This window comes from Camelus dromedarius, chromosome 6, assembly GCF_036321535.1.
Source record: "Camelus dromedarius isolate mCamDro1 chromosome 6, mCamDro1.pat, whole genome shotgun sequence".
Classification (NCBI taxonomy): Eukaryota; Metazoa; Chordata; class Mammalia; order Artiodactyla; family Camelidae; genus Camelus; species Camelus dromedarius.
The window spans coordinates 30,502,673-31,635,314 of record NC_087441.1 but is presented as its reverse complement, the minus strand read 5'-3'; the positions used below and the strand labels follow the sequence as shown (position 1 = coordinate 31,635,314).

At 35.9% G+C, this 1,132,642-nt stretch overlaps 9 protein-coding genes and 1 pseudogene across 22 annotated transcripts; 4 read left to right on the top strand and 6 right to left on the bottom strand.

The window, feature by feature from the left end:
- The first annotated feature begins 46,584 nt into the window (after nt 1–46,584).
- RNF146 (ring finger protein 146) lies at nt 46,585–65,631 on the top strand. Of its 2 annotated transcripts, none has more exons than XM_031456283.2 (3): nt 46,585–46,720; nt 55,110–55,214; nt 63,868–65,631. In XM_031456283.2, coding segments are annotated over exons 2-3 (1,080 nt in total). In that variant the 5' UTR covers nt 46,585–46,720; nt 55,110–55,212; the 3' UTR covers nt 64,946–65,631. The 2 variants fall into 2 exon arrangements, with proteins under 2 accessions (XP_031312143.1, XP_010986917.1); XM_010988615.3 differs by lacking the exon at nt 46,585–46,720 and adding an exon at nt 46,981–47,273.
- Nucleotides 65,632–66,290: 659 nt separating this feature from the next.
- On the bottom strand, nt 66,291–114,970 carry ECHDC1 (ethylmalonyl-CoA decarboxylase 1). 2 transcript variants are annotated; one of them, XM_010988618.3, is made up of 6 exons: nt 114,707–114,970; nt 97,450–97,671; nt 94,548–94,690; nt 88,053–88,105; nt 85,597–85,677; nt 66,291–67,463 (listed from the first exon to the last, which is right to left on the bottom strand). In XM_010988618.3, the coding sequence occupies exons 2-6, from the start codon at nt 97,667–97,669 to the stop codon at nt 67,055–67,057; spliced, it is 906 nt and encodes a 301-aa protein (XP_010986920.1). In that variant the 5' UTR covers nt 97,670–97,671; nt 114,707–114,970; the 3' UTR covers nt 66,291–67,054. The 2 variants fall into 2 exon arrangements, with proteins under 2 accessions (XP_010986920.1, XP_010986919.1); XM_010988617.3 differs by lacking the exon at nt 114,707–114,970 and adding an exon at nt 104,645–104,780.
- Nucleotides 80,203–109,750, top strand: LOC105096325 (sex comb on midleg-like protein 1). 2 transcript variants are annotated; one of them, XM_031456280.2, is made up of 3 exons: nt 80,203–80,252; nt 102,561–102,668; nt 108,190–109,747. In XM_031456280.2, the coding sequence occupies exon 3, from the start codon at nt 108,324–108,326 to the stop codon at nt 109,134–109,136; it is 813 nt and encodes a 270-aa protein (XP_031312140.1). In that variant the 5' UTR covers nt 80,203–80,252; nt 102,561–102,668; nt 108,190–108,323; the 3' UTR covers nt 109,137–109,747. The 2 variants fall into 2 exon arrangements, with proteins under 2 accessions (XP_031312140.1, XP_010986918.2); XM_010988616.3 differs by lacking the exons at nt 80,203–80,252; nt 102,561–102,668 and having other exon boundaries at nt 106,204–109,750.
- A 47,142-nt stretch (nt 114,971–162,112) lies between the features above and the next one.
- LOC105096368 (iron-sulfur cluster assembly enzyme ISCU-like) lies at nt 162,113–177,566 on the bottom strand. Its single transcript, XM_064486426.1, has 2 exons — nt 177,476–177,566; nt 162,113–162,671 (listed from the first exon to the last, which is right to left on the bottom strand). Exons 1-2 carry the CDS (start codon nt 177,564–177,566, stop codon nt 162,160–162,162), a joined length of 603 nt encoding a protein of 200 aa, XP_064342496.1. The 3' UTR covers nt 162,113–162,159.
- KIAA0408 (KIAA0408 ortholog) lies at nt 172,052–189,016 on the bottom strand. Its single transcript, XM_031456285.2, has 5 exons — nt 188,881–189,016; nt 184,567–184,929; nt 184,400–184,479; nt 181,626–182,958; nt 172,052–179,270 (listed from the first exon to the last, which is right to left on the bottom strand). The coding sequence occupies exons 1-5, from the start codon at nt 189,013–189,015 to the stop codon at nt 179,097–179,099; spliced, it is 2,085 nt and encodes a 694-aa protein (XP_031312145.1). The 5' UTR covers nt 189,016; the 3' UTR covers nt 172,052–179,096.
- Nucleotides 189,017–189,050: 34 nt separating this feature from the next.
- MTCL3 (MTCL family member 3) lies at nt 189,051–244,186 on the bottom strand. Of its 3 annotated transcripts, XM_031456284.2 has the most exons (8): nt 244,113–244,186; nt 240,999–242,188; nt 240,315–240,539; nt 238,373–238,531; nt 214,729–214,800; nt 207,542–208,717; nt 205,829–206,133; nt 189,052–189,135 (listed from the first exon to the last, which is right to left on the bottom strand). In XM_031456284.2, exons 2-7 carry the CDS (start codon nt 242,091–242,093, stop codon nt 206,023–206,025), a joined length of 2,838 nt encoding a protein of 945 aa, XP_031312144.1. In that variant the 5' UTR covers nt 242,094–242,188; nt 244,113–244,186; the 3' UTR covers nt 189,052–189,135; nt 205,829–206,022. The 3 variants fall into 3 exon arrangements, with proteins under 3 accessions (XP_064342783.1, XP_031312144.1, XP_064342782.1); XM_064486713.1 differs by lacking the exon at nt 244,113–244,186 and having other exon boundaries at nt 189,051–189,135; nt 205,821–206,133; nt 240,999–243,815; XM_064486712.1 differs by lacking the exons at nt 189,052–189,135; nt 244,113–244,186 and adding an exon at nt 197,092–197,917 and having other exon boundaries at nt 240,999–243,815.
- Nucleotides 244,187–293,274: 49,088 nt separating this feature from the next.
- C6H6orf58 (chromosome 6 C6orf58 homolog) lies at nt 293,275–313,488 on the top strand. Its single transcript, XM_031456287.2, has 6 exons — nt 293,275–293,763; nt 296,352–296,438; nt 297,903–298,087; nt 299,013–299,113; nt 302,749–302,987; nt 313,313–313,488. Exons 1-6 carry the CDS (start codon nt 293,463–293,465, stop codon nt 313,486–313,488), a joined length of 1,089 nt encoding a protein of 362 aa, XP_031312147.1. The 5' UTR covers nt 293,275–293,462.
- A 14,662-nt stretch (nt 313,489–328,150) lies between these two features.
- On the bottom strand, nt 328,151–492,883 carry THEMIS (thymocyte selection associated). 4 transcript variants are annotated; one of them, XM_064486710.1, is made up of 6 exons: nt 446,691–446,751; nt 442,633–442,812; nt 434,835–435,293; nt 419,561–420,609; nt 352,539–352,692; nt 328,154–340,373 (listed from the first exon to the last, which is right to left on the bottom strand). In XM_064486710.1, the coding sequence occupies exons 3-6, from the start codon at nt 435,250–435,252 to the stop codon at nt 340,357–340,359; spliced, it is 1,638 nt and encodes a 545-aa protein (XP_064342780.1). In that variant the 5' UTR covers nt 435,253–435,293; nt 442,633–442,812; nt 446,691–446,751; the 3' UTR covers nt 328,154–340,356. The 4 variants fall into 4 exon arrangements, with proteins under 4 accessions (XP_064342781.1, XP_064342780.1, XP_010986925.1 ...); XM_010988623.3 differs by lacking the exons at nt 442,633–442,812; nt 446,691–446,751 and adding exons at nt 456,790–456,948; nt 492,585–492,883 and having other exon boundaries at nt 328,223–340,373; XM_064486711.1 differs by lacking the exons at nt 434,835–435,293; nt 442,633–442,812; nt 446,691–446,751 and adding exons at nt 456,790–456,948; nt 492,585–492,883 and having other exon boundaries at nt 328,151–340,373.
- LOC135321565 (T-complex protein 1 subunit alpha-like) lies at nt 475,185–476,245 on the top strand (annotated as a pseudogene).
- Nucleotides 492,884–553,489: 60,606 nt separating the features above from the next.
- PTPRK (protein tyrosine phosphatase receptor type K) lies at nt 553,490–1,063,867 on the bottom strand. Of its 6 annotated transcripts, XM_064486707.1 has the most exons (34): nt 1,063,531–1,063,867; nt 946,173–946,295; nt 877,872–878,143; nt 809,385–809,466; nt 806,748–806,863; nt 788,138–788,312; nt 759,843–760,136; nt 669,116–669,418; nt 661,814–661,923; nt 660,570–660,771; nt 656,370–656,475; nt 646,487–646,760; nt 643,746–643,782; nt 595,621–595,759; nt 594,537–594,578; nt 592,498–592,527; nt 587,510–587,670; nt 585,645–585,680; nt 581,233–581,417; nt 579,466–579,553; nt 578,292–578,368; nt 578,079–578,096; nt 575,680–575,716; nt 574,287–574,384; nt 573,755–573,871; nt 568,703–568,857; nt 566,415–566,550; nt 566,033–566,182; nt 564,971–565,144; nt 561,958–562,089; nt 561,693–561,818; nt 558,963–559,126; nt 557,919–558,054; nt 553,490–554,982 (listed from the first exon to the last, which is right to left on the bottom strand). In XM_064486707.1, the coding sequence occupies exons 1-34, from the start codon at nt 1,063,625–1,063,627 to the stop codon at nt 554,929–554,931; spliced, it is 4,446 nt and encodes a 1,481-aa protein (XP_064342777.1). In that variant the 5' UTR covers nt 1,063,628–1,063,867; the 3' UTR covers nt 553,490–554,928. The 6 variants fall into 6 exon arrangements, with proteins under 6 accessions (XP_064342777.1, XP_010986935.1, XP_031312155.1 ...); XM_010988633.3 differs by lacking the exons at nt 592,498–592,527; nt 594,537–594,578; XM_031456295.2 differs by lacking the exons at nt 592,498–592,527; nt 594,537–594,578 and having other exon boundaries at nt 595,621–595,756.
- Between the last annotated feature and the right edge of the window lie 68,775 nt (nt 1,063,868–1,132,642).

Sequence of the window (1,132,642 nt, the reverse complement as noted above, 5' to 3'; positions counted from 1 at the left end):
GAATAATCTATGATTCCAAAAAGACATGGACAGCTAGAGCCAGTTTAGGAAAGTGAGTCATTTTCATGCAAATGAATTCTGGCTTTCTTGATTGCCATCCTCCTTTTAAATGTTGAAGTTTTTAGGATGGGAGGGGAAGAAAATGAATTATTGTGGTAAACCAATATTTCTGCTTGTTGACTGTGGAAGATTTAAAGCATAGCTTAAAATACAACATGTGAAAGAAAGGGTCAAGAGAATAGAGCTTAATTTGTATCCATATGATTCAATCAAATTCAAAATGCTACTATTTATAGAAAGGAAGAGATCATTAGAATGTGTTGTTCCAGGTCTCCAGATTTTCCAAATTTATTATGAAAAATCTCCTTTCTGCAATCATCAAAATAGATTGTTTGGTCACCGACAGTCCTGCAGACGGAAGTAATTTGAAATTCAGGGCCAGTATCAATTTCCTTGCCTCCACCCTTTCCACCCCCAAAAAACCACCAGTCACTTAAATAATAAATAAAGGCTAAATTAACAAAGAGTAATTAAAAATTAATAAATTTAAAGAGAAATTCCTATAGAAGAGCATCACTTGTAGCAGGTTTAATATAGTTACTGTGGGACAGTAACATAAAACTAATCAGTGGGTGTATTTCCTGTCTGTCTTAGGCCATTTGGATTGCTATCATGAAACAGCAGAGACCAGGTAGCTTACAGATAACAGTCTGGAGGCTGGAAGTCCAAGATGAAGGCACTGGCAGATTTGGTGTCTACTGAGGGCCACTTTCTAGTTAAAAGATGGTGCCTCCTTGTTGAGTCCTCACATGGTGGAATGGGCTAGGGGATCTCTCTGCAGCCTTTTCTGCAAGGGCACTAGTCCCAACCATGAGGGTTCCATCCACTTGAGCCAATGGCTCTGTCTCCTAATACCATTAGAACAGGCATCAGGATTTCAAGATATGGATTTGGAGGTGGGACATATTCAGATCATAGCTCCATCCATGAATGAGCTATCATTTAAATGAATAAATAATCAAATTACAGATTCTTCCATTCTTATTGTATAGCTAATTAGCACCAGTGCTCTGAAGGGCCAATAGAGCTACCCAATTAGATTAAGTATCTCCATGTTTAGGCTATATATTCTCTAAAAATTTTCTGTCTCAGGGTAGAGGTTAAAGGCCTTTTATTACTTTGTAATAATTGCTCTACCAGCCCTGGCGTTCACAGTCAATATGAATGTTTTCCAGTCTGTAAACATGATAAGAAAACATGTTATTGCTTTTGTACTTATATACCTTTATAAGTTTTAATACCAAAAACCCCCAGAAGATTTGAAAATACAGAAGTTTAACGTTACAAAGAGTTAGAGTGATTTAACTACCAGTTTGAAGGAAAAGTCTGTATAAAAATAATCATGACAAGTACTGAACTAGCTAGCAACACTAAGCACTACCCAAGCAATGCTTCAAAGGATTGAAATATATATACCTTTGAGTAGCATTTCAATTGGAGAAGTAGCTGTGTAGAAGACTATGTTAGACACTCAAAGAAAAGTAGCATATGTCCTGCTTTTCCTTGTGTCACCTGAAACACTGTACAAAACTCAAATGTTAAGTTAAAAGTGAACTGAGAAGACAAATCCATTTCCAAATCACTTCTTAAAGCATGAAAAGAAAAATAATGCTAACATAGAGGAAAATAATTAAATGTGGAATCCCCTCAACATTCTAACATGCATGTGAAGCTTCAGTCTCACTACAAAGTGCTGCCTTATGGTTCTAAAGACATGATACCAGCCGTCATCCATAACTGTCCCCAGCCTTCATTCGGTACCACGTTCCCAGCTTCTATTTTACAATGCCCTCAGACTTCACTCCCACAAACTCAGTGCTGGATTTCCCAATAGAAAATCTAGGGACTCGGCAAAGCAGAAGTAAGGAAAAACAATTTTTTGAAGAAAAAATGCTATTCAGTATTACCAAAGTGGCCTTGAAGTAGTCACAATGAGAAAAATGAGAACTTGGTTGAACTTTCTTACACTAGTTTTACAGTTTAATATTGTTTTATTTTGCAACACATAAAGAAAAGGGATGACAGAATCTTTCAGCTCTCGGAGACTTGATAACCTTGATCCAGTCCTAGGCCACAGTCATAACCACTTACTGCCCACTAGCCAGTCCTAAGCGCGATTTGAGAAGCCCCAGTGATGCTATCCAAACACAACGAACTACTCTCTATCCTGGGTGCCTTGGGAAAATCTCCAGCTCTTCCAGTCTCACCCTGGACACAAGCCAGATTTGTAAGCAGATGTGCTGGAGCCCAGTCACCCCTTCTGGTTTGTGTTTCTTTCATTTCCTGTGTGGGGTAACAGCTCCAGGAGCTCCGCTTTTCCTCACAGGGTAAATCATGTAAAATCTTACAGGACTGGAAAAAAAAAGGAAAAGAAAGAAAAAGGGAAAAGAAAAAACTGAAGTCCCCATAATGAAAGGAAATGAAAGGAATGATAGAGAACACACTGGAGGAAACCAGCAGTCCCCAGTCTTTCTAGTACTGGGTAGCTTTCACCCACACAGCCGTCAATTGTCTTCACTTCAAGAAGCTGTCTCTCTATAAATAAACTGACCAATATATCTTTAAAACAAACGGCTTGGACTGTCATAATAAACATTGCAAAATAAATACGAAATAACATCTGGAGGCAAAGCTTTGGATGGAATGGGGTGAGAGAGAGTGCTAACTTTTCTTAGTTCTATTAATAAAGCATGGACTTTATTTTTTTTAATTTAGGCCATGCTTTCCATTATTAACCAAACACAAACCAAAGATGCACTGACTTTACTTTAAAGTTCCCAAGAATGTAATAGTATCTGTACGTTATGTCTTTGAGCTATCTCAACAATATTTTAACTCAAAAAAAAAAAAAAAAAGGAAAAAAAAACAGTATTTTAACTCTCTCGTTTTCTACTATTTGAAACTAGGATAATAAGCATTTACTTACTAAGCTAGTTCAATTAGATATGAAGATGGTACGTATTTAGCTCTAGTTATTATTGGTACTGGTAGACAAGAAAACTACCCCTTTTGCCTTGAGAAACCAAAATCTCTGACATAATGTACCAGGAAAATGCAACATTTCCATCGTAAGAGAATACAATAGTTATTATTACATTTAATTGTTCTTTCTCCTTACAATGACAAACAAAAAGACCATGTTTCATGCGCTTCTCACATGCATCCAACTTGGGGGTAGTGATCCCATTCAGTTAATATTTATGGAGAGCCTACAGCCACTGCTCAGACACTGTTCCTATGCAAATAATTACGTGGAACACTTGAGCCTCTCCTAGTGAATTTAAAGATCGTTGTGTAGGTACTTGACTCACAGTCACCTTGCTTATTTTGTGTGATGCTCTCACAAATTCCTGTGGGTAATTTAGTAAGCATTTTATGTCCAATGTCAAAGAAAGAAAAGCATTAGAAACTTACGTAATTTGTAAGTAAATTGTAATACCTCATAAAAATCTTTATGCCTAATTTATAGTAAATAATAATAATCAGCACAATTATTCCACACTTATATACCCTCAGTTATTTCTTCTTCCTAGTTCATAAATCTTGATTTTTTTAAAATAATGAAACCTGTTAATTACTAGTGGGAAAATTCATTGATGAAATAAATATGTAAAAATATTTTATCTCATATAATCATGTTTTAAAAGTGCACTTGTTTCTTGCTATAAGCAGTAGAACTTGGCAGAGGATACTGTGAGATACAGTCTGAGACATCATGTCATCTGCTAACCGTCTGCTTCTGATGACACATATTTATTCTATTTTTCACATATGGCCTAAACTATACCAGCAAAATGGGGAACTGAGTTTTCCTATTTAAAAAAAGGACCCCATTTGACTGCATCACGGAACAATCCAAATGCACTGGGGAAGAAACAGCCAAGATGAATAGTTAGATGGAATTGCTGGAGAACACTGGGAAATAAGTCATCAGACTTTTCATTACTTTTTATCCTTTCTTTTTCTGATTGACCAATATGTCAGTTTTAGCTAGGTTGCATAAAGAATGTTTTACTTCCAGTCTCTTCTATCAGATATTCTAAATATTGGCAGTAGGTCAAATTACCCAGGCTACAAGTTGTAATAAATAAAAGACTCTTCTTCAGCTTTGATGATTACCCATTTCCTCTCTTTCAACAAACAAAAATTCAGCAAACAAAAACAAAAATGCATTCATATTGCAAGTTTCAAAAAGAGCATTCTCTTCTCATTCTTCAAGCTTCTGGATGTCACAAAATAAAACACATTCAGGCAAAAACAAATATCCCATAACTCAACAGAAAGAAAGAGGAAGTACAAACATGGTGGGCACAGCACTGGCCATTTTTACATCTCTTTTCCTCCAGTCCCCTTGACTGCCCTCTTCAGTGACTCCTGGCTCTGGTTTCTCTCCCAATCAGTAGACCTCCATCTGAGGGCACCACAAAACAATCCAAATGTGCTTCAGGAAAAAAAGCCAAGACAAATAGTTAGATGGAATTATTGGAGAACACTGGGAAATAAGTCTGGGCTTACCTTACAGAGCGAAAGTTAGTGGAAAGGGCACAGTCTTTGGAGATTGGAAGACATGCAGTTAAATCCTTCCACCTCAGATGAACTGTGCAATCTTGGAAAAAAATAATTTAAGTTCTTTGATTCTCAGTTTCCTCTTGTATAAAATGAGTTTATTATTCCAGGCTATACAGAGATGTTGTGGGGATTAAGGAAACAAAATATACGGCTTGCAAAATAAATTAATTAATTTAAATAATTTTTTTAAAAAGTATATGACTGTCAGGCACATAGTGGTTACAGAGTAAATTGTAGCTGTCACCATCAGATCGTATATGTGCTTTGTTTAAAGTGTTTAGAATTTCCAAATCACTCTGAAACAGTAGTCCTTATGTATACAGGCATATTTGATTGCACTTTGCTTCACTGCACTTAGCAGATATTGAATTTCAACCAATTGAAGGTTTGTGACAGCCCTGCTTTGTCAGATGGTGGTTAGTGTTGTTTAGTAATAAAGTATTTTTTAATTAAGATATGTACATTTTTAGGCATAATGCTATTTTATTCTTAATATACTATAGTACAGGTATAGTATATATACTTTATATACTTTATAGTATATAAAGGTTACAGTAAACATAACCTTTGTATGTACTGGGAAACCAGAAGCGTCATGTGACTCACTTTATTGTGATATTCACTTTATTGTGGTAGTCTGGAACTGAACCCACAATATCTCCAAGATATGCCTGTGTATACATATACTTGTGTGTATACACACACATATATAAAGCACATATTTCCTTCAATAATTAAACTTCATGTAGTATTTAATTTAATCCATGAGTATTTATTGTTTAATCAATTTCCCAGTTCATCTGTGAGTACTCACTGTTTGCGGGGCAACATGCTTGTCACTGCTGCTACAAATACACAAGGCAAAATCTTTATCTTTGAATCTCTTAGTGGAAGAAACACATAAGGTAACCAAACACTGTTAATGTGTTTTACCAAAGTATGTGCCTGGTGGTGTGGGGGATCCAGAGGAAGGAGACCCTAACTCAGCCTGAGGAGCAGAGTCAGAAGAGCTTAAGTGGCCAGAAATCTGAGCTAATCCTTCAAGGATGAGTAAGATAGTCTCCCCTTATCCACCAGTTTGCTTTCTGTGGTTTCAGTTATTCCGTCAACTGTGGTCAAAAATATTAAATGGGAAATTCCAGAAATAAACAATTCATAAGTTTTAAATTGCACGCCGTTCTGAGTAGCGTGGTGAAATCTCCTGCAGTCTTGCCCCAGCCAGCCGGGGCGTGAATCATCCCTTTGTCCCAAGTATTCTGCCCAGTAGCCACTTGGTAGTCCTCTCAGCTGTCATGGTGTCTCAGAGCTTGTGTTCGAGTAACTTTATTTTACTTAATAATGGCCCCAAAGCACAAGAGCAGTGGTGCTAACAATTCAGGTATGCTGACAAGAGACCATAAAGTACTTCCTTTAAGTGAAAAGGTGAAACCTCAACTGAATAAGGAAAAAAAAAAATTTGTATGCTGAGGTTGCTAAATTCTATGGTAAGAACAAATCTTTTATCCGTGAAATTGTGAAGAAGGAAAAACAAATCCGTGATAGTTTTGCTGTCGCACCTCAAACTGCAAAAGTTACAGGCACAGTGAGTGATAAGTGCATAGTTAGAATAAAAAAGGCTTTAAATTTGTATAATAAGACATTCAGAGACAAAGAGAGATCACATTTACATAGCTTTTATTATAGCATATTTTATAATAATTTGATTTTATTATAAGTTATTTCTGTTAATCTCTTACTGTGCCTAATTTATAAATTAAACTTTATCATAAGTATGTATGCATGGGAAAAAACATAGTATATGCAGGATTTGGTACTATCTACGGTTTCAGGCATCCACTGGGGGTCTTGGAAAGCATCCCACAGGCATAAGGGGAGACTACTTTAGTTTTTTTTGTTGTTTTTGTTTTTGTTTTTGGTTTTGTTTTTGGCTTTGTTTTTGGTTTTGGTTTTTTTGCCAGTGAAACAAGGTAGGAGAGGAGCGATGGCATCATAAGCCAGAAGAGTCTGGCATAAAAGAACATAACGTGCTGTTTGGGGAACTCCAAGTAGCTTTTGTGTTCTCTGGCAAGAGCTTTGGTGGGTATGTGGGCAGGGAACAGATGACAAATGGCCTTATATGCTATGCGAAAGATTGTGGACTTTATCTTGAAACAGTGACGAGTCTGGGAAGGGTTTTAAGAAGGGCAATGAAATGATTCTATTTACCTTACAAAGATGCCTTTGGTGACAAAGAAAGGATGGAATTTTTAAAAGGATAAACAAAACAAGACTCAGATAAGTGGCAGTTTTAAGTGTAGGTATGCAATTATATTACTGAACTTGAAAACAAATAGAGACTGGATGAATGCAGAGAGAAAGGTGAAGGAGAGGAGGGGATAGATACCCAAAGGCATTTGAAGGCAGCAGCCACAAAATGTGGCGACCATTAAGAGGAAGCTGGTGAGTGAAGTGGATCCTGTGTTTCTCTCCGTGTGTCTGAGGAGAACGGTGTCACTATCCAGAAAACTGATCACAGGCAAAAGTGAGACTGCTTGTTTGCTTTATTGATTTTGAGATGTACGAAGCATTCAATGGGGATGAACTTACAGGAGTCTGAAATACAGGTCTGTCCCAATTAAAATGTATAAAATGTGGAAATGTCGATTTAGGAGTAATCATCTAAAAAATAAACCAGAAGTCACGGGCAAGTGGATCTGAGCAGAACACAGTAAAAGAAAAAAGATTGACTGCTTTCAATACACAATTAGTAAGCAACTGTTTTGTGTATTTGTTTTCAGTTTTCATTTCAATAAATAAGCACTGTAATCACACTATTAGAATAAAACCTCAACTATTTAAAAAGAAAGATTGAAAATAAAGAACAAAGAAAGTGACAACACAGAAAAGTTGGGAGTAGAATTTTTTTAAGGATGATTATATCAAGCATCACAACAAAATCGTCTAAAGTCCCCGAGATCCCAGGATTTGCCAATCTGGTAATCTTTCAGAATTTGTTTCATCAAAGTTGTGCAGATAGAATTTAGATCTCAGAGTGCTGAGAACACAAGGGGAGGAGTGAACGACAGACGTGGAATAGAGGTGAGGCCAAGGAGCAGAAAAAGGAATTTCCTGGTCGGACAAAGAGTAGAATTATGCTATGATACTAAAAATACTGTATTAAGCATGTATTTCCATTCTAACGTGCTTTCCCCAATGCGACTCTCTCTCAAATCCCCATATCACTTCATAATTCTCAGCAGGATTTTTTTGCCTTCTCTATTTATCTCTTTTTCAATAAAAAAATGCATCTGGTGATGCTATTTCACCTTATCTGATTTTTCTACCCAAAATCAATCTCTATTTCTGCCCTCCTTAACACCCAGATCAAGTTTCTCAACTTTTAGGTGATACTACCTACTTAACTTTTTGCCCAAAACTTACATATACTATATTCATTTCTATTTTTTGTATGTTACTTTATAAAGGAATTACAAGTAAAATCAAAAATGAATATGAGTTTTTTAAAAAATGTAAAATACTGTAAAATATAAAGTATAATAATAAGATCTATAAAATATAAAAATATAAAGTATAACAATATTATTAAATCCATTTAAAAATGCCTTAACTCCTCCTATCAAGTTGTCAGTGTTTGAATCATGAATACAAGTCACTGACAAGAAGAAAAACTGTTCAAGTCAACTCATCACTACCTATTAGAAAATTTTCACTATGAAAAATTTAGACTTATTAAATATATTTTATATGAAGCATATATTATTGGCTCCATATTTGCTTTCCTATTTTTCAAATACATGCAGCAGCAGTCCACTGTATGCAATCCTGTTTGATGAAAACTTATATTGTGTTGCAGTTTGTAACTCCGTCGTTCACATTTTGTAACTCCGTCGTTCACATATTGGCATCCTTTCAGCTGTTCGATTAAAACTTAGATGTTTTATTAATGTGTTTATTTGCTGATAAGAAGCATCTAGTGTTCAGCCTGTTCAGCAAAAATAAGGCTAAACTGTCTCTATTAACTTATTTGATGTCTAAAAATAGAAACCTAATGTAATGTTTATACTATAGATCAAAGGATAAATATAGAATTCTAGTCTTCTTCCTGATGGAAACTCAGATAGCCAGTAAAAATCATGTATCTTTACAGTTCCTCCTAAATAAAAAAGAGAAAAATTACTTTATTTTCAAAATGTATTTTCTTTGGCCTAAATAACAGGGCCTGCCTGGAGGGAAAAAAATGTAGATTCTGAAGACTAAAATCATGCATTTCTATCTGACAAAAGTCTAAAACTGATATTAAGCTACTGATGTAGAAGCAAGAAGACCAGACATTACCCTCAGGAGACGCTACAGGCCATGTGCAGTCACCACGGTCCTGTTTGTTTTCTGTTTTTTGTTTGGTTTTTTGTTTTTTGCAGGGGTTGGGAGGATTTTTGTTTTGAGGAAAATTTTTTTTTTAGAGTTTTTAAAGTAATTAGGGAAATTTCATGTATTCTATCTTGAATTTAATACAGGATTTGACAGAGTTTCTGAGGCTATTTTCAGGAATAAGATTTACAAAAATGGCTACCATCAGATGGATCTATACCCAGCTGAGCAACCCTATATAAGGAACATTGATGAAATTCTCTCCATCAACCTGCAGGTTCTGTCACGGTGCTTCAAAACCTTTGTCCTTCATCCTTTACTGCTACTTCATCTTAATAGCTTGGATGAAGCTAAAGAAAGCATGCTTATAGAAATTTGGAAAAAAAAAAAAAAAGACAATGCTGAGAGAAGTAATGATACTTTGGATGAGAAAATAAAAATTGTAAAACAGCCAAATAGGCTGGAATGACAGGCTGGGGCCAAAATGAAAAAAAAAGAAGAAGAAAAGAAAGCATAGGCCCACCTTAAAGTACAACAAACTAAGTACACAGGAGCAAGGGAATTAACAGCCATTGGTGGGGAAAAAAATCAACCCTTAGAGGTTCCAGTTGACCACACGCTTCATAGGAGCTGAGAGACTGATCTGGGGCACAAAGGAACCAATGAAGGGCAGTGCTGAGGAGCAGCCATGACGGGGCTGCTGCTGTTCCCACCTTGAGGGCAGGTCCTGGGAACGAGATGTCCTGGGTGTCTGCACACCTGGGCTACAATGTCTTCAGAGACCCACTTGTGTTCTTAAGCCACTGCCTGCTCAAGTTCACCTCTCAGCAATATGGGGAAGTTGGAGGTGGAGGGGGTGAATCCCAGAACATGTGGTGGGATTTTCCCAGGAGGGGAGAGGATTCAGTTTTGCCTGATTGAACGTCAGCTCCCTTTCTCCAGTCTGTCCCATGCCTTTGAGAAAAATCAGTCAAATTTCAGCTAAGGCAAAGAAATGGAGAGCTCAGTTTATGAAGAATTTGACATGCTGGATTCTAAGTGTGGGGTTGTGAGAGATGAAAGTAAGGGTGGATAATTCAGACTTGAAGCAATGCAGAGTAAACAGGGAATGGATCCAGTTTTGGGGTAGGAGGTGACCAAAGATAAGAGGGATGTGTGTGGAGGAAAACAGCCAGGAGAATGAAATGTCCTGTCACTGCTTTTAAGGCTTAACTTCTTAAAACTCAGGACCTCTAACATAATGATGTTGCATAAAGATCGGCCCCCATCCCTGATGAGCTGAATAACTCAGAGACAAGGTCTTGGAGCTTAGAAGAAAAGAGGCAATTTTACTGCTTTGCTAGGCAGAGGGGACTCACAGCTGGCAAGTGCCTGCAAAACTGTGAACCCACCTTGGGGATGGGGTGGGGTGGATATACAGACATAGATCAAAGAATAAAGCATTGATAACAATCAACAGAATCATTTTTCTCATCAGAAGACTCAGAATGGCGTCATGATGCCTCCAGGTGACCAGTTCGATAGAGGCTGTTAGATCTCTATCTCATAAGCACTCAAGGCATGGTCTTCTTGGTAATTCAGGCTATTTTGTAAGGTTACGGTCCTGTGACCTTCTTGAAGAAGGACTCAGAGACCAAGCATGATTATTACTTTCAATTACTGGAATAAAGTAGAAACAGTAAGATCAATAGCTTTAGTTTTAACAATGGGCCTGGAACTGTGAGTAGCAATGGGTCAGGTTTGTTGACCATTCTAAGGGCAAGTATAAGAATAAGCAATCTGTTAGCCTAAGTGTGGCCATTTTATTAATGCTCCTTCAATCATGCTTTGCACTTACAAGCAATTGCCATTTTCTGATTTCCTACTCACACCCTACATGCTTATCAAAGACTTGAGCATATCAATAATAAGGTCAAATTTTCACCCTTATTTCTACCACATCTTGGATAATTGCCACTTCTGTGCAGACAGTACATCCAACACTCCAGCCTCACTGTCTATTTATCTCTACGTGGATACCCTGGACTACTCAACATCCAGAATTCTTCTAGCTCTGAATTTAATTTCTAGATCTCCACACTCTTATATTTTCTACTCCCTCAACCTGTTGGTCCACAAAAAATATTCTTCAGTCTCATTAAAGACTCTAACCCTTGGTCCTTCAATTTAGCTTAATCTCTCATCCACTTCCTGGCTTAAGTAAATTATTCAGCTGAGCTTCATTTTCCTCATTTGTCAATGAGAGTAGTAATACCCACATCACATATTTGATATGTAGATTCCATATAAATCATGTAAAACACATAACATTGCTCCTTGCTAAGTGTAGGCATTAAATGATCATTATCAACTTCCATCCATCTAAACTTCATAATTTATTACTTAAAAAACTCTTTTTTCCCATAACCATCCCTGCCCTCTCCTTTTATCCTTCTTCTGCACCAGTTAGCAAAGCTGTAGCCCTGGATCAACTAGTCACTCCTTTTCTAGTCTCATGTATGGCTGCTGAGCCCTGCTAGAAACAAATGCCACAACACGTGGACTGATGCCACTACAAATGCATGGTCTCCCACATCAGTCAAGCTATTAACACTATACAGTAAAAACTTCTATTCCTAGTCCACTTCCTCTCTCATTCCCCACAACAATATTTTCAAACCTTTACCACTTTGATTTTTCCATCACTCTTAGTAGGTAAACTCTCTTTAAAAGAGAAAAATAGAAACCATCGTGCAAGACTGCTCTCTACTTCCTGTCTCTCCCCACAACACAATCAAATGTAAACATATAGAGCCACCCCTTCCCTTTTCTTTGTATTTTGGCTGAGTGGTCATCATCCTGCATTTCAAATGGTAATTCTCCCATCTGTTCTTTGAATCACATCTTTCCATTTCTTTGGGAACCCTACTTAAATCAAGTGTATTTCCTCTCTTCTGTATCTCTGACTTCTCTTCTTCTCCCCACATCTCCCATCTTGTCTCTGTATCTCCATTTAGCAATCACTCTGCTTTTCCTTTTCCTCTTAGAGCCACATTTCTCCAAAGAGCAATATGTACTTACCTCCACTTCCCCATTTCCTGGGACTGTCTCAACCATGGTATAGATGCTTCTATCCAATCTTACAAATGTCTTTCTAGGTGCTAAAATAATATACATTTCAGACCCTACTTTATAGGACCTCTCTACTACTCATGGTGCTATTTATCATCTTTTTTCTTGAAATTCTTTCCACATGTGATTGTTATGACATTACCTACTCTTGATTTTCCTCCTTTGTCTCTCATAGAGAAAATCTCATTCATTCATAGTGTTGACTGAAATAAAATCACACAACGTGAGAATTGTGGGTTAAGTTTTATTTGAGGCAAAATGAGGACTATAGCTTGGGAGACAGCATTCCAGAACACTCTGAGAAACTGTTCCAAAGAGACAGGGGGAAAACTCAGTGTTATATATGATTTCAGAGAAGAGGGGTACGTGCAGCCAAGCACACGTTTAGGCAGAGGCTGCTGTCAGTCATGAGGAGTAGACGTCAGCGTTAATGATTTTAGTGCTTTTCTAGATACGAGGAGACGTAAGAACTGGGGTCATAAAATCTTCTCCTGAAAATATCTAACTATCTGAAGGCCTGTTCCGCCAGTTTTCCCAGATCACAGAGTGCCTCATTCCTGACTTCCATCCTGAATGCCTTTCAGGGTGAGCTGGAGGTCAGCAGCTGCAGTGGCTTGTGATTTAATCCAAGCAGAGTTAGATGGCAAGTGCCAACGTGATCCAATCCTTATAGAAGTAGATGGCAAGTGCCAATTTTTAGTTAGCAATAGGATTTAAACTACCATTTAACATTAGTACTCCAACATCTAAATCTTCAACACTGGTCCACTCCAAATCCAAGAAGCTAATGGATAATTCAAGAAAAACAAGCAACCATACAAACAAACCAAATGTCTTGACTGGGATGTCCCATAGCATCTCAAATTTAGTATGTTCCAAATTGAATCTACTCTCTTCTTCCTACCTTAAAATATTCTCACCACTTTTTTTTTCTATATTGGCAAACTATCAATTTCCATCCATTTTCTCAAGTCAGAAACTGCATTCAGTCTCCACATTTATCTGATTAAGCTTGTCAACTTTTTCCAGAATATTTCTAGATCCACAACTTTATTATTATTATTATTATTATTATTCCATGATCACTGTCGAACACTTGGCCTCCCATGTGTTTTTCTACAAGATATACCTCATTGTCTGCCAAAAGTCACAGGAGCCATACTCAAATAAATATTGCTGTTTATTCTTTCTTCTTACGTAAGTAAGTACTTACAGGCCCCTTTGCCCAGAAGCCTCTGAAGAGTCTCATGGTGTGAGGGACTTCCCCTCTCATGCAGCTCTGTCCAAGCACTGCCCAACAAAGCTGCCTCTGTGTTACTCTCTCTTATGGGCATATGTTTTTCCTTGATAATCCCTAAATCCCTTTAACTTGGACAAAGACCATACTGTACTTCTTTCAGGGTAAAATCTAGTCTTTTCAGGAGAACATTTCAGAGAATTTACCATCTTGTCTATTTCTCCAGCCCCATTTCTTGCAGATATTTTTCTTAGTACCTGCTACAATCCAACAGTAACTTAATGTGTTTCCTCAAATGGCCATATTCTATCTCACACTTTTGTGCTATGATAAATTGTTTTTAGGATAATAAAATAATACTGAAATATCAGTAGTAAAATTTAAATCAAAGGAGGTTAATAAAAGATTATATAACTGATTATGCTGTATTCCTCAGAGGCTCAACAATCATTCATTTATTCTGTGATCTAAAAATACTGCAAATTATATCAGTAAACAAAGAATGCTGAAGCCAAGTCATCAGTGGCTGCTGCCACCCCCCAGTGAAGACAAGCCTGCAGCCCAGCCTCCGCAGCCACTCACAATGGTGCACCCTGAGGGGACTCAGAATAAGAAAGGACAAGTTACTGGCTCTGGATAGCTAGGTACTTGTCAAAGTAATGAATCCAATGAGCCCAAATGTTTGCTCCCTCCCATACATAGAAAAGCACTAAATTCTTTAACTTGAGATGCCCAGTTTTCTTTAGATAACAGGTAATCTTTTATTGTTCCAACTACCTGGTCTTTGTTATAAAGCTCCTGTATATCCTAGCTCTTCCCCTACCTCTTCGGAGCAGTCCCTCAGAGGGATCTGAGGCTGTCATCCTGTCTCGGGTCCTCCCACCAAATAAAACATAACTCTCAACTTTTAGGCTATGCATTTATTTCAGTAAACAATTCCTTTAACAAATATTTAGCACATATGTATTCTGTGCTTTGCAATATTCTAGGTACTTGTGGTAGATCAGTGAATAAAACAGACACACACACATACACAAAATCCCTGTACTTGTGAAACTTCATTCCAGAGATAGATAAGGTGGCCTCTGGCAATTTTAAATAGATTTCAAAGAAGATTTCAAGGAGAAGACACTTGAGTGAGTTTGAGATTTTATTCTGGGATGAGTAGGGAGCCACTGGAGGGTTTGAGCAGAGAAATGCTGTGATCTGACTAATATTTCAGCAACCACTCTAGCTTCTCGATTGAGAATATATTTTACAGGACAAAGAACAAAGGAAGCAGCTGAGGAAACATGATGCTTTAGAATAGGGTGATAGCAGCATAGCTGGTGACAGAAAGACAGATCAGAGGGTATTTTGAAAACAGAGCTGTAAGATTTGCTCATAGGTTGTAAGTGGGGTGTGAAAGAAATAAAAGAGTTTTAGAATGACTGCAGTACATTTTGGTCTGAGCAACTAGAAAGACAGATTGGGCATAAACTGTGATGGGGAAGGCTGTGGACATTTATTCTTTCCCTTCAAGCCTAACCTTTCTCCTCAATGAGCAGTAATCGTTATTGTATACCAAAACTTGGGGAGGTGGGGGGAGAACCTTGATTCCTGGAGAAAAAAAATCCAAACCAAGCACTCTCATCTCAAATTGTACAGTGCAATACTGACAGGTTGGGAGGATCAGTGTGTTCTAGATACACTGATGTTCCATATGGTCTAAAGCACAGTACAATCCCAACTGCATCTGTAATAAATGAGTCACACACAGGAACTGTGTAAGGCTGGCAAAAATACAATATAAATTCCAGAGTGAAGATAAGATTTATTGTGAAAAATCCATTTTTCTTTAGTTTTGTTTTATAGCCTTCTTTTTCCACTTCATCCTCTCTTCTGTTACCTTCTAGCTTGTTATTTTTTTCTCCTTTCTAAACTTGCATTTTTTCTTGGTTTCTCTTTGACCTATTAAGTTTTCAAGGCATTGGTTTTATCGTCAAGTTAAAATGTGATTTCTGGAGCATGTGTGGAATAAAGCCCATCCAAATTCATCATGTTTTATCTTTATCAGTGTCTTTCTATTAGCAATGCAAAAAGACCTGAATCTGCTACAAACCCTAACTGGTAATGGAGGGGCACTGATGAGTCTTTTCATTGAGAGTAGGTGGAATAGGTACTTGCCTTATTATTTGCTCGAGCAAAATACACACACTGCTTTAAAAATAGAAAGTCCCAGGATGAGGATAATCAAATATTTATGTCAGCCTCAAAAAGAATGCATAAATTTTAAAGCCAAAAGACTTGGGAACTACGCATTACATCCTGTAAACTGACTTTGGGCAAGTCATTTAACCTGAGTCATAGCTTCCTCAGTTGCAAAGCATCATTCTGTCTTTGTCTTTCTTTTCTTCCTATCTTATTTTGTCTTCCTTCCATCTTTATTGTCTTCCACTCTCTTTCCACCTCTTCTTCTTTCTTTTCCTTCCTTCTTCCTTCCTTCCTTCTTTCCTTTCTTTCTTCTTTCTTTTCCTCCTACCTTTCCTCCTATAATACTTCATTCCATATAGAATTTGAGAGTGATTTCAGTAAAAATATGTCTATTAAAAAGGAGAAAAATGAAAATAGGAGCAGAAAGCCAGGAGCGCAAATAAGTATTCCAAAAAGCACCAACAAAGCTGCAATGGTTGATCTCTAAAGCAATTAAAAGTTGAAAAGACTTAACTTAGTTTACTATGCTTTGATTAGAATAAAGATACTCAATCAACACTGTCAGTTGAATAGAAGAAATCACACCACTTGTGGAAGCGTTTGCAGCCTCAGCTCTCAGTCTACTATTTCCTCACTTGCACATACGGTGTAGATATTTCCACCTCTGACATGGTCTCTCTAAACCCTCCCTACTCTATGCACTTACTAGGTGGGTATACATTGGCAGATTGTTTAACTTCTCTGAAATCCAACTTATTATCTAAAACCCTGAGACAAAAGCATAAATCTGTGCATTGCTTTAAGAATGAAATAATATATGTGAAAGTGTTTGTAATAGTTCTCTGTTAGTATATTAACAATATTGCCACAAGCCTAGAAACAGAAGCAACACAAATGTATTATCTCGAGTTCTCGATGGGTGAAGAGTCTGGGCATGGCTGAATAACTAAGGACACTCTGCTCTGCTTCTCGTAAAACTGCAATCAAGGTGCTGCTCATGATGCTGTTCTCATTTGGAGCTCAGGGTTCTCTTCCAGGCTTATTCATTGTTCAGAGAATTCAGCTCCTCGCAGTTGTAGGACAGAGGTACCCGTTTCCTTTCTGGATATTGACTGGTGATCAAAATTCACCTGAAGTTCCTTGCCATGTAGCTCCCACACTCAGTTCTCAGCATAGAGGTTTGCTTTCTTCTAGGCCGGTCAGAGTGTATTTGCTGAAGCTTCTTATCTCTTTTAAGAGCTCACCTGATTATGCTGAGCTCACTGAGGATAATCTCCATTTTGAGATTGATCAGGCAACTGGTTAGTAACCTAATCACAAGAGTGGTACTCTACCATATTTAGAGTTTCACCCATGCTCTTGGCCGTGGGTCACTGGGGGTTATCTTAGAACTCTACCTGGTGTATGTAGCCTACCACAACACCCACTCCCCACATACAAAACAATCAAAACAAGATTTTATAAGAAGTGTGACTTGGTTTAATCTTTTTGACACACTAGTACCTCAGCAATAATAGTTTAGCCTACATACCATACCACTCTAGAACAGTATTACCTTAAGGATTTCTCAGATTCACAAATGTTTGCTTCATTCATTCATCTCTGTCATTCATTAATAAATATTTGTTGACTGTCCACTACATGGTAGGCATAGTGCTAGGCCCTGGTGGCGTAATAAGATAGGAATAATCTCAGCCTTCATAGAGCTTATAGTTAGTTCTGACAGGATAAAACAAAAACAAACAAACAAAAACTCTAACCAAATAAGGAAACAAGTGGACGTAATCTTTGCTAATTATGTTAAGAGCATTTAGTCACTAAGGGGCTTTTAGCAGGGTAGTGACATTACTTAAATGGCATTTTTAGAAGAGCACACTGAACAGTATTAAGGGGTTAATGTCTGTTGAGATTGACTAGATGCATTTATGAAGTGAGAATCAGGGACTTTTTACCACACATAAAGATAAATATGTTGGCTTTAGGGAGAACTCAAGCCTCTCTTCAAGAAGAACCTTAAATTCTACTCACAACGAAGAATAACTTACGTCTAATTTAATTCAAGCCTCAGAGCACTGTATTGGGCCACAGTCCTGGTGGGGGAAATTAAGATGTGTCTGCCCCCATTTAGTCACCCAAGTCCCTTCTTTAGTCTCTGAATCTTCTTGCCAGTAGATGTGATCTCAATTGGAATTTTCTCCAACTGAAATGTCTCATTATTTAGGATTAGTTTGGCTATATAACAAAATAATGTTGACTTAAACAAAAAATAAGTTTATTTCTATCTCATGTGAAAAAAAAAAAAGCCTGAAGATATGTGTTCCAGGACTGGTATGGAGCACCATGATGTCATAGACCCAGGTTCCATCAACCTCAGCTCGTGCCTTCCACCTCGTGGCCCGGGAATGGGTCAAGTTCCCAGGGAACTGGTACAAGGGAACAGCCAATTGAAAAGAAGATGACTTAAAGAAGAAAAGGAGCAAAAAGCATATGCCAGCTGATCATTAAGGAAAGTTTTTGAGAAGCTATAAAAATAAAAACAAAAACAAAACTCAAAAACCTTCTGTCTACGTATCATTCACCTCAATCGCGTGCCATACCTAGCTGCAAGGAAGATTAGAAAATGGAGCTCTTTATCCAGACAGTCATATTTCCAATTAAAGTCAAAGGTTACCATTACAAGGAAGGAAAAAAGGATGGAAACTGGCATAGGCAATTTCTCTGCCCTGTGGTCTAAGCCAAGAAATGAATTTGAGTGGAGTAAACCAAGTCCTCAACTTTTGGTCAGTTTTGTTTTAGGCCACTCAGGTTAACCCAGTCTAAACAAAAAGGGTGCTCTACCTAGGCCAACTTCATCAAGTAGGGTTTCCAATATAGAATTTGAAGTTGCATCCCCAATTAGGACTGGTAGAGCAATTTTTAATGTAAAAAATAAAAAATTAAGCAACTGAAAGTCTTGATGTATTAATCAGGACTGTACCACAGATAAGTGGCAGAAATCCACCTTCAACTAGCTTAAGCAAAAGGGGAAGTTTTATTGGGAAGATAATTGTCTAATGTTCAGAAGTTAGAAGAATACCCAACAAATGAGACTTTGAAAGAACAGGTGTTGAAATAGCCTCAGAATAAACTAGATACAGAAGGGATATTGTGAATATGGTAATATTCTCAGAACATTCTCCCTACTTCTCACCTGTTTCAGGGGACAGGTGGGGGTCAGATTTATTTTCCTGGATTTCTCCTTATATTCAATATGTAAAATGCCTACTGACTACTCATCAGAAACACTCTACAGTTTCAGACCAGGAGGAGATAGATTAAATGACTGGAAAGGGACTCTGATTTGCCTAGTTTGGGCAAATCAGTCTATCAATCTATCAGCCTCCAAGTGAGCCAGGTAGATGAAAACAGGAATGAGTGAGGCCTGTACGAGAAGGAGGAGGAAAGCTACTGAACAAATAAACCCAACAGACGTCTGCTAGACTCGGAGAGATATCCTAAAGCATTGAAAGTCCTGAATATCACTTCCAACAGCAGAGTGAGAAACAAAAAGAGAATAGATGTTTCTGTACATATTTTAAATTTTAAGATTTTTTTTCAGGAATAGTTTGAGAGTAAGATCTATTTAAGAGACTTTTCATTTCTCTGTGGGAACAAAGATTAAGAGAAGAGGTTAATTTTGCTTAGTTTTATCGAAAGAAAACAGTTTTCAGATACTTTGTATTTCTGGCCTCATATTACTAAAGTAGGCTTTTATCTGGTGTGTGTTGCATAACCCTGGCTAGTTCTTCCACCCAGCTGCAGAAGAAAAGCCAAGGGATTTCCCTTGAGTACCTCTCCCAGCCAACCCAAAAAAACATAGAGGAAGGTTAATCTAACCAGCTCTGTCCTATGCCTTGGGCCAAACACTTTCTTGGTTTTCTGTGCTTTCTTCCAGTTTATTTCTAGATGGTGTGCTTTCCTTGACTTCGAGAGTGCTGACATTCAGAATTCAGAATTAAACTCTGGAGTAGAAGCAAAAAAAAGGCAAGTAGATCTTCCATTGCACTTGGTCCTAGGCCACTTTAGGACCAGTTAGCCAAGTCAAAAGAATTAGTATGTGGTCAAGGCTGGCCCAGCCACTGAAGCTCTCCATGGGAGTCTGAAGCCAACCCTAGATAGCAAGAAAGTGTTCCTTTGTGTTTTGTTTGTTTTTCTGTGCTTGGTTGTTTGTTGTTGTTGTTGCTTAATTTGTGAGTATGGGCACCTGTTAAGAATAGAATTAAGGGGTTCAAGATGCTCTTCCTGGCTAGCCATAATTCTTTCCACAAAACTCTCTTGCAGTTCACACTACACGTACACACACATGTATACGTATATGGTTCTGATATACTAATAGAATGAAGTTCTAAAATAAGACATTTTGTTCCTTTTTACCAAGGAGCTTATGAGACCCTCTTAGCCAATGTGGATGAAGATACGAAGTCTTTAGGTGCTGCTTCAGCCTGGAGTCCTCTTATATTCTCTTCTATGGCTGTGATTGTTTTTACCAGGCCACCTACATTGGGATTTGTGTCTTTCTTATTTAAAAGCCCTCATTACTATTTTCAGACTGTCTTCCTTTTTTCATATCTACATGCTCAAATTTATTATCAGTTAATTTCTATTGAGAGTTGACTCCTCTAATTTGTTCCATAAAATGCTTTCAGCCTGCTTTACTTCTTAACCTTGAAATTCTTTCTTTTCTCTCCCTCTCTCTCTCCACCCCCTGTCTATTTCTTTCTTGGGTGAATGGACAGATGGTTGGCTGGCTGGTGGATGGAGAGGGAGGGAGGGAGGAAAGAAGGAAGGAGGGAAGGAAGGAGGGAAGGAAGGGAGGAAGGAAGGAAGGAAGGAAGGAAGAGAAAGTTCTCAAAGAGCACTGGTATTATATTCCATAAACAAAGACAAGAAGAGTTACCTCTGGACAGGTTGATAACATCTTTCACATTGACTAAAGCATGAATATCCTGTGTGCCGTGTCCTGCGTCAACACTGACCACAGCAGCTGAGGATATATCTATTTACCAGCTTCACAAACAACCCCACAGAGGTTAAAACACAGCTAAAACTCAGTATTAGTTTCCTTCTCTTTAGGTGCAGAATAATAACAAAGGCAGTAGATTCACAGGAGCCCCAGAGGGGAAAAAAGAGTCTCAGAAAAGACAAATGGAGGTCACCAAGTACAAACTTCACTGTCGCACTGTTTGGCCTTTTCTGTGACTTAGGTATGAGTCAAGGAAAGTTTTGTACAGCCTAGGAGTGAACTGAATGGTCCAACTGGCATCTGAAATCAGAGAATCAGAAAGAGATGGCACCTCTCTTAACTCCTATTGATTCATGGTGGCCTGGGTCGCGTCAGAGAGTCCAGCACAGTGAGAGGAAGTTAGTTACTGCCACGTCATTTAGCAGTCTTGTCGGCCTGTAAGCCTGTGATATATGTGTTAACCCTGCAATGACTCCTCTTCTTTTTCTTACGTCATTACTACTTGGGCCAATTTGTAAGTATAATTAAGATATAAGGAAAATGAGTTTGAATGAAGATGCAGATAGATTTCAGTTACTATCCTTTAAAAGCATGGAACTAGCGTCTGATCTGGATAGATATAAACTGTGTTGTCGGGACACAAGAGGTGTAGCAACCAGAGGTGGAGAATGCCACCTGTGAACACACCAGTGCTGATGGGTGATGAAAATTTAAAAGTAAATTTGAATTGGTTCCTAAAGTGTTGTCCCTCCCATTTCCCGCATCTTGATACATGCAGGGCTGGGGACATTCTTAGCGTTCGGCCTAGACCTCCTTGGATCCCTTTTACCGTCCCTGAGTGGCCCTCTGCCAGCTTCTGGCCTGGACCGGAGGATATTTTTGAATCCTGAGGTCTGCTGAAGCTATTTTGCCCACAGACGTGGAGCAAAGGAGCTGAAGGTGCCTGAGAGCTTGGGCTCCTCCCAGGGCCCTAGCCCTTGTCCAGTTACTAACACAGAAATATGAAGGCCCAGCCCTTTTCCCCTCCAATCAGGACAAATATTGAGGTGAATTTTACATTCCAGAGAAGCTGACATTTCTCCCACATCCGGCTTCTCCCTGGCTTCTTTGCTCTCCCTGTCTGCTAACCTCACTCCCTTTCCAGTGTCTCCTGAGCACTTCCTTTACAAATCACATGTCTAAGGGCTGGTATGCTTCTGAGAAACCTGGCCTAAGACAACATGCTGTCCTGAATAGGAGAAAAAAATGACAAACTTGGAGATGGTCTCCCAGAAATTGCAGAGGGCTCCAAGTTCACCAACAGAACTGTCCTTCATAGGAATGCCACCTGTCACTCCTAAAAAAAAAGGGTTGAAATTCCTCCACTAACTAAGCCTGGATGAGGAATCTTTTGATATATTCAGTCTTTGTGCCTCAGAAGAGAGGAAAATAGCCAATGTTAATATGAGTTTTAAAAGTTCATATATCGATAATGGAATTTTTAAGAGAGATGCGTAACACAATCTACTCATCTTTTAAAATTCTTAATGAAACTGTTGAATTCTATTGATTTATTCTGAAAATAATAAATTTTTCACTTCAGTTACCTTCCAGAGAAAGGTGAAAAACAGAAGAAGAAAGGAGCAGGGGACAGAGAACAGAGTCAAGGAGACACAGTGAGAATCAAAACATGCTTAGAGAGTGCGTATAGTGGGCCAAGTACCATTGGAACACACACACGTATGTATGTGCACATAGATACACGTATATGTATAGATACACACACATGTGTGTGTATGTATATATTTATCCACCCAACAACTCTGAGACACTATTATTAACATCATACCTCAGATGGGAAGACTACAACTCTGAGAGGTTAAGGTATTTGTCCAAGGCCACCCCACAGTCCATGGCAGAGTTGAAGTCTCATCCCAGGCAGTCTGGCTTCAGTGCCTGCCCTCTGATCCACTATGCTGTACTGTCTGTGCTAGGAGAGAGTGCAAGAAATAAGTAGAAAGCAGCAGAGACAGAAAAGGAAAAATGGGAAGTTAAACATGTAAAAAAGGACCCATACATAAAGGATTGGGCAGAAAGGTATCAACAGAGAGAAACACACACACATCCCACAGAGGCAATGGGAAACTGATAGAAAAAGACTCATGATGTAATGTAGTCACAGAGGGAGAATCACACAGAAAAGTATGCACACTTTATAAAGACAGACCAATATACAAACCAAGGCAGGAAAGGATATACTTATAAAGGACTCAGGAAGAATGGAATGGGTCAGCAAAAGGAGACGGGGAACTGGAATTCAGGCAGACAGGCCTTTACCTGTTGCAGGAATGGCTTTGTTGGTGTGATCTGAAGGGAATCGTCCATCTTCTGGGATAGAGAGAGGAGGAGAACTGACATTAACTATCCTAAAAGGAAAAATTAAGTCCAAGATTCAGAATATCCATTAGTTTTCATTATCTACTGCTGTGTCAAAATGACTCCAAAACTTAATGGCTTAAACAATAACCACATTATTATATGTCATCATTTTGTGAGTCAGGAATGTGCGCATACTCAGCTGAGCAACCGTTTTGCTCCACGGGAGGCTGACTCACTGGCTTTCACCTGGTGGCTGGGAGGGGCTGGAAGAGCTAAAGTAGCTTCACTCTCACCCATGACATCTTTCCACAGTCAACCCAAGGGCTGGGTTCAGCTAGACTCCTCTGTCTCTCTCCATGCATTCGCGGGCTTCCCCTAGGTCCAGCAGTGTAGCCTGACTTATTTTGTGGTTTGGGGCTTCAGGAGACAAAAGCAGAAGCTGCTAGTTTCATAAAAACAGGGCTAGAACTGCCATAATCTCTTTCACTGCACTCTGTTAGTCAAAATAACCTCATACCAGCCCAGATTCAAGGAGAGGGCAAGTAGACCCTACCTCTTGACAGAAGTTGTGTCAAAGAATTTGTGGCTGTCCTTCATCTGCCATACCATTGAAGCAGGAACAGGCTTGTAATGCACAGATGTCTGGGAAACCAGCAAAGGCTCAAGCCTTGGGTGTTTTCCAGAAGGAAATGTCATGGGAAACTAGAGTTTAAGATCAGAAAATGTCTCTGAGGCAGCTAGTGAACCTGAGGGTTGGATAATTACAGCAAGGGAAAGAAATGGAATGAGAGACTGTGTGGTTATAGTCACACACTTTATTTAGAACTAACCAAACACGCTGTGTTACTTGGTTATCTTCATGTTCTAGCTCACATGTTTACATTGTACGTATTGCCTTGACCTCCCACATGGCTTTCTGGTTCAGATTTTACAGCTATGTTTTTAAGACTGTCAGTTCTGGTATGTTTCATTGTCCCTTGTGTTCCTGGTGTGGCTTCACTCTGTAAATGTGCACCACGCATGATTTGTTTTTAGTACATAGCACCAGTCAGGATAACTCTCCTCATCAATTTGCTAATCAGAAGACACACACAAAGGAAGGAGTGGGTACATGCCTGGTAACAGGACTTGACTGGTAAGTAAGTGAATCATCAGGGTTTTCTTTTTCCAAGGGAAAAATAGAATAGTTTGTAACAAAGTAAGTGGTGTGGGCAAAGCATTCACTCTGGGGTCAAGCAGAAATCTACCATATCATTTGAAAGGCAACTTATTTAAACCATATTTATATGAAGCTAGTGTTAACTTATTTTCTAGTACGGTTGGGATTATTCAAGAAAATGTATATTATGTGGATAGCATATAATAGTCATTGAACAAATTGTGGCAGTCATTATGAATATCATAACACCTCTAATATCATAAAGCAAGTAGGAAACAAGAATAAAGCCCATAAGTGTAGCCCTTTGATCTGCCCTTTGATCTGGTTAAATCTCTTTGCTGCTAGAACTTTAATTTCCAAATATTTTATTTATGTGCATATGTAACTCATAATATACATATAGTATGCAAATAGTTTATGTGTGTAATTCATATGATTATTACTGTCATTAAATCAGAAAATACATGTTACATCATGGTTTTTACCAAAACTTATTTTTAGAAGTATTGTTCATTCTATTGTAAATTTGATTTGACCCGTGTCTGATTTGACTAATTACCTATTTGCTAATCTGTTCATCAACATGAAAATTTAGAAGATATTATTGTTAATGGGAAATAAAAGATTTAAAAGTGACCTTTTTATGGCTGTAATAACTGCTTTGTGTTATTTCTTAACTATTCTTAGTATACTTAAAAGTAATACACTTGAAAAATGCACATAGTACCACAAAATAAAGTTCCCAATAGGTTAGTTGTCTTCTAGCATAGAAGAGAATTTATTTATTCACTTATTTATTTTATTTATTTATTTTTATTGAAGTATAAGTTACAATGTGTTAATTTCTGGTGTACAGCATAATACTTCAGTCATACATAGACATACAAATATTTCTTTTCATATTCTTTTTATTATAGGTTACTACAAGATACTGAGTATAGTTCCCTGTACTATATAGAAGACTTTTTTTTTTAATCTATTTTATATATAGAAGTTAATATTTGCAAGTCTCAAATTCCTACCCCTTTCCGCCCGGTAACCATAAGTTTGTTTACTATGTCTGTGAGTCTATTTTGTAGATGAGTTCATTAGTGTCTTCCTTTTTCTTTTAGATTCCACACATGAGTGATATCATACGGTATTTTTCTTTCTCTTTCTGGCTTACTAGAAGAGAATTTAAAATAGGTCCCCACATATATTTTATAGGTTCCCTTAGTCTAGCATTCTCCATTTTTAAATTTCCAGAATCTGATCACCAGGTCATAACATGTTATTTGTTTCCTCTCCTCTGTACACTCCAGTTAGACTTAATGTCTCCCTCACCCTCCCTTGTTTTTAAGGGGGTATGCTGTGGGGCTTTTTTAGGAACTATTTTAACATCTTTATTTGATGCTTTATTTAAAGTTGTTTGTGTTTATGCCAGCTTTCCCCACTTGACTATGAACACACGAAAGAGAGAAGACTCTGAATCTATGTTCAAAATACAAACTGAAATACAAGACTTCATACATAAAAGTTACTTAATAAAAGGATTAAATTTGTTAATGCACACACATAAACCAATCATGTACTTCATTAACCAACCAAAACCAGATAATATAAAAATTAAAACTACCTTTTATAGCAACAGAAATATTTTTTGTGAGCTATTTAAACACATTTCCTAACAACAGGTTTATACCGTATAGCACAGGGAACTATATTCAATATCTTATAGTAACTTATGGTTAAAAGAATATGAAAATGAATATATGTATGTTCCTATATAGCTGAAGTATTGTTCTGTACACCAAAAACTGACACAACATTGTAAACTGACTGTACTTCAATAAAAATATATTTAAAAATAAAAATAAAAATAAAATAAAAGCCTTTGCAGAAGTAAATAAAGAAACAAACACATTTCTTTTTGGAATATTTCTGACTAGTTTTAATCCAAAAATATATCACCTAGTGTCTTGAAACAGAATTGCAATGAGCATAATCTCTAGAGTTCAGACTACCTCTACTCCAAGTGCAGTCTAAGGACCAACAATAGCATGATCACCCCAGAACTCGTCAGAAATGCAGCTTACCTGGATTCTGAATCTCTGGATCCAGGAATTAGGAATCTGTGTTTTTACAAGCTCACTGGGTGATTCTGATGCGTGCTAAAGTTGAGAGATACTGTTCTAAATATTTACTTGAAAACTCTAAACTAGAAAATAATGTGTCTTTTAGTCTAGCCCTTTACTTCTTTATTGGATGAGAAACTGAGGCCAAGAAGTGGCCTTACCTAAATGGCAGAACGAAGATGACAATCAGAACTTTTTATTCCAGATCAGTGTTTTGTTTTGTTTTTTTCACTTAAACTCCCCTAAAAATCATTTTCCCTTAAAATAAAATGAAACAAAATGGCTTCAGACTAATACTGGGTGGAATTTGATTAAGGGTAGGTAGAACTGGGGATCCAAAATACAGTTATCACTTGTTACAATTTGTCAAGCTAACCAAAAGTTATTAAATAAAAAGAAGTATGGAAAGGCAGTATTCTTTGGCAGCTGAGAAGGAGTTGTGTGGTGTATGACCTTTCTGTTCATTCTATCACTGAGCAATAAACACTTCAGCACTTGTATGTACACACACTCACTCCAGGTATGCAGTTCCGTCGTGATGCAGCTCTTCCTCCCAATGATGGGTTTAGGAAGGACTGATGTTTATGTCTTGTTTCTGACCTTAGAGGGAAAACATTTTTTTTTTTCACCATTGAGTATTATGTCAGCTGTAGGTTTTTACAGGTTTCCTTTTTTCAGGTTGTGGGAGTACGTTCGTATTCTTTCTTTGCTGAGTATTTTTATCAGAAATAAATGTAGAATTTTATCAAGTTCTTTTTCTGTTTGTTGTGATGTTTTCAATGTGATTTTCCTTTCTTAGCTTGTAATTTAGTGAGTACATTGATTTATTCTTTGTTAAACCAGCCTTATATTCCTGGGATAAAGCCCACTTGGTTATGCTGTATTATCCATTTAATATATTTGAAGGCTCAATTTGCTAAAATTTTATTTGGAATTTTTGTGTAGATGCTTATGCAACATATTGATCAGTAGTTTTTCATATTTGTTTTGTTTTGTTTCTTGGAATGCCTTTGCCTGCTTTTGGTATTGCTTTAATGGTAGCTCTCTGGTTTTCTGTAACTTGATTATGCTTGCTTCCTGTGATTTTTATTGAGCTTCTTGGATTAGTGGGTTTATTGTTTTCATCAAATTTGGAAAATGTTTACTCATTATTTCTTCATATTTTTTGACACCCCCTCAACCTCATCCCTTTCCTCTGTAATTTCGATTACACATGTATTAGACTACTAGATATTGTCCTACTGGACCATGATTCTTTGTTTTTTTTAATCAATTTTTTTCCTCTCTGCTTCATTGTGGATAGTTTATGTTGCTATGTCTTCAACTTCACTGATCTTTTCTTCTGCTGTGTCTAGTCTGTTCTTCATTCCATACAGTGCATTTTTCATCTCTGATATTGTATTTTTCATCTCTAGAAGTTCCATGTGGGATGCTTTTATATCTTCTACATATAAGAATATTTTCTTTTCATCATTTCATGTTTTGCTCTACCTTCTTCAACATGAGGGTTGTACTTATAAGAGACATTTATACCTCATTGCTGATTTCATCACCTCTGTTATTTCTGGCTTAATTTTTATGATTGAGTTTTCTAGCAGTTATGGGTCATATTTTTCTACTCATTTGCTGAAAAATTTTAATTTTAATATTGTTAATGGACATTGTGAATTTTGTGGTATCAGTTGCTATATTTTGTTATATTCCTTTAAATTGTGTTGAATTTTGTTCTGGTATATTAGTTGTAACATGTAAGTTACATAACAGTTAAGTTATTTATAATTAGATTACTTTGGGCCTTCTTTTAAACTTTATTATGATGTGTCTATAGTGTAAAAACTAAAATTTCAAGTGTTGCCTTAATATCTTTGAGCCTCTCAGGGCCTCAAAATCATAACTCTGGGTTCCCTGGCTCTCATCAGGTTCATCCTCCACCCACTGGGAAAGGCCACACATCTGGTTAGTTTTCTTATCATCTGGACCAGATACACTATTCAACCTAACATGCTTTACCTCATAAGATCATTCAGACAAGCCAATTACAACAGCTCATAAAAAGCAACGGATACCTCTTGTTACTACAAAGCCTGCTTCTCCTGGCCTTTTGGGGTTATTTTGCCCCCAAGTACAGCCCCCATGTGGCTTTGCATGGCATATGGCATCCACTCCCAAACTGTGAGTATATGTAGCAAATAGACCTCTGCTGTCTCCTCTGTCCATTATTGAGTGCCATATGTTTGGTCATCTCATACTATTTAGGGATGGGGACACCTTCCTTCATCAACAGGTTGAATAGGAGGTCATCAGAACAGTGTTGTGTCTGAAGCATCCTTCAGTCTAGGGCTAATGTGGTCCCACTAAGGTGATACTCTTCTGAGCATTCTATCTGATGAACTTTGTATTGTATGGTCTTTACACATTTGCTGGTAAGAACATGAACAATTCCCATCCCTGTGTGATTTTGAAGAATTATTCTGCCTACTCCTTCATGGTGGTTCTTTCTATGACCCTCAGGTAGTTTTTCTCTTATTTATATGTAGTTTACTCCTAAGCTAAAGACTCAAAAGAAAGATCCCTTAAAAAAATCTCTGGAACTTTCTGTGCAGTTTCTTTTTTCTTTTCTTTTTTTTTCCCTTTCTCTCTAGTAATCTCACCAGCAAATTCTAGCCAGCTCAGCCTCCCCAAACAATGACTTTTTTTCTCTTCAATTTTGCAAGATTCTTGGTCTGTTGGGGTTCCTATAACTGTACTGCAGCATGCAAACTGTCTCTAGGCAGTAAACTGGTAAAATCATATGTCTTGCACTGTTTATTTCCTTCTCTCAGGGGTCATAGTCCTGTGTTGTCTGCTATCCAGTATCTGAAAACTTTTATTTCCCAAGTGTCTCTTTTTGTAGTTTTTTAAGACATTGGGTGTGGGTAAAATCTGGTCCCTATTAGTTCATCTTGACTGGAAGAGAAAGTTCTAGTTAAAAATTTTAAAGTATATTTAAAAAAAATTATGTGCTTATAAATTTTTTAAAATATAAATAAAAGCTAATTTTCCCTTTTAAATTTCTGAGAATTTATAGATATGTGAAGGACTTAATTTTTAAAGATTTAATTTGAAACTCTGTAAACTGCTGATTTTCATATTTTCACCAAGATGTATGTGTTATTCCTTGGCAGTGTTCCCCATTTTTTCCTCAATTCTGCCTTGCAGATCTGTTGTCATACAACTCTAGATTAAAATAAACTCAGATCTCTTGCCCATCAGCGCCAAATAGATTGTTCTCTACCACTATCTTTGCCATATTATCTTGCTCAAAACTGAAAGGTATCCTTCTAATGCTTATATAATTAAATTAAAACTTTTGAAATTTGAACTGCCTTATAAACTATACTACAAAACAAATGTTATTAATAGAACTATGTTCTGCCTAAATTTTAAAACCCTAACTTATTTCCACTAATAGTATGAATCACAGACTCAAAGGTATTAAACTGGAGTATATTTAGTTTCCTTTTTTTTTTTTAATTTGTCAGTATTTGCTCTAGGAATAATTTTTCTCATTTTTTGATCTAACAGTTATTGCATGTTCACTATTTTCCAAGTGCTGTATTATATATTTTGATACATACATAGATAAAAGACAAGTAATATAAGGTTATATAATACAGTGGCTAAACACTTTACATATAATGTAGTGTTTAAATTTAATATAACTCTATAAAGTAGGTTCTACAAGTATCTTCATTTTACAGTGAGGAAAAAGACAAAGAGACACACAGTGAGTGTACCACAGATCTGAGATGTATATATGGTCTCTGTTTTCAGAACTGATTAACCTATATAAATACATATCATCTTATACAAACCACATATATAAATAAACAATGTAGAAAATATAAAGAACGAAAATTTTATTTATTTATGAAATTTTGAATGAACAAATTACAATTCGAACAAAAAATTATAAATAGGAAGTGATATATAGAGATAAAAAGTAAGTCACAATGGCTATTTAATAGCCACTGCAACTTTATATACTACTGCATCTTTTACATATCACACCACTTTTTAAACTAATTTATTTAACTACCATTTGAATAAATACCAATTTTCTAGTTACCATTAAAAATATAACACAAAATAGTTAAATAAAAAATTTTTAGAAGCACAAAAGGAGCAAATAAATGCGCCATGTCATCCTCAGTCATGAATGGTCAAATAAATTAAAAAATTATAAATACATGGTATAACTGAATAATCTCATGAATAAGAATTTATAATGGCTATGTATCAACTCAATTCTGCAGAAATTAAGCAGGAAAAACAGAAAAAAAATTTTGATCAAAAAGTTTTGCACATGTAAACCTCAATAAATTTTTAAAATCAGATACAGAAGAACAAAGAACAATGCTACAAATACAAACTAAGAAAATGATATTCAATACATATTACCTCTCCTTAAAGAATTCTTCATAGAGAAATCAATAGTCTTGAGTGCTTTTACAAAATTAGTATAAAATAATGAAAAGAAAATAAAGGGTCAAATCCAAGAGATTAGAAAAAAGAATATAGTAGACAAAAATAACAAAGACATAGATAAAAGGAATTAATAAACCTGAAAGTTGGAGTTTTTATCTTAGTTAAAATAAATTAATGGCAGAATTGGAAAATGGCAGAAGAGCATGAGAAACATGGCAAATTGAGCTGGTATACATGGCTCCCCTCTGACTGTAAAGAAGATTCTGAATGAAATATTTTTCAAATGGCTTAGTACAACTATCAGCTTGAGAGGAAGGCAGGAAAACTCCAGCATAAACATAGAAATAAAGAAATAATAGAGAGGGAAGGTGAAACTGCATCTTGGCCCACAGTTTTCAACCAGCTATATCAGCAGGGGCTGGGATTCAAAGGCAAAGAGGAAGACTGAAGTGTGACAAAGTAGCTACACAGTGGAAAATTTTAACCCACTTCTCTCAGAAACTGACAGTTAATGCATAGTTACTGATAGTTAAGGTTAAAAAAAATTTTTTTTAATGGGAGCAACAAAATTAATAATTTAGAGAACAGTTAGGGAAAGCACATTCTTTTCAAGCTCAAATGAGACAGTTTCAAAAGTTGATTAGGTTCTGGACAACGAAGTGTTCTCAACAAATGCCCAAAAATGAATAACATGTACCACATTCAGTAACTTCGCTGCTACAAAATGAAAAACCAATAATGTATAGCCTAAAAAATAAACAAATAAATCAAAATCATAGTAACAAATGTCTGGACACTTAAAGAGCACAGTTCTGGATAAGTCATAAGTGAAAGATGATATCACAATGGGTAGTGTTTATTATTATATATTAAGTTATAAATTACAAGCAGACTCCCAGATAGCAAAACTTGTGGATTGCAATCGACACAGTTTTCAGAGGAAAAAGTATAGGCTTAAAATACATATATTACAAAACAAGAAAAACTAAGAATTTATGAGTCAGTCATCCATCCAAGAACTTAGAAAAATAGTAACAGGGTAAATCCTAGAAATAGACAAGGAGAATCATAATACTAAGATCAAATATTTGTTAATATAAGAAACAAAGATACAAGCCAGAGAATCAAATAAACCAAAAAAGTGTTTTTTTGAAAAAAAACTAATAAAGTAGGAAAACATATAACAAGATAGATGGAAGAGAGAGAAGATGAGAGGGAAAAAGGGGGAGAAGTGGGAAGGGAAAGAGAGAGAGAGAGAGGGAGTTAGGCTGGCAAATAGCTCTCTCTAGGGTGGAGGTAAGTCCCAGTTTGTAAGATTTCTGATTTCCGTAGTGTAAACATTCCCACTATTGCTGATTTTAATCTACCAACATGATGCTCTGCACACATATTGGGAAGAGATGCAGAGTTGGCTCTGGGCAGCTGGAACAAGCCAGCTCCAGCACATCACTAGAGAGAAGTCACAAACAATAATGTTAGAATTGAAAAACAGAGCACAATCACTAAAGATTTAAAACATTATAAGAGAATATCCTGAATAATTTGTCAACACAAGTGAAAACGTGGACTATTTCTTAGAGAGCTTTAACTTACCAAATCTACCCAACAGGAAGGTAGACTAGAACTAGGTCATTAAGGTAGTGAATTAATAGTTTCAAATTCACCCATTAAACAAACAACTCGACCCATCAGATCTTACAAAGGAATTTTACAAAGTGTTTAAAATAGTAGTTCTTAAGGTTGAGCCCTTCAAACAAAAGCATCAGCATCACCTGGAAACTTGGAACTGCACATTCTCAAGTTCCACTTCATATTTACTAAATTAGAAATTCGGGGTGTGGGGCCAATGAATCTGTATATGATGCATGCTGGAGTTTGAGAATTTCCTTTCAAGGAAAAGATCAACCTAAAATTATACAAATTATTTTAGAGGATAGTGAAAACAGAAATTCCTTTCCAGTGATTTCATTTTATAAAGCCAATAAAGCCTTCACTCCAAAATCAGACATAAATACTACAGGAAAGAAAAATTATGAGCTAATGTCACATGAGACAAAAACCTTCTAAACAAAACATGAAAAAATGGAATTCACCAAGGCTTGTGTGTGTTTGTCTCTGGGTGTGCCATGACTTAAGCTGGGACTACCAGGAAATCTGTTACTGTATTTACCACATTAACAAATTAAAAGGGAAAAGCCATATGATGATCTCTATAGGTACAAAAAGTATTTTTGAAAAGTGTAAATACCCATTCATGAAAATAATAATTAACCCTCAGTGAACTATAAATAGAAAAATTTTAATTTGATCAGAATTATCTATTGAAAACCTTCAATAAACATAACAGTTTGATAAAATTATTGTTTTTTGACTTAGGAAAAGACTAAGATACCTGTTATTACCACTTCTGTTCAGCGTTGTATTGGAGAGCCTATCTGTGCAGTAAAATAAGAAAAGAAATAAAAGGATATGGATTAGAAGGAGAGAACACTCATTCTTTTTAGTGATGTTATTCTATATACAAAAATTCAAGCTGCTTTGTAGACAAAGTATTTAATAAAATTTAACAAGGCTGCTAAATATGAGATCACTATACAAAAATTGATAGGATTCCTCTGCAATAACAAGTTTTCTCATTTACTTAAAAATTTTTAAGTCGCTTAGGAATAAATCTAACAAAATCAGCAAGATATGCAACCTAATGATTTTATGATATAAATACTAAATGTCTGGAGAGGATAGAGTGTTTGTGAATAGAATGACAATATTTTAAATATGTCATTCCTTCCAAATTAGATTGCCAGAATTATTGAATAAAAACAGAAAATACTCAGTTAAACTTCAATTTTAAATAAATAATAAAACAACTTTTTTGTGTAACTATGTCCCAAATATTGTATGAGATACATTTATACTAAAAAATTATTGCATATATATGTGTATATATATATGTTGTTTATTTCAAATTCAAATTTAACTTGGATTTTATTGGGTAACCCTATGCTAAATTTATCTATCGATCCAGCAGAATCCAAAATAATCCCAACAGGAATTACGGAATTTAGAAATAATCCTAAAAATCATGTGTAAGAGTAAAGCATGCAATATCTAAATATGAAAATGGCTTTTCCAAAAATGGGCAGTGTAAGGAAAACCTATACTAGTCCTATGTTTCTCCTTTCCTCTCTCACTACTGCCTCTCAATACTTCTGACACCAGATATGTGGGGGGTTTCCACACACCAAGCAATTCTGTGACACCAGCTGGATGTACTACAATTTTAACTCAATTCGGACACTATCGACTAGGAGATAGCATCATATCCCATGGGTTAAGGGCTGAGTCTCACAAGACTGCCCCTCATCCTCGAATGCCAGTAGCAAATCCAGGGTCAAGGTTGTTAACTATCAGCTACAAATCAGAGTTTCTATAACCTCCTCCTGGTTTCAGTTAATTTTCTAGAGCAGCTCATGGAACTTAGGAAAACAATTTACTTACTGTTTACCAGTTTATTATAAAAGAATATGGCAAAGAATACAGATGAACAACCAGATGGAGGAGATGCATAAGGAGAGTTATGTGGGCAGGAGAGTGGAGCCTCCAAGCTCTCTCCAGGCACACGACTTTCCCAGCACCTCCACTTTGTCCAGCAACCCAGAAGCTCCCTGAAACTGGTACAGTTGGGATTTTACAGAAGCTTCCGTGTAGGCATGATCATCACTGACTCGATTCCAGCACCTCTCCCCTTCCTGGAAGATAGGGGACGGGACTGAAAGTTCCAAGCTGCTAGTCATTTCTTAATCTTTCCAGTGACCAGCCCCTTCCCAGGAGCCCACCAAGAGTCACCTCATTAGAATAAAAGACACTGCTATCACCTAGGAAATTCCAAAGGATTTAGGAACTCTGTGTCAGGAACAGGGGTCAAACACCAAATATCAGAACAAAAGATGCTCCCAGTGCTCTTATCACTTAGGACATTTCAAGGATTTTAGGAGCTTTGTGCCAGGAACCCACGGCAGAGACAAGTTTTTTTTTTTTTCTTTTTTCTATTATCTGATTTTTGCTTTAGACCTGTGTTTAAAGAGATTTTAAAAATACATAAAGATACACTTTTTAAGAAGTCTGACACAAAACAAGAGAGTGTCTTTCCCAAAGATAAACTCAGTTTTTCATCCAGAACTCATAAAGCTTAGCCCTTATTATACCTGCATTAGCCTATTCATTTCTGCCAGGTGGCAATGACAACGAAAAGGAGATCCTCCACATCACTGGTCATTACTTTTATTCATTTTCTTCCCTTTCCATCAGAGACTCAAAAAGTTATTTTGATTTGAGGCAATAAAAAGCAAATATCAAAGTTCTGAGACAGGACAGAAGGGGGCAGGGCACAGCCACTCAAGGAATGAAAGCAATTTAACACCAAAATGGTAGAAGATTCAACTCCCATTTGGCCTTGAGGATTAAGTTGGTGGGAGGTTTGACTTCTAGTAGACCTTGAGCTTCATTATATGCTCATTGTAACAGCGTGATAAATAACATGCCCGCAGGCACCATGACAGCCCCAAGGCTAACAGCAAAAGGCCAAAGAATGGGCGGTGGGGAATCCCAGCCCCTTCCCCAGGGCAGTTGGAATGGTCCCACTTGTAGGCATGGGAAGCTACTGAGCCCACAAAAAATGGCAACACCACACCTAGCAGCCTTTTTTGTTCCCTCCTCTTTGGAGACGGCCAGCACTGTCTATGGAGTGTGCACCTACTTTTACTTTAACCTGAGCAACCAATTCCCACACCTCGTTCCTTGTCTTTCTCTTGCCTTACCTTCTATGCAGTGTGTATCTCTCTAAATTAAACTACCTTTACTCAACTGTGGCTTTCACTTGAATTTTTTCCTGCACAAAGCCAAGGACCCACATTTGGCAGGGCACATCCCAGGGGCTCAGCAGAGACCTGGGACACAGCCCTCCTCATGCCCCACATCTGTTCTCCTGCATCAGTACTATAATTTGAGTCATGACAGTCGTTTTACCTTAATAACCACATTCCAGTAGTGATCTGATCTTAGCCTCAGCCTGTGGATACATTCAGCATCTCAACAGAAAAGTAGACCAGATGGGCAAAGGGTATTGATAAGATCAATGTAGAATTCTATCCTGGTAGATAAATGCAACTAAGTAACAGGAAACTTAAAGGGGAAAAAAAAAAAAAAAGCGTACTTACATAAAAACATAACCATGAGTAGAATTTGTATCACTTACAATTCTTTGGGTACAAGAAACAAAAATCAACCCAGCCTAACAAGCAAAGAGGAGCATATTGGAGGATTGAAGAATATGGGACATCTTTATACAATCTCAGAATCAGTCTTGGAAAAGTCAAAAGCCAGAGTTTCTATGGGGAAAATAAAAAGGAATGGATAGTCACAGCCAGATGGAAATGATCCACTCCAACTGCTTTTTCCACCTTTTACCACATTCCACATGAGTTTCAAATTCCAAGGAGAGGAAAGGATCAGATTGGTATAGCTTGGGTCACATGTCCATCTCTTGGCCAGGGGAAATGGGGACATCTTCACTGATAGTTCCATGATTGCATCCAATAGTGAAGGAGTAGTTTTCCCAATGTAAATTCAGGGCACCATTTCAAAGGAAGGGGAAATGGATTTTTGGCAGCCTTAAATAACAGATGTCCAGTGCATGACTGAATAACCCAGATTTTGGGAATTGTACCAATGTAAAACAACATTGTGATTGCAAGTTGAACCTTGGTGCAAAACCATGATTTTTTTTTTTTTTTTAATAACAGAAAGGATATTCTCAAGATCAGACATTCTGGGAAGTGGTTAATACTAGAGTAGGAAATGAGATAAGCCTCCCTAGGAGAGGAAGGGTGTTTCTTCACTGCTTGGAGCTGGAGGCATTATGCTGACACCAAGATGTCATCCTAGAAAGATTCCTGCTTGTGGTGGGGTGGCTGCTAGAAATTTCTGTTTGCTGTGTGACGTGCAACAGAAACAACAATGAGGAAAGATAAGCTCCTTTCTGGAGCTTCTTGTGTCCATGACAGAGGTTGTGGAATCCTTCCGTGCCATGGAAAGTACCTCTCAGTGAGTAGTGGGAAATCCGGTGCATGGCGAAAAAACCAAAACAAACCAAACACAGGACAACCCCAGCCCCTAACAGCCCCCTCCAACAACAAAACAAAATAAAACAAAACACACCAGTCATCTGAACTGTAGGAGTTTTTTATTTGCTTAAGATCACAATAAGGTTTCCTCAGTGGTGACCAGTAGACAGTCTGTGGCCAGCAGAGTAACACTCAAGAGAATCAGCAGCAGTGAAGTAGCATAGAAGCCAGATGAGAATGCTGGAGTGAAAGAAATTGCTTAGTCCAAAGCAAGCATTTAGTGGAAAATCCATGTAACCATTCTTGTAAATGAGATACATTTAAAAAGACAAAGGGGAAAATAGAAACACACACACATATATAGATACAATCCATAAATGTGTACATTTATGTATATGTATATATAATAAACAGAACACATATTTCACTTAGGAAGTAATTGCTACTAATATTTTTAACAGTTTTTCACTCCCTTTTTAATTTAAGGTATTTTTGATATACAGAAGTTTGCCATTTTTATGCCACCAAACATTGTCCTTCTCTTCTTCTTTTTTTTTTTTTTTTGTCCTTCTCTTCTGTAATTTCTTCCATTTCTTTTATGCTTGGAAAGTGCTTTCCTGCAAAAGACCAGGGTTGTGGTGTCTATAACTCACTGTAAAGAACCTGAGTATAGACAGTATACTATTATGTATGTGTTACTTGGCTAGAGCTACTAGTTATGTGTAGCTATTTGCCCTAGTTAGAATTTCCCATCCAAATACTGACCAGATAACACTCAGAAAGGCCACGCTCCAAAGACTCAGAGTGCTTCAGCTAGCTTGTCTCTGATCACCACCAGAACCTTTGCTGATTACTGTATGAATGGTAGAAAAGGATTCTGTTGGTAAGATGGGTTCTTATTAGTGAAATTAATGGCATTTGAGATATGCACATTGTATAAAAAGTTTCAGAGACATTCCTTCCCTTGCTTAAACAGTATATAGGAATTTAGGGAGCCCTATATCCTGTCCACTTAGGGATGACACCAAGACTTAATCCCTAATGAGATGTTTGCCTGCTTTCTGATAAAAACCGGATAAATGGTTGCTTATAGGGAAGAATCTGGTCTGAGAACTGCTTTCTCTATAATCTGATAGAGAGTTTGTGAGGAAGTAGTTAATCTTCAACCACCTCTAACCCTTGGAGGCTACAATTCATTAACAAAAATAACCTAAGAGCTGGATCAATTCACAAGAACCAGTTAAATATCCACCTGTGTTTTCTTCTAATTTATTTCGTGGTTTTATCTTTCATGTCAAACTCTTGGTCCATCTGGAGTTTTCAATCTTAAATGGCTACAGGACTGGAGCCACTCATAAATGCGTGAAGCAAGCTGGCATAAAACAGGAGGCAGGTAGAACTGTGCCAAACTACAGAGCACCAGGGGGCCGCCACTCCTCTGTTCATGCCAATTGCCACCATCTGCGAACGTGGGTCCAGTATTGCTGTATCTTCCGATTTACTTTTTCTTCCCAAGCTTTTTTTTTTTTTTGGACATTTCTATTTTGATGAGAAATTTTCTGATTTTTAAAAATACAATGCAACAAACAGTATATACGTGTGGCCCATTTATGGCACAAGTGTGGTCAGTTTGCTTTACAGAATAAGAGGTAGATATAAGATTTTTTTTCTCCTGGTAGGCAATTTTCCCTGAAACTGTTGGAAATACAGCCTTTCTTGTTAAATCTTATTCTTTGTTAATCAAACATTACCCTCATTCACTAGTAGCTACCTATTATTTCCTGCAGCTTTGGGTCGATTTAAAAATAACTTGTCCATCTCCAACAACATCCTTTCAGATTTTAATTTGAAATTTTAATTTCAAAGTAAATCCTTATTAATTCAAAAATTTAAAAATCACTAAAATATTTAATAAACAATACTTACTTTACTATTTTAATGAAAATATTAAGGTTTTAAAATATTTCTTTTGTATCTAAATATTTGACTTGAGTTTTTTCTAGTTCTAAGAAGTTTACAACTTATTCTTTTGGGTTTTCTAAATGTATACCTGAATGAGTGATCATCATTTTCTGGGCTGGCAGACATTTTATATAACATGGAGAGGTTCTATTTGTTGAAAGCCTTAAAGGGCTCAACAGTAAAACTGTCATTCCTTGGAACTATTTTTTGAACTAATTCCATGATTATGGGGTATATGTTTGTGATTTTAGTCATTTTTATTTTCCTAAAAAATTATATTATTTATTTAAGACTTTTATTGATACCGACTATATGCCTTTGGTCTGTAAGCTTTGAACAGTAAAGACATACATGGCTTCAAGTAACTTACATTCTCAGAAGCAAAATTAGATAATAAACCAAGAAATATATATTTTTTTAAAATATCAAATAATGCAAAATGCTTTGGTGTAATTAAGGATGTGATATGACAGGGAATGACAGGCTGAGGGATGCTGGAGAATTATGAGTAGTCAGAAAAAAACTTCCCTGAAGAAGTGACATTTCAGGCTGAAACATCACTGACAAGAAGGAACCACCAAAGATCCAGGGAAAGAAATTTGTCTTAGTGTATTTGGGCTGCTGTACCAAAATGCCACAAACTGTGCGGCTTACAAACAATGGAAACTTATTACTCACAGTTCTAGAGGCTGTTAAGTCCAAGGTCAAGGCCAACATGGTTGGGTGAGAGCCCTCTTCCAGGTTGTAGCCTTGTGATATGGAAGGGCTAGGGAGCTCTGAGGATATCTTTTATAAGAGCACTAATCCCATTCATAAGGACTTCACCCTCATAATCTAATCTCCTCCCAAAAACCCCACCTACTAATATTATCACCTTTGTGAATTTAGGATTTCAACAAGAATTTTGGGGGGATATAAACATTCAGAGCACAGCAAGATTTTATGCAACAGGCACAATTAACACAAGAAGAAGGGAAAATTTCTGTGTGTACAAATAAGATAGGTACATTCCAAGTTACTCATGTCACTAGAATTTTCAAATTTATTAGTATAGTGTTATCCAGTAATGTTAACTTCCTCCATTATATATAGCCTTTTTTCTTGCTTATTCTTAGTAACAATGCTTATTTGTATTTTACATCTTAGTAAAATTTGCCCAAGATTTATCTATTATATTGTGCATTTATTTTTAAATCAAACAAAACTTTTAGATTACTGATTCTACTTTGATTTTTATATTTAGGATTTTGTTCCTGTATTCTTATGTCCTTTTAAAAATTATTGCCTTTGTTCTCTGTTTTTAGTAATAAAAAATTATATGACTCTAGAATTTTCTGAGGCTAGTCTTGCCCGTGTCCAAAAAAATGCTAATACATGTGTTCTTGTTATTCTTGTTTTAAAACTGTCTCAAATTATATTTATTTTATTGTTGGTCCAAGATTTAGAGGCTTCACCTCAAACTTTGAAATGATACAGAATTTTTTCTCATTTAATACTTTATTATTAATAGCCAGGTCAATTACCTTGTCATCAGAAAAATATGACCTGATGAATTTTTGATTTGAGAAATTCATTGAAATATTCTTTGTAGTCTAAGGATGTGAGTTTCCTTTTTTTCCCCTCCTCTTTCCCTGTTTGGTAATTATTACATGGACATTTAAATGTAAGTTATATATTCTCTTGTAGATACAAAGTGTATTGTGCATCCATAGATTCAGCCTTAAAATCTCATTCAATTTCTCCTTGTCGTTATCATTTTTTAATCTATGTACTCTACGGAAGGTTGAGAGATGTATCAGTTGCGCAGAACAGTTTTTTTTTTCACATTTGCCTTATACTTCTTACAGTTTAGAAGGACTGTAAAAGTGTGAAAGCAAAAAAGAAGAAAGTTTGTAGCTAGAGTATGAGAATCATATAATGTATCTGGTTGTTTCTTGTTGCAAATACTACAGGAAAAGCAAACTCAAACTGACAAACAACATAGGGGCTATATATGAGCTCATACAGTTGTGAAGTTCAGAGAAAAGACAGCCTTTCAACGCGCTTCAATGAGGCGAGGCCCCTGCCATCCTCTCAGTCGGGCTGTCCTTCATCTATCAGTGTCATCTTCAGGCTGGATTTCCTCATGGTAATGATATGGAGGAGGCAGTTCGAGGGGTGACATCTGCAGTTGGTGCCATCCAAAGGGGGAGAGGATCTGTCTGGATCCCTCACTTTCTGTAAAAATCCCAGAATTTCACATGATAGCACTGTCTGGCGTCAAGTGACCACATCTTACAGTCATTAGGTTGGGGTTGGTATGTACTCATTAACTTCATCCAGTTTCCATGCTCTGCTTACAGGCTAGAGTAGCATCTCCCCGAACCTCATGGAGCCCCTCTGGATATCAGGGACTGTGGGGAAGGACAAAAGGGGAAACTCATCTCTAGTCAGCAGCAAATTCCTTGTCTGCTGATGCTCGGCCTCACACTGGCACTTTTATACTCTGCTTTATATCTAAGGGAGCTGGAAAGGCCATTTTCCAGAATCCACTGACTACCAGTTTCCTGTGTTGTTCTACCAACGGAAGGCACTTATATGCAAATAGAAAGAGGGAGGGAGAACGTGATTCTTTTCCTGTTCCTGCCTTTGGCAGCTGTGGAGTATGTGACTGCTGGTGGCCATGAGTTTCTTGGTTCCTGCAGACTCAGGGAGCGTACGGGGTCCTGCCTTCCTACTGTAGTCCATACAGAAGTGCTCCAGCAGCCTTGCGGAGCTGGTGAATATGCTCCTGAGAACATCAATAAACCCTCTGCTCCTCCATCCTTAGGAGAATTAGGGAGTTTCTGCAGTTACTGATTTCAGGGTATCCTGATCTTTTTTTGGGTCCTCCAGTTTTATAATACCTTTGCAGCCAATTCACTGCATTAAATTCCCTTTGTTTGAAATGCCTAAGCTGGTTTTTATTTTCCAAACTCGACCCTAACTGATACACCACTGTGAAAAATATCTCGTTTTTAGGATATAATTGTATTAAACTGATCATTGATATGCACATAAGTCCATAAATAAATAAATAAAGATTGAAATATGCATGATTATAAAACCATTTAATGTTGATTTCCTAAACCCTAACCATTTTGAGGAAAATGTGGCATTGCAAAACATATTTGCTGCCCGTATAACTGTAAGCTACTTCCTTTCCATAATAGGGTGCACTGCGTGTCAGTTTTACTAAAACAATAATCTAGCTTTAAAATAATAAACGATTCTGTCAATAAATAAAATAGAACATTTCTTCTTATCTTTTAATACTATGCTCAATGAGGTCATGTCTAATGAAACAAGCATGGTCTTTGGACATACTATAATAGCTAATATTGTCAATTGAAGACATCTAAAAATCAATACTCACATCATATACATGCACAATCAGGGTTAGGAAAGGCATGCTTGCCTTTATAGTCCAACTATAAAATCCTACTCAGTGACTATTTTGTATTGGGCCATTTCCCAGGCATACAACTTTCATAATTCAGTTGCAACTTCTGGGGCTGCAGGAGAAATACTAAGAACCAGTCACAGAGAACATTGATTATCACATTAGGTAAAGAAAAAACTTAAACAAAACTGTCTACTCTACTATTATTTACAACGGAATCCTGCTAGAAAAGTATATATTATTTGATTACTGTAAGTAGAACAACAGCAAATGGTAGGACAAAGACCAAGCTATGTATCAGCAACTGGAGCAAAATCTTCAACTGAAATGGAAAAGTTGAAGTTCTAAAACTTTCCCTTGGCTTTGTTTCTATTCATCTGCTAGCTATAATGTCGGGTGCATTCCTGAATCTGGTTTGTTCTGCTTCCAGACACATGAGAAAGTTGTGTGCACAGTTATCAGATGATTGCTGGCATGTGGGAAGAAATCTAGCTTAGGGCTGGTGCACGAAATACTCCCAGACTATTCTAGACTAAGCTGGAAATAATGTTCTCAAACTTTTTGGCCTCGGGATCCCTCTATACTCTTAAAAACTATAGCAGGCTCAAAAGAACTGTTGTTTATATATGTTAATCTATCAATACTTACCAAACTAAAACTGAGAACTGTTTAAAATATTTATTAATTCATTAAATTCACTAAAACAAATTCAATAATTAAAATCAATTTATTAAAAACAATAAGCCCATTAATGTTAACATAAGTACATAATTATTTTCTAAAAAATAACTATATACCCCAAAACAAAGTTAACTTAGTGTGAAGAGCAGTATTATTTTATGTTTCGCAAGTCTAATGCTTGGCCTAATTAATACAGCCAAATTCTAATATCCACTTCTACATTCAATCTGTTGGTACATTATACATCATATAGCCTCTGGAAAACTCCACTGTACAAAAGAGAAAAAGGGAGAAAAAAGTGATAGAGAACGAGAAAGAGAGAGAAACAAGGCAGCTAGATTCTTTGTATGTATTATTGTCCAAGTAACTTTCATCTCTGGGACCCTCTGAAAGGATGTCAAGGACCCCCAGAGAACCCTAGAAAACACTTTGAAAACCACTGCCCTAGACTGGCTACATCCATGGTTTTCAACACATTTTTCACTATAACACGTGATTTTTCTCAAGCAGGTTTTCGTGGACATCTTCAGATACTAACTAAACAGAACGAATATTTTGACCAGCAAATAACACCAAACATTTTTATGTGTTGGGAGGGCAGTATGGGGAGGAGGGGGTGCCTGGAGGAGATGTGGGGTATTCATGAACACATTTTATATACTGTGGGAAATAGAAGGATACGAAGAATGAGCAACCGCTAGCAGTCTTTTGCAACTCTCTTATCTTTGATTCAATGAAGCAAAATAGAATACCAATGATAATAACATTATTATAGAGATACCTTGAATCTGTTACGCTCTGGTTTATTTCTTTAAATAAACCACTGGAAAGTTTAGGCATTTTTACAATGACTGGAAACCAATTATGTTTCAAACAATTCTGACAATATTGAGAGGTGCTGTCCTGTATTACTTAGAGATAGAAACTCATATTATCTTTTAGGTGGCTGGTGGAGGTGACTGCATACTATTCCATACATTCAATTTTCTTCTCTATATACTATCGCTGACAAATAACAACAAGTTTTTATTCATTTCTATTTTATTTAGTATATAAATGTGTGCACACATATTCGCTCAATCATTCAACATATATTTACAGAGAGCCTCTCTGAATGTGTCAGGTACTATTCTTGGAAGTTGGAATATAAAATAGAACACCAATTCTTGACCTTGAGAGACACATGTTCCAGTGTGGAGAAACACAATAAATATAAATAAGCAAACTAAGTCGTCCCTTACATTGTGGGAAGTATCAGAGAGAAACGGGGAGAGGAATAATAAATATTGGGAGTGGGAGAATGTCACAATTTAAAATGGGGTGGCAAGCAGAGGCCTGACTGAAAAGACAACATCTGAGCCCAGACAGAGGGAGGACGCCACTCGGGGGAAGAGCATTCCAAGGAGAGGAGACAGCAACTGCAGAGACTGAGGCTGAGAGATTGCATAGAGTGTTTTTGGACCACAAAGCTAAGCAAGCAGTTTGTGAGGTCAGGGAGTTAATGAGGGGAGAGTCTTAGTGCCATTGTTAAGGACTTTGGTTTTTACTTTGTTTTGGGAAGCCATGGGAGACTCTGAACGGAGATGTGGTATGATCTGACTTCCTTTTTAATAAGTTTACTTTTGTCTCTGTGTTGAAAATAGACTCAAAGGAAAGCAAGGACAGAAGCAAGAAAATCAGTTCCTGGGCTACTGCAATAATCCAAACAGGAGACAGTAGGAGCAGTCAGTAGTTGGATTCTGAATGTGCTTCCTAGGAAGAGCCAACAGATTATTTGCAAATGGATATGGGACATAAGAGAAAGAGAGAAATCAAAGTTAGGTTTGGCCAAGGAAAGATGGAACTATTCACTGAATGACTAACATTATGGGTGTGGGTGAGAGACAGAGTCTGAGGCCTGGAAGGGCATTTAAGTGGGATTCCTGTTAACTGACTCTTGTTTTGCAGACAGATGTATAGATAGACAGATATAAATTCTAATATTCATTAGAAAACTTGTTCTAAGTATATGCCTAGAACAACTGAAGAGCTGTAAATTACTTTTCCTAAATTAAAAACATTGATGGATCAGGAAACACCTGTGTTCCGATTCCTGGCTTTATCTGGAACAAGAAAGTCTCTTAGCAAGTCATTTAACCATGTTACGTCTATTTCTTAATTGATAAAATGAAGAACTGTACTAGGTGAACTCTTACAGTCCCTGCCTGTTTCTGTAAAATGGGAATAACAATAGTACCTACCTCATAGTTTATTATAAGCTAATAAACGCACAGCACTTAGAACAATGTCTTGCAAAATGTAGTTAATGTTAGTATATCTTCAAGTTGGAATGAAGTATATACACATTTTTGCTATTATCTGTTCTTAGACTGTATAGGATTGAGGGGTAAAACTGGAAGGCTATGAGAGCATAAAGATAGGGGATTAAATTTAAATCTGTAGAACATACATCTCAGTATCACTACTTTTACAAAAGTTAGAAACAATTATATTGTTTTTGCTTATAGGAGTAAGCATCGTTGAGCTAGATGGCACTGTTCAAGATTGGTTACATATCCATATCTATGAATAAGGACATTAAAATAAATTGTCTACAGAGGAATAAAAGAAAATGCACATATTTCTATACATATAAAAACACTTAAAAATTTCCCACCTTGAATAAACAGTTTATGAGAGCTCAAAATGCCAGAGCATCGCAAGTAAGGTAATACTGGCAAGACAGAAACAGACTCAGACATAGGATACAAACTTGTGGCCAAGGCAAGGGGGGTTGGGGGGGGTGGGAAGGGACAGACTGGGAGTTCAAAATTTGTAGATATTGACAGGCATATGTAGAATAGATAAACAAGATTATACGGTATAGCAAAGGGAAATATATACAAAATCCTGTGGTAACTCACGGAGGAAAAAAAGTGTGACAATGAATATATGTATGTTCATGTGTAACTGAAAAATTGTGCTCTACACTGGAATTTGACACAACATTGTAAAATGACTATAACTCAATAAAAGATGTTTAAAAAAAAGAAAATACTGGCAAGGAATGTTAAAATATAAACTCTTTTAAAGACAAAAAGCATGCTCTTCCACTTCTTTATTTTACTACAAAATATGAAAATATAATCAGTTCCAAAAGTACAATGCAAGCACTGAAATGAAATGGAGGATATTGCCAGAATTTTGATGTTTAAAACCACACGCATTTAACCAAATCAAGCTATATCTTTAGTTTCAGATTGTTATGCTGATTAATCTCTTCCACTAGCTTCCTACGCCCTAAAGTCTAAGAAAAATGGGCCCAAAAGGGAAGTAAGCAGCATTTTTTCCCGATTAAATTGCTCAATCATTCAGAAAGTGAATAAACTGGAACTGCCTAGTGGACTTTCTTTTCTTTTCTCTTCTTTTTGAAAAAGAACAAGCAGTTTTGCCAAGGGCTCTTCTCTCCAAAATCCAGCTAGGCACCCAAGGGCTTCCTCTGGGTCTCGAAGCTGGATTTCTGAGCAGCACCACCTACTGGTCATACAAGCGTCTTACTTCTTCGGCCCCAAAACTCTCTCTGATGGACCTGCATTCTTTCAGAATTCTTCGGCACATAATTATAAGTAAGGCAAAATGTAAAGCAGTTAGAAGCACCCAAACAGCGAAACTGCACGTCCGCAAAGGTAGGAGAAGGCGGGTATCCAGCGGCCGGCTTCAAGGGCGGGGCCTGAGGAAGGAGGGCGGGCCAGCGCTGGACCAAGCTCCTGAGTGCGCGGCGCTGCTTCCGCCCCGCGCGGCCCCGCCCCCTGCGACGCGACCGGCGGTCACGTGACGGCCGCGCGCGTCCTCGGCCGCTGCGGGCTCCGAGGCCGAAGAGAAAAGACTGCGAGGCGGCCGAGACTGTGGCCGGAGAGGTGGGAGTCGGGGCGAAGCCCTGGCGGGGGGGGCAGGGTGAAAGGCAGCCACTCTGGGGGCTCTAACTCGGGGAGACGAGTGATGGCCCGCGGTGTCACCTCCAGCCGCGACGCGCCCCGGGTCGGCCCTGGGCTCCGGGCCTGAGAGGGGCGGCGGCAGCGGCGGCGGCGGCGGGGTCAGGGGCCGGTACGTAGGTGGACGCCCTTGGGCCGGCGCTGCAGCGGCTGTCGCGCCCGGGCGGGATGGGATGGCTCAGCCCTTCCCGCCACCCCCAGCTTGGCTGCTGTCACGGGCAAGGAGACTGTGACTGTGACGGGCTCTGCGTTGCCCGCGGCCGCCGCAGCCCCTGCCCTGGGCGACGGCCTGGAGCTGGTCACGGTCGGGGTGCGAGAGGCGGAGCAGCGGCCATTACTGCGCAGCCTCTTCCGCCGGGGTCCTCGTCGCTGCTTTTGGTGGCAATCAGGTCCCTCTTTTCTCCTCTCAGCAGTGATGCCAGATCTCTACCCGGAGACTTTATGGCCCCAAGATTTAGGGGCGGCGATGGCTTGAGAGGTATACCACTCCCCATTTCCCGTGTGGAGGCCTCTAGGCGGACCTTGGGCCAGGGCGTACAGCTGCTGCATTTTGTCTTTTTCCGGAGTGTCTTTGGTTTCTTTCTCTTCCCTCTTTCCCTCTTCCTACTCCTGCTTAGTGTTTGGGTCTTGCCTGATAACGACGAGGAGCCCCTCGCCTTGTCCTCGTTAAGCCCAGCACTGTTATTAAAGCATCAGAACAATTAAGAGGTCTCTCCATACCCATTGAGCCTCCAAAACCTCAGTGCATCTTAGAAGCCGAGGCTGTTGCTTTGTTCTTCTGGGTGCGGAGTTCTCTCCCTAGCCCTCCATCCCGTCTGAAAGAGTACAGGTCTTCCATTGTCGCTGTTTTATTTACCGTGGTCGTCTAGAAGAAGACTGAAAAATTGTTTCAAGTTTACATACACATTTGTCAACTGGATCTTTTTTTCCTTGATATCTCTTTTAGTATATTTTTATTTCTTTTCCCTAAGTGCCATTTTAGTGAGCACTTATTTCTCAAGTTCTAAAGTATGTACATTTTGTTTGTTAAGTAGTATTTTTGTAATTTTTAAACTGTGGGGCTAAAGAGAGAAGAAAGCTAAGAAATGATAAAAAAAAAAAAACAACTCTTTATCTTTGTATGATTGACATTTCAGGTTCTGGGGAGCACTCCTCCCCTCCAAAGTGTGTATTTTAAAAATAGGATGTGAAAGTATGACCTTAGCATTGAAAGCAATGTATATCCACAGAAACTGGAAGACTTACACTTTTTTTAGTAACTGAATCTATATTTAGAGTTTTAGAAGACTGTTATATAGGATATAGGAAGAAAATGACCGGCACAAATAACAGGATTTATGATACTGACTTTGCTGTTTTTGTGACCAGCAAATACTGTTTGCGTTGAGTGTCTGGGTGCTCTAAAGACACATGAAAATAGGTCAAGTAAATCTAATTTTAAAGAGAAAACTGGAAGAGTGAAATCCACTTTAGAAGTAGATTTTGGATGTGTTTGCTTTAGCTTGTACATCTCAAATTGGAGCATTTTGTTAAGCCTGATATTTGATTTGGAACTTAAGTTTCAAATGGGCCAGTGGAAGTTGTGGGCAAAATGAAAATAATGGTTAACATTTGTAGGATTTTGTTATTTATTGATTCTTAAAAACCTGGTAGAATTATAGTCATCAGGAAAACTATTTTTCCAAATAGCTGGTCATTAGACAAGAGGAAGAAAAAAAATGATGTTTTTTCTTTTAGAAGACATGTGTCAACTGGTAAAGTATTTTGTTTCATTTTCCATCAACTCTAAATGTCAGAAGGACGGGGCAGATTTTTTTTAAGAATCTAAAAATGATTTGCTGATTTAGTAGAAGAAAAAGATAGTATATTAAATCTTCTTTTCACAATATTGATATGGTTAGAGAATATTATTTTATATATTAGCAGTTTACTAGTATGAAACGCCTGGCACACTGTTAGTTGGGTGTTTGAATCCTTTTTTCGCCGCAGTGTTAGTAATAGAAGCTGCTGAAACTTTTCCATTCTCTTACCTGGTGCCTGTGCCTAAGGAACCTGAATGTGTGCAACTAGCTGGATTAGGAACAATCTTTGTGGGTATGGAATACATCTTATTTACATTCTCCTACAACCACCTTTGCTTATTTATGGACTGCTTAGTGTTCATGGCTTATTACCTTTTGGGTTAATTAAAACAAAACCTGTTGTTAAATGCCTGTTAAAAACTATTTGGAATTATGAAAGTGTAAGGGTGAAATAACTAAGACATGGGAGTTATGACTTGACCAAGGTCACACATAATTAGCAGTAGAGCCTTATTTACAAAATGGTTGCAGGATATGCAGTTCTTCTGTTTCATACAATTAAAAGACAGTATTTGTTCACATTCACATTTAATGTTTTGTTAAAATAAAATGCAAAGCCCTCATTTTAAGGAGGAAAATATAAAGGTTTAATGCTTGAGTATGAAGATTATGAAGCCCAGAGATTACCATACAGTTAAGTGTTTTATGGAAAGTATTAGGCAGTGGTGGAAATAAGCCTTTAAAATAGAGTAGTGTCAAGTATTGGACCCCATTTAGTTGAAATGAGTTCTGACTAAAGACTTGTTTCCCAGTATGGCCTGTGCTTTTTGTAAGCTGAGTTTTAACAGGAGATGAGAGAGAAAGCTAAAAATGGAAACATTAGGGCATTCAGTTAATCTCTCAGTTTAGGACTCTTTCTTAAGAAATATTAAGATCTGGCTGCTAAATTACACCCGATCTCTCTTTCCCTTCTTTTACTGGTCCTTTTTTTTTTTTTTTTTTTCTCCCCTTTTTTGACTTTGTATACCAAAGTTATAAAGTTTGTAGTATTTTTCCTTTCTGTCACTGGTATCTTTCATATAGAACATTTCCTGTTTTGTGTATCTTGAATAAAGGGTAAGAACTATTTTATTAAACATTTGATATTGGTAATTGGAAAAATACAGGAGATCTTTGAATCTTTATAATTTGATACTTTAACTGTGACATGCTTTATCTTTTTATTTAATTAGTTCTTTTAAAATGGTAATCATTTATTTGAATCTATTATCTGAGAAAAAGAACTTTTTTTTGACCCTGTGACTGACTTGAGAAGTGGAATTATAGTTAATCCTAGATATTTTCAGAGAAAATAACAGTAAAAGCAAATAATAGGGGTGTGAATTTGTTGAGTGGTCACAAGTTATAAATAGTACAATATTCATTTTCAGTTATACTTGCTGGTTGAATGGGTAAATGATTTAAATTCACTGATAATCTCTAAATTCTTTTATATATTTTTAAATTTATTCTGCCACTTTTTTTTGTTTGTTTAGAATTGTTAAGGTACAGAAATATCTAATTTAGTTTCAAATCTTTTCTCTTTTTATGTTACTTTCTTAATAGTTCATTTCTGTATAAATTCGTACCCTAAGAAGGAACCTTATTTAACCCATTAACTAATTGCTATTTCCATGTCAAAATACTGTAAATTTTACTGTAATAATTCATAAATTGTATTGAATTTGGTGTATAATTTACAAATTTGTATAACTTACAAATCATTCATTGCAGCAAGAATTATGTATGTTTTAATTATTTATGTTTGCCAAATTAATTCTGGCCTGTAGTTAGAATTAACACTAGTGTGTCTTTTATCTTTGTTTGAAAGTAAAAGTCTCCCCCTCCCTCCATTAAAAAAAAAAAAATCTTTGGTTTCAAGTATAGAAGTTTTCTGAGGGCTACTTCACATGACTCTTCTGCCCAATTGTTGTTATAATTCTCAGAGGCTATGGTTGATGGATCTGTTTGGTAGAATTAGGACTACCTAAACCAGTCAGTTTTGATCACAGTAGAATATGCAATTTTCTTGTTCACCTGTGCCAGCAAAGGTGTGAGTAAAGTAACATGGAGTTCATTTTCTTTATTTGATGATTCTTATAGTAAATTGCTGGGTTTGTGTTGAAAAAAAAAACTGTTGGTATGCTAGACATTCTAAACCTGCATTGCCCAATATAGTAGCCACTAGCCACATGGAGCTATTGAGCAAGCTTATGTGGCTAGTCTGAATTGAGTTGTACTATAAATAAAATACACCAAATTTCAAGAAGTGTACACACGAGTGTAAAATATCACATTAGTTACATTAAATATGTGTGGAAGTAGTAATGTTTTGAATATACTGGGTTAAGTAAAATATATTCTTTAAATTTACCTATTTCTTTTTATTGTCATTAATGTGGCTAATAGAAAATTTGACATTACATATGTGGCTTGCATCATATTTCTCTTAGATAATGCTATTCTAGACTTTTTTTTTTGAGATACAGCATATTGAGGAAAATACTATTTTAAAGATATACTTGAGTTTGAATTTCATCTCCCAATATTGATAGCTTTGTTAAATTCTTGAATTTCTTCACTTATAAAATGGGTATAGATGTATTTTGTAGGGTTCTTTTGAGGAGTCAGGGATATAATGGGTCTGCTAGTGCTATCTGAACTTTAATATGCATACCTGGAGAAATACCTGGAGATATGATTCTGTTGGTAGGGAGTGGGACTTCAGATATTTTGTTTGTAAGGAACTCCCAGGTAATGGTGATACAGCTCCTATGTAACTCCCATATAACAGTGGTTTGGTACCACAGTTATCATAGATAGGATCTAGATTACTACATAGATTTTAGTTCATTTTCCTTTCCCCAACTGTTATTATCCATTTAGAGTTAGCTTTGACATTTTCCATGGGATATAGGAATTGGAAAAGTTACCATAGCTTGCAAGGTTTACTGAAATTGGTTTTATTCTTGGATTTTTATCTGCATTGTGGAAACTCATTGCCAGTGACTAATAGCTGGCTAAATGATGTGCTTGTCAAAAGATACAAAGATGGCATGAATCTTACGTTTGTGAATGTAGTAACTCCCTCTGTTAGATTTTAAGTTATATAAAGAAAGGATTATAACTTAGATATCTTTATATCTTTTGTGGCTGGGTGCCTCTTCATAATTAGAAGTCAAATGTTTTGTTATGTGAGTAAATAAATTTAGTATTTCAGTATTTTATTTCTCTCTACAGTTATTTTAGGTTAGTTTTTCATTCATCCAAGAAATATCAGTTCAAGTCAGCAACAACAGAATGGCAGTTTACTAGCCACTTAAAGATACAAAGAGTCCTTATCTTCAGAGGTCTCATGGTTTACCAGAAGAGTCAGAAGCAAATAAATAATTGCAGTGCATATGATATATTCAGTATTAGAAGAATTACAAAATATAGCGAAGGGAACAATGTTTTGGAGGTAATCAGAGAAAGGTGGTAGCATTCATATGCTTTAAAAGAGAGAGACTGTACCAGGCAGGAGGAAATACAGAACTACAAAGAGAAGTTTGGAAAACTGAGTAATTTGATGTAACTAGAGTATTAATCTGTGAGAGTGGTTGTGGGAGATAAGCAAGGCTAGAGAATTACTTAGGTTTCAGGTTGTTAAGGCTTTTGAGTGTTGTCCTAAGGAGCTTTGCCTTTATTGTATAGGCTGGAGAGCTTTGTTTATGGAAGGTTCATTTTGCTTTTTAAGTATATCACTCAGAGACTTAGTGAATAAATTTAAGGGGTGATACTGAAGCAAGATAATGAGACTGTGAACAGTAATCCAGGAGAGAGAGGATATAAATCTAAACTAGGGCACTAGCAATGGCGGGAGAGTGGAGGATAGATTTCATAGGTGTTAGGGATAAAAGTTGACAGAATTTGGTATTGTGGGTTGGGAGGGGAGTAAGAAAAATAATTTTGTTTTTCTCTGTAAGCACTCATTGTTTAAGGCATGGAAGCTGAGATGTCGCATTGTGAGATACATGCCGAGGTGAGGGTGTGTAGAGTGTATGTAGATGAGGGACAGAGAGATGAAAGAGCCAAGCATTCTGTTAAGAAGTTAAAATGGTTGGGCTCCAGATTGGGCAGGAAAGGAAATGAGATCAGTAATGGGAATAAAGGAAAGGAGACGATCAGGAGACTGAAGTGCCCTGTGAAATTAAAAGAGTGGGTATGGGAATGAATGAGGAAGTGAGCTGGAAGGACCAGAGCTTGTGATCTGAGACTGAGATTAAGATTTTAGAGGGCAGCAGTTTTAGGTGGCATCTAGTTCCAAATGTGACCATCATATTTTGTTGGGGGAGTGGTGATGTTCATTGAATTTAGGATTTTAGGAATTGAAAAATGAGGACAGTGTTTCTCAGATTGTATTTGATGGACTACCTGCATCAGCATCACTTGAGGTGAGATTCCTGGGCTGAAACCTGTGTCTACTGCCGTACAGTATCTCACGTTATGGCCTGAGAATGTGAATTTTTAACAAGCAACCTCTGTGGAGCAAGTTTGAGAACCTCTGAGTTAGGTATTGGATGGTTTATTCTCAAGGATTTTTAAACAGATTTATAGTGATGTGTTGAGAGTTAAGATGAATAGGATGACCAGTAGTGAGTAGATTAAGTCAATATCTTAAGGGTTCAGAGAACAGCTATAGGGGATTATAGCCAATGGTAGAGACTTAAAAGAGTAAGGGGGGGCAGTTTGTTTGTTCTTAAGAGTAATGATGTTAGAATAGTAAGAGTATTTCCTACTGTCATGTGTGTGGAAAGGGACAGTTTCTGTTTTGAGTAGGCTGCAGGAGGGAGGTGAATGATGGAGTCTTCTTTCGTGTTACTGAAGTTGTAGGCACTTAGACGGTAAAGTGAAAGAGTTGTGGCGGAAAGTCAGGACAGTGGAGTCCTTACCATGCAAAGACTAAGTTCTAAAGTCAGAGTAAAGCAGTCAAGCTATGTAGAAACCCTTTCTAGTCAGTTATTTTTGAAAATTCTCCAGTTTTGAAACAGATTTTTATTGTTTGGTCTATTAAACATTTGGTAGGATAGGCTGGTTTATATTTAAAGACCATATATCATCTTAAAAACCTTTAAACACTAAAATTCCAAATTTTTTAGGGAGATAGATTCCCACACTATGAGAGGCACATTAAACTGAAAAAATATTCAAGTCTATTATCTTGTGGTTACTGTGAAGCCTGTCATCTCTTTAGTTTTCAAGTATGCTTTATTCTAAGTTCTGTATAGTAGTATGTGCCTTGTGCAGTGGGCCTCGTGAAGTGGAAGGAGGAAATACTAAATGAGAAGAGAGGATTAATGGTTGAGATGATGTTTTGGTTGGTGGCTCTGGATTTCCTGGACAGTGGGCGTCTTGAGAGAAAGTTGGCTTAATGGTTATAAAATTGGACATAACGTATAAAACAGCAGTAGGTCCTAGTTAACGTGATGACATTGCCTTCCGACACACTACCTCCTTGTGTGACTGCTATGTTCTGTATGGGCTATTTTATCCATTTAGAACTTGTTTTACTTAAAAAAAATTATTTTATTGTGGTAAAATATAATTAATTGGCCATAGATGTATGAGTTTATTTCTAGACTCACTTCTTTTGATCTATTTGTCTATCCTTATGCCAGTACCACATTGTCTTGATTACTGTAACTTTGTAGTAAGTTTTGAAATTGAGAATTTTGAGTTCACCAACTTTGTTCTTCTTTTTCAGGATTATCTGGGGCCTCTCACAATTCCTTATGAATTTAAGGATTGATTTCATTATTTCTGCAAAAAAGGCTGTTTGGGATTTTGATAAGAATTATGTTGAATCTGTAGATTAGTTTAGAGAGTACTGTCATCTTCATAGTCTTCCAGTCCATGAACACCAGTTGTCTTTCCATTATTTAGTTCTTTAATTTTTTTCAGCAGTGTTTTATAATTTTCAATGTACAAATTTTTCACCTCCTTGGTTAAATAGATTTTCAGGTATTTTATTTTTGTAGACGCTATTATTATAAATGGTATTGCTTCCTTGGTTTCCTGTTTGGGTTGTTGACTGCTAGATATAGAAAGAAAACTGACTTTTTTTTTTGGTATATTGAACTTGTAACCTCCAACTTTGCTGAATTTATTAGCTTTAGTAGCTTTCTTGGGGATTCTTTGGTATTTTCTATATAAAGAATAGAGATATTTTTACTATCTCTGCAAATAGATCTGTTTTTACTTCTTTACCAATTTGAATGCCTTTCATATCTTTTTCTAGACTAATTGCTTTGGCTAGAACTTTCAGTAAAGTGTTGAATAGCGGTGATGAAAGCAGGCATTTTTGTCTTGAAAATTTTTTCCCATTTAAAATAAAATTTGCTACTGAGTTTTGTTAAATGAAAGAATCATACATAGTTTCCTAATTCTGTTAGTTAGTCTGTAGAGAAGTTAATGTTGAATTTTTTCTTTTGCAGCACAAGATGATCCAGCAATGGAAAAGAGAATACTGCAAACTGGCTGATTGCTGGTGAAGATGTTTTACTTTTGTGACAGACATCTGTAGGATCTGTAACAGAAATGTAAGTATGGCATCATGGTTTTTCCAAAGCTTTAGTAAATTAAGTAGACTGATATAAATGTAATAAATCAAGTATCTGTCATACTTAGTTCTAATTGTATTGACTTTTAGCTCTAATTGAGTTAGCAGTTTTATTCACATTAAATTATTGTTAATGTAGATTTCCAAAAATCTCTTCATGGGGAGAGTCTCTATTAAAAGTGAAACTGAAGATAGAGGAAATTTGCTCATAGAAGTCTGAAAAACTGGAAGTCTCCTGGTCTTCTAGGCTCTACTTTGTCTTTACATAGTAACTTACTTAAATAATTAAGCTAAGCAGACAGTATCAGCTTTTATAAATAAGAGAGACTTATGGGTTATAAAACACTAGTTATTAAAAAGTTGTTTCACTAAATTAAATTGATTTTTTTAATTACTTGATTTTTTAAAATTTAGTACATTATTGAATTTTAATTCATACTGAATTCACTCTAGTCCCTATGTTTAACTAGTACTGTTTTCCTGTCAGTTAGTCTTTGTGAAATAGGCTTTAAAATGTTAACAGTTCCTTGACTTGCCCATATTGGATTTCCTTCTGTGATTGATGAAACTTTTTTACATTATAGACATCATATTTCCATCTTCCAAATTGATATGAACACTGCCCAGCTTGACATCATTCATGAAAAATGCAGTGAACATTTATTTTACGTTTACAGTCTTGGTGATACAGTGTTTAAAATACTTGACCAAAGATGACCCTTGTAGATACTATTTCACATATTCTCCCATTTTGACACATGACTATTTGTTACCTACTGTTGCAATATGATGCTTTGATTATATACTCCCATTAAAAGTGTGACTGTATCATTCTTAGTCAATGTTGAGAATTTGATAGAAGAGTGAAACTGGTAAGCACTTTTCTTTCAAATCAGGGCAAATATGTATTTAACTTAATCCTATTCATATGTTACCAGTCTGTCTATATTTATATTTTATCTATCTATATACACATATATTTATTTTTTAATCCCAAAGGTCAGATAATCTAGGTGTTGGCCATCAAGGAACTAGACTATGATCTAGTAAGTAAGACACATATGTAATTAATAATTATATAGTGGAAGAAATACTATATGGAGGTAACAATAAAATGCTTTTGGAACTGAGAAGGTTTATTCTATCTGAAGGGTTCAGAGTGAACAGGAGAACTTTTGGTTTAGTCTTAAAGAATGAATAGACTTTTAACCATCTGAGAAAATTAGTAATTATTTTTCAAGCCAAGAGAATGGGGAGGGGCACAGCTTCCTCAATATCAAAGCATCTTAGAGGAATCAGGGAGCAGTCCTTCGTGGGAAAGCAGGTGGGATAAGGAGACTTCCAAGTTAGTAAAGAGAAAGAGTGTTTGTTTAGTGCCTGCTATGTTGCCATGTGCTTACTGGGTATTTCACTTGGATTAATGAATTTAATCACTATAAAATTTATTCACAAGATAATAGTAGCCTTATTCACTGATGAAGAAACAAAATTAAAGAAATGAAGTCACTTCTCCTGGGTCAGTGTTAACCAAATTTCTTTGAGAATAATCTACTAGGGCACTTGTTAAAAACAGATTTTTAGACTCTAACTCAGATGTGTCCAGATTTCCAGGGGAAAGCACACCAGCTAATTCTTGTCTTTAGAGAAGTCTGGGAAACACTGTTCTAGGTCAACATAGAATAAATGTTGGAGCCAAGAGTTTAACTAAGTTTGTTTTACTCTAAAGGCTATGTCAGTGTACTTGAAAGCCAATGCTTAGGAATTTGGATGAGATTGTGTAGGCAATAGAAAGCTTTTGAGTGGAGAGAAGACTAAATTAGACATGATTGAACTGAGAAAAGATGAGAAGAAGAAACTGCTCAAGTCAGAAGGGCCACTTGGGAGGTCAGTATTTTGTATAAGAATGTGTCCAAGAGACCAGAATTAAGGTCCCAGGCTTTTGGAACCAAGGGTGCACATTCTAAAGAAGTTTCTGTTGCAGAAAAGCAAAGTGACCAAGAAATAGGGGAGCACTGAGGAAGTCTCCAAATTTTAGCCAAGATAGAGACCAGAGGAAGAGGTTGCAGGTTTAGGGGAGGAGATAATTTTGGTTTTAGTCATGTTTGATGTCAGGTGACTGGAGAATATTGAGGTAGACTTTTTGAATACAGAATTGGAAACACAGGTCTTACATATCCAGAACGGTCCTGGATATTAGATTTGGGAGTCATGGAGGGTGTGTGTGTGTGTGTGTGTGTGTGTGTATGTGTGTATTTGGAATATTTAGTAGGTTTTCTAGGCATAGAATATAGTATGAAAATAGCCCTTATGAGGAATTCTGGTATTTAAGGGAAGCTAGAGAAGATAGAAAAAGTGAAACAGAAAGGAGAATTGGGAGAGAGTACTCATGGAAATGAAGAACATAAAGGTGTAGAAAAAGAGTCAGTGGTTAATAATATCATTCAGTGCAATGGGATCGAATAATTAGACTGAAAGAGGTCATTAGGCTTCACATGTTAGTTGATCTTGAAATGTAGGGATAGAGAATGTTGATCAAAATCTTGGAGGAATTGGGATGGTACTGGCACCAGAAATTGAGGGGTTAGCTTTGAAAAAACTAGCAGTACCCCATCCTGAGCCAAGAGGAATGATGAAAGGGTACAGATAAATTTTGAGTCATCATATGTTAATTTTTAATGATAAAGGAGTCTAGGATATCTCTTAACTAAGAGGTTGGAGAAGTTCTGTAATAGTCTTTGGGGGAATAGGGAAAGAAAGATGTCTTGGCTGAGTAAAAAGTAGTTGATAGTGGGCTTGATGGGTTGTGGGAAATCAAAACAGCTAATCAGTGTATGGTGCTCACAACTTTTGTACCTTGTATTTCACTACAAATGTGGAAATTTTCATGAGTTGAAAAGTAACTATTATAAGTTTTCTCCTTACTGGATTCTTCTTTTTTGCAAGTATCTCTCCTTGTGGCTTTTTGAGAGGGTAGTCTAACTTTACTTCCCATTCCTCTCTGACCATTCCTCCCATCCTTTGCAGGCTGTTTTGCCTCACTTAGAAATGTTGGAGTAATCCAGGGTTCTGTGGTAGGCCGTTTTGTATGCTCTCGCCACAGGTTTAATTTGAGCATTCATCCATTTCATGTCCCCAAGAACCGTGTATGTGTTGGTGACTCATCAGACTTCTTTCTGCTTTAATTTTTTTTTCAGAGTACTAATGTAGTAAACTCAACTGTCACATACCTATCTTCATCTGAAGACCTTATAAATATCTCAAAGTCATGATGTCAGAACTCGCCTCAGATTCTGAATCATGATGAATATGCCATCATCCATCAGTAACCAAATGTTTTCATTTCTGTTTCCTTAGTCTTTCTTATAATCACTGTTGGAACCTTACATCTGCCGCCTCCCTCCTATTATCATATCTGGATTACTATGAATTCTTTGTTCCTTTAGGCTCATGTCAGCAAATCTTCCTCCAGACTACTGTCCAAATGATCTTGAAAAACTATTAAACTGACTGTCACTTCCTAACATAAAACCTTTCAGTGAATTCCTGTTGCCTTGTTATGGGTTCATATATGAGATCCTTGAACCCCTTGAAGTATATGTAAGATTTAATTAAGTTCTTAATAAGGCTGTGACCTAAAAATGTTTAAGAACCATTTGCATTTTAAATTAGTGTTTAAACTTAGTAAGATAGTACAGTGTACAAGATCTTTGCAGAACTTCTTGCAAAGTACATTTCATCCATTCAGAATGTATCTGTCCCCTCCCTGCTGGTTACCCTTCCTTCCTTTATGATCCCTGGTATCTGTGGTATCTGTTACACTTATCATAAAACCAGTAAGTAATGCAGTGTATATTAACTTAACTTCAATGGCGAGTGTTATTATGTATTTCCCTCCTAGTGCCATGGGCATGGTAGATGCTCAGATACTTTCCCTCTTCAAAACTGAATGGGAATAAAGTGAAATACTGAAAATGACAGACAGCCCTTGAGGCAGGTGATACAAATTCCATTCCTTTTATCCATTTGTGAAATTTCTTAGTAACTTATTGAAGTCTTAATCTTTCCTAGAATTATTGATGGTGGTTCTGTATCTGGATAGCCATAGGTATTTTAGAGGCAGTCTGCAGCAGATAAGAGTACAGACTCTGAAGTTAGATCACCTGGATCTGAAACCTAGATTTGAGGCTGACTCAGTCACTTACGAATGTCTGTGGCTTTGGGCATATCACCTGAGCTTTCTGTACCTCAGTTTCCTCATCTGTAAAATAAGGAAAGCAATAGACTTACTTGAAGGGGTGATATGGGGATTAGATATAAAGTACTTCACAAAATGTCTGGCACATATTATGTGATGAATAAATGTTAGTTCTTATATTTTAATGTGATAAAAATTTATATCAAGACACCCAGCAGAGATTATAAACATCCACCAGTTACAAGACACTGTACAATATGAAAAGTTAAGAATTTTGTCTTAAAGACTTAGGAATTGTGTTAAAATTTAAATTTTAAAGTTAAATTTTTAACTTATATTAAACTTCAAACTTTATATATTCCAGCAGAACTAAAGTTTTGAAGAATTTTTTTCTTTTAAAATACAGTTTTGAGAAGGAAGATGACATTCTTTTTTGATAGGTCTGTACTTATTAAAAGGTGATATGGTACCTTATTCTTTGTTCCCTTTTCTATGTTTGTAATTATATTCCAGACTCTTAAAAATCTGATTTTTAATATTTGTAATTTTTGTTGCTGGCAAAAAAGTTCTTCAGTACTGTGTAAGCTAAAGATCTTTTTGATTTTTGGTAATTTCACCTTTCTTTTGACTAGATGTCTTTAAGAAGATTAAGCAAAGCCTCAATACTTGGAAATTTCCGTTAAATCTGCCCATATCCTTCTATACTTTGTTTCTTGAAGAGAAGGCTTACTAGCATTAATAGGCATTTATTTGTCTTCCAGAAGTATTTTACATAGTTTATCTATGAGTAGAAGAATGGGATTTATGCTTAAAAGTTATAATATCACATTAAGAATTCAGTTAGTGAAAAAGTCTTTGAAAATGAGTGATATATTTATTACTTTCTTTTTATACAGTATTTTATAAAAAAAATTGGGGGGTATAATTAGGTTTATTCATTTATTTACTTTTAGAGGAGGTACTGGGAATTGAACTTAGGACCTTGTGTATGCTAAGCATGTACTCTACCACATGAGCTATACCCTCCCCCCATTATGTTCTTCAGCAGAGTTGGACTAACTTCACTTCAAATTTCTACATACTAAATTATTCTTGATTTAGCAACCAGGAAATAAATTCTCAGTTTCATAACGATCTCTGGAGTTTCCTAAGACATTTATTAGGGAATACTTCTCCTTGATTAGCGTTGTCTTTATCCAATCTTTGCTCTACAAAAAGGGAAGAAAAAAAAACATTTCTGATTTACATACTGACATGATCCTCTGCACACATTTAAGTCTCCAGCCTAGTTGAAGATCACTGAAACTATGGAAAAAGAACCTATTTTGTAGGGTAGATTAAAATGGTAATAAAAATAACTGAAGTGTGTCTTATAGGCAGGCTAGTGGTTTGGGTTGCTTTGTCTTTATCTTGTTATATATCTTAGTGGTATCTATTCACTGTATGTGCCTCATCCAGAATTATGTAAGAAGTATTTACTAAGTTTTTCTCCCCATATCTTAGTTGGTGATAGACTAAGAGTATACATGGTGGACTAAACAGAATCAGAATTTGAAATTTGCTATGGCAAGTTGATGGTTGAAAGTGCTTCAGGTAAAATAACCAAGCTTTAACTATCTAGTGTCTTTTTTTGATGAAGTTTATTCAACTTTACTTCATTCTAATGAGTGATTAAATTCTAAATATTCTACATTTAAAATGGTAGAGTCAGCTAGTACAGAGGCTGCTACTCATTTTAAGCAGCAGTTAATTAATGGTTTCCAATCTCTGAGATCTTCACCTACATTTTTTAGTCTTTACTTATCACTGGTCTACTTCCTCTATCATTTTCTCCTCCTTTAAAATATCTGTGGTTTCATATTACTATGGGGTACAACCAAATCAGAATTTTCTTTAGCAGGGCACAAGGCTTTCATGATTTGGCATTTGGTTACCGTTTTCAGCTTTATCTCCTGCTGTTCCATTACTTATATGATTCAGCACTTTGCACATATCTCTGCCTTGAATTTCCTCTACTCCCCAGCCTCCTCTGCACTGCAGATTTTCTAACTTTATATCCAGATTCTCATCTCTTTTCTCATTGTTACTTTTAATAAGTATCCTAACACGTTTCAATTATTGCAGGAATCAGGTCACATTGTGCTTATCTGCTTGCTTGTGTGTATGTTTCCTTATTTAATAAAGTAGGTACATATCTTATTCATCCTTACATCCATAAATACTCAGCATTGTATATGTAGTAGTAAGTTTAATGTTTATCTGAATCATAAGGCAGAAGATCCAAATTTATGCCAGGGTTTAAGCTCCATACATCCAGTTTGACAAGTCTTGTCTTTTTTCCCTCTCTCCTTCCTCTTCAGGGCATCTTCAGCCAGTATTCATGTCATTTTCTCCCTTCTTCTTATGTGATTGTAACATTTTTTGAGCTTTAGTGATTACAAAACTTTTTTGAGGAGGTGAGGGGAGAGGTTGGCTATTCCCACCTTAGTTTTATTAACTCTGATTTGCAGGTAAGGTAATTTAGACTAAAGGTTTAACTGAGTGCCTAAGACTACATAAGTAAAAAGTGAGACTAAGACTCAGGTTTTTGGATCTCTTGTCTAGGACTGATTTCATTGTTTAACAGCTGTCTTAGTTCAGTTTGCTCTCCCTTGGCCATCTGCAGTTTGTCGTCAAGTAGTCTTCAGTATATGCTTCAGGGCTGATCGTTAGGTACACTGACAGAATTCTTAGGTACTCCCAAGGTATGTACAAGTAATTGCTCAAAAAAGTATTTATCAGGCTAGTTTAACTTGATATTACTTAAAATAAAGCCCAAAAAGTCTATTTTATAATGTGATGTATTCATATTCTCCTTTGAAAAATCATATTCATTTTCTTAGCAAACACGTGAGTGTTCTCTATTTGCCAGGTCCTGTATAGGAATATAGAGATGAGCCAAAAGTAACCTATTCCTGCCCTTATAAAGCCTGTTTATGAGGAAGACTGATACTAACAAAATAATCACACAAATAAGTATAACTACAATTCTGATAAGTGCTTGGAATGAGAAGTGCATGGTAGTAAGAAGATGGGGAGAAGAAAGGGATGATTTAACCTAGTCATGGAGGCTTTCTCAAGAGCTTTGAGATGGGTAGGAGTTTGCCCATGGGGTGCGTGGGAAGCAGCAAGTGAAGAAATGTTCCGTGTAGAGAAAGCCTGTTATTGGAGGGAGTAGTCAGTGTGGCTGGAAGCCTGATCAATGGGAAGTTTGGTGTGAGATGAGGCTGGCATGGGAGGTGAGGTCCAGACTATGCAGGGCATATAGATCCTGGTCTTTAACCTAAAATCAACTTTTTAAGCAAGGGGTAAGACTGGACCAATTAAAAGGTATGTACAGTAATTTAATAAACAGTGTTTAGCTGGTAACTAGGGAAGGGTAGAGATGGAGAGTAGATGGATTCAAGGGATATTTAGAAGATAAATTTTTAGGACTTACTTATGTTTTGGTTGGGGAGGGTTTAGAAGAAGTTTCAGTAATGGATTTCTGGCTTGAAAAAGATGAATGGTGGTGTCTCCAGGGGGGCATTTAGGGAGTAAATAAGGAGGAAACAGATCATGAATTCAGTTTTGTGCCTGCAAGACATTCAAGAAGAGATCTAAAATATGCAGTTAGATGTATAGGTCTAGGGCTGAGAGGAGAGACCTGAGCTGGTCTGTAGGTAACAACTGAAGCCGTAAGTATAGATGAAGTCGTCTTGAAGAGTACAGCAAGAAGAGCATACATATGGCTTAGGAAAAGGCAGCAATAGCAACAAAAGAGGCTATTAGAAGAGAGTGTTTCAAAGAGGGGGAATGAAATGAGTAGTTTAACCAGTGTTTTTAGATTATACAGAAGGGAAAGGGAACTTCTACGATTTCAACTTGAGTCTTGATTTTATATGGTCTACTTGTCAAGTAATGTATCAAAAGAACATTCATACATGGCAGTATTTACAGAATTGCTCTTAGTAATATCCTAAAAGGCTACAAAATTTGTCACTTTCTGCAGTTGTAATCTGAATTACTTTTAGCCAGTTTCTGTTTCTCTACTTTCCAAACTGATTGTAAAAGTCAGTCTAGATAGATTGTACGTTTAAAAATTTTTGCATTTAGTTCAGTAAGTTCTGTGAATGAATAGAAATGGTATATTTATTTCAAATCAACACTTTGGTTGTATCTTTTTATTTTTGGATTAACATTTGTGTGCCTCACTGCCCCCCCCGAGTAAAAATTAATACAAATCATTTTTCTACACAGGTTAGTTTTTTCTCTACTTTCAGTTTTGTATCCCCATTGTCTTGGATGTGGCTTGCATAGAATAGGTGCTTAGTAGGTGTTTTTTGAATTGTTGAATTAAAATAAGGAAAGAGTTAAAGTCAGATTTTAATATTATGTGTATTTTCTCTCATTTTCTCAGGATGGCTGGCTGTGGTGAAATTGATCACTCAATAAACATGCTTCCTACGAACAGGAAAGCAAATGAGTCCTGTTCTAATACTGCACCTTCTCTAACTGTCCCTGAATGTGCCATTTGTCTGCAAACGTGTGTTCACCCAGTCAGTCTGCCTTGTAAGCATGTTTTCTGCTATCTGTGTGTGAAGGGAGCGTCGTGGCTTGGAAAGCGATGTGCCCTCTGTCGACAAGAAATTCCCGAGGATTTCCTTGATAAGCCAACCTTATTGTCACCAGAAGAACTCAAGGCAGCAAGTAGAGGAAATGGTGAATATGCGTGGTATTATGAAGGAAGAAATGGGTGGTGGCAGTATGATGAGCGCACTAGTAGAGAGTTGGAAGATGCTTTTTCCAAAGGTAAAAAGAGCACTGAAATGTTAATTGCTGGGTTTCTGTATGTTGCCGATCTTGAAAATATGGTTCAATATAGGAGAAATGAACATGGACGTCGCAGGAAGATTAAGCGGGATATAATAGATATACCAAAGAAGGGAGTGGCCGGACTTAGGCTGGACTGTGATGCTAATACCGTAAACCTAGCAAGAGAGAGCTCTGCTGACGGAGCGGACAGTGTATCAGCACAGAGTGGAGCTTCTGTTCAGCCTCTAGTGTCTTCTGTAAGGCCCCTGACGTCAGTAGATGGTCAGTTAACAAGCCCTGCAACACCATCCCCTGATGCAAGCACTTCTCTGGAAGACTCTTTTGCTCATTTACAACTCAGTGGAGACAGCATAGCTGAAAGGAGTCATAGAGGGGAAGGAGAAGAAGATCATGAATCACCATCTTCAGGCAGGGTACCAGCACCAGACACTTCCATTGAGGAAACCGAGTCAGATGCGAGTAGTGATAGTGAGGATGTATCTGCGCTTGTTGCACAACACTCCTTGACTCAGCAGAGACTTTTGGTTCCTAATGCAAACCAGACAGTATCTGATCGATCTGATCGATCAGCTCCTGATCGATCAGTGGCAGGGGGTGGGACAGTGAGTGTCAGTGTCAGATCTAGAAGGCCTGATGGACAGTGCACAGTAACTGAAGTTTAAATAAAACAGTCTTCAGATCCATGCTCAAGGTTAAAATGGTTATCTGTAAATTTCTGCCCACGTAACATTATACTCATCCCTAGTAGTGCATTTTGGGAGTTGGGGTGGGAAGGGGTTTGGGAAGAATAGACCTGTAATTAAAATGTCTAACATGTCTCTGTTGAGAAATTTATTTAATATAAGGAACTTGGGTGTTAATAGTTGAGAGCTGTTCAGTAATAACCCAGTTTTCTTGAGATCTGTTTATTTTATAGTTTTTTTAAAACATCTTCAGTTCTTTTGGCCAGCCTGTGTGTATTATCTGTGCATTAACAGTCCTCATCCAACTCTTCTTTCATTGTGTCATATTTTTCTGCATGGATTGACATAAAACCATTACTAAAAATTGGCACCGATGAGATGTCCAGTATCAGTATGAACAGGAAGCTTAATGTGAGAATAGATGTGAATTTGGGATTTTTAAATAGATGAATAACAACTATTTAATAGTAAAGTTACTGAAATGGAAATGTAAAAAAAGAAAAACAGCTTATAACTTATGTTTGAGAATCTTGTCTGTAACACACTTCATGGCATTCCCATAGGCTTTGCTGTCTAGTCCTTGTAGTTTGAGATTTCTCTTGATCCACATTTTTCTTTTTGATTACAGACTTTATAATTTAATAAATACTAGAGTTTATCAAAAATAGTCTGTCTCTTGTTTGAGTCTGGAATGGGATGGAAACATTTTGACGTCTGTGGCCAAAAGGTCACTAAATAGGTGATTGTTTGAATTGGTATATTCAGCTTAAGTAGTTACCTGCTTAGAAAACTTTGATTTCTTCATAGAGAATATTTAAACAAGAGTCTGCAGGCAATGTGCATGGAATAAATATGTATAGAAATAAGCCTAAAGCCAGTGAGACTTAAATTTCTTAAATAACTGATGGTAGAGACCATATATGTTTTAGATTTTCCTTGCCAGTCTTCATTAATGGCCTAACACTAATCTGAATTAAATGTTAGGCTTATTTCTAAACAGCATTAGTAGGCACAAATTGACTTGACACAAAATGGTGTAGAATCTATGACAAGGTAGGAAGTGTTGGGTTAACTTGGTAATACAGAATTTGGTTCTGAAGAAAAGTAATATGAGTCTGTCTTACTATATTTTCCCAAGTCAGGACAGGATCATGTTGATGAAGCATATGCAAATTATTTTTAATATGATTTTCAAATCTGAATTGTTACAATAGCAAAAGCTTTCTACTTTAAAAATTAATTTTTTACTTCTTGTGATACATTAGAAGTAGGACTTAATTCTTTGACTTACTTTTATAAAGCCTGTATTACTGAGGTGATCATAAAAGTTTCAGTTGTGTATTTTTATTAAATTTACTTTTAAAAGATGGCTAGTTACAAAAGAAGAAAAGTTAGCTAGTTTTCCAGAAACAAAAGTAGAAATTTGGTATAAAATGCAAAAGTATATTAGTTTGGGAATTCTGGAGTACACAAAGGGACTGGCCAATTTTGTAGAGTTAGTAGACTTTCCATATGGCGGCTTTCATTGTTTAGTAGATAATTTAAAGTAAGGTTGAAATTTGTCGGGGAGTGAGGTCAAGAGCATCTTTATTTAAAAGAAGAGCCAATTCCCCATGACTTCTTTACTCCAAGTGTTTGGAGCAGAAGAAAAGGATTGCTGATACCTTTGCATATCTTCCTGTCCCCTGACCTCTCCACTTGTGTTCTGTAAGTTTCATTAAGTTATTTTTGTAAATTATCTCCTAAGACAAAAACAGAGACTTTATGATAAGTAACACCAGAAATAGTAGTTTTTCCTTTCAAAAATCGGTCTTTGGTTAGAGCCTAAGAGCTATTTTGGGAATCTGGGAATTGATTATAATTTTCAAGCCAAAAGTGGTGTATATTTTAGCCACATGTTCCAGATTACTTGATAAATACCCAGATATACTGAAAACTAGACCAGTGAGTGCAGGTACTCACTTATTAAAATACAAACCCAAATACAAACAGCCTTCAAAGTACTTCTGACATTGATATTTAGTATCATTTAACTTTTGTACATATTAATCTGGGAGTTTTACTTGTAGTACATCATTTTTTAAAAAGCTATTTATTAAATTTTTCTTTCCTAGCAATAGCCTCTAAATTTGCAGGTCCACCCCAAACTGTTCCTAAGAGATCTCTTTCAGTCTGTAATGCCTCCTCGAAACAAAGCTCTTTGACTGAAGAAACAGATTTTTTCAAAGCTCTGATTACTTCTGGTGGCCCTTTGGTAAACTGCTGTAGCCATTCTCGTGCCTCTTTGAGACATTCAGTTTCATCTGAAGACTGCAAGATCTCTTCAACCATTCCTATGTGTAAAGCTTTTTTTGAATCCAGTTTAAGGGCCCCACTTAACACTCTGAGAGCCTGTCTACTGCCGATTATTTCAACCAGCCGGGTTGCACCGCCCCAGCTTGGTATTATACCCATCTCCTTGTGGACAAATCTGATCTCACTCTGTGCAGTCATTAACCTGCAAAAGAGAAAAGAAACTTCTGAAACAACATATGCTTTAGTCATAAAGTACTACCTATTCATAATCTGATCTGACATCTCTATTATAGATAGGTATATGTTCTATTAAAAACTGAACGTTCAAAAAATCTAAGTGTAGAATTCAGTTTACCACACAGTACTTAGCACCTCCCTTTGAAAACAAGGTTAACATTTTTGTTGTGCTTGCTTATCTTTTACTTTGCATATAAGAGTCTAGTCTGTATTTTATGTTTTTGTTTACTTCTAAAAGCCCAAAGTATATCTTTCTAAAATGAGTTGTAGCCTAATGAGAAAATCTGGATTAAAGTGAAATGTGAGAGTAGGAAATGTTGGGCGCATACCATGAAAAAAAATGCATAGTAAGTTAAGGTCAGTAGTCCTTAGCCAGGGGGGGAGTGGCAGTTTTTTTTAACTCAGGATAGATTGGTCCAGTCTTCCAACAGACAGTTATTAAGCACTACCAATGCCAGGTGGTCTAGGTGTGGGACTACAGGAACGACCAAAATAAAATCCCTCCCTCAGTTTACATGCCGGTTAGGACAGAAAGACATTGAACAATATAATGTCAGTGGTGATAAATGCTATAAAGAAAATGGGGCAAGGGACTAGAGAATGAGGGTATGTGTGTTGGGGGTGTGCTATTTTAGATGCAGAAGGCTTCTGTGTATTTGAGCAGCTACCCAAGTGAATGATGCAAAAAACTGAAGGAATTCCAGGAAGAGGGAATTACAAGTGCAAAAGCCTTGAAGTAGAACTGCTTAGTATCTCTGGGGAACAGGCTAATGTAGCTGGAATAGAGTCAGCAGAGAGTGATGGGAGATGAAATCAGAGGTCAGCTAACAGGTCCTTAGGAGGTGGATTTCATTTTTTAAGTGTGAAGCTTTTCAGGAGGAGTTTGATCAAAGCCCATGTTGCTGTGTTAAGACTTTAGCATTTAATAGCACACCAACTGTTCAACTGTGAACTTTATGTTAAATAATCATCAGAACAACTATATGAGGTGCAGTAACACGCTCATTTCACAGAGGGGGAATCCGAGGCAAAAGAGATTAAATAGCTCACCCAAAGGCCGTGCAGCTATAGCAGGGCCAGAATTTTAAACCCAGGCAAGTTAGCTTCATTATGTGTGCTCTTCACCTTACGGTAAACGTCAGCAGTCAGCTAGACACAGGGATACCATTAAGAAAGTCGATAATGGCTTGGGTTGGACTTGAAAGGATTAATTTCCTATAGCAGGGATTCATTTCCCCAAATCTTAGGACTTTTATGAGTAGGGTGATTAATAAGCAAAGGGGAACAATAAAAGGGAATAAACACAGATTAGTGGGCACCGCAATCACATCTGCCAATTAAATACGTGTATACTATTAACACACTGCATAAAGCTATACTGTTTAGGAAACACAACCTGAATTGTGTTTTGACTGCATGCTTCAAATGAAAAGCATTCACTATGTTAAAACCTCTCATTTAGACCAAAGTTCGTATCTGAATTTTAATTTTTAAGAGATGTTATTGCTTTGAAACTTATTACAAAAATGAAGACATTACGTTCAGTATTCCAAAGTGTTCAATGCTCAGCTGCAGGTGGTTTGGTTGCTTTAGAACCAAGAACAACAGACTCTCAGTCTTTGACCCTTAAATCAAGAGAAGTATTCCAATAGAGAATTCTCACAAAAGCCTATTTATTAACCCACTGGGAAAGAGAACTTTCTCTTCACAGCTGTGAATTTTTGTAAGGGAAAAAATCTGCCTCAATTATGGACAACTGCTTTTAAAAGCAAATAGCCATGAAAATAGTAGTTTTCAATAAATAATTTTTAAATGGTAGGGAAGAAAGAACAAGTGTTTAAGAATCTGAATCTAGCCTCAAATTGGAGGAGTATTGCCTTGTTATAATAAACAGGGTCAGAAATTAGGAACATAACAGAGATTACAGTAAACTCTAATAGATTAGAAATAGGAATATTTATATTGAACACAATCCTTTTCACAGAATAAATTAAATGTGTCACCGTTCCTACTTATATCCTGGAATTGACACTGATGTTGGCTATGCCTACAATACAGAAAAGAATTATGTCAGGAAAAAACTCATTTAAAATAAGCTGAACATAAAAACTGGTTAAAGTCCTAGATGCTGGGATAATGTAGATGAGCTTATGACACAAAAGTCATCTATGTAATAAGCACATTTTATTTGGAATTATTTTCTTCTAAAGAAGAATGTTTAATACCATCTTTATACCGTGTGTTTTTTTCCCCTTTGCCATATTTTATAAGGTGAGGTATGACTTCTTGAATCATATTTTACAACTCTTAACAAAATCCTGAGGTAATCTTTGTAAAAATATCTGTTGTGATCAAACTCTAACATCCAATCTTTATATGTCATATGCCCCGGGTGTCTTGTGTACTCACATACATATTACATCAGTAAATATGACCCCAAAAGTTAATAGTGACAAAAGAACACCAGGTAGTTTAAAATGAGAGAAATATGAAACATTCAGATGGTACCCTTTCACAGGATTCTTTGTTAATCTAAAGGCTAAAGTTTAAATATAAAATTTTCAGTAGTGATAGCCAGAATTTATGAAGAAAATAACGTATCAGTAAGATATATCCAAAAATAGAAACTGCTTCCTGATAAGCCTTACAGGATTACACACTAATTACTGAGAGTTTAGATACAGTTAACTGTGATGTAATTTATTGCGAGGTATAATCTATTAATCTATGTAGAAAACAAGATTCTTAATCCTTATATGCAGACTCATTTATAAAACCATATTAAATTCTCTTATTTTAACAAGTAAAAGAATTATAAGTATATTCTGACTGTTAATTAGTGTAATTATTATTGGCAAGGTTTAAAATTTCCTGTGACACCTTGGGAGAGGGGAGATGAGGAAATTAATCAGATGTGGATACACTTATCATCATAGTACACATGCATCAATGTTACAGGAAAAACTACCCATACCTTGGGGAAGAGGATCACCTTTGAAGGTGATGCAAAGTCAATGCTGATACCTGAGAGGATTGTTCACTGTGCTACTGCTCTTTGGTGAGTTAGCTATAAGTTGCAGGACTTTGAACAAATGTACTCAAGAAAATTAATTTTAAGACAATTACAAAATTTCACTAAAATAGGAAGTTTAGTAAAAGGTATGAAAGAAAAAGGTTTTTTTAAACATTTATTATTAGAAGTACTTTTAATGGACTCTGGTAAAGATAGAAACAAATAATTGCATTGGGAAGAGTGCAGCTTTGATGTCAAGTACACAGTCATATACCAGACTGCCTAGCTTGGCCATCAGACTGGTTGCATGTAGCACCTTGTAAAATATAGCAAAGAAAAAAAGACACATGGTATAAAGAGGATGAAGAGTAAATTATTTAACATCTCTGGGCCTCAGCATGCTTGTTTATAAAATAGATACAACAGTAGTACTTATGCCATAGAGTTATCACGAGTATTGAATGAGTTAATATATGAAACTCACTTGGAACACACACACACACACACACACACACATATATATATATATACATGCACTATAATTCTTTTAAACAGAATCTTAGAGGAATTGTGTTTATGGAAAAAATCAGTGTGAAATCTGCCTCAGCCACATCTACAGAGCACAGTATTATTTATACTTCTCTTTGGCATATAAAAGTTGTATGTATTTTGTAGCCTCACACTGCCTGACACATATTAAACTCTGTGTGTACTGGCATCTATTATTACCAAGTTGGCTGCATTAGCAGGTAAGTCACTACAAATAACAGTAGTGTTTCTCCTAGAAAGGCATTATAAAGTTGTTCCCTGGGCTAAAGTCACTCAGTCCCTAAAACTGAATGTAAAAGAGCTACGCTCACACTGAAAATCCAGCAAATAATAGTATACCATCCTTCCTCAATATCTGTTAATGGTGACTACAAAATATATACAATTTTAGGTTTCCACATAAAGGTAGAAATAATACTGTGTTCTGTTATTGACACGGCTGAAGAAGATTCCAAATTGATTGAAAAAAAAAAAAGACCACATATATCTAAGACTAACTTAAGAAATATTGTGCAATATAAGTAAAAGCATAAATATTTAAAAAAATTTTAAAGCAAGCATTCCTGTTACAAAATTAAATAACATGATGTGATAAATTTTAAGTCTAGCCATTGGTTAAGTAAACTTTAGGGCCAGAAATTGCTGGTCCTTTTGCATGGCATATTAAGAGCAAACCAAACACAGTAACTCAAACTATGGTGACATAGGGAAGCACATTACATAAAATTATATAATAGCAACAGCCATCTCTGACCACAAACAGTACTTTAAAATCATGCCTTCAACATAAGCACTTATTTGTTTGCACATGCGCCTTCCTGCTGCTATCTGCCGCCATCACAAGATGATTATGGAAAATGGAAGGAAAGAACCCAAAGATTCTCCCCATATTTCACCTTTCTCATTTCCTACTCTAAGATGATTACCCTCATGAGACTCCATGTATTTTATGCAAAGAAACTGCCTGAGTAAGAGAGTATGCGGCTGAATGAGTGTGTGTGTGTGTGTGTGTGTGTGTGTGGTAGTGGTGGTACAGTGAGGGAGAAACAGACAGGAAAACGTTTGGGGAATATCAAGTCTGATTATAACATTCAGTTAGTAATCCTAGCATGCTCAGAGGTGGATTTTCTTGATATCAAAGTAAGAATTTCCAGATAATACAGTGATTACTACAAAACAGAGCAACATGGGCAACGTGACTGCTTCCTGAGGTGGACATATATTCAGAGTACAGGCACTGACACAGCAAAAATGGAATTTGTTTTTTAATGACTCTGGGATTTGTCGGTTGGGGGTGTGTGTGTGTGTGTGCACGCGCGCACATGAGCACATATGTCTATTATGTCTATATATTTTGTGTTTTATTCATTAAGTTAGTATTTTAGAAAAGGGCTCCCCTCCGTGCTCCCTTGGGACAGCATGTCTCCAGCTCCCTTTCTTTGTAATATACTTTGCACTAACGGGTAGCAGCTGGAAATGCTAATACCTTTGGCTGGGGTTATTTATATTCATGAAAACAATGTTAGAGATTGGAGACAAATTAGATGGGCAGGCTCTAAATTGCATAGTTGAGAATTTTATTTCTCTAGAGAGAGGGGAATAAAATGTGTTTTTCATTCAGTGTATAAACAGCTAAAATCTTGATACTCCAAAGAAAAACAAAAAGAAAATGTAGACAATTCACACACACACACATCAATGAATGTACGAAAATTTATGCCTCACTAAAAACCTTTAAAAATGCAAATTAAAATTTAATTTTTGATTATCAAAATTAGAAAAGATCTTTTTAAGAGTATAATCATTATAAGAAAGGATGCTCTCAAACAGACACTCAAATGCTGCTAGTGGTAGTATAAATTGGCAGAATCTTTCCTGGAGGGTAACTTGGCACTATATATCAAAAACCTTGAAAATTTTCATATCCTTTGATTAAGTACTGAATTATATAATTAGTACTAGGATTTATTCTAAGCTAATAATCCAAAAGGACAAAGCCTATGTATAAGGTAGTTATCACAGCATTAATCATAATAGAGAAAAATTAGAAACAAAGGATATTTTAGTACATCCATACTGATAGAATATTTTAAGCTTACTAAATTCGTGTTTTCCAAGTACACTTAAGGATATGGAAACACTGTCATTATAAACTATATGATATATAATCCTAATTTTTTTAAAATAAAAAGTTATATATATGTCTTTTTATAAAGACATGAAGAAAGCACACCATAATGCTAATGCTAGCTATCTTTTGATGGTAGCAACTTTTTTACTCTATACCTAACTGTATATTTTTTTATTCTTTTTTTAATTGAAGTATAGTCAGTTTACAATGTTGTGTCAATTTCTGGTGTACAGTGTTACGTCTGAGTCACACATATACATACATACATTCCTTTTCATATTCTTTTCCATTATAGGTTACTAAAAGATATTGAATATAGTTCTCTGTGCTATACAGTAGAAACTTGTTGTTTATCTATTTTATATACAGTCTAACTGTATATTTTAAAATTTTTGTTAATAAAAACAGATACCTAGACATAATTTATTATTCTTGGATCACCCAATAAGGGATTTAAAAATTTTTTTTAATATGCAGTAAGGTATATTGTACTTCCAAAATACTTAAAATATTTTTAAAATCAGTATTTTCAAAATAATCATTATTCAGTGTGTGGTCTGTGGACTAGCAACCTTGGCATTACCTCAGTCCTCACCCCAGATCTATGAAATTAGAACTGTATTTTAATAAAATCCCCAGGTGATTCATATTCACCAGAATGAGCACATAGCCTTTTATAATCAGAAAGCACAATAAACATTTAAAAAATATTATGACCTGTACTATTTGCTATTAATTCTATAACCCAAATTTAGTGGCTTAGAAAACATTCTCTCACTCTGAACGTCAGAAGTCTGGGTACACCCTGGCTCAGCCAGGCCCTCTGCTTAGTCTCCCTAGGCTGAATCAGGGTGGTGGCAGCACTGCCTTCCTCTCTGGAGTCCCTGGAATGAATGCATTTCCACTCATTCAGGTTGTCAGCAGACCTGAGTTTCACGCAACTTGAGGACTGAGGTCCCTGTCTGTTTGCTGGCTTTCGGCTAGGGATTGTTTTTCTCTAGAGGCCAGCTGCGGTCCTGGCTCGTGGTCCCCTTCTCCATCTTCAAGCCTTCCCATGCTTCTCATCTCTCAGACTTCCCATTCTGCCTCATGTCTTTATTTTTAAAGGTTCATGTGAATTGGCTCCATCTGGATAATCCAGGATAATCTCCGTTTTAAAATCCAGAACCTTAATTGCACTGGCAATGTCCCTTCTGCCAAATGTTAATAACAAGTTCTGGGGAGTAACAGAGTGTGGGCAGGCATCTTTGGGGGCCACTACTCTGTCTGGGTGGTGGAAGCACTTAAGCCTGATTTCCCTTCCATTCTGTTGTGCTGTTAACTTTCCTGCCCTCACACATTCCTCCCACGGCACCACCACAACTAGCGCCCACCACCACCATCACCCCTTCTCATCTTTCACCTTCTGGAAAACTTAACTATTCAAGGATTCTTTTTGTTCCATTCCTTTAGTTGTTAGTGTAAAGACTCAGTGGGGAAAACAATCTCCATTAAAAAGAAAAAAAAAACAAGGATTTGCTGGACCTATAACATGTTACTTTTAGGTGAATGTTAAAAGCGCTGTAACACTCGTTGAGGAATGCAGATTTCCTAAGTGCGGACACCAGACCTGCGCAATTTCCGAAGCCCAAACAAGATTCTTTTTTTCCTCCAATATTAACTTAGTAAAATCAGAATATAAAAGCATGATTGGTCCCCTGCTGGCACTTTAAAGAACACTGAGGGCTAGAAATCTAATTAAGGTCTGACTGAAGGTGGAAAACCGGGTATGTATCACACATAGTTAGTAGAATTAATGTATGCTATTAAGAACTTTTTCTAATTACAAAATATTTCAAAAATACAAAAATAATAACATATTCATGTACTCATCACTCAGATGTTACAGATACGAACTTTTTGCCACATTTATTTCTGAGCTCTATTCTCATCTCTCTCCCTTCTTTTTCCCACTTCCTTCTCTCTCCACTGGCAACGAATATCCTGAAGTTGGTGAGAGTCATTTCCATGCATGTTTTAACTTTTACCAAATATTCTACTTACTAACCAAATGGTAAACGTCTGCATGAATTCTAGAAAAGAGATCGCTAAGTAATAGTATTTCAGTGTTATGCCCAGCATCTCAAAAGACAGTGTACCCTGACCAGCCAGCATTGGTCCTAAGTTGGTCAATAGTAAGTTAGCAGGTTATTTCTACATTGGAAGTGAATGCATCAGACTATCATCGTTTGATGACATGAGCCATTAAAATCATTCAACTAACTTTGTCTACTCTGATTTATCCCTCCCACTGTTGATGGACATTTAGGGTTGTTTCCAGTCTTTAGCTAATATGAATGGTGCTGCTATGAATATTGTAGGACATATCTTTAGGTGACCATTTGTATGCATTTCTCCTGGATTTATACTGTCTTACTTTTCTACTGCTGCTGTAACAAATTACTGTAACTTTGGTGGCTTGAAACAACACAACTTTATTATCTTATAGATCTATAGGTTAAAAGTCCAACATGAGTCTCACTGGTTTAAAAATCAAGATTTTGGTAGGGATGCATTCTTTTCTACAGGCTCCAAGGGAGAGTCCATTTCTTTGCCTTTTCTAGCTTCTAGAGGCTGTCCACATTTCTAACCGCATTCCTCCATCTTCAAAGCCTGCAGAGGTGGGTTGAGTCCTCACACTGCATTCCTCTTACCTTGCACCTGTTACTGTACTTCCTTTTCTGACCCTAAACTCTTCAGCCTCCCTCCTCCACTTCAACAACACTTGTAATCACACTAGGCCCACCCACCAGGAGAATCTCTACTTTAAATTCAGCAGATAAGCAACCTTCTTTCCAACTGCAACCTAATTGCCCTTTCCTATATGTCATAACATAGTCATTGGCTCCAGGGTTAAGCTAAAGACATTTTTGGAAGACCATTATTCTACCCACTGCATATACCTAGGAGTAAAATGACTGTGTCACGGGGCATATGGCATTATTCAACTTTAGTAGATACTGGCCTTTTCCAGAATTTTGTACCAATTTACACTCCCATCAGTAGTTTGTGAGAGTTGCACTTGCTCCACACCCTACTAACACTCGATCTATTCCATCTTTTCATCTCAGTTAGTTCTTCTGGTGGGTACAGAGTAGAAAGGAACTGTCATTTTAATTGGCATTTCCTTAATAACTAATGAGTACTTTTTAACCTACCTTTTGGCCATTCAGATATCCTCTGTGGAAAGTCAGTTCAAGTTGTCTGCCCACTTGTTTTAATTGGGTTGCCTATCTTATAGCTTTGAAGGAGTTCTTTATATATTCTAGATATGTCTTTTATGGATTCAAAATACTGAGATAACCGTCTCTTACTCTGTGGGTTGCATTTTTATTCTTCTAGTTTTGTTTCTGATAGAAATGATTAATCTTAACAATCTAATTTATCAATGTTTTTCTTTATGGTTAGTGATTATTGTGTCCTATTTAAGAAATCTTTGACCACTTCAAGATCACGGAGATATTGTCCTGCTTTCTTTCAAAAAGTTTACTGTTTTACCTTTCACTTTTAGATTTGCAATTCATCTGGAATTGATTTTTACACATACACATGCATTTACTAAAGAGACCATCCTTTCCCCACTGCACTACAGTGTCATGTCTGTCTTAAATGACCATACCATTTGGATCTGTTTCTGGATCTCTACTGGCCAGATTTTCTATCTTTGTGCAAAGAGCACACTGTTCTAAATTACTACAGTTTTATAATAGGCTTCCTATATGTAATACAGACCTTCCAATTCTGTTCTTCATAATTACCTTATTTTTTCTTGGTACCCTGCATTTTCATATGAATTTTAGAGACTCAGTTCACACACACACACACACACACACACACACACACACACACACACACAGAAACTTGCTGGATTGTTACTGCGATTACATGAAATCTGGAGATTATTTTGGAGGAGAAGTGAATTTTTGTAATATTGAGTCTTTTATTCCTCAGATGTGGTATATTTCATTATTTATTTAGGTCTTCCTTAATTTCTTTTAGTAATGTTTTCTAGTTTTCAGTGTAGAAGTCAGATGCTTCTTGTAGATTTGTTTCTAGGTTTTTTTTTTTTAATGCTACTGTAAATGTTATTGTTTTTAAAATTTTTGTTGTCTGCTGCTGGCATACAGAATGCTACTGATTTTATTGGCCTCACAGCCAACAAACTTATAAAATTAACTTATTCTAGTAGATTAGTTATATATTCTCTTGGGTATATATTCTTTTGGGTAATATATAGTTACATATTCTTTCTATATACACAATCATATCATTTGTGAATAATAAGGTTTTATTTCTTATAATCCAATCCTTATAACTTCTTTAATCTTGCCTCACTGAACTGTTTGGGATTTCTAGCACAATGATGACCAGAAGTGGTGACAGTACCCACTTTGTTCCTGATGTCAGAGGGAAAGCTTTCAATATTTTTATCATTATGAGATGTCTGCTGTAAGATTTTTATAAATGTTCTTTATTAGACTAAGAAAGTTCTTTCCTAGTTTGCTAAGAGTTTTTATCATGAATAGATGTTGAATTTTGTCAAATGCTTTTTCTGCATCTATCAAGATTGTAATATGATTTTTTTTGTTAATGTGGTATATTATACCAATTCATTTTGTAATGTTAAACCAACCTTGCATTTCTGGAATAAGACACTCTTGGTCATGATGTATTATCCTTTTTATCATTAGATTTAATTTATTAATATCTTGTTAAGGATATTTACATTTATGTTCATGAGAGTGACTGGTCTATAGTTTTCTTTCTTATAATGTCATTTTTAGGTTTGGGAATAAATATTATACTCATTAAAAGAGCTGGAAGTATGACTTCTTTTTCTATTCAATGAAAGGGTGTTACTGTAAGATTGCAATGAATGTGAGGATGTAATGTAAGATTGGTGTTACTTCTTCTTAAATGTTTGGAAAATTTCACTGATAAATCTACTGTATTTGTAAAAAGTAAAATTTCAGGGGTTGGTCTCAAAATAATGACTCCTGATTAATTCCTAACATCCCCACACAACCTCCCCAAAGTTAAAAAATTAGCAATGAGCAAAAGAAAGCCAGACATGATCCATACCCACAGGACTATGCAGAGGCAGAGAATACTACATCTTTAAAATGATCTGTAAGTAGAGGAATGAACACCAAATTAAAAAAAAAAAGATTTCACTTTTGAAAATGAGTAAGGCTGAAAGTTACAGTTTTAAGTAAGCACCATTTCTGAAGCAGACCCAGGTAAGTAGAAAAGGGGTGGTTTCCTTGGAGAAATACAAGAGAAAAAACGTAAGAGGGGGGAAAAATAAGGATTCTGTAAAAACAAGAGATACAAAAGTCATGCCAGCTCCTCTCCCATTTCCACTGTTATCACCATTACCAATGTCATCCATCCAAAAACTAAACTGTTAGATGATGGCATTCTCAACCAAGGAATCCTAGCCACAAAATACTTAGGAATAGAAAACATCAAGCCAGTTCTATAAAAAAAAAAACTACTGTAAGAATAAAGCAAAACATGTAAAATTCAAACATTTCATTTGATGAAAAGTGCCTCCCTTCCCAAGCAGAAAAATGTGAAATTAAAGAAAAAAACTGTAATGATCACTCCAAACTGAAAAATATCTTCAAATAGCATAGTTATATGGAAAAAGAAAATTCCTGAATCAGAATTTTTTAAATCAGGGATAGAAATGTACAAAAAAAAAAAAGTGTAGTGGGTGGAGACATAAAATGAGTAAGAGCTGACTGACTCAAGAAATAGAAGAAAAAAGACAAGAACAGGTTTGAATAAAAATTGAGGAAGGGTCACTGAAGACAAAGAGGGAAACAACCAAGAGACTAAGAACTGGCTAAAAAAAGAAAACAGAAACAGACAAAGAACATGTAATATATGTAAATATATGTACAACTAAAACAACTGAAACAACAGTGACAAGCTGGGCAAACACATAAAAATATATCATTGAGAATAACAAATGTCCCTAATATTTAAAGAATTTATAAAAACTAAGGGAAATAAGCCAAATATCCTATAGAGAAATAACCAAAACATGAATAGATAATTCACAAAAAAGGTACAAAAATTGTTCTTAACCATATGAAAATGTGATCAATTTCACTTACTTAAAGGAAAATGCACATTAAAACTATGCTGAAATACTATTTCTCACTTATCAGATTGGCAAAAAAAAAAGTTTAAGTTAAGTAGCCTTTTTTGGCAAAGGAAAGTGAAACAGACTAGAGAAAATGGAAGAATGGTCTATTCCCTAGAGAATTTAGCAAAATCTAATAAAACTAAACATCCATTTAACCTGTGATTCAGCAATCTTATTTGTAGAATTTAACCTTACGAGATAGCATTAATACTATCAAAAAAGTCCACACACACACAGTTACTCACTGGAACAGTGTACATATTCAAAACATAAAATTCAATTAACAAGAATGGGAGGAAAGAAAAATTAAAACTGAATACAAAAACTAACTGAACCAAAGTATTTCAAATAAATAATACACTGAAGACAGAAAAATTACCTTTGACTATTTACCCTTGGTCTGGGAGAAAAACCTGCAAAACTTGAACTCTTTTTAATAGTTTCACTTTTCATAATGATATAGGGACAATAATTTTAAAATTACCTTATATGCTTTGTAAGATTAAGTAAATGAATAAATATGCTGGTGTTATTGGGAGCTGGGGTCATGGCTGTTGCAGGAGATACAATAAGAAATGGGAAAAGACAAGAACAAACTTTGTAGGAACAGACTGGGCTTGGAGATATCAATATAAACTCATGACCTCTAATTAATTAATGCATGATCTAGCTTTGTTTGCTCAGAGTCTAGAAACAAAGATGCCAGGAGCAATGAGAACACCCAGCATCTAGATCTTGGTTTTTAAATATTACCCACCTCCCCTCTGCCTTAAAGGAACTAGTGCTCCCATGAGAAATGCCAGAGACCAGGGCCAAGAAGAGGAAGACATAAGATGAGTCTGGACTATCTTATTATACTCAGAAAGTAAGTAAGTGCTCAAATGAATGAATGGATGAATGAATGGTGGAGCATTTCAAAAAAGACACAGGAGCCAGATTGAAAGGCTTCCCATTGGCCAAATCTGGGACAATTTATGCATCAAAATAATCAAGGATAGTAATGAACCATAAACCACTAAAAAATAAGAATCCATTAGTTCACACTGATGATAAATACACACATGCACACATACACACAGACACATACACACACAAGAAACAGGTAAAGGAGGGCTTGTCGTCAGAGCAGAATGACAACTGATATACATGCAGGAAATGGTGAAGTTAGAGAAATAAAAATTTGCGATCATCTTAGCAAAGATGGTTTGGGCAATAATAATCAGGAATGCTCAACACAGTGGAGAAAGTTCGGCAAAAAGAAGAATATTACTAGTTGCAAGGAGGAAAAAAGCAACCACAGTGGAGAAACCAAACACTTCGACAGGGTGATCAAATTTAGCATCACCAATGACAGGCGGAAAGACATTGTGTGTGTTCAGATGTGATACTCTTTGACAATACAATATCCCTTTTGTAGGGGTATTATCCAGAGATACATAACCTGAATGAAATCATCAGAAGACACCAAAGAGATGAACAATCTATTGAAAAACAAAAAACAAAACATGGCCTGTTTTCTTTAAAAATGTCAAGTCATGAAAGACAAGGGTTGGCCGAAGAATCCTTCCAGACTAACAGAGAGAAAAGGGCTCTGACAACTAAGTGCAGTACGCAGCCCGGCAGTGGAGGGAAACACTGCTATCCTGGGAGTTAGTGCCGAGCTGACTCACCTGGAATACGGACGGTGTATTAGATAAAAGCACTGCATTAATGTAAAGCTTCCTACATTCAACAATTGTGCTGGGACTATGTAAGAGAATATTCTAGTTCTTAAAAAAGAATATACATATTTGTGTGTATGTGTGTGTATTTAAAGGAGTAAAAGAGCAAGATGTTTGCAACCTACTCCTAAATTTCTCAGGAAAAATTATTATATGTATTATACATAAAAAAATACACACACACACACACACAAAGTGAAAAACAAAACCAAAACAGCAAAATGTTAAAAACTAGTGAGTCTAAGTGAGTAGGGAAACTCTTTGTCCATTCCAAGATTGGTTCCAGACCCTCTGCAGATACCAAATCCTCGGATGCTCAATTCCCTTATGTAAAATGGTGCAGTATTTGTATATAACTCACGTACATCCTCCCATATACTTTAAATCATCTCTGGATCACTTATAATACCTAATACAATGTAAATGCTATGTACATAGTTGCCAGCACCTAGCAAATTCAAGTTCTGAATATTTAAATATTTTGAAACTTTCTGGAAAATTTTTTCCCAACTATTTTCCATCCTTGGTTGGTTGAATCCTCAGATGTGGAATCCACAGATACAGAGGGCCTATATTTCCAAACAAAAAATACAATTCCAATTTCTCTCTTATACCAAATTCAGTGGCAAAAAATATTCAGACATGTAATTAAACTGTTTTTGTGCTTTTGATTGCCAAAAATTGATGCTGAAAAGTCAAGCAGGCTGAGTTTGTCATTTTCTATTTTCATGGGTAGTTTTGAGATATTTTTATCAGTGAACCTTTATAAATTTGGTGTATACAGGAACTTTGACTAATGTTTTCTAAAAGGTATCTAAACAAAAATTTAAAAAGATACAGTTTATGAGGGTAACAGAATAACAAAGTCACCAGTTTTCACTGGTGATCAGAAAGGAATATAAAAGTTACCAAAAAAATCTGGCAACTGTATTCTCTATGCCAAGCCCATATGTTGTAGGTAGAACGGCCCCACAAAGATGTCCATGCCCTAATTCCTGGAGTTGTGCGTATGTTACTTCACACAGCAAAAGGGACTGCACAGATGTAATTAAGGTTACATATAGCAAAATAGGGGGATTATCCTGGATTACCTGAGTGGGCCCACATGAGCTCTTAAAAGCAGGAAACTTTCTCCAGCTACAGTCAGAGCTGCAGCAGAAGGGTAAATGAGAAAGGTTCAGTATGTGAAAGGAACTTAACTGACCATTGCTGAAGGAGGCCCACATGGAAAACAGGAGCAGGAATGCAGGCATCCTTTAGGGGCAAAACTGGCCTCTGGCAGATAGTCAGCAAGAAAAATAGGGACCTCAGTCCTACTTGTGCATGGGGCTCAATTCTGCCAGCTGTAACCTGGGTGAGCCTGGAAGCAGATGCTCCCTCAGAGTCCTCAGAACCCAATCCAGCCAACATGCAGATGTGCCCTTATGTGGCCAAGTCTGCAGAAACCAGCTGGGTCCCATCAGACTTCAGTACCTACCTATCTGTGAGATAATTAAACTGATGCTGTTTTAAGTCACCAAATTTGTGGTAATCTGTTATGGCTGCAGCAAGAAACTAATACTCAAATAAATATTTTCTTAATTTATATTTCATTCTAGATATTTTAATTAATCAAGACAAATTTTAAAAATTAGAGGCAAATTTATTTTATCACAGTTCTAGATTTTTATTTTCTCATCCATTTGTCACTAAAGGGAAACATAATGTTGGAGTGACTAGATTCTGAGCACTATGGAATGCCACTTTTCAATTCATAGGTTAATGTTTCGTTTTAGAAAATGTTTTTAAAAAGCCATTTTCTATAAGAATGTTTCACATGAAATTTATGACTCAGTTGAAAGCAGTTTAGTATGAAAGTCTGTATTTGCCAAGTAGTCCTGAGTGTTTCTAACATATTCATTCATTACATGTATAATCAGCTGGTGCTTAAAGGGTTTGGGAACAGGGAGAGGGGCAATGCCAGAATGTTGTATGAATTCACTTCTTTGGAATATTTGTATTAAGAATATCTCTCATCTTCTGAAATAGTTTCCATTTGTAATAAAAGAACAGCAGGAATGAAAGTGTCAGTTGAGTGGATTCCAGGCATTCTCTAAGTTAGAAAGTCAAACAAGCTAAAAAGAACCAAAATATATGCCTAAGGAAAGAACTTACCTTTTTAGCAGAATGCTATGAAATCTTTTGGTTTTTTTTTTTTTTTTTTTGGAACAAGCAGATCTTTTTAGAATACAGCTAAAGCAGTTTGTCGCAGAAGATAACTGACACGGTGTTGATAAAGTTGGGAGGGGGTGGAATCAGCTAGAGAACTTGTATTGATTTATTGCTTCCTTGCAGCTGTGACTAGGAATATAGTTTGGTATATAATCTTCTCTGTTAGCCTTTAAGTTTTAAGAACTTTTGCATTTAGTGTGTCAATTTAAAAGGGCCAAACAATTCTAGGACTGTGCTTTTCACACTTTTGTTATGAAGGATCAGTTTCTATTTTTTTAGTTTCATGTCAGTGGACCAATAATTTTATAAGATGTAATAAAACTATATTACAAGAATAATTAAACAAAAACCAAGACATAAAAGTTTCTTGAATGGCAGTTCCTAGCATAAATGGGTGCTAAACACATGTTTAATGAATCTACTGAACTCAATTTAATATGAGTGTCCTGTATATGCCAAATAGTTGGCCCACAAATGAATATGTCTTCATTGGAAAAATGAATGTATCTGGTATGTTACTGAATATGCCTGATGAGGGCAGTACCCTCAGACACCTCCTGACCAAAAAAATAAATATTTCATGAGGTTCTAGGACACATGATACTTCCTTCATTTAGAGGAGAACAACACAGCAAGGTAAATTAGCAGTGGCAAAGGAGTAAACAATCTCTGATTATTTTTCCCTGTGATTTTGCCTTTTGCCTTAAACCCTAACTACACCCAAACATAGATCAGGAATAAATATAAAGGTTGATGCAAAAGTCTAATAAATACTTAAAGATGAACACCAGACTCTATTTTAGAGGGTATACTTTCTCCAAAGTACACCTGTAAAGTTTTAATTTGCACTTACTTTTATGTAGGTGATTTTTAAGTGTAGTAATGTACTTTCACACATGGCTTAGAATTCTTTAAATATATTAAATTATGTATTTAACTATATACTTTATATGTTATATGTTATATAATTATACATTTATATTATATATTCTATAAGTATCTGTATTTCAGGGTGAAGTGAGAAAAGCATTTAATCCTTTTTCACACAGAGCATTTTATGTTTAGCCCCACATTGTCTCACAGAACGAAATGTAGCATCCTGATGCACTCTACGTTGATGACAGCAGAGGGCACTGTCATGAAATGGCCATTTTCATCATGTACAAGAATCCTTTCCAATTAGGAAGTATTAGTTTTCAAAGAGGCTGAGATCTTTGTAAATTGTCTTACATACCAAAACTATTTTAAAGTCTCTATTTATGTGAATACAAAGTGATATATTTCAACTTATAAATTGAAAACCGAGTCATAGATTTAAAAAAGAAGAAAAATTAATATAAAATGTTACTACTCTGCATGAATTAGCTTACTGAATCTTTCCTCATAGTCTTTCTATTAGTATATGTTGCCATTTATATAACGTTAAAAAAGAAAAAATAGACTCTATTGGTTACAGAATAGTTAGCATACAAAACTATAAAAGAAAGTAAGAAAGTAACTATCATGAAACTCAAGGTAAGTTTCCTGTAGATAGAAATGAGGGGGATAAGACTTAGGAGGGGCATGTGGGGGTGGGGGGGTTGGAGTGCTGGTAATGTTCCAATTCTTGACCTACAACATGGTTACATAGGTTCCCACTTTGTAGCAAGTCATTAAAGTCTACATTTATGTTTTATACACACAAAACCAAAACAAAAAAGACCTTACCAAAATTGCATCATTCCTATAAAGTACTGCAATTTAATACTGCAGTAAAATTGAAGGTTTGTTGGTCCCAAATAACCTTCTCTAAGTTTATTCCCTAATCAGCCCAAAATCACAAAGTTACTACAAATCACAGTAAAGATAGCAAATGGATTTCAGAAAACTTTTTATTAATAAGGAGACAACTACAGCAGACTTTTTCTCCATTCTCTTTTTTTCCTTTAGATTTTTTTTTGGGGGGGGGAAGGGTTCTTTTCTTTGTATAATTCTTTTAAATCTTAAAGTTTCATATATTTCCTTGGTTTCCCTCTCCAGGGACTTTGCTAATACGGATTTGATTAATTCAGAATCATTTTGTTTTGTTAACTGCTTGAAATGCATAGTAACAAAGTAATGATGGAGTTATATTAGACTGACCAAAATTATCTCCTCTAACGACTGGCAAAAAGGAAATATCTGCTAATTGATTATCCTGTGTAAGAATATATACACTATTTATATTCAGGCAAAAAAATAAATTTGAGCATGTGTTAGTTACATTTATGCCAAGAGTAATACAATTTTTAATCCTACCTGAAATCACATGCTGTAGTAAGTTCTGCTCCTCCGCCCAATGCCCGACCTTGAACAAGTGCAACACTTATTAAAGGAAGTCTGTATATTGGAGGAAAAAGGAAAAATGGATGTTACTATTTTAAATTTCAATATTAATTTATAAATGTTATTAAAAATTTTAAGATGCAGTAGAAACAAAATTACTGAACTACATTTATAATAACAAACACACCTCAAAGGACAGTAGAACCACATGCTTGTATATCATAAGCAGCAAATCCAGTGTAATACTGAAGATACAACAATTCATACTACAGTGGTGCCTGCAAATGTAACTGACTTGCTACAATCTCATTATAAAACTTCAACAGATGAGGAGCTGTTTCTTATGGATGAACAAAGAAAATGGTTTCTTGAAATGGAATTTACTCCTGGTAAAGATGCTGTGAATATTGTTAAAATAACAACAAAGGATTTAAAATATTCCATAAAACTTATTTGATAAATCAGGCAAGGTTTGAGAGGATTGACTCCAATTTTGAATGACCTTCTACCATGGGTAAAATGCTACTGCAGACAAATTGTTTGTGAAAGAAAGTCAGTCAATGCAGCAAACTTCATAGTCTTATTTTAAGAAATAGCCACAGCCACCCCAATGTTCAGCAATGACCACCCTGATCAGTCAGCAGCCTTCAGCTTCGAGGTAAGATTCTCCACCAGCAAAAGATTACAATTCGCTGATGGCTCTGATGATGGTTAGCATTTTTAAGCAACAAAGTAGTATTTAATTAAGGTATATACATTGCTTTTTTTAGATATAATGTTATTGCATACTTAATAGACTAAAGTATAGTGTAAACATAACTTTTATATGCACCGGGAAGCCAAAAAATTTGTGTGACTTGCTCTATTTTGATACTGCTTTATGGGGGCAATCTGGAAGCCAACCCACAATATCTGCCCTGTATACAGCTCCTGGAACCTCTCTGCAACTGCAAATCAGAATATTTCAATGTAATATTGCCTTAGTCCATTTTACTGATATCAGGTAATAAATGGGAAATTTGAGGCTGTATCCAAAGGGAAGAAATGTGATATAGAAGACTGAGCTCCAAAACCGTGTTATTATGAAGGTTCCTATTAAAAATTTGTTCATTACTCAACTGAAGTGATCCAGAGACTGATCCTGTATAAATCTGGTTCTGTAGTCAAGGTTCTGAAGTAAAAACATACCTTCACCTTTCTTGTTTGTAAAGACCCACTTTGCAGAGGAGGTGCGTGAATATTAAAAGATAAATCTGAAATGTTTCAAAGTATAGAATTTTTTGTAGGTTCTCACCAAAATGAAAAGGTGCAGGTCTAAAGTAATTAAAAATTTCTTAACACACACTGCTTCCAAATAAAAGGGATTTTTTAAATCAAAAACTTAAGATTTATTTAGGAAAAAGTCAAATGTAATAGGGAGAGGTAGGTGAACAGGAGCTAAGACAATGAAAAAGTATTTTAGAATAGTAATGTTGATTCCATTTTTCTTTCTAGACTCTTACATACAGAGAATACCAAAAAAAAAAAAAGAAAGAAAGAAAGAAAGAAAAGAAAAAGAAAAAAAAAACAGTGATGTATAATTAACAAGTATATTAAATAAATATGAATTTCTTTATTTTTCACAATGTTTAAATTGTTTACATTCAGAATATGGAAGTAGAAAGCTAATCGGCCCTGTAACCTCAAATGCATCATGACAGGCCAAGAAGAATATCCTCCTTTTCTTCCTCATCTAGGTGCAAGGTGAATTCATCTTCCTTGGAAATCTGTAAAAGGCTTTCCAATTGGTAATTCTTTTCCTCTCTCCTTGAGATAGAGACCACTTCACTACATATTCCACTAAATTTGAATGTAGGTCATCTTTAGATGTCATCTCTTGACCAGTGTCTATTCTGCTCTAATACCAGTATTTAACTTTCCCATGTCTATAAATATAGCTGGTAATATAAAGCTCTTTAGAGGAAAGTACTATGTCTTAAATTCTTTTTATCTCTCATGTCTCTTACTTTCTAAATACTTGTGTGTACTTCACTAACATTTAATTAAATGACTACCCTTGATGGCACAAATAGATATTTTATCACTAGAATAAATATAATTAGAAAATCAATGACTATTTTTTAACTATTGCAAAACACAGAATAATAAACAGCTATTTCTGGATTTTTGGAAATTGTTTTTATTTTTATTTGTGTGTGTGTTTTTCTTTCTTCTTTTTTTTAACTTTTTTATTGAGGTATAGCTGACTTACAATGTTGTATAAGTTTCAGATATACAGCGAAGTGATTCAGTTATACATATATATACATTATTTTTCAGGTTCTTTTCCATTATAGGTTATTACAAGATGTTGAGTATAGTTTCCTGTGCTATATGGTAGGTCCTTGTTGGTTAGAAATTGTATTTAAAAAAAAAAAAAGATACATTACCTCACAAATCTTGTTAAGGTGTTTTGCATGAACATGCATAAGGCCATTCCATCCTTTAAATAAGAATAAACACAAAGGTATAACACAAACGTATTATAGAAGAAAATTTTTAAAAACATTTTCACATTTTCAGTATTTAGAAAGTAATAAAAACAAAAATATACCAAACTTTTTAAAATGAGATTTTCATTTAAAACTCTTTGATGCTATCTGACATGCAAATGATGCAGTGTTCGACTGTGTTGATCTTCTAGGGTTCCTTGGTCTCAGCCTTGCATGCTACTGCAAAGACTTAGCAAAGACTTAGCTGTGACGGTCAGATCACACACTCCAGAAAAGTGTAGAGATCTACTCAGGGAAATTAGGGGGGAAGAGGTATAAGACATACCCACCTATTATCCCAAACTCTGATCCCTTAAGAATATAAATATGTAAAAAACAATTTTCTTAACTGTAGTGTAACTTCACTGCCTCTTTTTTTTTTCCTCATATACTTTCTTCAACCTGGTATAATCTGGGCTTCAGCCTTCTCTCAAAAGACTCTCCTCAAAAGTTTCTAATAATCTCCTATTTGTTAAATTAGGCTTTAAATTAAATAAAGACTTTTCCTTATTATCATCTTCCTCTGTCTCTCCAGAGACCAAACATATATATCTTGCCTTGACCAGTTTCTTCACTTTGATATTCTGAGTTTCCAGCCACATTTTCCACTCCTGATCCTCTTCCTATGTCTTTGATTGCTCTTTTCTAGTTTTCCTCTTTGTCTCTCCTTATTCAGCTAACTGCTGTATTACCAAAAATCCAATCCATGATTCTCTTTCTCTCCTTTACCTACAATTTCTTCCTTCGAAGTCTCAGCCATTCCCATTGCTTCAACTGTTGTTTTCATGTAGAATCCCCAAACCTGCTAGAAATTTCACATTCTGCCAATACTTAAAGTTCAGCATAGCAAAACCAATTGGGAGTGAAAAAGCTGTTTTAATCCTAATGTTACCTCTTAATAAGAAAATAAACTTGAGCAAGTCACAACTATACTTCAGTTTCCTCATCCACAAGGAAGGAATGAAGAATAAAAAATACCTGTTATATCTGACTTAAAGCATAGCTGAGAAGATGAAAATGTACCTAAACATTCTGTAAAAGACCACAGAGAGAGTTTTGAGTTAGCAGAAAAAAGTTTTGTGGTCAAACAAGGCTCAGAATTTTGGTATTATCTCTGACTCTTCCATTTCACAGTTTTCCCACACTCAGTTGGTTACCAAGCACATCCCCTCAGTTCTTCCTTTGAATATTTCCAATGTAAATCCCTTTTCTATTCTCACTGCCTCTACACCAGTTCAGACTTGTGTTACTCATCCTTAGATTATTACAACAGCCTTGATTCCGAACAGGTCTCTCTGCATTTAATTTCTTATTCCTTTGTAATATATCTTGAATACAGCCATCTGATAAACCTTCCTAAAGGATGATAACTTCATATTACCAATAGAAAAAAGTCTAAATTCCTTGGGAAAGACTGATCCCAAACCATTTTACCAACTGTATTGACCCCCTCATCCAAGAACCCTAACTTCTGCCACATCAAACTGTGTGCCATTCCTTTCATGCTTTACACTTATTGTTGTTCCTGTGTCTCTGCTCATACCATTCCCACTATTTGGAACAGGCTGTCCTTTTCTCTACCTGTTTCAAGGAATGCTCAGATGAAATATTTTTTTATCAAGATTTACTAAATCCCACACTAACAGCTTTCTCCTTTGTGTTTCTGCAGTATTTTTATGTTTGTAATTTAATTACAGAATTTATAGATTGTCTTGTATGCATTGTGTTTGGATTTATTATCAGACACATCACCTACACAAGATAAGGTAAGGGCACAGAATCAGTAGAATGTGGTCCCAGCTCCCAGTCCTCAAAAATCTTATGAGGCATAGAGAAATGCAACATGCGTCAAGGCATAGGATGATAAGTAATTTAAGAAACGCCTTAACAAGCCGATAACAGTAGCCAGCAAGAAATTCATTTCAACTGGGTTGCAGTAGTTGAAAAGGCTTTACAGAGGAGAAAGGCAGAAGGCATTTGCTAGGCCTAGACAATAAGGTCTTTGAGGCTGACAAAATGCCTTCTTTACCCTCAAAAGCTAGTATAATGTTTTGCATACAGTACGTGCTTGTTGAAGTTAACTGAATCAGATGAATTTTAGATGGAGAATTATGTTGAATAATAAAACAAAGGCAGTTAAAGTTGTAAAGACCAAAATAATACAAATTTCCTAATTGAAAGCCTTTATCAGGAAGGTCAGTCTATACTATAAACTGATGAGAAAATTAATACAAGAACAAAAAGTGAGAAGGTTTAAAACTAGACCGATTTATATTATTTTAAAAACTTGTCCTGTAAAGTCTGTTAAATTATCTCAGTAAATCATTTCAATAGGCCTATTTTCTATTCCTAGATTTTAGAGTACTTAAAATACTGATGGAAATATCTAGAATTTGCAAAAATGAAAGTGAAGCGGGTATTAAGCTATATACTGTAATTTGCATTCAAAAGATAAAAAGCCACATTAAAATATATGAAAGCAGTATGGAATGATGATTAACAACACAGACTCAAGCTAAACTGCCTAGGTTTGACTCTGGGTTCTACCACCTACTAGCTGGTTTGAATTTGGGCAAGATACTTAACCTCTCTGTGCCTCAGTCCCCTTACCTGTAAAATGGTGCTAGTAATAGTACCTGTATCTCATTAGGGGAGTTAGTAATAAATAAGTTATAGCATGGAAGAGGTTAGAACAGTGCCTGATGTATAGTAATAGAACAATGTTATCTATCATTGCTATCACTAGTATGTGTTAATTGCACTGGCAATCAGATAATAAGTATGTTTTGGCTTTAAATGTATCATAAAGCGGAGATTACTTTGTACCAACCAACATGATCTAGGAAGAAGAAAGATTTAATTTATTAAATTTGTTTTCCAAAGCCACTTAGCCAACAATGGTTAACTGCTCAGGTCTCTTCCTGGGCTACAGGGCGAAAATGAGTCAGTGACAGAGAAACCTTCACTTGTGATAGAATGACCTGAGGGAAGGGAACCAGTGAAAAGCTAGACCTACTCTGATGAATGAAAGCTGGGAGCTGGGAAGTCCTTTAAAAGGGTTTGCGAGTTGCTGCAGATGGGGATACCTCCACCCTATGTGGTGCTACCCTGACACCCATGCTGCCTCCTCCAGATCCCCCTAGTGCAGCAGAGATGAGATGCCCAGTGCCCAGCCCCAGCACCAAAGGGAGCTGTCAATATCACATTTACTCTAAGCCACATTTATCCTGAGTGGGAAAACGCCCAGCCTGTGACAGTCTCTTATCCTAGAATCACAAATGGGCCTCTTTTTTTTTTTTTTTTAGCTAAGTGCTTGTTGTATGGATTTATTAATTTCCTCAAAATACATAGAAAGGTTTAGAGAAAATTATAATCGCTTGTCTATAAATTCATACAGTTAAAATGGAACTACACAATAGTAGTAGAAAAAGGCAAAGAAGTTAAACAAGAACTTTGAGGTTACCGTGGAAATTCAGGCGACAGAGAAACTGGGGGCAAGAGATTCGCAGAAAAGTTACAGGGGAGGCCACGGGACAAAGAAGGAGGTTATCTTCAAGCTAGATTAAGAATATAAAGGTTTCTAAAATGCCAGACTTTTCCTTGAGGCATTAAACACATTCAATACAGAACAGGCGGGTTTTTATTTCCCCGTATCTTGAAGCTTATAAGCGGATTTTTATCATTTCTGCCCTCCGAGAAAAGACTTCTTGTCTACAGAACATCTGTGGCATCCAGCCTGAATCTTACAAATCTTACAAAAAAAAAAAAAAAACAAAACTAGATTTGTTTCCCTATTTTATTCTTTCTTCTGTCCTATAACTTCTCAGGGTTAATGCTTGTGTTACGCTAATTCATCTCCCTCCCTGGACCTTCTCAGCCAAAGATTAACTGCCTAATAGGAACAGTTGGAGCTCTTTTCCTGCTCATTAAACAAACGACACCAAAATCAAACCAACCTCTTAAGAGACCAGATGCAGAAAGAAAAAAAAACAGTGGAATGATGGATAACCAAATATGATGTTGATGTTTGTTGATACTATGAGTACCTGAAGTTTACCGTATTAGTCTCTCTACTTTTGATTATATTTGGTCATTTTCATTAGTAAAATATTTTTTAAAACTTTGAAAAAATAGTGGCAAAAACATCAACATAATTATCTTTTTTTTTTTTAAAAAGCACCATTTGATAGTCACTTTCAAGTATCTTATTATTATCAGAAAGGAATGTAATCCGATTAGTAAAAACACCGACTATTCTAGTTATCTCATCATCCTCAGAAAAGCAAATTCACCAAATAAGCAGGTGCTATGAGGTATCTGCAACAACGAACAGTGAGTATATTAGATAAAGAAGAGCCTCATTGAGAGAAAGGCTGTTTATAACTTAAAGTCATGATAAGTGTCTCCAAATAGCTCAGCTGTGAGGGACAGATGTGCTTTTCGTGCAGCTATGACTCATACACATGTATGAGCCTCCGAAGTCCTGAGGCCATTTTAAATTTCAGTTTTAGGCACACGTATAGCTATTTCTCAGGCATACAGGAATATGCTCTATATGCGAAATGGAAATAGTTTTCAGGAGCTTTCTGTTAACTATTTCTAGTTCTTGTTAATTTTAAAATCATCATATGACAAATATACCCCATACTTTATACATATTACTGTGTTTCTTACTAGTATCCATGAAGAGAATTTACTCAAATTGTTTATTGCTATGCTATATGTTTCCTATACTATGTCTAGGGAGGTTTCTTAAAAGTACAATAAAGAATTCATCTACCCAGGAAAGCGTTTTAAATAAAATAAGGTATTTTAAGTACCAGTCTGGGTTCTAAACACACACTCCGTAAGCAGAATCACAACTTCTGATTTTTTTTAATGAGACTGGCAGATGTGCATAACTACAAGTGATGGACGCCTGCAGTGCTGTTTAAGCATTGGGACCACACCATCTGAGTTATCAGGTGGTGATCAAAAGTCAGTCTTACTCTCCTGCAGTCATTCAACACAGCAGATTACTTTGTGAATGTCCATTCTGGAAAGAATAAACTTAATTAAGTGACCCCTTATCTGAAGTCTGAATAAAAATGACATGTATTTTCCTACATGATTTGCGTCAGACCCATAATATACATAAGAAACAATGAACATGTTTCCACTTCTAGCTTCTACTTATATAGGGGGAAAAGTCATGGGCACATAATCTAAAGAGACAGAAACAACCTTCTAACTAGAAGAAAGTAAAATAACCTTTCACATTTTTAGGGATGGTTTCCTACCTGACTTCTGGCAGACCCACAATAATCTATTATCTCATACTATCTTTACAGTGTCTTTTGTGAACAAAGTAAGATACCAAGCAATACATCATTTTAGAGACGAAAAAAAATTATCATCAAATGACTTGCAGGTCATGCAATTAATAGTAAAGCTTGGGCAAGAATTTGTATGTTCTAATCTCCGACTTACTACTCGAACCATTCAGATTCATTACAAACTCAAGTCCAGTGGTGCCACAAATTATGATCATCATAGACAATGTTTATTAATATCAAGATCTTTGAAAGAAAAATAACAGCTACCTTTTTCAGACACCATGCTAGTACGAACTTTATGTCATCTTGAATCCTCACAACAGCTCTGTGAAATGTACAATTCTTATTTATAAATTAGGAAAATAAGACTTAAAAAGAATAAGTGATTTGTCCAATCCCTTAGCCAGAAGATGTTGAAACTAGAATTCAAATACAAATCTATCAAAATTACCAAAAAAAGAGGTCTTTCCTCATATATTCTACAAATAGAGATCAAATTATTTTATAGAGTGGTAAAACATTAAAACATGACTCCCTACCTACAGCCCACATCTATAATTAAATGGCAACAAATACTTTTTTTTTTTTTTCACTTTTTTTCTTTCTCTTCCCCTCTTCCCAGAGGCTGTTGGTGGAGGGCTGAGTTCAAGAAAAACAGGTTCCTTGGAGGAATGATAATAATGGAAGATGATTAGGATTTCTTTTCTATCATCAAAATCCAGAGGCAAAGTCTTTGACTGTTACCATTTATTGAAGTCTGCTATGTGCCTAAGCTCTGCCGGGCACGTTACACATGTACCGCATTTTTTCCTTATCATGAGATTCTTAGGGACTTCCACTTAGAAAATTCAGATTCTTGCTGACTTTGGTCATTGCTATTCTTCTCCCTGTCCTTCATTTTTCTCCCAATTACTTCACACTATTGCAAACTAATCTTAGCAAAACAAAAACTCTGGTCCTTGTAAAGCTATTAAAGAATAGCTGTCCTCATAATAACCATGTAAGTAGAATGTAAGTATCTCAGTCACAGATGTCTGATAAACATGTAGAGTCTATTGATTACTCATGCAGTACTTGCCTCTGGAGTTCCCAGTGCTTTCACAGCATTTAGATCAGATCCTGAGGAGAAAGTATTTTTTGCCCCGCGGACAATGAGACCTTTCCCCTCTGTCCAATTTTCCAATTCAATCACTTTTTCCAAAAGTTGTAGCATCATAACACCTGCCAGAGACAGGAGGGGAAAATTACAAACACAGAAAATACCAGAAAAATAGAAATAATTTAGAAACCATAAGGTATCAAACAGGACTCTTAAATCATAAATTTTACAAATATGTTCTGAATGTCTATCAAACGCCTATCATGTTCGGACTGAGGAGTACATACAAGAGAGGTACCCATGACAACCTCTGCTTTAAAAACTTACAATTTGTTAGTGATCTCTCTCTCTCTTTCTCTCTCTTAATTAAGAAATCACATAAATAGATGGCTAGGTAGAAAAAATGAGAATATATCATGAGTATCCTAGGACTAGGAAACTTGGAATGAATAATACGGGATATGATGGTAAGAAAAAATTATCCCCTAGGGTAAAAATGAAATGTAGACCTGACCTCATAGCCATACACTTTAAGTGTCTTAGTCAACAAGCTCAGAATAAGAGTTATGCCTGTATTCCTAACTCAAATACAGCACTGTCTCCCAGAATACTATGAGATCTTATGATACATTGGGCACATGGCATACAAAACAAAGGTGAAATTCCTACCCTACTCACTTCAGACCTATTGTAACAGGATGTTAGTTCAAGAAAGTACCAGTAAATATCATTTTGTTCCATGGTTAATAAACTGTGTTCTAGGAAGCCCAAGGCATACTATGGGACAGCTTCACAGGCTGCCACTTAGATGTCTACCAACCACCAATTCTGTGATTTATAGATTAGACTGTTACCTTAATATCATAACAAAATTCTACTGGGGCTTCTCTATAATGGGCTAATTTAACATGGAAACAGCAAAGACTATCATTCTTTCAGATGCATTTATCTGAGTGACCTTCCAAGTTCATAATGCTCTCAGTATGATTAACTGTACTCTTTCTTCTGCTTAAGAAAATGCTTTAGAAGCCAACATAAAGATCATAACAGAAGATTAAAACTGGCAAAGAATCTGTACCATGAGGTTCCAAAATGTACTATTTAGGCCCTATGAAACTATGTACACTTATTTGGAATATAAACTCCATGATGCCAAGAACTATTCTTTTCTTTGCCATCGTCTGAGCTAATTAGTAGTGAAGTGGTTCCACAATAAAAGTTAAAATTAATGTTATTAATTCACAAATGACTAATGCAGCTATTCTTTCTAATTGCTAATTATGACTTTGTTAAAACAGCAGCCCTTCCCAAGGACATCCTAGATGCTTTAGAAATCTGGTTCTTGCTCTCAAAAGATTCACAGTCTAGTAGTTTTTGACCAAAAACCCCACTCATTTAGGGTAAGAATACATCTATGTAGATAAATATGAACCTTCAATCATCCCTAATATTTAAGCTACTAAAAAAATAATGCTGGCCTTGAGTATGAGAAATCTATACCAATAGTTAATCTTAAACTAATCTTTTTGTAAAATAAATGCAAGAGTTGAAATGGACCTTAAAGAGTATCTGGTGGGGCCTTGGGGGCTGTGTGGTGTGGGGCTCACTCATCTCCTCTGAACCCAACCAAACACCATTACCCAAATCAAGCAGCTCTGCTTGTATTAGCTTCAAAAATTAGGCATCAGAATTAATATTTGTTCCCACTTGAATAAAAAGTTTTACTAATAAATTATAAATTATAGCTCTTCAGTAGCAAGTTAAAACCAGTATTAACCTAGTCAAAGCCTCTAGAGCAGTCTTACCTTTCTAATTTTATTTTTCCTAGGCTAACATAAAAACTGGCTTTTACTCTCTGAACCAACTGCAAGTATGGGGCTGCTCTGACAGAGCAGCCACCACCCACGTGTCGCTACTGAGCACTTGAGACACGGCCAGTCCAAATCGCGACGCGTGTTAGTGCAAAATACACACCAGGTTTCAAAGACGTGGCCAATACCTCAGTAATTCTGTATGTGCCACATGTTGAAATATTTTGAATATATTGGGTTAAATAAAAATTTATTTAAAAATTTATTTTACGTTTCTTTTTAAAAAAAATATGTCTACTAGAAAATTTTAAATATGTATGGCTGACACACTTGTGTCTTGCTTTTTTTTTTTTACTGACAAACAGAATGCCAAAATCACCTCAAAACACAAGTGCTGGGTAGTCAGCAAGGTTACTCATTAACTCTTGTCTAAAATCATGGTAGCATAATTCAAATTTGAGCTTTGGTAAAAAATTACAAATTATCACATGTCCTAGACCTTGAGATCTCTTAAATATAAAATTCTTATATGCCAATGTGCTGTCTAGCAAATAGAAGGTATTTACCTGTATCTAAGAATTAGAAAAGGAGCAAATAGGCAAATGAGTGTCTTCACTGATTATTGGAACTGCATGGTTAAAATGACAGTCTTAGCTCAGTTCATAAAAAAAACATTTAAGCTGAATAAATTTTTTTTTCATTTTAGGCTTTTGTCTTTAGTTTTTAAAATCTCTGAAACATCCAATTGTCTCCCAATGACATTAGCTGAACACAAAGTTATTAAGCAGTTAAAATTTCAGTAGAAAAAATAATCAAGATTAATCTGATGGTTTCCTTTTTATCAACATCTAAATTCATGGATTAAAAAAAAACATTAAAATATTCATAATTAGGAAAGAAAAATGTTCCTGGTGCACGTGATAGTTGGTTGTTTAGTTTTGTTTTTTTCATGTTCTACAGAGAGTACCATGACTTTCAAGAATTCTGTCAACAGACTAAGGATAAAAATCAAGTGATAGCAGGTTAGATTCAGTGCCATTCTTCAACTAGCAAAAGGAGGATCTCTATACCTGAGAAGGCATTCATTTTACTTGGGTTGTTCAGAGTAAGAATGCCAATGCCATTGTCTTCCTTCTGAAGGTCAACGGATCCACCACTAAACTGCTGAAGTTTTTTTTTCACCTCTTCCTCATTGAAGCCATGAGAGGTATTATAAAGTGACAATCCTACGTGATGTAGCAATTTTGTCCTTACAGGCATAGGTGGTGTCTTCAAGAGACTTTGTGCCATTTCTGGAAAAGAGAGACAAGTATTCAGTAGTCCAGATGAACAGACGTTTTTCTAATATTATACATGAATACACTGTAGTGAGAGACCTTTCTGTTTAACTGCGAGTACCTCCCTCCCCACTTTCAAATGCACTCTTGAGAAGATGCTCAGTATGGAATTCCTTCCCTTTCCCCTCTTCTCAAACCACGTAATTCACAAATTATATCATTTCAGTATATCATTGTGAGATGATGATGTGGTTACAGTGCACTTACTGAGAGATCCAACACACTAGGAGGGTTTAGAAAAATGTTGCTGTTCTGCAGTTAGCACCATCTCCTGCCTTCAGGTAGTCTCCTCATGACAGTAGTTCTTCCTCCAGCTCTAAATCTAAGAATAAATTCAGTCCAAAGGTCCCCTTGGAAACAGTCTCTAAGCAGAAATGCTACAGAGCGGTCCTACTCTCTAAAAGAAAGTTCTTAGCATTATCCTTACCTTATGCAATGCTTTCATAGAAAAAGCAGGAAGGGGCCAGAAGAAAACAGTGAAAGAAATAGGAACAAAGTCTGTGTTCCCCAAAGTTCTGTCACTCTTCTCTTTTCACTTTATTTTTTTTAAATTTTTTTGGGAGGGGAGAGATAATTCAGTTTGTATATTTGTTTGTTTTTAATGGAAGTACTAGGGATTGAACCCAAGACCTTGTGCATGCTAAGCATGAACTCTACTACTGAGCTACACCCTCCCCCATCTTCTCACTTTATATATCTCATCTCTGGGTAATCTCCTCTCTGCCCATATGCTTTTTTGCCCTATGTAAATATTTTTGTTGACATAAAACCTACATTCAGACAAATATACAAATCATAAGTTACAGTTTATATAAATCATAAGTTACAGTTCAATGAATTTTCAAAAGGTAAATCATTTAAAATAGTACCTAGATCAAGAAACACAACACGAACCCTAGAAGGCCCACCTTTCACTGTGTTACTTTTCAGTCATGATTCCAAATAAGGATAACAATTATCTTGACTTCTAACACACAAGATTAGTTTGCCTGCAATTGAACTTTATATAAATTGAAAAATATACATTCTTTTTTGTCTGGTTTCAACTATGTTTGTAGCACCCATTACTATTAATGTATAATTGGATTCTAAATAGTCCATTCCTTATTGTTGTATTTTATTATCTGACTATATTACAATTCTTATTCTAATATAAATAGATATTTGGGTTGTTTCTGGTTTTTACCATCCATTACAAGTAGAGTTGCTGTGAACATTTTAGTATGTGTCTTATGCACCGACATGTATGCATTTCTGTTGGCTATGTCTAGAAATGGAATTACTAGGTTGGGCAGCAGCTGTCTAGTTACTGACAAACATTGAAGGATTTTGCAAGTTGGTTTTTTAAACCATTTGTAGCTTGAAATTAACCATGGTGAAAGGATTAGCAAACTACATATCAATCTCTCTCCTTCTTTCCTCTCTCTTCTCTCTCTTTCTCGCACACACACACACACATAGCCATTTTCCAAGTATACTGCTGGTGATAATGATCCCATCTGTTCATTTGTTCAACTTTAAAAGATACTGTCAAAGAGTTTTCTAGAATGGTTGTACCAATATAAACTAGTACTTCTACAGCTAGTGAATGTTCCAGTTGCCACCACCCTTGTTATCACTTGTTAGTGTCTTTTTTCCTTTCTTTCCATTTTAGGCATTCTAGAAAGTCCTATTACTTTGCATTTCTGTCAGGTCTAATGAAGTCAAGCTACATTTTCATATGCTTAGTTGTCATTTGCATACCATCTTTTATAAAGTTCCTATTCAAGTTTTTTGCCCATTTTTTTCTATTTATTTGCTTTTTTAGTTGGAGTTCTTTTATTCGTTTGCATGTAGTTTTAATTAAAATCTGTAAGACAACAAATCCTACATTTCCATCTTCAGCTGAGACCTTATGCCTGTGTACTTGTAACTCAAAACAAAAATCTACTTCCTTATTCTAAAAATTAAAGAAGAAAACATATGGGCAAAATGGAAAGGATGCCAAGTTCTCCCAGATGCACAGTGCAAGTGGACAAGTGTTTGTTTATAACAGAACATGTCCATCCTTCTCTCTCCTTTCCTCCCCATAAAAGAGTCACCAATGGCCTATAGCAATGGTCACTGAGCTTATCCATCAGTAAAGAATATAAGCACCAGGGACCAACCTATGGGCTGTAATTAATACTGGCTGGGTCGGAGTGATAAACAGAACTAATGAGCAACCAAGGAAATGAGTCAAATGTTAAAAGCTGCAAAATAAAATATCTTTGTAATTTGTTACCTTTAATATCTTCATCCAATGCCAATTCCATACCCCTTTTCTAAAACTCATGGAGTGTCCTTACTTGTATACCATAATCCAATTAGAAGATAGAGATGTATAATGACACAGTAAAGGCAGAACAAATTTACATTACAGGTGTTCCCATCCCTTAAATTAGTGCAATGAAAGGTACCTTATAAAATTATTGGGCAGATGGGAGAATTATAAGATACTGTGAAACTGAACAATAAGAGGGAATCTCTAAATGTCAATAATTATTACCACCTACATGAGTAATAAACTATTTAATTTAAAACAAATGAATCATTTGAAGTAAATAATTTTCCTGCAAATTCTACTGCATATTATTTCCCATATTTATCTTATTTCTTTCCCTTGCATAGCCCCAGTTCTCAAAATATCACCCTGGTTCAAAGATGTAGTTCCCTGCTTTCCCAGAGGAGAGTCAAAGGTCTGTCTATGGGAAGGAAGCATTTCTGAGATTATGATCATATGATATCTAGCATCACTAGAAAATGAGCTATTCTCATCAAATAAACTACCTCTAACTGAAACCAAATTGTCCTGGACAAGGACAAATCCTTTGGTTGAAAGTTTTCTTGCTCTCAAGCACACAGAACTATAAAGTTAAATATTTCAATTAAATTTAAGATATTTCAATTAATTTTTAGATATGGCACATTCCTAACCATACATCTCAAATATATGCCCCTAGAAGTACAAATCTGCATACACATTTTCAAAGTTGAAAAGACTTAAAATAAGGTGGCTTCTCAGGACTTAAGCATGAACCTAAAAAATGGACCTGAAGAAGAAATAAAGTGATAAAGGTAGAAAATTTAGGTCTATGGGAAATGGAAGGGGGAGAAATCTTCAATATAAAACGTTTTTACTACTTAAGAAGTATGAAATGGTTATAGAAAAAAACACAAGGATTTTGGAGGTTTCCTCAATTATCAATCAAATGTAAACATCAAGTTGCCTCAAGATTCTCTTAGCTAGCAGGGGAAACCTACACTAATTTCAGCAGTTACTGAGAAATGGTAAGAAATGGGGCTAGAAACAAATTAAATCAGCAAACAAAACCTATAGTCTCATGACAAGATGTATATATGTTCATAAGCTCCAGCCATGTGCATAAGAAACCCTCTAATCCTCAGCCACTGTTCTGTTCCACCTCCCCTTTCACTATCCCTAGACCCAGGTTCAGTGATCAAAGTCTGTGGGGAAAATAAAGAAATATATCAAAATATGTCATTGAAAATGAGTGCAGAGCCTTCTTTTCTTTTTTAAAGACAAGTTTTGAGAAATATAATGACTAGATTAGCAATGAAGATAAAAATTTTAAAACAGGACAGTATTCTTCATTGGATTATTTAAAGTAAATAAGAGCTGCACTCTCAAAATAAAAAATGGTTGAATAGTTCCTTTGCATCAGGGTCATTAAGGAAATTACACTGCATGTAGGTTTTTATGGCTAAGAAATTCATACATTGGGATCTTAGTATATAAACACATATGTATATGATAAGAGCCTTAGGTAAGATGTGATGGGTAACATTCAGTGGGTATTTATTGAGTTCCTGTCAGTGATTTCCCCTTTGCCAACTAGCTTTTTCAGAGAGAACAAAAGCATTTTTGCCTTCAATAAATTTTCTGTTTTATCAAGGAAACACGTACAAGTTAAGCAAAAATAATTCAACTCTCTAATTGAAAATAGAACAAAGTCCCTCTTGTATTAAGCTCTATTAGATATTTGCATCGAATTTAAAATATAGTCTTAACTTCATAAAGGGCTTTTTTTTTCTTCACCAGTAAACTTCCATCAATAAGTCTAAAGATTTTCTATAGGCAGAAATGGACCCAAAGACATTAAATCAGTGCATAGGATTATGATACTTTATTTCCCTTCATTCTTTCCAAGTTTTAAAATTCTACGCCGAAGTAGAACAAAAATCAAGCAATAGCCTCGTTCTGCGGGAGAGTAACAAAAGCAAGAAGTAAACTCAGATCAGCTTTTCTTTAGTTTCTTGTGGCCAGAATATTGGCTGAGAGAGCTACCCTTAAAATACTCTCATCTTACATATTTTCACTGTATCAGTTCTTCACATGATTCTGTTAGCACTAGGCTATGAGCATGAAAATTATACACTCCCACTACCCTCCCAAAACAAAAACAGAATTAAAAAAAAGCAGAAAGTAGGGTCCACACTTCCATTTCACAAGTAATGAGAGCTAACCTTTGTGTGAAGCTTTCCTCTAGAGAGTGACCTACTTATGGCCAAATTTTGAAACAGGAAAGCTCTCAAAGTTCTCAGTCTGCTTTTTCTTCAAATAAATACATACATTTTGTAAAACTAATTGTCAATTTATTAAAATATTTAAAACTTGAGACACTATTTCAGGTAACTGAATAGCTGCCTAGAATCACAAGCCTTTTGAACAGAAAAGAACATACTCTATATAGACTATCTGATTTAATCAAAATATATTTATGAGATGGTTACAAAATTCAGCAATACTATTATTCAAATATTACTTCTATAAAAGATTGTTTTTTTACTTATTTTGAAATTAGGTTATATTACAGTTGGCCAGAATGAAAATAAATGCAGACTTGAAGAATGAAGAAAGCTAACCGAACACAAACTTCTGAAAAAGTTAGACCAAGATAATGGATACACAGGTATTTACTTTTATTGCTGTTGTTCTTTAAACTCTTCTTATGCTTTTTTCACTAAATGCATGTATAGTACATCTCTCATTAAACTTTTTTTTAATTGCAGGATATCACCACAAATTTCGGTCGGGTGGGGAGGTGGGAGGTTCTCTGCCTTTACCAGTAATCCCTTCCAACCTTCTAAATTGCCAATTTCAAAACTAGTTTCCCAAGGAGTACTCTACTTCTTTATATAGAAGATATTTAATAAAGAACATAGTTATTGCCATTGGTGACCACATAGGTGTCTGGAGCTTCTGTCAGGTCTGACAGCTAAGCAAGTGTCCTTACTAAAGGTAATGATACTTCTTAAAAATTGGTCTGCCATAAAGAATTAGAGAGGAATTCTCTCCTCTCCCTCAGCTTATGTGGAACCTGGGGCGGCCTTGGCCTTGGGATGTGTCCCGTTTGAAGAAGGTCAAAGAGAGCAGGGCTCAGGGTTCCTAAGGCCTGCGTCTAGTCTAGGGAAAACAAGCTGCACTTATCAGATCAGCTCACAAAACTGGGAGGCCTACAAAGAGAGTCAGAGCCAAAAGCAATGTGTCCAAGCTTGCTTTTGCCTACAGTATGCTCTGAGTGTGTTCTGTCCCCACGGATAAGTCATATATAGAAGAGAGAGGAGCTCAATGGAAAATTCTGTTGTGGCAGAGTTCTTTCCCACATCGACTATGACTTCAGTATAAAAGAAATGTGCCAGAGAAACTTGATAATGACTTAGATGGCTATTTAAAAAAACTAAATTTACCTGTGTTTTCTGCTTAGGGAAAAGAACAAAGAGTTAAACTAGAAAAGAAGAAGGGGTAAGGCTTATAAAATCACTGGCATTTCAAATTATTATTGAGAGAGATCAGAATCAATAAACAACATATCTGCTTTCATTGTAAGGAGTCTGTCGGTTCTGTCTTCACACATTTCCCTTCCTTTCAATATCCAAAACAAGGAAATTAGTAGAGATATCATCAGATCTATATCTCCTCATACTTAAATCATTATAAATTTATCTATTTTTGTAATTAATATTTTGCCTTATTAGACATCCTTGATATGCTGATTTTTCCACGGAAACCTTATAATAATAACTTCATATTTCCTTTTCTATATCAATTTCATTTTTTTTCTTTTCCCCCTCACTCCTGGCCCCACTTCACTGACTCTCTTTTCACCTCATATTCCTTTGTTTGTGCCACAAAATTGTCCCAGAGAAACTCAAGGGCACTGCTTAAGCCTACTAAGTTTGCTGACTTCAAGTTTAGGAATCTAATTCTTGAAATCTGATAATAGCCTATTATGTATACTTTCACCTCAATTCTAAATTCAGAGATTAAATTAGACAGTAGTTCAGTGCTTAGCGATGACAAGATTTAAGTCACCCTGAAACTACAATATTATCTGAAAGTACAAGTGAACGAACAAGGCTGGAGATTCAGGGATTTTTAAGCTTGTAGTTAAGCAATCGGCATTTTGGATTTGTTCCTGAGTCACAGACAATAAAAAAGTTCCTGGGCATTTACAATTTTATAAATTTTCTCCAGAGCAAAACAATAATATGGTTAAAACCTGTCCTGCAGGATGCCTTGCTGTCCAGCCACAAGCAGCTTCAGCCCAGCTGCACAAGTTCACAACGATGCCAGGGGAAAATGAGTAGAGGTGTCAAGGTTTCACTTTCTCCATTTTTTTTAAGTTCTTCAAAGGTGATCAGATAGTTCCCTTCCCTGCACGAGGACTAAGCTAGCTGTTCTCTTAGAAGCCATAAGCTGTTTTACCGGATGCTGGAAATAAATGCTAAATCCAGAAAATTAACACAAACGCATACTTAGGAAGACAATAATTAGCTTAACACCGATAGCAAACAACAAAAAATCAGAACTATTCTTTTAGACTGTCAGTATATGACCTGTTTTTCATATTTTAATTTGGTATTAGGTTGTCATTAATTGACCTACTGTTCAAGTTTCGTTTCGTGCCACACACACCCCCCTCTTCCTGCCAGCAGAAATGAACTTCTTTCAGGTTTTCAAATCCTTCAGGTTTTCTCTTCATTCCAGGACTTTACACACGAGATCACCCACCCACGATGCTCTTCTCTTCCTCGGAGTAGCTCCAAGACATTGCCCTTTATACTCTAGACTTTACAAAATGCTCACTGTCTGTTCTCACATTTCTATCCTTTATTAACCCTTACTCACACTTTCCTGTAATTACTTCTTTAATCAATCTGCCCACTAGATTTAGCTGCAAGAGGGCATCTGCAGCACCCAGAACATTACTTGACAAATAACATTTGCCAATAATAATTAAGGCCATACGAGGCTTAAGAATCTATCCACAAACTCAACCTACTCTGTTAATTATTCCCACTACTCACTCTGTTTCAATTCAATTCCTGTTTGCAAGCTGGTCTCTTACTGGAATGGTGACCACTGTCTGTGCCCTGACCAATTTATATCTGCTCACCCTGCAGGTCAGGCCAATAAAATACCAGAAAGGATCAGCCGTTTTATTACCATGCTCCACCCCAACCCACCCACCAGGAGATTTCACAATTATATCTTCCTGGAATCTTATTTTTCTCAAGAGAGTACTGGGTCTTCACAGAAGGAATCTTCTCTTATTCCTGCCCACATCCTGTTTATCTCTAGACCTCCAGCACCTACAGCAAGAGGTGGTAAACAGTAGACTCTCAGATGTGGAAGTGAAGAAAGAAGTGGGGAACTGATGTAGATTTTTTCCTGTTAGGGAAGGAAAAAGCTTTCCTCTACCTTTCTGTGTTCTCCTGGCAGGTCAAAGAATTAAATTGGTCTAAGTCAGATTAACAGTTGGAAATAAGTTTAAGTACATATTTATGGAGGCCTCATAAGGAAAACGAGACCCAAGGACAACTTAGGCAATTGTTTGTTAAGCAAACGCTTCCCTTGCCATGCAGACATTGGGTCACAGAGGAGACTTTGGTCTCTGGGTCATGCTGAGAACGCCTCACCACACTTAGCCCAGATTCTTGTAGGTATCTCCGTTGATAGTGCTCTCCCGGACCAGGCCCTTTATCTAAATTTTCTCAGGCAGGTAACGTAAATTTTCTCAGGGAGAGGGTAAAAAGAAAGTCGTCCTGAAGTGGGGAGGGTCTAGCTCAGTGGTAGAGTGCAGCATGCAGGAGGTCCTGGGTTCAATCACCAGTCCCTCCATTTAAAAAAAAATTAAAAATAAATAAATAAGATTGCTTACTATGTCTGTGAGTCTTTCTGTTTTGTAGATGCATTCATTAGTGTTCTCTTTTTTCTTTTCTTTTTTTTTTAGATTCCACATATGAGTGATATCATACGGTATTTTTCTTTCTCTTTCTGGCTTACTTCACTTAGAATGATGATCTCTAGGTCCATCCATGTTGCTACAAATGGCATTATTTTATTCTTTTTCATCACTGAGTAGTATTCCACTATATATACATGTGTGTGTGTGTGTGTGTGTATATATATATATATATATATATATATATATACACCACAACTTCTTTATCCAGTCATCTGTCAATGAACATTTAGGTTGCAATTTTATGGTTACCAGGGGAAAGGAAGTGAGAAGGGATAAATTTGGGAGTTTGAGATATGCAAATATTAACCACTATATATAAAAATAGATAAAAAACAAATTTCTTCTGTCTAGCACAGTGAACTATGTTCAATATCTTGTAATAACCTTTAATGAAAAAGAATAAGAAAACAAGTATATGTATATATATGCATGACTGGGACATTATGCTGTATACCAGAAATTGACACATTATAATTGACTATACTTCAATAACAAACAAATAAATAAACAAACTTAATTACCTACCCCCCCAAAGAAAAACAAAGGAGGAAAAAAAAAAAAAGGAAGCTTTTCTGAATCTTCTGTTTCTTATAAATAATCAGACTAAAATAATCCTCATGCCAAAGAGACACATTTTGGGGTAGCAAATGTTGCTCCCCCACTCTCAAGATCCTTAAAGTCTTTTTTCAACATGAATGTAATTTAAGTAATCTGTGATTTTAATCCCCTACATCTGTAACCCTTATATGTATGTGTAGCATAAAAAGAATTATTGAGGCTCAGAAAAATTCTAGAATGAAAGAACACACACCAAAAATGAATTGGTCATTTCTGTTGTTGTTCAAAACTTGCCCATGTGAAACAAATGATGTAAATTTTATTCAGGCAAGATAATTTAATACAGGTAGTGAGAAGAACAATTATAGAGTTCCCAGGGAACATTACCTACTGCTCAAAAAAATTTCTAGACCCAAAATGGAGTTGCTCCTGCCAGGGGTGCCACATCAGCAAACCAAAACTTAGATAAGCTCCATTAGATAACTTTCTGTATAAAGGTTTTGTCCCTTCTGTGAGTACTCGGGGTTTGGCCAAACTCCATTGGTTTCAGTTTTGGTTTTGTTTTGGGGGAGGAGGTAATTAGGTTTATTCATTTATTTATTATTTAATGGAGGTACTGGGGGTTGAACCCAGGACCTTGTGCATGCTAAGCACTCACTCTACCGCTGAGCTGTACCCTCCCACCTCCTTCACTCCCCCCAGCTCCTCCCAGCTCCTTTGGAATCCAGCTGTTCCTATTGGAACTGCACTAGCACTTGTCCCAACTCCTTTGAAATCGAGCTATTCTTCTTGCATGTGTGCTGGTATTTGACTTGCAGACTGTTCAGAAATGTTTTTCCTTTGCTCAAAGAAAAAAGACCTCAGAGAAATAAGATCCTAGTAATCTAAATGTTGGTGCCCCACCTCCCCCTTCAGGGACCCTGAACAGTGTTAAACTTAAAAACTGCGTCCCTCCTCAAGCTCATTTCAAGCAAACAATTAAAGAACGACAGAATGTCTCCTGAGGTCTCTCTTTCCAGCCGTTTTCTTGGTCTCAGGCCCTGCCTCCAGTGCCACCTTCCTCCTTCCCTTCTCCAAGACGGGTACGAACATGTTTCTCATAGAGCGAGCCTCTGCCATGGGTTCTGCCTCTGAACCTATTCTTTTTTAGGCCCTTGGGAGATACCTACCCTTGTCTCTTTAGTTTCCTCTGCCTCTATTCATTTATTAAGCCAAGACCTCTTAGAAGTGCTGGAATTTCTTTCTTCCGGTGCGAGGACTCGAGCAGCCCTAACGGTTTTACCGGTCGCCGCTCCGGGAGGCAGGCCACCGCTAGCCGGTTCCCGCGCCCTCCGGAGGTCGGTGTGGCAGGCTCTGGCGCCGGAAAAGGAATAAAAGGTTTACCAGTCCTAGGTGACCAAGAGCTTTCACAGATAAACCCTCCAGCAAGTTTATAACTAATTAGGCCCAACTCAGAGGAAGCGGAGCTGCTCCTGTTGCATAAAAAAGATGTCAAGCGGCTCCAGTGAAATTAATGTGATAAGAACACAAATCTCTGCTTATGATGATGATAACACTGTTCTTTACGCATATGAACCAAATACGGCATTTTTCAATAATCAGGAAAATATTGTGTCTGACACAGCCTACAACGAAGAGCAACAAAAAACAGTTCTGGATGTCCTTACTCACTGCCAGGTCATCTATGATGCTATTCAAAACCTGGATAAGAAGTTTGATGTTATTCATGGAAAGGTTACAAAAATCCACCGTTTTCGTATGAAGTCATTGTGGCAAACTCGTAAGCCACTTGGATACGCATATAAAAATTATAATTACCTGCTTTCTAAAAAGGTCAGATCCCAGAAACTGCGGAAAAAGGAACCTCCCGCTACATTCTCCTACCCTGAAAGTTATAGCCCAACTACACCAGTAGGAAGGCGGGACATTGATTCCTATAGCAACCTCGGAGGCAGGTCTTTTCACTCGGACCAGTCCCTGGATCAGGAGCCAGAGTCCCACGACCAGGAGCAGGAGCTGGGCCTCTGCCAGAGCCCGCCACTTTCCCCAGACGCCTACCAGCCGTGCTACACGCCCGATGAGCCCACGCAGGGCTCCTCTGTGCCCGGCAGCCCGGGGGCCCGCAGTACCAGCAGTCTCTACTCCTTGGCCCTACCCACCTCGGCCATGGCCCGGCGCGAGACCAGTCCGGGACACAACCTGGAGATGACGGCCTACCCACCTCTCATGGAAAACAGGAGCCTTGGTCAGACCACCTCATCTCTTGGCATGCCGGGCGGCTTCGCTCCCCCTTCACCAGTTGGAAATGACCCGGGTATCCTAAAACAGACCTTCTCTGATGACCCTTCAACCTGGTCCGTGGATGAAGTGATCCTGTTTTTGAAACATGTAGATCCTCAGACACTCACCCCCCTCGCTGACCTCTTTAGGCAACATGACATTGATGGGAAGGCTCTGCTGCTTCTCAAGAGCGACATGATGATGAAGTGTATGGGGCTTAAGCTGGGGGCAACCGTGAAACTGTGCCACTACATTGAAAGGCTTAAAGAGAAAAAGAAATTTGTCAATTGAAAAAATGCTTGTAGGTTAGATTGAACTTAATTCTGGGGAGACCAATGCTGTCTTTTTTTCTGCCCTTAGACGTTTTGTTCTGGAGAAGGTTCCTCTAAAATATGTTTTATACCCAGAAGTGCAGAACCACATTACAGTCCTGTCTGCTTCCTGAGAAGCCATTTAACATGTTAGGATGAGCAGTGTCACACTGGTGGTCTTTCTATCTTTGCATTATTTTCATTGCATAGTTGACAGATATATTTCATGCAGGAAACAGAGAAATACTTTGTTTTTGGCTAATGTTTATATGTAAAACCAAAACTGCTCAATCCCAGGGGAAAGTATCAGGGACTGACAGGTTCTCTAATGAAACCCATGAGAAGTTTTCTTTAGCAGAGAATTTAAAGATGTAGATAGCTCTTTCTCACATATTTTATGTCTGTTACTGCAATGTTCTGCTCACGTTCTAACAGTTTTTGGAATGGGAATAGCCATATAAAGTATCTTCCTTTCTGTTATTATTTCTCCCTATGTTGTATCTGTTCCTATTCAAAGAAAAATAAAAGCAATCCTACAAGCTTTCAAGAAGTGTTATTATCAGTTTTTTTAATTATAAGGTAGATAAAATAGTCACTTTATGCAGAAGATATTAAACTACTGGGGTGGTTTGGCTAGAGTGATTATATTCTTTTTAATCAAATACCTATTATTTTAAAGCTTCCATATTTTGCCTAAGTTTGGACATTTAACTAGGCATTCATTGCTCACATCTCTCCATGAAGATGCCTATGTCCAAATTTTTAAAAGAAAGAATTTTTAACAGACTTTATTGTCTGTTTATTCCTCATGGATACATTAAGTAGGCCATTTCTTATCCAGCCTGGATATGTGACATTCCTCACAGCTTGTTTATCAGTTCAACCCATGGCTTATTCTCTTGAGCCTTCAGATGGGGGCCTACACAGGAGCCTAAAGTAAATATTTAATAATTCTAGAATTTGACAGTAAACAAGCCTTCAAAGCAATAGACCCATTCTCTGTAATATCCTATTTTACCTGTGAGAAAACCCAGGAATGGAAGTGTGTCCAGAAACTCTGAGCAAGAATTAACAGTTATCCCTCCACACCCCACTGATCCTGACCCCTACACACTACTGACATCCTCTCCTACCCAGAGCAAATCTTTCTGTAAAGTTTTCTGTTTTCTACTTTGTTAAAATATGCAGATAATCTGTTTCTCTGCTCCCCTTCTCAAACCTCTTCACAGGAAGACAGCATCCATCCACCTATTAAAACGTTTGGTCCTAAGGGGATATAAAGTCTCCAAAGAAAGTGTAATTTGCTCAAACTCAGGTTCACTATTTAGGGCACCTGATCTCAAAGACAATGGAATGCATCCTTCGGTACGCAGAAATTTCTAAAAAAGGCAAAATGACCCTGAAAAGACGGCTCTAAAAGGATCCTTACAGCATGCAACTAAACAGGTAGCCTTAACTTAGTCCATCTGCCAGAAATACAATTTGGATCCAATTATTTTTGAGTTTTGTACCAGGCTATCAGCATCTCTGTGTCTGTCTGTATGTTATATGCACGTATGTATGTTCTACATATGTGTTATTTTTCTCCCTCCAAGTGGTATTGTCAAAATTAACTTATAAAAAGAACTCTATTGAATTGGCCTAAAGAAAATTAAGCAACTTATATAAATTAAATTACAGGAAATATAAAAGAAACTCATCCAAAGGCTTTCAAGATCACGTGATCTGGGAAAACATTTGGAATTAAAGCTAATCTAAATTTGTTAGTTTAATTGAAACAGGCATGTCTTTAGAGTTACTAGCATTAAATATAATACTTTTATTTTACTTGGGTTTTATTAGTCAAATAAGTTCATGTTACCTCTGCTGCAAATTTGTCAGAAAGAAAAATTTGCTTGAGATTGATGGCTGACTTTGTCTAATGTTTCATGAAGTTTCTGTGAATAATCTAAACATAAATGTTGGAAACAAAAAATTTAGACAGATGAAAATGGGATAAGAGTTTTCAGGTGAACAATTATGTCTTATGATATATGTGCTTAAAAAAATAGCATACCCAAGTCTTTTGGGGTAATTTAAAACTTTAGAGTTTTTGCTAAGATAAATTAAATGACAGAATTCCACTGAATATTTGGATCATTTCCCAAACATGATAAACTACTAAGACATTAATTACCAAATATAGGTCTATCTACTTTTGGCTTTATATTGTTGAGAGACCGAAGACAAACCTTGGTCTTCTAGTAACCATGTCTTGTGTCATACTGAAAGACTGTACTATTTAAAAGGGCATATTTCTTTTGGAAACTAGACAATATATTTATAAATTTGCTAGTCTAAAATTGCTTACCTCTTAGTTTACACTAGAAATCAAGGATTCTAAGGGCTGTGTATTCTCGTTAATATATGTGATTAAAGCTATTAGAAATGATAAGGGAAACATCTCCATATTCAAAGAAAGTAGTTTCGTCCTAAAGCAAAATAGCTGCCAGATAAGAAGGAAAGGATAGGATAAAATCTGAATGTAAAAAGAAAGTTATAGAAGGATTTATGAAACAGGAATCTTTTCAAAGAAGTTTTATATGATAAACTGGATGATTAAATACAGTTGCTATAAGGATTTTAAAATAAGCTTTAGTATCAATAGTGTACTCATGTAAAACTAGAACTTAATTTTCCTTCATCTGCTCTAAGGACAAAGTTTGCTTGGGCGACTGGTCTGCTCCTGATAAGAGACTGTGAAAGGTTACCTTTGTGTGTTTTATCAAAACTGTTTCTCTGCTTTATGTTAAAAGCTGAGTCTTTTTTACTAAGAGGAATTAAGAGGGGTTTTTTTCTCCAGCTATGTGAACTTCTCTATTTGTCTTTTGAAATCTTGTCATTTTGACTAAATAGATATGTTTCATAATCTCCTGTAATCCTATTTGTTGAAATGCCCAAAACCTTTTGATACTTTTGACACACTTCCCCCAAATCAAACTCTAAATAAAGCCTTTCTGACCTGATAATAACTTGGGGAATCTCCTGAGGGCCCCTGAGGCTTCTCAAAGGACTTGTTCTCTCTTCTTATAAAAAGAGAGATATTAAGCTAATTACGTTTATTTGATATGTCAAATTATATGGGAAGCATTGTGAAATAAATGACGATAGACTTTCTTAGGTTATGTTGTATATGTGAATGTTACTAAAATAAATGTTTGAGATTGTATGAAAATTTCTACATTTCTAATGTGTCCTTATAATGTTATCAGTAATGATTTTAAAAATGTAGTAACAGAAATGACCAAATTGACTTATCAATTGATAACTTTCTTTTTACAATAAACCTCCATCAGATCTTTAATTATTATTATTTTTAAATCTTTTGTCATTTACAGACAGTTATGTTTTTACTCTGGCACTTTGTAAATATGTTTTACCTTCAAAGAAATTCATGGAAAAGATTCTGACAAATACTCTAGAATGCAGCTAAAGAAGGCTCCAGCTGACATCTGGTCCTGTACAAATACAGGAAACCTCCAAATTAAATTGACTAGGAAGAGAAGCAGCTGACATCTGAGAGAGACAGCTTTCCCAAGATGGCGTGATCAGGCCTGCTTACCCTTTTTTCTCATTGTTGCTTTCTGTCTCTCTCTTTCATAGAAAAATAATGCCCATGTCTGCATTTCCCAAACCCCTGCAAAAGGGGGAAAACTCTTCTTCTGATATGGCCTTTCAGAAACAGGCTCATCATGATCCCATGACAAATTAATCCTTTCACTTGCTTTTTTTTTTTTTTTTTCAAGAGTTAGGAGGTTCAGAATTCACTGAAGTCTTTCATTTGGACTATAAACTGTCTCTGGAATCTTACCTAAATTCATGGTCTTTGAATGTGCAGCCTTACAGGCTACATGTACTATTGGATAACACATTTGGATTTCATTCTAAACAGTTCTTTTGGGATGACAATACTATTTTACTGTGTCTTTGAAGTTTTGCTGTTTAGCTCAAGGGCTATTTTTACACTGTCTTCCCAACATGCTCAGTTAGTTCTTTCAGTTTGAGAGTGCTGTTTCTGTATTCACTGTTGTTTTCTCTTCAACACAAAATGGAAGCCTCCCATTAATCCACTTTACTAAACCTGCTTGGCCACCTTGAGTGGGAACTTCCGGGAGGCAAAATGAATCCACGTTTGTCTCCACAGGGAGAGCCTTTTTCCCTTGGCTTCGAGTAATGCCAATGAAAACATGATTAGAAAACCAGAAACTCAATTGCATAGAACTTGGGGGCAGGAGCACTGATTGCAACAAGTCTCAGCTGACTCTCCAGGATTTGTTCAGTTGGCTAACCTCAGGCTTAAGGTCCTAATTTAGAACCATCATACAATTTAGAATTATTACATTACCTTTAATTCTGTTTTGTATAACTATTCTAAGTTCTGCATTTTGTTGGGTGTGAAGCCTTTGTAAAAATGATGTATCTAACAAGATGATGCTGGCTCAACACTTCAGAATGATCAAAATCGTCTCCAATGCATGTGACCTTAAGATACAGACTTTAAATGGTAAGTGCCTGAGATTTCTCCCTCCTACCCCTCCTTGTTACTTGAATGTGACCCCAATAGGTTTCCAATCTGTGCACTTTCCCTCCAAAATGGGACATAACACCCAGGAAAGGTCATTCCCAGCACGACGAGACAAAGGCCACTGAAACTGTAAAACCTGACTCTTGATCAGCAATGCTTTCAGAGAAAGATCCTGATCAAAAGCAGAAAATGTGAAGCCAAATAAAGGAAACCTCATTTAAAATAGAACTGGGAGGTCAGGAGGAGGGACCCTCACACACTACCACAGGAAGCATCGGTTACTCCATGTCAGTTACAGGCCCTAACAGGAAAGATTTCTTGTTTGCCCAGCAACTTAACCAATGAGAAACCATCACCACCTGAACTATCACTTTCCACCAATGGACTTTCTTCAAAACAACCCCTACTAATTTCTTCTTCCTTTTTCCTCTATTATATAATGGTCTTCTCCTTTGTTGGACTTACCTATGGCTTTTGCTATGCTCGCCTATCTAGAATTGCAAATTCCTCTGCTTTTCCCACATAAGCCCACTTTGCTGGTAAAATGACTGGCCGTTTTGAATTTAAGGTGGACAATTCTTTACCCTAAAAGCTTCCTGCCTCCCACCCCATTTTACAGTTTTCCAAAAGGAGATTTCCCACTTCATGACAGCCTGAAAATAAATTTGTATCATCTAAATTATTTTCCTTAGTCATTTTTAACACTACGGGCACAAGGCCTGGAAAGTATGCATAACTTAAATTCGTGCATTGAAATCATGCCTCTCTGTTCTTTTGAAAATGTTACTGTCAGCTACTTGTCTGCTTTCACAGGAAAGCTGGACTCCTCTTTTCCTACCACCCTTCCTCGCTGGCGAAGGCCTCCGCGCCCGCCCTGCACCGCGTCCCCACGCCCAGCAGAGGGCAGTGGGCCTGCGCGCGGCGCGGGGCCTCCGCGGGTCGCCGTTTGGAATACGTGTGGAGAAGCACTAAGATGCGTTACTTACCGACACGCTTGGGTTCTCTCCCAGATTATACTCTAAGAGCAGCTCCTACGGTCACTCTGTCCCGGAGGCCGCAGTGGCGCCGACTTCCCCTTCCGCTCCCCCGGATCCTCTTCCGCTTCCCGCCCTGGCCGCCCAGCTGCCCTCTGCTGTCGGGTGTGCCCCTTTCCCCCTTCCGCGTCCACTTTCTCTCCTCGGCGCCCTTATTTCGCCGCCAGGCAGGCACCCCCGGCCCAGAAACCCCGCCCCGCCGTCTAGCATCCTCTCTCTCCAGACGGCGGCCCTCCAGTCCTGAGCGAGCCCGGAGGGCCGGCTCCTATTGCAGGATTCTTCCGGTTTCTGTTCTGCCACGCAGGGACAGGGCTGGTACCCGGAAGCCCTGAAATCCTGCTTATTTTCGTCTCCCATGGAAACGTGGAAATAGTGGAGGAGAATGAAGCCCGTTTAGGAAAATTTCAAAAGGGGAAAGGACAGAAGGTTACTTGATTGGCAGCAGGCAGCCTGTTTCCGTGCTGAGTTCCCTCAGGGCTTACCTTTGGGGACTGCTGCAATGTGATGGCTTGATGGTTGCAACATCCTTGGTTTACTGATATGGCAGGCAATATTTTTCATCCACTTATTTAATTACTATTTAATATGAAATGAGTGACTTAAGCCATTAGACTCTGTTGAGTAAGATATTCACTTGATTAAATAGTGATTTAGGAGAGCGAGTGAGAGTAACTGGCTGTTTTAATTGTGCCATAAACTTGTATATGAACATGTGGTTCTGCACAAGCTCTGGTTATGGAGTGGGATACGATACTACAGCCTTCCGAGGCTGGCAGCTGGGCAGCTTGTGTGGGTCCCCGAGAGTACCTTTCTTAAAGTATGCCATTCAGGGATGAGTCTATCAGGCCTTTTCTCCGAGTATTTGGTTACTTGCCAGTTCTCAGAGACTTAGCAACAGATTTGGGAAATAAAATGTGTTAAGCTATATATACACATATACATGTATTATAAAATTATATACATAATGAAATGAGGTCCAAAGCACTCAGGAGTTTGGAGGAAGGGGGAAAACTTTGGCAACTAGTGAAGATTCATGAAAGGTAGCACAAAAGATGACAGTCATGCATTTCAGTACTGTGACTGTAAGATGCCAATAGATAAAACAGCGTTTCTCTTCTCCCACAGAAGTGCCTCTTCATCCACAGCTGTGGGCATTCAGTTGGAGATGGAAATCTGCACTGATACGTTCAGCAGTGTTAGGCAGTGGGCTTAAATGACAAATTTTATTAGTGTTTACTTGAATCTCATATTAAAATTCCCTCATGTACTCTCCCCCGCCCCCAACACACACACACACACACACACACACACACACACACACACACACACACACACACACACACACGTGTACATTTGTCATTAGCCCTGATCAATTGGAATCTACTCTGAGGCTAAACCGTGAAAAAAATTTATTCAGTGTCCTGAGAAGACAGGAAGGCAGGAGCGGGGAGGGCTGAGACCAAGATATCTCATACTTGCTTCCCATATCCTGCAAAAGGAGGAAAACTTTTCTATCCCAAGACGTAGACTTTCTCACTTTTTCCTTTCCAGTAGTGTTCTGGTTGCTCATCTGTATGGATAGCATGTCAGTGTGCATTCACATACAACTTAGTGTAAAAATAGCTTTTACTATTAAAGTTAATGCACTGTAATATTAGCATGTCAGGGCCTAGTCCACCTTTAACTGCTGACTCAATCAATGAATATTGGACAACCATTTCTTTAATCATTTGAGTTTTCATAAAATATATATTCAGTTATTCTTCCCCTTCTTCACTCACTGTCAAACTGCTTTTCCTTCTTTTACTCCATATCATGTTCTGCAGTCAACGTTTCTGTAAGTACTCTTCGAGAGAGATTGACTCAAAATACCTTTCAATCTTGAGGCACATAAAATTTTCTTTTCTATATCATACTTAATGATTTTTTTTCGGATTTTTCTAACAATTCCAAAAGACTTTTTGGACCTTAAAGAGTATTTTGACCCAACTTTATATCTGGTTAGGTCACTATTCATCCCTTCCTAAAGAGCTGAATGTCCAAGGAAAACCCAATTATAAAAATGGATATTTTTATTAAATACCAAAGGCAACACGTGACTGTACTTCTGTCCCTTTGTGATTTTCTGCACTCCTCTGTCTCTTCTGTGCCTTTCCCTTCTCCCTCTCTCTCTTTCTGACACTTTCTCACTTTCTCACTAGTAAGAGATTTTCCCTGGTAGCCTCCCATCTATTTCTAAAAGAAGGTGTAATTCTCTGTTGGCATTAGAAAAAAATAATTTTTTTCTGTTTAGGAATATAACGTTCCTGTGCAAATAAGAAAATTTAAAAAAAACAACAAACCATCCCTATTCCTATCCTACAGAGATAACTTCTAATATTTGAGTATATTTTAAAAATATAAACTGACATATTCTATCTATAGCAACATCTATATCCGATGGCCTGATAGATATCATTCATCCCTAAGAAAGAAGCTCTGCCATTTGCTAACATGTGGATGGACCTTGGGGGCATTATCCTAAGTAAATAAGTCAGACAGAGAAAGATAAATGCTGTATGATATCACTTATTTGTGGAATCTAAAAAAGCCAAACTCACAGAAATCAAGACTAGAAAGGTGGTTACTAGGGGATGGGGGATGGAAAAAATAGGGAGATGTTGGTCTAAAGGTACAAAATTTCAGTTACATAGGATAAATAAATCCTGAAGACCTAATGTACAGCGTGATGACTGTAGTTAATAATTCTGTAGTATATACTTGAGTAGATTGTAAGTGTTCTCACCACACACACAAAAGGTAACTGTGAGGTGATGGATATGTTAATTAGCTCCGTTGTGGAGTCATTTCACAACATATATGTATACCAAAGCATCACATTGTATACCTTAAATGTATGCAATTTTATTTGTCAGTAATATCTCCGTGACGCTGGGGTTAAAAAAGAGGGTGGGATAATAATGTCTTCAACTTTTACAGTTGAATTTGTGTTTCTCTAAATCTATTTCTCCCTTCAATTTTGTTAAATTTTTCTTCCTGTATTTTGTTGCTCTAATTTTAGGTGAATATGTGATACAAATGTTTTATCTTCCTAAAGATAACACCATTTTTAAAAGTTCTTCTTTGTCTCTTGTAACATTATTTAAAAGTCCCATTTGCCTTATATTAGCATAGGCGTTCCAGCTTTCTTATTGTTACTGTTTCCATGATATATCTTTTCCATCTTTTTACCTTCAACCTATTTCTATCTATAAATCTAAAGTTTGTCCACTCTAGACACCATATAGTTGGTTCTTGTTTTTTTAATCCAATGTGACAATCTCTGCCTTTTTATTGGATTGTTTAATTCATTCAGATTTAATGTTATTATTGATATAGTTGATTTACATCTGCCATTTTACCTTTTATTTTCTGTCTCATGTCTTTTTTTCCTTTATTTTCCCTTCACTTATTAGTTTTGCATTAATGAATGTTTTCTCCTGTTATGTTTTTATTCCTTTTACATTTTTTCATTATTTGGGGGTTATTTTCTTAGTGTTTGTCCTGGAGTTTGCCATATACATCTTACCTGATCAGAGTCTACTTCAGATTTATACTAATTTAATTCCAGTAACATAAAGAAATGTTACTCCTAAATAGTTCTTTTTTGTGCCTTTTGGGGCCAATATTAGTATACATATTGCTTCTATAAATGTTACAAACCCAATACATTGTTATAAGTGTTAATTTATATAATGTATGTCTTTTAAAGAAGCTGAGAGAAGAAAAGAGAGCAAATATATATATATATAGCATTTATTATATTAACCTTCTTACTTATCATTACGGTTCTCTTCATTTCTGTAGATTTGAGTTACCATCTAGTGTCGTATCCTTACTCCAATACAGCTTTGCTCCCACCAATCTCCTCTCCCAGCATATGTATTACATTTCACCTGTTATAGGCCTACCAATGCACTTATGTACACATTGCTTTGTGTAATTGCTTTTTAAATCAACTGAGAGAAGACAGAAGTAATACACATTCAATATTTTATAATTACATAATTATCTTTATTCATATCTTTTCTTTTTTTCATTTGGTTTCCAATTACTATCTGAGGTCACTTGCTTTCAGCCTGATGAAGTTCTCTTGGTATTTCTTGTTAGTTGGGTTCACTTACTATGAATTTTTTTCAGTTTTTGTTTATCTGATATTGTCTTTATTTTAGCTTCATTGTGCTGTTTTCACGCTTTTCCTCTTTAGATAAAGATATCTCTAGACAAAAATATCTTTGAACATCTGACTGTCATGTTTCTTGGTGGCTCTCTTCGCGTTTTTCCTACGTGTAGTTTGTTGAGCCTCTTGGATGTGTAGATTAATGTTTTTCATCAAATATGGTAAATTTTCATTATTTCTTTGAATAAGTTTTTGCTGTTTTGATTGGTTTTTGTTTTTGTTTTTGTTTTTGTTTTGCTTCTTTCTCTCCTTTCTCTGCTCTGGTAACCCTGTTACATGAATTTTGGTGAACTTAATGATGTTATACATTTCTCTGAGGTGCTGTTCATTTTTTCTTCATTCTTTTTCTCCTTTCTGTTTTTTGGTTTGTATAATCTCTATCTACCTTTTTTTATATTTGCTGATTCATTCTTCTGTCAGTTCTAATTCTGTGGTTGAACTCTGTAGTGATTTTTTGTTGTTGTTGTTATTGTATTTTCAACTTTAGAATTTCCATTTGTTTCTTTTTTATAATTTCTCCTTTTTGATATTCTCTCTTTGTTGAGACATTATCAATCATTATACTTTCCTTTAATTCTTAAAGCATACTTCCTTTGGATTCACTGAAGATATCTGTGATAGCTGCTTTGAAGTCTTTACTATGGTCAACACCTGGGGTCCCTCAAATAAAGTTTCTATTGCCTGTTTTTTTTTTTCTAACTTTTTTTTATTGAGTTATAGTCATTTTACAATGTTGTGTCAAATTCCAGTGTAGAGCACAGTTTTTCAGTTATATGAACATACATATATTCATTGTCACATCTTTTTTCGCTGTGAGCTACTGTAAGATCTCGTATATATTTCCCTGTGCTATACAGTATAATCTTGTTTATCTATTCTACAGTTTTGAAATCCCAGTCTGTCCCTTCCCACCCCCGGCCCCCTTGGCAACCACAAGTTTGTATTCTATGTCTATGAGTCTGTTTCTGTTTTGTATTTATGTTTTGTTCATTTGGTTTTTTTTTTTTTTTTTTTTTTTTTTAGATTTCACATATAAGCGATCTCATATGGTATTTTTCTTTCTCTTTCTGGCTTACTTCACTTAGAATGACATTCTCCAGGAATATCTATGTTGCTGCAAATGGGGTTATGTTGTCGGTCTTTATGGCTGAATAGTATTCCATTGTATAAATATACCACTTCTTCTTTATCCAGTCATCCATTGATGGACATTTAGTCTGTTTCTATGTCTTGGCTATTGTAAATAGTGCTGCTATGAACATTGGGGTGCAGGTGTCATTTTGAAGTAGGGTTCCTTCCGGATATATGTCCAGGAGCAGGATTTCTGGATCATATGGTAAGTCTATTCCTAGTCTTTTGAGGATTGTCCATATTGTTTTCCACAGTGGCTGCATGCCTTTTTTTTTTTTTTTTAACTGTTTATGCCTCACACTTTCCAATTCTTTGCATATCTCATTTTTTTTAACTTTGCATTATAGATAAGACATTGTAGCAAATCTGGATGTGATGATCCCCACCATTTGTTGCTTATTATTGTTTGCCTGTTTATTTGTTTAGCTACTAGTGCTGCTATTTTAGTTTGAAGCCTCTGGTGTCACACCTGAGAGGGTACTTTCTTCTGCAAACAGTCACCTGGAATTAATGCAGGAAAAACTGATGTGGGGCATGAGGAGGGCCATGCCTCAGGCTTCGGCTGAGCCCCTGGGATGTGACCTGCCAAGTGTGGGTCCTTGGCTTCACACAGGGAAGAATTCAAGAGCGAGCCACAGTTGAATAAAGGTAGATTTGTTCAGAGAGATACATTGAAAGGCAAGAGAAAGGCCATGAGGTGTGGAGGTTGGGTGCTCAGATTAAAAGTAGGTACACATTTGATAGACAGAGTGTGGGCCATCTCTGAAGAGGGAGAGAGAGAGGGCAGTGGCCACGAGGCACCGTGTTGTGTTTTTATGGGCTCAGTGGCTTCATACGCTAATAAGTGGAAGGGCCAGTCTAACTAGCCTGGGGAAGGGGCTGGAATTCCCAGGAAGTTGGCCATTTCCCCCTCTGACCTTTTGTGGCTAGCCTTGGAACTGTCATGGCATCTGTGGGCATGTTACTCACCATGTTAATATATTACAATGGGCGTATAATGAAGCTCAAGATCTGCTAGAAGTCAAATCTCCCACCATTTTGAAACTCAAGGCCTATTGGGGGTTGAATCTTTCACCATTTTGATGTTAATTGATGTCATTCCTTGAATGACTGTGCCCTGCCCCGTTTCTATCTCAGAATGATGGTGCTTTTAGCAAGGCTCTCTTTGACTGTCTCTTTCCTTGATCATACCCAAATGTTAGACTCCTTTCATTGCTGGCTGATCTGCTCTATTGTTTTACAGTGCCCTTGGGCATAAACTCCTCCACAATTTAACCCAATTAAATTTGGGTCTCATTTTAGGGGTAGTTTCTGAAGTCAGCATATGAAGATTTCTCTGATCCCAGGAGTGATTTTCTTAGGTATCCTTTCCCCTGTTTCTCTCTGGCAAACTTGCTGGCCAGCCTTCTGCCTTGTTACTCTCACCCATGACTAACACCTCCATTGTTGCTAAGATCGCCTTAGGATTTGGCCTTTCCCACACTCTGTTTCATAGAAAGTCCATTCATTTGGTAGAGCTTCAGAACTCTGTGCTAAAGACTTACCTTTCCCCCTGAGAAGAAATCTCTGAGCCATGGAACTGGGAGTAGGGTTGTCTCTATGTATGGTACCCTTCCTTTAGAAGGAGGGTCCTGGGTGTAGACTGTAGCCTCTGTTCCTCTCAGTTTGCCTCTCCCACAGTGAAAACTTCATCTCCAAATGAGCTAGGGTGAGAGAAGGCACGATCCCAGTCTTCTCAGCCTACCACACTTGTGGTATGAGGGAAGTCTCGGTGAAAACAGGGAGACTTTGACCTCTCACATCACCTGGAATTTGGCCTCTGTAAAACGTAGCTGGGGTATTTAATAAGAACTGGCATCCTGTCTTTTGCATAGCACTTAAGAGGAAGGAAGCCATGTTCTTGGTTGTACCTGCCTGGAATGAAGTTTCTTTCATGCTAGGCTGGAACAAGGTAGGACAGCAACAGAGTGTGATTCAGATGGCTCAGATTCTCACTGTTTTTCCTGAAATTTAGTAGATTTTATTAAGCAAATGTTACTTTATTTATCATATGCACTTATGCCAATTTCCAAATACATAAATGCTTGTGTGTTTTTTTTTTTAATAATTTTTACCAGTTATGCTTATTTGGCTGGGGAACGGGTCCATGGAACTGCCCATGCTGTGGTTCCAGAAGTGACTCCCGAAATGGGTTACTTTTGAGAGAGCAGCTTTAATTAAGGTGAGAATAAACAATACAAATAATTAAAAACTCAAAGGATGGTAATGAAGTGGAAACAAAGACTATCCACTATTCTTGTAGATGTTTTGATGCAAGGTAGGGTAGTTATAAAATCATGGACAAGATATACAAGGATGGAGAGATTGTTTTTTAAATAAAGGCAATCTCTTAATAGTCAATGGATTTTAGTGTTGAAAGTAGGTAAGAAAGTAACAAGGCTTGACAAGGAGAAGAGATAGCTTTCCTCCCAAGTAAACAAGTATAGAAGAATTAATTGGGGAGAACATTGAATGTTTTTTGATTAGGAGGAAGGTATGGCAATGTGTCTTGAGATGAAAAACAGGAAAAATAAAATAAATTATGAGAGCTGGCTTTGATTTTCCTGCTAAAGCATTGATTCTCAAAAATGTATACACATTAGAAATTCCCAGTGCCTTTTTTTGCCTCCTCTAGAAGCAGACCTTAACCCAAGGGTTCATGTACAAGCAGTTTGTTGAAAGTAGCTGGGAACACAAGTGAGGTGATAACAGAGACTTAAAGGAGGTATACTTAAGCTTGATACCACAGTAGGGAAATGGAGTCTAATTCCTCAAGAAGCTCTGGAAGACAGTGTAAAACACATGAGCAAGAATCGTCCCCTCCAGGGAATGATGAGAGCTGGAGTATATATACTCCTGCACCAGTGAGTCAGTTTCATGGCATTTCTGGCCTGCTCTCATCTCCAGCAAAGTGAGTTCAGGCAGCCCGATGGTAGCTCTCTGACAAAGAAGGGAAAACTAGGTATTGGAAGCCATCGTGGTATGTGTGGAAATTATGGATAGTGACAGGGCCTCCTACACTGAAGAGCCGTTCAAAGCCAGCCAGCCTGTGCCCTTCTTTTCCCTTCACTCACTACCTTGAATTCTGGTTACTTTTGTATATGGCACAATTGGAATAGGTGCATATAGACATGTCTCCAGAAAGATGCTCCAGTGATTAATAGCCTCAATGTATTGGTTAAATATCACAGACGTTAAATCAGAAAAAGTTTCCATTTGGACTGAACAAGGCCATGGTGAGACTGAGAGACTAGGGAGGGAAAGAAAAATACTCTTTTAAGATCTTCTTGGGAAATATGATTCTGAGTCCACAAGAAATGAATGAAAAGTTGCCTGGAAATAAGGTGAAATATTCCAGATTTTAAATGCAAATCAAAACTACAATGAGGTATCACCTAACACCAGTCAGAATGGCCATCATTCAAAAATCCACAAATGACAAATGCTGGAGAGGCTGTGGAGAAAGGGGAACCCTCCTACCCTGCTGGTGGGAATGCAGTTTGGTGCAGCCACTGTGGAAAACAGTATGGAGATTCCTCAAAAGACTAGGAATAGACTTACCATATGACCCAGGAATCCTGCTCCTGGGCATATATCTGGAAGGAATCCTACTTCAAAAAGACACCTGCACCCCAATGTTCAAAGCAGCACTATTTACAATAGCCAAGACATGGAAACAGCCTAAATGTCCATCAACAGATGACTTGATAAAGGAGAAGTGGTATAGTTATACAATGGAATACTATTCAGCCATAAAAACCGACAACATAACCCCATTTGCAGTAACATGGATGCCCCTAGAGAATGTCACTCCAAGTGAAGTAAGCCAGAAAGAGAAAGGAAAGTACCATATGAGATCGCTCATATGTGTAATCTAAAAAAAATGAAGAAGAAGAAGAACATAAATACAAAACAGAAACAGACTCATAGACATAGAATACAAACTTGTTGTTGCCAAGGGGGCAGGTGGTGGGAAGGGACAGAATGGGATTTCAAAATCTGTAGATACTGACAGGCATATGTAGAACAGATAAACAAGATTATATTGTATAACACAGGGAAATATATACAAGATCTTGTGGTAGCTGACAGTGAAAAAAAATATGACAATGAATATATGTATGTTCACGTATAACTGAAAAATTGTGCTCTACACTGGGATTTGACACAACATTGTAAAATGACTATAACTCAATAAAAATATTAAATAAAATAAAATAAAAAGCTTTTGTTAAAAAATACAGATTCGGAAAATGATGCATCATGTATCAAAATTATTTTGATATTTGACACAAAGATACAATCTGTCTTATTTAGTATTACCCACAATTTTAGTCTGTCTGCTTCACACAGAAGAAATTCAACCAAGAATAAATTCTTCTTTAGTACCAACTATTATTTTCCGATTTGCTTATGGGAATAATAACTTTTTGAATTTTAGAGTAGGCTCCCACAAAGCATTTGCTCCAATGTGGAAATAGTAGGTTTAATCTTTCAACTCTGAAGGTACATTGGGAAGCAATCTTTAAATTCCAAACTATGGCTGTCAACAGCTTAATAATTTCAGAATTACCAGTTAAGCAATCAGTCACTAAAGTGGAACCTGCATATCATCATGATTTCAGGAGCTTTTATGTCCTAAGAGGCCCTGCTCTGGGCACTGATGATCAAAGACAGATGTGGTTGCAGATGTATAGGAGGAGGAGGCGATGACAAACATTGAACAAATAGTCAAAAATGTGATTTCTGTTGAGAAAGAAGAAACAGAGATGATTTGTTCCTATGTAAACTTTTTAGTTTATTCAAAATGGCTGTAAACAGATGAACGTAAAGATTGGGATGACCAAACACAAGTTTTCCTTTCAACACCTGCCAGAATTCCAAATAAGTAAACTACATACAAAGTTTTAACTTAACGATTTGTAAACATAATGAAAGTAATTTTTTATTGAGCACCTACTGTGTATCCAAGTGGTTAACATGCATTAACTCCAGTTGGTGGCGGTGCCAAAGTGGGTGATTGCTGTTTTCTGTCCAAACGTGAGTTTAAGTCCTCACTTTCCCACCCCAATCAGCTTGCCACCCCTAAGTCTCTGATAAGTAGACATCCTCGTAGCATCAAGATAGGTATGATTAACCTCATTCTGTAAGTGGATAAACTGAGGTCAGTTTGATTAAATAAACTGCCAACAGTCTCATAGCTCATAATTGCACAATATATAATTTGAACCCAAATCTTGTGGGCGTTTTTCTTTATTGTGCTTCAACAATGACTACGTTTCTCCTTTGTATATCCACTGAGCTATATAAAAGATGTTCACCCTCCATTTGGTTTCTTACACCATTTTTAGAGCTTCCTCCACCCCATTTTTCTTCTTTACTCAGATACATGTCTGACTATAAAGAAGGAAGAGTATTTTAACACTGGCAGCTAACATTTCTGACTCTGTGGCTACATAGCTGGGCTGATGTAGAGGTAGGAAGCGGGTAGAAGGTTCAAAGCTATTGTTCTGTACTGGCTGGCACTTCCTAATGTCATTCAAGCACCAAGAAAAGTCAACTCACACACAAAAATCAAGTCACATCTACCCAAATAATTAAAATAAGGGTGGAATATTTAAGGAAAAGGAAAAAGAAAAACTTTATAAAACTCACTTGAGTTGCTGATAGGAAACTTAACGTGATTGTAGGACCAGAGGAAAACCAAGTGAACACTGAACTAATTACATTTTAACATGAAACTTGTTCTTCCCTGTCATTTTTATCTGTTAAATGATTTGAATTTGAATGAGTCATACCAGTAACTTAAACAGTTTGTAATGGCATTACTATTTACCAAATTCAGTAGGTAAGAGGGGAGAATTTATTTTGAAACTTCAGAAGTTCTAAAAGATGTATTACTTAGTCAGAGTGCCTAGACATGTGCGCTCTCTCCAGAAGTCACAATTTGGGCAGTGTTTGGAGATTTTTCCAGACCGGTTTTCATCACGGTAGAGCTCACTATGTATCCCCCTGTTGTCTTTGGAGGACTTTCTACCCTTCCTTCTTTCCCTTCTTTATGGGGGCAGAAGGAACGGAGTTGCCAGTCAGTCTTCTGCTTGCCATGATTTTTAGAACGTAGCCCAGTAACTGCAAAAATTAAGTGGAAGAAAGTGAAGCAATACTCAAAGTAGACAAGAATCCTTTAGTCAGCATCAAAAAGCAATGAGCTGAAAATGATCTGTGTGTGTAAAGAAATTGCACAACATTAAGTATTCCTAGGGGATCCAAATTCTCTTATGTCAGTAATATATCTGAAATGCTAATCTGGGGGGTTCTTATGCACAGTTTGTATAAGGGAAAAAGAACTTCCAGTTGTTGTCTAAATGTTAAGTACAGGCATACCTCTGAGATGAAAAACTGTTGCCTGCCACATCAGTAAACACAGGATGCTACTGCCATCTGGCCACTACAGCTGCCTCCGAGATGAGCCCTGAGGGAACTCAGGATGGAGATAAACAAGCTGCCCACTGCCAAGCCCTCAGCCACTGCACCACCCACAATGGTGTACCCACAAGGGACTCAGGATGGGAAAGAGCAGGATACTGGCCCTAGACAGCTAAGGTGTATTTCGAAGGAATGATTTCAGTGAGCCCAGACCCTTGCATCTTCCCCTGTGCTAAATTCCTTAACTTGAGATATCTGGTTTCCTTTAATTAACAGTAATCTTTTGATGTTCTGACTACCTGGTCTTTGTTGCAAAAACTCTTGTCTTTCGGGGCCCCTTCTTTACCTCTTGAGAGGGACACTCAGAGCTATTCTGAGAGGCTGCCTCCTGGACTCGAAGTCCTTAGATAGTCTGCCAAATAAAACACAATTCTCAACTTTTAGGTCATGCATTCTTATTCAGTCAACACCTTGCTTTATTGATCTTCATTTTGTTGCACTTCAAAAATACTATCTTTTTTACAAATTGAAAGGTTGTGGCATCCCTGTGTCAAGCAAGTTTATTGGTGACATTTTTCCAACAGCATTTGCTCACTTGGTGTCTCTGTGTCACATGTTAGTAATTCTTACAACATCTCAAACTTTTTCATTATTATTCTATTTTTATGGTGATCTGTAATAAGGGATCTTATCTAGTGTACAGCTACACTGGATCCACTTAGAAAAGGGGAGAGGAGGCAATTGAAGGGCTGTCAAAAATAAATTATTTAATATTATATTTTATCATTTAAGTTGCAATTTTTAAACAGTGTCCACTACATATTTATCATAATATAACTCAAGCAGACAAACATGCACAGATTTAAAGAACGTTTCAAAGTAAAGTAATAACTGCTGGCTCTGTAAGCAGCTCCTTGCAGGAAACCACTCTCAGTAGGAAACCCCTTTTGCTTTGTCACTTTAGCAAAAACTACATAGTAACTAAGTTTTAAATCAGGCGCCCCCACGCTCTACCCATCTCTGGCCCTAGACACCTTTCAAGTCTTCTGATTACACAGTAACTTGCTAACCTATTTCCATAAATCAAAGAAGTAGAAGCAGAGAATAAGTAATTAACAGCTGACTAGACCTCTTCCCTAGCTTCTCCTTCAGTAACCTTGCGAGCAAATTGTGTGAACAAGATAGCATCTAAAGAAAAATCACAGAGTCAGCGAGCCTGCACAATAAGCCTGCATGCAGTGGGGGATGGCGACGACTCTGATCCCCTATCTCAATGATAAACTGAGACTACGTCTCTTTTTCCCTTTAAAACTTTCATGGCTGAGTAGAATCTTCCGAGATGGTTTTTGGGGGACGCTGGGTCCACTGTCTCCCCAGATTGCTGGTATTCTGATTAAAAGCAACTTTTTTTTTCTACCAACATTGGCCTCTCTCTTAGGTGTTGTTTTTCATGCAGTGAGCAGTTGTGACACAGGAAAATGGAGCCCGAGTGAATGGCCACGTCCCAGGTCCCAGGCAAGTCTCTGGGGCCTGCCCCATCAAGTGAAGGTCTTGGCTTCCTGCAGGAAAGAATTCAGGAGCAAGCCACAGTGGAGTAAAAGTAGACTTATTCAGAGAGATACATACGCCATAGACCCTGAGTATAGGCCATCTCAGAAAGCCAGAGGCCACGGGATGTGGGGTTGGGTATTTAGTTTAAAGTAAAAGTAGATATGCACTCTATAGACAGAATGCAGTCCATCTTACTCAGAAGAGAGAGCAGCCACAAGGTGTGGGGGCGGTTGAAGCAAAAGTAGATTTACACACTCCCTAGACAGTATGGGCTGTCTCCAAAGGCGAGGGAGAGTAGCCGCAAGGTGTCAGGTTGTTAGCTTTTATGGGCTCAGTAACTTCATATGCTAACAGGTGGGATGATTATTACTACTTTGGGGGAAGAGGTGGGGATTCCCAGGAACTGGGCCACTACTTAATTTTTGGAAGCACCATGGTGCCTGTAGGAGTGCCACTTACCATGCTAACATATTACAGTGAGTGTATAATGAAGCTGGAGGTCTACTAGAAGTCAAATCTCCCACCATCTTGGGCCTCAAGGTCTACTGGGAGTTGAATCTTTCACTAACTTGGTGTTAATTACTATGTCATTCCTTTAATGACTGTGCCCTGCCTCCTGCCTACCTATCTAGTCAGATCTTAGTTTTGTAACAGCTCTGCTTTGACGTCCAAAGTAATCAAATGACTTTCAAATACCTAGAGTATAGTAGGTGATGGCAATTTAGGTTTTTAGCATATGTATACACATATCACAGGGGAAAGGTTTAAAAGATGAGTATCTTATAGATGAGGGCAAGTAGTTAAGTTACAGGATAAATTCAAATGACAGCAGAATCAAAGATGTTGGGGTCTTTGCCATCCTTTTCACCTTCAAGACTTTCCCACTAAGTGGTTGTGGGGATCAAATAAAATCATGTCTGTTAAAAATACCTTGTGAACTGGAGTTTCCTTCCAGGTGTTACAAGGCCTGAGAGATAAAGGGAGGCCAGGCCCCATACTGTCCTTCAGAATGGGTGTCCTTTGTGCTCTAGGATTTGGACTTGTTTGAATAGTTTAACCTCTTCGTTCCTGAATCTGAGTGGGTGCAGCATATTTCTGCTCCTTGGCCCATGAATAGCTCTGGAAAGAGAGGAGGAAGGATGTGATGTGTGTGGTGAGTGATAGTAGAAGGGTAGAGTAGAAAAGAGGGAGGAGGAATAAGATTTTACTTTTAAATGGTGACTTAACATTTCTCCTCAACCCGTGATGCAGTGGGATGGTCCCTTCTCTGAGTTCATGCAGCATTTGGTCCATGCCTTTCTTCAAGTCCACATAGTATCCTAACGTATGTTTCTCCCATCAGATCTCGGTATCTTGAGGGTTCAATAAATATTTGTCACATAAATTAAGAGGCTGTTTCAAATTCAATAGTTTTAGGACCAAACTTTGATACCCAGGGCCAAAATGAATAGCAGAATATAATGCACAGTAATTTTAATTACTTCAAAAACTCTGATTAAACATTTTGTTCTCTTTAGAAACGGCACTATGTTAGATACAAGCCACAACATGATTTATTTGTATAGTCCTTGGCCTTGAGGAACTACAAAGGTAGAAAAGGAAACTGATTTATAATGACAAATTATACCAAGATAGAAAATTATGGAAAACTTAAAATTGAAGGTGTCGTGTGAACTGAGTCTTGAAAAATTAGTAGTATTTTACTGGGCTAAAGCATGGAGGGAAAGGCTTTTTTGATAGGGAACAGCATTTACGAAGATACAGAAGTATGCAACAGTATAGTTCGTGCACAGAACTGGAAACAAAGCTCTATAGCTAAAGTGGGGATATTAACAGACACCGCAGTGCCTACTAAGCTGCCTCCATTTCTCTATTTCTCTTGAGTACAATTGTTGAGGTTTTAGACTGTGGTAGATTGAATTACTGACCGTATTCTCCATATCTCCTTGGACCCAACCCTTTGTCATTTCCTCTTTCTAAAGCAGAGTATCTTTCCCAGCTGCTTTGCTTTGGCTGATGGGATGTGAGTAAATATAAGGCCGGCAGGAATTTGAAATGCACTTGAGGAGGAGAGTTTGATCTCTTGCATTTCTGCTCTTCTGCTTTTATTATTCAGAGAGCCTCCCTTGGTGAGCTGCTGCCTCTTTTGCCTGCACCCCAGAATGGACACACAAGGAACAGAACCACACCATCTGACCAGTGGCTCTAGGAGCAAAGTAAATGTTTACTGCAATATGTCACTGAGATTTTTTTGTTTCTTTTTTATGCAGTATTGTTACAATGGTTACCCGACACATAGGATCTCAACCTATAACAGTGCTTTTTGCAGCCTAATTTCAGAATCAATTGAGGGAGAGAGAGAGAGAAGGGAGGAAATCAGGCAAATAGACCCTCTTTAGAAGATGAGGCTTGGGTGTATTTGAACCCTGTCTCCATAAAACTGACTCCTAAAACACACAGTGCTCCTGACTGACCTATAGCAGATTTGGCACGCAGAGGCTGAGCCTGTTCCCTTGAAACTGCCAGGAGGAGGAGCCCAGAATGGCTACATTTGGAGGCAGATCCCAAAGACAGAGGGCTAGGATGGAGTGAGATACACATCTCTAAATCCCACTCTCAGGTTTACCCAGAAGACAATTTCCATCTTTAAAAGAGACCAATTAATGTCTAGTTTTCAGAATTCTATAAGGATTAAAATAAAATATAAATAAAGCATCAGTACAGTGCTTGGTATAGACTGTGCTCAACAAACATCCTTGCCCTCTTTCTTTCCCTCCCCAACCCTGCCTCTGTTTTGTGTCTTTGTCTGTTATTCGCTTCTTCTCTCCTCATCCTTTGGATTTTCTTCCTGTCCCTCCAACTTCCTAATTCAACTCCGAATTAATGATAATAAATACTGCATTGTATTTTACCAACTTTATGCTCCTTTTCTTAATTTACAAAGCCAATGTATGGGACATTGACTCCCTTCTATAAACATAAATCAAAATAACTTAAATTCCTTTCAAAAAATTGATTGGCTGTTCAATTGATTTTTCACCTTTTGGGTCATTGGCTCTTACCTGTAAAACCTTCCATCCCCTTAGAATGTTACTGTCAAATTTTTCATAGGTTTTCTATTTCCACTGGTGATTTTCTGTAGAGGACATAACCCATCCTAATTTAATATGTTTTTGAGCTTATCATAATTTTGGTTTCAAATCATTTTAGATACTTATATATCAGAGCAATATGTAGCTCACTAAACAATACAGTTGTGTCTCCATTTTCAATGTTTATCTTTTCTGGTGGAATTTAAAAATCAGTGTTAAGGAGGGGGAGGGTATAGCTCAATGGTAGAGGGTGTGATTAGCATGCATGAGGTTCTAGGTTCAATCCCCAGTATCTCCATTAAATAAATAAGTAAACTTAATTTCCTGCCTCCCCCCACCCCCTCTTCTGCCAAAACAAACACAAAAAAAAAATGCTAAGGGACTAAGAAAAGAGAGAAAAATATACAAAAATTCCTTACAGGGCTTAGGTGAAGTAGTTAATGGATGGAAGGAAGGAAGGGAGGGAGGGAGGGAAGGAAGAGAGAAGGGGAGAAAGGGAGGGAGGAAGGAAGGTGAGGAGCGGGAGCGGGAGAGGAACAGAGAAAGAAAGAAAAGGAATAAATTCAGGAGCTGTTACTTGTCGGGGTGATATAAACATGAAAGGAGTGAATAAAGACTACCTGTTATGAGAAAGCAAAGAAGCCATCAGTGCCATTTGGCTTCGAACCCTGTGAAACTTGCACAGAGACAAGGGCGGCCTGCAACGTGACGGGGGGTGGGCACCCAAAGAGCATTTGGGTCCACCGACTAGACAGAGAATTGGTGAATATGATAAATATAAAACTTCTGAATCCATCTACCCTCGTCATTTACAGCTTATGTATGGCTTTTGAACATGAAAGACAATGATGAAAAGAAAAACCTAAATAACTTAAAATTTTTAAACACCAAAATGGTTTAGGAAGACAAAATAATTTTCATAGTTGAACAGTATGAAAATTTCAGCCCACCATCAACACATACTCTGAAAGCCCTTTATTGGGGTAAAATGTTTTCTAAGACTTTGGGAAAGTATATTTTTGTTCTATAGATCATTTTTTTGAGCATTCAATTGACCGCTCGCTCTCTCTCTTTAATTTTTTTCTCCCAAGTCTTCTATGGGAGGCCTGCTGTGCATTAGGAAAGGGAAAGGCAGAACTGTTCATCCCTCAACAGCAATAACATTTGCTTCTTTTAAGGACCTGCTTCTCTGATCTTCCCATATTTAGTAAAGCAAAGAATAACAGAGTGAGATACATTAATAACACTGGCAGGTTTATGAAGCAAAGCCTGAAGGTGTAAAGGAAGAAAAACTTGGATATAGTGTGCATTTTAAAGGAAACTTTTGAAACTGTTTATCTGAAATATTGTGACAGTTTTAGGGAAACATACTCCTGGAAGAAGCAAATATTAATTTCCATTGTATGGGGCTTGTACTTGATCTCCGGTCTTTGTGGCAGGCTTGGGTTTAATCTGGTATCCTCAACTGGCCTAGGATTATGGAGTAAACATCTTCCTTGCCCCTCCTTTGAGCACAGTAGATGGAGGGAGCTGTGCTCTGCTTTATTTCAGTGAAGTACAAGCCTTGCATTTCCTCTTGTCTGAGTAAGAAACTGTGTGGCCATCATGCAGTGTATCCACGCGGGTGGCATAGAGAAGCAAACTCAAATGAGTTTACCGTACAGCCCGGAGCCAACTCACTCAGCAATATCGTAGTGCATGTCTGAGCATTTTATATTTTTATCCAGCTTTTCTAGTCACTCTTGATAAGAGAGCTAGTCTACAATATAGTACCTTGTTAATACCAGAAGTGAGAACACTATACAAATATTCACGTGTGGAGAAAATATCTTTTTTTATTCTTTCAGAAGGTGTTTTGAACTTTACTGAATTTTGTTGTGGCTTCTAATGAGATAATGATACAAATTTGGCTTTGATTTATTGATTGAATTAATTACATGTATAAACTCTAATATTAAACCATTCTAGTATTTCTTGATTAGAGTGTATTACTTTTAGCATATGACAATTCATTTTGCTTAATTTTTATTTAGAGGTTTAAGAATGTATGTTTATAAGGAAATTGCTGCTATAATTTTTAGGTAAAATTACAGTTTAAATAAAATACAGGTTTAATTTCTTCTTGTAGTGATGAAACCTTTGAGTTTTAAATTTTTAAGTGATTGGTTTTTTTTTGTTTATGCAGTCGAACTGTAATAATTCTACCTAATAAAACTGAAAAAAGAAAAAAAAAAAAAGAGCAAAGCAGCTTCAGCCAGTCACACACACACAAAAAGACTTCCTTTGTGGCCCAACAAATACTCAATTTTTAGAAATTTTCCATGGTTATTAAGAAATAAGTTGTATTGTTTGTAGGGTATAAGTTTGAAAAAAATAATAAATCTTATTAATTATATTACCAGATTACCTTCATTATAATTTCTGTGCACTTTATCAAGGACTGAGAGGTATGTTTATATTTTCTATTACAATTACATTTTGGGTCATTTTTTCCTTTTAATTAAAATAGTTTTGATATTATATATTTTGATGTAACGTTTTTAGTACACATAAATTTCTCCATAAACACACACAGTTTATTGTGAATTTTATCAATATAAAATGACTGTCTTAATCTCATTAAATGCAATTTCCTTAAATTCCTTTCTCCTTGCTAATTGTTATATCACTTCTGTTTTAAAAATTATATTCATCTATTATATTGTTTATGAAAAACACATCTGTTGGGGGTGTTTATAAGTTTAAATTCATAGCACATTTTCTGCTGGGGAAAAGCTTAATGTATTGACACTTACGATTATTGCTGGGGTTTGATTTTATTTATTTTATTTTATAATTTCTTATCAGTTTTATGTTCTTCACTTTCTTTTACTTGGTGCTCATTCCTTTATATTTTTTCCCTAGAATATATTTTCAAAAAATATTCATTCTTTCATAGGATTTCATTAATATTGCTACTGAAAGAATCAAAACTCCATGTAAGTGAATAACTTTTTTGCCATAATTATCCACACATTATGAAGGATTCAGAATCTGAAAATAACATCATTCACAAATGATCAGATGAATCTTTAAATCACTATATCAACCTATTACCTGGCACTTTAAGCTGAATATTTTACCAGTATCTCATTTCTATAATACTGAGGCAAATGGGAGCTGATAAGAATAATCCCAGTTTTGCTATTTCCAAATATCATGCCTCTATTTCATCAACCAAAATTTGTGATAATTAGGGGGTATGTAAATATATTTAAGTAGTATTGAAATATAGCATATTTTTATTTAAACATTATTTTAACATTCTATATATGCTTAAGTATAAAAATAGTATTAGGACTCTTTAATTTCTCAGAGAGATATACTGAAATGTTTATATATGAAATCATACATGTGGAATTTATTTTGAAATATGAAGGAAAGTTAAGTGGCTGAGAGTACACAGTATTATGAAATAGCAGTGGAAAAACTAAACTTTGCTGTTTATTTAGTTGTCTTAAATTTTTAAGCAATCTCTATTTCAAAAGAGTAGATGAGCGTATAATGAAGCTCAAGGTCTACTGGGAGTCAAATCTTCTACTGCTGTGTCATTCTTTTAAAGGTTGTGCCTTGCCCCCTTCTCTCCTGTCTCAGTAGGAAAACATTTTATATTTTAAGTATTAACCATTTTCAATTATGTAGTGTCAGGAGCTCAGCAGAGCTGGGAGAGAGGGTAAGCTGAGCTGTCACGGGTCTGAGTAGCCCATTAGAGCAACAAACCAAAAATGGAAGTCAGGCCATGGTGTAAGGGAAAGGCTAAAACTGGGGAAAGTGCCACCTCCCTGCCTCCCTTCCATTTTTCCCAGTGGAGGTGCACTGGGGGAGGATCAGGTAGATCGTCCTGGACGTGGGGGTTGTCTTATTGTAGAAGAAGCCTCCAACAAAAGGCTCTGGCAGTTTCATGAACCTTGGGATGAGGAGCAGGCAAGGGGGAAGGACTGCAAGTGCAAAAGTACAAGGACTGAGGCAGGCTGGGGAAAAGTGTTCAAGGGTACCCCTTCTTCTCCCTGATAAGGAGGTCCCAGCAGAAGTGCCAAAGACCTCCCAAAGCTTCAGAGAAAGAGATGTAGGAATGAAGGCAAAAATGCAGAAAGCACAAGTCCTGGGCTGCAGCTCCCTTCAGAAGCTGCAAAGGGAGGGCTGGGCACTGAATCTGGTGTGCAGAGGGCAGTTGCTATTCTCCATGAGGCCTGTCAGGTAGAGCCTTTGTAATTACAGGCCTAAACAAGCACACCTAGGGTTTTAACCAGGAGCCAGACTCCTCTCATGCTGCAAGTCTTCCTCTTGTATTAGATTTATGTTTTAACTGCTTAAATAAGTTACACTGCTTTATTATTCTTGTCTGTCTGTTCCAAAGGCATAAAGTACTCTCTTATCATTCCTAAAAGTCTTATGCTTTTGCTTTTCAGATTTAGAACTTTGATATAGATTTCTGTGCATGGTGTGATGCATAGATATAATTTTTACCCATGTTTATAACCAATTATTAAGCACCAATTATTGAATTGTCTATATTTTCACTACTGATTAGTGATGCCATTTGTCATCTATGAAGTTTGGTCTTTTATTTACTTCTGAGCCAGCATAATATTGTCCCAGTTATCACTGCTTTGTAGTAAGCATTGGTGTGTAACTGGGCAAATCCTTCTATCTTGTTCTTCTTCTTCAAAATCGTCTTGGCTGTTCTTGACAATTAGCTCATATATATGCATTAAGTTTGTCAAATTGTATAAAAAACTTGGGCAGGATCTTGAAAGGAATTCACATAAGTTTATAGGTTAGAATAGGATAATAAACATCTTTAGTATACAGGGGTCTTTCCTGCATGTATTTGATTTACCTCTTTAATATCTTCCAGTAAAATCTTCATATTTTCTCCACTAAGGTTATACATTCATTTTATGAGGTTTATTCTTCCTTGCTATTTTTCATTTTTTGCTGCTATTATGAGTACTACCTTTAAAAGTATCTTTTCTAATTGTCTTTTTTTTTGAAAAAATATATCTTTACATTCTTATATCCAGTTACTGGCTTTTTTTTTTTTTATCTTATTAAATCAAACAATTTTCTATACTTTTTTTATACAAACACATTTTAAAATAATGATTCTTTGGTTAGTTTGTCTTTATTTTTTTTACTTGTCTCACTGCACTGCTACAGCTTTCTTTATCATATTCAATATGCTGATGATAGTGAGCATTGTTGTATCCATTTTTATGTGCATTAACCTGACATTTCACCATCAGGTGTGGTAAGTTTCTGTGAGTGTATGATAGGTTTTGTTTATCAGTAAAAAAAGTTTTGTTCTATTCCTAATTTGCTATGAATTGCCATGATAGAAATTCTGAATTTTATTAATGCTTTTTCTCCATTTAATGAGATAATCAGATCATTTTTTTGCTTCCAAATATTAATGTAGTGAACTCTAAACTTTCTGATGTTAAAATATCCTTTCACTCTTGCTTGGGATTAATTCAAATTGATCATAATATATTATTTTTAAATATACTGTTAGTTGCTTGACTTTTGAGCTTCTGAAAATCCAAAGTTTAATGCATAAATTTGCATTAAATGTATGCCCTCTGAGGAGAATGTTCTGCCAGACTCCCGGGGCTCCGCCAACGAGAACAGTGCAGGTATATTTCTCAGCTTGAGGCTTAACCACCAAAGTGGTTTAAGGTAAATCCCCAAGACTGCCTGAAGCATGCCTGTGATTACAGATTCTCAAGGGAGTTTTTCCCTCCCATTCATAGCTCAAATTAAGACAGACACATTCTCTGGCTGTAAAGATTTTACCCCATTTATCACTTTTCAGAAGGCTTAGACCTTCAAAGATAACAACTTTGCACAGAGGTAGGAGGGCAGGGCTCAGTTTAACTCTCCACCTTGAATGGTCTCAAGGTCTTATTTCTTTTTTCTCTTTTGTCCTCAGAACACAAACCTCTAGAAAACCCAGATCAGCAAACATTCTGAACGCTACTTCAGCTCACCATTGTAAAGCACCTGGAACAGTATCCAGCAGATAGAAAGCACTGTATGTAAATTCAATTAAATGAATAAACAGAAAAATGTCACATAGAAAGTGATTGATGTTTCAGGAATGTTTACCTTGGAGAAGTTGTGACATTTTGTTACGACTGGGAATGAGTAGACAGATCATCTGATAGCTCTTTCTACCCAGTTTGAAATATGTGAAAGGTGAAGAAGTTGATAGAGATTTGCCTGATGTAACCTAAATGAGCAAGATTAAGATTAATCTACTAACAATAAGTTTTGCAGCTGTTGTTGTCTGCCAGTGGAAACTATAAAGAACTGAAATAGCATCGTTTGGTTTATTTTCTTTTTTAAAAACTTTGATGATCACATATGTAAAATTTTACTCACATTGCAAAAGTTTAACATTAAATCGTAAACTCTTAAAACGAATACTACATTTTCGAAACATGGTTATAGCGTCCACAGTATTTCCTAATGTGGAAATGGTAGGATTTATTTAACCCCTCCTTTGTCATAGAGTTAATTTTTGGTCTTAAGAAGAGTACTGTGAAAAACATCCATATTCGTTTTAAAATATCTCTGATTAAATTCCTTAGGTAGATTGCTAGAAGTGTTAAAAAATTATGAATACGTTTGAAACGCATTTGATATTTGTTTCCATTTTTTTTTTTTCTTGAAAGTTTAGACCAAATTTACACTTTCATCAGCAGGACATGATCACGTTTGTCTCATTTTTGTAATTTCCTTTCTGGGTATATTTAGTTTTGAAAACAGAAACTCATGTTTGCAGTCTGTAATACTTAAAGTACAGGTGTTGCTCACAAAATATACACCAGATATGTCTTATAACATTGATACTTAGATAGTTACCAAATTGATGAAGTGTGACTGTTATAAAAATTTGTTATGTCCTCCTTCTGCTGCTTCTGTTTACTTGTCCCTGTATTTGTTTTGGCTAGAGGAGACTACTCACAGTTTCATTTGGAATCTGTTTGAAATCTGGTTTTAGATGCTGACTGCAACTGCCTTTTGCATCAATAGACATAGCATCTAAAAGTAAATCCATTTTAGACTCCTTCTTATATAACATTTTCTCCTCCTACAATAGCATGAAGTATTTGATATCTAAGAAATGGTGCTTATTAAAGATTAGAGACAATACTCTTTGGAACTTGGAATTTTTTTATATTTGAAGGCATTGGGGTTACAATTTAAATTTTCCTAGAAGCATAAATTATGTTGTTAAGGGTGATGGGAAAAACTGAAGTTGCATTTGCTAATATATTTCAAGAGGTTATTTAAATAAGAAGTCAGTGATCCAAAGTACTTATTGACATTCCACACTGAGATATATTATGCAGACTTACCCTGGGCAAGCAGACTTGTGATAAAGGATCAAGTTATCTCATTAGATCAAGAGTATTCTACTGGCATGAATGAATCAAACTTATTCATTTGTATCTTGAAGTAAATTTAAACCAACTCCTTATGTCCCACAGAGTATCTTCACTTAAAAGTTCTCTTTTTAGAGAAAATGTAAAAACATCAGAAGTAAATCTTCAGGGGAGTTATTTTGTGTGACAGACACCCTTCTTGTTATCCCTACAGGAACACAGGCAGCCACTGATTCTTCAGATAAGTAAGGCTGGCTTTGACCTCATGGCCTCTTGACCATATGGCCCTGTCATATTTGGACACACAAGCCATAACCAGCTAGAGCTCATTTGCTCTTACTGTTGAACTCAGTCATCAATATGCTTTTTTTTTTCTCTGCTGCAGTCATCATTTATATTTCAGAAGTAATTCCTTTGAGATCGTTAAAAATTGAATACCAGGAAAGAAGACATCATAACTGGAAAAAAGCCATGTGTAGGGGAAAATATGCCTGTGCTGTCTGTCTTTAAATTAATCATCAACTGTTTTTGTCCAGGTGAATGTTGCAACTTATATTTTAAAAGACAGTGGGACACAACAGAAGATATAACTATCAGCTACTTTGAAAATTAAGTGAAACATTATCCATTATGATCCTTCAGAAGCGTCAGCATTACGTTTAAAGTCCTCTGTTCATCCGGCTCTGGGACTTTGTCTCAAGTTACATGGTTATAGAGCTGGGGCTCCTGACCACCGCGCGGTGTTGCTGTCCACTCTCCCTCCTGCCTGCCTGGGTTACAGTGGCTCATGAGTCCTCGTTCCCTGATGTACTTCTCAGAGACCACGCTCCTTCTTCTCTCTCCACTGCACATTCTCTGTTCATCCTGTTCTCCCACCCAGAGAAGTCTGCCGTCTTTTCACTGTCAATTGAAATGCTACACTGACTAACGTCAAGTTACATATCAATATTTTACTTACTATGTGTATGGAAATGTACCTCTCTATCTTGCCTGTATCACATAGCTTCACCTTTAGAATTATATTCAGGTTATTTATCTTTGTATATTTCTTATCTTTGTAGTTTTAAACCTGTTTATTAATTGCTTTATTAAATTTCATAATCTCTAGTACTAATTTGGACATAATAGACCTTTAACATACTTTTGTTTTAGAAACTAATAATTTTAGTTCATTCTAAACTATGTACATTTTGCAATGATGAAAAAGTTGAAGTGTTATCAAGATAAAAGATTACAAATGGGATACTAATAACAATAACAAAAAACATAATTTTCTCTCTTGGCTGTTGGCAACCTTTGATAATAGATTTTCAAGAAAGACTAAATAAAAGATGGTAATGCACACCCTTTGGGCTAATTTTCCAAGGGTGGAAACATGTGGAAATACAAGTGGGGGTGGTAGGCAGTGAAAAGAAAGTCTCTTGCTACCTATAGTGTTTTAATAGATGAGCCTAAGAAAAACAAAACAAACCACACCTCTATTGGAAAGTAAGTTGACCATATAAGGTGTCTGCAAACTCCTCAGAGACTGAAACAATAAAATAATTAATTTTCATTGAACTGAACTGAACTCACCATTAGTGTTGAGGCAACAACTATTTTTTATATCTAGCACATTAATTTGAGTTTTTAAGACATAACTTGTCAACTTTATAAAAATGTTTGAAACTCTTTAAATATAAAATATAAAAGTAAAAGAATTAAAGCAGTGTAGAAATACTTGACAAAAGCAAATCAATATTTATTACCAGGCATCTGATTATAGTTAATTATTGCAGATGGATATTCTATTTTACTTTAAGTTTTCTGACAAACGAGGTACAGAGGAAATCACATGAGGTGTTATATACTCCTCATGATCTTACCACAGAAAGCGTGTAATTTGGGTTACGGTGGCAATCTTTTTCTGACACTGCATTTAAGGAGGAATTTTTCACCTCAGTTCTTATGTAAGGGAAATTAGGTACTATGGTGGTAAATAATTTCATGCATTGTTCAAGCGCTTTTGGAATTGGAGTTGAACAGTCCTGAATTTGAATCCTGGGTCTTGCTAGTTGTATAATTGTTACACACATTGTTTGAGTTTTCTCACATGTAAAATGAGGATAATACAATGCCTAGGTTGTAAAATTGTTTTGAATCAACAATGGGATGTAGAAGTGGTCTATAAATGACAGTTGACAGTGTCAAGCCCATTAACCCTTTCACTCGGTAATACTGGCACAACTATGAAATGTCAGGCCCTGTGTTAAGTTCATGGGAGTCACTGGTGTACAGATCACTAATATTCCCCTCCTCCATGAAGTTTAGAGTCTAGTGGGGGATCTGACAATGAAACAGACAATCAAAATATAGTGTGTAGTTAGGTGCTCCAGTTTTAAGAGCGTTCATTAAATTCTTTTGACTGGGAGCAGTAGGAACCAATTCAGACTAGCATAAGCAAAACCAGAAAATCTGTTGGAAGACTATGGACATAGCTCACAAAATCATAACAAAAAAATGAGGATGCAAGAAAGAAAGGAAGAAGGCCAATTCAGAAACCCAGTAACAGGGAGACTGAACTCAGCTCAATGTACTCCCAGGACCCCTATTCTTTGCTCTGATTGGCCAGTTGTTTTGTGCCAGTCCCAGCCTATCAATAACCAAAGTTGTGGCTGGACCAGCCCTGTGGTTCTTGCTATGATTGCAAGATTCAAGCACAGGGCACACCTGGGGCATGCAGTGAGGTCATGGTGGGGGTTGGAGGGAAACAGGCCTGGAGCTCTGATTTTCCTGGGGTCAAGGATAGGGGCTTAGGGTTTCAGGGGTGCACTCTTTATTCGTGAATTTAAACACAGGAGCAGGGATTTAAAGTTTGGAAAGAGAAAAAGTAAATGGTCCAATTGGTCAGTTATTGAACTCAACCAAGATCTCTAAAACAAGGGGGTCTCAGTGGGAGGAGGTGGCCTGGCTTCTTCCCAGTCCTGAGGCTGGCAATGTGTTGACTCTAGATAGCCAGCTTTGAAGTAGATGTCTCTTTGAAGTGGGTGTCTCAGCAATCAGAGCTCAAGTCAAGCACTTCCACTAAAAACGAAAAAATAAAAGCTGTCAGGGTTTACAGGATATTAGTTTGGCCCTAGGATTCACCCTTGGGTCAAATAGCTATGGCTATGTTGACAGTGACATTTTCTACAGATATGGCCTTTAGGAACCCTTTCTTCCTGGTGTTAGAGTAGAAGGGTGGGTCTGGTAATAACCACAGAAGGTGCCCAAAGTACCAAAGCTATCAAATATGCAGGTACCGAAGAGGCAGATGAGCGGATGAGCTAGTAAGGGCTGAAGCAGTCCGTGTGAGTGCAAAGGACTCCATGATTACCACTCTCACTCCTGATCCACCCAGAAGGGTCTGTGAATTAGCCACACGCAAGGACTTTGCCATTCGGGCCTTACTTACCTTGTGTAAAACACAGAGTATTAGACTGAGTGGACCCTGGGTTGTGAATGTTTTGAATCTGCTGGGAAGGTCTTTGCAAGCGCTGTCGCAGTGCAGTGGGCCAGCTGGTGACCACTCAGCTAATAGCGAATATGACTTTCCTCTGCATTGTGTGTAGGGTCAGGAATTTCACAATCAGGGGTAAATCTTTATCAGGTAAATCTTTATCAGGTAAAACTTTATCTCTCCTTCCTTTCAGACCTCCTTACCTCCGAATATTCCCTACATTCTTCCAGTGGAAGTTGGGTTCCATTCTCTCCATTGTGAAACTGTCCTTGCTCATTGCTTAATTTCTTTTGGGTGCAACTCTGCTGCAAGTCTCCATTATCAGTTTCCATCCCCACCCCCCTCCACCACCTTCACCCTGCTCCCTTTTTTTTTAAATACCAACCATTTCTAGGAAGTTTTGTCTGTAACAATTTATTTTCAACATTTATGGATTATTTATAAATATTCTCACATCTATACCTGTAGTTTAGACATCTCACCTTGAGACAGGAAGGAAGCGGGCAGGCACAACCATTTAAAAAGAATGACACAGCAATTGAGGATAGGTTAACTGGTTGAAGCCCAACGAGGCCCAAGATGGCAAGAGAGTCAACCCCCAGTAGACCTTGAACTTGAACTTCATTGTAATATATTAACTTGCAAAATGGCACCCCCACGGGTGCCATGACAGTTCCAAAGCTGGCCATGAAAGAGCAAAAAAAAGGTGTTGGCCCAATTCCTCCCTGCTCCTTACCCAAAGTAGTTGGAACAATCCTCCCACTTGTTAGCACATGGAGTTACCAAGCCCATAAAAACTAATTACCCCCACACCTCATGGCTACCTCACTTTTCTAGACAACCCCATGCTCAGAGGCCCCCACTCACCTGCTGTCTCTATCTCTTGCCTTTTGAGATGGTCGGCACTCTGTCTATGGAGTGTGTATCTCCCTGAATAAACCTGCTTTCCCTTTACAATGGCTCAATCTTAAATTCTTTCCGGCATGAAGCCAAAGACCCCCACCTGATGGGGCTTGTCCCAGGGACTCGCCCAAGACTTGGGACACGGCCATCCTCTCATGTCCCATTTTCCTGCAACAATCTTAGCTCCAAAAAGCCTATTCAATATGTCTTCCTGTGTATTTTCCCTAACATTTACATTCAATATTTCCAGATCAAATTTAATCTTCCCTTTAAAACCCACTTCACCTATTTTCTTCTCCAAATCTGCTATTGAGTGGAAGTTCATCATCTGTGGTTGTCCAACTCCTTTAAATACCTCTCTTTATATTTGTAATTGTTCGCACTATGAGTCCTGCCTCCCGAAGGTAGAAGCCAGAAAATTCACACCCACAAACTTCTTTGCATCTACAGTATAAGCATAAGAACTAGGTTTGACCAATCAGATTTTATGTGCTATTTATAATAATAACAGAAACTTTAGGGATGTCTACAGCACTGATTGTTCTTTGTTGAAATGGTCAGACATCAGATCTGAAGATGGTGTCAGATCTACACTGTGACATTTAGTTGGGTCTCCAAAGGCTCCCTGTTTCCCTCAGGATACTGTAGTGTCACTAACATGGTCCTACTAGCTTATATACTGGTCCCTACTAGCCTATATAACTCAGTTCCCTTACCTAAGAGCAAGGAACTATTACCTTGCATATAATGCTCACATTTTAAACAACATCTCAAGATACATCACTCAAAGGCAAGAAACCTTTCCAACCTTTTACCTTCATTAAATTAAATATAAATAATTACCTTGATTTGTTAGCATGTCCTACCCCTTGAGTACAGGTTAGTCATGATTTGACAGAAAACTGGAACTACTTATTTCTATATATGTTTTATATCACATATGCATATTTTGATTTACAGGATTTTACTTTCTATGCTCATTCAATGGATATAGATATAGTCTAAAGAGAATTTAGTTAAGAGTCAAGTTAGAGCTCCCTCTGTTGCTTAGGAGACAATCAGAATGTTTGGGAGTTTCATAGTTGTGACGTCCAGTGAGAGCTCTTGCCTCCTGGACTGACTTGAATTGCCACGTAAGCTGGGCCTGCCTTGCTCTCTGCTTGCATTAAGAATAGTGGTAACAGCAGAAGAAGTAGTAATAGTCTCTACCTACTGCTTCCTACACACAGTGGTTGAATGGTCACTAACTAGTCTTTCCCTGTAGAGCTGAGTGTACTGTTTGGACAAATAATATACCCTTCATATCCTATCTTCCCTAGGTTAAAACTGGATGGAGGGCAAACTTGTAGAAAGAACACATTGCATGGAAGGCTGAATGAACAGCTTCTGAAACAGATTCTCGCTTAATAAGATAAGTAAGTAATAAGAAACTGGGTTCACAGAGCCCTTGGCCAGAAACCATAACAACAATTTTTTAGGGAAGCCTCTGAGAACTTTCCAGTAGAGAGATCCTAACTCATTCTCATTCCTCTTATTGTACAGCTGCACCTCAGGACTGTGCCAGTGTAACAACCGCCAGCTTCATTTCCATTTGTGAACTGGTACAGGGCAAGTCCTCCACAGAATGGCGACCCAGTGTTCTCCGGGCTCGACTGCTTGGCAACTGCTCCAAACCAGTTTCTTTTGTGAAGCACTTTGGATCTGAATAAAATAATGGCTAAAGCCTGGAAACAAGTATTATTCTACCAGATGTGGAAATTAAAAGGGACAGAGAGATTTTTTTCAACAAAATCTAAGGTTCCTAAGAAGGGAGGAGGAGTAGATGGGGAACGAATCTTTACTGATGCCTAGTGTGGGGCTCACTGCACTAGGACTAGGACAGTTTATCACCTTAAATTTTTAAAAATAAATTTCCCCTACATAGTATTTTCCTATTTCAAAGATGATGAAACAAAGATTCACAGAAGTCGAGTCATTCTTCTCATCGCACAGAGCTAGTAAGGAGCAAACTTAGAGTTCAAAGCCAGAGATGTCTGGTTGTAAAACTCATGCTCTTTTGTGGGGAGGGTATAGCTCAGTGGTAGCGTGTGTACCTAGCATGCATGAGGTCCTGGGGTCAATCCCCAGTACCTCCATCAAATAAATAAATAGATAAGCCTAATCACCACCTCCACCTCCAAAAATCATACTTTCTACCATGTGCTTTTTCTTACAAGATTTCTGTCTTAGTTTGGGTTTTAATTTCTTTCAAAAGCTGAAAAACACTTAAAATGAATCCCCAGGGTTCACCTGATCACTAGTAATTCCCTATATGAGTCAAATGCAAATTAATAAAACAATATTTTTAAGAGCTGCATTCAGATGTCCTCAGTGGCATAAATTATTAAAATGAAGAGAAAAACTTAAAGATGCTAGTTTTTTTTAATGGTGAAGAAAGAGATATATGGCAGAACATCTTCCTGACTTATTTCCAATGTATAAAAATGGACTAGTAACCCTTCCCTTAGAATTTAATTCAGCATATCAGACAGACTTTGATATCCTATTCTCTGTTAGAACTAATAAAATAAATGAACTCATAATGCCATTTGTGAAAAGAGGACAGAGACAAGCCAGAAATTGTCTTTGAATGCGAACACACACTTTATAGGGCCAAGAAATCTCCAGACACTTCATCGTGACTGAATAAGGTGCAGAAGGCACTAACTATAATGTGGGGTAGAGAGCAGCATGCATTTTGCAATGCTGTCGCTATTTCCATGGCTAAGAATATAATGCCTTGGAGTCATCGTGCAGCCAGGAGCTCCTCACGCACAGACACGCTGGCAGGACAAGTGTGTGCTGCGTTGCGGTGACTGCCTGCCAGTACGCTAAGTGGAAACTTCACAGCAGTAGAGTATACATGGACATTGCAACCCAGCTTCCAGCCAACCCATTCACCACCCTGTCTCCAAAGCTCATAATTTTGTATGAGAGGTTCACCTCTGACAAAGCGTCAGGTCACATCTGTGTAATGTCAGGAGTGATCTATGTGGGTGTGTAACATTCCATCAGATTACAAGCTATTTTGCCTGCATAACATCAAGTCGGTCAGGCATTCATTCATGTTCCCATTCATTTATTACATAAAGATTTCTTTTCTCATTTGGATGCTTGATATTGTTTAAATATGATCCAGAACTTACTCAAAAATTAAAAACACTCCTTACTTATGCAGCTCAAATTACCAGTGTGATATCACCGCCTGGCTATAAATAACAGGCATATCAATTACCTTGCTGCCTCCCTCGCACAAGACGGATGACAAACTCCTACTCCTTCTCCCCGGGGGAAGCTTGTGTTTTGGTATTTCCAGTTTAAAGTTTATAAAAGACCTAATCCACAATGTTCTTCTATTTTTACATCTGCCAAAACAGAGCCTAGGAGACCTAGGAGCTATTTAAGATGTTTTAGCTCTGTTGGCCACATGGGCTCAAGGACATCTGAGAGGTCAGTCTGCTGCAGTAATGCTCAACATGCTGATTGTTTGTGCCATGGCTGCTTACCTAGGCCAGGTAGATCCCTAGGAGGGTGGCTTCTTGCAGCTCAACCACCACTTGATAATAACTCAGTCACCTTGAGTTATGATGTCACGAGACTTTCACCCATGGTATGGACTAACAATTTTTAGCTGACAACCCACCAGCTAACAGGATAACCTATTACCATTATTAGTATTAGAATCACAGAATGTCAGAGCTGGAAGGAAGCTTCTGGATTATTTAGAATTCCTCTCCCTTACTTTGGAGAGGAGGAAGCTAAGGCCAGCCTAGGTGTTGGTGAGCTACAAGACTCTTCTGTGTACCCAAGTGAAGTAGGATTTTATACAGAACAAGGCTACATAATACTTAGGTACACGACTCAGAGTAGTAGACAAGGAATGATAAAGACAGAGAGATGGTCTGCATCGTAAAAGTGCCCGAAGACTAAGAATTGTCACTGGCCAAAGGACACCTCACAGTGAGTTGCTGTGCAAGAGGAGTGGCATCTTTGAGAGGAAGCCCTTTCCTGCCAGGACCTGACTGGTGGATTTCACCTGGTAAACCAAGACTCTCAGGACTTCTTTCTGCCGTTGATTTGAGTTATTCCCAGGTTTGATCTAAGAATTCTTCCTCTTGACCTCAGAGAACTTCCATTTAAAAAAACTGACGGTACACATATGTATACTGATTTTCTGTAAATCCCAAATGGCTAAAAATTCCTAGCTCTTATTTCTGAAAAAGTCTTACCTCCTTTCATCTCCCCCCCCATAGATGTTAGCTCCTTAATTTTATCCCGTTTTGATTCATCTATTTGTTTTTTCTTCATTCTTACATTCATTCGTTACACATTTATTGAACACTTGCCTTATATGATGCACATTCAACATCCTGGATGAGATATAAAGCTGTGTAAGAGATGTCCCCTATTCCGGAGGATTTCCCAGTCTCCTGTGTTAGTCAGGCATGCAAACACATCAATCAAATACCAGAAATACCACAACAATGTTAGAATTGCTGTTGGAGCACAGGAGAGGGTGTTGGGGACATTTAAGACAGAGCTTGGAGGATGAGAGAAGTTGGCAGACAGAAAGAACAGTCCTCCCTTGCAATTAACGACAGGTACAAAAGCACAAAGTTGTAACAGGAACCTGTGATGTTTGGGAAGTGATGAGCAATTTCACGTGGGCAGAATAAAGACATACTTTTGATGTAGCGTCACTAAGATGTTTGACTGGATGGGTGTTGGAAAAAGAAGCTCCAAGCTTTCTAGCTCAAAAAACAGAATAAATACTGCATATAGTAGAAATGTCTTTAAGGAAGTCTAAGAATATAGCATAGAGCCCAGCTTGGGACATCTGAGCATGTATAAAACCCTGAGGTCATTTGTACAACAATTTTTATTCTACCTTTTCAGTAGTTAAAAAACAGTTTCACCAGTGTAGATGGTTTTGTTCTCAATAATCAGGAAATAAAAGAACAAGTCAATATAGTGGCAGATACTAGCTTTAAAAAAGAAAAGGCTTTACTTCCTATTATTGATAATAATGCTGGAAACCTGGACCATATTTCTACTACACTTATTTAATTAACCCAGGAGACTTAATTAGAAGTGTGGTCCAGTTTTCCAGTATTATCCATTTTTTAATTAACTGAAACAGTTGCACACATAATTTGCAATGCTAATTATAAAAAAAATTGAAATTAGAATGGATGCAGATGGATAGGGCCAGAACAAAGTTGGAACAAGTATATTAAAAATAAATTAGATCATGATAGGGGGAAATTAAGCCATCATACATATAAAAAATTTAACTGATTTACATCATTAACTTGGTTTTCTGCTAATAATTTGGTGTAAATATCTGTTGTTCTATGTATGTATTTGTGCGAAATAATTTATTATAAAGTACTATGAACTATTGGAATAGAATAATATAACAAATTTCTTACATGTTTTCTTTTTTCTAAATTTTTTATTTTAAAATAGTTTCAAATTATAGAAAAGTTATAAGAAAAATTTGAGTAACTTACATTACCACAGTATAGTCATTAAACTCAGTAAATTTAGCATTGATACAATAGTTTTATCAAATATACAATTTATTACAATTTGGACAATTTCCTCATAACGTTTATATAGTATTTTTCCCTTCGGTACGAGACTAGTCTTACAGGAAGTTGCCATGTTTCTGTACTCTGTCATCTGGAATAGTTTGCCAGCCAGTGAGGGTGATATTTTGGAGACCATGGACAAGTTATTTCATAGAATATTTCTGAATATTTGTTTGTCTGATTTTTTTTCATAGTTAGATTCAGGCAATGTCTTCCTGGACCGATGCTACAAAAATGGTATTGAGTCCTCTTTAGGGTGTCGCATCTAGAGTCACAGGATGTCCACCTTCCCCTCTTTCATGATGTTAATTTTGATCGCTGGTCAATGTGTTGTCTGGTTTCTCTGCTGTATACTTACGAATTTCCCCCTTGAAACTAATAAGCAATCTATGGGATCTGAAACAAACTCATCAGTCTCACCCTCTAGCCCCGGCCTTCATATCCATCTATTGATTATTCTTGCTAAACCAGTATTTACTGTAATGGAGGCAAAATGACGACTTCACAACTCCAGCACTCGTTCCACGTTGTCATTCTGCTCTAGGGAAGGACTCTTTCCTCTATTTATCTGTCTCTACTGTGGACCCATGGATTCCTATGTTATTTGATGATATTACTGTCTTTATTTACGTGGATAATTAAAATATCTCAGATTGCCAAAATGGAGACACTTCAGGCTGGCTTCTGTATTCTTTATCTGTACCCCCACTGTGTGTGCGTGTGCGTGTATTTCTTTTTCATGAGCACTTCCTTAATTTCTGGTACAACAATGGGTTCCAGGCTCATTTTGTACCTTCTTTGCCCCATACCTTCTTTGCCCCAACCGTGGAATCACTCATCTCATTTTATCAGCTTTATGGAGAGCCATTTAAAACATTTCACTTTTTAACATTCAAAACACAATCCAAAGATTTAGTCTGGCATTCTGGATATATTCCTCTTTATTGCTTGCTGTGCTACTGAGGAAAAATATTAATGCAGTGCATTTTAAAATATAATCACATTTCTGCAGATTAAAAAAAAATTAACACTAAGAAATCTCTGCTCAAATTTGTAAATCAAAGAATATTATGCTGGATTAGAATATTTTCCTTGGCACCTAGGGCATATTAACAAGGACTGAGGTGCTAATCACACAATTAAGAATTGCTGAAATGATGGGAGCAACTGTAAGATCTATGTTTGCCCGACATCTGCTGCCCATCAGCCCGGTACACCTATCTATTCTGGTGATACAGCTTTTTGCCTTCTGTTGCAGCTATCAGCAGTAAACATTTACTTTCATCACTGAAGCAATTTTTAAGCAATTTGAAGCACCACCAGTTATTTTTCTTAAAATGATCTTTTTATCACATTATCCAACAATGACTTTTATTTGCTTATAATTAGGTTTATTTATTTATTTATTTAATTTTTTAAATGGAGGGACTGGGGATTGATCCCAGGACCTCATATGTGTTAAGCAAGTGCTCTACCACTGAGCTATACCCTCTCCCTCCCCCTGTATACTTTAAATCATCTCTAAACTACTTGTAGGACCTCATTCAGTGTAAGTGCTATTTAAATATTGGCCAGCATGTGGCAATTTCAAGTTTTGCTTTCTGGAATTTTCTGAAAATCTTTTTCTGAATATTTTTGATCTGTGGTTGGTTGAATCTGAGGATGTGGAGCCTGCGGATTTGGAGGGTTGACTGTGTGTTGGACATCTGTTATTCATTGCAGAGTTTCCCTTGTCAGCTATTTCGATGGCTGTTAATGGCACCTCATTCTTCCTTTTGGAAGTCATCCCTCCCTCATCCCAAACTCGAAGGGGTGGGTGGCAAGCAATACATGTATTCCAAACTGTGCTAATCACCATCTCCTAAAAATCTGTATCTAAAGTGAAGTCACACAAACACAGAAAGCAAGACCCTAAAAAGACCATCCAAGAGTTTCTGTGGCTGAGATTCCCCAGAGATATCCTGGTTTCTTTATTTCTTGGAATCTGATTGTTCAGCATTTCCTTCAATTCTATAACTTTGTATCTTTAAAAATGTTATGCTTTGCAAAAATACATATATATATATAACATACATGTGTAGTTTACTATATTATATATAAATTACATGTGAAGCAGGACACTGATGAAGATATAAACATATATATTAAACAAATATGTATATCTGTTATATTTTGCCAGAATTCTTTTTTTTTTTTTTCAGCCAAAGTATGCTTCAATATAACTCATTTCAAAAATGGATATTACAAGTCCTGAATCCCAAAACCTCACTGAGGACAGTACATTCTTTCTTTCCACAGATATTTCCTGAGCACTAACTCTGGCCAGGCTCTGTTTTATGTGACACGATAGATCAGTAAAGGCAGCAGATAGGAATCCCACGTTCAGCCTGATGTTGTAGCTGCAATGGCTCTAAGAATTCCCAAAGCTGTAAATCACTGAGCCCTGAAATGCTCAAAGAAGGCTTCATGGAGGAGTAATGGTGAGCTGTGCAATGCAGCTGAGTGGGATTTAGACAAACAGAAAGAAAACACAACAGTAAATGTATTCTTGGAATTTGGCATGCATTTTTATGCATTAAAATAGTAGTGTTTTAGTTGGTATGGGTAACAAAAAATCTGAAATCTACATTTAAAAACAATGCAAGTAACACCAGTCCTGATTTACATTCTTCAATTGCTTTCCATTTTTCATAGAATAAGATCTTAGGATAAGACCAGACTCCACCAGCGTACCTATGACGCGTCTTCTTTAGCCTTTCACCTCCTTGGTCAATAAACTCTAGCCACATTGGCCTACTTTCAGTTTTCATAGCTTTTAAGTTCTATGCCAGGCTTTATGATCTCTTTGCCTAAAAGACCTCTCCCCATCAATTTGCTTAACTAACTCCTACTCATCCTCCACCTCTCAATTAACTGACATTTTCTCAGAGGCCTTTTTAATGCCAATGCTTAGACAAGGTCCCCTGTTACATATTCTCTACATTCCATAGCTTTCCTTCAGAGCGTTTAATAGAATATAATTAAATAATGATCTGTGTAATTACTGGTTTAATATATGCTCCTTCTTGACTGTAAACATTTCTGAGGGCATTCAGTATTTATTAAGTAAATTAATGAGTAACATGAAGGTGTCGTACCTACCGAGACACTTTCCTGCCCCCGTGAGTGCTCCTTGCAGGCACTGCTCCTGTCTGGGAAGAGATGATCCTGGATATCTTCATGGTCAGATTTGCCAACAAAGGACTTTCCAACAGAGAGTGTGACCTCTTCAGTCCCCATTGTCTAGAACAGGTAGAGATGGGAAGAGACATTGTTTTTAGGGTACCAGTGAAAATCCTCCTTTCCTCTGTCCCTCCTCCTGGGAAGGCTAGCATAGCCCCCACCTCCCCTCGCCCACCCAGTTGGATGCCTGTGGAACTGCAGGACCTGCCGTTCCATTCTGTGCCCCTGGTGTGCAGAGAAATAGCTTTAGGGTAAAGTGGAATGGTAGATAGATAGCAAGCAATCAAAAATTTTAAAAACTGGAGTAATGATATTAAGCAAATCCCTAGTGGTGAGTGGGTGTTCCTGAGAAAAATACAGAAAGCGTGAAAAGAGGAGAACTGAAAACTGTGGGCCGTCTACATTTAAGGGACAATCAGAAGGAAAGAAAAAGCCCCCTGAATGGCAGAAGCCGGAGGTCTAGAAAGAAAACAGAAAAGCTACATCTCGTGGGGGCCAAGGGAAGAAAATCTTTCAAGATGAAGGGCAAAGTCAGTGCTTTAAATGTTGCAGAGAGGTTGAGTATAATGTGATAACTTTTAAAATTATTTCCAACAAGGAGACCATTGATGATCCTGGGGAAAAATAATTTCATAGGGTTAATGTAGGTGCACTCCAGAATGCTGTGAATTAAGGAATGGCTGTAAGGCAAATGACTCTCACAAGAAACAGGACTGTGAAAAGAGAAAAAAGAGAGGGCTTGGGGAATGGGGCATGTTGAGTTGGGGACCTGATTTAAAGAGGGCATATGTATTTAAAGGCTGTTGGGAAAGAGACTGTAGAGCGGGAGAGATTTAGGATACCGAAACAAGAGAGGGGATGTTGGATGGAGGGGAAGTCCTTCAGAGAGGAGGAGGAGACAACATTTAGGGCACAGGAGAAAGAGTCAACCTTTTAGAGGAGGAGAGTGTCAAGGCTGGATGGCTTGATATGAGTAGGAGGAGAAAGATGATCTTGTTCCTGCAGAATTACTTTTTTTTCTTTTCTTTTGATTAAAAATGAAGTAAGGTAAACTGTTGAAAGCAAGGAGGGGATATGAAGTAGGCAGTTTGGGGAAAATGTACGACTGAAATGTCCATAAGGCAGTAGAAGAGAGATGACTTAGGAAAACCAAAAGAGTGGCAGGCGCTGAGGCCCCCGTTAACCTGACGGTTGCCCCTTGTGGCAACACACTACCTTTCAGAGGTGCAGGATTTCCTCGAGCTTGCTCAGCCAACAAGAGAAAAGAAACCAAAGGACTGATATAAATCTGAGATTTTTCCAGGTGAATGACATGGCTGGGTGCAAGTACCAACTTCGCCTTCTAATATTTATTATTTAAATCATAGAAGAAAGTCTAAAATTTAGAAAACAGAGGAATGAGAGAAGAACACACCTCATCACCTAAGCAAACATACCAGTAGTACTTCAGTATAATTATTTATGCCTTTTTAATACATGTTTTTATTGTTTAGATAATGTTAATCAGTGAATATGTAACAAGGTATATTTTTCAAATTTAAAAATAATCTTTTACAAAGATAAAAATATGTTTCAGGCACGCAGAAAATTCAGAGTCGAAATACTTTATTAAAAATGATTGGCAGGTGCCCCTGATCCTTGATCTCATATGATAATAGGCAGAATGGTCTATCTTCTTAATCTCAATCCTCTCTGGTAGCCAGTTTGATAATTATCAAGTACCTCTTTCCCAAATATGATCTTGTAAGTAAATGCTTTTAACATAATTTTCCATACTGTTCTGTTTTACTGGAAGAAAAAAACAAAATAAATATTCTTCATATTCAAAGGCTACAAAATGCTCATTCAAATATCACCTCTGAGAAATGTTTAATTAGAAGAATTATTTTTACTTTACATGGTAAAAAGAGATGGGTCAAAAGATTCGAAATTTTCCTATTTTTGTTTTTCATTGTGATCTAACTAGAAGAAAAAGACCCATGGACATTTGTTGAATAAATAATGAAAAAGAGCAAATATCAACATATATCTGCATATTTGCCCTCCAGAAAGAACAGGCTACCTTTGATTGCTACAGACAGTATAACACAAATTTAAAGATAAAAAAAATTTTAGGGAAGAGGTTTGCCCTGCCTTTTCTTTAAGTTAACATCCATTTGAGCACTGATATCAATATTAATGTTTTTGTTATATTTAATCCCAGTCAGGATGTGATTTTTCAGTACTTCCTGTTCTGATCCTTTTCCTTTCCATGTCTCTCTACCTGCCTAGAGCTAGCTACACATCAGGTTTAACAGCTCAGGGAGAGGAGACTTGTGCCCCACCTGTTGGAAGACGAGTTGTGTGGTTTCTTTGTCTCCCACTTGGACAAACAATATGCTCTTAAAACAGTTGGTCAGCTACCCAATGTCAACAGGTTCTTTTTCTCTCTCTGTCTATTGGCCACATCTTTGGCTGCTTATCCTCCTGGCCTGTTGCTCTGCTCCAAGCCATGCTGAGAAGTAGGCATTGGTCCTTCCTCTCCCTGCTTCCCAGGCTGCGCTCTGGGAAGTGGCAACGTCACAGATACCTCAACACAATCCCCCTGTCCTATGCCCACACATCCTGAATGTTCTAAATCCCTGGGTTACTTCCACAGTCTAAATAGCCCAGATTAAAAGGGAAAGATTTAAATTTTTTTAAGCTGGATTTATCTAAATCTGCTACCTTTACTTGCATTAGCCAGGTAATAATTCATGCCCGTGCTATGCTTAAAGATACAGAACTCAGCTTGTTGCCAAAACTCAGCCTCTGCACCCTGCTTACCAAATTGACACTCGAGGACAGAGTTATGGATGAAGTAGAAAAGGCAGCTTTATTTCTGCCAGGCAAAGGAGGTCACCGTGAGCCAATGCCTTCAAGACCGTGAGCCTGCTGGGGAGAGAAGGCAGCGGGTTTTATAGTAGGAGTTCAAAGGGCGGCACTGGTTTCCATAGAGATCATATACAGGGTAACAGCTTGTTGCAAAGTTGTCCTTGTTTTTGCAGATGAAACAGTCCCCTTTCTCCTGCTGGGTACGATGTTCACTGTTGGGGGACACACTGCAGGCTGGTGTTGTGGGTGGTAAAAGAATTTACCAAAGGCAAGGAGAAGTTTAAGAACAAAGGAAAAGTTTAATAGGTTCGCTGCTACAGGCAACAGCAGGCCACACAGATGAGAGGTGCCTGTGTGAGCAGGGTGAATGTGCAGGGTCTTTTATTGAGGAAGGGGCCGTGAACACAAGGGGATAGAGGAACAGATTTCTGATTGGCCATAAGTTGGTGTACGGGAGGATAGTGGATTTACGACTCTAGTAAGGTGGAGACGTGGACTGACACAAGCAGGGAAGTGGGATTTATGACTCTGATAATGGGAAAACTTGGGCTATGACAAGTCAGCCTGAACTACGGTGAGACTAGCCATTTCTCAGGGCTGTTAATTCTGCTAAGGCAAACACATGTCAGGCCTTTGTTTTCTGAAGAAGAGCAGGTCGATGCCTAAGGGCTGGAAGTTTGGGGGCCACAGGGCCTTGACAGGCACCTAATGGCATTGCATTCACCTCTGGTTTTGGAACTCTTCTAATATTCTTGTGCCTAGAACAAAGGTGCTTAGGAAAAGAGTCTGCGGAAAAGTGCTCTAGAGAAAAACTTCTGCAGTTTAAAGTCAGGTTGATACATACTTCTGCCATTTTAGGCAGGCTGAGGCCTGAGACCTCTTGCTTGCTGTGTTTGCATAGGCTGGGACAACAGAATACAAAAGAACCATAAGGGGCTAAAAATAATTGTAGACATGTGCAGTCAGGGTGAAGCTATGAGCAACAAGATGCACAAAACACCCAACTGCTGTCTCTGAGGTGTTGGAAGCAAAACGAGAGGGATGGGCAGATCACCCGAGATACCCCCCTCCTTGGTCAGCACAAGCAGGAGAAAAACCCTTTAAATTACTATACAGCTAAGTAGTTACAAAAACCATATGGTCATTGATGACAATAGGATCCTGTTCAGTAACAATCTGACAGACTGTAAGCCACCTATAATTACTTTTCAATTTCAGGTTTACGTCTGGGAACTCTGAAGTCCTTGATTTCACAAGATAACCTTTAGCTTACACAAAACATAAACTATAGTTTTAGGGAAGGTAGTTTGGATGCTGTCCCTTTCCTCTTGTGACTTGAGAAAGAAATTCTTCCCAGGATTTCAAGTTTCCGTGAGGAAGGAGGTCTTCCTGGGCGTGGTTTTCCGGGAGCCCTGAGATCACGCTAGCTTCCCGGTGCTGCACCTTCCTGTTCACGGAGCCAAAGTTGTTGAATCCTCCTGCCTTCGCCCTGTGTTAATAATCAGGCTTATCGTGCCTCTGCAGGTAGGGAGCCAGCAGGGCACCGCAGAGCCAAAGGTGGACTTGGACCGAGCCAGGTTCTTGACCTCCAGCCCTCACTCCTGATTGGTTCTTCTTATGTCTGTTCAAGGAAAGGACTGAAGGAGCAACAATCACTAAAAATATTCTGTCATCTTCCCTGCCTCAAGAAATAAAATGGAAAGAGGGACTTATCCCAAATTAGCTTTAGACTGCTCAGCGCCTAGTTTTATCTAAAACATGTGAAGGTCAATGTGTGTTTACGTATGCTTTTTAAAATTTCAATAGTGTTTTATTTAATCCAATATGCATCAAATATTATATCAATATATAATCAATATAAAAATTAATGATATATTTAACTTTTTTTTTAGTAGCAAGTCATCAAATTCTGCATGTATTTTATACTTATGGCACATCAGTAGTGGTTTGGTCAAAATGAAGACAAGAAACATAAATTTAATAGAATGTATGATTATTGATTAATTATGTTTGTCTTATCTCTCATCACATCACTCATCTATAAACAGAACACTGGATATGGGGAACAGTAATTGAATTCAGCCACCTTTGGTATTTTTCAGACTTTCAAGTTCTATGGAAACCATAGTTGTACATGTATTCTGCAATTTTGTTGTTATGAAGGTATGTGACATATAGAATAAGGGCTTCCACTTGGACTCTTGCCCCCAGGCTCCACCACTCTTAGGGGTGGGGCTGATGACTTTCTCTCCACCATATGAGCAGGTGCAGTGGAGGGGAGTGTCCTTAGGCAGCCGTAGACACCCTCCTCCCTGTGAGAGCACTTATCACTGAGCCGTCTTCTTCCTAAATATCTTTCTACCTTCCCTCTATTCTCTTCAATCTTTCCCTTTCAGTGAAGTAAATATTCCTTGACTAAATAAATTAATATGATGTTTTTATTTTTGCAATCTATAAGAACTTTCACATATATCATCTAGTTGGTGTAAAACACACTCTGTAAGGCAGATAAGGAAACAGGCTGAGAAAGGTTAAGTGACGGGGCCAAAGTCTAACAATCAGTTGCCCAGGGCTCCTCATTTTAAGTTCTTGCTTTTTCAACTTCGCCTTGTAGCCTCATTTTGGACCAGAAGAAGTGAGAGTTAGGGAGGCATTTTAGGCAGAGCAAAGAGCATGAGGACAGAAAATGAAACTAGCTGTTTGGTTTGGCTCAAGTTCACTGTCTGTGTGCAGGAAAAAAAGAAAGGAAGGAAGAGAAAGGAAGGCACCATCGTGTTGATGAGGGCTTCGATGTCAGGTTTAGGATTTTGCATTTAAATCTGACGATTACGTGTTATATTTTTTTTAGAGAAAGTAATTGAAGTAAAGAAACCTATTTTTATTAATAAAAATACTGTTTATTTGCTCTTGAGAGTTAGCTGATTTTCATCCTAGTAGGAGCAGGAGAAGAGATAAATCGTTCAGCTTGCATCTGCTGCTGATAAGCTCCTGAACCTACACTTTCCTTCATTCCCCAGTGTGGGAAGGAAGCACCTCATCCTGGCCAGCTGGCTCCTCAGTGTGCGCAGCTGGATGTGAGAGGGGCAAGGTTTGAGGGGGTGGATGGCTCAGCTCCAACTTTACCACCATTTTTCAGCCAAATACCCAGAGGATGATGAAGGAACCACTTCTTCGTACAAAGGACAAGGTAATTCTTTTGTGGGGTTGCTGATAGATAATACCCTTTCAAAGCAAAGGAGAATGATTTGTTTAGCATTTCCTTTAAAATTCTCAACACAGCATCAGAGCCATCCCTTCAAAACATGTGTAGGATCATGTCATTCCTTGGCTTAAAGCCCTGCAATGGCTTTCTATTTACTTGCAGTGAAAGTGCAAGTCTTTAAAGCTGAGACGCTTTACTGTAGCCTTACACCACCTGCTCCCCATGACCCTTCCAGTCTCTTCTATTTTTCTCTATCTTGCTCACTCCTCTCCAGCCACAATGGCTTCTTTGCTGCGCCCCTTCTCACCAGACACACTGCAACCTGAGGACAATTGCCCATGTTATTCCCTGCCCCTAGAACAGTTTTCCTATAGAATTCACCACCTCACCTTCTTATGATCTTTGTTCAAATGGTCTCTTCTCAATGAGACTTGATGATCACGCTAGTTAAATGAAGCCCACCCCGGCACACTCTGTCTCCTTTCCATCTCACTTGCCAGCATCCTACTTCCTACCTGGCAACCAAAATCTTTTATTTATATGTTTTTCTTTGACCTTTCTTCTTTCATTAGACTGTAAGCCCCAAGGGAAGGGATTTGATCAACTTGTACTCACCAGGACCAAAAACAATACCTAATATGTAAGGTACTGGGTAAATAACACGTTGAATGAAATAAATAAGATCTTCTCTGATGACTGTGCATGGAATTTTTTTGGAGGGGATTATATGGGTTTGTTAAAGTAATTGTTAACCTTCTTATAGATGTCTATGAATCTAGAGAAATTTCATTACCCTGAGTATTTTGGCTTACTGGGTTAAAATCATTTTTTATTTTTTCAGGACTGGCAATGTCATCAGAGTTTTAATTAGACTGAACAAAAATGACCTTTTTCTTGTAGGTCATAGAATGAGGCTTGGCAAAGCCTGGGACCTTGGAAAAATCTCCATCTGTTGGGTGGGACATGGGCACCATCTGTGGTCAGAAACATTATTAATCTGTCTAGTCTGTCATTTCCACTCTGATTCTATTTTACATATATGCATTAAGTTTGTGCTATTACAATGTTTTATGCTTACTGACTACTAACTCTGGAAATGCTTCAAAGCATTTATGTTTTTCTCTATAATCACGTTTTAAAACTTGAGGGCGAAGAGTAAGGTTTCTACAATGTCGAAAATGGTGGTATGCACAGAGGCTCAGTAACTATAGATTGACTCATATTTATGGTGAGAACATGACTTTTAATTCTGAGTCAAATAATGCCATAGAAATTAAAATCATAATCCATGAGTATCAGTTATATGAACTATCCAAGATCTACATAAGAACAAATAATCTTGCACGTTCTTAAAACATTGAGGTATGTGGAATCAGAAAATGCAAGAAAATAAATAAATAAAAGGATAATTTTATCTCCAATTATTTAAGCATTGAAAACATTTTCAGAATGCCAGTTAACCTTATTCATCCTGATGTGTTTTGCTTCCATATATTGTTATAAAATTAAGTGGTATAGTATTCATAAGGACAATTTTAGTGAATCCTGTAAACTCATAGATTCTTCCCATGCTTCACTGACAAAGAGTTTTAGAGGAGGGGCAAAGTTCTGATGGAGAAAGTGCCAGGGGTATATGAATGCCTTTATTCTGCTGCAAGATAGAAGCTAACTATTTCAGCTCTGACTTAGGATAGAAACACAAAGAAGCAATGGTCTCTAACCCTAGAGCTGAATCTATTGGCTCGCCTAAAGCCTCATCCCACAGACTCCAAACCAGTGTCACTGTTGTGCCATTCACTTCCTCTCTGCCATGCCTCTTCCCAGTTTTCTGTAATCTCAAGGCTTTTGAGAAACAATTCTGTGCCTGAGAAAATGCTCAAAGTCCTTGAAAACAAAGCCTATTTATTAGCGATAATAATGACCCAACTTTGTTATCCAAAAATAGGTCTCAGAGTTTTGGGATACTGTTACAAAGAAATAGTTGACATGAGTGGATGTCCTTTAGATATTATCAATCCAAGCCTCCATGAAGGGATTTTGACATTGTTGATACCTACAGTATTTTTGCCAAGATTAGTGATCTGAAAAAGTATTCTGTTATAACATGGCAGTCCTGAGTTCCTAGGAATAATTTCTTACAAAAAAAATAAATAAAGAACACTTCTGACTTATGTACCTTATTGAATCCTACTGTCATTTTCTTCAAGGATAAAATGTCACTCCTTTGTTCTAAAATTTTCATTAGTACCTATTGGTTTACTTAGTAAAGGATAAATATTTTAGCCTTACCATCCCATTGTTGCCTGAAACCTCCCCGCCAGGCAAGCTGGTCCACTCACTGTTCTTCAAATTCCAACGGAGCTCTTGGGAATTCCCATTGCCATGTCCTTGCCAACAAATCTGTCTTGCACTTAATGTGACCTATGTGCCCAGGCCCAGTGAAATCCAGCATCTGTCATGAAGTGCTCCTCTGGTAAGGCTATGCTCTAGTTTTGATTTTCTAGACATTTAACTGCCTGGACTACTCAGAATCATAAATTTGATGTCAGACTTTATCTCTTATTAAAAGTGAAATCTTGGGCAAGTGCCTATCTCCCTAAATCCTAATTTCTTCATCCATTGAACGGTGGCAGTGATACCAAATCTGGAGTTGTTGTGAAGGCTAAACTTTGCAAACTCTAACAAGTTATAGAAATATTGACACATCATAATTTCTGTTCAATATGATATATTATTAATAGATTAGTTACCATTTTATGTGTAAATATCTTATTTCTCCATCTTCATTCTGAAATCCTCGAGAATGTTGTATAGTTCCTATACTTTTTCTCTTCAATATGCCTGGCCAAGTCCTTTTCTATTTGATGAGAAAAAAAAATTGATAATTGGTGGACTGGATTTTATACAGTGATAAAATGCTGCCAGAGTATCTCATGTTTGTATCTTACTCATCGGTTAGCAATATATGAAATAGTGCTTAATTCTTTGTTGTTGTTAATTACAGGAATAACATAAAACAGAATTGTGACAAAGAGGAGGTAAGTTCTGTATCTTAATAAAAAATTATATACCCTTCCTTTTCATCTTTCTGCCAGAAAATCAATGCTGAATTTGATCAAATGTCACCTATTTACTGTTTTAGCTTTAAAAGCTAGGACCCTCCTTTGAGTCTCTGACAGCAAGATGACTGTAATTCAACCTATTGAGGGCTGGCTGTGTTTCAAAACATGGTGGCTTTAATTAGAGCTTTCAAACAACTGCCAAAAGTGGGAAAGCTGGGGGTGGTGTAGAGAACGAGAAAAGAAACTTTGTTTTAAGCATCTATTTTTTCATCCATGGATCAAAGGACCTCAGTGATTGCTTCAGAGACTCAAGTCAGTGGCGTCTCCAGGGTGCACTTGAGTTGGTCTCTAGGGTAAACATGACAGTCCGGAGCAGAGCAAGAAAAACATGTAATGCAGCTGAATAGATTATTTAAAAAGCCATCGTTTAGTTATTAATATGAGGTTGAGCAAATTGTTTTCTATATGAGTATAACATTATCACAAGTGTTCATTAAGGCTTCAAAGCATGGTTGAAGGCAACGTGAGATTTGCCTAGTATTCCTTCTCCTCTTAGCTTTGAAACCTGCTATTCTTTCGTCAGTGATGGCTCATTGTGCCTCCAATGAGGGCAAAAAGGGTTGGGCTCTCCCTTAAAAGAGGGTAAAAAATGACAAGAATATTCTTTTTTGTGATTCCCAGTAGTTCTGAATGCACTAGGTATTTAATTGGATTAAGAAGAAGAAATTATTTTTTTTGTTCATCTTCCATTCTTTTATTTATTATATATGCAAATCTGTTTTATGTACAATACTTGGTTCTAGCAAATAATCTTACCAAGGCATTCTATCGGTAATCTTCCCCAAAATAGATTCAGGTAAAATCAGATATTTGTGCACTTCATGCCTCCCCAAATGCGAGACTTCACTATGGATTTCAGTTTTGAGGCCATACACACAACTCAAACAGACATGAACTGGGTTAAGGCGATAAAAGTGAACTGAAAGAAACCACAGGATTCAGAACAACTAGACTTGTGTATTTTGCTTGCATTGGAGTCACAACGTGGAGAGCAAATGTTGTGCAGATTTCATAGCTCTTTTATTGTAGTGCGAGGGCTTCTACTTGACTGCACGGCGGGTGGGCAAGCAGCTGGTGTGACCTGTGGGCAGGTTCGCCGAGGGCTCATTTCTTCTCGGCCTCTTCTTTCTTGGGTTCTTGTTTCAGTCTGTAATCAGCCAGGGCAGCCTTGATGGCATGTTTGGCCAGCATGGAGCAGTGCAGTTTCACAGGCGGCAGGCAGAGCTCCTTGGCGATGTCCGTGTTTTTGATGGTCCAGGCTTCCTCCACCGTTTTCCCTTTTACCCATTTCGTGGCCAACGAGCTGGAGGCAATCGCAGAACCACAGCCAAACGTTTTAAACCTGGCGTCCACGATCTTGCCCTCTTCGTCCACTTGAATCTGTAATTTCATCACATCGCCACATGCTGGAGCCCCCACCAGTCCGGTTCCAACATTTTTAGATGTCTTGTCAAGGGACCCCACATTTCGAGGATTTTCATAATGATCAACAACCTTCTTGTGATAGAGCCGAGCCGGAGCTGACAGCTCCTGGGCGGGCAGACGGGGCGCCCGGAGCAGCAGGGCCGACGCCGCGCACCTCAGACGGCCAACTGCAGCCGCTGCCACCTTGCGGGCTTCAAGAAGGAATTATTAAAGTCACTTTAAACATCATAGGAACGGCGTGCAATTGCTTGAAAAACAAGAGAGAGAAAAACCTTTGGATAAAACATATTGTCTTATTTAGAAAAGTAACTTTTAGAAATTCAGCAACATCAAAAGCTTTAAATGTTCATTCTTAATTACTTAGAAATCCTATTCCTGACACTCTTTCAAAAGGAATAATGGTAAGTATGAAAGAATAAAAGCTTTATTCACCAAGATATTAACTATTGTATAAAGTGAAATATAATGCCAACAATTAAAGTACTGTCAGTAAAAGTGATACTTCTAATAACATGGGATAATGTTAAAAATAAAAAGTCAGACACAAAATTATGTTTGTATTATTTGATTAAAGCTATAAAAACCAAACAAAATGATATATAAAATATCATAAGAAAATATACTAAAATGCTAATTGGGTTATATCCAGGTATAGGTAGTTTCAAGATAACTTAAAACTTAACTTCTCTGTATATTATTTAAGGGCAAATACAACTTAAAAATAAGGGGCTATTTCTTTCTGTTGAAAATAATGGAAGAGATCCCCCTCTCCGCCTTTTTCTCAGAACATTTCCCTTAGAAACCTTGTAACTATAAGGACTGTCTCCTCTTTTTAAAATATTTGTAAATCCCTCTGGAGACTAGATAGGCCTTTGCCAGCTTTATGAACGAGGAATACTTCTCTCAAAGATCTGGGACCCATCTTTTTGAAATGTAAACATCAAACTTTCCTGCCCTGTGAGGACACTGAGAATAAACCTGGAAGTCTATGAACCGGGAAGGGTCTTCACAAGACACTTAATCTGTTGACTCTGTCGGGAGTCTTGATCTTGGACTTCCCAGCTTCCAGAAATGTGAGAAATAAATGTTTGTTGTTTAAGCTCCCTACACCCCCAAAAAGGAAATGTGAACACTAAAGGAGACAGTACCCTCTCTCCCAGTCTCTGTGGGAGGGCAGGAGCCTAACTTCAGTGGGCACTTGGCTTCCATTTGCAAAATTATGTTCTGTCACAAAAATATGAGAAGTTTGTTTTGCCTCTGGGTAGGTCAGTTAGCTAACACAGATGGCCACCCCAACTACCAGGTGAATTTAGGACGATCTATGTGTGACAAATGGTGCAGTCCAATCCTCCCACTTGAAGACTAGTTATTATTATCTTGAAAACAAATATATAATAGATTGTATCAGCATGGCTCTATAAGAGGGTGAGACTCCCTTCTGTTTTTGCAACCTCTTAGCAGATTACCTCTGATGTGCATTATATTCTGGTTTAGTGCTTATTCAAAAATTAAAAAAAATGCTTTATTTCTCTATTATCTATTTGGGTTGGGAAAACATTGTGTTTTTAATTATATTTCTCTAACAATTTTAAATTTTATATAATGAGCCTTATTACAATGGAAAATATTTTATCATCAGCTTCTATCTTCTTAATTGATTTCTTTATCTTTTTTGTTAACAGTCAGTTTATAACTACTTTATCAGTTTATCCTACTCTAAGCTGTAACTCCTCTTTTGACTTGGCAAAGTCAAAAGAATTCTTTCGACTGTTGTGTTTTCTTCTGAGCTGCATGTTGCAGGGGATCAAGATTGGCAAATACCTATTGGTGCTATCTTGCTGCTACTAGGAGCTCCACCAGCCTCCCAGGTAGATCAACTTAAAACCTCTTCTGCTTTTCAAAGCAACCAATTTATCATTAGCAACCTTTCCCTTGGTCTCTGCTTTCTGGTTTTAAAACACTCCCTTTTTCTTTCCTCTATTTTCTGATGCTCCTTGAGGAGCATCAAAGAACAGCAGCAAATGTTTTAGTGTAAGTATGTGCCGACCATTGTATCTATACAGCCAGCTGTCCACCTGCCATCATCACCTGTCTATACTCTGTTTCTGTGTTAACAACTGGTTCAGAGTAGACTAAACCAATAAGGTGATTATGAACCGATTGTTGTTTCTCTGAAGTTCAAATTCAACTGGTCATTTTGTATTTATAATTGTTAAATATAACAATCCCGTACCCATGGTCATCATAAATATGCTGGTTGGAACCATTTTCTCATGGATAGTAGTTTCTTAATCCAAGTCAAGGTGAGTAACTTAGTGTTTTGTAGTCTATTACTTAAAATTAATTAATAGATTAAATACAGTGAAGTTAACAAATAGTGTGTATGTAATTAAAATGAAAGAAAGATTTATTTATAAGATAAAAAGATATTTTCTTATTCTTTAGGGGAAAATTAAGTTAATCTCCCAATTTGGACACAAAGTCATATTTTGTTTATGTCTTTTAAGATTTATTTTCTCCTTCCACGTATCTGTTTCTATAACATTTTGAGTAGAAAATACAGAAGTATTTTGCTATACATAAGTGCTCCCATTACTTTTTTTCCATTCTACAGTATAGCAATGCCTTTTTTTTCCCCCTATAGTCAAAAGAGTGTCTATTTGCTACTAAGTCCTCTAAAGTTCTCTAAATTCTTTCTCCTCCCCCGGTTGCTATAGTTTACAAATATCATGAGAGACACCTTGGGATGGTTGGTGTTGGCAGCTCATTTCCTCCCCTTCCTGGTAACTATCTAGACACGGGTCTGAGCCAGCCTGATAAAAGAACAAGCTAATGGCAGAGCCTGAGCTGTGGGGCTCCCCTTTCCAACAAGGCTTTTTTTCAACAGTGTTTCCATGACACTGTTAAAAGAAGCTCCCCTTGGTACACTATCAAAATCAAGTGGCCATTTCCTATTCCTCTTTTTCTGTCAATACGTAGAATAAGAGTATGTGGTAAAGCCTTCTCCTATAGCCCTTTCCCTGACGTGTCCTCAGCGTGCCGCTGTGAGACGTGCAGGACGTGCAGGGCAGTGGCGTGGCATGTGCCTTGCTGTTTTCCCTGACTACGTGTTTCCCCAGGACACTGGCTTTACTTTTCTGTCTCTGGTTGCTAGTGTTCTTTGTGTTTGGGTCCCCTGTCTGGGTCCCCCGTTGCATGACATGTACTGTGTGAATTTGGGGACATTAACAGTGGTTGTGTTTTAGAACCAGATCCGGCTTTTCATTGTGTTTTATGGGACCAAGAGGCCTTGGACCCCAATCCCAGACTGAAACCAGAAAATCCAATCACTTCACTTCTTGAAAGTGAGTCTTCTTTCCACTCTAAACATTTCCTTTTGCTCTTTGTAGGTACTGAGTTGGTGGTACAGTGGTGAGCAGAGCTGCCTTCCTTTGCTCTTTACAAAATTTCAGAAATGAGAACTGTTAAGGAAAAGAAATATTTTTAAAGGTCAAGATTTCAATTAGATTTTTCCCCTAATGTATTTTTTCTCTCTGGAAATGGGCTTGGATTTAAATAATTATGAAAGCTTTGGTTAATAAGCCATGACCATTTTAGAGTATAAACCACAGAGTTGGAAAACAGATATTACGTGAAAGAATGTATTTTCAGGCTTTGTAAATTAATTTTGGATGACTTGGGTAAGAGGTGCTTACTTCAGGCACAAATGTGAAATGGAGTTTAAAGAATAATCCTCAACAGTTTATTAATCATTTTTTTGAAATGGATTGAATACTTTCATGGTGAAAGACTTATTCCTGGTTTTTCTCATTTACACAAATGAGTTAATATCCTGAGCATAATTTGGGGAAAAAAAAAAACCCACAAAACCAAATTTCTTTGTTCTCTTCTCTAGCAGTTTGAAATTTCTATGTAATGCTCTCTGCCAGTTTAAGCTTGGAAATCTTCTTTGTTGATTTTACTGAGAGATATAAATAAATGGTCCTGCTTTCCCCCTAAGATTAGAATAAGGCAAGGTTGTCCACTCTTGCTGCTTCCATTTAACATGGTACTGGATGCTCTTTCCCAGTCTATTAGTGAAGGAGAAGAAGTGAAACACTTCCAGATGAGAAAGGGGAGAGTACAACTAAGTCTATTTGCAGTTGCTGTGGCCTGGTATGTAGAAAGTCCTGAAGAACCTCCTATCACCCACCCGCCACAAAAATAATAGCACTAACAAATGCATTCAGCAAGACCGCTAATACAAGATCAATATGTAAAAATAAATTGCACTTCTACACACTAGTAACGAGCAATCTGAAAATAAAAAGAAAACAATTCCATGTACAAATGCATCGGAAAGAATAAGATACTTAAAACTGATTTTAACAAAAGTGCAAAACTTGTACACTGGAAACTACAAAACAATATTGAAAGAAATTCAAGGCTATGTAAGTAAATGGAAAGACATCACACGTTTGTGGATCAGAGGATATAATACTGATAAGGTGGCAATATTCTCTATATTGACCTACAGATTTAATACAATCCCTACCAAAAACATGGTTGCACTCTTCTTTTGCAGAAATTGATAAGCTGATCCTAAAATTTATATGGGAATGAAGGGAGCCCAGAAACTTACCATAAAACTACAGTAATCAAGAGAGTGTCAGACCAGGATAAGGACAGACATACAGACTAGTGGAATAGAACTGAGAGTCCAGAAATAAATCATTACGTATATGGTAATTAATTTTTATCAGTGATGCAGGTGAAACTGGGTATCCACATACAATACCATGTAGTCAGACCCCTACCTTACACCATACACAAAAATTAACTAAAAATGCATCGTAAAACTAACTGTAAACTAAACAACAAGATGACTATAAAAATATAGAAGTAAACCTTTATGACCTTGCATTAGGCAGTGGTTTGTTTTTTTTTTAGATATGACACCAAAATCAAAGTGACAAAAGAAAAAAAAATAGATAAATTGGACTTCATCATAAGAACTTTTGTGTTTCAAAGGAAACCATTAAGAAAATAAAAGAACGACATACAGAATAAGAGAAAATATTTGCATCTCATGTATCTGATAAGGAATTTGTATTCAGAAGATGTAAAGAGTTCTTACTAGTCAATAATAAAAGACAACACAATCAAAAATTGGGAAAGGATTTGAATAGACATGCAAATAGCCAAGAAGCATACAAAAGATGTGTAACATCTTTAGTCACTAGAGAGGTGCAGATCAAAATCACAATGAGATTATCACTTCACACCCAGGAGGATGGCTAAAATTAAAAAGTCTCAATAAAAAGTTTTACCAAAGATGTGAAGAATTTGGAACACTTGTTTATTGCTAGTGTGTTTGTAAAACGGTGAAGCCACTTTGGAAAAATATTTGGTAGCTCCTCAAATGTTAGACATATGGCTTACTATATGACCCAGAAATTTCTCACCCAGGTATCTATTCAAGAGAAATAAAGCATATATTCTCACAAAAACCTGTTACCTGAGTGTTCTTAGCAGCATTATTCATAATAACTCATAAATGGAAACAACCCAAAAGTCTATCAACTAATGAATGGAAAAAATGTGGTGTATTCATACAGTGGAATATTATTTGGAAATACAAGAAATGAAGTACTGATAATTGTTGCAGTGTGAATGAACCCTGAAAATATTATGCTAAGTGAAAGAAGCCAGTTATAAAAAAGCCATATATCGTATGATTCCATTTATGTGAAATTTCCAGAATAGCCAAATCCGTAAAGACAGAAAGTAGTTTAGTAGTTGCCAAGGTCTTGTTGGGGTGGAGGAAGGGGTAGTGAGGGGAATGGAGAGTAACTACTATTAGCATAGGATTTCCTTTTGGGGTGATGAAAATGTTCTAAAATTAAACAGTGGTATGGTTGTGTAGCTCCTATAATAAATTTAAACCCACCGAATTATACACTTCAAAATGATGAATTTTATGGTTTATAAATTACGTCTCAATACAGCTGTTATAAAAAGAAATTGTTTGGGAGGACTTCTTGTTCTGGCCAACATGAAATAGCCCAGTTCTTAACAGGTCCTCTTTCTTTAAACACCCAGGATGTAACAAAACTAACAAATATCAAAAGTCTCAGATAAAGATGCAAGAGTGACCAGTTAACCGAGGGTGTGAGGCATGACACAGGGTTGAGTTTCCTGGTTTTTCTTTTTGCCGTCTGTATATCTCAGACAGGGCACCGGGGAAGCCTGCAACCCGGACCACCAATAGGCACAGACGATAGTAACTCCCAGAAAAACTGATTTGCTCTGGCTAAAGGACCAGGAAAAAGGCAGCCTAACAGAACAGAAAAGCTTCATGACCATAATCACTGTACTCCAGAAAAATACCAATACAACACAATACACTGTCCACCCCACAAACGGCACATCCTCTGTGGTTTTGGCTAAGATGAGTGGAGAGCCAATTCTACCTCTTAAGTGGAGGAAGGTAACAATGCTCTGATATTCCTTACAAAGTAGAATTAGTGGGGTCCAGTTGGAACCTGAGCTTCCATCTCAATGTGGCACCAATGAAGTTGAATGAGGAGGCGCAAGCTGGACTAGTCTTTAGTCTGTAAACCCACCCACCCTGTTGTCATCCGGGCCCAGTGGAGAGCCAAGCCTCCACCCTTGCTTGGCATCAAAGCGGACAAGTGCTATGTAATGGGCTCAGTGGCATTCTGCTTTTCTCCATTTTGGTGCCTTGGGGAGATGCAAAAAAAAAAAAACCGCAGTGAGATATCACAACCTATTAGAACATCTAAAAATTTTTTTAAATGCAATAATAACAAATATTGGTGATGATAAGGAGAAACTGGATTTTGAATACATTGTTGCTGGGAAGGTAAAATGGAAAACAGTCCTCCAGATTTTACAAAACTAAAAAATACTCTCACCATATGACCCAGTAGTTGTCTTCTTCTTGGGCATTTACCCCAGTGGAATGAAAACTTATTTCACACAAAAACCTGTATATGAATGTTCAGAGCAGTGTATATAGTAAATTACTGGAAGCTGCTCAAATGTCTTTAAGTTGGTGTATGGTTGAACAAAGTCTGGTACATGCATGCAATGGAATACTACTCAGCAATAAAAAGGAATGAACTAATGATATATGTGCAAAAAAACCAGGTGGACCCCAAGGACATTATGTTCAGTGAAAATGTTAATTTCACAGTATTACATAGTGTATGATTCTATTTATATAACATCCTTGAAATGATAAAACTAGAGAGGCGGAGAGCAGATTTGTGGTTGCCCGGGCACACGGCCAGGTGTAGTGGTGGAGGGAGACACAGGTACAGAGAGGTAGCACAAAGGATTTCTTTTGTGATGATAGAACAAATCTGTACTTTGTGGTGGTGATTATACAAATTGTACAGGGGAAAGGTGCATAACACTATACAACACACACACAAATAAATGCAGGTTTTAAAACAGTAATGTACTAATGTCAATTTCCTGGTTTTGACTTTAGGATTGAACTCTATAAAATGTCATTATCAGGGGAGGCTGGGCAAAGGGTGCATGGTATTCTTTGTTCTACTTTTCCAACTTCCCATGAGTCTGTTATTACTTCAAAATAAAAAGTGTAAAAAACTGTGTTTGGTATATGCTGACTCAACAAAAATAAGATAATCTGATTTTCTTTGTTGGTGAATATTTTGTTGCTTTTATGTGAGCCCAGAAAGCATACCGTTTTTATGCATGCTTGTTGACTGGAAAATTTAGTACTGCTGTCCTTGGGGAATTAAGTGCTGTCAGCATTGCAGTCCCAAGAAATTGATCTGGACAGCTAATAGGGGAAGAACGGAGTGTGCTAAGGCTGCTCATGGCACTGGCTGCTAGAGTGGAAAAGCTGAGAAGTGTGATTTAGTCATGTGTCCTCAGAGACCTGCATAGCCAGTCTTTAGAGAAATCGTTTAGTTACTGCACGAATCAATGTTTCCAAACTTTAGATTACACCCCATGGAAAGTCACTGATTCCAAAATGGAGTTAAAGAATTTCTAACAATTACTGCAATGCATTCGTTTACAAGTGCTTGATTCCTTCTAGTTCTACTTCCTGCCAATAGCAAATACGTACTAAAAAAAAAAAAATCTGTACTGTGTGTGTAATGTTATTTTCTTCACTTATACACTTAAAGTGTAATAATTTTAAAATGATATTTCCTATAGGAAATACATTCTGTGATTTAATACAGGAAGTTTGGATCACAAGCTGAATATTGGATAAAATAAAACAGATGACTTAAAATTTTTAGTGCATCCAAAAAATCAGCAAAGGTCGGAGAGATGAGTTTTGCCATTGAAACTGATGGTGAAAAGGTCTTAGACTATCCTCTTTACTACTAGGTAGCTGGCATCTAAAAATAGTAGGATATATTTAGAGGCATATTTAAAATATGAGCTAGAATATTGTGGAAATGCTAAAGGTCTAATCCTTTATTTCTTTTAGTGGATAAAACCCTGAAAATAATTGTATAAACCAGCACTGTTCTTGTGGTTAACATTACAATGAACTGTTCAAACAACCAGAAAATGTTGCACCAACAGGAAAAAAAATATTAGCTAGAAGTGAAAAACACAACTGAAAAGACAATACTGCCTGATGATTCATTTAAAGAAAACCCCCCAACCTTGGTGAAGCTCTGTGCTGTAATTATGGTCATACCTGTTTGGGGGCCTAAAAAGAAACTGACAAGATGAAAAAGAGACACTTCTTGAATGATGTTCAATAATTCTAACACACTGGAAGGATATCCTGGAGACTGGCTGAGAGATAAATGCTAACCTTGCTTGTTATTTTTAAATTGGGAAGCACGGACACTAATAATTTAGCAGTGTAATGAGTTGATCTTTGCCCCATTAATTTTATATGGATGATTTAGGGTAAAGTAACCAGGAAAATAATTTTTAAACTATATTAGTTTTCATGAATGAAAACACATATCGACGAATGCACGCAGAGAAGCAAATCTATGACGCTGACATTGGTGGGGGAAGGTCACCCTTTACAGCCTGCATGAATTAGCAGGCCTGGAGCAGTGCATCAATGGTAGCTTCCCTCAAAGAGTTTGTCTTTTGATTTTCTTTGTGTATTAATGGGCTGGAGAGAAACACTGGATTTTGTTGACAGTTAACAGGAACAACTATATAGATGCTTATCTTTTTAGATCAACTTGTAAAGAAATGAGAAATGATTTTGAAAACTTACTCTTTGACATGGATATGTGCTAGTTTAGGCAGAGAAATATGCTGATCAGATTTTCAATTCAGTAGAATTATTCTTTTTTAAATGGAGAATTAAAAACTTGTAAAAATAGCTAATGATCAATCACTACTTTGTCTAATGATAAACAGTAGTTCTTCTCAAAGTTGGCTTATTCAGCAAAAACACTTTGAGGGTGAATTCTTTGTGAAGGTGAAATTGTTTAAGCTTTCACTGGATGTGACAAGATTGCAGCACAATTAAAGTGTGAGAGCTGTGAAGAGTTGGCTTCATCAACAATGAAATTTTGGAAGTTTTAATGAAATGACACATGATAAAGGTTAGTTCATATAATGTTACTTTTCTTTCCTTCAGAAAGGCCCTTCAACTATTTTTCTCCTAAGATAGTAAAAGAGACAACCTTACAACATTTCATATAACATGTCACTTGACTTTTCAGCAAAAAGATACTTAACAAAATTTCTAACAGCAATTGATTCAAACATTCCAGTGTACTATCTCTTTGGTAGTGTTCTTGCCATCTTAGTGATTATAAAGTTTACAAAACAGTGAAAAAAGCTATCTCAATTCATATGCATTTTTAAGTTCTCAAAATATGGTGACACTACGACAAGAAATTACTCTATGATGTAAATTCAGGTGGCTCAATTTTATGAAATAAAAGTAAATTCAGTTCAGTTGTGACTAAACAAGGAGGCAGAGAGGAAAACCTATTTTGATGTTTCTGATAGCAAGTGACTAAAACATTTCATTCTGTTAATTTTTTAAATTGTAACAAAATTTTTTGTTTATTTATTCAACACTTATTGAGCTTACTCTCTGCTGTCACTTTCTTAAGTGTTTGGTGCAGTCAGTGAACAAAGCAGACAAAATTCCTGTTTGTTTAAGGACTGTAAAATTTTTTGAGTTTCAAGCCCCCAAATCTAAAGAATTTTAGACACCATCAGAGACCTTTGGAGAGCGACTTCTTTTTTCTGCTATCAGAGAAAACCTTCTGGAAATATTCAAGGAACCCCTGTCTAGATGTTCTCCTACTCCTCTAAACATTTAGGTAGTTAATTTGAGAATCAGAAGGGTGCTCCACTGAGTGTGGAAAAATGAGTTGATAGAACTTGGGCAACCCTGTGTGGCACAGATCAGTCTGGGGGAACCTCCTCTTCCTAAGACAGAATGGAACAGTCCTGTGGCCAGAAATACCATGTTTTCAGACCCTGGCCTTTTCTACTGAACTGCAGTGTATCAACCCTACATATTCTTGTTCTCAGGTACCTTTTCCTCTGCTCCATGCAGCCCACCTGCTTTCCATTCAGGCAGAGCTCAGAGCAGCTAATGAAGTTTCCCCTTCTTTAGATATAACATTGCATTTCTTTTTCTCTGAGACTATATTCTATTCTTGGATACAGTTTGGCCTATGTTTGTCTACTCCATATATACAGTGATTTTTTAAGTTCTCCTAAAAATGGTCTACTCTTTAATGATGGGGCTATTTTTATTTTTTATTGAAGAAAAATGTCACGTTCAATTTCTTGGGTGTCTATTTTTGCTCTTAGAGTCTACTACATGAAGATGTAGATGGCTTATTTTATTTATTAGGTTATCTAGATAAAATCTTAGATTCTGACGGCAGTCACAATAAAAGGAAGGTGGAGATAAGAGGATGTCAGCCCATACCTCGTCATCTTTGCCTGTCTTTTTAAATCCCTCACTGGGAGGTCCTCTGATGGCCGCCTGTCATTTCTAGTTCCCAAAAGTGTCTCAGGCTGCACAGACCCTCCATTTGTTTCAGTTTCCTGGTGGTTACTCTCCTCGCTGCCTACAAATGGGTCCTTCACTCGCTAGCCAAGGCTTCTTGGCTCCCAACTTCGGTAAAGATCGGGTATGCCGATGAAAACCTCTCTGTTCCTATTTCCAGTGGAAGTTTCCCTCCCAACCTCTAGTTTTCTCTCTTTAGTATCCTGCATGCTTGTCCCCAGGACTGGCCTCTTGATCTAGTATCTTGCTGCTGTTAACTTCCTCCTCTGGACATTTCATTCCCACCCCAGCTCTGGACGCAGTGTCAGGTCTCTGATGTTTTATGAGGAATCTCCTTGAAGATGACGCCTGAGCAGGTCCGCCTTGGAGTCCTTAGTGTTGTGCTTTTCCCAGGCCCTCAGTTCACCTGGAAATACCTAGCGTTTGTTTCTGTTGAGTTGGAAGTGTCATGAACTCACTTAGCTTTGGCTCATTGGGCTGCACCACTACCAGTTTCCTTTTTAATGAGGTGGCAGATGACATGCCTGGTCTCAGCTCTTCTCTTCTTGCCTGGGATTTCAGAGGAAGAATCTTTATTACCGATGTTTTACCTCCTAAATTTTAACATATAGAGACTATTGCCCCCTTTTATTCCTTCATGTAACTTCCTTTTAAAAATAAAATTTTCTTGTTTCATTGCAAACTTACTTTTTCACTCTAGATAGCATTAATTCAGAGAATCTTTTCCTGGCTTAATTATTTTTTAACATTCTATTTTATTTATTTTACTTTTTTTCCTGGCTTAATTTTAACACAAAAATTTCTTGCAAAGACTGAAATAGAAAAATTTTATAGTTTAAATTTGGTGTGATTTTAAGGCTGAACAGCATTATGAAAAAAAAAAAAGTCTTCAGATCCCAAATAGCTGGATTAGATTTGTTTAATGATTTTTATAAAATTACATGGTAAATAATTTAATTGGAGAATAAAGCCTCAAAAAGAGAGTGGCAGGACACAATTAACTTAAAATTGGAAATAACTGCATGCTCCAAGGGAAATGCTTGTAGTGATCCTGGAGTACACTGAAGTCATATAGAGTGAACATTTTCTGTGATTCTTTTGAAAATTGAGGAGGTCCAGATTCAATTGATGCTATAGATGAGGATTGCTTTGGCTACTTGCTGGAATACTTATTGTTTTTACCATCAACATATTGGCTTCTATACAAAATCTATACAATATTGGAGCACAGGCATCAAAAATTAAATTACTTTGATAAAGTGTGACTTCTTCATGACTGCTTGAATAATATCTCTTGAAACAATTGAAACCATGTAAATCATGAATGACGAATTTTGGTTTAGATCATTAAAAGACAAAATAAAGAGAAATTCTCAATGAAAGCAAAATAAACAATTTCATTGTCATGCATAAAACAGAAGTGAAAAGGAACTGTTCACTCTTTGCCTTCCTCTTTGCTTCTTTGGGCAAAGAACTTGAATTAAGTCTGAAGAGCCACATATTTATTGCTAAGTATTGTCTTGGGAAATATTTATTCTATTATCTTGGCTATTTAATTTTTCCTTCTGTAATTAGAAATCATGATGGCTGCCTTGAAATTTGTTGTAAGAAGTAAATAAGGAATACATATGTGCTTTGCAAGCTCTCAGATGCCCACGGGTATACAGGGAGGCAGAACACTGATGCTGGAATCCAGCTGGGTTCCTGTCCCTGTAACCCTAGCAGCCAGGCAGGCCTCTCTAAGTAGCAGGTTTCTCTCCTCCATATGAGATTGTTTTGGGTGACTTCTAAGGTCCTTCCTATTCTAGACTCGTCTCTCATTTCTAGACTCGTTTCTCATTTCTAGACTCTATCATGGCTTCATATTAAGCAGAATTTTTTTCCAGAATTTTCCATTCTTACCTGTTGGATTCATTAGATCATTATAGCATGTATCAGATTTTAAGTCTTATGATTTTTTTCCCATTGAGACAAAGATTATTTCCTATGATAAGAAAAATTCCCACAGTAAAAAATGTTGAGTAGACACTTGCCTTAAAGCTCCTCCCCCAGTCTTTTTTTTTCTTTGTTTTGAATTTTTTTTTACTTTATGAAGCTCATTTTTTGAAGAAGCATATTTTTTGAGCTATAGTAAAATGAGTAAATCATAATTCTAGATTCTGATAAAGGTACTTGCTACTCAAGGAATTTGAAGCAAAATCGTACTATGCTTGAAATCTACATCTGCCTAAAAATAATTTAACTAAATTTCACCATGTAAAAGTAAATTTCAGAGGAGTACTCCTTTTTCAAACAAAACTTAATCAGACTCAATAAGTAGTTAAATGGGCACAAAATGGTGTCAGCATACGAGAAACTAGATGGGGTTGTGTGTGTGGCCAGGTGCAGGGATTCAGGCAGGCTTGGCCTTTAGACCCTACTATCTAGAGATATTTTGGGAGAAGCTAGGTTGAACTACGTACATACTTGAGTTTAGACTTTAAAAAACTCTCAGCTGGATTTTCACTGTAGAAAAGGAGGAAAATAAAAATGCTCCAGATGTACACAGATGCTAGAGCAAGTGTTTCCACCCCTATTTTATTTGATAGTTTCCAACGACTGAAGGAGATTTCATTATCAGGTAGTTGTTTGTCAGAAAGTGTGCCTAAAAATAAATTGAAAAATCTTTGTAGGGAAGCAGATTCTCTTTTTTAGGTCCAGATGTTTGCTTGGGGTGACATAGAGTCTGGCTAAATCCTCTACAGAGAAGTAAATCATGTTTTGTGCATGATAATATCTGGTCACCTTCACTTTCTATGTAAAAATAAGGTTACGGATAATTTTTGATAAAGTGAATTATGCAACATCATTTATACTTGGCTTCAGGCATAGGGCTATACAGAGAACCCGGGCAAGGGTCATGGGCATACACACACATGCACAGAAACTCAAACACTCTTTCTGCCTCACTCTTACTCCTTTCTGAGATCAGCCTATAACATCAATAACCCTCTATTGAAATAATAGAAGATTATTTTCCCCAAAAAGTCTGCCAGGGAAAACTTCTACTCAAGTACTCCTGATATGTTTACAAATCCCTTAAATCTAGCAGTGATGATGTAATAAAGGGTATGCTGTTGGGAAGAAAATGCCCATCCAAAGTAGAAAAACTACTGGTTAAAAATCACAATACATCAAAAATATTTTTTAAGGATCACTTCCATTTACCTGATAGGTTTTTCCATAAAAAATTGTAAAATATTTAAAAAGAGAAAACAAAATACTCAAATAATCTTTTTTTTTTTTTAGTTTCGTCTTTACAATTGAGTTGGACTAGATGCTTTTTTTCCAGCTCTAATAGTCTATGATTATTGTCAACATAAGATGTTAAAATGTGTTCCACTGGTTCATTAAAATGGTAATAGAAAAAGTGGCATAAAATTGTGACGCCTGACAATATTACCCTTTTAATTTACAGATAACAAAGGCAAGTCCCAGAGAAGAAACATGACTACCCAATGGTACCCATCCATTAGGTATCAGTTAATGTCACTGCTTCCACATGTCCCTAATCGTCAAATGTTTTTCTTTTTTTACTAAGGATTCAAGATTCCCACTCCCTACCCCTGGAAATTCTGCTTTAGTAATCCTGTGATAAGGTCAGAAATCTAATTTAAAAAACAATTCTCAATATTCTGACTTGTAACTCAAGTTAGGCACCACAGATCCACATTGGACTACCTGGTATACAGTGAAGGAGAGGAGCAGCTACGTCACACAGTTCTTGGGCTGCTCTCCAGCATTACACAGTACCATCTTCCTAACAGGTCTATCATTTTATGCCACAGGCTACCGCCTCCCCAGTGTTTTTCTCCCTTCTAGATAGGAAGCATATTATATGAGCAACATCACTTGGTGTCTAGGTTACTTTTCTCTGATAGGCTTTCTATGGAAAAGGAGATTCCTGAAAGAAACAAGAATTAAAAGAGTCGATCTATAGCCCTTACTTACCGTCTGCTCCAGCCTCACCTTCTAGAAGCTTAATTCCGCTCATCTCCTGGGAACTCTCTTTACTGGAAAGAATGAATCTGTCCTTCACCATGCAACAGTCTTGAGCCTTTAAGGCAGTCTGGGATTTAAAAATTAATTACTTTACCTCAATTTATGGTGTAATGAAGAAAATTTCTCTAAATTGTTAGAATGTATCACAAGGAGAAGGCTCTGAATATTTTTGTCATAAGAATTACATAACCTTTTTTGGTAATTAAAAAAAAAAGCTTAAATAGAATTAATATCTAATACCACAGTTGGTTTTATATAGAGACAATGGAGAACAAATTTGCTTCTAAGATCTTCCATGTAAAATTCCAAGCACCTCAACATTCATATTTTTATCAGTTCTCAGTATAGAGTTTACGTGTTCACTTTTTGGAAATTGTGGCCAAAAAAAAAGTTTGTATTCCTTATGCTACTCATGGATGTCAAAGGTTAGTTTAAGGCTTTTTTTTTTTTTATGTAGCACACTATAAGAAATATAATTCAGCTCTCAATGAAACACCATTCCTGATTTTCCTTTTTAATAAAAAATTGAATTAGTCTATTATCTACTAATTTTAGGGAAAAGATTAGAAAAAGGAGAAAGTGAATGACTTACCTTTCAATATGTATGACTCCAAATAAAGTAGCTGAACAAAAAGCTTACTATAGTTTTAACAAAAAGTAGAATTCAGCATAATTGAAGTTCTTTTCATATCCCGTGTAAGGAATGCTTGTTACTGAAGTTGCCAGAATAAATTCATTGTTTAGTCATGTCCTTTACAAGGCAGTCTTAGGATACCGGCTCTAAGGATTAAGTACACAGTTAAATGTCGGAGTAGACTGCCAAATGATATATAAATGCTTTTGTGAACATTTTGTGTTTGCTTTAGAAGGCTTATCGGTTAAGCCTGTGACAATTTTACTTATTTAAAAGAGATAAACAAGGTGAATGGTATTAGTCTATCCCTATATGGGTTAAGTAACTATGAACTGTATATAGAAAGCTACCAATGTTAGATACATGTAGAACTATTTTTCAATGTGGTTGAAGCCAAGGAAGTGGTTAGTTAACATAAGTACCTCAAAAGCCTTAAGTGGATACCTATTAAAAGGTATACAAAATATAAATAATACCGTGTATTTTTAAAAATTTTAAATAAACACAAAGAATATATAGGTATACATGTTATAATTTCAAAGTCAACACTAGCACATAAGTTTTTCTTATCTAAATACATACTAAGATATTTCCTATATCAACACATGCACCTACAAACACATGGCCATGCACATAACCTTGCTTTCTGCCACTTGCAAGAAAGTTAGAATATACAATATAGTACATTGTTTCAACTTAAATCATATTGGCAAATTAATGAGGATGGCATTAAAAAATTCTGATCTAAGAAATCAAAATACAGGAAGATAATTATTCCATAGATTAAAAACACTGAAGACTGATGGGAAGTTAAGATTTAAATTGTTTGTCCCAATAATCTTGAAAGATACAGAAGAGACAGGATTGGTTGTAAACTCTCGGAATACTCTGTTTGGCAGTTGGGACTTTTGTAGTCTCGCAATCCAGGCCAGAGACTCAGACCACCGATGCCTCAGATCGCAGAGAGACGGTGATGCTCTGGGCAGTTCTCCGCAAGGCAGGGGGAGCGGATGGAGATCTGGATGCCCATCTGGATGGGAGACGGCGATTTGCTGGTCTAGCAGGTCGGGAAAATCCTTTTCCATGTGAGGATTTCACTGCCAGGGATTCCTGTGACACAAATGAAGACATTCATCTCACGATTCAGGCACCAACAATGGGCTTAATAAATTGTGGACACCGACTGTGGGATGAATGTATTACCATATCTATGAGCAAGAAAAAGCACTGAAAATGAAAGAAGGTATTTGTCTGATGTTTGTGGTCTTGAGTGTTTTAATCAAAGCAATTCACTTTTAATATGAAAATAGCGTTTGATAATATTGTAGATCTCTTCACATTGACGAGTTTTGATACGACTGCTTTCTTTTTAGAACTATGAGTTCAGGATCCGAAAGTTCATGTAGGATAGCTTTGATATGACGAAACTAAAGATTTTTCTTAATGTTAGGTGTTAGGATATTTTAGTGCTGTTTAAAAACAAAAAGACAGTAATTTAAAGAAGAATTCATTTACGTCCAGTTATTTTATATCAAGTTATTGACACTTCTAGAGGTCCTAAACAAAAGGCACACAAACCACGAAATGATTTGCCTGATGTTATCTTTTTTTTCCCCCTTAAGAACCACTGTTACTATTTCTCAAGTTTCAAAATTACCATTACTTTTTTTTTTCCAGGAGCCATGGCCTTTGGTAGAAACCTTTAAAATACTTTTAAATATAACTTCATTTTAATTGCTAATGAAGAATTGTGATCTATATTGGGTATCATCTGATGACTGAAAACAATTTCCTTCTCTTCCCTTCTCTTTCTTTCCTTTCTTCCTATTTTGCTTCCTTTTTATTTTAATGGAAGAAAAGCCATTGCCATTAAAAAGCAATTAAAAAGCTTTCATGACACATTTTACACCTTTGGTTCTTATCGACCTTCTCAACAAAGCCTGTGGTCTTTGACTTGAGCTGGGCAGTAAGGATGGCCTTTCTTTTTTTTACCTGTTTTTTTCATTTTGTTTTGTTTTGTTTTTTGTCTTTTATTTCTATGACCGTAACCTGCATCTACTTTTTCTCTCCTTGGAGTCTTATTTTTTCACACTTGTCCCCGGGGAGGGGGAATGGAGAACTCCTAAGGATCTACAGTAGAGGACTCCTCCCAAACCCACGATCAATGCAAAAATGGTAACTATTTAGTAACATTTGTTAGTTAATGAGAATTTTGGCTGTTTCTTGTATATATGCTTCCATTTCCCATCTGAAACCACAGGATCATACAGGTATTTTGGGGATCAACTGAAAAATGAAATACAAAAGCAGGATAATTATTTGTACCTTGGGCAAACAGGCAAAGTTTCTGATAAAACGGATGTAAACTGATACTTTTGTAGGATTTGAAAGAATGATACAATTTTTTTCTTTTTACACAAGAAGGAGGCAACCTGCATGATCTAAAACTATGCTGCATACACATGTGCTGTGTAAAACTAGCACTGGCTAATTGTAACAATACAGCACCCTGTAAATTTTTGTATATTGTGCATAAAAGGGACTAATGGATAATTCTTCACTGTAAATACCAATCTTTTCAACCTATTTTTCTCCTCTAACTAGCAAAGATTATACTCTTTTGCAGGATTAACAGTTTACTTAAATCCCCATTTTCAGTGGCGGGGGGAACGGCAATTTCCATGCAAAGAACTTATACAAATAATAATGACCTTAAACCTTTTTACACTACAACATCATTTTTCTATTTCCATGTACTGCCTTTTAGCTCCACAATAAAAGAACTTCATAAGGCACTATTTTAGATGATGTTTTTTAAATCATGTGACTGATCCCATGAGGAAGAGCACGAATCAAATTCTGGGAATGACAGACCCAATCATAGCTAATAACTGAAAAGAGCAAGTTATTTTTAAAACATTTCCCATGTACTTTAAGAAATATAAACACTTCAATAGAATAAAATTCTACAGATTAACAAATGCACATTCAGAATATTTTTTTCAAAAAGGAAGCTCACAACAAATATTTGATCTTTTTGAGGTTCTTAAGCCTAATTATATTACCTTGTGCCATTTCAGAATTTTTAAAAAAATTATAATGTGCTATTCTCAGACTTAAAAACTATACTTTAAACCTATAACGAAAAAGAATATGAAAAGGAATATATGTATATATATGTATGACTGAAACATTACGCTGTACACCAGAAATTGACACAACACTGTAAATTGACTATACTTCAATAAAACAAACAAACAAACAAACAAAATTATACTTTTAAAAGTTCATATTGAGCTGTAATCCTAAGGTTTCTATTTGTTCACAAACAAAGAGCCAAGGAACTAAGAAAATGTTAAAATGTGTGCCAATGTTCTATTTATATGGACGGGCAACTGACTGAATTTGGGGCCACTGCTGAATACGGATTCAGTTCTACCAAAATATGTTAAATTGCTTTCTCACCTCTATTACCTTTTTCCGATCTACTCCTTGCTTCACTTGCTGTGCCCCACACATAGCTGTCTTTTGCTGAAGCTCTTGTTCTATCTGGAGCTTTTCTAAAGGCTGATTTAATGTGGCTCCACCAGTGACATCAGAATTACATTTGGTCCAATTATCCTGGAAGCATTTAGAATTTTGCAATACAGACCCCGCTGACGTTTCGTAGGTTTTCAGCAGCTTTTCCACCACACCATAATTTGACCTGGGATCAGCCGATCTTGGTCGGCCAGACAAATTACTTGGTCTCCAGTCATGCTCCTGGAACATATTCCGGTAACTGCTCGGGCTTACGTGCTCCTGTGTTTGTTTGAAGAGGCCTGTTGTGGATTTTTTGGTGGAATTATCAGGCACAGTTTCCCTGGGCACAGGCACGTGGGCGCTAGTTTTCAGAATGTCAGAAACAGTGTCACTTTCTGAAGCATTACCTGCACAAGTAATTAAGGTATCACAGGGCTGAAGATCTTCAGATGATCCTGAGAAGCTTTGATTTTGCTGAACTGCATGACAATTTCTATCTGTTCTAAATACGATCCTGTTAAATTCATCAGTCTTTTCTGCCAGCTTTTCATTTCTAGTAGTCTTTTCAAAGCCACAACCGAAACTTCTCAGTGGGCTAGTGCTCTGTGTCACTGAGGAACCGTAGTCATTGCCTACATGAAGACCAGGATGAGATTTAGCAGGCTGATCTGGGATCGCCTTTTCATATTTTGGTTTATTGGGAATAGAGCAGGTTTTCTGAGACCAGAGTGTAGAGGGACTATTTTTTGCACCTGTCCCAATGTCAGATGACCACATGCTAAGTCCAACATTCTCATTACATGAAGGCTTGTTATCTATTTTGGTTTCTGGTGCCAAAGAAGAAAACATGATACCATCTTTCAAAGTCTTCCCTTCATTTAGACACAACGTAGGCGTCGCATCATGCGGCCACAGGAAATGAGGACTGCAGTTCCGTTCACCGTGACCTTCTTGGGCCACCCTGCTGCTGTGGTCTAAACTTCCCTTCAGACTTCCATGGGCTTGCTCAGAATAGGAGCTGGGAAAATTTCGAGATGTGCTTCTTGGAGGAGGAACTGGTGGAGTTTCATTTCTTTGCAGATCAATTGTATTGGTTCCACTTTTGTTCTTAGAATTGTTTAGGAAAACACTGGTACAGCACAGATTCTTTCTATTTTTCTGTTTTTCTTTTTCTAAATTGGTTGAAGGAAGGCACTGCCCATTGTTGATCATGTGATCTCCATGAGGCATGTTAATTACATTTGGCATTTCCTGGAGAAAAGAATCTGACTTCATCCTAAACAGTTATAAAACATGGTATATTAGTGATAACTTTATTTATGACAAGCCCTTAAAGACACTGAGACTAAAGCAATGGATTCTGTTACAGGAAAAGGAGTCACAACTTCCTCAAACATTATTTTTTTATAAATCCCTTAGTCCAAAACTTCAAGTTCCTTTTACAGTAAAATAAGGCCTACCTCCCAGTGTTGTATGCGAGACTCAACATACATAGTCTGACCCAAAACATCTTTTCAACTGTGTCTCTCATTTTTTCTATTACCTGAAACTTCACCTACGCTCAGACTAGACTGTGTGTGGTCTCTGGGGTGTCTGCTATTGGGGTTCCCATTTCTATAGGTTTCTCTCTTGCCATTTCCTTATATCCTCTTTGCCTACTGAATCCCTATTCATTACGTCTTCTGAGCCCAAGTTCCTCTCCTTGAATTTGAAATAACATTCTAAGTAGTAGGATGGAAATCTGAATCAAAGCGCAAAGAGACATGAGCAATACCAAACGGAAGGTGTTATTTGGACATGAAAGAAAAGTGACAATTTTGTTGATGGGTAAAGGGCATATAAGCAAAGTGAGCTTCAGAAACAATAGTAAGGCTATTCAGAGGACAGTGAGTACTTTGGTGTGGATGGAACATAAAGCAAGAATGGGAAGGATGATGGAAAGTAAGACAGGTGCATTCGGTTAACTTGTAATGACTTTCAATTACATATTAAGGATTTTGAGCTTTTTTCTAAAGACCACGAAGTGACAGTGAAAACTTTATATATGATGTGGTTTGTAGAAGAAAATAGACAAGTAATAATTTTCTGAGTTATCAAAATAAAAACCTAAATATAGCAATAATGTGGATTCATAAATTAAAGTTAATCATATTGATAAATATAAATCATACTTATATCCCTTCAACTTATGAGATCACTTACAATAAAGGGCAGACAAATGCTCATTAACAGAGAACAGTAGGCAATAAAGAGAATGAGAACTAAATGACTCAAAATATTTCAGTAGAACATCACTATATAATTAAAACACCACACTGTTAAATCTGACATAGTTTAAAGATGTATTTAACTAGATTAACCCAGTATACTCTTCCACTGGCCAAATACTCAACATGAAAAAACTTAAAACAAAAACTACATTACAGGATACTTGCTAATTTATTATGGTGGGCACAGCTTAACTAAACACCAAAAGAGTAAAGTGTGCCTCAGAGTCAAATTACAGAGTTAGAAGATCTGCTTTAAGAATTAGTGAACAGAGAAATATTCAATTTACATTTTTATCTCCTATCTAAGATGACAGCTTTTAATCACATTACTAATTCTCCCTAAGAAAGTGTGAATGAGATGCCAGAGGCAATTTGGGTTCATTAACTGAAAACAATATTCTTTTTTTTATTTTCCAACATAAAATCATCAGAGATGTACCAGCCTACCTTCTGTGGTTAGACCGCTTTCGAATTTCCTCTTGAAAGCTGCATAATTCTTCACTAACTTTGGCAAGTTCTTCAAGAGCCTTTATACATATAAGCAATAGCATGTTAGCCTTTTGAAATGTAAATGTTTCTTTAGAAGCAGTCCCAGGCCAACCCCTCCTACTTACCGTGTTGAGGGCGCTGGAGCAGCTCCCACTGTCTCCCCCAGAAGTCCTCAGGTCAGGCCAGGCCTCACCCTCCCTTTGTTTATCTGTGGTCAAAGAATCCATGAACTCTACTTTGGATTTTTTGGTAGCTTTTTGCTCCTTACACATTTGATTTCTTTCATGAAATAAGTTTTGCTCTGTGTTATCTTTTTTTCCCAGATCATCCCTGTGATTCAACCCTGTAAATTCACATTGTCCTGAATTGGGGTAATTTGGAGAAGATTCCACCATTTTATCTTGAATGGCCTTCTCACAACCAAGATCAATGATCTTAGCGCGTTCACGCGTGTTGACTTTCCTCCGAAGCTTTACTTCGTGGCAGAGCTGGAAGGAAAACAAAGATAAAAATGTCTCCCTAATCCACTTTGTCAGTACTTTTGACACTAAGTACATTGTTTTGTGTCCTCTATGCCATATTACTGTCTACTACCCCAGAGTATTAATGTTTATGCTGCCAAATCGTGCTTCTAAAATCTAGATTAGCCAGAACAACAATGTGATAAACTATAAAGATTACTTTAGTAGGCCAGAGCATGGGTGGTAATTTCTATCTTTCTGAGTAGAAATCAACTCATTCAAAAATAAAATAAACCTGTACTTCTATATGGATGTCATGACACAGAAGCACTGTAAACAAAACTGCAATGACCAGAATCAATTACTGGCAATGATCTCTCACTGCTTGCAGAGAGAAGAGTTTAATATTAAGGTTCTACTTTTAAAATATATGATCCTACTTGTGTGCCAACACGTAATTGTCCAAATAGTTGACCATCTCACAAAGTGATTCCGCTCATTCCGTTCCCTAAGTACACATTTTGCAACCAAAATATACTTCCTTTGGAAGCTATGTTGGTGAGGGCCAGGTATTACTGAGATTTTTTTTAATGCCAAAGCTATACACACTCAAAAGAAATTTCTTGGTGGTAGGGGAGGTATAGCTTAGTGGTAGAGCTCATGTTTAGCATGCACAGGGTCCTGGGTTCAATCCCCAGTACCTCCGTTAACAACAACATAAAGTTTCTTGTGCTGATTAAAACAAATGTGACCCTGTCCTATATAATACAGTATCATCTAATAGTCTTTGATCATCTATTAGTCTATGTTAAAGTGCGCCCCCAATTATTTCTTTGAGAACTTAATTTAACTTGCAGATACTTAGCTCATCCCTGAAGAGTGAAAGTAAGTGGCTTTTTCTTCAGGCCAGAGTTCTGGGAACTCTTGCCAAATTCCAGCGACTGTCAGATAACCACTAAAGCAAATGACTCTACATTTTACAGCCACAACCGATATCTGCACTACATTTACAGCCACTACATATCTGCACTATTATTCAAGGAATATGAGAACAGATTTATTGCTGCTCAGTATTTACCCAAGTCTCAGATGAGGGAAACACTATAAATAGTTAATGCCTAACGGATATGCATTTATTTCCCTAGATACTTATAAATCTGTCATTGGATGAAGTCAGAATAGCATCAAATTGCAGCCATGAATCCACTGTTTGGTCCCTGTAAAATTATCTGTACTGAACTGTTGTAGGTATTATAATTTTGGCTGACCTTGAGGGACATTATAAGAGACAGCCCTCAAAAGTACCATGCTAAATCCAAGGATACTGTTGGTGGCATCGTCCTCTATTTGAGGAGCCATAGATGAAAACAAAATTGCTTTAGTTGCAAAGTCAGGGAAGAAAGTGCTATTTGGGGGGAATAGGTTTGCTTTTGTTTTCTGAATACTGAGAAAGATGCATCTGATCATTTTTTGTTAGTTACTAGAAAGACAGACTTGCTGCATGCAGTTCACATATGAGCCTCCCTCTTGTCTTCCTTTCATCTTTTTCTTCTAGTTTTGACATTCTTTACCTTATATAGAATTTCATTTGACATCTTAAATTCTCTCGGGGATTTCAGTGAAGTATGAATAAACAATGTAATATTATTGATGGAAAACCATTTATTTGGTATCCTTAATCGGTGTTATTTGGTACCCTGCCCTGTTTTCAGTGGTTATCGGATCATTCGAACAAAGGAGACAAACAGGAAAGCTTGCAATGTGATAAAAAAAAAATTTCCCAAGCATTATTAACTCTATTCAGGATTTCTATCTGAATTATTCTAGGTTTCAAATGATCCACATGTGTACTTCTTGGTTTTGCAATAGCAAATGCAATGACTGTGGATAGTGGCTGAATAAAGGATCATTAGCATCTTAATACCCAGCACTGATTTCACTAGATGATATGATTATTTGGAATCACTGAAGTTATGAGTGTACCTGGAAATCTATAATTTTCTAATTTATGGCTTAATAAGTGTATCTGATTTAATACACAGAACTTAATGATAAATACAAGACAAATATCATCTGTTATGCTTGTGGCAGGTTATATTTTTTCCAGCTGTTGATTTTTCATTTTAGCTAAAAAGATTGTCTGGATTTTCTGTGACATGTGAAGATAATTTCCTCCTGTTGTCCTCAATCTTTTCTACTCTCAGCTTTCTAGCCCGTAAGAAGGAATGTATAAATTCTTACAGGTATAAACCTGCGAGTAGAAAAAAATGCATACCATGCCATTTTATATAAGGAACTTGAGCACATCCATGAATTTTGGTCTCCATGGGAGCTCCTGGAACCAACTCCCCGTGCTTACTGAGGGAGGACTATATATACTAGTGTGATAAGGGGGGCACAATGCTAGTTTTCATGTATTGAAGAGCATCATCCATGGGCATTCTGTGTAAGCACATTATCTAAACATATTTCCAGGTGTGGTGCTGTAAACTGCGGGCAGCGTGCCGTAAGGAGCACCACAGCTACTACCCAAGATAAGGAAAAAAATATTCCAATCCTTCTGTCTTCTTGATGCAGAATGAGACAGTATTTTTATGGACTGTCATCCTATGTTTAAAGCATGTTTAATGCCTGCTTATTGATAAGGCTAATATTTTCCATAGATGGAATCTACACGGCTGTCAGAATAATTATTTGGCAATAACAAATTTAACCAGACAGCAGACTGTCTTAGCTACGTGGCTCAAACAATTGGCTAGACTGATCCTCTCTTAACTATTTTGCTTGGATGCTAGAATTATCTGAGACTGTTACTAACTGGACCTTCCAGATCTTTGCGAGCCAGTGACCTATGACTCCAGGCTCTGGACTGGAGTTGTGGATTCTGATTTGACCTAGCCATCTCCAGTCTGAGCCTCTGGGTGGAGGAGTTAAGAAAGTAAGCAAAAGGCATTTTCCAAACTCTAGAAGGATAAGAAGCAAATTTTCCTTTCCACCTTTAGTTATCCTCAACATGCTTGCTTTCTCAGCTCTATTTTAGAAGAATAGTTTAATAGCTACTCTTTTTTTTTTTATTTTTCCTTTAAGCATGCCAATTTGTATTTTATTCACAACCAATTACATGTCTGTTAATAAGAAAAATATTTGCACTATAAACACAGAAAGCACCAGCTTTGTCTGTGAATAAAGGCCAAGGAGTCTGTTAAAATAACTGCCTTGGCAATGTGCACAAAACCATATAAGTCAATAGCATGAATGTTATAAGAAAACAAAGTAAGTATAAATAATTTTCAGTTGGGATAAGCTTGACTATACATCAATGCAAATACTTAAAGGAATTATTCCAGCTCCAACAGGCTGAAGGGATAAAATGACCATTTGTATCAGAGTCAGAGTCATAGTATATCATTTTCCACACACTCTTCCCTAATAAATGTGACAATAAATGTGGCACACCTTGCCAGAGTAAATACCACGTCCACTGCCATTTTCCTTTTGATAAATGACACTCTTTTTGAGTCTACTGGATTATCTAATATGTAATTTCCTTTAGTAGACTTAGTCATACATCATGTCAGGAAAGATCTGTATTTTAATGCCCAATTATAATTTTGTTAATATATATTCCACCATTATGCTTTTCTTATGTTTTCCTCCTGGGCCCAGTATTTGAAAACTTACACAACATACATATCTCACTTTTGATACCAAGGCACTGTAGTCAGAAAATTAAAAATTGATACATTTCAGAGCAACATTTCAAGTTCTAATTTTCATGCAAGATTATAAAATAAGCCATAGTCTTTACAATACCATTGAGTTAGGTTATGCTATTTTGGGTCTAGTCAGTATCACTGAGACATGCATCTTTTAGGTGGAAAAGGAAAAGAAAAAATAGTTTTCAATAAAAAGCCAAGCAACAGAATTTTCATTCTGAGTTTTAAGTTTCCAATGTATTCAAAACAGATCAACTCATACCTCTTCTATCTTCTTCTGCATGATCTTCCATTGACTTTCCCATTCCTTTCTTTCATTGTCAAATTGGTCCAGGAGTTCCATCTTTTCCTTGTGCCAGTCAGTCTCTGTGTTCTCCCACTGCTTATGTAGGTCCATGGCAACCGTGTGAGTGTTAGTGAAGGGGTGTTTCTGCTCGTCTCTGCCTTCTCTTAACTGTTTCTTGGAAGCTTAGAGTTGTTTTATTTGAAGCAGTCTCACTTGCCTTTAAAATAAAGCCTAATATAAACATAAGAAGAGAGAGTTCCAAATCCGTGTGCTTTCTGGAAACATTTTATCAGTTTGTCAAGAGCCACTGACACAAACAAACTATAGGAAACTTGGACTCAAAAGACGAGAAGAGATGACAGAAAAATCTGCTTAAGGAAAAACTAACACAGTGGAAAAAACAAGTATTGTCCACACTTTTTTTCTTCCCCTTTCTGAGACCAGACAGCAAAATTATAGTGGACAAGATGGCTAAATGCATGTGTGAGACAGAAGTATTCCTTTAACTAACCACCTAATCTAAAGATAGAACTTTTCATGAGTGGGAGTATGAAATTCAACTGTATAGTCACATTTACACGACTGTGGTATATTCTGCTGCAACAGAATTACTCCTTCTGGATACAGATATATACACACCAAGATGAATGTCAAATGCATTTTCATGGTACATTCAAATAGGCTGTTTATAGGTTATTTTTTTAATTCTCTATGTGCATAATAATATCATCTATAAATAATGACAGGTTCGTTTCTCCTTCTCCACTTATTATGCTTAAAATTTTTCTATATTAATTTACTGCTACAATAAACATTGAAGAGAAAAAAAAAAAAAGAATTACTCTTTCTGTTTCCAGATCATATAGTTCTGTGACTTAAACTCCTGAGACAGTGCTGGACTACAGTCTCAATTTTATATTGAGTTCAAGCCCATGACAAATGTGTACTGTATTAATAAGACCCCAGCATTGGTAGTCAATCTGGGACTAATGTATCAGCAAGAAACTAAACTAAAGCATAAAAAAATGTCATTATTTTACTTCATCAAGTAAAACGTAAGAGCAGAAAAACTATCCTGGAAGCCATATGTTAAAACGTATCCATGCTCTTTTTTTCCTGATGTATATCATCTGAATACAGAATACAGAGAATCAATACTGAATACAGAGAATTAAGGAAAATGTTTTGATCCATTTTCAGGGAAATCCTTGATCATATTAAGCAGTGACTGAAAGAATTTGGTTTCTAGCATTTAGGATATGTGTATTTAGGATTTGAAGATGTACTTTAAGATACCTGACTGGTAGCTCTAAGTCATCTAAAATTTCTGAGGTTTAGTTTATTTAACATTAAAATGGGGGCTATCCACAGGTTATTATAAAGATTAAATGACATATGGAATGCAAAGTGGTTTCCGAAATTCAAAATTTTCCCTATTTTTGCTTTTAAAAATTTCCACTGAAAACGATTTTTATTAATAAAGTCAGATACTTTTTTGAGGGGTAGAAAACATGTTTAAAATGTTTGACTCTCCATCTAAGATAATCAGGACTATAAGAAGTCTAACTCTTCAGCATTTTAGGCCATGACCAAAATGCCTTAACTTACCAGGTGGCAGCTGATGTTAATTATGAGCAAAGTTCTCAAAAGTTGATAGCTACCTGGGTGCTGGCATTGTGGAATGAAGCCCACAACCCAGGTGGCAAGCCCCATTCTGCGATCACAGAAGACAGCTGCATAGTTCATATCCCAAATATAAGATAAACATTGAAGACATTTCATTTTTTTCAGACTTTCTGAATGTGCACATCTGACTGATAAACTGTTCTGAACACATATTTTTTGAGCTGCAACCTATTAATGAATTATAATAGACTAATAAGGAATAACAATGTCACTGCTATCTGTATGCAGGGCTCCACCTTCAAAAACACCCTGATAATATGAGGATCTATATGGTTACTCTTCTCTCAAAAAATCTGCCACAGATACTCCTTGATCATTCTTACCAATTTCTTTGGTACTCACAAAACTATGACGAGTTCAGTCAAGAAAAAAAAAAAGTAGTTTCAGATTTAGCCCTTAAAAATGCTATCATGTCTCAATTTACGCCCTTAGCCATGCTAGTTTTCTGACTCATTTTCCATCCTCTCTGTCATCCTTCGTCCCTTTTGCTACCCTCCAATCCTATGAGACAGTGACCACAAACACCTGCCACAGCAAATGCATGTTGCCCCCAAATAAATGTGTCAGTGAAGACCTAACAAAATGAAGAGTAAAGAATATAAAGAATTTTCTGTTTTGTTTGTTTTGGTGAATCAGTCATTGATCTCAATTGCCTGTTAATCTCCTAGGTTCATCAAGTAACTATTCACAGGAAATGCAGGCAGTGCTAATTTTCAGAGACTGCAGACTCCTTTAAAACCAGATGTAATTAACTGTGAGCTGAAACTACCTTGCTGACTAGCAGGTATTTAAGATTGACACTTCTCAGGAAGAATGGAGTGGTTTAAGACATTAAGAGACAGTTGCAGATTTTACCAAGGGAGTTATGGAAAGAGAACAGACTAATGTCAAGCTACCAGGAAGAGTTGCTATGATAGTCCATATTTCATCCTATTTTTAAACACTGTAACTGTTCACAAATCATCAGAAAGTCTCTTCTACAATTATGTAGCAAATGGTTCCAACTTTTCTTTTTATTCCTAACTGTTCTTGGACCATTTCCAGACCAGGGTTAAAAGGCACCAGGTTCTTTTCTCTTTCACCTATCTGAAGATCATTCAGGAAAACCCTCAGTCGGATTTGTTCCTGGTAACAGGATTATACTTGAACCCAGGGAATGTTCTCAAAGCAGATTGAATCCCACACTTAATTGCAAAGAGCCAATCTCATCACTTAATACAGAGAAAGGCCAATTCCCTTTCCAGGGTTGGAGCAATATCTAGTGCCAGAAAGTGTAATGATTATGGATCAAAAACAAGCCTTTGATAGAAAATTCCTATAGAGCAGTATCTCTGCCGATTTCTGCAGGAGAGTTTATTTCACCTCCCTAGTATCCATGTCTTCTCAGAAATGTCAGATATAATATGGCTGAATATATTGCTTTCTCTATTAAAAATAAAATGGGGTCCATAGAGTTTTCTGAGGATTAAATGTGAAGAAAGAGAATGATTAATCAAAGTGAATAACACTGTTTTAGATCACAACGGGTGAATAATATATGCCTGTTTCTTGGTTTCTTCCTTCTGTCCCTGTCTCCCTCCCTCTTTTTTCTTGTCTCCCCACCCCCAACCCTCCTTCTTTTTACCTATCTTTCTCTGGAATAAAACTGATGATTTTGATTTTCATTTAACTAGAAAATTGACAGAAGCAAGTCTAATCGTGTGAACTCATGTTTTTAATGATTTTCCTTTGCCCTCAGTAGTTTTCAAGTGTTTTAAGATTACACGGCAAGGTAAATATTTAGGAAAACTTTTTTATTGTTAGTAAAAAGTTGGATAGCCAACTCTTAGATAAAACTGCTTGTATTATAGTTCTCCTTAAATGTTAAAAAAAAAATCCAACTAATAGGGCAATTTTGTAGGGACATAATGTTCTATAATGAGAAGTTACGGGGTAAAGTGGCTAAGCCAGTTCAAAAACTCAATTTCAGTGCTTTCTGTTGAGGCAAATACAAAAGTTCTCTTTGTTCCTAGTCGGCACTCTTTTTCGCCCACAGATATTGGTATCTCTGTGGGAGAGAAGGAAGAATTTCTGCTGTCGGCCCCACTCCCTGTGTCTCTCTGATTTTCCATTTCATTTTACTTCCTCCAGAATTTCATTCAGAATAAAAATTTATTAGAGCAAATGTACAAGGGTAGAGTGAGCTGCATTCCTCAGTCATGCTCTGTTCACCCCCACAACCGCTCTAAGCTAGCCTTGCATAATCCACTCTCACCTGCTTCCCCTTTCCCACTGCCGGAAGCCAGAGTCGTAGAGTTGGGAGTGGGTTGCGTAAGTAAGGTGATGGGAGGAAAACAGTCCGCTGACCTTAGGCCCTACTAGTAAGCAAAATTCAAGAGCAACTTAGGAGTTTCACAGCAAATCACTGTCATTTCCCAGGTTAGCCTCAAGTTGGCCATGGTAACACTTCTTCGTCTGAAGGGTGCTCCATTCTTACTACACCTTGGTGGTTCCCATTTCAACCTTCATCTCCCCCACTGAAAAGTGGACTGCAGCCAAACAAATGAAAGAGTTTTAGGGGAGTTGACTCAGTTGCAACTTCTCTCTTCTGAGATCTTTATTCAGAGTATTTGTTTCTTGTCCTCTGACTTCCTTTATCTAAACATACTACTTTTCATATCATTAAACATTTTTCATTTGTAGGCGGTTACATATTCCAATACAAATGCCACACACAGTAGGTACTGTCAATCTCACAAGCCCTAGAACAATCCTTTGCCTTGGAGATACTTTGTCCCCTCTTAACTTTGAAGGAATTAGGAATTCCCATGTCTATACCTATCAAAGCTATGCACCATTTGCCTCCAAGATTCTCCAGGCCCCTGTGAATCACCTGCATCACTTCCACTGATTAATAGATATTATTCCTCCCCTACTCTTCACTGCAAATGCCTATTTCCAAAGCCAGCCATGATATGATTTTGTTACAAGGCAAAAAATGTGCAATCAAATTTTTTATTTCTCTTTCTTGCTATTTCAGCATGTTACTTATGTTTCAATTGGGTCAAGGGGATACTACCATATGCAATTCTGAAGAAATCAATTTTGCCTTCTCATTTTATTATCTTCTCCTTCCTTGTTTTCTCTCCAGTTATATACTCCAACTAGAAAACATCCAACATACAGGCGCACTGATTTTACATCTCTTACTTTCAAAAACTTTGAAAGGCACACTCGGCCTGGGTAAAGAGATATCTAAAATTAATCAGCTTAAACAGTGGAAGATGTAGAGGTAAGGATCCCTCCAAACTGAAGATTAAACCATTATGAATAGCAAGCATTTCAACTCAAATTGCAGAAACACTGATGCAGTGAGCAAACCATTATCTTGGATGCAATTACACTGATTCATTTTTCACTGCAATTTTCAAATACCAGCAATTTCAAGGGTCATGAACTCTACTTTGCAACTGTTAAAAATTCTTCTCTTAATGAAAACAGCATTTTAATAAATAAATTTAGTGAAATCCTATGGTAGGCAAAGTGGTGTTCAAAGTACTGAGAAGCAGCGTTGGAAAAACACCGTCTCAGAGAGCGGATGGCACTGTCAGTCCAGAGCAGGAAATCCACACACAGCAGCTGAGCCCTCTCTTGCCTGGGAGTCAGTAAAATCCGTTACGCACCCCGCCCCACTGTGTTTAAGCCCAAACACACACAATGAATCAGGCAGATGTTGAAATCACCCTCCACTTCAACAGTCTCCGTAGTTGAAAATATGTCAGCAGCAGCATCTCTATATTTTGCCGCAATTAGTCACTTGCTTTCAAATTGCCAGAAAGAAACATACCTTTTTACCCTGGGGAGAAATCCTATGCTCATGGTCAACCACTGGTCAATCTAGCAAAGGGAAGATAGCTGGTTGTCTCAAAGAGAAAAGTCTCAGCGTGGTGAATCTTGCTTCTTTGCAGGAGATACGAATGCAAAGTAAGTCCAACCACTCAACCGAGCAGGACTGACAAGTCCCTTTGAAACCTTTACCACTTTCACAAATCAAAAAGCTGCTCAGCTCAGCATCACAGCGCAGCCGAGGCCACTGTGACGTCAGTTTCTCGGAGGCGGCCTTCAAGCCACCCCTTCCAACCAGAGCCCTGAAACTTTAGAGCAGCTCACACTCTGGGTAAACAACTCCAGGTCCAGGACATTTTTAACTTTTATAAGGGAGCCCAGTATTTCCAAACTTGCCAAAAGGGCTGGCGTTAAGATCACATGATGACAATTGCCAAGTTTAGATTTCGTTCATTTGGAAAAGTTAACTCCTTTTTCACAGGAAAGAATCACCTCCTGCCATACCTTTCTCTTTCCCCTTTTCAGCTTGTGTCAGAATGCAACTTTTGGTGCCTTTGGAAGTTGGTGTCTGGATGTGGTAGAACAAAAGTCCAGAAATTTTATATATATAAAACTCAAAAAGATTTGTGAAAATGTATCAAACGTCTGTCTTGAAATAAAACAGAAATGGAATATATAAAGACCAGCCTCCTAGCTCTTTTTGATTCTATGAGAGCTGGCTGCTTATATTTACAGTGATAGTGATATCTTTCTGCTAGAGAAAGGATGATAACTGTTGTGGGAAGGAAAAAAAAAAACAAATGAGATGCCCACGTGCTTGTTGCAGTTAGGGTGTGCTGCATCCCACGTGCATGAAGAGGCTTCTTAAGCCGTGACCAAATCGATGTACCCTGGAAATGCTAGGAAGCCTTGCCTCCCGAGCAACATGTCCAGGTTGTGTGTGAATTTCTACACACACAGACCTGCTCACCTTTGGTGTGAATGAGCTCAAAAAGGCATCAAGAGCAACGTTGTGTCTAATTCAGCAAATAAGCTCGACAAAAGTTTACCTCATGAGGTCTTATCCTCGTCTGAAGCAGCTCTTCTGCGTGATCATTAAAGCATTTCGTATACACTGTAATATTATTTTTGGCTGCTTCCAGATAAATATTTCATGGGGAGCTAAAAAGTTTACTAAGAGTAACTTGCTCAGAGTAGGACTTTAGTACGTGTAGGACAATCAAATGAAATCATACTCTGTGTTTTGAAAGCTTGGCATCGTAACCTGAAAGCAATAACAACAACAGTAATTCTAGTAATAATTGATGACTCATGGAGACAGGTCTCTGCAAGGCCCTGTGCTAAGTGCTTCTAATATCTAATGTAGCTTTATCTTAGTTCACTCTCACAGAAACGGTCTGTAGATATTTAACCAATTTTACTGATAAAACCAAGGCTCTAAAAGGTAAGGTATCTTCCCGAAATTCATAGAAACTTGACCATGAAGAGGAGTAGATCTTGGAACTGGTTTCTCCACCTGAAGATCCTGGAATTTTGTCACAGAGATATTAGTTTTAATTCTGCTGCCACCACTTATCTGTGTGAACTTTGAGTAAAGAAATTATTATATTTACTTCATGAGGCTATTGTAAGACAGTGAGGAGATACTTATAGAGTCAGGCACTTAAGAAATGTTAGCTCATTCTGCCTCCATCCCTATCAGGAGAGGAGAGAAATCCTGGTGTGGTGGTTGGAGGTGGGAGGTGGCGGGGGTTTGGGGGAGTAAGTCCCCCAAAGCATCTATACAGAATTATCTAATAAAATTGTTCCCCCTTCCCTCTCTTCCGCTCCAGACCTCTTAATTTCCTTGTGTCCTTTGTAAATCAAATTAAGACTGCTTTCTAAATCCTGTCAGAACTTCTGATAATATGTAGCTAATTACAGAAGAAATCATGTTGCTCTATTCTCTATGCTGCCGCACAATAGTACCTATATGAACGCCCCTTTTCACGCATGTCCCAGCAATTATTTATTGCAGGAGCTTCATCTGCTTCTTGTCACGGTAAAGTTGACCTTAAATTATATACAGGATCAAAAACTAGGGACACAACTTTGACAGAATTTCACTCCAAGTCTACCAATTACTCTCGTATTTACCAACCCTTTCATTTGAATCATTTAAAAATGTATATTAGCTAAAATTCCATATTTCATACCCCAAAGAAATAAAGTAACACAATCAGATGACGGCCTACAAAGGCAATAAGCATTCCGTACAGGTACTTCTGAACCTTTCCACGAAAAAAATTTTTTAAGAAAGCTTTGTTTTAAGAAAAGTTCCTACTGTTATATACATAAAACGAATAGATTTTAAAGACTACTTTTGGTATACTCAGCCCTACAGTGATATTTCGACATCTTGAAGTGCCTGATATTTTCAAGCAGGTGTCACAATGGCTGAAAACCTTATGGAGAAAATGCAAGTTGGTGCATAATCCAGGTTACTTTTAGCCCATTGAAATATTTAAACCTTCAAATATGAAACTGACTCAAACTATTGCTTTATACATTGGAGAGAATTTGGAAGAATCATTGGTATCATGTCATACCAATCCTATTTCAATGTATAACACATCCATAAAAATGCATGTAAGAATATTTAACGTAAAGTAAATGTAGAAACATGAGCTGCTGTCAAGAAACAAAAAGGAAAATCCTGGAAAGGGTTGGAAAAGGTCTTTATAAATGATGATATTAAGCCACAGACTAAAACATCTTGGAAAGGGAGAAAGAGGAATATTGGGTGCAAAACATCACTAGCAGGTGCTTCCAGACTCATAGAATTTTGTAGCCAGGAAGAACCCCTGACATCGTCCTGCCAAGCTTCTCATTTTACAGCTGAGGAAAGAGGCCCTGATGTTAAGTCATTTGCTCAAGGTCACAAAGCCAGTTACTAGCAACGCCAGGAATAGAATCCAGGTCTTCTCATTCCTGGGGGAGGACCTTGAAATTTAAAATTCCAAGGAGTTCAAGGGAGGGAATAGAACCCAGGGATAAGAGTTTAGGGTGTGAGACATTGATTCCTGGCTTTGTCAGATCTTAAATTGAATTTTCCTTTAAGTCCAAATGAGGGAGATAATACTTCATCTTCCAAGTATAACACAGGAGTCCTATGACACAGTATTTATCTTGATGCTGCTTATCTGAAGAAGCTTGTATCCCTAAATAATGTAATTCCTGGGTCAGAATATGAAGACAGAAGAAATTTAACTTGGCAATGGAAAAAATCTGGGGCTAAATGCACCAACTTTGCCTTCAGTATACCATTGCACATTTAATTTACCATAAATGTCTGAAGGATGATCTTGAAGCGCCGCAAAGCAGTTATTGATTTAATCACATTACGCTCTGCCAACCCTGGCTATAGATGAGACGGGGTGGCTTCTGACTTCTTGCTTGTATAATCTTTCAGCCCCTTCTTCCTTTACTCTTTAAACACATTTACCAGGTGCAGTGTTAGATCCTGAAGATTGGAAGAAGAATAAGACAAATCTGTGTCCTCAACAAGCTCCATCAACTCTAAAGATCCCTGAAATGTGACCTGCAGCATGACTGTCCACTATCCGACTAGTCTGCCACTTTGGAACTAACTTACAAACATGGAGAACCTCTCTTCTTAGTCCCCGCAGCACCCCACACCCCACCCAGGGGGCCACAGTTCAGTGTTAACTCTCCAGCCTTGCTGCACACTGCAGTCACTCAAAGAATTTTTTTACAAAATGACCAAAGCTGGAACCTTCCCCCAGACTTTCTGAATTAGACCATCCAGTGGTGAGGCCCAGGTTTGCTAATTTTTATAAAGCTCCACAGCTGCTTCTATCAAATTTGGTCCTGTGTTAATTTGAGTTCTAGAACGACAGAACTTGGACTCTGTGTTAGTAAAAGAGAGATAATATTGATACTTATTAGAATCTGTTTTGGGTTATAAAATTAAGAGAGTCACACACAGAGCCTTTCTTATCCATGGAAGCCACATATGTGCATCACTGTGTTCCAGCTCGTGTGTGATTCTCCTGGTGCTGGATGCTTTCCTTCTAGAATCATGGGCTGCTGGCCCTCTCTCTTCTATTCTGAGGGCTGGTGACATGTCAACAGATTTTTCAGCCGAGCAGATCTGTCATGGGGCTTATGTACAGGCATTTCCAGATGACAGAAATATTCGAAAAGAATAGTTTCAAACTATCTGTTCTATTTTTTTAAGTACTGTTCTATATTCTGAAGAAACAGAACAATAAAACATTTTAGAAACGTGGGCTATTCCAGACTAGAGACAGGTCCTGCTTACAGTTTTCAAATTTGTTTTTAGCATCTCACTATATTATTTCCAGATTCATGACTTGGCAGGTGTTGATAAAGATGAGAACAAAAGCTAAAAGCTAAGTCACACAGGGACTGCTGTAGGGCTCCCTCTCGTTTCATTCCAGAAAAGGGCCGTGGGAATGCCTGTCCACCACAAGAGGGCACCCTGAGCCATGTCTTTGGGATAAGAAGTCCCAGCAGTAAAGCAGGGCTAAGAGAGGCCATTTAGCAAGTATAATTTGAAGCACACAGGAATTAATTCCTACTCTCCCCGCCCTGCCCCATCCCAAGGCATTGCTAGTCCACCTATATCTTCTACCAGAAATGTGAGATTTATCACCAATAGGTGAAAGCATTATATTTTTAGTCATTGTCTAAGAAAATGCCATTGACAGAGGAAGCAATTACTGGCTAGTCAGAACTTTGCACAGAAAAGAAGAACAGTTAGTATCCAAAAAGGGCTGGAAGGAACAGTCAATACAGGAGTCCAGGGGAAGGAGTCTCTCTCATTCGTGGGCCATGGAGCAGGGGAGAGGGAAGATCAGAAAAAGGAACTGTATGAGTGGGTGCTAGATTTTGAGGGGTTAATGTGAGAAATCTTGGTGCCCAGGTGCAAAGAAATGTGGCATCGTGATGTGAGAAGTTTACAGTAAAGGATCTGGAGATAAGGGTAGAGAAAGGGAGGCCCACAGTCACACCTCACCATAGCCTTGGATCGCCTCGGATCAGAGGACTTCTGCAGAGCCACCTGGACCCACCTTCCACACCAAGGTCTCTCAGTAAGTCCACAGTAAGTCCTCTAAACACAATACCTTGACTGCTATGCTTGGCCCTTACAATATATTCTTCTGTTGTTGTTGCCATCAAAATATTTTGCACAGTAAGATTCCTACATCTTCCTTCTCTTTTCCAACTGTTTTGCCTCCACCCTGCTATTTTTTAATCCATTTACTTTCTACAAATATCAGTACTTCAAACCAATAGCTCCTTAGGAAGAAATCACATTCCTTTGAAAGTGAGGAGTGTGACCAGAGGCATGAGTTTCTCTTCCTGGACAGCTTCTTCATGCCAAAATTTGAAGGCCCAATGCTGGGGGAACCTCATTTTCCTTCAACTGTCTCTTCCTTTGGCTGCTTTACTGTGGTTTTTTCCACTGTATGGAGTCTTAGCAGTTAGAATAATGCTAAGACCCTCCATACAGTGGTCCTGGTGCTTCAGGAGATGCACATTTCCTTTCAGGTAAAGGAGCTCAGATTCTAAAAATCTAGAATCAATTCATTTTGCTGAAACCCCCACCTCCAAAGTTCTCAATGGCTGATCTAGGTTCACACTTAGGATGTCTATTTAAATAGTTTAAATCTGCTTTATCTGGCCAGGACTTAATGATAGGGAGGGAATAGATTGTGCAAAAACTGCACATGTTCATGAAAAAGAAAGGGAATTATAAACTAGACCCTAAATTGAGTTTTCTGACTTTAAGGAATAAAAGATGCTCTAAGGTCTTTTTTTTTTTTTTTTTTTTTTTTTAAGCTCTTCAACTCTCTGCCCTCACTAAGTCATCTGAAGCAAGTGGACAAACTGATGAGCTTCTCTTTGTCTCTCACACTCTTTAAATTTTCAAACACACAGGTTAAGGCAAAAACTTTCAACATGAACTCACAGAGCTGACTGGTTGACTTCAAAGGTACACTACATTGGACAATCTCAGGAAAGAAATGTTTGTCAGCCTTTGAGGATCACTTATGCTCCTTGCTTGTTAACACAGATTATGTAAGCCGCTCAACTCAAAACACTCAGAAGAGACCACAGAAAATAAATAGTAAAGCACACTTTTTCAGAATTGGTAATTCCCAGAGCACCATCTCCGGAGTAGGCAGTATAATGAAGCTCCTGAAACAGCTGCATCCTTCCTGAAGACTTCAGAGCCATTTGCCATTTTGTGTAATGAGTGAGTCTTCCAAACTTTTCTGAAAGGCTCTAGTTTGTAAATTAGTGCGATCCCCCAGCATCCTGTTTATTTAGTATTTATTCTGGTACAATATAAAACTTTATTTACTACATCTAAAAATGTGCTGATAATTTAAAAGAAAAAGAATTAAAACAAAATCAAAATATTATGAACTACGTTTGAAACACCCTAAATAGGAATTTTGGTTTGGACAACATCCAAAGAAGCATTCTAATCCATTAAGTCAAAAAGTTATGTGAATATTTTCTGAAAGGCTGAAGAACTGCTAAACACCACTGACAATGTGCTCTTATATCACAGTAAATTCTATGAATTTATAAAATCTTATCATTTTATTTCCAGGTGTTGGGTTTTGATGGTATCTTATTTTGAAAAACAACTATGGGAAAACTCATACAACTGTGAACTAACAAACCCTCTCTAATTGTAACAATGAAATGGAATAATCAAGAAATGTCAGTACATTTAAGCTTATTAAACATAAACATCTTAAGGATAAAATTAAGATGAAGTTCTTAAGGGCAACACAGCCTGACTTACCAGCGGGCAGTGAAAGGTGGAAACTTCCCAAGTGGAATGTTTAAGAGGTGAGTGGTGCCCTTCCTGCTCCTGCTCCCTGATCAAGTGAGGTTACAACAGCATCTACTTGAAAGTGGTTCCGAAAAGTGTTGCCAACTTTTCGCACTTTCTGATACTCTCCTCTGCCACCTTCTCTCCAATCCTTACATCCAATGAAGGCATCTGATCCAGAGCATGCCTCCACCAGAGGGAAGTGGGCTGTGGTTCTGTAAGAGTACAGCTTCAACCACCGCGTGAATATTTAGAGTTAAAGCTTAGCTACCAAACTGATATTCCAAACCTCCCTGGCAGTGGATGACCTACCATATCCCATTCCACCACACAAACCCAAGGGAAGGCTCGAGAGTGCAGGCCAACACACATTCCAGGCTCCACACTGAGTTTTCCTTGGTTTCAGGAGTTTAAGCCCGTTTTGCTTACAAATAGCCAATTGAATTTTTTTTTTCTTAAATCTAGGCCAAATTACCAAAGACACTCCTTCCTATGCCCAGGAATGTGCACGCAAAGGAATTTTTCTTCAATAAATTTCGTTTGTTTGAATTTATTTTCAGCATGATGTTTAAATAGCACAGCTTCAAAGGTGCAAACAGGACAAGATTCCTGGTCTCAATAATTGGAGGAATCTGTTCTTTTGATGCACAAAGAAGCCTGAGTGTTCCTCTTTTGGAACTAGCTTTATGCAACAAAGATGATGCAAGTAAGAAGACCAAGGGGTGGAGAAGGAGATACCGAGGGCTCTCTTTCTAAGGTACTGGGCACCATCTTTGTTAACTTTTCTCCCACATATATGTCCTGTGGTGTAAGGGAGAGATCCTAGGTACCCACAGAAAAGCTTTAACTTCCAGGGAGAAGCAGCTGGCTGTTTGCTGAGACCAACCTCCATCTACTGGCCCCCAGCAGTCCCCTGAGACAGAGGCAGGTCTGAATTCCCTGACACTGGATAAACTTCTCACTGTACACCACAGTGTGTAGAACTGGGTGCCTACACACAGGCACAAAACTGGGATGCAGTGGGTAGGGCAGAGTTGGAAAGAGCCTCCCTGGAATTGGCCCATAGAGTAAAGTTGCTTCACAAACCTCAGAGAAGCTGTCAGAGTGACCCCAAATCCCCCAGAATCTGTGAGCAATAGCCAGGTCAGTCCTTTTCCTGCTCACCAATGGGGACCCTTATATGGAGAGTCTGGATGGAGTTCAGAATTTTCACAAAATTCTTCTATAAAATCAACACCTTAGGAGTCCATAGTGTCAACTGAAATAAAATCATGCAACATGAGAGTTGTGGGTTAAGTTTTATTTGGGGCAAAGTGAGGACTACAGCCTGGAAGGCAGCATCTCAGAGAGCTCTGAGGAGCAGCTCCGAAGAGGCAGGGGAGAACTCAGTATGACAGATTTTAGTGACGGGGGTACGTGCAGTGAAGCACACATTTCAGGCAGAGGCTTGCTTTAGTCACGAGGAGCAGATGTCATCGTTAATGAATTTAGTGCTTTTCTAGAGAGGAGGAAACGCAAGAATCTGGGCCCATAAAATCTTCTCCTGAAAATATCTAACTATCTGAAGTCCTGTTCCGCCAGTTTTCCCAGAGCACAGAGCACCTCATTCCTGAACTCCTTTCGGGGTGTGTTGGACGTCAGCGGCTGCAGAGGCTCATAGCCTAATTCAAGCAGAGGAGATGGCAAGTGCTAATTTTCAGCTGGCCATAGGTAAGATTAATGCCCCTGTTGCCAGGACAACAGTAATTCCTCACAGGAGATCTGTGTTTCGGTTAGCCCAAAGCTTGGTCAGCCTCTCCCTTCTTGCTCAGGTCACAAGCTACCACTGAGCTATAGGGACTAGCCCTGCACTATCAGGTATCTAACAAACAATAAATTGCAACCCCAAACCTTTTTTGCACTTCAATAAGAGTACATGTTAGAGTTAGCTATTTACTTGTCTGTGCTGGTCAATCAACCAATGGAAAGCTGTAAAAAAGTAGAAACTGAACTTCAGTTTCCTCTATCAGCCAACAATTCAAAATGTTTGTTCAATAGAGGAGCCACGCTCTCTTTGCTCCATTCTCACATCTCTTATGTATGCTTTCTCATCTGGGTTGGAGGGTAGAGTCAGTTGGCATCCATCATTCCTGGTAGATGTGTGGGACACCATATCCTCTCTACAGATTGCATGGGGAAGCTCTGTGGCAGAGGTAACTGTATAATGACCAAGTGGTGGTTTGTTAGGGTGTGTGAGGGGACCATCCTGTGGCTTTAACTCAGCGCTCACTTGTGCCTGTGTCTCCAGGTGTGTGTGTGACCCTGCACATGCACACTATTCATCGTGGGTCTCCTTCCTGTCATGTATTATTCCTATTCGTCTTTGATTTTGTTTGTTTCAAAAATCTATATTAATGAAAGGGGAGTTTTTTTTAACACTACCACCAGTGTGGAAACAACTGCTTTGTCATTAGAGGTCTTCTGGCAAAGGCCGTATGACAAAGGTAGACATGCTCTAGAGAGGATATGGATATCCACTGAATGCTTGGAAATTCAAGGTCTGCTAAAGCCTAGACAGCTGATAATTCTACACAGCTAGTGTCACATAGTTTACTGTGACCTTGGTATAGGCTAAGTATATATATATATATATATTCAAACATCTAAATAAATGGTTCTTGGGAGTTTAAAAAGATATATACATGCTTGGGTTCATACATTTGATTTCAATTAGTGTGAAGTAGGGTCTCAATTCTACAAACATGCCAAGAATTCTGATGTGCAGCTCGGGTTGAGAACCACTGATCTAGTTATTTAGTTTTTTACACTTCTCATGGTAAAGAAAGTTTCAATTCTAAAGCCAGTTAAAGCCACAGAGGGGAGTGAAGATCCGTGATACTTCTGAAGAGGATAAGTGCACTGCACACCACACTCCCCCACAGGGACAACACAGGCAATTTGGGTAGGACGATTATATGAGATTCTGACTCCTTTCCTCAAAATGCCAATAGAGCTTCCCAGTCATTGTGACAACCCACAGCAGCTATAAACTACCAAATGCTCATACATAGCTGAGAATCATTGCTTAGCTGGGTGTATCTGGCTCCAAAGGCAATACTTATTTCAGATAAATTTCAGCCCTGAAACATTTACTTCCAGTTCCAAGTCCACTGCCAAGATGGTTTCTCTGAGATGGCAGTCTAGAGGCTTAGCAAAGGACAAATTTTGATTTTTAAAGTGGCTGTTCCCCTTGAGACGAAAATTTTTTAAAATTAACACGAATAGTTGATTAAATATAGCATTTCTGTTATTAGCTTTTTCTCTGTCATGAAGGTCAATAAAGCCTTTTGAATCTCCAATGTGAAAAGTACATAGTGACAGATTCAAGCTGTTGGTTAGCCACTCCTCACGCCAGGTCTCTCCTCCCCGCAAATCAAAACAAAATCAAAACCACAAATAAATTACGAGTAGTTATTATAAACTGAATTTTCAACATTGTGTAGTTTTTTTTAAATTAATACTCAAAGGGAAATCGATGAGGATTCAAAAGACTGTTACCAGTACCAACTTTCATATTAGAGCAAAGATTTTACGTATATTATTCTTTATGCCGAGGGCAAGAGACTTTACCCCAGATTTTCATATCTGCCAACCAATATGCAAGAATTTCCAAGTACGTGACTTCAATGAGTGCAAGATTTCTGAGTCTTGGTGGCAGTGGTGCAATCCAGCTTTCCACTCAGTAAGTTGCCAATGAAAGGGACAGAACTGGGCCTTCTGGGTACATGACACCTACCAGGCCACTTTAGGTAGGAGGAGAAAATGCAATGGTCAGGTTCACCAGAGTAAGTTTACGTCTACAGATCAGCTCCCACTGGAACGATGCTCTTGGCTTTAGACTGATTTAATGAAATTCTAGAGAATGACTATTTTTTTCTCCTACTCAAAATATCTCACATACCGTATTTCTAGCATATTTCTTGCTCCAAAAGCAGTTCTGTGTGGTGACCTGTTATAGCAGACAGGACTCTGGGCAACAAACTTGCTTAGTAACATACGGCTCCAAGTATAATAGGCAAATTCAGAAATGGCTGGTTTGGTTGGAATGCATAGAAGCTGGTCAAATGCAATAGGGTGAGGATAATTCCTTTCTCAACGAACTAAAACCTAATCCACTTTCTTGCTTCCAAACACATCTTTTTAGACATAACAGCATCAGCATCACGATAAATTGTTTAGTTTCCATGATGACCACATTTCATTTGTTCACCATAATTTTCATTGATGTTTACTGCATATCAAAATTATCTTGTTAGTCTGATGCAACCTAGCAAAGGTACTTTATAAATCTATATATTTTCTAAAATGTGACCAACTTGTGAATGTACAGCTTTTGAATTATCATAACAGTCAACTACTGAGACATAATTGAGAGACTTAGGCAATTTTTACAGTCATTCATAGTTATTTATCAAGAAAAGTACAAATCAAGGAGTAGAGGAAAGAAGCAAAAATTAAGATGATTTATAAAAAGAGAAGTCATACTTACTCTCTTACCTGAAATTTTTAATGCTTGGGCTTCTTATTGAAATTGGTGGTAGTAAGATGTGTCTTTTTAAAGAAATAAGCAGTCTTCAGTGTTTTTATAGCATTGGTTACTACAGAAATTATACTTCTTTTACTTCTTGTCTTGAAGGGTGAACAAAATAAACAAACTGAAACACTACAATGAATGGTAAATGATGAAAGATTTACAGTACAAAAAACAGTGTAAAAAGGAAGACAAGTTTAAATATTGTTGTGTAAGAAAGTGATGAAAATAATACAAGAATGAGAATAAGTAAAATGATAGGCTGGAACATCTGGGAAGGTAAATGCAAAGACAAAGAGAAGAGTTAATTAATAATAATTTTTAAAACTTACACTTATATCAACTAATCTAAGCATTCGTTTAACTTAACGTAAAGAACCTTCTTTATGTATTTACAAAATCTGAAAGCCTTTTATAATATACAGTGCTTTCTTTCACTCTGATTTCTATTTCTTCCCCTGAGAGTATCGTTGCAAAACCACATGCTCAAAGTGTTTAAAAAAAAAACCTGCAACGAGGAAACTAAAACCCAATTATTTGATATAATAGACAGAGAAAGAAATCTTTAACATTTCAAAATTCAGCTCATTTCATCTTAAAACTTTTTTTTTTTTAATAGCAAAGCAAAGCAGCATGCCAGGTAAATAAGCAATAGGGTTGCAATTTTTCTAGTTGTGACTAACAGGCAGTTAATCTACTGTCATGCTTTTGGGTATCAAGTGATTTTTAAATGTAAATCTCTTGCGTGTCTTAAAAGCCATGCATGCTGTTGTACTTCCGTGGGTTCTCCAATGGACACAAGATACCAGGCTCGCCAGACGGGGTAGCACTACCTGTTTGTTGTATAAGCTCTCTCTTAGGTGATTAACTCTGACAAAATGCATCGATCTTTGGCCACCATACCTGGCTAGAGCAGATCAGTCCAATTCATCGGCTGTGCCTCTACCAATTAGGATGAAGGAAAAATGCTGGTTTTCCCTGTTTGGGAATAGTTATTACTCTTTCTCTGAATTAGAGTTGCCTTAAAGCTAAAGTATAACACTCCTTCCCAGTCCTGAGATTCTCCGCTATCGGGCTGACAGTGATTTTCTCTAGAAATAAAGATCATGTTACTTCGATTTATGGTACAGCAGCGTCTCCTACCTGCTCCTCTCGGTAGGGCTCCAGACATAGTCTCACCTCTCTTTACTGCTGGTTTCTACGTTTTTACCAGCAGTTATGCATCAATCCTGATCATTTAGTGATGGACAAAATATTTTAAGCTTAATTTGAATCCTGGCTTGAAAACAACAGATCAACAATTGAAGATTTCTATTCGGGATCTTTCTGCAGCTCAATCTATTAGAATTTGCAGCGTAATATTGGAAATGTTGGCCTTCGATAATAATACATCTTAGAAATCCTTTAATCTTTACACAAAAACTGGGGAGGGTAAATTTCCCTTTTAAACAAAACAGAGGGGGAGTAGTTACTAAGTGACTGGATTATGAAAACCTCAGGCCTGAAGAAGGACAGTGTGAAAGAAGTGCGCCGTGGGGCTTCCAAGCCCAGAGAGGCTCTGAGCTGGGACTTCCCTAAAGCGGGGCGTGGAGGTCGGTGCGCGGAGTCGCCCCACAGGGGACCGCGGCTCCGCGGACCAGCCTCGCCATCGCCGTGGCTCGCAATAGGCAGAACTGTACCTGACTCACGGATATGGGCTCCTCGGTGCCCTGGTCGTCCGCGGACTTGGGCACCTCGAGGCGGTCGATGAACGTCTGCAGCTCCTTGCGGAAGGCCTTCATCTGCGCGTTGATGCGGTAGAGCAGCTCGTGCTCGCGGATGCGGCTGCCATCATCCTCCTCGTCCATCAGTCCGAACAGGTCCCCGTTGGCCACGTAGATGCGCGCCTCGGTGATGATAGTGCTCGTGTCGGCGATGAGCCGGTCGATGGTCTTGCCCAGGCGCTCGGCCTCGGAGCGGATGTCCTTCATCTGCTGCCGGTCGGAGAAGCTCTTGGGCCAGGGGCCGGGCGCCGGGTAGAAGGAGCGGGTGGGCGTGAGGCAGCGGATGTTGCGCACCTCCTCCGAGTCGCTCTCGCCGCCGATGGGCCCTTCGCGCTTGCGGTGCGGCGGCCGCGAGTCGTCGTCGCTCTCCTTCTTGCCCGCGTCGCTCTCGGCGTCGCTGTCGCGGGGGCTGCCGCGGATGCCCAGGTGCGAGGCCAGGTCGTAGCGCTGCATGTTGGACATAAGCACGCGGTTCTCGTACTGCAGCTGCATGACCTTGCCGCTGAGCTCGTTGATCTGCAGGCGCGCCGTCTTCAGCTCCTCCTGCAGGGCCTCGGTCTTGGCGCTGTCGTGGTGCCGCGCGCTGTCGTGGCCGCCCGACTTGTACTTGTACTTGTTGAGCTCCGCGGTGATGCGCTTGTTCTGCTCCTCCAGGTCGGCCACGTTCCTCCGCAGCAGCTCCGTCTCGTCTTCCACCAGCTGCAGGTGCTGCCGCAGCTCCGACAGGGATTCGCTCTGCTCCCTCATGAGGGGGTTGGCCGAGCCGTTGAAGTCATCGCCCCTCAGGTCGTCCAGTTCCGCCTTCAGGCCTCTGTTCTCCACCTCCAGTTCGACGATTTTCCTGCCCAGGATGTTGGCTTCTTCCTCCACCAGCCTCAGCCGTAGCTTGAGCTCAGCCTCCCTGGTGCTGGGGGGACCCCCAGCTTCGCCTTTGGGCAAAGGGCTATCTAGATCCCCGTAAAACGATCTGTACTTCTGGAGCTCGTGTTCGAATCTGTCCTTTTCTTTATCAATCTTGGCCATTTTCTTTCTCATCAAAGCCGCTTCTTCCTTCACGAACTGCAGCTGGCATTTCAGATCTTCGTTGTCCTCCTCATTTGGGAAAAAAAAGGGAAGGGGATAGGATATCATTTTTTACGTAAATCAAGAAAACAACCCAAAGAACGACACCTGCAAAAATAATTTCTCTTTTCTCATAATTAAGATTTAATGAGAGAGAGAGAGGCAGAGAGAAGTAGATGCTGTACATTTTCTCCAAATCATTTAAATTCTTTGGCAAATAAAAGAATAGGACAATATTACATCCTGGAAAAAAGAGGAAGCAATATAAAAAGAGAAAAACTGTGGTCATCACTATTCAGAGATTATTATATGTTCTAACTGCACACAACTGTTTGGCTGTCATTTTCAACAATGGTCATTTTGTTTTGTTTTTCACATGGTTTGAATTCCCCTGACTGTAGTAGATATGAAACCTATTCCCTGGAAGGAACACATGGTTAATATGTACTCACTGCCATTTATAGAGCTCTGACTGTCAGCCAGATTCTGTAAAATTCTTTACATATGACCTAATTTAATGTGCAGAGTAAACTTATGAGTAGGTATTAAAAGACTTGGTTTGGGGGGAGGGTATAGTTCAAGTGTTAGAGCACATGCTTAGCATGTGTGAGGTCCTGGGTTCAATCCCCAGTACCTCCTCTAAAAATAAATAAATAAGTAAACTTAATTACCTCCTCCCACAAAACAACAACAACAACAACCAAAACAACCAAAAATACCTGGTTTAAAGATGTTCAATAACTTGTTTAAGTTTATACAGCTAATGAGTGGTACAGGACAAAGTGAAATTTGAATTTAGTTCTGACATAAAAGCTTAATTAGGCTCATGACCACTCTGCCATACAGAAAGTAATCTGTCCTCCACCTTTATTCAAGGAAGAATTGTTTTTGAAGGCCTTCAAAGTAGGGAAAATTTAACACTGGTATAGCCCCTCCAAGAAGAAACCAGTAGGTGTTTCATCTAGATCACTTCTTAAATTGGATGTACTTCCATCAGTCTGAAATGGATAGAGTTGGCTCTGCCTGGTAAAAGGATAATGCAGCAGACCCTATAGACACTTTTCTCACACATTTTTAGGACAACCTTCAAACCCTAATTATTAACTGAATGGAAAAGTACAAACAGGAAAATGGAAATCAACCATTTCTTTGAGAGCTAATATAAAAACACATTATTATGTCCAAGGACATAACTCCCAAGGATAATTTTGGATAATTCCCAAATTCTCTTTTAAGTTTGCACTTTGAACATATCATGTAACTTCTGTGGACTTTGGTTTCCTCATTTTAAAAAAAATGAGAATAAAAATGCTTTTCTTTCCCATCACTGGGTCAGCTGTGTTTGAGATGAATTCTGGCCAAGAAGTAGCAACCACTGATGGTGAAGGTGAGGAGGATAAGGAGCTTCTGCCAGAGATGCTCAATAAAGATGGCCCAGAGTTTTTGAAATGGACGAGATGGAAAGCAGGGCACAGGGCTCCCATCCTCCCATCTACTAAGGAGAGTTCGCATGAAGGGTGTGAGAGCTGCCAAGCATGCAGAGCCTGAATCTCACATCCCTTATATCCTTCTATCCTTACATCAGCCCCACAAGGGAAGTGATACTACGTCTACTTTACAGACAAGGCAGCTGAGCTTCAGAGAGGTTTAGTAACATGGGAGAGCACAAGTTAATAAGTGGCAGAGCACATCTGTATTCAGACTGATTTCAAAAATCATATTTTCCCCCACTGCACGTGTTGCCTCTAGAAAAGAAACATAAGAAAAAAATAGGATGGGCGTTTGAGATTTGCAGATACTAACTACTCTATATAAAATAGATAAACAACAAGTTTCTTCTGTACTGCCCAGGGAACTATTTTCAATGTCTTGTGGTAACCTATAATGAGAAAGAATATGAAAATGAATTTATGTATTATATGTATGACTGAAACATTATGTTGTACACCAGAAATTGACACAACAATGAAAACTGACTATACTTCAATAAAAAATGAAATTTAAAAAATTACACATCTAAAAATAAAGAAAAAATAGGGCAAGGAGATAAAATAACACAATCAGATAGATGCATTGGCTCATATACATTCCTCTAGAAGGGGTTTAGAAGAAAGGAAAGAAGTGCAGAGAGATGAGAGACCCCAGAGTATAGTGAGAAGAAGGATAAGAATGTATGTCGCAGAAAGATCTGATGTGAGAATCCATTTCTCAAGGGGAGAAAGAAGCTGCCCCAAAAGAGACTGTGTTGGGGCCCCCACACTAATTCAGGGAGGATGAACCCAAGGCTGATTCACAATGTCTAATATCACATCTGTAGAAGAGTCAAAGTTAACCTTGGTGTTTTGAGCTAAGGTGTCTTGATGGTTGCATGGTCAATAACAGGGATAGAGACTGAACAAAGAGGATCAAGTCTTATGGGAAGAATATGGATTTAAGTATATTAAAACGCTTTCTCTGAGGTATGTCCATGGAAGGATACCCAGTGGAAACACCTATAACAAGCATGTGGAACCCCAGGCTCAAGATTACAAAGATCACCCTCCCTGGACCTGTAGACAGCTCAGGCTCAGAGGGAGGACATGAGACTGAGATGCATAGAGGTGATGGTTGAAGCTATTGCAGTGGTTTCAGAGGCAATCAAAGAGGAGAAGAAAAAACTGGGAGACAGATAAGAAATGGATAAAGGCTTGAGCAGGAGACTCAAAGGTCAAGTAAGCCAATAATTAGAAATAATGTTTGTTAGAAAGGTGAGCAGCAATATACATATCAAATAAGCTGTTACACAGGCTGGGCTCTGCTGAGAAGTAAGAGTAGGTAAAATTGGGAAGCCAGGCTGGGCTGCATGTACTGTTGAGTCTTTGATTGCAAGGCAAGGCCTTTATTTGCTAGCAAAAAAAAAAAAAAAAATTAGCATAATACTACAGTTTTAATCTAACCAAAACAGCAGTAGATGTGATATAAGTCATAGATTGGAGCAGAATAACATTATACTGAGTTATGTCTAGCAAATACAAAAGAAGAGGCTATCTGATTTGTATATATGTAAGCTCTCCTGCTCAAAGGAAGGAAAATATAAAAAGTATTTCTAAAGTTGCACATTATTGTGCAATATATTGTATATATGTACTTACATACAATATAATGTATATGTGCAGTCAAACTGTAATAATTCTACCTAATAAAACTGGAAAAGAAAAAAAAAGAGTTGCACATTAATGCATGTAACAAAGTCATTATGAGGGATGGAGGATGAAAGGCATGATAATTATTTATTTTAAAAGAAATCTCTTCAAGATACTAAGTGAGATAGTTTCTGCAATGCCAAGAGTTTAAGAATCCTGTATGCCAATGTGCCTTGCAACCTCATCCTGTAACCTAACTATTGTAGGTGGCATTTGGACCCAGGCATGGAAATCCCATAGTAAATGTGAAATCATTAAATCAGAGATTGTATGGAAAGTGTCTGGTCGGTATGTAACAGAGCAGAAATGCCTGCTCCTATTTTCCACAGTGAATGCCAGGCAAGAAACATTACAACGAAGCAAGTTGTCTCTTATTTTTGTGTCTGTTAAAGACTCACTCTTAAGACGATACAAATGACATAAGAGGAAGGGGAACATAAAGATGAAGGGTCAAAAGAAGTGAGCTGAGCCTGGCTTTGACTTAGCTACTGCTGAAAGCTAAATTGCACTCTGATAAATTATATATATTAACCCATTTAATCTGTATAACAATTCTCTATTGTGATCCCCAATTTATAGTGGGAAACAGAGGCATTAGAAAGAATAAGTAACCTGTCTCAGGCTGGGCAGCTGGTTTGCAGCAGAGATTTCCATGTAGGCAACCTGGCCCTAAAGTTAGTTTGTAACTGCTATGCAATACCATTTCTCAGTATATGAACTCACTGTGCCGCTGGAGGAACATGTAAGGGATACGTGCAAGCAGCTGAAGCAAATGAACAAAATGAAATACAAGCAATACAGGTGATAGCAGGTTGAACCATATGAAATTGCCATTTGCATAGGTCTGAATCAGCAGCATGCTGGCAATTTCACATGGCTCACTTAGAAAAGGGGGACATGAGAGTATTCAAAAATGCACATTGATCCTGCTGCAGAATGCCAGACACTAGACACTGAGGAGCCAAAGCTGAATAAGATGGCCCCTGCCAACAACATACCCTGGCTAAGTACGGGGAGATGAATATGTAAACTGGAATTAAGACAGAATGGGATGCTCACCCTAATATAAGAATGTGAGTTAACTTACGTCCTCAACCTTGACTGAGCAATAGAATCATCTATGGACTATTTCATAATTGAGCTCTCCCATCCAAGACAGTCCTGATCAATCTTCTGAGGTGGGTTTTTGAAAAAATGATAGGTATAACCTCTAAAAATAAACAAATTGAAGTGATAGCAGGGACTTCAAAGGCCACAACAGTAAACTAGTAAATTTCCCAGGACGTTTGTGCCCATGAAATAAAAGCTGGTGGATTGCAACATATTCTGACTGTTGTAAGGTCCCTGGTCCCACTGAGAAACTGAGGAAAGCTAAGTATGTCTTTTGCAGAAAAATCCCCATGTACACATGAAGTAGGGGTCAGGAACAAACAGTTAAGAATTCTTGGATTAGAGAATGTTTTTGAAAAGAATAAATAAATTTAACATGGGGAATATAAGAATAGGGAAAATAGTGGTTAAAAAATAATAATAAACTGCTGATTAAAGCTGCCATAAGATTTTAGAACAGGGAGCATACAGCATCTTCTCCCTCAAAGAGGTGGAGAAGAGAATTGATGGTAACATCTGATACATGCACAGCACAATATGTACAGTGAGGTGGATAAAGTTATGGCAAAGATAGAGCAGGGAAGATGTGGTGACAGAGCATCTATCAACTTTTATCAGAGAAAAGTACACATAGGAGATGATTCTGGTAGGAGACTCTGGGATTCTAGAGCTGCTGAGGCCTGTAAATGTTCATGCCAAGTACCAGGGGAAAAATAAGCCAAGGACAGAGCAGGGAGAGAGAGGAAGAGGAAAAATAAACATTTAATATGTCATGCCTTTAAAAAAATGAATGAGATCAACTTTTAAAATTTTTGAATACTTAAATATTGCTTTAGTTAAAATTATTATCTAATGAGAAAACATCTTGTAAGAATAAAAAAAAAAGTACATATGCTATAGGACTATAGATTCCAACTCACACATTTCAAAATCAATATTTAGCCAGTGTTTTTAGTGAGCCATGTCATATTTGTCCCTAAATATTTCCTCTTCTGTTGTAAAATCTTTGCTACGTCCATGAGCACTTCTGCTCACCCTAAGAGCAGAGCCAGTCTTTACTGTAGCTGTGTTTCTAAGGTTATTAAGAAGCTCATGTTGGGTTTTTTTGTTTTTTTTTTTTAATCAATTAATTAATTTTTAAATTGAAGTATAGTCAGTTAAAATGTGTCAATTTCTGGTGTACAACACAATGTCCATATATGTATATATATGCATGACTGAGACATTAACAGCCCACATTGTGGACATCTTTGAGTTTTATTTTTAGTCGTTTATTTCCTGTCTTTTGCTTCCCCAATCCCCCTTAGAGAGAGTTATTTCATTTCAGGACTGTCCAAAGCCACCAGGAGCTGCTCTCTCCCCTCTGCCATCCCTTCCTACAACATTCCTTTCTTTACTCTCTCCCGATACTATAGGAACAGCCATTGTATTGACCTTATTAATCATGTGTGAACAAGATTAGCACCATGGGTACAGTTCTCAAATACAGCAACACATAAAGTACTAATGACATTCTGCTGTGTGATCACAACGCAAAAGCAATAATAAGAGGGATTTAAGTGCTAGCTTTGTAAGCAAGGATACTGAATGCTTTATACAGCCTGCATCTACATTTATATAATTATATGCATAATTTAACTCTGTTTTACATGAGTGTAACTGGCCATTATGTCTATTTATAGTTGCACCTTATCATTATATACACTTAAAGGTGTGGGGTGTACCAGTTGAAATTTCATTTCCACATACCTCTGTGGGAGTCTGTTGAGCCTTTTTTTCAGATTTTGGCAAATCTTTGCTTCCTCTTCTTTTCAAGGATAGCTGAAACAAAGCGTGAATAGAGAAATTAAAATTTAATTAAATTTTATGATTTTTAAGTGTCCTGATTTCCTATGATAAAACCAAGCCAATGAAAAGTGTTGGTTTAATAATCATAATGGAGGAAAAAACCCAAACCAGATGGATTTAGACATATTTTACTTTGGGTGGGGATATACATCACAGTAGAAGAGTAACCGGCAATTAATTATCTAGCTGATTTGAGAAATTCAGGAAACCTACTGTAAAAATGCAGAAAACCAACTTGGAGAAAATTTAGATTGATAACTCAATATTCTATATATTTCAAATGAAAGCAAATTCTTGTTAGCTTCATCATTAAAAAAAAAATCCACATCATTAAAGGAAAACAAAAGAATAAGGTATTATTTCCAGTTGGAGTTAGGTTGTTATAAGCTTATAAAGACAAACTTCCAGTGGATTGATGTAGAATTTGAAGAATTTCATTCTTTCCTTACCACACATCCATGTAAACAAGTATGATTCATAGACACACATACACACACGTGTCACACAGTTGGCAATGGTAGGGGTTATAGTGAAAAGGAGGTGGCACGCTTCAGCTAAAGGAGCAGGCTGAGTGAGAATTAGGAATGCGGGCTTTTTAAAAATAAGCTGGAGATCTGGATTGTTATGTAAAATCTCCAACATTTTATTGATTGGCCCTAATTGAAATTCAAACCAACAACACTTGATAGGTCAAAGAATACACATCTAACGCCAAATCCCTCATGGACCAGCAGTATTCCATCTCCAGTGCTCAATTCCATTTCTCAGCACCAATAAAATAAAGGTCCCTCTGTATGAATAATAATCCATACGTATGAATATCTACCATGTACCAAATACTGAGCTGGATACACAAAGATCAATTAAATAATGTACCTACCATTGGTCAGCTCACAATTTAACATGGGAGACAGGGATGCAAACAATTACAGTACAAGTTGGTAAACGCCATGCTTTAGGGACTTCATCTTAACATGGTATCACCACCATGAGAATGGTAGTTGCCACATGGCTGATGTTGAAAAAAAAATATTTGCTGAGTGACTAAGAAATATGAGGTTCTGAGGTCAAAGAGGAGGTTGGGGGTACAGACTGATAGGAAAAGCTGACAACATTTCTCAAAAGAGGAGGCTTCATGAATTTGCCAGGAACTGCAAATTAAATTCCTCACATGTTAATTTCTAACCCATATCTAGTGTTAAATGCAGGCATATGTTCAGGCTGCAACTACTCTCATTCAGTATAAAATGGAAACTACAGAACCAAATGAATAGTCTGTGTGGTTATTTATTTCTAGTTCACAGAAAGATGTTCTTCATGTTACTTGTATAATTTTCTTAGAAATAGAAGGTGTGGGGACTGATTCACCACAACCAGAAGTGATGTAAGAACCAAGCAGCAAAAACAGTGTCAAAAAAACCAAGACTATAGTGAGCTGAACTAGGGAATCCTGGAACATTCTGTGTAGGGGCTATCTACAAAGAAGCACCTAAATTCACTTTATTAAATATTTATGGAATGCTTTTACTTTGAGTGTATTCTACCATATGTTTACTTAGTGCTTACTAATGCACTTCAAAAGGTACAATAATAAAACCAACATAGTCCCTGCTTATTTTGAAGTTCCTGATTTACTTGACAAATGGTCTGTTTGGTCTGCAATTTAATACAGTGTGATGAAAGAAACAATATTAACTGGCACTGATTAAGTATTAATTCACGTCAAACACTTCACATACATTATCTCAACTAATTCTTAAAACACCCCTCTTAGCCTTACTTGCAGATAGGAAGACTAAAGCTTAGAGAGGTTAAATTATTTAAAGCAGTGGTTCTCAAAGTAGGATCCCCAGAGCAACACCATTAGTGTCACTTGGTAACTTGTCATAAATGCGAATTCTCAGGACCCACCCCAGAATTAATGAGTCAGAAACTCTGGAGATGCGGCCCAGTGAGCTATGATTTAATCAGCTCTCCAGGTAATTCTGATGCACGGTGAAGTCTGAGAAGCACTGCTGTCAGTAGGTAAGTAGCAAAACCAGGCCTTGACCTAAGTCTTTCTGATCTTTATTATTTACTAGATTGCAAAGAAGAAAGACTTCATTCAATCTGGGGCTGGAGATGGTGTGGGAAGCTAGTAATGATTTCCAGAACGAAGTAACATCTTATCTTGAATCTGGTAGAGGAGGAGTAACGCAGTGGAAGATAGAGAGGAGAGGGAAGGGAAGAACAAAGCATTCCATGTAGAAAGACCATTTCTGGGACATAAAGAAATTTGGGATGGCTGTAACAAAGTGTTAGGAGAGAGTGACATGGAATTTGCCACCACACCTTGAAGGACATTGAACAAAATTTAATTTTTATCTCACCAAGGTCAAATGATTGTTCTAAGGTCAATTAGGAGTATTAAAATGTTTAATTATTAAATTAAATTATTAGATAAATAAATAAAATTATCAATTTATCAAATTATTAAACAAATAAAATTATTAAATTAAAATAGTTTAATTAGATAATTAAATAATTTATTACAGTGTCCATAATCAGACTGTCACAGAAGAAATACAAGACACAAGGGTGGTAGTCCAAATGACCAGGAGGGAAGGAGATGGCCTGCAAGGGAAATGAGGGAACGTACACTCTCATTCTGAGAACATTTTGGAAGGTCTTTGCTTTTCATTCATTCATAGATATTTGTTGGTTTCTGGCACATATACAGTACTTCATGGTTATACAGATCTGACTGAGAACTATTTTCGTCTCCCCTCAAAGAGTTAACTGTTTATGATGGTAAAAAGAATGCAGATAATTAGCTAAAACAGTATATAGAATTAACTCATGTATTAATAAAGAACAAATCAAAGACTGAGAGAGCAAAGAAACAGCCATGATTCCAGATCCGGGGAAAGCAGAGAAAATCACTCAGGAGGGTTAATCTTTGAAGGATGCACAATATTTCAACAGAAAGAAAACCAAGTAAACAACAGGAGCAAAGACGGAGGAATAAGCGTGCCTTAGCGATTCACTGGCTTCTGAAAGAAGCAATGGAGGTAGAGACACTATAGCGATGAGATTGAAGAAGACGCTTCAAGGACAGAGGTCAGCTTGTGGAGCTGAGAAATGCAGACTTTATCCGGTGGGTAATGTTAAAATGAGCCCTCTAAATTAACATAGGAGAAAATAGGCCATCCTTTCCTAAGAGACATTTTCTATTTCACTTTTATTTAAATATCACTCAAGTGGGGTGTCAAACCCAAATAAAGCTCTGAGCAAAGGTTTCCCTTGAATAAAAATATATTGCCTTTAAGGCACCTCTAGGACTACACATACCTTTAGGTATCACATAAATTTTCAATAAATATTTAATCATCTTTTCATATTCCAGTAAGTTTTTATTAACTTTCTGAATCCAATGAAACAAAGATGAGAAATTCATTTGGGTAGAGAAAGCTGGAGAAATAAGGAAAGCTCAAATAGTCGTATCTTTCCCGTGAGGATAAAATTTCATCACCTCTACCTCCCCTTCCAATCATCCTGCCCCACCTTCAAGCACTAAATCCAGGAACCTCTATAAAGGGACCAGTTTGAGAGGCCAGGACTAAATCTCACATTTTCATCTTTGTTCTTAAAGTAGGCACTTCAGATGGTTCTGTTGATAAATACGCTGAAGACATGTCTTGTCCACATCTTAAAATTTCTATCCTCAATTAGTCCAAAAGAGGCTGCTGTTCTTTTCATCCATGTGAAAGCCATGAATTAGAGTTTTGCCAAAAATTATGCTTGCACAGCAATTATATAAATTGGATTTGTGTTCTAAAATATTTTGAGACTAACTCTTCCTCAATTAAAATTTGCTCCACTTCTGAATATCTTGCATCTTTGTGTCTTCAGAAATTAAATAACAGAGAGGAATTTGTAAAAAATGCTATTTTATATAAATTATTTGTATAAAAATCTCCTATGTGTTTTATAAGATTAAAGGGAGATCCATTTGTATGGTGATTAAATCAAGAGGGAAACTACAACTGTATTAATACAGGATTTACTGAGCACTAAATGTGTGCCAGGTACTTCTTTTTTAAATTGACATATAGTCGGTTTACAATGTTGTGTTAGTTTCTGGTATACAGCATAGTGATTCAGTTATACATACACACACACACACACACACACACACACATATATACATACACACACACACATATATATACATACACACACACACACATATATATATACCTACACACACACATGTATATATATGTGTGTGTATATATATTCTTTTTCATTATAGGCTACTACAAGGTATTGAATATAGTTCCCTGTGTGCCATGGACTTCTCTGAGCACTTAATTTGTACTCACTCATTTAATCTTATCACATCCTTAGGAGTTTGCCACCATTCCCTGATGCACACAAAGGATAAACCACTCAGCTAGTAAGTGTTAGAACCAGAATTAAGTTACCCAGCTTCACAGCTCTTGCTCTGAACAACATCCCCCGGTTACTCCAAAGGAAGCAACGTACAAGGTTATATTATTTCTGAGCATATCCTTCCTATGCTGTTATACCACAGCTGCGTGGGTTTGGGGCACTAGTTTACATGTATTGCACATGAGCAATGTATTTTTCTATTTTCAACACAGCAAACATGACATACACACGCATTGGTTCTCACAGCTATCCTATAAATACTTGGGACTTCAGGGCAACATTGAAACTGAGGCATGAGGATGTCTGACTGAAGGTTGAAGGAAAACTGAAAGAAGCAGGAACTGTGGCTGTGCTATGGTCTGAATGATCGTATCTGCCCCAAAATGTATGCTGAAGTCCTTAGGCTCTAACAACTTTGAGCCAACACCAAATTGACATAGCTGGGATCACATTCTCTGTTATTTTAAGTTTTGTTTTTTTAATAAAAGAATCCAATGCATTTTCCTTTTCTTGATTCCTTCTTCCTTTTTTTCTTTTGTGCTGATGTACACTGACTATAGAGTTGTATAAATTCTTTATAGCTAAGGAATATTAATACGTGACGCTTGTAGAGCGTGCTGTCAAACCAGAGAGAAAATATCTGAACCTTTGCTTCTGTGGGAATCAGGACTATCTCCTCAGGACCTCATGGCTTTGAATGGCTCTAGAGTCACATAGGGTCTTTCCTTTTTAAAAGTCACTATTTGGTGCCAATCATTACTTTAGATCTATTTCTTCTGCTCTTTTCCAAACATATTGCTTGTTACTAGTGCTTAAATGTTCTTAGATTGGAACTCACTTTCCATGATTAATACAGTGAAATTTAGGTAAGCCCCAAAATTGAAAAGCAAAATATTGCACTTAACTCCAGAAAATCCAAAAGGTCTGAAGGAATATGTGATAGCAGAAGGACAAAAAAATGAAGACTTCTCTCGTTAATGGGATGTGGTTGATACAGAACTAGAGGAAATGAAATTGGGAGGAAACAGGAGATAATACTGTCATACTTGGGGCTTATGAAATCTTTGTGAAAAACATCCCTTTTAAAAGCTAGGTTTGGACCCAGTAATTCCTGCCTTTCATTGTGTGCTTTATACCTATGGTCAAAACGTCTCCTAGATCTTTAGGGAGAATTGGTCTCTGCATTCTCTAAGCTACTCTAGTATATTTGGGGGTTCAAGGCTCCTGGTGAGAGTTTCTAATACAAGAATCTCTACAGTCATTGTAGAAATCTTCTTTTGGAGCAGGATATAGGTTTGTAGAAGGTCTTCCAAATTATCAATAATAAACTGATCCCAACGCAAGACCACTTTGCTTTAAGAAAGCAAAGGCAATGTGAAAATAGTGCTTCTCTGATATTTACATCATATATTATGCTTGGATAAGTATCTTGAAAAGGCCTTAGAAAGCCCTGCAGAAGCAAAAAGATACAGAACTGGAAGCTTTCTCAGTTGAGACTATTTTTTTAAACTTGAGAGCCCGGTTAATGACTTTTGAAATAATAATCATTTAAAAATTAGATACTTGATAGAACACTCCCTTACACCATACACAAAAATAAACTCAAAATGGATCAAAGACTTAAACATAAGACAAGATACAATAAACCTCCTAGAAGAAAATATAGGCAAAACATTATCTGACATACATCTCAAAAATGTTCTCCTAGGGCAGTCTACCCAAGCAATAGAAATAAAAGCAAGAATAAACAAATGGGACCTAATTAAACTTACAAGCTTCTGCACAGCAAAGGAAACCATAAGTAGAACAAAACGACAACCTACGGAGTGGGAGAAAATTTTTGCAAATGAAACCAACAAAGACTTGATCTCTAGAATATATAAGCAGCTTATATAACTTATCATCAAAAAAACAAACAACTCAATCAGAAAATGGGCATAAGATCTGAATAGAAATTTCTCCAAAGAAGACATACAGATGACAAACAGGCCATGAAAAGATGCTCAATATTGCTAATTATCAGAGAAATGCAAATCAAAACCACAATGAGGTATCACCTCACGCCAGTCAGAAAGTCTATCAGTCAAAAGTCCACAAATGGCAAATGCTGGAGAGGTTATGGAGAAAAGGGAATGCAGTTTGGTGCAGCCACTGTGGAAAACAGTGTGGAGATTCCTCAAAAAAACTAAAAATAGACTTACCATATGATCAGGCAATCCCACTCCTGGGCATATATCCAGAAGGAACCCTACCTCAGGATAACACCTGCACCCCAATGTTCATAGCAGCATTATTTACAATAGCCGAGACATGGAAACAGCCTAAATGTCCATCAACAGATGACTGGATAAAGAAGATGTGGTATATTTATACAATGGAACACCATTCAGCCATAAAAAACAACAATGTAACACCATTTGCAGCAACATGGATGTTCCTGGAGAATGTCATTCTAAGTGAAGTAAGCCAGAAAGAGAAAGAAAAATACCATATGAGATCACTCATATGTGGAATCTAAAAAAAAAAAAAAAAAAACATAAATACAAAACAGAAACAGACTCATAGACATAGAATACAAACTTGTGGTTGCCAAGGGGGGTGGCGGGGTGGGAAGGGGCAGACTGGGATTTTAAAATGTAGAATAGATAAACAAGATTATACTATATAGCACAGGGAAATATATACAAGATCTTGTCATAGCTCACAGCGAAAAAAATGTGACAATGAATATATGTATGTTCATGTATGGCTGAAAAATTGTGCTCTACACTGGAATTTGACACAACATTGTAAAATGACTATAACTCAATAAAAAATGTTAAAAAAATAAAAATTTTTTTTTAATTTTTAAAAATAAATTTTAAAAAATTAGATACTCAATCTACAATAAATGTATGCTTACTAAGCTATGAATGTCATCAGCAAATGCAGATGTATAGTCCCTTCTCATTTGCTCTAGTTAATGAATTGAGTTCTAAGCACCATTGCATTTAGCAATTAAAATACATTTAGAAAATTATGGCTGGGCAGTGAAAGCAGTTCCTTATGGCTTTTCTCTAAAATGAGTCAAATGGAAAAAAAAAAACCATGGCCAGCATTTATAAGTTAAAATGATATGCCCAGTCTTTTTTATATTGGATCTTGACCAACTTCTATCTAATTAAGGCAGTGATATTAATATCATTTTTGTATCAGCTTTAGAATCTTGTAAGAAATATGCTTGAAGCACCATTACAAGATGACAGGAAGCTAAGGGGTGGGTATTACATAGGTGCTTTAACATTATTCTTTACACAATCACACATTAAAGATATTTTGTGATAAAATTTTAAAGGTCATAGTATTCAGCATTTCCTGAAATGCACTTCAAGGGAGTAGAAGCAAGTTTCTGGGGCAATTTCTAGTCTAGGTGGAAAAGTACCACAATGGTACTCTAACCATACACCATTAACCTAACCTCTATCCATATACCAATACATAATTTGAAATCTACTTACTGATAATAGAACAAATGCTCATTGAAATAAATTATAATCTGATTTTACTTTATATTAAGGGGTATCTTCATATCCTTTGAAAGTGTATTGTGATCAAGTTAGCTCATTTCAAAGTTATTTGGGAATAAATAATCACTAATTTCAGAAATTTCACTTTGAACAAAAACAAGTACCATATTCTCAGCTGAGTCAATTTACTTAGTCACTTGATGTAAGGCTAAAGAAGGCACACACATCTTCAGACATGAGAGCAACTTAACTGCTACACATACAGTAGTGCCTTAATAAATAATAAGTAAGTACTTGGGGGACACATCCATGAACAGAGAGCATGAGATGTCACTGGAATAGGAAGAAAATATTCCATATATCAAGGAAGTTATGGAAAGATGAACCAGATTCATTTCCTATGGTATTATTTACCCTGTTCACATCATTGCTCAAATTAAAAGAATTCAGGGGTAATATAACTTGAAGCTAACACTTTTTTCTTATTCTTGAAGGCAAAGATTAAAATGTACATGCAGTAAGACTGGAAACTAAGATTAATAGTAAGTATTTGCCAGAATCTGGGGAAATTTTCCTTCAACAATAGCATCAGTGGAATTCAACAAAGAAATAATGTATCTTGTACGTAGCCTTACTGTCTGAAATAGAAGAATTGGAGATGCAAACCAATCAAGATTAGACAACCCTGTTTCTTAAAGGGTTAAACACAAATTCCCCATGACTCAGCAATTCCACTCATATATACCCAAGAGAAATGAAAACCTATACTCATACAGGGACTTGCACAAGAATATTCTTAGCATTATTCACAGTAACTCACATAGGAACAATCCAAATGTCCATCTACAGATGAATGGATACATAGAATTTGGTGTCCATGTAACAGAATAGTATTCAGCAACAAAAATGTGAACTATTGATAAGTGAAATGACACAGATGAGCCTCAAAAACATTATGTTAAGTGAAGGAAGCCAGGAAAATAGACTATACATTGTATGATTCAATTTATATGAAATGTCTAGAAAAGGCAAGTCAGTAGACAGAGGAAGTATACTGGCAGTTGGAGACGAAGAGTAAATGGGCATAAGGGATCTTACTGAGGTGATGCAGATGTTCTAACACCGACTTATTGTCATAATTGCACAACTTGGATTAATTAACTGGGTTAATTGATATGTAAAGCATGCCTCAATAAAGTTATCAAAAAAAAAAAAAAAAACAAACAAACTAGGCAGCCAACATATCTACATCCCTACTTTCTCCCACACGTAAATATTGCACAAGCCCTTTTTGTCTTATCACATATCTGGAGAACCGGCCTGGCCTATTTGCAGTCAGCAGCTCTCTTGTTAAAACTGCAATACAAGGAGGAAACAGGCAGGGAAGGAGCTAGACAATTAACTGTGCAATGGATCAAGAGACATATTCTTTTCTTATCCGGGGCTTCATGGGTAGAAGTACAGACAGAAAAGCCTTGGAAGCACCCATGTTGGCGTTTACTGTTTTTCATATAATAAAGGCAGGCAAAGAACAAGTACAAGCGGCTTCAAATTTTTCTGAGATTCAAGTTTTCCTCATAGTCAGTGTGCCTGAGTGCTGCAACAGCAGACTCTCCTGTATTCTTCCAGAATAGGCCAGAAAGATGAACGTCTACTAGCATCAGAAATTGGGCTGGAGTCGTACATATCAAATTGCACCACAGCTTTGGATCTGAGAGTGGGCAGTGAGGGGGACTAAGAAAGTAGTTACACAGTATCTGACCGAGATTGAATTCAGAAAGAAAGCCTGACATTCAATGATAACATTTTCTAAAAAGAAATAGAAATTAGAAAAAGAGATGAAAGTGTATCAGACAAAGTCATTTCAAAAGGGAAAAGATAGTCTTTTCCACAAATGGTGCTGGGGCAACTGGAACTCCATATGCAAAAGATGAATTTAGACACCTAACTCACACCACACACAAATGTTAACTCAAAACTGGTCGTAGACCTGAATGTAATTTCTAAAACTAGGAAACTCTGAAGAAAAAAAACAGTAGGACAGTTTTCCTGTACATTAAGTAAAGATGTTTCAGATGTGAAACCAAAAACACAAGTGATAAAGGAAAAACAAACCAGACTTCATCCAAATTTAAAAGTTTTACACTTCAAAAAACACCATCTGATAAAAGACTTGTATCCAGAATATACAAAGAGCTTAAATTCGAACTCAAGAATATGCAGATTAATAATCCAATTCAGAATAAAAAGTTGAATTGACATTGCACAAAAGAAGATATGTGAAAAGAAAATAAGCACGTGAAAAAAGGTTCCACATCACTAGGGAAGCACACATTTAAACCACAATGGTATACTGCTTAATACTTAATAGAATAGTTATAATGAAAAAAATAGTAAGCATTGGTGAGGATGTTGATAAATTGGGACCCTCCTCCACTGCCAGTGAGAATGTAAAGTGATGTAAACCCTTTGAAAAGAAGTTTGGCAGTTTCATTAAAAAGTTAAACATAAATGCATCATATGACTCATAAATTCTTAGATATCTATCCAAAGAAATCAGAACATAGGCCCACACAAAAACTTACATGTGAAGGTTCAAAGCAGCATTATTCATAAAAATAGAAAAAAAATCCTATGTCCATCAACTGATGAATGGACAAATAAAATGTGGTTTATATATACATATATATGTGTGTGTGTGTGTGTGTGTGTGTGTGTGTGTGTATATATACATATAAAATTGAGTATTATTTGGAAATAAAAAGGAGTGAAGTGTTGATACACACTACAACAAGGATCAACCTCAAAATCATTAGGCTAAGTGAAAGGAGCCAGATGCAAAAGGCCGCATATTGTATGAAATATTTAGACAATACAAAGCTATAGATCAGAAAAACTTGTTTGGGGGTAGGACTGATAACAGGGAGTAACTGCCAGTGGCACTCAGAATCTTCCTGAGGTGAGAGAAATGTTCTAAAATTGTATTATGGAGATGGTTGCACAACTCTGTACATTTACTAAAAAACATTACACTGTACACTGAAAACAAATGAATTTATGTTATGTAAATTATGCGTCAATAAAGTTGCTAAAAGTGTGTTGGGTCAATTTTTTCAAAGTATTCATCTAATATATATATGCATGACTGGGACATTGTGCTGTACACCAGAGATTGACACATTGTAATTTGACTGTACTTCAGTTAAAAAAGAAGTATTCAGCTAAAGAGAAAAGAAAAAACAAAAATTATATGTCTGAATATTACTTTGAAATAATTTTCAGAGCTACAGAAAGCAGCTTTAGAAAACATTAAGTTTTTAATAAGACAATGAATATGACCTCTATGAACTAAAAATAGAAAGTCATAGAGGAGATTAAACTCTGAAGAATAGGGAGCCTTTGGGAATAAGAAAACTCACAAAGAATACTAAAATTCAATTCAAAAATTAAATTTTGCACTGGAGTATTTAAAGAAGACAACTGACATGGCAGAAAATTAAGAAAAAAATAGAGTGTATGTGATTATCAAGCCTATACTACAATTTCCTTGGAGATAATAAATAAATGTTAATTTTCAAAGTAAAGGGTCTATGCATTATGGATGTATTAGAAACAAAGACCACCACCTAGATATGCCCTGGTAATGTTTTTGAACTGGTTATTCCCTTTCAGTTCTCCGGATTCATTCTTTCCCCTTCTCTGTCCTGTTTTGTACTTCCGGAAGCTGAGCTCAGCAGGCAGTTGCTTTCTGTTTGGGTTTGTACAATAGAAGGCCCTGGCAGAAATGCTGAGGGATGGAGGGTAGGAGCAGAGAGAGTTCAGAATATTTCTCTTTGCTCCTTCACTTTTCCACCACATTTCAGTAGGAGCTAAGACCCTCCAGAAGACAGCTCCCACTGGGTGGACCCTGTCCACAGTTCCAGCGCTCACTGGCCCCTTTAACACTATTTCCTCAGCAATGTCCTCATCTCTAGAGGTGATGATGGTTTCCAAGTGTTGCTAGCCTTCTCTGAATGCCTCACCAGACCCAATTAAGAATATATCCCCTTAATCCTACCCACTCCACTGTGAGTAATCCGATTCATTTGACCCATCTAGGGTGAATTTTATTTCCTACTGAGGGACACTAATTGATACAAAAAGGCTAAAGAAAAATATCCATAAACATGCAGAGGGCAAGTAATTTGATGTATAAAGGAATCAAAGTCAGACCGATCTCACACTCTCCCCTGAAAAACAAAGGCCAGAAGCTAGTGGAACAAAATACATAATGTGAAAGAAAAAACTTTTGACTAATAATTCTATTCTACCATTCCTGTGTGAAGTCAACCAAATGCTATTTTTAAAAGTGCAAGAGCTTAGAAAATATAACATCCGCAGACGTTTCTTGAAAAAAAGAGCATTATCTAATCAACGAAAGATTATTCAAAATTGAGTTCTCAGAAATCTAAAAGTTATGGTTTAAAATCATTGACAATAAGTATTGAAATTGCTTATATGACTATGTAATTATATATGAAGCAAAGATGCTCTTTTAATTGAAAGTATATACTATAACAATGAATAATTTAATAGTAACGAACTTAGTCTATAACCCCATATTAAATTAACAAATACAGACAGTAATCCAAGGGATTGTACTAACTAAAAGAATTAATCTTGGGTTTCATTCTTGATTTTGGTAATTGGGAAAACTGAGAATTGTGCATGTATTACCAAAAAAAAAAAACTTTAAAGTTTTATCTCAAAGTAGAATTAGAACTATCTTAAATAAAAAAGTTATCATCTGAATCATTGTAGAATAATTATTCTAATTTAAATCTATTCATACCTCTATATAAATGAATCCAATAATTGTATTTTATCCTTGAAGGACAATACTTTCCATGTAACAGATTATCCTAACTATAAACAGATAGCTACCATTTCACAAAACTCTATGAAAACCCTTTCTTCCATGTGCAAGAAGGCAGTGAATATAACCACATACCAACATATTAGTCGCTCATTATGCACTTGAATGCAATAATCAATTGGGCTGTCTAATTATTTCTACTATTATTCAAGGTTCTTGGCCAATTCAAGAATGCCTACTTTGTGAAGGAAAGAAAAAATAATGCAGTTAATTTTATTTACCACTATGATTAGTTGGCTAGACAAATTGGAAATAACTAAGCTAGCTGGAAGATGAATATAGACCACTTTGAATTTTTAATTTTAAGCACTTCTGAGTTGAATCATGCTGAGTATTAATGACCCCATCAAGTGAAATATATAAGTATAAAATGGAAAATGTCAAGAAAGAAGCTAAATGTCATCTTCAAATGTCATTTACCATCTGGATAAAGATCAGTTTAACTGACCCTGAAATATAAAAATGGAATTGGAACAGACATCAAACAAGTGATTGTGTTCCCATTAAAATGCAATGAAGTCTAAAATATTTGAGATATGACTGAATTTTCAATTTGGAAAATACTTTCTAATATACAGTGAAATTACATGCTATATTTACTCAAATGTAACACAAGTACTGGAAAACAAAGGAACCGAGTAAATTCTAATTTTAGGAGCTAAAGCTGGGCTCCTCTGACAGCAATCATATCTTCTGAAACACTTGTCTTGCCTGCACATTTATTAATAGTTTTTGTATGTATAATAGTCTTTGCGTGTGAGTTCAACAGAAATGATTCTTAAATTCAGAGAGCGTAGAATTTAGCTATGGAGTCAATAAAAGCTACAAAACAATCTAAAGAGTCTTGTGCTTGAACACAATAGCCTCTTCTCCCTGCTAAAATGTTTCTCTCTAAAAAGAATATTTATAGAGCAGCAAAGGTAGAGGAGAAACACTAATCCAGACAAATTACCACTGTCATCCCTGCTGATGGATGCAGGGAAGACAGTGCAGCCTCTCTGTCAGCAGACTGCCCCCCTACACCTTTGCAAATGTGAGCTAATGGATGTGAGCAGCATGGGCTAAGGACATCATAGAAGAGGGAACAGGACAGGTGGAAGAAGTTGGAATGACTTTATAGTAAAGTTAGATGTAAAGGGCAGCTTCAGAGAGTAGTAGACACTCATGAGAAAAGAGAAAGCAAGTGTTTCAAAGGCCCATATAAAAGAATTGGAGTCCTAGATCGATCTAAAATTTTAATCTCATGGAGGGGAAGGTATAGCTCAAGTGGTAGAGCACAAGCTTAGCATGCTTAAGGTCCTGGGTTCAATCCCCAGTACCTCCTCTTAAAAAAAATAAATAAATACAACCTAATTACCTCCCTCTGCCAATTAAAAGTTTTAAAAAATAAAATAAAATAAAATTTTAATCTCATGGACTTAAAAATTCTTTTTAGGAGTTAAATTTTAATCAGTTAACCTAGAGTTATGTAATAATAGTAATAATATATTATTATATAATATATTATTATACACTATTATTATACACTATTCTTAATAATATAATAATAATAATAATATATTGTTATGCTAACAAAAAAACCCTGATGTCTGTATCAGCTCTTACAGTTTTCCAAACACATTCACATATATTAATATCTCCTGTTAGCCTTGTGAATAGACTGGATTGGAAAAGTATTTATTTTCCTTTAAGAGGTGATTAAATAGAGTCAGGTATTAACTGACCTATCTGAAATAATACAGGTATTAAGTCTGTAAAAAGAAGAGATAAGATCAACAGATGGGAAAACATTTTTCCAGCTTTATGTTCTTAAGGTTGTTTTTTTTTTCCTGCAAAGATTCCTTTTTTGGTGTGATAAAATAGATATTTCCTATAGGTACTTTGGAAGTATTCTCCCAATGCCTGCCCAGAGCATTCCTCAAATGTGTGCTAGAGGTGCAGAACTTGGAGATTCTGGAAGGACTGAGGTCCCAACAGAGGGCAGGTCACCTGTGGGTCAGGAAGATGGAAGTGGCTGTGGAAGGGGCAGCCTGAGTCTCAGGGGTGAGGCCGACCTGGCCAGTGGAGACACTGGGCTTGGAGGCAGATGGACTGGAGCGGACCAGGTCTGCTTTCTGAGCCTTGAGTGTTCATCTCTAAAATGAAACTATTAACAATATACTGATACGTACAGTATCTTGTACAGTGACTGCCCTATAATTAGCACTCAACACTATTGAGCAACTGCAGCCCTGCGGTCATTTTCCACATCTCCCCAGCCAAATTCAATGAATTGACTGTTCTAGACATTGAAACTTGAAAGCAAATTTAGATAGTATTTAGGAGTGGCAGGATCTGAAGTCTTCTCTCATTTTCTAAATCTGAAGTTCCCATTTTCTCACCAAAGAACACAGAGGTTAAACTGCAGGGCTGACTCCCAGGGTGTCAGTGCTGTCCTCTTGTTTTCGAGCTCTTGTCCTCATTCTCCCGCCAAGAAGCCTAGGAGACCCTGTTTCAGGGAAGACTTACTGCTTCTGAGAAGCAGCTAGGGTTTGAGAGATGCAAAGAAGAGGCCTGGCAATTTCCAGCAAAGCCTCAAGAGACCTTTAGTTCTGGAAGTGGGGTGAGGCTGGAGTCACTTGTCTGCTTCCTTCCCATCTTGTCTGCACTGCCCTCAGGACCACGGAAGGAGCCCTGGTTCCAGTCAGGCTGCTTGTTCTCTCTGCAAAACAAGGCCTGAAACACCTCTCCTAATTTCCACTCATCCTCTCACCCAAAATTGTTTGTCAATTTTTGGTCCACAATTGCTGGCTACTGTGGACACCATGATGAATGAGACAGACTTACTCCTTACTCTCGGGGAGTTTACACTCTAGTGCAGTAAAAAGATATAGATAAATTAAATATGAAATAGCCATTGTTATACTATGATGGAATATGGTCTAACTGACTACTTGCCAGGCACTGAACTGGATGCTGAAGATGCGACAGTGGTCAAAGTAGGTGTGGGCCTTGTCCTCATAGAGGTCACCACACTGGGATAAATGAACAACAAAGAATTCAGGACAGTGATGCAAATGTGTGGTTACTGTCGAAATACAACCTTTATAAGGCTGTCTTTTTAACTTGAGGTCACGGATTACTCTCATGGTGACATTAACTGGTATTCCCTTTATACACACTATATACATATTCAATAAATGTTTGTTTAAAAATGTTTCCTAAACTAATGTCTGATCAAAGTTTTTGGGTTTTAGCCTCAAGGAAAAGGCTGAGACAGCAGAGCTGTCCTCAGGCAGCCAAGGGTGGCCATGGTAGAGGGGAGGGGTAGAGAGTAGTGTTGATAATTACTGCTCCAAAGCCTAAAGGCACCCAGGGACTAGTTAGGTGACAGCCACACCCCTGAGTAAGGAAGGGACTAGGTTGTTTAATGGGGTCTGTTCTACATGAGGTTTTTGTCTGTCACACACACATACAAAAGCCAAGTTACCTCAGAGAGATTCTTATTATGCTCTTGGAAACATAAAGAATTTTCATCTTCAAAAAAATCAGAGAAGTCTCGTATTATTTAAAAAATACAGATAAACAACAAGTTCATACTGCATATCACAGGGAACTATATTCAACATCTTATAGTAACCTATAATGAAGATGAAAAAGACTATGGGAAGGAAAATAGGTATGTATGTGTGTCTGAAACATGATGCTGTACACCAGAAATTGACACATTATAAACTGACTATACTTCAGCTAAAAAACAAATAAATAACTCTGAAATAAAAATAAAATAAAAAAAAAAACAGCAAAAGATAAATGTTTGGAAGTTTAACCAATGACCACTGCTTATTAACTCATATGCCACACAGCCTAGGGTGAGAACCTGCAGCCTTCTGGGGGCAGATTTCACTCCATAGAATTATATGGTTAAAGACCTCAGCTCAGAGACTTTTCGTGCAATTTAGAATGTCTCAGTACCACCATTCAATACTCTGGTATATTTCTTATTGGAAAAGATGGTGAATTCTTTGGTTATGATGGTGTCTCAGTGGCCTCTTGGGGTGGAGAACTAAGGCTACATACATAGTGGGGCTCAGATTATTCGGAAAGTTTCACTTGTCCTCAGGGTTTTCGCACATCAGGTGTTCAGTTCTGATTTCTACCCTAAGCCAGGCCCTAAATGCTGAAGAGTAGCAACAGCCAGAGAGAACCTTGTGGGTCTTAGTCTCTGTGGTTAAAAACTTTTTAGTGGAGCATTCAGTGAGTGCAAACTTGAGTTTAATGCAACATTCTGACATCTGTATCTTTGTGTCCTCCATGGTATTCATACAGCCATACTACAACAGGTAGTAAAATTACTGTTCAAGAAATGTCTGTTGGCTGACTAAATGAAAAAAATAATTACAGCAATAAAATAATAGTAGTGAAATGGGATGGCATCCTGACCATGAACAGACTTTCAAGAAGCACATAAGTGGATAACTGACAAAACAGAAAATAACATTTTTATAGAGACCTTTGAAAGCATTCAGTTTAATTTCTGCATTTAAAATAAAAAAAAAACTGAGGCCTACAAATTTCAAATTATTTGCTCAACATTACAGGGAATGAAAGGTGAGGTCTCAAAGCCAGTTTCTTGACTCCATGACGTATGTGCTGTTTAATAAACCATACACAACATAATGACAAAATGTCCTAATTTTATTTTCTGAAAAACTTAAACTCCTAATTTACTGATTATATAGAAAAGAACTGACAATTACTACAAAGGCTCATCCACCCGTTGGTTGCCCTCCATCATCATATAAAGGCTGTTTATGATTGTCCACATTCTGCTGTGCTATAACTGATTTTCTTAATGGTTGCTCTGGCGACCTCATGTGAAACCTGGTGTTGCCTCCATATCTGGTCACAGTTCATTGAGAATTTCTCTGCCTTGATTTGCTACTAAACTTAGACAACAGTGTACATTCCTTGGATTAAGTTTTCCTTCATGTTCCCAGAATTCTTACTTAACCAAATGTTTAAACCCTTATTTCAATGGTTATGATTTACTGAGAACCATTTCAAACCCCTCTTTAAGGCAGGTTGGATAGAGAAGTCGGGGAAGCAAACAACTCTTCAATAACTACATAGGTAACATGCTTCCATGAAGATACTGAAACACAGGTAAGCTCAGCTTTCAGGGACAGATCACTCCAAGTTCAGCCTAGAGCCCCAGGTCCTGTGTTAAACTGGTAGAGTCCAGAGTTAGAGACTTAGCTCCCTTGGGTATGGTTTATCAGCAAATGCAACAAACATTTCAACATACATTTATTGAACAATTTTTATGAAGCCACGACACTGGAAACATCAAAATCAATAGATGTTTTATATGGGAACTGTATGTGTCCTCAACAGGAGGTCCTTAGTCCATTGTTGTAAGAATCTATTATTTGTACAATGTCTTACTGTTTCAAGAACATAGTTTGAAATTCCAGCCAAGAAAGGAACTGGAATCTCACCCACACTGTACAGGGTGTGTAATACTGATATGTACTTTAATGTAAAAAATACAGAAATTTGAAGTTTATAATAAAAGTTCAATATGTTTCACAAAATAATCCACCAACAGGGATTTTCTGATCTGCTTACTACTTTGATTTCATTGGGAACTTGGCATCTGAGTCAAAGAAAAGTGCCACCTGCCCAAGACTTTGTCTTGGGAATCTTTTCAGACTGCATACAACTACATAATGTAATTTCATTTAAAGAAATCCAATCAAGTTTATAATTCCTAAATCAATACATCTTTTAAAATGCATTTCCAACAATTGGTAACTTGGAAGGCAAGTTTCCTATGTTAACTTGGCACATTATTCTTTGCTTTTAACTTATTCTCTTTTATTCCTGCCTATGTTATTCAACAAACTACTGCCTCTGAGAAGATAGGACTAAAATCATACTGTTTAATTGATGCACTTCAAAATATTTATGGTAATTTCATTAAAAAAGATCAATGACTACCATTCCATTTTTCAAATTATAAGTTAACTACCAGAACCAGGGGGAAATACTTGAATGCCAAAGAAAGTCCCCATTTAAACTGTCTCTTGAGCTGCTTCTTTGCTGATTTGTCATTCAGGATTTCTTTTTCACATTTTATAACTTAAACATGCCCTATCAAACCAAGTATAGTTACGATCAGTTCTTTATTTTATAAAAGAAAATAAATAATTGTAAACATGCAGAATAAGCATTGTTTATTAAAGTGGTCTGTCTGCAAAAAGAGTCTGAGTAAACAGATACATTCTCTACATACTTGAAAACATTTTTTAAAAGAACAGAGACACTATTGTTGAAATTTATAGTTCTAAGTATTTTGTGTTCTAGAAAGAAAGCTCACTGTAATAGATAGGATGTATTAACCAAGCGCACAGAAAATAAAAGTCCCAAGATAGATGGTACTATTGCAGTAGGCCAGTTAAGAGCCCTCTAGAGTAAAGACCAGGAAAAGTTAAGAGAATTTTCTTTTAAGATTCTTATGTCAGAGTGAGGGGTGAGACAACACAAAGAGTAACAGATTCTGAAACGAAAAAGATCTAACACAGTTCCCATCATCATCATCTTGTTACTTTTTTTCTTTTCCATTTTCAAAGGTGGAGGATTAACTCTGTTGGTTAATTCTTTCCTCAATTTTCTGTCATCAATGCTTCTCCAAGCACCAGACCCTAGTGGTGACATACCTCTTCCTCCCAAATAGCATAGGGATTTCAAAGCTTTGAAAATAAATATTGTTCCAATGGCAGCAGGACTTCATGAAGGGCAGCGGACTCTCAGTTAACTGGAGCAGAGACCCCTCACAGAGCCTCCTCCATATTGTATACAGTCCCCTCCGTAAGCTCACTTTATGTTGTGTGTGCATGAACCTGTCCTGGCATTCAGAGCTAGTTGTCGTTTCCACAAAATGACTTACAAAAACCTCTGTCTCACTGATAGTTTGTGATGCCTGAGAGACAGAAAATCATCCTTCCCAGGTTACATAAAGGTAAAGGCATTTTTCTACTGCAAGAAAGCATACTGCCAGTAGCAATCAATGTTGTATAATTGGGATGAGAATGCCATTAGGATTCTAAGGCAGTATCCTAAGAGGTCCCTCTTGTTTGCTGTTGGCAGAACATCAGCTATTTCAATACAGGCAACGAGTTGCAGTAGAGTCAACTAATTACCTCCATCCTGCCTCTACTTAACTCTTCTTACCCCCGGGTGACTACTCCCTACTCTCAGGAGGAGAAGAGAAGTAGCCAGATGTGAGCAGGTGCACAGAACCTTGTGCAGTCACCAGCCCTGAGAGCAATTGGTCAACACCCTTGAAGCCCGTTAAACTCTTAGTAGATGGCTTCCAAACTCCAGCAGATGGCCTATAGGTCCCAGCTGTGCTGTTCAACACCTATATGGCTCCATATAAGAAACTAAAATCTGGGAGTTGGAGGATTGCTTCCCTCTAGGATCTTCTATTTGACATTTTAGGGTTTTACTCCATATCTAATGCATTTTCTTCATAATGGAAAGACTGGCCTGGTTCTATCTTCTCCACTGGTAGAACGCCACCAAAGTGGGACAGTTGTGCAGTTAACACTCAGTAGGGGCTCGAATATGTTTTCATTTTACAACCAAGAAAGCAGATGATTAACTGAAGTTGTTGCAGTCAAAAGGGGCCAATTCAGGCTTCAAACTCACAGCCTCTACCCCACAAAGTAAGCCGGATATGACTGCACCTCAGTTTTCATATTTATCTTTTTGGAGGATAACAAAATTACCATTACAAAAATCTTATTTTAACAGAACATTTCTGATTTCTAAACATAGTTTAGAAGTACTTTTTCTGACACTTTTCTGAACACTATGAAGGTCTATTTCAAATGAATAATTACAGAAGCTTTTTCACCAGAATAGTTTTCATTTTCTCTTTATTACATTTAGAACCCTTCAGATGTCTTAACTTCTACTTTCTCCCCCTTCCTCTCTGATTCCACTTCTTTTCCCTGCTACCACTCACCATCTCAAATTGTGAATGCTATTTTAGAGCTCATTTTAAAAATAAAAGGTTACTTTAAAATGTCCTGCATACCTGTTCCAAAATTCCTTATACTTTTATTGTTGTAACCTCTAATTAGAGTTTGACTTTTATAACTCCAAGGAGAATGGGAATTTCCTGTTTGGCATGAGCATACACCCACACTGACTAAGCCAGCAAGAACACATCCCCAGTTCAGAGCTAGAGCCCTGAAGGAGGAAATAGTCATAAGAAAAGGTGCAGGATACAGAATCAAGGAACTTCATTTTTACAATGATTCTCCTGAGTTCATCCCCAGATTCCAATCATTTTTTTTGGTAGCCAGATTATTTTGGCATTTATTTGAAGATGGAAGAGGTCTCATCTGTCTGGCTAATGGACAGCCAGTCTTTAGGAATTTTCCCCTTTCCTAGACACAGGATGAAAATCAGAAAGCTCTTATGATTTCTTAACCACTCTTAAATCGAATATTTCAGATATCCACTTGAAAAACACTCACATAATACCAAACCTGTACAGGCATTTCTTTTTTATCCCTTGTAATCAAGCGAAGTTTGTTTTGACTTGAATATTTTAAATTGCATAAATAAAGAACATGGAAGAAAGCAAATGAGGTCTGATTATGGACTGGAGCCTTATGGAGCTGACAATGAACTTTCTTTTTGCTGGTCCATAAGAAGGTATTCAATAGCTACTGTTATGGGTTGAATTGTGTCCCTGCCCCAATTTACATGTTAAAGTTCTAACCCCAAGTACCTCAGAATGTGACCTTATTTGGAGATAAGGTCTTCACCAAGGCAATCAAGCTACAATGAGGTCGTTATGGTGGGACCTAATCTAACAGGACTGGTGTCCTTATAAGAAGGGGAAAAGGCACAGACAGCTACAGGGAGAATGCCATGTGAATGTGAAGATGACTGTACACCAGCCAAGGAGAGAGGCCTAGAACAGACCCTTCCCTCACAGCCCTCAGAAGAAACTAACCCTGCCAACGCCTTAATTTTAGACCTTCAGGCTCCAGAACTGTGAGAAAGTGACGTTCTACTGTTTAAGCCACCCAGCTTGTGCTGCTTTGTTAGGGCAGCCCCAGAAAATGACAGCTATTTATTTAATGTTTTTCCTGGAAATTAAACTTTTAGTTTTTGACAAACTTCAACTGTACATTATTATTGAAGAAACATATATCTATATTAATTTAATATTTGATTTATTTATATTATATTTAACTTCAGAAAATACTTTATGCTGCTCTTTAATGGCAATGTCCTGGATTTCATGATAAAAGTCAGGGTAGCTTCAGGAGATGCTGATAATCATTGAAAGTAATATTTCACAACTGAATAAAGTGAGGCAAGTAAAAGTTAGAAGGCCTACAAGTCACCCAGTTTGTTACTGGTGAAGAGAGTCACGTGGTTCCCAGTTTCCATGTTTCTCTACTGTAGCACACAGTCACCCTTAAGTATTAGCTAAGAATCACACACCATCAAGATGATTTTGCCCTAATTTGTCACACTAAACATATTTAAAATCAGGATAATATAGGTAGACACTTAGATCATAAAACAGTTTATCTGACAAACAGTTTTCTATAAATTCCTGACATTTATTTATTCTTAACCAACTACTGATATTTTCACTGTTACACGGTTGATATATTTTTTGAGATAAGCATAGCAATGGAAGGTGCAATATCTCACTTAGTTCATGGAAAAAATAGGATCTTCATTTAAATTCTGCAAATTTAAGAAGAGGAAATGTACAGAGGACCACTTGTGTATTTGCTAATTCTCATTAATGGTTTTTACAAGTTGCACTGCACAATTTCAGGCAGTTTTCAAGGAAGAATATTATTTTAATTCAGATTGTTACTTATCACAAAGCTAACTGTTTCTTGACACATCTTTTCTGTTTCTTTTTTTTTCATTTATTTTCATTGATACTGAGTTTGTTCTTTGAGAAGGTTCAGGGGAAACGTGGTAGGAATCTTTAAATAGCTGATGTGAAAGAGAACTCTGACTCTTCTACTCAAAAGAGGAGGATTAAGATGAATTTCTTAAAGTTACAATTAAATAAATTTCAACTCAAAACAAAGAAAACCTTTAAGCAGAGCTACACTGTGATAGAATTGGCTACTGCAGAAAATCTTAAAGATAGTCACTGGCAATGTTCTAAGTATTAGACCATTTGGGGGGCTTTGTTATAAGGAGGATTCAAGTAATGATGAAATTAGATTACATGGCCATTATAGCCTTTTTCATTCTAAAAGTCTGGTTCTGTGAGCTCAGTAGTAATCTCATAGGACTAGCTCTTTACCTCAACCAACAGAAGGCTTATTCCTTCCAACTCTTGATACTCTTAGTGTTTGATATAGCTGCATAGTTTATTTAATTAACATGCACTTAGATGACACATATGAAACATCAGTCACGGTTCATATACGTCAAGTCAGAGTCAAAGTCAGGGCTGAGGTCAGAATTTCTTCTTTGCTACTTATTCATTAGTATGAAACTATGTGTCTGTTACTACATTGGGTGAGAACAACAAACTGTCCTATAATCATTAAAAAATAAAATTATTTTAACAGTCATATTAGTCTTTAATACATGTCTATAAAGAGCTAAGTATATATGGCACACCATGAGATCATCGAACACTAACCTCCTTCATTTTTTCCAGTTCATTCTGTAAAGCCTGTTTTGCAATCTCAACTTCTATAAGCTGTTGCCTCAGTTTCTCATTTTCATCTTCTGTTGTTGTTCGCTTTTCTTCCACATTTTCCAATTCATGGTGAAGTCTCACAGATACATCCTTTGCAACCTAAATTAAAATGTTTTTAAAAACAAAATGTAATTAAAGACAATAAAACAAGTGGGATAACGTTATATTAAAAGTATTAAGAACCAATATGTACATAGAGTTTACCATACACCAGGCATCATTCCAGATGCTTTATTTATAAGCCATTCACATACATAAACCATTGAACCTTCACGACAGTCCCATGAAATAAGTACTATTATTATTCCTATTTTATAGATGAGGAAAACTGAGTCTTATAGAGATAAAGTAATATGCTCAAGGTCACACAACTAGCAAGTGGCCAGGTAGTCTGGCTCTCCATTCTGTTCTCTTGACCTCTACACTATATCATGGCTATAAATGTTCAATTGTGTTTTATTGTGTGTAGAGAAATTTCTCTAATTCCACAACAAAACTATGAGATAGATCCATTATCACTTATTTTAAAGATTGGAAAACAAAGTTTTCCCAAGTAGTGTATGGAGCTTGAATTTTGATTCTATCATTCCAGGTGCTTAGTTTTAAGAAATATTTTAACCTTTGAGATTAAGTTTTGTTTTTTTGTTGTTGTTGTCGTTGTTTTTATTTAAGGTGTGCGTTTTTGCCTCCTGCTTTGAGATTACCTTGAAAATTTTAGGGTTTGTAAGAAAAGTGGAGCAGTCTGATGCAATGGTTCAGGACACAGACTGTAGGGAGCCAGTCTGGCCAACCACTAGCCAAGTCCCAGGGCTGAGGGCTAGGTACTTAACTTCTATAAAAGTTTCTGCTTAGGCACCTGTAAAATGATGTTATTAATAATCCCTACCTTACAGGTTTTTTTTTTTTTCTCTCTTGAGAACTAAATGAAATAATTAAATAAGTAACAATGCTTGCCACAGTGCCTGGTGCATAGTGAGCACTGGACAAATGTCAGAAAAAGGAATAAAAATAAATAATACAATGGCTTTCATAAAATGTTTTCTATAGTTTTCTTTAAAACAAATATAACTACAGTTGGTTTTAATATCTTGATGAAATTAATACAATTAAAATCATATTTCTTTTGGTGTCCAAGACAATGAAGATAACATTTGATTTGCACTGTCAGTGAATCTGCCTGCAGTCAAACCAAATGAACAAACCACACCTGCCTAAAAATCACATCTCAAGGTTGAAATTTCTCCACTGGGGGAGATTCTGAAGGAGTAACTTCACAATAAGAACAAGGTTCTTTCATTTAGTTCATTCTCCCTTTACTTTTCCGAACGGGACCACAAGCTGGCCAGTTTCCCCTTCTGGGAGTTAAGTGGTAAGTGCAGAAAGGAAGGCATTCTGGAAGAAGGCGATGGGGGCGGGGGCGAATTTCAGGGAGAAATCTTTAATTTCTCCCCAGTACTGTTCCTATTCTGGGCTTCAACTCCACTGAAAAGGTCCTCATCCTGCTGCTCTTGAATGCCTGAATCTACCTGGCCTACACTTCGAGGACAGTCTCTGGAAACCAGATTCAGGCCAGAGCCTGCGCTCTGCCACGCCCCGGTTTCCGAGGAGAAATGAGGCGCCCTCCTCCCGCCACCTCTGTAAGAGTCACTATTCCTCCCAGGAGAGCTCATTCTCCGCAAGACCTTCCACACTGGACTCTTTAGACCCACCTGTCTGTTCTACCTCTTCCCCTTCCGAGACCTTGATATTTTGTCGTCCGCGCTGCGAAACTCCGTGCCCCTAAAGCTCTTTGCCAATCACTGCTGAAGGCCTTTCAGCGCAAAAAGCCCTTGACCAGAGTCCCCAACGCCGCCCCTGCCGCGCGCCCCCCGGCGTCGCAGACCTTGAGGTCCTGTTCCAGGCTGCGCAACAGCTCCCCGTCGATTTCCCCCGTCTGCGCGTAGCGGAGCCTTTTGCGCTCCGCTTTGCGGAGGCGGTACTGCAGGATCCGGCAGTTTTTGTTGGCTCTTTCCAACTCGTGGCGCATTTCCTGCAGTTGACAGGCATCCTCCTCGAAGAAAGTATCCCTCATCTCGTCCATCTCGGTCCTCAGTTCATCGATCTCGTTCTGAGGCGGTGACAGGCCGCGGGTCAAAATTAGCCTCGCCTCCCACCCCTCGGACATACACCGTGTACACCCCATCCTAATTCCAAATTCTCAGCTTTACTGCCCCCTCTCCATGAGACAGGAATGACATGGAGCTGAATGAAGAAGAAACTAGAAAAACGGGCCCTCTTTAGGCCTTTCCTCGCTCTCCCACTGTAGCTCTCTCCATGAAAAAATGGGACAAACCATAATGGAGAAATGAAGGCCCAGCTCTGGATTTAAATAAAAACCTAATGCTACTAATATCAAGTCCTTTTAAATCCGGAAAGGGCCGAGGAATCCCCTCCCCTCGTTTCCCGTTGCCCTCTCTCTTTAAGGCTCCCTAACAGGTTAGTAGCCTCTCACTCCCTCCAGGACACGCCCTAATCCTCGGAGGCCCACATCTTCCCTCCCCCAACCGGCTCCCCCCACCCTCCTCACCTTGAGAGTCTCGTTTTCCTCTCTCAGCTTCTCCATTTCCTCCTGCATTTCTTCCTGCTCCTGAAGCTGCTGCGAGTGAGGCTGCGACGAAGGGGGCGCCGCTGCCTGCATGCACCCTCCGCTCGCGCTGCCCTCTGCGCTCTGTTGGGGGCCCTCTGCTGCTGCCGCCATTGGGGAGGCAGAAGGGACTGCGAGGGACTCACAAATGGTAGGGGCGCCAGCGACCGGAGAGCTGCGGTTACTGCTGCCGCCGCCGTTCTTAGTGTGCATCTGAGCCGCGGCCGCCGCCGCTGCCGCCCGCTCTTTCTTGAGATGGAACTGGATGAGCTCAGACTGCAGACATCCTTCCTTCCAGTAGCTCCCTCCGCCACCGCCTCCACCCCCTACAACGCCAATCCCAGAGTTTCTGCTGCCGGGGCCTGTGGTTTTGCCCGCAGAGGAGGAGGATGGCGAAGGGGAGGCCCCCTCCCCGCCACTGCCGCCTCTCTGCTGAGCGCGTACGCTTTTCCCTCGCCAGCCCCTGGGCGGCGGCGGCGGCTGAGGAGCGGCCCCCTCCCTTTCCCCGGAGCTGCTGCCGGCTCCTCCTCCTTCCCCAACCCCTCCCCCTCCTTCTCCGTGCGGAAGGGGTTCCCCGAGTTTAGAGGACACGGGCTCTAGCTCTCGGGGCGACTCCTCGGACGGACCAGGCCTCCTGACACCCACCGCGGCCAGGGTTGCCGCGGGGGCCGCTTCAGCACCTGCCGCGGTCTGGACAGCTCCCGGCGCTGCCCCCTTGGGCGCCAGGGGCGCGGCCTTCTCTGCCCCGCCTCCGCCTCCTCGAGAGGTGGCAGGAGGCGCCGTGCGGCTACCGGTCTTGTTGCCCTGCTGTTGCAGCTGCTGCTGTCGAACAGAATTGAGTTTAGTGCCGGTCCCTACCGGGGACCGGGTGGCCGCGGTTATCTGTCGGACCGAATTGTCCCTCAGTCTAGCAGGTGACTGAGCACGCTGCTGCTTTCTGCTGCTGCCCTCTGGGTGCAGGCGAGCCTCAGTGGCAGCGGTGGCGGCAGAAGCTGCGGCTGTGGCAGGGGCAGCGCCCCCCGTCGGTGGCTGACTCATGGCGGTCTAGAAAGAATCTATAGGATGCGTTTTGCAATGGTACATCACCAGATCATTCTCTTTCCTCCTCACCGCCACCAAACTTCCTTTCTAATCTGGGACAGAAACAAAAGAAGGAAAGCACATAGCATGTCTGCATTGTTACAGAGCAAAGGGTGATTTTCCTTTACAAGAGAAGACCTAGAAAATGAGATTTGGAAGGCGCTTAATTGAAACCTTGACTTTAGGAATAGGATGCAGAATTATCAATTCTCATTTTGCCCAGCGAGGCGCTATCGCCATCTCACTCCACCTCAGTAAAATGACGATCTGAAAGCTCCTGAACCTAACATTCTCACGGTAGCAGGTTTGGCAAGGATGCGATCAATATGGAGTCAGAAAGGAACTGATGGGAAGAGAGTTTTTGTTTCTTTGTTTTTAAAGAGGATAAGGTCAAGAAGCTTCGGAAGGAAAAGATGTCCATATGCTAGAGTTGTTAATACCCTGATTGTTCAACTTTGGTTTTCCTCACTATCAAATCTGAATTTTAAAGCCTAGCTTAGTGAAGAAATATTTAATTAATATTCCCAAGTGTCAATTAGATGAAAAGGGTTATGATATCGGTTCCTAGAGAAATTTTGTTATGGATAAATGACACTTTTCTCAAACAGCTCTAACATTTAATATTGCTCTTGGTTAGAGAAATGCACCCAATTTCCTTTGGACTAGAACTGAAAGAAAATATAAATAATGAATGACTTTAAATAAATTTCAGTTTCAAAAAAAGATGGCATTATAAATCTTCTATATGGTTTAATCGTTAGCAACACTAAAGGAATTTTTCTTTACTTATGGCTTTCAGAAATAATTTTAAAATACTTTTGGAAAAGTTTATTAGTGGCTCTGCACGATTTCTTAAATTACAGTTGTAACTTGTTCTACATGTATCCAAATTTCATTGTTCTTGTGAATCATTTTAGTTTTAAGTGCAATTGCTAGATAGAATCTATTTTCATTCTTAAGCATCTTCTTAGATGGCACACCATCAGCACAGTTGTACTTTTAAAGCACCCAGTCCCTCCCATGGAACCAAATTCTAAGACAGAAGAATGACCCTGCACTAAATAAGGCTGCTGCATCCTCACTCATGGTGGTACATTCACTTCTATTGTGTGCTTTTTCTAAGAAATCCATCACTGGCTTTTAAAATCTGCAAAATAGCAACTCACAACCCATTGCCTCCTGGCTTCTTCTTCCTAGTGATCCAGCTACTTAGTCAGCTAGTCAATTAGGTGCTTTTTCCTTAGAAAAGTAAATTCTCTCTAAAGCATTCAAAAGAGCATGACAAGGCAGAAAGTTCAGCTTAAAAATAAATTCCTCCTGTTAGGAGAGGAGATGATTGCTATCACTTTACTAGCATTGTTCCTGTTATTGTCTAAGTATCATAACTTAGTCAATGAGTAGTAATTACTCATTTTAGAAAGAAATATTACTGGAAGGCTCATTTTCCATGTCCCTTTCTCTTTCTGGGAATCTCCTTCCGACACTGGAAAATAAAAGTGAACAAAGAAGACATTGGGGGTGGGGAGAGTCGTCCATCAACTTATCTTCTACATGTTCTTCTGAAGTAGCATGCTCCTAGAATGTCTGGTCTAGTTCACTGTCGTGAGTCTCACTAACGAGGATCACCCAAATAAGTTATATTGCCAATGCAACCTTATTTTTGTTTTGAATTAGGCAGAAGCACTCTGAAGCTGAGAGCCACAAAAGAACGCTTGAACTCGGCCCCCATATAGTTTAAACCCAGCAGAAAGCGCGAGTTCCAGGAACTCGGCTCCCACAATCAAAGGTACCTGGCCGCTGTCACGTGGTTCTCACAAAGTGACAAGACGCTGTGTCTTTTCAAGGCTTCCCCCGTGGAAATCGCCAACCAAACAACCCCGGCAAGGCCCACACCAACACTTTTAATCTCAAGTTTTATCTGCCCACTGGCCATCCCATCTTTCACCCCCTCCCTTTAGAAAATCCAGAACTGCTCACTTCTTAGCAGAGGCGATGTTTTGAAGTTGAAGCAAATCAACAGCGCTTCCCTTCTGATCTTCCGGGGACCTCGGGGTTTATTATTGTGTCTTTCAGAGACGAGGAAAGTTTAACTTCGTAGCACTATATGCGACTTTCTGGCTGAGCACTTCGACTTTGGGCCTATTCGCCCCAGTTCCACACCCACTCGGTTTCTCCAAACAAAGGCGTTAACGTGGAGGATCAGCGGCGGAGAAAGTGCATTACTCTTCCGCAGTCCGCGGCTGAGCTGCAGCTGAGGCTCGGAGCAGCCGAACACGCGAGGTACCAAGCCGTGCCAGACGCTCCCCAGGAAGTGCGCTGATATTCATGAGCTGACCTCACCGGACTGGGCAGGGGAGGGGGCGGGGTTGCACGGGAGGACAGGGTAAAGTAACCAGAGGGAGGCTACTTTCAAAAGGGAAGAGAAGAAGGAGGGGAAGGAGGGTGGCAGGGTGTGTGGCAAGAAGACAAGAAGGCCAGAGCCACGCCCGAGATGGAAGATCAGTAGCCGCGCTCAAAGTCCTTGCTGCACTCCCATACCCCTTACTTGGCAGAAGATTCCGAAACCGCTCGTAGTCGGATGCACTGGTTTTCCGCAAAGCTTCGTCCTGGAAGGGATCAATCGCCATCAATTATTCACTTGAGCTCTTTTCTCAGGGAGGCGGATTCCAACAGCCTTCTGGGCGTGACTGACGTCTCCTGATGCAGCTGCGAGGGGCTGGCGGGCGGCTGCTGGGAGTTCTCTTTGTTCGTTCGCTTTAATTCTCAGCCAAGCTCGCCACGCGGTGCACCCTCCCCACCCCCAGCCCGGGCGGAGTCAACGAACGTCGTTTCCATGAGTAGATAATGGTTGCCAGACCCATCGTCTCACAGACAAAGGGTTCTTATGATGCCACGACTAATTTACCGCAAACCGAATAAATACTGATTTACAGCGACTATTTACAGGAGGGTGTGCCTTTGGTACATTTTCTTCTCTCCTTTATTAAGTTCCAGTTTCCACTGTGAATACAAGAAGCAATTGCCAAGATCCAAAATTTTCATAGTAGTGCATGTGGGGTAACAGGAATCATTAAGATTCATGAGATTCATGATTTATAAGAACCATTAAAAATCGTGTATTTATTATAAGATATGAATTCAAAGGAAATTTAGGGGGAAAAAGAGAATTCAGAAAATATTCCTTTACGATATACAATAATCCACACTGCTTCACAGTAATAGTATTTAAAAATCTGACTGGAAAATTCTCCTTTTCCTCCCAGTTTTTTTTTTTGGGGGGGGGGAGCATGAAGTTCTCTCTCTTACTTTTGAGAATTCTTTGTTGAACCTGAAGATGAAAATAAACCCAGCATTTGGAAGGATATTTTTTGTTTTAAATTTTTCTTACATTAATATTGTAGTTTTGTATGTAAAATGAGGTCAAGATCTTGAAATAATAAGTTTTTATGCTAACATAAATTTCAGAGTAAGAGATTTTATTTTCCAAGTGTAACATCTTGCATTAAAAATGAAATAAAAACAACGTAGGAGTGGTTTGCATACAAGCAGTATCATTACAGCAAAATAAAAAGATGTTCGAGCCCTGATGATTAGTATCTCCAGCAGTGTATAAGACAAATATAGCAAAAGGACAAAATAATCCATGTACTCATCTCCTTCCAAATAGATAAATGCCTATTTTAATACCCGGCACTGTCCAAGGTGCTGGGTATGCAAAGATAAATTAAGAAATAGTTCCCGTCCGGGGAGGCTCAAGCGTATTAATGAGAATTGGAATAATTTCCATGTAATCCTTTAAATACTTTTGGAAGGTAGAAATGTGATGTTTATGACATCTATAATGAATACCTCAGACCTTGACAAGCATACCAAAAATAAAAAGGGAAAAAAGCAAACTGTAACCACAATTTACTTGGAATTTATGCTAGGTAATAAACTGTCGTTATGTACCCGAACTTGAGTTGTGATTTCCTTAAGAAATACAGAGATTCATTTAATGAAAATGGATAAAAATAATTTGCAGATTAATATTTGCAAATCAAATAATGATATTATAAACACAGTCTATGGGCACAAAACATACCTGGTCCTGTTTCTCTAAGGACTTGTGCTGTTCAGGCATCTATGTTTCAATTTTTCCTGAGGCAGTATTATTTATTTCAATGAAGTTAGTAACTTTTAAAAAGTCTAATAAAAATCAAGAATTGATTATCACACATCTGAAATCAAGCAGTCAATATGCTCAAATGTGTCATTTTACAGTATAATACAATGTAATTTCAAAGTTGAAAACTAATAATAAAAATTAAGTGTAAGCAATACTTATGATTCTTTAATCATGTAAAAATGCCATGAGAAGAACTTTTGAATTGGAAATTTATCTGGCTTATTCTTTAATTTGCTAGTTAAAATTATATTTCTCCAGTTAAGCAAACACTAAAAGTGATTACTCAGAGATTTTGTGGGCATTTAGAAAGTCTTAGGTATTATTTTACTGTGTTTCAGAAGCAGACTGGTCAACTGATTTGTTAATATGTGTAATAATAAATCATCCACTCTATAGCACAGTAAGATATGGCTCTTCCATCAAGGGAAGAAGGCTAAAGTAACAAATTCAAAGCCCTTAAGAAATACATAGCTTAAAATACCTACCCTTTGATTCTCATGACTTTGACTATATAAAAGTTCTTTATCTATTATTTTCATCATCTAAAACATGGAGTAACTGAGTTTCAGAGACTTTAAGTGACTCACTCAAGTTCAATTTCACAATCAGAACTTGAACTTGGGTCCTTTTTTCCATCAAGTCTGCTTTTTATGTTCTTCCCACAAGTCTGTTTTTCATTCCATGACTTAAAAACCTTTATCTCTAAGCCTGATTTTTCACCTGTATCCTAGTCTGATCTTTTCACACATGCACAGACTCTCTACATGGGGAGATAACACTATCACCTCAAACTTCATGCAAAATTTTTTTCTCTCCTCTAAGTGGCATTGATTTCTATTCTATTTTTCTTTAAAACTATATTCTATATCTTTTTTTCTTTTAGTGAAAATATCATTTGACATATTTTCTCACTAAACTCTGTTTTCTTCATTGTTTAATCATTTTCCTTTTCTTCTATACCCATTTTTTTCTTTCAAAATATTTCTTAGACCTTTTTATTTCCTGTACAATCACTATCAAAATCCAGACCCACATAACTTTATGTTCAGACTACTGCAGATTCTTCCTATATTAGATAGATTCTTTCTGCCAAATACACACTGTCCAATGCTTCCAGTTTACACCTTTATTAAAGAATATTTTTCTCATGTCACTCTGCTTATGGTCACCACATCATATTCAAATGATGTGGTGACCACTCTTCTTCCTAGACCTTAAGGAACTGCACTGTCCCCATCCTACCCCAAAAGGTACTCCCTAATACTTCACCACATATACTTTCTGTCTATTTACACTTATTGTTTCTTTTCCCCATAGGTATGTGGTCTTGTTTTGTGCTTTTCCTCTTGCCATTTTTCATACTTGGCATGTCTGTCTTCCTTTCTTGCCCAAAAGCTACCCATATTTTAAGGTTCATTTGAAGTTTCAAATCTCTCTGTCATATGAATTTAGGCAAGTTACTTAAAATTTCTGAGCCCCAGTTTCTTCCACTCATTCATTATTTATACATTTAACATATATTATTAAATTTATGTTATTAATAGTACCTAATTTATGTGATTATTATTATAAAATGATGAAAGGAATTTATATCACAGTGCATCTAACATACACTGATCATAACTAATAATAAATAATAATTACCTGGCACTGTAAGCTGTCAATAAATGTTAGCTATTATTGTCTGTTAATATTTTAGGAAAATTCTTATATTAGTTTACACCAAATTCTACCATTCTTGAATTTCTATAGAACTAATAAAAAATGTCACTCTGTTAGAAACACTTGGTTAGTCTTGGATAATTTTATGATTATCCATTCAGATGGTAAATATCTTAAAACAACATTCTTGTTTCCCTCATTATCTCCAGCAGAGAGTTGGGTACACAGAGGTAGGACTGATTGGTAGATTTCTAGTGAGAGAGAAAAGTTGTTTTCAGAGCCATCCTCTGTTTTTGGAGAGTAATTTAGCTTGGATATATGCCATTGTTTTGACCTTTACTGACATATGTATGCAGTCACAAAGCACATTTGTTCTCTGGATTACATTTTAGATAATAATTGATGAATCATAGAATCTTTGGGTTGTAAATACCATGATTCATCTTTTTATCTCTAAGAAGGCTTCCTAAACCATATTTTACTTTGAGTTTAGCTTAATCTCAGGCATCTCAATAAAGTTTATTCTATAATCTATTGGAGTAAATGTACACATGTTATAATTTAACATTAGCACCAAAAATCTATGGTTTGTGGGAGGGAGGGTGTATCTCAATAGCAGAGTGCATGCTTAGCATGCGCGAGGTCCTGGGTTCACTCCCCAGCACCTCTGTTAAAATAAAACAAATAAATAAAATATACCTAATTACCTCCTCCCCCAAAATCTATGGTTTAATTCATATACGGGATTAAGACTGCTTCGTGAATAGCAGAAATTGCTACTCTACCATAGATGCTTTATTTACCCATGCTTTTGCTGTTGTGTAAGTTTGCAGTTGTGTACTGCATAGCCAAACTTCTGTTGCATTATTTCTATAAATGCTCGTGAATATCCATCTTTGATAATCCAGCTTAATGTCTAGCCATTCATTATGGCTATAATACTATCAGACATCTGATTCCAACTCCCCTCCCTACCATTTTCAACCCTATCTTAATCTTAGTAAAGATTTTTAACAGGTCTAGTAGTTATTATGTAAATACTATACACATTTAAGGTTGGAATTAAATTTCCCCTAATTCTACTAGTTTAATAACTCAGAACTGTCAAATTTTCTATAGCAGTGCTTTAATAATCTTTTATCTTACCTACTCTAAAACCTCTTTCATCAATAATTAACTGCCCTAATTTGAATACAGCAGGCATCCTAAGTTACTCTATAATTCACTGGAAACTATTAGTACAATTTTTTCATTTCTACTTTCTAGGTTCTCCCATGCTGTCTGAAAAAAAGAAGTCCAAGGGTCCCCTGCATAGGCATAATATAGAAAAGATTTACTAACTGTAAATTAACCTGACAGACTCTTACATTATTATATACTGAGTGTTTTTAAAGTAAACTACAAAGGTAATATTTTAATATTCAATTTTTTGATACAGTTATAGAAAAATAAGCAAAGTGCCATCTGTATTTTATATTTCAATATCTTGTTTTCTTGTTGTTATTATTAAAAATTAATGTGGTTTTAATCCAATGTCTAGACTACAGTTCTGGATATTATAATGTGCTGGAAAAAGGTCAAGGTACTCTTTTATCTGATAGGATGCTAGATTTCTTTGAAGTGATTAATTTTTCACTCTGTGATATTTATTGTATATAAGTGTTCATCCAGAGACACTCAGTTTAAGATAATTTGAGGAGGATTTATTTATGATGGAATTGTTTATGAGATGTGGGTCAGATGTAGGAGAAACCACAGTGGATACCTCAGTAACCTGGGGTTAATTAACTGGTAGGCCCTAGCACCATATTTGGTTAAAAAAAGAAAAGAGAAAAAAATGATATCAATAGGCAATAGTATTAGAAAGATAAAGGGACCAAGTGGTCACTGGAACCCAGAAAAAGAGACGAGTGTAGAGCATGCCAGCTTGAGAAGAACAGTGATTTTCCACTGGATGATAGTCAGCCCAAGTAGATCTCACTCTCCTCCCTGCCCCTGGTCTCTTGCTGAGGCTCTCCATTGGTTGATCCAATTAAATCCAGAGGACTCTGGAGCCACTTGATGTGATCCATCTAGGCCAGACTCCTGGTTGGAGAGCAGGTCTGAATGAATCAAGTGAAAGATATTCAGTATAATAAGCAACGATATTGTCAATAACTCAAAGACTTTAAAATTACCACACCCCTTACAAACTTATATCTTTCATGTATGGTGGTGAATTTAATGTTTTTACTTTCAGAAAAAAAAAAACATATATTTTGATTTCCTTCTTCCAATACTACTTGTGAGTTTTTTCTGTGGGTATTTTTATTGGAATTGCATATTAATCAATTGAAGGGATTATTATTTTTACTTATTAATTTTACCTCCACATTAACATGGTATATCTTTTTATTTAATTAGATTGTCTTTCTGAATCTCAATGATATTTTTTGTTCTCCCAGACGCCTTACACATCTTTTGTTATATTTGTCTGTAAGTATTTAATATTTTATGCTATTATTAAAAGTGTCTTCTTTTTAAGCACATTTTTATATTGTTTGTTGTTAGTGTATAAATGGCACTGGCTTTCTATAAAATGATTTTATATGCACAGACCTTGCTGTATTCTTCTAAAATTTTAATAATTTTTCTGTAGAATAATTTTTAAGTAGGTAATTATATCATGTGGAGACAGTTATATTAAATTCTTCATTTCCAATGCTTTTGCTTAAAAAATTTTTTTTTATCTTATGGTATTAGCTAGAACCTCTGGTACAATATTAAGAAATAGTGATAATAATTATTACTAAATTGGGAATAAATAAGAACTTTCTTATCTTGATATAGTTTATCCACAAAAGTTATTCATGGCAAGCAGCATACTTAATGGTGATTAATTAAAAATATTTCATTGAAAATCACAACCAAGACATCGAGGATCACATCACTACTTCTATTTAACATTGTAGTGGATGTTATACAGCAACACAATAAAAGAAAAAATAAATTTAAGTACTGCAATGAAAGCAAAAATGCTCACCATTTTAGATGATATGATTATAGATATGATTATCTACCCCCCAAAGCCTAAAGAATATATATGGATAAATGATCAGACCTAGTGTTAAGAAAGATTGTTTTATAATAAAAGGATCAACTTAGAATGCATGTCATTACACCTGTAACAAATAAACAATATGATTTAAAGAGATACAAGTTAAACAATGAGATATATTCAATATCTTGTAATAACCTAAAATGGAAAAGAATCTGAAAAATAATATATATCATACTGAATCACTTAGCTGTGCATCTGAAACTAATACAATATTGTAAATCAACTGTACTTCAATAAAAAGAGATACATATTATTATAACTACAAAATATATAACATATATATCAATAAATCTAATAAGAAATGAACAAGTTTTTGAAGAAAATGATAAGCTTTTATTCAGAACACTTATATAAGGCCTAAGTCAATTAAGAGAGTGATGTTAATAAATGTTGATAAGAAGACTCAGTATCCTTAACCTATCAATTTTCCCTATTGATTAATTAATAAGTTCAAAGGATATCAGTCAAAGTCCCATAAGCCTATTCTTTGAACTTCAGCAATTTGATTTCTGTTTTCACATGTTAAGCGTCAGAGTCAAGAATAACCATGACATGAAGTGAGTTAACACACACTATGATATATTGACCTTTAAACTATAATATTTAGTATGCTATTGGGTAGGTATGGATCAACCAAAGGAACAAACTTGATGAGTAACAGAGGTGGCATTAAAATCAGCAGGGAAATGACAGATTATTCAATAAATAGAATTAAGACAAATAGTTAATCCTATTGAAACAAAAGAAATTAGATCACTCTTCTGCATCATAAACAAAAACTACTTGACAATGGATTTATAATGCAAATGTGAAAGGCAAAACACTTCTAAAAGAAAGATTAGGATACTACATTTTTTTTCAGTCTGGGATAAGGAAGCACTTTTTAAAAATTATATTCAAAGATTGTATAACACTAATGGGAAGATTAGTACATTAGACTTTATGAAACATAAAGACTTCAGTTCACCAAAAAAAATAAAAATAAGAGTGAAAAGACAAATCACAAACTGGCAGGAGCAACTTCAAATGTATAACAACAGGAGATTAGTTTCCAGACTGTTCCAAAGTGTTCCTACAAAGCTTAATTTAAAAATGGACAAAAGATACAATCACAGAAGAGCAAATATGAATGGCTCATAAATACAGGAAATATATTCAACTTTATTAGTAAAATAGGAACCATAAACAAACATAGACTACCATATCATACCCACTATACTTTCAAAATTTTTAAAAAGTCTGATAAAGCTAAATATTGGATATGGGGCAATATGAAGTCTTAGGTATGGGTGGTAAGATTACAAATTGGTGCAATAACTTTGAGAAACAGTGTAATGTCATGTAGAAATGTTGAAGGCATGCAGTTTCTACAATCTGGCACCTCCAGTCATAGGGATAGAATTTCTTACATATTTCCCAGGATGTGTGTTTATAGAGATATTTGTACTACCAAAAACCTAGAAGCTACATGATTTAAATTGTGATATATTTATTCAATGGATTGCTGTAGAGCAGTGAAAATTCATGAACTGTATCCACAAGTAAAAACAGGTGGTTCTCAAGAATATAGTGGTAAGCAAAAGAAGTAAATCACAAAATACATACACAAAAAATTTACACATGTTAAGTTTAAAATGGGAAACTAAAGCAATGTTTTATTTAGGGATGTCTGTATGGAAATGATACTAGAAAGAAAGCAAGGAAATGAAAACAAAATTCAGAATAGTGGTTAACTCTGAGTTCAAGAAAAAAAGCAGTTTAGGAGTAGAACTGGATTCAGGAACAGTTGATTTACCTGGAGTCTAGTGCTCAAAGCATATCTCCTATTTTTCTTCTCCTGTCTCTCTGCTTTCCTTTGTGTTGGTTTCAAACTCAGTAGGCTTTCCATTTACAGGGACTACCAGCACCTCTAGACTTAGCAACCTCTGGAGAATAAAGACATCTGTTTTCTAGTTCAGGTGACATTCCAAGCATCACTCTCATTGTTCTACATTGGGTCTTGAGTCTACCCTTGCAGTGGTTGTGAAGATGGGCAATACCACTAGCAAGTCTGGGCCATGTGTCACCTGCTCAAGCTTAAGTGACAGGATCAATTCTACCAGTCCACATGGACAGGATGGGAGATTCATGGTCTTCCAAAAGAAAGTCAATGCTCCATTACCAAAGGAATGGGTTACTGATGCTAAGATACCGAAACAACAGATGTATAATTCAGTCTGAAGGTAAACAATGACTCTGTTTCTGAATCAAATACCTAACAATGGCAGTTGATAATGTGGAGAGTCTAAGATGCTTTGATGCTTAGTTGGATTCTGAATGGAAATTAGCAGATGGAGGGAAAGACTACTATCTGTGTATTACAGGAATCACAGCCCCATGTGATACACGTAAGAAAATGTAACTCAGTTAGAGCAAGTGATGGGAACAATTGACACCAAATCATTACTAGGGAAGTTTAGATTTCATGAAAGATCCAAAGGACCTGCAGAGTTCTTGTTATGCATGAAACTTTTACTGCGGAAAGAAAGGAGTCATAATTGGATGCTCACAGGTAATAGAACTGAATTCTAGGGATGAACTTCAGATATCAATTCAGAATTGAAGCACTGGAGTTGGCACCACCACTACAAGTCAAATTTCTGATAAGCATGAGTCTGAGAGTGGATGAAACATGCTGCTAGTCAGAAGGGTCCTGAGTGGAGACTTTCAGAATGACGGGGCTGGGACTACCCAAGATAGCTGAGTCACACTTCAAGCTTTCTCGCACTCTCTAGTCCATAAATGGCAGGAATAAGACAAAATAACAATAAATACTTGAAACTTTAACATATAAAGCCCAGAAGTTTGATCAATGGAAATACCACTCACCTATCTAGTTTGGTTGTGGTGATCCATGTATTAGATATAATACTTTTCTCTGCAGATTTCAGAAGTCAGGCAGAACTAGAAATGGCTAATTTCATAGCTAACAGTGTGAAGGCTTTGGTTTGCCTCCTCTAATACTCCCCTGGCTTTAACTCTGATGGCAGCAGGATAGTTGTCTTGGCTTAAAGCACCACGGGGACCAAATACAGTGACTAAAAGGAAAGAAAGTGGTTTGAAGGATCTGAAGAGGGTAGATTAGTCCATTATAAGCTTGTCATCATTTTAATGGTACCAAGACACTTTCAGAGGAGATATGAGACATCGCAACTATATGCTTTAAACAAAGGGCTTATATTACAGCTCTGTTCATATTTCTACATATTGGATTTGAGGTACAAAATGGGGCAGAGTTGAATTGATCTGCATTGTGGTTGGGGGAAGGGTTGAAGTTCCTTGGGTAGTGGAAAATCTTAGGTGGAGAGACAGAAATCAGTGACACTGAGCATTCTGTAGGGCAGCAAAAATATCATATACATGGCTGAAAAGGAGGCTTGAGAATAGCAAGGTCTACTACGGATTATTTATGTATTTTATTTACATGATCGATGCCTAAGTATATTATTATAAAGCATTTCTTAAATATACAAATATATAAGCTAGAGAGTGAAAGTTTACCTTCACATTTTCCCTTCATTCCATTTTTCAACACGAAGGTGATCATTGCTGGCAGTTTAGTGTGTATACTTGTTGGACTTTCTTATGAATTTGTATTACAAATATATGGATTAAGAAAATAAAGTATAATGATACTATATGTATAGCCCTGCAAAATGCTTCATTTTAACTTAAAAATATGAGTTGGCTGGCTTTCCTTACAAGCCATATGTATTTATCTTATTCTCTGTTGCTGCTTAGTATACTGTACTGTGAATATTACAATGTATTTAGCACATTTATTTTGTGTCTAACTTTTCTTATGAACAGTAATGTAAAAACTTTGTACAAAAAAACAAAAACAAAAACACTTTGTACATGTTCCCTTTCATACCTTCGTTTTCTGTGGAATAAATATCCAGAAGTGGACTATTGATTGTAGTGCATGTTCCTTTATTTTTTTTTTTCAAACTTTTTTTTATTGAGTTATAGTCATTTTACAATGTTGTGTCAAATTCCAGTGTAGAGCACAATTTTTCAGTTGTGTATGTTCCTTTAATCTTTTCACTATTTGCCCTTTTACTTTCTAAAATGTCATTATTAATGCATATTCCTACTAACAGTGCATGAGATGACTTGTTTTTCCTTTTTGTCAAAACTAGGTATCTTTTTAATTATTGCCAGTATATTATAAAATAACTATATATCATTTTATTTAATATATATATATTTTCCTGATTATTACATTGAACATCTTTTTATGTATCACTTGTACTTGAATTGCCTCTTTATCTCCTTTGCTTTATTTTTCTATTGGATTCAATTTTTTCTACTGAGAATTAAGAGTTTCTTTTTTTAATAATCTGGATAGTAAATTTTTCTAGATTCTATTCATAAATATTTTCTCCAGACTGTCTTTTGTCTTTTGACTTTATGATGTTTTGCACACAATTTTTAATTAGTATGCAGACACATTTTTCAGTCATTGTATTTATAGCTGTTAGGCTTTGGATCTAGCTGAGAAAGGTCTTCCCATTACAAAATTGTAATTATATTCTCATGCATAATTTTAATTCAAATATAATTTGGTTTTTATTTTAAACAATTCATTATTTTAAATAAATCTGGAAATTATTTTTGTGAATGACATGATATAGTAATTTAAGTATGTTTTAAGTAAATGAATAACCAGTTACCCTTCTGGACCAGCCTGATAATAGCATTTGTTATTCTCTGTCTTATGATGATGACGACGATGATTATAACATCTGCTGCTGCTGATGAGAAAAGTCTGACCTTTCAGAGGTTTTATATGAATTAAATAATTTAACCCTAAAAGTAGGTACTGTTACTATCCTCATTTTACACATTAGGAAATCAAGGTTCAGTGAGATTAAATCATTTTCTTGAGGTGAGGTGACAGTTTAGAGTCAGACTCAGATTTGAACACAGCTGTGCTGGCTCAGGCACGTGCTCTTAACTATCACGCTGTTTTTTATAAATATTCTAAATGTCAATAATAATAGGTATTTTCTGCATTATCCGCTCTGTTCATTGATCTATTCCTATGCTAATGTATGCTATTTGAATTACAATAAATTTGTCGACTATGTTGATAGGGCATGTCCTCCCTTATTTGTCTAAATCCTTTCTTGTTTACTTAGTTCCATTTTCTCTCTTATGTAAACTTTAGAATTAGCTTATCAAGTTTTACAGAAATCCTGCAGTGATTATCTGAGTTTACATATTTACTTCGGAAAATTCGTGTCTTTATAATATTAGAGTACTTTTGCATGGGAAGGAACATAATCCATTTGTTGATTCTTATATTTTTAAATGGTCCTTAACAATTTGTTGTTGTTGTTGTTATAGAATAGCAATTGTGTTTTGGCTTTATTTTCTGGTATTCCAAAATATTTGTTTCTATTGTAAACAGCATACTTTTGAACTGTATTTTCTGATTATTTATTGCTATGTATGAAAACTATAATTAGTTGATTTTCGTCTCTGCCATGTAGTTGAATGACGTAAGTTTTAATTGTTTTTCATTTACTGTTTTAAATTTCTTGTAGAGATAAAGAATATGAAGGCCTTTTGAGTTTCCTTTAGAAATGAAGAATATAAAATTGCTACATAAGTGAATAAACATTCCCTGATTCTACCCTTTAAAGTAACTGAATTTTGCGGATTTTGAGCTAGTCGATGTGGGTGTGAACCAATTATCTTCAGTTGAATGATTTTTTTCTTTGCTGTCTTTTTTTTTCTTTTTTGGCTTTTTCTTTTCCTTTTGCATAAAAAGGTCTAAGAAAAAATGATATGCCTTTTGACATTATTATGATAATTTTGAATCTTGCTTAAGCAACTACAGAGTACCTGACTCAAAGTGAAAAAAATCAGCATTGTGCAGTGATTTCTTTCATTATGTTTTATCAACCTCAGCACCTTCAAAGGCAAAACAAACAAAAAAAACTTTCCTACTGTGAATGTCATTGCTGGCCTGAGGCAACTTCAAGAACATTTTGTTTAAAATACACACACACACACACACACACACACACACACATATATCCCTCTAGAGTGAGAACAAATCAGCAAAGCAATAAACTAGTGTCAGCCATTCTAGATGAAATGCCCTAGTTTGGCCAAAAGCGTCTTGCCAAGAAAGCACATAATTAGCATAACCAGCTTTTAGTGGTTTAGAAAAATAGGCTACCTTTGCAGAATGTTTCAAACTCGATAGTGTTTCCTTACATTGTTTTTTAAATCTTTATCACAGAGTGACAGTACTTTAGATCAGAAATGTTTGAGGAAATTAAAGTAACATGCAATACCTGATAAAAGGAATCTTAACATCACACATTCATGATTGACAGCACTTGCACAGAATATGTGAAAATAGTCCAATCACTTGATTTAAAGTCTAAGAACTTAACGTAGGGAACAAGCGTTTGACTAATTCCATAAACATTTAGTGGATTCCTATTTTAGGATGAGATATATATATATATATAAATTATATTATATATATAAATTATATATATATATATATTTCTAAAGGAGGAAGCTTTCTGAACTTTGGCAAACCTCTTTTACCCTTCCACACTCCTTTTCTAAAAACATTTTAAAGTAATAAAGGACATTTTACAGTATTCAGGTATATTTTGTAATGTTTTCACAATACTCGGTGTTTATAAAGTTCAAAGGAAACTCAGTAAGATGAAGCTTCTGCTTTCATGTTTTTGTTCTGGAGCATAGCTCATGGATACTTCTAAGAAAACATAAACAGAAGCGAAAATCAAGCTAATGCTGATTTTATGTAGGAGTTAAGGAAACTTTCTGGAGAGGCATTTAGTTAGGGAAAATCTCATGGAAGAGTAAAACTCAAGCTGGCCTTGAAAGAACTGCAGGTTTGACCCATTTATTGAATTCCCCTGGCCGACAGTGATCTATTTCTGCCTTAATCCTGTTTCATTCTTTCCATTTCTCATTGAACTTTTATTAAACTTTTAGCATATGTTATAAACTTCTTGGGAGCCGGGGCCATACCTTGCTCATAGTTACATTCCTATTGCCTCTGTACCTATTCACAATTCTTTGCTCACAAAAGTTTCCATAAAATTTTGCACCTTTGAATTCTATTGCTATATTATCACAAATGCATGTACTATTCTCCTCACAGAGATTGTTTGGAATGTGTGGGGTCAGAGATTCCTTATTTTTACACATTTCCCAGTGTTTAGAACAGGGTTTTGCAAACTATGAGTGCTCCGTAAATATTCTGAATTGAATGTGGATGTTGTGAATGGGAAGAGGAGTCTAAGCAAAAGAAATGAAAGGTACAGACTAAGGCAAAGGAGGGGGCCAAAGTAAAAACCGTGGATAATGAGTACTTGGGTGTCTGGCAGTTTTCCAATATCAGTTAGTATTAACTCCATCGTTCCAGTTATTTAATTCAAAATTCTCAACTCTTCTCTTTCTCTTTGCTCACCCGCTTAAGCAATCAGGTAGTCTTGTCAGCGGTAAATACAAAATAATTTATGACTAGACACATTTCTCACCATTCACGTTGTTATTGCCTCAATCCAGAAGAAGATGATCATTTCCCCAAAAGGATCTCCCTGCTTCTACTCTGGTTCTCTTTCCTATGTGAGTAATGTCCACATGGTGCCCAGGTAAGTCAGAGCATGTTGCTCCTCTGTTCGACCCTTAAGAGGGCTTGGCATCTCCCCCAAGAGCAAACCCAAGGTACCCGTGCAGCTCACAGAACCGTCCACGATCTCACTCCTTGCTCTCTCTGCGCTGCTCTTGCCCGCTCTCCCCTTTCGTACTGGCCTCCTCGCTCTTCCTCAAACACTCCACGCACACTCATGACTAAGGGTTTTTGAAGCATTGTTTCCCTTCCATCAAGAATGCTCTTCCCTGAAAGACTCACTTGCCTCCTCTCCGCACCTCTTGTGGTCTTTCTTCAAATGTCACCTCTGACTGTCCCAATATTCTGACTTCTTGATACAAACCTGTGCCCAATCAACAGGCTCTATCTCCCTTACTGTGCTTTTATTTCTTCATAGAACTTATCTCCATTTAACATATTTTGTATTAATTGATTTTTTTCCTGTCTGCATCCCTGCTCTAGAATGGGAGCTCCAAGATGGTAGAGCTTTGGTTTTTTCCACCCAGGACAGAACCCCTTAGTAAGCACTCAAAAATGTCTTTTACTTATTTGAATAAATGAGTAAATAAATAAATAATAAATGCATAGGTAAATAAGAATTCATGGAGGTTTCGAATGTCAAGACACATTTGCTTTGATACACAAAGCAGCAGAGATACAGGATGTGCACCTGAGGAAGGGAGAAGAGGATACCTGCTGTCAGACAGGATAAATCTGAGGAAGACAAAGAGAGTAAGGAAGAGATTGCTGTAATCCCGTCTGAGGTCTTCGGAATCTGGTTTAGGAACATAGAGAAATGAAGAAAAAGTAATGAATTCAAATGCGACAAAAGTGAATAAGCTGACTTAATTATAGTGGAGGGAAGTGGCATTTCATGGACATTCTTAATAATACTGAGATCTTAGCTGGAAGCCGTTGGGCCACTTCTAACAAGAAAGAAGATGGGAAATTAAGCTGGAAGAGATGACACTGTTGTTATGGGGAAGGGTGATAGTTTATAGATAGTGTTTTTTTTTTCTCAATCATTTTGAACCCACAGTACTCCTAATTGCAATGATGTTAATTGTAGAGGATGAATGAAAACAAAATTTTTACAGTCATAAAGGACTTTTTCATGCATGTTTTACTTTCATATTTTGTATTGCTTCTCCACACATTAGACAGCTGCATTTGACCCTCACACTAATCAGCAGAGGAGTGCGTCTGAACTGCTCCAAGTTGACTTAGGGTTTGTTCCTGCTGGGTCTAAAAAGTCAGGAAACGAATAAAGATAAGTCCCCAGGTTCTCTCTGACCCTATCCCCCTAGTAGTGTCCCCACTGTAGGATTCTTAGGCAGTGCACTGGAATAATAGATCTCAAGATTCCACATTTTTCTACTGAGACAGACAGAGTGTGAGAAAAAAGGAGAGGAAGAGGGTGAGAGAGAGAGAGAGATTAGAATCTACATTGGTTTAGTATTTTGAAGTTCTGCACTGGAACCATAGTATCTTCTACTATTCCTTTAGTTTTGAATTTCTGAGATGTAAGTGCCTAGGAAATATATATTTATCCCATTAGGTTGATTCTTAAGGGTGGAATCAGGACCACTATAGTTAACAGAATAAAGTTATACCACTCACCTTCTCTCCAAAATCACCGAAGCCCCCGAGGCAGAATGTCTGGGACAGCTGAGCCACCCAGACTTCAGGGCTGAAGTGACGGTCGTAAGAGGGACCATCTATTTGCAAAGTGGTGGGCATTACTGGGAAGCTCATCCTTTCAAGATTCTTGAATGGGTCACAAATTTGAACATGTCCTCCTTAATTTTGCCTTTTGCCATCTTTGCACTTTCTGGGTATTATCAAATACTGTGGGAGTTAGACTGGAACGGTTTATGGGGTAAGGACTTAAACTGCTCAGCTATGCTTCTGAATGAACAGAATGAATGACCACCTGGATTAGTAAGAATTCCTTTGGTTAAAGTGATGATCACCCAAATCAAATTAGCTGGGGCAAGAACAGGTTGTCAAATGTGATTAAGTAAGTATGCCTAATCATCCCCTGGGGCAGGAACACTGCCAGGACTTTCTATCTCAGCCCCTTGTCTCTGTGTTTCTGCCTTTCAGTTTCATGTTTTCCTACTCAGAGCCAGTTCCTGCCCTGTTTTCCCAGCCCCTGAATCCCACATCTTAGTGCTCTCACTACTACGGACGGGGTTACTGGCTGGCTTTTCCTCATTCTAGTTTGAAAAAGTCCAGGGAAGGATTCTCAGTTACTCTTTTTAGGTCGTAGGCTTATCCTGGTGTATTCTGCCGAGGTCAAGAGGCCACACATTGGGGCCCTGCATGAAGTAGAGTCTTCTGCTTATTTCACAGATGAGAAAACTGAGGCACAGGGAGGCTAACTGATATGTTACTGAACTAGTACAATACTATTTGATCATTATCTATAGAAGTCACTAAATAAACATCAGTTAAAATTGGACTTGCAATCATGAAAAGTCGTCTGGAAGGAGCCTGAAACAGAAAACAGTAAAAACAAAGCCGATAGACAATATTTAATACGTTATATAGCACCATCTAGTGATCATATGGAGAATTGCATTACTATTCACATTTCACTGCAGTAACTGAGGAAGTTTTATTTTGTTAAATGCAATCTTCAAAAGGTATCATAAATTAGAAATATATTCACATTCACAAAAGTATATATTTTAGGGACCCAGTAAGAAGATTGCCCACGTTTAAAAGCTCATTCCAATTGATATTCAAGAATCCAGCTTTGTAGTGCTCATACTAACTGAAATTTTTTAAAAACTTGGAATAAATTCTCTTTCAGAAAACAGTCATTTGTTCTCAAATGCAGTATAAAATGAGCCAGATTTCAAGGTTTGTAACAGACAGTCTGGTAAGGGAGACAATCTTCTTTCTGGGAAAAAATAGTTGCTACTGTGAATGAAGTAAAAAGGTAAATGCTAAGGGCCTTTCTTGAGATGTGTTTGCTTGTCTCAGAGGCTGGCACTGGTGCTGCTCTGCAGTTTGTTGCTAGGATAGCAGAGAGGGAGCCACAGGGCGCAGAGCTGGCCATTGAGCTTGGTTCTGAATCCACATGCCCCATCAACCATTTTGATACCATGCAGCCAATCTGTTCCCTTTTATAAATGTGTGGTTTGAAACAATATGATTCTAGCGTTTATTATTTCTACCTACTATCATACAAATTTTAGGTAAGGGAAAGCTGATAGCCTTATACAAACGTATTGACCACTTGACTTTTTAAGATTATATTTAGTTCAACATCATTTGATGATTTTTTTGGTATAAACTTATGTTTCTATTGCAGAAATGATATTTCATAGTGCATGTGATCAATAAATTTGTCCCTAAAGCACTAGATGTATAACAAGAGATTTACATATCTTCAGAGAATTTGCCATGCTATGCTCTGTAAGACTGAAATCAGGTAAATATTTATAACTCTCCAGTTATTTGATGAGGTCATTCAAATCCAGATATGACCCACGAGGGGAAAAGAAAATTATGAGAAAGTAAGTAGCTTGACATGATAGTTTCTTCTCTTGAAGCAACAAGATTTCACAATGTGTGGAAATATCATTCTATTGTTCCCTCAGGTTAAAAAAAAAAAAAGAGCTGATAGTTCAGCTTGTTCGTTAGTCTAATTTTTTCTATTCCTGTACCTATTGTCGTTTCTAGGGCTCTAGTAAACTAAGGGTTGATGAAGGCAAGAGATGACTGAGTAAAATTTAAACTCAGACTCACTTTTAATATAAATCTCTTTTGCGTGGAAGCAAAAGTTGTCTTTCTTTTTAATGGAGTCTTAAAATATAAAATGTCTATCTGCAGACATTACAGTGTTTTATTTGGTGTGAATGTGTGGGTAATATGTTTTACTAAGTATATCTGGGATATTTATTGAAAACATCTGGCTTCCTGGTAGTTATTTTAAATGTATCACATTAACCACAATTTCTAAAATGTTTCACAAAGGCTATAGAGAAAGCAGGATGTCCTGCAGAATCTCCCTTTTGACCACATTCCTTCCTTGCAGAGAAATTTGGAGGTGACACAGAAATTGCCTGGGATTCCTTGGGAATCAACACCATATACACACTCAGGGCTCAAAATCTTAGGGAGCCTGAAAAGAGCGGCATTTGGTCACACTCTCCTGACAGGGAAAAGTCTACAAAGAGCACTTCTGTATCCCAACAGGATGCAGGATTCCTGGCCATCTTATAAACATGTTCTATAGCCTTGCACAATAAGGAGTGAACACTACTATTCACCAGTTCTTCATGATAAGACATCACTTAGCCTACTCTTCTTGGTGGTGTCCCGAAACAGTTTTGCAAGTTATTCAGTGACACCTATAAATAAGTCAGCTCAGATGTGGCTAGAACAGGATCCAAGCAGTGTGTTTAAGGATGAGAGGGTGGCTGCTCATCTCCGCCACAGTCGGGGGTCTTCCTCTAAGGTCTGCCTAGTGCAGTGCAATTGTCCTTGCCTGGGTCAGCTCATCCCGGCCCCGCCTCTTATCTGAGCTGAAGGTTTAGAAGCAGAGCAGCCTCCATGACTGTCCCCGAGGCCAGTCTGTAAAAGGAGAGTTTGGTTGGGCCCATCACTACTGCTGACAGGACCCCAGCCTTCAGTGAGCTGGTTTCTGTCTGATGGAAACCAGGTGAAACAAGACGTGTTAAGTGTCTTTCCCCAGAGCTCATGCAGGATAATTCGAAGAGGGGAAATGGGGCCCCAGAGGAGGTGTGCTTTAATCCGTTTTGTGAACCAAGTCTCTGGTTCCATGTGGTCGTTTTATCCTCTCCATGTAGGACCATCTCAAGTGAGCTGATTCTCTAAATGGGTCCCTTCTAATGGAGGTCGTCGTATTGATAAACTTCTCCCCTTCCCTCAGTGGGCCTTGTATAGAATCAACTCCAAATTGCTATGTTCTCTAGATATATTTCCCACATTTTCGTCAGTCCTTGGTTTCCTCCTGGAAACCCACAGGTCCAAAACCTCTAGGAGAAATTGCATATATGTTTGCATATCCCTGCCGTGCTTCCTGCAGGTCCACACTTTTCTACCCCACCTCACTACTCTTTCCCCTCTCCCCCACATCAGGCACCTGGACACCTCTCTAAGTGCCATTTACCAAGGGGTAGGAGGCTTCCTCACCCAGGGAGTGTGCAATGGAGGGCCCAGCTTCTCTGCTAACCTGTTGACCTCACTCTCTAAGCCTGAGGTGACCATGTTTCCTATACCTACTTTTCCTTCCAGGACCACATATAAGGCAAATCTTAGATACAAAGTCAGCTTTGGAAATGCAGTGTAAAACAGGGGAAGAGGCAGAGAGAAATTAAGCGAAATAACCCCAAGGAGACGTGCAAGGAAGAGGTCCTTCTTGGTTCCACTGGGAATTCCAGGTCCTTAGAAATGGATGAAATGAAACACCTGACAGCCTGAACCCGGGCAGGCTGAGAAGAGGTGTGACTCTGGGAAGTAGCAGAGGACACACAGAGTTGAGAGTAGAGGAGAGAAGAGACAGCGGGCCCAGAAAGGACATGTTCTTATTCCCTGCTGACAATAAGGATGGTGGCCATATTGCATAGCCCTGAGACCCCAGGTGGAAGACCCCAGGCTCTTTGATGATTTGGGTATAGTTTGATTATGGCAGATAAAACTGCTTCTGATATTTTACCATTGGTGAAATATGTATAGGTTGGAACGTATGGTATAAACGTGAATCAAAGGATTGATATTTGTGTACATCTGTACAACAATGTGTCAATTGTGTGCCATTTTCTAACGTGTTTCTAACATGTTTTCATCAGCCTTAATTCTTTACCGTGAGAGATTACTACTAACTCTCACCAGTCCTCTTTTAGACCAACTCTTGCATGCTCTGATTGTCACAAAGCCAGACCACAGGGGATCTCATAGTAATGTCCAAGAGGTAAATGAATGAAAACATACTTCTAAAAGTTCTTGAGCAAAAGAAGTTCCCAGTGACACCTTCATGCTCTGATTTCTCCTGACAGCTGACATACTGGATTCTGTGTGACCTTCTGAATCATCATTTCTCTACATCATAAATTCTACTAGGCTGCTTCACGTGGCCCCCTGGACCAAATGTTTTGGGACAGATTAGAACAGTATCATATTTGAGGAGAAGCTGAGAAATGTGTACCTGAAGATTCATAGAGGAACCTCCTAGAATTGCTCAATTGCTCAGTCTCCAACCGAAACCCAAAGTCATCACTCACTTGGAATGAGAAGGACCCCACCTTGAGGGATACTCAATACATTCGGCGTATCAGTGAATTTCCATACCCCATTTTGAACTTTATTTCCATGTTTAACAATTTCTTTTAATAAAAAAGAATCTTCTTTAGAAGTTCATTATTGGTTTCTGCTTTTGGTGACATACTATGATAGGTTTCTCTCAACCTGGGGTTAATCACCAATATTTTATCCCAGTGGTTCTATAATTATATGTTTTCATAAATTCTTTAATTTTTTAGTGTAGAACTTATTTTCCTGAGGTAGTGGTCTACTTTCGTTCTTAGTCACTTAGACCAATATATTATTCAAAAATAAAACTGGTTTGAAATCCCTTTTTATCATATACCAAATTGTTTCTAATATTAGGGCCAATTTCTCATCTTCCTTTTCTGTTCCATTTATCTCTTTGTTCTTTAACTAATATCAAATATCTTGTTTACCTTTTTCTTCTCTTTCTTTGGTTTTATCTTTTCTTTCTTTCTTTCTCAAATGTAGGAAAGCCTTGAATTTCCTGTTTTTATTCCAGAAGAACATTGCCTTTCTAAACTCTCACCTACACTGACAGTTCTATTTGATTCTCTTAGATTTTCTAGGTAAATGATCTTATTGCCTATAAATAACCATAACCTTGGCTCTTCTTTTTTTATGCTTTTTTTTTTAAATAGAGGTACTGGGGATTGAACCCAGGACTTTGTGCATACTAAGCACATGCTCTATCACTGAGCTATACCCCCTTCTTTTTCCACATGTATACCCTATTGATTTCCTTCCTTCTTCCCTCCCTCCCTTCTCCCCCTGCTTCTTCCTTCCTTCTTTCCTTTCTACCTTTCTTTCTTCCTTTCTCTTTCTCTCTTTCTCTCTCTCTCTCAGTTAAAACTTTCTAAACAATGCTGAACAATAGTAAGCAATGGTGCAGTCTCCTTTTGTTACATTATTCATGCTTTTAATGTGAATACCTGGATTTGCTTTTGCTTTGTTTTTCAATCAAGTATAATATTCGCTGTTGGATACACTTACTGGTACACCATCTGTGCCAAGTGCTAGACAGGAGTGACTGTGTGTGAACGAGCTTCCGTAAGATGAGTGTAGGGTAAGGCTGAGAACTTTCCCCCTCTCTCACTCATCTCAGCCCTGCTTCAGGTAGACTTACCTAAACTCCCTACTTCTTGGAGCTTGACTGTGTTTTCAGCTCTTTCTGTCAACTGTCCATCGACTCTCTAGGTGGGCTACTGAACCGCTGGGTGATTTGTCTTTACCAACTATCATGTCTTCTAGAAATTGCTTGAGGTTAATCTTCTCTGATTTCTAGTAATTAAAAAAATTTTTTTCTTTGGAATGATAATGAGTATTAAGTAAACAAATCATCTCAGCCAACCAACTTGAGGTGGTAAATGGATCTTAAAAAATAAAATCTACTGTTTTCAGTTCTCAAGTGTCAAAACATAAGAGAATCTTCCCTCAACTCTTAAACACAGATGGAAATAATACATTAAAGCTCAGCTCCAACCACACATCAGTGATGGCAGCTTGATTAAAAATGTTATCCTGGTCAATTAACACTGGATTAAGAGTGGTTCCAAAGTGAAACTATGAATATGAATAGGTGTCTCTTTCCAAAAGAAATGAAAACAAAGCAATGTGTTGAAAGGACTTTTTTTTTTTTTTTTTTTTGCCTTTTTTTGGTGGGGAGTAGGTAATTAGGTTTATTTCTTAATTTATTTGTTGGTAGAGGTACTGGGGATTGAACCCAGGACCTCATGCATGCTTAGCACGCGCTTTACCACTGAGCTATGCCCACCTCCCCTGAAAGGATGTTTTAATTGAAATTATTCTATATATTATTTTCCTTTTTTTATATTGGCAAAGAATCTTCCTAAGAAACAACACTGAATTTTAGATCAACACTTCACACTAGTTTGGAAAAACAAAACAAAAAAAACTCCCTTATTATGCTCTCTGAATAGCAAGTGTTTTTCCAGTGGGGCCACTGTAGGTTGGTGCATATCAATGTCTGATTTTTCAAAACTTACTACTCCGGTCTATGTTGCACTAGGTCTCATTGTTCCTTTCACAGTGAAATGTTGTTATTGTTTGAATCACACTCTTTGGCAGCATGGTATTCTGATACAATCTACGGGAATCATGGGAAGGGAGGGAAACAACTCTTATTTGTAGAGCTTATGCTTGAATTTTTTTTTAGGTTTGCAGGAAATTTGCCCCTAAAAAGCTTCTGTAATGCTTGGTTTAAAAATTACATTCTTGCAACAAAGGGATACCATGTGACACCAAGAAGCTCTTATGTCAGTTCTTTATATGCTTTAAAAAAAATTATTCTTGGGAGGTAATTAGGTTTATTTATTTATTTTAACGGAGGTAGTGGGGATTGAACCCAGGAACTCGTGCATGCTAAGCATGCGCTCTACCACTGAGCTATTCCCTCCCCTCTCTATGCTTTTAAACTTAGTTCAGAATTCAAAATGAATTGTAATGCTGCCTCCAATCTATACCACTGCACCTCACCTTCATTCTCATGCCCAGACATCTCCAGACACTGATTTCTTCAATGGAAAACAGTACTTTGGTCCCTAATTCAAACCAGTTCTCTCTGCCAGCTCGTCGTGCTCAGAATCTCTCCTGTTTTTCCTTTCTTTCACTCAACTAGATCTCTGATATCTGTGATCCACTTCCCTGGCTGATCTGTCAAACTAATTCCAAATCCAGCCATAGTTGTCTCCTTTTTCTCTATGCTGTAATCTCACATTAACTCATTATTGTGACTCTATTAAAGATGCCATGGGATCAAGGGCTTGTGTTATTTTTCAGGGACTAAATACTTGGTCAGACAACTCTTTGCCCTGAACAGTCTGGATATTTACACTAATTTCTGTGCTTTCAATCATAGTGAAGCTGATACACAACTAAGGTGTCCTCAAAAAAAAAAAAAGTTTGCAAATGTTATCTCCCTCTTCTACAGCTGTCAAGTTGAAGTAAATTAACATCTTAAAATTTCACGAAGTCCCAAAACAATGTCTTTAATGATACAAACGGTGGACGGTAAGACTTAGTACTTTCTTAGGCTCACTGAAATTTTTTTCAAGAAGTTAGCTGTGCGCCCCCTGTTGGCAGCCTGCCTCACGGTATAGCCACTCTGCTGATGGAAAGGCTCACAGGTATCCTAGAACTGTTCTTCTTTCGTGAGGCCAGAACCATCTCCAGCTTACTCTCTTGACTGGTCCATCGCTACAGCCTTTTAAACACAGGGCACATCTCCTGCAAATAAATGTGTCAGATGGAAGAACTGTAACATTTGGGTTCTAGGTCTGGTTCTATTCCTGACCCAGTATGTAATTTGGGGCAAATCAGTGTCTCTGGATTGCACCTTAGATCCTTAGGATATAAAATTAGTGTTTTGATTATATAATTTTTCATGGTTCTTCCTATTCCAAAGTTTAAAACTTCATTCATCTCAAGGTGCTGTCCCTATAACTTACTATCATGGTCCACTAGCTCCTGGGAGGGGGAATGAGACAGGTGTGGTAACTGTCAACTCAAGATTACTAGGAAATTAAATCTTAGCTCAGATATGTGGGTTTTTTCCTCTTCTGTAGACCTTATAATTTATTGACCTCCCTGTGGTTAAAAGTTAAAATAGATATCATTCTTCCTTCTGCTGGGTTTTATTAGTAAAACCTAAATGATGAATTTCCTTAGGGGTAGTGGAAATGATACACAGTCTAGGCCATGTTTCATCACATCACATTCTGGATGGTGGTTGGCATGTTTGAATCATAGGACAATCCTCCTCCCACTGACCCTGCATGGGAACAACAAGGCCTGGAGTCACCAATGAATCTGTTAACTTGCTTTCCTCCATCTGGATCAGGGTTTCTCAACCTTGGCACTAATGGACATTTCCGGCCACATAATTCTTTATTTTGGAGGACTGTCATGTGCATTGTAGGATTTGTAGCAGCATCCTTGGCTCTGCCTGCTAGATGTCAAAGGTTCTTGATCTTACTAAAAAAAAAATTAAAAAATAAAACAATTAAAATTTTATCAGTTAAATTGACAAAAATTATAGCAACTTATAATAGCATTGCTGAGAGTTGTTGAGGTGTGCACATTTACTTAATAAGACTAGTAGTGTAAATTCATGTATCCTTCCTGAAGTTGTAAAACATCTTTCAAAATTTAAATTTATACATATTTTAACCTAAAGGAAGAGGTTTCCTACAGCAGATATACATTTTTTATTTAGTAAATATTCACTGTCAACTATTTTGTGCCAAATATGTGAAATACTGGGAATAAAATGGTAAATAATATAGAAATTCAGAACAAGTTAAAATTTCCATGCTTAGCGAGGCTGGTTATACATACTTATAATGCAGTATTATGTCAATCTCAGAAAGAATAAAATAAGTATGTAAGTAATGTTATTTTAAAAAATCAATATTTCTGGATAAACATATAACATTAAATTACATGTTTCAAAAATAAATTGAAAAACTGTATCATATAATTCCATTTCGGTAAAAGAAACTTAAAGATATATCTGAAAGAATATGAAGGATAGCTACCAGAATTTTTCCCCTAAATTGTTAAATAGTTGGTTTTATTTTTATTATCATTAGGTCCACTGGTCTAAATGAATAAATAATCACAGAAAGAAATTAATCAGGGTTCGATTACCAAACATTTAACTGTCTACTTTCTAAATAGCAAAATATTTATTTATTTATTGCCAATAGTGTGATCAGAAAACTATGTTAAGGCAAACAATTAATAGAAAAACCTCTGCATATAAAAATTATTATTCGTTTTAATAGTCCATAAACATAGAAAGCCTAAAATGTTAGTAGTTATTTAACAAGTAGCTGGCTTCTTGGCGAGGGAGGGTGTGGTAGAGAGCACTTCCTCAAAACCTGCAATTAAGTTGGCCTCCCACGTTAACGCTCTTCTGGGATCCAGTGCCTGTTCACTTTCACCACACGGTGGCAGCATCTGAGCCTCATTTCCTCCGGGGCCCGCATACTGGTTTAGGCAAAACTTGACCTGTGCAGTAGGATTATAGGGGCGTGGCTAAGTGAGACCCCCGCTCCAGGACTACTATTGTGCTGTGTCATGCCTTCCAATAAAAATACTCTCTGTCACTGAAAAAATAATATCTAACATTTGATCGCCATGTATAAAATTACACATACTTTAGAGCAAGATTTTAACTTTTAGAGACTTTACCATTAATTTAATAATATTCAGAATGTATTTCAGTAATAGTAATACTTTTTATAGTTAATCGTGCTTTTTTTCCTTATTGTCTTAAAAGAAAGGTTTAGTAACCCTAATTCTTAATTTATTCCTGCTGTCTCTTATTATAATTAAAGGTAAAATATCATATATGTCCTTTTAGGGGGTGAGTGGGTGAGAGGGGGTGAGTGGGTGAGAGAAGGTGAAGGGGAGGGAGAGAGGCAGCATATTTTAGTTTTAGGAAATTAGATTGTCACCAGGTAGGCGTGCCCATAGGCAGGATAGTATGTAATGTTCACGTTCACCATTCCCTCCCTGGTACCTAGCACCCATTCAGAAATGAAGAAATAAATTAATAACGGTTTCTTATTCACCATCTGATGATTTACCCTTCCTGGAACTGATGTTTTGACTAATCCTTAATATCATCATAGAATGATGGTAAAAATTATACATAAAAATACTTCCAAAATGTACTTGCGTTTTAAAAGTATCTGTGGCACGTGCATTTAATTAAAAAATTTGAAAGACTTTACATTGTTTTGTTTTGTTTTGTTTGCAGTATGAGAATATGCTATGGTAAACAGTTTTTGTATCACCTGTTAAATTTCATAGTGAGAGCACTGTGTGAGATGACTGTATGTTTACATAAGATCAATTTTAAAAAAACATTGGATCAATTAAGAATAAGAAAATATGTCTTCTGGTCAGATATTCTAAATATCAATTTTACTCACCTGAGACGATCTTGTCCAAGCTACTTAACTTCTCTAAAACTTAGTTGCCTGATGCACAAAATAAAGATAAAATATATGTCCTATAGAGTCTGGAAGATACAGTGTGATCATTTTTATGTAAAGCATAAAAGTGAGTGCACAGTCAGGCACAGTGGGTGTTTTAAAATATACTCTGGTTGTTAGTACTTTGATCAGTCTAGAGGGTATACTTCTGGAAGTGGGAAAACTCAGGTTTCTGCACCATAGGAAGATAGTTTTATAAGGATGGAGAACCATGATGAATGGGTCATGATAAAAAGACTCTCCCCTTGGCCAAACTTCAGTCAGGCTCCTCTGAGTCCTCTTGCCCACCAAGCCTCCACCTTGGCCTTGGTATCTGTTTTTGCCAAGTCCAATTTTAGCAGGAGTCCTACTAAGTCAGTTTAGAGAGAATCCTCTACCCTTGATATCTGATAAAGTTCTTCGTCCCTCACATTTGATATCTGAGTCCCTGGCCTATTTTTAACAAGAATTCTGTTAAGCCAGTTTGGCAAGAATCCTTCTACCCTTGGCCTCCGTTTAGTAATTTCCATTCATTGACATCACTCAGCAATTTGGCTATAAATCCTCAGCTGACTTTGCTATATTCAAACTAAGCTCCATGTCTCTCCCCAACTGCAAATCCTCTGCTGCAATAGTCTTGAACGAAGTCTTCCTTACCATTTCAACAAGTATTAGAATAATTTTTCTTTAACAGGCAGACCATGGATAGAGATTCATCACCAATAATACATGTGGATCACAGGATGAATGTATTTGTGTGTGTGTGTGTGTGTGTGAATTAACCTTCATCCAATAGATGGAATCAATCATTGCCATTACTCAGCCTCATTCTGGACTCTGTGAGAAAAGGTGAAACAAACAATCTTTTATTGCCATTTTAGAGAAATATTCTCTACTTTGTGCTGTGTAAATATACCTTAAATTCTTTACCAGTGCAGACTGAAAAGCAATGTCTTTCTGCTAGCACTCTTATATTTCAGAAATTTCTGGCTATTTTCATGTGTTTTTTCTTTTTTTTTTTCTTTTTTTTTTATCATTTTTTATTGATTTATAATCATTTTACAATGTTGTGTCAAATTCCAGTGTTCAGCACAATTTTTCAGTTATTCATGGACATATACACACTCATTGTCACATTTTTTTCTCTGTGAGTTATCATAACATTTTGTGTATATTTCCCTGTGCTATACAGTGTAGTCTATTCTACAATTTTGAAATCCCAGTCTATCCCTTCCCACCCTCCACCCCCCTGGTAACCACAAGTCTGTATTCTCTGTCTGTGAGTCTATTTCTGTCCTTTATTTACGCTTTGTTTTTGTTTGTTTGTTTGTTTTTGTTTTTGTTTTTTAGATTCCACGTATGAGCGATCTCATATGGTATTTTTTTCTTTAACACGAATTTTATAATAATTGGCCAAGTTCCTAAATCATCATTTTTGGATTGATTTGGATTGCATTAAGTTTATGTCATAAAATATTTCTTCTACAGCAAAACTTGACCAGGTGAATCATGATTAAAATGCCGAAATTATTTCCCATTACTTAGAGGATTAAGATCTAAATATTAAAAAATGTGTAATTTCTTAAGTTTCCACTGACTGTCCTATAAAAATTATAATAATACCTCAACAGTCACCATTGATAGATGTTTGTAATAACATCATGTGAATCAGAGTATTTACTATTTAAATAAAGAAGCTCATTGTTTTGGTTGATAAGATGTTATTCCAGATAAACCTGTACACTTGTGAAATTAATAAAACATTCATATTTTGTTAAGTAAAAATTTTAAACTCCTTTTTTTTTTTGCAGGCTACTGAAGTGTTCTTTAACTGACTTTTGTAGCTTTACAATCCCATTTCATAGTTACTTATATTTCCTTCATCCCATCTCAGCCTGTTTGCCAGAGGGAAATTAAATATTGTTACAAAGACAGAAGTTAAACTGGAATGCTAAACCAGAATATTTTTCTTTTCTGTGACATCTTCTGTTTTACATTTTGTATTGCATTTTTTCCTAGCTTATAAATCTTTTTAAATGAAATTTTCTGTTTTAAAATCAGTTTTCTTGATGCCCTGCCTAAAAATATCATCATTTTTTTTATTAGAAGCAATCTTACTAATGGTATTTGTTCATAAATTTACTCGTAACTTCTGAAAATATTCTTATGATAAAATGAGGCCACTTTTAAAAGCTGTAGTTAATCTCAGATGTTTAAAGTTGCTTAATATTAGAAAATATATTAATTTAATTCTCTGTTTGTAGATTAAAGAGCAAAATATCTTAATAGATGTAAATCATTGGATAATATTCAGCCTCAATGAATAATACAAGCATTCTTAGTCATCATTGAATAGACATGAATTTCCTTTTCATGACAAAAGGTTGTTTCCAGAGGCCTATAGTAAACATAATTCTTAATAGTGGAAATACTCTATTTAAATTCAGCATTATACTGGAGGTCCTAGTCTGTAATTAAAAATTAAAATAAAATAAAAGAAGATTGGAAAGACAGATAAAAATTGCCCTGCCAAGGGCAAACTAATTAATCTAGTAAATTCAAGGTTTTGTGTCAGCCCAATTTATTCATTTCTTGTCAGTTTGATAATATCCAGATAAAAAAATTCTTCCCAGGTTTTCTCTTCTTCCTTGTCATCTCAGGGTTGAATGTATATTCTTGAAAGCTTTCAAGTCCACATCCTTCCAAGCGCAGCTGGGAAACTAGTGGAAGTCATTAGCTTCTTTGATCTATACAAACAGCTGTACCAGTCGACTATCACTTCTAGTCTTGATGCAAGTTGGAATCAAATGTGTGGCTCACCCCACTTTCCTGTAGTGAAGATACTGAGTCTCCTCTGGGGATTGACCAACATTACAAGTAGCACCACTTTTTAAATTGACACTCTCCTCACCGAGCAAGTGACAGTGCAGGCACAAGGAGTCATCCTCAGAACAATGTAACCGTCTAACTGAAGCTAAGAAAATGTTCAAATTGTCCTTGACGCCATGCCATAGAGAAGTCCTGGTAACAGTACAGGATGGGATGTTCCTCAATCATCTTATACCTCAACTTCGCACTTATCCAAGGCTTCGTGGCTAAGCCCTTTCACACCCAGCTGGCTTAGAGTATTTCTACAGGTGAGAAGCACCTAGAAACAACTTTGAGTTTCCAGCCTTCCCCCATAGGAAAGGTTGGGCTATGGAAGGACTGGTTGCTGTCTCACACTGTCTAATTTTCTATCCACCTACCTCCAGTATGGTTCATCTTTTCCCCATTTTGGAGCTCATTTTATATAGTCTATGGTAATAGAGTGATTGGTCTTGTCCTTTTAGACCTTTAGAGTATCTCTTTTGTTTCACAGCAGACCAGTGGCTTTTGAAAGAAGAGCTGACATTTTAATTTTGTGTATCTGCATGACCTCCAGAGAAAAGAACAAACCTAATGTCTCAAACTACTAGTTTTCACAAATTAAAAATTCACTATTTATCCACCACTATCATCATGAAAACAATTGCTTGAAAATAGCTAATGTTAACCAAAGATTGTGTTTTTTCTTTGGATTTCAACATGCTGGGTTTGTTTTTCTTTGTATTTACTCTACTTGGTGATCTCTGATTTTTCCTGAATCTGTGGTTTGATATCCCCAATTTTAGAAAATTCTCAGCTATTATCACTTCAAATCTTCCTTCTTCCTTTTTATCTCTCTCTCTCCTTCTTAGACTCCAATTAGGCAAATGGAGAAGCATTTGAAATTGTCTCCTTAGAAGGACTTAACTTCTAAAATTCCATTCACCTAATTGCCTGTGGGCTGTGATGCTCTGAGCTCTCTGGTGCTCCCTTAGATGCTCTATGGTTTTATTTTTATTCATTTTCCCCTCATTTTCTGTTCAATTTGAAAAAAATTCTATTGGTCTATCTTTGAGTTCAATTATTATCTTCTCTTATGCTGTGTTCATCCTGCTGATAATTCCATCTCAGGATCTCTTCATCTCTGATAGTGTTTTTCATTTTTTGGCATTTCCATTTAATCTTTCTAAATTTCCCTCCTTTTGATAAAATTCTTCATCTATTCATACACGTTCTCCATCTTATTCACTAGATGCTTTAATATATTAATCAAATATATTTATAGTCCCTGTAGGAAGCGCTCATGCCTGTGCCATCTCTGGATCTGTTTGTACTGATTACTTTATCTTTTAAAAACCATTCTCTCTCTTTGTTTCCCCTTGATTATTTTGTGTGTCTAATAATATTTGAGAAAATGCCAGACGAGTGTGTAAAAGACCAGTAACAACTGACCACAATAGTATTTATATTCCCTAATTGGTATGTATGCCTCTGTTGTCTTCAGACTTTTCGATCTAATTAAATTAATTTGGTTTTGTTACTGCTACAGCTATGTTCAGGGTAATGAAGAATCCAAATCCATCTAGCAGTGGACAGTTTCTCCCTGGTGATCAATATACGGTCTAGGATGTTGGCATGTTTTTGTAGAACTCCTGCTCCATTGTCAGCTTTCAGAAAACCCCACAGACACACTATTTTTCTATCAGCCAGAGGCTGCCCTTGCATTTTGCTAGGTACACGGAGCCTGGTGGGGAGTGGGCACGGTTTTCCTTTCTTCCACAACAGTTTCAGTTTGAAACAGGACCCTCGGTGCCTGAGCTTTGGGAGGTGGAGTGGGGAACTTTCTCATCATTCTTGTCACTTCCCCTCCCCTCGTGGCAGCTGAACTCTGCCTTTTAATGGTGGGGGGGTCTTTTCACCCCCAGCTCTATTGAGCTATAGTTGACATATTGCTTTGTAAGCTTAAGGTGTACAACTTGATGATTTGATACACATATATTGCAAAATGAGTACCACAATAAGGTTAATTAACAGATCCATCATCTCATATAATTACCCTTTTTTTTTGTGGTGAGAACATTTAAGATAGTTTCTCTTAGCAACTTTCAAGTATATAATTCAGTATTGTTAACTATAGTTACCATGCTGTACATTAGATTCCCAGAACTTATCCCTTTTGTATCTGGAAGTTTGTACCCTTTGACTAATAACTGTCTGTTTTCCCCAACCTCCAGCCCCTGGCAATCACATTCTACTCTTTGTTTTTATGCGCTCAGCTTTTTTAGATTTCCTATATAAGTGAGATCATACAGTATTTGCCTTTCATTGTCTGGCTTATTGCACTTAGCATAATAGCTTCAAAGTCCATCCATGTTGTCATGAATGGCAGAATTTCCTTCTTTTTTATGGCTTAATTATATATATATATATACACACCACATTTTCTTTATCCATTCATATGTTGATGGCTGTTTAGGTTGTTTCCATGTGTTGGCTATTGTGAACAACACTTAAATGAACCTGAGGGTTCACTGTCTTCAGATATATACCCTAAAGTGGAATCATATAGTCATTCTGTTTTTAACTTTTTGAAGAACCCCGTACCGTTTTCCATAGTGGCTGCACCGCTTTACATTCTGGTGAGTGTCTCATATGGGAGTGAGTTTACTGCTTCTCTCCAGCAGCAGCAGGTCTTCCCTTTGTGTCAGTACAGCCTCTTGGGTATGAGGAGGCGTCTGCTCCTTACAGTAGCAGATGTCTTTTACTTCTATTTCTCCCTCAGCAGCAAGCAATCTTTTCCTGGGACCAGGAAACAAGAGGGTTTTCTGTCCTCCTGAAGCATCAGAGGACTTTTGCTTCATATGGTCCAAATTCTGCGCCTCTCAGCATCAGTCACCATCTGTGCATCTTAACTCTGGAGGGAAGTCCTGCAGGTGTTCTGACCTGTAGCAAATCATTCTCATGAGCCACATGATGGAGCTCAAAGAAAAGAGCTACTGAGTAAATCTGTACTCCTATTATGTCAGGGGAGCCCAGGGATTCTAAACTGTCATGTTAGCCCCCACACAGCTTTTAAGAATTTGTTAGAATTTCATTCGTTTTCCTCTTACCCACATTATGGCTGCCACCTCTTTCCCTGTGCTCTGCCAAAGAGAAAACTTCATATGTTTCATCTCTCCTTGGAAGAGCTTGATGTTTTCCAGAATTCAGCTCACCTTTGCATTTCTCAAATGGACTGAAATAAAGTCATGATATTGAGTATTACATGCCTTTTTTTCTTAGTGTGAGAGTGATACTCTTACATGGCTTCTACTTAAGTAGAACTCCTGCATTTTTATATGTGAAGTATCTTGATCACCTCCAATCACAGAGTTATTAAGTAGCATAAAAAAGTCACTTCTTTTCATTTGTCTATTTTTTTTAAGATTCCACATATAAGTAATATCATATGATATTTTTCTTTCTTTTTCTGGCTTACTTCACTTAGAATGACATTCTCCAGGTCCATACACATTGCTACAAATGGCATTATTTTATTCTTTTTATGGCTGAGTAGTATTCCATTGTATAAATATAGCACAGCTTCTTTATCCAGTCACCTGTTGAACATTTAGTTTGTTTCCATGTCTTGGCCAGAAGCAGACTCACAAACATAAAAAAAACAAACTTATGACTACCGGAGGGGGAAGGGGGTAAGAAGGGATAAATTGGGAGTTTGAGATTTGCAGATACTAACTAATAGATATAAAATACATAAACAACAAGTTTATACTGTATAGCATATGGAACTATATTCAGTATCTTGTAGTAACTTATGGTGAAAAGAATATGAAAATGAATATATGTATGTTCCTATATGACTGAAGCATTGTGCTGCACACTGGAAATTGACACAACATTGTAAACTGACTATACTTCAGTTAAAACAAAGTCACCTCTTTTGCTGTGTTATCTAAGATATAACAGCACACAATAGAGAAAAAGTGAAAATACTGAAGCCCTTTTTTTCTTACCCCAATGTATGTTTGAAAAGAGTAGCAATAGGAAGTAATTTGCCATAAGTTTTTCCCCTAACTTTTTTGTTTTTAAGATCTAAAGGTCTGGGAAACCAAAGAACATCAGAGGGACAGCACACTTGGAAAACTGACTGCAGGTGCTGAAGGAAATCTCATAAAGGGTCTTTCCAGCACGGTGTGGTGTGAACAAGGCCAGAAGATGTGTCTGAGGTCGACATTGTTACTTCCCACCGGGAACAGAAAGAACAATTTCTGTATGAGGAGACTCAGAAATGAAACATCCGCAGTGTGGAATTATACAACTCCTAGAGGTCAGACAATCTCTCAGCGTTCAATCATATAGAAAGGATGGTCTGCTAGCTGCTCTGTGGCAGGACCAATGACTCTCTCTAGGCAAGCAAAGGATGAGGAACCTTTGCTATCTTACTTCGTCCAAGAAAGAAAAGTTTAATTTCAAATAGAGGGTTGCAGCTTATTTCTCTACAAAATAATTTATTTCTGACCCATACAGGTAGGTGAAACAAGGTCCAAAAAATGTTTCACAATTGTAATATTTTTGAAATAAATACATTATTTTTTATTTTTTTATTTTTTGAAATATAATTGAAATATCATCAGTTTACAATGTTGTGTCAATTTCTGGTGTACAGCATAACTCTTATTTAGCTCTCACTGACTGCAAAGGAAATCTGGGCAGGATTTAGCTGAAGTAAGTACTATGCAGATGGAGTGATTTGAAACTATTTTGAGATCTTGGATAATTCAAAACAAATAGCATGCTCTTTTATTGATGCCTAAACTTAAAAATAATCACTTCTAAAATAATCTTATGCACATACTCAGACCTCTACCAAAAATCAACAATGCTGAGCTATCAATATTATTTATGACCCACAATATCATTCTCCGCATTTGAGCAGTAACGACACTAGTGAAAATGAGAAAATCAACCAAAGATTACAGAGGAGTCACTGAACCAGAAACAAGATGGCTCTTTTTTGCAGATTTTATACATAAAACTAAGCCCCACTGAAGCTGAAGGACAGGTAGGATGAATTTTGAAAAGGAAACCATCAATCTAACAAAGAGACACACATAGAAAGTAGATTTTAAAATGAGAGTTTAGGTGTAGGGCCAGCTTGTAGTAGGAGTGCCAAACACTCATTAAAAGTGACAAAGACATATAGCTGTAGAGGACAACTGACAGCAGAAGTGATGGAATGTGGAGGTCTTAGTATGCACAAAGGATGGGGACCCCCAAGTAACACAGCAGCCTGGGTGTAATCAATGAAAGATCTGGAAAGTTTGTCATAACATTTAAATTATCCTGGGCTGAAAATGTGCCATCCACTACTTCATGCTTGAGGCATCAGTAAAAGGGCAGAATACATTGTTCTCCATATAATAGTTCCTCATATCAACAAAACATGTCCAGTAGTGAAGGTTATGAAAACATGAACAGTACAGCAGACCGTGGAGGCGTTTCCTGTGACACAATGACAGGCTAGGACACAATACAATGAAGTACTGTTGCCTGGACAGCAGGGTGTGTAAAAAATGATAGAACATAATAATGTAAGGTAGAGTTACAATAAATTCAAGCACGAGAAAAAAAAAATCTATGTTCAACTTAAAAGTCAAGCAGAGACTATTTCCAATAGGTCAGTTCATACATATTTTATAAATAGGACTTAATAGGATAATTGGTTAAGTCTATTTATAGAACATAAACAAATGCTTCAAAAAATGAAAATGTTAAAACAAACATTAAAAATATGTTTGTGGTTAAGATGAAAGACATTTCAAAGTATTAGACTTTCTCAGTGTTACCATGTGTATTTTGTTGATAGAGAGTTGTAGAGATAAATCTGAAGAAGCAGAGAAATTATCATTAAGTAATATTACTACTTTCTAATTTATAAAATTCAATAAGAAAAAGGCTAAATTCAACCATAGAAAAAGTGGTCAAAAGATGGGATGGGAAAATGCAATAGCAAAGAAATACAAATGGCTAATAAACCTCACAAAGAAGTTTATCATCATAAGAATAAAAAATGAAAAGTAAAACTATGACTTAGCAAATCAGAAAAAAAAATTTAGAAACTATCAGTCTAGTGTTGGCCCTAGAGTGGGAAAATAGAAACCTTCATTAGCAGCTATGTTGTAAATTATTGTAAATTTTTTCATTTGACAGTGTGTATCAAACACCTCAAAAGTGTACATATACTTGGATCCAGAAATCCCAATTATAGGATTATATTTAAGAAACACAATTGAGGAAGGGCCGTAATATAGAATGGCATGTAGGAAAATTGGAGAAAGTTCTAACTGGATTTCAGTTTTGTTCCCTCTTTTGACCAAAATGCTGAATTAGGATAATTCTTGACTCTCTCCTCCAAGACTAGCCCATAGGAAAAACACCAAGAAAAACTAGAAAATTGGAGCAATCCCTGCGCGACTGTGTGAAGGGGAGCCTTTGACCTAGAACAGGACGCTGCCAGGCAGTGAGAAAAACAAAGCCCAAAAAACTGCCTCAATTCCTGCTGCTTACCAAGGAAGAAAATCAGGGCATAAAAGCCCCCTACTTAGGAGTAGTTAAGGAAATCAGGAGGAGATGAATCTGGAAGTCCCATCCTCACCTTTCTTCTTCTAAACTACCAGGATTGATGAGCACAATCGCCCAACTGAAAGATTGGCAGTCCCAGCTGGTCTTAACCAACTCAAGCTTGAACTGGACACAGCTAGACACAGCTGACTTCAAGTTCCTGAAAAACAGCTTCAGCAAACATCTTATTGTTTAGGCTACATGACGCTTGGGAGGACATGAAAGTTTTTGTAAAATCAGATAAAGTGAGCTTGATCGGTGAGAGAAGTTTCCAGTTCATTATTTGTTAAGCAAGTTACAGTTAATGGATCTAACTGATGACCACCCTTGTTTTAAAAATTTAAGGAGAATATCTTCTGTATTCTCCTTCTCTTTGGGAACAAAGGATAAAATCTTCAACTGAAGAGTTGTTTTATTGGATAGGAAGTAATTGACTGGGATTTTCTGTTGGTTGGGGCTTTTCTACTTAAGGCTTATCTGCTCCTCACCTACTGATCTTACTGGGACTAGTAAGACCCTAGCTAACGAAGAAGTCAAACTTCCAGGGGAAGTAAGCTTACAGAACAAAATACAAGATATTTCAAAGGAAAATGGATGTTTTGGAACATAGATTCCATTAGAAGGGCAATCATTAGAATAAATGCTAAAATAATTTAGAATTAGTTTATAAACATATTAAACAAGATAAGACATGGCTAGCATGACAAAAAATACAAAAAAAGGATCAACAGGATATTGGTTATGAGAATTATAATGGCTGAAATAAAAATATTCAATAAATAAGATGAGAAATAGAACAAACAATCCTGAGAAGCAATTTTTATGAAATTGGAAACCAGATGATAGAAATCTTCCAGTGATTTAAAAGAAAAAAAGACAAAGAAAAAAAAAGATTAAAAAACAGAAAACATAGGAAAAAAGTTTAAAAATGAACTTTCTCTTGAAGGGGGATCCACATTAAAAATCGGAACATAGGAAATATTTGAAGATACTTTGATAAAAGTATACATTTCCCACATTTTTTTAAAATGCTGTGGAAAACAATGTAGAGTGGAAAAGAGGAGGGGGAAATGAGGAAATTCACATCTAGATATATACTAGTCAATTTAAGAACATAAAAAATCATGATACATTCTAAAAACTTACAAAGAAAAATTAAATCACACATAATAATCAAATGACTTAGATATTTCACCAGTAACTGCAAAAAGACAATGCAGTAGTGTTTTCAAAATGTTGATGGAAAAGACCTTAGATCCTAGGATTTACATTCCTTCAAACTGTCATTTACATTTTAGGACATAAGAAAATATTTTTCTCTGATATCTAAGGCCTCCAAAACTTTTCACAAAGGCCAACATTGAATAAATTTTGGATGTAGCTTTTTAAACAAGAAAAAAGATTGGTCTCGGAGATATTGCAAGGGATCTGTGAAGTTTATGTGGTCAAATGAATAAAGTTAAACACTTTGGTAAGGTTTCTTTTCTTCTAAGAAAAATACCAAAGATACTTTACAAATACATAAACATATATATGTGCACATATTTTATATACATATATTTAAATATAAATATAACTTTAAAAATATATCCAAAACTAAAATGATAGATAGTATCAACATGTGAGGAACAACTTAACATATTACTGGGAGAGGCTATTTATTTTTTAACATTTTTTATTGATTTATAATCATTTTACAATGTTGTCTCAAATTCCAGTGTAGAGCACAATTTTTCAGTTATACACGAACATATATATATTCATTGTCACATTTTTTTCTCCGTGGGCTACTATAAGATCTTGTATATATTTCCCTGTGCTATACAGTATAATCTTATTTATCTATCCTACAATTTTGAAATCCCAGTCTATCCCTTCCCACCCTCCACCCCCTTGGCAACCACAAGTTTCTATTCTATGTCTATGAGTCTATTTCTGTTTTGTATTTATGCTTTGTGGTTTTTTTTTTTTTTTTTTTAGATTCCACATATGAGCGATCTCATATGGTATCTTTCTTTCTCTTTCTGGCTTACTTCACTTAGAATGACATTCTCCAGGAACATCCATGTTGTTAAAAATGGCGTTATGTTGTTGGTTTTTATGGCTGAGTAGTATTCCATTGTATAAATATACCAATTCTTCTTTATCCAGTCATCTGTTGATGGACATTTAGTCTGTTTCCATGTCTTGGCTATTGTAAATAGTGCTGCTATGAACATTGAGGTGCAGGTGTCATCCTGAAGTAGGGTTCCTTCTGGATATATGCCCAGGAGTGGGATTCCTGGGTCATATGGTAAGTCTATTCCTAGTCTTTTGAGGAATCTCCATACTGTTTTCCACAGTGGCTGCACCAAACTGCATTCCTACCAGCAGTGTAGGAGGGTCCCCTTTTCTCCACAGGGGAGAGGCTATTTTTCAAAGTAGAAGGAAGTCTAAAATTTTGTTAAAGTGTGAAAAAAATTAAAAATTAAGATGGTAGAGATGGATCAACAAGAGAGCTGCTGTATCTGTAGTAACATCAGATAAAATAATCTCTACAACATCAATTATCATTAGGATAGGAGACAGTCATTACATAATGATAAAGATTCATCATGTTTCAACATGTCTACAACTTACAGATGATAGTAAAAGGTTCAGTTTACAATTTATCTTTATTAAACATATATTTATCTCATAAGACAGCCTAAAATTATATGAAGCAAAATTGAAAACACTATCATTGTACCGCATTTTAATCCAACTGTCTTGATTATTGGTAGTTTGAGCAATCTAACAAAAGAAGGGAAAAATACAGAAAATCTGAAAAATACAGTTAAAATGCTAGTGCATGTGGCCTAATATAGACCTAATTATTTGTTGCATCCAACAAGTAATATACACTTTTATAAGCACACAAGGAAAATTTTAAAAAATTGATGACAACCTCAGCCAAGAGGAACCCTCAATGAATTTCAAAAAATAGGTATCACACAGATCATAGTCTTAACCAAACTGTAATTAAATTAGAAGTCAATTACAAAAAAGCCATATAAAATTTCAACTTATTTAGAAATTTCAAATGTCAAATAACTCATGGACTAAATTAGAAATAATTATAAATGCTCAAAAAAAAAAGAAAAAAGAACTGAACTGAATGATAATGAAAACACAATATATTAAGATCTGTGGCAAGAAACACCAACAATGCTTTAAAGGAAATTTATGGTTATAAACACTATTATCAAGAAAGCAGAAAGAATAAAAATTTCAACTACTTCTAACTTATGTAGTAAAAAAAAATAAAAAGCTCAAAGAAACTGGAAAAATATGATAATAAAAATAAAAGTGAGACTAAATAAAAGAAAGTGAAGATACACTAGAGAAAATCAACAAAGAACATTAAGTCAAAAGTTGATTCTTTCAAAAATCATTTTAACAGAATAGGCGAAACAGAGAAGACATACCCATAAAAAGAAGATGCGAAAAGTACTATGAATGATAATGATATTATGAATGAAAAGGGGATATAACTACAAAAGAAATTTAAAATAATAATGTATTTTCAAGAGCTCTATTCAGTCAAACTGGAAAACTTGATGAAATAGATAAGTTCACAAAAAAAAACTCTTAGAACTTACTTATGATGAAGTTACAGGCTTCGATCATCCTTTTACTGATTTGTAATTTCAAAATTAGCTAGAAATATTTACAGATAGTTAACAGTGTAAAAGTAGGTTTTACAAAAATTTCAAGAAGCATATAATCCTGAGTTTATTCAGACTTTGTAGTGGAATAAGTGGGAATATGCAGAGTGTATTTTAAAGTGATACTGTCCAATACAGTAGCCACTAACAATATGTGATTATTTATAATCAAATAGAATTCAAATTAATTTCCCCCATTACATCAGTCACATTTCAGTCACAGTCACAACAGCTGTATGTGATTACTGACTACCATATTGAATATCACAGACAACAGAACTTTTCCATCACTACAGAAACTTCTATCAGGCAATACTGTTCTAAAGATCAGCACAACCTTAAAACAAAATCAGACAAGACAATTATGAGAAAGTAAAATAAAAGGCCCATTTTATTTATGAATATAGTTCCAATATCCTAAACAAAACATTATCATTGAGTCAAACAGGAGTTAAAAGGAGATAATAACACCACAACTCAGGTGTATCTCACGAATGCAAGAATTATCTTGTAGTAACCTCGAAAAAGAATATGAAAGCGAATTATGTGTATGTTCATGTATGATTGAGGCCTTGTGCTGTATACTAGTAATTGACACAACATTGTAAGCTAATTATACTTCAATAAAAAAAAAATACATACAAGAATGCAAGAATTATTTAATATTAGAAAAATTCATACTTTCAATTTATCATACTAACAGATTAAATAAAACATAATTATCCAAAGAGAGGCACAAATGGCATATGGTAAAATTCAACATCTATATATGATTTAAAAAAAAAACCAAACTTAGTGACTGGGAGTATTAAAAAACTACCTTAAAAACTGACACTGTACTTCCAAAAATTAAACACTATATCATCTTCTAACCGTGTCAGATAAATTAGTATTGGACTTATGCACTCTTTGCAAACAACTGGAAAACCAACAAACAAAAAATCCCCAGTAATGTTGCTTTTGGACATAGTACACTAGAGAACACAAGACTGCTAACCCCAAGAAAAGCAAAACAGACAGGGTGAGCTCTCAAGGTGCCCAAGCTTCCTGCCATGAAGAGTTTTCCTGTCCATAGTATACAGAAGTGAGACAAAGCAAAGCAGACAATCTAGCTGAGTGGAGAAGCAGAGAGCAGAGTTTGGGGAGGCTGACACAGCTGGAACTCACACAGCTAAGGATTCAGAGAGAGCGCTCCAGAAATCTGCATGAGTCTGTGCCTTAATACAACCTAGGCAAGCATAAGGTGAAACACCAAAAGGCTGGGCAAAAACAACTCCGGGTAGCTGAAGCTTAATGATTCCCAAAGAAAAGGGCATTGGACATGCCATTCATGCAGAAAATATGACATGTTTTGTCACTAAAAAAAATTCTTTAAAGTGTTAGCGACTAAAGCAAAAATAATAATAGTTGGAGGGTTATAACATGTGTCGAAATAAACTGTATGACAAGAGTAGCACAAAGGCTTGGAGAGGGTGGACCTCTCCCACCCAACTTGGGCAGCCTCACCAAGGCTGGATGAGAAAGAAGTACAGACCCAACTTGTGACCTGAAGCTTGGGGCATGCTGGGACATGAAGTCCGGTTCCTTTACCTCACTCCTTACATGGCCCTGAAGTCTTTGCTGGTCAGCATGTCACATATGGCTCAGGTGCAGAGGGAGAGGAGGGACAACAATGTGGTGGCACTAGGGAGATTAGTGCTTCCTTGCAGGTGATGGTGGCAAGCCATAGACAGTCGTCTGATTGTGTCCAACAGGGAGAGTTCTGGTTACTGTGCACATGTGGATGCTGCTAGCCAAACTGTCCTGCCTGCTAAGTCAGGACATTCTTGCTTTAAAAGTTAAGGAAAATTATTTACTTCTGTGTGCTACAAACTGGTCTTCAACTTCTTTTGTACCTTGAATGACAACCCACTATATTGTTTATCTTCGGAATAAGGATAAGCAATGGAGGGCGAACATGGAGAGGTTTGCAGAAGAAGTGCATGTAGTAATCTTTGGTGCAGGCTTTCTGCAGCTGCTCATTTAAGCAGTTGACTACTCAACATGAAAAGGACATCTGCATGTGTCTAGTGGTGAAAGCTGCTCAAAGAGAAGCTCATACTCTCTCAGGACCTTGCCTGGATTCATGTGCTTTTGAAGAACTGTCCCCAGATGGGAAAAAGACGGGGACTCCGTTTAACACTTCTGTAACAGGAGGCCAACTTGGGATTTTAACAGAGCGATATGGAATTCCTATATCATACCTTCCAGGTCTTTCAGTTGATGACCATGGAAATTACACTGTACACTTGGGACATTTAGGGAGCTGGATGGAAGAACAAACAGAAGCCGTTGGGGTTGAAGTTGACCCCGGTTATGATGCTGCAGAGGTCCTGGATCAGTACACACAACATTGTCAGAATACACACCCTTTTCAAGTGCACTGAAATATTCTCTAAGATAGACCATATGGTCAATTAAAAAAAAATCAAGTCAATATATATAACAGGATTTAAAATATGCAGTATGTATTCCTTAAGATAGCCTATTGAAGGGACTACAGAATTAAACTAAAAATCAATAAAAAAGGGTATCTTTTTAGATATGCAAAAAATTAAAAACACATTTTTAAATATCCCATGAGTCAAAGGAGAAAACAGAATGTAAATTAGAAAGAATTTTGTATCCAATGAAAATGAAAATAAAATATATCAAAATTTGTGGGGTGCAGCTAAAACAATTCTTAGGAGAAAATATATGTATATATAATTTTTTTAAAGGTCCAAAATTAATGATTTAAGTTGTCTTCTGAAACTATAAAATGGACAAATTAAATACAAAGTAAGTTTAAAAAAAACACTAGAGTGTAAATCAATTAAATATAAAATAAACTGACAACAGAGAAAATGAATCAATGATTTTTGAAAAAAACCAATATAATTGATAAATATGCAGTTTGATGAAGAAAAAAGAGTAAGATACAAATGATCAGTATCAGCAATGGGGCAGAGAATATCACTAAATATTTTACCAACATTTAAATGATAATATGAAAAAGTTTATACCAACAAGTTTGGAAACAGATAAAACTGATGAATTTCTTGAAAGAGTAACACATAAAACTGGCACAAAAATAAATAGAAAATTCAAGTGGTCATATAGTAAATAAAGAATTAAAAAAAATCTTTTCCTACACACAATAAAAAGTTTCCAGACTCAGATGTTTTCATTAGTGAATTTTATCACACATCCAAGGGAAAAATAATACAATCTTACAAACTCTCTCTGAAAATAAAAGAAGAGACAGTAATTCTAGAGTCATTATGAAGCCTACGTTACCTATTACCACCACCAAAATTAAGGGGATGAAGTTGCAGACCAACGTGAATCATGAGCAGGAACAAAACCACTAATTGTAATATTAGTAAATTGAATCCAGCAGTATATTAAAAAGGATCCTACATTATGAACAAATACGGCTCATCCCAGCATAGAAGCTTAATTTAACCTTTGAAAGTTAATCAATATAATTCATTATTTTAACAGAATTTGGGAGAAAAAAAGTAAGATTGTTTCCATAGATTTAGAAATATCACTTGACAAAATTCAGCACACTTTTTTGATAAAAAAAAAAAAACTTTATTAGGAGCAGAAGGGCACTTCCGTAAAATGAAAAAGTTCCTCTGCGAAAACTATAGGTAACTTGTTTAATGGTAAAGACTGCATTTCACTTACAACCAGAATCAAAACACTATTAACACTTTTATATTTTATTGGAGATTGTAGGAAGTACACTAAAATAAGAAAAATAAAACTGTGCCAATTGGAAAACAAAAAATAAATTGGCTTTCTTCTCAGACAACATGATTTTGTACATAATATATATTGTATGTGGAATGGAAATTTTTGACATAATTAAATCGAATTAAGGCCTGACAAGTCATGGGATGCAGTAAATACAATAGGTTTTCAATGTCAGTACTTTGTGAACTGTACTTGATAATATGCTTGGGATTGTATATGAACATGGATTTATTCATTTATGATGACTATACATCAAATCGATACTATGAAAGACAGATGGTATAAAAATATAGACAATGGATATTCAAAGTGCTCAACTGGTGGTAAAATTACCTGAACTTAGAAGAAGAGAAGTTCCCTATGTAGATACAGAAAACTTCAGAGAGCAGAAGGGATTGTGCTGTGGTGTGTGTGCAGAAGGTGGTTTGACATTTTTAAAATGGTGAACAGAAAGGAAGAAAATCCCACACGGAGCAAGTATCCTAATCAAGAGGAAAGAATTCTTTCAGCATCTACAGAAAACCTAATGAATCCTTTGATGGTGAGAGGTAGATTTCAAAAGTTTTAATGTTCGGATGATGGTATTCCTGAATGTGAACCTAAAACACTGGGAGTTATAGTTGATTAAAAGTCTCGAAGTCCTAAGGAAAATGACTTTGATATCATAGTCCTGCGGGATGGTTCCAAAGTGACTCACTAGTAAATCTTTTCACTCTTTTCCAAATAGTTTATGGTTATTTTAATGGTAAAAGAAAACAATAAATCACAGCAGTATTCAGTCTTTAATATCCTAGAGTTTTGCAATTTCTGTTTAGAATGTTCTTCCCTAGTTTGTCTGGTTAATGCCTGCTTATCCTTGAATATTCTTCAAAGATTAGGTCTAGATTAGGTCTAGATTAGGTCCTCTTCCTATTAATTGAATGATCTCAGTAACATAATATGTATGAGAAGACTGATTAGAGTTCACCCAGATAGCTTTGTTATTATGTGACCTTGATTCAACTGCTTAATATAAATATTGACAACTAAAGATAATCTTATGAGTAACTGTGAGAAAAGTCGTATTTGTTTTTATTAGTGCATAAAATGGTTTATTTCCAGAAGGCTCCCATACATTACTGTGAAGTTTGTTACCACCAGTAGAAAGTGGGACAACCATTACATAAGATTGCAATCATACCTCTGTTGTGAATTACGTAACTGAGAGGAAAAGTCCTTAAGTGATGTTAATGTTAATACAGGTAATTACGAAGCTACTTTTGATGATGAGGACTGTGATTGTTCTTTAACGAAAAGTGGAAAAAACTGAGTAGATTCCATTATGAATGTGTATAAAGTTTTAATTGCCGGCCCTGAAAAATACGCTTTTATTAGTGAGAAAATGGTAATAGAACTTTATTTGAAGAAAGACTGCTTGGACATAAACCTGTGCTGATGAACAGATAGAGGGCACTGAAAAAAATTTTGAAAAACACTGCTTATCAAGTGCTGCTCCAAAGTCCTGTCCCTGATGCATCATCAGATGTCTGATATCAGTCTGATGATAATAATCATGTCAACACTGGTGAATTCTATTTCTCAATGTCTTCAAGCATTCAGGTTTAATGAGTATTTAATGCATACATATATTTGTGTATATATGTGTGTGTCGATCTTAGATTAAACCTGAATTGTGTTTTTTATTAAAGAAATGAAAAATACTGTAATATTTATAGTCAACAGTTACCCTGCCATTTCATTTAATGGTTTGGGATTACATAAATAAACACTATTTATAATCCTTGTTTATCTTCTTAGAGTTTGAATGTTCACATATTTCTTTACGTAAACCTTAATATGTGTGATAACAGATTTTGGCTTAGACTCTACTTGAGGTTATGCATGCATATATTACCTTTCCAAAACCTAAATAACTTTTGCATTCTAAATTGCTAGTCTGATTGTATCAGTTGTAAATTGCTGTGCTACAAAACATCCCCAAAATTTGTAGCTTAACAAAATTCATCCATGAACTCACAATACGTGGGTCAGCAATTTGGGTTAGGCTCAACTGGGCAGAATTTCTGTTGGTCTTGCCTTAACTCACTAATGCGATTTTATAATCTGGTGGCTGCAATGAGGCTGGATGACATAGAATGACCTACATTTTGGTGACTGGCTGTCTTTCATTTGATTCTCCACCATATGCATCTTCAGCAAGCTCCATGAAGCTTGTTCACATGGTGTGTGCTTTCTAAAAAGGCAAGAGTAGAAACTGCAAGGTATCTTAAGGTCAAGGCTGGGAGGTTGCTCAGCATCATTTTCATTACATTCTACAGTCAAAGCAAATCACAAGACATCCAGTTGAAGAAGTGGAGAAATAGACTCTGTCCCTTCATGAGTGGAGCTGCAAAGATTTTGCAGCATTTTATAGCTACCACAGTGATATTATTCATACAGGATTATGAACCTGCTTTTTCACAAGAGGGCAAATGTCAAAACTATCAAGGAAAAAAAAGTCCTGTTTCTACTGGAGTGTCTAATTCTGAGAATGAGTTTTGATTCTCTAGATGATAGAAGATAAGGGAAAACACCTGGAGTGAGGTATTAAATAAGTGATTTAAACAAGGAAGAACATTGTTAAAAATCTATAGCAATCACCAAGAGAATGGAGAAATGGAAGTGAAAGTAAATAGAAAGGATGGTGTTATAGGGCCATGTGAATAGGGTGTTTAGTGGGGTAGTTTCCACCTTGGTAAGACTGCTTTGTGGTTTTTGAGCTTTAAGTGAATATGGACGCCCAGGAGCTATTCTCCTGGGAAAAACAAGTGTCAGAGAAAAAAGACAAAGCAATGGAAATGGAGGGAATGTTTATGAAGGGGGTGAAAATTATATTCATCAATTATTTAAAGTGGAGCAGAAGACACAGTGGAAAAAGCTCAAAGAGGGTTCGATGTAACAAAAGAAAGGTGAGTCTATGTTCAGGTATTTTGAAGGAAACTATCTGAGCTTGAGAATATTTGATACAATTATTTTTTTTTTAAAAACCTCATTTTTGCTGACAGAGTGACATGTCTCTAGCTGTTGATCGTGATCAACAAAGGATATGAAGACCTTGGGGAAAATTTTTGTTTGGTTAATAAAGAAAGGGCAATTAAGACATCATGGTACAAAAATAAATCAACTCAATGACCTGGCATCTTAGACCTGGCAACATATCAAAAAGGAATAATAAATATTAATCTACTTTTGTACAAGGACGAGTTGCATTTAATTCTGAGCTACTATAGTTTCGGAGATCCCAGGGTAAGAACACACTGATGCTGGAAAAAGACTTAAGTTGAAGAGGAAAAGGGGAGGTGGCTGCCATTCTAAGGATGTCTGGAAAGAGTTACACCTTTTCCCCTGTGACCGGATTATTGTACCCCTGTGTGTCTCAGGCTGAGCCAAATACCTGAAAGTCACCTTTCAGTTTCCTCTTTCCTTCCACCTCACATGCACTTCATCAGTTAAAAAAAAATTGTTTCTTACAGAGAAGACCAGAGAGAATCTTGAGAAAGATTCTTCCCTCAAACAAGCAGGGAAAGGGGAGTAGCTACTCCTGGAGGAGGGACTTAAAACTCCTCCTGGACCCTTCTCTCTTATTCCTTTATGGAAAAAAAGCCCTAAACTCTGTATTTGGGAATAATATGGCAACCAGCTCTCACTCTTAGGACACTGTAGAAAGCCCAGTGCAGCTGGACGAAGGTGTGGGTTTTGGCCAGCAAAGCCCATGGCAGAAGAAAGAATTACTTGAGACTTAAGTCAAGAGAGATGAGAGAGAGCCAGAGACCAGCTCCCTGAGACCCCCTTAGACTCTCAAATTTATTGAGCACAATCTTCAAACAATCAGAGTGACATATATCATGGGAATTTGAACAAAGTAAGGCGTCAGTCATAAATCTTAAGCAATTTAAATAAAAGGTTAAACTGTTCTAGGTTACGACATGCTAAGAGATAACGAAAGGGCAGGGAAGCGTAGGAATCTCATGAATCAGAGACAGCCTGTTCTAGACGAGCAAAGCATGCCCAGCTGTTTTCAGCAATGTGGTCCTACAACTTGTTAACCCAAGATTGTGCTCCCACACAAAGGTAAGATAAAAACTCTGTAAACATGGATAAAGGGCAAGAATACCTGGCAGGAAGCCCTAGACTAGAACAAGAGGAAGGTAAACAGGACTTGTGCTGGCCCATCCCTGACTGGCACCTCCCTAACTTGGAAGCTTAATCAGAGAAGGACTCCTCCTCCCCTAACCTCCACCAGACCAACAAGTGGCAAGGAAAACAAGCATGAGATACTCTGGGAAAGATAAAGAGATAGACTCAACTTGAAGCGTAATCTAAAATCTAAAGATAAAGGCAGGGAAGATTTTTTTTTAAATCTTCTGGCAAAGCAGGCCCCAGTATAAAATGCAAGGCATCATTAGTGTAATTTGAAGTCTCTAGTTCACTTATTGTGATCATAGCAACCAAACAAATACCACAATGTGCTCAACCAGATTTACAGTCCCCTACACTACAGGCTTAACACAAGGAAATGTATGCCCAGATCCAAGCAAAAACTATTAACTATTCAATAGTTTTAGCTATTCATCTCAAGGACTACTTGTCATTTTCTAGCTTCGGTGTTTTTTTGCCCTGAGTTAATCACCCTTGTCATTTAACTGTAGATTGGGAACTTTGAGAGCCAAGTACACAGATGACAGCCAAGTGCCAACCTTTCAAGCAGATTTTTCTAATGATACCAATCTCAGGCTTGCTATAAATTCTTTTCTGCAAAGATCAGTAAATGCTCATATCTTTCTATTTCTAGATGAATAAGGTCAAGATAGATGTGTAGGACTGTACTTTAATAGGCATAAAAACACAATGTGAATATAATAGCAGTTTCTGAAAGTGTTTAAAATATTGACTCATTCAACATTAAAATTTTCAACAGCTGTTTTTCAATTATCATGTGAATAGCAAACTATATTGATGATGTTATTAAACAAGGGAAGTACCCTATTTTATTTCATCATTTTCTTTATTTTTTGAATTGAAATATAGTTAATTTACAATATTATATTAGTTTCAGGTGTATGACATTGTGATTCAACATTTTATTAGATTATACTCCATTTAAAGTTATTACAAAATAATAGATTTATTTTATGTATGTGTTTATATGTACTGTGCTGTACAATACATCCTTGTTCATTATTTATTTTACATGTAGTATTTTGTAGCTCTTAATCCCTTACCCCTAACTCCCCCCTCTTCCCTCCCTCTCCCTCTGGTAACCACCAGTTTCTTCTCAATTCTTGAGAAAGCAGCCTGTTTTCATTGGTAAGGCTGTCCCTAGGGGCAAGAACAGTGTTGCTATGCTAGTGTAGAAGCAAATACCGTGACTTCTTCCTCCATTTCCCAATAAAAGCGCTGTCACAACCTCAACCCTTAGCTCTGGCGTGATGGCTTTCCTTCACCCTTGGGCCTGTGTGCTAGTCAGCTGCATTTCTGTTTCTTTAGTAGGAGAGTTCAGTCTCTCAGATCTCTATCCTCCACTGTGGAATGAGAGTCCTGGTCAGTTCAGTGACTACAGGGTGGAAAATGGAAAGCACATTATCGATCCCTGGGTGTACCCTGAGAGGATGGGGATGTATAAAATCCTCGTGAACAAGACAGCCAGTTATTTTGAAAAATTTGCACCAGATAATGAACAAAATATTTTATGGGGATTGCCTTTGCAGCATGGCTGGCAATATACTACAGGTAAGAACGACTCTTGTTTTCATTCCAGTATAGCCAAGCTGTAACTGGGACTGGGACTCTGTACATATCAGACTATGTTTCTGAAAATTGATTAGTTTATTTTTCCTCTTTTCCCCCATTACCATTATTTTCTACTTCTCTTTTTCTTCCATAAATCTCTTTTGTGTGTTGCCTGTTTTGACTAGAAACTGCAATGGGACATATGGCATAGATGTTGAACAAAAGAGACTTCATATCTAACCTACTGGGCATCCTGCAAATATTTATTGAACTCCTACCAGGTGCCAGTCTTCATTCTAAGCACTGGGAAGAATAAAACTGTCAAGAAGATAAGCATTAAAAAACAGAAGGTGATGTCAAATTAGTTGGAATGTCTTAAAGTTCTATTTGTGTTTACCTATACATGGAAATGGAGACAGGCAAGGAGTGGCACCTTGTTCATGAGGTTGTTTCTCTGCAAATGATTGCTTCCTTTGGAAAATTAAGTGCACTCTAGGGTTTAGTTAGAAGATATGTTTAGGCAAAAGATTCATGAGTTACAAGATATTTAGGCTGACAGAGAAGCTCATGAAAGAGAGTAGTGCCTCCTTCATTCCACACTGATAACACCACCAATAAGTAAGTTTGTTCTGTTCTGATGGAAAACACATAGGGAGAAGATTAAGATTTATCTGAGATCTGAGTAGGGGTCACATACAGGAGCTACTGGAGATGGCAACTCATCCACGTTTGTCAGGGGATGTCTTGAGACTCAGACTGACTCCTATTTATCCGACTTTCCTCAGAATTGAAAAGATCGAGGTCCAGGAGACAGCATTAATATATAGTCCACTGTGGAGACATGCCAGTCTCAGGGAGCCTGGAGGCCAGCAGTAGATGGAGGCTGAGTGGGCTGATAGATTAATACCCTTCTTACTCTTTCATTACACTCACATATCATGATTAAGCCTGACTAAACTCATCTAATAATGGGCTTAGATGTTTCCAGCATTTTCTAAAAGTAGCTATGGGGTTGGGGTAGATAAGTATTTCAGACAGTTTTCTTGTCATCAAAGGTGTTACAACACAATTGAAACAGAAAACAATAAATAACAACTCAAGTAAAAGTTAGAAGTGCAAAACAGGGGACACAGTAGAGTCAGCTGGAGTAATCAGATAAAAAAATGGATTTAAACTGAGACTTGAAATGTGGGCAGAATTTCACTGGGGAAAAAAGAAATGAAATCTATTAGAGAATAAAAGAATGAACGGAAACAGTGTTTCTCAGGCGTGGCTGCATCTTGAAAATAATTACCTAGCATTTAAAAAACATCAGTGCAGAGGTCCACCACCAGAAATTCTATTCTAATAATGTGGAAAATTAAGCTAAAGACTTGAGCTTGGAAATAGCATGGCATAGGTATACGTGATTGAGTATAGGGTATCGTTCTTTGTGTGTGTGTGTGTGTGTGTGTTTGTGTGTGTGTGCAGTCTGAGAAATACTCGGTTAGGAAAATTCACACTCCTAATATTCATGCAGGTTAACAGATTCAACATTCTTTATCAGTTATTGCTTTGAGAATGATCAGATTAGGAAAGCTGAGTGATGGAGAATAATGAGATGAAAAAGAAAAGAACTGAAGATATGAACGGAAAAGAGATGACCAGAACTAGCAAAAGAAAGAAGGAAGGTGATGAAATTATAGAGAAATGGAAGGAAAAGAAGGGGAGTGCACAAGAGAAGGGGTAGAAACAAAAGTAGAAGATGCAACAGATGGGTCAGTAGAGGTGTGACAGCCAGGGAGCAATTGAAGAATCAAGGGAGAATGAATCTGATTTCTTCAGGCAGAAGTCAGGGAAAAGAGGACGTTAGCAGGAGTGGAGATAAAAAATTGTAGATGAGTCCAGTAAAACACTGAAAAAGTGCAACAAAACAGAACAACTCTTCTGGGAGCATCAGCTGACAAGAGGAAGGAAATCAGAATCAGAAGGATGAACAAAAGATCAGAAAGAGGGATGGCAAAATGACATAAAATGAACATGAACAATCAGAGAGAGATTGAGAAAATATCAATTGTCATTTGTGAGGAAACGACTATACTCATTGGAAGAAACACTTTTCATGTTTTCTTTTATCACTTAACACAACCACCTTATGATGGTTAGTTATGATTAGTTAACATTAATATCCTCATTGTATAGATAAGGAAATTCAGGCATAAGTGATTATTTATTTAGCCAAAGTGAAGTTAGTAAATTACAGAGCAAGGATTTGATTTGGACTCCAGGTTTCTTTCAATCTGTATGCATATTGCTTCTCTAAGTTTGAAGGGAAGTAGAAAAAGGAGTTGAAGAGAAAATGGTTACAAAAGCAAATAATATTCAAAACAGATCATTCAAAAGTAGAATATTGCGGTGATGTTAGATAGAAGAAGAGAAATTGGTTCTGTGATGGGAAATGAAGAGTAAAGAGTGATAGGAAGAGAAACGAGTCATCAGAAGATAAATGTGTGTGCAACTTTGCAAACAAAATGCACCTAGGTAAGCAACGATTATAATCAGTTTCAAAATGTGCATAATAAATAATCTATGCATACTCTCTTTTCCAGGCAGATTAGTTGATCCCAGCGGAAGGACAGACTGTGGCTATGAAACTGGAGATCATTTGTGCATCTCTGTGGACAGTTGGTGGGCTGGTAGGTTCCTTTAAATAGCAAAATAAGTAATAACCTCCCTCCACCAAATTATTCAACCTGACATCTTAGGGACAGAGAAAAACAAAAGCAGCACTATTCCTTTGTGAAAAGGAACCTACTTCATCCTATACCTTGTGGGCTTTATGTCACATTCTAGGATTTAATGGCCACCATCTCAATAATGATTCCTTCCGACACGTTTCACACAGGGACTGAAAAAACGACCTGCAAAGGACAATGGCCTCTAAACAACTAGAACTGGCAGTCAGGTGGGAGGTCCCACTGGTCAGAAGAGAAGAGTCTCCAGGATGGGGAAGGATGAGAAACGAGAGAACAAGAAAATACTACTTTTTCTCATTTTGCTCAGACTAAATGTGTTTCATTTTGTAACTCGTAAACATGTCAGAGATTAATCTACCACAAATCATTCTATCCATCAGTAATCTAAGGCCTCAGACAGACATTCAATACCAAAACAGTCAGAAAGTATTTTCTAATTCCTTAATTTTATTTTGTGTTTTAGTAGCAAAACTAATTTACACACAATTTCTTAGAGCTATTTCTCAATAATTAGAGACAAAAGCATATTAAGTTTTACTTTCTTGAAGTGACACATATGACATCCACCTTTGCATATTTTTCTCATGTGATACCAATTGATTTTTTTCAAAGACTCACAAGTAGTCATGGCCGCAAATCCAGAATTCAGGGTTCTCCTTTCTCAGATTGACTTTGTAGTTTGCAGTATCAGCCTGCTACACTGGGGGCGCAGGACTGTGTTCACAAATGCATGTGTTCACAAATAACAAATGTGTTTCACCAATGGGAATCAGTACAATAAGCTTTACAGCCTACTAAACCACAATGTCTCAATCTGCTAGAATAGGTTATATTTAGAAAGAAATTTTAAAAATCTTAAATTATTTTCAGTTTAATTATCCAAAGATCTATTATCAACATTTATCTAACATTTTTGCTTTAAAGACCTAATATAAGACAATGACTTTGTGACATCATGGTTGCACATTAAACTTGGTTAAAGAAAATACAAAATATTAACACTATAACTGCATTAAGATAATTTAGGAAAAAATGTCACATTTCATGGTAAAACCTCAGTGGTGGTGTAGCATTCTGTGCATAAGTAGATACCTTTCTTCCATTTTTACATCATTCTCTGAAAGAATGAGTTATTACCAAATTCATTAAAACTACTTTTTGTTTTAAAATATTGTCATCAACTACTTTAACCCATATTCTTTTATGATTGTAGGGTTATTGACAGAAGCATGTTACAGTTTTCTGTATGATCCTTAGGGAGATTTTCGAATTTTTTGCAGTTACTTTTTTTTCATATGTTTCTGAATCTTTGAGTTTTTGCTTAATGGTTTACAGATTCCTTAAAAACATCCTCTATCACATTATTTAGCGCTCATGACAATAGTAAGTATTTTGCTTTTACAGATATGAATTACTTTCTATCTGCATTACCCTTCCTTGGTGCAGTTGATTCTGGCATAATGGGGATATCATCAGATCAAGTAATGCTTTCGTCACCACCCAAGGATCAGACGAAGTTTTGTCTTGATGTTTCTAGTTGTCAGTCATCCTTTCCTCAGACAATGAGCAAGTGGAATACCTTTTACAAGGTGCTTTTGTTAAGTTTTATAACTTATTCTCTTAGGAGGTGGTAAGAGTTTGGGTTTTTTGTATAATACTTTTTGTTTAGTTTTTAATGTGTATTATACAGTATAAAAAATCTAAATTTTTATGGAAGTTATAGTAATACCATTACATTACAGCAGGGCGTTGCATGTCATTAACACCCTCTGAACCAACATAACATTAACACAAAATCTATCCACTCACCTCACCCTAAATAAACCATATGTAAATATGAGAGCAGACAGGTTATCTCACTGGATGAAAAGATGATTCTGGTAAATTGAACCTTCAGGTCAACTGAAGTATAACACTTGGGAGAACTATAATTATGCAGTTGGTTTTAGAACAGTCAATTAACTTATTTCAACTGAATTGATCAGTGGTCATAAACTGGTAGAATTAAACAATTATATGGCAATCAAAACTAAATATTCAATGACCAAAATAAAATACAATGTTTAAGCATAGACATGGGCCAAAATCAATGCAAAAAGATAGAGTTGCTAGTTCTATAAATTATTAGCTCATTATTTTAAGTATGATTAAATTAAATATTCTAGTAGTTTTCATCTTTTCTTAATCTTAAACTTTTGTGGTAAGTTCAACTAAGGTAACAGAAGAACAACTGATAAACAAAAAATAACATTCTCTTGGCCAGTATAAAATATGGACTTACGGGAAAACATATGAAGTTCATCTGTTTCATAAATGCATTTAATGTTACTACTAACAATAGATCATTATTATAGTCTTTACAGGGTGCTAGTCACTGATAGCTTAAATTAATCCATAGAAAAAATTTCTCATCTTGTGTAGAATGTTGCTAAATTGTAAATGTGAACAAAATTAAACTGTAGGGAGAGGAATTGTTATAGCTGGTCAAACATTAATTTCTTCTCTTTGCTGTAGCATTTGCAGTTAACGTCTAGTAGCTTTGATGACTTATTGAAGTACTTATGGGATGCACATACCTCAAGCTTGAAAGATGTCTACAAAGTTTTTGAAGATAGGTAATTTTTTGTCTTATTTATTGTTTTTTATCCTTTTAAAGTGACTATCAATCTTCCTATTAAATATTATATTTAATCATCGGGGATTTTTATGATAAGGTATAAATGTTTTAGTATGATCAGGCTTAAAATGTGTTTTATGAAGAATGGGCAAAAATTTGAGGGAAAAAACCCTGTAACAACCAACCAGCTAACCAACCAACAAACAAAACATGCAACCAATTTGTCTCTAATAAAAAAAAATTATCTATGTTAATTTTATCATAGGCACATAATCTGATAGGCACATACTTGGGGCAAAAAGTCAACTAGCATCAGGATTACCACACAAAATAGCCTAGAAGATTATCAGGCCACTCCACAGGCACACCTAGATGTGAAGCTGTAAAAATGATTTGTGCTAAGATGTGAATAGCACTGTATAAGTCAGTGTTCTCCAGAAATACAGGCCCATAGGCAATGATAGGTAGATACATAGATAGGTAGGTAGACAGATAGATATGCATTGTAAGGAATTGGCTCCTATGACTATGGAGGATGACAAATCCATAATTTGCAAAGCCAATGTCAAGTTTAAGCAAAAAGCCTGTAACTGCTGTAGTACCAGGAAGAGCCTATGTCCCAGTTTGAGAGCCATCAGGAAGGAGAATTCTCTCTTATTCACAGGAAGATTAACTTTTTGTCCTCTTCAGCCTTTCAACTGATTGAATGAGGCCCATCCACATAATGGAGGGCAAGCTGCTTTACTCAGTCTATTGCTTTAAATGTTAATATCTTCCAATAACACCCTCACTGAAGCACCCCAAATAATGTTTGACCAAATATCTGGGCACCCTGTGGCCCAGTCAAGTTCGTGCATGAAATCAACAATCATGGGCTCTGTCTAGGGGGTGGAGTCAACCAGCAAGAGTGACATATGGGATAGAAATCTGTGTATAGTTTAAAACATGGACAGCAACAACAAAAAAATCAGGGCTCATTGGTATTGTAAAAGTAAATTTCTAAATCCAGCAAGAATGTCGGGTACCTCTTAGACCATTGGTTATTGTCTTGCTCACAGATGCCGTCATCCATCCAGTAAGGTAAATAAATAACCTGTTCACAGATTCACAGCATGTTTCCTCCCCTACTTATGGCTTCAACAACTTACTGGTATTAAGTTGGGCAATTCAAACAGCGATAAACTCAGTTTTCTCATCTTTGAATCTGTAATAATAACAGTACATGCTACATCGGATAATTTGGGGGATTAAATGATACATCAATTCATCGTGCTTAACATGCCACTGGCACATAAGCAGCATTCCATATAAAGTAACTATTATCGTCAAAACAAGAGTCAGTAGAGGGCAGTTGTGGAGAACATGAGCTTTTTAGAAGCCAAATTGCTAGTTTAAATCCTGACTCTGCAATAAGGAACGTGGCCCTGTATTGCATCCAGCTCTTCGCACAGTCAACAGCCATTGAATGTCAGCGTCACATGGCAGTAAGCATTTATTGCTCACTGTCTGAGGCTTGGCTGGGCAGCTCTGCTGATCCTTCCTGAGCTCACAGAGTGTTGGCTGATTTTGTCTGGCCCCACGGGGTGGGTAGGGAAGCTTGGCTCTGCTCCACTATGTCTCCCTCTCCGTCAGGCAAGCCTGGGTGTTTTCCACTGTGATGACAGAATGGCAGGAGACTTGAGAAACCAAATGTGAGAATGCATGTTAAACTTATGGTGTGTCAAGTGGGCTAATATTGGCCAAATCAAATCTTATGGCTGAGCCAGGGGTGGGAAATTATACATCCTCTCTTCCCCTGCCTTTTTTCCACTGTAGGAGGGAAGGGGCACTGGAAAATGACATGCCAAAAAAATAGAGAGGAGTGCTGAATTCGTGACTAAGAAGAGCCAGGTGCTTGTAAGGAACTCTGCTGGGGAGACGCCAAGCCTGTACTTAACTAGGATTCGGGGTGATGAGTGTTCTAATGGTACCATGTAGGGGAGCAAAGGACAGGGAATTGATTCTGGGGGATATAGAGAGTACTGAAGAATCGAGGCCCTATTTGCAGTCTGCTTCAGCCTGGGGACCTTCCTTGGAATCTCATGCGTTAGTTACTTTAGGTAAAAAATATACTAGGAGTTGTTTATTTACACGAGACAAAACTGAGCTCTGTGTAGTCTACATATACTTAAGTCAAACTCTGTGGTCCTGGATGGTCAGATTGGCTGGTACATGTCCATGGTTTATGTTTTTAAATGTTTTAAATTAAAATGAGCCTTTAAGGGTGTATTTTTCTTTCTCTTTGACCACATCTTAACTGACTTATTGGTTGAATTGTTCAGTAACCCATTCAACTGAACAATGTGAAAGGCTTCCATTAAATTCCACTTGTGCTCATATGCCCTCTGTGTCTTGACCTGGTGCCCTCATCCCTTTCCTCGTTTCCTCATGTTGCTGACTCCCTTGCAATTTGTTTAATCCACTGTTACTAGGGTTAGGTGGCCATTGGTCAAAATCCTTATGAATTCACACTGCTGTTACTCCTTACTTCATTGTCAGCTGTGATGTGACTAAAGGCAATCAGCTGTGAATCCGAACCAGACTCTTCTCTCATCAAGCGTTCATTGCACCCAGTCTTCTACTTCTGGGTGTGGGAGGCAGTGAGAAGCCCATGTGTATGGGAGCCAAACACAGCAAGTTTTCTCCTCCGGCTTATGTTATGGATTGCTTAGAAACATAATGCAAGCATTTTCTACTTATTAGACCCTCCATATGCACTGTACTGTGGAAACAGAGAAATTATAACATAACCTAATTAATAAAAATTTCAATATAATCTAGTGAGAAAACAAAATTTTTAATGTATGAGTGATATAGTGCTTTGGGAATATAGAGAAAGAGGAAATAGTTGATTCCACCTCAGCTGGGCTGGAGAAGTCTGTGAAGGAGGTGACATCTATGAGGAGACTTAAAAGAGAACATAGCTGGTGAGGAAAGCGTGGAGCAGACAACGTTTCAAGGGGAATAACTGTCAAAACCTGCAAGTTGTTTTGCATGCTTAGACCAGAGGGGGACAGGAGCTGTGAATTATATAGTTATAAAACTATTTATTACACTCTTAACCTTTCCAATGTAATAATTTGTTCTCTAAATAGGTGAGAGGGTTTGGCTACCGAGGAGGCTCCACTAGGAAAAAAGCACTTATTTGGAAAATCAGACAAGAACATCAGACATCTTTCTCTCTAGGATACTCAGTGTTTTGGGGCTTTCTGACTTCAAGAATCAATAGTTTACAAAGGATGTCTGAGTTTAGGAAGAATTTTGTCTTGGAACATTTGATCTTTATCTGCATATTTCTAGTCCTCAGTTATGGTCTAACATCTGGTTATTATATGATTTCCAACTGTAAGGTATCTGATTAAAAGAGATACACACTCAAAGCAAAATATAAACAATTGATGGGATGATCCTTTCCAAATTTAAAACTTTTAATTACCTACATATCTTCAAAGGTAGGTCCTCAAACCATCACATCCTAAAACTAAAAACTACATTCTTAGTTTGTCAGCAGAAAGTGATCTTTCCCAGAAAACAATGAAGCTGAAATTCCGAGTGGACTAATTATAATGGTACATGTTTCCACTCGTCTTTTAGGTTGGAATATTATTCTGAACCAGAAGCAGATTTTGGAAGAGATTGGTGTGTGGCTTTGGACTATCTAGCTACATCCCGCTTTCCTACAACGTTTATTAGAGTGTCTGAGTTCCAGAAGGCCCTGCCACCACGAGTGCTTGTCAGTGGGGATAAAGCCCCCTTCATCAGCAACTTTACCGCCCTTCAGAACACAGTCCTGCTTGGTCTAAATCTTCTTCACAAAGTGGATAGCGCTACAGGTAAGAGCCTTATAAACAATACCTTAAAGAAAATCAGTATTTCTTTGAACGAAGGAGGGAATAATGATTATATCAGAGGTATGTATTGCTATAACACATACTCTCAAAGAAAGTCATGATTTCTTGCAGATATCCACCCCACACATTTTGGTCATGGGTTGTCCTCTCTGATGGGTTCCATTGGGCAGCATCCCACAGTCCTGCAATCCTTGTAACTAACCCTATTTTCTTGAGACCAAAGAAAGAATCCAGAGGCAGCAATGGAGACATCAGCAATTTATTGGACAGGGAATCTTACAAGTCAGAGGCAAAGGTCCTAGAGTGATACCCCACCGTGGATAGCCAATGGCAATCTTAGCTACACAGGGGAGGAGGGGGCTGTCAGTTATAGGGGGCATGGTGTCCAAAGGGCTCTTTGGTTGCCAGGGGGACTGCTGGAACACTCCCTGCCCTCCTTCCCCCTCCCCTCTAGATCTTTGGGTTAGCAACCATTGTGAGGGCTGCTGTTTCCTGTTGATAACAAACATACATGAGCCATCCTGGTCCGAGGGCTAGAACAATCCTCAGCTAGGAGTAGGGCTGATCATGTAGGCAGTTACTGATTAAAGTTTCAGCCCTTGATGGGGAGACAGTTATGCACATAAGGTAAGGGTAAGGCCGAGTCAGGTCAGGCAGAGGATGTACAGATAGCAAGAGAGCAGCCATATAGGTCCTTGTTGACCCACAAAGCTACCAGATTGCTTCAGGTCTACTTTTTTCATCTCCAAACCCAGATACATGCTTTTTGTAGTTCTTTTCTTTCACTTTAGTATCACTCTTAAATTTAGAAAAAAATAAAGGAATCTCAAAAGAAAACCTGCCACAGTTAATGAAAAAACTAGCAAACTGACATATGTGAGTTCCCTCTATTCAGCCTTTGTAGTCTGGCAGAAGTATTCTGCTCCAGCCCCTCAATTGTAGGGTTTCCTAGCAGCGTGAAAAACAGAAGGAATCTTTAATTGCAAGTTTGCAGTACCATATCATACTAATTTTCCAGACATGCTCTAAATGCAGTGAATCAAAGTTAAAACATAATTAAAATATTAGTATTTTTGTACTAATTTAAATAAAATAGAAACAGACTCACAGACATAGAAAATAAACTTGTGGTTACCAGAAGAGGAAAGGGAAAGATGGAGGGATAAATTGGGAGTTAGGATTTGCAGATACTAACCACTATATATAAAATAGGTAAATAGCAAGGTCCTACAGTATAGCATGGGGAACTATACTCAATACCTTTTAATAGCCTATAATGAAAAAGAATATGAAAAGGATTTATTTATATGTGTATAACTGAACACTATGCTGTATACCAGAAATTAACACAACATTGTAAACTGACTGTACTTCAACTTTTAAAAATTAACATTTTTAAAACAAAAAAGAATCTGAAAGATTTAAAAGACATAAAACAAAGTAATCGACAGATGACTGGATAATGAAGATGTGGTATATTTATACAATGGAATACTATTCAGCCATAAAAACCAACAACCTAATGCTATTTGCAGCAACATGAATATTCCTGGAGAATGTCATTCTAAGTGAAGTAAGCCAGAAAGAGAAAGGAAAATACCATATGAGATCACTCATATGTGGAATCTAAAAAAAAAAAAAAAACCAAAACAAAACAGAAACAGACTCATAGACATAGAATACAAACTTGTGGTTGCCAAGGGGGCAGGGGGTGGGAAGGGACAGACTGGGATTTCAAAATGTAGAACAGATAAACAAGATTATACTGTATAGAACAGGGAAATATATACAAGATCTTATGGTAGCTCACAGAGAAAAAAATGTGACAATGAATATATATATGTTCATGTATAACTGAAAAATTGTGCTGTACACTGAAATTTGACACAACATGATAAAATGATTATAACTCAATAAAAAATGTTAAAGAAAAAAACAAAAAAAAAACCCAAAGTAAATGTCAAATATATGTTTTTGAAATCTTATTTGCATTAGGTTTAGTTACAAATAAACCCAAACACCTCAGGGCTTCCTGCAATTGCAGTTTCTTCCTGCTGTAGTAATGGTTCCAGGGCAGTGTATTCAGTCAGTGGCATCTTTCCTTCACTCAAGGAGGAGCAGACTGAAGATCCTTCCATCTGTGGTCCTTCCAGCCCCTGGCCTTTATATTACCTACATCTCACCAGCAGAAAAATACTATAGTGTTGGAGACAGCCTGGACATTCCTCTCACTTCCTCCTATACTCTATTGGTATGAGACAGTTGTATTGTCCCAAATCTGGGTGCAAGGGGTTAAGGAATTAAATGGCTGCCGACGAACCACCTTGGGTGACAAATCTACACCATGAAAGGAGATGTCTGAGTTTTGGGAGTCACCTAGCCATCTCTGACAAATTATTACACAGCATGATTGTTTTCTAGACCTGGATCCTATAAGCTGGCTCTTTCCTGTTCGGATGTAAAGGGTAAAGAACTGAGTCAAGAGTTGGAAGGTCTTGAAAGCTTGGAAGCCCCATACTACAAGATTTTATTACTGAGATTTAGCTTTGGATTTAATATGTGGTTTTGAGTTGCTTTCACAAGAAAAAAATTGGAGATTAAATGTTGGAAACTACTGATTAAAAGAAAGTGACCTTGATAGCATAATTGTGTAGATATCACATAACGAGGCATTTACTATTATCTAGTCACTATTCCCATGGCCAACCATTCCTCATGCTCCCAGTGACACACAGAATTCAGTCGTAGTGACAAAGGCCATAGGATTTTCAAATAAGTAGAGAACAGAGAAAAAAGATATATGAGAAGCAAACAATTGGTAAAATACAAACATTGATATTTAAAAATGAGCATTTTAAATTAATTCAATAGAAATACACATTTACATTCTCAAAAATCCTTTCAAGATATCATTTAACTGGAGGCAGGGGTATAGCTCAGTAGTAGAGCATGTGCTTAGCATGCACAGGGTCCTGGGTTCAATCCCCAGTAACTCTATTTAAAAAAAAAAAAAAACTATCATTTAACTACTTTGTAGTCTCCTGAAATGTTTTATAATGCTTTTCACAAGGAACCTGAGTTAAATTCATTGAATAAATAAATAAAATCAAGTGTTTCGGGCTTCAGGTAAGCTCTTTAACATTTTTATGGATGATAAGAAGTGACATGGAGTTTTTATTTCCTTTATTTGGTTTTGTTTATAAAAATATTTATTTATTTATTTATTTATTTATGTTTGTTTGTTTGTTTTAGTTTTGTTTTGTGGGGAGATAATTAGGTTTATTGACCCAGGACCTCATGCATGCTAAGCATGTACTCTACCGCTGAGTTGTGTCCTCCCCCGGAGTTGTTTTTGTTTTGTTTTGTTTTTATTTTTTTTTAAATAGTTTTTATTGAGTCATAGACATTTTACAATGTTGTGTCAAATTCCAGTGTAGAGCACAATTTTTCAGTTATACATGAACATGCATATATTCATTGTCACATTTTTTTCGCTGTGAGCTACCATAAGATCTTGTATATATTTCCCTATGCTATACGGTATAATCTTATTTATGTATTCTACATATGCCTGTCAGTATCTACAAATTTTGAACTCCCAGTCTATCCCTTCCCACCCCCTCCCCTTGGCAACCACAAGTTTGTATTCTATGTCTATGAGTCTGTTTCTGCTTTGTATTTATGTTCTTTTTTTTTTTAGATTCCACATATGAGTGATCTCATATGGTATTTTCCTTTCTCTTTCTGGCTTACTTCACTTAGAATGACATTCTCCAGGAGCATCCATGTTGCTGCAAATGGCGTTAGGTTGTTGGTTTTTATGGCTGACTAGTGTTCCATTGTATAAATATACCACATCTTCTTTATCCAGTCATCTGTTTATGGACATTTAGTCTGTTTCCATGTCTTGGCTATTGTAAATAGTGCTGCTATGAACAGTGGGGTCCCCTGGAGTGTTTAATTTCTAATTAAGTAAATACTCAACAGCCTCTCCATCTACAGTGTTATCAGCTTTTAAATCTTTATTCCACACATTCTAACAATAGAGAGCTCATATTAAAGTTGAAAAATAATATTAGGTAATAAATAAGTAGAAAACAGAAAACTTGCATAGGTTTTATGCTTTTTTCCACGGGTGATATTTAAAATGAAGACCAAGTGAAGTTTCAAAACTGTCAGAAGCTGGATTCATGGTAATATAATTCAAAGTGCTTTGAAAATTTCTTGAATTTGATGATTCAAGGCTAAGGCCAGCTAACTCCTTTCCTGCTCCCATCCTAACCAAGAAGATCATTGCCTCATCCTCTCCCATTGCAGTTACTGCCACCTGTTCTTTCTTGAATGGGGACCATTGTTCGCTGAAGTGCGATGTGTGAAGAGGTGGGTGAAAATGAGCCTGGGCGTCTCAAAAGCTTCAGTTCCGGTGGAAACATTAGGGGCTCCTGAACTCACCTGCTTCCATGGACACACCAAATCTAGAGCTATATACGAAATAATTCTCTCTGGAAGAAATCCGGAAACTAGCTGAGTGACTCCTACACATCAGATGAATGAGGGGGAAAACAAACAAAACAAAGATACACACCTAAACAAGACAGAGGAGCTGCAGCACAGTCTTGCCACAAACCCCACCCCTGGCACAATGACACACACTTGGAAGGGATCTCAGGACTCCCACTTTTTCCATGAGTAGTGAAGGGTCGGGTTCCTACATCTGACATCACAACTTTTAAGACTTCCACCTGAGAGACAGGGCCCTGAAACATCTATCTTTGAAAAGCAACAGGGCTTGCATCCATGGGACCCACAAGACTAAAGTGAACTAAGAGACACTTCTTACTCAGCTTGTGCAAACTCACTGTGGCAAACACATCAGAGACAAGGGCAGAGGCAGCAGACTGAAACGTGCCCAGTCTTTCCATGAAAGAGACCTCTTTCCTTATCATAAAGCTGCAAACTGAGGGGCAGGCTTCTAATTTAACACACATCAAGGGGCTGGCTACAATATTCTTCAGAGACTGGGGACCCAGTGGGTGCCATCTTCACACTCTTCCCCAGCCTCACTCAAGTTGCTGATATCTCCTGGAAAAGAGCTTGTGCCCCCATCTGGTGCCCCCCTTTTTTTTTTAACAGCTCCTGCGGGGGATACCTCTTGAATGCCTGGCTTTGTTTTCCAGGAGAGCTTAAGTTCATGGGTCCCACAGGACTGTAACAACAAAAAGCTGCTGCCCGACAGTCCAGCTTACAATCAGCCTACATCTTGGTACTAACTGAGATCCTCCCCTTTGGCACACTGACAGGTCTTGGCACACCCTCAATTATGGGGAGCCTCTAAGAATAAAAACCTGCTTGGACTATCACAAAGGACTGAGAAACAACCAATAGTTGAGGCAGGATTGAATGATGAATTTCATCTCCTATATGAGGCTACTCCTTTAAGACAGGGAACAGTGACTGTTTTATATAATGCATAGAAATCAACACAGAAAGTCCAGAAAACTGAAGAAAAAAGGAATAATTTTCAAGTGAAAGAATAAGATAATGCCTCAGAAAAAAGTCCCTAATGAAACAAAGATAAGTGATTACCTGATGAAGAGTTCAAAGTAATTGTCCTGAAGATGCTCACTGAGAGCAGAACAATGCATGAACAAAGTAAAAATTTCAACGCAGAGATAGAAAATATGACAAAGTATCAGACAGAAATCACAGAGCTGAAGAACAATGATTGAACTGAAAAATTCAATAGAGGGTTTCAACAACAGACTGTTGAAGTGGAAGAAAAGATAAATGAACTAAAAGACAGGGTGGTGAAATTCATCCAATTAAAGAAGCAAAAAGAAAAAAAGAGTGAAAGTAGCTTAAAGGACTTATGGAACAACATCAAGTAGTCCAATATTTGCATTATATGAGTCCCAGAAAGAGAAGAGAGAGAGAAAAGGGCATAAACTTTATTTGAAGAAATAACAGCTGAAAACTTGTTTAACCTGGGAAAAAAAACAGACATTCAGATCTAGGAAGCCCAGAGAGTTCCGAATAATAAGAGCCTAAAGAGACCCACATCAAGACACATTATAATTAAATTTGCAAAAGTTAAAGACAAGAAGAGAATCTTAAAAGCAACAGAAGAAAAACAACTTGTTATGTTCAAGGGAACCTTCATAAGACTGTCAGCCGATTTTTCAGCAGGAGCTTTGCAGTCCAGAGGAAGTGGCAAAACATATTCAAAGTATTGAGAGGAAAAAGTTGTTCTCTACCTGGCAAAGGTGTTCGCCAGCATTGAAGGAGAGAAAGAGTTTTGTGCACAAGCAAAAGGTGGAGTTCAGCACCAGTAAAGCAGTCTTACAAGAAATGGTAAAGGACTTTTTAAGCTGAAATAAAGGGTGCTAATTAGTAATAGAAAAACATAAAATATAAATCTCATTGATAAAGGTGAAATACAGTTAAATTCAGAATAATTTAATTTTGTAATGGTGGTTATTCATATATAAATCTAGTATGAACGTTAAAAGACTAAACTAGTAAAAATAACTATAATAACAATTATTTGTTAACAGGTACACAAGACAAAAGATGTCAATTGTGACAATGAAAGCATTAAATTTGGGGGTGTGTGAGAATAAAAATGTAGAACTTTATGATGTGTTCAAACTAAGTTGTAGACTGAGAGTAGACTGTTATAAATACGACTGTGGGATCGTCACCAGTTGTGGGTTCTGGCCAGCAGAAGTCCCGCCGAGATGGAATGAATTACTCAAGACTCTGTGGAAAAGTCAAGAGAGCGAGAGGGAGTCAGGAGCCAATTCCAGGAGCCTCTCAAATCTCCCATATTCATTGAGTACAGTCAAAGGAGGAATGCAGGAATTTAGGGCAGGACAGGGTAGGATCAGAATGAGTACAAAGGCTTTGTTTATTGTTGGTGTTTGGCTCAAGGTCAGAAGACCCTTTTGGTGAATCATGTTCATGTAGAGCCTTTCAGCTTATCAGGGCGGAACGTATGAGAATCAGCTGCTTAACAACTTGGACTCAGTAGGCTGTGCCTGTCTTAGGTTGCCCCCCTCAGGGGATCTTACCCGTCATTGGCCTTCTCACCTCTGAGTCTGCAGCTTTTTATAAGTTGTTTACCATTCCAGCCCAAGGCTGTTTTGGGGATAGAAGACTAACAGCTGGCACGGAGTGTTTATAGCCGGGGGCCTGGGTCATTGCTAAAACCTCAAGGCGGTTACTAAGCACATCTTCTTTAAGGAGATAAGCGGCTGGGATCTGTTACAATTTGTTAACCCAATCATGGGTTCCCACATATAACATATTTTATGTAAGACTCATGGTAACCACAAGCAAAAATCTATAGTAGATACAAAAATGGTAGAGACAGGAATCTAAGCATACCACTACAGAAAATCATCAAATCACAAAGAAAGAGAGCAAGAGAAGAAAGGCACAAAGGTATCATAAAACAACCAGGAAACAATGGAAAAAATGGCAGTAGTCCAAGCCTATCAATAATTACTTTAACTGCCAATGGACTAAATTCTCCAATCAAAAGACAGAGTGGCTGAATGGATTAAAAAATAAGACCCAGCTCTATACTGCCTACAATATACTGACTTCAGCTTTAAGGGCACTCAGACTTAAAGTGAAAGGATGGAAAAAGATATTCCACGCAAATGGAAATCAAAAGAAAGCTAAGTTAACTATACTTATATCAGGCAAAATAGACTTTAAGACAAACATTGTAATAAGAAACAAAGAAGATCATTATATAATGATAAAGGGTCAATCCCACAGGACGATATAATATTTATAAGTATTTATGCACCAAACCTAAGAGTACCTAAATATATAAAGCACATATCAACAGATCTAAAGGGAGAAATAAACAGCAAAACAATAATACTAGGGGACTTCAACACGCAACTTTTATCAATTGATGGATCATCCAGAGAGAAAATCCGTAAGGAAACATCTAGGATCAAAGAGTATTTTGGAGATTATCAGAGTTGGCAAACCACTGACCCAAGAATGGATCATGGCATTTTTGTTTGGTCTGCAAATATCAATATTTAAAATATAAAATTATTTGTGAAAATTTAGTAATGATAAATTTCATGAAAAAAATCTAAATTTCTGAGATTCTTCTAAAAAGCTTTATAATACAGGGTATGGTGGGTCTACATTTCTGCACATCACCAAACTCCTGAAGTTGAGTAGCATTTGCCTCTTTTTGAAATAGTTTTATAGCTATCATCACTACTAATTTATCTGATTTCCAACATTTATGTTACCATCCTGTCCTCTGTAGGCATTAGATTTTGCAGTCTCTAATATAAGTAATGATTAACATCATATATATGAGTTAAATCCCTCAAGGAAAGAGTACTGGTATTTGAGAGGGATCAGTAGAGCATTCTTTTTGGCCTCACCTAAAATCAAAACCAGTTGAGACAGGCAAAGGAGAGAGTGAATGGAGGTGGAACCTCAGCTTCAATACTGGAAAACAGTTGGAGAATATGATTTAGATATGCAGCACCAATGTTCTTCCTACTGCATACCTCTTCTCTAGCCCTCGGAAAGGCCACCCAAGGGAAAGTCTGCAGAGTAGGTTAGCATCCTAGTGTCACTTCCTCACTAGTCTAGATAGAAGAGAAGAAGAGCTTTGCTTGGGTCTTAGGACTTTAGTAGGTTAGCTCTAGCCAGTTAAGAAGCATGAACCAAATGCTGTCACCCACCAATCGGGGAACATGCTGTATCTCCATGAAAAGGAGTAAAGGATATTTATGAAGATAGCTCTTCATGGAAATTAAGCATTATCCTCCCATCCCCAAAGGGCCTAGGGGAAAAAAAGAAGTATACCTGGGACCAAAGATTCTGGACACTTCTAAACGGTTACCTCTTGTACATTAACAGATCTAACCTAAAATATTTCTTCTTTTCAAAAATTGTTTTTAAAACTTTAACTTATTTTCTCTTTATTCAAAATGCACTTTAATTGTAGCTTTTACTGATTTATTTAAAAATATATTTAATATATTAAAACTTAAAAAGTCAGTGACACTTTTTTGAAATATTTTACTTTTATTATATAAATCACATAATATTCTTTTAGGAAAATTAGGAATTGCAAAAAGAAAATTTAAGAAACTTATCCACCAATCTTATCTCTTAGAGAAAATTTTTTAATTTTTTATTTCTATTTTTTATTGAAGTATAGTTGATTTACAATATTTCAGGTGTATAGCAAAGTGATTCAGTTATAATACATATAAATTATATATATATATAATATATATAAATAATAAATATAAATATGTATTCATTTTCAGATTTTTTCCGTTATAAGTTATTACAAGATATTGAATATAGTTCCCTGTGCTATACTGTAGGTCCTTGTTGTTTATGTATATTGTATATAGTAGTGTGTATCTGTTAATCCCAAATTTAAAATTTATCCCACCCCTCCCTTTCCCCTAAATGACACTTATTAAATGAAAATATGTCTTATTCGTTACCATCTTTCTTCATCTATATCTCTTGGTTCTTCACCCAATTTTTAAAGTCACTCTTTGGTGCAAATTTATATAATTTTTTAAAATACATAAAACAGTGAACATAAATGAATAAATAAAAACTTACATTGTACAAATGAAATCATACTCACTGCTTTGCACTATAGTTTTTACTAGGAAATTTTCATGGAGCTTTTCCCATATTAGGACATACTGATCCAACTCCTTCTGTTTAAATGACACATAGTGTTTAATAAGCATACCGTAACTGGGGATATTATTTTCTGTTATAAGCTATTAGCAATAATGTAACAATGGCATTTTATGTATACTTTCCTTGCCATTATTTATTATTTTACAAATAAATTTGTCAAAAGGAAATGAATTAAATTCGGTGGGTCATATACTGCCAAATGGTATTCAAAAAAATTATCAGGAGTTTACATTTTTGTCATAAAACTATTAGTTAAGGTTCCTGTTTTCTGCAACATATTATCATATAGCAATTTCTATAATTTGTGTTAGTGTATTATGCAGAAAATGGTACTTCACTCTTATATGAATTTAAAATTCTTTGAATGAGTTCATGTGCTCTTCCCAGTTTTCTGGGTAATTACTTATATATCTTATTGATTTTTATATGAAAAGCTGGTCAATTAATTTTAAATTCAAAAACTTTATGTGCATAATTATCATGTAATGTATATATATATTTGTATCCAAAATACTTGGAATTTTGTTTAAAATAAATATTTTAGCAAATGGGCATTAAATTTACATGTAATAATTTTATATCTTTTCCAGATTCATTATCTTTGACTGTATGGAAAATTTTAATGAAGACACATGTTGCAAGGATGGTAGTTCTAGAGCTTTTTGAAACAATCCTTGCTATTTTTAATCCAACGTTCTTGGAAATGGTTAATGAATTAGAAATGAACAATTCTAATTTGTTGAGAAACAGTAATTTCAAAGTTTAACACTATCCCCACCATATAATTTTCTTGTTTCTGCTGTTTTTGATTTATGCTTATTTGTTAGGATTTTGTCCAAGCATTCCTAATTTATATTCAAATTAACACTATGATTATTTTGCTCAATTAATAATTCTTGATTTTTGCATTCATCAGCATTTAAAGTTTTATGGGATCTAAAGAAGATTGTACTAAAGTATCATAAATCACTAAGAAATTAATCAGCAGACAATAAACTTGTATGGCTCTTCTCTTGTTATCCTATGTAAACTGATTTCATGAAATTTAAAGCAATATATCTTGCTGAATTATAACCAAAGTTCGGATCATTTTAAAATAAAGTACTGACAGTCAATTAAAATTTTAGAACTCATAAAACTGAGCTGGCAAATCGACTATACAACTGATTTGTCAGTTTTTTGGTGTATGTTTTCACTGACGACAAGTTTATAGCAATTAGGTAAATTTCCCCTCCTTTGGTCCACACTTAATGAGTGCAAGGATCAAAGTTGTCAAGGTTTCTCTTTTTTAGGAGAAAATGCACTGGCCAGGAGGTGGTGACTTTCAGAGTTGAGATAAAGTGTTTATTTGAAGGTTTCCCTGAGTTCACCCATAGACCAAATCTACCCACTAACTGTTGGAAAAAGAAATTAGGTAAGTTGGTTTGAACAGTATGCACATCAGAATAGAAAAATAATGGCTTAAATCTCAATTCTATTGCTTTCCAGGATGAACATGGGCAATTTTCTTAACCCTCTCCATGCCTCAGTTTAGTAATTGTTAAAATGAGATTGTAAAACCTACTTGCAGAATTACTTTGAAGTCAATAAAAACATAAAGTGACTAGGACTCTTCCCAATGCACAGTAGGCATCCAGAAAAATTAGCAATTGTTACAATAATTGTGCTCAGAAATTGATAACATGTGCTATATTGTTGGGGCAGTAAAAATATCTTTGATGGATGACCGAGGACTATGAATATGTTTTTATTGAATCCAAAAGCACACAGAGGATTTCCTGGTTGTTGTGGACAACAGAGACAGTGTTGTAAAATCCCAAAATCTTCTACCACATATGATGTGAAATAACTATACATTTATGAAATGTCCACACAAAACCAAACCCTCAATGTTACTTGAAGACAGACAATGCTAAAAAGACAAAATAGCTACCAGTAAATAGAGAAAAATCAACAGATACTAGTGCCCCAGGAACACAGGCTTTGACCTAATCCCAGCAAGCAGAGGCAGACCAAGAAAAACTGTCTGGTAGATGAGGAGGGTAGATTCCAAACAACAGCAGAAAGAGGGAATAGACTATATTTAATAGGCTGTATACTACCATCTAGTGATAATCTAAAAAATATCATCATTATTCATAGTCCATTTTTCAATGGTTCATTCTAGACTTCCCCTGACCCTACCACACCCTTGTAATTACTTGTATCTTCTTTCTCTGATGGTGATAATCCTGGCATTTATTTGCAAGCGATTACACTCTGGAAGATAGTTTGACAGTTTCTTATAAAACTAAATGTACACTTATCATGGAACCCAGGAACTTGGGCATTTATCCCAAGGAAATGAAAATTTATGTTCACATAAAAGTCTGTAATTGAGTTCATGGAAATTTATTTCTAATAACAAAAGAAACCAGAAACAACTTAAATGTCTGTTAATGAATGAATGGTTTAACAAATTCTGGTACATCCATAAAATGGAATACTACCAGCAATGAAAAGGAGCAAACTATTGATACATGCAACAACTTCCATGGGTTTACACTTAGAGGAAATGCCAATATTAAAAAAAAAAAGACTACAAAAAAAAAAGACTACATAGTACAATTCCATTTATGGTATCTTCTTTGACCCTGGATAAAAAATTTCTGCAAGCCTCAATTTTCTAAACTACATGAGAGAAATACTAGCTAATTTACCTCATAGAGGTTTGGGGAGTGTTAAACACAGATGGAAATACACAGTGCTCAATGCAGTGAATATGTGCTCCATAAATATTAGCTGTTACTCTGTTTTGTTTTTGTTTTTTGGTCATTCTCTATTATTGCTTATTTTCAAAACTTTATAAAAATTTAATTCTACTTACTTAAAGATGTATGTTAGGGTTCTTGTTCGAGGTGGGGTAGGGGGGTTTTAAGCAAGGTTCTGGTGGCAACTCTGGTAACAAAATTAGTCAGAGAAAGACAAATATCTTATGAGATCCCTTATATGTGGAATATAGAAAAAATAGATACAGAGAACAAACAGATGATTTTGGAGGCTGGGGTGGGCAAAGTAGGGGAAGGAAACAGTCACCCAAGTCCAGGAAGTGCAGAGAGTCCCATACAAGATTATTAACCCAAAGAGGAGCAAACCAAAATATATTATAATTAAAATGTCAAAAATTAAAGATAAAGTGATAATATTAAAAGCATCAAAGGAAAATCAACAAATAACATATAAAGGAACTCCCATAAGATTATCAGCTGATTTTTCAACAGAAACTCTACAGGCCAGAATGGAAGTGGCATGATATATTTAAAATAATGAAAGGGAAATTACCAAAATATACAAACAGCTCATACGGCTTAATATCAAAAAAACCAACAACCTAATCAAAAAATGGGCAGAAGACCTAAATAGACATTTCTCCAAGGAAGACATCCAGATGGCCAAAAGGCACATGAAAAGATGCTCGATGTTGTTAATTATTAGAGAAATGCAAATCAAAACTACAATGAGATGTCACCTCACACTAGTCAGAATGGCCATCATTAAAAAGTCTACAAATAAAAATAGATCAAAAACAAACTTCTTCTGTATAGCACAGGAAAACATATTCAATATCTTGTAATAACCTTTAATGGAAAAGAATATGAAAACAAACATATGTATCTATATATGCATGACAGAGACATTATGCTGTACCCAAGAAACTGACACATTGTAACTGACTATACCTCAATTTTTAAAAAGTCTATAAATAAGAAATGCTAGAGAGGGGTGGAGAAAAAGGAACTCTCCTACACTGTTGGTGGGAATATAAATCACTGCAGCCACTATGGAGTTCAGTATGGAGATTCCTTAAAAAACTAAAAATAGACTTACCACGTGATCCAGCAATCCTGGGCATATATTTGGAGAAAATTATAATTCAAAAAGACACATGCACCCCAATGTTCATAACAGCACTATTTACAATAGCCAAGGCATGGAAACAGCCTAAATGTCCATCAACAGATGACTGGATAAAGATGTGGTAGATATATATATACCATACACACACACACACACACACACACACACACACACACACACGCACACACGTCTAAATTTGTTTAATTCTTTAAAATCAGATTTTTGAAAAGCTTAAATGAGATAATGCTTGCAAAGCAGTACTTGGTTCATAGAAGTACTCAACAAAAGTAAGCAAGTTACCATAAAAGACAGCAGAGGCTAATTTATTGTCACTGTGAAGATACTTTTAAGGGAAGTTTGGAGCTGTTGATTAAAGAAAATGTTGAGGCAATGGGCATGACACACTAAGACTAAAAAATTACACTATGCCCACCTTTATGAGTGGACAACCTTAATACTGAAAGACAATGGAAAAGGCATATAGTGACGGGAGATGGAGAAAAAGGAGTCTGCAATGACAAAGAGGAAAACAGCAAAAGGGTATTTTGTGAATAGGTGAGGAGATTTTGCCAAGACCTTTCACCTTTGAGTATATACTTTTACCTATCTAAATAAAAAATACATTTCCCTCTCAAAGTCAATATAAAATACTTCACAAAAGGTAGTGGCCAGTGAGGAATTTAAAAGATTTATCATCCAGGGTTTTCTGAGATTCTAATATCTATGTATTGTTTTATAGGAACAGCAACACCAAAAAGTTTGTTGAAGGCTGTTTTGAGACAAAAATCTCATGCTTAATGACTGAACTTACATAATTTAAATCACTGCAACTCACATACCTATTGAAAAATAACTCTTGAATCATTTTTGTTTTTTGAGGATGAGAGGTGGTGCTGCTAACTGAAATTCGACATAGAATCTTTTACCACACTATTTGCATAGCTACCTTATATAAGCATCCAGAATCTAAGAATAGAAATTAATTTCATACTGCATCTATAAAAAATTTGATTGGACATAAAGAACTACTTTACTATGAGCTGTCAAAGAATGTATGAAACTTTCTCCTGGAAGAAGCGTAAATAACCAGCTATCTTTTCATGTGTAATCTTCATTGAGGGACCAGATGACTCTTAGATGAATGAATTGCAAATAGAAATGGAAAAAGTATTTCCTATACATTCTGTAAAATATGAATAATGAATATTTGAGGCAAAAGCAAAAGTTTACACATTATATTTTACAGTGCTAGAAAGAAACCAAGAGTGTAATGGTATCACAAAAAGCAATTATCTTACACATCACCAAGTTTCAGTTTTCCAACATCAACCCCCCATGTGATTGCTGTGTCTTCATCTGTGTTGTACCTAGGAACATCACTGACAGTGGAAACCATCCTTCTGGACAGCAAATACTACAGAATAAATAATATGATCTATGTCAATAAAAGACTGTAAAATAAAATTAAAATAAATTTCATTAGTGATTTCATGAATTCCTAAAATAGAATACTGTGAAATACTCATCTAGTTAATTGATTAAAAATAAAATTTATTTTTAAACTAGATTTTAACACTTAAAGATGTCATTTAATTTTACTTGTTTGCTATACAAGCAGATTTATGCTAATCTATATGCATAGACAAACATAATTTGGTAATTACTAAATCAATTCCACTGAAAAAAATTTTTATGAACAAAATTATACCAATTTGCTCCTAACTAATTATTTAGTATCATTTCAGGATACTAATAGGAACAATTCGAGTGGGTAGGGACAAAACTCTAAACTTACAATTTCATATGCATAAAAATGTGAAGTGTAGTCTATATTTAAATCATAAATCCAACAGAAGACCTTCAGTGACTTCATTCATTCCACTCATACAAATATCATCACACTCTTTTACCTTATAAAACCTGTTGGCTGAATCCATTATTTGTGGATAGGATGACAGCATTCCTCAGTTGAATAACAGAAGTTGTATCTGTATTCCTCTTGAGAAACTAACTCTACTTCCTATGGTAAATCCCTCAAAAACTCAGATTCAATTGCCGCAAGGAAGGACACCACAATCACATAGAAGCCAACGCCTGTAATGTAATAGAAGAAAGGTATCATTAACTGTCTAAACAAAGCAGGAATTAGCAAAATTACAGAGGCTTAGCCTGTATAATTTAGCCACTTTATCCTCCACATCATGATGTTGAATTTGTTGGCCCTAGGAAACACTTAGGACTATGAGAGCTTAGGGTTAATCATAGTCAGGAAACGTTCCGCACCAGGGGCGTGATGAATCCACCTAACATATCCCAGTTCCAAACTACCCATGTCCTACATTGATTCACCCCTCAAGGAGGAAGTGAAAAATAAGATTTGACTGAGGAAAACATTTACTTCAGTTTTGGTATATATGGAGGTGATGCTCAATATATATACTTGTGGAGATTCTTTGCCAAAATTGAGGAAGAGGTTTCGAATTAAATATCTGGTTCTATCCCTTCAGCTCTCTCAGGGATGGTTCTGAATCCCAACCAACTCTGTTTCCAATCAACCTCACATACATTTTCCTAATTTTCAGTTTGGTATTGGTTCTTGATGCTAAGTCATTTCAACCAAGTACTCACTCTAGTATTGGTGCATATTCTATCTTTGGACAATTTTACCTACTTCTTGATTCCTGTGTTCATCTTGTCTACTAGGATTCTGGCCACTCCCAGGCCCGGGTTATTCCTAGGCCTACTCCTCAGCCTGGCTTTTCTCACAGGTATGAATTCATAACTTCTGTTAATGAAACACATTCTCCCTCATTCCTGCTTGATAACCAGAGAACTATTTTGATTGTTAATCTAGCTGTCAAGGAGAAGCCAGTGTAACTAGTGATACAAAACAAGTCACAAATGATAGATAGATGTTTCAAAGATTATTTTCAAGCCTTTAGATAACATCATTTTCTCACTATTTGAAACTTGGTGTACTAGGTGACCTCATTCCACTTATTTCTACTTTTAATCTTAATCTTCAAATTGAAGTGGATGATTGTCAATATAAACATTACCTTGAGCTCTCCATACCGGGCCTAAAAGAATTTTGTTCATTATCAAATACAACATTTATTTTGATGAATTTTGATAGATGTATACACCAATAAAACCACTACCACATGCCTTCAATTTTGAAGCAGGTTTTCCATAGGGGAATTCCCAGAGTCTGAGGCAGGCCTCATCTGCAACCTACCCAAGTATTTGCCCTCATCTGTCAAAGAAGAATGAGGGTATTCTTCTTCTCTTCCACACCACAGATCCTGCATGAGTACCTCTTTTTGAGGTTATTGAATCCAGAACTTCATCAAGGAAATGTACTCCCATGCCAGACCTGAGGGCTAAAAGATGATGATGACCTCACTGTAGGCAAGTTGGCACAGTCCACACCTCTGTTAACTCAACATACATAAACATCCTTCATTCCTTATTTAATTTTCAAATTCAACAATAAAATCAACATCATGGTCCATCAAACATGGCGGCACCGTCCAGTAAGTGGGGAACCCAAGTTTTGTCATTAACTCTGTACTCAACTCTGGGAGATGATCATTCCCCTTCTAGGTTCAATCAAAATGCCCTTTAACATTCTACAACTAAACAACAAAATTTTAGGGTAATATTTATACGAAATAATAGGGAACAGAAAATAAGCCACTTAAGGATATAAAATATAAATATTCAAGCAAAGAAGAAAATAAACCTATTTAAATGGTAGCCATTATTGAAACTCATTAGGGAAAAATTATCTTTCCTCTTCTAAATCCATTCAAAGTTCTTGTCTCTGTAGAATGACCCAAGACTTTATTCCTAAAGTGTCTAAGCCATTAATAGCCCTGCATGTACTAAGCTGCTGCAGACTTCCAATATTTTTTTTTCCCAACGTGTTTAGGAACTGGCCAGAGAATTCCCTTGATACCACACATATTTCTCTTAACTTCTTCTTATATAGCAGGAATCATAATTCACTTGGATAAATAAGGTTAATAACCCTAAACCTTCAGTAACCTAAGGAGTGATTCAGTAACATAAGGAGCCCAAGATAGCTGGGTGAGGGTGCCTCTTCTGATTCAATAGAAATGTTTTTGTGTTTCCTGGAAACTATGGTATTTAAATCAGCAAAGCACAACATTAAGGAGATAAGAAAAGAAAAATTGTGAGTGGGCCATTAGAGGAAACAATTAGAGGAACCACTCCCATTTTCCCTCCCCTTGATTCACAAGATATTTGCTCTAGCAATGTGAGAAAAGTCAGCACATATTAGTCTCTGCTTATGAGCATATGCTGTATCTTATAAGATAGCCCACAATCTCACTAGGTGGTATTTATTGAGACTTCCATACACCTTTCCACTAAAAGTACACGGCAAGACCAGAATCCCTTTGAAATTTTTTCTGCTACACAAATAATATCTTAGTAAAAAAACAATGTTGTCTGTTATACCTTGACAGCAATTCAGACATTGAGACAGTCCATAAAAGCAGGCAGAAGTTTTATAAATGGGTAATGCAAATCCTAATCCAAAGTGAGTGTTGATTTCAATGAGTACAAATCCCAGCTCCTTTCATGGTGGAAGGAATACACTACAATCCACTTGCTACCAGTAAACTGGTTTATGCTCCCAGATTTTACCCAGTTGAGGGCTCAGAGAAGTTACCTGTCGTCTGTGGGTTGAACACTCAGCTATGATGATAGCCAGTCTTGAAGGGGGAAACTTAAGTCTTCTAGCCTCATGCATAATTTTCCTCATGTTACAATCACTATTTGAGCTCTTCCAAGTCTCTGTTCACTGAAAATGAAACTGTGAAGAACAATACCCCGGGTCACATCTTCTTCCAAGGAAAGTGCATGGCCAGATGCCCTGCTCAAGCTTCTCCGATTCCTATTGTCCTTTGGGGCCCCATCTCAGTGGGGCAATCATACTGCAGGAGCCCACTTCTGAGTGTTATCAGCATGTCATGTAGAAAGGTCACTTAACAAGTATGAAATAGGAAACCTCCTTGAGGCCGTAGATGATGGTGGATGGAGAACTAGCAGGGCAGCATGATTAGGTGTTTCTAATGACTACTTTCCAAGAGTTCTTACCAATATGATTAAACAGCTTTAGGAGGAAAAAACCAAAACTACCTACAAACAAAAGTTATTGCAAGGGTTTTTACCCTTGCAATATTTGTCAAAAAGATATCCACATTGCATAAGATTTTGAACACAAGGATAAGAAAGATTTGCCTATTTATTGCCCATCTCATAATTAGCCACCTCCACCAATTCATACTTGACAGCACAGTGTTGTGGCTCACATAGATGTATCTGAGTTATTTGTTCCAACCAAGGATGGGTTGAAAAGAAGTACTAATATGACCTCATTGTGAGCATTATTAAATTATTAAATAGAATTTGTATTTTGTCAAGTGCTTACTTTGCATTGATAAAATCTTATAGATTTTATTTTTTAGATTGTTAAAAATGTGGATTACATCCACTGATTTTTAAATCAGTTTTGTATGGTTAGGATAAACTCTATTTTGTAGTGGTGTATTACTCATTTTATATATTGCTGAATTTGATTTGCCAATATTTTATTGAGGATTTTTGTATCAAAATTCATGAGGAATATTAGTCTTTGGGTCTGTTTGTTTGCTTCACTTTTTTGGTCTGGTTTTAGTATCAGGGTAATGATGGACTTATAAAATGGTTTGGCAAGTGTTTACCTCATTTCTGTTTTCTGGAAGAGATATATAGAATTTTCAGTCTTTTTTCTTTGTTGTTCATAAGGATAATTTCTATTGCTCTGTCTTTCCTCTGTCAATTCCATTCTGCTATTGAATTCATGTACCAAGTGTTTTATTTTTATTATTATATATTTATGTTCTGAAATTTCTATTTATACATATCTTCTGTTTCTTTAAGACTTTTTTACTTTTCCATTTGTTTCTAGAATGTTCACGATTATGTGTCTGAGCAATTTTATGACAGCTGCTTTAAAGTCTCTGTCAGGCAATTCCAACATCTGTGTCATCTCATTATAAGCTTCTGTTGATTGTCTTTTCCCATGAATGTTGACATTTTCATCTGTCTTCCTATCCTGAGTAATTTTGGATTGTATCTTAGACATCTTGACTATTACATTATGAATGGGAATTGTTTAAATCCCATGGAGAATGTTGACATTTTTGTTTTAGCAGAGAATCTACCCAGTAAATTTCATACTGTCAATTTCTACCCATCTTCTGTAGGCTGTGGTTTCAATGTCAGTTCAGGTTTGGCTTTTTTTTAATTGAGGTACAGTCAGTTACAGTATGTCAGTTTCTGGTGTACAGCACAATGTCCAGTCTGTTTTTAAAGCCTTTGCAGTGTCACAGTGCTACTGAATTTGTCCCATGTGTGCCCTACTTGGATGTCAGTTTGGGACCTGGGGAAGCCAAGTTATTAGCTAAGTTCTCAAAATCTTATGCTAATTGGAACAAGATCTATGCCTATGCAGGTTGACGTATGCCCAGAAGTTCTTAAACAAATTTGTGAATGGCCTTTCTGAACTTTTCCTTCTCCATGAATCTGGAGATAGCTTGTGCTTACCAGCTGACAGTTGATGAATCCTTAGATTCAATTAAATAATAAAAGATCCAACTAAAACCTTATTACAAAGAATCTATTCAACTGAGAATACTGTTACAAAAACAAAAGGAAACAAACACTTTTTAAAAACCTAACTGCCATAGTTTATTCCTATGTGGTCTTTATATCCTAGGCCTTAATAATATCACAAATCAAGTTTTCCTTTAGGATATTTCCTAGTTTTCCTTTAAAGAAGTGGTCTCTGAAACTGCACAGGATAACAGGCCTCTGCAGGCCAGAACTGCTGGAAAGGTGCTTTGAACCACAAGCTATGTGGAACCTCTTAGATAAAGAATAATGTGGAATGAGGTGATACTTATTACTTAGCCCATGTCTAGAATCGAGACTCCATTTTCAGATTAGCTTGATTTTTATGAGCTATTTCAGATCCCTCACTTCCTGTCTTTAGTCATGGAAATATACTCTGAAGTGATGAAATCAGCCATATTTATCTGTAATAAAAATATTCTGAAATTCCCATGAAAATCAATAGAAGCATAAAATCTAACTAACCCCCAAATAATGGATGTTCTAAACTGGGTTATCTTCAAGTGGGTTTTAAAAATTAAATTTTGTGAATGTCAAGTTCAATTATTCATACATTATCGACAGTAATTGTGTAATATAAAATTAAGCATAAAATATGAGGAAGCTGTTCTACCATGTTGATAGATTAGATTTAACTAAACAAAACACCATACTTCAAAAATCATCAGTTTTACATAAAAAAGTATGAATTGCAATAACAGCTGTCATTGCTTTTACAATCGTGAATTCTTACCTATCTGAATTACCCTTCCTTGATTCAGTTGATCCTGACATAATGAGATATTTTCAGACCAACTGACAGTTTTGATCAAGGGATCAGATGAATTCTAGCATGTATAACAAAACAAAATTATATATACACAACAAAACTATAACAAAAATCAGCTGCCATTCATCTTCCTAACAGCAATAAAAAATCAAAGTGCATTTTAACTATTTTGTGATATAAAAGGACAATTTTTTCTGTTTAAAAATAGGTAAGGTATTTTGTGTATTGCATTTCACATTTTTCTAAGAATCAAGATCCCTAATATGAAAATGTAAATTATTACTGTCATAATAATGTTCACAGAGTGTAGACGTATAGAATATGCATGAATGCATATATTATATATGTATCATTATTAATTCTCTTCAACAAAGTAATGACACATACTCATCTGTTTCTTTCTTCACAAATTAAGTTAAGGATACAGTCACATCTTGAAGGATGGAAAAGGAGGTGTTTAGGTTAATTGATAATTCGATCTACCAAAACCAACTCTTTGTATAGATATAGTTGTGGAATTGTGTTTTGTAGAGTTGATCAGAAGCAATTCGATGGTACTTAAAACAGCATTTGTTGGCCAAAAGTAAGGCTTATTGTAGAAAGTAAACATGGTCTAAGCTTGATTATGGAAAATATAGTTTATTACATTGTTATAAAACCAGTTTAGTTTTTAGATATTATTAGAGTAAATGCTATATTTTTTCCTCAGTTCTTACAATTGTTATCAATCTAACAAACAAACAAACAAAAAAACACATAAGCATATACCCAAAATCTGATTCTAGGCATTATAATACACTTTGAAAGCATTTTGGCTCATTTCAGATGCATATCTAATATTATCTAAGCTTTTTTTCCTGTGTTTTAAGCATAAAAGGCTTTACATATATATAATAACCACAAATGGTGTTCCTCCCTCATTTATAACACTATAAAATTATATGTATAAATAAAATTGATTTTCAGTCAGAGCAATTTTACTGTTGCCTAAATATTAATGACCCTCCCCCTTAGCATTCATAGGCATCTTCTAGTTACTTTGATGTCCTACTAAAGAACTGATGGATGGCCATATAGCTTTTTCCTGGAAGTTGCTGGCAACATTTTAAATGATGAATAATGTGAGATTCTTATTACTTTTATTCTACTTGATGTAAAAACACACTTTCAGTCTTACCTTTTTCCTCCAGAAATATCACTAAATGTAGTATTTGTTGAGGAGGCAAAACCCAGAAAATATTATATTGTATTTAAAAACTAAAATAGCCAGAAAATAATGTGTGAAAAAGCAGGCATATACCCTCCTGCCCAAAGAAAAAAATTACAAGGACATTTTCTAAAAGTTCATTTATCCCCAATTTCTCCCCATAACTCTTGAAAATGTAATGGAAAGTAAATATCTTCATACCTGAACAGTGGATCACAGAACCATATATTATCAGAGCACTGACTGAAAACAACTAACAGTGTGATACGACAAATGAGACAATGCACAGGAGCCAAACAGGGTTAACTAGAAGATCACTCCCTAACATGCATGTATAAGCACAAGACAAAACTGCTTGTTAACGACAGCACTGGAAGTACATGTGCTGTCAAAACTGGGTGTTGATAAGAGACATAATCTAAAGCACACCATCAACTATCCGACTGAGATTGATGTGTGTTAGAAATGGTGTGTTCCTTCCATTCTTGCTTGATAGGAAGTTTGCCTGCACTTGGTTCATTATGAGATAATATCTAATCATCTCCCTTGAAAATTAGGGAAGGTGAGACTCAGAAAAAACTCAGTTTGCATTTATTCCTAGTCTTTTTTTTTTTTTAAGATTTGAATATTATGAAGCAGAATCTGCAAAAAGCTGGGAATCCTTTGTGGATTGCATCTCTCAATCCTACAATCTTGCTGCAAAATCTTCTAAAGGATCTATCACAGTGGACACCTATTACTGGAGATTAAGACCCCTTCATAGTGACTTTGCTAACTTATTGAACACAGTTGCCTGATTTAAATTTTCTCCACAAAGCACTTAATTCTATGGGTTCTACAGATTTTTTGATACATTTTACACTGCATGGCATGGATAGGTAAATAATTACAAGTTCAATCACAGATAAAAGTCTTTACAAGACATGATCCAAAAAAAGAAGTGTGACTTCTAAAAATTTCGTCCAGCGTTTTTGCAACAACAATTACTGGACATCTTTGTCTCTTACACAGTTGGCCTGCGCTCTCCATGTGGTCTTCAGGAAACAGATCCTTTGTTACATGTCCTTTGACCTGGAGACAGTATGAAGCCTCTCTGTTCCTGGGTCTCATTACTTTTGCTTTCTTTATTGTTCATGAACAGAAAAAACAAAAACCAAAAAACAAAACATTAAACACAAAAACCTGCCTGACTAATGGAAGCAATAATTAAAACTGCCTTACCGGAATTTTGCCTATCCAGTTCTGTAGATTTCAAGCATAGCCAAAAAATCTTTCCCCAAATCCTAGTGTTCTGCTCCAGCCCTTCCCCAACTCCTAGGTTATACAGCAAAAGAAGAAGCAATCTATAATTGAAAATATGACACTTACTCTTTTAGCCTAGCTCCAGAATAAATGTGCCCGGTTGAAACAAGTCATACTGTAATTCAATCATTTGTAGTCCTTACAGTAAAAATATCTAAATTAATATGGACATGCGAGGAAGCAGGTTATTTATGCATTTTAAATTATATTGAGAATAACTTTTTAGATATTATAACTAAATTCTAGATTTGGAAATTATAAACTATCTCTTATCTTTTAGGATGTAAAGAAAAGAGACTGGAGAGTTAGAAGTATTTTTTTAAAAACTTGAATGTTACAAATGTTTGCTTTTTATAAGTTCCAATTTTACTGACAGTTATATCATTGAATTACATATGATGTTTAAAAAGCATTAGTGAAGAAAAGGGAGAAGCAAACTTTTGAGAAAAATGCCTGCTTAGATTTATAAACTAGATCACTAGCAACATCTAGTGGTCATTCCTATGATCAACCCCTCTCTTCATTCCATTGCTGCTTAGAAGTCAGTCACATGCCGAAAGGTATTTTGAATGAGGTAAAGAGAAAATAAAGTAAATGCAGTAAACAATATAAACTGAAATCTAAGCATCAGTGTTAATGTATTTATAATATAACAATAAAAAACACATACTGTTATTCACAACTGTTTGGCTTATGAGCAATAGAATTTAATACATTGAGCATTAAGCAGTGTTCAGCTGCTTTATTTGTCGTAAGAAGGGATGTGACCTTGCTAGACACAGGAGACAGGACTTAATTTTACCAACTTTAACCCTAAAAATTAAATTAATGTTTAAAAACCCCTTTTATAGATAGCTCTCTATTATTTTAACCGATAGAATTGGTGTGGATTTGGAACCATTATTTATTTTACTCAACTGTTTGAAATCAGGCCATAAGAACAACAGGTTTTAATCCTTAAACACATGCCACCTGGCAGTGACAGCTCTCATGCATGTAAAGAAATAATAGCTAATAATTACTTGGGACAAAAGAAAGTTTGCCTGGGGTTTTTTTTTTTTTCTTTTTTCTCATGACCAGTCTACAAATAAATAATCAAGAGTTAAATACAGATTGAAAACTGTCAGAAAATAGATGATTCCTAGTAACATAATTCAAATGCTCTAAAAGAGTATTTTAAATGTTGATAATCTAATATATAGTACTAATACCAATAACATAAACAGGATTACAATCTAAAAACAGAGAGAAGAAACGGAGGAAAGAGATTCATATGTATTTGTGCACATTTCAAGTGCTGGACACTGGGTGGTGCTTCACGTGTATCTGTCATCACACTTCATCTCCATGACAATCCTGGAAACAGATGTCATTTGCTCCCTGCCTCCACTCTATTTTATAAATAAAGAAATGGAGTCCCACCTCTGTGACCAGGTGACTAGTAAGTGACAAAGCTAGATTTTTTTTTCTTTTTTTTTTTTTTACAAAGCTAGGTTTGAATTCAGGTCAGTCTGACTCCAAAATCAATGCTCTCAGTGCTTATCAAGTCATCATGTGCATACACTGAATTTATGCCTTAGGCAAAAAGTTTTACATACAGTATTGATTTTTTTTCTCACTGTTTTGCAAACCTTGGGGGAGAAAAACGGCTCCAGGATCACATGCTGTCTTGAAAGATACACCACTGGTCAAGTCTTACTTTTATTCATTCATGAGTGAACAAAGTCTTTCATTTCACACTTTTATTCAACTATTATGTTAGGCACGTATGAGACTAGAAACAGCTTAAAATAAAAATCTATGTTAAAAGCGGCAAAGTAAATTAAATTTATACAGCATTAGAGATTCCTTCATTTAAAAACCATGTATTACATACCTACAGTGTATCATTGCAAATATAAAGACCAAGGAACTCAGTGAATATATTTGCAATAGGCATTCACAGCACTGAAGATGCGTTGCTATTGCACTCTATGTACTAGAGGCATAGAGGAGAGGTGGCAGAGATGGCGTCTGCTCGAATCAATCTTGCAGAATTCACAGAGATGTCTGGACTCTGCAGTTCACTAGCTTGATTGAGGTGGGTGGAAAGATCATGCCAGTTAGACAAAGGAGTCTGTGTAAAGGCAAGAAAGAGGTACAGAGAAGTAGATGGATTTGAGACATGTTTAGAGAGTAATAACACATCAAGGGTAATGACTCCCCATGGCCTTAGGATATTGGGAAATATGCATCATCACTAGGATGCAGGAGAGTCCGGTGTGAAGAGAAGCTGCTGACTCTTGCACATTAACTGCTCGAACCTAAATACTCTCTATCCCTGACACCATTTCCAGTCACTAAGTATTCATGTCCTATTTTGGTAACACTAACTATTTAATACAGTTGTAACATTTTCTCTTAGTTATTTTTAAAACTATAATATATTTATTGCCAAAAAGTCAAACTGTCCTCACTCCTTGCTTTACATGATAGCAAAGGACCATAAAAATGGACTGTGCGAGCTGAAATTGTGCAGTGACCTGATAGTCAATGGGAACTAGTAAAATTGTCCCATGGGCTTCAAGAATTTTATCTGAACATTAAAAGAGCTTTCTGTAATTTATAAATGTGCAAGCAAATAAAAAAGAATAGTAAAACTAAGATTCACCCAGTACACTGTAATTTGAAACGATGGCAACATTGAGAATTAAAAGGTCATATTTCTTTGTAACACACATGAAAAATAGCATGAACAGTCCCTGTCTTCTTCTCATGGTGTATCTTACAATACTGAGCAAGCGTACCTTGGTGAGTTGTCACACTCTCTTCTAAATTTGGATCAGCATCCAACATTGTATCCTTTCAACATTGTCAACAGGGTTCCTGTAAGATGAAAATTGGCGCTGTTGCCACCTCCTCTGAGACCTCTGCGTCCTTTTTATCACACCCACTTTCCTCATTTATGCCTTTACCAAGTTTCTCTGTCTGCACACTTCCAGTCTCTCGAATGGCCACAGAGTCAACATGCTCAGTCAGCTGTTCTTCCACTGCACCATTGATGTCTGATTCAAATTTCACTGCCAGGGTTATCATATTTCATTTCTTTGCTACACTTTCACTTTGGTTGGTCTCTTTATACCCCCTTTCGATTATCCAATGCTGTAAAATGTCAGGTGAGCCTCTCACTGGGAGACGCAACTACATCTTCTGTTGTTCTTATGTGAACTGAGTAACAGATGTACAGTGAGTAACCAATCACCAATACACTTTAAAATGAGTGATGTGATTAGTCACTGATCAATATGTACATGTGTTATTTACACAGGGATTTGTGGACAGAAGAGCTGGAGGCTATGTTTTGCACCCTGTACACCTACTTAATTTACTGTGAAACTGAAATTTGAACTGTATTGCTGGGGGATGGGTGTTATTTGGTGCTTTTTAACTAAAGCACAGAAACTGAAAATATGCATGTTGGAACTGTGCAAGGCAAGAACTCCCTGTACAGGCACACACACAAACATAAATACTCACATTGGACGTACCACACCAAGGATGTGGAACAACTGGAAAACTCATACACTGCTGATTAAAATGAAAAATAGGACAACTACGGGAAACATTTTGGTAGTTTCTTAAAAAGTCAAACATATACCTACTATATGACCACAATATCTCACTCCTAGATATTTACCTAAGGAATACTGAAGCATCTCTCCACAGAAGAATCAGTACAGAATTGTTCATAGTAGCTTTATGTGTAATAGCCAAAATGTGGAAACAATCTAAATGTCCCTCAGCAGATGAATGGATAAACAACTTGGGGTCTATCCATACAAAGGAACACTACTCAGCCAAATGGAGGATAAACAGTGTTCATATGCAATATAGCATGTATGACACTCAAAATAATTACATTAAGTACAAGAAGACAGACAAAACTATATACTCCATGATTCCACTTATTAAAAAGTCTAGAAAATGCAAACTAAATTTACAGTGATAGAAAGAAGATGGAAAGTAGTCACATGAAGGGCAGGGAGGAGGGACAAAGAGAAGTAAGATGACCGTCATGTTGTTCATTATGTCAATTGAGGTGATGGTTTTATGGATACAAATATATGTCCAATACATCAAGAAATATACATGAGATACTATTATCTGGGTACTTCAGAGAGGAGCTACAGCAGAGGATATGGGGGAGGGGTCTGTCCTGGGAAGGCCCCACAGGGTCCTGCTCAGTTACAGGAGCATGTGAGAGAAAAGCATCATCTAATCTAATCATTCTTTTTTTTCTTATTGCTGTTGCCATGTTGCAACTGGGTGTTTGTGGCTCTGGCTGCTGTTAATGGTGAGGTATTCTTGCAAATAAAATCAAAATTAACAAGTTTACATGGATTTTTTACACATATTGATGCATAGTGTTTCCCAAAATATCAAGTGTCAGAAGCAAAAGAACTCTGAGTCTGGTGACTTTGATCCGTAACTCTGTGAAGTACTGTTAACTGGCTCAGAGGTTGGAATGTCACAGATTCCTAGTAACCTTGCCTGGCATCTCCAGTGATGACGGATTTGCTCTAAGCTGTAGCTCTTTGTAACTATTGTAACAGAACAAATGCAAAGAGAAAACAGGAATGCTGTTGTTAAATACTCTGACTTAAAATCAGAAACTGATCTAAAATTGAATACAGCCTAAGTGATACCAACCTCAATGGCAAAACTAAAATCAAGCAGACAAAATATTGTCATTGTTAAATGGAAATGAGTCTGTGGGAAACCACATGTACACTAATACCCAATCTTAACAATTCAGCCAACATCAAAGCAACATGTTCTAAGTCTGGAATATTTGTCTCAGAACAAAGACCAAGGTTATGGATTAGGACAATTACTGCTTCAAATGTTACAAAACTTCATTTTAACAAAAATAATTCTTAAATAATCATTGTTATTTAACATTTAATTTTTAATGATTTTTACTTGACATTTATTTTGTTAACATTCCCTTCTTTAAATGTTTTCTAATATCAAATACCTACTTCAGGTAAACAACATTTTCACCTGTTATCCCAATATACTAGCTGTTAAGGAAAAAAAAAGATTTTTTTGATCATATTTTATTTTTTAACTGAAAACCTCTGAAACTAAAGTTCTGCCACACAAAATGATTCACTGTTTATTATTATGGGCACTCATTATTACTTTAAAACACATAAATAGATGATTATTTTTAAATGTAGGAAATCTTATGATTTGGAGAATTCTCCAGATTCCCTACAAATTTTCTATTCAAAAAGCCCCAGGATTAGTATCTACAGGGAATTTTTAAAATCCTGTTAGCAGTTTTATTTATTTCCCACTCTAACAATCCCTGATTTACACATTTATTTAAAATCTACCTTTATTTCTAATTTCCATAGCTTGAGATATCAGCCCTGGATTTAGATTTGACCTGCCAAACCAACTTGTCCAGAATTTTGCAAATCCATGTCCAAAATTTCTCCTCTCCACAACTTTGTTGTGAGAATGGGAAGTAGCAGTATATTGATCACATCATTCTACACACAAACCAAAATGAAATCATGAACTCAAACATATACCACAAGGACAAAAGTTACCAGAAGTAACATGAAACAAAAAGCATGGTCTAATTCCTACTCTCATAAGGGAAACCTATTTGTAACAAATTCTAAGGTGAATTTGTCAGACTTTTAGTATCTAAATGAGAACTATATGTGGATACCTTTTATCATTTAACACTTTTAATATATAAAACAGTAATCCAGATGAGGTTATTATCAGACAATTATTTTCATGTAATGAGAGGAGAGAAATGATATAGCCCTTCTCCAATAGCATACTGTTAGTCTTATTGAGGATATGAGCACTTATAAACATTTTTACTACTATTTCACTACTAATCTCTAACTTAGAATTAAGAACTCTTCATGTATCTTTGCATGCATTGGAAGTAAGCTTGAGATTTCTTCAGAATGCACAAAAGAAAAAAATAATAATTAAAAATAACTATATGTCAGGGCTATGTCTAAAAGAGTGTAAGTACTACATGCATTAAGTACTTTGATAACACTGATTAAAATGTTTAGCTTTTACTTCTGAGTATTGCAAAAGATAAGAATTTGACATGCAATGTAGAAAGCATTTATTGTTAACAAAAGGATTTGGAGGCACTTTAAGGAACATGCTGGAGAAAATGTATTTCTTGTACTTTGTTAGTATGTGGGATAAATATGAGAAAATATTAAAGAGACATAGGAAAACAATCCCATTTACAATTACAACAAAAAGAATACAATACCTAGGAGTAAACTTAACCAAGGAGATGAAAGATCTGTACACTGAAAACTGCACGATGTTCATGAAAGAAATCAAAGAATACACAAATAAATGGAAAGGTACTACCTGCTTATGAATTGTAAGTATTAATATTGTTAAAATGTCCATATTACCAGAAGCAATCTACAGATTCAATATAATCCCTACCAAAATTGGAATAGCAATTTTCACAGAAATATAACAATCCTAAAATTTGTAGGGAACCACGAAAGATCCCAAATAGCCAAAGCAATCTTGAAAAAGAAGAAAGCTAAAGACATCACGTGCCATGATTTCAAATTATACTACAAAGATAGTAAACAAACCAGTATGGTAGTGACATAAAAACAGACACATAGATCAGTGGAACAGAACAGAGAGCCCCCAAAAAAGCCCACTCATATATGGTTGATTAATTTACAACAAAGGAGGCAAGAATATACAATGCAGAAAGGACAATCTTTTCAACAAATGGTGCTGGGAAAACTAAACAGCCACATACAAAAGAATAAAATTAGACTACTGTCTTACACCACGCACAAAAACTCACTCAAAATAGATTAAGTACTTGATGTAAAACCGGAAATCATAAAATTCCGAGAAGAAAACATAGGCAGTAACCTCATTGACTTTTGTCTTGGCAATGTTTCTTTGAGTCCGACTCCAAAGACAAGGGCAACAAAAGCAAAAATAAAGTAGGACTATGTTAAACTAAAAATCTTCTTCACAGTGTAGGAAAATATCAACAAAGTATAAAGGCAGCCTACTGAATGGGAGAAGATATTTGCAAATCATATATCCAATAGGGGGTTAATATCCAAAATATAGGAAGAACTCATGCAACTCAATAGCAAAAACAGACCAATCTGATTTAAAAATGGGCAGAGGATCTGAATAGACATTTTTTCCAAAGAAGACATGTAGATGGTCAAACAGACATATGAAAAGATGCTCAACATCATGAATCATCAGGGAAACAAGAAATATGAGGTATCACTTCACACTTGTTTAGAAAGGTTATTATCAGAAGACAAGAGATAACGGTGTTGGCAAGGTTGCAGAGAAAAGGGAACTGTTGGGCACTGGTGATGGGAATGTAAATTGGTGAGGCCCCTGTGGAAAGCAGTACGGATGCTCCTGAACAAGTTAAAATAGAAATACCATATCACCCAGCAATTCTACTTCTGGGTATTCATCTGAAGAAAATGAAATCAGTAATTAGAAAAGATATATACACCTGTATGTTCATTGCAGCATTATTAACAATAGCCAAGATATGGAAGCAATCTAACTGTCCACGGATGGATGATAGGATAAAGAAGATGTAGTATACAATACATATTCAGTGGAAAGTTATTCAGTCATAAAGAATGAGGTCTTGACTGTACTTCAATAAAAAAAGAAGAAGAAAGAAAGAAAGAAATACAATAAGCCATTTGGGGTTGGGGGAAGAGAATGAGGTCTTGTCACTAAGGATCATATGGATAGGACTTTGAGGGTATTATTCTAAGTGAAATAAGCCAGACAGAGAAAGACAAATACTATGTGATTTCACTTATACATGGAATCTAGAGAACAAAACAAAAGAACAAACAAAAGAAAACTAATAAACATAGAGAACAGATTGATGGTTGCCAGAGGGAGGATGGTTGGGGGTGGGGGTAGGTAAATGGGTGAACAGGATCAAGAGGCACATAGTGCCAGTTATAAAATAAACAAGTCACTGGGATATAATCTACAGCTTGGTGACTGTAGTCAGTAGCATTGTATTGTATATTTGGAAGTTGCTAAGAGAATAAACCTCAAAAGTGCTCATGAGAAGAAAAAAGATTGTTGAACTTTGTATGGTGACAGATGATAACTCGACTTATTGTGGTCTTCATTTCTCAGTGAATACATGTAGCAAATTGTTATGCTGTATACCTGAAACTAATACAATGTTATGTTATTTATACCTCAGTTTTTTAAAAAAGAAAATATGAGATTATCTGAATGGAAAAGTGCATCCCAACAAGAAAGTAGAGCTAAAGTATATGTATAATAACGTTACATATGATAATATTCAGACAGGGGATTATAATGTGTGTTTTGAATATCTACCTCCTCTATCGGCCAAATCAAATAGCAATATTTTCCTTATGTCATTTTTCTTTTATTTTTTATGAATTATTTCATATATATAAACATATATCTGTATAAAACACACAATCACATACTCACCAACAAGCATAAAAAATAGAACACTAGCAATACACTTGAAGCCCCTCAGTTTCCCGTTCCAGTTTCTCCTCAACCTTTACACCTGGGGCAAGTATTGTGCTGAAATTTGTGCTTGTCTTTCCTTTGCTTTATCATCACATACATGCAGTGAAGTGCACAACTCTTGCATGGAAAGTTCAATGTTTTTATATCTATGTGTTACTCCATGTAACCACAGCGCAGATTAAGATGTGGAGCGTTGCCAGCACACCAGGGAGCTGTATTGCACCCTCTCCTGGTCATTACCAACCCACGTGCAAACAACGTACTTCCTTCTATTAACACAAAATAGTGTTGCCAGTTCTTAAAATTAAGATAAAGGGAATCATGTAGCATATACCATTTTGTGTCTGAATTCTATCATTCAACATTATCATTTTGAAATACACTCGCATTGCTGCATGTATCACTGTACTCGTGTTGCTGTATTGTTTTCCATGATTTAGTTATCTATTCGATGGCTCATGGGCATGGATTATTTCCAGTTTGAAGCTACTATGATCAAGGCTGCTACAAACATCTTTGTACATGTCTTACTGGTTGGCGAATGCACTCAGTTTTGTTTCACTTTCACTTAAGAGTGGAAATAGAGTAGGTATTTGTTTCGCTTTGGTAGATACTGTAGTTTCTTCCAAAGTAGATGTATCAGTTTAAATTCCCACCAGCAATATGTGTGAGTTCTGATTGCTCCACACTTTATTCAAAACTTGTTCTTGTTATTTTTTTTTCTTAATTTTAGCCATCTGGTGGATTGTAATGGTATATGTTATTGTGGCTCTAATTTGCATTTGCCTAAAGACTGCTGTGATTTTGAGCTCATTTACATATGCTCATTATCCACTTGGATATCCCTGTTTATGAAATGTCTTTCTTAAAATTAGGTTGTCTGCATTTTACTTAATGACTTGAAGGAGCATTTATATATTCTGGATACAGTCCTTTTGTTGAATGTGTATATGGCAAATATCTTCTCCCATTCTGTAGGTTCTCTTTTAACACACTATTCCTTCTTGGTTCTCACATCTTTATTTCTGGATTTATTTTCTTTCTTAGAGTACATCCTTTATGTAGTCTTGCACTGAGAATTCAGTTGGTTATAAATCCTCTCTGTTTCTGTTTATCTGTAAAAGTCTTTTATTCCTATATTTAAATGTTATTTTGATTCATAGCCCTTGAGAGTGTTTCCCTCAGCACCCTAGCTTCCAACTTCTGTTTTGGACTTGGAAAAGTTTACTGTTTGCTCAGTTGATGTCCCAGCCTTATCTCTGTATCTATCTTCTCTAATTTCACTATTATATGATATATTGGGAAATTAAATTTTTATCCTTCTTGAGATACTCAGTATTTTCTAAATCTGAGAATCAGTATCATTGATTAATTCTAGAAAGTCTCAGATATCAACTCTAAATTTTGCCTCGCCTCAGCCCTACACAATCTCCCAATTTCTCCTGCTCTAACTCTAAATAAATATCATGCCTTCTTAAACTTATCTCAATGTCTTTTTACATCTCTTTTACACTTTATATTGTCTTGTCTTTTTTTTGCTATATTCTGGGTGATGACTTAAGATGTACTACCCCCACAACTTTCTCTTCTGTTGTGCCTAACCAGTTTTTTTTTAGTATTATTATTTTCTAACATTTTTACGTTTCTTCTGTACTCTTACTAGGACAAGACCATTAGAATAAGTTTCAGTTTCAGACTGTCAATCAAAACTACAGGCCACAATAGGCTTACCCAGTACTATTTCCTTAGCTTTAGTAAAGGGTAAAAAACAGATAGGAAGCACTATGCAGAGCAAGAGAATTCCGGAAGCTTCAGACACCCAGATGTAGCATCTCATGTGCCAAATCACTGCACTATTATCAAGGAATGATAGGAAAATGTTAAGAGTGTGAGTCACACCAGCATAGGGAAGCTACAGGGAGCAAGGCCCCTCAGCTTGGTCTCACCTAAAGGCCATTCTTTAGTATTGCTTCAGTACATTAATGACAGAATAGATATTATAAACAATTATGACAGTCATGGGCATTGTGCTTAGATTTGCTTTTCATAAATCATACAACCCTTCTTGGAGTAGGTCAAATAATAAAGTCTTCCAGGCCCAGCCCATCTCACAGTGGGTGCACGGTTCCACTGACCCTCCTAGCAGTCATTTCCTCATTTCCTGAGTTATAATCAAAACAGACATACATAGTGGCTCTGGGGACCATAGTGATGTCTCTTGGTCTGTGGAGAAGAGCTCTTATCGTGGAAAAGGCTGAATTGAATCCCTTAAAACTACCTTCACTCAATCCTGGCCAATATTATGATTATAACAATACTGCATCCCAGTGTATTGACAGAAATCAACACCACTCTTAAAGATTTCAAGATGATCTACGTCAGATAGAATCAATTCTTAGAAAAATAAAATAAAATGGGAAGGAGACAGGAAGAACCAGGTGAGGCTGAGGTTGTAGTTTGAGATAGTGTGGTCAGGGCAGGCATTGGAATGAAACCTGAGGGGAGTGAGGGAGTGAACAGTGTGGCTATCTGAGCAAAATTCATTTCCTGGTGGGGAGAAAGCAAAGGCTGGGGCCTGGAGGCAAGACTGTCCCGCCCTGTCTGATGAACGGTGAGCAGGCCGGCACGACTTGAGCAGTGAGTGAGAGGACAAGAGGTAAAAAGAAAAAAAAAAAAAGATAATGCAGGGCTTCACAGATCATTTTAGGAATTTTGGCTTTTATCTGAGTGAGGTAGGAAGTAACTGTGGTGTGAAATAATATATATTTTAATGAGATCGTTCTGGCTACTGTGTTAAGAGTAGGTTGATTGGTAGCAAGAGCCAGAATGGGGAGAATGGTTCCAGGGTTACAGCAGAAATCCAAGAAGAGATGATTGAACTTGGGCCACACTGGCAGCAGTAGAAGCAGTAAAAAGTGGTAAAATTGTGGGAATATTTTGATGGTAATATCAAAAGAATATTTTCATTCCTAGATTCAGTTTTCAGTATTCCAGTCCATCAGGATATGTTTGGATCCTAATTCTCACTCTTCTTTCCCACAAATTTTACATATCCTCTTCCCTTAGAAGTAACTTGCGTCTTAAGCCTTTAGATAAACAGCCAGAAGGCTCATTAATGTTGACTTTGATCTCAAAACAAACAATTTTTTATATTAAAGTCTTGGTTATAAGAGCCAAATACATCTCAAAGAACACTTTCCTTTCTCCACTTCTCGCTCCCTTTCCATTTCTTTTCCCAGAAATGTTAGATTTATTCAGTCAGGAAGAGGGCAGCATGAACAATTGGTCATCTTGGCATCTGTTATGGAGTCCAATCATATTGTGAAATTTGGTCACTGTGCTCAGTACTGTAGGTCCCTGCTTACAGGGAGCAGGGTGAGGGGTGAATATCTCTCTCTTGGCTTCTTTAACACAGGGAGCCTCTTCCTTAATAGTAAAGAATTGATTTCAACCCCAGTTAAAGAATATTTCAACTTAGTTGCTACAGGAAGATAGTTATTCCGTAATTAAACATGACAGAGAACACACACACACAAAAGAAAACTTATTTTCAACCTCCCAAAATCTTTCATGAAGTTTACTACACCTTTCAAATTCAAGAGAGCTGGAAGCACAGTACATAAAAGGATTGACATTGTGAGAAATGTGATATATGATTTCCACTAGAAAGCCCTTGATGATTTACAACCAAACTAAGACATGCATTCTCCTGATTTCCTAAAATCTGCACTTAATAAAAGTACAGATTTAATTATTTTCATATACCAAATAAAAATACTAATTGTTCATTATTATTTGAAAAATAACAAATTGGCCTGTGAGTTCTATGAATTTGCCAAGGTTGTTGAGAAAGGATTCTCAGTGGACTTCAACAATCAAATGTGGGGACAAAATGTTTTAAAAGTTCTTGCTCTTACAGGCACAAACAAGCAAAATAAAATAAAAATGAAACCATTTCAGAAATTGTAAACAACAAACTATATTACCACATCAAATCACTAAACAATCCTTAGGGTATTGGAAATCAGGATTCATTTCCACTTAAAAAGGAGGAAAAGAAAGATAAGAGGAAGCAAGCTAAATCAGAATATAAACATCATATGAAAGATTTACAACTAATTTTTTCTGTTGAAAAGCTGTTTCATAATTTGTTGCCTTCAGAAACTCTTTAGTACGAAACCAATGAATAATTTCTATACATAATGCAAAGTAATTATGAGACAGGAGATTAGCTAACAGCTTTTGTATAGAATATGACCTATGAACCAAGTGCAAAGCTTGCCATTAAATTCCTGTATAATTTTAACGAGATAACTTCTCTGTCTCTTCATTTTGTTAGAGGCAACGTAATATTGTCCCAGTATACTTAATATACAGTGATACATAAATGAAATAGCTTTCTTAAAATCCTAATAAACATTCATCTAAAGGGTTATCTAGTGTACAGTACGTAAAATAATAAGGCATATTATGAGATCGCTGGTGATATTGCAGTAATGAACTCTGGTTATTAGGTGGCAGGGGAGAGAGTTATGGAGAATTCCTGTAACTCACAATGGCTTTGGCTGTTAAGCCACAAACACACTTATTTACAGTGTATTTCTCAAACAAACTGAAAATGTGAAGTCAAACTCATTTCCACAGCTCCAAGGGAATCAGGTACGAAACCTGGGTATTTTAGATCACTCTCTGATACAATTACTTTTTGTTATTTTTAACGGGAATGATGATAACACTAGAAAAATGTCAAAACAAAAGCTGAGAAAAATGAAAATATTTGGTGAGATTTTATCCTATTTTCAATTGGTTTTACTCAGAAACTGAAATACAAAATTAATTTTCAATTGCTTAATTGTTGGTAGTGGAAATCAGAACCACAAAAAGTGTGCACGTTAAATAAATATGTCCTAAGTAACAATAAAACAGAATATATAGCTTTTGGCACCACAAAATAGACTATGTGAATTCCACATCATAGGTTGCTCTTTAAGTTTTATCTGTTAAAACTTTTAAGTTTGTTTTCTCCTTTGCAATAATAGCCAGTCAAGTTTCTTCTAGGGTCCACTGGGGAATATGTGTTTCCAGCTAGAAGACTAGACTTGCTTTTCCACTGAAACGTTTATGTTCACTGCCCAAGTGCATTTAGTCACATCTTGTTATTTTTGATGTTTTTAATTTTTGAAGATTTCTGTAAGAGAAAGAAATTAAGAGGGTTCCATCAGAAATATGTATTAGAAATAGTCAGGAAAGAAACTATTTGTTTTCAAACACAGTTATAGGACACTTACCTGCATATATATATATATAAAATTTTTTTGAGAAATAACTAGGAACAAAATAAGAAGAGCCCCAAACAAAACAAGGAACTAATGTAAACTCTTCAGAAACAAGGTAGATATTTCTATGAGATAACACTTTAAATGTGCAAAGTGTTTCTCAGTTTACAAAGTGCTTTTCTTTGCATTTTAATTCATCCTTATAAAAACTATTATCTAGGTAATGTAAGGTAAAAAACTGAATCCACAGTGAAGTTAAGAGACTTGCGCAGCAATCACACAGCTAGTAAGAGACTGGAGCTTGATTGTGTTTTTAAAAAATGTTTGCAGACTCATCACCTTGGCTGGGACACAATGCCTACAGATGGAAGCTCAAACCTAGTGGAGTTCTAAAGACAGCAGAGCAGAAAAGGGTACCTGTAATGTTATACTGAAGAAAAGCAACAGGTCTCAAGCATAAGCTGTACAATCTATAGTTTCTAATGAACATATACACAGACTTGACATTAACACATCGTGTCACACTCTCAAGGAAAGCAAGTTATATTGCAGATAGGAATTCTGTCAGTGTTCAGGGAAGATATGGCTTTGTGGAGCATGGGGCATGGGTGGTTTAAAAAAGCATGTACTATTACAGTCAAGAAGTACAGAAAACTGTCATCTCTTTCATTTTCCCACACCTCACTAGTACTATGATCTGTTAAGTGTTAGTCCCCATGGACCTGGAAAGGAACATTCTGAGGTTCTCCTCCCGAGTGCACATCAGTCTATGACTTCCTCCCTGCCTCCCTTCTTCCTTCTTTTCTTTCTCCCTTCCTCTCTCTTCCCTCTCTTCTTCTTTCCTTCCCCCCTTCCTTTTCTCCTACATCCTGGCTCTACATATAACCTTAAGGAAGTTACCTAACCCTTAGGTGCCTTATTTCCTCATCTTTAAAAGCAAGAAGGGGGATAATAATGTCTATTTTATAAGGTTTCGACAACGATTAGATGAGTTAATAATGTAGAGAGTTTACATTTGACAGTAAGGAGGTCTACTGTCTCACCGACTGTTAGCTGTTTTTGTTATATATGTGAAATACAAAGACAAAATACACAGATTCGTGACTCTGAGGAGCTCACAGGCTAACTAGGAAAGAAGAAAGGGGATGTTAAAGTAGAAAGAAGTGGAATTTCTCCGTACACCACATCCATTCCCCTAACAGCCTGAATTTATTTTCTTCTGTCCACTTGCCCCTTAATGCTAAGTAGGGCTGGGGGCTGGGGGCTGGGGGGTGGGGTCTGATGAGAGGCAGATGGCCTGGATCCCAGGCTTTCTCTCATTTCACTTGCTCTCCTCGTTATACACCACCCCCAGTGGCTGCCGTTAGATTTTTAGGTCTTCCTTTTATCCCAAACAGCTGTAAAACTACACATTGTAGAATATACATTATAGATGAAAGAACACAGGATTTTTGGGCAGTACGCCCAGATTTAATTCCCACTTCTACCACCTACTATCTTTGTGATTTTTTCTGTAAAAAGGGATAACAACCACATTTCTCCCTCACAGCGCCGCTTTTCCTAGGGGGAGAGTAGGGTGAGGGCAAATGAAATAGATATAATGTAGTACAGAGAAACAATCTGAAGACCTCGGTCTGATTCCTGATTCTAAGACTTACTGGCTGTATGTCTTGAGGAATCTCTGAATTCCATTTTCTTACCAGTGAATGAATTTTGGTAGTAATAACTGAATCACAGAGTTGAGGAAACATCAAATGAAATAATGGACCTGCAAGTGCTTTGTAAAACATAAAGTGCTATGGAAATACTACTTGCAATTACTATCTCATATTCACATAAAACTGTTATAAGCCTGTGGCTTGTAATTTCAATCTGTCATCTTGACAGTTATTAGTCTCACTCTCCCTTGTCAATAAACTGATTTGGGATAGTATAGAGTTAAGCAGAAAAATGGGAGGTGAGGGAATTAGAATAATTAGATGATCTCAATATAAAATAATAGGATTTAAACAATCTCAGTTTTGGAAGGGAGCTTAAGTTGCCTTTCTCTGCCTGACCTATCCCCATCTTCCACCCAGGTTAGGCATGCCCTAAATAACACCTGTGCTCCAGTAGCCAGCTCAAGTTGACAGAGCTGATTTTACACTGAATAGGAACTGTGTTCTTTATTGCATTAACTTTCAAGAAATCTCGAAGTGTGAAAGAACTATTTTTTCTGACAATTATTTAGGTTTTAACATTCAAGTTGATTTAAAGCCCTCAACTCTTTTGGTATTTATCAAACATTCCTTTGGAAAATGTCACAAACTTAATATGGAGGGGATGTTTCTTACTTTGAATTGATACTGACTGATTACTTTTGAATATTCATAACTACTTAGATGATCATATTAACTAAGGGGTGTGGAATCATGTTCCTTGGAGATCAAGTTGAACACTTCAGCCATAGAAGAACAGATACAGGATGTAGCCTTGTTTTGGTTTGCTTTGTTTTGTTTTTCTCCCTTAAATGTTTTTTTCAAGAGTCAAAATGTCCTTCAATAGTCAAAATCTATATCTTTGAAGAATAACCTACTGTTGAGTCCACAAAATGAAGCTTTAAAAATACATAAAATTAGATGAGTAATTTTTTTGAATGAGAGGATTAAAGTCAAAGAAAATCTCCATTTCTTCACAGTATGAAGATTCCTCAAAAAACTAAAAATAGACTTACCATATGATCCAGCAATCCCACTCCTGGGCATATGCCTGGAGGGAACTTTAATTCAAAAAATATATGCACCCCAATGTTCATAGCAGCACTATATACAATATCCAAGATATGGAAGCAACCTAAATGTCCATACAGATGACTGGATAAAGAAGTTGTGGTATAGTTATATAGCAGACTACTACTCAGCCATAAAAAAAAAATGTCATTTGCAGCAACATGGGTGGATCTGAAGATCACCATTCTAAGTGAAGTAAGCCAGAAAGAGAAAGAAAAATACCATATGATATCACTCATATGTGGAATCTAAAAAAAAGAAAGAAAAGAAAAAAGAGGACACTAATAAATTCATCTACAAAACAGAAACAGACTCGCAGACACAGTAAACAATTTTTTGGTTACCAGGTGAAAGGGGACGGGAAAGGATAAACTTGGGAGTTTGAGATTTGAAAATGTTAACTACTATGTATAAAAATAGATAAAAAACAAATTTCTTCTGTATCACACAGGGAACTATATACTATATCTTGTAATAACCTTTAATGAAGAAGAATATGAAAACAAATACATGTACATATATGCATGACTAGGACATTATGCTGTACACCAGAAATTGACACAAATTGTAACTGACTATACTTCAATTAAAAAAAAAGAAAATCTCTATTTTCTCTTATTTTTGAGGAATCCAGTTCAGATATATCTAAAAATGCTTTACATTCTCTTGTAAAACTGATGTTTTCTAAAGAGTTAACTGAACTGAAGTTAGTCACACCCTGCATTTTCCCTTCTGGAAACTTTGAGAGCCAGTTGCTTTAAACTGCTCAACCTGATGGTGAACAGTAAAACCTGCAGTAAGCATATCTGCCTCCCCTGGGAAGCAGCTTGCTTGTGAAATGAAGCTTCCTAGAATCTCTTCCAAATATTTTCAACTGAATTTTCATTCATGTACCCATTTTAATATCCATACCATCCTCTAGTTTCCTTAGCATCTTTTGTAATTAAGTTATTGGTTGAGATTGAAAAAACACATGATATAAGTTAATAGCTGCTTTATTCCTCTTCTCATCTGTGGTGGTTACCATATTACATCATTTTTCAAAGATGAGTCTTATATTTATACTCCTGGCAACTGTTTTTTGCATACAGAATATGTTTGATAGGTGTCATACATTATCTGTCAAGTATAGAATGGGAGTCTGGGGTTCGTTTCTCTCTTCAAGAAATATTTATGAGAAACCTACAGTAAGCCAGGCACTCTTAGAATCTAAGGATAGAGCAAACTGATAGAAATCCCTGTCCTCATGGTGCTCTCATGTGGGGAAGGTGACCCATTATCAAAATGAAGAAGCAAAGTGTGTAGCATGTTACTTGGTATAATGGGGAGAAGCAGTCCCAGATAAAAAGATTACTATTTCAAATAACATGTTTATAGAAGGAATCACCAAAAAGGTAGTGGCTAAGGAAAGACTTAAATGAGACAAAGCCGAAAGCCATGCAGATCTCTGGGGAAGACTGTGCCACTAAGAGAAAAATAGCCTGGGTTGGCATTGAAGATGGAGCACCCCTAGAATTTCTGAGTAACAACTGGGAGGCCAATATAGCTAGGATAGAGAGAAAAGAGAATTAGAGAAGACCACTTTTGTTCAAGATTCTGAACAAAAGAGTCACCTGATCTGACTAAGATTTAACATATTCACTCTGGCTGTTGTGTTGTGAATGGATAACATTAGGCAAAGGCAGAAGCAGACTGACTAGCTAGGAAGCCAATAAAAGAATCCAGGTAAAAAGGGGAAAGGGCAGGGGAAGGATAAATTAGAAGCTGCGGAGTAACAGATACACATTACTATATATAAAATAGATAAACGAGGACCTACTGTATAGCACAGGGAACTATATTCATTATCTTGTAATAACATAATAATGGAAAAGAATCTGAAAAACTGAATCACTTTCCTGTACACCTGAAACTGACATTGTAAATCAACTATACTTCAATCAAAAAATTTTTTAAAAAGGAATCCACATGAGAAATGATGATGGCTTGGACTAGGTTGATAGCAGTGAACACGGTGAAAAATGAACATATTCTAGATATTGTTTGAGGATAAAGCCAATAGGATTTGCCGATGGAGTGCGTGTGATGAAGAGAAGGGAAGAAGAGAAATGTGTTCATAATTCCTCTAATGCATTATCTTTCAAAGTGTGGCCCAAAGATTTCCTGTATCACAATCCAAAAACCATGTTGAAATCGATTCTATTCCCAGTTCCTTCCTGAGAACTTCTGAAACAGACTCTTTAGAGCAAACTTTTCCTCTAAAGGGCCAGACAGTAAAAATTTTAGGTTTTCCATTTTGTCTCTGTCAATACTACTCAATTCTGCTGATACAGCATAAAAGCAGCCACACACAATGTGTAAATGAGTAAGTGTGGTTGTGTTCCAGTAAAACTTTATATAGACACTGAAATTTGAATTTCATATAATATTCATGTGTCAGAAAATATTTCTTTATTTTCAACCATTTAAAAATTTAAAAACAACTATTAGAAGCTTGTGAGCAGTACAAGAAGCAATGAGACACATCTGACCCACCACCAGAATTTGCTAATCTCTCTCTAGAGATCAGACCCCAAGAATATGTATTTTTAACATGCTTAACAAGTGACTTTTTTATGCACTATAACTTAGAGACTCCCTGAGATAACTTTTGAAAGTTATTGTCATCTGTTCCTTTTTGTTTTGCTTAATGCACTGATCAGAATAAAGATGGGCTTCCTGAATGAAATAAGAGAGAACTGGTGTGAAATAATGAATAAAAGAAAGATCGTCACCTGCCAACAAGAAAAGAGGTTAGAAAAAGGGGGAAACATTTAAAATAAGATTAAAAGTTATTCACGAGGAAAATTATTCAATTGGGGAGAGACTCTAAAGCTTATTATTTAGAAGAAAACTCTATAGTTAAAAAAAATCCATTTAACATTAAAAAAGATCAATCAGTGGTTTGCACATGACTCCATAAAGTTAAAGGCAGAGATTACTATATAGATCAAGTCCTCTGTTCTACCCACGTTAGGAAACTGCCAATGGTCTTAAGAAAAATACTATTTTGTCATATGAAAGACTATTACCTATCATAATTTGCACACCATGCACACAGCTCTTGTCTGCTGGAGCAGCCCTGTGTCAGGTCTCAGTCATAAAGGGTTTGCACCATGACATCTCCTCTTTTTCTAGTTTATCATCTAATGCTTCAGTTGCTTTTCTTCCTAGTGTTACACTCAAATCATAAAATCATATGGGGGGAAAGAATAAAAAAGTGAATTTACTTAGACTTTCTAATCATAATAGTATTATTGCAAGAGTAATCATTCTGAGTTTAAAATAATTGACATTGTATTCTGTAAGTATTTCTCAACTTTATCTCTACTTTGATGCCGTGTTATTGTCTTTGTTGTTTCAAGATTTAATTCACCAGTTTTATTTCTGAGACTGAACCAAATAGAAATGGATAACTTATAGAGAAAATAATTTTTAAATAAGCTCAAATGCAGTTTCAAGTCTGAATAGATGGATCTAAAACTATTAGCGAATAGGTTTTGTATTTTTTTTTTTTGCTTTTGTATTTTTTAAAGAACTTATTGGTGAAAAAAATAATACATCAATAAGTCTCTAGCAACCACTATGAAAAGTATGAGTTGTAATGAGACAAGAAAGGAAGTGAAGAGTAAGACATGACTTCAAACAGCCTATCTCAATAACCTGTCTTGCCTAACTCCTAAGAGCTGAAAGATACTTCTCCAAATATCTAACAGATTGCTTTATAAACCAACATGAGACATGATTAATATTATGCCTTCATAATCAATATGTAGTAAGTGCTAAATAAAAGCTAACTAATGATGATAATAATCTTCTAGTGTCTACTCTGTTCCAGTCTCATTATACAATTTCATGTGAAGCAGATATTTTTATCTTTATTTTACAGCTAAAGGAACAAAATCCTAATACTGAATTAGAGATCAGTCTTGGGTCTGTCTGGTGGCAAAGTTTGCACATTTCCTCTGTATCCCACCATCTCACAGAATGTTCCCCCAGTGGATAATTTTCCTGTCCAGTCACAGATTCAGGAGAGAGTGGAGTGGAGAGAAAAGAAAAGAAAAAGGTTGCTTTGCTTGGAGAACTGCTTTTCCCTTTCAATATGGTAGATAGTTTTGCTTTTATAATTAACATTCTGCTGATGAGATCTCCCATTGGTGAAGGCTGATGAGTCAGATTTTCCATGAAGAGCAAGCACTGCAGGAAATAAATTAATCTCTAGGGAAGAAGAGTGGCAAGGCTGTCAGTATTCACACAACTGCCTAATAGGAAATGATATTTCAGAATTGTTCAAAGAATGAAATGATTGCGGTTCTCCTTCCAGCATATTCTTAAATATTTAAACCTTCCCAAAACAAGGGAAATAGGCTGCTATAAAGGGAAGAGCAATCTTATAACATTTTACTTTAGGCTGTCAGTATTTCTCAACTGAAAGCAGTATTCCCTGGGTATGTAAGGGAAATTCCACTGGTGTCATTATTCTGTTTATATTATGAAAAATCTGCATTGCTGTTAAATAGAAGGATAAAAGACACACCAGATTTTTGGATTACCCATTGGAAATTATCCAGTATCTTAAATAACAGGTTTTCTAGTCTTTGGGAGTAAAAGTAATTATTATGCTTAGAATTACTCACTATCTAGAATAACACTGAATTATTGAAGTGTGCCTGTGTGCCTTTATTAAAATTGAGAAGCAAGAATATGTTTTATGATTTCTAAAGTACTTACCTCTTGAGAGCATGTATTCAGTCATTCAGAATCAAGTTTTAATACAGAACCCCCACCTTGTCTAATTCTCAAAATAATTTTGATAGAGAAATGCCTTATGTTTTGTCTCCCATCATACAAGTAAAATTGGAAGTTTAGAGTAAACATTAAGTTAAAGTTCAGTACAAATCTTTTTATCTTCCTATAAATCCATCCATTCTTTCTGGCTTCCACCTTGACTATGGGGAAGAGCTTTTCATTGAGCTTATTACTCTTATTTGTTTAGCTTATATATTAAGTATGTTCTGAGATGTGGTGAATCATTTCTCCATGAGACATACTTAAAGATGAACACAGTGTCATGACTATGACATTGGAATAGGCCATAGAATCACAGGCTTTCAGAACAGACGTCATAAAGATTACCTGGTGCACCTCCTATTTTGATGAGGAAAACAGAACTAGGTAAGTGAAATGGCCTGTGAAAGGCTGCACATCTAGGGTGTACTGACCTGGGATCAGACCTTATGGTACCTGCATTTTGTTTTCTGGCCGAGAGTCTTCTCACTACCTGACAGGTCTGATTTATAGAGGATGAGTCATGGCATGGGTTTAGTTTAAAGATGTAGGAGTAATTAGAATATAGTTGAAGCTTCAAAAGCAAGGAAATTCCATTAGAGAAGGTTGATCAGGAGAGTTATTAAATTTGTTCAGTAGAGAACATTTATATTGGGCAAAACCAAATAGACATATATTTTTAAATTTGATTGATTTATTTATTTTTTATTAAAGTATAGTTGGTTTACAATGTTGTGTTAATTTCTGGTGTATGGCATAGTGATTTTGTGTATATATATAATATATATATATATATATATTCATATATATGAAAAGGAATATATAATATAATATATATATTCCTTTTCATATTCTTTTTCATTATAAGCTTTTTCAAGGTATTGAATACAGTTCCCTATGCTATATAGCAGGACCTATTTTATATATAGTAGTTAGTATCTGCAAATCTTGAACTCCCAAATTAGCCCTCCAACTGCCCCCTTCAGTAACTATAAAAAGGTTTGTTTTCTATGTTGGTGAGACTGTATCTGTTTTGTAAATAAGTTCATTTGTGCAACTAGGCATATTTTAAAAGTCTTTCCTTTCTGGCAGAGATGGTAGCTTCTAGAGAGACACATGAAGAGGAAAAAAGAAAACGGCCCCCTGTTTAGCCAGTCAGGTCACCAGAAGCAATCTCTGCAATTAATGTGTGACCTACATAGTAGCCAGCTCCTCCTCACAACCAAATGACAATCCTCTGATACCACGTGACTTTGCCCTGGGCTGAAGGGAGCCTGCCCACAGTCACGCTACCTTTTAGGGAGGCTCAAAGGCAGCTGCATCCAATGATTGATTGACTGAGGCAGGGGCTATAAAAATCTGGCCTCCTCGTCCCAATCCAGGACAACTCTAAAGAGCCAGGCCAGCTCCAGAGCTCCCTGTGGGTCAGCTGAGGTCTTTCTTGTGACTGCATTATGATTCAACTTCTCCCTCTGTCCAGACCTGCTTTTGTTCCTCTGCTCTATGTGTTGTTCCTGAGAGCACTTCTCAATAAACTTTCTACACGCAAGTCCACCCTGGGAACTGGACATGAAACAAACAGCTTAAAACAAACATTTGCACTTAACACATATCACCTACCAAAACTAGCACTATACCTGATTACACAGTGGAGCTCTGGGCTCTTTCTGAGCTCCTGCAGCTGAGTTAAAACAGGGAAGGGGTCCGTTAGGGAGGCTCAGGGCTTTCATGTCCTGCACAATTGTAGTGTTTCTCGGACTCTGAGGATTCAGTGACATCTCCAAAAGATTTCTAATCACTTCCCATATCCATAGGATTCATAGAGGCCATGAAATTCTCAAGAGGATACACTCCTCGAAGAAAAAAAGTGCAGACAGAAACTCAGTGACTCCAAGAGCCACATCAGGAGGTCTCAGCCAGCACTTTGCAAAATAAACTGGCAGGAAGCAACGTTTTCCTTAGCCATCAATTCAAAAAGATGCAGAAGCTAATTATCATAGCTATGATTCAACTGGAGTTTATTATGTACCATACCAACTCTAACCTATCTTATCTAATGTAGTCATCAAAATAGTCCATGGGGTAGCACTATTATTAACCCAATTTTCTGAATAAAGAGAGGCATTAATAAATTGCTTGTGGTATACAGCTAGGGAGTGGGGGAGCCAAGGTTTAAACCCAGCAGTCTTAAGTTCTGACTCCAAAGGTTAACCACTTAACCATCCTACTTTCAGAGAACTGTTCTTTTAGTAATTTATAGACAAAACAACATGCAGACTTAGTAACAATGCTCCCAAAATAAGCAACTGGAGTGAATCAAGGACCCAGAGACGAAGGTCACCCACGAGATTTGGTGAAACATTTTCATCAGTTTCTTAAGTAAAGGGGAGCTGGGACTCACAACACTGATCCTGAAGTAGAGTTTACTGTGCTCCTGGCTGCAGCGGAATAAACTCTTCATTACACAACATGTGTTCAGCCACTGACAGCGAATCTTATAGCTGTCAACAGTGAATTTCAAAATAAAGAATTCCCTTCAGTATAATTATTAGATACATATCTGAAATGGTTCCACTTCATCTAGCTGAAAGAACAAGACTTGAGTGTCCAAAAGGAGCAAAACTAGAGAAGCAGTTCCCTTGTCTGTTTTGTTTTGTTTTCTCTGTGGTATGCTACAAAGACTCTACAACTGCCATTCTCATCCAAAGAGAATTTAGGCAATGATTGACTTGTGTCTAAGCATTAAAAAGAGGTGAAAGCTCAGAAAGGGTATCATTTGCCCATCCTGAACTCCAAGGCAGTTGGTGAATATTCACAGATGAGCTATTCATTCCAAGTACAGTAAATGTTAAGTATAGATCCAAGGAGTCTTTTTTTAATGATGAAAAAACATACTATATTTCACAAGACAAAAATTAAGTTTGAAGAATTATATTTCTGCTTTAGTTTACTTTTGTATTTTTATATATGTTATTGTTATATAATTATAATTCATAATGAAGACAGACTCTGTGATTCATTGTAAATATGAATGGGAAAGCAAGTGAAACTATGGTCCAGATGTGCATAGTAGGTAATTTTTAAATAAACGCATATTGAAATTAACATAATAAAGGAGATTTCATTTTACTCTCTTGAGTAAAGTTAGTCTCACTTGCTTAGAACTATTACTTTAATTCCAGGTCCTCTTTTTCCTTAAACTACCACTAATGTGAAATATGTTCAAAGCAGGTCCTGCTCCTGGGTTGAAACAAACCGCACAGTTTATTCAGGACACAAAGCTGGGGCTGCCACATACCACCCCAAGAAGATGCACACACAGGGAAAGATCAGATAACAAGTTTTCCTATGATTGAAACAAAAAGTCTGATCTCAGCAATTGTGCTATCTGATACTTTTTAGGATCCATAGTTTTAAGGAAAAAAAAGAGTTTCCAATGAATTAATAATAGCTTGAGACTCAACACGCTGCACCAATTTTCACTGCAGTAGTTGTTTCTTTTATAGTCACACTTGGTTAGTATTTGAAATTTGGAGGAATTGCAATATGCATGGTTTTCAAAGCCCTTTATAGAATTTCATTTTTATCACTCAGAAAGAGTCAATGAAAAGGTAATAAGAAAAGCTCTACGGGATATTTTTATAGGAGTGTCAGAAGCCAGTAAGTTAACTACATGAAAGAACCCAGATTGTACAGACAGAGTTTCAGCAGAAACACTTCAGAGACTTTATTTCTAGTATTTTGACTTTTACATGCCCTTGGAGGAAAAAAGAGTGCTGGCTACAAGACCAAATAAGGAGGGGAAAGGAACAAACCATATGCTTAAGAATAATTACAGTTTCAATTTTTCTACAAACGAACTGTGAAGTTTCAAAGATAAAGTGTAATAGAAATTGAGCTGCTTTGGTGTGTTAAAATATTGCCAAGAAAGAAAATTCTCATTTCCCTTGCTAACTCATCCCAGATTCCCACAATATGGAAGTTAATCTGGGTAGCTTAATTGAATGCTATCAACTTCTCCACAAGCCCATTTGCTCTTGTTTTGCTTTTAGTAGAGATGAAAAATATCAGATCACCATCTCTATAAACCAAAATATTCCAATTCAAGTCTAAGTTAGGTTACTTATCTGACACTTCTTTAAATTAAAAGTACCTCATTATTTTTACCTCTTCTCAAGTCATTAATCCTTATTATTAATTCTAGAGAATGTTAAAGAATATTGTCACGATAATACAATCTTAAAATAAAACACTTCCTTGGCCCTCAAAACCATAAATGAGAAGAAAAATCTAATAACAGAGAACAATGAACAGACCTATCGTCATTTTAAGTGTTTAACATTATGCTGCACTTACAACTACATTTCAGTGAGATCTGCACTTTGACTGAGTCATATACCCTGAACAAAATGGCAGTAAGAATCCATATATTGTTCATTGTCATGGAGGCAGTTAAAACCAGTATCATGAGGCATCACTGACCTGTGGTTACTTTGGTGCCTGCTACTGCAGTTGTCCCAGTCTTTCTCTTGCCTTTCTCCAGATCAGCCAAATCATTTTGACAACCAACTGGTACTTTTGAATCCAGGCCAGCTTGATTTGAGTGCAGTTTCTTGGGTCTGTCTACATGGAGACTCTGAAACGACACAGGCCAGAGTGATTGATTTCACAAGTAAATTATCAGTCCAAAATAAATGCTTCCCAGAAATATGACAAGGATAAACATTTATCACATGGCAAGTTATTTCTATACATATGAGACAGAACAGTCTATATGTCAAAGTGAGTTACAAATTTTATTTTCATCAACATATTTTGGTAATCCAGATGTTGAATTTTTGAGGCAATCTAAGTGACTAGAATAAGAAGTCATCTCAGGCACAGAATATCGTTTTCAAAGACCACTTGTGTGTATTACTTTCTTCTTGTAAACTTTTTAAAATATTTTTCACTTAGAACATTTTCCCTTGGTTTTATTCTTATAGTTTAATAATCCAGCATTTCATTGTATATTACATAATTACGTGTTATATAATGAAGTACAGGATTCATTTCTGTATTATTTGTACTTTCTATATTAAAAAACTAATCATAACATTTACTTTAAAATAACCCACATTTTTATCGTTATGCAAATTTGACAAATCTCCTCTAGTCAATTTAAGAATAATAATTCATCATAACAATGAATTATTAAGGCACAACATCAATGGACCCTAAAACACATCTCACACACACGAGATGTCATAACGTTTGATGCTGTGCTGACATATTGCATGCTTCAAAAGATTGTCAGATATGAGCAAACACAAAAGACCCAAATAGGAAACTGAACTTTCAGCACGCTGCTTCATACCCAAATTCAGATCAGAAGTTTTTAAGTTTGAATATGATTACAAAATATTCAAAGATTAATGGAGTCAAAAGTAGCCAATCAATTTTGGCCATCAACACTAGTCATTTTGGTTCCTAAAGGATAGGGTAATGAGTAATTTTCCTTTAAGTTCCTCTTACAGACTGTGTACAGCATTCAATTCATTAAAAACTTAATTAAAAGCTTGAATCAAAGGCTTTTAAAGTTGGAAAGAGCCAAAAAGGAAATGAGGGTCCAGAATGATTAAATAACTTACCCTAAATAATTTACCCAAATTAACAGAATAAACAATGCCAACCAAGTCTCAGGTATATGTTTCCCAACCCTTAGTCCAGTGCTCTTTCCATCACTCTGTGATCAATTTGCTCATTTATTCTTTCAATGTGGTGGGCCAGATGCACCGATGGCCCCACTTCTTTACTCCTCTCTGTATCCATGTCTTTTCTGTGCAATTTTGCAGTGCTTTCCTACTCTGACTTCTGACTTGTCCATGTGACTTCTTCTGGACCAACAGGATATTGACACATGTGACACAGAGACTTGAAAGATGTTTGTACAACTGGTTTTGTCCATTCTTGTCCTTCCACTTTGCCATGAGAACATGCCTAGACTAGCTTTCTGGAGGTTGAACAGGACAGAAAGTAGAGCCAGTTCACCCAGTCTTCCAAGATAAGACAACCAACAGCCAGAGGAGTCCCAAACATTTGGGCAAATTCAGCCTAGATGAACAGAAACTAACTCAGGTCAGCTGAACTCCACAGCCTCATGAGCTAAATAAATGTATTTTGGACTGGATACCACTAAGTTTTTTCTTGTGACTATGCAGCATTGTGTGGTAATAGATAACTAGCATGTCCAAAAACCATTTATTTATAGTATCCCTGATACTCGGAATATTGTAAGAATACAAACAAATATAATGTAGTCTCAGACTCTAAATTGTTTAAATATAATTTCTTAAATTGCTTAAACAGAGAATTAAAATAGTGTGGTAAGTCATTTAGAGATAATTCTCAAATTCCTTCTTTCATGACAGAAGATGGGATCCTGGTGGTACTACCAGGAATAACTCAAAAGACCAGAGTTTGAATGTTGGTAATAATTAGAACTAAACCATTATACTTACTTACATTTGACTCATCCACAGTCCACAAAACAGTAAGTCCATTACTTGGTATGAATTTTTAAATTTATTGTCAAGCCTGTACTACCACATAGCTTCATTTGTTTTTAATTTTTTTCTTTTTTTTACATATTTATTTTTATTTTATTTATCATTATTTTTTATCTTTCCCCCTTAATAGAGGCACTGGGGATTGAACATAGGACCTTGTGCACACCAAGCATATGCTCTACGACTGAGCTATACTCCTCACCTCCCAAAGCTTTAAAAAGAAGCAGATTTAACCCAGTATCTAAACACTTTCCTGACTTTGAATTAGATACTTTGGAAAATATATTATATCAAGTTATTAGATGAGTACTGAATCACAGTTTTTCAGTACTGAGCAATAAACTAGATTAAAGAAGGAATGTAGCTTCTTGCTTTTTCATACCGAATTCAATGGATAATCTTAAAACATTTAGATATGAAAATACTAGAAAATGTAAATTTTTTGTATTATAGTATATCCCAGACTTCAGAGAAGAAATGTAGAATTTAAATAAAATCCTTAAACCTGAAAGCTTAACATGAAAGGCTGAGGAGAGAAAATGATCTCTTCATCAGACTGGGTCCAGTATTGTGCAGGCTCGGTGCTTCTTGCTGCAAACCTCTGGCAGATTCGACATTTTATAAGCACATTAGCATTTCAACAATTAAGAACCCCACTTTGCTAGAGGTAGTCCCCACATTGTGACCTCCTCTAGTGAAGCTCTGTCAAGATTTCCAGCCTCTCCTTTGCTTTAGTTATTACAGCCAAGCTCCTGTTCCCTAACGAAAAGGCAGGTAGGTAGTCATCTCTTAGGCTACTAACTCTGCCATGTTCTCTGAAACTTGTTTACCTAGCCCCTTCCTCGAGGAACCTGAGTCTTCAAACCATCCCCTGGTATTTTCTGCTACAATAAAATTCACACAGTGCTCCAGTTTTCAATGCCAATTGCTCTCCATTAAGCACCATCCCCCCGACCTCCCCAGTCTCTCTCACCCTCTCTTCTTTTCTATCTCTCAAATTCTTCCACTGTGCCTTCAGAACTTTGCTCCATTGTTTGCAAATTTCACCACATACTTAACTTTTTTCCCAAACATTGTCTTTATCTTCCTACCTTGACTAAATTTCCATTCTCCATTAAGGACAGCATTTTCCTTGCAAATGAAGATGGCAGCTTAATCCTCCACACCCTGCATACCCTCAGGCTGATGATACTCTGGCCCCTAGTGGTGTCCACTGCAAAAACTCCTGCTGCTGTGACATTGCTGCCATCTAGCGATGCACTATCTCCCTTGTTGGTATCATCTACCTACTAGTCTCTAGTCACAATTCAACCTTCATAAAAAGACTGGATTATTGTTTCCCCTTCTAGCCCCACGATCCTGGGTGATGTTCACATCTACACAATCATCCCACTCAACACCCTGACTGGATCTCCTTATTACACATGAACTGTTCATTCTATACCTTAGCCTTTCACTCCCAGAGGCACATCTGAACCCTGGCATAACCCAAACATTTTCCACTTTCAAAATCACTGAATACCTTCCTCTCTCACTTAAATCTCTTATCCTCAAGTTTAGTGTCTCCACTCCAGCCGACACTCCCACCTCCAAGAGTGCTTTTTCCACCAGGATTATTCTTGGATCTCATTGGAAACTCAGATCCATTGATCCCTTTACTTTCTCTACATCCACTAGCCCTCTAGAATCCTTTCCTTTTTTTTTTTCTCTACACAGCATCCATTATAGCCAGCCAGTAACCTGTCAGACTGTATCTCTTCTTCCCTCAGCAGCAGTCGCTGTGTCTAGTCTCCTCCCTTTCCTTGGCTTCTGGTGTCCCTCCTACCACTCTGACCACTCAATCTTAGTCCCCTTTGCAGGTTCAACTTCCTTTACTTATACATTGACAGTTAAACATTTCTCAAGGTTTTGTTACTGACCCAGCTTTCTTGCTATCATCCCTATGTAATCCCAACAATCATGTGGTTTAATTTTACTATGTATATGTTTATGACTCCAGGGGTCGGGGAGATTTATGAAATGAGATGAGGCAGGGGTTTATATGCCATGACAAGCACTCTGGACCTCAATTCTAAAGTCCTTTAACCCTACAATCCTACCCCTCTTTTCTTCCTGTCTTAAGGCTCGGCTCTTTTGTTTACGCAGAACATTCTTCACACGCTTCCTCTTTGATTTTGCTATTCGGAGTTTCTGCAAGTTCTCCCTCACCAGGTAGTACTGCTGCAACACAATTTCTACAAATACAATGAAATAATACCTGGTTTAGTGTTTAATGTCTATCTCTTGATTCAAATAGAAATTCACTGAGAATAAAGACTAAATGTCATCCTACTCACTGTTCTCAATACTTATTTCAGCATTTAAATATAGTAAGTATTAAATAACTATATATTACTTATATGTTAAGTAAATGGAGAAATGTGTGAATAAAATATAGACTTAATTTTTATGAGGTTTAAAGAAGTAGAGGCCAGCTCATCACTAACCAATACACAGTCACACGTTCACATGTCCTAACAGCAGTTCTCTGATTCAAGTTAGGTTCGTCGCTGTCTATGGAAACTATAAATCAAATAGCGCTGATGTCAGGGAAAGTGAGCACTTGAGAAACGAGTGTGTAAAAACAGTGGCCCTGTATTCCCGAGGCATGAGATTGTGGCCTGACAACAATAGAATAAATAAAACCCTCTGTCAGGCACTGCTGCAGTGATGTTAAACCTTCAACCTGAAGATCAAGCCCAGACAAAAATGAGAAAAATAAGATGCGTGCAAAGAATAGAGAGGAACACATACATTTGAACCGGTAGGCACTGGGGCTTAGTGACCACTCTGCAGTACTTCGAGAACAAATCCTGTTTATTTTGTGTAATTTCCACTTAATTTCTCATTAGAAATGAGTCATTAGCATCCTATCTGCTAATATAAAATGACTACTAAATTATGTTTAATGTTACTCTTGGCTTGTAGTTTGCATACTGCTTTTAGTGTTCCTGCTGAAAGCAATGATCCAATTACAAGGTACTGAATATTTTTCTTGTGGACAAAGAAAGAAACAAATAAACACTGCCCCCCAAAATTAACCCAGATGTCCATTGAAAAAAAATTGACTTTTTCAAATCTGTCTTTTATCTCATACCTCAGGCAATGTTGTTGGGTAAAAATTACCCTTTTCCAAACCATTCATTGAGATTCCCAGTCTACGATTATACTCACTTGTGTCTTTTCTCCCCAGGGGACTGTCTTGGCCCAGGGACTAACCACCATTCACATTTAAAACAACATGAAGTATCCCAGATAATGTACTTTGCTTTTCACTTTGTAGAAAATCAATCACTCTCCTCACAGACTAAAAAAAGCAACCTCCTTCTCCATTTATATAAACAACTGCTCCTTTCCACTGCCTGTACTTTTTCACTTCGGAGTAGTGAAGTCTAGGGATATGGGGAAAGAAGAAACTTCAAGTGATATTTAGGAAGAAATTTCTATGAACTTTCTTCCTCAGAATTAAATTCTACTTAAAACAAAAACAACAGTAACAAGAATTCAGAGCCTATACATTAAAATAAAAAAACTAAGGATCAAAATCCGATCACGAGAAATACAGGTTTGCTACGCACATTCAAATTATCATTCCAGGAGAACACGCAATCCTCTGTGTAGCCTGTCTTCTGTGTGTGTGTATGTGCGTGTGTGCTTTCTCTTTTGTTTGTCATATGGTTGATCACCACAAATAATTTAGAAGGTTATCAAGTGGTTTAGAAAAAGTAATAAATTTCTCATTGTGCACAACAAAGATCCAATTAAATGGAAGGAAATGTTTGGTTTTTTTTTTTCCTAAGGAAAATATTTAAACAAGAAAAAATATAAACTGAAAAATAATCTTAAAGTTGATCATCCGTATAAACAGTCTTCTCCTTCAGACAATAACCTGAGGTTTCGTATAATTGTCCATTTATACAAATTAAATGCCTTTTCTGCAAAGAATATGTTCTTTATACCAATTGAAAGAGAATGTTTTTGAGCTGGTCCCGCCCAATTTCAAAGACAAGCTATCTCTGACACCTTTCCTGTCCCCTCCAGCCTGAGGTTGTTCGTAGGGAGTTTGCCTAGGCCTGTGGCAGGCAGGCTTCACTTCATCAGCCCTCCAGAAACCCATCTCCACCGCTCCCATTCCCAGAGCTTTAGGCTGTGGCCTTCTTGGGTGAAACCTTTAGCCAGGGTGTCTCCCCCTGCCCCAGCCATGCACACCTTCTTCAATTGGAATCATGCTGGCTGGGCTCTGAGCTGGCAGCTGACCGGGGGCCTCAGCAGTGGTTCCAGGTGGATGCATGTGGCTTGACATTTAGATGCTCTTGGGTCTAATTGTGGGACAGTGCCTCTTTTCCCAGCCTGCTCCAAGTGCCACCAGAACTCAGACATTTTAAAGTGTTAGGATGTTCTATTTGCCTTGCCCTTTCCCTTGGGTCAGAGAAGAGGCAACTGGCCCATGGAAAAGAAAGATGCCTCTATCTGCCTCCTTAATTGCCCTGATAAGAGAAGAGAACCTTCCGTCTCAACCCTTCAAGGAACCTCCTCTTCTTCCTGGACTTCCTGGGACTGGATCCAAGGAAGACTATCCTTGCTGGAACTGTTGATTAGAGATCTTAACCTGCATCATAAATCAAAGATCATACCAGGTTCTCTGGCAAAGAAACTCTTCATTTACTATTAAGCCTACTTTAAACCCTTAAGCCTACTTTCAAAGATATGTTTCCAGAACATATTGTGTATTAAAGGAAGACATTGTAAGTACTCATATATTTCAGTTGCATTGTTCTCTCTTTCCTCTGCTGAAAACTGGAAACTAGACAATTTGATATTTGGAAATCCCGCCATCCTGATTTGATGTTGATTTGGCCACTGTCTGGGTGAAAATCAAATCTTAGCTCACAGATGCAAGAAGAACTCAGTATAATCATATACTTCGTCTGACTGAAAGAAATTTAAGAATTTTCCTCCGGAGTCTCAGGGCAGAGAACTGCTTCACACTCACTGTCTGTCAAGCTCAATTCAATCTACTTCTTGCCACTCTAACCTTCTATGAATTTAGCCAAGGATGAAATGGACACTTGAGGCATTGCTTAACCAACATACCTTTATTTTAAAATGCAGCCAGAAGGGACAGCTAATCTATATATTTGTTATTGTTAAGGAGATAAATGAGAAGTCTCTCTGCCCTCAGAGATGTTAGCATCATTAGATAATGAACAAGCAAGCAAAAGCATTTGCTGTTTTAGAGCTGCTGTGACAAGTGCACCCCCTACAAAATACCAAGGTTTTCTTACTTACAATATTGATATTATAAACCCTGGGATAGTTCTTTGTGTAGCAATACATTTTCTTTTTTCTCTTTATTTTGCCTTCCTGCAAATTTTAAAATTATTAATTCACACAGTTATTGTTATATCTTTCATGGTTCTTTTTAAATTGGAAAACCAAAATTCAGACTCTGTAAGGGTAATCTGTAGCCAAAGGGCAGGAAAATTCATCTTAATTTGAATTATAGAAACAGAAATTACAGCAGCAGAAAGTATGTGACACATTTTTTGTTTAGTTGAGTTTTTGGTGAAATTAGTTTTGAATCAGTGGACATATGAATAGCATTTGAAAAGTGTCCAGCAGAGCAATGCTTGCTGCAGATGGCAGATGGGAACTGCGGTGCACTGCACCATAGTTCTGCAACTAGGAAGAGAATTCTAAATTCATTTCTTAAAAATTACATTTGACATCATTTTAACCTTCTGTATATTAAAACACAGCCTTTCACATAAGTCTTTGAAAAGTATCCATCCTGGCAACCTGATTTAAAACACTGCTATACTATTATTAGAGCTAGAAACAATTTCGATGAGGATGAGTCATTTTGCTATTTCTTCAAGTATTCACATTATATGAGATGTTAAATGGCATTTGTGCCACTAAAGTATTGCTAAAATGTAAAAATTTCATGCTACTGTCAATAAGTGCCCAACATACAATGTAGTCCTTGAAGGCTGCGTCCCACCTCCTCAGCTGAAGCCTGGCAACATTTCTTTGAAATCCTTTCCCAGGAAGGCTGCCCTTCTGACCTCTTCCTACTCATATACCCTATTCCCCAGGCCCTTTAGAAGGCATTGTCTGGACCACCATCTACAGAATCCTGGCATGACTCATCCATCCATCATCTTCTGGATCCTCTCCCACTTTGCTCATAGTGCCTTCTTTGGCTCCTGTCCTGCTCTTTGCCATCCCTCTACCAACGCAACATCACAGGACTTTCATGTTCACACCTCTGTGGAACTTTATTTTCTGCTCTTTTTCAGTCTCTTGTAAGTACAGTCAGAACTTGGACCTCATTGTCCCTCAGAATTTCTCCATCATCAAGATCTTAGGTTGGAGCTCTCTCCTCTGTGCTCACACTTACTTAGCTCTGTTCTTCCTTCTCAGTCTTCAATTCATTTCTTATCAGCCTCCTCCTTGCCTCACTTGTTTTCCTACCCCAGGCGTCCTTAGAACCCACACGTTAACAGTTTTCTCACTGTGGTTGTAAGATTCTCACTTTCCGTTCTACTCTCTTTGCCAATCCCTAAAAGTCATGTTCTGTTCTCTCGTCCTTATTAAAGAAGTAGTTCATTGCTGGGCTTAAAAAAAATAGTCTTGTAATTTTCCTATTTGTCTCTGACATAAGTTCACATTGCCTGATGACATCTGGGTCCTCAGTGTTGTTCAGCAATCTGAAGATCTCTGCTTTAGTTCCTTGAGAGGCATCCATATACAATATTTCTAATCTCTTCCTCCTTTATCAAGCTCACAGTTTCATCCTGGCATTCCTCAATCTTAGGAAGTTATTTCATTATTTAATTCTTTGCGATCATGGCCATCTGAAATCAATTTCCACAGCTTTCCTTGTCTTTTCTTAAAAAGGCACTTAATTTCTCTTCTTTCTTACTGACTTAGAAAGTGTCCTGTCCTCTTTCTAAAGTAAGTCCCTCTTCTTCTGACTGTGACCCTTTTGCTCCTTCTTCTCCCCTGACGTAATTACTCAGCCCACTTCCACTGTATTTTCTGACTCTGCTTCTCCATTGCCTCATTCATTTTCTGCCAAATTTTGTACAGTCATCTATTCTTACTGCTCCGTTTCCCTCCCTCCCACTCATGTATTATCTAGTATTTATTGCATAGAACCTGGTTTCTGTTCCTACCACTTGACTAAAAATATTTTCACCAATAACTTTCTAATCATCAGTCATAAATCCCATGGCCTTTTCGCAGACCTTGTGGTTCCTGAGCTTTAAGCTGCACATAACTCTGTTAACCACTTCATCATTTTTTTAAAAAATGTTTTCCCCTCAGCCTCTAGTAATACTGCACTATCGTCCTTCTTCTCTCTCTTGGATCCTCAATCACTCATCTCTTTCACCGTCTTTTCTCTTTCCTACTAACCTCTAAATCAGTGATCACTAAACCATTCTTAACAATAAAAAATTTAAGCATAAAACACTAATGTGATGCATTAAAACATAAAATTATATGTATGCACTCTACTGACATATATGTAGTCATATGTATTTACCCTACAAATATATGATATGCATAGAAATTTTATAATAATAAATTAATGTTGAAGTAAAAATACTTTAAGCAAAATTTATTTCATTTATAAATAATACTGAGAAAGACGGTTGAATAGCTTTCATCATTTTTAAAATCTTGATTTAACACTTTGTGATACAGCAGTTCAACTGTTTCCTTCACAACTGAGTTAATCTGTATACTGAGTTTAAATTACTGTCACCACTAAAAATGATGCTTCACAAAGATAGATCGATCCAAATGGAAAAAGTACGCTGTTAATTGCTCTCACTAAATCATGATGCACATTTTTCAACAATGTCTACTTGTTTTCAATGATAAAGTCAAAATTGGCTAGTAATGCCCTATCTTCCCTAATATACAACAGTTTTTAAAAACTAAATAAATTTGACTTGATAATTAATATTTTAACTATTGAGTTCAAAACCCACTGAAATCTTTGGAAAAATTTATAAATGTTTAAAAATTTTATTTCTAAGTTTTTAAAGTTTGCAAGATGAGAGGTTTATAGGTTGCACAGTATTTTCAGGAAAGAAAGCACACAGCATCAGAAATATTTTGAAACAATCCATTTTTTAAATGTTTCTTATAGATGATTCTCTTATTACAATTTTTTTTTGCCCTTGTAATTGAAGGGCCAGCTCAAGTGTGTGTGTGTGTGTGTGTGTGTTCCTCTAGGTTACAGACTGATAACTGACAGGCAGTTGGAATCATGGATTAGAGAGGCAAATTTGAATACTCAACTTTTTGTAAAATAAATCTTAATAGTAATACATCTTTAACTTTGAAAAAAATGATTTGCCATAATTTGTAAATAAATCTTCATATGGGACAAAAGAATGCCATAATCATTCCCCACTCACCAAGTGTAATGAGGATCCTACTCTATTTTTTACTTTTGCTTTTATAAATCAATTATATTCAAAATGTTCTGCAGAACTTTGTAAACTTCTGGCTACAATTTCTTTGCTGCAGTAACTGGCCTATAATGACACTGGGGATGCATTCATATGTGGATTCATCTCCCTAACCCTCCTATAGGATCAATCTTAAAAATTCTAGACAATGTTGCTACTCTACCAGTAGTTGTACTTACTCAGTTCACCCATAAAGCAATGTTTTCACTAAAGAAATCATTTAGGGATAGGACAATGGCCTCTCCAATGCATTAAAAATACTTCATGAATTTCATTATTGAAATACAATCTAGCAAGTATAATAAACCCATATGTCAGGAAAAAAACTGAACTTTACAGACAATCTCCCTCACTGAGTCATTTGTTTGTACAAATCATAATAATAGCTAACATTTATTTTGAGCTTACTAAGTGCCAGGCACTATTCTATGCCTGTTAACATGTATTAGCATATTGAAATCTTCAGCATTTTTTCTATACATGTTCCAAGAGTATTTTCAGAAGATGAAATGGATTTAATTTGTCATGACATTGCGTCTTTGTATTACTTTACTCATTTTTAGGAAGAGCTAGTTTACTCAATAATATGCATTTTTTTCTTTACCACTATTGAAGCAATTCCAAAGATTTAATGTTAATTTTAGTGAATTTTAAATATGACAAAGTATTGTATTAGAATAACATAATTATAGACAGCACTGAAAAACTATAAACAATTGTCTTCATATTCTTACAGCTTAGTTTTAACATATATTGTTAATCACTATGGTTTCATAGTCTCAGTTGCTAATGTCATATAACACAGTACAAAATATGGTGAAGTTTGTTGTCACTTAGAGTATTTGTAAATCTTTATTTCAATCTTTTTGATAATTTCAACTTTTTGGCTGACATCTTGATGGGCATGATTAGTTCAGCTTTTTTTTTCTCTCAATGTGGCTGATGTAGAAATATCAGAAGTATGAAGACTGTCAGTTCTATTTTTTTGTTTTGTTTATATTAAAAGTACAGTATTTTAATAAATGTATATATTGAAGTTTATAAAACTCTCTGAAAAATGCAGGAATAATAAGGACAGCTCAGTGGCTTTATGCAGATTGGATGCACCCAAGTAACTTCTGCCCAGATCTGGAAGCAGACTATTCATAGGACTTGAGCAGCTCCCTCATGCCCCAACCCACTCACATGTCTAATCCCTCTCCCTGAAAGGTAACCATTATCCTCACTTCTAATATCACAGATTAGCTTTCTTCCTTGCTTAGAAACTTTATATACTTTGAATAATAGCATATATTCTCTCTGGGGTCTGGCTTCTTTCTTTTATCCATAGCTTCATAGAGTAGTCTATTGTATGAATATACCAAAATTTACTTTTATACTCCACTATTGAAGAACATTTGAGTTGGTTCCAATTTCTAGCTGTCACAAATAATGCTGCTATAAATATTCTGATGTGTGTCTTTTATGCACACATATAAACATTTCCTTTGGATGCACATATGCATACATTTCCTTGGGTCATAGGGTGTGCTCAGCTTTAGTAGAGCTCGTAAGACGATTCCCAGAGTAGACTCTAATAAGGAGTGTACAAGTTTCACTTTCTCCGTATTCTTGCTAAGCTTTGGTACTGTGTCTTTTTATTTAACCATTCTGTGATTCTATAGCATTATCTCACTGTGGTTTTAATGTGTACTTCCCAGATGATTAATGAGATTAAAAAGCTTTTCAATGTGATATTGGTCATTGTGAAGTACCTATGCTGTGAAGTAATCATTCGAGTGTTTTGCCCATTTTCTCTATTGTGCTGTCTGTATTTTTGTCATTGATTGGTAAAAAGTTCTTCATACATTCTGAATATAAGTTTTTTTAGTATCCTTTATTTATTTTGTAAATAACCTTTCTCACTCTGTAGCTTATCTTTTCACTTGTTTAATAGCGTCCTTGGTAGTATAATCTTTAATCAACAGAGGTTTTTCCCTTAATTAAAAAAAAAATTGTCCAATTTGTTAGGTTTGGCTTTCTTTAAACTAGAAAATATAATTTTTAAACACCTTGACCAGGCTTATCAAATCTGCGGAGTAGTGCAATTCCCTTAAATCGAGGGTGCCACTGTGTAGCTTGGCAAGGTACAGTAAGGGTCCCATCTTAGAGATACTCAGAAACAAGATGCAGTGGCCAGAATTTCTCTACAATTTGAGTTAACAATAATCATCAACAGCTGCTAACTTTATAAAAACAAAACAAAACAAAGAAAACAAACAACAATCAGATGTTATCTATCTCCTGAGAGAAATATACAGCACCCTTTACAGAGTCGTCTTCCCAAGTAATCAAATCTGAATCTTTCAAACGTCAAGATTTAACTATCAATTCACAAGAAAACAAGTCAAAAGAACATCTTGAAAGGAAGCTCACTCACAGGCAAAGACATCCTAGAATGTATGACCATCTAGAACACATTCTTTCAAGAATACGTGGTAGACCAGGAAAGAAACTGACATACAGAGAGCCTTTGTGAAGTGTAAGAAACTAAAAGCAGAAGGTGTTGGGAAAACAACAAAGGACACTTAAACATCACAGCTAATTCCAGTTTCTGCACAAGTTGCTTTATACAACTGGCAAAATGCAAACCATCTCCACTCCTGTTCACTGACAACCACAGGGATACAAGTGACAAAACTCTACAGAATGAATCCAGTTTCTCCAACAAACTGAGAAAAAATAGGAAGAAATGTGTTGATTAGAAGAGACTTTAAAACATGTCATTCAGTTGCAATATATTCACCTTATTTAGATCCTAATTAAAATTGTAAGAAAACGTTGATGAGACAACCAAACTTGAACTCTAACTTGATATTTTATACATTGAGGAATTATTGCTAATAATAGTAACAATTATATTGTTTATTTAAATAATCCCTACCTTGTAGAGATATCCAATGAAGCATTTGCTGATGGAATTAAATAAAATTACGTCTGCTTCTTTTTCTCTCCAAAATATCTAATGAAGCTGAAGAGTGAAGGACATAGGTGAACAAAATTGGTCTTGAGCTGGTAGTTGATGGAGTTGGTGATGGGTACTGGGAAGTTCATTATGCTATTCTATTTTTCTGTGTACTTGGAATTTTCCAGAATAAAAAGTTAAAAAGTAGTTTAGCCTAACTTGGGATCAGGACAGTAAGAGACATGTACAGTGAAAAAATATCCTGGATTTCATAAAATAGGCTCTAGTTTCTTAAATCATCTTACCTGCCTAAAGCTGAGGTTGGCAGTTAGAACTCAGCTAGGATGATATAGTTAGATCTACAGTCTCAGAGGAGGAGAATTCCAGAGACTTGACTTGACATCTCTAGAAGCTACACAAGAAGCTGCAGTTTGACAGTGTTCCATGGAGTGGGAGAAAGGGTCAGGGAGCAAGGTTGCAATCTAACAACAAGCAAATGAGCAAATGAATAGATACAGGCTGCATGGTATGTTCAAAGTCAACATAGGGGATCATGAGGGGCAACTCAAAGAACAAGCCAGATCACTTCTGAATCAGGTGACACTGCAATCAAGGGGCCCTGTGATGTAGACCAAGGACAAAGGGCCTTGCATACTGAAAGCCTTGGAAAACCCTCAATGACAGTGGCCAAGGCAGCTCCTCTGAAGTGCAGGCGTTAATAGGTAATGAAGCTGCTTCTCACATGGGCAACTCTGTGTTGCCTGCTCTAGGATGCGGGGCATGGAGACCTATTCATGCAATGCTCAACGATTCTCCCAAGGAATGGCAAGAAAATCAGCTAGTATGCATCCTTCTTGAAGATTTTTGGGGCACTAATCCTCTAGGCAGTCATCAGACTACATACATTTATGGTTAATGAAATCATCAGTAAGTCCAATCATAAAGCTGTGGACCTCCCTGTAAAGATGTGTTGGTGGACAGTAACGCAGACCAGATCCTCCAATGTGGCCAAGCTCCCCAACTATCATGGCATGCGTTTTTGGCTAAGTAGAGTGAATAAAAGAGAGTAGAGAAGGATGTTTGGATCTGGATGTCTTTTCCAACTATATCCGAAATTCTCACTTTAAAAAAATCCCAAATTTAGACATGTTGTATCTTTTTTGGTATTTCAGTAGTTCGTGCCTAAAGTAGTACATTGACAGGAAATTAATTTCATAGTATATAATTTGTACATTAAGTGGAGGGATCTTAATTTCATACTGAGAAAATATTGAATATGAAGTATAGTTAACATACACACACACATACATACCATTTGAAATTCTACAGAAAACGTTCAACTCACTTTCACATTACTTTGAAGAGAGAAATTCAGTAGAGAGTAAAACTGATGATAAGGGATATTTAAGAGCTGAGTATTTATTGATTAGGGTTTTATAAAATCAAAATCTAGACCCAGGATCATATAAGCACTTTAAATACATTAAAATCTTTACACAGGTACATAATTCGTCATTATCATCTACCAAATTGAAACTCAACCGACAAGAGAAACTGTGAACCAAAGCTGAAAAATGAAACTCAAGTGAAAAAGGATTAAACAATAGCCTCAGAAGCAAACAAGGCGAGAGAGTCTGGCTAAAGGCTCACCATTTTCAGACCTATGTTCAGATTACTTTTATCACTTTTATTTACCCTTCCATATGCTTCTTGATCTCCTAATGCAGCTTTAGTTGTGCATTACATCCCCTTATTGTAATTAGAAGGTTTATCTCAGTTTCTAAAAGCTAGAAAATGATGAGTAGGGAAAACTGAAGGATCAAATAGAATAAAAGAAGAATATCTGCCAGTGCCTTTTTTTCACATGTCAGAGAAAAGGTAAAACAGGAGAACAACAACAAAAAAAAAAAACAGAAAGGGAATTGCAAAACAATAACAGTTTTATGCTTATTAACTAAAACACTGCTAAAAGGATGTTTGATTGAAAACATCGTTTCATTCTTGCTTTAAAAAAGTTAGGCTGTAAACAAATACTTGATGAAGCAACAGGGAGGTTGTGACTGTATTTTAGCAGTAATTTTATATTCCCACCAGATGGCAGTCTTCCCTGACTCTTTGCAGCTACTTTCCAGAGTTTAGCTATTCGTTGCTGACAAAGCAATGACATTACATCTATGTACTCGGATGGAATATGGGAAATCTGCCAGAACTCCGTGGCTCCAGGATTAAATATCTCTTGTTTGAAAAGAGACTGCCACAGGCAGAGGTTTTTAGTTTTTCAAGTGATACGTATATCTTCAGGACAAAGGCTATTTACATAAACTCCAGACTTACACTGAACTTCCCAGGATCACAGTTGGCACCTTTCCTTGATGCTTAGGACTCGAAGAGGCTGGTAAATACACTAGTGGAGGTTTCAGAGTATTGTATTTCCTAAAGCAGAGCCAAGTAAGAAGTATTCAAATGCCACCCGTATCTCAAGAATTCTCATCTAATCTCAGCTCCTAGAGTGTTTACTTAAAACATTTTCATTTTCTTGGCAAGGAGCTATGTAAATACATTCAATTTTACCTCCTTTATACATATGTCCTTGAGACATTTTGACTAATGTGTTAGGTTTGAGAGTTTCACCCTCTAACTACATGTGCACAAATATATCACAAACGAAGGCTTATCTCAATGACCAGTGACATTTGCATTCAGAAATTATAGGCAACTGAGATTTTATCTAATCTTTCTATTGCTAGCAAGAACCTTAATGCATTTTCCAACTTAAAATTATCTTTAATTTGTACCTATAACAAATTCATATTCCAGATAGGGATCAGTATTAGTGAACTATTATTTTTTTCAATATGGGTGTTGATACAATCCTGGACGCTGCCTTTACTTTGTATAAATAATAGGCTAGGAACACTGTCACAGGGGCCTGAAGGAAAGAAACTTCTCAGTCAAGAGCATGATGGTGACTAAGGGAGCCAATCTGAGGTAGAGTTCTTTCCTTATCACCTTGGCTCTTTCCTACTGAGGGGTAGCAGAACACGTAATTTCAAAATATGACAGTGGGTCAAAAATGTCAAAAGTTCCATGTGAATGAGTTTACAGTCAGTAAAATACATGTCAACTGGAAAAATACAAATAGGGTTGCCTTGGCACTGCATTTACATGGGCTAGAATTTGCTTATAGGTAACATGTCTATTTGGGAAAAGTGTTGGCACGGAGTTATTGAACTTTATGCGTGCCCACAGCTTCACAACACCCTTCACAGCCTCGACTCTACAATGCACACCCACTGCTCCACAGGAGCTCAGGACCTAACACCCCAAAATATGTTGCTGTAGTATATTGATTGTTTGAGCTCTAGGAACTTGAAAACAGCAAATGCGGGGAGAAACTGTCTCTGAACTCTCTTCTTTGCCTAAAAGACAGATCCTCCAAAAGGAATTTAATTGTCATAGATTCCCCTACCCAGGAGTTTCATCAACCAGATGGAGATTGGTTCTTATCAAAGAAGAGATCAGAAGTTGACACCACATTCAGACTTACTTTGTCATAAACCATCTATTCTTATAAGGGCTTCTTCAATTTTCCTAAAAATCATTTACTCTTCCCTAAGAGGCCTATGTCACCCCCCACTTTCTTGATTAAGGTGCTATTTAAACCTAAATTCTAAAGCTACCTCTTTGGAATACCCAGTTTCCCTGAGTATGTCCCATGTGCACATGAGGTCTACAGGCTAATAAACTTCTGTTTGCTTTCCTCTTGTTAATCTGCCTTTTATTACAAGAGTCTCAACCAAGAACCCAGAAAGGTAGAGAAAAATTATTCCTCTTCTATACTATTCATACATAACAGGGAAAAAGCTCAGCTGTGGAACAAAGCTATGGGTAAGTCCTACCCTGCCCCAGATTCTCATTCTCTTCCCGTCACCCCACTTCATCACACAACACAGTCTACTGCACATCTAGAGAATTTAAACTATTTTTCATATGTATAATATGAAGCAAGTGTTAGAATTCAGTATAAACTTAAGTAAAAAAATTCTCATTATCCAGAACTAAATTCACAGTCATCCACAGAGAATGGGACTGCAATTCAGTTGCCAAACAACATAGCATATGTGGATATAATCATGCAAAGAAAAGGAAAATGTTCTATGGATGGGGAGTTGGGGACCAAATTATATAGGGAAACAATGTAACAAGGAGGGGCTATGGTGTTGTTCATGAGAGTTGAAAACAGAGAAATTTCTACTTTATTTCAATAGCAAAGAGTCACAGGTTTATCATATAAAATTAGAGTTTTCAATTTAACTTCTCTGGTATTTAAAATTCCTCTATAACTGCCACTCTACAGCCCAGAGGATAAATTCCAGACTACTTTCTGTGACCTTTAAGATTATTTCCCAGCCCCATTTCATGCCTCCTCTTCCATGCTTTGCTTTGTAATTGCCTGAGCAGGCCCTGACTGCTTATTTTCAAGTCCACTCTTGCTACACAGTGTGCTCCTGGCAGTCTGTCTGCTTGTTCTCCTTTGAAATTTCCAGTGAGTTCTCAATACATATGTGATGGATTAATTAATCAATTAGTTAACTCATGGTTGGTTTTCTGACTAGGCTATTTCTGCAAAATTCTAAAATGCCTAGGAGGAGGGTAGGTATAACTCAGTGGTAGAGTGCATGCTTAGTTAGCATGCATCAGGTCCTGGGTTCAATCTCCAGTACCTCCATTAAAAGAATAAAATAAAATGTCTGGGAAATACATGCCTATTCCTATTCATTGTTCCTTGGGAAGCCCTGGGGTACCTGGGTGTGATACTCATTTCCGTAGTGCTGCTACAGTAAATTTTCACAGACTGGTTGGCTTCAAACAGCAGAAATCTATTCTCTAAAAGTTCTGGAGGTCAGAAATTTGAAATCAAGGTGTCAGTGGGGCCATGCTCTCTTCAGCGGCTCTAGAGGAGAAGCTTTTTGGCCTCTTCCAGCTTCTGGTAGCTGTCGACATTCGTTGGTGGTCCTCAGCTCATGGTTGTCTCATTCCAGTATTGCCTTTTCCATTATGCTTTTGTGTGTCTAGAGTCCCTCACTTCCTCTCTTATAAAATATGTAAGATATCATTTATGGTTTACCAATTAAGCCAGGATAACCTCCTCCTCATGATATCCTTAACTTAATCACATCATTGCCATATAAGGAAATACTCATTCTTTTGCCATATAAAATCATGGTTAAAATTTCATGTAACTTATATGTAGACATTTTAGGGGCCACATGTAGCTCACCACAACCAGAGGGCAAATAATTAACCATATTAGAACATGAAGTCCAAGCTGGGTTCAGACTATCTATCACAAGCACTGTATTTTCTTGCTTTGATGTAAGTCTAGACGTTTGTATAGCTCTGAAATGGACAATATTTGTGACTGACTCCAGGGTTGAAGTTACAAGTTTGTGACCTCTGTTTAATGAAAGTATCTTGTCAGACAAAATAGTACAGAAGTTTGGAAGCCTCTAGTGGATTTGAACATTGCTAAAAATCTTTACTGGATGTAAAGTTCAAATTGTTCAAAGCCATAGCCTAGTGGTTACAAAATAGAACAAAAGTGATTAATAAGGTGATTTTAGTAAAACTCAGTTGCATAGCCAATCCAATTGATTCTCACCAAAGTGCCTCTTGTTTGGCCTAAAAACCTCCCAATGGAATTAAAAAATGGTGACCATATGTAAGGCCAGCTTTATTTTGCTGCGATGCTGTATGAAGACTTGAGGGCATTAACAACCTGACCAGCTTTTTTCTTTTGCTATGGAAAAATAAAGCTAGTATGTGTTTACAAATGGCTGTGGAGACGAGGAATAATTATTCATTGAAGCAATCCGTGATGGACACAGCATTAGACTGCCAGAGAGCATTTATGAGTTACTAAAATTCCAAGATACAAACTATAAACCATTACCTACAACATTTTTTAAGAAAGAAGAATTTAGGAGGCATTTTATGATATATATGCACATGTACATACATAGATGTTCTTTTATTACCAGCAAGTGCTCTAACTAAAAATCAAAAGCTTTGAAAAATTTTTGCATTTGTCATCATGTCTGAAAATATTTTCACCTTCTTCTTCCCCTCATTGTATATATAGACATTTGTACATATTTGCTTGCCCACACCTAAAAAGTAGTTAAATTTTATAGATACCATCTATGAGAACCAATAAAACCCTACAGATACTGTGGCTCTGTAGGAAAGTCAGCTTTAAATCTGCAAACATACTATCCAACTTGACTATTTCTCAACAATCGTGTAGTTAATATACACAGAAGCAGCAAAAGATAACAGTCCACAATACATAAATTATAAACGTGGATAAGCTTACCATTTCCTTTAAACTTTGCTATTAAGTTTTCTGTCATGTTTTCAGTACTTTTAAGGGTCAAATCATCTACACCTCATTTAAGCATAAAATTATGTTTATTTCTTTTGGTGTTACTTCTGATGTTGAAAACAGCTCCAGAATACTGCTGTTTGCTGTTGCTTATCTAATTTTATCTGTAATATTATGGTCTTAAAATAATAGATGGAGGAACAATCTCCCAGACATATGATGCAATCTTTTCCATAACAAAATAAAAATGCAAAATGGAGTGAATGAGGAGGATAAGCCGACTAAGGATTTATGACAGTTCTAGAATAAATTGTTAAGGCTTAAAGCATATGAAAATCTAGGGACACAGCATAAAGTATTCACCTAGCAATTTAGAAACTGATTTTATAACCAGCTTCTCTAATTGCCTAAGTGACCTGTGGAAGTCATTTATGGTTACTCTGCTTTTCAGTTAATTCTTTGTTATACCAACTCATTCTCATAACAGACCTGCTCATCTAATCAATTTCTTAATCAGCAAAATGGGAATAACTGTTACCGGCTGGCCAAGATAAAGGTCAAGGTTACATGAGGCTGCTCATGCTCAGGCTAGACAAACACAGAAGACATCATTGGAACACAGATACGTTCCCATCAGGTGACAGCTGATCCCCATGCAAACAATAATAAAGTAACACCAGTGAAAAATGACCAAAAAAAAAAAAAAAGTTGCTGCAGAACAAGTAAATGAAAACAATTTAAACAAGTTTTTTTGCAGAGCGGTCAAAAGAATTACATGAAGTATGCGGGGGAGGGGGTGGTGGAGAATGAGGATTATGTAAAACAGTATGGTGGTTCTTAAATTAAACATATAATTACCATATGATCCAGCAATGCAGCTTCTGGATATATATCCAAAGCAGGGACTCAAATAAATGATTGTACATCCATGTCCACAGCAGTATTATTCACGATAACCATGTGTGATGATGAAAAGGATGGTGGTTAAATCAAACCTTTCATAAATCTTAACTCAAACTTCTCAGGTACACAATGTATCATAAAAGCAACTCTTGTATTTAGAATGAGTTAAAAATATGAATAAATAGTGAAAAGCTACTCTACTTTCTTCAGTATTATTCTAGTCATTTTTGTATTATGCCTACAGTTGTTTCCTTAGGTAAAAGTACAACTGCTCACTAGGTCTTACTTTCAACAATTTAATATGTTACCTTTTGAAAATCGTGTTTGGCCTAGATTTTTTAAAAACTAGATAGTAAAGACAAATAACTGAGATCTGGAAATAAAACTTTTATTGAATCAATGAAATTGACCAACTTTCTGAAATCTGATATCAGATATGATACTCAGGGTTGCCCCCAGAACAGACTTTTCATTGCCTGCTCCAGGCAAATATTCTCCAATAAGTTCCAGAAGCTAAAAATATCTTTATTGGGTTTGCCAGAATCACCTGGTCACCTTCTTCAGGAAGTTAAAGAGCAGTTGATCCTTTGGAAATTTTCAGCAGAAACAAAATTTGTCTTTAGTGTTCTCTTTTTTCTCATTCTCCCTCCTTCAATTTTCCAACTCCCTTTAATATCCTTATATTACCCGAGATCCTTCATGCTGTATTAAAGGTACAGCTGAAAAGTATGAGAGAGAAAAGTCTAACATAAGGAAATAAAACACAGTGGAACTTATGCCAAGATGGCTTCTGAGCTTTAGAGATATTTAAATATAATCCTCACTTAAATTTCACAAAGCAATCAGACAAGGTGACCAAAAAAGGACCCTCACAAATATTTAACTTGAGAGACCTTAAATTATTCCGACTCTATGGAGAGTGATTTGGATATACATATTAAGGCTTTTAAATATTACTATACCCCTAAGCAACAATTTTCCTTGTGGGAAATACACCTAATGACTAATCTTAACTATAAAATATTTTATAGAGAAAAATAAGAAACAATCATTCCAATGACAAATCTCAAATAATGCAAAATAAGTAGTGAAACTGTGGTGAATACATAAGGTAGACATTAAAATATTATCTGTAATACTTATAAATGTCTTTATGCTATCATTTCATAGGAAAAGAAATAATAGTGCAAGTATGTTATACAATGTGTTTACAGTACTGTGTCAAACTACAAGTCCTGGTCTGTCTGTATGAACATAATTTTATACTGTGGGTGAACTTTGGATCCCAACTCTAATTCAACATATTCATCTATGTTACTTAAAGGGAAATTTTTTTTTAACATTTTTTATTGATTTATAATCATTTTACAATGTTGTGTCAAATTCCAGTGTTCAGCACAATTTTTCAGTTATTCATGGACATATACACCCTCATTGTCACATTTTTTTCTCTGTGAGTTATCATAACATTTTGTGTATATTTCCCTGTGCTATACAGTGTAGTCTATTCTACAATTTTGAAATCCCAGTCTATCCCTTCCCACCCTCCACCGCCCTGGTAACCACAAGTCTGTATTCTCTGTCTGTGAGTCTATTTCTGTCCTTTATTTACGCTTTGTTTTTGTTTGTTTGTTTGTTTTTGTTTTTGTTTTTTAGATTCCACGTATGAGCGATCTCATATGGTATTTTTCTCTCTTTCTGGCTTACTTCACTTAGAATGACATTCTCCAGGAGCATCCATGTTGCTGCAACTGGCATTATGTTGTCGGTTTTTATGGCTGAGTAGTATTCCATTGTATAAATATACCACTTCTTCTTTATCCAGTCATCTGTTGGTGGACATTTAGGCTGTTTCCATGTTTTGGCTATTGTAAATAGTGCTGCTATGAACATTGGGGTGCAGGTATCATCCTGAAGTAGATTTCCTTCTGGATACAAGCCCAGGAGTGGGATTCCTGGGTCATATGGTAAGTCTATTCCTAGTCTTTTGAGGAATCTCCACACTGTTTTCCATAGTGGCTGCACCAAACTGCATTCCCACCAGCAGTGTAGGAGGGTTCCCCTTTCTCCACAGCCTCTCCAGCATTTGTCATTTGTGGATTTTTGAATGACGGCCATTCTGACTGGTGTGAGGTGATACCTCATTGTAGTTTTGATTTGCATTTCTCTGATAATTAGTGATATTGAGCATTTTTTCATGTGCTTTTTGATCATTTGTATGTCTTCCTTGGAGAATTGCTTGTTTAGGTCTTCTGCCCATTTTTGGATCGGGTTGTTTATTTTTTTCTTATTGAGTCGTATGAGCTGCTTATATATTCTGGAGATCAAGCCTTTGTCGGTTTCACTTGCAAAAATTTTCTCCCATTCTGTAGGTTTTCTTCTTGTTTTACTTCTGGTTTCCTTTGCTGTGCAGAAGCTTGTAAGTTTCATTAGGTTCCATTTGTTTATTCTTGCTTTTATTTCTTCTAGGAGAAAATTTTTGAGATGTATGTCAGATAATGTTTTGCCTATGTTTTCCTCTAGGAGGTTTATTGTATCTTGTCTTATGTTTAAGTCTTTAATCCATTTTGAGTTGATTTTTGTATATGGTGTAAGGGAGTGTTCTACCTTCATTGTTTTACATGCTGCTGTCCAGTTTTCCCAACACCATTTGCTGAAGAGACTGTCTTTATTCCAATGTATATTCTTGCCTTCTTTGTCAAAGATGAGTTGACCAAAAGTTTGTGGGTTCATTTCTGGGCTCTCTATTCTGTTCCATTGGTCTATATGTCTGTTTTGGTACCAATACCATGCTGTCTTGATGACTGTAGCTCTATAGTATTGTCTGAAGTCTGGGAGAGTTATTCCTCCAGCCTCTTTCTTTCTCTTCAGTAATGCTTTGGCAATTCTAGGTCTTTGATGGTTCCATATGAATTTTATTATGATTTGTTCTAGTTCTGTGAAATATGTCCTGGGTAATTGGTTAGGGATTGCATTAAATCTGTAGATTGCCTTGGGCAGTGTGACCATTTTAACAATATTGATTCTTCCAATCCAAGAGCATGGAATATCTTTCCATTTTTTAAAATCTTCTTTAATTTCCTTCATCCATGGTTTATAGTTTTCTGTGTATAATTCTTTCACCTCCTTGGTTAGATTTATTCCCAGATATTTTATTACTTTGGGTGCTATTTTAAAGGGGATTGTTTCTTTACTTTCTTCTTCTGTTGATTTATTGTTAGTGTAAAGAAATGCAACTGATTTTTGAACGTTAATTTTGTAACCTGCTACCTTGCTGAATTCTTCAATCAGCTCTAGTAGCTTTTGTGTGGACCTTTTAGGGTTTTCTATATATAGTAGCATGTCATCAGCATATAATGACACTTTTACCTCTTCTTTTCCAATTTGGATCCCTTTTATTTCTTTCTCTTGCCTGACTGCTGTGGCTAGGACTTCCAGGACTATGTTGAATAGGAGTGGTGATAGTGGGCATCCTTGTCTTGTCCCAGATTTTAGTGGGAAGCTTTTGAGTTTTTCACCGTTGAGTACTATGCTGGCTGTAGGTTTGTCATATATAGCTTTTATTATGTTGAGATATGTTCCCTCTATACCCACTTTGGCGAGAGTTTTTATCATAAATGGGTGTTGAATTTTATCAAATGCTTTTTCTGCATCGATTGAGATGATCATGTGGTTTTTGTCCTTTCTCTTGTTGATGTGATGTACTGCACTGATTGATTTGCGTATGTTGAACCAGCCTTGTGTCCCTGGGATGAACCCCACTTGGTCATGATGTATAATCTTTTTTATGTGTTGTTGGATTCTATTTGCTAAAATTTTGGTGAGGATTTTGGCGTCTATGTTCATCAGTGATATTGGCCTATAATTCTCTTTTTTTGTAGTGTCTTTGCCTGGTTTTGGTATCAGGGTGATGGTGGCTTCATAGAATGAGTTTGGGAGTATTCCCTCCTTTTCAATCGTCTGGAAGAGTTTGAGAAGGACTGGTATGAGTTCTTCTTTGTATGTTTGGTAGAATTCCCCGGTGAAGCCGTCCAGTCCTGGACTTTTATTTGTAGGGAGGTTTTTAATTGCTATTTCTATTTCCTTTCTAGTGATCGGATTGTTCAAGTGTTCAGATTCTTCTTGATTCAGTTTTGGTGGACAGTATGTTTCCAGAAACTTGTCCATCTCCTCTAGGTTATCCAGTTTGGTCCCATATAGTTTTTCATAATATTCTCGTATGATATTCTGTATTTCTATTTTGTTTGTTGTAATTTCTCCATTTTCCTTTCTTATTTTGCTAATTTGTGCTCTCTCTTTTTTCTTCTTTGTGAGTTTGGCCAGAGGTTTGTCGATTTTATTTACTTTTTCAAAAAACCAGCTTTTGGTTTGGTTGATTTTTTCTATGGTCTTGTTAATCTCTATTGTATTTAATTCCTCTCTGATCTTTATTATTTCCTTCCTTCTGCTGCTTTTTGGGGCTTTTTGTTCTTCTTTTTCTAATTCATTCAGGTGGTGGGTTAAATTGTTTATTTGAGATTGTTCTTCTTTTTTGAGGAAGGCCTGTATCGCTATAAACTTCCCTCTTAGCACTGCCTTTGCTGTGTCCCATAGGTTTTGAGTGGTTGTGCTTTCATTATCATTTGTCTCAAGGTATTTTTTAATTTCAGCTTTGATTTCCTCATTGATCCATTGTTTTTCCAATAACATATTGTTTAATCTCCATGCTTTCCTTTTTTTCTCCTTTGTTTCTCTGTTGTTGATTTCCAGTTTCATGGCATTGTGGTCAGTAAAGATGCTTGAGATAATTTCTATCTTCTTAAAATTGTTGAGGTTTCTTTTGAGCCCAAGTACATGATCGATCCTGGAAAATGTTCCATATGCACTTGAAAAGAATGTATATCCTATTTTTTGGGGGTGTAATGCTCTGAAAATATCCACCAAATCTAGTTTTTCTATTGTAGTATTTAATTTCTCTGTTGCCTTGTTTATTTTCTGTCTGGAAGATCTGTCTAGTGATGTTAATGCAGTGTTAAAATCTCCAACTATGATTGTATTCCCATCAATATCCCCCTTTATCTCTGTTAGTAATTCTTGTATGTACTTAGGTGCTCCTATATTGGGTGCATATATATTAACGAGTGTAATATCCTCATCTTGTATCACTCCTTTAATCATTATAAAATGTCCTTCTTTATCTTTCTTTATGGCCTTTGTTTTAAAGTCTATTTTGTCTGAAATCAGTACTGCAACACCTGCTTTTTTGGCTTTTCCATTTGCATGGAATATCCTTTTCCATCCTTTCACTCTCAATCTATATGTGTCCTTCTCCCTAAAGTGGGTCTCTTGTATGCAGCATATTGAAGGTTCTTGCTTTATTATCCAGTCTGCCACTCTGTGTCTTTTGACTGGAGCATTTAGTCCATTAACATTTACAGTAATTAATGATAGATGTGTGTTTATTGCCATTTTGAACTTATCTTTGCAGTTGAATTGGTATATCCTCTTTGTTCCTTTCTTCTTCCTTTTGTGGTTTGGTAATTTTCCTTCGTATTATCATGGATTTTATTTAATTTTTGTGACTCCTTTGTAAATTTTTGGCTTGTGGTTACCCTTTTTTGTAAATCTATCAACCCATTACTATAACTGTTTTTATTAAACTGATAGTAACATGATCTCAAACCCATCCTACTGTTAAAAAAATTTAAAAAAAGAAAGAAAAAAATATTCTATATTTCCCTGCCTCCCTCTCCCACTCTCAGTGATTTGTATGTCTTCTTTTATAATTTCATGTTTACTTTATTTGTAATTCATGAGTTATCACCTTTCCAGTTGTGTGTTTCTCATTTCTGTAGCATCCTGCTGCTTTTCTATTTAGAATAGCCCTTTCAATATTTCTTTTAGCGTGGGTTTAGTGTTGCTAAACTCCTGCAGCTTTTCTTTGTCTGTGAAACTCTTTATTTCTCCTTCTATCCTCAAGGATAGCCTTGCTGGATAAAGGATCCTAGGCTGCATCTTTTTTTCATTCAGGGCTTTGAATATATCTTGCCACTCCCTTCTGGCCTGTAGTGTTTGTGTAGAGAAATCAGCTGAGAGCCTTATGGGGGTTCCCTTGCAACTTACTCTTTGCTTTTCTCTTGCTGCCTTTAGAATCATTTCTTTATTCTTAACTCTGGCCATCTTGATTATGATATGTCTTGGTGTGGGTCTATTTGGGTTCTTCCTGTTTGGGACCCTCTGAGCTTCCTGTACTTGGATATCTGATTCCTTCTTTAAGTTTGGGAAGTTTTCAGTCATGATTTCTTCAAAAACCTTTTCAATCCCCTTTGATCTTTCTTCTCCTTCTGGGACTCCTATTATGCGAAGATTGGGACGCTTTATATTATCCCATAGGTCCCTTATGCTATTTTCATTATTTTTTATTTGCTTCTCTTGTAGTTCTTCTGAATGGGTGCTTTCTATTGCCCTGTCTTCTAGATCACTAATTCGTTCCTCTGCATTATCTAGTCGGCTTTGCACAGCTATTAGATCATTCCTCATCTCTGTCAATGAGTTTACCCACTCTACTTGGCTCTTCTTTATAGCTTCAATTTCATTTTTGACATATTTTATATCTCTAAACACTATCTCTTTTAATTCCTTCAGCAATTCGATCACTCCTTTTTTGAAATCTTGATCTAGTAGGCTATCGATGTCTATTTCGTTGATCTTTCTTTTGGGGGATTTCTCTTGTTCTTTTAATTGGGAAAGGTTTTTCTGCTTCTTCATCTTGCTCATACCTCTTTGGCACTGTGGTTTATGGAGTATCAGTTGTTTATTTTGGTCCTTAAGGATTTTATCTATCTGATGCCTATTTAGGAATAGAACTTAGGAAAAAAAGAAAAAAAAAAAGAGAGAGAGAGAGAGAAAGAATTTTAAAAGAAGGGAGAAAGAGGGTTTGAAAACAGTGTATAATGAATAATAGAAGAGTGAGTTGAAGCAGAGTATTAATCGGGTTGAGACGTCCTTTTGAAACCTTTACAAAAAAAGGGGGGGGGAGATGAATAGATGTATTTGAAACCTGTGTCTAATCAGTAGCAGGACATCAAAACCCAAGAGAAATAGAAATGAATTAAGAAGTAAAGATTAAGAGAGTAATAGAAAATAGAACAGGTAAAAACAGATTTAAAAAAAAAAGGGGGGGGGAGCTTGTCGGTGTTCTCCTGGAGTCTGTGTGCTTTTAATGTGAAGTCTTTCTGTCTTCATCCTGTTTTGGAAGCTCAGCTTGCTGTTTTCAGAGGTCCTCCATTGGCGCCCTCTTCTGTGCTGCTCCCAGCACCTGTCGGCAAGCAGATCGCGCCTCTTCCTAATGCTGGGTCAGGTGCAGCTCTCTGCTGTGGGCGGGCGGGTCGCTGCCCCTCCGGATGCCGCAGTCAGATGTTGCAGAATGGCCGGGTAGGAGGGCGGGTCGTGCCCCCTCCCAGCACCTCGGTCAGGGGCTGTGTTCCTACCCGAAAGGTGGGGGGCCGCTCTCGCTCTACCTGCGCCACCGCCGGTAGCTCCGCTGCTCTGTGCAGCTGCGTGCTCTGCCCTGGCCGGCGCTCCGCGGATGGGCTCGGGGAAGACCAAGGGACAGCCCTGTCCCTGCTCCGAGCCAAAACCCAGCTCCTTGTTTGTCTTTGTGGAGCAAGTTCTCTGAGGGACCAGGATGGAAGGATCCTATCTGCCCAGGGCTGCAGGCCAGTCTCAGTCTGGCCTTTGAGGCTGCTAAGCCCTTAGGTTCGGATGCAGGTTTCGCCCCCGCCCACGCCTGAGTGCTCAGCGTGGAGGATATGGCGGCTGTGCCTGAGCCCCGCCTCTCTTCCCCCGAAAACTTTCCGTGGGTTTTCAGAGATGGGGGTGTGCACCCTTCCCCCGAGAGCACATCAACCTTGCTGTTTTATGGAGGGCCCAGGTTGTTCTGCCCTGTGCACCCACAGCCACGGCGCGCAGCCCTTTGCGTTCCCCCGGGGCTGCCTCCTTGCAGCCACTTCCGTCCTCCGCCCGGCTTGTGCAGCCTGGCCCTGCCCGCGGCTGCCGGCCCGCGTCTCAGGCTGGGTGTCGGGGGGACGTTCTGTGCCCGTTTAACTTAGTTCTGTCAGTCAAGGGCTGCTCTGTAGAGATCCGAGCCTCGGAGGATCCCCCTCCGTCCCGCTGGCCTCTCAGTTGGAGAGGGGAGACCCAGCGAGCGAGCGCCAGTCCTCCTTTGCCGCTCCCTCCCCACGGGACCGTCCCGCGCTGCTTTGCCTTTTGTTCTTTCTTTTTTCCTTTTCTCCTACCAGATTTTTGGCGTCTTTATCTTTTGAAGAGGGCGATGTTCTGTCAGAGTTCCACAGGTGCTCTGGTTGGCTGAGTGGGTCTGTAGTTGTGGGTCTTGGTGTATTTGTGGGAGAGGGTGACCTGCGAGCGTCCTTCTACTCCGCCATCTTCTCCGTCTTCCGAAAATTTTTTAATATATTGTATAGACCTATTATTCTGTAGTTATAAATGTAAGTAGAATTGTCAAAGATTGTCCAAACTAATAGGTGATTGTTTCGATCTGACACCAAAAGCAAAGGCAACAAAAGCAAAAATAAACAACTGGGACTACATCAAACTAAAAGGCTTCTGTGCAGCAAAGGAAACCATCAGCAAAATGAAAAGACAACCTCCTGAATAGGAGAAAATAATTGCAAATCATATATCTGATAAAGGGTTAATATTCAAAATATGTAAAGAACTCATATAACTCAATAGCAAAAAACCAAAACTAAATGGGGAAAAAAAAAAACTGTAGTATAATCTGATTTAAAATAGAGCAGATCTGAACAGACATTTCTCCAAAGAAGACACACAGATGTTCAACAGTACATGAAGATATGTTCAACATCACTAATCATCAAGGAAATGCACATCAAAGCCACAATGAGATATCACCTCACACCTGATAGAATGACTATTACCAAAAAGAGAAGAAATTATAAGTGTTGTCAAAGACGTGGAGAAAAGGGAACCCTTGTGAACTGTTGGTGGTAATGTAAATTGGTGCAGCCACTGTGAAAAACAGTATGGAAGTTCCATAAAACATTGAAAATAGAACTACCATGTGATGCACCAATTCTATTTCTGGGTATTTATCTGAAGAAAATGAAAACACTAACTCAAAAAGATGTATGCACCCCCAAGTTCATTGCAGAATTCCTTACAGTAGCCAAGATAAGGAAACAACCTAAGTGCCCGTCAAAGGATGAATGGATAAAGAAATTATGATATACATATACAATGGAATATTATTCAATCATAAGAAAGAATGGAATCTTGCCACTTGGAACAACATTGGTGACTCTTAAGGGCATTATTTTAAGTGAAATAAGTCAGATAGAGAAAGACAAATATTGTATGATCTCACTTTTACATAAAATCTAAAAAACAAAGAAAAAGAAACTAAAAACAACACCACGCTCAAAGATACAGCTGGTGGTTGCCAGAGGTTTACAACTGGGCAAAATAAATGAAGGGGATCAAAAGGTACAAACTTTCAGTTATAAAATAAATAACACATGAGGATGTAATATACAGCTTGATAACTACAGTTAATAATACTGTGTTGCACATTGGAAAGTTTCTAAGGGACTAAATCTTAAAAATTCTCATGACAAGACAAAAAATTGAATGTACTGTAGCAGATGTTAACTAGACTTTTTGTGTTGACCATTTCATGACATATACAAACACTGAATTATTATGTTGTACCCCTGAAACTAATATGTTATATGTTAATTACACCTCAATTTAAAAATTAAGAAACTAAGATATTAATCTCAGTTCTGTTACTACTACTACATAACCTTGAGAAAGTCACAACTTCTCAGAAACTCAGTTTCCCATTACTCTATGATAATACAATTATTAGATGCTTTACTAAATTAAAATTTGATATTCATACCTCAAGTTGTTTCATAGTGAAAGCAGCCTGGATTGAAAGCCAGGAGATTAAATGTCCATTCTTGGTTCAACTCCTAACTTTTTACTGATTCTAGGCTGGACAATGTATTAGGAGCTAATAGTATATCTGGTAAGAGCAGGGAGATATGGGAACCCTCCTACACTGTTGGTAGGAATGTAATTTGGTGCAGCCACTATGGAAAACAGTATGTAGATTCCTTAAAAAACTAAAAATTGAGATACTATATGATCCAGCAATCCCAATCCTGAGCATGCATCTGGAGAAAATTCTAATTTGAAAAGATATGCACACCCCAATGTTCACAGAAGCACCATTTACAAAAGCCAGGACATAGCAGCAACATAAGTGTCCATCGACAGATGATCAGATAAAGAAGATATGGTGTACATGTACAATGGAATACCACTCAGCAATGAAAAAGGATGAAATAATGCCATTTGCAGCAAAGGATAGACCTAGAGATTATCATACTAAGTGAATTAAGTCAGAAAGAGAAAGATAAATATCATATGATATCACTTATATGTGGAATCTAAAATATAACAAATGAACTTATTCACAAAATAGAAACAGACTCATGGATACAGAAAACAAAATTATGGTTACCAAAAGGAGAAAGGGGATGGAGGAGAGATAAATTAGGATTTGGGGATTAGCAGATGCAAACTACTATATATAAAATAGATAAACTACAAGGTCCTACTGTATACCACAGGAAACTATATTTAATATCCTGTAATAAATCATAATGGAAAATAATATGAAAAAATATATATGTATAACTGAATCACTTTGCCATACACCAGAAACTAACACAACACTGTATGTAAATCAACCATACTTCAATAAAAAAAGAAGTTTTTAAAAATAACATTCTATATAACATTCTGTAGTCCAATAAAAGGAGCTAATAGCATATCTGTATATGAAAGAGTAGGGTAAGATGAACTTGAAGGTCTCACTCAGTTTAACATTCCATGATTTTTGAGTACGGCCTCTATAATAGTTTCATATGTCAGAATATTGCCAGTGGCAAAAATTTCCTCATATGTAAAACCTGTCCAGCCCTGAGGATATTATGCCTCATTGAATCTAGAGCTCACTGCAGGGGGAAAGTTATTTTTCCTTTATCTGGAAAAGCACGTAATTATTCAGTCTATGCCCCTCACAGTGTGAGCAACTTCTTTAGTCTCCATTGTTCAAATATGACAAGAGCATAAAGATGTGTGGTGATTATAAACTGACTGTAAGCAAAGCAACGGAACTCGATATTTATTCAAACCCCAGGATTGATGCTCTCAGTGTCAAGTTAATGGGGAAGAAAAGTCTTCATGAAACTAGATATGAAGCACTGCACATCAGCAGCATATTTTGAAAGAATGTTTGAAACAGAAAAGAATGATTTATATTCATAAAAAGACCCTATCATATTTTTAATTCTCCCTCAGGATTTTTGCTGCATGTTTCATATGCCTTCACTGGAAGTGGCATCTCTAATGTAGCAGTAAACTTAAAGGTGAGTCTGAAATAGAGGCTATGATAGGACCAGAGATTTTTTTTTTTAAGAGAGTTTTTGAAAGGAGGTTAAGACTCCAATTAAGTAATCTTATTCCATAAGACCCCGACAAAACATTACCGGGCCATTGGGTTAAATGTTCCTGGACCTTACTAGATTGAAGATGAAGTTTAAGCTGTAAAATAGGTCTTATCCCCTGGACTTACAGCTGAACTGGAAGTTTATTAGAGCATAATACATCATGGAGAATTGCAGCCAGCTCCACTGACCATAATAACACCATGCACTGAGTATTACAGAATGTAAGAATAGATTTGGAATTTTGAGTAGATCAAGGCATTAATAAAAAAGCACTTTTCTTGATCTTTTCTGGGACACTAATAAAAAGCCATTCCTAACCCCTGCTCATTTCTTCATAAAATGGATGCACTGTCTCCCAGAGCACTTGGAAATGCTTGTCAAAAATGTCCTACACAAATAAAATGTCATTGGCCTCATTTTAATCATTATTATTAAGGGGTATTACCACACTTCCATCCAGGTCTCATTCAACTAACTATTGAATCTGGGTTATAATGAGAAAGCTGTCCTTGCAGGGGAGAGAAAAAAATTACTGGTATCATTTTCCAAGTAATAGCATGTTCTGATCACTTGCAGTGGAAAAAGTTTTTTTTCTTAAATGGGGGAAAAAACAAGGACATATTATGGTTTTGAGTCAAGCATCCTTTTGGTCAAGCATAGTTTTTTTGTCATAGCCTTGGCATACATGGAAACTATCACTTCATATATACTTCAAGTACTGATTTTGTTTATTTACTTTTATATATACCTAATATAGTATTTTGTATGGTCAATCTGGAAAAGAAAACCCAAAACAACCCATTAAATTATAGGCACAATTTTATTTATGCCTAATCACAAAATCTAAATCAGGATGTCAATATATCATTAATATTAAAGCTATTCTCTTAGTAATGTCTGGATTTAGATTCTCAAACAGTAGCACAAAACATGGTCACATGGTCTACCTTGATCTTTTTATCTGATTTGAGGCAGGAAAAATCTGTTTGTTCCAAGACTGGATAATTACTGACACAATTTTAAATTAATGGTTGAAATTCATGGAAAAGTTAAAACATAATAAAGAAGTGGCTTAATATTCATTGCACATTATTTAATTATTTAAATGCTTTACAATGCATAGATTATACAAGCAATCCTCAACCTACAAAGGGTTGTATTCCTATACTTGCGTAAAATGATTCAGAGAATTTTTCTGTAACAGTATTCTTAACCATATGTCTAGGCTTCCAGATTTTCTCACAACAGTTGTTTCAATGTAGTTGAACTTTAATGGAAATAGTATTTTAAAATTGATATTTAATACATAATTATTATGGTAAAATGTGTATGATGTTGCAACTCAGGATGCTGTGGCCTAACGATGCTGTCATGGATCCAGATTTTTGCTCTCTCCACTCTACCAATCTTAGCATGTCAATTCTGTCCACTGTCCAACTGTGGTCACAGTCACAAGATAGCTACTAGCAATAGTAACCTAACAAAATGCTTCTCTGTTTACATCCACTCTAAGACAGGGAAACCTCTCCCTCAACTAAGGAATATAATTTCCTCTCTTCAGTCTCACTGGGCAAACTTGGATACATCTCCAGATCAATAATAGTTGACAGTAAAATTGTGTTAAATGAATCATAAAATAACCTTGGAGCTTGGGACAGAGGTTTTAAAAAAGGGGGTAATACTAGAAAGGAGGAAGACAGCAATGCATTCTGGGCATTCAGAATGCTGCTTTAGGGATTTGGGAAAGACAGCCCGGGAGACAATAAAAACAGATGAGGAAAGAATGATGAATTGTGACAACTATTCAAATTAGTGAATTGTTTATAAATTATCTACTGATAATTTGTGGAATGTTCATAATGAAATATATATGTAGGGTTATGCTTCTAAAAATTATTACAACGAATTGGAGAATTTTCCCAATAAATCAGTTTAGGGATTATCTTGAAATTTCATCACATTGATTCTTTTCAAGACCTCCTTAAAAAAACTGTATGACAGTTGCTATTTTGGTAATAAATTCTTTAAAGAAAAGTCTTGGTCTGCTGATATACAAAGCATCTTTCCTCTAAAACTGCCAGCAACCACAGAACACATATTTGCCAGGAAATCATAATGCCATTATCTGGCATTAGCATCATCATCATCATCACCAGTTAGACTCAGACAATACAATCTGAGGTGATAGCATGTGAGAGGTATTGACAACTTAAATTTTAGAAAGACCTAAATATTCTTCAGGTTAAATGTTATACTAAGGGACTGGTTAGTTTGGCTTCCCAGTCTAAGCAAATTTTGGATTTATACTGAAACAGCAACAGAGATGTCAATTAACAAGAATTGTGAGGTTTCCAATAAAATGTTTAACACTTCATGTTTTGATCCAAAATAAAGATCTTTTTCCATCACCCTACAGAATGCTGGAAGAAACCATCTGGCATATCAAGATACAATTTTTTGAAGTTTTTTTTAAACTTTGATATCAACTTATTATAACTTATAATTGTGCATTGTACAAACATTGTCCACAAAGCAGAAAATCAGCAACATTCACATCCTATATGTCATGCTTTAGCATTCAATATTCAGCACTGACTCAGCCAAGTATGAAAAAGGATGTATGGTATCTAACCAATGTACGTCATTAAATAATCTTTTTCTTAAAAAAAGAAAAACATTATCATCATTGTCTTTAAAAAATTAGAAATTTCATTTCAACCCCGTTCAGTGTAACTTCCTAAAAATCTACATGTGAAACTATCAATGTTGCAAGCAGGTACTCATTTGTATGACTTCACAAGAATAACTGTACAAAGCAGCTGTCAGTTTAAAAAGGTAGTACACAAAAATCTCATTAACTTGTAGATCAAGGCCACAAATGCAACTATAAAATCACGGACATATTTTACTATACCTAAGATTATTACCAATCAATTTCATTTTTGCAGAAGCACAAAACTATTGTATGACATTCTTAAGCAGAATGCTTCTATGACCAAATTCAATTTTATTCAACATGGCTGAGTACCGATTGCCTCTAATGGCTACTTTTGACAAGATGAAAATAAAAATAATAAGATGAAAATGATCAGTATACAAAACATTTCAGAAAGCATTCTGGCACTTACAAATGAAGCTTTTGGCTTTTTCCTCTCATTCCTTTAACTGTCACTCAACTGCAACATCTAGTATTTTTAAATAATTATCAACTATTTACTAAAATGACAGTTACTTTATTTAGCTGAAGAAATGAAGTCTAGAGTGATAGTGTATTTTTTAATATTTTAATATGCCAGTCAAATTAGTTCCAAAAGAGAATTTCATCAGAGTAGCTCATTGCTTAGCTCTTATGAGGGAGTGGTAATGTCACTTTGAACTCCAAAATGTGCCTGCTCTGCAGTCCAATTATTTATAACCTAATAGAAAATGCCACAACAATTCATCTTGGGTTTTTTCCTATTAAGTGGACAACATACAATGACTTTTCAATTCAGGCATTTCCTCATTAGAATGTTTCTGCCAATTTGTGATTTTTGTGGCAAAAATAATAATAAAATAGTACTGTAATAAAAAAATGGTTACCAACTTATTTAGAAAGAAAAGTAGGAAATCAAAAATAACTGTACTGCAAGTCAAAAGAACATTCTTTTATTCTGTAACTGAACTTTCCAACAGAACTTTCTGGTATGATAGAAATGTTCTATATATGTGCTATTCATTACACCAGCCAGTGGCCACATGTGGCTGTTTGAGCACTTGAAATGTGACTAACTGAACTAAGAAACTATACTTTTAATATGAGCTAATTAAAATTAAAATTTAAATAGCCACACATGGCTAGTAGCCGTATGAGCCATGATGTATGGTGTAATATCTTACTAGTTTCTACAATTACAATTGGAGTTACTGATGATGTATCTAAAATATATATATAATACTAGAATTATATATGTTAATAGAAAATATATATAAATTTGTTCTCAAACAAAAACGTACTTAAAATGTAATAATCTCTAAAGGCACTAATATGTTTAGGTACTTTATATGTAGAGAGACATCAATTCACTTATCACATAGACAGATACACAGATAGATGGATAGATAAATAGATAAGAGATAGAGATTTACATACATGCATACATATATATGTATGAAGTATATTAGTTTAAATTAGTTAGTTGTGGTATCAACAATCACCAGCTCTTAGTGGGTTATACAATACAAGTTTATTTCTTATTCCTATTATAAGCTTTTTAGGGTTCAGCTGTGGCTAAGCTCTGGGACTAAGATGAAGGAGTGGCTACTATCTAGGACTTATCAATTTCTTGACAGAGGGAAGAGAATAATGGTGGAACCAAGTACAAGCTCTAAAAGCTTTTGCTTAGAAGTGGCTTATGTCACATGTAACACATTTCATCAGCCAAGTCAAGACACATGGACCAATTAGTTGTGTTGAGAATATCACCTTCTTTCATCTTCTGGTAGAGAACAATAAGATAGAGAAGGGCAGCAAATACTTTGACAATAATACAACTTATTCTCTACAGATACATAATAGACATAGATATAGATACAGATGTAGCTACATCCACAAATATGTACATGTATACACACACATATATACTTAGCTCCATTACAAAAGAGATTTGATTTGATACAATTATACATAAAACCAATAGAATACAAAAAATTAAAAATTGAGAATATGACAAAATTAAGACAGAGTCAAAAAAGACAGTATACAAAATCAAATAATAGGTCCTTTATAATTGATAGAGTTGGATTGTAAAGAGGGTTCTGAGCTTCCTAGTATACCAGAAGAGGGCTACATTATCAATTCTAACACTTACATTAATCTTAAGATAAAAATAAATCAAGTTTAGAGAAACATAGCTTTTATTGGTACAATCTATGAAACTCTGCATGGTAATGAGAAATCCAATTCCTTAACAATTACCTTGAAATAAATATATATTATAAATATATATCACTACAATAAATAAAAAGCTCAATGCCTAGCAGGCTTTCAGTAGATATTTATTGAATTTTTTAAAAAATGACAGGAATGTTGAGTTTCCTGTTGCAGCAATGTAAGTAGTCACTTAATGTGTAACAGCAAAGCTCTATAAAGTAGGATATCTTTTACAAGAAGGCAAATATATAAATAATTGTGTGACATGATACAAAGAAAAAGTTTAGAGTATACAGAAGAATGAATGGACAGTAGATCCATTAGAGTATTTATTCTTGAAAGAAAGTATTATTGGATAATTTCATGGAAAGTGAAACTGGTTCTTTATTGGGTAAGTAACATGATCAGAATTACAATAAAAGTTTATGAGACTTTTTAATCTAAATATTATACTTTAAAGCAGATACTTAGGTGGCTGGTGTAGTTCCATGCACAGCTTAAGGATTCACAAAATACTTAACTAACAAAGGAACTCAATGCTAGAGATGTCAAGAAGTCTAGAAAGATACATATTAAAGGACTGAAGTCATATTGGTTATTCTCTTTTTAAATGACTATGTGTTATGTACAGAAATTGGTTATATTTTTAGAATTTAGGAAGAGTGTCTTTATTTTAATTAGTAAAGAAAAGGAGTTTAATATGTAAGTATAAATTTATACAGGGAAATTAACACTTTAAAATAAAGGGATTTGATTTAAGGACATTTCTGTTTATCGTTACCAGATTTTTACAACATAATGCAGTGCTCTCATAAATGTTGATCAAATTAATCAATGAATAATATTTGTAAATAAATTTTGAGATTTTCTCAGTCCTCAGTCACACATATGTAGGCTAAAGACACCCAAAATGGCAAATTCTGTCTTCTAACCGCTCAGGTTTACAACCTTGGAGTCATCCTTGGTTGCCATCCTCTCATATATATCCATCATTGAATTATGATGGCTCTATCTTCAAATATATCCAGCATCTAATTACATTTCATCACACTCATCCTCATATCCTTGCTCTAAGCCACCACCAACTCTTCTTGGGACTATTTAAAAGGCTTCTTGCATAATGGTTTTTAATTTTGTCTTTACCCTTTTACAATCTCGTTTTCATAGAGCAGCTAAAGGGATCATTTAAAAATGTAAATTAGATCACTTCCCTACTCAAAACCCCTCTGCTAGCATCCTGTCTTACTCAGAATAGAAATTGAAAGTTCTTATCATTGCCTGCTTGATCTGGCTCCCTGCAAACCCTCATATCTAATATTCTACCTCTTATCTCCACTCCAGCCATAACAAGACCTTTATCATCCCAAAGCCTTTGCACTGCCTGTTCCCTCTGCCACTGACCTCCCAGAAATAGGCATGACTGGCTTCTCACTTCATTCCCTGACCATTCTAATTAATTAAAATAGCTATCCTCCCCCTCATTGCATTATTTTCTCAACTCTTATCGAAACAATTTTCAATACTCATCAAGCACTGAAAATTATATTCAGCATTGATTGACTATGGTTTTGACCTCTCTCAAATATATCATTTCTGTGACTTCCCTACGTTATCTCTTCTTGCTGCTATTGCTCTCTCTAAGCATTTCTAGGCTAAATAATAAATTTTAAAGTAAGACATTCAGTGTCATCCACCAAACTTACTAAAATTATAAAAATCACGGAGAAACCTAATAGGCTCTTTATTGCACACACAAAAAAAAAGGTATGGATAACTTCTAATGACTAGACAATCATGGAATCTTACAGAAGTTTGAAATACCTAGATTGGAGGAGGTGGATGGAAATGCAAGGGGGATGCTTGGTTTGTTCTTTGACTTTTTGATCCCTAAGAGTTTGAGAAAGAAAAAAATTTACCTGATTTTCATGAATAACATAAAGACAGAATCCACTTAGAAAGAAAAGAAAGACCATTATTAATTTAAATACACTCACCAATCAATTCTCCAGGTGATTAAAATACTCCTGACCCTCAATATGCACTATATAGTGCTTTACAGTTTACAGAATGCTTTCATATACATGGTCTTATTGGTCATCAAAATCAAGATTCGTATTATGGCTGTGACTTGATTAACTAATTAACATGACCTCAAACAAAATCTAATTCTGAATACCCAAAAGAACTGATGGAATTGATGGCTGTGTGAGGCAGGTGTTTCTGAGCAACACTAGGCTTTTATATAATAAAGTAGGTTATTATTAGAAGTGATTTAAAAACAAAAACAAACAATGGCCCTTGTCCTAGTTTTGCCACTCTCCCTAACCATGTCATGACTCATGAAAAAAATTACCTCATTCACTTGCAAATGATTGAAGACATATAATTAGAGATGACTTTCTTTAGCTTTATTTATTCTTTTTACATACATCTGCATTATGCAATATGTAACTACTGGTAGCATGTGACTGTTGAATGCTTGAAATGCAGCTAATGTGAACCAAGATGTGTGTAAATGTAATATATACACTATATATAGTTTTTTTTAACTCAAAAAAGAATGTAAGTGATCTCCTTAATCATTTTATGTGATTACATATAAATCAATGAAGTTAATAATATTTTTAAAATACTGGACTAAAATATATAAATCAAATTAATTTCACTTTTTTATTCTTATTCTCTTTTTGGTATGGTTACTAGGAAATTTTAAACTACATATATGAGTCATATTTGTGGCTCACATTATATCATTATTGGACAGATATTCTAAGAGAGAACATAATAGACAAATCTTATACATTCTTAAAAATTGGTTCAATTAGATTCAAGAAAGAGATAATGAGAGCACAAAGGTACCTATTACCAGTAGTTAGGAAGACTGGCTGATAAAGTCCTTTGTGACTGGGAACACTGAGTGCTTAGTAGGTACCTGGGACTGTGCATGCTTTATCTCATTTAATATTCATAAAACCACTCAGGACCAAAGCCATTTGCAGTATACTTTTCCATAGTCATTTGCCAAAAAAAAAATTAGCTTGTCTTTCTCTTTCATTTGGCTGAACTCTGCAAACTTGGGGCTTTTTTCACTCTAGTAGCCTCCCTTTAATTCTGAGATAGAATTAATACTAAATAAATGTTAAAACATTAAAAAAGTAAAAATGGTTATAAAATGTATGTGTACAGGGGAATCCTGTGATCAACAAGATTAAAATATAAAATAAACTGCTTATTAAGTGTGTATAGAGATATTGTAGCATCAGAGAGGGACTGAATGGGACACTAGTTCATTAAGACCTTCCCTTGACTCCACCTTGACTACTTAACCCCTTATTTCCTAAAATAATGCACTTGGTAGGGATCCAGGACAGGTCCCAAGGCGGGGTGCTGAAGGCTAGCTTTACCTGAAGGCAATGGCGATCACTGGTAATCACACTGTGATTCTCAGTAACAGCCTGCATATTGTCTCACTCTTCCCATTCTCTCGTTTGATTTCCGAGTATCTGTATTTTCTTACTTCTCACTTAAAATCTCCAGAAGTTGTTCCAACTCTGCTTTTCCTGAAGAGATTAATATAAATGTTATTGTTTGTTTTGGCCCCACTCTCTTTTCTTCCACATTATAATAAAATTAAAGCCCGCAACTGCAGTAGGCGTTTATGCTTCATTTTGTTCTGACATCTCCATTTGTATGGGCCATCACCGGGGAAACCTCATTAACTTTGAATTTCAAAGCTTCATGTAAACTACAAATGTCCCATAAATCTAATCCTGATACAGGAGACCCTAGCATTCTCAAGGGATACCCCCTGAGACTTTCAAGAATTTTCAAAGTCAAGAATACTATTATAGTACATAATTTCTTCCTTAAAAATCTGGTAATGCAGGATGGAAAAAAAAAAAGGTAAGTGGTTTCTTCATACTCTTACCACCTACACAAACACAAGGCCAAAAATCATGTATAAAGCTATTTGAGGGATAAGAATTGATACTTTCTTAGTTCTCTTTACTGCCCACCAACATTACCAGTTGGCTATTTTCCGCGAAATATTTCACAAAGCAACAAAGTTTTCATCATGTCATGAGGGTAGCTGTGTAGAAGATGATGAAGAGAGAACAATAAAAGCCCAAGTTGAGATGGATGGCCAACTATGAAAAACAGATGCAGAAGCTAACTCTAGCTCACTAGCTTCAAAGCATGAGAGATTCAATTTCAGCCGTGGTAAAATGCAAATTATTACATATTATTGTGCCTAAAGATTGTCAGCAAAACAATCAAGAGACTTTCATAATGTCAAAATAAAGAATTACTCAAGCAATTGAATCAAAATTGTATTGAGTATATTTGAATGCTATCTGACCATTTCAGTATTCCTTGAAAAAATTTGTAATTATTCTTAAATAAATCCTTATTGATACACAATCTAGAGCAAAGTTTTATCGAGTGGCTAATGTAAAAACAAACAGATTAAAATGTAGCCCCCAAAATTCAGAGCATCTGCCCTCATGACTCTCAATTTGTAGTACATATCTGAAATTACTGTTTAATTTTCTCTGTCCATGGAACCTTAATATGAGAATTCTAATAAACTCTGAATCATCATCCAATGGGCCCATTACATGGCAGTCTTAGTCCTTTTTAAGAGCTTGTATCTTTGTGATGCCCACCCAAATTCCCCAAAGTGAATTTCACACATTCTGTGTAGCTTTTTTTGTTTGATGTAGTAACCAACAGTTTTATTGAATGTAGCATGAACCACGAACTTAGTAACATTTGGAAATCTTTGTTTCTTAAAAAAAATTAATTTATACTATTGGTACAAATAGTTGTTATTAGATACATAGCCTTTTCTATTCTACTTCCAGAAATAAGAGAATTTCCTTCTACAGGTGAGTAAAAAATGTAAGATATGTTCAACAGGTCCAATAAATAGATGAGTTATTTATTAATGGTTTATAATAGAACCTCCAAATGTCCATAAATACATGTTCCTCTTTCTTCTTACAATCTCCTCTGAGCTGTAGCACATACATGCACACAAACACCCAATGGTCTATTTAGTTCTGAGCTTAGCTATTTAATGATTTTTCCGTTCATATAGATTATAAATTGGTGGTGGAATATGATGTTTCTTTCATTTAATTAAAGATGTGTACTTTCAAAGCAAAATAAATGTTAACTAACATTATTTGTATTCCAGGGATTCATTTTCCATTCCTTCTAACTAACTTAAATGCCATGCTGTGTTTCTGGATTTGTTAACAACTCCAGGCACATTTCCCTCCACTTGCCTCTGTCAACCCAGCAAGCTGTTCCTTCTGACTTCAAAGTGTGAATATTTTTGCTTCATCATCAGTTTTGTAGTCTGAAGGGAGAGTTGGCTTACCTAAAAAGAAACCACACTTCCCAGTGAAAACAATAGAATAGGGATGCTAATGACCACTTCCTTTTAAAATATGCATGCGTTCTTCCTCCAAAAAGAAAAAGACAACGGAGATTTCTCTTTTGAAAGAATAAAGGCAAAGTGTAAAAGAGATCTTCAAACAGTATTAATTATATTTTAAAAATTCAGAATATTAAATTATACAACATAATTATCAGTTGAATTATTTATATATTCAGATAATTCTTCAGATCAGAAATTTAACAGTCCCAATAATATTAAAATGTTTCTAAACAAAAGTTCCCAAGTTACTCATCATTTCTACAAAGTTATCTGGATAAAGCTCAGTGTTGAACATAAAATATCACTTTGTGTTCATCTTATTGGCTTTCCTCTGTACTAACAGGTTCTAATCATTTTGGCAGTCCTGGTCCGAGCTCCTGTGGCATACAATCAATCTTTCTTGTTTATCATATGGCTAAACATGAAGAATGTTTTAACCTTAAACCATACAAAGTTGAGTTCAATCTAAAATGCAAATATTACAGTGTTTCAAACAGCATCATACAACAACGTTCCCTTCCAATTCACTTTGCAGACCTTCCTTTACCAGGTGGCACTCTGAATTCTGGTCAACTTAAGGCTCTTCAGGGAGATGGAAACATTAATTTTATTTGGAAGAATTATTTGATTTTCTAAAGCTATACTTCAAATGAAAAGTTTAATGAGGAAATGAATAGACTGGAATAAAATTAATGTTTTAAAGGATTCCATTAAATTGAGTAAATCATTTGAGTTAGTGCTCCCTGGCTTTCTTCACTTTGTTCTAAACAGCAATTGAAGATGTTTTAAACTTCTAAGTATATTTTATTTATTATAAATAAAATAGGTACCAATTTTTGAGGACTTACATGCTTGGTAGCATATAAAATATTTTCCTACAGTATCTTCTTTGATGTCCCCCAGAGACTAACTAGGTAGATATCATCTCCTCATTTTACAAGTGAAAAAAGAGAGGTACAGAGGGGAAGCAACATGTTCAATGTCACTAAGTCCATACCCTCAGGCTTTCCCGTCTACTGCCTATCATGGTTATTGCTCTGGATTACAAAGACTTTATTTCTACCCCATTAAGTAATGAACTTTAAAAATTATCTTTATATTCCATAGCAATCACTAACCTCACTCTGAAAGTTGGAACTATGAAAGTATTGGATTATTTATGGTTCACTTAAGCATAGTTCAAAATCAAAGATGGAATTCTTTCACGTTGCACCTTAATTTTTTCCCATTCTTTTTATCTCTGCATAATTACAAATTAATATATGGACAGCCCTTATTTCACTATTTCTCCCTCCTCCCTCCTCAGGGTCATTGTACTCAGCATGGTATACATGTATCACATCACATATATGTATCAGAATTCATATATGAACATATGGAAATCTGCAGTCTTGTTTTGTGATCTTTTTTAATAAACAGAAAAATACTGTGTAGTTTTGTTTTACAATTTGCTTTCTTCACTTAATATCTTAAATACATCTACATCTGTCTCATTCTTTTAAAATGCATTATGGATATTCTTAGATTATATAATCATCTCCTGTTAATAGACATTTATATTGCTTCCCTATGTTCATTACCTGAAACAATGAAATACTAGTTATGCTTATAAATGCACATCTGGGAGGATTTCCTAAGCCAGATAATGATAAGTGGAATTGGCAGGTATTCATACAGGATATAAGAGAAACTATTTCTTCACATTTTTTGATTAACTTTTTATCTTTCTTTTTCTTTCCCCATTTTTGCCCCTGATGAATTAAAATATCTTATTTTAAAATTTGCGTATTTGTTATTTTTAGTGAGGTTAAAAAGTGTTTCAACATATTGTTTGGTCATTTGTAGTTCTGTAAATTTTCTATTCATCATTTGCCCATTTTTCAGAAAGAGTTGTTTACCTGTTGACTAGGGATTTTTAAGAAAGATCCTCATATCTGAGCTAATAAAATGTTTCTTTATAATTTAATTGCCAAAGGAGTAAGCTCTTGCGTTTATACTCTGGAAGAAACTTGGATGTGATAGTTCATTTCTGTACAGCCAGAATCACTCAAATATTTTCCCGTTTCTGTCATTCCATAAATGACACTCTTCTCTTTAATAAGTACACTTTCAAACAGATTCTAATTCCTATGACTTTTTCCTGAAAACAATGGCAATAACTTTTAAACTAACATCATTATGATGTTTCCAGTCTCAGAGAAATCTAAAAATCTAAGAAGTTCTAGTGAATAATTTAGAAGTCCAAATTTTTCACTGAGGTAACTCACTAAAAGGTGAGAGGCAGGAGAACTGTCTTCAAGGAATTCTTACTCCATAAAAAGTGAAATTTGTTTACTAGATTTCTCTGGCTCTGTCAGTCATGAGCTACTTAGCATAAAAATGAAGTTATGCTAAACCAAGTTGATAGTACTGGATAAGTTCCAGAATTCAATGTCCATGTGTGTGTAAAGATATGCTGATTCAAACTAAATACCAAAAGCCTCTAAATTGCTTTTTGCATGACTTAAAGAATGAAAAATAACTAAGAAGCTAGGGGGAAATCCCAAGATTTTGCTGATTTTCACAGTTAATTATTATTGTAAAATACTCTAAATTAATCATTTTGATTGTATTTTAAACCCATTCATGTAATTTCCATTTACTTTCTCTGACAGGCTCAAGCTTCCTGACATTTAAGGCACTGCAAGAGCCACATCGTCTAATATCCACTTACCCTAGGAAGGAGCTCTCTTAAAGAAGCATTTTTGTTTGTTATTAAAATTTAAAATATTTCATAAAAACATGAACAACTTTGATAACTCTATGTATCTCATAAAATGTTATACATTTTATTTTTTCATCCTGAGATAATCCTCTCAAAAAGTACAACTTTATAAACCACATTGAAAAAAGCACATAAATAAATACAACAGGCTTATTTTTCTAAAGTAACAAAAGGCAAAATTACCTTGTTTTAGTGTGAATTTTCAGCCTACATATTTGAACATAAGTATAATCATAATATCTACAACAGATTGGCCATCTGCTATTGTTTCAAAAAGGTTTAGGGAATATTCAATGTAATGGATTATAAAACATTGTCAACTACTGTGGTCTGAAACTTTGTATAATATAATCTATAAATCTATCTACTGAGATAAACTAATTCAGAAAAAATAAAATGTGGCTTATATTGTGAATATAATATCACATTTTTTGAAAAAAGATAAGTTTGTTAATATCTGAACTTATGCATTTAAAATGAATTTAACAGATCTTGTTGGCTGGTGTCTATTGGGTGTTTGCTATGTGCCAGATACCATTCTCAGTACTCTTCCTAAATGGACTTGCCTAATATTCACAACAACTTTTCTGACGCATGTTATTACCTTTGTTTTACAAAGGTAAACATTGGGGGGGAAGGGATATATGGATTTTAACTGATTTGCCCAAGATCAACAGTTAGGAATTGTGGTCTATGAACCGCCAAACTGCATTCATCCATAAAAGCAATGAACACTGGCAAAAATCATCAGAATCAATTTTTTAAAAACTCTAGAGATTAACTAAATATTTGCAACAATCCAAGAAGCTTTTATTCAAGAAAAATGACTGAATCTGGATGAGAACAGTGATCTTTTTAGGGTCTTGACTTTCTTTAGCCCCTTCTCCCTCCCTAGCTCTGTAGTAGCCTTGAACCCCAGCAGCCTTCTAATCACAGTAGCTGTGAAAATCAGCAACCTTATCACCACCAGAGGGGCACACAGGGTTTTGAGTGCCTCAAAATTAAAAATAGAACTACCATATGATCCAGCAATACCACTTTCAGGCATTTATCCAAAATAATTGAAATCAGGATCTCAAAGAGGTATAAGCACTTTCATATCCACTGTAACACCATTCATAATAGCTAAGATGTGAAAACCAGCTAAATGTCCATTGACAGATGAATGAACAAAGAAAACATGGCATACACATACAGTGGAATACTATCCAGCCTTAAAAAAGAAGGGAAATTCTATGAAATTGTGACAATGTGGATGGACCTGAAAAACATTATGCTAAGTGAAATGTCAGTCATAGAAGGACATATACTGCATTATTCTACTTTTATGAAGTATCTGAAGTAATCAAATTCATAGAATCAGAGTGGAATGGTAGTTGCTAGTAGAAAGAAGGGAAAGTGGGAATTACTAATCAGTGGGCATAAAGCTTCAGTTAAGCAAGATGAGTCAGTTCTAGAGATTAGCTGTACAATAATGCACCTATATTCAACAATATTGTATTATTCACTTAAAAAGTTGTTAAGAGGGTAGTAGCTCTCTTATTAAGTGTTCTTACCACAATAAAACAATTTTTTTAAAGGTTCATTCTTAGAGCATTATCACTATTACATCAATGCGGCAGCTCCCTGGAAAAGCTCCTTCTGTAGGACTTGCCATTCTTTGCTCTGACTTCACACACTCTCTGGGAATAGCCCTATCACTAAGACATTTATTGAAAACAACCAGCAGCAACTCTTCAACACTGCATAACAGTTGTGGCAATTAAGACATAAAATATCTTGATTGGATCCTTGATGTGGCAAATCAAGATATATCAAGTCATCCCTTTCATATTCTAAATCCCCCAACTTTCTGGCTCTCTGTAGCACCCTTGCATACACACAAAATGAATACGACACATACCTCATCACCTTCTTCCTCCAGCCAGAAAGCAAAAACCTTGCATATCTACTCATGCAGGTAAAAAAAAACTCCAGAGATCACCAATCAGTCCTCTGAGTATGCCAGCATGACACTCTCCTACATTCACATCATCATGTTCTTTAGATGACATCATCCTTAAACTTACTGTGTTTCAGTGAAACTCAAATCCATCACCACAGCCATGGAAATGCTTTCACCTATCCTGCAAATATGTGTGTGAGAAGAACTCAATGTTTATACACATATTGTTTCTGGGATTTTTTTTTTTTTGAATGTATCGTGGAGAACAAATTACACAGAATATCTTGACAACTAATATCATATAATGAGTCCCATTCCTCAACAATACAAACATCAATATGGCATGAGCCTCAAGAAGGGAACACATCAGTGTTCAATCTGAAATTGTGAAGGATCTGAGACATTATTCTACTTATACAGTGAGAAGTCAGACTGCCAAACTGATGGATAGGTAGGTAAGTAGATGGTAGGGAAACAGACAGGTAGGTAGACAGGTAGATCAATAGACTGATAGAAGATAGATAGATAGATAGATGGATATCCTGACAGGAAACACAAAGTCTACAGGTCAGAACGCAGTTTATTATTCACAGAGCATCTTAGCACTGGTGAAGCTATGGCAGCATGACATTACTCCACCTACAGAAGGGTTGTACCACAAACTCACAAAAGCATGACACTCAGAGCTTTGGCTGGCACAGTGGCCCACCTGCCGCTCTGAATAGGTGGAGACTTTTACTCTGGGGTGCAAGATATCTACAGGAGAGAGAAGTCTCCAAATCCCTCTGAAGCAATATACTGTCTCTGTATTATTCCAGGACATGGTTGTTCTTCAACCATCCTTTAACCAAGCTTACCAGTGGTCTTTCCTTAGAAAGTTTGGACCCCGTGGTGACACAAAAAAAGCATTCACAGAGAACTGCCTTCCAACAATTAGATCTAGGGGTTGAGGCTAAACAGTCTTGTGACCTTTCCTAACTTATCCTACAGCTCTCTCTATTATTGAATAATGAAAGGTTAGGAGACTAATGTAAAGGGGGAAAAAGAATAATGCTTTCTTTATCATTATTGACATTTTCATTAAAGAAATCAATGTTATTCATAATTATCGTCTTAGTCTGAACTACCTGAACTTTTGAGAGTAATCATTTACTGGCAATAACATGGTACTAAAGTATATTTTTAGAGTGTAGTATCCTATCTGAAAATAAGTTCTTTTAACATTTTATTTCCATGTCTTTTCTTGAAAAGACACAACAAAAATAATCATACCAGCAGAGATTCTCCTGTTTTATCACTGAATAGGCAATACACTTTTATATCTTATAAATTCTGCTCAGACAAGCGTACCTCACTTAATTCTCATTACCCTCTGCCCAACTGCTCAGAATATGACAAAATATTAGAGAAATGAAGTTGACTTTATTTGCTTTCATATAGTAAAAAATATTTTCAGATAAATTTCAAAATCATAATAATAAAATGGTCATAATATCTCAGGTTACATTTTATAAACAAAGCTTCAGTGTCATGAGCATTGCTGTTATTAATAATCTGGGACCCACTTACAGCCACAGTGATTCTTTGAAAGCATAAGTCATATCACACTACATCTCTGCTCCAAATTCTGTGATGGTTCCCTTTCTCAGTCATAGAAAAAAAAAATGAGTCCTTTCAATAGTCTGTAATAACCTACAAGGCCTGCACATCCTGGGTAATGGTTGTTTTTGTTTGTTCTGCTTTGTGTTGTTTTGCTATATCTACATATTCCAACCAATTGATAGACGGTTTGATAAACAATTGAGCATGATTAGCATATAGCTTAGAAATAAGTCTTTATTTAGCTTTGCACTAAAACTACATGAGATCTGTATATAATTCAAATGTTTTTCTCTGGGAGATATTTTAAGAGTTGTGAAAATTTATTCTCTTTTTCAACCCTAGACAAAGACTTAATAAGCATCTTTTGAGACTAGTCATATACTCATTTAAAACATGGTATTTGGTGTATGCTGGTCTAACAAAGGAGATAAGACAGATACATCAATATTAATTTTATCAGGTAGTAAAGAAAAAAATACTAAGGAATTTCAAAGAAATTGTGGTCAAGATAGCTTCGTAGTTGATTCAAACTGGAAAATTCTCCTAAGTGAGGAATATCCAGAAACTTATATCTGCTCTATGGGAGAGGAAGACAGAATACAAGTAGAGAGACATTAATTTTATAAAGTTCAAAGCAAAACTGGTAGCAACGCCTGTATACAATCCAAGTGTATTGGCTTAACACAGTCTTTGTTCATCTGGTTAACACACAGAACTTCAGAATCAGTGCAGATCGAAAGAGGAAGATGGTTTACAACACCCCTCTCTCTAACAATGTGTCAACAACACCGTTTTTTATATAAAAAGACAAATGTACTTGTTTCAAAACTTATGTTACTGATGTACCTAATCATAATGCCTTTTACCTAAAGGAAATAACTTTATTTCAAATTATGAAATTTGCATGTAAAGCAGCTGAAATTGAGCTTTTAGATGGGCCATATTAATTCCCTTTTGACATGTTAATTTTTAGACAGGTTATTTCTTGGGATTTTGTCTTTATAACCACCCTGTGATGAAGGTGCTGTTGCTCTGTTTTGCCAATGATGGAAACAATAAACATGGATTCCATGCAAGCAACAATAGAGCAGAAAATTGATAGAGATATTAATACACCACCTTTCCAGGAGGCATCATGGGACCATAAGAAATGCCTGGGCTCTGCTGGCAGGGGAGCAGGGAGAAAGGCTCACCCTGACACTGACCACAAACCTGGGAACCTTGGGTAAGTCTCCTTAACTACAAAATAGTGATAATGATACCTATATCACAAGGCTGTGTTTTAGGGGTCAAATGAGATCATGTACACAAAACCACTGTGTATTATTATTACAGTTGCTAGGAAGGACAGAACTTGAAAAATTGGTAATATATTTATCAACAACCCAATGTTAGGAAAATTCTGAGAATCATCACTTTGAATTGTGTTTCTGGCTCTCTCAAAACACTTCTCATTTTGAACTATTCCCTGAACAGCCTATGTTGCCAATCAAATCTGAATTACTGCTTACCTCTACAGACCACTCTCTTGAACACTGATTACATTTTAACCATGACTCAAGATTTAGTTCTAATAATAGGAAATAACAGTTGTACAGAGTGGTCTGGCAGGACTTTATAGAACAGCTTCAGTCAGGCTGACATGTGCTTTTATTAACCATATTTCCTGTAGCTGCACAGACAATGAGAAATCCACTTCTGTGAGCTGAACCAATTATAACTGAACAAGTACACTTTTTCCCTGGCCAGGTCATGATGTTAAATGTTTGATTAGAAAGGTCTTGTGCTTTTAGCTAAATGGGAATAGATTTCGTTCCATTTTCAAGAACAAGCTATTTCTGCCTTTCATTGCACTGCCTCTTAAGTGTCTTAATTCCGCTCTCTCAATACCAAATAGAGTCACAAATGTAACACCTTTGAGATGGTGAAAACAATATTGTTATGTTCCTTTGAAAACAAATTGAGTTAGCTTCTGGAAGGACTAGCATGCACTACCGCACAGACTCAGATGCCCTGTGTTATCTAGGTGAGAACAGAGACAAATTACACACGAAGAATGGGTTCCAATGGGCAACATGGAGATGGAATTGGTAGCCCTAGAAAGGAATCTCAAGGGTGTAAAATACAAGGAAACTTTAAGGTGAAGTAGATAAAAAGATGACTGGGGTATTACCATGTGCATATCTAATGGAGTGACACAACCACAGTAAAACAGGTTTTGGAAAGGCGGGACTGATGAGGGAATGGTGATTCTGAAAAGAGGCAGTTCCTGGGAAAATCTTCCCAGAGAAGTATGAAAGGAAAAAACGGAGGCCAAATCCTACTAAACACAGAATTAAGAAGATGAAACAGACTCCATTAAATCAAGCATGACAAATAAGGGCTCCTCTCACAGGCAATGTCACCAGGAAGACCACCATCCTTCCAAAATGCCATAAGCTTATTTTTGGATACTTCTGTTTCTTCTCTTTAAAATTCTTCAGCTATAACAAAGCAACCTGTTGATGATATTTCATGGAACTCAATGAAGATTTTCAGTTACTTTTAAATCTTTACTGACCAGTGTATAAATACAGAATCATAGATTGGTAGTATATTTAAGCTCAAAGAAATAGTACTGATTATTTACTCCAATCTCATTATATAGTCAAGGATGCTAAGATTATCCCAGGTCACATGACAAACTAGTAACAGAGCCAGGACAAGAATCATATTCTCCTAATTTCCAGATTTTTCCCCATGTTTTAAAAAAATGAGATAATGCTGGATGGAAAAGCATCGATTTTATGAGATGAAAAAATTTGAACAGGGTTAAGGGTCAAGGCTTAATCATTAGGCATTAGCATTTAGAACTTTCACATCTTGTTCCTAGCTATTATCACTAGACCCTCAGTAAATTCCTGTTTACTCAAAAGAGCATTGTTAGTGGTTCCTTGAAAAGTCGAAGAGAACAATTTGAATTCATAGTTTGGGGCGGGGCACTAAAGACCAGAGCAATCTGATGCAGCTGGAATACCTGTATTGAGATGACCCACGGTGACTGAAAAATAAACATGATGTAAGAGTGAAGAATAATAATAAATAAGAAAGGAGGAAACTTTTGGAAGTGATAAATAAGGATCACGACATAGATTGTGTTGATGGTTTCACAGATGGATACTTATCACCAAACTCAACAAGTTACATATCTGTGTGTGTGTGTGTGTGTGTGTGTGTGTGTGTGTGTGTGTGTGTGTGTGTGTGTGTGTGTATAGAGAGAGGAGAGAGAGTATAGCTTTTTGTACATCAAAAAATATAAAACAAAAAATTCATGAATAAAAGAGTGATGACCGAGAAAGCAAAGGAAACAAAAAGAGAAAATATAAAGATCCCACATAAATTTTAGGAAATAAAGAAAAGGCCATTGGAATGACAAAAATTACATGAAATTGAGGGCTTATTTGATTTTTAGACATTAAGAAAACTTGATATCCAAAAGGAGAAGATAATTTCATTATATATACTCATACATACATATTCATACACAGAGATACCCACACATGGCAGCAAACACAAACACATACTTGAACACACACTTATAAGAAATTTATTGAACTAGTTGGATTTGATAGAATATAAGCAAAACCAACTTTCATTCTTGCTCTTTTATATCCCTTCAAATCTCTGTGAACTAGTAGTTGTTCTAATCCCGCATAAAACCTTGGGGAAATACCATAACTTTTACTGATCAAATAGTTCATAAAAACCCACATCTGTGTAAAAGCCACTTAACTCCAGTCCAGTTTAGCATAACAACCAAATCTCAGAGTCCTTCCCTAATTTAAGGCTTCTTTCTGTAGTTGCTTAAGCCCTTACAAGGCTTCCAAATCTACAACAGAGAAAAAAATATGGTCAACTTCTAAATTATTACCTTTCGCTGTCTCCTTCCTTTACTCACTAACCTCTTTTTTAATTCTCCAGCACAGGGAGAAATGGAATAAGGAGAAGGATACACAGTCTTGTGTTGCTGATAATCTCTGTAATTTGGACATGGCAAGAGTTAAAAACCAACCCATTCATTCATGGGATACTTCTGCAGATTACTTGGAAATCATCCTAATTGGGAGCCACAGAATAGCTTCCTTGACAAAGGCTAGCCACTTACACCTAGTACCCTCAGCTCCTGGGTTTCAGGAAATACGTCCATTGGTCAAGGTCCCTACCCCTCCCTCAAGTTCACATCTTGTCTCCAGAGAACATATGCTCAGCCACTGATGAAAGTGTAGTTTATTCCCAGTATCACTTACCCCAAGAGAGATTCTGAAATCATATCCTCTGACCTTTAGACTTTGTAGATACCTGTCAAATGCTAGTTCTTATTTTCCTCAAACTCTCATAGCCCAATGACAAGATCTCCAAGTGAATTACTCGAAGACTTCATCGCACAACTTGAGTTGAGACAGAAGAACCCAACTTCCTTTACCTATAATGTTGGATATAGAAAATTCAGAGAATATGGTCAACTCCCTGAAAAATAAACCTCCTCTCTTCACTTCATTAACTTCTCAACTTTTCTCCTTCTTCACCTGAGGTGAGGAGAAATGCCCTAGCACTTAAAGAACATTTGCTTCTGACTTCCAAGATATGACAAATGGCTGTTGTCACTGACTGTAGGAACTTCATCTTCCAAGTCCTGCATAGACAGTCTAGCAGCTCACTCTAAAGTATGTGGGGCTTCATGAGTCACATTTAGTTCTCAGGTTTTGGGCCTCTGGTATAATTCCAGTACAATGAGTCACTTTTTTTCTCTTTAGAAGTCCAAATTCCTTAAAAAATGGAGCAGTTTAGGAAGGACCAGTCTTTTTTTTTTTTAATATGGAATAACTGATTTTGCTTTCCTTCATTCTTTGCTGTACTAGAAGAATGAAGTGCAGTATTTCTTTTATCAGTTAGGAGGATAAGGAGAAAATGGGAACTAGTTTGTATCAGGTACGAAGCTAAAAATTAAAGCTGTGGATTAAATGGGGCACCAAAATTACTATCAAAGAAGGGACGAAGTAACAAAAAAATTTACCTCTTGGAAAAACAAAAAATAAATGACTAAAGGGAGGAAAGATAAGGAATGGTAGGTGGGGTCCCCAAGAACATAGTAACAATCCTTAGGAAATTAGCAAAGCAGAGAGGGGTCCAGAATTATGTAATCACCTGATGGTGGAAGGATAGGTCAAGTAACATGAAAACTGAGCTCTGACCACGGAAAAGTGTGGTGTGACAGGAAACCTAATAAGTTAGTATTGAGAAAGTCTCATTCCCCATCTGTAACAGAGTGATTAAGAAGTGAACTGAACAACTTGTGAACCCTGAGCTAAGACACTTGATAATGATTTACCTTTTATATCTGACCCTCTCTGCTCTTCCAACCTGATATTACCACTTTGTGCTACAGCCTTTTTAAACTGCTCCTAGATCTTGATAGAGTTATGCCTTCACACTACCACCAACAGGAGATGCTCCTGAAGGAGAATAAAATGGCCACATTTAGGCTAACAGATTGCTTATTCTTATGCTTGCCTTTAAAACAGTCAACCAACCTGACTGACAAGTTGCTACTTACAGTTCCAGGACCGTTGTTAAAATAAAGCTATCAATTTTACTGTTTCTGTTTTATTCCAGTAATCAAAAGTAATAATCATACTTGGTTTCTGAGTTGTTCTCCAGGGAGAAGGTCACAGAACTGTAACCTTACAAAATAGCTTGAATTACCAAGGAGACCACGCCTTGGGCACCTATGAGATAAAGAGATTGAAAAACAACAGATAGCCTCTATAGAATTGGTCACCTGGAGGCATCATGAGCCACTCTAAGTCTTATGACGAGAAAATGATTCTGTTCGTTGTTATCGATTTATTGCTTGAGCTATGGCTATATAATCACCCTACCCCATCCCCAAGGTGGATTCACAGTTTTGAAGGCTCTAGCCTGCTGTGAGTCCCCTTTGCCTGGCAAAGGAATAAAACTGTCTCTTTTCTTCTAAGCTCTAAGACCTTGTCTCTGAGTTTCAATTTGGCTCATCAGGGATGGGGGCCATTCTTTGGGCAACACTCCTTCTGGCTAAATCACCCTAAACATTACTCTACATCTTATTACTTCTACTTTTCTAAATGTACATATTTCAACCTGAACATTAAATATCCTTTTCTGAGCTCAACCCCACACTTTAATAAGCGATCTTAATAAGTTGTCTTCCAAATCCCTGTACTCGCCACCAAATAGGACTCTCCTTTCCAGTTTCCATACTCTAATTGTCTGTTTTCCTGTGTCTAATCCATTAGACAGAGAGTCTCCTGAGCATAGATACTGTATTTCATTCACTAAATGTGTCTCCAGTGCTTACCACAGTAAATGGCACACAATTAAGGCATTAAAATAAATGTAAAAAATTAAAATAATTATTTTCAACATTTAAAAATAATTATAGATATAAATAATTTAAATGCACTGTACATACAATGTACAATTACAGTAACATTTAAAGAAATGCAAACCAATAGATTTTTAAGTCTTTCTCCTCAATCTTTTATTGCAATTATATAGTTCTAGTTTTTCTCTATATAGCAGTAATACGCTCTGGTTTTTCTTGGCTTATTAAGAATGTGTCCATTATTCTGAGCTCCTTAACCTGTTCATCTTTATTAGCCTTTTTCCTTTTATAGGTCTTAATGAAGAAACGGCTTCTTATCCTCTCTGGATCTGTTTTATCACTTACTTCAAGGGAAATTCCAAAATTACGAGTTCTAGTCTAGTCTTAGTTTTAGTTTCTGAAGTTTACTTCAGCTAAACCTGAATTGTTATTAAAGATCTTTCTGCTGATGCCAGGAATGGCCTTAGACCCTCTCTAAAATTCTAACGTCTCAGTTCAAGGAGAGCTCCGGCTTTTTCTCACTTACTGGATCAGGAAAGAAAAATCCTGAGCATTATACACCCACATTTGTAAGAATAACATGCTAGAAGGAAATGTCTTTTCTCACGTGATTACTTCCCTGACCTTTGCTATCTTCCAGAGATACAGATGAAAACCGTGTAACTGCCATAGACCAGACTTAGTGTTAAAGGCTGGCATCTATCAAAGACTGAACTTCCCTTAAAAGATGACATCCAAGGACAATCAAACAGATTTCTAAAAAAAACAATATGAGATCACTTCCAGTTGCTTTCCTTAATAAATCCATATGCATGACTAATTCTACTGAGAGCCATTTAATACATACACAATAAGAAATTTGTGAGTATAGATAGGAATTTAAAAAGTGAGCATGGAGAGAGAAGAGGTTAAGGATTGAGCTTTAAGGTATTTGAACATGCAGAGGTAAGGAAGGCCAGAGGAAGAACCTGCAAAAGTTCAAAAGAAAATTCAACCACTGCAGCATAAGGAAACCAGGAAGGCATGATGTTCCAGAAGACAAAGATTTTCTAAAAGCAAGGGGTGTTCAACTGTGCCATTCACCACTTAGTATCTAAATAAAATGAGGACTGAGGACTGACCATAAAATTTGGCAACCCAAGTGTCACTTGTAACCATGACCACTGCATACCTCTCTGCCTCAATCACCTCCCCTGTAAAAAATAATAGCACCCATTTCATAAAGCACCCATTTCATGAAGGATTAAATAAGATAATAATACATGGAAGCACCTAGCATAATGCCAGCAACAGAGGAAAAGCACAGTAATGGGCAGGAGGTTTTTTAATTACTGATCCCAGTCTCTATCGTAGACCTTAAGAAATTTTATTGAATACAGGATACCTGACAACTCTGTGAGAGAGAATTTGGCTGGGGAAGAATCTAGGATGAATGGAAAGAACAAAAATGATTACAGCTCAGGGGAGAAACTGGAACCAGAGACAATGAGGAGAAAAATAGCTTAGGTAGGGCAAATCCTATCCTTGGATAACAATTGAAGGAACACCCTTCACATAACTTTATGTTTTGTCCTATCTCACAACTGATAATTGTGCAGTTTTTAATTAAAAAACAATAGCAAACATCTATTAAGGACAAACGGTATGTAAAGTTTAGTGATCTAAATAAGCATAATGTCATCAGTTAAAATTTCATTCTTTCTCATACTAGGATAACGAATATTTCTTGCTTTTTATACACTGCCTAACTCCATAATTTTACAATCAGCCCTTTTTAATTTTGTGTCTGTATAAATGGTAATAGACTTCTTATACAGTTCTTGTGGTCTCTGATACATAAAATTATTCTGTTTGGCTAAATTTTTAGTCAATGGCCTTCTGATTTTATAGGATTTCCTTAATTTTCTCTCATCTGATTTAAAACTAGCTATGTAATTGGTTCATGGTAAAAGTCTTAAATAATGGCATATCTTATAAAATAGCTAAAAGCAATTTGTTTTATTAGAAGTGTTTTTCAGCATGATCATCATGATCATGACATATGATCATACTGAAGTTAGAGTCTGGATGAAGTGTAATGAAAAAGAGCTTAATGCTGTAAAAGCCTGGCTGAAAGTTTGTCCTTAAATAAAGCATTTATATGAATCATTTCTTTCTCTATGAATTTCTTAAAAAAATACTAATTTTTTGGAAGCCTAAAGAGTCATTCTTTCAGAGCCATCTTATGCTCATTTTCTATCTTAACATTTACACAGGAAATTTGGTTTGCGAAGCAAAGCATATGTTCTCATTTATGTAGGTCTGACATCACAGATTAAAAGTAACGGTTGACTTGCAAGAAACTGGGGAGTTGTACCAAAACGTATTTGCTCAAATATATAGCTTATGTCTTATCAATTTATTTCTAGGCAGGGTTTTTATTCTGAAATAAATTCAGAACTGATAAATACAGTAATGGAAATCTCAGATAAATCAGTTTTGGAAATGGCAAAGCCAGCTGGAACTTACCTTCTCCAGATTTCTCCAACCACTCCTTGGATTTTTAAAATTGAAAAAAAAAAAAAAACCCTGAAGGTACTGAGCTCAAAAAAACATAAGTTAAATACCTAGTGAGCCCATACTCAGCTCAATGATTCTGGGCACTGAAATTGCTATAGGGAATTCTAAGAAGTTGGCAATTCAAATGCCCTCCCTTCAGACATACTATGCATTAACCACTCTAAACTGTTGATTCTTCTCTGTTAGCTGCTTATTTCTAAACGGGATTTCCAGGTTATGGCCATTTGAGAAAATAAAAACCATTCTAACCTTTGTAAAATCCAGAAATCGAATGTGAAATAATTTACTCTAAATTTTATTCAATTTTTTTTTTTTGCAAATCCACTGGGAAAATAAATATTTTTTTAATTTACTTTTTTGGGGGGCAGTTAAAAGTAATATTGATACTGAAAATAAAATAATCACATATTTGGTGATATTTCAGTTCTTGACTCCACAGATGGGAGAGAGAAGCAAGGAACAGTATTAACTAATGTTTTTCATCATTCCTTCCTCACAAACCCCAGTGAGAAAATTCTCAGTTGGTTGAAAGCTCAAAAGGGCCAAATTTCCCCACAAACTTTTGGTCAACTAATCTTCAACAAAGGAGGCGAGAATATACAATGGAATAAAGACAGTCTCTTCAGCAAATGGTGTTGGGAAAACCGGACAGCAGCATGTAAATCAATGAAGTTAGAACACTCCCTTACACCATACATAAAAATCAACTCAAAATGGATCAAGGACTTAAACATAAGACAAGATACAATAAACCTCCTAGAAGAAAATATAGGCAAAACATTATCTCACATACATCTCAAAAATGTTCTCCTAGAACAGTCTACTCAAGCAATAGAAATAAAAGCAATAAACAAATGGGACCTAATGAAGCTTACAAGCTTCTGCACAGCAAAGGAAACCATAAGTAAAACAAAACGACAACCTATGGAATGGGAGAAAATTTTTGCAAATGAAACCAACAAAGGCTTGATCTCCAGAATATATAAGCAGCTCATACAACTTAATAAGAAAAAAAGAAACAACCCAATCCAAAAATGGGCAGAAGACCTAAACAAGCAATTCTCCAAGGAAGAAATACAAATGATCAATAGGCACCTGAAAAAATGCTCAGTATCACTAATCATCACAGAAATGCAAATCAAAGCTACAATGAGGTATCACCTCACACCAGTCAGAATGGCCATCATTCAAAAGTTCACAAATGACAAATGCTGGAGAGGCTGTGGAGAAAAGGGAACCCTCCTACACTGCTGGTGGGAATGCAGTTTGGTGCAGCCACTGTGGAAAACAGTATGGAGATGCCTCAAAAGACTAGGAATAGACTTACCATATGACCCAGGAATCCTGCTCCTGGGCATACGTCCAGAAGGAACCCTACTTCAAAATGACACCTGCACCTCAATGTTCATAGCAGCACTATTTACAATAGCCAAGACATGGAAACAGCCTAAATGTCCACCAACAGATGACTGGATAAAGAAGAAGTGGTATATTTATACAATGGAATACTATTCAGCCATAAAACCCGACAACATAACGCCATTTGCAGCAACATGGATGCTCCTAGAGAATGTCATTCTAAGTGAAGTAAGCCAGAAAGAGAAAGAAAAATACTATATGAGATTGCTCATATGTGGAATCTAAAAAAACAAAACAAAACAAAACATAAATACAAAACAGAAATAGACTCATAGACATAGAATACAAACTTGTGGTTGCCAAGGGGGCAGGGGGTGGGAAGGGACAGACTGGGATTTCAAAATGTAGAATAGATAAACAAGATTATACTGTACAGCACAGATAAATATATACAAGATCTTGTGGCAGCTCACAGCAAAAAAAAAAAATGTGACAATGAATATATGTTTGTTCACGTATAATTGAAAAATTGTGCTCTACACTGGAATTTGACACAACATTGTAAAATGACTATTATTCAATAAAAAAAAGTTTAAAATTGTGAACAAGAAAAAAAGGGCCAAATTTTTGGTTCATTCAAGTATTTCCAAGCAGGAGTGCACTTCAACCATCCCAGAATGAAAACAATGTTCTCTGGATATAAATTCTGTAGAGAAAATGAGTATTTTATTATTAGTTTGATAACTTGTTCATTATTTTGGCTTGTAATTCCCTTAAAATCAGGCAATGTTTTCTAATGCCTTACTCTAATCAATTATTTTTCATTCAAAACTCACTTAAACCATTCTTCAACTATTCAGCTAGAAGTACTAATGTAGTCCATGTCACAACTAGAGTAAAATTTGAAAAGTTCTGGTTACTCTCCCACTTTCAGAAGCACAAAAGAATTATAAATACACTGTACTGGACACAGATTTCTAACTGTGAGGTTTCAGCTGGAACTCAAGTTTGGCTTATTTTCAACTCAGCACTTCCTTTATTCATCCTTTACCCTTTTCTCCCATCTTTTTCACTTCCTCCTACTATAGTCAACTATTAACAGGCAAATGTCATTTACCAGACTACAAACCTCAAGCAACTCAAAAACCACAGTGTGGGTTAATCTGAATGTATCTTGCCCTAAGAATATCTCAAATATCTGCTAAAAAATATGCTAAAATTGCATTTCATAGCTTAAATTTGTCAACTTTTTAAAGGAAGATCATAGGTTCCCTTTATTTTTCTCATTATTCAGGTTTAAAACTCCAATTTTTAAAGTATGTCTGTATTCTGCATTCTTTGCCTTTGGTCTTTGAAAACAGCTGAAACATTAATTTTCCTTATTCACAGGGCAACAGACTTATTTACAGCTTCTGTGTTAGACCAAGAGGACATACCAAGAATGGACAAGCATCAATCTCCAAGGATGGAGAGTTGATTACAAATCCAAACACTCTTAATGTCTTTACAATGTATCAGGTTAACAAAAACAAATCACACCGTTTGTGACTACATCCTATAGACAACAAATGAGTGGATGCAATATTATTCTCTAACGATCTAGATTTAACCTAGGAGTGTGGATTTCTTTAACACTTTTCAGCCATTCTGTTATGCTAGATTAGAAATGAGTCTTAGCACCCAGCAGCAGCTGTTGAAGTGTTCTCTCTCTGCACCTCCCAGAAACTATTGCTTTCCTTCTGCCTTTTTCAGCCCTCACTCTAATTCTGGTACAGGGTTTGTTTTCTGCTCAATTCACAGTACCTTGCCATTACTGCCTCCCTTGCTCTTTGCCTTAATGTCTCCTATGGGTGTTCTTGTCTGACAGAAATCTAGAAATTCTGGCAGCAAAGTGGACACTTGGGCATTAAATGGCCAAACAGAGTTCGTGAAATGCAAGATTTCTGGTCCCAGTTGCAGTCTCCAAAGGAGTGGAATATCTCATCTTTCAACCAAAGGTTTGTTTTTCTATCTGGTTATAGGCTCTTTCATCAGAATACAGAAGTTACATTTCTCCTATGTGGCACTCAGAAGTCATAGCCATATATATCCACGACAGGCGAAAACCCCAGTGAGTATATGCTCTTTCAGACTATCTGAAACTACTTCTGACATAGAAACTAACCACTGGGGAAGGAGAGTTTACCTGACAGCATTCTTATTCAGAACAGAATTTCAGGCCCAGTCTCATTTATTTAGTCACTTTATAATAGACTGTTTTCATCTGATTAAGAATCAGAATGCACAAATCTTAGAGATACTATTTCTACATTGTCATAAGCCTAAAAGGAATTTTGAGGGGTCACTGGGTACATTCTCATTCCCTTTTTTAGATCTCATACATTATTCTCCCAAATGGTTAACTATCATATTTTTAAAACAACAATAAAACCCTTCAATGTAAAACTTCATGAGCTTTGAGAGATGTGGTCATCTGTGTTGAAATCTATCCCCTAACTCACCTGCCCCTGCTTATATCTAAACCACAATTCTGAAATTTATGCTACAATTGATTTTTCCTTCTTATTTATGTATTAGAGAACAGTTGACAATCTTACCTTGGAAAACAATGCTATTTATCCTGGTTCCTATAACCTGTCCTTAGGCAGTCTTCATTTCTGAACTTCTCAGGTGAGTATGTAGAGTTCATAACTGACAATAGATACCTACTATGGGTGAATTTGGCTAATACTGAGTATATTTAGTTTCTTATTATTAGACAGCTCATACAACTATCCTGTATTTAACAGTGCAAGAAATGATCTAGGAAAGTTACTGATACTGAGAAGGCAAAAGCAAACATATAATGAAGCATCTGATACTCTTCTCTATATATGTAATAAGATATTTTAATGAGTTAAGTGAATTTGAATATTTAAACTCTGAATAACCCTGATGTGGGGCCAACTGATGTCCTTCAAAGTCCAAGGACCCCCAATCCTGGGCTATCAGATATTTGCCTGTGATCTCTCAACAGATAAAGTACATACTTTACTGGCCATGTTTGCCCTAAGAAACTAATAGCCTTAGGGAATGCCTAATCTCACAATAGCTCATGATGGCTTGTTTCAGCCCACCTTACCAGAGTCATAAACCCCACCACCCTTCACAGACCCTAAACTTATTACCTCACTTACAACCAATCAGAGACTTGTGCACAAGCCGATCAGGCACCTTGTGATCCTACCTTATAAAAGACCGCAACAACTGACCCTCGGTGTTCACACAGGCACCTCTCTTCTGTGTGGCCCACTGCTGTCTACGGCAGTGTAACCTAATAAACTCCTTTTCTATTCTCACCCTTTGTCTTTGGTAAATTCTTTTACTGCCCTCAACATCGGCCCCACTTTGTCCCTCAACACCTGACAAATTGTTCTCTGAATTTAAAGCCATATTCCACATACAATCCAAAATCTTACAGGCTTGTTTTCAATGGCTGCTTCCTGCCTGCAGAGTATAAGAAAAAATGTTCTATCCAATCACTTCAAAAGCATACACAGAGAGAAGAGCTTTAATGTAGATATCAGAAGACACATAAAAGAAATATATGAAAGGATGACATTGTGAAAATAAGAAATGGTTGGTTGCAAGACTTTTTGAATTCATTATGCAGAAACTGACAGAGCTTCCCTTTAAATTCCAAAATCAGTCTACTAAGTGGAGTTCTATCTTCATGCTGAGAAAAATTGTTGAAAATGAAGAGTTCAGTAGGTCTGAACACAGGTAAATTATAGCATCCTCTGACATGTTAAAGTGATTTCAGGGAAAATACAGTTCTTTATCTACCACACCAGAAATGATAAAACTAATCATAAAGAATCATAGACGCTTCTAAACTGACTGATAAACTTCCAACCAAGCAAGAATCTCCTAACAACATCACTGACCTAGGGTTTCCTAGCCTCTGCTGAACCCTTTTCATGGACAAGAAACCTGTTCCAACATATTAGACCAAAATTGTCATCTTTTTCACTCTTAACCAATGTTGTAATAGAAAATAAGAATGCACTCTTTGCCACAAAATGGCTCTTTAAATGTTTAAAATAATTAATACTATCTAGTGCCAAGTCACTCAAGTTTAGACTATCACTTTCCTCAACCACTCACAGAAGAAAATGGCCCAGCCTGTTAACCCTTTAACAAGCAACTGTTAACATTTTAACAAAGTTTAGTTACCATTCTTTTTTTTTTTTAACATTTTTTATTGATTTATAATCATTTTACAATGTTGTGTCAATTTTACTTACCATTCTTTAGAAGAGGGACACAAGAATCCATGTGGGGTCTGACTGGTAAATAAGCAGCGAGGAATTATTAAGTTGATCTAGAATTCTATATACATATGAATTTAGTCAAAAATTGCATTCGTTTTATTTTAGTCTGGTCAACCCATTCTGCTTTTAATTATGTCTTATTGTCTTATGGTCTTTAAATTTTTTGGACATTCAGAAATTGGGTGTTTACTTTATTTATTTATTTATTTATTTATTTATTTATTTATTTATTTATTTATTTATTTATTTTTTAGTCAGTTTAAAATGTTGTGTCAATTTCTGGTGTACAGCACAGTTTTTCAGTCATACATTAATATACATATATTCGTTTTCATATTCTTTTTCACTGTGAGCTACTACAAGATCTTGACTATTCATTTCCCTGGGCTGTTTTAGTAGCTGGAGGTAATAGAGAAAATATATGTATTGGTCTCTTCTCCTGGTTCCTGGCACAGAGTTCCTGAAGTCTTTGTAAATTCCTAAGTGATGAACATTAGGGGGATCTTTTGTTCTAATATTTGGCCTTTGATCCCAGTTTCTGACTGAGTTCCTAAATCCTTTAGAATTTCCTGGATGATTGAAGTGTCTTTCGTTCTAATGAGGTGACTTTGGGTGAGCTTGTGGATGGCTCTCTGGATGGGGGCTGGTCACTAGAAACGCCAAACCATAATTAGAAGCTTGGATTTAGCCCCAACCCCTATCCTCTGGAGAGGGGAGAGGGACTGAAAAAGGAGTTAATAGTTGATCATGCGTAAGTGAGGAGGCCTCCATAAAAATCCCAAAAGTACAGAGTTCAGAGAATTTGGAGGTTGGTGAACACATCCATGTACCCAGGAGGATGTTGCACCTCAACTCTATGGGACCGAAATTCCTGAGCTCTCAGGATCCTCCCAGACCTCACCCTATGTATGGTATCTCTTCATCTGACTGTTCATCTGTGTTCTTTATCATATCCTTTAATAACTGGTAAATGTAAGTGTTTCCGTGAGCCACTCTAGCAAATTAATTGAACCCAAGAATGGGGTCATGGGAACCTCTGATTTGCAGCCAAGTCAGACAGAAATTGTAGGTAACCCAGGGACCTACTATGAAATCAGCATCATAGGTGGGGGGCCCTTAACCCGTGGGAGCTGACGCTATCTCCAGGTAGATAGTGTCAGAATTGGGTTTAGTTGTGGACACCCAAGTGCTATCAAAGAATTGCTTGCTGAGGGAACATTTACACACATCTGGTGTCAGAGGTGTTGTGAGTGTGGTAGTAGTGTAAGAGTAAAGGAGAAACAGGGGGAGGACTGGAGGTTTTTCCAAGCAGTAACCTAGACATAACTTTGTCTTGTGAGCTCCTCTCCTAATAAAACACTTAGATTGTTTTCACCTGAAATTCTGTCAAAGGGCATTTAAAAAATTTGTAAGCATTTTTTTTCTATGAACGCCTTCTTAGTACTATCGGATTTTTGATCTCTTCCTCTCTGACTATAACAGACACTATGGCCGTGTTCTAGATCCTGCTTCTAATTGTCCCTGAAGCTTAGCTGTACCCTTGGGATTGCCAAAGGTACATGAGCTAATAAATTCATTGAAAGGAAAAAGAAAAAAAAAGCCACTTTTCCAACAAAACAAGTGCTAACATAAATACAGATTTTTCTATCTCAAGTTTTATTTATTCTTTCCTCCCAATTTTATGATAATAAATATGAATTTATTATCTTGGAGCTCTATAAGTCAGAAATCCAATATGAGTCTCATTGGCTAAAATCAAAGTGTTGCCAGAGCTGTGCTCCTTTCTGGAGGTTCTAGGGAAGACAGTTTCCTTGTTTTTCCAGGTTCTACAGACCATTTGCTTTCCTTGGCTCAATGATCCCTTCCTCCATCTTTAAAGGCAGCAACCCTGCATCTCTCTAACATTCTCCTGTAGTCACATCTCTTTGACCCTGACCTCAACTGAGGAAGGAGGGTCTTTTAAGGACTCTTGTGATTAACTTGTATCTACCTGGATAATCTCAAGGTCCTTAATTTCAAGCACATGTTGAAAGTCTCTTTTGCCATCCCATATAAAATATTCATAGTTCTGGAGGTTTAAGCATAGACAACTTGGGTGGTGGTGAAAGGGTGGGGGTAGTGGGCTGAGACATTATCCTGCCTCCCACTGAAAATGAGAACAGCATTCCATCTCCCACAACATTCAATTCAGTAATAAAAATATATTAAACAGGAGAAGCCAGACACTCTCCACATTAATAGCAGCCTGTTAATCAACATTATTTGGAAACAGTTGTTTAATTCAAAACGATTCCTTCAAAATTGTTTTTCTAGAAAGGAAATTTCTGCTGGTTTTATGTTTTCCTGAGAATGAAGATCTTTACTGGACTTTCCCAGCATACAATCAGAATGCAATCTTTGAAAAGTAGAATTTCCATACTCACATCCTTGAAGCCCGAGGCTGCTATCATTCTTGAGTACAGAGAGTAAACACAGCATCTCTCTTTGTTTTACTAATTGCTTTGTTTCCCCAAGCTGCTGGCACAACATCTGCCCGGCCAGAATGCACTCTTTCCACACACCATAGAACCACTGCCGGCCAGATAAACGACCCGTGCTCCGTGGTGTAGGGCAAGTGCTCTCCAGGCACTCAGCAGGCAATTTTCAAGAGGCAAAGATTCCAAGCAGATATGAAGCTGTAGCCCCTCCCCTCCCCAAATCTTTAGAGTGGTTATGGAGTTGTTGATTGTTTAATGATCTCATACTGTCTGCAATTTTATTGATTTTGTTTTTCAATAGAACCGTTAAAGATGACAATTCTCAAATAGGCAGCACGTGGGCAGACGCGCGTATTCTCACACACCCAGCTCTGCCAAGTTATTTTTATATCCGTCTGCACATGAAACAAAATGAAGACATGTGTTATAGATGCATGCTACTGGTAACCCCCCACAAGAAAGAAGTTTATTGTGCGCTCATTTCCTGGATGAAGTATTAAAACAACTCCACCTAGAAATAAATGAACAGTCCTTCCAAAATAAAAAGAGATTTTGCTTCTGAGGCAGCTTATAAATCATTCCTAATTACCAAAACCCACTGAAACAGCATTTTGGGTCATCATAATCAAATGTCATCCCTACTATTTCTAATTTCATACAAATTTCTTGTCACAGTTACTGGTTAAGCGTCAAAATACAAAATGCTGTAACAGCTTATGCTCTGTTGATGTTCAATCATCTACTGTGCATCAGAAAGGCTCATTTCAAATATGGCATGAAAGGAAGAAAAGTAAGCAAAAACCAAACTCAGAAGAGACTTGAAATAAACTGCCTCCAGAAAAACACTTGAGAGGAAAAATTGCAAAATCATAGCCTTACCTTGGGAGACTTGGGCAGAGCCACTGTCCTTTCCTCTGCTAAGTTTAGCAGGGTTAACTTTGTTTCCTCCACTGAGGGACGTTTGGGAGGTCGAGGTGGGGGGTGCAAGAAAGAGCTTTCATATCTCCGCATCATGTAATACTGTTCTTCAGTGATCTCTTCGACCAGAGTCCTGACTAGAAATGATCCTGGCTCCCTAGACAAATTACTAACTAACTGAACAGTCATATTCAAGCGGCCAACAGGAATTTCCCAGCACTCCCTGGGGTTGGCAAAGTCACTTATGAGGAGATACGAGTCTGTGATAGCTTCCTCTAACTGTAGTCCTGGTATAGCAGCCAAAATGTCTTCTTCAATGGAAAGATCTCTCACAGATACCTTCACGTTGAAGGGCAAGCGGAACTGTGCACAGAGCTCAGAAATCTGGTACTGTTTCTTATCATGAATCACCTCTACAAAACCTCCTTCCATGTACAAAGGGAGCAGGGCTGCCTCATAGGATTTTGTGAGGATTTTTTCACAGGTCAGAACTTTCACCACTTTTCTGATTCCTTCACAGAGGACTTCAGTTGTTTGTGAGTGATGCACTAGAAACTGGTCCCCGACAGATACAGATGACAGCTCATCATGGGGGGGATGAAAAGCTTTGGTGGCTACCACGTGGAGGGGCTCCTTTTCACTCTTTGCTATCTCGAGGTCATAGGCTGTTGGGAACTCCCGAGGTCGCCTCTTGAATTTGCCTTTGTAGCTAGTGGGGATCAAGAAGTGTCTTTTAGGAAAATTGCTTCTAATTTCTGAAGTTAAGATCCTTGATGCCTGATACTTTTTGTGGATCACAATGGTTTTCCCAGGCTGTAAAATGCTTCTAGGTAGCTGGTTTCCTTGAGGAACTTCTATGACTTCAGCCACTATGGGGAACTCCTTACCGGTCATTTCAAAAAGATCTTGTGTTGTTAACAGCTCAAGAAACCAGTTGGCATCACAACTGTCCGTAATGTCTTTAACTTCAACATCTAAACTGGGGAGGATACGGACTATATCTTTTCTGTCTGGAAAAGGAAAAAAAGACTATGACATTTCTGTGCATCAAAATATTGCTCTAAAGTAATATTAGAATATCTCCAGGTACCAGAGATAAATTTCATTAAAAAAAAAACTCAGATGTTCATGATATAACATTTCTTATGTATGATTTTCCTTTTTTAAATTTAAAAATGAAATAGATCATAAATAAAACCAACACCCATATATCTGCTTCTGCTTAGCTTCAGAGAAAGACATAAACCAGTACCTCTACAAACCTCACCAAAATCACATCCTTCTTACTGCAACCTAAGGGTTGCATTGTCCTGATTTCAATGTTAACCATTCCCTTGTTTTCCTTCATAGTTTTATCACACATAACATACACGAATATATATGCATGTGTTTAAAGGTATATATATGTGTGTGTTTTTTCCCAGAAAATTTATTACATTGTTTTAAGTCATGCTTTTGAAGTCCCGACACTGTATGTAAAATTATCTTAGAAGAAAGTTTTGGTACTTCAAATAAGACCCTTCCTGTGTAAGGCCCACAATATACATCCTACACACAAAATTCTATCCTGTGGGGTACAACTGTATTGCAATATCAGGGGACATAAAGTACTAAGGATTAATATATGGAAGTGGATAGATACCAAAATGCAGTCTTTTTCCAATGTGAAAACTATTTCTCTGTTGGTGCTACATCAACACCTTGATAGAAAAGGAATGGCATAGGATGGGTTACAATTAAAGGAGCCACTCAGGAGCCCTGGTGTGCTGGTGGGGTGCTTACTGATGTATTCTTTGGCGAATGTGTCACTGGAGACTAATGAATCTCTGTATTCTTTCCAAGAGCCACTGTCTCAGAAGTCTTTCTTGCAGACTACAGAGACACTTAAAATACTATCCTGAAATCATCTGCTTTTTATACACTGACCTACATAATAAATGTCCCACCTTATAAATGGTCTTGCATTAAAAAAAATAAAGTTATATGTTAATATTAACAGGATTTTATAATAGTTTATATTTTCTTGACAGTTTTCTAAACCTAATGTTGGTTGTATAGCCTTTTCATGATCCACAATTGCTTCCCAGTATATCTAGCCGCCCTTCTGTCGATACTCTTTTTTCTCCGTATGCTTTTAAAAATTAATAATGTAATTTAGAAGACCAAATTTTTTCTCATAAAATAATATCTATATTATTACTTTTTCTATTATTAACTGTTTATGCAGCATCTGGAGACTATAATTCATGTCATATTATTTGTATATGTGGTGTATCAGAGTTCCTAAAAATATAGCACCAAATAGCATTATTTTATTTTCTTGAACATAAAAAAGAAAAAGAAAAAAGAAAAAAACAATGGTTGTCCAAAAGCTGATGGTCTATAAAAATTGTAAAGATTCTCCATTTTAAAAAGGGTTGGAGGAAAGAAAGGGGCTAAAAATTATTTATCAGTTCATTTTATGAAGTTTAGCAAACCCTAACTTTTGAAATCATTGCCACAGGCTTCCCTGAAACTCAAGATGATTTTAGAAACTCTAAAATCTCACTTGTTTGGATCAAAATGAACTAGGTTTAAGAACTGTAGAGCTAGAACTAGACAGGTTCATAGATTCATTTTTCAAATGGAGGGAATAGCTCGACATTAGTAGAATAGAATAGAATCAATCTAAATTGATTCATCACAACAAAGGGACTGTAATGCAAGCGAGAACCCAATCTATATTTGGGCACTGGGTACAGTGGGAAAGGAATTGTTTTAATACCCCAGGAGGACTTTATTGCCAGAAAAAGCCTCTGGGACAGGCTACCTAACTACTGTTAAATTTTTATGTGTCTAGTTTCTGACCTATTTTAAATACTTCTGTACCAAATCCACTGAAGATATGCCAGTATATCTCATCTTACTTGATGTATCAGAGGCATTTGACAGAGTAGGTACAACTCTTTCCCCTTTACTACATTTTCCTCACTTATTTCCTTATCTTACTTATAATTCAACTTTTTTTTGCTAGTTTCTTCTCTCTACACACACCACCCACTCTCCACCCACTACACACCTTTTAATGTGTCTTGATTCTGTTCCTTTCTCTGTCTACACTCACACCCACATGATCTTACAGTCTTATATGTTTAAGAACCATCTGTATGCTGATGATTCCCTGAAGTGTATCTCTAGCCAAAGAAGTCTCCTGTATGCCAAGTATCTAGTTAAGATCTCCACTTGGATGTCTAATAGATATCTCAAAATGAGCGTGCTTAAACTGAAATTCTACTCTTTCCAACCAAAACCTAATCTATCTATTTTTCCATCTCAGTTATTGGGGACTCCATTCTCCTTGTTAAATCCAGAAATCTCAGAGACATTCTTATCTTCTCTCTTGCTTTCCTAACAACCAACATCCATTACATTAAAACTACTCTGATCTAAACCACGTTATTTATTGCCTGGTTTATTGCAATGGCTTCCTAACCAGTATCCTGCCAGATAGTCTTTTTAAACGTGAAACTGATAATGTCTTTCTTCTGTTCATAGCCCCACGGTGGCAGTCCTTTTCACTCAGAATAAAAGTCAAAGTCCTTACCAAGGTCCTAGGTTCCATTTGGATCTCATGTGCCGCTGGGTTGCTTCACTCTAACTTACTGCTGCGTCCCTTGTTGTTAATGAGGTCTTTGCATGGTCTGTTACCTCTGCCTGCCACATCCTTCAGCCAGATATGTTTACAATCAACACTCCTACTAATTCTCCTTCTTCTTCAACTCTACTTAAATATTAACTTCTCAATGAGACTTACTGAAAACGTTGTTTCCAAAAACTGAATGTTTGTGTTCCCCCAAAATTCATTTTTTGAAATCTAACCCCCAATGTGATGGTATTTGGAGGTGGGACCTTTGGGTGGTGATTAGGTCATGAGATTAGTGCTCTTATAAAAGAGACCCCAGAGGACTCCCTTGTCCTTCTGCCATGTGAGGACCCAGTGAGGAGCAGGCTGCCTGTGAACTGGGAAGTAGACCTTTACCAGATACCAAATCTGCCAGCATCTTACTATTGTACTTCCCAGCCTCCAAAACTATAAGAAATAAATTTCTGTTGTTTATAAGCCATCCAGTCTACGGGATTTTATTTTAGCCACCAGATGGACTAAGACAGTGCTCAATTTAAAACTGCAATTATCTCTGTCCTTTGCCCTTCTCTATTTCTCTATGTTCCATGTCGCCCTTTACCTTCAATCATTCCATACAATTTGCTTATATTTATTATGACCATTGTTTATTGTTTGTTTACCCAAAATGGAATATGTTCCATATGGAGCACAAGCTACACAGGGATAGGAGTCTTTCTTTGGTTCAACAACACAACCCAGTGTCTAGCATGGTGCCTAGCACACAGTAGGTACTCAGTAATTAAATAAACTGAATGAGTGAAAAACAGTTGAAAGAATAATGTCCTTGATTGAGCTTCAAAGGTTATGATCTCATAAACAAGTAGAGTTCCAGGTAAAATTTCATTTTCTACTGCTAAAACTCTTATTGTACATCATAGAAGGTAGAGTGTATTTCATTTAAAACATGCCATTTCAGGTTGTAGTTTATCTTATTCAATACAATACTTTTCTGTTGTTTAATTTCTACAAAATAATAATCTTGACATTTTAGGGTATGAAAATAATCATGATGCATATACCTTAAGAGAAGATTCAGTACAGGGAAATAGCACATGTAGTGAAAATCAACTATCCTTCTTGGATCCATCAGAGAATTGAGGTTACAGGACAAACTATCACCCTCAAAACTGGAGAGATGGGGGAATACAGAGATTTATAGCTTTGGGGAAGCAGAAACCATTGCTGGAGCCAAAACAGGTAAGAACACTTTAAGAGTAACTGACTAACTGCTGGAGACTAAGCATGGACAAGCTTGAGAGATAAAACTTATGGAGGGCCAGGCTTAGGCGGATCCCCTACGCTTTCCTGAGCTCACTTCCAGGAACCCCACTAGCTTCTCAGGGTGAAGATCTGAGAAAAATCCCCTCATGCTTTGGGCAGGGTGAGGGGAAAACTAACCATTCTGAAATACACCCATATCACACTAAGTTTGTCTTAAAAAAAGGCCTGCCCTCAAGGAAAACCATTTTACCACAGCCTGAACAACTTGGGTCTTGCCAGAGTCTAACTGATGTGGGGGAAAGGAATTACCCAACTCCAGCTACCTCTAGACTTCCATATGGGAAAGGGGAATACCCAACTCAAGCCTCCTCTATCCTTCTTCATGAGGGAAGGGAAATACATAGCTCCTGACCATGACAGCCGTTCTGTCTCACCAAGGGGATGTGGGCAATAAAGCTGAGAAGCAGGGTCAGTAAAAGACTGAGACCTAATTACAGGATTACAGAATGCTTCCCCTCCCCTAAACATCACCACCCATATCAAGAAGATTTCTAAATAATACCAGGAAATTACAGTAGAAAGAATGGCATTTACAACCCCTATTTTAAAAGGTCTCTAGGGAAAGACAATAGGGGAAACAATAAACAAGGACACTACATAAAATTTTAGCTTCTGACACCTACAGGTACAGCAAACAGTGAACTAACTCCCAGACAGATAAACCTAAAACCTCATAACAAAGGCACATCTACCTGTTTCTTTGGCCTAATACATCATGCCTAGCTTTCGACAAAAAACTGCAAGGTGTGTTAAAAGGCAAACAGCACAGTCTGAAAAGACAAAGGAAGCATCAAAACCAGACTCAGATATGGCTGAGATTTTGGAACTATAACACTGGAAATTTAAAATATGATTAACACACTAAGGGCTCTAATGAAGGAAAATGCAAAAAAAGATGGGTAACTTAATCTGCTTAAATATTATCTTCTCTGTGCTAGAAATTAAAGACATGTGGGAACAGAAATGAAGGATGACTTTCATGGGTTTAGACTGGACATAGCTAAGGAAAGAATCAGTGAGCTTGAAGATTATGTCCATAGAAACTTCCCAAACTGAAAAGCAAAAGAAAAAGAGTGGAAAAAAAATGGAACAGAATATCAAAGACCTGTGCGACAATCACAAAAGATGTAATATATCCACCGTGGGAATGCCAGAAGGAACAAAAGAGAGAAAGGAATAGAAGCAATACCAAAGTAATAATGGCTGAGAAGTTTTCAAATTTTGAAGCTTGGAGAACAAGAATCTGGATAAATACCAAAAAACCAACACTAAGGCATATCACATTTAAGCCGCAGAAAATCAAAGAAGAGAGAAAACTTGAAGAAGCCAGAAGAAAAAAAAGTCTTACCTATAGAGGAAGAAGGACAAGAATTACATTGGACTTCTTTTCAGAAACCATTTTTACGATAAAAGTAAAAAGACAGTAAGAGGCATATTTTAAGTATTGAAAGGAAAAAAAACCCCCACCAATCTAGAATTTTGTACATAGCAAAATTATTCTTTAAAAGACAAGGGTGGCAGAATATACTATCCCAAAATATATTCACTTTGGTTTAAAAGATTCTTTCAAGCTAAAGTTACTTGAAAAACAGCAGATGCAAGAAGGACAATTCTAATTTTCCTTTTCTTCCTGAAAACAGGAGATAAAAATGCTCATGTGAGAGTCTGAGGTTTGCAGGTACCAACTACTATATATAAAATAGATAAATAACAAGTTTCTACTGTAAAGCAAAGGGAACTATATTCAATATCTTGTACTAACCTATAATGAAAAAGAATATGAAAATGAACATATGTATGTATATGTATGACTGAAATATCATGCTGTACACCAGAAATTGACACAACATTGTAAACTGACCATAGTTCAATTAAAAAAAAAAATCATGTGAAAGATGCCCTTCCTGTACCAGAAGAAAGGACACGTTTTTTACAGGTAGTCAAAGCCAAGGGAATTCTGTACAAACAGACCTTGTTAGAATCTGCATCTTCCTTTAGCATCCCCACATAGTTTAGTTACTTTTCCACAGTTGCTTCAGTTGTTCAACCTAAAATAAAAGCATTCATTCTTCATTGGGGTCTTCATTTTCTTAAAAGAGCTCCTGTGTCAAAATTATATAAATGTGTATGCTTTTCTCTTCTTAATCTATGTAATGTTAGTTTAATTCTCAGGCCCAGCTGAGAAATTGTGAGAGGAGAAAGGTAAAATTTTACCTCCCCTACAAATGTGAAGGAGAAATAAAGACACTCTCAGACAAAGAAAAATTTAGGGCATTTGTCACCAGTAAACCTGCCTTGCAAGGAACATAAAAGAAGTTCTTCAGAGAGAAGAAAATGATATATCAGAAACTCAGATCTACATTAAAAAAGGAAGGGTATTAGAGAAGGAATAAAGGAAATATAAAATGTTTTGTTTTTCTTATTTTTAATTGATATAATAGTGTGTTCAAAATAATAACAGTAACAACATATTGGATGATTATAGCTCATGGGTAATGAAATGAATGACAGTCATGTTGTAAGGGACAGGAGAGAGGAATTGGGAATACTTTGTTATGAGGTACCTGCACTCGCCACAAAGTGGTATAGTGTATTTGAAAGAGGACTTAGATTATAAATGAATATTGCACACACTAAGGCAACAACTAAAAAAATTCTAAAAATATTCTAAAGTATAATTGATATACTGAGGAAGACAGAAATGGTATCACATGAAAGGCTTAGTTAAGACCACAGTAGGAAGAAAAAGAGTGGAAGAAATAACACATCTAGTTTGGGGATGGGGATAAAGATAGATATTATGAAACATGCAGTTACAATAATGTCTTTAAGGATGTAGAAAATTACAAGTCAAGATAGGATAGGAGAGAGAATATCCCAGATGATCAAAGCACTATGATCAACAATAAAGAAAAAGAAAAAAAGTAAGGTACACTCAGGGATTAATACGTAGTCAGCCTTGGGATTTTAATCTAGGGCATTGAGTCTGGACAGGAGAATCACTGAAAAGACTATAAAGACGAATCGACCCCTTGAATGCCAGGCAGAGGAATGTGCAGCTACTTCAGGAGGAAATCAAAATATTTGAGATTAAGAATGACCAAATGAAATTAGAATTTTGGCAGATTAATTTGATAGCTCAATGGTAAGCGCAGCTGAAATGAGAGCATTAACCTCTCTACTAACTGCCACAAAGCCCATAAATGCCCAGTATACCAACAACTCACTCTGCCTAATTACTTTTGCATCAGCTTCACATTTTATATATTTTGCTCTTATGTCTGTTAGTACATTAAAACAAACCCTCTTTAGTTTTTAGTACTATTCTCTTTAGTCTTCCATGTTTTAAGTTCTCCATAACCAAAAGTTGAGAAAAACCAACTTATATTTGTTTAAAGTTACCTAGAATTTGGAAGTGATATCCTCAAGTTTTTAAACTGGAATAGCCTTAATCAATTTTTTATGACATATTTTATTATATCTAAGTGTCCAAGAAAAAGATACAGAAATCAGTATTTTTTTTGCTTTGCTTTTCTTATAAAACAAAAAGTTACATGTTCTTATAAAAATATTTTTTAAGAGAGGAGATAAAACATTACAATCTTCTATAAATTGATCTGCTTTAGATTACCATTGCTTACATTCTGGTATATATAATTCCTGTGTGTGTATGTGTCTATGTGTATTACAAATTATTTAAACAATTGTCATCTTATAATTGAAAAATATAATCCTCCCTTCCCCCAACTTAAAAAAAAATGGCTATAGAGAGCAAGGTAAACTAGAAAATTTCCCGAAAAAGCTATCTTGACTTCAAAAGTGAGAAAGAGATAAGAAGACAGCAACTCAGAGCACAAGAGATAGTCCTGGAGGTGTTAATTTCAAACTAATCTGAAGTAAAAACAATAGATACTCATAAGACCTTAGTTTAGGCTTCCCAAATTTTCTTTCTGGGAGAACTTGAATTGTTCTTGCTTAGGTATGTTTTCTGGTTATCCAAAGGGAGCTCTTGTGAAAAAATTCCATTCCATTTTCTCTAAAAAGCTAACATTGCTCCCCTCTTTCCACTTCTGAGTCATTTCATTAAAAGTTGTCATCTACCTCTTCTTTCAGGGAAAGTCCCTTTACAGCTAGGGCCAATGTTAATCATAATGTGGTGCTTTTCTGCATTTCCCATTGCAACAACTCTTTTAGCTAAGTGTGAATTTGGGGGACCCCACTAGAAATGATCTTTAAAGAGAAAATAGTTAGGCTTGGTTAATGTTGGACAATGCATGTTTCCTTGGGCAGCTAATATTTAATTCTGCAATACTAGTCTCAATTCAGCATTTGAGGACCTATCCTTTGCAACTGGACCTGAATTAGCAGTATACGATTGGAAGTCTACTGAGACAATCTTATTCAAGTCTTGAAGGCAAGATGACTGTTTCCACTTCTCTCTTTGCAGGAAACAGTACAAGGTCTCAGAATCTGGAAACGAGGCATGGGTGAGCAGGGGAGAAGCACAGGACTGAAAGCAAAGGAGGTAAGTCTGAACCTGAAGGGGAATGGTGAAACCCTCAGCAACTTCCCCACACAGTTACAACAGTTCCAAAAACCCCAGAAGGTATCAAGAAGACTCTTTTCAGATGAAATGGAACAAGTCCTGGAAGAAAGACTCAGAGGACCTGAATCTGGGGGAATTTTCCAAAGAAAAGCTGACAAAATGAAACCTAAAATTCAGAAACAAAGAACTGGTATATAAATAGTGCTTCACTTGTAAATTAAATCTTAAAATATGTCTCACATGTAAATATGAACAAATGGTAAATAATTATGAGGCATTTGAGGAAGAATGACAGACCAACACTTCAAAAAAAAAGGGCTCAAAAAAGGAAGACAAAATGCAAAGAACAGTAGAAAACTTTAAGGAATAGTACATTATTTTCAGAGAGATAAGATACTATTGCATCCTTAAAACAAGAACATGGTAACAGTTTTAAATGATATAAGAAATAACTCTTGGAAATTAAAAATATGATAGCTGAAATTAAAAATTCATTAAAACAGTTGGAAATACAGTTAAGGAACTTCCCCTGAAGGTAAACCAAAGACAAAGAGACATAAAATAGAGAAGAAAATAGTCCTAGATCAGTATGGATGCTTCAACACAAGATTAGAAGTTATAGAAAGAGAGAAGAGAAAAAACTGTTGAGAGGAAATTGTCAAAGAATCATTACCCTAGAAATGAAGAACCTGAATTTCCAAACTGAAAATTTCCCTCACGATGAATGAACAGACCTACCACAAAGCACATTACTTTGAAACTTCAGAATACTATGGATAATCTCTCAAAGGCAATATTGGAAGGTAGAAGATAAGGGAGCAAATCTTTCAAAATTCTGAAAAGTAATTTTCAACCTGGAATTCTAGAAGTAGCCAAACTCAATTTTATCTGAGTGTAAAATATTTTTTAAGATGCTAGTTTTCTACTTAACTAATAAATATCCTCTGCACCTTTCTCAGGAAATAAGTCAGGATGGGCTCCTCAAAACTGGAAGAAAACCAAGAAAGAATAAGTTATTTGATTCCAGAAATTGCTAGTAAACACAGAAGCAAGTCAAAGTGGAACCCCTTGGATGGTTTTAAATGGAAGTCCCAGGACAGCACTGTTATGGACTTAATGATTGTTTCTCTCAATATTCACATGTTGAAACCCTGCTCCCTAATGTGAGGGTATTAGGAAGTGGCATCTTTGGGAAGTGATTAGAATTAGGTGAGGTCATGAGGATGGAGCCCTATCAATGAGATTAGTGCTCTTATAAAAGTCACCAGAGAGCTTGCTTCCCATCTCTTCTCTCCACTGTGTGAGGATACAGTGTAAAACCTAGAAGAGTTTCCTAACCAGAATTTGATAATGCTGGCACCCTAATTTCAACCTTCCAGCCTCTAGACATCCAAGAAATAAATTTGTTGCTTATAAGCCACCCAGTCTATGGGATTTTTATTACATCATTAACAAGCTAAGATAAGCACCTATGTATTAGGTCTAGAGAGCCACAAATTCAGATCGGAGCATGAGGTTGGAGGGTTCCATGAGGAATACTTCAGGCTAAAAAATAATAGAAAATGTAGAACTCCTAACAGTTTGGGCTCTGGAAAACTGCAATGAAAGAGTTTATTTATTAATTTTTTTTACAAAGATGATAGAAAATACTTCAAGACTTAGAAGAAGATTGAAGAAAACTAAGCAATGAAATAATAAGGTCATTATTAGAGAAAAATAAAGAATTACACAGAATTATAGCCATTATCTACTACTTGATTCAGCAACGAATTGTCACAATAATAAAACTACTAATGCTGAATCATAACTTATCATACACTGAGAGAATGGGGAAAGGGAAGAGGAAGTAGTAATATAAGGACATCAAATCTTCATCACCACGTGTGGAAGTCAGTTATTACTGTCTAAAGTTGATCACTTGAAAAATAGCAATATCCCTGTATTATTTGGAAATGTGAATGGAAATATAAGAAGGCAGGAGCTAAATATTTACATGAGTTACCTCGGAGTAGCAGACGGTGAGGAGAAATTTGGGAATGGTCAAGGGCACAAAATTTGTTGATAACTTTATGTCTTTTTTTTACCACTATCTGACTTTTTAAACTTTTAACTAATTCATACACTGCCTTTCTGATACCACTATTCTGCTTATATTCTGCTTATATGATTTCAGTTCTCTGTTTATAAATGAACTAATATGTCCTATGTTTGAGCAGAAACTTTTCTGCAAGTTATGAAAGGCACCAAGTTTTCCTTTTAAAGTAAAATATAACTTTCCAACACTTAAAATAAATATCCATTAAGAAGGAAGTAATCAATTGATACATCAAAACATAACACTAGTAAAGAGTTTTAACAATCAAGATTGCTGCTTTTTTGAAGTAACTTTAAAAAGCTGGCTCAATTTTTCATTTTCAAATACTATACATTGCATTTGTTACACTAAGACGAATTTTTTCTTTCTGTGAAAGACACAAACAGGTTTTGCTATGACTTATATCAAAGCAGTAGTTAGAGGTCTTGGATGGTTATTTATACATCTTTTCCAAAGAGATATAGTTTAAAAAAATCATTAAATGTGTAGTAAAAGAGGAGTTTGGCCTATAATGGAAATATGACCAAGAGTTTCTAGGAACAAATATTTCACTTAAGCATTTTCTGCTACTTTTCTTTTTTATGAAGGATACATTTTCACATTAGTAACATTAAAAACTAGCACTCAGAGTAGAATATCTTATATTTCTCCTTTTCTCTATTTATTTACTATGTTCTATTTTCAGCAAATCAATATTTCATAGCTTCCTATAGCTCTCAATCTTTTTCATCTTGCTTTTTCCTCTAAGGTTTCTCTAAAATTGCCTATCCTTGACTCAGAACTATTCTTTTTCTTGTCACTTTAGAAAGGAAGGACTCAAGCCAAGAGGAGTTTGAACTGTGCCTGACATTCAAGGCCACTGAAAAGCAACTTAGCAGGCAACATGCCCTTGACTTCAAGGCAAGTTTAGTCATCAGTATAAGAAAGAATAATGTAAAACAAGAGCACAATTCTTTTAAGTGTACATTTTATATTTAGAAGAAAAAACTCCTGTAACAATAATTTTAATTTTAATAATTGGGCTTTTTGTGTTGGATACCTATCCTCTATTTCCAGGGAACACTCTGCACTACACATGAAAAGCAGTTTCATACAGCATTTGTACTGAAGTCACTATACAATAGGAACTAATGTTTAAAATAATCCCTAATAATCCAAAATAATTAAGATCAAAATTCAATTTTAATATTATTAAAGAATGGAAATTGGACTAAAACATTTTGAGAAGGATTTTATTTCAACCAAAGGCTTTCTTCTGGGAACTTAATTAGCAGGAAACCAAATTTAAGGCCATCTAAACAATTCTAATAGCCCCTGCTCTTCTGTCAATGTTAATATTTATTAAACTGCACCGCCATCCAACCAGTAGATCAAGTCAGAAGCCTGAGAATTAGCTGGACATTTTCCCCCTTCCAACAGACCTTCAGATCTTGCTGGTTTTACTTCTTAAATACACAATAAGACCAGCTATCCATCTGATATTACTATTGTATTCACTCTCCAATACCCTGCCACGGAACCAATGGCCTCACTACTCTTCTGACCCTGTTCCTCCAGCTGAAAAACCTTTATTAATTTGCTTTTTGGAACAAATGTTGACCCTTAACATATATTTCAAGTCTCTCCCTGACTGATTCTACCCACAACCCACCAACCCCATTGCATGTTTCAATGTCTCAACCTGCCTTCTCCTCTCTTTTTTCACACCAGCTGCACTGGAACTCCAATCTCTTGCTTATCTGCTTTCCCACAAGTTGCAACCACTTTCTCCAATGTTGTCCCCTCTTTCTCTACTTGCCCTCTCCTATTTACCCTTCCAGTTTCACTCTAAATGCCATATCCTTAGAGAAGCTTTTCTCGATCCCTAACTTAAATTCATTAAATGTTGTAACCACCAGGTTCATGTGCTTTGATTCTGGGTCGGCCTTTATTTGCAGCTGTGTGATAGGAGATGACAATGGTTTTAGAAAATTAACAAATTTTAAAATGAGAAAATGCTATCCATTATTTAGGAAAATTGAGGAAAACTCAATTATCAACTTTGCTCATTCTGGGATAGCTAACAGAACACTAATGTGAGTTCTGAAGTTTGATGTAACTTCAATTTTTTTGTCATGTTAAAAAATAATCAGGGGGAGGGTATAGCTCAAAGTGCTAGAGCGCATGCTTAGCATGCACTAGGTCCTGGGTTCAATCCCCAGAACCTCAAATAAACCTAATTACCTCCCTCCCCCTCCCCCCCAAAAGAAAAAAACTAAAAAATCAATAATAATAATAATGCTGTGGCCTCAATTTTTTGTAGTACTAAAAAAAAAAATCACTACTTGAGTGGTATTCCTTACCTGTACCTTTAGTTCAAACGAATTAATTGATTTCTGGTTAAATATTCATTTATAACAAAATTCAACACACAGTTCTAAAATGTACCCAAAGGTCACATTAATTTTTTCATAATATAAGTGACCAACAATATTAATGGAAGCAGAGATAAATAAAATTTGAGATATCCAAAGGGTATCCTCAGACCAAACATTTTTACATACTGCTTTTTTCCACATATGTATTATGTAAGGTATGTAAATAGAACCGTATTTCATTCTCAAAACAACTCCAAGACGCAGGCAAAAGGAGTATCATTAAACCTTTTGTACAGACACAGTTTAAATGGCTTACTCAAAGCCACCACCACCTATTAAGTTTTTGACCAGAGTTAGAATCCAGGACTGTTAACTGCAAATACAGAACTCTTTGCTCCATACTTGTCCCACTTACGTGCCATAATCTTAAAAAGTCAAGGTATTAGTTTCTTTAGAATAGCAATGCTCTTTCCAGTGATTCTTCTTTTAAAATGCAAAAATCTTATGAAGCTTATATATTAAAATACACTATGAAGAGACAGGGAAGGGGGAGGGCCAAGATATGGGTTTGGGATTAATAGATACAAACTATTATGTATAAAATAGGTAAGTTACAAGGACATACTGTACAGGACATTATCTTGTAACAACTTTAAAGGGAGTATTATCTCTAAAAATACTGAATCACTATGCTCTATACTTGAAACTAATATAATATTGGAAATCAACTATATTTCAACAAATTTTCTTTTAAACCACACTTACGTGTGAATTGATCTGTCACATTATTTTCCCTTAAGTTAGAGGGACTCCCAGCTAATAGGAAGATTTATGACCAGTGATGGATGGCTAAAAAAAAAAGCAAAAAAAAGTATCTCACAAAAGTAGGAGTAAGGGATACATTAAGGAAACTTTACATTCTTACCTCTTTTTTGACCACTTCCATACAAGAAAGCTTCTTTCTAACCAATTAAGTTCTATTCTAAAAAGTAGTTTGTTTCTGACCATGTTTAACTGGAAATGATAAAAACAGGTATTTTAATCTGTCTATACCTGACAGTTATAGCATTTTACATTTGGATAGCACCACACAATTTACAATATACATTTACATACATTATTATTTGATACTTGCAACAAATACATGGTTTGCTTATTTACAGATAAGAATCCAACTCTCAGTGGGTTTAATAGACAAGTCAGGGACAGAGTCCCACTTTTTAGACTCTAAAACCTTTCTCTTTCACAAACAATGCTCATGCCCATAGAGCTCATTCTCAGTGGATACTTACATTTCATCACACCTTGAATTTCATAAACAGGCTTGAGAATCAGAGAACCATGAAAGCCTTTAGGGAATGGATTTGTTAAGTCCCACTTATCCGAAAAATCTGTAAGTTTCACTGTTCGTGATCTGTTCTTGGGGATCTTCCATTGGACAATCTCCTTTAGGGTATAAATATGTTCATCTTCACACTCATAGAATTCTCCTTCTTGTGACAAAGGCAAAGTAAATGAGTGATTTTGATGATCCCTTAGCACTCCACAGTTCACCATTTTTTCTCCATTGATCTCTTCAACTGAGTTGAGCATGATTTGCTCACCCTGCCTTATGATGAGATTCTCTAGTTTTATATCCTTCTGATGATAGAAGCAAGGATGCCCTAGTCTACTTGGTCCAATATGGATGGTTCTTGTAATTTCGTCCATAGTGAGGTATGGAGTTTTATCAGCCACAATCTTAAAAAGACCTAAGAACAGAATTGTGTGAATTAACGAGAGTTCTTACAATGAAAGTTATCATAAGAAAATCACAGAGACAGTTATAAAACAAGTATAATGTAGCATTTAAAAGTAATGTACTTGGGAGAGGATATAGCTCAAGTGGTAGAGCTCATGCTTAGCATGCACAAAGTCCTCAATTCAATCTCCAGTATCTCCTCTAAAAATAAATAAACCTAATTCCACCTCCTCAAAAATACAAATTAAAAGTATTTTTTAAAGATTAGAGATACTTGTGTTAATCCTGAGTTCTTCTAGGTAAAATCTTAATGTATTATCTGTAGATTACTGAATCATCAGATCCAGGTCACATAAATGGAAACAAGGGGAAAATACCTTGAAAAAGAAGAGGCCCTGTTCTTGGAAATGAAATATGCATGACATACTGGCTATCTTCCGACTACATGTGTGATCTTGAGCAAGGCACTTAATCTCTCAAGATAATATTTTTTATTTTTAATTTTTAAAATGAAAGGCTTGGATTAGATCAGTGTTTCCATAAATATACTCTCTGGAAACACCAAAATTAATAGATAAACGGAAACTGTTTCATGGTCAAAGTAACAATTACAAAGCTATTACCTGGAAATAGATGGTGGTGAGGGTTGTACAACATTGTGAGCGTACTTAACGACACTAAATTGTATACTTTAAAGTGGTAAATTTGATGTTATGTATATTTTACCACAATAAAAAGTATCTACATATTTCCACATAATTTAAGACTTCTCAGAAACTTTAGATGCACAGTGACTCACAAAAGGGGAATATAACATGTAAAATTTCCCAGATTTCTTTAGTTATAAAACTCTTGGGGGAAACATCCCTTAATCAATTACAATGTAGTATTTCATGATATATTAGTGTTCCACATAACTCTCTGTGGAAAATGCCAAGTTAGATAGTTGTTCTGGATTGAATATTCTTGATTATATGTCATTATTCCTTCTCATTACTTCTCTATAATTTTTCAGTAGTTTCACTATTTGAAACTTTTCCCTCTAATACTATTTGGATAGTCACTAACACAGTGAATTTTTATTCTTTACGATATCACTTTTTATGCTTGCATGTTTGATTAATTCTTCTCTTTGAATTATTTTACTTTTATTTTATGGGCATATCTGCTTTGTAGCACTTTCAGAAATGAAATTATTAAATTATTATGAAATTATTGAATAATTTTAATAAATTACAGAGAAAATAAGAACAAAGGAAAAATTAGGTAACTGCTTTCTTAACCTCAAAGTAAATTAAGACAACATTACATAATAGCGTGCACTAAGAAGGCAGTGTATAAAGAATCTTACTAGAATGATATAGCTTGGAAAATTTACTTACTAGTTTAGTCAAAAATACAGTCCAATTAACATTTCTCTATATATCAAATTATTATTAACCAGGTTATGTCTTTTATGTATATTTTGGGTTATGGTACAAAGATTTATGATGTTATTTTTGTAGTCGATCTTTACTCAAACAAAAAAAAAAAAACCCAGGATTTTGGTTATTTTTAAATATAAACATCCTGAAAAAGTGCAAGTGATGCAATCCTGGCAAAGACTAAGTAAGCTAGGATGTGCAATCTGTCCTGAAAACCTTTAGAAATCGAACAGTGTTCATCCACTGTATGGTGTGCCTGAAGACAGTAAGGCAAAGAAACATTTACTTTGAAGGAATTTCTTATTTCATTATGTCTTGTATAAGGGAAAATCCAATAAAATAGTATTCTTGAGTTCTCCACAGTAATTGAATTTGTGTGTGTGTGTGTGTGCGTGCACATGTTTAATCTCATTTGTCTGCATGTGAAGATTCATTTTTAAGAGTCCACAGTCACTACCAGGCTATAAAAAAAAATCAGCAGTTTTTGTGAAATAAGTTTAAAAAAACAGCTACCTAGGATCTCATAAATGTAGAGAAACAGTTTTATTTCTACCCTAGCTATACTGATGACATAAGTCACAGAAGAATTAATTCAGCATCTTTTTTCTTGGGGAATTGGGCTCACCTGAGGTAATAACAAACCTAAAATGTTATGAAGTAGAAAAAGCCTGAAACCCTAAGGGCCACCATTATTTCAAGTTAATCATACACTTCAGAGCTGTGTTGTTGGATGTCTCTATTGCAAGGAAAAAATCTATCTATGAATCAGTCTGTTTTCCCTTAGAAAATGATTAAGTACACAGTTCAGCATATTAAGTGCCAGAGTACAGGAAAAATATTTGATTAACTTATTTCTTTATATATTATTACAGTCAGTCCAAAGAGTTCTTCCTGATAAACAGCCACTTAAAACCATATAAAGTAGGGCATATACATGTGAATGGTATCATATTAGAACTACAATTTCACAGTAAACCAAAACACCACAGACCTGATCAGCTTTAAATTCAACCGATTTTTTCTCTACATTTTTAACAAAGAGTATAATAATAGTTTTATACTGGAGAAAATATATTTTTTTATCTATCAAAACAAAACAAAATAAAACACATTTCAAGAGCTGAGTAATCATTAGAGTGATTATAAAATAAGCCAATACATAATCTTCACAATTTAAGTTGAAAGCAGAAAGAAAATAGATTTCTAATTCCAAATTTGATTTCCACCTATTTCAATGGATACTATCGCTATTTTTACTTAGGAAAAATTGTTCATAAAGAGAATGTCACTAGAGAAACAACAAATCCCTCAAAATTCTTCAGCAAAGTATTGAAATATATAATAATAATAATAATAATAATAATAATAATAATAATAATAATAATAATAATAATGTCCAAACTGTGAGAAAATTCTCCAGATTTCTCAGAGTCAATTATAGGATTATTGAACGTTATCAACTAATGAGTGATTCAAACAATCTTGATAGAAGTCTCCAAGAGCAGAAACAAGGAATGTGAGGAAAGTCACGGATCATGATAAGAAAATTTTGCATAACTGAACGGAGTATTTAGGAGGGGAGAAGAAACATCAAAGATGGTGACCAAGTTTGTTTAATGTTAGGTGCTAAACGAGGCTGTGAAATTCCTATAATCAAATGTCTTTACATTTATAATGGAGTCAGAATAGTCTATAATACCTATTAATGGTTTTTAATAGTTCTTTTATTTGTAAAAGACGGTAAAAGAGTAAGTCATAAAACGTTTCTATTCATTTTTACCTTGTTGTTTCAACCATTGCATGAAAAAAAACCTTGTTTTCCTAATAAGTCCTTAAAAGGAGTGATTATGCAATATCTAATGCATTTGAGATGTTTAACAAATAATTTATGTTAATAATGTTAGATCTTGAAATCAGATAATATAATTTTACATCTATGCCTAAAGCTCTCTTATAATCATAGCTTTATTAATAAAAGTGCTATACATACTTGTTCATGGTAAAGCTTTCTCTCTGCCAAGCAGTGAGAATGAGTTAATAGACCTAGGATGAGAAGGAGAGGATGTGAGAAATTCTCCTTCTTATAAACCTTGGCAAGATCACATTTCCCTGAACTCTCACAGTCCTGAGGAACACTGCCCCTTGTGTTATGGGAAGACACATCAATGTATCAGGACTGGAAAGAATCCCCACAGACTTTATGTCCCACCAAAATCTCTCACAATGCTTTATTAGGAAGATTTTCAAAATACCATACATTTACTACCTGGCCCTGGGTGACTTAGACAATAGAATTTTTAAGGCCAACAACATACTATCCCAACAGTGAAGTGGAGTGGTTGAAAGTGTGAATTTTTGATTCAAGTAGCCTGGGTGTAATTCTGGCCTCAGCCCTTTCCTCACTGTGTAAATTTGAGAACTTTAATTCTCAGAGCTACAATCTCCTTTTCTATAAAATGGAGAAAATTGTGTTATCTACTTCATAGTCATTGTGATAATTAAATGAGTCAATACATGTAATATGCTTAGATAGTACTTAACACACAGCAAGCAGTAAAAAAGAAAATACAAGAAATAATGTTATCCCTTCTTCTCATTTTCTTTCACTTTGAAATTGTAAGCCATTGCAGGATGGTTATAACATCAGAGAGATGAGTACCTATAGGGCCAAAGGAGGCACACTAGGCATTCCAATTAGGATCAAATTAGATGAGGCAAAAATATATAGAATCCACAATTCAGCATCTGACACAGGCTGAGCAAAATAATCCCAGGAACAATAACTTCCACAGATTCCACCAGAGTGTTTGATTATGGAAAAGAGAGCCTCAGGTGACCTCTTTAGGTGGACTGCCTTTGGATAAATATTTCCAGGTGGCTTTGAGAAGTCTGTCTGACTCCATGCTTTGATAAATTGCTTAGAATTTAACCACCATAATTTTATGCCCATAATAAGCAGATTATAGGGAGGTGTAAGTACACTTTAAATGCAAATATTGTGCTGATAGTAGTTATTCACAAGGTATACATTATACACAGTTGCTGAAGTTCCTTTGAACAAAAGAAGCAGCAAAATATCAAGGCATTTTTGAAAATGTGTTTTATTCATGGCTCTGAAAGGTAGTTGAAGCCAACTGAGGGAAGAGTATAACTTTCCTCTATTTTAATGATCTTAATTTTGCTAATGGAATGTTAGTGCAAAGAGTTTGGGAGCCATGTGGTGTTGATTGCGTTGTTCAGTATTGATGTTGCTTGCAAATTAAATGTACCTAAGTAGCCACCTGTTTATGCTTATGATTATGTAAAGCCCCATATGTTTGCCTCTCTACACATGGGAGGTAAATATTGAAAAAATTATTCTGGTGTGAAGGGTGAAAACAGCAGCAATTCTTCTATAACTGTCAACATATGCTGTGGCATTTCCTTTAATGTTGTGCTTTGTCTGACATATTTGCTGATTTTTTACTACGCAGTGTTCAAAAAAATCTGTTACCCATGGTTATACAAAACAATTAAAAATCAGTTTACATTAAATTCAAATTAGGAAGAGAGATAATTTTCCAATGTAACCATAAGCTTTAAATGGATTTCAGAGCTTATGATTTAAATAGATTTTGATTTGCACAATAAAGAAAACCAAACTTTTTTTTTCTAAATTCACCAGCAAATAAAAAGAAGCATTTTCTTCCTAAGCACATCCTTTTGATCCCATATTACTAGGCAACAAAAAAACTAACTCAAATAACATAAATTTGAAAATCCCACCTAAAATCAGCAAAGGCTTCTCAACTGGCAAGCTCACCACCATTCCCACTGGATTTACTCTGGAAAACAGTGTACTAGACTCCATACAGAGGATCAGAGCCAGTACCTGGTCAGTAAGAGCTCATGAGGAGGTCTGAGATGAGACTCATTAGATCACTGGGAGATCTGGCACAGGTAATGTCTTTGGAATTAATTCAGACTGTTCAGAAATTGGCCCTGACAGTAGCTTGAAGGAAAGATCAGAAAGGCTGGATTTGCTATCGTTGATCACTTCAGACACTGCAGATAAACGAACTGGAGTTTCATATGGTTTATATCTTATCAAAAGGGGTTTAAATGTCAACCATCTAGCAGGCTAGATATTGACAGTCTATGACTTCCCAATAAATTGGTTTCAAAAGACACAAAAGGTTAGAAAAAGATGAAAATTTACCACATCATCAAAAACTAAAAGTAATAGATCAACTGCCCCCAAAAGCCAGAAGAACTTATCTAAAGTGAGTATTTCCTTAGAGTTTATTCTAATAAGTGAACCACTGAGTTAAAGGCCCTTTTCTCAGCAGATAGCTGGTTCCAGGAGAGCAGGGACCAAGACGTAAGTGTACCACTGTCATCAATCATTATCTCTGCACTTGAACAAAATAAATATTTGCCAGTTGACTGGCAGATAGCTCTTGAAATATAATATCAAATTTATTTACAGAAAGGTTATAGCATTCTATACCCACTTCAGTTGGTTTTGAGAGCCACCACCTGACAATACCTTTCTCAACTTTTTATCATAGTTCTAAAAGCTTAGGTAATCAAAATGTGAAAAATTCATCATTGTTTTAATTTACACTGATGCATCTGAACTAATTTTTATGTGGTTATAAGCCCATCTGAAGTACTTCTGTCCTTTGTCCATTTTCCAGTTAGTGTTCTGCACTATCTGATTTTTTGTTTTATAGTTTAGTGTAAAATCTTGCTGTTAAACTTTTCTTCCTATTTTTACTTTTCTGATGTACAGAAAGTTCCATTTTATATAAGATCAAATATATTATTTCTTGATGGTTTTTCGTTAAATTTATAATTTGAAAATTGTTTCCAATACAAATATTAAATCGCTTTACATAAAATGTAACATTTTCATCTACTTCAAATTTCCTTTGCTATGTGGTGTAAGGTTGTTGATCCAACTTTAGATACTGTTCTCTAAATTGATAATTATACTACAACAATTTAGTAAATAATCTTCCTTTAACCCCAGATGTATAGTACTAACTTTACCAAATAAAAAGTTGTGATCTGTATCAAGGTCTATTTTAGAACTATAAACAAATGTTTGATTAAGTTCAGGGGCACTAGAGTCAAATTCAAAGCATTGTTCTGATGCTTCTACAAAAACTGGTACTACTATTATTATTTTATTGATTCAGCTTTTGATTTTCTGTAAGCAACATATAGTGTAATTTATTATAACTTTGTAATAGGTTTTAATGTTGGCAGGACAAATATACCCTCACTGTATTTTTTTTAAATATTTGCTTGAATATTTCACTTGTTTATTCTCCCAAATGAACTTTAGAATAATTTTCTCAAGAGCCAACATAATAATAATTATGATTATAATATGGGAATTACATTTATCATTGTGTTAATCTCAAATTAATTCATGTGAAATTGATTTTTGCACAATATCCAGTTTTCTGATTCAAGCAGTTAAAATGTCTCCTGTTTATTTTTAATAAATAATGAGTTAAAGTTTTATAATAGTCCTTATACTAGGTATAAAGACATTAAGCTTTGCTGTTCTATGCTTTTACCTTGCTATTTTTAAATAGATTACCCTTAAATATTCTGAATGATTACAAATGGAAGGTTATGACTATGTATATATTCTTCTTTATATAAATGTGGATAAATACTTTTATAAATATATATAAATATTCTATGTATAAATATATATGTATAAATTTTAATATACTTCCTATATATGCTTATTTTTAATATATTTATTTTGTCATCTTATTGAACTCACGTGAATTCTAACAAATTAAAAATCTTTGTTTCATATGATTCTGTTGTTTTTTTCTGGATAATTTTACTGCAAATAACGATTATCATCACCTCATTTCTAAAAGTTTTCTATATCATTTGTTTCTGGTCACAATGACTTACTTAAAATTCTAGAATGGTGATAAATAAGAGTAAAAACAAACACCCTTCTGAGAACAATTCTTCTTTTGTTTGGTTTGCTGGGCCTTTCTACTTGATGTCTATGACCTGACTCCAGTGCACTGCTGATGGTGTGAGCTCCTGCCACTTTCCAGGATTCTGAAGGTTTTTAAACTCATGTTGCTAAAAACAAAAACAAACAAAAAAACATGAGACAGGGATACTAAAACCCATTAAATTGTATACTTAAAACAGCTGAATTTTATGCTACATAAATTAAAGCTCAATAAAGCTATTCATCTAAATAATGGGATTGAGGAGGGATGGACAGCTACTAGCTTCAAAAAAGCAGTAGACTGGCCCTCTGAATAGTTCCTGGTAGTAAATTGGCAGAGTCTTTATGGAACGTGACTTTGCAATATGCATCAAAAGCCTTAAAAACATTTTTACTTTTAAAGTGATACTTTTATGTATGCTAAATTATCATAACAGAAGTACAGACAAAACTTCAGTTAAAAAGATGTTCATTACAGCATAACTTGATTGAATGACCACTTTTGGAATGGATTTATTAATTATGGTATATGCATATAATGGACTATTATATACAAAATAAAATTACGTTTTGAAGAATATTTAATGACACAGGAAAGTTCCAAAAAATAGGTTTATTTTACATAATATTAAAACATGTGTCTGTATGTATGTAGGCACACAATGTACTGGAAAACAATGGAAGGAAATGTACCAAACATTAATGCTAGATAGCTCTGGTGATGAGATTACAGGGAGCTTTAATTTACTTCCCTGCATTTTCTTCCATTTCCTAATTTTCTACAAGATATATATGGCATTTGTAACACTGGGAAAAATCAATACATTTTATAACTTTAAAAAGTTGTGCTGCTATGTCCATACCAAAACCTGCACATGAATGTTAACAGAAGCTTTATTCCAAGTTGCCAAAACTTAGAGGCAACCAATATGTCCTTTAATAGGTGATGAATAAACTGCAGTACATCCAGAGAGTGGAATATGATTCAGCGCTAAAGAGAAATGAGCTATCAATCCATGAAAAGACATGGAGGAACTTAAACACATATTACTAAGTGAAAGAAGCCAATGTGAAAATGCAGCATACTCTATGATTTGAACTATATCACATTTTGGAAAAGGCAAAGCTATGGACACATTAGAAAGATCAGCGGTTGCCAGGTGTTGGAGGGAGAGAAAAGATGAACAGGTTGAGCACAGAGGATTGTTTGGACAGTGAAAATACTCTGTGTGATGCCATAATGATGGATACATGTCATTACATATTTGTCTAAACCCAAAGAACCTACAATAGCAAGAGTAAACCATAATGTAAACCATGAACTTAGATGATTATAATGTGTCAATGTAGGTTCATCAGTTGTAACAAGTGCAACACTCCAGAGGGGGATGTTGATAATGGAGAAGGCTATGCAGGGCATATATGGAGAATCTCTGTACTTTGTGCTCAACTTCGCTGTGAATTTAAAACTGCTCTAAAAAATAAAGTATAATTTTTAAAAAGCTTTGTTCCAGTGGCAGAATGTAAATCTCTGATATGTAATTATGTATAAATATGCTAATGTGCTTTACCAATGTCCAGTTCAGAGAGCCAAGGAAGACCTGTGCAAACAACTTTTTAAGGACAATCTGGTTCCTTTCATGAAAGTCCTTCCATGGTGATACTATTGAAGCAATGGCATAAGGAGTTTCAGAGGAACTATGCATATAAGGAGATGGTAAGAGCAAAAAGATTAGTATTAACCTAATTATTAACCTAAAATATTAATACTATGAAAATTTATAGAACAGCACCAGATGTAGAAAAGCCTATTTTTAAAATGATTTTTCTGACAGAATTTGGGTCTGATGCTAATGTACACAGGTGAGTGAAAAGAATATTTTGACCTAGAACTGAAGTTTATTTGGCTGTCAGATAGTATACATTTTAGTTATCCAAAGACCAAGGACTTAGAGAAAAAAACCTGATCAGGTACTAGAGGAGAAGAAAACATAGAGTAAAAAAAAAAAAAAAAAAAAGAGAAACTGAAAATTAGTGTAAAAGCCTGATTTTTTCCTGCATTTAGATTACTTCACATTTTCTTGCTTAGTATATGCAGAATACCCCTTTTTGTCCAGGAAAATATTTTGTGTAATAGACATAGCTGAATTTATTTTGTGTTAAGTGGGCACAGTGGGGAAGAAGTGCCTTAAGAGAAGTTGACTCAGAAAATTCGGAAGAATGGCCCATGATTCCTTGAAAAGAAAATTGTTCAAAAAGCAGGGAGCCCTACTTAGGACTTTTCTGAATCATGTGTCTTCATAATGCTATATCCAGATGGAAAATAGGAGCAAATTCCACCCTATATTTTGCTTCTTTAAGCAAAAGTCCTTATAAAAAAGATAAAAAGTTACTCACATAAAGCTATTAAATATATTTTAAATATTTTTGCACAATTTTCCTATCAGAGCCTTTTAGAAACTGACATTTTAGTAAAAAAAAAAAAAAGCTTCAACCATAAAATGAAAGATTAGTCATTTCAGTGATAGATGAAACGTAATAAATCACCATTGAATGTAATATTATATGTTTTATATCAGTTAAGTATACAGTTTCCCAAATGAAACATTGAGAAAATTCATTTCGAAAAATGTTAATGTATTAGGTATTTTGGCACCTATACATAAAGGAGCAAGTTTCATAAATTTTAATCATTTAACAATCAATTTCTTGGAGAAATAATTCTATTAATCCAATTTTTTACTTTTTTTTTATTGAGTTATAGTCATTTTGCAATGTTGTTCTATTAATCCAATTTTGTCATTTGTTACCCTTAATACTTTCCTATATTTTTCACATTTATAATTAAAATGATTTTGAAAAGAGTCTTACTGTTAAGGGATATAGATATCTTGGGAGATAATTCTCCATGGCATTTCTACATGTCTCAGAAACTAGAGGTAAAAGATTTGTTTCCTGATTAGTATGGAAATGATAGAGAAATATCTCCCTCCTGAGTGACATTCTGGGATAGTAAAGTTTTCCCCTTCTCCCCTAAGGAGATTTTCTTACATTCCAGGGTAATAAAGACCATGTTTTCCTGAAGGGCAAAGATGGGCAGGTTTGCCAGCAGCCTCTTACACTTTCAGGATTTCCTAAATCCAAGGTTCCTCCACTGTGCGCTGGGCACCCACCCATCCCTGTTCTATCTCACCCGTGGGACACAGGGCTCAAGGGGAACCACTAAGGCATGAGGCGCATGCTGTCTGCTGTGCAAAAGAAATCAGCTACTACATTCATATGGGCTTATTGTTTCTTACTGATCTAATTTATGAAGTGTGGCAAGTCGACCTCGCAGCTATGCGGCTCCTTAGAGATAGCTTGACCTCTTGACAGATAACATCCATTTATCCATTTATCTTGTAGAAATTAATTTATATGGGAAGCATTGCCTGAAGCTTGTCTTTAAAGCATGATTTAAATCCATTAAACATATCAAGGAAATTTTATATTAGTGAATTTTCTTTCATCTAAAAATTCCTATTTCGCGTTATATTAGCAGTAGCATTAACTTGGATTTTTTAGCATGACAATGTTTACTACACATAACAGAAAAGTTAGAAAGGATGTCACATATCCAGGGGACTTGTGGATCCTCATTATAACAATGATGTTGGCTGACAAAAAGATCATCTCACTCTTTTCCTATTATTAAGCAAAAGGTTCTTCAGAGTGCAGACTCTAAGCCAGTTTAGATCCGTATTGGTGTCCTCTAATACAACTGGTACCACAGTTGGAGCATCATACTGATTGAGCATTTGAAATATGGCTACTTGAAATTTGCATAGCCAGACTTGGTATGTGTAATATGTAGAAAATACATGCTGGGTTTTAGACTTACCATGAGAATAATACAATATCTCAATAATTTTATATTGATTAAATACTAAAAGTATAATATTTTAGATATATATTTATAAAAATTATTAAATTAATTTGACTTTTTAAAAAAACTTAAAAAAAATACCTGTACTAGGTAGCCTCCAAGATGGCTCAAGTGATTCCTGCCCCTGCCTCCTGGTAGTCACACCCTTGTGCAGTCTCCTCCTAGATTGTACCAGTATTTGTCAGTGTGATCAAAAGAATATAGCAGAAGTGATGGTGTGTCACCATTGCGATTACGTTATAGAAGACTATGGTTTCTGTCTTGGGCTTGCTCATCACTCACTTGGGGTAACCTTACAGAGAAGACCACGTGTCAAAGAACTAAAGTGTCCTGGAACAGCTACGTAAATAAAGTTGGATGAATAAACATGAATCTGCAGTCTCACATTATATTTCTATCAGATAGTGCTCACGTCGATTTAACGTAATCAATTACTTAACTGTGTGATCTTGGGTGAGTTGGCCTCTCTGTACCTCTGTCTTCTCATATGTAAATATGTGAATTCAATTAATAACCTACATATACATAAAAGTGTTTAGAACATTTGTATACGTAAAAGTATTTAGAATAGTGCCTAGCACATCATCAGGATTCTGATTTGAGAGTGATGTGGGCAGGATAGAGAGCAGGGTAGGAGAGAATGTTCCATGTCTAAGTTGTACTATCACATTTCTTATATACCTCCAGCAACAAAATTCCTACGCAGTAATAAAATTTATAAAATTTGCTCTAAAAATCCAAACAGAAAAATGTCTTCAGTCTAGCCTTGTAATTTTAATGGTGGTTTTATGGATGCAACCACAACCTTCCTTAAACATATGGTTAAGAGACATTATGTAAACATGCTGTTTGGAAAAAAAAAACTCTATTCATCAGAAAAAAATGTATTGAAACACATTCTTTCAGGATATTTCTTATATCTAAAGGGAAAGCATTTATTATTCATGCTTCGTAACACTACAAAGGAGGAACTAATCTTTCCAAGAAGTAACCCAGAAATTAGGAACCTCATGATAACTCAAACATTACATGATTTACCAATCTATGTGGACAATGCAATCAACTACAAAATATCAGAATATATTTTTGTTGTGTTTGGCAAGAATGGCAATGTTTTCTAGGTCATAAAAAGTCTCTGTTAAGAGAGCTGAGTTCTAAAACAACAAATTGTGCTTATAAAGCAGTGTGTTTATTTTCATAAAGAATTGAAATGGTTGCTTTTTATTTCTTTTAATATCTTGAACATTTTTTGAGGTGACATAATAGAGATGTATGGAAACATAAGATTAATATAGGATGCAACCAGTTATATATATTGCAAATTTAGTTCCCTACTCATATTTTATCAAAAAATCAACTTTCAGTTTTTCCTCTGAAACAGTCCTTGTGAAATCCCTACAAAATTTTCCTTTCTTAACTGTTGCTTAAGTTTTTATTTGCTACAGCTGCATCTATAAAGCTATGTTTACTGGTTAAAGGCTGGGTATCTTTCTTCAATAGAGCATCTTTACTTGCAAACAAAGGGTAACTTGGGTATCCTGGGTACCCTTGTCAAAGTTATGGACATCTTCACCAAAACTTCTGAATTACTATGAGAAATTAAGGATTGTATTCATATACTGTAGTACAGAAGGGTGGCTAATGTCAGCAAAATGGTGGAATAAAGACCTTTGAAAATTGTCTCCTCCATGAAAGCAATGGAGAAACTGGTTTAAAAAAATTGTCAGAATTAATTTTTTCAGAACTCCAGAAATTAAGCAAAGGACCGCAGCAACCTGGAGAGCATTTACTAATGGGGGAAAAAAAACAAACAGCTGAATTTTGGTAAAAACAGAAAACTTTGTGGCATTTTAACTTGCTGTATTCCCACTTTTCCCACCCCCTTCAATGCCACAGTAGGCTTTAAAACCAACAGCCTGCAATCATGGCAAAGCCAGCAGCCTAGCATTTACAAGATGGAGCAGAAAGCAATCGGGGTTCCTTCAAAGCTCATTCTCAGAAAGTTGTCATTATTTGACATGTCTGACGACTCCATGGAAGAACTACTTACAATGCTGTCTTTATTTGATCTCATTTTGAGCTCACTCAGTACAAAAAGATTTTCCCTCAGGGTATTTGTCAAAAACAATGAGAGGCAAATATTTAATTTTTGTGGCTGCCTGCAGTGGTGTATAACAGTCAGGAAAACAATAGGTTAACCAAAAAGCCTAAAAGGAAAAGCTGGGAATGAGATGTCCATAAGGACATTGAGAAGTTTCAACATATTCCTGAAATTTAAAAGACTACATACATGTATATGACTGTACATATACCCAGAACTGTGTGCCTGCTCAGGAAAGATCTAAGAAGGTCATCAACTCTGTCTGACTACAGATGATTCTACATGAGCAAGAAGTAAAAGCTTAAACAGGAGTTTTCAATTGCCTGACTGAGCATTGAAGGAATGCCTCTAAATGAACACAGAACCCCTTAACAAGGACTGGGAGACTTTTTGGTTCCAGTTGCTTAAGAAAATCTCTGTTTAGACACTCACTGCCCACCAAGCTAATTGAGCAGAGACTTCAATGGCTACACATTACAAAGAATGTAGACTTTACAGATTTAGCTCAGAAAAGTCACTGAACAATCAGCCATAACAAGCCCTGAGGAGTAAGGAGAATCCAACTTCTAAAGATGACATACCCGGTTTTTGACAACAAATTATGAGACAGGCAGAGGAACAAGAAAGTGTGGCCCATAAACAAGGGGAAAGAAGCAATCAATAGAAACTTATTTCTGAGGAAGCCCAAACACTAGAATTCCTGGAGAAATAATTTAAATCTGCTATTTTAAGTATGTTCAAAGAACTGAAAAAAAAACAAACAAACAAAAACAAAACAAAACAAAAAAACAGAAAAACAAAAACTATGTCTACAGAATGAAAAGGAAGTATAGAAATCAAGTCTTACCAAATAGAGAATATAAGTCAAATTTGAAAATAGATCAATTGATATTATCCATTTTAAGAACCAAAAAGTATGAAGAGAAATGAACAGTCTCAAAGACCTATGAGACACATTAAACATCAATATATGAACAATGAATGCCCCAGGAGAGGAGAGAGAAAAAAGTATAGAAATAATAAGTGAGGAAATAATGGCAAAAACTTCCAAATTCAATGAAAAAATAATTTACACATACAAGAAGTTCAACATATTTGAAGTAGAATAAACTTAGAGATCCATGGTTTAGACATATCATGATTAAACTCTTGAAAACCAAAGACAAATAGAGAATTTGGAAAAAAAGGAAAGGAGAAAATATTCCTCATGTACCAGGGTTTCTCATAAGATTAAAAGCGAATTTCTACTTAGAAACCATGGAGGCCAGAAGTCACTGGGATAACATATTTAAAGTGCTGAAAGAAAAGGACTATCAACCAAAAATTCTGTTCAGAAAAAAATCCTTTAAAAATAAAGGAGAAATTAAGACATTTCCAGATAAACAAACCTGAGAGAATTTATCACTATCAAACCTTTCATACAAGAATTACTAAAGGGAGTCCTTCAAGCAGAAACGAAAGGATACAAGACAGTAACTCTAATCTATGTGAAGTAATAGAGTTATCAATAAAGGTAAATATAAAAGAAAGTTTAAGTGTATGACTTGTTTTCAATTATTTTCTTCTATCTTAATTTAAAAAACAATTGCATAAAGAGTAATTTTAAATCTGTGTTGATAGGCACACAATGTATAAAGATTTAGTTTTTAATGATAATAACAACTTGAACCAGGGGTAGGAAATAGAGCTATATATGAGACAAATTTTATATACTATTAAAATTAAATTGTTAACCCAAACTAGATTGTTATAAATTAAGACACTATTTATAATCCCAAGGCTACCACTGAAAAACTAAATTTATATACATATATATGTATATGTATACACATATACATATATATATATATACACATATACACATACACACCCATTTTTTAAAAGCACTGGACTTGAGGTTTCTGGCCTGGAAATTGTCACTCTGTCCTAAAAAAAAGTAAAAAACTGAACAAACTGAAAAGTCAGCGACTCTTCTTAGATCCATCAGAGAAAGGAGATCAGAGGACAAACTACTGCCTCCAAAACTGCAGACACACTGGCAAGTACAGAGAATCACAATTTACCAGAGAAGAAATCTCTACAGAAACCAGTACCAGGGTAGACCAATCTGAACTGTGATGAATTGCTAGAGGCTTAGAGTGGACTAGTCTGAGAATAAAAAATTCCAGGGAGTCCTGGTCATAGAAGGGCTCCCACAATTTTGTAAGTTTTACCTCCAAAAACTTAACCCAGCTCTCATACTGAATATCAGAGAAAAATCCCCTTATGTTCCTGGAAGGCGGAGGGTAAAAGAAATCATTCTGAAATAGGCCAGAGCATCTTGTTTTTTATTAACACCAGCCCTCAAGAGAAACTATTGGTGTTTTATCAGGACTCATTGACCTGGAGGGATGAAAATGTGCAACTAACACCCACTCTAGCCTTCCACTTAGGGAAAAGACACAACAAAAGCCCACTCTCACCTTTCCATTTGGGGAAAGGGAAATACCCAGTTTTTGCCTGCTCCGGTCTTCAGCATGGGAGATGGGAAATACCCAACTCCAACCCACTCTAGCCATTCTGTCCCACCTAATGGGTGGGGAATGGGACTGAGAAGCACTTGTAAAGTTCACAGTTCAGAGGCACAGGCTCACAAAAATACCATTACCTAATAATAGCAATAGAGAAAGTCTCCCCTCCTGCCATACCTTATTGCCACATTACTAAAGACCTATTTACTACAGATCCTTTTAACCAGTACACCATGTCTGACTATCATGGGAAAAAGTACAAGGCATACTAAAAAAGGAAAAAACAAAACAAAAAGACAATTGAAGAGACAGGGCAAGCATCAGAATCAGACACAGACACAGACATGGCAGGGATGTTGGAATAATCAGACTAGGGATTTAAAACAATTATGATTAATATGCTAAAGGTTCTAGTGGATACAGTAGAACAGGTGGGCAATGTAAGCAGAGAGACAGAAACCTGAGACAAAACCAAAACGAATTGCTAGATATCAAAAATAATGTAACAGAAATAAAGAATGCCTTTGATGGGCTCATTAGTAGACTGAACAGAGCTGAGAAAAGAATCTTTGAGCTTGAGGCTATTATCAATAGAACTTCCCAAAACAGAAAATCGAGAAGGAAGAAAAAATAAAACAAAAACACAGAAAAGAATTTCCAAGTACTGTGGGATAAAACCAAAAGGTGTAACATATGGAAATACCAGAAAGAAAGCAAAGAGAAATAAGAACAGAAGCAATAATTGAAGCAATAACTGGGAATTTCCCACAAGTTAATGTCAGACACCAAACCACAGATCCAGGAAACTCAGAGAACACTCAACAGGATTAAAAAAAAAAAAAGAAAGAAAGAAAGAAAAGAAAAACCAACATAGGAATACCACATTCAAACTAAAGAAAATCAAAGACAAAAAAATCTTGAAAGAAGTCATAGCCTATATTACCTACAGAAGAGCAAAGATAAGAATTACATTTAACTCAGAAATTATGTAAGCAAGAAGAGAGTGGGGTGAAATATTTAAAGTGTTGAGGAAAAAAACCCCGCCAACTTAGAATTCTGTACATTAATATCCTTCAAAAGTGAAGGAGAATTAAAGATTTCTCAGACAAACAACAACTGTGGGAATTTGTTGCTGATAGATCTTCTTTGAAAGAAATATATTTTTAAAAAGTTCTTCAAAGAGAAGAAATGATAGTAGGAACATGGAACCACATAAAGAAAGGAAGAGCATCAGAAAAGGAATGAGTGAGAATAATCTAAAAACTTCTATTTTCTTATTCTTAATTAATGTAACAGATAAAATTTGTTCATGATAATATCAACAATGTATTCAACTATAAATCTGAAAGAATCAACAAAAAACTCCTAGATCTAATCAGTATAGCAAGGTTTCAAGATACAATGTTAATATACAAAAGTCAACCACTTTTACATATACTAGCAGTGAATAAGTGGAATTTAAAAAAAAGAAAAAAGGGGACTGTAATAAACTCGTCTACAAAACAGAAACAGACTCACAGACATAGTAAACAGTCTTATGGTTACTGGGGAAAAGGTGGTAAGGGATCAATCTGGGAGTTTGAGATTTGCAAATGATAAGCACTATATATAAAAATAGATAAAAAACCAAATTTCTTTTGTATAGCATAGGGGACTATATTCAGTATCTTATAATAACCTTTAATGAAAAAGAATATTAAAATGAATGTATGTAAATATATGCATGACTGGGACATTATGTTGTATACCAGAAGTTGACACATTGTAACGGACTATACTTCGATTAAAAAAAATACCATTTGCATTAACACCTAAAAAAGGATTATTTACCTATAAATCTGACAAAATATATACAAGATCTATATGAGGAAGTCTACAAAATTCTGATGAAAGGACTCAAAGAACTAAAAAAATGGAGAGATATTCTATGTTCATGAACAGGAAAATGCAATACTGTTAAGAAGTCAGTTCTTCCCAACTGCATTGATAGATTCAGTGCAATGCCAATCAAAATCCCAGTAAGTTATTTCATGGATATTGATAAACTGATTCTGTAGTATATACGGAGAGGCAAAAAGCCTATTACAGCAACACAATATTGAAAGAGGAGAACAAAGCCAGTGAACTGACCTACTCAACATCAAGACTTATTATAAAGTTGCAGTAATCAACACAGTGTGATACTGGTGAAAGAGTAAAAAAATCAATTAAACATAATGGAGAGCCCATAGAAATATAGTCAATGGATCTTTGACAAAGGAGCAAAGACCTTAGGTTTGACGGTACATTTTTAGACATGACGCCATAGGCAAAATCTACAAAAGAAATAACTGATAAGTTGGACTTCTTTTTAAACAATTTTGCTCAGTGAATGATACTGTCAAGAGAATAAGAAGACAACCTACTGTCTGAGATAAAATATTCATAAAATACATATGTGATAAAGGACTTGTACCCAAAATACACAAAGATCTCTTAAAAATCAATAAGAAAACAAATAACCTGATTAAAAACTGGGCAAAAGACCTGACCAGAACACCTCACCAAAGAAAGTGGCATGGCAAATAAGCATATGAAAATATGTTCAACATTATATGTCATTAATAAATTGAAAATTAAAATAATAATAAGATAGCATAGCTCTATACATACTAGAATGTCCAAAATCCAAAACACTGACAACACAAAATGCTGGTAAAGATGTGAAGCACCAGGAACTCTCACTTATTAGTGGTGGGAATGCAAAATGGTGAAGCCATTTTGGAAGAGAGTTTGGCAGGCTCTTTAAATATATTCTTACCTACGGTCCAGCAATCATGTTCCTTCATTTTGGCAAATCCCTAAAGGGTTGAGAATTAATATTTACACAAAAACCTGCACATGAGTTTATGGGTTTTTAATTCATAATTGCCAAAACTTGAAAGTAACCAAGTTGTTCCTCAGTAGGTGAGTGGCTAAAGGAACAGTGGTATATCCAGACAACGAACTATTATTCAGTGCGAAAAAGATATGAACTACAAACCATGAAAAGACATAATGGGATTTTGATATTGAAGAGGCTATATAAATTTGAAACAGGTAGTATAGTATATGGGAAATCTCTGTACCTTCTACTCAATTTTACTATGAATCTAAAACAGCTCAAAAAATAAAGCCTATTTTTTAAAGGGAATTAAAATCGTACACTAGAAAATATCTAATACAAAAGAAGGCAAAAATGGATAAATAGAGAAACACAAAAGACTTAAGACATATGGAAAACAAACAGCAAAATGGCAGATTTAAATCTCACACTATCAATAATTACAGTAGGTATATAAATGGATTAAATAATTAAAAGGCAGAGATTGGCAAATGGATTACAACACATCATCCAACTATATACTGTCTATAAGAGACATACTTCAGACTCAAAGACACAAATTGTTTGAAAGTAAAGCAATAGAAAAACATAGACCATGAACATAGTAACCAAAAGAAAACTGGAATGACTACATTAATGTTAGAAAAAACAACTTTAAAACAAAAATTGTTACTAGAGACAAAGAAGGATATTATATAATGACAAATGAGAAACTCCATCAAGAAGAGGTAACAATTATAAACACATATACACCTCATATCAGAATCCCCAAATACATGAAGCTAGAGCTGACAGAATTGAAAAGAAAAATAAGACAATTCAACAATAACAGTCAGAAACTTCAATAGTATACTTTCTAAAGGGGATAGAACTAGATAAAAGATCCACAAGGACATAGGAGACTTGAACAATACTCTAAGCTAACAGAGATCTGTGGAATGCTCTGTAGAACCCAACACCACCAGAATACACATTCTTCTGAAGTGAACCTGGAACATTCTTCAGGATAGGCCATATGTTAAGACATAAAACAAGTCAAACAAAGTATGTCTTCCAACCACAATAAAATAAAATTATAAGTTATAATCCCCCAAATTGGAAAATTCACAAATAAGGAAGGTTGTTTTAAAAATAAATTGAATTTTTTCAGTTTAAAAATCTAACTGGGTATCTATTGCTATGTAGGATGGGGTAAGAAAGGAATAATTAGAAGGTAAGCAATTAGTAAGATTTCAATTGAAAGGGGTAAAATATTGGAACACTTGGAAGAATCTTCTCCTCATATAGTAAATTTATTTTCATTCTCCAAACCTCAATTCAAATATAACTTTGTCTGAAAAGCCTTCCTTGACTCCACCAATGATGGTAATAATAATGCTAATAATGTTAATAAAAGCTGACATTTTTATAGCCTTTGCTATATAACAAGTATCATTCCAAACACTTTAAATATATTTCAATATTTAATCCTCCCAGCAACACTGGGAAATAGATAGTATTATTATTCCCATTTTACATGAGAAGAGGGTAAATAACTTGGAGAGGTTACATAACTAAAAAGTGACAGAGTTGGGATTCAAACATAATGACTCTGAAATCCATGTTCTGAAGCATGACCAACTGAAGTTAGATGTTCCTTATCAAGACTCTCATGGAATCCATGTATACTTCAGTCATTCCATGGATCACAGTATATTGAAAATGCTTACTAGATTTTCTTGTTCCACTAATGACACATTCAATAAACAATTATTCATTTAATAAGCCACTATTGAGCACATTCTTTGTGCCAGAAAATACGCCTGTTACTCGAAATAAAATCACATATGTCATATTTCATCTGTCAAAGAGTTTTAGTCTCACGCAGAGTTCAGCACACTATATAATAGTTCACAGGCCAAATTCAGCCGGCCACCTGTTTTTATAAATAAATTTTTATTGAACCACAGCTCATCGGTTTATGTATTATTTGTAGCTTCTTTCATGTTACAACATCAGAGTGTAGTAGTCGTTATAGAGACCATTTGGCAGGCAAAGTCTAAAATATTTACTATCTGCTCCTTTTCAGAAAAAGTCTGCCAACCCTGGTCTAAAGAATAAGACAAATAACAAAATCATCAATTACTACCCTATAAAGTGCATGCTATAGTGCCCAAGATACTATGGGAACATAAAAGAGAGAGATCTAGATTAGATTAGAGGGTCAGCAAAAGTTTTCCAGGAGACATAATATTTGAGCTAATTTTTGAAGGCTGAGTGGAGTTAATACTCACAGATGAGCCAGACCTATCAGTAAGACCAGGTCATCAAGTTTAGCAATGATCCAAGGAGGCAGAATACTGGCAATAGGAATTAAGAGAGTAAATATGTTTAAGAAATATTAGTTAGTTCAATATAACTTATGAAAATATACCTTTAAGTTCTTATTTCCTGCCATCTAGCACAGCTAATGGTGCGTATAGTCGGAACTCACTAAATATTTGTTAACAAAAATATTAAGTCCTAAATAAATGTTTACTAAAATGGGGAGAAAATAATTGCCTTCTATTAGTCCTTAAAAATCATTTAACTATAAGAATTTTGGTTTTTTCACCCACTGCCCTAGAGTTAAAGAAAAAAACTTTCCCATTGTTTTCAGTTGTATAGATGTATGTAACATTTAACAATACAGTTTTACAAATGAGAAATGGCTGCAATATGCTGTACCTGGAAAATTCATAGGCAGTTCAAATGGTTGTGGAGACGCACAGCCTTCAACATGCTCACACATTTCAGCTATGATCGTCTTAATTTTGAGGCCAGTAATTTTAATCACTTCTCCTGTTGACAAACAGCATTCATTTCCAAACATTTCATAAATAGAACCTGAAAAAAAGAAGAGAAAAAAAAAACAGCTTTTAAAAAAGAATTCAATAGTGAAGAACAAAGTAGGTATCAAAAGGCTCATATGAAATGTTTTTATTCAGTTCCTCTCTTAGCTGCCTACTAAACAAGAATTTAACCAAGCTTGGCAAAATGTACAGCATGTACCAAGAAAAATATTAGATTTTCACTTCATCCACTGGGCAAAGTGTAAACAATCTTACTTTTGTTTTTATTGTAAATTGAATTTATGGTTTCCTCAGCACCTTTAGCTCATCTTTCCAAGGTCAAGCTACAGCCAAGTCTTCCCCAACCGGGATTTATGATCTTTTTTTGCTGGGTCACAGAATAAGCTTACATGAGTCAACAATGATCTAAGTAAGTACGGCAAACAGGGTTGTAATACAATCCAACATCCAAAGACAGAGGGATTGCACACTGGGGCTTCATATTAAGAGCATTTATAAGATCTGGTTCTCTTCATCATCGTGAATATAACGTTTTGTCCATTTAATCTCTTGTTTTGACAAGCTGGAAACAACTCTCAATATCTTTAAGGCAATAGGGGGCAGACCAATCCAGACAAACTGAAAAGCTTCATTTTGGTTCAGGATTTCAGTCTCCTTTCTAATAAACCTTTTATCATAGATGATAAAGCTAGATTTTTCATCCATTTATTTTCCTTTTATATCTCCTGATGGAAGAACAGTGAGCAGTGAAATAACTGGATGATGAGCAACAGGAAAGAGGAGAAGCAAAAGCTCTGGATGATCTACCTCCAGTAAAAAGGGAACAAACCTCAAATTGCACCTCTGGCATATTACCACTTTACAATGGAGCAGTAAACTAAAGGCTGTTGTAAATAAACACTGCAAAACTGTGGAGTTTGAAACGTCAATTTTTCCTTACCCCAATATGATTTATATCCTCTTTACCACCTTAAAGTGTGAACAGTATGAGCACAAGATTTTAGGTTGGTTGGTTGTTTTTTCTGAAATTTCCTCTGCTGAACCTCCTCCTCATAGGATCCTGCCTGATATATAGCAGGCACTGAAAATATTTTTTATAGTATTAATGGTTATAAAAATTATTAAGCCTGGCATCCAATCTAGCTTTAAACAACTCTGTGATTATATTAGAGTCTCATCAGGGAGCAGGAGGGGTACATGCAAATTAGAACACTTTGAGGAAGTTTTAACAAAGGGGCAATTTGCACACAGGCACAGACAGTTCTAGGCAGCACAAGGAAACGTAAATGTCCTGATCTCACTCTTCCTCCGTTGGATAATTTGCCAGGGCACTCCAATGCCCAAACCCAGCCAGAAGCCAGAGGACCAGGGAGCTGCTGATCCTCCACAGAAGTCAGCCTCCCAGGCAAAAAGTGGAAGTGGAAATCTAGCACACAAACCTTACTGCCCATTATTTAATGAGGGCTATTTTTGCAAGCATGCTTGTATATCTGCTCCTCATATACATCTACAACTCCCTCCTTTTCTCATATTATTCCCGTAGCTACATGTGTTCATACTTTCATTAACTCTAGTACATTGTGTTGTCAGCCATCTCAAATCCCTTATGGAACAAACTGGGATATTAAAAATAATAATAAATCCACAGTGACATTTTCTTCCAGTGAACTCAGAATAGTTATTTTCTATGATCCTCATTTGGCAATTAATCACATACTAACATTTTACACCTTCAGTATTATCTCATTCTGTACTTAATTTTCTATGACTTTAGTTTGTACTACTCCCAACTCAATTTTAAGTTTCATGGGAAAAAAAAAACCCATTACATTACATTCTTGCATAACTACCAACACATCAACCTCCCTTCCTCATTCATTCCCCAAACTTCAATGAACACCTACTATGTGTCAGGCACTGTAACTGGCAGTAGGTATCAGAGATAAAATGCATGTCTTCCCCGACAGAAACACTGTTCTGAAGACAACAGAAAGTCAACAGACAATTGCAACAGAATATGAGAAAGTTATAATATTGGAAATACAGGGCATTGTAGGGTAAATTGGAGGCATTTAATTAAGCAATTAGATAGGAAAGAGATTAGGGAAAGGTTTGTGGAGGAGATGATAGCTGAGCCGATCTTTAAAGGAAGCATCACAAGATGTTAGGACAAGAAAAGGAAAGAATATTTGACAAGACAGTGAGATGTGAAAGAGCCTGATACATTTTGGAAACATCACATAATTTGCTGTCTCAAATATAAAGTAAAAAGGGGGAACTGGTAAGAAAGAAGACTAGAGAAGTAGAGGGAGTCTAGATCATGTAGTGTCTTTATAAAATCACCAGTAAACAGAAAAGCCAATCGAAGTATGAAGCATCCTCAGAGACAGAGCACTTAAATTGTCAGTTATCAGGGTCCAGGAACTAATACCAATTTAATGAGAAGTCGTATGTACCTAGGTGCTTGCTATCCAAAGTGTGGTCTACTGCATCACCTGGGAGCTTGTTAGGATCTTGGCCAGACCCTAGACCTGCTGAATCAGAACCTGCATTTTTAACAAGTTCCCCAGATGATTCATAAGTACATTAAGGTTTGGAAAGCACTGGTCTAGGCAACAAATGTATAATGGAAAAAAGTCTCTGTTTCTGAGATTGTTTCAAAACTCACCAGAGAAGAAAGGGCATGTCATGAAGAGGAAGCACTCAGTATCACTGAAGTAGAGGATGTTGTAAGTAGGGAAAGGGAAGGATTTTAGAGAGCAAAATGACATGTTAAGATTTTACCAGAGTCACATTTCAACTGAAGTCTGTTTAGCTTAATTTCAACGCGAATATCTAATTGTAGATGTAATGTATAGCAAACTGACTTGTTTGGAATGCCATTTTTCTTTCAAAGATTCCATTGGAATTCAAAATTAAAAGATGGGCTTCTGTGAGATTACGTATCAATTCACAAGGAATAGAAGCCAGAGACTTCTAAGAGAAAATCTTGTGCATTTTAGTCACCACACAAAAAGCTTTTGACACTTCAGGTCTCTTTCTAAGGATCCCTCTCCTTTTGAGAAAAAAAAAATCACTTTTTTTCCAGACATTTAAGGAAATTTTAGTCTTTAACACTTATCTTTAATTCTTTGTGACTTCCAATTTTCTCCAAGCAAGAAAGCTGTTAATTCATTTTTAATAAAGAGAGAGGTCAGTGACACCCAACTGTAGAAAGTTATGTCCATGAAAGGTGACAAGAACATATAGAAAGTCTCAAATCCCTGAAATTTGAAGAGTTCTTGTACTTTATTATCATTATAATGTCTCTTAAAATACATTTTTCCTCAGTGAAAATATAAAATGGTTAATTTACAAAACAGCCAACTTTCATAATCTCAGAACAAGCGCATATAATATGCTTAATTGCCTTTTTAAAATTTGCTGAGTGTCTGAACTATGTGTTTGTGTATACATAGATATAAAAATAGTTTTCATTTCATTTTTAACCACAAGACATGTATTTTAAATATGCAAATCTTGAATCTATTAAATCTTTACAGACTGATTCTTTCCAAGTCAGAGCATATGTATTCAGGATAATGCCAAACATCAGAGAAAGCTGGAACAAAGCAGCCTGTTTTCAGTGATCAAACATTGCCCCTGAAGGCTGTAATGAAAGAGCCGTGTGCCTTTGAAATCACCTTTTCTGTAATGCTACTTTGCTCAATAAAAATGACACATTAATATCCTTTTATGAGCCCATCCCTTATTTGACAATTCATATAAGCAATGCTGTGATCACTTCAAAAAAGCCAAAACAATTGGTTCCATAGATTTTCTTCCATTTCCTCTACAAAGTTAAAAATGTGTGGCAGTCAGGGAAGAGAAAACTCACATCATTTGAAGGCTTTTTTCACTTTACTCAACAGGTACTCATGCCCTTCACTCCCAATACCCCAACTCCAGCCACTTATCCTCTCATCAGCCTGTCAAAGTTCAAACAATCCTAAAGATTCAACTCATATTAATTGTCTTCTTCAAAGCCTTTCTTTATTCCACATCTAAGTAAGATTTCTTTCCTCTGTGCTCTAATAGTACTTTGCATGTATATAGCCCTTATATGATTATTATCCCATCCTGCTATTAGGATATTATTTTCTGACCATTAATATTATGAATATCTTAGAATTTATTGAGTCCCTAGAGATGAAACATCACCTTAACCATATTTATATATTCTTCACAAACACACAGCTGATACAGTTTTTGTCAACTAGTAGATACTTAGTGAATGTTAAATTATAACTTAGCTTTACTGTAAAATGACAATAAATTATTATGAATATAGTACAAGTCCTTCTACATCAGCAGTTTAAAGCATGGTCAGCACAAGGCTTTGGCATGGGTTATATCATCATTTGGTATGTCCAATATCAAATGCACAAGCATATGTGAGATTAGCTGGCCACCTTGTGAATTCCCTAGGCAATGAACATTAAGAGCGGGTAATTCTATAATATGAATTTCTGCCACTTTTCCATTATGTTTACCATTTTTATGTTGCTAGACTTGAGGGTGAGGCTCATAAAATGATCTGAGAAAGGTTTGGAGGAGTTAGGAATTTACTCTGTAAAGGATTAATATTGTAAGACAGCGTATAGAGAAACACATCTATACAACAGAAACAGACTCACATACATAGTAAATAATCTTATGGTTACTGGGGAAAGGGGGTGGGAATGGATAAATTTGGGAGTTTGAGATTTGCAAATGTTAGCCACTATATAAAAAATAGATTAAAAAAACTAGTTTCTTCTGTCTAGCACAGGAAACTATATTCAATACCTTGCAATAATCTTTAATGAAAAAGAATATGAAGACAAATATATGTATGTATATGCATGACTGGGACATTGTCCTGTATACTGGAAATTAACACATTATAATTGACTGTACTTCAAAGAAAATAAAAGAACCATATCAGATTGAGCTTGCTGTTCCTCATAAACAGTTGTGATTATTTACTATTGTTGTTGTTGTTGTTATTATTATTATTACATGGTCAGTCGTCCATATAAAGAGACTGTCTCCATCCCCTGTAAAGCAAAGACAAAGTCATTCCCACTCACTACATGAAGAATATATCTAAAAACAGATGAACATGATATTTGAATGCAGTTTGTAAATAAATAAGCACGAAATAGCAAGCTTGCTAGGGATGAATTCTAGCTGGTACTGGATACACCACTGAGAGATACATCTGAATATTGATAGGAAATGCTCTTTCAAGGTCACAGAGACTCTCTTCCCCTTTGCCAAAATATCAATATAAGAAGGGCAAACAGTGGCACCAAGTATTAAGGAAAATGAAGGCCAACACCAGGTACAGCTAAGGCATAATCTCTCTTACTTCTAAGGATATGAGGGTTTTCTTGTTCATTGGGTGTTTAAGTGTCATCTGAGAAATCAAGCTTGCAGACAGGAATGTTCTAGAAATTACAGTGAATGTCGGTGAGTCTAAGTCTAGACGTAGGGAAGCAATAAAAGCCACAATGGGTTGAAAAGGCTGGAGCCTAAGAGTCAATAAAGCAGATTAAAATAGTAGTGAGGCCAGAAACCACAAAGTGTCCAATTTTTCAACCATTCTGAGTAAAGAGTGTGGCATTTAAATGACTAAGTTTTAGGGGTTGAGAAAGATTCACAGTTTCATTCACCAGCTAAAAACTTGATGTTTGTTTACTAGTACGATCAATTTAATAGATTAAATAAAACTGTGGTGAGAGGGTTTGCAAGTTGGTGTTATGACAGAAGTCGTCGTGGCTCTTTGTGTTAACAAGTAAAGGGACTTGGGATATGTGAAATAAATATCCCCCTACATACCTATAAAACCTGATGATGGTGGATCAAACTGGCAGTTCCACATGTCTCAACACTATTATTGATCAAATATTCCCCACATTTCACCCAAATTTTAACTCTCAAAATACCATTATAAATAATGTTATAATTTCTTATGTGAACAATGGTGCATTGAGAGTTTAGGAATGACTTGGTTTCAAGTACATTTTATATACTTTAATATACTTGCCTATGTTTTATATCCTAAATGTTAAATAAAGCTACTGCAGACCTTTATAACCATTTAAAATCATAAACTTGTTCTCCATATCCCATTTAATGAATATAAATATGCTGATTGAATTGATTATACATGGGCTCCAATGCACTATAATGCAATGCATAAAAAATAAAACTTTACTATATTATAAATTTTTCCTAAGTTCACTAGCACTGATCACTTAATTAACCATTCTGTTTATGAAATATGAAGACTGAAGTTATTTTATGTTCATTGAATTAGATAATAAAAATATGCTTGAATTTTCTTTTTATTTTTTAAAATTTATTTTTATAACAGTTAATTTGTATTGCATTTTATTGAAGTACCAGTCTATAATGGATTGGGAAAAGAAAATAAATTAGACCTTCACTACAGATAGTTTGAGAAGCACTTCTCTAAACTGTTAAGTACAAAAATATGACCACATTCAGTGCAAGGAATCAGGGTGTAGTCTCAGGAAAGAGTTAGAATAAAATCTGAACACACTGGAAAAAGGAAAGTTATAATCTAATACACAAAGTCCTAATCAGTATTATTAACTCATCTATTTCAATGTCAACAGCAGCCTAGGTGCCCTGACTAAAAGACAAAGGAATTTTACTCAACTTGACAGTAATAGTTCTAATTACAAATTATTGCATTGGCATTCTGATTTGTACATTATACCCCTCTGCGTTGTATGAGGCAATGCTTGAACCTAATTGAGCCTGGAGTTGATGAATTTACACAGCAAAGTTCCAAATCCAGGAGCAGGTGAAATTCCCTAGGAGATGAATTTTGTGAGTTCTATCTAACTAGCATGCCAGATATTCTCCATGAGAGAGATGGCAAATATCTAAACTATATTATACCATTTTTCCCTTCCATCAGTAATCATCCATGGCACATTTCCAGCTGAATCCAGATGAGGTCAAATCATCCTCTTCAACTTAAAGTTCAAGTGACTATCCATCAATTGAAGACGGTATGCCAGGTATAAATTATTCCCAGCCCAGTCTTATTCTATGACTTTTCTTGCTTTCTTTAAGCCCCCTTGGGTGATATTTATTTGTAAAGGTTTTAATCCTCAGATTGGGCTAATGTACTCTCAAAGGTTTAGTTAAAAGAAATCTGGCAGAAGAGTATAGACTCCTTCAATCCATCATTTTTTCCCAGGCAGCTGTCTGAATTGAGGCATAAAACATCTAACCTGATAATAATCACAACTTTATATAGCCCAGTGGCAGCTGTCAGATGACTTTCAACTTCATTTATATTTCTAAGCAAAGTGCCATTAATTCTAATGATCTCTTGAATCACTGAGTCTTAGTGTCAGGAGCTTAAATACCATCTTTTCCTATGAACATATTAAAATGGCTACATCTCTATATAATATCTCTACCTACTGGTTGTCCAAACTGTATTTGAACACTTTCTCTGATGGAATTCCAATTATTTTAAGGTGACCTACTCTACTTTTGGGTAATTCTTACTGTTAAAAAGCTCTGCATTTTATCAGGTATAATATGTGTTCCTATAGGATATACACATTAGAACTATTTTTAGCCCTTGAAATCATACAGAAAGCAACTATTTAATTCTTCTACAGAGCAGCCTTAAAATGTTTGAAGACAGCTGTCACCAGTTGTGCTCTATAACAAATCAATCTGGCAAACAACTGAAATATGTTCTGGGTCACTGCTTACAGCACAGGTTGTCCATTATAAAAATGCTTGAAGCACAGCTTACATGGATGTCAAAGGCATTCTTGGAGTTGTGCAACAAGGTATCATGCCTCTCAAAAACACACATGCCCTTGACCGTTCCAGAAGAGATTCGATAGTGCCTGTCAGAGATGTTCTAAGCTAGTAAGAGAGATGAAGAGAAGAAAACACTCCTTTTGTATCAGTGGCATGCAACAGAAATTTCACATGTCAAATACTGTCCCAACCCATTGGCCAAAACTTAATCAGGTGGCCACTTTAAGCTTCACAAGGGCTGTACAACATCTTTAGCTGGGCAGCTGTGTTCACAGCTGAAATCTCCACTACAACAGAAGTTAGAGAGAACGGATATAGTTAGGGGGACAGCTAATGATCTCTGATCCAAAAGGTGAGGAAAAGGCATGTATATTTCATAATTTACATTAGGCTGTATGTGTCTATAAAACTACATTGTCTTATGAAGAAAAAAATGTACATTTTTATTTGAAACACCAAAGACAGGAGGTCTGTTGCTGAGGTTGAGACTGCAAGATGAAATTTCAGGGTTGAACTTTATCTCCCTAAAGAGATACAACTGTTAACATACACCCCCCCACACACATTTCTCTCCATTCATTCGTAGGCATTTAAGTAGGTAAAAATCACAGATAAGAATACCTTCTCCAGAGTCAGTTTCAAAACCAAGGTCCACATTTAATAAATATGTGACTTCAGGCAATGTCTTCATTTGTAAAATGGGGATGGTGCCTCAATTTCTTTATCTTTAAAATGAGGATAGTAATTTTAACTCAGATAGTTGCTTTGAGAATCAAAGTAGATCATTTTTAAGTGCATGGCCAAAATCTGGCATCTATTTAGGGCTCAATAAATATTAGCCATAGTTAATGTCATTATTATTATTTCATATGATATTGTTTAAGACTAAATAATTCAGTATAATATAAACTGGTATGATTTCCTCGGTCAAGATGAAAGATAAATGGTTTCTTATGGATGAGGATGGTGATTTGCCTGAATAAAAGAAATTGATATTTTCTTTGTCTATCATCCTAAGAAGGCAAAAATGATGGAAGTGAAAATAGAAACTTGAGAAGATGTTCTTGGACTGGGAATAAAGATACATTAAAGGTCATTTTCCCCCAACTTTTATCAATAAACCTTGGTTTGCCACAAATGGGTTTCAAGTACTCCAACATATTGAACTCCTTCTTCCTTGAGATGACCAACTCAGATATGTCTGGGATGACTGGTGGCTTTGCCTGGTGGCATCTGGCTGCAAGTTACCTTGTCTTTGCACCCCAACCAAACAAATACAGTGGACCATTGAACATCACTGGGGTTAGGGTGCCTACCTTCCAGGCATCAAAAAACTGCCTATACTTTATAGTCAGCTTTCTGTATCTGTGGTTCCACATTAATCTATTCAACATTAACTGAATGCATGTTATGTGCCAAAGAAAAGAACTATGATAAGTACTACTGATACAATGGTGACCAATTTATACGTGGTCCTTAATCTTCATGAAACATTTAACATACTGAAACAAAAGGTATTAATGAAAGAATCATACAAATATATGATTACAAAATGATAATTACTATGAAAGAAGTTGCATGCACTAGGAGAAAGGGCCTGGGCTTCTAACCCCCATGAATAGTACAACAGTACTATACTTATTTATTAACCTATTCAACAAATAAATATTAAGTGCCAGCCATATTAATCCAAGTTTACAGTAAAGTTCTTTTTAAAAATTTAGATTTGGATTTCTGTTTCTGGGAAGATGGAGTAGGCACACATTTTCCTAACCTTATATATTCCAGACTTAAAGGTAAAGATGCTGGCAATCTAGAAATGCCAATGTGTATAGACAAAAAAAGCTCCAATAAATCCTGTTCTCTCTGGCCAAAAAGTCAGGAAAGGAACAGCCTAGTAAAACAGAAAACTTTTTAACAATAATCACTCTACTCAAGTCAAACTTCACCGAAATGACTTGGTTTCTGATTTTTGCTTCTCCAGCAGGGAACGGGGGTGCACTGCCTCATTATTGTCTGCTGGGATTAGAAGCCCAGGTTCCCCTTTCAGCCTCTGCTGACACCTGGGGAGAGGATCCTCCTTGCTGCTGAACAGAGTGGGAGCACTGGCTCCTCACCAGGCTTTCACTGATACCACCCTTGATGGGAGGGATACTAGTGTCTCATCTCTCTTGCACACGTGGCCTCCAGTTACACTTTCTGGTGGGGTGGTGCCTCATTAGGCAATAGTGGAAGTCCTAATTTTTCACTGAGTGTTCTCTGACAGCACCACTGGAGGGAGAAGAAAGTACACTGTAGTAATGCTGAATGGGGTTGGAAGTCCAGATTCCCCAACTGGTTTCCCTGACAGAAGGTGGGGGCTTATTAGCTCAAAAAGATGCAAGTCCCATCTCTCATCTCGGCCTTTTCTGACACCACCTCAGCAAAGGGTGGATGAGTATCTTATTACACTCCGGAGGATGAGATTCTAGTCTCTACTCAGCCTTCCCAGGTGTAGGTGGTTGTGGAACCAAATATTTTTCGGTAATGTTTGTAAATGCTCTGTATCTTGACTGTATCAATGCCAATATCCTGGCTATACTATAGTTTTATAAGGTGTTACAGCTGAGGGAAACCGGGTGAAGGAGACATGGGATTTCTCTATATTGTGGCATATAATTGTGTGGGTCCACAGTCATCTCAAAAGAAAGGGTTTAACTTAAATAAATGTGTGTTTGTGTGTGCTGCAGGGCAACTTCTCACACCAGTGACAGACTGAGAAAACCTGAGCCAAACACAAGAACACATGTGGATGAGGAGCAGTGGAGGCAGCCTGAGGAAAATGTATAACCCCCAAACTGCAGCAAATCCTTATGGGAGTCAGTCATGATGGGAGAGACAGAAACAGTGGGTTATACTGATACTGGAGAAGATGAGAGCCTCTTCCTACCATTGGGACTCCCAGAGGGACTCCAGAGCAGCACTGTCCATTAGACCTTTCTACAAGGATGGACATATCATAATTTGAGCTGTCCAACATTGTAGCTAATAGCCACATGGGGCTCATGAGCACCTGAAATGTAGCTGATGTTAAAATGGGGAACTCAATTTAAAAACGCATTTACTTTAATTTATTAAATTTTAAATGGCCACATAATGGCTAGTGGCTACTGTAGTGAACAGCATTTCCTTTTTCTACTAAAAAGAAAAGGAAGCTTGTAAGAGAGCCTAGGTTTTCCTATTCGTTAAGTGCTTCAGAACTTTGGTAATTTGGGCATCCTTACAACACCTTGATTGTCCTCTCATGTTAATGAAGTCAGCAAGAAACAACTTAAAGTAGAATCTCTTACATATGTAGTACGTGATGTATGATTATGGCCAAATGGGGTCGATCTGGAAGGCCGATTATTAATATCAATGGGACAGGTATTCCAGAATGTAAAAATATCACTTTTCAGATTTAAACAAATTAACATGTATTAAAGAATTATCTGACATCAGATGTCTTTCCAACATGGTCTGAATATAAAATAAAAAAGTCAATGGTCAGAGAAAACTTTAAAAGAATGGATTTGAACTGTAGGCAATATATTGCTATTGTTCTAAGAAAGTTCTTCTAAAAGCTGCTTGCAGGGTAACAAAAGGCAGGAGGGGCGAGGAGATGTGTTAGCAAGTGCAGTGGTGGTATGAGTATGCTGCAAGGCGAGTCTGAATAGCATGGTAACTGCAGACACTGAAATGACCCTCCAGGAACTGGTGAAAGAAAAGTAGAAAAATGTGACCAAGATGATTTCCAGACCACAATGCTAGAGCACTAAGAGAAACCTGGTGTACTAACGTGGAAAAGCTGGGGAGGAAACACCAAGCTCAGTTTCTGCTACATTGTTTCTAATGTCAAATGGTCACCCTTAAGCAGAGGTGGTCCTATCTATTACTTCTTCAACAGCTGTTTGCCAGCAAGCTGCACCAGAATTAATTGGGGGAAATTTAAAAATATAGATTCTTGGGCTCTACTCCAGAAACTCGAAATCAGATTCTCCAGGGTAGAATTCAGGATTATGTTTTCTTTTTTTAAAGTTCCCTAGTAGATCCCAATGTTTACTTAGTTTTGAGAAATACTGTTACAAATCATTAAACAGGTAAAAGGAAGTCAGGACTGCATATGTGAACCTGGGAATCCATAAAAATTTGGGAGTTAGTTAAAATCACACGAATAAAGACAAAACAAAAGCAACTCTGGACAGATCTACTCCAATGAGAGTGAGAATAGAGTATCTGGGATATGCGTGAAAGTAAATGTTTAATATTACAATGTGCATGTAATTTACTTAAAATAATTTAGCACAGACAATGAGGTACATACGGAGGTGTTCAGTAGTTGTAACCTCTAGCCCTGGGGAAAGGATGAGGAAAACGTTAACATCTGAAGTACACTAATCAGAAATATAAACTCTGAGTGACTAGTTAATACAAAAAAGATTAATCAGAAGTTCGTATTCTTAAAACAACTACACTTGTGTCAGCCACACTTATCTATTAATAGTTTTCTTAATTAGAACAATGGATATAAGTTTTAAGATCACTTTATTGGTGAAATGCATGGTGTTCAAAATGTGTTGATTAGTTTCAAATGTAACAGAGGCACTTCTGCAAAGGCGTATGAGAACCTAGTGAGCCCAATATGGGTCCTAGGCTTCACAGTCCTGCTTCAGCAGCTGATTCAAAGCAGTTTTGTCATCTAACTAGAAGGGCAGCTGTGTCCTGCAGCTAGGATACTGCTGCAGAACTATGAGATGAACCTTTCATGCAAGGTGCTATCAGAGCATCTAAAAAGACAAATAGCTCGGATTACAAGCTGAAGCACAGGTCATACAACTCTTTTACCCATGATTTCTAATAAACGTTTTACATTTGACAAAATTTCATTGTCTAAGACCATGTACTTACAAGGATTGAAGGCTACCAATATCTACTCCCCCAAAAACCCAATAATGGAGAATACCAAACCAATTCTGTTCAGTTGGTAACAAAAGTCATTTTCTCCAGAAAGTCTGGCATGATTTTTTTGTTTCAGTTACTCTTAATGAATAGGATGAAGTTAATATTCATCAATGGGTTTATTTTAATAAATAGGAGCTGCTAAGTTTCACTGAGCATTGAGCCTGTGGTTTTTAAAAACATGATGCCCCCTTGAATGACTCTGCTTTGTTTTTTAAAGGAATCTAAATTAGAAAAACAACTAGATGAAGCCCAACAGTAAATATACAATGCTGCAGGTCACTTGTCAGATGAATGGCATCTATCAGTAGATAATTTCACTGTCAAAATTTTAATGAGAACTTGCAAATGAATGACTTATTGTTCCAAGCAAGAAGAGAATGTTCTTAAAGCAGAAATTAAAATTTCCACTCTTACTTCTATCTTTAGTGGTTTAAAATACTCATTTAAGCTTTAAAGCATGCTGCAAGTAGCAGTTTACTAAATGTCATCTTTAAAAAAAGTCATCTTCAAAGTAATGTTATCTGTATACTAAAAAAAATTTCCTTAGCTATATTACCAGAAAATTCAGATGTTCTATTTAGTAGTTGACAAAAACTGTATCATGTATTAATCCAGAAGTGATCACATAACCTGTCGAGCATTTGTAGTGTAGAAGCACTACACAACACACCTTTGTCGCTATTACGTCTGGCTTCAAGAGGAGGCCATGACTTCTTCGAGAGAGCTACGATGACTTGATGAGCTTTGTTGCTGTGAATTCAGCATCCTGCCTACTGCCAGGTATTGAGTAGCCACTCAGTGTTGGCTGAATAAATGGATATTCTTGGAGAGTTATTTAATCATTTGATTACTTGTTTGTTTCCTTCTATACAAGCATCAGTAAAAAAGATAACTGCTGATACTGTTATTTGAAAAACAAAGTTTTCTTCCTCCCTTTTTTAATAATCAGTGGATGGAATAACTGCACAAAAACTTTATGGATCAGTCTCTGCCTCTATAACAAGAGGAGGTTAATTGTGTTGATCCAGATTGCTGTCTTACTCTAAAAAAAAAAAAAAGGATTTACTAGAAATGTAGAAAATTGCTTTAAAAAAAAAATTATTAGAGGACAGGCTGTAGAGAAAAAAAAGAAAGGAAATGGATCACTGAGGCCGTTAGCTGCTTCTGCTGTCGTGACTCTGATGTACTTGGAAAGGCCTGGGTGGTGAGAGCGCGGGGAGGCAGAAGTGGGGGTGGCTGCATTGCAACCACACAGCCTTTCAGGGCTGGAGATTCCCACTGGGTTTCTGATTCGCGTGTCTTGCTAAGCTGGCCTTCCAGAATTTACAGCCCGCCCTCTCTAGGTCGGTTCCACTGGAGCATATTTTCCGACCAGCTGACAGGAGGTACGCCTGCTTTAACCCTCCTCGAGCGGCCCTGAGATGCACCAGACCCCGGAGCCCGCTCCTAGCCCAGTCACTAGGGTCACAGCTACCTCGTTCTCCTGATGTTTCAAAGCATGCAATGAGCATACAGTTGAACTGAATTTTTTTTTTTTATGCCATCTCTATTATTGTCCTCTTATTTGCCCTTTCTTTGAATGAAAAACTTGATAGTAATGGGTCTTATTTTATATGCTCCCCTCAGCCAGGTTTTACTAGAGCACATAATGGGTACTGAAAGTACATTACTGTCAAAGAGCATCTGCAAATGCATCAAATCTCATTTAACTAAAATACAGAGGCGAATGGAAGGGAGGGAGGAAAGGAAAGAGCCAGCCTGTGCCTGTTCTAACACAAATTGAAATTTATATTATTGTCAAGAGTCTATAAACTATTTGAACATCCTAAATCATTGCTGACTTTTTAAATTAGTGGTATAAATAATACACTGTATTTAAATAGGAATATATTTAAATTAGTAACTATTTTACTAATATTCAAAATCAGAGTGGTATCCAATGAACAGTTAATTCAAAACTCACATGATTTGATTTCACGAGTTCTGGGAAAAAATGTTTTAAATATGTTTTAGGCTTTTCCTGATGTCAACAGAGAAGTTTAAAAAAAAGTACTTTGGTCTGTGGTTAGAATTCACACATCGTTTATGGGGCAGGTGTTCTTTCCTCAACTGACACAAGTGCTGAATCACTAAAACCAACCCTTCTAACCTAGAGTAAAACTCTTTAGACCTAATCACACGAACCTGGAAAATCAGAATTAATTTCATTACATAGATTAGTGGAAACCTTCCCCACGTCCTAATAAATTATTTTTCTTTAAAATAACAACAAAATCTTCTCAAATAATGAGTCTACTGCCATTTAAAAATGTTATTTCATGTGAAAAAGCTTTGTTTCATTTAAATAAATTTCATCTCATGGCTTTTGCTAAAATCTTAAGTTTCAAAAAGGTGCAAGGATTCCAAATATTTATTAGGAGTAAAACAAAGTAGATGTCCCAATTAAAATGTAAAATATTAAAATTCAAGATCTTGGATATTGCATCAAAGATAGACATTTCTAAAAATATTGTTTTAGATTTCTTTTAACATTACTTGAAGTTACCTTCTCTCCCATTCTCAGTATTTACCCATCAGTCATTTAGCAGTGCCTAACAATATTTATTAGTATCATAATATACAAAAGTACAAACTTCTACACTTAAGGCAAAAGCTTTTTATTTTCTCTTCCTTTAATAAATGTTTTTCAGTGCTAAATAATTTGTCAATAATTAGTACCTATTACAATGAATTTAAGTAATTAATGACTCTAACCAAAATGTCCATTTCACATTGAAAATCACACTTGAAAATCTAGCAGTCAATAAAAAATACAATTTTTACTTAATCTATGGCTTAGTCACTTCTTTATATATATAAAATGAAGAAAGCGTATGAATAATCTATATTTACATGATTATATCTAACAGCATATGACAGCTCTACTTTTTTTTAACCTTTGTATTGCACAGTCAAGGTCGGTATTTAACAAATATGTTAGAAAATTTTAAGTGTGAACTAACACTCTAAAATAGATGTGAAAATGTGTGTCACTGTACAAAAATGTCCACATTTTGGAACTTGTCCACTTAAGTAAACAACACAAAAAATTTTCTGGCACTTATTTTCCTCTACAGCTTTTGAAAATAATAAAACTGAAATTACTCTTATCTGAGCTTGTCTTGCTTGTTTTTAATGTACCTACTTTAGGGAAACTTTTTCTAAAATAAGGCCTGTTTGAGCTAAGTTTTAGGGGGAAAATGTGTTCCATTCAAGCACAAACACAGAAATGCACTAAACTTTTAAAACTCTTTGACATTTTTGAACTTCAAATATTTTGATGCTCATTTTTTAAAATATAAAGTTTAATTACACTGAAAGGGTAACTCAAATGTGCAGAGTATGGCTTAAAGGTAACCTAGGAGCTAAAGTATACAGTAGATGAAGTGTCAATTCTTTTCCAAAATTGATTTGGAAATGATTCCAAAGTTTTTATAGAAAAAAAAATTCAACATCATTTCAGATAAGATTATGCCTTAAAGAATGTAATTTATGCATATTAACAAATCAATATAATTCCAATATATTTTTCAAATGAAACTGAACATTTAGGTTTGCCAAATTCCATTTTGATAGTCATTTTAGTGTCCAACCATATGCCACTGACACAAATTTATATTTACTTTAAAATTATATTATCAATTTCAAATGTTGGAATAGAATAAGTTTTACTTAATTTTAAAGCTTAGATATAAAAATTTTCAAATTTCACTGTCTGTGAACTTAAGTTGTCATGAATCAAGAGCAGTTTTAAACCTGTGAAACTCAACAAAAAATGTTATAAAAATGTAGAGAACTCTCCTTTAGAAATGTAACACTTCTTTTTGGTAAATCTTTATAAAATATAAGCTCATGTAGAGAAATACCGATGCTCTGTTTTCATTTAGCTAAAACTCTTTTTAAAAAATGTGACAGGTCATATTTCATTAAACTGCTGCATAAGTTCATTTCTCTTGAGTGTATGAACCAATATCAATGTTGTTATTAAACAGTAAAAATAAGTTTTTGTTTTGTCCTAACATTTAAAACATATAATATACAAATAAACGCAAGTTGAATACAAGGCTATAATTTTCAAATTTTCCCTGGTTTTACTATCATATACCTAGCTGATTAAAATAAGCCTGAAGAAAATTAAATTCAATTAGTCATAAGAGAATTATGTCAGCATTCAAATAGGCACAATTTTTTGCCATATGAACTCTTACATATGCCTCAAGTTCATAAAAGTCATGTTCATAAAATGCATAATTCACTATGCATAATTATTCAATATATTTATCTAACCAGTTTTAGAGTTAATTTTTTAATGTCATGCTTATCAAATTGCAATTGTAATCAGTAATAAGCTATTAAAAGAAAAAACAAATATATATCTAATACTAGTTATTTCCTATGTGTGTTTACCTCATAACCCAATTTGTATTGTCAAACTGCCATCAGTAAACAGTTACAAAATTTCTGAAAGCATTGATGGTTCTATAATGAGAGGATTCATTATAGAATTTCATAAACTTTGGGGAGAGCAAGAATAAACTTCACTATGTTTCATCCCTGGGGCAGAGTTCGGTGATATGGCAAATAGGTGACCTTGAAACTGGAAATTATAATAATAATAATTTTACCATATACCTCCAAGGATTAAATATCTTTATAACTATAATGAATTAAATAATTTATTAAGATTAGATTTATATGTGTATATATATATATATATAAATACTAAATTTGTGCATAGATGAGCATATATAAAATATTATTTAATTATGTGTTGTGTTAGATTTACTCACATGTATCTATGTATAGACATCTACATATGTGAAATATACTTATACATGTATTACATATGCTTACACACCCAAATCTATATACAAAGGATATGGCACAGTACTTGGCCCATTATAAGCCTTCAGCATATAAGGCTATATTCATAACTAATAATCTACCATAAACTGTGTGCTGATAGCAAACATTTCTCTCTAACACTCTCACAACCTAGTGCTACCAGTCATTTCTTTTTGTTGACATATTAGCCCACTTTCTTCTGTTTCTCCTCCAACAGAGACTTTTTTTTGGCTGGACTAACTGTTCTATCTGTGCTTTCCGTGTTGATGTTTGAGAGCCATATATTCCTTCTGGCCTGACACATGGACTACAGGGCAATCCCTGAAATAACAAGGTTTCTTTCACCCACTTACAATTCTGTAACGTTAAACTTGGCAACTCTTTTTACAACTCTTTTTACTTCAGATGTACATTTTGGTGGACTAATGTTAATTGGCATCTGAATGTCCTATAGGAGCCTCACTGGAATGTACTCATACTTATTGCAATGTAACTGAATCATGCCTCCACCTCCAAAAGGACTGCTGCTCTTGAGGCAAGTCTTCTGTTTAATATTTAATCACCCATGGGAGAAGTCAGATGGAGAGTATGCTCACCAATAGCTCTGTGCTCAATTGTGTGGTGGGATCCCACGGCATGCCCAAGAGAATAATTAATGCAAAAACTGCCTGCCTTGACTTTAACCAGCAGAAAACAAAAATGAAGCTTGGGGTACAAGCGGTTATTACAGACCCTGAAAAATGGGACCAGATTAGACAGAGGGGTTCAGATATCACCAACGAGTGAATCCAGAAGATCCCGGCAACTGGTGCCAATGTTATTCTAATAACTGGTGGGACTGACGGTACGTGCCTGAAGTACTTTGTGGAGACTGGTGCTATGGCAGTTAGGAGAGTTTTAAAAATGGACCTTAAGCACACTGCTAAAGCTTATGAAGTGACTATTCTGTCAACCGTTGCCAATTTGGAAGGTGAAGAAACTTTTGAAGCATTAATGTTGGGGCTAGCAGAAGAGGTGGTGCAGGAGAGAATTTGTGATGATGAACTAATCTTGATTAAAAACACTAAGGCTCGTACCTCTGCATCAGTCATCTTATGTGGGGCAAATGATTTCACATATGATGAGATGGAGTGCTCTTTACATGATGCTTTTTGTGTGGTGAAGAGAGTTTTGGAGTCAAAAATTTGTGGTTGCAGGTGGGGGTGCTGTAGAAGCAGCCCTTGCCATGTACCTCAAAACTATGCAACCAGCATGGGCTACCGGGAACAGCTTGTTATTGCAGAGTTTGTAAGATAACTTCTTGTTATTCCTAATACTCTGGCAGTTAATGCTGCCCAAGACTCCACAAATCTGGTTGCAAAATAAGAGCTTTTCCTAATGAGGCTCAAGTTAACTCAGAGTGCAAAAATCTAAAATGGATTGGTCTTGATTTGGTCAACAACAAACAAACAAGCAGGAGTGTCTGAACCAACCACAGTTAAAGTTAAGAGTTTGAAATCTGCAGCTGAAGCTGAAATCACCGTTCTTCTAATTGATGATCTTATCAAATTACATCCAGAAAGCAAAGATGTTAAAAGCATGGAGGGTATGAAGATGCTGTTCACTCTGGGGCCCTTGATGACTGATCTTTTTTATTTGTAACAATGTTAGATGCAATTTTCTTGTAGCTCAAGTATACACATTAACGTGCAACAAACCGTCAAAAAAAAAATTTTATCACCTACCGCGTTTCCTTTGCCCAGAAACATCTGGTCTCTCATCAACTCTTCCCTCTCACTCACAGCTTCTCATAAGCAATCAAGTTCAGAATATTCTACTCCAAAAGACCATGGGTCCTGTCTTTTCCTTTCTCTCTACAGCTATTAGCTCCTTGTTGTTTGTCTCATATTCCTCTAGCAAATCTCTACTGGAATAGATGTCTAATCCACTCAACGGGGTTGATTTTTTTCTGCCTTAAACATCTCAGAAATTCTTTAGTTTTTTCTATAGTTTTCAAATTATTTACAATGAACATGATTTACTTTTACAATCAGGAAAACACACTATAAAAATAATATCCTTTTATAGGTTTCTACTGACTACAGCATAAATTCAATATCCTTATTACAGTTTAGAAGCCATTTAAAATAGGACCACAAATTACCTGATTACCTATTATTCCCTGAGCTGTTCTTGGACCATATTGTGAATTTTCAAACTTTTATGACACTCTAAACACTTTTCCCTCATTCCAAAAATTTCTTATTTGCCTGCTCATCCTCTATATAGGTTGCAGGAAAAAGTATCACCACCTCTTGGTAAGCTTTCTCTGTCTCTTCGGGTGGTAAGTTGTGCTCTTCCTAGTGTTCTCAAAACAGTTTATGTCTATTAGGGCACCCTTCACACTGTATCACAAACATTGATTTTTTTAAAAAAAAAAAAAATCTATCTTCTTTTACTGGTTTAAGGAGTCCTTAAGGGCAAGAATCACATTCTACACATTTTGTAGAAGGAAGGAAGGATAGAAGGAAGAAATGAAAGCACTAGATATACAATTTAAATGACTAATTTCCATGATTTTAACATATTTTGGCAGGAAAAAGAAATAAAATATTTAATATAGTCAAAACACAATACTTAAAAATCTTACCTCCCCCAAATCTTACTTTTCCCAAGAGGGAAAAGTATTTTCATGATATTTAAAAATTGCTATAGAAACACTTTTCAACATTATATTTATGGGCTCATTTAACAAAAACTATGCTCTGATTTCTGTAGATGTATATGTGGTTTCATCAGTATCGTTTTTGATTAACAGTGAGAAGAAATGGCTAATGGAGACTAAATTCATTGTGAAGAGAAGAGTTCTAGCATTATTTTAGTTGTTTTTGCTAATTTAGATTGGTATCTCTAAGTTCCCAGTTCTTCTAAGAGTAAAACTCTTGCAATGTACAAGAGGACCAAATAGGGTTCTCCAGCATTTCCTCTCTCATATCATTTCTGTTCACTCTCCCCTTCCTTCCAGCCTCATTGGTTTCTCACTTTTTCTGAAATATGCCAACACATTTCTACCATAACACTTTGCTAAAGATATTCTCTCAGCTTGGAAAGCCATTCACCCAAATAATGTGTTTGGTTAACTTCCTCACCTCTTTTGGCTACAGAGAACTTGTTGTACCAGAGTATCCCTAGCCTGCTTTGTAACTGTGTAGAAAGCTGATTAATTCTTCCATTACTTGGATTTAAGGCTTTAGAAAAATTTGGCTAACTCAAATGGATCTTAGATCTAAAGATAGGAGATGAAACTCTTGTAAAATAAATTGCAATAAAGGGTTAACTGTATGGGCTGGGGGGTGCTCAAACCCCACACTTATCAAGGAAAGGACTAGCCCCTGACAGACTTCTGAGCGATAACATCTAAGCCCTTGGGATATCCTGCCAGATAAGAGTGTTTTTGTATATCTGGGATCTTGGGCCACACCAGATAGTTTATGCTAACAATGTGATTTATAGTGAATGCCTGCTTTTGTTCACTTAGGGTCCTGGATCATACTGTTACCACTTGACCTCTGGAAGGGCTGGAGACTCAGTAGCTAAGGTCAGTCACACATATCTTCCATGCCTATGTTGACTGCTCCAATAAAAACCCTGGACATGAAGGCACAGATGAGCTTCCCTAATGGAAATACTTTGTTCTGTTGTGTCACATCATCACTAGAAGAATTAAGCACTATCGATCTATCTTTACTGGGAGAGGATAACTGGCAGTTTGTGCCTATTTTCTCATAGACTCTGCTATATATGCCTTTTTCTTTCACTGGCTTAAGTTTCTATTCTTTCCCTGTGATAAACCATAACTCTGAGTATAACAGCTTTTCTGAGTTCTGTATTTCTAGAAAATCAACAAGACTGGGAGTGATCTGGTGGACTTTCAACACAAACAGGAGGAAATTTTTGTGACCTGGGGTTGGGTAACATGATAACAAGAACGAACCCTAAAAAATTTAGATAAAGTGGGCTTCTTCTAAATTTAAAATCTTTTTGCTTCAAAACATTATGAAAATGGAAAGAGAAGCCACAGAAGTAAAGAAAATATTTGCAGGCCAAATATCCAAAATACAGAAATAATTCCTATAGCTGAATAACAAGAAGACAAAAATTGGGGAAAAAAACTAAGAGAAATTTTATTTAAAAAAAGACAAATAAATTGCTAATAAGCACAGGGAAAAATGCTCAACATTATTTGTCATTAGAGAAATGCAAATTAAAACTACAATGAGATACTGTTGGCTATAATAGAAAAGATAGACAGTACCAAGTTCTAGTAAGGATTTGGAGAAACTGGAATCCAAATACATTGTAAATGGGAACATTAAATGGTACTTTATTCATAATATTTCCAAAAGGAAAATAATACAAGTGACCTGTAACTGGTGTTGGATAAACAAAATGTGGTAAATAAAATACTATTAAGCAACAAAAAACACACCAAAATATTAATATATGCCACAACATAGATGAACCTCAAAAACATTAAGTAAAAGAAGGTAGTTTCAAAAGATTACACACTATACGATTTACTTTATGTGAAAAGTCCAGGAAAGGCAAATTTATAAACAGAAAGCAGACCAATGGTTGCCTGGGGCTGGAAATGTAAGTGATAATGTCTGGCAAATAGCTCATGGGGCTTCTTTGAGGTGACGGAAAAGGTCTAAAATTGGTGGTGGTTGCACAACTCTATACATTTACTAAAAATCATTCAATTATACACCTATAATGGATGAACTTTATGGTTTAGAAAATTATACCTCAATTAAGCTGTAAGAAAAATCTAATGGGAAAAGATAGAAAAATAAACAATAAATAAATAACTATATAAGAAGGAGATAGTGTTTTGGTACCAAAAGATATAGAACATATAATAACAAAGATAGGAATATAGGGAAGAGGGAAGGGAAAATGTGCAGTATTAAATAGGGTGGTTAGGATGGGCCTCACAGAGAAAGGAGTTCACCAAGTTCACGTCTGGTTGAAGAGCTTGCCAACCCAAAGGAAGAACGTGAACAAAGTTCCATGACTCTGGATGCTATGAAAACAGACTTCAGGAGTGAAAGAGCAGAAGCAGGGAGACCAGTGAGGTGGTTATTTTGATAATCCTGGCAATATGTTATAACAGTTTGAACCAAGGTAGGTTGTAGTGAGTGGTGATATTCTGGATAAAGCATTGGGGACAAAATTGGCATCAATTTTTCTCTTTTTAAAAGTTAATTCACACTTTCATAAAAATTAGAAGATAACACATCAAAATGCTAATTGTATTTCTTACTGTGTGATGAAGTTATTGGATATTTGTGCCTCTGCTTTTTCTAACTTTCCAGCCATTTGCATGTATTATTTCTATAGAGTAAAACAGAATTGTTTTCAATCTCTAGTTCATTGAACAAGATGGTAATGCAAACAAACTTGGTTTTTTGACAACTCTGTAAAGTCAACACCAAAATGGTTACGTATATGAAGTAAACAGTGATAAACTATATTGTTAGCAACATGAAGAGTAGTCAAAGAAGCAACAGATGTTTCCTGAATACAGAGCAGTGAACTCACTTTTCCATAAACACATGGTAACATTTATTACCAACTAACTTTCCTGGCATTATATGACTCTTTCCAGAATATGTCTAATGTCTAATTTTTAATTGATAATAAGTGCATTTCCAGTCATAATAAATATAACTTGTATCAGTCAGTAAAGCTTGTTATGCTGAGATAACAAAAACCTCAAATTCTCAGAGATTGAAATAATAAAGGTATATTTCTTATTTCACTAAATGTCCAATTAAAGTGGGCGAGGGCAGAGTCTCTAATAATTATGGTCATTTAGGGACCCCACCTGTCAAAAGCTCCATTTTGACATGGTCTACCAGTATGAAATATGTTAAATTATGAGCTAGCTCTTAAAGCATCTGCCCCCAAATGATACATCTTACTTATGCTCTCATTACATTAGCCAATGGAAGTCCTCTGGCCACAAAAGAGTCAGGAAGCTCAATTCTCTGATGTAGTCAAAAGAAAGAAAACATATGATGTATGTTATAATTATTCATTCTAATTACCCAGTGCTTTAATATGGGATTTGTGATGGCAATTATGTTACCTCCCAACAGGGATTTGTAAACTAGGCTACATATTCCATAGAGCATTACAAGATGTGAGATAAGAGAAGAAAATAGTGAGCTTCAACTCGGATTCATTTTTACATAAAACAAATACAATTAAACTATACTAATATTTAATATTAAAATTTTAAACTTTATTAGTATTTAATAGTAAAAAAAAATCATAACTTCTTTCTACATCAGATCGCCACATGACATGTTTAGTCCACAATATACTGAGACAGATTGGAAATTCCAAAAAGTGAGAGTTAAAAAAATCATCCTAATTCATTCATTTACTTCCAATACATCCACATAATAGATTTTATATGTGTCAAGTTAAGTTGTTTTCAGAATTTTTATAATCAAATTTTAATCACACTAACTCTCACAAAATAGACAATAACTTTGTAATATGCCCACAAAGACAGCTGAGAATTGAAAACTGCAGAGCCTATCAAGAAGAAAATGGCAGAATGACACTTCTATTCCTAATACAAACTTGTCATCAGCTACATACAATTGCTGTCTAAAGAAACTGCCAAAATCAGATTTATGAAGAAGGATATCTCGCACATGGATTGATGGCTACCAACATCAATGATAAATCTTCCCTAAGCATATATTTTATATGGTGTATGTATGCTGTGTATTGAACCTTTATGAGGTATCTTTAAAAGATATTATTCAAAATAAGTACTGAAATACATTAGAACCCTGTCCTTGAATCACTCTATCACATGGTATTAAATCAATATTTTTATAAATATTGAAGTATTCAGTATGGAAATATTTAATATTTTGAATAATGTTCAACAATGTTAACATATTATAATAAATTCAACAACTTCTGTGAGAGGAAAATGAGTATTATTGACAAAAATTTAAATTGTTTAAAATATTATTAATCTTATCTTTACTTGATCATCTTACAATTTTTATTATTGTGTATGCTTTAGAATTACCATAAATATCAATAAAGAAATCAATATATTAATTCATATTCTTTTTTTTTTTTTTAACTCACAAGGTTTGTGATCAAATAAAGTCCTGATCTAGGTTATGGATGGGGCATTCCAGCCATGAACTCACTGTAGCCAAAACTGATTTTTCAGTTGTCACCTTGAAATTTCCACTTGGATAAATAACAGATACTTATATCTAACATGTCCATAACAGAGCTTTTGCTTTCTCTGCCGAACCTCTTCCTCCTCTGGTCTTCACAGCTCTGCCAAATGCACAAACATCTATCTAGTGGTTTAGGTCAAAGTCCTTGCATGCATCCTTTAGTCTTCTTCCTCCATATCAAATCTATTAGCAGGTCCTGACATTTTCTACCTCCAAAGAATATCCTAAATTGGTCATTTCTTTTCCAACTGAATCAAGACTCCATGACTCTCTTCTGGTTATTATATGGTCCTAATGTGTCTCATTCCATTTTTGCCCCACTAATGCCTATCCTTCCCCAAGCAGCTGATGATTTCTAAAATGGCGATTGGGTTCTGTCAGTCTCCTGCCTGAAACTGGTCATTGGCATTTCTTATAAAATTCAAACTCCTTGAAATGGTCTTGCCTGCTCCTTAAACCTCTTCTCATATAACTTTTCCCCAGGCTTTCTTCTCTATGTTCGTTGTACAGGGATGTTTTTCTCTTCCTCAAACAGACCTAGCCCCTTTTGGTCTTTGAATGTTTGCACCAGCTCTGCTTGGAACACTCATCACCCAGATATTTTTTTGGCTGATTCTTTCTCAACATTCAGGTCTCTGCTACTAAATCAGCTCTTCAGAGTGGCCTTCCCTGATCAAATTACGTTACAGGCCCCCTACCCACTTCCCCAGCCCCATTCTGTACCACATTAGGTATTACTACGGCCTTTAAGGCCTGTGAAACTTGTGCCTCCCCATGTCCTCATCTCCCACCACCCTTCCTCTCAGTCACTCTGCTTCATCCCCACTGGTCTCTTCCTTTCCTAATTAGATGAAGAAAGCTGTTACATAATTTGCACTTGTTTTGTCCTCAGCAGAAACGTTCTTTCAGGTATTTGCAAAGTTCATTTCTTCAATTTATTCTGGCCTCTCTGCACAAATCTCGTCTCATCACCCAATCAAAAGATCATCTCCTTTCTCTGCCTTACTTTACTCTCTATTTAGTTCTTTACGGCACTTGGATATATTTTAAATCTATCATTTGTTAATTGTTCCACCCACCAAAATATAGGCTCCAACAGGGTAGGGGCTTTGCTCTTTTTCCCCACTGTGATTCTAGCCTCTTGAACGATGCCTGATAATGTCTTACTGTAATTTACATAAGTTATTCCATGCTGAGGCTCACTTGTTGTTTGTCTATAAAACATGCTGCTATGATCACTGTAATATAATCATTATTTTTGCTTTTTGTAATTATATTTTAAGTTAATTTCTAGAGGTCAGATGTTTATGCACATGTTGTATGTGGAGGCATACTGCCCACTTGAGACCTAGAAAATCTGTTACAGTTTACACACCCACCAACTGTGCTTACAGTGGATTTTTTGAATCTCTTTTTATAGGTGTAATTATGAACAACACTTCAAATTGCCATTTTATTTTTTGCTTTGTTTTGGGCGCAGTTAATTAGGTTTATGTGTTATTTGTTTATTTATTTATTTTAAGGGAAGTACTGGGAATTGAATCCAGGACCTTGTGCATGCTATGCCTGCAATATACTTCTCAGCTATACCATCCCGCCTTGTGAATCTTTTTAATATCTGTGATCTAAGAAGTGATTAAGAATAATTTATTGCTTTATTTGCATTTTAGTGTTAGTAAATTTGAAATGTTTTATATGATTCTGACATGTAAACTGCCTTTTATATCTTTTTCCCATTTAAAACTTTTATATTCATGTTTACAGTTGTTTAATAATTCTTTACGCACTTAGGATATTTACATTCCATGTGCTCTATATATTGTGAGTATTTTCCCAGTTTGTAGTTTATCTTTCATACACATTTATGTATTTTTTTTCAATAAGGAAGTTTTCTATTTCATAAGTTCAATTCTTTCATTTTTTAACATCCCTAGTTTAATATTGTTCTGTGGTTTCTCTGAGCACTTTTATTTTTATTATTTTAACTTTTAATAGTTTTTTCTCTATATTTAACTTATGCTGGGGTATGTAGTAGTGGGATTGAAATTAGTTTTGTTTGACTGTTTAGAAATGGTTGATAAGTTTTCCATATAAAATGCCAACAATATGGTAATCACAATAATAATAAAGATTTACAGTAAGATTTCTATTGGCCAACCTAACTATTTTATATATAATAGCTCAATTAATCTTCACATCAACCTTCAGGGTTATGGTGAAGCCTGTTTTTCTTAAGAGGGGTACAAAGCAAATGCTGAATGTTGTAAGTCGACCATGAAATAATCTCTCATGCGTCACAGCCAGGAGGCCAAGTCCTGAGTCTGTAATCCACAGATCTATGTCTCATCTCAGTAGGGCAATTTATTAAGTGCTTGAGCAACATGCTGTTCAGAGTATCATGCTGCCTATTATTACTGTTGTTGTAAACTGGGAGCACTCAACCCAGCATCACAGAACCTTACATGACTTCATGTCGCCTTTCTCAAGTTCCTTCAAACCTCCGTCCCCTCAAATCTCCTGTCATGGAGTCATCACTACAGCACGGGGGAAACCTGGTTCCACAGCTTGCTCTGACACAAGAAGCAGAAAGAGGAGGAAGAATATATTTCCTGGCACTTAAAACAAGAGACACCAAAATAACGGTGTCAATGGAAACAAATGCTTAGAAAAAATATTCCAAAAGAAAACTGGATTAGTAATATCATTAACTAGCAAAATAGAACTTAATTAAAAATCATATAGGAAAAAAAATCATATAGGAAAAAGGATGATGATAATACAGAAAGAGGACATAACCCTCGTTAATGTCAGCACATGCAACAACTCAACCTCAAAAATTTGATGAAAACAAAGATATAAATGAGTGAACTAGAAAAATGGACAATTGTTGAAGGACTACTTCACATAACCCTCTCAGAAAATGACAGGTAAAACAGGAGAAAAATAAACAGTGAGAGCAAGATCCGAACAAAACAATTAAAAACTTAAGCTCTTTGGTATATATAGAGAGATGTTGTACCAAATAACAAAACTACTTTTTTGAGAACATATATGAGATATTTTCAAAGTAGGACATGTTTCCTACCATAAAGGAAGCCTCAGTCAATTCCAAAGAAACAATATAATATAGACCATCGTTCTCTAAGAACATACAATAAAATTAGCAATAAAAAACAAAAGAATAGCTAAAAAATTTTGTATTATCAGTGAATGAATAAAACAAATAGCCATTGGATTTAAAAAGGAAAAAAAGTGTACTTAGAACCAAGTAATAGTGAAAATACTACATGGCAAAATTTATGGGAAACAGTCAAAGAAGTATTAAGAGAAAAAATATAGGTTTAAACACATTTATCAAGAAATAAAAAATGTTTTTAAAATGATTGTGATTTAACCTAGGAAGCTAGAAAAGGAGCAAGGGAGTAAACAGAGGAAACAAGAAAAGAAAATAATGAAGATCATGTCAGAAATCGATGAGAGAAGTAAAACAATAAAAAATTTTAACTAAATTTTGATTTCCCTCCAAAAACATTCCACGTCCAGTAGTTCTTACAGGGAAATTCTGCCAAATTTTTAAGGAAGAGTTTATTTTTTTATTTTTATGATTCTATGGGTCTCCAAAAAAGGCTCTGTCCTTTTGTGAGTAGACCTTGCTTTACAGAAAAGCTGTATCCTGACTACTTGTATTTAAACCAAAGCACTTTTCAAAAGCATGTACACAGTGTCATATTTGATAGGACCCTAATGGCAATCCTTTGTTTAAAGACTTTCAAGAGTTTACAGCCTCCTTCTTTTTTTGCAAATGTTCAGAAAATAGAAAACAAAATCTGTGTAGCTCATTTTAGGAAGCTAGTGTTATCTTGAATCTAAAGCAAATGAATCTATTAGCTCATTTCAATTATGATCAAATGCAAAAATCTTAAATCTAATATCAAACTCTGACATTGTGTGTATTTTATATATGTGTGTGTGTGTATATGTGTGTGTGTATATATATATATATATATATATATAAAATGAAAAGATTCTTCAACTTATAAAAATCTTTAAAGGTAACTTACATTAGCAGACTAAAGAAGCCAAAGCTCATTATTATGTCAATGATAAAGTATTAAGTTCAATATATATTTATTACAAAAACACCTAGAAAGCAAGGAATAGATGAGAACTTCCTTAATTTAGTAAAGGTTAAACACCAATTTTAGAGCATTGCACTTAATGGAGGAATTTTGGATGCATTTTCTTCAGAATCTAGAATTCCCATAATTGGTTAACATAGTACTGGAGGCCCTTGACTATACTATAAAGGTAAGTAAATGCAAACAGTTGTCAAAGTGGGAAAGAGACACAACTCCTGATATTTTCTAATGATATCAACATCTATTTAGGAAAACCAGAGAAATAAAAAAGATAAACTATTAGAATTAATAAGAGAGTTCATCAGCACCGCTAATAATACTTACTTGCATTTTTCCACTTTGGTGATAACCAGAGAGAACAGAGGAAATATGATAACAGTCAATATAGCAATACAGCATGTGTATATGTGTGCATTGTAGGAACCAGCTTAGGATACACAAGATCTCTGGGGAGACATTAAAAAAATTCTACTACATGATTATAAGATGAGTTCTTTGTTTTTTCATAAGAGAAATTATGCTTATGGATGAGAAGACTTTGTTATTTAAAAAATTGAGGTCCTAATTAAAAACATACTTACATTAGAAATCCCAGCTCTGAATGGTATCATTTGGAATTCTACTACATATTTAAATGAGAAAGAACACCTAATTTATCCATTATGTTTAGAAGAACAGAATAAGTCTCTACAGAAGAATTCTATAAGTTCATATAATTTGATACAAAAACCTTGCTAGGACATTACAAGAAATAAAAATTATAAGCCAATTTCATACTCCAAAAGAAATACAAAAGGTCTTTAAAAATCAATAAAATGAATTCAGTGATTTATAGCCAAATTGATGTTATTCCATAAGTAAAAGACTTAACATTAAAAAAAAACAGTGTAAAAATCATACTATCACCACAAAAGATATAGAAAGAATGCTTGATAAATTAAACATACATTCATCATTTAAAAAGCTGGTAGAAAATTAGAAATGTTTATAACCTATCATTACTCTTCATCATTATTCTTACTCAATATTATACTAGACGCACTAGTTAGTGCCTTAAATGAAGAAAAATAAAGTAGAGTCATTGGAAAGAAGAAGTAAGATCCAATCAATATCCACAGAAAACATAAATGTGTATATAACAAATCTAAAATAATCTAAAGATATAATCTTAGAATTCAACAAACACAACGAAGAAAAAGTGAAAACTTCAAAAGACACCATTTACATTGGAATAAAAAATCAAAGGACAAAGACTAAATCTGAAAAAATAAACCTTTTGTGCAAGAACTCCACAAAAAAAAATTATAAAATGTTATTAACAAAAGTGAAAGAGATCTAACTATATAATTAGACAGCTATACCAGGTTCATGGATTACAAGACTTCATTTAAAATGATGCCAATTCTCTCTAAACCAACGCACAGATGATAACAGATTGAGAGAACTTCTTTTATCATAATAGTTCTCAAATTTGGATGCATTTATAATCATCAGGAAGACTTTTTGAAAAAAAACTTGATGATGCACTATCTCCATGCTTTATGACTTACATAATTAAACTGAATCTTTTGAGGAGAGAACCAGGCATTTATATTTTTAAAACTTCCCAGATGTTTCTAATGAGCAACCAAGTTTGAGAACTACAGCTCTGTAGCATATTATTGTATATAATACATTACATATTATATATTGTTGCAAACCTGCATTAATTAAGACAGGGTGAAATTGGTGTAAGGATAGGAATTAGATGAATGAAACAGAAGACAAGCTGTGGAAACAGAAGACAAGCTGTGGAAACAGACTCAGACACACATGACACTATTTATGACTATGTAACATGGTATGGCAGCAAGAAAAATGCAGTTTTCCATAAATGTAATTACACCAATTGGCTCCAAATTAAAAAATAAGCATTGATCTCAATCTCAAGTTATATACATAAAAATCAGTTCCAGGTAGGCTGCAGATCTGAAGGAGAGAGTAAACAAACAGAACCTCCAGAAAGTAACATAGAGGAATATCTTTATGAACTTAAGGTATAAAGAAATTTCTTTGATAACACACAAAGAGGAAAAAAATTTTAAATTTACTATACTAACACTAAAATTTAAAACTTTTATCCATCAAAAGACATCATTAAAAAAATGAAATCTCAAGTTGTAGACTGAGAAAGGACATTTGTAACATAGAAAATTGACACATGGTCAGTTATATATATGTACATGTATATACATACACTGTATTCCAATTAATAATAAAATTTACAAAACCCAATAGAAAAATGAGCAAAAGAATAAACTAGATGGGAATGCAGTTTGGTGCAGCCACTGTGGAAAACAGTATGGAGATTCCTCAAAAGACTAGGAATAGACATACCATATGACCCAGGAATCCCACTCCTGGGCATGTATCCAGAATGAACCCTACTTCAGGATGACACCTGCACCGCAGTGTTCATAGCAGCATTATTTACAATAGCCAAGACATGGGAACAACCTAAATGTCCATCAACAGATGACTGGATAAAGAAGATGTGGTATATTTATACAATGGAGTACTACTCAGCCATAAAAACCAACAACATAACGCCATTTGCAGCAACAAGGATGCTCCTGGAGAATGTCATTCTAAGTAAAGTAAGCCAGATAGAGAAAGAAAAATACCATATGAGATTGCTCATATGTGAAAAAAACAAACAAAGCATAAATACAAAACAGAAATAGACTCACAGACATAGAATATAAACTTGTGGTTGCCAAGGGGGCAGGGGGTGAGAAGAGATAGACTGGGATTTCAAAATTGTAGGATAGATAAATAAGATTATACTGTATAGCACAGGGAAATATATACAAGATCTTATGGTAGCTCACAGAGAAAAAAATGTGACAATGAATATACACATGTTCATGTATAACTGAAAAATTGTGCTCTACACTGGAATTTGACACAACATTGTAAAATGATTATAAATCAATAAAAAATTAAAAAAAAGAATAAACTGGATAAAGCAGCTGTGGTATATTTATAAAATGGAAAACTACTCAGCCATTAAAAATAATAAAATAATTTCATTTGCAGTAACATGGATGGACCTGGAGATTGTCATTCTAAGTGAAGTAAGCCAGAAAGAGAAAGAAAAATACCATATGATATCACATATGTGGAATCTAAAAAAAAGAAAAAGACAAATGAACTTATTTACAAAGAGAAACAGACTCATAGATATAGAAAACAAACTTATGGTTACCAGAGGGGTAAGGGAGTGGGAAGGGATAAATTGGGAGTTTGAGATTTGCAGATACTAATATATATAAAGTAGATAAATAAGTTTATACTGTATAGCACATGGAACTATATTCAATATCTTCTAGAAACTTATGATAAAAAATATGAAAATGAATATATGTATGCTCATATATGATTGAAGCATTATACTGAACACCAGAAATTGATACAACATTGTAAACTGACTATACTTCAATAAAAAAAATACAAAAAAGAATAATCTCTTCATAAAATAGCATCTCTAAAAGGCCAATAAACATATGAAAAAGTGTTCAATCTCATTAGAGACCGGAGAGATGGAAACTAAAACCATGAGCTACTACTATACTTCTATACACTTATCAGATATATGCACCTCCATGTTCCTTATTTATTGTAGCATTATTTACAATAGCCAAGACATGGAAACAACCTAAGTGTCCATTGATGAGTGAATGGATAAAGAAATGCAGTATATATACACACAAGGGAATATTATTCAGCACCACCCGCTCCCCAAAAAAAGAAAGTCTTGCCATTTGCAACAAAATACGTAGACCCTAAGGGCATTATGCTAACTGAAATAAGTCGGATAGAGAAAGACCAATACCATATGATCTCACTTTTATGTGGAATCTTAAAAAAAAAAAAAAGGAACTCATAGATCAGAGAAGAAGTTGATGATTGTAAAGAAATAGGGAAGCGGGGGTGAGATGGATGAAAGAAGTCAACAGATATGAATTTTCAGTAATAAGACGAATAACTCTGAGGAACGTAATGTATAGCACAGTGACTACAGTTAATAATACAGAATTGTATATTTGAAAGTTGCTAAGAAAGTAAATCTTAAAAATTCCCATCACAAGAAAAAATTGTAATTACGTGTGGTAACACGTTAACTAGACTTACTATGGCAATTATTTTGCTATATATACAAATATTGAATCATTATCTTACACACCTAAAACGAATACAATGTTATATCTCAATTAAATCCCAATTATATCTCAATTTAAAAAAAGACTGATAATGTTGCCAAGAATATATATTAATCGGAACTCTCATATACTGCTGGTGGGAATGGAAATTGGTATAACTACTTAGGAAGCTTGTTTTTCCTTACCTACCAAGGCTGAATATATGCATACTGTATGACCTGGCAATTCCACTTACTTATATACCCAACTGAATGCAAATACACGTGAACACATATGTACAAGAATGTTCATGGCTATGTTACTATTAATATCTCCAAATTGGAAATAATCCAAATGCCCAATAGCAGTAGAATGGATATATATATTGTGATATAGTCATCTAGTGCAATATTGTACTTTTGAAAATAAACTATATAGAAGAGTGTGGATTAATTTTACAAAGACAATGTTAAACGTATATGCCAACCAAAAAAGGATTCATATTATAATTTTCCATTAATATGAAGCTCATAAATGAACAAAAGTCATGATAATGGTTACCTATGGGGAATATGGTGAATAATGATAGACAAAGGGCATCAGATGGGACTTACAGAACATTTGTAATTTTCTACTTCTTGACCAGGACTGTGGTTACATGAATGTGCTTACTTTGTGAAAGTTCATCAAGGTATATGCCCTTTTCTCTTAGCTGAAGTATAATATAGTACTAAAGTACTAAAGGATGAAGATAGTCTGAACACATAGAGAGACATACAATGTTCTTATAAGACTTAATGTAAGAATGTCAATTCTTCCCAAATTAATCTATAAAATCAATATAATCCAATACAAATTCCAGTTGGATTTTAAAGTAATCAACAGATTTCTTTAAAAACATATTTGAAAGGTCTATGAATAGCTACATCAGCTTAGAAGAAAGTAGTAATAACAAGGGATTGGTTTATGTATGACCTATAGATTAATGGTTATTCCAGAGCCATAGGTACAAAAATAATGCAAATTTCTCAACTGTGTTGCTAGCTCAGTAAATGGTGCTGGGAAATCAAGGTTATTATATGGAAAAAACTAAAATTAGATCCCTTTGCAGTTCATGGCACAGTTTAAAAATTAAGTATGAGATGTAAAACTGTAAAGTTGATATAAAGTAACATAAGAAAACATCTTTGTAATCTGAACATGAAGAAGAACTTTCTTATGCAAAACCTCAAAAGTACAAAACAAGAGACAAAAAAAATGACTTGGGGCTGGCTTAGGAACAAAGATACATTTCAAAATATTGTATATATGGAAAAATATGGTCTGAGTCAAAATAATCAATTGAAAAATGAATTAAATAAAACTATCTATAGTTAGCTGATGACTGCCTGCACCAATTCATTGATGGAGGAGTGTGCGTGTGTGTTTGTGTCTTTGTGTGTGCGCGTGTGTGTGCGTGTGTGTGTGTGAACTGGATCTGACATTTGTCCATCTTTATTTTATTTCATAGCATAATGTACCTAAAAGATTCTTTCATCTATAAAAGGGAAAGATTTGCCTACTAACAGTTCTTTATTTGCCTAGTAGTATGTCTGGATCTAATTCTGTTACTGCCTCAATTCTACTACTCTTGGAACCAAAAATTTATAGTTGCCTAGAAAATAACTCTGCCTTGTATGTATTCAAACCACTGCTTAAAGATTCCAGGGTATATGTTATAGGTCTTAATGCTCTTTTACTGAATTAACATAGTAAGTTGCATCAAAGTACACTAATTTATTCAATAATCTTAGTTGAGCTCTGACTTTTCAACATAGATTCTTTAAAAAGTATCTTGTGATTAGTAAACATTAATTTCTATACCTTCAAATAAGAATGCCATCATTTAAGAAATTAGAACTTAAGTCACCATAGAAGGAGTGAGAGAAGCATTGATATAAGCAATATTTAAACGTGGTTAAGAGTTTGGTGAATTTTGCTTTCTAAACACTGTGCTTTTAATAGATGGTTTTTTAAAAAAAAAACTATAGTTTTATATTCTAGAAACACAAATATGGATAACTTAACTTTTCACTCTTAGATTACAATCAGTTTCAAATAAAAGGCAAACTTATTCACCATTCATGTTGAGCTATTTGAAGGCCTAAAAAAAGCTCAAGAAAGTTCACTCAGTTCCTTGTCCCTATCCATCCCAGAGTCCTATCTTGTTTCTCCCTTCTCCTGCACTATTGGGTCTCAACCATTCTTCAGTTAACTACCTTCTCAGATGACCACCTTTCCTTCAACAGAATTCGTATATTCTCTATTAGAAATTTCCCCTAAAATTCCCAAGACTAGATACTCTTTGAACATATTCTAGTCAGCCAAGAGAAAGGTGCTTACCTTCAAAATAGATGCCTGACTGGATTTCTAGGACTCTGGGGAGGGTCCTGAGGTCAAGGGAATGGACAAATTCTTCCAGCGACAATGCCATTGCTTTGGCTTGGGTCTTGTGCAGATCTGATACTTACAGAAGCTTTTAGCTTCTGGGTGTCACTCTGCAACTGCAGTCCCAACTCATCATTCCTTTCTCAGGCAGGCAGGGATGTCACACTGGAGCCCAGTTAGGGTGGAGTGGCTCTATGTGGGGAGGGCAGTGAGGAGGGAGGGAGGAGGCAGGGGACAGAAGGTGTTACAGCTCCTTTTAGTTCTCATTGTGGCTTCATTTCCTTCTAACACTGAAGTAGGGCAGGATGGGGGTGGGGTGAGCATGTCTGAACAGACACTGCCAAAAAAAATGACAACTGACAAGTAGCTCACTCTGTCTGTTGCTGATCCAGGTGTGCCTCAACAGCAGGGGCTAGGCTGTTTGAGGTCAGAGTGCTTGTGGTTTGTCAACTGCAAAAGAACAGGAATACAGGACTAAAGTCAAATCTTAAAAAGGGCACCATTTTAATTCTTTATCTCTTTAGTTTACTTGTGAAGTTTGGCTTTGTGCCTTATTTGCATACTCTTAGTGCTTTTATATTAAATTTAGTTACAAAAGTGCTTTGTGTCAGCTGTTTTGAGAAATCTGATACTTGGGAGAGGATCAGATCGAAACCGCTTTTTATTCTTCCACATTAAAAATTTTGCTGAATCTTAAAAAAAGGGTGGGGGAGAGGTGCAATATGCAAAGTGATAGAGTAAACAAATCCAGTAAATTAATATGAATTTTCTAATCACTGCATTATAGTGAAAGTATCTAAGTCCGCTGTTAGAAAACCTGAATTTCCTGGGTTTAGCTCTGCTTTTGACTTACAGGTGACATCGGCCTTATCTTCTCTGTCCCTCATTTGTTTCATTTATTTAATGGAGAAAAAGTTAGAGTCAAATAAATTGTACAATTTCTTCCAAGGCCAAAATTCTACAATTCTCATCACGAGGTCCAAATTTGTTGGGTGGCAGTTTGGGGATGCTGAAGTCAAAGAAAACAAGAGAAGCCTCATAAAAAATAAATCTCTTAAAAATCCTCACCCTCTCTATTCTTTGTATTTAGATGAGACCATGTTTTAGAGTTAGAGTATACAATTCAAGGGGGTATTTTCTAAGTCTGTTTAAAGGTAACTAAAAGAAGACCAGTTGGTATAAATACAGGTGAAAGATGATAAGAAGCTGCATGTTCTCCTTATAAATTGGACTCCAGGCTCCCTGCCTAGAAACTGTTTAAGCCTTAGTCTGCAGAGAGCATAGCCAGATAGGGAGGGTCAGGGTGCCCCCAGCTCCACCATATCCTTCATGTAAACGACCTAGGAATAAAAACATTGCCTTATTTTGATATAGTTTACAAAATTCTTTTGTCTCTTATAATCATATTTGATACAGTAAACTGCCTAGCTTCATTTCTTTCTTTACAAAACTAAAATTTGTAAGGTCACATCAATAGTTTTCTCACCAATAGTTTCTACTTCCCTACTTGAAACTTCTTTGCTCAAACTCTCCCAAATTGAACAGTGTGATTTCTGCATCCTTTCCCCCAAGCTTAGGCCCCTCAAATGACCGCAAACATTGTATACAGCCTAACAGTGTATCTCACATAGTTGAATACATGAAAAGGGCTGCTGTGGGCTGCTTCTTAAAAATCATACATCTGCTAGAATTGGTGCCACATCAAATTTCATTTGATACCTAATACAAACTGGACTTGATTTTTAAAAACTTTTCTCAAGTCAACTTTCTATCCTACTAGCCAAAGAAGCCATGTCAAAATATTACCAATCTCCTACAATTATCTTTGCTACTCCTACTTCTGTTCTTTCAACAGATAATCCTTTCTGCTACATTCTGCTTCTTTTATATTCCCAATCTTAGTCAATGACAACACCATTCTCTGTTTCTCAAGCCAGAAGGCTGCATGATAGGGGATGCCATCTCTAGCCTTCAAATCCCTCAAGCACTATGGATGGCAATACTCAATATCATTCACTCAGTTCTTGCTCTGTATCTCCACCATTACTGCTTTAATCCAGATCATAATGACTTCTGACACTGTAGGCAAAGAAATCCTGACATGAACAGCCAAGATAAAATTGACAAATAAGAATATTGAGACAGTACTTAAACTACTAGGTAACAAAAATCAATGATCAAAGTTTAATAATTGAAACAGCAGATTGTAACAACAGTCAGGTATAATAATAGTGAGATTAATGAGGATTCAGCAATCAACCGAAGCATTGCCAACTAAAGACAGCCCCTCACCACCCAGTTCTACAAGAATTGAGTCATTAGTCACTACAGTCACTGACCTTCAACATACTCTGAAAATTGTTCAGGGCAGAGATCAGGAATGAGGCACTGGGAAAACTGGCAGAACAGACCTTCAGATGGATATTTTCAGGAAAAAATTTTAAGAACCCAATTACTTGCATCCTCTCATATTTAGATAAGCACTAAAATTTTTGAGATATCTATTCCTATGATTAGCAGCAACCTTCTACTGAGATATGTGCTTGATTGCACTTACCCCTTCTCCAAAATCATATGTTAACCTCCCCCACTACCTCTTCAGAGCAGTCCCTCAGAGCTATCTGAGAGGCTGTCTCCAGGCTATAGTTCTCAGTAAGTTCTCAAGTAAAACTGAAACTCACAGCTCTCACATTGTGTGTTTTTATTTCAACCAACAGTATAAATAATAATTTACTATATTGAAAAAGATGAAATTCCAAAGCACTAGGGGAAAATGTTTCATTCAACAAATAGTTGTTAAACAATTTTTTTAAATTTTAAATTAAAGTATAATTGATTTACAATGTTGTGTCAGTTTTAAGTGTAAAACAAAGTGATTTAGTTATACATATATATGTATATCTATTATTTTTCAGATTTTTTTCCATTATAGGTTATTACAGTTATTGAATATAGTTCCCTGTGCTATACAGTAGGTTTTGTTGTTTATCTACTTATAGTAGTGTGTATATGTTAATCCCAAATTCCTAATTTATCCTTCCCTTCCTTTCCCCTTTGGTAAAGTTTGTTTTCTATGTCTGTGAGTCTACTTCTGGTTTGTAAATAAGTGATATAATAAGATATTTGTTGGGGAGAGGATATAGCTCAATGGTAGAGTACATGCTTAGCATGCACGAGGTCCTGGGTTCAATCCCCAGTTCTGCCACTTAAAAAGAAACCTAATTACCTCCTCCCACCAAAAAAAAAAAGAAAAGATATTTGTCTTTGTCTGACTTACTTCACTTAACATGTTAATCTCTAGGTCCATCCATGTTGCTGCAAATGGCATTATTTTATTATTTTTCATGACTTACTAGTATTCCATTATATATACAGACACACATATACCATAGCTTCTTTATCCAGTCATCTGTCAATGGACATTTAGGTTGCTTCCATGCCTTGGCTATTGTAAACAGTGCTGCTATAATAACTGGGGTGCATAAATCCTTTCAAGTTATAGTTTTATCTGCATATACAACCAGTAGTGAGATTCTTGGATCATAGGATAAGTCTATTTTCAGTTTTTTAAGGAATCTCCATAGTGTTTTCTATAATGGCTTTACCAAACTACATTCCCACCAACAGTGTAGGAGGGTTCCCCTTTCTCCACACCCTCCCTAGCATTTATCACTTGTGGACTTTTTGATGATGGCCATTCTGATTGGTGTGAGATGATAGCTCACTGTAGTGTTGATTTTCATTTCTCTGATAATCAGCGATATTGAGCATCTTACCACGTGCCTACTGGCCATCTGTAGGTCTTCATTGGAGAAATGTCTGTTTAGGTCATCTACCCATTTTTTGATTGGGTTGTTGGTTTTTTCAGTTTTGAGTTGTATGAGATGTTTGTATATTCTGGAAGTTAAGCTCTTGTCAGTCGCATCATTTGCAAATATTTTCTCATATTCGGTAGGTTCTCTTTTTGTTTTGTTTATAGTTTCCTTTGCTGTGCAAAAGCTTATGAGTTTAATTAAGACCCATTTGTTTATTTTTGCTTTTATTTCTATTGCCTTGGTAGACTGACCTAGGAAAACACTGCTACAATTTACGTTGGAGAATGTTTTGCCTGATCTCTTCTAGGAGATGTATGTTGTCCTGTCATATTTAAGTCTTTAAGTCATTTTGAGTTCATTTTTGTTTATGGTGTGAGGGAGTGTTCAAACTTCATTGATTTGAGAGACTGAGATGCTGAAAAGCAGAGAAACACAGTAAGAGGAACCCAATATTCTACACTTCTTTTCCCTTCAAGGTATTTGTGGCTTAGTAACTGGCATCATGAGAGAGGTTGAGAAACAAAACCAAAAGTGGTGGTTAAGGAGGAAGGAAGTTCAGTTGAGTCTTTAGTAGATGAACACTTCTAGGGAGACAGAAATTGGAGTTAGGGGCTAGCAGGTCACCCAGGGAAACTCAGAGAAAGGAGTTGTTCAGCACCACATTTCCCTTTTGGGTTTGGCCCATTTAAAGGCAGCACAGGGTTAGAGATAGCAGTTAGAAATATTCTTCCATAAGAAGTTGAAGAAGCCAGCAGTGCTTTTCAGAGTCTCCTAAAGATGTGAAAACAAGGCCAGCCAAGGAGAGGGAGGAGGACAGAGCTTCAGTAAATGTCCCGCACGCTCCTAAAGACTACTTTCTAAAAGATAGAGTTGACTATAAATAGAACAGGCTTCACAAAAATTGAAGCATAGACTAAATTTAGCTCAATCTCTGAATGGATTAAGGTGATCTGCCCATTTTAGCTGCCAGACAAAAGCAAAAGTAATCCTCCCTTGATTTAAAAAGAAAGAAAGAAAGAAAAAGAGACAGAGAGGGAGAGAATAAACATGTGAGAAAACAGTAAAAAAAAAAAAAGGCATTTAAATGAATGTAAGAGTGTCTCATATATAGGAATTATTGGGTATGTAATTCAAAATAATTTTGATTAATATGTTCAAAACTATAAGACAAGAAGGAGAATTTCAGAAGAGAACTGACATTTACAAAAAATATTCAATAAATACTCCAGGGTTGAAAAATTCAATAACTGAAATTAAGAATTCCATAGTGATTTAACAGCAATTTGGACATATAGTAAGAGAAGATTGTTGAACTAGAAAGTAGAGAGTAGAAAATACCTACACTCTATCTACAGAGAGATAAAACGAATGGACTGTTAAAAACAGAAGATAAGGGACATTTCAACCATATTGGAAAGGTCTTTACTTATGTGTAAACTGAATTCTAACATGAAAGGAGAAAGAGAATAGAGGGAGAAGCAATATTTCAAGAAAGTGGCTGGAGATTTTCCAAAGCTGAAAAAGACATCGATCCATAGATTGAAAAACTGCCAAGAACACCAAGGAGGATAAATACAAAGAAAAACACAACAAGGAACATCATAGTAAAACTTTTAAAAAACAAAGTCAAAATCTCACATGCAATATGAGGGGGTAAAACTCATCACTGTCGAAGGATCAACAATAAGACTATAACTGACTTATTAACTGTGAAATAAAATTCATATTTTATGGCAAGACAGGAGAAATTTAAACAAAACTTTCCTCTGCTCTTTGGCCTCTTCTCTCTCTGCACTGTGCATCATGTATTTGCATTATGCCTTGACCAAAACTTCCCCATTGGCAGAAAAACCTGCTCAACCTTAAAAAGCAACATTCTTCTAGCATCAATAAGACATCTCCTTAAAGATAACATTTTTCTTGATAAGGGGTCACATGGTGCTTAGATCTGATTATGTAAACTGGCAATAATATATCATTTAATGTACAGCCCTCTGTCTCAAAAACTTGTATAACTGTGCCAAAGCATAGTTCACTTCAAAGGGACAGGACAGTTCTCAGAGCTTTCTGAGATGTTCTTCCCAGGCTATAATCCTTAAATTTGGCTAGAATCAAACTTTCCATCTCTTTCTTAGATTGACTGATTAATTTCTCAGCAACATAACAAAAACCAATATAGTCAGAAAACATGGAATAGCATAATTAAAATGCTGAAAGAAAATTACTATCAACTTAAAATTCTACAGCCAGAGAAGATTATCTATGAAAGTTAAAGCCAAATAAAGACATTTTCAGACAAACAAAAACTAAGAAAATTTGTCGTCAGTAGACCTGCACTAAAATTCTAAAGGATGTTTTCCAGGCAAAGGAAAATGATCCCAGATAAAAAAATTATAAATGAAAGAAAGAATGAAGAGGGTAAATACATGGGTAAATAGAACAAATATTGATGGTACAAAACAATCATTTTAATGGTTTAAGAAGTTTAAAATATAGGTGAACTATTTATACTTCATGCAGTATACTGCAATACATAACAATAATGCAAAAGAAAGAACTAGTAAATGAGTTAAAATATTCTAAGTTTCTAGCTTTCTAGAGAAGTTGTAAAAGTAATCATTAGCATTAGAATGAAATAAGGATGCATGCTATAATTTCTATAATTTCACTAAAATACAGTAAATGGAATAATAAAATTATTTTTTGATTAATCCAAAAACAGGCAAAAAAAGAAAAGGACACCAAGTTAGCTGGCAAATAACAAGGTGATAGAAATAAACTTAAATATATTCTTTGTTGAATTAATTAAAAATAAATTAGCATACAAATAAATAATAATAGTATAGGTAATAAACTAATATTGGCAAACTGCATTTTAAAAATATCTTGCTTGGAAAAAATTTACTTTAATTGGAAGTACTCAGAAAGTCTAAAGGTAAAGGGATGGGAAAAGATATAACAAGAAAATATTAACCAAAAGAAAGCTCAGGAAACTATACCAATGTCAGATAAAGTAGATATAAAGACAAAAAGCATTATTAGACATAAACGGTATATTTAATAATGAAAAACTGTTCAATTCACAAGGAAGATTCAGCTCTAAATCTGTAATGCAAACCAAGTAACATAGCTTCAAGTATCTAAATAAAAATTAACCAAATGAAAGAAAGACATAGAATCCACCATCACATTAAAAAACATTTACACTTACATTCAATAGCTCATAGAACCACCAAATATTTAATTCATGAGATCTATTTTGCTATATTGCTCATATAACTGAAAACTGATGTGATCTATTTTGAAATCAATTTGATCTAGTAACTTTATCTTTAAATATAATCCGATATACACAAAGATTTATTATACCACTAATTGAAGCATTTATTATTTTCAATGGCCAAAAAAGCGGAAAGAAATCTAAAGTACAAGAAGGAAGTATTTGCATCAATTATCCACATAAGGATACTACACTGCCACTAAGAAACATACTTTCAAAGAAAAAGTTGTTTTGAGAAAATACTAACAATATAAGGCTAAAAATTGCGGATAGAGAAGAAGCAGCAAAGAAAACATCTTAAGTAGGAATCAAATTTTATGTTTTTAACGTGTGTGTGTTTACAAGAAAAAAATTTAGGTTAAAAGTCAATGAATGACAAAGCTTTTTTTTTTCTCTTGAACAAATAGAGGTTTCTTTTTTAAAATTCTGTGGTTTCTAGCACCTTCTCTGCACTGTTTTCACCCAAGTCACTTGTTACCCTGTTCCTCTTTATTTTATCTTGTGGATACTTTTTATTCCTTATCTTACCTTCATATTCATGGTCACATGCTTTTCCTTGAAATACTCTCTTTTTTTGGCTTTCCTCATTTTTCATTCTGCTTTTCTACCTGCCACTTGCTGGTCTTTTTTGCAGCCTCTTGTTTCTCTGCCTTTTAAATATTGTGGTGTTCTCACTCAAACATTTGTCTTCAGTAATCAAATGCAAGTTTTACCTTAAAAGTAATGTAAAAGGTAATATAAAGCACTGAAAGGGCTGAGTTCGAGAAAAGGAGGCTGTTGTATCTCCAGCCACTTGTTGTCAGGAAAGAATTTAAGTCCAAAAGAGCTGGTTTTTCAAAATTTTCAAGAAAAATTTAAGATGATATTTTTCTTGTCAAATCACCTTTGTATGCTTGCAACTAATACTCATTTAAAAAATGATGGCCAAATTATTATTTTTATGTGGAATTACCTTATCTTTACTAAGTATTTGTAATTTATTCTCAGAAAAAGGAATGCTAGCCCAAAATAAATAAATCAAAGGGCTTCCCATTATGACCTCTGACCTGTACCAGTATGATGATGGCTTCTAAACCTGTGTCTCTGGCCCAAACTATTTTCTGAGGTCCAGATCTATATAAAACCTTTTGGATATTTTTCAAATCTTAAATTCAACATGCCCCAAATTGAATGTTTCATTCCTTTTGATATCCCCATTCCCATCCTCCACACCCCCCAGACACACACAATCTGTCTCCTCTTCCTATATTCTCTATCTCAGTAAATAACACTGCCCTCCGTCCAACTTTCCAAGCCAGAATCCTGGGTCTTATTAGTGACACTTTCCTCTCAGCCATCCGCTCTACCAAATGATCACTGAGGGAATCCAGGTCTACTGCTGGGACATTTCTCAAGTCCTCTACCTCTCCCCAAGCCTACTGTGCCTATGTAATGAAGGCCACCACCATCTCCTGCCAATATTAGGCAAAAAGCTTTTAGATTATAAAATTTTTACAACCTCCCTCCTCACCATTAGGCCTGAGTAATCATTCTAAAGTATGAATCTGACAAGGTCATTCCCCTTATTAAAACTCTTCAGCAGTTTATTCTTCAGTGGTTATCATCTGAAGTCTCTCTCTTGCAATAAATAAATTGCAAGTGACAGGGACTCAATTCAAACAGTCTTCTCCACAGGATGTGTGGCCAAAATTGACCCCTTTGTAGATTAAGTATCCTGTGCATGAAATTTGGTCCTTTCTATTAGGAAAAGAAGGAATAAATACTTATGACTGAAAGCTTTTGTTTCCAGGTAAACCTCATCAATTGTCTAAGGGCATTTCTCTCAGAAAGGTGTATTTCACATCATTCCAATAATTCTAACATGCTTCAAAAGTTCCTGTTGAAAAAGAATCTGTTTCTGTTAAGAAAACTCTCTGAGCTTGCTCCTCAATGCTTTTACTAGAGAACAGAGATGGACCTGCCCATCAACACAACTCAAAGAAGATAACAGAGTCATAGTTAATGTCATCATTGCCAATGATTTCTGTCCTAAGAAGAGTAATGCTGGAAAAAAAAGAGGGAAAAAAAGAAAACTAAAGAAGACAATTTATAAAAGTGAAAAACAAGCTTTGCATTAAAAGCCTATTTCTTTGCCATTCACTCCGTAGCTACTTTGTCAAAAAGTAAGCAGAACTACTGAACATTAAAAAAAAAAAAAACTCACTTCATAAACTACAAAGCAAGAATTTAAAAACAATATTTTAATATCTGAATATGACATAATATTCCTTTGAGTAATGACTGAAGCTTAGAGATCATTTTGACTGGTACCTAAACCTCTTCATTTTCTAAAACTTTCTCTTGTCTATTCTGAAAAATAAAAAATTAGGCCTTGCCCAGAAAATAGGAATCACCCCCTGATTTTTGCTTATAATGTGGCCTTTATTGGTTTAAGTCACTGATGAATTAAAAGTAATTCTAGCTACTGGATAGCTGTTTCTGGAGAGCCACACAATACTATCAGGGCATCAGGCTCAACTTTCTTCTGCATGGATTGCATTTCAGGGAGATCATGCTGTTGTGTTGACCCCTGGCAACGCAAAACCTCTATCTTCACAGATCCAAGTGTAATGAAAAGAAACTACAGTCATCCCTCATTATCAGCAGGGAACTGGTTCCAGGAGCCCCTGCTTGCCATATCCAAATCTCGGACGCTCAAATCCCTTTATATAAAATGGCACAGTACAATGAACACAGCTGGCCCTCTGTTATCTGTGGGTTTTGTATTCACAGATTCAACAAACTGTGGATGCAAAACCTGTGGATAGAGAGGACTGAATATACCTTCTCTTTATATCAGGAAAAGTCCCAGGATAAACTCTGATTGATTCAACCTGGATTGCATGTTTATCTCTCAACCAATTACTGTGACTGAGGAAATGGAATATGCTAGTTGCCCAGGTCAGGCTCATGTGCTCTACTTCAGCTTTTATTAGGCAGCTGCCCCAGTTAAATCACAAAAACAGAGTTGGGAGAGAAGTTCTTAAAGAAAAATCAGTGTGCTATTACCCAAAATAGGAGAAATCGGTGTTTCAGGAGCAAAATCATAGTATATCTACTACGTGTTCCCAGCGCCATAAATGGCTCCCTGTTTGCTGTACTTTGATCACCTTGATTTTCCAGCTCTAATTGGAGATATAATTATGTACATTTTTAATTTAGAGAAATAAGTATGAATTATTTTAATAATCTAGGAAGAAAATTAAAATCTGCTCTACAACAACCTATTGATCTTGTCAAAATCCACATGAGCATCTTTAAAATGGCACATCGCTAAAAGGACTGCTAAATCAAAACCTTTCACCATCCCCAGTGACTCTCTGAGTAATCACCTCACAACATTCATCATGGCCCCACTTTCAACGAAGATTGTGCCTCCTAGTATTTTTATTCTCTTTTTGGATGAAGCTTAAGGCAGGGCTCACATTTCTTCCAAGCAGGTTTATCATTTTGGTCACCCTGTTTTCTACCCTAATGCTTAATTGTTCTTTCAGCTTACATTTGTTGACCTCTCCTCTGAACCTGTGGTTAAACAAGGCACTGAGAATATAAATAAGCCCTTAGAGAAGTCCCATTTTAGCAGATCACGCACACAAGTGAAGAATCACAATCCACTGTAGAAAGTTGTGTCAAATTCTCCATAAAGATGAGCATGCCACTTTATGGGAACACACAGGAGGAACACCTGCCCAGAGACTTGAAGAATTAAAACTGGGTTTCCTTAGGGAGAATGTTCCTGAGGTTAAGAGGCAGTTAGGTAGGCTTTATTCAAAAGAACGGATTTTTCTGCATGGGGTTCTGCCTGTTGCCAGATAGTACAGAGCAGGAGCACAGGTTGAAATGTGAATCTTGGGAAGAGGAATGATACGGGTGTCGGCATCATCATGAATCCTGTGCTGGCATGTCTCCTTGCCATAGAACTCAACCCCTCTTTCCATAGAACCATAATGACTAATCAAAAATTAAAATCCCTTCCTTAATAAAAGACTCCATCTTCTCTTTCCAAATGGTGGAGGTTCTGTGACATAACTCTAACATTTTCTTCTGACATTTATACAACATTATTTAAAACCTTAACTGCAATATGCCTGTAGAAGGAATTTCCCACTTTTGACAGTTTTGCTCTTTTTTCATACAACTGCTATATTCGAAAGATAATCAAGGATGTCATTTATGTTTCAGTGTGGTAACATCTTAGAGTACCTGAGAAATAATTTGGTCCTAAGCATTAATAAAAGTAAACTTGAACGGGGAGAGTATAGCTCAAGTGGCAGAGCTCATGCTTAGCATGTACGAGGTCCTGGATTCAATCCCCAGTACCTCCTCTAAAAATAAATAATAAAACCTAATTGCCTACCCTCTGCCCCCCAAAACTAGTAATACAATAATAAACTAATAAAAAATGAAATAACTATTAAAAAGCCAGAAATTTTCAAAAATAATTTTCATTACAAATTAAACACTGATAGGTTGTCAACCTCTTTAAAAAGTCAGGACTGTCCTTTTCAATTTCAGACCTAAAAATTTTTAAAAATTAGATATAAATGATATTACAAAAATAAAATATTAAAATATATGTTAAATGTAAATTGTTTTGTTTGGCAAATTTAACTTAGGTCATGTATTTCTTTAACTGAAATCAGTTTCTTGATCAATAGACCTTTCACTTAACCTGACAGATATATCTATATCTATATCTATATATATACACACACACACACACACATATATAATTATTTTATTATAAACAACTTTTTTACACTTGGTGCCACCAGACTAAGTCAGGCTGGGAGGTACCAGGTGACAAAAATTCGGTGCTATCAACAGCAATTGATTATGGGGAAAATGATAGAGATAGCAACAAAAATACATAAACATAAAATAACCACCACAAAAAGTATTTTTTTGCATATATGTATGCTAAAGAGAGAATGACCCACGATTCCTTTTTCCTGAAGTATTTTAATAACTGAAGAACTTACTTTGCTCACTTGGCATAAAAGCAATACATAACTAAGGTCATTATGTTTCTCAAAGCTCCTCTATTTTACAAAGTAAGCACATGATACACAATTTGACCGAAATCATTTCAAAGCTGGAAAAGTTGTAGATCTAGTGACAAGAAAATCTGACACAGGAATTACTTATGGAAAGAAGCCAGTTTGTTGAGAAACTATGTTCCCTCACCCCACTCTTGCCAAGCAAAAATCTCTAAGGAAGAGACAAAAAGGGTAGCAACTGGAGAGATCTACAGATTCACTTTGTACAAAAAGAATGATTTTAGATTTCATTACTTTCTAGTGCATTCGACTACTTTGAAAAAAATATTTTTTTATACATGAAATAGCTAAGAATAAATGAAGTAAAAGACTTGTTATAGACGATGACTCTTCACAAAGATTTATAGTCATAGCTCAAATTACCTTCTCAGTGACTATGTTTTCTAATTAAACTCTGAGAGCATTGCAACCAGCTTCATCATTTTGTGAGCTTATTGTTTTAGAAGATGTATTTATTTCATTCTTAGGAATCATGAATGTATTTTCGAGAGTTTGCTATCAGGGAAGAAAGTTCTTGACATCATAAATAGTTACAACCACATTATGTAAGTATTTGTTTTCCGATGGTATGTATTCAAAAGTGATTTAATATTTTTTATCTATTTCCTGCAACACTGTTCCCAGAATAAAACTGTCTGAAGAGAATGAGGTGTGGGGAGCCACTTCCTACTATCACTATGCCTCAAAGAAGGTCATTAGAGGGCTTCACATTTTAAACGGAGCTTATAACGCAGAGCAACAATCTTTTTTTGTATTTAAATAATTTTAGAATAGGCTGTAGATTTGCAGAAAAGCTGCAAAGTTAGTACAGAGATTTCCTGTACACCCCACACCTATTTCCCCTAATGTTAACAGTTCACATTATTGCAGTGCTTTTGTCACAAGTTAGAAACCAATATTGAGATATTATTGACTAAGCCTTGTACTTCATTAGAATTTTATTACATTTTCACTAACGTCCTCTCTCTGTTTCAGAATCCCATCCAAGGTCCCTATTCACATTGATTTGCCATGATTCCCCAGGCTCCTTTGGGCTGTGACAGCTTCTTAGACACTCCTTGTTTTTGATGACCTTGCAATTTGAGGAGTACTGGTCAGGTATTCTGTAGAATGCCTCTCAATTTGGGATTGTCTGACTTTTTCTCACTGTTAGACTGAGGTGATAGGTTGGGGAGAAAGACCACAGATATGAAATACTACTCCATTCCACCATATCAAGGGTACATGCCGTTAATCTGACTAACCATCTGACTAAGTTTTTGTGTTTACCAGGTTTCTCCAAACTCAGTTTACACTTCCCTTCTTTCCATACTATTGTTTTTGGAAGCAAGTAATGAGCATATTCTACTCTTAAGGGGTGGGATTTATGTTCCAGCTCTTTGAGAGAGGAGTATGTACATAAGAAATTTGTAATTCTGCTGAATGAGAGATTTGTGCCTTCTCTCTCCATTTATTTATTAATTCAATGATGTACTAACATCAGTATGGATTCATGGATATTTATTTTATACTTTGGGTTATAATCTAATACTACTTTGTTTTATAAATTTTGCAGCTCAAACTATTCCATCTTTGACCATTGTATACATACATATCTATAAATATTTCTATATGCATTTGTCTGTATATATGTTAAGCTAAACATGAGTTCATACTGATGTCTCCAACTCTAATCCAGTACTTCTGGTTTATTCTAGCCCTTTCCCCTTGCTCATTTGTAACCTTCCACTCCAAACAGGACAAATCTATCTTCTACCATCTGCCATTCAATTACTCACTTGCTGAATCCCAGAATACATGTACAGAGGTTTCAGAAGTGTTAACCCACACACAGAACCCATTCATCCAGGAACATGCCACTAATCCAGTGGGAAAAGACTGTTACTCTGTACTTTTCTCAGCAGTCTGACTGGGTTATGCATCCATCTCTGAGCAAACTCAGCGGCCAGGTTAGGTCAGAGGCCTACTCTGACACTGGAGACAAACACCTTGATGGAGAGTGAAATAGGAAGTGATTCCTCAAGGAAAGATGAAGAGATGCTGGGTGAGAAGAAAATAATACAGTCTCTCAAGCTCAACTTTTAAGGTTCAGCTCTCGTTCTGTTACCTCTAAGTCTTTTCTGATCTTTAAGGCACTTTCAAAATTCCCTCTTTTTTCATAGCAGTCTCATTAGCTGAACAGCTCTTGTTAAGTGGCCTTTTGCATACCTTTTTCTGTTTTTGGATTGTTAACTCCTAAGAGAAGTATTTGTGTCTGATGCAGCTTCATAGTTCCAAGCAACTGTGCTAAGAAATACTTTTTAAAAGAACAAACGAACAACCGTCACATATTCGATGTATTGCACTGAGCAATCTGAAACTGAACCAGGCTAATTTCTATCCTCCCTCCTGTTCTTTTCCTCAAGGTGACAGAGTAAGGTCATGACCAGACCTGGCTACAAGCCAAGGCTAGGACATTTGTCTCACTCAGAGACTCTGAGATGGAGTAGGCCCATAAATCCAGGCTTTGAATCCCCAAAGAATTATTTAATCTGAATTTGAAGCAAATATCAACCATGTAAAGAGGCTAAATATTTTTCTTCTGAGTAAGATTTTATAGCTCATACCTTAGGATTCAGTCATATGTACCATATTCCTGGACTACCGGTATTGAATTGGTAGTGACAATCAAGGACTATGTGTTTCCTAGTACCTAATCTGGAAGAAATATTGCTCTCAAATCCCTTACTGAATAGTAGAGAAATGGTAGATGCTAAGTCTTATATTGTTGTTCTTACAAGGGTATATCTGTGAAGATACTAAGGAAAACTTATATTCCTTTTTCTTGTCACTTTGGAAATCCTTATGGCATGAATCTCTTATGCTACGTGTCATTTCATATAATGACAGAATTTTGAAAGTAAAAGGATCCTTTTCTACAACAAAGTCAGGACATAGCTGTATAACCTCTACAAAGTTCTATTTTGTTTGAAGTAAAACAGTATTACAGATAAAATTCCACAGAGTACTTTATAAATGCACATGGTTTGGTTATCAGAAGAACAACTGATGTGAAACACAGCATGACTTTTATATATCACCAGTGAACCAACTCTGTAATATTTTTCCCAGCTTTACTGAGGTATTAACAAGAAATACAAATTTAAGCTATACAACATGATGTTTAATAAACATACCCATTGTGAAATGATTACCACAATCACAAACATATCTATCATCTCAAATAGTTAACTTTTCAATTTTTTGTGGCAAGAACACTTGAGATCTACTGCCGTAACAAATTTCGAGTATACAATACATCATTATTAAATATAGTCAACATTCTGTACTTTAGGCCTCCAAAACGTATTCATCTTGTAAGTGAAAGTTTGTACCATTTGATCAGTTTCCCCCTTATCCCCTGCCTCCCAACCCCTGTAACAACCACTCTACTCTCTGTTATGATGAATTTAACTTTTTTTTTTAATTCCACATATAAGTGAGATTATGTAGTGTTTTTGTTTCTGTGTCTGGCTTATTTTACTTAGAAAAATGTCCTCCAGGTCCAACCATGTTATTACAAGTGGCAGGATATCCTTTTCCTTTTTAAGGCTAAATCATATTCCATTACATATCACATTTTCTTTATCCATGAATCCATTAACGGACGCTTAATGGTGTTTCCATATCTTGTCTATCGTGAATAATGCTGGGAGTGCAGATACCTCTTCAAAATCCTGTTTTCATTTCCTTTGGCTATATAACCAGAATTAGGATTGCTGGACCATATGGTGGTTCTGTTTTTAGTTTTTTGAGGAACCTCCATACTGTTTTCCATAACATTTGTGCCAATTTCCATTTCCACCAACAGCACATAAGGTTTCCTTTTTCTCCACATCCTCACCAGGACTTGTTATCTTATGACTTATTGACAGTAGCCATTCTAACAGGCTTGAGGTGATATCTCATTGTGGTCTTGATTTGCATTTCCTGGTAATTTGCAATGGATGTTAAATTTGATTCTGCTTTTGCTATTTGTTGTCTGAGTTCTTTATATATTTTAAATATTAACCCCTTATCCAATAGATGGTTTACAAATATCTTCTTCCATTCTGTAGGTTCCATTTTCATTTTGTGATGGTTTCCTGTGGTGTGCGGAAACTCTTTAGTTTAACGTAGTCCCACTTGTTTATTTTTGCTTGTGTTACCTGCGTTTTTGGTGTCAGATCCAAAATAATCATTGCCAAGACTAGTATCAAGGAACTTTTCCCTATATTTTCTTTTCGGAGTTTCATGGTTTTAGGCCTTATATTTAAGTTTTTAAAACTTTTGAGTTTATTTTTGTGTTAGGTAAGGGTCCAAATTAATTTTTTTGCATGTGGCTATCCACTTTTCCTGACACCATTTATCCTTTCCCCATTGTGTGTTCTTGGCTTCTCTGTCAAAAATTAGTTGACTATATATGCGTGGGTTAATTTGGAGGCTCTCTATTCCTATTGTTCTGTGCCTGTTTTTTTATACAAGTATCATAGTGTTTGGATTACTATATCATTGTAATATCATTTGAAATTAGGAAGTGTAATGTCTCCAACTTTGTTCTTCTTCCTCAAGACTGCTTTTGCTATTTGGGGGTGTTTTGTGGTTCAATACAAATTTTAAAATTAATTTTACTATTTCTGTAAAAAATGCCATTGGAGTTTTGATGGAGATTGCACTGAATCCGTAGATTGCACTGGGCAGAACAGACATTTTAACAATATTAATTCTCCCAAACCATGAACACAGTGTATCTTTCCATTTATCTGTGCCTTCTTCAATTTCTTTCATCAGTGTTTTATAGTTTTTAGTGAACAAATCTTTGAAGTCCTTGGTTAAATTTTTTTTCCTCAGCATTCTATACTCAACTCTATATTATTTTAACTTTACATACATTGAAGTCTCAATATAAACAGTACATTACTGATGGATCCATCTTTTGCCCTATTTATAGAAAATATATTTTTAGAAGAACCACAGAAAAAAGTTTAAAACTTTTATTGGGGTGCTGAAGGAGCTTAGCATACCTCCCTTCTGGGAACAAACAAAACTGAAAGCCAATATAGGAAAAAAGTGATGATGGTAGTATATTATTTATTTTTTGTTTGGTGCAGTTAGGGCAGAGAACAGATCTGTGAATATTGGCTAAAATTAGAGTCTCTAATCATGTTCTCTCAAGTCCAGAGCTTGGTATTGACAGTTGAGAGAGTTAAAGTTTCAGATTCTAAACTTTAGAAAATTCACAACCTCCTTCACAAGTCAGACTTTGAGGCCTATCTCGAGAAAACAGGCCTTGGGCTCTGACATGGCTGTGCTTACTAAGTAAATGCAGGACAGAGAAAAATAAAGTAGTCTGCTCAGAGCAGGAGATAGAGACAGAGAGAGAGAGAAAGAGAGAGAGAGAGAGACAGAGATTGAGAGAGAGACTGAGAGACTGAATCATACTTGAACCTTTATCCAAATCTTACCAGAAAAGGAGCTTTTCCTCTGGGAGGAGCAAATAAGGAAGACAAATAGGCAAACTCTTTTCCAGCATTTAAAATAGACTGCAGAAGTTCCTATTTTATGGGAAATGGAATCTGGAGAGAGTCAGAAAATTAGCCTTATATTTGTTTAATTTAAAAATTCTTTCACATTTTAGGGGGTTATAGCTCAGTGGTAGAGTATATGCTTAGCATGCACTAGGTCCTGGGTTCAATGCCCAGTATCTCCATTTAAATAAGTAAGTAAGTAAGTAAGTAAATAATATTTCATATTTTGAAACCTAGAGAACGTGTTAGAAAGAATTTCTATATTTTTTACATTACAATTAAATACCTTTATTGAAAAAAGTAAACCTAGGGAAAGAGTTAGAAGAATGATCAAAGCTAGAATCATATCCTCTCTGTGGGAACCTTAAATGTTGAAAACAATAAGACAAAGAGAGTAAGAAAAATAAAATGAATGGAGTTCACTCATTTCAGTGGTTAGCAATTCTAAGACAAGATAGTTACTTCCTGCTGCACTGTTAGATTCTAAATCTGATAATTTCAACTTCTAGTAGTCAGTGAACTCTCTAATATGCATAAAATAAATGTCCTTTTTGCTTAAACCAGTTTCGATTTCTGTTGCTTATAGCCAAGGACCTTAAATATCATACTACCTGACAACTGTTTCAGATTGCCCCAAGGCACAGGCCAAGAGAAAGACATGTCAGAAAACTTAGGCTAAGGTTCACTGATAAGAAATTGAGACTCTCAGGCCAGAATGAGACTGTAAGAGTTTGATTCTACAAGATCACTGGTTTTGAAATATAGCCCATAAACTCCAGGAAATGGAAGTAGAAGCAAATGATCAAAACATTTTTAAAGAGTTCTATTCCTAGAGAAAACAAATCCTATTAAATGACAAAGTACTGGATTACTCAAACTCTAAAATAATCCCAAATCTCACAAACTATAAGAGAAGGGTTACAAAAGTGGGATGGTCCCCAAATCCTCCACAAAGCTATCTCAGATATGATCTGGAAGTCAGTTAAGTGAGCAGAAAGGAATCAGTCCTCGTTATATTTTGGGACTGTAACAAAGAATAGCTGCTTCTGGTGCCAATCTCTGTTATCACCTAGACTCCTTTGGTTGCAAGCAATGCATACGGATGCTAATTAAAGCAATATGAGGGAATTTATTAGAGGGATAATGTACACAGAACTGACAGGATGCTAAAAAAGAGACAGGAACCAGGGCAGAAGAATTTGGAACGTATCGGTACTGTACCTAGTCTTTCACATTAGCCCACCAAATCAGCAGTTATGTTTCCCTGTGTTAAAGCTTTTCAGGATGATCATTGTTTAATACACTTTTGATCTGTCTGCCCATTTCCCACTCTTGGAATGATGTGACTCTTCAACCATATTAAATGTCATTAAAGATAGAACTTTCGCAGAACTAGCCACAAACTCCTGTCTGAGCCTTTTCTGGTTTCCACATTCCAAAGGCCTAATGGTTTTACATTTCCTTGGATTCTATGCAGTATCATAATATGTTTCTAATACATTTCTCCTTTCTGCTGAAGTTAGCATGATTCAGCTTATTTCACTGAATTCTTAGAGAACCCTCACTACTACACTATATAAAGTCCTCACTGCAAAGTTCAGTGGTGGTTTTTAAGAATCATGCATGACTTGACTAAACTTAGAAGTCATTGCCCATTGGCCATCTTCTTAGACAGATCCTAATGCCAGTATAGAGAGTACCTCATCATTAACTCCAAGCTGGCTCTTAAGACTCCAAAAGACAGACTCTCATCATTAAAAATAAATGAATAAATCCATGTATAACACATGCCCTATGATTAGCACTTTAATCCTAAAGAAAGAGAAAGATTATTAATCTTACTCTGCTGGTAATGGTAATTTTTTAAGAGAAATTCTTATCTAAACTGTGTCTATAATTGGACACTTGAAGGAAGAAAACCCTGAGAGTATATACATAACTGGTGATAACTATGGCCCTCAGAAGTCTTATACAGAAGGTATTATTCTGCAGGGAGCTGTACATTTGATCACAGAGGCTGATGCTAAGGATTATTATGTGCATAAGGGCCTTGGAGCAGCCCAGGTCTTCTCCTCTCCTGCAGAGAAGAAAGGTGCCATGAAAGGGCCCTTACCCCTACATCAGCAAAGGAAACCAATGTAAATATAAACCTTATAAATGTAAATAAAAGCCTTGAGTCTTCAAAATATGATCCTCGTGTATCCACAGAGAAGGGTGGAGCTCTTAAATCTTGCTGTGGTTAAACCCAGATTGGACCAGACTCAGTATTTCCTGCTGTGTTAGCTGAAAGTAACAGCAACCAATTCTAGTTAGATTAATCTGAAGAGTAAAATTATTATAAGCTTTCAGAATTGTTTAAAGTCAAGTTTACAGCTGGGGATCAGGTAAAAACTGAAGCCACAAATCAAAAAGCCATCTGGAACTTAAAGTGTTCTCTCTTCATCTTTCATTTTTATTTTCTCTGCATGTCATAAAAGAGTCTAAGTAACCCTCCCACGTTCACTCAGCTAGTTTGTAACAGAGGAACTGAAATCCAAATCTTTTGACTTCTGGTTTTGAGCAATTTTCTACTTCACTTTACTCTCTGTTTTGAAAGCAACTATAATCAGCTATGCAAATCTAATGCCTTCCATGTTTTACAATTGGTAAATTGCACTAAACGAATGCATATCAAATGAGGCTGACTAGCTGCATGAAGGTCCACATATTTCCTCCCTCCTGTCTGCCTCTTTTCCAACATAGTATAGTAGGTAGTTACATTGACCATGAAGTCACATAGTTCCAGTTCTGCACCTCAAAAGGTAGACCTTAAGCAAGTCATTTAAACTTTCTGATCTTTAAAACAAGATAGTAATTGTATCACCCACAGAATACTGCTGTAAGAGTGAAGCGAGATACTGCACATTCACGACACCCATAGTGCACCTGCACACAGTGACCCTTTTGATGGTACTAGAACTATTAGTATCTCTACTGCCATGACAGTCCTCCAAACAGCTCTGCCACCTCATCTCCTGTTCTAAACACAAACACTGTGGCCTTGAGCATTCTCAAAGCAGAGATGTTTGTTTGTTTGTTTATTGAAGTAAGTCAGTTTACAATGTTGTGTTAATTTCTGCTGTACAACAGAGTGATTCAGTTATACCTCTACATATATTCCTTTTCACTACAGGCTATCACAAGGTATTGAATATAGCTCCCTGTGCTATACAGTAGGACCCTGCTATTTATCTATTTTATATATAATAGTATTTTCGGATCTTGAACTCACAACTTATCCCTTGCCATTCCCTTCCCCTCCTGGTAACTATACATTTGTTTTCTATGTGAGTCTGTTTCTGTTTTGTAAATAAGTTCATTTATGTCTTTTTTTAGCTTCCACATGTAAGTGATATGATAAAGTATTTTTCTTCCTCTTTCTGGCTTTCTTCACTTAGTATGACGATCTCCAAGTCCATCCATATTGCTGCAAATAGCATTATTCCATACCTTTTTTATGGCTGAGTAGTATTTCATTGTGTGTGTGTGTGTGTGTGTGTGTGTGTGTGTGTGTATTTGTGTGTGTATATATATATATCTCTCACAATTTTTTTATCCAGTCATCTGTTGACAGAAATTTAGGTTGCTTCCATGTGCTGGCTGGTGTAATAGTGCTGCTATGAACATTGGGGTGCATGTGCCTTTTGAATTAAGAATTTCCTTGGGATATATGCCCAGGAGTGGGATTGCTGGATCATATAGCAACTCTATTTTTAGTTTTTTAAGGAACCTCCATACTGTTCTCCATAGTGGCTGCACCAATTTACATTCCCACCAACAGTGTAGGAAGGTTCCCTTTTCTCTACACCCTCTCCAGCATTTATCCTTTTTTAATGATGGCCATTGTGACCAGTGTGACATGATACCTCATTGCCAGAGCAGGGATATTTATATTGATAAAAACAATCTTTTAGTGTTTTTATGTAGGAAGAGGTGAGGTGAACAGATGAAGTGACATTTATTTGTGACCTAATCCATGTTTCACAGTCTGGTTTCCCAAAGAGAATGGTCAGTATTTCTGGGCAGCTGTCAAGCCTCCTGGATTTACACAGATGCAATAACACCTGCTGAATTAACCTCTGGCATTTGCCACAGCCAACCTCTGCCGAAAACAAATCTTTTTCCTTCTGGCACGCTGAATAAGAGATAAAGACGCATTAAATATTTACTGAGACACTTCAAGATAGTCTCAGGTAACAGGAAGTGTTTTGAGACTTATCAGGCATACTGTAAGTGCACATAAGACAGTGGGAGATACACAGGGAATGTTTCTGAGGTTTTTTCTTTTCAATCAGCTTCCTCTGCGACTTTTACACTATAATTTATTTTTAAAGAGGCATCATAGTTTTCTGGGTGCCATAATAAAATCTAAAATAAATGTTTTCTCCCAGATAAGCTCTATTAAAAGGAAAGGATACTGAATTCATTTAAATACATTTGCAAAAGATTGATTTTCTCAAGGGAGTGAACATATCCTATTTCTTTAATTATTCTTGAAGTTTCGTCTATCAACTGACAATTTCCTACAGAAAGGAAGCAAAACAGCCTGGCTTTCCTGACAGCAAAGAGCTATAATAATACTAGAATGAAAACGGATTTGTCACTTTTCTTATCTGTTCTAATGTCTGAGTTATTAGGAGTCAGAAATGAAATAACCCCCACTCCAGTGAATATAGTTTCTAAGAATATATTAAACTGAAAGTTAAATTCAAAGTCAGCTTTTCTAGTTTTTGAAGATTAGTATATACAGTCTTAACTTTAAGCAACAGGTATGGTGAGTTATACAAAATTACGGAGTGCAATGTAGTCATATTGGCTTTATTTTTCCCACTAATTTTCTACTCTTCTCTAAAGCTCAGCACCGGCTATCACGGCTGCTAACAGCAGGGTGTCTGGGCAATACAGAAGCACTCGATTAAGCCCTGACACAACCCTTGCAGTACACCTAGGTCACCAGCCCCAAATCTTTCTGTCTTAGCACAGCCCCTCTTTAGGAGCTGTGTTTTTTTCCTTGTCATTGAACTTGGTTCAGGTCTTCATGAACCTGGTCCTTTGCCAAATACAATGAACTCTCTTGAAGAGTGGTGATAGTTAACACAACATTGTGAAGGTACCCAATGCCAACACTGTGACTGCTACACTATAAATGATTAAAATGGTAAATGGTTATGTTGTGTATATTTTACTACAAAAAAACTAATTATTTCTACCTTCTTCCTAGGCAGCAGAGGGGGCTTGTTTCCCAGAGGGTACTGGCCTTCTTTTTCCAATAGGTCCACTATCTCTGTATCTTTGCATGCCAAAAGCAAAGGCTTCTTGTGCTAATCACAGGTATACAAAATACAACTGTGCCTTTATACTCTTTCCCTTCTTCTTCAAAAGATGGAATATAATTTCCTTTTGAATATATGTGGGCTTATGGCTTTCTTGAAACCAAATGAATGGGAGATAGCATGTTGCGTAAATTGTGAGGATAGACGATTAAAGGCATTTCGTCTTCTTTCTTGCTTGCTCAAACTATCATGTTGGCTCCCTCAACTACCACATAGGCAGTCCAACTACCCTGAGGCCACTATGTGGTAAGGAAGTCCAAACCCCCACACAGAGAGACCAACAGACAAAGCACTAAGACCACAGGAAGAGAGATGCAGCCCTCAGTGTCTTCAGCTTCAGTTACTTTGACTGCAAATGCATTGAGGCTCTGAACCAGAACTCCACACTCAAGCACCTCCCAAATTCCAGACTCACCAAAACCACAAGATGGTAATAAAATGATTGACTCTGCCTCATAAATTGTTTTGAAGCAATAGAGAACTGGAACAGAACTTAACACCTGAAAGTGGGTGCCGTAAACAAATCAAAGATACATGACACTGGATTTAGGACCAGGCAGAAACTGGAAGAGATCTGAAGAGACTACTAAAGAGCCTAAAAGGCCTGGAGAAAAATTTCAGTAAAATTTTAAAGATCTCCAGGAGACTGTCTGTGGAAGCCTGAAGGAAAGTAAGGAAAATACAATTAGAAGGTTAAGGAAGTGACATACTTTAATGTAGTGACAGAAAATTGAGCGGAGCTGTCATCAGAAGTAACATGGAAAGTAGAAAATGTATCCAATGAACTTGGTGATCTAGCTAAAGAAATTTCCAGGCGGAGTGTTGAGGGTAATGCCTGCTTTCTTTGAGCTGCTTATTGTAAAATGAGAGAAGAGATGAACTAAAAACCAAATTATTCAAGTTTTGAATTGGATTTGAAGAGTATGCAAAGGCCTTCAAAACAGTCTTTTCAGTTAGCAAAAGCCTCTCAAAATAAGAAAGGGTTTCAAGCCAAAGACCAAATCCAAAATGGGACTGAGGATTATCAGAAAACCTTTCTGACAGACAAAAAGGCCAAAAAGGACTTTAAGGGAATACCTTTCAGTTAAACAAAAAGGTTTCTGAGACCATTAAGAGCAATGTCCCTCAGCAAACTCACAGGTAGAAGAGGGCTTATCTTGAAGAGATCTGTGGGTGTGGCTTTTGTCTAATAAAGTAAATTAGAAATTAATACACAGGAAGCCTATGACATTTTGAAAGAATTTTATTCAAGAATATTGAAAATTAAAAGAGGGCTTTGGGCTTTTTAATTTCCAAAGACAGAAAGCAGGATGAGAAAACTAATCAAATGCAACATAGGCTCCACATTCATCTTGTATTATTTCCTGCTCCAATCCGACAATCAGTCATTTCACCAAGGAGTCCTAGTTCCTTTTATTGGAAGATGGTACTAGAAGCCAAGATCTGAGTACTAGGTGCACCCATGGCCCCTCGGGTGTCACAGTTTCTAGGCTTTTTTTTTTTTTTTAACAACAGAGCAAACAAATATATCTGTATGTGTAGTATTCTGTATATACATGCATATTTATAAATACTTCTATATATATCTGTATTTATATTAAGCTACACATAAATTCATAGTGCTGTCTTCAGTGCTAATCTATACTGCATGGATCATTCTAGCTTTCTCCTCTTGCTTATTTCTAACCTCCCATACAAACAGGGAGAGAGTGTTTTTCACAACTACCATTGACTGGACTTTTCCCTATGGGGGTATGGATTACAATTCTGACACTGCTATACATGTATACTGCTATTGAATAATTAAGTAAATGGATGACTAATTTTAGGACCAGGGCAAGAATTATACAAGATGAGCCAGAAAGGAAATACTCAAACACAACAAAACACACACACACACAAAATGATAGAGCAGGTCAATGGGACACAGGAACCAACCAACTGAAAGAATCTCAATGGCCAAATCTAGACACAAATTGAAGAATAATATTGGATTATAACCCAAAGCATGAAATAAATATTTATAAGTCCATATTAATATAAACAAATGTTTGAATAAGTAAACAAATTAAGAAAAACACAAATATCTTATGCAGAAGAATTCCAAACAATTTATATAGATATCCCTCCCCCTCAAGGAGATAGAGCGTAATTCCTCATGCTTTATGTTATGTATATAATGATTTCTTTCCTAAAAGGTTAACTTTATAGTTGAGAAACTTAACAAACACTACCTTAACTAGGTAATCAAAGTCAACAGTGATGCCATGTTAATCACATGTACCCTTGATATTATGTGATACCTAACCCTTCTAGAATTTTCCTCCCCCTATAACTCTAGTCTAATATGAGACGAACATCAGACAAATCACAGTTGAGGGACACTCTACAGAATACCTGACCAACACCCCTCAAAACTGTCAAGATCATTAAAAATGGAGTAAGTCTGAGAAATTTCCACAGCTAAGAGGTACCTACGGTGTCATCGTAAGTAAATGTAATATGGTGTCCTTGAAGGGATTCTGGCACAGTAATGTTAGGAAACAATTGAGAAAATCTCATTAATGTCTAGAGCTTAGTTAACAACATGTATCAATACTGATTTGTTAACTGTAGCATGTACATACTAAAGTAAGGTGTTAATAATGGGAAATTGGACATATATGAGATTTTCTATATGATCTTTGTAATTTTTCTGTAAATATAAAACTATTTTAAAATAAAAATTTATTTAAAAGAAAAGGAATTATGGAAGGAACTGGATCATCCGAAGGGCATCACAGAGTTTCTATACCAATTCAGGATTACCTATTGCTGGATTTCTTACTGCATCTGGAATATTTCTATGTTGTTAAATTACTGTTGATATAATCTTCAATTGTTCCTATCAGAGAAAGAATTAGAGGTATCAGAAAGAATGGCAGGACTGAGAAAAGGAAGAGGCATAGCAAGAACTAAGTTCTTTCTGAAGCAGGGTTATTACCTTAAAAGTATCCAGATTCTAATGTCATAATTGTGTGAGAAACTACACATTTTTATTTTTAACTGACAGATTTATTCACCTTCCACAGTTGAAGGAAGATCTCTAATTGTTGTTGTGGGTTGTAATATTGGGAAGAAAGGATATTAAAAAAAAATGCTGAGTAGAATCCAAAGAAAACCTGAAATAAAAAATGAAGTTTGGTGGGACCAGTGGGAAGAACAAAGTTGAAAGAGTATCTGGGAAGGAATTCTTAAGATGAGGTATGTTAGAAGGATAATCGGACATAAGAGATCATGTCATTTTGGTCAAGAATCCCTGGTGTTACCTGTGATCCTCAGAGGATCATTCTAGTTTGGCTGGTTAGAAGCCCCTACCATCTTCAGGGCAAAGGAGGTGATACATCTGGCAGTCCTTTGACATTTTGTGTATTTCTGAGCAGGGCACACAGAGGCCCAGCTCGTGAGTAAATGTCCCAGGAGACTCCTCAGAAAGAGTCTGGGCCCCTTATATTAACTGGGTGGTCCAGCTAGTTACTGTCCAAGGTCAAGGACACTGCATCCACATCATCAAAGGAGCAAGGAGGAACTGGATTTAGGTTAGAAACTTAGATACCTGTATTTGAGGAGAAGCAAAATCAACAATATAGACACACAGTGAGATCAGGAATGGAAAAGCAGAATGCAGCAACCAAGTAGAGCCCATAACCCCAGCAGTGAAGCAGAGGGAAGATCACGATTTCTGTTCCCGGGCTATTAGGACACACGAAACCAAATTACTGCAAAAAGGACTTATTCTGTGCTTGCTTCTGGTTATAACTCACCCTCCAGAAGCTCCTGAAGGTCATATACGCATCATTTCCAACAGGGTATAATAGGGTGAATAAGGAGGTAAAATTTTGATCCCCAACTTTGACATCTTAGGAATGGAAGGGGTTCTAGAAACAAACTTTCATTTTACTTCCTTTCTCAGAAACCCCATGTCTCATTTCATAAATTAAAAACTTGGCATGATATATTTAATTGTAATTTCCTCCTCGGCCTATGTAAAGTTCAATCTGAAACAATTTCAGAGTGTTTCATTTTAATGACTGAAATGTGTATTCAATTCCGATAAAAATCCAAAGCTCCATTCCGAATGCAGTTGACATTCTCCAGCACATCATTTAAATTTCTCCTAGTAATTTTCTGCCTTCTGTGAGACAGTGATATTACATTGCCTCAAGGCATTTTGCATATTTTGTTGATTTAACATTTAAAGTCCTGGTGGTTTTTACTCTCTCATTATGTCCCTGTTCATGTCCTATATTTTTCTCTACTCTTCTTTAGGAAGCAGTGAGAAAGTTGAAATAATTTGTGTGAGTTTAAAAAGCAAGTTCTCTGAGACGGGGACAGATGAGGGTTTGGGATAGAAGAACTGATGAAGATATCAGGAGTCAGGGAAATTTATTCTGGTTATGATGGCTATGAAATAACTGAATTCTTCTACCCTCTATGTAGAAGTCCTCAAAATAAAATGGAAGCTGAGGTCTAGAATCTCTCACTGTGGTCTTGACATGAATTTTCTAGGAAAATTAGTGATGTTGAGTAATCTTTGAATGATCTTTTCATATATCTGCCAGTCATTTGTACATTTTCTTGGTAGAACTGACTATTCAGGTCCTTTGCCCATTTTTTAATTGGGTTATTTGGTTTTGCTTTTGTTCTGAGTTGTCTGAGTTTCTTAAAAGAATAAGAAAGGCATGGGGGAAAATGGTACAGTACTCGAAGTCTCTGACTTTTCAAGATTAAACTCTGTTAAGTGAAGAAGAAACACTTGAATGAAAATAGGAGAGAAGAATAAGCCAATCTGATCAAAAGGCAATGCCAAGAGCCCTTATGCCTATTAAAATTTTCCAAACACCTCCATGCCAATGTTTTAGCATGAAAAGGAAGAATCCGTGTCATATCTAATTGTTAATATATATACATATTGTACATTTTACCTATTTATTTTCCATTGTAATTTCTACATCATGATACATATCCCCAGGTACTTGTAAACTTTAAATAGTAGTATTCTTTGTAAACATTTTTATTTTTCATCTTTATCCCTCATTTCTTCCATCTGCTTTCTTTGGCCAAGATCATTTTCATTTATCCATCCATTAATGCATCCATCCAACACTTACTGAGAAATGCCAGTGTGGAAGATTAAAGATAGTTACACATTCTTTGACACTTTTCAAATTGAGAGCTGGGGGTCTTTTCCCCTTCCTTTTGAATCTAGGTGGGCTCTGCAAGAGCTCTGACCAATTAGAATAACTGACTGGGCAGAATTAATATTGTTCCCTCTTCTGAGCCAGGTCTTAAAAAACTGGGAGCTTCTACTTATTTTTTGAAATGCCTGTCCTGGGGGAAGTCAGTAACGTTACAAGAAGTTTAATGCCCCTGAGTCTACCAGGGTAGGAAAAAACCCAGGCTCACCACACGCAGAGGCCATGTGGAGAGATGGCCTACAAGCCCCAGTGACAGACGCGTGAATGAGGAAGCTTTCTGATGACTTCAGCCACAGGCCACCTGCTTCAACCACATGAATGACCCTAACAACAAACCACCTAGCCTGTCAACACCCAGAATAGATAAAAGATATGTTATTTTAAACAATGAAGTTTTGGAAAAGACTATACATAGCAACAGACAACCAGAACCACCATATCTAATGCAGAATGCTGGAGGATACAGAGAAACATAAAACAAGAATCCCTCTCCCTAGGGAAAAGTAGAAAAGTCTTAATTAACATTATGAGAAGTAGTTTAAAAGTGACTAATTCTACAGGAACATAGAGGAGTAAAGGATTGATTATACCTAGGGTCAGGTTTTGTAAATATTCACTGTTTAAGTTAAAAGGAGAGGTGAGCTGCACTGTGTGAATTATTTGAATTCTCTGAGACTGAGTTTCCTTATCTGTAAATCTTGTAAGGATTAAGTAGATTAATCATGTAAAATGCTTAGAATATAGTCTGGTCCATGGTTATTGATCAATATGTATTAGCAGTTATTATTATTATTATTATTATTATTATTATTATTATTATTATTATTATTATTATTATTATTATTATTATTATTATTATTATCAGCAGCAGCAGCAGCAGCAGCGGTAGCAGTGGCAAGCATCTCCATTCCAAGATATAACTGAAAAAAACAATAATTTTCCCATGTCAGTTCTGCTGGCCCTTGGTGTGAGAGGAGTCCATGGTTACCCTCTGCCTCTCATACTAACGTTCTTTGGGGCATCTCCGACCTTTAACAGCTACCAAAATTTGTATTGCTGTAAGTCACACTAGTCTGTCTAAAATCATTGTTTCTTTTTTTTTCCATTTGTTTTCATTGAAGTATAGTCAGTTTACAATGCTGTGTCAGTTTCTGGTGTACAGCATAATAGTTCGGTCATATATATATATATACATACATATATTCCTTTTCATATTCTTTTTCATTATAGGTTACTACAAGATATTAGTTTCCTGTGATATACAGTATAAACTTGTTGTTTACCTACCTTATATACAGTAGTTAGTATCTGTAAATCTCAAACTCCCAATTTATCCCTTCCCATTTCCTTTCCCTCCTGGTAAACACACATTTGTTTTCTACGTGAGTCTGTTTCTATTTTGTAAATAAGTTCATTCATGTCTTTTTTTTTTTTTTAGATTTCACATGTAAATGAGGTCATATGGTATTTTTCTTTCTCTTTCTGGTTTACTTCACTTAGAATGAAGATCTCCAGGTCCATCAATGTTGCTGCAAATGGCATTATTTTATTCTTCTTTATGGCTGAGTAGTATTCCATTATATAAATATATCACAGCTTCATTATCCAGTCATCTGTCAATGGGCATTTAGGTTGTTTCCAAGTCTTCTCTACTGTATATAATGCTGCTATAAACACTGGGGTGCATGTATCTTCTCAAATTAGAATTCCCTCTGGATATATGCCCAGGAGTGGGATTGCTGGATCATAGGGTAAGTCTATTTTTAGTTTTTTGAGGAATTTCCATAAAGACTGCACCAAACTACATTCCCAGCCAAGGTGTAGGATGGTTCCCTTTTTCTCCACACCTTCTTCAGCATTTAACCTTTGTGGACTTTTTAATGATGGCCATGCTGACTGGTGTGAGGTGATATTTCACTGTAGCTTTGATTTGCATTTCTCTGATAATTATCAACATCAAGCGTTTTTTTTCATGAACCTATTGACTATTTGTATGTCTCCATTGGTGAGTTGCTTGTTTAGGTCTTCTGCTCATGTTTGGATTGGGTTGTTTGTTTTTTGTTATTAAGTTATATGGCTGCTTATATATTCTGGAAATTAAGCCTTTGTCAGTCACATCATTTGCAAATATTTTCTCCCATTTGGTAGGTTGTCTTTTTGTTTTGTATATGGTTTCCTTTGCTGTGCAAAAGCTTATGTTTAATTAGGTCCCATTTGTTAATTTTTGCTTTTATTTTTATTGCCTGGGTAAACTGCCCTAGAACATCGCTAAAATTTATGTCAGAAAATGTTTTGCCTATGTTTTCTTCTAGGAGGTGGATAGTGTCTTGTCTTATGTTTAAGTCTTTAAGCTGTTTTGAGTTCATTTTTGTGTATGGTGTGAGGGAGTGTTTTAACTTCACTGATTTACATGTGGCTGTCCAGTTTTCCCAACACCACTTGTTGAACAGACTGCCTTTTCTCCATTTTATATTCTTGCTTCCTTTGTCGAAGATTAATTGACCTTAAGTCTGTGGGTTTATTTCTGGGCCCTCGAAGATTAATTGACCTTAAGTCTGTGGGTTTATTTCTGGGCCCCTCTATTCTTTTCCATTGATCTATGTGTCTGTTTTTGTGCCAATATCATACTATTTGGATTACTATAGCTCTGAAGTATTGTCTAAATTCTGGAAGGGTTATTCCTCCAGCTTCATTCTTCTTCCTCAGTATTGCTTTGACAATTCTGGGTCTTTTGTGATTCCATATAAATTTTAGGATTGTTTGTTCTAGTTCTGTGAAAAATGTCTAGGTAATTTGATAGGTAACACATTAAACTTGTAAATGGCTTTGGGTAGAATGGCCGTTTTAACAATGTTATTTCTTCCAATCCAAGAGCATCAGATATCTTTCCATTTCTTTAAATCATCTTTAATTTCCTTAATCAATGTTTTGTAGTTCACCACATATAAGTCTTTCACCTCCTTGGTTAGTTTTATTCCTAAGTATTTCAATTTTTTTATGCAATTTTAACAGGGATTGTTACTTTACTTTCTTTTTCTGGTAGTTTTTTGTTAATGTAAAGAAATGCAACTATAAAATCATTGTTTCTAAATGATATATAGAAGAAAGACACAAAGGCATTACATTTAAGAGTGGGTTCAAATCTTGTTTTCTACATTTACTGGCTATGTGACTTTCTGTGCTTCATTTATACATGTAGAGTTAATACATGTAGAGTCCTTAGCACTTAGTCTTGGTATAAATGTTAGTTGTTGTTGTTGTTGTTGTTGTTGTTGTTGTTGTTGTTGTTGTTGTTGTTGTTGTTATCATCATCATTACCACCACTGGCAAGTAAAAATAATAGTCCCCAATACATGCCAGTCATTTTTATATTTTACTAATGAGCTATTCAACAACATTTGATCATAAATGTTACTATATCTATGAGAAAATGAGGTTCAGAAACAAATTTCTTTCCCACTGTCACTAGCAAGAAACTGACAAAGTCAGACTTTAATCCACATCTAGGTGATTCTAAACCTCATTATTTTTCTACTATGTCATGTCTTCTGGAAAAACACAAAAATATTTACCATACACAGGAATTAACACACATTCTCACTTTATTAAGGTTGCCAGATTTAACAAATAAAAATTTTTTAAAAATTCATTGTCTATCTGAAATTTAACTGGGTGTTTTGTAATTAGGTGGCAATGTCTTTATATAGTTTTAGCTGTTAAACCTGAGTGGAATAATTCCAATCTGGAATATTAAATACTATAGGACAAAGTTGTTAAACCTGAAACACTGTTTCTTTTTTGCCAACCATTGAAAATCAGAGATTTAGCCTTTTGTCACTTCTGCCTTCATTTGTTAGGTGAAATTTAGTTGAGAGAAAGAATATGTTCTTCTTTTAGATGTATCTCCCACCCTTAGAACCAGTGATTATTACACAAACAGATCAAAAGTGCTCCTTGGAGAAAGGGACTTTGTCTCATTCATGTTTGTGTCTCCCAACATTATATATATAACATATGTGGGCTCTCCCCAAAAAATGCTTATAGAATCAAAACAGCAGTCAAAGGTTCTTGTATGACTGAAGCATTATGCTGTACACTAGAAATCGACACATTGTAAACTGACTATACTTCAATAAAACTATATATTCTTTAAAAAAAAGGTTCTTAGGAGTCCTTCAGAGGGAAGATTTGCGCAGTGAGAAAACGATTAGCAAATGGTGTACACAGCAAATATGAAGCAGCAAGAACTTTGTGTAGCTGTTTGGCAACTTAGAAATTAACAATCATTTTCTTCTACAAACAGAAGAAACTTCAAATCCACTTATCCAAGCCTTAGGTAAATATTATGACTACTCCCTGATTCATGATGAAGTTCTAAACAGACAGAATTGACTGATATTAGCATATCTGGAGTATTAACTACTACAGGCCAAAGTTTTATTCAAAGCTGTATTACAGCAGGAAAGTTTCTTCTTCTTCTTCTTCATCATGTTATACCTATTTACAAACTGCATCATCTTTAAGATTCCATTCAGTGAGAAAATCATAAAACTAAGGAAACCTTTTGGAGACAGCAAGGGAAGGCCTGACTAAGGTTTAGTCACAGGGAAGGACAATGAAGATCCTGAGATAAAATCACAAGAGACAGAAGCAGTGAGTTGGAATAGAGGAAAAGAAAAAAACTAAATTTTTTTATCTCTGAACTAGAAAAACTGGAAGGAGATCCAACTCAGAACAGACTAAGACTCTGGGCAAGTAAATGCATCCTAAGAACATGGCCTTGACAACCCTGGTCAGCTTCTGCATAGAGAGCTCTTCACACAGTATGTCTGGAGGAGTGTGGTAATCCCCTCTGCCCAGGCCAGGAATCTGTACTAGCAACCATCAGCGTGGCAACAGAAGTGGAATAATCCAACTACATCTCTGTGAACTTTACCATCAGTGATGGTACTTATCTACTGTGGACAACTGTTCTATTTTACATGATCTTGTGTAATTTACTTAACATCTCTATGCCTTTATTTTCTCATCTGTAAAATGGAGTTAATAGTAGTACCTATGTCATGCCTGCTGTACAAGCTAAGCTTAAACAACAATATAATAAACTTTTACTGTTAATACTACCTATTTTTCACTGTAGACACTGTATTATGCAGTGACAACACTTAATCATAACTAAGGAAGTTTTAGCCTTGGGAAACCAAAACAGTTTTGGCTTTGGACTTCTCTGACACTACACTGAGGGAATGAAAGGGAGTTTCCCTTTTTGAAGGCCCATCTATCCTGGATAACAGGGGGAAACACTTAATTCTTCTAGCCCACCTCTATAATTCTGACACCAATTCTCAGGCCTAATGGTCCAGCAGAGTGCCAGAGCACTGCAACAAACCAATAATGTTCTCAGGGCATGTCCTAGCAGCTGGTACCAGCTCTGAGACCTGGGAGTGAACAGCACTGGCAAACCTGGATAATGCTAAACACACAAGGATTCCTAAACATGTAAGGGGAAGCGGAAGTCTCTGATGAGGGCAGGCATCTGTTTGATATTTATGTTTTCAGCTACCATCTCAAGTTTGATACTCTTCACCCTATTAGGTGCAGAAAATACAGGCATACCTTGGAGATATTGTGGATTTAGTTCTAGACTACCACAACAAAACAAATATTGCAATAAAGTGAGTCACACAAATTTTTTGGTCTCCCAGTATATACAAAAGACTACATTATGCTGTAGTCTATTAAGTGTGCAGCAGCATTATATCTTTAAAAAAAAAAACAGTGGACATACCTTAATTTAAAAATGCTAACCATCATCTAAGCCTTCAACAAGTTGTAAACTTTTTGCTGGCAGAAAGTCTTGTCTCAGTATTGATGACTGCTGACTGATGAGGTGATGGTTTCTGAAGGTTGGGGTGGCTGTGGCAATTTCTTAAAATAAGACAGCAAAGAAGTCGGCCGCATCAATTGGCTCTTCCTTTCAGAAACAACTTCTCTGTAGCGTACAATGCCATGTGATAGCATTTGACCCATAGTAAAACTTCTTTCAAAATTGGAGTCAATCCTCTCAAACCCTGCTGCTTTATCAAGTAAGTTTATGTAATCCAAATCTTTTTTTGCCATTTCAACATCTTCACAGCATTTTCACCAGAAGTAGAAACCACTTTCTTTGTTCACCCATAGAAGCAACTTTTCAACTGTTCAAGTTTTATCATGAGATTGCAGCAATTCAGTCACATGTTGAAGCTCCACTTCTAATTCCAGTTCTCTTGCTATTTCCACCACATCCATGCTTACTTCCTCTAATGGAGTCTTGAACTCCTCTAAGCATTCATGGGGGTTAAAATCAACTTTTTTTCAACTCCTATTAATGCTTAAATTTTGATTTTTCCCATAATTTATGGGTGTTCTTAATGACATATAGAATGGTGAGTCCTTTCCAGAAGGTTTTGAATTTACTTTGCCCAGATCCATCAGGAATCACTATCTATGGCAGCTATAGCCATGATGCATACAGATGTGCTGTCCTCCAAGCTTTGATGTTCCATTTATAGAGAAAAAGCACAGTACATTTAGCATAATTCTCAAGGGCCCTGGGATTTTCAGAATGGCATATGGGCACTGGCTTCAACTTAAAGTTACCAGTTGTGTTAGCCCCCAACAAGAGTGTCAGTCTGTCCTTTGAAGCTTTGCAGCCAGGAATTAACTTTTCCTCTCTAGCTATAAAAGTCCTAGATGGCATCTTCTTCCAAAATAAGGCTGCCTACATGGAAAATCTGTTTAGTGTCTCCATCTTCATGAAGCATCTTATTAAGATCTTCTGGATTACTTGCTTCAGCTTCTGCATCAGCACTGGCTGCTTCAACTTATAGTTTTATGTTATAGAGATTTTTTTTCCTTAAACCTCATGAACTAACCTCTGCTGGCTGCAAACTTTCCTTCTGCAGCTTCCTCACCTCCCTCAGCCTTCACAGAATTAAAGAGAGTTAGGTCTTTCTCTGGATTAGACTTTGGCTTAAGGGAATGTTGTGGCTGTTTGGATCTTCTATCCAGACCACTAAAACTTTCTTCATATCAGCAAGAAGACTGTTTTGCTTTCTTACCATTCATGTGTTCTCTGGAGTAGCACTTTTTGATTTCCTTCACAATCATTTCCTTTGCATTTGCAACTTGGCTAACTATATGGTACAAGAGGTCTGACTTTTGGTCCACCTTGGTTTTTGACATGCCTTCCTCACTAAGATTAATCGTTTCTAGCTTTTGATTTGAAAGTGAGAGACATGTGACTCTTCTTTTCACTTGAACACCTGCAGTCCATTGTAGGATTATTAATGGCCTAATTTCTATATTGCTATGTCTCAGGGAATAGGGAGGCCCAAGGAGAGGGAGAGAGACAGGGAACAGTCCATCAGTGAAGTAGTCAGAATACACACAATGTTTACCGATTAAGTTCCCTGTCTTATGTGGGCATACTACATTTCACCCCAAACCAATTACAATAGTAACATCAAAGATCACTGATCACAGATGACCATAAAAAATATAATCATGATGAAAAAGCTTGAAATATTGTGAGAATTATCAAAATGTGACAGAGAGACATGAAGTGAGCGAATGCTATTGGAAAAAGATGGTGCCAACTGATTTGGTTGACAGAGGTTTGCCACAAACCTTCAATTTGTAAAAAAACACAATTGTCTGTGAGGTTCAATAAAATGAAGCACAATAAAATGAGGTACACCTGTAATAGCATCAAATGTTTTTTTCTATAAGGAGCAGACATACTTTTGGATGAAGGGCAAAAAGATGCACATCACTGGGGTAAAGAACAATATATATTAGCCTGCAAATCAGTGATACAAATTGCCTCTTATATTTTCCATTTTGATCGAGAGAGAAAAGACACAATCCCTACATCTCCTTTCTCAGCACCTGATCCATTTTTTCTTAGTTTCTGGAAGTTAAAAGTAGACTATTTAAATTTTTTTCATTCACGCAGTAAAGCATGTTTTAAATTGTTAGCAACTTAAATATGGCTGGGGTTAAAAGTTTGATAACAGCAGTGTATAATGTTTGCTCTTTTAAAACATTATAGAACACTTTTTACCCTTTGAATAGACTATTTGTTTAAATGCCAAAGAGTTTATTTAGAAAAATAAAAAAACATGAGAACAAAAATAATTCTATATCTGTCTTTCAACATTTACCTCTTCCAGATGATTCATCTTAGTTTTGTTCAGTTGACTCACTATTACTCTGAGCGTTGTGACCGTAAGGCAACTAAGTACTTCAATGTTTTCTGCCTTTTTTTTTTTTTTAGAAAAACTCAGTCTCCTGGTTAAAGCACATTTACAGTGGATTATTTTCTTCTTTACCCCATCAGTTTTCAATGCAAGTACAGTACTTGCATTTCATAAAATGACAGTATGCACTGCTCTTTTCAACACTTTCAGAAATACATTTAGTGGTATGTTTGTGGATGGCAAAATGATGTCCACACATTTATCCATCTGCTTTTCTACTAAATTGTAGATCAATGCAGGGTATTTGATGTATACCATGGGTTATAAGTGATGTCCTCCACACTTTGGAAAATGGCTTACACCAAAAGCTTTAAGCATGAATTCATGAGACTCTATTTAGAATTGGAAACCCACAAATTTCAGAGTCGCTTATTCTATATTGATTATCCTGTGGAAAAGAAATAATCTTTAGAGACTATGTTGGCTAGAATCTTCTCTCTAAAAAAACAAGCAAGGCAAACAAACAAAATAGTAAAAATCATTTTTTGTTTCAGAGAAACCCTTGTAAGTGTTCCTAAGAATAAATAAATAAGAACTCATCAAATAAGACTTCTGCTTCTGTTTATGGTGTGTGATATATACATACACACTATATAAATACATACTATATATGTATATTATATATGTATATATACACACAGACACAAATGCATATAATTTTGAAAGTTTGGGGGAACTGCTGAAACACAGAACATGAGGATCCAGGTTCCACAGCCACCACATAAGCAGTTCAATTGTCCTTAGGCCACCATGCTGTAAGAAGCCCAAACTAGACCACATGTAGAATCGGTATGGAGATAATCAAGACTACATGAAGAGAGAGGCCACAAGTTTACATGAAAAGCCAATCTCTGGCTGTTCCAGCTTCCATTGTTCTAGCTCCACAGCATGGCTGCAACTTCATGGAATACCCCTAGTTGAACCTTTTCAAATTTTTTACCCATGGAAATTATGGGAGATAATAAAATGATGAGGTATTAAGGTACCTAAATACAAGTATTAAGCCACAAAAAGGGAAAAAAAAAAAAAAAGGAGACATGGAAAACATACTTCCCTCAGGACATTTGCCAATTTTTGGAGCACAATGAGAGAAAGGGATTCTGGACAATGGTAGTCAGGGGGCAATTGCAATGAGGCAGAGAACCCAGAGAACTTGTGAAGAGACAAAACTTGAAATTCAAGACTGCCATGCAATCTATATTCAAATTAACAGATAGGTTTTACATTTTTATCAGCTGCACTTTTCACATCACATCCACAAAAGTGGCTAAATTGAAAAAGACTGATTAATAACAAGTATTGGTGAGCATGTGGAGTGACTATAACTTACGGCCACCTTGCACATCTATTTGGCATTCAATATCTGCTAGTGTAAATGTGTATATTCCACTCCTAGATATACACTGAGCAGAAACAACTACACAGGCTCATGAAAAGACATGTATGCTAGCACATAGTAGGAATATCCTTAATAGAGTAAAACATGAGGCAAATCTAATGTTCATCACAGCAGAATGAATAAATAACTGATCTTATATTCATACAATGAAATATTATACAGTAATGAGGGTGAATGAATGGCTCCTGCATGCAATGGCACAGCTTAATCTTACAAACATTATGTTCATTGAAATAAAGCCAGACACAATGAAATCTATTTGATTATATTTACATAAAGCTCAAAAACACGCAAAACTAATCTATGCTGTGAGAAGTTAGGCTAACGATTACCTTGGAAAGGAAAGTGACTGGAAGCGGTCATTAGCAGAGTTCTGGGATGCTGCAAATGTTATATTTCTTGATCAGGTTGCCGGTTATACAGGTATTTTCTCTTGGGGAAAACTTATCAAGCTCTACATTTATGATTTGTGCATATCTCTCTGTAAGCTATGCTTCAATAAATAATTATTTTAAAAAATAAGATCTTGTCCCTATACTTTCATGGGTTTTACTTCTGGGGACACTCCAGCATTTCAGTAAAGAGTTAAGAATGATCCCACCCTGGTTCTGGCAAGGGAAGGAAAAGTAACCATTCTGAAATACCTCTAGAGCATTCTCTATAACAAAAACCTACTCTCCAGGGGAAAAGACCTTACCAGCACTGTACCCTAGGTAAAGGGAAGGGCCTTCAGCCCACTCTAGCTCCTGTAGCCTTCCTGTCTCTTGTAAGGGGGAAAGAAGAAAGCAAAGAGACACTTAAGAAAGTCAAAGCCCAGGGACATAGGCCCACTAAATGACTGAGATTTAATCATGAGATTATAGATCACTTCCCCCACCACCGCCAGGCACACACCTTACTACTACACCAACAGGACTCCAGTACAATAACAACAGATAGCCCTGAAAGAGCTGCGATGTGCAGACTCCAGCTAAGGAGGAGTTCTTACGGATGCGCCTAAAATAACAGGGAGACAAAAACAAAGACACTAGAGGAATCTGAAGTCAATGGCACCTATAGCTATATCAAACATTAAACACAGACCAACTTCTAGCCAGATTAACACAGAATCTCACACTAAGGGCCTGTTTACCTCAATTCCTAGTACCTCATGCCTGACCTTAAACAAACAAACAAAACAAAATCACAAGGCAAGCTAAAAGCCAAGAGAAGGAAGATTCTCCAGGCTGGACCAGTACAAATTTTTTATATATAGCATAAACTGTCTCCTTAAAAACTAGATTAATCTACTCGACTTGAGGTAATTTTTTCTTCATTGGGCATAAGGTTTAGTTACTTGCTTGAATTATAAATTGTATCAAACTTGTGAAGATTGTAATACTGAATTTAATCAACACATTTTTCTGCTAACATGCTGAATAATATTCTTTACCTCAGATTTCCGCTCAAAAGTCACCTCCTCAGTGAGTCCTTACATCACTTAAAAGAGCAGCACTCCTCCACACTCCTGGACCACTCTCCCTGTTTCGTTTTCTTCCTAGGGCCAATCTTTATCTGTCGCATTATAAATCTTACTCGATTGTTTATTGTTTGCCTCCCTGCACTAGAATGTAAGCTTCATGACAGCCGGCTGATTTGTTCATTACCCCTCGCAAAGTGCCCATGACAGGTGAGTATTTGGTAAATATACGTTAACTATATAAATAAATATACTCCATCAACATTTATTTATAGTTTAATAAATATATCGGATTATACGAGGGTAGCTTACATTGAATTCTTACCGTGTACTAAGAACTGTGTCTCGGCCAGTCTGCGTCCGCGTCCGCATCCCGGCAGGCGCCGCGCGGGGTCAGCGCCGGGTCAGCGCAGCATCAGTGCGGGGTCAGCGCCGGGTCAGCGCTGCGTCAGCGCGTCAGGCGACCGGTGTCTCCTATGGCCCCGGCGCTTCCAGCTTCTCTTTCGTCCGGATGTAAACGCTGCTGTCCGGAGGAGTACAGCATCCTGATGCTGGGTCTGCACAATGCCCAGAATCCGAGCTTCTTGGAGCAGTCAAAAACCTGGTTTAACAAGAACTACAAAGGGGATGAATCGATCCAAAGCCACCGCCACCGCAGTCTAAACCTCGCCTCTATGGACTTGGGAAGGGCTTGCCTCGTGTTCTGGGACTAAGCGGGTCAGGAGGAGCTTCAGGCTTTGTGGGGCAAGGACTACACAGGGTGCCACGGCATCGTCTTACCTCATTGACTCCACGCACGAGGAGAACGGCTGTGCGCGGACAAGGAGAGGCTGTGCGCGTCCAAGCGAGCGTTCCAGAAGATGGTCACGACCAAGGCGCCGGACGGTGTCCCCATCCTGTTGCTGACCAACAAAGAGGACGTGGAGACGTGCCTCTCGTTCCCAACATCAAGGCTGCGTTCACTGACTGCACCTCCAGGACTGGCAGGTGCGCAGGCGCGACTGCCTGACCCTGATCTACTGTGCCCTCACCTCACGGCAAGAAGGTGCGCGACTGCATTGAGTGGATGGTGAAGTGCGTGGTGCCAAACTTGCACCTGCCGCCAGCAGCAGGACATCACATGGGTGCAGAGAGCACCCGCTGGTGCACACCTATCGTCCCTGAGGACCTGGGGACATCCTGCTGGCTCCGTGCCACGCATCCTGGACCGTGGGTTTGCTTTGCCTTTTGGTTTTTTAGTTTGCTTTGTTTTTTCAAGAAAGAAAGAAGGAAAAGCAAAGAAAAACAAAACAAAACGAAAAAAGCTGCGTTGAACAGCTGTAAGTTTTACATGGATTACCTTATTTAAGCTTCACAACAACTCTCTCGTAGGTACTATTATCTTACCCCTTTTGCAAGTGACAAAGCTAAAGAACAAAGAGATTAAGTAAATTATCAATATCCTGCAGAGATAAACTTTTTTTGATCTCTTAGAATTCTGGCTAAGTTATCAACTTATAAATCATAAGTGATAGGAATTCACTCAGCCTAAGGAAAAGCCAATATACACATCTCTGAGGGACGTTTTTTAAGATATGTCAAAACAATCCTACCATCATCAGACCATCACTCATGTCTAAAGTATATAGGGCAGAAGTCTACAAGTTTGGAAAAGGTTTCTTGGAAGTAAAATCGTTGTCTTTTCAGATAGTCATTACTAGGTTGAAGAAAAGGTCTGTGGCTTTTCCCATCCTCCTTTCTCTGTTTCACATCCCCCTTCCCCTCAAGAGCTATGCTGCCTAAGCGAAGAGTCCAGAGATGATCATCTAACTCCCATACTTGCTGGGCTTCAGAAACTCATAGATCCTCCGGGGCTCACTGCACAAGGTGGGGTGCAGTGAGAGAATTCTCAGTAGCTTCACCTGTGTTTTCTGGAGTTTGGGAGCATGCATGGACAGAGAATCAGATATCTGCCGCTTACCTGGATAACGCTGAAGTTAGGTGGATAACGCTGAAGATAAATGAAGCAGCCCCGTATTGCAGGGCCTGAAGACAGGCCACAACTCCCAACAGTTTGCCATGACAGAGCCAGGGTGAATCTCTGTTGAAGGTCCCTATTTATGAAGGTGTACTGCAGGCACAGTGGAAGCGCAAAATTGAAATACTATGGAATAAACCCACCAAGTGTAGGATCTGATTGGGCATGACCAGATGTTAGCCAGAGAGGACATCATCGATATGATTAAACAATACAGCCCAGAGTCCCCACAAATACTCCAACGAATGAAATGCAGCACAAGCTGGCATTTGGATGTTTGTCCCAGAGCAGGCAATGACAACCTATCAACAGTAGCTGGACCAAGAAATAAAAAGTAAGTAAAATATTTACGCTTTGGTTCTAATCTCATCTTTCCTTCACTGTGCTGCTTCAGATTTCTTTTATGTCAGGTGAGAGGGGGTAGGAATAAATAGGCTCTCCGCTAATTCAAGACCATAAGCCCCAGGTCAGCATGAGTTAGGATCCGGAAGGGAGTTGCTTTTTAAAACTAGATTAAGATGTAAATCATGTTGTAATTTGTAACACCTAAACTTATTTTAATTGAACATTCTCAGGAAGCTGTGAGATCTCTCTGCTTAGATGTCATCAAGGGATATAGAAGGCTAGATCAAACCAAACAGGTTGAAAGCAGTAGTAAACAAAAATTAAACTGTCCTGCTTATACCCTGCCAAGATTGGATTATTCCATAAGCAAGTTACAATGATAGCGCTTATGTTTTATATAGCCTTAATATATTTGAAAATAAATAAAAAAGGATCTAAAATAATCCTCATGATCTCTCAAAACAGTGAAGTATGGCAAAATCTGGGCTAAGAATCCATTTCCTATATTGGTACCAAGTGACTAGATTTGTAGTGTCAGTCCTGACATAAATGAGTTATTTTTGACACAGATTCCACAATTAATCTCAACCAGTTTGCATCTGCTCCAACAGCCATATGTAGAATCTGAAATACGCAGTAAAGACGAATGCAACACAATAGAGCAGATACAGTGGCGAATCTAATCTGCTAAGAGACTGTAAGATTATCAAGATTATATATGAAGGGATAGAAAATCACCTACTTGGAGGACAAAATAATGACCACAATCATTGATTGAGTGATGCCAGTCGATGTACAAAATACTTAACTTATTTAATCCTATCAACACATGAGGTAGGTTCATTATCACTCCCATGTATTTAAATATGAGGAAACTGAGGCATAGAGAGATTTAAAAACTTGTTTATCATCCAGCTAGTAGGTGGCAGACTGGACTTCAAACCAAGCATTTTGGATGCAGTCTGTGCTTCCTCTAATTTATGTAAAAGAGTTGTCTCAAGTGGCAAAATGGAACTAGTAAAAATTCTTTAAAAGTGGTTATGAAATTATAAGAGAGTTCCCCTGTGTTTCTTTAAGAACCCAGAGCTTCTAATGTCAGAGGCATCAGTTTTGAAACATCTCTGCCCAAAGTTGATTATAGCATTATTATAAAATTCTCAGTGCTTGTCTTTTTGGGTCTTCAAACCCAGTATGGTGGGCAGGGATTTCTTTAAAGTCAAATTTAGCTCGAGGGGAAATATTAATCATTAAAGTTAGACTGGTCCCAAAGGTTTAGTGTTCTGTTCTTTTATCTTTCCATTTACTTCTCGTAATACAAATATTACAAGATTACATATTTCTGCATATTTTCTTTTTTTAAAGCCTAAATATATATTGGCTTCATACTTTTGATTATTATTTTAGTAACATTTCAGTTGAAATAAATATGTGAAGGGCTCAAAACTAATGCATTCATTCTCTTAGCTACTAGGAGTATTGCTGCCAGTGGCTCCCAATAGAGCTCGTCCCTAGAAATTACCCTTGGTTGAAAGAAGTAGCCTCAGTCAATATTAAAACACTTCCCTGAGGGCTGCTTGAATTTATTGAGTAGTCAAAGTTGAGGTACAAAGTTCTTGATCCTTTTGACTCAATTGAGAAAATTCTGAAGAGCTATCCCAGTTTTAGAAACTTCCATAGGATCAGGTGGGTTGTCTGTTGCAACTACTCACAGTTCAATTTCATCCTCTGACCTGTTTTACCTTCCTTATCCCTCACTTGTGTTGTTCCCCAGTAAAGGCACTCCCGAAGAAACCTGCATGCAGATGCTAGAATTTTAAGAGTCTATTTACTGGGGAATCCAACCTAACAGAGTTGGTACTAGGAGTATACCTAGGAAGCAAATTTAGAAGTGTAATTTTGAAGCTAGATCCAGTGCTGGCCATGTGGCAATAAGGACCTCATCACCACAGTGCAATTCTTAGAATTTTTACCAGTAGTGAACTGGGGTGAGAAACTGGTGAAATGGAATAAACTGGTAGGTGCAATATCTTAGGTTTTGGAAGATTTGGGGGAAATAATAATCATAAGAATGATGGAATCAGGTGGTTATCGGTGGGACAATAGACATATTGAGAAAAGGCAGTGATAAGCTAAAAGTGGTTAATCACCAACATTAAGTAGAGTGGTAAATTCAGTGAGTCTCCTTGACACCATACACAGACTGTCACTTCCTGCTCTGGAGAGCAGATGAGGATCAGAGTTGACTTAGAATAGGAGGACATGCTCCAGAACAATTTGAATTCTTACCCTGGCAGGTCTGAAATGCCAAGGTCAGAGATTGAGAAAGAGTGGGATCCTGTGACTTGGAATGGATACATATGGGGAAATGTACTAAGGAATCCTGACTCTCCAGAATCCTCTGAGCCCCTGGACTCTGGAAATATCTCATTTCTCCTAAGTGGTTATCATTCCTTCTTGCTTGAACACACACCATAGGTCTGATCTGAAAGATAACAGATTTCTTGCCCTAGGTATAGCCCTACTTTCTCTCCTGCTACTAGAAAAACAGCTAGGGTTGTGTCATAACAGAACCAGATAAGGAAAGTGCTAGACCTGCTAAGAGAAGAAAGTCACTATATATTAAAGGCACTGAAGGACATAGGAACATGTATGGGTGGGGGTTCTGAGAGTATTTATGAAACTACTTTTGAGAGTGCTGTAACAAAGGGATAGAATATGAATTTGGATAAGGACATTTTTATTACTATAGGATCGCTGTAAATCACCACTATAGGATTAATTACACTGGCAAGAACTTGGGAGATGGTGCTGTTACACTAGATGGGCTCCAGGATGCTTGGGAAAACGATGTCCCACACTAAGTGAAGTGGAAATATCAAGACTGTCAGGACAAATGGTGATAAAAAAAAAAATAAAGAGCACAAAAATGTATATACTAGAGTTGATACTTTACATAAATCCAAGAAAATCACCAGATGATTATACTCTATTGGAGGATCCAAAGAAAACTCCATTTACTAAAATGATAATGTGCTTGGGAGAAGGGTAATGACATTTTTTTAAAGTATAGTTGGTTTACAATGGGGCAATGACATTTTAAGAGTTTTGGGAGTTTGGGGGGAGGTGTTGTTCTCTGTAGACCAGAGCTATGGTAGGATATACTGAGGGTGGACGGAGGCCTGACACAGAGAGCTATAAAGGTAGTTGAAAAATAAAACATGGTATCATCAGATCAAGATAAATGTGTGTGTTCAATCTATGCAACTAAAATAAATCAATGGTTCACTATCAGAAGGCCACCCAATAATAAGATATGATTCACTACCCAGTTTCCTGGCCTGAGCTAGTCTCAGAGATAGGAACCCATTGACTGTAGGAGAGGCTGATCAACCATGAGAAAGGAACCTGTAGTACCATGACAGGTATATATATAATAATCCCCCCAGTCCTTTCCTAAAGGGAACCATGACATTTATTACTGTATACTAGAAAAGGGGAATACTCAGACATTCATTTAGAGGACTGCTGGAAGCATCCTCATTCCCTGTCCCTGTTAGATTGGTGGCTAATGGTGGTCAGGTGATAAATGGAGTCCTGGCCCAAATTCAGTTCACTATGTCCAGGGACACACCCCGTGGTCATTTCTCTTTCCCCAAATGTCTGACTCGTATGGGTTTCTTGTGAGTTGGCAGAATCTCCACATTTGCTCCTTGATCTATAAGGTAAGAACTATTGTAGCAGAGAAAACCAAGGGGAATCCTCTGAAACTTCCTCATACAATGGTTAAAAAAAAAAAAGCAGCATAAAGCAGTATTGCCTAAGTCTGTGAGTATACTAAAAATATTGGGTTGTGGAGTATAAATGGGTAAACTGATGTTATGTTAATTTTATCTCATTAAAACTATTGAAAAAATATTGCAACTTTTGGAAACAGCAGACATAATATGTGCCACTCTCAAACATTTGTAGGATGCATGGGTGGTGGTCCATTTCATAGCCTATTTAACTCACCAATCTGATGCCTAGAGAAACCAGATGGATCCTCTAGGTGACAGTGATTACCACAAACTCAGTTAGGTATTAACTTCAATTATAGTGTGCACTCCAGATATATTATCTTTACTAGAGCAAATAAACATGGCCTTAGGAATGTGATATGTGGCCATTGATCTGGAAAATTAGTTCCTTCCATCCCTATCAAGAGAGAGGACCATAAGTGGTTCACATCCACATGGGATGAACAGCAGCATGTACTTATGGTCTCGCCCTCGAGGTGCAGTTTTCTGCCATTCTCTGTCATAAAATAGTCTAAAAAGACCTGGGCATTTGGACATTTTGCAAAAGATCAAATTGGCTCACTATTCAATAAAACAGTGCTAATCAGACCTGATGGACAAGAAGTGGTAAAGACAATGTAGACCTTCGAAAAAAATAATAACTCTTGAGTGTGGTAGATTCAGCGACAAGCCACATCAGTAAAGTTTTTATAAGTCCAGTGGTCTAGGGCAGGTATGAAACATCCAAAAGTAAAGATCAAAGAATTATACAAAATAAAGAACAAAGGATTATATCTTTTACCTCCCAAGTAGAAGAAAGTACAATACTTAGTAGAACTCTTCCAGTTCTGGAGACAGCATACTCTATGCTTGGGAAACCCTATCAGCCTATTTACTGAATGATAAGGAAGCCTGCTGGCTTTGAGGTGTTTTAGAGCAGGAAAGGGCTTTCAAACAAGTCCAAGTTGCAGTTCAATTTCCTGTTACTTGATCCCTGAAACCTGGCAGACCCATTTGTATTAAGGTTATTTGGGGAAAGGTACCATGTGGCATTTGTGGTATTTCCTAATACAGGAATCACAGCATGAATTCTAGTGTAATACCATGCTATCTACAGCAAAGAATTAATCATTCTAAAAACAATTCTTGGTGTGCTACTGGGCCCTGGTAGAAGTGGTGCATCTGACCATAGACACAAAGCAACAAGACATAGTTGCACACTTTGAGTTGGATTTTCTTGGACCCACCAAGTCGTAAGATCAGATAGGTCTAGATATAATCAATTCATCATAAGATGAGAGTGGGATCTGGATCAAGTTAAAGAAGACAAGTAAACTACACAATAAGATAGTGCAGACCACCATGTCATCTACTCCTGTTGCACCACCATTCTTTTGTCATCAAACAGTAATCAGTTAGTGAGAAGTGACTAGCAAAAATTGAGGGAGTAAAGATCCCTTTCTTGCCTTCTTCACAAGATAAAATTGCTAGAGCTAGGTATTGAAAACACAGCCTAAGAGATCTGGCATTTACTTACCTAATATTCGAAAGTGCCATAATCTATTTCCTCTATTTCTACAGCCCTGGCATGAGGAAAAACCCTGCAGCAGCTCCTTTTAATATGAAACAATGTAAAGTCTTTACCAAAGCCTCGGATTTCCTGTATCTTTAAGCCTCTTTGTCTCATTTCAAGAACCACAAAACACCATCATTAACAAAAGCCAACAGTATTTCTCAACCTAAATTCAAATTTGATATTTCAGTTTAAGTTTACTACAGAAGCCATCTCCAGAAGTGTTGTTATGGTTGCCTGAATAACATTTCATCAACAACAGAATAAAGTCCAAACCCCTGCCATGTTAGGTTCTCCATTTTGTCTTTAAATTAATCTCCTCTATACTCTGCTCCAGCTAAATTGGCTGATACACAATTTACTAACATATCTTGTCTCATTTTTTTGAGTGCTCCTCTCTCACCACTCTCCGTCCCACTCGTCAACCCCATCTCTCATGTCATGTCTTTCATAAAGTTTTCATGACCCTCAGAGATCATGAAAATGTTTCCCATAGCTCATGGGAGAAAGACTCTAATCCTTAATGCAGCCTAGACACTCCTGTATTATATGGCCTCTCTCCCTCTCCAGCTTTCTCTTGCATGTTGCTCTCTGAGTTTCAGCCATACTGGCATTTTTCTCTTTGTAGCACCATATTCTTCCTCCAAAGGACTATTTGCATACTGGCCCTCATTCCTATTACACTTCCTCTGGCCTTAAAGTTCCAGTCCTTTGCAGTTGTTTACCAAGCCTTTTCCTAGACCCCATAAAACAAGAAGGGTAGAAATGGTGCTGGCATGCCAGCAGACAATCTAGTCACTAACTAATAAGACCATGAGGATTTTAGGGTATCTGTGAAGCCAGAGATGTGAGTTAGGGAAGAGAAAGTGAAGAGTAGGAGCAAATGTCAGGAGAATCTGAGCCATCACTCCTGAAATTTATTTGACTTCCTAATCTGCTCTGGCTCAGTCTTATACATACATACACACCAATCACATTTCATAAGGGAATGAAGGCTGCTGCATACATCCAACTTCTTAATGTCTTCAGTCAGGTAATGCCCAGCTGTTTATGGTAGCCATTCTTATAGTCCATTCTTACAGTCACCTAGTGTTCCATACAATATTGAGCTGTTGCTTTTCTATTAGGGCCACATACCAAACCCAAAACAGCTTTACCACCAGAAAACAATGGTTGGCAGAAGAGGAAATAGCCTTTCTTCAAAAACCTTAGGGATCTATTTTGATGCTACTATTGCTGGCTTCATACTTTATCCTTCTCTGCCACAAATTCTTCAAGGACTGCACAGTCTGCTGTGTCATTGGCATTAAGTGGCAGGTCACCTTGTGCAAAGCCTGGACCTGCTGCAGACCCTCTCTTGCTCCACATATTTCTTGGAACAGGAAGCCTTACGGGTTGCCTGATGATGGACCAGAGCAATATACCCAAATCTAGTGCCTCAGATGTATTAAGTCTGAGGACTTTTTCTGCTGTGGTCTGTGCAAAGTGAGACAACTTGTCTCTCATTGAAGAGGGAATATCTTGACATTTTTATACCATTGTTCTACTAGAAACTTTATAGTATCAGAGGTCTGTGAATTTTCACGTGGTTGCCTCCCTTCCTCATTCAGGCTTTGTCTTCCTAAAGGCATCTGGTTTTTAGTTTCTTACTAATGCCCCAACATGATATTCGGTTGCATGTCAAGATAATCAAGGTCCCTCCAGACCATAATACCAACTATTCAAAGTCTAAGTCTGCAGCAAAGTAAAGCACTTACACCAGAATGTAAATCAGTCACTGCTCCCTCATCAAAAAGCCTTGCTAAGAAAAGAATTATCAGCTTAACTGAACAGTGTACATAGCGACATAGTTCACATTTTGGTGCAAGCTTCTTAAGTCACTGGGGACAAGTAAGAAACATGGACAAGAAACCAGTTCACAGGTGACACTTTGAGGATCACTGCCCTAGTCTAGACTATAATATGACAGAGATCAGAAATGGCTTTGATAAAAGACAGCAAAGGTGTACTGTTGAACTGCTGGGCAAAAGTGAGATGTTGCAGGTTATACTCACTGATGGAAACTAAAGGAAAAGCATTTGCTAGGGCAGTAGGTGCATATCACATGCCAGAGGCAGATTTGTTTTAGTGAAGATACCAGTTATTGCTTGCCTCAGATTACCAAGGTCCCACTTCCCCCTGGCAGAGTCCATCCATGCACTCATCAAATGTATGGATGACGTAATCCCATAATCCAATTGGATGGGCTGTGTCTTAGGGCAAAATTGAGGGCTTTAAAGAAAAGACTAAAAGTTTTAGCAAGTTTAGGGGACCAATAAAGGTTAGTAAAGCACCCAGGGAGTAGCAAGGGCTGAAAGTCATTATCACCCCTAGACCTTCTCCCTAGAAGGGAGAAGAGGATAAAGCAGTGTTACTGGAATTTGGACAGCAGAAGTCAGAGGTGAGAGGCTGCCCTCCAGGTGGTTGGTAAAGGAATGCAGCCACTGTAAACATGTGAATTAGTGAGTGGAAAGCACCACCTCTCTGTCCTCCTGCTGGCTGATCTCCCATTGGTGTTGGCCTTGGCCAAACCTAACCCTAAGTGTGAGAGCACGGGAGTCCTAGTGATGCAGTCTCAAGAGGTCAGCCTCCCAGGACACACAGCCAGTCAGAGAAGGGCAGAGGATGACTCTTAAAAAGCCAATAGAGAAAAATACACACTCTTGAAAGGCAAATAGAGAATAATATACATTCCTCCACAAGAGAAAGTTTTGATAAAATAGGCTATATCTCTACAATCAAATACCATACAGAAATTTTGAAAATTGAACTAGGTTTCCAAAGTAAGTAAATCTCAAAAACAATAAATGAAAAACAGAAAGCAGCAGGTTACCCATACAATAACATTTATATAACATTTCAAATCCAATAAAACCATACTTTATGGGTACATAAATATGTAGAAAAATGGTATTCTAGCAGTAATTGCTGGGAATGCAGTTCTGTATACATCATTGTTAGGGGTTGAATATGTCTGAAAATATCTTCATTCTCCCCTCACACTTGCATAGTTTGGCTGGGTGTGTTAGTTATCTATTGCTGTGTGTTATGGGTTGAACTTTGTCCTCCAGAAAGACATGCTGAGGTCCTAACCCCCAGAACCTCAGAATGTGAACTTACTTGGAAATAATCATTGCAGATGCAATTAGTTAAGCTAAAATGAGGTCATACTGTAGTAGGATGGGCCCTTAATCCAACATGACTGGTATAAGTGAGAAGAGACACAGGAGGAATACCATGTGAATGATGTAGGTAGAGATTGGGGTAATGCAGCTGCAAGACAAGGAATGCCAAAGTAAACCACCAGAAGCTGTAGAAGGCAACAAAGGATTCTTCCCTGCAGGTGTCAGAGAGCACATGGCCCTGACGACACCTCAGTTTCAGACATTTAGCCTTCAGAACTGAGACAATAAATTTCTGTTGTTCTAAGTCGCCTGGTTTGTAGTAATTTGTTATAGCAGCCCTAAGAATCTAATAAAATCTCAGACTTACCCACAGTAAATCATGGTTCTAGACTATTAGTCCCCGTTAGGTATAGGCGGTATAGGTGAGCAACTCCATCTTTCAGTCAAGGGTAATCTCTTCTCGCCTGCTATGGTCCAGACTCCAATATGCAAACACAGTGTGGTCCAGGAGCCCAGCACATCTCTTAGTGTCAGGCAGCTCTGTGATTTCAGGTAGGCTCTGGTCTTTTCCATCTTCCCTGACACCCCCAAGTTACACAGTTTCAGCCCCAACTCACTGCTGTGCCTTCTATACACTTTTTAGGAAAGCCTCTCCATTTCTGATTGACGAGGCTTTTATTTCCAGTTTTATAGTAGGCTCTGTGTTTATGAAATATGTTTATATGTTGCTGTCATTTACGTGTTTCAACTGGAATGGAAGAAGATTTTGCTTATATTCTATCAGTGATATTGAACTGGATGAATTGCTGAAGTCTCCTTAGACCCAGATTTATTTTTTTGTTTCTCGTGGTCCAGAGTCAAATTACTCACTAAACAGCTCATTGAATTTATGAATACTATATATGAAGTGCCAAAGTACTTAGGGGAATGAGCTACCCAGTGTACTCAAAGGAAAATCCTGGAAAGTTCTCAAGAGCAGACGCCTTTGGGTTTCATTTATTTGTCTGCTCTTTTTTAGAAGCAGAGACACTGTATGATGTTGTGGGTAAAACAGGAGAAACAAAAAGAAGCTTCAGTTCTAGGTCTGGCTTAAATTATATCTAACAAACATTTATTGAAATCTGCCGTGCAATGTAATGGCTTAATCCCTGAATTTTACCTTGTGAGGTGTGGAGAGAATGGAGGATCAAGATGAATAATTTATCCAAACTCTTGGCTCTTGTTTACTAAGCCCACATGCTGTGGACCACTCTTGCTGACCTTACATTATGCTATTCTGCTTGGTTTGTGCCAGCCTCACTGGCTACTTTCTCCTCCTTGTACACATCCAGCTTCTTCCTATTTGGGGCCTTGGATTGAAAGGATTCTCTCCTTTATTCTCTGCAGCTAGCCAGGTCACTTGAAACATCATCCACTGTAATCCTCTGCATAGAACATATCATTATGCATTTCTTTTGATTGCTTATTTGCTCTCTATATTTTGTTTATCTTTCTGTCTTATCTACCTAATTTCACTCTTTGGGGCATGGTTCTGGACAAGCACTAGATTTGAATTAAAATCCTGTCTTGTATTCCCTTTCTTTCTGATGCTATTACCAATGCAACAGTATAAGAAAAAAAATGTGCTGGAAATGGGTAATTTTGCCATTTGAAGAAGAGATTATGGACTCAGGAGTTAATGAATTCCTAATATTTTCTGCTAGATTTAATAAATGCAGAGATGGCCTTAGATTATTTATCGCTGGAGATTGGTTGAAACTTTTTATAATTGTATGCTGGATATCATTGGATCACCTGGTGGGTGATATGTGTCCTGTGGCATATCCTTGGTCAGTAGAAGACTATCTCTTTTTGAGTCTCATCTTTCAGAGAAGCTTAAACCTTCTATTCAGAACTAAAATACGACATTCAGTATAGAGACATTGATACAATCCACTAATATTAGTCAGATTTAATCCAGTTTTACTCTTACTCATGTGTGTGTATTTAATTTTGTGCAGTTTTGTTGCATATGTAGGTTTGTGCATCCACCACAAACAAGATACTGAATAGTTCCATCACCACAAGGATCCCTTGTGTTGTCATTTTATAACCACACCCACCTCCTATTCACCCACACCACCTACATTCCTAATCCCTGGCAGTAACTAATCTATTCCCCATTTCTAAAACTCTTGTCATTTCAAAATGTTACATAAACAGAATTATACAGCATATACCCTGTTAGGATTGGCTTTTTTCACTTAATATAATTCCCTGGAGATTCTTTCAAGTTGTCGTCTGTATCAGTAGTTTGTTTCTTTTTATTGCTGAGTCGTGTTCCATGGTATGGATGTACCACAGTTTGTTTAACCATTCATCTGGTGTTGGAACTCTGGGCTGTTTCCAGTTTGGGGTTATTACAAATAAAGCTGCTATGAATATTCATGTGCAGGTTTTTGTGTGAATGTTAAGTTTTTATTTTTCTAGGATAAATACCTAGGAGCATAACTTCTGAGTTGTATGTTTTTGCAGTTTTTGTATGATGTTCAGTTTTACGAGAATTCTACCATGCTCTTCTGGAATGGCTCTACCATTCAGCAAGCAATGAATGCCTGGTCCAGTGTCTCTACATACTCACCAGCATTTGGTGTTTGCTGTTGTCACTAAGTTTTATCTTAGCCATTCTGATGCATGTTTGTGATAGTTCATTGTGACATCCATTTCCTATGTCAAATGATGTTGTACATGTTTTCAATGTGCTTGTCATCTGTATATCCTCTTCAGTTAGATGTCTGATCATGTCTTTTGCACATTTTCTAGTTGTGTTTTTTTTTTACTGTTGAGTTTTGAAATTCTTCTTATGTTTTTATATGCTGGTCTTTTTATTGGATATGTAATTTGCAAATATTTTCTTCTAGTCTTGTCCATTCTCTTTACATGGGTTTTCACAGAGCAAAAGTGTTTAATTGTGATGAGGCCCAAGCTATCAATTTTTAGTTTCAGGGATCATGTTTTGGGGGCTAAGTAAAAGAACTCTGCTTAGCCCTAAATCCAGAAATTTTTCTCTTTTTTTTTCTAAAACCAATACTGTACTTTTCTGATTAATATATCAATATAGAAGCTTTAGAATTGGATAGAGTGATTCCTCCCACTTATTCATTTTTTTGTCAAGATTATTTTAGCTATCCTAAAGCCTGTGCCTTTCCATGTGGATTTTCGAAGAAGCTTCTCTACATCTACAAAAATTCTTATTGGGATTTTTATAGAAGTTACATTAAACATATAGATCAATTTGGGAAGAACTGACATTTTTACTATATTAAATCTTCCAATCCATAAACAAATATATCTCTCCATTTGCCTAGGTATACTTGACTCCTTTAATCAGCATTTTGTAATTATTTTTAGCATGTAAATCCTGTATGTGTTTTGATAAGTGTACACCTAAGTATTTCATTTTCATTGGACCAATTGCAAATCACGTTGTGTTTTCCAGTTTCATCACATTTACTTTTAATGTACAGGAATACAATTGATATTTTTGTGTTAATCTTGTATCCTGTGAACTTACTCAGCTCACTTATGTGTTCTAGGACTTTTTTGTAGATTCTCTGGGATTTTCTACATAGATAATCATACCATCTGCAAAAAGTAAAAGTTTTATTTTGTCCTTCAAATTTGTATGACTTTTGTTTCTTTTTCTTGCCTTATTGCAAAGTAGAAAATCCAGTACTATGTTGAATAAAGTGGTAAGGGAGGACATATTTACCTTGGACCCAGGATTAGGGAAAAGCATTCAGTTTTACCATTTAGTATGAAGTTAGATGTAAATTTTTTAGATGTTATTGGGTTGAGGAAGTTCCCGTCTAGAGAGTTTTTATCATGAATGCATTGGATTTTATTGAATGCTTTTTCTCAATCAATATGATCACCTGCTTTCTTTTTTTCCTCTAGCTTGTTGATATATAGAGTATAACATTGATTGAATTTCAAATGTTGAACCAGCCTTGCATACATGGAAATCATCCTACTTCGTTATGTGCATAATTTCTTTTTACTTTATAGGATTCAGTTTGCTAATATTTTGTTGAAAAGTCTTATGTAAAATTGATGAAATATGTTACTCTTTAATTTTGCTTTTCTTATACTGTCTGTCTTTGTTAGGTTTGATAAAAGGTTTATATTAGCCTCATAAAATGAGCTGAAAATTGCTCCTTCCTCCTGTTTTTAGAAGAGAATGTGTAAAATTGGTGTTAATTCTTTAAATGTTTGATAAAATTTTACAGCAAAATCATCTAGGCGTAGTTATTTCTTTTTTGTGAGTTTTTAATTATGAATTCAATTTCTTTAATGGTTATAGGATTATTCAGAATATTGATCTCATCTTGACTGAGTTTTAATGCTTTGCCTTTTTTTTAGGAATTAGTTTATTTTTTGTAAATTGTCCAATTTATGAGTATACATTTTATTTTATATACTATTTTTTGTTGCCTTTTTAATAGCTGCAGTATCTGTAATCATATCCTCTGTTAGGATCCTCATATTGGTGATTCTTGTGCTTTTTTATTTTTGCCTATCTTGCTAGCGGTCTATTAATTTTACTGATTTTTTTTAGAACCAAATTTAAATTTCATTGTATTCTCTATTTGCCTATTTTTATTGCCATTCATTTATGCTCTCATCTTTATTTCTTCTGCTTGTTTTTGGTTTAGTTTGTTCTCCTTTTTCTATTTTCTTGAGGTAGGAACTTAGATAATTGATTTGAAACCTTATCTCATTTTACAGATAGGCATTCAGTGCTATATATTTCTCTCTCATCACTGCTTTAGCTGCATCTCACATATTTTGATATGCTGTACTTTCATTTCTTTCAGGTCTGTTTTTCAAAATTTTCTTTAAAAATTTTCTTCTTGTCCTGTGAATTATTTATTACTGTGTAGCTTAATTTACATACCTTTATAGAGATTTTCCTGTTGCCATTCTGTTATTGAATTCTGGTTTGACACCTTTATAGTCAAAGAACGTACTCTACAGAATTCTTTTAAATTTGTTGCAGTTTTGTTTTCTGGCCCAGGATATAATTTGTCTTGGTGAATGTTCCATAGGTGCTTGAATAAAGTATATTTGGCTGCTGTTTGGGTAGTGTTCAAAATTTTTTGTTAGACCCTGTCAATGGATTTTGTTGTTTAGAACTTGTATATCTTTGCTGCTTTTCTGTCTTACTAGTTTTATCAGTTGCTATTGGCGGGGGGTGGGGAGGTGGGAGCATTAAGGTTTCCAGCTGTGATTGTTAAGTTGTCTATTTCTCCTTTCATCTCAGGTTTTGCTTCATTTGCATTTAGAGGCTCTGTGGTTTGGTGTGTACACATTTAGCATCGTATGTCTTCTTTGTGGATTGATTCCCTCCATCATTGTATGTCCTGTTATGTAGTAATTTTATTTGCTTAGAAGTTTACTTTATCAGATGTTAATTATAGTGAATCATTATTTTCTAAATCAAATGCTTGCATGGTGTATCTTTTTCAATCCTATTTCTCTTAGCCTACCTATTTCATTTAATATGAAGTGAGTTTCTTGTTTATAGTGTATGGATGTCATTTTTTATCACATATGACAATCTGTGCTTTTATTGGGATATTTAGACCATTAAGGTAATTATTGTATGTTAGCAGTTAGACTTATTTTATTATTATTTTTCTCTTTATATTTTCTCTGGTTCTTATTCTAGTTTTTCTTCCCCTAATTTTCTGTGCATTGTATAAACATTTCAAGATTTCATCTTCATTTATTTTTCACTTTTTGAGTGTATCTTGTGGTAGAATCTTCTCAGTGGTTTCTCTGGGCATTACAGTATGTATATGTATGTATATTAGTGTGTGTGTGTGAGACATATTACAATCTAGTGGTATTGTTATTTTACCACTTGCAGTAAAGTATGGAAATCTTCCATTTAGAGCCCTTTTTCTTTTCCAGTTTTAAATATTATTTTCTTGAATGTCAGATGGCATTGTAATTTTTGTTTCAATTATCAAATATAATTTACAAAACATATATATGAGGAAAAGGATATTTTACTGTATATACCCATAATCCTGCCCTTCCCATTGTTCATTCTTTCTTTCTGATGCTTGAAATTCCCTTTTTTATTATTTCTTTTTTTGTTTGAAAAACTTCCTCTAGCCATCCTTTAGGGAATGTCTAACAACAAAGATAACAAAGACTAGTGGCTGGCAAAGCTTAAAATATTTACTATCTGACCCTTTACTGATAAACATGACTCCTCTAGGTTTTAATCTCTTAAACTCAACAATAAGGGCATTAGATTTGATCATCTCTAGTATCTATCATATTATGAGAATTTCTTATGTGAAGATAGTTTTTTCCTCACTGACCATATTTGAGCACTCAGGAAACACAGAACTTAATATTGGAAAGCAAAAAGTTAACAAATACTTACTTACTTTATCATGCCAAGATTATAACATGAAGGTGAAAAGAAATCAATTTCAGTCTGCTGACTGTGCTTCTGGTAATTAGATTTATGGAACTGGAGTTCAGGTTCCCACTGTGGGCTGGCAAGAGCCCATACTGTTTTGCACCTGCCATGGACGTCAGCATGTACCATCACAATCTGGAAGTGTGGTGCTTCCACAAATGCTCTACTGCACTTGGGACTAAAACAGTTCAGGCCATCCCCCCATGGCTCACAGAACAAGGGCTCCTGTTTTGAGTTCTCAATGCTATTATTTCCAGGAGAATTACTTTCTAGTCATCATTTTGGGGGTGATTATTTAGGTGAAATGTGTGAATTGCTTTCTGAAGTACACTCTAATGAATTAAGTCCTGGTAGGAGGGAGCAGAAACATTGACCTTGTTTTATTTCATCTTAAGAGTCAAGATTCATCTACATATATTTTTAAAACAGGAAAACACATGAGAAAATAGGTAAATAGGAAACCAAGAATAAGTATGAAAAGTAGTGATAGCTATTTAAACATAACTGAAACTCATATTTCTTTAAAACATTTTAAAAAAGTTTCTATGATGGATGTCACAAATTGGGAGGCTGCAGCTCTTAGATGACCAGATGTAGCCTCCTGACAGGTTTTGTTTTGTATAGAGTTGGGCCAGAGGTATATTTTTGTTTTTGAATTTAATTGGTTGCTAATACTAAAAATTTTTGAGTTCACATGAAAGTTTAGATTTCCACACCCTCTTGAGAGATAAGACTATTGAGTCCGTATTCCCAAGCAGCAAACACTGCTGGGAGATGAGTGCCATTCTCTTTGAGGATCACATGTGATTTCAAGTCCAAGTGGAGTCAACCTCTCCATACCGCTCCCTCTGGTCCTCATGTCCAGCAGCAATTGCCATTTATCATCAGTTTTGTGCTATTGTGTTTCTTGTAGTAGAGCTGAAGTGGAAGAATTTCTGGTATCCATCTTTCAATCAAAAGTGGGAAAATGCAAGATGGGCCAGGAGAAATATGTACTTTAATAAAAATGGGAGGCAGATATATTTTTGTAGAGATGAAAAATATCCCTACTAGAAATGCATAAGCTTTGTTGTAATAATACAACCTGAATGACGGTTCTGAAATACAGTTGGCCTACTTCTCTCACTCACGATACCCGCCAGTCCTGCAGGCATCTCTTTTTCAGCAAATAGCAAGTGGATGCCATGATCTTGCTTTCTCTACTTTCTCAGCTTGATTTTTGTCTCTTAGATGGTGCAACATAGTGGGAATGCATGGTCTTTGTTTGTACGTATAACTTATTGGTGATTCAACTTAGACATTCTTGTTCTACATCTACTTAGACTGCATCTAAGTACTGAGGGTTGGTTAATTTTTTTGTCCTAAATGGTATATATATTCTAACTGAATGAAGACTGATAAAATTTATAAGATTAATAAGGCTACGTTGAAATGAACACAGCTACATCAGAATAAATCAGCACACAATTTTCTGCGTTAGATTTCAGGTACTGTAGCTCATTTCCTACAATTGGCAAATGCATCTTGAGAGATGGTATGTCATAAAATCTCCCTACCACTCCCTCCCTGAGCAGATCTTAACATTAAAAAAAGCATTCTGATATTCAGTAGAGACTTTACGTTTGTTTCAGTAGTTTAGAAACCCCTTCCATTGGTTTCTTTTGGGATTTGATAACAACAGTGTCTCTCTGGTGTTTGTTATCTTCCAGGTTAGCATTTCAATTCACTTTGGAGGAAGCTGGAAGTTCAGAAGTGTTATATATCCACATTTCCATTGATTTTTGGACAATTTACATTCCAGTAGCCACTTAGAGCTTACTTAAAGTAGATCCCAAGACAGAGCTTTTCTTTTTAGTTTCAGAGTGATAATATTCTAATACTCTGCAGACTGCTTGAATAAACCAGAGTTGTGAACAAATTCAGGTATCTCTCCCTCTCCAAGCCTCCCTAAGCCGGGGGGGAGGAGGGGAGGACTTTATGAAATAATACGTAGGTAGAAATTGTTATGGGACGCACAGTCAGCTATCTTCTATTTTCACTTAGGATAGTGTTGACTAAAATAGCATATTGCTCCTACATTTAAAAGGAGTGTTTACTAAAACACTGAAGTGAATTTAGGAATGCTGTGGAATTTCTGCCCATGGGCATAATTTATAGAGTAAATATTCTACATACTACAATGAGTATGGGACATTATATTAATTTCTGGTTATTTTGTTATGGAAAACTGCTTGTTCAAATGCATAGAGACTAAATATAAATGTACAATTGTCACACCTCTGTGAAAGTTAGGCAAATCTCAAAGGCTGTCTTCCAAAGCTAAAAGACTATCTCATATTTCCAGTTGAGCTACAATTATTTCTCTCCTCCTTCATTTTAATATTTATAGGTGTCTTGTAAGTTTTTTAGATGCCAGGAACTTTCTTTACGAACAGCATTTTCTGGCAACAGAGCAGATTAGAGAGGGAGCAGCTGTTGATGTCTGACTTCCAAGCCATGAGTACCTGGAACCCAAGAGATCTCAATAAGGTGAATATTGAATGAGCATTATCAGTATAGAGGTAAACATGTCTCCTCTCCCTCCTTGTCCAGGCAAAAAATATCTTCCTTTTTGTTTATCTGTGAATGTTAGAGATCAGTTGGGTGCAACACAGCAACACAGTCACACAGAACACTTCCCTTTCTGTAAAGACTAAATATTATAAAAAGGCTAGGCAGCTCAGACAAGAAGGTTAACACTTATTTTCAAGACTCATTAAAACTCGAATTCCCAGTTGCTGTGTGTCTCTGCCCGCACACTTCCAACATTTCCCTAGTGATAAATGTATAGGAAAGGGATCTATGAAATTCAGTGTCATGACAGCCATTTAAGGAATTTTAGTTTCAAAACTAACAGAGATAGGAAGTCTTTAACAGGGAAAAGCATGACCACTTTTTAAGAGTTCTTCCAGGACATCTCCTGCCTCAAGGGCCACAGCTGAGTGAGACGTGGCTATGCATGAGACTACTCAAGGACCTCCGCAAGGGTATGAAGTGTAACTTTTTGAATAAGAGTTTTGGGAAAAACAGATTTAGCGCCCCACTCGCCTCCCCCAACCCAGTTGTCTCTGGATGGAGTGGCCTCTGTGGTGCCCAAATGAAGCAAGCATGACGTTTTTATTTCCTGTTAGAAAGAGAACTTTTTGTTCTTTGCTTGGATTTTGGAGATCACACGGACCTCTGAGCTTTGTGTTCACCAGTATTCATGGTGATTTTGGCTGCAATCCTGTGAATAGAAATGAAATCAGGGCCCTGCAGAATCCTCCAGCTAACATCATGAACATTACTGGGTAACAAAATCTTGGGTGAGTTTGTGGATTTTTTGTTAAATGCACCCGTGTTTAAATGAAAATTAGTCTTCCTAGGAAAAGGTAAGTTCTCTTTATCTAAATTCTTACTAATGAAAGTCACAAATGTTCTAATAATGTACATAGCAAATGGAAGTCTCAAGATACCCATAATGATAATACTTTGTGAGAAAATCAATTAATGAGCAGTGAGAATGAAGTGCCAAATTTTCTTGGCCATGCCCCTGGGGAAGCAGTGTGTTTAGTTGAAGTGAGTGAGCTACTAAATCAGACTCAGATTTGAATCTATTGACAAATCATTTACCTTCTTAGCTTCAATTTTATCATCAGTAAAATAGGGATTATAATTATTCTTTGTCAACTTTGTTACAAGGAAGAAATAGGAAATATCTATTACATAAAAGGATAGTGACATACAAATGCAACAACTCAAAAAAAATGGATGTCAATCTCTGGCCTTTTTTCTTTCTCCCCATTCATATGGAATTTTTGAAATTCAATTTAAAGAACAAAAATGAAAGAAATTAGTACTTGGACATCAGTTTTACTTTTAATAGAATTTTTGTGGTCTACTAGTATCAGTGAGATTAGGTTATTTATTTGGAAGTGAAGGCATGAAAACTAAGGGGAGAAAATGATGTGCAAACAGTAACTGTTGTAATTATAAAAACTTTATTTCACTCTTACTTTAATTAAATCTTCATAAGCACCATGTCATGAACTGGCAATCTAGTAAGAGGATACTTTAGTCAATAACAAACTGCAAGCTGATGATGCGAAGCTATAGCTACGTGAAGCACGTGAACAAGACCACATTTAGAAAGGTTCACTTGAGAATCCTGTGACAATGCACAAAACAGGAATCTGGCATCAGTTTGTTCACACTGTTTGTTTATGCTCAGAACCCAAAGCTTGTGCATGTAAACATCAAAAGAAACACTAGATCACCCTGACAGTTTACAGTTTGCTAAAACTTGACCCTGAAAGCATAAATGTTGCCATCTTGATTTATTGACCAGTACTTGGTCATAGGCTGAAAAGACCAATTCCTTTAAAATTTAAATGATGCTTGCTTAAAGGCTATGTTTAACATTACACAAGTCATCAGCAAGGCCATTGAATGTGTGCAGTTCCCATATATGATCACGAAACCATTACTGACCTAATGAAATCATGAAAAATTATGTATTTTCAGCAAAATGTTTTAATTTGGTCCTACATTAAAAGACCCAATTACCAAGGTGCTTTACATAAATTTAATTCACAAGCATGTACACAAGAGAATCACTATAAAGAACATTGCTTCCTGGTATATGAATAAAAAGTTTATCCTCTACTTAGTCTAAACATACAAAAAATAATCTACAAAAATCGTTTACAATTGATTTTAGTGAAAGAAAAAGCTTTCTTCAGAAAAGAAAAATGATTGTGTTGTGGTGGTATTTTAGCCATCAAAAAAGGAATGTAAGTAACCAATAAATATAATGTGCTTTCTCCATATAGACATATTTACACTTGAATCTTTGGCTTATGGTTTTTTTCTAAAAAGAACTTCAAATGATCCAGCCATCATTGCACATTAAAAGAAAATAAGCCAGTTATATATATTTATATATTTATATAGAGATCTGCTACACTTGAAACATATAAAAAATGAACTTTACTATGAATTTGCACAGCTTTTCTTTCTTTTTCCTTTAAAAGATTTAGCATCTTTTACCTAAAAAAAGGGAGAAAAATGCCACAGAAAGTATGAATTCATGCAACATGTGGTGGCTGCTCTACCAAAACCAGGAGAGAAAAGGCTGCATATTCACTGTACAAACACTGATAAGTTCTCATTTGAATCTGCTTCTTATTAAATATAATTTATGTGGCACGAAATGTTGATGCTTTCATACAGTAATAGAAACTAATTGAGTCCTTTTTATTAAGATACACAACTTCATAAGAAAAATACTTTTACCTCTCGAATGTAAAAGCCTCCCACCCCCCACATGAAAATCTTTCTGCACAGGTGTCACAGGTACAACAGCTGCTGGCTCAGCAGACGAACAGCTTCTGTTTGGATGTGCTGTGAAGTCTCACCCAACTAAGATGATTCCAGGTACTCCAGAGCTACGTCGTAGCAGAAACGGTACTGCTCCTGAGGATGTTCAAACAAAAGGGTTGAGCAAAGTTAAAAAAAAAAAGGAGAATAATGAAGAACAACGGCTACCAAATGATTACTTGGCATTCAATTTAGATTATTCAAGAATTTAGAATTTTATTTTATATCCAAGTTTAACATCTAGGCACACATATTTTACATTTGAGTCTAATGATTGCTGTTTAAGAAAAGGGAACTTGATATAAAAAGATGTTGTCTTTGCCTCATATTTTATACCAAATTAAAATAAACTTCAATATTGTGTATTTGATCATAATAGTAATACCTGATAATTACAGAAAACTTTTCCAGTGTACAAAAATATAAAGAACAGAGAGAGAGTTTCTATAAATCTGTTATCAGAAGCAACTTTTAAAATACTACCAGAGTTTTACTTTGGTCCATTTTTATGCATGGTTGAAATAATAACCACTTTAGTATAAATATAATTACATACATATATCTGAGGATATAATGTTATATTTTATTTTGTTTTTTAACATTATGATGTATTTTTTTCTTACGTTATTGAACACTTTTTTCTATACTACATAAAAGTCTAACATAGGGATTTTTTGACTATCAGATTGCATTTTTTTCTCTATTATAAATAATCCTGGAGGGAACATGTGCAAATATTCTTCTCCACACTTCAGATTTTTTTCCTTAGCAACAAAAAAAGAAAGCTAGTCATTTCAAACTGCCACTTCACAATTCCGAAGTCTTAATTTTTTCTTCCAGCTTTACTGAGATACAGTTGACATACAGCACTGTGTAAGTTTAAGGTGTATTATGATTTGATGTACATACAGCATGAAATGATTTTCATAAGTTTAGTGAAGATCCCAAATTCTTAATATTTGACACTGTTTTTCATTCATCAGTGTATTTAAGTAAATTTTTCAAGAATGGTTAGTGGTTCTTAAATTTTTTGAGCTTATATTTACTCAGTTTATTTCTCCTGCCTTTATTTATTTGACACTTGGTTGGCAATAAAATTTTTGAGTTAAAACTGACTTTCCTCTGAGTCCATCTGTATGTTGCTCCACTTTGAAGAATTTAGAAAAATTGAGAGACTGCATGGCAAATTATGACTTACAATATGTATTAAAAATTTCCCAACTCAGTCCAAGTGGGTGAAATTCAGGTTAATTAGAGAACAATCTAAAAATGCATACTATTTCAAAAAAGAAATTCCAGGTATCTCGAGCAATAAATGAGGATAATAAAAACGTCCCCCAAGAGGTCTTTATCAATCCTACCCTGATTATCAAGTAGGTGTAGGTGTGATTTAAATTAGACTACCACTGTGGCAAATGCATCTCCAGAACCAAGAAGTGCTTGCAAACAGCTATGTCTCTTTAATCAGTCTCTAGCAATTTGGTTTACACTCAAAATTTCCTTACCAAACTTAGTTCAATTCAGCAGCACACTGAACTAATCATCAACCCTGATTAAACACAAATCAGAGGGTTGGGCATCTAGTCTGGATTCATGAGATATGGATATGAAAATAAACAGTTAACTCTTTAGAAAGTTCTAGAATGGCATAGTTTAACCACAGACTTTTTAAAAAAAGGAATGGTGGTAAATGAGTTAAATCTGGAGGTAAAATTTGAATTCTGAGCCAGAAGTGATCTCACTGATGACTTTAAGAAGACCTGATCTGAGAGACAAAGGCAGAGTTTACATTAAGAAATCATCAGACAGCAGAGAGTTTAAAGACTTATCATTACCCATCCATTTTGTAAAAAGACTTGAGAGTCCTACCGTAGAAATTGCTCAAATCTGTCCTCCTGTCTCCACCTCTGTTGCCATCACCACCCCCACCGGTGTGCAAAAAAAAACAATGTCATCTTATCAGGACAAGAGCAGTAACCTAAGGTATGAGCTGGAGTAGAAGGGGTTTGAGGACTTGCAGACGGGGAAGAAGCCTGTGACTGTTCTTAAAAGTGAAACAACATAAATGTAACTCTTCAGATTTTGTCTCAGGAAGCAGTGCACCTCTTGTGTGAACAATCCATGAGCAGGAAGTGGTAAAAATACTTTAAAGGTTTATTGAATTGCTCAGTTTAGTTATCTGATCATCTTGATAAAGGTAGGGGAAGCAACAATAGTGCTTTGGTTTTTCTGGTTTACTCTTGTGTGAGCATAAACTACACAGCTGCTCCCGACCCCATCCCACCACGCACATGTGTGTAACCCACAGACATTGCTTTAGAAGTCAAATGTGCTAGAGTTTAACTTTCTTTCTTACTCTACATATAGCTTCAACCAGAGAAGCTCCTACATACATATACCTACCAGCTCTTATTTTGTAAGTCATGTCCAGTTTTTATGAGACCTGGCAAATTCAAGTTGTATCATATGGACTATGCTCTATAATTGGTAAAAGTTGAAAACTGTCGATCTCAATAGTTAAAAAATTTATAATTCGACCAGAAATAAGTAATTATAGATAATGACTAAAATAAATTTCATTTGCCCTTTAAAAACATTGAGTGTCTAAAGTGCTAATGCAACCTAGGAGTATATCCCTCAAAATGACGTTTCACTAGTTAACTCAGTATGCTTTAAGAAATAAAAATAAACAAGAATAAAGCCTAGATAGCAGGATTTTTCTTAATATAAAGCCATTTACCGAAGTTTATTGTAGCAAATATTTATTGCCCACAACAGAAAAAAATCCTAGAAATTTCCCAAATTAAGGGAAAACAGTGTTCTTCACCATTAGCAGTTTATGTGATATGTAATTGAGTTTATATGGGTAGAGAGGAATACTTGGCAATTCATCAATTAAGCAGGAGAGTCACCACAAAGACTCATTTACACATCTGATTCTCTAGAATGTGGGTATGAAGTCAAATCAACAAGTAGGTATATGACTGACTAATCACTACACTCCTTTCTACATCTAAGACTCTGTGACTCACCGGGGCTTCCACCATGTTTGGCTTGCTGTTCCTTAGTGTCTTGACTGCATGGAACACATCAACAACGTTTTGCCGCTTAACCATTTCGACAACAATGCCTATAGCACAGAACATGCCACTTCGCCCACCACCATTTCTGAAAGCAAAGAAAGCAAAGGCATTTTAGATTGAAGGTTTTGGTGACCATAGATCATGCAATCATATATGTTTGGGAAAGGAAAAAAATAATGCCATTTGTAGCAACATGGATGGACCTAGAGATCATCATTCCAAGTGAAGTAAACCAGAAAGAGAAGGAAAAAGACCATGATATCACTCGTATGTGGAATCTTAAAAAAAAATTTTCTAAAGAAAAACTGAGGACACTAATGAACTCGTCTACAAAACAGAAACAGACTCCCAGACATAGTAAACAATCTTATGGTTATTGGAGGAAAAGGGGTGGGAAGGGATAAATTTGGGAGTTTCAGATCTGCAAATGTTAGCCATTATATATAAAAATAGATTTTAAGAAACCAAGTTTCTTTATAGCACAGGGAACAATATTCAATATCTTGTAATAACCTTTAATGAAAAAGAATATGAAAACGAATATATGTATGTATATGCCTGACTGGGATATTGTGCTGTACACCAGAAATTGACACATTGTAACTGACAATACTTCAATAAAAAATTAAAAAGAAAAAAGAAAACATTACCTTTTGAAGTTTCCCCTTTGTGTTTTAATTTTGCTTCACATGGGTTGCAACTTAGATGCTTTGAGCTTTTGTTAGATTTGCACACAGTGTAAATCAGAAAAGTTGTTCAGAGTAGTGTTCAGAAGAGTTTAAATCATATAATAATTATATAATAATTTTTTAAATACAAAAGTTTAATATGAATTGTAGAATCATGAAACAGGAAGACTGTTTTAAAATAATACTGACTTGGGGTCTGTAAGATGTGACTCAGTTACTCTCTTAAGATGGAAAATGTCAAGAAGGCTCAGGTGGGAATGAGCACCACGGCCCCTCAGTGGCCCCGCCCAGCCGCCATACTCACAGGCAGTGGATGATCGTCCGGCCCTCCCCTTCCTCGCACTCCTCCTGCCATTTTTCCACCTGTAGTATCAGTTTCAAAAAGGACCGTTTGGAGCCAGGCACTTCTCGATGAGAAGCCCACCCTAGATACTGAAATTGCTGCACCATCAGATAACCTTCCTGTGGCTGTAGAGGGAAAAGCATTTTTATGTAAATAAAGTGGGACTAGAATTTTTACTACAAAGTAAAAGTTTCATAGCAGTTTACACCTGACATAAATGACACTGACATTGGACTGAGTCTAGATGATGTAAGTTCAAAATATATACATACCAGTGCAGAAACACTTTAACTTAAATGAGAATTATCCTTTCACAAGCTTCTCCCTCACACCCCATATCCAATAATCAATTCCTATGATTATACTTCTTAAATAACTTACAAATTCATCTCCTCTTTATTACCACTGACCACTACTCCCAATCACAAATCATAATAACTACTCCTAGTTGATCTCTCTGAACAAACTTTGATCACCTTCCAAATCAGTCTTACAGTAGACATCATGATTATTTTGAAATGCAAATATGATCTTGTCAGTCTCCTCATTTAATGGCTTCCACATGATCTTAGCATAAAATCCAAATTGCTGCCATGGCTTAAAAATACCTATAAGATAAGGCTCCACCTCTTTCTCCAACTTTCCATTATTCTAACACTCAAGTTCTAGACACACTGGCCTTTTAATCTATCAAGTCATTTCTTGCCTTGAGGACTTTGCACATACTCTCCCCTTTGCCTTGGACATTTCCTTCTTGCTTGTCCTCCTCAATCCCCAACAAACTTGGGTTTGCCTTGGACTTTTCTGGTTTTTGCACTGAAATTCATGTGTTCTGGGAAACCTCTCTGTTCTGTGTAAACCAGGATAGTTGGCTACCCCATGCCCAAATCGCTCCTACTAATTCTTCAAATTTAATATCACTTAAATATCACTACCTCAAAGGCTTCTCTGATCACCCAGCAATGTCAGATCACCCAAAACACTCAGCATTTTGTACTTTTCCTCTACAAAAGTTCATATATTTGTACATAAATAATTATACAAGTTGTTTAATGTTTGTCTTCCCTGATAATATATAAACTCTTTAAGGACAAGAAAATCTCTTTTTTCCCCTCAAATCTCTATCACTAGAACCTAGCAAAATACTTTCTAAATAATAGCGTTGTTGAATAAATGAATGGAGAACTTAAGCCCTCAAATGAAAATGTAAAGAAGAATTTGTAATGTGTGAGTGAGTCATATCACTAGGCATCCACATGGCAAGGGCTTACATACACATCTTTTGACAGAACAAGGAACTGCCTGGTATAACTCCCAGGCTCCAGTTGGCTCATACTAAATATTTGGTAAGGTGAATGATATTAAATAATGAGATTGGGAACACAAAGAAAAATCATGCACTAATAAGGTCCAGAATATCAAATATAGAGGAAGATAAACAAATATGCTGACCAAAAAATGTAACATAAATTTCAGTTCCTGTTTCTAGAATATTTTTCATATAAACAGTTCAATTAACAGACAAGCCTTACTTTCTTAGTTTAGCTGCTATGGTTTCTCAGCTAAAATATTACTAGAACCATACTGTAACAGATGTGCAGACATAATGAGATCCTTTTAAATTAACATCTAAGATATGCATGAATATTATGACATGATTGAAGTTATCCTTTTTTTCCTACTGAAATGAGCAATAGAGTTGGATATGATTTTATTCTCTACTTATATACATATAGACTTATTAACAAGAAACACATATAGCCATTTTGATGTGAGAAACACTGAAACATGACAGTCCTATTCACACACTTAAAATAATACACATACATAGAACTGCTGCTCTAAAAAAGAGTAATCTTTGTCTTTAATATGAGCATAATTTCATAGGAGTTGGTAATGTCTTCTTTTCAAATTCTGCTTGCTATGTGGTTACATAATCTAAACAGTTTTATTAGTAATTTCTGGTTTTTTGAAGGAGAGACCCCCACATTTAATTTGTCACTGATTGCAAAACACATGAAGAGTCAAGGAAAGAAAGACTCCTGAGGGACACAGTTGCTGCTTTGCTACAGAGAAAAGTCACAGTGGTTGCAGCACACGATCTAGGTATACATCTGGGCAGAGCCAGATGCTGGGACACTTAGAATCAAATTGTAGATGAATTGTAGGAGGAGCATCAGTGATGGCTGTCATTTACTTTTTCCTTCATGCCTGGGGCTCTCTCTTATACGCAGAAGTTGGAATAGTGACCTGGAACCCTTCTATAATGACTGATCTGACATATGTTTCTTCTCTGTCCTTATTATTATATTCTTGGTTTTCAATTGTATGCTTCTTCTGCACTGGACAGCAATGCTAATAAAACAGTCAACCTTGAGATAAGTCTACACATACTCAGGGGCCAGGCCCAATCAAACTCATTTGAACCAGGGCATCTGAATTTGGATTTCCAGATGGGATACATTAGGCTAGTAGCGGACCAGTAAACCTAGCTTCCAGCATTTCTGCTTTCCTGTTTTTAGAATGCATTTTTATTCTAGTCCTAAGGCATAAGATAATTACTAGCTTTGGGACTGATTATGCAATGCCAATTAATTTTACTCTCTCTCTTTTGTCTGAATGGAATTATACCCTATAATGGTTATGATCACCTGTTCTGGATCAGCAAAGTTAAAATGATTAACCACTTACTCTTGTTAGATTGCATATCCTGAAAATCCGGTTTATCACATCACAATCCATTGAACAAGACATACATTCCACTTGGATTGGGCCATATCGTAGCATCCCTTCTTCTGGCCAGTACTGAGGGCAGCCCTAAAGGATGAATGTTTTGAAAGAAAAAGAAAATGAGCATCTTTTTTCTAACTAGGGTAATATAAAGCAGATTTTAGCATTTTATCACTACTTTATTAAGATACGTTTAAGTACACAAAAGCAACCTATAACCATTAACCTGGGACAAGTCGACTTCATTTAACATCACAATGGAGGTACAGCCATAATCATACACTAATCTCCAGAAGTCTTTCACAGTGTTTGGCAGAGGGTATTGTGTGACGATGAAAGCAGCTGGTTGCCTGTAGCTCTGTGAAAATACAAGGGAGATGGAGAAACATAAGAACTTAAAATGAGTAATCAATTGTACAAGGAGACTCAATACACTTCAATGCAGAACCAGTACATCACCATAACTTCACATGGAGATGGAGCCAACCTACTACTTAAGCCACAGCATAAAAGATTTGGACCACTAGAATGCACTGCAACTGGTAGTCAGACTAATGGTATGACCTTGATGCCTCAGCAGTAATCCAAGCCAAGAATTTAAGTTTTATTTTGTGAAGAAAAGTAAATATAGGACAAATACAAGAAGGAACTAAAGAATTTCTTGAGATTAAGATCCTTCATGTTTCAGTTTTCCAAAGGAAATCAGTCTGCGAGCTGAAGGCATAAAATTCCCTGGGGGGGGGTGTGTATCTCTGTCTGTCTGTCTATTTTCTACCCACTGTTATGTAACTGTTTGGCTCTCCTCCACTCCAAATAAGAAAAAACAAATATGTTTCAAACTCTTGTTTTTATATTACATGGATATTACTGGCATATTCTGCACATCTTGCAGGCAATCTACTTCCCACAGTTTTTTGTGCATTTCTAATATATATCAATGGTCAGAATGATAGTTTTCAGTCATTTAGGATTTTTCAAGTGCCAGAGAGTAAAACCAATGCACACCCTGGCCCCACCTAAGAGAGAATGATCCCTTGTTTACCAAATGCCAATTGCCTGGGACACAACACATTATCTCTTTCTAGAAGGAGGGGATATACTTATCTGTCCTGGGCAATCTGTCATTCTACAGACTAATGATCTACACTAAAATAGAAATAAACATTTCCGTGTAATAAGTTACACTAATTGTTTTTTAAAAAATAATACTCGACAGTTGCCTGAGATAGATTTCCGACTGATAAAAATTGTGATCTCCTAACACATTTGTATCATACTACTCCTTAGTTTTTCAAGGGTCTTAACATCAGTGTAGAAACTGGTCTTTGAACTTCGTAGATCCTATCACCATTTGGGAAATGCTGCTAACATAGCATCTCACTCCATGGAAGACACGGGATAAATCTGAGGAGGTGGTAATTCACCAGCTGCTTCTAAATGTTCTTAAGACCTCACAAAGTTGTACCTGTCACTGGGGTGAGTGCCCTCCTCAGAAAGGTATGAAGGCTCATGAGAAAGGATCAGAAGATAGAAGTAAGCTTTCCTTCCAATTAAATGTCTGCTCCATGGGAAAGTAAGTCAAAGGAGGCTAAAAGCTTTTTATTCATTTTTTAAGGCACAGGGGCGGGGAGATGGACAAGGAGATGATGATATGGGAAAAACTGAAGATTTCCTATTCCTTTCCTAAGTGCAAGAGCTCATCTAAGGCTTTGAATTTGCAGAATCCTTGGCCTTAACTCCTAATTCTTCACAGGCATGGGAAAAGGTGCAGGACACATATGATGGGATAGAGGGGAGGCAGGAGGGGGGGTGTTGACCAATGAACCCCATTCTTATAACCCAGGCCAAACCTGACTCTTCTGAAGCCCCAACTACACTCTAAACCCACAGAGCAGTTTCGACTATAAAATACATCTTTGTTGAATCACAGGGAATTACATAGAGAACAGGAATGGGTAGAATGCAAGGTTCAGTCTTCATATCGACTGAAAAACAACCTGGAAATTAAGAAAAATTTGAAAAAGATGCCAAAAGACAAACAAGATTTCAAACACATGCATCATCAATATCTTTCCTAAAGTTTTCTCTTTCCCTTTTTCACACAGCTTTTTTCACCCCAAATCTAGACTGACTCAGAAACAAAAAGGTCTGTGTGTTTTCTCTGTATTTAGTATGTTTGTCTTTCCAGACAATTAAAATAGGAAGAAGTAAAATGAGGATCCAATGAGGTTTCAGAGGATATGATTAATGACTAGGCAAGACTCTGGGCACAGCAAGAATGGCAACTTTCCATTTGAGCTTGCCTTTAAACTATTCTGCTCTGTAGAATAAAAAGGAACAAAGCAACTTGGTAAAAGTTAGAAGTGTAATGTGGGGTTTTCTAAGTCTCTACTATCAGAAGCTAATTTTGGAAAACACAATAGGAGCAATAACTTAGAAAGCTTATTATCAGTCACCCAGGAATGAACCCTGACATCTAATTTCTCCTTGGTATGGTTTCATAGGCTAACGGGCAAAAACTGGAAATGTTTATGAATGAAGGTGATAAACTAAAAGGACTCTGAACTTGACATCTTCCTGTTTCTTCCCAAGGTAAGCAGAACAAGATCGTCAAAGACTAATTTAAAATTCTCTTTCCATGCTGTTCTGTCTGTGGGATGCTAATATGCTGAATACATACTCTACCATCTAGAGTTTATGAAGTTTGGGGTGGGGCAAAAGAGCTCTTTCGTTATGATCAGTGTGTTAACATGGTATCTTCCATGCCTTCCCTAGTTATTTATATATAGTCTCAATTAATAACCAATAAAACAAATTAGCTATAAATTACTGGAATATTAAATGTTAGAGATAAAAATGTTCAGATTAACACAACTTCAGTAGAATATGGCATTCTGTAATTTTAAAAATTCATTACTAACTGTATTCAAAATAGATAAGCGTGATTCACTTTCCTGAAAATAGGATGAAAAATATCACCTGAAAATATTTCCTGTACAGGGTATAGTAACTGACAATTAAGCATCAAATTTATAATAAAGCCTAAAATTTATAGTGCTTAAGAAACACTGTAGGGGAAATTCAAAATCACCCTCAAAAATTTTTTTTGCATTTCAGTGAAAGCTTACAATTTTCCTTTTTAGGCCATTTTAATTTTCTTGAAAAGAAAACCAGCCAGTGTTCATCGATTTTGCAGCTTTTCATAACACTTTACAGTAACAAAGAGAGCAGTCTCTTACGTCCATAAGAGCAGCATTGATGTAGTTACTACTCTCCCCATCAATTGTAATTAAAAAAGGCAGACATCTGTCAGGTGGCAGCATGTCCATGAAACGGTTCTTGTCATGGTTCCTTGGCAGGCATGCTATACTGCAGTCTTCGGCTTGTAGTCGAGGGGTGACTGAATTCAAGGTCTAAAAAGAAAAGCAAACCCAGGTTAAAAGACAGTGACCCATTTAATAGCATAACACAGATCCATCAAGTATTTAGGAGGCCAAGTAGAAAGTGAAGGATTTGTGCAAGGCAATGACATTTGCCACGATGACAGGCTGATAGAGTTGGTAGTTAAAGATAATGAAGCCTGAGAAGTGACAAAAAAACAATACACACATTGTTCAGTGTGCCTCTTTTTAAAGAGAAAAGGGAAGCTAAACAAAATAGCTACCTGCAAAATGTATCGCCTCACCAAGGTAAATACAATCAGAGTGGCCCACAATGATGGCCCGTCATCAAAGGTATCATTCGTAATAACACTTTGGTATGCCATATTTGAAGACGTGCTGTGTGTGGCATGTTGGAAACCGCACTGGGCAGAGAATCAAATATTAGGTTTTTCTAGAGCTATTCTTGACTACATAGTCACAGAGCTTTAGGGATGTTTTAAGGGCACTGAAAACCTTTGGGTTATTTAGAGAAAATGTGTAGCAAAAACTTTGGCAATTATTATTAATGTGCTTGATCTCACATTGTGAGTGACACAGGTCAAAACCTGTGAGACTGCATTTAAAAAAAAGTTGCAAATACACACAAATTATCACTAAACTTGACTTTTATAATATCTTCCCCTATACTTTTCCCTCAGTCTGAACTCATTTGCCCTTCAAGATACAGCAGATATGAGCTCATTAATACAGAAGTGACTCCGTAATATGTATAATAGAAGAGATGGGTATTATATTATACTTAAAATAGGGTCAGAGGTTATAAATTTGACTTGAAAGACCTTCCTTAGAAGAATTAAGAATGCCCAGAACAAATTGTAGTAAGTTGCTCACAAAAGAAGTCCTAGACATAGTACATACCTGGAATTCATCTTTAAGATGTGAAGAGTTTGTCTGGGAGTCTATTCTAATCATATCAAAATATGCAGCTTTAAATTCACAGACGGGTATGGCAGTTTCCCCACATAAGCAGGCTTCTAAAATGGCATCATGAATAAAAATGTACTGTTCCTATCAAAAGAAAGAAAAGAAAAAATTTCATAATATTTTAATAAAAATTTTCTATCATCAAAGGTAGATAATACAAAGAATCTTCTTCATATAAGATATTAATAAAAACACCAATATTTTTCTATATGACTTGATGAGCTTATATTGAGTTGATGTGAAAAACATCTACTATTTAGTTTGATAAATGTTGAGAGGCAAACAAAACAAGGCCACTCTTGATGACTCAGTATACCTCTGTCTGGACCATATTGATGCGACGAGATCTTAAGGCTTTGACACAGTTGTAGATGTCAACGACTCCCTCTCTTTCAGCCATGTCCAGCATGATGTCAATCACAATGTAACAACCAGTTCGCCCAGCACCAGCACTGAAAAATAAACATATCTAAAGAATTGCAGGAAGCATGTCTATGCAAACTTGAAGATCCTTCTGATTTTCAAATAAGTGGAATAAAATTGATTAAACAAAGTACAAGATATAATTTGTATGTACTGTGTAAACACTTATTAATGAACAAATAACTTCATGTAGAGTATCTGCTTTGTTGTAAACTGAAGATTGGAACAAGAGTTCCAAGTGAAAAAACATAACTTTGTAAATCAAATTGTGTTTAGAAAATAAATGTATCCATGTCGCTCAAGTTCCATAGCTCTCTTAAACAGTCTTCATTTTACATAAATTTCAAGCTCATAGACTTGACCAAGGAGTGGATTCATGCTTTAAAATTTAACCTGAGATTGAAAGACTCATATTCATGTAGTTGATGGGTACTCTGGCAAAATGCAAGAATGCCAGTTCACTCTCTTAGTCAGACAGACTCTTGTAAATATCAAGGCAAAAGAACATGAATTCCAAAACCTTTAAATGGAACATCTGAGGAGTCCCAATTCAGGGGCAGTGTTAACAGTGAGCGTGGGGAAGACAATGGTAGTTATCAATGGGGAGGAGACCAACAGTGGAAAGAATATTTGAATGGTGATCTGAAGATAAAAATGAAAATGAATTGTTAGGTATAAAACATAATTCTTAACAGGTCACAAAGATGCACTATCTTACTGTAATTAATTCAGTAGTTTAATCATAATATACTGTCAATTATTTTACTCACTGGGAATATTTCTCCAATTTTATATATAGAAGTCAATGGGGCAAACAAGATGTAGTTGGGATTTTTAGGGCAAAATTCACTTTGTAGTCAGCTTCCTTTTTTCCATAAATTCAGATACCCGAGTGTAAATAGAAAATGACACTTCTCTTTCAAGAGAGAATCTGAGAATCTCGGAGCACTTCTGAAGCAAGCAATACATACGAAAGTAAACCTCTATGATATGTCAAGATACCCCAGAATTAAGAACCCATTTATCTCATTTTCTAAATGCATAGATAGACTATTAACATTATTTCTTTATTGTCTAGATTTGGTCACTTCTCTTAAACTCGCTGTTCTTTAAGAAATTTAAGTAAAAGATAATGTGGCTATCTATTTCTTCTTTTGCCCACCATCTCTTCAATCACTGTTCTCACGGTTTGAGACAGGAAAGTAATTGAAGAGTACATCAGATTTCTTGAGGAAGACTGAGGACTGAATTGTAGATTTTTTTTTCAGGGTACACAATATCTGATCCTAATGAGATGCCTTACTTTTATTTCATTCTCTGCATTTTATTTTTCCCCTTTTATATGTGGTCATTTAAATACTGAATAGGCTGGATTTTCAGAAAGGAAAAAAAAAACGCTTAAGCACAACCATCTATTATGTAGCTTAGAGAGGATAGTATTTGACTGAGAACGGTGTGCAGCATTTAGGACAAGCTTTTCAGATTGAGTATATATCTTTCTGTTCATATCTCAAAATGAGGCCACGTAATTTGCTTTTAGTGTCTCTGAATGCTTGTTTTAAGAGAAATTTCTAATCAGAAGAAAGTCTGGATAATACTCACATTTTTCCTGGTATATATTTGCTGGATTTCACTGATATAGTTTTCAAGGACCTCTGATGGATGTTTTTTTTTTAATTCTTAAATAGCTGTTTTACAGCACAAATTCTTGCAATTTAGGCCATTTAGTAACTCTGTATGTCTCAAATTTAGTTTTAAAAGCTGGGATTCTATTGAGAATTTACTAGATTGGCAAGAAATCTCTATCTTTACCTACCATTCCATACAATGTGGGATTTGTAAGAGTGATTAAAATACACGCACACACAGATGTTGCCACTAAAAGGCAGAGTTTCTACATTTGCAATTATGGACAACACTACACACATTAGGATGAATGTATTTATTTCTGAAGTTTTTATTTTACATCCTCCCTAGAGTTAACTTTTATTTCATTGCTGTTTTACCTTGTCTGTAGTACAGGCAAGCTGGAACCTCATAAGCGTGCATTAGTTTTTGTGCTTAAAAGCCTAGTCTTTTTTTTTTTTTTAAATTGAAGTAGAGTCCTAAAAGCCTTGTCTTGATACTTAAAAAAAAAAAAGCTAGCTGCACACAGTCAATGCCATTTGGACCACCACTCACCTGCAGTGCACAACGATCGGGCCAGCGCTGGGAGGGTTGGAGAACTTGACTCGTCGGATAAAGGAAAGAAGCCCTGTAGCGTGGTAGGGCACGCCGTGGTCAGGCCAGCCGGTGAAATGGAACTGCTTAACCTCACGGATCTCATTGTACCCTCTCTGTGCAAACATGTAAAGAAGTGTTTTCAAGAGGACCAAAATAAAGCCATTAAAGACAACCATGGGTACTTGACCTAACTGACCATGAAAAAAAGGAGAAATTTATCAAAGATCATACTTTTTCTGAAAAAGGATGCTGACATGGCAAGCTTACCTTCATCTTCAGACAACTGCCAAAGAAAGCAAATTACAAGTCTTACTCAGTTCTATAAGGCTGGGTAAATTTTATTTACCTTGACAGTCTGTTTCTTACTTGGAATGACAATATATAAAATTATTAGGGGAAAAGGAAGAAATAGGAAGTTAAAATGCTGTCCTATTGACCCAATGCACTGAGTTCTCAAGAGGTGTATAAAAGCAAGTTTCTAGCTTCTCACCTCACAAAGAGGTTTTAATGCTTTGCTTATCCATGTTGAAAATGGTTTTGAGGCATGGTATGTAGGGATTTTCCAGAACACTGCTACTCTAGATTGGCTTGTAAAACTATACAGACAGCTAAGCTGTTCTTTGGGCAGACTATTTTTCTTAACTGTGCAAAGTCTCAGCACACAGAGGATTATTTATAGCAAATAGCAAAAAAAAAAAAAAAAAAAAAAGAAAGAAAGAAAATACAAAACGAAAGAAGCAAATCATCCCTTGTTGTGCCTCTTTCCTATTGGGTTAATTTAAGAAAACCCTTTAAATGCACATTTCAAAGATTTTCCCATCCTCTTTGTTAAAAGAAGCCTGTAAATTGTAGTAACAGTGCAGTCTGTAGTCCCCAAAACCCCACTATAATCTCTGTGTTCTCAGCTCTACTGTGAGCTCTCTGTGAAATCTCAATCTCACTTGTTCCATCAGAAAAGGTAGAAAGATTGCATGAAACAAATGAGCTAAATTTAGCAAGTTTGTCTTTAGAGTCTATTCTATATAGACCAGTATCACCAAAACCTTGGAAGCCAGTAATCATATCTTACGATTCTTTTTCATTCCTGTTCTTTGCACAATACCCTACACAAAGCAGGGCTCAACAAATAAGTATAGACGTGACTATGATAAACATCACCGTGAAATCACGCACATGAAAAAACACTTTCTCTACTACTTTTCAAGTCAGTTCTAGTAAGGAAGGCCATAATTGTTCAAAGATCTGATTTTAGACAAAGAGATTTTGCTCTTTTTAGAAAGTTTTACTATCTGACAGTGCATATTCCCTTATCATATGTTTTAACTTAAATTTTCCTAAGTAATTTTCAAATATGTGGTTTTCAAAAAAATCCTCTTTTTTAGCATTTTATTATTTCTAAATAACAAGAAAATAAAATTTAAATAAAGCCCCAATGATGTTACAATTAGTACTGCATTAAATCCATAATGTAGTATTAATTCCAAGTATTCCAATTCTGGGGCACAGTGCCTGTCTCCATTTATTCACATCTTATTTTATGCCATTCAATACACTAGTTTTATTCACTTAGGATCTGCATCTTATTAAATATAGTCTAGCTACTTCAGAATTTTTTATTATTGTGAAAGAGATTTTTAGTATCTATTTCTGTTTATTGCTAACATGAAGGAAAGCTAAGATTCATGAATACTTATCTTGAATTAGTCACTTTAAATAATTACTAGTTCCATTTAAAAATATTATCTCTAGTTTTCTTGGTATAAAATCATTACACCTAAAAATAATTTTGTCCTTTTTAATAGTTTTCCCATGTGTTTCTTTTGTTGTCTTATTTCATTTGCTAGAGCTTCCAAAAATGTTGACTATTAGTGAGGATGATTATCCACATTGCGTTCCTGATTATAACTGCAGTGCCTTTAATTTTTCACTCCTTAATGTGGATGCTACTAGTTATTGTTGCATTATCTTTATCATGTTTAGGAAGTCTCCTTATTTTTCTAATATAATTAGAGTATTACTATAAATGTCTTTTAAATAAAATTAAGTGCATTACAATATCTATTAATAAAATCATATGGTTTTCTTCCTTTAATGCACTGAGATAATGAAATATCCTGCTAGATTTCCTACCACAGTTGTGATATCCTTGCCTTCTTAAAACATAATCATGATCAATCATGTTGTGATCATTTCTTAATTCACTGCTGGATTCAAATTTTCAGTATTTTATTTTGAAGTTTTTTTCATACATGTTCTTTTTTTTTAACATTTTTTATTGATTTATAATCATTTTACAATGTTGTGTCAAATTCTAGTGTAGAGCACAATTTTTCAGTTATACATGAACATACATATATTCACTGTCACATTTTTTTCTCTGTGAGCTACCATAAGATCTTGTGTATATTCCCCTGTGCTATACATGTTCTTGAATGGAATTGGTCTACAATGTGTGTGTATGTGTGTGCATACTTGGGAAAGAGAAAGAGGTGAGAGACAAAGAAGAGCTAAGGGTGCTATCTTTATGTGATTCTGTTGTTACAATTATGCTAGCTTTTAAAATATATTTAGTTGGTTTTAATGGTTTTCTATAGCCTAAATAGTTTAACTTAAGAATTAGGTATTCATTAGTTACTTTCAAGATTAAGGATACCTCAATTATGAAATCAAAATGCAATTTTAATGGCCAGTTTTAACACTCATTCTAGTTTCTTCTATCATCTGTTCAGATTTCTAACTCCTTGGGACAAATTATGGAAATTACAGCTTGCTAGAATATCTGTGTATCTAGACTAAAATACCTATCTCTAAGTTTGCACATAATATTTTCACATTTTTTCCTAATAAAAGTATAACTGTAGTTATATCCCTTTTGTGTTGTCTAAGATTACATAATTTGTTTTGATTGTTCCTCATTTGGAATTGACAGTGGTTTAGTTACTTTATTGATCTTTTCAAGGGAATAGCTTTTTGATTAAATTTATTCATCTTTGTGTTTGTTTTATATTTAATTTTCCTTTGTTTTATTGTTGTTTTTTTCCTGATTTTCTAGTTCAACAATTTTTTCCACAAGATTTTAGCCTGCCTTTCAAAAAAGGAATCATTTTTGGATATATATTTTTCTCATAGGATAACTTGTGGGAAATTTTGATATAAAATTGTTTATCTTTACAATTTAGTTTTAGTTTTGGGGCAATAGTTCATTCAAGGATTATTCAGAAAAGGCTTTGGTGATTTCTAGGAGACTAATGTGGGAGATTGTTTGCTTAGTGATTTGTTAGTTTCCATTGGATTTTGGAAACACCTTGAATTTGTTTTCTATGTTCAGGTTTTCTTTATGACTAACTTCATGACTGATTTTTACTTAGAGCTTAATTAACTTACAAGAAGAATGCATATTTATATTCTCTCTTTCCATAATAATGGGATATAGTTATTCATTAAATCAAACTTGATGTCTTTTCTTGAAATCTCCTATATCTTTGCTTATTTTGCTGTACTTGATTTGTCTAAGAAATTTTCATACATATTTTATAGTTGTGATAATCATAATTATGTCGTTCTGTATAATGGTACTTTCCATTTAATATTTCCTCTAATTTTTATGTTGATAAAATCACTTATAAATGTCATTTGTAAAGAGTGGTATTTCTAGATCATAGATATGTAATTTAACTATATATTGCTGGATATTTATGGCTATCTATAATTTTCTAGGACTATATATGAAGTCATTATATTTTAAATAAATTCCTTAGGAGACATTCATGGAAGGTAAAATTCTTTGTCAAAGGACATCAATATTTTAAAGCTCTGTAGATATACGCTTTACTGATTTACAGAGGGTTTATGGCAATTTAACTGCGATCAGCAACATATGAGAACATCTGTCTCTTAAAATACCCATACCCTTAAAATCAATGGGGATTATTATTCTTTTTTAAGAATAATTACTCTTTTTTAAAAAAGAGCCTGCTGATTTGAAAATACAAAATGGTGTATCAGTATATGAGGTTAAACATTTTTAATAGGCATCTTAGCAGTTGCTTTTCTTTGGGAATTCTAGTATTCCTTTCTATTTGTATTAATGCTATGAATTAAGAATATTAAATAATTACAATTTTTTATTGTATGTGCACTTTTTAAATTTAAGTTTTTTGATACAGATGATTTCACACTTTTGTGTAGTCAAATTTATTAAACTTTTCTGCAACAATATCGTTGCTTCTATGTCTTACATCTGTGCACTTACACTGCCCACTCTGCTTTAGTCTTCCTGATCCTGTTAAAAATAAAAGTCAGATCATGTTACTCCTGGGCTCAAACCTTCCAGTGGCTCACTACTTTTACTTTTACAAACTAAACTCATCATAGTGGCTCACAAAGTCTCACTTATCTGGCTCTGTGATTTCTCTGACTTTATCTCATCTTTCTTTTCTCTTCACATACCCATTTCTGAATACCCCAGACCACTGGCTGTTTCTCGTTATGATAGGGATATCATGCCTCTGGGTCTCTGAAATGACTCTTCCCTCCATCTGGGAGCACCCCGCTGGGATATAATCCTTCCATGGGATATAGTTATATCACTCACTTCCTCACTTTCTTCAAGCCCTTACTCATATGTTACTTTCTCCACGAGTCCTTTCCTGACCATCCTTTTAAAACTGTAAACCCTTCCTTCCTCTATCACAGCAATGTTCCCCACTTCCATTCCCAGCATAATTTTTATCAATAGTACTTTGCTTAATATATGATGTCCTTGCTTATTTATTATTATTGCCTGTCTCCCCTCATTAGATCATAAGCTCAACAAAGAGCATGGATTTAATGTGTCTGGAGGTTTAGAAACATGCCTGGCACATGTTATGCTCTCAGATAAATATTTATAGAATGAATGACTGAATGGATGGATGGATGGATTTTATAGCATCATCAAAACAAATCTTGACAGTAAAGGAAAAAAAAAGTTTCAATATACATATTTTTGTAGAACTTCAGGGTACTTACTCTTTCCAGGGTGAATGTTCTAACTACATATTCAGCAAGTGGTTCCATTTCTACACAAGTTACTTTGAAGTCACCATAAACTTCAGTATCATCAGGCCAGTATTTATAGCACTTAACCTAAATAACAGAAAGTATATACAGGTGGACCTGAGTATATAATACACATTAACCAAAATGATTTAATTTCAGTGATAACTCCTCAGGTCACAGTTAAAAGACACTTTAAAAATCCCTAAATGAGACAAAAGAATCTGTTCCACAATAAATAGAAAGACTGTGTGTAATCTCATAAAAATATACAAGCCTGATAATGCAATTGGATTCTAGTATAAAATCAAAGCTTATTTTATTAGTAAATAAGAAATCAAGTAACTTCTGGGCCATCAAAGACTCACTTAGGAGCACTCATTTGAAATGCCATGCCTACGAATTTTTTTCAAACATTTAAATGATATTCTATTTTAAGTGTGTTATGTTTTGCTATTCAACTTATTCTCATATTTTATGACACACAGATTTTTTTTCTTCTTACCCGGCCAACTTCAACTAAATTTGTAACCATCACAATGCAGGCAGACTGCTCTTGCCAGATCATTCTCCAGAAATCATATACTGTTTCATGAACTGGGCCTATGAAAAAAAATTCTTTTGAATATTATGTTATCAGAGAAATTTGGTAGTTAGTAAGAAGTTTAGATAAAATAAAAAGCAATATAAACTACACAAACAAAAAAAAATTAAAGGTCTAACACAAAATGTCACTGAAAGTACTTAAATTCAGTTTGTATCTAAATTCACACTATAGGCAAAACATAGGCATGTATAAGTTTGGTTTTTTTTTCAATTTGACTTCTATATTTTAAAATTCAGAAGATATCACTAGTTTCTAGGGTACTTATATCTATCATTAAATTACTTTAATCCATTTTCAAAATAAATGTGAGAATAGGAAATGTCATGCCACCATCAACCAAGCAGCGCATATTACCAATTAAATATACACACAGCATTTATAAATAGTGCATGTTTAGGGGTTAATGAAGAATTACCATATATAAGGATACATTCTAATCTTATAGTATCATTGCCAAAGTGCAAAAGCATCTACTGGGCTATACCCTACCCCATACCATGAAACTAGAATATTATTCTAGTTATTCATGGATGATCCTTCTAACTGTAAAGAGTTTACAATTAAACTCAATTATTCCAAAGACATGTGAAAAACACTTAGAAAATGACCTCTGTCAAAAAAAGCAAAATAGCCTTTTTACTTTCCTCTTTTATAAAATAAGATATGCAGGTTTCCTCTTTTGATGGCCAGTGGCCAATTTCAAGAGATAACTCAAGGTGGTTTTGGTGTTACTGTCAGGATACTTTTACTCCCCAATGTGCCACTATAACAAGAATTCTTTACTTCTTATTTTCCATGAAGAATGAACTTGACTGAGTTCCCTTTAGCTGTTTGTTTTGTCTCAGTCTTGGCTTTAAAAAAAATTGCTGCAAGACAGTCCAGCATCTCATTAAAACAATGTTGGCCTTGGGTACCATTACATGCCAGGCCAACAGAAAACAGGCACCTCAGACAAGATGAGATCTCACATGCTTTCATCAAAAATAAGTAATTTCTCTGCCCAGCACTGTTGATTAGTGCTCTGGGACATCAGGATACAAAGAACCAAATCTCAAAATGTACCAGCAGCTTCTCTCTTAGTTTTAATTTAAAAAATAAATCAAGCTTTACTTTATACATATTTTAACCAGATAAAGCAATTTGTATCATACAAATAAAGAACAGTTTAATCAGAAGAGCTGATTTTTTTCCCCCATTAATTCAGATAAAATTGCAAAAAAAAAAAAAAAAGCCATATGGATAATTAAGCAAGTTCGGTTATTCTATTACATTTTTTAAGGCAAAGTTTTACCTTGAGTTGCAATGTAGTGGCTTGGTCTCTGGTAGCCCTAAAATAGGAGAACAAATTGGTCATCATTTTATATCAGTGTCAGAAACAAATGAATGAAGGCATAAAAAGATGAAGACAACCACCTGTTAAGATTAAGTTATAGTAAAAAGTCCAGAAATGAGTAGTGAACTCATAGTTCACTTCTCAAACCTAGGTTATCTGAAAGGTAAAAATAAAACAAAAATTAAATATTTTAAGGGCTCTGATTAGAATATATATTTCATAATTGAGTTTTGTTTGCTAGGAAGTAACTTCATAGATTTTGTTTGGTTTCACTAAAATGTTTATGCCTTCATGTTACTCTTTAGTCATTCATTCCTGGCAAAATTGTGTTCAAAAATATTAATTCTCATTTTATCATCCAAAAGTACAACACACTGCATTACAAATGGACAACGACATATTAGAACCATAAAAAAATAACAGAACATTCCAATGTTAGAGCTGGACAATGCATGTGTGTATCAAGTCAAAGTCCTGCTGAGATTTTTTAGAGAATATTTCAGTTCTATAATATGTTCAGGAATCTGCCAAAACTATTTTGTGTGTGCTGATAATGTTAATTTACACACACATAATTACAGGTACACACATATATAGGGAAATAATTTTTAAATGCATCTTATCCTGAACAGAAGCTTTAGCATTTTTCTTTTTTTAGTGTGCCAAGAGTTCCATGTAGTTAAGCATTTAATATTGTTTCAAAAAACAAATTATTCCAGATAAGGAATAAGTTGTTAGTTGCTTTCAACTGCTCTGAATTCCAATAGATCTTGAGTAGCTAAAATTTTAATGGTATAATAGGGTTAAGCTTTGAATTTGTTGTGTCAAAGGGCTTTAGTAAAAGCCTGAGTTAGTAGACATTTGGTCCTATCTAAAATGTCTGTAAGACATTTTGTCCATATCGAAAGCTCCTTGAAATTTGGTCCCGTCCAAAATGTCCATGAGCATACTTGTTTCATGCCAAATGGTTTTGGACAGCACCAAATATCAAGGACTTTTGGCATGGACCAAATGTCTTCGTGGACTCTTTGGACAGGACAAAATGACCTGCCAGGGTCTTGGCAGAAAACCAAAGTTAAACTAAATAAGGAAGTGCAAGTACAAATTTGTCAGAGAACTGCTGATTTTTTTTAATTCTAAAGAGTAGACTTAGTTTTCCATGTTGAGATATCTGATAAATTTAAAATATTGAATGAGAGTAAAATGATGATCAGGAATTTAACCAATATACTCAGAGACTATACTTAATAAAATTCATTAGTTCAAATATATAAATAATGACAATTCACAAAATAACTGTAAAATGTGAACTTAGGAAATGTGATAAATTATTTCCTATTTATAGAAATTAGAAAAAGTTGGGTACTAATTTTCATATATTTTATATATAAATGTATATACTGCAATAATTGATATTTCTACTTTTTGCCTTACAATTAATGCATAATTAATTTTAGCACACCTAGGTTTAAATTATTTTTTAATTATTATTTTTTAAAAATAGATGAAGTTTAATGAGTGCTTCATATGCGCTAAATGTTCAACATGCATTACTTCGTTTAACTCTCACAACAAAATGATGAAGTTAGTAATATTATCATTATCCCCACTGTAAAGATGAGGGAAGTGAGCACAGAGAGATGAATGAACATTCCCACAATTTCCAGTGCGATTTTGAACCAGGAAGGATGAACAGAATCTGTCCTTCTATATGTAATATACATTGCCTCCTTAATAATATTTTTATTTGATAATTACTTTCCATTAAATAAGGAATTTACATGTAGATATGTTTGTAACCAAAACTGAACAGCAGAACATATGATCAAAACAAACTTTGATCTGTGTGATTCAATATATATGTGTGATATGTGTATTTTACAAATGCAATTTAGTAATTACTTTGCCTAAGTAATTTTAATACTTTACAAACCAATACCACACACCACAAAATAGTCTCCCTACCCATTTTTAACATCAGAAGTCAAATGTAAAAAAGTAAAAATTTCAGAAACACTAATACACATCATACTATCCAGCTTCTCACATATGTTTGGGGAGGGGTAGGAATAAAAGCCAGAAACAGAAACCATCAACAAATAAAACTCGAGTACATAATAAATTGTCAAAAGCTAAAAATGGTCCTGTTTTTCTAAACATAGAAGAAGGGAAGGAGGTAAAAAAGATCTTTACACATGTAAAGGAGTTACAAAAATGAACATAGATATACTGTATGAGGCTAATTAGGTGAAGCATGCAGAGATAACTAGTAGTAAGCATTAGTAAAACTGTAATTAAGAGTAATTACATTAAATATTTATCATAGGGTGCTGTTATTTACATACAGTGGTACTTACATCCCTGTACAGCCAAATCTACAGCCCAAACCAAAGTCAGGTGTGAAAGAAAGCACAACAACGTCAGTAAGTACTAGGACGTAGAACAAGGAAAAGTGTACAGTTTGTTCTTTATTTTAAAAAGCTAGCAATCACTTTATAGGTAATAACAAGCAAAAAGATTCACATATATAAGCCAACAAATTGGGCACACTGAACTGTAAAAATACTTACGTCTATATAGTTGGCATTAATGTAATCTGAAGAAGGGTCATCCTCAACGGGTTGCAGAATTACTCTGGAGTGATCATCTAAAATTTTCAATTGATAAAATAAAAGCTAGTAAATATCTCCCCATTCTGAGACAATGACCCTAGTAGAGACTAAAAACAATTCAGTGGTTAACAGCAGCTTGTCCATAGTATACTATCAAAATTTCCTTAAATACTGATTATTTGAAGTCACACAAGAACTTTAATGAGCTCATTGCATATTACAATGATAATATTCTGTTAATAAAGTCTCAGTGACTGGCATCTTCATAGTTAGGAAGCTTTTAGGGGATATGATAATGTCTGATAAACCATCATCTGATAAATTATCATTTTCATTTAGCCATAAAGAACCAAACTGGCTCTAACTCCTAAATTTGTTTCTTAGGCATGATTTTAAACGGGTAGGATCCTTCTTCCTGCACATTACAGCAAAAAACCCACAGAACTAGGGAGTGAACTCTGAATCCCTGCTCTCAACTTTTTATGTCATGAGAGTCAAGGTGAAATTCTGATGTATTCATAAGATCCTTTAAAATACTTTAAATTGAGACTAGAGTGGTCAAAGTAAATCAGTAGCTAGTTAACAAACTAAACTGTTACTTTTCTTACTGCTCCCATGGTTTCATACGATAATCAATTTATTTATATCATGTATATACATCTTGAAGAATTAATTGGGAGTAAGTCCCTAATAATAAATAACTTGGAGCTACTGGGGTTCAGACACTGGCTCCAAGGAAGAAATAAAAGTATGTGGAAAGAGTAACACTTCCACCTGGAATATGCGTGGTGGAAATGTTATAGCAATTTATCACTGAGAAAAATCTTTCTTTTCCATTATTTCAGTATTTTCAGCTGTTAATGATACCCCCATGCATTTATGTGCAAACATAAAATCAAACAGCACGTTATCTTCACAGGGCAAAGAGTCTGAGTCAACTTAGTTAATGAGGATAATGACAATTTCAGAGTCATGGCCAATAGCCAATGCTGTTTTAATCTTAAATAGATTACTTTATAAACATGTGCCACCTTCTGGGATTTTCTGGAAGTTTAATATAAGGAGGAATTGCAAATTACTCTGTCTGCTACAAACAGTATTTACATTCACCAAGAATTGTATGAGAACTTACATGCTATAATGTTTCCATATCGGTTTTTTGCTCTGTTTTGATCTTTTTTAGCTACATCCCAAGATGCTGACTGTCCTTCAAAGAAGCTCTAGAAAAAAACAAAATTAACAAGCACACTGAATTTAATTCCTTTTCTTGAATCAGGTCTGTCTGTTCTGAAGACCAAAATAGTAAAAGCCACTTTCTCAGAAAGGAAGGGAGTCCTATAACAGTAAACAAGTTCAATGTTCAGGCCTCAAAGATTGTTTATTGTTCATCTTGGAATGGATTGAGTTCACATTAAGGACAAGAAACAACTTTAGGGAAAAAAAGGACCTTGAGAGTATCTCAAATTTAATATTGCTGTAACTTCGTGAGATGGAAGTAGAGAAAACATCAAAAACTTCAGGACTACTTTTAATGAGCATCTTTCAAATATGCTTCTTTTTGCATTTGTAACAGGAAAAAGAAAACCTGTTTTCCCCCCATAATTATTCATTAAATCGTGTGCAATACATCACATTTCAGTTTATTTGAAGATCATGAAAATGACTGAGTCTCAACAACGAGGGACTATATAAAATTAAAGAGTCACCATCTCCAAGAATCTTGGAACAGATGAATTTGTTGATTGGCTTAACTACCATATGCAGCAATTTAAAACATGGGTATAGATTTCTTTTTGCAGAAAAACTTAAACTTTGCTCAACACAGGAAATGGGGTCTTCAAAGAATCAGCGATCTTTGAAGTGAGGTACACAGGAATACACATGCAACGAACAAAAAGAACTAGCTCTGGCAGAAGACTGTCATTCCTTGTACTATTTAGTTACCACAGCATAGTGTTTCCAGAATATATCTAAAACCGACTTTCACAATTCAAAGATAATTTTACTCACTCCCAAACTAAAGTATACAAGGAATCTGTAAATAAAATGTAGAGTTTTGAAGATTCCTTATGAAGTTGGATGTATGTTAGATGGTCTTTCAAATATTGCTTGCGTTCTTTCACTTTAAATGCATACGTACAATGGTGTGTTGTGTATGGTGGCTCCCAGCTATGCCCCTGACCGATATTTCTCAGTAAGTGAAAAGTGGCAAAGGAATTGCTTCCTTTTTGCTACATTATGCTTATTGGGATGTTTAGTTTAAACCACTTCTTTTGTAGTACAAATCTTGGTATTTTGGTTTGAGTAGGAAGGGGAAATATAGATGAAAAAAGAATTTCTCGTGTCCTTTTTTGGGGCTTATTTTTGTTGTCCGGATTTGCAGTGCTTTGTTTTGTTTCCAATCCACCCTCAACCAGTAAACCACAAAACAAAACTCAGAGTGACAAATTTGTACATTCAGGGCACGAAGCTTGATCTTATTTCTCAACAGAGGGTCAACAAGCAAAGAGGCAGAGAATTATCTGCTGCTTAAGTCATTCAAATGGTAGAACGTCTAATGATCCAACGGGACTCGAGGCATCCTATTATGGATTTTTGAAGGGGGAAATAAAAGGTCTAACAAAGTGGCTTTTAAATAACATAGTAAAATATATTATGGAATCCAATACTTTTTATTTCTTAAAATTAATTTAGACCCAGCTATAGCCCCAGGAAGTATCTATTTTTTCAACCCATCTACCCACCTTCTCCTATGCACACCTGATTGTACACTCACAGACAAAGGATTAGAGTCTACAGAGTATTCCACTCCTTGCTATGTTAAAGAGAGGAAAAACTGTTAAATTCCACTGAGTATCATGGTTAGAAATAAAATTCAACATAATATTGAAACTTTCACCTCATATTCCTCTTTGAACCCATAGCTGTCTGATGTCTTCATAAGATTAATGTGCTGCAGTAAGTCGGCTACCCTGATGGCTGGGTGCAGCTGTCCCGTCTGGTAAGGGGATTCTGTCCCCTCACAGAGGTAGCGAGGTACATCTAGAAGACGACTGGACTCTGCTGTGGCACTGTGGTTCTCATCTGGCATTTTTCAGATTCCAGAAGATTAAAAAAAAGACAAAGTTACCTTGTTTAATATAGATCTATGCAAAGAAGATTTTAAGATCTTAAGATCTTTCTGATAACAGGAAGAAGGGAAAGAAATATAGAATAGACCTAGGGCAGCATCCCCATCAAGACAAAGCCTTTTAATTCAGCTCAAGGCAGGAGGTCAGAGTATATTATCTGTGTATGAAGAAGACAACAGATGCTGCGAGATGTAGAGAGACATCTGATCTGCTTTTAAAAAGTATAAGAGGGAGATTTTGCTGAGTTCTGACTTTTTCTTGTATCTCCAGTTATAGTGGTAGAGAGTGGGACCAGAAGATCACTTTGTCAATTGGAGAGGTGTTTTCATCGTTGACTAAGTTGAATAAACTCTTTCTCACACATATCCCAGCCTCCCTCTTGGCAACCCATCCCCACAGGGCTGTCCTTGCCATTTTGATCCTAATATGCTCTAACACCTGGGGCTTTTTAGCATGATACACTCCCTGGGAAATATAAACACTCTACAGAATCATCCCCTGTCCCCACTACACCTGCTAGACAGCTTACATGTACATTTGTACTCAGTCTCCACTCCCGTGGTTAATTATTATTGTTGTTGTTTTTATTGCTGATATTTTTTTGACTCTTCTGGCTACTATATAAAAGAAACCAGGGTATGTCTCTGGGGCAAAATATGTAGGTATTTCCTCTGGAATTCTTCCCTGGTCCATCCAGGATGACTATATACATAGCTCCTGCTTTATGATCCCATGGCCTCCTGTTCTCCTACATTCATTTCACTTAACTCTGGATTTTAATCATTTTTTTACTGATCTATTTTCCTCACTAAACTCTCAATGCTTAGGGTGTAGAGACAGAGTCATATTTTTCTTTTTATTCTTAGTGCCTGGTGCAAAGCAGTCAATCAATAAATATTTCAATGAATGAATTAGTTAAAATCTATTAAGTCCCTCACCACCCACATTTAAGTGTAGGTCCCATCCCAGCAGTGTTGTTAGCTTAGCATGAAAAGAAACTCTTAAGTCTGTCATTAGAAGGAAGAAAAGAACAAGAACATTTTACCTCTGAAAAATAAATATTATTTTAATGACCATAGTACTAATCATTACAATGAGAAGAAGCATGCTAATATTTATCACATTTAAACTTACCATGCTAATAAAAAACAAATGTTTTAAGGAGTGTTACTCTGGAAAACATTATACTGCCATACTCATTAACAGAAGAGAAAGTACACTCTTAGGGGAACTTTTGTTTTAATGATAATGCATACTGTAAAGAACGATATTTAATTAACAGTTAAACATATTTCAAGTGCTGGTACATTTGCCTGTTCTATCACCAACTCTACAAATAGGATATGGCAAAAAATGAATTGTTGTCCCCATGATAAACATTTTTTCTTCCTGGAGAAGGAAAAAAAAAAAAAAAAAAAAAAAGAACCCCACAATCATACTTGTGTCCTTCTGTAATTTAGCTTGATTGCATTTACTTAACTTTCTCTTATTAGGCTGAATTAAGCTTTTCTTTCTTTCTTTCTTTCTTTTTTTTTTTTTTTTGCTTTCACTTCTAAAATTCCACATTGTATTAAAAAAATTAAAACTGGATTCTGTTGTAACCTAAAAACACCCAAATGAATTAATGCCCTTTACTCTGGTTTCCCATCCCTCTACACCCAAGCATTTGCTAGCAAACATGGTTCATGAGTGTTTGTTTCCTCTTTTATCCATGAGATTACACTCAATTGATCCACCTTTGCTAAAATATTGCAATCAGTAGACTGACATAAAGATTACATACATCTCCCCAGCAAAATTAAATTCAGAAGCCACTGATTTGGGCACTATCACAGAATATACAGCTCAGGATGAGATGTAAAGAGAACAGAACGTCAGAGAGGCAAAAATGCAATCACCCAAGCTGGAATTAAGGAAGTCAGTGCTTATGAAGCAGCCCCAGAGCTCACATCATACCTGCTGGAGCAGTGGAATATTTACATTTGTGAAAGGCTCAGTGATAAACCTAGAATTACCCATATTCCAAATCTTACATTATTATGTACCAATATGAAATAGACAGTGCCTTCTGTTTTGCATTAACCTTAATACAGTAGTACAATGAGCAGTATTTTTTTAAAATAATCACACATGAATTATTAATCTCAATACATTTCTGCCTCATTAAATTACCTAATAATGTGACTAGAAGTTAAGAGTACATGTACTAATCATTATCCTTATTATACATTTAAGAATAATTTCAAATATTTCCTTGATGGAAAGGTTTTCTAGAGTTCTTTGCAATACACTTACCAGTTATAGGGACTTTAACCCAATGAAGCAGTAAAACACAGAAAACAAAAATATGAATCAATACGAAAGTTTCTAACTTCTTTTTAAATCAGTAAGCAGATATTAATACCAAACAATCCTTGAAGTAATTTCATAGATTGCTTTATAAATACAAAATCAACTGGATGCAAAACAACTGTAAACACAGTGACTCTAAGAATGATGACAAATGCAACAAACCATTTCTAAATCTGGTATGATTAATGAGCTATTTAGCTTTTAAAGGACAAATATTTTGAAAAATCAACCAGTTTGATTTTCAAAATGATACAAAATGTACAATGACTGTTTAAATAAGCAGATTTTATAGCTCTATTGTGTTAACTCTAGCCTTTCTTAAACATAAATATACTTTTTCATGGGAAAAATTATTACAGTAATCTTTTAAACTTTATGCATTATCTCATCTTCCCTTTACAAAATTCTATGGAAATGGTATGGTAAGAATTATTAAAATTGTTCTTGGAATGTTCTTTGTATATTACTATAATGAAATTTTAACAGGTAACTAAATTTTTTCTTGAATTTTTAATAATTGAGTTGAATTGAACTTATTAGTTTGATGCTGACAGCATTCTACAATGCCCAAAACAGCAGATAACATCTTCAGAAGCATTTGATGCCTCCCAAAGATCATGACTCCTGGCTCCTGCCTACATCCCTTGGGGCAAATTCCTCAGCCCATTTCCCTGCCATTATTGGTGTGGACATCAAAAAGAGAGCAATCAGAAACAGGAAACACTGACTTATAGATTCTTTCAGAATATATCTTTATATTAAACAATTATAACTTTAAGTAATGATTTTAGTGGAAAAGAAGTATATCTTACTTAACTGAGTTAGTTGCATTGTTCTAATATATTTTAAAAATATAATTAAATACTGAATACATGGATAATAAAAACATGAATATAATGTAAGCTAAAGTTTTATGTTCAAAGAAATTTAAATATAAAACATGAGAACTGGGAACTTTTAAGATGCATTTATCTGGCAATTTCTACATGTCTTTGGTTAAATCCTAAATATTAAAAGCACTGGGGTCAAACTGATAAGACAACTTGTGAATGTACAAGCAAGCTGATCATGAATCACTGGTGTATAATTAGTCAAGGAACTGAGTACAAATTGAAATGAAACTCATTCTATTCTTAAATATATAGTTAAATTAAAAATTAATTTAATTTATTTTAGATCTGAAAAGGTCTTATTCATCACTAGCAAATACCAGTTGACTTAGATGTTATACAGTGGTAAATCTTAGCTTAGCCCAAATTTTTTTAAAAGATAACACTCATCATGAAAGGTAAATATATAATGCAAAATTCTGTATCAATGTTGTAGCAAATTTATCTGCACTTATAAATTCTTAGCAAAGACAAACCTACAGCAAATGCACACATTCCTAATGTTCACTTGGAAATATATTCCTTAGTTGCTATATAATCAGGAGGACTTAGACAATCCCTTACAATCAGGTAGATTTTTATATATAAACAAATTATTCAGATAGCCCTGGCCCCTGGCGTGTGTGCATTTGGGTTCATTCTACTAACTTGCATGTGGAACCATTAGTCATATATCAAGGGCCATTGTACTTTCACTTCAAATCTAACAGAACCAATAATTATAGAATATGTTGTTTTGAAAAAGCGTATTTTACTAATTTGAAATGCACTAGATCTAATTGGGTTGACCATAGTTGGTTTCTGATAAAAACCAAGACTATATTTTCGAGATCAAGCTGCTTCTTGCACTGTAAATAATTACTGTATAGGCAAAGCTAGAATCCATGCAAGGAGGTGTGATCCATGCAAAAAAAGATGACAAAGAATTAGGGCCTCACCTAACACAGCCGTCGGCACAAGTGGATCATTGGGCACTGTAGGAAAACAAAGCTCATGAAGGAATATATTGCCCTAAAGTTGTATTTTACACTCCTTTTTCCCCTTTAAAACAGAGATATCATTCCTTAAGAAATATAATTATTGAACTTTCTCTGATTACTATAAACTAGAAGGGTAAAATTCTCTTTTTCAGCTTGGGTTATCTCAAAATACTAGGAAAGGTGCATCTATAATTATAATTCAGTAGTTAGTTCAATAGAAAAAGCCAAGAAGATTCAACTTGACATTATAAAGATTATGAAATCAGGGGAAGAAAATCATCCATTTTAAATCTAACAAGCATGAGGTACTTAGGAAAGTATTATCTCATATTCAATTCAAATAAATTTTTTTAGTTAACTGTGGGAAATAGATTTAATCCTTTCTCCAAGTTCATAATTGGATATTTGTAGTTACACTACCAAATTCAAGCTTCCTAATAAGGTGCTAATATAGCAATAGACAGAAAAGTTTGGGAAACAAAAACCCTTTCAAGTCCTTAATTGATCGATTATTAAATCAAGTGGTTAGAGAGATGTACATGTATATTTTTAGCAAAACTTACTTTCAACAATAATAGTATTTTATGTTTTTCTCTATCATTTATCTTACAGTGAAATAAAAATAAAATAGATCAAATCATCATTATTAAAATTAAATTCCAAAATGACTCATACAGCATTTCTAACTAATAATTTGGTGTAGATATGTACCAGGGAAAATGATGGTCAACAATTACTAAAAGTTTTCACCATGCTGAACATTTCAGAAAAAAACTTCCTTTTCTGAAAAGACATAAATGCATACAGACTGCAAATACTTATTTTTTCAACCTTACCACTACATATGTTTATAATTTGTATAGAAAATAATACTTCTATTGTTTACTTCTTTCCTTACACATGTGTTTCTTCCCATTCTGAGTAAGCAAACCTCGAGGATCTGTGGCAGAATGCCTCTGTATACAAAAGGCCAAGGATAAATATGATTTGCCTGCCTCAAGTATCAATTTTACAGGGGGGATTTGAAGAGACTGGTAATTTAACTTAAATTTAAGTAAAAAAAAATAAACACAGTGCTAAAGAACATGGTATTTTAAAAAGCATAGAAAATTTGAGGATAAGCAATAATATTGCTTGTGGGGCAATTATTCAAATTGTCTGCCATTAAACGGCACTTCAGTGGAAATATTTTAAAAGATCTGCCTTCAGAGATCAACATTAGGAATTCTTAATATGGATAGATGGATAGACAGATGGATTTCACCTTGCCCTGCCAACCCCTCAAATCAAGTAAACTTTTGGACTTCACATCAGATACTTTAGAGTATGTAGATTCCTCTTTCCCCTTGTTAACTTTTTATTACTGAAATTCTCCAGGAGTCTATAGAATAACTTTTCCCATGCCAGTAATTCCCAGAAAGAATTATGATGTTTCTTATCTCAAAAGGAACTTTCTTTCACACAAAGAAGACTCAACTAGCAAAATAATTATAAATAATTTTTGACAGGAACTAATTTTATATAGACAATCAAGCATTTTAACTTAAAGCAATAACAAATGATTCATTCTGGGTGCTATATGAATATCTCTTATAACATAAAAATATATTTCATACAGTTTGAAGTTAACTAAATCCAATATCAAGACTGAAGATAAGCCTCCTGATAAATGCCATAATTTTCTGTGTCACCTTTTCTCTTTCTAGCTGCTTCTTTCATGTCTCTTTCTTATTTCCTCCCACTATTCAAAAGGTAATGTGTTGAATTGAGAGGAATTAAAAAGTGTTAAAAATTATTTATTAAGATTTTGATGGAGAACTTACATCTTGGACTAAAATTATGTTGGTCCATGAAGGTGATGGAAAGAGGGTCTTCTGCATGCAGAGTGCTCTGATCAGCGTAACTTCGATCCATAGCATTCACCATGTGAGTCATCTCCTGCCGGGTGTTCCCCAGGGCATCTTTGCGTTTTTTGGCAAGCTTGCTGCCAAGACAAATACAAATGGGAAACCTTAGTATGAGGTTTGAAGGGGAGTTGACACCAGCAGTCAGTAGTTCAGGAAAGCCCAAGGATAAGGATATAGATTTGTCTGAGAAACTCTAAGAACATGTCCTAATTTCAGGAATTAAGTTTGACATTAAAACGATATTTGCTGATAGCTATATAATTGTTTTACTTGTCATATGGATATTTCAACATTTAAGCTGTCAATTTAAATGCATCATCACTTCTAGTATTTTATCATTAAAATAAATTATCATAAAGCATAACTATACTTTATTAAAATAGTAAATAAATACATCCTAGGAGAGTTGCTCAAGGAAAACTTAAGCAAACGCTAAATTTTGGTTTTCCTCCTGGATGATTAATACTTTTGACCAACTTTTAGAAGTTATTCTTGGGGAATAACATGACTACTTTTTCAAGTTTATTTTACTACTGTCATCCAAGTAAAACAGACAAAGAAATCCCATTCTTCACTCTTTATTATTGAGAAAAGATGCAGCGTGTAGTATTAACATATTTAGCAATGTATATATAATGTTAATCCAAACCTAATCTGGAAACTTGCAGAATCAGCCACAGCTAGATATAATGCAAAAACTCAGGAATATATGAGAACATTTAATGCTTTGTAAGAAAAGCACTTTGAGAAAAGCTTGAAAAATGCTTTGTAGAGGTTTTATACAAGTGATCATAATCTTGGATTTAGACATGGTCAGATCCTAAAGATGTGTTTTAGAGAGTACCAACTACAAAAAGGCCTTACAAATGCAGCAGGGCAAATGACTTAGGGGATTTGAAATCAGCAGAGTTAGACTGTTGAGCTACTCAAACACTGACATCTTTATCTTACATATCAAGGATGTGAAATACACTCTTGTTCTTTCTCAATGTTACACATGAAACATGCAATAAAAAAACTATTAAAGGTGTATGAAACATTTACCCCACATTAATAAGGTACTCTAAAAAGAAATAAAGACATTCTAAAGCCTGTAGTAGCCAGATTATATTATATTCTAAATTTATGGCAGCACTTTATGCTGCCTTGGAAATATTTTCTAGTTGTTTTAAGAATATTTCTCAGCTGGGTTATTACCTTGGACAAATTCTTCTGATTCTCATCAGTATCTGTACTAGAGTAAATATACTACAAATACTTTTTAAAAAAGACTCATTTAATAATTGTGTTTATGTCCAAAGGCTTTTCCTTTAAAAATTAATCTAGTGATTTGAGATACTCATGTGTAGGATAGTTTTCTCTGAGAATTATATTCTTGGCTTCAGGGGTTCATACCGAACAACAACCAACATACTGACACAACAGATCTGACAGATACCTAAGTAAGAGGGTCATAAACTAAGTTTTAGAGATGGAAATGGCATTAATTTTTCTAGAAGTAACAATAATGATATTGACAGTGCTATCAATAGGAAGACAATGACAAAAGTGCAACAAGACTACCACCACAACCATCACTACCACTACCACTACACCATCACAGCCACTATCACCAACACCATCACATAGTAGCAATATCTGCTCTATTCATGTTCATTCTCTTATCTCTTTTTTCTAGGCTTGAGGGTAAGAACACCATAAAGCCCTTATAGTTGTCAGACAAGGAACGTAAATAGTGCTGCTGCCAGTGATGAGACACAGCATGGAAGGGTAGGGACTGTGGAGAACGGGAGAGGAATTTAGTGGGCAACGGGCCTAAGTGACTTATTGGAATTTGGTCCCAGATTTGAGTTTCTAATTTTTAAATTATTTTTAAAGAGAAGCCATGAATCTGAATGTTCATGTCAAATTTCCTTATTCTTTCAAGTGGTTCTATTTTTTGAACTACTGTATGGGGCAAGTTACACATCATATTTTAGTCTAGAGGCTTCACTTTCCAAACTTACCTTTAGGCTATCATATAGGATATCTGTTCTTTGACCTACAATGTTCTTTCAATGTTCTAATATCTGGTTAGCTTCCATTCTGTCCTGCCTCATCAGAGAGACTTTTCCAGCTGAACCCAATACAATCTGCCTCAGGTTGTTTCCCTGGTAGGTGTTTTTATAGCACCATGTTTTCTGCCTATAATAACACTCATCACATTATCATTCACATATCCTTTAAACTGTTTTCCCCACTATGTGTTCCACAAAGGGAAGGACCATCTGTATATACCTAACACTTAGAGCAGTATCTGGCACAAAGCAGACACTCAGTAAATACTTGTTGAATGGATGAATGAGGCCTGTTACATGTTTGACACTTGTCATTTGTTAACTCAATTAATTCTCAGATCAGCACACTGAAAAAGACATGAGGATTCTAATTGTACAGATGAGCTCATTGAGCTCAGACAAGGTAAAATATGTGCCCAAGATTAAAATTTATCTAATAAGCAGTAAAGAATGACCTAGTTCCAAGCCCTAAGCCCTTATACTATATCCAGTTGCTGACCTTTTTTTTAAATTGTCACATTACCGTCTGTACTATAATGTAAAGCACTCATCAGTCTAGGAGTTAAACATCAGTTGTATAAATTTGAGAAGAATGTGAATGTAGCACAAATGTTTTGCCATTTTAAAATTTTAAAACAGTTTAAAAAAAAGTTTAAGAAATAACTTCCAATCTTTGTTTCTTGGGTAAGAAGAAAGAATAAATTCATTCCTCAAAAAATTTGAGGGAATGCAGTAGACAAAAATAAGGCAACTTGAACTTTGGTTTAAAAATAATGTAAAAATTTTGATGATGGGCAGTTTGAAGTACATGGAAAAGACATGTTTAAATTTAGAGGCTGTACTTTAAAACATATAATTTAAAAATATTTGTGATTGAGGAAAAACAAGAAGTAATGAATTTGTCAAATACATGACAGGTAAAATTTTTCATGTCAATGAAGGACTTTTACTTTTCAGATTCACAAACCTGTTAATTGACAAATTATGGGAGAATATATGTAACCTTTGTTAATATCTGCCAACCACGCATGGCTCTAATTCTTAGACCTTAATCCTCACAACAACCCTGTGAGGTAGGCTTTAATTCACACTATTACAAAAGAAATAAAAATCAACATTACAGTTAAGTGTTTTGATCAAGAACTGACAGTTACTATGACAATGCCAATGAATGTTAGCTCAAAGATTACATCTGGTTTTCTTTTAAGTTTTACTCTAATTTATTTCTACTTTTATTTAAAAAAATCTTTAATTCAGATTAGCTTTACTAGATCTGTTTAAGCAGCTTTTAAAAACATATGTATGTGACATTTTGTCTAATTATGATTGATAATTCCAGTAACCCTAAGTATTACAACAAAGTATCAAAAGCTACTACATAGTCTAGAATATAGAAATGCTACCCATCCACTAAAAAGGCAATCCCATTCTAATATTACAGATAAATGGATGGATAATGGTAAGCTTATTGATGTTCTTTCTCATAATTAAATATTTATTGATTCCTGTATGTTTGATGTTTTGTCTCCCTCTGAGCAACCGGCATATTTAATGTACAGGACAGTTAAGCAAATCATTTTGCAACTACTTGAGTTTGACAGATGTGCAAATGACTTTCATTATCAAAGCAGCCAACAGCATAAACTTCTGCAGGTGGATATATGGATGGGCTATAAAGAGGAAAAGTGCTCCATCATTGTATGAAATGGTACAGTTAATTACCTCTGGCTTCATCACACATGATTTAACAAGGATATTATGATTCATCACAATAAGCTTGGAGTGCTGTTAGTTTACACCTGCTTGTTTTAGTAGATTTTAAGAAGCCAAATGTTTATAATATTTAAAATGTTGGCAGAATTCTGTTATAGTCATTGAGACTCTTACCAAATTTTGTTGTAAAGCTAGCTTAAATTTACCTGGTGAAATAAATACTGTGGGTTATATGTCCCATTGGATTGAATGAATACCCTGGAATTTAAGGTAATAAACTGAAAATGACCAGGGAAATAGAGTGGACTCTATTTCCTTCCCTTACTCTCCTTCCTTATTCAGAGTAGCATCTCTTAAGTATAGGATGAGCTAAGACTTTGGAAGAGAAAAAAGGAGATATGTGATACCTATATACTGTTTTGTGTAGGCTGACAGGTTTTCTTTCCTTTTTTTTTTTTTTTTCTTTTTTTGGTCTTGGTTTGCACTATTTATTATAAACAAACTCAAAATTTATTCTCCAAAAATAATTTTTAATTTCTTTGTCACTGCAACATTATGATTTTATCCACTTCCACAAGAGCATAGTATGGTCAGACCAAACGTGTTCTGAAGTTATAATCCATCCTGGATTCCTGGAAATGGGAAGAGAGATGTTATCACAGCCAGACCTACCTGATTTGCATTCTGCAAAGGCATTTTGAATGTTCTTCTATGAAAACATCACTTGGGTCACTTTGTCCAATATAACAGTGTTATGTAAAGACAGGGATTAGTGAATTACAACCACTATCTCTACTTTATCAGATGAGTGAGGTATCATATTGATAAGGTACAAGTTTGACTTAAGTAAATAAATGATGTTTTGGGCTGTAGTCTATAGCTACTTACGGAAAATTGTAAAGAAAAATTAAAAATAGCTGAACATACAGAAATACAATATCCCTTTTTAAAAAGATTAACAAATATGTTAATAAGTAAACGTTATAGTTTTAGAGTCCAGAAAAAATATATTTTTGAAACACTACCAAAATTGCAAACATTCTGGGGTTTTTTGGATTTTGGGTTTTTTTTTTTGAAAAGGGATACTGCATCTTTAACACATGTAAAGTCGTATATCACCCATTTTCTACTTACAGGTAGTAGGAGTAAGAATAGTAGCTCCTCCTGGCAAGCAAATCACAGACAGTGGAAAAAGAGAAGCAATGGTGAATGAAAAGCGTGACTCTGTCACATTCAATAAAGCAGAAAAATGTGCGTTAAAAAATAAAACAAAATAAAATAAAATTTATGTTTTTTTGGTTTGTATTTCAATTTGCCCATGCATTGGTTAGATATCTTTTGCCATGCAATTAAACAGACAGATATGCAATAGAAAATAAAATTTAAAATACATAATTTGGAAAAAATAACATGCTGACATTTCTTTTATAGCCAAAAAAATTGAAAAATAAATGGATTGTGTATTTTCAACATGCAGTTAAGCATAATATCATCCAATACCATCTAAATGTCATGACAGATGGAACAGCTGTGTATAGAACTTCTATACTAAATTGACTATTTTTCTTTAGATACAAAACATAAAGATCTATTAGGTTAATATAGAATATATGCAGAATGACACTTAAATTTCTGTAAATAAGTCACTATATCTTCTTGGTACACAGGTACATACATATATTATGTGAATATATATATGTGCCATACACTATATATGCACAAAGATATTTCTACAGTAGATGTATGTGACCATGGTATCATACACAAACATTTACTGTACTGAAAAAGAATGTCAAATTGGTGTTTGGAATTATTAATGTATTCATGCTGCGCATTTAAAATAATACAGAACCAATGAAAAAATGGCATACATCTGGAAATAATTCAACAGTGATTAAATTAAAATGACATTGCGTTTTGAAAGATGCAATATCCCTTTTCTTAGCCTAAAAACTTACTTATATATACCCTCAGCTATAGAATTTTACTAAATTAAATTCCAAACCATCTCTTTACACAACAACCAAAAATACAGAGAAATTTTCTTAACATGAGAAATATACCTACATATATTATTCCCAGTGAGGGATAAAGTCTTGAGAAACTTAACAATTTCCCATAAAAATAAAGATTGTAAGAGGCTAAAATACTTTCCTTTTCCATTATTTTTATTACAAGTTTGTGTATTAAGAGGAAACTATATTATATACTAAACTGTTTAACTTTGATACTATCCAATACTGTTGTAATATCCATGCTTTGGTGTATTTATAATAAACATATTTGTGATTAAGTCATACACAATATATGTGTGACACACTACATAAGAGCAAAAGTCATTACAAAGTTTCTTAGATAAATAAGGGTTTCTTAGTTATAATATTCTATATCAGAAGGCAATGTATCTAAATGTGTAAATTTATCTATTTATAAAACTATAACTTTTCTAGTCATAGAGGTAGTGATGAGAAAGAGAAACAAAATCCCTGGCATACTTTCTAGTAGAAGACAACCAATTGAAGCATAATTATGAAAACTCAAACATTAAGCATTTAATAGAGAGGCTCATTTATCCAACCATTTAAAATATGAACCAGAAAAAGAATTTGATACATTATGCAATTTTAGAGAGTTGTCAGAGCATTTTACCCACATAAAAAAATCATGCTTAGAGATTGTTTCGGTGTACTTTAGAAAATTTATGTTTCAATTTTTTGGTAATTTTTAAAACAGATGGCCACTTGTAGATAAGGAAGGCGGCAGTAACAAATAAGTGTTTTCAAATACGCAACAGATAAAAACGGTAAGTTTAACCCAATTCTAACTGAGCGAGGACAAAATCAGAGGCCATTTTCATGTTCTCGTATCCCATCTGAAGTGGCTGAAATAATTTTAATTGTAAAGCAAACTTGAATTAACTCTCTAAACTGTTTCATTTGGTTAACTCTCCAAATATATAAATTTAAACTAAATATAGACGTAAGATCTGAAAGTCATATTCAATGATTTTATGGATCTTGATCAGCAACTTTGTATTACTAAAATACTTAAATCTTCCCATCTCAAATGTGATGTATTTTCCAACCACAGAGGTAGACAACAGCAAAAAGAGAAAGCACTATAGGGGAAAGCACGTATGTAGCTAATTTAACACAAAACACTATAATGCATACCTAATGTTTCTAATGCAGATGTGTCTTCTCCAACATATATATCTCCAGGGGATAATTGTAAAGAGGCAATACATTAAAATAAACTCTCATGGAATCATTAAACATGAAGTATGAGTCTTATCTAAATCGTTAATGATTTATTTTGAGTACAAAATAACCAGCATAATAGTATATGATTTAATGTAATGTAAGCAACATCTTTTATTATATTCAGTATAATTAATGAACTACAAACACTTCATCAAATGATTTTAGGACTGTACACTGCAAAGAATTTTTAAAAATGTCCTTCCGAATTGTAATATTATTTAAAATATATGATTGGAAGGATTGGAGAGTTGTATTAGTTTAGAAAGCAATGCTTTATAGATAATGACATTTTATAGAATAGAAAAAAGTTCAAATTATAAAAACCGTATACTTTGAAAGGTTTTCTGGTAGGTGTATACCTTAATCTCCCAAATAGAATTCAACTTAAATTCCCATAGGTCTTAATATCTTCATATAATTCCAGAAGATGGCGATATTGGTTGATATAGTATAAAAAAAGACTAACGCTCAACTTAAAAACACTGACTGTTCATATTAAAGTGCTAAAATCAGTGAATATTTAATATACAATTTCATAAAATAATGTTATATTTTTCTCATATCTTATCTGTAGCCAACATTTAGAAAAATAGAGTAAGAGTACAAAATAATTCATAGACCATAACCCAAGTATCATAGAAAACTTATTTTGCCACTCTTAATAGATAATACTTCAAAATATAAGATACAATAATATCTCAAATAACTCTGCATTTGAGGAATTTAAATTCATTCATTAATATCAAGTTTAAGATGACAAAACATACACGTTTATATTCAAAATTAACTTGCAAATAACTAATTGCAAATAAATAAATTCTTATTTTATTTACAAAGCATGAGAAATAGACTCAGATGCTGGCAACACTGTTCAGATTCAATTCTTCTTGTTTGTTCTAATTTAAAAGAGCTCAGGGAAACAAAAAAGTGTTGGAAAACTAGTGACAGTGACATATATGATAAGTGAGTGGGACGGAACAAAATCAGGTCTTACCTCTTTTTTACAATTAATACGACAACCAGGAGGAGGATGATGAACACCAAAATTCCAGCACTAATTCCTGCTATTTTCACCACTCTGTCTGTCTGCTTGGCTGGGTCTGGAATCACTTCTGGTTCTTCTGTTGCTGCTGCTAAATGAATCAAAAAAATACGTTACTGAAAGCAGCTAATTATCTCAGAGAGGAAAATTATTCCCAGCTAAAGATTACTACAAAACACAACTTACTTTATTTGAATAAAAATAACTGGAAAATAAAAATAAAGTAGCAAGCTAAACTGCAGCATGAGAGATTTAGGGTCCAGATAAGGGAAACATTTTTTAAAGAAAGATTTTGTTAACACAAAAAATAAAATAAAAACCTAGAAATAACTGTCAAATGGAATGGTGAACTATTTTTCTCTAAATGTCCTTAAAAGTCAGAACACACGATTTTTAGCAAATAGTACAGTGGGAAGAGATGGGGTCAGATTTAATGATTCATTCCTTTATCATTTTATTCAACTAGCACTTCTCCACTCAAATACAAGGTGCTGTGGTTGGCCCTTTAAGGTGGTGTCAGTGACACTTGTCTGGGACACAAGAGGTTAGATTAAATGCTTAGTCTAAGTGCTGGGGTGTGAGTTTAGGATGTGATATAAAACATTTGAGACGAACATTTGGTTTTGAGGAAGGCAAGAGTAAGCAAAGAACAAAGGTATCAAGGTATATTTCACATCAAGCGATATTTCACATTCTCAACAAATAAAACCCAGATAATAAACTTAGGAAACAGAACTTTAAGAAGATACTTAAAAAATAAACTCCTCGTGGATAATTTGCTAATTCCCTAAAAAGAATTACCTATTTTTCTACATTTCAATCCGTTCTTCTCTCTCTTGGCTTCTTTAGCCCCAACTTCTGTTTTTACCCTCAGTTCTGCATATTTAAATATCTGCTCCAGTTTCCCAACCAGCCACAGTCTCCCCTCAAAGGGGACTGACACAAAGTTAACTTTTAATTTTCCCAAGTAGGAAATGAAAATGTACTGATATAGCTAATATTGATATCATTGCACAAAATGGTAATTTAAAGGTAAACTGGTAGGAAACACAGTTTGAAGAAAAGTATTAGGTCACAGTTAACTTTGTAAAATAACTTACTGTAATTGTCTTCATTTATCTTATTTCAATTGGACAGGACAGAACTTCCCCATGGCCCAGTATTCGGTAACTATCATTCTCAAGAAGGAAGAGCAAGCCTTCAGTTCATTTCTTCTGGGAAGCAAGGGGGTTTTCCTTTCTGACCTGACACTCTGTATATCTAAGCTTCAGGGAATTTCCAGTCTCACTAATTATGAATAGAAGTAGTTCAATGCTTACCACATTTCAAACTACGTATAATGGTTCAATTAAAAAGAAACAATCATGTATTAAATACATTGGAGATCTCTTCTTTCCCGAGAGCAGCTTTAGAAATACATACATATAACAGTGTGTGTGTGTGTATGTATACATATGTATGCATATAATCATATATAATAAAAACAGGTGGAGTATATTTCAAAGTTGGATATGAAGCTAAAAAGAATATATTGATTGTTTGTAATTCTCAAATTGTATTGGTTTGGTACAGTTACTGTTTGAAAAAGGGAGAATCTTTGATGTAGAAATCTCTAGAAAAACTTTAGGTTATGCAACAGATCATCATTCACTATTGAAAGCTTACTCTCAGAAGGTTCTACATTACACCTGGCTTTCAGAGGGCCGTGGTTATGATTCCTTTGTGATTTTCTGATGTATCTCACAGAATTAAATTTTCTGAAATTCTTTGGAAAATCATTTCTTGTTAGATGAGGTAAATATATTTTAATATACCATTTAAATTCAATCAAACACATACTTCTACAGGATAATTTTCCAAAGATATTATGCTGTAAGAAGCATATATTATATTTCATTAGAATCTTCAGAATTGCTAGGCTGCACCAGAGGCAGACAGCTCTCAGAGTATACACAGGTGCAAAGGAAACTATCATCATGAAGTATGAACAGCCAGCCTTAATACTAACTGGGAGTCATAAATTTTATAACAAAACAGACATGTAGGTGATGGATAAACAATTCCAAACACAGAGGACAAATTATTTATTAAAAGTTTTATTAAAAACATGGATTTGTTAATGAATTAACCTAAACATATTTCCAGGAATGAAAAGCCAAATCTAGAAGTAAATTTCTGACCAAAGATACTGATAACCTGGCAGGTGTATTCAGGGTGCAAAGCCGTGAGACGTTTATAGTCTATTAGGTAAAACAGTGTTACTACTTTAAAGTCATTGTCTATATGTCTTTGTTAAACACTGGACTTTAATTAATATTTACAAAGTGGTTAAGAAAGAAAAAAACACCAAGTTCATTCATTTGGGTTGGGCAAGGGTGCTTACTTGTCATGATTACAACTCTTGTGCAAAAGAGTTGTTTGTCAATGCTTCAAATCATTGTACATCTTGAGTACAGAAAGCTAAACATGTTCTCCAGAAACGTGACTTAGTGGTTGTTTCTCTTTGATTGTGAATCCTTTTCAAAGTCTTCAGCTGTCATTTATATTATTTTATTATTATTATTATTATTACTACTAACTGAAATTTTATTAAATGTCTGCATAAATTTATTACTTAAGATACCTTAATCACATATATTTCTCTAAATTTTTGCCCTGCTAAACCAAGGAACATAAATATCCTGTTTAAAATCATTCAAGCTTAGAAGATTCATTAATGGAAACACAAGCAGTAGCCCCTAAGTAAGCATTTTCTATTTTCTTCAAAGACAGCAAAAAGCTATTATAGTGACTGCACCCCTGAGCCCTGTTCGTAATTTATGCACATACACAAAGGCAATGTGGAGCACCTTTTTCAGAAATGTTTTCCTTTGCCATAAATCTTTACCTTTTCTTACCTGCCAAAGAATATGCAAAGAGTCCCCAGTGTTCTGAAGCCAAGAGCAGCATAATTCTTTAGAAGTGGGAAAAAGACTAAGGTAGTATTTTATTTTTATAGAACAAATTTATGAGATGCATTTTTGGGCAAAAATAGCTAAAGTAACTTTATAAATTGTGTCCTTGCTCCTACTACTTAAAAATAATTTACCTAAAAAGTTTAGGTAAAAAATATACAAATACTTTAAAAAGACACAGATCTACTTAAATATTCAAATTATTTAATAGCTATAATTATACAAAAAGTTTTCCTTTTCATGATGGAGATTAGAGATAGAAGCCTCTAAGTACAAGGTATCAGGTGATCTCACAGCAGCTTTAGGGACACCATCATCCTACAGATTTTGCAAATGCTCCAGGTATTTCACTAATGCTTTCTTTCCTCTTCAGTTAAAATTCTGGAAGATCATTCATGCTCACTTCCCAATCACTACTTAAAATCCTGTAATCAGGCTTATGCCCCTCAAAGCCACCAACCCATCATCACCCAACTAATAATGACTTATTAGTTACTGAATTCAATGTACACTTTTCTTGTTTCATGTGACCTCTTGACAGCATATGACATTGCTGTCCACTCTTTCCTTCTTGAAACGCTTCTTCCCTGGGGCTTCCATTACTTGGCCATCTCCCAGTGTTCCCATGACTCTGGCCTCTCCCTTCCAGATCTTTGTGAGCCCCTCCTTGTTTGCCTTAAAAAATAGGTGCCACTTTGAGTTTCCCAGGGACCTGGGCGTCTTGACACTGTTTTCCGTACTTTCTGGCTTGGTGATTTCATCCACTTCTAACATTTCAGTTGCCATCCATGCTGAACACCCTCAAATCTACACACAGTAGTCCCCCTTATCCAGTTTCACATTCCATGGTTTCAGTTACCTGTGGTCAACCATAGTCTGAAAATATTAAATGGAAAATTTCAGAAATAAACAATTCATAAGTTTGAACTTGCATACTGTTCTGAGTAGCATAGTGCAATCTCCTACCATCCCAGTCCATCCTACCCAGGATCTCCAACCATCATCTCTCTCCTGAGAGCCAACCATCAACATTGTCATGGCTTAATGATCCAGGATCAACAGAAGCAGATGACCCTACTTCTGACACATGGTTAGAAGATCAACAGCAGCCTAGCGCCAAGACACAATGCCTATGCCATTCACCTGGCTTCATCTCATCAGGTAGGCATTTTATCATTTTACATCATTACAAGAAGAAGGTGAGTACAGTACAATAAAATAGTTTGAGAGTGGGAGAGAGAGAAGGAGGGACAGGGACAGAGAGATAGAAAGAGAGACAGAGACTACATTCACGTATCTCTAACCAAGGGCTGCAACTTGAACTCCTGACCCACGTAGTCATCTGATTCCTGTTATATGTCTGTGCTTCAACATAGGAAAGTCACCTTCAATACACTATGTCCAAATCTGAACTCATATTCTTACCTTCACACCAATTCCTCCCTCAGTGTATCCCCTTTCAGAAAATGACACAACTTTCTACACAGTGTTCATCTGTCTTCTTACCTCTAGGATTAGCATACAATTTATCATCCAAATTAGAATGCTTTTGAAAGTGAAGAGGGGTACTCTTAAAAATCATGACAGGACAAAAGGCAAGAACTGTCCTGGGCAAACTGGTATGAGTGATCACTTTGCTTTTTTTCTCATACAATTAGTTACAAAGTACTTAGTTCTTCCCAAATATCTTCTGTCTCTACATTTTCTATTCCTGCTGCTACCACCTTAACTCAGGTCAACATTGTCTCTCACTCAGATTACACAGCAGGCACCCGTCTTAGTTCCCTGACTGCACTCTCTGCCTAATCTACACCAAACCCCCATGCTGCAGCACGTAGTATTTCTAAGACTTTAACTGTATCACATTACTCTACTGATTAGAACTCTCCAACGGCTTCCCACTGCTGTTAAGATATAGTCCATGAAAGCAGGTACCACGTTTATTTTAATTACCATTATATTTCTAGTAGGACCTGGAAAGGACCCACAGTACAAAGTATTGGTTGAATAAATGAAAGAACAAAACTAAATCTGCCTATGGTAGATTATAGTGGCATAAAGAAAATCAATTGTCTTAAAAAAAACACAAGGATATATTTGACCAGACATATATTTTATTTTTGGGATGTGCTGGCATAAAATGGTACACACATTTCTAAATTGCCTCTAGAAACTTCAAGTCCCTCTGTTACCATTCCTTCACAAGGCTAACCTTTTCTACCACCTACCACCATCTACCACCAAACCCAAGGGCAGGGACATTCCAGCATCATGGAAAGTACAAGAGATTTGATATCAGCAAGACTCTATTTTAATTCTTAGCTCCTTCTCTTATTTGTTGTGTGGCAATAGTAGTTAGCATCTCTTAGAGTTAATATTTCATCAAAAAGTAAAAATAATACCAGTGCCTATGTTACATAGCTTTTAGAAACAGTAAGTGACATAATGATGGGAAACGTTTTTTGTAAACTGTGAATCATTTGTAGTGGAAAGCAGGAGTAGTTTCTGCTGCTTTGGGTGGAGATGGCCTAGATGTTAGCCCCCTTGGGCCCATCATATAAAAATTAAAAATTGTGACTAGGGGAACTGACATTATTGAAAAATAGTTTTAAAAAAATCTTAGTAGTCTATTGTATAAATATATAATGATGAGTTTTGTAAAGTACAGGTTATTAATTAAATAATCTGCCGCGGTGGACGTCTAAGCCTTACGGGCATCTTGAAGTATGAATTATTTAACTCAGGGATCCTTTGAAGTCATTTGCTTCATCATGTCATATGATCTTATGAAACTTGTCTAGTTTTAGATTATTGAATTAAAACAAGGGTCTATCACAGTTTAATACCGGTGAAAAATGAAAACAGCTATATGTCACACATTTTCCTTAAATGGTAACTAGAATATAGTTTCTGTTCTTGTTTAATAAAAATATGGATATTATCTGAAAATTTCTGATGTGGAAAATAACAGTCCAGAAGCCTATGAAGGCTTTTAACAACTATGAAATAACAGTATAGATTAATATTACAAATATTTAAAATTAATTTCACACTGCTTCAGGCATCTTCTTGTAGTCTTAGATTCTCTAAATTCCTTTTAAACCACAGTTCAAAATGTTATATAAAACCCTGAAGAAGTAATAGAAATACTTTTTTAAAAAGCAAAAGAAATAAGTATCACATTTCAGGAATGTACTTAAAAGTCAAAAACCATGTAAAATACTATTTTTTCCTTCATAGTAATTTAATGAAGGGTAAATATTTTAATTACACATATAAATTTTTCACTAAACTTCCTATTTCAATTTATCAATTGGGTAAATAGAGCCTTAGCGTGTTCTCTTACTTCTTAAACACGATTGAGTCTGTCTGCCAAGTTATCCCTGAAATCTGTTCTTAAGTCTCTCTCCCATCTTCTTACTGCCTCAGATCAAGACCCAGTTATCTTGTTTTTTCACTAAGGCTTTCTGCTTCCCACGTAGGCCTCCTCAGATTTACCCTGTATACTGCCACGTAAATGAGTTCTCTAAAATGCAAATATGATTAAATGACTCCTTTAACTGCCTTCCACCCAAAAGGAAAAGCAAAAGTTCTTGGTATGACATATAAGGCCTTTCAAAACTAGGCTCTAATCAACCTTTTCAATCTCATCTGCTGACAATTACTTTAGGGTATCATACACTCGAATCATTTAAAAGCATCAGCCATTCCCCAAATACTCAAATACTCCTCGATCTACTCCAAGGTTTGGCAAACTGTGGCCCCAGGGGTTGTATACAGAGATTTTGACTGTAACCATTATATGATTGCAAGCATTCAACTCTACAGACAATGCCAAGTTGTTACTGATTCAACATACCCACCAGCATTGTACGTAAAATCCATTTAAATTACATCTTAACACTTCATATTATCTGACCTTTGTAATTTCTGCCAATCCCGATAGAAAATGATATATAATATGTTTTTGATTACTAAAGTTATCTTTTGATGTGCTTACTTAAATTATTTATGCCTATTTTCTTTTTTATACCTATCTTCTTTTATACCACTTCTTTTCTGAAGGGCTTGGTGTACAACTTTGACCCATTTTTCCATTTGGTTTTTTTCTTTTTCTTATTGGTTTACAGTAATATTTTATGTGATATGATGTGGCTCCCTACAGAGTGTGGCGGGGACACAAGGAGACTCCCTGAAGAAGCAGTGTTGTGCTTCTGACAGGGCAGCGCGCCCAGCTCAGGCCATGCTCCCTGAGAAGCCCAGGGTCCAGCGGACTCAGCATCCAGATAATCCTGGTACCTATTTTGTGAGATCTGACGGTAGGTCCTTGGAAAGGGAAAGGTGTGAAAACCATCTGTTTCCTTGAAGGTGAAGAGGGAAAGAGTCCTCAAAATCCCCGAGGGGTTAAATCAGGAATGAAGTGCAATTAGAAGCTGAGCCTAGTGACTTGGAAATACTGCCAGGGATTAGTGATCTACCAACAGGCAGCGTGAATGAATGTGGAGGAAATGGCTTTTGAGCTGGGCCTTGGGGATGATTCCGTTAGCAAGGCAGAGGGAAGGGAAAATGTGGTCCCAGCAGCCAGCAGAGCCTGAGCGAAGCGGCAAGAAAGCAGGGCAGGCTGGGGAACGTGGGGGTAATTCAGCAGGACTGGCGGCGCAGAAAGCATGCCGGATGGGAAGCGTGGCAGAAGAGAGTTTTTAAAAACAGATTTATTGAGGTATAATTTACACACACTATAATTCACCCATTATATGTGTATAATTAATGATTTCTACTGAATTTATAGATTAGTGCATTCATCACCAAAATTCAGTTTTAGAGCAACTCCATCATTACAAAAAGATCCCTGGTGTCGTCTGCAGTCTTTCGGTCGTGCTTACTTCACTTCACAAGATGGGTTTGAGGTCCATCCATGTTGCATCATGTACCAGTGGCCTATCCCTTTTGATCGCTGAATAGTAAGCCACTGACTAACTATAACACTTAAAAAAATCAATTTACCAGCTGGTGGACATTTTGATTGCTTCCATTTTTGGCTATGATGAACAATGCTGCTATGAACATTTACCTACAATCCTTTGTGTGGATGTTTTCATTTTTCATAAATTAGGGTTGCCAGATTTAGTGAGTAAATGTAGATACCTGAAACCGTAAGTCCAATCTATTTCACCTGCTTTCACTAATCAAGGTCGTTTTAAAACTTAACATGTTCTCCAAGTGGCCTGTAGCCCAAACAATAGTATGTTTGCCTGACTTGTTTTCAAGAAACTTGGAATCAGCTGCATCTAATTCAAGCTAAGCCAGTTAAGACTGGATAGGACCACTGACCCTTCAACTGGGCATGTGCATGTGTGAATTTCTTTTTTTTTTTGAATGTGCACAGGCCTGTAGCCTGCACAGAATGACATTACTGCTCCCCACACCTCAGACCTCCCTGCTTCTTTACTGGTTACCCCACAAGTACTCGAGCTCCTTGCCTTCGGGGAGGCAGATTTGAGATTTGTCCTGAAATCTCCTCACTTGGCTGCATTGCAAATAAGTCATATCTTTGCTGCAAGACTTCGTGTCTCAGCAGTCTGATTGGCTGTGCGTCCAACAAGTCGAGGCAGCCAGGAGGTAAGTCCAGACGGGGCTTGTGCCCATGGCTCGTGGGCCGCCTTCCAGTCGTGAGAGACCCTGTACATTCCAAGCACCTGCCTGGTCCGTTTGCTCCAGGGACCATCCCCTGGATTTCCCTAGTGAGGTGTCACTGACCTTTGGCACTTAAATTTCATTTTGCAGCAAAAAAAACCCAAAACAAACAAACAAAAAAACAGTTTTGGGGGACTGGGTTTGGAAGACATCTTTTGGGGGAGTAACCTCATTAAAGAAACGCAATCCTGACCAGGTCGTGGGTCGGAGGCCCTCCTGGTGGGACTGGGCAGGCAAATATGAATGGTCACAACTGCGGAGGCGCTCCCTTCCTGGGTTAGAGGCCTGGGACTTTGTCTTGGGGTCTTGTTTGTCCAGGTCTGTCTATGTCTGATTGTCTAAATTGTTAAGAATTGGCTACTGGGGTTGAGCTTCTTGGTGCCCAAGGAACACCAGGGAGAGAGGACCTGTAGGGAGATTTTGTTGCTGCAGCTACCTGGAAGCAAACCAAATGGGAAATGTTAATTAAGTTCCTCCTTGCAGCCCTCTAGGCTGCATTCTCCAAAACTGGGTGACTTTCAGTTATGAATCCATGGAAGAGAAAGAAAAAGATGGTCTTTTTTGTAATACTGCATGGATACAATGTCCTTCAGACTTAGGAGAAAAACAGCCTGAAAATGGATCCTTAAATTACAATACAATTTTGCAATTAGATTTATTTTGTAAACAGGAAGAAAAATGGGATGAAATACATTTTGTACAGTTTTCTATTGTGTCAGAATAAACCTGTGCAAATAAGATGTAAGATTACGGCCCAACAGGAAGGGAAGAAACCTGTTTCACTTGATTCTAATGAAAAGGAGGGAGACTCGCTGTTAATTCCATCATCACTCTTGCCTGCTCCTCCCCCACCCCCATACGGTGTTTTTTACAGCCAACACTTGAGCCACAGCCTCAGGCTCATCGCCAAACCCTTCCCCCAACCCCGCCTGCTGCCACTCTCGGAGGAGCTAGGGATGGTCTCCCCCTCATACCTGCCAGGGTACTGGATTTGGCCAGGGAGCTACCCAAGCTCAGGTGGGGCAATATCCCTTAAGGCAAGTGCCGATTGGGCATGTTAGGCAGTTTAGGTAGAAATGAGCACGGGGCGGGGGGAGAGGGAGAAAAAGAGGGAGAGGAACAATCCAGAACACAAGGAACCTGAGCTGTCAATTAACCAGAGTGCAGGGAACCTGAGCTGTCAATCAATCAATCAATCAATCAATCAATCAATCAATCAAGAAACTGGGATATAAAAACAGGAAAAACAACGGAACGGCGCCATTTTTCCTCTCGGAGTGGCCTGCTCCCAATTCTCGAGAGTGTACTAGCTTTCACTATTTTTTTTTTTTACTTCACTAATAAAAATCTTGTTTATATCACACTTTTTTGTCTCTCATCAAAAATTCTTTTTTTTTTTTTTGGTAACTAAGAACCGAGGTAATTCTCATTTTCCTTTTCCCAGTAACGGGCATGTGAATGATGAAACTGGGCAGCTGATGATCTGGGTCCACTCCCTCTTTTCAACTTCAGATTTACTTAATTGTAAGAACAATATGCCAACTTATAGAGATGACCCAAAGAGAATGGAAAAACTTTTCATCGATTCTTTGCAACCCATAACCTGACCTGGGTAGATATTCAAAATTTATTAAATACCCTCCTCACCTCGTAAGAACGTAGGATGGTGCAGGACACAGTCAGGGAGGAGGCAGATGGGCTTCATACAGAAACCCTGGAAGCCCTGGCACAGGCTGCTGCAAGTGTAGCTGGACCAACAGTGGGTCTTAGTTGGGATGCAATGCTGGGGAGAGGCCAAACCCTGAACACTATCAAGATCGAATTCTTGTGGGATTGTGAAGAGGGGCACCAACACAAAGAAGCCTTGATAAAGAACAGGAGGTTCATAAAAGAAACCAAATGAAAATCCTTCAGAATTGCTAGAATGGGTTTTTAAAGCCTATAGGCATATATAGATATAGACCCTAAGGCCCCAGAGAATTTAAAAAGACAGTGAATATGACTTTCATTGGTCAGAGTGCCCCTGATACCAGAGGAAAGTGCCGAAGGTGGAAGGGGCTGTAGGGAAGCAGATGTCTCAATTTGTTGAAATTACCTTCAAAATTTTTCGATGGCAGGTTCCTTCCTACACATCCTCTCCTACATTTGTAGGAGCTCCCTACTGTACTGCTCCCCCTCACATAAATACCTAGTTATCTGTGGACAGTTTTTCAATTGATCCAATGGTCTACAAAACCATCTGCCCTATAACCAAATTACATAAATGCAAGAATTCAGATCCCGAATTTTCCATTATTTTCCAAGAGGCAAATACTGTGCTGATATAAGATGGTTTTAAATTCCTATAGCTCTACAGTATGTTGTAATATATAATGGGCATGTTTCCATGCCTCGTCCTTTTCTCCGTGAGCATCTTGGCTGGTCTTTATATTTTGCTATGGGTAACTTCTTCAGATTAAAGTCCAGCTAATAAATGATCTCTTCACTTCGTCAAAGCTGCTGTCAAAGTAGTCCAGGAAAAGAGTTATTTTTAAATTTGAACAATTGTGCATCTCTCCCTAAAAGTCCCATTTGGCTCTTTGCAAATGATTGTTTATTTAGGTACTCCTGATAGCATCTTGCTATTTATTTTTTTTATTTTTGTTTCTTTAAATATTTTGTGCACAGCTCTTAGCTCTTTGGTATTCTGTACCTGACAACCCCAATCCCTGCAGTCCTCTGGGAATTAAGATCTGTTTTTTCTGCTACCTCTCACAGTGAGTTACTTTCATTAATGCTTGGTGACCTTTGATTGTGAGTTAATTGTTTTATGTTAGTCTGTGAGAATCCTGCAGACCTAAATTGATTACGCTTTCATCTAAAAAAAGAGAACTTGCATCAGCTTCTGCCAGTAACCAGGAGGTGACACAGGACTCAGACCACCTCTGCACCCCTCAAGAGGACCAGCTCTACATTTTTGTTATAGCAAAACCACTGATCTGGGTTTGAGTCCCAGCTCCGCCACTCATCAGCTGGGTAACCTACAGTAAGTTATTTAACCACTGCATTCCTCAGTTTTCTTATCAGTAAAATAAAAATGATAGAGATATTTGTGTTCTAAGTTGATGAAAAGATGATTGTCAAAACACATAAAGTCCTTAGGACAACACCTGGTGCAGAAGCCTTCAGTAATTGTTAGGGTATATATAATTAAACTCAGATGAAACTTTCTCCAAATCTGGATTCCTGAACCAGAGCCAATATGGGTTCAAATAAACAGCATCAAATGGAGAGAGGTCTAGTATCTAAAAACACAGAGATATTAATGTTACTCTTCACCACTTATCACATATTTGTGATACCTCAGGGGTGCAAAAGACTGCATTAGGCTAAAAACCAGGAAGATGAACAAATGCTCTTCTTTCAGAGAATATATAATTTAGAAGCAGAAAGATAAGTACTTAAATAATTGTACTTAGTAGCAGAATATGCCAAGTCCCGAAAAGAGGAACCACCAGGTTCCTGAACAGCGGCATATAACTGTATCTGGTTTGCTGCCATCCTAAAACATTTCTTAGACTCATTCAACATCAAAGCCCAACTCATTCTTAGATAAGGAAAAAAACTCAGAGCAGGTAAATGGCTTTTTCATGGTTCCAATACTAGCTACTGACACAATTAAAATCATAGTTCATGCTTCCTGACTCCTGTCTAGCACCTTCACTTGGGAGACATGTGATTAGCCACTTATATTAGGAATAGTTTTTTTTTTTACCACTGTGAACTCAGAGAGATCAGAGAAGTATCAACTTCAATCACTACCTAAACAAAAAAAGGAATAAAGTTAGAGAGCAAGAAGTACAAATAAACTAACAGTCAGATCAAATCCTTTCTAGAAAAAAGCAGCCATGAGTAGATAAATGAATGGAACTTTACATCCATGAAGAAGGCATGGGCTTCCTTCCTTTCATTAATAAATTGTCCCTGGCATGTGCCTGCCACATTTCTAGGCTCTCAAGATTCATCACTGAACAAGACAGAATATCTCTGCTCTCATGCTGTTTACATCCCCGAGTTGAGAAGCAGATGAGACACAAGTAATAAGCATCATCTGATAGTGAGAAGTTCTATACTACGAATTAAAATAAGGAATGAGATGGAAGACCATGGTGACCTCTTTAGATTTGAAGGTGAGGGAAGACTTCTCTTAAGAAAACCTGGAGGTGGATGGCACAGCTTTTTACTGAGAAAAGGAATAGTGTATTATATTAATAGCAAAATATTTTGAATGCCTTGTCTAGGAGTTCAGAGATTATGGAGCTTTCTAGTTGACCAAAAAAGTTTTTGTTTTTTTCCCCCCTAAACCTCAAGTAATAAAGGAGATAAGAGAATAAGAATAGAGTGGAATTAAAATTAACTTGGGGAAGTAGAAAAATAAGATGAATGATATAACGCTGTAACCCTGGTGAAAATGAGCCAGCCCACCTACCAAAGGAAGTGGAAAGGAAAGTGTAAATGATAAGGAACTACATTTTCCACAGACTGATTATTACATGTGGGACATCCAAGTAGTGGTGGCCGATGGAGAGTAAAACAGATTGAGCTGAAGATTATGGAGAAATCAGAGAAATAGGTTAAAACAATGTTGGATCACGCATGCACACACAGTGTCCATAGCAAAGTAGGCTACAGTACAACTAAATCTGAACCTTAAAGTGACATGCTTATAAAGTGATAAATGTGGATATCTGGAGTTGTTAGGGGAAAAGCTTCACGATAATGTCAGTGATTTTTTTTTCCTCCTATGAACTACAAAATCAGGAGTCTCTTCTTCAGGGAAAAAACTGGAATATAAAATTCCAGGCATTGCATTTAATTAAAAAGCAAATGCACTTGACATTTTTGTTGGCACAAAACTCAAAGCGACAGAAATGGCCTAGTCATCCATACACCATTCAGAGCACAAACAGGAGACACACACACACACACACACACACACACGAATGTAACAGAATTTGAAATATCAGAGAAAGAAAATATCAAAATCTTTAATGTAGTGCTCAAATTATAAGGCTGTGATGTGATCTAAAATAAATATGACCTACTTTTAACCTATTTTCATTTTCCTTATTTGTAAAGTGGAGTTAAGATTAGCTGCTTTTTGGCTGCTTCCAGTTATGAATTCTACTTTCATTTTCAGCAGGTCATTTTCCAGCAAGGCTTTGAAAATTCATTAATCTGGCATATCTCAGGAGAACACACAACACGGTTTAAATCATATTAATAGAGGTTGCAGTGCAATTTTCACAGGTGTTTATTTACTAAATTAGAGACTGCCTTAATGTTGTACAGAGGAGCCAGATTAAAAAGGGATTTTGAGTTCCAGCTTTTTCAAAGATAATTTAGAATAAAGTCTAAATTATTAATAAGTGTTTTAGAATTTGAGATTGGTTTTAATCCTAAAATATCTTTTGGCCTTGAGTGAACAGATAGGAGCCACATTTTTAAATGGTTCTTGATGGGCTAAAATGATCTAAGCACCGACTATATTTCACAATTTCTACTTCTCAAAATATCTAGCAGAGAACTAAATCCAAGATAGTTTAATCAACTACATTTTTGCCCACTTCTAGATAATAAAACTTTTTTTATACTCAAAGTCCTCCTCTTGTGTAAATAGGATCCTTTCAATAAAAAATTTCTATCTCTTCAATGAAGCCTTCCTCAGTCCTTAAATCTCTTAACTGAATTTCTATGCACTTATTGGTTCTATTTCTTATCTGTCCTGTAAATCACAGCCTAACTGAGGTAGGGTGTTTTAAGAGGAACCAGATTACCATTCACTGATTATATGAACTTGGGGAAGTTTGATATCTTCTTTGAATATTTATCAGTTTCTTGTATGAAACAGGGCAATTATATTCTTTCACACATATTCTGAGGATTAAATGAGATAATCTTAAAGAAAGCTCAGCAAGATTTGTACCCTGTGTGTTTTCCGTATCTTCTTTGAGGGCATACATACAACAGCATCTCTTTCTCTGGCAAAGAGCAGGGATTCAGGAAATATTTGATCCCCTAATCCCTCGTTTGCCTTATAGATTTAACCACCAATAATCTGTATGACACTGGGAAATTGAGTTTTATAGTGTAAATGCAAATAGGCTACTTAACCTTTTGCCTACTCTTTTAAAAGGTATGTATTTGGGATAAATTCCTTCTCAGAAGAAGAATGTCTGTCAGTGGTGCCCTTCAGCTCTCCCGTACTCTGAGCAATATCCTTTTCTCCTTTATTCCTGCTTCCTATTCCACTGTAAACAATTTTTAAAACATTGTGGGATTTTGTTTGTGTTTTGTCTTTTTGCTTTTGGCCATCCTAACTTTTGGTCCCTTACCTTTCTTCCCTAAAAATCCAGTTCTCAGCAGTCCTCAAACAAGTGGTTTCATTTTTCTTTGACCTTTAGTATATTTGCTTTTTCAATTACCTCCAAGTTCACTGAATCCACTGTTCACATAACTTCTTCCACTTTACTGCTGTTGACTGAAATAAATGCACAGCCTAAAAGTTGAAAGTTATGTTTTATTTGGCAGGAGGACTCGAGCTGGAATGACAGCCTCTCAGATCGCTCTGAGGGACGGCTCCGATGAGGTAGGGGAGGAGCTAGATATACAGGAGTTTTACAACAAAGACCAGGCATTTGGAACAATAAAAGATTACTTGTTAACTAAAGAAAACCAGGCATCTCAAGTTAAAGAATTTATAGCCCTTTTCTATGTATGGGAGGAAGCAAACATTTGGGCTTTTTGAATTCATTCCTTTGACAAGCACCTAGCTATCTAGGGCCAGTATCCTGTCCTTTCTTATTCTGAGTCCCTTCAGGGTGTGCCATTGTGAGTGGCTGCAGAGGCTGGGCTGCAGGCTTGTCTTCACTCATGGGTGGCGGCAGCCGCTGATGACTTGATGGTTTCAGGATTCTTTGTTTACTGATATGGTTTGCAGTATTTTTCGCTCACACTGTTCTAAATTCCTTAATACTGGTTTCTAACACCTCACTGCAAATGAGTTCTGCTACTGTCAAGGACTCCTAGTTTATGCAGAAAAAGAAAAATGTGTATTTATTCTGAAGAGATCTCTGAGGCACTGTCCCCCATATCACCAGGTCCACAGCTCAGTTCCCGGTCCTCCATACTCCCTGGCAGACCTGCTCTTCCTGGAAGATGTTGATCAACTCCTCTTCCATTAATTTCTATGTGAACTTGTTTTTTTCTCCTGGGCTTTGCTGAGTCTTAGATTTTATAAGCATATTTCTTCTTCAGTCCCCCCAATTTAATATGATTTTTATATTTTGGGGATATAGAAAGCCAAATGTTTTATGGGAAATTTGTGCTTTTTTTTTTTTTTACAACGTTTACACGTACTTGACAGATCACGTGCTACATCTTGTGTCTAACCTTAGCTACTGGAGAGTATAATGTGAGAAGCTGAGATCCATAAAGATATTCAATAAACTGTTGATAATAACATCATGTGCATTTTAAGAATTATTTCAAAATTCTTAGCTGAAGATTGATTTCTAATTGCCTTGACCAAAAACAAGGCAAGATTAAAAGTGAAGAATCAGGTGAAAGGACAGGCTCCACTCTATTTTTCTTAGCAGTTTTTGCAAATTCCTTCAATTTTGCAAGAATAAACATTAGTCTCTCTTCCAATTTTTCCATTTCCTTCTTTCAACTTTTCCTTTCATTTCCTCTGGATTAGGTTCCCTCGGTTTGCTCCACATCTCCTTTCCATATCATGCAGATCTATGAGTGTCTCCAAAAAACCTAGTCTTGACTCTGCAGAAATCAAGAGTGGCGGGGGGAGGTACCTCACACCAGCTCCCCACTCTCACCTGCACGCCCCTGTTGCATGTGTGGTTTCCAGGATGCATTTAACAGGGTGAACTCGCAAAATTTTACCCACTACTCTTTCATCAGAAGTAGACCCAGGTCAAAGGAATTTGATCCAAATTAGGCCATGAAACCTGGCTCTGTTTCTCCCTGGTAGCAAAATGAACGAGCACTGGAGAGTGTGAGTTCTTTTGTGAACATGCAGATCTCAGGTAGTGCAAACTATTTGATCCACCATGGACACGTTTACCTACTACTAATGGATACTAGGAATAGGTAGGTCTGATTTTACTAAATGGTGAGCCCAAAAACATGCTGAGAGGAGACAGAATCTATCGTGGGTTTCAACTGTGCTGCATTCAAAGAAAAAATATTCTCTTTGTAAGGTATCCTTACACCATACGGAATTTAATAAAGGAAACCAGCCACAATACAACTCTCCCTGGAAAGGAAACTGCACTGGAATTAGGTTCCTCTGGTCATGATATTATAATACACCTCAATTTACCTTCTCAACATCCTCTAACCTGCCTCACAGACCTGAAGAAGTGGAACGTTTGGCCCAGGACTGAGAGCTCAGGTTTGTAGCGTGAAAGAAAGATGCCAAGAGTGAGTGACACATTCTTCTGAGGGCATATTTGACGGTTTCTGAAGGAAGGAATAGTTCTAAGAAATAGTTCTCAGGTAGTTCTAAGAAAGGAATGGGGAAGGAAGGAGAGAGGGAGTGTCCTTAAAGGAAGCCTCTCCCAGAAGGTCTGGGTAGACTAGCCTACATGCTTCTCACTGATGGTAAAGGAACTAAGTACACTTAAGTCGGCTAGAAGTCCCCTATTCATCCCTTCTTCACCATACAGTCTTCCTTCAGGACAGGACTTTGAAGAACCATGTCCCATGTGAACTATTTAATCTGGTGGAACAAAATGGGGTGGGTATATGGGTGAGAAGGGATCGGACTAATTTGCTCCATATTCTTGGATCTGAAAAGCCATCTGGTTTTTAAAATGATCAGCAAACTGTGACCTTAAAATTCCTCCAGTTTCCTAGTAACATTTTGGGGAGAAAAGACAAGATTAATGGTTCCCTATTATGTTTGTGTTACAATAAATGTATAAATTTAGTAACAAGTTTGAACATGCGATATTTTCATCGTGTATAAAACTAGAACTACATTTTAACTGATAGCTAAAAACGGCTAGAATTTACCAGAGAATTTACAGGGAATTGTAGGCAGCACACCACAGTAAGAATAAACATTTTTGACTGTTCTGCATAACTAAGTGAAGAGACCCACTTGCAAACAGAAACAGAGAGGGTGTCCAGCTATAATCAGTGTTCTAATTAAACACAGAGAAGAAGGCAGGGAGCCTCTATCAGAGATTAGTGGTTATCACTGTCCTGGGAATCTGTGTGACCTAAAAATGTATATTGAAACCAGTACCCCTCAGTACCAGCACCACCAGACAACCTTGGACACATTGTTCTGTAGTCCTTCCCTACTAACTTCTGACCTTGAATCTACACCTTGCTAAAGTTAAATTGTATCCATTAAAACTCTTTGGAAGCTAGATTTTCAGCTTCTTACTTTCTCCACTTTTCTCCAGCCCTAGACCTGGTGTTGCTACCTTTCTTGTCCTACCTGTTGCAGTTAATTTTATGCACCAACTATGACTGGGCCACAGGTGCCTCGTTATCTGGGTGTGTCTGTGAGGGTTTCCCCGATTAGATTAGCATTTGAATCAGAAGAATGATTAAAGCAGCTGGCCCTCCCCATGTGGATGGGACTCATGCAATCTATCCAGGCCTCAACAGAAAGGTAGAGGGAGAATTCACTCTCTCTGCCTGACTGCTGAGCTGAGAGACACAGATCTTCTACCTTTGGCCTGGGACTAGAATTTACACCATTGATTCTCTTGGTTCTCAGATCTTTGGACTCAGAACGTAATTACACCACTGGCTTTCCTGGGTCTCCAGCTTATAGACAGCAGATGTGGGACTTCTCAGCCTTTATAATCATGTGAACCAATTTTTTATAATAAATCTATATTACTTACTTGGTTCTATCTCTCTCGAGAACCCTGAGTAATATGCTACCATTCATATTATTTTCAGTACTGAATTTGCCCCAGTGTGTTTGAATGTTCTGTATTTTACTATAGTTTCCTATTAAAACTCTTGTGGGAAGTATTCTTTTCAAAAATGTGATAAAAACTAAAAAAGAAAACAAAATTCACTTCTCACCTAGTATATTTTAAAACAGAACCACTTAATCTCTTAACTTTGCAATCAGAGAACATCTCTAGGGCAATCAGATAATTCACAGATTTTAGTCTCTGTCCACCCATATTTTCCTTTTCAAAACAGGCATTTAACCTACTCCTGAAGTTTAAAGCTACTTAAATATTCCAAGTCATAACAGTAACTCAATCCTTTAAGTACACAACATTTCAACCCAAAGGAACAGACTAAAACATTTCCTTGTAAGAGCTGTGTAAACAACTGGATACATCTTATTCCATCATATCACCATGTACTGCAGCAACTGAAAGTCTTCTAAGCACATGACCACAGCTACTTGCAGCCTAACAGATGATGTTCTCAATATAAGATTACGTTGCTATTGCACCAGCAAACCACGATCTTATGAATCCTTTTGTCTACTTGGAATATTTTTTAGGGAAAAGAAAATATTAATGGTTCCTCTTCTACGTTTACATTTACAATAAATACAAATTCAGTAGTAGGAATGGAAATTAATATTTTAATACTTCTGTAGTGTATAAAACTAGAACTACATTTGAACTAATCTCTGATAATTCTCAGAATTTATCAGTAGACTTTGCAGTATTACCACTACATTTTTGCAGTTCATTAACATGTACCAATAAAATGAATATGAGAGGATTTAATGTAACGACAATATTTACCTTCTCCAGGAAGGTCACACACAGTGCTAGTTTATTTTGCAGTACAATGAGTATATCTCTGACACATGTGGAATAAATTCTACAAAGCTAAAGGAATTTACCAACCCTTTTAAATTAGATTATCTCAAGCTATTTCCAAATCCCCAACAAACAGTGAAACAGCGTTTTGTATTCTGCCTGTATGAACTTGGCTAACAATAAAGATTTGCATAAGACATTCTCTCCCTATGAGGCCAAGTTTTGTTTTTCTTCATTAGTTTCTATGAATTCATAGTCCAAAGTCTCTGATTCAGACAGATTGTTTTCTCCAACTTTTGTAATATCAAAGTTATTTAAGCTGAACCTCAAAGGAGACAAGGCATTCTTATAAATCTTTTGCTAAATTGTTCTACCTTACAGAGAAAGAATAAGTAAACACATTTAAGTAAAGATGTAAATCAATGGTTTGTAGTTTAGAAAACCCTGGTTATATCCTTGCTCAAATAAGATAAAATGCTGAGTAAACAGGTACATCTGAAAGAGAAGTTCATAAAATAATTTTCCATCTACATATTTGTTTCCAACTGCCACTGTAACAAATTTATTACAAACTTAGTAGCTTAAAACAACACCCATTTATTTTTTCACAGTTCTGGGTGTTAGGTAGTTTAGATAGAAATAAGCACTGGTCAGAGGGAGAGGAAGGGGAAAGGAACAATCCAGAACATAAGGAACCTGAGCTGTCAATCAACCAGAGCACAAGGAGCCTGAGCTGTCAATCAACCAGAGCACAGGGAACCTGAGTTGTCAATCAATCAATCAATCACAAACCAGGATACAAAAACAGGAAGAACAAAGGAACGGCGCCATTTTCCCTCTCTTGGAGTGGCGTGCTCCCAGTTCTCGGGAGTGTACTAGCGTTCCCTGTTTTTTTTACTTCACTAACAAAAATCTTGTTTATATCACACTTTGTCTCTCATCAAAAATTCTTTTTTTTTCGGGTGACTAAGAACTGAGGTAATTCTTATTTCCCTTTTCTGGGTAACATGAGGACCAGAAGTCCAAAAGCAGTATCACTGGGTCAAAATCAAGGTATAGGCATGGCAGTGCTCCCTTCAAAGGTTCCAGGGGAGAAGAGGGTCCTTGCCCTTCCAGCTCCTGGTGGCTGTCAGCATCACTCACTCCAGTCTCCTCCCGTCTCTGCCTCTGTGGTCACATTGCCTTCTCTTCTGTGTGTCAAGTCTTCTGCTGACTCTCTCTTTAATAACACACACATGATTGGATAAAGGCCCACCCAGGTAACACAGGATAATCTCCTCCAGTCAGGATCCTTCATTTAATCACATCTGCAGATACTCTTTTTCCTTATGAGGTAACATTTATAGGTTCTAGAGATTAGGACCTGATATTTTTAGGTGGCCATTATTCAGCTTACTAAAATCTATGTGTTTTCCAACATATTTACAACAGTATTTTTCAAGATACACACAGTAAGTAATCAAGAGAATCCCACAGGAAAGAAACCAAAGTGATGGTACTGAGTGGTGGGGAACAGGGAAAACAAAGATGACCATTTGCCACCTTTGACAGTTCTTATCAGTACTTCTCATCCTCACTCTTTATTTGCTTTTACTGCTGACAGAACCTCTTCTCATTCTCCACATACTCACGCACATAGCAGCTACAAAAGGCCCTGCAATTTGCTTCAAAACTTTATTACTCTATGTGTATCTGTACCAAAATGCTCTTTCCTTTAAATCAGGTAAGATAACAGTCTAGTCATAATAGCTGCATGTCAGCAGCTGAGGGGCTACATTTGCAAAAGGTATGAGAATCACTCCTGTTCTCCAACCTTACTTCCGCAAAGCCCTTAATATAATGAAAGGAGTCCAATACCCCAGTTCCTCTTGCTGCTTCACATGTTTCAAACTCATTTGCGTCTCCAGCCTTTAATGGGGCTGCTGTCCTGCCCTCTCCCTTTTTTCAAGTCCAGTCTCCTTTGTTCCTTCAGTGTCTTTCCATCTTTTCTGTAAAGCTTTCACCGCTTACCCTCTTAATAAATAACTACTTCTAGATGAGAATCTCATGGTCTTTTTGTTGTTGGTGTTAATGTACTTAAAAAATTAGAATCCTACTCACAGTCTTTTTAAAAAAAGGTCTTGATTATTCCTTGCTTCATACTTAAATACATGTGTGTTTCCCCCACTGCACTGTCAGCTCCTGAAAGGCAAAGACTGCCTTACTCCAAATCAACATTCTCTGCCCTGATCCCCATCCCTATCCATCCACATCTTGCTGGAGAGACTTTCACACGGCTGAGGCTCAGTAACCGTTCAAGTAAGTAAGCTTGTTCTCTACTTTGGGCAAAGCAGTTCTGACAAAATGACTTTGCTTCCCCAGTCAAATTATAAAGAAGAAAGATGACCTCTTCTTAGTAAAAAGGACAGTTACTGTATGACACATACTATCTATTTGTTTCCTAAGGGTTTGAATTCCTAAAGAGGGGTAAACTTTACACTTGAAATTAGTTATTTTAAATAGCTACCCAGAATAAACTATCATTTCAGAGAAGAGAAATAACTGTTAAAGTATCACATTATAGCATATGCTTTAGTCTTTCAAATGATATGATTTCTTTAGGAAAACAAAACTAATTTTAAGTGCATATTTAAATGGCATGTACTATTCAAACAGTATGCCATTTTTTTCCCCATGTTCTTATTGTGTTTTCTTAATGAAGTATAGTTGATTTACAGTGCTGTTTCTGGTGTACAGCACAGTGATTCAGTTATACATACATATTCATATTTTTCATTGCAGGTTATTATATGATAATGAATATAGTTCCCTATGCTGTACAGTAGGACCCTCTTGTGTATCTGTTTGATATATAATAGTTTGTACCTGCTAATCCCAAACTCCTAGTGTATCCCTCCCCGCAGTATGTTATTTTTTTAAACATTCAAAATATAGGAGACCATAAATTTATTTTATCCAAACCAAGAAGTATAGAATATTTATTTGTTAAACAAATACTTGAATGCTTTTACATGCCAGGCACTGGGGATGTATTCTCCCACAAAAGTTAGAACCTATCTTTTTAGCTTAGAGGGGAAAAAAGACACTACACAAAACTTAAAACTAATTGTGATAAATCTTCTGACAGAAAAGCAAGGCATTATGAGAAGACTGAAGGGAAGACTAATCTAGTCTGGGGAATAAGGAAAGGATAATTATACTGAGGACTCAAGGGTGTGTGCCAGCGAGACAAAGATGTTGAATGAACAGATACTGCAGTCATAGGGCTGTAACTCTCAAGAGGGGTCTGAGATAAGAGAAACAGGTTTGCAAGCTGTTCTTGGATAGAACTCTAGTGTAGCGTAATATAGCGAATTGTAGCCATGCTGACATCTTGTAGCAAGAGTGCAAGGAAGAGAAGAGGGCCCAGATCCAAGCCCTGAGAACTGGTTAAAAATGAAGGTAACAGGGTGAGTAAACACTTTAGACAGGTTCAAAGGCCTCCTTGCTACAAACAATTCAAGACAGCTTAGGGTGGCTAACTAGTGGGAAGTGACTCAAGGCCACACTTGAGAGCCAGGTTACAACCAGAGAATGCAGGACTTTGTCGGCCAGACTAAAGCTTTTGACCTTTATTTTAAAAGCATTTGGAAACCACAAGTATTTTAAGTAAGTGTCATAACAGATTTGCATTTTTTAATGCTCTCTCTGGCCAGCATATGAAGAATCAATAGGAATAAGGCAATGGCAGACTGGAAGGACCAGCTGTGGTGACAGAACAGTGATGCAGGCAAGAGACGGAGCTGCCTGACTGAACTAGGACCAGGGCACGTAGGGAAGAGAAGCAGACAGATTTAAGAAGTGCAGGCCGTGGATTCAATATTGTTTGATGATTGGTTGGATGGGGAATGTTAGGAAGAGAGAAGAGTCAATCATAATTTCCAAGTATGGGAGCTACTCAGGGGATGGCAGTGATATAAATTGAGATTTAAAAACAAAACAAAACAAAACAAAACACTAGAATAGAGGCAGGTTGCAGCAGGGGAAAATCAGATTCGTTTTGAAGTTCTTGAGTTTACATGCTAGTGAAAAAGAGACATTGCAGCTACAGGGCTGTAACTCGGAAGAGATAACTGAGATCAGAGATACAGGTTTGAAAGCCATCCTAATAGAGAATGTGACTGCAGCTATGTAAAGTCCTGTAAAGAGAAGACAAGTAAGAGGAGCAGAGGGCCCATATCCAAGTATTGAGAAATGCCCAAGGAGAAGTAAAGGCCAGCAAAACAAGCTAAGAAATTGTGGACGGAAAAACACACACACACACACACACACACACACGATAGTAGGTTATTATGGAAGAAGCCAAGAAAAGCAAAACTCTTGGTTTAGTCCTAAGTTTAGCTACACAGGGGAACTATTTACCCAAAAAGTTATTTTTAATCGTTATTTTTCAGTCTGAGAACTAGAGGGCAAGAAATAGGTTTATTTGATTTATTTGGACATTTTCAAATTGTACAAGATGCTTACGTTTTGTTCAGTGAAAAAAATATTTTAAAACTCATGCACTGAATAAGTTACTAAGCATGATACAATTAAAGCCTAGAATCCACTTAAAGATAGCACCTAGAAATTGACATGGGACGTTTTGGGGACAAAGCTGGAAAAGTAGTGATAAATTTCAATAGTTCTGCAAAAGTTTATGGTCCACGAAAATTTCATTTACATGTGTGGTTTTGTATTACAATGATGAAAATCATATTATGTCCAGCTTGGATTTCTATAAAATCTCTCTCTAAGTATCTTAGAAGTTGTTTATGGGTTCGTTTGGCTATTGTTAGAATAGCCAAAGAATCAGGTATGATAAAGTTTTACAGATCAAAGATGCGGCAGGAAAAATTGCTGTGTACTCTGGGCAAGTTACTCTGCTTTACTGAGATCCAATTTTCTCAGCTTTAAAATGGGATAAATCCTGGTCTCTAGGTTTGTTTTGAAGGTCACTGAATGTAAATTTAAAGTATCTGGAAGTGTTTTGCACATAGCAGGAACTTAATATGTAGTTATTAGGGAGTAAATATATAATATTAGGGAGTAAAAAACTGCTAGCATGCAACACATACTATACTTTGGCAAGATTACATAGTTTTGCCAAATATTAGCATTCTTTTTGCAAAGAGTGTCTCAAGCAAATCTTTTAAAAATTGTTTTTTAAATGGAACAGGGATTCAGTAGTAGATAAGGAAGTTATTACTCATTTTATATTATTTCCTTTCCCTTTGCAATAAACAGAACATATATCCTCATGCTGAAATTGTGGCTTACCCAACACTCTAACCATTGCCCCATTTCTATCATTCAGTTTGTATTTAGTAATTCATTCAATAACTGTTTGAAAGCTGCTGAGGGCAGACTCAAGGGTGACCCAAATCCTGCCCTAGGAGAGCCTGCAGTCCAAAAGGGGAAACACATTAAGTGAAAAATTATAACTGAGTTCAATGCCACAAAGGAAAGGACAATTCATTCCTTTTTCAGACTTGACTTATATTCCACAGTGCCCAGAGAACTCTGTATTCTTGAGGGACCTCCATTAGTCTCATAATTCACAACAATCATTTGCTTGGCCCCATGAATGTACACAGCTAGCACAGACTTTCACTAGCAAGAGAAGAAAATGCCTAACTGTCATCATGTGATGACTGAGGTAGTTTCACTCACTCATTGTTTCTTGGAATAGTGCATATGTCATTTTTCTTACAAGCAGTCTCTACCTGCATAATTCCCAACAGGCAGAACTGTTTGTCCATCTAGCAGACAGGTAACTATTGCCTGGCTGTTCATTAGTTGATTCATTGAAGAAATAAGTATGTTGGGCAATAATATAAGTCAAATGGTATAGTGAACACATGAAAATGAGTAAGACAGCATCTGCCTTCAAAGAGTTCAATGAGTCTTCTAGGGAATCGTGTGCCTAAAAGTCAAAGTCACCTTTTTAAATTTGTGGGTTTTTTTTTTGCCAGTTCCCCTGCTGAATGAATGACTACTTAAGAGTTCCATAAATGCCACATTCTTTTCATCTATTATTTCAATTAACTTATGCAAGCACTCATGAGGCTTGTGAGGCAGGTATTCATAGCTTCCTTTCCAGGTGAGGATGAGGATGCAGAGGCTGGGATCACCTCTTCCCTAGTCTACCTTGCAGTGCTTCCCTTACTGCAGTTTCTGATTCCAAGTCCCACTCCTCTCTCTCTAGCTCCAGCTTTTGTGTGTGGTTTTTCTAAAACCCAAATATGATCCTAGTATCATCCTGTTTAACATCCCATGAAACTTTCAGGGAAAATGAAAATGGGAATGTAAAGTAAATACACTATTTACAACAGTATTTAGCCACTTAAAATGAAATCATATAATGCAGGAACAGCTAAAGATATAACAGTTAGTACAAATAATTAGAAATTACAATTGTTACAATTATGGAAAATATGTAAGCATTTGATAAGAGAAAGGAAAAAAAGCAAAAAGGTCAATAATTGTTTTAGGTTATTATTTCAAAACACTTCATGTTAAAAAATTGTTAAAACAATTGTTAGCTGTGTACAACTGTTTTAACAATTTTTTAAGTGGAGAAGAAAATGAAACCCTGAACTACTGATAGCTGGGCCCTGTTCTCAAGATCAAGTTTAATCCTGAGTCTTAAGTCCTTTCATAAACCTACGTCAACATACCTTCAAGCCTAATTTCTCTGCATATTCTTCCCCGAACATTCCATTAACTCTTCATGCCGATATTCCTTTGCTCAGACTGTTTCCTATTCCAGATAATGTCTCTGGTATTTCCACCAGCTGATCTCAAGCGTCCTTTTGTACAGTAGTCTGTTGTATGTCTTGGCACATTCTAACACAGTTATTAATTCATCTGTCAGTCCCTCTCACTATTCACAATTTCTTGAGAGCATGAGCCACATCTTATTTTTATTTTCCAATGTGGCAGAGAGTAGGGGTGCAACATAATGATGTTAATTAAATATTCCTGTATGCTTTCACAAGTGAGAATATTTATTTGATATGATGTTTTGATGGTTTCTGACGGCAGGTTAGGATGGTAAATGGATTCCACTTTGATATTACCATAATTCTGTTCCCCACTTCTGCCAACTTCCTAATTCTTTAGGGAGCTAAGAATTCCAATCAAAGTATGGTTAGAATTGTGTTAGACTGCTTGTGACTTCAATTATCCATATTTCATGGTGAAGACCTGGCCAATGGAAGGTCAAATTTCTTCCTTTGCCCACATTTCAAAATAACTTGTGAGCATTGTGTTCCAGATATGCCTGAGACTGAGGGTGAGAGTGAAAAGATGACAGGATCTATGCTGTCAAATGTATTACTGCCTCAGGTTAGGGTCCCTAGAAGTAGAGGCTGAGACAAAGGCTTGGGTGCACATGATTTAAGGGAGTGCTCTCAGGAGAAAAGGAGAGAGGAAAGCAGGCTAAGACAGACGAATAAGCTAGGTAAGACTGTGGCCTCAGTTGGACTCTTCACTTCAGCCTGATCCTTTGGGGGAGCTCTGGAGCATAACTGCTCCAGAGTTGACCTCACCTTGAAATGAGGGAGCTGGTTTTTGTATCTCCATGTTAGTCATTGGCTATAAGCTGACAGAGTTCGGAGGTGAACAGACAAACTGTGGGAAATGCAAATGCTTTTAAGTCATAAGTGATTCTGAAGAGAAGAGGGGAGATATGAGGCATTAGCAGCTAACTCACAGAAACTGGGGACCGGGTCCGCAATCTTCGTAAAAGACAGAGCACCAAAAGTGGCAGGAGTCACACAAAACACGACCTCCAAGGGACAGTGTAATTGGCTCTTTAAAAAAAGAGGTAATATTGTTAAAATGGCCATACTGCCCAAAGCAATTTATAGACTTAATGTGATCCCTATCAAATTACCCAGGACATTTTTCACAGACTAGAACAAATAATCCTAAAATTTTGATTCCACAAAAGACCCAGAATTGCCAAAGCAATACTGAAGAAAAAGAATGAAGCTGGAGGAATAACCCTCCCAGGCTTCAAACAATACTACAGAGCTAGTAATCAAAACAGTATGGTATTGGTACAAAAACAGACACATGGATTGATGGAACAGAACAAAGAGGACAGAAATGAACCCACAGACCTATGGTCAACTAATCTTTGACAAAGGAGGCAAGAATTTACAGTGGAGAAAAGACAAGTCTCTTCCAGTGGTGTTGGAAAGCTGGACAGCCTCATGTAAATCAGTGAAGTTAGAACACTCCCTCACATCATATACAAAAATTAACTCAAAATGGCTTAAAGACTTAAACATAAGACAAGATACTATCAACCTCCTAGAAGAAAATACAGGCAAAATATTCTCTGACATAAACCTTTGCCATGTTATCCTAGGACAGTCTACCCAGGCAATAGAAATAAAAGCAAAGATAAATAAATGGGACCTAACTAATCTTACAAGCTTTTGCACAGCAAAGGAAATGATAAGCAGAACAAAACTACAACCTATGGAATGGGAAAAAATATTTGCAAATGATGCAACTGACAAGGGCTTAATCTCCAGAATATAAAAACAGCTCACACAACTTACTAACAAATAAAAAAAAAAAAAAGAACAAACCACTCCAAAAATGGGCAGAAGGCCTAAACAAGCTATTCTCCAATGAAGACATACAAATGGCCAATAGGCACATAAAAAAATGGTCAATATTGCTAATTATCAGAGAAATGCAAATCAAAACTATAATGAGGTATCATCTCATACCAATCAGAATGGTCATCATTAAAAAGTCCACAAATAATAAAATGCTGGAGAGGGTGTGGAGAAAAGGGAACCCTCCCACACTGCTGGTGGGAATGTAGTTTGGTGGAGCCATTATGGAAAACAGTATGGAAATTCCTTAAAAAAATAAAAATATACTTAACCATATGATCCAGCAATCACACTCCTGAGTATATATCTGGAGGAAACTCTAACTCAAAAAGACACATGTTCATAGCAGCACTATTTACAATAGCCAGGAGATGGAAACAAGCTAAATGTCTGTCAATAGATGATATGATAAAGAAATTGTGAGAGACACACACACACACATATACATACAATGGAATACTATTCAGCCATAAAAAAGACTATAATAATGCCATTTGCAGCAACATGGATGGACATGGAGATGGTCATTCTAAGCAAAGTAAGCCAGAAAGAGAAAGAAAAAATACCATATGATATTACTTATATGTGGAATCTAAAAAAAAAAGACAAATAAACTTATTTACAAAACAGAAACAAACTCAACATTGAAAACAAACGTATGGTTACCAGAGGGGAAAGGGGATGGAAAGGGGTAGATTGGAAGTTCAAGGTTTGCAGATACTAACTACTATATATAAAATAATAAGTAACAAGTTTCCATTCTATAGCATAGGGAACTATATTCAATATCCTGTAACCTATAATGAAAAAGAATATGAAAAAAAATGTGTGTCTATGTATGACTGAAACATTTTGCTGTACATCAGAAATTGAAACATTGTAAGCTGACCATACTTCAATAAATAAATAGACAAAAATGAAATTTAAAAAACCAGGAGAAAAAAAGAGTATAAAGCAGCAAAAGACATTTTGAAAGATACCCTTCATAAGATTTCTAACTGTGCCGGCAGTGTTTCTCGCTCACCCGGCAGCTATTCATATTTATCTGTATATCCTGACATTATCTGTAGAAGGTCCTTAAAACCTGATTCTTCCATTAGGGTGACTGTGTTATGTGAGACATGGATGCTTCTTGGTTCCTGTTTCTAGTTGTGCATCTTGAAATTGCTTCCTTGGATTACTTTAGTCTTATCAAAGCCTTCATATGTGTGACTCAAACTGAAAAAGGAAAGTTTCTTCATTTCCACAGAATGAGTCCTACATGGCTGACCAGATACTGGCTGGATTATTCTCCTAAAAGCAGCTCATTCTCCACACAAAGCATGTGCACATCAGGCTTGCTTCTTATTTCCCTAAGTCAGTGATCACATTCAAGAAAAATTTCAAGCTGACATAAAAAGAGTTCTCCTTAAAAGTCAAAAATGTCATTCACTACAGGCTGTCCTAAACTTTTCACATAGAAGTTGTTATGAACATCTGAATGTTGCATGACTGAGTCACAACATTCATTTTTCTCTCCCACCAAATATTTATTAGACACTTACTAGGTCCAAAGAAAGACACTAAAAAAATGTCTGGCAGATAAATAAAATGAAACTCCAAGTTTGCAAGTGATATTAGACATCACCGTATCATTAAAACCTTTAATAGCAAGGAAATAAAAAAAAAACAAAATTCAATATTGAACCCCAAGAAAGAACATAAACGAGAGGGCAGACATAGCAGCTGAAGCAGAGAAAAGGAACTTAAGCTTTGAATCCTCTAACTTCATCTTGCCCCATGCTTCCTTGAAAACCACTCATCTAACTAGATTTACAGTCTAGGCCGTGCTGCTGACTGGTGATTCAGCTAAAGCCACACAACTTGATGCACAGATTCCAGGTCATCTGATTCCAAGCCTGGTACGTGCCCTTTCACATCACAGCTAAAGATATCATTCCTGCCTTCTGAAACTTTGCACTTTGTCTGGAAATAAAATGCACAAAGTAGTAATACAAATTGTGTGACTTAACACTATACAAAATCTGCAGAGGAAATGTTGGAAATTCAGAAGAGGAGAGATGTGAAACTGAACTCTCCTGAGTCAATCTCAGAAGAAAAAAAACACTGAAGTAATTTCAGTGTCAGTGTAAAATTTCTGAGTGTTCTATGTAAGAACAGACTTGTAATTACCTTTTGTGGGGGTTTTGTGGGGAAGAGGCAGCTAATGAGAAAAAGCCAAGTAATGAATGCTTCGATTTCATTTTTTAAAATCACCTGTGCTTCTGTTCCCCAATTACCCATCCCCTAACTGCTTCTATGATCAAATTGAGCCTGGCCTTCTTTCCTTGTCTTTTCCTTTGTCTTTCAATCTGTGGACTTCGATAGCTTAAGAAGCACTAAAATTTAAAATGACAAAGAGATGTCTCACCCCCTACTTTCTTTCCCTATTAAAAAAGCACCTGAGCAGTTGGTCCAGTGACCTGTCTGAATCAAGGTCCTCAATCTCAGGCCCTGTTTTTTCTGCACCCTCCCCCGGGGTCAGGTGTGACAAGCTACCAAGCTGCACTTGTCTTGGCCTCCAGCAGGCGGCAGTCTAACAGCAGTCACAGAACGAGGACTTCCGGTGGAAGGCAGGGGTTACTTGAGCAGTTTAAGTGTTTCTTGTTTGCTGTGCCTGCTCTGATTTCAAAATCCTGTCTGATTTTGACCTCTGATCTGTTCCTAGTTTCCAGCTTCTGTATAGGCAGACTGTGGAGGCTTCCTTTTGCTGCTACCACCTCTCACCACCAGACTCTGTAAAGTTCTGCCTCCCAACTGAACCTTCTGTTCCGAGTCAATGCTGGTTGGTTCCTGCCCGTCCTCCCACCCCCCTTTCTGGGTTCTGTGCTGTTTTCAGCCTCCTTGTGGTTTTCTTCCTCCTGGCTGCTGGCTCTGTGTGACGGGTCATGCTGTTTCCCACAAGCTTAGCTAGTCCCCTCATAAAGATCAGTTACATGAGTTTTGCTCTTTTGTTAAAAGGTTTGTAAAGACCACAGCTTTAATAGCTTCCTCAAGTCTTACGTCTAAGAGAGTAATTTTAAATTCTGATTATAATCCATGAAATTTTCAACCAAATATAATGGTCCTTATTTATAATATCTTACTTGCCTCTAAACTGATTATAATTAGATACAAAACATCAAACATCATATATGAACAGTCAAACTACCGCGGTGAAAATGTTCACCTCTTTAAGAGGATAAGTAGATGCAGTAATTCTGGTTTCCAGGGGTGGAAAGGTTCTGAGGGTTCTACACTTTTTTACATTTTCAATCAGTCCCATGAAGAAAGGAGTTGGCAGCGTCTGGCACATATGTAGGTCTGTAGCTGAAGGAGTAGCAACAGCAGGGAGGTTTGCCACGTGAAGGACAGACGCACAGTCAGGACAGACTGCCTGCACCTGACATCACATCTCATTCCCTGAGATGATAAATATTTTTTAAAAGATTAATTTTGATAACCCAGAGGTGTATCCTGAACCAGTTCTAAGCTACCTGAACTGGTTTTCAGGGAGAAAACAGTTGAGTTTTTATGTCTGAACACCTGATGGGAATGTAGGTGAAGACAATAGGGGGCTCCTGGGGAGTGGAGGAGGTGGCAGATGTGAAGACGGCAGGAAAAGAATGAACACATGTTCAGTTTGTCTGAACTTTTCCAGTTATCTGTATTTCCTGATTAGTAACTTTGAACAGCACTACTGACTTTGGTAGATGAGGGCAGCACTTGGGGCCTGGCACAGAAGCCAGAGCTCTGCTCTTAGTTTGAAAGTGGGTTTTGCTGGGGACTGTCTGGAGATACTGAGGTATAAATGGCTAAATTGTGGTAGAAGGTAGCAATTGTTGAAGTCAGATTTAGAGCATGAAAATCCAGCTGACAAATCTCTTTCCAAAAAGTTTAGGACTATATTCGAACTCCACGAGATCATAGCTATGTTCTCAATTTTCACCTTGCCAGATTTCTGAGGATTTTAGAATAGAACAGCATATGTCTGCTATTACTGCATTAAGATAAATTTTTGTTTTATTTTACTGACACACGGATTTAGAAGTTAAATGAAATGGTGGTTTTATATTTAATGAAAGATTGTGCATTATAAGGTAACTGGTGATTAAAGGTTAATCTCACAAGTCAGGAATGATTTTATACACAATACTCAATCTGATTAGGGTCCAATGAATGCCAATCCCTCGGGTATCACACATCTCCACAGAAAATTAAATTCTCTTTTACACTTAGCACCAGATCCTTGAATCCAGGTGGGTTTTCCAGTACAAACTGTAGACAGGGTAACTAAACCATCCTCAGAATTATGTTATCCTTATTATGTTTTTTTATAAAAGGCAATGCATTAAAAAATAACTATATGCAGAGTTAAAATAATTAAAATCTAAATGCACCTCATGATAGAGAAAGGCACTAAGGCAACACAATCAACTTCTCCTTTAGGTTTTCAGGAAATAATCCAATATGATAGAAAAACTATACCATGTATTCAAATTGATGACCAATTTGTGATCAGCAGCATTTCAACCAAAGTGTTTAGTACAAGCTTCCCCTTGATAAACGGAAAAGATTCATTAAAATCTTCATGGGAGAAATTTTTTTGTTTACATTTTTCTATTTGCATTTTATTAACACGCTGTATTCATTCACACCATTCATTCATTCATTCATTCATTCATTCATGTGGCCAGTACAGAAACAGTAAATATCCGAGGTACTGTGAAGTAAATGAGGTAGAGCAGAGACTGATACTAAAGAAAACAAGGGTTCTGAGGTTTGTGAAACCTATAGTGTCCACAGATTTAAAAACAGGCCATCCAAAAAGTTTTTAACAGTTTTATATTTTACAGTTCTTCTTTGGAGAGTAGAGTAGTTGTGTCAGATGCTATTTTTGTTTTGTTTTAATCTGAAGAAAAGGATTGGGAAATCAGAAGATCTGATGGGGTTATTATGTAAAGTATATAATTCCTTAATAAATATCTGTGAATTAATTTGCATGAAATGTTTAAATCAAAGTGGTATACAGTGAAAAATTTGGTGAAGAAGCACATTTCTGAAGGAATGCTGTTTCACGACTATGCAGCTGTTTGACAAAGAAATAGCAAGGAGAAAGGTGAAAGTGAAATAGACATGAAGATTTTGAAACTATTCAATTTTTTTTTAAATTGAAGTACAGTCAGTTACAATGTGTCAATTTCTGGCGTACAGCACAATGTCATAGTTATGCATATACATACATGTATTCATTTTCATATTCTTTGAAACTATTTAATGTTGTTTGTTACTGGATTAAAAAAAAATTCAGAGAGTTCTCATTTTCTGCTGCTTAAAATGTTGTCTTTCTACTCAAAGGACATTACTTATTAAAACTGACTAAATTAATTCTCTTTTTATGAAACAGTACCAAATCCTTCAGTGAGTGGTTTCTGCCAGTATTATCTGGACACATGATGGCAACATGGTAATGATATAATACAAGGAAATTTATATTTTCACTTTATGATCTACCACTTGAAGATATACTCACTAAAATACTCTATGCTCAAGTGTGGCACATCTGGGCTCTATTTTGGGAACTAGGAAAAAAAAATTCTGAGATTCTATTTTCTCAGAAGCTCCATGGCAAAATCTTCCTCAGAGCAACCAAACAGAGACATGTGCCAAAAATAAGCACTGGTATTGAAGGTTAAAGTTCTATAACAGTGGTTCTCAGTAGGACAGATAGTGACTTCTGGAGGTATCCAGAAAATGTGTAGGGACGTTTAGGTCTCCCAGTGGTTAGAGCCGAGGCTCTATAATATTTAATGGGGGAAGGGTGGGGCGGTCAGCATTAATACTTGTTGCATTTTATGATTCTAAGAATACATCAGAGTATTCCTTACGTCTTCTGTGTGGTTGTGTCCAATCATTTGGGTAATAATGTACATATTATTTTAAGTTATTTCCTCTAGCTCTTTTCTGTATTAAGGTTGGAAAACTTTATTGATTACTTTTTTAAATTATGTATGTTGGTACACTGAATGGATTTTGTTTCTTGACAGTAAAGAAGGTCTTACAAAATAGTTGTCATATTTGAGGACTAGTAGGGTTTGGGGAACCTCTGTTCCATAAAAATGCCTCAAAATATGGACAACAAGAGGCATAAGGAGTCCAAAGGCCGTGGGAGAATAAGAAGCCCAACAAAACCACTGAGCTTTACAAGATCTAATACTCTGTAGTGGCCACAATGTAGCCCCAGGAGCAGCTCCAAGAGATCTTTGGAGACATAATCTTTCAGAGAACCTAACTCCTAAGTCGGCTGCTAGAAACATAATCATATAGAGAACACTAACTTTATAGGTAAAAAATTATTACCAAAAAATATTTCAGAGGAGGAAATGATAGTTATTAGCCTTAAATAAAAGAGAGAAGATAAATAACCTTCATTAATGGAAAATGGCAAGAAAAAGAATGTCGAAAAGCAGGATATGAGTGCCTACAGATCAAGAAATGTATCTTACTCATCTTTGTACACCTGAGACTATTTATACTTAATACAGAGTGTGACAAGTTGTTAATAACATATTGAAATAAATATAGGAAATAAAGAATTAACAAAACGACCAAAAAAAAATAGGTACATCACAAAATTACAAAGGTTCCTTGAAAAGAACTGCCAGTCATCCCTTTGCCTTTTTTTTTTTTTTTTCCAAAATAAATGACTTGATTTTTTTCAGTCTCCTTCCCAGCTCATTCTTCTAGTTGTGTTTGGGAGTGAGTTTTGTTCACAGTGCAGCCACCTCTCCCCCTACCCCTTTATTATGAACTAATCAGATTTTTCTGCCTCCTCTCAGTAAGCAGTCCTGTGTATTTGATCACTAGACCTGGGTCTCTGTTGCTGATAGATCCTCTCTGGGAGAAACAAGAGACATTATATACTAAGTCATTTAAGTCATCCCAGATAAAGACTGAATTAATTTACATCTCAGGGGAAATTTGAAACTGGAGTCTCATATCCTGAGGTCCCTCTACTTCCTGCAGAAAAGTTAATTTAGGTCATTTTCCGATACCCTGCATGATGAGCAACTGTTCCCGTGAATGAATCCAAATTTAAAAAAGCATGCTGAAAATTTGGGGCAAGCCAGTCCTCTGAGAGAGTTCTCCAAAAGAGGCTTTAGACTTCCTCAGAGTCTCGTGGACCCTGGCCCATCAAGGCCTAAGAATATTTTAAAATATTTAAGAAAATCAAATTTAGATTTTATTATTAATACGACACTAACACATGTACGTCTAGCCTAATTTGGATTTTACTACATATTTATTTCAATGAAGTCTTTATATAAAGAAAAATGGAAAGAAGAACAGACATGTTTAAAGTATCTGTAAAAATCATTTTTAGTATCATTTTGGTAAATAAACATCAAGTGATGATGGCAGTAGATTAGGGAGACGAGCACATGACAGGTTATTTGGTTAGTTCTAAAACTGAATTCCTCTGAAATTAAAACAGAACTAATCCACAGTTTAGCAATGTGAAATATTCTTCTGTTTTCTCTGCAATATTTTACTTTAGATGACTGTGTATATCGTGGTAAAATTTGTCTTTAGTCTTTAAGAATTTTAAAACAGCTATTATATTGAAAATAAAAACTGTAATTTTTGCTTTACAATAAATTTCCATGTGGTTTTAACAACAGTTCCCCAAACCATATGTTCTTTATCAACAAACAGGATATATAGCTTAGATGTTTCACAGCAATGTTTCACAGAGATCATTATACGAAACACTGAAAAAGAGTTCTATCAAAACATCTGGTAAACAGAAGTCAAACTGAACTTAACTGGTGATGGGCCCATTTTTCTAACTTTTTTCAACTTGGTTATATATATATTAAAAGAGATATAACTATTTTTTTCCAGGAGAAATTTAAGATACTAATGTACTTTATGTATTTTTTTTCATGATTGTTGTGACATTTTGTCTTGTCATTCAGCAAACTATTGTGTGATTTTTTTCAAATAACTACTTTAAACTGGATTTTAAAAAAAACCTTTTTTAGCAGTGAACTTAAAAATACTCTCCACATTTGCCCCTGCCAACTGGATTACCTAATGAATTCCAACTTACTCCTGTGGCTAATCTTGCTACCCTCCACTTTGACTATTTTTTGACACATTTTATTTGCTTTTAAAGAATAAAAGGTACAGTTTTCACAACATCTAGGGATGCTGCCCCACTCAATGTGAGAATGTCTGAGGAATTCTGAAATCAGACAAAACTGTATCATCAACCAAGATGATTTAGAATCAACTATAGCTCAGGAAATGTGACAGACCACTAGGCACCTGAAGATATTCCAAAGCAAAATGAAGTATTTCCAGGCTTTCCTGAAGCAGCAGACTTCAGTAAAAAAAAAAAAAAAAAAAAGCTTGGAATGTTCATTAATTTTACATTCATCAACTTGAAACAAAATGCATCACATAAATTGAATAGTTAATTGTGTTCAGGTGATCATCTCTTCATTTATGGGATGGCTTTATTTTTATTTACATATTTATTTAATTGGCAGGGGGAGGTAATTAGGTTTTATTTTATTTTTTTTAGAGGAGGCACTGGGGATTGAACCCAGGACCTCATGTATGCTAAGCATGCGGTCTACCACTTGAACTGTACCCTCCCCACTATGGGATGGCTTTAAAACAACAATCAGTGGTATCCTGTGAATAACTTAATAATAAAACAATAAAACGTTAACCAGATTTGCCCATTGGATAAGCAAAATCTTAAAAGACTGATACCAATTAGTAGTGATAAGGGTATGGAGAAACAAGCATTGTAATATGTTTGTATAATTCTTTTTGACTGTAATTTGGCTGTACTATTTTGAAATATGTACATACAATTTAGAAATACTGCTTTTAGGAATCTGTGCTATAACAGAAAATGTAAACATCTTAGCAAGGATGTTTAATTCATTACTGTATGTAATAGCAAGACCTTTGAACAATCTAAACATCCATCCATAGAGGAGGGATTAACATACATTCCTACAATGGAATATCTGTATTTTCTAACTTGAAAATATGTCCAAGACATTTTAAGTTAAAAAATGCAAGCTTCAGACCACTATTTTAGGATGATAGCGATTTTTAAAAATCTGTGTATTTTTCTATCTCTAAGTAGAAGCAGAAATATGTATATGCCTCTACGATCATAAACAAGTCTGGAAAGAGATCCCCACTTTAGGTAAATACGTAGAATTTTGCATCTACAACACAGCATCAGATTGGTGATATAAAACTCTGAACCAAAACACCTTCATAGTTTTCAGACAGGAAGATATTTGTTTAATGGAGGTTATTAGCAAATTCTAGATTACAGCAAGTCTATAATGTAGACTGCAAATGTTCTAACAAAATGAAAAGGCAAGCATCCTATTTCCAAGAATAGATCTTGGCAGAGCTGAGGAATCTCCATGCAGAAGACCATAGGTCATGATTTAAGACAGATGTAGCCAATGACTATTTTTACCCCAAACCCACTCTGCATAGTAACTGCATGCAGGTGTCATGCCCTTCATCCCACATCTGTTTTCCTTGATGCCTGATATCTGGCTTAGTACCTGACAGATAGTAAGCATACAATAAATACGTTCTGGATGGATGACCAAACTCCCAATGTTTAGCAGTTGGTGGAACAGTTAAGTGAAATTAAGTGATGGACAAAGATATATTGAAGGAATGACTTGTTCACTATGATGATGTAAAACTTAAAAAAAATCACAGACCAACAAAGTAGTTGTTTCTACGATCACTTCTGAAAAATGATGTAGTGGGTAGCCTAAAGGAAAGGTGAATTACAGGAAGTGAAGTCTTAGCTATATACTTCTTAGGACCTTTAATTTTCTTTCTTCCTATCTCTCTACAAAGATTTTCTTATTTGCTCCAGTCTTTAGCACACTGTTAGACCACCATCAATGAACCATGTTTACTTCAAACTATCTCCCTCACTGGCTGAACTTGTCAGAAAAATAACTGGCCGATACAAAGCAGCTTTTTATAAAGGAGTCAGAACTGAGATGATGGTTATCAGGATAAGCAGATGAAAGCTCTACTGGTACAGGGAACTCCTACGTCAAAAGTATAGCTCAGCTGGATTTTAAAAGAACAGCAGTAAACAGGTCAAGAAAACAGGAGGTTTACAAGAATTGGTGGTTTCTGCAATGGTAAAAATGGAGATTTTAAGAGGCACAGATGTAAAGCCAGATGTTGTAAATAATAGCAATAGCCAGTCAGGAAGACACCATCTTTTTTAATTTACAATATGGAAGGTACACCTGCACATACAAATAGCTATCAGGAAGAACAGCACTGTTGTAAAAGGACAATCTGTATACTAAAGGCCAGTGATATTTCCTGTCAACTTCCTTTTGCTACCACTAGGGATATATAAAATGTGCTGACAATCACATCATCACCTCCATCATTGTATTTACAAATATGAATTTCTGCATGTCCTAAACAAGGAAATGCATATGATAATTTCTTTGCCAGTAACTTCAGCGGGAGCTCTTGAATGAAGAGTAGACAATGTAAGAAGCGAACAAGATTCCAAATTTTAAAGTACTGTCAAAATTCATGTAAAAAACAGGAGGTGACAAATCTAGAACTATTTAGATTTTGGGGTGATAACATTCACTTTCTGTCTTTAAAATGAAAACACACTAAACTATATATGTGCTCAATCAAAATATGTGGCATTTTTTGTATCTCAGTTTTATAAATCTGTGAAATTTAAATTTTTTAAAAGAAATTAGAATGTTTCCATGATTTTTACAAGGGTAATAGGAGCTACATAATTTACTTGAGAAAACTGATTACACATTAAAAAAAAAAACAAAAACTGTTTCACTAATCTTAAAGTTTTAAACACATAAAACAAATTAAAAATATATGTCATGTACTGTCTTTTCCTCCTATCAATCGCACATAGTGGTCACTGCTTATTCAAGAAAGATCCAATTAACTTTCTACTCTAATGTCATTTATTAAATCAGGGAGATAATCTTTAATCCACATTTCATTAAAAACTGAATAGAATGCATAATTTCAGACACTAAACTGACAGGGGATAAAGCATACTTTGCTATTATGGAGCAATAATCATGAACCAATGCTCTGTAACACCCTGCAAATGTCTTTCAATGACGCCGAACTAGATTTTAATCTTTTTTCCCTGCAATCGGATAAATACAGGGGGAAAAAAAAAGAGGCAGAGCGCATGTTACCATAATGCTACAATGAAACTAATGCAATCCTTTTGATGTGGGATTCATCCTGAAGATCTGTTTTGAATTGCTAAGAATAAAATTAATTTCTCTATCATTTACCATTTGCCTTCTTGAAAATCAAAGGATAAAAATAGGGAATCTGTACTGCCACTACATAAAGATAATTGTATCAACCAATAATATATGTGCGTGTGAATGTTTGTGTGTATTTGTGGAAAGGTTGCACCTTCAACACTGCTTGGAAATCTCCTCACCTACATATCCAAGTTCATTGTTTACAAAGTTTGTTTCCCACATAACTGCAGGACACAAATCAGCTAAATTTCTGACATATAACAAGGATACTGTTTCCTCCAGTTTTCAATAACATGTTCCTCATTTTCTGCTGAGCCCTCGTCAGCAGATGCTTTAACATTCATGTTTCTACTACCAGTCTGCCAAAGGCAATCTAAGCTTTTTCTGCCCTGCTTCTCAAAATCCTTCCAAGTCTCTGCCCACTGCCCAAATTCAATCCGTATTTTTAGTTATTTGTTATAGCAGGACCCCACTTCCAGGTGCCAAAGTCTGTATTACTTTTTATGCTGCAACAAATTGTCACACGTTCTTGGGTTAAAACAACACAAATGTATGATGTATGGTTCTAGAGGTCACAAGTCTTAAATGAATCTTACAGGACTAAAATTAAGGCATTGGCAGTTCTGTGTTCCTTCTGGACACTCAAAGGGGAAAATCAGTTCTTTGTCTTTTCTAGTTTCCTGAGGCCACTTTCATTCCTTGGCTCATGGACCCCTCCTTCTGCAAAGTGTATCAGTCCAGTCCTTGCTTCTGTCCTCACATCCCTTCTCTGACTCTGTCCCTCTCATCTGCGACGTATAAGGACACATGATTATGCTAAATCCACCTGGATGATTCAGGATAATTTCTTCATCTCAAGATCCTTCACTTCTACATCTGTAAAGTCTCTTTGCAATGCAAGGTAACATATTTACAAGATTCGGGGGTTAGAACATGGATATATTTGAAGGAGCCATTGTTCAGCTTCTACAGAGCCCCAAACCAAGAATGACTATGATTACAAATTATTAGCTATTTAATACAATATGACTATCTAGAAATGTTAACAGGCTCAGTTTTGATTGCTGGTTTTCAAAAAGGAATTACAGGAAGAGATAATTCTATCACCGAGAGTTTTGCCATCTTTGCTTTGTCAGATAATGTTATTTCTGACGCTTCCTCATAAAAGTCTATGAAATGTTACATTAGTCATGGAGTTATTTCATTATCATTCGCCTCTTAAGACAATATTTTTAGAAATACAGGCAATAATTACTTTGCTGTTCATATTATTTTAATGAAATGCTAAATTATAAAACTCTCCCAGACAAACTATTGGCATCCTCAGTTTGTTGCTATCAGTATATACTAACTACTAAATAAAATGTCTGAATTGATCTTTAATCACATTGCAGAAATGATTTCCATAGTAGACCTCTGGTAATCTTATTGCCTTGGTTGACATGAAGATGGGGATTGAACACGTATTAGTTATCAAACTGGCTTATTATAAAGCCAATCAGTGAAAACACAAGAGCTATTCGGTGGCAGATTTGACATCAGGAGTTACCAGTGATAGCTGCAATATTTCAGGAACCAATTTATTTTAATATTCTTTTGGTAGTTTTGGTTTCACATTATATATTTAATCACAAATGACACTATCATTGCAATGACTCACTTCACAATGTCAAGATACACTTAGAAATAGAGGTAGAAGGAGAATTTTATTTTTATATCTTTTCAGAAGTAAATTTAATGCTAAAACTTAAGGAAAGATGTTTCTTAATATTCTGTACATAACAAGTTTGTGTATGTAAGCATTGTTTTCAATTTTTAAAACAGTTTCTTACAAAAGTAGAGTAAATGCTCTTGCAATTCCTAAAATGTTTGCAAAATAAAGTAGTAACATCTTCTAAATATATAATTGCTAAAAATAATAAAATAAGAAATAAATATAATAATAAGTAAATAAGGTTCAAATGGCTTCTTAAAACAGCGATTAAAAATCATGACTAGCCACAAATTTCCCAACAATTTGCTGTTTTTGAAAACTCCCCGTGACTTTAGCAGAATACTTACATAGTATATATGCTTATATTACATATACAACGTTTCTTGTATTTTTTCTAGTCTTTAATTTTTCTCAGGTCTCGGTATGTCATGAGTTGGACCATAAGCTTCTCAAAGTCAGGGGCTTGTACATCATTCACTGCCTGTGTTGATAGCAACATAAATCCTCTCTACCCAGTAAGAGGAGAGGTGGGGAATTCAATTACTTTTTAAACCTACTCTCCTCTTAAAGAAAAAAGGTGAAAAGTAATATAAGAAATAATGAAACTAATAACTTAAGCAAAACTTTTCTTTCTGCATTTCTTTTTCCATTCTGAGAGTGTAGTGTAGTTTAGATGGAAGGGAAGCAAAAGCTGACGGGAATACCAAGATGGCAAACTTTTTATTCATTAATTTTTTTCTTTTTCTATAAAAGACTAAAAAGAAAACAAACACCTCAAATTCTAAATTATATCAATAAAGTAAAGACGCAGTGAAGAAATAGCAACTGATATATCTTCAGGGCATTGAAAAGTGGAATAATTCTGGAAAACAGTATTGATTCATTCCAAAGAGATTGACTGCATTTATATGAAATATCAGGCATGGTCTTAACAAATATAAGCAGATGTCACCCCAACCCTCATAAACCATGCAGTCCATCTAGACTTCTTCATCCTAAGAAATTTCTGAATAATAATAAAGAATTTGGAGAATCATTAGCCTTTGAATCTGCTGTAGAAATACCACCCTTTTATTCTACTCTACTTTTTCAAAAGAAAAAGGGATATTTTAGTGTTGCAAATAAGTTAGAAAAATGTACTGGCTGTTAATTTTTAGTAACTTTCTCTATATTTAAAAAGATTTTTTTTTTAAGATGGTAAGGCCTTGACAGAGCATCAAGAAATACTGATGCCTATGATTATAAATCAATAAAAAATGTTAAAAAAAAAAAAAAAAGGAAGAAACACTGGTGCCTAAAAGAGGTTAGTTGCAAGCCATGAACCACTGATATAAGCTTTATTAAAACTGTACTTGTTTCCTGCTTGGCTTCACTTAGATATACTTTCATTTTCCTCAGGCTGTAGTCTATTACTAATATACTTTTCTGTAATTCCCTCCCTTCTGAGTTCAAGAAAAATGAAACCCCAAATCAGATTAATTTTGAAAACTAGTACACAGATCCAGTAGGCAAGAAGAATGATGCACATTTTTCCCCCTTGCAGGAGAAAAGTGTGAGTACCAGCAAGAGCACTTAGGCATTCAGAGGAAGAACGACAAAGTTATTCTGATTTCAATTTTTCAGAAGAGCTGGCAGCTTCCTCAAAGCTAATTCTATCCTAGGGACCAACAAAAGCCCTGACCTTGCCCAGAATTTCTTAATAGTGACTGAACTATCACAGTTGACCTCAGTTTCCGTCAGCTTAAAAAAAGCAGTATGAAAGAATCCGAAAATTTTGTCTTGATGCTTTAGCATTTCCTTGAACATGTAGGTGGCAAAATATAAAGTATCTTAGTACAATTTAAGAAATTAAGGTTAGGATTTTAGAGCCTGAAGCCAAATGAAATATATATTTCTTCTTTAGACCTCACCCCTACTTTCACCTCCTCCACTTCAGCTGTAAGCTCTATAAAGGATACAGGTCAAGAGTGCAACTTAAGAGCTGAGATTGGTGAGAGGTACTCAAGTTCAAGTTCATGTGTGATAAATATGATGGAAATGAATTCAGTCACACATGTACACACAGTGCAATCAAATGGAGCTTCCATGGTATTACTGTAATTTCTGGCTAAGTATTCTTTTTCTTCTCATGCTTATTATTTTTGAATGCCTGATCCCTTCAAAAGGTACTTTTATCCATTTGCACATTCAGAGAAAAGGGCACCAATGAAAAATTCGACAAAAGCAGCTGAGACAAAACTTAAACTATAAAGAAAATGCTTTTAAAAATCTCTTTATCCAGTAATTAGGGAACAGATGCAAAGGAGGAAAGAAAACATAAATAAAATGTTACCAATATTTATGTTTTATCATATATATTGGATAAAATCTTCCACGTACACCTACTCTTTTGTAACAAGTGAATTTTTCTTAACATTGGAAATGCATGTTTAAAAATGCATGCTATCACTGAAGTCAAGATATTTCTGAGAGGTTGGAAAGGACCTATATCATCATTGTTTCACATAAGTACATCCTGAATTAATAATGATCTGATTTGGACTATTTCTAGGATGGAAGCACATAAAAGAGTTAAACCAACACCTTTCACAATCACATGTCAACGCTGGATTTATCAAAAGGATAAATAAGCCGGTATGAAATGAATGGATGAATGGAGATATGCACACTTCAGCGTTTGGAATTCTCTTATTTCGATGGCTTCTAGGAGAATCATCTGGGTTCTGCCTTTCCAGCTTTGTCTGGGGCCCAGTGAGGGTAAATCCTACCAAAGCACCAATGCCAAAGCAGCAAATGGGTCCCTGGTGTTCTAGCCTGACACCTAAGAGAAGATTCCCTGTTTTTAAAAGTCACTGATTAGGTTACAAGGACTCTGAGTACTCTCTTCTAATCATTCCGTGAAATAATTGGTCCTTCACGCCTCATCTTGGAAAGAAACCACTATTTTTCACTATGATTCCTAGGGGAAAATAAAAATCTAACGTCAGTTCAGACATTATCTGCTGCAGGTAATGGATTACCCACCAGCACTGGTTTTCATAATGAGGACATTTACTTTTTTCAAACATAAATGTCTGGAGTTCAGGAGTTTCAGCGATGGGTATAGCTCAGCTTAAAATCGTTAAGGCTCCGAGTTGGCTTATTTGTTTTCTTCGACGTTTCTATGTTGACCGACTTAGAAATTTCCATCAAAATTAAAATTTTAAGTAACTAGTTTTCTTCTACAAATTTTCATACGAGGGGAAACTGGACACAATCAAAATAATTTCAAAATGTAAGCTACTTATATGAACAGATCATAATACTTTCACTTTCATATACTATTGGTCTTGTTTCTTAGTTTTATTCTAGGGAATTATTTGATATCTTTATTGCTGATCAATGCTTGCTTCTTATGGAATAATTTCATGTAAATGAGTATATGGTTCCATTAATGATTATTTATATGTTGGGAACATTTTAATGACATAACAGGCTAAATATTATTGAACAGGATAAAAGGAAAATTCAATTGAAATGCACCCCTTGTTAATTTAACATGGATACAGCATATTCCCAGAGAAGCACTTTTGAAAATCTGTTGAATAATTTCTATTATACTTTCTTTATATAATATTTTCATATTTAAATCTAACCTTTAAAATATCACCCACTGAAATAATTTGAGAAGAAAATGAAGTTGCCGTAGTATAAATCCTTCATGGCACAAGATTCTTAGCTGCTAATTTACAAATAATTGTGTGTATGTGTATACCAGTTTGCTGCACTGTTATAAACTATATGTAAAAAGACAGAAAGCAAACCAGTATCGAACAGCCTAAAACAGTGTTCTTTCAGTGGTCAGACAGACATGCGCTATACATGTCAAGCATGTAAGTTGCATGATGCTCCTCACTGGACAAGTGACTTTAGAAGGTTGCCCCTTTTTCTTGATGTACCACAGAGACCTTTCCTGAGGCTTCTTCTCCTTTTTGCTTTTCAAAGATAACAGTGGACTGAATTCCTTTTCATATGTTTACAATTCTGGTTCTGGATATGCTATTTTAAAAATGGTATGATTTTCCTGATTTCTGGTATAATTTAGATAAACCCCTCCATTCTATGTATCTTCTCAATAACTTCGTAACCTAAGCGTGAGTCAGAGAGCAGGACCATTGACCTCAGCTGCAATGAACGTAACTCCCAGAACAGTTCTTTTGTCTCATAGTATACATTCACATCATTTCTTTTAGATGTTAACAACGTAGTTTACTTACTCCATGTGTTTCTTTTTTTTTTTAAACAGTCAAGTCAATGTCTATACCCTCTTTAGTGTTGGCTGCCATCAGGTGTGGCTTCCAAGAAGGCAGGAAACAATCTATTACATTGGAAAGGTTTTAGACTAATTTTCACAAGTCAAAATATTTTCAAAATGATCATACTATTCTATTGTGTAGGCTAGTAGCTCTTGGCTTTTAAATTCTTTCACATTCCCCACAAGAATTTTCAGTACTCTAAATCAGTACAGTGCATGCACTTTAAGTATATAGTTTAATAGGTTTTTGCTTATGTATTCTATATACCTGTGAAATAGTTAAACATTCTTTGCTCATAAGTTTCCTTCATCCCTTCACAGTCAATACGGTTGTGTCATTTAGTCAGTGTATCTTCAAAATGCCCTGCCAGAAACATTTTTATTTTCATATTGAAAAATTTTATACCAAAGCTGATGATACTTGTATGGTGTTAGTTTAAAATATAGTCAGGCAATAAGCTGATTTTATCTTAGTATGGTTTTTCTATGTAGAAAAATGCTGAATGCTCAGAGAAGATATTAAATTAGATCTGGACAGAAACATTAAAAAAATTAAAACAAAACCTCTTTTTTCCCAAGAAATCTCTATCATGAAAACCCAGTTTTGTTTTTATTTGTATTTCTTTCATTACTATGTAACACAAGTTATGTCCTTCTGAAGTAAGATACAAAATGATTATAATAATTATGATGATGAAATAGCAGTTAACTCAACTGATAGTCACAATATACTAGGCATTATTCAACCATTTCATATAAACTATTTCACTCTTCACAAAAATAGTAATGGGTAGGTACTCAATTACTCTTAGAATGAGGGGTTAAATATTTTGCTGAACTTTAAAGAATAGTAAGGAGGGGCAAATTCAGGATTTGAATCCAGATCGCCCAGGGCCTGATTTCTTTCACTCATTAAACCATACTGTCAACCTGAGATCTGGAAGTAGAGCAGGGCTAGATTATTAGGCAAGGAGGAAACTACCACACACGGACCCTGTCTTAACCACCTCTGAGTTTCTGGGAAATATTCTATACCACATGATAAATATGATTTCCATAATCTCAATTCTCCTGCAGTCAAAATTTCATGCGATATTTGTCATCATAATTTTATTTGTATTGAGCAAGGAACAAAATGACACTTAAGCTCATGCAAGTGCAAATAATTAAGTAATCAAGTAAGAAAATTTAAAACTTTAGAATCATTTATAGCTATCTTTTCTGTGTTATAGAAACACAGCATGACCGTATCTAAAAAAGAATCTTGGAGGCTGACGTGAGACCATTTCACATTTCTGGCTCTATTTTAAATCTGGAAAAGCATACGTCCTAAATGTCTTCTGCTAGTATCTTCTAAAAACTTTAACTCTTAATCCATAAGCTAAGTTTTTGAAATAAAATAAATGCCTATATACTATATGCATCTGTATATATTTTTTCTTGTCCTTCATTTTGGATATTTTTTTAATATCATGAGAAATCTTAATACTTGAATTGAAAAAGTTTATATTTTTTCTCTTCTGTGAAGCTTTTTTATTACTTCTCATGAGTCAAGGAAAAAGTCTTTCATTATTGACTTTACAAATCAAGGGTATAACACAAATGCTTAATTGAGCAGATTGATGATTAGAAAGAGAAAAATGATGAAAGGAGAGATGCCAGCACAAACAGAATATGGCCATTCATTTTTACTCCAAATGAATCAACTTCTGCTCATGAATGTGGGCCTAATACTAATTCTGGCAGCAAACCACCCAGAGCAACAACTCTCTGCAGAGCCCCACGTCTGCATGTGGACAGCTTTTGCTCATTTCTCTTGCTAGAATACATATACCAAGTAGTTCTCTCTCCCTTGCTGGCATGGTCAAATAACTCAAATGAAGGATTACAAACATAGTGAATACAGGAGACTTTTTCCCACTCTGAACTCTAAATACTCATTCAAAGATGAGAATGTTTTCTTTTAAAGAAACAAGGCAACTAAAGCATAATACGTGATATCAGGAAGAACAGCCCTATTAGCCATCACAGATCTAATTTCTTGGCATCAGTTTGATTTAAATTTGTTTTAATTGAAAAAAAAATAAAGGAAAGCATCTTCAATCAAACTGCACTACTGATATGGCCCCTCTCCACACCTATACCCTAAACACATGTCTGCACTGGTTCAGTATTTTTATGTTTGATTGTCTACCACAGAAAGTAACAGAGGTTTTTAAATAAGCAATTTGCTATTTTGAGCTGATGTTGCTAAGCTTTTCCTAATACGTCGCTGATCAGCAGCACAAGACCTTTCAGACACTAAATGGCAGAAACAAGCCCTTCTAAGGTTTTCTAAATCCTTCCTATTCTCATAACAAGATTCCTCCAGTCAAGTACTAGAGGATGGAAAGTAGCACCCATTACATGTTAAAGACACCCAAGTGAGGCAGAGAACTTGGCTGGCAGTTTAACTGAGCCCTGCTACAAATACTCTGTAATAGAAATGACACATTTAATTAGCCCTGAAGCAGGGAACAAAGCTCTTTCATTTTAGAAAGCTGGCAATGGAATTTGGGGTGTGGCGGGGAAGCAAACCTCTTACCTTTGGTAGCAATTCGTACACACTGGGTTTTAGTTTCCTGATGGAGTGAAAAACGAAAGAAGACAGTCAGTTACAGATTATGTTTCCTGTTTCATAAATTACAACTATTATCAAGATCAATCTAGGGTTATAAAATAGGATTATAAAGAATAGAACCAAAGTATTAAGGACACCATTTTTATATGTTCTCACAGAGATTTTTTAAAAATTTAAATTAACTTAAAAATGTTAGTATTTTCTAAAGATTTAAGTATTTGTGTTCACTTGTAATGAAACAGGCTATCTTGTGTGGGACAAGTAGCATGTCATTCTATTGCATTTATTGTACTTTTTGAATGATCAGAAAGAAAAATGTATTTGCAAAGCTAATACAAATCAGACCCAAATATACAAATCAGACGAAAGCGCTAAGTGATGGAAGTTAGAAAGATCATCCAAAAATTGCACCACAGTTGCAGAATATTTTATCTGTTCTTTTTTCCTTTTTAATTTCGTTGGGTCAAGTGTTTCTTGGTGGGATTACTTTCCTCCTCTTGCTAGATAGGTGGGATTGAAGAAGCAGAAGTAGAAAGCGGAAAGGAGAAGACATTTCAAAGTTTGAAAAATCTTTTCCTTCTTTTCAGATGTTGTGGGGTGGAAATAGGGGGTGAAACACACTTCCAGGTTTGCACCTTACTCCTCCAGGACTTAGTTCATTCGGTTTATATCTTTGAATACAGAAGAGGTTGGGAAAGATGTTAAAGACAGTGAACAAAACAGAGGCTATTTGTTTTCAAGATGGATTTGTAACTCCATCTTGAGTAGTTCTATATATTGATAAATCGAGTGTATGTAATTTTCTCTTTCTCTAATAAGCATCTATTATTTTTGAATTAAATAAAATTAGAGCATTGAGGGGGAAATTCATAATTAAATATGAAAATCTGCACTTCTATTACTTAATTGTGACCTGAAGCCTTCATAGGAAGCTCCAAGAGACTGTTTTACATTCTCATAAAGGCCCAAAGGGATTTTGATTTCCTAAAAGCAATTTCTGTTACCTCTATCAGGATTACCAACCTCTGCTGGTAGGAGACATGCCAATTTTAAAACTTTTTGCCGAGATAACTGTGAAATACATTATTGCTACACTGTACTTTGATTAAACCACATGTAGATATATTAATAATTAGAAGAAAACTTCATATCAAAGCCTTTAAAGAGTGTCAGAGAAAATTCTTCTTAAGTAACAGATATTCATTAACACTTCTCTCATACCACAGAGCAAGTAACAAAAGTTAATTTGGAATCTCTCACCTCTCTAAGGATGAATACCAAAAACACAGAACTATGCTACTTTATACACAGACTGGAATAAAATTTCCATGGTTGTCTCTTTTCTGAGCAGCCCCATCATGGCAGTGGCAAGGAATGATGTGTGTGGGAAGTGGGCAGACGACTTGCCTCCAAAGACTCCCACTTATGTAAAAATAAACTAGAAGATGACAAGATCATTTTTAACCATAAGCAGCCTCTGGCTCTGAAGCACATCTCAGAAAATGCTGTGGCATTTTTCTTTCCATGTACTGTAAGCCAATCATGCAGGTAAGCACAAAGGTAAAGCTGTCATTCAAAAGCAGCCAGTCAAAAAAAAAAAAAAAAACACAAAACCAGCCAGTCGATACCCTAAGTTCTCATATCCCCTTACAGAAATGCAAATGGATTGTTATGCCTTCCAATGAAACTAGTCCAAGATATAATATGACTGTTGCAATTGGATATCACATATTTCACACCATTTCCTAGGTATCCACCTGGGGGATTCAATTACCCAAACCCTGCAATTTCTTACAGAGCTACCAGTACATAAAAATGTCATTCTTCTATTGAATTTTAAATTGTAGAAGGTTTCTATTCTCAACATCTTTTTTCCTACCCCTCCCTGCCAAAAAAAAAAAAAAAAATTAAATGTTTTAGGAAAGAAAATCTTTCAAGAGGACAGCATGAGGCATGAAAGGCCAGGTTATTTTCCTGGATAGAACCACTGGTAGTTTCCAACTTCCTGTTGTGTTTCCCTCTTCAATATTCATCTGGGAACAGGGGCAGTGTGCAAAAACAACTGTGTCCAAAATGGGAAAAGGAGGGGCAGCAAGGGAAAGGGAAAACAGACTTCTCTAAGGGCACAGCATCCAGCCGTTGCCAGGCAGCCGTCTGTTTGGGTTCAGTCAGATATACCACGGGCGCCCTATTACTTTGTAATCAGAGGATTGCTACTTGTTATTTACTATTTGGCTTGTGCCCCCTGAAAAGTTTATAAGGGTTTATTAGCCTGCTGTGGAACACGCATTCTGTTTATCCTGCAGTCAATTTAATCTTCTGAAGTGTGCCACGACTGAGCGAAAGAGACAGAACAATGCCGGGTATTTACTGGGGCTGGAGTCCCGGCAGCAGCCCACCTTTTCAAATCATTTTACTCCCAATTGCTCTTGTGGGCTTTCCTGAAGAGGGCTCAAGTAGAAGCAGTTACTAGGAGACAGGAATCCTGCGCGATGTACCTGGCATGGAGCCGCAGCCCCACGGTTGGCCCAAAACCGTGCAGGCGGCTGGGAACAGGAACAACACCCCCTACACAGCGATTTTTTTTTTTTTTCTGTCTTTCTTTTTTTTTTTTTTCCCCTGACAAATGTTACTGAGTATTTATAAAATTCGGCTGCAGCTTTTCCTCAGGGCAGTAAAAAAGCAAAATCTTGGAGGGAGCTCACCTTCTCCACGCTGCTCATTGCTTGGAAATAGATGTTGTATCCTTTGCGTGGAGCCAAAGGGGGGTTCCAAAAGCCCTGATAGGTCCGGTTATCACCCACGGTGAATGGGGCCGGCTCAGGAAGGTTCCCTGGGGGTAGTTCCGCAGCAAAGTAGTACGGTGCACCCCCACTCATGGCATTTTGGTATGTGACAGGAACCTGGTAGCATTCCATGGATCCAGCTTCTCTCTTGGTTCGGTGAGGATGCAACTCCTCCACAACAATCTGATAGGCACTTTTTGGAAAAAGAGGGAGGGAAAACACACATTTAGAGATTCTAGATACTGAAATTTCTCAAACAAGGAACGGTGTTAATATCAACACGCAGCACTGCAGTCTTTAAAGTCAGTCTTAACTCCCTGTATTTTGGTTTTCTAGCTATTTTGCAATAAAATAGAATTTCACCTGGATTGTGCTTTCCTGCCAACTCTCATGTAATCACTAAGGACTTGGATAAAAGGAAGAAAAGTCACCACAGAACTGTACACGTTTTTAAATGTTGAGAAATGAGCCACCCTAATAAGGAACCTGACATTAACCAGAGACACATCACAGATTAAATTCTACGTCTGGTATTTTTAAATGTTTAAAGTTAACATTTTCCTTTGACATGGTAGTGTGGAAGGCCCAGCTCCGAGGCCCAACAGAATGACTGCCTCAGGGTGGGGCTTGAAGCACCAGTTTGTAGTTGTCACCCTGTTAGAGACAGAATGTGCTGACAGGCGTCTCCACCTCTTGACCTTGCCATGGCATCAGCACTGGCTCAGAGCTATGCAGATCTAAAGCACAAGTGACATGCTGCAATACGCGCACAGATGGACAGAAATCTGTCCTCGCCACCGAAATAGACTGCCTCCTTCTTCCAGAGCTGTTAATAATAAAATGTTACCAATTGTATAAACAGATGGCACTTGGCCTATTAAAGCTCAAACCTAAACCTTCTAATACCTTTCTTAAAAGTCTTAAAACTTTTCTCCAATAGCTAATATTTTAGAGGAAAGGAGAGAGAAAGTAATGCAACTTTAAAATAAAGATCTGCCCGATCACTAATGAAATTTTGCAATCAATTTCTGAAACTGGTGTATTAATAATCTTTCTTTGTAGGACATTCTTTGGGAAAACTTTTTAAAGTAATGTACAACTTAGAATATTGACATTGCTAACATATTTGCATATATTCTGTATATTATATATATAATGAATTTAAAAGAAATATTTATAAATTCCTGACAGTTATGAGAAAATATTTTGTGGTCACATATAAATTGAATATAAATAAGATGTGTTTATAGTTGTGTGTTTGAATCTTAAATTTCCAGGCAAATATGCTCATTGTATATAGAGAAAACAGTTGCTATTCAGTAGACCTCCAGTAGCAACTGAATTTTTTTAAATAAATTTACATAAAAATAAAGACAGGAGGGAGACAGATAGAGATTGAATTTGCAACTAAGACAATTAACATTAAATTTTACACCAGTTTAGAATCTAGTATAAAAGTCTAATAGTATAAACTCTGTTATATCTACAAACAGAAGACTTGTATAGATTAAGAGAAAGAAGCTTTATAAAGATTTTTTTCTTCCTAATTATTCAAGTTCCCATTTTCCAATAATATATTGTTAAGAAATTGGTAGGTTAGTATCCATCTCCTTTCCTTTAGAAATAGGACAGAAACTGTACTAATGTCAGAAATCGAGATGTGGGCAAGTAACCACAGCAGAAGTCTGTGTTCTTTAAAATTATATGTACTGCATCATTCTCTGTACCTCTGCCAAGTTGGGTCTCTAAGCTCCTAGGAATGCCATTGACAATATACGTGCTTTCTTGGGGGGGGGGGGTCTGTGGACCAGGCACTTGTCAATTTTAAAATATAGGAAATACATAAGCATTGCCCTTGGAGAGGTTAAAAAAGAGATCATAGCTGACATATGATATGTTAAGCAAATCTAGTCTTTTCTTTTTCTGTTTATTTTCAATTTAGAATCCATATCTGTATGCTATACATCTACATAACTTGTGGATATATAGATAAATAAACTCATCCATGCACACTCCCCAAGTAAATCTAACCCCATCTTCTAGCTCTAATGGACAATAATGATAATTACCCATCCTTGTTAATCATTTAACCAAATCTTCAAAAATAAATTTGTTAATTATCCCAACCTCTAGAAAAATCCAGAACATCTAGTGAACATTCAGTCTTAACTAATTCTATTAAATTGACATGGGTTGTACATTCCAAATTAAGGAACTTCACACAAGGCAGCTTGTCTCTCAGATCTATTAAGAACAAAGCAGACTGCCAATGTTGGAGAGGAGTGAAGGAAAAAAAGGTACAATCTGTTCTTTGGGAAAGATCTCATTGAACTTGAGATGGAGCCCCAAATTAAATATTATAAAGTCCATTTATAAAAGCAATTATCTTTCCTTCATTGCTCAATTTGTCTGAGCACGCCTTTCTTTAACCACATACTCCTCATTTTTCTGAGGTTCCCCCCCCCTCCTTCTACTTTCTTATTTATTAACACAAATTGATTAAAGGACAGAAAATAAGGAATGAGAAATCAAATTAGAAGTGACTTGACTGATTACATGAAATGGGCCTTGCTCTCTCATCCTTGGGGGTGTCTAAGTATCTAATAGTACTTAACTCTAGCTAGGCCTAAATATTATTTGAGTTTAGTACACTAGCAATTTAAAGTATTCCAAAAAATAAATAAATAAGTGAAAAATAAAATAAAATATTCCAAAGGCACCTGAATAGTTTTATTCACTTGACTCATATTTCATATTTCCTCATTCCTTTTAGTTACATTTTAAAAACATTTCTACAATTAAGTTAAAATCAACAAACTGGCATCATGAATCCTCACTCAATAGTCAAAAATGATTTATGTTAAAAAACTAAAAATGATTTCACTGTATTATAATTTAATTTGATTAAACATTGGTATGTAGTCATTTTTAGTTTTTTAGGAGACCAAATGACGACTTCTCATCATACAATCTCCCTTCAGTTATAAGACTGTAAGAAAATACACACAGGAATTTTGCCATTAGCTCAAAGCAATTAATGATAGACATGGTAGATATTCTTCCTGATTTCATGCTTAAAAACGTTGGAGATGAACTCAGCATTACCTCTAACAGTCTGCCATGGATTTTTCTTTTAACCCATCAGTAAGTAAACCCTCTGTGAATCTGGTTTCAGTTGTAGCTTGTACAACTTCTTGGTGATAAGAATAATAAATTATATAATTGTATACTTCCTTGTGTTTTTAATCTAACATGTCTCCTTAAAGCTTCAGGAGAAATTCCCCAGCTCCAGTGTTTTGCAATTCCTCTTATCAACAGACATCCCAAGATCTCAGCCACTATTGCTCATACTGCCTCAATGCCAACATGTTGGTTATCCAGAGTAGAAGTTTAAGTACCATTTTAGTGACCATCGTATTTCTGGCTCCCCATCTCTTCACTCCTTAAACATACAAGCCAGGTCTCTCATAACATCCCTATTTCTGGGAGAGGAACTACCAGTTTCTGAATCAAAGCTCAAAATGCTGGCATTAACTTTAACAAATTTTATTTTTAACCATGTACTATCTTCCTTGTAACCTACCATTTCTTTTCTTCCCCATTGCTTCTACCATTAGGGAGGTTATTTATAACTTTATATTCATATTCCCGGTCTGGTTTTCTTTCCTTCAGTTTCTCTTTCATGTAATCCAGGCACCCACTCATCTTTTCACCCATTCAGTCACTATTTTTTGAGTATTCTCTGTATGCCATGAACTGCTCATGGAGAATGCAAAAGAGAATTATTTTGAACACTTCTGCTGTTTTTTCCTAAAACATCATTTTGGACATTAACAACTCTTCTCTAACATTCCACTGTCAAAGTTATGTGAAGCTCTCCAAATGTCAAAATCTATGCTCATTATACTGAGGTTAATATCTCGCCATGTCCTTATATCGCCATGCTTGCTCTCACTGTCTCCTAATGTATATTATCTGTCTCATGCTTGTAGGACCATTGTCCCCTAAACATAACAGACATACTGTCAGAAAGTATCCTCCTTTCTCCTTTTCCAGCTTTTCCACTTCTGCCATGAAGCCTTCTCTGACTAGTTCACTCACTAATTATTTTGTATTCTAAAGCCAATGGAGGTAATTCTTGAGGCAGAGGTAACTGAAGGATGAAGTGTGGGTAGGATGAAGTGTGGGTAGGATGCAGGCTCATGTGGGATGCCTTTTCAATTTAGCCCTTAATCCACCCATAAATTATAATGCCACAGATGCACTGATGAGAACCATAAGGAATTCCAGGGTTGAAAAAAGGCCAAGAACCACTGTCTTGGGATTTTTTTCCCCTAAAGTTTTTTTTTGGGGGGGGGGTAATTAGTTTATTTATTTAATTATTTTTTAATGGAGGAACTAGGGATTGAACCCAGAACCTCGTGAGTACTAAGCATGCGCTCTACCACTTGAGCTACACCCTTCCCTCAAGAACCACCATTTTATAACAATTTTTGCTTTTATCACTAGCATGCTACATTAAAAATACTATCTGGTATTATACTATTTTGTATATATTTTAGCCATGCACTATTTTAAGTGCTGAGGTTACAATAATGAACACAATAGTAAAAGTCCCTCCTCTCAAGAAGCTTACATTCTACGTGGGAAATACAAATAAAACAAATACATTTTTTAAAAGCCACACATATGCGAAGAAGGGATAAATGCTCTAAAGAAAAATAAGTCTGAATGGGGCACAGAGAATGAAAGGAATGAAGAATTCTATTTCACAAGCAACGGTCAAGAAAGACCTATGTGTTTAAGCAGAAACCTGAAGGAAGGAAAGATTTCAGCTATGTGGGTGCTTGTATTATAGCTGTGTAACAAATTATCCCAAAACTCTGTGGCTCAGAACAACAAATGTTTGCTATCGCCCAGTTTCTGTGGGTCAGGATTTTGGGAGTGGCTTAGCTAGAGGTTCTGGCTCAGAGTTTCTCAAGGTCACAGTGAAGTTTTTGGCTGTGACCACAGAACTCTGAAGGCTGGAAAGAAGATTTAAAAGAGGGCATACCTCATGGTTTCTGTAAGAAAAAAATTCTACCTACTATGATTCTATAGAATAAACATTAAGCTGAAATAACATCTATTTGATTTTAATTGGAACATATGACCTGTGTGCCCATAAAATGAGGCAAAAGGATTATTTTCATCTTTGTTTAAATTTCAAGCATTTTTATCTGGAATTCAAGTAAGCTCTGTGTCATGACAGTGGTTAGAAAAATCAGAAGCAACTATTTGATCTCTTTCAATTTCTAGGAGGAAACAAGTATTCTGCAGATGGATAAGGACAGCAGTCCCAATGTCTCAAGTTGTGTCTATGTGACAAGCTGACCCAGGGAATAACTCTAATATATAAGGTCTGAACTCCAACCAAACTCAATCTATATTCTGATCTGTATTTCTGTTAAGCTATCACTGAGCATCACACAATTTCTTTTCCTAATGCAACTGTGGAAGAGTGATGGTTTTGACTGCATTTCTGGACTATATCCTAATTTACCTAACTAAAAATATATGATACTTAGTATTTCAAAATGCAAAATTACGTTTTAACTACAAAATAAACATTTAGCTATACCCTAGAATAGGTAGCTTCCTTCCAGCTTAAAATAGGTAGAGTTTATATTTGGAAACTGCTACAATAAAATACATTCATTTACTACAACTTACAATAAACTGAGTTCACCACTGAGAAACTCTTCTTTCTGTTTTTGTCATATTCTGCTATTTTCATTATTTGAAAACATAGCTTCCTTGAGTCAATCTTTTAATAAATGGGACATTCTCTGCATTCTAATTTATAATTATATCTACTCAGGTTAGAATTTGAGTTCATTTTTGAAAAACATAAAATGTCTTAGAAAGAAAGAAAATAAATTATGAATTTTAGGGAATTGATTCCAAACGTGGGTAATGTTCACTTTGAATCACAGTAATGACTGTCAAATGATGACAATTTTAAGGACAGATTTCAAAAAGTTGGTAAGGAGATTCAAGTTAAGTCAGGCAGCAACTTTCAAACTTTAGAATGATTATATATTCAAAAATTAATTTCGTCAAAGAACCACACTTGCCAGAACTGCACTGCACATGTTTTTCATTAGTGTATGGACACAATTTTAATGAATATTGAAGAACAAAGTACTTGGTGATACTGAGTGCTATATTATTTAGAACAGGATTTTTCACTGGGATGTACATTATTTGTTCCATATACATTACATGGCACATTAGAAAGAAAGCTTGGTTAAAACATTGGTAAGCTAGGCAAACATATAAAAAAATTATGTATATAAAATAATTTATAATTACATAAAAACTCATTCTCAATAAAGAGCATGTCTTTTGTTTGATTTGGGGTGGCAATCAAATAAAAACAGTAAGAATATTTGTTATTACTTAAAAACTTCAAAAGAAAAAAAAACTATCTTGAATTCTTAGATGACGTTTTGCTCTGCTACCACTTCTAGAAGAAAAGATACCATCATCTCTCACCCAAAGTGTTCATTCCACCCGTCTTCTCACCAAGCTTTATACATACTAGCTGTGTAAAACCATGATTGGGAGGCAAGCCTCACCTGAGTTTCCACTGCTTTCATCTCAGTGTGGCCCAATAGCTCTTCTCATTGGGACCATTCTGCCTTCAGTCTGGTTCACCCCAGTTCATCTTCTATGTTTCAGAGTGATTATTCTAAGAATGTACAATTGCTCAAGGTAGTTTCCACTTAAAATTCTCCCTTGACCACCTTCAGTTTTTAGACGAATCATAAACAGCCTTTTGCTCTGGCCACTGCTTATTTCTCCAGCCTCAGCACCTGTCACTTCTCTGACACACCCTTTCTTCCCAATGACCCCAAACTACTTGTAGTTCTGGAATGCACCACCCTATGTCATATATGCAATCCCTTCCTTTGTGATCATTGGAAGGCCCATTCCCTGCTCTTCTGAGCAACCTCTCCCTTCCCTTGGTTAACTTCATTTCTACTTCTCCTTCAAAACTCGGCTTAAGTAGCACATCTTCTAGCTGCTGTCACTTGTTCACACTTAGCATTTATTGCTTTACACGTCTACCATCCCCTACTTGAGGGAACATGCTAAATCCCTTATGTGATTTCTATTCCAAGTATCCAGCTCAGCTTCTGGCACATACTGAATGTTACTGAGTCAATACATTTATATAGAGACCGATTTTAGCTTTCTTAATAAAACTAAACTAAACAAAATGTGCAAACCTTATGTAACAAGGGTATCCTATGTGCTGTAACAGAGGCTTTGGAAATTGGAGTCTGTTTGGAGGGCCAAAGGAGAAAAATTTATATTTTCACTGGATTTGGGACAAATGGATGGCAAAATGTACTTTGGCAGAGGCTAGGAATATTGTAAAGTAGGGAAAAATAGAATCTAGTATTTGGGGCCTGTGATAGCAGACAAAGCTAACAGATGGATACTCCAGGGAGGTTTGGCTAGGTGGTAAACAAGTCTGGCTTTTATCTGGAGCGGAGAAGATGGGCCACAGACAAAGTGGAATGGCCACACACATTAGCAGAGAAGAGATTCTGTAAGACAGACACAAATAAAGAAGAAAATGGGCGAAAAGTCAAATAGTTTCTAGAACTGGAAAAAATTGATGAAGATCCAATCAAAGATTTGAAGCACCAGGCCATAAATACAGTGCTATGAAAATTGATTACATCAAGTTGGGCCCCCATTTTCAAAGAAATTAGAGCATAGGAGAAGAGAACCCTCAAGATCAGGCCCCAGTTATTGGGAATGATATCGAAGGGAGGAAAGCGATCAAAAGAAAGAAGACAGGATTACCTGAAGGGATGATTCAAACAGCAAAGGAAGCAGGGCTCATTTGAAGCCTAATTGCCTGGCTAGACCAGCCTGGTCCTGCCTCAGGGCTCCCACCTATGGGTGATCCCAGATAGCTGGGCAAACCATTAGCAAAAAACTAAAGATAGACAAGATGGGACTGGAATATCAGCTGGAAAACAGATTTTTTTTCTCAGTAGCAACATTATTTTAAAATACTTTTTATTTGTTTATATATCATTTAATTATTTTTTCTTGTAGTATTCTTGGAAATTGGAAATTTTGTGGTAAGTAAATGTAAATAGTGTCAAAGAAAGACTTTTGATTTAAAAACATGTTATCAATAATTTATGCACTAATTCAACAAAGTTCATGAACACCAACTATGAGCAAAGGATTTATAAGGCTGTGGACCTCTCTGATTGTCCAGATCGTTTTATTTTTGATTTACAATGCCTAGCACAGTGCCTGGCACATAGTACATAATCAGTTCATGTTAGTATAATACATTTATTTAATTAATAAACAGTGTAATTTATATTATGTAGCCCTATTGTGCAATAATAATATACTGTGTTCAACTTACATTAAGCAAAGCTGAGTTCACTCAGATATCTAACTCTTAAAAGGTAAATGCATGTGGTAGTTCATTTAGACAACAGTAGCAGAACTGAACAACTATAAAGTAAATTTTCTCACAGGTAGGAACATGTGAATGATCCTGATTACCTGTCAATAGTAAAGATGCTGAATGCAGGCATTTTTTTCTTTCTCCTTTGGATCAGCAATCATACTCACTGGTAGATCGCTGATTTATAAGTAGCACTAATATACTTTGCATTTTCAAGTAGCCAGTGCTGTACAAGTGTTTATATTACAATATATTATGATATTACTCTTTTTCTCCGGTGTGGTATTACTGTGGCTTTTAGACAGACATGACGTAAGAGTTTCCTTTATGGACTCAAGTTCTTTCATCATACAGTTTTGTTTTCTAATTAACAAAAATATTTCTTCCTTTCCAGTGATTATTTTAATTCTTTAAATGGTGAATATGTGCTCACAAGGTCAAATGTATTCATTTTACCCACAGAAAAAGATTAAGTTCATTTTTAAATGAATATGTAAACAATTTGAAATGACTCAGTTATAAAATATCTGCATTGATTTCTGTGCCTTGATTTATTTCTCAATAGAAGTATGAAAACAAAAGTATCCACAAAGTCTACCAGTTTCAAATGGAAACTTGCTTAAGTTTTGGACATTTATCTAGTTACAAATGCATAGGAATTAAAATCATTAGAATAATTTGACTCAATTCCTGAAAATAATGCAGCTCATAATTTCTGCAAGAGGAGGATAATGTAGGAGATTTTAATATTGGAGAGATAAAGTAAATGGCAAACTGAACTTTAATATTTACTATGGAATTCCTGATTAGCAACAATTTAGGAATTAAAAGGTCACATAGGCTGCATTCATTTTAACTGTTCTCCTTTTATTTCCTCATAGCTTCCTATTTTTCAATCACTCATATGAAATTATTAATAACAGATTTAACACATTGGAAAGGAGCTATTTTCTCATTTTATTTCCAACAAAAACCTTCAAAGCTCGTATACCACAGATACCAACAGAGGAAGGGAAATGAAATGGGACTAGAGGGGAAAAAAAATCAAAAAGCAAAGCTCTGAAATCAAACAACGCAGAGTTCTTGAATATCTCAAAAGTCCCCTTGGAGTTTTACTCTTAAAATTCTCTCTACAGGTTTGTCCAAATAAAAAACAGGAAAACAAAACAAAACAAAAATAAAACCATTCTGATGGTAAGTGTCAAATGAGTGTCTCTTAAAGATGAACCACAGTATTGGCTGCTGAGCAGGGATGAGAAAATATCTCTCCTATTGGCTGCTTTTCCCTTTGACTATTATTTCCTGCCTCCTTACCTGATAGGTGCACCTTTAGCCTGTGCCGGTCTCAACAATACAGTTATTGTGGTGGCAGTTTCATTGAGAGACGCATCAACTCCTTCATAGTCGGGTAAAGTTGGAGCTGATAAGTGATTCATGAAGAAAAAAAAGTTTCAGTCAGTTGACAGGAATATATCATAGTTTAAGATCAATAAACTATCCTGACTGAGGGAAAAATCAGTTTAATACTTTACATCGAAACTGTACCTTAACTTATGCCACTGAATGTTAACTCTGGGAACCTAAAGCAGCAGCAGATGTGAAGCCAAGACTTGTTGCTGAAATTTAAATTATAATCTGGCGATTTGTGACACACACACTCCAAATACTTTGTGAAGACGTTTTAGCTTTTAGTTTCCTGAGACCTTGAAATCAGCCTTGATGGGATGGGAGGAAGGTAGTAACAGCATAGACTCTGGAGAGTTCTGGTTGCACATGGAGATGTGGAGACAGAAACAGCAGGAACCGAGGTAAATGGCTGTCAAGGGGGAAGTCGTGCTACTTGTGACCTGATGGATGTGGAATGACTGCACTAGCCTGGACCGCTTTCACCGCCATGGTCACAAAAGGAAAATATCTAGGAAGCATGGTGAGTGGGAATGGGAACTTTAGCTGTTATTTACCATGAACTAGCATTCGTTGCCAGTTTCTTAAAAAGAAGAAACTTAAAATTTTTCAAAATGTTTGATAATGTTTGGGGGAGAGGAGGTTTTCTAATCTTGAACTGGGTGAGTAATCTCAAATGGCTTTTGATTATTTCCAAGTAGAAAGGTGTTTAAGGGAGTACATGACCAGCGAAATGTGTGCATTATCAGAAAAATGAGAACAAAAAATGTCTGATAAAGATTTAAAGTATTTCATTCATTCTTTGAACATTTACTGAATATATATTATGTGTCAAATTTTATGAGAAGTGCCATAAATATAAAAATAATTAAAATATTTTTAAAAATGAAGTGTGGTATCTGACAATTATAGAATTAAAAGTAGGGAATTCACATTTATCGAGAGTGAGAGTCTCATAAACAAAAACAAATAAATAAACTATAGCAAAACTTAGATGAGCAAAAGGGGACAGTTAATTAGCCAATGCAGTGGTTTCTGAGATCAGAAACATCTGGAGGGCTTCTTAAAATACAGATTGCTACGCCTCTCCCCTAGAGTTTCTGATTCAGTAGCTGTGGGGAGGGGGCCTCATAACATACTTTCTGGAACGTTTCCATGTGATGCTGGTGCTGTTGGTCTGGGGTCCACACTTATCTAAACCAGTGTTGGGAGTTGGGAAGATGAAAGAGCAGACTTCAGGGTTGAGGCAGTGCTTGAGTTGAATGTTAAAAAAAAAGTAAAAACTCATCAGGAAGGGAAAGCATGGAATATTTCATAGGTAGGGAACAGAATATTTGAAGATATAATCACATGACAGGACACTGTGTTCTAACAGCTACAAGAGCATGCTATGCCTGGAACTCTGGATTCATGGGTGTGGATTCATCACAAGTTGTGGGTTCCGACCAGCAGAAGTCCCACCGAGACGGAATGAATTACTCAAGACTCTGGGGAAAAGTCAAGAGAGCAAGAGGGAGTTGGGAGCCAACGCCATGAGCCTCTCAAATCTCTCATTTTTTGAGTACAATCGAAGCAGGAATTTAGGGAAGGACAGGGTGGGATCACAATGAGTACAAAGGCTTTGTTTATTGTTGGTGTTTGGCTCAAGGTTAGAAGACCCTTTTTGGTGAATCATAATCGTGTTGAGCCTTCCAGCTTATCAGGGAGGTACGTATGAGAATCAGCTGCTTAACAAGATTTTTCTTGGACTCAGGTGACTGTGCCTGTCTTAGGTTGCCCCCTCAGGGGGTCTTACCCATCAGTGGCTAACCAGCCTTCTCACCTCTGAGTCTGCAGCTTTTTATAAGTTGTTTACCATTCCAGCCCAAGGCTGTTTTGGGGATAGAAGACTAACACCAGGCATGCCCAGCGTTTAAGCGTTTATAGCCGGGGGGCCTGGGTCATTGCTAAAACCTCAAGGCAGTTACTAAGCACATCTTCTTTAAGGAGATAAGTGGCTGGGATTTTTACAATTTGTTAACCCAATAATGGGCTCCCACACATGGGTAGGAGTGGAAGATGGGAGGAGCCATAAAATAAAGGGCTGTGAATGCTGATCATGCCTGGATGTTTGGGCTTTAGCATACTGGATATAATATATTAGATTTTGAAAAAAAATTAAGAAATAAATGTATGTTGTACAAAGATCAATAGAAAAAAAATCAAAGCAAGGTAAGTCTAAAGGCAAGGATATTGCTTAGAAAGATATTTCAATGCTCTGCTTAGAATATGGTCCACATAGAAAGGAAGGAACAGTGACATTAGAAAGAGGCAAATTATCTGAGACTTATTTATGAAGTAGAATCAAGATATTAAATATGCACAATATATATGTGTGTATTATTACACATGTATGTATATGTCATATGTGTATTGTACACATACATGTATACATCATCATAATGCCAAACATCATGTCTCCAATAATTGGATTACTCTTTTATTTAAATTGCTTTTAAAATGTTAAGGAATAGAATTACTGGATTCAAGGGATTAATAACCATAAACTACCTTAAAAGTTAAAGTGAGCCTGAGAACCACATTAACTATAAATTTCATCAGCCTTAGCACAATTACCATGTGTTCCTAAGGTATAGCGATTGCAACCAAGTTTTAAAGTCTAAATCAAGCATCCGTGCACACAGGCTGCTTCAAGTAAAATTACAGTTAAATAATTCAAAGAAAATGCTAGATGGGTGTCCTGGTCTTTGTAAGTTTTTTATTCAATAAAAAATGTGTCTGAACCATAATAAATTATGGCTGTCAATAATGTTCATTTGTTCAATGTTCTCAGTTTTATAAAGTTGATGTAAATTTTTTAGATATCCCTGTTGAAGGAACTTATTTATAGCACTACCTCTAATTCTAAAGGGTAGGAAATATGTTTTACTATATCATATCACTATGTCATATTTTTTAGTAAAATAATTTCAATAGGTATTTAAATTGATGTTTAGAATTGGTCCATCAAAAAATGAATTGGTAATTGTAATACATTGCTATTTTTTAATATAATGAATACTATTTTATAGTTCATTTTTATTAGAATATTAAAATATATCAAATGTTATGCAAAAGGAAAATAGCTTATATTAGAATAATTTTTTTCATGATATAAATTTTTAAAGCTTTATATTGCATTCAAACATTTTCAAATAAAATTTTGACTTAAAAAAATTAGAAATATGTGGTTTCCTTCTAATGCAAATGATACAGATTCAGAAGAATGGTAGAAAATTTTTAATGATGTATTATAACATACCACAAATATATGCTTTGTAGAACTATAATAAAAATGAACATAAAGGAACAAAATTTTGTTCCAAAATTAGTATTTTAATATATTAAATAACTGACTCTTTAAAATGTTTATTTTTCAATTTACCTCTTCAGTTACATAACGTACTCATTTTAGTAATTTTAATTAAGTTATAAAACATTACATACACACACACTGGAGTAGGTGTAAGGCATATTATAATGCTAATTCCTGGCAAACGATGAAATTGTGAACAAAATATAGTGTGAAATTTAATTGTATGTTAATCAATCTAAGATTCTCCTACACATTACCATTCTGAAATTTATATGAGATTACATGAATTTATATGAGATTTCTAAGAGAAAGAAAAATTCACATTTGTTTAAAATTATCAGAATGTCAGGGAAAATGGAACAGAGACAAGGCATGTGGTACTATAAGGATCTTCTATCATGCTTTTGATAAAATCATTCATAGTAAAGATCAGATACTATAATAATTACCAACTCCCCAAAAGCATAATAGGTCTTTAATATGAACATTTATAGCGAACACTTAAATATTCCTAATTGAAATATAATACAGTTTTTTTAAAAGACCATTGTCAATTAAAAATGACTACTTGAGATTTTCGGATTTGGCACATAACCAATAATAATCTGTATCAAATAATTCTTTAAAGTGCCTTCAATCATTAATAACTATAGTAAAGATTCAATAAGTAAGATGAACCATACTCAGTGTATACGTGCTTCTTTAGGGTATACTATTATAAACCAGTTCTGTTTGCACTTTATTTATTTGCATACCTGAGATATTGGTGGTCACATTGATAGCTGTGGCTGGTCCAAAGCCTTTGACTGTGCTGGCCCTTATGAAAAACTGGTAGGTGGTTCCAGGATGGAGATGCATAAAGACATGGTGTGTACTGTTCCATAGATTTGATACCGTCTGGGGAGGTCCAGCCACTGGAACTGCAGGATCAAATGATCTTATGCTGCTGTAACTGACCTGTTTTAAGAAATATATTTACTATTATTTATCCAATATTAAGTCATAATACATTTTAAATAACTCCCTTTTAAATAAGATAGCATTCAAGAGCATCTGTGTGGGATGAATCACATTTGTTTCATTTCTTTTCCTTCTCATTTTGTTATGGTTATTTCACTGTCATTCTGTATCTATTGTCTATCTCTCTATCTCTCTCTCTCTATCTCTCTATTCATCCACAGATAAACCTAGAGTTCTATCTGGCTGGATCAACAAACATCTATTTTCTTCTATTAAAATATAAATGAATATACTTAAATATAAATATAAACATATATATATATATAAAATCTTATGGTTGTATATATTGTAATGCAGATGAAACACAGAAAGTGTTCAACAAATGTTTTTATAATTAAAGTTACTCTATTTGTCCAAGTCACATAATGAATTTCAAGTATGCTGATAGAGTCCTATTCCCGTGATGCACTCTGTAGCCACTAGAAACGTAAACACTGTTTGCCCTAATCAACACTGACGATGCAGAAACAGATCTACATATCTGTGCAATTAAAATGACCTTTTCTTCTTTTTCACTTCCCATATTTAAAAATAAGATTATGATTTGTATTCAAAGTTGAGATGAAGCTCTGGAATAGTCAGCCTTATGATATATTTTGCTTTTTAGGTATTACTCTGTTACTCTGAAACAATTGACATTCAATGGCCTCGCCTAAGTCAGTATGAAATATGAGTATCTTAATTTTTTATTAAAATCTATTCTTTACAACTACCAGTAAGTCTCTTTGACAAGGCTCATTCTGCTTCCGTAAAACAACAACATGTACTTTAAGAATATGAAAATTCTAGGTGCCATACAATATTTGTTTTGATATGTACTGTTGGGATCAAGGAATTTATACATTAAAACAGAGAAGAAGTAATAATGATTTTAATCCGCTAATTCTCATTTACTTCATTTCCATTATTTCTCTCAAACTTTTTCTTTTATTCTCCCCTTCAATCCACATTTCATTAAACTTCCTTTTTCTCCTGATACCTCATATTGAGTGATGATTCCATTTGGATCCAATGGCTCTTTCCAATTCAAGAAGATCTTATTTTCAAAGGACGTTCCTTGAAGAGAATTGACTGGTACCGGGCCAGGCACTACAAATATACACATTTTTGGTTACAAATATCCTTATATCAGAAACAAAAAAGTAAACATATACGTTAGACAAACAAATTAAAAATGAATAAAATAAATAAAAATAAAAGAAAATAATCTGTATGACCAGCTTTATGGCTTTAATACATGGGAATTTATAAGCTTCTAATGCAGATTATGTACAACTACAAAGTTATTTTTATTCAAAAGAATATTCTATCACCTTAGAGAGTTGAATAAATTGTGTAGTCTAGTTTTCTCTGTTGTATACCTCTAATAACATGAAGATCTCATTTGTAATTTCTTTCAAGAACAGCTTTCCCTGAAAGATTTCCCTGAAAGATTTTTGAAGATTATTATAAGCCCCTAAGGTGTCTCCATAAAAAAGTTCATAAAATAATAAATTATAATAATAATGAACACTCCATAGACTCAAAAGCTAAACCATATAGTACTGAATTGATGGGAATAAATGCTCATTAATAGTCAATCTGATTTTTATAGCTATACTTTTTTACATTTTTATAATTTAAAAAAAGAAAGCATTGATTATTACAATTAAAAAAAAACTAAGATGAATAGATTTAAATATCATTTCTTCAGTCTTTTATATGAAATTCTCTTTTCCAAAGCTAAAAATCAAACCATTTTATAACATGAGACTTATTTAGAACTCAACAATCAGCATAAGTAATTCTGAAGTGTCCCCAGGTATGACAAACTTTGAGAAACCATTCTAGCTCTGATTTGCGAATGTCATATAATTGACAACACCCAGTGGCAGCAATGAATGATGTTTCAGCTTCTATTGACAAACACAAGATGCAAGATGCTTTTGCTATTGTGTGTTTTCTTTTTATACATTTTATTTAAATATTTAGTTGCTATTTATTTACATAAATGTCCACTCTCTTGTTCTCTTAATGTTTAAAAATATATCCTATCCACCCTATTTTGCTTAAAAACATGTTTTCTTTTGAAAATGCCAACCCAAATATTGGGCAAGTATGGTTTTTAATTAATATTTTTCCTTAATCTAACGTTTCAGTGAACTTCACACATGACATTATCTAGAAACGTAGTTTCAGAATATACAGCAATTTTGTAAGGATTGAAATAAATTAAAAATCACTGGATCAAAGGAAATGCATTGCATCGTGGCTAACAGCATCAAGAAATTCTGAATGATATGTCATAAGAGTAAGATTTATTTCAATCTACAAGGAGACGATGAATGATGTTATGACCTCTGGGATGGCCAACATAATTGGGCACATTAATAATAAATTCATAAAGGAAGAAATCCACAGTAAACAGAAGAGATGCTAGGACTAAACTCAAGAAGAATTGTTCACATTATCTGACAACTAAGGGCTCAGGGGAAAAGTTAACCAAAGATGTCCACTCCCCTTGACCCCCAGGTCCATAGAGTTGGCACAGGTTATGCAGTTTTCAAGGCAGAGGGTTCATGATGGCTCCTGTGCATGAAATGTGGCATCTACTGAGGCTACCATGGGCATTAGTTTGTTTTCCAAGGGAGTGTCTGTTGTTTCCATTCCACCCAAATGACACAAGCTCATAACTGTAATTAAGGGAAAGCATTTCTTCACCTTTTCATATCTCTCATAGAAGGTGGCTTTGTGGGGAGGAGGAGGTAAAGCCCCAATTAGTGAGTAAATATTTATTTGATGGCATTATAATCACTACCTGTGTTCACCAAACATGATTTGTCCAAAAAATACTATGAATTGGCATGGATATATTTCAGATTGATCACAACTAGGGATAGTTTTAAATGTGTGTGCATGATTCTGCGCTGAGAGAGAGGTAGAAATAGAAAGCAGCCTTCCCAGAATTTGAGTATTTCTCCGTTCTTCTTATACATGTTCTACTTTATCATAAAGATTCACTTCATACACTTATGGAAAGGTTTGTGGGAAAGTTTTGGCCAAGAGAGTTCCACACTATTGATCTTGCACTGGGAATGGTATAGTGGAGGAGAGAAAGAATTACACTTAGGTGAACTACAAAACACACACACAAAACAGGTAGGGGAAGGGGGTGTAGGCACAAATTACATTCCGTAACCTTCTACATTTGAAGGAAGACAATTCTATATACAGAATACATCTATATGTACATATGATTTGTGTGAATACAACATGAAGTCACTAAGACCATCATCATGGCAGTCTTCATACTGCAGGAAATGTCACCTCACATTTCCACATCAACAACTTTTACTGGAGACAGAATGCTGACTTTTATTCCCCTGCTTATAATTTATCTGAGAGCTGTTTCAGCTAAATTTTTTTTTTTTGCACATAAGAAAGTCCCTTAAGATATAACTCTCAAAATGGAAGAGAGAGGAAAAATGAAAAATGGGTGGGGCAAGATTACATTAAATAAGCATTACAGCCTTTAAAATATATTAAATGTACATTTTAAAATAGCTTTGTATTAGACAAAAAATGTCCCCAAACCAGGCTTTTCTGCTGAGCTAACCTCATAATATTGATTTTTGTGAATGCTGGAATAAAAAATGAAAACAAAGTCTCATACAAAAAATTCTACCCATGCACTAAAAAATGTATGCAATAAATTAAGTATAAATTCTACCTTAGGGTTCTGGTGGGAAACCATTCTAGCTTTGCTCTCATGATTTATGGACATCCCCAGAATTCTTTTCATGAAATTATATTCTTTTATTAGGTGGTTGATAATTTATTATTTTTCTATGTATATAGGGCAACAATAATTTAATAAGACTGACTTAATTGGATAATCATAATCCATCGATCTTCCAACAATAGATTGTGATGTAGATATTCTGTCCTCCCTTCAGGGACACCGAGACACATCAAGTACACTATGTAGAAACTGGAGCTCATAATGAGCAGATCTGAAGACTGAATTACTTGCAAATACTTCAGAGAAAGCTTGTATTTCAATCATTTACTCTTACATATATTAAAAAAAAAACCTTATAGTAGTAGGAAGTACTTTATCATGTTACTATGAAATAATAATATGCAACTCAATATAACTACAAACAGTAAAAAAATTTTCAAAACAAAGGTTAAGACAGAACAAGGATAGGAAATAATATTGAAATCAGACTAACAGAGTTAATGCCATTGTACTTTTACAAAGCTATTTATAGATTAAATGAATATCACAGTCATGAGTTTGATCAACTTAGGACATAATTTAAACTTCCACAGCAATTCACTTCCTGATTAATAATCTAGTCATATGTGTACCCCAAAATATATTAAAAATTTAATGCAATATGAAAAATATTATATAAGCCTGACTGCATTCTTTGGTTTATGGAAAAGAAAGGCAGACTAAAAACTCATACCAAAGAATACCATCAAACTGCGTTATACTGTTGGGGAGCAATTGATTAGAGAAGCATAAACCTCACATAACTGAGTCTAACATTACCAATTAAGAAATCATGTGGGTTTTTTTTCAATTTTAATGGCAGGCAATAAAACATGTAAGTACATTCTTATCTCTAAAATCATGGGTTACAAAATGTCTAATGTACAATGAAGAAATGGGACCTAATCGAACTTAAAAGTTTTTGCACAGCAAAGAAAATCATCAACAAAACTAAAAGACAACCTATGGAGTGGGAGAAAATATTTGGAAACAATGTGACCAACAAGGGGTTAATACCCAAAATATACAAACAACTCATACAACTCAATATAAAAAAAATACAACCCAATCAAAAAATGGGCAGAAGACCTAAACAGGCATTTTTCCAAAGAAGACATCCAGATGGCCAACAGGCCCATGAAAAGATGCTCAACATTCTAATTATTTGAGAAATGCAAATCAAACCCACAATGAAGTATCACCTCACACAGGTCAGAATGGCCATCATCAAAAAGTCTACAAATAATAAACGCTGCAGAGGGTGTGGAAAAAAGGGAACCCTCAGACACCGTTGGTGGGAATATAGATTGGTGCAGCCACTATGGAAACAGTACGGAGGTTCCATAAAAAAGTAAAAATAGATTTACTCTATGATCCAGCAATCCCAATTCTAGGTATATATCCAGAGGGAACTCTAATTTGAAAAGATAAATGCATCCCAATGTTCACAGCAGCACTATTTACGATAGCCAAGGCATGGAAGCAATCCAAGTGTCTGTTAACAGACTACTGACTCAATAAGATGTAGTATATATATATACAATGAAATATTACCCAGTCATAAAAAAGAATGAAATATTGCCATTTGCAGCAACATGGATGGACCTACAGAATATGACACTTAGTGAAGTAAGTCAGAGAGAGAAAGACAAATATGATATAAACACTTACATGTAGAATCTAAAAACAATACAAATGCATCTACACACAGAATAGAAAAAGACTTACAGACAATAGAAAACAAACCCGGTTACTAAAGGGGAGAGGAAGGGAGGGAGGGACAAATTAGGAGTATGGTATTAACAGATACAAACTACTATACATACAATAGGTAAGCAGCAAGGAATTACTGTACAGCACAGGGAACTATATTCAATATCTTGTAATAACCTATAATGGAATATAATCTGAAAAAAATAACTGAATCACTTTGCTGTATACCTGAAATGAACACAATATTGTAAATCAACTATACTTTAAAAATGTTTAGTGTAATAGAGATATTTTAATGTTTATCCCACTTCATAAAATGAGATAGAGATTTCCCAGAGCTTTTGAATCCAAGCTTAGACTTCCCATTTTGATAATCTACTCATGAAACAACTACACTCAACCACTCTTTCCTTCATAAGCATGTGCTGTGCATGTTTGTGTGTTTATGTATTAGAGCAGGGTTTGTTCTTTAAGATAATGTTAATGCTTTGCTTAAGTGCAAGTTCAAACATGATAGCTGAGTTAACTGTGTTTGATTACCTCAAAGACGACAAAAGCACATTTATCATGAATAAGTCTTAAAGCTTATTCTTTGAAATTTTACAAATGTGCATAATTTTAAGACTTTATTGTTTCCTTCAAAATCTGAGCTAAATGAGGTTAAAAAGCTTTCATTTCCCTTGACTGTAACAAAAACAGCAGAACAATCCAAGATCAGTTCCACTTTCCCGAGTGAGGAAGCCTGAAGTGATAAGGAGAATTTCTAGAAACTATGGTATCTTTACCTATTTTATGGCAATCTCATACTTGGTAGGCATCAAAATATAATCCAAGCTTCAAGTTTAGAACTTGGAAATTGGGAACACTTGAGTATGAAATACATCCTGTTTTCTGAAACCCAAATAAAGTGTAGCCCTCCTGACAAGCTATTCAGGGAGAACTTTAGAATGTGATGGAACCTGAGAGATCATTTAATTTAAACTTTTCATATGGAGCTGAGAAATATAGAACTAGAGGGGTGAAAGGATTTGCTAAGGTTACAGAGTAATTAGAGCCAGGACTGAAAACTCATGATTCCTGACTCCCAGTTCAGCTTTGCCTCAATTCACGATATAGAACACTTTTTTTTTTCTCCCCCACATGCTTTCATTCATAAAAGGAAATTTTGAAAATGAAATGCCTTACATTGAAATAATACATTATTGTTATTATTAGATTATCATTTTTACACATTTTTGTCTAGGATACATTCTTGAATCAGAAGATGTATTCACATTAATGACATACTATAGTGCTATAGGAGGTATGTGCAAATGATAATATAAATATTTTCCTATTATTTAATAATTTAGAAGTAATATGCATAGAAATTGGGCAAGTTATAACTCAATTACTTGGGTGGTAATAAGATGGATAAAAGATGATAGCTTGCCAATATCTGGTAAGGATCTTTAATTAGATTTAAAAATATAAACTTTGGATTCCTTTTATATTTATACTTCCATAAAAACCATCTAAAAATGAATAGAATACACTAATTAGCAGAGAAATGCAAATCAAAACTACAGTGAGGTATCACCTCACACCAGTCAGACTGCCATCATTCAAAAGTCCACAAATGACAAATTCTGGAGAGGCTGTGGAGAAAAGGGAACCCTCCTACACTGCTGGTGGGAATGCAGTTTGGTGCAGCCACTGTGGAAAACAGTATGGAGATGCCTCAAAAGACTAGGAATAGACTTACCATATAACCCAGGAATCCCACTCCTGGGCATATATCCAGAAGGAACCCTACTTCAAAGTGACACCTGCACCCCAATGTTCATAGCAGCACTATTTACAATAGCCAAGACATGGAAACAGCCTAAATGTCCATCAACAGATGACTGGATAAAGAAGAGGTGGTATATTTATACAATGGAATACTGTTCAGCCATAAAAACTGACAACATAATGCCATTTGCAGCAACATGGATGTTCCTGGAGAATGTCACTCGAAGTGAAGTAAGCCAGGAAGAAAAAGAAAGAAAAATAACATATGAGATCGCTTACATGTGGAATCTAAAAAAACAAAACAAAACATAAATACAGAACAGAAACAGACTCATAGACATAGAATACAAACTTGTGGTTGCCAAGGGGGTCGGGGGTGGGAAGGGACAGACTGGGATTTCAAAATGTAGAATAGATAAACAAGATTATACTGTATAGCACAGGGGAATATATACAAGATCTTATGGTAGCTTACAGAGAAAAAAAAAGGACAATGAATATATATATGTTCACGTATAAGTGAAAAATTGTGCTCTACACTGGAATTTGACACAACATTGTAAAATGACTATAACTCAATAAAAAAGTTTTAAAAATAAAAATGAATAGAATAGGTAAACAATACTACTTTCAAATCTTAAGGAAAAATGAAATCTATTACTGTTGGTCTGTAAAATGCAAAATACTAAATTTTTAACTAAGTGCATTTCACCAATAGGTAACTGATGTTATGCCATGAACAGTGAAAATTATTTTTGAACATTTGATAAAAACTTTATTTGGACCCTAAGTGTAGTTGCTACTTTAACACTGTATAAAAATAGAAAACAGGTGGGAAACACTTCATCTAATATTTGATACTACCCTGAAGAATATTAAGCTTTTTGTTAAAACTCTTACTAAGTTAACCTTGTTAAGAGTATTTAGCAGATTCAGAATCCAATTCAATTTTGCATACTGTAGGTAAAACTGTAAGCAAGTATGTAATTCTTGTCATATAACCCCCCCTCATTAAAATAATAAGTATGAACATACCATCTTCATCAGTTTGAATAATCGTTTCTTCACTCTCTTTCCTGCCTTCTGGATTGGTTAGGATCATCTTGAGACTGACGTTTGTATAAGGTGGCAGATGGTTCACAACATGCTGAGGGGCTTTGGGGTCCATGTCCAAGCAGTCTGCCTTGCTCTCATTGTGACCACGGAAGTAATGGTAGCAGATAGTGACATTAAAAGTGTGGCAACGAGTGATGTTGTAACCCAAGGATTCCCAGTCCACGGCAATGCGTCTTGCCTGTATCTCAGCAATCTTTAAAGTCTTTGGGGTTCGCATAGGTTCTGAAAAATAAATCAAAGACACAGATAGCCGTCAACTTCACCATGAATAATTGTGAAAAAATATAACACTGAGCAAGACATAGGCATGTGTAAACCTAGGAAAATCTGGAAGTCATCTTTTATTTTCATTTTTTTTATTTACTAATAATCTTATTCTTGAATGTTTCCATCAGGGGCTATGATTTACCAATGGGAAAAGAAATGAAATGTAAAATGTCAACAATTCATGGCACTCAGGAACATGGCAGAAAAATAAAAACCTGCCAATGTGGCCACAATGCTTTTGTAGTTGTTTCTCTTGTTACTGCCCAATTCCCTGTCTTTTGTCATTATTGAGCAAGTGAATTAGCTAATATATCATAATGGATAAGAGTCAACACGTTCTGCTCTATGATTTGTCATGTCACCAAGCTATGCTGTATACTAATCAGTCTAATTGTAACACTAAACTATCATTTACAAAAGTGACGCAGATATTAATTAACATTTATTATTTCGGTAATGATGTTGCTCATCAAAGCAGAAAAATATCCGAGAAAAGTTGCAAGAAATATGTGGATATCCGCATTGTCATCTCTCCTTCTTGATCTCTTTTTATCCTTCTCTAGGAAACACTTAGGTCTGACAATCCATTCAGTGTCATCCAAACCAAACTGGGAGGTGAGTTTCCATTCAACTGGAAAATGCTGGCAGAACTAAACACTCTGAAGACTGGAGTCCATCCATCAATGCTTCCCAAGTGTATACTTTCCTCATGCAAAACTAACTTTAATCATCTAACTTAATCAAAATAATTACTCTATGAAAGTCATGGCCATGGCAAAGTCTACACAGTAAGCAAAACAATACACAGCAAAACTTTAATATACTGATTTGACAAAGAGATTAAAGTTGAGGCCAAGGTCAAGACCTTGTTGGTACCCCCATTAACTCACTAAGGATAGTTAATGCTTTTGCAAAATAGAAATCAGTAGGAAAATAGATGAGGAAAAATAAGTAATACAAAAAAGTCCAATGTGGGTGGTTTTATAAATTTTCATTTTTGAGTTTAAAATCTTAGTTGTGTAAAAATAATCAGCATGGCACACAGATGGCAAGCCAGAATTGGGATTCCACTTCAATGTATTTAATGTGTGATCTGAAATACACTCTGGTGGCCATTAAATTTAAAACCTGAAAACTATATATATATATACATACACACACACACACACACATATATATGTATGTATATATATATATGTATATATGCAAATTAATCTTTTGTAGAATCCAAAGCTTAGGTTTTAAATGCTGTCTACTGGTCTTCTGATTGTTTATAATACCCATTCCCCCTATTTTAGCACTTTTGTTTCAGTATTTATCTTAAAACACTGTACGTAGGCTGGAAGAAAGATTTGGCTTTCTAATTATTTAAAAAATCTCTCTATACGTCTAGCACTATGTTAATATTTTCCCTACCAAGCACAAGAGTGAGGTGATGACACTTCCATTTCAGTCTAGTTAGAATGAAAACACAGCCTTTGGCACCACTGCCCACAAGCTGGCCAGGCACTTGTAGTAGGATCATTCTAAAATTCACTGATAAACTGTGATTTTGCTGCCTGAGAGCTGGCAATCACATAGAACTGAACCACCATGTTACAGTTAGTCCATACTTTGTTTTAAAAGTGTCTAGAATGAGATTTCCCCAGAAAATACTTAATGTATATGAATGAAAATATTCCATACAGCAATGAGAGAAAACACCAATAAATATTTATTCCTCTGTTTTAATTTTTTAGCTCTAGTAGTTATACTTGTTTTCACATACCCCTCATTTTGACTCTGACATTTTATCCCTTTACAAATTTCTGTTTCCAACTGATCACTCTCTCTCATCAATCTTTTCATTTTATTCCAGTATTCAATTTGCACTTACCGTGCATTCTAATATAACTGTAAAAGCATCAGAAAAGCATACAAGAAACTGAAGAAGATACAAATCAAAGATACTCAGCGCTCACAGATTAGAGGAGTCAGTATTGTTAAAATGGCTATACTACCCATAGCAATCTACAGATTCAATGCAACTTTATCAAAATTGCAATGACATTTTTCAAAGAAATAAAACAAATAATCCTAAAATGTGTACAGAATCACAGAAAAACCCAAATAGCCAAAGCAATTTTGAAAAGGAAGAACAAAGCTGGAGGCATCACATGCCCTGATTTCAAACTATATTACAAAGATATAATAATTAAAACAGTATGATATTTGTATTAAAACAGACATATAGATCAATGGAACAAAACAGAGAGCCCAGAAATAAATACATACATATATGGACAATTAACTTATGACAAAGAGTTAAGAATACACAATAGGGAAAGAGCTGTCTCTTCATTAAATGGTGTTGGGAAAACTGAACAGTCCATGTGCGAAAGAATGAAACATAACCACTATTTTACATCATATACAAAAATTAACTCAAAATGGATTAAAGATCTGAAAGTAAGACCTAAAACCATAAAATTCCTTAAAAAAACAAACAACAACAACACAACAACAACAACAAAGACAGGCAGTAAGCTCCACGACACAGGTCTAGGCAATGATTTTTTTGAATCTGACACCAAAAGCAAAGGTAACAAAAGCAAAAATAAGTATGTGGGACTACATCATACTAAAAAGCTTCTGCACAGCAAAGGAAACCATGAACAAAATGAAAACATAACCCACTGAATGGGAGAAAATATTTGCAAATCATGTATCTTATAAGGAGTTAATATCCAAAATATATAAAGAACTCCTATAACTCAGTAGCAACAAACAAACAAGCTGATTAAAAAATGGGAAGAAGATCCAAATAGGCATTTTTCCAAAGAAGACATACAGATGGCTAACAGGTACATGAAAAGATGTTCAGCATTAGCAGTTATCAGGGAAATGCAAACCAAAAGCACAAGATATCACTGCACATCTATCAGAACAGCTATCATCAAAATGACAAGAAATAAGTGTTGATGAGGATGTGGAGAAAGGGATCCTTATGCACTATTGGTGGGAATGTAAATCAGTGTAGCCCCTATGGAAAACACTATGAAGTTTTCTCAAAGATAGAACTACCATATGATCCAGCAATTCCACTTCTGGGTATTTATCTGGAGAAAATAAAAACACTAACTTGAAAAGATATATGCAACCCCATGTTCACTGCAGTATTATTTATAAGGAAACAACTCAAGTGTCCATTGAGAGATGAATGGAGGAAAATGTGTTATATAAATGTATATATGCAATGGAATACTATTAAGCCATGGAAAAGTATGAAATTTTGACATTTGCAACAACATGGATAGACCTCCAGAGCATTATGCTAAATGAAATAAATCAGACAGAGAAACAAATAGCATATAATCTCTCTTATACATGGGGTCTTAAAAAAAAAAAAAAAAAAAAAAAAGCTCATAGATTATTTATAGAGAATAGATCGGCAGTTGCCAGAGGGGATGGAGTGTTAGAGAAATGAGTAAAGGGGGTATGAATATATCAAAAAATAAAATGAAATAAAATTAAAAAAAGCATCTGTGTTACAGATGTATGACATAACTTCATTGATAGGAATGGGGGAAAAATGTCCCTAAGTAACTTTAGAGGTGAGTAGAGACTGTAAAACCAATAAAACTCAAAAAAAAAAAAGAACAAAAAATAAAAAATTGGATATTCATAGCAGTGATTTAGAGTGTACACATGACTTTAGGGTACAGTCATCATAGAGACTACATTTCTGAACAGCAAATTTAGAAGCCTCTTTAAAAAATGGAAATGCAAAATAGTAAAGAAAAAAGCTATTTAACACTTTATAGACTGCAAGCCTTAAGAAAAGCCTCTTCAGTCTGCCTGTTATATTACTGACTATATGTCTACATTTTCTCTTAAGCTAATCATAAAATAATTTTTAAAATTAATTTCTCTATTTATAAACTTAAATAATTATAAAAATAAATAGAAAATTCCTTCTCCTAACTAATCTCATTATATCCAATTTCCTTTGTCTTCTGGCTTCCTTTATTCAACCCCTTCATGGAGCACTGAAAACAGGGGATGCACGTGCTACTCAGTTTCTGCGCAGCTGCTGCAGCTAGCTGACTACCCGTTAGAACTGACTGACGTCCTGAGTCGCCCTAGAGCTAGGGCAAGGTTTGCACGAACCTGGTGTTTCTCTAGGCTTGGAAGAACAAGAAGAGATGCAAATGTGTGCATTCTGAGGGACTCACTGTCAAAAGCAGGAGTGACTCACTATCCCCTACTCTTTTATTCTCATATATGAAAAAAATTAATTTTTAAAACAAAAGCATACCTAGACACTGTGAAAGAAGACAGAGTAGCTCAACATCCTCAATTCTTACATTTTTAAGTGTTGGCAAAATATAAATTTATTATACAGTATGTAAAAAAACACAGCGTTCACTTTCAGCGAGAATTTTGTTTTAATGTATCTAAATGCTATTTACCTTGACACTCATATAAATTATATTTAAAAACTAGGCAATGATTTTTTTGAATTTGACACCAGATTTTTAAAAATCTGGAAAGTATAACTTTATAAATCCTATACATGTGTGTATATACCACAATCATAATATCAATAGTCAATATTTTATTAACTGGTATAAAAAACAGATTTGTGAAAAAACAAATGTTTTTCTAGGAGGCAAAGAATCTTCCTACAAGGTCAATATTGTATTTCAAATCCACATTTTTCACAATGGCTTGAATAAATGCTGAAAACTGTATTGTTATCATTAAAATAGTGACTTAAAATATAAGTCATCTAGGGCAGTATTCCAACACATACATATAACAAAGTAAACACATATAACCATGCACAGAAATACATCCAAAGTAAAAACTCAATTATTTTGAGCTCAAAGGCATCTGCAGCAACTCAGAGGAAGCCACTGTCTAATTACACTTATTCTCAAGTGACATGTGCTTAGTTTTTTTTCCCAGTTTTTATTGAGGTGGGACATTCTCAGCTGTATAAACATGTATGTTATACACACATATGTGTTCATGCATGGACACACATATATGTATATACACACATATCATTGTCACTCTGCTACGCAAAGCCTCTGAGGTCTATTAGGTCTGACATGGGCTGACAACCACGTACACATAGATTTTATATCAGAATATAAAGAGCAAGTACTTGATATTTCTACTTCTATGAAATTCATTCAAAGAAAAGTCTATCAGAGAATTCAACAATGCAATTACCTAAATTTCTCACCCTGACCCATTATTCCTGTGCCCCATCAATAACTGCATTGTATTTCATATGGATATGAATGCATAAATTAAAATTTTAACTTAAAATTGGAATAATTACTTAAACTGACATAGAATAACTGGAAGTAGTATATTGCTTCTGACTCACTATGTTATATAAAGCTTGGCATAAGTGCTGTTTTAAGGATTAAATAATTTAAAGAAATGGCCTGGCATGGTGAATGGCACACAGAGGCATCACAGTAAACAGTATTTATAATAAACAACAGAAGTCATCAGAAAGATGATACAACAATGGGGATCACATTCATCAATGCACTATCTGGCAAGTGTTTGAAAATTTATTAAATGCCCTTTCTTCTTCCCAATTTTTTACTTTCCATTTTCAAATTTTTATTAGGTATTCCATACATATGTTTATTAAAAAAATGTTGTGGGGCAAAATTTTGGAAGAAACTTGGGAAGAAATACAGCAAGGAAGTGACCTTCATGCAGCAAAGGATCATGCTGAAATATTTTGAACAAGCTGTCCATCTACTATGAAACAAAAATAGATTGCCTATTACATAACGTGTAGGATAATAGGTTGCTTAATATATAAAGTATGTGATACCAGACACTGTGGAGGATTCTATAAAGAATAAAACAATAATGGGCCTTGAGGAGCTTAACATTTATTTAGTGAAGGTGGTAAACTAAGAAAAAAATAAAAATAATTAAAACAGCATGATATAAATGGTATATAAATGGAATAAAATACTGTAGGAATAGTATTTTATTCCATTTAGGAATGGAATTCAAGAGGGAGAAACAACTTCCACCTGTCAAATGGAGGAGATATTTATAGTGGGTCTCAATGGGCAAGGCAAGAAGATCTCCAGACACAGTTTGGATAAGTAATACAAAAGCAGAGGAAACAAGATGAATAAGTATGCAGAACACAATTGGAAAAAATATATAATCCCAAGTTATTTTATAGGAGATTATGTAGGAAAAATTGGGAAAAGAATAGAAAAATTTGGATGTCATGGTAAGAGGTAACTTGATCTAACAGCATATGGAAATTAACTGAGCAGGAAATTAACATAATCAATTAGCTACTTTAGAAAAATTAATTTGGAGGTCTGTCAAGTGTGCAGACACTAGAGGTAGAGAAATCCAAGGACTGCAATGTGTCAAGCAGAATAAAGGGCTAAGAAGGAGTGTGACTTCAATAGACAATGGAAGTAGCTACAGGTTGGACACTGGTGAGTTAATAACAGCTTAAAGTTAAAGTGGTAAAAGAAAAACCACGAAGTCAAACATTCTAGGTCATTCTACTTTTCAAAAATCTGTGTTTTCAGACACACTCTAATCTAACTTTCCTCTTAAATCATCAATCAGTGGATTCAGACTAGGTGAAATCTATAACATAAAAACTGAGGACACCAGCAGAGAAATTAAGAAGGTTTAAGGCCACAGGTGATATACGTGGAGAAGAGTGGGTGGGAGTAGTGGGTAGAGAGAACATTAGGAAGCAGGTAAAATAACTGAAACTTTAAGCAATGTCTACTCATTTTTGATTCTACTTTTTGGCTGATGAATCTTTTCTTTTATTAAGTGCACTGCAGAAAGATGTGCAACCAAACTGGCATAACACTCTCTTCAATTCACTGACTTCCAATAATCCTAGGATGTATTGAGAATTGTCAGTATTAGGTGGTTGTCCTTGTATTTCCTTCCAAATGTTGATCAGCCAGGTTTATTAACTTTTCCCATTTCATTTTCCTTTTATTATTCACCTATTTCCTAGTTGTTGGAGTGTGAAAGGCCACATGAAATCAAGAAGAAATAAAAGGAAATAGCAGAAAATTTATATATCAAATCTATGACCAGTAATACACAATTAGCAGGTAAATACAGAAGTACATATTACTTCTTACTTAAATTCTAAACAGAATCAAGAATGGGATATATGCCTTTAATAGTATCTGTGTCAAATATTTAACCCAACTTGGTTAGGATAGAATGAAGAACTATGTAATAATTTTCTGAATATTAAGAAAAACTAAGGCAACATGAATAGACAGATCTGTTGACTTTGACACCTCTCAACAAGATGGGTTAATAAGTGGTTTTAGATAACAGATAAAAGGGAATTCAATTTTTTGGAATTTGCTAAACAACATGTGACATGACAGGTCAATATCCAGGTCCTTTTGTAGCAATAATCTCTAGTTATTCTGAAAGCGTTGTGAAAATAAAAGCTTTAGCAGCTAGAAGAGAATCAAGGGCAGGGATCACATTTCCCTAGAATCAGTTTTTAATGATAAAACTTATTATCCAGCTGTCAGTCAGAGAGAAACAGAAGATGTCCCAAAGCTCATGCCAAGAAGAAAAGGAAATCTTGTCAAAGATGTCACAAACTAAGAACACTGAAGCATGACAGGGAGCTTCGTGCTCCTGGCTGCCTTTTCATCAGGAATCCTAAAAGCTGACTGCAAAGCACAATTTCCATTTCATTTATCAAAACAAATGCAAGAAAAAGTGAATTTCCTGACTGCCAGATAAAATATTTGTTAGTGTAAAATGAAAAATAATTGAGATGAAATTTCTGAACAAAGGTGAATTTAAAAAAAGGAAGAAAACATTGGCATACCTTGGGGGAGGAAAAACTTAAGGTCATTGGAAGACATTGTCTTTACTTTTCTCTATTGATGCTTTGCATTTTTTATTCTTTTCCTCATGGAAATGACTGAGGATAATCAAGGTTTTACACTGCACATCTTTTCAATCTTATAGCATCATTAGTCTTGCCAAAAAGATTTCATCTCTGCTCCCACAGGTCAGATTGAGTTAATGATAAGTTGGTGAGATGACTTGATTAGTACTGTAACATGAGGGAGCCTCAGGTCCAGGAATAATCACAAACCAACTGTCAGCTCTTTTGGCTTACTGGCTGTGTTGTTCAAATGACATGCTTGGACTCAGGGGATACAGAATGACAGGGGGTGCGTGGCTCATTCAGCTCTCCTGCAGAGTCACAGTAATATTTACCGAGTACCATCAGAACAATACTGAGGACATCATCAAATTAAACCAAAATATATCATCTCCACTGCTCTCAAGAGTCTGACTGAAGTTCATCAGATAATTCTAATAACATTTGCATCCTCTCTACAATAATGCTAAGGAAATTGTTTGATTTTTAAAAGAACGTAATACCAAAGTGACATGGAAAAAAAGACAAAAATAACCATTTTTCCAATAGATAAGTCCTACTGAATGTCTTATGAAACCTAATTCTCAAAATATGGGGAATTGAAAATTTAGAGACTCTTTTATGTTTTTCTCTTAAATTTTTATGTAATAATATTAACTATGTTAGAAGAAACATGGAATTATAGTCAGTCAATGCACTTCATCTCTGATATTACATATTCATATATGTGTTATACTTTCTATAGATAACTATCTATACTTGGAAAAAGTATAAAATAAAGGCATTTTTTTTAAATTTATAGAAGGAAAAAAATAAGAGAATAATCTCCTACTGTACAAACAAGCTTTATTTTTCATAAAAATGTTTACTTAGCAACAGCATTAATCAGACACAAAAAATAGAGTGATTTGTATATTATCCTAAAAAATACGGAAAACACCACTTTGTAATATACAGTATATGACCGTAGAGGAGTTGTATATAGCAATAACAAAACTCTAGGAGGGAATTTTTAATGCCTTCTTCAGCCCTAAAAAAGAAGAAATATGACACACTTAGGTTGTTTTAAAAAATGAGATAAGTATTTTGTATGCTAAGCAAAGTAGTTGGCCCATAGTATATGCTTAGGAATTTTATTTTCTGAATAAAGCAACTAATTTTAATGTGTCTGAAGTTCATGAGCTAAGGAAAATAGAACTTAATAACTCAACTGTGTGATGGCGCCAATTCTTCGCCTCTCCTTGTAACCATGCTGTTGTCCATGTGACTTTACAATTCTTTATAACAAAGAAGTGGAGTCTAGACTCCCATTTTCATTTTTTTTTTTAAATTTGGTCTTGCCCTGTGACTTGCTTTTAGTCAACAGAATGAGGCAAAAGTGGTGGTGCACAAATTCTCAGCCTGTATCTCAAAAAGTCCTATGAGGTCCTGTGGGCTCTTACACCTCCACCACCACTTCTGGAATAAGAGATACATGTGGAGCAGAGCTCAGTTAGCCACCTAGTTGTACCAGCAAAGGTCAGTCTAGATCAGCCAACAGCCAGTCCACCAACAGATCTGTTAGCCTGCCAAGCTCATCAGAGGCTCTCAGACAACCATTCCAGAAGTGTGAGGAACACACGCCTGCTTTCTGCCACTGGTGAGATTTTGTGGTTAATTGTTGCTCAGCAATTTGACATAATCTCTTCCCTTACTTCACTTGGTAAATTACCTTAACATTTGTGTGAAGATTGTATCACTCATCTCACCATAGAACGGTACTTTACAAATTTTATTTCTCTACTAATGGGTTGTGCTGAGCACCTCTACATGCTTATTAGTGTTCTTTTTTGTACTAACAGGAGCTGTTTATTAAGGACTTGGTATGTACCGGATACTGTGGTAAATGGCTTTAAATGAATGTGTTTTTGTCTTCACTTCCTGTATGCTCTTTGAGGGCAGGTTCATTTCTTCACTGTGCTCCCACGGATACTAATATATTAAATGCTGGACTAATAATTCTATGAGTGATAAGACATGTCAATATTTTATTCTAAGCTATAACAATTGAGTCATTTTCTAGTGCCCTACTCCATCACTGCAATATATTTATTAAACTATTTTAATTTTTTATATCAATGTAAGTTTGTATGTATATATATAAAAGTAAATAAGTTATTTTTGAGTGGATAGGTCTAACAGAAAAAAGACATTTACATATATATTTTCATTCAGACCCTTGTAATGCTGCTTAGATGTAGAAATAGTACATGTTTTCCTCAATGACATAACTCCCTTGTAAACATCTTACATCTGTCCTTGAATGAATCGGTCAATTCAAACTAGGGAAATTATTATAAAGTGTATTAGTTAATGAAAGGTTAAAGGGCCCACTGTAAGTGAGGTTATCTTATGACATGAAGCCTCCCCACAATCCTCCCAAAATAAAGACAACAATTACATCATAATGATATTCCTAGTATGTATGGCTCATTTTGCTCCTTACAAAGATTATGATTTTAATACATCAACGTAGGTCCTTCTTTCATTACTTCTGGAAACTTATAAAATAGACTAATTGGCTTTGGATCACATTGCCGAAGAAAACAGAGAAAATTTCTAAATTATATTTTAAAAACAGCTATAGTAATACAAATTTTAAAAGTGATTCATGGCTACTGGTCCACTTTAACACATCATTTGAGTTCATAAAACCAACTGTCCAGTAACATGCTTGCTTCAGAGGAACAGAAAGACAGCTGAGGACTGTGGGGTGATGGCTATTTGTCCATTTCCTTTTCTGAAGCCACCATTTATTCTATGCCTTCCTGCGTGATTAACAGCTAGCAGATCCTTCACATGTAATCAATAGTTGTGAAGTTTTATATTAGTCTCGGAGATTAGACAGCCTTGATTATAAATTTTATCGATTTGTACAGCTTAGCTGCAGAAATCCCTGTACATCTTTCTGAGATTAAATTAAAAGGAGATATATGGCCTACACACACTAGAAATGCCAGTGTGATTATAAGGTGTGACCTCTTTATACTCATTCCTCCAGATGAACAAAACCTATCTAGTCCACTAAGAATGAATCAGCATGTCAACAGCCATCAAGCTGAGACAGTAAACACAGTGAAAATGCGACACAAAGAATTACAAAACCACAAGGAAATCTGCCTAACGCTATAATTAGAGACTTGCAAGAATTAATTGCTTCGGCTCATTTGTAAAGTAGGAAACTGATAGAGATAAAAATAATGAACTCCTTAACTTCCACCTGGAAAATCTGTGCCTATATTAAAACTGAAGATTCATGATCTCTTTTAACACAAAGGAATGAGGTTAATTTTTTTTAATTACTAGAAAAATAAATATAATTATTTTAATGTTAGCAAATAACCTAGTGACTATAAACTTCATATCCAAATATGCCTTATGAATATTCCTACCCTAAAAAAACTTTTAAGGAACTGCTGTATATTTTATGTCTATTATGTTAAGGTCTGAGATTTTCCAGAAAAAAAAAATCAGTGGAATTATACACACTCAACAAATGCCGGGGATGGGGATGGGGAGCAATATTTTCCATCAAAATCTTACTTTTCTCTTTTAATATTCTATTACAGCTTTGTTAAATATTATTTCACTTTTATTCCTTTGTGAAATATCTTTCATTATTCTAATTGAGTATGTCCTAGATCTGCATAAGTCTTATGTATGATGACACATAAAGCAGAAATAAGTCAAAGGTGATTCATCTTGATGTGCATCCTGAAGAATTTGTTTCCTTACCTTTGAAAAGGTATTCAACAATTCGTTTTAGAGCATGGACTGCCTTGAGCCAGTTTATAGGGTTAGGCAAATATTCCACTGCATTTTATATTTGCCTTGAAAAAAATGAAATCCCCTTAAATTGTAAAAATAAAATGTAACCTATTTGTCATTACTTTATGCAAGATAGTTGATAAAGATATTTTCTATTGAATTTTGCTAATATTTTCAAATGATTCCATAGAATAGCATAAAGTGGTAACAACATATAGAAATGACAACATAGGAGATTGCAAAATAAGTTCTAGTAAGGCTACATTTAGAAGTATTACGAAAGTTCCTAATTTCCAGATATTCACAAATAGCAAATGAAAGAGAAAGTGTGTAAAGGTGTAAAAGCACTAGGAATTATTCTGTGTTCTGTGCATAAGCTACTTTAGTAATCACATTCTTTCTGTATGCAATTTCATATGATCAGTTACAAACTGTCTCTTGCTGACTCTGAATTTCATCTGCCTGTAGATTTCCATTTGGATGCTCAAATACAATACATTTAAAACAGGATCCACCATCTTCCTTTCCTGAGTGTCTCATTCTAAACTTCCTGCTTCTATTAAAGGCTTTAGTACCTAGACTAAAACCTTGACAATTTCACTGATTCCTCTATTTCTCACATAGCCCCTCATCAGTTCCCAAATCTGTTTACCACATCATCTCGTAAGATCTATGGCATCTCTTTGTCCCTCTCTTTAAATTCAGGGCCTTTCTTTCATCTGAACTTTCCAGTGCATTCTTTATCCAGATCTTCCAAATTGCATTTCTAATTACATAACTGGTCTATTCAAATCACTGTTGGAGGATTAAGAGGTACAAACTATCAGGTATAAAACAAGCTACAAGGATGTATTTTACAACACGGTGAATATAGCTAATATTTTATAATCACTATAAATGGAGTATAACATTTAAAAATTGTGAATCACTATACTGTATACCTGTAACATGTAATATTGTACATCAACCACACTTCAATTTAAAGAATAGGATATGGTAAGTTAAATACATAAAAAACATTGTTGGAGTTTTCCTAGGTAGGCTAAACAAATAGAGTTAAGAAAAAAACAAAACAAAAACAAAAAACCCACGCAAAACAAAACAACCTTGTCCTATGATGCAAAGATCTCCTAATATAAAGTGTATATAATTTCCTAATACAACTTTATATCATATACTTCTCCCAGTTCCCTGCACTCAAGCCAATCTACTCATCAGATCTACTCATCAGACACCAAAATCAGTAGAACTGTGCAACATATGTCATTGTCCATTCCATTCCATCTATTTAGAATACTTTCCCTCTGCAGCTCTCCCTACTGAAGTAGTTCAGTGTCCAGTTAGAAATATACTACCCCCCAGTGAAAGCTTGCCCCAGGAAGCGTGACAAAGTGATAAGTGATCTTTAATTCTCAGAAACTTTTACTGGTACCCATACTAAGGCGTTTAATCCATTATCTTTCATTCACTCTGTGTGTCTGTGTGTTCTAGTTTTCTATATTATTATGGAAACTTGAAATCAGAAACTATGTCCTATATAGAAATAGAGTACAGAGACAGAAGCAAGATGGTGGAGTAGAAGGATGCTTGTAGCTCACCCTCTCCCACAAATACACCAAAACTCACATCTACGGGCCTGCTCAGCCAACCAGAGCACCTGCCAAATCCTGACAGAACATCAATGCCAAAAATCTGGTTAAGAACTCAGCTGTTTTTAATTCAAGAGAACTGGCTGCTCATAAAGAGATTAGTAAACCCCAAGAGCTCAATCTGGATATGAATGAGAGTGACACTGGACCAAGGTAAACTTGAGCAAAATATGTATGACACAGATATTAAGGATATGCTTGGTATATATTTATAGCTTCACATTGATGAATCCAGTTTTCTGATCATGTAAGTAAATGTACTTACATTATAAAATTCTTTAAAATATAGAAAAATGTAAAGAAATAAATAATGCTAAATAAATAAATGTTAAAATAATTAATCATTTAATATGTTTGCCATAGCCAATTTTTAAAATATAGAATAAACTCCAAAATCAACTCCTACTAAAACAAATAACTTTAACAAATAATTAGCAAGTAAATACAAGTGGGTCAGACTAGTTTCTTAGGATAAAAAAATAAATAAGGTCTTACACTTTTCCTCACACAACTCACAATGTGGTGAAGGTACAGGCCCACACACAGGTAAACTGTATTTTAATGTCCTAAGAATAAGGCACTATTAGACCAAAGAGGTAAATGAAAATTTAAAACTCTGATGAAAGGAACAGTAAGCTCTTTCACCACAGTAGTAACAATCAAGCCATTTTTGAAAGGATGACTACGTGTTTTCACTGTGAAGGGAGTGAATGTGAAGGGCCTTCAAGGAAAAAACAAAAGAAAGGGAGGAAGGAAGGAGGGAGAGAAGGAGGAAGGAAGGAAAGAAAAAGAAAGATAGAAAGAGATAGAGAAAGAAAGAGAGGAAAGAGAGGGAGGAAAGAAAGAAAGAAAGAAAAGAAAGAAAGAAAGGGAGGGAGGGAGAGAGACCAGGGTTGAAGAGAATCCTCGCCACCCTTTCAGACAGGGAAGAACTTCCACCCACACTTTCAGTTTTTCTCCATCACTGTCTTCATTCCTGCAAGGAGGAGCAAAGTGTTTAGGGGAAAGGTAAACACTTTTGAATATTAATCTCTGGCTGGATCTCCCCATGAACTCCAGATTCATATATCCTATTGCCTACCACACATCTCAACTGGATTGTCTAATGGGCATCTCAGACAGAATCTGCAAAACTGAGCTACTGCTATTCCACAGCTTATTTATCATCAAATACTTTATACAAGTCTCTCCTCTCAGTGCCTCCAGCAGTCTTCCCCATCTCAGTAAAATAACACCGTATCTAGATATTGAGGCCAAAACCCTTGGAGTCACCTTACACCTCACATCACTTTCATTGTCAGTTCTAGCCTTTGTCTCTGCAGCACATGTTTAGAATCAGGCCACTGATCACTACTTCCACAATTGCTATTTCTTTGATCTAAGCCACTAATCACCTGGGGCTGCAATGAGTTAAACTGTCTCCAAACTACACTGGAATGAACCCCTGCTTCCTCTTTTGCTCCTCTTTCACAGAGTTGTTAGAGGGACCCTGAAGAACCATCCAGTGACCTACTCAACCTAGGTCAGAGTAAGAGTGGGAGTCAGTCATCTCAATGGGCTTTTGGGTCCTGCACTTTCTCCTAGCCACCTCCCCTCCCCCAAACCTTGCTCCTGGTCTGGCCTCATCTCCCACTACTCGGTGTAATCGATTCAGTAGACACCTCACAATTAGCCAGGAATATTCTTGCCTCTGGAAGGGACTTTGACTTCCTCTTCTCTCTGCCTTGAATGTCCTCCCAGATAGCCATTTGTCTCACTAACTCCTGCTTTATTCAAATGTCACCTTCTTAGTGAAGCTTTCCTTGGCCATTTTACTTAAAATCCAATGTTTGTTTACTGCTTCATTTTTTCCCAAGCACCTACTGCCATATAATATCATTTATATTTTATTTACCTTTATTATTTCCTGTCTTTTCATACTAAAATACTTTGTACATAATCATCGTTCAATAAATATTTGTGTTGATGAGTGAATGAATGAATGAATGAATGGACCTTTGATCCTCTGCAGTCAGTAAGTTCCTGTGACATAATTAATGAGCTATAAATTTTTGCTGATTGAAGGCAACTTTAAAAATTCTGTGTCTGAATTTAGTTATAAAACGAAATTAAAACTATTGACCAACATGCTTCCTCTAGAAATAGCGTTACCATGTTTTCATGCTTAAAAAGCAAAGTAAAGATTTCAATTTGAATAACAAAAGTATCAAATTACTAGGAGAAATCAAGTGACAGGAGGGAAAAGGTTATTGCAGACCTTTGCGAAACTAAGGTGGAATATCTTTGACAGAAGGTAAGTGTATATTTAATGTCAGAAACTTGAAAAGTATTTTAAAAATTTCTCATGAATATCAGGCTGCTTTAATGATACTCATTCTGAACTGTCTTTCATTGTTTTTTGATCTATCAAGTATTTTTCTTGTTTTCTCAGCTAGAGAGCAAGTTTCTTCAGGGCAAGAAAACATATTTACTACTTCACTTATTTCTTATTCAGCGCTAAGCATAGAATAGGAAAGCAATGGATATGTTAACTTTAAGCAATTTTACCCTAAAGGAATTGTTATGAAATCTAAGGGCTTTGAACATTAAATATCAAAATAAACCTCATCAAGACAGAAAAAAAAATCCCTGAAGTCAAAGGATGTTATTTTCAAAGCACAGGAAGAATACTTTTGGTATCTTAGATCATTTGATATTTCAACTTAAAAATTAGATGTTCTACATAGATTGAGTTTAATTTATAAACAATTGATCTTATTTTAGGGTCCACTGTAGAACAGATGCTGTCATTATATGCATATTAAACACATTTTTCATTTGCATGGAGACCTAAAGAATTAGTTATTTAATTAGAGCCAGCATTAGTATTGTTTACCAAGAGTTTACTGTCAATCACGCTCGCTGATTCTGGGGGCCAAGTACCTTTGGGCACTGCTTGTATTTATACTAGCCTGTTTATTTTAGTGACCTAGAACAAGTGTCACAAGACCATTTACTAGCCTCTGTGTGTTTCTGTATGTGGTATATTTATTTCTTAAGTTACTGAATGTAGCCACAATAGGAGCGCAGAGAGCTGCCTTTGTGAATAGACCAAATACGTGTATGAAATAGATTAAAGAGAATGGACTGTGGAATCAGATTTCCGCTTACTAAAGTGCAAGTTATTTACCATCTATATGCATCATTCTCAAATCCACAAACTGCGGAAAAAATAGAACCTACCTCAAAGAACAGTGATGAGAATAAAATAAGATGCTACTCTAAAGCGCTTAAAAAAATACCTGGCACACTTTATGAATAAAATGCGGGTATTAATTTCATTACAATTCCATGCTCATGATCTACTAACATTATCACTTACAGGGATAAAGGCCTGGAGAAGTTTGGGAATAAGTTTTTTCTCCCCCAAAACTGTATTACCTGTCTCCTATGGCTATTTATCCATCATCTGCTCTCCAGGTGGAAAGTAAAAACATTCATTTATAATTTTCAAAATGTCAAGTTAAATAACTTTTTCTTAAAAAAAAGCATATTTTCTGAGTTACTCGGCCCATTTTCAGGTTCTTGGAGAATATGTGTGTTGGATACTAGGGAAAACATCTAACTAGAAATAAAAGCAGCCCTAAAATCAGAAAAACAGAAAAAAAAAAATCTAACAGATTTTTACAAAAGGATATATAATGTTGCTGAACATAAATGAAATCCCTGGAGTCTACCCACTCATTTTCACATGTAAATGCAAAATCTTTCTCTACAAGTGAAGTTTTGAATACATCATTAAACACTAGGGCTGAAAATACCAAGAATTCTTGGTTTGAATGTAAAGCTAAAGGGAGAGTTGTTTAAGAAGTTTTGCTGTTTATTTATCTTCTATATCTATATCTATATCTATATCTATCTCATTGCTTAGGGATGTTTCCAGCAACCAAATGTCACTATCAAACGTCAGCATTTTATAATATTCTAATATACTCTAATGCTTTCTTGGAACATTTTTGCGAGTCTTTTGCTAATAGAAAAAAAGAATTTGGTAAGTCCAAACTATCTGAGCACCTAATACAAGGTACTTTACTATGAATTCTTCAAAATTGGGTTTAATTTAATGAAATTAAATAGTTAATTTTTGGATTTTTCTGAAATTATAATTTGTCTTGAATGTAAAACTGTATATCTAGTCATCTACTAATAAATGCTCATAAATAAATCAAATATAAGTAGTCAAATAATTATACTTCAATAATTAAAGTTATTGAACTTCACTAGCATGTAAGATGTTTGTGTATTTGTTTAAAAAAAATTTACACCATAAGGGAAGGGCCTTAAGAAAATCATTAAAATGTAGTTAGTCCTCAGCAACTGAGGTTTGGCAGTTCCATCTCATTCCTTCTTTTTCTTTTATATACATGGAGAATGCATTTTTGTGTGCATTTTCTAAAATAAAGCATAATTTGTTTCTCTGGTTCATCAAGGAATGAAGTACATCAGAAACATACATTTTAAAGACATTCTGAAACATTTTTCTTAAAGCATTCACAAGTTTGATTATTATAACCATTTAAGGGATCTTTTTTCAAAAATGTCACCCATACCTTCCTGACATCTTAAACACTGTACTGAAAATATTATCTAAAACAATTAATCAAGCTCATCATCATGCCTGTGGTTTCTGATGTTACTCTCCTGTTAAAGTTAATACTCTAATGTGAATATCTGTTGGGCTTTTAGAATGCTTTCTCTCTTCCAAGGGAATTATACATTTTGTGAAAACAAGAATTATGCCAGGTCTCTTTGCTTTCATCATGGATTCAAGCACAATGTCATAAAGTAAATGTTTCCTTAAAATTAATCTATTGAATGAAAGAATGAATAACTTCATCATGCTTCAGTAATGAACCCATTAAATCTGTTTCCTTCAAAGACAACCATGTCATCTTTTTGACAGATGTCCCTTGAGAAGGCAAAACTATATAACAGAACCTCTAGCCCAAAGACTATGATGCAAAAAGTGATGAGGAAATAAATAGTAGTTATCCATATCTTCAAACTTTATGTTCAAGTATAAAATATAATTTTAAATAAAAGAATCATTAGTTATTTTATCAAAAACTGAAACAAAAAAGAAAAGGGTTAATAGTATATCAATTTGCCTTACTTAAGTTACACACATATTATTTCATCCTGTTTCTTTTAAAAATATGATGAAAATATCTGTGTTAAATAATAATACTTGTGACAATTTGGGGGAAAAAAGATGTTCAAGCTTCCATAGAACGCGTGGTCCCCTCACTGTGGTTCTGCATCACTGTGTGCGGACTCACATTGAGAGGTTTAATTGAGATGGCATTGCCCACTGAGCAAGCCAGCAGCCCCCTTCCTGGGCACAGGCCAAGGACCCTGCAGCAAGAGGCCTCTACTTTTTCTTGGACACAATTGTATTTCTTTTCAATTGTCAACCATCTCATCCCTGCAATTTTCTTTTAATTTTGCATGAAGTTGAAAGTGATCTGTCAACTGCTTCATTATGTCACCAGGCCATGCCAAAACCAAACTGTAGTTCTAAATAGCAAAAAACACACATCAGTCAAAATTAATTGTTTCTAAAGTGCATTCTTAAGAGCCAATATTGTTTTAATGTCAATCCTGGACTATTTAATAATTATATGAAATTCATTGCTTCCTCCATATGATGCTAAAAGTAACAAGTTAGTCATTTTGCTGAATAAAAATTAGCTTAAACATTGTCAATAAAAACTCAATAAAATGACAAAGGAAGCAAAACAAAAGTTAACTTTTTGATGTGGTTACAGAGCACAGAAAAAAAAAAGAGGCATCTAAGCATTAAATATATACCCTTAATGAGTGTTATGGAAAAAGCTTTAAGTATAATATTTCATTTAATGTTCATAGTAGCTCTAAGAGGTAGATATTTTTACCCCCAAATTTTATAAAACATGAACCTGAGATTAGGAGGGAGCTGAGTAACTTACTGATGGTTCAGCCAGATTCAAATCTATTTTGGCAGACTTAGAACAGTACTTTGTTTCTAACAGTGTAGAGAATTTGTATTAAGAAATCTGGAAAACATAAGTAATATAAAGTTTTTCACCGAAATGGATTAAAATTTACAACAATATTTTTTAAATGTAAAATACCTATTATGTTCCAGGAGTTACCTTTAATTTATACTGTTGTGACCATAGTTCTTTAAATAACATCCGAGTAGCTAAATGCAAATGGATAGCCAAATTAGCCTTCTAAATGAGCTCATCCTTCGCATCCTTGCCATTTTTCACATGTCAAAAGTTTGAAATGTAAGATTAATTATGATTTTCAATGTAACCCACTTCCATTCTTAATAATTGTTACATTATTAATGGTGCACACCTGCCATAAAGATTGTGCTGGTCCAGTTCCCTCATCTAACTTACTTTCAAGCTGTGTGTGCTATTATTCACACATGTTAAATGTGGTTTTTTTAACTGTTACTTTTTTGTTGCTAAATGGCAACAATTAAAAACGTATTAATGTCTCAGAATTGGTTTATCAAAACCTAAAAGTAGTAATGAACATACCCAGGTCCTTAACATAAAAAGTGAACAAGACTCAAATGTCAAAATATAATGTAAATCTCTGTGCTGGAACAAACAGTGACTAAAAAAGAGAAAAAAAGAAAAAGTGAAGTACAATAGAGTACTGGAAACCTGCATTTTTTAAAAAATCATAGATACATTCATCTGTAGACCTCATTGTACTGTCTGTAATATGATACTGTCAAATAGTGGCTTACATCTACTGACACTTTCTCAGCACTTTTGAAACAGGTTCAGTGATCTCTGTAATAAACCAAAGAACTTTTTACAGAATGAGAGCAAAACAATGCTTTCCATGACAAAATTGATTAACTTTAGTCATCAAAGATGAGAAGGGACCAAAAGCAGATTTCAAATTCACACTATTTCTGAGAGGCTCATAAAGCCACTGAGAAAATTAATGACCAATATTATATACTCAAAAAATCAAGAAAATAACAATTGACAAAATGTCTATACCAATGAACATTTAGACAGGCGTAACATCAATATGGAGGAGCTATACAATGCAAAAAAGCAATACCTATCTCTTGGAAGTAGTAGCAGACATTCTATCCAACAGCTGAACAAATCACTGATGTGCAGAGGATACACTCTTGATGGATGTGTAGAATAAACTGAGGGCACAATAAATTTCAGTACCAGTCATTCCTTGAAACCAGGACTACACACAGACGGGGGACAAAGGCAGTGAATTCAACACTAGTGGAACAGAGCTAAGTATGCAGAGGGGAAAGTTGGCACTCTGAATAGAGAATTAAATAAAACTCAAATGTCAGTACAGATATTTTATTCACTGAGAACAGTCAAGAGTCAAGCATATAATACTACCTGATCTTGATTCAGTGTTGAAGGAAATAAAATGGGGAATAAAATCACCTTGATTTTCTGTGTATTGAGTAAAGAAATGGGCAGTGAATACAAAACTGCCTTGCCGTACTGCTGTGTGCTGACTATCGAGGGGAAAGAAGCCCACTTACATTTTCAAAATGAAGGATATGATAAATATATTTCTTCCTCCACTGATTATGCTGTTAAAGACCACTTCAGTGATTTCAAGTGGCATACCCAAATAACCCAATTTCAGCAACACATTCAATTTATTGAATATGTCATATATGATATGATAGTCTAAACCTATCATATCAGAATCAAAATATCACCATATTTAATTCTGAGGGTCAGAAAGAGATGACTGAATGGCGATACAAATGACATAGTCACTCCAAGTTTAATCTAATTCAACACATCATGGTTTCCTGTATTTTTAGAGAAAGAGATTGGTGTCTGATCGGTATGCATATTTAAAAACATATCCAATGTTGCAACAAAATATGAAAAAATAACTTCTAATCCTGAATTCAACAATAGAGTACATTAAAATCAATTTGTCATTATTTCCTAAGTTAAAAGATTTAACTGAACATTTAACTCTCTAGCCTCTGAGTAGGATATACTTGCCAACTTAGACTCTGACAGTTTGCTAAAAGCATTTTCCAGTAAATATCAATTAATCATCTCTGGTTCCATATTAGATCTAAACATCCAGAACTGACAGTCGCCACTTTAGCTGGAAATCATTCCCACTGGCCTAAAATTGTGAGTTAGTACTGACTAACTTAGAAGAAATAAAAAAACCAGAAAACACAGACTTAACATGTTTCTTGGCTTACTCATCCTAAATCTACATACAAGTAACAATGAAAATTAACAATGATATTTTTTTCTTCTGATATGAAACAAATACCACTTTTAATTTAAAATAAAGTTTTATTTAAAAATTTACTTATAACTGCGTTTTCTAAATTGCATAAAACTTCCTCATGCCATCTGTAGACATCAAAGTTGTGAATAAACTGACCTATTAGGTAAAGTTCAAATTCCTTGGCCAAGTAAATAATACCTTTATTAACCCAGGTTCCATCTACTTCTTCAGTGTCTTCTCATCACTGTCTCCCTCGTCATGTCTTTGGAATACTACAACTATCTGTAGTTCTTCATATCGCATGCATTTTTCTTACCTCCGTAATTCTTATGTTGCAGTGTCCCCACTATACTTCCCTCTCCGATAGCCCCTCCTTCATTCAACATTCCATCTGGCCAACCATCCTTTAATATCACTTAGCTCAATAATATCACTTTCATATCACTTGGCTGCTTTATTTTTACATGAGCTTAGATGTTCTCCAGGAATCCTTCCCTGATTCCACATCTTCTCCTTGCTCAGTTAGCTGCATTTATAATGCTTTGTGATACTGATATCACGGAACTTATATTTTTAAGTTATCAGTGTATACGTTTATCTCTACTACCAGAATGTAAGCAACTCTAATTTTTTTAAATTTTTATATTCCCAGAATCTAACACAATATCTCACACATAGTATAGGTGTATCAAAAAATGACTGATGATTGAATGAATGTTCGATTTTACCTCTGTGAATGGAGGAGAGGGTAATGGTAAAGTTTTACAGCTTTAATAAATTTATTCTTCTAATCACTATTCCCATTATCCATGTTTGAGCTCGGGGAAGTAAATCTTGATGAGCCAGACAGATGGTTACGAGGGTACTTACAGATTTGCTTAACAAAAATATTACTTTTGTAAATTGACTTTAATTTAATATTCAAAAATTTTAGTGTACCATGTTTAATTTGTATTTTTAAGTAACACCAAGCCCTTGCTTTTTGCACTTAGTTTAGATCACACTGAAAAGAAATTCAGTGAAGAGAATGTGGTAAAAACATGCCAAAATTCCTGCATTTAAGACTAGTATATATTTTAATTTTTTGGATGAAAACTCATTAAAAAGAAAGCCAAAGTATTGAAGAATTAGTACTTTTTAATTTAATATGACTTCTTGCCATTTAATTTTATGATGGAGAGAACATACTTTACTAAATTACAATGAATTCTTATTGGTTTAGCAAAGGGAAAACATTAAAAATGTGGTATACTAGAACATGTAACCGAGTCAACATAAAGATAAGTATATCAGAGATTCAAAGCTCTGGGATATGAGAGTTCTTGACAGGTTATCTGGGCTGGCAATTCCCTTAGCTTGGTGAGATCATTTTCAAAACACAGCAGACAAATGCTTCTGTGTACTTAAAAAATCCCTCTAGGGGAAGAGGAGTCATAATCTCCCTTAATAATTCACTAAGGCTTTTTTTAAACATGGTACCTAAATATAGTTTAGCACATTGAGTTCAGAGGCCATATTCTTTTGCTTTCACTTTAGTGGTGAATTAGAATAGCCTAATTCACTGGGTAAATGCACTTTGATTTCTTACAAGCAACTCACGTCAGTAACTGAACTCATTTTCTTTCCCTCTTTCTTTCCAAATTGGTTCCTCCTTCTACATCACTCACTCATTTGCTCAAACCCAATAGTTACCTTGTATAAACTAATTTTTTCCCAACCTCCATACATTCACAACAAACCAAGTTCCAAATCTTACTACTTGTTACTCTAAAATTCATCCCTTCCTTCTTACTCCCAGGTCTCACTTAGAACAATGCAAGAGCCTTCTAACAAACCTCCTTACCTCCAGTTCCATCTGCCTTCCCTTTGTTTCTAATTACACAGGAAAATACTCTTAGTATAATAGTCATACAGTGATGGACACGACACATACCTAATACCTATGGAATTGTTTCAATTAACCACACCCAGATACAGTACACAGATAGGAGGAAAACATCTAGAAAAAATTCAAAGTGTTGTTGTTAATTGCTTTTCTGTGCACACGTAATAACAGATATACACATATATACGTAAATACACACATATACATATTATCCTTATTAACAATATGCATATCCTAATGATACCAAATATTATTTAAATAAAATTGCAATTAATGTTATAAAGGAAAACTGAAAGGAATTATGGCAACATACAACAAAGGAGATTTGACTGGTAATAAGGCATCAAGGCTCCCTTGAAGAAGGCCCATGTCAGTTGCAGCTTGAAGGACGCACAGGAATTGATTAGTCAGAGTTGGAGCAGTTCAGGCAGGCAGCTCAATGTGCAGGGCCAGAGGCAGAGCACAGGGCAGCCCAGGGGGGCCGTGAAAATAAAGTCGGGTGTGGTGGCAATAAAGAAACAGGACTTAGGAGGGCAGGCGATGAGGCCTGTGAAAGAGGAGGTGCCCACGTTACGTTGTGCCACAGATATAAAGACTGCAGCCTTTATGTTTTTCCACAATCACCTGTCTGTTTATGCATGCGTTTTAATTTGTGAGTGAAACAAATAAATGGAGATACTGTTCTCAAGGGTAATATTCCTAATATGTAATGTCCTCATGCCACCCCTCTGCTCCCTGTCACATTCAGGATACTGTCAAACAGCCCCGAAAGCACACACACTCCGCTTTGAGGGCAAGGTCTGCCTGCTGGTTTGCACCTCTCACCACATCCCACAATCATGTTGGACTCTAGCCAACCTGAATGGCTCAGCGACTGGACACAATCACTTACTCTCTGTATCTCTGAGTCAAACACACTTGTTTCCCAAGATCCTCTGGCTCATCCACGTAGGACAATCAGAACTAAGGTCCCAGTTCCTACAGCAAGTCCTCCAGGCAACACTTCATGTGCACTCACATATACTACTAGGATTCTCCACCTCTGCCTCTATTCTCCCATGTGTGTCTCCCTGGCAGAATTCAACATACACTGAGGTAAATCTGTGCAGAGTGACAAAAACATAGAAATGCATACAGCTACAAGAAAAATGATTTTATCAAGAAAAATGAATTATAAAAATAAACTTTGGAAGCACCTGGTATATAATAGAAGCTTTTTAAAATTAATTAAAATCGTAAAGAGAGAAATTTCATACTACAGTTTCACGGAAGCTTTTTTTTTCTATCAATAAAATGGGAACATCTCTCTCACAACAGCTCTCAAAGTTGACATGATTACAACGTTAAATTATATTTATAGAAAGGGATTTGAAAAAATATATATGTCTAAAAGTATAGTTTGTTAGTTTTGAGCTTAGAATTAAAACTCTGAATGTTTAAGTGCTCTTATATTGATCAAGTCTTTCCTTAAAAATAAAATCGATAGGAAATAATTTGTTATGTAATGTATATCCTTTTTTTACTGTTGCATTCTTAATACATAATAACCACAATCTTAAAAAAAAAATTAATTGCAAAACAAATACACAGAATGGTATGCAATCACAAGTAAATCCCCCTCTACTCTCTGAATTCTCACTACTACCCTCCCTCAACATTATTCCCCAAGCCTAATCACAGACTACTGCGAATATATTTGCAAGGCCCAGCTTGTTTCAATGAGCTGTTGCTTTTCACAGGATTTTTTTTCTATTTTTTGTTATGTTTTGGGGGAATCTATGATGCTTAATTGTATCTTCAATAGTTGGTGTCCTAATCTGTCTTCTTGTATCTACACTATCTGCTAACTGGTAAGAGATGGATTAGGGCTAACAGGAATATAGAACTATCTGAATTTAGATTTAGAATCCATAACTTCTTAGAAGTTTTATATGCTTTTTGTCTTTCCTTATTTAATTGATAATTAATGTTTTCCATACTTAATCTTTGAAATATAGTAACAATATCATCTGATCCTTATTTAGCATATCAAGCCATTTGATTTATTTCTCGATTATGAAAAGGTCATGCTACAAGTACACATTAATCTACTGATAATTATGTATCTGGGAAAAGATTAGGAGTCTTCTCGATAATAATCTTTCAAACAGATAAGACATGGCATAACCAAAGTGAAACAGGTAAGATGTGGCAGATAAGATGTAGTACAAGCAAAGAAGAATGAATCCAAAGCTTGAATTAAAAATAATTAAATTATTTTCTCTAAGATTGCAAAAGAAATCAACAACTCAATACCCCAACTAGCAAACAACAATATGACACAATGGGTAAGAGCAATCGCTGGAGTTGGACTGTTGAGTTCAAATCTGGATCCACAATCAGCTTTGTGACCATGGGGAAGTTACACAACCTTTCCAAGCTTTTGTTCACTCATCTGTAAAACGCTGATAGAAAGAGAATCCTGCGTTGAGCAACAGTGAAATAAGAGATAAAGTTGTTATTATTAAAACCCAGTTTCAAATTTTATAACACTGAATTTTAAGTATAAATTAATGGGAAAAGCAAAGGTGTTTTGATGAACGATTATATCTGAATTCCTCAATTATGGATGACAGTATTCATGATCCCCTAAAGTTCCTCCAGGAAGACACAGTTTTGTAAAATGCAGTTTAAAAACCAATATTCTGTACTAAGCTTTGTGTGATTGTAACGTGGAGTAATTATCAATATATATTCAATAACAATTGAGCAAAAACAAATTGATTAGGTAGTACTGCTGGAAGGAGTATAGCATTCTTAATTGTGAAGACTTTCAAGCTTTAGAAGGAAGAATCTCAAATTAATAAGTTTGACTGCATTGTCTATAGAAATTAGTATTTCCTAAAGATGACATTTTTTAATCTGTTATATTTACATTCTGCAGCTTTCAGTGTTTTAAATCTCCAGTCTAATTAATTTTTATCCATTAACGTATACACAGCTTTAAAAAATGTTGTCTAGTTTGGGGGATATAAGTATTCATATTCTTGTTCTAAAGTTCTAAAGATTCTCATGTTTTCATAATGAAGTTATTTATTTGTGACTGAGTAAATATGGTCCAAGAGCCAGAAAACTCATGGACTTTGTAAGGAGGCTGTCTCCGTGCAAAGAGTAGAATGGGTCCACATATCATCCAAAGGTTTTTTTCAATTACAACATTCATAAGGAAACAAAAATGATGCTAATAAATAATAATCATAGTGACCTATGATTTAAAATAACTCCATTAACTCTTCTACCCATCAGACTTTCCAGTAGAGGGATCTATGACTTGATATGCATCCAATGGCGGTAAATCTAGATTACCAGAGACTCGCATCGTAGCAAGTCTGTGCTAAGCAAATACAATGGCTTCAGTGTCAGTTATCCAGTTTCAATTCTGGAATTAAAAGAAATAAGCAGTTTGCTCTAAATATAATTTTGGTGTGTATGTATATATTATTTTCCCTTAATATGCTTTTTCTCTAATATGGAGACTTCTTTTGATGAATAGGGGAAACAGAATGCAGAAAAGTAAGAAGAGAGCTGAAATACACATGACTTCTCTTATGTTAACAGTAAAGCTTAAAAAGTTATCCCTCAACAATCTCCTTTGAGCCATTAACACAATGTATAGGACAACCAAAAGTTAGGAATTTTTTCTTCTGATTTTTATGTTCATAATTATCTATGAATTTTTTAAATGCACTATTTCTTTCAGCTGTGCTCTTAATCTTTCCCTGTTTTTAGCAAAACTTCCCCATTTCATCTTCTAAATCATTAGCAGATTTAATACCAGTAGTACTAAAACTGATCCTGAGGCACACACTGTTAACCTCTTTCCACTTGAGAAGTCAGCCATTTATTTCTGGTCTTACTTTCTATGAATTCTACAGTTTTATATCTGAGAATGAAAATTTCCTGTTAATCCTTGGTCATCAGCTTTCCTTAGATTTGTCTTGTAAAGACCTTTATCAGAAGTTCTGAACCTTACTAGCATTTTCCTTCCCCATACATAATTTTGGCAATCCACTTCATTTGTTGTATTTATTTCTCTAAGGTAAGGGTCCATTTAGTTTGGAGCAGATCAGTCAAAAACATTATTTAAATATTCTAATAGTACAAATCAGCTGCTTTGAAAAAGCCACGAAAACAAATTAAAGTGACATGAGTAAAATTAAATTTCACCCATCTGTTAGACTCATACATAATCCATTAATTAAATGAAATCTACTGTGCTAGTAAAGCATACTTATGTGGGCTTTATTCTCTCCAGTAATAAAAACATATTTTAAAAAATTTTTAGCATGAAAACATAACTAAACAAAAAATTGCCAAGCTGTGGATCTGTTAAAAACTCATACTTTTTGATTGTTATTCCTTTAAACTTTCAAAAATCAAAATAACATTCTGTTTTAGATGGATTTTTACTTAAGTATCAATTTTATTCTCCAGATGAAGAATATAAAGTTTCTTAAAACATAAAAGGTTTTGAGTATTTACCTTCTGGTTAAAAACATTTCACAAACTTGCTTAGGTATATTTAAAAAATTCAGAACTATAAAATAGTAGCTTGAAAATATTTTCTCAAAGGATTTATTTCTAATAGTGCTTAGTGCTGCTGACTTCGGCAGTTATTTCCAGAAATAAGCTAAAGCTGTCTATGATAACATAATAGCTAGAAAAGTAATTTTACTCTAGGACTAAATTGACTTTATCCCAAAAGAGAAAGACCTCAGTTTTACATAAGTTTCTCAATCATGATTTTTGCCTTTTTCCCTATGAATTTTGCAACACCATCATGGGCTTAAGTATAATACAAAATCAAAAACTACAATGCTTATTAGAAAAGCTTCTGATGTCTTTCTGCTAGACATTCCCTACTTTCAATTGAATTATTGAGCAGATTTTAAAAATTACTTAATGACAGCATGTATTAAAGTGAATCTAAATAAGAATTTATTTAAGTGCTATATATAACATTTCCTTTAATTCCAACAACATGAGGTTGTTCCTACTGTCACAACCATATTACAAATAAGGTTTAATGTTTTGTCCAAGGTCACAGTATTGCCGGAAGAATTCTGATTCTTCAATGGTATATAATTCAGTAAAATCTGAAAAAATGTTAACTGAAATAAATGTTGTTAACTAATTTACCAGAGACTTTTCAGTTTTATAATATTTTGTTCTCATTATACAATTTTTAGATCTAATCCTATTATACTAATAATTTTTTTTCTTTTTTTTTTGCATACAAATCCTACTCCTTTCCTATACAATCTCTTCTCATAGATGTGGTTAAAAACTGAGATTAGATTCCCAATAATGATTTTGGTATTTTGCTCTTAATATTAAGAAATACTTGAAATATTATTCTTTAAAGTCTTTTACCTGGAAGTAAAACTTTCTTCTTCTTCTTCTTTTTTTTTTTTAACAATTTCCAACTCAGAAACTTCTGAGCTGTTTCCAACCTAAAGCAAGAGTGTCATTCAACATAAATCTTTACCTCAATTTCAGATTATTTATTTTGAATACAGTAGTTCCATTGTTTGAAATCTATCAAAAAGACACTAAATACACACTGCTATGTGGGTGGAATGACAATTTTTTAATGCTAATGTATTACCAAACTTATAATCTAGACACCAAGTAAGAGAGGAGCTGTGTGCTAATAATTGTACCTTACATATTTAATTGCTTTTGGAAAAGTTTACTTACTGATTATTCACCATGATGAAGGGAGAAAAAAGTATAATATCTTTAACTGCACAAGAAAAAGGAGAAATTTAAAGCATCAGGTTTGTTGAAGGATATTTTAGACAACAGAAGTCAAAAACTGATTTTCAGTTTATTTTTTTTTTTAAGGATTTCAACACATACTTGATTTCAGCTGTTATCATAGGGAATATAAAGGAAAAATTATGAGATATTTCAATAAAATAACATTTATGTTACTAAAAATTAAACTTTTCATTACAATAAAAAAGGAATATAGCACAATAAATACTTTCCCTCAAAACAATCTGCATCTATATATTAGATAGAAAACTTAGCAACTTTAAAAATGTGCTACCAAAAATATGTATTTTAAAGTTCTAAATGAATTAGAGGAATATTTTCCTCCTAATTTTTAGAGAAAAAGCTCTATTCTGTTTTTCTTCTGCAGAATTGGAAGAGAAGAAATACAATAAAAAGTTTATTTAGAATATTTTTTAATCAGTCAAAAATATTTATTCAGTAATAACTATTGTCCAGCAATAAAAAAGATAATTGCGAAGAGTCATATTTATAGTCAAGGACTTCACGAAATAGTTGTCAAGCTACTGCTTTGCAAAACAATAAAAACAACAACTAAAAAAGTGTAGCTTGAAAAAAATGACAATGATATAAACAAGCACTAAACGATGATGCTGATTATAGATCAAATTCAGAGATTCAATGTTGACTAGAAGAAGGTATAAGGAAGAAAGGAAATCTCCCAATTTTAATCAGACAACATCATTCCTGGTGGGGGCAGAGATTCATTTAATACTTCCTTGGACTGATAGCTGCAACTGACAGGAATGTTAAGTGGAAGTACCAAATATTTATTCTTCACAATATACAAGTAAAATAAAAATGACAATGCTCGATCCACCTAATCTGTGTATGTATATGTTTGTCTTTGTTTTCAAATATTTCTGGTCAAGATGACTATATATTAAAAATTATATTTTCTCTTCATTCTAGTGTAATACTTTAAAACTATAATGAAACATATAAACTTATCTGCACAGAACCTTTTTTTGAAAATAGTATTCCAATACTATTTTGCATATGAAACTCAGGTAATTATTTAAAACTCAAAGGAATACTTCATAACAGCTGCTTCCTTTTCCCAAAATGATTGACTTTTGGACTTTGTACCTTCCAAATGCTGAATGAATTTTAAATGGCTTTTAATGTTCAGGGTTTTTTTTTCCCACCCCAGCAATCAATGTTAAGATTATACCACACCTGTTCTCCTGTTAAAGTTTCACTTTTTCTGAACTTAGTTTTAGACTCTAAGAACTGAATTTAGCTTTCTGATTCATGTCTGAAAAAATGAGCCAAAAGAATTTTTACTAATTTGTGGCCATCAGTCATTTAACTGTGCTTCTCCAGTGTTCAGAGATGTCTCATTCCATGATAGAAGGGCAGTTAACACCTGTAAGGTAATTATATCTACCAAATGCTGTTGGCCAGGAATATGAATATATAATTGTTCCCACCATCTGTTAATTGTTCTACTTGAATCACTTATTTCATTATATACATTTACCTGGCAACTACCTACTTTGACTAGCCTCTAGAAATGCTACATTTATTTGTTGCAGAATTCATAGATCTTTACATTATTAAGATGGATTTTTTAAGTTTTGGGGGGAAGCCACAAATTAAATGGATAAAAAAGCGTATGTGTGCATGTGCAGAAAGAGGGGGGAAAAACTATACTAGCGAGAGGGAAATCCAGGTAAGAAAGTAAATCACTTTCAGATGAAAACAGAAATTTAATAGAGAAGGTCAGAGTTGATTGGAAGACAGCTAGATAACTGATTTGGAATCCCACCTGAAATTCTATAAATTAAAAAAGCACTGTTAATCTCATCACAAGGAAATCCCAGCAAAAGGGACTGCTGATCTACACATCAAGCAGCTGCAAAAATATTCAGTGGCTCTGATGGCTTTAAGCCTTTAAAGTGGAGCCTCATGTTCCACAGAGAGATTCAGAACATTTACAAATGTTTGATACACATTTTGTTTGCAGTATTTTAAGTGCAATAAATGTTATTAACACAGAGTGACTTTAAGCAAGTTTCTTCATTCCCCAGGGCCCCAGTTTCATCATTTATAAATCAAGGATAACTGAAGAATGAAGCTTAAGAGAGATACATGTGTAGAGCATTCACATCAGTGCCTACCAAAGTGTGAGAGCTCAATAATGATTACTTATTATTATAATTATCATTTTAAAAATAATCCTATTTTCACTGAATAATATGCATTTAAGATTAAACTATGTCTGTGTGTGACTTGACAGCCATTCCTTTTCATTGCTGAATAGTATTTCACTGTATGCACATACCACAGTTTCTATAGCCATTCACTTTTTGAAGGGAATTTTGGTTGTTTCTGGTTTCTGGTGATTAAGAATAGCTTCTATAGATATTGGCCTGCAAGTTTCTGTGCAGATGTAAGTTTTATAATCAAATAGTAAGAGCATAAATGCTGGATAGTATGGTAAGACTATGTTTAACTTTGTAAGAAATGCCAAACTGTCTTCCAAAGTAGCTGCATCAATTTGCAATCTCATGAGTAATGAATGAAAATTCCTGTTGCTCCACATCCTTGCTAGCAATCGGCATTTTCATTTTTTGGTGGATATTAGCCATTCTAATAGGTGTGGTATCTTGTTGTATTAATTTGCACTGTTGCAAAGACCATGCCTTCTCTATTGAATTTTCTTCGTGCCTTCATCCAAAAGCAGTTGACTACATCTGGGTAGGTCTATTTCTGGATTCTCTATTGTATTCTACTGATCTTTGTGTCTATTTTTTTGCCAGTACAACACTATCCTGACCACTATAGCTTAAAACTGATTCTGGAAATGTGATAGTGGAAGTCCTCAAACTTTCTTTAACTTCCTCAGAATTATGTTGGCTATTCTAGGTCTCTTGCCCTTCTACATAAACTTTAGTATCAGTTTAACAACATCTACAAAATAGCTTGCTGAGATTTAGATTGGGATTATATTGAACCTGTAGATCAGGTTAGGAAGGAATGACATCTTAATAATATTGAACTTCTTATTCCATAAACATAGACTGTCATTTCATTTACTTAGATCTTCTGAAAACTTCCTTCACCAGTGTTTTGTAGTTTTCCAAACACAGATCCCGTATGTGTTATGTTAGATTTATGTCTAAGTGTTTCATTTTCTTTTGGGAGTGGGGTGTGCTATTTAAATGGTATTTTTTAACTCAAAATGCCAATTATTTATTGTTGGCATAGAAAAAAGCAATTGACTGCTTTATATTGACCTTGTATCATGTGACATTTTTATACTCACTATTATTTCCAGGAGATTTTTGGTAGATTCTTTGGGATTGTCTCTGTAAACTATAATGTAATCTTTGAATAAGGACAGTTTTATTTCTTCCCTTATAATCTGTATATGTATGATTTCTTTTTCTCTCCTTACTGCATTAACTAGGACTTCTAGTATAGTAAAACCCCCTTGTCCACAGTTTCTCTTTTCCATAGCTTCAGTTACCCATGGTCAACGCTCTGAATACATTAAGTGGAAAATTCCAGAAATAAACAAGACATAGGTTTTAAATTGTGCACCATTCTGAGAAGTATGATGAAATCTTGTGCTATCTCACTCCATCCCATTTGGGATTCCCAATCATTGACACTGTCTGCTCCTGACATCCAACCATTGACATCATCATGGCTCAATGATACAGGATCACCCCAAGCAGATGACACATCAGAAGGTCAATAAGAACCTAACATGTTTATGATATATATGTCATTCACCTCATTTCATCCGGTCTCATAGACAGTTTATCATCTCACATTATCACAAGATGAGGAAGGATGAATACATTATATTGTCATAATTGCTCTATTTGATTATTACTGATTGTTGTTACTCTCTTACTATGCCTAATAATATAAATTAAACTTTATCACAGGTATATATGTATAGAAAAAAACATAGTATACATAATGTTCTATATTATCTGTGACTTCATGCATCCACTGGGGGTTCTGGAATGTATCCCCCCACAAATAAAAGGGGACAATTGTAAATACTGAATAGCATTGGTGAGAAAGGACATCTTTACCTTTCTCTCAATCTTAAGGGAAGGATATGATTTTTACTTGATTTCAATTTATTCAGTTAAATTTCAAACCAAGCTGAGGTATGTATCTTTGGCTCCATGTTCTTGTCATGGTGAAGTTTTTTTCCTTATTATTATCTTCTAGCTTATTATTTGATTGACTTATTTACTATAGTATTGCCCCCAAAGGGCAGAAATCTTTGTTTTTTTCACCAACATGTTCTGAATACCTTGAACAACTTCCTGGCATAGATCAGGGACCCAGTAAATACTTATAGAATGAATTGAACTTTTGGGCTCAGTTTTGGATACTGCTTACTTAAATTTTAGTACTAAAACATTTCAGGTGATTTGAAATAAATTATCTACCACTAAAAAATTTCTGAAGAAATCTGATGATGGAAGAGTCAAGCTTGTAAGGATCAATAACAAGTGACAGGTTATATTTGGACAAAGTAATTTTTCAACTGGCGCAGACAATATTGACAACAGTATAAAAGCAAGATACCCAAAATTACCACTCAGAAGCAAAGGTTCATCTAAGGTGGACAATTTTATGATTACTTTCTGCCATCTGGGTTCACTGTTTGTGGCAATAACAAGGGTCTGAGACCTCAGTGTGTAGAATGCAGTGAAAATCTGCAAAATTATGTTTTGGAGAGGAATAAAATTACAACATGACCATGAGATGAAACGAAGTCCTGGGTTTATTTTAGCATATGTTCTATAAAGAAATGCTATTAAAAGCGAACAGAATTTATGCGTTACATTTAATATGCACTTAGTTTTAATAACAATGTTGATAATAATAGCCACAATTTGTTGATTACTTACTGTATTAGTTGCTAGGGCTGCTATAACGAATTACCACAAGATGGGTAGCTTAAAAGAGTACAAATGCATCCTTCTGTAGTGATGGCCAGAAGTCTGAAATCAAGGTGTTAGAGGAGCTGGTTCCTTCTAAACGCTCTGAAAATGAAACTGTTCTGTGCTGTTCTCTTAATTTCTGGTGGCTGCCAGGAATCCTTGGTGTTTTTCCCTTGGTTTGTGTCAACATAACTCTCATCTCAGCCTTTATTTTCACATGGCCTCCTTGCCTGTGTGTCTGTCCTCCTCTTACAAGGATATTGGTGATTGGATTGAGGATCCACCCTAATCCAGTATGACTTCATCTTAATGAATCTGCAAAGATACTATTTTCCAAATAAGGTCACAGTCACCGCTGGTGGGACTGAGGACTTCAATCTATCTTTTGGGGGGATACAATTCAACTCTTTACAACCTACCATCTGCCAAGCGCAAGGCTATTTAACAGATGTTAGCTCTTTTAATCCTCCTAATTATTATTATGAAATAGTACTAAGATTGTGAAACAGGACTAGGATCATCATATTATCCAATTAGAGACCTGAGGTATAGAGAGGTCTGCCCAAGGCCACACAGGGCAGCAGTGCAGGAGAATGCTCACGGCATTGGTGGGAGCAAGCTCAGCGGCAGCTTGTACAAAAGTGAGGGCTGAGCTGCATGCAGCCAGCTGTGATGTGCTGTCCTGCCAGGCACACGCTGTTTAGTAAGTACAGCATCTTTCCGAATGCTGTGAGATAATGGCCTCCAACTTGCATTTCACATTCACGTACAGTGCTTAAATAAATGACAGCAGCAACTTTCGGGATTTCTTGTTACAAACCAAAGCTCACTGTTGGTCATGAGGAGAGTTGTTAATCAACTACTGGAAATGAGAGGAACAATTACTTTTTTATTTTTGATGCTGAAAAGACCTGATTAGATAAAGATCCCAACAAGAACAGAGATGCAATGTTTTGGCTTGCTTCTGACTTCGGATTTTATTTAGCTGTACAAGCTCACTTTCTTGATGCAGAGTCAAAATTTAACCTGTGGGGAATGTGTCTTTGGAACTAAAATTTGCCATTTAGACTCAAAGTGCAAAGTACGATAACAATGACTTTGCAAACTTGTAATGAATATTTGACTGAGCAGAACATCGACACAATTGAGATCATTTTGAAATGGTACCCTACGACATTTTGGTTTGTTTCACCCAAATTGAACTCTTTGCTAGTAAGCATTCTGAGCAGATGAATTCTCTCAGTGATTCAGCACTGAAACAACAATTTCCAACTATTCTTTTAAGCCTCTGGATCAGCTTTATAAGAGATTATCCTGGGATTGCAAAATAAACTACTAAAATACATTTTTTCAATTACATGAATTATCTACATGAATCAAGATTTTCCTGACACCATGAAACCAAAACAAAGTGCAGAAATCAACTGAATCTTGAGCTAGGGGGACAGCAGCTCTCATCCAAAACCAAAGAAGCTCAGTTTTCGTTTTTTATCAAAATACTCTTGGTTTGTAAGAAAAGTTTACGAACTTTCCAAATATGTTTATAGAAGTATTTGTGGGGCTTTCACATTGACTTTGCTTAAAAAATGGCTTTCAAAGCTTAAGAATAGTTCACTATATGAGGACCAAAATCCTTAGTTTCCAAAGCAAGCCAAAAAGGTGATCTCTATTCCTCCTCCCATCATCATTTTAGATATTCTCACCCCATCTGCCAGTCACGCTGCTCACACAAGTGTAGGAACCTTCTGTCAGACTGGAAGGTCTTCCCCTCTGGCTACCAAAAGCACTTCTATTCTTCAAGGCTCAGCTGAAAATTTTCCTTCTCAAAGGACACAAACCCAGCCATCACCTCCCTTTCCAGAACTCCCACAGTACTCAGAGCAAACATATCCCACATTCTGGAGCAAAACTTCATGGTAAAGCCCTTAAGAGCAACACCTACATGATATTGTGTGTCTCAAATGAGGATATGTGTGTGCCCACAGGAAACAGAAGAAACCACAAGTTAACTATGGCCAACCTTCCCAAGATTCCAAAGACTTAGGGGAGAAATTGCATTTAAATGCCAGAAGAATGCAAAATTCACATGAATTTTTAAGATCCAGCCAAAACTTTCAAAGGAGTTGTCCTGTTGGGGATAAAGTCAGACTATAGCCACATCTCTCCCAGAGCTATTCAGTCCACCTTTTCTAATGCTAGAATTCTTTGATGGAAAGGTCTGTCAGTTAAGTTACTTTTGCATATTCACAAGCTGATATAAAGTACCAAACAGATGTTTTTGGAATGGCTGACAAGTGAGAGCTAAATAAGCTACAGAAATGGCATGAACTGATACTTCAATACTTCAATCAAGTATTGCAACAGGAGTTCTTTCTATCAAAGATGTTATTAAGGACCACTTTGAAAAGTGAAGCTAAAAGTGCATGTAGTGCTTATTTGATTCATGATTTATAGAGCCAAAGATCTTGGTTTAACATGGGTCTTCATCCTTGCTTTGGAAATTATAAAATTTGCCTTAACTTGATTTATCTTTTATCTGTTTTAGTTGGCTCATGACTGCCTATATCTGTGTCTTCCTTGTCATTCTGATTATTCCATATTTAAGCTCAATGTCTCCACAAATGATTTTTCCATACTTCTCATAGCTATTCATGATATAATATTCACCAGTATTATTCATGTGTGGTACATGTTTTAATAATAAATTGGCTTATATGAAAAATACAAAATCATGTTTTGCCTTACTGCACTAGAATCTATTGCTTAAATGTAATACTGCTAGTTATTTTTTGATTCCATCACCGATTAGCTTTTATCACCAGGAATTAAGTATTTGCCTAAATTAAGTTGATGCTCTCAGATTCTCTTCTTTTTTGTTATAGTCATACAAGAGGCAGTTTCACAGTACCTTAAACAGAGAAATTACTCAGTAAATGTTTGCTAAATTGAACTGAAGGGAATAAGAAATGCCATCACTTTTCTGAGACACAGGAGCCAAGGAGAAGTGAGGCAATCTATCACTGCTAACAAAACCAGTGCATGCACATAAATGTAAAAACATAATGGCATATTCAACCCATTTACAAGTTGAACATCATTACCTTCAGAACAATTTCAAACTAATAGTATTTAGAAAAAAATTAAGGTAGTGCATTTTATTAGGCATGTCCCTACTCCCATTTTGTATACACTTTATTGTCATTTCATGACTAGATGTGTCATCATGTCAGTTGAGAACATTAATCTTGCTTAGACTCACTGAAAAAAAAAAGAAAACTGCCATCCAAGGAAAGCAATGAAGCATTCTCTATATCTTTTATGTTTAAAGGCTTTCTGAGTGCCATCAGACAACGTCACATTCAGACAATCATCTTGCCAGTCCTGAATGCACAATTCTGCTCCTCTTGTTGGGTGAGGAGATTTAAGAGAACACAGCAAGAGTTATGATACAGTATATTTTGTCTAAATCATGGAACATTTTTAGATGACAATAATGCAGAAATTAAATAATTGCTTCGGTCAAAAGATTAAGGCATCTTAATGTGGAATATAATTTGTTGCAATTATTCTGGCTATAATTTTTCTATCTCGTATTTTCAAATTCAACTTCCTCACCTAGTTAGAATACCAAATCTATTTCTGCAAACATTACATTACTTCTAAGGATGGGCTTTCCATAATAAATCCTGCAATGTACCGATCAACCTGCTTTCCTTCAAAGCAACAACAACAGGTACAGTTTGTTGCCAGGACATATATGAACGTCATGACATTCACCAGTGTCCCATCCCCTTGAGTTGTACCATCAACCACTTGAGTTACAAGTTGGATACCTGGGAACCTGGCTCACTTGACCTGTGTATCCTTCCCACATCAAGTCCTATCAATTTTTCTTCTGTGTGTTTTGCATCTACTCAGTTCTCTTATCTACATGTTAACCCAAGATGGTGAGCTTAAAACAGGTATCATGGGGGAAAAGGGTTTTTTTTGTTTGTTTTTTACTTTGCTAATTTAGGTAATACTGGATTAAACAAATTAAATACAGTTATTTACCCTAAGACCTATTGAGCACTGAATATGTTTAATGTCGTTTTAACTCTCCACGTCACATTTTGAAAATTCATTTGGCAATTAAATGCTTGGGGGACTATTTGAACACTGAACTATTTTTCCAGAAACAAAAGGACGGCATTGGTATGGAAAGTATATGAAAATGGGGAGAGTTCATCTCTAATTTAGATACCCAAGACTAACAAATAAGGAAACATTTGATATGAAACACATTCAAACAACTGAATAACTGAGTTATATTTTAAGGAACTTGGTTTGAAAGGTACAAGGTTCTGGGGTCAGTTCTCCACTCCAGAATTATATAACTTGCTATTGCATGAAAGGGCGATTGTCGCCTATCATAATTTCCATCCATTTCACATCCTCATGGGATTGTAAATGCCTACTTTTTGCTCCTCTTTCCAATCACCTTGTGCACTAAATTTTTTTTCTTTCTCTCTTCCATCTTTAGAGGAGAGAATTGAGGGGAAGGTGGTACACTGAAAAGAAAAATCAATTCCCTAAGAGGCAGTAAAAAGCATAACTGAAATAATATACTATAGATTGTGCAAGGACAGAGTTATGATCATTCAATTCATGCCGTAGCTTTCATTCAAAGTCACTGGAAGATAAAGCAGCAATTGTGACATTGGTAATCTTCGAAATCTCAGCTGTGTGTTGCTTGAAATACTACGTCTGTGGTGGCAAAACATGGGTGGTCAGGTGGGGGCTGAACAAAGGACACAGGACCTAATAAAAGTCGATAGGGAGCCACGTCAGGTGAGAGACCACCACTAAGCATGCTCTAGTCTGCATCTGTTTGTCAGGGGACGGGAGGTGTGCATTTGGACACAGGTAGCCTATTAACTACTGCTCAACAATAAGATTAGCTCTTTTCTGTTCCCAGGCATCTCAGCATTCCAGTATAGAATAGATATTCAACTCTCACTGTCATTTTGGCTGAAAACCTTACAGTGCCTCTCCAGCCAGAAGTGAAATTAGGACACCTGCAGAATAAAATGCTCTCCTTCAAGTCAAGCGCAGTTTTATAATGGTGCTTTTTTTTCCCTTTTAATGAGACTTAGTTTTAAAAGGGATGTCCCCAAATCACCATCTCACAGTTTATAAGAAAGCATGGTTAACTCTTCTAGGATTATTTTTTTTTACTATTTTTATTTAATAATGTTAAGCTAGAGGTAACTAATGTGATGATAATGTAATTCAAAATTTGCAAACTGAGTCATTAGAGTTTTTTATTTTAGCTCTGATCTTTGCACTAAAGAAAAATACGATATTGGTTAAAAATTTGTGTACAAAATATTTAAATAATTATTGCCACTGCTGCCTTCAAAGGCCAAAAGCTGTTTCAGAAAAATAATTATAAACTACTCTACTGAAAAATATAATCAAAGCAATGAAATAAAGCACATACCAAAAATACTATATAAGATAAAAAAAGATCAAGAATAGAAATAGTTACAGGTTGTGCATTTTTAAAACAAGATCTAGTGTCATCAGTTATAGCTGCTTCCCTGATTCTGGAGAATATTACTAATATTGAGCTTAATCATAGATCTTTCTGGAATTACACAGATGCCACCATTACTACATGGACAAAATATAACTGGTATTAATTAAATTTATGGCATAATTTTCATGTAGCACATGAATATCACATTCATTCTGTCTTCCACAAATATTTTCCCACTACGCACAACCCGAGTTCTACCTATGCTGCTGCAAGTCTAATTGATAAAATAGCAAACATTAACAACCATTCTTCATGTCATCTGGTAAAGCCTGATGACATAAACTAGAGAATGATCATGATTTTCCCATCAGCCAGATTTGAACACCTGGATGTCAACACCTTCCATTCCAGTAAAAGAACAACTCTCCATAGAGACACACTTGAAAGCTACTGAGACTGTCAAGAGATTGACTCACATCATCACATCAGTTCCAAAATGAAGTGGAACTGATACATTTCTAACAGATGTCATTAGTCAAAAGTTCAATCTTAAGCAAGAGAGGAAAATGCTGAAATTTTTTGCTCAACGTGTTTATACAAGAAGAGATTAAAAACAGCTATTTAATATCAAATGTTGAAAAATGAACATTAAGAACTTAAGCATATAATTTACAAATTAGTTTGATTTCCTTTGCTCCATATAATAACTTTCCTTCAAAAAATATGAAAAAAATTATGTGATTTATAAGACATGATCCTGATAACAGACCTCAAAGATCTCTTCCACTTTAAAATTTGTTATCATTCTGATATCTAAAGTAAATAACAGAAAGAAAATATGTTTTTGTACATGACACACACAGATGATGAGCTAAACTTAAGATTATTAGGAATCTTAGCATTTCCCATTTGCATGGACAAAATTTTAAAAACCAAACATGCAGACATTTCAGATTTTTGTTTGAAGTGATTACACCTGATTCAAGTTATATACCCACAACTAATGAGAAAAATTGTATCTGAGATAACATTCTTAAACTTCTTTTGGAGGATTAAAAAGACAAGAGTTTATATTTTCAGGCTATACATTTCACAATGTGAAATTCAAATTAGGTATCTTAATCAGTATGCTGTTAAAGAGTAAAGCCACCAGCAAGTATAAATAACTGGTCTGTATGGAATAATGAGTAAAGGACAATTTTCAAAGTGAAAAATAATACATGTGATGCTGTGGATCTCAAATATTTATGGCAACTCTGTCTTTTATTTCCCATGGTCCTAATGCCAAACATTCTAGCTTTTTCTATCTATAAATCACTTGAACGGTATAAAATTCCAAATATTTTGGTTCAAACACCGCCCCCTGCAACGAAATTGGCAAAACAGTTTAGCAGACTACGAGTTCTGATTTTTTACTTTGAATGGTTCTAATAATAATATTATTGCAATACTCATTAACAAAACTATTCACCAGTGATTAGTCCAGAGTAAACTCTATTTGTGGTGATGCACATATTTCTATTTTCACAGCCAAATGCATCTCCATGATGCGAAAACAAACATACGTGCATATTTATAGCTTCTCTTAGGCATGCATAACCTGAAAAAATACTCCTGAGTCCTAGGTGCTCTTATCTCAGAGCCCTTATTTTTAAAAATTCTACTAATAGTAAAAACATATTTTCTGAAGTTTGTTTGTTTTTTAATAATATTGTCAACACTATGCTCTCCTCCTCCAGTGTGAGTGTGGTATTCTTCATTCATCAAATTTCTGGAGCCATTCCTAGTTGTCTGTGCTGGTTAATGTTAAGTGTCAACTTAGCTATGAGGTCATGGCGCCCTGTTGTTTGGCCAACACCAATCTAGATGTTGCTGGGAAGGAAGTTTCTAGATGTGATTCACATTTAATCAGTAGATTTTGAGTAAAGCAGATGAACCTCTATCATGTGGGTGGGCCCCATCCAATCAGTTGAAGGCCTTAAGAGAAAAGACTGAGGTTCCCCGAAAAAGAACTCTGCCTCCAGGCTGCCTGTGGACTCAACACTGCAACATCATCTCCTGCCAGATTTTCTAGCCTGTCAGCCTGCCCTGCAAATTTTGGACTTACCAGCCTCCACAACCCTATGAGTCAATTCCTTAAAAATAATTCTTTCTTCCCTTCTATCTCCCCCCAACTCCACATACACACTGTTCTTTTCTCTGGAGAACCCTGACTAATACATTACCACATCTTGTTTTCTTTATTTAGTCTTAAAGATGAGGGGCAAGGTCTAATCATGGTTGATGTGTGTTCACAAAGCCCATATGATCTCCTCTTTTACCCTCACAATTCATGGAAACTGCTACTGAACTCTGTTTTTTAATAGGTCGGAGGGCTGTTGATGGAAAAGTTGGAGCCAGAGGTCTGGTGCCCTTCCCTCTTGGTCTGGTGAAGCCACTGTGAAGCCAGGCTCCACCTTTCACTTTGGCTCAGGCTCTCCCACGTGTAAGCCACTGGTGTCTTAGCCACTTGTTGCTGCTTCAACAAAAAAAAGGCCCTGTTGACCCTTTGCTTATTAACACAGCCACGTGACACCTGGGGTTTCTCAGAATGGCTTTCCAGTGCTGTTGAGATTCCACCTAGGAAGTGACCCTGAATGATGCGATGCCCATTAGCCCGCTGAAACCCAAACGCACTTCCACTAGGGACCGTGCCATCCACTTTCCTTTAGGAGCAAGGCCTTCTTAGCTAACTTTGCATCTAGGATATCGCTGTGATTTCTGAGTCTCTCAGTGCTGCTAATTTTCAAGTGTTGTTGTTTTGTCACAGTGAAACCAAGTCTACACTCATGTAAAGCATTTGGCCATTTCTTTCTTGACCTGTCAAGTGCTCAAGAAAGAAGAGCATCTGGTTGAGTTTTAAAAGGTCATCAGACACCTGAATAAATACGATGTTATGGGCTGAACTGTATTTCCTCCCCAAATTCGTCTCTAAATCCCAGTACTTCAGAATGTGATGGTATCTGGAGATGGGCCTTTAAAGAGGTGATTAAGTTAAAATGAGACCCTTAGGGTCAGCCTGAGTGTTATACGAGGAGGAAATTCGGACTCACAGAGACAGCAGGGACGCAACTGCAAGGAAGGAAGACCACACGAGGACACAGAAAGAAGGCTGCCACCTGCCAGCCAAGCAGTGAGGCCTCAGGAGAACGCAAACCTGCTGGCACCTTGATCCTTGAACTTACCGCCTCTAGAACGCTGAGAAAATAAGGTTTTATTATTTAAGCCAGACAGTCTCTGGTATTTTGTTATGGCAGCCTTGACAAACTCATACATATGGTATCAGAAAATGAGGAAATAGAACATCTGAGAAAGGCATTACAGACCGGGCTTCAGGGTCCTCCTGGGCCTCACAATCTACCTATCAAGCTTACATCCCAGCTAAGTTCCTGGGATCTGGGATCCAAATGTGTAAGGGAACATGCCCAACTCATGGAACGGCATGGCCTCTTTAGGGTCTCACTTTCGTCATGCAAGTTGTATGAGGGTGTGTTTTCTAAACTCCTGCTTAATAAAAATGCCTAAAATTTTGTAACCTTCTCTTAGGAATACTAATTGGACTGGAATAAAATTCTTGGCTCACTACTTCTCCTCAAAACACTATAAATGCTGGTGCATTTTCTACAGGTACCTATTATTGTAGAGTAATTCTGCAGTATCTTTACTTATAAAGGTCCCTGTGCCACTTCTTTTTATGTATGTTTGGGCAAGTCTAAAGCTAGACTGAACTTGGGGTGATAGCTAACAAAATGAGTGCGTCCTTGTTCTTTGCTCCGCTCCAGATGTCCTTCTGTGACGGCTGAATCCTTTTCTCAGATGGACAACTGGATGGCTAGATGATGTGTGTGCTTCGTGTCCAAGCTCTAGACTCTAGCAGGCTACATCTGGTGATGCTCCACAGCCCCAAGGTGGATCCTACTCCACTCCCACTCCCAGCTGTCTAATGCTCAGAACAGCTTGAATAATTTAAAAACTAGAGGCTCCAGCATAAACTGCTACCTGGCCTTCTCCTCTTTTGCTTGCAGTGTCCCACCTGCAGGAAATGTGCTCTGCGCGGTACAAAATATAACCACATATCCTCTCTCCCCATTTCTCATTTACACTCTCAGTTACTTTCATGAATGGATTTTTAAACCAATAGGTAAGTACCTGAAGATGGGGTTTACTTGGAAAAGCAAAGCTTCTACAACACAGGAGTAGTTGTCCAGTTTTTCACTTTCAGGAAAACGTCTGTTAAGTCAGGTTCAATATAGTTTTTACTTCTTGCTTCAAGACAAGCTCAGTAAGTTCTAACGAGCACAGGTAACCCATCAACTGCATTTAAAAATCCAGTTCCAATAACAGAGATATGGATGTACTTATGACAAGACAAGCAGAGTAACATGACAACAGTAAAATCAGGGTGGTTAGCATGCAGATGTTCACTGCAAAATGATTTTAACTGCCGTCCTCTTAAAGTTTTCTGAAACTAAATATAGGGGGAAAAATCCAAAATTCCTCCAAAATTCTGGAAGTTGGCCATCAGTCTATATTTTCCATATCATGAACTGTCATCTTTTTCTGTGTCTTCATAGTCAATTTGATGGGAAATTTAGAGATGTTATGTCCAGGGCTGCATGCCAAGAAGACCATTTAAAACAGAAATCTCACTATCTCTTAACAGTAACAAATGGTTATTTACTGAACCCAAACAACATCCAAGATACTCTTTTTGAAGCAAAGGGAGGTTCACTATCAAATGAAGAACAGCCAAAGCAATTATACTAAATGTTCCCACAAGCTAAAATAATACAGTAGAGCAAAATTTAGTAGATCATATGAAACTTTCTAAGCAATGAATACAAAGATTATACATCTCTTATGAATTATTTTTTAAAAAAATACCAAGTATTAATCAAGAAAAACAAAGGAGAATCATCCCACAAAATTAGTATCTCCCACTTCAGGCTTTTTCTTACCCATCTGAAACATAAACACCTGCCACAAATTCATTAAGAAAGTGACATTTCATTTTCTACATATATAGCTTTATAAAAATAAAGGCTTATTATTATCAAGGGAAGATGTGTTTCTGGATCTGGGCCAAATTACTTTTCTTTAAAAGAGCTAATATATACTCAGTCCTCAAATTAAAAATGGAAATCATCTACATTTTCTTCTTGTTTAGTTATTAAGAAGCATAAAAGAGATCTTGAACATGTACTCTCCCTGTAAATACCAGAGACTGGCCAGAATAATTTTATCTTGCCTGGTAGAGATTTTTTTTTGGCCAACCCCATATGAATATAAAGTGAGTATATACACCACATACAGTAGTTAAATTACACGTCTCATTTTCCATTTTTGATTCTTTCCTGCCTTTCAATAGGGAGGAACAGATATTCAATCCGAGTACAGATTTCTGAGCAGTGATCAGTGAGGATGGGGAAACCTCACCAAACTTCGTTGATTTGTATAAAGTTTCCATAATTTCATTTCTGATTCAAAATGAGCCAACATTTTTTCTACATCTTCGACACTGCTGTCCAATTGATTTACCCTTAACTTCTTACATTCTCCTTGGTACTTTTACCAGCTTGATTTTTTTTCTTTTGAAAGTACTAGTTTTGATCTTTTTCACCTTGCTTTCAGTTAAGTGAAATCATTGTCATTCTCCTTTGTTACCATTTGAGTTGCTAATCAATTTAATTTTCATACTGAAACAATGATTTTTCCACTCATTATTCAGAACTTCAGGGAACTAGACACCCCGTGTTTGGAGTACCAGTGATCCCGAGCCTTTCTGAGCCTCTGTTTAGTTTCCAGGGTGGAAGCATAATGGGGAAGCATAAGGGTCTTGCACTGGGGAAACTTAATGGACATATTCTCTTATCACTTGAGTGCTTTCTCTGCAGACAGCCCTCCTCTTCACAGCAGCGAGGTGGGAAATACAAAAGAAATGACAAAGCCTCTATCTTCCTCATGAGACTTCAATCAAACAGGGTGAGGGGCAGGCAAGTAAGCAACACATGTAGTGGTATTTATCAATGAAAGTTCAGAGAAAGGAGGAATCACGTGAGCTGGAGCAGCCTGGAGAAAACAGCAGGAACAAACCTTGTGGTCAGGGGACAGTGCGGAATGAAGAAGATATACCTGGTGGGAGGTTAGGCCCTGGTCAGAGACCAGTGGGAGGTAAAACTATACAGAGAACAGCCACATTATTGAGAATCTTAAATACTAGATGAAGAATCTGGACTTTCCTGCAAACATTGTTAAGTCTTTGCAAGTTTTGAGCATGGAAAGCAAGTATGATTTAAAAAAAAAAAAACATTGTAAGAAAAAAAAAATCTGTTGGTGTATAGAATAGATTTTTTTCCCCCACAGGAAAGCCTGGGAAAAGATAGATCATCTTGGAAGCAGCTGCATGGTGTATGTGTGAAGTGATCGGAGCTTGAATAGATTTATAGTTATCTCGGACATGTTGAGAATAAAATGTCACAAAAAAAGATCTGTCATAAGAAAGATACGTCACTAAAACGTAAAATTTGAAATTTCACAAAACTATAGTTTAAAGAGCTCCTATCTTCTTTTTCCAATTAAAGGACCCCTATTGAGATCATCATAGGTAGGAAAATAGGTTTTTACACTAACAAAGAAACAATAAACTCTCAGAAAGGCCTTTTGAATGATTAGGTTTCCTTTTGATCATAAAGTTAACGCAGTCAATAAATCTCCCTCCTCTCCTTCCCTGTTTCTGTCTCTCTTTCTCTCTTTCTAACACGGATCCTAATATATACACATACCTAAATCCAGGTCGCCCTTCATTGACAGTTTCTGGATTTCAGAATCAACATCCAGGAGCTCTGGGTCAACTACGGGTACTGAAGAACTCATGACAGTTGACTGCTTTAGTTCTCCAAATTCAACTGATGTCAGATACCAATCGCTTGGTTTTAATTCTGTACTCGAGGACGTAGCAGTTTTGCTTTTATTTCTCTAGCAACATTTTTTTTAACCCAAATAAACTGGCATTGAGTAATTAAAAATAAAACTGAGAGAACACAAAGCAGGATGCCCACAAATGATGTGAACCATCACGACTACTCATATACTGCCATCCCGTCATGCCCCTTTCTGCAGTGTAGGAAGACATTCCTCAGTTCCTGTTTAAAACGCTACTGCACCCTTTTCTTCCATCGAAATGTATATGTTGCTTTCTGGCTCCTTAACACTGGCAGTTGGTAGAATTCACTGTATACCTGGCAATCCAGATGTAAATGAGTAACATTTACATTCACACCACTTTGAAGAATAACCCTAAATATAAGGAAGGCATCATTTAGATTCAGATAAACAAAATGAGGAGACCATATATAATCCTATAGGGATGAGATATAATCTGTAAGAGAGGCATCTGAAGCTGGTAAATTAAAAAATATATAAGCATTTTTCCCTTTAATTTCAAACATTACCTTTGAAATCAATTGGTCAAAGTATATTTAAAAGCAGTCGAATATCCCATAAATATCAAGAGCTTGCTTAAGGTACTTCTACTCTACCAGACCCATCCTCAGCCTGAATTATTGCTATGGTGTCTTTTGGTTCCATGATGCTTAGAACAAAATGATTTGGATACATTGACTACTGAGTCTTATACATGCAATTTTTCAACAATTTGAGGGGAAAAATTTTTTTTCAGAAAAGGAGTAAATTGATTATTTGAGCTACTGACTGCTCTCAGAATTATTACAGACAGAAGTTAGGACGCTCATTTTACAGACAAACATTTTTAGGAGAAAAGACCAGATCCAAATGGTGCAAGTAGATAAATGCAGTTGGTCTTCCAGGTTTAATTTCTTTCTTGGCTTTTGCATTTGAAAATACTTTTAAATTCACATAAAACTCAAAATTATCTCATATTGGCAGAAGTAATTTATACCCCTTTAATATGGAGATTAGTTATGTAAAAAGGACACGGCATTTTGCTTTTACCAGGTAGCAGAAGACTGTGTTCAGAAGCAAGAATTATAAAGGAGAATTGTTTCTGTGGCTTAAAGCCTGTTTCAGTGTCTGTCTTTTCTTCCAGTAAGTCTATTAACTTGCATTTTTACCACCTATTAAACACAACTTGATTTCTTGATTGGCGAGAAAATTTTAAGAACATGAAGCCTTGATTCTTGATGAAATTAAACTACAAAGGAAGATCTAGATTATTTCATTTTGTTCAATATGTTATTAAATAGTATGTCAAATTATGGTACCATAGATGAAACTTTGAAAATATATAACTAACCTTTTACTGTTTGTTATAGCAATACAATTTTTTTATAGCTCAAAGGAATAATCTTAAAAAAGAAACTTAAAATTTCTGTACAAATTATTCACTAATATTGCCATATCTCCGAAGATAAAATATTCTTCTATTTAAGTTGAGAGATATATATTATAAACAAACATGGGACAAATTCTTATTTATATCTTCAACTACCACAGTAAAAGTTACAAAGAACGTATTAAATACTAAGCTCTTCTAAAAGAAGTAAACGTGAGAGGATAATTTTATAATACTTTTAGTCATTAACATATACCTCAGAAAGAAAAACAAAAACATAAACAAAAAGAAGAAAACCTCTACTAAAGTCCCATAGAGCTTTGGGGAATGGAGTTCTCAATAGCTTAACACAGTACTGAAAGACATAGATCAGTGTGCAACCTGAGGTGCAGCCTTTTAAAAAGGTACAAACCTGAGGTACAACCTTTTAAAAAGCTTTCTTATATGCTAAAGCAATAGCTTTGAGTGGCTAGAGATGTATTAATTCAATTTTGGCTGCAAAAGCATTTTATATTTATTTGTTTTGATTATAAAATTGTTGAATCTCACTTTGGCCTTGAGTTTTTGATGCTTTGCCCTTTTTTATGTACTGGGATGCTTCTTAACAATTTGTTTAACCCTTATTTCATACAGAAGCCAGAAGGAGAACATTTCAATGTTTTCCAGTTTTACTTTTAAACTTAAAAAAGTGTTCATTTTTTAAATTAGAAAGCATAATAGTATATTGCACCATATAAATTAAGGTAATTTTTTCTTCCAAGCATCTAATTTTCTTTGATAATCAATAACCAGCTTTTCTTACTTCTTAAACACCCTAAAAATACACTAACATATACGTATACATATGGTTATATATTATTAATGTATGTATCTATGCATATAAGTACATGTATATATAAGCATATATGTATCTGTATATATAAAGACCATACAGATATAACACAGCCATTGTAAATGACAATCTTGAACTTGGTTTCCATTCTTTAGTTACCATCCCAGAACCAGAGAGCCAACGTGGCTCATAACATGGGCTCAACAAGCAACACAAATTCATTCATTTTTACTTTAAAATTCAAATTGAGAAGCCTGCAGAGAAGCTGATAAGCTGTCTAGTGGAGTATAACGGACTACCACAGACCTTAAGATCTTGCACAGGTGGATTATGTGTAATGAAGTAAAAGGAATAAATATCATCTAAGGTGAACAAATCCACCACAACTCTCATCCAGGCAAGTCAAACATTGGAAAGTTATGAATATAACATTCCATTGAAGTCATGAATACAAATACCACAACGTATATATATTGCTTTCACAGACATGTGTCTTCCAAATGCAAATATATTTCTTATAGAGATGGTAACAAAGAGGAAAATTTGAAAGGCTTCTTTGTATAGAGAAGTGGGCTCAAGAAAATTAGAATGTGTAAATAAAAAGAAAATAACAGTAAATCTTAGTTTTCAATAAAAAATAAAGTCTAAGAAGGCATAAATGTTCTTCCAGTCACAAGATACCGCATCATCTAAGGATCCTGACATTATACATATAAATGCATTTTTCACATACAAGGAAGCTTTGGTACTATTGTATACTAAGCCACAGCAAAACAGAGACAATTTGGTGCATTGCTTCTTAAATACAATTTTCTGTTATTGTAATATACCTTTCAAGACATTTATGGTCTCTGATCTAAAATACTGACTTATTTCCCCAATGCTTTTCAAAACCTATCCATATTAAAGATGATTCAGAACGTTCCACATTATTTTTCCAAAGCTGATTGGTCCTGAAATGTATTACACGCCTCCCTTTCTCTCCTATTATGCAGATCCCTCCACTAGAAATGCCTCCTCTTCAATGCCCAGACGTAGTAGAACTAAAGGAAAAAGCAAGAGAGTAGCAAACTGAGCTACATGCTAGCAGACAAAATACTGTAACTCAGCTCCTCACTCTCTCTTCCCTTTCTTCCAGTACGCTGACCTATCACCAAACATAAAACAGTCTTCACCTCTCACCAGATACAGAAATGGAAGGGAACTATAGACTCGCTTAGTAAAAGCATGTGATGAAAACCTTTTTAAGTGATTTGATTTGAAACATTAAATGTCATTAGAACAATTACATATTTTTCTTTTTAATGGTGCTAGACTTCACCGAAAACATGGCAGTGTAACACTATGCTGTGATGAGTCTGAAAATGAGACTCTCCATTAGTGTTGCAGCATACTACCATAATCATGGTGACCAATTTCCCACCTCAATCATTAGCAATAATTGCAACATTTCCTGTACACCAATTTGGGCATCCCTGTCACTGAATTACTCTCTCACCTCTCAGCTCATGCTCTCCAATAATCCCATTCTGGGACTTCTTTGACCTGACTGGGACGTCTAGTCCACTGATCCAACCATCTTGTCACTAACTATCATCCTCTTATGACCTCCTCTTCTCTCCTTACCCAGCTTAGATTTCAGGCACGTGATTGTAATTGCATCCTTCTGTAAGCTCTCAACTCTTGTTCCTCAATACTTTCCTGGAGAAATCCCAACTCTCAGTTAAATTCCATTTTCTGCCACTCTGCACTTGTAATGAAGTAGCCAAAAGTTGTTCAAGGGGGGAAAAAGACAAAACTGCATAACTATGATGAGTAGTTTCACACTCAATTTTGACCACAAACATGAGGTGGACCCGAAGCACAGCCAAGTCTATTCTTTCCTGGTCTATTCACTCCGCTGGAGGACGATTTCACATGTCTCTCCTCACATCTTTTCTATCCTCACTCTCACTCTAAGCTGATGAGCGTGGTTCTTTTTCACTCAGGAGAACCTCCTCGTTGTCCTATAGCACTCAGTAGTCCCAGGCCCTCTCTCCTCACCCCAGTGGTTCCCTGTCTTCCTCGAACACAGTGCATCTCAAATTATCTGGGGTTTAAAACCAGCCCCACACCCCAATCTAATGGAGCCTAAACTTTAGTAAAATACAATAAATTATTAATAATGAAATAAAAAGTAAAGCCATCCACCATGTAACAGATATCAGATTCAGCAACACCTACAATCACTACATCAAATTGCTATGAAAGCTCCCTCTCAAGTTCTGTCCTATCTTGTGCATCAGTGATAAACAGCCAGTCAAGGCACCAGCCCAGTAAGCACCCTTTAAGTAGCACTGCCCAGTGCAGGCCTAGCTCTGGCTGTTTCTCTTGCTGGAATATTCTTCCCCAGAGAGCCACATGGCTTGCTCCTTATCTTATTCACCTCAGCTGCCACCACCTCAGAGAGGACTTCCCTGACCAGGTATGCTATCTATCAAAATAAAACCTTGCCGCCACTTTCCACCCCCTTGCATTATTTTCCCTCCTAGCTCTTATATTTGACTTAATATATTCTTACATAATTATTTTGTATTGTTTGTTCTCCCAATATAAGTTCAGTTTCAAGAAGTCAATGACTTTACTTTTTTGCTGCCGAGTTCCCAGCATTTAAATTCTACCTGGCACACAGTAGGCATCCAGTGGTCTTGAATGAATGCCTGTGTTGCACGAAATATATAACCAAAGATAACTAGCATGGTATTCTCACAGGTATCTGGATAATGGAGAAAGGTTTCTATGGTTTCATAAATACAGATGTGCTGTTTCTTTCACAATAATACACTTTTAATGTTTTTTAACCCTGTACTCCAAAATCAGGAAAAAACCACAGGCATGAGCTCTGTCCCTCAGGAAGGGCAGTGCTGTTGTGGCGGGGGCTACAGTTTAACTGTTAGACATGTTTAAAGTATATTTCACAAAAGCTACACAAGAACAAGTGTCTACAATTGCTTTAAGATGCTTGGGATGAAATCACCTGTAACAAGCTTTTATACAGAAGAAATGCTTAATGAAATGAAGTCATGAACAATTAAACCCCATTGTCTTTCAACAAAACTAGAAGTCAATTCATAAAATTATCGCTCCTGGACCTGAATCTATCTGACTTTGGTTCAAAGCTGATTTTACTGTGTACTCATTACATTAAATAGCAAATATATTTAGGTGAGATTCAGAATACTAAGAAGATAAATTAAAAGAAAAGAGTCATATATTTCTTATTCTTGAAGTAAAGAAGCAAGAGTGAAAAATCTATTTTATTTGAAGGAGTCAAACATGATCAAAAAGGTTACTTTTTTAAAATAAACAGTAAACATAAAGTCTTTCAGATTATATTGCATCATCAATAAATTTTCTTTTACATTAGGTATATGGTATATTCTATTACCTTAGAACATAGATATCTTATAGTTAACATATTAACAAATTAATTTATAAAAATTAATTATAACTATTTGATTATGTTAATTAACTTTTACCAAATTAATATAATAATAGACATTCATTATTTTATGCTCTCAGCACTCCAAGACTGTGCCTCTGAGAACACAAAGCATCTTCTGAGAAATGGTCCTTCTCTCTACATCACTGGATGGAAGGTCTATCTCCTCAAAAACCCTGCCTTAGCCACAGCTGGGTCAGAGTGGTACCCTGACCCCCAACAAGTACTTATGGATGGAGGGCTGGTCCCTGATCTAAGTCAGACACTTCCACTGGATCTGGGGTTAGAGGTTTACTCCCTTCCTGGGTGTGGCTATGCAAAAGAGGAGATAGTAAAGCTTCTGACACTGAAATTTGACCAGAAAAGGGCATGAGGAAACTTTTGGGGGTGATGGAAATGTTCTATAAGTTGATTATGGCAGTGGTTTGTGATAAACTCATATGACTATATATTAAAAAAAGGAAATTTTACTCTCTATCTAAATTATATCTCAATTAATCTGATTTAAAATTTTAAAATTCTAATGCACTGCTTGACATAATGTGTTGTTTGTTGGAATTGTGTTTTACTATATAGACAATTCAGGAAAATGATATTTTTCTGCATTCTAATCTGCAAATACGATATAAGAGACCATGACAAGGTATTAGAATTAATACTTTAATATCATTCTGTGGAGCAGTGTATAGTACTCAACAATTTCATATCTCATTTGCACAATCTATAAGCATCATATAATTGCTTTAATTTGGAACATGTTTTACTACAAATGAATAGCTTGAAAAAATAGGCACTTGAGAACTAAAGTGGGAACATTTCTCCTATTCCAGTCTAATTAGCTCATTCTTCTACCTTAGTTTGCTCTCCCGTTATCTTCTGAGGTATTGCTTTTTATAAAAAGAATATTACATCCATTTTTAACTATTAGCAAATATACTATTTTTAACCATATATAAAAATGTATGCTGTATAGAACACAAAATTTACACATGGTTTATGTAAATAGATATGAGAAATATTTATGAATAAAAATGACAACATTTAAAAATGCTTAAACATTCTGATAAAGTAATAATCTGCTTAAGGCTAAACAATTATACTTTTTCTATACATTTTGTATTTAAAATTATAAGAAACAAGGGGCATTTTATGTTTGCAGAGAAAGCATTCATCCCTTTGGCACTAAATAACAAAACCCTAATTCTTTTTCCAGGATGGTCCTCAGATGCTCATCATGCAAACAAGTTTATCAGTGCCTCTCTTCCAGGGGAGAGCCATTTCCAAATATCTGTAAGTTTTGTAGACTTAAGATTATACAGTTGACAGAGAATAGTATCATTAGGAATAAACACCAAACCTTAGAAAATGGATGTACTTGAACAAAAAGTCAATAGTTTTCAATACTCATACAGAGAAATCTTCACTGACTGCAAAGGTTCAACACAGAACACTACAGTTGTGTTTTAAAAATTCTCTCATACAAACACATGTGTGTATGCCCTGGCACAACAACAGTTCACATGAAAACAACATAAAAAAAAAAAAAAAAAAAAAAAAAAAAACCAGACAAAGCAAACAACAAAACCTGAGAAGTGAGAAAGTGCTCTGCAAAAGAAAATATCTGATGGACCAAAACCATGAAAGCAAGTTTAAAATTGTCCCCTCTCCATCTCTATTCACTAAAGCAAAGGCTGTTCTGCCTGCTCACTTCCCCCCCATTTCATCGCTCTTACAATGTATGGAATCGTCCTCGTGGTGGACGGAGAAGGTTAAAAGATCAATTTATCTAATGATCACACAATGGTGAGAAACAACAAAAAACACATAGGAATTTGAATTGACTGCTAAACCTGAGCCAAGATATGGCTGCCAAGAATTGCAATGTAATCTTAGTGACCAGAAAAAGGGAGGAAAAAACCCATTCTACCCAGCATTGGTTGAACTACTGCATATTATAAGAGGGACACTGATGAACTTGTTTGAATGATGAACATCTGCAGGACCATCATGGAAGAGTAATTAGGGTGTTGCTATTTAGTGCCATTTTCTTAAGTAGGCAGATGCTGTCTAAAAGTAAAAAGGGTTGCTTTGTGATGAAGAAAATCTTGATGATTTTAAAATATTCATTCAGAAGTTTTATTAGCATATATTATACAAAGGGTTATGCAAGGCAGTATGGAATTACAGTTAGTAATAACAACCAAAAAAGCTCTTCCCTCAAGGAATTTCTACTCCAGAAATGATCTGGAAGGTACAAGTAACTCCTTTGTTGGATAACTATAGAAGGCAGCTATCCCTTGGCAGGGAGAATATACAAATATTCCTCTATAATCCATTCCAACTCAAACAGTTAATGTTAACCATCAGCATTAAGTAATCATTTCCTGAGAAGACTTGATATTCCTTAATAGGTTACCAATATACTATTAGCATTTCTTCAATGTACCAATCAGAGCAGAAGCCAAGAACTGGTTGATTGTACAAAAAAAAAAATAATGTATTCTTTTCTTATCTTTGCAAATTTTCCAAAACATTTTAGAGTTATGAAAAAATGTTTTAAAGTTCTGATTAAAAATGTTTCCAACTACACTAATGCACTTAGAACAATCACTACCGTGTAAGAAATTTATTTGCATGTTAATTAACTTTGGGGGAATGAGACCTGGTTTACTCTAAGATTATATAATGTCTATCCAGAAAAAGAACAAAGCCAAAGTTTCAGAAAATGACAGAATTTAATTACCTGTTTCCACGATTTCAAGGGGAATTCATCTACCATACCTTACAAAATGACTGATGCATTTTAATCAAAGGGTGTGTGCTGTCACTGAATATTAAACAAAATCTTTATGACCTAGCAGAGCTAATGACATAATAACATTGATAATAATAATAACATGAAAATAGTATAAATATATTAAATGTGAAATGTGCTATAATGGTGCTTTAGGTTTGTCTGACTTAAGAACAGTATTTTAAATTTTTAATAGTTATTATGTTGCAGTAGCAACAGTGTTGTGCACCTGCAATAGACAGTTATGGAATCTGATGAGCACAAAGTCTGATCTTAATCTAGCATTCACTGTGTGACACTTGCCTAATCTTGCTAAGGTTGTATCTTCATTTGTTTTAAGTGGGGTTAATAATTTGTACATCCTGGGGTAGGTGTGAGAATTAGACTAGATAAGGTATGCAGATACTAGGTAAGGAAACTAGCATTTAGTAAAGTCTCAGTAAATGGGAAGGGCAAATTCTCAGGAAATAGAAGATTACATAATGTTGGGAGCACAACTCTATTTTGAGACACCAAAGCCCATTTTTATTACTCTCATCACTTCTCTCTCCCTCTTCGATTTTGCCAAAATTGAAACAGCTTTGGATTTGTGTGCAAATACATGGTAGGTAATAGAAGACATAATCATTGTTGAATGCCTTTAAAACTGAGATCACTTTCAGCTAATTGTAGAGGTTCACTTATGTGAAATGGTGTCTGGGAGTTATAATATGCCAGGATTTCAGAAGAATTATGGGAGCTTCCTCGGTAGCTTCCTAAGTGATTGTTACCACTCCACCGGGTGAAAAGAGTCAGAACGCACGCTCCTGGGCTAGAAGCAGGATGTACGACATTGATTAGCATCAATTTGGGTTACTGGGGATGCCAAGAAATTCCGTAAATTTGGCTGTAATTTTTGCTACAATCATTGTTAGCAGCCAGCCAAAAAATAATGCCCCCAGAGGCTGAGGTGAAGATGAGGTAACAGATCTATAATCACTGCACTGGGCTTAGTGATGGTCTTTAAAGCTTTTAATATCACATAAAATCATTTTTGATTTTGCTCCTTTGACTTACACAAATACACACGCAGCAATAAGCCAAATAAATTGAGTGTTGAAAAGAAGAAAAAACACCTCGATGTGAGAGAGAAGCTATGTAACCCTTCCCTTGTTTGAGAAGCAAATAGCCAAAAACAACTAAATTGGTATATGCCCTATATTCTAGATTCACTGGATTGGGAAGGGTCCGTATTTCGCACTCACCATTCTCTCTCTTGGGAATACAACATCGCTCCCCTCCCCTGCCTGCCTTGCTCATCTTTCCGGAGGCATCCCAAATGCCACTCCTTCTGTTCAGCCTTCCCTGCTTCACTGCAACTTTCAGACAGTTGACTGCTATCAATGCTTTGAAAATGTGCCCTGTTATCATATAACATAAAAAAATCCGTTTATCTATCCCTTTCTTCCTTCCTCGATCTCACATTTTTATTGAGGGGTCATAAGTTTATAAATATACAAATATGGGAAGAAAGAAATGCAGGGTATAAAAAAGGGCAAATTCAAGGGCAAATCCCGACTGTAATTTATATGATCGGAAAGAGTTCAGTTAAACTTTCTATGTTTATTCATCATTACAGGAGGACAATAACATCAACTTTTCCTGTTTGCATTGAGAATGAGACATAAGGTATGTCCAGTGATTAGCACAGTACTTGGGAAAGAGAATTATGTTAAAATGTCAGTTAGTATAATTCTTGTCAATAACTCAAATATGGAATAGCATGGGATAAGTGTTTTGGTAGAAGAAAACCAAAATACTAATAATGGAACATTAGGTAAAAAAGTAATTTTGACTTGACATGTTGGAAGTATGAAGCATGTCATTTAGGAATTCAATAAATATTTGTTAAATTGACTTGAATATCGTGATCTGTTGGAAACTGAACTGGGAACTAAAGGCAGAAAGAATTTTGAAAAGCTAAAATAGGGAGAAAGAGGCTTTTTTCCACCAGTCTTACGGATTTCAGCTTTATTTCTGTCCATTTGTCAGGTAGTCTGACCTATAACAAATCTAGGACATCCTATATGCTTACTCTAGTATTTAATTCTATGGATTTATACAATCCTGAAAAGTAATTAAGCAAAGGAGGGAAGGGAAGAAAGAACAAATTGAGGCATTCTTAAAGAAAATCTTTCATTTTAGTTTGTAGCTTTAGGCACCTCTTTAGTAGATTATCTTGTTGTATTAGATACGAAAAGGAAACATAAATGTAAAAGAACCCAGACAGAGATCAATAATTAGCCCATTTCCAACAAGTAGTAGAAAAGACAACAAAGTCTTTACAGATGAAATCTTAAATCAAATTTTCAAAAATGTATATTCAGTTGTGGCATAAATATAAGCAACTGATATGCATATTCTATAAAATTATGCTTATTGTAATTTACACAAAACCTTCTGCTGCAGGGAGGTGGTATCTAAGAGAAATGACTTAGGTTTGTCTATTAAAAAGTTATAAACTTCTAAAAGAAAAGTTTCAATGTAGTGTTCAGAGAAACAGCATAACAGATGAATGCACAAGTAAATACTGTAAGGACGGAAAGTGTCGTATTAAAAAGCAATTCTTTTGAGAATTTTATTAATGAAGGAAGAAAAGGACAGACCACAATGAGGAAAAATTGGGGTCAAAATAAAAGGTTTTTTCTTTTGATAAAGAGATTTTAGAATATGAATATTTGTGGGCTGTTTGAAATATTCGATGTAATGAATGAAGAGAAACACATAAGATGAATTATTTGAAGGAAAAGGTCTCTAGAAAGATACAAGTAGCTAAGATTAAAAGGACTTGGAAGATGGTTATTATACCTGAAAAAGACATAGGATGTACCTGCCACAGGGTCAGGAGGAAGGTTGGAAGTAGTAAATTCTGAAAACTGTGTTCAGGAAAGAAATGGGAAGAAAGAGTTATCAATTGTAGAGTTGAGATCAGATAGCTTTGACTTTTATTACTAAAATCAAAGGTCAGAGTTTTTGAAGGAGAGTTAGGAGAGTAGTCAGGTGTTTAAAAGAAGTTGGGAGTTTGAGATTTGCAGATACTAATATATATAAAACAAACAACAAATTCATCCTGTCTAGCACAGGGAACTTATATTCAATATCTTGTAGTAACTTATGGTGAAAAAGAATGTGAAAACAAACATATGTATGTTCATGTATGACTGAAGCATTACGCTGTACACCAGAAATTGACACAACATTATATACTCACTATACTTCAATAAAAGAATATATATATATATATATATATATATATATATACACATACAAAAAAAGAAAGAAATGGAACAGAGATTAGTGGAAGTACTGATGGTAAACTGGGCTTGTACTACAGCCAATCAGGTCGGTGAAAGGACTTTGTGGTATCACAAAGGGGGCTGGTGAGGTTTAGTCAAGGATGAAGCCTGACAAAAGGGAGAGGCAACCTAGCCATAGTGAGTTAAGTGGTAAAATAGTCAAGTAACAGGATACGATTGGGGGGGGGGGGTGGACAAGCTGAGGGAGACTGAGGAATTGGGGTTCAGAACGGGACAAAAAACAGAAATCAGGGGAGTACAGAGGAAGATGAGTTTAATGCTAGAAATCAAAAGGTCTGAGGAATGCATGTATGGATTCATTAAAAAAGAAAAGACTCTAAGAAATGAGTTACCTGTCTGGCTGGTTGAGGCAGCTAAAGTGGTCCAGAGTGATAAGGGGAAAAGCATGACCACGGTGGCAAAACGGAGATTAAAAATAGAAGAGTTTGCTGAGAGCTGGCGGATCAGGATAAACAGAGCAGCCTTCATGCGTTGTGACTCATAAAGAGGGAGTGACTCAGGGAAGAGAGAAAGGTGATAGGAGTATCAATAGACACCACTTAAGTCTCCGGGGAAGCACTTGGTGACCTGCCTGTTACAGGTCAGAGCTCAAATGCCTCTGAAGAACTGACCCCCGAAACACCAATTGCTCTTTTTAAAATTAAATAATTCAGTTAAACTAGAATTTGTCACACGCCTTCCATCTCTCTAAAACTGAATACAGTAAGAAATATGGCCCAGAATCTAGGACATTTTTTGCCTTCAAGGACCATAGAATGTCTTTGGGGAAAAAAATAATAAAGTACGTGGAGAAATTAGTTAATTAGTTGATAAATAATTGGTATATATAATATGTGAAATCAAAATTTAAAGGAGATCAGAGGCATGAGGAAAACAAAATTGTAGTAAGTTAAAATGGCAAAGGTGAAAAAGGGCAAGACGGTATGAAGACTGTATGATAAAATGAGACAAGCTTCTCAGTGAGGTGCACAGCACAATGTGCTATAGCCACTGGGACATGGTTGAGAAAGCTATTAATGTATAGTATAAGAAAAATAATTAAACATATTTAATCATGCTCATCTTTCTCTAGCATGTGGGTTTTCCCATTAGAGCATATTATGCATTTGCTATCAGAAGAAAGAAAATGTGTTTTTCAGAATTTGATTTAAATTACTTGGGTGTAAAACTGTACTATCAGAAGGTGACTGGATCATTCAAACTACAATTAGCATTACATTTTCACCACAGCTCTACAGACTGAAATCCATCTTTTAGGCTACAGTGACTTTGTAGGTAAATACACTGCTCACCCCTCCCCATTAAGAATCAGCCAGTTTAGAAAGAATTGAAGATAAAGGCATTACACTGCTCTTCTGACAGACAATGACAACATTCTAGATACAATGACTGCTAAGTGAAAAATAGGAAATTCAGCAAGGCCTTGTTAATCATTTCATCTGATGGAAATTTATTCATTCAATACTTCCATGAAAAAATGGCCTTTTCCTCTAAATATTAAAATAGCTGAAAAGGGTTTATGACAACCAATATAAAGGTGTAGTTAGGGCCTCCATTTATCAAAATAAGCTTCAATCTCCATGGTCCCAAGAAAAAAGTGAAATTCCATTAAATACCATCAATAATGATGATGAAAGATTAGGAATTTAGAAGCATGTATTCTTTAACTAAGAATTGATTTATGACCGGAACAGGCTATGGGCGTGATAGAAAAATTCCATAAGGAAAGAGAGAGTTGAGTCAGGGTTATTTGCTAAGACTTAACAAATGGGTCACAATTGTTATGTATAATTTAGTGATCTCATCTGCAAGTCACATGTCTTATAGGCATTTGTTACTAAATAAGCAATATGTTAATAATAAATGAGATACTATATATTGACAGAGAGACAATTTAATTCATAATAAATGATAAAATTGTGGAAGTATATGTATTTAAGACTACAGTATTAGAATATCAGCAGCAAAACATATTACTAAAAAAGGGGGAAAATTATCACAATTTGTTTTTATTTACAATTCTATCATTAGTGTCTCTAAAAGAGCACTGTAACCAAAAGTGACATAGCTGAATTTAATAAACAACAAAAAAGACTGAATAATAGTGAAATGCCACATTATAAAAGAAAATGTCTATATTTAACAGTGCACATATCTGTTAAAAAAATCATTTACTTGGTTAATGAAAAAAAGTTCTGTAAGTTCTGAAAAGGCATAATTTGCACTACCTCATTTTCTGACCACAGTGCAGTACAAATAATTAAAACTAACTGTATATCTGAAAAACAAATAAATGATTCACCTAAGGAATTACTACATCACAGAGGAAGTAAAAATGCAATTAGAGATAACTTCAAAAATAATGAAAATCATAACCTAATTTCCGGCTATTAGAAATTCTCATAATTTGTTACTTGAGCAGTGATACTGGATGAAAATATAATTAGATGAACAGTTATATTTTATTTTTATGTTTATTATGGAAAATGTTAAACATATGGAAAAGTAGACTAATGTAACAAACCCTCATACACCTAGCTTCAATAATTATTAGCTGATTGTTCAAATTTTGATCTAAATAATTCTAACACAGTTATTTGGTTGTTATGTCTTTTAAGTCCCTTTTAATCTATAAATCCCTCTCTCTCCCTTTTTCATAGTGCATTTTAGTAACTAAAGAAACTAGGTCCTTTATCCTATAGAATTTCTTACATTCTAGACTTTTCTGCTTAGTATTATTTATACATCTCTCAATGCCCAGAATTTCCTATGAACTGGTGGATAGCTGTAGAAGCTCAATCAGATTCAGGTTTGAAGTTAGGGGCAAGAATATTTCATAGATGTTGTGTATATCCATCACAGATAAAGAATGTTCAATAGTCTCTTTTTGTGATGTTAATAGTCATTAATAATCATCAACTGAATCAATTATTTTATTGAGTTTTACAAAGTGGATATATTATCATTCTACAATTTCATCTTTACTCATTATTTCGAATAATTCTATAAAGAAAGCCCTCTCTCTTTAGCTAGTTACCTTGAGACATAATTTAAGAAAGACAGGTTAAATGTTTGATGTTTTCCCTATATTTAGAAGTTTTCAGAGAAATATGCTGGTTTCTTAGAATCATCCAAAAGTTATTAATGATATCCATTTTAAGTATTATTATGAGCTTATGAATTTTAACATAGTTCATATGATTCAATCCATTAGAGTTCTTTCCTTCCTTTCTTTTATTATTCTTTCCTTCCTTCCTTTTTCATTTGCTCAAAATATCCCAGTTTTGGCCAGTGGGGGAGACTTCAAGCTGGCTCTTCAGTCACTGTGATACAACCCTAGTACCCTTTGACAACTCTTACTTTCTGATGTTACAAGATGTTTCAGGCTCAATCTGTGTATTTCCTGCTCCAGAGGTGGTATCAGTCATTTCTTCAGAGGGCCACAAGAGTTGGATAAATTAAAAAGTGCAACACCAGTAAAATATTACAACAGACTCTATGAATGTCACAAAGCATTCTTAGGTGCTGAGGTGGACATCAGTAAATATAATTCAGCTGTCAGTCTATATATCCCTGGGTACAAATACAAGGTTTAAGAACTATTAAGTTCTATGCCCACGGAGCAATTACTGTAAAGCCTTAAATTTTATAGTTTTGATTATGTTTATGTTTTTTTCTTCTCATTTACCATGAGTGTTTTGTGTTTGGTTATCTAAGTATTTTTCTATAATCTAACAGTCACAAAGTTGCAATTCCTAGTATAAATTAATACTTTATAAGTTGTACCTGAAATAAAAACACCAAATGTGGAATTTCCAGAAAGCCAAACTAAATATAAGTTATATATACAAGTATTAATAATATCTATTAATATAGAGAATTTTAAAACTTAGTTAATATTCATTAGCAACAAAAATTAAATGCAACATAAAATAATTACTATAAGAATATAAACTTTATTTAAAACAACATAAATAATCAGAATTTTCAACACTGATCATTTATGTTAGTTTGAACCGTGTTGTAAATGGTTCTTAACTAATCGCTCGCTTATGTGGAAGCTTCCCTGTCTGTATGTATTCATGCATGTATGTATATTAGAGAAGCAGCTGAGCAACAAGGTTACAAATATAGACTGTTGTAGCCAAGCTACCTCGGTTTAACTCCTGGTTAATAACTGTGTGACTCAAAAGAAGTCACTCAACTCCTCTTTGTTTCAGTTTCTTTGCCTTTAAAATGGGGATAATACCTCAAGCCTGAAATTGTGAGAATTTAAATGAGTTAACACAGGCTTATAATCGTTTATCCAAATTCTAAACTACGATGAAGCAATTTATAGTTTTTGATTATCGCTCTTCATTTTTCTGCAGCGGTATTAATGTGTCTAATCACAGAATCTTGCTCTAGGTCCCATGGAGAGTTATTATGCTTCCAGCTCTGAGCATAGGCCACAGATTTTTCACAGTCCCCTTAAACCCCCTGAATACTACTGCTTCCTTTCAACATCTTCTATCCCTTCTTCTTTTTAAATGGGAAAGGTACTTCAAGACTTGTTGGGATTATCCCGCTACTTAAAACATAAATTATATCATGTTCTTTATTATCATTTTTGATACATGTTTATTATATTAACTGGTATATATGTAAACATATAAAGTACATCATGATTGACTTAAAAACCCACAAGCACTACAGATTTTTCTAGTATCAGTGACGTGATTATTTGTTTTGGACTGTTATGCAATTTGTGAATGGCCAAAAATGTTCCACAATCATTTGAATATCTAATTTTGTCTCTCATGCAAAGGCATTAAATCTAAATATTCAAGAAGAATACTTTTTAATGCATTTATGATACAACAACTTTTTAAATGAATGGTCTCTCTGCGTAGTTCTTATTGACTGAGTTGTGTTCACCCTGGAAAGTGAACACATTTAACAGGGGAGGGACCTGTTAAATGTGGAGAAAGTGAACCCCTTATCCACAACACACAGATATTTCAAAATAAAGCGCCAGGAGTGAAATTACAGAGGTCTGCATAAATTTCCCACTTGCTATTTCCCATTTCTCATTATTTTTCTTCAACTAAATCCACACGAAGGACTAATGCTCTCAAATATTTGACTCTTTCTTCAAGTAACTTGAAACATATCTGTAGTGGCCACTTCAGATTTCTCTATCTTCTTTTGAGACCTATGTCAAATAGTCATGTAACTTTTTTTTCCTTTCTCTTCATTTCAACTGGAAACCTGTTTAATTCTTCCATTTCATTCACTTAGATATACACTATCCTTCTCTTCCATATGAATCTGGAAAACTGCAATAGTTGGCAAAAGTCTCCCCTCACAGGTGACAATTTCTAAAGTTCCTTTGAACGCCTCAGGACTAATATACAGGAAAATCATTTCAGGGGCCAAATGTACTGCTCTTGGTTAGATAGTATTCATTTAAATTTCAGAACATAGATGGGGTCATCAGTGAGGTCATCAAAATTAGTTTTAGGTGACAAAAGACACTACTGAAATGCCTCTCTTAAATATAAAGCATTGTAAAATTCAGTAGAGAACAACAACAACAAATCTTTCAAAGAAGTGGATATTATCATAAAAGGAAGAGATTCTAAGACATAAATTGTTAGTTTCATCTATGTGAATAATTGCATATAGAGTGTACCTCCAAAAAGGTATGAAAATGTTTCAAGATTCAGTTTTTCACTTTTTGATCCAATGAAGTAGATCAAAGTCCCGGACTAGAGACTTTCCACAGACTACATTTGGAAGTGCCAAGTAACTTCTGTCATCTTCCAGTTCCTTGCCCAGTTACCAATGAGGCTTACTCCTAACCACTGTATTCTTGCAGAACATGTTAAAGTTGGATATACTTAGTTAATAGTTTCTTAGCCAGTGGTGCAAGCTAATTTTATATTTAAAGTACAAATTAAAATTGTGTAAAACCCATTATTTGAATTCTTTACAAAACATCATAATCCAATATGGTTTTTAAAATAAATCACAGAATAAAATACAAAACGTATGCACTTTCTAAAGCACGAATTTGTAACCCTTGAATTTTAAAGGAAAATGAAGATGAACATAAAAAGAGGTACATTATCTTTAAAAGTTGCTCGTGCCAATGAAGTCTGTTCTTTTTCCTGACAATCTCCTTATGAACCTACTGTGGAGACAGGAAGATAAATGTAAGGTATCAATCATTTCTATGGCAAGAGCTTGTGATGTCAAAATGGAGAAAAATATGGATTTATACTAAGAATGGGATATTTATAGGTAAACATGAAATTTGGCCTAAGGTCTACAGAACAGACAAAATAGGCCAGATGGCATTTACTTATATCCTGATTTTTTTTTCAATACCACAAATTATATACCGTCAAAGAGGTATTAAAGTTCACTTATGCCCTGACATATATAAAATTACTCAAAATCATTTTTCTTATTTCAGGACACTGAAAAGCACATTTGAAAAAAAGATACAGATTACTACCGATTTATTATTACTCCACATATAACAAATAAACACATCATTAAAGTCAAGTAAAAGAAATGTACACTCATACAATCAAATAGGTAAGCAGAGATACACCACATTCATTTTCAAGGGGAGCAGTTTTGCCCTCGAGGGGTGAAAATTGGTTCTTGAAGGGGACAAAAAATACTACTCTTTTTTTTATATAAACAGTTATACAGTATATTTGTGGAATTAAAATTTCATGGGAGGAGATTTTAGAAAAATTCTGAAATGGATCTAGCAGGAGTAGGTGACAGTGAAAAAAGGGTTGGGAAATACTGAATATACATACCCCCATTAGCTAAGGAAAGAAGTCAGTAACATGATTCAGAGTAGAGGAACCATAGCCATTTGGAAATTTAACTCAGAGAGGAAGGAGTTTGGCCTCTCATACTGAGGAGACAGTTCAAAGAAAAGAGTTGAGTAAAAAAAATCTGGATTAAAGTTACAGCTCGTTTTCATTAGACATGTGTCTTGTCCACATTACTTTCCTTTGTTGAGCTGAATGCAATAATGTAAATGAATACTTAGTACAGCATCTAATGCACTGAAAATAATCAACACACGCTGTTAAATAAATATTAATAAATGAACAGTTTAACAAACTTATATTGACCAACTGAAACCCTAAAGCTATTTAGTCTTCAAGAGCCTAGAAAATGACATTAGAAGATGGATTTTTTAATTAAAATAGTTTGAACAAATGTCCTTAGCAGAGTGATCAAATTCAGAAATGAGTTATTGAAGGAAGCTTTAGAACCTCTATTTCTATAAAGTTTTAGGTGACTACATCTCCATCTGTTCAAGATGATTTATACATTCATGAGCCTTAAGGAGAAGGGCTAGACCAGATGGTCCTGAATTCTCTTCCACCTCCATTATTTTCAAACCTCACAGAGGCTGTGCTAAATATGTTAGCTTAAAATCATATATAATGGATACAATGGAAAGGCTAAGACTCTACCCCATGTTCTGAAAGACACAATAGCTTACATCTTCAAACAATTTGTTTAGCGTGCAAAATTTTGTCAAAAATAAAAAATGATGGTTGCATTCATAATTAACTGTTCCAGGGCTTTCTTGAGTCTAAATCAGAAGGAAACAATATTTGATTAATGCATTACTGGAAGTTCATGTTCTAGGAGCCCTATGTGAATTGTCAGTGTGTATTCCATAGCTCGTTATGATTTATCTTCATCAGCCATAGGCCAAAATTACCAGACTCCAATTACTTTCCTTCCCAGACTCAAGAGAGAGGGAGAGAAATTATGTCAGTCTACCACAGGAGATGGCTTAAAATGCCTGAGGTAAAGAAAGTAATCTACTGTTCTCTGACATTCACTGCCTGAAAGTCATTCACATTAACAACCATTCAAACTTGTTTATTGTAAGCCAATAGCTTCTATTTCCCTCTTGTCAGTTACATTAGCTTCAATTCAAATTTAACTCTTATAAAATTAAAAAAAATAAAACTCTCAAAAAGCGTGACAAGGGCATATATGGGTCCTGACAGAACATAATGCTTCTGAATTTACTAACTTTAATACAACAATTTTCAAATTTTGATTTTCACAAAAAAACACTCTACCCTTTAGGACAAATGTTCATTTCCAGTCTCTCATTTTTCACTCTAAACCAGGGTGTGATGATGGGCAACTAAGTATTTATCCAGATTAAAAAAAAAAAAAAAATCCTTCACTTAAACTAAGAACAGCATCAGCAGAAAAAAACAAATGTCCTTAATTTCAACCAAGACTATGTCATTATTTATGATTATGAGACAGAGATCAAGTTACATTTCAAACTGCATAATATAATCTAATATTCTTTCACTAAGAACTATTATACTCATATAACAGGCCATTAACTTCCAGACAATTTAGAGCTCACAAGGTTAACATCAGCACTACAGAAAGGAAATGGGGATGACATTTAAATAACTGTGAGTGAAAATATACTATTATACAACATAATGGAGATATTAGTTTTGATGTTTATCTGTTATGTAGGGCTGCAAGACTTTGATGTTTTACAAGCATTTTAACTAATATTTGATATTATTCAAAACATAGATCTTACATGCATGAATAAAAATATATCATATAATACAGCTACCAATGAACTGAATTCTAACCACTGTTTCTAATTTTGCTCATTTTATCTTGTTTTCTCCTCTATTTCTATGTGTGTGTTTGTGAATTTGTGTGTAAGAGAGAGAAAAAAGAGAAAAGAGAATGGCCCAGATCTTTCTAAGCTTTACCAAGTCCATCTGTGGTGGGAAAGTCAGAATGTGGGCATAGGTGATACACTCACTAAAACAGTCTTAAACTTCTTACATAGAGAGAGAGAGCCGGAGGTAAAAGCAATAGATCCAATTATGTTTAGAAATAATTAATTGTCAAATCCTGGGTGAAGGCTGCCTTTCAATTCAAGAATGGGTCAAATATGTTTTTAGATATTCAATTAGTAAAAGAAAGAGTAAATTCTTTCTTTCCAGTTAACGCTGTCTGGGTGAGGTCCACTATCGCTGAAAATTGAGCGGTGAACAAACTGTAGAAATCTGCAAATATTAGCAAGCTCTGCCCAGCGTTCTTCTGAGATGGTGATCAAGACCCCAGAAAAAAAAAAATATTATGTGGAGAAAAACACCCACAGGCTTTTTTCTGTTTTCTTTTCTATGTGATTAGCCCAAATTTAGGAGTCCTTATTACTTTATCACTGTATCAACAATTCTTCTCAGAATTATTTCAGATCTTCAAAATGAAACTTAAGGCGATTAAGGAATAGAACCGAAGATGTTTCTATGTCATCATTTATTAAAACAAAATCCTTTTTTTTAATGAGAATTTTTTGTAAATGCGGTTGTCATTCTCCCTTTTCTCCACTGTGACATTTTAAGTGCCCTTGAGCTTGAATAAGTTACCAATTTTTCTTTTCCTCCATCATATGGGGTACATTTACTCCATAAAAATAAGACAATGTGATAAACAGCTTGGTTGAAAATATTTCTCAGTTTTCCTTAGAACTTTATGCTTGATGGCAGAGAAAATGGAGACATGCTGTCATATTTGGAAATGAAGGAAGGTTAAAAGCAAGCTGAGCTCACCTCTTAATAGCAAAGGTTCTTACACGTTTTAATGTCATGACTCCCTCCCTTTGGCAGTCTACTATAGTCCAGTCCTCTTATGAGAATAAGGTTTACAAAAGCATAGAATAGAGAATTGTAATGGAAACGAGCTATAATGAATAATAAGTATCAAATTATCTTTTAAATACGTAACCCAGTAATAAATGTGTTAATTTAGTAGTGCATTAAATAGAAACAGGGCTATAAACGACTGCAATTTCAAAGCAGTGATAAGAGTAAGTGATATTTCAGGCTATCTACAGCATCTGTAATGTGATATGAAATTATCTGTGATGTTGGTTGGAAACAAAGTCACCGATGTTATTATCATAGGTTGTGGCCTTTATTCACAACTGAAGGACATACTAAATGAATTAGGGGAAATAAGATGTAAATTTTTCATGTACAAATTCTCCTGTGGCTTAAGTTCAATTCAAAAATACCCAGGTGAAGAACCCATGTTTCAAAGGAGTACCTTCCAGTCTCCTCCATGGTCTTCCCTTCCAGCTTACTCCCATCACCCACACACAAACCCCTCACTCCTCATTATCTCTGGAGGACACCCCATAACCAACCCTACACATCTCTCAGTAATGGCCATCGCTGAAGCTGCTATTTGGCACATCTTACACACAAATACAGACATCTGTGTATAAATAAAGATATTAGAAAGGAGCATTAATGATGCATCAGAGAAAGGCAATACTCTGAGACAATTGTTCAAATTCAGAGGTGTCATTCTCATCATGGAGAAAGAACACATCTCTTCTTTTGTAAGAATAACATAAAATAAAGCAGAATCCTACAGTCTTTATCAGAGGTTATGGTAACTATGTTTATCTCTCAGCCGTTTTCTCCATAAAAGAAAATCTTTACCCATTGGCTATACTGGAATACTAGTAGCTTTAGACTTAGGATTTTGTATATGATATTACATGAAGTTGGCTGAGCAGTGTGCTATGGTTTATTCTGGTAAAACTACAACTTTCAAGCACCTTTAACTTGTGATAAAAAGTATGACATGACTCTGCTTCGACACCATTAATACAGAATTATTACCTCCATTTTTAAAAAGTTATTAAATGCAGAGCTAGATCTTAAATCAATTTCCGCATTTCAGTCAGTTAGAATGAACTAGTTTGTTGATGGGCATGTAATAAATACTGCTTTAAATAAAGCATCAAATAAACATATAGTTGGGGGTGGTGGAAGATTGAAACCATCTAACAAATCACCAAAGGTAGGAGGAAGGCCAGAGGAAAGGAATATTTGTAAAAAATCAGGCAATATACATACAAATGAATTTAGTTGAAGAAAAAAAGAGAGACATCCAAGTGTTTTCCATATTTTCAAAGACATTTCAGAGAATAAAAATGTTCTAATTGTAAACAATGAAAGTTCAAAGAAGGGTCTATAAAACAAAAAAGAGATGAAAATAAAGTTACCATAATTCATGAAGAAAAAAATCCAAACAACCAAATAAGATGTTCAAGCTTGGGATAATTAGGTAAATAATTTAAATATGTAAATATAAATAAAAAACAAAATTCAGTTTTACACTCAGGCTGCCAAAAGTTCAAGGCCTTACAATATCAAATATTAGAGAAGAAGTATAGAAACTGGGTCTAATAATTGATGGTGAAAGTATTAACAAGTATAAGACTTCAGAATACAATTTTGAAAGTATCTAGTAAAACTTACGATGGATTTACCATCTGGCATTACCATTCCAATTTTAGTTATATACCACAGGAAAACTTGTATATGTTTAGAAGAAGATATATACAAAAATATTCATAACAGCATTGTTCAAAATTAAAAACAAAACAAAATATATGACTATCTATAGAGGAATAGTACTAAATTACAAGTCACAGAGTGAAATAATTTTTCAGCCATAAACTAATGAATCAACTAGATTAATATAGTCCTACAAGGATACTATCAAAACCTACAACTAAGAGAAAAGGTTACTTGATATATTTGTTTTAAATAAATTTAATACATTTTAAAAATATCTTCAAAATACCACATTTTCCAGAACAATCTACTGGAATCCAGCTAAAAAGGATATATTAAATGAAAAATACAGGAGTAGATAAATCATGCTAAAATTACTTGTTATAATCACTTAAATGTGGAAGTAAGATGAGACAGCAGTAAGAATTATGGCGACAAAATGGAATACAAATGTTATATAAGATCAGAATGCAAAATAATGCTTCTAATATGTTGCTAATTAATAATTAGTGGTAGTGAACTAGGATGTTCATGTTCGCAGCAAAAAGTCGAGTTACCTTCCAAAATAAAAACTGAATTTCAAAAAATAAATCATTCTGACTCAATATTTTTATAAACAATTTTCTTACCACATGTGATCTTTAAAATACACCTGACCCCATGGACTAAATTAGTTTTCTAACATTATAACAAACAAAACACTCCATAGAAATCTCACAGATGCAATTCTACTTATGTTTTCATGGTTAACCTGTAAATTCTATATGGGCAAGGTTATGCTTACAGCTGCTATATAATCACCCAGTATTTCTTTTTTTTTTTTTTTTTTGCTTCTCTTTAGGTTTTTTAAAAACGTTTTTCCTCAATTTTTTTTTTTTTAATTGCAGTATAGTCAGTTTACAATGTTGTGTCAATTTCTGTTTCACCCAGGACTTCCTGGTGCATTTCATTAAACAAAACTTAAATGAAGGAATGAACCAAAGAAAGAATGGAAAGAAAAAAATACTTATGATGGAAACATTTTACCTGATAGTCATTATTTTAGTTTTACCTAGTTCCCTATTTTATTATAAGAAAAAAATAATTAAACGTATATTGTGAAGAACTAGTGCATATGGAATACATTTTGCAAAATATTTTATCCAACCATTATCCCCTCCTCTGACTTTTTTTCCTCTTTACACATAAACATATACATATACACATATGAACATATAAAAGATGCATGAAATGAAGTTCACCAAAGTTAATGATTTTTTTTTTGTCCTGCATGATTAGGAGATTTTGTTTTCTTTTTCTTTGTATACTTCATTTTAACCTTTAAAACTACGATGGTATTGTAACAGAAAAATCAAACTAACTTCATGAGCACTAAAAACAATTAGGAAATATAAATCTTATTTTTAAAACATCTACATACATAAAGTAATACAAAGCAGACTTCAAAAGTACACAAAACTAGGTAAGTAACATAATTGAGATTTCCATAACTAATAATGAGATGATTTTTAATTTTTTTCACATTGTCTTCAGTAAGACAAACTTTTAAAAAATATCTCTGCTATAATAAAATCAGTAATAAAGGTTTTTATAAATTCATATGGTACTATGAATGAACATTCAAGTATTTATTTAAAAATTAATGAAAATAAAACATTCTATCCTCCTTTTAAGACTTCATATAATAGAGCAATTGTAGTTCAATAGTTAGATAAAAGATGATAGAAAAGCAAAACAGATATGTAAAAATGTTTAAGGCTATTTAATATAGTATTGGCTACCTATCAAAATTCTGCATGACAGATGAAATTTTAGATTTAGGTCTCAATCATATGAGTATTTTTTTCCAGATTTCGATCTACTAAAATTCTGACCAGCAAGTCTTCATTGTGGCTGTAATATTAACTGTTCATAAGAGACATAGCTTTTAGAAAATCAATTTGCTCATAGCTTCAAGACAAAATAATTTGGTACCAACAAAGAGGAAAGAGATACAAGAACTGCCGGAAGAATAAGCATTACAGACATTCCTCTAGATGGGCTCTATTTTATCCTTAAATCAAAGCTGATCTCCAGAGATTTTTTTTCTTATCCTCAGAATTAAGACAAGGTACATTTTTCTGAAGCAACTGACTTATTTTATCTTATGAAAACTGTGACCTCTCTGGACAAGACTACAGATCTTTGAGTCAGAAAGAAGTATCAGATTCACATCCTAGCTCAACCAGGTAATAGTTATGTGATCTCCGACAAAACTCTCAACTTCTCTGAGATGGTCCTTCTGAATATGTAAAATTTAACAAATCACCAATTGCAGGATCATCGCAATAATTAAATAACATAATTATGTGTCAAATACTGAGCAGAGTTCGTAGAATGCTATAAGTGATTGATAATTAACTTTTTATTATAAATAATAGATATTGTAGTTAGTGTTTCAGATTTTGCTTTTACTACTAATACATTTAGAACCAAGTCTATGGTCTTCTTTAATAACACTAGATTCTATGACATAAATGTTTGTTTACTCTTATTACCCCCTAAATGTATTGTCTTTTTCCCCAAGTGTCCCTTTTTCCCCCTAAGTTATTTATCAATTTTTTTTCTTCTGTTCAATCTTGTATGTTACAGTAAACCATCTCCAATTGTCCCTGAAAATAAGAAGGATGTAAATAACACATATAAGTATATGAAAAGATATAAATAGTAAAATAAAAACTATTTGAATGTTTTATATCCTATAAAATTAATATTGGTATTATGTTACTAAGTTCACTTAGGTTATCAGTATCATCAAACATCAACTAGGAATAAAGTATAACCAATCTTCCAAAATTAACCAACATTAACAAAAAAACTTTCTGGAATTAGTCCAGTGCTTTAACTGAAACACAGCCTGTGCTATGTCCTATAAATAAATATATGCACAAACCTCACCACAACACAACTACAACTACTACAACTTGGTTAGTGAGAAAAGCAAAATGGCACAGAAATACTCACACAGCCAGGAAAAAATAATCCAGTTTTAATAATAAAGATTACATTAAGCACTCTAACAAATAAAATAAATCCTAAACATATGAATTTAAATTAAAAGCTATACCCAAAGCTTTCCAAAAAAAAGTTTATTACATTGCTATTTGCTATGAAAAAAGACTGTGGTCATTAATTTCTAAATTAAACAAAAAATCATTTATAAAATTATTTTCCTGTTTGTTATTCTGATGTCTTTTTTCATTTGAAATATTTTGGCATTACCTTTGTTTAATATAAATTCAGTATTCCCATGTTACTCTTTCCTCTCCAATAGGGTTAAATTGTATTTTTCATTACTTGTTTACTATCCAAAGGTAAATGGGCCATACAACAAGGTGGGTTTTAGCGAGATTTTCTATAAAGAAATTATTCCTAGGTAATCTTTAGAGAAGTTGCATTACCAAGCAGTCCAACACTAGTACGATCCTCTATTATTAGGTACTCTAGTAGTGCAAAATTTAAAAGCAGAATAAACAATCAATAAACACAATTCTTGCTATTATCGTATGTTGTACTTACTAATAATATCCCCATCTCACAACTGATGCTTCACTTTTTTGTATAATTCCTACTCTATGCCTTCTCCAAATTCAGTTTACAAACTGATTCTACCCACTGCATGTGACCTAGCATTTTTCTGTATTAAGTCCTAAATAAAGATTTGTCAGTGGACTTATTGCCCCCAACAACCTACTTTTTTAAAAGTTTAACTGGATTCTCGTCTAGGGCCAAATATTTTCAGTTTTGAAATTTTTAAGAATCTAATTTAAAACAATAGTCTAAATGTAGAGCAAAGCGATATTTTTTAAACCTAAAAAACAAAGAATGGCACTCAGAAGTTGAAATCCTCTCCTAACTTAAGTGACTGAAATGAAAAAGCTGCTTGATGATCTTCAAGTGCCAAAAAATGTGTTCTCACATGAGCACAATCTTCGGAGAAAAACTTGTGACAGCCCCCTAATAAGTAAGAGTTCAATTCCACTCTCTCATGTATTTTGATTAAAATGAAAAGGAAAAAGAATTTTGTTTAAAAACAACCTCTAAGTCTAAACTTATTGCTTAGTTCAAAGTAAATGAGTTTACAAAATCTTCAGTTATACCTACTTAAAAAAAAGTTGTGTGTGTGCACATATGTGTGTGTGTGTATATTCTGAACACAGTTTTCAATATTTAACTTGCAATATCATCAGCAAACTGAGTCCTTTTATGGACACTTTATGTTACTGTAGTCATCCTAACTTTAGAAATACGGCAACCAAAGTCAGAAAGTTTAAGTGAACCATGTATTATTTAAATTTACGTGCATCCTTTGTTTCTCGTAAAAATTTTAAAGAATACTTATTTTATAAATGAAATGACTTTAAAGAAAGTTAAGAGATGAGAAAATTACCTATAAAATTATTACTGGATCTTAACAAGTATTATATTGGATTTTAAAAAATTCTTATTTCATCATACCTTGATTTTCTCACATAATATTATATCGCATTCATATTCACATTAAGCCTTTATACATATAATTTCAGTGACTACACAATATTTAATACAGAGATGACAATTTATAAAACCATTTCCTCACTTTTGATCATTTAGTTTCTTTCCAATTTCTGCTACTATATACCGTGCTAATTTTAAAGTATGTACACGTGTGTGTGTGATTTTAAGGCTAATATCATAATTGAGATAATCAATATAAACATTTTTATAATAAACACCATGCACCTTCTGAAACAATATGGGATAATCTACTTTAACTTTTATTTTGAAAAAAAATAAATTAGCAGTGACAAAATAAATGCTGAAATTCTAGTGAATGTATATTTTCAAGTTATAGTAGGAGGTTCTTCTGTTTTAATTGTTTTATTCCTCAAAGTTATTTAGATGGTGAACAAATTGTTTAAATGGCAATATACATTTCTTGAAGTATCCGTTCTGATATTGTAAGTAAAACTTCAATTTTGAATAACCCAAAGTTACATATAAATAGAAACTTCATGAAACAATTACTAAAAGTAGACCAAGTCTGCTTCCGAATGCTACCTGTAGGAGTCCATGAGTATTGGGAAAGGGTCACAGATAAATGGGTAGGAAGGTATCTACGTCTTTAAATCTGTATCTGCATTTAATTTCTATGTATCCTTATCTATACTACTACCAATAACTTTTATGCTTTTACTCAACATAGGCTACTTTACTGGGAAAGAAGGATAAAGACACTAAAGACATAGATAATTTTTTGTAATCTTATTTGAGGGTTTAAAAAAACTATTGATTTTAGTCTGCATTTTCTAAAGTTAATATTTTCTGACTCGGTAACTTTATTTAAAATACAGACCGATCTTACCTGGCATATTAAGTTACCAGAGAAATGACCTCTTTTTCAGGAGTGCCACTTTGGGAATTAGCTGTGTCACTGAGAATTCATGTGTCATCTTTTAAAGTAATAAACCTTCCACTTTCTCTCCATGAGAGATATAGATGTAGCGACTAAAGAAGAAAAAAATTAAAACAACTACTTCCAAACCAAGCATGATTGCAAAGGACACTTTAGGAGTAGAAAACTTGTAACTATAAAGTTGTTAAAGCAAAAAGGCTGTAGGGTTTTTCTGGTGCATATTTCACACCAACTCAAAGACTATGAATGACTCTAAGAGGTTAAGGTTTTAGAAACTATATAACAAGTCTTTTTAGAAATAAAGCCCCAGTAATAAAGCAACAATTTTGTGAATACCTTAGACTGTGCACTGATGTATGTGGACACAGATGCACAAATATACAATTGAGAAAATATAAACAAAGAAGCAAACTACGCAAGTCCACAGACAGTAGCCTTTAATTTCACAATAAGACATTTTCTTCATATAGTGATATACCTTATAAAGGAGCAAGGAACTAGGACGAATCTGAGATCGAGGCAAGAGAGAGGGTAGGGTGGGGTGGGAGAGAAGAAAAGGAAAATGGAAGAAAAGTAACACCTTAAATAAAATTTTACTTTCCTCAACATGATTAATCCAAAGTCATTACAGCTAGAGTGTCACAAGCTACATATACATCAACTGGGTTTGAGTGACGAAAATGTGCTAATTTCCACACAGCCAGAATGTGATGCAATATTTGTCAAAAAGACTGAATTGCACTTTCATATTAGTACAAAAACCGACAGTGCATGATTATTGCCACAAGCATGAGGTTGTTTAGGCGATAATGTGAACACCTGTACAGGAGGTGGTAATGGGAGATGTCTTCTCTTGTTCTTTCCTTTCAGGGTAGGCACCTGTAACATGCCTTGTTACACGGCCAAACCATTTCTCATTCTAAACTCCTTAAATACCACCTGTCCAAGAGGAGGATATATTTTTAACTGAAGACATGTGCACTATTCAATGCAAAAAACCATAATATACCATAAGATATCATAACGCTTCACTAGTCCCATGAAAATTAAATACTACATACTATTTGTAATAGTGGATCAGCTCTGGTCCACTGTTCTGCTGCATGCAGGCACATGTTTATTTCTCCATTATTCAGACATTTGATGACAGGTATATTAAAAGGCTGTGATGATATTCTTATTTTTAAAAGAATATTTCTAACTTTCAAATATGTCTTCATCAGATCAATTCATGATTTGAAATTTAAAATAATTGTAATACTATCCAGTTTAACTTTATTGTTACAAATATATGTACACATGTTTTTGTCAAAATACATTTCCAGGAGCTTAGTAGATTTCCAACTTTGACACTTTCTCTCTGAGTCATTCATAATAGATGTGATACACATCTTAAAAGATAATAAAAGAACTGATTAACCAACTTTAGAGTATATTTTAAGAATTCTTTCACTGAAATGGTACACAACTAAATAAATGATTAGTCTAAATAGAGCTATTAAAGGCGATTACTGATTATTTACAAAATTACAGTTATAAAAATATTGTAACTGAGAGAAAAAGTGATCAGCTAAAAAAAGTAGAAATCCAATTAACCTAGCCCATATAATTAGCATTATACTCAAAGACTGAGGAATAGTTTAAGGAATAAATCACTAAAAACTCTCCATTTTTTTTTAATAATAGGTAATTGCAGAGTCATTTCCTTAGGAAGATATTTGTACTGCTGTTTTATAACACAATCTCAGTCTTGCTGACCTACTTTTTAGCTTATAAGAACATTCCACTAAAATCTGACAAAGAAACACTTATTTTCGGCTCTTCACTGAAATAGGTACTTTATTTTGCCTGCTCTGGCAAAAATCCTTGAAAAGTCTAGATATATAAGTCTGTCTTATAGAGGCTTCTGATTTGTGGGTTGAAAGACTCAGAATAATTATTTTAGTTCATTTGCAAAGCACTCTGATGTAGAATTTGATACAAAATTGAAAAAACAAGTTGTCATAACTCAAAGTTCTAGTGGGGTGTCAGTGCAAACACAACTGTCTGTCCTATACTAGCATCCCAAAGAATGAGCACATGTAATCCCTGGTACTTGTGCTCACGAACTTCTCACCTCATGGTGTGGGGATACCTGAAGGGCATGTGTTCTGCATAAAAGCACCACAAATCTCTGAGATGAGGTATCAAAGAAGGTCAGAGAGCAGATAAGAAAGAAGACAGAAGTGTACTCAACAGAGGACAAGTTCACCTAGGATCCGCTGGTGAAAATCAACACTAAACCACATTGTGACTCTGCCCTTGGCATAATGCTCTAAGCTACCCATTATGGGGAACACTTAAAATGCACGTACGGATGTCACAATTCAACAAACATTAGTCTTTTTAAAGCATATACTGAACAGGTTTAATGCATTTGTAAATAAAATAAGCCACTGCACTTTTTAAAAATTGATTCTACATAGAAACATTAACAGTTTCAGTAACCTGAATAGTTCACGCACAAAGATACTAATGCATACAGTATAATTCCACTCTCCTAAAAAGAGTATGATTTTTAAAGTGTGGTTGAATGAAATTTACATGAAATTCTAATTCAAGGGAAGCATATCCATGACTCCAACACCATGAACGGAATGGTGATGATACCCAAATCTGTATATCCAGCTCTCTATCCTCTCTACTGAACTGTAGACCCGTGAATATAACTACCTATTCAATATCTCATTTCTAAAACTAAGCATGGCAACTTCCCTTCTAACACTTTCCCTTTCAAGTTAAAGCCTGTCACTGTATCTTAATTTTCCAAGCCGGAATTTGTTCCAATGTGTCACAAAATTCTGATTCCTCACCTCACAAATCTCTTTCAACTTTGCCTCTGCATTGGAACTCTTATCTCCAGTGCTTCAGTTCAAGCACTAATCAATTTTTGCTTAGACTGATGTAGAAGCTTTCTATATCTCCTGAAATACTTCAATCCTTTTCTTAAACTACCACTAGAGAAATACTTCTAAAAACAAATCATTCTAAACATTTTAATAAATAACACTCAAACTAATTATTCTTTAAAATTCACTCACTTGAACAAACTATTCTAACATATTAAAAACAATGTTAAAAAGCTAAGGTGGACTGATGGATGAATAAAAAGTTGGAAAGAAAGACAGACGTGTGACATAGCAAATATAACAAAAGGAATATTGTAGTGGTGGATAGATGGATGTTCTTTCAGATTTTCTGCATGTCTGTAATTTTTTAAATACCAGAGAAAAGTTATTGTTAATGAAATGGCTAGTTACTCAGTAATGGCTAATATTTACTGTGGGCTGCTTTTGTGCTAAGTAAGCATTTTGCATGCATTCTCTCTAGGGGTGTGCAGGAAAATGTTTAACACTTTCAACATGGTTTTGGCTCTCCAAAACACAGGAGAGGTGGTGAAGGGAAAAAACCATTCACTAATATTCTCGGTACAGTTTCAAGCTTCCCAAGACAGAATTGAAAGAAATAAGCATTAGTGTATCATTATGTAGTACCTTCAACATAAAGATAAAATAGACACAAATAGGTTCAAGAACTTGGATAACAATTCAATATATTAAAATAATTAGGAAGTTTTGAGTATGCATTACTTTTGTTTAATATACAACTGATATAATTGTGTGTATGATTTATTTTTAATAATAATTTAACAACTGGCTGGCAAAATTCCTGAAATTGAATTTAACAATCAATTCTCAGCTTTAGCACTTGACTGATTAGCTCACACATATCAAGTTGGGCAGGTTCAATTACTGATCATTATTTTACAAATGACAATATGAAACATTAGAGAGATTAAGTTGCTGGCCCAGTAGTAAATACTAGAGTCAGCTTTCAATCTATACTTCACTGACTGAGAAACCTCAACTCATAATTGCTAATTCTCATGTTCTGCTGCTTGATGAAATTTTTTCCACTCATACTTCGAGGCTCCTCTGTGCTCCAATAAAGCCTAAAATCATATCTATTATACCACTACCTAGTCTCATTGTTTACCTGCATGTCTATCTGCTAACCTCTCTGGGCAGCTCAGCATAGATACTATGCACTCAGACAGCCTGGATTTGAATCTAAGAGGTTACACTAGTGCTTGGTGCATAGTAAGTACTCAACACATGGGGACTCCTATGATTATGATTCCCTAGACTCTAGTGGCTGCAGAAAAGAATCTTCATTTTAGAATACCTCACATTTAAGACAGTGTCTGGCATGTAGAAGATACTCATGTAAAAGAAAAGAAAATGCAATGTTGAGTCATAGTTTTGGTTTTCTTACCAAATACATACAACTGTATGATACTGATCAGATCACTTCACTATGGAGTCCAAGTGCCCAAAATCATAATAAAGAAGGAGATGGACTTGATTAATTATCAAGTACTCTCTTGTGCTAAACCTGCATGACTGCATGCATGCCTTTGCTGGTCCAGTAAACGGTAACACAGTACTTGCAAAGTAATTGAACAGTACTTTGTCAGGAACTTTTTGGCCATGTAGAAAAAAAGACACATGCATGATTCTCACTGCAACATGGACAACAATCACTGGAGTTAGCCTAAACTTTCAGTAACAGAAGAATGGCTAAATACATTCTAGTATATATATCCAATAGAATATTAAGCAGTCATTAAAGACGATGGTTAGAATATCCTGTAGGGACACAAGAAATGAATTAATATCATGGCAAGTATAATAAGCAGAATGTAAAACTGTGTATATCTTATATTTTCATCTTAAAGAAAAAAGCACAGGCATAGAGAAAAATAATACTACACTGACAAAAATGACAATAGTTCTATAAACATTGTGGCATTAAAAGTGCTTTTTAAAACATTCTATTTGTGAAATTTGGCATAATGCTTTGTTAGCTATAATTAATTTAAAAAAGATTATTTAGAATTCTAATGAGGTCTTTATAAAATCTGGGACTTCTAGCAAGGGATCTCCAAAAAAATTAAACTTAGGGATAGTAAGTGCAGCCCTGGCACATTTCCTCCTCCTAAGCAGAGCAAAGCTGGTGTTTCAGAGAGCAGACATATGCACAGTGCACACACATACCTACGGTGCAGAATTCGCCAGAGGAAAGAATGGAGAAACACAAAAGGGAACTCTGAAACAATAACTCTGCTTTTCAGTATTCCTCAGTTATATAATTTTAATGTGGTATCCAAATTGCTAAAATAGATTGTAGAAATTTAAAAGAAAACCTAAACTGGTTCACTTAAGCTGAAAAAATCAAATACTAATTTAACTCAATGAGCTGACCTTTTCTAAAAGTAACTGGTTCATTGATGGAACTTAGCCTTCGAAAAATGAGTTTTTCCCTTGGTGGAGAGTAAGCCTGAAGTAAAGAGGAGGCAGAAGTTACATGACTATCTGAGCTAGCTAAAGGGAGGACACAGGGAAGAACTTTTCTCTCTGTTGCTCTTGAAAACAAGCAGAGTTCTGTATTCTACTGATGTACTTTATGTGAGGTGGAAACACAGGAGAAAATATCTATTTAAGTGATATTAAATAGAATGATGAGTTAGTTTCCACATTCTGTCACTTGTTAGAAGAGGTTAAATAAGTTACCTGTTAATTTTACTTTTAAATACAAGATAAATTAGAGAAGTTGTCTTTTCACCACTTTATGCCCGGTTCCATCATAGTGCTGGGAGGAGTTCAAAATTCATCGACTAAATCATCAAAGAAAACAGGACAGCTGGCTCAGCCCACCAGAGAGTCTACGTCAATATTCTGGTATATATCAATTGCTTCTGTTTAGAAAAAAAGAAACCAAAGCTTCATGCTGTATAGCACTATCATTGTCTCATTATGGCACGTGGTGAGGGGACAACTATTGTCATCTTCATCCTGCAGTTCTTAAACCACTAGAGACAGCTGCAAAAATATTTACCCCAAAATCATAAATTCATCAACATACCAGTTTGTTTTTAAGTTATGTTCACTTTTTTCCTCCAAAGCTTTAAAATGCCATCCTATAAAGGTGATAAAGTGACTAACAGCTTAAGATATTGTTCAGTACTGAAGAAATTAAACCTCTAAAACATATTCTTAAACTTATTGTTGTAATTGATTGGATGGCAAAAAAAAGAGCTAAAAATTAATGAAGTATCTAATGGAGCTTTTCAAAGATTACTGCCATTTGTATTTCAAAACTAGGTATTCATTCCTCTATTCACTTGTGAGATATATCTTAGAGAAGAAAAAGTTCTAGCAAAGCTTATATTATGATTTCCAATAAATGTTACCCTGAATTTTGAGCAAGCATTTTATTTCTATGGTGCTCTTGACTTAAGAAATATCTAATAATTGGCACAGAAATTATTTCACTTTCCTTCTATAATTACTATTAAAAGGGGAGCCTATTACATAATATATGCATATTAAAACAAAGGTATATGTTTTGAAAAGAAAGTATTATAGATTCACATGAATGTAACATTAGTAGAAAAAATATGATGTTTACATATTTTAACAGTACCTGCTTAAAAATAAAGGTAAAAATAAACTTTTTTGATTGAGTAATATTCTTTTATTATGAAGAGTTACACAGAAGTAAGAAATAGTAACAAAGCCAGAGAATAAAGGTGAGTTATTTAAACTTAAACTTCACCCAGATTATTTGGCTGAGACAATTAAAATGGACATCACTGAATGATTTCTAGGCCATGTCATAAGTAGTGACAGCTGAATTTGCACAGATCTTGCTTAGGGTGACATGAAAGGCATGAATTTCTGCCTTTGAAGTTCATTTTTCATTAGGTTCACAAATTATAATATAACTTACAATACTTGAGACTAGAATTCACTTATTATATCTTTCCTTTGAACATGCCTTTTTCCCCTCTGTAGTTTATACATAGGTTGGTGAAAAAGAAAGATGGACGAGTCAACCTCATAATAACTATTAACTACAATAAGGCCATATCTTGTAGAAAGACAGTAAAGATCAGAAAGTGAGATTCCAGGATGATGATTCCACCCTCAGATTTAGTTAAGAGGAAAGTTAAATTATGAAAATAGCGAGATACATCTTTAGAAAGGAATTTTTCCATTCAAGAAATCGTATAGAGACCCCAACACTCCAAAAATGCTAATTATAACTAAAATGGTTGTAAATAAATGAGTTCTAAAAATAATAAGCTGTACTCCCCCCACCAACCACTGCCCAAGAAAATGTGACTGCAGTTTTGTTTTTGGCCGAAGTCTGATTTTAAGAGTTTTGTTTTTTTTTAATTTCCAAAGCAAAGAAAATTATTTATAATTAAAATAAGGAAGTAAACAGGCAGTGATGATTAAAACAGAAGTAGATTATCTGGGTAAAATCAGGCAGAAAATCATGGGTAAGTCTGGGCACCATTGTAACCACAATGGCACCATCGAGGAGAGGTCGAATGCTCACATGTGGTCTTTTATGTCCATCCTTCCTAATTAAAATATCCCCTTAGTGTCTAATATCTGCATCCACAGCTTCTTAATTCTACCTATGTCATTTTCTTCTTCAGACACTCTTGTGTTATCATTTAAGATATTACTAATATATCATTTTATTTTTATTTCTACTACCTGATATCAAATAAAAGACCTAGGACTAGAGGGGAAATCCAGGATATTTAATGGGACTGGTGCTGTTATTCAAATCATTTCCACCTGTCAGCCTTATAGTATGCAAAATTCAATAAAAACAAATGAAGCCAATAAAAGAGTACTTAATGATACTGTTAACAGACTTAGCATGTAGCAAAGTACTGTGGATAAATTAAAATAGTGTCATTTTTACTGGTTACCAAATGCTTTCTAGCAATCAAATAAGTCAAAAGAAGATAATTTTCAGCTAAAAGCAACCCAACTCTATTTAGTTAATTACACAGCTGTAAGAAAATGTGCCATGAACTGTATACATGGCTAACTGAACACCCCATGCCTTAGGTAAAAAACAAAACAGGCAGTGGGAAAGATAATTTCATGTTTTTTCAACTTTCATGACTCTTATGCCAGGGGTTCCTAGCATTAAAGAACATTAGCAGAGTTAACAGAAGTTGATGATATTATAAATTAATCTCTTTCTTTCCCACTCTCCACTGAAGTTTAGAATAACATTTCTATAATCCATGGGCCCCAGAGAATTCAAAAGGAACCAGACAAATTACTTTGAAAATTTAAATTAGGATGTGAATTATATTTCAATTTAATGCATCCATCTGTGCATATAGTTTCCCTATGTGTTAGTGGAAAGGAAAGAGAGAAGGCAAATCATTCTTACGGTGACTCCTGGCTGCACATGGTTTTCTGCATTATTTCACAGTTCAGGAATTAGGGGTAAGGCTATGGGTTTGTTCAACAGAACTGTCAATCTAGCTGTGTTCAGAAAAGAACAGTTAATATTGTTTTCAAACAGTTTGCTTGAGAAAAATTATTTTGGGGGTCAGAAATTATTCCTCTCATCTCTGGAGTTCCAAAGTGCTTTGTCTTTTTATAATGTCACTTATTACATTTTTATTGTTATTATGGTTCTAACTGCAGACTGTTAGTTCCTTAAGAGTAGGAATCCTGTCTTACTAATACTGTATCTTTTGCAGTCCTCAATATGGAAATGTATGCAACTTTGAGCTCAATAAAATGTACAAAATGAACAAATATGCCATCAAATACATAGTAGCTCTTGAGTTTCTCTCTAATCCTTCATAATTTTCTTATCCCATGGATTTTGCATGTGTATTGATGATACTGGATGACTCACATATTTGAAAAAGAAAAATAAATCAAACAATGAAATTAGATCACCTATAAAATGTCTTTAAAATCACTTTAACCAAAGAAACTTTCTTGATTATTAGAAATAATAATATTTCCAGGAATTTATAGATTTCCTGTTTCTGATCTAAAATAAGAGAGACATGCTGTAGAGAAGAGTATAGCCAGCATATTCTATTATTATTATAAGCCTGTTCTCAATGATCTTTCTGCTCCCAGTCTTTCTTTAGCGCTAACTTATCTTCCACAGAAATGAGATGACCTTTCTATAACCAAGTCTAGTAATGCCAGTCTGCTTCTTACAAACAACAGCATAGCAGCCTGGGTTATGTTAGTCCTGGCCACAGCCCACCTGCAGCTGCAATTCCACCACAGCCTAGAATTAGCCAATGCTCCATCTATTTTCAGAACCCAAAAAACATCAGCAATGTTTACAAGTGGGATAAACATGTGGTTCCTCTGCTTTTAATTCAATTTTTTATTCTTTCTGCCTTAAAAACTCAGAGTCAATTTTTCAGATCCAGTTTAAAAGCCATCCTTTCCTGAAACACTTTTCTGAAAATGAAAAAGAGCTTCTTCCTCTAAATTCCTTTCAGTTTGCATTTTACTCTTTGTTTACAGGGCTGTCCCTCATGACTACTAGAAACTAAAATGCAAGACACTGCTTGTATAACTCTGAAGAGCTAGTACTTAACCCAGTGCAGCTAACAAACCAAAAGCCAATAAAAGTTTTTCTGAATAAATAAATGTCTTTCAAACTGAAATATTCTCTATAGGATCTTAAAAACAAAATCTGGTTATTATTCACTAAAAAAGAAAAAAAATCTAAAAAAGTGTTTTCTCTTTTAGAGTTTTTTCATTTCTTCCTTAAATATTTATATATGTATATATTTTTATTGAAGTATAGTCAGTTTACAATTTTGTGTCAATTTCTGGTGTACAGCACAATGCTTCCGTCATACATGAACATACATATACTCGTTTTCATATTCTTTTTCACCGTAAGTTACAAGATGTTGAATATAGTTCCCTGTGCTATACAGTATGAACTTGTTTCTTTTAGATTTTTAAGGAAATCGAAGAACTGTAGTTCTCCATTACTTTTCTTATGGCTTTTTATCTTTAGATTTTTTTTTTACTTCAATAATAACAGCACTGTCTTTTAAAACTCTTGCTCAAAAATAATAAAGAAGCCATATAAAGGTAATATATAAGAGATTAATACATTTAAACAATTTTTAAAACAAGCACTGATATAAGCCTTCAGTTGAAATCAAATTAGTACGGCATCCTTACACTATTAAACCATACCACTTCTTAAAACAATTGTTCATTTTGTTTAACCTAGTTTTAATGATAAATAGTCTTTGTGATTGATAACTATCTTAGACCACAAGAAAAACCAATACATGGTTCCATTTTGCTGATGAAGCTGTAGCCAAAAGGCCAAAATGTAATTCCTCACATTGTGGTTTCTGGTGTATGCCTGAGTATTGTTCTGTTTTGTTTTCTTCCATTTTGGATTTTGAAGAGAAAAAAAAATGCAGGTTTAGTAAATGTTTACGTTTAAAATAAGATACTCTGCTTTTCACTGCTTCATAGATCTACATGTCTCAATGAAACTTGCCAAGAGCACTGAACTTCAATATAAAAGCAGAGAGTAGCTTTCCCAACTGTGTAAAAATATTACGTTCTGGACACCCTGAACTCTTGACCTTCCCTATGAGGGAGATGCTGCTAAAATGTCAGTTAATCATAAAGCAGTGCCACAATGGGTTACCCAGAAGCAGAAGGCAATTTAAAAGAGCAATTTTAACATGCAATTGCCAAAGCATGCAATGCAGACAATTTCTGATGATGGCATATTTTATTTCCATTTAATAAGAGAAAGAGAAAACTGTATTTTCTTAGGTTCTATACACCAGATGGTATACCCAGAGGAAATAGACACATGGAAAAAAACAAGCATGCTTTCTTTGATTGTTCAATGGAGTTTTTGAATTACTGCCCATTTAAGACAACTTCACATTTATACCTTTTTTTAAAAAATGTATAAAATGCCTGAAGAAGCATTATGTGAGCAATAACATGGGTCAGGCTGTAAACTAACAGTGAAATAATCATACCCCTCAGGTACATAGAGAAGCATGAGGCAATTGTAGGTGGCTACAGCCACAAGAGGCTGTAATTACCACCTCTCCTAACTTGAGTGACCCTGAAGCAGGTAATTGCACTTACCACATGATTTTAATGTACTTTAGAAAGAAAACAAAGAAATAGCTTTGGTAACTAAGCAGGACATTTTCAGAAAAGGATAAAGTGAAACACTGCTTTACCTGTTTAAAATATTTTAAACTCGGCATATACTTGAGTGTTAAGAACACTAATCAATTGTGCTTTCAATAAAAGCCAAGTTGCAAACATTAAGCTATGTTTTCTCAAACAATAAGTTACCCATGCAGATCCTATTTTTAAATGTCTCCCAGATTTTACCTGCTGTACTTTCATTTACTCATGCTATACTCTTCTGAAAGGGGGAAGAAAAGATCACCTATAGTAGGAGAAAGAGGGGAAAGAATTCAGGCTTTTCAAGCACCAGAAAATGGGTGTGAGCCCCACTGGCCCAGCTAGCCGAGGTTAGACAAATCTCTGTTTTTTATTTTGCTTTTTCTGGATCTTAGATTCACTAGCTACAAGATGGGGATAATAATATCCAAATAACTATAAAGCAGTAGCAAACAATACTTAACTATGAAAATCTACATTTGTATTTAAAATATAAAATTTACTCATTAATACACATAAATAAAACCATTTAATTAACTTGCTATAAAATTATTTACTGACAGATTTCTGCCAAGAAAACAAAATTTATTACTGCCAGAAGTAAAATTTCAAAGGCTTAAAGACATTAAAATGGAATTTTTAAGACAGTAAATAGTAACTAATTTACTCTTTGATTGGTACTTAGTCAAAAATTGTTCCTCTGTGATCCACCAAAATAAAATAAGAATTCCTGAGAGAGAGAATGTAATCATTACGCCTGTTACTTATTGGAAATTCTTATAAAATTGATATCAGACACATACATATAGCTAAAAAATATTTATACTTATTTTCAAGGCTTCCTGGTGGTCTAACATACAGGATGTATTAAAACAGTTATTTCAAAACAGTAAATATTTATTCAGTCAGATTATATTAATGGTAAAACACTACCCTACAATGTGGCATTCTCCCAGTATTCATTAAAATGGAATGGTTTACAGAACCAGTATTCAGAGCTTGCACAATTTAACAGAATTAGATGGGAACTTCTCCAAAGGTTACATTTAGCATCTCAGTGGGGTCATTTCTCCAGATTATGAAGAATTTTTGTACTAAATATCAGATAATATCATAGTCAGCATATGTTGTGTTCTATGTTGTTGTTATAAACCACCAGGCTGAGACCAGTGACGGTGCTGGTGGGGTCTGAGGGATCTTAAATTTGGGGAAAAGGATCTTGAAGAGGGAAAGTAGATGGACATCATCATTTAAACCAACACTGACTCTATTTAGACACGCAATGTTTATCAATTATATTCAAATTTTGCTTTTCAGAAATTATTTAAAAATTAATACAGTATAAAATTCATAAGGTTTCCCTCCTTTTCTAATAATAGAGCAAGATTAGTAGACATCCTAATGAAACAAAAACCAGTTTCTCTCCAACCTACAATGTACTTGAAAAATCTAATCTGTAGGTGCTTTTTATTTTACCATAAAAATCCGCATCAAACACATCTTATGAGGACATAAATAAATTAATAAAAATACGTGACAAAGACTCACTACATGTGAGACATATTTTTAAAAATAAACTTTTTACAGTTGGAAGTAAAACTACAAATGAGTGAGCTTGATACCATTTTATGCCACAGAGCCCACAAATTAAATGTTTCTCAAATAACATATCAGAAAAAAAGACCAATATAACTTCAAAATGTCAAGACATTTATAAATTTGAAAGCAGATATGAATGTAAGTTATTTTTATCCTATTCCCTCCCACACAAATAAGGTTATTCTCAAAATAAAACACCTCAAAGCACTTCACAGTCATAGTTTTACTTATTGCAGTTCAATACGCATTCTGAACATAAGCATTCAATAGGGATAAATCAATGCTCATTAACACGTTGTTTTCACCCACTTAATACAGCATAACTAGCCTTAAAACACACTCTGATTTATTTGCAATCTCCATTGGCCTTCATATCAATGGCTAATTTCAAATAATTCCTAGGCTAAAAAATTACATATTAACAACACATTGTGTGGTACTGTTAATTTTTAATGATCTATTTTGATGAAAATAAAAAATTAGAAGGCAGATGAGACATTTAGAAGAAAGAAGTTCGGACACAGCAAGTCAAGAGGAAGATCCACTAGAATTGTCAATTAACATTTATTATTTCAATTTGCATGTATCTTCTAAAAATTAAATGTAGGGGGAAAAAGGTAATCTCATCAGAAAACGTGTAGGCAGTAAAATGGACCCTATTGTTCATCTCTTTCTGTTTGCCTCGGATATTAATTTCGGAAGACAGAGTGAGCTACTTCATAGTTTCCACACTGTCTTGTCTTTAAATTATTTCTCTGATTCGCTGAGGTTGTAGAGTCAACTTGTTTTCTCCCCCAGGAGGCTCAACTACTACAATAAGAGTAATGTGTCACATTACCTAGAATAAGAAGACTTAGCTACACGGAAAACTTGAAAGGCAAACTGTGTGATTTAGGCTGGGCCATGGAGACTCACCCAAAGTCTTGTGGGTTAAGCTGTTTTTCAACCACAGGATAAATGTATGACACTAGTCAGCAAATTAGCAGACTCCATTGTCCAAGTCTCAGACTAATGACTGAGCAGTTAAACCTCCTATTAGTGATCTTTCAATATTGATACACAAAATATATTCCTATTTAAAATTAACTTGTATATATTAATATGTAAAAATTGAGCCAGATTAAAAAATACTTAGGGATGACAGTACATCAGGCAACTTCAGGGACTTCACTTTGATCTTCGATCAGTACCCTTGGTGAGTTGCCTCAGAATACTGATTGCTAAACAGAGGTTAAAGAAACAAAAGACATTTCACAGGCATTTACATTTTCATAGGTCCCCACAGTCTTAGTTTTCAATTTTCAGAACCTAAATCTTTAAATGTTTAAGATGCATAGATCCATGTACTAACTCTGCAGGTGTTTCAACATAATGCTTGATGGATAAAAAAATGTTGCTTTCAACTAAACTAAAAAATTAAACTATTTTCAACAATAAAATAAAGAGTGCACTTTTAGTGCACTCTGATAACCTAGACAATTAAACTTTCCAGTGGCTTTTAATAAATAGCTAACAATTTCTCCCATTATAACAATGTGGCATGATAAGGAACAAGGATGTATATTTAAACATTACTTTTATTTCACTTTTTACTCTTTCTTTCTGCTTTCTCCATGTGCTATTATTTTCACCACTCTGATTTAGGCATGAGGAGGGCAATGGCAAGTCTTAAAAACATAAGGAAATCCTCTCTATATTTTACAACTGGTCGTCGAGCTGCTGCATTAATCCTCAAAAACAGGATTTTCTGAATAGAAGAGTACTTTTACCAAGGATTTGCTCAGAATTAACTTTTCTAATTGGTATTATCAGATATGGCCTCTGCACTGACCATAATGTAATTATCGAGGACAATTTCCACATAGTAGAAAGGTATTCAGCATTGCTTCAACTGCCAAGGTTCTCTCTCTCAATAATAGCTTCACCTGCATCTATTAGAGATTTTGGGCTAAACACAAGCAAGTTGAGTCAAATTACCAAGCAAGAAAAGATTGTAGCTTCATAATAACACTGAATAATAATAAACACTCACACTGCCCTTAAATCAAATTTATGACATAATTAAGGCGACAATTCACCAAATTCATTGAAACTCTTAGAATAGTGTGACTAATCATGTACCAAATAATTAGAACTTTTAATATTGTATGTCTGTTATGTGTCTTATGCTAGATTCCTCCCCCAGGCAGAGTGGACTGCTCTGTCTTACCTGCACATTTGGTTCTGGTGATGAGTGGAGGTCCTGGGAGCCCCGTTCCGCCTTCACCAGGTCTTGTAAGCAGAACACGGATCTCGTATTCAGTATCTGGGTCCAAATGCCATAATTTATAAGTTGGAGCATTGACTGCGTGGGTTTCTGTCCAGGAGCCCGATGTCATTCGGTACTCCACTTCTTTCAAGATAATGGGACCATCGCCAATGATGGAGTTGGCATTTAGCTGAATCAGCAAATATGTAGGCCCAACACCAAGCAGCTGAGGAGGAGCAATGGGTCTTGGTGGTTCTAGGAGAGATGAATGTGCAGTCTCATTAGTTAGAATCCAAAGACTATAATACACAGATAGAGTAATGCCTCTGAAAGCCTAAAGGCTTTAGGAAGAATTTACTTAGGACTTTATAATAAAAACTTAAAAGAATACTGGAAATGAGTGGTCTGGAAACTGGACTTTTAAAGAGCAAATACTTTCACAGATGGTATATGACACTATTCCCACAAGTTTCCTTTTATTAAAAACATGCCTCTCTGAGAGATAAATCTGTAAAGGCGCAGTAACCAAGGGAAATAAGGAGAAAATATTTAGAGATGAATAGCTCTGATTAGCTGCGAAACAGAGTACAGTTGGTCTTTGACATTCTTGAGGTCCTAAAACCTTTATAAATCCCCAAATTAATTAATACTGCTGTAACTCATTATTTCATTCCTGAAATATGATCAAGTAGTGTTTTTGTTTTTATTGTGTTTTTCTTTACTTCTGCAGAGCTCCTGCAGATGAGATGAAAAGAAAGCACAGCAAACTGAACTTAGGGGCTGATGCAGGGTGCTGACTCGTTTCCACACACCCATCTCTCAGCGTTAAGAAGCTGAAATTTACACCGAGGCATAATCACAAATCATTACCTATCAGTGGCCTTTGGGAGTTGCATGTGATAAGGCAATGCATCAAATATTAAACTCAAATGTCAAAGGTACGCTGCAATTTAATTTTGAATAGCTTAGATATTTGTTGCTTGAAAGAAACTTTGGGAAACATTATTTCAATGTTTGAACTTACAGAAATGATGAACGATGAATTAGAGCACTTTTTTTTCCCTTAACAACAATGTATGTGAAATTTGATATTGAACTTTATGGAGGATCCCATAGCTCTAGCTCTGTCCATATGTCTCTAACTAGTACATTGTGATCAGGTGGAAGAACACTTCGTGGGGAAGCCAGAAGACTTAAGGAAAGTGTTAACCTTAATAAAGTCTTAACTGCCCCAAAATTGTTTTAAAGGCTTTTTAAAAGAAAGATTTAAAGCAAATTATATGAAGATTACACAATAACAGCAAAAGAAGAATTCCATTTCCAAAGAGCCACCCATTTAAGTCAAAGGTTTAGTTAAAGACAGGAAATCGGAGAATAAATGCTGTATTATTATAGACAAAAAATCATATGAAGAAAAACTATGAAATGCAACCACACAACACTTTTCTTGTCACCCTTCTCCATCACCAGGTAGTAGTGGGTTGTTAAGAAGAGACAGCCAATATTTTTCAAACTGGATTTTCTGTTTTAATAGCAATACATGCTTAGAATACAACAATACGAGAAAGCTCATAGACAGGTTCTGCCTTCTGATAAAGGTATAAATGAAGTAGGGTTTCCGGTTGTAGCCCAGGATTTACTTTTAAACTCCAAAGTACAATTTCTGCCTCACGAGTCCCTCAGTTATTAACAACCCTGACATAAGGAATAAGACTAGCTGGCCTAGATCTCTACCCAGGCTAAAGTAATTTTTAAGAATTTTCCTCCCAAATTCATATGACAAATATTTGTTGAGTAACTACTCATTGCTAAGCTACCCTATACATTTGGTATTCATATAATACGGCAAGGGAGGCATAATAACAATAAATCAACAAATTCATTGTTTTAAATTGAGAATTATATAGAAAACAGATACTGAGATAAAGAATAACAGATAGGGGAAGGAAGTATCTAGTGAGTAACACTAATATTTTCTACCCAAAAATCACTTGAAGAATATAAAGTTACTCCAATCAAGAATCCTGACTCATTATGGCAATAGCTTTCAAATTAGTTATCAGTAAAATCATATGAACTTGTGCTTCAGTGTTGCTCTGATTTAAAGTGAAAATAAAGCTAAGGTTAAATAAGACAATTTATGTGCTATATAAACTGTTTACATTTAGAATTATTTCTATTTCTTTGGAAAAGCAGTTCTTAACACCTGATTTATAAACTTTAACTACAAAATTTCTCCTTTATGGTTTAAAATTATTTCAACAATATATAGTCAACACTGAGTAGATGGTGAACTATTTCCAATTTTACAACTGACTTCAATTGAGAAGTTACAGAGGAAAGTTTAAATAAAACCAAAATAGTTTAGAATTTTCATTTATCAGCTAAAGAAAGATAGAGCTAGACATTTCATATCATGAAATTTTACCAACTAGTCTAACAACTTCTGTATTTCAACAAGTTTTGGTAGACAAAGAGAAAGAGAAAGTTGACATATTTTCTAAACTTTAAACTAAAATGAAGCTGAAGAGAGAAATGAATGTAACAGAAAAAATGCAAATGTCTTCCCCGACTATCTAAATGCTGCACATATTTTAAGTAGTCTGGATTTTGCAAATGAACTGAGCTGCCTCATATATGCAATGTTTGTTTTCATTCCAGATGGCTCATATACTGACTAAGTAGGAAATGATGCTAAATTCACAACTTACTGGGGTTCTAACCCAGAGCAGTGATGCGTCACTCACATTACAGCTGAACAACAACCTGAAGATGTCTGATATTTAACATGACGGAACACTTTGTCACAGAAACTATAAATAACAAACCTTGGTTAATCTATCAATGTATGGGTGTCCTTAAACCTGACCTAATAAGTGTATACTGAATGTTAAATCTCACCCATCAAAATTCTGCACATCGTTGTCACAGAAAATAAGGAGAAAACAAAAGAGGAGAGCAGAAGATGGGAGGGAGAGGAGAGAGGAAAAGCTACAACCAAACATATTCTTAGAAACAAATAAAAAAGTAAAACATAACATTTCTCCTATCATTTCTATCTCTAAAGAAATGATATGTAAAAGAAAACAAAATATAAAGCCAAGTGATCTGGTTTTAAAAACTGTATACACTGACAGCTGAGTAAACTTGAATATGTTATCTAACTTCTTGGCATTACAATTTTCCTCATTGGTAAACTAGGCATAATTTTAAGAATTTTAAAAGACTTAACATTTCTAAATATGTACGTAAGTCCTATATTTGATGCTACTTTGTTTCTGCCAGAGAGCATATGAATTTCAAAATCAAAAATTAATATTCAACACTAGTGTTTTGTGTACATCAAAAACTAAGTTTGATGTAATCAGGTTCTTGGCCCAAAGGGCCACAATTCACTCCTATCAGTTTTATATCTCACTCGCCACAGCCAAGTAAACAAAAGGGGCGGTCCAGTAATCAAAGCAGCAGCTCAAATTTAGACCTGTGGCAGTGTTCAGAGGGCTTAGCAGCATATACATTGATTAACAGCATGATTATAAGTGAAACTTACCATTAATGAGACTAATATACCACTACATATTAAAGTTTTATGTTTGAAGGAAAAAGTAGCCTCATATTAGCATATGCATTTTGTTTTTAGACCCTTGAGAACAAGGAGGCTTATTTATGAAATCTCTATTCATTTCAATAAATTATGCATGAATTTTAATCAGTTAGCAAATGAACAAGTAATTGTTCTGCAGCAATATTAATATTCTTCATAACTTAATACACTATCAGACCCAGAGGTGTGGTGTGAATAAATCCCAACTGTATACTAGGTATCAGCTGAAGCATGCAATCCCCAAAATACAAGATAAACTTTGCCAATGTTACCAATTAACTTTCAATTAATGACTTACATTCATTATGCTAGAGCTAAACCTATTATAAAATCGCAATTATACATTCAAATTGCTATATTTGTATTTTATTTCAAATGATTTTTAAAAGTGTCTTGAAATCAAGGTAAGTCATTAGGAAAGTATATTCTCATCTAGTTATTCCTGTTATAATGCTATTTTACAAACATATGTGTCACTTATCAACATTCAATTAATTAATAAAATGCAAAATCAGAAGTAGAAGCTACGAAGCCAGAAAAAGTCACTTAACAAAGTAAGTATCAAGGCAAATGACACCTCTACATTCATCTTTCCAAAGAAATAAATAACCTCTCAATTCTGTCTCCCTCCAAATTGTTTTATTTACTTGTCCAAGAAGCCTTGACAAAAAGTATCTTGAGATCACCCTCTCACTAGCAGAAGCAGACAGTGCTTTGTCTCCTATGGCTGCTATAACAAATGACCACAAATGTGGAGGCTTTAAATATCAGAAATTTATTCTCGCAAGGTTCTGGAGGCCAGGTGCTCCAAATCAGTATCACAGGATCAAAATCAAGGTGGCACCGGCCACACTTCCCACAAACGCTCTGGGGGGAGTCAGCTCCTTGCCTTTTCCTACACCTGCTAGCTGCTGGTATTCCTTGGCTGGTGACCACATCACTCCAATCTCTTTCACTGTTAACACTGCCTTTTTCTCTTCTCTCTGTAGTCAAATCTCTTTCTACCCCCTGTTTATAAGGATATTCTTGTGATTATATCCATGTGCAGGGTCCACATGGATAATCCAAGATACTCTCCTCATCTCAAGACTCTTAACTTAATCACATCCCCAAAGACCATTTCCCCATATAAGGTAATAGTCTTCGGCTGCAGAGATTAGGATCCTATTTCGTTGGGGCCACTTTTCAGCCTATCACATACATGAACTATGACTTCATCCTTCTTCCTAGGAGACATCTCAGCTCCACCTTTTCTCTGGGTGGTAGGAAGCTTGGAAAATAATTCTCCTAGGAAAACATCCTAGCTAGATTCAGAGCAGCAGAAATTATTTAAAAGGCAATATTTATCAACACTGTCTGTTCACTGCTATTTATTTTTTAAAAGGAAATGAAAATAGAGATGATAAAAATTATTACTCAAAATGGCTACAAGAATCAATGTCCCCTTACTATGTCTGAATTCCTGTAAAAATCAAATTAGAATATTTGCCTTGGAGATAGATATTTTCTTACTTGCTACCACTTGTTTACTTAAATGAATAGATCACTTCAAATCAGTATTTTTCTATTTCTTTACCATTCCTCTCATTAAAATTTTGATCCAGTTCCATTTAAAAAAATGAATTCACTCGTTCATGCTTCATGTTGTTTAATCTTCTCCCTCGTCACCTATCAAATGTTCAAGTAAACGGGAAAAAAACATTAGAGACTGAAAGCAGGAAGAATGACATCAGTGTACAAAATAATTCGAGCATTTATTTATCAGCTACCCTATAATAATTTTAAATGATTTTAAATTGTGGCTTAAAAAGATAACAATATAATTTAATGGTACTTGAGGTGTTTCAAGAAATTTAAAATAATAACACTGATGAATAGGAAGATGGCCTTTCCTCCCATAAGAAATGGAAGGCAGGCTAGATAATTAGAAACATTGTCTTTGGACATTTAATATCATATGTATGGCACCATAATGTTTCATTTTTTCCTTAGATATAAAAACATTAAGTACACATTTGAAAATTTTCAGATGCATTTAACAAGATTTCTCCTGCATCCACATTGTATAAACTGTAATGCATTTGCATAAAATACATTTATGCATAAAATACATTTATGAGAAGAGTTAATAGTTCTTTCATGATTTTCACTGTTACTCTCTGATGCCTCAGATTTCCAGCCCTAACAAATTCCTTAGGCAGCCAAAAACTCTTCATTCACTCTTTTGGCTACTACTTCATAATGTTTGCATGTAGTCAGTAAATTCTATAAATCATCTTTCAGATAAATTAATAATTATGTTTAATTATGGTGATACATTTGTGCGTTGTCAAAAAATTTTAATTTAATATATTAAATTTCTTTTAAATCCAACAATCCAATGATAGATACTTTTTTCAAATCATATCCTTCAGGTGGCTCATAAGCTTGAACTGGTCAAACGAAGTTAATGCTAAGACATCACAAAGTTTGAATGTTGTTAAACCTGAGATTCCTATGACAGCATCTAGACCATGTATCAATCAAAAGGAGCCACTGGTATCTATTCATCTCCATGAAAACTACATGAGTGTTAGCTCATAGTCACGGTGGACTACGCAGTGTGTGCTGTGCCCACTGCCCATATTCACAATATTTCACACACACACACACACACACAAAATTCTGAGAAGCATGAAATAAGCACACATGATTTCACAGCAGTAAGTAGGTAGAAATACTTCAAAGTCGAAAAATGCAATTGTGCAACAAAGCCCTCTTTTAATGAATATATATATATATATATTTGTTTATACTATGTATTTTTATCACTATTAATTATATCTATCTAAACAAGAGTTCCTCCATTCTTTCCCAGTGATTCCCCACTGACGACAGCTGTTCAAATGACTGAGGAGTGTTACTTGCTTTGAGTGGCCAGGGGCCAGGATTACTTGATCAAGAAACGCACATGGCAGTTCCACATAATGAAGAGTTCTCCAGGCCAAAATACCATAGGCTCATCTGAAGAAACATACAATATTAAAAATAATTTCCTCTCAGCAATCTGTGGCCTATGCTTACCTAAAATTACATCACTTACGTTTCCATTTCTCAAGAGTACTAGAGTAGAAGTCTGAAGATGGTGTAAACCCGAGCCACATGATCACTTACTCACACGGGCTTGAACACGGTCAGGGAGGCACACGGGCATGTGAGTATACAACCTGCTCACCAACAAGCGAAAGGGTATTTCTGGAAAACTATCAATACAGAACGAGAAATAAAAATGTATTTATAGACTAAAATAATCCTACTTCTGGAAATTTAATGTAAGGAGATAACTAAATCTATGTTTAGAAGAGCAAAACATTAAGCAATCAAAATATGCTACAATAGGAAAATGGTGACAGAAATTATGATATTTTAATAGAATTTCACACAAACTTCAAGAACACAAAGTTGTGAAGATTATACAACAAACATCAAAGGACATTTGAATGCTTAGTTGATTAGCACGCTCATTTTAAAAAGTATATCCCTATTAAAATCAAAGGGAAGGGGAGGGGAGGGAAGCGAAGGGAAGGGAAGGGAAGGGAAAGGAAGGGAAAGGAAAAGAAGGGAAAGGAAAGGAAGGGAAGGGAAGGGAAAGGAAAGGAAAGGAAAGGAAAGGAAAGGAAAGGAAAGGAAAGGAAAGGAAAGGAAAGGAAAGGAAAGGAAAGGAAAAGAGGTAAAAAGAAAGCCACCAAGCACCACCACCAGAAGGAAATAAACCAAAAAGCTAATAGCAGTGATTGGGGAACTATGAGCCTACGAGTGGTCTTCCTTTTTCTTTTTTCTTTATTTTCCAATAAAATTTGTAATGTGCTCATAAAACTTTCTCATCATCACATTCTCAGTGTCTGTCATGGTGCCTAAGTTCAATAACAGCATTACAGAATGAGTGGCTGGCTCACCAATGCCCTGGGGTGTGGGTGGGGGGGTAGTTACCCATGCCACTCTAAAAAACAATTTTCTACATAAATTCTGTTCCATAAATTTGTTCCATACAAGAAAAGTTAGACTACATCTCCAGTGTGAGAACCAAAATCTTGAGATGGCAATAGTAAAACTGTGCGAATTTTATTTATTTTCAGATGGTGAAATTAACTCCTCAAAATGTAAGATTTACCACCTTGAGCTCTGAACCATGTTGCTAGCCAATTGCTCTGACAGTGATACACAGCACCTACAAAATGTTACTATTTAATTAAAGGAGTTAGTTGACTGGAACAAAAGAACACTTTCTAGGCAATTGCTTAGTGACCAAATGGCATCAAATGATTTATCCACCTTGTAAAAAAAGGCACAGCTACAAACCTATGTAATAATTCTTTTTTGTCTTTCAGTCAAATCAAATCAATTATTTTTTAAAAAGATTTTCCATGTGAAGAAAAAGTTCTCATATATGTATATATGAATATCATTTTATCAAAATACACAATTGCACTAATAGTACTAGAATGTATACCAATAACTTGAGTTTCTTGAACAAAAATTTAATCCAGGGTAGGAAAATTTTCTGATACTAAATATTGAAAAGCTGTTTTGCCTCTCAGTCCCCGTGTAATATGTATTCATTTTTTTAAAACTCCAAAATCTGTGGAATTACAGTATTTAATCTCAATGACATGGCTCTTTCCTGCTGCCTCATGTGCTGAAATAAGAAGAACCATTTCAGCAACAAAACTGCAAATTTTGCATGCTGAATTTTACATCCTATACATTACCATGGCCTTTTATTCATCTGGATTTGAAAACACTGCTGCAATAACTTTATCACCTGCTTGAAATAAAAAGGCAGAGCAGCAGCAGCACACGATGTTAGATCTGCCAATAGAAACTAAAAACAAGGTTAGGTTCATAATTAGGGTATATGAAAAGGTGAAGGGATTTTAAAAAGTGAAGTTGATTTGCTTTTTAGCCCATGTAATCTAACTGTGAGATAACTACACAATTTCATTTCATTTTGTCCCCAAACGATGCTAATTAATATCTGTGCAATGAATTCATTCAGAATTATGAATTACTGCAATAATTCAACAACTTTACAAAAGCCTCCATCAGTGCCACAATCCATATGGCATGGTGGCAAACCACATATGCTATGATGAAAATTACAGATCCATTTGATTGAATCATAAACTAATATGGAAGATTTCTCTTATGGCCATTTAATCCCTCATTTCAGCTTGGTCAGAGCTCAAACTGTTCATGCATTTCAAGGAAAGAACATGCAGTTGATTCCAAGAATAACAATCAGGTAAGTAGTAAAACTGGGAAAGCCTTCAACTCTTTGTTTGGCTCCCTCAAGTCTAGGGTCATAAACACGTAATCACATCACCATCTCATCAGTCACCTTTATGAGATAAGAGAATAAAAAAATATATGGTAGGAGAAAGGAGGATAACTGTGTTTGGCAATGACAATATATGTCCCCCAGGAACATGTAAAACATGCCTACATTACAGGCCAAAGGATTTGGAGTAACACCATTTATATTCATTTTATATTAATATGTGTTAAGACAAAATGGCTACTCCAGTAAACCAAGAGATAGCAAGCAATTACAAGGAAAACTCCACCGCAAAATCTCTATAACAAGATTATAATCTCTCTCTCTATATATATACACACACATATATCCATGTTCACGTACACGTATATGTAACATGTATAACATAATCAAGAAAAAAGTATTTAAAAATATCCTGAATCTTTCACATCTAGAATATTAAAAACACTTAAAAATCTCATGAGTCTAAGTTCCAAATTAAAAAAAAAAAATTAAACCTATGGAATTAGAAGAATCTTCCAAAATTTATTCATAACCAAACACTATATAAGTGGGCCGTCTTGAGTCTACTCTGTTGTGTTGACTCATTGTAATATAACACATAAGAATATGCACTTTGTGATTATTCCAAGTCATTCAAAAGGATGTTGAAGTTTTCACGTACATGTAGCCAGCAACAGAAGGCCTTTTTTTTTTTTTTTAAGTGTGATGACTTAGTCAAGTAATGGAATCAGGGGACACTATTCACTCCCCCTACTCAATGATCCTGGTTCCCAGGCATGTAAAATCTAAGCCTTTATTTACTCCAAGTTAATCAGGAAACTATCATTTCCCAGTTATTTCTACATGACTCTGGAGGTACAGAGTGACCATTAAGTAGCCAGGCATATCCCTCTATGCATAGAAGTGATACATTACTTTATTATGAAAACGAATTTCTGATGACATGGTAAAAACAATTAAATAAGACTTCGGTCATGTTGATAGCTCCTCTAGATAACAGGCTTTATGAATGCACTACTAACTCCAGCAGAGTCACAATTTCAGGATGCTTTTCAGTTCAAAAAGCATAAATCTTCAGAGACTTTAAAAATCTTCACATCAAAGAAACTGTGTCATTAGCTAATACGGATCCAAGTCAGTTTTGTAACTTAAAGATTCCCAATATGCATTCATTCCAAAGTACAAATGACATAAACTAGCAATTATAGAACATTTCCTCAATTTGGAATTAAACAAAACAAAAAACAACTATGTGTCCTATTAGATGCCCTGGATTAAATCAGGAGATAGAGAACTTTTCACGTGAAATGGGTTCAACAGATGTGGTCAGTGACTCCAGACCAACTACTCCTACTGGCAACTACGTAAAAGAGTCAGGGGATTTGAACAGGGGACCAGAGGACAGGTTCCTGTGCACTTCTATTTAAATCTTTGAGCTAAGAAGAGCAGATTTTTATGCGTAACTCAAGAATGTATAGGTTTAATGATGAACAAAAGGAATGCCATTAAAATAGGGCCGTCCCTGCGGTCACCATAATAAAAGGACTTCTGAATAATTATTTTAATCACCCAGTTCTATTAGTACTCCTCGAGGGGGCCAAAAATATCTGTCCCCATTAGTCAAAGTACCATCAAAAATAAAATCACCACACCTAGTTTTATAATCAGATGGAAATAGGTGGTAGACGAGAAAAAATATAGACCTATCTGATAAAATAACAAGGTAGTGACACTATAAAGATATTTAACCAAGTAAACAGTTACCTTCCAAAGGACGTTTTATACTAGTGTGCCAGCTCAGCCAGCAAGAGACCTTTTATTTCCATTCTATTCGACCGCCTCTATTTCCACACCATAATGGGGACCTAGACATTCAGAATATCAAAATAAACCATCCACATATAAAATATTAGAAGGCAGTCCAACTTATAAACCACCAGTACAGCAAGGGAAAGTTTCTAGAAGAGTAAGACAAAGGGTGTCAAGACCGTAAGTAACACAATCATACAGCTAAAGGGTTGGGCTCTTCTGCCGCTGTTCCTGCTACTAAGGGACAGGAAACCTCCCTTTTCTACTTTGACAAATATCATGTCTTGTAAAAGTAAGGGCAATAAATGGCTACTGGCCCAAACTGTTCATATATTCTTTCTGTGAACTTCCAATTCCCCATCCTTCTGCAACTTTAGCTAGATCAACTGGAAATTTGCTCGGGGCGCCGGGGGGGGGGGGTACAGACATAAATAAAATGTGCAAACATTTTCATACGCACTGAAGAAACTTGAAATGGTACCTCCATGAGTGAACTTAAGAGGATTAAGAAATGGGTAAGGAAGCCTACTATTTTAAGTATTATAAAGAGGAGAAAAAAGTATCAAACTTTTTTGGCATGAAATTTTGTAAAATGACACTTACAAAAATTGATAGCTGAGAGATCCCCCTATTGTACCTGAAAGGTGCCATTTCTTGTTCCAAAGCCGTGCAACTTCATCTTTAAAAGTATATGTCTATGTCTGTGCTTAGGTTTTAAATTGAGGATTTGACATTAAACAAAGGTTAAGAAAGTTATTTTGGAAATTAATCATAGAGCTATACCAGATGTATTATTCCTATAAAGTATAATGATACGTTTAAAATGTAAAGGTACTTATTTGTGCCTGTTTATATTTTATCTGGTTTCAAAAGTTATTTCATTTTAATATTTAAATGCGAACTATGTTAAAGAGATACTTTACTGATTGTAAATTTATATTAGTTTTACAAAATCAAATGTCAATTAGGTGATGAGGAAAAGGTCCAAGGTCAACTGTATGCTCTCCAAGCCATGGTGCCAGCTGGGGGATATTCACATTATAGGCAGAATGGCTAGGGGAAAAATACTAGATAGTTTTTGTGATTATCACAGTATTATAGATGACACACAGGACAATGAAAAAAGACATAAAATAAGTCACTGTGATGGTTTAAAACATGGCCACAAATTTTTTGAGAGTGCCTCCATTGAGAGGTTGGGTTCATGTTCGCTCCTCTTGAATCTGGGTGATCCTGCACCTGCCTAAATATATAGAGCACAGAGGAAGTGGTGGAATGAGACTTTGAGACTAGGTCACAAGGGACTATGCAACTTCCCCTCTGTTCACTGGAACCTGAAACCCTTGCTCTTGGAGCCCTCAGCCACCATGTTAAAAGTTCAGTGAACTGGTGGAGTTATCACAGCCCAGGTGCCAGACATGTGCATAAAGAAGTTTCTAGATGATTCTCACCTCCAGGAGTTTGCGTCACCTGCAGCTGTTCAATTTGAGCATTCCTAGCTGAGGACCCAAACATCCTGGAACAGGGAAAAGCCGCCCCTGCTGTGCATTTCTGAATTTCTGGTTCCCCAAAGCTGGTTGTTGTTTTATGCCAGTAAGTTTTGGGGTATTTTATCACACAGCAGTTGATGAATGGAAAATTATGTCTTATTAAGAGGTTCAGGAAGATGTCGATGAAAGTTGCAAACTTCTTAACACAAAAACATCACTCTTTCCTGATGTCCCTTGCTTACCTGTCCAGCCTCATGTCTTACCACTCTCCAATTCCAATCACATGTTCATATATAACAATTTGTATTTTCTATGGAAAAGTTTTCTCTTATATTCATCTACCTTCACCCTTTATATGGTGCCTGGAGTGACCTTTCACCATTTATAGCCTTAACAAAACCATTCATCTTCAAATTCCAGCTCATTTATTACTGCTTCTGGGAAGCCTTCCTCAGCACACCCTCTCTAGCCTGAAATAAATGCACCTCTTCTTGTAAGAGATTTCTCTATATTTTCTCTCTCTCTTTAGTTATTGAGCTCTGAAGACAAACACTTTATATTATTTGTCTTTAAGTTTGTGACTTCAGACTTCAGTGCTTAGCACATTAGGCAATCAACTGATGATTGTTGAATGAATGCATTACGAAAAATTGAACATAAGAAGGTAATTTAAGGTAGGGTACTACCTAGTACTGGTGAGATATGGAACACCCAGAACTTTCAAGCTGCTTGTTGGAGTATAAATTGACACAACAAGTTTGAAAAACTGCCGTACCTACTAAAGCTGAACATAAGCATATGCTATTACTTATCAATTTCACTTCCAGGTAGATGCTCTCCCAAAATGAGTACATCTGTTCCTTGAAGGTCAAATGCCTATCATCGGTAAAATGGATAAATAGGGGCACAGTCACAGATAGAATATTTTACAACAATAATGTCAAATAATCTACAGATATATGCAGCAATACGAATGAATTTCACAATGTTGGAGAGTGAAGACACATTAAAGAGTATAAACTGAAGAATTCCATTTACCTAAGTTGTTTATTCCTATTAGAATCCAGAGATAATGACTGCTCTGGGGCAGCTGGGTTAGTGACTGCAAGGGAGTGATGGGGACCACTGGGGTGCTGGTGATATTCTATTTTTTGATGTGGATTGTGGGTATATTGTTTGTAAAAATTCATCAAGCTATACATTTATCAAGCTATCTGTGTAATGCACAATTTTCTGCATGTCTACACTATACTTAAGCAATAAATTTTTAAAATTAGTAAAGAGAAAGGTAACTAATTGGTCCCAAACTCCTGCTCAGAAACACTCCCCTGCACACACAACTCAACACAATACAATTAGAATCTCATCTCAACTGAGATTTTAAATTTAAAGTCAGCATCTATGGTAAAATTCTAATTAGACCAAAATTTCTTTTGAAAATTCCTAAATCATTAACAAAAATTGGTTTATATCTTTTTCCTTATACACATCATTATACTAGCACTCCTGACTTACAAAATGTGAGAATCTCTGAGCTCAAAAGAACCGAGGAATGTCTACGCGCAAAAGTTTGGGCATTAAAATCTTTCTAGGTCAAGTTCATCTTGGAGGGAACAGTTGAGTTCTATAGTCATCATTGTATATTAAACATATTATGAGATGACTACATCATATAAAGGCATCAAGTGAAGTTAGTTCTGCTTTGTAACTACACATTGAGAATGTCTTATTTGAATTAATCTGTATATAATATACTATTTTTTACACAGTTCATACATTTCCCATAGCACCTCTCTATTGAAATGTAATATTATTTAACATTACTCAGGAATCATGCCAATTTTAGGTCATTAGTGTCTTGACATTATTTAAACTTTGACTGCATTAATATGGTTAGTTCACAGAAAAACTTTGTGAGGCCATCTCATAGCACCTCTCTGGATTTTTACTCAGGTAACAAACACAGAAATGGAGCTACTCTGCAAGTGAATAATTTGAAAAAGAAAATATGGTTCATGATTTGACTTTCAATGTGAAGAGTTACTCACAGCACATCCCTACCTTGAATACAAAAATAGCATAAGTGGAGGAGAAAACTTCCTCCAGAGCATACATTATAAGTTTTCTAATCCTGTTTCACCAAGCTGAAAATAATGACGATAGAGGTAGTCTTTAAAGGAAGAAATTAAAAACAAAAAACAAAAAACAAAAAACCAAGCCAGAGAGTCTGAGATTTTCATCTAACTTGATCAAAGATGACTGGACCAAAGAAAAGCCCACCTAGCTGAGTGCCATCCAGGAAGCAGTCTCAAGATTTTCATATTCTCATGAAATTAATGCTAAGTGCTGATGGACTTTGATTACCAAGCCCTGTGTCTTCAGAAAAAAGACAAGCTATCGAATTCTTAATGATTTATTTTTCCCACAATCAGGGAAGCTTTGAAATCCAGAGAATCTTATTAGAGACACAAAATATTTCCAAAGTTTTTGTAGAGCTCCAAAGGTCATTCATAATTGTTGGTATAAAATCCAAGAAGAATGTTCAGGTAAGAGAGGAAGAAGAATGCAAAAGGAATATCAGAATAGTTAGGTTCTTAGCTTTTAATAAAGCCCAAGTGTGCAAGATGCTGCTTCGATGCTAACAAAGCCCTCCTAGGCTTGCTGGAATCTAGGTTGAGCGAGCATGCACACGCACATGTGTACACAGAGGCATGCAAACGTTTATGTTAGTACATCAGAATCTAGGAAAGGGGCACGTGTGGTGGTCATGGTTTTCTGAATACCTTGTATTTGATTTAGAAAGAATCATACATCCCCTGCTCTTCTGTTGAGAATCACAGAATAAAATGATGTTATAGATATCATGTTACTTGACAGGACAGGATGCAAGTTAAAAGTATCATGTTACTTGACAGGACAGGATGTAAGTTAAAAACAGTAGCCAAGCAGCTTAAAGTAAGTACATTGTTCATGTACAGCAAAGTGTTACCATAATGAAGAGAGCCTGAGCTCTGGAGTCAGAGTTGGGTTATAATCTAAGGCCAGCCCCTAAAAGCCCCATGATCTGAGCAACTTCACCAATCAGCCTCAGGTTCCCTGTAGGTAAGATGGGGATATTAAAAGTTGGCAATATGAAATTACAGAAATAATGCATGTAATAAGCCATGTATCACAGCACTGACACATTGTAAATTATTATAAATAGGCTTTTTTTTATTACAAGTTACTCTAAAAATTTATATTCTGTCTTTTTATTAAATTTACATTCACTTAGAAAGAATAAATGGCTTACTCGTGTTCATCATCCCCTGTTACTTTAACCAGTTACTAAATAACCTTATAAGTTGATGTTAAGCTACGTTCACTACCAACATAAAAGGAAAGTGAAAAAATTCCAAGTGCAAAAATTCAAGAGGAGAAACAAGTCCCTAGGGACATGCTCTCATTATTGACATATTTCATTCAAAAGAAAAGTCACATTTCCAGATAACTTTCAAATTTTCATATATTTGTTATTAACTAAATCTAGGATAGTTATTTTTCAGTAATGAAATGGAAGAGGCATAAACAGAAGTTTTATTAGCTTCTTGGTCCCTCCTGGAAAGAAATTAGAGGAGAGAAAGGAGCTTTAGTATCATGTACAAAGAAGTATAATAATATATTATAATTTAAAGACTAGATTTTCCCATAGCTACATATGGAATTATAAGACCCTAAAGATCATGTGTCTTAGTTATTTTTATTAGCAACAATTACAGTAATTAACTTACGGCAACTGCTCAAAAAATGTTAACCAAATCAATGAATAAATTGAGTTCTATGTTTATAATAAAATAATTTTTTGTTATTTAAAGTGATTGAAGAGAAGTGAGAGAAAGGATAAAAGTTTAATGATACTTAAAACAAACTCTATTTTACTTTGGTATTGCAGAAAAATTCTCTTATAAGAATCAAAGAAAACACACACATTCAAGCAAGAGGGTACACTTCATCACGTAGCAGAAAGAAATGTGCTAATGATAAAAGGTATTCATAGAAACAGTTTCAATTATACCTTGCTCTGTTCCTAAGCCATTCAGTCAAGGCATGGGCAACAACAAAACACTATTTTCAGTATCAAAAAAAAGATGATCAGTATCAATTGCTTAAAACCATCGTAGATAAACAAGACACTACTTTAAAAATATAGGCAAAGTAAGGCAAGAAAAGAGAAAATTTAAACTGTTGGAGAATTTTTAAAAATAATTATAATAAACTTGTTATAATCATCTTAAGAATAGTTTCATGTAACACCATAGGCTCAAGATCATGAAAGGTCATTAATATATTGCCAAACACATTTTTATGAGATAAATTCAATTATAATTGCTGTGACTATCCCAGCCACAATTTAGACATAGAATCCAATTATCCATTTCATTTTCATTTATACCTCATGGGCTAGATCATTTATCATGTTTCATGATAATGATCAGAAGACACACGGAAAGCGATTTCTGGAGGTAACAAATTACCTACCATATTAGCATAGCTTGTAAGATCCTGTCAACGACGACTATGCATAAATATGAGGTAATTAAATTTACAATGTGCAGGAGTGTTTGATATGCTACTTGCTTCCTGCACAGCTGCCAAAAATCTGGGTTGCTAAATGCAGCAAAACCGTTTGGCTGCAAATAAGGAATCATTATGCCCCAGAACTCCAACAGGTAGCTGGTATGCTGCGGCTCAAGAGGCTGAGATGCATCTTTCATCATCTGGTATTATTACTTTTTGCCACCACACCATCCATCATTACAGTGCAGACAGCTTGAAACGATAGTCCTGGACCCTCACATTACTGCTCCTTGAACTCTGTCTCATCCATCTTTTGCATCATCCCTGATTCACAGCTAAGTACCCTCTCCCAGCTGCAAAACCAAGTGTGAACCTGTAATGCCTTTAACCTACAGTGCCTCTCTAATAGTAATTGATTTCTCTTTATTATGGAGCCACTGTTCAGAAAAGAATACTCATGCTTGCTGATGTTGAAAGATGATTTGTAAAAGATCTGAGTTACAGAATTCCAGTAGTTGTAAGAAAATGCATTGCTTTGTTTTGCAAGTTGGGCTTAGAATTGCATTAGTATTTCTGTTTGAATATTTATTCGTAAGACTCAGAAACACAAACTTAGGCAGACTTAGATGCCTCTAAGTGCAAAGGCACACACGCCTGAAAGAGCAGATATCCTATACCATGTACACAAACGCAATGCCTCAATCTGAAAAACTATTCATCAGAGTTTCAAACATGTTTATTAGTAAATTTCAGAACTTTAAGGATGTTGAAATTGCAAAAAGTGTTTTTATCCTTAACACAATGCAAACAAAAGAGAGGGATTTAAAGTTGGATGCAAGAATATTTGTGAAAACTGCCTTTTATAATAAATCTCTTGCCAACACATTTTTTTCCTTCTTCACTGATTGCTAAGAGGACCTTCAAAAATGATACCAGTTACACAGTGGTTGGTGTACCATAAACTATCCAGGACTAAAGGGTTTTAATTCCGCTCCATGTGAATGCTGTTATAAAAGTTTAATAAATCAAAATGATCAAAATGTTCCCAGTGGCAGATTGGGATTCGTTTTCCAATTCAAATTCTCTTTAATATATGGCTCCTCTGACATCTTGCATTTCCACCATCCATGTTGAATCCCAAACACCCTGCTTTTCATCATTACCATGCATCAACTAGTCCGGTCATGGTAACGACTTTTTAACAATCCTGCACAATATACAAAGAAATGTCAAACCCAGTGGGGGTTTAACAGAGAAAAATTATGGCAGGTGGGAACTCTTTATCTACCCTTAAGTAAATATTTTTAAATGACCTGCTGTAATGAATGACATTCTTTGAGGGTTGAGAAATGCTGTTGGCCAAAAGTCTTAGAAAGAAAATCTCCCTCCTTCCAGCGCTTTAAAAAATTCATGTAAGAAAAACACACATCTAGGAGCATTAATATCTAGGAGCATTATCAGGGGCACTCAAATTCTGAAGAGCAGAGAAAGTGGAGAAGTCTGGAGAGCTTGCTTTATTTCTATGAAGAAAAAGTTTTTACAAAGAACAGAAAAAATATTGTCACTTAACGGATAGCCTCAAACCCAACTAGGAATCTACATGAAGATAGCAGGGAAAAATATTTACACAGGATATATCTTCCATGTGTTTTTATACGTGAAAAGTGTCAGGAATAATGAAAAACAGACACTTAACCATATCAAGGTTCTCTTTCTAAATTTTCCATTTAATTGCATACATCTGCTTTTATCCTAAGTTTAACAATATGAAAAATTCTAATAATATTGGCTAAAGACTATGAAATGGAAGCTTATAAAATTCAAAGAATTTCTATAAACTAAGTACCTATTGTTTAATTTATCTTGTGTCATACCTATTTAATACCCTTCAACTAGTTGAAGCCTTTCCCACATGCCTAAAGGTTTTAAACCTGTCTCCAGTATCCCAATCTAGAGTTTACAACTGAAATTAGTATGTTCTCAAATAAGTTCTTCTACAAACCTTCCAAATTTTTGTCCATAATATAATATTTTTCATTTAGTATCCCAGGCTGACTACTGCTCCTGTCATTCCACAATGTTCTTAAGAACATCTCCACTGTAATCTCTCAACCTTGACTTGCCCTTTCCATCACATGCTCTTCAAGGATGCCTCAACGTATCAAGATTTTAAGTTTAGAGCCCCATAAACTTACTCCGTACACACTTATCATTTGTCAAATCATCTCTTATCCTAGGTTTCTGAGACAGTTACAGAGACATGAGTAACTTACTGCAAAACTCTCAAAGTTCCCAAATCAAATAATATCACCAATTTATATTACTTAGTCTGGCATTCATATTGCTCCACCACTGGGCCTCAAAGCACACTTTCAGGCTCATCTCAGACTTCTCCCTGGGAAAATGCTGTCATGGTCCATATTTAATACTAGTCCCCAAGAGCATGTGTTTTCCTATGTTACACCCTCTGTTTGAAATGCCCTTGCTTATCTTCAGCTACCCAAATCCATCAGTGGTGAGATAAAACTTTGCCTCTCCCTCAGCTCATTCCCTGACCACTAAAGTCAAGCATGAGGCTGTCCCCCTCTGTCCCACACATTAAGACCATGCCATTCACATGGCACTTTGCGACCTATGCTGTTTTTGTTTCTTTAGCAATTACTTGATGAGATGTCAGCAGGTGTTGGCCATGGTGCTGGCCACAGAAACACAAGCGTAAACAAGCAAAAGGGAAGAGTCCTTGACTTAGTCAATCGAGTGGTGGAGGCAGATGTTAGGAATGCAGGAATATGCTGAAGACTTGTGAAGATGCGCTGTGGGCAGAAAACTCCTAGGCTCAAAGGGAGAAGACAGCACAGTGCATTAAAGCAGGTGAAAGAAAGTCAGCGTCGCTAGTTTGTTGAGCAAAGGAGACTCTTGTGAAGGAGTGGAGAGGTGGGCAGACCAGATGAAGATGGGCCTTGGAGGCTGTGATGGGGCATCTGGAACTGATATTACATGAACAAGAAGCCATCAGAACCAGGAGAGCACACTCTGACACTTTGTGAAATACAGTCAGTCTGTTGCTGTGTGAAGACTGACTTGGAGAAGGCAGGTGCTAATGTGGGGAGACCAGTGAGAAGTTTTTACAGAAGTACAGTAAAACGAAGATGGTGACATGGTTGAAAGCACTGGTACTGAAGGTAAAGAGTGCTGAGGAGCCACGGGTTTGTCATAAAATTCAGAAAATGAAAGAAGCAGTCAATTAACATACATATTCCTATTCGCTGTATGTCACCCAACAATGTGAAAATACTTGAGACTACTATAGAAATATTTGTTCTGCTCATACTAATAGTAGGCATTATGGAGAGATCTTTTGAAAACTTGGAGCTAAATAACAGTGGAGAAAAAATTGTAAAACAAAATTGATGGATGTTCTTCTGTACTAGACAATTTGGCCCTTAAGGTATTTTGGGGGAAAAAAAATGAGAGGAACCAAAGGAGATAAGAATGTGAAAGTATGCATGTATCTGAGGGAAAAAAAGTGCAGGTGGAGGAACAGCAAGTGTAACAGCCCAAAAGCAGGAATATGCATGGAAGAGTCTGCATGCTGGCTGTGGATAAGGAAGGAGGTGAGTGACAGGAAATAAATTTTGAGTGGTACCCAGGGAATATTTTACTTACAGTCTTTTGGACCAGGAAGTGGCTGTGATTTTTTTTCCCCTTAATGTGAAGGAAAGCCACTGGAGGGGATAACAGGGCAACAGGAGAATAACAGTGGTTTCTCCCACATGCATATGAAGATGAAAGAAAACACCAGTGCAATTAGGAAGATGTAAATAACTACGTGTGTGAAATTTTTTCCTAAAAGCCTGCAGGTTCATTTGTTATTTCTTCATTGTTTTAACACCAGGACAGACTCTGTGCCATCCACAACTAAATATGACTCCAAATTGTGCACCACTGCAGAAAAAAACAATCAAATATGTTCTTAGTTTCAGGCACAGAAAGCAGAAAATGGAGAACGTTATCTTCCAAATTATAACCTGAAGTTAAAAGTAATCTGTCCCTATAGCTCATAAGAGATGAGACCACATCTGTAGGCCATAATTTCTCTAAAAACAAACATCTGAGCTAAGATAAAGCTGTATAAGGAGAGGTTGTTACAGATTTACACATTGAGAAAAGCTGCCCATACTTTGCCACAATTAATCTCTATCCACTCCCCAGTCTCCAAATCCTCACTTTTAACACTAAAATGGTATAACTTTTTCCTTTTTTAAAAAACCAGTAACTATGAACTAAACACAATCCACGCTGAGGACTAACACAATATAAATGTTTATCTGTACTTACTTGTGTTGACCTTATGATTGTTTTTATTCCTCGCTAGACTAAGTATTTCTTAGTAAAGGAAATAACATGATTCATATTAATCCAGATGGACAGGAAAGTGCTTTCCACAGTAATACGATCAACTTCGTTGAACAAGTTGGCTTTGATTGGTTCACCTAATATTTAGCTTCTACCTAACATTTCATGAGTGTTCTCTGTTTCTGCTTCTGTGTACCTCCTAGCTTAGGCTTAGGAAGTCAGGTTCCTGATGCTATGTTACTAGTAAGCAGGATGTGTATTAGCTAGCTTTAAAAAGATGTGAGCATCTAACTGGCAAATAGTTTATGTTAACTGCCAAAAAGCGAAACACTGAAGCTCACCTGTCAATCACACTCTAGTTGGGAGGCTGCTACTGACTCTCTAGAAGATGAAGTGGTGGGAAAGTGGATGAAACTCAAGGGCTACAATTAATGAAGACACGTCCCACCACAACACTTATACCACCATCTATACTCATTCTACCACTGAAAACTAAGAAATACCTCTCTGCCTCACTGATTGATTCCAATCTGTCAGCTATAAAGCTTCTGTTTAACATTCTGTAAGACTCTCACAGTACAACATTATTTACCAAAATAATGCTTAATAAATTTGGTAAATACCTGTTGGGAGGGTATTTTCTATTTGTTAGGGGATCTTACTTTTTTCCCCATAGAATTAAAGAGGTGACCAAAATTGAAGTCAAACTCCATGCCAAAAATATTCAAAAATTCTACATTTTCCTATATAATTAATTAAATTACAAATTGCTTGAGAGCTTGGACTATATGTCTGCAGTTTCTTTGTAATTTCCTGGTGCCTATTACCATTTTAAGTACTCAATAAAGGCTGCTAGCTGATTTTTCACTCAAGTTATAAATTGACTCCATCGCTTCCTTTTTGGTTTAGGGTAAGAGAAAGAAAAGGAATGAGCAGGGAGGGGAATATAAATTACAAAAGCACTGCTAGTCTGGGAAGTTGATATACATCCTCTGGAAGAAATGAGCCCACATTACATTTATCACAAACTCCAAGAGAACAGAATTGAGAGACTCTGAAGGAAAGTACAGACCTGCTATTAGTGCCCTGAAAACAAATTCCCTAGAGTTCAACAGAAAGCGTTCTTTGGCGTGCAGATCATTCTGCTTCCTCTTTGATCCTTCTCAAATTCTTAAGACAAAAGCTCCAACAAAAGCAAACTCCCCAAAGATACACTCCAAAAAAAAGTGACCAGCACCTCAACTGCTAAACATTATGTAGAGCTCTACATGTGAATCACCTATGCAAATACATTCAGAAATCCTCTGGGAAAGAACTCTCATTGCATTGTTATTTTTAAAGCTGGCAAGAAAAAACATCAAATTAATGACTCGGGCAAGACAAGAGCTACACTCTACCGTTTTCATAAAGCAGCATAAGAAAACTCAGAGGAGGAGAAAACTAATAGGAAAAAGTATCTGGAATGATGGCGCACAAAAGTGAATAGAACAGAGTTCCAGTAATAATATACGATCTGAAATAAGGACATCTAGTACCCTTTTGCTCATTTAGAATTTAAAAATGTACCAGACATCTTGTATATTGAATCACCTGAATTACAAGTAGCTGCTATGAATGAGAGGAGACTCCAAATGTTTCTTTTATCATACTCAAGGGTAGCAATGTAAAAATTTTTGATATGCAACATTTGGAGTCCCCTCCAAATTTGAGGCATTTGGTATCCCCTGACTGACGATGTCAGGGCAGTTGGGGAACTTACTATGTGATTATCCATGTGTTCTTAGACTTTCATTATAGTTCAGATTTTATAAAATGTAGGTGTTTAAATTGAATTCTCCTAGATAACTCCAAACTTCCTGTCACCTTGACCAGTTTTCACAATAGAAGCAAAGAAAAAGGATCTTCAAATCACCATTATATGAATTCATGAGTCTGACAGCTGTGCTACAAAAAGTTAAAATCAGTAGTGTGATTTTTAGTGATATTAAGCAGAATCCTAAAGGACTCAAGCTAGAAATCCCATGGCTTTCAACCACCAACCAACAAAATTATTAGTATGTCATGTTTCCATTCCCAAGTGTCCTTGCCTCTAATACAAAAATAATAAAATGAGGTATTCAGATCTGATTTTTTAACTGGTATATACAAAAAAGACTAGAACACAACAAATTTGTTAAATCAAGATTGCTTTTCAAGTGAGAAAAAAAAATCATGCTAAACATAAAGTCACCCTAGCTAGTTCATAGCTCATACGAGAAGGAAAGAGAGTAATTCAGACACTGCAAAAAACAACCGTCATCATCTTCTCCTGTATGCCAGCAGTCTTCCCTCCATCTGTAGGTAAGGATGGAATGTGGTTCATCATCTAGTTCCTGCATCCTTTGGGGGCAGCCCCACTGCTCTGATTTCAACTACATTTTACCTACGAATTTTTAGAAAGGTACCAATTGTTTTTATATAAAAAAGGTGCAAACAAAGATGAACTACACAAGCTCTGATGAAACACAGACTACAAATAAGTACAACGAGAGCAAAATCTGAAAAGTTCAAATGCAAACTGTTAATTTGGATGGCTTTCCTTCTTCACCTGTGTAGTAGGTAACTGGTACTAGCAAGTGATTCCATTAACAGCTCCTCATTCCCCATATAAGCTATGATCCTACTTCATGCTGTTACCTAACTTATTATGATAACACCCTTCCCCCATATTACCAACTTCCAAACTTTATATGTTCTTCAAGTTAAAGTTTTATCTTCTTTTGAAAAATATCCTCAGTTCCTATCTTACTGAATAGAATTGACTCCCTCTGAATAACTATGTTAGACTCTGCAGTCCCATATACAGAAGTTCTCTACTGGCCATTCTAGTTGTCTCTCCGTACACAACCACGCAATTTTTGACCCCTGTGGGAGATGGTAACCTCTCTATCCCCAAGTGGATAAGACCAAAGAAGTACGTGGCCATATTGCTCTCCTATGACCATGATGAGATTCTGGCTTAGGATAAAAGTCAAAACTATGAACTGCAGTGTGAAGAATTAGAAAGAATCTGAAACCTTCAAGACTAAATGAACCAATCCTGAAGCCTATTTCTGTACCTTCCTGTTATTCAAAGTCAGCAAATTCCCCTATGTTTATACTAGTTTGTATTGTCTTACAAAGGGAAGTATCTACAACAATCCAAAGTCCTTATGATTTTAAACACCAAAATCTGTTTCACAGGCCCACCTGCACTGGTACATGTGTTGCCATCCTCCCCACTTTACAGCTAGGGATCGACCGTATCCATTAGGAATAGATAAAAACATTAACTGAATACTTACGTCCACAGCATTTGACAGTGGCTAATAGTTGACACTAAAATTTAAAAATCAAACCAACAACAAAGACAAAACACTGTCCTTTTCACATTAAAGAACTTTAAAAATGTAACTGGAATTTAAGAGACAACAATGATAGAAAAGCATAGCTAACAAATGGGAACAGAGATGGAGTGTTGGCTGTAGCAACCAGAGGATTTTACAGAAGTTTACTGTGGGTCAGTTGGTTAGAAATGTAGCTGGGTCTGATTCAGAACAGTGGAAAAGAAAAGATAAGATTGCAAATGAGGTCAAGAATGAGAATCTAAAACATAACTTAGACTACGAAGTTGGTGCTTTTAGTTTGAAGCTTGTAAACACCATTTCAAGGTGTATTTCACGTTTTTACACTTCAATTTTGTAGAAACATTGAGCAAAACATCTGTTCTTCATCTCATCCCTGTAAAAACTTCTTTGTCAATAAAGATTGGCTTCCACAAACTGAAGATGTTATCATTACTCAAAACGATCTGGAAGCAATGCTAAAGTCATGATAAAGTAACTTCTGTTTCAGCATACTTTTTTTTTCCTTCCTCTGGCTGCGGAAACACGGGGATCAATACTCTTCAACATGAGAATTTTGCAGTGAAATTTTCATTTGTAACAAACGGCAACCAAAACGCCTTAAGCATGCCCTGTCACTTTCAGTTTAGGAGAAAATGCACTGATAAACTCTTACCCTTGGGTCATCTTTGACAACAGGCAATATTGTGCCAGATCTCATTAAAGACTATTCATATCACTGCCCCAAAAATTTCCTTTAAAATTACCATCTTTTGTATTCATGTAACAGGATGTCAGCTTTGAAAGTGCCAGTGAGAGACAAGACCTGTCACCATAGTTAATTCTCAGCACTACTTCAACACCGGGACAGCTGACCCCGAAGGGTGTGATTTTTGGTTAACAATATTTATTTGGTGGTTATCTGGACAAACAAGAAAATTTATTGCTTTATATTAAAGTCTTCAAAGAAAACACCAAGCAAAGTATCACCTGTAAGTATTAGAAATATAAAAAAACTAAAATATATTGAAAAGAATAAGAAAACTGCCACAACAATTAAATTATATTTCTAAAATGTCAACAGACTCTGGGTAGCACATTCAAAGCATCATCATATTTTAACCCAATAAGTACAATATAAAATCTAAAGCAAAATATAGGCGAAATGGCAGGACTTTCTTAAAATAATAAGTCAAACATTTTTATGAAATTCAAGAAGTCTCCTTTTATAAATCTTATTGAAATATTTATTTTACTCCACAAGTAACACTCTTAGAATAGCCATAATTAGAGTTTCTCCAGGTAAAGAAAACCAAGCTTTGATAAAATGATACAATGTACTTTTCAATTCAGATAAACAAAGGAGATCTAGTAATTCCAAAATAAATCTCTTTTAAAATAAACAGGCATCAAATGATTATATGAAAGAAGGAAATTTATCTTTAAAGGGAGCACCTGGACAAAAACTTCAACTCTTTAACTCTATAAACTGTTGCATACATTGGGGGCCACCTCCTCAAGAAAAATTCCTATTTTATTTACATTTAGTTATACGTATATAAACCATAAGGTATTCAAAAGCACTCTAGGTGGGGAGGGTATACTCTCAGTGGCAGAGTGCATGCTTAGCATGGTTGAGGTCCTAGGTTCAATACTCAATACCTCCATTAAATGAATGAATGAATGAATAAAGTGAATTACTGCCCCCATCCCAAAAGTGCTCTAACTGCACTATTAAAAGCCACCATCTCCTTCAGAGGCTATATTGTTAAAAGTCACCAACTCCTTCAAAGGCTGTGCTATTAAAAGACACCATCTCCTTCAGGGGCTGCACATCATGAATGCACATACAGTACCATGAAGATACAGTGAGCATGATGACTCAAGAACACACCCACCTTCCCTATCCATAGCATATTAATCACTCTGAAGGTTACCCAAGGACACTTTCAGGCTTTCAGAAGCAGGCTCAAGTAAGAAAGATGCAGAAACAGGGCTCAGCAAAGATGAACATACATATGTGTGAACATAAGATAAACTGTCTCTCCACCTAAACACTGGAGTTAAATTTTTTATTTTCTTATTAGTCAATGATTTGAAGCTGTGATTTCATGAACTTAAGCCAATGATATAAACTAACCCTAGAGACATGAGAGAAGTTTTATTTATTAATAGAGTCATATCCAATTTACAAAGATAAACTTATTTTTGATGAGCTACAGAATCTCTCAAGACAAAAGCATCACAGGAGGTTAATAGCATTATTTAATAATGTCAGTGTGAGAAAAAAGTGGTGGGAAAGAATGAGCCCAGCATCAGGAGTTAAGAAACGGAGTTAAAACTCTGGCTCAGCCAGTTATTAGATCTTTGTGGCTCTGGGCAATTATCAAATACTCTGAATTTCAATTTTCTTCTCGCTAAAAGTACTAAAGGTTAAAGTGTTAAAATCAAGTAAATCTTAAAATGAAATAATACATATAAAAGACATTCGATGTCAAGCATTATAAAATACAGAAGCTTGACTAAGGATGTATCTCATTTTCTCCTTCCAGCCTCCAAGCCTTGACACAGGCCTTGCTCTCTGCCTGCTGGTCCTTCTGTCTCTTACCCCTTTCCCCCCACATCATCTGGGCAACATTTTCTCAGATTTAAATTCTATATCAAAGAAATTCATTGATAAAGGCCTTCTCTGATGCCTCTGACAAATCTCAGTCCAGTTTAGATGTTTTTGTTAAAATCTCCCAAACTTCTCCCTGAAGAGATTTACATAGTTTATAATTATTTTCATTTGCATCATTATTGATTGATGCTTGATACTCTATTCAATAAAGCTGCTTTCCCTTGAAATTTTCCCATGGCTGATGCCCTCATTTTTTTTAAGGTTTCAGCTCAGTTGTCACCTTCTCAAAGAGACCTTCCAGATCATCTTAACTAAGATATCAATCCCCATCACTTTGTGTGTTTATTTTCATTCATGACACATGTCATGACTTGATATGATATTTTCAACATCTTTCTATGAACTGTGTCTAACATAACTCAGCGTTAAGCTACATATGGGCAGACTGTTTGTATTTTATTTACCATTGTATCTCCATAATCTAGAACTGTGGCATATACAGGGACTCAGTTAATTCTGAATGAATGTAATACACGTTGGGCACTTGTACTGGTTTTTCCAGTATTTCACTACAGGTAAGCACTGACATGTCACAATCCCTCACAATTCCCCTGGTAGCCTTAGCATCCAAGAATACTGAGGACCTCTTAGCAAGTCGCTATTCCTCAGATTCTACAGGGGCCAGAATTAGTGCACATCCAACACTGGGTTTCGACAGTGGTAACATTTACAGGTGTACCTGGAGATAGAAACTTTGACCTTGACATAGCTGCCAGAACGCTTTGAAGAACTAAAGTAGTTTCTGTAGAACTGTTGTAATCAGGAAAAAACAATCTAAAGTTGAAATGCAAACTAGATGACGGCCATATAGAATAAAGTATTTTATGTTTGGCCCTATTAGATCTTCTAGACCTAGATTCCTCTCATTGGAAATCACTTACTGAAAACGTGTTTGACAAACTATACGACTACTGTCTTAATCTGACCTTAAGATATTTTCAGAACTTTTATAATGATGTGATTTTATAGTGGCTTGAGATGAAGAGCACTAGATTTAAAAATCAATCCAAGTAGCTACAAAGTTGCTTTTGTTCTAACGAAGCTACACAATTTCATGAAGTTGAAAGCAATTTTACTTTACCTCTCACAATAAGTTGAGCAAAATTCGACACACCAGAACCTCGTTCTGACTGAGTTACACAGCGATACAAATCCTGGTCAGTTTTTGTCACTTCTTGCAACCTAAAGGAAGCAGCAAATCTTCTGTGATTGATGTTCTTAGTCTGGGCTACTGGTATATCTTCTCCATTTCGTCTCTGCAAACAGAAACCAATCTTTAAAAAACAGGTTCTTAACATTTCCATAAATCTAAAGCATCTTGGCAACCAACATCTGTGATAAATTATTCTCGATCATTAAATTAGGAAGAAAATATCCATGTACCTCCACAAATTTTTACCATTGTCTTTCAATCAGGAAAAGTATGTAAGTAAATATTGCTATCTTTTAAGGAGGGTGTGCTGAAACTATAATAGTAATCTCAGTTTTCCATAAAATTGCTATTAGCCCAGAATAAATGAATTAGCAGGACAGCTAATGGTTCCATGGCAAATGATTCACTGCCACCTCCCTTCTTCCAGAGTTTATTCAAAATCTTCTTTTAGCCTTTATACCATATTGCAGGTGCTTAATAGGTTTGTTCCCTCCAGCAGACTGAGACCATGCCCGATGCATCTCGGTATTCTAAATGTGTAGCATGCGATCATGACAGAATGACTATAAAATACTAATGAATAATTTACAATCATCCCCAAATCTGTGCTCTTTGCAAACTTTTATCTCTTTGGCATTAATGACAGCCAATTTATACCATTTAAAAGAAGTAATCAAAAGAACCTGAAAGTTAAAAGCATATCTGTCAACTTCCAAAATGAAATACTAGAAAACATATTTATGATATCAGGGTGTCTCACACAAGGCCACAAAAGAAATGATTGAAAAACTCAACTATAATAAAATTTCTACTTCTATAGGTTGAAAGACATCGTAAATAAAGTGAAAAAAAAAAAAGCCACTAACTGTGATAAGATATTTGTCCTGGAAATAACCATCAAAAGATAAATAGCTAGGTTATGTAAAATTCTTCCACAGTTCAATAAGAAAAAAGACAAATTACCCTATCACAAAATGGACAGGCTATAAAAAGAGAAAATGTATATGTCTAATAACCATGAAAGGAGATCCTCAACCTAAATTTATAAATTCTTTATGTCAAAGACAGCTCAAAGGGCAAAGAAAAACCACAACTATGAGAAAAAAAATTGGTCATGATTCTCAACCTCACTTCTTGTTGGTAAAATGCTGTGTCCCTGGTACCCTTTTACACTACCTGAAATACTTCATCTGCTAGATATGGAAAACAAAACCCTATAATTACTAATGGAAGTGTCAATGGTTAGAGTCATTTTAGAAAATAATTTGTTACTGCCTAATAGATTTGAAGATGCATAACACTTAGGACCCAACAGTTCCACTTTTACATGTCCACATCTGAATCACTCTTGTATCTGTGATCACACAGATATGTACAAGAATGTTGAACTCTGAATCGCCTGTAATAGTTAAATATGGGAAAGGTCCAAATAATCCTGAGTAATAGATAAATAAACTGAGATTTATCCATTCAATAAAATTCAATGTGGCAGTGAAACCAAGCAAACGAAGACCAGCAGGGTCCTGGTAAAAACTGTTGAACAGCTCCTACATTCCACTGAAACACACGTAGGCATGTTTAAATCTCAAAAACAGAAACCAAAAGACAAACAAACAAAAATCCTTAACAAAAATTAAGATATGAGACAAAAATGCAAAATACCAACTTTTATTAAATTAAACTGGTGAGTACCTTAGTGGTCAATTCATTGTTTTTTATATTTTTTTGTATGTCTGAAATACTTAGTAATTTTTAAAGAAGTAAATAATAAAGAGATTACTCTAATACTTTAATAATTGTTTAAATCCCAAAATCCACTGTATCTTTCATCACCCTTATACACATCTGAAATGATACATATGTGCATATTATGTAGTATATATGTGCATGTGTATATATATGCACATATACATAAGGACATGAAGTCTCAATTATGACTTCAGCATTTTTCACTCAGCAGATATCTTATTGTTTCCTGACCCACCCATTCCATAATTTTTTTTGCACCAAGTTGCCTTGCTCATTCCCCTGGATAATAATAAAGAGAAAAAACAGCTTATACTCAAAAGCCCTAAAATATAAATTCACAAAATCCAGACTAAATTCTTTTTACCTACAAACTTCATGAACAAAAATAAAAATTGTTACACGTGCTAATCTCAAACTGCATTTTGTTTCAATTATCACATCATTTGATACCATCTTTTTAACTGGAAGGCAGACCGTGACTCAGCACTCCTTACACGCCCTCCCTCACGCTCCTCTAACTTCCCCCTCCAATTGTGCTCTCCACCTTCTGCCACCTTTCTCCTTACCATTATTGATATTTCCCAGTTCTGCAGCAAGACCAGCCAATTCCTGCTACTCACCCTGCCTTCTAAATTATCTTCCTTGTGCGCACACACACCCAAGTCTTTCAACATTGTGCCTCTTTCAAAAACACACCTTCTCTTGTGAAGAGTTTCCTAGTACCCTAATGCTTCCCTCTCAGTAATTGTTATTTCATTTTTCCATTTTGATTGGCATTCATCTCACAATAACCCATTCCCCCAAATTTTGCTCAAAGGAGGCCACATTTTCTTCTATTATCTTACCCTTTCTTTTGGTTCCTCACTGGCAGACTGCTCTTTCACTAACCCACTCAAACCACCTCTCAACTTCTGGAATTCCCAGCATGCCCAAAGAGCCTTCCAAGCAGTTACCTACCAGGTCAGATTATCCTCTCCACTGCAGTTCTGTGAATATTCTCAATGACCCAAAACTTACCCCGTCTCAGTGACGCCCAACATCTTTCTTCACTACCTTGTTCCTGTGCTAAGATAGTTTTCTCTGGAATCACAACTGCGCATGAGATTGTATCTCCTATTCCTTCAATCCTCTGCATCGTCAGTGAGAACTCACTTTATGACCTTTTATTTTTTTATAGCTTTGTTTCATTGTAATACAACAGTGTGTCTTATTTATTTTTTTGCCTTTTTTGATTGAAGGATAGTCAGTTTACAATGTTGCATCAATTTCTGGTGTACAACATAATAGTTCAGTCATACATATACATACATTTATTCATTTTCATATTCTTTTTCATTATAGGTTACTATAAGATATTGAATTTAGTTTCCTGTGCCAAACAGTATAAACTTGCTTTTTATCTATTTTATACATAATAGTTAGTATCTGCTGACTCTTTACTTTATAACCAGCCATTCCAGAGGTTTTCACTAGCCTGAAAGAATTCTGGATTTTTTTTTAACTTTCCATTGTTTTCGCCCTGCCAATACAGAATCTGCACTATTTCTTTGCAACAATTCCAGGATTGCTATGGACTTCTGCTAGAATCAGCCATCATGAAAAATCTGAATAACCAACAATGGGGATCAACAACTCTTAGATATTGATTCCCACCCACTGTGATATGAGTTATGAAGTCTAACTACTTCCTCTGACTCAACTTCACATTTCACCAACCTATACATACTCTTCACTTTACATTCCTACTGAAATTGTCATGAATAGTGTGTCTCAACAACTCAAAGATTATCATAAAATGTAATCACAGGCCTTTCTATCTTGACTCTCTTCTGTAATATATTCTATATAAGTCTTTTTGCCTTTTTGTGTGCTAAAATCACCCTGAAGGTATGGCTTCAAATGTTAATATTTTTTCTTCCACAGCATCATATGTATAGCATGCCGTCATTATTTAGCAGGTACCAAAGTTCTTTGTTAAAATAAACTAAATTTGCTGTTACTTTTAGAGGCAAGAATCATGTAATGTCTCCTTAGGCTTTCATAAATTATTGTAACAAAACATATAATAATCATTAATTAAAGCTATTATAAAAGGAAGCTACATAAATACAGAACCTCAAGGGCATCTAGATCATTTATGTCAAGCTCTTTCTGAGCCACACCGCAGCTCAGAGATGTTGAGGGCCCTGCTTAAGGTGATCCCATGAGGAGATCACAAAGTTGATTACATTACATTATGTTTATATTTGTGTGTATTAATATACTAATGTAACTACAAAATATATATGTTTATACAGGGTATACATTATTCATATAATTAATGAGTACAGTAAACAGGTGCTATTTACCTTGTAAAACAACAGTAAAATAATTACACAGTCATAATATTCAGGGGTTTTTTTTCAAAAATTATTTTGATAAGTACCTCCATGTACCTCATGTTATATTAGCTATTATCTTGGTTCTGTCACTGCTCTCTCTCACAAACTTTCTGTAATAGTCATTTCCATTTAAAGCTTATAAAATCAGAGTTCAGAAAGATTAGAAATGTGATACACAGCCTATTAGTAGCAGGATTAAAACTCAAAACTAAATTTAAAAATGCAAAATCCAGCAGTTATTTCCTCTAAAATAAACCAAAGCTGCTTTTTGTTTCATTTGTATCATAGGTCCAGTGATTTGTGTAGTATTTGTTGTTTAGCCTTGATCAATGTATTGTGCCCATGAAAAAATGTAATCTGCTACACTAGACAATGCTATATCTACCGAACATCCAGTAATGCATTATAGTTCAAAGTAACAATTTATGATGTGTACACTTCAGAAGTCAAAAATAATGATAACTTTTTCTTTTATAAGCCAAAATAGTAGGTCTTTGCCTGCCTACAAGCTATCAATTTAGCAGATTAGGCAGGGCTATGAAAGAAGGAAATAAGAAGTATTGGTAAATATATCTCTTATGCAGACGTGTCTGTATATAGTTTTCTGCCTTTACATGCTTCAGTTCCAGGCTTTATATACTGCTTTGAGATTTTTATGTGATTTCTCCATTGCAAAATCCCCAACTCTGAGAAATAGTAAGAAATGAACCACAAAATTATATGATCCAAGGATTACAACCTAGCACTTTGCTTTTTTCATTTCTCTACCCTCTTCCGCAGATCCTTGTCACGCGTTCTTATTTATTTTGTCTCCAATACAGGTTGCAGAGACCCATCAATTACCAAAAAACTCTAGGCAAGTCACTGGAATTCCTGAGCATTCTCACTCTATTAAAATAAGTAAGCTTCGTCATGTAGGGTGCATGCAGTATTTATCTGACAGGTTCAGCTGGTGGCATAAAATAGTTTAGTGGTAATACTGGTTAATTCCCAAAAGCTATAATGACCTGTAGCATTAGGATCACCTGTCAGATTGTTACAAGTACAAAGTTCAGAGATCACTCTAGATCTACCAAATCAAAATCTGCATTTTTATAAGATCCCTAGGTTATGCACCAAGATATTGCAGCTTGAGACACACTGGTCAAAACCATGAGGGTCCTGTGCCCATGAACAGTTGACAGGTGTGATTCTGGCCAATGAGACAAAATAGAAAAAGGCCAAGTCATTTCCAGAAAGGTTTCCTCACTTCTAGAGAAGATATATTGGGTCCCCTTTTCTTTTTCTCAATGTCATGCCTAAAATGCTGAGGGTGGCACATCGAGGAGAAAGACAGAATCATGTTCTTGATCACGTGTCTGAAATGGTGTCAACAGCTCTTAGAGCCCCCTTCTTTCTGGACTTCCTGTTAAGTGATATAACACATTTGGTTTTCTATTACTTTCAGCTTGAAATCCTAAAAGTTAATACCAGATGGTTAAAACACGGAACAGTTTATTTCAGCTTCTCTTTTCAAAGCTTGAGGAATAAAATTAATCCAATTTAACATTAAATTAAATAACGTGGCACTTAGAACACTTGCAGAGATTATTTCACTCTATTGACTTGAACAAAAAATCAAATTACACTTACTGTTTTATTTATTTTTCACTGCCTTTCCTTGAGCACATAATGATATATGTCTCCTCCATCCTCTTAGAATTGGAAAAACTGGAGACTATTTTCCCATGTTTGGTACTTTGGTTCCTACTGAATAATACCAAAAGGGCTGCATATAATTTGTCATTACTTGCCCTTTTTCCCAAAATTAATCCCAATGTAAATCTGTACACTAAAATTAAGTAAGGTTGAAGTGAATTATATAAAAATACAGCAAAATTAGTTCCGAGAACCTGAGGGTTCCTTCACGGGGCTTGTCTGCCACATGAAATATTTTTCGTTCTCATAGGCATGATAAAGCTAATAATGTTCATCATTATTATTGAACAATTAAATCAAAGAATTTTAGAAACATGAAAGGGTATCATGGCAAACTTAAAGGTTCAGAAACATAAATTTCTAAAATTAGACACATGTCACTATTTTGAGAAAAGCATTATTGATTTCAATAGTTCAAACACTTAATAAGAAAATAGCACTCCTCTAGAAAAAATGACAATACTAAGTTTACCAAGTATCTACTATATGGCAATGAAAGAACTGAACAAAGTGAATGATATCTGACACAAAAAGAGAGAAGTGGCAGATATAATCCTGACATAAAGCAGGGTAAAAACGTGCTGGGGATAGCAAATTACTAGAATCAGAATCATAAGCCAAGTTTAACAAAAATAATAATAAAGTCAGCTATTAAGCAAAAAAAGGAGTTTTAATTTAAGAAGCGTAGGTGTCTTTGCAATGTTGGGAAAAGGTGACCAATATGAGGAGCCACACAAAGAGGGCGTGAGTACGGAGACTGAGCCCTGGGAGAGGATACTATGTTCTAGTCCTGAAATGACTATTTATTAGCTTCACAATTTCTCATTACTTCTCAAATCTCTACTTTTTCATCTAAAAATTGGGATATCAATTTGTAACTGCTTATTCGATAGAGACAGTGAGAATATTAGGTGAGATAACTGTGCAAAAGTTCTAACTGCAAATCCTGCTAATAGCAATATTGTGAAGATAATAACCAAAACCACATCTAAGTGAATGATACATTTGATAACTGTGATGTCTTTTAGTGTGTCAGCTTGACTAGGCTACAGTCCAGTTACTCAATCAAAACACTAACCTAGGTGTCTCTACTAAGGTAAGTTGTAGATGGGATTGGATTAAAGTCCATAACCAACAGACACTAAGCACAGAAGAATATCTAGATAACTGGGTGGACTTGATTCAGTCAGTTGAACTGTCTTAAAAGGAGACTGGAGGCCTCCTTGAAGTAGAAGAAATCCTACCTGTGAATAGCAACTTCAGTCTGTGCCTGAATACTCCAGCCTGCCCTTTCCAAGTATTTGCCCTACAGACTTCAGACTTGCCTAACCAGGCCTACAATCACATAAACTGATTGCTTGCAACAAATCTCTTGGGGGGGGGGGGGATCTGTCAATCTGTCTGTCTGTCTGTCTATCTATATCTCCTACCGGTCTGCTTTTCATGTTTGACCCTTTACTGACAGAGATGATTCTGTTACGAGAAACAATTCTGGAGGAAAAGGTTTTTAGGGATGAGTTTTTGATTTGTTTTGCTTCTGGGCTTTTTGGAATTGGTTCTCTAATTCAGTTGGATATAAAGGTTCTAACAACTATTGCCATTGGTAAAGAAGACACAGTGCATAGCACAATGCAGGAACAGAGATATGCAAAATGTCACCATTAGACAGATATTCCTAATCAGATACCTATTAGAAGGTTAAGTTCTGGGTGACCATGTATTTGCTACCTTAACAGATTTTACACAAACTAAGGAATACAATGGGATTGACTGGCTGCTTTAGACTTTCCTAGGGCAACTGGGGAATGTAAATCATGTGAGTTTACAGTGATAAAACTGTACAAAGAAGGAAGCTGAGTAGAGCAAGGAGACCAACACAATTACATCATTACATCTGGGAGATTCTAGAAAGTTGATGGCAGTTGCATAGTTTTCAGTCTTTCTGAGTCTACCACATAAAAACAGAAAGAATGACAAAAGAGAGGAAGAAAAGAGAAGGATCAGAGAAAGTGGAGGTGAAAACAAAATCAAGAAATCTCAGAAAGCAAGTGGCCATATTTTTAAACACAACTCAAAGCAACAGAAAATGGAAATCTATGAAAACAAGAACTTATTTCACATAAAAGCAAACAACTTAAAAGTATCAAGGTCAAATCCAACATAAAGTTATTATAAGTTTAAAAGAGAATAAGGAGCAGAGAATGATTCCCTAGAGTCAAAGGGAGTAAGTCAGAAAAACATGCCCACAAAGCAGATCAAAACATAACCTAATGTGTCAAGATATGCTAAAACACTTTCAAAAAATGATTTATGACATGAAAGAACAATATGAATTTGAATTCATAAAACTCATAAATGATAAGCCAGAACTTAGGAAAAATGAGAAATGAAAGAAAAATCATTTTAGAAATTATGATTAACTAGAGCAAATTCAACAGATATCTTAAACAAAATGTGAAAAGAGTCTTTTAAAATTTAAAAATAAGGAGAATAAAAAGGAGTTGAGAGAGAGCGGCTAAATAATGGTGATATGCAAGAAGATCAAACATGGAAATGAGAAGTCCATACAGAAGAAAGGGAACAGAGGAAGTTCTAAAATTTTAATTTTAAAATGTTAAAATAATTTAAATGTCTTTAAAATACGTAATGGAAGAACATACCACATACCTGAGAATAATAACCCAGAATGACCCGCAGTGACACATACTCTGACAAAATTAGAATCTTTAAAGAAATTGGGGAAAAAAACATCCTTTCACTATCTTGAAAAAGCAGGCAGGAGACTTATAAGGAAAAGAAAATTTATTATCAGACTTTGACAGCAAGGCTTTATGCCAGATGAAAATGAAGTAACATATTTAAGTTACTCAAGGAAAGAAAATGTGAATGAAGGATTTCATATCCTGCAAAATTGACTTGAGAATCAAGGGGACATATAAACTACTATCAACATCCAAGAACTCAGGCAATATTAATTCCATGAGCTATTCCTGAGGAATCTACTAGAAAATGAGTTTCAAACAACCACAATTACTAAGAAGACATGGTATACACACAGATGGCGAACATTAAAAAGATAGTTACAAATGTTACACTAACATCAGATAAGGGCTAAATGGGAGAGAGTACATATGCAATGGCTGTATGCTAACAATGGAGATATGGTACAAGTATTCAAATCAACATGAGATTAAAAAGTGAGTGCCTATAGGATATTCTAATTCTCTCTTTCTCTGTGTCATTGAGAACCAAAAATATTAGTGTGGGGAAAAAAGAAGATGTAACTCACAAACTTATACAGAAAACCTTAAGTGAACATCTTTAGGCTTCAATCTGAAAAATCAAAATAAACTAATAGATATTTTACCTTTAAATATAAAGCATATTTTTCTTAGTTCTGTTCACTGCAAAGGTCTAGCAATGAGTACCTCTCAGCATCCACATAATGGTCCTGAAATACAATTTCTGACTAAAAAAAAGCCCAGGGCACCGGGTCTGGAGGAGAAAATGTACAAAATGACACTGGCATCAGAGAGCAATACCAGACAGCAAGAAAGCTCGAAGTCATGTCAAAAGGACTGGAGCCAACTTGAAAAGATTCCCACTGGCCAAAGAGGGGAACACTGGAGTTTTAAAAATAGTAATAATTGCAATGAATTGAAAGTCTATTAAATATGTTTAAATCTCTGAGTTCATGATATTAAAAAAAAGAGGAAGAAGAATCAGTCTCCATCAGAGGATGATAGGAACCAACTCACTGTACTGAAAACCTATAATTCAAGCAAAGATGTGAGTAGTAATTCTCCCTCTCCTCATATGAATCATGTCACTGGGTAGCCAAATAGTACATAAGGAGAAGTGTCTCTTCATTAATTAAACAAATTTAAAAAAGATAATAAAATAAATTTTTTTTAGAATATCACAATTTACAACCAAGAGCAATGGATATGAACATTAGGCATCAACAGGTACCAGGATCACAAAAAGAGATATGAGACATTCTGTGCCCCCTGTAATCACGCCAAGCAGCACCCCTAGCACTGCCAGGGGATCAAACTTGACTCTAGATCTGGCTGCCAATTTTCAGGAAATTGAAAGGAACATGTTGAACTGAAGAGGACATTTGTATGCAATCAGTAAAATGCAGACTGTGCGAAAACTACAAGTCAAATGGCCTGGGTTCCTCAACAGATAAATTGTGAGGGAGAAAAAAAAGGGGTAGAGGACAAACACACAGATTAAAAGACACTTTAAAAGATGTATTTTTTTAAATCGACAAGAGGCTAATCTATAGTGCCTAAGGACACTGTATATATGTAAGTGAAAAAAAAATGAAAAAATTACAAGGGCTAAAAGTCATGGTAATTATTACTTGTTGGATTAGGAGACAGCTCAGTTGTGTCTGGGATGGAGCCCTTGGAAGGTGTCTCTAGGCGGACTGGGAAAGCCTTTTTCCTGACCTGTGTGGTGAGTATCCTATAAAAACTCATTGATCCATAGTTCTCAATTTTTGTGAGGTTTTCTCTATATTTTATTTTAACATAATTTTATAAATATTGGATCTTTAAATCAGACTGGTTTTCATAAAGAAGAAAGCCAGCCCCCTGCCAGAGCACCCATGTTGTAATTCTGATCACAGGAGCTCAGTGGAAAAGTGCTTGACGTGACACACCTGAAAACCACACTGGAAAGACAGCTCTATGAACAGTAGGAGAGTGCATTATTCCTGCACAGAGAAAGCAGTAAATTGTTATTTATAGATATTGATAAGAAGAAATCCTTGAGCTTCTATGACTACCAGGCTTTTACAGTCGTGCTCCAGGGATAGACAAAGAATGCAAGGAATATTCCACACATTATTCATTTATAATCAATTATGTAATGTGTAGAAAACACATTCAGAGTTTATAAATTACTGAAGAAGAAAAAGAATGCAGTTATCTTTAAGGCATTGAACTCTTCATGGTAGAAAGCCACAGAAAGCCAACCACAACGACCTCAGGAATATTTAGCAATTCAAAGAATTAAATACAGCTAAATTTTCTGATGCTCTTCTTGACATACATGTATACCACAAATGCCGAGAGTAAATGATAAACAAGTATAATCCATAACACTTGGTCAGTGATTTTATTTCACATCCAGTGATTACAATTCATTCCATGAAGCCATGAAGGGATGCATATAACGCCACAAACTCGAATAAACCAATGTCCTGAAGAAAAGCAAGAGTGACAAGAATGATGGCTACTAGTTACCAAGTATACCATGGTCTCTTAGCAGAATTAATTGTCAATCAGCATATTCACAGGAAAAAATCACGAATGCTTGAACTATGGATAAACAGAGAAAATTAGAATGAAATAGCAGGCTAGCGTCCATCTATCAGTTTATAAAAACTTTACAAGAAGTCAGGAAAGCACAACAGACATGTTACCACTCCTCTCTGACACCAGTCCTGTTGAGTGAACCACAAGACACAGAAGCCAAGGCTGAAAGCACCAACAGCCTCCCTATAGATGAACTCTCCTAAGTTCAATCAGGACCACCCAGAGGTTTAATTTGGCCACAAGCTTCAAACTGTCTTGGTAAACATTTTTTAAGGCTAAAAAGAGTCAAAAGGAATGAGAATATCTCCTCATCTTTCACTCCTATTTCGGAAAACTTATATGCAATTATCAACTGCAGAAAGGAAACAAAGTAAATGAAGGAGTCCAACAGATAAATTAATTCCAAGATGGAAAACGAGAAAAACTCACAAACTGGCTGTAAAAAATAAATGTTGAGGAAGAAATTTTTTTAAAGTTCTCTGTTATTTCACTCTCACATTCTCCCAAATTCTTTCATCTGGTACCAACCAGATCCAAACTCTGTTGTCTTCTTTCATTGGTCCCTCTCCTTCCTGCCTCACATTTTTTTCCCCCAAATCCACCAGCACTGTCCAGTCCTAGGCCCTCACGACCTGATGTCTGTACTGCTTGCAGGGGCCACTTTCTTGCTTTTGTCTCTATCAAGGCCTAGGCCCAACCCTACCATAAACCATACCTACCTCTACTTCATTGTGAACCTTCCACTTCAAGAACATCCTTCTCTTGATGTGACTTCTCCACCCCTGACACGCATACACTAAACTGCAGTGATAACAAAGCCCACTTGATCTTTGCTTATCCAAGTCCTATATGTCCTTCAAAGGTTCAGTTGAAGCTTCCTTGATGATTTCACCAAACACTCCAGTCTCGAATGCTCTCTGTCAGCTCTGAAACAGTAGAGTGCTTTGATTCCATATGGTCTTTTCTTATTCAGTTATACAAGCATCTCTCAGGGCTGAAAGGATCTTGAAAAGCATTCAGCCTTGTACCTGAATGTCCTCTACATCTCTAGCAACTGCTTATCCAGATTATGCTTGGATACTTCCACTAATTGTACTTTTACTACCTCCTGGAGTAACTCAATCTAGGTTTCAGCAGCCCTACAATTACAAAGTTCTTCCTTATAATCAGCTTGTATCTCTCACCAAATAGCTTCAAACCATTAGTTATTACTGTAGTTTGGTATCTATAAAAAACAAATTAAATCCCTTGTGTACATTCCCAATATTCTAAGATATTAATAAATTTATCCATTCTCCCACAAATCTCAAAATATATTTATACCATTTCCCATCTCACATCATGTCTTCAGCTTTACCCACTATCCTGGTAATTATATACAGCCTTTTATTCTTCTAATATTTCAGGTATGTGTCATTTACACTTAGGGCCAATAATCTTGAAAATATCAGAACTTTCATCAAGTCCAGACATTAGGACAATTTCACTAAACCTCAATCCTTTCTCCCCCTCTTCCCACGGTACCCAGTGTGAGCTAATCACATATTACATGCTTGATCACTTTGGCTTTGAAATAGTTCTCTCAAATTAGTTTTCAACAAATTGCCCACTGTAAACTGCATGTTTCTAGACATAGATTAATTTCTTCCAAGCTTTTCCCTTCATTGAAATGAAGGAAAGCTTACCAGAATTTTTTCTCAAAAAAAAAAAAATAGTTTCAGGGATAGTAAAATCTCTTGTGAAAATTAAACCTGCTACAAACATCCAGGCACTTTATATGGCAGTATAAAGAAGCATGGGAAAAGACTATAGCATGGGGCATCAGAAAGTGCTTTGTGAGCAATGACCAGCTGGCATGTGAAATATTGCAGCGATACATTTCATCAGGTAAAATTTTTGTACTTTCAAATTAATTCATTTTTTTAAACAATCATGCTTCTGATTTCCACTGCTGTGTGACGATGTTCACATGTAGTACAGGAACAAGGCTATGACATGTGCCTGTATAGATAAAACACTATGTAGCCAAAAGTTTCAGACCAACCATTTTCATTGACCCTCAGCTGACAACAGTTGGTACTGCAAAAGGTCAGCCTCTCTCTCGTTTTTTTTTAAGAGCAATTTGCATCTCATTGTACTAATTTTACTCTCAATCTATTGCTTAAATTATCTACTGCTCCATAAGGAATGACATTTCCTTTGGCTGAGAAACCAGCTGTATCACACTACATTAGCAGAGACGAGCCTCACCAAGGGCAAAGCGATGGCTGACTTTCCTGTTTTGGCAAGCCCACTCGGGAGGCACAGTGCCAGCACCTGCGGAGATCACTGACAGGCTGGCCCAACTGCCACAGCTTTGATGGCAATCTGCATAGGATTACCAGTCACACATTAACAGCCTCATTTCAATTCACCAAAACAAATGGTGCCACCAAATCTCCCCACACAATTCCCTACGTTCAATAACTCCACTGGTGAATTTCTCTGTCCAGCTCAATCATGTATGCCCACCAAGCTCTGTAATGACGGATGGAGTCATTAGCATTTTAGTTTCTACACTGAACCTAAAGCCAAAGCATATGGTCTGACAGACGTTCCAGCCATGGGCTCTATTTAATTTGCCATGTAGGTGTCCACTTACACTGGACCTTCATGAAAGAATGCTAATTTATAAGTTACAGTCCAGCCCCTGTTTCAACTCTTCACATCCTCAAATGTTATAACATGTTGTGATAATAGAGGACTCAGAACATGCTTTATTCTATATTTCAGCTAAGACTCATGATGAAAAACTACCTTTGAACCTAATTAAATCACTTCAAATGGACAAGATGGACAAATATGCAGGAAATGTTTGTATGCCATCTCTGATTTGGTTTGTACTACCAATGATTTGGTTCTTTGATAAAATATTTCACAGACTCACTTTTTCCTCATTTGTGGTTTATTATAGCAAATTGGATAAATCTTACCTTCTGACAAATGTATATATACCTATAGACCCCAAAACCCCAGTAAAGGTATATGACATTCACATTATCTCAGAAAGTTTCCTTGTCCACTTCCAGTTGATTCTCACCCCCCACGGTCAAACGCTATTCTAAAGTCTATCACCATAGATCAGCATTGCCTCTCCTGGAACTTAACATAAATGGAGTCATGTGGCATGCACTCTTGTGGTCAGTCCTCTTTCTGAAAACGTTAACACTGCAGAGCTTTATCCACACTGGTGCCTGTATCAGCAGTGCACTCTAATTGCTGAGTGGCATTCCATTGCTTGAATAAACCACTAATTACTTATCCTTTCTCCTGTTAATGGACATTTGGGCTCTTTACAATTATTGGTTATTATGAATAAAGCTATTATAAACATTCTTCCACAAGTCTTTGTGTGAACACATGCTTTTATTTCTCTTATGTAAATACTTAGAAGTGGAGCTGTTGTGTCATATATGGTAGTTGTTTATGTAATTTGAATTTTTTCCTGCCATCACTGTATCTACTATCTGTATTACTGAGTTGCAATAAAAAGGACATGACTAACACTTTCAATCTACAAAAATATATAACCTAGTTTTCTCTCTTTCCTGTGAGAAAATTATTCTTCTCAGGAACATAACCAGACTTTTTACTATTTTATTTCAGTATAAATTGTACATTACAATTTCGCTTGTGATCTTACTCCTATAACCTGCGTTTTACCATAAGCCTTAACTTATGAACCACAAATTGTCTACCACTGGGGGTTTGGTTCTAAAACTTGATGTAAGCATTGAGAAACATCTGTTCATGTGGGGAAAAAAAACTGCAAATTGTAAGCTGAAAAAAAATACTGTGTTCATATCTAGAATATATACTACTTTGTTGAGCTTTATGAAAGAAAAGGAATTTGCAAATTCTCTATAAGCAACTAAAGACTTTATTCTAACTCCCTTATCCAACATGAATTAACTGCGTAACATACTTTGTAAAACTCTGTTCTACAAAGCATCATGATTTCACCATATTCATAGCTTGCTGACACTCAACAGACTTCTAAAAACACTCATCCATACTGTTTTATACATCAGTAGTTCACTCATGTACAGGGGGGTTAATTTGGTGTATATATTTTATCATTGTTTTCTAAATGTCTAGAGTGAATGACCTACTGCCAAGACTATATAATCTGAGACCTTATAGGAAAGAATACTCCATAAAGACACGTTAGAACCACTATGATATGCCTTATGGATTATCCTACATTATCTCAAGTAACTCATTAAGTGTCTGCTTTTTTGCACTCCACTTTTTAATTTATCTAATTTGTTGTTATTTTAAACAATAAAAATGATTGAAATATCAATTGTGAGCTAAAGACAATAAACAATAAGAGAAGGTATTCTCTAAATGTATTTCTATACATAAATTACTTTAAATATAAGGTGTTATGATAATTATTTTTCACGGTGGTTGTAGTGTATCATTTTTCCTTTAAATTGAAAACTAGCTGCTGCTTTTATAGTTTTTGTTCTTTCACCTCATATTTAAATAACATTTACCAATTGGAGCTCAACAGTATACAATATAAATTATGTAAAGGACATAAAAAGTTGGTTGCTGTTTTTATCACACCTGACCATGGCAGGTGTAACAGCTACTCCAATTATGCCATCCCTTTTGTAATAAGATGCAAAGACCTTTCATTTTGAGTTGATTCACAGTACATTCATTCTCAGTACTGTCAGAAGATATTTTAAGCAGTTGTTCTCACAATGACACAATTTAAGGGACCATTTTTCCCTATAAAACACTAATAACTTAAAAATTTTACATTCTTACATCAAACAAACAAACAAAAAGTGATCAAGGCTATGTTTCAGACCATCAAAAATATGTAAGGACCTAGTTTAGCATCATACAGCTGGAAGGAAGTTTAGTCTCAATCCACATCTTCCACAGATAAGGAAATTGAGGCCTGGAAGCATTCAATGAATTCTCTAAGCCCATACAATTAACTGGGTTAGAAGAGTTAAAAGGTTAGAGAAGCTTAGAATTAAGAACTGGGCCTCTTGATCTTTAGGAAATTGTTCTTCCCCAAGCAAAAATGACTTGACATCTATTTGTATGGGTTGGCTTTTAGATCCATTGTGGAATCAGGATTCTTCCTCCTTTATGTTTCCATTACTTTCAGCAAAAGATGGATCTTTTTTTTTTTTTAAATCATTGACCACCTTCTGATTCACTCACTCTGTAGATACGGATATCAACTGTATCTATGTATCTATATCTCTATAGCTCAGTCTTATTTATTTGCAAACACTCCTAAACTAGGCAGCTGATAATTTTCAAAATTTCTTAAATATGGAGAAGAATGATTTAAGAGAATAAGTTAAGGTAATTTAAGTGGTATTATTGAAAAAGTAAGGAAAGCTTTTTCACAAATAAGGTGAATAGGTACTTTACTGAGTGACTGGACAATATGAATGTCAAAATAGATGAGAAATACACAAATTCACCTTAGAAAATGGAAAGAGAAAGAAGAAGAGAAAAAAAAAGCAGAATAGGAATTGAACAGAGTATTTTTAGCTCTCATCTTTATTTGAAAAATGGCAAGAGAAAAATTTTTTAAAAACTGGAATGAAATGAGCCAATCCACAAAATAGGAAAAAAAAAACAATAAATGAGCACTATTTTGACTGCAACCCACTCAGACCAGCAGGGCCAGAAAGTCTTTGTTGCCACAAGGCAGCTGGTGTCTAAGTACACAAAACCCTTTTTATTTCAATGTCACATTTAAATCCTCGGGCATAAAACCAGGGGCTGACTGCAGAGGCTCTGGCTCTGCAGGACAAGACTACCCGGACCACAGCTAAAATCAAATGCCAAAAATGTCCCACCTAAGTGAAGAATGATTAGCAAAATAATTAGAAAATATGTCAGAAAACATTTTTAACACAGATTATTTAGGCTGAGAGTGAAAGTAAGGGGGATTCTGACTTGATGTTTGACTGATGAAACAGGCCACACTTTACACAATACCTTCTCCAGAAAGAATTATCTTGTATTTCCATATCCATAGGGGAAATCAGCATAATTACAGAAAAAAAGAGGGACTTTATTTCCTTTTCACATATTCAGGCTGGTGTATCCTGATACCTACATATCAAATAAATTACCAAAGTAGTGATAATTAGTTAGATTTATATGAAATACATCTGTTATCCAACTGGATGTGGGAAATGAATAAACACACACACAAACACACACACATTCATAACACCCAGTACAATATCAGGCATTATCCTATAGGTATGATTTTAATAATCATTTATTATAATCATTACCTTAACCTCCTGCAACCTAATGATGGTCCTCAACTCTAATTTTACCTCTCTAAAGATACCGTAAAATGAAGTCTGATGTCTATGCTCAAGAAACTAAGCTAATGATTTTTCTTTTTAGTCTCTATTGGCATTCTCAGGAATTTAAAATTCTAATGAATTAAATCCCTTTCCCCATTCTGCTGCAAATAGAATAAAAATAACAATAAAGGTGCTCTGAGAATATTATTACTTACATTCTAGCTTCAGATATTTAGCTCAAAGTCATCTGTCCTAAATCCAGCCTCATGGCTTTAGAGCTGCTCTTAGTTTCATTCCCAATCCCGGCCACCCCACCCCCACCCTAGGCGTGACAGACATTCACATTAAGACAAGGCACATTCCTTCCTTAGTCACTATTTTCTCACTGAGTCTTTTAAAGCTCTTTATATGCACCATTTACATTTCCCCAACATGTATGCTAAACTGCAATTCATTAAATACACATTTATTGAAGATTTAATATGTGCAAGGCAAATATCTTGTCCTCAGATCTGTGATTAACTCTTATACACAAAAATCCTGAAACGAATTTAATTGGCTCTCTTCCAATTCACATTTCCAGAAATGCTCCCAAAGGTTTCTTAAAATACTTTTTAAAAATTTATCAGAGTATGACAGTTCCTACTTAAGTACTATGCTCTTGTAAGTTGGGTTTTCAAAATATTAAAGGAGGCAATTTTCTTTTTTTTTCCTATTTTGAAATGGATCTCGAAAAATGGTTTTTACAGTTTGGACATGACATTAGAGAATCATTAGGTTTCATGAGAAACTAACCCAAATACTTATTAAGTATACAGTGTTATATTTTCACTCATATTTGGCAAATGGAAATATGTGAAATGAATCTGCCAGCCAATTAAATCAAACCTACACAAAAGACAACCTGTCATACACATATCCCACCCTCCCCCAACACACACAAACAGGCAAAAAGGATGAGATCACAAACAGTACATTTGTGATTTTTTTTAAATGAAGTATATACCCTTTAGCTCAGCTGCCAATTTGGCCTTACCTGAAGCCACAACTTGTTATGCACAGCGTCTCTGCCTGTAGCGATGCACTGAAATGTAGCATTCTGCCCTGCATTGACCTCTACGTCCCCCAGACGCAGGAAATGAGGAGATTTATCTGTGAAGGCAAGAAAAAAATTATCTTCTTCACATGAAGAAAACACGCCATGTTACTTTTTCCCAACAGAATAATGTTGTGAAAACCTTTGGCCAAGACTAATGTCATATGGAAGAAAACCGAATTTTCTTTGTGCTGAGAGACACTGTTTCCTCTCTCACTCTCATTTCTCTTTTTCTCAATAGCTCTATTACTTATTGCCTCTTAATTGCTAAAGGATTGTTCTGTACAGAGTGAGCACCCAATGAATACAGCTGATTACTGCTGGAGGACCCCTGTAGCCTGCTGCATATGGGTGATAATAAAATAGTTACAAGTCAAAGCAAGCAAGAGAGATCAAATCGACACAAAGCAGAGCATAAAAGAAACATAATGAAAACATACAATGATATCTCAAATACTGATATATACATGGCTGTTGAACTATTCGGTTTCTCTAAGCAGTTAGATCTTCTTTTTTTTATTTCAATGACTATAATCTTCTAGCACTTCAAAGAACAAGGGACTGTTCTTGTTTCTCTCAAATAGAGTATCAGCTTAACTGTTGTTAAATCCACCTCCTATCCCTTTATAGTCCTAGGAAAGTTACCCAAAAGAAATATTAGACCAACAAAAAAATGATGACTGCAGTCAAAATATACGTGAGTTATATGACTGTCAAACAAGTCTTCTCTATAATTACCTTTTAAAACTGAAGCTTATTCCTGTTTTCAACTGAAAGGAAATATAAACAGGAAATGCTAAGTCTCAGAGTAGAAGAAAGCTCAGGAAGGACTATATATATCACAATGAAACTACTGCTGTGCTCAGTTTATATTCAGTTTCAATTTGTTTATCATGAGAGCCTTTCTTTAACATCTCTCTTTCAAGAAGTGTAAATGAACAGTGGACGGAAACACCGCTCTCGTATGTGAATAGGTTGAAGGAATTATTAAACCAGTCTGAACTTTGAATGAGATAATTTTGTTCTCCTTTGTTTTCCTTAGAATACACCACATGGAATAAATCACTTGACCCTTGCCTGCTACATCTTTCTCCAGTGCCTCTCATCTTTGGATGCTTTGGAAAAAAGAATGCTTACACTAGAACATGAGCCAGACAGTGGTTCTCAAACTGCAAACTCAAGACCAGCATCATTAGTATCACCTGGGAACTTATTAGAACTGTAAATCCTCAGGCCCCACCCCAGCCCTACAGAATCAGAACCAGGGGAAGGGCCAAGCAATCCAGGGTTTGAAAACCACTCAGCAGTAGCACAAACCTTGGCCCCTGGCATAGTGCGCCCTGTGCATGCTGCTTACAACGTATTAGACAATTTCCACCAGGACGATTACTGAACAGATCATCTAGAATTCATGGTCCTATAAAACGCTTCTGTTGGGAGATACAGCTAAATTCTGAATTTATGCCAGCTGTTTTATGCCTAGCTCTACTGAATGCATGCAATGATTTTCTTTCAGGGGATATGATGTAAACACAAATTTAGTCACACCATCTGAAGACCAACCGATGTGCATCTAAGGACATACAAAACTATGTGTTAACAAATTGAGTTTCTTGTTTTGTTTGCTTTCTATTGTTCCATTGTTTACTGTGAATAAATCAGATATTTATTATGATGTAAAAAAATTAAGTTTGGAATAAGATGAATTAATTTATTCTCTTCATTTCACTCCAGCTTTCAACTCAGCAGATCAAGAAATTTAGTGAGGCTTTTTTTTTGTTTTCTTTCCATAGAACTCTGATTTGTTATTCTTCTTTGCTTTCCTAGACAATTTAATACTACCAAAAATGTAACAAGTTCTACCTAGAGTTTCATTTACATTTGTATTTTGTTCTGGTAAAAAAATTCAGCTAAATAAATTAAAGATTTAATTTACTTTATTAGGAGATCAATGAATCAGGCAGCATCCTTTCCAGCAACTAGAAGACAGGTCCAAGGGCTTGTACAAAATGAAAGGAGGGTGGGCAAGGGAGCTATTAGGAAAAAAATATATATTGTTAGGCCAGGACCTCTTCTTTGGGGAGGAAAAGAAACAGCAAGGGTTTTATCATGCAGCTCATCTCTCTTCTTCCTCTGGGGATGGAGAGTGACCACATGACAGATTACCTTACTGGTGCTTAACTGGAAAACAAAGATTGGTCAATTAAGTTAATACTTCTGGAAGAGGTTGAAACCGCAATTAGCTCAGATATAAATCAGGTTTTGTATCATGGGCTTTTAGGACAAGTGATGCCATTTTGGAACTGTGGTTTTCTTTTGAACAGTTTTCAGAAATTAAATAATTAAAAGCGTCCTTCAATATGCGCAGTGCAATTAGTTAAAAGTCTGAAAAATACTTGATTCAAAAACTCTAGAAATATTTCAGTATTCTTTTAAAACTGAACAGCAGGCTAGGCTAAGAGCAACAATAACAAAGGAAACAGCAATGACCAAGTGATAAGCAATCAACAGTCACTACCACTGTTAAGACCAGTGTTGAAAGGATATAGAAAAAAACAATTCTTAATCACAACCTACCGCAAGGATAACTCAGGACTTGGATGTCATCAATGGCAATATAGCCACTTCTTGCTCCTGAGACTTCAGCTTCAAATATTACCTGTCAAGAAGAAACAAAAAACGTTTACAACAGTCCTTTTTAAGGAATTTTCACAGTGAAAGAATAGCTATAACACACTTAAGAAAATTAAACTTTAATTTTTGTCCTGTAAGAATTAAAATTTTATCTTATACTGTAATTTCCTAAACCTTGTACAGGTAAACAAAACAATTTTTTTTTGAAGAGCAATTAAATTATTAAGGTCAAGAAGCTCTCACCAAGTTTTTTAAGCAATGACTATTAAGTGTTGTTTGATTTTCTGAATGGACAATATATAGGCAGAATAAATAGGCAGATATAGAAAATCTCACATCCCTAAATTTTCCCTTATTGACTTTTTCCATTTTTGTTATTTATTTAACATACATTGAGAACCTACAACGTGCCAAAGCAGTATGCTAACCAGTGAAGACAGCAAATAATCTAAGCTTTTAAGTAGCTGAATTTTCAGACAGAGGTCATCAGATAGATTAGTGGTATACCAGGCAAAAAGGACTATATACAATGGAATAGATAAGAATGTGATGTTTGGGAGACTAAATGAATGCAATCTGTATGGTTACAAAGACTCAAGAAGGAAGAGATGAAATTAAAGAGGCAGGCATGAAAGACCTTGAATACCACGGAGTGAAGTCAAAAGTATATCCTGTCCATGGTTCCCCAACAATAAATATCATTTTTAAAATCCATGCTCAAATAAAAGCTCAAGTTATAGAGTTGTGTTGTTACAATCACTGACAGAACTCCATAAAGCTTTTCTCTTAATAACACATGCTGTGGCTTTTCAAGAGAACACAGATTTAGCATGCCACGTTTAAATATTTTATTTGACTGTGGGCTCCTTTATTTGTGGAGATACGTAGGTTATTTTTGGAGTATTTTTGCAAAATATTTTAGAAAATGTATTGGAAGTTGATGTTTAAGGTAGGAATAAAATATAATCAAATTGGTTTACTAGACATATATTTGGCTAAAAGGTGGAAGATGGTCCCAAAGAAGGTAAGACTGGAAACAGACAGTCAGATAATATACTAGTAGCAGTGGAAAAGAGATGAGAAGAAAAAGGAGAGAGAAAGAAATAATGTTAAGGAAATAAACAAAACATAACTTAACTGATTCATTAGTTGTAAAGAAATAGTAGGACAATTCTGATTCCTGGCTCGGATCCCTAAGTCAATAATGCTATTGTCTATTTTCAGGGAGGGGAAAATTTCTCCCTCTACCCCTCCAGAGTTTTTGGCTGGACTAATAACAAAATTGACAGAAGACAGATTAACAGGAGAAAAAGAAACAAAATTTTAATTGTATATAGAGAGGTCTTACAGAAATGGGACCTAAAAAGTAGCCAAAGCAGGCAGCTTTTATACTTTTTAGACAAAAAAAAAAACCCCAATAAATTTGTGAGGAATTGACAGGACAAAGAAACAAGTTTAGGGTGCTGTTTCCCTTTCTCTGCACACCCCCCCCAAACACCACCACACACCTCCACACACATAAATTCATTTAATCTTCACTACAATCATATGGTGTAGGTATCATTTTTATCCTCAATGTAAAGAAAAGGTAAATGACTGCACTAGTCTAAGAGCTAACAAGTGGTAAAGCTGGGGATGGACCCAAGCCAAACTCCAGGTTCTTCCAGGATCTTCCATTAACTTCACTACACCTCGTCTCAAGAAAAAGAAACACACACAGTAAGGGCATTTCCTTTAAATGGGTTTTCAAGTTCCTTTAAAAGTCTAAACTTAAATTTTTTTAGTGTTCTTTTAAATAGCAAACCCATTAGATATTATACTGACTACAGAGTGGTATCATCAGTATCACACCCTTCCCAGTCTCTTACTCGGTCCTACATCCAACAAAGCCAACGGCCGTGGGACGCGGTGGGCTAGGCAGATGGCTCCTCTGCCCTCGGATCACGCTCCTCACAAACCAGCTCCCGCGTTAGTTCTTTTCTGCTTCAAGTTTGCCCTTTATGACTGTTAATTTCACTAAAATAAGTTAAAGCTGAGAAGCAGCAGAACGAGTCTTTGTGGGAAGGCAAATGCTTCAAGACAAAAGGAGGACTAATCTATGCGTACGTGTGAGTGTGTGTATACATAGGATCTGCCTTTCATGTAAATGTACTCGATATGAGAACAACTGTCATGTCACTGTCTACACCGTCTAAACATTGGAACAGAGGTTTAGCAAGAAATAGAGGGGAGACTCAGAGACTTGAAATAATGAATAACTTGAAGCAGTCGTGGTATAGGCCACATTCTTGGGGGTGAGAAAACTTGTATTTGACTCCCAACTCTCCTTTATACAAATTCTTGAGCAAATCACATAATGTTCTAGAGCCAAGTCCCAACTCCATAATATGGAGATAAAGCAGCTTTCATTATAAACTTTTATGAGGATTTAATAACAGCATTTGTAGAAGTGCTATATAAACCAAAAGGGTAAGATTATAGACATTAATATATGAGGTTTGTATAAGTGTATCCCAGGGAAAAAGTTTTACTTGCTTCAATGGTAGTTCAAGGAAAGGGAAGGTACAGAAAGAAAAAAATGAGAAAATTATTTTTGAAAAAAAATACATTCTTATGACTAGACCACACATCTGTATAATTAGTTTGTTATTCGGTTTTGTTGCAGTCAGCATTAATTAAATTATTTTAATTCCAAGCTTTTCTTAGTTTTACTCTCTCAAACTGTTTTCTTTCCTTTGCTTCATGTAGTTGATAAGTTTAAACATGTTTACTACACCCTTGAGGAAGTTTCTTATTTGTTCATTTAAATTGAGCTATATTCTGGACAATAAATTTAGACCTTGATTTAAAAGGGAGTCGAAGAATTGGTTCTTTAGTAGAGAAAAAAAAAATGTTTCTCTTTTTAGTCCTCATTTTCCCTGCTAAGTATTGTCTTTGCCTCATTAATGAGAGCAAGAGGAAATTTCTAAGATCAGATTCCTTTACTGCTAAGGATCTAATCAGCTTTATCACTTCAACAGAGCCCTCACCTTGTAAGGCTCTTCTGTCCACTCAGGGAAAACCAATCTCAGTAGCTTAATTACGCACTACATGCTTGGGCTAATGCTCGGGTCAGAGATAATGCCTGGTGTCAAGTAGTCAAACAGGGCTTTCTAGGAGAAGAGAGCAACAGAAGCCGCCCCAGATGTCAACTTTAACCCAGCCAGGAGGCCGGTCTGGGAACGCAGGGAGCTGCTTTTCATGCTGCTTCCACTTCACTGCATTACCTAAAATACTGAAGGAGATGACTCTAATCAAATTTTTGCTACTCTAGCAACATTCTTGGATTATTAACTAAATAAGTGAAATAAAGCTGAATTAAAGGCGGGGAGGAGGCGAACCATAAAGAACAAGAACAACTTTATCCTTTGCCAAACAGAATTAATGCAGACGTCCCTCATATAATAGAAAGCTAAACTCAAAGTCAGGTGGTCTGCTGTCACATATAACCCATAAATTTTATTTAACTGTGTCTTCGTAGCCTCAGATGAGCATTACTGGCCTTGCCTATATCATGTATTTGTTGTGAAGACTGAATGGTATATGTAAAATAATTCAATGATACATTAAATTATTTTCCTGGGATATACTTATACAAATGTTCTGTACTAACAATGTCTATAATCTTACCCTTTGGTTTATATAGCACTTTTATAGATGCTATTATATGTATAAAATTATTCAGTGACACATGAAATGCCATGTAAGATACTATGGATATGAAAAAAATGTGAAATAAAAATTTGCACCTCATTTTCTTTCAATATACTGTCGTGTCAAAAGCGTCAGCTCCAAAAGTCAGATATTCATTTAGTTCACATTCTTTAAGTATTCACCTTAACTTATGGAAAAACATATGTAAAGTTACTTATGTAAGTTTAACTTACATAAAATCTAAACCTCAGTTTCTTTTTCTATGAAAAGAAACTACTGGGAAGGGATAGACTGGAGTTCAAAATTTGTAGATACTGACAGGCATATGTACAATAGATAAACAAGATTTATATATACAAGATCTTGTGGTAGCTCACAGTGAAAAAAAATGTGACAATGAATATATGTATGTTCATGTATAACTGAAAAATTGTGCTCAACACTGGAATTTGACACAACACTGTAAAATGACTATAACTCAATAAAAAAAAGTTAAAAAAAACAAAAGGGAAACTATGAGCATCCACTTCAAGGTTAAGGGAGGATTAGATGAGATACTGCACGTGAACCACTCAGCACAGCTCCTGGCGCAGTAAGCATTCTAGGCTGGGGGCATTAGTGCCATCATGGGAAGAAAACATGCATAAGGGACAGGTACAAAAATGACCTGTCCTCCCAGTCCCTTCTCTCTCTTCAAAAATGTAACTCCCTGCCCTGAATTTGAAGAAAAAACAAACTTATAATAAATTGGTATTTTATTCCCATAAATCTCCTCAAATACGTGTTTTTGTGATTTGAATTATTAAATTTTAAATTTCGTTCATGTAAAGATCAAAGTAAATTACACATTTGCCTTCAAAGAATACATGTACCAAAATCAAAACCTATTTCTAAGTAAGCATATCCAAATATTGATCATGCATAAAACAGTCATCTGTGACACCCCCAAGACGGGTAAGGCTGCAGGTCCATCCACATCAGCGCTAGTAAATCATGTACGTCTACATCTCCAATGACAATATGAGGCCTCAGAGTCCGGAGCTGTGCTTGATTCAGGTTTGCGTCCTCAAAGCTTATTCACAGTATCTGGTACCTAGTAGATACTCAACAGATGCTAGCTGAACAACAACAACAAATTATATACACACATGTATGTCAACATCATTAAATTTAACTGACTTCTCTCTCATGTAAACTCTAAAAATTGAATTCTCAAGGATCCATCCTAGGCCATCTTCTCTCTTTTTGCCATACTTGTTACCCTGATAGAATAAAGGGAAATGAGCTTGCAAAAAGACAGAGAATATAAATAATAATAAAAAAAAATGTAGTGACATAAAAGGAAAATGGAGGTACATGGCATCCAAAAGTCAGTAAAAGAATATCTGAAATGGAAGAGATGTCAGAACCAGCTGCTGATCAAATGCTAAGTAAAATGCAGATTAAAAATACCCCCTTATGTATCCTTTAACTAGAAGTTTATACACTCTGGCCAACATGTCCCCATTTCCCCCAAACCCCAGGCCCTGGTAGCCACCACCATTCTAGTCTCTGTATCTATGAGTCTGGCTTTTTTAGGTTCCACCTATAAATGATGTCATACCAGAGAATACAAATTTCCAGTTATAAGATGAATAAGTCCTATGGATCTAATACACAGCATGGTAATTATATTTACATCATTGTATTATACACTTGAAAGTTGCTAGGAGAGTAGCTCTTAAATGTTCCCACCACAAAAAAAGAAAAGAAAAGAAAAGGTAATTATGTGATGTGATGGCATTAGCTAATGCTATAGTAGAAACATTCTTCAATATATACTTGTATCAAATCAACACATTGTACACCTTAAATTTACACAATGTTATATGTCAATTATACCTAAACAAGGCTGGAACGAAGCACACCTTATATGTGCCATTGTGATTAAGAGTGACCAAAGGAAGAGCCATCTGTATGAAGTAACAGAAATGGAAACCACACTGGACAACGATGAAGTGAGCAGAGGAATGGAGACAAATCCTCCTGCAGGAAGTCTGCCTGAATTGTGGAGAAGGTGGAGAAATCTAACCAGGGATGGAAGAAGACATGGGATCAAAGGAAGTGTTCAACTTTTTACTTATTATTATTTTTAAGATTAAAAACACTGAGATGTTTCAAAGTTGATGAGGATGATTCAATATGATAGGGAATGTCTGAGTGTACATGAGAGAAATGATAACTGTCAGTGTGAGATAGGACAGCACAGGACTCAAATCAAAGGAGAGGATGAATGAAGTTATGAATAAGTTTGTAGGACTGGTAGTTAAGGAAATTTCTACTGTATGGCCTCAATTTTCTCTGCAACAAGGGATGGGCAGGAGAAAAGGAGAAGTGGTTGGACTTTGGAGAGAGCCGAATAGAGTGGGATGGAGAGGAGAGGAGAAAGGGAACTGAAAAGTGTACTGGGATTTCCAGGAATACTGTGGGCCCATCTGAAGCTGGCGCTTGTGAATTTCTACTGATTCCAATTTATCATGGAGCGTGATTCTGTTTTAAATAGAGTTTGCTTGGTTTTAAGCCCATAATAAGGAGACAGGGGGAAAAAAAAAAGGAATCAACAAGTTTATGGAAATGGCAAACATCACAAAAAAGGTTATGGTGAAATCAAATTCTGATATGATAAGCAAGCTGATGAATTAGCAAAGACAGATGGCTGGATGAATGGGTACTCCCCATGAGGCTGATGGATGATCTAAGTAAGTTAATCACGTAAAAGATGAGTTTATGTTATGGTCGGAAAGTGAGATGTTTATATGTAAAGTTAGAACACTTGAGATAAGATCTGTTTAACAGGAGCAGCAAGTTAAAATAAAGTCAGCGAACTATCAAGGGACTTTCCACAAAGATGCTGAAGCCATTTGGATTTTCCACAAAGATGGTGAAGCCATCAGGTGGGCTTTGGGAGTGAAGAAAGCAAGTCTGATACCAGTACTAAGGTTCATAATACATAGAAGAAATTGACTTGGGGTTCAGTGGAAGGCAGTAATGAGGATGATGGCATGGTTGAAAGGAAAGAAACTCAAAGGGGCAGGGTGTTTCCTATCCATTAACCTGATCCTAAGTTACATGGGAATTAATATATGCTCTTTTAGAGACTGAAAAGAAGTGTCCTCAGTCTAGAGCATGATTATTATTATGTAATTAATTGTCTAAATAAATTTTTGAGGTTTATTTCCCCTACGAAAATATAAACTCATTGAAGACAGTGACTTGTCTTATTCCCACAGCATCAGTGAACCACAAGAACCCTGCTGAAAATTGGGGCTTGAAAAGAGTGCCAGCATGTTACAGAAAACAGTGCATCAGGTGACTCTAGTTAATAATTCTGCCATAAGGGGAATTACAGGATAAGGTATTTAATTCACTTTTATCTAACTCATAAAATTTTGTTGACATAATAAAATGACCCTCCCTTGAGAAAGTTCCAGATAATTCTCCCAAGCTAATTTAGAAATCATGAAAACATAATTATTTCCCTTAAATAATGCTATAAGCGATCGACTTCTGCTTATAGGCCCCAGAAGATCTTATATTGAGTAAGTCAAATATCTATGTGGAAAATTCAAAATCTAGAATATAGTTTCTTTTCAAATGTGAAAGTATTCTATTTCTGTTCACACTTAAAGATGAATACACACACACAACTGGCGGGCGATACCAAAAGTCCAACGTATAACTGGCAGTCGCCGCCACACTGCAGTGCCTCTCTTGGGCACTGTCAGTCTGGGGTTCTGCTTTCTCAGTCAGCATTTGCTGAAAGTATTATAGAAAAGGAGCTTCTCTCTGTTAGACCCCTGCATGCCAGGCTAGCTCACCTACTGTGTCCTGTAACAGTTGATTTTTTAAGGATCTAACATGTGAAAATGCCTTTAGTAAGGGCCTCGGGGCTCTCTGAAACCAATGCATTCTTAACAGCCCTTGCCTTTTGGTTGCTTGCCTGTTTACTTAGTTTCTGAAAAGGATAAATAGCTGCAACTGAAAAAGGTCCCTAGTTTAAATACGTAAGCAAAAGAAAAACTGGTATATTCTTTGGCTTTAAAGCTGCTTGCAAAGTGTAATTAGAGGATTCTAATTATAACAACTACTAAATATGGAATACAATAAAGCCCAAATTGATTCTTCATCTAAAACTCTTTCATATTTCATATTTTGACTTACAGGTACATAAGAATTCAGACTCAGTTACTTTCCTTAAGAGGTTCTGAGAAACGGCCAGTTTCTTAGAAGGACTAATCTGGTCAAGACTTAACATTAGGACGATGCAGCCTGCAGAGAGTAGGAGGGTTCCAGAGATTCTAAACCCTATACCACTACCTGAGTACATACAGTTATGAGGTCCACCACACAACAGAAGCAATTGGATGGGTTTAGCCATTCTCTTTCTTTCATACACATACATATCCCCTCCACACACACACACACACTCACACATGCACGCACAGTCCTCTCTCTCTATCCACACACAGTTATAATAATGTAACAGTGACAAGTTGATTTTTTAATGTAAATTCTATGTAGAGTGTAGCCAAGTATTCCTGAATAGAATGTCAGTGTTACAAAAATACACTGAGGCTTAGCGTTCCCAATTGCCTCGGTGATGAGGGGGACTGCTCTGTTATCTACATGCACGACAACATTAGGTATAACAAGATCGCACGTGCATCAAAAACAACTACAACCTCCACCCAAATGCAGCCCTTTTCAGAGTGGAATTGTGTTTGCCTGATAAACAACAGAACATCAGTCAAAGCACACGACAGTGTCCAGGAAATAGTGAGGACGTAGGACCACAGATCAAAAGGAGAAAATAAAACCTAAGAGATTTCACACCAAAATAGACCATAGAAAAGAAAAGCCCAAAGAAGGCTGTTTCAGAAGGCTCCACACTAAAATGAATACACAAGCACAGTACATTCCATGCTTCACTTCAGCCCCAGGAGCTGGTTATCTCTAATGTAATCACCCAAAGTATCTAGAAGAGCTACATAAAGGAGCTAACAATAATCATTTTTAGAGCTTAAGTCCAAATGTTTAAGTTTATAATCATAGTCCATAAGTTATTTACATTAATTTTCATTTCTGAAACACACACTTGTAAAAACTGTCAATGGTCTTTTTAAAATTTCAGTAGATATTGATGCAGATTCCTACGTATAAGAAACACATGACTCCGTAATGTGGCTAAAAGACACCCAGACAAACTTCATCTCTGAAAACAAATGAACTTAAAATTTGAACCAAGAATAAATTTACAAAATAAATTCAAGAGGGATTTGTGTGTTCTCCGTTCTCTCTATTATTTTAGGATACCGCTGAGGGAGGGGGAAGGCATATACTGCTTTCTCAGAAAGCTTTTGCTGTCTTTCATGATAATGGAGAGACAGATCAGACAAGGACACCCCAGCATCAGGCAGAGTCCCAACTCTGAGTCACAGACTTTAACTCAAATCCCCATGTTGACCTCATGGGGTCATTGGGAGGATTAAAAGTGATCATACACAATTTAGAAGATTCTCCATAAATGTTAACCCCTTCCTCCCTTTCCTGACCTCCAGGGAGTAATTCAGCATATTAAGTACCTTAAGACCCCAGCCTTTGAGCAGTACGTCAAGAGGGCAGCTTCAGGTGGCACTGACGCCGGACACCATGAGGAAACAACTCTTACCTCTTCAGGACTGCAGCAAATTAAGCACCACATACCCACGACCTTCCCCGTTCCAGCCTCTAATACAAAAAACGTTTCAAACCACCATACACCAGCATCACTAAACTACCCTATGTGATACCATTTTCATTCAATTCAAACCTACTGTGGTGAAGCCAGCTAAGACCAGAGACCACAGGAAAATATGTCAATGCCCTCCATTCTTTAGAAGCCCCAATTCCAAGATGGGCAGACAGACCGAGCATGAAACTATATGCTAAGTATCTTTAAATACGTATTCAGAAATAAGTTGAAACAGGGCCCACTATTCATGGCACAGCCTAATTTATGTTAAGAATATGAATTTAAGAGAGAAAAAGTCAAAAAGGCAATTAGAAGAGGGAAATGAAACAAAAGGTAACTGAAATAATCCAAGATCTAAAAATGCCATTCATCACATTTTTCATCCTATGGTCTGTCCTTAAATACATAAGCAAGCAACTTACATCATAAAAGATTTGATATAAAACTGAAAGTGGAGAAGCAAAGGGTAGCAAATTCATCAGCAAAATGTCATTTCTGTACCTTTACTATCATAGCTCCACCATCTGGGTTATATTTTATAGTTAGTTGTCTGAGCCAAAAATAAAAGATGACTGGTTAAGGTTGCTATTTCTATCAACATGACACTGAATTACAGTACTATTTTTCCTTGCTTCTCGAGATGTGCCATTTGTCTTCCTACAATACACAGGCAGAACCTTTTAAATTTTAGCACCAAGAGTCCAATCTCACACATAGCAGAAGTAGATCACTTCACTTGCACAACTATATCTGAAAAAAATGCTTTCAAACTAACGCAGTAAGTCTGTTCCTCACCAAACTTCAGTGACTCTCAGGAACTTTAATTTATCATCATGGAACTCAATTAGGAAAGTCAACATGAGCAGTGCAACCTATATACACTATCATACTAAAACTCTACCATATGAAATCTATTGATAGTATGCTCTTATATTACAGAGAAAAGCAAGCTTTAAGTGAACCAGGTATTTAAATGCTATTCAACAGGCAGTATAACCAGATCAGTCTACATCAAGGCCAAGTTCAGCTAGATGTTAAACCTGAGACCCCATTATCACAAACGCAAACATATTAATAAGTAATTGCTTTGTTAAGACCACATGTAAGAAGAGAACTATTTGTTTTCTTCATCTTGGCTTAAGAATTAAGTCATTTCAAAGGTACTGCCTGTAACCTTTCCCTCTTGCAGAAACAGGTTAAGGTAGGGAGAGATTTTTATACAAAATTAATTAGAGGAACCAGTTTGTGTACTCTTACTTGAGTGAAGTAAGAGTACACAAATTTTTTTTCCCACTTTATTTTACAAGTAAATGGGCAAGTACAGTGATATCTTTGGCTCTCAGGATTAAATAGTGCAGACACAACTAGCTATTATTATATAATTTCAGATGTTTGTGCTTTAGCTAATTAAAAAGCCTAGTGAACACTCAGAAATATTTACATGGGGAAGAACTGGACAATTCATTTCAGTCAGCTTCCAGAGAAGAAAATAATGGGAGACTTTAGAAGAAATCCTAGCATGACAATAGTGCTAGACATCTTAGCACTGGTGAAAAAATGGATGCATACACAGAAATGGGCACACCCACATTTGCCTTGATTTTTTTTTTAAAGTATAAGATCAACTAACTAAAAGCATACATTTCATTTAACTCTTAGAGGAATATCAACTCAAATACTTGGTGTGAAATTAATACAATAATCATGTGTCATACATCAGCAAAGAACATAGTTTTACTTTAAGAATCTTTCTTGATAAAATTTTAAAATAAAAAGTTGTTACCTAGAATATTCTGAGACCTGAAGTTAGCTAGTCCGAAAGTCTGAAATCTCAATCAAAAAAGTAGGAAAATGGACATCCCTTTCCATGTTATAAAATCAGTATTATTTCTGAAGAATACTCATAACCCCTCTGGGTGTCTGGCAATCAAGAAAAATGGGTTCTCTGAGGCAGAGAATTTTAGAAATTATGATACTGATGAGAAAGAAGTCCTTGGAACTATTTGCACAATTACAAAAGCCTAAAACTATGTAAAAATGTGATTGATTCATAAACCATTTTTGTTACCCACAGCAGACAAAAGAATGGAATAAAATTGGGCTTTAGAGATAGATAGGGAGAGATAGATAGGGTGAGGGAACGTGACAGATACTGCTATGATCAAGTGTGGTCTTTAAAGAACATAGTACATAAAGAATAGAGACCAACCTAAAGTGACTTAGGTGACCTAAAAGAGTCACTCTAATGAATCTAGAAGTAGATTTGAAATTTATGAAAATCAAAGGCCTTTTCCAGAGACTTCAGGAGATACCAACCTACTTAAAATTTGCACTGATTCTACATATCGACATTAACATTTTAGCAAATCATATACATGTTGAAAGTTGCAAATTACTTTCAAGAGTTTTCTTTTCCAGATACCCAGCTAAAATTAAAATATATATACCCCTGTATAAAGTACTAATTTTAAAAAGTTTAAACAACTGGCTACTCATTCATTAAAAAATGCAGTACATAATATCTGATAGTCACCAGAAATCTAGAAGTACCTAATTTTTAATCTCTGTCCTCAAAAGAGTCACAATGTGGCAGATGGACATGATAAGAAATCACTATAGCACAGTGATTTGTGACAAAGCAGAGCTGGAGATATGAGAGAGTTCAGAGGAGGGAGAAAATGACTCCACCTCGGGGAAGAGCAAACAACTTCAGAGAAAGTTGACTTCTGAGGGATTCTCTCCTCAAGAAATCACCCTGCACTCCCCAAGCACGAAGTGAGCACACACTAAACATCCCAGGCATGAGGGACACAAGGACAGATGCAAGGCACAGCCACAGCTCCTAAGAGGTAAAGGTCTACGACTTACGTAAAGTAGTAACACGCAAAGGAAAGGATTTCCAAGTCGCTTTCTATCTGGGAAGGCAGTGATTCAAAAAGGAAATGATTACAAAGTAGTGTTAAAACATAAGGCAAACAAAGAGAAAACAAGGTATCATGGAGTAAAGAAGATCCATCTGCAAAAACATGAAAGTGAGAAACTTCTTGACCTATTGGCACAAGCAATCTATAGACCTTTTAGGGACAGTTAGGAAGAAGAGAACAGAGGCGATAAAGCTGGGGAAACAGAAGGCTGTGACCTTATCTTACAGAAATATTCATGCCAGAAGCAGGAGTCTGCCTTTTATCCTGAAGGTATAATGCCTTTGAAGGGTTTACAAATTAGATGATGTGATTGATTTGCAAAGGACATTGTGGTAGCAACAAGCAGACTGAAGGACGGGAATCTCAATAGAAAGAACTAAACATCTAAAATTAAACATAAACATGCTGGGATATTATTCAGTAAATCAAGACATTTTATTGCATGCTGACTATGTACAATGATGTGAGAAGATTTTATCCCTACATTCATATACATTTTTATGGAGAGAGCAAGTATGTATCATTGTATCTCCAGGAAAAACCGTGTGTGCAGTTTGTTTATTTTTCTTTTAAATCCAAAATTTTACTAACAAAGCAACAGTGTTTAAGGTAAATAATCTTAAAGTCACTTTATTTAAATGTAATATGATATTAAAAATAATGTCAGAAAGACTGCCTTCACTCTAAGATTTATAAAACAGTAAGTAAAGGTGGTATAATAAAATGCAAATTTTTTATTCCTTTCATTCTATGATGTGGCTGATTTGCAAAGGACATTTAATTTTCTCCATACTATTTGTCCTAAAAAACCAACAACTTAATGAACAAATTCAAACTTCCAACTCTCAAAAATCAGAGCGTCCTCCCATTTATAAATAGCCTGAAACTTTACCAGTGATAATCTTGGCAAAAAGAAAAATGGCCAGAATATATTTTTTATTCAGAAATCAACTAGGACCAGAGAGAATTTTTAAATATGATATTTTGCAGAGACGCACAGGGAGGAATTTACAGGAAATAAAATCATTTCCTTTTTACTTAAACTATAGTATTATTCATTTTTTAAAAATACTAGTTTAGCTATAACTATACTTTTGTGCCTATTTTCTTCTTAAAAAAGATGATGGTAATGGGGAAGCCCCTTAAAATTTCTATAATAAGACCACTACATAATGTTAAATCGAGCAAGGTAATAATTAAAACTTTCATCCGATTATGTTTAAAAGATCAAAATATTTTACACACACAATGATACTACTGAGTTAATCACGCATGGTTTAATTGGCTAATAAATTAACTAGGTCCTGATTTTATATTTTCTTTTACCTCTTCCTGAAGTGCCCATGCTAATACTAGAGATAATTGTTCAGAGAAATCCAAGGCAATGGGAAAAAAGGAAGTAAAGGAGATAACTATAGAATTAAAATACTGGTTTGTCTACCAACCCTTTTAGTATAGAATAGGCATTTGTACATTATATAACTATCTATTGAACACTCAATATGTACAGGAGATGAACAACATAGAAAAAGTGGGTGCCTACATAAAAAAAAAAATTCTAATATGGAAGAAAGACAGTAAGCGAACATACAGCCTAGTGACAAAGCACTACTGAGGCACAGAGCTAAAGAACAGGTGGTGAGACACGGTGATCAGGGAAACCTCTGAGAAGGGCCCTGAACACGAAAATGGAGGGAACACCATTCCAGGCAGCAGGAATAACAAACACAAAGACTCTGAGGCAGGAACAACCTTGGAATATTCCAGAAGCACAGAACAGAGCCAGGGAGGCAGAGGGAGGCAGCCAACATAACCAGGAGTCAGAACCATGGTAAAAAATCTGGAATTCATTCTAAGTGTGTTGAGAAGCCATGGGAAGATTTGGGGTAGAATCCTTCATGTCTGACATGTTTTGAAAAGATCAGTCTGCTGCGAGAACAGCCCTAAGGGCACAACGAGGGAAGATGGGAGAAGTGTTGGAAGGCAAATGTTTGAAGTGAGAGATGAGGGAAGCTGGGACTTCAGCAGTGCTTCCCAAACATTTTCACATTATAGAAAAAAAAAAATTACAATATCTGTAAGACATCTTGGAGTAAATGGACACGGCTGTTCATAGCTCAAGTCTTGAGCGTGTAGGCTAAGTTGTCCCAATACCAAAATCATCTCCACATCTCTATACATCCACTATGTATCTCTCTATGTTATCTATATACTATCTATCTATCTATCCACACATATGTAGATAGCAAACATGCAACATGATGTAATTTCTTAAGAAAAGTTCTTAAAGCCGGTAGACCCAACCAATGGTAGTTACCCTGAGGGAAGGGTTGGGTGGAAGGGGTGAAATAATGACAGAGGAGTTTCACTTATTTATCAACTTCTGTATTTTAATTTTTATGATTTATCAATATATTGATTGTGTGATTTAGAAAAAAAATTTTAGGCCTGTAGATTATATTATTATTCTCTGAACTACATTTTTGACGACAAGGCTTCTTCAAAAATAGGAAGCCCATTTTTTTCTTCTCTTTTATTGAGTTATAGTCAGTTTACAATGTTCCATTTTTTTTTAAAGAGAGACTGGATTTTATTCCACATGTAGTAGAACTAGCTCACAGCAGAGGAGTGACAATCTGAATTATGATCTAAAGAAACCGGTTGTGACAACTGCAGGGAGAAGTGGTTTGTGGGAAAGCAAGAGCCAAAAGCAGAGACAATATGAACAAGACCACTGTTTTATTCAAGGAAAGGATGACGATGGTATTAATGATGGGGATGACCCATAGGAAATGGGGAAAATGGCCCTATCTTTGCCACCCCCAGGAAGCAGCAGAGCAAGTAGCATGTAGTATGCCTTCCACATGCAGGTACACAGGCCTTCAGGTAAGAAACAAGGAAAAGAGACAGTCAGGTGGGCCAGCCAGTCACAGGGCTATAGTGTACTGCTTGTCTAACTCAGGTTCGAGAGGTGGAACATATTCCTTGGAGATTCTTGAATAATGTCCGTTTCTGAAAGCAGTTTACTAATCTAAGTAATTAAAGATTAATATAGCCACTATTTTGAAAAATTACTTTAAACAAACTTCTTTCTCAGTTCAACTCCAGTACTAGAGTATGCTGTCACTGAACTTCCAAGTACATTAGAAGATGTTACGAAAAATAGGATGTCATAACAAGTTACTCGAAAGGCGCCTAAGAAACAGTCCTTTAATACTTAATATTCAATACTACAGTTCTTCTTTAAAATCTGAACAAAAAAATAACCTGAATTACAAAGCTGATTGGCATTCTCTTAGCTTTCCCATCTCTCTCTCTTTAGTTATAGGCTGAGGTCTCTGATCAGTTTTTCATCCTGAGCCTGTTTATCTGTAATTTCTCTTTCACCCCACTTGACCCGTCACTCTCTCCAGCTGTGAACTACATTTTCTATTTTACCTGCACAAAGACAAATCCCAACTTGGCTTCCCTTTTTCACTCTATATCAAACCCAATCCTTAAAACAAAAAATTCGAGACAAAACTTCAATTTCTGTTTCAACATAATAAAATATTCACTGTGTTGTATCCTTTGGCTCATACGATCAAAAATATAAAAGCAGAAATCAATATTCATAAAGACTTTTCAGTAGGTCATAAGGATGTAAAAATCTGAAGATAATGTTGCTAGAGGGGAATAAAGAATGTTATAAATAACAGTTAATTTTCCAAGCTAGCCCTTAAGTTGTTTTAGTCTAGGATACAGGTAAAATATTATGCTGTTTTAGTCAAAAGTTTATTTTATTACTTTCCTCATAAGATGCTTTTTGTCCCCATCTTTAAATTAGCAAAATATTTAAAATCCAATACACTCCAGTCATATCGACGGTTATTAAAGGACAGGTACTATATGGGGAACTTCAGAGTCTAGAGCAATACCATCCAACAGAACTGTGTGACCCACGGAAATGTTCTCTATCCACCCTAGGTGGTGGCTCAGCAGCACGTGAGCATTCTGCACTTCAATGCATGACTGACGACATGTATTTTTCTTTTTGAAACAGAGGAGCAATTATTTTAAGCTTTTCCCTCTCAGTTTCACTGAGATATAACTGACATACGGCACGGTGTAAGTTTAAGGTGTACAGCATTATGACGTGACTTAAATACACCATGAAATGATTGCCACCATAAATTTAGTGAACATCCATCATCTCATACAGATATAAAATAAAGGAAAAAATATATATATATATATGAGAACTCAGGATTTACTCTCTTAACAACTTTCATCTATAACAGCAGTGCTAACCACATTTATCATGTTGTATGTTACATCCCTGGTGCTTGTTTATGTTGTAACTGGAAATTTGTACCCTTTGACCACCTTCATCCAATTACCCCTCCCCCCCTTTGGTAATTATAAATCTGATCTCTTCTTCTATGAGACTGTTTGTTTTTGAAGTATAATTGACCCACAATACTATGTTAGTTCCTGGTGCACAACATAGTGATTCTGTATTTCTATAAATTACAAAATTATCACCATGATAAGCCTAGTTCTAGTTACCATCTGTCACCACACAAAGATATTACATTATCATTGACTATATTCCCCATACTGTATCTATCCCCATGACTCATTTATTTTGTAAGTTTGTACCTCTTAATCTCCCTCACCTATTTTTCTCACCCTCCCACCTCCTCTGGCAAACACCCATTTGTTCTCTGTATCTATGACTCTGTTTCTGTTTTGTTATATTTGTTCATTTGTTTTGGTTTTTAGAGTCCACATATAAGTGAAATCACACAGTATCTGTCTTTCTCTGACTGACTTACCTCACTTAGCATAATGCCCTCTAAGTCCATCTAAGTTGTCGCAAATGGCAAGATTCCATTCTTTTTTTATAGCTGACTCTTATCCCATTATATATCTGTACTACATCTTCTTTATCATCTATCAATGGGCACTTAGGTCCACATTTTTTTGTTTTAATTAAATTTAAGTAGTCACATCTGCCCAGTCACTACCTCCCTGGACAGTAGAGCTCTGAGATAAGCATTTCAACAAACTCGGATGACAGCATTTAGGAGGTACATTAATGACAGAAAAATCAAAAGTAAAAAGATGCAAACAGAGTGTCACGGTGAATTTTCTAATGAGAATAATATAAATTCCGTAAGAATTAAGAATGTGGGTTCTACTCTTAAGGAGAGCTTTGAGTTGGGCCCTTACATGGTGAACTAATTACTTAATGATACCAACAAGCAAGAATGACATGACTAAATCTAGAATCCAACACCAGAAGTTATTCAACCTGAGACAAGTCTCTTCATGTGTGCAAATGACAAAAACCTATCAAGGGTGCTTTACTTGGATCATGCAATGCTGTACGGTTTGCTATTTCGGTCAAATATTCTTTTCCAAGTTTAGATTCCATCCCAATTTTATGGATGACAAGCTAAACAGTATGGTGAAAGTTATAGTACGACACAAAATTGTTGATACGCCGATTTTATGTCCAGTTTCCAACATGCTTTCTCCCTAGATTCAAACAGTGTGAGACAAACTCAAGGTTAAATTTTTGAAACCAAACAAGCTCATGCGGTGAAAATGCATTATAAACTATACTCTCTTAAAGGTGGATTTTTATCTTAAGGGAATCAGATTGAGAGTCTGAGTCTTAAGTTAAAATACAAATATTGATCAATAGTATCAGTGTCCTACAGTCCTAAATTTTTGGACTTATTTTTTAATTTATTCTTTGAAAAGTGTTAAACTCTCCACATACAAAGAGAATACTAACTTCCCAAGAAAAGAACCCTAAAAATTATCCCCAGTTACAGGCTATGGAGGTGGTGGGGCAGAGAAGGAGGGAGAGCTAGTAACAGTCACTTTACCCAAAACCATCCAAACTGTCAGTTGCTTTAGAAAATCAGTCTAAGAGCAAGCCTTAGACAACAGGAATATCTACCTTTCAACAACCAACTGGGAAGTAGGGGAGACAACAGACTCTGGTTTGTGACACATTATTTTAGTGGTGAAAATCCTCCCACCATGTCCAGTTTCATCCTACAGGTGCAGTTCCTGCATGCGAAGTGGGAAGAAATGTGCAGTAGCATGCTGTTATGCAGTACTTTCCACCATGAACAGACAACAGGTGCAAACAGCATCAAGAATGTAGATAATAAAACACAGTAAATTAACTAGGAAGTGATGTTTTTGAGTATCTATCACTTTGTTTTTAATATAATGTATCTGATTATTCATTTACACAATGTAATTAGTAATGGCTGTGTTAACAGGAAGATCACAAAATTCCTGCAAATTGAACATTGGCTCTTCTGAGCCAGTACAAGCCAGCTCTTGCACACTACTCATGTGTCTAGAAGGTGGACAGGAGTCTCCCTGCAGCCCTAAGGACACAGAGGTGGTTCATCCGTCTCTACATGAAGAAGTGCCCTGTAGAGAGAGAGGTGGTACTGGGAGCTCTGGGTCTCCCCAGGCAGCAGCAAAGTGAGGGGCCATTCTGGCTTTAAAAAGGTCAGAGTGGTGGACCATTGGCAGAAGTTTGGGAAGGACATAATAGCCTCTTTTCAAAGGGGTCCTTGAGGATAGAGGGGGCTGATGTGACACAGAAACCATGTGAAGTAAATCACCCCCATAGCAGCTATGAGCAATGACCACACTCATCAGCGGTGCTTTGAAGCAAAGCTAAAAGCTATAAAAGCAGAAAACTCAGAGGAAAATCAGGGGGTTCCTCCCCACATCTGACAGAGGTCCAGTTAAGGAAGAAGACAAAAGAAACAGCCAACTGTATACTGGCTTGACTCCTTCAGGAGTTCAACTGCAAGTCTAGGTGACAGTGAGTAGAGAGAAGGCAAAATTAGAGCATGTACACTGAAAATGGACTGACCTGGATTTTAATAACTGAAGAAGACCAAAAATTATGAAATCTGTTCAACATGTTGTTGAGAATCAGGGAAGAGTAAATTGCCAAAGTATAGCTGAAATAATGGCTGGTGGTTTCAAATGGTGTAATCAAACTGGTTACATGTATGCTGAAGGTAGTGATATTTAGAATACCGTCTTAGATATCCACTGTTAACAAGAAAACCAAGATTTAAAATATAATCTCCCCTTTAAAGAAGAAAACAACCTGCTATCTTAAACAATGATAATATGAAAACAGTGGTACATGCAGTAGTGCTTCTATGTGGCATCTTTTCCCCATGACAGATTAACATCAAATATGAAGAGCTGTGAAGTGCCCTAAATATGCAAGTCATCCTTATTAAGAACCGTGACACTATAGTATCTTAATGCACATTCTTTTAGTTGATCTGCACAAAAGAGCTGCAAGGTAGGCAGGACAGTTATTAATAGTCACATCTTATAGATACTAAAAATGAAGCTGAGAAAAATTAAATGACCTGCTCACTTAAAAGTCAAAGCTTGAATACATTCAAAGGCCTCCACAGTTAAGTATGAGCTAAAGAACACTGGTTTTAGAAGTCAGGCCCAGGATCTAATAATCCTGGTTATGCCACTGACAGGTGATACTGGGTCTACTAATCTCTCTGGGCCATAATTCTTTCTCCTATAAAATTAAATCGCTGGAACGTAGTAACTGTAAAGTCTCTGCTAGAATCATGATTCTATTTCACCAACAGGGAAGGCAACATGTCTGGAAGACCAGGGTAGTGATTACACAGCTAAGCACACAAGGATGCCAAAGGGAAGAATTCAAGCAAAGCATACAGGGTGCCAGATATAAAACAATCCTGCTTAAAGCAGGTCTCAATTCAGAAGCTTTGATGTGCTTCCCGGAAACCACGTTTCCTAGCATTTCCAAATTTGTTTAACCAACAAGGCTTGCATGTGTTAAGTAAGTGAAAACATGAAACTGAAAGAGAATAGGATGGTATGTAGAAGAGAGTAATTTGAGGGGAAGATTGCTAAGCAATCTATTTGGAAATTATATCTTGCTCTGTTCTAGAAATTATCAAGAAATATCATAATAAACCATTTATTATTTATTATGAGATTGACTATTATGTTATTAATCTTACAAAAGTATAGCTAATTAAATGTACTTTTGATATTTAGGTTTTCAGGAATAAATAGAAACAAAATAGCCCCATATTAATGCTCACCCAGAAAACAACAAGTCAGTATCAGTGATGAGTGAGTACAAAGTAAGTGGAAAAAGGAGGAAATTCTGATTCATCTACAGGCCATAAACTCATCTTTGAACAGGCAAAAATGTAATGCATTTCTTAAACCAATTTATAAGAAAAGAAGTCACTAGGTGAGTCAATAAAATATGAATTATTTTATGTCCTTACCCTTAATTCTCTATCATTTATTTCACCAAAACCTACTGACTCTGGTATCATTTAAAGCTCACATGTTTCATGGGGGAGGGTGGGGAGTGTCTCCCTTATTTAAATTTGTTTTTCACATCCAGATAATAAAGCCAGAAAATAAAACATGTGGGCACATATATATGTAAAACATACAAACCAAAAATAGCTATGATTAAGTAATTTAATACATGAGGTAAATTCTAAAATGACTAAAACATCCTAACCAAAAGGGGAACCTTTAAAGTTGACCCTGTAAATGAAGCCAGGGTTTCCTACTGAGTTTATAATTCAGCTTTGACCCACCTGGGCTGGAATCCTGGGTCATCACTTACTGTGTGACTCTGAGAATATCGCAAAGTCTCCCCCAACCCCTCCTCATTCTCTGAAACACAGGGCTGACTAGAGGAGACATGTGACGACAATGTGAGCTGTCCTAACATGGAGAAGGCATTCAATACATTCTTCATTCCATATCAGAGTCCCATTAAGAAAGGTCATGGCTTCAAGGAGGCTTCCCATAGCTCTCAGCAGAGCCCTTCAGTACATTGACAAGAAACAGTTATAATGACCTTGCAGAATTTCAGGAGTCTCTTGAGTAACTCATGTTTCCCCCAGGAATGGAACAATGCCTGTGTGTCCTTATCCTTGTTTCTTATACAAAGGTATTAACACCACCTCAAACCCACCCACCCATCCAACACACATCATCCATCCAAATTCATGAGCATGATGGCAAACATGACATAGAAAAAAAATGAAGAACTACTGTTCATTGAGCACTTATTTGCCAGACAGTGCCTTAGGCACTTTTGAACAAATTTGATGCCTAGACTCAAATAAGTTGTACAAGGAAAGAGATAGAAGGTGATTCAGCTAGGATTTTACTATAACTACATTTAATCCTAAAGCCTATGCTTTTTAAAACCGTGTAACTCTTCCTCCAATATTTAGCTACTACCAACAATTCACAAAACAGCTTCCCCAGAAAAGTTGATACTAAGTAATTGACCAAACAACTCACAAGGCTCCACAGTTAATAGCAGCATCAGATAAAGCTCCTTTGTCCATGGGCTTGGAACCATGGCTGTGTACAGTCCCAGAAACACTGAGTAAAATATTCACTTCTAGCCTAAATTATTTCAAAAACAGTGCAAATCCACATACATAAGAATGTACATCAACACTGTCAGTAGCAATGGAATGTAAGTTAAAATTTGAGATTTATGAAAAGAGGAGATCTGGTAAGTCTTATTAAGAAAGTCATGAACAAAATGGCTAAAAAAAAAGTCTATTTTCTCTACTATATCAACTACTTGGGCTAATAGACCATTCTGATTTCCTAGTGATTATAAAGAAATGTACAGTTCAGCTGAAATATACACCAAACCATCATAAAGCTACCAGCATTATATTTTAGCACACAAGAAAAATTCTATTACTCATCTTTCAGTCTAATAGAGTAAGCAGAAAATGGGATAGCGGTGGCAGGGAAGACTGGAATAGAAGCACTCAGTTATTATGAAATAATCATTATGTCAAAGGAATAGATACATTTGTCTGCACCTTTCCCATTCTTATGCCCAGAGGTGTGTGATTATCATATAATCACTGCTGTTCCCCAGAGAGACACATTTTGCTTCAAGATATAATTTTTTAAAAATGCAAAACATATTACCAGAGGCATTTGTTAAATTGACGATGATGATTTCAATTAACCCACATTTGTCACTAAATTCCAAGGGTTATCCATTATTGAACACAAAAAGACATATTTCCTACATGAGAGGAAACAAAAAACGCAAAGAAAGTTAAGAGAACCACTAATTAAAGTTTACGTATGAGAACTATCAGAAATACTTATGATTTCAGTCTTCTTGGGAAACAGGGTCCACATTCAGAGAGACAAACCATCAAAGACAGACAAAAACAGTAAAGTGGTTTACTTATATTCGCCAACTACATTACTGATAGAAATTACCATTATTCCATAATAATCACTGTGCCCCAGTGAACAGTAAAATTATTTTTAACAATTTATTTATTTTACAATCTCTACAACACAATGGCTCTAGTTAAATTACTGTACAATAATATGATCATCTATCCCTTAATCAGTTCTTTATCTGGAGTACTAACTCCTCTTTAAGTTTATAATCCAAGGCAAAATATTTTCAGTATATTGAACCCATCCTTACTGTTTTAATTTTTGCTAATTATGTATTTTCTTAAGACAATTAAAGTACTTATTAATGAGTCTAAAAACAGAAGTACAAATTTTAATCTATTGCCTTGAGAGATACTTTTCCAGTTTCTTTCCTTGCTTTGATAGGAGAGAACTGTATGTTTAACATTCCTGAAGGAAATAATTAGTCTTACCGTTTGCTTTCCACTAGTAAAATGTAAATATGAACTCACTGAAGATGACTTGTGACTGTTCATCTATTATGCAAGCTTCTTCAGTCCTTTCCAGTACTATTACCCTCATCAAAAGAAAGGATCCAGGTGAAATAATACGCAATAAGCCATCTCTCATGTCAGAGACAGAAAGAGAGAGCACATCAGTCAGTAATATCTTTGTCAAGTTAAACTCAGACAGAAGAACAACACGGTAATAAGTGTCTCATATCTCACATGCTAAGGGCTAATTAGTTCCAGAAAAGTCCCAGAGGGCAAGAATTTATTCTTATTGATAAAATAAAGACAGTTTAATGAAATATCCGCTAAAATTCAGCTCTAAAAGTCCAGAGTTCATCAATCTTATAAGAAAACTGGAATCTAAGTATCCTGCAAAAATGTAACTAATCCATTCATTAAATTCTTTCATTAATTTCTCCATTTTTAGAATAAGAATGAAATTGCCTAATTGTAAGCCAACAACCACAAGTAAATGCTATAAATCTGTCATTGAAAATACATGAAGAAAAGCTAAATTTCCACTATCACGTGGAATAAAGACAATCCTAACAATCAAGAGGCCAGAGACTTGGTGAAAATGAAGAAAGTAACAAAATGACATCAAATGGGCTGATAGATGTGGCTACATACATCTGCTGAAACTTAGAGAAGAGACAAATGTTAGGAGAAGCTGGCAAGGCTCAAAAGAAGGTTACATTCTAATGAGCATAAAAGCAGAAAAGGGTATGATTAGAGAGGCCAGAAAACCAGGCAGAAGATCTGATTCCCCAAAGTTAGTTTCCAAGATGCCCTAACTTTGGATACTGATGCCAGAGAGGCCAGTTAATCAGGATAGTGGCATACAGAAATCTAGGTGACGTTGGGATAGAGAATGTTACCCAGATATGAAACACATTATAAAGACAATGTAATTCATGAACTGATTTTATTATGAAAAAATGAAGAGCACTTTGGGGTGTGATAAAGCTGAGTTAGTTAGTTCTAAATGCAAAGTTTCTAACCAGAGAAGTTCTGAGAATAATGTGTCACTGACAGAAATACAGAAATTGGGACACAGTTGGAGTATAAAGAGTAAACATAAAAAAAGAGGAAATATAAACAGTTTGTCTATTGATCCCTGAAAACATAAAATATCCTGCTATACTTATGCAAAATCTCTATTTACATGCATTAATTTTACCACCTGTGTAAGTCCTAGGGCTAAGAACTGGCAGATGTTAAATATGGGACAGTTGTTTTTAAGTATCTTAAAATCATTGGTGCAGTCTGCAGAAGATAGTCTATTCTCCAAAAATAACTCCTCCTGTATAATGAATGTGCTGCACTTTTTCTATGTAATAAGGTAAAATCAATTTCACATTCTCCATGGCTGCAAGAAAGTCTTTAAACCAATTAACTTTCTCTTCTGCTGATCGTACTTTCTAGTCGATTATCCCTAAACCAGAGCAAGCAGTCCTTACTTTTGGGCCATGATGGTTTCCTGGGAAACACATCTTGTTATGACTTGGGTAGAGTTTCTGACATCAGTAAATTGTGATGAAGTCAGTCACACATTTTGACAACAAAAGAAAAATGCAAACATATCCATATACAAATATAATCATTTTAACAAGTAAAATTATATTTCAAGTCATCTTCTAAAATTTCAGTACTGAGAAAACCTTAGAAAGTGTTTAAATTGCAATATCATATTTTTTTTCAGATAAGAAAAGAGACACAGTAGGTTAAATTGGATTCCAAAGGTTTCAGTATATTAGAGACAGAAATAGGACTTTAACTGAGTTCTACTGGTTCAAAGGTCAAGGTATGTAACATTACACTATACTTCACTCCCCAGCTTTACAAAACCATATACAACGGCGATAAGTAATTAGTACATATTGACTACAAGTGGAGAGCCAATGTGCTACAAAGTAAACATATTCCACATAAAACAGACAATTCCACCCTATTCAATTCTGAGTATTTTCTACATATGGTACAGATGCTAGAAATCTTAGAAACATCACACAGACCTGTGTCTCTATGGAGTGTGTACCATAAGCACCCAGTAGTTTTAACTTTTAGATGCACTTTTGAAGACTATTTAGATAGTGCATATTTCTTTAAAATGCTACTCAAGAAAATTTTCATTTCTCCACCAAAACAGACAAACAAACAAACCAACCAACCAACCATCTCAGGAAACACTCTGCTTAAATGTAGTGAGTGTAGCATCTTGTCACAAAGGAATAAGTGAACCAGTCAGGCAGCTAGGAGCCAAGATTCTAACTCTTGCTTTTTTTTTTTTTTTTTTTTAGTACATATGCTATATAAAACAAGAGGACAGGACTGGGTAGCTATGGTCTTTTTTTCTTTTCTTTTTTTTGGACTAGGTTTTTGACTTCAGTTGTCAACTTGTGGAAAGTAAGACTTATTCAGATCCTTAACATCAAGAGCAGTGTTGAAGGAATTTAAAATTTAAAAAAAAAATTTAAAAAAGGCTGCCTGAGTGCTGTGGTCTATATGGAGGGAGGGAATAGAAACTGTAGCCCTTTGCCTCGATAACAGCAGGAGAAACACAAACCTCAAAAAAAAAAAGGGAAAAAAAGTCATCTGAAGTCAATCCAAGGGAACTGTGATCACTGGCAGAGGACCAGGTGCTGAAGAAGCCACAGCAGTTGCCAAGTTAAAAGCAAAGGAAACATGGTACCCTACTGCCCCAGAGTTGCGCAGTGATTACTAGTTAAGTGTTTTAAACTTTGACAGGGATGGAGAGGGGACTGTTCAGGTGTTCACACTGTAGACATGGTCCTCCCTGGTTCTTAAACAAATCATGATGAAAGCACCACAGGGAGGTTGAAAGCAGATGATTTTATTCACCCCCACCCTGTTATCAGCTTTATAAGAGCTGTTGCTGGAAAAAGGTTGATAAAACCAATGTACTAATCTCCCCTGCTATGCTTTGATCTGGTTTTCTGGCAGAAGCAGCTATTATCTACTCAAAAAAAGAAAGGTCTGATCAGGTGCAACTCTCCACTGGCACCCCGGCCTAAGCTCAGAAGCCCCACTCCTCGATCAAAGTCTAAAGCACTCAGAAAAAAAAACACTAGCACAATGATGTTCTCAACTTTGAAGAAATCATTACTCAAACTTGGCAAACTATGATTATATCTCTGGTCCTCTTCCAAGACTATTGTTGCATAATCTCTGGCCAACCCTTTGTGCCCTTAACAAATCTGACTGGTTTATTCACTTTATTTGGGAGAGGCAACAAATTCACTTAAAATTAATATTGGATTGAAAGACTTAGTTGGAAGTTTATCAGGAAAATAAATATGATCATATTAATAGCACTCTTCTATTAATAATTCTATCTCCTAAAACAAGCACCCTGATACCAACTGTAATATTTCATAGGTGGTGAGTATAATGGATTTATCCACATACGGATTAGCCATTAAAACAAAGTTAAAAATAATAAAAGATGGATTTTTCAGTATGACATTAAAGAATATATCAAGCACTTAACAAAGAGCAGTAGTATTTAACTTTTGTAAAGTCCCAGAACCCATTCTATGAAAACCATAGATAGTCCACTGTGATGGAGTATGTAAAATTAAGCTTAAAAGCAGTTGAAGTTCAAGACTGGACAACCTAGTGATCCACAGATCCCAGATTATCAACCTGAATTTTCAAAATTCCTTCAAATTTACATTCTAACATGCAGTGTTTTCTGCTGTAACCCTTCAAGATTGAACTCTAGACCAAAGCATGTCTAGGCGCCATTGACCTAGGTATTCTTCTATTTTTGGATACAGAAATAGCTAGAGTTGTCTCCCTTGAATACACTCATGGGATTCCCAGTTTAGAAGCATTCCAGTAAGGATATATGGAATACTAGTCAATGTAGAAGTAGCAATTTACTACTGTAAAGTCTCAAAAGCCCCAGAATAGTATGAGTTTTACAAGCTTTCTTCTCACTATCGAAATCAAATAAATGTTCAGCAAATAAAAAACATTATAAAGTTACATCCCCCCTTCCCAAATACATACATATATAGATAAGCTAGGGTTCCTGTATCTTATTATTAATGACCATAATGTATTGATCATAGTGAGAGTGAAAACAGCAGAAACCACTAGATTAACATCACTAAATGATCAAGACCCCATTATACAATGTGCAAACTTCCCCCCTTCAAAATGTTTAAATTCTACCTTTCTAATATAATTATAATAAAAAAAAATTGTTGGCCAATAGAATAGCAGCCTAAATAATGACTCACTATTTCAAATAAATAAGATTTTTACAAGTTACAATACCAAAACGTTACACTGTTTTTGTTTACTGTTTTTATTTTCCTGGAAGAATTGCACTCCTAGAACATAAGGCACATGGTCCATTCTCCCTGCCTAAACTTTGTGTCCAATAACCAAATTCACATCTTCCATCTCTTAAAGAAACTGCCATTCTACAAAAATCAGAAAACCACAACTGTAATCGATATTTGACTAAGTAAATTATTACTATGAGCCTATAAAGATACCTTAGTAATTATTAAAAACATAACTAGAAAATATTTTGAGAGCATTTTAAAATTTACTATCCAATCATAATAAACTGCTTCCTGGGATTTACAGGTCTCCTAAATAAAATTAAAATTATGTCACAGCCCCATAGGCAGACATATCTGCAAAGGAAATCACTGGCATTTACCTCCAGATAAAAAGCCCAGATTGTTCCACTGGTCACTGCAGAAATAGACTTGAAAGCACTTTTATTCTGGGTCCAGACGAATGATTCAGAAATACCTCCTAGAAGTTACAAGTAGGTTGTCTCACTATTACATTTGCAGGCAAGCTCACGGATGAGTATAAAGTGAAATAGCCTGGTCTGGCTAAAATGAATGTCTGTCTGTACTATTTTCGATTATCATGGAAAAAGTCAAAAGACAAATTTCTGGTTTACGCTAACCAACAAAAAGCGATATGAATGAACAAAGCCTTTTTGTTGCTGGTGAGGTCTGACAACTAAAATTATTCAACAGAATCACATTTGAAAGCACCTTGCAATACTATCAATTCAATTACACTGTAAGCAAGTTATGCTCCTGTACCCACAGCAAAGAAGTAAATCTGTGTGACTGCAACTCATCAGACACTAGTGTGAACACTTACCATGTGTATCACCTTGAGCTTCAACAGCACGGTGCAGCACATGGCACTGCTTCATTTTATCCATAACAACACACTTATGATGTAGGTATTATCCTTATTTTAGAGATGAAGACACTAAGCTTCACAGATGTTGACTAATTTCACCGAACTCACAGTAAATGAACTGAAAAGATTCCAAAGCCTGCGGTCCTCTTTTACGTGCAACACCGCGGGAATTATTTCTATACGTGTTTATTCACTTTCCTCGGTTTGAGACTGAATGTTCCGAGTCCTGAGATGGTTTATGTTATATACTTGTTTATTTGTGGGGTTTTTGTTTGTTTTTGGTTTATTTATAACCAGTAGGAAAACTTCATAATGTTACTTGAAAAGAGTAAAGAAAGAGTTCAGAGACCTATAGCCCCCCTCTTGGTCTGTCCATAAAGAGAAAAGAGCTAAAGAATTGATAAGTGAAGGCAGTGCGTTAATTTTAGAATGGTTATGATAATAAGGGTCCGGAAGGAGAAAAATACTGAGCCCGGAGTTGAAGATCCTGGTGGTACTCACTGGGAATATGGATTCGACTGCTCAACTCTACTGAAGGGGGCAAGCACGCTCTCAATGAGCAGACTTTACACGGGGGTTTAATATTCATTCCAATGTTCTGGAATGAGAATGGACTACAGCAATGGGAGACACGGCACAACACAAAGAGGACTGGGTACCAAGAGTTATGGCTTTAAATCCCACTGTCAATAATAACTGATTGTATAATATCACACAAGTGGTAACTTTTAGGACCCCAACTGTTTTCACCCATAAAATGAGAAGGCTGGATAAAGTGCTTTCTAAGGTCTCTTTAAGAATTAATATTTCATGAGGCTAAAAGACAACCTGTTACACTTGATGAATTATAAGTAACTCTTAAGGTTTGTTCAAGATTGAGTATCTTATTTTTCTTCGCCAGATGATATACTTTTCTTTGTTTTGGGGGGCAAACCAAAACCATCCAAGCCTCTAAAACAGGGATATTATATATGTGCCATGCCTACTTCATAGAATTTAATCAGTGTGATGGTACATATAAACCTTTAAAATTTTAACTATGTACATAAGATAATAGTAAATATTTAACTAAATATTAAAATAATTTGTTAATATAGGATAGTACGTCTTAATTATAAATGTCAATGTACTGAATTATTGGATAAACAAGAGTATAAAATTCTGCTCGAGGCAACATATGTAAAGTTTTATGGTATCTGTAAGCAATGTAAACACAAATTTCTTTATTTATGTCTACTAATAACATTTACTAGGACATCTTATTTAAGACAGCAAAAATATTGTCCTTAAACAGAAAAGAAGTTCAAAACAAGTTCAAAAAGAAAACAAATTTATTTCTTTCCTAATTATTCTTTTCTGCTTATGGATGCTTTACATTTATTTATTTAGATCTGCCTCCTCTCCAGAAAAGACTAAAGGCAGCTGAAAGGATACATTAACCACAAGAAAATTCCATAAATGTAAAATCAGAGAAAGAAGGAGAAAAATGAGAATGAAGAGATCAGTTAGAGCCAGAAATAAAGCTCAAATATGTTTACCATAAACATTTATATACTTCACATTACAGAGCCATAAGTTAGTTCTAAGCTTTCTAGCAATAAATGCGGCATGCAGCTCCTGGTGTAATTTGATTCAGTAAAACAATTTCATGGGGAGGGAAATTGATGTGTTCCTTGTGCTAGTCTAAAGATATGGTTTGATCTGGAGATGGATTTTTAGGTAATATGGGGAACGTAGAGGAAAAAAGGATTGCATATCTCTCAAGTAATCTTCCCCAAATATTGTTTCTTCAAACTCTGGGCTCCAATGAGTTCAAGACTGTTTCCTCCTTGGAAAAGGCTATGGCATAAAACTATTCAACAATGCCATTTAAATGCAGTCACACATATTCCAACAAACTAAACTTTAAGAAATTATGTACACAGGGTTCATATTCTTTAATGAGAATTAAGGAATCTTGCATTAAAAAAACTTGACCACGTCCACAAGAGTACCCTTCAGTTGTTGAGGGCAATGCCACAGGATCAGAGATTTCCTTAGAAAATTGTTTCTAAATCTTATCTACCTGAAAGACACTGCATGCCCTGCTGCCTGGAAAGTCTACTCCTTACAGCGTGGCACAACAGTGTGAGCCTAAAAAAAGACTTGCACTAATGTGAAGACAGCTGTCTGTGTCAGTTGATTGAAAAAAAAAGAAAAGTAATTCAATAAAACAAACATAGGAAGTTTAACTTGGAGCTAAGCTTAAGAAATACTACCTGTGAAGTATAAACCAAGGTAACTTGGATGAGTCCTTCAAATGAAAGTCAGCCATAGTACATTGACAAAAGAAAACAACACATTATCAGTAGGAGCAGTTGTCGAGGTATGCCACTTTTAATGGAGATAACAAAACGATGAAAAACTATCTATAAGAAAATGGTTATCTTTTGTCCTCTATTAGAGAACAGGCTTGCAAGAGCTCTGTCAAAACACTGTGAACCAATTTAAAGAAAAGAGAGGTCAGAATACAATCATATTTTACCCTAATGAAATACATGACCTGATCTCTCAAAACAATATTCCGTTGACCCTGTCTCTAGAAATAGTAATATAGAGACTGATTCTGAAATGAGATCAATAACTGGGGTGGGGAGTCTATGTTGAGCTTTGGCAGCCTAGCTCTTAACAGACTCCTGGCCAAAAGAAGTAAAGGTTGGGGAAAGAACAGACATTAGTTTCTGTGTGGTTAGAAAAACATTCCAGCATGATTTATGAAATTTCAGTCAGTCATTTAGGCTTAAATTAATAGCTATCTTGAATTAATTCCAGCCTCCTAGTCCAAACAAATGATACCCTTAAGTTATGGAGAAAACTTGGAAAAGTACTTATCTCCTCTCTAGTATTTAAAACTATTTGTTGAATGAATGGCTGAATGATCCAATGTGCTATTTGCTAACACTGAGAAAGTGAGAATAATATGTGAACAAAAGAACAAATACAGTCCTATTATTTTAAAAACTGAACAAATTAAGTTTTTCAAAAAATCCCACAAACCAATGTTTCCAAGTTTCCAGTGAAATTCTATTAATACTTAAATAAATGTTTTCTGAGTAATACAAAAGAAAAACTAGAAGTACCAGAATAATAGATAAAGGAAATGATGCAGTTCTTAATTTGTCCATATTTCACTAAAGCATCTGGCAAAATCTCTCGTGCTCCCTTTATGGACAATATGCAGAAATGAGGGATGGATAGTAACACAGTAATGTCATCTTCTGACTAGTGTAACCTCTACACTGGAAAAAGGGTTGATTGATGCATTGTTATCAAGCAGGAAGAAGCCATTCTGCACAAAGCCTAGGTCTATTTATTATTATTATCAAGCACTTGAAAGAGAATGTAACTACTTATAACACACACAACATCAGAGAGAATACCTAATACCCTAGCTGAGAAAATTAGAGTAAAAAAGATTTACAATTAAAATTTAAATTTTAATTTAAAAAAAATTCTTTATAGGCTGTGATAATGAGATACATCTAACGAGATGAAATGTATTAGAGACAATGTACAATTACTGGTTTAAACACAAACCTCCTGATTTCTCAGGTCAGCGCTCCTGTTACACCTCAACATATTCATGTATAAAAAAAGAGTGGAGCCTTCTAATCAGTAATAAGAATAATCCAGGAAGGGGACCTGGGCCAAGAGGCCAGGGATGGGAATAGAATCAGACTGGTTTGTTCTGGTCTTCAGTTCACAAAGTGCTGTGTTTACCTTCCCCACTCAGTCATTAATCACCCTGAGATACGGCCGAAGCACCTATTTAGACTAGAAGTAGCTCACACTGTGAGCCATTGTAAGTTGAACAGAACAGAATTCAGAGTTGGAAATCATACCACTCTGAGGAATTCTCCCCAAATTTCTTCAGAGGACAGATTTTTAAAAGATGCCTGGAAAAACTGCTTAGTGCTTAAGTCCGTTCTTTGAATGTGTTAACAGACTGATTCTAATTAACAACAACAACAAAAATAATGTAAATCAGTCCCTATATTAAGAAAAACAAAAAAGAACTGATTTGCGATGTTTGAAAAAATGGTAAAGTAACAGGCACTCCAGCATTAGATACCTTTAATTAAAAACACAAAGTAAATGGACTCATTCCCCAAATGAATGGTTTTCCTTAGCAGACTCCAGAATTGCTTATCAGTTAAATCTGTATAGCAAAGCCATTTCGATAGGGATCAATGCAGTTGGAAGCCAAGTAGATACATACTTTAGCAGTAAACCAAAAAGCCATGTGTTTTTTTTTTTCTTTTTTTAAATTGAAACCATTGGAAGAAAGTACTCTCACCAAGTTTCTTTCAAAGCATATCAGATAGTTAGGCAGAAAAAGAATGTAAAAATGCATCCCTAAAGTTCCTATTAAAATACTGTTTATTGTATTTTGAGAATAGTATGCATGATTTCTGCTACATGTTTCCCTCCCAAATTTTAGTTGGTGGGTGGAGGAAAGAATTAAAACGCCAAAGCCTTTATTATTAACCACTTCTCGGGTTCCATCCCACATCATTTCCAAATATCTCACTACCAGCACATTTGTAAATGATAGCTACCAGCAGGCTGGAAAAGCCCATGATCAGGCAGTGAAGAGTTTGTTGATTACTGACTTAACTAGAAGAGACGTAGAAAGAGAAAGTCAGAGACAGAGAGACAGACATGGAGACATAAAGACATGGAGACATAAAGACAAGGAGAGAGAGGTAGAAAGACAGAGAGACAGAGAAACAGCTACAGAGACATAGAGACACAGAGAGAGACAGAGAAACAGAAAAAGAAAGAAAAGCTTTTGATGTTTACCTTTATTAGTAGCAGTAACATTTTTAAAATCATGTATCTATGACAGATTTCAAGGTTTAAAAAAAAAAAGCTTCATCTCCATCTCTTAAATTGGTCTCCTCTGGCCAGTGTCTCCTCTGGGCTTGCAGGATTAGGGGCAGGGCTCTGCAGTCATCCCTAGGGGCCTGGAGCCCATCTCAGGGACAGGTGCATAGTAGCTTCTCACTGTCAGTGAAAAAGTTTTAAAGCACTTTATATATTACCTTAGCAGCCATAAAACTGTCACTGTCCTCCTCTTTCTGAATAAACTATCAGGAAATTTTATGAAAGAAGAAAATAATGCTACCTAATAAAACAGAAATTTAAAAAATAATTTATGGTGGCACAGTACTTTTTAGAAAGCAATTTAATGATAATATAGCTCATGAGCCATCTTTTTTGAATTCAAATGCCATCTTGGAGGAATTAAGATTTAAGGAAATAATATAAAATGTAGTAAAATAAAGTACATATATGTAAAATTTAAGAGAAAAATATAAAATCAATTGAATTACTAAGTCAACTATAACATTTTCTTAAGTTTGATTTCCAATCTTAAAATTATAATCACAAAAAATGTCAAAATGATGTTGGGAAACTTTACTACAGTCAAACATTTAGATTTTTAAACAGGATATATGATAGTGTAATTATACTTTGATTACAACTTCATTAAAAACAACTTAGAAAAATCCAGAAAATGCTAATAGTAATCGCAGTTATGTTAGATGTTTGGGACTCAGAATAATTTTAAAATCTATTTTCCATACTTTTGTAGCAAATTACTTGAATAATTCTTCTCAAATAAAAGATATTTTGCTACTTAAGCAAATCAAAGTTTCAAAAAAAATCTAGGTAATAGTGATTTCATATTTGTCTCTTTAAGAGAATTAGAGGAAGTAAAAGAAATCTATATTTGCAATTATTCAGCCATCTTACAGTACAAAGCAGCAATTCTTTCTTTACATCAACACAAAAAGACAGTTTGACATTGTGCTGACCCCACTCACAGGAACCACTCTGCAGAACCCTGCCGAGCTGGTCAGGGATCAAATGGCTGCCCAAAGCCAAGGCGGCTGGGGGGTGGGCTGGGGGAGAGGCAGGGGGTAGTGAGGGTGAATGGAGAACAGGGCCTGTCCAAACTGGGCTTCCCCAAACAAGGCAAAGACAGGAGGTGAGGACTGAGCTTTAGGGTCTAACGGCAAAGAAAACAATCTTTAGTCTTTTGTCTATCAGAAATAATCTGTATCTTAGGCATATTTAATAAAGAAGATAACCCCCACTGTTTCTGCTCCAAACATTCCCTCCAAATGCACATGAAAGGGAGTTCAGAAGGCCAAGAGGAAGGCTCTGAGGTTAAATGGACGATAAATTAATTTTCCTTTAATTTCACTTTTATCACCCTAATCTCCCCCTTATAAAGCTCTGGGAACTCCCTTAGGCCTGGCACTTGAGTGGTCCAGACTCAGGGCCTTACATCACATTGGAATCCCATTTCCCGTAAGTCCTTCCAGGAAGGAGCACTTCCCTTCAGCCTCCGTGGTAAGAAAACACCTCGCATCAATCTGGAGCCTGTGTGTCAACAGATTAAAATTGATGCAGGAAAAAAAGATGTGGGGCATGAGAAGGACCGTGTCCCAGGCTTCAGTTGAGCCCCTGGGACGTGCCCAGCCAAGTGTGGATCCTTGGTTTCACACAGGAAAGAATCCAAGAGCGAGCCACAGTTGAGTAAAGGTAGATTTATTCAGAGAGATACATTGAAAGTCAAGAGAAAGGCCACGGGGTGTGGGGGTTGGGTGCTTAGATTAAAAGTAGGTACACACTCCATAGAGTGACGGCCGTCTCCAAACGGGGTGGGGGAGAGAGAGAGGCCGCTGTGAGGCGCTGTGTTGCTAGTTTTTATGGGCTTCGTGGCTTCATATGCTAATAAGTGGAAGGACCAGTCCAAGTAGCCTGGGGAAGGGGCTGGGATTCCCAGGAAGTTGGCCATTTCCCACTCTTTGACCTTTTGTGGCTAGCCTTGGGACTGCCAAGGTGCCTGTGGGCATGTTATTCATCATGCTATATGGGTATATAATGAGGCTCAAGATCTGCTAGAAGTTAAATCTCCCATCATCTTGAGCCTCAAGGCCTACTGGGGTTGAATCTTTTACCATTTTGATGTTAATTGCTGTAGCATTCCTTGAATGGCTGTGCCCTGCCCCCTTCCATCCTGTCTCAAAATAACCTCTCTGCACTTGTTTCCTCCCCATCTGAAGCCCACCATGCATGCCTCTCTGTTGTAACTCTAATACAGGACAGAGGATGCAGAGTAGCGGCCCTGTACTTGCACGCAGACTCAATTTTCTTACAGCTACCAAGTTTCTCTAACACACCCAAATCCCCACAGAATTAATCTACTAACTTTGTGTGTATAGACAGAATGGGAATCTGAGAGCAGTACTTTCCTACTTCTTGAACAGATGTAAAAAGTAGAAGGAGGAGCGGGAAGAGAAGGGCAGAATGCAGAAACTGAGCAAAAAGAGGAGGGAAGAGACAGGAAGAGCTCCCTCTTCAGCCTTCCCTTTCCACTTATTTGCCATTTCCCACGTGAACCCATACGCTACAGTGGGGGAAACACTAAGGTACCTTAGGACTATTTCTTGCTTTCAGTTAAGAAACACAGTGAAGCTTCCTCCCTTAAGGTGGAAAATCACTAGCGTGTTTTTTGTTTTGAAGAAAGGGTGATCCAGATGACCCACATTAAACTCTGTAAAAGCATAACCAACCTGCCTTGGTTTCAAAAAATATTATCAGTATATCAACATAGAAATACGCATTGTATAAGTCAATTAAGCTATTATAATCCATGTATACCAGCCATGCTCATGCCAGAGGAGCTTGCTGTAATTTCTAAATCATGCAGTCACAAATCTGAGTTTCTCACTTGCTGGAATTCCAGTTCAGTAGCTCAATGCCCCCTCATGGCTCCCCAGGAGACAAGATAAAGGAAACAAACCTATTCAAAAGAGGTTAAGTGTGCAGATCTGGAATAATTCTTTAAACACCAGAAGTTGATAAAGCATGGTTTACAATTGCAATTTCATGCCAAGGGCATGTTCATATTTTTGCCAAGGGATTTGGTTTATATCAATCTCTACAAATTTATGTATCCAGTGTATAAACATTTTAACATAATAATATTCCTCTATCATAAGAGAGAGACAGCGTGGTCTAGCGAATTTTGTGCTGAATACCCAGCCCTGTCTACCTCATAGGGATTCTGTAAAGATTAATTAGAAAGTGCTATGAGTTCTTTTCCAAAAATACCTTACAGACACCATGTATTTACTACACCAGAAAAGAAAGGAGAGACAATAATACAGCTAAGAGAGGAAAATAAAAATGGCAGTTGCAAACAACATGAATGAGGTAACTGCTGAAAGAGATTAGAAGGGACACTAAATATAAGAAATATGGGTATATTCGTCCTACAAATAAACACAAAAAAGGCTGGTGCTTCTTACATGGGTGCTGCAACAAACCGGCCCACCACAAGGGATTCATATGGGCCAAGTGTCCCATTCCTCCTGGAAGGCAAGTACAGCCAGAGCCAAGTACAGCTTGTCTTTGACTTGTTTTCACCCCAAGACTCCCTCCTTACCTGCACTGGCTATGGAGTCCTGAGTGTGCAAACATCCTTCACAGACCATTTCCTCCAGGGGTGCCCCCATCAATTTAGAAAATGACAAGAGTGACAGGGAACCAAAAAGGAAAAGCTCTGCAGTAGAGCCCAATCTAGCCAGCAAACAGGAGTCAGAAATATGTATCACCCTAGGAGTAAAAGTCATTTAGGAGAGCTAAAAATACAATTAGTACATTTTTGATTTATGAAAGGAGTTATGTAACCACATACGATAGTTCTTCCCTCTAATATCCGTAAAATATTGCTTTTGTGGGGGAAAAGCATTTTAAAGGTGTATAGTTATTATATGCCAATCATTTCTTTATTACTGTAAATTCATAAACGTTGCCTAGTAAGTTAAATAATTTTCAATGTTTTACTCCATAAATTATTCCGAAATAATAATTTTTGGATACTGAAAGAACAATATAAATAGAAGTAATGTGCATATTCACACTAAAAATTAAAGTCAATGGCACTTATTAGGAAAAACAGACTAAATAGTTACAGAAATAATTAAACTGTCCTTGATGGAATCAACAAAGCAGCAACTCCAAGGGCTCACTCATTCTGTTGTATAGTATAAGCAGTTCCTAACAATACCTCCGGTATCCACCTTTCACTTCTCTTTCACGCTATATTTTACTCCTTAGGCCATTAGCACACTGTAACTCCACCACTACAACAGCCCACTAATAAACAAGCCCACCTGACTCTGTAAAGTTGCCTATGACCATTTGGCAAAAATTTAAATTTCCCCAAAGCAAAGATATGAAGATAGTCATTACAGGTGAAACTTTAGAGTGGTTCTCTATTTTTTCCTGGATACAGCCCAAACTTGTTAGCATAGCATCCACAGGTCTTCACAATCTGGCCCCATTCAGTGTGTTATATTCTTGCTCTCTGCAAACTCATCCTATACTCTACTAGTTTGGACTTCCACAATTCACTGAAAATGCCCATCTCTCAACTCCTAAACACCTTTTTAAAATGCCACTCCCTGTTCCTAGGAGTAAATCCTAACCATCCAAATGCCTCCTTAATCCTTAAAATTTTTCCACATCAGTGTGATTAGATGCCCATCTCCAAGCTCCCTCCTGCACAGTCAGAGCAGGAATCTGGCACTAATCATGTGATACCTTCCATATACTGATGTGACCAGAGAGGCTGGTCCCCATGTGTTTGTTCTGAAAGGACAGAAACTCTGCCTTCCACAGCTCTGGGCCTCAGGTGGCCCCTGCTTAAAATGCTCACTCAATGAATGGTGTAGAATGCAGCAATGAATGTTTCTACTTTTCAACAAGACACTCCTAAAGATGTTTCTCAATTTTTTTAGGGTTTGAAAGGACAAAAACACAATGACCTACTTTTAGAAATGGTATTTATAGAAGAGATGCATTTACAGAACATTTTATAAAGTACATGATGTTTTATAATTATTGTTCATAATACATACAAAGTAGGTCAGAAGCATCATCTTGCCTTTAAAGCTCAGAAAGTAGACTGCAAATAGTATTTCCATAAAGCTCTACCATACAATGATTTAAGAGAACTTCAGACCACTGTGATGGCTAGTAAGTTGTGGATTTTCTTTTAACCTCAGCTTGTTTCTGGTATCAAAGAATTGTCACCAATTAAGAGAGGACCAGGAAAAGCTCGTTAAATATCTTATTAATTCCTAAGTTATGGGCCAGGCACTGTGTTTTGCCAGGAGAATACAAAGTTGAATAAAACAAATGTAGTCCTATACTTTGAGTTTACCTACAAATACTTTCTATTCATACACACTACTAAGGGGAAGATAGCTCTCTTCTTCCCACCAAAATTTAATAAGAACAGCTGAAAAAACTAAATTTTGCCATCCCTGTGCAAATGTTGTAGCAAAGCAATTCACTGTCCTGAGGCCACACTGGTCATTGTCTGAGATTTTCAGCCACTTCTAACATCAGAATGTCATAACTCAATTAAGAACAGTGAGGCTATTCATTACAATCCTGGTAATCCTCAGACACCAGAGGGTCCCTCTTAGTTTTCACAGTTCTACTCAATCTCAATGACTCCCTTCCTTTTCCCCCCAAGCCCCGCCAAACACTGTCCCATATCCCCTCTGGAAGATCCCTGCCATTGTTAAACTCCCTTCTGTGTGGGACCCAGAGCCACGAGCTCTGAATGTTGCTGGTTGTCTCAACCCACCCCAGGGTGAAACTCAAGTCCAGGTAGCCTCTAATGTGCACACCCCCTCCCCACAGCAGAAGGTGGGGCTATGCCTTTTCTCTCTGACTGCTTTTAACATTTTCATTCTATCACTGGTACAGTGGTATCAGCCACTTCATTATGATTATACCTTGGTGTGGTTTCATTTACATTCATTCTGCTTAGAATTCACTGTCTTCTTTAATCTGTGGGTTTATAGTTTTCATCCAACTTGGAAAATATTTGGCCATTATTTTTCCAAATATTTTTCTGTCCTCCTTCTCTTGTCTTGTGGGACCCGAATTACACATTAAGACTGCTTGATACTGACACACAGCTCACTGAGACTCTGTTTACTGAGACTCTGTTCATCTTTTTTCAGGTTTTTTTTCTCTTGTTTCATTTTTGATAGTTTCTATTGTTTTAACTTCCTAACAATAGGAATCTTCCTACAAGCTCCATTTGGTTCCTTTCTGTATCTCCCATTTCCTTCCTTACCATGTTCTCCTTTTCCTCTCTCCTGAGCAGATGGTACATATGCATATAATAGCTGTTTAACATCTTTGTTTGCAAATTTTACCAGCTTTGTCTTTCCAGGGTATGTTTCTTTGATTATTTTTTCCAAAAGACTAGTTACCACCCATAGTTTCCTGCCTTTGGCATGCAGGGTAATTTTTTATTGAATGCTAAGCAATGTGGGTTTTACTATGTTTGGTGCTGCATTTTGTTGTATCCCTTTAAAGAGTATTGAGCTTGGGGGATGGGGGCACACTATTCTGTGCAATTCAATATGATCCTCTCAAAGGTTGGTTTTAAGTTTTGTTATGATGGATTCTGAGCAGCCTTTAAAGTAAGGCCAATTTACTCCCTTTAATAAGGCAAAACGATTCTGAGGACTCTACCCAATGCTCTGTGTATAATGAAGGCTCTCCATTCTAGCCAGTGGGAATGGAAATTAGTCCTAGCTCTGGGTGAATTCTGAGAACTATCTATCTTGCTGCTTTCCAATGATTCTTTATCCTGCTTCTTGGAGTTTCACTTGGTATATGGTATGCCAATTTGAAAGGACCCTCCTGCAAATCCCTGGCACTCTCTCTCTCTCTCTCTGTATCTTTTTCTACACTTCCCTGCCCCACAGATCTCACCATTTCAGCCTCTGATCTCAGTCTCCTGGGATCAGAGAGACCTCAGTGAAAGTGTTGGATACTCTTTAGGTTCCCCATCCTGTGCCAGGCTTGGATGCTACTTCCAGGCTGTAAACTGGGACAACTTTAGGGGTCATCTCATTTGTTCCTCTTCTATCAGAGATTACAGTACTCTGTTGCCTGATGTCCAATGTCTAAAAACTCTTGCTCAGGAGGACAACTCCTACAGCAGTTAGTCCTTCATGGACAAAAGCAGGGTTTCGCCTAAGGATGATAATTTTAAATTTCCCCTCACCTTCTGCTTTTTCACCTCAGGGAGACCTCCAATGCTTTACTTACTTTAAACCCCACAGGTGATAACCTACATTTCCTCTCTTACCTGTAACCTTAATTCCTTTGCACTTTCTGTTCTTCAACCTAAAATACAGAAGTAAACCTCTTCTCTCAAACTATATCAAGAAAAGTCAAAGAAAGAAGGCACCAGTTCCTTTAACTTCTTGTCCCCAAGCTATAAATTTCTGTGCATCCCATTGTTACTGCTTTTCATCATTCTTGGACAATGAGTTCACCTCACCTTTTCATGGCCAACTTTATGTTTTGTCTACTTGCTTTCCTGAATCTCATTTCAACTGTCATCAGTTCCTTCTGTTATCTTTAGTATTTCCTCTGTATTTGCTCCTTTCCATTAGCCTTTTATAAATACACTCAAGTAGTTGCTTTCATTTTTAAACCCCTTCATTTGATCATGATTATCCTGTGACTACTGTCCAAACATACTCTTCTCATCCAAATTTCTACTCTCTACTTACTTTCTGTATTTTATAATCACCAACTATCAGCACACTGAGATATGGCTTCACCCCAAACTCTACTCTGCCTTTTTCATTGAAGCAGACTAATTATTAAATACAAAGGTCATTCTTCAAGTGCCTGGCTTGCTTCTTGACACTGAAGTGCCTTGGATTCACAACAATGAAAGTTTCTAGTTCACTGTATACTCATTGGCTGCTCTTATTTTGGGGCTCTTCTTATTTAATTTATTTCATAAATATCAATGTTATTCAAGACTAATTTCTTGGCCTTCCCCATTTTCTCTCTCTGTATATACATAAGCGCGTAAACACACACACACACACACACACACACACACACACACACCCCCTCTAGGTCACACTCCTGACCTTTCTTCTTTCCTTTCAACAACATGTTGGCCTTGTGCATTTTTCATCTGAATTCTATCTTCAATGATCCATTATTTCTCCCATCAAATCTATGCCCACCATCACTATAACCTAGATCAGTGCTTCTCAAAGTGGGGTCCCTGGATAATTAGCATCAGAACTATCTGAAATAAATGCTATAAATGAGTATTTCTAGATTCTACTGAAGATCTAGTGAGTCATCATTTCTAAGTGGTAGGAGCCCGTGGACCTGCATTTTTAAGAAGCAAATCAAGTGATTCTTAGGCACACTGACATTTGCAAACTACTGGTGTAGACCCTAAATTCTAGAGATTTTTGTGTGCATCAGAGTTCTGAGAGCTGTATCTCACTAAAATATTTCAAGAAGCATTACTATTACAACAAATACAACTCATTAGCAATGAATTAATATCTATTTTAAGCAGCAGTCTTCTAGGAAACAAGCCAGAAATCAAATTTATAAAATCCAACTCCAGTCTGAGTTCAGAAGTATTGGGAAAGAATGTTTGACTTAATAGTTTAAATCACCCAAAAATTCAAAGTATTTCAACAATGCATTTGATTCTTTTTATTGTCCAATCAATGTAATAACCTTAAACATCTTTAAAAAAATCATGTTTTCTTTAAAGAGAACACTTAATTCTATGGGGCTAAATTTTTAAATAAAATACTTGAAGGTTTTAATCAGACTTTTTTGAGGTCTTTTCCCTCCCTTTAAGATACCAGTCTCTTACCACATAGATAAATACAAAAAACTTGACCCATACCATTGTAATATACTTTATGGAGATGAAATAAGTTTTGGAAACTTATTATAGGATTCTATATCAAAGTAAATCTGAGTTTAAACATGGCACAAATTGTTAGGTATTTTATAGTACTATAACTCAAGGACAATTTCAAGGATATGTCAAACAGTATTATTAATTTAACATTTTATTTTTCATGCATAAGCGTCATGTTGCAAAATAATAGCACTATATTTAGCAACTTCAAGACAGTGTTATTAAAAGACACTTGATTTGTGAAGCAGTAACACAATGAAATGCAGAACCATTCAGTTTTATGATTTTCACAACTGAAGAACAGCCTGCTAAACTAATTGAAAAAAAGATGGGAAATAAACAAAACATCCACATGAATCCTGGTCAGACAGTCTTCCTTGGCTAGAAAGGCACAGATTTTTTTATAACTCCTCCATGGTTATAATTTGCTTCACTCCAAATAACAATGTTTTAGAGAACATATTTGCATTCTGGGATTAAAAAAAATGCTTATGCATTTCCATTAAAAATTAACACTCTCCTCCACCACCCATATCTTATCAGTATTTAAGGAGCTAGCAACCAAAACGAAACAGATAACACAGAGATACAGTTAACTGCACAAAGGAAGAAAGCCAAATAAACCCCATTTTCTTCATCGTTATTTCTAGGGCTGTGGTACTCAAAGAGCAATGGTTCCAGATCAACAGCATTCAATATTCCCTGGGGCTCTGTTGGAAATGCAAATTTTTGTGTTCTTCCCTGGTTCCAATGAGTTAGCTCTGGGGATGGGGACCAGCAGTCCAAGTTTACCAAACCTTCCAGGTATTTTGATACCTGCTCAAGTTTGAGAACAGTGGTGTAGAGTTTTGTGAAACATGAACACTAGGAAATAGAACAGAGAATTAAAGGATGCTTTACAGGACTCTACATAAAAGCAACTTAATTTTCTAAGCTCTCAAAAATGTTAACTTATTCAAAATTTTAACTTATTTAAGCTCCTCTGTATGTTCTGCATGTATAGCAGTGGGTAATCCATAGTTTTATCCCAACATCTAAAATAATGCCTATCTGGCAGAAGGAATTCCAAAAACCTTTATTAAAGAAACAAAAAATGTCTTGGTGGTCAAAGAATAGCCATTGGAGTGAGACAGTTTTGGGTTCAACACATAAGAGAAATTTACTAGCTTTGTGACCCTGGTTAAGTAAATTTCACCAAGTGTTTAGTTTCCTCCTTCATAAATTGGATATAATATTTCACTTCATCTAATTGTTGTGAAAGTCAAAGTAAATGATTCAAGTAAAGATACCAGTATCAAGTAGAGGTAGCTTGCTGTTACAAAAAATGATTCTATATTGCAGACTTTTATAGATCTATTCTTTATTTCACTGGGCTGAGATTTCTAAAACCTTACCAGAAATACCAAACATCATCTACCAGCCCATCTCATAACAGAAGTAAAGTGCCTCATAAAAATTAGGGAAAGTAAAAATCACACCACTTCCACAGCAATATAACAGATCAAAACATTTTTCCAGAAATTATGTAAGTTACAAGTTGTTAGTTCTACTAAAATTAAATAATAATCATTAAACTATCTGAGGAAAGAGGAGGTACCCCACTGACTGAAATATAATTCAGTTCATTTCAGCAGTCATTTTGTGACTGCCTAGCACAGGTAACTCATGTGCAAAGAGCAAAGCGTAGACGCAAAAACAGAAGGTAGACTCAGTTCTCGGCCCACACATTTTGATCAAGTGGACTCTAGCAGACAATAATGTAACTGAGCGTATCCGAAAAGCCTACTCGATCTCCCAGGGATCAGCCTTTGTACACGTAGATGTGGACGGATTTTTAAAAAATTCTTGCTTTTAGTGACACAAATGAACCTATTTACAAAACAGAAACAGACTCTCAGACAGAGAAAACAAACTTATGGTTACCAATGGGGGAAGATGGGGGAGGGATAAATTTGGTAATAGCAGATACAAAGTACTACACTACTGTATATAAAATAGATTAGCAACAGGTCCTACTGTATAGCACACGGAACTACATTCAATAGATTGGAATAGCCTATAATGAAAAAGAATATATATGCATAATTGAACCACTATGCTGTATACAACACTGTAAATCAACTATACTTCAATTAAAAAACAAATCCTTGCTTTCTCGTTTCCCAGTCTCAACCATATTACATATTTTCTACATAGACAAAAATCTTTCCATTTGACACAATAGTATACTAATTACATTCCTTACATTTATTTTGCAACTTTTGTTTATTTTACTAAATTTAAGTATATGTAAACAAATAATCTTAAAAAGAGACAATAAGTGTTTGCTGTGCATGTTACATGAGCAGACACTTTGTTATTCCTAACCCTGGTATTAATAATCTTTCTAGTGTGTCCAACTCTGATTAAATGACAGCCTTCCCTCAAAATACAGTTTTCTCCCCTCCTTTTCTTGTTATGATATGTAAAAAATCCTGCTCCTTTTTTCTTTCTTCAGTGCACCATGAAGTAGAAAGGCTGTTTGATGTCTATTTCTCTTCTGTCACTTGAATTACCAAGCTGGTCTTCTTTGAGGTTCTCATGGATTTCACAGACTCTATCTAGTTCCCTGTTTCTGTCTATAATTAGTGAATTTTGCAAATTCTTGCTTGCATTTTACATACTGAGTTTTATTAAGTCAAGTTACTAAATTAATGTTTTGGGGCAAGACATAAAGCTAATTGCATTTCATCTCTCTCATTTTGGTAGAGTATATTTGAACCTGGAGTATATCTGCAGTAACTAACAAAATTTTTAGATTTAGCTAAAAACCACATTGGCTAGAAGCCTAATTTTTGCTTATCCATTGTGATGGCTTAAGACATGATAAAGGTAGAGTTTATGTAATACTTATATAATATACATCCTACCTCTGCTTTATCCTAAATTCAATTAAGTTTTGTAAAATAATTTATGACTGTAGAAATTATTACAATTCTGTAAACATGAATAAATGACAGAGGGCTGACCAACTCAAAAAGAAATCATATACCTCTGAGAAGAAAGCTAGAGTCATTAAAAATTACATATGTACAAATGCTGGAGAGGCTGTGGAGAAAAGGCAACCTTCCTACACTGCTGGTGGGAATGCAGTTTGGTGTAGCCACTGGAAAACAGTAAGGAGATTCCTCAAAAGACTAGGAATAGACTTACCATATGACCCAGGAATCCTGCTCCTGGGCATATATCCAGAAGGAACCCTACTTCAAAAGGACACCTGCACCCCAATGCTCATAGCAGCACTATTTACAATAGCCAAGACATGGAAACAGACTAAATGTCCATCAACAGATGACTGGATAAAGAAGATGTGGTATATTTATACAATGGAATACTATTCAGCCATAAAAACTGACAACATAACGCCATTTGCAGCAACATGGATATTCCTGAAGAATGTCATTCTAAGTAAAGTAAGCCAGAAAGAGAAAGAAAAATACCATATGAGGTCGCTCATATGCGGAATCTAAAAAAGAAAAAACAAAACATAAATACAAAACAGAAACAGACTCATAGACATAGAATACAAACTTGTGGTTGCCAAGGGGGTGAGGGGGTGGGAAGGAACAGACTGGGATTTCAAAATGTAGAATAGATAAACAAGATTATACTGTATAGCACAGGGAAATAATACAAGATTTTGTGGTAGCTCACAGCGAAAAAAAAATGTGACAATGAATATATGTATGCTCATGTACAGCTGAAAAATTGTGCTCTACACTGGAATTTGACACAACAATGTAAAATGACTATAACTCGTTAAAAAAAATACATTTGTACAGAATCACAGGATGAAACAGGAAGTATATAACATCTGACATAAGCAGGTATATGCCTACACATGTGATTTCCTTATACTGCATAGAAATTCTTAAGTTATTAAGGTTGGATTTTCTTCCACAAGTTAACCATGTGATTAGTTTGCACCTGAGACACAGACTATACAATAAACTATGTGTGTCACCCTATGAATATTTTGAACTACCGTTCTTCAAATTTAAAATAATTTAATAGAAACTTTCTAGCACCGATTAGTATCTACTATTTAAAAACACAAAAGAAACCTTGGCCAGTCCAAGAAGGATGAGAAATTCAGAAAAATAAAATGTAAAATACCATTAATGTGATTAACCATGCAGTTTAACACAGTCATTTAAATAAGACAATTAGGAAGTTTCTGCAAAGACATCTAAGTGTCAGGATAAACAAGAGTTCATATAGAAGATTTTATGTGGGAAGGACAGAGTAAAAAAAGGGGAATGGATATTTTTATCTTAAAAAACACTCAGATGTGGGGTAGGATATAGTGCAGTGGTAGAGTGCATGCTTAGCATGCACAAGGTCCTGGGTCCAATCCCCAGTATCTCCATCAAATAAATAAACCTAATTACCTCCCCATTCCAAAAAAACAAAAACAAACAAACAAACAAAAAACAACAGTTAAAATACACCCAGATATATGTTGAGAGTACAATACATAGTGTGCACAAATTTTTATATTTATTTTTGCTTATTTTGGGTGGTGGTGGGTAATTAGGTTTCTTTATTTATGTTTTAGAGGAGGTAGTGGGAATTGAACCCAGGACCTTGTGCATGCTAATTATGCACTCTACCACTTGAGCTATACCCTCCCCCAACAAATTTTTAAGATTCATTACGTTTCGACTAGGTCTGTTGCTTGGAGCAGGCTGCTTTAAGGTTTGTCAAAGCCAATCCCTTCCATCTCCTTCTTCCAAAATCAGTTAATGACTGTTAAGATGGGGGAAGACAGCTAAGAAAGGCATTAAGTTCAAGAAGGACCACTTGAGGGCAATGCTATGGTGTAGTCAGTCTGTGGCTTGGCTGGATCTGGGTCACTTGAGAGTCGAATTCAGTCTCTGGCCCCACCCTATCCTGATGGAATCAGAACTTCTGGGAATGATGATGCCTCAGAACCTGGTTTTAACAAGCCCTCCAGGCAATTCTATGCCCAGAAAACTCTGAGAAGCACTGCTCTGGGACAGAGGTCACTAAACTTTTTCTTAAAAATGCTTAATAAGAAACATTCAAGGCTTTGAGGGCGCAGATCTTTGTTACAACAACTCAACGCATAACAGATAACAGGTAAAGGAATGAGCATAGCCATGTATCAATAAAGCTTTATTTATGGATACTAAAACTTGATTTCATATAATTTTCATGTGCCATGAAATAGTCTTCTTTTGCAAAAAACATTTTTTAATCACAATGTATAAAAACAGGTCATAGGCTAGATTTGGTTATAATTTTCCAACCTCTGCTGCAAGATGTGCAAAAACCATAGGGCAGGAATGGATTATAAGTATCTATCAAGGTGCATATAAGATACGGACTATACAATAAAGCAAGAATATTTAAAAACTGGTCCTGAGGAGGAAAAAGAGGGATTGATTATGACATAGTAATTAATAGGAAAGATCAATAGTAGAAACAATAATACACTTGGACCTGGGCAAAGAGATGTGTAAAAGATGCAGCAATGTAATTTAAGTGGGGAAAATGGCTGGGATTAGTAGAAAATAAGTAAGGCACTGAGTACAAATCCAATCACAGTAGGTAGTTTTGGGTTCTTGCTTCTTATTCTCACATATAATCAGGAGACCTAAACCCTAATGCTAGCTCTAGGTGATTATTTTAAATAAATCTTAATTCTTCAAAATTAAACCTTTAGGATTCTGAAAATGAGGCATATGCAGAGCCTTAAAGTTCAGGACCCTATGGAGTTACACAGCAATTCCATAGCTGGCCAGTAGGCTACACTATAGCAATTGTTTACAGTACACTGTTAAAAACACGAATAAAAATTTTAAATTTACATTCTTATAAATTGTGTGCTAAAGAACATGAAAAATAGTTAAATTCACCAAAATCAGGTCTCTCCTCTACTCAGAAGCTTCCAATGAATCTCTACGCCCTCTGAGTAAAAGTCAGATCTTTCCCAGGCACTACAAGTTTCAAAGTGAGCAGACCCAACTTCTTTCTTGACCTCACCTCCTTCTCTTCTCCCCCTGATCACTGCCCTCCAGTCACAATGGCCTCCACAGTGGCTGCTCCTGGACACGCTAGGCATGTTTCACCATATGGCCTTTGCCCCGGCTCTTCTTTTACCTGCAGCGGCCTTCTGACAGATAACCATAGAGTTTATCCCTTTATTTTCTTTCCATCTTTGTCCGAGAGCCTACTTAGTAAAACCTACCCAAAAGATGGAATGAAAATTTACAACCTGTCCCTGCCCTTCAGCTCTCAACATCCCCCACCATCCTGCTCGATTTTCTTTTCCATAGCTGTTACAACCTTCTGGTCTTACTTATATTATAATTGCTTACTGTCTCCTGTGAGCGCCCATAATATAAAAGCTTCTTCAGAGTAGTGATTTATTTGTTTCTTTTATTTACTGGTACATTCTGAGTACTCAGAACAGTACCCATCATGAAGAAGACCCTTGAAAATATTTGTTGGATAAATGAATTAATGTTTGTCATAATCAAAAGTAAATATCACTACTTTTTAAAATGTAGGTATAAAAAATATAGCAATTGTATGATTATAAATAATTTAGCAACACTTTTAATACAATTCTCTATTTCCCAAAATAACAATGTTTTTACTCACATTACCTTTTTCAGATCTTAAATTTAGAAATTTTCTTGTCAATTTTCTCAAGTGTGCTGATGGTTGGTGCCAAATACAGAAACAAAACTAGCATTTTTCATCACTTTCTTAATATTTTAAAGATGTTGAGTAAATGTATCACATTCAAGTGTAGGTAAATTTTGTGTTTTAATCGTTAGCTACTTGCAAATAGAAGATAAAACATAAGAAGAGAAAAGTTAAACACAAAAGCACATTACCCAGCATACAATATCTACATTTTATAAATACTGGTTTTTTTAATTGTAAAAGCAAAAATTACGTTTTCTTCTTTTTAGAAGAAGCCTCCATTTACAAATGCACATCTAACTATTATAAGTACAACTTATGTAATTTTGTCATCATATATATACACTTTGAGTCCACTTTAGGTCAGAGAAAGAATCATCATTGCTGCTGTATTCTTTAGTAACTAGACTGCCTTCTTTCTACTGCTGGAAAACTATATTATTTTATGCTTCTTTTAGGATAAGGATATTATCTCAATGCTCTATCTAAGTTAAAATAAAATGATTTACATTTATTGTCTTGCCTGCCCACAGGTAGGTTACTGTATAGTACACTTGGAAACATCTACTAAGAACAGCAGATTATGCTGATACTTTCAGTCATTCTAAGTTCCTACTACTAAATTAAAAATTGTACACAAAGAAAAAAGCAAACAAACCCCCCAAATCCCTCTGTTTTATAAGAAGTCAGGGGGAAAAAAGAATATCCTTGGCACCAGAACTGTTTATGCTCCTTTGGCTCTCTGTACTCTGTTTACTCAAAACATTTATTTAGAAGAAGTTAAAACTAAAGTCTTTCATGTTAAAGTCAATAAGCCCCTTTTATTTTATCTTCTTTGAGATTTCTGCTGGATTTGATGTTATTATTTCCCTTTTTGAAGTGTTCTCTCCCCTTAATTTTCCTGTCACTCAGTTTCATGGTTTTCTCTTCATTTGTTGTATCTCCCTTCTGTCTCCTTTTCAGACTCATCTTGCTGGACTCTTCTACAAATTCCTCTTCTTAATCGACTTTTGCATCCTGGACAAAACAAGCTTTCTCTGATTTCTATCAGCATCTTCATGCTGATGACCTCCAAATCTGTTTTTCTAGTTAAGATCTTTCTTCTGACCTTTAGGATCCAAACTATGAATCAATGCCATATGGATGATGCACAGTAACTAAATCAGCATCACCCAGCTCCACATTTCCCAGTATACACACATACATACACACACACACACACACACACACACACCAGCAATCTGCCTCCTCTCAAATAACCCATATAACAATAAACAGCATCACACTCCACTCCACATGCAGTTATGGCATCACCTCTGCCTTCTTTCTTCCCACATGCCAAGTCAACCTTCAATCCTATCAATTTCATCTCCAAACCATTTCTGAAATCAGCTGATTTCCTTCAAGTCTGCACTGTCAGTCACAACCTATTTCCAGTCCTGTTTCTATCTCTGACTGACCTGAACTACTAAAAGACCTTTGAAATCGGCAAGCTAATGCCAGTATTGCCAATACAGCTTTGCATCCCAAGTATATCTTTCAAAGTTAGCCCTCTTTTTTGTCCACTGAACTCTACCTCTAGATACCCTGGGACTTTTTTTAATATGGATCCCTATTACTGACTGTTCTTTAAGGAACTGAGGTACCTGTCAGTTTACAGGAGGGTGGGAAGGGGATGTGGGTGAACATGTGCCTGTGGCCGAAGAGAGGGACAGGAATAAACACTTGGAGATCACATCTATTAGTGTATTCGCCCTGTTATATTTTTCATCAGTTCTCTCCCATGCCACTGCCTGGATTACTTAAAAAAAAAAAAAAGATTAAATATGGGTGGGATACCATTCAGTATTCACTCATATTACTCTGTTATGAATCATGCAGTCTCTAAGTAAACTACCTCAAGAGGTTAACCTATCTCTCCAATAAAGTGATTTTCTTTAACTAGAAGACAAGTTAAAGCTGTGACGTGAAGATTCATTACTTAATTGTATTCCATTAAAATAAATTGTTCAAGGAAATTTCTCTCTGCAAACTGTAAAGTTTTTCTTTAAACCGCTTGGACTATTTTTACACAAAATTTAAAGAGCAAAAAGATTTCCACTGTTATTGCAGTTCTGAGAGTCAATTATCTCAATTACAACACTCAACAATTATTTGAAGTCTAGATACCTGTTGAAACAACAGAGGCGTTTACCGTCAAAAAACAAAAGATGCACTGTGGTCAAAATAAAACACAGTCATGGAAGATCCTATCACAGCCCATGACTTATGCAATTCTGGAGCATTAAAATCACTATTAAGTGTGTTCCATGTTTTGCCTGTGGCTTATTTTAAAAGACTAAGAGAGCAGCGCCAGTGCCTTCTGCTCTTCCGTGGTAAACTGGGGGTGATGTAAGAGCTCTTTCCACATAATCTTGCCAAGCAAAACCAAAGTATAATAGTAAGAAGAAGGAATACAACTTCTTCATAAAAAAAAAAAAAAGTTTTAGGATAACCCTCAGAGTAATGTTTTCTTTAACTTATGTCAATATTGAAGGTAGCAGCATTCAACATCAGGGAAGCAAAATGTGAACAAATATATTTTAACTTATTTAACTATCCCTGATTCATTATACTGCATAAAACAAGTAATTTCAATGTATGCAAATGATAAAAAAATACACAAAACAATCTTTGACTTTAAGAGGCAGAAGTTATTTGATTGTGAAATGCTTAAAATAGCTAATTATCTTGAAAGTAGTTGAACAGAAAGGAAATCCTGGCCCACTCAGACACCTTCTCTGTGTGACATGCACACATCATGTAGCCTCAATGAGTTGCCAGTCAGGGGGCTGGATAAAATAATCGTTAAAGCCTTTCAGTTGAAAACATGTATAACTTTACCAATTACTAAGTTTAAAAGCCATCTTTACTTCCATTAAGAAATGCAACTTGCACACACACACAAAAAAAGCATTTCAAGATTTACTTGTTCAAGAGAATTGAGAAGCATATTAAATTCCCAGGGAATTCATTTTAACATACAATCAATATACATTCCCTATTCTTCTTAGGATGGTAGTAGGCTGACAGCCTAGAAAGGAAAAAGACAAGAAGCATGTGTTTTATAAAACAAAACTTACGAGAAACATTGTAATTATGAGAAATCATTGTAATTCACCATAGTGGTTTAAGGAACAGATTGGATAGCACAGCTCTATGCTATTTTGCTATTTCTGTATTTCTTTTCTTAAATAAAAATGTTTCTAAATATAAAAATAGCTCCTAATTCTTCCTGTCCTCCAAGCATTTTCTTCTTGATTGCTATAGAGAAGACTTACTTTTGTAAGTCTGAAAAGGAAGAAAAGAAAGGTTGATATGCCTTTCACTAGATTTCTAAGAACCCCCTTCTCAAAGCCACCATTTCATTGATTTATCACTGTCATTTTGGTGCAGAACAATTAACAGCTGAAATAAACTTGACTAATGGAGAGTCTTGAAGAGATTTTCCATTTCTTTTCTTTTTTTTTCCCCCCTACTTTGCATGAATTACCAAAGAATATTAAATTCATTGTCTACATTATTAGTAGCTTAGACGATTTAAAGTTTCCTGTTCTCCGCTATCTGGCTTGAATGGTTAGTCTAGACATTTTTCAGTAGTACTTGGACTGTTTATAGAAAATGGAAAAGAAAGAAAATAAGTCTATTAGAATGTGGAAGTATTCTTTCAATAGGGAAAAATTGAAGAAAGAGACAGAGAAAAAGACACCAAGGAAAATAATAGAAATTAACCACTTACAGTTAGCATTAAAAAAAACCCCTGTAATTTAGAAAGAAAAGACTCTCCATGGAGATTGAAAAATTGGACCCCTTAGAAAAACACAGAATCTGTCGATTTTCCTACATGAAACTTTTGATACAGAAATTTTTAAAATACAACTCCCCAAATCAAATAAAATTTTACAGACTCACCCAGGACAATCCAAATAAAATTGCACTGCTTAAAATTAGTATCCTTCTACTAATCAACACACCAATATTTATTAATCATCTATTGTGTGCTGAGTATTGTGATAGGTGCTACAGGGAATACAATAAAATATAAAATCGGTACCTTTGGTTCAACAAAAACATTCAGGGAAGTTACGTCAGTGAATCATGAATGCCAAAAGAGTGATAGAAAGGGTGTGATTTAGGTTTTCCAGGAAGTAGAACAATGGAATGAAGTAATAAATGAAAACAAAAACCACCAGACAATTTAAAGAGAAACTAATTTAGAATAAGACAGATCTTGCAGTGGAAGATGAGGTAAAGCAGGTTGGGCTAGACATAAGAAATGCTGGAGAGCCTTAGGGACTAGACCTTTTGGCATGAGAACATATGAAAGACTCAAAGTCTTACTTTAAAAGATTAATATCAATATAGTGTCAGCACCACCCGTGATCAGTGCAGGACAAACAGCGATGCAAGAAGTCTACTTGAAAAGTACAGAGATCTGAAGTCTAGGCCACATTGTGTGAAAAGGGCAGCAGCAGAATTAAAACCAGTCAGGTAAAAACTAATGTTTAAAGGAAATATTAAAAGAAAAACACAGATGTTTTGGATGTTGAGTGTGGCAGGGCTGGTAGTAGTAATTAAGTGTCCAAAAAAATGCACAAAACATGATACTATTTATATTATATTTCAAAAACATTTAAAAATTTAATAAAATATTTGTTTTTAGAAAGTCAACAAAAAACAGAAAGTCAACAGAAAGACATTCTCAGAAGAGTTTGGTGATATTATTTCAGTTGGTTTATGGGTACCTGTACATTTGTTTTACTATTCTTTGTATCTTGCACATAGTTATATATTTATAAAATATTTCATTAAAAATATATACATAGAAAAGAAAACTGGCTAAATACTTAGAACTGCTTACATTTGGAAAAATGAGAAAGAAGCAAGACCAGAAAGGCAGAAAGGTGAATAAATAAATAATTTGGTCAGAGAAGTTTTTAAAAAAGGATAATACAGGCTTTTCGATTTAAGGAAGAAAAAGCAAGTCCAGGAATGTCAAATGTTACACAGAAGTCAAGGAGAACTGGAATCGGAAAAAGAATGTCAGGGACATCTCATCATCTTGAGACAGCAATTTCAGGTGCCTGACAGAGAGAACTGCCACGCTGTAAGGTGTAAGAGAACACCTTGAGAACAGAAGGCAGTAACAGCCGCCCTCTGCAGATGCTGGACTAGGAAGAAGAGGTAGGCATGGAAGTCCAGTGCACAGTTTTTCAGCAGGATGAAACTCTGCATGTTTGCGGAGTGGGAGAGAGGCAGGCAGCAGCAGGCACGTGGTACATACTGGGGTGGGCCTAGAGAAAGGAACCAAAGACACAGGAGAAAGGAGGGAATTGTAGCGATTATATATCAGTTTTAAATAAACAATATTATAATCTTGGGCATTAAAAAATGATAAGGTTGCTAGTCCCTATATTAAATGTCTCACTCCGTAGTCAGGAAATAGTCAACAGGCTATAAATTACACCTCTGCCACACACGGTTTCTTAGCTCAAAGAGTTAAACTTTCTCATTTCTGTTAACTCACCACAAAGTCTCATCCAACTGAGCACCCCCTGGACTTTTTAAAAGGGTCTTACTAAAAGGTATGGCAGAGGCATCACCTCTCCTACTCCCCAATTCTCTGGTCCAAGGAACAGATCCTCTTCTAAGAGGGATTATTGTTTCCCTTGGGACAGGGGTGGTAAGTGTTAATGAGCCTCCAGGAGCAAGACTGAAGGCAGACAGGGGTGGGGGAATCCAGAGTCTAGGAAGAGGCAGGAGTCTTTGGGAATGATCCAAACAGTAGGGAAGTGCCACAGACCAGATGCAGCAGCCTTGGTTGGTAAAGCGAGGCTCGGACCCTAAGCAAATCAACAGCCATACTGGGATGTGGGGGCTGCTCTGAAAAACAGCATGAACCTCCTCTCACTGGAGGTACTGCCTCAAAAGTCTTTTACACCAGAAGCTGTAATTAACTTCTAGCTCTCACTGCTTTGTATTGCCGAAGGAGAGAGCTGTGATATCACTTAGGAATTAAGGCATTTTTGTATGGTTAGGTTGTGATAAAACGCAGAAACGTCTCTCTTAATACCACATTTACCAAGTGATTCCCTCCAAATTAAAATAGTCATAATTTTTTTTAAAAACGTCTCCTGCTCCTCAAAGTTAACAAACACTATTTTTATAGAAAATTGACCATTTTCAGACTGATACCAGTTCACTCCCTCTAGGCAATATAATCACAAATTACGGTTTAAGTAATCTCCCTACTCACTGACTTTCTAGTAGAGGCAATGAGATTGAAAAAATAAAATAAAAAGTTACAGCCTCTGCTTCTACAAACCATTTATGTGACAGCTAATCAGAGATGCAAAAGCACCAGACAATGAACAACCCTTTTCTGTCTTTTTCTAAAGTTTAGTGAGCTATACACTCTGTCTTGACTTAACAAGCACTGTCCTTTACTAAGTTAGTGACACTCTTTATAGGCTTTTCCTCGAAGAACAGAGGAAGTGGATTGTGCCTTTCTTTTTGATTCTCAGTTATCCCATAAGGTGGCTGATAAATACATGATCTCACTGGGTGTAGAGATGATTTGTTAGGAAGGTTTACATGACTGAAGTGAGAAGACTGTTTCTGCAACATGAGCTTTCCCTGAACTTGAGTGGGGTTCAAGGCTGAAATTCAATTCAGGGCACAACCTCTTGACAAGGTAGCCCACTGAATTCAAGGTTGTATAGTGATAACTATGATGCAGCAGATAACTCTGCCTCCTGTATTATTTGCTTGACTTTCTTCCAAAAAGAACCCTGACCAAGGAAGATCCAAAAACAAACATTTAAAACTTCTGCGCCTTACAACTCAGGCCTAAGGCTAAATAACTCAACGGGCTCCAAACTGAGAAGCAAATAGCAATGAAAAAAAAGCAGAAAGGTCCTTTTACTGCATCACAAAGGCAGCACACTGGCAATTCTCAGAGGCTAGCAACCCTGCAAAAGGGGCTCTCAATGTGAACATGGAGCTTCCTGCTGCCAATCAATAGGGCACTCCTGGTTGTGTAGGGAGTGAATGCCATTTACTAACTGGGTTGCATTAAAACCGGCAGGCCCATTTATGAACAGCAACCCACTTTATTTTCCAGGAGATCTTGGGGTGTACCATGCCCTTTTATGGCACAAGGAAACTTACTTTGTTGGCATATGAGAAACAGAACTTGTCCAACTTGGAACCCCTGGTACATAAAGCAAATAAAAGATTAGAAGCCACCCAGGTGTAAGAGATTAAGGACTTAACGGGCAGATGGAGAAGAAGAGCATCACCTGGACATCTTTCATCCTTTATAATAAAGGAAAGTTCCCTCGCAATCCCAGTGGAAAGAATAAGCTTAAATGAACAAAATTTAGCAATTCTGTTGACAAAGGCAGAATCCTTGAATAGACATTTCTTTATTGCGAGTTTGGCTGCCAAAACCTGATTACCTCTTATAACAAATAAGTCTCTACCTAGCAGAAAGAGAACTAAATAACAAAAATATGTCTTGCCCCCCACAGGTCTTCATCCAAAAATGTTGAACGTCACAACTTCCAGAGCCTAGCTTGAACAGATGGGGCTTGAAGAACACCAGTGTGTGGACAGGAGCAAATGCTGAGTTAAGGCCCATCTTTGATCTGCTGAGCTCAGCCTTAAAGGAATGACTTTAAACATCACCACTGTCATCACGCTGCTCTGCTGATAAGACTCTTCTGAGTGGTCCACAAATGTTTAAGAATCAAAAGTAACAAACAAATCTCATGACCTGGATTCGGAAGCTTCTTAATAATAAGGTCCAACCAATTCAATGTAATGTCACTCCTCCTCATGGCAAAACCCTCCACTTGGGCCAGACCAGTGTGGCTGTCCCCTGATCATTCTCATTTCTGACAGGTGAGGACTCCATCTATGCTTTGTTAATAGAGAAACCTACCCTCCTTTTACTTCTGCCTTTACATACCCAGATTCCACTTCATTTTTGTCTGACCATGAGCTCATGTGTTGCTTCCTTCTTGGAGCTCCTTTAATAGTATTTTCTTCACTCCTTTGATCATTTAATTAAATAATGATACAAGAGAACCAATATGGATGTTTTAGCCCCCTGCAGAACACTTTTGTTTTTTCCCATTGTTTTATTATGGCGTTTTCAAACATACATAAAATTAGAGATAACTGTATAACATAACTCCAGTTAACCATCACCTACCACCAAAACTTGTCAACACATGACCAACTCCTAATGGACTTTATATTCCATAAAGAAAGGTATGAAATTGTTTTCATACTTGTTTGCTTTTTTTTCCCAGAGTCTAGATTAGTGTTAAGCATGCAGTGACAACTCAATCAACACTTGGCTGTGGAAACGAATTGAAATCCAGTCCACCAAAGTTCTGAGCTGGCCCTTAAATGTACACCTTTCTTCATCCAATCAATTCTTAGGTAGACAAACCATAAAAATAGTCAATGTTTTTAAAAGAAATATTAGCAAATAAGAAGAAAAAATTTTCTGAAATATTGTATGTAAGTGAAATACCTATAACCTTACTCTTAAGCCCATCAGTTAACATTTAATCAGCAAATCAAATTTTCTCTTGAGACCAAGACTTAAAATATCATTATCAACAAAGAAACAAACAACCTGGCATATTAGAGAGGAACTAGAATTTACCTTTAGGGGACTTAATTTTAGCTAGCAGCATGACCTTAAGCAAGTCACTTATCCTCCCCTCAGTCCTTACCTATAAAATAAAAATAGTTGTTTTTCCTAGTGACCTTACAGTGCTATTTTGAAGATGATTTTTTTTTTATTTGTCAAACTGCTTTCTAAAATACAAAGCATCATGTAAATATTACACTGTCTTTATGGGACACCCAGGCCCTTTTCAAAGAGGTTCTGTAATCCACTTGGGGGCACATGACATAAAACAATCTGAAATATTACAAGCTAAATGTCTAAACAGCAATGTAAGCAATATGGATATGAAAAAAAGTGAAGAGGCTAGCAAAGGCTTCATGGTAGAAGTGGGCATAAAGTTGGGTCTTAAAGGATCAACAGAATTTGGGTAAGGGAGAGGAAGAAACAAAGGCATTTGTTTTGATTTGATTAGATTAAATATATCATTAAAATTTATACACACACACACACAGACACACATACACACACACACACACACACACACACACACACACACACACACACAGAGTATCCAAACTGCTGAAAGAATACTTAGAGCAGTTTGTGCTTTGCCTAAAGCAGAGAGTGTCTGAAAAAAAAAAAATGGTAGAGACGTTGAAGCAGTTGACTGAGGTTAAATTATGAAGGACCTCAAATGAAGGCTAATCCTTTTGACTTTAAAGGAAACACTGGCAAAATCTGAGATCAGTATCAGCAAAATAGCATCCCCCTCCCTGCCAAGTAAATGATTTATAATAGAGTTTAAGGTAAGGAAAACCATCAGGGAATTGTTAACCATTATCAAGATGGGACACAATCAGAGCTGTGACTACAGAGTAAGCAGCGAAAAGACTAAAGAAAAGACTATAAATTCGGAACATGTACAAGATGAGACCAAAAACTAGTAAGTAAAATTCCTTGATAGAAATCTTCTAAGCATTCAAACTCTTTCCTTGGATAACAAAGCTCCATATAACTAGAACCTGCCCATCTCATCCTAGAAAAGTTCTCCTATGACCATTATGCTTGTTCTCTGTCCCTGCATGATGCTAATCCCCTTCCAGATTTAGGCCCTTGGATTAGCTGTTTGCTCTGTCACTGCTGCATTTCTCTGATCTCTGTGTGCCTAGGTCCTTTTTGCCATTCAGATCTCCAGGGGGAAAGTCACTTTCTCAAACAATTCTTGTGAACCACCTGGTGCAAGATGGTTTCCAAGATTCTAATTCTCACATTATTCTAGTTAAATTATCTGCTTAGCACTTACTGCATTCTGATATTTTGCTCATTTATTTATTTGTTTTCCCCACTCTCACCGCTAGAGTAGAGCTCCTGGGAGAACAGGAACCTTGAGACTTACTCAGAGCTATACATCCCCAGCAGCCAGATTAATGGTTGGCATAGATTAGGTTGCTTGATAAATACTCGTGGAATGGCTAAATTAATGAGTCATTCATAATGACCTTCAGACATAAAGGCTATTCCGGGGGCCCCTATCTTCTTCAGGCTTGGATATTCCATTTCCCTAATATGCTGTGAGAGAATTCCAAAGCTTTTCAATTCTATCTCTTTTTGACTTTGCTAGTTTTAGGTGGTGTCTTTGATTTGTATATAAGAGCTTTAAATAGACTACTTTGAGGCTTTCATTACCTCTTTCCGGCCTCATAAAACACATGTATACTGAGCAGACTAGCTATCATCCCTTATTACAGGGATTGAAACTCAAAAGGTCCCACAAAATAATCACTCAATGAACAAGGACGTGATGACCAAAGGACCTGGGATTGAACACAGGCCAAAAGATGTCAAAACTTTTACCCAAATATATAAAATACCTAAACTTTATTCCTAACCAGCATAAAAAAAAATGAGATCACTTACTTCTAATTCTCATGCAGCATGTCACAACACCTAACATAATAGAGATACTCAAAAAATAGTTATTTGTATATGTGTTTACTGATCTGCTTACAAAAGTCCCCTCCCTAAAAGAAGTGGGGGGGGGGGGGAGTGAATAAGAAAAAAGGAAAATATGAAAGAAAAAGAAACAAAGAGAATTCCCCCCCGCCAAATCAGAATAGAAATTCACTCCTATATCTATGGGGCTAAACTGACTTCCTTCCTTTATAATCCTTGGAAGTTCACAACCAAACCAAAAGTATCTTTTAACGAATATTAACCCAAAGGATCACTGTATCTGTTCCCAAGTATTATATTTGTGCTGTTGTTCCAAAACACCAAGATCTAAAGATGTTTAAGTTTAAACCAATCTTTGATCTCTAGGTGCTAGAAATTTTCCATTCTTTATTACTTATTTGAATCATTCCTCAGTATAAATTTATGACTATATACCTTATTGTTTTAAACATAAAATGAGAATTGATTTACTGTTTCCAGAAAGCTCAGAAGAATGATTTTTCAAAAGATCATTCAAAGAATACTAAGGATCTAAATCTCATCAGGGAATTCCAGTGGTGTGTGCAATGGTTATTTATATAACTAAATGCAGAAATAACATGTAGCAGCTAGTTATAATGACAGCTTAAAAAAGGCTTTTGAAAATCAGGCTGTTAAAATTAACCATAAATTGTCCACTAGATTACATAAGTGGATGTTTTAATTTACAGTGTTCAAAGTTTGTTTTCCTTTAAACTCCAATTTGTATTACTAACAACAGAATAATTAGATTCTCTACAGTATTTTCAAAAGAAACAGTAAAATAGACACACACTATAAATATGTCTGACATTTCTTTTATATTTCCTCCCTACCACACTCTTTCAATTGAAAAGCATATACTAAAATAGATAATTACAACCTTTTCTTTTTTCCATTATGTTCTAAGAATGGAAACTGAAATCACCACAGCAAAAGTTAAATTTTAGATAAAAACATAACGTCACCCAGTTTAGTTTTGTATTTCCCTTGAAGAGGCAACGTTTTATTATACACCACCTGCAATCTAAAATGAGGGAAAAAATCAGTCTTTGACTTGGAAATGGACAAAGAGGTCACAGAGAAATTCAAGTTGTACAGAAACTCAAAAACCCGTCTAAAAAAGACCAATTCCAATTAACTATCAAAGTCAGCACAGAAAATAAATAAAGGAGTTGATTTTAAATTGTTGTATTTTCCTTACTGATATAATATTATATTAATAAATGATACAGCACTGTCAGATTAAATGGACTAGAAGGAAATGGTTCTTGTATTTTTGGGGGTTGGCTAGGAATCCTGCCCCGGTAGGATACTTTTTTTTTCTTCCCTCTTGGTACTGAAGATCAGCCCATTAAATGTATGTAAATAACGGATACAGAGGTATGGAAAACAAGGAATCAGAAGTGCATTAATTCAGATTCAACAAGCTGGGCTGAACACCAGGGAGTGAGCCAGCGAAGCACTGGCATCTCTTTCACCCTTTGGAGCATCTGTCTTCCCCAGTCCCTTTGGAAAAAACAAACTCCTGAGAAACCAAAGTCATAAACTGAACAAACACTGCCTAACTCTCCTTACTGCTCATTATTTTTTAATCTGCTATTAAAAGGGAAGTGAATTCATTTCATGGAAATATTTCTCAATAGACTTAGTGAAGGGACACTTGACAGCTCCTGCTACGCTAAATGAAATCAGGCATGATTGAGTAGAACAACAAAAGACTTCTGTCATATACTTGCAATAATTGTTTTGTTAACAGGATTCTTTTCTTCATTTGTTTACATTTGTTTACACACTGTAAATTTCATCAACGAATCAATGCGAACAGAGTCCAAAGGAAAAGTAAAGCAGGTGTTTTATAATAAAAGCAAATCACTGTCAGGAACCAGAGAGAAGTCACCCTCGCATGATAAGTTTTAAGAAAACAAGGACTATAATAGCATGGAAATTTTTTCAAACCTTTAAATGAAACAAATAGGGACTCATTAAGAGTAAAAATCAGCAGCAAAAGGCTGCTTTGTTAACAAAGCAGAAGGTATGGTGCCAGTGTTAAAAATGAGCCAAAATACCCATATTAGGCAGTTACCATTGCCATAACTAAAATAAGCCTATTTAGTTGTGACTAAATTCAGAAGTCATTAATATGGCTAAAGTCCAAAATTTTTAAAGCAAGATTAAATTAGTAGAGAGGAAAAGAAAAATAATTCAGGCCCTTTAATAGTCAACAACTTAGTCCACGTATGGAGATAAGAAACATCCACTTAGCTCTTGATCAAATTGTAAAACAAAGTAAAGATGATGAAGAAGGAAGTATCCAGCTCAGTGTCTTACAAGTGGAAGACACTCAACAAATGACCTTTCCTTCCTTTCCTTCTGCTCCCTTCAGTCATTAACTCTTGTGTTACAGCCCTATTTACATTTTCAGGTATAAAGCTTTGTCTTCTCTCTGCAACTGGACTGAAAAATATGAACTGTTTCATTCATAGACAGATTTGTACGGTTTTAGTTCTGCCATATGTCTCACATGGGCCAACCATAAACAGTGTGTTGAGAGGGGGTATTGCTTGAAAGCTCAACAAAAATATGGCATGGGATATTAGGATGATTTCGGCTGTATTGGGGCAATACTCATCTAAAAGTTGTTTTAAAATAGTTCTTATTTTTATTATTATTTTTATTATTTTGTCTGAGAGTAGGACCTTGGCTTCTTCCATACGTTCCTCTGTTACCCTCAATTTGTTACGGTCTTCCTCAGAATTATAAAATAACTGCAGTAGTGCCAAGCATCACGCTCTCCTGCAACAACATGCATCTCTCTTTTTCATCGGAGAAGAACACCTTTCCCAGAAGCCTCCCAGCTGACTTTCCGTCCTAACTCATTGGCCGGAGCTGATCACATGGGCATTCTTACAGACAAATTAAGTTGGGAAAGTAAGTAATGTGGGAGGGAGTTTGGCCAATGTGAAAAAAAGTGAGTAGAAGGACTACTGAACAGAAAGTTAATAATATCTGCAAAATTGTCATACACGATAATGAGCCAGTGTCGTTTACAATGGTTATAAATGAAGAAGCTATAGCTATAAGCTACAATACCTACTGCTATGGACCGAACTGTCACACCTCTCAAAAAGAATTCACATGTTGAAGTCCTAATCCCCAGTGTCACTGTATTTGGAGAGAAGGTCTTTAGGGGGTAACTAAGGTTAGATGAGGTCAAAAGGGTGGGACCCGAATCCCACAGGCCTGGTGCCCTGGTAAGAAGAGCATGGGACAGGAGCGCTCTCTCTCCGTTATGTGAGCATACAGGAAGGCGGCCATCTGCAAGCCAGGAAGAGAGCTCTCACCAGGAACTAAGGATACCAGCACTTTGACCGTTGTACTTCACACCAAGAGAGAAATAACTTTCTGTTGTTTAAGCCACCCAGACAGTAGTATTTCGCTATGGCAGCTCAAGCAGACTGATACATCTAGCAAAGAGAAGTCCTGCCACTCCTCTTTCTTCATTTGGGCTCTACATGGTTGAATGAGGACCCTTATAAACTGGAAGCATTCCAAGAGCTATGACACAGGAGTGATATCCTCTCTTCCTCACTCTTTGCATGGATGGTTCACGAGCATACTCTTACTCCAGCTCCTGTTCCCCAAGATCAATCTTTTAGAGACTTTTTATTTAAGTAAACAGTCATTTGGTTTAAGTCCCAATCTTCCTGGATCCAAAGCCAGCAGTATCTTTGGAGTGTAACAAACATTCCATTGCCAAAATATCAGCGCAATACATGTTAACATAAACCTTTAAAAAGGAGACAAAAACAAAAGATCCTATGCTTGTCCAGTTCTTACAGCTTTTTAAAACAGTGGAAAATGTTAAGAAGAAAATGGGTTGCAAAACTTCAGTGTTTATTTCTCAGTGAACTGGGGGGTAAGAAAAAAAGGCACATTCTGCTATATTATCACTTTCCAATTTCTGGCCAAACCCCTGTAGTTTTCATCACGCATCATTTTTGTGATTAATGATGTGCACCCAGTTAATGGAAAACAGCAGATTAGGTTTCCACTAATAGTTTTGGAAGTTATGTCTGCCTGCCTCATTTGGTAACAACCTCACTGTTCAGTAAGAAACTAATGGATTTAATCCCAAAGCAGAATTTAGTTTTACACATACAAGACAGGTCAGATTTCTAGAGTGGAGAAAATTACACTGTTAGAGATGTGCTGATCGTCAGTTGAAATTTAACACTGAAATAATATCTCATAAGGTTTGGGTTGTTGATTTTTTTCTTTTTACTTCTGTTTAGTGAGCAATTAAAAAAATTTACATTACTTACTTAAGGCCTATAAAAATAGACAGATTTAGCAACTTGTAACCATGGCAAATAAAAATACATATAATGTGATACTTTCTATAATTAGTACACTAAGCTGAAAAGCCATCTATTGTTCTGAAGACACAGGTAAGAAAGAGTTCCTTATATATTCACTTTGATGCTTATGTCATAAATAAAATTTACATTTGCTTGTTCTGTTTCACTATGGAAAATGTTGGTTCCAAATGTGGCTTAACAAAAAAGATGAGTGGAAAGCATACTAATCTAGGAATAGAAAATCAAGAGGCAAAAATTATCATCCCATTTCTGCCTCAAATTACTTGGGAAACAAATCTTTTGTTTTCATTTTCCCCACTACATTTTATATAGATCTCTCTTAAGTCATTTGTTTAACAACTGCTATGTTGTTTCAAGTTTTATCTATGTATATATCTCACATTCCTATCTGGATAGGCTCCTTAAAGGTAGATCCCACATCTGATTTACATTTTTATCTCCCATAGTGCGAAGCTAGACAGTAAGGTTTATATATTCACCTATATATCCCCAGATGTTAGCATGGTGTGACCTCATGCTAATAAGGTGTCAAAAAATTAGACATTTTAATAAATAAAAAACCTGAAAAGAAGAGAGCATGGAGGAGGAGGAATGAATAGGTGGAACACAGAGGATTTTTAGGGCAGTGTATGACACTGTAATATGACACTATAGTGATGGATAAATGTCATATTTGTCTAAACTCGTACAATGTACAACACCAAGAATGAACCCTAAAATTAACTATGAACTTTGAGTGATTATGGTGTGTCAATATAAGTTCATCTATTGTAACAAATGCACTTCTCTGCTGGGGATGTTGATAATGGGTGAGGCTGTGCATGTGTGGGGATCTGGGGTATTGGGGAAACCTCTGTACTTTCTTCTCAATTTAGCTGTGAACCTAAAACTGCTCTAAAGAAAATAAAGTCTTAAAAAAAAAAAAAAGAATGGTATGCTTTCACAGCAGAAGAAAATGCTGAGCACTTATTAAATCCAATAAGTCACAGATTTTTAATTTACTCATCATAATGTTAACCTAACTTTATGTTAAATGCCTACTATGTGTCAGACATTTTTCTAAACACTTTACATGTAATTAACTCACTTATAACAATCCAATGAGGTAGGCAGGATTTGAAAAACGAGGAAACTACAGTCAAAGAGATTAAGGATATTCATTCCTAAGGCTGCACTTCTGCGAAATAGTAGAGTTAATATTCAACCAGGAAGGACTGGCCCCCGAGTCCATGGGCTCTTATCCTGATCTGCCAGGTAGTCAAAATTCACTACTTAGAGAATCGTTTTTGCTTTTATTTCACAATTTCATAGGGTTTTTTTGTTTTTTTTTTTTTAATTTTTCAAATCAGAGGTTAAGTTTCTTGGGGTTAAAAACTGGTATCCCCTCATTACTGTATAGTCCATAGCAAATTTGATTAAATTACCACATCAATCTAATGCTTGGCCATCTGGTGAGATGAAACCTCTGGGAAGGGAAAATCACACCAAAGATATGCTGTATGTTCTTCAGATTTCTGTTCAACAGAAACATAGAAAAGAGAAGAGCTAGCTGGGAAAAAGTATTTGTTTTCACTTCCATGATCACAATTTTCATACAGAAGTGATCCTATCCTAATAAAAGGTAGTAGAACTCGCGGGCTACTTTCTTTTTGACTCTTTCTGGTGTTACTGTTAAAGCTGGAAGAGAAGGAGGTGTCTCAGAGGGGTGGTCAGATAAGGAACGGCTCAAGCAAAGACAGGATAGGAGTCTTCACTGGAAATACAAAAGAAAGGAGAGTCAGAAAAACGAGAAAGCTAAAAAAAGTGTCAAAGAAGAAGTCTGGAGAGTAATTCTCTGGAGAAGGGAAGCTGAGTAAACTCTGGAACTAAGGAGAACAATTTCTGTGCATATCATAACTCTTCTTAATCTAGAGTCTGGGAAAATAAAAAAGATGCATGGTTTCTTTAAGGATGAAAGAGTAGGCTTCTGACAAGGCACACTGCAATGGCTATATTTTAATTTTTAAAAATCCATAAAGATTCTGCATTAAGCAACAGTCAAAAGTTTTTCATGCTATTTCCTAATAGCAAAACTGCTGCATGAATATGGTTGTTTCTAATAACTGATATACAGGTACCACTAGGTATCTAAATAACAAAATCGCTGAAAACAACAATTAAGTAATTTATTGAGCATTTAAGTACATAAAGAAAAAAATATTCTTCTCTGTTGTTTGCTCTCATTGACTTAAGTTTTGCAGGTTAAGGAAAAAGATGTGGAAGCAAAGTAATCACTTAAGAAATGGTCTATTGCTCAAATTTCAATCTGCAACAAAGAGATATTTACTCACAGGTTCTGTGTATTTAGCAGTCATTTTCTCTTATAAGAGATTTCTGAAAAGATCTCACTGGCCAGGTTAAAACTTGCACAAGTACTTTTTGCACTGTTTGCTTAAAAATACCGCAGGTGCATGTAACCTAGGCAGCTTTGTCATGCAAAATGAGACTGAACAAAGCAGCATTCATCAAGTTCTTGGTACTCTAACCCAACATTAAAATTAACATTGCAGAAATCTGTGCCATAAGAAAATGTTATTAATATCAATGATTCAAATATAGATCTTACCAAAAAATAGGAAGAAAGTAATTATATGTATGCCATTTCTTAGTTAAAAAGGAACAGCAGTTTGATACCATAGATATATTATGTATAGGATTTATCAATATCTATTTCTATGGGTTTTTTTTTCTCAAAGCTACAGCAATTTGATTCTTTAATGTACTATCTACACAGGTAGCAAACAACAAACAGCACTGAATGTATGCGACCTGACTCCAGAACCCAAATTTTTAACAATTTTGCTAGATTTGTTACCTGTGCTTTAATTTATCTTAAGGAGACTGAATTCATTGATAGTTTTATTTTGCTGAATTAGAGCTTTTCCTTTTTAGTGTTATGTTAAACTCCAATAAAAGATTCTAGGGAAATCATTATAATAGCAATGTGTTGTGAGGGTGACCCAGCGACGACAGCCATCACACTGTTGTCAGAGATGAGCCCATTAATCTTGCTTCAGTGCTTTAGCATTAGTTTCACACACCTCCACCCACTCACCTACTACATACACAGCCCTCCCAGAGCTGTGGACTCTGAAGGAAGCAGATGGCTATCTAAGATGAAGCGAAACACCCTTCTGTTCAAAAATAATGGAAACAACTAGTCCCTAATGAAAATCCATTGAAATCTCCATAGACACATAACCCTGAGCGGAGAACCTTACCGGTGGGACCACATCTATGAAGTAAGAAACTTTTAATAAAATAAAAAATCAACTCAAAATAAAGCAATTAAAAGAGTGCACTGATTTCCTCTCCCTCATCCCCAGGAATGAAAATCAGCCTAACATACTTTTTTAAAAAGCAAAAATAAAACTGTTCTTAGCTTATAAATTACTCAGTGACAATTATAAAAATATATACTTTTACATAACTCATTCTCATTAGGTTCTCTAATAAGCTACAAATAGGCAAGTCTTTTAAAAGTTTAAATCTCAAGATCTAACACAAAAGTGAACTTTCAGAAGAGGTAACCTTCTGTTACTAGATACTGAACCTCAGTGAAGATTAATGAACAACTCTCCAAACTGGTAAATGGACTTTTTTTGTTAACCCACATAAACTGAGTCACACAAACCACAATGTAGGTATTGACACTATTCATTGCCTAGTTTAATCATAATTAAATCAAGCATTTCTGGGAGAAAAAAAATTCAAAGACATATGGACAACTTTTTTGGTTTGTTTGCATATGTTTTATAGCTGGGGCTGAAGAAACCATGACAGGCCACGCACAGGGAGGCTTATGAGTAATATCAGTAATTAGGGCAGTTAAGTGACAGTGCAATAGAATGAAGCAGTCACTTAGCTGCTAGAATGAAGACTCGAAAATCTCACTGAAATTCTTTAGTACTATCTTGAAGCCAAAATGGTCCACCTATCTAATCTTGGTTTCATTTGCTTATTTTTATACTTCAAGTGATTTACAAAAATATTTTTTAAATTACTGAAAATGCCTCCTCCTTATGTAACAAATTCCATGAAACACTATTTCATGTTTATTTTCCAAATGTTATTTTCAAGTAGTCAGTAAACCAAGCCCATGGGAATGTTACACTCAACTCAAAAAAGACTACTTCTTCCTGAACAGAGACATAGAAATATATCTATCACAAAAGCAGCTCTTTGCCAAACAACCAACAAATTTTGTACCTAAACAACTTTTTTACCATAGGTTGAAATATTTTCTCACTTTAAACATTCTGTGCCAGTGTATTTGAACATTTCCTCAAGAACAGCAGTAGAAGAGGACTGACTGAAGAGACGACCTCTCATTCCTATGGGGCTAGATTACCTCTAAGTATCACATGCACAATGACAATCGATGAGAGCCGATCACATCAAAGCATAAACCAGAAAAGAACAGATGATTACCTGATATTCATTGGGCCAAAAGGTGCTCACTGCTAGCTCAGCCCGAAGCCAATCTCTACCGGTGAATCCAGTCACATTCCAAATCGGATTGGCAAGAGGTCCTTTATTCACCCTAACTAATATGTTTAAGGTGCCAGGATTCAACCCTTTCTGGCTGTATAACAGGTAACTGAAGTCAATACAGTGAGTGTCATTCTCCTTCATTGTAGGCAGCTGAAGTCTGGCTTTTTCTCCAGGGTCATGATCTGAAGAGTCCACTATCATATAGGAACCTGAAATGACATTACATAAAATAAAGCTAAGTAGATATACAAGCAAAAGGGAAGATACAATAATAGAAAGAATACTAAAAACGATACCAATCTATTCTGAGTACTAAATTATGTCTTCCAGAACAAAGCTATAAAAAGATATCAAACAAGTCAGTAGGTGAATTGAATTCATAGTGGATAACAAACATCGTTTAGAGTGCATGACATGTACAAACTCATTTACCCTTCACAACCTGCTATTAATCCTATTTTATAAATTAGGAAACTGAGGCACAATTAGTAACTTAAAGTCAAACAGATCATGTAGAGCCAGGTTCAAATCCAGATCCCACTCTAAAAAATCTCTAATCTCACTCAACAGAGGTCTGTTATCAAACAAACAAAAAGATAAATGAACAAAACAAATATGTTATTGGCCTGGTTTACAAAGGAGTTCATTTCCCTTTTCCCCATTCATAATGCTAATGCAGAGAAGGGCTAAGAGTGTGGGCACTGGAATCATTTCTGCTTTCAGATCCCAAGATCATCATTTCTGCGAGCTGTGTGACCTTTTGTAATATGCTAACAACTCTGGACTTGTTCAGGGAATAAGGATACTCTGCAGTATGAGTATGAGGACTGAAGCTTAAAATGCCAAATTTTCTAGAGCTGAGAATCTGACAAGTAGTAGATTCACCTACCTGGAGCCTCATCCACTAAGCTGTCAGCTGATCATCGTTGCTATTTCCCCTAGTTCTGCAATGGTATCGATACTCTTCAAAAGCTATAAGAAGCCTGGGTTGAAAACCACTAATCTATGCCATTACCTTTGGTTTATTAATAAATGTTCATTGGTAATCAGTGATGAGGAGGCATAGCTCACAGCACCTCACAGTTCCACCTTCAAACACACAATCTTTGCATGGTCGGCAAAGGTCATATTGTGCTAAGTATAAAAATGGGACTTGAACATTAGCTGCTGATACTAGTCCAAGGACCTCTCCAGAAAAACAACCAGTTTTTCTCAGGTCATTGTGGATTTTGACAAAGACATATATCACAAAAATGTAAATATTTATTACATTTTAAGTAAATAAAAAGTATGATAAATGGATATCATTTATCACACTTAAGGTAGAACACAAATTTTATTGTAAAATATTTTTCCCTGGAGTGTAATTTTAACCAAAATGTATTAGACGTAGTGTTACAGAACCCAGTGCTGCAAGGGTTGGTTACACTTGGAGCTCTCCTTCTGACCAACTTGAAGAATTAATCAACCTGCTGTCTCCTCCTTAAAACATACTAACTTTCCATGACACACTATACACTTACAGACTACCTGTCTAACTAGTTCAATTAACCCAACAAAAAGTTCAAATCATGTCAGATAAGAGGGCTTCAACCACCTAGAAAATCAAAATTTCAAATCTGACCAATTCCCAGTCAGTGGTACTCTGTGGTGCAGAAGGAGCCTTGGTGAAGATTCCATGTGATAAAACTATGAGTTTTCAAGCCAATTACAGCATTAGCTTATTACAGTGACTGCTATTGCTACAACTTTCCCTTCATATTTCCCAGTTCTCATCTTCTGTTGTAACCTGAAATTCTCTTCTTTTCTTCTATTCCTTTTCTTCTCTTCTCTTTTTCTTTTCTTTGTTTTCCTTCTCCTCTCATCTCCTCCCCTCCCTTTTCTGTTCCTTTACTTTTCTTCTCTCCTTTCTTTTCTTTTCTCACAGATTGCACATTAGTAGGATAAATTGGCCATGTACATTTTGAAGAAACTGTGTCTTTTTTAAAAATAGGATATCCTGGATCCTACCCAATTTATAGACACAGGATGTTTCTATTCTTGGTTGTGCTCACATTCTGAAGTCCATGGCTGAATTGCAGAGGTATCTTTCAGATTCACCACAGCAAAACAGATCAATTATGGCTTTTAAGTAGGAACAGGCGTGAGATCTTGGATTAGTTACTTAGTGTTATTGGGCCTCAGCTTCTTCACAAACCTAGTGACCTATTTCTCCATGGCTATCACAGTTTTTTCAGTGATACATTATGACTGGAGTGGATTTAAATTATTTTTACAAGTCTGCATCAACTATGGCTTCTGATTGTCAATTTTAAAGTAGTGTTGCCTAAATGTCTTAGAGGCTTTCAAATAGATTATTTTCTTCCTTCATAAAATAAACTTTGAAATAAAATATTTTCTCTCACATTTTAATTATATAGTATGATATTTACCATTAAGACCATCTAGCAATTTTCAGCCCATTGCACTTTTAAGCTACAATAATTTTCTTATTAAGGAAATGGGATAAGCAAAGTTTATTAATTTGTAGGAATTAAATCCATTTGATCACTAGAAAGACAAAAGTCACAACAAAAAAGCTTGTCCAAACTATTTCAGCATTTCACAGGCACTTAAGGCAAGTTAAATACATTTTTAAAAGTACTCATTCATTTCTATAAGATGTTTCTTCTAAATGGGCTTCTTTCAATGCAAGCTGACTATTGCTACATTTTCTGGGTGCTATGGAATAATATGCATTTATTTCACAGTTCCAGAAAGGAAGAAGCAAGCACTAGTATCAAAAAGCCATCTAAATCCTTCTGCCAATGGACTTCATATAGTGGTAGTTTACCCCGTAGGCACCAAGGAGGTAGCTGCCTGTTTGACTCAGTATTCTCCTCCATCATCCCAAACAGAGAGAACACTAAACTATTCTTATCAACTTCTAAAAATACTTCCACAGTCTCCCAGAACTGGCTGCCAACCCTTAGAGTCAGGTAAGACTACAATATGCACTTCCCTCATTCTTTATATTATAATTTAAGCTTGTTCACTATTGTTTTACCATCAGCTAACTAATCGCTCAGATTTCTAATGAGTTTACTTCTATTCAGTTGTGAGTTAGCTATCTCAAGGCTTAATAATGAAACATCTGTGTGCACACACATATAATGTACTAATTTTTAATTATGAGAACTTCTTAAGTGTGGCCTTACAGATATTCCTTGCAGTCTCTTGAGCAACAGAGTTCTCACATATACCATTTAAGACGGGGAGAAAAATATATATGCCTATAATTATAATTTTAAAAGTATAACCATTCTGGACAGCAATTTAACAATGAGAATCAAAAACCTTAAAAGAGGTATATGTCGTCTGGTCTGGAATTCCAAATCTAGAAATGCACACTAAATAATCATGCATATGTACAAAGATGCAGCCTAAAAATGATGTCCATCTCACCATTACATTGTTTAAAATTTTTTAAATTAAAAATATGCTAAATGCCCAATAATAGGCAGTTTATAAAACTATGGTAAATCAATTTGATTAATAATTATGCAGTCATTAAAAATGATACCAAGAAAACCATTTAATGGAAGATTCAGTGTATTAAGTAAAATAAACAGGTTACAAAACAGTATATTCATTTATGAAAAAATACATATATTTGTATTAAATAAATGCACTTGTGTAAGTGTGTGGGTGTATTCATATATGTACATGTATGTATGATCGGAAAAAAAACAAAAAATACAAAGCAAAATGTTAACTGTATTACCAGTGGGGAACCTGTACTTCTGTCTTCTTTTTTTGTTTATATACATTCACTGAATGTTCTACAATGAACATGCATTAGATTTGTACTTAAAAAAAAAAGAAAAACTACATGAATGCTATCTTACATGAGAAACATCAAATGAATAATGATTAATACTTAAGACATAAACACAGGTTTTTTTGCCTTTTAAAAATAAATCCTATTTGCATCCTACAGATTAACAGCATCTTGGCTTTCAAAATAACACAATACAAAAATCAGGAACTTCTTCTGTGTTTCAATTCATTAAAAAAGAAAAGAGGCAGCGAGTACTTAGACTAAATAGCAGTTTTCCTTTAAAAGAACAGCCAAAGAAAGCAAGTCCCATATTCATAAACACCACAATCTATTATCTAGATAAACAAATAATGCCCTATGGATTTTATGTATTAATGAAAATTTTATCTTTAAACTATACTTCTAGGAAAAACGCAGTAACACAGAAAATAGGATTAACTGCAAAGAAAACAATGAGTGATAAATAGGTTTCTATACTTCATCCTGAAACTCCTTTATTTTTATATATATATATAAATATATATATCTATATATATAAATCTCTCTCTCTCTCTCTCTCTATATATATATATATCTCCTTTTATACACTAACAATATTTTACTAATTCAGTTCTTATTCAAAAATCCACTGAATGTGCCTTATAAAGTGAACTGAGAGAAATTTCCACTCTTCTGCCTAGTACTGACCACTCTCCACGATCTTGCCCCAAAACACTGCGGCCACATTTCCTCCCACCACTTCTCTTCACAAACCAGCTTGCCCAACCTGACAGAGTGCTTACTATTTTGTCCACATACCATGCTAGTTTTCTCCTCCAGCATGGGCTCGTGCTCTTCTAAGAAAGCCTCCCCTCATCTCAGCCCCTAGTCAATTTTTACCCACTATTCTTCCTCAGCAGCAGCCGACCCTGAGCTTTCCTGCCTTCAGTACACAACCTCTGCCTTTCTGGTTCTAGCCCTTAATTATATACTGCTTTTGTACAGTTTTTAAATAATTTATATAGGGACCATTTATCTCCCTCAGAGGAATGATAATGTTCTCTTAGAAAGCACCTGATTCATGCAGAGTCCAGTCAAAATGAGGAGAGAGAATTCACACAGTAAATGTAACAGTAAAAGCATAAGAGAAATAATTATTAACTACAAGAGGGTAGAGACTTCAAAGTTATAAAGAGAGTCCTAAAGAATAACCACAATACCCAAGGAAGAAAAAAATGTGGAAAGGAAAGGGAGGTTGCGAAGAATCAGATCCCCTTAGAAGGTGTGGTTACAGCCCACTGGTTGGTGAAGACGTTTGCTGGGTTTGCTCAGGCCAGAGCTGGTCCACATCTGTCTGGCAAGCAGGAAACAGTCACATGCAGCAGGGTTTGGGGTGAGCTGTGTGAGTGCTGGCAGGGTCACAGCAACGTAGTCATCAGGCAGGGGTGGGGCTGCAAGCTCACTGAGGAACTACACGCACTGGGAAACCAGCTATGTAGGACCCGGAAGAAGAAACTAAAATAGAAACGTAATTCAATCAGGAGTGAAATCTCCTTCCCACTAAAATGCCCCTTCAGTATCCTCTATCGACAAAGCTTAACACTGTGCTAGTTACAAAGGAGAAAGGCTCAAAGGGTCAAGCTCCACTATCACAGAGCAGGTAAGGGAGGGCAGATTCAGAGCAGTTAGGCAGCAAGCTGACGCAGCATCTGACAAGGACCTTGTATATAGCAGAAACTCAAGGAACACCTGGTTGGTTGGTTAGTTGAATGACTAAATGAATGAGAAGGAGACAAGAGACTAGTTCTTAGAATATAACAGCATGTAACTGTTGAGGCAGTACCAACTCTACTTATACGTGGGATAAATTATCAGAAAACAACAAAAATAAAGCAAACAAGTAGACTGATTTATGCTGCTTTCAAACAATCATTTGATGGAACAGTATAAAGTTTGGAAGTATACACTTAACATATTTGTCAGAGCCATTCTTATGTAGATACAAAACCTTCTATTAGAGCAATGGTTCTCAAACATATTAGTCTTAGGACCCCTTTTCCACTCTTAAAAAATATTAAGACCATCAAAGGGCCTTTGTTTCTGTAAGTTCTATCAATATTGACCATATTACTAATTCAAACTAAGAAATTTCAAAAACATTTACTAATTCAGTTAATAATAATAATAATAAATCCATTATATGCTAACCCAAACAAAATATTTTTTATGAAAAATTACTATGTTTTCAAAAAATAGTATGAAGGGAGTCATCATTGTGCATTTCTGCAAATATCTTTAGTGTATGACTTAATAGAAGATACCTAGATTCTCATTTTCACTTCTTCATTCAATCTGTGGTAATATCACACATGATGTAACCTCTGAGAAATTCTACCATACACCTATGAGAAAATGGGGGGGCGGGGGGAGGAAAAAGAGTAGCTTAGTGTTGTTATGACAGTAGTGTTGACCTTACAGTTCCCCTGAAATTGTCTTGGGGACCCACAGTGGTCTCTGGACTACATGTGAAGAAGCACTAGATTTTAATATGCATAATTCTTTTTAACTTCATGCTACAATGAGAACATTATCTTACACTTATTAAAATTGAATCCACTTCACTCATTCAGTCACTGCATGGTATAAAGATGTACTCTGTGAAACAAAAGTCTTTACTGGGATGTTGGATGTCTGGAGAATAGAAAATGCTGCATATTTTTTCACACCAGTATAAATATCAAAGGTGTATTAATCAAGGTTCATCAGAAAAACAGAAATAGGATACACACACACACACACACACACACACACACACAAAGAAAGAAAGAAATGTTTTAGAAGGAACTGGCTCATGTGATTACAGATCCTGAGAAGTACAAACCCAGGAAAGCCAATGGTACAGTTCCAGTCCAAGTCCAGAGGCTACATAACAGTCCATCTTAATAAGAAAAGCATTTTTGTGTGTTCTGAAGACCATTTTGAAAAGCTACCAAAATCTACCAAAGCACCAACACACTGTGCAAAACAGTTAGTTCTTGGCATTGAGTGAGATTTTCCTAGTAGCAACAAAGAACATGCCAGAAACTGTTGATGTGGAAAAAAATAAAGACACTGTACAGTAATAGAGTTTCATGCCCAGCCAGCTTAAGAAGCCGTAATCAGGACCACTGGATAGAGAGAATAGTGACAGTTGAAATCATGATTTGGGTCCCAGTCCATTTGGGATGATATTTTTCTTTGTTGCAAAATTAGTATCTCTAAGCATTTATGTTGCTGTCACCTTTATGTGGAAGGCAATGTCTTGACTTGTTTTTCATAATACTTTTCAGCTTCTCATTTCCTTTTATCAAAACTGCTTCTCCCCACCCCATTTTTCTTCATCTGATTAGGTGGCAACACAATATAACAAGTTCCTACAACTGAAAACCTAGGAATCAGTTTGATTTTTTCCCTTTCCCTCCCTTTTCTCTTGTAATCCATTAGCACACTATTGCCTCTACCTTCAAACGTTCTCCTCAATCCACCCAACGTGTCTTCACCTTCACTAGTTTATCAAACTCCTCATCTCTCAGGAAGACAAGAAGAAAAGGCTCCTAACAGGTTTCATGAATTCCATCCACACTAGCAGCTCTACGATAGTTTGCTACAGGCAGCTACATTTTTTTCAAAACACACAATTAATCTTTTCCCATCTCCACACTGCAGTGAGGATTAAATCCCAACTCCTAACTCTAACCTATCAGCTTCAGCATAATCTGGTCCCTGCCTTCTTCTCTCACATTAACACCTACGCTGTTCTTCTCTTACTCAATTTGCTTCAGAGACAGTGGGCTTCTCTCTGCCTTTCAAAAATTCAAGCCTATGTCTGTCTCAGTGTTTTAACAGTGGATTTTCCTCCATTTGGAATGCTCTCTCCTCAGCTGGCTTATTTTTATCACTCAGGTCTCAGTTCAAAAACCATCTATTGGCAAAGCACTTTTTGGTCTCTTAACTAAAGTAGTTCCTTCCAAGATGCTTTCTAACATGTCATTCTTTGTTATTGCCTTCACAGCACTTGCCACTTACCAAATCTAATTTATTTGTTCACTTGATTGACAAACTCCACAAAAAATTTGTACTTGATCCATCTTGTTAATTCAAAAATCTAGAACAATGTTGGGAGCATTCAGCACAGAGCTGAATGTATTTATGACAACATCTGACAACCATCTATTTGTGTTTCCTGCTCTGCATGTCCACAGCACTTCTATCATTCTGTCTTGTGTACCAGGTCTACCAGACCTATCTGTGTGTCTTCCCAGCCCTAATACAGTCTTCTCAAGAGCAGAAACTTCTTTTTCTTCCTAGCACCTAATAGAGGGATTTCATACCTGTAAATTCTTGGTGAACTCAATAAAGGCAAGCAAAAATAAAGAATTTCAAACATTATAGCAATATTGTTTTTTCAAAGGTAGAACAAAAAGGAAAAAAAAATCATGGAATTTGAAACAACTTTAAACAATGTTCAAAAAATAAATAAATAAATAAATTGTTCTTAATGTTGAGAATTCCCCAAGAGATTTCATTATTTTGGTAAGGTTGACATAGGTGCCCTCGCTTTTTGGCATGCTCTATTATTATTTCTTCAAATTTCTACCTTCTATTATTTCTTAAGATAATGCCTTCTACTGGAGTTCACCCCCTACATTATGCAGTTTGTTTTTTAAATGATGGAATGAGACACACTATTTATAAAGTGTCAAATCAGAAAAAGTAATGTAATGTAATGTAATGGAGTTCGTCCCCCAAACTCCAATACAACAGGACAGAACTTGCAACTTCACAGGATTCTATTCCAACAGGAATACAACAGATTTACTCTCCTTAAAATGTCCCTTTCATTGTCCTGACAAAATAGAAAACTTTTTCATCTACATTCTGCAGGAATAAAATTTCTTATAATCCCTGAGTGAGGGCTCTGTATTTGTTCCAGGTAGTCAACTTACACTTGAAAATAAAATATACTTTATTTTCAAAGAACAGTGTCTAAAACTTTCAGAAAACACAAAACTCTAAGAAGAAGGTTTCAGGTAAAATGATCACATTTCTCTGTGGGAGACTAGACTCTTCAGGAAGTTTACCTGCTAGGAACTGGGCCAAACATTGTGCTACATTTTAACCTCCCTCCCCCACAGCATTTTAAGAAAGCAAAGGCATAGATCTAATTGGCCCTTACTATGATCAGCAAAATTTTCATTTCCATCTGTATGACGCAGAAAATCTGTGCAATCTGATTATTAAAAGTATTGATTAATATCACCCACCTACTCTTTAAAAAGGCTAATTTTATAATCTGCTGTGCTTTTCTCATCAGCGTGTTTCAGGACTCCAGTTTTCCCTACCATCTACCCATCTACTCAACTATCTACCTTGGATAAATAATTTTACCTTTCTCTGCCTTGATTTCTTTATCTTGAAATGATTAAACCCCTTGGGTCTAAATGAGGTTGGACTCAATGATGTGCTAAATCACACTGATTAGGCAGGTCCCTATTATGTGTTCCTTTTGATGTAATCATTCCTTTCTCTATCAAATAGTACAGAGAATCAAACTGCAAAATGCATGAAAAGAACATTTTCAAAGATTAAGAAATGAGATGACAATGTTAAAGAGTAGTAAACTTACAGACTTCTAGTTAATTCTGAGGCACTCAAATCTCAACCCTTCCCTTCACAACTCTACCAAACCCCTCTTACCATCATGTGAATGAACCCTCCTTCCCAGCTCTTTCCTTCCTATTCTTTTCTAATCTTCCCTTCTTCACTCTTTCTATCTTTGGAATTGGATATAAATACACACTGGAAACACATATACACACATAACTACCAACATTATAAAAGACTCATAACTCTTAAGTTTAAGATCTCTTGTTCTATGATTTCTCTAATTACTGAAATCCTGGCCCTCCCCCTATGGCTCCCCAACCTGCATAGCTTTTATGTTATGTGGTACTAAAATGTTTTGAGAAGCAGCTGCTAAAATGAAAAGCAACTTCAGAGAGCATAATTAGAGTTGCATTACTCCAAAAGGCAAGAGAGTCTTCGTTCTTAAGCCAACTTTGTAATCCTCACTTACCCTCTCAAAGGGACCAAGACTGGAAAGAATATTGAAAGGTATCAGAAGGTAGTACAGCCTGAAGATTCTGAAACCTGCCTAATGACTGAACATCATACTAACAATTCTAGTCTGCTGTTTGGATATACCTTAATTCTGTTAATAATGAAAGACCAGAACTTAAGGTCAGTACAGAATGAGTGTACAGTATTTCTCTATTTCCATATAAATGGATATTTCCAAAGACAAAATGCTCTACCCAGCAGTCACAGTGTGTCTAGAGATATCAAAAAACTGTTTTAAAATTTTAATATACCATACCAGAAGAACAAGGCTTTATTTTGACTCAAAATTAAGTAACAAGAGTCAGCAATTACTCCTGAATAAGCAAATGGCAAGTAATGATCAATAAGAGAAGAACTCAGGTTGAGCAAAATTTCTCAACTGAGTTCTCAGGTTCAAGGATAATCAGGCTACAGGAGTTTAACTGGCAACAGTTGCTTCCTTTATTAAAGCCTGAAGTTCCAAGTTACAATAGAAGATACTTTATAAAAGATTTAAGAGGAAGAAATAACACTTATTCCACTGCCATCCAAGGGAAATCATATTCTCATCTATGAAATGGTTAAAAAATGCAGGCTCTGAAGTCAGAGACGTGGTTCTGCAGCCTGGCTCTGACACCACTCACCCCATCCCATCCACCTCTCCTCTGCAATTTTACTGATGAAAATCAGCCCCAGAAAAGATAAGTGTCATAGATATAATAAAAGTACTGTTTGAGAGGATTATTGTAAGGATTACAGAAATGGGAACTATCAAAGTAAAAACATATTTTTTACTTTTTTTACTTACAAAATATTATCTAAACCAAAAATCTGTCTACTTGTTTTTGAAAACAGTGCATGCCTTAGAAGGCATAAGACAAACAAAGGAAAAGAAAAGCAAAAGAGAAGTAGAATATAGAATATGAGAGAAAATTGAGAAAATGAGTAAAGAGAAATAAAGAAAAGAGTCCAAGTGAGAGGAGAAAAAGAGAAGAAATAAGTGCTTACATTTTAGATGTAAAATGTGGGAAGACAAGAGAAAAGAGGGAGGAACAGGGTGGTGGATAAAATGGGGTTATGTTTATTTTCTGTCTCTTCAAGTAGCTTCATAAACCATCCAAATAAGATAAAAGAAACTGAGGTCCTATGAAATTAAAAACCAAAAGAGAATAGTACCATCACCTCAAATGTTAAGATTGTTGCTTTTGGTCACAAGATAATTAATCTTCTATAATTCAAGGATTTGATTAAAACTTAAAAAAAAAAAAAATCCAAGATCCTTTGAAGTCTCCTGACCCTACATTAATTTAAGATAGCTCTAGTGGAATTAGTGGTTCCCAATACAAGAACAATGTATAATACTGAGTCATATTACTGTTCTCTAGGAAAAGCTATTCCACCGCCAATGCTGCAAATTCAGCTGTTATTTAAAAACAACAGCAACAACAACAAAAACCCACCAAAACACACCTGGTCAATTGTGAAACGCCATACTGGTCAACGGTGAAGAAAAGAAGAGGACGTAAATACTTCTCTGACTGCTGATATACAATTTATTCAACTTCTTAGCAAAAACAATCATTCCCTAGGATATTCCTTCAACAAAACATTCCTTTGAAACATAACCAGAAAAGCTGCACAATGCAAGTGAGCAAGTGACCTCCATTCCAGCAGTGCTCTTGCTGCCCTGAGAGCAACTGAGGACTGTACTTTGTTTACGTAAATGCTAACTTAAGGCTCAATGGGTGAACATAAACATTGAGAAATTGCAGAGTTTCAGTTCCCACACAAACTTTCAAAGCTTCCCTCTGGGATGTACTGTAGAAGCTAAAATAGAAAACAGTTTCAGCCAAAACAAGTAACAGTAGGAATTCTGACCAACAGTCAAGCACAAGTGTTTCCCCACCTCCCCTCAAAGGGCGAAAGTCGGGAAGGGAAGAGGAAACTTCCAATGATCTCAAAAATTTGACTCAATTCTCCTAATGAGATGTACTTTCAGGATTTCAGTGATATTCATAAGCTAAACAGAAGGACACAGAATACGGTCAAGTTTTTCTCCCTGGAGAATAACCAGAAATAAAGATACGTCTCCAACACTGGTTTCTTCTAAATATAGTACTTGCAAATATCTCCCTAGGAACGGTTTACATGACTTAAAAAAAAAAGTAATTGCTTTTAAATGGTCCTACAAGTAGTGACTAAACACTGCAAGTATCATGAAATGGAAATGATCATTCCAATCATGGTGATACCCATCCACTAGATATAACCAAGTGCATGCACAGACACAGATAATACCACATACTCTTTCTGGTCCTCAAAATCCTCACAGTTGTGATTCCTGCAAACCTTGTGATGCTCATTTGCCATGAATCACCCACATGAACTCATAGTTTACATTTCATAATGATACAATGCATTTTTGTCTAGTTTTACCCCCTCCTTTTTGCTTAGAAGAACTGCAGTATTTTTTTCTCCCTTGCAAACCCCAGTTCCTACCTTCTCCAGGAATTCTTATGATTAATCAGATAACTTGGCAGGTAATGAACAAATTTTACATTTTCTACCTTGTAGTTTATAACGTACAGTATTTTCCAAACTCGACTATAAATTTCTTAAGGACTACTGCCTGTGATTATGCCTTTCTGCATAGTGATCTACACATAGCAGATAGCCCATTACTGGGAATGATGTTGGAGGCTAACTGAAATATATAACAGAAGTATTTAAAACAGTAAAAATATCTTATTTAATTCATTGAATATTCCAGTGAGAAAGATATTGAGTACATAAAGTGTTAAATATTACACAAAAGAATGTGGGGTTTAGAAAAGTTAAGTAACTTAACTTGCTCAGAACTCTATCCAAATCTAGTACTAAAACCATCTTCTATAGCCTCTACATTATACTGCCTATCAAAGTGGATTAGTTACAAAGGAATAATATAATTTAAATATTTTAATTGCTTGGAAGACCTAGTGAGATGTCATTAAAATGCTCTAACAAATACCATTTTGGCACTTTTCCTTCATAGGGCTTTTCTACATTGATGAAGTAGACCAAATGACCACAAATACATGTCAAAGCAAAACCCTGGTAACCTCTTTAAAAGAGAGGTTGGCTATGAGATCACATAATGGGGTCCTTCTTTTCAGAAAAAGGAAAAGGATGGAATCTGAAGAAAGATCTGTGATCTGAGGAATGAGAGCTACAGCTGAAGAGAGGATAGAAGATCATTTAAGACATTAGAAACCACTTGTGCAAAGGACCTGGAGCAGGACAGATTATAATGAATAAGAGACTGAAAGATGGGCTCGGTAAGAGAAAATGGAGAAGACAAAGATGGAGATGAATGAAGTAAACAGACCAAGAAGTCCTTATATGCAAAATAAGGACTTTTGTCTTTATCTTAAGTGTTACAGAAAGCCATAGAAGAGATTTAAGATGGGGAAGCAGAGGTTGCTGTCCTAAATCAGATTTACATTTTGGAAAATCATTCTGGCTACAGTGTAGAGACCAGTCAGGAAATAGGTGTAGCATTCTCATAGAGAAAAATTGTATTTAATTATGGTAGTAGATGATGAAGATGACTTGACGTAACCATCCAAAACCTATACAAGAGGTAAAAACCAACAAGAACTGGTGGTGTACAAGAAACAGAAGTGAAGATGAGACAGGTGTCCAGAATGTACAACAATGTTTCTTGCCTATATACTCAAATAGACCGTGGTGAAATTCCGAGTCTTGGTAAATAGGACAAAGATCTATTTGCGGGGAAAGTTCAGTTTGATTTTTTTATTATAAATGACAGAAATCTACTACATCATTTTCAGAAAAGAAAAAAAAAAAAAAGAATCCTATTAAAGAACATCAGAAAGCCCAACAATGACCAAAATATACCCCAGGACCTCTCCACTGGAGACCCACTGCTGAGCACAAACAACACTGCTCCCAGCACTTAGGCTGAATCACACTCTGCTATCCTCGGATGTCTATGCTTCCACTCTCTGCAGAAGTGAATCCTCATGATGCCTCCTTTTTGAAGCTTCCTAATAGCTTCCTAATCAAATCTCCTCTAGGTGGTCTGAATGGTGCAGATTTGGTCACTTGTCAATATCCTAAGCTATAAAGATGGCTTAAAGGTGTTTGACTTCTTTCTGAGGTCACGAGAAGTCATCAGGCAAGAAAATCACCAAATATAGGAAAGGCTGCCAAAAAGAATAATAAACATCATCTAAGGAAGAAGGGGCATTAATTTTGTTGAAACATTCCAGAGATTTCCTGTCAAGTAGGAAATTGGATATATGATTCTGTATCTTAGAGGAAAGATCTTGGCTATAAACACGTTTGTGAATTATCTCCACATATATTTACACATGTAAGTAAATTCCATAATCCTACTGTATTTTGTTTTTTGTTTTTTTTTGCTCTCTATAAACTTTTTAACAAAGCCTTAAATATTTTATAAACATGATACTACAGAGTAAATTTAATTAATCAAATTAAGGTCACACCATATATTACTATGGAACATGGAACACAATACTCTGACTGCAAATCATTCTATTGCTAATATTGATAGAAATACTACAGAAGACAGGAGAAAAATTCATTGTAAATATTTAACTTATATACTAGCTCTAATAACTAAGAATGTTCTTGTTATTTCAATAGCGATTAACAAGTTGGGTGATTTCCAAGACCTCCCAACAGACTGTCCGCAGCTGGATGAAAGTTACTGAACCTTGCACTCACAAGCACACATAACTAGTTTGGGTATCTCGAGTATATTCACCTCTTGATCCTCACTAAACCCATCTTTGAATCTGAACAGCTGTCTCCTGATTTATTCTTCTCAAGTACAAAGCCAAAATTCCCTCTTGAGTGTGTTGTATATTTATCCTGATGGTATTCAATTTAAAAGACAATGTATTCTGAGGAAGAAGAAACTGACATGATGCTAAAACAGACAAACGTATCTGGACAAGGAAAATTGGAACTAATCATGATTGAAACACCATTGTGATTCTCCCCTCCACCATAGTTTTGGCCTAAAATTGCTTCCTAGAACACAGAAAAGCACATAAACATCCTTCTACACCTGAACAAATGAAAAGAAATAAGTAAATGAGGCTCAAACAAGTTCTTGGATAAACTAGCTACATTTGCTGAATGAAGAAATTCACACTGATATCAACCTTGGGCTTCCAGGAAGGACGTGGGGCTCAGGATTTCCTCAGATTTAGAAAAGGTCCCACGAGAGGCACTCGTCTTACCACACGGAGTCTGATTTTTCTTTTATAGGTTGCAATGGCCTCACAATCAAGTTCCTTTAGAAAGTAATGGAAGGAGTGATTCCACTCACCTTTCTAGATACCCATGATCAGAAGCAGGATGAAATCCAAAGTTCAAAGTTACTACCACTACCCCTCTCCAAAACAAAATGAGATATGGAGGGTGGTGATGGGAGAAATGCAAACTGCTAAGGAGGTGAGCAAAGGAGAGATACAGATGCCTGAGGAATCTAATTCTCAGATAAACTAAATAGATTTGTTCAGATGACATACAAGAGGGATAAGATTTCTCCAGTGCGAGAATTTCCTACTAACATAAGTCATTTTGTCTCAGTTTAAACTATTTGTTGGTTCTCTAACAAACCAGTAAAAATAGCTGAGAGTTCACCGATCTGAACTGTCAGAGTAAACCCATATGGCTCAAAACATAAACATGGCAACCAGATAGGGTTTCAAGACATTCTTTGTTGATAAACACTTGTTTCAAACATCAGTCTCAGTGTGCCAATCACGTAAGGAATCCCCTCATTCTAGCAGACCCAGCAACTGGGCACGCATTATTACTTTTACTTTAAGAACCTTCAAATGTGCAGGAAATCATGACCTGTTAAGTCCCTATGGGCAGGAAACAGTTTAAGAGTAAACCCCCTGATTCACTGTTTCTTTAACAAGAGTAAAACACCAATCCTTAAAAAGGAAAACTTTCTCACAGACCTCAGTGTTAACTTAAACTAAGCACAGAATAATCTCTGAGTATTAACTTATTATGACAAGTCTTTATCCTACTCTTACCCATACAGAATGTAAAAAATCAATAAAATTTAAATTAACACTAATTTAACATAATAAATTATGTTTTGCAGAATCCATATTGCAAATATTACATTTAATAGTGAAAGCATATATACTTTGTTGTAGATTTTACATTTCATTTTTGGATTTGACTCGATTTTGATCACAATGAAACATCATTTGAGTCGGTGTTATCATATCTTTGTTATTTTTATTTGATAGTGATTTTTAGCCGCTAATTCATGCTTTTGTTGGACCAATGAATTTAATAATACTTCCTAAAATACAATATAGAAGAAACATAAAGTCATTTATAATAAGTACTTTTCTGATTATTTACTATATTTACTACTAGTGAGCTTTTTCAAGCTAATATATAAAAATTTAGGAGCGGCACAATATATATGGTAAAAAATTATATGATATCAGCTAATAGAAACATCATAGTTTACTCCAAGTTTCTCTTGCTCATGGCATGTATTATCTGCCACATAATAACTAAATCCTCCCATCACTTTTCTCTATGTGAACTGCTGTTAAACCTTCATTTGTGCCCTAAATTGTGACGCAACTGTACTTCCCCATAGCAAAGTATAACATCAACACAAATGCAAATAATGCCTCTGTCTACAAATGATAAATGGTGGAGAGGGTATGGAGAAAAGGGAATCCTTCTACACTGCTGGTAAGAATATAGTTTGGTGCAGCCATTATGGAAAACAGTATGGACATTCCTCAAAAAACTAAAAATAGACTTACCATATGATCCAGCAATCCCATTATGGGCATATATCCAGAGGGAACTCTAATTCAAAAAGATACATACCCCTCCATGTTCATAGCAGCACTATATACAATAGACAAGACATAGAAGCAACCTAAATGTCCACTGACAGATGACTGGATAAAGAAGTTGTGGTATATTTATATAATGGAATACTACTCAGTGACAAAAAAAGAATAAAATAATTCCATTTGAAGCAACATGAATGGACCTGGAGATCATCATTCTAAGAGAAATAAGCCAGAAAAAGAAAGAAAAATACCGTATGATATTACTCACATGGGGATTCCAAAAATATAAAAAAAAATTAAGAAAGGAAAAAGAGAACACTAATAAACTCATCTACAAAACAGAAACAGACTCACAGTCATAGTAAACAATCTTATGGTTACTGGGGGAAAGGGAGTGGAAAGGGATAAATTTGGGAGTTTGAGATTTGCAAATGTTAACCACTGCATATAAAAATAGATGAAGAATTTCTTCTGTATAGCGCAGGGAACTATATTCAATATTTTGTAATAATCTTTAATGAAAAAGAGTATGAAAATGAATGTATGTATACATATGCATGACTGGGACATTATGCTGTACACCAGAAATTGACACATTGTAACTGAGTATATTTCAACTAAAAACAATGTCTCTGAATTATTTCTTAATCATCCACATCATCTTAAATGTGTATCATATTAATTTTAGTGTCACTAAAACATAATTTTTTAAACTTTTATAAAATTCAAAGAATGTGCCTGTAGACTGTAGTTTGAGAAGCACTGCCTGAGCTCACTTAATAATAAACTCAGCCTCAAAGATTTATCATTTACAATACAGATAACTGTAGAGTGAGAAAACAAGTTTAAAAAAAAGCACATTGGAACAAAACTGTGTACAAGCCTATACTCATTTTCTTGGAGAAAAAAAGCATGTTTTAATTTTTCTGAAGAAAAATATTTTATAAAAACGTACCCCTTTAAAATAAGAACCACCACAAGAACTACCCCTTTATGCTCTATGGCTTCCTCTTTGCTTCCAGCTTTAGAATTTAATCCTAGGAAAGGCTTTGCTTCCCCTCAAAGTAGTAAAAACTAAATAACTGTATTTCCTTTTCAAGTTAGTGCCAGGAAGCTTGCCTCTAATTTGAGGTTCAACTAGAACAGCAACATAGGCCTCAGTGACTGAAAAATTCAGCTTTATTGGTTGTGAACTTGATTTTATAATAATATTTGCAGTCATACATAGCAGGAGTCTTTTTTCCTTATTTGTCTCTGCCAATTGGGTAAGTCACCTCTAATTATCTGCATAACAATGAAAGGTATATGAAGGTATATAAATTAAATAATAAATGACTAGTAAACGAAGATAGCCCCTACTTGTTGCTAAGATCATCTTCCATACATGCTTATATCACTTTGCCCCCAAAAGCCAATGCTACCTAAAATTGTGAAAGAAGACAGTCAATTGTGATTGCTTGCTAAGCTAAATCTAAAAAGAAATAAAACCAACTACTGGTTATTTTTCTCAATATTAAAAACTGAACATAGTTATGTCAAGAAAAAAAATGCCCATCACGTAGTTATACCTCTGCCCCAACACCACCTCATCTTCCTTAAATAGCTGCGTGCTGGCTATAGAATAGGGCATTATAAATTGCATAAAAATGTATTGTAAATTGTAAATGCATCCCCACTTTTTTTAACGAAGCAGTTACCCAAATTTAGAATAAAAGTTAAATGGTAGAACCACAGGAATGAATTGTAACAAATTCAAAGAAGACTTTAAAAAATCATCTTTTTATTTTAGAAAGTTCATTCTAGCAAATTTTCAAAGAAATCTCTTGATTAGAAGAAATCTTTCTTATTTTGAAAAAGCATAGCTCTCAAAACCTATACCAATCATCATTTTCATTAGCAAAAATTCACAAATATTCCTTTGAAAATCCAAATGTAAGAAAGATGTCCCCTAGCTTTCCATTGAACATTGTTCTGGATATCTGGACAGTACAGTAAGACACATGATATAAATGTCTATATAAAACATATTTAAAGTCAATGATAGTTTGTTATCATTAATGAAACTAGTACAAGGTTTTCTAACATTTTAAGGATAAAAATAAAATAAAGAAATAGAAGATCTGATTTACATAAAAAGATTATTTATATAGGCTATTTCTATAGTACAGTAAAACTTCTATTACAAATTCCCTTAAAAATTAAATAGAAATTCATCTGCTAAATGCTTTATGCAAAAACATTTCATAAATTACGTGAAACAGAGTTGTTTGCATTTTTAGCTGCTTGACAAAATATACAGGGCAAAGTTCTCATTTCTCCCAAGTTCAGTTGAAATAAACAGGACAGATCTTAAACAAAGAAACATCTGCAATGTTGTCTATTTTTTTCACCATATAGTAAAGAGAATGAAATCCAAACTCAGATCAAACTTAGATTGAGTCTGGGCTCTTCCACTTAAAAGTTAAGTGATTTTCACAACTTGCTTCCCCTTTTAGAGAACTGAGCTCCTTGTCAGTAAAAGAGAGATGACATCACCTGCTTTATAGAATATACACGGAATATATTTATCTCTTTAAATGTTTCAAGTATTACATAGAAAAAAACCCAGCAACAACAAATTTCGATGTTGGTTTCTTGTATCAAAAACACTTCCTCACTCTTCACACCCCTCTGATTCCCAAAAAGCCCAACTCCCTCACATGGATTCTTCACTGTAAACAAGTCAGCAACTGTATCCTTATTAACAGTACCACGGTGCATGTCTTGTATGCCAGCCTCTCTGCATCCACTAATGGCCGCTCCCTCTCTCAGAAATCCTCCCATCACCACTCAGCTGAAGAAATCATGCCCATCTTTCAAAACCAATTCAAGTTATATCAGGATCCTTACCCTAAATTTGATAACAATTGGAAGTCTATGCTCACCAAAATACTGTAAAACACAAGGTGATACAACACAGTGTAGGATATATGCAGCCAGGCTCAACAAAATTAAACTGTGATTATTCACAGTCTTTCTTCCACTCACTCCAAACATCGCTCATTTCTAAGGAAGCCTCTTGTTTGTATTTCTCAGCTTTTGTCATACCTCCATAGACAGGGAATGAATAAAGGAGGACATTTTAAAATTAATCTAGAGAAACTATAAATACATTTATTTAATAAAGGGTCAAAAGGTATCTGGGGAACAGACAAAAATGTATCCTGAATGTAGAAGAATGGGGGCGAAAGGTAGGTCTCTAAATACAAAGCCAATATAAAGATAATTTATTTTTTTCCAGAGATGCACAAAATTAGAACCACCACTATGTGATGTGGAACTTTGAGGAGCCAAATAAAGCGTTTTTTTTTTAAGCAATTTTTCCATTTATATCATGCACAAACACAAATGCACTGATATATATATATATACACACACACACACACATATATATATACACACATCAATCTGCAGGAGTCTTCAGTGAATGTATGCATGCTATTTTAAATGCTTTTTGATATTGAATATATGCTTCTCTTTGATGTGACACCAAAGGGAGTTAAGCCTTTAGGTGTGGACAAGAAGATGCATTTTTGTTCCTATTATATACATGAAACACTAAACATTGAGACTTGTACCAAGGAAGTATCGAGTGAATGGTAGCTGCTTTCATCCTGTTGTCTCTTGCTTAATTATTTTGTGTGTGTCTGCCATCTCCTGAAGAAGACAAGTCATCTTGCTGATGACAATGTCCTATCCTACTTCAAGCCACGACATCCAGCATTGTACTAAAGAAGAGGTCAAGAATCAGTAAGTATCAACTAATAGAATCACTGACATTTGAGAAAATCCCAACATCTGAGAAACAAATAATTAAGTTATGATGTGCAGGTCAGCTTCAGGGGAAGCAAGAATGTTTTCCAACACTATTTGTATCTCCTTCCAACACTATCTAGGATTCCTCCTCAGGATGTAACTCAGACTGGAGAGATAATATATGTGCTAATCACCATGCAAGGGAATTATACACTGCCTGCATTTGTATCCCTTCTCACTGATACATCTTGTTTCCATGAAGGTGTTTAAGACAACCTTGCCCATTATACCAAATGCTCTGAGATAATGAATCTAAATGTATGAGCTTTATTTCCATTAGAATTATATGTATCTAATCCTCAAAATAGAAGCACTCAATTTTAACTACAAAAGAAAGTAGCTGGTGTTCTTTTTTTTTTTTTAAATATCCACTGTATCTATTTTTTATGCTACATTTTAAAAGGATATATATCTCAGGCAATAAATGTCATATTTATCTACTTTCACCTTTTTAGTGAAAAGCAGAAAAGAATGCAGTTTCACCTTAGTATATACCTGCTGTCTCAAAAATATTCCAATGAATAACAATCAGAAGCAGGAAAGAAAAGGGAAATACAAGGATATTATGTTGCTGATGTTTTCCTGTTAGGCTTTGAGTGGCTGCAATGTCACAACATTGAAGTTTTCAGGTCCTGAAAAGACCTTAGAGATCATTTCATTTTGCTGTATGTTTTATACATTAAAAATCTGAAAAACACTGAAGTTTAGTGACATATTTAAATGGCAAATACTTTAAATAGTCGAGCAAGCAAAGGAGAACAGAAAGATGAACACTGAGAAGTAGTCTTTTATTTTTGTCTGACAGTGAGTAATCCTGTCACTTAAAAGGTTGAACTTTTTAGCCAATTTTCTGATACATCCTATAGTGTAATAAAACTTCAATTAATTTCCTGAGTATAATGATATTAATAGTCTGCTGTAAAGCCCCAATACAAAACACCTCATAAATTATGTGAAATAGGGGGGAGGGTATAGCTCAGTGGTAGAGTGCCATGCTTAGCATGCACAAGGTCCCGGGTTCAATCCCCAGTACCTCTGTCAAAAAATAAGTAAATAAATAAACCTAATTTAAAAAAAAAATTATGTGAAATAGAATTGTTTTCCTTTTTAGCTGCCTGACAAATTAATCCAGTGCAGATTCTAATTCTCTCAATAAACAGAACTTAGGGAAAGATAAAACACTTACAAAGCTTAAAATTGTTCCCAACATACAGATGGGGTCAGACTGACTCAGTTTAATACATGTTTATGTGTAACCTTGAGCTATTTCTTATTCCTCCTTTGTAAAACACAGGTGCCTTACCCATGGAACAGAGATAACACAGCCTGCCTCACAGGACTGACATGAAGATATCTCAGGAAGTATCAACAAAGTACTCAGTATGAGGCTTGGAACACAGTAAATCTATGAGAAATGATAATCCCATGCTTGCTATCCCTACAACAATAGAAAAGGAATAAAAAAAAAATTAGCTTACATGCATCAAAAGTCTGACCTTAAATGATACTACTTTGACTCTCAAGCACATTAAACAGTAAATGACACTTTCGAGCAAATGATAATTAAAATGTTATCTCACTACGAACAATAATATAAATTACTGTTTTAATCTTTGATCTGTGACTGTGAAAGAAATCTTAGTCATTCACCAGCAAGCTTGGGGGAACAGTGGAAGCAATGAGAAGAAGACAGAAGAGGGATCATTTAAACCATGGTGGCACTGTCTACACAGACTCAAAGGGAAGTCTGACTTTGTCTCCTAGAGACAATGAAAATATCATCAATGAACTTTTTAGACCTTCTCCCTTGTCAAGGTGGTGCCACAAAAATGTTACTAATTCAGGCAACTGAAAAATGGACTAAACTCATTGCAAGCCAATATCTACCATTCTGAGGTATTTCTAAACTTGTAGAAATTGGAGTTTTTAGTGTATAGTGAAGAAGGGTCAATATAATATACAGACATTATTTTTCATTTGTTTGCTTATTCTGTTTTTAAGAAGCATAAAAGTCCATCCTATGTCAGAGAACGTTGTTTTTCATTCAATCTGTAAGTCTATCCGTGAGTATGTATGTGAGATGGAGGGGGCAACAGATACCTATGCAAAGGTAAAGCAATCCCATACCTCATATAATTTTTAAGCTTAATGACTGTTCTTATTCTCATAAAAAATAATAGTTAAATATATGTGTACTAATATTTAACCAGAAGAAACTCAGCTAGTGAATTCCTTAATCTGGAAATAAACTTTTTTAGGAAATCGAAAAGTTTCCTATAATTTATATATTAACATCACTTCAATCTCTACATTATAAATGAATTAAAAGTGCAACCCAGCATCAAAACATAATATTCCATGAATTAGCATCATGAACTAGCTGTTTTCATTTTTGCTCAAAATTTGATTCTGAATTATTGAAATCTTGCCTTGTTAGAAAGAATTAGATTATGCCAATAATGCAAAGACTATGATAAAAAAATATGAAGACGTGGTTCTCAATATAGATCATCTATTGTAGATTTCACACAATCACAGGTGCTTTGGTTAAAAAAAACTGTGACAAGTAATAATATTCAAAAGCCGCCCTAGCATTAGTATGAAGACATTCAATTAAACTACATTATTTCCAAGTATGTATTTATTTACATAATTTACAATTGAAACTTCCAAATAACTCATATGAAAAAAAATGTAATATTAACTAACACATCTGATTAAAGAAAGCCCTAAATAGTAAAACTTTTCCAAAACTGAGTTATTTTAGTCAAATGTTGATGAAGACTTCTAAATAAAGTTTTGAATTCCAAACCTACCATCTTCAGTCCAGTAAAAAAGGACCTTACAGTTGCAAATAATTAATGGTTGCTCGAAATATTAAAATTTCTCTTAGTTATACTTACATAACAAGACTCTTCCCCAAGTCTTTAAAATATGATTGCAATTAAGACCTATGTTCGGGGAAAGGGTATGGCTCAAGAGGTAGAGCGCACGAGGTCCTGGGTTCAATCCCCAGTACCTCCTCCAAGTATAAATAAATAAGCCCAATTACCCCCCCCATAAAGAAAAAAGAGAAAAAAAATTATTTAAAAAAATTTTTAAACTATGTTTATAATATTTTACTCATGGTATTAAAGCCATAACAATTTATAAAAATTTTCTATGAGAACTACAATCCAAATGTCCCTTTGTAAATTGAAATATTTCAATTTATTTTGACAAAATATACAATCAATTTTTTATTTTTTCCTACTTGCATTATATGAGACATTTTACTGGAAACCTAATCCCAGCTGTCATATTGAAGAGAATTACTTTTCAGTTAGTTATTAAGTATTTTAAGCTATGCCTTTAATAAGTCATGTATGAAAACTTGGAAGGTTTATAATTTGTTTAACTTCTAAATTGGAGGTGGAGCAAATCAAACATCCTGTTGAACACTGATAAGAAAAATAATCACTAATTTGGCTACCAATGAATAAAAATATGAGGCACCACAGCATAGGAATGACTATGTCCTTATTAAATAAGAAAGTAAATGAAAACCCAACTATCTAAGCATGCCAGTAATTGCTATGGGCTTTTGCAAACAGATTTCCATACCATGTCCACCCCACTCTCCCTTATTCTACACAAGAAGGCAATTACAGGTAAAGAAAAAAATGAAGGCAAATAAGAAATCATGAAAAGAAATAAGAACTAGGCATAAGAGAAAATTCTTATGAAAGTCCCAAAGTACTCAAGAGTGAAATCCAGAAAAAGAAAAAAATTCACAGTCAACCAAGGGCAATGGAAAGTATTACAGCAAACCTAAAAACATGAGACGTTACTATTCCTCTACCTCTTAGGCTCATTCACTTAACCAAATGTAAGCAGGAAAAAAAAAATCAGAAGTAAACCTCCCCATCAATATTCCCCAGTGAACTTTTTTTTCAAGAATTAAATCCTTGGGACAGTGGTTTATAATTGAATGTACAACTGCAGATGATTGAACGTACAACTGCAGATGAGTGAGAGATTTTTATCAACAGGGAAAAAACAAATTCACTCTAGCTTTATGCTTTCATGATTTCTGCCTTCTTATATTCTTTTTATTCTATCAAACATAAATAAATGAATAAATGAAACATGCGGTGAGAGGCCCACTGAGACAATTTAGGTAAAAGAGTTTCTGCTGTTTTACTGCCTTAGTTAACAACAAATAAGCATATCTTTAGAAGCTGATTCTCCTAAGAGGGAAAGATAACACAACTACATTCACACTACTCAACAAAAACCAATGGACATCATAGGCTTTATTTGTAAAATACATGGAGAATTTTGATGAGAAGAAGTACTGTTGAAAAGACGTAGGTGTTTTATTCTGTCTGTTTTGTTTTACTTGAGCAGTATGGAAATTTTATGCATTTGAAATCTGCTTGAGCAGCGGGGTTTGGGCTAGGTTTCCAACAATGGAAACTCGGCAATGATTGTAGAAGAAAAAGGTCCAGGGTGATCATTTAAGTCTTCCTCCTAACAAGAACACAGAGTGAAATGGGGCACTATAATTATGCCCAGCTTACTGGTATTACCCGGGACTGTCCCAGGAAAATAAAGACATGTGTGCAATCTACCCACCAGTTTCAGACAAAGAAGCAGTATTTTCACTGAAGCCAGTCCCAAGAGAAAACCACGTACCAAGTCCACATAGGTGGACCTCCCCATGCACCATCTACTTGATGGGGAAGGCAGAAAGTAAGTACTAACAACTCCAGGCAGCAGGAGAGGAGCCAGAAATAATAGGCCAAAATGAGTCGTTAGATGATCAAAGACACTAAACGTTTATAGATATTTATGTACTAGCTCATAGTCAAGGAAAAAGGTACTGAAGGTACCAATCATGGTCAGATATCAAAATGTTCTTACAATTCAGAGGTGTCGGTCTGTTGTAAAAAACAAGTCAGCAGTTATATGTGTTGGGAGTGCAATGGTAGAGGATGGAGAGGAAGCTAACCTTGATAAAATTTAAGGACAAGACTTATCAACAGTATCAAAAAGCCCTTAAAGAGGACAGAGGGAAAGGATGAGTACCCAGAGAAGTATCCATCGATTAACGTAACACTGAGAAAGTCCAGTAACGTGTATTCTAGATCAATGTTTTCACACTGATAGATGAGGAGTACAATCTCTCCACAGAAACGTTTTGTTTGGCCTAACAGAGTATTTTATAAACATTTAAGCCAATTTTTTAAAAAAAAGAAACTAATATAAAAATCAAGATTTCAAGCTTCTTTGGTCTAACTGAAAGCAACAGAAACACTGGGCCTACATTTCAGCATGGCCAACAAACAAACAAACAGCTGTGGAATTGGAATATTCTTTAATATTTAAACTTCAAATGTAAAACTTATCACTAACCTCTCACTATCTATTGGCCTGGCAGATCTTTAAATCTGCAAACCACATTAACTCCTTATGACGTAGAAAGCTAGTCTTTCATCCCCAGTTTAATGCAGTATTCTTTTGCAACTTGCTCTCTAACCTAGAAGTTAAAAAAGAAAAAGAAACAAGAGAAAAGACAGCTCCAACTCTGTCTACTTCTTCAATTCTAGGGAACTTTACATAAATACAAGAATGTGTGATGGTTGAAAAATGACTCATTCAATCTTGAAATTGTAACTTCAACCACATCCTACTAGTTCAAGTCCAAAGGCCAGAAGAGTGAGGAATTTGATCAAGAATAAGTAATCTCAGAACATCAAGGAAATAAAAGGTAGCCCCGCTGTAGCACCGCTGTGTCAAAATGAGCGGTGACTTGATACAAATACAAAACAAAAACACCTGCAGGTCCAAAAACAACAGTAGTGCTACTTTATATTGGTGCGTTTTCTGCCATAGAAAATGAAGTGTGAATTTAAACACAACATGTTCAGACAGGCAGGATGGAGAGAAATCATCACCATAATCCCTTAAAGATCTAAGAGAAGATGGGTAACTGTAAAGGACATGGGAACGTAAAACTTAAAAAAAAAAAAAAAAAAAACTCTGAGGACAGCTCATCACCTTCTCACATAATTTTCACTAGTCAAATTGATTAAATGAAAGCTCTTGATAGTTTGTTTTCTCACCTAGTTCTTACTAAAAATGTAACCCCGTGATTAAAATTTCCCTTCTCGAAGCTAGAATTTACCAACCTGAATTTTCAAAACCTTTACGGTAAAGATTTTCAAACATTTTCTCATGGAGATTTTTTAATAAAAATAAAATCATGCAATGAAACTTACACAAAACAAGTAAGCGATAAAATGTCATGGTTGAAATGGTGAGCAGCTTCTCTGCCACGCACTCCAACTTACAAGGGGCACTCTACTCTGTGCTTAAGCTTTGAAGAGTTGCACTCAAAATCCGATTAGAAGTAGGAATGGACAATCAGGTGATACTCTGGAGTCTAGACCATCCACTTTGATTTCAAGCAGAGTAGTTCAACTTTAACCAGTTTTACATTTTGGTGGGACTTCCTTCAAGTTAGTATGTAATCATTTGAATCATCCTTCAAATGAAAATCATCCACTGCACAGAAACACCAAAATAAACACAAACACAAACACAAAAACATCTTTGAATGTAAAACCCTTTTATGAAGTATTGAATGCCTTAGTTGTATTGTCCCACAATTCATTTTCCACACTGTGGTCAAAGGGATCTCTGTGAATTTCAGATTTAGTTGGGTCTCTCCCAGGATCCTAGTATAAAGACCGCGGGTTTTAACACAGACTAAGGTATCTTTATGACCTTGCCTCCTCTTATTTTCACAGCTTCTCTACTGCTCTTTTTGCACCGTGCTTCAGCTGTACTGAACTTCTTTTATTTCGTCTAAAGTGCCATGCTCTCTCATACCTCCAACTCTTTGCATATACAGTTCTCTCTGCCCAGAAGGTAGCCTTCCCACATTTCTCTACCTGGCTCACTCCTACTTATTACAGATCCCACCTGAAAAATCACATTTGCAAAGGCTGTGAGCTTCCACACCATCCTGTGTGTCCCCTAACAAAGCACATATTTTATAATGACTACAGACAGTCCTCACTTTGCTCAGCAATATGGGGCTGTAAAAATGGGCATGCAAGCTAAACCTGTGCAAATAAATCTTTATAATCAATGAGGAAATTTATGATTATTCACACATCTTTAAAAATTTTTTGTCAAAAATCTAAAACATTCTTATTTTCAGTTAAAAATTTACAGGGAAATGAAAAAAAAATAAAACCAATAATTATTTAGCACACTTAAATACAAAGCATTAAAATGCTGAGAAAACTTATTAATATAAAGGACATTAAAAACTCAATATTTAAAAAAAACAATTTAATTTAAAAATGGGCCAAGAGACACCTTACTGAAGATATTTTACAGACAGCAAATAAACTTATGAGTAGATATTCAGTATTACTAACCATTAGAGAAATGCAAATTAAAACCACAATGAGATCACTAAACAAAAAATCATAATGGCTAAAGTAAAAAATAGTGCTAATACCCAATGCTGGAGACGATGTTGAGAAAAAGGATTACTTATACACTACTCATAGGGATGTAAAATAGATGACACTTTGTAAAACAGACTGACAAACTAAACATGCATCTACCATACTATACAGCAGTGGCACTCTTGAGCATTTATCAAAAAAAAAAAAAAAAAGGGAAGAAAGAAAAGAAAAGAAATTTATGTTTACACAAAAATATGTAGAAAAATGTTTGTAGCAGCTTTACTCACAATAGCCAAACAACAAACAACATTGTCCTGCAATGAGAGAATGATTAAAGAAACACTGGCATATGCATGCATACTATAGCACATTACTCAGCAATAAAAAGAAAAACTATAGATACACTTGATAATGAGCATGGTTCTCAACGGAATTATGTAGACTGAAAGAGTCAAACTAAAAAGTACTTACCACACACACACACACACACACACACACACACACACACACACACACACACATTCCCTTTTATGTAACATTCTAGAAATGATAAAATAACTGAGGCGAAATGATTAGTGGTTCCCAATAGGTACGGATAAAGAGGCAGGGAGATGTGGACAGAACTACAAAAGGTGGCCCAAGGGATCCTGGTCGTTACAAAACTGTTCAATATCTTGACCATGGTGATGGTTACATGAATATACAGAACTAATAAAATTGCACAGAACTTCATATATGGTGTGTACATGAACACACACTCATGCACACATACACACAGAGGAATTCACAGAAAACTGGTGAAATCTGAATAAGGTCTAGTTGCATCAGTATCATTTTCCAGGTAGTGGTACCTTACATGTAAAATGTAAGAGGGTATCATTGGGGTAAACTGGATGAAAGGTGCAGAAGAGCTCTATTATTTCCTAATATTGCATGTGAATCTACCATTATCTAAAAAGTAAAAATTAAATTCAAAAATTAGCAAAAGTAGTTTGAACAGCACTTGCCTTCTTTTTTTCTTCATAAATCTTATATATGGAGCTAGCATGTATTTTATGCCTCCCTAAATTGTCATATTCCTATCTGAATCTGGATTAACTTCCAGCATTCTACCCTTTGCACTTTCAGTGTCATGAAATAACTCCAAGAATTCCTTTAATCTGAATATTTTGCCAGTGTCGTATCTAGGACATCTTTTCCTTTTTGTCGCAACTCCTTTCCTAATTTATGATGATACGTTCACCTTCAATAAGTTTCTCTGACCACATATCTAGTCTCCTGAAGAGCTGGAAGGTCAACATTCCCATGGACAGCAATTTCTTCTATTAACTTCATTTAGGTTTTTGATTCAAATTTTACTTCCAGCATTACCGCTTTTTGTTTCTTTGCTGCACTTTCATCGTTGTCACACAATTTTCTCTTTAAATTACCCATGTTTATAAAATAGCATGTAGGTTGACCAGAGAGACAAGGAGGAAACATAACTACACACTTGCTGTCTTCTTGAACTGAAGACAGATGAGCAGCAACCACTCACCAACAGACTTTGAAAGAAGGGATGTGCTTTGTTGTTGATAACGATGTGCATGTGTTATTTACGTAGTGACTTGTGGGTTGAATACCGAGCAGTAAGTTTTGTGTTTTATGCAGTCACTCAAAGTTAATAGATCAGAGTCACTGAAATTTGAACCATGTTGCTGGGGGACTGGTAAACAGCAGTAGACTGCCTGAACTTGTTCCATGTACTGACTAGTATATGATGCCCTACTTTCCTAGGCATTCTGCCCAAAAAAATTCTTCATCCTATTCTTTATTTTCTCCTTAGGCAGATATTAAGGGAGGTTTCGATGTATGTTCTCAACAGACGTGAACTCTCTTAACTAACTAATAGGAAAACATAAGCCTGGAAAGGTATCACATAACAATTATGCTGGTATTAATACTGAACCCTAGTCAAAGAAAACTATCCAAATTCTGGAGTTTAAAATCGTCTCATGACTGATTATCTACTATTAATAAAGTAAGAAACAAAAAAACCTTCAGAAATAATTTATACATGGTTTGGTGAGGTTTTGGTTTGGTTTTGTTTTGTCTTATTTTAATTTTACTCTTCTTTACCCAGCAATTTCCATGCTAAAATGCTGGTTTTCACTTCTTGAACAGACACCTACTGACATTAGGATGAGCCATCTCAAAAGTGTTCTGCAGGGTAGCGAAAGAATCTTATCCCAGGATGTAAAATCTGCTAAAAACGTCCACTTAATTACTATGCTCATTGATTAAATCCAGTAAGTGCTTCAATTTCTTAGAAGGGAATTGCATTCCAAATATAAAAAGACTCATCTTGTATTCTTGTTAACTTTGCATTTGATTTCCAAATATTTCATATTTAGAATGATCTGTATTATTTCATAACATTTGCTACATACATTTTACAAAAGTAATACATATTACTCATAGAAAATAAGAAAAATGCAAAAAGCTAAAATTAAAAGCACTCATAACTATACCACCCAGAGATAATCACTGTTTATTTACATTTTAACATATTTGTTTTTTCTACATATGGAAATAATTTTCCCCAAAACAAAATGAGATTCCTAGGATACTCATTCTTATAAAGTGCATTTCTTTACATAATATATTCTGGATGTGTTATGGTTTTTATTCAATTTTCTTTTACTGCCTAACACAGGAATCAATATAAATAGCAATAAGAATGGCTAACATCATTAGAAAGAGTAGGGCAATGTGCTAACCATTTTATAAATTTTAACACATTCAATCCATATGACAGTGTGAAGGTCCTATTTCATATGAAATATGAATCCTAGACAGTTTAACCTGTTTAAGATCACACAGCTAATGTATGATGGAGCTCAGATTCAAGCCCAGACTATTTACATCTGCACTGACCTTTAACCACATGTTATCAGTCTCTCATGGTCAACCCTTAACCATTCAAGGTCAGTCTGAATTAATTGAGTCCAAATTATAGTGTATTTTAAAATACAGTTATTTCATTGGCAAATATTTAACAGAAATTAAGCACAGTAGACATTGTAATGAATTTGATGCTTTACTGTACAGTTAAGATTATTTTTACAGAAATAAAAAGCTGTTTTTCCTAAAATTCTTAAAGGTATATTGACTTAATTATTGTAGACTATTTAAACATTGTCTCTTTAGTACTGTACCATCTGAATATTATGTTGCAAAGATAAAAGAGTTTTCCTATACCTACATGTAGAACAATTGAGTTCAGAAAATTACACTGTGTCCCAAAGGGAAGAGTACAGGCTGAAGCTGCGTAGCCAATCATTTTACCAAAGTTTATAGAAAAGTACGTTTCTAACCATGATGTACAAATTATCTGAAATTTAAAATAGCAGAACTGACATACTTCAAATTTGATACTGTGGGTCTTGTACTTTGTCTTTCCATTCTTATCCAAAGAAAGGTTGTTTCAATGCCTTTAACAAGGCATAGTCCACACATATTCATAGAGAGCCTAGTGTGTGTAGAGCAGTCTCTCTTTACCAATAATAATGTGTGGGAGTGTGTGTGTGTGTGTGTGTGTGTGTGTGTGTGTGTGTGTGTGTGTGTGTGTGTTTGGATGTATCATATTGTAAAATTCTACCAATGGGAGAGGAAAGAAAAGGATGTAAGTAAATTTTCTAAGAATATTTTCACTAAAGTTCCCAATTTTTCTACACGTAAACATTTTTTCTACTAGAATTTCATTTAATTTGAGATTGCTGCTAAATGCAGTTTTTCCCTAGTCATTCTCAAACCATCCATTCTCAGGTTGTTAAAAATCAGTGAGCCAACTAAAAGGCAAATAGCTCTGGGCAAAGTAAGCAGAGAAAAATCAGTCCACACCATGTGTTTAACTGAGCCAAGTGGAGAACTGTCTAAGCCACAGGTGTTACTCATCCTGTTCAAGGTTAAGCTTTCTCCCTAGGTTTAAGGCCTCACTCTCCTCCCCTACCAACAGTTAAACCCATTCTCTCTTGTCTCTTTAGTCTATCCCTCTTGACTGATTAGCCCCTGCATATAATCTCCTCCATCTTCACAACAATAGTCCCTCATTTCCGTCCAGATTCCTCTCGGTTACTTGTCTTTCTCCCTGCCTCCATCCAAGCTTACTGAAGGCACAGTCAATGGGGGTTCTTCACTTGCACAGCAGGCTCTCTTCATGCAGTCTTGCTCTTACCCCTTTCTGTGAGTGAAACGAGTTCCACCAAGGTCACCAGTGAGTCCTTACTTAATGAATCTATCAGGCATTTTTCCTTTCTCATCTTAGTTTATCTTTCCTTAAAACAATAGCAATTTATTATTATTCTACTTTCTTGAAACTCTTGTATTTCCTGACACTGAAGGATAATTAATAAAATGGCCACGCTTAGGCTAACAGATTGCTTATTCTTATGCTTGCTCTTAAACTGGCCAACTAACCTGACTGACCGGTTGCTGTTCTCTGTTCCAGGCCCATTGTTAAAATGAAGCTATTAATTTTACTGTCTCTGCTTTATTTCAGTAATCAAAAGCAATAATCATATTTGGTTTCTGAGTTGTTCTCCAGGGAGAAGGTCAGGGACTGTAACCTTACAAAATAGCCTGAATTACCAATAGGAGCACGCCTGGGCACTTACAAGATAAACAGATCCAAAGAGTGGAACAACCACTAGCCTCTATAGAACTGGTCACCTGGAGACACCATGACACCACTCTGAGTCTTATGAGAAGAATACAATTCTGTTGATTGTTATGGATGTTTTATTGTTTAAGCTATGGCTATATAATCATCCTACCCCATCCCCTTGGGGATGTGAACCTATCCCAACATGGGTTCACAGTTTTGAAGGCAGTAGCCTGCTGTGAGTCCCCTTTGCCCAGCAGAGTAACAAAGCTGTCTGTTTTCTTCTATGCTCTAAGACCCTGTTTCAGTTTGGCTCGTCAGGGATGGGGCCCGATCTTTTGGCAACAACATAACTATTGCTATTTTTCCTGCTACCTCCCAGATGACCCTCCCTCAGTTTCCTTATGCAAATTTTTCTTCTTTCTTCACATTGGAAATTGCAATGTCTCATGGACAATCTACCACACAATCATGGCTTCAGTCATCAATTTCTGCTGATGATGCACAAATCTCTATTTATACCTCAGATCACTTTCCAAACTAGTATGAACAATGTAAGCCTGGAAATACTTCAATTTATTCTATGTCACGAAGATTACCAGGATCAGAGTTGAAATTGTAAACATGACTCCTGCCTCCACTTCAGCCCTATGCTTTTTCTTACGTGGTGTATAGCTTTTCTAATTCTACAAGGGAGGAAATGCTAAATTTCAAAGAAGGAGTAGAAGGAACATGAATTTCAGGACTTTACATAAGGGTAGACTTCATGGTGAAGCTGAGACTTGGAAACTAAGAACGTTTAAATTTTCTAGACACAATTTAAGAATGAGATGGAGCCTGGAAATGTTAGGAGATGAAAGAGGATATAAAGATTCATACCGTATAAACTAAGAAACTGAGTTTTTTTTCATCTTCCATTTTTTCTTTTGCTGTACTTGCCATTACAGAACAAAACAAAGTGAGGTGGCATCTGTCATGCTATTAAATCTGAGCTTCAAATGCATGCATCCTGTAGTTGTAACTTAGAAACTAACCAGCCATGGATCAGAGTTCACATTTTAATAGTCTCATTTGGTATCACAAAATTAAACAGCAGGAAAAATGCAAAGACAGAGATCATGGACCTCTGATTACTGCCTTTAACAAGTTGTATAACATGATCTAAGATGTAGCCCTTTCCCTTTCAGGGCAAGAAAGGCAGGAGTAGAAAATAAGTATGGAGAGGAGGTCTGTCTTTCACTGCCTATTTGGGGAGCCCCAGCATCCAGATACCATGTGTGTTAAGAATTCATAATTTCTGGCCACTGTCACAGTACACACCATTCCCAGCCTCAGCCTATTTATATTTATAGAATAGCTAGCTCTCTGTAACCAGAAAAATAGATCAACACCACCCAGATAATTATAAATATTCATGCTTAGATGAATGATCATGAATATTCATAATTATCATTCATAATTATAATTAATTATAAATATTCAAGAGCAACTGTCTTTATTTTTCAAAATGATAGAAAAATGATACAATATTTCCATTTCAATCACTTTACTATAATTATCCTACTATTGATCATATTATACTGGTTAATATCTTATTATGCTGGAATTACTGTTTATGTCTGTCCGTCTAACGTGACTATAAACATCTCTTTTATCACTGCATGCTTTTCTAGAAATTTAAGATGCAGCATCATATTTAGGAATATATGAAGTACTGATATACTGTAATAACAACTAGTAGTGACATTGTATAGCCATTCAATCACCTCTCTTTGCCATGCCTACACTCTTAAATTTCTGTGAAACACATGAATGATTACAGAGAATAAGCCCCCTTTTAAAGAGGTTGCATCAATTACAATTTTGTTTCAGACCTGTACATTTTTCTCAAAATTAAATTCAAAGTATTTTTATAGTCTTTAATACTCAAATACATCAAAACAGGTTTACTTATTTGGAAGTTAAGAGTGGTAAGAGAAGCCAATGATAATCTAAGCAGTTGTAATAAAGCAGAGACCAAATTCCACTTAATCCATAATAATCACTATTTGTTTTAACAGTCCTTAGCCCTGAAGGAGAGGGGGTATTCAGATCAGAGCCTACAATCTCCAATTCCGTACAGATACTGGCAGTGGAGGGGGCTGGCAGTCCTCTCACACACCTTTCTGTGCAAGTTGACCCTACCTCTCTTTGCACCACAGCTCACGGCTTCTGTGGCCCTTGAAGAATTCAATACCTGCTACCTATTCAGAACAAACCAGCTGTGTGTAGCAGAAATCAAAACACTGCTCCAACCACAGAGAAATGTTAGGAGAGGGGCAACACCTCCCTACGTTACAGCCACAAGAGAAGAATGAGAAAAAGATGAAAGGAGAAAACTCGAGCACAGCTCTGGTGCATTTTCCAAAGGCTGGGAGGTTTAGTCTAACAAAAATTATTACTGGACAGTGGAATAACTCAACGATACTGGGCTATCCTCAGTAGCAGATTACCTGGAAGTGAGATGTCTTTCTCAATCTGCTGTTTCAAGGCAAATAATTATTCTGACAAATCATGCAAATAGAACTCGTGTTCAGCTGAATGACAAAAATATCCAATGCATTATCTCAGTACATGGGTAGGCAGAAAGATAATATGAAATGAGATGCTTGTTTCAATTTTTAAATATCTGCAGGCAGCAGCTGGAAAGCAGCAATATATTTCAGTTGGGAAGAGTAGTTCCTGAAATTATAATAGACTGCTCGGATTTTAAAGCAGAAGGAGAAAAGTTGGAAGACTGATACACATATGGATAAAAAAGTCTTTACCTATGTGATATTTATGCTCAGGGTTTTTATCACATGTGCTAGTTAGAAAAGATGTATGTGATGCTGACAAAATCCTACCTAGCCTTGCTTTCATTAAGATACAGACTCCCCATGGTATTGGTACTCAAATGTGGCACAGGGTTCCAGCTGGAAGGCAAGCACACAACCCACTGGTTGCTCATTAATAAGCACGATTTTCAGGTACCACATGCTGATGTTTGGGCCCAGGAGTCTCCCTTTTAAAATAAGCACCTAAAGAAATTCTGATGTATGGGGTCTTTGGGTCACACTTTGAAAAGGAGCAACATGATTTCCTAGTACTCTGTACCCACTCCATCCCTGGCAGTCCAAGAAAATAAATGATGGATAACTTAAAGCAAGGTTTAGGAAAAGTGACTTATACAACATGAGAAAAATCATTGTCTTGCTGAACGTCAGGGAGTTTTAGCAAGTAAGAAACAGTTAATTTTAGAAATGGGTTTCCATTTTCCAGTCTGATTGCCACGTGATATTATTTAACTTATTTTATGCTTGAATTTTGTGCCTTGTGGATTATTATATTGTATTTTATACACATGATTGAATATTTAAGAATCATGCATTTCAACTGCCTGCAAAAATTCTTCTTTTAAATTTGCAATAGTACTTCTACTCTATAAATTTACTAACATTTTCATTCTATTTCATTTAAAAAGAGTATTTTCTATCTTTGAGTATAATCTAATGTTATTCCCTATATAGTAGCGGAATTTAATTTTCCCTAAAGAATAAAATTTTTATAACATATAGTAGCAATCCAAAAGTGAAAATGTGTGTGTGTCTGCAGTTCAACAAAAAGTCTATAACACATTTGTGAGTGTCTGTCAACTAGGTCAATTGATAAATGAGGAATTAGCCATAGGCTACACAGTAATATTTGAATAGACTGCTCAGCTGGCATTATCCTCTAGTCTAGAATCAAGGGAAAGCCATTGCCCATTTGCCCTATTCAACACCATCTTCTTGAAATTTCATCAGTCAGAGTCAAAAAAAGCACTCAGAGAACATTAAGATGTGATGACGACTGCTTTTACATAATGTCATGGTGAATCACTAATTAGCATTTGAGAAACACATCCAGAGTATTAACCTAATATAAATGGTAAGTATGGAGCCAGTTACTCACCTTCAAATTCATTCTGTCCTCTACTTCCCTTGGCAGAACTCCTAGACTACTTCTCCAAAATGTTCATAATCCTTTGAACTCTCATGTGATTCTCTTGATATTGATCTGAGTATCAATAAACACTGACGAAACTAACAGCTAAGAAACAAAGTTGGACTGGATGGTAATGTTATTTCACACCCCTAATGACCAAAATTAGCCTGAGCTTGTTTTTAATATAACATTACTGCACTAAAATATTTTTTTAGTTTCAGATATATAAATACTGCCAATCCAGGGCTCTGAGTAACATAAAATAACTTTTCTCACAATTCTGAAATAATATAATTTCAATAAAAATCAGAGTTTCAATATTTTGCTAGAATGAACACATTTTATAATGGTAAATATACAATAGTCTTCAGTTTTTTTTTTTTGAAGTATTAAAAATGGGACATAGGACACCCACAACCCCTATTTTATTGTTTTCCCACACTTAAGACTAAAGAGCATATTAAGAATCATTAACTATTTTAAGTGAATATGGCTAAGTATCAAGTATCTAAATCTATATGGACTAACTTTTCAGTTATTTAGAACGTTTCATAATTAGCACAGTTTATGAGGATTCCAGAAGTTCTTTCAACAATACAATTTATGACTCTGCATATAGATCATCCCTGAACAAAACCATACACATAAAATAACTGTCTTAAAAAAGAAAAATACTTACCTATAAGAAAATTTACTTTCCCATTTTTGCCTCGGATTGGTTACTGTCTTCTTCTATGAAGCTAAACCTCTATTTTGCCATTTTTTTTTTAAAAAGTGTCTAGTTACTACTTTTCATTATTTTATTTTGTTTTGTTTTATAGCACAGGTTTGACTCTATGAGGGCTATTAAACACAGTGGATTATCCTTTAACTTACGTATAATTTTCAATAAATATAGAACATTTTATATATTTAAATAATATATTAAGGAAGTTATTTAATTCATCTAAATAAAGATAGTTTTGTCAAATAAATGCCCTGCAAATAGCACATTGCATAGTTTCCAGCTTATCCCCACCCCCTCATACACCGTCTTGACATTTTAATAGAGTAAGATATAAACCAGATTTTATTAAAATAAATCCATCTTTAATATCTTAGAGCACAGAATGGAATACTTTGTGTACCTAATTTGTAAAATTGAGTGCACAGATATAATCAGGTCATTTTAAGTATACATTATTCTGGAGAGGATTTATAAACAGGATCTAAATTATACTCTTAAAGTCATTTACAAAGGCAACTCTTTTGATTCCTCATTAATCATTGAGGAGAATTAAGAGAAAGAATGAGGCTGTTTAGCTTTTTGCTAAAGAATAATAGAAATCCTGGTTTCTACGTTTACAAAGACAGATTAAAGACCTTTGAATTTCCAATTCTACTGTAATGAATTTTAAATGTTGAACTAAAATTTTAAAAGGGCCAGGATCAAATAAAATTGCATTTACAAATAGAGGTAAAAATCACATTTAATGCCAAAGCTGCAAAGAGAAAATTTACAGAGGATAAATATAAATACATGTGTAAATTTTTTTCTACAAAGACCACCAAATAGAGGTCATGACAATAAATAAATAAATATCAAATACATATATACTTTCCTTTCAGAGATGTGAGTGTGCTAATGACACAGTGTAAATAAGAAATTGAACTATCATAAAATAGGTCATCATAAACCAAAGAGAACTGGTACCAAAACAGAGAAGTCAAGATAGGGAGGAAAAGAATTACTGTGAATACAGTAATAAGAGGTCAAATTTGTTTTAGCTAATACAACTGTCTAAAAAGGTAGAAAGGGGTAGGAAACATTCTATAGCATCTTTGTGTCCCAGGCATTGGTGAGTATCAAGCATTCCATCTGCTGTCCACATTTCCCATCCCACTTGCAGTTAGGTGGTGTAATGTGACTTTTATGACCAATGAAAGAAGCAGCAGAAAGCCCATGAAGACTTTCTAGTCACTGCTGTATCACTGAGATAGAGAAAGTTCAGTGTTCCAAATGGTGCAACTACTACTAAAACGCAGAGCCTCAGTGAGCATGAGTCTCTGAGGGACTACAGGGTACAGAGTTCCCAATGACCTGCTACAGACGGTGACATAAATAAGAAATAAATTGGTATTGTCTCTGAATGCCATGGTTAGTTAGGAACTACAATATAATCCGCTCTAGCTCAACCAAAAGACCTTCCAAAATTAAAAAGATAGTCATAACATGGACTGTTCTAAACTACTTGGCGTAATAGTGTCTGCTTCCATTCCTATCTGCACATCTGGAAGGCTTCTTCAGGTCCCTCCTTATATTTGGGCTCAAAAATTTATCTTACTAGAAATAGGCATAGACATTTCATCTTTATATGGGGATCAGTTTTCTGATCACTCATTTCTATCTATCACTTTTACCACTGGTGTCTGGTCAAATCATGGGAAAGTAAAAATATTCAAAAAGCAATTCTGTCATCCCCCAAAAAGCCCAACAAAGAGGAAGCTCCCCTTTTGACAGACAATACTCTTCCAAATGACAATGCCATACTGACAGTCACAGTTCATTACCTCATCAACGTTAACAGCATTTCAGAAGTACAAGGAACAAATTAGTCAGCCCCCCTCCCATTATATAGATGAGGAAACCAAACCCCTCAGTTAGCAATGAACAGAGCAAAAACCTGAATTTTTTGGTGTTATTGTAACCTGCAAATTAGATAGCTAGCAATTTATGCAATAAACAGACCTACTTAAATTTTATCACCTCATTTATTATGTAATTAGAGTAACTCAATGTAGAAACTTATTTTATACTGTGTTTTATAATAAAAGTCTAACACGTGATTCTGAGTCACAATGGATTTGTTTAAGGCTTAATTTTTCTTAAACATTTTCAAAGCTGAGTTTTACATTTTGATATATTTCTTAGAAGCAAATGGCATTTAAACAATTACATTTTATTTCTTGTCCTATTATGGGGGTCAAATGACCCATACATAAACTTACCAGATAGTTATAGATGTCTGCATTACTTTTACTGAATTCAACACATATTGTGTGGTAAATACAGGATAACTATGAAAACATATCATTAGAAACACATAACTGATTTCTCACCTGCATGAAAACAGGTTCAATTTATTCTCATGAGTATCTCTCATATTTTGACAAGCTATTGGCAACGTTCAAAAAGGAAAGTGAAGGCATTACTAAGTAAGCTTCTCAACAGAATCAATAATGATCACTGACTTCTTCAAAACAAATTAAACAAATAAATAAATAACACTTCCTAAGCAAAATGCTTAGATAACTTACTTTAAGGTATGTGGATAACAATTCATTACCTCACCTGTTCATTTCACCTGTATAAACACAGTTTACATGTGCACATTTTAATTTAAATACAGTAATGAATAGTTCTATCCTTTCTACCACATACTGGTTTTCCTAATAGGGTGACCCACAGCCCTATAAAGTCTTTAACATTCTGAATCAATTTAAATCCTCTTCCTGCCATCTCATATCTGAATTTATTAAACAGGACTGTGGTAGTAGAACCAATGATCTCATCTTTTCCTAGTCACGGTATAACAGTGATAAGCCACATTTCTGTATTGTTAGTGGCAAATCTGAGAACAGGTTATTATAAATATACTGTATCTACATTATCTCTGTATTAGATATATTTCCAAAATGGCAAAGAATGTCTAATGAACACTGTGATTCAAGCCTAGCTCCAATTTCTTGGAAGTGCCTTACACAACCTAGCACAATAGGCCACAGGAAGTAAACACAGACATGAATAAAAGCTCACAGGCACCCTAAGCCAAATTCACGCTCTAATTGGGCGCATAAGCCACATCCTCAATTTTCTTCTTCCTAACAATCTTGGCTAAAATCTCCATAGCCAGAACAATCAAAGATATGTAGTCAGTTTAAAAGTCATTTCTGGGTTTAAAGTTGAAGGGCCTAACTGTTATTAGAGAGTTTGTTTCATTTGAATAAAGGTAGAGGTGAAAGGAAATTTGAGGTGATATTTATCTAAGAACAAATTTACTGGCAAAATGAAAATACTTTCAGAGGGTCAAAAATTAGATTAGGAAAATCCCTCCAAAGCCATTTATAACTAACCTGAAGTGGAAATGGCTTTAGTCGGTGGCCATTCACACTCACAGACCACCAGGGCTTCAACAGTACCTACCCACCAGCCGTGGTGGGCCTACCTTCAGCTACTGATAGCATTTTGGCAATTTGGGACTGTGCTTATGGGGTTTTTATATAACTTATCAATATCAGTCTTTTAGAACAGAAAGAACACGTCCCTCTCCTAGTTCCAGGGTTGGGTGTTTTCCAAGACAGTGGTTTTGTGTAATGTTTAAGTTAAATCAAGAACAGAGAAAATCTGATAAGATTGGTTTAAACCCTGATCGGGTTTGGTATCTAAATGCCAAGCCATTCTTGAGTATTCTCAAAGAAACTATCAGCAGTGTTGTACCTTGATACCTATTACCCATATCTCAAGCCACAGAAAGTAGTGTTTCCCTAGTTTCTGAATCTTTTTGCAAACACTGTGGAAGAACCGAGCCAGGAGATTTCCTCTGTGTTCACATCAGTCACAAAGAAATGAGTTATTTGAGTAGAAGACAGATAAGGCTTTCCGTAGAGTAAACCTGATGGACTAGCCCTTACCATTAGAGACACTTGTCAGTATAGGGTCAAACAAAGAAGCCCAAGGTAAGCACAGAAATGAAATGACCCCTACATGCTTCTGTGTGGTTTATCACTCTGACCAGCTCTTTAGCTGCTAAATTATAGATGTTAGAGCACTCTTTTGGAAAAGTCTGCGAAAAAGAAAGCTTGAATCACTTGGGCAAAAATATTGTAGCTATCCATAGCAATTCTAACCAATGCAACAGATTTAGTTAAAACACTCAAACATTGGACTAAAGGATTTACACAAAGGATATCCCACACCTTCTCTGCTATGGTGCATTAAAGTTCTTATAATTTCCCTATTTCTCCATTTTAGGGATTAATTAAAAATTGCTGCTCCTTTCCAAAATGACACAAATATTTCTGTTCACTAAGCATCTATACATACCAAGTCCCAAGCTAAGGGCTTTCCATATGTCAAACTTGCACAAGATCCCTACAAAGTGCATGTCATTTTATCAGCTTATGGCTGAGGAAATAAAGGCTTAAAGAAGTTTAAGGGAACTATAGGAGACAGAGTTGAGACCCCAGAGACTTTGTGTTCAGAATGTCTTACAGATTTACAGCAATAATAATAACATACAATGAGGATGTGGAGTCAGCTCACATATGTAAATTTTATCAAATTAACTGTGTGGGTTCAAGAACCAGAAAAGATAGTGAATTAGAATCATGGTGGTGGTTTGCCTCCTTTTAGACTTAATGAACGTGCATATGAGTCAACAAACAAGGATCTGTTTTTCCTTTCCTCTTGTCACTTGCTTGCTCCCTCTCATAGTATCCGCTTCTTTAAATGCAGAGGATGATCTCAGTGTCAGAAGATACATGTCTTCATAGCAGTGGACTTCTAACTCCAAGCAAACTACTTAACTGATGCTCAACTGTTCCAACACTAGCAGGGTCGGGGATGGGGGGCATAAGGGATGGGAGCCGTGTTGGACCTGCTGTATGAGAGCACCTTGGTCATTATGTGGCATCTTCCTCAAGGACCTAAATTCCATAGGTGCAGAATAGTTTACTATCTTACTGACTTTTCTAATCTCTGTGTCTGGTACACAACAGGTCCTAAATATTTGTTGATGTGATGTATGGTTAAATTAAATGCAATTCTACTGTATGTGGTGGTCTTCATGCTGTTTTTCCAAGCATTGACAATAAGCGATACTGAATTATCCAGGGCCCCCCACAGCCCTTCTATCATCTACCCACTCTGACAACATTTACTCAAAGAAAGATTACATAGAAATGACAGGATTCTAGAATTTTAGAGATCTGTAACACACTCATGAGAATACCCACTGGGCCCAAAATAGGAGACTTCTCAAATCCAAATCTTGTTGAATTCAGAGATCCTCCCAGTGTATCCAATATTCCCCACCCTGACATACCTTGGAGTACTTTTAAAAACACCAATACTCTAACCTTATCCCTGGAATTAAATTTAATTGGTCTCAGGTGGAACCAAGCACAGGTATTTTTTCAAGCTCCCTTAGAGTCTAAGCAGTCAGATGTGATCACCACTGCCTTTTGCTGAGTTTCTGAGTTATGTTGACAGAAGGCCTGTATTAAAACAAACGATAATAGTAAGTATGGCAATAAAGAGTATCTCTCCTTCTAGGTTGTTTCATATATAAATCAAACCCCTAACTTGGGCCTCATTAACACTAGGTCCCTACATCAAACACAGGTCTCTCGGCACGTAATAGCAGGGCTAAATGGAAACCATTAACTACTATAAAAAAAAATACAAAGTAATGCCCTACTTGAGAGTTTGAGAGAACCTTGGTGGGGGGTAATATTCTTTCTCACTTTAATGGGCTGCAATGTTATTTCAGTTTTACAAAGCAATTAAAATGAAGCGAATCCAGTGCCTCATTTTTAAGTTGACTGTCAAATGTGCCTGCATACCCTTCCCCACTTCCACAATCAAAAATAATGCAAAATGCACAGATGCCATCTCACTCCAGAATTGCTGAGCTTATTTTTATGTCACTGGCATTAAATCTACAGATGTCAGGAAATTGTACGTTCAATTTCACCGAAATTTAGACATGGAAGAGGAAGGGTGTTAGGGGTAGGCAGGGAAACAGGAAGCAGAGACCAAAGGGAAGAATAACTGAATTTAGGGTGACAGAGAGCAGAGAAAATAAATTGAATGAGGATCTGGGATGGAAAGAAAGGGACAGGGCTATGATCCTCACTGACTCTAATTAAACAAACAAAACAAAATCAATTAATGTAAGAGCAATTCCACTAGAGGGAGAGAGGTGCCTTAACAACTCTCTTGTTAAAAAATAAAATAAAATAAAATAAAAATGCAGGCGAATCGGTGACAAGGCCAATGAGCAAGATCCTGTCTTTACCAGTTGCTTCCTCTGACTAGTTGTAGCTTCCTCTGAGTAATCCTAATGTTCCCCCAATGAAGCTTTATCTTTATTTTCGGGTTACTTCCAATTTATTTTTAAAACAAAGTAAGCTGCATTGAAGTGTAACTGGAATGAGGAGTATCTGACTCAGAAGTCATTTTCTTTAACTCTTTAGGGTCACAGGACCAGAGTGAGGGGCCAGCCACCGCTATTATAACCTAACTCTAAGTAGTTCTATGCTCTTCACCAAGCAAGTTCTGCTAATTCTCTGGAACTAAGTTTTCCTGTCTGTAAAGTAAGGAAGTTGAGCTAGGTTTCTAAAGCACTCCCTAGTTCTAAAGTACTGTAAGATTACACACTACAATAATGGTTTTTAAAATTCACATACCAGAAAATCCTTCCATTATTCAGAGAATATAGAAGAATGAAACTCTCCACTTTTTTCCAGAAGAACAAAAATTACCAAAGAGCTAACCTGTACAGTTGACTTAATTTACTTTTTTTAAAAGAGCCTTGGCTTCGTATGCAATTTAAATTCCACCACTTCACAAGTTAAGCTTTCTGCCTTTAAGATACAGTAGGCATTTCACTCGTGGGAAAAAAAGGTATCGGAAAGCACATTTATATACTGATTTTGCCTCCCCAATGTCCCACCACTTTTAACCAAAGTTTCACTCAATAATTTCCTACTGATATATTCCTGAAGAAGACTCGCAGTTTGCAGAAGTGCACTAATGATTTTAGAAAGTTAGTTCTTTTCCAAAGTACAGTTTAGCTTTAAATAGCTCTGAAGAGAAAATGAAAAGGTTCCATATGTAAATAAGTTCCAAAGACTAAGGATTCTAAGTAGAACCTCACTAGATAAACACAGTATAGACAAGACACCTATAAGACATTCAAAATATTCAGGCCCTGGTCTGATAAATCTAGATTTAATTTTGCCTTTCATTTGGTGAAATAAAATGCTATGGGTGAGAACTGACTATTCTTCATCCTTAAATTCCTGACATAGAGGTGGATGGATATTTAGAAGAAATTTAGCTGTATTCCACTTCCAAGTGATTAAATTTAGTAGATCAAATTTTAGTAAACCTATAGAAATTACTTTCTTCCAAACTCAACATACAGTTATTGAGAAGCTGGTTAGATTATGTAAATTTAATAAATTTAAACAAAAAACGAGCTTTAGAAATTCTTAAAAATTTATTTAGATTACATCTCTTCTCTTGGATTTCAGAATATGGTAATGTGACATATGCCATACAGATGTGGGTGTCATGTTTCTGAAATGTGTTCCAGGACTGGGCACTTTGTTCTGCCAAGGGAAGATAACTAGAAAGTAAGGAACACGAGTCCCTTTTGTCTAACGCTGACAGCCTTGTAGAGGAACAAACCATTTAAAATTAGGGGGAATACAATTTGGAATAAAACAAAAGCACAAAAGAGATTGAAAACTTGAGGGTAAAGCAAACAGTTTAATCATGAAGGAAATAACAGTAAAGGCAAATAAAGTTTAGAGCTCTTGTTCAAAGCAGAAGTTCCTTCTAATTCAGTCCATCTCCCCCATACACACGCACACAAACACACACTTCATGTCTTCAGGCATACTTATAAGACTACATCATCCATATTTATGGTCTGAATAAACATTTGCTGATTATTCCCATGCAGAAGATTCAAAGCAAGGTCTTGAACAGACAGGATACAATAGTGAGTAAAAAATGGGAGTTGCATTTCAGTGGCTTAGAAAATACCAGGAAGGACATGTCACTAGGTCCCTTGCACGTAACAGACCCAAAATAAATATCTTTTTAAATACACATTTAAAGAAACAAGCAATTCAATGATAACAGCTTGAGCTCATATTGTAGTACTTGCCTTCCCACCTACAGAGCTTAATGTACTAAATAAACATTATCATCCAACAGGGCATCCCTGTTATTGATGTAGCTGGAAAGTATTATTCATTCTTTATCCAAATGAGGAAAAGGTTTTGGAAAGTTAAATTAGTTGCTCACAGCTACAGAATTAACAGTAAAATAGGGAATAGAACAAAGGGTTCCCTAAGCTATTGCTCCAGATTTTTTTTCATTCCCTAAATAAAATATTTCTCTTTTATAGGTCTTTAGGGGTCTTAAATAGTTTTTCATAGTAATATTATTCATGAAGCAGTGCCTTTTTAGCATCAAGATAATTCATCATATCAAGTTTGCATTTTTCTACTTTAAAACCTATTTAAATGGACAGTACTTTTCTGATGAAAACTTTCCATGAGAAAACTCTGAAGTTTTCAATTCAAAACTGTCATATGGAAATAAGTCAGATAGAGAAAGACAAATACTGTACAATATCATTCATATGTGATAGATACATTAAAAATGAATAAATAAGCAATAAAACAAAATAAAATAAATGAACAAACCAAACCAAACACATAAATACAGAGAACAGAGTAGTGTTCCCAGAGGAGAAGGGGTGGGGACAGAGGGGGCAGTGAAATGGGTAAAGGGGATCAACTGCATAGTGACAAATGGAAACTTAATTTTTGGTGGTGAGCACAATGCAGGGTTTGCAGAAACAGAAATGTAATGTATACATGAAACTTACATAATCTTACAAATGAATGTTACCTGAATTAAAAAAATTAAAATAAAATGTGCCCTAGTAGAAGAATAAATAAAATAAAATCAGTATATGGTTTATTAATTTGTGTATCACATTTTCAAAGTATAAACAATGATCTGTATTAAAAAATAATCTGATTTTAAAAAAAGCAAAAAGTTATCACCTAAACATTTCAAATTCCTATATAAAAGTCCCACCCTCCCAAAAAAAATCATCAGTTTGTAAACTAGTTTTAGACTTTTGTTACTATATTTAAAAAAAAAAAATCCACTGACTACATTAAAAAGAACTTTTAACATGACTTTAAGGATAAAAAGATTACCTTCATGATTTATTGCAAAAAAATTCACTGTTAAATTAAAGCCTGTTTGCCTTGGAAATAATTTTAGGTATTTGGTTCCAAGCAATCGCACCAACTCTACTAAATACACATCGAGTTTTCCCATTTTGCCCTTTGTTAGCATGGGCAATAACTTTCCCGTGTCTTGTGGCTATTGTTTCAGTATAATTGAATTCTTAGATTTCATTTGCCTCAAAACATTTCAGGCACAATATGAACAACTCAATTATAATCAGACAACTCAGTGAATTGAAACTGAATAAACAGAAATACTGGGATTTGTCTATGAATTATACCATGCTCTTCTACACTGCCCCTCCCATCACCTCCATCAACAAGACAAGACAGTCAAAAAACACTTGCTTTGTCTTCGATACTTCCCCTCTCCATTATTATCCTGACAATTCATTTTATTAGTTACATCTGTTTAATCAGTAGGTCCTCTCTCTGTTCTATAATGTGGAGTTAGTAAAAATAAATGGCTTCTTCCCTATCAATCACATGAAATAACGCTTTTATTGCAAAGCATTTCTAACCCAAATTGGATAGCTTGTTAGCATATGTTAATTTTATATATTCTCATAAAATATTTTAATGCAATCTATTTAGATTTTGACTACAGTTATAACATCGTCATTACTCTTATAGATCTCAAGGTAGTTACTATAACTTGGGACATTTCAAAATCCACTACAATCTGCCACTGTCCTTCTTATACCTCATTGGCATATTTCCACCCTAGCTCATTTCTTTGCTACCCAACCTCCTTCCAAAAGGTCAAAACTGGATCCTGGGAGCACCGTAACCACTAACTCACCCAACCAATCACAGACCTTTGCTTCCCTGAATAACAAGTAAATATGTGCTTAATCCCAAGGAAGGCAGGTCATTCCAGATTTCGTTCTTTAATTCAAATTCTCAGTTCTTTAATGAAAGTGTTTAAGCTATGAGTTCAATGACATTTTATTGCAAGGAAAGATGCTTAGAGACAAAACACAGCTGCGTGGAATGATACATTGTCCTAGTGGTCCTAGGTCTGTCCCTGTTACCTTGGGCCTATCCAATTAGCACTCTTTTCTCTCACATAAGTTAAGTGGTCTACCCAGTCTTAAGCCCAAATCTTATTCTATTTCCAAGTTACGACTATTAACTTTTAAACTGCCAAATAAGGCCTCTTAGGAATAGCTCTGCTACCAGGTGTCTCTATCATAACAAAGGAATGGACTTCAGAAGCATGGCATAAGGATGCTAGGTAACAGAAGGTGATAAACTCAAAGTAGAAATAAAGAAGCAAAACTGAGGGAGAGTCTGTGGAAAAGATTTTCTAAATGCTTAAATGTGGTGGTTCATACACACATCCACATGATCATCCAAGAATAAGAGAATTAGACCAAACTTTTGGTTTCAATCAATTCCAACATTCATTGTATCCAGGAAAACCAAAGGAAAAGTAACAGAGGAACAGTAGGCACATTGTACACATTATTCATTTAATCCTTGAAATGAATTTCTTAGGAGGTGAAGAGTAAGCCAGAAACCTAAGGACAAATAAAAGCTACCTGGAGTTGGTCTTGTTTTACTTGAATTTAAGTTTTTGAGGATAGATAATGATAATTAAGACAAACAATTTTAGTTGGGCTGTATTTTAACTGCATAATATCACACATGATAATTATGATGAGTGTGAATGATTGGTATGAAAAACTACTCCCTGGGGCATAAAATAGACCCTTACCCTGCTTTCAAAAAAGTGTGTCTAGCTTCTTGATATATCACATTTCTAGTAAGTCAGTGTCATAAGGTTTTTCAATTCCCCTTGCCAATGTTTGAACAGAAACGGAATGGGAAAGTGAATGAAAAGACTGGCATGTACGTGCATATGAATTTGGGTGTGTATATAGCCCTGTGAGGACGCACCATACACTGTAAATGTTGCAAAATAAGAGAAATAATTTCAAGACAGGAAACTGTGACCTAAGACTGGAAACGTTCCAATATTTTTAGTTACTGTGTCGAAATAAAAGCAAGGTGTACAACGGCACACCATAATTTCCCACCAAAATTTCTGTACTAAGGCTGCTAGTTAACCAATTCAATTTGTTCCTAATATTCACGTGTTATTTTTAGAATTTTTTCACCAAGTGATGATATGCTTAAATACAATTCCAAGGCTTGGGCCTTAAACTTTGTTCCCTGATTTTATTCCCTACATAGCTATGTCAATTCACATTTTGATGTGTAATACATAGACATCAATCAGGCAATGATGCATATTCAATACACCTATAAGCAAAACAGGATGAGCCACTGTAATACAAAAGGATAGAAATGTTTTCCACAAAACACATACATAAACATGTCCTTTACTTCCATTATCTTGATGTTTATTACTTTGATGCTGCACATTAGACTCTCCTGTAGGACTTTAAATAAATATCTATGCCTTGGCCCTATCTCAAACCAATCAGATAACGGTTTCTGAGGGTGTGGCTCTGGTCTTTTATAAAGAATCCCCAGTTATTTAATTTATTTTTTTAATTAGTCAGTTACAATGTATCAATTTCTGGTGTACAGTACAATGTCCCAGTCATGCATATATATACATATATTCATTTTCATATTCTTTTTCATTCAAGGTTATTACAACATATTGAACAGTTCCCTGTGCTATACAGAAGAAACTTGTTTGGTTTTTTTCCCAGTTATTTTAAAATGCAGAGATCTTTGAAAACCAGCATTCAATAATTGTCTTAAAACATTCCATAAATGTTACTAAAATTACCTTCCCTTGTAGATCTAGTATCCTAATATTCCATTATGCTAATAATAACATAACAAATTATTAAAGACAATTATATAATAAATATGTGTCCATGTATAGTGATCAAGGATGTGGGCTCTTTCATCATCCAATTATCTTTGTGTTAGTGGTCACTCCAAATTTGTTTATAAGACAAATCTTACACCTGCTTATGGGTATCCCCTGGTCTCAGTTCAAGAACCATATCCTGAGAAGCAAAAATGTTTCTACTGCAAGTATGATCATATTTCATCATATGTTGCAATTAAACTTATTTCATTTTTCCCCTGATACATAAAAAAGATAGAAGACAGCCACAGAAACAAATATATAGTACCCATCTTCTGATTTTCCAGAACCTCCCCAGTGTGCATTTTAATATTAATTTCACACTTTGTTTCACGCTATTTTCCTTCTTTTATTGATAAAGGTAGAAAAGCACAGATTTTTAAACCCTATTCTACTCTAAATTCACCTGCATCATTCTCAGTATCTGTTGCTATAGTTGTCAGCATGGTGCATATTCCTCTGATGACACAGGCCACTACTGCTTAGTTCTCTTTGCATATTTCTCCTCATCTTTGATCTCTAGACATTGGAGTAATGCTTGATTTAGTCCTTGGAACTCTTCTGCTCTCTATTCATATCTACCATTGGGTTATTATCTCGTTTTCATGGTTTCAAATATCACCTATATACTGAAAACTCCCAAACAGTCCTCTCTCCCAAATATCAGACTTGGAAAACAAGTAGGTATTTCAAATTCAATGTCTCTAAAAGTTAACTCCAGTTCTTTCCCAAACATCTGTCCCACCTACATTCATCCCCATCTCAGTTCATATCCATTCTATCCTTCGGAGTGCTCAGGCCAAAATACTTTTTATTCATACTTGACACCACAAATCCAATCTATCACTCAACCCCATTAACCCTAATGTTTAATCACCTCCTTTGACTATCTCCTGGTCCCAAGTCACAATCTTCTCTCACTTAGATTATGACAACAGGCTCCTAACTGGTCTCCCTTTTTCTACACATCATCCCAGTATCCACTCTTCACATCCTTCAGGCAGTTTGACCCTGTCAAGATTTAAGTCAAATCACGTCTCTCCACTCAAAACCCTGCAAAGTCCTGCTGACGGGCCCATACAATCAATATTACTGCCCTGACCTTCTCTCCTACCACAAACCCTGACGGTCACTCTTCTTCAGCCCAAATGCTGGCATGCTCCTCCTTTAGGAATTTCCCACTGGCTGATCCCTCTGCCTGAAATGCTTTTCCTCTGGATATCTGCATGGCTTGATAAATCACAATCTTTTTAGTGTTTAGTTTTCTCCATGGCACTCAGAAACACTGTATATTTTACTTCTCACTTTTTATTATCTTTCTTCTCATCAAAATTAAGCTCCTTGAGGGTAAAGAATTTCATCTGTTTCATTCATAAATTTATCTCAAGTGCCTCGAAGAGTGCCTGGCACATATACTATTAAATGAATATTTATTAAATGAATGATTGAATGAATGAGCTGGTAATAGATTGTCACTAGAACTGACTGAATTATCTTCATCATAGTACTTTGATTTGTTATCCAAAATCATGAGGAAGGTCAAACGGGATCTGAAAGTGATCAGCTTCATTAAAGCAAGAAGAAGCCAAAAAAACAGAATCAAAGTTTACTAGACAAAGAAATGTACTTAACTACAAAATAAATGAGAAAAAAAGTGTCCTAATTAACATGGAAGGTCAACTAAAATGAGAACTACATGCAATTTCCATTCACCCTACAGACTTTAATCAACTTCAGAACTGTTATAAGCATATAAATTAGGTTGTATTTTAAACACATTAAAACTCCTCCTTTCTTAACATGAAAAAGAAGACTTGTTTCTTGCTCTGTTTAACTCCAGTACAGTCAAGAAATATGTTTCAGGTGTAATCTGTGGACACAGTATGCCTTTTTGGATCTGGCGCTTCACAAATCTTTACAGAAATAAAACAAATTAACTACACATATTAAAGGGAGAGTTATAGTTCAATAAATAAGAAATATAAGTTACTTTCTTATATATATAGAAATTATTTTGTTTTACAGTAGAGGATAAATATAGTAAAGTAGGTAAATGAAACATAAGTTCTGCTTTGCCTCTGGACAAGTCTGACTAGTTCCTATTGAATCAGTCTTCCCAAAGATGACAATTATAAACTATATAAGTTTTTGGATACTCATTACAGCATTAATTATAATAGGAAAAAAGAAGAAAAGATATCAGATATGCCTAATATTGTGGAAATATTTTAAAATATATGTTACTTTTATATGACAAAGAATCTCTATATATTACCCATCCCAAAATTATCTTGGAAGATGAGGAAATACTGATAATGTATTAGGTAACAAAAACAGAAGGACTCTTATATCCTATAGGATCATTATTTCATCATGTAAACATGTATATACATATACATAAACACTACATACACACCATATAATACAGCGTGCATATAGACTCTCATTGGGAGGAAAATAAAATAACATCAAATATTGACAGTGGTTTTTCTTGGTTATGAGACTTATTTGTGATTTTTATGGTTTTCTGAGTTATTTAAATTTTTGTATACTATACATGTACTAGTTATAAAATCAGAGGAAAAAATGAGCATGACAAATCTCTACTGAAAATAAAATAAAGAAGAAATGTTGAGAAAAACATCTCTCAGGAATCTGAAAACAAAGACTATTTTCCAAAATAATTACTCTTACTATTTATGTAGAAGCTCTCTTTTTCAAAGAAGCCAAAGTAATTTCATGAAATATTCTACATAACTAAAAATTATACATATTTCACTCGGGGGAAGGAAATTTTACAGAGCAGAATTTTGTCCCTTCCTGGTGTCTTCTATCTTCCTTTTTAAAATGCTATTATTACCTACATATAATTATCTTCTATTTTTACCTTCATTTCAGTATAATTGTTACTACATAAACTATGTAAAGTTCAAATAAGATTGAAAATAACAGAATGAAACGATGCATTATTTGTTATGACTAAAATGACCTCAGAAACTAAACTGCAAGAAGCAATTTTAATCACTAAATGTTTATCACAGTAAACTACTACTGTAGGCACTATTAGTAAAAGAAAATAAAACACAGTACCTAATTACTGGCCATTTGTCTCATCTCCCTGAAATTCTTCTACTTGGCTGTCTAGTTTCTGACTAAAAGCTACTCTGTTCTTTTCGGAACCTGGTCAACTCCTATTTCAGCCACTTTATTTCCATATACTTCAGGGTACTTGGTTCTTGCTTCCCACTCTCTCTCTCCACTTTGCCGTTGCTACCTACAGTCATGGGATAAAATATCATGAGCCAATGAAATGAAATATGATGCACTTCTGTGAACCATATAATTCACTCTCTCCTTTGAAGTACTGGCTATTAACATGACATGGAATAATTAAAGATACAAGGCCAAACCATTTACATTACTAACATGAGATCCTTAGTACTGAATACTGGGGTTATTAAAATCTGCTTTCACCATTTCACAGTATGTTCACAACCATGTGTTACTTTGATTCTTACGGCTACCCTCTGGAAAAAGAAGGGCAACTATTGATGTCCCGCTGTTTCCTTTAAAGACAGGATCATTTGCCCAAATCATGTGCACTTAGGTCCAAGTCATAAGTGTTAGAATATAGAGCCTGAGTCTTCCAAAATAATAAGCTTATAATAAAAGATGCTTCGATTACTTCCTTTTTCTGCATAAGTTATTGGGTGTATCTCCCCAAAACACTAAATCCTTTACAGGTTGTAAATATTCTCACCCTTGGGAAATGTGTAGTAAGTCATATGGTCCTCTCTAACACTGGTTGAATAGATCAGGGAGAAAAAGCTTTGAATCAAAGATATTGAGTCCAGGGTATTCACGGCATAAAGCGGAGCACAAATCCCTTCAGTGTTTATTTTGTTGTTTAATAATGTTTGCTATCTAATATTTTGTTGTTTGATGATGTTTTGTTCTTAGTTATTCTGCTTGTTTTTATTTATGGTTTTTCCCGCAATAATGAGTTGCAGGAAATGGAGAACACAATGAAGTAATTTATTTAAGCTTTTCCATGAACAAGTATGAGGAAGAAAATGTAGGGAAGGGAATTTCCAACTCCCGTTCATCCTGTATATAAACCCCCCAAAATAAGGCTTTAATCCCAACACTGTGTGGCAAGAGGAACATCAAAAAAGAGTTCGTCTAGTAACAGAAATAACCTACAAACATTGTATTATTGGGAGGAAAAAAAATTCTGAGAAAAATCCTTTGAAAATAAAGGATTTTTAAATCCTTAAAACTCTGGATATGACTAACTCTCTTTGAAGTAGTCAAGATGGAATTAAAAAGACATAGAGGAGACTTTGTAGAAAGATAGCATCTTTGATTGAGTCAGTACAAGATAACAGGCCAAGAGATGAGCAAAGGGTGAGTTTTATTCCCTATTAAAAACTCAACTTTCCCCTAAGAACTGTGCTTTAGAGAACTGTCCAATTTAGGGGAATCTAAAGAATTCTGTACTATTATGTGTGGTTCTTCTGATATTCAGCATCTAACATCTTTCTGGAAAATCACATACATACCTATACACAGATACATACAAACACCACCTATATGACAATTTTAAAAGGTTCATAAGCCCCTAAAATTCATTATTAACACCATATGTAGATGAGGTATCTAAAGAGCAGAGATAACTGAACCTACCTTTCGCTCATTCTTCAAAAGAAGAAACCAAGGCATCCAAAGAGCCAACACAATCTGTTTTCTCATTAGAACAAGAACACACAACTAGCAACCTGGAAGTATCTCTAGTCTCTGGTAAAAGGTTCAAATTTTTCCCAAATATGTAGGTGCTGAATAAGTACTTGCACAAGTTTTACTTTAAGCTAAAAAAAAAAAAATCAGTTTGCATGATAGAAAACTGATTTAAAAAATAGTAACAATAAACCATATCAGACAGAATCAGATGCAAATTTTCAACTCTAGATATTTACTGGTGCTTGCTTAAAGTTATTCGTATACAAATAACAGATACTCAATTTTGGTAGCAAAAGAAACTGTTTTAAAATGTTTTCAGTTTCTCAATGTTTCAAATGCTGTTGCATATCTTCTTCTTATGCCTTTATGACATTATAGGCTGCAGCTGTTCCCAACATTAAATAAAATTCAAAGTAAAACAATATATTTCATTTTTCAGATTTTGGAATGAGAATGATCACAGAACAATTCAGTAAGCTAAACAGAAAAATAATTACGTAGACAGTCTTAAAAAGCTGAGAAGTAATAAAGCTTTTCCAAAATTATTTCCATGTCTTATTCTATCCTTGTTAAGAATAATATTTGAAAAGTTCAAGTTGACCTACAATACTGTTGTATGGAAATCATTTTCAGATATCATTATGTGTCATAGTGCAAAGCACCTGCATTCAGTGAACAATTATGTAGGAAAGGTAATTTTCTGAATTGGACATAAAATAATTTCTAGTGAGTTGCTGAAAAAAGTATAATGGGGAAAGGCAATTTATTCCTTGCTAAAAAAAAGTAAGTGAAAGAAATCCAAATCAATTCCTTACAGATTATTGAGATTACTAACCAGCCATGTCACCTTGGGCCATGGGAAGAGAAGAAATAATATTTATTAAACACCAAGTACATGCTAGACACTACCAGATGCTGCACAAACATTTCCTTTCACTGATATTGCAAAATTGAGGGAGAGATGGAGAAGAGAGAGAGAGAGAATAAATTTTACTATTTCTAATTTACCGATGGGAAAATGGAAGCTTAGATAGGTTATGTGTCATGACCAAATAGCAAACAATAGAACCTGGATTTGAATTCAGGTTACTCTGACCCCTGTGTCAATTTACCTATTTCTACATTACTCTATTTGTAAAATGAAAGTCTAGACTAGACATAATCTCCAAAGTCTCTTTTAGACTTAATGGAAACTCATTTTGATGATGTTAAAGGTACTATTCTGGCACTACTACTCAAACATCTTTTAGAATGCGTTGAACTTGGGGATTCAGGAAATACAGAAAAAACTGAGCACAAAGGAAATTATCTCCTTCTATGGTATACTATTGTTATTATAGTAGTATAGTATAACATTACAAGTATAGTTGTGTCCATAAAAAAGGGTAGTGAATGTTTAAAAGCAGCATAAAAGGAACCTGTATGAAAATTAAAAATCATTTTTGTTGACCATGCATTTCTCTTTATTCATTCCACTCTAACGACTTCTTGGGGCCTACAGGCTTTCACTTTCTAAACACAGATATAGAGCATTTGAAATTCCAAGTAACTTTTGGACCACTGCCATCGGTCCAGTAAAAAACTCCTCAGCCTGCACAAATAAGACAGTAACATGAAAGCTGTCCTATTTTTTTTAATGGACTTCTGTACAAAGGGTTTATATAAACATTGTGACTAGAGAGAAACCTGGATTTTAGGATGAGGAATGTGACATATAACAGCAATAGTCAGCTCTTCCCACTGGCTTATTGTCTTCATCGATTTTAGTTGTGAGTAAAAGAGAACAGAAGAAATAGTCACCTCTACCAAGCTAAGGATACCCTTTCTTGATTTCACTGGCAATGAATCTACCTGAGTAATTCAGTAAAAAGAAAAAAAAAATCAAAAGCAGAGGTTATCACATAAAGCAAGGTTTCACAATTATGTACTCTCAATAGCCAAGTTAAGTTATAAAACATAACATGAAATATCATCTTCCAAAACTGCTGCAATGGTCTAAAATTCCAAAGATTTCATATAGCACACAGAAAAAGTACAAACACAATGAAATATTATAGTGTTAACCATTAGTATAAAAATGGTAACAAAAGCACCAGAGATCATTTCTACACATAGAATGAGAAGAAACTAGAACAGGGTTGGAATTAAATCCATTCAGATCATCTTTTAAGTAGACCCATCCCATTCATCTATGTAGAAAGGCTCAAAGAGCCCAATTTAGCAATGGCAGAGTACATTAACAGCAGTTAGCTCAAATCATTTTCTAAAATACCTCCTTTTCTCTTTATCAACATTATCATTTCTTCTACTTATTCATACAAAAATAATTTGAATTTCAAGGTAATTAATACATGCTCTCAATAAAAAAACATTGAGAAAAAGCTCATTCTTATATTCAACAATTATTTATTGCAGGTCTATGTACCAAACAGTGCACAAAAGTGAATGGTGGTATTGTTTCCTCTTAATCTTAATACTTTAATGTTAAGTAACTCTTAACTTTATTTTCAAGAACTCTATTCATATTCAATATCTTATAATAACCTATAATGGAAAAAAATCTAAAAAATAATATACATATAGCTGAATCACTTTGCTGTACACCGGAAACTAACACAACATTGTAAATCAAGTATATCTATCTGAAGAAATATTTTTCTCACAACTCAGAAACACAACATGGTATATAAATAAAACTATGCATGGCAAGAGTTGTGGGCTACATTCAAATACAGTTAGTAAAACATCAGAATTGTATAAATATTTTGAAAAGCTCAGAGTGACTACAAGTGGTATGTTTGCAGATATAATGAATACAGAGCATTGTATTCCATGCAAAGCAACTCTAATTTAATTATTTGAATCATATTAATTATTTGGATCAGGAAAAATATTTTCAAATATTGTCCCCCCTACTTTGATAATCTATCATGTATGCTATGTTTTAACTAACTGATCAGGCATTTTGGTTGGCAATCTAACACATTACAATTTTTCCCATTTAAAATAATAGGAAATTGACTCCTTATTAGCATTTTCAACAGAGTATCTGATTTTCAGAAACAGATTTTTGACATTAAGTGGGAGGTGCCCATGAACCAAGGGACAACCTGTTATATGCCAAGGAAGAGAGTAATTTTGTCTTAAAGGAAAAAAAAAAGTATGATTATTTCAGAACTTTGAAAGAAATTAATCCATACAAAATTTCAATGGCTATAAGAAATTCTAAGAAGTTTGCAGAGAAAAATTATTTATCTTGGAGTATAATATCTGCAAATTATAAGCTCTAAAAAGAAGCAATGAATTGTGTTGAAAACTTTGGCTCAGTTTTGATAGGCTTTTTTGTAATTTTTTCTTAGCTTCTACTGCCAAATATCACATTAATGCCAGATTGTAATTATGTTTTCTTTTTGTTAAAATAACAAATTGATCTTAGCCATTCCAATCTCCTCTTAAGAAGCGGTTGTAAAAATTATTCCCAACCTTCTGTGTAATTTGAGCAGAGATTCTGTATCTTTCCAATATCTTTTGTACATTAAGTTGATTTTATTCTAGTTTTGATTATTTAAAAAAAGCACAACTTTACTACTTCTAGAAGAGTTTTCTTACAATTGTGTTCCATTCTACTTTATTTTTAAATACTAAATATTAATAGCAATTGACATGTTAATATAATTACTAGCATAATCAATATTTATATTAGTAATATACTGATATTATTCCTTATTCTCAGGCACCTATGCTACTATCTTAGTCAAGTGATCAATCTGCTGCAATAAGTCTTTTGATTCTGCCTGAATGGTAAGACTCTAAATTCAGAAAAATAAAAATTTCAAGAAGTCTTTCCTGGTAAACTGTGAAGTTTCCTATAGGCCTTTGGACAAACACAAAGATTTGTTGTTCCCTTACCTTATGAGACCATGGAAATAGCATTATTTGTTTGATGTGCTCCATGTATTTTAACTGTCTTTTGTTGTTTTTAACAAGAATTATCTTTGGAGAGTATTTATGATCATAACGGGGACCTGTTAAAAATTTGGAACTAGGGGGAAAGAATGACTACATATCCCTCACTTAAGGATTATTCAGTCCTTTAATAGCATTGTACCTTTGTCTGAGTCACTGCTCATTAGTGATCAAGATGTTTTATAAATCTGTAAGAGAAGGTATCAATTTGCAGAAAGTTCATGGCAATACAAATGATATTTAAATGATAACACTTCAAATAAATTTTGTCTTGGAGAGAGGCAAATAACTTCTGTTTGGTAGTAAAGATAACCTCAAAGGTTTCAAATGCATTGCCCTGTTAGACATTCATTTACTTAGTATAAAATTAGGAATCTTACTCCAGCAATCTTCCTTTCAGTGACTACAAATGCTTCCGTTGTTTCCATAATCTTTTGAACCAGCCTTACCATCCAGCTCATTAATGAATTAAACATATCTTTAGCATGTGGTCATCTACATTACATAACAGTTGACTCATTTTTAGATTTTGAGTTTATATAAAGTATGTTACCTTATTTCTTCTATGTCATAAAACTCAGGAGGAAAACAAGATTACAAAAACTCTGGGTACATCTGCAGGTCAGAAAACTAAAATAAATTTATTAAGGGCATGAAGGTTTCCCACTTGTCAAGTTACAGATACAGTAAATACTTTGAATTCAAGAAAAAATTGATACTAGGCTGACAATGCATTAAGAGACTCTCATGCTACTTTAATAATTGCTGTATTTGTCTAACTCTTCCAAATCCCAAAGCTTCTGAATTCTACCACCTATATATCCATCCTACCATATCTATACAAAATAGTTCTGTAATAGGCACTGTTGTTTACCTAATCAATATCCTCCTCATCCTTATTCCATTCCAATCTGGCTAGCCATGTGCATCAGGGGAAGCTGGCGCTAGCTTCAGCTTCAGCTCCAGCTAGGGCAGGAAGGCATAAGCCAACCATGTCTTATTCTGCTAACTGCTGATTGGTTTAGGCATAGATATGGGACTTAATTTTGGCCAATTGGACAAGAAGACCAATCTGTTGATGGGCAGCTCAGAAAGGTTTTTTATGTTTATTTTTAAAAAATAAAAACAGGCATAATGAAGAGACAACCTCTTTATCTTCATATCTGAAATTAATACCTAGAATAGCTGCAGATCTTATACCCATGAGGAGAGCTAGCCTGAGGTTAAAAGATGACCTCCAAAAGTGAAGGAGCAGAGAGACAAATGAACCCAGAACCTGAGGACATCACTAAATCGTTTAAGTAACCAATCCAGGACCTCTTGTTATGTGAAAGCAGCTTTCCACAACTATGGTTTAAAGACATTTTGAGTTGTGCTTTCCATTATTTGGAACTGGAAAAATCATGAGAGAGATAACTTTTGCCAAACTTCCAACTCAGCCATGAAGACTGTTTTGTTTTGTTTTTGTTTTTGTTTTTCTGTAGTCTCTAAAGAAGGAACTCAACTGAAATTTGCTTATATAGAATCCCAAAGTGAGATCTTTCTCCTATAGCTCTACATACTTGGATTCTCAATCTTGACTGTCCAAAGACATGAAACTTCTAGAATTTACTTAACCACTCAGTTCCCTCATCTATAGCATGAGTTAATATGTACCTGAGAGGGCTTGTATGAGAATTAAGCAAAATGACATATTTTAAAAAGGCCTAGGAATAGATAGAAAAGCATTTCTTAAAATGACCCACGAAGTCTAACCTGGCTTGGATAAAAGTCATACACTCAAAATACAATTTTTAAATAGTCCCAGATTTACCATTCCACTTTTCTATCTAATTCATCAACTACATCAGAACTGAGGGGAGGAGGCAAGGTACAGAAATATATAATTGACTTGATGAAATTTGTGGAATTGTCCTATTTCATTTATTCTTATAAACTATAAGAAGCAAGTCAGCATATCATTTTAATCTATGTCCTTAGGTGAAGACTTCATGATGTAGCTGGCATTTGTAAGTTGTCATGTGCTCTAATATACAAAAATTTCACTTCATTGAGAAATATTTCTCAATCAATAATTTCCTCTCTGAGAGAGGAGGAAGAGGTCTGTACAACATAGCATTGTACTCTCAACAGAAATAAGGTTGGAAAACTGACAGTCTTCCAATATTTTCAAAGCATCTTTTTATGCAATGATAAATATATACACATAGTTCTATATTTTTCGCAATATTAACTTATGAGAAAATTAACATAACCTATTTTTAAAGACTCTCTAATTTAATCACTTAGCTTCCATTGCTTTTCTGTATAATTTCTCCTCTGACAGTCTTCTTGTGCTTGAAAGACAAAGCTTTAAACTGAGTGTCTGAGACTGTTCTTTAGCCATCATGAGGCAAGCTTATTTTTGGAGAGCAAAGTATAAGGTCATAACTGTACTTTCAGTCACACTCCCCTCAAGGAAAAGTAATTTTGTTTCCTTGGACTATGTATTGATTTTAAGGCACATGGTAAAGGTGACTGTATAGTGTTTGAAATTACTCTGTATTCTTACCCCTAATTCATTTAGGAGGTTGGAAGTTCTCTAGCACTGACACCAATATTAATTTTTTTCTTTTTTTTTTTTTTTAACACAGGGCTGTTTTCTCCCCTTGAGATATATTGGGACATATCTAACTTAGATATATTATGTACCTGAAATAACAGAAAAATATTCCTGTCTCAGCATGCCATTTCTGTCCGCTGTAATTTAGACATTCTTCATGGTGCATTTATGTCCACAAGGGTAATAGTACTCACATTAAAAACCAGCCCTTACGAAGTGGCTCACCCTTCACACAGTCCATTACAGCCTTTCACTCTGTGACCCTGCACTGCCTCCAACTCCCACTGTTTTTAATAAGCAACTCAAAAGTGGTAAACTATCTTCTCTGTGCCGAGGGCAAAAGCACCAACAGACACATGATAATATGGTTTGGAAGAGCACATTGAAATAAGCCCATAATTCTAGTCCTAAAATACCCCATTGCAAACAAAGTCTTAAAATTATTTTCAAACCCTAATCTTTAGTCTGAGTTCTTTAGCCCCCAAATTTTTCTTCTACTATACATGCTCTAATGAGACAACAGATAATAGATGTGTTTCTAAGGGTTTGCTTAGATAGCCATGCAGCAACTTTTCATCAAATAACTAAAAATAACATACAGGTAAATCAAAGAGAGGACAAAGCATTTCCGTAGCAGGTGAGAATTTCATGGAGGAGATCCCAAAGCTTGGCAGCAATTCTAAACAGTGAGTCTCAGATTCCATTTCATGTGAAGACTAAGAGACAATCAGTTAAAGCTTTCAAATTTTGGAAATAAATAGTATTTTACATGAAGTAGTACGGATTTAATCACTATGGATTAAATCTAATATATAGCTCATTTTATAGCGGATTTAAAGATCCAAGACCAAGTCAAGGAAATTCATCAGCTACACTACAATTATGAAACAGGATGGTACAATGGCGAGAGTAACTTTTATATTAGACAGATGAACCTAAGTTGAAATTCCATCCCTAGGTAGCTTTAAGAAAGTTATGCACTCTATTTATCTTTAGAATGTCACTAATTTTGTAGGGTTCATGTGAGGATTAAAAATATAGATCATGCCCCTGGTAGAGTAAAAGCTGGTAAACTACCGTCAGTCATAGCTAATGGTAGCAGGTACCTTCATTTCAGAGCTGTTTATCTGAAAGTGCTGAATGTGCATCTAACCACTGTTTTCAAGCCGTCCTTTGGAGCTTGGAGAGCACTTACTTCTCTACGTGTTTTTTCAGAGAAGCCATCTTGCTGGAGCTGGGAGGTAGGGAGGAAAGGGGTGGGAAGTGGGATGGCGGGAGTAGAAAGTAAGCAAGTTCTGGGACCAGTGGCTCTTTGTTATCAATTTTACACATCTGAGTGCTGAGAACTCATGCTTTCAAAAAAAGAATTCTACTATTAAAAAAAAATCTGAAAATCATTGAATGATGCATAACCTTCCAGATTTAAACTTCTGAGGTTTTCAGGATCTGTCACCTTCTTAGAATCTAATGCCAATACTTACAGGTTTTCCCACCTGTGTTAATGAACTGATGTTAAGCTATACTCTCTTCTTCTCCTCTGTTTCCTTCTGTCTTCCCTTCTTTTCCCCATGACCACCCATCTCTCCGTTCTCCCCAGGACAACCACACAGGTTGACACACCACTATCTTTGTTAGTATTAACAGACCATAAGAATTAGATGACGAAAAGAAAATAAACCAACATTTTGGCCTGATGTGTTCAATCCTCTAACATGACAAAATTAGCCATAACATTACAACTCTCTCTCAACCAACACTATATGCACCACTTTCTGCCATATTTTGACTCTGGTAGATTTGCTGTCAAATAACTCTGTTAATTCAGATGTATGAGAATTTAGCAATTATGATCTTATAGAAATATATGTCTTATTATCAACTGTCTATAAGAGAATGACCTGCTCATTTTAATGAGTGATTAAGGTTCCCAGAGAGATAGACTATAGGTTAGAAATGGTAAGATAACACAAAAACTCCCTTGAAATTTCTCCTCAGATATATTAAAATGTGATACATTGCCTACTAGTATTATTTAGTAAATCATTACTAAATCTTCTCTTAGAAACTAAGAGACCATTATCATTAAATAGAAAACTTAGCTGACATTGTGTTACATATTAACACTATTAAATGTCATCATATAAATCAAATATTTTATTTGATTTTCACTGTATCTCACTATCAGAAGAAAGCCAAGCACACAATCATGTGACTCACGCATGCTCACTTTTGAATACAAAAAACATTTAGTCATTCCAAATAAATATGTGAGGAAGGCAAACCTTATTTTAACAAACTGGCTAATAATTCATGTTTAAAACTCTGAGATTAAAAAAGAAGAAGAAGAAAAAATTCTGCCCCCTTTATAAAGACACCATTCTTACCAACATTGTTCATTCCTCATTCTTCTCTGTGTAATGTCATTTGCTCTCTAAATTTTAGTTTGAGGATTTGACAAGGGGGCAGAATTGAGATCTAGTAGTACCTTAAACTAGTGAATCACACCTAAGTTTTACAACAGAGGATGAGTGACCTCTTACTTCAGTCTTAAGATCAATTTAATGACAGAGGGCTTTTATTTTTAAGATAGAAAGAAAGAAAGGAAAGAAAGGAAGAGAGAGAGAGAGAGAAAGAAAGAAAGAAAGAAAGAAAGAAAGAAAGAAAGAAAGAAAGAAAGAAAGAAAGAAAGAAAGAAAGAAAGAAAGAAAGAAAGAAAGAAAGAAAGAAAGAAAGAAAGAAAGAAAGGAAAGAAAGAAAGAAAGAAAGAAAGAAAGAAAGAAAGAAAGAAAGAAAGAAAGAAAGAAAGAAAGAAAGAAGAAAGAAAGAAAGAATGCATTGTACAGAAGGAACTCTGTATAGTGATTTACAGTATTGTCAGTGAAAAGTACCAGATTGAAAGTGGGATACAATGTAGTGTAATTTTAAACTGTCAAATGAGTACTCTAGAGACTCTAAATTAAAATTCAATTAGTCATTTTATAAAAACCTGTTAAAAAGAAAAAGCAGTTATAATTACAGTTGAAGATAAATGTACTGAGATGTCAGCCGTGATCCCTATGCTCAGAGCTAGGTCAGAACACGTGGTAAAACAGTCCAGCGAATTTGTTTCATGATGTTATAAGTATAAAGGAATATCTGACAAACAAGCTCATGGACACAGACGTATCTGAGATCCAAGAACAATTTCTAGTTCGCTGTAACATGTCCCATTCTCTCTAGATTTGATTTTTATAGACCAGACTTTTCAGAAGTAGAAGACTGGGATTAATTTGATAAGCAAAAGACAAAAGAGAGACAGAGAAAGATCTTAAAAGGGAGTTTCTTCTTGGTTGTATTAATAACATTTAAAATTATATCCAAAAGAAATAGGTGAAATCATTTATAAAGGCAAAAGCTAAATATTAGTAAATACACGAAGGTCATCTAATTATATTAAAATCTGAACTGAATATAATGCTTGGGAAATGGGTTTTTTTAATTCAATTAATCTTTTAGTAAGAGAAAGAAAGACCTTTTTTGTTAAACCCTTGACCAAAATATTTTAAACCACATTATTTAAATTGACATTTTCCCTAAGTAAAATGAAATTGTGTCTTGGGAAATCAAAGATGAAAAATACGATTTATGTTCACAAGGACATTATAGTTTAGTGGAGAGAAGAATATATTTTAAAAAGCACTATAATAGCCTGCAATTGAAATACATACTAAGTACAGTGGGGAGCGTTTGAATGTGAAGATAGAAGTATTATATAAAAGTTTCAAGCCAGCCAGGAAAATCTTCCCAAAGCAGATGGAACTTAAGTAGACATAGTAAGAATGGGTAGGAGTTTGGTGAGTGGATAAGTGAACAGAAAATTTTCTAAACAGAGGGAAGACTCAGAGTTGTCAAAGAGCATATTGTCTTTGAATGTGGGAGAGGGGTCCAGGTTGGTGAGAAAAAAAGGAGTTTGAGCCCACCTGAGGTCTCCTATGTTGTATCTTTCATTCTGATTTATAATATGCTTTAATTTTTAGTTTAGTTCCCCCAAAGCATCCTTGTGAGCACTGGTTTTATTTACTCTATTTTTTGCCATTTTCTATTAACATATAAGGTACACAGAAAACAGTACACAACTCATCACTGTACAGCTCAATGATTTTTCAGTTTAAATATACCTGTGAAAACATCATCCAGCTCAACAAAGACTGTATTACCAGTATCCAGAAGTCCTCTTCATGCCACCTTCCAAGCACTAACATCCCCCACCCCTGCCATCCCCTCCTGCAGAGAAATAATACCCTGACTTATAACATTATTAATTTGTTTTGCCTGTTTTTGAAGTTTATATAAATGAAATACAGTACATACCCTTTTGTGTCTAATTTCTTTCCTTCAAGATTATATGTGTGAAATTCATCCACACCATATATAGCAACAGTTTATTCATTTACATGGCAGTGTAATATTCCACGATATGAATATATCACCACTTATTTAACTCATTGCACTATTGCAGACATTTGGACTATTTTCCGTTTGGGACTCTTATGGATACTAATGCTTTAAACACTCTAGTACATGTCATTTGGAGAACATGTGTACTCAGTTCTTCTGTTTCTGGGTATAATCCAGATCTGTTCAGTAGTTACATTGTACAAAGCATCTGTACAGATTTATACCCAATCATAGCACAGTATACGAGAGTTTCACTTGTTCCATCCTCTTACCAACACTTGAAATTTTGATTTCCATCTTTCTGCTAAGTGTATAATAGTGTCTCATTATGGTCTTAATTTGCATTCCCTTAATCACTGAGTTGAGCAGGTGCTCACATTTTCAAATGATGTTTGGCTGTTAGGATACACTCATTCTTTTGAATGCTATTTTAAATGTATGTAGTAGGCCTTTCAGTCACCATCACTGTCACCTGACAAAGGTAGTTTTGCTGAAGAACATTAAGCAATTATTGATAGCATTATGTCTTAAAATGAGGTGAGATAATTTCCTTCTTTTCTACCCATCTTCATTCTTTTCTTAATCTCATTTATTTATTCACTGTCTTTATCCCTCCCTTCTATGTTTCCAGTCCAAAAAGATCAATACACAGAAGCCAATTAACAATGTCCAAGTACTATATAGAGAGTTCAATAGCTGAATAACAGGTGTGCATCAGAGACCCAGCCTTTTTACTTTAGGGTTGCCAGAAGTTTGAGCTTTTTTTTTTTTTTTAAATATGAAAAAGGTAAGCATGCCTGACCATTTATTTAAAAATAAATGAATCATTCATAAAATTTTAATAGGATGTATCTAAATGTCTCCTTTTTTCCAATTTATGAACAGATAATGTTCAGTGAGCATTTTAAAGGAATATCAGAAGGAAAATGGGAAAAAATAGTGTAGATTGTAAAAAAAAAAAAAAAAAAAAAAGAACAGTGAAAGAAGAATATATACATGAATGCTTTCTTTCACCTTCTCTGAAAACCAAACACAACCGACATTTGGCAAAAATAAAGTGGCCATGACCTTTTTCCCTCCTCTGCATGATTAATTACTTAATGTCCTATTAATTGGAAGATGTGGCTGAATTTCAAACACTTTCATCTTCTGTGCACATCATCCTGTACTGTAACCACCGATTAAGCTGTTCATCAAAGGTGAACCAACAAGGTCATCTGAGCAGTATCTCTTCAGCTATTCATTACTCAGCTTCAATGGTAATTAACAATGGTAACATTTCCATAAATCAACACCTTTCTGATTATTCTCTGATGATAAGCAGTCAAAATATGTGCATCCCAGCCAACATCTTTTAATTTTATATTTAAAAAATTCAGTCTAAATATACCACAGAGAAAACTCAGGTGAAATATTAAAGGAGTTTCCTTACTTCAAATGTACCAGGAAAATAAGGTTTTGTACTTTTAAAAGAAAAATACAAACCTATGTACATAACTAAATAAGTCTGCTGCCACCATAAGGGTCAAACGTAAGAATCTAAGGGTATCAGCCACCAAGTACCAATTCATTCCTCTGGCAAGCAAATTATGGCTCAATTCAGCTTCAGAAGTATCCATTTGCCTACTCAGCCACAGAGTGACAATTTAGAACAGAAGGCAAATTTAATTCTCCCTACTCTCAAATAGCATACCACAGGGTGGACCAACAAAAAACTTCCCAAAGAATTTAGAAAATTCAGAAAACTAAGTTATGAAGTATTTTAAAATAATAATTAAAATTTTAAAACTTAAGTTACCAGTAATAGGCAATCAGCCCATCAATTACATATGATTATATACTATAAGAAAATGATTCTGTATTATCCTATAGTATTATACAGTATATATTGTTATATTGTGGATTATATGATTATATATAATTACGTAACATATTTGTTTATTTTTAAATATTAGAAAAATAATTCATTGTCTTTAGTACTTTTAAATTTCTCTTTGCAATTCCAACTTCTAAAATTTAGTAAGTTAAACATATATGCATAGAGCTTAGAATTAATTCCAAATTAATATGTAGAATCAAAGGCACAAATATTAGTCTACGTGTCTATAACATGGTATATATGGATTAATATCCTATGCTAGTTAAAAGAAAACACAATTCAAACTGGCTTAAACAGTAAGAAAAACGTATTATTTCACAAAACCAAAATTCAAAGGGTGTAACAAGGCCAAGCTGAAGAAGCAGGTCTCAGCTTTATTTTCCTGGTCCACTCGTAAAAGACCTTTTCCACTTGATGGTTTGGTCTCCAGGCTGCCTCTTGTCAGAACCACTGGCATTGCTCATGACCAGTGGGATGAGAGAAGCTCTCTCCCTACCATGAAATAAAAATGTTTCCCTTCCGTCTGATTAGATCAAATCCTATGATTTAATAGAATAGGTAGTAAGTGAGCTGATCTTACTTTTTAGACTGTTTTGAAAGTATTTTGCTTGTTCTTCATTTTATTTTGTTATTTCTTGGTTTCATTTCCATTTTGCTTTTTTATTAAATGGGGGGGGGGGGCAAAAACACTAACATATACTTATCCTAAGTCAGAGATCATGAAGATATAGTGAACATCCTTGAGGAACACAGGATTATATACAGTTATTGAGGGAAAAACAAAGAATATATTGAGAGTCTGTGATGTGGTCAAGTAGTTTGACCACACTAGTTTACCATAACAATTGAATTATGGTATTATACCTAACATAAGAAAATGCTACATATTCCAAAGGGATTTTTCCAACACTGGGTAAATGGAATGATTCTTACCTTGAGGCATCTCGGGTGGCAGATAATGAGGTTCTTGAGCACTAACATGTACCCATTCAAAGTCATCGTATAGATCCTGGTGGTAATCACAGGCCCCTGGACCATCATCAAAAGTACAGCCACCTGAAAGGGGAAAGGAAGGACCTCTGTTATATTCTAAATGGATTTACTAAAAATGAAGAATGCACTGGACAAGAAAGGATTAAACTGAAATATGTAATGTGGAACTCATAATCTGATAATAAATGGTACTCCTATTTATCACTATTTTTATTAAATGTTCACATAAAATGAAATTTCTACCAGTATCTTGTTTGAATAAGAGACTGGTTTGAGCCTCAGAAGTAAGGCTGAGGCAGATATTTCTAAATATGAAAAATATTAGAAGATATACGTAATAGTGAGGCTTTCCAGAAATATACAAACCACCTGGAATCTAAATGATTGTTAACAACTTTAGTGGGAAGAGGGGAGGAAGGAAAAGAGTGAAAATTGTCTTTCTTTATAATGCAAGTTCAGAAAGGTGAAGTTAATATTTAAGTTTTACCAAATTCCTTGCTTTTGAAGAACACTTTGCAATCTATTCATAACAGCAAATGAAATACTTAAAGCTTCATTAGGCCTAAAGTGTTTGAGGTCAGTAAAACACACTTCCATATTTTATTTAGATTACTTTCATACATAATTATGACTTTAAAGTGGGGAAAAAACTGAAGCATAAAACTAGTCAGATTAGCCTACAATCATTCTCACCACTTCCACTTTATTTAATAACCTCTCTTTTTTTTTTTTTTTAATGCAGTAACCTTTTCCCTTTACATCAGTCATTTTTCCTGGCTTTATTTTCTGGGATAATTTTAACGGCAGAAGTAGAATAATTACTTTTGCTTCTCAGCCTACCTATCCAGGCACACACAACTCAACGTATTTAGTTTATTCAATTCATGAAAATAAGAACTGGCCTATATGTGTAATCTTGAAAGAAAATGGATTAGAACTAATGAAAATCCAGCAGTGGGTTTAATGAGAAAAACCAATAACTTTTCTCCTTTCAAGTAGCTTATTTGCTTAGTTTCCATGGGGATCTTTTTGAAGAAACTCAGTGAATTCTTTGACCACACAACAGGCTAGGGGGTGGTAAACTTCAGGCCTATAAATTCTTCTCTGTAAACAAAGAATTCGTTTTCCTCATCAAAAGTTTGTCAATCTGAATTTGAATAAAAGTTATATTCCTCACCAACGACAGAGACAAGTCAGTATCACAGGTGAGGAAGGCAGTATCAAAAATGTCCAAACAACCTTTTTCAAAAGCAGAATATGTATACGGGTGAACTTGAATCACGCTACGACCACATCAGTTCTTTAAAATAACCAAACCTCATCAGCTTGAAAGTTTAATACTGCCTTTTAAATATGTCTAAAATAGCTTTTATATAAATGTTCTCATGAAAAATGATGTGCTTTTTAATTTAAAATTAATCAATGAAAAGAGGTTGCTAGGAAATAAGTCTTTGCATAGCAAGGGGAACATTTTTCTCAAAATGTAATTTGCCATCACAACCCTAAAATGACTTAATGCTCTGCAACACATACCTTCAGGGCCTCTACTGACCTTCATAATAGTGTGAGTGACCTCCGTATATAAATTTAAACTACCAGTGGAACCTACAATGGCTCATTTGGAAGACAAATGGCCTTAATAGCTGTCCTCATAGCCATTGTTAATTTTAGCCTCCAGGATTCTTATTAGCAATAACAACTAGGTGGAGCTCTACAAAATAAGTGGGTCAACCCCTGTTATTTGTTGCACATCATTGCCGTATCAGTCAGGGGTCTTAGGAAAAGTTCCTGGTCCATCTGACTTGAGTGGTAAGAAAAACTGTAAAAGATGACTTTTTTATTTTATAATTACCAATCAGTTCTAATCTAAGAGGTACAATGTATCTATCTACCACATATATAGCATATGAATAAATCTTTGGTAAGAGGTGTTTATGAATCTTTTTGTAAAGAATTTTGTATTCCAAGGTTAAGATCTAATACAGTGTTGGATTAGTGAGTAAGAAATACAAAAAGTACTACTTACTCCTGGCCTGATGGATGGTATAAGCAGACATGAGTAAGGGAGTGTATATAATATAGTGTGTTACAAGGGGTAATACCAGTATGACCAAAGTCACAAAGAACGCAAACGACAAATGAATTCGCTACCTACACCTGAGTTGGTTAGGTAGCTTCATGGAGATAGGCCTGTAAAGACGAGCAAGGATATGGCAGGCTAGAATGGAAATAGAATTGAAATCAGAGAAAAAGCAAAAGCAAAGGCATACAGATCTAAAGAAACATGAGATGTTAGAGAATCTCAAATAATCTCAAACAATTCTGTGTAATGAGCATTAAAAGTATGTAGAGAACAAAAAAAAACTAAGTTTGAAAGATTTTTAGATACCGTGTAACATTTAGATTTTATTCTAAAATTGTATGAAGCCATTAAAGGATTTTATACAGGAGTATGACACCATTTAAGCTACATTAATAATAATAATAAAAATAATAATAATAATAATAAAAGCAAACACAAAAATAACAATTCTAGCAGCTATGTAGAGTTTAAAGAGGAATGGGGAAAAATGTAAGCAATTTGGCTCAACCGTTCAACAGACAGCATGTAATACAACTTGGGCTAATTCCATTTTACCTAATTCCAGCTTACCACTTAAGGCTCACTAGAAAGCCCTAAAAACAATATCTTCTTTAATACATAGTCTTCTATACACATGTTTCTCTGTTCAAGACATCTTTATAATCTATTTGAAAGAGAAATTATCTTAGCAAGGTTCTAATTCATAAATAAAAACATAACTCGTGAGTTTAAAGTTTCACTGAGCTAGACTAAAGGAGGCAATACTGAAATGATGTTCAAGAAATTTACTTAGGCAGAGGGGATGAAAAATGAACAAGGAAACACTTTACATTTTCAGTTTTTGTATTTGCTACTGGTGATAAGACTACGTGCAGTAGCGGGAAAATCATTTCAGAGGAAATGGCGACGGCAAGTTCCTCGACCCTTGGAGGAAAATTACTTCTGAAGAGCCATTTCACAAATCGCTAATTCCTCTCTGCCAATCAATCAGCTAAGGGACAGATCTATCGCTGCAAAGGTCTGCCTCCTCTGCCGCAACCCATCTATAGGGCTCTGCAAGCTGTTCACCTGAAAATTAAAATCAAGCTAACTCGGACTTGCCTGAATTTCTTTCCATTTCTAAGCAGCTCACTGAAAGGACTGGTACTAAGAAACATCAGGTACAAAAACTAAAAGTATTCCTAGCCCCAGAATCATATTGCCTAAACACCTAGCAGTTAGATTCCTGAGTGTTTATTTAAAACAGATGGTGGTAGCTCTATGCGAGAACGTGGTAATAGAGATCCTTTCTGTAGAACCATAAAAGAATCAATACTAAACTTAAATCCTTTCTGACGTCAAACTTTTCAATAAAACCCAGGGTTGGGTTAATTTAGGACAAAGTTGAACTGAAGGAAAAAAAAAGTCAGTAGAGCCCTGGACAACTCTGAACATTTTATGGAGGACAGTCTTTGAAAAGATACTATCCAAGGATCTTCCACGTTCTCCCCACCTATGCAGTCTTAATTCTCTGACTGAGTAAAATAGCAAGAAACATACAGAAATATCTTTTAAGGTTCTTTACAAATTGTAAAGAGCAAGCTTTGTTTAGCTAAAGATACAGACCATTTTCGTCTTGATTTTTCTAAATTGATTGGAATATACATCCTTTTGAAAAGTAAGAGGAAACTCCTAAGCAAAATGTATTGAAAAATGTAATATTCTTAACACTGTTGTCTTATGACCCTCAAAAATGGATAAATTAATCTTTCCCAATTGTGAATTAAACTGTGACACACAAATTTGCTCACAAAGGTGATCAACTTTGAAATTATCTTTCTTCCATTAAGAACACAAAGAAAGATTAATATACATCACATTAGGACACATGCAATACTGAATTAAGCTAACTTTGAATAGATCGTCTTTATCTATGCTAATCAGAACTATAACATAAGTTTACTGGTGTAAGCCCCAAAACTCATTGCAAAGAAGCCAATAAACACATTTCACCCAAAAAAAAAAAAAAATCAAAAGAAGAGAAAAATAACTTATTACTGAATATCTTAAATGTAATTCCATTTATAATGAATCAATATAGTCTATTTCCAGAAAAAGATTATTGGAAAAAGTGTAAAAATTGATGCTTTTTAATAAAGGTCATATTTCCTCTGAAATCTACTGGGATATCTTAATAGTTTTTTTTTTTCCTTTCAACTGGGAATATTGAAGATACAAAATAAAAATTGATGTATCATAATCCACATTTAGATAGCTTACCTCCAGTCTAAGGATAAGCAATGCTTGTTTTCAATTTAAGTACTGAAATTCAAACAGGGAAAAAAAAACAAAATCCAAGTAGACACAAAGGACAAATGCCTTTGAGGACAAGAGTATGAGTCACTGGTCATAATGTATCACTCTGGTTCTATACCAAAGAAGATCTATTGAAGAAAAATGAGAAAATTTATGAGTAAGAGTTCTTTAAAAGATGATAACTTCAGATCCAGCAAAAAAAAATTTTTTTGCCCTGCTAGTAGTTAATTAGTAGAAGAAAATATTATTTTAGCCTAGCTCCTTCATAAAGGAAAAGGAACTCGAAAGATATTTATGGAAATCCAAACCCATCATTTATTGATAGATATAAATGACTCTTAATGATGAGAGAAGAGCTCATTTCAAACACACCCATAAATTATCTAATTGTTCATCCCTAGAGTTCCATCTCTAGCCAAGAATTTATGTTTAATATATATAATCCAAGATTATTTAGCCAGTAAGACCTTTATTCAAATTGTCTATGATTTGAAGCAAATGCTATACTCCAACTGACTGAATAATCTTCCTTTAATAAGACTAAATTAACCAGAATGGAAAAATAAGTCCAAATTCACTCCCCTCCATCTTTGCAGAGAAGCAATATTAAAATCTCCTCAACTTCAATTAATAAGCCTTAAGGAATTTTAAGGAACTGGCCCAGAATGCCACCTAAGTGGTGGAAGAAAGAGATAGCATTTCCAGATGAAGCATGGAGAGATGGCAAAGTACATACACAGCTTTACTATTTTGTTTCTTTGTGAGTCAATCTCCTTCCCAATAAAATCTAGATAATAACAGCCACAATACAGTTTGTATGAGGATTAATGATAATGCATGTAAAGCCTCTAACACTCCACAGGTTTTTTTTTTTTAACACTACCCTTATTTTTTCATGCTCCAGTCTTAAAAGTGTATTCTGTATATATGCTCTATAGATGCAAACCTAAGCACATATTTAACAGCAGAAGTCTAAGAAAGAAACTTATGGTCTTCATGTAGTTTATCCAGAAAGACTAGAGAGAGTTCCCATAAAGACAGTATTACCACATTACAATAACCAGTTTTCCCTTAACACTTATCAGTTATGCTTTCAGTAAGAAAATACCTTCCTTTAGATCAGGGGTCAGCAAACTTAACCTATAAAAAGCCAACTAATAAATACTTTAGGTTTTGCAGGCCCTACCATCTCTGTTGCAACTACATAACTGTTGTCATGGTAGCAAAAAAGCAGCCACAGAGAATATCTAACAAATGGGCGCGGCTGTGCTCAAAACTTTTATTTACCAAAACAGGTGGCAGGCTGGATTTGGCCTGTGGGTTCACCAACCCATTAGATCACTCTGATCTTAAGTATTCTTGAGAATTACAAGAAGTACACAGTCTGGTTAAAAGCTTGCAACCAAGAGTCTTTGATTTCTCCATTACCTCCATATGCCTTGACTTTCTTTCCCATATATCAAGACATGTAGCAGTAGGGTGGAGCCAGGAAACGTAACTGAAAATGGGATCTGAATGACAGTAATATGCCCAAAACTAAATCAGATTGGTTGGACGGAGGTCTAAATCAGGAAGTGAGAATATGAGAAAACTGAAGACATTTTCAAGGTCCTCTAGTCTGGGCTTCAAGTTTTTAGGACCATAAAGGGAAATATATTTTACATTGTGACCCAGCATATACATGCATATATGCATGCAATTATTTATATACATAGTATATGTGAACACAAATACATTAATTCACTTAGGTGTTTGTTTATCATCTTCTACTATGGGTGCTCCTTCTATAAGTAAAATAAAATTAAGAGTAGTTGTGTGAATGAGGGAAGTAGAGATGAGAAAAGAAAACAGGACAGCAATCCACTGCCTCAAATACACACAAGCACATATCCATTTGGGAGGGGACCCAGAAGACAGGTGTGAGCAACCCAAGTCTCTAAACCTAATTTTCAGGTCTCAGGCACAAGTTGAAATCCAAAAATAAGCCTCTGAGACCTGGGCAGTCCTGACAGTACATATGTGACTTCATCCCTCATTTTGGAGCTAATGGTTGATTACATGCCAAACAGCCATAGAAATGATTTCACAGATGAAGAAAGCTTTATTAAAATGTAAAAGGGATACATTAATGAAAGGACTTCACAGTAGAAAAAATAAAAATGGCTCAGAGTTACAGAGCAAGAAAGTATCAGAGTCAGGATCTGAATCCAGGCACTAGAGGTTCTTTAACTGTTGACCATAACACTAAATGGCTCCTCAAAATGAGGTGTGTTTAGACATTTTCAGAATCATCCGGGACAGCTCCCTCCAACCAGCATAACCTCAAGCTATTACTCAACAAAGACAGCATTACCCATCCCACTCAGGTGATGGTGTGATGGTGTCGCATCCTTTGTGGATAAAACATTAGTAAACTTTGAAACACATCAATTGTCAAAGTCTCTTAGGCGTCAGGCCAGCAAAGGAAAGGTTCTTTTTTGGACAGAACTGTAAAAGCCTGAATGATTAACTAGTAATTTCAGCAAAGAATTTTATTTGAATAGGGTGACTTAGGGCTCAGAACGCGTATGATCATAGATAGCACCGTCCTATCGCTCTTGCTTGGCAACCTTCACTTTCACCTCATCTTCCTCCAAAATATGTATAAACAAGTGGCTTTTCTATCTTTAAAAACATTAAAATAAAAATACTAACATAAATCAAAAACAATTTTGTTATGGCAATCTTTGCCATCGCTCTTACATGAGTTCTATGATAAGAAACCAGGTGTTTTTGCAAAGATCATGAGTGTATTTACTCAAGTTTCTTTTCTTATTTTTTATCCTTTTATCTATTCCAGTAAAATCTCACTTTTTTTTTTTTTGGTTTAGTGTTAGATACACAATCCAGAGAAACCCACTGAACAAAGTAATAGGGAATAAATGTACTGAAAAATAAAATTCACAACTGAAGCCATATTTACATCTCGGTAAAATTGGAAACCACCCAAGCTTACATTTAAACACTTCTTTTGTTTTGTTTTGTTTCTCATGGAGGGATTCCTGGGGGGCTCCACTTCACCCATATCAGACACATTCTGGCTTACTTCAGCAGTTGCTCCCGACTCAGCTCAAGCATGATGGGTGATAGATCATTTTTCATTTATGAAGGGAGTTCTGCAAACTGCTGAAGCCATGTAAAACAGAATTCCATAACCCAACCTCTTACAGGAAGGGCAAAGATCTGCCTTGAGGCTTTGAATTTAAAGTTTTATATCAGATTGGCAAAGGAATCTTAAATATTATCAGCTACATTTTAAGAAGGTCAACAATTTAGTTTTGTAAGACTTTGAAATACCCTTCAAGGAAATGATAATCAACTAATTTAGATAATTAATATACATCTTGAGAATAAAAGAAAAATTATCTTTCTATCTTTTTCATTAATATGAAGGTCCTTTCCTTTTGAAATGTTTCTAGACTTCGTGTAATGTGAAGGTATAGAGGCCAAAGTTTGGGTTTTCCAGAGTTCTTAAAACATATTCTTAAGAGTTAAGACTTAGGGCTCTTTCTGCCATTTTCTTTATTAAAAAAAAAAAAAAGGTTATTACCATTTCAATCACTATATTAACTACTGATTTCAGATGTATCAACCAGTTCTTTCACTCTAAGCATCATTTAAACAGCCAGTTTGGCCTTTTACCAGAGGTCCATAGCAAACAATCCACTCACCCAAACACAAGCAAACCATTACACTAATATTGAGTGATGTTAGAGACCATGTTGTCAGGGATCTCTGCCTCCTTTCTTATAAAGGAAGTAGTCTGGGCTTTAACCAAAGTTTTGGTGAGACTGCTACTAGCCTCTGACGACATCAACCTCTGACCAAGTCAGTGTTGAAGTCTGTATTAACAATAACTTTTCTCTTCTCAAATTTCCTTTCTCAGGAGAATGCATGTGGTTACCAGGCAGTGGAATCACCATGTAAAATAAAGATCTCTCAACCAGTAAAAATTATGCTTTACCTAGATATTTAGGTGATATGTAAGTCCACAGCCACTCTAACCTAATGGAGAGAGAGTCTTAATTGGGAGAATGGTGAATAGGGTTTTACACAGGACCTCACCAAGATTCAGGACTGCCTGTATCCTCATTTTCTCATTTCTATACCAACAGAAAAAAAGAATTTGGCTTCACTTTCCCATCCTACTTCGACCTACTATATAGGAATGCTGTTCCAATTAATTTTAAAAATCTGTCCACAATATCCTATAACTAGCAAAGCTACATGCTATGCACATTTAAGGCATCATTAAGTTAGGAATTTAGTTAGGAAAACATCTAGGTGAGATCCTTATTATTGTTTAATAGTTGCATGAAATTTTTAAAGTAATATGACCAAAATTTGAAGGATTAGAAAAGAGAAGATGAGCTTACAACAATATCCCATCATTCCTGGGCCTTTATAAAAAAGTTAAAGCAGCTGTATGATAAAAAATTCAGTTACATGTCAGAAATTCATGCCACCACTGACTCCACTCCCTAGTAGAATTCCTAAAATGTAAACTGCCACGATTTAACCATTCTTACATAATAAAAATATTTTAAAGATGTTGATTCTGCCTATATTAGAATTTCATATGAAATTCAAAAATATAAAAAAATGCATCAGTGCAGAAAAGGGGTCTGGGCCTAGAAGAATAATTTAATAAAGTTAACTTTCTTCTGTTGCAAACTCCATGCATTATCAGGGGCTCGTGGTTCCCAAGAATAATAGGTATAAAAATATCTACAGACTTGAAATATCCTCATCTCATCAAATTTAGACGATTGGCTGAAGCATTATATCCCATTTATTTAACATACTTTAATTTTCCCTCCACTTCTTGCTCTAAAAAATAATGACTGACTGTAAATCTATTGAACTGTACAGTTTACAGATGAAAGACAAACACATTTCTTCAGGATGAAACATAACCTGGAAAGTTTTTATTTTCAAATATGAGGGGGTGAGAAGCTGGCACATAAGATTTGAATAATAGATTAAAAGCAGTAACAGTATGAAGATAGCATTTGAAGTCTGGTATTTGCTGTGCAGTAGGACAGCTTTCCTGCTTCACTTCTCACCTCAAGCCATGGTATATATTTTGAAATTGTTAAAGCTCTAAAAATAGACAAAATAAAAGACATTGTTACAACAAGAAGCTGACAAGGCCATCTTGGCAAATAATTAGTAAAAACAAATTGCCCCTAATTAATGTCTCAGTAAATTTAAGAAAATTTGCCATCCTCACTATTCAAGTATAAGCAAATGCCAACAAAAGTGAGCATTTTTTTGTCCATATCATTTGCAAAACTGCAAAGCATTAATAATATACAGTGTTGACAACACATGGTCACAATAAGAGGGTAACAATAGGAGGGCAAATGACATTTTGGGATTGGGGGAACTGGTTTTATTTATCAAACTTTTTAATCACTTGCCTTTTAATCTAGCAACCACACTTCTAGAAATCTGTCCAGCACAAATGTTCACATATGTGCAGTCCTGAGTCCTACAGACACAAAGTAGGGCAACCAACTTCCAAAAAGACAAAAAAATAAAATTAAAATAAATTTTGTATGGGTCTTTTCAATAACATCCAAAGACAAGGACTACCTTCAATCTTGAAGGGCACTTACAGCAAATTTTTCACATATAAAATCACAAAGTCTGGACTAATGAACACTAGTAAGGTACTGTAATAATTCACGAGAAACATAAATGTTCAACATTATCAATTTGTGAAGATAAAGTCAAAGCATATTTTAACAGGCAATATAGAATCTAGCAATTATTTGGCAAATGTTGAGACAATAAAAAGATCCAAAGATAGAGGTAAAGAATTGTTGAAACAAGTGCACAAAAGAAAAGAAGTGTCATAGAAGATCAATGAGGGAGAAGCATCCCTCCCCAGCCACCAGTTCTTTCAACAGGGTATTTAACCAAATTAGGAAAACAAAGAAAAACTACTTAAGGGAAATAGCAGTTTATGATAAACCACTCAAGATAAGACTGATTACAGCCATAGTATTGTAAATCAGCCCAAAATAAAATTATCTAAAAGAATGGCTTTGAGTATAACTTCCTTGTATTCTCCTGACATCTAATAACATTACTTAGTTCCTTTTCACTTATCTTTCAGTAAGTTCAGGCTTCATGTGAAGGTAGAACCAGAATGCAAATAGAATAAGCCATAACAGAGAGCTAACCATGTCAAAAGCATTTCTGATGCTACCTCACCTGCAAAGGAATGGTTAATAACTTTGTCAGAGAATGCATTCATAGACATATTTCCATACAAAATGTCTGAACCATGATTATGACTATCTGGCTATTACTTACTATTTAACTCCAATTTTTTCTAATAATATCATAGTAATAAAATAAAATCTATTCCCAGAAACAACATTTTCAGTGAGTGGAATACAATTCAACTAGTGAAATCATATGTTAACCTTATTAGGGGCAAAAGGAAAATACCTTTCAACTTCAAGTATCTTCTTAATACCTCCTCTTATCTCTCCATTTTGTGTCTAATTTTAGTCTACAAGTTGGATGTCAACATAGATTTTACTTAGATCAGATGACGCATGGAGGAAACAGAGCTGCAGGAACTAAGGCAGGAAAACCATGGTTTAGCGTAAGTAATCAGCTGATATTCCAAGTAGTTGTATTTGACTGAGATTCTTTCGGGAAATGCTCTACAGAGTGGGTAATAACAGAAAGAAGAGCTGTTGGGTTACAGAAAGTAGGTGACAGAGATTCATAGGAATGAAAGCATCTCTTGGGGAAGAAACAGGAGACACTTGGGAGGTGTCAGAGTGGGGTAGCTTGCTAAAGACTAAGGGCTTGATGGTTCCAAGGATAGTTGAGGGCAGAAACCACTGAGGTGAGGCCTAGATGAATGTGCTAGTGGAGTCTGTGTCCTACTCAGTCTAAGTGGCAAAGTCATAATTAATAAATGGCCAACCACTCATGATACCATGAATTGTATCAAGTTGCATCTCTTTAAGAGCTGCCTGTATATACACAGAAGGTTGTTAGATAAGTAGGAGGTATTCAGATTCTTGCTAAACAAGGTCTTAACCTCCAACCTATTATGGACTGCCAAATCTAAAAGGAAATGTGTGAGGTTGGAAACCTTCCCCTTGCTATGATCAGGTCTATAAGCAAATATCTCCCCACAAGATGAGAATTATCCATTTATAGGATTCTGCAGTCCACTCCCACTTCTTCCCTCAGTAAACCAAAAAAGGAATTGGCTACGTTTCATATTAGGATTTGTGTTTCATGTATTTGAAGCATCTTGTAAAACAGACCAAAAGACTTACTTTTTGCTGTGGAGATATTGGCAATAACATGATCGTGTTCTCAAGAAAAATTATTTCTACCAAAATAGTAAAAAGTCATTAAAAGCTAGTGACTTGTCATCTGGCCTTGCCCCAGGCTGCAGCAATGTCTACAAAATGCAATCTCAAACTGGGTTATCTGTGACTTCTTTAAAGTCCACAAAAGCTCAATGAGTGAAAGACTATTGAATCTGACTCGATGGCATTAATTACACCTCCAAAGGTGAAGTGAGAATTGTGTGAGTCAAGGAATAAAATTTTATAGTACTATAAAACACTGGTGTAGAAGTCGCAGGGGAAGGGAACTGCAGAGTAAGTAATTGAAGGCAGTAGAGGTGACTTCCTGCCCAATCAGTAACTTGGCTGAGACTTCAGTGGTAAAACTTTCTTCCCAGACTTAAATTTATAATCACAATAACAACCACAGCCTCCCAAGAAAACCAAATGAACACACTCCTCTTCTTAAACATTTAAGATACCAAGTAAATCTCTCTAAGGACCCAGCATGTCAGCCATATCTTCTTTCCCCCCAAAATTCAATGTTACCATGGAGAAAAGTCAGACTTAAACCAGTCAACATGATTGTATACATTATACATCAGAACATATAAACATGTATTTTCACACCAAGAAATGAGAGTTTTCAAGTTCCCACGCCTAAATTGAGAATAGCTTCATTTCAATCCTGTGATCAAAACTATTCTCCACATACTGACAGCTTCAAGAAGACAAGAGTAACAGGAAAGTTTTGGTATACAGTTTTGCATATACAATCTTTAGATGCAGTAGAATTCACAAACAAAACTCAGAAAGGCTTTATGGATCTCAGAGGGGATTAATGAAAATATTTGGTCAGAATACAATGTGTAAAGCTAATAGTTACTTTCTACATGCAAAATACATTGAACACACTTCACAGCACATAGTAAGCACTAAATAAAAAACAGGAGTTTTTTTAATTAAAAATAAATGACATATATTCCCACCAATCAGAGATAATCAGTAAAAACATTTTACTGCATATTTCTTTCTAGGGTTTCCCACATTATATTTTCTTACTGCTTATTGCTAAAATTTAGGAAAGCCACCACACTTTTTTTAAAATTTACGGTACCCAGCCATTTAGCCAATGCCCTAAATCTAATAATGTTACAATTCATGCTACCAGGACTTCTAAGTATAAATTCATAATGTCTATACAACACAAAGTTTGTTTTTCTTTGTGTGTGTATAATTGTTTAAATCCACAGGAATTTCTAAAACAATATTTATAATGGTGATATTGAACAGACGTTAATTTCTTGGTGCTCTTCTATTAGCTGGAGTGTTCACTTTTTTGGTGGATTCATCTCCTTCTCCATTTATCTCCAACGCTACTTCCAACGCTAAGGGACATTCTTTAGACACAAAGGAAGAGTAGCAATAGAAGTATAAATATGTCAGAAGTAGTAAAAGAAACAGACACCACTACAGTAGGGTGAACACTGCAGCAATAAGAGTACTGGTATCAGCTAACAATGGCCAAGTGGCTACATGGGTGAAGTACTGTTCCAAACACTTCATGGGAAGTCATCTACTTAATCCTCACAAATAAGATGGGTACTATCATTACTTCCATTTTATAGATGAAGAAGCCACAGTAAGCTTAATTTACCTGAGCTTCAGTGACTTCTTAAAGGTCCCTGCTACTAAGACACCAATCCAGGATCCAAATCCAAGCAAAGTTGGCATTTTGGAACTTTCTTTAAATGGATGAGAAGATGTATTTCAAAAAGAAACGTAGCATCAACTCGAGGAGAAAGCCAACAAGCAAACCAGGTATTATTGAATCAAAACGCAGACTAAACAAGCAGCCCGCAACCCATATGCCAGATACCACAAGCATTCCTACAAACACAGGAAAGATCTCTGGAGAAATAAGATACATTTTTGCACAAACTATGACCAATTATAAGAGTTCCCTTAGGTAAAGCAGATTTCACGCTCCAAACGCTCCCATGTAGTCAAGCAATGGCTTCCTCTTGGCCTAAGACCCTCACAGACTTCTCAAGCCAGTGAACTTTAAGTAAACTATTGGCAAGAGTTCTCTTTCACCTCTTTCTTCATTTCTTCTCTTGGCAAAGGGGAAGGAGGCACGGTCTCATTTTAGCAGCTGTGACTCAGCTGTCTACTCTACATGCCCGCACCAGGAATCTGGACATCCCTTCAGGGATGTCATTTACAAGTGAGAAATTGTTGGGAGAGCAAGGATACGTGCTTCCTTCCGTTACCATCTCTTTTGTGTAATAAATATTTTCAAGCCAGTTTATTTCAGCATCTACAACCCATATATTTCCTCAGTAGTAGAGGGCATTTAATTTACTAGAACTAGCTATTTGAGGATGGTGACTGTATTTAAGCCCGCCTACATACCACTGAAGCAGGATAAGGCAGTGACATTCTAACCTGACTCCTGACAGAGTTCAAAGCAATCCCATAAAGAAAGAGAAATAAAATATCAGAGGTATCTGCCAAGTGTGTATCTGCATAGAGTGCAGTTCAGGCCAATATATTAAAAGAATAGTTCATCAGTCCCTTACCTCAATGAAGTCTACTCTAGTTTTCGAGGAAAATGCAGGGCTCCATTTGGTCTAAAAGCTCATTTATTTAAAATGAAAGAATATGAGCATGTGAGGAGTTGCAAACGCTCCTCAAGCCCACTGAGTACAATTCTCCACCCAGTATAGGAATGTCCTCTAGAGCCTCAGGACAGATGGCCTCTCTGCATCTGCTTGGATATTTTCACATCCTTCATCTTAAGGCAGGACCTCTGTGGTATCAATGGTATGGCACCAAGACAGCTTTGAAATCACTTGACAGTTCAGATGGAATGACATGACATTCTTGAGAAAGTTTATCTCCCCAAAGGCTACACCCTATTGTGTGTAATTACAACCATTAGACTTCAGAATTGGAAAAGACTTTAAGGATCATTTAGGCATAGATCACGTTTTGTTTAACCTAGACTGTAATCTAGGTTTAGTTAAGTAGGAGGTCTACAGGTGTGTATATGTGAAGCTTGGCCTATAACGATCACCGTATGAGGATTACCCTCCTCTACTGAGCCAACTTTTCAAAACAAAGCTTCATTTCTGTTGACTTTTTTGTGTTCAGACTGATGTTTCTTTCTTAATTTTCCTCTTTTCATCCTATTGAATTGACCTTAAAACCCTGATTAAAAAAAAAAAAAACTAATAAAAGTTAATAGGCCCCTAAAGGAAGCAGAAACTACAGAACTGAGATTCTGATGCCCCACGGGTCACAACTTTGGGGAAAAAAAGAAATTGGATCCATTCAGCCTTTAAGAGAAACTGCACATGGAGAAACAGATTCTATGTGATACTCTCCAAACTCAAAGGCACAGGCCTATTTGCACTAAATATATTTATAACATTATGTAAAATGAATGCTCATAGGAAAACACTCCATTTTCTCTGACTCCCAGCATGTAAGAATCAGAACTAAAAGGGACATCAAGATTTTACCTGCACCAGCTCTCTTCCTCCACATAGAAAGGTGTCATAGCCTCCTGTCACACTGGGGACTCCCTAAGGTTAACTGACTTTCCCAAACTCAGTAACTGATGAAAGAGAGACTCTATCCCAGGGCCCCTCTCGCCTTCTCCAACAATTCCTTTTCCTCTGTTACATATCCCTCTGCAATGTTTATTGTTCAGCTTGTCCCTGCCAGCCAATTTAATTTTTAACATGTATTTTTTTGCTACTGTGCAAAAATGAAATTTCCTCAGAGTGGAAGACTTTTTTAGATAGCAGATATTGTTTGTCATTCACCTAATTTTTAAAAAATGAATCAAATAGAAAGAGGTTGGATTGCTTTGCCACTACTTATTTTCAAAACTTCATCTTCTGAAGGAGATTAGTTCTTTTATTGCTCTGTCCAGTTGATCTAATGTAATAAAGCCATTTGTGAACTTTTCCAAATGTAGTTTAGAATATGAGAAACCAAACACGTCAAGGAAAGATCAAATTTTCAGAAAAGAAAGAAACCTAAGTATTTGTTGTAAATCACAGCGTGTCAGACACTGTGGGCAGTACTATCATTTAATGTTTACAAAGATTTTGTTTAATTTTATATTATTTTAATATTTACAAATGTTAACTTCTATAATCTTTTCATTTAATATTCACAAATCGAGTCAGTGAAAATGTTCTCATTTTATAGTTCAGAAAACTGACAGTTTGTTGATTTGGCCAAGGTCATATAGCTATTAATCGGTAAGTGGAAATCTCTATATCTTTCATTCAAAAGTTTGTATACTTTTTGATCCATCTGAAAAACAAAAGCAACTGCGGTCTTGATGGATACACACAGCAGAATGAGGAAATGGCAAGAACTCTTCATAAACACACAGTCGAGATAAGTAAGTGTTGCTAAATCAGGTAATCTTGGTTTTTCTTCGATAGAATTTCTTTAATTTCTGCTCACTTGCTCACATGATTCAAGGGTCACTGTGCTCTACCGCACAGCCTGGTAGAGCTATTCTCCACATGTCACCTTTCAAATCTCCTCCCCAGCAACCTTAGAATTCTCCAGTGGCAAGGCTTCTACGTGAAAAATAACAGGAAAAGAGATTTTTCTCTAAGAATGTAGCTTTTTACTCTTGAGAAAAATCTGGATGAGGCATCACATAAAATCTTTTTTGTTTAAGTTTTGTTGGAATAATATCAGGTTGAATTTATTCTAAAGATATCTATGACCATTGCATGAGAGAAATGGCATACAGGCAGAACAATGTAAGAGGTATCTGTAAATAGTGAAAGGTGGGTAAGACGAGGAGTAGGTCAGTTGAAACCACTTGAATTTCAAGGTAGAAAAACTGCACAAATCATCTTATTTGACTTCTGTATTTGTTACAGACAGAAATAAACTGGGAGTCAAGAAATCCGGGTTTTATTGCACTTCTGCGACTGTGTAAGTCACTAGGTCCATCAGGACAAACAAAATCTTAATTTGTGCTTACTGCCCAGGGCCACAAGACAACTGCCACAACTAAAGAGAGTGTTTCCTTTTAATGAATGATAGCTTATTATTTTAACAAACACAAAAAAACTGCACTCATATTTCAGTGGTGAAAAGGGCTCCATTTCAGATGCATCCTGAGTGAGGGGAAAAAAAAACATTTTCACAAATCACTCTCACAGACCACTTTGGCAGAGATGACTCTTGAGGATAATTTCCAGTTGTCAAGTCCCCTTTTCTTCTGAGAGAACAGACTTGAGCTAAGAAGCAGCACCTGAACCCAAGGCAGCAGACGAGCCTTGGAGAAGATATTGCCATGAAAAAAAGAACCAAACCCAACAATTGTTACGATTAAAATAACAGTAGTCTCCATCTAGCAAAGACTCTTGATGTTTTTTTCACTCAGTCACAGTAGCACTTGTGAATATATAGCAAGGTACATGAAGCATAGGAAGGTTTTAATAAAAATTGTTGCAAATAATTGAAAATATAAAATGAAAATCTTTATTCTTACATGTATGATTTAAAAAAAAAAAAAACTTGGTTGTGTTAAGTTTGTGATGGCTGGGATTAAATGTTTGAGGCCAATAACATCTTAGGTGATATCAGAACTCAATGAATCTAGTTACCCGTAAAGAATTCAATTCAGTAAACATGATGTAAGTATCAGTACTGCACTAGATACTGGGCATGTGGCTGCCATAAGAGAGGGCTGGAGAAAGACAAGTAAGCAATTACAGTATGAGAAATATACACCATGTGCATAGCAACAGAGGAGATGAATAAACACTATCCCTGGGTAGGACGTCAACAAAGACTTCACAGAAAATCTGACACATGAACTAAGTTTTAAAGGAAGAATGAAGACCGCCAGATAAAGAAAAGAACAGGTACAAAAACAAGGATGACTAAAATCGGATTTTGTTTTCAGGGAGTATCAGGTTTAGAGAGGGATCCTAAGAGAAGCACTGGAGATGAAAACAACACTCAGTAACAACTGGCCTTGTGTGTCATGCCAAGTATCCCAGACTTACCTTAAGGGGAGGGACACCACTGAAATCTGTGTTTTAGAAAGATCATGCTAGCAGTCGTATAAAGGACAGATTGTAGAGGGCCACCGACCAGGGAGAAAGACAAGATGTGACGAAGTGATTACAACAGTCTGGGTGAGAGCTGGTGAAGGTCTGAACTAACTAACAGAGGTTTAAAATCAGATTTACTATTAGTACAGTGGTGCATAGATACTTCCCTTTTTGCAAACGATTAGGGAAAATAATAATAATATAAAACTAAATTGAAAAACATTTTTTAATTACAAAGTTTACATGTTCAATGTATCTCGGCTTTCCTTTGGAATTAAAAGAGAGTGCATAGATGCCCCAGAACATACCTATGCATGTATACATACATGCATGCAAAAAAAAGACGGGAAAGATAGATGAAACTATTTTGCAGTATTTCCCTCAGACTAGTGGGATTACCAGCTTCCTTCTATTTTCCAAATTCCTTACTATAAATTCCTTTATCTTAAAATAAAGATGTTATATAGTTAGCCTTTTCACTCTCCAAATTAAGGGAGAAAATTTTTTTAAAACAAATGAGAATGTACACATCATTCAGTAAATATTAACTAAGACATATAATATGTTTACATCTGTCTTATATATGTATATATATAAATCCTGTGAAGCAGAAATTTTATCTAAAATCCCATTTTCTTCTCTTTTTTTTTTTTTTTTGTATATACTCTGACATACAGAAAAAAATAATTCCTGTTTTTTCCTTCGGTTAACATTTATGTTTTCAGAATACAAACTGTTTAGGTTTAACAAGTGGCCCAGGATTAAAGACAGGTGTGGTATGTGTGAGGGGTAAGGGCGCGTAGGAGTTAAAGTATTAAGACAAGATGCGCCATCATGAGGTCATATAGAGGAAGACAAGAGAGGGTTAACTAATTTCAAAACTGCTCTATGGATAACACAATTCTCCCTGCAACCTTACACAAGGATAGGCCATTAATATCAGCACCTCCAAAGAGAAATTTACATAGTTTATACACAGAAAAATATAATGGTTAATAATGCAAATTAAAAAAACAATAATGTTATAATGGAAAGCATGGGAGTCATTTAATGTTAATAGGCACAGATCACTTTAATACAAGAAAACTCATTTGTTGACGGATCATTAGAGGTTCTTTCCAGATCTATCACTATTATAAATCACTCCAACTTCATTATCAAATATTTGATAGTTGGGCAATAACACTGAACCTTCCATCTTGATTTGCTTAATAGCAAGAACGTTTCTTTAATCATAGCGGTATTCTTGTCACTCAGACCCTCTTCTTTAATTTCCTCATTCCTAATAATAGTGTCATGAATTCAGAGCTCACCATTCCTCCCTGAGAAACAAACTTCATGCCACAGTAAATCTTATTCACCTGAGGGATGAGAAAGCAAAGAGAACATGCCCTTTTCATCTCATTTCCAGAGACATTCTCAGCAGCTCCTCTCCCTCTCGTCACCGTCTGCGATTACTTCCCACCCATATGCACAAGACGAAGAGGAGAGTAAACGAGGATCAGGTGCAAGTGGATGTGTTTGTTCTGTAATTAAGGTTTTTATAAAAACATATAAGATAGATGCTAACATTCCAGAAGACACTGTTATCTCTTGTCACGAGAAAAATAATTAAAATGCACTTTTACCGATACTACATTTAATGAATTCTGACCATTTAAAATCCATCAAGTGTCATTTTCTTAACAGAGTCAGTTTCCTCAAACTCTCCCTCCTCAAAATTTCAAATATTCCAAATAAAGTTTTTCCTTTAGGAAAAGAATGTGGTTTGAGCCAAAGACCATAGTCCTTACTAAAACATCTTTTCAGTGTTATGCCCTAAATCTTGCACCACAAGCATATGTCTGCAGCACTCGTGTCTTTGCAAAGGTGTCTACCAGCCTCAGTACGAGAACACTACTAAAAAGCAGCAGCAGGTAACCAACTTGGACACAGCACAGCTCTGCCACAGTTTAAATGCTGTACAGAGTGTCTGTGACTTTTTAATCAAACCACCTTCTTGCCTACACCATTCTCTTCTCCTATCCCCATTTTTGATGCCTCCCTCGCTCACTAATACTACACTCTAATGATTACCTCCAGCTCTATAAAGCACTATGCCATGTCACCAGTCCACACCACTCCCTCAGTATCCCCAGTCAGTTACATAAAGCCTTAATCCTCCTTCCCTTCTGAAATTCTTATCAGGGCTGTAGGGAGAAATTTACAAATAACTAGTATCCAATAATCCCAAATAAAGTATGAACAGTAGCATCAGAGTTCTTTTTTTTTTGATTGTACTATGTGAAACAAAAAAACATTTGAGAGTAAAAAACATTTGGGGGAAGAGGGCTATTTGAAACACAAAAAAATCTATTCAATTTATGTATTATAACTCAAGAAAGGAAGAAGGGAGACTAAAAGGAGTAGATGTGGCCTTTAGCTGCCTCTTTCAAATAACAGAAAGTGGAAAAACAGATCATTGGAATTCAATAGGAAACGAATCTGAGAACCTGCCGAAGACCTGAAATTTCCAATAAGCCTGCTGCTCTGGGCACCCCTCCCCGCCAGTGCTGAAGAACCAGGATTAGAACGACCCTGGGGTAGAAAAGGATCACATGTTGTTTGTGTTTTCAAGAAAAAAATGTTAAGCAAAAATGGTGAGAAAAACATCTGTTCCTCCAAAATCTTCCCTCCAGAAAGAAGTACCAAAGGATCCAAAAACTGTGCTTCCAAAACCCCTGAGATAACCATTTTCCCTTGTGGAAACTCAGGAGGTTGGTTTAGTTAGATGTGAAATCCTTCGCAACAAATGCTTCATAAGGAAGCCCAGTTAATACACAGCAAATGAATAATCACGTATAACACTGAACATGTGTAAGAACATGTACTTCATGGTGAGTTTATGCCATTACATTTCCAAACATTGTTCGTGCATACTCAGTCTACCTTACCTATTGCTTAAAATATCACTACCTGTTCTCCCTAAAAAAGGAAAGGGATTTGATGTCATTGGCTATGAAGTTTACAGAGAAAAGTAGTCATCCCAAATGACTAAATCAAATTAGAAGATAAAAATATAAATTGTCTCAATGAAGTTGCAATTCTGGGAATTATCTTTTTTCTACACACAGTGAAAGTAATTGTTATAATTAACACAAAGTTCTAAACACAAAGCTATAAATTTGCACAAAGTTTGCCTGAAAGTCTTCCTAGCAAAAAGCTAAAATGTACTGTTTTATTCCTTCTTTGATCTGTGAATCAACTGTTGTCTTGAATCAATAAATGTTTAATTACCACCTATTAAATCCAAGACCCTACATTTGATATGTGGACCTTGTTTTGACCAATGAGACCTTGCTGCTGCCCTCAGAGAACTTAGAGTCCCATGGAGAAGCCTGGGCACGGATGCAGAACAACAACAAGCAATCTGCAGTAATTACAACAGAAAATACAAGCAAAATCATGTAAGTCTTAGAAGAAAGCAGGAACACTTTTCCATTTGCCTCTAATGGTCAGAGTTTTATGGAAAACTGCAGCACTGAGATTAAGCCTTAAAAGGTCCTGCCAACTAGCACTGAAGGAGAACATTCAGATTGAACAGTACAGAACCGAGAGCCACAGGGTGTGTAGCTTATATTTGAATCAGAAAGATAAAAATCAGGTGATTGTTCTTAGTATAAATCATCTTCAACTCTGGGCAAAATGATAAAATCCAATTTTGGTATTTGGAAGCAATTTTCTGTGCCCAGGTGAGAGACCCTACCTTCCTGTCTCAAGGGCTCATCTGCCTCTCCCAAACTTCCACACAGCCTTTCCTACATCAGGTTGCAGTTGCTTGTAAACACACAAGCATTTATCCTCAGATTATTTTAAATCAATATTCATGAAATCAAGCATTTTTCCTACTTGTCATTTTTAAACAAATAAATGTTTATTGTATTTTTAGTACATTAACTGGCAAAGAAAACTAGTCAAATATTCTGACTTAAAAATGACTAAAGCAACAAAGTTTTGCAGGGGAAATCTCACCACATAAAATAAAGTTGGAAAATAGAATTTCTGACCAAAAAGGAAGGTGGGAGCAAACGCGGGGATGAAAAGAGAAGAGGGGGATTGGTTGTCAGAAATAGTCCGGTTAGTATTTAAAAAGAATACTGGTGCTTAGGGCAGGAAATATTAGCTACTTTTTGGATAAAATGATTCAAAAAAGTGGATTCCCACACTTTTTTTTTTTTTTTAGAGGAGATATGAGTGGGGAAATAAGAAGTATTTATTGTTTGGTTACTTTTTTTCTCTTCTTTTTTTAAATCGAACAGAAAAGCTCTTTTGAGAGAGATTCAAAACTTGTTGAATAGTAAGAACAGAATTTTTTACAAAGCATTCAAGACTATGTTCTTGAATATTCATCCTTTCAGAGTTACAATCCATTTCAGAAAGGACAGACTCAAATAACTAAATAGGAAAGCACCTCTCTGCTTCCACCCCACACAATATACCCAAAATGAATTGTTAAATAGTAGAATTAGTCCTGTAATTCTTTTTCAGCTGGAATCACAAAGATCTTTATATAAAAACAAAATTAGAGTTAGAGGCTGATTATAATGACAGAATTATCATCAAATATTTCTTCAAGTTCCACAATAAAACTGAGAAGCTAAAATTCTGTTCTTAAAAGCCTTCTGGTACAAAAAGAGTCTGAGTTTGGTTACCATTTTGGCAGGCTTGTAAGAACACCTTACTCTTGTAAACTAACAATTCATGATTCATGAGAGGAGATCCATTTAAACAAAAAACACACATTGCTAAGCGACATACAAAGGCTCACCCACCTCAGAGCCCAGGCCAGCAATCAGGAGCCAACAGAGCTGCTTTGTGCCTCTTCTCAGAGTTTCCCCTGCCTGCAACCCTGTTTTTCTAAAATTTTTTTAAATTGCAGTACCGTCAATTACAACATGTCAGTTTCTGGTGTCTTACCACATTAACCCTTTTTTTATACTGTAGATTTTTTAAGTGTGTTGATAAAAGGTTAGGTTTAATTTTTCATGGAGCATTATTTTTCCTCATGCACACATTTTTAATGTTATTAAAGTATGAATTTAATGTTGTAGTTCTCATGTGTATGTATGCATGTGTGTGTATATAAATTGACTTTAATACCTTATAATCACCCTCAAATAAAAATCCACTGCTCTTCTCCCAACAAATATCTCTTTCCATGAAAGATCTGAAGTACCACCAAAATGTCTTACACTTACTCTGAAAACAAAAACAGTGCCACTAGGAAAATTCACCCAGATACAATAACTGTTAATTTATTCAGAAAATTTCAAATCAAGTAACAGATGCAAGTCATTATTTTTGCAATGACCACATGTGGGATTTTTGCCTGTCTCTAGGCTTTGCAGCATCCTTACTCCTAATGAACACGGTTACTCAGGGAACTGCACAGTCAGTGACGCTGACCATTCCCTTACCGCAGTGAACTGGCACAAGGGTGGAACCAAACTCAATACATCAGAATTCCCTGCCTGGAATCTTGTACCTGGTGAAGACTCACTCTGTTGCTAGAAATTAGGATATAAAATTTAAGAACTCTCAATGGTCAGACTAGTGCATGGAGAAAAAGAATGGTCCTCAAAGAAAGAAAAATGAAGCTAACACAAAGAAATAGAGAAACGAAATGAAGATGGCACCCTGAGGGGTTCTGTGTCTCAGTCCTACTTGTTTCAGAGGTCAGACTGCAGGCTTGACCTCCTCGTGGCTTGTTGTTTATTATTTGGCTTATCCTTAGACTTCATTAGATCCCCGTGTAGTTTTCTAACATATTCTCTTTCCCCTTCAAACAGTCAGACCTTTGTCTAAACCCGAAAGAGTCTTAACTAACACAATATTGGTCCCATTCATTATAGCATGGGAGAATGATTTTTTTCCCAAAGAACTCAAAATAGTTTAACATATCACAGATGTTTTAAAAAAAATTAACTAAACATTTTTGATCTTTAAAAATGTTAGAAAACAGGTTAAAAGACTAACAATAACCTGGGCAATCTGAGGTATACACACTGTGCTAAAATAACAATCTTCAAAATGACTCTTCTGTGTTCCCTAATCTATGTGGTTCAAACTCAAGACTAGTATACAGTCATCTTAAAACAAGTTCAGCTCCCTCTGGCAATTAAAAACCCTTTGATGAGTAATGTTGGGTGTGTTCTTTTTTGAATACCTAAGATCAAATTAAAATGCCTGGCTGAAAAACCTTGAGAAGTCCAGCTTTTTTTCTTTAAAACAAGGAAACTGAATTTTTTTCTCATTGTTTTAATGAGAATCTGATCATTGGTTACTGATAACAGCTATGACCAACAATGACTAAAAACTTTTTCAGTTTCTTCTCATGACCTAGGAACACTGTCAACCTAAAAATTTAAAAAAGGGGAAAAGAAAAGCTTAATGTTTTATAAAATGACTTAACTCCATCAAACCATTATGGACAAGTTCTGGGATTTTAATAGTTTTTGTTGTTGTTTCATTGAGGTGGCAGGGGAGTAAAAGAAAAAAATACAACCATGAGTTTCATGACATTAACATTTACATGGGTATATAGAGGCAAGCAATATATTTCAGAGCAATTTAAGCATTAAATATTGAATAAACCTTATGTTTTTTCATAATAATTTACTGGATCAATATTTCTGTTAGGGTTGGGGAGGTTGGTATTTTCTCTTTAATAAACATTTCTTGAGTTATTTAGGCTGTAAGAATAGAATGTATAGCAGTGAGCATGTATTTTAAATTTTTTGAATCTTTAAGAAAAAATAGCATAAATTAAATTCCTCCTAAGGGAACTCTAGCAAATAAAACGTGGTACAAAATTTTTATTCTTCCAGCAAGAGTAATGATCTTCTGAAGAGAAGGAGTGGCCACCAAAATCATTTTGAGACAGGAAGTTTAAGTCTGTTTATTTTGTCAAGTGAATATCTAGAAGACAGGGTAAGATCCATATCTCTCAAGTCACACTGCTGACGGCGGCTGGATAAATAAAACAGACTTAGAAAGTAAGTGATACTTGTGGACGGTCAGGATTCCCTCCCTTGTACTGACAGCTGGAGAAAGCCTACGGCAAAAGCCCTGAGGGAATGCTGGTTCTGATACTCACTCATTCCTTTTCTCTCAATCATATCTGCATTTCCTTTGACCCAAATGACTGGAGGAGACTCTTCCAGTGTCCTCTCTCTTCCAAAAAGGACTAAAAACATCACATTGTTAACAAACTGCTAAGCCCCAAGTTACTCTCACGCTACATTCATTATTCCTTTACCTGGAAAGCATTCCTGACAACAGTGGTATTTTAACAATTTACCTTTGAACTTGGTGTACCACTAAAAATGAAAGTCACTGGCAGCTAAACAATGACCAAAAACTAAAATACTTCCAGATTTCAGAGGTATCAAAATGGGGGGGGGGGGTGTATTTTAAAATTAAAAACCAGTCTCAAGTCTCTCTCATATTTGACACAGTTAACAGACATCAAAGAAGTGCTGGCTCTACTTCTATAAGACCCTTTTCTTTCAAATCTTTCCTCCTTAAAGTACCACCACAGTCACCTCAGGTTAGACCTACATGACTTCCAACCTACTGGCTTAAAAAGACTTAACTACTGGAAGACCCTCCACAAATCTCTTCCCAGTCTCCAATCCATCCCATCTTACACAGTCTCCATTTATCTCCTCTAGAGGGGACACCAGATCGTGGCTCACCCACATTAGAAAGCCTCACTGATGTTCACACCTCCCACCACCTGCCTCCACCAACCTTCACGGACCAACATTTCCCAGTAAGGGTCTCCAAGATACTGTTTCATAGCATTTTTGTGCACTTTCCTAGTAAAGGTTTCTTGATTAAATAAACTACTACAAATAACATAAATATATTTTATAATAGAAGATTTCTCAGAATTTTTAATGTCTGAACATCGCCAGGAGGTATATATAGTATCCGAAGTTTCCCAAACTAATTTCACCATAGAAACTTCTTTGTGCATGTTATCTCTTGGGACTAGTACTCTTAGAGAAATGAACGATGACTTACTGATTCCCACAGATAACCCTCTGATTTCTGCCTCTAGTCCTTGAACATTCTAGTCCCTTTGTCAAGGACGCATTTCCCCCCTCATGGACTCCAGTGTGCGTGTGTGTGTGTGTGTGTGTGTGTGTGTGTGTGTGTGTGTGTGTGTGTGTGTTTTATCAATTCCAGGTCCAGTTCAAACACCAGCTCATTTTTAAAGCTCTTCTTGAGGTCTGTAGCTAGAAGAAATACCTCCCAGAGAACACTGATTCTACCTTTCTTTCAGTGTCTACCGCCTTCTATGTTCTATTAAAGCTATTTTTCTAGTATTTTATTCAATCCCTGTAATCCCTTTGAAAGCAGCCATCTGGGCCTTATTCACCTTTTTTAACCTTCTCAGCACCCAACAGTGGGTTTTAATTATTTCTTAAGTGAAAAATTCAGATGTAGCCTAATCCTTATAACTTCTTGTAACTCCCGACCCCGTCACCATGCTCCTGCAAGTGCCTTCTGCTTTTAGAAAGATGAATAAAAAGAATCAGCATTTCCAAGACTCACCACATCTTTACAATTATATAGGAACAAAATCTAATGTCTTCAAAAGAAAAGGTTGTAGTTTTAAAGTGTTGTTGAACATTTTGTCATTTGTCACTAAAAAGATTTTATAACCCATGTTTTTAGGGAGGAGGCGAAAACAATAGAAAAGCATTTGTTCCTGCATAAGATAATCTTATAAAAGCCATTTTTTCTTGATTTACCTGAAATTAAAGATACCATTCCTATTTCAAATTAGTACTGTAAAGGAAACTTTTTTTTTTTTATAAAATGGTCACACTCTGACAATTTCAGAGCTTTGACTTTTTCAGGTATGCATCAATTCCAACCTTCCGCAGGGACCCTCCACTTAGCCAGCACTGCAACAGCTGAAGCACAAGTTATCCTTTCAAAACATATAACACTGATAAGTTGAAAGATTATGTATCTCCTCATGATGTGTTCTTCTGTGCATCAGTACCAAACAGGCTCATGTTAAGTGTAGACCTAGCACTGACTGTATTAATAATAATAGTTATTGCTACTCACGATGTGCCAGGGGAATGCTGATGTGCTTTACTTTACATACATTGCCTCACTTACCCAACACCACAGCTCTGTGAAGAAAGCACTGTCATCTCCACAAATAAGAAAACCTAGGGAGGTGTCGCATAATGCATCCAAGTTCACACAGCTTGGATACTAACCATAGTTAGCGACTTTAACCCAGGGAATCTGACTCCAGAGACCAAACTCTTAGCCACCACTCCTCCTACCTGCCTTCTATTAAGCACACAAGGAATTCTCTGCAATTCCATTCCTGGTTGGAGAGCCACTCCTCTCAACCAGCACACTTCCTGCCATTACTGACAGTCTGAGGATATGTCAAAGATACTGGAAAGCTATCATTTCTGTACTCCTTCCTAGACAAGTGAAATGTGTTCTGTAGGAAAAAGACAGTGCAAAATACGAACACAATTTTCAAAATTTTTGTGATTAATTAGTCTGTTTATAGATTTAATTAATTTAATTACCTCTATGTTCCTCAAAGTAAAATTGAAAAAACTTCTGTCAATTCTAAGATGATTGCCACACCAGAATCAGTCCTTTCTCCTTGACCTCTTCCTCCAACAGCCTCCCTACTTCCTGTACCAACTACCACGATCAGCTGGCAAGACAACACATAACAAAACATTTCGCATTGTCCTTTCCATAGACGGTGAAATAGAGAATCATATAAGAATCTGTGGACACTGTGGACTGATGAATCTTCTTCCTTAGGATCCACTTGCTCGGGGCTCACACTGAGCCTATTCATCAGCTGAAGCTGCTTGGAATTCTACCGCAGGATGAAGCCCATCACTGAGCATCGCACCCCTAGGCTACGGGAAAGCAAGCCTGGCACTCTAAACATACACATCGTCAGCAGACTCATAAAAAGATCTTAAGCCTAATTATCTATACAAACTTCCAGTTTGTTCTGTAACTATTTATTAAATGTCAGTCATTGTTCTGAGCATTTCGAGATGAACAACACAGCGAAATATTCAGAGTCTACATTCCACAAGCAATGGCAGGTAAAATGTAACACAGAACAGTAGTGGGGATGCATATCTCCCACAGGAGGAGCAGGAATGACAGGATGAAAGATTCCAATGTGAAGATTCATGGTTAAGAGTCATTCCAGGCAGAGCAAACATCACATCACATACAAAATGCCTGAGGTAGAAGCAACCTTTCAGGAACCACCAAGTGGTCCATCAGGCAACAAACCAATGACTTCAAATTGATTACTATATTATTTGAAACAACTGAGGTAATTATGAAAATGAAAACCTCCTTGGGTTTCTGATAAAAATATTCCCTGATCCTGTCCTACTAATTCAAAAATAGTAATCTGGAAATAAGGCACTAAAACCTACCTTTTTAACAGCAAGGGCTAGACTATGATGAAATAAAGGTAACAGTGCCACTTCCAAAGAGAATAGCAAAATAAAGTCTGACATCTACACATATCCCCATCCAACTTATCTATAAGATACATCCCCTTACAATGCATTCCAGTACATCCTACTGGTGAGACACAGGGGCAGAGAAGAATTTTAAAGAAAGGTATCACTGTAAATAAATATATAAATACATACACACACACACACACACACATATACATATATATATGTAGTAGAGGCCCTTCTAGGAGCTTGTCTTAGTGATTCAGATTATAAACCTACTCTACACAATGCAGTATGCACTATTAACTGCATGACTTCTGCCCTGAGAGACTTACAAAAATAGAGATAAAATACATCTGAGAACATCCACAATGATGAGATACGTCTCATAATTTTCAATTCTATAGAAAGTTTATTTTAAATTGTGGGGTTTTTTTTCATTTTTGATTCCCTTCTAAGGTATTTTAGTCATAAAAGATCAGAATTCAAACGGCAATTGCTTGCAAGATCCATGTGACTGTGATGATAGAATGGTCACTTGTAAGAATAATGGAATCACCCTGATAAATGAGTGTGAAATGGGTGTGTTTTTATAATCTGAGCAATTTAAGTGAAGGAACTTCGGTTTGAAAATAGTAGATTCTACCATCTGAGTTTAGCAACGATTTAAGAAGGAAAAGGGGGGAAAAAGCTGCAAAAAAATTCTCAGTTGACAGCTTAATACAGCTTTGATAGAAGACGTAAGAGGAGAAAGCCTGGTTCTAATCTCGCCAGCCACGTAGTTTCCTCATCGAAGGTAAAATGGGTAAAACAGGGACAGTACCTCCTCTCTCCCAGGATCATATGAAACATTATACACCATGGAATTTTCAAGTAACTAATGAAGAGTTTAACATATATTAGTCAATCAGTACATGCTCGTTCTCTTTCCAAGTCACCCTCCTTTGAATCCTGTTAGATTGTATTTGACTCAACAGGTATTTATTGAGTGCCTGTTATATCAGGGAACATTTTAGAAGCTGGAGATGTAACTAAAACATGTTACATGCCTTTAATGATTGTAAAAAAGACAGAAAGGACATAGTAACTAATGTAGCATAGTAGACACAATCATGAGAGTGTAACAAAATACACATAAAATATTTGTTTCTGCTGAAAAAAAAAGAAGAGTCACAAAGAGGTGACTTCTAGGTTTGACCTTGAAATATAAGCAAGACTCTGTCATAGCAAAAAGACAAGAAAGGGCACGTCAGGAAAAGAGGAGACATTAATTCAGTAAATATTGATTAAGCAGGCTAGAGTGTGCCAGGACCTGGACTGGCACCAAGCATGCCTAAACAAGCATGCCTAAACAGAGGTCTGGAGATATGAATACACATGGCATCCTCCAGAAACAGCAAGTACATACTGGGCACTCCCTTCTCAATGCCTATCACACACCCCCACAGAAAATAAACATCAATCAACATGGTGACTTTTAAAATATTCTTAATTGTTATGCAAATATTCAGATCTTTGTATTGTATTTAAAATGTTCTTTAGAGAGGTTCTTTATAAATTTGAAATAATTATACAGTCTTAAAACACAAGTGTCTATTATATCTAAAATATATTTTTGAAAAACAATACAAACTATCCTGTGAGCTAAGCAGTCTGAAAAATGTTTTATTTAATAAATTACTAAAACAGATTCCAATCTCTCCAGCTCAACTAGTGGTCAGACTGATGATATCAGAATGAAATCATTTTTTTAATATATGCTTTAAAATGTTTCAGTGCTATAAGCAATGTCAAGAGGGTATCAACAGAAAGGCAAGCCTCATTATGAACTGGAAAAGCTCAAGACATGTTCATGTTAAACCATCAAATATTCTAGCATCCTGCTGGATCTAATCACTTGTTTTTCTTTCTTTCATTTTTAATGAAGCAAGAGTCTCTTATAAAATCTAATTTAAGTGCTCACTAAAACTTTACGTGAGATCTCCTTTTAAATCAGATACTCAACAGTAAAACTGTTTCCTTGTAAAGCCAAGAGAAATATTCAAATGAGTAAGACTTTGCTTAAGGAAGGGGTAGAGCTATCAGGGTACCCTGACATTTTTTATGAAAAAATCTACTGTTCTCCACCCCCAACACTTGTAGAAATAATAGGAAAATGTAGTGCGTATATTCTTACCTTTGATACAGGAAGGAAGGGAGGAAGGAAGGAAGAGAAAGGGAGGGAAGAAGGGAGGGAGGGAGGGAGGAAGGTGGGGGTAGGGGAAGGGGAAAGAGGAGAAAGTTTTGAAAACATAGCTCCTTCCAGTTTTAGCTAATATAATTTGTTAGAATTGTCATAAACCACCACAGATCACCACCTTTATAAACCACCATTTTCAAAGGATTTTGTTTTTAAAAGCTCAAACAAAAATCCAAAAAGCCCACTGAAAAATAAACACTGCTCCTCATACATAAAATTGGTAAACTGTGATAACTTTTGATTGTACGCACACTCTGGTATCTTTTAAATAGGATTCTGTTTAAAAGAAAAAAATGCTGATATAAACTAAACCTTTTAGAAATTACTATTGTAATATATAAAATCAAAATGCACCTTTGGTGCATTTGCAAATACAAAAATATAATTGAGAGCAGTTCTTAGAGACAAAGGGCTAAACAAATGTGAGGTATTAGTATTGTAGAACTACAGTTATGTAGAGATAGGGCTTGAAGATTTAATATGCTTTATATAAAACTGTAGAACCACTGAAACTCATTACAAACCATAAGATCATCAGCTCTTACCTGAACCACACAAAAATATGCCTATGTCCCTCCCTATTTTCCTCCCAAGATGAAACTATTTAAGGTGGGTCATCAATTCAAGATTTTCAAAGTCTAAGTAATATTCTCACAAAGAACTCAGTTGAGTCATTTGACCAAAAGCACAATGAGGTCAGTCTAAACCAATGTTAACTTTAGCACATAGGTATGTTGTGTTCACAGATACATGCATGTGCGTGCACACGGGCACACACACACATACATATCTAACTCAGTGCAGTTTATTCAACTTACTTTTAGATTTTTCACTATAAACTTTCATTTAGTATTTATCTTGTTACTTTACATTTTCTTTCCTTAATACTTTCCTTAATCAAAGAATTCATTTAGCTGAATTTGTAACTTTATCTTATCCGGATTTTAATATTTTAAGTATTTTATCTTCTAAGTATTTAAGTATTTTATCTTGTATTCTTTAATTATTCAACTTCCATAGCATGTTTTAATATTTTTTAGAAAGATCTAAGAAATTTTTATCCTCTTTTGAATAGATATGAGGAAGGCACTAGAATGGAGCAGATAAAGTCACAGGAACACAATCCATAAACTATAGTAGAGAAGACAGAAGGACATCCTTCTTTTGAGAAGTTTTGCATACAGCCACCGACCTCTCAAGTCAGAGATCTTCCAGGCAATCCTAGAGAAGACGCCTGATCTTAAACATCATTAGACAGTAGGGGCTGACACACCTATTTTTTTAACCCATTTAGACAACAGTCTAGGAACAACATGGTATAGGAGTAAAAATCACTCCTTTACAGGGATGACAAAGTAGCCTACAAAACAGGTCAGATGAACTGAAGCGACAGTATTATCTTGTCTCTGGGACAACACACAAGCTCTCTGAGGAGGCAGGTAGATACACTAAAACCCACAGTCTCCGAGCACAGTTACAGGATGTGGCTTTTTCTTCTAAGCAAACCAGCCAGGATAGACAAGAAGGCATATGGGGCTTTCCCAGTAAGTCATTTTACTTAGTTTCAAAACTACTCATACTAGAATGTAAGGAGATACTTCTAAACCTCCCTCCTACCTTTTTCGGAGAGATGTACAATACAGAGGGCAGTACAGCAAAGTTTGTGAGCCACGGCAAGGTCAATTTATCACTTTAATAGCTATGCGACCTTGAGCAAACTGCTTAACCTCCTGAAATCTCAGTTCATTTTACTTGCTATGAGAACTTGCCTCATATATATACATGGAAGTATTAAATGAAATTGTGCACATGGCAGGCACTTCAAAAACTAGTAAATGTTACCTAGTTTATTTAAAAAAAATCAAATCTAAAGTACTAGAATCCCTCTTAAGCTGGCCCATTCCAAAATAATAAATAAAAAGAATTAGTTCACTCAAAGAAAGAAATTTAAATATTCCTCATGTGTAAACCTCTTGTGCCTTTAACATAGAGAAAATGCCTATGGTTAAAATTCTCCCAAATAGGTTCCACAGTTGTTTAAGAAAATTCTAAAAGCTTAAAACTTCCAAAAGCTTGGTTTGCAATGGCCATTTTGACAGGGTCTAGTATTATGAGTCCCACAAATGTATAGCTAAATAGCTTCTCCTAGGTTAGTCGGTCTTCTGAGGATGAAACAGTCTCACTGCAGGTATAATATACACCTATCACCAATAGTGATAATTTTATTTTCCTGACATGGAAATTATCTCGACATAACTAACCAATGGCTTAGCTCTGAATTTACTACAGCATTCAGGACGAGGCTAGGCAAACACCAAGAGCCGCACAGAACAGCCTGAGTCAGCTGATGAAAGTAGAAGAAAAATGATAGTTTTCTATCCTGCGAGTGGGTGATGTTAAAGCAGTTTCTTATCTGTTACTTGAAAGAGAAATGCTGACCCAAACAATGACTAGAGAGTATTCTCAAGGTGCAAGTCACAGAGAGTTGATGGATCAGGGGCAGGAGTGCAATCATGACTGTTTGTGAGGAAGTAAACTGAACTCCTTTCCGTATTGTAATAGCTTGGCCACTATGTGAAGCTGGACAAAAACTGCCAGAAAAGCCACTACTTAATAGAATGAAAACAACCTGCCTTTCCTAGTCATCCGATTGAGCTCTCACATAAACCAAACCAGAAAGAAATATTTTGGCATTAGGACTAAAGGTAGTTTAAGAAGAGAAGCCAACTAATTGGCTTGCCAAAATGGGGGAAAAGAAAGACAATATAAAAGGCAAGAATTAGACTTCTTAGAAGTTTTGGAAAGTCACAGGTAAAGTAACCCCTTAGGCTATACACAAAAAGATCATTTGTAAGTTACTCTTTAAGGTCTCAACCAAAATTTTTTCCAAAATGTTGTTTAAAACCGTGATTACCTTCCCAGGATAGCCCCCTAAAGATTGGTAGGCAGTTTAAATCCAGTTTTAAAGCATAATTTTTAAATTCTGCATTTAATTAGAAAATGACAGAAAATAATAAAGTAGCAACATTAGCAATTAAAATGGTAAAAGAATCCAACTGAAGGAATCTTTCAAAATATATCTCACCTGCTGGAGCTTAAAGAAAGCAAATTTGAAAATTTGTGGAGGAGGAGTATTTGGAGATATATGAAGTTTCTGAAGACAACTTTTGACAGTTCTGCTCACTTTAGAAATTGCTGTAAAGCTACTTTGTCTAAAACACCTTTTCTTTTCCATGCTTTGAGTATATACTGACACTAATTTCATCAATTGAGATTATTTCTGGCACACAAATGAAAGGGCACATTGGCAACTAAATAACAAAAGCTAACAATCAGTGAGTAACTTTTCTGCATAAAATGATATGCTGGGAACTTCACATACATTATTTTATTTTAGCCTCAAAACAACCCTGGAAGGTAGGTATTATATCCCCCATCTTATAGAAAGTAAAGGTACAGAGTACAAGCTAATTTGCCCAAGATTACCAGGTAGAAAGAGGATTCAAAATCCAGGCCGTCACACTCCACAGCGTTAACCATTATGCATACTGCTTTTGTGAAAGGTTTTCCTAAAATTTAGCTGACCAAAAATGGGAAGAGAGAATAGAGATAAAGAAGTTCTTGCTAAAAAGAAACTGAATGAGATAAAATTAAATGAGAGGCAAGGGGAGAAATAACAAAGGCGCACCCAAAAGCAGCAGTACCGGCAATGCTGTTCCCAATCGGGTGGGGCCACAGGGATACAGCCCAAGGGTCACCAGGAGAGTGAATGAGTGGAACTTAAAACAGACATTTCCCACCATTGGCCAGAAGGCGTCGCTATTCGCGGAAGTGCAGGGTTCAACAGAATACATGCTAGGGCTGATTCATTGTATTTAACCACTTCACATCCCAGGGATTTCAAGAAAGCCCTGTTTCTGGGTGACCCCCACGAACACTTCCAGCTCTGCTCAGGAGTGAAGGAATAAATGAAGATTTGGCATGCCACTTATTGAAAACAAAATTTTCTTTCCTTCCTTCCTTCCTTCCTTTTCTTCCTTTCTACCTTCCTTCCTTCCTTCCTTTCCTTTTTTTAATTGAAGTACAGTTTGTTACAATGTGTAGATTTCTGGTGTACAGCACAATGTCCCAGTCATGGCATGTGACTTTTAAATGGCTGCCAGCCCCTGGTTCCTCTCTCTACCGACTCCTACACACACATTAACACTCTAAATCAAAATGATTCTTCTACTCTAAGTTTCTTCTTTGAAATGGCAATTGCCAGAAGGTATTTCTCTAAGAGGAATGTGCTCTATCACTGCCAGGGCACAGAGAAGTCTGAATTAAGGAAACAGCTGGCTGCTTGCCACAGGCAGGGAAAGAAGAGAGAACAGTATTCATCTCCCCACCTCTGTCCAACTAACTACTTCTAGCTCTCTCCATCTGCCTTCATCTTACCTCCTTTGATTTGGGGATCAAATCAAAGAGCTGTTGCCCACCTCTGTGCAATGCATTATCAACTTGCAAAGAGAAGATACAAATAGTGATCTAGGGTTGCCCCAGGTGCCAAGGTAGGCTGAGGGAAAAAAAAGCCTGAAGAAGGAGAGATGGCTCTAAAAGTGAAACTTGAACACAACCAAATATAAGTACGACCTCTTAAACTCTTAGTGATCAGCAAGCTGCTTTTGAATTAATCATAAAATAATGGCTAGCATTTACAAAGCTCTTACTGTATATGCCAGGCATACAACATACACCTCCAATCTTTACATCCATTCTGGGAGGTAGCTTTTGCTTCCCCACTGAAACTGAAGTTCAGAGGGAAAAAATGACTTAAATATGACCAAATAATTGGAAGTTATGGATCAGTATTCCAATCAGATCTCAAACTCTTATGTTCTTTCCATTACATAATGATATATTTATAATATAAGGGGCACACTGAGATTTGCTTACAAAGTACTTAGCAGCAATCAAGGAATTATTTTTAATTTTAATTCTCATTTTTAAAATGAGAAACATTTCTTAAGAGATCAAGATTCCAATAAATGGTGATAAAGTTCTTTCCTAAATGTGAATTGACTATTTCAGAGAGAAACATCAGTTGAGTAATTACGCATCTTCCCCTCTCCTCCTATTTCACAATATTTTACAATTAAATTATCAAAGATCATGGGGAAGCAGTCACAAAGGAACGAAGTAGATAAACATCTTTTTCTATAAAACTACAAATTAAATGGCACCAAAACTCTGTCTGATTTACCACTGAATTCCCAGAGCCATAAATAAATTCTGGCCCATGGCAAGTGGTTAATATATTTTTTAATAAAAAAATTAATTAAGAAAAATGAAAAACTATTCACACTGATATGATTTGAAATAATCAGCCTTAGTACATAGGGGTAATTCAACTGTGAAAAAATTACAGTAGGTTTACAGTAATAGAATCTCCTTTAATTTATTACCTTCATGATTCCTAGTATGATTTCAGGTTTCTAAAATCTAGGCTTTGGGGTAAATTATAGAAAAAACAGGCCAAACAGCAAAGAGTAAAGTCCACAATGAATGAATGACAGGGTCTAGGACCCTGCAAATGATTACATGCTGTTCCTAATTACTCTTCTAAATGTTTGAGAGTGAGTTTATTGAAAGTGAAAACTCATTGCAACCAGACACAGGCTTGTAAACATTAGTGAGGTTCCCAGAGTAGGTAATTAAATATATTTGGCCTGTACTATACCTCAACCATGCGCTAATTCAAAGCTGTGCTTTAAATCTTGGTTCTGAATCTGATTTAAATTCTGACTCACGCAAGAAGCAGGCAAAGGGGTAAGGAAGAACATCCCCATCCTATTTTTTGCTTTGCTTAAAGTTAGCTGGCTGCAGGCAAATTTTCAAAGTAATTTAAACTAGCCTTTGGCATCATTTTACCTCTGTTGTCTTGCAAAGTTCCTACTACATAATTTTCAAACCTCCCAAGGGCTCCAAGGTGTCCCCATTGTAGGGTACAGGTGGTATCCTGCCTCACCTGAGGACTGAAAGTGAGGCAATTGCTAAATTCCTCCTCTTCCAAACTTTCAAAACTTTTCCTTCACCTCAGGGAAACTCATTTCAGATAAGTGTTAGGAAGGAAACAATGTAATTAAATTAATTCATACTAAAGTACAGTTTTTAGTTTAACTTACAATGATAATATAGGTGCATATGCATGTTTTAAATTTTTTAAAAATTTAAAAGAATGTAGTGAAAATTTCCCCTTCCACAGGTAACTGCAACCGTTAGTATCTTCTGGATTCTTCCTAAATTTGTTTTATATGTATGTGTATATGTAAGCAAATGGGAATACACTTTATTTTATCTCTTATTTAATAGAAAAGCTAGCAAACTATACATGCTGTCAGGCACCTTTCTTTAATTTTTTTTTATCTTTAATAAAATGTCAAAGATTTTTCCATATCAGTATATAAAGGACTGCCTCATTATTTCATTTTTTCTTAACAGCTGGGGAGGATGCCAACTGTATGAATGGACCATAATTGATTTAAGTAGTTCCCTATTGGTAGACATTTAGCTGCTTTTCAATCTTTTGTTATTAAAAACATACTGCATTGAGCATCTTGTACATAGATATTTTTAATAAATTCCCAAGGGAGGTGTTATTAGATATACTCATCTGTATTTGATGGACATTGCTAAATCACCATCTGTAGTGTGTGTTCCAACTTATGCACCATACAACAGCATGTAGGAGAAAGCCTGCTTCTAAAACCTTTGCTAACAGTGTTATCAAATTTCAGAATATCTGCCAATCTGAGAGATTAAAAAAACAGCATTTCTCTATAATATTAATTTGCATTTCCTTATTATAAGGCTAACTTTTCATCCATTTAAAAGTGTGTATTTCCTTTACTGTAAACAGTTTGTTCACATTTTACCTACAACATGAATTTTGGGTAGCCACTTAAAGCCCTGAAAAGCATTTGATTTTTTTTTTAAGAAGACTTAATCATCCACATTAGCCCTTAAGTGGTGCTGTTTCAGAAAACATGCAAATGTAAAATGAAAATTTCAGGCAGTGCAGGAAGAACATATTCCTGGGCAGAAGTAATCAACAAAGAGCTAGGTCAGACTGGCCTAGGTGTTCTGAAGTACTCTTTTATGAATAAGAAAACCGAAGACTAGAAAATTATATCAATTGATGAAAAACATTTATTTTCATGCTAGTGAGGACAACACTCAAGGCTACTCTTCCAAAGGTCACTCCTGGCCTTCCTACATTAAGGCCTTATGTTTCTCCTCTAGACAACCCAGAAAAGCACAAAAATGTGTTAGCCTGGGAGTCAGGCAGATCTATCTTTCATGAAGAAAGATAAAATAATAAAGGTATAACACAGTTCAAAAAAAATTAAAATTAACAAGACAGATTCACTACTATTGACCTCCTAAAAGGTAATCACAGATTAGTAATTTAAGCAGACATGTATAGGGTGGTTACACATGAAAGCTAGGCAGCTAAGGTTCTGCACGATTACAATAACAAGAAAAGGTTAAGAAAGCACAAATGGCCTCTACTGTCAACCTAAAGAGAATCCATTAGAAAAGAAAGCCTAGAAACAGCACAGAAGGGGCCACAGCCACCACTAACACTCAGTAGCTACAAGTCCCACATCCAAAGAACAAGCACAGCTAACCCTCGGAGTCCTCAGACTTCCAAATCTAGACCAACCAATTCAAATCTCAGGTACTGAGAAGATGCTTGAGTAAGTATCAAAAAAGACAGCAAAGATGAATACTATTGAACATGCCCTCAGAATACGTCCTAACACTACCACACTACTGACAATTCTCAAGAGCGATGCAAAAGTGTAAATAAGCAAAAGTTAGTTCTAGAACCATGAATAGAGCAGGCGGACTTTCCTCACTGAATTCTCTCTGCCTTGCCAGATAGAATCCTTCTAGCCTGACTCTTCTGTTCACAGTCACCTCACTTTTCTGTGCGCTGTCTACCTTCTTTTGTGCTACGTCCCCTTTGTACGTCTCTCTTCCATTATTTTATCTCTCCTTTATCTCGTCCTTTCCTTCAACATTGGTAGGACTGGAGTGTACTAGGAATATAAAGTCTAACACCCCACCCTCCCCTTCTAATGCCCACCAAAGCACCCCAATTAAATTACATTCCAAGTAAATAAACACGAGCTTGCTATCAAACGCAGCTTCCTAACAAGCCCCTTGGCCTCCTGCCCACAACCATATGGCCAATCATGCGCCTCTCCCTTAGAGAAAACTGGGCCACCAGTGCCCATAAAATATACCTACCTGTTCCTAACCCGAGATAATTGTCCCCTACCAATCACCTATGTCATTTCTCCTACACAATGAAGAGGTTTCAAATAATAAAAGATGTGTCTTCATACATGGTAAAAATACATATACTCAAACTAAAATTATGCCAAAACAGTAGCGCAGTCTCCAGTGTGTCCTGAGAACAAAAGAGGACAGTGGCAGGCACAAAAAGGGATAAGAGAAAAGCTCTAATTCATTCATCGATTGACTTCGCACTTTCATGGCTCTAATCAGTATAGCCAGTACATTAATACAGTATTCATTAAGTAACAATCAGAAATCTCAACGACTAATTGAGAAGAAAAATCAAGATTTGTTGTAGAAAGCAATTCAAATTCTGACAGCACCGGTGAACAGCGCACAAATGTGCATCTTTAGCGAACTGTAAAGCTCAAAACTTTAGAAGTTGGTTGCAATTTTAAAACCAAGCTGGCAAATCAAGTTGTAATAACACCATAACATAGCAAGAGAGACTACCTTTCACAAAGAAAAAATAGAAGAAACAAATAGGTTAATTTCTTGAAAATGGTGGCAGAGAAAAACATTCTGGTCATTCTAATAACAAACAAAAGGTAATTGGTACTTTGTCTTTAAGTAAACTCAGTCTAAGTCATGAATAAGGACCACAGCTGCGTTAAACACATAAATCTTTATCATTCCATTTGCCCAGGTACCTGGAGAAGGGAGCGCTAAGAAGATGAGAGAGAAGGAGTGAAGAAGAGGTTAGGAAGAGAAAGGCGAGGATCCAGGAGGAGACAGAGGACAGGGATAAACGAGAAGGGAAGGGAGGGAAAGGGGTGGAGAGAAGGAGGGAATAAGAAAAGTAAAAGGATCATAATTACAATTCAAAGATATATGCTCTATGAAGAATGGATTTGAGGGAATGCTAAATAAATTAGGGAGCAAATACTGTAGTCTAGATGGCATAGACTAAAATGGTGAGGTTGGGGTAAATGTAATAAAGTAGAAAGACCAGATAAGAGACTAAATAACTCTTAATGCTCGAAGGCAAGGCATGAGGGAAGAAGTTGAGATGAAGAATGACTCCCAGGTTTCTGATGAGTCAAGGCTAGCAGGGAGGGCTGCGGAAGAAAACACAAATTTGTTCAGGAATTTGATTACTCCAATGTATTATGCCTAGGAAATACCAAATGGAGACATGGAATGAGTGAAAGGAATGTCCTGGGGCTTGACCAGGACTATCTCCTTGACCAAACTTTAGACAGGCTCCTCCAAGCCCTTTTCTCCACTAGGTCCCACGTTTGCCAGATCTGCATAGCCCAATCTGAGCAAAAATCCTGCCCCAACCTGGGAAATCTGATCAACCTCAACGTTGGATCAAATTCCTCATCTCCCACCATTTCCCCTCATGATATCTGATCTCCCCGGCCTGCCTTCAGCAAGAATCCCCCTGTCATGTAGTTTCAACCAGAATCCCCCACTTACCCTTGATGTTTCCTCTTAGTAATTTTCCGTCCACTGACATCCACCTGCTCCTTGACTATGAATTTCCACTTGTCCATGCTATAATCTAATTAAGTCCAGTTCTAGACTGAGGTCTCTGTTTCCCTCCTGAATAAAATCCGTTTTACCACATTAACTACTGTCCAGCTCTGGTTTTCTTTAGCAGTCCCAGAAGTGAGATCAGGACTGGAGTTATAAATTTACGGTAATGAATGGGTTTATAGATGGTACGTAGCCAAGAGATTAGATAAAACTATCAAGGAGAGAGTATAGAATAAAGAGAAGTGGGCCATCATGAGACCCCAAGGCCATCAAACAAAAATTTAAATTTGAAGAGATAATGGGCTTCCCAGTTTAAGCTAAGCAGATGTGGCCAAAAAGGAGAAAAAAACAGAGAGTAAGATCATGAAAAACACAGGAAATAGCTTTCGAAGGAGTTTGTTGCCAAAAGAGTATTGTCCATTCAAGGAATAGCAGAATGTCCTCCAAAGTCAAAATTTTCAATACCACTTACGTGGGCAGGTAGTGACTGACAGAAAAGACAAGAATTTGAGCCTCAACTCTTCATGTGTAAAGAATACTTCACTGGGCTGATAGGAAATTGTGTGTGTGTATATACATAGTCTGTGTGTACATATAATGTATAAATAATTCCTGGCATATATTGATGCTCAAAAATGAGAGTTCCTTTCTATTAAAAACTGAAAGGCTGAGAATAAAAATACATTAAATGAGTATAGATCTACATTTTTTTTTTCCCTTTGGTCAACCTGTAGAAACAAAGCAAGGGCAACAGGTATGTAACATTCCCATATCTTGATTTTTAAAAATGCTTTGAAATTTTTGGTTTTGCCTTAAGAATATATATTGATGATTATATTATCACTATAGTTGTATGGCCCCAGTGAGAAAAACTATATTAATAATAAATTGTTAATTCTAATTTGAGAGAGTCCCCCAAATGATTGTTAGATGGGTAATACACTACCCTTAAATGCTGAATTATTCGCCTCTCTTTCCCTGTGTTTTTTGCAACTGAGCAGCAACTGACCTTGGGACAGTTGCCGGAAACCTCCATGCTTATGTAGCTAGGCCTAACACGCCCCATCTTGTCTAGGTTAAGACTGGGCCAGTTTTCTTTGCTTAGAATCCTAGGTTGGCCTCTTGCCAAAAAGACATGTTAACTGAAGGATCAGACCAAAAAACAAAACAAAAAACCTACAGATTCCCCTAAGTAATGGTGATGAACTCATGTATTACTTTGCAACCTGCAACTTCTCACTAATGTTCCAAGATGTCTGGCTGGATAAGAGATTTCCAGATAAACAAGAGAAAGAGTTTTTTTTAAAAAAAAAAAAAACCTCTTACAGAAAACTCCCTCAATTAGCAATCACCTTCCTTTAGCAGCAGCACCTCCACTATGCCAGCTGCAGGGGAAATTAATTAAATTTAATAGAAGCCATGGGGGAAGTAATTAAATTTAATAGAAGTCATGGATTTCAAATGAAGATAAACTGTATTTGTAATCAGACCTACTGTGTCACTTACTCATTCCTCGTTTGTAAAAGCTTGAGCCAAACCACCTTCCACGGGAACAAAGTTACCTGGAACTCCCTCATTCTCACTTCAGAATATAAAATGACTGATACAGTATGCTATGGAACACATCTCTAATTTTTTGAAGCTCTTTTTTCAAAATAAAAACTCTGCACCACCATAACATGTCAATTATGTGTAAACGAGCAGATCTGAATAAGCACAGAAGCCATAACACAGACAAGAAGTAATGAAAGGTTGGCATGTTTGCTTTGGGAAGGAAAACTAGCGGCCCATTCATCTAAATGCAGTTATGTTTCAATTTAACTAAATTACAAGGTTTGAAATTAGCAATGCTTCAAGCGCTCCGGGCTACCGCTCCCACCAGAACACTTCATCTTTAATACCTGCTCCAGCTTGCAAATAAAACTAAGGAAAACAGTAGGGAAAAATGCTCAGAACATCTAACAAAAGCTTTTCTAACGACTACAATCTTAAGGTTTTTCTACCCCTCAGAAATCTAAAGCTTAAATGAGACAAAGCTAAGTAATACTTGATTCTCTTTTTTTTTCTATATGTTCAATGCACCATTATTTAAATATTTATCTTATTTATCATGATAAAGTGTCAGCTTCTTAAGGACAAAGATAATTTCAGTTTCAAGTTTCTTACCTCTAGAATATTTAGCACAGCACTATATACACAGTGTGGGATTAGAAAGTATTTATTATCCCACTTTAATGGAAAAGAGTTGGATAGCATTGCTCTCTATGAAATCATTACCAACACTAGTTTGAGCAGGCAAGCTTCTCTTGTTGGTAGCACAGGGCTAGGCAAGAATGCCAAAATTTCCACCTGACCTGGGAAATAAAAAAGAAGTCTATTTCAGAGTTATTTTGAGGTCTAATGGTTATGTGATTTGTTAAAGTGTTTTAAGACAAAATAATAATTGCTAACATATAACAAGCATCTACCATATGCCAGGCACCACCATGCTAAGAACTGTGTATAGATTATGTCATTAAATGCTCACCAAAACCCAAGGAGTTAACTACTATATTTATCTCTTATTATAGTTGAATAAAGTAGAGTTTACAGGTAACATAACTGATCCAAGAACCTAACAGCTAATTACTGATGGGATCAGGGTTTGCAGCAGGCTTAACCTGTTATGGGTGCTTGAAGGTAGTAGGAAAACCTTGGCTATTTTCCAGTGTGCAGAATCAAGACCATGCTCTTTTATGATAAGAAATACGCAAAAGCAAAGCCCCTCTTTTTATTTAGAGATGTTGGGGCCACACACATAAGAAAATATTCCAAAACTCAGTGAACATTTGTCTTTACCTTTTATCAAACACCAACGTCTTGTTGATCTGGCCAGCCGCTGGCCATGTTAAATGCCCTTCTGAGCATTTCACCCTCAGGGCACTTACTATATTGAACCGAAATTACGTGACTCTCCCACTAGACTGTGGCCTAGTCAGTGATAAGGACCATGCCACTCACACCAGCCAGCATCACCAGGGCCTGCCACATAATATGGGCTACAGATGCTTAAACTTTTATGGACTAAACTGTTAATTTTTTAATAACCTTGGTTCTAGAGTTCTAGAGAATCAATAAGCTACTGCTAACTATAATTATTATGTCATTTGAGTACATATAATTCCAGTTGGTTACCTGTTCTGCAAAGACTTTTCTGGTCTTTTCATTTCACACACTCTCTTCTCTATAAAGTTAAACTCTCAGTCTCCTGTACTTTCTATTATAGACCTCATACCACTTTTTCCTCACTTACCGTCCCCACTGTCTCCCTCTGTTAAACTTTGAAGACCTGACCTTGCTCCTCTTTTATCTTTGGCACCCAGCACAGAGCATGGCATCTACGAGGCCCTAAGTAATTATTGAAAATAAATTATTTATGCATGCTGCTCTTTAAGATGCTAGCTCTTTGCCATCAGGAATCAAAGATGTTTTACTCTGTATGTTTGGAGTGGGATAGGGGCAAGAAATTACAAATATCATTTACAACTTAAACCTTAATCATTAACCTATTGCACAAAACATTAACCAAGCACAATGTTTAAAATTATTTTATCTAAGTGGCAGTGATCACATCAATTTCTTGTGTGCTTCTTTCTTATGCCATCCCAGTTTTACAACATGTGTTTAAATGTTTATACTGGGTAATTTTTAAACATAAACATGCATATGCATCAGAAAGGGGCTTCACAAAATCTCATACTGTACATGGAAAACAGCTCCTTTAAAACACTTTTAACAACCTAGTCCTTTATCGACATAACTTTGCATTATTTAAAACACAGATTAGTACCTATATTTTATTATTTCATTATAAGTTACTATTTTGATCATTTCTGATGTTTGATGTCATCCTACATAACTGTCTTAAATTCTGCATTGCAATGAACTGTAGGCATTACTATTGTTAGAAGGACACTTCTCTCTTGATTCTAATACTTTAATGTTGTTTTCTCCCTCAACAGGGGAAACCTGAAAGAAAAGGGCCAAAAAGAGAAAATACTAGAAAGACTTACATAATCTGATCTGTTTCCTCAGTTAAAAATAAAGGCTTTTCCCCCCAAAGGTGGTTTTTTAAATTGACTGTTAACCACAATCAGGAATAAATATTTAATACTTGTGTGTAGATTAGACCCTATGTGAATGAAATGCAATAACCAAACACATTTACCCTAATTTTTGTCCATACACTTAACTGTGTGCAACTGAACTGCAGTAGAATAAAAATCAAACCAAGAACTTTACAAGCAGAGAAATGATTAACATGTTGACTGTGGAGAAGTCTGTCACCTGCTCAACCAGTATCTGCTTCTAAGGATACATACACAGTGATAATGATAAGCGAGATCATTATTAAGAAATGCACTGAGAGGCATTATTGTACTTGATTTATTTGAAAATTAAAAACAAATTATCCTCTTCTCAGTAATAGCAATTTAATTTTTTCAAGCTGTTAATGAACCAATTAAACAAAACCATTTATCCTGATGCATGGGAGAAATTCTACTCTTAGAAATACATACCAAGATAATTTTTTTACATATGAGAAAAATCGCTTTACTTGTATATGACAACCACATCCCTCAAGTAATAAACTCAAAGTATGAGTTCCTCAGGACCCAATCATGAGGTCAAAACTGTTTTCAAAATCATACTAAGACACTATTATCCTTTTCACCCATGGTGCAGAAGCAATGGTAAGTCAAGCTGTGGAGGCCATTAGTATGAACCAAAATGGGCACTAAATTTTACTAGTAGTCATTCATTGATATGCAATCACAGTAAATAGAGTGCAGTTTCACTAAAGAAGATCTTTGATAAATCTGTAAAATTAGTTAATTTTTAAAATCACAATACCATTCTAATATTCTACATGATAAAGAAGGGAAGTATTGTGTAAAGCATCTCCGCTCCATTATCAAAATACAATGGGAAGAGCCCTTATGAAACAGAGATACGGGGTGAACTACCACTCTTCTCATGAAACATTTTTTTACTTGAATGAATGACTGAAGACAAACTATTCAGAACTGGGTATGACTGACATTTTCAGGAAAAAGCAAGTGAGCCTGTCACTGTAAGGAAAATAACTGACAGTGTCTGCTGGCAATGATAAAAATTGAACTTTTAAATGAAAATTAGTATCCTGAAAATTTTATCCACCATCCTGAGCCTGACAGCTTTCCAGCATTTAAAACACCTTCTGATATTAAGAAACGTTATTGTTTGGTTATATATATATAATGAAACATGTCAACGTCTGGAAGATCTGCATAACTAGTGAATCAACATTTTCCAATTGACCAATTGACCAATCAATGCATGATGTTACAAAATGGGACAAAAAATACATAGAGAAATACCAGTCTTCTCACTAAATACTTTTGGAAATGTAGGGGTTTTTTTCCCATAAAAATATACTTTATGTTTACATGTAAAGGATTTTTTAAATTATTATTTTTTTAAACTTTTCAGTTTTAATTTCTTATATGTTATATATTGGTAGACATAATCCACATAAACAAAAGTTCTTTGGGGTCCTCAGTTTTCAAGATCATAAATGGATCCTTATGGGTCCAAAAAGTATAAGAACCACTGACCTAATCTAAAGGCTCATTGTTTTCTTTATAACATGATTCTCAATAGGATTTTTACCAAACCCCTAATAAAGATACACTTTTCCTATGTACACTCAACAGAGCCTATAAAATGCCAAGCACTGTGTTAATTCCTCATGATACAAGATAAAAGTGCTTAGTTCTTGCCCTCAAGTCACTTACAGTCTCACAAAGAGATACCCTAGTCATGACAGGACTATCTGGGGATAGGCCATGTGGCAGCTTGAATCCACTCTCAAAGTCGGCATCACTATTCCGCCGGTTCAGAATGCTTGTTACCAGTTCAAGTTGCCACCATTAATCTCTCCTTATCATATTTCCTGTGGTTTTGTTTGTTTGTTTGTTTTGGTCGCCTTTCATTTTGCTAGATTTTCCATCTCTCACATAAAGGGTCCCCCTTCCCCACTTTTAAACACACAAGGCCATCCGAGTCTTCCCTTCTTTTCACTTAAAGTATACACAAGTGTGTTTGGTATAACCTTCAAATCACTTTTTCCCCCCAAGTTAACTTGCTGCTGGTTACTAACTGTGTCTTTGCTACCTCAGAGTGTTGTAGGGATTCACTGTATTCTCTTTATGAGCTTCTAGACTTTAAAAACTTTAGATAAGGTAAAATTATGTACCTCTAAAACCTAAGCTTTAGTCACTGGAGAAAATATTATGAGCATACTTTCTTAAATTTAAATTCTAAAATGAGGCAAGCCACTGAAGAGTAAGATACAAGACCTCTTACTGAGTGCTCACCTCCAAACAATGAGCAACACTACTGAGAAACCAGAGCAGAATTCTGAGCTGATCATGATTAGTTAATACCCTATTCCTTCTCCGTTCAACTCTAGGGAATAATTAAAAAATGAAAAAAGACTACAGATCTATGACCAAGTTCTGACATGGAGAAAGTTAACTGAACAGTTAAGAGTCTAAAATTCATGCTGTTTGTTGCTACGTAGGTCTCCTGTACTGGCCGAAAAACAACCTTAAACGGCTTCTGGAGAAGGTTATGTGCTACCCTCCAAACCACTCTTAATTCCTATTAACTCTTCTTCTGCCTCATCAGCATAAGGTGGTTAAGAATCAACACTGTGCAGAGGAGCCTTGGTTCAAAGTTCACTGTGTGACACTGAGCACTTAACTTCCTTAAGCCTATTTCCCCAGACATGCAAAAGAGCTAAAAACAACTAGTCTGCAGAGTTTATGATTGAATAATATCATAAAGATAAGTTACCACATTATAACCATTGGAAAAATGCTAGTTATAATGATCTAGTAAAAATTCCAACCATCATAGACAACTATACATATGACCATTTTTCTATGGCAGAATCTGAAGATGAAAAACATAGTCATTCCATTTCCCTGACACAGAATAAAAGTTGAAAAATCCACAAAAAGGATGGAATGGGATTAAACACATGAAATATCCCACTCTGAGAGGAGCAGAAACTGGGTTCCACCGCACAGGCTCTGGGTCTCCCAGCTGTCCACACCCCTCAGCCCCAGCCCCACCCTTTGCTAATCTCATGACTTTACACAGATAAATTTCAGCTTCCAGTTCCTCCTCCATTGCATGAAGAATTAGATTCTCTACTTCATAAGGTGCTATGAAGGTCAGATGGGCTAATGATTGTACAGGGCTAAGCACAAAGCTGGACACAGTCTAAACTTTGAAGAAATGTTAGCTAGTATATTATTATTTTCAGGCTGCCTTTAGAGTGCTTCCTCTATGGTTCATTTAGTTTGCAATTTAACAAAAATAAACAAGCACCTCCCAGAACACTCCTACATAAATTGCTTCGAATGAAATCCATATGCTGTGATAAAGTTTGGCAAAAGAATATATCACGTAGTAAAAGCAATAGTTATCTCGTAAATTTGCTTTTATAAGAAGCAGTAAAAGTCTGGGATCTGAGATATACCCAAGCTCTAGACTGGTGCTTCTCAACCCTGGTTGCACTTAAGAATCATAGGGATAGAATTCTTAAATACAATAAGTACTGAGGATTCAACTTAGTATGCTGAAAACTGATATATAAGGAAGAGAATTGTCCCACCTTCCCATTAAGAACTGTATTTCAAGGTAACCAAATAGCCCAAGCAGATAAAAAAGTTATTCTATAGAAAATAATTCTAGGTAATATACGGAGAAGGAATGATATAATAAAGATATCTCCAGTTTTCAACCTTTAATGGAATAAGGCAATGGTCATCAATGAATGACAAAACCATTAGGGATAAGGCTGATGAGAAATCCTATAATAAAATGATCAGGCTTTTACCACCTTAAGGCATTGGTCAATCTTACCACCACTAAATATGAGGCTATCTGTCCTTATATCCCTTGAGATATGATGCAGCAGAAGTACTTGAGGGGGAAGAGGGCAATAGGAAAGGAGAAGAGATTTGAGAAGAGGAAAAACAGAAAGGGAAAGAGAAGAGAAAGAGAAAAGGAGAAAGAGGAAAAAGCAGTCAGAGAAAAGGCATGAAGAAGAACGGGGAAAGCAGAATAAGGGAGAGCAGGAAGGAGTGGGGTATACGAGGAGAAAGTGTTAATAGGGAGAGGAAAGCAGAAAAGAGAGCGTATGATGGAAGCATAGACTGCAAAGAAGATAAACAGGCATAAGTCCTGACTCAAGTTGATACTGAAACTCACCAGGTTCTTGTCCCTTAGTAACCAGGCACCCCAATTTTCTTATAATGATTTTTATTTATTTGTTCAAGACAGCCAATGTCAGTTATATTACCTACAATCTTCAGAGTTCTGAATACAAGTAGAATTTAGAGATTCAGAACAGGGATCTACTTTATTGCTATCTTAAAACAGTGTAATAGTCAATTACAGGGACTATTTCAGACTAATTCTACATAGATATCTCAAATGACAAACTAGACATTTCTAAACACTAGAAAACAAATGCAATAAAAAACTTAACCACATTCTGAAATGATTCAATCCAATGAGCATAAATTTGAATTGTAACAAGAACTTAAACAAAAAATTTAAATGCCCACAAAAAAATTAAAAGCAGAAAATCTGCTTGAGATAAACATGCTCTGCATATTTCAGAAATATAAATCTTGATTAATGGGTAATGGAAGGATGGAAGGAAGGAAGGAAGGAAGGAAGACAGGGAAGGAGGGAGAAAACACAAGCTCAGATACTGCTAAACAAACTTTGATAATTCAAAAAGGATTACCTAGACAGTATAGATTTGTGCAGTGATAATAAAGAGCCTCAAATGACACAAGTTCTAGACCAGGCTCTGGCTAACCAGCCACATTGTCCTGAAGAAACCATTTTACTGTTCTTCTTTCACTACAAATTGACTAGACTGAAAAGCAAAGTTTCTTGTGAGTATCGAATGTGATGCTGTATATGAAAGCCTTTTACAAAGATCTGATCTCTATGTAGAAAATATTAAAGTAATTTTAAAAGCAATTAATAGCATAAACAAGATTGAAGACAGACTACTAATGTAAAATAAACTATTCTCGTAAGTAACTCAGAAGCTTAGTTTCCTCAGCTCCTAATTGATAGGCTAATTATATGTATCAGAAAAATAATAAAACTTAATTTCTATAAAATTATTTTACGATTCAGACTTTGTTACTTGAGACAGGTGTTGCCCACAATTCTTAAATTAGCAAGATTTTACTGTAATGCTATTAAGCTGCATGGAAAAAAAAATTAAATGATCCCAAAATGGGTGTATTTGCTCATTTGAAATCTCATTATAAATTCTTATCATTAAGTACACTCATTTTCTTTTTAGCCTCATGCCAATTCTCTGCCTCTGTGACCTTGAAAGCAGGGAAACTGCATGTAGGAAACTACCATTTCCACTTCGGCACTACAGTGAGGCTTTCTACGAAACAAGCTCACCTTCCAATACTGAAAACAACAAAAAATTAAAACATAAGCAGCCATCCCATCTTTAAAAAAAAAAAAAAAAACTATCAATCTGTATATATAAGCACAATGGCAAGTGCCCTGACTCTGGAATCAGATTCAAATCCCAGCTCCTTCACTTATTCCAGGATGTGATTTGAATCAAGTTCCACTGCACATTTCTCCATCTCTCCTTCCCACTTTGTTATACAGGTAAGCAAGAGTAGTTATCTCCTAGAGTTATTAAAACAATTTGAATGTGATGATGCACATAAATGCCACACACAGAGTAAACCTTTGACATATATCGGCAATCATCGTCACAGGGTCCCGGAGTGTATTCTCAGGAAAGTTAGAACATGACACATAAGCCAACTATTACAAGTTTATTCAAACTCTATTGTCTGAAGTAATAATTAAAGGAAGGGTAAAGATGTGCAAGTCATTTTAGGGAAAGAGAAGAACATAATTTTTGGTGGTTGTATGAGTCAGCTTTTCCAAAGAAAGAGCCAAGTGGGATACATAATATAATATACCATATATACCAAATAGCATAATATTGCAATGTATTATACACACACACACACACACACACACACACACACACACACACACACACTTATTATAGGAATTGGCTCACAAGATTATGGAGGCCAAGAAGTTCTACAATCCGCCATCTGCAAGCTGGAGAACCAGGAAAGCCAGTGGTGTAATTCAGTTCAAGTCTGAATACCTCAGAACCAGGGGAGCCAATGTTAAATGTTCCAGTCTGAGCTTAAAGGCCTGAGAATTGGGAGGCCAATGGTCTAAGTCCTGGACTGACTGGGAGGCTCAAAAACCAGAAGCTCCAATGACCAAGAGCAGAAGATGGATTTCTCAGCTCAAGCACAAGCAAAGGTTTTCTTCCTGTGCCTCTTTATTCTAGTTAGATCCTCAAAGGACTGGATGATGCCCACTAGCACTGGTGAGGGTGGTCTTTACTCAATCTACCCATCCAAAAGGTAAATCTCATCTGAAAACACCCTCAAGAGATACACAGAAATCTTTCTCTAGCTATGTGGGCACACCCTCAGCCCAGTCAAGTTGACATACCAAATCAACCATCAGTGACAGTGTTCATCCAGTACAGCTCAGAGTGAGAAACTCTTTTGTCCTAGGGATGGTTATCAGGTAACTGGACAGAAATGTCCAGAGACAATTTATCCAGTTCAAAAATACTTCTATACACCTAATTCACCAAGTTCCAGGACTGGTTCATCTAGAAACCATCTAGTCCATAATGTTATCCCTTTTGTGGACTTGGTCATCAAAAGAAGTTAATAGAGAGAATTGGGGAATTATCTTCAATTACATATCATAATTCAGTCTCTTTTCAGTTTACTTATGATGAGTCAGTCTCCTAAAAGTAGATTAAACCAAAATTTTAAATTTGCAAAACTCAAGATCCAGCAGTAGAATGGAGTGACACCACCCAGGTCTAAGAATCTGTAATACCCTGACAATCACATCTATTTTTCAAGAAACAGACTTAAAGTACCCACTATGTGCCAGACACTGAGAGTGTAAAGACATAGTCCTTGCCTTCACTATCTAGTCAGAGAGGGCAGAAGCCCAAACACACTTGAATATAACCAGGTCAGCCTTACAACGAGTTACATACAAAGCGGTATGGAACAGGGAAGTATCAGAAATAACTTTACATTCAATAGAGAAGTTTGTTCATAGGAATCAAATCTAGTTGTTTCCCCTGAGAGTTAGCAATAAAGAATGGGTAAAATTCACATCTGCACTAAGTAGTAGCATACTAAATATTTTAGTCACTGGAGCACAAAATGACACAAAAAGGAAGGCAAAGTACCACAGAATCTTTGAAGTTACTCCATCCATACAGTGTGAAGGATCATCTATATGATATCCTAAATCAAAGACAGAGGACATAACTTGAAGCTAAGATACCACACATGACTAGTTTATACACATTACTTAACTAAAAGTAACACGGTTCTGGACCTTTACTGTTCTGTACTACTGACAACTGCCTGAATCTCTAAGTCTTCTAAGTTTTTGAGTGAACATTAAATCAGATGCAAACTCTTACTTGCAACTGTCACACAGAGAGTAAACGCCCTTATTATGTCTTTGTATATACAGAAAGATAGAAGAACCGTAGTCATACACTTCATGTATAGTTTTATACTTTTCCTCTTTAAAAGTACACTCATTTTTTTAAGCTTAAAATTATTTCCTAAAAATACTTAATTCTCTCTCTTAAAGACCTGGGCTTCAATAAGAACTCCCAATCCACTCTAGTAATCCAAATTCTATCTGGTCCTGCAGTGAAGTCAAATGTGAGATCCTGACATCAATTTGTTGCCATGGAAATAATTGAGATGTCAATGTTTCTGCATTACGACTGTACCATAGGAGCAGATGGGCTGACAAGGGGAAAAAATCTTTGCAAATATCCCTCGAATAATTAACCAAAGCGTCAGGTATTATTTTAAATTTACATTATTATACTTGGGTAAGATCGATTTGAATACAACCAGTTTTAACTTCTGAATTTTTACTGAGGAAAACATGTTCACATTATACAAACAGAAGGGCTCATCAGAGTGTTTTTATCCATTTGAGTGTGTTTTCTTGCTTGTTGCATCACTTTTGTGCTACATAAAAATATATATAAACAAGTTCAGAATAAATGAAATTTGACAAAAGCAAACTATCCCACGTAGAGAAGCAGTGACAATGTTAGATGATGAAGAGACACACTCAGTGCTTGAACTTTTTTCCACCATCTTATTGAAAATATTCTCCATCTGAGAAATACTGAACTTGGCTAAGTAACTCAATGCAACTAACCACTTACAATATAATTTTGCTATAAAAATGTTTGTCAGGTCCTATGTTTGCCACTGTCCCATGAATTTGTTCCAGAAAATTGGTTATTTGAATATAAAGGCCAAATTCATTTCCAGATTCTCCACAGTACTTAGCCATGTCTCCTGGACTAAGCTGAATTCACTTACAGAGTTTTTCTTAAATCTATCAAGGGCTAGTATATTTTAAAATAAAATAGGCTGAGAGATTATGTATACCTACATGTATGCACAATATATGCTTCAACCACAAAGTATGGAACGGTCTGTCTCATAATCTTTATAAGGCATTGTCATTTGGAACCTCTTACTCTACCACCCACAGAGAGCCCTTTTTATCCAAACATGAAAACGCTGTTCCTCCCCATCGTGGGCTAATTACACCATCTGTTTAGCCACAGTACTATTAATGTTAACTCCTTAATATTTCCACATGTACTGCCCTCAAACACCTTAGACTGTCAAACATACGAGCAGTAGACAAGGCCAGCAAGTCAGTTCCCCGATTTTACTCTCAACTTTCTCTACTAGGGCAACGCTATGCTTTCCACAGGGGCAGGAGCTTTTGGACAATTCCCCTCCATCTCACCTTAGTCTAAGGGTGAGAGTTGTAAAGATAAACAATAACAACTACCACCACAACAAAAACCAATCCCCTTCCCTCATTAAAACTAGAAATTGGGAAAGATGTAAATGTTTTGGGGAACAGGTGGGAACAAAGCCAGGAAAGGGAGGAGAGTTTTTTTTAAAAAAGAGTAACTCATCTAACAGGCACTGCTTATCCTTGAAATTAAGCCAAACAGTTTATTGTCTTTATCATAAAATAAAGACAAAATAAAGTTAATAAAAAGCTACAGATCTCCTCAGAGTAGGAGTGTATAGCCATATACCTGTAAGACAGATAGATAAATTTCATACAAAGAAATTAAAAATATAACTTCAGAAAAGATCATACACTAGATATCTGAATGTTGACTGGAAATAAACGGTTACCTTATTTAAATTGTTCACAGTAAAAAAAAAAAATACCATTTGAAAGAACCAGAGCATTTTTAAATGTAATTCTTTGTTAAACATATGAAGGAATTTCATTGTATTCATCTTCTCCTTACTGTTCCCTAAACCCATCTCTATCATCAATAAAAAGGCAAATACATATGATCAATACTTTTCTCATGGCCATTAAATAATAAATATATTCCTTTTATTATTAAAGCCCACTGAATTTTGAAAATACATGCATTATCTTAAAATCTAATGCATATAAAAATCTATCCTCACAGCTTGAAAAATGGAATTTTTTTTTTGAAAAGTGGAACTTTTAAAGATGGGTACTATGGATTAAAATTATCAGGAGTGTATTAGGAAGAAAGGGGGTTCTAAGTGCAGAGCGATGTTTGATAGACTCCTCATCAAGAAAATCATTATCTCTGTGTTCCTTCAAGTTGTAATATCCAATAAATCAAAACATTTCCTTGTAGTTAGATTATGACACTAATTAACATACCTGGTTTCTACGAAAGTCAGGACATGGTACCATAACATGGCAAAGTTCACCATATCCTATAGTTTTTAAGCCCACTATTAGGAAAAAGGAAAGGAACTCACAGTTATCAGTGCACATTTTTCTACCTCACCATGTTCCACCTTGGAGGCAAATGATACAGGCCATCCTCCCACCATCTGAGTCCGTTCTAAGGACTTTGAAAAGATAACTTTGAAACCTTTGTACCCAGGGCTGCTATTAAAAGACAAGCTGACACCCACAGCAACAGCAAACAGACTCATTTGGTCCAGTGAAAAAGCACAGACCCTTAGGCTGGCCCCTCTGCCTACAGACTATAAGAAGCTGCCAGTGCAGGCATACCTCAGAGATACCAGGGTTTCAGTTCCAGACGACCGAGATAAAGTGAATACTGCAATAAAGCAAGTCACACACATTTTTTTTGATTTTCCACTGCATACAAAAGTTACATTTACACTAAACTGTAGTCTATTAAGTGTGCAATAGCGTTATGTCTAAAAAAGTACATATCTTAATTAAAAAATACTTCATTGCTAAAAAAAAAATCTAAGCCTTCAGCAAGTCATAGTAATAATGTCAGAGATTACTGATCACAGATCACCATAATACAATAATAATGAAAAAGTTTGAAATACTGCAAGAATTAACAAAATGTGACACAGAGACACAAAGTAAGCAAACACTGTTGGACAAACGGCACCAACAGACTTGCTCAATACAGGATTTCCACAAACCTTTAATTTGCGAGAAATGCACTATCTGTGAAGTACAATAAAGCAAAGCACAGTAAAATGAGGTATACCTATAGTCCGTTACGATTATTAAGTTCCTCCAAGTAATAAACTTTAATTGGTTACCATTTCTAATAATTAAGGCAATAATGGTGCTTATCTATCAAAATAACAACATTATGTTGAAGATAATAGCAGTGTCTCAGTCTATTTGGGATTCTGTAAGAAAATACCATAGACTGGGTGGCTTATAAACAACAGAAATTTCTTTACCACAGTTCTGGAGGCTAGGAAGTCCAACATCAAGGCACCGGCAGATTTGGTTTCTGGTGAGAGCCCACTTCCTGGTTCATAGATGGTTGTCCTCAGATGGTGGAAGTGGGCAAGGGAGATGTCTGGGACCTCTTTTATAAGGGCACTAATCCTATTCAGGAGAGTTCCACCCTTGTGCCCTAATACTAATGAAGACCTTACCTCCAAATACCATTACACTGAGGTGTAATGTTTCAACATATAAATATTTTGGGGAGAAACCAACATTTAACAAGTAGTCTATAATTAATGGGAAAAGATGCAAAGAGGTAGAGAGTCACAATACATCATTGATTATTTATCTATTATATGGCCCAACACTAGCTTGAAAATCATGGAGAACATCCTTTTCCTTCCAAAAAAAGTAATCATTAAGGATGAGTAAGTTGCAAATTTGGGGGTTCCCTTGCTCATTAAGTAACTGGCACAATTCAGGTGATTATAAAATTCTTCACTTGGGAGAAACAAAGCACAGCTAATGTAGTGGAGACACCACTATAGCTGAGGGAAAAGATGTAAGAAAAGGTTTCCCCATTAAAGACACCAAGCCTCTATAAGAAATTATTGAACTGTCAAACTTTAATTTCTCCACTTTTTTCTGACTTAAGGTCAAAAAGATCAAAGGGGCAGGTACCATCTGTCAAAATTTATATTAGTTTTATAACTGTTTACTTACATATTTATTTTGAAGGTTAGAAAAGTAAGCACCTCAAAATGGAGAACAGATATAAAATACTATTTACAGGAATAAATATAAAAAAATACTTTCTTAAGATATTGCAATTTGCAGCCATCTTTAAAGGAAAATGGTGAAAGGAAAAATGCAGCTTGGAAGAAATTGTTTAAAAACTACTCTTTCACACTAATCTTTTTTCATTTTTTATAATGGACTAATTTAATCAAAATGTTTCTCTTTAGCACACAGACCCATTATTGTCCAGAGTTGTTAGAAAAAAATACGTATTTATGCACTTACAGTATAAATAGATATGTGTAACCATCGTGGAAATTTTTTTTTTCTCTTTTGTTATTTTTTCATGTTAAGAAATCCAGATGTCCTAATGAAAAGCCACAATTCATCAAATGTTAGAACATCAAGGAGGTATAAAGAAATAAAAAAAAGCTATACAAATGCATTAAAATGACACTTAAGTACATTTGCCTAACAAGTCCCCTTGGGGGAAAACTATTAAAATAACTACTCTGCACACATCAATTTTAAAAAGGGATTGTAACTGCTTACAAAAGTTCCAACACACTTTGACCTATTTTTTCCTTTTTTTTTTAAGACAAAAGCACTTGATCACTACTAACATTAACAAGAGCATACACTTAATTTCTAGGAAGGTTAAATTTATTAATGAAGAATAAGGCAAATTTGCCCTAGTAAGTAGAGAAAGGAAAGCAGAACACCAAAATGACTGGCCCTGTGACACTTGGATGTGATGAGAACGATCTAATATTATTTTAATAGCTTTACTGAGATATAACTCGCATCCCATAAAATTCAGATCTACTCTGTCTCTACAGATTTGCCTATTTTACACATTGCCTATAACTGAACTCACGTAGTGTATGTACTATTATGACTGGTTTCTTCCACTTAGCATAATGTTTTTGAGGTTCATCCATGTGGTAGCATGTATCCATATCCGTACTCAATAGCTTGTTATTGCTGAATATTCCAACTAACATTTATTTTTAAAGACAGTTTCAGGAGATTTGCCATTTTTCTAATTTCCGACCTCCGTGAAAATATCTGAGGGAGGAGAATGATGGTAAAACAGGAAGGAAGGTGTGAAAAGAGGATTAGTTTAAAAAAAAAAAATCAATGAAAGGATCTAGAGCAGCACTTTCCAATAGAAATATAATTAGATCCATATACGTGACTCTAAATTTTCTGGTTAACTGCATTTTAAAAAGTAACAATCTGATGACATTAATTGGAACAGTATTTTATTTAATGCAATATATCCAAAATATTATTACTTCAATATGTAATCAATATAAAAATGGAGCTATTTTACATTATTTTCTTCATAACATAGCCACCGTGTAAGACTTACATTTACTGCAGATCTCAATTTAGACTAGTCACATTTTAAGGGCTCAAAAGATACATGTAGCTAGTTGCTACCACTTGGACAGCACAGATTTAGAGAGTGGAGTAACTGGAGAGGGACATCAGAGAAAAAAGAATAGTTGGAAAGAATGAGGAATGAGGAACATAAAGTGAAAACAGAGTGGAGAATGGAAGACTATCGGGGGGAAACAGGCATATTTTAATTCTACATGAAACATTTTTTGAGTCCCACATCTATTGTACTCACCACAGTGTATGACACATAGTAGAATTAATTAACTGGGTTACCGAATGAAAGGTACAATACATGCCTGTCCTCAATAAAATAACACCAAGAAAGGGAAATAAAGACTTTTTAAAGCTCTAAGTTAGAAGGCAATACTCCCTATATGCAAATTGCAGACAAAGTGACTGGAAATGGCTTAGAAGTGATAGAATGTATTCTCAACTGGGAGAATCCAGTACTGTCCTTCCAAGTTTGTTCTATACTCACTCTGTGCTCTTTTACCCTTGAATCGCCTGTATTAGAACAGTTAAAATTAAAAGTCTGCTTGATGTTGGTGTTCTCATCACCTAGTAGACTCTACCATGTGATTCCCAGGGTTATTAATCAGTCTAAGATTGGGTACTCTGCTTACGTACAAAAACTGCATATCTGATGTACATTCACTTTTTCAAACTACTTATAAGCCTCAGTTTACCTGTATGTGAACTGTACCTTCATGCCATATGTAGCCAACATCCACCAACTACTCTAGATTTTTTATTGATCTGTAGTCCTAGATCACTAGTATTCAACCTCAAGTAGTTTTACATAGAACACATTAACACATTAAAGTTAAATAAAGTGCCCTTCTAGATAACTATAACATAAAATTAAGGTAGTTATTAGAAAGCAAAAATGGCTGTATTTTAATTCAAACTCTATTATTATTTCTGCAAAATAATTCAGCCTTCTCTATAAAAGTCAAACTTTGCTTTTAAAAAAATGATTTCAGCCCTGAATTCTATTACAAACTTAGAGACAGACTAACTTATGCCTGGTATGCAAGCACCTATTCATTATTGCATAATATTTTCGGAAAAAAGCCAAATTACAATCAACACAAAAGCTTTATATATCTTTACATAGCTGAACAGTTGTTTCAACTGTGAAATCATTTAAAAAATCACAAGCTATTAAGTCAAAGGGGCAATCTAACTTCTAGATGGAAAGAAAATGCTAAGTCATAAACTAGATAAACACTGGCATAGAAATCAAAGTAAATGCCTTAAGATCCCTAGAACTTTAGAGAAAGAAAGGCACGTGTTAACAGCCCAAAATATCCATTTGTGTGATCTGCCTTTGTAGGCATTAAAGGAAGCTAAAAGTTAATTTGTATAAAATCAACAAAGCCGATCTAGGAAATCTCAAAAAAAATTAAAAAAGTTGTGCTGATACAACTCTAAGGAAAAAAGCAGTAGTCTTTGAATATCTCATTATTATGTATATCATAAAGAGCCCTTTAGAAGCTTTGTTTTTATTTTTTAAAAAATACAAAAAAATACAACAGATGGCCACCCAATGGCTCCAGCACATTCCCCAGTAAGAACCCGTAACACCAGCAGGATCAACTCTTCCAATTTATGACAGAGAGAAAATCCAAACAGAAACACCAATATTTTTCAAATTTAGAAATAAAGTTATTAAAGTTAAAAAAAAAAAACCCCAAAAATCAAAAACACTGATGTCTACAGGAGTGGGAATAAAGAAGTCACACAAGTTATGGATGGAAAGATTAAATCCAATTTGTTTTCTCTTTCTCCTGGGTTTGATTTTTATGCTGAGAAAGGGTTTGAGAATTTGCCATGGGCAGCTCCACACCACTCTTATCTATATTAAAAGGCCTTGTGCAAAGCAAATATGACCTTCAGTAAAACAAATAAAGTCTATATTTCCAGCAAAAGCAGTTTGGTCACTTAAGTGAACTGAGGGTAAAAGAATGGTGTAATGCACAGTGGGGGCCAGGGAGGGGCAGGGATCACACTCAACCTAGAACTAAGTCTCCCAATACTAAGTCATGGAGTGCAGTCATAATTAAAAAAAAAAAAAAATCATGACAAAGACTTTTTATTAAACCATTACTATCAAACAGCTTTTTCTTCAACAAAAGATAAACATAATTGTACAATGTTTGGTGTTAATTTGAAAATATATATTTTAAATCCAAATTCCTTTTGTTATTATTGTGAGGGTATATATGTATACCCTCCATTTCAAAAATCTGTCTTCTTAATGAAATGTAAATCGAAAGACTAACAGTATGATCTGGGGAAAAACAACCACTATTATAAAATATTTAGGTCCTAAGTACAGCCAAATCCATTAATACACTATGTTTCAAAAAAAGAAAACTGGAAAAATTTTGAAAATGTTTTACCTCATTTCTAACATTGTAATACAATCAATAAGTTGCAAAGGTGAAGTTCGTTTCTGTGCATTAGTTCACTATTAACAGTAGTCAGGGCCAACTATATATTTTGACCCCTGAGCAAAATGAAAATGCAGGATTCCTGTTCAAACACCAGGAAACGTTTCTTTTTCCTTTCTTTCCTCTGCAATATCTTAACTTGTCATGATATTTTTTTGCTATTGAATGTCAAGCTCTCTTGGGTATGGGAAGACTAATAGGGTGATTACAAGCCCTCAGAGACGCCTGCGGCCCTGTACTGTTATTCAAAAGCAGGAGCACGCACTAGATTCAACCCTCCCCGCACCAGCACCAAGCTCCCATCAAGGACAGAGAGCGACAAATCACTGGACTAGGTGGAGCAGGAGAACAGATGGCTGAGAACCCATCCCCAGGGGTCAGGAGGCAATGGGAGGTAGACCACACGTGAGCTGAAGGTCCAGGCCTTAGTGTCTTGCTCCATTGGTCCCATCAGGCTTCATTTACAAAATTCAAATCAAAGATAAAATTAATATGAATTTTGAGACCATACTCACAGGGAATTAAATCCCAAATGTGTGCCCTCTTCTTAATTCGAGGCGCTGTGTGACTGCATTGCTTGCCTGTGCATGAAGTAAGCCTAACAACTGTGATTCAGACAAAGTGAAAAAATTACTGAACTCTTTTTTTTGCAGCAGCTTCTGCCACTTTACTTGGTTCAATCTGTCTTCATAATCTAGCTCCAAGTCTTTGTCAATGCTACAATTACAAATAGGAGATATCTAACAAGAAGAAAAAATACACTGGATATACAATATCTTATCTATCAATTTATGTGTCAGACAATCCACATTAACTGCAATGCAAGTTAGTCCTGAAATTTAAAGAAGACAACAGTATGGGCAAGAACTGCAAATATACTAACAAAGAGATTGTTTTTTAAATCTAGAAAATACAACAATTACAGTTGAAGGGCTTCCTATGCATAATGTACAAGGCTCCTGCTGGCCCTAGGGTAACCACTGGCAGTAGCAGCATTTCAAGCCTTTGAAATGCATAAAATGACTAGAAATTTTTTAAATTTTTGAAAATCTTTGAAATGCAAAGTGACTAGAAACATGGGAGAGAATTAGTTTCCTTCAAATAACCAGGGAGGGGAATAGAAGCTATGGTCAGATATACAGATATTTTTAAATAAATTATTTTTAATTAGGGGTCGGGGAAAAAAAAAAAAAACTAGTAACAATTTTACCAGTACAGAAAAATGGGAATGAGGCTCATTCTAACAACTGAATATGAGATTAAAATCAATCAGTTAGAAAAGGTAGAGTATGCTTAAAAGCAATGCACACAGTACTTTCTTTGGCCTAAGGTATTCAATATACCACAAAATTTAAATAAAACTAAGAGAATAAAATTATACAAATGAAATGTACCCTCCAAATAATGTCTGGAGAACTAAAGTTGAGAATGAATTATGATTCCTAAAAGATGCTAAAAATAACAAAAGAAGCTTTTACTATTATATTTTGCACAGGAGGAACAAAAATTACTTATGTTCATATAAGGGCAAAGAGTATATTGTTAATTAACAAGGACAAATCCTATTTTGGTTTTGAGAGGGTAAGGTAGATGGAGGAGGAGAAAGAAGAAGAAAGTAAACCCTGCATACAGATGAGAATTCTATAAAATAGCAAATGACCACTTCTTGTAAGTTTAAGTATCTACTCCCAGAAGAATTACATCCCACCATAAGAAATCCTGCAAGTTCATGTCATCGAATCCACTTTGACTACAGTGATGACTTTCACATCACCCATGCAATGCACATTTTTCAGCCCTCACTATTCTTCATGTTTCAGAAAAATTCAATATCAATGACCACTCCTTCCTCTTCACATTCTTGGCTTCCATGATATGGAACTACTATTTCTTCCAACCTTTCTGGCCACTCCGAGGTTTTCTTTGCAGATTCACTGTCATCTCATTGGCTGTTAAATGCTGGAATTTATTATCACTATCAATAATAGCTTCAATTACAAAATAAAGCAGATGTCTTATAAAGTTCTCTAATCCAAACATTTCCTTTGCACTCTAGACATATACCCAACCACCTAGCTGATCTCTCAACTTGTCTGTCACAAAGGCATTTCAAACATACCCATATCCAAGCTTAAAACCTACATCCGCGTCCTCACCCTCCAATGTGGTCGTCTTTCAGGGCTCCCTCTCTCAGTAAATAATATCTCCTCTCATCCAAATTTACCCAGAAAACCCATGGTACGATTTTGACTCCATCTTCTCCCTCATTCCCCCATCCAATCCATCACCAAATCTTGAGATTTTACCTTCTAATTTTCTCTCAAATCCATCCCTTTTTCTCTCCATATGCTCCAAGACTAACCAAGTTACCAACTTCATTCTGCTGGATAACTGCAGAGGTCTCAACTCACTTCTCTGTGCCACTGCTACTGTTTCCTTTCTGCTTTCTACATTGTAGTCAAAAGGATCTTTTGAAATGGAAACCCAATTTTATCACCACCACTATCACCCCTTATTACAATCCTTGAATGATTTCCTACTGTCTATCCTTAACCTGGACATCATCTGCTTCTCTTCATCTCACATGAAGAACACTTTCTCCCCACTTTGCAGACTCCAGCACCTTCAGTTAGTCACATAGTCTTTGTAAATATTGTTCCCTCAAACTAGAGTGCTTTGCCCTCCCCCAATTCATCTCTCTTCACTTTGTTAACTTCTGTTTCTCCTCAGACCACAACTCACCTTTTGGAGGAAGCTTTTCTAGATCCTCATAGCAGCATGTATCTTAATTAACATGCATCTTCCCCATTAGACTGTAAACTTCATGAGGTCAAGGACTAAGTTTGCTTATATTCAGTATCCTCCATCTACCATTTAGCATTATACCTGGCAATCAGTAGACACTCAAGTTCTTGACAAATAAATAAAGACTGTTCTAATTTGAGAAATCTCACTTGATAATGAAGAGGACAAGTCTTTTTTATTGGTGATTGAGTTATCAGGACAAACTAATTTGGGATTCACAGTGTCTATGAATATTAACAAATCAATATTCCTCTGTTTACTAAATATACATGCAAAACACACACATTATCTTGGACAAATTTCAGTCTGGCAACATCTCACAAATCTTGAATTCCAAGCTTTTAGTTAACTGCATTCTTCAGCAGGAGTTTATTAGGACCCTCATTTAACTGCCTGTCAATACCACAACTGGACACTTCTTATCATATAAAGTTTATTTTCAAGTAGTGTAATTACTCTCCATTTAGACTGACTCCTTATTTTTTCAGTGTTCAAGTTGATAATACTGTTTAATCTATTATCTCTGACACAAAATTTCATGAGTACAAAATTGCTCTGGAATAGATTTAAAGAAAAGGATTTCCCAACAAACTCACCAGCACCCAAACCTCCTCATTGGTCACTCATTTAAAGACACGTCCACCCTCCTCCCTCACCCTAGCCTCCCACCAAGAAACAGGTTGCTACTAGTTCTGTTTATTTTCTCCTATCTTCCACCTAACTAGTGTTTGTCACTTTCCTTTAATCAGAGATTTCATCAAACCTTTTAAAGTTAAAATAGCTCTCTCTAAATCTGAAATTATTTTCTAAAATCTATGTACCAAACAGAAACACTGCCTCAGGCTAGGGAAGTTTAATATACACATTAACTACCTTTTCCAAAAAAAAAAAAACAACAGTCTTAATGTTCCTTTCTCACAGAAGTTCCCTTTGATAAATAAATCTCACAACTTTGAAACAAGGTAGTTTGTTGATAACAATGATAAATGTACTTTTCACAGTTATAAAAAATAAGATCACAATAGCCGTGGCAAGATTAACAAAACCAGACCAGTATCTAATCTTTAAAAAATAGAAATGACCACTATAAATGAGTGCTTTCTTCCATTTATTTTATCTAGCTAGAAAGCATATATTAAGCCATCTATCAAGATACAAAAGGTTATCTTGTGTGCTTAGCTGTAGATACATGCCAAGGGAAGTTGCTGTTACAAATTATTAAGGTAAGAATGCCACAAGGAGAGCATGCCTGATTCGCTCAACTTCCAATAACTTGAAAATACCTCCAAAATAATTTATATCCTGACCTGGAAAGCCACTTCAAATCCAATAAAATAAAATGCTGGCCATTTCTTATATTGTTGTTATTTATTAAACGCCCCAGAGTACCTTTAAGGAGATGTTCTAACACAAGGCCTGAGAATATGGGACGAAACAGGAACATTAAACAATCAAATCAGTCTGTATCTGTGCCTCCAAACAAATCAGCATTTAGGAGTTTCTGGTCACATTTTTATTTTAACACAAATACTTAGATTAGCACTTGTGATAGAATGATGGCCCCCAAAAGTGTCTGTATCCTAATCTCTGGAAAGTGTGAATATGTTAGATGACATGACAAAGAGGAATTAAGGTTGCTAATCAGCTGACTTTGAGATGGGGAGACTATCCTGAACTACCTGGTAAGCCCAGCGTAGCCATTAGTGACCTTAAATTTGGAAAAGGAAGCAGAAGTGGAGAACCAGAGAAATGGCAAGAGCTTGGCCTGACCATGCTGACTTTAAAGACAGAGAAAGGGGACCATGAGCCAAGGAAAGTAGGCAACCTCTAGATGCTGGAAAGTGCAAGGAAATGGATCTCTTCCAAAAGCTTCCAGAAGAAACCCAGACCTGTCTTGATTTTAGCCCAGTGAGACCCATCTGCCCTCTGAGCTCCAGAAATATAAATTAATACATTTTTGTCATTCTAAGCCACTAACTTTGTTGCAATTTGTTGCAGCAGCCATGGAAAATTAATAGAATAAATGCTCCCAGCTAACCAACTAACAAAATATTTTATGCATTCTGTCATTCTTAGAATGTATAATAGTAAACAATACTGCATAACAGTAAACTAACCATTTATCTTACACCATAGAGTTAAAAAAGCTAAAACTCATGGTCTACTTCAGACCTCACCAAAACAATTAGTTAAGTTACTTCTCCCTGGGCCTCAGTTTCCTTATTTTTAATACAATGGAGTTTATTGAGATGTTCTAAGATGCCTCTGAACTCTAAAGTTCTTTGTTTCCCTGTCTCATGAATGCTAATAAGTGTTGTCTGAGCTTTTTTCCCCCCTATGAAATCATTTTGTTAACCTCTAGTGAGCTTTTCAACAGAAGTAATCATGTTAAAGTAAATCCGATGTTAAGTTCACAAAAATATTCATTGTAACTACTGCTTTTCACTTTAGGTCTCTAATGATTTCTCTGTTTTACTCTTACACTTCTCTCATCTTTAAGAAAGACCAAGTTCAAGTAAAAGAATGCTTCAGTTAGGAGTTGCAGGCAGCTCTTTTTGTTGTTATCTTAGAAGAGGCAAGAAGAAACAAAAATCAATACAGTGAAGAATTTTGCTTTTAAATAATTTTTAACATACAGATCTTTACAGGTTCAATAAAGCATTATCTAGAGAAGAAACAATATATCTTTTTTTTTTTAATGGCTAAAAAGCCTTTCCTATAAACTATTACAAGTCCTGGTTACATTGCTTAATATCCACAGTTAAAAAACAAAAAACAAAAAACTACTCATTTTCACTGCATTTAACCACATAGTGAATTTCTTTCTCTTAAAAAAGAGACTGTGCCACTAAACTAAAAAGAAATCAGACAAGGAAAGTTAAGACCAGACTACATTAAGGGCTAACTTAAGCCTCCTTTAAGTTGGAGTCAAAGTATCAGGAGAATACATGATAGTGCCTTCAACAAATGCCACCGAAGGACATCATTTAAAAACAAATTTTATGCAACAATGTTCTCTTGGCTTCAAATGAATTTAGTATGCCTGAGAAAAACTGACAATTTAGGCCAGTAGTTGAAAACATTCAGAGAGTACATTTATGCAACATTTTCCCAATCGCTGTCATAAATATGCCAAATTGTAAAGGTATTTGCAGGATATCCAGTTTTCTGATAACTGTGTGATTGTATGTGTGTGTGTAAAATTTTACTGAACAAATAAAAATGTTTGATTTTCAATTCATTTCGTAGCAAAAATTGGGGCAGGAACTGAAAGAGGAAAAAGAAAAATGAATTGGGCAGAGCAGTCTAGATATTATGGAAGATGAGCAGAAAAGGTTGGGACAATCTTGTTCCAGAAGAAAACCAATAATGATTAAAAACAAAAAGTCAAACTCACAGAACCAGAGAATAGGACAGCAGTTTCCAGGGGCTGATGGGGGTAGTGGGAAGGGAGGAAATGGGGAGATGTTGATCAAAGCAGACACACTTTCAACTGTAAGATGACTAAGTTCCATGGATCTAATGTATAGCATAGTGATTATGTATAATTAATAATACTGCATTGTACACTTGAAATTTGCTAAGAGAGTAGATCTTAAGTGCTATCAGCATATACACAACAAAAATGGTAACCATGGGAGATGGTGAATGTGTTAATTAACTTGATTGTGGTAATCACTGCACAATGTGTATGTGTATTAAATCATCACAATGTACACCTTTAAAAAATAAAATAAACACCATTTTACATACAAAAGAAAAGGAAAGAAAGCTGACAGGAAGAGTTTGGGGCAAGGCACAAATGGATATAGAGATGTGATAAGGACTATGTTCATGGGGAAGAAAGAGGTTTTAAAGAGAAACAATTACAAATGAGTGAAAACTGGAAATCAGAGAGGCACTTACTATCTACAAAACAACCTCCAAAACACACACACACCAAAAGCAGGCCCATCAATAAGGAGAAAGTGGCCTGATTGTGAAATGGACCAGACTAATGGACTCACAGTTGAACCACATTCCTTCTTATTTTTAATCACAAGCTAGAGGTCCAGCAGGTATACGTGAGAGTGTGTGAGGCTAACGCTGGATATTTTCATGTTGCAGTTTTGAAGCTGGGTTTCAAACAAGCTTTGAACATAGTTGTGCTGGTTGTGGTTTCTCCACAATGATTTTAGCAGAGTTAATGTGTAAGAACATGTCAGAAGCAAATTCACGTGTTACCTTAGGAGAGGGAGCTGAAGAGTAGAAGAAGAGAGGGAGAAGACTAAAAGGCCAACAACAGAAACAAAGAGGGTGAGGAGGGGGGCGCAGTGAGAGAGAAAGAAATTGGGAGGAGGATGAGGAAGGCAGAGCAAAAGCACAAGCAACACCTCCATATCGCGCTTTCTTCCCAAGGCTCTGTCCCTCCAAAGAGCAGAAAAACCAAGTGAAATCAGGAGGTTCTGCTGAGCCTTTGTTCGTATTTCTGTTCTTTGTGGGTTTTTTTTTTTTCCCTTCATGAATTCTACCTTTTATTTGAATAGTCCCCCAGAAGCCTGGTCTTGTAGCTTCTGTTTATTCACGTGGCTCTGCATGTCGCAGATGGTACAACATAGCCAAATGCAGCGAGTGGTGTGTGGGCAAGTGTGTGCTGACGGTTACTTTCGTTTTGTGCTTCACTCCCCCCTTTCAGTATAAGGAACTCTCTGAAATTTGCTTTTATCTTTTTATTTTGAAACAATTTCAAACTTACAGAAAAGTTGCAAGAATAATACAAAGAACCCCTGCATATCCTTTAGTAACCAGACTCACCAATTTTCAACATATTGTCACATTTGCTTTCTCTTTCCATCGATTTCATAGTTATTCTATATAAGTCTATACAATCTATTTACGTTTCCTAAACAATTTGACAGTATGTTGCATACAATATGCCCTTCACCCCCCAGTACTTCCATGGTGTATATTTCCAAACCACGAGAATATGCTCTTACATAACCACAATACTGTTATCACATTCAGAAACTTTAACATTGATACAATACGATTACAAAATGAAGTGTTCGGCAAACCCTTGGGCCAAACCTGACATGCCAAGTGATTTTGTAAATAAAATTTTACTGGAACACAGCCATACCCATTCTTTTCTGTTTTGTCCCCAGCAGCACTGTGAGCAACAGCAGAGTTGGGTAGTTGTCGCAAGAGACACAGTATGGCCTGCAAAGCCTAAAACATTTATTATTTTGTCCCTTACAAAAAAAAAACAAAAACTTTTGCTGGTCCTGATATAATTCAGAGTTCATATTCCATTGTCAGTTGCCTCAATGATGTCCCTTTTACCTATATTTAATTCTCACATCTCTCAGTCTCCTTTAATCCAGAAGAACAATTCCTCAGCTTCCTTTGTCTTTCATGACATTGTCATTTTGAAGAAGACAAGGCAGGTATTTCGTAGAATTTTCCTCTATTTGGGTTTATTTGCTTTTTCTCAGGATTAGATTCAGGTAATGCACTTGTCAGAAAAATACAAAAAAAAAAATTTGTGTGTTCTTCTTATGGTATCCTACCCAGACGCATGTGGTATCTGTGTGCACTTCCTTAACAATGTTAATTTTGATGTTCTATCTCTCCACTATAGAAGTACTTTTTTTTTTCTTGTAATTAGTAAAATGTCTGTAGAGTGATGCTCTAAGACCACATAAATATTCTGCTCTCCATCAAACTTCTTTTGCCCTCAATTTAACATCAACTGATGATTCTTCCCCAAGTCAGTTTTTCACTATTAGGGATGCAAAATAATAATTTTCCTAATCTGTCTGTGGTATCACAGAATCCAAGATGGTATCAGTTTATGATCAGAAATCAGATGTTCAGAAATACTAAATGACTCATCAGTTGCTACTTATTTTTCAAGCAACTCTTAGAGAAATTTCAAACTTTTAAAACTGAATTTTTCATGGTCCTAAAGTATCTCAAGCTCCAGAATACCAATTCAGGCAAATGTTTTCAAGACTCAAATAATCAGAATCCCTTGCTCATCAGCGCATGCACACACACACACATGCACACACACGCACACACACACACAATCTTGAGAAGCTACCACTTAGGTTATATAAAACCTATCCTGTGACACTACCAGTTAGATTAAAACACCACATTTTTTTAACTTCCTTTGTTGTCATTCAAAAATGAACATTCATTTCTGCAGTACAAAGTAGAAAAGAAACATCCAAGACACAAAATAACACAAAAACCAAATCCAGCATTCTGTATAATCTCAGCTGTGAGTCCGTGCGTAAACCATTCCTTTCCACTTAACCCACCAGGGCCACGTGGTTCGATAACTGCTGTTTTGGGCTTGAGGAATTAGGGCACAAAGTTTAGGACTATATTAGTTTATTACGGCTGCCAAAACAACATACCACAGCCTGTGTGACTAAGAAACGAGAAATTTATTTTCTCACAATTCTAGAGATAGATAGAGGCCCAAGATCAAGATGGTGGCAGATTTGGTTTTTAAAGAGGCGTCTCTCCTTGACTTACAGATGGCCACATTCTCACTGTGTCTTCACATGTCTTCCCCTGTACTTGTCTGCCTGATCTCTTCTTTTTTTTTTTTTTTTTTTCCCCTAATCTCTTTTTATGAGGATACTAGTGCACTGGATTAGGGTCCAGCCATAAAAGCTCGTTTTACCTTAGTACCTCTTTAAAGGCTGTATCTCCCAATACAGTCACATTCTAAGGTACTGAGGGTTGGGACTTCAGTGAATTTTGGGGGCACACGATTCAGACCGCAACAGGAGCCAATAACTAGGTTCCATTTAAGATCTCTGCCACTGATATTCTAGATGACACTAAACCATATCTACTGATTATATATTTGAGTTTTCTAATTCAAAGTGGGACCTGCGTGGCAAAATAAGACATGAAACTCATATGTTGTGGGAGGAACCCTAACATTTACTTAAAGGAGAGGTGACACAAGGGGACATGATGGCTATCATCAAATAGATGAAGGGCTCTTATATGGAAGATACATTAGACACTGACTTGTTTGGTTGGGTTCATTCACAAAAGTCTGAACTATGACCAGGAAACACTACATTTTCCAGTGGAAAAAAATGATCTTTCTAACATAACCTGACACTACAAGGAAATCAGTAACTTAAGAAGATAGGATAAATGTTTAGAATAAACTATGGATTCAAAGAATGGCAAGCAGTTGACAAAATGAAACTGTATATTTTTACATGTATATTCCTTTTCTCAAATCAAACTTAACTTTGAGACAGAAAGCTTTCAATGGCTCTGGCCATCAAAATTTAAGCTTTCTGAACTCCTGCAACAACTGAAAACTCATGATAGCCTCACGCAGGAGCAAGAAGTGAAGTATCTTCATACCAAGGCTCAGTGTCATTATATTCTTCTCTGGAGCAAAATGTATACGCTACACTATCAACTACTGAAGGGCAGAAAAAGGCATCTCTAAAAGGGAAACAGTGCTGCAAATACATTTTAAATGCCTAATACCTCAACTAAAACTGAAGCCACACAATGTACCTAATAGTTTAAGACCATTAGTACTTATGAAATACTAGCTCTCAGACCAAGAATCGTTGCATTCCCACACTAAAATGTAAAATTAAAGGCAGCGGCAAGGCAAGCCACACACACACAGGAATATGATGATATAAAATGAGTATATCCTCTCTCTGTTCACTCTGGATGTCAAACCCTGCTTTTATGAGAAGCTAAGAAGTTAGAAGCAATACAGCATAGTGCTGACAGATAGTGGGTCTAGTGTCAGGCTCCCTGGGCCAAATTCAGGCCCAGACATTATCAGCTACGTGACCCTGGGCCAGGTACTTAAACTCTCTGTGTCTGTTTCCTCATTTGTAAAATGGAGATAATAAGCATTAGTAAGTACCTCATTTACTTGCTGTGAGGATTATACAAGATACTATATCTAAAGAGTGCCTCAAACATAGAAACCATTTAAGAGGCAGAGCTGTATACCTTTGGCCACAGGGAAGCAGTGAACATTTAAGACGGGACTCACACAATCAGATTTTTGTGTCAGACAAATCACTTTGAGAGCACAGTGAAAGATGGATTGGTTAGAGGAGGTCATTTATGCAGCCAAGGCAGGAGAGCAGATAAGGAGACTACTGCAATAGACCAGGAAAGATATTCTGAGCATCTTGGCTAAATGGTATTGAAATAGGCAGGAGGTGCAGGTATGGGGAATTTTAAAGAGACAGTGGAGGTTTTGGTGTAAGGATGGAAAGGGGAAAAGCAATTGGGTAACTGGAACTCTGAAGGATTGGTATGAAGTATACTGGAGAGTGAATAATGCAGCTGCTTTTAAACATATTGAGATTAAGATATACTCCTGGGCATTCTTGTGGGTTATTGCCTTAAATAGATCTGAAGCACAGAGGTAAAGACTGAGCTAGGATATCATTTTGACTGAGAGTTGATCATATTTCACTGGTGAGAAAAACATTTTAAACTGATTTTTGAGAAGAAACAGATGGCACTTCCTAATAAAAAAGAGTGTATACAGCCACATCCCAGTGTGGCTAATGTTCAGTGTCAAGTACTTCTGTACAAAAATTTTATACTTATATTAAAGTTGTCCCATCAACATTGCATCACATTTTGAAAATCAGCGCTGGGTTTTGACAGACCAAGTAAGTCTTTTTCTTTAAAATGAGAAAGGATGTTTTACCAACACAAGTTTTCTGTTATGTTTCATTCATTATTTCATTCTGTAATTCCTGAAAAAGGGCACTCACAGTACAGATCTAATTCTGCTGCCCAAGAGTTACACCTCCCCATGGCAATCTTTGTGTTCACCAGCATCTTTCCTCTCACACCAAGAGGTGATCTTGTTTCTATCGGGGTCACGTAAACAGACCTTCAAAAACATCTCACAGAGCATTTTGGTCATCAATATGTCCAGCACGTCCTGTGCTCTGGGAAGCATCTTTTTTGCCTGAGGTCAACTCATCCAAAACTATGTATGCAGTATTATCAAGCAGGTGTAAATCTTTGGATAAAGTATGTATAAATAATACACTAGAGGATCATTTATTTTAATAAAATAGGTTTGGTTTAGTAATGTATAAAATATGTAGATTTAGTTTTATTTCAATACTCGTTTTACTATGATTTGGTAGACCATTTAAATAATTTAGTTTCACTCATAGGTTAAAAAAAAATGTCAGTTCATTTTGATTTGATTCAGCAAATGACCACATATTTTTCAGGTTTATAGTTTATCATTTATTTAAGTTCTAGAAACCTGCAAATAGTTATTGAGGAACCTAGACTATGTGAAATTAAGGTCTAGATGATGATAAATGTCAACAAACATGGGTTCTTTCTAAACTACTTAAAAAAAAAATATTCTTGAAATTGAAAAAAAAAATCTAATTTTACTAGGGTGTTGCTACCAGTATGTAAAATAAGGATGTTTCCATGTGTTTAGTTTTCCAAAAACTTAATAAAGAGGCAAAAATAGTTACAATGTGATTTCCAAATTGTACAAAGAAGTAAAGCAAGCAAGACAGCTAGAAAGAATAAAAATGTTTACTCATTTTGGTGTGAAACTACCCTGAATTAAATGTTAGAAAAAGTAACACACTTATTGACAAATAAAGCAAGCCAATTTTATTTCAGGAATATAACAAATTATATTAAAAAAAAATCCATACATTAACACTTAGGAATCTCTAGCAGATATATTATAGCTGAGAGAGAGAGAGAGAGAGAGGAGGGAAAAAAAAAAGTAACACTGTTATTTTCATGGTTACATTTAACATTTACTACGAAGCTGCAATCTCCTTTTTGTAACCTATCAATTAAAGTCTAAAAGCTAAACTTCAAGAGAAGTAGCCACCATAAATCAACTAAAATTATTTAAAAGCACTAAAGAAAAGGCTACACTTAACTAGTTCTTTCTAAAACACTCAGAAATGAAAAACTCTTTTGTGTAAAAAAGCAGCTGATATTTGTAATGTAAACTTGACACATAAAGAACATATTAAAATATACAAGTTAAATACTGACAATTTTTTTTCCATTAAGAACAGAGCAAAGTTGATGATCATAAAGTTCCTATTCAAACACCATCCTCTTTCCCTAGGTCTGAGAAGAGAACAGCTCAACTCTGAGGCGTTAACAGCCCCACCCCCGTCATCATTCTCCATATGCCATTGTCACTGCCATTAAATTAGAGAAAGAACTTGGGATATAAAGGGATGTTGAAGCAGCAGTATACTAAGGGCAGATGTGTTGATGCTATTTAAAACTAACTGAAAGAAGGGGTGAGACATTCCTCCCTACTTGGAATTAATGGATGTAGGCGATCTTTGGAGACACTGTTTTGATATCACTGTTCAAAGAAAAGAAGAGTAAAACAAAGATCCAAGAGTTTCAGAACTGGCACAATTTCACTTGTGGTTCATGGATTCCTTCCCACCTTACCCACATCTCTCCTCCCTGTGCCATAGTTTTCTGATAGCGATACCAGACAGATATACCCAAGGATTTCACGTCTTCCCTCCTCACTGGATCCAGTCCAGAGCCATCACTGTGTCTGAGCTTTGGTGGCTGCAAGGGGACACAACCACCCATCAGAGGCAGATCCTTGTTTATTCTCCCTCCCTATGAACCGTCTCGTACCTGTAGCACTGCTTGGTATTTTATTTAAGATACTTGTTCTGGCACTGCTCTCACGTGCCCTTGGTCACCCGTCTCCTCTGGAATACATGTTTTCAGGGAAAGCTAACACGACCTTTATCCTCACAAAGGCAAACAAAATAATTCTGCAAAACAAGAGTGGATACAGCCCATTCTGCGTTTTTAAGATGCTTTTGCCACTCTAGGAGAGAGATGATCTCAAATATATGTCGGATTTTGTTTGTTTTTCAGCAAAAGGAAATATAATTGTGCCTTGGGTTATCAGTTAGAACATTTTCATAGTTCTGCCCACACCAAAGAAAAGAAGTATTATATCTAGAAAAAATTAGTAAAACAATATTTTGTTAATTTACAGGCAAATTAAGAAGTGCATTCAGCTGTAGGATATATATTGTTAGGAATAAAACTCCTGGAATACAGAATTGGGCAGCCGTTCCCTACAGCACTTCCTCTCTCTGGACTAACAGATAAGTTGCACATTCAGCTCCATATCACTTCACTTTCACTGTCCTCCAGGCTTAATCTTCCTCACCCAAGGTAGTGGGGTTCCCATTCCTTCCAGCAGAGCCACAGAGAAAGCCATGTATTCTCAGTAGGTAAAAGGAGTGGGTCTGAGGCTGGGCTGAAGACTCAGCAAACACTGATAGTACACAAATGGACCTGGTAAGGTTTTAGTTAACAAAACACTGCTCAGTGACTGGCCCAGCTGAGATCCAGAAGACTTCTGGTCCTGCCACAATGTTAGTGGTGTACTCAGTAGTCCAGCTTTTACTTCCCCAGCCTCAATAAAACTGTACGGTTCCAGCGCTGAGTTGTTGAAACTAATTAGATGCCCCAAAAGGGGGAAAAAAATCTGCATTTTACTTCTGAAATGATTATGACACTAAAAACTAGTGGGAGGAAACAGTAATCTTGGCCATCCTCAGATAGATGGTTTTCACTGGAAGTCCTGCTTTAAGTTCTTATTTACAAATTAAACAGCGTCATAAAGTCCTGTATTGACTCAATCCCACTGTCCAAATTCCACTGTAACAAACTCATATGTAGTGTTTAAAGATGGGTGATCAAACAAAGCTGGCCTGGGGCCCATCTGTAATAAACAGGTTGAGAGAGGGTGTATTTTTAATCTCAGTAGTTGTCACAGATAGGTTTTTTCTCTCTGCCATCCTGCAAGGGATATGCTTTGTTTGGATAGACGGTAGTGCAGTTTAGGGATGATTTGAAAGAGGACTGATTAGAAAGGACTGTTAATTGCTCACTGAAGACAGACTTAAAGGGGAGAAAAACACTTTTCTTTTTTCTTGGCACACTAAATTGAGTGTGTTGAATTTTACTTAATACTATTTATTTTCCTACTTATTAGAACATGTATACTCTGTCTTGTGGTTAAAATAAGGAGTCTCTATTCTTATCATTTCTTACACTTTAAAATTCTTTCTTACGCTTTGATATTCTGGAAATAGTACAAGGATACAACCCGAGGCCACCTACTACCTCAAAACCTAACTCAGTGGTGTTCTCAACCTCCTGCGTCCCCTGGGCCTTCTCCCATTTATCCAACTTGCTATTGTCTTTAACTTCCACACCCACTATTGGCTATAAGTTACAGTAAGGATTTTCCCCCACCCTGCCTCCAGCCTTAGGTCCATGCTCTTTTTTTCCTTCCTCAATGAGCTCACTTACTCTCAGTTCTGAAGACAGTCTGTGGTTGACACCTAGGAGCCACCACCAGGCCCGACTTCCCTGGTTCCTCTTTCACTCTGGTACTTCCAGATGCCTACAGGACTTCTCACTCAGATGTCAACTAAAACTTGTCATGCGAAAACCTGAGCTCTGTCTTCTTCCCCCAGCAATAAGGAAGTGTTTGCAAATTTCCCGTAACTGTCAACAGTGTTCACTCGTCCTCCTAATCCCCTCAGCTCCAAAATGTAGTTATTTCTGACTCTCTCCATCTTCATCCTCAAAGCTCAACCTGTCTACAAATTCTGCCATTTCTGTCTCTACCATATGTCCCTGATCTCTCCTTTCCTCTTCATTCTTAAATATCAATCCAGCCCAAGCCCTCATTCCTCACACAGGAATTAACAGTAAGTCCCTAGCACATCCACCCTCCTTCAGTGTCTTCTACTATACTGAACCATAAGAATACCCTTCACGAAGTACAGAGGGCACCTGAAAGATCAAGTCTAACACCCTTACTGCCTTGATGAAAAACAGAGGCTCAAAATGGGGAAGTAACAACTATGTTTGCATATCCAGTTGGGAGATGGAGCTAAGGCTACAGAACATAGTCCAGTGTTCTACCCACTGTATCAGGATGCCTCCCAAATAACATCAACCACCATGGCCAAGTCAACTCTCAGTCTTAATGCATCACATTGTAAGGCCTAAAATTTTACACTGGTCCACTCAAAGCCCTTCAACACACTTTCATTGCTTCTCCAAACCCACTTCTCCTTACTCATCATTCTACCCCTCTTCTCTAAGTCACTCTTTTTGTCACATCCATACCAACATAACTTCCAACCCCGCTGTTGAGTCACTGTGTATACAACACCCTGCAAAGACAGTCTTCCATTTTTGACCCATGGATGAGCCCTGACAACAGTTTTAAAACAAATATGGGACTCAAATAGGCTTGCATTTCCAATTCCAATTTCAAAAAAATTACTTAAAAGCTTTTATTATACTTTATCTTTTGAAGTAATTCTGAAAATGCATTTTCATCATCTCATACATATTTTTAAACTCTATTCTACCATTAATATATAGACAATTAATTAAGTTCAACTGTTAACTGATCACTTAACCTTACCTCAGGTACCAGTATCTTTGAAAGATTTAGAACACAAAATCTTTAATCTCTTTAAAATTTTACAATTCTGTATGCCAAATGCTTTGTATTTGTATTGCTTTACAGTGTTGAATGCTTATAACCTACAACAATCACCAAGAGACTAACAAGGCCAGACCTTGAGACAGTGGGCTAAGATAAGATGAATGAATGGAGGCTTACTTTTTAAGTGATGAATTAACTTATTATTTTCCTGTTTCCCCATGCAACATCTGCAACATTGTATTGCAGAGACTGTGGTATCAAGGCCCCCTTTATTAAGCAACACTTTCACACCTTTTCTCCTCTAAATCTACTTCCTTCTTTCAACCAGATTCAATAGTCATTCCTCAGTTACTTTACAGATATTTTGATCGCATGTCATACAGTCCATCTGTTTTAAACTGTTTTACTGTTAAGCTAGTGTGAGCAAGTCTTCAGTTTCCACCAAGAATTTTTATAAATATACATTTCAAGGATCTCCAACAAGATTTACAAACTTAAAGGAACTGGCTGTTACAGGTCATTTACCTTTTCCAGGACTATACAGCATCCTATTTTCCAGAGACAAGCACTCAGTAAAGGCTTGTTAACTAACACAAGTGAGGTTCTAAAATGGACCATCTGGCCTCTGTGCATTTTCTTCTCAGAATATAATTTTGTTTTAATTGAATCATTGTCCCCCCAAAATAAAACACACAAAAATAAATGAATGAATAAATAAATCCTGCTGCATGGATTTCAGGTATTAATACATATTAGCAGTTTACAGGGTTTCTTATATTCTGTTGTTTGTTTGCTTGTTTTCAATCCTCACTCTTAGTGACAGAAACATGTTCTTACTGTCATCAAATAAGACAAGTTAATGAGGAGCCCTAATAAGACCTGTGCTGGATGACACTGAACAATGTTCCCCAGCCCTCAGAAGACGTGAAGTACAGAGTGACATCACCAGGCTGTGAAATATCCATCCCAGGCTGTGAGTGAAATCGAAAATAAATTCCTTGTGGTCTGGTTGTGGTCTGGTTGTATCTACCTTTTCTCATCATTCATATTACACTGCACTGTTTGTTTTTAGCTACAATGTATGGCTTAAACTATTCTGAAATGGGAATAGACTGAAAGAAAATCCTGATTGTGAATGACGCGTGATTACAGGATGAGAAATAGGAGGAGGAGGTGGAGAAAAAGAAGGACTAGAAATAGAGACCTGTTTAAAATACAGTGTACATACCAGAAAAGACAAATAGAAACACACAGCAGGAGACAGGCTCAACAGAAATGCTAAAAGTGAACTGGCAATGTGGACATTTTGGGATACTGAGTGGGTACAGCACAGTAATAAAGAACAGCCAAATCACCGAAAAGCAGTATCTTCTCTGCCACTGATGTGCTCCTTCAGTTAGTCAGTCAATGAACAGTTTCTGCTACCAGGGGACAAACACAAACGAAAAAGCAAGGTGCAAGAGAATACAGAGAATTCCCTACTGTTTGCTATCAACAAGACACCGATTGTTCTTGGTTGAATGGCTTATTCTGGGAATTCTTCTGACAGGAGGGATCAGATAGCATCTGTCTCTTACAAGCAGAGGCACTGAGCCAATGAACAGTTCTCATTATCCCAGACAACAAATGAAGTCAGAGCAAGGAGGAACCAGGTGGTATCCTGCTCATAAAACCACTTGATGTGTCCACATCACACTTTTTTCCTAGCTGAGCCAACATAGGGCTAACTTCTTTAGATGCAAGATTCTTGATAAAATAAAACTTTACTAATCTGAATATCTAATTATTAAATATTTAGACATGGGCTCTGAATAGTGTGGTTAATGCCACCAACACTAGGACCAGCAATTTTTCTGTTTAGTTATTTTTGAATGCTTGTGCAATATATTACATTATCAAACCCTACAAGACAGGATTTTTTTTTCTACCAACATATTTTACCCTTTTGACTCCTTGACATCTTATTTTCTACTACTCCGAGTGTTTAAAAGCAAAAAAGCAGCCTGTCTTTTCATAAAACTAACATAATTCAAATACAATACAATTCAGATTTTTCCTTCCTTTTCCTTCTCATCTTCTTCTCCTCATATATTATGAATGAGTGTAGTTTAAGTGTCGTACTATTGAGTCTGCCTCTCTTTCTGAGTACCTATTTATTCATAAAGATGAACAAGGGAACAGAAAACAACATAGTAATGGAAGTCTAATGTATTAAAGGAACTCACACACTTCCCTGATGTTCAGCTCATGGACACTATGCTGTGAATTCAACATCATTCTGCATGAAGTCATGGCTAGCACTTTATATAAAGAGCCAGTCTTAAGTAAAAATCTCTGTTATCATCAGATAGTGCCAACAACTAGTTGAGAAATATACTGCAATTAAACTGAAACTCTAATTAAAAGAACTAGGCTAATGCAGTATGAAATGTCCTTTATCATCACAGGCCAATTATGTCTTAGCTTGCCATTGTACTCTGGTGTATATAGATTTTATCTTTTTATAAAAATAACGGAACACAGATTTGGTAATGACATCCTGGGCAGGATGTCCTGGTAATTTCCAGGGTCAGTCACTTCCTTTTCAATTTATTTTCCCCTCTTCATGGTTCTGTTATATATCCCCAGTGTCCCTTGATTCCTCAGAAACACATCCTGACTACTGACCAAAGTGCTCTTCAAATATAGTAACTGATGAATCCTCGATATACACGTTACAATGGCCATGCTTATCAAATCAAATCAAATCAAACAAAGAAAACAAAAGCTGGTTATTCTCATGTAGAATTCATGGGTTTATCCATCACCCTTTGTCTTAAATTATTTCCAAGGCAGCATAAAACAGGTTTAATGGGCAGTAATCTTGTATCAAAGTTAGTTTTTCCCAGGAATAGTAGGTTTCAGTTCCACTAACTCTTCTTTCTACTTCCTTTTATAGAAGCCTTCACAGCAAATGCTTAGCAACATTTTAAACTCCTAAGAGAAAAATTATAATCTAAACCTTTTCTTTTTAAATGAGGACTTTCTACAGGTTATTTTCAAAGCTGTTTATAATCTTAACTACATTTTCAAGTGTATTATTAACCATCAATAAACATATGCCTCTAGTTTTAACAAGTTAAACAATCTAATACCAGCTTCAACAAATTTAAGTAAGACTGAGTCTGTGAGGCTAATTTCACTGTTGATGAGACAGTTATCAAATGATAATACTAACACATATTTGTTCCCAGGGTCAGAAGTAAACTAGGGAAGAAAGTATTTCCTGAGTAATCCTTTGTATAATAAACTTTAAAAACACAAATAAGTCACTTGTAAATGACTTCTTGTTAATGCTCTATTTAAAAAACAAAATGTTAAGAAAATATTGAGTTTTACTTCAGAAATGCAGAAAGAAGCAATGGAAAATTATCCTCATTTATAATTTTTCTACTAATAGTGTACTCAAAAATAAATTTAATTAGCAGAGTTTGTTCAAATCAAATCACATTTTAAAACCCAACAGTTTCCTTCCTTTCAGAAAATACAAATCAAATCTACAACCCTAACTGCTGTAATTTTAATTTGCTTCAAAACACATACAAACCTCATAAAAATTAAATTTCCATTTTAACTAGCAGACAATCTCAACAGGAAGTTCATAGGATTAAAACCATTAGAGTGGAGTCTCTGAACCCACAATAAAAAGGGAGAATGATCTACATATAACAATCTCAATTATGTGAAGTTTTAATGCTACCCACAAATAAATACAAGCTATATAATTACAATTCAACTTTTCGATCAAGAAAATTATCCTAAGTACCCAGTAGTATATTTTTGGCTTTGTTGCAATCAACCCAGGATGACATTAAAAAAAATAACTTAAGCAATGACATTCTAAATTGAGAACAATTGTTTACAACAGCATACATTACACGTTTATTGTCAGGTTCTAAGCAAGTAACCAGTGCTCATGTTCATAAGTCTTCACTCAGTTATGCCACCACCAAATTTTTAACAATTTCCTTCATTGGGGGAAAAATAAAGTGAAAAGGAGAAAACCTGCCTGACATTCAATACTAACGTAATCTTATAAAGATCCATACCATTAAAATGCTTTATCTAACAATTCATTCATTAAGAATACATAGATGACTATACTTAATAATACTGTCTTGAATACTGGAAATACACTAAGAGAGCAGATTTCAGGTGCATCTATCACACACACACAAAATGACAACTATATGAGGTGATATATTAATTAGTTTGTAGTAATCATTTCACTATGTATAACATGTATCAAATCATCATGCTGTACACCTTAAATACAAAGTCCCATTCATGGAGAAGACACACAGAGATAACTCATGTATGTTGCTATAATAAAATGAAGTAAAACAAAGGAAGAAGGAAAGACAATAAAAGAAAAGAGAACTACTTAAGCTGCAGCTGCTGTCACAGTGAGGGATCCTAGTGAACAATGAGAGATCCCTTGTAGCAACTGGAAGCAGCTCGTCCACGGGTACAAAGACTGGACACAATGACCATGAAAGGATGCAGAAGCAGAGCAGGAAAGTTGACAGAGTCCAAGAAGAAAGAGAACAGTGATCCTGATAGAAACATGTTATTAAAGAATAGCAATAATCAGACACGCAATAATGGAAAATACCTTCTAAGAATGAAGAATCAACAGGTTTTCTTGAGTGCTGAACATATTTTAAAGAAAATCTAGGTAATCATTTTTCAGTTAATCTTTATAATTTAGGCAGAAAACAGGTATTGTTATCCCCATTTTGGACCAAGAAGAAGGCAAACAATGATGTAACTAATGTAACTTAGATAGCGACTGGCAGAGTTTGGATTTGTATTCAGTTTTATTTGTGCTCCAAAGTCCATGCTCTTTCATTATTCTGAATTTTGTGACAAAAATCAGTAAGTACCTGCCCCCCACCTCCAACACCATTATACTTACACATTGGTTTTCTCTCTAAAGTCAACAGAACAAACCTAATGTGAATAAATATTCTGTCAGACTACTAGAATTTAAAGTATTCTAAAAATTTAATATTTGTCTCTATATTCTCTTTGTCAATGAATCTTTACCCTCTGAATAACTATGAATTAAGTGTACTCAAAAAGGGTTATGCAAAGAGTTATGTAAGGATCCTGCCTAGAGAGAAAAGACACTCCCAGGAGTAATGAAACCATTTAGAAGTCAGCAAAGACAAATTCCCTAAAGGAGGTAAATTATATGATTTCAAGGGGAGGATATATTATCCAGTGCATAAACTTCTTATAATTAACTAACATTCTACATGCCAGATACATGCTAAGTATTCTACATACATTATACCATTCTAAGACAGGTACCATTGTTAACCCCATCTAGATGAGTTAATAGAGGATTTAATACTTTGCTCAAAGTTATGCACTTAATAAGTGGTGGACATGAAATATGAGTGGCAATAGGAGAGAGTGGATATATTAAATGTTGGCTAGTAATTTATTGCAATTATACAGGAGTAAGTTGATAAAGGATTGAAATAGAGTGAATGTAGTAAAAAATTAAACGGGAGAGATCACAGACACTAAACAAAATACGTTAAGATTTGACAAGTAATTAAAAACAGAATGTATTATTAAAATTTGTGTTAACTTAAAAAATTATAATAAACAAAGCTGATGCAGTTGTAGATAAATGGTAGAAACATACATTGCTATTTGTCACTACAAATGTGAACTATCCCTTCAGGAATCCAACATGGAATTAAACACTAAAATCCTCACCTTTTTTCAATAATCAAACTTTTACACATTAACCCAGGGAGTACTACTAAAAATACACAAAGTCCCTTGTTATTTTTAATTGTTTTAAAAAGTTTTTAAAGGTGTGAAAAGAAACCTAAACATTTAACATAGGTTAAATGGCAAACTATAGCACAAATTCATGTATCATACAGATTTTTCTGACAAATAAAAAGAAAATATTTAGGAAAAATGCATTTATTAGATGTACTTATTTGGGGAAAAAAGCTTAAAACAAAACTGCATCTATACTGTGATTATAACTTTTGAAAATGACTTATGCATAAAAAAGAGGCAAAATACAAACACAGAAAAAATTAATTCGATTGAGGTGATTATCAGTTTGGTTGTGAGACTTAAACTAGCTTAGACAAAAGGAAGAATGTATTGATTTGTGTAATCAGAGAAAATTTTTAAATAATAAGCCATAGAATATGCAAGGAAAAAAGCTAGTTCTCATAAATAGTAGAGTTAAAATACAAAATTCAACTGAGTAAATTTTAAAGATTTTATTGTCTTTATTCAATAATTCATGAATCAGGCAGCACCCAATCTAGCAGACAGATAGCAGCTCCAAGGACCTGTACAAAATGAAAGACTTTTATAGTTCCTATCAGGAACAAGGAATACTAGGCAAACAAGCAGAATGGTTATTGCAAGGTTACTTTCCTTTAGGGTTTGGCAGGGGTCTATCAGGCAGATTACCTAATTAGAGGTGACCAGGCATTCCTGATTGACTGGTTTAAGATTCCACTTCTGGGAGATAAAACTGATTAAATCTTGCTTTGGTGACCTGAGGCTTAGAATAAGCAACTCCATTTTGGGTCTGTTGACTTCGTTTTAATAGTTAAAACCAGGGATTTTTAACATGGTGTGAAATCTTCAGTTCCTCTCTCTAGTACTCTTCTACTGCTTTCTCCGCAAGGCAGGAAAGATGGATGTCATGAGCTCTCACATTTTAAATCTTACAAATTTCACCAGCTGTTAGCAAATGCCTTTCTTGTCTCACTTTAACAATCCTAGGGTAGGACTCATTTTCCAAGTGTGTCTCAGCCACCCAGATCTGGGTAAGGGACACCCTGACTGAAAGTCCCTTCAAGACTGCATACAGTGAGGAGGTGTAATCTCACAAAGCAGAATCTGGAAGCTCCTGTCAGAATAGGGAATAGATGCTGGGCATCCACAAACCACCACTACCTACTCTAGGTTCAAAAAATATATAATATTAAAAAAATATATAAATGAGGAAATCAAAGCTGAAATTAAAAAATACCTTGAGACAAATGATAATGAAAGCACAACCACTCAAAACCTATGGGACACAGCAAAGGCAGTGCTAAGAGGGAAGTTTATAGCGATACAGGCCTTCCACAAAAAAGAACAATCTCAAATAAACAATTCAACCCACCACCTGAATGAATTAGAAAAAGAAGAACAAAAAGCCCCAAAAAGCAGCAGAAGGAAGGAAATAATAAAGATCAGAGAGGAATTAAATACAATAGAGATTAACAAGACCATAGAAAAAAATCAACCAAACCAAAAGCTGGTTTTTTGAAAAAGTAAATAAAATCGACAAACCTCTGGCCAAACTCACAAAGAAGAAAAAAGAGAGAGCACAAATTAGCAAAATAAGAAAGGAAAATGGAGAAATTACAACAAACAAAATAGAAATACAGAATATCATACGAGAATATTATGAAAAACTATATGGAACCAAACTGGATAACCTAGAGGAGATGGACAAGTTTCTGGAAACATACTGTCCACCAAAACTGAATCAAGAAGAATCTGAACACTTGAACAATCCGATCACTAGAAAGGAAATAGAAATAGCAATTAAAAACATCCCTACAAATAAAAGTCCAGGACCGGACGGCTTCACCGGGGAATTCTACCAAACATACAAAGAAGAACTCATACCAGTCCTTCTCAAACTCTTCCAGACAATTGAAAAGGAGGGAATACTCCCAAACTCATTCTATGAAGCCACCATCACCCTGATACCAAAACCAGGCAAAGACACTACAAAAAAAGAGAATTATAGGCCAATATCACTGATGAACATAGACGCCAAAATCCTCACCAAAATTTTAGCAAATAGAATCCAACAACACATAAAAAAGATTATACATCATGACCAAGTGGGGTTCATCCCAGGGACACAAGGCTGGTTCAACATACGCAAATCAATCAGTGTAATACATCACATCAACAAGAGAAAGGACAAAAACCACATGATCATCTCAATCGATGCAGAAAAAGCATTTGATAAAATTCAACACCCATTTATGATAAAAACTCTCGCCAAAGTGGGTATAGAGGGAACATATCTCAACATAATAAAAGCTATATATGACAAACCTACAGCCAGCATAGTACTCAACGGTGAAAAACTCAAAAGCTTCCCACTAAAATCTGGGACAAGACAAGGATGCCCACTATCACCACTCCTATTCAACATAGTCCTGGAAGTCCTAGCCACAGCAGTCAGGCAAGAGAAAGAAATAAAAGGGATCCAAATTGGAAAAGAAGAGGTAAAAGTGTCATTATATGCTGATGACATGCTACTATATATAGAAAACCCTAAAAGGTCCACACAAAAGCTACTAGAGCTGATTGAAGAATTCAGCAAGGTAGCAGGTTACAAAATTAACGTTCAAAAATCAGTTGCATTTCTTTACACTAACGATAAATCAACAGAAGAAGAAAGTAAAGAAACAATCCCCTTTAAAATAGCACCCAAAGTAATAAAATATCTGGGAATAAATCTAACCAAGGAGGTGAAAGAATTATACACAGAAAACTATAAACCATGGATGAAGGAAATTAAAGAAGACTTTAAAAAATGGAAAGATATACCATGCTCTTGGATTGGAAGAATCAATATTGTTAAAATGGTCACACTGCCCAAGGCAATCTACAGATTTAATGCAATCCCTATCCAATTACCCAGGACATATTTCACAGAACTAGAAAAAATCATAATAAAATTCATATGGAACCATCAAAGACCTAGAATTGCCAAAGCATTACTGAACAGAAAGAAAGAGGCTGGAGGAATAACTCTCCCAGACTTCAGACAATACTATAGAGCTACAGTCATCAAGACAGCATGGTATTGGTACCAAAACAGACATATAGACCAATGGAACAGAATAGAGAGCCCAGAAATGAACCCACAAACTTTTGGTCAACTCATCTTTGACAAAGGAGGCAAGAATATACATTGGAATAAAGACAGTCTCTTCAGCAAATGGTGTTGGGAAAACTGGACAGCAGCATGTAAAACAATGAAGCTAGAACACTCCCTTACACCATATACAAAAATCAGCTCAAAATGGATTAAGGACTTAAACATAAGACAAGATACAATAAACTTCCTAGAGGAAAACATAGGCAAAACATTATCTGACATACATCTCAAAAATTTTCTCCTAGAAGAAATAAAAGCAAGAATAAACAAATACGACCTAATGAAACTTACAAGCTTCTGCACAGCAAAGGAAACCAGAAATAAAAGAAGAAGAAAACCTACGGAATGGGAGAAAATTTTTGCAAGTGAAACCGACAAAGGCTTGATCTCCAGAATATATAAGCAGCTCATACGACTCAGTAAGAAAAAAATAAACAACCCAATCCAAAAATGGGCAGAAGACCTAAACAAGCAATTCTCCAAGGAAGACATACAAATGATCAAAAAGCACATGAAAAAATGCTCAATATCACTAATTATCAGAGAAATGCAAATCAAAACTACAATGAGGTATCACCACACACCAGTCAGAATGGCCGTCATTCAAAAATCCACAAATGACAAATGCTGGAGAGGCTGTGGAGAAAGGGGAACCCTCCTACACTGCTGGTGGGAATGCAGTTTGGTGTAGCCACTATGGAAAACAGTGTGGAGATTCCTCAAAAGACTAGGAATAGACTTACCATATGACCCAGGAATCCCACTCCTGGGCTTGTATCCAGAAGGAAATCTACTTCAGGATGACACCTGCACCCCAATGTTCATAGCAGCACTATTTACAATAGCCAAAACATGGAAACAGCCTAAATGTCCATCAACAGGTGACTGGATAAAGAAGTGGTGGTATATTTATACAATGGAATACTACTCAGCCATAAAAACTGACAACATAATGCCATTTGCAGCAACATGGATGCTCCTGGAGAATGTCATTCTAAGTGAAGTAAGCCAGAAAGAGAAAGAAAAATACCATATGAGATCACTCATATGTGGAATCTAAAAAACAAAAACATAAACAAACAAACAAACAAACAAAAACAAAGCGTAAATAAAGGACAGAAATAGACTCACAGAGAATACAGACTTGTGGTTACCAGGGGGGTGGAGGGTGGGAAGGGATAGACTGGGATTTCAAAATTGTAGATTAGACTACACTGTATAGCACAGGGAAATATACACAAAATGTTATGATAACTCACAGAGAAAAAAATGTGACAATGAGTGTGTATATGTCCATGAATAACTGAAAAATTGTGCTGAACACTGGAATTTGACACAACATTGTAAAATGATTATAAATCAATAAAACATACCAAGGGGAGTGAATAAAACATAAAATATATATATATATATATAATGTTGTATGTATATTTTGGAATTAATTCTTATTTTGTGGTTGGCTTTATTCCTTTGATAACTATGTAATTTTTAAAGCTAAAGCTCTAAATGTTCTTAGAAAGAATGAACAGCACATATATATAAATTTAAAAAATCTATGTGCAGCAAAAAAAAAAAAAGATCTATCAAGCCATGAAAGACATGGAAGAAACATAAAAGACATATTACTAAATGAAAGAAGCCAGTCTGAAAAGGCTACGAACTGTACAATTCCAACCAAATGACATTCTGGAAAAGGCACAGCTACAGAAACAATAAAAAGATCATGGTTTCCAGGGGTCTGGGGAGACAGAGGGAAGGAGGAATGACTAGATGGAGCACAGGGGATTTTTAGGGCAATGAAATTATTCTCTATGCTACTGTAATGGTGGCTGCATGTCATTATGCATTTGTCAAAACCCATAGAATGTACAACATCAAGAGTGAACCCTAATGTAAACTATGGACTTTGGCTGATAATAATGTGCCCATGTTGGCTCATCAATTGTACCAAATATGGCAGACTGATGAGGGATGTTGATGTAGGGGAGTATATATGTGTTGGGGGGAGGGCTATGTGCAAACTCTCTGTATTTTCTGCTCAATTCTGTTGTGAACCTGAAACTGCACCAAAAGAAAAAAGTCTATTAAATATATATATATATTATATAACATATATTATATATCTTAAAGATTTTATTGTCTATATATATATATTTATTTATATATATATATATAAAAATATTGGGAACCTGAACAAAAGCAGATAATTATCCTTGAAACACGGGTTCCACCTCACCTTTCATGTTGAACACTGTGATATTATGACTTAAAATATGAAACATGTATTGGTCTTCATCCCTGTTCTAGCATAGAGCTCCTAAAACCCTTGGCATTTCCTAAGTGAAAAGAGCAACAAGGGTCTTGACATTCATAACAAATCCCTTTCAATCACATCTGAGTTTATGTTAATGAGATGATCTTTGGAAAGCACCTAGGGAAGCGGGATGGTTGCCACAGGAACCCATCATGTGATTGGAGTGTTGGAACTTTCAGTCCCACCCCTTCACAACACACACAGCTCTGGGGAGGGAAGAAGCTGGAGGCTGAGTTGATTGGAAATGGCCAATGAATTAACCAATTCTGCCTCTGTAATGAAGCCTACATAAAAACCCAAAACAACTGAGTTCAGAGAGCTTCCAGGTTGGTGAACACATGAAGATCTGGGGAGACTGGGGCACCTGGGAAGGATGGAAGCCCTGCATCCTTTCCCCATATCTTTCCCTGTGCATGCTTCCTTCTGGCTGTTCCTGAATTATATCTTTTCATAATAAACCATTAATCTAATAACTAAAATGTTTCTCTGAGTTCTTTGAACTGCTCTAGCAAATTAATTGAAGCCAAGGAGGAGGCTGTGGGAACCTATCTTTAGTCTATCAGAAGCACAGGTGACAACCTTGACTTGGAAATGGCATCTGAAGGAGAAGGGGCAGTCTTCTAGGACTGAGCCCATAACCTGTGGAGTCTGATGTTATTTCCAGGTAGACAGTGTCAGAACTGAGTTAACTGCTTGGTTGTGTTAGAAAAAAATGCATATAGGGATTGGTGTCAGAATCAGAGGCATGTTAGATAATTCCATGTTAAAACTGCTTGGATGCAGAGGGGAGAAAAACCCTACTTACTGTTAGTTTTGCCAACAGGTAGCCTGGAATTAGCACTTCTGAGAGTGGGTATTGAGGGAATGTTGCTCAAGAAGAAAATCATTATACCTGTATTGGTGTAGTGGTATTGAAGTGTTTCAACAAATAAATTTAAATGTCATTTAATTCTTTAAAATCTAATGAGAATTAAGTGGGTTTCCGCTACAATGAAAAATGCAATAATTATTTTCACCTTTCACTGGCAATTAAGATAGTTTAAAACTAGAACAAGTTTACAGACATAAAAAATAATTTTACACTGTCATAAAGCCATTGATCTCTAATGGGAAAGAAAAAACTCTAACGTATGTAAAAACAATTTCTTTTTCTCATAAATCTCATCCTTTTATTTTTATTGTAAGTAGGCTTGAGAAAAGAGCATACTTTAAAAAAAAAAAAAAGAAAAATTTATGTGATTCTCTAATATACTTTCCACAAATCATAAGCCTAGGGTTCTGAAAATACTTCCACAGCAACCAATTTCAGTGCCATAAATTGAGGAGTTTACATTCAGGTATTAAATAAGATAACTATATTAAAAAGACAAATCTTTTATTTTGAAAATGAAATATATTTTCTACTAAAATTATACACAGAAATACAGAGATAACAAAGTGGTTCCATGATAGGAAAAAAAAAAAAAACTTCATTAGTCATTCTAAAGGCAGTTTATATTTAAAGTTTCACATTTAAAGTAAAGCACTCTGCTTTCTCTTGTTTCTCCTAATCCTGGTAAGAGTTCTGCACACAGAGAAGGTAATGGGTTGGTTCATAAGCTGGAAGAAACCTCAGAAGGAAATAATCCTATTCTCAAGCCTCTAGCATAATAACAAGTCAAGTGATATTAACATGGTTTCAGAAACTAAAGTATCCTCAACATGTAACAGTCAGCCATACAAAATTAAGTAAAAATATAAAATCTAAAGATTAATCAATATAATGTAATTTTTTTCATTTTTATCTGTTTCTAAATCTGTATCAAATTATATTTATATGAAAGGCACCTGACAGAGTATTCAAACATCTTTTAGTTACATCTTAAAAGGAGGATCAGGACAAGAGTCCAAGTATTCATTTATTAGTTTTGTTTTCCTGTACGACCTACACACTTGCAAATTCATGGGAAATGGTTAATAAGCTCAGAACTAAACTATTATTTCCCAGGCCAATCCCAATGTAGTTCTGTATGTAATTCATTCTTGCATGTATTTTCAGGCAAGACTCGACAATGTACCCTCAACAGTCACTGCATTTTTACAAATGCACCAATTCTTTAGGTTTACTGAGGTGTAAGTAGCTACCAAAAACACTATCCTATTTTAAAGACTGTTTTAAAACAGAGAGCATATTAAATATATTTTAAAATAATTAAAAAGTGCTCAATTCATCAGTTAGATCAGTGTTGGGTATTAATATAGGCACTTTAATTCAAGCAAATTCTCTAATTTCTCGACTTCTTCCTGTCCTTTCCCAGAAATTCCTTTCCATAAGATGGCAGTCAGGGATATACCACGAAAGCAGCCTTTAACAGAAATAATCCGACTAGTGCTGGGAAAAAATGAAGGTGAGTTTTGCTATCATTTGAAAAGTTAATGCATGACAAGAAAAATTTCAACAGTGTTTGCTGACCCTGCTCATTCTGAGCCATGAAATTGCCTGAGCCACGCAAATTACTAACCATGATAAGAGTAAGGGACCCTGCAGATATATCATTCCTGTACAGAACAGCCTAAAGTGAAGAGGTCCTAGGCACTGTGCACCAGAAAGCAAGAAGTGGGCAGAGGAAAGGAAGAAAGGGAAAATGCCAGAGGCAGTATGTAGTCACACACCTAGGTCCAGGTAGTGGGAAGCTCTCTCTACATGAGAACTAATATAGCATAATGGTTAACAACACTGACTAAATAGTCACATTTTTCAAGTATGAATCTTGACTTGGTCATTTTCTAGCTGTGTGACCTTAAGCCAGTTGCTTAATCTCTCTGTGCCTCCATTTCCTCATATGCAAAATTTGTGTGTTTTAATCTGCAAGGGCTGCCATAACAATATACTGCAGACTAGATGGCTTAAACAATAAAATTATTTTCTTAAATGTCTGAATGTTGGAAGTCCAAGACCAATGTGCTGACAAGGTTATTCTGAGGCTTCTCTCCTTGGCTGGCAGGTGGCTGCCTTCTCCCTAGGTCTTCACATGGCCTTTTCTCTGTGTAAGTGCATCCCTGGTGTCTCCTTTCTTTTAAGGACACCACTCCTATTGGATTAAGGCCCCACCTTTATGACCTCATTTAACCTTAATTAGCTCATTAAAGGTTCTACCTTAAAATGCAGTCACATTGAGGATTAGTCCTTAAATATGAGAATTGGGAAAGTTGGGGGTTGGGGGTGGACCATGATTCAGTTCGTAGGAGTGTTTAACAATAATACCTACCTCAGGTAATTGGGGTGGAGATTAAGTGTGTTAATTTACATAGTGTCTGGCACATGGGAGGTGCTATATTAGTGCTTACTATTAGGCTAAGTTCCATTAAATTTACATTTCTAACAAGTACCCACAAGTCACACATCAGGTGGATGAAAACAGACACTGAAACAATCTGTCCTTAAAACGTCTTCTATGGGAATGGTGGTATCTTTGGAGAAAATGAAGGAGATATCTTGCTGAAAACATTTATCTCAATTCAAAACCAGGGTGGTTAACATGGAAATGTTAGTAGTTCCTAACCAGGAGCAAAACAGAGGCAAAACCAATATATAGACTTGATTTTCTCACATTCCCAGTGGGACACAAAGGCTTTTTGTGTCTCAGGATTATGTGCTGATAAAGAATGCGGAAAGAATGTTTATGAGGAAGGAGACAAAAGCAGCCTAGCTCCCGTGTATCCACACTTGGCAGCTGTAATGTAGCTGGGGTTATACCAATAATTTCCAATTATTTTACCTGAGGTCAATTCTCAAGCTGGGAAACAGTGATGAAAATGTCAGATTAATTTAGACAGACTCAAGTACCCATACGAACACCAAAATCTGCCACCAATTTAAACCTTAGGCTTACATTAATATGTAATTTTTTTACCTTGTTACTTTTTCAGTTGCCCTTCATGATCCTGGCCAGGGCTCTGTGTATCACAGACATGACGGATACAGAAGAGAATGGGTGATAGCAGCAAGGACAAGGGTAGCAAAAATTACCACAAGCACAGGATGCTAAAAGCTAAGCAAGGCTGCTAGGTAACTTAAGAGTTCAAGCATTAAAGCAGGAATAGTTCTAGGTGATAAAGCTTCCCCCTGGGAATTGATTCACCAATGTTCCCAATTTTTTTTTTTTTAACATAATCTTCTAATTGTGGAAGTCCCATCCTATCATCCCCCTGCCTAAAGTCCTTCAATGTCATCAGCTTGCCTCCAAGATAAAGTCAACATTCCATGGCACGGGACCCAAAGGTTTTACCACCTAGCCCCAATAAATTGCCACATTCATCTCTAGTGTCTTCACAGACACCAGTGGCAGTTCTTACTGCTTAATTTCTGGGCCCTTCACAGGCTACTCTCTCTGCCTAGAATATCCTCCTTGGCTCTCTTACCCTTCTAATGCCTGCCTGTCTTTAGATCTCAAAGTTGGTATCACTTTTTTTTCACTAGGTAAATTCCATATATCCAACCCCCCTCAATTGAGTAATCTGCCTCTTCAGTTCCCACAATGCCAAAACTTAATACTATTTTTGAATTTATCATTCTGTTACACTGTAAATATTTAAGCCACTCCCCTGCTCTTCATCTGGAAACCCCAAGGGTAAGACTTAACACAACTGTTCCCTCATCTGTGATGCTTTTCTCAACTTTTCCAGGGAGAAACAGCTCCTCCCTTATCTGTCTTCTCCCAGTACTTCATGCCTAAGCAGGTTAGAACGTTTATCACCATGTCCATTCCTCTTAACACACTGAAGTTCCTGGAGGGCAAAGTCTCAACAGACCCCAACACGGTGCCTGGCATACACTCGCAGCTTTGCACGTTTGCTGTTACTTTTAACGGTGAATGATCCAGAGTGGCTGCTAGAACCCACTACTGATGAATTTGCTTGAGGTTTTGTAGACTAGGTTTTATGTTGAAGTTCATCATAAACATTTTTTAAAAGGATATAATCATTTAATTAAATGAGATTTTTTATTAAAATAGTAAGATGAGCTGCGTTTTGGTTAAGTTTTGATGAAGGTTTCCCTTCAAAATATATCCCTTACAGTTTGTATGTTATACTTCAGACAAGACTTAGGAAGTTTTCTGATCAGCCAGAATTACGCTGTGTAAATAAGGAACAACTTTGAAACTGCTGCCCAACAGCTGGAGGACTCAGCAGGAGCACCAGAGTAAGAAAACACTTTTGTTTCCTGGGGGGTGAAAGGTTAGAGCCAAACACAATGGTACAACAGAAACAACAAAACGAGAAAAAACGCTTACAGGATTTAGCTTGACTCTTTGGGAAAGAAAATAAAATATTACAAGCCTTCAATCGAAGCGGCACCATGCCGTCATGCAATCCAAAAGCATTTTAAAGTCTGCCCATGATGTTTTCTAGTAAACATTTCCGAGAGAGCCTGAAACTTGATTTATGTGCGTGAAAGGGAATTAGAGTATACCTCCTACACTTTACAATCCACATTAAAACTGTCATAACGCCCTGAAAGTACATGGGAAAAACAAGAGTCATACTCATTTTTCTGATGTTCGTAAGCAGCCAAATGGTAAAATCTATTCTCCCCACTACCAAAAAAAAAAAACAAAAAAAACAAAAAACTCAATTCTCAACCTTCTAGTATGTGTCCATTTTCTAAGACAAGGCATTGAAGAAATCTTTTTTAGGTTTTCTTCCTTTCTCCATATCTTACTATACAACAACTCAGTGCAATCTGGAAAAAAAAAACTGTGTGTATATGTGGACTCGTTGAGCCTTACTTATACATATATGTGTATTTATACATATTCTAAAGAAATGTTGCCTTTAACAGGGTAAGACCTTCAAAAAGAGAAAAGGTTATCACTCAAGGAAGCTAAAGTATAAAGGAGAGAGAATCAATATAGAAAGGTGCCTGGGGTAAAGAGACAGCTGTTTGGAGCCGAAATGGGTAATCTTCAATGACTACGTTTTCAACAGACACACAGGCACACATACCTTAAACCATAACAGAAAGGGAAACCATTTTGAAAAGTAAGAATATTCAGTCATGATACCTAAAACAGAATTACACACGGGAAAGGAACATGCAAATTTGTTTTTAAAGTCTCAGGGAGGCAAAGGTCCAAAACACCCAATTTTCATGTTCCCTATCTCAGTAAGTGTTACAGATCAAACCAGGTGCTTAGGCCAGCATTTCTCATCCTTCCCTCTCACTAAGTCCCCACAAACCTATCAGTAAGCTCTCTAAGTCCCACCTTCCAAACACCTCTCCCGCCTGTCCACTCTCCCACTCTAGCCTCATCCAACCGCTATCATCCCTCAGACTACAAAGATGTCCTCCTAACTGGTCTCCTCAAAGTCCACATGGCCTTATCCAAACCGTTTTTCATACTGTGCTCAGAGTGATCCTTATAAAGTGGAAATCTGATCATGTCTTTCTCCCACTTTGGTTGTCCTTTTTCCTTATGACAAAATCCTCACAATTATTTACAGCCAAGCTCCTCTTCCCAGTCTCCTCTCCAATGGTGGTGGGCTTCTGTCAGTTGCTACAACACATCATCTTCTCTCCAGACTCCCCGAGCCTTCACGAAGGTTGTGCTCTTTGCCTAGAATCTCCTGCCCAGCTTTCCTCATGTCAAGAATTTCTGTTCAATCTTTGGTTCTCAATGACCCCAAGGCAAGGGCAATCTTCCTGAGAGTACTTCTCCTTATATTTCTCCATATACTTCTTTACAGAACTTTACAAACTTATGATTACTTAATTATGTTTAAGTATCTGTTTAACATCTGTCTACCCGAGACTGTAAGGACCATGATTAGAGGTCCATGATGTAAAGGACTGTGTTCTCAGTCCCTAAAGCATGCTATAGCCAAGGCGCTCAATGTATATTTAAAAATTCATTGAATGTCCTTTAAAATCTTGGGAGAAGAAGCAGGCCTAACGAGGAAGTCTCATCTTAGATTCTAACAATTAGATAGATGGAAAAAACATCTTCTTAAATCTTAAGGTTGAAAAGTAGGTCAGACAAAGAAGGAGTTAGTCCTAAAACCCTGTCTGGTAGTAAAGTGAAAACAAAGAAAATCAATTATAAAATTCTTCCTATGATTATTATGTATTTCATCTATAAAAGATTTTATCACATACTTTATATCTTAACAGTTTCTCACTAAATGCTGAACATATAGTTAGTATTTAACCAATGATTTTTTTAATATAAAATATTAAGCCAAAATAAAGTAATTTAAATTTAATTTAGGGCGTGGGATTTGAGATCAGGTCAAGATTTGATCCTAACATGGTATTGTCCTGAAAGATCAGAAAGACAGAAATCTTTGAAATAATGCCACTTCCTTCATCTTGACCATTAATAACAACATACACAGCCTTTAAAATTACTACCATCCTGTGCTATTCATTATCTCCTAAATGAATAAATACTGTACAAAACAACTTTCACTGCTTCTGAATTTATAGGAAGCATAAATGTTACACAAGGCATGATAATGGTCTAATGATGATACAATGTGACATTTTCTGATGTGGCTTGTGGAACTGCTCTCATTTTATAATAAAATTCTTTATAAACAGCGGAGATGATAGTTTCCCTCAGAAATCTTTACTCAAAATATTTTTATAGTGCTTGGCATCACAGTAAACTAAAGAAGGCCAGGGTGGCTCTGAGATCAGTAAAAAACATTATGGGTAACAAACATTAGATTACTTATAAACTAAAAAGGATAACATCCAAACAGGGTAACAAAATGACTCGATGCCATAATCCTCCCACATATACAACAGCATGGGACTCATCACTTATAAAGCTGCCTTATGTTAATTGTCCAAATTGGAGATGACTGTATTCTATACTGCCGGCAGTTAAGTAAGCTTTCACTTCAGAGGTACAAAAACATATGTAAGTGCTATCAGTAACAGAACAGTAATCTTAATAGTTTTAAGCTGCCAAAGAACAAGGGAAATTAATAATGTTAGTAAACTCCCTTTTAAAATATTTTAACTTAATTAGCCCTGGTGCTACACTGAAAAAATACTTTTAACACAAAGTAGACAGAAATAAAATTGCTGTAAATACTTGAGTTTTTAAATCTTGCTTTGAAATGAGCAAATGTAAAAATTTCACCCTTAAACAAGTAAACATCAAAAATGAGTCGTACACTAAATACCTTGGCTTTCCTGTTTTTCTGAATCCTTCCCATTCCCCCTCCTTTATTTCTTACTCAACCACTCTCTCCCAGGATTAATTCATGCACATTTTGAAGAGACCTGTTCTCTTAGTTTAGATCCAAAGTTTAAGTCATTATCACTTATCAGAAGGGTTTTTTTTTCTTCCCTTTCTATTAGATGTAGCTAACATATAAAACAGTAAAATCTCATTAACTGGAGGTGGGTATGAGGCGATTCTGTGAATCAGTTTAAAATCTGAATTGCTAAACACTTTAAAAGACTTTTTTTTTTAACTTTAAAATATTTTTTTTCTAACAGTAAGAGTTTCTTAACATGTTAACTAACATAAGTCCTCCAGAGAATTTTTCTCATGAATAGGTATGGATGCTTTGTTATTAGCATACTGTTTATATCTGAAGTGTGAAAAGTAAAAACAATTAGTTCTCTTAGGAACTGTAAATAAATCCCCTGAAACTGTAGTCATCCTATTTCCTTAACACTTTCTTCTTCGTCAGGTTGTTAAAAGATAAATCACAGCCTCACTTGCTTTCCAAGGATCCTAATTTCCAAAGTGCAAACGAACAGTTTCCCGATTACAAACAGGTGGTCTTAACCTGAGCTCCTGGATGGGGAGGAGCCTGTAGCCTGTGCAGGGGCCCAGGGAATCCACATTTGGGGAATTTCCTTGAGATATCTCAGCATTTGGGAGTATGGGGGCTCTTCCTGCCCACTTAAACTAACCACCTCCCTCCAACCCACTAGGAGACAGTTACTCAGCTCAATAAACAACACTTGGCAAAGAGCCTTCCTCCACCTAATTTGCATCCCAATACCCTCCTATGCTTTCAGTAGGGCTAGACTAAGGGGTTGCTGGAGAAGAGGCATCAATGCTCCTCTGTCCAGAGAGCTGCCTGTTCCTCTAAATGTTGAGAAGTATGTTTAATGATGATCATTTTCCTAACCCTAAGCCTCAGGATGTATACTGAATCATAAGGTTACTCCATATTGATGTGAAAATACAAAATACATATGTCTCAATCATTATATCCTGAAAGAAGGCCACAGAATAAATATGGAATAAAAATGTGTATCTTAGAGAGATGTTTGACCAAATGGCCACATAGCTAGAAAGATAGATGATTGAGGGAAGGGAGGAGAGAGAGAGACCGAGAGAGAAAGAAAGAGTGAAACAGTGAAGAAGGAGACAGAGACAGAAGAACAGAAGACAGACAGCAGACCACTAGCTACTTTGCTGGCTACTTCTATTTATTAAAATACCTTCACTCAAAAGTTTTACAATCAATGGGAGGTTTGTCTTTGTTTTTTGTTCCATTATTGTTTTTCTAAAAGTCTTGGATATATTTTTATTTAGAACTTTTTAGATGTTCCACTGAATATCACCATTGGTATTTCAAATTTTTGTTGAAAATCAAGTTTAATTTAGTGTTATTTTTCTTTTAAAACCAAGGTGCAGGTTTATTTGAAGATAAATGTGAATAATGAGCCTTGTACAGGTATGTCCAAAGTACATTTGCCTTCTGCTTTTTTATCAAGAGTAACACCAAAATAGGAAACATAAATATGAATAAAAACCATAGATGCCTTATTTACAACATCTTGTCATAAACAAGAAACAAAAAATCATAAAAAGTACTCACCAAGAGTGATCTCTACTCATGAAGCAATGAATTGTAGACTTCTGAGTTTGAAAAATATCTTATTAGGTATTTAAATCCAACTATCTCTAGTCAAACCTGGTAGTCAATTAAGTGAAAAGCATAGAGCAAGTTACTGTAATAATAATGTCTACATGGGTACAGCTCCTTTAAGGTTGGAAAAGCATATTCTCATGAATTGCCTTATTTGATCCTTACAACCCTGTAAAGAGTTAGGGTGCTCATGGCAGCATTATCCCCAAACTGAGGTTAAGGAAGGAGTCCTAGGTAAGTCAAATCAGTCATTTACCCAATCAAGCAACCCCTGTGCTGTTTACAGTCCATCAGAAGTGCCACAACATAATAGCTAAAGGATATCCTTGGAGTCTATAAACCATTGATCTGGGATGCATCCTAGACCTTGGATTACTTCATTGGAATGTAGTGAGCACTATATGACAAAGTATAGCGGCTTTCCCACGTTTTGGTCAGACCCACAGAGAGAAATTCATTTCACACTCTGACTCAGTACACTGAAACATAAAGATACATAAAAATCTATTTAAGTAAAGCCAAAGTTTTCTGAAAACAATATTCTCTCTGTGAGATGCATACTTATTTTGATTATATGTTATTATATTCTCTATTTCATTTTTTTAAAAACTAGTTGCTGTCAACTAAATTGAATTTGGTACCCACAAAATGGGTGACCACATGCATTTTGAAAATACTGGGCTGAGGCTTATAAATTCTTAGTTAAGTGACAGACCTAGTAAACACTAAAATGTCAGTTACTGAAAATAATATTTTTAAAGTAAATGTTATAATAGGTTAGTGGACCTAAACATTAAAAAAGGATATATATTTTGCCCTTGAATTAACAGTCTAGACAAGATATGTAAACAGCCCAGGGAAACACACACTAAAGGCTGCAGTTACGGACACAGAATCAGGTAAAATCCTGATCCTCAGGTAAGATCATTGTTGTGTCGTGTCATCAGTCTTTGGTGAAAAGTGGCTAAATATAGTGAGAAATGAATTACAGATCTTGATCAAGACCTGCTGAATAAACAGTGTTGAGATACAAAAATACAAAGTAGAAGCTGTTTTTCAAAAACACATGCTCTCAAATGGGTTGTCCCAGGCAATACAATCACGTGAACTAACTCAAATTGTACGGGAGGGAGTCTTTCATTTTAGTCACTGTGACCACTACTGGTAAGCTTTCCAGCCTTATGGACTACAATGTACCTAGCATAATTAAATCTCTGATTCTGTTTAGCTAATTCAGTCATCGTTGCAAATATCAATTAATAGCTAGAGTACTATAGGAATAAAGATAAGAGATTGACTTTAAATTCTACTGATCCCAGGTTATACAGCAGAAATTGATTTTATAAAGTAAATCCCTGAGGGTTTATATTAACATATACCCCTTTCCCATAACCATATAAGCACAGAAAATAAAATGTCAGTCACTTTTGCACTGCAGGCATACCTCGTTTTATTGCACTTTGCTTTACTGTGCTTTGCAGAAAATGCGTTTTTACAACGTGAAGGTTTGTGGCAACCCTGCCTTGAGCAACAGCATTTACTCACTTTGTGACAATGTGTCACATTTTGATAATTCTGATAATATTTCAGAATTCTACAGTATTATTGCATTTGTTATGGTGATCTGCTTTCAGTGACCCCTGATGTTACTACTACAACTCAATGAATGCGCAGATGATAGCATTTTTTTAGCAATAAAGTTAATTTCTTTAATATTTGCAACCAGTTGTGTTGCTTTTTTAAAATTTCTTTTGTTTGGATTTTTTTTTTATTTTGGGGGTCTTTTTTTAGGGAGGGGTGTGTGTGTGTGTGTTTAATAGAGGTACTGGGGATTAAGCCCAGGATCTCGTGCATGCCAAGCACACACTCTAACACCAAGCTATACTCTCCCTCAAATAAATTATTTTTTAATTAATGCATACACGTTGCTTTTTTAAGACATAATGCTATTGCACACTTAATAGATGACAGTGTGGTGTAAACATAACTTTTATATGCACTGGGACACCAAAAACTTCATGTGACTCTTCATTATTGTGATGTTCCCTTTATTGCATTGATCTGGAACCAAAGCCACAATATCTCTGAGGTGTGCCTGTACGTGTTCATTAATACTAAATAACATTTATCTGTCTTTTCCCACTTGGCTTCTTCAAGGAAGAGAGACCATTAATTGAGAAAAATTAAAATCTATATTTTGTTTTGAACAGACTGGGAAAATTCTGCTATGAAATCTAGTTTCAAATTGTAAACTTTGGAATGATTCCAAATTCTTGAAATTGTTCTTATATGAGGGAAGATAGATTTTTCTTCCCAAGTATGAGATGAAATATTTTATATAAAATATAGAGAGAAAAATCATACAGGGAAATCTGTTTTGCCAAAATAAGTCACTTGGGCACTGTCAGCATTTCATCATATATTAGCAAACTCAGTGAACACATACACACTCTCCTACAAAAAGGGAAAAAACATACATACACAACATAGTCACAATCTGCCATATTTACAATCTCTACAAGCTGCAAAAATACCTTGCAATATACTCTGGAGTATGCATATCTTACTTTTAGATACTAACTTCCTTCTGGGCAGAGCCTACCAAAGGCATATGGGGCACAGGAATTTTCCTTTAACACTGCAGGCTTAATCTACAGGACATTTTTTTAGAACATGGATTATTGTTGTTTTATAGAAGTAAATGTATAAGAGCGTATGTTAAACATTTCACTTGTATGTGACATTGGTAGAGGTTAAATAAAGAAAAAAATGTTTAAATCAAGTAAAATAACCAGAAGTAACTTAAGCTAACTGTATAAGTCAGTGGAAAATAACAATAAAATATCATTAAACCAAATAAATTCAAGACAAGAAATACATACTTTACATAAAAATGGTAATTTTGAAGATGTTAATTTCATATACATCCAAAAAAAAAACCCATCAAAACAATAATGTATAGCAGAATGCGACGCAGACCCATTCACTTTCACTGACATTTTCATTCTTCCAATATTTCTGAATATTGCAAATGTGAGGTGCTTTTGTGGGCCACAGAGGCATGTTATTACAAGGATTATATAATAATTTCCAAGTTATATTGGCTGGAAATCCACTACCTACTGTGTAATATTCTGGAAAAGATGGTGCTTAACATGAAAATGTACATAATTCAAATGTATTGAAAAGCTTACTCTTCAAGTAGACTTAGCAGGACTCTAAGTTAACAGTCCTTAAGGAGAGCTTGACTACTAACATCAACACCTACAACCAAAGATATTCACCCTGTATGGTGAGGAAACTTGAGTTAAGCAGAAAGACAGTCTTCTTGGTACTTTTCCTAAGATAAGGCTCCACAGTGGATGCTCCAAAGCCTCTGACATCAGCATTCTGTATCTGTGAATCCAAACCTTGCCGATAACCAAATTCTCACTAATGGGTTTCAAGGTGGACTAGCCTTTCTCACACTAAATTCTGATCTTTGGGAAGAGTGTTCTAGAAAGACCCCGTAATTAAAGTGGAGAGGAGTCACTCACTGGGCCCCTCACACCCATATCCAAGCTTATAATGCACTGAGTGATATGCTAGAGCAAGCCCATACCAGCACCTGACAGTCATTTACTAAAATTTTCAGCAATTTTTGTGAGCTGGTTGTTAGTCACAGCCACTGGAAACATTAAATTATAGAAACTTACATTTGAATACAGAGATATTAACTCAAAACTCATCATTTCCCAATTATTTTGTTATATTTTACTATTACTCTTTTATGTCCTGTTATGTTTTGAGGTTACTTACTTCTCTTGTATCTGTAGGGTAGAAATGCTATATAGTGCTGTGCAACTATGCACCTCTTCCCAACTTGTGTTCGGTGACATCACATCAGTAATTTGTAATAAGCCATAGTGGGGAGTATTTACATGGTGGAAACTGGCAAATGCTAAAACTTGAACTTTGGTGGGGTTTTTTTGTGTGTTCTGGAATCAACTGTTAAACATTTACCATCATCACCACTACTCCCTCCTTTTTCCATGAGCATTGTGTGCCCATTCTTGGGAATTTTGCCATGGATGGCATTCTGATCCAGAAAGGCCTAACTAGTCACCCCAGGAGTGATGACTGTCCTTTCCCCATGTCCTGATGGTCTTTTCCCCATGTCCCTCTCTCACTGTACCTTCCACTCTGATTGGTAACATTTATTTCTAGACCACACTACTTGTCTGTAGGACCTTTTTTATCTTTTTGACCTCTGGGCTAAACACACTACCTGGCACCCAAGGGTCAGGCACTAAATGCCTGGTGAACTGAACTGAGTTAACATGAGAGAACTGAGACAAGCTCTGCTACGCACATCTCAGTGGATGAAGAGACTACTAGCTCACCAGCTTCCCTAGCTGGGATCCCAATCAATCCTATGAACACACATAGCACTGCTATCTGCCCCAGCAAGGTATTGCCAAAAGGAACGTGCTAATAATTTAGACTAGTATCTCCAATTTTAACAAGCTCAAAAGGATATTATATTTGACATGCTGTCATAAAAGATTAAGTCTACTGCCATAATGTACAGAATAGATATATCCTTTTTGTCACTGCTCACATAAAGGACAATGCTTGGTGTAGCTGAAATCCCAACAATAGATGGGGGTGTCAACAACAGTAAGTCTCCACCTCAACAGAAACCTCTTACTACTTTCAAGCCATAAGCACCTGAAAAATTAAATGCTGATATGACATCCTGCCCCTTCCTTCTCTCCTCATCTTTACTTGACTATATTTGAAAGCAACATGAGACACTCTTAATAAAATCCAATGCTCTTCTAAAATGTATTGGCAACTGGGGAAGTATGTGGTATAATTACGAATTAGGGATGGGGATGGATGGAGTGCTTCTACCTACTGCTATCCTGACTCCAAACTGCGAGCAAACTGCCAAGAGACCAAGAAAGATCCTAAATGGATCACTCCACTGAACAGCACATACCTGTGGGAAACCCAAACTGCCCTATGGGTTCTAGTACCTAAACTAAAGGAGTAAACAACATCTCTCGAAAGCAATTCCCAGGCCTTACCTAGGATCTGCATTCCTGATCATAATGGACCAGAAAAGACACAGTCCACTCTGCAGAATCAAACAGACTTTGCCTTAAGAGCAAGGAGACAAAACAAGAAGTTTCTATTGACTAGCACAGGGAACTAATTTCAATATCTTGTAGTAACCTATAATGAAAAAGAATATGAAAACAAATATATGTATATATGACTGAAACATTATGCTGTACACCAGAAATTGACACATTGTAAACTGATTATATTTCAATTAAAAAAAAACTATGAAATACTTAGGAATAAACTAGAAATACATAAGACCTTAGTGTAAAAAATAATTAAATTGTATTGAAAGTCAAAAAAAAAAAAAAAAAAGCACGGAGACAGAGCACCTAGTTCTTCAAGAGATATCTGCTCTAACACTTCCTGGTCATGGGTTTCTCCAAATCCCTCATATAGAAGGATTGCAAGCCACAGTCTGAACCACACTAGTTAGAACTTATTGTTCCTATACATACTATTATATTAAAGTATACTGTCTATTATATAGTGTTTTCATTCCATACATAGGTCTGCCATTCTCAATCTTCTGATTCAATACCTTATATGTTATGAAATATAGAGGATCCATCAGCTTTCCAAATAACTGGGTCATGATTCTGGAGCACAGAACAAACAGTCCAGGTACATATCCCTTCTTTCGAATGGATCCATATTTAAGATCACACGTGCTGCAGAAGTTTGTTTTATAATGCTCCTTTTTATTAAGACATGAACCTGACCAAATAGTGTACCAAAATGACACCATCTTAAGAAACTTACCTTGTAAATGGAGAGGAGCTTATGAAGGCACCTGCTGCCACCAGAATCTCAAAGACCCCTGTCAGTAGGAGCATCCAGTCAGGATACAAAATTGCACTATTATAGTAAACTGGATATTATAAGAGCTTCTATTTTAGTGAGATTCAAGCCTGCAGTGCAAAGAGCTTCTCTGATTAGAAAGTTGACAGGAATATTTAATTATATCATCTGGAGAGCAAATATTTTCACAGGTATAACCCATGGAAAAGGGAAGTTTGTTTCAGTTAAAGTTAGAAGAGATGCAGTAAGAAGGTGAAAGGGTCTAAGAAATCTGAAGCTTGAATTGGACATGCAATCCTTGTTCAAGTTTAAAAAGGCTTTCCTCCACACTGACTTGCCAAAGTGAGCTCTGCAAGTGAGCTAAGAGTTGTCAAAAGTTCAACCAGCCCCATGCAGAACTCTAAAATGGCTTTGCCCCCATTGACAATGATTGAAAAAGCCTGGGGTTTTAAAAGGATTTGAAACTACCTGGGCTAAGGACGATTAAATATCAACAGCAATCTTCAAAAAGAAAACAAAAAACGTTATCTAGAATTCATAGGTAAATAGCTGTTCTAAATGCCAGTACCGCACTTACTTACCAAGTGTCAAATGCAAATGAAGCAGTACACATATCCTTTTCTATACCCTTTAGGGAAACAACATTCTTTAGGAGCTAAGGAGGCCTCCCTTATCTCTGCTTAATTCTAATGATCTCATTTCTAAATCCAAGTGCTGCTCCCAGGCAGGATTTTAGTCTCACTGAGATGGACACTTCTTGAAGTGGTATAGATCTCACTCCTCAATTTTCTGGTCAATTCCCACTTTAATCCTATTCCCAAATTAGAATTTTCATATTTTAACTGAGATTAAATCTCTCCAGGGGGTAAGCAGTTTCACCAATGCCCCATATTCCCCACCTCCTCCAAGCTCCCTAAAAAATGTTAAACATATTTTCCAAAGATTGTTTCAGGTATTTTATACCAAAAACTTGATCCTTTTCACACATTCACTCTAGCTTCCCCACTCATGACTTTTACAGGTGTTTTTGTTTGTTTATTTTTGCCACTCATTCTAAGATTTTGATCCTTAGGAATCAATGTAAATTTGCCTCTTGTTTTCATAAACATTGAATTATATTCTTTATAGTGCTTGCTGTGGTCTTTGTTAATCCGCATACGAGTTGATCTATTTCAGGCAGCCTGTTACCTACTCTCTGCTGGTTTTATATTAAAGTGAAAGATAATGCAGTTAGACATTTTAAAAGATAACAGCATGGTATCAAGATATTCTGCAAACAGTGTTTAATTTAGTCCAGTAATAATGATGATGATAGTAATAAAAGCGAAAGTGGATGAATTTTATTAGAGCACCAGGCACTCTTTTAAGCACCTTAACTCAGTATTCCTCAGAACAAACATCCGAGATGGGTACTTGAATCATCCCATTTTACCAGATGTGGTAAAATCAACCACATTTTAAGGAATGTGGTTGGGTCACATAGTGAAAAAATGTGGGAAAGTATTCACACTTAGACAGTCAGTTCCTAAAAGTCTGTGATCTTAAATATTATGCTATCTTTCTGTGAGTACCCTTTACTTAAACATGAAAAGGGCACAAAATATTAGTGACTTAACTAAAACAAAACAGCTTTCTAAATTTCTATTTTTGAATCTTGGGTCTATGTAATTTGGCAATTTTGATTTTGCTTAGGAAAAATTCACACATCTCCAAAATCACTTTTCTCCTTAATTCACCAACTACAAGTCCAGTGGGCCTCCTTTAATACAGATGTTCAGAATCTCCATGTCCTAGTAGGTCAATGGGTGTATTTAAATGACAATACTGTCACCCTCTTCAAAACCCTTCAAAATGACTGACCTAAGCACCAGGAATAGAATTTGCTTTGCTTTTAGGATGCAGGGGCAGGGCAGGAACAGGCGAGGGGGGAGGGTGAGGGTCAAGGTCTACCCTCATTCCTGGGTGCCTCTCTGGATCCCTCCCCTCTCTGGTAGCAGGTGGCTCACTACTCAGGACATCGTGCTCCACTGAAGCAGCAGAGAGGGGACAGATCAGAGTCCAGGCACCTGCAGCAGGTGATAAGCAGTTGTAGGTCACGGCCAGTACGAATCTGCAGCCGAAAAACCAGGGCCTCTGTGCACAAATGTTCAGGTTATGAAGACACATTTATGTACACATTTATGTCCACTATGAGGATGCCCCCCAATCTTCCTCATCCTGCCCCCAAATGGAGTATAAGTGAGCTTCCAGAAAACATTCTCTCTCCTCTGCCCGACTTGTTTATGCTTCCAATTACTCAACTTCTGGGAAATTCCACTTAGAGGAATTTCACTATCGTTGTGGCCTATCTTTGCATAATTCTTTTTTGGTAGGCTTCTTTCTAGCTTTCTGTCTGCAGAGTCAAGGATACGGAAAGACTGCTGACACATTGCATTGTCCGTCAAGTTCTAAAGTGGACCAGCAAATTGTGAGAGACAGACTGAGCTTTGAGACTTGCCAAGCCACCAGGGTACAGTCAGTCACAAAACAGCCACAGGCTTGACCCGTGAATCACTAAATGGGGAGCTATGTGAAGATTACATTCCTTAATTGTCGCAAAAGTCACATCTGCTCCCACCAGCACACCCAGGCCCTGCGACGGCGCAGACACATAGCAGACACTCAAAAGAAATGTGTTGTGGAAGAATAAACAAGCCTTAAGCGAGGCAAACCTTAATAACATGCTCTCGCCAATTAGGCAGACCAGCTCTGATAACAACAGCATTTTTAATCTCTTCACGAAAATATTCAAAAAGAAAAACTGGACGTACAACTTGCTATATATGAGCACAGTCCTTCAAACATAAGTTTAAAAACTATCAGTAACAATATTTTATAATCACATAATCTTTATTAACATATCTGGTGAAAATATAAAAACTTTTAGCATTACAGAGTAAAAGTTACATATATATAAAATGAAATATGGTAAGTGAAAATGAATTTGGGAGGCTACGTTTCATGATATATAACAAAATTACTCACTGTTCACAAGTGCCTTACAGACTTCTCTGGCACACCACTTTCCCCAAACACTGAGATAAGTAAACAACTTAGATCGTAACGCATAACTTGTACAAATATACAAAGCATCTATTGTTTTTATTTTCATCTTCACCATGTATTCTGTGCCTTCATCAACAATGATTTCTTTATTATCCAAGTTTATATTCACAACTAAAATAATTTACATTTTATGGTACTTTCCAATTATAGCAGTACTTTCACATATATTACTCATTTTACCTTTAAAAGTCTCCTACTGAGTAACTAAAGATATTAAAATCACTCTTCAGTGTAACAGTCCCATTTTAGTGATCAGGAAATTAAGGTCAAGCAGAAAGGACTTACTTCCAAACCTCACAGCCAGAAAGTGACACAACTAAGACTGGAACTGTCTTACAGCTGCCCAACGTTCTGTGCACAAAAATGTTTTATATATAGATCTCCAAAGTATCCAAAGAATCCTTCTGCTCTCTCTCTGAAGCAGGTCACTGCTACGCTCTTCACCTCATATATTCCCTAAGTACTCAAATGTGAGTTTAGTTAAAGGTGCAAAAATGGGTGAAGACTAGGTAGCACTCTGCTTCAACCCACCACGTTGTTAGGCAACTTATCACAAACTTCATCATTCAAGAGTCACAGTTATCACACCTGATAAGGATATAATAAGGGGTAAAAAAGAGCCACAGAGAACAGGCAACACACATGGAAGACAATAATAATTCATTAAGATCTTTAAGATAACAGAAAAAAGTGTGTGAAAATAGACCTCCAGTAACGGAAGCACAGTGAACAGACAGCAATCAGTAAGCTTCCTCCACAACCATCGTCTTCACCCCTCAGTGCCAGGCCAGCTGCCCTTGCCAAAGAACGGCCAACACCGATGGCAGAAGTGCCCAGGGCTGACATTGCTCTAAACTGGCACAGCCACGCTGGGCCCGAGCCTCAGTCACATCCAACTTTAGGCCTCCTATCTAACACAGGCCAGATAGACAATTCTCTCCTTGTGAGATAAGGAGGCTAAGCAAACAGCTACTACTTCTCTATATTTTATTCATTATTCAGTACCTTGTCATAGCAACTCTGTGGAACAGTCCATGTTTTCAGATATGCATTATACAGCTAGGCAGCAGAGGTGAGAAGACCAAAATTATAAACAAGTTCACCGTCACTTCCTGAGTTTTTCAAAATTTGTTTCCAAAGTGAAGAGTCACTAGGTTTTATTTCTCTGAATTAGCATCATTTACCCAGCTTAGCTTATCCTTTGGCATCCATTAAAAATAAATAAATGTATACATGCAAATACCTGTTCAAGCATGTATATATATAAATAAATCCTGCAGGATAACTGAAAAACAGGCAGTTATCTAAATGCTCTCTTTCTCTCATAGACATACTAATTATTATCACCTCATACTTGGATTACTATTCTGAGCAAAGCCAAATCAGGTTTGCCTTTGGAAACATTGTTTTTAGAACTTCAGAATACAAACCAAAATAATTAAAGAAAATCTTAAATAATAGGTATCTATATAAATTACCATTAAGCAAAAACAATGCATATGTTGTAACAATAGTGACCAAAAAAAAAAATCAAAATCTTGAGTTTGATTTTGACCTCAAGTTCTTCCAAGTTATGTGACTTTGGGCAAGTTATATCAAATCAAGTGATGTTAATTTAAAAGGTCCCTTTTAGCACTCAAAATTCTGTCACATTTGAACACTAGACTTATTCAATACTGAGGCAAAGAGGATACAATCATGAAAATAATAAAATGCATGCTTAAAAGTAGGGCTTAAAGACCAAAAAAGAAATGCTCCCTAAACTATGAACAGCTGATTTGCAATGCACACAAACCTACCACAAATGGATTGCCTCTCTCTCCTCTCTTCCTCCTCCACTCCCTTCCCCTTAGAGACTAAGGCTTAGACCATCACGTATTCCTGATGTTACCATCTACTGGTACAGAGCAGAGAACCATCAGATCCAACTATGTTCCCCCACCACCAACTTTCACCACCTCCCTCAGAAGGATTATAATCACACACACAGGTGCACCCTTCTCTTTGATTTTACTGCTCACGCCTTATTTAATTCTATCTCAAGCAACTACACTGAGATTTGGCTACTTTTCTAGAATCCACTCCTCTATCTGCTGACAACCTCTGATTTGATCCACATTCCACTCCCCTCAATCAGTCCAGATGACCTCTTGGGGGATGCAGGGCTGAGCCCAGAATCCTAGGAAACTAAGACAATCAGCATACTTCTCCTCAGGGGCTGGATATATGATTCACTGAATCCAACCCTAGTGAACCTCAGGGCCTTTTCAGGTGCCCAGCAGATAGTTTACATTTTCCTAATGGACCAGAATCTGGGAGCTGCCGATGCTACCTTGCCTCTATGTGGAGCCAAGAACGAAGCTTCTGGAGCACCCAAAGCTAAACGGAGCAGGCAGGTAAAGACCGTATCTCAATGGAATTGTGTGAACTCCTAAGTAAAGCTCCACCTGAATTGTCAGTTAGAAGTGACAATAAATTCCCCTTTTGTTGCAGCCAGTCTAGGTTGCATTTTCTGCCACTATGTAACCCAAAAAAACGTCTAATTGCTACATCTGTATATATATCCAATAATGAATCCCGGCTATGTTAGTTCGTCACACTGTCATCTGTGGCAATTTATTACTTAACCTCTCTTGGCCTCAGTTTGCAAAATGGAGATGATTCCAATCTTAAAATATCATGGTGAGGATTTTAAGTGATGCAGAACACTGATCATAAGGCCTGGCAGGTCGCAGGCACTTAGTAAATAGCAACTCCTATTGTTGTTTCTGCAACTGCTTTGGGGAAATCTCCCCCCTCGGATGTGTGAGGGAATAAACGAACCTAATTATTGCTGACAGGAATAAAAATTGAACTAGTACAAAAGTCAATCTCTAGAATTTGGCATAAAATTAGAAAAAGTAACAAATCAGAGAACTTCACACTCTAAAGCTCTCCAACAAGTATGGAAGTAACTATCAGGCTTTCTCTCCATCACTAACTTCTCCTCTAACACTGATCTGTCCAAAATTAAACCTCTTCCTTTGAACAGTAGTGTCTAAAACAAGTAAATGTGGAGTCCTTGATTTGCAGTTTATTCATTAATCCAGCAACTATTTAAACCAATATTGTATTTAAAACAATACAGGTGAAGCAGACTTTCATTTACAGTATAAAACATGTAGAGAAGTCTGCTGTGTACTGCCCCAAACTCCAGCTCCTAATATTACAATACAACCAACTATTATCGGTAAACGCTAATTTATATCGCTTGTTTTTCATTAGTTTCTGCCATAACCATGTCATTATGCCAGTATTTTCTGTGTCGCTAGTGAATGGCAAAAACAAATAGAGCAGTCGTGATTTAATCAGGGACTTCACTGTTGAAACAGCCAGCAAAAGTAGATACATTTAGAATAGTAAATGGATAGCAAAACATTCTTACAGGCTCATTAATAAGAAGGCAATTAGGTCTTCTGGGAAAATTCATTTTCTAAAAGAATGCTAAAGCAAGCTATAAAATGCAAGTAAAACTGTGTTTTGACGTGAATAGTGTACACTGTCTATTACATCATAATTTTTCTCTTGAGAAAACTGACAAGAATCTGTGTTCTTAAATATGAGCACAAAAGATAATAAAAGAACACTAGTGATATTTAATGTATTCTACCTAACTTCCATTCATTAAATCTGACTATCCTATAAATGAGCTCCTTATTACAAAGCTACTTAAATTACACTTAGAAGAAAAAGAGAAATATAAAACAAGAAACTGCTGCTACTAGTTAAAAAAAAAAGAGGGAATATCATTTTCTATAGGAACATGGCAATATGCTAAGTAAAAATGATTGGCATATATCATGTTTGGTTCTTCAGATAATATGTTTACCTCTAAATATCCTTATATAATATGTTCACAACCAAAACTATGTAGCCTTATTTTTATTCTCTTGTGAAATATTTCTTTCCAAATTGTCTGAGGATTCTTTAAAAAAAAAAAAAAACCTGAACAGTACTGTTGTTTTCATGCGCCTGGGGTGTTATATTATAATTAAGTAAATACTCACCAGAAATGTAAATCCAGGGAAATTTGTTTCATGTTGTAATTAATTCTTTGACAATACTCTTACAATTCTATAACAAAGTGCACGTGGCAAATCTTTTCAAGCTGAGCTTTCTTTGTCCTAGGGCAATGTTTCTCATAAATTAAATGTTCAAGCAAATCACCTGGGGATATTATTAAAATGCGGATTCTGAATCAGTAGGTCTTAGGTGGGCTCCGACACATGATCACAAACAAGATCATTCCAAATTCCCAGGTGATGTTGATGCTGCTGGTCCATCGACCATAATTCAAGTAACAAAATGCTAGGGCACCTTGCAGTTGACGAATCCAATGACCACAAAGCAATTAGCCATCAGCCCTTAAGTGGGCAGTGAGGGCGCTAGAAAGGCTTCCTCTCCACTCTCAAATTTGTTGAACGACCTAAGTCAAATCACATCAAGGAGCTCTGGCCAGTCTGCCACTTAACCAGCTGCTAGGTCAACCCATCGCCCAGTAAGGATTAGGGGAATTTCTGTAGCTGATCAGCTGCTGCCTGGGCAGGGTTTGGAGAATCAGCCTACAAGCAGCTGGTTAAGGAGCAGGCTGCACTGGGAAGGGTTATATAAATAGACACCAATCTGGAGGAAGGTTTCTTATTTCCTCCTTTAAAGTACAATATAGTATAGTACAGTATCTTAGATACTATATAGTCCATTTACTTTTCCATTTCAGTTTCTTCATCTATGAATAGACAAAACAATTATGTATTTTCAATACCCTTTCCAGAATATAAATATAGACGTTTGATTCCCTCTGTAGATGTCCTTAAGTTTCCTTCTCACCTGAACCTTTGGAGACAATGAAGTTCTATCACTGTTAAGATATGTGTGTATGTATGTGTGTGTGTGTCTGTATTCACACACACACACACACACACAAATACATATTTACATAGTTCAGCTTTCTCAACAAAATAAATGCAAAGAATAACTCTAGACACTATTTCATTTGGCTTTATTTCTGAGTTCCTCTTGAAAATAATTCCTAGAAGGACACCTGTAAAAGGATTCAGCCAGCATTGCTCTGTTCATCACTTTTATTTCAACAGAGCTCTATCCATAATCATATAAAGTGGAAACACGGATTATTTCATTCAGGGCTACTTAATTTGCTCCTAAAACAACTGTAAGTGACAAAATAAGCCACTTGTAATTTTTATGGATTATCAACACACAGAGGAGAATGCCAAAAAATTCAAACCGGAGTTAAGTGGGGAAATGGCAATGTTCCACAACAGGATCAATGTGACTCTTAGATCTTAAGCCGAACATTTTCCCAGGAGCTCAACAATCCACAAACCTCACAAAACTAACTTTTTTAATTGCGTAAGGTCAGTTTTTATTACTAAAATACTAGCTACAAATCAAAAGAATTCCCACAAGAATATTGCAAGAAAATAAACATACCTTTCCCAACAGAATCTTCATGGAACTAATAAAACCCTTTATGTGAAACTATGTTTCTTTAAGAGCATTTTTTCATAAAAACACATTTCCGCTAAGATGGAGTTTGAAGTTTGTAAACTATCTACCTCCAGACTTCTCACTGATATCACACATTCAAACATAACTTCTAAAGTTTTCCAAAGCCCAGTTATATGTAACATATCTCACTTCTCAAAATAACAGGCAGTATGGCACTCAAATTTTTTTTCTATCCCCATTTACAAAAAGGAACTCAAATTCTCTCTTCCAGAGATATACAAGCACAAATATTCTATGACATTAAAAGATTACTTCATGGATTTACAAGTTTATATATATAAAAATTAGCTTGATTGATGTCAAATACCAGTTTAACATCATGAACTGATAAAACACCATCATTCAGAACTATGACAAACAGTGTGAGTTTTGATGAAAAGAAAAAAAAAGTCATGTTCAAAAGCAATTATAACCTTTTTTAGGCAAAATGAAACACCATTTGATAAAGGAACACAAGGCAGACACATGATCAAAGGGTAAAGTCTGAGAGGAATACACAGAGGGAAGTTTTTACATCCACAGAATAAGAAATGAATGTGCTTGGACAAAGGCAAAGGCTGATTCCAATAAACAAATCAAAAATAGGGCTTTTTTTCCCTCTTTCAAAAATTAAATAAAAGATCAAACACGCGCACACACACACACACACACACACACACACAGTGTTCTTTGTTTTGTCTTTAGGAACAATCTGTGAACTCCCTTGATGTTTCCTGCTCTCAATCTTCCAGCATTCCTCTTCCTGCCCTCCGTGAGGAGCAAGCAGAGGAAATGGGAAGAGCACCAGGCAGATGAGGACAGCATTTTCCATGCCTCGGAGAAGCAGATCCACATTTAGCATGACTTACACTGTCCCTAATATCACTTTGAGCAGACCTAGAACACAGCACTTCAAAAGCATTATCAGGCAATGACCTAGTTTCTCTATATAGGACCCTATCACATGAATTAAATATTTGTTAAAGGCCATAAAAACGTGTAGTAAACCATCACTGCCAGAAATATGAGATTAAGTGGGAGGACTGGCGTTTGCTCTGGGTAATGGTTGAATTGTATTTCCAATTTTTAAGAACATGACCAGCACCAAAAGATATTTGGCGAAAACAAAAAGGCTGTGATTTTGTGTATGTGCATGTGGGGCTTTGTGGTTGCCAGAGGGGAGTGGGAAGGAGTGTGGGAGAGGGGCAGAGTGGCAGAGGGGTTGATTTATTTTTCAAATTCACATTTATGAATACAAAGAGAAGAGCTGTCAGCAGCACACTGCCAAAGCCCAAAAAGCAGCCAGACCTGCCTCTTCCCGTCTTGGTTGGCCAGACACAATACGACATCCCGCAATCTAGGAAAACCAACAGAGGCAGATATATGGAGACAAGTGAGAGAAAAACCAGTCCTGGAAATGTCTGGTTACACATTACTACTAGTTTAGGATTTGGAGTTCCAATGAATTGAGGGATGGAGAGATTCTGGCCAATCAAAACCAGAAAACCAACAGGGAAAGCTTTAAAAAGCTGTCTCCGATGTATCTTCCTAGTAGATAATAAATATAGGAGAAATTTAATTCACCTACAGAGACACCAAGGAGTGAGACTCTGGGAAAGTGGCACTGCTTAGATGAGCTGCAAGGTTGTAAGGGATCAAGTGAGTGAATGCTTACAGTGTGACATGCCAAGAACTATATCCAAGGCAGGATCTGGAGTTGCATTTCCAGGCTCACATCATACTAGAGAGACAATAGTCCCTCTCTAGGTCACTGGTAAGACTGCATCTAAAAAGCTGCATATTTTTCTCCCACTGAGATGGAAAAGTAGAACAATCAAGAGTTGAACAGACAGCTAAAGAAAATGACTAAAAATAAGTTTTTCCTATGGTTAGAATACTATGAATGTTAACAGTGACTCTTCTACAGGTTTAGTTCAAGTAAGGATTTACACGGGGTAAGTAAAAAACAAAACAAAAAAATTTAAAGGAAAATGTTTCTCACTGTGCTGATAAAATTATGGTCTGGCCAATCTAGGATATTTATGTTTAACAATGATTAAAATGAATGACTGGTGGAGTGACACACACACACACACACACACACACACAAATCCTGAACAGCCTGCTTACTAGGAGAGAGTGTGGGAGCAAGGAAAGACCGCAAGGCACTTAGCTACCTTAATGTATGATGATTACACCCCAGATAGTTGCATAATGCTTGACAATTTACAGTGTCAGTTCACATAAACTAAACCATTCTCATAAAAACCATGTAGAAAGGTCAGAATGGGTATTATTATCCCCATTTTACAGATGAGAAAGCTGAGTCTCCAAATTACCTCACCTGTGACTGGTTTTGTCCTAATACAGAAAACTTCCTCACATTATGATACCAAGAGATAACAACCACACAACCCAGCAAACAAACTTCAGTACATCTTTCTGCTTCTATGCTTCAACTTCCCCACGTATAATAGAGATTTGACACAGCTGTCATTTTCAGTGAACAATTAAACTGAAACAATATAAGTTGAGATTCATAGGAAGTTCTGGAAATTCAGATTTTAAAGAGGCTCACCATGCAGAATTTTTACACTTTACCTCTAAAAGCTAAGAAAAAAGTCGCAAGTGATGCAAATGTTCTTAAAACTGTGGTTTAAACAAAGTAGACTGGATGAGTACATGACATATCAAAGATCCAACAATCTGCAGCCTTTCAAATTTTGCTTTTGAAGCTTACTACATTTAGGAACCACATAATATCTGAAAGTGGTAAATTGGCCTAAAGAGCATGATTTTTAAAACATTTAACAGGTTATTTTAAAATTCTGAACATGTATTTGTTTTATACTTTTAAAGCATTTTTATTTAAATTTCTCAAAAGAAATGAAACGCAAGAAAAAAAATGCAAGAAAAATACACCTCCAATCTGTGATTCCATGTCTTTGCAACACTCTGACTGCCATAAAATATCATGACAGTAGAATAACAAATGACAGGATAGGCAGAAAATGGAAATTTCTACAAAACAAACTTTTAATTTATGGAGAAAGGCAGATTCATAATCTAAACTGTGGGAATAAAAGGCATTCATTTCTGGATATCTATCTATCTATCTCCTGAATGGCAAAACATTTGAGATACAGTCCTGCCAGAATTGCATTGATTAGAACTGCACACTCTTTTAATTAAATATAAAATAAAGTCAAGTGTTTTGCTTTGTCACTAAAGAAAAGCCAGGCATATTTTGTTAAATTACTTAGAACTGGATGTCTAAGAACACAACTGTTCATTAGAGATATCTGAACTCTAGGGATCAGGAAAGCTAATCTGCATTCTGCTAGAGGAAATTTAATATTTACTTGCTCATTAAGGGGTAAATAACATTTGAAAAGAGAAAAAGAAAAGTTTCTTTACTGATGAAAATATATCCATCAGCTGTGGAGACATTAATAGTTGCAACTCTTGAATACATGTAAATTTAATCATGCAACTAGTAGAATTCCAACTTTCAATTAACAAACTACATGCCTTTTCAAGCATAAGTTCTCCGTGTAGTGACAAACACTGTGCAGAAATCAATACCCCCCCCTCCTCACTTGCCTCACTTCATGTCTTATATCAAGCACGCTTCCAATAGTAAAGGGCATTATGTGTCAGAGATGCATGCTGTAATGCTTGCTCCAGAAAGAATTAAAATTAAGCTATCGGATCATCCATTGCACAGAGCTGTTGTCCTCTGCATACATCACCTAGACACATAACTTTTCCTCTACTCGCTGAATTTTATAATCTGCCTCAGTGCATAGCACGTGCTGCCACCTGAATTTGTTGTCTAACTTTTTTTTAAAGAGTTCTAACCGGGGAAAGACGACGGAATGTAAATAAACATTACTCCGGAAAACAACTATTTGAATTTATTCCCAGGAAACCAGGTAGCCACAACAACGAGAGAAGCTGACAAGTGCAAAGTAAGTTGGTTCTCTGCGTCCTGTGGCCTCAGCCAGGATAGCGGCTGTCGCTTCCCCAGTGTTCTCCAGCACCCCTCGGCCACCTCTCCGTCTCCATCTGCACTGCGAACCAAGGCAGCAGATGCGCTAGCCAGCCAAGCTGAGCTGGGTGGGCTGGCAAGAAAAGTTGTCAGGACCAGCGGGAGGCAGACGATCTGCCGGGAGCCTGCTCCCCAGCATCCACCTGGTGAAACTTCAGAGCCCCCAGAGGAGGGAACGAAAGAAGCAACCGACAGGAAGGATGACAAAACTGGAAGGGAATGGAGGACAGGACTGGGAAAGACGGGTTTTACGGACTTTTATAAGTGGTTTTACTAGAACCCAAAGGGCTAACAGGCGAGACCGCACCGCACGCCTCCTTTTGGGTTCTCCAGGCCGGCGGCAGTCGTTTGCAGCCCCCATCACCCAGGCTGGCTCCGGGAGGAGCTGGGCCAGTTTCTCGGTGGCTATGCCGGGGGAGCGGGCTCCCACACCGCGGGTCAGGCTTCCGCGACCCGCAGCCCAAATCTCGCTGCCCAGGACGGCTCGGCCTGGATCCTCAGAATCGTGTTTCAAAACGTCTTACGGGCTCCGCCAGCACACACACGGAACCTACTCAGCGCAGTGCCCTAACCCACAGGGCAAATCTAGGAGCAGCCCAACGCTGGGGGAGGGACGGGGAAGTAGTTAGACAATAGTCAGAGGTTATTCCCGGGACAAAAAGCACCTGGCAAAGCGCGCCGGGGTCAGTCCCTTCGAGTCTCCACATTTCTGACAATGGCTTCCCGGGGAAATTTTCTTTGAACGTTCTAGTAGCAGAAAGCAACAAGCCCGCACTATAAGCAAGAGTAGCCGTCCTCACAGTCGTAACCACTTTTTCTTTCTCTCTACCCCGGCGTCGTGCAGCTTGCGCGGGACGCCGAGGCAACCAGTTTCCCAAGAAAAGCACTGTCTCGCACACTCCCGCACAGCCCTGCCCGCCTGCGCGCCGAGCGAGCCTCCACCAGGAACAATGGGTCGCAAAGATCAAAGTTACCTGCACCAGTGGCTCCCAGCCCAGTACCCCGCGTCCCACCTGGCACAAAGTCTGGGGACATCACTCCTTGTGCTCGATACCCCCGCCCCGGGCCGCGAAAGTTCCCCCCTAAACCCTTGCCCCCGGCCCTAGAGAGGAGCCGGCTCCACTCCTGGGGAGCTCCGGGCTGGGGGCATTCGTCGGGGCTCCGGACGCCCCCCGGCCACTCACCTGCGGAGAACTGGCCTTGGGCCGACCCCAGGAAAGGCCAAGGGGAAAGGAGCAAGAGCGCCACAAAAGCAGGCAGCGCCGTCGCCGCTGTATCCATGTCGACTTTGGGAGAACTTTCAAGCCGCTTTGCAAAGAGCTGCTGGGGGATTGCAGCGAAATCCCAGGCCGAGGGGACGGTCGGGCCTGACGGGGTGACAGCAGGGAGTCGACAGCCGACCGCCCGCCCGCACTTTTTCTTTCCCCGCGGTCGCCAAACTACCTCTGGGGCGCCAGCGTCGCCCGCGTCGCCGGCCGGCCGCGGCGGCAGCTCTCCATGCTCGGCGGAGGCTGCTCCTGTTAGTCAAGAGTTACTTTGCTAGGGGAGGGACGGGGGCGGAGCCGGGGGTGACGTCGCCCCGCGGGCTCCTGGCGCTTCTGAGGAATGCAGGCTCAGGCGCGGCACCGCCGCCGCCTCCTGCCGGAGAGACGCGCGCCAACCCCGGCCGCGCGCGCACCGCGCTCAGCGCCGCCTTTGTTCGCCGCCGGAGCCCTGCCGCCCGCCGCTGCTCGAGAGCAGCAGGCGGGAAAGGGGGCCTCACGCCGTTGGCTGCCCTACTCCAGAAACGGCAGTTTGACATGCGACAGTTGGGTAAGCAGTGTGGCCGGACCCCAAAAGACGATCGCAGAGAAACCCTGCCGCCTGAGCAGAGGCGCCCTGCGTTTCTGTGCCCAAGGCGGATGTCCCGCCAGAGCGGCGGCCGGTAGGAAGAGGGAGTGTAGAAGCGCCCAGATAAAACACCCACCTGCTTTGCAAACTCTCTGTTCCCTATTCATGTAATACAGAGTAAGACATCCCACCCCCGTTGAAAACTTATTGTTCCTTCTTCATATAAAAATAAAACTTGAACCAAAATAAACGTTCAGTAACTTTCCAGCGTGAACAGCTGGCATGTCTTCTTTCTGGTTTGTCATTTGCTGAATATTTGGATTTATTCTCTGCTTCATTGACTTTGCTTGTTGTTCTGAAACCTTCCGGCCTCCTTCCACTTCTTCCCGCAGGAAGAACCCAGGAGCTGGGCTTATGATCCTTGCCTTTCAGTAGGTCTGCGGGAGTAGGGTAGGTTTTTTGATTTGTTTTTAATACCTAAGAGGTATTTAAGAAACAGAAGTATTTAACAAAAGAACTTTACGCCGACAATGAAAACAGCAACGAATGATTTCATCCGGAGGAAAATAATGCTATGACAGTGAAGTATTTTCCAGTTTGCTACTTCAGCAGCTTGAAGTGGTTTCACCATATGCCACGTTTACTTGCTTCTGTGAAAAGACAGTATAGTGAATACTTTATTCATTTTGTAGAATAGCAAGTAAAATAGATATGAATAAACAATTTTTATTCAGAATTTTGACGTCACATATACAATTCCCAGAACAATAGAATCTCTTGATTGGCATGTGTCAGTTACTCAGACGTCTTTAGCCTTTGTAAATCAACACAATGGACATTCAATGTAATATAACATTTACACAATTTACCAAGACACATATTCAGATTAATTAACAATTTACCAGGACACATAATCAATTAATAAATGGTATTAATGACCAGGCTTATGATAGAACTGGTTATATATATGTATATTATATATTGTGATATATATATACACACAGATTTATAATCAGCAAGGCTAATTCTGACTTTAAAAATTTGATAAGGATAGATGCTTGATTAAACATAACTGGGAGTCTTAAAGCTGGCTTATTAGCACACTAACTAGCTGAACACTTGTCAGTTCATCATAGTTAAGGTCATTCTTCCTTAGACTACAATGTAGAATTTTTTTTTAACTCACTGACTTATAACTGTTAACATATCACTATTTCTACTTCTTTGATTGGGGAACATTACTAAATCCTAAGTAACAAAAAAAAAATGGAAGGACATATGTTTTCCTTTTAAAGGACTAGGCGGAACTTTGTAAACTTAGCAGCAGTATGTCTCAGGAAAAACAAACAAAATCTCACCATACATATAGTAATTAATGTGTTCTGTTCCTGAGAGATGAAGGAAGTTCATGACTTGTTAGGTTTACTTGTTTATAAACACACAGAAGTCTTGTTCAAAATTGACATGCAGTGCCAGGGCAAAGTGGGCACAGTTCTAGCTTGCCCATTCCTTGGGTCAACTCACAGAAGATTCCTTTTACTTTCTCTGGGAAATAATAACAATACAGGTAATGTTTGCAGAGTGCTTTCAGCATGCTAGGCACTGACTTAAGATATATCATGTCTCATTGAGACATTTAAGTGTACAATGTTGAGTTCAGACAACAATCCTATGACATTGGTACAATTATTACTCCCATTTGACAAACGAGGAAACAAGTTTAGAGATTAAATAATTTGCCCAACAGCACATATAAGGGTAAGAAGTAGGGGAGGGGAAACAAAGAGGGACAAGGAAACTCTCAAAAGGAATCAACAAACTAGCAAAGATGACTTCTCACTAAAAGTCAAAGAAATGCATTAAAACTTTTGGACAAGTAAATCAGTGTTTTTTGTCCTTATTTGCCACTAATGCTGGCCACAATATCTAATGCTGGCCATAGTGTACTGAAATCATTTGAGTAGAGAGTATGTGTGGCTTCCACATAGTACTTGGCAAATATTGAGAATTTACTAGGTCTTTATTTGAAAGAATGGATGAATGTATCAATCAAATAGAAGTATAAATTTGACATAACAGAAAAAAATTGTCAACATATGTTAAAAATCACTAAGATGTTGGTATTCTTATAACCCAACATAAGGAAAGTGTTATAGACACAAAGATATTTATCATTTACAAAAGGAAGAACTGGAAATGATATAAAAGTCCAGTCATGGGCAGACTCATGAGCATTGTCTGGGATTGAATATCTCACAGCCACTAGAAATGAAGGTATTAAAAAGAGTAAGTTGCAAAGTGGAAAAATGATTCTCATAAAATGTTGGGTAAAAAAAAAATCAGAAGACATTACAGAGTTTCAGTTTGGGAAGATGAAAAATTTCTGGAGATGGATAGTGGTGATGGTTGCACAATAATGTAAAAGTACATAATGCCGTGGAACTGTATACTTAAAAATGGTTAAAGTGGTCATTTTAATGTTATACATGTTTTGCTACAATAAAATAACTGTAAGACAAAGTCAACATACATTATGATTACAACTAAGGGAAAAAAACTGAAAAAAAAACCACAAACTATAATATTGATATATTTAGCAGTAAATGTAAAATAATAAAATTTTATAACTATTTTCCTATGGTTTTTGGTATATGGTTGTAGGATATCTTTTTAAAGAGGATAGGTTTGTATTGTGATTGCAGATTTACCACATAGTAACTCCAATCACTAATTGAGATCTCCATTTGGCAAATGTTTTCTGTAAAATCCCAGTTCTATCGAAATTTAGCAAATATAATTGGACAACAGGCTCTCCAGATCACATAAGCTTGGAGAACTCTGGATTGAGCAAAGATAAACAGGTTTCTTTACTGTAGCAGGCTTCTTTACCGCGGAACTCTTCCATGATTACTAATATGGTGTTGTGTACTGTGAATCTGTTGGAGGGAGGAAAATAATGCACTTTTTCTCAAAGTTTCAGACCACAGTACTCTTTAAAAGAGAAGTATTTCTCAGGATTAGGGTTCCAGAGAACAGAATTTGGAAAGCATCGCATTAAGCAACATTTAGTATCTCTGTGTCTCAATTTCTTTCATATGAAAATGAGGTTCATCAGACTTTTTCAGACGATTAAATAGACTATGGTACATTGTATATTTTTGTATGGGTGTAAATTTAGTTTTAGGTACAAGTATGAAAGGGTCTGAATGATAATAATTGCTGAGTAAATGTTCTTTTCTTTTTCTTGTTCTACTGAAGGATTATGTACAAACCTGTACCCAGAAGAAGCAAGGTTTTATTTATCCAGTGACAAACCATAAGGATACCCACAGCATGCATTTATAAGCAATTAGATAATATTCTCATCTTGTTAATAACAACTGATTGTTTATATTATGCTTTTCAGTTTGTAATGCCTATTCACTCACACAATCTCAATGCATCCTCAATCCAACCCTGTGAATTAGTAAGGGAAACCAAAGTTTAGAGGGATTAAAATACCTGGCCAAAGTTATAATGCTGGTTAATAGCAGAGCTGTCACTCTGACCTGCAAATTCTGATCCTGAATCTCATTTTTCTCCCATCCCCCCAATACCTATGTACCTAATTCTCATCTCTAAAAACTTTCATTTGCATTAGGTGACAAAATTCTCAATGCCAATTCATCAGACAGAGCCTCTTGGGCTGTTGGATGGAAATGAGCTTCTATTTCTTCTTTTAAAAGAAGGAAAAAGAAAAAAAAAAAAAACTAAAAGCACTTCCTTAAGTCACAGTCTTGCTTGGGTATGTATATTGTCAGTAGAGCCCTCCAAGAAGGGAAGGGCAGCAGGGATTTCTGACAATAAAGTCCTTGAACAGAACAGGGACTTCCAAAAAAAAAAAAAAAAGGTGCCTGTTATGCCTTTGAAAGCTATTGTTCTGGATGGGTGTTGGGAGTCTTTGACTGTAGGGCAAAGCCCACTGATCCCAGGAGTAGTGCTGGGACCTGGCTAGCTACTACTTGGATCTTGACCTGAGAGCATCCAGAAACAAATGGAATTGTGATGGCTATGAGTCTAAGTCTCTAAGGAACATCTCCTCTCTGTATGTTCTTAACAGTTTTGGATCAAATGGAAAGAAGTGCACTGTATTCAAACCCAGAGTTATTTTGTGAGTCCCTTGATCCCTTTAAAATATCCATAACTGAGGATTAACTCAGAAAACACTAGTCAAGATAAAGCATGCTCCAAAGGTTTTATCCAGGGAAGAGAAGAAAAAAAAAAAAAATGTGAGCAGCTTGAGAGCTCAGTGTTGCCAATTTGGAAGAGCAATTTGCCTACAGCTGGGTATAATTAACAAGCATGGGTCAAAAAGGAAGCTAATCATAAAAGTGTGAATTGGACTGAGGTGGAGAGACGGGATAGTGACAGTCACTTACAGAGCTGGTATATTCTGGCTTTGGAGTCTCTCCCCATTTTCAAAAAGTCTAGTCTAATGACAATAAAAGATTGAACTCTGAGGGAAAAAATGTCTGGTCTTTATGGTATCCTACATGTGTTTGATAAATTACCTTCTCTGGGACACTATATGGTGCCTTACTCACCCTTTAAACTTTAAATTAGTGAGTAATTTCCATGCCCCCAGCCCCCCCAAAAAAGTATGGCTCACTATAGGAAAAAAGGTATAAAGGGCACCAGCTATATAGCATCCTATTAAATTCTGTTTGTATTATTTTTGGTCTGAATGGACAAATTATCCCAAGGTAATTTTTTGTTCCTTATTTTAGCAAAAAGTAGGAAAGAGGATAACTCTTAAAACTAAGTAAATACATCATGTATTCAATAATACATTTTGCAGGGTTAAGAATTCAGATTCAAAGTTTCAGCCTGAGGAGAATTAACACAGCTGAATGAGAAATTCTCTAATGATCACACTTCTTCCTTCCTCCTACTTACTTCTGAAGGGAAATGGGGCTGCTGGCTTCACATATGGAACCCTGTGGATCTTGCCATCTTTCTTCCCAGCTTATTCTGGTCTTGAGACAGAATGAAGTAGGATTCTGAACACAAAATGTGGCACTTCCAAAGCTCTGGAGATTTTTCTAATCCTCCAAATGTTGTCCAATAAAATCCTCCCTTTACACTGTTGGTGCTACCACCGCATTCATAACCAGGGAAGTCTGACAAAAAAATGAACCAGTAAAACCTACACACAAACACAGGGGCTCATTTCAGTGCTGAAGTCCTCTTTAACCAAAACAAAGAATTCATTTTGCCATTTGCAAGTGTTTATTAAGTGTACAACACAGTGCTAGTTACTCTATAGGGGATAGAGGAGAATTAGCAGTTTGCATTTGAGATTAATAGACAAAAAATAAGAGACAACAAACCATATGTGTGTATGTGATATATAATATATTTGAAATATGAAGGAATAGGAAGCAAAGTGTTAGGTTCTGGTGAAGGGCAGTCGGAGGGAAAAGCTTTTGGAGGATGACCAATTTTGAGCTATATCTTGAGGAAAGTGATGGTTATGACTGGCAAGGGAAAAAAGGCATGAGCTGTAAACTACTTTTTTGAGCTTGAACTTCCTTAAACAGACTTTCTGTGAAGTAGTTTGCACTTGATAACTGACCAAAATGTGATTCTTGTTGACTGCAATACCTGTCTATCCTGGAAGCAAGTTCTCAGTTTGTTGTTGAATGTTTTCAAATCACCTGAGAAGCCTTGTTGAAAGACATATAAAATACAGATATGTCCTAACATCAGTTTGTGTGCTTTTAAAAGCTTCACAACTGCCTAAACGAAATAAACTCAGAGAAGAATTCATTAAGAAATAGCTATACAAGCACAGTGGAGTATTAAAATCACAAGTAATTTCTTTGGGGCCATAATGAAATAGTCAATTAGCTCTTTACTTGTTGACAACTACAGCTGAGCTGATTTAAACTAATGGTCCACTGATCTCAGCAGAAAGTCAAAGATGACAAACTACAATAGTCTGGGAAAAGAATCAGAGACTGGGTTGGTCAAAACCCCATTTCCTTTTTCAGTTTCTGCAATGTAAAACAGCCACTTACCTAATTTACATAAACTTCAAAGAAGTTTGGTGGACAACAGGAATGTACATAACTAATAATATTAGCTAATTTTTAAAAAACAGTTTACATGGAGTGGTGGGCAGAATAATAACAAGCTCCACATCCCCCCCCCCCAAAAAAAAAAAAAAAATCCCTGGAAGATAAGAATATGTGAATATATTCCCTTACATGGCATAAGAGACTTTACAGATGTGATTAAGTAAAAGATCTTAAGATGGAAGTATTATCCTGGGATATCTGGATGGGCTCAGTGTTATCCACAGGATCCTTATAAGAGAGAAGCAATAGAGTAAGAGAGAAAAGATGGAAGGATAGAAGCAGAGAAGAGTGAGGAGAGAAAATGTTACACTGCTAGCTTTGAAGACAGAGCAGGGGGCCAGGAGTCAAGGAATTAAGTGACTTTTAGAAGCTGGGAAAGTCAAGTGAATAAGGTCTCCACTAGAGCGTCCATATGGAACGTAGCCCTATATACACCTTATTTTAGTCCAGTGAAATCCACTTCAGACTTCTGACCCCAGAACTGTAAGATAATAAATTTGTATAATTTTTAGCTACTAAGTTTGTAATAATTTGTTACAGTAGCAATAGGAAGCTAATACACAGGGGTTATCTCATTTGATCCTTAAAGCTATTATTTGAGCCATTTTACAAGTTCAAATGAAAAATAAGAAAGCTTATGCTCAAATAGATTAAGCAATTTGCTTAAGTGGTAAGCTAAAGCACAAATCCAGGCACTCTGACTCCAGCGTCCGCGGTGTTAAGAAATAGGCTGTTTCAAAACACTTATTTTGACCACAATGAGCTATCACCTCACACCTATCAAGATGGCTATTATCAAAAAGACAACAAATAACAAATGTTGATGAGGATGTGAAGAAAAGGGAACCCTCGTATATTGTTGGTGGGAATAAAAATTGGTGCAGCCACTATAGAAAATAGTATGGAGGTTACTGAGCCTTGAAAAGAATGAAATCTTGCCATTTGTGATAACATGGATAGACCTAGAGGATATTATGCTAAATTAAATAAGTCAGACAGAGAAAGACAAATACTATATCATTTCACTTATGTGTAGAATCTAAAAAAACAAATGAAAAAAACAGAAACAGACTTACAGCTATAAGGAACAAACAGGTGGTTGCCAGAGGGGAGAGGGGTGTATGATAAGTGACATAGGTGAGGGAAATCAAGAGGTACAAACCTCCAGTTATAAAATAAATGAGTCAGAGAAGAAATGTATAGTATAGGGAATATAGTCAATAATAATGTACTATCTTTTGTATGGTGACAGATGGTAACTAGACTTACCATGGTGATCATTTTGAAATGTATAGAAATATCAAATCACACTATACTGTGCACTAGGAACTAACATAGTGTTGTAGGTCAAATTATACTTCAAAACAAACAAACAGACTCATAGAAAAAGATATCAGATTTGTGTTTACCAGAGGAGGGGCAAGGAATTGGATGAAGGTGACCAAAAGGTACACACTTCCAGATATGAAAGAAACAAGTACAACAGGATTAATATAATTAACACTGCTGTATGTTATATATGATAGTTATTAAGAGAGTAAGTCCTAAGAGTTCTTATCACAAGGAAAATATATTTTTTTTCTTTTTATTTTATTTGTATCCATAAGAGATGATAGATGTTCACTAAACTTACTGTGGTCATCATTTCACCACGTATATAAGTCAAGTTATTATGCTGTACACCTTAAAATTTATACAGTACTATATTTCAATTATATTCAATGAAACTAGAAGAAAAATTAAACTTTCTTCCCAAAAAAACCCCACTAATTTTGAATGGCAAAAATGTATTGAATTACCACACAAAGGTTCATTGTGATAAACAATTTATGAAAATTTTTAAATGTATTTGTAATTTTCTGTATTTGCAAGTAATACAGTTCTTAACCTTCTGTTACAAATCCTTCACTATAAATGCTAGTAATCACATTCTAGTTTGGTATAACTATATTATTTAGTTGGAAGAACACATAAACTAGGAAATAGCCTTTATCAGTAGTTATCTTGAAGACTGACATATTTCCTGTGGTAATTATCTCTATACAGTTTTCTATAGATTATAAGCTATCGAAGGGGATGAGACTCTATTTCCTCTATTTTCTACAAGGCCCACAGCCCATTTCATCATATCCACTTGCTTTAATCTTTTTTATGTTAATCAATTGGTCATTAATTCTGAGGATCAATGCCTCCTTAGAAATCAAATTTTTGTTTCGTTAGCACATAGGCTGTCACTCTAATTTCCTGGAAGTCAAAGACTATTTATTGTTTATCATTGTATCTTCACCCATAAATAGTTACTGTCACATAGTTGTTCAATTAATGACAGTTGAGGAATGAACGAATGGGTAGATGGGCGGATGAATGAAAAGACTTTTCAAGGTCAAGTGGCCCTGTGGTCTGGCAGGAAAAGACACCAAATTCTGAAATAATGAAAGAACAAACCCCTGGACAGAAAGTTGAAGAACAGTATGAGTAAGAAAATCTTAAGTCTTATGGCCACTGAAGTTTAAAAGTATTATTCTGATGCAAGCTTTTGAAGCCCATTTTTTTCTTTAATTTCTAAGATTTTTTGTTTATAGTTATAATATTGATCAAGAATGCAGACTTTTTAGTCTATTTTTTTTGTGTGTTCTTCCTGCTAGTGAAATATTTTCTTTTGTGCATAACAAACAATTGTCAACATCACTTATTTATACCGAGATATACTAAGGGATTTTGTTTACAACTCATTGTATGATACCCAGAACTCATTTCCTACTGCAACAATGAGAGCTGTGAGTCTAAATCCAAGTCATACTGGGTAAAGTGAGACTGCACCTTAAAACAATTAGGGCTGTTTAATTCATCTTAGATCTGAATATTTGAGGTTTTTCCCCCCTTTCTAGATAGCTTCAAGAAGGGAAGGCTAAGTTCACATGTCATATTCAGAATGTTGTCTTTCCATTGTAAAATAGCTCAGTAAACAAATCACAATCAGGTTGATAGCCTAGGATCCAGTGACTGTTTATGTACCCTTAATTAGGGTGGTGTGACTAAAGATATGCCTCCTGCTGGCCTGCCCCACACAACCTAATGTTTTCTTCATTTATTAAATAAATATTCACTGTGTGCCTCACAGGGCTAGGTACTATTCTGATATGGCTTATACAACAGGGTGCAAAGTAGGCGAAAATCTCTGCACTGTGTTTATATTCTAGCAGAGGGAGATGGATGATAAATAAGTAGAATTTATAGATGGCCAAGAAATAACTACCATCACTACAATTAATATTGTAATATCTCAAAAAAATCATAAAAAGAGATAATTTTATTATATTTTGCTTTTGAAACCAAGACTGGGTCCAATTCATTTTGGTAGTAATATTATCAAAGGTAAAACTTTGACTCAGTATAAGAAAAGACTGAATGGTTAATAGACAAGAAAAAATTGTCTTCAAAATCATGCCTATTTATATTTAATGAATAATTGTGTAACTATCTGTATTTCCTTTTTCAACTTGGCTGCTGGGAAACTCAGAGCTAAATTTGTGGTCATTATTTAGCAATTACATACAACTTATTGGTCTACATTATTATATACTCAATTTCTAGTGGTCTTATTTTACTATTCTACCCTGCTTTTCCTTTCACTTTGATACATTTACTTATTTATATTTTCATGTATTTGTTTCATTTTTGTAAACCAAGAGCTAAATCTCCCAATAAATAAGCAAAACTACCCAAGAAGAGTGGGTACTTAAGTTTTGCAGACTCACTGAATAGGTCAAGAGGTTCTACCTTCCTGCTGTTTAAATCTTTTTAGATGAAAAGGCCAAGGCACAGGAAGTTAAGGTGCCCTATACAAGATTTTAGAGTGCATCCTCAAGCATATGCTAATTAACCACTTGTCAAGGTGAAATGAGGCCAGGGATGGTATCTACACTGTGAAAGGCTATTGGTTAAAATGTAATCTAAGTTTATTCATCTCTAAATCACAGAATTCTACTAGCTTTTAAGTTTCTATCTCCTCTATGTGACATTCTGCCAGTTATCCTCAGATTTTGGTGAGAGAAAAAAATTAGGATGACCTACTAGGTCTTCCAAATTCTTAACAAAACTGTCAAGAAAAATAAATCTTGGTACAGGATCCATAAATCTCAGCAAATGGACAAGTTTGAAGAAACCAGGTGAGACATTAGAAATGCCTTTAAATTATTGCAACCTGTTCCTCCATTAAAAAGAAAGTATGTAATTCACATCCAAAGGTATGATTTCTCAACAAAGAAAAATTATACCTGAGTTGGCAAGTGACAAGACACATCACAGAACTGTTTTGTCCAGTAGTAATACGGCTGCTGATCAGTTTACTAAGGAGCCCGGGGGTAGATTAATTATTTAGCAATGGAATAAATTGAAAAGTTGGCCCTAACTACTTCAAAACAAATTGAAACACCAGACTCTGCAAAACACTCAGCAGTAATCACAGAAAATGCAAGTGAATTTGAAACTAGGTTTTACAATTGGTACACCATCTCCATCTCCTTTTTATTCCTCTTTATTTCTTCAACCTCTATTTTTCCAACTCCAGCACATCCAATTACCTCCACACCTACCCTGTACATCCACTTGATACTAACCAATACCTTCCTAAAAAGGCAATTCCTCTCTGCATTTTCCCTCCCTTCTTCCCTCTCCCTTTCTTACTATATTTAATGCTCTGTACTGGGTATTGAAAGGTAAAGAGATAGAGCATAGGAGGGTCCCACATCTCCAAGAGCTTAAGGTACCATCTAATGTTGAGCATGGGAACATGGAAGATGGCATGTGAAAAAATAATTGGGAGTAAAGGCAAAAATGATAGGCACAACTGAGGTACAAACAACCTGCTATGAAAAAACAAATAGAAAAGCAATTAATTTCTGTCATTTTCTGGCAAGAATGGGTGACAAATATCTTCACTCAGTGTATTCCCCTCCCATCTGTTTCTCTCACTTCAAATGGGGACAATTTAGGATCTGGGTTGTCAGTTTCTGCTACTGAAATGTGAAACTGGAGGATGAAATTTACTCTGATGTCAGCTGCACAAGAGGCTGTATTTAACTTAATATAGTGAAAGAGCAGTTTGGTGACCAAATCTCTGTGAGGAACAATGATCCAAGGTTCCTGTTGCCAGTTTCTGCTTTGGGACCAGCAATACTAAGTTGTTTGAGCCATGATTTCTCACCTCTTTTCTCTCCTCCACTTCTTAATGTCTTCCTAGGATTTCCCAATGTTTTTCTTCATTAGTTCCTTATAACTGACTATTCTAGCCACTGTGTGCTTCAAATACAGACCAGTCTATGTATCAGGACAACCTGACTGCCTCTGTGTTATCAATTTAGAAGCAATCTCCAGAGTCACTTTGTCTAAAATGCCATCATTTTAAGTGTCCTATCAAACATTCAAATGTTCCTGTGAGGGTAGACTAGAAGGTCTATCAGTCATTTATACTTCAGTTTGAATTATTTTATCATGCCCTTTTTCTCTAAACATCTAGCGGTCATGAGCTACCTTCAGGAGGCTGAGTCACTCATTCAGGCACTAATTATTTAGCATCCTATTCCAGGTTAACTTGTTACAAAAATGGAGAAGACCTGTCTGACTCATATATCAGTTCAGAAAGAAACACATCACAATTTTAATAAATGGTAAAGGTGCAGAAGAACCACCAGTGCTGCATTGGGAATTGGGTACTGGCTTCAGTGACAGGACAACAGATTTGAGGTAAATCCTGAAGTTTATGTTGGAGTTAACCAGAGCTGGGAAGGAAGGGAAAAATTGGAATCATAAACACTTTGAAATGGGGAGGTTTTGGGTGACAGCCAAGATGGAGACTTCAAGCAGCCAGTAACAGCGTAAGACATGGTGGTTAAGGGATAGGAGGTAGATTCAGAATTTGGGAGAAAATGCCAAAAGGGAGATGGGGATACAGGAAGATTATAAGACAGTCTGTGACTATTTTAAGACCTCTGCTATTGAGAGTTTGTTTAAGAGGCAAAGGAACAAGGAAGTTGGGATTACATTAGTAGGATAATTTGGAAGGAATTAAAATATGAATAATGGAACTGACAGTAAATGAATCGTCAACATTCTTTTCAATCAGCCCTTCTCCCAGTCACCTAGGATCTGCATTGTTTGTTATACAGAAACATTTTGAAAAGCAGAGGAGTCCTGATTCTATCATTAACTAACTGCTTTCAAGTACTCTAAACTTCTAGGAATCCATTTTTTTTTGTATTCCACGGAAAAGCACAGGAAAAGATGATCCTTAAGATTGCATTTAATTTTAAAGGATATGATTATTTTTAGGTCTTGGAAGAATCATGTTTTGTATAGCACTATCTAAATAGATACAATCTCCTCCTACTAGGAGCATAAGCATCACCAGAATATTGGCACCAAAGAACTCAGGGGTTTACTATTTGAAATTTTAAAAGTAACTTTTTCCCTCATTACAAAAATAACATTCATTACAGCAAAATTAGAAAGAAGAAAACAAAAATATCACAACTCCTACCCACTTAGACACAACCAGGGTTAATACCTAGTATATAATCTCACCAAGAATACTATTATTTTAGGTAAGACCATGTTAAATTAATGATGAATTATTCTCTACTAGAAAAAGCTGTTTGTTTGCTTCTTCTAGAGCTGAGAGATTTTTACACAAATACCTATTGAGCATTTCATGGCGTTCAACAAATCCAGGCAGATTTCATTCTCCCTAGAAAGTCAATCAACCTACATTAAGTAAAAGCTAATAGAATTACAACTCCATACGAATGTCTTCTCTGTGATTTCAGATTAATGCTTTCTTAAAGTCCTTTCAAGGAACACGCTCAACCATTAACAGGAGCTGTGATTTACGGTGTGTGTACCATGCGTCAGGCACTGTACAAGGTACTTTCTATATGCTATCTTTAAACCTCGCAATAATACAGTAGGGCAGGTATTTTAATCCCAGTTTTGCGGATAAGATCTCAGAGGCTAGGAAAGGTTAATTGACTTTATAGTAACCATTTGCTAGGAAAGAGCTGAGCCAACATTTGGACCCCAAACTGCCTTATGCCAAATGCCATCTTCTTACCATAACAGCAGCATTCACCAAACTCTTTTCTAAATAATATGAGAGTCCAGTGAGATAAGTATTCCATGAAAAAAGGCTTTATTGCCAACTATGCTTGGAAAACATTACTGTCTAGGAAAGAAACATATTTAACTTAATTAAATGCTTAGTTCTTTATTCTTATTTGGACATAATACATATGTTTTTCACTAACAGACTTCCAGCCGCATCACCCTAGAGACCAAGGCAAGTAACAATGAATGAGGAGCCAGTCACTGACCTAGGCTTTTCCCTACTAAGTATAATTTAAACAACCATTGCCTACTAGGAACATTTATCCGACTTCAGGGGCCCCCTTGAACAATAGTGCATAAAAATACTAAAAATTATTATTTTCTTATTAGTCTCAAGAACAAATAGAAATGATTTGAGGTTAATGAAGCCTTATCTATAAGCCCCCTTGCATTGACCCCTTCCAAAAGCATGGGAAGTCCCTCACAATGTGTTCATATGATCATAAGCTTTTTGTGATACCAAATAAGAAAAAAAGATACTGTTTCTGCAACTGTTAAGACTTTGTCTCTTTCCTCTTCAGCTTTCCCTGTGCCACGTTTTTGCCCTACTGATACTGGAGTAGTGGTGTTTTTTGATATTCAGTTAACTAGGTAAGTTTGGATTGCAACTGATCATCTTAACACATTGATTCTCAGCTAGGGACAATTTTGTCTTTCAAGAGATGTTCAGCAATGTCTGGGGACATTATGGGGTGTCATAACTGGGGTGGGAAGTGGGAATATTACTGGTATATAGAGGCCAAGGAGGTTGCCAAACACCTGGAATTCAAAGAATGCCCCTCCCTCCCACCAACAAAGATTTATTGGGCCCAAAATGTCAACAGTGCCAAGTTGAGAAATCCCAGTTTAGTGGAATACATTTTTGTGGTTTGCAGTCACTTTCACGTATAATTAAGTTATTACTGGTTGTCCTGGTGTAGAAATGGCTTCCACAGATATTCTGGTGGTGGTGGAAGAGGAAAAAGGAGTCAGAAGCTAGTCTGAGATAATTTTTCCAAACATTGAATATTTAAAATTAAGGGGAGGCTGCCTACTCAAAATGAAAGTCCTCTTCTGTTGAAAACATACTAAATAATGCAGCATGTACAATTATAAATGCACCATACATTTTTCTCTTTTTGATGAGAATTATGCAAAATGGAATTTACAGAACTCTTCAGATTGTAGGGCACACACCTAAAACCATACTACTAACACCATACATGTCTGTTTTTAAAGTCATCCATTTTATGCATTTCATGTCTTGGCATGACAATACCACAAATTGTGAGGCTGAAATAAAGCTTTCTAAACTAGGATTAATTTAAACTCATTTGCACTACAAGGCTAGAAGACAGACTGAATTATCTTTCTATTCCATTTACAGAAAACAGAAATTATCACATAAAGAAAGAAGTATTACACAGATATGGTGTTCAGTTAATTAATATATATATATATTTTTAAATTTTGTGATGCTTATTTTATTTGTCAGCTTTTAAAATACACAATTTATTGTGATTTCTCTTATCATCTTAAATACCCACTTTTGAATCTAATTAAATTTTAATTTTAATTTCTTTCCGGAAAAATGTTCCACAAACTGGTATTAAACTTCAGACCCCACAGAATCTACATATTCTCCTATAGACACATTTTATTTTAATATAAAATACTGAATTGGTATTTCTTTTATTTCTTTAAAAACGTTTGCTTCTAGCTCATGGCTCATTGCAGAAAGCAGCCACCAGAGAAGTCCTTTTTTTTTTTTTTCATTCTTCTGCTATGTCTTACTAGAACTGAAATATTCTCTTCCATTTCCCTTACTTAATGGAAAATGAAGATGCAAGAAAAAAAAATCCCATTTCCTCTGTGAAACCTGCTGCCCTAAAGTCACAAACATAATTTATGGATTCTAGCCATGCTTGCATTACTTGCCATGCCAATAAAGTTTATTGAAATTGGAATTGGAATTAAAAAGCTTAAACTAAAAGAAGTAGTCCAAGGGTCGGAAAAAAATATATATGTAGGCTGTACCCAAGTAAGAATGTTCCTCTACCTTCACCAGACTGTAATGCAAGTTAGCAAGAGCCAGACTTTTATTTTTTAATCCAAGCTAATCATGTTAACATTGAGGAAATTTTTCAATTTTATTTAATATTTTATGACCTAAGGCTTGTCATTCCATATTAGAATGGAGATCCAAGAATAACAAACAAATAAACAAACAAACAAAAAAACAAGAACTGTTTGCTTTGTGCTTCAGAGTTGTAGGGTTTTAAGATTTAGAGAGAAACGTGACCAAAAATATCTATGGTAAGGCTAAAATTATTAGTCCAGGTGAACATTATAAAAATGTAAGTAAAAATGAATTTAAAAGTGATATGAGTACACTGAATTGGTTGAAATGTAAAATCCCACAGAGAAGTATTTGTGGATTGCTGCAGGAAATCTACATTAAAGTACATTATTTCATGCAGAGAGAATCTTACTGAAATTATAAAGTACTCCTATGGCAAAAAGGAAAGAACAACCCACGGCTTTATAGCAGCAGTCAGGGTAACAGCACACATCTCAAAATAAATCCCTCACACTTTCAGAGGAATAACTCCTGCTAATCAAATGTCTCAAAACATCTGGGCACTACTTGAAGTTTCCCTGAACATTCTGCACAAAGAGACAGAAATGCAGGTTGCAATAGGGCATAACAGTATTTCAGAGATGCTGTTTTTGAAGCATTTCTAATTTCATTCAGTCTTAAAATGCCCCAGTTCAAAAGAAAGACACATAGATAATAGGTGCTGAGAGCCCCAGATTGCAGATTAGGGAATTTGCAAAGCTAAAAACAACTAGGAGGCTTGATATGTGGGTAAAATAGTACAAATTAAGCATTTGAGGTCCTGACTCAATTTCTTATACTCTACTTTGTGTAGCTCTAAAGTGGTCAGATAGGCTTATTGCCAGAAACTTTGGTGAGGGGAATCTGTATAGTTTGATGTTTTGTAGGAGAATTTAGTTGAGAATTCAAGCTCTTGGCATCAGGAAAATATTTACATGACTCTATGGATGTAATCTTTTGCAGAATGACAGGAAAAAAGGAAGTAGTCTGACATAAAGAAAGGTTACCAATCCAGAGACAGATGAACTGTTCATAACTGTGACCTGGGGAAATCTCTTTAACTTATCTGTAAAATATACCATAGTATACGTCTGAGGGGGTTGTGATAAAGGCTAATAATAGTAATGTATGTGAAACGACTTCACATGGGGCCTGGAACAGAGTGGTTTTGTTGTTTTAATCATCATCCTTCTCTTCCTTCATCTAACCTCAACTACACTTAGGTAATCATGTTTAAGAGAAAGCTGTATTTTGAAATTAATCATAATAATTTTGCTTATATAGGTAAACATTTTGAAACTTGAGAGAGAAGGTGTTAAAAATGAAGAGAAAGACTTATTCATTAGATGAGTCACAGAATAACATTAGAGTTCATGTTTGCTTAGGAGTGGGAATAGGGACATGACATTTTAATAGTATCAGTTTTATAAATACTCAGGCTACTTTGTGCACTCAGAATTTCTTTCCAATTTATCAAAGTCCAATCTAATCTGAATAAAAATCAAGTTTCTAAAAAAACAATATTACATATGAAAACCATGCTGAAATTAAGTGCATATTTTAATATAAGCAGGAAGTTTGATCTAGTTTTGTCATCACACATGAAATGTCTAATGTATTATTTACCAAAATGAAATATATTTTCCTTTTGTTCTTCCTACCACTCTTCCTTCCACTCTTCCTTCCTTCCTTTCTTTCTTCCTTTCTTCCTTCCTTCCATCTCTCCTTCCTTTCGTTTCTTGTTTTCTTTCATTAAAAAGTTTCAGAAGAAACAGAAGTCAGTTGGCCCTCAGTCTCAATGGACTACATTTTAGATGTGAAAGATTTCACTGTGATAATCTTATCTATAAGGTTACTCTACACGGACCCTGATGATAGTATCTTAGTGAAGTTCCAATGTAATAGAAACAAAATTTACTATCTTACATTTAATATGAGTATATTCAAAAGTATATCAAGTGTGCTATCTTAAATATGGTATAATTTTTACAGTTCTGCCTACAACACCATTCATAATTCATGAGATTTTTCCTCTAAAAAAAAATCACATTGGTTTCATGATCCATAGCCCCACTTTTCAGAAAATACATGGTCATTCTGTTAAAATGCTAGAAAAATGAAACTGAAATACAGTAGCTGAAATCTGCCAGCCATATATCTATATTATCAGCACTCTGAAAGTTAATAGGAATCTGTTAAAATGTGTGCATATTTTTTTTCATATTTAAGGCTCTCTTCTCCGGTTTTATGCCACAATTGTCTTCTCTTCCTTTCAACATATTGAAATTCAGGTCTATAACGACTTACCTGCAAATTTGAAGTCCAAAATAATCCGAATACCAAAAAGGTGTCTTTAAATTTATATGGTGGCAAAATCTAGCTGAACATGAGTTATCTGTGATCTCTGTTTTACACACTTATGGATGTTAACACATTTCCCTGCAAAAATAGCCAAGTCTTTGACTACAGTGCTTCCACAAACCCCACTGTAGATGTATGCGATACATGGTATATGCATCACATCACTGTTCTAAAATTCTAAAAATTCTTAACTTTTGTACACATCTTGCCCTATGAATTTCAGGAGAGAGACTGTAGATGTAGATTTCCTTTAGGATTGCTCTTGCTCTCAAATTTTCTTCTTTATTTCTATTTGTAAAAATTCAATAAACTTGGATTACGTTAAAGGTCAGCTGTGTTTGGAAATTGATCAGGGGTTAATAATTCAGAGCCTCTTCTGTGAGCTATTAAAAATGGAATTGAAATTACATTTATTAGAGAACAGGGGAGAACACTAGATGTTAAATACGAGTATACATTTGAAAACCAACAAACAAAAAAGACCTATGATTCTTTATCATAGTGGGGAAATAGAATGCTAAGTTCTAGGCAACCTTATTAAATGTAGGAGTTTCGATTTTATTAACACATCTCAAAAAGTCATGCCTGCCACTGTATACTAACTGCTAAGAGTCCCAAGATTATCTACCGTAATCCAGCTGCTTTCAAAGTTTTTGATAGATGACCCTTGATGCTCTGCAACCCTGCTCTGTGAATCATCTTTACTGTGCCAGTCCATTTTATTCCCATTTAGTACCATATCTCATATATACCCAGAGTATTTATATTTCCTTTTTTTGATGATAAAAGAAAACATTTAATGTTTTTTTTATATCTGGGATTTCAAAAGTCAAGCTATTAATGCAAACATATGCATGTTTTTGCTGTTAGGTCTTTCCCTTCCTTTCCTTCTTCTTTCCTTGTCTCCCTCCCCTTCTTCCCTTATTCCTCCCCTTCCTTCTTCTCTGCTTTCCTCTCATTTGCCCTTTCTTCTTTCAAATGAATATTATCTTTAAAGAATTTGATGCACTTGGAGACCTTCTCTTGAAATACAATGCTTTCTTTTTTTTTTGTATATGGAAGTTAAACATGTAAATATTGCCCTATTTAAAACAACTGTAATGAACTTTTGACTTTATTATGATAGTGCTGTTAGATAGCACTTGATCAAGTGATAACATGCTCATGTGAAATAAGCAAAATAGCCCATATGTTAATGCATTTGGTCTGGATAGAAAAATAGGAATTTGAAAGTAAACTTCTTTAACTTGGTAAAATTTCTATCAACTCAGAAGGGTAAGAATATCATACAATAAACTGTACACATTTAAAGTATATAATTTGATAAATTTTGACGTATGTATATACTTGTGAAAATATCAACACAGTCAAGACAATGAACATATTTGCCATCCCCAAAAGTTTCTTCAAGATTCTTTGTCACTCTCTCCTTCTACTTCTTTAGACATTTTCTCCCATTTTGTCCTCAGACAACCACTAATCTGCTTTCTCTAACTATAGTTTGTATTTTCTATGATTTTATGTAATTGGAATAATACAATGTGTACCTCTTTTTTGACTGACTTACTTCACTCAGCCTAACTATTTTGAAACTCATCCATGCTGTTACTTTAAGTAGATGTAGGTTAATTGTAGATCATGGCCCTTATCAGGTTGAAGATTTTCCCTTCTATTCCTATTCAGTTAAGAGATTTGTCAGGAGGAAATGTTGAATTTGTCAAGTGTTCCTTCCTCATCTATTAAGATGTTCACAGAGATTTTCCTTTTTAGTCTGTTAATATGAAGAATTACATTGGTTGATATATAGATTTCAATTTTGCTAAAATTTTATGAGTTACTTCATATATGTCCATCATAAATATTTGGTTTGGTATTAGTGCTTGTATCATAGAATGACATAGGAAGTATTCCTTCCTCTTCAATTTTCTGGAAAATTTTGTGAAGACTTGGTATTATGTCTTTAATAAATGTTTAGTAGAATTCATCACCGAAGTCATCTAGGACTAGAATTTTCTTTCTGGAAAAGTTTTTAACTGCAAACTCAATTTTTCAGGTAACTATAGAATGATTCAAAGAAGTGGATAAAATCTGGCTAGGACAAACCCAAAGAAATCCACCCTAAGCCACATGAATGTCAAACTTTTGAAAAGAAAAGACAAACTATTGAAAGTAGAGAGAAAGAAATGACACCTTACCCAAAGGGACAAAACAATTCAAATGATGTAGATTTCTCATTAGAAACCATGGAGATCATGAGGATGTGGCATGTTTTTCAAGTGGTTAGAGAAAAAGTCTATCAGCTCAGAAGTCTAAATCTAACCAACATATCCTTTAAGAATACAATGGAAATCAAGAACGCTCAGATGAACTAAAACTAAAAGAATCTGTTGCCAGTAAACCAGTCCTGAAATAATGGCTAAAGGAAGTTTCCTAACAGGAAGGAAATGATTAAAAAAAAGAATCTGGAAACATTAGGAAGGAAAAAAATGGAAAGGTAAAAACATGTTTACCTACAATAATTTTTTCTTCTCTTTCTGAGTTTTCAAATTGTGTTTGACAGTGGAAGGAATAATTATAACACTATGTGATGCCATTCTAAATGTATGCAGAGAAAATATTTAAGACACATATTATAGATGGGTAAAGGGTTGTAAGGGAGCTAAGGTTTCTACACTTCACTTGATCTAGTAAATTATCAATACCAGTAGATTGTTATATGTTATGCACATATAATAATGATAAATAGCATGGCCACCAAGAAATATGTACAAAGACATACACTTAAAAACAGTACATAGAACTTCCTCAACTTATGATGGAGTTACGTGTCCATAAACCCATTGTAAGTTAAAAATGCATTTAATACACCAATCCTACTGAAAATAAAAGCTGAGCCTAACCTACCTTAAATGTGCTCAGAATGCTTATATTAACCTATGGTTAGGCAAAATCATCTAGCACAAAGCCTATTTTATAATAAAGTGTTGAATATCTCATGTAACTTATTGAATACTGTACTGAAAGTGAAAAACAGAATGGTTGTGTGACTAGAGAATAGTTGTAAGTGTATTGGTTGTTTATCCTCATGGTCATGCGTTGGCTGGGAATTGCAGCTCGCTCTCACTACCCATCATCACAAGAGAGTATCGATTATACTTTGTATCAATAGCCCAGGAAAAGATCAGAACTTCTCAAATTGACAAAGAACATCTACAGAAAACCTCCAACAAACCTCCAACCATAAACTTAATGGTTAAAGATGGAATGTTTTTCCTCTAAAGTCAAGAGCAAGGCAAGTATGTCACTCTTACCACTGCTGTTCAACATGGTGCTGGAAGTTCTAGCTAGCCTTACAAATTAAGAAAAAGAAATAAAAGGCATACAGATGAAATAGGAAGAAACAAAACTGTCTCTATTTGCAGATGTCGTGATAGTCTACATAAAAAAATCCTAAGGAATCTACAAAAAAATCCTAAAACTAATAATTGAGTTCAGCAAAGTCATAAAATAACAAGATCAAGACACAAAATCAATTACATTTTTATATTCTAACAATGACTGCATGACCACTAAAATTAAAAGTATAATACCATTTACAATCACTCAAAAAATTAGGTGTAACCCTAAGAAAACATGTAAAGAACCTGTATGCTGGAATTACAAAATGATAAGGAAAGACACTTTAAAATTTCCAAATAAATGGATAGTTGTAATCTGTTCATAGACTGAAAGTTTCAACAATGTATAGATGTCAATTTTTCCCAAACTGATACGTAAGTATAATGCAATTCTTTTCAAAATTCCAGGAATATTTGCTTTTAGATAAGCAAGATTTTTTTCTTAATTTTATGGAAAAGCAAAAAGACTAAAACAGGGAAATAATTTTGAAAAAGAAGAATAAAGTAGGAGAAATTACTTGATTTCAGGACTTATATAACTATAGTAATTAAGACTGTGTGGTGTTGGTTCAAGGATACACAATAGAACAGAATAAAGAACTTAGTAGAACTTAATGTAAGCAAGTATGCCTAACTGATTATGCAAAAGCAATTCAATGGAGGAAAGGAGAGTCTTTTTAACAAATGGTTCTGGAGCAATGGGATAACCATGGGCAAAAAGCCCATCACCAAAACATTGCACTTTATACAAAAATTAATTCAAAATGGATTATAGATTTAAGCATAAAATATAAAACTATACAATGTTTCAAAGATTATATAGTATGATAAAGTCTTTAGGACTTAGGGCTTAGACAGGACCCCTGCCAAAACATGATCTCCAGATGAAAAGCAATCCAATAAATGTGACTTTGTTAATATAAGACATTTTGCTCTTCAAAAGAGCCTGTTAAGGTGATAAAAAGACAAGCTACAATGTAGGAGGGTATAGCTCAAACAGTAGAGCGCATGCTTAGCATGAACAAAATCCTGGGTTCAATCCCCAATACCCCCTCTAAAAATAAGTAAATAAACCTAATTACCGCCCCCCTCAAAGCAACAACAAAAAAAGACAAGCTACAGACTGAGGGAAAATATTTGTACACCTCATCAGGCAAAGGACACATATTTGGAATATTCAAGAATTATCATAACTCTACAATAAAAAACAAACCAAAAAACCCCTTAAAATCAATTAGAAAATGGACAAAACAAATGAAGAGACATTTCAAAACAAATGAAGAGGATACACATATGGCAAATAAATACACAAAAAGATGTTGAGCATCACTAGCCATTAGGGAAATACAAATAAAGACCATGATGAGATATTACTCAACAGTTTTAAAAATAGCTAATTAAAAAAACCCAAACAAACAGTGACAATACCAAATGCTAGTGAGGATGTGGAAAAGCTCAATCCTTCATAATTGCTGTTGGGAATATAAAATGTTACAGTCACTCTGGAAAATGGTTTGACAGCTTCTTTAAAAACTACATATATTTACCGTATATTCCGGCAATTGTACTCTTGAGCATTTATCCAGAGAAATGAAAATTAATGTGCACACAAAAACATATAGGATCATTTAGCAGTTTTATTTGTAATAACTCAAGCTGGAAATGGCTAAAATGTCTCTGAACAGTTGAATGTCCCTCAAAAGTATATCATTTCCATGAAAACTACTCAACAATAAAAAGGGATGAACTATTGCTATATTTGATACAGTCCTGATGTGGAAAATTTATCATTTTAAAAAATAGCCATTTAAAAAAATGAGCAGATTCGCATACCAAAAATTAGTCATCTAAACAGCAGTAAACCAGCACATTTATAAACATAAAAGTTCAGAGAAGAAACAACAGTTTGGACAGTAATATGCATAATTAATATTTTCAAGAGTGTAAGTTGCTAAAAGCATAAGCTCTGGAGCCTAACGACCCGGTTCAGATCCCACTTGTACCACTTTAGTACTTACAGGCTTTGGCCCACTTACATGAACGCTCTGCTTCTATTATTATTTGTTTGTTTGTTTGTTTGTTTGTTTACTTATTTGCCATAATGAAAATACTTAGCAGAAGATTATTTTATTTTACATGATTACAAATATTCAAGACTGAAGAAGGAGTGGAAAAAAACAGGTATTCCCATACACTGCTGATGAGAGAGTAAATTGTCAAATTTCATGTTTTGTCCTCTGTGTTAAATGTTGGAGGTTTTCCTCAAAAGTGTTTGCATTTGTAGTTTGTTGCTGATGTCCTTGGACACTGGCAATGGAAGAGAGTGAGTTAGTGGGATGGGAGTTATAACTACAAGCATACCTCTGATATAGTGCAGGTTTGGTTCCAGACCACCACAATAAAGCAAATATTTCAATAAAGCTAGTCACATGAATTTCTTTGTTTCGAAGTGTATATGAAAGTTAGGTTTACGCTAGTCTGTAGTCTATGAAGCATGCAATAGCATGGTATCTAAAAAAAGTACATGTGTTAATTTAAAAATACATTATTGCTAAAAATGCTGACCATCATCTGAGCCCTTTAGCAAGTCATCTTTTTGCTGGTGGAGGTTTTTGTCTCGATGTCTATGGCTGCTGAATAATCAGGGTGATGGTTGCTGAAGGTTGGGGTGGTTGTGGCAATTTCTTAAAATAATACAGTAATGAAGTTTGCCACATTAATTGGCAATTCTCTTTACAAATGATGTCTTTGAGGAGTGCAATGCTGTTTCATAGCCTTTTACCTACAAGAGAACTTTCAAAACTGGAGTCAATCCTCTCAAACCCTGTCACTGCTTTATCAACTAAGTTTATGTAATATCCTTTCTTGTCAACAATCTTCACAGCCTCTTCACCAGGTGTAGATTCCATCTCAAGGAATCACTTTCTTTGTTCATCAATAAGCAGCAACTCCCCATTTATTTAAGTTTTATCATAAGATTACAGTAACTCAGTCACATCTTCAGGCTCCACTTCTAATACTAGTTCTCTTGCACATTCCACCACATCTGCAGTGACTTTCTCCGTTGAAGACTTGAAACCCTCAAAGTCATCCATGAGGACTGGAATCAACTTCTTCCCAACTCCTGTTAATGTTGATATTTTTACCTCTTCTAAGAATCATCAGTGTTCTTAATGTCATCAAGAATAGTATCTTTTCCAAAAAATTTTCAATATACTTTGCCAGATCCATCAGAGGAATCACTATCTAAGGCAGTTATAGCCTTATGAAATGTATTTCTTAAAGAACAAGACTAGAAAGCCGAAATTTCTCCTTGATCTATGGGCTACAGAATGGATATTGTATTAGCAGGCATGAAAACAAATCTCCTTGTACATCTCCATCAGAACTATTAGGTGACCAGGTGCATTGTCAATGACCGTAACATTTTGAAAGGAAATTTTTCTGAGCAGTAGGTCTCAACTTTGGTTTTAAGATATTTAGTAAACCATATTGTCAACACATGTGCTGTCATCTAGGCTTTGTTGTTCCATTTATAGAGCACAGGCAGAGTAGATTGAACATCATCCTTAGGAGCCCTAGGGCTTGTGGAATGGTAAACGAACACTGACTTCAACTTAAAGTCACCAGCTGCATTAACCCCTGACAAGAGTCAACCTTTTCTTTGAAGCTTTAAAGCCAGGCATTGATGTCTCCTCTCTAGCTGTGAAAGTCTAGTTGGCATCTTCTTCCAATAGAAGGCTGTTTCACCTAAATTGAAAAGCTGTTGTTTAGTACAGCCACCTTCATTAATTATCTTAGGTCTTCTAAATAGCTTGCTGTAGTTCCATCAGCAGCTGCTGCTTCACTTTGCACTTATATGTTACAGAGATGGTTTCTTTCCTTAAACCTCATGAATCAACCTCTGTTAGCTTCAAACTTTCCTTCTGCAGTTTCCTCACCTCTCTTAGCCTTCATAACATTGAAAAGAGTTAGGGATTTGCTCTGGATTAGGCTATGGTTTAAGGGAGTGTTATGGCTGGTTGAATCTTCTATCCGGATCACTAAAACTTTCTCCATATCGACGATAAGGCTGCTTCACTTTCTTATCATTCACGTGTTCACTGGAATAGGACTCGTAAGCTCCTTCAAGAACTCTTCCTTTGCACTCACAACTTGGCTTACTGTTTGGCAGAAGACACCTAACTTTCAACCTATCTTGGCTTGTGACATGCCTTCCTCATTAAGCTTAATCGTTCCCAGCTTTTGATTTAAAAAGAAAGACATGTGACTCTTCCTTTCGCTTTAAAAGGCCATTATAGGATTACTGATGACCTAATTTCAGTACAGTTGTGTCTCAGGCAATAGGGATACCCGAAGAGAGGAAGAGATGAAGAAACAGGTGGTTGTGCAGTCAGGACAGACACAGCATTTATAGATTAAATTTGCTGTCATATGGATGTGGATGGTGGCACCCCAAAACAATTACAATAGTAACATCAAAGGTCACTGATCACCATAACAAATACAATAATGAAAAAAATATGAAATATTGTGAGAATTACCAAAATGTAAGAGATAGGAAGTGAGCAAATATGAGTTGGAAAAATGGTGTCAATAGACCTGCTTGACTCAGGGTTGCCACAAACCTTCAATTTTTATAAAACTCACTATCTGTGAAGCACAATTATGCAAAGTGCAATAAAATGAGGTACACATGTATTCAGCATTTAGTCTTTCACTTAATCTATTTATTTTGCCAGTACAATGCCTCAGTATCCCTGATTAAACCTCAGGTCTTCTGCTGGAGTGGGAGAACAGATCTGAGTGTCCTTAGGCTCCAAGGCCCACTTCTGCCTGAACCAGTACTGAGAGCTTCTGTTCCAAGTCTTTCCAGGATTCTGTGAATCTGCTAGCTAATCTTCAAAATTCTCATTTGAAGGTCTTAGATTTCATTTTCATTTAGCTCTGCCAATTTGATTACCCTCCAACTGCTTTTTATTTTCAAAAATTTGTTCACGTCTCTGACTCGCTGTTGTCTTCTAATTCTCTTTGTCCTTGAAGGTTTGTTCTTTTGTAAGTATTATGTTCCATTACTTTCATTCCTTTCATTTCCAGGGGGAGTGGAAATAAACACAAGAGTTCAATCTATGGGGCTTAAATGAAATCTGTTTCCTAAAGTTACCACAAGAAATATGATTTAATTTTGTAATTAAAAATATTACTTTAAAATGGATGTTGAATTTGACAGATGAAACCGCCTCCATTTCTGTATTTCTATGATTCTTTAATTATGAATCAAACACAGAGTAAAAAGACTATTTTATAATGTCCACATGCCATATATTCAACACAGCTCTATCAGGTATATTTTCATGGTTCTTTTTTCCTTTTTAGATTGAGATTTGTTGAACAGTTTCGGATTGATGTAAGGCCACAACATATAGGATGGGGTTTTGGACATTGAAGAACTGTCAGCACACTCTGAAGGAAATCTTCAGGGCTAGATTCAGGGAATTTTGTCTAATTTGTATTTTTTAAAGTCCAGATTGTGGGCAATTTATGAAAGAAACAATTTATTAACAACATCAGAAGTTGTTAATGCCAGGTAATCACTAGCAGTTCCAGAAAACATGTGAATTGGAATAAAAATAATAATAAAATCCTTCCATAACTTACATAGAATATTATTGATTTGTTGGCTTGGGTTGATTTTCACAGATGTTTCCTACAAAATTTGAAAGTAGAAATTAATTTTAACTAATGTCATCTGATGTGAAAATACCTACCTTGTGCGTATATTTGTCAGTTTATACCTCTTCACGGACTATAATACAGTACTCTCAAAGGGGAGCTTTATCTTTTTCTGTTCTATAATTGTTTTCATTTCCATTAAAAGAGAAAGGCACAAATAATAGATAGAATGAAAGCATGCAATCTATGTTATGTCAGTAAATCCTTGATGTCTATTAAAACTCCACCTAAACTTGCAATTCCCCTGACAGAGCACGTAGGAAGGCCTTTCTCTAGCTGCTGTTTTTGCTGATGAGATGCCAAATGTCTTTACAGATACATCTCAAAAAGAAAGAGAAAGAAAGAGAGATGGGAATGCAATTACAGGAACTCTGCTCTTAAGAGAAGTAGCTCAAAAAAAGGTGACTGATTTTATACTTAGTACATCACCACACCAGGGTGACTTCAGATGATGGTCATTAACAATAAAAGAGAATTTTATCTGATTTTTAAATATTGGTTTATATCTAATAAATATGCATGAAGTGTCCATCAACTGCCACTCAACACGGTGGAGCTTCATCCTGTTATGCTTTATTCATTTAAAAAATATTTTGAATTTTAAACTTTGAACATTTAAAAAATTATTTGGAATCCAGTTTATTTTTATACATCAATGCTCATGAGCTATGCTCTGAAGACTTGTTACACCACAATGAATACAGAAGCAATCAATATGTAAATATTACTTATTTTCATGCATATCTTGTTTTATGTAAGTATTATAACAAAGGAGTAGCATCAATGTTGTAAACATAAATTCTGTGGTCTGAAACTAAAATTTCAAGAATTTTTTTCCTGTTTTCAACAACAACAAAAAAGCCCAATATTCAAATGATTTCTATTACTTCTGTATCTCACACTGTCCACCTTCCAAACAGCTTGTTCCTTATATACAAGGCTTGCTGATTTGGATGAATATTCATATGTGTGAACATATTATTGGCATAAATAGTCTTTAATAAAGATCAGCACAACATTGAACATTTCTAATTTCAAACTTGGGATTTCAGAAATACTGATTGTTTGCTTATCATTATATTCTCTAGGAGTTTACCATCAGGATTTAACCTGTTACTGTTATCTAGTAAATAGAAATTTCGGAAGGTAACAAAAAAATAAAACAAAATAACAAAACTCCTTTTTCTTTCTTTTCATCTGTCTCTCTCTGTCTTTACTTCCCCTCCCTCCCATCCCCCTCTTCCTCTTTTTTCTTTTTGTAATAGTAAACATAGCAAGTTGAGTTCACAGTTATTTGAGATTAGATATTTCTTATTCATCACTTTCTCAGTTAAATTATACATCTGTTTTATTAAAGCATCAAATTGTTACAAAAGTGTGTAAGAAAAATAAAACTGCCTTTGAGGCCGGGTGATACATTTTTTAGTGTTCTTGAATATAGGTGTAAATTGAAATGGAATAAAACAAGCAAGAGCAAACAAGGTAAGAATTAAAAGCAATTTATCTTTGTTCTTTCATTTCCTTTAATATAGAGTGCAATCAATACTTTACAACGAGGTTAATACACTCTTTTCAAACATGCTATATTTTTTCACAAGAGCACAATAACTTTATTAGTTATGCTGTCTGCAATCTTTCCAAAGTGACAAGATTGTGTGGGTGTTTTGATCACAAGCAATTCTTGGTGCCCTCTGTTGGAATATTTTCAGTGTACACCAACAATAGCAACACGAACCATACAGCTGCAGGTAATTTTAATGGTGGAAGTTCTAATTTTAATTAGTATAATTAACTGAAACAAACAAAAAATAGAGGTTTATTCTTCCTGCTCAGTAGTTATTGAATATTCAGATCTTACATGTGCTTTCCATTCAAGGGAAGCCTGAGTTGCATTACTTTGTTTTAAAGTAGTCTTAGCTTTACTTCATATAAGGAGAGTATCTCAACTTACTCCTAGATATTTTAGCACAGTTCCATTTATTTTTACATGGATATTGTGTTTATAAAAATGTATTAAAGATAAAAGCAAAAATATTATTTAAGCAACACATAAAATATTGAGTAATATATCATTACTAAAAGTTGTATTTCAATCTGTTTCTTACAGATGAAAGCAGAAAATACTTTGTCATTGAGTTTCTTCTTATGACCATTACCACCAGTATAACTAATAGTAAAAAGCATTATATGTGTAGAAATCAAAATCAAATAATGTGAATTAAACATCTCCAGTATATATAACATTGTATTAGATCATTCATCACTACGATTTCAAGTGGCAAAAAAAAAAAAATGGAAAAGTATTTGTTATGGATTGAATTGTGTCAATAAAGAACGTATGTTAAAGTCTTAAACCTAGGACCTATGAATGTGACCTTACTTGGAAATAGGATATTTGCAGATGTAATTAAGTTAAGATGAGGCCATACTAGATTAAAGTGGACCTCAATCTAATGCCTGGGGTCCTTATAAGAAGAGAAAACAGAGACACAGAGACACACAGGAAGAAAGCCATGTGAAGACAGGCAGAGACTGGAGGTATTCTGCCACAAACCAGGGAATACCAAGGATTACCAGCTACCACCAGAATCTAGAAAGAGGTGAGGAAGAATCCTCTACTAAAGCTTTCAGAGAGAGTATGGTCTTACTGATATCTTGATTTCAGACTTTTAGTCTTCAGAACTGTGAGACAATACATTTCTACTGTCTTAAGACAGAGTTTGTGGTACTGTCTTACAGCAGCCCTGGGAAACTAATACAGTATTCTCAAGCCAAGTGAGATAACTTCTAATCAAGGAGATTCTATTATTTATTAGGGCACTTAAAGCCCTACACACCACATGATTTGACTGAGAATGCAGGCCATGCTGAGAACAGTTTGCAGGAGAAGATGACATATCATAAATGCTTTTGTGCACAATTACAAGAGGACCATTACCTACACCTGATGAAGTCAATAAGCTATGCTAAAATAATAAGACACATTCTGATGTTCTTCAGATACTGAAATTCTGGAAAGTGAAAAAATAGTATGTATACCATCACTTCATCAACTACTGGGCACAGCTGATGTTCTCTTTCAAAAACATTGAGCAATTATCAAAGTGGAGAATTATCAAATATAAAGCAGACCAATGAATGAAAATTTCAAATAATTTTAGGGCTAGAAGTCTTAGCATCAATCCTGTTAACTTATTACTTTGTTGCACTCTTTCCCTGGCCTTTGCTTTTCTGTGTTTTGGCCCTGGTTTATTCTAATCTAGCATCAGCTTGTGATATTATTTGCAAATATGAGGAATACTGAGAGAGCAAAACACAGATGATCCAGAGAGAATAATGTATTAGATTGACAGAATAGGAGAAAAAGATAGAAACAGAACTTTAACAGATGGACTGGAAATAAAATAATTAAGAGACAGTACATTACATCAAGGAGAGGAAGTGAACACTGAAAAGGAAGCAGGAGAAAGGAAGAATCAGAAACAGACAGTGCCCTGGAAAAATGAGAATGCTTGAAACAATATTAGAGACAGAAAAAAATGACATAAATTGCATTTGAGGGCAATATTTTAGAATAATATATAGGATTATAACTTAACAAATATCTTTATAAAATGATAATTTGATTCAAAACAACTACTAAATAATTATGTAAATGCAACTTATTTTTAATCAAATATGTGATTGGAGAGATTTATAATAGATTTGTCAGAACCATAAGGAGAAGAGATATTAAGAAGTCACAACACTATTCTTGAATTAGTGTTCTACATGCTTGTCCGATAATCTCAGGACTGGTAGTTTCACTGTGTTCTTTCCCTTTAGATATTATTAATAGGCACTTCTATGATACTTAATTAGTATTCATAAAATACGTTAATCATTTTCACAAAATGTGATATAAAATATCAGAGATCTGTGTATGCACTGTGTGTGAGACAGTATCCACCAATAAACAATACAACACCTTTCTTCAGACAGCCCTTTCTGCTCAGATAATGTTCATGCTCAGTTACTCTTATGATGAGGACAAGCTCATCTACTGCTGTGAATAGATAAGAGGGACAAAGTATGTAAGAAGAGAATGGAATGGAAGAAACATTTCATAATTTGTCAAGATCTACAGTCAGTGAGTTATTTAAAAATAAACATTATTATTATAAGGTTATTCTCTCCTATTTGCTTTTCTACTATCTATGCTGTTTTCCCCTTTGCTTCAATTATTTTCCATTTTCTACACTTTGTTAACCTTAGCCTTCAATGTCAGTAAGTTTCCAAAGTACTGTTAGCTTGGAAAATGCATATCATCACAGTCCGCATTAATTTATACTACCTCATTTTTCTTTTGTAGTCATTTTTCTTTCTCCTTTCTATTGCCTAGAATGCTGTCCATCATGTCAAAATCCTCCCCACTACTTACAATTCCATAAAGATAAGGGTGGGGATGAAGGATGATGAATATTAGGTTTAATTCAAATTTCCTTAATTTCCTCTAGACTATGAGGATATAAAATATTTTGGCAGGAGGGCATTGCATATGTATATTTCTTTATAGAATACATGCAAAAAAAAAAAAGTGTGCATCTAAGGGCCTAGGGAAGACATCTGACTCTTCCCATTTTTTTTAAACACCCAGTGTTACACGCTTTTGTCTACTTGTCTAAAAGAATTTGTGCAAGTGTTTTCCACTTAAATGCAAGACATATTAATCTATCTTCAACCAACATTTTAATGGTGATTATCCATGCTTATCCTACAGCAGGCCCTAGGAAAAAGAGAGTCTTAAGAAGGCAAAGAACCTGTGAGGTTAGAAGGACCCAAAGGGAAGGAAGAGGAACACACTGTAGGAACTGAAGATAAACTGCCTTGTCATTTTGATGGTCTTACCAACCGGAAGGGCTCCCACTGTCCCACTGTCTATAATTTTGCCATAATTACTTGAACATTCAATATGTCATTCTCTTCTGTTGCTATAATCTAGTCTCTGCACATTAGATTTGAGAGCACAGTTAGGTTGCCCTGTTCAGTGTCCTCCCAGTATGCTTATTCTATAGCACCATTGGAAGCTTTTTGTTTGTTCTGTGCTCATTAAACAAATGTGCTAATCAGAAATATGATATGAAAAACTTGTCATAAATACTTGTGTTTTCCTTTTGGGTTTTATCATAGTTTGGCTGTTCTTCTCTAAAAGATTTTTCACTTTCTGAGTTCAGTTATCATCTCTGTAGCACAACTTTCAATACTGTTGCTTCACTCAGTAACTTTCACACAGTGACTTAAATTTTACCTACACGTCTTTGGTTACTTGTTTTCTTGTCACTATATTTTGTGGGGTGTTTTTTTTCTTACTCTTTGACCATCTCCCCAGTTCCCCCCTGCCCCATCCCCCTACTCTCCTAGCCCCTCGTAACCACCATTCTGTTCTCTGTTTCTATGATTTCAGCTTTTTTAGATTCCATATCACATGTGATATCATACAGTGTTTTTCTCTGACTTATTTAGCATAATGCCCTCAAGATCCATTCATGTTGTTGCAAATGGCACATTTCTTCCTTCTCATGGCTGAATAACAAACACTCTGCTGTATGTATATACCGTTTCTTCTTCACCCCATTCATCAGTTGACTGACACTTAGGTTGTTTCTATGTCTTGTGAATAATGCTACAATAGATTTTTTTGTGCTTTTTTTTTTCTTTTCCTCACTAAAACCCTGTTCTTTACATCCTTCTGTAAGATATTCAATGTCACCCCAATCAGTCAATGATCAGGCCTTCGTTCATTCTTGTTCTTCTGTCTTTTTCAAGCTCCCTAAATCCACTCTGCTTTTCTCTCCATCTGGTACTCAATCGTAGCCCTCTCCACTCTGGTTGTTAGAGGCTTCCTGTTATTTGCACTGATATCGATGACCTTCTTTTCTTTAATTTTTCTTGCCCTTTTCCTTTTTCTTTTTCTAATCCATTTAATCTCCCAATTCTAAATGATTTTATCCTCTCATAAACTGCTGTGTTTGTTCAATTCACTTCTACATTAGCAAGGTATATCCTTTATACCTAAGACCCTTCAAACTCCTTTGCCATACCCTAAACTTTCCTTTAAATATACATATTACTGGTTTTGATAATTGATGATGTGTTTAAGTAGGTATTTAAAAAATACAATCAATACAAAAAGAACTGGCAAAAATCCACAAGTATAAAGTGTAAAATTGGAAAAACAATTTAAAAATGGTTGTACATGTGCAACAAACCCTGCTCATTCAATTACCGCTAATGTCAGAAAGATCTATTGTTGAAGCTACAACAGTGACAAGGATTTGAGCAGCTTGATTATGTGAATAAGATAAAGCCTTATTTATTTATACAAATTCAACAGGTATCTATTGAAGTTTTACTGTATACCTGAGTATGCTCCTACATATGAAAAATACAGATGTGTTTGAGAAACCATGCATGTCTTACAGAAATGAACACTTTAGTAGTTTTATCTCTGGACTTCTTGCATTATTGTGCTTTCTCTGTGCTTAAAAGGAATTATTACCTAAATCAGGGAATTATCTGTGCTACAGAATCCTTGTTCTGGCTACTACATTACACGATCTCATAGGACCTACTGATTATTTCTTCTAAATATTTCAGATCTGTTCAGTTGTCACTATTCCACTATTATTACTTTGGCTTCGGTCTTCTTTAATAATTAACTAAATAATTATTAGCTCCCTAACTGGACTTCTTGCATCTTATATTCTTCTCTTTCTGTCTCTGACCCCATCTCTCTCCTTCTCTCCACTCATCCATCTCTCTGCTCATCTATTTATTGTCTACTATTCACCAAGTTCTTGAATAATCTTTGATGATATAGTGGTGATGCCAAAGTGGTGCTTCCCTTAAAGAACTGACTGCCTAGTCTAGTTCACTACTGTTCAATTAAACCTTTTATTTTCCTTCCTTAAAAGCCTTTTACATATTTCATTGTCTTTTATGGATAGGTTCAGATTTATCAGGGCTTGCAAGATCTTTTACATTTTGGCACAATATATTATTATTTGGAGGGGAAGGCAGGAGCCAGAGATGACTGATGCCTTGCAATGTGCAAGGGTAGTTCTATATAACAAAGAATTATATAACAAGAAATCTTACATGACATTCAGATGTCCACAAGGTATTCAAAACTTCATCTGAAACCAGAGCCTAGCTCTGTTTTGCATTAAATACAAAGCTTTTATTTTATATAATTTTTTGGAATGGTTTTAATATGCACTGATTTTGATGCTAATTTCACCCAAGGTACTAAACTAGCCCAACTGCTAGAATCTTCTTTTATTTTCAACCTTCAGGAACCAGAGGAGGAAAATGAAGAACACTGTAAGAGAATGCAAGTTTCACCCCTCTAGGCAATTGGTTGGTGTTGGTTTATGTGTATGCGTGTGTGTGTGCGCGTGCGCGCACACACGGTTTTAGTCTGGGATAGGATGTAGCTCAATAGTTAGCAGTTAGAGGATAAAATAGAAAGAGAAGAATTGGAGTTCTGTCCTTGCTTTCCAGCCCTCTATTATCTTGGTACAAATAGCACCTGCTCCAAATCCCTGCTCAGAACTCTTGTCCCAGTATCCTCAAGAGTAAATTTTAGTCAGTAAAATAGTTCTTCCCTTCTGAGGAGCTAAGAAAAATAGGTGGAGACAATCTGACCTCAGGCAATTGTGTCTCCACCCCTCATTCTCCAAATTTTTGGAAGGGTGGTACTTAGTTTTAGCCCAACAATGAAATTATCTACGGAACTTGAAGAAATACTAATGTCTGTGTCCCACCCTTAAACAGCTCTGGATTTAACTGGTGGAGGGTGTAGCCTGGTGATTCTTAAGTGATTCTCTACACAGTTAGGACTAAAGAATTATAATCTAAGGAGTATCTTCCTCTAATGCTGATTCTGCCAAGAGTGGTGGAAGATGAAGAGCTGACCTGAGATGTTTTTTGGGGTAAAGAGTGATTTTTCTGATGTTTGGAGCTATTTATCTCAGGAGTCTTCCACCCTTGCCCCCACCTGTACTCCCTGACTCATTAATCTGACACACTGGGAAACACATGCTACCCAACAGCATGGCTGATGCTTCTAAACACTGGTTCCCAAATTTTGTTGCATACTGGAATCACCTGGAGATATAAAAATACACTAATACCTGGCTCCCACTCCTAGACATGCTGATTTAATTGCTATGGATTGGGACCTGCCTTTGGGGATTTTAAAAGTTGCACAGGTGGTTCTCTGGGTAGCAAAGCTTGGGAACTAGCCCTAATGAAGAAGAGCTCACAGAATATAACATAATACTTGAGGGGCACAGCCGTTTGAAAATAAATTTTTGGATTACAGATATCCATAGAAACAGATTGTGAATCTAAAATTAGGGAAGTTATTTGAAAGATAAAAGAAGACAAAGTAAATAAATAATTAAGTGTAGGTAGCTAAATTCACACCATATACATACATAAAAATTTCCAGAGCAGAACAGTAACAAAGACTCTAAAGTCAGATTGATACCAGATTTTCCAATAAACACAAGAAGAAGATAATGAAGAGGTATTCTATAAGTACTAAAGGGAAATAATTTAAAATAGAATTTTCATGCCAAACTTTCTTCAAATATGCCAGCATAATTAAAAAAAAAAAAAATCTCAGGCATGGAAAGCCTCAAGAGAACTGCCATGCAATGATTCACAGAGACAACAGTTTTAGGTAAAGCAGGATGAGAGAAAAATCATAGAGATGCAGCAAAAGATCTGTGAATTAAAGGTGACTGAATAGCTTGGTGAAGTTTGCTCTTATTGTAACCACTTATTTAAGATCAAATAAAAAAGAGGAAATACATCTACAATAACCTTGAATTTTAAATCTAGGGAAAAAATTACATGATGTGAATTATTGTGGAAGAGAATTAAGGAATTTAAGAATGTCCTAATTTCTTGTCTTAATAGGGAAAATTAGTTTTTTTTTTTAAGAAAGTATTTAAAGAAATGATAAACAAAAATAAGGTTGGTGAAACATATTCAAGTACATGTAAATAGATTAGACTCATGAATTTAAACTTCAATTTAAAAACTGAGTATTTAAAAATACACACACACACACACACAGAGAAAGAGAAGGAAGGGGAGAAGGACTGTTTAAAAGGCACATTGACTTTACTTGTGGCCAAAATAGAACAAGAAAAACAGGATTTACCCTTCAATCTGAAACAACTAAAAATCTGGATACATACAGGAAAGGACAGTTTTCAAGACATTGGCCTCAAATAACAAAGGACAGTGATCCCTGGCAGATAGGAAACAAATGAGGTGAGACCTCTGATTTTTCCAACCTTAAGAGACTGTCCAGATCACATGAAGGGTAAATTCAAGTAGAGATTATTGGACTTCCTGATTTGAGGAGGTTGCGTTAAGAATCCAAGAAGAATGTATTTAAAGTTCATATGGCAGCTGGAGTATGAGAGAGGAGATAACCACTCAAAAATAGTTCTGGGCAACTACAGAGAATCACCCTCTTAGCAAAGTATTGATTACTGCATGCTTTTAAGAAAACTACCTCAACAGTAATTGAGGGGGAAAGAACACCCGAAATGATTAAAGGGAACAGGACCCAACAATCACATAGGTTGGGCAATAGTGTTTGTACCCATCAGCCACACTGGAAAAACTACACAGTTCACAGGGTTCTGGGTAGTAGGGTCTAGTCTTGGCATTGGGAATACTTAAACTACACATGACTCTAGTCTTGCATAGAATATCTTAAAAGCAGGATTCCAAGTGATCAAACTATTTTATCTCAGAAAAAGCTCAAAATATTTTTAGAATGCAGAATATCCAGCATCTAACAAGGTAAAATCTGTATTGCCTCACATGTAATAAAATTTATTCCAGACATAAAAAAGTGAAAAAAAGTATAACCCATCATAAGGGGAAAAAATCAGCCAATCAAAATTAATCAATAAGAACTGACAAAGATGTCATAATTAGCAGACAAGGATGTTAAAATACTTGTAATTCTATTCTATACGTTAAAGTAGCTGGAAAAAGATTGAACATGATAGCAGTAAGATTGGAAGATATAACAGAACCAAACAGAATTTCTAAGGATGAAAACTACAGAGATGAAAAACAGGAGACTATTCACTGCAGGGAAAAAAATACTGAATTTATAGATACAGCAATAGAATTATTCAAAATAAAACAGGTAGAGAAAAGATTTAAAAAGAAAATAAATGGTGCCTCACTTAGGTCTGAGACAATTTCAAGCGGCCTAACGTACATGTATTTGGAGTCTCTAAAGGAGGAGAAGCAGAAGAAATATTGAAGAAATAATGGCCAAAATTTTTCCAAATCTGATGAAAGCTATATACCTACGGATCAAAAAATTGTGTTTAAAGGAATATAGTTTAGTCCATAACCTTTCCAACCTACATATTTTAAATTTATTTTGTAACCCATTAGTAAGAAATCTATTGTGGAAAAGCACAGTACAATTATTTATATAATTTTGGGTTGTTTTCCAAACTTTGATACTGTCCTGGAGGATATATGTATGTTCATGTATAATCGAAAAATTGTGCTCTACACTGGAATTTGACACAACATTGTAAAATGACTATAACTCAATAAAAAAGTGTTTAAAAAATAGAATTTCTCTATATAGGCTCTTGTTTTAAAAAGTTTATTTCTTCTCAATTCATCCTTTATTTCCCCAAACCAACAGAGGGATACACTTCAAGTTTTAAGTACCACTGCCCAAAACATGCCTTGACATGTAGTAGGCTATCAGGAAATGAGATATGTTTTCTGATGATACACCTGTCTTATCCCATGCCAAAAAATAAGGAATTATTTTGACTCTGTATTTATAAATCACAGGTTCTTTGTGAGGGTATCATTTATACCCCCCTCTTCTTTCTCCCTTATGAAGGTTTGTAATTTGTCTTGATTTATCCTCATTTTAATTAAAGTTATGTCCCTCTTTCTTTTATCATAAAAGATTGGTGTGTTTACTTGCTGTATTAATTTTCTATTACTGCTGCAGCAAATTAACACAAACTTCGTAGCTTAAACAACAAAAGTTTCTTATTTTATGGCTGTGAGTTAGAAGTCTGACGCGGTTCTCACTGGGCTAAAGGCAAATTTTTGACAGGACGGTGCTCCTTTCTGGAGGCTACAAGGGGTGAATCATTTCCTTCCTGTTTTGAGCTTCCAAAGGCGGCCAGCATTCCTTTACTCCTCCATCTTCACAGCTAGCAAATGTGAGCCCTATCTTTCTCACATTCCATCACTCTGACCTTGCTTCTGTCTCCACATCTCTTCTGACTTTGACTCTTCTATTTTTAATGGCCCTCATGTTACCTTGACAATTCAGAATAATCTCCTTATTAGCAATCTGAATTTGATCTTAGTTTCTCTTTGCCATACAACTTAATATATATATTCATATGTTCCAGGGAAGATGTGGAATCTTGGGGTGGGACAGGGGCATTATTCTGCCTCCTACATTTTTTTTGTGAAACCAGTTTTTGTTCTAGCGTCTATGCATATTTCCCCTTTCATTTTCTTATAGTTATAAAAAAAATGAGTTCATCTCATCCTGCTTATCAAAATCATATCTTATTCATTTCACATAGGTGCAAGCATCTGACAATTTCAATACGTCTTCTGGCATGCTTGTGCCTAAGTTCTTACATGTTGAAATACAAATTATTTTCCTTTCTTTTTATGACTCTTTAATTTTACTGTTAGAGCATACTTTCTTCTTTCCTTTCTTCCCTTTTTGAAATTATACGTGTTAGAGGTTACATACCTATAACTTTATTTCGGGGTCATAAAAAGATTGTAACAAAATGATTACAATAAAATGGGAGGGTTGGATATCATAAGACTGAGAGTCACTATATTAGAAGTAGGAAGTTGACTCCTTGAACAATAAGCTGAAACTTCTTCAAGGCTAATTGAAGTGTTCTATCCAAAAATCCATACAAACACCACCTGGTCCCAATACACACCTCCAAATACTTTGGATATTCAGGCAGGTCTAGAGCCACTGTCAGTGGAAATAGTGACCTTGGTACGTCATTCATTTTAGTTTTATAAAGAACTTGACTGAGTATGAAATAGAGCTTGTGTAATATACTTTGTTAAAGGCTTCACAAAGCAACAGCAGAAGATTAAGCAAATTAACTGAAGAATTCAAATTAAAAAATGGGCTAGTTTTTAAAATTTTCTAGGTAAAAAAATTAAAATCTGTCTTAATTTTATGTTGACTACCAAATAGCAATGTGCACACATTTTCAAAGTTTTAAAATAAATATTGTATTGTTCTTTGTGACACTTTCAATTTCACTTATGTGATTTATAATGGAATTCATTACCAAAACATTCCTTACTTTTATGGGGATAGTTTACATACAAATATATATCAAAGTAGAAGGTTTTAGGTTTTTAAAAATTCTCTACATTTTCCATTTGAGTAAATCTCATCTCTGATGTTACAAGTCAAACAGGAGCCTCCAACACATTTTTGGGGCTTCCTTCATAAAGACAACAGAGTAACTTGATATTCTGCTTCAGATTTTTCCTCCCAACCTTTTCTTTCCTCTAGCTATGCAGTAATGGATGGTGGTTGTAGGATAGCATTGAGCATTAAGTTCTGAAAATCCTATCCCTCTCAAAACTGTTTCGCAGTTGATTCCTTGCAGAGGCGAGCTACAGAAAGAAGACACTGCAGGATCCAGAAGGAGTTAAATAGAAATAATTCGCAGAAATATTATCTCTTGAATGTGTTAAGGGAGAAGCATCCTCAACCGTTTCCTCCTTCTAGATGCATGAATGCACCTTCTAGTCAAACTGCAGTCAAGTAGACGGTAGTCTTCTGCCTCCAGGAAACTACCAACCAACAACTCAAACTGCCTCCACTTGCCATGAGTACGTATACAATTCCCAATGAGTTGGGTTCACTCATTCACTTATCTCCCTGCCCCTCATTTCAGTTTAGGCAATAACAGGTAGCTGTTTTGAATTCTTTTTTGTTATACATGATGCTCTTTACTCATTTCATTTAATGTTCACATCTCTATGTGGCTAGAATAATTATTATTTTACAAATGAAGGAAATCAAAAGGTATTTACGGAGGTAATTAACCCTCAAGATTATGCAATAAATAAATTGCAAGGCCAATAAATTAACTATGGTTGTTTAACACCAGATTGCACAATTCATTCATTTAACAAATATCTGAGTAGTATTTAATATATGTCAAGCAGAGAGCTAGGTGTTGAGAATGCAATGATCAACAAAACAGAAAAGGTACTTTCCTTTCCCTTTAGGTACATAAATTCTACGGAGGGAAATAGATGCAAGCAAAGTAACAGGTAAGAGGTCATAATTTGTAAAAAATTTAATGACGAAAACACATAAGGAACCCAGTAAGGAATAAAGGTGTCTCTGAGTACGGACTAGTTAAGCTAAACCTTTAGAAAGACAAAGAATGGCACAGGGAGAGAGTATAGGGGAAAAATACAGCCTTTCAGGCCTGCACATAAGCCAGTATGGAGGATGAATTACATGTGGTTTGGGTTAAGATTGCAGAGGTAATATAGGTAAAGCATTTTTTGGCATGTAATTTGGCAATATTCATCTACATTTTAAACACATTTTAAATTTGCTTGGATGCAGCACTTTCTTTTTTTGTAGACTTACAAAAATATTCTTGCATATGTGAACTAAGCTACTCAAAATCAGGTAAATCTTTCCCTTTCCTAAGGGAAAGGAGGATATGGGATCTTAGGTTGTTGTTTCTGTTTTTTCTTTTCTTTTTGTATCCTCTGGGCTATAAGTTATAATGCTCCATTTTGGATTTTTTTCTCCTACTCTGCAGGCAGTCACTGATAGAGATCTTTCCTGGAATAGTAATAGAAAAATAATGTACAACAAAGCTGACACGCCACATGCTGGGCTGTATTGCAGGTGCAATCATAACTTTTAATAAAAAAGTTTATTTTGGTAAAATAATATCTTTCCAGCTGTCCTAACAGATACCAGTGAGAAGTGTCCTCTGTGGAAAGGATGGTGATGGAAAGCATCCCAGACCCCCAGGGAAATGCCCTTGGGGCGGATCACAGAGCATTCCCCTAGTGTAGTAGTGAGATTGTGGCTCTACCAGTAAAACCTGCTCTGTAGGACTGCATCGGGCTAGATTTTTATTTGTGCTTTTGTTTTCCTGCAAATCACTTTCGAGTTTGTTTCTCAAGTCTAGAAGCAGCAGGCATGTAATTTTGGCAGAATCTTTCTCAGCGCGTTTCTAGTTGTTTTATTGTTTATTTAGAGTGTGGGGGTGAGTAATAATGAAGAAACTGGTACCATAGTTTTAAGACTGGGCAAATTTCTTCTTGCAGCTCTGCCAGCTCTCCACAGTCTAGGCAGAATGGAGAGTTCAGCCAATTATCTAGCTAGTTTAGGCAAAAAAGTAAAAATAGAGAGGATGATTAAGTACTTCCTCTACCTCCTGCTTGAGTCACTGAGGTAACAACCAAAATGTTCTGCTTTAGTCTGGCTGCGGAAACTGGAACCTCTAGTGGCTGAAGCTGACTTACATTGCTAGAGTAAACTCTGTCCAGCTCAGTACACTGTGACTTCTCTGTGTGGCATAAAGAATATACAAGGTTAACTAGGACATGTAGATAGACATGATCTAACTCCTGATTCAAAACTTGTAACCTATTGCCTCATTTCTTTTGCTTTTGCACGCTCTTAAATCTCCAGCATAATTTGGCATCAATATATTCACTTCTATTTAACTTTTCCATGTTCAGATCATGTGATCACGTGGAATAAACTGTGGCATGTATTTACATAAATGTTTCTTTCTTCCTCCTTCCCTTCCTTTCTTCCTTCTACATTTTTTCAGTGTATGTAATATCCCAGGTACTGTGCTACATACTAGAGAAATAATGCTAAATAATAATCCATATCTTAATAAACTCAGACTATAGTTGTTGGGGAGATAGACAAGTAAATTAATAATTAAAGTATATTGTGGACGAATATTTGGATAGAAATATATATTATAAACTGCTAGAAAATAATACAGGATAACATTATAATACCTTGGCTTATACACTCACATACACAGAAAATACACAAAAACAAACAAACAAACAAACAAATAGTAAATAGCAAAGCTACCCAGAAAAGAAAATATAGAATATCAACCCAGATGCATATGAATATGACTTAGTTGTTTTTAATTTTACATAAAATAAACCTAATACATAATTATTGGTGGTCTAGGAAAATAGATTGACAGAATAAAATAATTTAAATTAAAAAGAAGTTAAATTTCTCTTTATCTTTCATTGAATTACAAACTCCATTATAGTATGGGTCATATTTATTCTTTCTTTGAATTATCTACATTTCATGACACATAATAGATTCTTAATTATCATGTTTACAGGAAAGAAGAAAATACCACAACTTTAAAAAGTAATGATTTTTTATGAAACATAATACATAATTCTCTGTATTAGAATAATATTGAAAATGACATCATTTCTTCGAGAATTCAGGGTCGTGATTATAGGCAATAATTATTAAATTCAAATTTGGGTGTACATGCGGATAGAGATACAGGATGCAAGGACAAATGGACAGCAATATGAGAAGGTACATCCCATTTTCTTTCTTGGAAAGATACCTAGATTGCTGAATGTCTTGCTTCTAGTTTATTTTCATTGATTTGTTTTCTTTCTCATATATGTGGAAGAAAAATCAATGTACTGCTTGGCCCCAAGGGGAATGTGTTATGACTATTCTTTCCTAATGTAAGTCACAGAATAAAACTATATAGTCTTCTCTCAAATACTTTCCTTACCTTCCAGAAAATTCTTCATTCTCATTGCCAGTTGATTTCTTAGTAGCACACACATCAGTATCTCTTTTTTCCCAAACTGTCACTATTATCATAGAAACTTCAATATATTTTATATATATTTATGTTGATATTTATTGAACAAGTATTTATTAAGCACCTGCTATGTATCAGGCACTGTTCTAGGAGTTCAAGATATACCAAGGAACAAAACAGAACTGCTAAATTCATGGAGTTTATAATCTAATGTTTTTAACTGAAGTGTCTCTCTATTTTAGGAATTCATGTCAGTATAATTGGGACAAGAATGCCTACTCATTAAAAATTTTGTAATATTTACAGTTGACAACGCTCCTTCAGAGAATACAATTTCATTCAAATTTCGCAGATAAGATAGGTAGATCGGTGTTATTACTGTTTATGCGTGTGCATGTGTGTGTGTGTGTGTGTGTGTGTGTGTGTGAGATACACAGATGCAAAACTTGGGCTCTTAGACAAAATAAATTACTTCTCAAGGTCCACAGGTATAAGTAGCTAAGCGGCTTGCATGTAGAACAATTAAATATTTTAGAACTACCTCAGTACTTTTTAATTTACAAAATATTTTTGTAATCAGTTTTCACTTTCTTCTTCACAATGATCTATCTGGTACTTACTGATCTCTCTCTAATTTTGGTACCTGATGGTGTGGAATTGTTGGAGTACCTGTCCAAGGTCATCTAGCTGGTAAAGGTGGACCTAGAATCCAACCAGGTTCACTGAAAAAGTCATCTCTATATGCTAAACACTGGACAAATATTCTCTTTAATCTTTCTATATTCTTTTAGGCAAACAGAGTCCTAAAAAGTCATCATATATATGGCAGAAAATTTTGAATTCTTTATGAACTAATATCCCATGAAATTAAATTTTCTCATTACATATTCTGAATAACACGCAGGTATACAGTTTGAATAATGAGGTGACAGTGGTAGGCAGCCAAATCACAAAACTATTATATGACACATTCTGTTATTCAGAGTGTATTCTATGATTTTCTTGGGTGAACCTATCATTCAGACAAGGCTTTTAAAAAAGTACATTGCTGGTGCCCAAATAAGGTTAAAACAACCAAGGAAACAAAACAAAACTCTAGCCACCCACCCATTAACACATACCTGGTAAATATAGAGCTAGAAATGTACATTATTTTTGACAGACAGAATTTCCAATAGTGCAGGTTTTAGTACACAAAAATCAGCAGGACTGGTACATGTAAAAGCTGTTAAGGTATCCTTTTTCTTCTTAAACTCAGCAGTTTGAGATTATCACTGTTTGGCAAGCAAGAGTAAACTGGACCACAATTTCACCAGCTTCGTAGAAGTATTCCAGGAGACTGTGTTTATAAATGAGCCTTAAAATGTCACATACTTTTCCTGCAGCTTCGTTGTTGATATCTTACTTTCCATGGACACACTCAGTCCTTAGGTTTCATGTCCCACTGCCAAATGTGAAAGCTGCTGGTTAAGTGGCACATAAAAAGCTTCTGCCTTTTTGTTAATAGGAAACACTTTGTATATCTGGTTTCTATGGAACTGATCGCTATCTAGCTTGTATATACTTGAACGTTGCCCTGGATGTTATTATGGTTTTCCTCTTGTCCAATTATGTTTAGAGGATTTGGGGATCCTCTAAACAACCCCAATCCTGGACAACCCCTCCAATACAGCTGTGCCCTCAGGGCTTCTGTGGTCACAGGACTCAGAATGCCCTCCTCCATGAATAGCTTAAACAATCTGGTGAAACATAGCTATTTTATATTTTGTTCTAAGAGGCTATTGAGGTATTTAGGGTAAGGGAAAGATAGGAAACCATCAAATATTAGGCACATAATATCTATCAGGTGCTGTGAGGTGCTTTCCATAGGCTGTCTTATTTTTCATACCAGAAAACTCCCTCTATAAATTACATATCATCCCCATTTTACAGATGATAAATCTGGTACTCCAGACTGTTAAATAGCTTATCCAAAGTTAAACAGCAGACAGGATTTCAACAGATTATCTCCCTCCTAAAATAATCCTGTTTCTGCTTGCCATTTGGTTTACTGGGATTAATTTGCTCCTGGGCCAAATGAAAGAGTAATAATTTCTCTTCTGATTGGCAAACTGGCAAATTAAACTTATTTTTCCTGAATTCCCAAGTCTTACTTTTCATGGTTCTATTTTTTGTTTGTTTTTGTTGTTGTTTTTGGTTAAAATGGAACATATTCAGGCAGAGGTAGATTTAGTTAAGGTGAATTTTTGTAAATTGAGTGAGAGTAACACTGTCTAACCAGGTTTGCTCTTTCTGCCCAAAACCCTATAATAATCAGTAGTCTGCTCAGTCCAGATATCTGTATGTGACAATGGGTTAGAAAGATTCTTTTACTTGAGACTTTGTGAAGCTGACCAAAATAATTATTAAGAATGACTAACTAACTGCATTCCTCAATGGGGTCTATATTCATTTTCTGGATAGTAAGCGAAGTCTAGAGAGGGTGGTCATGGAAACAGCTTGTATGTTTAATTGTTCTAGATGCTTTGCTTCCTTTGATCCTTTTGGGGACTTCTCCAGGCTCTACTACCTGGAACTGATTTTTTTTTTCCCCAGAAATCCTTACCAACAAGATCTTAGTCCTTGAATGTATAAATAGCCGAAGTTCACGTTACGTGGAATGTTTATCATACTTTTATGGAGACTTTGCATCATTCCAATATGCTCACTGCTTGATTTACTTACTAGCTCTGGTCTTATCTTGCCTTCGTCTGTACCTATTTAGGTAGGAGTTTCTTCTTCTTTTTCCTTTGATTTGTTTGTTTTATTCTTGGTTAAAGTAACAAGAAACCCAACTTAAACTGGCTTAAAAATTAAAGTGGTTAATCCACTCATATAACTGAGAATTTTAGTGGTAGTTTGGGCTTCAGGTTCTGTTCAGTGAAGAATCCAGCTCTATTTTTCTGTTATTCTTTTGGCTCTGGTCTCCTGCAGTTTTAGCTTTGCCCTCAGTCTGTCTTGCCTTATGGTTATAAAATGGCTGCCAGCAGCTTCTGGAGTGACCTGTTTCCTAATTCAAGTTTGTAGAAAAGAAACCATCGTTTCCCAAACTGTTGAATTGAAGTTCTAAATTTTCTCTGAGTGAATCAATCATGGACGCCCAGAGAGAATGATTTTTAACCTAACTGATTCATTCTAATCAAGGCTCATACCTGGTGGAGGCCAACTGCACCACAAATGCATGGTTTCTGTACAATGGAGAATGACAAACACTTGAAAGGTGGTGATCAAAATGCCACCACATAACATGAACCTAGATGTTAATTTTGTCTTTATTCTTATTGTTGTTTGTTTTTTTCCACTAACAGTGGAGCAAAGAAAGTTAGAGAAAGTCTATTGGGATCTTTTTGATGAGAAAGTCACAATCTTAATGGTAACCACAATGGAAACAAACTTTCTCCTCTATGTAGTAAGTACTGAGACAGAGTGTTGTCAACTGCTTTCAGCAGTAGTTGGGATGGTCTAACAAGTGGTTCCCAAACCCTGGTCTGGGGGACACCAGCATCAGCATCTCCTGGGAATATTCAGAAATGCAAATATTGAAACAAAAACTCTGGGAGTGGGGCAAATTTGAGTTTTAGGAAACACTGCAGTTGATTTTGACCACATTAGAGTTTGAGAACCACTGGTCTGGTCTAACACTTGCTTCAACTGTCACTATCGTGTGGCTTCCATATATACTTGATAGGATCATTTACTCTCATTTAATTGCTATTTGAGATTGGGGTGTACCAGACAACTGAGTCCCAGATAAATCATTTTCTTGTTATGTTCTGGCACATACCAATAAAAGTTTAAATTCAACTAACATTGTACAGTCAGTTCTGTTATAATTATGGTTTTAAAAAAATGTAAATTTGTTTCAGTGCAATTGATTTATTAAGAAAGAAGTTTAGCATACAACAAATTTTGCATTTGCTTATGCACTGTTTCATCTGCTGGAAAAATTAGGTGAACACAGAAAACTACACTTCTGAGCTAAGCCTCATAGGAATGTACAAAACATACACACATTCACATCTTACAAGGACAATCAGTAGTTCACACTCATTCACATCTGATGTTTCACTTCCTATTGACTCAGAAAACCTTCTTTCCACACTTCACAATGACTCACAATCTGCAACCCTTCCACAAAAAAACTTCAGATCCTTTTCAGAATGAAGTGCCATATTTGTTGTAGTATTTACCTATTTCTTATCCATTTAACAAGTGTAAAACTGCTACCATTTTCATTAGGTTTCTTTCTTGCTTGCTTGTTTGCTTTCTTCCTTCCTTTCTTTTTAATGTTCCATTGACAAATTTTTGGAGTATCATGCCCCAACCCCTATGGTTTTAACTGCATTCTTTTGCATGGTCTGGAGATTTTTAGAAGCACCTTTGTTTCATTAAGGCAGAACTGAGAATTTGAAACTATTATAATCCTTATTTCACAGCAAACTTTTTTTGTATAATTATAATTATTTCATTTCCTCGTTAGCAAGCTCAAAAGACTGAATTTAAAGCTTTTACCATCGGGGGTGATAGCCTTTAAAATATTTATCAGTTTACATATTGATGTATTTTGTATGACTCTAACATTGCAGGTTTTAGATACTAAAATATGTTAGTCCATACCAGAAAACATTCCAGGAAAAAAAATGCATTCCTCCTTAATTTCCTCTCTTTTTGCTAATGCCCTATTATAACTGTTAGACTAGAGGTCTACATACAAAGCTGTGTCTCATGGAGAGCAGCTTCTGTCACGGAGCAACCACTCTGTATAAGGTATACTCTGTGTAAGGGTGGGACAGACGATTTACTCACTTTAAAACAATAACCTATGCATATCTTTCAATACAGAACACCAGGTGTGTGTGTGTGTGTGTGTGTGTGTGTGTGTGTGTTATGTGTGTAATTCACTTCTAAATCTATAACAAAGGGAACAGCAATTAACTTCATTTATAAAAAAGATCAATTGATAAATCTGTTAACTGGGGACCTTGAATGGCTTTGCCAATCTCTTATGGTTTGATCTTTGAAATCTGCAATCTGTTTCTCTCACAGTAAGTGATGAGGCATTTACATGTATAAAGATAACTTAAATAAATAAAATATAAATAAATAAAAATAAATTTATATTTTGTACAATGAAAAAGTCCCAGGCCATAGTCTCAAATAACTTCCAGTATCATTTGCTTAGTGTCTGCTAAATCATTAGACATAGGGTACTACAGAATGAACAAAACACTTTTCTCCAAAATTAAACTAAAAGATTTGCAAAGATGCTCACATTAAAAAAATAACAACAACAACAAAAAACTACACAAATCAGTTCAATGGGCCATTCAGTTTCCAGAAATACAAATTTGTGACTCCTTCAAAGAGTCTATAAAAATCCCTGAAGAAATATGAATAGTTATTAACTTCTTTATTTTCAAAGGATATTTTTTCCTCACTGAGTTTATAGTCTTCTATTTGTCATCAAACACTAACTGGGCTTAAAATAGGAAAGGGAAAAAACCAGAAACAGATGTCAATCATGCATGTGAACTTTTGGCACTGTAAAATGAAGTACCCCTAAATCCATGTTCAGGGGACATATAAACTGACAACATTTCTAAAGTTCTAAAGTCAGTTTCTAAATTCTAAGTTATTCTTTCATAATGGACAAAACCCTTAAGTCTTTAATACAAAGTATTTTTTTAAATTAAAAAAAAAAGTGAAGTTGAAAAAAACAAAAGCTTGTATTTTAGAGATTTGGTGAAGAAATAACCCATTAGAAGCAGCTTTTATAAGTATAAACTGCTAGAGGAAAAAAAAAAAAAGACAGTGGAAGTATTCTGACATCTCATCATGAATTAGTGCTGATGAATGTATCTCACATTTGACATCTTTGTTTCCTAGTTCTGACTTGTTCACGAACTCAAGGTTTGACCTTGGGCAGATCACTTCATCTCTCAGGGCTTTGTATCTCCTATGTCAAAGGAAGAGGTCTGTATGATTTTTAAAAATTATTTAAATGTTTACAGAAAAACATTTTGAAGGCACACAGAGGTACTATGATGAGACAGTCTAAAAAAAAAATCACTTAAATGTAACATTGCTTTGATAACTGACCACGACTGGAGAGAAGCACAAGTTCTTTTGGAGAATTTGTTTACTTGCCTTAAATACTAATGGAGGAAAAGGTATATGAATGTCTATTGTAAAAATACAGACAATTAAATATAGTTTATCATAATAGATCTGTAGATATCATGGACCATTACCTACATATTACTTGTTAAATTTAATGCCCTCTAGCACTCAAGTAATTGTACTGAACCCCTCATTTGTGTATGTGTGTTTATCTTGAGTAAAGTTTATTTCAAAGATCAGTGCCCTTGAGTTAGTCAGGGACAGGTGAAAGCTCTTGAATCAGTCCTATGTATGTCAATTAAAAGCCTCTGAACTAGTCGTATTTCTCATTAGAGCTTTTTAATTGCAAGGGGGAGAGAGGGAAATAGAGACACCACAGGACATGCATTTTCTATGGTAGTTTGATTTAGTGAATGCTGGACTAGTAAACCATTAACTGAATATAAAAACATTGCAATACATATTTTTCATGTTTGTTTTTGTGTTGCTTGCCACCCGGACAAATGAGGGGAAAATAATGCATTTTGTAGGAGTAGGTAATCCTTGTCTCTGAGTTTCCTGGACCTGAAATAATTGGCAGCATGATCCTGAAATGCAGACACAGAAAGTCACCCTTGGTTTGATGCCTTTTTTTGGCTTTTCATGTTTTTATTTTGCTGCATTTTTTTCTGATATCAGATGTTACCTTGGTGCTAAAAAATCAAGAGGGGGAAATGCAAGCAGAAAAATGAGAAAAATCAGCTCATTACTTCTCTCCCTCCCGTGTATGACTGGGCTCATGTGATTGGTACATTAGGCTTTGTAGTGTCATTTCATTCCTTTCTCTGTAGATATCAATACTAGGAAATGAAAAGCAAAATTCTAAAGTGTGAGTAAAAGCACTAATTATTTATGTATGCACATAGTTTGCAAAGGTTTGTAACAGTTGATCTTCAAGTAAATGTCTAGGCTGAAGGATTTCAGTGTGTAGGTGGCTAGGATGTATTTTATATTTATTGTAATTAATATCTAAAGTAGGAAGGAAAAGAAAAATTGTCCCTCTTATTATTTTCCCCAATTGCCTCTGCAAAAGTAGGAAAGGCAGGGGATTGCTTTCCATCTACTTGAAATAGACATTTAAATTACAGTGAATTCCAAAATCCTTGGGCATTTTTCTCAAAGTTTCCTTCAGTGAAAATTGATAGGAATCAAAAATTTATATTTTAAAAAAATGGCAGGGCCATTGTTCCTAGCAGAGTTATCTGAATGATTTGCTAGGTCAAGCAATCTGTCAACTATTTTTCTCTAGATCAGAGGATTAGTATATCAGGCCAGAGTCTTATCCTGTATAACACTGAACAAAGTTATTTTTGGAATCTGACAGAGTGTATGATTTGACACTCCTAAAAGATATATCTAAGACTTTACTTCCAAAAACTGAGTGGATATTATAGCAAAATATAATTCCTATGCTAAAGTACAGCTGTAAAAACTAAAATGTAGTTTGAATACATTCAGACTGAGTCTTCAATGCTTTCTCCATTCAATAAAGAGATTGCAAATTAAAAGTACTCAAAAACTGCAGTTGACATTCAGAAACTCATTAACTTCATTCTTTTCCAAAATCACCATAGCAATTAGTCTAAACTTTAATTGGTCAAAATTGTTCATCATTGAAACATTGATTTTTAAAAGACTGTTTTTTTTTTTTTTTCTGCCTTGGACTTAAAGTTTTAGAATTTTAAATCCATTCTTCTACCAGTTCCTGAAATGATCCAGCACATTTGCATTTGAATTTTGTCTTTCTAGGGAAGATATTATTTTTCTTGGACTCTCTTACGCTGGCTTCTTTCGCTTGTTCAGATGTCTGTGAGCATCCTATGCCAATCAGCTAGAGACTGCATGCCAATCTATATTTCTCAAGGGAAAAATGGAAAAATTTACACACAGAGATCCAATTTATATTTAGAAATCTCAGATAGGATCTTTTGTCAATTCTTAACTGTTTCTTCGTGACATAATCCTTACATTTTCATCTCAATTTAACTTCTTCAATTTAAGATACTACTTCCTTGTTAAAATATTTACTACCTTAAAATTACCCACTACAAATTAATAGATACAAACCTATATTCCTTCTTTCATATGTTTAGTCAATTAATTATTTGTTCATTCAGCAACTTCCAGTGCTGACACTGTGCTAGAAACAAAGAGGAAAGAGGTGTGTTCTATGATCCAAAAGTACTTATACAGGCCAGGTAAACAAACAAGTGCATTTAAATATTAAGAGAACAAAAGCAGTAGGATATGCAGGGTGTGCTGGGGCACTGAAGGAAGTTTTGGTTCTTACCACCTGGGAGAAGGGAGGTGACACAGAAGCTTTGTGGGTGTAGATGATGCATGACCTGAATGTTCAAAGGTGTTTTTCCAGATGGTTGCTGGATGAAGGTGCTCCAGAAGGAGAACCAGAGGAAAAGTACAGGCTGGGAAACAGCAGGGTGAATTCAGGAAACAACAAGGAGCTCAGTCTGGCGAAAGCAGAATGAGAGACAAGGCAGAATATTCTTTCTTTTAGAAAGAACACACCAGAGACTGGAAGAAATAGAGATAAATAAAACATTTCAGAATCTAGCTTTTGCTTCTGGTGAACAAAGACTCCACTACAGTGGAGTAAAAACAGAAGTATGGAAGAGAGGAAGAGAAATTGCTTTCCTTCAAGGAATGACAAGGATGAAATACAGAAATCTGAGAATATGGGGACCCAAACACATTCTTAACTTCATCTCTTTCACCATGCTTGGTAAATATGTGGGTAAACATACAATTACATTCAATTAGTTTCTGTAAAAGTCATATGAAAACTAAAACTATAAACCTATAATTGAGAAAACAAACTATATAATTGAAACTATAAACTCTGTATTTGTAGATATAATATACATGCCAACAATAGTAAAAAGGACAGGTGGATAAATGGAACTCTTTTTTTTCCAAAGTTCTTACATTTTACTTAAAATATTTTAAAAGAAACTCTAACTAGATCATGGTAAGTTAATAATGCATGATGTAATCCCATAAACATCCACCAAAAATAATGCAAAGATGTATATTTAAATAGAGGAATTTAAAGGAAAAATAATTCAGTTAATCTAAAAGAAAACAAACAAGCAAGCAAGAAGACAGGAACAAGTAAACAGATGAGACAAACAGAAAGTTATGATTTGGTCTTGGTTTTTCATTTTTGTCTTGTTTTGTTTTCAAATCCAGGTAAAGAATCTCTGTCTTTTAATACAAAGAAGTAATTTATTCATATCTAACATAATTTATGAGATAGATGGCAAATTCTTTTTCCTCTATGAGGGAGAAACTGGTACAGGACATGCCCTTTCTCTGTAAACAATTAGAAAACTGGACCAAATGTATGAAAGAATTATTTTCAGACACTGGCCAACAGATAGCAGAGCACTGTAAGTCTTAACAAGTGAGTTAAGCCCTACTTGCCAGAGGCAAAAAGGGTGCATGAGAATGATTTCTCTTCAAAAACATGCAAGTCAGAAAGTAATTAAACAGTATTTTTTAAATGCTAAAATAATTTTATGTACAACAAAATATCTTCCAAAAAAGCAGGTAAATAAAGACTTTAAAATTATGTATTTATTTAGGTTATTATTTATTAAAATATTTGAGGTATAGCTGATATATAACATATTAATTTCAGGTGTACAATATGATTCAATATTTCCATATATTACAAAATAATCAGCACCATAAGTTTAGTTAACATCTGTCACCATGCATAGTTATACAATGCTTTTTGCTGTGATGAGAACTTTTAAGATTTACTCTTTTAGAAACTTTCAAGTATGTAATATCATATTATTAACTATAGTCACCATGCTGTACACTATTTCCTCAGGACTTTAACATTTTACAACTCAAAGTTTGTACCTTTTGACCCTCTTCACTCATTTCACTCACCTTCCCACCCCCAATTTCCGGCATCTACCAATCTGTTCCTTGTATTATGAGCTCAGTTTTGTCTTTTTTTTTAATTCCACAAGTAAGTGAGACCATATGGTGCTTGTCTTTCTCTGTGTGACTTATCTCACTTAGCATAATGCCCTCAAAGTCTATACATGTTGCAAACGGCAAGATTTCATTCTTTTTTATGACAGAATAATATTCCATGATATGTATATACTACATTTTCTTTATCTATTCATCCATTGATGGACAGTTAGGTTTGTTTCCATGTCTTGGCTATTGTGAAAAATGCTGCAATGAACATAGAGGTGCATGTATTTTTTTCAAATTTGTGTTTTTGTTTTCTTTGGATAAATACCCAGAAGTAGAATTGCTAGATGACATAGTAGAGCTATTTTAAATTTTTTTAAGAAACATTCATACTGTTTTCCACAGTGGCTGTACCAGTTTATATTTCCACCAATTGTGCACAAGGGTTCCCTTTCATCCACAACCTTGCCAACATTTGTTATTTCTTGTCTTTTTGAATGACATTAACAGTCATTCAAACAGGTGTGAAGGGATATCTCATTGTGGTTTTGATTTGCATTTCCCTGATGATTAGTGATATTCAGCATCTTTTCATGTACCTGTTGCCATCTGTATGTCTTCTTTGGAAAACAATGTATGTTCAGATCATCTGCCCATGTTTTAATCTGACTGTGTTTTGCTATTGAGTTGACTGAGTTCTTCATATGTTTTGGATATTAACTCCTTATCAGATATATGATTTGCATTCAGTAGGTTGCCTTTTCATTTTGTTGATGGTATTCTTTGCTGTGCAGAAGCTTTTTAGTTTGATGTAGTCCCACTGCATCATTTTAAAAAAAGTTTATTTTTGCTTTTGTTGCAAGACTTTTTGAGAGAAACAAAAGCTGGAAGAGTTGTCAGCATATTTTAACCATCCATCCATCTCCAAACCTTTTTCATCTTCCACAAGACTCTTTTTGTTCATTTTGTTTTTGTTTATTTTTCACTTGTTTAAGTGATATTATACTATTTAAAGCAAAAATAACAACAACGTATTTTGTGATTTATGACATATATACAAGTAAAGTGTATAATAAAAAGAGTACCAGGTGGAGGAGATGTAAGTTTTCAGTTGTAATGTCCTTACATTACACATAAAGACATATATTATTTTGATACGGAATAAATGATTTAAATAATTTAATAATTTAAAAAAGCAAATTGTGAAAAGTTAAGATGTATATTATAAACCACAGAGAAACAACTAAAAATATAAAGCAAAAAGATATAGCTAATAAACCAACAGTGGAGATGAAATTGAATAGTACAAAATAATTATATAATCCAAAAGAAGCAAAAGAGTGGGGGAAAAAACCCCAAACAAGGAAGAAATGGGACAAATGGGAAAGCAACAGTAAGTTTGTAGGCTTAAATGCAACCATATCAATAATTACATCAACTCAAATGATTTAAATACACCAATTAAGAAGATAAGACTGTCAGAATAGGTAAATAATGGAGTACCCAATTACATGTTGTCAACATGAGACACTTTAATATAATGACACACGTTTAAAGGTTTCAAAGTTAAAGAATGGAAAGAGATGTACTGTGCATTAGAAAGCTGTTATGATACACTGAAGATACAGCACCACTTTTGTTATAGTTCTGCCAAGAATGCACATCCCGAATTTAATCAGGAGACAAACCCAATCGAAGGGTCATTCCACAAAATAACTGACCTATCTCTTCAAAAGTGTCAATGTTATAAAGCCTAGGAAAAACTGGAGAATTGTTCCAGACTGAAGGAGACTAAAGAGACCTGTGAGAGGTGATTCTGAACTGGATCCTTTAAATGCAAACATTATTGGGACAAATGGCAAACTTAAATAGGGTCCAAAGAAGTGGCCTAAAGAGTTAAAGCAGATGACAGTGTTGCATCAATGTTAATTTCTGATTTTGATGGCTGTATTTTATTATGTAGGAACATATTGAATGTCTTTGGAGGAAATAAATACTAAAGTAATCTGAAAATTGAGGCTTCAGATTGATAACTTATTTTCAAATGGAACAGGAAAAGAGTTATTTGTACTATTTGTGCAATTTTTCTGTACATTTGAGAATTTTTTTAAAAACTTTAAAACTGACTAAAAAATGAACAATAATTGGAATAACATCGAACTTTCTTGACAGTAACATTAGATGCTAGAGATAGAGAAGCGGTGACTTCAAAATTCTAAGGGAATCTGTTGTTCAACAAAGAATTCAATGCCCAAACCACCCACTGATCAAGCATGAGGGTAGAAAAATAATATTTTTAGATACATAAGAACTCAGAAAGCTCTATCAGAACTGAAGAATCTACTTTATCAAAATAAGGGAAGAAAAAGAAAATACATCCATTGGTGAACAGAACTCTTAAAATGGTAGTGTTCAGGGGGCATAAAGTGTTAAAAGAGGGGCCCAAGAGTAGTCAAATTGGGAGGTGGACAGTGGTAAATCTGGACATTACTATTCTTCATTTAAAAATAGGTACATACATTACTTTAATGACGATGTTAAAGAATTATTTTTAAAATAAAAGAAATATGGGGAAGAGAATGACTAAGTAAAGATGATAACTGAAGGTCATTCTTAATAAAAGGAAGAAGAATGCAGGAAAGGTAGCTAGAAAGGAACACAGATTTGAGAGATATTTTTTTCCTGTTAAATTAAGAGAAATAAGCATAATTTTATAATCTAAAGGAAAGCCAGAAGAGTGGGTGATCAAATAGAAAGTACTAGAAGGAGTGCTTTTTCAATTTTGCTGGTAGAAACTACATGATCTGCCATGAAGATAGAAATAATTTGCAGTCGTGTGTGCTATAGAGAACCCCACTTTTTTCCATACAGGTCATATGCTAAGAAAAAATGAGACTTACAGAGTAAAGAGGATTGCAAAGCCTGGTGAAGACTTGAAATCACATTTGTGGCTCACAGTTGAGGGAGCTGAAGGAGGGAAACACTGGATTGCCAAGCAGCATGGATAGTCCAGCTGAAGAGATGAATATACATTTTAGTAGCACTAGCTGCACATTTGTATGTTTTTGTTTTTGTTTTTTTGTCCTCAAATATTATCACAGTCTAGGTGTAGGGATTTGGGATTTGACTGATCCCAAACAAGTGATAACCAAGGAGTTGGTCTAAACTCTTCCAAGAGAAAAGAAGTGAAACTCTGTAAGGATGACAAACAGGATTAAGAGTGAGGGGTTAAAAAGCTGGAGTTCAAAATGCATTGAAACAGCAGTTAGAGGGAAATTACAGGAGCCCCAAACTGGGCTGATGTGAAATTGTAGTCCAGGCAAGAATGGGGTTAGGGAAAGGGAGACTTGGAATTGGCACTGATGAATAAGAAAAGAAAATGCCATTCCAAAGAAGCGAGCTGGTGGAAGAGAACATCAGTAAAATAATTAGGGTTGCTTGTGTAGAAGGAAGGAAAACAGAAAGTGGTGCCTTAGGAACATGGAGCTCTCCAGTTGTTTTGGGGAAGTTAGGCTGACTTAGAGCCTCTTTGCTATCTCCTTGCATTCTTGGGGCTGACATTTCATGGATGAATCAAACTTTCACCACATTAAACTATCTGTGGGTGATAAACCACCTACTATGAAGTTGGCCTTTTCCAGGTTTCTACCTTGGCACCAATTTAACACCTTAGTCCTTTCTAGCAAGGTTGTTTTTTTATTTATACTTTCGATTTCCTCTGCATTTCAGTTGTCTTAGCACACAGTCCCAGCTGCAGACAGCTTTTATTTTTAGGCTTCCCTATTCAGAAAGAGTAGTCCCTGTTTAGGGATTTCACTGTCATTCTAAGCTTTCCACTGAGCAACGACCCTGCAGCTTTCTTCAAATTCAAGTCACTGGGGAAACCTTTTGAAATGCTGAAAAGACAAGACAACATTTTGTACAAGGAAGAAAAAGCAACCAAAAAGAGATTCCAGAACCAAGCAGATACCACAAAAAGGACAGGAAAGTGAAGACAGTGACAGGAGCCAAAAGGACAAAAGACAATACATCAAATCCTTAATAAGCCAGCCAGCAGCATCACAACCAAGGGCACTAACTTGTAGCTAGAGGTCTGCAAGCAGGGAAGGAAATTCTTGCTTCATCATTCCCCAAAGTACCACCCAAGGTACTACAGGTCATAAAAATACTTCCTATTGTTAAAATAAGGAAGTTACTTCCTAGTCCACAATACTAGTGAACTGGTTAGATTTTGAGAACTCTTCCTGCAACTCATTCAGGTACAGATTTTCAAATAAGTACATTATTTGAGTTCAACAACTTTATGCTGAACCTATATTTTAAAAAAGGAATAGTATGTTTAAGTAATGTGCCTAGATACTGAAAATATATTTATCTAAGCATTGTCATATTTTATAAAGGATATGTTCAAATCCCTTTTTGCATTATTTAACAGTCCTAGCTATGATGTACAAAAGATGGACAAATATTCAGTAAAGTAACTTCAACAAATGTAAAGGTAAAATTCAGGGCATGCATAACATGCTTTAAACATGGATATCAGGAACAATATATACTTCAAATGATGCCCAAATATGCCACATTTTGGTCTGTTTGAAGAGCATGGAAGTGGCCCTCGTTGGGAGAGGATGCAGAAAGCAAGTTACACAGCGATTGCAAAGTTGCAGAAGGAAAGTCCTAGAAAGCGTTAAAATTCTGCACCTTCCAAATAAGACCCTTCTAATCCTAGAAGATTTTAAGAATGAGTTTTCAGTCATTTATTTCCTAAAAATTAATGGTATTTTAATCTTAAACACTTCAGCCACTTGAGGAAGATGTAAGAAACAGAGAAAAACCACTAACCTTTTAAACTAACCCTGCTGTTGCAGTTCCTGCTGCCACTCACAGATTCACTCCTGGTTACTGCCTTCTGCTTTCCCCATATGTGGTTCCCCACGGCTCATTCATTCTCAACAGGATGGCGGGGACTCAAGAAGTAGGGGCAGGAGAGCAGGCTGCCTGGGCTCAGGGTCCTGTCCTGGTTTCACCTCCAACAAGTCTTGCCTTGTATCCACATTTCTTTGTCTCTCCTGACAATTTCTGATGGCCTGCCTGTTGGTCACACACTTTGCTTTCATCCCTTCTATTTCTGCTGATCATCTAGAAGCTGTTTGCTGGGACTTCCAAAACTCCTGACATGCTCTGACTTAACAATATTCATGTCTGTCTTTTGATTCTTTGTTCATTCATTTCCCTGATGTTTCAAAATGTGTTTCTCCTCAGTTCTAGGGCTTCTTCTGACCTCCACTTTACCCTTCCCCTACACATTCTGCTGTAATTAGTGTTGTATGAAAAATGCTAATCAACCAATACTTAAAATTCATAAAAACTTTGAAGTGAAAAAAAAATCTTGCATTTGTTTCGATGTGTTCCCATAGATTTGACTATCAATCTTTAAAGTCAAAAAGGGTGGTAATCAGTAGCTTTAAGTGATAAAATATTTCTGGGGGTTGTATGATGATCAGGGGTCAAGTGCTCAGCTCTATTATGTCATAGCTGATCAGCGTAGCAGTAATGATAATAATACTTTTCCCCTAGTCTTAGCATAAAGCTTGGTATATAGGAAGTGCTCAATATAAATTAACTGTTATGGTGATGAATAAAAATTGTTAACAATTGTCAAGATTTAGACTGACTTCTAGAGGAATTTTCTAGCAGGTGCCTGGCTCCCCAAAGCTTCTCATGTCTATAGCATTCTCTCTAACCCTAGCAGAGTTTCTCAGCTTCCTTTATTGACTGTGTTTTTCTCTATAATGTCCACATCTACACTTCTAGCTTTATGGAAATACTGTCCTTCCCAACAGTCTCTGATGACACGTTTCATCTGGTATGATCGTCCCTTGTCTAGTCAGATGCTATCTTTCTGTCCTGTGTTGCACCTACCAGAGGTGTGTCTCTCAGAGTTCATCAGCTGACCTTCGGAATCACCTGGAAAGATTCCCTCCTGAGCATGACTCAACACCTCTGGCTCAGCCACTCTTATCTCATCACCAGAGACCATCAGGAAACAACGTGAGTACGAAATGACACTGACCTCTTTTACTCTCTCTCTTCTGCATTATGAGAAGCCTCACATCCTTAGGTTAGGATGATTTATACTGCCCTGTCCTTAGAGTTCTTCCTCGGCTCTCATTTAGCACTTGTCACCTGTGATTGTATTTGGTTGTTTTCAGCATGCCTCCCCTTCAAAACACTAAGCTTTATGAAAACAAAGTAAATGTACATACTTCTGATTATGGCTTGACTCTGAGTTCCCAGCCCAGGGATTGGCAGTGTCATGCAGCAGTTAAGAACCTGTGATCCGCAGCCAGGCTCCTTGGTTCAGTTTATGACTCCACCTCTACTATCTGTGTGGATTTAGGCAACTTACTTAAATTACTCATATTTCAGTTTACTTGCTTGAAAAATAGGTATTTTAATAACAGTGTTTACTTCTTAGGGAAGATTGAATAAGGTAATATGCATAAAGCACTTAGGACAGTGCTTGGCACAGAGCAAACAGCTATTAAAGTAGGTTCTTAATAAATATTTGATGGATTAATAAATGCCACAGTAGGTCCAGCCATCAGCATTCTGCAGACATCATTTAATCAATCTAAACAGTCCAGCTGCCTTGAGAACCTCTTGATTTTTTTCACACATGTTTTTCATTTACTGCCTCTTAGGCTTTATTGTATTTGTGTCAAATCCACTTGTCTAAACATTGGAAAAAGCAGAACAGCGCCACATAGTTTTAAAAACTGTTATAATTTAGCCCTATGGATTTCTAAAACTTCATATACAAAGTGCTTAATTGCCTCACCTGAGGTTTTATGTTGCTGATCAAATCCACTCATTTAACAGATATGTAGTAATGTGGCATGTAGTGCATAAAGAATGATGTTAGATTACTACCTGTGTGTGCATGTGTACTTGTATATATTTGCATGTGTGTGTGTGCTGGGAGTGGAGCTGACAACACTGAAGATGAATAAGATAAAGTTTCTGCTCTATGGAATTTTGAAATTTAATAAAGGAGATAACCATGCAAACAACTGACTAAATCACAAGGCCTGATCCTTTGGGAGCCTGTGAAAATCTGCATCCTGCTCTGGGAAAGCATAATCTCTCTTTGCGTCTATAATTTTACCCAGGCTGGCATCTGAGTTAAGAGGGTAGACTCCTAATGTTTGTGCAATGCCCCACATCTCTGTACACAGAAATAAAGTGCTGCTATTAGCACAACATGAAAAGTACTTTTCCCCTGAAAGGAACAAAAGTTTTGCCATGAAGCTACAGAAAAAGGTAAGTCTTTCAAGAAAAAGGCTTTTCCTAAAAGGACTTCCTAAGGAACATTTTAAAGTATTTAAACAAACAAACAAAACAGAGTAGAGTTTAAGCCTGTGTCCCTTCCATATTCCCTCAACCTGCTTCTTTTGACCATTAGTGAATCATTTCTTTGAGTTATTTATTTTCACCCGCACTTTGTTGTACCACTAAGAGAATTCCCAGAGGGGAGGCTATAGACGTCTGTCAGCAGCAGGGTCTATTCTGGCAGGAAAACTGTTCTATAAAAGAAAAAATAAATGGATTTCCTTTCTCTGTAGTTCAGTATTTTCCTCCCCGACGCACTGGCTAAATTCCTCCATCCTACTTCCTCACAAATGTCAGGGTGGAGTTGCCCCACTCTCAGACAGCTCTCTTCATTATGATTATCAGTGTTAATGCCTTGTCATTAATTCTCATGGGTGTAAGGAGGCCTCACGCTGAATGAATGGGGAAGGTCACCATGGAAACATTTGTCTCCATAGCTGACTCACTGCAACCCCCGTAACTGCTGAACCACATCCTGCCATCTGAATTGCACTGGATGAAGCCACAAATTTGGCATCTCCCATAGAACCATATTCTTTTCAAAAGCTCTTAAAAATCTATGCCAATGGAACGTTCCTCAGACTCAGGGTAAAAATACCATCTGAAGTATGTTTAAGTGGGTGATGCTATGCAATTACTTGTTAACACCTTTTAATAGACACACACAGTAAACATTACTTGTGGTTTTCCAGCTCCCAGTTACTGCGTGGTGTTTTGGTCTCTGCAAGTGCCTGTGTAGAAAATGAGCAAAACACTTGCATTCTCACATTTCAGCGGTCTCCTCAGGGTTAGTGTGGTCTATCAACCTGTATCACAGTGAACTGGAGGGAAATAAAATGGTCTTTGCTGAGTATACTTTTTTCCCCCTTGGATGTTCCAATGCAAAAAAAAAAAAAAAAAAAAAAAACTAAGCAAGATAACCTATGCAGAAAAATTATAGGACTGCAGATTTCTCACTTTGCCTTAACATGGAAAGGCAGGATATCAGCATTTCCTAGATGGGAAATTATGTCTATGCTGGGAAATATCAGGCTTAAAGAAAATCACATGAGAACTGCATCCCAGCCACTTCGGCATAGTTCAGTGGAGCAATCTGACTAGTTCTGCCTATTTATTTAAACCTAGGCCTAAGGAGAAGCAAGCATGGGAGTGAAAAAGGGAATAAACTATTTCCTGAGCCGTGCATGGTCACTGGATCTTCACAAAAGTAGGCAAGTCTTTATTTCTTATTCATACTTTGGATCCCAGGTGGAAGACTTAAACTTGACTGATAATAGCAGACGTTTATACAGCACTTGCTTAAACATATGCCAAGCGGTGCATGTATTAGCTCATTTGATTCAATCATAAATTAGCATGTGAGGTAGGTATATTCTCTACTTCACTTGACAGGTTGAGAAACTAAGGCATGGAATGATTTAGTGATTTCCCTGTGGTCAGACAGCTCTTACGTGACTGAGCTAAGACATAAGTGCAGGCAGTTGGCCTCCAGAGTTCATTTACTTAAACATTCAGCCATATATTTGTCTCTTGCGGAGTTGGAATTCATTCTCGGCCTTCACCTCTCTCCCTCTTTTCCTCTCTCCTCTCTCTCCCTTCTTTTCTCCCTCCCGATACCTCTTTCTCTCTCACCTCCTTCCTGTTACTCATTCTCATCTGCCTCCCATCTCTCCCTGCAAGCCTACTCCCACCCAGCCTTTCTTCTCCCTCCCTCTCTGTCACTGGAAGTGGAAGCTGATGTGCCCCTCCTTTGTGCAACAGTGGGTCCCAGGACAAGGGAGTATGGCCTCTCTCAAACTTTTAGCAGTAAAGCAGGAAAAGCTGGTCTTTGCTTCCAGAGTCCTTTTCCCACCAACCTTTAGTTTTTCTCCCATTTCCTTTCTTTTCCAAAGGCTTCCATGTACCTTCTCTGCTATCAAATTTTTTCTTGGAAAGTTTGGGATGTCTTAAACTTACAGTGAATTCAGTCTTTTCATTCATATTAATGAATTCCCATTCTATGGACATTTATTTCTTCTTTTCTTTTAATTTTGTTATTGATGTATACCATATACATAGTGCTATGGACTGAATTGTGTCCCCTCAATAAACTCACATGTTCAAGACTTAATCCCCAATGTGACTGAATTGTAGACAGACCCTTTTAAAAGGGTAATTAAGGTTAAATAAAGTCATAGAGTTGGACCCTGTTCCAATATGACTATGTCCTTATAAGAAGGTAAAGAGTCACCAAGGACGGGTGTGCATAGAGAAGAGGCCACGTGAGGAAACAGGGAGAAGAAGGCCATCTGCAGGCCAAGAAGAGATGCCTTAGGAGAACATTGCTGGCACCTTGATTTTGGACTTTTGGCTTTCAGAACCTCAAGAAAATAAGTTTCAGTTGTTTAAGCTACCCAGTGTGTGTTATTTTGTTATGGCAGCCCTGGTAGATTAATACATATGAAGAATTGCACAAATCTTTAATAGATTTGATAGCTTGATAGACATTTACATATTTAAGTATTTATAAAATCACTATAGATCAAGAAATAGAACATTTCAGTTACTCAGGGAAGGTTTCTCATTCTCCTCCTCACTCATTTTAGCAACTTGTTCCCATATTTTCATATATTCCTGCCTGCAGAGAGGGTATACCTAGGTGTAACCCTGTCAAGCACTGGTGTAATGCCAGTGCTTGGATGAATGCATCAATTTGGGAGCCAAGACTATCAAGTTACTTGGCTCAAGGCCTAAAGCAACATTCTCGAAGCTGTTTCACAAATGATAAAGATGATGCTATAATTTTCATCTGATTTTTGTGTCTATTTCTCAATTGTTTCTGAACTGGATAGGGAAAAGGGTGCCATTAGCTTTTTAAACCAAATATCTTGATACTTGGCTTGGCCCAAGGTTGGAATTTTTAAAAAATCTTACTATTTTTATCATGAAATATTTCAAACATTCAAAAATATAGAGACTAATATAACAAACCTACCGTACAATTTCAATAACTCAGGACAGTTTACTACCCTATTTACCTCTGAAAAAATTTTAATTTAAACTACTCTAGCAAATTCCAGAGTTTCTTCTCTTATTTGCTCTGGGTCTTGCAAACAAACAAAAGTGCCTCTAGATGAATCATATAAAAATACAATAAAACAGATAACTCTCATAATAGCCAATCCCCCCTTTTTTTACTTACCAGATTACTGGTTTATTATCAGTGCTCTTCTCTAATAATGAACTACAGAAATGATCCCTGAAAATATAGTCTTGCCAATCCCATTTTTAGCTCATGTATTTCCTAACATGTTACATAACATGTTAATCTAATGAAATGCCCCAAGGTTCAAACTGCAAATTTTAAAACTCCTCACTTCTTTCTATATGTCATTGATGATCCCATTCTGTTTCTCTACTTCTAAAACCACATAAGCCAATTCCTACAATAAATCTATAATAAATTCCCAAATAAATATCTATATATGTCCTATTGGTTCCATTTCTCTGGAGAACCCTATTACAGGGCTTCACTTCAGAGTACATGGTTGAGAAATATGATTGATTCATATTTACAGCAATATAACATTAGTCAGTCTACCTAAGTTACTCTGCCAAAACCACCTATTTTTCCAAGGTATATTTTGTTGAACTTTTTTTTTCAATTGAAAGTGACAGATTTCCAACCCAAACTAGCTTAGTAAAAAAATATATGGCATCAAGTAAAATTTACAGAAGCTCCCTAGTTTAGACATACTGGACATGTGTGGTCAAATAATATCAGACTTCTCTCTCCTTCTCTCCATCTCTCGTATCTGTCTTCTTCATGTTGATCCTTGACAGGTTTTCTCTACTTGACTCAAAAGACAACCTTTGTAAACTTATACGTAAGCTCCAAACCTACATTATCCTTGGAACTAGGGAATCTCACAAAGTAGGTTATGACTTTCTTTTTTCCACACTTATCAGTCCTCAAAAGATACTGCTTAATCTTGCTTGAAAATATCCCCCCACGTGGGACCAACCTCTCTACATAGGGGTGTGGGATATACTGACTGGCCAACTTTGGTTCATGCAGTTAGAGAAAAAGTTGTGTTCCCACAAAATTCATATATTGAAATTCTAACCCCTAATAACTCAGAATGTGACTCTGTTTCTTGGAATGGGTTCTTTAAGGATGTAATTAAATTAAAATGAGGTCATTAGGGTGGGCCCTAATCCAGTATGACTGATGTTCTTATAAGAAAAAGAAATTTAGACACAGACATGTACAGAGGAGAAGACCATGTGAAGGTACAGGGAGAAACTAGCTATTTAAAAGCTAAAGAGTGAGGCCTCAGAAGAAATCAACGCTACTGACACCTTAATCTTGGACTTCTAACCTTTGGAACTGTGAGAAAATAAATTTCTACTGTTTAAAGCCACCCAATCTTTGGTACTTTGCTTTGGTAGCCCTAGCAAACTAATACACATTTCTAATCCTGAAATGTGATGGGATAGGTGTGTCTGATCGTCCACTGAACTATAAACTCCAGAATGGGAGACAAGCAGTCCTCAGGAGAAAAGGAGAGGTATCATGACGTGAAGAAGGAAGGAGTGATACTGGACATACCATAATTGCTGATGTCTCCATAGGTGGAGAGTAACCAAATCTGCCTTGGTCCAAAGGTCATGAATTCACAGCACCATTCTGGAAAGAGAATTTATTATTTATGATAGATTTCTTATCAAAATTGTTCAAAATTTTGAACCTCAGCTTCAACCATCACAATTTGGTGTATGTTGGAATGGTAGCTGAGCAGAGTACTTAGAAGGCAAGACAGTATTATCATCACACTCAAAGTGGTAGATAGTGTTAGAAGGGTGTGGTCAAATAATGCCACCTTCCCAAAGACTCCTGGAAGGCTGGGTGAAAAGAATCTACTAGTTTTGTCAATTAAAAGATCATACATTAATGAAGGCAGTTTCATTCTTGTGATTGGGCAGAAATCTACAATGGACGGAGAAAGTGAGGAAATCCTTTTCTTTCTTAAAAAAGTCGTTTGTCTAATAGTGTAATAGGTAGATGGTGCTTTATGGGAAGGTTGCTTTTTAAAAAATTGTATAATAAAAAAGTACTTATTGACCAATTGGGATGAAGTTCAAATAGGAGATACTGCAAATTGAACCAAGACACAGAAACAGCAGATGGAGCGTGATTCTAGATTGAGCTGAGATTGAGAATTTTTTTCACACAAATAAGTCTCTTAATGCGTTTATTTTAAAATTTGGCGGCGGGGGGGGGGGCATTTGAGTTTCCCTCTGAAGAAAAGAAAAAAAAGAAAAAAAAAGTGGTGTCTCACTCCCTCCCCCACCTCCATCAACTACAGAAGTACCTGTCGGGAGGGTATTTCTGCGGCCTCTTAAATCTTGAAGAAGGAAGGAAACAGCACCAAGTATCCACGTTGAGAGAAGGCACAGAATGAGCCCAGGAAGCCCGTCAGGCGGGGCATCCCGGGTCTTCACGGTCTCGCGAGGTGTCGTGAGGAGGACGCGAGCGCTCGTGGCTGCGGTCGGTCGTCGCCGGCTGGAGTTCCCCGGGCGGAGGGTCTGCGAGGCCCCCTGCAATCTGTCCCGAGAGTTGCCCGGAGCTGGGATGCCTTCCTTCAGGCGTTGAGCTTGCTGTGTCTCCCCTGGGGCGCTGGTGTGATGGAAGCGGTCCCCGGGCAGAGGTCAGACACGCACCGCGGAGGCTGGGCCGCCGGTGTGGGCCTCAGGTCGGCGGTAAAAGCAAAGGACTCGTCGACAGGCCTTGAGGATAAACGTGCGGGTGCCGGTCACCGGAAACTCCTTTAAGACATGGCTCCGCTTTCCGTTCCGGACCCTGTAGAAGCGACCGACCCCTCGTTGCGGACACCGAATCTCCCCAGGGACATGGGCTCCGCGGGCGGCGTTGAGGCCGCTCCTGGCGTGACGACGCCCTGGATGGATCTGCGCGGCGTCACGTCGCGGACGCCCAAGCTCGGGCTCCGCGTGTTCTCCTCACACAGCACCCCTGTTGGTGGCCCGCTGGAGGAAGCCACTATGCTGTCCTGATCTCGTTGAGGTACCGTGCCCTTGGTGACGTTGGGGAGGGTGATAGGGCTGATGCAGGTGGGGCAAAGCACCGCATCTTTCGGGCCTTGGCCGTGTCCCACTAGTATTTCTGGGCCAGAGGCCCGCTACTTGAGCTCCTGGCGGGCGGACGCCTCGCTCTTGTCAGTGTCCTCAGCGGATGAGTCGAGGAAGGGCTGCGGCTTTCCGTACTTCTGTTGTGCTTGTTGGGAGCCTTGGACCCGCACAGCACGTTCGAATCCTCACTGACTGTCTTGTGGAACTAGACGACCCAGTAGGACTTCTAGATGGGAATGCAAGTGTGGTTCTCCAGGGCCTTTCAGGCAGATCTCCAGGTGCAGCGCACAGGCCCTCCAGGTTTCTGCTCCCCCAACTTCAGTGTGTTGCACCATTATTGAGCAAAATTTTAATCACACAAAATGTGAATTTTAAGACTTGCTAGTCTTGAGCTGAATGCCGCATATCCTAGAAGTCAAAAAGTTTGAAATTAATTTCATGAATTGATCTTACCTATTTCTGTGTTCCCTCTGCTAGTTACCCAGTCTCCCAAATGAGAAGTCTGGAAGTCATTTTATACCTTTTTTCCTTACTTTCTTTCTTCCTTTCTTTCTATTGAAGTATAGTTGGTTTACAGTGCTATCTTAATTTCTGGTGTACAGCATAGTGATTCAGTTATACAAATATATATTCTTTTTCATTAGAGGCTATTGCAGGTTATTGAAGATAGTTCCCTGTGTTATATACAGTGGGACCTTGCTGTTTGTCTATTTGATATATAGTGGTTAGTATCTTCAAATCCCAAACTCCCAATTTATAATACTTCTCTTTTCATCCCAGTCTATTCTTCTTATCTTTCCCGCCACCTTCCATCCAATCAGATACTAAGTCCTGCTGATTCTTCACTTAAATATGTTGTGCGTCTATCTTCTCTCTTCATCAAATTTCTTTTTGTGATCTCTGCTGAAATGGGAGCTTTTTGTGAATGAGGCTTATTCTTTATATTTGTCTTTATCAACTCCTAAAAGCATATAAAACATAATATGCAGTACGTTTTGTGGACATGAACTGAATGATCTGGTCCCTGGTTTTTCAGTTTCATGTCCTGCTCCCCTTGCATCCTACAGTCCACACACACTGTACAGTCTTCTTTTCCACCAATACTCCAGACGATTCTACGTTTCTTTGCCTTTACATAAGCTGTTGCTTCTATATCAAATGTTCTTTGTAGTGTGCATTGTCCATCTGGAAAATGGACATGTCTCTGAAAAGTTAGTAGTAGAATTAACACCCTTGTGAAATTTCCCTTTATCTCCCTACTTCTGTGTAGACCTTGCTGCTGAATAACAAATATGTTTCTTTTTCTTTCTGGCGCACAAGGAAGCATTGCTTAGCCTCACTTGTTTGACATGGCCATAAAATGTGAGTGGAAACAATGTGTAGACTCAAGCTTGGCTGTAAATCCCTCCCAATTGACATCCTCCACACTGTTTTACACTTTCAGATGCCTGGTTTAAAGAACACCTCAAGGAGATCCCAGGAACTGTGTATTTAAGATGGTAGAACTATTGGAAAAAGAGAGCCCAGGTACCTGAGTCATTGCTTGGAGAAGTGCCCAACTAGCAACTCCTACATGGGACCATTGGAGGACTGAGAAATAAACTTTCAGGTGTTAAATCACTGAAATTTTGGTATTTATCCATTATAGTCACTGATTTAATCTTAACGAGTACAGCTTTCATTGCATTTTTTAGCCCCATTATAACTCATCATATTAAAGTGTAATAGTTGATGGATGTGTCTATTGCTCCACTAGACTGTGCCTGTCCTGTTGACCTAGTCTCTATCAATGTTCCTGGTTTCTAGCATAAATTAGGTGTTGTTTTACAAACATACATCCTAATTTTGTGGGAGAGCCATAATTTACTGTATTGGTTTTTTCTCAAAGGAGAAATGAAGAGGATGGCTCACAAAAAAAATCCTCATAATTATAACTAAGTAGATTTTATGCACATAAGATTCTCTTACGGAAAACATATCAAATGTAAGCA

Excerpts from the sequence above, each read along its gene's own strand:
- LOC105096325 (XM_010988616.3), top strand. The coding sequence starts at position 108,054 with ATGTCAAGCGGCTCCAGTGAAATTAATGTGATAAGAACACAAATCTCT.
- C6H6orf58 (XM_031456287.2), top strand. The coding sequence starts at position 293,463 with ATGGCTTTCCTTCACCCTTGGGCCTGTGTGCTAGTCAGCTGCATTTCT. Across the intron at positions 293,764-296,351 it reads TGGCTGGCAATATACTACAG|GCAGATTAGTTGATCCCAGC; the intron begins GTAAGAACGACT and ends TCTCTTTTCCAG. Across the intron at positions 296,439-297,902 it reads TGTGGACAGTTGGTGGGCTG|ATATGAATTACTTTCTATCT; the intron begins GTAGGTTCCTTT and ends TTGCTTTTACAG.
- PTPRK (XM_064486707.1), bottom strand. The coding sequence starts at position 1,063,627 with ATGGATACAGCGGCGACGGCGCTGCCTGCTTTTGTGGCGCTCTTGCTC. Across the intron at positions 809,467-877,871 it reads TTTGGCCCAATGAATATCAG|GTAATATTTGAAGCTGAAGT; the intron begins GTAATCATCTGT and ends TCTTCTTGACAG. Across the intron at positions 594,579-595,620 it reads GTATTAATTGTAAAAAAGAG|ATATATATGTTGGAGAAGAC; the intron begins GTAAGACCTGAT and ends TATCCCCTGGAG.
- MTCL3 (XM_031456284.2), bottom strand. The coding sequence starts at position 242,093 with ATGAGTCAGCCACCGACGGGGGGCGCTGCCCCTGCCACAGCCGCAGCT. Across the intron at positions 240,540-240,998 it reads AGGAAAACGAGACTCTCAAG|AACGAGATCGATGAACTGAG; the intron begins GTGAGGAGGGTG and ends TCACCGCCTCAG. Across the intron at positions 208,718-214,728 it reads CTCAACAGACTCCCACAGAG|GAGGACAACGAAGATCTGAA; the intron begins GTATGTGGAAAT and ends TTCCCAAATGAG.
- ECHDC1 (XM_010988617.3), bottom strand. The coding sequence starts at position 104,741 with ATGAAGAGAAAACCTGAAGGATTTGAAAACCTGAAAGAAGTTCATTTC. Across the intron at positions 97,672-104,644 it reads CACGAAACGAAACTTGAACA|AAATGGCACAAAGTCTCTTG; the intron begins GTAGGTCAATTA and ends TCTCTTTTCCAG. Across the intron at positions 94,691-97,449 it reads TAAAATGAATGCCTTCTCAG|GTGTTATGATGCTACAACTT; the intron begins GTATAGAGATCC and ends TGTCTCTGGCAG.
- KIAA0408 (XM_031456285.2), bottom strand. The coding sequence starts at position 189,015 with ATGGACCTACATAAGCAGTGGGAGAACACAGAGACTGACTGGCACAAG. Across the intron at positions 184,480-184,566 it reads GCTCCAGCGCCCTCAACACG|GCTCTTGAAGAACTTGCCAA; the intron begins GTAAGTAGGAGG and ends ATATGTATAAAG. Across the intron at positions 179,271-181,625 it reads ATCGGAAAAAGGTAATAGAG|GAATCCCTGGCAGTGAAATC; the intron begins GTGAGAAAGCAA and ends TTTGTGTCACAG.
- THEMIS (XM_010988623.3), bottom strand. The coding sequence starts at position 492,675 with ATGGCATTGTCGCTGGAAGAATTTGTCCATTCCCTTGACCTCAGGACC. Across the intron at positions 435,294-456,789 it reads ACTGCCTATGAATTTTCCAG|GTCTTTTTAAGATTGTGGCT; the intron begins GTACAGCATATT and ends TTCTGTTCTTAG. Across the intron at positions 352,693-419,560 it reads CTCTGCCCAAGTCTCCCAAG|AGTCTCCATGTAGACAGACC; the intron begins GTAAGGCTATGA and ends GTGTCGTTTCAG.
- LOC105096368 (XM_064486426.1), bottom strand. The coding sequence starts at position 177,566 with ATGGTGAAGGACAGATTCATTCTTTCCAGTAAAGAGAGTTCCCAGGAG. Across the intron at positions 162,672-177,475 it reads AGGTGAGGCTGGAGCAGACG|CCCGCAAGGTGGCAGCGGCT; the intron begins GTAAGTAAGGGC and ends TCCTTCTTGAAG.